The sequence below is a fragment of the Kogia breviceps genome, chromosome 5 (assembly GCF_026419965.1).
Source record: "Kogia breviceps isolate mKogBre1 chromosome 5, mKogBre1 haplotype 1, whole genome shotgun sequence".
Lineage (NCBI taxonomy): Eukaryota > Metazoa > Chordata > Mammalia > Artiodactyla > Physeteridae > Kogia > Kogia breviceps.
Window position 1 is genome coordinate 87,864,801 of NC_081314.1, and position 1,108,405 is coordinate 88,973,205.

Genomic DNA, 1,108,405 nt, shown 5'->3' on the forward strand with positions numbered 1-1,108,405 from the left:
AGTTTTCCCAGCACCACTTATTGAAGAGGCTGTCTTTTCTCCATTGTATATTCTTGCCTCCTTTATCAAAAATAAGGGAACCATATGTGCGTGGGTTTATCTCTGGGCTTTCCATCCTGTTTCATTGATCTATATTTCTGTTTTTGTGCCAGTACCATACTGTCTTGATTACTGTAGCTTTGTAGTATAGTCTGAAGTCCATGAACCTGATTCCTCCAGCTCCGTTTTTCTTTCACAATATTGCTTTGTCTATTCAGGATCTTTAGTGTTTCCACACAAATTGTGAAAATTTTTTGTTCTATTTCTGTGAAAAATGCCATTGGTAGTTTGATAGGGATTGCACTGAATCTGAAGCTTGCTTTGGGTAGTGTAGTCATTTTCACAATGTTGATTCTTCCAATCCAAGAACATGGTATATTTATCCATCTGTTTGTATCATCTTGAATTTCTTTCATCACTGTTTATAGTTTCCTGTATACAGGTCTTCTGTCTCAAGTAGGTTTATTCCTAGGTATTTTATTCTTTGTATTGCAAAGGTAATTGGGAGTGTTTCCTTAATTTTTCTTTCATATTTTTCATCATTAGTGTATAGGAATGCAAGAGATTTCTGTGCATTAATTTTGTATCCTGCTACTTTGCCAAATTCATTGATCAGCTCTACTAGTTTTCTGGTAGCAGGTTTAGGATTCTCCATGGGTTTAGGATTCTCCATGTGTAGTATCATGTCATCTGCAAACAATGACAGTTTGACTTCTTCTTATCTGATTTGCATTCCTTTTATTTCTTTCTTTTTTTGATTACTCTGGCTAAAACTGCCAAAACTATGTTGAATAATAGTGGTGAGAGTGGACAACCTTGCCTTATTCCTGTTCTTAGAGGAAATGGTTTCAGTTTTTCACCATTGAGAATTATATTGGCTGTGGGTTTGTCATATATGGCCTTTATTATGTTGAGGTAAGTTCCCTCTATGCCTACTTTCTGGAGGGTTTTTTATCATAAATCGGTGTTGAATTTTGTCGAAAGCTTTACCTGCATCTATTGAGAGGATCATATGGTTTTTATCCTTCAATTTGTTGATGTGGTGTATCACATTGATTGAGTTGCATATATTGAAGAATCCTTGCATCCTTGGATAAACCCCACCTGATCATGGTGTATGATCCTTTTAATGTGCTGTTGGATTCTGTTTACTAGCATTTTGTTGAGGATTTTTGCATCTGTATTCATCAGAGATACTGGCCTGTAGTTTTCTTTTTCTATGACATCTTTGGTTTTGGTATCAGGGTGATGGTGGCCTTGTAGTATGAGTTTGGGAGTGTTCCTCCCTCTGCTATATTTTGGAAGAGTTTCAGAAGGATATGTGATAGCTCTTCTCTAAGCGTTTGATAGAATTCACCTGTGAAGCCATCTGGTCCTGGGCTTTTGCTTATTGGAAGATTTTTTTTTTTTTTTTTTTTTTTTTGGTGGTATGCGGGCCTCTCACTGTTGTGGCCTCTCCCGTTGTGGAGCACAGACTCCGGACGCACAGGCTCAGCGGCCATGGCTCACGGGCCCAGCTGCTCCACGGCATGTGGGATCTTCCCGGACCGGGGCACGAACACGTGTCCCCTGCATTGGCAGGCGTATTCTCAACCACTGCGCCACCAGGGAAGCCCTTATTGGAAGATTTTTAATCACAGTTTCAATTTCAGTGCTTGGTCTGATTATATTTTCTATTTCTTCCTGGGTCAGTCTCAGAAGGTTGTGCTTTCCTAAGAACTTGTGCATTTCTTCCAGGTTGTCCATTTTTTTTGGTATATAGTTTCTTGTAGTAATCTCTCATGATCCTTTGTATTTCTGCAGTGTCAATTCATACTTCTTTTTCACTTCTAATTCTGTTGATTTGAGTCTTCTCCCTTTTTTTCTTGATGAGTCTGGCTAATGGCTTATCAATTTTGTTTATCTTCTCAAAGAAGCAGCTTTTAGTTTTATAGATCTTTGCTATTTCCTTCATTTCTTTTTCATTTATTTCTGATCTCACCTTTATGATTTCTTTCCTTCTGCTAACTTTGGAGTTTTTATGTTCTCTCTCTAATTGCTTTAGGTATAAGCTTAGGTTGTTTATTTGAGGTGTTTCTTGTTTCTTGAGGTATGATTATATTGCTATAAACTTCTCTCTTAGTGCTGCTTTTGCTGCATCCCATAAGTTTTGGGTCATCGTGTTTTCATTGTCATTTGTTTCTATGTATTTTTTGATTTCCTCTTTGATTTCTTTAGTCATCTCTTGGTTATTTAGTAGTGTATTGTTTAGCCTCCATGTGTTTGTATTTTTTACAGAATTTTTTCCTGTAATTGATAGCTAGTCTCATAGCATTGTGGTTGGAAAAGATACTTGATATGATTTCAATTTTCTTAAACTTACCAAGGCTTGATTTGTGACCCAAATAGGATCTATACTGGAGAATGTTCCATGAGCACTTGAGAAGAAAGAGTACTCTGTTGTTTTTGGATGCAATGTCCCATAAATACCAATTAAGTGCATCTTGTTTAATGTGTCATTTAAAGCTTGTGTTTCCTTATTTATTTTCATTTTGGATGATCTGTCCATTGGTTAAAGCAGGGTGTTAAAGTCTCCTACTATGATTGTGTTACTGTCAATTAACCCTTCTATGGCTGCTAGCATTTGCTTTATGTATTGAGGTGCTCCTACATTGTGTGCATAAATAGTTACAATTGTTATATCTTCTTCTTGGATTGATCCCTTGATCATTATGTAGTGTTCTTCTTTGTCTCTTATAGTAGTCTTTATTTTAAAGTCAATTTTGTCTGATATGAGAGTTGCTGCTCCAGCTTTCTTTTGATTGCCATTTACATGGAATATCTTTTTCCATCCCCTCACTTTCAGTCTGTATGTGTCCCGAGGCCTGAAGTGGGTCTCTTCTAGACTGCATATATAGAGGTCTTGTTTTTGTATCCATGCAGCCAGTCTATGTCTTTTGGTTGGAGCATTTAATCCATTTACGTTTAAGGTAATTATATGTATGTTCCTATTATCATTTTCTTAATTGTTTGGGGTTTGTTTTTGTAGGTCTTTTCCTTCTCTTCTGTTTCCCGCCTAAAGAATTTCCTTTAGCATTTGTTGTAAAGCTGGTTTGGTGGCTGAATTCTCTTAGCTTTTGCTTGACTGTAAAGGTTTTAATTTCTCTACTGAATCTGAATGAAATGCGTGCTGGGTAAAGTAATCTTTGTTGTTGGTTTTTCCCTTTCATCACTTTAAATATGTCCTGCCACTCCTTTCTGGCTTGCAGAGTTTCTGCTGAAAGTTCAGCTGGTAACCTTATGGGGATTCCCTTGTATGTTATTTGTTGCTTTTCCTTGCTGCTTTAAATATTTTTTCTTTGTATTTAATTTTTGATAGTTTGATTAATATGTGTCTTGGCATGTTTCTCCTTGGATTTATCCTATATGGGACTTTCTGCACTTCCTGGACTTGACTATTTCCTTTCCCATATTAGGGAAGTTTTCAAGTATAATCTCTTCAAGTATTTTCTCAGTCCCTTTCTCTCTTCTTCTTCTGGGACCCCTATAGTTCGAATGTTGGTGCATTTAATGTTGTCCCAGGGGTCTCTGAGACTGTCTTCAATTATTTTCCTTCTTTTTTCTTTATTCTGCTCTGTGGTAGTTATATCCACTATTTTATCTTCCAGGTCACTTATCCATTCTTCTGCCTCAGTTATTCTGCTATTGATTTCTTCTAGAGAATTTTTAATTTGATTTATTGTGTTGTTTAATATTGTTTGTTTGTATTTCAGTCCTTCTAGGTCCTTTTTAAACATTTCTTGTATTTTCTCTATTCTATTTCCAAGATTTTAGATCATTTTTACTATCATTACTCTGAATTCTTTTTCAGGCATACTGCCTATTTCCTCTTCATTTATTTGGTCTGGTCGGTTTTTGCCTTGCTCCTTCATCTGCTGTGTATTTCTCTGTCTTCACATTTTGCTTAACTTACTGTGTTTGGGGTCTGCTTTTTACAGGCTGCTGGTCTGTAGTTCCCATTGTCTTTGGTGTCTGCCTCCAGTGGCCCAGTTTGGTTCAGCGGGTTGTGTAGGCTTCCTGGTGAAGGAGACTGGTGCCTGTGTTCTGGTGGATGAGGCTGGATCTTGTCTTTCTGGTGGGCAGGACCACGTCCGGTGGTGTGTTTTGGGGTGACTGTGAACTTACTATGATTTTAGGCAGCCTCTCTGCTAATGTGTGAGATTGTGTTCCTGTCTTGCTAGTTGTTTGACATAGGGTATCCAGCACTGTAGCTTGCTGGTCGTTGATTGGAGCTGGGTCTTAGCATTGAGATGGAGAACTCTGGGTGAGCTTTTGCCATTTGATGTTACATGGAGCCAGGAGTTCTCTGGTGGCCCTATGTCATGAACTCAGCTCTGCCACCTCAGAGGCACAGGCCTACACCCGGCCAGAGCACGAAGACCCTGTCAACCACACGGTCTCTTTGGTCTTAAGCCATGTGTTTTTATCATTTCCCAGAGTTTCTCTGTGAGATTAAGTTTCAGTAGCTTGCTATGGTAGATTTTCCATCTCTTTCCATTTTCTATATTACGTCACCAGTTCTTTGCCAGTTTTACTCTAATCCTTGTCTCAGAGGGTGTTTTGGGGAAAGCCAAAATAAGGTAGACATACATGTAAATCAAAGTGAGATTCCAAGTATGACAAGGTTAAAATAAACCATTATGGCAGATAGAACATTATTGTGAAAAAAGCTTTTTCATGGATACTCCTAAAGTGGGCAGGAAGTATGGGGATATATGTATATGTATAGCTGATTCACTTTGTTATAAAGCAGAAACTAACACCTCATTATAAAGCAATTATACTCCAATAAAAATGTTAAAAAAAAAACCAAACTGATGACACTGATCAGACAATGTCTCTGACTCCTGTGTCCCCGATAGCTTCTCACTATGAGAAGAATTTGAGGAAAAGAACATTATTTAGTCCAGCTGCTAATAGCAAAGCTTCCTACTTTTTATTTTGGATTCTCTACAAATTAGGATTAGGATTATTCTCTTTGCTAACTTGATTACCATTACATTTTCAGCCCAATCCTCATCTACTTTTTTGACTTTGGTTTTACTCATTAGAAAGTTACTGCTCATTAGCTACTTTGTTACAGTTTTGTCTGACATGCTGCTCACTTTCCAAGTCTCTGCACACATTTGGTGTCACACACATTTTGCTTGTAAATTTACCTTTTCGAATAACATTTGTCATGCATGATCCCTGTGGATATTAGCAGCCTTTCCTTTGTTTTCTCCTGGGAAAAGAAAAGAAATAATAAAGGAAAGAATGACATGGCGACACACTGAATACTTAAGCCAGACAGACACTTCATTAATGTTCCTACAACGTTTTGATCAGGAGTCTGAAGGACAGTGCTAGTCCATTGTGTATTTGCTGCCCTTGGATACAACTAGTTGTCATGTCTCCTAAGGATCTGCCATAAAATTCTGGCAAGTAATTATGCTTAACTTGTTATATCCCTGTTTCTCTTACCATCTCCTAATTATCCAATAAAAACAGGAAAACTAAATTCTAGGAAAGTAAGAGTTAACAAAGAATTGAATGAAGTGAGAGATTCAGGCCATGCTTAGACAACTAAAAATAAGCAGATTGTGCCATAGTTGGTCTAGTTATTTTAGCTTCTTTCACAGCTTGTTCAGAATACCATAGTCTAGCTGTGATTAATTGTTTGGCCATCACTTGCTAATATGGCAGGGGAAAAAAGGGAAAAAAAAAGAATCAACTATGCTGCTGCAGATTAGGCATGTCATATAAACATACCAAAAACATGAGTTTGTAGACTCAAAATGAAATATATTGGTGAATAATTAAATGGTGACTAATCAGTGCAAACCATCAGTGTGAAAAATTCAGTATTTCTCAACACCTACCATCTTCTCTGCTCTCCCTTCCCCCCAAATCCTCCTTTTCACACATCTGAATATGTGTTCCCTTTGGTAGGTACCAAAGCTGTCAGCTTGTTTACATATGGTAAACACTATATCTAAATGTTAATGGAGAAACAAAAGTTGCTTCTGTCTCATTTAGTTAAGGCAATATCATTGAGAATCTTAGAAAGAAGTAGGTTAAAAGTATAGATCCCTGGGGATAGAGGTCAACACAGTGTTGGAGAGTAGGAAGAGGATTATAGAGGATTTTATTAGTAATAAACATTCACTGAAAACTAATTTAGTGTTAAACTCACTACTAAGCCCCCTTTGTACCATTCCTTGCTTAATCCTCACAAAATTTTGAGGCTAAAAAAATGTTATTGTCCTCTCCAGAAGAAGGAATTGAGGCAGAGAAACTAGTTTGTCAGAGAGTAAATGGTAGAACTTTAATTTTTACTCAGACTCATTAAAAAAACAACAACCTCAATAAAGACCCAGTGTTCAGGGGGTCAGGTGACTGTAGCTCACGGATAGCTCACTGCAAAATGAAAGAAGAGAAAGGGGAATGTAGAACTCTTCAGAAGCTGGATCTGAGGAGAGAAAATGTTGGTTTTAGCACTTCCAGAATTTCCTATGTTACCAAAGAAGAGATTTCCTAGGAACCCCAAAATGACAAATATTGGATCACAAATGGCTTGGATATAGGCATCAAAGTCAGTTATTCAAGAAAACCTTTTATATCAACTAAGAATGAGACCCGTACATGTTTCTTTATCATCTTATGAATGGATTTCCCAGATGTCATTAGCAACTTAAGAACAGATCCTACATTAAGACAGGTCCTTTATTTTCTTCAACACTAGATTGTTTCTGAGTTGTGAACACACTTCTAAAATGGTAAGAAAACTAAGGAGTAGGGCTAGCCATCCACACCATGTCTACCTAACATTGGGCATTAAGTCCATTGCTTTTTTTTTTTTTAACAGCTTTATTGGAGTATAATTGCTTCATAATGGTGTGTTAGTTTCTGCTTTATAACAAAGTGAATCAGTTATACATATACATATGTTCCCATATCTCTTCCCTCTTGCGTCTCCCTCCCTCCCACCCTCCCTATCCCACCCCTCTAGGTGGTCACAAAGCACCAAGCTGATCTCCCTGTGCTATGAGGCAGCTTCCCACTAGCTATCTAATTTACATTTGGTAGTGTATATGTCCATGCCACTCTCTCACTTTGTCACAGCTTACCCTTCCCCCTCCCAATATCCTCAAGGCCATTCTCTAGTAGGTCTGTATCTTTATTCCCATCTTGCCCCTAGGTTCTTCATGACTTTTTTTTTTTTTTCTTAGATTCCATATATATGTGTTAGCATACGGTATTTGTTTTCCTCTTTCTGACTTACTTCACTCTGTATGACAGACTCTAGGTCCATCCACCTCACTACAAATAACTCAATTTCGTTTCTTTTTATGGCTGAGTAATATTCCATTGTATATATGTGCCACATCTTCTTTATCCATTCATCTGTTGATGGACACTTACGTTGCTTCCATGTCCTGGCTATTGTAAATAGAGCTGCAATGAACATTGTGGTACATAACTCTTTTTGAATTATGGTTTTCTCAGGGTATATGCCCAGTAGTGGGATTGCTGGGTCATATGGTAGTTCTACTTTTAGTTTTTTAAGGAACCTCCATACTGTTCTCCATAGTGGCTGTATCAAATTACATTCCCACCAAAAGTGCAAGAGGGTTCCCTTTTCTCCACACCCTCTCCAGCATTTATTGTTTGGTAGACTTTTTGATAATGGCCATTCTGACTGGTGTGAGATGATATCTCATTGTAGTTTTGATTTGCATTTCTCTAATGACTAATTAGAGAATGTTGAGCATTCTTTCATGTGTTTCTTGGCAATCTGTATATCTTCTTTGGAGAAATGTCTGATTAAGTCTTCTGCCCATTTTTGTATTGGGTTATTTGCTTTTTGATATTGAGCTGCATGAGCTGCTTGTAAATTTTGGAGATTAATCCTTTGTCAGTTGCTTCATTTGCAAATATTTTCTCCCATTCTGAGGGTTGTCTTTTGGTCTTGTTTATGGTTCCCTTTGCTGTGCAAAAGCTTTTAAGTTTCATTAGGTCCCATTTGTTTATTTTTGTTTTTATTTCCATTTCTCTAGGAGGTGGGTCAAAAAGGATCTTGCTGTGATTTATGTCATAGAGTGGTCTGCCTATGTTTTCCTCCAAGAGTTTGATAGTGTCTGGCCTTACATTTAGGTCTTTAATCCATGTGGAGTTTATTTTTGTGTATGGTGTTAGGGAGTGTTCTAATTTCATACTTTTACATGTACCTGTCCAGTTTTCCCAGCACCACTTATTGAAGAGGCTGTCTTTTCTCCACTGTCTATTCTTGCCTCCTTTATCAAAGATAAGGTGACCATATGTGTGTGGGTTTATCTCTGGGCTTTCTATACTGTTCCATTGATCTATATTTCTGTTTTTTGTGCCAGTACCATACTCTCTTGATTACTGTAGCTTTGTAGTATAGTCGGAAGTCCAGGAGCCTGATTCCTCCAGCTCCGTTTTTCATTCTCACGATTGCTTTAAGCCCATTGCTTTTCATGACATTTTGCAATCCTTCAAAAAATTGTTTCAAATCTCAGCTTTAATTTGACCCTGTGGGTAAGAACAGAACAACAATAAAAAGTAGCTTTCTTTTGCTGTGTAATCCAGGTAGCTATAGAAGTAAGAAAGAACATGGTTAGTAATTTTGAAATGAAGCAATATTGAACAATGAGCAGAGACCATTTTTATAAGCCAATGAATGAGGGAAAATATGGTAATTTATGTATTATAATTTTTACAGATGCTTTATAGGAAAAAGAAACATTTGAGAATGTTACACATTCTTTTCTTCTCTTGGATATTTGCAATGCATAGTTACATATAAAAGCCCTTCAGTAAAGAAATCCTACTAATTTTGTTTAACTCCCTGTATCCCAAACATATTTGAGACATAGAATCTATTTTTCAATAACGCCTTTTAATATCTAACTGTTGAATCTTAGATCCCATTTAGGGAAAATTTTATATGATTCAATCACTTCATTTTACATAAGAATAAATTAAGGGGTAATTCAGATGCAGACAAATATTATTTGAGTCCTCGCTATGTGCCATGCAGTATTCTAGGTACTTGGTAATGACAAAGATCTCTGCCCTTATAGAGGTTGATACTCCTCTTGACAGGTTGTCTTCTCTGGCCAATACTGGCAGAGCAGCCTCATTGATAATCAAGAGACTTCAGTCTCTGACTTTCAGAGCCTTCCCAAGAATCAAACCGATATTTCAAAGAGATTAAGAACTGAAGGGAACATATCCATTTAAATCCAAGACTTCAGATTTAATGAAGCCTGTATCAGAATGAGATCTAAGATATCAAATTACATTTGTTTAGTCCAACATAGCCTAATAAATCAGTCACATTTAATAAATGTTTATCTTGTTTTAATCACCATTTAGTATGTTTCAGTGGTCTCATCTGTCTAAATGGTTCACTTCAATATTTATTAGATATTATTTCCATTTCTAAAGTAATCTATACATCTTTATTTTGACAATTCAAATTTACTTGGCCCATTTCTGCAATCCTAATTATGTTTTTCTATCTAATTTTGAAATATAAATTCCTACATCTTCACAATTAAATCATTACTAAGTAACATAATTTTGGTGTTGGTGTCCTATAGTACAATAACAAATTGCAGACATGGTTCATCATTGCTGGATTTGGAAGTTCCTAAAGGTGAGGTGATCTTGTTAAGCTTCCCAATTAAAACAAAATTACATAACATCATTTATAGAAAGGTAACCAACAGTAATTTTACATTATGTATTTGACAACAATTCTCAGATTTTAATTAGTAAATGGTAAATGAAAATACTAAGCAATTTCAAGGAACATCATCATTCTAGAAGTCTAGACAAAGAGCATATTAAGGGGTGGATTTTCAGGTACTTCTGAATTCCAATCTGCTTAATAATTTTATTGATATTATTTTCTAATGAAATGTGTTGGATCTTCATTATTTCTTGAGCACTGATCTGCATTAGGAATGTCTAGAAAATAAGTAGCTATTGTGAAATGAAACCAGATTATTATAAATCACAACCTTTGCTTTAGATGAATAAGCTATCTGAAGACAAATTCTAAATCAACTCTATTTTTTTCCTATTACAGATTATTTATTGAAATGTAGTTGATTTACAATATTAGTTTCAGACGTACAGCATAATAATTCAGTATTTTTATAATTATACACCATTAAAAGTTATTATAAAATGGCTATAATTCCCTGACCTATACCATATATCCTTATTGTTTATTTATTTTATACATATTAGTTTGTATCTCTTAATCCCATGCCCCTATCTTGCCTCTCTCCCTGTCCCTCTTCCCACTGGTAAACACTAGGTTGTTTTCTGTTTATCTATGAGTCTGTTTCTGTTTTGATATATATATTTGCTTATTTTTTTAGGTTCCATATATTATATCATAGAGTATTTGTCTTTCTCTGAGTAATATTCCATTGTATATATATATATACCACATCTTCTTTACCCATTCATCTGTTGTTGGACACCTGGGTTGCTTCCATATATTGGTTATTGTAAACAGTGCTGCTATGAACATTGGGGTGGGTGTATCTTTTCAAATTATTGTTTTCCTTTATATATATATATATATATATATATATATATATATATATATATATATATATATATATATATATATATATATATATATTCCAGGAGTGGAATTGCTGGATTATATGTTAGTTCTATTTTTAGTTTTTTAAGAAACCTCCATACTGTTTTCCATAGTGGCTGCACCACTTTACATTCCCACCAACAGTGTAGGAAGGTTCCCTTCACTCCATATCCTCACCAACGTTTGTTACTTATAGACTTTTTTGATGATAGCCATTCTGACAGGTATGAGATAATCTCTCATTGTTGTTTTGATTTGCATTTTCTAATGATTAGCAATGTTGAACATCTTTTCATGTGCCTGTTAGCTATCTGTATGTCTTCTTCAGAAAAATTTCTATTCGGGTCTTCTGAATATTTTTGGATTGCATTTTTTTTTTTGATATTGATTTGTATGAGCTGTTTATGTATTTGGGGTATTAACTCCTTGTTGGTCGCGTTGTTTGCAAAAATTTTTTCCCACTTCACAGGTTTTTTCATTTTTTTGATAGTTTCCTTTGCTGTGCAAAAGCATTTATGTTTAATTAGGTCCCATTTATTTTTTTTTTAATTTAAAAATTTTTTTTGCTTTAATTTCTTTTGATCTAGAAGACTGATCCAAAAAATATTGCTTCAATTTACGTTAAAGAGTGTTCTGCCTGTGTTTTCTTCTAGGAGTTTTATGGTTTCAGGTATCACATTTAGGTCTTTAATCCATTTTGAGTTTATTTTTGTATACTGTGTAAGGAAATGTTCTAATCTCATTGTTTTACATGTAGTTGTCCAGTTTTCCCATCACCACTTACTGAAGAGACTGTCTTCTCTGTTATATATTCTTGACTCCTTTGTTGTAGATTAATTGACCATAGATGTATGGGTTTATTTTGGTGCTCTCTAGTCTGTTCCACTGAACTATGTGTCTATTTTTGTGCCAGTGCCATGCTGTTTTGATGACTGTAGCTTTTAGTATAGCCTGAAGTCAGGGAGGGTCATAGCCCCAGTTCTGTCATTTTTTCTCAAGATTGTTCTGGAGATTGGGGGTCTTTCGTGGTTCCATATAAATTTTAGGATTATTTGTTCTTGTTCTGCGAAAAATGTCATGGATATTTTGTTAGGAATTACAATCTTTTGATTGCTTTGGGTCATATAGCCACTTAAACAATATTAATTCTTCTAATCCAAGACCACAGGACAGCTTTCCATTTCTTTATATTATCTTCAGTTTCCTTCCTCAGTGTTTTATAGCAGGGGTCCCCAACCCCAGGGCCACACAGCAGGAGGTGAGTGGCGGGCAAACAAGTGAAGCTTCATCTGCCACTCCCCATTGCTTGCATTACCACTTGAACAATTCCCTTCCTCCCCACCATGGAAAAACTGTCTTCCATGAAACCAGTCCCAGGTGCCAAAAAGGTTGGGGACCACTGTTTTATAGTTTTCAGAGTATAGGCCTTTCACTTCCTTGGTTAAGTTTATTCCTAGGTATTTTATTCTTTTAGATGTAATATTAAATGGGATTTAAAAAATATTTTGATAGTTCATTACTTCATAGAATAGCAACAGATTTCTGTATATTAATCTTGTATCCTGCAAATTTACTGAATTCATTTATTCTAATAGTTTTTTTGTTTTGTTTTTTTTTTTTGGTGGAGACTTCAGGGTTTTCTGTAGATAGCACCATGTCATATGCAAATAAAGAAGTTTTACATCTTCCCTTCCAGTCTGAATGACTCTTAATTATTTCTCTTGTCTGACTGCTGTGGCTAGGACTCCCAAATACTATGTTAAGTAGAACTGGCAAGAGTAAGCATCCTTGTCTTGTTTCTGAATGTAGGGAAAAGACTTTCAGCTTCAGTTTCTAAGCTGACATACTTATGGGGATTACATTATATATGACTCTTTGTTTTTCTCTTGCTGCCTTTAGAATTCTCTTTACCTTTTGCCATTTTAATTATGACGTGTCTTGGTGTGGGTCTATTTGGGACCCTCTTTGCTTCCATAGTGGGATATATCTGTTTCCTTTTTCAGCCATAATTTCCTCCAGTACATTTTTGATCTTCTTCACTTTTTCTTTTCCTTCTGGGACCCTCTATAATGCAAACATTGGTATGTTTACTGTAATCTCAGAGATCTCCTAAACTATTCTCATTTTTAAAAGTCTGCTTTTCTTCTTGTTGGTTAGGTGATTTCCATTATTCTATCATTCAGATCACTTATGAGTTCTTCTACATCACTTAGGCTGCTATTCATTCCTTCTAGTGTGTTTTATATTTCAGTTATTGAATTCTTCATTTCTGATTGAGTCTTTCTTAGTTCCTTGTTAAAATTCTCACTGTGTTCATCCATCCTCCTCCCTTATTCACATTCTTAAAGAATCCTTTGGATTCTTTATCTGGTAAGTTGTTTATTTCTCTTTATTTTTTCATGGTTTTTCTCTTGCTCTTTCAATTAAGCCCAGTTCCTCTGCCTTCTCATTTGCTTAACTTTCACTGTCTCTATACTTTTAGGCAAAACAGCTACCGATTGCGGTCTTGAAGGGGTGTTTTTATGTGCAAGAACCCCTATGTAGACTGCATGTGCACAACCTATGATAGGAGAGGTAGACTTGACACAGACACAAGTCACCTCTTTCCTCTGGGTATGCTGGCAACTATCACTTTGGAAGAAGGTGGGGCTAGAGCTGGATGTAAGGCAGGACTTACCCTCTTCTCAGTGGCTGTCACCACCCTATCAGGGGCAAGGTCTGATCTCAAGTTGCTGGAGCAGAAGCTCTGAGGGTTGGGCCAGAGCTGGCTCTGTTTCCTTTAAGTGGCTCTGAGGGTTGGGCCAGAGCTGGCTCTGTTTCCTTTAAGTGTGTGCTTTCTCCTCTCCCAGCACCAGGACCCTTGCCTCAGAGTGGGTGAGTAGAGAAGCAAGGCAGTGGGTTGGTTCAGGCACTCATTCATGTTGGCTTCAGACAGAGGTCTGAGCTGTCTCCAATGTGCTGCCTGTGCAGGTGTCAGCAACTGTTTCCCTCGCTCCGCTGAGATGCAGCCTCAGGTCCAAGTCCCTTTTGTTCCTCACAGCCAATCACTGCCCCCAGGCTCCATTATCCCCACCCTGTTGTGCAGTCACACGGCAGGGTCAGGGGTGCTTCGTGGACTGCTGGTATGTTATCAGGGCTGAGCTATGGTGTCACAGCCACTGACAATCTGGGATGCTTCTGATGCACTGCTTAAGTAAGTGCCAACAGTGGCTGCCACCACCCCACCCAGGCTCTGCCTCAGGAAAGGGTAGCCTCTGCGTCCCAAGGTAAGGTTTTTCTCCCTGCTCATGGCAGCTCTAAATCCAGTGCTATGTTGTGCCATGGAGTACGTGGGGCTGGAGTTTTCACTCAGCTTGGTCAGGGCATGCACCATGGTACTTGCAGGGAACCTGGCAGGCAGTGGAGCAATCTTCAATCTTCTCTCTCTGCCTTGCCTTGAGTGCCACTGCATGCACACTCCTCATGAGAGGAGTCCAGGCTTCCAACGACACTCCTGTTACTCCCAGCAGTCCTTCAACCAGCCAAGGGGGCTCAAATTCCCTGTATAGGATTCCAAGACTAGGGTGCCCAATCTGTGGCTGTCACTGATCACTCCCCACCTGTGTATTCTCCTTCCTGACCTGATTCTTTTTCTTGCATTCATACCCAATTACATGTGGATCTTTCATATAGCCTTGATTGTACAGGAGTTTTTCTGCCAGTTTCCAGTTAGTTTTCAGTGAGAATTCTTCCATATATAGATGCATTTTTTTTAACATCTTTATTGGAGTATAATTGCTTTACAATGTTGTGTTTGTTTCTGCTGTACAACAAAGTGAATCAGCTATATTCATACGTATATCTCCATATACCCTCCCTCTTGTGTCTCCCCCCTACTCCCCCATCCCACCCCTCTAGGTGGTCGCAAAGCACCAAGCTGATCTCAATGTGCCATGTGGCTGCTTCCCGCTAGCTATCAATTTTACGTTTGGTAGTGTACATATGTCAATGTTACCCTCTCACTTCTCCCCAGCTTACTCTACCCACTCCCTATGTCCTCAAGTCCATTCTGTACGTCTGCGTCTTTATTCCTGTCCTGCCCCTAAGTTCATCACCATCTTCTTTAGATTCCATATAAATGTGTTAGCATACAATATTTGTTTTCTTTCTGACTTACTTCACTCTGTATGACAGTCTCTAGGTCCATCCACCTCACTACAAATAACTCAATTTCATTTCTTTTTATGGCTGAGTAATATTCCATTGTATATATGTGCCATATCTTCTTTATCCATTCACCTGCTGATGGACACAAGGGTTGCTTCCATGTCCTGGATATTGTAAAGAGTGTGGCAATGAACACTGCAGTACATGATGCCTTTTGGATTATGGTTTTCTCAGGGTATATGCCTAGTAGTGTGATTGCTAGGTCATATGGTAGTTCTCTTTTTAGTTTTTTAAGGAACCTCTATACTGTTCTCCATAGTGGCTGTATCAATGTATATTCCCACCAACATTGCAAGACGGTCCCCTTTTCTCCACACCCTCCCCAGCATATATAGAGATTTTTTGATGATGGCCATTCTGATCAGTGTGAAGTCATACCTCATTGTAGTTTTGATTTGCATTTCTTTAATGATTAGTGATGTTGAGCATCTTTTCATGTGTTTGTTGGCAATCTGTATATCTTCTTTGGAGAAATGTCTGATTAAGTCTTCTGCCCATTTTTGTATTGGGTTGTTTGTTTTTTGATATTGAGCTGCATGAACTGCTTGCATGTTGGAGATTAACCCTTTGTCTGTTGCTTCATTTGCAAAATTTTCTCCCATTCTGAGGGTTGTCTTTTGGTCTTGTTTATGGTTCCCTTTGCTGTGCAAAAGCTTTTAAGTTTCATTAGGTCCCATTTGTTTATTTTTGTTTTTATTTCCATTTCTCTAGGAGGTGGGTCAAAAAGGATCTTGCTGTGATTTATGTCATAGAGTGTTCTGCCTATGTTTTCCTCTAAGAGTTTGATAGCATCTGGCCTTACATTTAGGTCTTGAATCCATTTGAGTTTATTTTTGTGAATGCTGTTAGGAAGTGTTCTAATTTCAGTCTTTTACATGTACCTGTCCAGTTTTCCCAGCACCACTTATTGAAGAGGCTGTCTTTTCTCCACTGTCTATTCTTGCCTCCTTTATCAAAGATAAGGTGACCATATGTGTGTGGGTTTATCTTTGGGCTTTCTATCCTGTTCCATTGATCTATATTTCTGTTTTTGTGCCGTACCATACAGTCTTGATTACTGTAGCTTTATAGTATAGTCTGAAGACCAGGAGCCTGATTCCTCCAGCTCCATTATTCTTTCTCAAGGTTGTTTTGGCCATTCGGAGTCTTTTGTGTTTCCAAACAAATTGTGCATTTTTTTGTTCTAGTTCTGTGAAAAATGCCATTGGTAGTTTGATAGGGATTGAACTGACTCTATAGCTTGCTTTGGGTAGTATAGTCATTTTCACAATGTTGATTCTTCCAATCCAATAACATGGTATATCTCTCCATCTGTATCATCTTTAATTTCTTTCATCAGTGTCTGATAGTTTTCTGCATACAGGTCTTTTGTCTCCTTAGGTAGGTTTATTCCTAGATATTTTATTCTTTGTATTGCAAAGGTAAATGAGAGTGTTTCCCTAATTTTTCTCTCAGATTTTTCATCATTATTGTATAGGAATGCAAGAGATTTCTGTGCATTAATTTTGCATCCTGCTACTCTACCTAATTCATTTGTTAACTCTAGCAGTTTTCTGGTAGCATCTTTAGGACTCTCTATGTCTAATATGTCATCTGCAACAGTGACAGTTTTACTTCTTCTTTTCCAATATGGATTCCTCTTATTTCTTTTTCTTATCTAATAGCTGTGGCTAAACTTCCAAACTATGTTGAATAACAGTGGTGAGAGTGGGCTACCTTGTCTTGTTCCTGATGTTAGAGGAAATGGTTTCAGTTTTTCACCATGGAGAACAATGTTGGCTGTGGGTTTGTCATATATGGCCTTTATTATGTTGAGGTAGGTTCCCTCTATTCCTACTTTCTGGAGAATTTTTACCTAAATGGGTGTTGAATTTTGTCAAAAGCTTTTTCTGCATCTATTGAGATGATCATATGTTTTTTCTCCTTCAGTTTGTTAATGTAGTTTATAACATTGATTGATTTGCATATATTGAAGAAGCCTTGCATTCCTGGGATAAACCCCATTTGATCATGCTGTATGAACCTTTTAATGTGCTGTTGGATTCTATTTGCTAGTATTTTGTTGAGGATTTTTGCATCTTTATTCATCAGACATATTGGCCTGTAGTTTTCTTTTGTGTGTGTGACACCTTTGGTTTTGGTATTGGGTGATGGTGGCCTTGTAGAATGAGTTTGGGAGTGTTCCTCCCTCTGCTATATTTTGGAAGAGTTTGAGAAGGATAGGTGTTAGCTCTTCTCTAAATGTTTGATATAATTTGCCTGTGAAGCCATCTGGTCCTGGGCTTTTGTTTGTTGGAAGATTTTAAATCACCATTTCAGTGCTTGGCCTGTTTATACTTTCTATTTCTTCCTGGTTCAGTCTCAGAAGGTTGTGCTTTTCTAAGAATTTGTCCATTTCTTCCAGGTTGTCTTTTTATTGGCATATAGTTGCTTGTAGTAATCTCTCATGATCCTTTGTGTTTCTGCCATGTCAGTTGATACTTCTACTTTTTCATTTGTAATTCTGTTGATTTGAGTCTTCTCCCTTTCTTCTTGATGAGTCTGGCTAATGGTTTCTCAATTTTGTTTATCTTCTCAAAGAACCGGCTTTTAATTTTATTGATCTTTGCTATTGTTTCCTTCATTTCTTTTTCATTTATTTCTGATCTGATCTTTATGATTTCTTTCCTTCTGCTCACTTTGGGGTTTTTTGTTGTTCTTCTTCTTTCTCTAATTGCTTTAGGTGTAAGGTTATGTTGTTTATTTGAGATGTTTCTTGAGGTAGGACTGTATTCCTATAAACTTCCCTCTTAGTGCTGCTTTTGCTGCATCCCATAGGTTTTGGGTCATCATGTTTTCATTGTCAGTTGTTTCTAGGTATTTTTTGATTTCCTCTTTGATTTCTTCAGTGACCTCTTGGATATTTACTAGCATATTGTTTAGCCTCCATGTGTTTGTATTTTTTCATTTTTTTTCCCTCTAATTGATGTCTAGACTCATAGCATTGTGGTCAGAAAAGATACTTGATATGATTGATTTCAATTTTCTTAAATTTGCCAAGGCTTGATTTGTGACCCAAGACATGGTCTATCCTGGCGAATGCTCCATGAACACTTGAGAAGAAAGTGTATTCTGTAGTTTTTGGATGGAATGACCTTTAAATAACAATTAAATCCATCTTGTTTAATGTGTCATTTAAAGCTTGTGTTTCCTTATTTGTTTTCATTTTGGATGATCTGTCCATTGGTGAAAGTGGGGTGTTAAAGTCCCCTACTATTATTTTGCTACTGTCAGTCAATTTCCCCTTTTATGGCTGTTAGCATTTGCCTTAGGTATTGAGGTGCTCCTATGAATGGGTGCATAAATATTTACAAGTGTTTTGTCTTCTTCTTGGATTGATCCCTTGATCATTATATAGTGTACTCCTTTGTCTCTTATAGTAGTCTTTATTTTAAAGTTCATTTTGTCTGACATGAGAATTGCTATTCCACCTCTCTTTTGATTTCCATTTGCATGGAATATCTTTTTCCATCCCCTCACTTTCGGTCTGTATGTGTCCCTATGTCTGAAATGGGTCTCTTGTAGACAGAATATATACAGGTCTTGTTTTTGTATCCATTCAGCCAGTCTATGTCTTTTGGTTGGAGCATTTAATCCACTTAGGTAATTATTAATATGTATGTTCCTATTACCATTTTCTTAATTGTTTTGGGTTTGCTATTGTAGGTCTTTTCCTTCTCTTGTGTTTCTTGCCTAGAGAAGTCCCTTTAGCATTTGTTGTAAAGCTGGTTTGGTGGTGCTGAATTCTCTTAGCGTTTGCTTGTTTGTAAAGGTTTTAATCTCGCCATCGAATCTGAATGAGATCCTTGCTGGGTAAAGTAATCTTTGTTGTTGGTTTTTCCCTTTCATCACTTTAAATATGTCCTGCTACTCCCTTCTGGCTTGCAGAGTTTCTGCTGAAAGATCAGCTGTTAACCTAATGAGGATTCCCTTGTATATTATTTGTTGCTTTTCCCTTGCTGCTTTTAATATTTTTTCTTTGTATTTAATTTTTGATAGTTTGATTAATATGTGTCTCAGTGTGTTTCTCTTTGGTTTTATCCTTTATGGGACTCTGTGTGCTTCCTGGACTTGTTTGACTATTTCCTTTCCCATTTTAGGGAAGTTTTATGCCTATAATCTCTTCAAATATTTTCTCAGACCCTTTATTTTCTCTTCATGTTCTGGGACCCCTATTATTCGAATGTTGGTGCAATTAAAGTTGTCCCAGAGGTCTCTGAAACTGTCCTCAATTCTTTTCATTCTTCTTTCTGTATTCTGCTCCCTGGCAGTTATTTCCACCATTTTATTTTCCAGCTCACTTATCCATTCTTCTGCCTTGTTATTCTGTTCCTGATTCCTTCGAGAGTATTTTTAATTCCAGTAACTGTGTTGTTCATCACTGTTTGTTTGCTCTTTAGTTCTTTTAGATCCTTGTTAAATGTTTTTCCTATTTTCTCCATTCTGTTTCCGAGATTTTTGGATAATCTTTACTATCATTACTCTGAATTCTTTTCAAGGTAGGTTGCCTATTTTGTCTTCATTTATTCGGTCTTGTAAGTTTTTACCTTGCCTCTTCGTCTGTAACATAATTTTTTGTCCTTTCTTTTTCTTTTTTTTTTTTGATGGGTGGTGCTGTATTCTTGTCTTACTGGTTGTTTGGCCTCAGACGTCCAGCCCTGGAGTTTGCAGGCAGTTGGATAGAGCTGGGTCTTGATGCTGGGATGAGGACTTCCAGGAGGCCTCACTCCAATTAATAGTCCCTGGGGTCTGAGGTTCTCTGTTTGTCCAGCAGTTTGGACTCAGAGCTCCCACCAGAGGAGCTTGGGCCTGACCTCTGGCCTGGGAATCAAGATCCCATAAGGTTTGTGTTGTGGTTTAAAAAAAAAAAAGAAGGAAAGAAAGATAAAAAGGAGCAGTACAATATCAAAATTTAAAACCAAAATAAAATTGGAAAGATAAAAAAAATTAGGAAAAATAAAACTATAATTAAAACAACTGTAGCAAGGTAAAATAAAACAGAAAAAAGAAAAAAAGATGGGGAGGGGAACAGCCTAAAGGAGAGAATACTAAAGTTGCCACATAGCACAGGGAGATCCCCTCTGTGCTTTGTGACCACCTAGAAGGGTGGGATAGGGAGGGTGGGAGGGAGGGTGAAGCAAGAGGGAAGAGATATGGGAACATATGTATAACTGATTCACTTTGTTGTAAAGCAGAAACTAACACACCATTGTAAAACAGTTATACTCCAATAAAGATGTTTTTAAAAAGAAAAATAATAAAATAAAATTAGAAAAATAAAAGATTAGGAAAAATAAAAATATAAAAGAATCAACAACAATGAATCAGCAAGGTAAAAACAGAACCCCAACCTAAAAGAGGAAAATAAAAAGCCCTGGCTATGTGAGTGTAGTTTAGGCATGTGTGGAACTTAGGCAGTGGTGGGGTTTAGGGTGGGGGTGAAGCCTAGGCGGGGTGATGTTCAAGTGTGAAGCAGGGCCTCTGCTTAGGACCTGCGTGGAAGGGGAGAGGCAGCACGTCAAAAGGAGGGCCTCTGGAGTGTAGAGTTCCAGGGTGTGGATGTAGGGCCCTGAGTGAGGGTGTGTGGATGGGGTTTAGGCCCAGCTCGTTGGAGGCAGTTCTCTGAGTGTAGAGGTAGGGCCCTGGGTGGGGGTGTAGGGGCTCTGTGTGGCAGGAGGTAGGCTCCAAGGGCAGAGGATTAGGCCTGGGAGCCCAACAGGCTTCCCAGTGCCTGTGTGGACAGGGAAAGTACTGGCTGCATTCCCTTCCATTCCTTTGTGTCCCCCTCCCACACCATCTCCCACAGGGTCTCCCCGGTTGCCACTGGACCCCCTAACCATTGGTAGGTCCTGCTGGGAATAGGAACTCCTCCCCTCCCCCAGCCACCCCTCAGCAGTGCTGGTCCCAGAGGTCTGGACTTTACTTTTGCTCCCCCTTCCCTCCCTCCCACTCCCTCAGGACCCACGCAGCTGGAGGGGCCCTCTGTTAGCAGAGGATCAGGCCCAGGATCTCAGCAGGTTCCTGGGGGCCCAGGTGGGCAGGGGAAACATGGCTATGCTCCCTTTTGATCCTCTGCCCTCCCAATGGTTCCCCAATTTCCCCCTTCAGGTGTGGAATCCCTTTGTCTCCACTTGTCCTCCCCCTTCACTCCTGCCATGCCCTACCCAGTTGCTGGGGGTTCCTCCCATCCTCTTAGGTGTCCATGGTCCCCCACCAGTGCCTCGGAGGTGCCCTCTTTGTCTATAGATATATTTTTGATATACTTGTTGGGGAAGGTGAGTTCCATGTCCTCCTACTCTGCCATCTTGATCAACCTCTGAATCAACTTTATTCCAGATCAAGTCATTTTGTATGAATGGGATTTCAGAAACATTCATCAAATGAGTGAATGAATGAACAAACCAATTATTTCACCAGTGCATGCAGTAGAGCATTCTGGCCATCTTTTAATACCCCTTCTCCAAACTTCCAAAGTTACAAGCTTATAAAGCTCAGAATTATAAGTTTAGGCTATGGGATTCATTTGTTTCTTGAATTGCTTGGTGCTGAGAAAAGTAGGTAATAATTTTGCAGGATACTTTGTTGTAACTACAGCCCAGAAAATAGCCATTTCTGTTTTAGGGGCAATGTGCCTGAGAAGATCTCACAAATACATTTCACTCATTCAAGTGTTGTTCTAGGTGCTCTAGATACAGTAATAAACAAATGTAAAAATTTCTGCCTTACAGATTTTAAATAAAATGGAATGTAGTATAAAGTGTTTTGAATAAAAATAAAGTGGGATAACGGATTTAATGAATGGGGCAGCATGTCTAAAACAAGATGTTCAGGGAAAGATTTTTGATAAGTTAGTTGTATGAGTTGAGCTCTAAAGTAAAGAACAAGCCCCTCAAGATACCCGGGAAGAGTTTTCCAAGAGAGAAAATAGTGGGTAAAACTGCCTTGAGGTAGAAGACATTGACTAGCAAAGAGGCCAGTTTGTCTTGGAAGAGAGTAAGTAGAAGAAAATTAATAGGAAATGAGGTTAGAGAGGTAAGTAGGAGGTGACTAACGTGGGACTTTGTTTGAAATGGGAAACCTGTAGGTATTTTTAAATAGAGTAATGAGACCTGACATATTTTTAAAGGATTACTCTGGTTGTTGAGTAGAAAATAGACTCTGGGCTAGGGAATTCACAATAAAATTCACAATAATACAGACAAATAAGATAATGTCTAGGGCATGGTTCATAGCTATGGTGGTTGTAAGAAGTGGCCAGTTTGGGGATACATTTTGAGGAAAAGGATAACATTCTGTGCATTGGTTGAGCATAGAGTGTAAAATGAGAGATATTACTGAAGAATTTTTCCATGGTTTTTAACATAAGCAACTAAAATAATAGAAAGGTTTGTGGGGTTTTTTTTTGTGGTACATAGGTCTCTCACTGTTATGGCCTCTCCCATTGCAGAGCACAGGCTCCGGATGTGCAGGCTCAGTGGCCATGGCTCACGGGCCCAGCCGCTCTGCGGCATGTGGGATCTTCCAGGACCGGGGCATGAACCCATGTCCCCTGCATCAGCAGGCGGACTCTCAACCACTGTGCCACCAGGGAAGCCCTTTTTTTTTTTTTTTTTTTTTTTTTAATTAGAAAGGTTTTTACTGAGACTGGAAAAACCAGGGAAAGATCAGGTTGAATGGTGGCAGGGATTGAAATGAAGAGCTCTGTCTGGGACACATTGCTTTTGAAACAGCTGTTTCATGGAGAGATGGCAGTTAGGCAGCTAGAAGATTCTAGATAAAGGAAGAGGTGCTGTGTGGACATATACATTTGGGATTCATTAGCTAGAATTTAAAGCTTAAAGACTGATGACATTATCTGAGATTTAAGAGTAGACAGAAGAGAGGTCAACATGAGGTCATATGGTAATTATTAGCACATATAGAATGATGAAATTTAATTAACACAAAACTAGTAGAACTATTACAAAAACAGTTAACACTAGAGAAACAAGATATAAACTCTGTATCTTGGTTCTCAAAATATCAATCCAGTGAACTAATTTTTTACCAATGGAAGGTATTGGAATTAACTACCTCCTTTCAACCAGCCAATTAGTCTGTAACTATTTTTGGGGGGGGAGTTCTATCTATAAAAGGTCTTTCCAATTTGTTTCTGTTCATTGGAGTCCTAATAATTATTATGAACTAAAGTATCAGTTCTTCTTGAGATACTGAAGTTGTGGAGAGCCCAGGATCCAAAGTCAGATATGAGGTAACCCTTCACACAGCCTACCAAACAAGGTTAAGTTTGAGGAACATAACCCTTGATTGTTCAGACTCCCATTGAGGAGGTAAAGAGTCTTGACTACTGAGAGAGTCAAGAAATCCCAGGCTCCACCACCTTTTCTTCTTCTTAATGTAGTGAATGCCTTCCTTTATGTATCTGAAAAGGAGAACCAGGTCTTCTCTGACTTTTCCCATCTGCTCCTACAGGATAGGAGACACTGTGAAAAATCACATTTAGCCCAAGTATTAATTCTAAATATACCCGGGATTTTCTAAGAAAGAACATGAAAACACCCTGTCAGAATTGAGTTGAACATAAAGAAGACTGTCTTGACACTGAGGCTGATTACCATGCCTAAATACATTATCATTTTCTAAAAATGTTAAACACTTGAAGAGGTTGTAGGCCTCCATTTTTCTACAAGGCTTTCAAAATCGTATTTCTAGTCTAGAAATGTTTAAATGTAATTTGGATTGAAAGGCAGTGGCCATTCTAAATTAAAATCTTCCAAGGTCTTATCTAGTACATGATTTTATTTTGTTTCCTTGGGGCAGTTTAACCTCATTTACCTTGGATGTGGCAGAAGCTTTCTTCCAGATGATGGTGCAACCATTAGAGAGATGCATGGTATAAAGAATAAAAATAAGAAAGAAAAAAGCAAAGTACAAGAGAATGAACCAAATTAAACAAATAGATTTTTGTTTGATGTTATGAAAACCAAACAACTACCTTTTTATTATACTAGGTAGGGAGGATTGGGATCTCTGTGGAAAATTAACTGCCCCCTACCCTGGTCTTCTAATCTAGACACAATTAGCTATGCCTGTTTGTTTCTTACAATATAAAAGGAAAATAAAGTTACAATTTAGGACCCAAACTATGCAAATATTACAGATTAAAACTTTGGAAGTATACTCAGAATGCAGTATAATATCTCACAGTGCATCACTGACGAGATAACAATGCTGCTCTATTAGATTATGATCATAAAAGTGTAGCATAGCCAAAGAAAGATCTTATTATAGAAAAAGTATTTCCTTACTTGAGACAAATGGAAATGGCTAAACAAGGATTGTCTTCAAGAGCTTCAGATACTTTGAATCTACCTCAAAGTTGTGAAATTTCATTGCAAAAGAAACACTCACTAAGGTAGATTCCCACTGTTTCTTATCCCTACTATTTATGGTTTTACTACTTAAAAAGTAAGAGCTATTCTAACTCTGTGGGGATTTTTTTTTCCTTTTCTTTTAAGGAAAATTTTTTACCAGAGTCTCTAAAAAGGTTTTTTTGCCCCATTATTTATTGCATCCCTGTTCCCCCTAAGAACTTACAGAGAACAAATAATAAAGATTTACTATGTTTCCTGCACCTCATTACAATTTTAGTTTTTATTCAGCTTTCTTGGTGCATCATTCTAATCAATTGTCAAGGCCAACATCTCAGAGTTTGCAAAAAGTACCAAGGGATTTCTGTGTTCATCCTACAATTAAACATTGACATTAGCTGACATAACAGAATAGTCTATTTCTTCTTCTCTGTGTAACAATAGCATAGCCAGAAAGTATTCCAGACATACAGTCTTAGAAATAGATTAGCTTTCTGGCTTCATCTACCCAGTCTTTCATTAAGTCCTGAACTACCAAATTTAAAGCAGCAGTCTCTTGGAACAACAGAAAAGTCATCATGGAGAGGTTGCTCTTTATGCAACATCATGGGTAGAAGAGGTCTAGTACCCAAAAAGTTTCACCAGTCTCCGTACCTTCCCTGTTTTCTATTTCCTCCCTTCCCAACACCCTCCTTCTCCTTTTATCAATGTCTGTCTATCCAACAATCATCTATTTATAGACCCCAGCTATCATCTATCAATCCTGAGTAGTATGTAATATGCATATAAGTTTGGGAACCCCAAAATGTTGGCATTATCTTTGGTACAAGCTCCATAGAGGCAGGGTAACTGAATTCCTGCAGATTCTACTATAGGACATTGTGTGTCTGAGAGAGTGAGAAACAGAGTGACAGAGAGATGGTGAGGGGATATATAGAGAGATTAACTTTTCTTCAGCATCTTTACTCCTTGTGAGACCTCAGGGATTCCAATATCAAAAGTATTTCATATCACTCTGAACTCTACGGCTCCATATAAGTCATTAAGAGGTTTCATTTTACAGATAAAAAACCCAGGGCTGAGACAGTTGAGGTGACACTACCTGTTAATAGTGGAGCTCACATCTTATACTCACTCTTCCTGATCTTCAATCACAATCCTTTCCCTCCACTCTAGCTAAAATCTAAAAGTTATTCCTCTATTAAGAAAAACATAAATCAAATATAAATGACTATAAAATGCAGAAATATTAAAAGGAAGGAAAAATGAAGGACAAGTACAGTTTAAAAGTTGAAGGCTTGCTTATTTTTCCATATTTAATATTTTTAACTCTTGTAAAAAAAACAGGATGAAAAGAGCAAGTTTGGTATGATTAATAAATTGAACTTATTTATCACCAGTTACAAGATGCATTGCCTATCATGGTAGAGTATTTTGAAAACAAGTTGAAAGTCCTTCAAAAAGTAGTAAAAAAAAAAAAAGTCACTTAAGCTGAGGTTGATTCAGTAATATCTATAATTTCATGACTACCATTAGTGTGAGACAGACCAACCACAAGAAGATGTGATGGTTTTTCCTTAGTACCTAATAAATAGTGTTTACATTAACTTGGACCAAACAGAGAGTTTCTGGATTGTAGATGAAGAAATAAGTGTCCCCAGTTTTTTATCTGCTTTTGTCACCTGTAGCCAAGGTTGAAATGCCTTCTGCAGTGCCTAACAGAGTACCTGACATAGTATCATGACTTTAGAATGACTGTTTTCTTATAAAATGAGAAGCTTCCTCCCAAGTTCCCAAATTGGATTAGCATAGCAACCTCCAAGGGGCCATGCCTAAGCCTGCCTGTGATTCCTTATGGACCAGTGGAACAAGTTCTTTCATAAAGCATTAAGCACACATACTGCCTTAATGCTCCCATCCCCACTGTATAAAAGAAAAATCTCGATGAAGGTGGTTGTACAAAGACCTCTAGACAAGGTTGCCTTTAGTTTCCTTTACTTTAAGGACACTTCCAATGCTGGAGTACAATGATATGTTCATTCTGTAAAACCACTGAATGTAGGAGCCTTTACTTCCACCAGTTTTAAAATTTAAAAATTTCCTGATTTTTTACAAACTAGTTAACAAAACAATCTGCCATTATCTGGAATCTCACAGTCTGTCTGTGAACAATATCTGATGGATAGGAAAGCTTATTATGTTACAAATACATACATTTTAGTTTACAATTTTGGTCATGTAAATTTATCATTAATTCCTTAAGACTGAAGAAACTCAGCAAAATGTTCAAATATCTTTAGGAGGTAGTGTTCATTATTGCTTTCCTTGCTAAGGTTTTCAAAGACAGCTAACAGTTTTATGATCATGGATCACTTTAAGTGCTATATTGCAGATAAGCTGTGAAACCAAATCCCATAACATATTCTTTATGTAAAATGAATGTGTCTGAACTAAATTAGTTATTTATTCATTGTGCTAAAAATAGAGGATTCACTTTCTTGGTTATTTTTTTATGCAGAAAATTAAATAATGTGTGATACTGTTGTTAAAATCTTATCCACCAACATTTGCTTTAGACAGGAGAAGGCAAAATACAGCCCACAGGCCAAGGCTGGCCCACCACTTGTTTCTGTAAATAGTTTTATTGAAATACAGCTATGAATGAATATTCATTTACATATTGTCCATGGCTGACTGTATGCTGCCACAGCAGAGCTGAATAGTTGGGACAGAGACCTTATGGCTGGCAAAGTCAAAATTTTTGCTATCTTAAAGATGGCAAACTAGAAGTATATGAGCTCACCTCTCCTTACAAAAACACCAAAATCACAACTAACTGCTGAACAACCATTGACAGAAAAACGGTGGAACCTGGCAAAAAAAATAATCCTACATCCTCAGACAAAGAAGAAGCTACAGTAAGACAGTAGTAGAGGTGCAATCACGATAAAATCAAATCCCATACCTACTGGGTGGGTGACCCTTAGACTGAAAGATAGTTATATCACAGAATTTCTCCCCACAGAAGTGAATGTTCTGAGCTCCATGTCAGGCTCCCCAGCCTTGGGGAGAAGGCCCCAGATAATCTCACTTTGAAGGATAGCAGGACTGGATAGCAGAAATTCCACAGGACTAGAGGAAATGAAAACTCCACTCTTAGAGGCCACACACAAGGTCTCATGCATACCAAGACTCAGGGAAAAGAGCAGTGACCTCATAAGAGCTTAGGCCAGACCTACGTGCTGGTATTAGAGGGTCTCCTGCAGAGGCAGAAGGGGGCTGTGGCTCACTGCAGGGAAAAAAACTGATAGTGGAAGTTCCAGGGAGTACTCATTGGTGTGAGCCCTCCTGCAGGCTGCCATTTTCTCACCCAACAACCTGATCCCACCCAACAGCCTGTAGACTCCAGTACTGGATGTCTCAGGCCAAACAACCAGGGGGCGGGAAGATAGCCCCACTCATCAGCTACGTAAAGTCTTCCTGAGCACACAGCTGCCAGCTAAACACACCCCCTGACATGGCCCTGCCCACCAGAGGGACAGCACCCAGTTCCACCCACCAGTGGGCATGCACCAGTCCCCTGCACCTCACCAGGAAGCCTGCGGAAGCCTCTTAGACAGCCTCATACACCAGGGGGCAGACAGCAGAAGAACTACAAATCTTCAGCCTGCAGAATGGAGGTTCGTGCCCCAGTCTAGGAAGATACCACATGCCATGGAGCGGCTAAGCCTGTGAGCCATGGCCGCTGAGCCTGTGTGTCTGGAGCCTGTGCTCCGCAATGGGAGAGGCCACAACAGTGAGAGGCCCACTTACCGGAAAAAAACAAACAAAAACAAACAAACAAACAAAAAAACCTCACCAGTAAAGGCAAACATACAATGAAAGTAGGAAATCACAAACAAATATGATATCAAAACCAGCAATTGTGAGAAGAGAAGAATACAAATACAGAATATTGGAAATGCATTTGAAATTAAAAGACCAGCAATTTAAAACAATCTTGTGTATATAGAGAGCTATATCAAACCTCATGGTAACTGCAAATCAAAAATCTACAATAGATCCACACAAAAAAAGAAAAAGGAATCCAAACACCATACTAAAGATAGTCATCAAATCACAAGAGAAAAGAACAAGAGGAAGGGAAGAAAAAAGACCTACAAAAACAAATCCCAAATAATAAACAAAATGGCAATAAGAACATATTATCAATAATTATTTTAAATGTAAACAGATTAAATGTCCCAACCAAAAGACACAGCCTGGGTGAATGCATACAAAATCAAGACCCCTGTATATGCTGTCTATAAGAGACCCACTGCTGATCTAGGGACACATACAGACTGAAAGTGAGCAGATGGAAAAAGGTATTCCTTGCAGATGGAAAAAGAGATTTGGAGTAGCAATACTCATATCAAACAAAACAGACTTTAAAATAAAAGAAAGACTGTTACAAGAGGCAAAGAAGAACACTACAGAATGATCAAGGATCAATCCAAGAAAAATATAGAACAATTGTTAAATACATATGCACCCAACACAGGAGCACCTCAATATATAAGGCAAATAAAACAGCCATAAAAGGAGAAATTGACAGTAAAACAATAATAGTGGGGGACTGTAACACCCCACTTTCATCAATGGACAGATCCTCCAGACAGAAAATCAATAAGGAAACTCAGGCCTTAAATGACACATTAGAGCAGGTGGACTTAACTGACATTTATAGAGCATTTCATCTGAAAGTAGCACAATACACATTGTTCTCAAGTGCACATGGAATGTTCTCAAGGATAGAGATCACATGCTGGGCCACTAAGTGAGCCTTGGTAAATTTTTAAAAACTGAAATCATATCAAGCATCTTTTCTGATCACAATGCTATGAGATTAGAAAACAACTATAAGAAGAAAAATTGTAAAAAACACAAACACACGAAGGCTAAACAATATGGTATTAAACAACCAATGGATCACTGAAGAAATCAAAAATACTTAGAGACAAATGAAAGTGAAAGCACAACAATCCAAAACCTATAGAACATGACAAAGGCAGTTCTAAGAGGGGAAGTTCATAGCAATACACTCTTACCTCAGGAAACAAGAAAAATCACAAATGAACAACCTAACTTTATACCTAAAGCAACTAGAGAGAGAGAAAAAACAAACAAAAAACCCAAAGTTAGCAGACGGAAATAAATCATAAAGATCAGAGCAGAAATAAATGAAATAGAGACGAAGGAAACAATAGAAAATATAAAAGAAACTAACAGATGGTTTTTTGAAAAGGTAAACAAAATTGATAAATCTTTAGCCAGACTCATCAAGGAAAAAAGGGAGAGGGCTCAGATCAATAAAATTAGAAATGAAAAAGGAAAAGTTACAACGAACAACACAGATATACAAAGGATCATAAGAGACTACTACAAGCAACTATATATGCCACTAAAATTGACAACCTAGAAGAGATAAACAACTTTTTAGAAATGTACAATCTCCTAAAACTGAGCCAGGGAAAAATAGAAAATATGAACAGACCAATCGCAAGCAGTGAAATTGAAATTGTGATTTAAAAACTCCCAACAAAAGTCCAGAATCAGATGGCTCCAGAAGCAAATTCTATCAAACATTTAGAGAAGAGTTAACACCTATCCTTCTGAATCCATTCCAAAAAATTGCAGAAGGAATACTCCCAAACCCATTCTATGAGGCCACCATCACGCTGCTACCAAAACCAGACAATACCACAAAAAACAAAATTACAGGTCACTATCACTGGATGAACATACACACAAAAATCCTCAACAAAATAATAGCCAACTGAATCCAACAATATATTAAATGGATCATACACCATGATCAAGTGGGATTTATCCCAGAGATGCAAGGATTTTTCAATATCTGCAAATCAATCAGTATGATACACCAAATCAACAAATTGAACAATAAAAACCATATGATCATCTCAATAGATGCAGAAAAAGCTTGACAAAATTCATCACTCATTTATGATTAAAAACTATACAGAAAGTGGTCATAGAGGGAACCTACCTCAACATAATAAAGGCCATACATGACAAACCTACAGCTAACATCATACTCAACAGTGAAAAGCTGAAAGTATTTCCTCTAAGATCAGGAACAAGACAAGGATATCCACTCATGGCACTTTTATTCAACGTAGTTTTTGAAGTCCTAGCTATGGCAGTCAGAGAAGAAAAAGAAATATATAAAATCCTAATTGGAAAAGAAGTAAAACTGTCACTATTTGCAGATGATATACTATACATAGCAAATCCTAAAGATGCCACCAGAAAACTACCAGAGGTCATCAATGAATTCAGTAAAGTTGCAGGATACAAAGTAAATACACAGAAACCTGTTGCATTTCTCTACACTAACAATGAAATATCAGAAAGAGAAATTAAAAGAAACAATCCCATTTACCATTACATCAAAAAGAATTAAATACCTAGGAATAAACCTACCTAAGGAGGCAAAACTCCTATCCTCCAAAAAATATAAGATGCTGATAAAAGAAATCAAATATGACACAGATGATAAGATATACCATGTTCTTCAACTGGAAGAATCAATATTGTTAAAATGACTATACTACCCAAGGCAATCTACAATTCAATGCAATTCCTATCAAATTACCAATGACATTTTTCACAGAACTAGAAGAAAAACAATTTTTAATTTGTATGGAGACACAAAAGACCCCGAGTAGCAAAAGCAATCTTGTGAAAGAAAAACAGAGCTGGAGGAATCAGACGCCCTGATTTCAGACTATACTACAAAGCTACAGTCATCAAAACAGTATAGTACTGGCACAAAGACACAGAGATCAATGGAACAGGATAAAAAGCACAGACATTAAACCCACACACGTATGGTCAATTAATCTATGACAAAGGGGGAAAGACTATACAATGGAGAAAAGACAGTCTCTTCAATAAATGGTGCTGGGAAAACTGGAGAGCTACATGTAAAGGAATGAAATTACAACATTCTTTAACACCATACACAAAAATAAAAAATTGGATTAAAGCCCTAAATGTAAGACCTGATACTATATATCTGTTACAGGAAAACATAGGCAGAACCCTCTGACATAAATTGCAGCAATATCTTTTTCAATCTTTCTCCCAGAGTAATGGAAATAAAAATAAACAATTGGGACCTAATTAAACTCTAAAGCTTTTGCACAGCAAAGGAAACCATAAACAAAATGAAAAGACAACCCACAGAATGGGAGAAAATATTTGTAAATGATGTGACCAACAAGGGATTAATCTCCAAAAATCTAGAAACAACTCATGCAGCTCAGTATGAAAAAAAACAAACACCCAATCAAAAAATGGACAGAAGACCTAAACAGACATTTCTCCAAAGAAGAAATACACATGGCCAAGAGGCACAACATTTCTAATTATTGAGAAATGCAAATCAAAACTACAATAAGATATCACCTCATACTAGTCAGAATGGCCATCATCAAAAAGTCTACCAACAATAAATAAAGGCTGGAGAGGATGGGGAGAAAAGGGAACTCTCCTACACAACCACTATGGAGAACAGTATGGAAATTCCTTAAAAACTAAAAATAGAGCTACCATATGATTCAGCAATCCCACTCCTAGGCATATATCCAGAGAAAAACATGGTCCAAAAGGATACATGCACCACCACGTTCATTATAGCACTGTTTACAATAGCCAAGACATGTAAACAACCTAAATGTCCATTGACAGATGAATGATAAAGAAAATGTGGTATATTACTCTCCCATTGAAAAGAATGAAATAATGCCATTTGCAGCAACATGGATGGACCTGAAGATTATCATAAGTGAAGTAAGTCAAATACAAATATCATATGGCATCACTTATATGTGGAATCTAAAATAATAATAATAATAAAAAGATACAAATGAACTTATTTACAAAACAAAGACTCACAGGCTTAGAAAACAAAATTATGGTTACCAAAGGGGAAAGGTGGGGTAGAGGGATAAATTGGGAGTGTAGGATTGACATTTACATACTACTATATTTAAAATAGATAACCAACAAGGACCTACTGTATAGCACAGGGAACTCTGCTCAGTATTCTGTAATAATGTAAATGGGAAAAGAATTTTAAGCAGAATAGATAACATGTATATGTATAACTGAATCACTTTGCTGTCCACCTGAAACTAACACAACATTGTTAATCAACTATACTCCAGTATAAAAACATTTTTTAATTTACTGTCTTAAAACAGATTTTCTGTACCACAGCCTTAAGCTATGATTCAATGGCAAGATAGCTTTTATAAATCTCCCAACATTTTCTGGTTAGATATCTTTGTCAAAAAATATTATTTTTGATATTTCATAAACAGGAATCTGAAGTGCTAATCAAACTTTCAAACACCATGATGTATGTAAAGAAGTATTCTCTCTTGAATCCAATGTTATGCAGTCAGCTTGTACATTAACAAAAGTTTTAATAATGTGAATTTTATTTCCATGAGAATATGTCACTTGCTTATCATTGTTTTTTCCATCACCTTTCTTATTCTGCGATGGCTTTTAAATAAGTTATTGGATAGGGGGTGGGGAGGGGTATGTGTGGTGAACTGCCCATAAAATGAAAAACTTTTTTCCTTGATTAATTTTTAATACATTGGTTTCTTCACTTATCCTGAAAACTATCCCTATTTTTAATCCTTATCAGGACACTTTAAATAGGACATAATTCAAGACTTCACTGTTATTACCATGTGACCCTCCATTTTACTCCTTTCTGCAACTCACAGCCTCTTTATTTTCCATGGCACACTGGCTCTTCCCCAGTACAATGATGTTTATCCTTTGCATACTTAATTCCATTTGAGTATAAGAGATAAAACATAGCAATCCAGGCAGCTTTCTGAGCAAACAGTCCTCCAATTCTCTTGAACTTCAGAAAAAAAATGTCTCTTAATAGGTCTCTGGAGCTTTGACTTTTATTAACTATTTTAAACAAACTTTCTCTATTAGCCACACTAATAATATTAATCATTGTTAATATCAACCCACTTCCAAGTGGACCTGTCACTGGATAATCTGACACCAATGATAAATTAAGGAATGATGTAACTAGGTAAGTAGGGAACAGTCACTTACATTAAACAAGTCCTGATCCAGATGTTTCAGTAGGAGGCTGTGGAGCTCAACCCCCTCCCCCAACAACAACATCAAAAACACATCTACAACTCTCACAGAAAACTAACTGGAAACTGGCAGAAGAACTCCTATACAATGAAAGCTTCAAGGATGATCTCCATGTAACTGAGTAGGAGAGGAAAAAGGCGCTGGGTCAGGAACTGTGTCCCTGGGAGGGATCTGAAAAGAAGGTCCACATGGGCAGACTCTCATCCTGGGGAGCAAGCAGATGGAGTAACAATCTGGGATCTCCAGTCCTAGGGTCCAGTGTGGAGGAAAATAGCCCCCTTGGCTGCTGGGACAGACAGAAGGGCTGGAGAAGCCCAGACTTCACTCTCGAGGAGTACACTCATGCTGCCTTGCCAATAATCAGGCAAAGAGAGCCTTGAATTGGAAGCTGCCACCTGCCCACACTCCTCAATCCAAATGAGGTGAACACCCTAGACCCGCTCATGCCACACCACAGAATAGTGCAGGATCTGGGCCAACCAGCCCTGGGAAAACACAGGGTCTAGCTACACAGAGACATACCAGGAGGCCTGAAGTGTGATCCAGGTAGGGTGGTGGCAGCCATTGTCAGCAGTCTCAGAAGCACTCAGAGGTTTGTCTAGCAGCAAGAGCACCCTGGCCCAGCCCACTCCACACCACAGCTTAGTGCTGGATCTGAGGCATATAGGTCCTGGGAGAAATCTGCCTCAAAGACAGCCCAGAACTCTGGTGGCAGCACAGACACCTCAATTCCTGCAGTCAAAACACCCCAACCCCTAGCCCCAGTCTACTCCAAACCAAAGCACTGTACTAGATCTGGGACAAACACAGCAGGGGAAGGGATGTGATGTTGGGCTGCTTCTGAGTACAGCTATGGATGCCTACACAGGCAAAGCATAGATCTTCTGTGAGCAATCACCTCCTTTGGGAAAGGCATATTCTCAAGGGCAATGGAGCCTGATTGAGCCTGACTCTAAGGGCTTCTACTCCAACTGAGGAGTAGACCCCACACCTGACAGAAAGGTGACACTATGGAGCAGAGTAAAGACCTGCCTCACATCCTGAAAAGGCTTTAAATCCTCCCCAAATCAATCACATCCCCTATCAGGGGGATAACGGCCAGGACATCCTGAGGAAAGATGTGGCTGGTGTCCGTATCAAAATTAGCCTTCTCACCAAAGACAATGGACATACACAGTGTACACAGCGTACACAGTGTACACATAAAAACACCCCTTCAAAACTACAGTAGATAACTATTTCTCTTAAATTCATAGAGAAAGAGAAAATTAAGAGCACTGAAAAGACAGAGGAACCACTCTAAAGTAAAAGAACAAGATAAATCCCCAGAAAGGACAAATAATGAAACAGATCACACCAGCTCTCAAATAGGCGGTAATAAAAATGCTAATAGAATTAAGAAAAATCATCTACAAAAATGCAGATCAATGTAACAAGGAACTAGAAAATATAAAGAAAACCATACAAAAATAGATAATTCAATTGCTGAAATTAAAAGCAACCTAGAAGTAATGAATAGCTGAATAATGAAACAAAAAAGAATAAGTGATCTGGAAGATAGGATAATGTAAATAACCCAATCAGAACAACAGATAGAAAGACAAAAAAAATTGGGTTAGCCAAAAAGTTTGTCTGGTTTTAAGTAAAAATAAAAGACATTTTTCATTTTCACCAAGAATTTTATTGAACAATGTATTCACTAACCAAACGAAATTTTTGGCCAACCCAATAAAAGCAAAATATGAGCTCTATGGGGATAATATAAAATGTGCCAACCTATGTATAATATGGGTTCCAGGAAAAAAAAAAAAGAGAGAGAAAGAAGGGGATTGAAAATGTAATTGATGAAATTATGGCTGAAACCTTTCCAAACCTAAGGAAGGAAACAGATATCCAAAATACAGGAAGCACAGAGGGTCCCAAACAAGATGAACCCAAACAGACCCACACGAAGGCGTATCATAATTAAAATGGCAAAATTTAAATAAAAATATGATTCTAAAGGCTGCAAGAGAAAAAGTCATGTACAAGGGAACTGCCATTGGCTATCTGCTGATTTCTGTGCAGTAAATTTTCCTGCCAGAAGGGAGGTCTATGATATATTCAAAGAGTTAAAAGGGAAAAATCTGTAACCTAGGATACTCTACCCAGAAAGATTATCACCTTGAATAGGAGAGATAAAGAACTTCTCAAACACGCAAAAACTAAAAGAATTAAGCAATACTGAACCTACTCTAAATATTAAAAGGCTTTCTCTAAATAGAAAAGAATAATATAAAGGAAAGGAAAAATCCAACAGGAAAGGCTCACATATAGTAAGGGTTGAAGATCACTTTAAAAAGCCAATACATTGATTAAAAACCAATTGAAATTGTAAAAGCATTTATAACTACTATAAAAAGTAAAAGGATGGCATTAAGATGTAAAATAGGACATCAAAATCACAAAATATGGGGTAGATGAGTATAAAAATGTACATTTTTTTAGAATGTGATTGAATTTGAATAACTACCAGTTTAAAGCAAGTAGATATAGTTATGGGTCAACATACTTGAACTCCATGGTAACCACAAATCAAAAATATACAGTAGGGCTTCCCTGGTGGCGCAGTGGCAGGCATCCGCCTGCCGATGCAGGGGACACGGGTTCGTGCCCCGGTCCGGGAAGATCCCACATGCCACAGAGCGGCTGGGTCCATGAGCCATGGCCGCTGAGCCTGCATGTCCAGAGCCTGTGCTCCACAACAGGAGAGGCCATGGCAGTGAGAGGCCCGTGTACCGCCAAAAAAATATATATATATATACAATAGATTCACAAAAACCAAAAAGAAAGGAACTTAAGCGGACTACAAAAGAAAATTATAAAACAACAAGAAAAACAAAAGAAGATATGAACAAAGAAAGAAAAACAAGGATTAAAATGGCACTAAGTACATACCCATCAATAATTATTTTAAATGCCAATGGACTAAATGCTTCAATCAAAAGACATACAGTGTTAGATAGGATTAAAAAACAAGAACCTGCAATATGCTACCTATAATAGACTCACTTCAGAATGACACACACATTGAAAGTGAAGAGAAGAAAAAGAATATTTCATGCAAATAGCAACAGGAAAATGGGGGTAGCAATACTCATATCACATAAAATAGACTTTAAAACATATGCATAAAGAAAAAGAAATGAAGGACATTATATAATGATAAAGGGATCAATACAAGAAAAGGATATTATACTCATTAACATATATGCACCCAATATAGGAACACCAAAATATATAAAGCAAATACTAAGAGACATAAATGGAGAAGCTGACAATAATACAATAATAGTAAGAGACTTTAACACCCCACTGACATCAATGGGCAGATCATCCAGACAGAAAATCAATAAGGCAACAAAAGTCTTAAATGACACAACAGACCAGTTGGACTTAATTGATATCTACAGGACACTACCTCCCCTAAAACCAGAATACATATTCTCTTCAAGCATACATGGAATGTTCTCTAAGATAGACCACATACTATCACAAAACAAGCCTCAACAAAATTAAGAGGATAGAAATTACTTCAAACATCTTTTCTGAACACAACAGTATGAAACTAGAAATCAACTACAAAAAGAAAAATGGGTTCCTAATCCCACTATTGGGCATATAACCGGAGAAAACCATAATTCAAAAAGAGTCATGTACCACAATGTTCATTACAGCTCTATTTACAATAGCCAGGACATGGATGCAACCTAAGGGTCCATCAACAGATGCATGGATAAAGAAGATGTGGCACATATATACAATGGAATATTACCCAGCCATAAAAAGAAATGAAATTGAGTTCTTTGTAGTGAGGTGGATGGACCTAGAGACTGTCATATGGAGTGAAGTAAAAAAAAGAGAAAAAAAGAGAAAAATAAACACTGTATGTTAACGCATATATATGGAATCTAAAAACAAAATGGTTCTGAAGAACCTAGGGGCAGGACAGGAATAAAGACACATACATAGAGAATGGACTTGAGGACATGGGAGGGGGAAGGGTAAACTGGGATGAAGTGAGAGAGTGGCATGGACTTATATATACTACCAAATGTAAAATACATATCTAGTGGGAAGCAGCCGCATAGCACAGGGAGATCAGCTCAGTGCTTTGTGACCACCTAGAGGGGTGGGATAGGGAGGGTGGGAGGGAGATGCAAGAGGGAGGAGATATGGGGATATATGTATATTTATAGCTGATTCACTTTGTTATAAAGCAGAAACTAATGCACCATTGTAAAGCAGTTATACTCCAATAAAGATGTTTAAAAAAAAAGAAAAATGGGAAAAAACTAAACACATGCAGAATAAACAACATGCTACTGAAAAAAACCAATAGGTCAATAATGAAATCAAATAATGAATCAGAAAATATCTCAAGAGAAATGAAAATACTTTATAAAATCTATGGGATGCAGCAAAAGCATTTCTAAAAGGGGAGTTCATAATGATACAGGTCTTCCTCAAGAAACAAGAAAAATCTCCAACAACATAACCTACCACCTGAAAGAATTAGAAAAAGAAGAATAAACAAAGCCCAAAGTCAGCAGAAAAAAAAGGAAATAATAAAGATCAGAGAGAAAATAGAGATTAAAGAAATAAAAAAGATTAGTGAAACCAAGAGCTGGTTTTTTGAAAACATAAACAAAATTGACAAACCTCTAGCCAGGCTCACCAAGAAAAAAAAGAGTAGATCCAAATAAACAAAATAAGAAATGAAAAAGGAGAAACAACAACCAAAAACACAGAGATACAAGAAATCATAGAAGAATACTATGAACAGTTATATGTTAACAAATTGGACGAGGAAGAAATGGAAAAATTTCTAGAAACATACAGTGTGCCAAAGCAGAATCAAGAACAAAAAGACAATCTCAACCAACTGATCTCTAGAAGTGAAACAGAATATGTAATTTAAAACAAATAAACAAAAACTCCCTGCAAACAGAAGTCTAGGACTGGACAGCTTCACTGGGGAATGCTACTAAACATATAAAGAAGAACTTATACCTATCCTTCTCAAACTATTCCAAAAAATTATAAAGGAATAAACAGTCCCAAATTCATTCTATGAGGCCACCGTTACCCTGATAGCAAAACCGAACAAAGACTCCACAAATAAATAAAATTACAGGCCAGTATCTTTGATGAATGTAGATGTAAAAATCCTCAACAAAATATTACCCAACCAAGTCCAACAATACATAAAAAGGATCATACACCATGATTGAGTTGGATTCATCCCATGGTCACCAGGATGGTTCAACATATGCAAATCAATGTCATACACCATATTAACAAAAGACAAAACCCACATGATTATTTTAATAGACACAGAAAAAGCATTTGATGAAATTCAACATCTATTCATAAAAAAATACTCCCATCAAAGTGGGTACAGAGGGAACACATCGCAATATAATAAAGGCCATTTATGGTAAATGCACAGCCAACATGATACTCAACCATGAAAATGTGAAAGCCTTCCCACTAAATTCAGGAACAACACAAGGATGCCTACTCTCACCATTTCTATTCAACATAGTATTGGAAGTTCAAGCCACAGAAATCAGACAAGAAAAAGAAAAGGTATCCAAGCTGGGAGGGAAGAGATAAAGCTACTTGCAGATGACATGATACCCTATATACAGAACACTGAAGACTCCACACAAAAACTATAAGAATAAATGAATTCAACAAGGTAGCAGGATGCAATATTAATATGTAGAACTTTGCTGTATTTCTTTACACTAATAATAAAATACCAGAAATTTTTTTTAGTCCTGTTTAAATGTGTCCAAAACATAAAATACTTAGGAATAAAACTAAGCAAAGACCAAATTTAGATCACTAGAACAAAATGAGAAATTGATAGCATGTTTATATGCAAAAGTTTTAAGGCATCTGTTCCTATAGTTCTTAATTTTACAATAGAGAAATAATCACAGATTTTTGTTTTCTGGAAGGTCTCCCACTCAGTTCACTTCCAACTTTCAATTAAATTCTTAACTACCAGGTGTTAGACACCATGTCTTAGACACAATTGGAGATTATAAAGATCTACTCATTCATTCATTCAATAAATCTCTATTAAGTATCTCTCATGTGTAATTTGCCAAGGTCAAATATGAGAAATGAAAATGGCTACTCTCAAGTAGGTTGTAAAACAGCTGAAGAAATAAAACAAATGCACTAAGAATTGTGGTACAAGGCAACATGTGATAAACATTATTCAATATAATATTATTGACATTATAATCGATAAATTTCAAAAAAAACAAAAACAAAAACAAAAACAAAAAAACCCTGAAAGAAAGAAATCACATCTAGCTGTAAGGATGAGAAGCAGTCCTTGTGGAGATGGCACTGAACCATGTTTTAAAGTGTACAAATCTAACAGATATAGATGTATGAAATATAAATTAGCATTCCAGGCAAAAGGAATGGCATAAGTGAGGACATGAACTTGGGGAACAGGAATGTGCATTAATGGAACCAAGTGGCAAAGGTGAAAGTGTATTAATGAATCATTTTGTATGCAGGGAAAGGGTACAGGTGAGGTAAGAATTAAAACAGAAATGTGCAAGGTAGGGTTAGATTAGGGAGGATCTTGAACGGCAGGTTTGAGTATTTGCTCTTCCAGAGTCAATGAAAGCTAATGGAAGATTTTTAAGCAAGGGAATTAATTTCATAGATTAATTTGGCAGCGTTGGGTAGGAGAGTAAGGGGAAAGATATGTGATACAGAGCTAATAAGATCAGGCCAGCACAGTGGAGACAGACTATAAGAGAAGAAAAAAACAGTCTAAAAAGGAGTCAATTCAAGCAAGTGACTCTAAGAACCCACATTTTACCCATGTTATATTCATTTAAACATGCTGGCAATATGAGGAGTGGTAAAGAAAATGTGGCAAGAGAGCCCATGAGATAAGAAAGAATTTATCCAAAGATGGTAGGTAGGGAATTTTTCATGTAGTCAAAAAATATTCTGCCAAAAAGACATAGTCGTTTTTCTAAATTTTAAAATGCATTTTAATACATTTGTTGAATTTAATGCTGTCATATATATACATATATGCATATTACATATAGTATATACACATATATTATATACATACACACATATACATGTATATATACATATAACTTGGGACTCTAATGGATTTGTCTATACTACTAAATTTTTTTCTATTAAGTTAGTATCTTAGTGCAGACTTCTATAACAAGATACCTCCGACTGGGTGGTTTATAAACAATATAAATTTATTTCTCACACTTCTGGAGGCTGGAAATACTAGATCAGGGTGCCAACATGGTTAGGTTCTGGTGAGAGCTCTCTTTTGGGGTGCAGACTGCTGACTTCTCATTGTATCCTCATATGGCAGAAAGAGGGTGAGCTTTGTGGGGCCCCCTTTGTGAGGGCACTAATCCCCTTCATGAGGGCTCATGACCTTCATGACCTAATGACCTTATAAAGCCCCACTTCCTAATAATATTACATTAGAGGTTAGGATTTCAACATATGGATTTGGGGGTGGGGGACACAAACATTCAGTCCCTAATAGTGTTAAGGAAAATGCAAAAGTACTTGTTTTCTATAACCAACTGTGTTTAGTTAATACCTATTACTGTTGCATATTTTGATGATAGTGATTTGATAATCAATTTAAACAAGTGATGACTGAAAATGTACAGATCTGTGTCTATTACAGAAGTGTTAGACTTCATTCAGTCTATGAATCAGCCTTGTTTTTTGCCATATATTAGTTCTTCACACAATTCTAGCTGAAGTTTTTCTACTAATCATGAACTTCACAATCTTAATGAATCTCTCCTCCTTGGATCCTTATCCCTCTTTGCCTCATCATCTTAAACACAATCAGTTCATCTGCAGTACATTTTACTGCATAATGTAAAGTGTCCATCTACAATGACCAGATATTAATCACAGAAAAACAGGGATTGCTTCTTTTTCCTGGGGCCTTGCTCTCAGCAATGTCTTCCTTCCCACTGACTCTTTACCCTTCTTTTGGTTGCTTTCTAGTTGTTTTCAGTAAGTTTTAGAAATGTTCAAATACCTCCCTTCCTTGATGCTTTGGGGACTCTCTGCCTGGATTAAATGTCTCTTCCTTCCCATGAATACCACATCTGACCTTTAAAGGCCCATTAATCCTCCAACATATCCTAAATAGTGTGTGGAAAAGTAAAGTTTTCCTAAAATTAAAATGACTAGGTTTTACTTGAAGAGAACACTAAGTTTAAGTAAAAACAATATATAAGGTCAATGAGAACAAAGAATGATTAGCTAAAAATAGACTTGGCTTATCTTAGGAAATTGTTGTTTTTCCTCATCTCAAATATACAATAACTTAATGTAGAGGAATACCCAGCTGACTGAGACACTCAAACAGCTACCCCAAGGTTCATTTGGTTTAACCATAAGGATTTTGGTCTTCAGGCTGTCACATAACCTAGATTACATTTTTGTCTACAGGCAGAGCCTCCAGGGTTATCTCTTTCATTCCAGGTTAGGTGGAAGTTCATGCTTTTTGCCAGGCCTTGACCTTACTGATAGTTATTTTCCTAACACCAAACTATCTGCTCTCCTTTGGTTCTCTACGTTTGGAAGCCATTACTCATTGATCTTTTTCCTATTTGATTACCTAACCTGCTGGAGGGACTAGTCCTACTCTGTGGTGTAGCCAGGGGTGTTTACTTCTGCATCATCTGTAAGTGCCTTATTTCCTTGATGGATCAACTTCCTTTCTTGGGGGTATGTTGGCCTCACATCATCATCCTATATTCCCACCCACCCCCATTCCCATTACCAAGTTCCTATCCAATGCAAGAATTTGACTCCTAAGAACCAGATATTAGGGCCACATACCCAACTAACATGGTGTGCCTGCCCTCAAGGTGCTTAGAGTTTAGTGGGAGGAATCACTGTATATTTACAATTATTGGTTTATTATCTTTCTATCATGTTTTATTGTACTATCTGAATAGCACCTATATACCTGTTAATTTGCAAGGCAGAGATGATTGATATTTTCCAATTAATCACTAGTTCTTTTTTGGCTCAGGTTACATGCTCCTAATTCTTCCCTCATTCTCTGTGCCGAACTGCACTTAATTATCTCTAGTGGGATGACTGTCCAGCATCCCATAACCATAACTGTACATACAGGTACAGTATTAAGATTATTTTACACTTAGCCTCTAGGTCCTAATGGGAGTCAAAATTTTTCATGGAAAGAAGACAAAGGTCATAAAATGGAGAATCATGGAATAACTATCTTAACTTTAATGTGCTTATATTTTAAAGTAAATATTAGCCATCTTTGCAAGGGAAGGAGAAATGTCATAATATGAAATTGAACCAATAACAAAAAAGACACTGCTATTCCTGATAGTTTTAAAATACTGTTGTTATTCTTTATTATCCACCTAAGCAGGCTTAAAAATATGAAGAGTTTTATTTTTGATTTGTCATTTCTAACCTTTGTCTCATCCTTTCCAAAACTGCTTTTATTTTCTATTTTAATCTAAATACTATATTTACATTCTGCACATATTCTGAGAGCCCATAATACACCAGTACTTTTTACGCAAATCAAACAAAAATGTACAGGCTGGACTCCAAAAGAACATGGAGCTGCAACCCTTCCAATGCCTGCTTCCAGAGGCAAACATGAAGTCTTTTTAAAGACACACAGCACACTATCAAAAATATTTATTCCCGGATTACTGTGCAAGATAGCAGAGTAGAAAGACCCAGAGCTCACCTCCTCTCAGAGGCACACCAAAATCACAACCATTTGCAGAAAAACCTTTGATAAAAATGTTGGGAACCCATGAGAAAAGATACAACTGAAGATCTAAAGAAGGAAGCACTACGAGACAGGTAGAAGGGGTGGAGTTGCATAATAGGCAAATTCCATACTCCCAGGTGGGCAATTTACAAACAGGGGAATAATTGCAACTCTGGAGGCTCTCTCAAAGGAGTGAGGTCTGAGCCCGATGTCAGGCTCCCTAGACTGCAGGTTCTGCACCAAGAAGACAAGCCCTGAGAGCATGTGGCTTTGAAGGCCAGCAGGGCTTACTTTCAGGAGTCCTAGAGTGCTGAGGGAAATAGAGTGAAGTAAGCCAGAAAGAGAAAGAAAAATACCTTATGATATCACTTAGATATGGAATCTAAATTTGACACAAATGAACTTATCTAAAAAAACAGACTCTCAGATATAGAGAACAGATTTGTGGTTGCAAACTGAGGGAGCGTGGGGGAGGGAAGGATTGGGATTTTGTGATTAGCTGATGCAAACTATTAAATATAGATAAACAAAAAGGTTCTACTGTATAGCTCAGGGAAATATATTCAACATCCTGTGATAAAACATAATGGAAAACAATATGATAAATCATATATATATATATATATATATATATATAAAACTAAATCACTGCTCTACAGCAGAAATTAACTCAACATTGTAATCAACTATATTCCAATAAAATTAAAACAAACAAACAAATCACTGGCCTTAAATAACACATTAGACCAGATGAACTTTGTAGATATTTATAGGACATTCCATCCAAAAGCAGAATACACATTCAAGTTCACATGGAACATTCACCAGGATAGATCACATGGTAGGCCACAAAACAAGCCTTGGTAAATTTAAGAAAATTGAAATCATATTATGCATCATTTCTAACCACAATGCTATGAGACTAGACATCAACTACAAGAAAAAAATGGCAAAGACCATAAACGAGTGGAGACTAAACAATATGCTACCAAACAACCAATGGATCACTGAAGAAATCAAAGAGAAAATTTAAAAATACCTACAGACTAATGAGAAATGAAAACACAATGATCCAAAACCTATCAGATGCAGCGAAAGCAGTTCTAAGAGGGAAGTTTGTAGTGTTACAAGCTTACCTCAGGAAATAAGAAAAATCTCAAATAAACAACCTAACCTTATACTTAAAGGAACTAGAGAAAGAACAAACAAAATCCAAAATCAGTAGAAGGAAAGATATTGTAAAGATCAGAAGAGAAATAAATGAACTAGAGACTAAAAAAAATTAGAAAATGTCAATGAAACTAACAGCTGGTTCTTTGAAAAGATTTTAAAGAATTGGCAAAACTTTAGCCAGACTCATCAAGAAAAAAAGGGAGAAGGCCCAAATCAATAAAATTAGAAATGAAAAAGAAGTTACAACTGACCCCACAGAAATACAAAGGCTCATAAGAGACAACTACAAACAACTATTTGCCAATAAAATGGACAACCAAGAAGAAATGGACAAATTCTTAGAAAGGTACAATCTCCCAAGACTGAACCAGGAAGAAATAGAAAATATGAACAGACCAATTACCTGTATTGAAATTGAATCAGTCATATAATAACTGCCAACAAACAAAAGTCCAGGAGATGATAGTGTCACAGAAGAATTCTACCAAACATTTAGAGGAGAGTTAACATAGCCTTCTCAAACTCTTCCAGGAAATTGAACAGGAAAGAATGCTTCCCAACTCATTCTACAAGGCCAGCATCACCCTGACAGCAAAACCTTAAAAGGATATCACAAGACAAATAGAGGCCAAAATCACTGATGAACAAATATGCAAAAATCCTTAATAAAATATCAGCAAAACAAACCCAACAATACATCTAAAGGATCACACACCATAATCAAGTGGGATTTATCCCAGGGATACAAGGATTTTTCAGTATCTGCAAATTGGTCAATGTGATACACCACAATAACAGATTAAAGAATAAAAAAAAAATGATCATCTCAAAAGATGCATAAAAAGTTTTCTCACAATATTTAACACCCATTTATGGTAAACTCTCCAGAAAGTGGGCACAGAGGGAACACGACTCAACATAATAAAGGCCATATACGACAAACCTACAGCTAACATCACACTAAATGGTGAAAAGCTGAAAGCATTTCCTCTATGATCAGGAACAAAACAAGGATGCCCACTCTTAACCACTTTTATTCAACATAGTACTGGAAGTCCTAGCCCCAGCAATTAGACAAGAAGAAATAAACGCATCCAAATTGGAAAGGAAGAAGTAAAACTGTCACTGTTTGCTGATGGCATGATACTATACCTAGAAAATCCTAATGGCACCACCAAAAAACTGCTGGAACTCATTAATGAATTAGGTAAGGTTGCTGGATACAAAATTAACATACAGAGATCTGTTGCATTTCTATACACTAACAACGAACTCTCAGAAAGCAAAATTTTGGAAACAATCCCATTTATCATTGCATCAAAAAGAAAATAATACCTACCTAGCAAGGAATAAACCTACCTAGCAAGGTAAAAGACCTGTACTCTAAACAACTGTAAGACATTGGTGAAATAAATGGAAGATGACACAACTGTTCTAAAGATAAACTGGTTCATGGATTGGAAGAATAGTTTGGTTAAAATGACCGTATTACTCAAGGTAATCCCCTGATTCAATGCAATCCCTATCAAAATGCCAAGGGCCTTCTTCACAGAACTAGAACAAATAATTTTAAAATTCATATGGAAACAGAAAAGGCTCTAAATAGGAAAACCAGTCTTGCAAAAGAACAACAGAGCTGGAGGAATCACGGTTCCTGACTTCAGACTATACTACAAAGCTACAGTAATCAAAATAGCATAGTACTGGCACAGAAACAGGCACATAGATTAATGGAATAGACAGCCTGGAAATAAACCTATGCCTTTATGAGTGAGTAATCTACAACAAAGAGGTTAGAATATACTATGAAGAAAAGACAGTCTCTTCAATAAATAGTGCTGGGACAACTGGACAACTACATGTAAAAGAAACTATAACATGGTCTAACACCATACACAAAAATAACTCAAAATGGCTTAAAGACCTAAATGTAAGACTGGAAACCATAAAAATGTCTAGAAGAAAACATAGGTGGACCACACTCTTTCACATCAATTGTAGCAAATTTTTTTGGATCTGTCTCCTAAGGCAAAAAAAAAAAAAAAAAAAAAAAAAAGGAAAGAAAGAAAAGAAAACTAAACAAATGGGACCTAACTAAACTTAATGGTTTCCTTTTCTGTGCAAAAGCTTTTAACAAAACAAAAAGACAACCTACTGAATGGGAGAAAATGTTTGCAAATGATGTGACTGATAAGGGTTAATATCCCAAATATACGAACAGTACGTACAACTCAACATCAAAAACCAACCTGATTAAAAAATAGGCAGAAGAAATGAATAGAAATTTTTCCAAAGAAGACATAATGATGGGCAACAGGCACACAGAAAGATGCTTAACATCCTTAATCATCAGAGAAATGCTAATGAATGCCACAGTGAGATATCACCTCACCCCTGTCAGAATGGCTATCATCAAGAAGACCACACATAACAAATATTGTATAGGATGGGCAGAAAAGGGAACCCTCATTCACTGTTGGGAGAAATGTAAATTGGTGTGGCCACTGTGGAAAACAGTAAGCAAGCTTCTGGAAAAAACTAAAAATAGAACTACCATATGACCCAGCTATTCCACTCCTGGGTATTTGTCCAAAAAAAAAAAAAGAAAACACTGATTAGAAAAGATATGTGCACCCCAAAGTTCACAACAGCATTATACACCATTGCCAAGATATGTAAGCAACCTAAGTGTCCATCAACAGATGAATGGATAAAGATGTGGTATATCAACACAACAGAATACTACTCAGCCAAAAAAAGAAATTTCATCATTTGCAATAGCATGGATGACTTGGAGGGTATTAATCTAAGTAAAGTAAGTCAGACAGAGAAAGACAAATACTGTATCATATCACTTATATGTGGAATCAAAAAATAAAACTAGGGAATAAAACAAAAAAAGGAAAAGAATCACATATATGGAAGAAAAATTAGTGGTAACCAGTAGGTAGAGGGAAGGGGGAAAGGGCAAGATAGGAGTAGAGGAATAAGAGGTATCAATACAAACTATTATATATAAAATAAATAAGACATAAGGATATATTATACAGTACAGGGAAAATATCCAATGTTTTATAACTAGAATATAAACTTTAAAAATTGAGAATCACTTTGTTGTACCCTTAAAATATAATATTGTACATCAATCATACTTCAATTAAAAAATAAAATGACAATTGTAAATATTTATGCACCCAAAATAGGAGCACCTCAATACATAAGGCAAATACTAACAGCCTTAAAAGGGGAAATCGACAGTAACACAATCATAGTAGGGGACTTTAACACCCCACTTTCACCAATGGACAGATCATCCAAAATGAAAATAAATAAGGAAACACAAGCTTTAAATGATACATTACACAGGATGGACTTAACTGATATTTATAGGACATTCCATCCAAAAACAACAGAATACACATTTTTCTCAAGTGCTCATGGAACATTCTCCAGGATCGATCATATATTGGGTCACAAATCTAGCCTTGGCAAATTTAAGAAAATTGAAATCATATCAAGTACCTTTTCCAACCACAACGCTATGAGACTAGATATCAATTACAGGAAAAGATCTGTAAAAAATACAAACACATGGAGGCTAAACAATACACTACATAATAATGAAGTGATCACTGAAGAAATCAAAGAGGAAATCAAAAAATACTTAGAAACAAATGACAATGGAGACACGATGACCTAAAACCTATGGGATACAGCAAAAGCAGTTCTAAGAGGGAAGTTTATAGCAATACAATCATACCTTAAGAAACAGGAAACCTCTCGAATAAACAACCTAACTTTGCACTTAAAGCAATGAGAAAGAAGAACAAAAATAACCCCAAATTTAGCAGAAGGAAAGAAATCATAAAGATCAGATCAGAAATAAATGAAAAAGAAGTGAAGGAAACAATAGCAAAGATCAATAAAACTAAAAGCTGGTTCTTTGATAAATAAAATTGATAAACCATTAGCCAGACTCATCAAGAATAAAAGGGAGAAGACTCAAATCAATGGAATTAGAAATGAAAAAGGAGATGTAACAACTGACACTGCAGAAATACAAAAGATTATTAGAGATTACTACAAGCAACTGTATGCCCATAAAATGGACAACCTGGAAGAAATGGACAAATTCTTAGAAATGCACAACCTGCCGAGACTGAACCAGGAAGAAATAGAAAATATGAACAGACCAATCACAAGCACTGAAATTGAAACTGTGATTAAAAATCTTCCAACAAACAAAAAAGCCCAGGACCAGATGGCTTCACAGGCGAATTCTATCAAACATTTAGAGAAGAGCTTACACCTATGCTTCTCAAACTCTTCCAAAAGATAGCAGAGGAAGGAACACTCCCAAACTCATTCTACGAGGCCACCATCACCCTGATACCAAACCCAGACAAAGACGTCACAAAGAAAGAAAACTACAGGCCAATATCACTGATGAACATAGATGCAAAAATCCTCAACAAAATATTAGCAAACAGAATCCAACAGCACATTAAAAGGATCATACACCATGATCAAGTGGGGTTTATTCCCGGAATGCAAGGATTCTTCAATATATGCAAATCAATCAATGTGATACACCATATCAAAAAACTGAAGGAGAAAAACCATATGATCATCTCAATAGATGCAGAGAAAGCTTTTGACAAAATTCAACACTCATTTATGATAAAAACCCTGCAGAAAGTAGGCATACAGGGAACTTTCCTCAATATAATAAAGGCCATATATGACAAACCCACAGCCAGCATCATTCTCAATGGTGAAAAACTGAAACCATTTCCACTAAGATTGGGAACAAGACAAGGTTGCCCACTCTCACCACTCGTATTCAACATAGTTTTGGAAGTTCTAGCCACAGCAATCAGAGAAGAAAAAGAAATAAAAGGAATCCAAATAGGAAAAGAAGAAGTAAAGCTGTCACTGTTTGCAGATGACATGATACTATACATAGAGAATCCTAAGGATGCTACCAGAAAACTACTAGAGCTAATCAATGAATTTGGTAAAGTAGCAGGATACAAAATTAATGCACAGAAATCTCTAGCATTCTTATACACTAATGATGAAAAATATGAGAGTGAAATTAAGAAAACACTCCCATTTACCATTGCAACAAAAAGAATAAAATATCTAGGAATAAACCTACCTAAGGAGAAAAAAGACTTGTATGCAGAAAACTATAAGACACTGATGAAAGAAATTAAAGATGATACAAATAGGTGGAGAAATATACCATGTTCTCGGATTGGAAGGATCAACATTGTGAAAATGACTCTACTACGCAAAGCAATCTACAGATTCAATGCTATCCCTATCTAATTACCACTGGCATTTTTTACAGAACTAGAACAAAAAATTTCACAATTTAATCAAGACAGTATGGTACTGGCACAAAAACAGAAATATAGATCAATGGAACAGGATAGAAAGCCCAGAGATAAACCCACACACATATGGTCACCTTATCTTTGATAAAGGAGGGAAGGATATACAGTGGAGAAAAGACAGCCTCTTCAATAAGTGGTGCTGGGAAAACTGGACAGCTACATGTAAAAGTATGAAATCAGAACACTCCCTAACACCACACACAAAAATAAACTCAAAATGGGTTAAAGACCTAAATGTAAGGCCAGACACTATCAAACTCTTAGAGGAAAACATAGGCAGAACACTCTATGACATAAATCACAGCAAGATCCTTTGTCACCCATCTCCTACAGAAATGGAAATTAAAACAAAAATAAACAAATGGGACCTAATGACACGTAAAAGCTTTTGCACAGCAAAGGATACCATAAACAAGACCAAAAGACAACCCTCAGAATGTGAGAAAATATTTGCAAATGAAGCAACTGACAAAGGATTAATCTCCAAAATTTACAAGCAGCTCATGCAGCTCAATATCAAAAAAACAAACAACCCAATACAAAAATGGGCAGAAGACTTAATCAGACATTTCTCCAAAGAATATATACAGATTGCCAAGAAACACATGAAAGAATGCTCAACATCATTAGTCATTAGAGAAATGCAAATCAAAACTACAATGAGATATCATCTCACACTAGTCAGAATGGCCATTATCAAAAAATCTACCAAACAATAAATGCTGGAGAGGGTGTGGAGAAAAGGGAACCCTCTTGTACTTTTGGTGGGAATGTAAATTGATACAGCCACTATGGAGAACAGTATGGAGGTTCCTTAAAAAACTAAAAATAGAACTACCATACGACCCAGCAATCCCACTACTGGGCATATACCCTGAGAAAACCATAATTCAAAAAGAGACATGTACCACAATGTTCATTGCAGCTCTATTTATGATAGCCAGGACATGGAAGCAACCTAAGTGTCCATCAACAGATGAATGGATAAGGAAGGTGTGGCACATATATACAATGGAATATTACTCAGCCATAAAAAGAAATGAAACTGAGTTATTTGTAATGAGGTGGATAGACCTGGAGTCTGTCATACAGAGTGAAGTAAGTCAGAAGGAGAAAAACAAATACCGTATGCTAACACATATATATGGACTCTAAGAAAAAAAAATGTCATGAAGAGATTAGTGGTAGGATGGGAATAAAACACAGACTTACTAGAGCATGGACCTGAAGATATGGGGTGAGGGAAGGGTAAGCTGTGACGAAGTGAGAGAGTGGCATGGACATATATACACTACCAAATGTAAATTAGATAGTTAGTGGGAAGCTGCCGCATAGCACAGGGAGATCACCTCTGTGCTTTGTGACCACCTAGAGGGGTGGGATAGGGAGGGTGGGAGAGAGGGTGATGCAAGAGGGAAGAGATATGGGAACATATGTATATGTATAACTGATTCACTTTGTTGTAAAGGAAAAACTAACACACTATTGTAAAACAGTTATACTCCAATAAAGATGTTTAAAATAAAATAAAATAAAATAAAATAAAATGGAAAAGATGTACAGAGTGTTTGGTTTAGTTTTACTTTCAAAAGTTGACCCAAGTACTCCATGCTGCAAGTAGTCCACACATGTAGGTGCTTAAAAAGTACAGTTCTTTGATCTTGGCATCCCAAGTCCAGTGGGCATCTTTGTTCCTTTAGAAGGCAGAGGCAGTGTCTCTCTTTAATTATAAGTAATTGCAAGGTGGTATTCCCTCAGAACACAGTATTGCTCCTACATTTTGGCACCTACATCTTGAACATTTGATATGCCTTTAAGTTTCATTAACGAATCAACGCATTTCTTTATTGGTGCCCCCTTTGGACATCCTATTGAATTTCACAGAAGTTCTTAGTATGGGGATACTTTAGCATCAACGCTTTATTGCTATTTAGGGTTCATTCATTGGATTTAAGATTCAGTGGCCAAGTCCCCCACTCCCTTTCCCACCTAAAATAATGTTTCTCTATGCTCAAAGTATTTGAAAGGCCTATTTTTAATCCCACATAGAAAATAACCCTTGGATAGTTTACCCACAGAATATACAATAAAGCATGGTAATTAAGGGCTCAGTTTTAGAAGATGGATAGACTGGATTGAAAATTCACCATTGTTCTCTACAAAATATTTGATCTTCAGCAAGCTACTTGACCTCTCCAGTTCCTTCCTCAATAGTACCACTTCGCATGTTTATTATTTACATTAAATAAGATAATATTTGTAAAACGGCATAGGACCTGGTACGTTAGGTGCTCAATACAAAATATTATATACACCCAGCATCTTAGTCCCAAAACATGTTTCCCAAAGCCCTCATTAGTACCTCAAAAATCTTCTTTATAATAACTCTTAGGCTTAAGACACAGCATCTAAAAAAATCATTGATAGTAATACAATATCACCCAACTAATGTGGTTTAATTTGTTAGAATAGTTGGATTTCACCTCACTTTTGAACATGGCCACAAAGTAATCACAAAAAACAGAGAAGCATTTTAATAAAAAGATGAGGTTGAAGGATATAAAAAGCTAAGAACAGAAATTGAGGATGGAAGAGAACAGGACTTGGAGGCAGTATAGCTACTGAGTTCTGGCAGGTCAGCAAGGCCAGGGTGTCTGGAGTGCAGACTTACTTTCCTTCCTATTTTCTACTCCCACTACTTCTTTTGAAATCCATATAGTATTGTCTCAGCCAAAATATTCTCTTATGAAACACAGGACACCTGATGTTTCTAAGTTACAGTAAGATTCACTCAATGTATTGATGACAATAATCACTTTGAATTTTAACAATACATGTAAATGTACATTATTATGTGTACATTATTATGTTAATGTTGATTACCTACCAAGTCTCCATAAAGAGTAAAATTTGGATAACACAGGACCTAAAATTAGAAATACTTAACTCTAATTCCGGCTCATCCACATACCTGCAGTATAATTCAGGGATGGTAAAACTGACCCTCAGTAGTCTCTCACCATGAAAATTGAACAGCACAGTTTTTCCCTTGCAGGGTTTTTATGAAACAATGCATACACAAACTGTATGTGAAAATATGAAGGACAGTGCATGATATGCTGTGCTTATTCAACAAATTCCATTTTCCATCTGTGTGATTCTAAATTCCTTACTCTTCTCCTTACCCCATGGGAAGATGCACCATTATTGCATCATTGCATCATTTGTACTTTTAAGTTGAAAAAACAGCTGGTCCTCTTGCATCCTCACCTACACCCTGGACTTCTTTTTATCTGTCTATCCATCTATTCATCCTACTCATTCATTCACTTTTTGATTAATTTGCTATTTACAAACCTGCATTACATTCTTCTTTCACCTTATTTTATTTTTGGCCAAAATACATAGTATTTTCAACAAGTGGTTATGAGCATGAAAAGATACTAATTTTCAAAGTCTTGGACTTACAATCACTAACAGAATGTTAGGCTGCTAATACAAGTTCCCTATTCAAACCTGGCTCTTCTTGAAAATGTCACAATAAAACAGACAACCCACCAACGGATATTTCCTGCTTTTTACACTTATTAAGAAATATAACCCAACTAAAGATGGATGTGTAATAGGTAGGGCATGTTAGACTGTAACAGCACACACCTAAATTGCAACAGTAACACAACAGCCATGCCTGGATAGGTATTCAGGTGAGCAGAAAAATTCCACTCCAAGTATTCATTAAGGGACCAGGTTCCTTCTATCTTTTTGTTTCACCATCCCATAGAGCCATGTCATAGTATCCAGGCAGAGAAATAAAAAAAGCAATCACAGAGGAGACACACCACATTTTATAATATGTGCTCATAACATTTGCTCATATCTATTGGCAAGAAATAGTCATACAAATACACCTAGCTACAAGGGGAGGTTCCTAGTTACAATCATATTATTGGAGGAGAAAACATAATAGAATTCAGTGGACAGTGAGAGATCACTGCCACAGTGTATAAAAAAAGGTATATTTCAACTGTATTTTTGTTTACTCTAAAACAGTAACTTTCTAGTCTATTAATACTTACCCTGTTTTTGCTTAAAAATCCCTCAAGGAACAATAATTTAAATTCTGCCTGTTCCCAAAAGGATAACATGTTATTTGGGAGTGTGGGTGGGGTAGCATTAGTTGTAGAAGGGGGATGATCTTTCTTAATGTAATTTTAGACCCAGTTTAGTGCAGCACCAGCAAAGTACTCAATTAAAATCACATTATTAAAATAAAAATTAATGTTCTGTTGCTGAACTGCTTGGCTGAATGCACCAATTAAAAGTTTTCTTATCTTCCCGACCCTCTCTCCAATCTTTTTGAGAGAGACATTCACACAAACACACATGTACAACTTTCTGACTAAATAAATTGAGGTTAGGACTTTCTCAGAATCACACAGATAGCAAAGGGAAGAGTGGAGACAGAATAAAGAATTCTGGGGGGTACTGGATCAAGATGGCAGAAGAGGAGGACGGAATAGGAATGTGGTAGAATAGGAATGTGGAGCTTACCTCCCCCGACATACACATCAAAAATACATCTACATGAAGAAAAATTCTCATGGAAAACTGGAAACTGTCAAAAGAATACCTATACAACCAAAGCAGCAAGAAAGATTTACATGTAACCAGGTACAATGGAGAAAAGGCAAAGGGTCAGGACCTCTGCCACTAGGAGGGATCTGAAATGAAGGAAAGGTCCACACGGGAAGACTCTCATGCTGGGAACCAAGTGGGTTGAGCCACAGACTGTGCATCCCAGTCCTGGAGTCCTATGTGAAGGAGACAAGCCCTCTTTGCTTCTAAAAGAACCACTGGGACAGACAGAAGGGCTGGAAAGGCCTAGACTCCACTTGCAAAGAGTGCATGGATGGCTGGCTTGCCAAAAAACAGGGTGCAGAGAGTTCTGCACTGATGGCTGCCCCCTCACCAAGCTCCTGAACCTAAGTGGGGCAAACACCTAGCCCCACTCATTCCACATCACAGCCAGGCACAGTATCTGGGCCAACAGGGCCATGGGAATAGACTCATCTAGTTACAAAGAGCCAGCCTGCAGGCCTGGGGTGTGGTCCAGGAGGGGCGGTGGCAGATTGTGTTGGTGCTAGCTATATCAGCGCCCCAGAAGCAGCCCAGATCTCTGACAGCAGAGCAGCCAATTCAATTCCTACAGTTATAACACTGTGGCCCCCAGCCCCAACCTAGTGAACAATTTGGCCCCACCCACTCCACACCACAGCCTTGCACTAGATATGCGATGACCTCAACAGGGGAAGGGAAGTGACCTTGGGCTGTTTCTTAGTGGACCGTGGACACCTACACTGGCAGCATATCAGACCTCGATAAGTGCCCGATCCCCATTTACTTCAGCAGTTCCCTCCTTTGGGGTAAAGGCCCCAGTGCAGAGAGAAGGAAAACACTTAAAAGAAACAGAGTCAGCTTGAGCCTGACCCTCTGGCAGGCTCAAGCAACTGGGGAGCAGACCTCAAGCCTCACAGGGTAGCAACAACCACAGAGCAGAGAGGAAGTCCTTCCTTATACCCTGTGCAGGCTTTAGATCCTACAACACCAACCATACCCTTTATCAAGTTGATATCAGCCAGCACACCTGAAGAAAGACATGGCTGGCATTCACATCAATACCCCCCCCACACACACACACCTAACACATTGGGCATATACACTCTACATAGGGATGCTCCCACATAAAAACACCCTTTCAAAGACCACAAAGGATAACTTTTCTCCTAAATTCATAGAGATGGAGAAAGCTAAGTAAAACAAAAAGGCAGAGGAACCACTTCCAATTAAAAAGGCAAGAGAAAACCCCTGAAAAAATAAATAGCGAAACAGAGATAATTATTCTACCAAGCAATAAGTTCAAAACGGTGGTAATATAAATGCTAACAGAATTAAGAAAAATTATCACTATAAGTGCAGAATATTTTTAAAAAGAACTAGAAATTATAAAGATGACCCAAACAAAAATTGATAATTCAATTGCTGAGATAAAAAGCAATCTAGAAGTAATGAAGAGCAGACTAGATAACAAAGAAGAATGAAAAGTGCTCTGGAAGATAGAATAATGAAAATCACCCAATCAGAACAGCAGAGAAAAATACAAATAAATTTTAAAAAAAGAAAGAAAGCAACATATTGCTACAAGATCTATGGAATAATGTAATATATGCCAACTTATGCATAATACGGGCTCCAGAAGGAAAAGAGAGAGAGAAAGGGATTGAAAGTGTATTTGAAGAAATTATGGCTGAAAATTTCCCAAGCCTAAAGAAGGAAACAGATATCCAGGTACAGGAAGCACAGAGGGTCCCAAACAAGATGAACTGAAACAGACCCACACCAAGGCACATCATAATTAAAATGGCAAAATTTAAAGAGAGGATTCTAAAAGCTGCAGGAGAAAAGCAAAGAGTCATGTACAAGGGAACCCCCATATGACTGTCAGCTGATTTCTATGCAGAAATTTTCCAGCCAGAAGGGAGTGGCAATAATATATTCTAATTACTGAAATAGAAAAACCTGTAACCTAGGATACCATACCCAGCATGATTATCATTAAGAGTAGAGATAAAGAATTTATCAAACAAGGAAAAACTAAAAGAATTCAGCAATACTAAACCTAACCTAAAAAAATATTGAATGATCTTCTCTAAATAGAAAAGCAACACAAATGTATAGGAAAGGGAAAATCCTAATAGAAAGGCAACTATAAAGTAAGGATTAAAAATCACTTAACGAAGCCAGTACATAGATTAAAAACACACATACATATAAAATGTAAAAGTGACTATAATTATAATAAACAGCAAAAGGAGAACCATGAAAATGTAAAATAGGACATCATAAACACAGAATGTGAGGAATGAAAGTAAAAAATGTAGATCTTTGTATCTGAACTTGAATGATTACCAGTTTAAAGAAAGTAGATATAATTATGGATAAACACACATGATCCCTATGGTAACTACAAATAAAAAACCTACCAAAGATGTACAAAAACCAAAAGGAAAGGAACTCAAGCAGACTACAAAAGAAAACCATCAGACCAACAGGCAAAATAGAAAGAAGAAATGAACAAAGAATTATAAAAACAACTGGAAAACAAGGAATAAAATGGAAATGAGTACATACCTCTCAATATTTACTTTGAAGGTCAATGAACTAAATGTTATGATCAAAAGACATAGGGTGGCTGATCAAATTACCCTTCAATACCATGCATATAAGAGACTCACTTCAGAGCAAAAGATACAAACTGAAAGTGAAGGGATGGAAAAACACAGTTCATGCAAATGGAAAGAATAAGAAAGTGGGAGTAGCAATACTCATAAAAGAAAAATTAGACTTTAAAGGCTATAATGAAAGACTAAGAAGGACATTATATAGTAACAAAGGGATCAATATAAGAAGAGGTTTTACACTCATTAACATATACGCACCCAATACAAGAGTCCCTAGATATATAAAGCAAATAGTAAGAGAAACTGACAATAATGCACTAATAGCAGGAGATATAAACAACCCACTGACAGCAATAGACAGATCATCCAGAGAAAAATCACTAAGGCAATAGATGTCATACGTGCACAATGGACCCGTTAGATTTAGTTGACAACTACAGGATACTAAGTTCAAAAAAAAGGAGAATACACGTTCTTTCCAAGTGTGCATGGTATGTTCTCTAGGATAGACCCCATAGTTTGTCATGAAACAAGCCTCAAAAAATTTCAGGACAGAAATTATTTCAAGCATCTTTTATGACCATTACAATATGTAACTGGAAATCAACCACAGAAAGAAAAATGAGACAAGAACAAACACATGGAAACTAAACAGCATGCTACTGAAAAACTTAATGGTTCAACAATAAAATGAAACAGGAAATCAAAAAATACCTTGGGGCTTCCATGGTGGCGCAGTGGTTGAGAATCTGCCTGATGATGCAGGGGACACGGGTTCATGCCCCAGTCCGGGAAGATCCCACATGCCGCGGAGCAGCTGGGCCCATGAGCCATGGCCGCTGAGCCTGTGCATCTGGAGCCTGTGCTCTGCAACGGGAGAGGCCACAACAGTGAGGGGCCTGCATACCACACACACACAAAAAAATACCTTGAGACAAATGAAAATGAAAACAGCTTTACAAAATCTTATGGGATGCAGCAAAAGCAGTTCTACGAGGGATGTTCATAGTCAAACAGACCTACTTCAAGAAACAATAAAAATCTCAAATGAACATCCTAACCTACCACCTAAGAGAATTAGAAACATGAGAACAAACAAAGCCCAAAGTCAGCAGAAAAAGGAAATAATAAAGATCAGAGAGGAAATAAATAAAAGATTTAAAAAAAAAGAAAACATCAATGAAACCAAGAGCTGGTTTTTTGAAAAGGTAAACAAAATTGACAAATATTTAGCCAAGCTCACCAAGAAGAAAAGAGAGAAGACCCAAATAAAATAAGAAGTGAAAGACTATAAATAACTGATACTAGGACATACAGAAAAATCATAACAGAATATTATGAACGTTACAGTATATGCCAGCAAATTGGAGAAATGGGCAGATTTCTGAAAACATTCAGCCTGCAATGAGTGAGTCAAGAAATAACAGATAAGTTGAACAGAACAATCACTAGAAGCAAAATAGAATCTGTAATTTAAAAAACCCCTGCAGGCTTCCGTGGTGGCGCAGTGGTTGAGAATCTGCCTGGTAATGCAGGGGACACGGGTTCGAGCCCTGGTCTGGGAAGATCCCACATGCCGCGGAGCAACTGGGCCCGTGAGCCACAACTACTGAGCCTGCGCATCTGGAGCCTGTGCTCCGCAACAAAAGAGGCCGCGATAGTGAGAGGCCCGCGCACCGCGATGAAGAGTGGCCCCCACTTGTCGTAACTAGAGAAAGCCCTCGCACAGAAACCAAGACCCAACATAGCCCAAAATAAAAATAAATAAATAATTTTTTAAAATAAATAAATAAATAAATAAAATAAAAACCTCCTGCAGACAGAAGTCCAGGACAGGACTGCTTCACTGGGGAATTCTACCAAACATATAAAAAACTTAAATCTATCTTTCTCAAACTATCCCAAAAGATTGAAGAGGAGGGAACACTCTCAAATTTATTCTGTGAGGCCACCAACGTCCTGATACCAAAACCAGACAAAGACACTGCAAAAAAGAAAATTACAGGCCAATATCTTTGATGAATATAGATGCAAAAATCCTCAACAAAATATTAGCAGACAAAATACAACTATACATAAAAGGGGTCATACACCATGATCAAGTTGGATTTATTCCAGGGTCACCAGGATGGTTCAACATATGCAAATCAATCAATGTGATATACCACATCAAGAAAAAGGAAGATGCAGATGATCATCTATATAAATGCATAAAAAACATTTGATGAAATTCAACATCCATTCAAGAGAAAAACTCTCAATCAAGTGGATATAGAGGGAACATATCACAACATAATAAAGGACATTTATGAAAAACGCACAGCCAACATAATACCCAACAGTGAAAAGCTAAAAGCCTTCCTGATAAATTCAAGAACAAGACAAGGATGTCCACTCTCACTGCCTCTATTTAAAATAGTATTGGAAGTCCTAGCCATAGTAATCAGACAAGAATAAGAAATAAAGTATATCCAAATTGGAAGGGAAAAGGTAAAATTATCACTATTTGCAGATGACATGATACTCTATATAGAGAAACCTAAAGTCTCCACACAAAAACTATACTATTAGAATAAATGAATTCAACAAGGTAGCAGGGTACAAGAATAATTTACAGAAATCTGTTGCATTTCTTTACACTAATAACAAAATATCAGAAAGATAAAGTAAAAAAAAAAATCTTCTTTACAATCACATCAAAAAAATATATATATATAACAGGTCTTTCACCTCTTCGGTTAAGTTTATTCCTATACCCTTAAAACTATAAGACACTGATAAAGGAAACTGAAAACAACTCAAAGAAATAGAAATACGGAAATATATCCTATGCTCTTGGAATGGAAGATTCAATGTGATTAAAATGGCTATACTACCCAAAGCAACCTACAGATTTAATGAAACCCCATCAAAGTACCAAAGACATTTTTCACAAAGCTAGAGCAATCCTAAAATTTACATTGAAACACAAAAGACCAAAAATTACCAATGCAATCCTGAGAAAAAAGAACAAAGCTGGATGTATAACCCTTCCAAAGGTCATGGTATACTACAAAGCTACAGTAATCAAAACAGCATGGTATTGGCACAAAAAGAGACACATAGAACAATGGAACAGAACAGAGATCCCAGAAATAAATCCATGAATCTATGGTCAGTCTATGACAAAGGAGGCAAGAGTATGCAGTGGAGAAAAGACAGTCTTTTCAACAAGTAGTGTTGAGGAAGCTGGATAACTACATGTAAATCAATGAAAGTAAAACATTCCCTCATACCATATAGAGAAACAAACTCACAATGATCTAATGACCAAAATGTAATACACGACACCATAAAAATCCTAGAAGAGAACACAGGCCAAATACTCTGACATAAATCACAGCAATATATTCTTAGATCAGTATCCCAAAACAAAAGAAATAAAAGCAAAAATAAATAAACAGCACCTAATTAAACTTAAAAGCTTTTGTATAGCAAAGCAATCCATCAACAAAACGAAAAGACAAGCTAAAGAACAGGAGAAAAAGTTTGCAAATGATGTAATTGACAAAAGGTTAATATCCATATTGTACAAAAAGTTCATACAACTCAATACCAATAAAACAAAAAAATCCAATGAAAAAGTGGGCAGAAGAATAGACATTTTCCAAGAAGATATACAGATGGCTAACAGGCACATGAAAAGTTGTTCAACATCACTAATTATTAGAGAAATACAAATCAAAACCACAATGAGGTATCACCTCACACCTGTCAGAATGGCTATCATCAAATAGTCTACAAATAACAAATGTTGGAGAGTATATGGAGACTTGTTTTGGTGGCAATGTAATAAATTAGTGCAGCCACTATGGAAAACAGTATGAAAGTTTCTTAAAAAATTAAAAATGTAACTACATAAGATCCAGCAATTCCACTCCTGGGTATTTAGGTGGAAAAAATGAAAACACTAATTTGAAAGTATACATGCATCCCCAACAGTCATATCAGCACTATTTATAATAGCCAAGATATTGAAGCAACCCAAGTGCCCAAAAGTGGATTACTGGGATAGTAATATGTGATATACATACATACACACACACACAGAGGACTATTATTCAACCATAAAAAAGAATGAAATATTGCCATTTGCAACATGTATGGACTTAGGGACTACTATGCTAAGTGAAATAAGTCATACAGGGAAAAACAAATATTATATGATGTCACTTATATTTGGAGTATAAAAAATATACATGAATCTATATACAAGACAGAAAAACACTGACAGAGACAGAAAATTTCTGGTTACCAAAGGAGAATGGGAGTACAGGAATGATAAATGCACAGTATGGGGTCAACAGATACAAACTACTATATATAAAATGGATAAGCATCAAAGATTTACTGTATTGCATAGGGAATTATACCCAATATCTCATAATAACCTATAATAAAATATAATCTTCAAAAAACCTTAGTCATTATGTGGTGCACCTGAAACTAACACAATATTGCAAACCAACTATGCTCAAATAAAATATATATAAAAGGGGAGGAGTAAAAAAATGAAACCTTTATATGTAAATGAAGATAAATTGTTATCAGCAGAAAAAAGATCATTGTATCTATGGTATGTTTTTTTTTATGGTATGTTTTATGTAAACCTTATGGTAACCACAAAACAAAAGCCTAGAGCAGAGACATGAAACCAAAAGAAAAGAATGAATAAAGAAAAAAGAATGAAGAGAAATGAGGACAATTTAAGAGACCTCTGGGACAACATTAAATGAATGAACATTTGCATTATAGGGGTCCGACAAGGAGAAGAAAAAGAAAAATGTCCTGATAAAATATTTGAAGAGATAATAGCTGACAACTTCCCTAACATGGGAAAGGAAACAGTCACCCAAGGCCAGGAAGCACAGACTTCCATACAGGATGAACCCAAGGAGGAACCCATGCTGAGACACGTTAATCAAACTGATAAGGAAAAAATATTAAAAGCAACATGGGAAAAGCAACAAATAACATATAAGGGAATCCCCATATGGTTATCAGCTGATTTTTCAGCAGAAATTCTGCAGGCCAGAAGGGGTGGCATGATATATTTCAATTGATGAAAGAGAAGAACCTACAACCAAGAATACTCTACCCAGCAAGGTCCTCATTAAGATTTGAAGGAGAAATCAAAAGCTTTATAGACAAGCAAAAGTTAAAAGAATTCAGCACCATAAACCAGCTTTACGGTAAATGCTAAAGGAACTTCTCTAGGTGAAAAAGGAAAACCCACAACCAGAAACAAGAAAATTTCTATGGGAAAGCTCACTGGTAAAGGCAAACATACAGGTAAAGGCAAACCTACAGTAAAGGTAGGACATCATCCACACACAAATATGGTATCAAAACCTGCAATCATGAGAAGAGGAAAGTACAAATGCAAGATATTGAAAATGCATTTGAAAGTGAGAGACGAACAACTTAAAACAATCTTGTATATATACAGACTGCTACATGAAAACATCATGGTAACCACAAACTAAAAATCTACAATAGATATACACACAAAAAAGAAAAAGGAATCCAAACACAACACTAAGGACAGTCATCAAATCACAAGAGAAGATAACAAGGGAGGAAAGAAGAAAAACGACATACAAAATGATCCAAAAACAATTAACAAAATAGCAATAAGAACATACATGTCAGTAATTACCTTAAATATAAATGAATTAAATGCTCCAACCAAAAAGCATAGACTGGCTAAATGGACACAAAAGGAAGACCCCTATATATGCTGTCTACAAGAGAACCACTTCAGATCTAGGGACACATACAGACTGAAAGTGAGGGGATGGAAAAAGGTATTCCATGCAAATGGAAATCAAAAGAAAGCTGAAGTAGCAGTACTTCTATCAGACAAAATAGACTTTAAAATAAAGACTGTTTCAAGAGACACGAATACTACATACTGATCAAGAGATCAATCCAAGAAGAAGACATAACAACTATAAATATATATGCATCCAATATAGGAGGACCTTAATATACAAGGCAAATGCTAACAGCCATAAAAGGAGAAATCAACAGTAACACCATAATAGTGGGGAACTTTAACACTCCACTTTCATTAATAGACAGATCATCCAGACAGAAAGTCAATAAGGAAAATGAGGCCTTAAATGACACATTAGACCAGATGGACTTAATGTTTATATTTATTTATAATATAAATAAATATATTTATACAGCATTCCATCAGAAAGCAGAATACATGTTCTTCTCAAGTGCACAGGGAACGTTCTACAGGATAGATCACATGCTGCGCCATAAAGTGAAACTCGATAAATTTAAGAAAACTGAAATCATATCAATCATCATTTCCAACCACAATGGTATGAGATTAAAAATCAATTACAAGAAAAAAACTAAAAAACACAAACACATGAAGGTAAAACAATATGCTACTAAACAACCAATGGCTCACTGAAGAAATCAAAAAGAAAATCAAAAAATATATAGCAATGCATTAAAACCAAAAACACAATCCAAAACCTATGGGACATGGCAAAAGCAGTTCTAAGAGGAAAGTTTATAGCAATACAGTCTTACCTCAGGAAACAAAAAAAAAAAATCTCAAATAAACAACCTAATCTTACACCTAAAGCAACTGGAGAAAGGAGAACAAACAAAACCCAAAGTTAGTAGAAGGAAAGAAATTATAAAGATCAGAGAAGAAATAAATGAAATAGAGGCAAACAACAGAAAAGATCAATGAAACTAACAGCTGGTTCTTTGAAAAGATAAACAAAATTGACAAACCTCTAGCCAGACTCATCAAGAAAAAAAGGGAGAGGGCTCAAATCATTAAAATTAGAAATGAGAAATTACAACAGACATCACAGAAATAAAAAGGATCATGAGACTACTACAAGCTACTACATGCCAATAAAATGGAAAACCTAGAGGAAACAGACAAATTCTTAGAAAGATACAATCCCCAAAACTGAACCAGAAAGAAATAGAAAATATGAACAGACCAGAGGCACTGAAATTGAAACTGTGATTTAAAAACTCCCAACAAATAGAAGTCCAAGACCAGTTGGCTTCACAGGCAAATTCTATCAAATATTTAGAAAAGAGTTAACATCTCATTCTGAAACTATTCCAAAAAATTACAGAGGAAGGAACACTCCCAAATGCATTCTATGAAGCCACCATCACCTTGATAGCAAAACCAGAGAAAGATACCACACAAAAAGAAAATTACAGGACAATATCACTGATGAACACAGAAGGAAAAATCCTTGACAAAAATACTAGCACACTGAATCAAAAAATACATTAAATGAGCATACACGATGGTCAAGTGGGATATAATCCAGGGAGGCAAGGACTTTTCAATATCCACAAATCAATCAGTGTGATACACCACATTAACAAACTGAAGAATAAAAACCATATGATCATCTCAATAGATGTAGAAAAAACTTTTGACAAAGTCCAACATCCAGAATGTAGGCATAGAGGAAATCTGCCTCAACATGATAAAGGCTATATATGACAAACTCACAGCTAACATCACACTCAATGGTGAAAAGCTGGAAGCATTTACCCTAAGATCAGAAACAAGACAAGGATATCCACTCTCGCCACTTTCATTCAAGATAGTTTTGGAAGTCCTAGCCTCTGCAATCAGAGAAGAAATAAAAGGAATCCTAATTGGAGAAGAAAAAGTAAAACAATCCCTGTTTGCAGATAACACAGAAAATCCTAAAGATACTACCAGAAAACTGCTAGAGCTCATCAATGAATTTGGTAAAGTTGCAGGTTACAAAATTAATACACAGGAATCTGTTGCATTTCTATACACTAACAAGGAAAGATCAGAATGGGAAATTAAGGAAACAATCGCATTTACCATTGCATCAAAAAGAATAAAATACCTAGAAGACACCTAACTAAGGAGGCAAGAGACCTGTACTGCAAAAACTATAAGATGCTGATAAAATAATCAAAGATGACACAAACAGCTGGAAAGATATATATTCTTGGATTGGAAGCGTTAATATCAAAATGACTATACTACCCAAGGAAATCTACAGATTCAATGCAATCCCTATCAAATAACCAATGGCATTTTTTGCATATCTAAAACAAAAAATCTTGAAATTTGTATGGAAACACAAAAGACCCCAAATAGCCAAAGCAATCCTGAGAACAAAAAATGGAGCTGGAGGAATTAGGTTCTCTGAATTCACACTATACTATAAAGCTACAGTAATCAAAACAGCATTGTACTGGCACAAAGACTTATAGATCAATGGAACAGGATAGAAAGCCCAGAAATAAACCCTCGCACCTATGGTCAATTAATCTATGATAAAGCAGGTAAGAGTATACAATGGAGAAAAGACAGTGTCTTCAATAAGTGGTGCTGGGAAGACAGGACAGCTACATGTAAAAGAATGAAATTAGAACATTCTCTTAACACCAACACTAAAAGAACCTCAAAATGGATTAAAGACCCAAATGTAATCCCAGATACTATAAAACTCTTAGAGGAAAACATAGGCAGAACATTCTTTGACATAAATTTGAGCAGTATCTTTTTTGAACCACCTCCTAGAGTTAATGAAAATAAAAATGAAAATAAACAGGGCTTCCCTGGTGGCGCAGTGGTTGAGAATCCGCCTGCCGATGCAGGGGACACGGGTTTGTGCCCCGGTCCGGGAAGATCCCACATGCTGTGGAGCGGCTGGGCCCGTGAGCCATGGCCGCTGAGCCTGTGCGTCTGGAGCCTGTGCTCCGCAACGGGAAAGGCCACAACAGTGAGAGGCCCGCATACCACAAAAAAAAAAAAAAAGAAAGAAAAAAAGAAAATAAACAAATGGGACCTAATAAAACTCAAAAGCTTTTGCACAGTAAAGGAAACCATAAACAAAACAAAAAGACAACACACAGGATGGGAGAAAATATTTGCAAATGATGCAACTGACAAGAGATTGATCTCCAAAGTAAACAAGCAGTTCATGCAGCTCAATATCAACAAAACAAACAACCCAAAGAAAAAAAAGGGCAGAAGATCTAAACAGACATTTCTCCAAAGAAGACATATAGATGGTCAAAAAGCACATGAAAAGATGCTCAACATTGCTAATTATTACAGAAATGCAAATTAAAACTACAGTGAGGTATCACACCAGTAGGAATGGCCATCATGAAAATCTCTACAAACAATAAATGCTGGAGCATGTGTGAAGTAAAGGGAACCCTCCTACACTGTCAGTGGGAATGCAAATTGGTACAGCCACTACAGAGAACAGTATGGACATTCCTTAAAAAATTAAAAATAGAGCTACCATATGATCTAGCAATCCCACTTCTAGGTATATATCTAGAGAAAACCATACTTCAAAAAGATACATGCACCCCAATGTTCACTTCAGCACAATTTACAATAACCAAGATGTGGAAGCAACCTAAATGTCCATTGACAGATTAATGGAGAAAGAAGATGTGGTACATATATACAATGGAATATTACTCAGGCATTTAAAAGAATGAAATAATGCCATTTGCAGCAACATTGATGTACCTAGAGACTATCATACCAAGTGAAATAAGTCAGAGAAAGATAAATATCATATGATATCATTTATGTTTGGAATCTAAAAAAATGATACAAATGAACTTATTTACCAAACAGAAACAGACTCACAGACTTAGATAACAAACTTATGGTTATCAAAGCAGGAATGGGGGGTAGTGATAAATAAGAAAGTTGGGATTAACATAAACACACTACTATATGTAAAATAGATAATCAACAAGGACCTACTGTATAGCACAGAGAACTCTACTCAGTACTCTGTAATAACATATATAGGAAAATATTCTGAGAAAGAATATATATAAATGCATATGTATGTATAACTAAATCACTTTGCTGTATGTCTAAAGCTAACACAACATTGTAAGTCAAATATGCTCCAATATAAAATTTTTAAAAAGCAAAAAAAGCAATAGCTCTAAAGACATACATAAGCTCATGGTGAAAGAATGGAATATGATATTACATGCAAATGGAAATGAAAGGAGGCAGGTATAGCCATACTTTTATCAGACAAAATAGACTTCAAGCAAAAAGTGGTAACAAGAAATAAGGAAGGTCATCATATAATGATAAAGGGGTAACTACATCAAAAAGATATAATAATCATAAGAATATATGCTCCCAACACCCAGGCACTGAAGTATATTAAGCTATTAATAACAGATATATATATATATATATATATATATTTTTTTTGGCTGCATTGGGTCTTCATTGCTACACACAGACTTTCTGTAGTTGCAGCAAGAAGGGGCTACTCGTCATTGTGGTGTGTGGGCTTCTCATTGCGGTGGCTTCTCTTTGTTGCAGAGCATGGGCTCTAGGTGCATGGGCTTCAGTAGGTGTGGCATGCGGCTCAGTAGTTGTGACTAACAGGCTCTAGAGTGTAGGCTCAGTAGTTGTGGCGCATGGGCTTAGGTGCTCCACAGCATGTGGGATCTTCCTGGACCAGGGATCAAACTCATGTCCCCTGCATTCCAGGTGGATTCTTAACCACTATTCCATCAGGGAAATCCCTTAATAACAGATATTAAGGTATAGACAACAATACAGCAATTTTAGGGGACTTCGGTACCCCACCTTAGTAATGGATAGATCATCCAGATAGAAAATCAAAGAAACATGGGAATTAAACCACATTTTAGAACAAATAAACTTAATAGACATATACAGAACATTCTATCCAGCAGTAGCAGAGTACACATTCTTCTCAACTGCACATGAAACATAATCTAGGATAAATCGTATGACCACCAGACAAATCTCAGTAAATTTCAGAAGACTGAAATCATACCACCTACCTTCTCTGACCACAATGGTATAAAACTATAAATCAACAATGAGAGGAAATTGAGAAGATTTACAAAAATAGTTTACAAAACTAAACACACCTTTAAACAACCATTGGGTCAAAGAATAAATCAAAAGGGAAGTAAATCTTATCATGAAACAAATGAAAATGAAAACTCAACATACCAAATTTGTTGGAAAGCAGTTCTGAGAGGAAAGTTTATAGCAATAAATACATAAGTTAAGAAATTAGAAAGATCTTAAACAACCAAACATTACACCTCAAGGAACTAGAAAAAGAAGAACAAATTAAGCTCAAAGTTAGGAAAAGATAGGAAATAATAAGGACCAGAATGGAAATAAATGAAATGGAGACTAGAAGACAATAGAAAGAATCAACAAAACTAAGATATGCTTCTTCAAAAAGTTAAAATATTGACATATCTTTTACTAAGCAAAAAAATGAGTAGGCTCAAAATTAGAAATGACTCAAAATTATAAATGAAAGTGGAGTCATTACAACTAGTACTACAAATACCTAGATCATAAGAGATTATTATGATCAACTCTATGCCAACAAACTACATAACCTAGAAGAAATGTTACAATTCTTAAGCATACAACTGACTAAGACTGAATCAGGAAGGACTAGAAAATGAGTAGACCAATAATAAGTAAAGAGATTTAATCAGTAATCAAAAAACTCTTAACATAGAAAACTCCAGAACAGACAGCTTCACTGGGAGAATTATACCAAACATTTAGAGAAGAATTAACAACAAATCCTCTTCAAACTCTTCCAAAATATTAAGGAGGAGGGAACACTCATTGTATAAGGCCATCATTACTTTGATAGTAAATCCAGGATACCACAAGAAAACTATAAACTAATATACCTGATGAACACAGGTGCATAAATTCTCAACAAAATATCAGGAAACCAAATTCAAGACTACATTAAAAATGTTATACACCATAACCAAGAGGGATTTATCTCTGGGATACAAGGATGGTTCAACATAAGCAAATGAATAAATGTAATACATCACATCAACAAAATGAAAAATAAAAATCACAATCATCTCAATAGATACCCAAAAAGCATTTGGCAAAATACAACATTCTTTCACAATAAAAACTCTTAACAGACTGGATATTGAAGGGGCATACCTTAACATAATAAAGGCCATATACAAAAAAATACTACAGCTAACATTATACTCAAAGGAGAGAAATGGAAAATGTTTTTCCTAAGATCAATAACAAGGCATAGATGCTCACTCTCACTACTCCTATTCAGTATAGTACTTAAAGTCCTAGCTATAGCAATTAGGCAAAACAAAAAAATAAAATGCCAAAGAATACGTCAAAAAACTGTTGGGATTAATCAAGGAATTCAATTAAGTGGCAGGATACAAAATTAACATAAAATCAATTGCATTCCTTTATGCTAATGATGAAGCCTCTGAAAAATAAATAAAACCACTGCATTTACAATAGCATCAAAAACAATAAAATACTGAGGAATAAATTTCACCAATGAAGTGAAAAGTCTGTACAGTGAAAAGTATAAAACTTTGCTGAAAAAACAGAAGACACAAACAAATGGAAAGAAATCTATGTTCACAGATCAGAAGAATCAATATTGTTAAAATTATCATAATACCAAAAGCCATCTACAGATTCAGTGCAATCTCCATCAAAAAAAAAAAAAGGTATTCTTCAGAAATAGAAGAAAAAATCCTAAAGTTTGTGTGGAACTACAAAAGACACCAAATAGCAAAGAAATCTAAAAAAAGAGAACAAAGCCAGAGGTATCATGCTTCTAGATTTCAAACTAAACTATAAAACCATAATAATAAAAACACTATGGTTCTGGTATAAAAGTAGACACATTGACCAATGGAACAGAATATAGAACACACAATTTTACCCTGACACATATGGCCATCCAATATTTGACAAGGGAGTCAAGAATACCCAGTGGGGAAAGGACAGTCTCTTCAATAAAAGGTGCTGGGAAAATTGGAGAAACACATGCAGAGCAATGACACTGGACCCCTATCCCATGCCACTTACAAAAATTTACTCAAAATGGATCAAAGACTTAAATAAAATACCTGATATAATGTAACTCCTAAAAGAAAACATAGGAAAGAAGCTCACCAGTATTGGTCTTGGCAATAATTTCTAGGCATGATGCCAAAAGCACAAAGAAAAAAAAATCAATAAATTGTCTACATCAAACTCAAAAGCTTCTGCACAGCAAAAGAAACAATTAACAAAATGAAGACAATCTACAGAGAAGAAAAATTTTGCAAACCATGTATCGGGAATGGGGTTAATATCCAAAATATATAAAGAACTCAGTCGTTTTAATAACAAGAACAACAACAAGCCAACCTGATTAAAAATGGGCAGAAGAACTAAACAGACATTTCTCCAAAGAAGACATCAAAAAATCAAACAGACATATGGTCAACATCAGTAATCATCAGGAAATTCAAATCAAAACCACAATGAGATATTACCACACACCTGTTAGAATGACTGTCATCAAGAAGACAAGAGACAACAGCTGCTGGTGAGGATGTGGTGAAAAGGGAACTCTAATACATTGTTGTAGGAATGTAAATTGATCCAACCACTACGGAAAACAACGTACAGCTTTCACAATTTAAAACAGGTCTACCATGCACTTCAGCATTTCCACTTCTGAGTATATCCCCAAAGAAAATGAAAACAGGTATCAATATTACAATATCTTGTAATAACTTATAATCAAATATAATCTGCAAAATAATCACTATGCTGTACACCTGAAACTAACACAATATTGTAAATCAACTATACATCAATTAAAAATTAGAGGATAAAAATGATCTTTGACCCAGAAATACTGTAATCTACAATTACCTATGTCATTTGAGACACGTGTAACATGGCAATGCAATTTTAAAAACACAATGCAAATATTTGATTAAAACAAGCATAGCTTCTACCTTCCTGAACTTAAAGGTATTTTTAAGAAACAATATTCAAAGTTGTTTTCCTTCTGTTCCTCTATCTTCTTAAAATGATTTGAGACACCACCAGGAATAGATAGAAAAATTTTTTAAAATCAGGATGATTGTGAAAAACCTTAGATTTAGCAGGATGTGGCCTCTGATTTTTAAATACACTTTTGTTCTCCTTTAAGGAGTCCACAGACCAGGAAAAACATCATCCTGGGACCCAGGGACTTCAGCAAGACTTAAACCCTAGATAAATCTTGTATACTCTGCTTTACCACTAGGAAACAATTTCTTTTTCTTCACTAGCCATTTATTATGTCATGCTTTTATAGAAGTATACGTGTACTTACATGAAGAAAGTATCCAGGAATCAAAACCACAGCACATAAAGTCGGACATGCATTCCAGCGTCGGAGGAGGACGCTGGCGCCCAGGATAAAGCTCTTCTGAAATGGCCAGGTTCTGTTCCGTGGTGGCGTGAACGGTTCCTCTTCCCAGCAGCGTGGCGGCCTCTGGCACGGCGTGCGTGTGGGAGTGAGCACAGGCGCCGCCTGCCTCCTCACGGCCCGGCAGGCGAGGCCACACCCACCCCTGGGCCTGGGGGCTAGCGGGAACCCCAGGCCGCCGAGCTGGGCGCCAGACAGGACCCCCCCTCGGGTAGGGGCAGCTGCGCCTGACCCTCGGGGGCAGTAGCCACGACCTCCCAGGTCTCCTGGGTTCCAGGGCCAGTGAAGCACACCCTCTAAAACCCTTGGCTTAATGGGCCTTTTACAGAAAGGTTCGGATCAAAATGACCCGCACCAGCGAGTCTGGGTGGCTAGAGGGGCACCGTGCTTCCAGGGGGCCACTTCACTCCCTGCCACTGCACCCTGCTGGAGGGGCCACTGGGGGTGCCATCAGGGCTCAGAAGGTACGGGGAGCGACCCTCCTGCAGCGCCTCCTGTGAGGACTGGCGGTTAGCAAAGGACAGCACCTCCACTGCTGTGCTGAAGACGCAGCTTGCAGGCAGAAGCGGAAGCCGACAGACGCTGACGCTCTGGCCGCATGCCCGAGGGCCTAGAAGCAGCCCCACGCAGGTGGGCCTTTTCTAGGGGCAAGTGCTGTACGTCAACAGGCTTGTGCTCACCTTTGTGGGTAAGTTCACTTTCCTTTAACGCCGCACCTGCTAAAGTCCTTATCCTTCAGTTTCTGGATATTGCCCGCCATCCAGAGAGATGTGAGTGCCCCGGTCCTGTATGAGGATGGCTTGAAGCGGAGCGGTAGGTTTGTCTTCTTCGGGTCCCAGTGCTTCGCGCCCTTCTAGGATATGGCTCAGGAGCCATTCGATGGGCTTGTCCTGGTAGGACGAGGATGAATTCCATATTCAGGCCCAGGTTCAACCACTTGAACGTCTTCTCAATAAAGCCCAGCTGGGAGAACGCCAGGATCATCCAGTAGTCTGCGGGCTGCTGGATTACCAAATTCTTCGTGGTGCACCGGTAGTGGAGCCTGGTGGCGGTGTCGTCCTCAGCTGTGTGTAGAAGATGCAGTTGGACTGCACGTTCCTCCTGAGGAAGCAGTGATTGAGGTTCTGTTGTCATTTTCTCCTACTTTAAAATTTACTTCGCCACTCTTTTTTTGCAGGCTATTTCATATCCAGGGCCCCTTGTTATCACTTATATACATAAATGTGCTTTACCAGACCCCCTCACCTCTTAGAACCTTACTACAGGTGGGTGTGTTTTAACTTTCATCCACCTTGAAGCAGTTTCTTTCTCCTCAAGATCCCTTTGTGGAGGTAATATAGGCTCTTGGGAAGCAACGAGTTTCCCAGTTTAATCTGGCCGCCATATCCCATCTTGCTTGAGCCATTTGATCTTTTAGGAAGTTAACCTTTGCGTTCTAGTGGAAAATTCTGCCAATCTTTCTGTGAAGCTTTGTATTCAGATGAACAGTGATTGTACCCCCACTATTTGTGCAGCACTCTGCACAGCAGTGGGAATACATGGATCATCACAGCAATTGCTGTAGCGTTGCAAACTAGCTTTTGCATTTTGTGTGCATTTGTACTTGCTGATTGATACATGTTTGCAAACTGCAATGAAGTCAAGTCTCCCTTATTTTAAAAGAACTCTAGGCCCTCCAGAAAACCAAATGGCCAGAATGCTAACTGTTGGAAGTTGTTTTTAAAATGAAGCAAGTGGTGTCATGACTAGTCTCAATTTCTAAATTAATCTCATTTGATATACCTCTGTGATGGAGCGACAAGGGGTGAGAAGGTAGTTATTTAAAAAAATTTTAAATGGCACATGCAGACAGCTATCAGGAATCATCTCTTGTCATATCATGGTTTAGAAAAGAGCAGTACCCTCCTAGGAAATTCTGTCTGGAAAGAGGCAATGATACTGTTCATAAACACAGGTGCATATACATACGTACACACCAAGTAAACAAACCCAACACTTACACACCTGGATACAAAGACACCTGCATATGAAGACATGCCACACATCTGTAACACTCCAATTAGAAAGAAACTGGGAAAGAAAATGAAGTAGAGGAAGAGGGCTTTATGGGTAGTCTTGAGGCCATATACTGAAGCTGCTTCATTCTTCCAAACTTTAAAAATTGTACAGATGTCTCTTGGGTAGTGGCTTTATTGAGGCCACAGCCTAGAGAACATAATCCCTCATTCTAGGAAACTCTAGATTGAGAGCCATAAAGACTGCTTGGGATTATAACTTGAAATGCCTGCAAAACTAGCTAATTTAGGGAAAGAGTTTCTTGTCTCCAGAAATCCTACCCATGGTTAATCCCTCATCTCACATGACAACACATCTCTCTCATTTCTGCAAGATGGAACTTGCCTCTGATCTTAAAAAGTCTCAATTCATATTTTCCTGTATTTTTTTCTGATATGCTTACCAAGAGAATGTTCCCTGACACTTGAAGGCAGGTCATGATGAAATTCACATCCAGTTATTTCAGGGAGCATCATTATTTGTAACAGGAATTTACTAGGCCATCAGAGGCTAGGGATGCTTCCTGGTTAGTCTCCCTACCACCACAGTACACCTTTCAGTCCCTAAACAAACTTATCCATCCCTGACAAATGTCACCAACCACATTCAGTTTCTCTATTTGACCATTTGTAAACAGTTAAATGCAGCCTTTCTCAGGAGGTGGCTCAGTTATTTAGCTCAAAATTAATCAAATTACCTTAAATTAATGTACCTTACTCTTTTTACTTGATGAAATTTACAAGAAAAACTCCATATGAGGCTTTTTTTTTTTTTAAAAAAAAAAAAGTAGTTTCTGTTAGATTATGGATGAATAATAATTGTGGTGTTTTTTTTTTAAAGCTGTATGAACAGATTGCTCTCCCAGTGGGAATGAACTCCAAATATCAGGGAGAGGGATGACCTAGAATCTTTAAAAGCTGAAACATTCCCCGGAGGAGGTGGCCTCTCAGGTGTTTTCCTTCTAGACTTTGCATAGCTGCTCATACTTGAGAAGTACACAGTACTGAAATAGGTCAGCATGTGGAGAGGTGTTCTCGCTACTCTGAATTGTCATTCAGTGCTTTATATTATCCCAGAAATGGAGGAAAGGTGAGACCTCATTAGAGCAAATGAGGCCCAAATTTACAAGCATGTTTTGACGCTCCTGTGATGGATTTAGCGTGGAACTCAGATTTAGGTTGAGAGGATGGCAGAGGTTGGGGAGTGGTGAAGGGAACTCATCAGGCACTCGTTATACATAATAATTGGGTGAGTGTTGCCTGAGATAAAATCAAGCATGAGTTACAGGCACTGTTTTCAAGGAGGTAGCAATCAGGCAGGAACAAGGAGAAATGTTAATGTCCACATTTAATTTGAAGAAATATGTGAATTAAAGCTGTGCACATATCTGACTCAGCCTCTGACATTTATTGAAGGGCTTACTGTATCAGGCATTGTGTATGGATTATCTCATTTAATTCTTGTAAAAATCCAATGCTTATATAGTTGGTTCCATGTTTCGGATAAGGAGACTAGAGTTAAGTAATAAGCTCAAGGTTGAATCATTTCTGCATCTCATCTCTGCAAGATTTACATTTTGCACCCAGTTGCCAGAGAAACCTTCTTAAATAATGCTTTGGTCAGTATTCAACTCCTTACTGACTTTTTCCAATGACCCCCACTACCTGAATAATGAAGTGATGGATTTGAGACCCTAGAGTCACAGTCCTGCTTTGCTGCCTCATTGGCTTCTACTCTGTCACAGGAACCAGCTGCTTTTGCCTTCTTCTCTTGCTGTCTCTCCGTATAACGTCAACTTGCCAATATCTGAGCCTTTGCTTCTTGATTTCTGGGTAATTGGGATCCAGTCTTTAACCTGGCACAGGGCAGAAAAGTCAGTAAGCATGGCTGGGTCTCTGCCATGGCACCTGCTATTTTGTTTGGCTGCTATACTAGGCTGTCCTTCTCCTCTGACATCTATAACTGCACCAGTTGTCTACAAGCCATCTTCCCAAGCTGGTCACCTACGTTAGTTTGCTAAGGGTGCTATAACAAAGTACCACAAACTGAATGGCTTAAACAACAGATATATATCGTTTTACAGTTCTGGAGGGTAGAGGTGTGAGGTCATGGTGTCAGCAGGGTTGATTGCTATGGCTGTGAGGGAGATTCTGTGCATTACTCATAGCTTCTGATGGTTTTCTGGAAATCTTTGTCATTCCTTGGCTTTTGGAATCATCACCTCGATCACTGCCTTCACGTTCACATGATGTTCTCCCTGTGTACATGTCTATTTCAAATCCTCCCTTTTTATAAGGACACCTATCATATTGGATTAGGACCCTTCCCTGCTAATGACCTCAATTTACCTACATCTGAAATGACCATATTCATAAATATGGTCACATCTGAGGTACTGGGCATTAGGACTTCAACATATGAATTTCGATGGGACACATCTTCTACCCATAACACTACTCTGTTATTTATCCAGTGCTCTATTTATGGCCTCCTCTTACTTTGCAGCCACTGAGTCCTACATTCTTATACCTTTGTTACTTTGTGCAGCATCTTGTAACCTCTGAATCATAGTAGGAATCTGGGAGATGAAAGCAGTTAGAACAGATCCTAGGGTCAGTCAAGTCTGATAGCCCCCCATCTAAGCAAGTGCTTTATAGATCAGGGCCCAACGGGGAGCAGAGAGAGAATTTCTAGTCACAATTATTTGAAAAGGAGTACTTTACAAAATTCAACTTTTTTACCTTTTAATCATGAACTTGACAGATTAGGCACTATAACTGTCTGCAAAGGCAAAGCGTGATCATATAAGATGAAGTATGGCTGAATAGTAGAGCTGGAACCAAGGAAAATGTCATTAAGTCCCTCCAAATGTCATTAAGACAGTTTTCTGGATCAAATCAGATGGATTAAATGTTTCCTTCCTGCCTCTGGAACAAAAGTGTAAAAATATAGCTTTTCAATGTCTCTTTAAGTTACCATGTAATTCTACAAACACATTACTTTACCTATGTAGCTCATCATAGGGCATTCACAATAACATTAGCACTTCATAGTGGCCACAAATTTGGCCTGTTAAACCAATGAGATATTTTTAGCTTCTGGCAGATGTCACTGTGACTGTGTTTAAGAATTGCTTTGTCCTTTTACATTTCAAACCATTTTTAAAGGCTAGGGAGAGAAAAATCTATTTTTGAACCAAGGTTCAGAAAACATTTTAGAAGAGCATTTTGAGATTTTGTAGCTAAGTTGTACAGATCTGCTGTGATCCCTATTCCAAAAGGAAATTTATTCAACATTTACTAGTAATTAAAAAGAAACAGAGAGAATATTTTAAAATGCCACAGGGATAATAAAACAGAAGAGATGAGAACATTGCCTCCAAGGTAAGTATATCAAGATTAGAAATTAAAAGTCAAGAAACTGCACATGCGAAGGATCTAGGTTGCATGCTCCTTATGAGAATCTAATGCCTGATGATCTAGTGCCTGAGTTGGAGCTGAGACCATCCCATCACCCCCAGATGGGACCTCTAGTTGTAGGAAGACAAGCTCAGGGCTCCCACTGATTCCACATTATGTCTGCAGGATCTTGGTTCCCAGGATAGATGTCAGGCCTGAGCTCCTGTGGTGGGACCAACGAGTCCAAACCGCTGGACTCACAGAGAACCTCAGACCCAGAGGAATATTAATTGGAGTAACGCCTCCTGGAAGCCCTCATCCCAGCACCAAGACCTGGCTCTATCCAACTGACTGCAAGCTCCAGTGCTGGACGTCTCAGGCCAAACAACCAGTAAGACACGAATACATCACCACCCATCAAAAAAAAAAAAAAAAAAAAAACAGAAACAACAAAAAAATATGTTACAGATAAAGGAGCAAGGTAAAAATCTATAAAACCAAATAAATGAAGATGAAATAGGCAACCTACCTAAAAAAAATTGAGTAATGATAGTAAAGATGATCCAAAATCTCAAAGAGAATGGAAAAAATACAAGAAGCGTTTAACAAGGATCTAGAAGAACTGAAGATCAAACAAACAGTGATGAACAACACAATTGCTGAAATTAAAAATACTCTAGGGCTTCCCTGGTGGCGCAGTGGTTGAGAGTCTGCCTGCCGATGCAGGGGACGCGGGTTCATGCCTCAGTCCTGGAAGATCCCACATGCCATGGAGCGGCTGGTCCCGTGAGCCATGACCACTGACCCTGCGCGTCCAGAACCTGTGCTCCGCAATAGGAGAGGCCACAACAGTGAGAGGCCTGCATAACACACACACACACACACACACACACACACACACACACACACAAAACAAACTAGAAGGAATCAATAGCAGAATAACTGAGGGAGGCAGAAGAACGGATAAGTGAACTGTAAGAGAAAATGGTGGAAATAACTGCCAGGGAGCAGAATGAAAGAAAAAACAATGAAAAGAATTGAGGAGAGTCTCAGAGACTTCTGGGATAGCATTAAACACACCAACATTTGAATTATAGAGATCCCAGAAGAAGAAGAGAAAAAGAAAGGGTCTGAGAAAATATTTGAAGAGATTATAGTAGGAAACTTCCCTAACATGGGAGAGGAAATCATCAGTCAAGTCCAAGAATCACAGAGAGTACCATACAGGATAAAACCAAAGAGAAACACACCAAGATAAAATATTAATCAAACTATCAAAAATTAAATACAAAGAAAAAATATTAAAAGCAGCAAGGGAAAAGCAACAAATAATATACAAGGGAGTCCCCGTAAGCTTAACATCTGATCTTTCAGCAGAAACTCTGCAAGCCAGAAGGGAATGGCAGGATATATTTAAAGTGAGGAAAGGGGAAAACCTACAACCAAGATTACTCTACCTAACAAGGATCTCATTCAGATTTGATGGAGAAATTAAAATCTTTACAGACAAGCAAAAGTTAAGAGAATTCAGCAACACCAAACGAGCTTTACAACATATGCTAAAGGAGCTTCTCTAGGCGGGAAACACAAGGAAGGAAACAAAAATAAACTGAAAATAATTAAGAAAATGGTAATAGGAACATGCATATCGATAATTACCTTAAATGTAAATGGATTAAATGCTCCAACCAAAAGACATAGACTGGTGGAATGGATACAAAAACAAGACCCATACATATTTTGGCTACCAGAGACCCACTTCAGACCTAAGGACACATACAGACTGAAAGTGAGGGCATGGAAAAAGATATTCCATGCAAATGGAAATCAAAAGAAAGCTGGAGTAGCAATTCACATATCAGACAAAACAGACTTTAAAATAAAGACTATTACAAGAGACAAGAACACTACCTAATGATCAAGGGATCAATCCAAGAAGAAGATATAACAGTTGTAAATATTTATGCAACCAACATAGGAGCACCTCAATATATAAGGCAAATGCTAACAGTCATAAAAGGGGAAACTGACAGTAACACAATCATAGTAGGAGACTTTAACACCCAACTTTCACCAATGGACAGATCATCCAAAATGAAAATAAATAAGGAAACACAAGCTTTAGATGACACATTAAACAAGATGGATTAATTGATATTTATAGGACATTCCATCCAGAAACAACAGAATACACTTTCTTTTCAAGTGCTTATGGAACCTCCTCCAGTATAGACCATATCTGGGGTCACAAATCAAGCCTTGGTAAATTTAAGAAAATTGAAATTGTATCAGGTATATTTTCCAACCACAATGCTATGAGACTAGATATCAATTACAGGAAATAAACTGTAAAATATACAAACACATGGAGGCTAAAAATATGCTACTAAATAAGAAAGAGATCACTGAAGAAATCAAAGAGGAAATCAAAACAATACCTAGAAACAAATGACAATGAAAACATGAAACCTGACCTATGGGATGCAGCAAAAACAGTTCTAAGAGGGAAGTTTATAGCAATGCAAGCCTACCTCAAGAAACAAGAAAAAGATCAAATAAACACCTAACCTTACATGTAAAGCAGTTAGAGAAAGAGGAACAAAAAAACCCCAAAGTGAGCAGAAGGAAAGAAGTCATAAAGATCAGATCAGAAATAAATGAAAAAGAAATGAAGGAAATGACAGCAAAGATCAATAAAACTAAAAGCTGGTTCTTTGAGAAGATAAACAAAATTGAGAAACCATTAGCCAGACTCATCAAGAAAAAGAGGGAGAGGACTCAAATCAATGGAATTAGAAATGAAAAAGGAGAAGTATCAACTGACATTGCAGAAATACAAAGGATATGAGAGATTACCACAAGCAATTGTATGCCAATAAAATGGACAACCTGGAAGAAATGGACAAATTCTTAGAAAAGCACAACCTTCTGAGACTGAACCAGGAAGAAATAGAAAATATAAACAGACCAATCACAAGCACTGAAATTGAAACTGTGATTAAAAATCTTCCAACAAACAAAAGCCCAGGATCAGATGGTTTCACAGACAAATTCTATCAAACATTTAGAGAAGAGCTAACACCTATCATTCTCAAACTCTTCCAAATATAGCAGAGGGAGGAATACTCCCAAACTCATTCTACAAGGCCACGATCATCCTGGTACCCAAACCAGACAAAGATGTCACAAAGAAAGAAAACTACAGGACAATATCTCTGATGAACATAGATGCAAAATTCCTCAACAAAATATTAGCAAACAGAATCCAACAGCACAGTAAAAGGATCATACAGCATGATCAAGTGGGGTTTATTCCAGGAATGCAAGGATTCTTCAATATACGCAAATCAATCAATGTGATACACCATATTAACAAACGGAAGGATAAAAACCATATGATCATCTCAATAGATGCAGAGAAAGTGTTTGACAAAATTTAACACCCATCTCTGATAAAAAAAAACCTCCAGAAAGTAGGCATAGAGGGAACCTACCTCAATATAATATAGGCCATATATGACAAACCTGCAGAACAACATTGTTCTCAATGGTGAAAAATTGAAATCATTTCCTCTAAGATCAGGAACAAGACAAGGTTGCCCACTCTCACCACTATTATTCAACATTGTTTTGGAAGTTTTAGCCACAGCAATCAGAGAACAAAAAGAAATAAAAGGAATCCAAATCAGAAAAGAAGAAGTAAAACTCTCACTGTTTGCAGATGACATGATACTATACATAGAGTCCTAAAGATGCTACAGAAAACTACTAGAGCTAATCAATGAATTTGGTAGAGTAGCAGGATACAATATTAATGCACAGAAATCTCTTGCATTCCTATACAGTAATGATGAAAAATATGAAAGAGAAATTAAGGAAACACTCCCATTTACCATTGCAATGAAAAGAATAAAATACCTAGGAATAAACCTACCTAAGGAGACAAAAGACCTGTATACAGAAAACTATAAGACATTGATGAAATAAATTAAAGATGATACAAACAGATGGAGAGATATACTGTGTTCTTGGATTGGAAGAATCAATAATGTGAAAATAACTATATTACCCAAAGCAATCTACAGATTCAGTGCAATCCCTGTCAAACTACCAATGACATTTTTCATAGAACTAGAACAAAAAATTGCACAATTTGTATGGAAACACAAAAGACCCCGAATAGCCAAAGCAATCTTGAGAAAGAAAAATGGAGCTGGAGGAATTAGGCTCCTGGTCTTCAGACTATACTACAAAGCTACAGTAATCAAGACAGTATGGTACTGGCACAAAAACAGAAATATAGATCAATGGAACAAGATAGAAAGCCCAGAGATAAACCCACACACATATGGTCACCTTATCTTTGATAAGGGAGGCAAAAGTATACTGTGGAGAGAAGACAGCCTCTTCAATAAGTGGTGCTGGGAAAACTGGACATCTACATGTAAAAGATTGAAATTAGAACACTTCCTAACACTGTGCACAAAAATAAACTCAAAATGGATTAAAGACCTAAATTTAAAGCCAGTCACTATAAAACTCTTAGAGGAAAACATAAGCAGAATACTCTATGACATAAATCACAACAAGATCCTTTTTGACTCACCTCCTAGAGAAATGGAAATAAAAATAAACAAATGGGACCTAATGAAACTTAGCTTTTGCACTGCAAAGGAAACCATAAACAAGACGAAAAGACAACCCTCAGAATGGAAAAAAAAAATTACAAATGAAGCAACTGACAAAGGATTAATCTCAAAAATATACAAGCAGCTCATGCAGCTCAATATCAAAATAACAAATAACTGAATCCAAAAATGGGCAGAAGACCTAAATAGACATTTCTCCAAAGAAGATATAGAGATTGCCAACAAACACAATAAAAGATGCTCAACATCACTAATCATTAGAGAAATGCAAATCAAAAATGACAATGAGGTATCACTTCACACCGATTAGAATGGCCATCATCAAAATATCTACAAACTATATATCCTGAATGGAGAGGGTGTGGAGAAAAGGAAACCTTCTTGCACCCTTGGTGGGAATGTAAACTGATACAGCCACTATGGAGAATAGTATGGAGTTTCCTTAAAAATCTAAAAATAGAACTACCATATGACTCAGCAATCCCACTACTGGGCATATCCCCTGAGAAAACTATAATTCAAAAAGAGTCATGTACCACAATGTTCATTGCACTATTTACAATAGCCAGGACATGGAAACAACCTGAGTGTCCATTGACAGATGAATGGATAAAGATGTGGCACATATATACAATGGAATATTACTCAGCCATAAAAAGAAACTAAATTGACTTATTTGTAATGAGGTAGATGGACCTAGAGTGTGTCATACAGAGTGAAGTAAGTCAGAAAGAATGAAGTAAGTCAGAAAGTTAGCAAATACCATATGCTAACACATATACATGGAATCTAAGGAAATGAAGAGGTTCTGATAACCTAGGGGCAGGACAGGAATAAAGACACAGACATAGAGAATGGACTTGAGGACACGGGGAGGGGGAAGGATAAGCTGGGACAAAGTGAGAGAGTAACATTGACATATATACACTACCAATTGTAAAATAGATAGCTAGTGGGAAGCAGCTGTATAGCACAGAGAGATAGCCCCATGCTTTGTGATCACCTAGAGGGGTGGGATAAGGAGAGTGGCAGGGAGATGCAAGAGGGAGCAGATATGGGGATATATGTATACATATAGCTGATCACTTTGTTTTACAGCAGAAACTAACACAACATTGTAAAGCAATTATATTCCAATGAAGATGTTTAGAAAAAATAATTAAAAGTCAAAATTTTGTAGGTAATTGGTAGAGAAAAAGTCTAAGTAGCCTTTTATCTATTTTTAAAATTCTAACCTTTTCTATTTTATATCACAGCTCTATTATCTGCTATAAAACTATGGAAAAATACTTAAACTTTTAGGAGAGCTTACTCAAGCCTGTCCCCTATTCACCTGGAGACAGCCACTGAAATTTTCAGTCAGAATACTAAGGACTAACTTGTTTTGAACATGATATACAAAATCAGGCTTATATTTTGATATAGCCAGTATCTTGGATTTAGACTCCATCAATGTAATTTATTCCCAGAAGTACCAGTTGTTTTAGTCAGAATTACCCAATACTTTATGAAATTTAGCTGAAGCTGGTCTACAGTACAGTTTGGGAGATTCTGACATTTGCTGTCAGAGATTTAAGATGTCACTATGACAGGGACATGAAAAGTTGGCAACAGACAGAAATATGCAGTGGCTTTTAAGCCTTTATGTCAAAAAAATTTAGGCTAATAGTATTGAAAAAATAATGTGTATAAGAAGAGGATTAGGAGAAAGGAGCACACAACATACGTAGATAAGGACACCATGGAAAAATGACAAATGGCAGAGGGAATCTCCACAGACAACACAGGACAGAAATCTAAGAGGAAGGCAAAATGAGATAGTGTGGGGCTATATGGAAAAATAGCTGAGATTGCTATAATATTGAAACTTTTTAAACATTCAGTTAATAATGAAAAGATTAGAGAACTGTTTATAATTACAGAAAAGTAAAAAATGGGTCCATTTTTTGCTCCAAATGAGTACAGCATCCTGTATTTCTCCCAGGAGGAAAGGGGCTTTTTAAAGTTTAAAATGTTACACTTGAACCCTTCTGATATACAGAGTACAGATAGGCTCTTCATCAGTCATTTAAAACTTTTCAATTGCAGAAGAGAAGGAAGAAAACAAAGAGAAATTCAGAATTGGTAAAATGCTAAAAGGAAGATGAAGACAAGTAGATAAAAATTTCCCAATGGCATGTTTCAGTCAGGAAAAAAAGTAGTGTCCTTTAAACAGCATACCATAACTTTTTACTACAATTCATTATTTTAAAATAATTGTTTTCTATTATTAAAGTTGCTTTCGGGCAGATTTTGTGTTTTTCTATCAGATTTTATTATCTTGTATGGTATTTTATACTTGGCATTTAATCAAGTTTTTTAACCTGTATTTTCCTTAGATTTCTTATCTATAAAGTATAGATAATACTAGTTACTAGCTCTTTGAGTAGTGTTGATCGAATGAATTGTTACCCTAAAGGAACTTCAAACATAATAAATACTTGTTGAGGAATAGAAATAGCTCTTATACTGTTTATAACAATAATCATTTCTTATATGAATTAAATAAACCAAAAATATTTCCACTCTCTTCTAAATTGGATGAATATATGTGTGTGTGTGTGTGTGTGTGTGTGTGTGTGTGTGTGTGTGTATTGTCATCATTTGTATTTTGTTTTTTTGGAGGATGTGGTAAAGATATTTTAAATCTATGCTTTACAATTTTCATACAATATATTGTCTAAAAATGATTTTCTAATGACTCTTGTGTATTTTAAAGGCTGTTTTAGTGAAGGCAGTTTGAAAAGACCTCAGTAGGAATATGATACTAAGAAAAATATAAGGTAAATATATGTATATATACATACATACACAGACATCAAATACTATTTAGTGGAATATATCTCCACTAAAAATGACTTTTTTTTACTTTTAAACATTCTTTATCTATTTTAAAAACACATATTTGAACTGAGGGGGAAAAATCCACTTTTTTGATTGGCAAAGGCAGTTATGTTTGTTGTACCAAGACAGTGTGAGATAGTAATTTTGATTCTGAGCTCCTCCGTGACATGGATTAGGTATTAATTATCCAGCACAGTCCCTGGCTCATAGTAAGCACTAAATGCATATTTGTAAGTAAATCAGTGAATCAGTGAATCATTAAGTGAATATATGTGTGGGAGAAGGAAAGGCAAAAGGTTAGAAGCAGAGAGCCACACAAGGAATAGAATAGTGACCATACTTGTCATTCCTTTTTCACCAGATTTTTCTTTTAGCTACTTAGGGAGATCCTGGAAAGATATATTTTTAGAATGCTGAGAAACTATTTCTTAAGCAAGAAACATGTCAATCAGAAGACTATAGCGGTAGTTGGCAGTTTAGAGAGAAGCTAAGTGTACTTTGACACCTTGAATCAAGGGCCACTGAAAAGTAAATCTAAGCACACACTCACAGACTAAATTAGAAAGCTGCAAGAGGACTTAATAAAGAACAATCACACTTGTAATTCTTCTTTTAGTGTTTCTTAGACTGTAAGCTCCAGGATGGCAGGACATTCTTCACCCCTCTATCCCGGGCACCTAGACGGCACCTTGAATATATTATTTGCTCTTCATTCAGTCAGTTTTTGTGCAATAGGTTAACGAATGACAATGATATTGGAAAGAGGTGTTGAGAATGATGCAGAAGGTTAGGGGGTTGTGAGTATAGGCTGACAGAAAAATGGATTGATAGAAGTAAGCTGAAGACTGTGCACAGGAAGAAAGGAAAGACACTGGATACGAAAGAAGAGGTTACAGATTCTAAGAGAAAGTGAGCAGCACAGGTTGTGAAAAGGGGTCTTTGTGTAAAGTTATGGCAATATTGAGGTTTATTTTCTCTAACCAAAAAGTGTTAGCAATTTTAGAGTAAAGCAAAATTCAAAAATTCACAACAAAAGCAAGTTATGTATTATGTTTCTCTGCAGACCTCATAAAAGAGCAATTTATTCTTGCATGTTCTCTAAACGTTTACAAGAGAGAATGTTTTATGGTCATACGGATTTTAGATTCCTTCCCATCTCTGAGTCTTACCTAATTCACTTAAGAAAACAAAACAATTTTCAACACCTGGCAAGCTGAAAAGGCTTTTCTACTGCTGGGGTCTTTTATTTGACAATTTTGGGTTGGTCGCCCTTTCTCAAAATTAACATAATTGAAAAACCCATTTTAAAAAAGGCAATTAAAGTTTGAATAAAGTCAAGGCTAGTCAGAACTCAGTTTTTCCAAGATCCCAGTATCTCCAGATTCTTGGCTTTACTCAAAAGAAATGGTTCAGTGTGAGTACCACAGAATAGCAAGTAATGGCAGTTATCATATAGTGGTCAAGAAATCGGGGCTGTCTTCTCCCACAATGAACGGCTTCCCCTTCAAATTTGTAGCTTCATGATAAATAGCTATCACCATTAGTATATGTAATATAAATAAAAATAAAAGTAATAAAAATAAAAGTCAGTAGACATAGGGCTTAAAAGGATATTGGACTGACAACCCTTGTTTTGCAGATGAGGATATTAACAATAAAAAGGCTACCCAGAGTCATAAAGCTAGTCAGTGACAGAAATGTTAGTAAAACTCAAGACTCCCGATTTTTTTTTGTAACACATTTTCACTATATTATGTATCAAGAAAAAAAGTAGTTGATTATGTTGACAATATAGAGAAGGATTTAGTTGAATTCTAAGTCCTTGAATATCCTAAGAAAAGGCCAGTTATTGGAAATTCTAATTTTATGTGAGTAGAGTCTTGTTAATTACTGTATCTCCAGTGAGTTGCACAGAATCTGGCACTTGATAGGTGGTCAGTATATCTATTTTGAGATGTAATTTACATATTACATACATTAATATGCAGAGATCTTAAGCATTCACTCTGATGAATTTAGCAATTTTATATACATATATAACCATGTACAGAATACAGCTATTCTATATATGAGTCCTTTGTCAGTAATGCATATTATGAAAACGTTTTCCTAGTCTGTGGCTCACTTATTCCTTTTGTTAGTGATGTCATTTACAGTACTCTAGAAAATTTCCTCATGCCGTTTTATGATCAACCTCCCTTTTATTCTACCCACCCACGGAAGTGACCACTTTCTAATTTCTATTGCCATAGATTAGTTTTATATTTTCTTGGAAATTATATAAATCAAATAATTGAGTCAATATAATTTTGTGGCTTATTTCTTTTACACCACATAATATTTTTGAAATTTATTCATTATGTTGTATATATCAGTTGTTTCTCCTTTTATATTATATAGTAACATTTTATTTCATGACAATAACATTTTGTTTATTCATTCTGTAGATAGATGACTGTGTAATTATGAATATGAAAGTCACTATGAATAGTCTTTTACAATTTTGGGGGTCATTTTGAACACACTTTCATATACTTATTGGTCATTTGTATTTCTTCTTTGTGAAGTATCTGTTTAGGTCATTACCAATTTTATAACTGGATTATTTGCCTTTTTATTATTGCTTTATAGGAGTTTTCTATATATTCTGGATTTGTGTTCTTTGTCAAATATATGCATTACGGAAACTTTCTCCCAATCTGTTTTTTGCTTATTAATTTTCTTAACAATGTTTCTTTTAATGAGATGTAAATTTTAATTTTGATGAAGTTCAGTTTATCATTTTTTTCTTTTAGAGTTATTGATTTTGTGGCCTGTTAAAAACATCTTTGCCTACTCCCAATGTTACAAAGATACTATTCTTATTTTTCTTCTGTGCTTTGTGAATTTAAGTCTAAGATTTATCTTAAATTAATATTTTGTTGGAGTGTAAGGGTTAAGTTGTTCCAGCACCATTTGTTAAAAAGACTTTCCTTTCCCCCATTGAATGCGCTCAGTGCCTTATCTGAACGTCAATTGACTTTATATGTGTGGGTCTATTTCTGGGCTCTATTATTTTCCATTGATCTATATATTGTATCTTTAAGTCCATGATTGCACTGTGTTGTTTACTATAGCTTTATAGTAATTTTGAAGTAGATAGTGCTAAGTTCTCTCACTTTCTTTAAAAGATTGTTTTGACTACACCAGATCGTTCTTATTTACCCAGATTTTAGAATCAGCTTGCCATTATCTTCAAATGGCCTGTTGGAAACTTGATAAGTATTATATTAAATTTATAGATCAATTAAAGGAGAAAAAACATCCTTAAGATATCAAGTTCTGTCAATGAGCATAGGTATGGCTCCCCATTTATGTGGGTCTTTTTTTTTTTTTTTTTTTTTCAGTACTCAGGCCTCTAACTGTTGTGGCCTCTCCCATTGTGGAGCACAGGCTCCGGACACGCAGGCTCAGCGGCCATGGCTCACAGGCCTAGCCGCCCCGCGGCATGTGGGATCTTCCCAGACCAGGGCACAAACCCGTATCCCCTGCATCGGCAGGCGGACTCTCAACAACTTCACCACCAGGGAAGCCCTATGTGGGTCTTTTAAATTTCTCATCAATGTTTTGTAGTTTCACTGTGGAGATCTTGCATATTTTTCAATAGATTTTCCCCCCTATATATTTAATATTTTTGATGATACTTTTTCTATTTTTTCATTGCTGTATATAGAAACACTCTTTTAAACATCTTCTTTGGAGTATAATTGCTTTACAATGGTGTGTTAGTTTCTGCTATATAACAAAGTGAATCAGTTATACATATACATATGTCCCCATATCTCTTCCCTCTTGCATCTCCCTCCCTCTCACCCTCCCTATCCCACGCCTCTAGGTGGTCACAAAGCATGAGCTGATCTCCCTGTGCTATGAGGCTGCTTCCCACTAGCTTTTACGTTTGGTAGTGTATATATGTCCATGCCAAGAAACACTTTTGATTTTTGTTAATTGACTTTGAATCCTGCAATTTCACTAAATTTACATATTACTTCCAGTCCGTTATTGAAGATTCTGTGACATTTTCTACATAATTATTTATCTGCACATAACACAGTTTTAATTCTTTTTTTAGATCTTCAAGCTTTTCTTTATTTTTCCTGTTTTATTAAATAGGAGGGAAATTCCAGGAAAATATTAAATAGAAATAATGAGAGAGGACATTCTTCTTTGGGAGAGTATAGGGAAAGCATATAAAATTTTGCATTTAGGGATCATATTTGCTGTAGTATTATTTAATTTTATTTTATTTATTTATTTATTTTAATAAATTTATTTTTTAAAATTTATTTATTTTTGGCTATGTTGGGTCTTTGTTTCTGTGCGAGGGCTTTCTCTAGTTGCGACGAGCAGGGGCCACTCTTCATCGCGGAGGGCGGGCCTCTCACTGTTGTGGCCTCTCTTGTTGCGGAGCTCAAGCTCCAGATGCACAGGCTCAGTAGTTGTGGCTCACGGGCCCAGTTGCCCTGCGGCATGTGGGATCTTCCCGGACCAGGGCTCGAACCCGTGTCCCCTGCATTGGCAGGCAGATTCTTAACCACTGCGCCACCAGGGAAGCCTTGTAGGATTATTTCAGATGTCTTTTATCAAGTTGAGGAAGTTTCCTTCTGTTCTTAATTTGCTGAGTTTTTATTCAGACTGCAATTCAATTTTCTCAAATGTAGTTTCTACATCAGTTTAGATGATTGTTTTTTTCTGCTTTACTCTGTTAGTGTAGTGAATTATGTTAATTGATTTTTAAAAAATATTTTGAACAACATTTGCATACCTGAGGTAAAATCCATCTGTTGCATCACTCTTTATCACTGTGTGTGTGTGTACTCAATTTGTTTATATTGTTTATTAAGAATTTTGCATGTGTGATCATAATATATATTGGTGTATAATTTTTTCTTATAATATCTTTGCCAAGTTTTGATATCAACTTATATTGATTGAATAGTGTATCTTCTTTCTTCATTTCCTGAGAGAATTTATGTAGAATTGGCATTATTCCTTACTTAAATACTTTATAAAATTTCAATGAAGCTGTCTGAGCCAGGAGAACCTTGTAGGAAGATTTTTTATTATGAACTCTAGTTTGTATTTACAGGGCTAGATTGCCTTTTTCTTACTGTGTCAGTTAGATAAGCCTATTACTCAAGAATTTTGTCCATTTCATCTAACTTATAGAATTTAATGGCATAAGTTGTTTATCCTTTTATTTTCTGTAGAATCTCTAGTGAAGTCCTCTTTTTGTTTATAATGTTGGTAATTTTAATTTTGTCTCTTTTTTCTGGATAACTCTTGCTAGAAATTTGTCAAGTTTATTAATCTTTTTAATGCTTCCACTTTTGACATTTTGATTATCTGTTGTTTGTTTTAAATTTGATTTCTTCTTTTGCCTTCATTATTTCTTTTCTTCTATTTACTTTGAGCTCAATTTGTTTTATTTTGTCTAGCTTCTAAAGTAGAAGTTTTGATCACTTAAATCATTCATATTTTCTACTATAAATGTCCCTCTAGTGCAGCTTTAGCTGAATCACACAGATATTGATATACTGTGTGTGTTTTTTTTTTTTTTTGCGGTACGCGGGCCTCTCACTGCTGTGGCCTCTCCTGTTGCAGAGCACAGGCTCTGGATGCACAGGCTCAGCGGCCATGGCTCACGGGCCCAGCCGCTCCGCAGCATGTGGGATCTTCCTGGACCGGGGCACGAACCCGTGTCCCCTGCATCAGCAGGTGGACTCTCAACCACTGCGCCACCAGGGGAGCCCAATATACTGTGTTTTTAATATAATTCATTTTGTAATATTTTATAATTTCCCTTTTGATTTCTTCTTTGATCTATGGGTTATTTAGAAATTGGTTGTTAAATCCCAAATATTTTAGGGTTTTCTATAATGCTTTTTAAAATTAATTCCTAATTTGATACCATTATATATTTTCCAGAATATGCTCTGTAGAATTATTATATTCCAGACAGAATAATATAAAATTATGATTTTAATTCTTTAATATTTTGAGACCTTTTCTATGGCCTAGTATATAGTCTATTTTGGTGAATGATTCATGTGCACATGTAAAGACTGTATAGTTGTTGGGGTAAAATTATATACATACAGTTATTGGATAATGGTTATATAAAATCTGTGACTACAAATGTGAATTTGTCTACTTCTCCATTTAATCTGTCAGGTTTTGTTTCATGTATTTTGAAATACTGTTATTGGTTGCATACATATTTAGAATTGTTACAATTTCCTGATGAATCAACTCCTTAATAATTATGAAATCTTTTTCTATTTCACTAGTAATATTCTTTTCCTTGAAGTCAACTTAGTCTGATATTAAGATAGCGACACGATTTTCTTAATCTTAGTGTTTAGATGGTATATTTAACAACAAATTTTAGTCTTAAAAAGTAAGATTTCTAATCTTAGTGTTTAAGTGGTATAAATTTTTACACATTTACTTTCAACTTCTCTGTCTTTACACAAAATCTATAAAATTAATTCTTTTTTATACAGTCTTATTGCTGGCTTTTACATAGAATTTTTAGTTCATTACCATTTAATATAATTAGTGATATACTTTAGTTTCAATCTCCTGACTTCATTTGGTTTTTATTTATCTCATGTATTTTTTTTTTTTGTTTTTCTTTTCTGTTTTCTTTGAGGTAAATCACATTTTTTACTATTTTTAATATTTAGATATATGTGTTTGTGTTGTATTTTAGTGGTTTATCTAGAGCAGTGCTATCTAAAGTATCTTTCTTCAATGATGGAAATAGTCTTTATCTGTTCAACCTAGCATGGTAGATACTAGACATATGCAGCTCTTTAACATTTGAAATGTGGCTAGTACAATTTAGGAACTGAGTTTTAAATTTTATCTAATTTTGATTATTTTCTACCTAAATTTAAGTATGGACATATAGCTACTGACTACCCTATTAGACAGTATATGTTTAGAGATTACAATATGAATGTTAGATTCATTAGAGGTTACATTCAAATAATATGCTATGTCACAGTGTAGTTTTTTGCCTTCTTCCTGCCCTTTAAGCATATTGTTTCTTGTATTTTAGTTCTACATATGCTGAGAACCCCTCAATACATTCTATATATTGTTATTATTTTTCTTTTAAGTTCTCTGCAGTCTTTTAAAGATACACATAGATAGGTATAAATGTAGATATAGATTGAGAATTGTTTTATATTTTCTCAGATATTTATTTTCTGTCATACCTTTTATTTATTCCAGCAGATCTGGAGTTCCATTGGTATCATTGCTCTTCAGCCTGAACAACTACTTTTAGTATGTCCTGTAGTACAGGGTTGCTGGAAGCAAGTTCTCTAAGCTTTTGTTCTTTGAAATGACTTTATTTGCTCTCTTTTTCTTTTTTTAAGGGAGAGATAGACAGATTTATATATAATACTTTTAGGTTGACTTTTTTAAGCACTTTATATTATTGCTTTGTCCAGAAATATATTGTCCAATTATTTTTAGTTGGAAATCAGCCATCATGCATATTATTGTTCCATTCCAGGTAATGTATCTATTGTTACTGACTGCTTTTAAATTATTTTCCTTATATTTTGTTTTCAGTAATTTGACTATGAAGAGCTTATGTGTGTTTTCCTTTATAGCACTCTGCCTGGGGTCCACTGAGTATCTTGGATATGTATGCTAATGTCTTTCAGTCATTTTGAATCATTCTCTGCCATGTTTCTTTAAATATTTTTTTCTATCCTATTCTCTGTGTTCTCTTTCTACACTTGTGTTAGGTTTGATATTGTCCCACAGATCTCAAACACTTCTCTATTTTTTTCACTATTTTTGCCTCAGTTTTTTTTTTTTTTTTTTTTTTTTGTGGTATGCGGGCCTCTCACTGTCGCAGCCTCTCCTGTTGTGGAACACAGGCTCCGGACGCACAGGCTCAGCAGCCATGGCTCACGGGCCCAGCCGCTCCGTGGCATGTGGGATCTTCCCAGACTGGGGCACGAACCCGTGTCCCCTGCATCAGCAGGCAGACTCCCAAGCACTGCGCCACCAGGGAAGCCCTTTGCCTCAGTTTTGATACCTTCTATTGACATTTTTTTCCCTCATTTTAAACACAAGAAGTTTATTTAAACAACAAGATGCTTGGGAATTACCTGGTGGTCCAGTGTTTAGGAGTCCTTGCTCTCACTGCCAAGGGCCCAGGTTCAATCCCTGGGCAGGGAGAACAAGATGCTTGATGTGAAGGGAAAACTATGATTCATTTCTTTCAGGATAATTTATTCCTGTTTAAAGGCAGATTTCTCTACATGCAAAAACAGTATAATATTGTCCTTGGTTTTACAATGATAAACGAAAAAAATTAAAATTCTCCAACTGAACAAAATATGCAAGGATTTTTATGTTATTCTTTTTTTGTTAAACAGTGAGTGTGAAATAACTTACTGGAATGTAAAGTTAAGAGCTGAATGAACATGCCAATAATGGAGAAAGGGGGGTATTTTCACAGAACTAATATTTTCCCCTGTCCCATCTCCATTTGGTGTTGATCAAAGCATACCATTGGCCATTTGTTTTTTTTAAAAAAATGCAATATGCTTGAGTACATACAGCAGTGACTTTATGTACAGTAAAGGAATGGGGAGGAGGAAAATGAAAGAATAGAGAAAACTATACTGCAGTAGTCAGGATGTGGTAGGACCAATTGGGTTTTCTAATTGAGAACATGTCTTTATGTTCTGGAGGAACAAAGTTCTACAGTAAAGTAGCAGATTCCCTTTTGAGTAGACACCTCCCATCTGCTGCTGGAACACATCAATTGCATCTTCATCTTTCATTTGCAACTGTGCATGTCTGTTTCACTGATTGTTTACCTAATAGTTTGGAATCTAGTCTGCCTCACTGACAAACCCTGTCATTCACAATAGGCTTCATAAGTTTGCTAAGTGCTGTATGCCTCTTAATCTTAAAGTGCACCAAAGAACCATCCATCCCTGCCACCTTCAAATTAGTATGATCATTGTTCTCAATCTTGACTCCTTCCTTGGGCTTTTCTTCTAGCCCTGGTGAGTGTTTCATAAAAGAGGCACCAGATCCTTACCTAAGGAGGTGTGCTACTGATCTGTCTTCAAGAATACTTTTCTGACTCCAGTCTGCTGTTAAATTCATCTAATGAACTGTTCATTTATGATACTGATTTTTTTCTGAAAATTTCAATATGTTTTTCTTCAATATAGTATTCATATATCTCTGTTAAAATCTCCATCTCTTCACTCATGTTGCCTACTTTTTCTACTAGATCCTTTAGATTTTTCATTTTTATTTTATTTTGTCTTTATTTGAAGTCTCTGACTGATAATTCCACTATCTGGGCCATCTCTGGGTCTTCCCTCTTTGTATATTCTCTCATGACCATGATTTACATTTTCTTGCTTCTTTGTGTGTCATAAATTTTATGGCATTAAAGGCACGTTGTGTAAACACAGTAGAAATAGATGTAAATATTATTTATTTCTAGAAAAAATGAAGAGTGAAGAGCTAAATAAATCAGATTTCTAGTCGAGATACGTTTGAACTTTGTTGCAACTTTAGTTTGACCACAGGCTTTACATGTTTTGAAACTGGAATTAGAATTTATCTCTGGTAGGCTTAGGATCTGAGCACTGGTGAGATCCATAGATCTCTATGCTTCTCTGTCTAACTACTAGCTTTCCAAAACATGAAGATCTCTCAGCTCTCACAGCCTGGCTTCCAGCTCTTTGTGTTTCTGGGGAGTTTTCTTTGTTCTCCTCCAGTCCTCCTATGTTTAGGGAGATCTTTCCTCCCAGAATACCTCAGAGCACTCTCTCTCAGTACTGTTGTCTGTCTCCAACTCCTAGAAGCTGAAATTCTGAGTTGAAATTTATCCCTCTCATTTCTCCTCTCCTACTTTCAAGCCTTTGAGTAACTGCCCCTGAACACTTACCAAGCAATAGAGTTGGTAAGTGAACTCAGATTTACTCTGTCACTGGGGGCTCAGAATTCAAATCTGTCCCAGCAACCCACACACAGGCCTTAAAATTTTGTTAAAGATTCTGCTGATTTCCTGCCTATGGGGAAATTTTTCTTTTCCTGCTAGTCAACCAGGGAGGACAGCAGCTTTGTATTGATATGTTTTCTCTCCTATGAAGTGTTCATCACTGGAGTTGAGTTTATTTAGAGATTCTTTGAAATGTCACTTTTTTGCGGGGTTCAGGAAAACAGATTTTGTACCTCAGTTGTTTTGTTTTGTTTGTTATGGTGAGAGTTATGCTTTCTCATAACTTCCTACTTCTTAACTGGTGGTGGATCCATCACACAATACATTTGTTGATGGAACAGAGGGAAGCAGGAGGGCAGTCTCTCATGTGTTAAGTTTTCAAATTCCAGGTCTCTTTATAATTTACCCCTTGCTGAATTCTTGAGCAAGCTTGTTGTTGTTGTTTTCTTTTTTTTTTTTTTTTTTTTGCGGTACGCGGGCCTCTCACTGTTGTGGCCTCTCCCGTTGCGGGGCACAGTCTCCGGACACGCAGGCTCAGCGGCCATGGCTCACGGGCTTAGTTGCTCCGGGGCATGTGGGATCTTCCCGGACCGGGGCACGAACCCATGTCCCCTGCATTGGCAGGCGGACTCTCAACCACTGCACCACCAGGGAAGCCCTGTTGTTGTTTTTTAACGTCTCTGTTTTCTCAAATGTAAAAGGAGGCTAATAAGGATGCCTAATTTATAAAATTTTGAGAGGATTAAAAGAGTTATATGCAAACTACTTAGGATGATATCTGAAACATAGTAAAAATTATATGTGTTTTGTTGTTTTTATTTGGAATAGAGCTTTTGTTCAGAAAGCATTAGGGTGTGTTAAAAAATTCTCAGCAAGGGGCTTCCCTGGTGGCGTAGTGGTTGAGAATCTGCCTGCTAATGCAGGGGACAGGGGTTCGAGCCCTGTTCTGGGAAGATCCCACATGCTGCGGAGCAGCTAGGCCCGTGAGCCACAACTACTGAGCCTGCGCGTCTGGAGCCTGTGCTCTGAAACAAGAGAGGCTGCGATAGTAAGAGGCCCACGCAGCATGATGAAGAGTGGCCCCCGCTTGCCACCAACTAGAGAAAGCCCTCACACAGAAACGAAGACCCAACACAGCCAAAAATAAAAATAAATAAATAAATAAAATTTAAAAAAAAAATTCTCAGCAAGATGGAGAGAGGATCAAGATAATTACCCCTGACTTTGTAGAGGGTACCACTACCAATTATTAAAACAGAAGGTATTTCCATAAATAGAGTAGTGTTTAATCAACCTGAATAACACTTTCTAGTTGCTGGTGAGTTAGGTGCTTCATCAGTGAAATTAGGTACTTAGTTGAGTGAGGTAGAAAATATACTACTATAGAAATTAAAATAATTGAAGGGTTAATCAGCCCCTCTGGCTTTGATGGCCTGGGTACCTACTGGAGTTGATGGAATGCCCTACAGAGCAATGCACAGCTGATACTCTTACCTTTCCTTGTGCCATCCCTCGAGCAGCACTGCCTGGCTATGCCTAGGTCTAAGATCCTGAGATTCCTTATAAATGAAAGAAATAAGCTGCAGATGGAATATATTTTTTAGCTTCCAGTTTTTCCCTCTTCTTAGTTTCTTTCTAAATTCTTTTCCTCTTTCAAAGTCTCTTTTTCTATTTCTTATTACCATTGTGATATCTTCAAATTATCTTCCCGTTTTCCCTTTCTGTTCTTCTCTTATATTTTAAGCCAAAATAACAATAATAATAATAATCAATATATTATTTCTTAGAGAGATGAATACATTATATTCTTCAATGAGTATATTTTCTTAATTACTCAGGACTCCAAAACTGTAGAAACATTTTACATATTGAAAGAAGTCCTTAAAAATTAAAAACAAAAACAAAATCCTCAAGCCTTAGAATTATCTAAGTCAGGTAATTGTCTCTCAAAGTTGCAGTTTGGAAAAATTGTGGCTCAGATTGACAAACTCTTGCAATTCCTGACACTCAGGGCTCTGTTTCCTTAGGTCTTTTCAGGCTGTCCTGGGGCTCCCCAATTATTAAAAATATGATCAGCAGGGCTTCCCTGGTGGCGCAGTGGTTGAGAATCCGCCTGCCGATGCAGGGGTCATGGGTTCGTGCCCTGGTCCGGGAAGATCCCACATGCCGCGGAGCGGCTGGGCCCGTGAGCCATGGCCGCTGAGCCTGCGTGTCCGGAGCCTGTGCTCCGCAATGGGAGAGGCCACAACAGTGAGAGGCCCGCATACCGCAAAAAAAAAAAAAATCAGCTGCAAGGTTATTGTATTTACTACTATTGTGAGTATTGAACTATGCCATTTATCTCCCAGCCTCATTCTCCCCTAAGACCCCCAAACAACACACAACTCTCAATCTCTCTCTCTCTCCCTCTCTCCCCCTCTCTAGCCGGCCCCACCCCCACACACAGCTGAAAGTTATACAATACATATATTCTGACGCACTGTCAGGTTCTGTGAGTGCTAGTTCAGGGAGGTATTTTTAGCTAAGGGGCTCTTCCAATATAAACAGCAACTTATATGTAAGTCTGGTTCCACTCCTAATGAATTTGCCTAGAAACAAAGTTTTTTGTTTTTTTTCTTTTTTATAGGATACAGTATGTACAGTTTCTGAAGTAAAAATTGAAAGTGGGCAACCAGTACTCCTCCCATCTGTCCCTGGGCAATCTGCTAGGTGAGCAACCACCATTGGTTGTACAGTCTGGTCCGCTCGCCCCACTAATGGATTGTTTCTTCTTTGCCTTATTTTCAGGGTTGATACTCTCTGAGCCAGATAAGTAGGCAGCTGCAGAGGACAGGAGCACAACTCTCAAATCCTGTAGATAATTGCCAAAGGCAGCTGAGTTCAGGATCCCCACCTGTTAATGAGCTGCCAATTATTTACATGCTTATAAATCATCTTTTAAACACTAACAAGCACTAATAATCCTTGGCTGCCAGTTACCATGGCAACTGACGAGTCCCAAAAGGGAAGGAGACTACTGACATATGGACTCTGGGTCAATGGTCCAGTATCTCCTGGGACTGATGTTTTTACTCCTGCACATGAAACTGTTCTGTCCAAGTACAAACGAAAATCACACAAACAAGGAGGCACAGGACATAATGGAATGCCTGCTTTTCCCGTGGTGGCTTAGAGTATCTAAAGGGCATAGAATTGTGCCCAATTCCCCATGAGCTACAGGAACAAGCTGCCCTAACTTGTTAAGTGGCAGTTCCTGTGTACAGCCATACAGCTGGTCTACCCAGGCCACCTGCTGTCAGATATTTTATTCCCCAGAGCTTCCTGGGCTGCTAGGCTCCACCAGTCTGAAGAGGGTTTCCTAATACGTTCAGTTTGCTGTTGCAAATAGGTAAGGTGATAAGCTACTTGTGGGATGCTCAGTAATATTTAGTGAGATGCAAGGAATGGTTTCAGATGAAAAAGAACATATTTTTGCTCCCAGCAAACTGAAGGCATTTTCTTTCTTCTTTTAAAAGCACAATGAGAAGGCAACCATCCATGACTCAAAATTCTTTATAGTAGAGAAAGAAAACCACCTTCTGTTTTTAACTGGTTTTCCAAACTGGGTATAGGGAAGCTTACCACGTTGGTATCGGGTATGAGATGACAGTTCAAAGAAGCTGATGGTGACAGGGCATTAGTGAACAGTGACCTAATCAAGCAATAGAGAAATATGAATTTAATCATTTCACCATGACTGACCCAGAAATGCCTTTTACTATGACTTCTACAAGATGCTAGTTTTCAATAGAAAGTTGAATTACTGATACCATAAAGAAGTTCCTCACCCTTCAGCAGGTGTTCAAATTGATACCTTTAACCTCCCAACTGCCTGTTGTAGGGCAAAGAACATGAGCTTTAGATCAGGATTTATTAGTATCACTACCATTTAAGTGCCTCCACTCGGCTGGAGGATAAAGGAAATGGAGGCAGCTCTTTGTAAATCTTTAGATTTTGATGAAAATGAAAATTATGGCAATGGTGGGGATATATTACTCTCTCTACCTTGGGCTATTTTCTGGTCTCTGCATCCATTACATTATAGAGGGGGTAAGGGTTCAAAGGCTGCATGAAATTTATTTAATATAGCTATATCTTTTATATATCTAATAGGATATATGCACATGTTACCTTGGAGTTATGCATATGCCAGTGCTGGGGAATTTTCCTTCTCCTGCCATTGTTACTTTTTTAAAGAAGTATAACATCAGAAACCTTTATTTTGAAAAAGACATTTTATACCGTTTGTGGTTCATTCATCTTTAATTTTGTAGTACTTAAAAATTTTGATTTATTTAAACTAAGAAAAACCAAAAACAGTTCACCCATTTCTCCCACCCCCCAACCTCCCCCACCTCTGGCAACCACCAATCTGTTCTCTGTATCTATGAGGTTGGAGATAAGATTCCACATATAAGAGAGATCATACAGTATTTGTATTTCTCTGCCTGACTTATTTCAATTAGCATAATGCCCTCGAGTTTCATCTATGTTGTTGCAAATGGCAAGATTTCATTCTTTTTTTATGGCTGAGTAATGTTCTATTGTATGTAAGTACCACAACTTATTTATCCATTAATCCACTAATGGACACTTAGCTTGTTTCCATATCTTGGCTGCCGTGAACATGTGGGTACATATATCTTTTAATTTGTAATTTCATTTTCTTCAATACATACCCAGAAGTGGAATTTCTGGGTCACATGATAATTCTATTTTTAATTTTTTTTGAGGAACCTCCATACTGTTTTCCATAGTGAATGCACCAATTTACATTTCCAGTGCACAAGAGTTCCTTTTTCTCCACATTTTCACCAACGTGTGTTATTTCTAGTCTTCTTGATAACAGCCATCCTACAGGTGTGAGGTGATATCTTATTGTAGTTTTCATTTGCCTTTTCCTGATGATTATAGGTGTAGAGCATCTTTTCATGTACCTGTTGGCCATCTGTATGCCTTCGTTGGAAAAATCAGATCTTCTATTCACATCTTCTGTCCATTTTAAATGAAATTATTTGTTTGTTTTTGCTGTTGAGTTTTATGCATTCTTTATGTAGTTTGGATATAACCCTTTATCAGATATATGATTTGCAAATATTTTCTATGATTCAGTAGGTTGTCTTTTCATTTTGTTGATGATTTCCTTTGCTGTACAGAAGTGGTTTTGATCTGATATAGTCCCATTTGTTTATTTTTGCTTTTGTTTTTGGTTACTTTCCATGTAGAGTATCTACTTCATTTGGCTTCTACCAGTCGTTCTTCAAGTCTCCTATGCTTGCCAGTTTGAATACTCAGATAGGAATTAGAATCTTTACAAAGGGTAAAAAGTAATGTCAAAGGCTTTGGTAGCATATTATATAGGGTTGTCCCCAAAATGAAATATTCTGGCATGAGCAGAGTGCCTATGTGAGTAAAAACCCAATGGAAGAGAAAATGTAGGACTGATGAGAGGTCCAAAAAATATCAATTATGTTGAAAACATTGTCAAAATTTAAAGGCTGCAAAAATGCCTAGATGAAAGGGCAGTCAACCGTGTGGATTGTGGAGAAAAGTTTATGAAGGAACTTATGGCCCTTTGGTCTTGCTTCAGGTAGGTTGGTGGTGAGGTTGGTAAGGTGAGAGAGTAATCTGTAAGTTTATACATGACTGATTTAATAAGAAACCAAGTCATTTGAAATGTCAAGGAAAAGCAGACAAATCTCCCATGCAGGAGAGAATTTAACCCCCCAGGCCCTGCCCCTCCAAATCCTTCTCTTCATTTGGAGTGGTCAAGTGGAAAGACTGGAGCCTGGGAAACAGGGCTGCAGCCCTGCCTGTGCTTCTGCATAGCTGTGAACCATTGGACATGTTGCTTCTCATTTCTGGGTCTGAGGTTTTGTACCTTCTTTGTGTACTTCATAAGGATATTTGAGCTTACACCAACATAATTAATGTGTAAATCTACGAAAGTTGAAAGTAGACCCCAAATAGCCAAAGCAATCTTGAGAAAGAAAAACGGAGTTGGAGGAATCAGGCTCCCTGACTTCAAACTATACCAGAAATCTACAGTAATCAAGACAGTATGGTACTGGCACAAAAACAGAAATATAGATCAATGGCACAGGATAGAATGCCCAGAGATAAACCCATGCATATATGGGCACCTATTTACGACAAAGGAGGCAAGAACATACAATGGAGAAAAGACAGACTCTTCAATAAGTGATGCTGGGAAAACTGGACAGCTACGTGTAAAATAATGAAACTAGAACACTCCCTAACACCATACACAAAAATAAACTCCAAATGGATTAAAGACCTAAATGCAAGACCGGACATTATAAAACTCTTAGAGGAAAACATAGGAAAAACACTCTTTTGACCCACCTCCTAGAGTAATGGAAATAAAAACAAAAATAAACAAATGGGACTTAAAAGCTTTTGCACAGCAAAAGAAACCATAAACAAGACAAAAAGACAGCCCTTAGAATGAGAGAAAATATTTGCAAATGAAACAACAAAGAATTAATCTCCAAACTATACAAACAGCTCATGGAGTTCAATATCAAAAAAACAAACAATCCAGTTAAAAATTGGGCAGAAGACCTAAATAGACATTTTACCAAGGAAGACATACAGATGGCCAAGAGGCACATGAAAAGATGCTCAACATCACTAATTATTAGAGAAATGCAAATCAAAACTACAATGAGGTATCACCTCACACCAATCAGAATGGCCATCATCAAAATATCTACAAACAGTAAATACTGGAAAGGGTATGGTGAAAAGGGAACCCTCGTGCACTGTGAGTGGGAATATAAATTGATACAACCACTATGGAAAACAGTATGGAGATTCCTTAGAAAACTAAAAATAGAACTACCATATGACCCAGCAATCCCACTACTGGGCATATACCCTGAGAAAACCATATTCAAAAAGAGACATGTACCACAATGTTCATTTCAGCACTATTTACAATAGCCAGGACATGGAACCAACCTAAATGTCCATCGACAGATGAATGGATAAATAAGATGTGGCACATATATACAATGGAATATTACTCAGCCATAAAAGGAAATGAAACTGAGTTATTTGTAGAGAGGTGGATGGACCTAGAGTCTGTCATACAGAGTGAAGTAAGTCAGAAAGAGAAAAACAAATACTGTATGCTAATGTATATATACGGAATCTGAAAAAAAAAATTGTACTGATGAACCTAGTTGCAGAGCAGGAATAAACATGTAGACATAGAAAATGGACTTGAGGACACGGGGTGGGAGGGGGAAGCTGGGGCAAAGTGAGAGTAGCATCGACATATATATACTACTGAATGTAAAATAACTAGCGGGAAGCAGCAACATAGCACAGGGAGACCAGCTCAGTGCTCTGTGATGACTTAGATGGGGTGGGATAGGGAAGATGGGAGGGAGGCTCAAGAGGGAGAGGTATGGGGACATATGTATGCATATGGCTGATTCCTTGTGGTGTACAACAAACTAACACACTATTGTGAAGCAATTATACTCCAATAAAGATCTATTAAAAAATTAATATATATATAAATTACTATCAGTGTGGAAGATAATATTACTAGTGATATTAATGGCCCCTTTTGTCTTTTGGCAGTGGACTACTACTCTCAGTATTGAGGAGAAAACAGTATTGAATAAAATACATAGAGGAACTAAGACTGTTCTAGACACAGCTGTAAAGTCCTGAAAGAAGATAGGAGAATGGGATAATTTTTTAAAGAGAATAAATAGTGCCAACAGGATGGAAAGAGGAATTAGAATTGGGTGTAGAGTGGCAGAAGAGCTACTTAGCAGATGAGGGCTCCTCTGGAGACCTAGTTCTAATCCTGGCTCTCTCACTAGCTGAGTGATCTGCAACAAGCTACTGAATCTCAGGCTGGAACTTCTCATCCATTAACAAAAGATCTTTTATCAGATGAAATTGAAAGTGGAACCTCAGTATATAAAAGTAGCTTTGAGTCTTGTTTCTTTTGTTGAAACCCTTCTTGACATTCTCTTTACTCCAACTCTACACTGTGGGCTTGGGTCACCTGTTTAAAAATCCAAGAATTTGAGGATCCTAGTGTGAAAACCAGGAAAGTGGATGACATCTCATGGTCTTTCTAATAGTATCATTTTTGCGTTTGAGATTCAAACACTCCTAGAGAAGTTTGGATTCCCTTGAGAAGAGAATTAAATTGGATGTTAAAGATTTACTCTGATGGAAAAGGTAGCTGATTGTCAACTAAGCTTATTGTTGACTGACTGGTTTGAAAACAAACATTTTGAAACAATATTCACCATTAAAGAAAGGTGAGTTAACGGGGAAGTAATGTCCCCCAAATCAATACTATTCTAAGGAACAGTTACTTAAGAGTAGGAAGAGGAACTGTGACAATACTGCATGAAAATAACTTGGATCAGAAGACTAAACTTTCCATATTCCATGATAGCCAATGCCTTCTGATCAAGTTTACAACCCAGAGGGGCAAAACATCCCAACACATCTCAGCAAAAGGTTTTTAGGGATTTAATCTCTGCCAGTTCTTTTTTACTTAGACTACTTTGTTCCATTCATCTTCCTTTCCCCAATGAGTCAATGAAGATTATATAGGGAAATGCTGAATGCAGTGATGCACTCCTAACAAGAGGCATCTTGACAGGCTCTGACCAGGTTCATTCAAGCTTTTGCAACAACAGATAAAGATGGGTTTGGAGGCTAGGTAGGGAAGGAGTCCCTTCTCTTTCCAATGAAGTCATCATTCTCTACAAAATCTTTGCAAAATGCTAATCAACAGTGCTTTCACAAGAAAAGTCACACAACTCAATTTTTGAGTTTCAGAATAGGATTGCTGTTTTGGGGGGTTTTAAAGTTTTGGGAAAATCCTAAATGTTTCACTTTTTATTTAAGGCTGAAATTCAATTTCAAATTTGAATTATCCCAGAGGTTTGTAAATGCACTGCCAGATGGGCTACAGAGTTGAGAGAAGAAATGGAAAAATGCCTCTTCGGGTGGGAAAACACATTTATATGATAGTCTTCTGACAGCCCTCATCTCTGTATTGTTGATACAGTAACAAGCCCGTGAAACTTAATGTTAAAACAATTTTTTTTATCTTGAAAAATTTCTGTAGCACCCACATTTGTTGGTTTTCAGATCAGATGCCCTCACTAAGCCTTGTAAATTAGACATCTGGCTGAAATCTCACTTGGGGTGCTTGATGATCTTGGAGAGTCAGCTTATTTTATGGCTAATATCTGAAGGAGCAAATGATGAGTATGAGGAACTGGCATTCTAATGTTTTTCAGCTCCTTCTTGTCTGTTGAATTTATTTGCCCTGTTCAGAAACCTTGAGAACAGTCCCACCTTTGTGTCTTCATTCTTCCTCCCGAAGATGTCTATTCCAGCATCTCGAATTTCTAGCGTGCTAATTTATTAGTTTGAGTGATATTTCCTGTTCTACTAAACTATGAGAGTAGAGGTATATCTAATACTTCCTTGTATCTCTAGGATCTGGCAAAGTACCTGGCATCCAGTTATATATATATATATGTAAATAAAATATATGTGTGTGTATATATATATATATACACACACTATATTATATACTATTTATACTATCATAGTACTATTAGTGTGTATGTATATAGAGAGAATATATATGTACAAACACACAGGACTGTGAGAAATCTCAGACTTGCAGAAGGCTCAGAGAATCTAGTTACTTGCTGATTAATTGGATTCTGCCTGTGATATGCTGGATTTTAGGACTGGCTGGCTGTCAAGGATACTGCTGAGAGTATAAAGCAGGGAGAGGAGAGTGGATCTAATGAAAGGAGAGAACTCGTGGCTGGGACACTGAGTCTAGAGTGTGAAGAAATGGCAGTAAAAACCAATGATCACATCCTTCCTCTGTTGAGATGGTGTTAGGAATGAGGCAAGCTCGACCTTCCAGAAGGGGACTTAGTGGATTGAGCTACCTGGGCTGATTAAGGCAGGGTCAATAAAATGAAGTTGTGGTGACATTCATGGCTTAAAAAACATTAACTTTACAGAATTATTTTCCTAAGGCCTTTGGGCAGATTTTGATTTGATCCAACAAGAATATCTGCTTGGCTCCAAACTGATGGACATCTGCTAATTTTTCTAACTGATTTAATCATTTTGGGGGCTCTGTTTTAGAACCTCTCTAAATCTCCTCCTTCTCACTAGTGTCTCAAGTCTTCAAAGTCTATGCCAATTTTAATAAAGGTCTAGAAGGATTACCTTATGTTCCAAATTTAGTATTCCTATTCAGTATTCCATTCTTTGTCTCACTTAAAATTTCAAAATGCATAGTGGGAATCCTTGAATTTCCATGAGCCAATGACTTATGGAACAAAAATTTGAAATTCAATCTAAGATCACACATAAGCAAAAAGCAATTTGTGTGCATGTCTGCTTTACTGACTACAGTATGATGTTCTTGAGGACAAGGACTTTGTCTGTTTCATATTTTCCCCCAGCACTTAGTATCTGGCTCCTTTTTTTGTTCCTTTTGTCAAAAGCAAATATTTAGGATTAGTTTACTGTTTTCATATTTGAACACTCCTTTAGCAAGAGTGCTTGGGAACTGAAAGCTAACTGGGAAATTAAGAACAAAAAACCAGAAAATGTTTTTAGTACACATATTAGATAATTTTAAAACTTTCAACTCCCTTTTTTTATGGTCCAGTGTGGGACATGAGGTAAAAGGTGAGGCTAAAGGGAAAAAATGAGATAGTCCTAAAACAGATAAAGGGCTGCAAAAAAGGGACATTTTAGGAACTAAACTGATTATGAACCAGAAGTGTAGGGAAGGTGGGAGAGAAGGTAGAAACAGACAAAAGACAAAGACAGCTGATGATGGTACATGTTAAAACAGGACAAACTGTGTGAGTGATCCCCTAATTTCCCCTAATCAAAATCTGTCATATTTCAGCCTGGAGAGGTCTAGATATAGAGCTTAGAATAAATGAACTTCCACAATTAGTCACTGGAGACACAGCTGAGCTAGATAGCTGGCTCTTCTTTGTCTTGTTCTTGAAGGTCTAATTCACCTATTCCAAAATTGTAGCCTTCTCTAAATAATATATTTATGGCGTTACAGAAATAGATATGATAGTTCAGATATTCCCCAGTAGCAACTCTTCAGGCTAGTGAACAGATCATTAACTGAAGCATCACCCACTTAAGAGGAGGCCTGAAATTTCAGGTTATCTCTGATGACTTTTAACAGAATAGCTATAAATGGCTGAGAAATATCTTCACACAGAAGGTTTCAATAGGTTATGAGAAGTTGCAGGTACTGTTTCTTCAGAGTAAGACTTGGTGGGAAATGTACATGCCAGTGTTGTCTCTGTCTTTCAAGGATGTGGTCCATTTTATCTAGGTTATCAAATTTGTGGGCATAGACCAGTGTTGCTTCTGAAAAAATAGTACGTGACCCACCCTCAACATCCCAAAGTTCTTATTCAAGTTAGGTCTTTATTCTTGAGTAAAGTGAAGTGCAGTATGATGCCAACTGTAACAGTACAATTCTTAGTTAGAGTAATTACTCTGAAGACTAAGGTTTTTGCTCCATTGGTCTAAATTACATCAAGCCATTTCTGCAACCCCCTATGGAGCACTCACCTTCATCAAGCACTGTTTAGGCACCATGCATTCGAAGGCAAAGAGGCTATGATTCCTATCCTTAAGGAATTCATAATATAGTAATGATAGTTCATAATCTACTCCAGTGAAGTAGACAAAAATATTTTCAAAGAACTGTGATGTTTGACAATTGTGCTACCCAAATGACTTACCTGCTTTCCAGGAAGATAAAGCAATGGGCATTGCCTGAGATGGAGCAGGAAGGCAGGAAGAGATGGTGTTTGAACTGGGTCTTGATTAAGGAGAAAGGATTGGCTGCATAAAGAAAAGTTGGAGGTACGGGGTGGGGGCAGGGGGTAGGGATATTCTACCCAAGGAAGTAGACTAAACAACGGGACGCATGCATACAAATACACAATTATGTACACACTCATATGTTCCCCTTTATACTCTCAGCATATTTCAATTAGAGTTCTGAACTGAGAATAAGAAAAAATGCATTCTCATTCTGGCTCTCCTAGGATCTATGTTGTGACCTTGAGCAAGACTTTTAAAATATCTGGATCTTAGTTATTCCATTTGTAAAATGAAAGGGCTAGATTTCATGCTGGCTATGGCCCCATCCAATGAAAAAAATTGGGAGGTACAGCTAAACCTGTTTGATCTAAATTCATGATTTAGGGGATATAAGAATAGTTTATTTGAGGTGATCTAAGCTAGCCTGTTTTTTTGTTTCATGTAAAGGAAAACATTTTAGATTCTCATCAATAGGAAAAATAATTGCAATTTAAATATTTATTTGCTTTGTTTTGGTTTACTATTTGCTAACACAGAAATCTTAGATTATAAACTTGAATTTTTTCTTTAAAAATAAGGACACTTCTTTTTTCTTAAAATTCAGGCAAGGAAAGGCATTGCTAAAAGTCGAGATGTTGACATATAGTACATTATAACATTCTGTCTGTCTCTGCCTAGGCAAGAGATGATGAAGAATCAGTGCCATACGGAGCCCCAAGTTCCAGGTGACAGTGAGAATTGAATGGCTGAAAATACAGTGAAGATGTACCAAATCTCATGCTCATATCTGAATATCTGTAGGATTGCTTTTGTCAAATATGAAAACTTGAGCTCAGAAACTACATATAATACCAAAGATAGCACCAGACGTATTATCCTACCTTCTGTAAACATCTCTCTAAGAGCTCAAGTTTCAGTCTTCAGTTCTCTGGTACCTCATTTGCCCCATCTCGAGTACAACTAAGAAGCAAACCTGAAATTTAAATTCTGCCAATTACATAGTTAGGTTTTAGGTGAATTAATAACGAGTTACTGGACAAAAAAGTAACTGGTTAATAAGTCACCCACTGTCCAGTTTTTGGTATATTTGTGGTGAGCATATTTTTGCATGTGTGCCTCTATGTGTGTGGGGGGGTGTGTGATGTTCCATAGCTTTTCAAATTGGATTTAAAGTGTTTCTTGGGGAAGATGATAATTTAGTGCTGGTTACCAGAGGTAAGTTTTTCCATTTGTGAAATGCTTGGATAACAGCAGAATCTCAAACCGTATTTGCACATTGGAGTAACTATTATAAAATGGCATTTTAGGGAATAGATTTCATTTCAGTTGTTTACTAGAAAAAAACATCAAACATGTATTTAAACCATTCCCTTCATAAAGGTCCATCATCTGCTAATGATGAAGTTAGGGCCTGTGATGTTAGAATTTCTCTTGGGAACATGGAAGTCCCATTATACATGCAGCAATCATCTCTCTATTCATCTGTTGATGAATCTCTCTAATCATCTGTTGAATTAGTGGGAGGCCTAATGGAGCTCTGGATAAGACAGAAGGGAACATTTGGAGAGGATACCACCCCTCTCCTTCAGGGTGTTTGTCACCTCATTGCGTACAGAGAGATGTCCTAAACTTTCTCTACACTAAGTTTTCATTATCCTTTGATATTGATCCAAACCACTTAGTGATGAATACAGGCAGCACTCTCCTTTTATTTAAAGGTCTTGAATATCTATTATTATTTTTATGTTTATTATCTTAATACCTGCCATTTATATATAATATCTTTCTTCTAAAGAGCTCTCTGGAGTGCAATAGGGTGTCAAGTGAAGACAAATGAATATGAACGCACTTTGTGCTCTACAGGTGAAAGGAGAGTCACTCCGGACCTGCTGTTTTCCAGGAGAACTTTCCTTGCTTCTTGTCTTCTTGCTCCAATGTGGCAAACCTTACCCAAGGTGCAACTCTTAGATTCTGCTCTTCTTTTTTTTCTCACATACACATGCACATGCATTTCAACTCTCACCTTTATCATGATCACACCCCAATCTGTGTTTCACTACTGGATCCTTTATTAAAGCCCTGCTCCATGTTTATAGCTATCTTTTGCAAATTTCTTCTTTAATATTTAAACAAATCTAGCATTCCCAACATAAAGCTCATTATTTATTTATCATTAGAGAAAAACTATTCTATAACTTTGTTTGATATTCAAAATGCATTTTGAAAGTACAAATTTTTTTTAAAATGTCCTGGCCACCCGTTAGAAATAGGTTAGAATAAAGAAAGTTGTAAGAAGATCAAGGGCAAAAGATTATGATGAACAGTCAAATTCAGTGAGCACAGAATATGCTGGAATATTTTGCACTTTCTAAGAATTTGAGGATGCGAGCTAGTGAGAACTAGTAAAAAAAAGTAGGGTTATATTAAACAAATTTAAGGACAATCAAACTTTAGTGAGTAAGGTCCACTTTAGCCCAGGTGTTATGTATATTTTAGTTATGTTCCAAAGCATGTATCACATTTTTAGAGTGGACATTAGAGAATTATTAATGGTATTTTTATGAGTAATTATAAATATTAGCATTAATACCAAAAGGATCATATGGTTTTCTTTTGACATTTTTCCTTTCTTAATTATGCACATCCGGGAAATTCATACCAATTGAGTTGATGCAGCCAAATCCATTAAGGAGCACACTCCCTCCAGTAGCAGTAGCTAACCAAATGGCAGGCCTGATGGTTAGGAGGGATTAGTCCCCCCCACCTGCCACCCCGCCATCCCCAGTACACTCCACTCTGGTTTTTCAACTCCCTCATCTCTATCAATGATGATCCCATCTTCCAGAAACTCAGGGGGATTCACACGTCTCGTTTTGAATATCTTCTTCTTATCCATTTCATATATCCAGTTACGGAACAATTCCTTTTCACCCTTTCTTTATATCTCTTACATTTATCCTTCTTCTCCACCCCACTGAAAGGTCATTACCTTTCAAGCCTGAGTTACTGAGATAATATCCTATCTGAGCCCTCCATTTTATACAACTGCTATACCAAATGCCACTTTCAAGAACTTGCCCCCTCAAAATAAAATGCTTCTTGTTTACTAATGCATTAAGTTTAGATTTCTCCCTTCTTGTCTTTTAAGACCTTTATAATCCATCTCCGACCTCCATTCCCCCTTATCTGAGTTTCCTACTACTCCCCAGCATGGATCCTCTCTGGGTGGGGGGCACTTTCTTCCCTGCCCCCATGCCTTGCTCCATGATGTTGGATCCTAACTTGACATTAATCCCTTTGTTGGCCCTCCTGAATTTTACCCTATACTCACTTCCAACTGTTAACATCCCAAATATCCCTAAGGACCCCATCCCCAAGTCCTACCTTCTTTTTTAGGACACATCTCAGTTACCATCTCTTTAAGAAAAGCTTCCCTCCAGCCTGGATCAGGTGGTTTCCTTTCTGTGGACACAGTACGATGGAGGTACTTGCATAGTTCATACTTATTGTCATGGCTTAACTATTCATATCTCTTTCCCAGCTGTTCACTCTTTGTGGGCAAGAATCTTTCCCTGGGCTTCTTTGTGACCTCAGTGCATCGTACCCTGACTGACGTACAGAAGGTTGAAGTTATCTTGTTATGTTTGAATTTCTTTTCATTTAGGGCACTTTTCTCAAAATTGCAGACTTAATTATATACAATTTGTGAATCATTCACCAATCCATTTGTCTATCTTTTCCCAACAAGGTTGAAAATTTCTTATTACAGAAGCATCTTATCATAGAGACCGTGCTGGCTGAATGGTTCCCACAGATCTTTCAGAATACCCACTTACATAGTAGGTGATCAATAAATTATTTAATTAAATAATAAAAAAATTATTGCTAATAACATTACAAACCAAAAATAATGTAATCCAAATTGGTAGTGATGCAAAGAAGTTGTGAATTGTCACATAGTATTGCTCCTTAATAGCAAAGTGATCATTTTTGTCCCAAGGAAAATAATTTTATTCAGTTGCTATTAATATATACATTAAAACAAGCAGCAGCGTTAGACTGTATCATATCAGCTGATGGATAAAAATGTCCTATTTTAAGAGATAATTTATCACATTGCAAGTTTCCCTTTACTTCCTTACACATTTTCTTCTCTCATGCCTATGTTGGCTCACATTCCCTCTTCTTCGCTTAGGGCTATCACAATCCAAATATTCACACCTGCTTATCCTTTTCTCTAATCTCCTACCTACTGAAACAGCCAGGCCCTTATATCCAGGCTAGCTATTTCCTCGATCAAAGCTCTACCTATAATCTATTTTTCCTGAAACAGTGAATATTACTGGTATCAGCCATTCTCAGTGCTTCCAAACAGCACAAAAGGTTTCTCTAGCCACTTACCAACCTGATTCCATCCTAAGATCAATACTTTGTCATGCTTTCTTGCAGTAGAAAAAGAGAACACGACTAAAGAAAAAAAAGACTCTACTTTGATTTTGTTACTGAAAACAGAAGTGTGAAAATTTTATCTGATAAATTGTTGGATAGGGGTATTGGGAATATTTACCAAATGTGTTGGAAATTGTCTACATTTTGGAATTGTTTATAGTTGCTTATATCTGTATATGTGTATTATATAAAATTTTGCTATATTATTTCTCTATTCCTCACCAATATCTATTACCTGTATAAAAACTTTTTTTAATAGGCACAATGTGTTGAATTGATGGTCTAAGCGAAGTTTTCTTCTGTGTGGAGAGATATTATGATTTAATGGGTTAAGATCATGTAGATTTTTTTTGTTTAATTTTAATTTTAGATCTCTTAAGGTACTTTCACAGTTGTTGGCCCAAAGGTCTTTATCTCTTGCCAGTAAGAAACAAGAGTTATGAAAGTACTCTCCCATTCAAAAGTATCTTCTCTACATATTTCACCTATTAGAGTTTGGGAACCTCCCATTGTATAATATCCCATCAGAGGCTGGAATTTATCAGTCACTTCCACACAAGTATAAATTATTTTAATTAGCTTTTTTTCTTTTCTCCCAAGAGAGAATGGGAATATCCATTAAGAATGGAGATAAGTTTGGCAAGTAGGATGTCAGTTGAATAGCCAGAGAACTGTAGTACACTGTCTATGGAAGGCATATAAAGAAAAAGAAAACAGTGCCCCAGGAAGTTATTGGGTAAGGAATTCCACCCCAGTTCTTCTGCTGACACAATCTGTAATACTCTGACATTCCTAAAAATCATCTCAAGCCTTTCCTATGGTTCTAGAGCCCCAGACTGGACAGAGCACAAATCTATTCAAACAGCTGATCGAGGATTGGTCTTTGCCTTATTTTCTGTTTGTCTGACTGATGTACATTGCTTTTATTTTTGTTTCTTACTTGCTTATAAGTTTAACATAGATGTGGATTGCTTGGATGCAATGTATATCTAGCCTTAGAGAAATAGGCATTTCTAATCTAGTCGACTCGTGTACATGTTTCAGCTACGATGTAAAGGATTAACATCCTGACATTATTAGTCAGGCAGCATAGTACAATAGAAAGAGCACTTTTTTGAGAGTTGTACTGTCTTGAATACTAATCTCAGTGATCCTGAATAACCGTGTAAATTCTAAGTTTCTGTATTTCAGCTGCAAAATGGGGGAACTGTGCAAGAAGATCTTCTGGGTCTGTAGCAGCTTTAACATTATACAATTATTCTAATTACATGTGCTTCCTGATTTTCCTTTAATACCTCTAATTTCATATGAGAGCTTAATGGCTTGAAATCTCAAAATGTTTTCTGAAAAGTGGAGTAATAATACTTGTACTATATATCTCACGGTGCAGTAAAAATAAAATATAAAATTATGTGTGTCAACTACGCATTGTGGACGTCAAAGTCCCATACTTGTGCATTGCAAATTATTATCGGATATTTTTCTATTATGACTCTAGTTTAAAAAGACCCATGATACCTCAATGTATAACCAGCAGAGGGACACAAGTTCAGATTGTGTTTCTTTTTAAAACAGAATCAGTTAACTGCTATGGGTACATGTTTTTAAAAATCAAAATGAGCTTCATATTGTTGGAAACTATGTCACTGACTCAGCGCTATATTTACATATTTAAGTTACAAAAACAAGTGAGAAAAAGAAAGAAAACACAAGGAAAAATATAGGGGGTGGGAATCTTGGGGGTTAGTTTATTATATAACTCGGAGATAGCCCTCTTTGTGAAGAATGTCATTCCTGTGACAGCTTCCTGAGCATGTCCATCTGGAAGTACAGGCTATTTGAGTACCAGTTTAGGAACCAATCCAGAATTCTAAAAGTAGAATTTCTAAATTTCCTCCAAAACTAGCTTTTTAACTCAACTTTCCCATTTTATCAGCTTGGACTTCGAACAACAACAACAAAAATGTAGAGGAATCTTTTTCCTGTCCTGTTTCAACTTCCGTATCCAATTACTTGACAAATCCCGTCAGTCCCCCATGAAATTCCTCTAAAAGTCTTCACCTTTCTTCTCTTTCTACTGTCATTGCCCTGTGGCCTGCTTTTATCATCTCTTGCCTGTTCTGTTTCAGAAACTTTATAACTTCCTGACTTTGACTTGTCCCAGTCCATCTTCGACGCCATTGCTGGTTAGTCAACTTCTTAAAACACTGGTCTGATTATGTCACTCGCTTACTCAAAGCTTTTAATGGCTTTCTTTTGCATATAGAATAAAGCCACACTCGTTATCATGCCTGTCAAGACCCTCACTGACCCCAACTTACAAAAACCAGTTATTTTTCATTCTAACTTTTTTCCATTTCTAGCCCCACATACTTTCCTACAACTTACCTTTCCCACTAATGTAAAGTCTCTGAGGGAAGGAGTTCATTCCTCACCATTATTAGAAAGCAATAGTGTATATAATCAATAACGTTCATCCCTTTCTCATCATGTCACCAACAACTTTATTAGTCTCCTAACTAGTTTCTCTACTTCATGTTCCTTCTGACCTCTAATTTCCCATTGCCAAAATAATCTTGCTAAGATGTCAGTGTCTCATCTCATTCCTCCACAATCTAAAGTAGCCGTCTAAGTATGAGATGATGAGATGATGTGTGAGTCTTCATTCAGGCAATGAAGATTCTTCCTGATGCAGCGTCTGTCTCCAACCTTCTCTCTCTCCTCTTGCATGCTAGTCAGATGAGTCTTCCTCCAGCTCCGTACTTTGTTTCACGCTGGTTCTCAAGGCCAGGCATAAGATGTTGCCTTCCTCCACCCTCCTCTTACATATATGCCAAGGGTTACTTAAAATTCCATTTTTCTCCAAGAAGGCTCCCTTTTTTTTTTTTTTTTGCAATACATGGGCCTCTCACTGTTGTGGCCTCCCCCGTTGCAGAGCACAGGCTCCGGACGCGCAGGCTCAGCGGCCATGGCTCACGGGCCCAGCCGCTCCGCGGCATGTGGGATCTTCCCGGACCGAGGCACGAACCCGTGTCCCCTGCATCGGCAGGCGGACTCTCAACCACTGCGCCACCAGGGAAGCCCGAAGGCTCCTTCTTGATCACCTTTTCTGAACCACCATTGTGTTTTGATTCTGCTCCCTGATAGCTCACTAATCCATATTATTCTCTGATCAATGTGTATTCACTTTCCTTCTCCATCTTGGTTGTGAGTTCCTGGGTTCCTGAAGATAAGAGCTCTGAATGTTATTATTATTATGCAGTATTCCTCAGCACCAGAGAGGGTTGGGCATATGTGGTGATTAATTTTGGTCCTGTTTTACAGTGGAGAGCAAGTTTGAAAGGCCTGCCTTATAACTATACAATTATGTTGTTTGGTCCTGCTCTACGGGGGGCTTTCATACCCTTCATTAGATTGCATTAGGGTAGGGTGTCAATTCTGTACATTATTATTTCCCCAGAGCTTAGCACAATGCCTGTCATATGGTAGGCCTCAAAAATATTATTTAAATGAATTGTTTTGTACATGATAACACGACTGATAAGACACATCTTGTGAATCCTCTTCCTCTTGCAGAGGCAGTGTTCCTACATTCACTACTAGAAGCAGAGAGGACTGAGAATGTGATTTACAGACAGTAAATAAATATACCTTTAAGCAGGCAAACTTCTGGGACCGTTTGAATAATGTAATGACCTAACACTAGATTTGCCCTATAGCTCAATATTGTCAGTAAACTCTTGAGAAAACATATTAGTGTTTTTTACATGATTTATAGCCTCAAGATATTTAACTAGGCATTCCATTTAGATTTAGCTGGATAGCTCTTGCCTGCAAAATAAATAGAGATATTAGATATGTAAGAGAATATTTAGTAAAGTTTAGCAATTAAACAGTGTCTGCTCATCATGTTAGGCACTTCTTAATCTGTAACAAAACACTTTCTTATACTGACTCAATTAACATGTAATAACCATTTAAGGGCAAGCAATGTTAATACCTGAAGAAAAGTACCAACTGGGACACAGTTTTTATTTGTTTATTTTTTCTCACTAGCTGGTAAAATGACAGTCGACTTGGCATTCTGTCAGGTCTTATTGGAGGGATGAGCGGCAGTTTCCTTGCTAGGGAACACCAGAACTGAACTAGTACAGTAAGAGAGAATTCTGGTACGTGGAAAACATCGATCACTTGTGACAGAACATAGCCTCTTTGGGGAGGGTCTTCTCATCATGAGCAATACGAGGTAATTCAATCTTCTCTCCATTCCTGTTGCTCCCCCCACCAGCCCAAGCCAGTTGCCACTGGATGACTAAAATTTCCTTCTCTTTGTCTCCTTGCTTCCACTGTTGTCCTTTTACAGTCCTTCCTCCATATGGTATTCAGAGCAATCTTTCTAAAATATAAATCAGATCATGTCGATCCCTTGCTTAAAATCTTTTACTGACCAATCAAGTCACTAGAATAAAAACTTAAATTTCTTACTCTGGGATCTCTTCATTATGATCCCTCCCCGGTGTCTAATCTCACCTGCTTTTTCCAGCTATCCCCACAACATACACACAGACCACATGCTCCAAGTTTATTGCTCTCGTTTTGATTCCTGGTGTGCGACACATCCATTCCTGCTTCAGGGCCTTTGCACATGCCATTTCTTTTATCTGGAAAGGTCTTTTTGCTGATTTTGCATGGCTGCCTCTTTAAATTTCAGACCATGTGTTCCCCTCACCACACCTCCAGGCCATTTTCTCTCTATCACATGTATTTTTCTCCATGTCATTTACTCTCCAAAATAATGTTAATATGTATCTACTTTTTTAGCATCTATCTCTGCATCAAGATTGTAAGTTCTGTGAAAACAGTCTTGGTCTGTCTTGATTCACTACCATATCAGTAAAAGTGTATTGAGTGAATGAATGAATCATAAACTTAGTGGGCATATCAGTATACGGAATTGCACATCTGCCTCCACTCCTCATTTTTCCTTGGCCTATTTTCTGATTGTAGGAATCCAAGTCTCTATTACAGCAATCCTCTCTTACAGCAACCACAAATAGAGGATATAATTGACTGATTACCTGCTTGTACTAACATCTTGCTATACTGAAGGTGCTGCTACCGCCATCTTTCCAGATGTTGCAGTGCTCTTCCCATATGTGAGGGCTAGATCAAAAAGAGCAGATGCAGCATTACTTGGCAACTGCCACCTCCTTGTACATGGTGGCAGAGTGGGCAGTCTAAAAAAGAGGAAGGTCCAAGGGCTAGCGAGTACGTGTCTATGAAATAATGGCATATCTATGAGAGTAAGTTTGTTGCTGGGGGAGGACCCAAGCAGCTGCTCAAGAATCTCAAAGACCTTGTTAAAACGTGGGCAAACCCAGGCATTGATACATACCAAAACAGAATGAGTACAAAAAGAAGCAGAAGACCAATATGCTAACAATGAACTACAAAGGCATGAACTAAAAGCAAACCATGTAAGAGTGGTTTTTAATTGTGCAGAGTAGGGATTAAATGCTTTACATCACTGAGGTTTCTATAGTTAAAGATTTGAACGATATTTAACTGACTTGAAGCTGATTGATTTTGTTAGGCAGTGAGACACATGCGAATGAAGCTATTGTATTCAAAGGAGCTGAGTTCCAAAGGAAATTCACACAAGATAGCACCATGCTTACGAGCATAAACCGACATACTTTAATATTGCTAAATTATGATGAAATCATTGAGAATGTCATAGTAGGAATCCTAAGGAGAAGTATTAACAATTATGCATTTCTAGTTCATATGGAAATGGTAATTCCACTTATGTGAGTAAAGTGCAGGCATGGCGTTTATTATGATTAAGACCTTACAACTGTAGAAATGTAGAGTGGTATATTAATAATATTATAGACATGTTTAGCATAAAATGCAACCAGTGTAGCTAAATTAGTTGTACATTCCAGGCTGCATCTGGATTTCCTGTGAGCCTATTACCTTACAAAGCTAAACAGAATAAACCTTTCATGCTTCTTAGGGTGCTCAGACGTTAGTCAGTTTTTGTTTTTGCTGCAGCATTTGTCCCTGGAGAGCGCCAGAATCTTCTAAAGCCTTTTTTAGAAAGGCACTATGTTATTTTAAAGTAGTAGTTAAGATCATCTTACTTGGGTGATGATGGCTGTTTCATATGGCTAACAGCCATACTTGCCTCACAAATAACCTGAAAGAATGTTCATTTTTGCCAGCCCTTTTGGAAGAACGTTTATAAAATAGCTTGTATAAATTTCAGTAACACCTATTTGTTTCCTCCTCAACATTTCTTAGGAAAGCAAGCAGAGGAATTAATATTGGAGTAGATTTGGGGGAGTGACCATTAGGATGAGATCAATATATATAGACTATTGGATTTGTTAGAATGTATTAGATCTCAGTGAGAGATCACAGAGGAGAGAAAACCAGAAGGGGTCCATGAGGGAGTGAAAAGGGAAAAGACTCTGAGAGAACATAAAGTTGAAACAAAAGTTTATTATAATATACCCACAAATAGATTTATTATTGTGTAAATGATGAGCTTAACCACTTGAGTGGGCTTGGACACTCAGTCATTCTTCTGTTCTTATATTCATCAATTATAGAGTGCTCCCGCTAACATTCATCAATTATAGAGTGCTCCCGCTAAGCCAAGGGTTGGGTTAGAAAGTGGTACTGAAGTGCCATCTGGACATAAATGATAAATATTAAATAACTTACACAATAAACTTCATGATTTTGAAATTGTTCAGAAATTCAATCTGAATTATCCAATGATCTAAATTAGAGAATTTTTTAAATGTTGTCTTTTTAAAAAATATTTATTTATTTAGGTTGCACTGTGTCTTAGTTGTGGCATGCGGGAATCTTTCAGCTGGTGGCATCCGAATTCTTAGTTGCAGCATGCATGTGGGATATAGTTCCCTAACCAGGGATAGAACCCAGCCCCCTGCATTGGGAGTGCAGAGTCTTACCCCCTGGACCACCATGGAAGTCCCTAAAAATGTTGTCTTCTTTTTTGTGTTTTACTTCCAGCACACACAGTAAGTTAGTTTAGTTCAATAAAAGTTGCCAAGAAATGGACTTTATCTAATGAAATTATTAAAAAGAAAAAAAAACTTTAATTGCATTATGTGATCTTTTTCTATATAAATATGTACTTATGATTTTATCCTCTTGAGTCAGTTAGGCATTGGTCTATTACAATTCTGATTATAATCCTGATTAACTTTATACATCCTTTTCTCAGAGTGATTATGGAGACAAACTCCAGATCTGATTGATTTGCTACAGATTTTACATTCCTATTACTTTGGTGTGAATTATTTTGTACACCAGTATGTTAAACTTTATGCTTTGTCCTAGGACCAGACAAGTCCTACAGGTAACTTGAGATTACAGGTATAGACAGTAGTCAACAACCACGTCTAGGCATCCACTGCAAACAATATGCTACCACCCCACCATACTTTCTCCTTGCTCTGGAAAAACCTCCTTCTTTCTTCATTCAAAGTATAGTGCACTGATGCAAGAGAATTTTCATACCCTTGATATATCTGATCCTTCCCCTCAGTATCTAGTTCTCCTTGCAGGGTCATTTCATTCACTTGCCATCATCAATGGAAACAGATGTTCTAGTAGCCCCGGTCCTTTGGTCTTTCTTCCTCCTAACATGGGACAAACACCACCCACCCAAAGAAATGTTATATTTAAACCTTTGTCTAAGCCAACCCTTCATGTCTAAAAGCTCAGAAGAATCCTGCCAGGGATTGTGAAGCTTGTTGGCAGCAGTGGGTGGGGATGGGTGCTCTTTTCCTTGTACTCTTGGCATAGAGTTATGTAATCCTTCCATCTCCATTTGGCACTGGAAGCTCATTTTCCCATTGATACTGGGAACCACAGGATTATGTGTTTTGTTGTTTAACAAGCACTTAACCATTTTTTTTCCTTGGCAAAATGGGTCCCAAGTTTTAAACTGCTCTGTTACAAGTTAGTGGTAGAACATCATTGGTTTATTATCTGGGACTCTTTATTAGCCTCAATATAAAACAACTTGATTTATATAAGTTTAATGCGTAGTACAAACAAAATTAATTGAACTCCACCAATCTTGAATTTGTGACAATTTGAATTCCAATCCTTCAAGTTCTTTTCTTAAAAAACAAAAGGTCTTTCTTCCTTTCCTCACATAATCTGTAAGAGTGAATCTACCTTTTAAGTTGATAAAATGTAGCAGATAAACTCTTTGAATATCCTGGTGCGGGAAGGTAGGTGTCAGCACAGTAAGAGCCTCCTTAGGCTTGTACTCTGGTGGAGTTTGATAAGGATTCCTAAACATATGCCCTTTTTTCTAATGCCCTTGTCTAATCATTTGTGTAAATAAGAGGGGTGAGCATAATATGTGAGTGTGTATATTTGTGCATTTACTTGTATGGACATGGAATATTTAGGGAAAGATGTATAAGAACCTGGAAATATTTGCTGCCGCCAAATAGGAGAAATGGGTTGCCTAAAGACAGGAATAGGAAAGATAACTACAATTCACTCTACAGCATTCTGTATCACTTGATTTTTGCACCATGTGAATGCCTTAACTATTCCAATAAATAAAATTAAAGGAAACAAAAAGTTTGGGGTTGGTCCATTTCCATCTTTTATGCTCAGCATGGGTTCTGAGAGAGATGTCTAATAGTTTGGGGCTCTCACATGAGTGACTAACACCATAGGCCCCTGATGGCCCTTATCACTTGGATTGACTCATGGAGTAGAAGGAATGACAGATGATGGTAATCTGTCTTCCATTCACTGGAGTGCTGTATGCAGCCTTAGTGTCACCCTGTAAGTGACAAACTTTCTGATATACGAATCTTCCTCCTTGCATATGGACATTTTGAGAAGCAAGTGTCAGTAAAAATTCGGGAAGCAACAGCAACGTGCCATTGAAACAATAATCCTTAATAACATTCCTCATGTGTGGGACTGAGTAAGGGTTTCCTGGAGAGTGAAGTTGATTTAGGGATCAGGGATCAGCTGCTGAGGCTGGCACTTGGAAAAGACAAACCAAGCATTCACACTCCAGACCACTCAATACCAGCATTGTGTCCAATCCATCTTTCATAAGGGGGCTCCAAGAGGGGGAGGGGATAAAGGAAGGAGAGAAAATAAACCTTATTAATCCCGTGAAAGAGAGAGGAAAGAATGAACAAGATGTGGGTATGAAAAGACAGTTGGAGGAATATTTAGTTTTGCAATCAACTTTGGCTTTTAATCTTAGACTCCACTGTCAAGTTTCTTCTGTTTTGCATTCCTCATCCCATCTTTCAGCACTGGTCCCCCTCCACCCCTCAGGCTTTCCTGTCCTTCTCTGTTTCACTCCCTCCATCTTGGCAAACCTTCCAAGAGAAGGTTTGCCTTCTCTTGGCGTTCTCTTCTTTTCTCCCTTTTATTTCTTTCTCACTCTTTGCCTCTCCTTCCCTGGACTCTTTCTCCTGTTCTTTTTATAGCTTGGAAAGTCCCTCTCTTTTCCCCTTTTTTCTCTTGCACGGTACCTCCAAGCTCCATTCCCTCTTCTTAAGGAAATCAGCCAGGCCTCAGATGGGGCTGTTGTCCTGACAACCTCAAGGCGCATCAGGCTTTCACTGAGGCTGGCGGCAGCTGAAGGGGGCAGTTGTGGAAAGCGAGGGTCCACGCCGAGGGGAGGGGAGAGGGGATGACTCCGCGGGGCTGTTGGGCTCCGCGGCGGGCGGGGGAGGTGCCAAGCGGAGGGAGGGAGGGAGGGAGGGAGGGACTGGAGAGAGAAACAGGAAGGAGAGGAGGGGGAGGGAGACTCCGGGTTGCTGCCGCTGCTGTGTGGGTTTCTTTACACTCGCTGGCAGGCTGGGTGCCGGCTCCCTCGCCCACCGGGAAAGTGGGTTACGGAGGCAAGAGGCTCAGCTCAGACGCTGGCAAAGGAGCATCCAGCCACAGAGAGACCAGAGAACACCTTCGTTTTGGCCTCCTTCTCTTAATCTTTTCTAGAGGGTTTTATATTTTGTACTCTCTCCTTTCAAATTTTGTTTCTTTGACTTTTCCCCACCTCTCCTCGGGTTTTTGAGGGCTTTGTTGAGTCTTAGAGGCAAAAGAGACTGAACGAGGGAAAGAGAGAGGCAAAGTGGAAAGGACCACAAATTGGCAAAGCCCGTTGCGCCTTTGCCGTGGATGAAAGCCCTCCGTTTGTAAAGCCCCCTCGGCCAGCAGCAGGCACACGCACATCCTCCAGAGTAGCCCGCGACCCGCACCTCGGCGTGGCCACCATGGTCGCCAGAGTTCAGCCTGATCGGAAACAGTTGCCGCTGGTCCTACTGAGATTGCTCTGCCTTCTTCCCACAGGACTGCCCGTTCGCAGCGTGGATTTTAACCGAGGCACCGACAACATCACCGTGAGGCAGGGGGACACGGCCATCCTCAGGTAGGGCTTTCGGTCAACTTTTCTGTGGCGCTTAAGAGTGTGTATGTTCTCCTTGAACTCCAGCTCCTGATGCTGCAGGCTTGTGGGGTGTGTGTGTGTGTGTGTGTGTGTGTGTGTGTGCGCGCGCGCGCGCCTTTTACAGACTGGTCGAGGTATCTGCCAGCAAATTTCAAGGGGATTCTGGTCCCTGGCAAGGATCAGCAGGGTTGGTTAAATGTTGTTTAGTTCCTAGGATCTTGCTTCTCTTGCTGAGAAAGCCTAATTTCATCTATGGTATTAGTGACATTTGGGCAGTATTTTTGCTATTGTGATTGCAGATGCTTTGTACTTAAGAGTTTTGTTGGGGTTCCTTAACTGAGAAAGAAGAGTTGTTGAATTATGGCTCTCAGAGAGTGGTACACAATATTGCATTCTCCGTGGTGTTATGTGTGTATGTACGTGTGGATACGTACAAAAAGGCTCTCGCTCTGCCCCAGCAATAGTTTGGATAGGAGACTTTCCGAAAGGATCTTCTAATTGACATGGAGGGCAAGAAATCAATCTTAGAACTTTGGTTGATTACTGAACCTTTTCTGGAATGTGGATAGAAATCAACACAAGAATGAACAGAAGGAAAAAAAAAAAGGAACTTGCCAAATTGCTAATATTTAAGAATAGGAGTGTTAAGCACAGAGGTTAGGAAAGAATTAACCTAGCATTAAGTGGTTATTTCAAATTGATTATATACCTCAACGTCTTATCCCTATGCAGCTCTGCCAAACTCCGAAATATAATTTGGGATTGAAATTTGGAAAGGAAGAGTCCCAAGTCCTTGGAGTTTGACCCCTGTAAGGGACAGTGAGCTGGAGAAACTCAGATGGAACCTAGCCATAATTCTGTTTCTAAAGAGCTCCTAGCCTGTTTTCCTGTGTTTCTTTTCTCTCTTTCCCCTCTCCATCCACTGCATATACTCCTTGTCCTTTTTTATAGCTTTCCTTGAATTTCTATCAGATACTAAAAATGAATGAATGAATGAATGAATGAATAATGAAAGAAAATGTTCTCCTTGGAGATCTTTTAAAATCTCATTTCATCCAAATGAAACGACCTAGTGTCAGTCTGTCTATCTGGCTAATATTGTTTGTTGTGGCAATAAAAAGCAGTATCTGATAGAAAAGAAGCATCTAATCTGTGTGCAAGGAGCTGATAGTGCAGAAACCCTGGGGCATCAGGGAGCAGTTCTACAGCAGAGCTGCCTACAGCAGCAAAGTTTCCTTTCCTTTTCTCAGAAATAAATTTGGTTGGCTGTCAGAGTGTCCTGCTTTGGGATCTCTTGCCTTGTTAGAGAGGGATGTGTGGGTTGTGTGTTGTGGTGTGTGTATGTTGCTGTGGAGTATAAAAACTAAAAGTAAGTGCTCCTGTCTTCATTTCCTGAGCATTGCGTGATTATGAATCCCAAAGATCCTACTATCCAAAGCATATTTTCTCTTCTAGCTCTCTCCAGCCCTGTGAAACCTGCATGTGTGATTTATCCACATGGAGTAATAAGATTTATAGAGTAATTTATCTGTTTGCAAAGGGATTTGGACATGATGCAGAAAATATTTTCGCAAACACATAAGCATGCCATATCAACTGCAAGCATTCATATTCCCTAACATCGTTAACCCTTTGCAAGTGAAGCACTCTATATAAATTTATGCTATTCTTAGCAAGATTTGTTTTCACTGATTATAAGAATGAATATGGGAAAAGTGAATACTCTGGGTGTATAAATTTTTATGTTAATGCGCATGAACTTTGTAAGGTCTTTCTAAGTCAACATCACTTATATCTTAAGCGATAGTTATCAAAGAGTTAGATAAGCATGTAAATGTTAATTTAGAAGAAAGAAGGTATTCTTATATTTTCATACATTGTATGCATACAACTCTATGTCTATGAGAGGCAGTCTTACTACATAAATATCTATATATGATACATACGTGCTTCTGTGTGTCTAGGTTGAAAAGAAATGGAGTTTTTAAACATTACACTTTAGTAGACATTGCAGTATGGAAATGGGGTGGGTAGTGAGCACAGAGAATAAATATAGAAGCAGTCATTCCCTGGGAAAGAGAAGATAGACAAACAGAGCATGCAGAGAAGTCACCTGTGAGAGCCCATTGCTTTCCCAGACCTCACCTAATGTGCCCTCTTTTTTGTTTCCTTTGCCTTGGACAAGGCTTTATTTCTGGGTTGGTGGAGCTCTATCAGAAGTAACTATGGAGAGAGTTCCCTTTGTTTTCGTAGCTGACCGTCTTCTCAATCTCTTTAACTGAGTCCAGTAAGCTTGTGGGTCAGTTGGCTGGTGAAGATTGGCACTCTTGCTTTCTGTTTACAAGTCTAGCCTGGGAAAGCCTTGCTTCCACTTTATTTTTGACATTTTACTGGGAGTATGAGCTTCCAGGGGAGGAGAGGAAGGAGAACTCGATTCGTTGGAAGCCACAGTAGATGTTTGGCACTGAGAAAGTGAAGTGGCAAGGGAAAAACAATCCTGTCTCAGTGAGTCTGTGGCCCTGAATGATCTGAAATGCCAGCAGGAAAGAAGGGAGGTTTGTAATTCTGGTGGTCCAGTGACAGGAGTTTGGCTGACTGTCCCCAAAACATTTACCTTTACTGCCTTACTTCCATGAAACAAGTGTTTTTTGGGGGGGAATTGATGCTTACTTTTGTGTAGTTATGATCTTTGATGTAAATGTGCATCTTGATAGGACAGTATATACTAGTCTTGGGGTCTTGCTCTGTAATTTCTATCTTTTGGAAGAAAGAAAAGAAAGACTCTAGAATGAAGATGATAAAACTAGGTGGAAAGAAATATAATCTCACGTATACCAACCTAATCCCCAGAAGGGATTCTAGATCTTTATGAGAGCCTTTATGAGATTCTTTAAGAGTTAAAGGACACTACAGTACTGTCTTCCATCTCAAAGGCAAAGGATCACTGATCTGTGATTCACAGACCAGTGGCAGCCGCAGCAGCGCCTGGAGTGCCTTCCTAAATCCTACTGAACCAGAATCTTCATTTCCATTTGTTTGCACAGTAAAGTATGAGACACAGTTACCCACAGGACTTTACTTGTGCAGAAGTCTCAGTTGCTTTTCTGAATGGAGCCCACCTGCCTCGCTGCCACCCCCGCACAAGTGTAGGAGTTCATCAATTACTGGATAAGTTTCTAGCACTGGTCCTTCCAACCCTCTATCCTTGTACCCAGGCTCCCATAGGGATTCACTTCCTGGTTAATCTTGGCAGCTTGAAACCATGTAACTCTTTTGATAAATTAAGGGAAAAGTGAAAATGGTTTTCCAATCTGACCTTTAAAATTTCATTTTTAATAGTCCCACTAACTATATTTTCAATATTAGCAGCATATGTCTGGAAATATCATTATAAAATAATTAATCCCAATATATCTGCTCATAAGGTAACTCTAAAAATTACATATACCTGCATATCTGGACATATTGCATAACTGCATATGTGGTAAAATCAGAGGGTCCACGCCAGTGTTGTGACTTTAAATATTTAAAATTGGGGGCATTGAAATTGCATTTGTTTCACAATTCTGACCCTATTTGTTGTTTTCAGGATATTATAATACCTTTTATGGTGATAACATTTTTCCCATTTAAATGTAAATGTACCTAATAAGTGTTAGGTATAAGAAACTAAGTACCTAAGTTTAAAATAGTTAAATTTTTTGTTTTTCAAAATCTTTGGTCTTTTATTTCCTTGTTTGTTTCTATGGTAGGAAAAAAAGCAAAAGCATTAAAAAGATGTGATTATTTGACAGTAAAATGTAAAAATTTTGTGCAACTTTTAAGAGAAAAACGGCTTCTCTTCTTTAAAGCATCTGGCACGCCTACATTCACAAAGAAACTGTCAACAATCAAACAAAATCCTGACACAGTATGTGATTTTTCTACCACTTATAATTATTCATTATTTGAAAACAAACTTTATGGGCATGGGTCTATAGGGAGAGTTTGAGATGGTTATGAAGTTTTCTTTATCTGTAGCTAACTCACTAAAGGTAATCAAAATTTATAGGTTATTACTGATACTTTAAGGACTGTTCATTGCCCATTAACATTAAGTCCTTTATCAAATATATTTGGTAAATAATGGAGTAAAGTGCACTGTATCTTGTCTAAGAATATGGCAGATTATATACATTTTCAAAAGGATGTTTCTGCACTTATATCACTTGCTGTTCATTTATGTCCTGAGGAACACAGGAGACAAATCTCATGTGACAAATACAAACTGTGGTAATTTGTGTTTCTGTAAGTATGAAACATACATACAACACGTTAAGGTGATTGTTCTAGGTAATTTGACTTTGAATGAATTATTTTTATAATTGTGGAGTGAACAACCAAAAATGACTGACTCATCCACTAAATCAGTTGGTGAGGGTCAAACATTTGTGTTTCTTGAGGCTGGTTCCACATTACAGCAAACTCAGGCAGAAGGATTAGTGCATTTTGCTGTAGTCTTTGGGAGCTCCACGTACAAATGTCTGTGACTCACCTGGTAGGAGGTTGCCTGAATGTGTGCTGGTCTCCCTCACTGTCATCACCTGAGCCCAAGAGAGTCTACCCTTTCAGGCCACAGCTTATGGCCATTGGCCCTGTTCTCCTGTGAATATCCTACCTGTGACTTTGTACAACTCAGAAGAGCTAGGCTCTAATTTTGGATCTGTCCTTGCATGCTACATGACTTTGAGAATGTCTTTTAAATTTTTTTTTAATACATTTTTTAAATTATTTTTTTTTGGCTGCGTTGGGTCTTCGTTGCTGCGTGCAGGCTGTCTCTAGTTGAGGCGAGCGGGGGCTACTCTTCGTTGGAGTGCGTGGGCTTCTCATTGCAGTGGCTTGTCTTGTTGCAGAGCACGGGCTGTAGGCGCGCGGGTTTCAGTAGTTGTGGCACACAGGCTCAGTAGTTATGGCTCACGGGCTGTAGAGCGCAGGCTCGGTAGTTGTGGTGCACAGGCTTAGTTGCTCCGCGGCATGTGGGATCTTCCTGGACCAGGGCTCGAACCCGTGTCCCTTGCATTGGCAGGCAGGTTCTTAACCACTGGGCAACCAGGGAAGTCCCCTCTTAAATATTTTGAACTTCAGTTTCATTTAAAAAATGATGAAATTACCTATTTTAGTTACTCTATGGGTTTGTTTTAAAGAGCACACAAGAGGTTAAAGTAGTTCACTTTGGTGAATTATAAACTGCTACATAAAGCATAAAGTGTTAGTGGTTTTTCAACTACATGTAGCCAGTTGTTTAGACTTTAGGGAGCTCTTTTTTTTTAGACCAGAGTTTCTCAAACTTGAAGGTGTATCCAAATTACCTTGAGTGTTCGTGAAAATGAAGATTACCTGGCCCCCACCTTCAGAGTTTCTGATTCAGTTCTCTGGTAGGTGCTGAAGTCTACATTTGTAACAAGTTCTCAGATGATGCTGATGCTGCAGGACTGGGCCACAGTTTGAGAACCACCAACTCTTGCTGCTACAAGTGTGTTCTGTAGATGAGCATCTTCCGTATCATATAGTCACTTGCTAAATTCCAAAATCCCAGGGCCTATTCCAGACTTACAAAATCAGAATCTGCATTTTAACAAGATCCCAAGTGATTCATAAGCACATTTAAAGTTGGAGAAATGCTGCTGTAGAGTTCACAACCATGGCTGCATGTTACACTCTACTGGGGGCCTTTTAAAAAACAATGAAGCCACATATTCCCTACTTCCAGAAATTATGATTGAATTAGTTTGGGGTGGGGCTTGGACATAGGTATTTAAAAAATGACTCTGATATGTACACAGAGTTGAGAACTGCTGCTTTACTGGTTGAAAAATCTCTTTTACAAACCATGTTCAGGGCAGCACTTACTAGATGTGTAGTAAAAAATTATAGTCATGTGTATGGTTTGGGAAATATTTCAACAGCAAAGATGTGCAAATTCAATTGAGAGAGAGGAAAGAGATCATCATAGATCCATTTCTTTACCACACAATCTCATCCCTACAGTGTCATGGAAAATGGAGTGGATGTTAAAATAATCCATATTATTTTAATGTAGTTCCAATTTACATAATATCTCTTGAAATAGCATTAAAGCTTGACTTTTTAAATCCTGTTGTTTTGTGTTCGCTCTTTCATTTACTTTAGGCAAGACTCAAAAGATACAAAACAGTTCTAGATTTTCTTTTTAATGGGAGAAAAGAGACTATATTTAGTCAAGGAAAATGTCTTTGGTCTTATTCAAACAGGCTTACTTCTGTGTACTTATGTTGTTATATCTGCCACAAATATGATTTAGAAAATATTAGCTAGATGTTTGTAGAATTCATTTCAACTCTACATAGTGGTCAGTCTACATGAAACTAATAGACAAGTGTTTATGTCAAAGATAAAGGATTTTTATCAAGTATATAAGTTCAGAATGTTCAACAAGTAGAGTCATTCTATGGTATCTGTGGGAGATTGGTTCCAAGACCCCTCTCAATACCAGAATCTGAAGATGCTCAAGTCCCTTGTATAAAATGGCATAGTATTTGCATATAACATATGCACATGCTCTAGTATATTTTAAATCATCTCTAGATTACTTATAATACCTAATATAATGTAAATGCTATGTAAATAGTTGTAAATAAAATGTAAATGCTATGTAAATAGTTGCCAGTGCTCTGGCAAATTCAAGCTTTGCTTTTTGGAACTTTCTGGAATTTTTCTTCCAAATATTTTCAATCTGCAGTTGGTTTGAATCCATGGATGAAGAATCCATGGATACAGAGGGCTGACTGTAGTCAGAAGACCAAGATCTAAACATCTTGAAATAGTCTGATCTATTAAATGAGTAAAACTGACAGTTACTTGGCCTACTACGCAAGCTATTTTTATGATCAAATGAGATACTTTGTATCCAAGTGTTCTGTAAACTATAAAATGATATAAAATGTAGGCTCTTAATAAGATTATTATCATTATATTCACAGTAGGAAATAACTTTTATAAAATTAGAAAACAATAAAATAAACTTTTTATTTTTATTTCTATGGCTAAGTTTGGCCATTTGGTCTAAGACGGCCGTTTCTTTTCAAGTCCTTTAAAGTCATATGTACCTTATAGTTGAGTTTGTTATCAGGAGTGCAGGATGAGTGAACACATTTTTATAGTCACCTGTAATCAAAACATAATCTTAAGTTAATGAGTGATTAAGCTTCGCTGAAGAAAACACTTTGCTTCAGAATTTGTTAATTACTATAGGGTAGATTTGTAGAAATTTAGAATAGGAAAGTCCTTGGAGATTAGGCAGTCTATCATCTCACTTTAAAGAGGTGTAGCTGAGAGGAGAAAAATTTAGTTGGTTGTCCAAAGATTCAAGTGACCATTTGAGAACTAGATTCATGTCTCCTATTTCTCATTTCAGAGATCTTTATTCCAAATAAAGAGCTGAAAATTATCTTCTTGGTTTTCATGTTATAACATGATATGCCTTTTTTTTTAAATTGTAAGCTATTTTTTATTTCTTCCTCATGCTTTTATGTTTCCAAATTTTCTATGATGAATAAATATTATTTTTAAAGCAAAGAAAGGAAAGAAAATGAAATATGAGTTAGCTAGTGGTCAATAAATATCTACTGATCATCTACTCAATGTCAGACACTACGTCAATGACATTCAATGCAATAGGACTCTCTTCCTGAAACTATTTTTTTTTTAACAACTTTATTGGAGTATAATTGCTTTACAATGGTATGTTAGTTTCTGCTTCATAACAAAGTGAATCAGCTATACATATACATATATCCCCATATCTCTTCCCTCTTGTGTCTCCCTCCCACCCCTCTAGGTGGTCACAAGGCAGTGAGCTGATCTCCCTGTGTTATGTGGGTGCTTCCCACTAACTATCTATTTTACATTTGGTAGTATATATAAATCCAGGCCAATCTCTCACTTCGTCCCAGCTTACTCTTCCCCCCACCTGTGTCCTCAAGTCCATTCTCTACGTCTGCGTCTTTACTCTTGTCCTGCCCCTAGGTTCTTTAGAACCATTTTTTCTTTTTTCTTGTTTTTTTTTTAAGATTCTATATGTATGTGTTACCATACAGTATTTATTTTTCTCTTTCTGACTTACTTCACTCTGTCTGACAGTCTCTAGGTCCATCCACCCCACTACAAATAACTCAAATTCATTTCTTTTTATGGCTGAGTAATATTCCATTGTATATATGTGCCACATCTTTTTTATCCATTTGTCTGTTGATGGACACTTAGGTTGCTTCCATGTCCTGGCTATTGTAAATAGAGCTGCAATGAACATTGTAGTGCATGTCTCTTTTTGAATTATGGTTTTCTCAGGGTATATGTCCAGTAGTGGAATTGCTGGGTCGTATGGTAGTTCTACTTTTAGTTTTCTAAGGAACCTCCATACTGTTCTCCATAGTGGCTGTATCAATTTACATTCCCACCAACAGTGCAAGAGGGTTCCCTTTTCTCCACACCCTCTCCAGCATTTACTGTTTGTAGAGTTTTTGATGATGGCCATTCTGACCAGTGTGAGATGATATCACATTGTGGTTTTGATTTGCATTTCTCTAATGATTAATGATGTAAAGCATTCTTTCATGTGTTTGTTGGCAATCTGTATATCTTCTTTGGAGAAATGTCTATTTAGGTCTTCTGCCCATTTTTGGATTGGTTTCTTTGTTTTTTTTATATTGAGCTGCATGAGCTGCTTGTAAATTTTGGAGATTAATGCTTTGTCAGTTGCTTCATTTGCAAATATTTTCTCCCATTCTGAGGGTTGTCTTTTTGTCTTGTTTGTGGTTTCCTTTGCTGTGCAGAAGCTTTTAAGTTTCAATAGGTCCCATTTGTTTATTTTTGTTTCTATTTCCATTTCTCTAGGAGGTCATGATTTGCCATCTTTTACCCCCCTAAAAAATTATGCCAGTCTCCTGTGATTTGTCCCTCTTGGAGACCTGACTAGGATGGCTTCGGTGAGGTTGTGGTCTCAGTTGGCAGGCTCTCCTTTGACAGGCTCAAAGGGTATTCTACCCATTACAGACACTGTAGATTGTATCAGATTCTTTCAGGAAGGTAGAACTTTTTTTTTCTAATTTGTACAAAAGTTACTTTGGGCTAAAATTGGGATTGATTGTGTTAAATTGGGAGGAACTGGACATAGATCTAGACCTGTCTCTTGGTATGGCAGAGGCACTGCTGCAGGTGCCTGGGGAGTTTCTGGTGTGACATGCAGGACAAGGTCTTATGAAGCTTTCTTAGTAGGTGAGTGGTGGAGCCAAGGAAGGTGCAACATAGTACACAAAGAAAAAGGGCAGAGCACAGTAAGGGGAAAATAACAGGTCAACAGCTTTTAGTGAGCCCCCCATGGAGGCAGGCAGTGTTACAGGGAGTTCTGTCAGCTCCTAGTAGAGACTCAGTCTCAAGACTGAGGCTCAGAGAAGAAACAGAGTCCTTGTCTTAAGGGCTGGCTTAAACAGGGCAGAGAACTCAGTAATAAGGGATATTCCTCAGACATATTACCAAGATAGGTAACTTGGTCAAGAAGTGAAAGAGAGGGATGTAGTCCCTAGACTGAAGCTCTGTGTCAAAGCTATTGTAACAAGGGGTGACATGGAGATGCATCTCAGAGTTCTGAGCCCCATCTTTTTAAACTCTTGCTGTATAAGTTCAGGATCATAAAACCTGGTCCAGCTTTGTGAGCTAAAGATGAAGACAAACTTCTGAAATGAAGTAGCAATTGACACTACTTAGTCCTTCCAGACTCCAGGTAGTTAGCAGAACCATGGACCCGAGCTCACCTGACTATCCCAGACCTATTGTTTTCCAGTATCAATCTAGAAATGTCACCAGATCCTTCAAAGGTTTCTCATCATCTACAACATGAAGGCAGAGGTCCTTAGCTTGGATAACTCTCCATGACCTGCTACCTCACTGTGTCCACTAATTCAGAACCACTTATAGTCGGAGCTCATGAGCATGCTAGTGTGTGTGCACACACAATGCTGGTTCTTACCTCTCTTCATGATGCTCTCTCTGCCTGGAACCTCTTCCGCCTCTCCACCCCTCCCACCTCTTCTTTGCTAGGTTGCCTCTTTGCTGCTCTTTCAAGGCTCAAGGTTAGTTCTGGTGCTATCTAATTCAAGTAATCTTCTGTAATTTTCCCGAAGTAGGCTAAGTACCTTATTTATTATTGCCGATAGCTTCTCTGCATACCTCCCCTTCAGCTTAACTGAGATACAGTTGACAAATAAAATTTCATATACTTAAGATGTACAGAAGGTTGATTTGATATATGTATCAATTGTGAAATGATTACTAAAATCAAGCTAATTGACATATCCATCACCTCATATAGTTATCTTTGCATGTGTGTGTGGTGAGAATACCCAAGATCGACTCTGCTAGCAAACTTCAAATATACAATACGACATGATTAACCATAGTCACCATGCTGTACTTTAGATCCCCAGAAATTACACAACTTATGATTGAAAGTTTGTACCCTTTGACTAATATCTCCCCACTTCTGCCACCCCTCAAGCACCCGACAGTCACCATTCTACTTTCTGCCTCTCTGACTTTGACTTTTTTAGATTCTACATATAAGTGAGATAATGCAGAACTTATTTTTCTCTGTCTAGCTTATTTCACTTAGCATAATGTCCTCCAGGTTTATTCACATTGTCACAGATAGCAGGATTTTATTCTTTTTTATAGCTGAATAATATTCCATTGTGTGTATATAGATATAGATATGGGTTTCATACTTTCTTTATCCATTCATACATTAGTGAATGCTTAGATTGCTTCCATATTTTGGCTATTTTGAGTAATGCTGCAAAGAATATGGAAGTGCAGGTATCTCTTTGAGATACTAATTCTGTTTCCTTCAAAAATATACCCAGAAATGAGGTAACTGCAGTATATGTATACCTCATTGTAGCATTTACTACACTTAAAAATTATATTCACTTGATTCTGGCTTCAGATGTACTATCAGCCCTTCAAAGGCAGGTGTTTCATCTACTTTACCTTTTCATTCCAGAATTTAGCTTAGTACCTACAGGTGCTCTGATAAATATTTGCCCACTGAATTGAACAGAGAGGGATAGTCATACTATAAATCAAGCAGAGCAGAAATTTATTTATAAAAGAGGAAATAAATTAGGAGACATGGATGAAGGAAGTTATGTTAGTGGTGAAATCAACCACCCCTGGAGTGATTGTGGATGTGTGGTTGAAGAAGACGTAGTAAAATAAGAGATTGATTCTCTTCTGATCATTAGTAGGGTGGATTAGGGGGTTTGGCTGGAAATACTTTGAACATTCCCTGTTGCAGCTACTCTATTTGAGGATGGCTTTCTAGAGAAGGTCAAATAGGGCTTTTTTTTTTTTTTTTAGGAGAATCCCAAAGCTTCAGTCACAGGGACCCAGACAAATTATGCTCCTTCCTCTGATAGATTAGCAGCTCTGACAGAGCTAAGAGTCACTCAGTCCTCCTGAAGTGAGGCATGTCCACTGTCTGAAGAGTGAGCTCAGCCTCGCAGGAAGCTGTAAGAGAAGGGATATACTTTCCGTGAACTGCTGAGGCTTTCTCCCTCTAGCGGTGGCGGTGGACTTTCAGCGGCTAAGTTGGGGATTTGGGAGCAGGATTGTTGTGCAACAGGTATATTCACCTGATCTGTTCTACTTTGTTGTGAAATGAGGCAAGGGGCAGATCAGTCACATTCATTTGACTCAAAGTAATTATTCATACTGAACAATGATGCTTACCTGTTTTGCAGTGTAGGGTTCATTACTCACTCCTGGAGAAATTTCCAACTTGAATGTACAATGGGCTTTGTAATAATCCCAAATTCCCTTTTGTGCGTCTTGCCATAATGTACAAGGGCATTATTTGTATTAGGTCAGAGGGAAAATGCAGCCTAGTTTCTCATACAATAATGTATTAATATTTATTCCTTTATAATTTTTGATGATGCATTTCTATATTGAATGTTTATATCTTGAAGTTATCTAAAGTTAGTAACATCCTTTCTCAAGTTGTGCTTTAGACATGCTACTGTTTGTCACACTACCTTTCCAGGAACAAAAGATAACAACAAAAGTGATGCAGTTCAGTACTAAGTCATGAATAGCCAAAATACATGTGAAAATGCTAAATGGGAAAAATAATTGGTTTCCTTATTTCTAATCTTTGTGTTTCTTCAGTCACACCTCATTCTAGCATATCTACATCAGGGCTGTTTATTTTATGGGGTTTAAGCTACATACAGCTGCCAATTTGTGGCTGATCTTCATCTTGAGATAACCAAAGATTGCTGTCATCTTGTGTATGTTCATGATGCAGTTGCATGAGCATATCTTATGATCAGCATTTTCTGTTGCTGAATCATTAACTTAGCAGATGAATGGATTTTTCTTTGACTTTCTTTTTGACCTCTATTCTTCTGTGTATCTTTTGTGGCTCTAATCTGATGAACTAATATCTAATATCATCACCATGACAAGGAACTGCCTAAAGTCAATAGAATATTACTAGATTAGAGAAATTTCTAGATTGAACATCAAGAGATTTAGACTTTAGTTCCACAAAACCTATTGTCTATAGAAAGTTGGGAATTAGCCTCCATAGTTTCAACTCCAAAATTGTTATAATTCCTACTTGCCTATTAACCAAAGATGTCGGTCTGGTAAAGTGACATTACGTTTTTGAATATGGTTGAGTAAATCAGATGAAATTCATGATGTTATAAATGAGATGATTATATGCTCAAATTAAAAAAAATAATAAACTCCTACATTATCTTATAAATGTCATAGTTTAGGAAACAAAAATATTTTTGCATGAATGCCTTAATTCTTGTATAAAAATAAAACAATTCAAAATACAGTTTTTCTAAAAATAACAGTATGTATTTATACAGAATCTGTTATGTGTAATTTGTGTAACAAATGTACTTAATCTATATTGTATAGATTTTTATTTTATTTTTAATTTTTTCAGCATATATTTATAATTATATATAGAAAGTAAAAGCATGCATGTGCCTTTTATATGTACATAAAATTTACATACACAAAATATAAATGTGAATATTATTGTGAACTTGGGTCATAGCACACTTTAATAAGAACCTAATTAATTTGATGCTCTAATAATTGGGGAAGTTTATTTCAGAAAACCAAAATTTCCAGGTTTTCAAGGGTGTGGACAGATATAATATATAAGTATCACAAGATGGCTTTCTTAATTGGTTTGGTTAATATGTTTTATTTTTAATTAATCATTATGTAACAGCTAAAATTATCTTGTAAGAGAATTCAAACATAATATTTCTTGTTTCTATTATATCTTTGTAATCATATAGCCCCTAAAAAGTAAAATCTTATAAATTTTTTTTCTACTTGTATTAAAGGATAGAAATTAATAATGTCTTAGCTAAATGAGAAATAACTTAAAAAATTAAAATCAATTCTTTGTGATCTCAGTTCCAGACTAAATTTCTATTTTCTTTCATTCTCAGTCACCAGAAGATCTAGTGATCTGTTAACTAGCATTCCTAGTGAAGATGAGAAACTGGCCACTGAAAGAAGAATAAGAATTTAAATTAAATTTCAATTTTTTATCAAGGAAAATTATCATAATTATGCTTTTATATCCTTTTCAATGTTAAAGACCCAAGCAAGGCATATGAAGAAATGATTAGAGTAGTATAAACAAGTTCGGCTATAAGACTCATATGTATGAAACCTAGGTCACTAAAATAACTTGATAGCATGATTGTAGAAATACTATTGCTAACATCTGAAAACCTGTAGAAAACAAAAACTGTTTCACAGTATTGGTGACATACAATATTGTCTTAGTTATAAGTAAAAGGGGAAAATAATATTAAATCAGCAACAACAACAACAAAGGTCTAAATTCTAGAATATTTTGAAAAGGAAGCAGTGATCACTAGGAGCCAACCTGGGTCCCCTGGGAACAAACTATAACATGGTCAATCAATTTATTTAAAACAAATAAAATTCCATATTGGTAAATCAGGGAAATGCCGTTCACTCTGAGTATCTGTGTTTTGACAGGTTTCTCCTGATAGACTTATGAACAGGTTATGGGTCCATAATGAGCTAGATTTTTGTTTCAGTTGATTGAATAATCATGACAAAAGAACTGATTGATGGTGGTTGTGTTTGGCCATCTTTAATGTTTGGATAAAAACATAGGAAGCAAACCTTCTACTATGTGTATGACACAAGGATAAAAGGATTTTCTTTGTTGACAGGATTATAAGGTGAAAATTGGTGCAAGCTATAGGGAGGCAAATCGTAGTTCTCTATAAAAAGGAACATTATTTGTGTGTGTGTGTGTGTGTGTGTGTGTGTGTGTTTATACCATGTCTCATTCAAAAAAAAAAAGAGATAAAGGAAGAAAGAAAGAAAAGAGAGATTAAAGAATAGCAAAGAATTTAAGGTAGTTTATACTTTAAACAGAACATCATTTAAATAAGCAAATCAGTTTGAATGATTTCTAAAAGATGAACTTTTTTTTAATGACATAATGGAAATAACAAGCTTCTGAGCCAGGAGACCTAACTCCAAGTATCACCTCTATCAATTACCAGCTTTGTAAATATGGGCAAATCATTTATCCTTACTGAGCCTCAAGACCTTTATTTATAAAATGAAATGATAATAATAATATTTACCTTCTTTTTTTTTTTTTTTTTTTGGTGGTACGCGGGCCTCTCACTGTTGTGGCCTCTCCCATTGCGGAGCACAGGCTCTGGACGCGCAGGCTCAGTGGTCATGGCTCACGGGCCCAGCCGCTCGTGGCATGTGGGATCTTCCCGGACCGGGGCACGAACCCGTGTCCCCTGCATCGGCAGGCGGATTCTCAACCACTGCGCCACCAGGGAAGCCCAATAATATTTACCTTCTTATCCCAGAAGGTTATTATAAGAATAAAATAAGAATGATCTACAATTCCAGTTGGCTCTCCATATCTGTGGATTCTGCATCCATTGATTCAATCAACTGTGGATAGAAAATACTTTATAAAATTTCAGAAAGTTCTAAAAAGCAAAACTTGAATTTGCCAAAGCACTGGCAATGATTTGCATAGCATTTACATTGTATTTACAGCTATTTACAAAGCACTTACATAGTATTAGTTATTCTAAGTAATCTAGAGATGATTTAAAGTATATGGGAACATGTGTGTAGGTTATATGCAAATACTATACCATTTTTATATAAGGGACTTGAGCATCTATTGATTTCAGTACCCATGGAGGGTCCTGGAACCAATCCTCTGTGGATACCTACAGACAACTCTATATAGTCGACCCTTGAACGATGTGTGGGTTAGGGGCCCTGAACCTCAGCAAAGTCAAAAATCCACCTCTGTGTAGTTGGTTCCTCTGTATCCTAGGTTCCTCTGTATCTGCATCTGCAGATTCAACCAACCAAGGATTATGTAGTACTGTACTACTTACTATTGAAAAAATACAAGTATAAGTGGACCCTTTTTCAAGAGTCAACTGTATATACATATCTATAGGTATATGTGTGCTTATTTTATAAATGTCATTTGTTATTCTGCCAAGTGGAATAGATTTTCTTGGGAAGAAGTAAGGTTTTAGTCATTTTGTATTTAAGCAGAGGACAGGTAACCACTACTGAGAAATATTATTTTTTAAAAAATAAATTTATTTATTTATTTTATTTATCTTTGGCTTTGTTGGGTCTCCATTGCTATGCGCGGGCTCTCTCTAGTTGCGGCAAGTGGGGGCCACTCCTTGCTGCAGTGCATGGGCCTCCCATTGCGGCGGCTTCCCCCGTTGCAGGGCACGGACTCTAGGCAAGCGGGCTTCAGTAGTTGTGCCACATGGGCTCAGTAGTTGTGGCTCGCAGGCTTTAGAGTGCAGGCTCAGTAGTTGTGGCATCTGGGATTAGTTGCTCCTCGGCATGTGGGATCCTCCCGGACTAGGGCTTGAACCCGTGTCCCCTGCATTGGCAGGCTGGTTCCCAATCACTGCGCCACCAGGGAAGCCCCTGAGAAATATTATTACAAAAAAAACCTTTATGTAGTAGAAGGTTGAAGTTGATTTCTCAATATCTCTGCTACTACTATTCTGTGATATTCTGAATTTCTACTCTATTTTATGTATGTTTATATTTTATTTTTGCTGGCATCCCTTTATAACTTTGATTGCTTATGAAAAATTCCATTCAGAACTGGATTCTCTAATCATTTTTCTATGGGTTTTAAAATTCATACCTTTACTACTTTCCTCCCACTGGAGAATTTGCAAACATGTCGAGAGAGAGGGGCTGCATTTCACAAAAACAGAAGATCTACTTAGGTGTTGTATCTTCCTATGTTGAATAATATCAAAATAAAATCTGATCTCAGAAAGATACTTTTGTATTCATGCAACTTCATAGGGTTTGATCAGGTCAAATGGTGACCTCATTGTTTACATCTTTTGACTACCTCTATTACTTTGACATGCATGTTAACATAATTTTGCCTGAAGTCCACCCTGTGGCCATCTTGCTGCCATCTGAATTTAAAAATTATGAAAACAAATAAGCTTATTTACAGAATAGAAACAGATTCACAGACCAAGAGAATGAACTTATGTTTACCAGGGGAGAAAGGTACGGGGGAGAGTGATAGATTGGGAGTTTGGAATTAACATGTACACACTGCTATATTTAAAATAGATAAGGACCTACTGTAAAACATAAATAAATAAATAAAAGAAAAATTTTGAAAACAAGATTTTTTATGTTAACCTTCAAATCTTCACCCTGTCTCAAACTCTTGGTCAACATGGCTGAAATTATTATCTCATCTGCTGCCCCAAAGAGTAAAACATGATTCTGCCTCCAAATCTGTGCTTCCTGTTGGCTCTCTTCCTATACTGAGGCTTTAGATACACTAGTCCTTGAACCTCTCCAATCTGTCTGAGCCCTGAAAGGACTCAGTCATCTCCCCACTATTTGATGTAAAAACCTTCCCTCTGCTGACTCTGCAGTATCATTAGTGATGAACTCCACTAGAATGGAAGTGGGGTAGCAGTGACCATGGACTTTATTTGCTGGTGGGTAAATCTGTTATTCTGAAATTGAGGAGTGGTTTGTTTATATCACTCCCTTACTTTTCATATCAAGTGCCTTCTCCATAAGTGATGAAGCAGCAGAACTTGAGCATCTTATTTTCTGTTCTTACAATTCAGATAATCTCTGCTGTCACTAAATATGAGGTCAACCAACAAATGGCATCTATCAGTGTGTCTAGGTAAAACATGCTTCTACCTCCCGCTGAACCCAGTCTCTTTCATCAACTTCAGCATTTTTGCTTTCTTATTTTTCATATGCATGTTTCCTTATTTTATCCTTTTTTTTGTAAAATGACTTTACCTTAAAGTTCAATTGTTAAAATACATAAACAGCAATTACCAGGGTATGAAACCAGTCTCTTTCCTGTTGAGCTGACAGGTACTTAGCAAATTACTTTGTCATTGCCTTAGCAGTATTTATGGTGAAAGAAGCATTGATGCACAGCTTTGTCTGTGGAACCAGATGACTTTTAAATACATAGTGTGGCATTTTGGGTAATAGTTTTGAAAGGGCTCAGAAAGTCTGAGCAAACAAAAGTGGAGATTTAAAGGGAGAAAGGAAAAGTCAGGGACAGGTTAGGGGCAAGCAGATGAGGGAAGGATCAGGTATCAGGATTTCAGTAGAACACAGATAGCTCCATTTCAAAGTGGGTTATCTGTGTCTAAAGCTGAAAGTATTTCCAAGAATGTCACAGTTACCCAGTGGAAAACCTGTGGATGCTAAAATAAAAATGGAGCTTGTTAAAAGATAATGACAAGGGATCCTAAGAATTATCTGACAAAGTCCTAAATATGTCAGAGTTAATTCCTTGTGGATAAAGTCTCAGTTTCATTCAGCTTTAATCCCAAGAGGAAAGGTTTAGGCAATCAGTTCCCAAGCACTAGTCTCTTAGGAAACTACATAATCATTGCAAAGTGTCCAAACTTCCATATATACCTTAAGCATTATGTAGAGACACCCTATATCTCATGTGTGAATAAACTGCTGTTTTTCAGATCTGTTGTAGACTCTATTATAATCTTTAAAATGCATTAAAGATTTTCTGAATACATGATAGTTAAACATTTTTTTTTTTTACTGGACAATTCGTCAATTACAAAGAGGCAAGAAAATTTGTTTGATGATAAAAGGATCCTCTTATTTAGAAAGTTTGCAGACCATTCTACACTAGGTAAGGATAGGTCTACTGTACTCAGGTACATTTGCCCATTGGCAAGTAAATCTGAGAACCTAGTGTTCAGAAAAGATCTGAGTTACTGAGGATCATCAACTGTTTTCCTATTAGGGGATAATTTAAACTACAGATGAAATTGCTAAGGGAAAGAGTGTAATATGGGTAATTAGTATGTATAACCCTGTGTTAGACATTCTGTGGGGATTAAATAAATGTCCAGAAGAAGTAAATTTACAGTGAAGCTTAAGTTTTAGGGTTCTTCACTTGTGCTGGCCTGCTACTCCAAAGCTTTGTCTTTAATTTTTATCATTTTATTTTTAAAGAAAGACTGCATACTGTATAAATTTCAGGCTCCACAAAAATCTGGATCCATACTGTTTTAGTCCATCAAGGAACTTGTACATATGAAAAGTTAAGTAACAATGAAAGCAATATATTCCTGATGGTGGCTCAGATGGCTCTTCAAAAATTGGTGTGGGCTGATGTGTTACTGTGGACATTTTTAATGAAAGAGCTGAGTCTTAAGGATTGTGGTGAAACTAAAATGGGCACAGAGAGAAAAAGCAGAAAGGCAGGCACTTCAGTAAAGAGGTGAGGGCAAGCTAAATAGAGTAAAAAAATCTCAGGTTGCCGTGCTAGAAGGAAAACCCCAGGGGATCTTTGTTTTCAAACTGTTGGCACACTTCTTGCCTGGAGGAAGATTAGTAATTAGAATCAAAGCCCACCTTACTGGAGACTACTTTGGCTCATCATTCTTACTACAAATACAGCCTCACTATTGTTGTTGACAGCTGTTCTGTTGCTTCAAATTTAGGAAACATGGTGATGATGATTCCAGGGTTCAGGGTGAAGAAAGAAGACACAGAGCAGTCACAGAAGATATATTTACATTTCAGATTTGGTCTCCCAGTTGGGCTGCAGTGCTGTTACAGTTTTTATTATTATTTCTTTTATTTTTCTTTTTACTTGGTAAATTTAATAAGCTGTCTCTAAGTAAAGGGACTTCTTTATTCTCACTGCTGTCATTCTACTCCACACCTTTATCAGTGCATAACTGACTTCAACTTTTCATATATTGAGTTCTTTATGCCAGGCCCTGGACTGAGTACTGGCAATGAACAGTAAATAATGTACAGCTTATAGGCTAACATTCTAGATTTCCACCACTGTTTGGATTCTTCTGCAAACACAGCTTTTTATCAGTTCCTTTCTTTCCTCAATGAACGGTGATCAGTTTCCAGTATGTGTTCCATCAGCCTCAACTTCAACGGCCTTAATAGCTCTGTAATACTCATTCTCTCTTTTTGTCAAGAATGTTTCCTGATATCCCATGCCCATATTTCCTTTATTATATTAATGTTTTATTTTCCTTAATTATCCCATCCTTAATTTATTGTTTTTCCTTGTTTATTTTTTTGTTTGTTTATTTATTTTGGAACTTCTAGGCAGTACCACACTGTTCTGTGCTTAAGTGTTTGCTAATTGTTTTGTGCATTTTAGCTTGTATCCTCAACTAGAATGCAAACTCCCTAAATCATGGAATCAAGGAAGGTTGGAGACCATATGAATACCTTGGTCTGGGTAATCTCTGCATCAATACTTGTATTGATGTACTTACTCAGATATATCACATTGTCTGCATAAAAGTCCAGGGAAAATAAATGATTCTCCTATGGTCAAACAACTAGTTATTAATACATCTCGGTTTAGATCACTGCTATTTCCGTAAAGCCTTGTTTTCTATGCCCCATATATTGCCTGGAACAGAGCTGAACAAGTAGAAATTGCTCAATAATAATTTTAATGGTAGGTACAGAGTGGAGTGTGTTTGTTGCTATGCTCCATTCTATGGATCCTATATGGCCGAAGGTATGGAGTGAAAATAGGACATGTGTTGGACATTTTTCCCTGTCATAAGTAACTATGAGGTGGTGAAACCTGTAGGGCCAATGAAAATACCAAAGGTGAGCAATTCTTTTGAAGTTACTTTCATGATGATTATGGGTGATAATTGCATTTCTAGAGTTGATGACCTGGCAAAAACTTTTTGATTTAGACACACCAGCTCTCAGTGCCCAGCCCCCATCACAGTAGGCAATTTGTTTAGCTGGGCAAACTCCAGTCTCTTTCTTTTCATTAGTGAAGTTGGCCTCTTAGGCATGGCATTTTCAAGAGTAATGCAAATACCTGCTTTCCTATCAATAAAGCTGTGATTTACAGTATTTAATCTAGTTGAAAGGCAAGAAGAATGGAAGTCTGCATACAGGATAAATGAAATTATAATAAAATGGCATACTCCCCAAAGTTTTTTTAATATGCAGAGTATTAACCTGGCACCCAGCCTTATTTGCTGCATACAGAGCTGCATCAATCAGAAGAATGGAAAGCCTGGTTTTCTAAGACCTCTTATTAGGGTATTGGACTTACTAGGTTCTGTAGATTTTATTGGGTAAATAACATGATATTTAATCCACAATATCTCCTCTGTGGTCCTGTGTAAGACTGAATCTCTACGTAAAACCTACAGATATAGTCCTTATAACTTCTGACTTGTGCTCATCTGAGTTTCACGTTTTACACACACAATGCTGTCCTCTGCATCTTCCTATGACCCTCACTCGATTATAAAACACTCAGCTTTCATGAGTAAGAGCTTTCCCTGATTTTTCCCCCCACAGATAATTGCCCCTTGGAGAAGTGGGGCTGTGGAAAATTAGTAGTGTTTTGTCATTAGTTTAGAAATGCTGGAATGAAATTTAAATCTTTCCCCAATGAACTATAAACTGCTCTCTCTTTATCGGCATCAAAACTTGAGTGTGATTTAATGTTTATTCAACATCAACAATTTACATCCACTTCAAAAAAGCATTCTGTTTACCTAGCACTCTAAAGTTCTAAAAACATGTCAGGTCCTTTCCCTAATTAGTACTCACCAGACCCTAGTGAAGAAGGAAAACAGGACATGCACATTATCCCACCATATACATTGGAAATAAAGCTCAGACTCTTTAAGCAAGATAATTGAAGTCAGTGGCCATAGAACATGAGTGGAACACAGCTTCCTGTTTCATTCTCATCTAACCAATAAATGATATTACTCATTTTTCTCTATTTTCCCTTTTTAAATCATCTATTTCCGCCACCTGTTTTAGACTCTAGTTCATTCTCATCTTACACTTTAGAGAAAACTGATGCTTTTTTAAAATCTCAGTATATTCTCCATTCCTTTGTACAGTATTATCATCAGTTCATTTCCTATTCCCTTTCTTTAACTTACGATTGCATTTAAACTTGTTATTGTGGGAGACATCACAGGAAGGAAAGATGGTGAAGACATTAGATGTTCTCTCTCTCCCCCCTGCCCAATGCTAGTATCTTCTTTCTCTCTCTGTTCCTGGTGCTGTGTTCAGTGCAGGCTCTCTGTTTTCATTGAGGCTACAGCTCCTTTGCTGAATCACTGCTTTGTTTTCAGCCAGGGACCATGGAGTATTCCCAGTGTATTTATTTTCTGTTCCTGAGCTGAATGCTGGGTGCTTCTTTGTCCCGATGCCTTCTGCAAAGGAATTTTAAGAGGTGGGGGAGGAGGGTGAAAAAGAGAAGGAGGGGGTGGAATGCCAATAAAGCTTCCTCTATCCCTCAGAGGAATGTGCATAAACATCTTTAACATTGCTTCACTCAGTGTTCTCCTCTTTGCTGCCCTTTCTCTTAATTGGATCTAGACTCTAGAGAAAATCACTTTGTTCATGGGATGGTTAAAGAAAAAGAGGTGGAAGTTGGTTGTGCTCAGTTCTGGCAACTTGTCCTCTTTGGGAATAAAAGTCTCAGATGCCAGATCTGGAGAAGTGATTCTGCTTTCCTGATCATGAGGAAATTCCACTTCCCTTCTGTTGTATTTTTTTTTTTTTTCCTCTGAAAATGGGAGGTTATTTTCTGTGTCTTCTAAAAATATATAAAACTAACTTGCTAAGAAAATGTTGGTCATCCATTTACTTAGACATTTATCTATTTGTCCATTCATTTATTTATTCATATATTTGACAAATGGCTGTTAAACATGTCTTTGTGCCAGATACTGTCCTAAGTTGTGAGAATAAAATGGTAAACGAGAGAAATAAAGTACTTCCCATCATGGGGCTTACATTTCAATCGAGGAAAAGACAATAAACAAATATTCTAGTACATAAAGAAGAGTTATAGTTTGTAGTAGTGCTATAGTTGAAAATCAACAGGATATAACAACAGAAACTATGAAGGGGGTTCTTTGGATAGTGTTTCCAGATAAGGCCCTTCTGAAAGAGTAATATTGAAACTGAGACATAAAAAGCTGCTTGTACAGCTTATCAGCACTATTTATTTATTTTTAGCAGTTTTAATGAGGTATAACATATATCATGAAATCTAGTGATTATTAGTAAATGTACGGAGTTTTGCAACTATCACCACAATATAGTTTTAGAACATTTCCATCATCCCCAAATGATCTCTCATTCCCATTTTTGTCAATTCCCATTCCCAGTCTGGACTCTGGAAAGTCACCAATCTACTTCTTGTGTCTACGTACTATCCTGTATATTTCATATAAATGGAAATATACCACATGTGGTCTTTTCCATCTTCCTTCTTTCATTTAGCATGTTTTTGAGGATCATTCACATTGTAGCATGCTTCAGTAGTCTGCTCTTTTTTATGACAGAATGGTGTTCCATTATATGGACATACCACATTACATTTAATCATTCACCAGCTGATGAGCCCCTTGTGGCTATTATGAACAGTGTTGCTATGCACATTTATGAACCATTCTGTGTGCTAACATATATTTTCATTTGTCTTCCTTAGATACCTAGGATTGGAATTCCTGGATTGTATGGAAAATGTATACTTAACTTATAAGAAATTATCCCACTGTTTTTTAATGTAGCTATACTATACTCTTCTACATTCTCACCAGCAGTGTGATTTTCTAGCAAAGACATTTAAGTAATTATAAAATTAATTTAACTTAAAACCTCATTAATCTATTCACTAAACCTTCCAGAGATACAGGAAATAACCTAATTACTATAACTTCCAAATAAAAGCAGTAAATGATTTATTGAATAAGTAGTTAGGGGATTTAAAAAGGGAGGGAACACTTGTATCTGGCATGGTCAAGAAAGTCTTCAGAGATACATGGCAAATAAAGATCCTCCAAGGTTAGTAAGATTAACTTTGTACAGATGCAGGAAGAATAAGAAAGTAGGCAATTCCAAACAGTATACTTTCATGTATTTATTCATTTATCCATTCGTTCATCACCAGGTAAAATACTAGAGAGAAAGAAAACATAGAGTACTTTTGGAGAATCCTTGAGTCATCTACACAGAATGGGAGACAAGGAGAAACACTGCTGGAAAGATGACATCAATACAGAATATTTAATAGTCAAGTAAATGTTAGCCTATAATGGTTAGAAAGACTAAGGACAGGTGGTTCAGGATGAGGCAATAGCATGTGCAAAGGCGGAGACACTTAAAGATGTGTGGAGAATTCAGGGAATTGAAAGTGGATTGGTATGGGTGAAGCATAGTATGAGTGTGAGCATGGGCAATGGGGTACAAGGTGATTTTAGGAAATGGTGAATCTTGTTGGGCAAGTAGGAAGATTGCAAAGAGAAGCAAGGTAGATATATCTGGAAATGTAGAATGTATCAGTTGTGAGTCACCATGAGTACTAGGCTTAGGATTCTGAACTTAATTTTTTCAGGCAAGGGGAAGTGATTTGATAACTAACTATTGTAGTTGTGGCTTATGGGATAGTTTGAAGGTGGGGAAAGGCTGGCAAGGCTGGGAAAGGCTCACTACACTAGAGTAGTGAGTGTGGTACCAAAGTAAATAATAAGACATGAGAAGTATCTTGAAGAAATGATTAAAAGCATTTGTGACTGGGTGACTTCACATGGTAAAGATTAATGAGGAGTAAAAGATATTGAAATTTCAAGCTTGCAAATAATAGGAAATTAAGAAAAGGGAGCATTTTGGGTGAGGAAAAGATGATAAATTAGGTTTTCAGACCTGCTGAGTTTGAGATGACATTAAAATATCTATGGAGCTTTTCTGATAGCAGACTAAGATAAATGACTAACTCTTATGAGTGAGATCAGTGGAGAAGGCTGGATTGGGAAATTTTACAGTGCAGTGGAAGAAAGAATAGTACTTTAAAATAAACATAAATGGCATAAAAATGCATTGACTTCACTGTGGTTGTACAGGAAAATGACCAAGTGAAAATCCAGGTACCAGTGAGAGGGAGAGAGATAGAATAAACACATATTTGTGAAACAAATGCTCTAGAGATAGTACAGCTTTTCAAGATTGCATCAGTGATATCTCAAGGGAGTTTAGGTTACTAGAACGACTGTGATTAGTCTCAAATTTGTCACTCCTGTCTCTGTAGGATGTCATATTCTTTTCTCCAATGTACAGAAGTGACATGGGTCCTTCCTGTGATCCCTCCAGCAGGAAATCCACACGACCTATAGGGTCCTGGTACTCAGAGACAAAGGGTAAAAATATTTTACTAATGAAACCTGAAAGAAATACAAAAGAGTCATGTTACCCTCTTGTCATCATTTATTTATCATAATCAGGACTGACAATTGAAACAAAGAGACTCATTCCCTTAAAGCAACAGGAAAACCAAGCCAGTTGATATAAAAAAAAGGCCAGGATGTAAGCCAAACTCTCTTTCCCTTCTTTTCTCATCCCCTTGTCCTATTTCTGATTTGGTTTTCTAGTCAGCATTTTCTCTAATGGATCGATTCCTCTTCAGCTAGTCCCAGTGATTTTTAAGCAAAGAGAGAAGCCTACTCTTTGCAGGTGAGAGATAATCAAATTGAATATTACACAGCCCCTGAAGTGCAGGCAGCTGATAACAAGAGCCAGACTCAATATCCTGACAGATGTTGTCTCGGATTGATTAATCTCTGCTCGCTCTCTGGTGTAGCTGTCCTCCAGCGTGGACAGCACAGCCCCTTGGCCCCATCCCAAATGGGTTTCCACGTGGCTGCAGCTGGCTCAGAGGAACAACCCTGTTAAAAATGCAGTAGAATCTCTTCCTTTTGAGGAGGAAGAAATTAAACCCCAGCTTGTCTACCTCTGATTTGAAATCCACTGTAGTGGAAGGCCATGTTCTGGGCTTAGTTTATGGCACTCAGAATAAAGGAATAAAGATGTCTCTGTTTTGAGTTTTTAGTTGAGCCAAAAAAGAAAAAAGAGGGGGACCTTTCTTTCCCTCTTGAATGTCAAGAATTAAATTAATTAATTAAATTAATTTTTACAGTAGAAAGAAATATGGGAGATAGAACAAATAGGATTTAAAAAAGGGAAAATGGAAAAGCATATAATTACAAGACTGCTCCCAAATGTAAGTGAGGGAGGGAAAAACAGATTCCTTCATTCTTTCCCTTTTCTTCTTACCTTCTCTCCCTTCCTTCCTTTGCCTTTTCCTTCTCTACTCCCTATTTCCTACCTGCCTGCTTCTTCTTCATTCCTTCTAATCTCCTTCTTTGATGTTTAACAAAATGTGTCCTCTATTATTAAGATACTCTCTAAATGCCAAGGAGACCAAGAAGGGTCCTCATCATGCACATGGCTTCAACTTAACAGGGGGCCCAGGAAGTATATAAATCACAGAACCGCAATGTGAGAAGTACAAAACAAAGTACTGTGTTCCATGAGAACAAGAGGAAACTGGGAGAGCTTCATGTAAGAGAGCAGGTTTGTCCTGGACCTTGAAGGATGGCTAGATGTTCGCCTTAAGGGCATGGAAAGGAGCATTCCAAAGAGAAGTTAGCATGTGAAGAAGGAGCATGGTGTATTTGAGGTAGTATGTCAGCTAAATTCCAGCCCCATTAAATAGCCGGGTCAAAGTCAGCATGTACTCCACCCTGAAAACTGCCACAGAGTCACCACCATCTGCCTTGCTACACTTAATCACTTAACTGCACTGTCTTCTTACTGCCATTTTGCTTCTATAACTCTTTCCAAATGTAGTATCTCAAGCTAGTGATCTAGTGTTTTGTTTCCTCCAGCTCTAATCCTGGTGCTCCCTTAAAACCCTCTATTTAGCAGTTACAGGTCACCACAACTGTAAATAAAAATGCCTCACTCTTTTTCCAGTCCCGGGACAAAACACATATAGGCACCCACCAGGGAGGGACTGTGCACAGTGTGGAGAGCAAGCAGTTAGGTGGATTGAGTCCTGGAAGAGTAGAGGGACATGAGTCTGGAAAAGTAGAGAAGGCTGGCTCAGGATGGATCTTGAGAAGATGAGCTCAGAAATATACTGAGTCTTGTAGAGAGTTCTAGGTGTAGGGTAGACAAATAGACTAACCAAAAATGTGAGCTCCTTGAGACCTTGTCCTGCTCAGCTTTGTGACCCCAGCCTCCACCCAGTTTCTGGCATGTCGAACTGCTCAACGAGTGCTTGTCAAATCATTTATTTCAATAATGCTGACTGAAGGTAAATGGCTGAAAACCATTCCCCACACTACTTTGGTTTTACAGAATAAAGTAAAGTTATAATCTATGGAAATAAAGCCCATGTGAATTATAACTCTGCTTCTTTGAATTTATGTATGATTTCTATGCTTAGAATTGCAAGAATATACAGTGAAGCCTTTGTGAATGTCATCGCTTTAAGGAAAGTGTTTGAATTGGAATAAACATCTTATTTTAAAATTTACAAAATATACGGAATACATTTGCTCCAGCCCTGCTCGTTTCACCCACATCCCCCACTAGACCACCTGTCTTCCTTCTCTGGCTGCTTTTCACATCATCCTTTGCCCAAAGCCCTGTTGACATATTTCAGTGTCTTTCATTTGCATTCTCTGCAAGGGCCTATGTTAATTTGACATCAGCAGCATTACAATGCAGCTGGAAGGGTAAAGCACTATTATTATTTATTATGATGCTTTGAGTTTACACTTTACCTGTGGGAAGTTTCAAATGCCTGCATCATGCCAGTCTGCAGTAATCATCTATACACATAATTTGAGAGCACATCAGCTCTTTCTCCAAGACAGAAGAAGAAAACTAAGACAATCTGGGTAGTAACTCTTCCTGCCAGCATTCCAAAGAGAACAACACCCTACCCGATCATTTTGTTACACATATTGAAAAGCACCAAGAAACCTATTTCTTGGTCCCAAGCCCATTCACCTACCTATATATATTGTAGCAAATTTAACTTTGTCCTCTGACCTTTGTCAGATTGGGCCAATATATCTGTAGCCCTCCCTCAACAATATTGTGAAGCAGGAAATATTTGTCATTACCTTATCCAACAATCATTTTTTGGACACATCTCTCTATAATTCCTTACTCTATTATTTTATGACCTCGACCATCATATGACCTCAGCCACCTCTGAGAGCTTCACTTTCTTCATCTGTAAAATGGTCATAATAATAACTACTGCCAAATAAAAGTCAATCTGGACTTAGATAGGGAGAGACTAGTTAAAAAGCAAGACTGTCACAATAGGGAGAACACTCTGATCTCGGAAATCTGCAGGTGTCTCAAAATCAAACAGAAAAAGGTTTTCTTTTATAGGGTAAAGGTGGGGCAAACAGAGATAAGCAGAATCTTTGAGGGGAAGCTGGACAAGCAAGGGGAAATGACCACTGAGGTCTGGCAGGAAAGTCTCCCTCTGTGGTCAGCCAATTCCCAGGAAAAACGAATGAGGGGGCAAGGTCTGCTTTTTTAATGCTGCTCAGGCTTGGAGGTAAGCAGAGCACAGGGGCCTGTGGGAAGGAGAGAAGCTTGAGTAAAGATGGGTCAGGAAAAGACAAAGCAAAGGGCAAGAAATGGGCAGTTGTGAACACATGCTCACTGTTGCTGAGGGCCATTGGGGTCATTAAATGGCACTGCATGTGCAAGCAATCGAGCAGGGGGATTGCAGCCAACACAGAGTTCCACAAGTCAGTAGAAGTAGGACCCAACAATTCTAGTCTGATTCCTCCCAGACTCTGATTCCTTCTAGCACCTCAAGGCACACTAAAGAGTCTAGTCAGGATTTCTTGTGTGAACTAGGTGAGTTTTAGCTGACATATAGTTCCCGCTGAGATGAGAAGGACTCAGGGTTGGATGATTGCTCTGTTTGTTCTAAAGAGTTGAGAGGTAAGGTCTTTGAGGTCAGGCCTATATATATATATATTTTTTTTTTTTTTTTTTTTTTTTGCGGTACCCGGACCTCTCACTGTTGTGGCCTCTCCCATTGCGGAGCACAGGCTCCAGACGCGCAGGCTCAGCGGCCATGGCCACGGGCCTAGCCGCTCCGCGGCATGTGGGATCTTCCCAGACCGGGGCACGAACCCGTGTCCCCTGCATCGGCAGGCGGACTCTCAACCACTGCGCCACCAGGGAAGCCCCATCAGGCCTATATTTTTAATACATGTCTGATGAATGAGTGAATGAATGAATGAATGAATCAACTAACTTGGAAGGCACAGGCCAGGCAGCATTATGAAGTGCTGAAGGAATTGTGTAGTAAACCACAGAGGATGGATGCATTATTGAAATCCACTGTACTGTTGGGTAGAACATTTTGAGAAACCTGCTACTAAGGGAGTGGGAGATGCTTTAGGAAAAGATAAAGATTCCACTGACATTTTTTCTGTAATGAATACTTCTGCTTTCACTGTGTCATATCAAACAGTAATAACAGTCTCCAGATGAGCCATAAAATTCAGCCTCCAAAAATATAAATTCCCCAAAATGAAAATTGGTATGATGATCTGACAATGTACAACAGTCAGTTTAAAATAAAGTTCTCTTTAAAAAGAATAATGTATATTCCTGTTATTGGACATTTTTTACCCCGGTCCCCTTCCCTACCTCCTTCCTCTCTCACCTCCTTAGAATCGATTAAATATTAGAGATATGAATGCAATATAAAGAACTAAAAAGGACTAATTTCAAAACCAGTTTCATATATATATTTTTTTCTTTTCTGTGAGATTAGTAAGTGACTGTTTCCAAAAAGCTTTTCTGTCCTTTCCAGAGTCTGACCAGTGCTCCCAGTTTTCTAGGGAGGCCTTTGCCTCTTTCATTGAACATTTTTTCTCTTGAATTTTTCTCTGTGTTTACTTACCTAGGATATCCAGAACCACAATTGACATCTGAGACTTTTTCTGTGGATATGTGTCCCAACACTCTTTGGTTCAGAGTAGCCTGCTTGCAGCGTAGAAACACGAAGCAGGAGAGGAGAAAGTGCAGGATGTTGGTGCTGATCCAATTTAAAGTATAGTGACCTTGCTCGTGGTGACAGAACTATTTGCTTCAGTGAATGTCTAATCTATGAACAATCAGATTAACTTCTACATCCTTCATGACAAGCAAGTAAGAGGGCACATAACACATGGGGAGAGCACTTGAATATCTTGTATAAATATTTTAAGGATTATATAGATTACCTGTAAAGACTAGGACAGTGCCTAGTATAAAGCAGGTGCTTAATAAATGAGAAAGTATTTATTTGTGTTTTAATGTAATTTTATTAAGCATTAAAATAGTTTTCAGATTTTCCAAGTAAATTGTTTATTCTTTGGAAGAAACTAACTTACTGTAAATGAAATATAGAAATGTGATTTTATATATCTCTCTATATTTTATAAAACATGTTATTTTATATATATATATATATATATATATATATATATATATATATATATATATACACACACACACATCAAAATTATACTTCTTTCCTCCCCAAAGTCTTTTGAATTTGAGGTCACTGGTAGTTTTATTAATAATTAGGAGTTATAATGGGATAGTCCTGAGGTCACTGAAACTACTATAGTGATTTTCAAACTTCAGCTTTCATCAGAATCACCAGGAGAATATATTAAAACACAGATTGCTGGGCCACACCACCAGCGTTTCTGATTAAGTAACTCTGGGTGGAGCCCAATAATTTGCCTTTCTAACAAGTTCCCAGGTGAAGCTGAAGGGCTGTCCAGGGAACCACATTTTGAGAATCAACGTTAGTCAACGCTGATGGCACACACTCCCTGATATTCAGCTACTTTAATTTTTCCTACCTGGTACATGGAAAAGATTTTATTATTAACTTCAAAGAGTGAATTTCTACTTCCTCACCAATACTTTATTAAGTGTCTACACTTCAAATTTATATCCAGGTTTGTCCCTTCATGTTAGAAATAAAAAAAGACCCTCATTTTGCCCTGATATTTAGGTTTATCTCATTTTCTGTAATATTTAGAAAGTTACCAACTCATAACTATGTTAAATAATGAAGATAGTTATATGTCAATTATATCTCAATACAACTGGGCAAAAAATAATAAACAATAAAATTTGTTAAACAATAAAATAAAATATTGTTAAACAATAAAATTCCCTGTTTTTTTTTTTTTTTTTTTTTTTTTTTTTTTTGCGGTATGCGGGCCTCTCACTGTTGTGGCCTCTCCCGTTGCGGAGCACAGGCTCCGGACGCACAGGCTCAGCGGCCATGGCTCACGGGCTTAGTTGCTCCGCGGCATGTGGGATCTTCCCGGACCAGGGCACGAACCCTTGTCTCCTGCATCGGCAGGCGGATTCTCAACCACTGCGCCACCAGGGAAGCCCCCTGTTTTTTTTTTTTTTTTTTTTTTTTTTACATTTGGGGATTTGTTACCCCTTAGGATCTTTTTTTTAAACATCTTTATTGGAGTATAATTGCTTTACATTATTATGTTAGTTGCAGCTGTATAACAAAGTGAATCAGCTATACATATACATATATCCCCATATCCCATCCCTCTTGCGTCTCCCTTCCACCCTCCCTATCCCACCCCTCTAGGTGGTCACAGAGCACTGAGCTGATCTCCCTGTACTATGTGGCTGCTTCCTACTAGCTATCTATTTTACATCTGGCAGTTTATATAGGTCAATGCCACTATCTCACTTCATCCCAGCTTATTCTTCTCCCTTCCCATGTCCTTAAGTCCATTCTCTACATCTGAGTCTTTATTCCTGTCCTGGCCCTCAGTTCTTCAGAATCATTTTTTTTAGATCCAACGTATGTGTGTTAGCATACAGTATTTGTTTTTCTCTTTCTGACTTACCTCACTGTATGACATTCTAGGTCCAGACACATCACTATGAATAACTCAATTTCCTTTCTTTTTATGGCTGAATATTATTCCATTGTATACATGTGCCACATCTTCTTTATCCATTCATCTGTCGATGGACATTTAGGTGGGTAACTTTTGCTTGTCTGTAAAGGTTTTAATTTCTTTGTCAAATCTGAATGAGATCCTTGCTGGGTAGAGTAATCTTGGTTGTAGGTTTTTCCCTTTCATCACTTTAAACATGTCCTGCCACTCCCTTCTGCCTTGCAGAGTTTCTGCTGAAAGATCAGCTGTTAACCTTATAGGGATTCCCTTGTATGTTTTGTTGCTTTTCCTTTGTTGCTTTTAATATTTTTTCCTTGTATTTAATTTTTGATAGTTTGTTTTATATGTGTCTTGGAGTATTTCTCCTTGGATTTATCCTGTATGGGACTCTCTGCACTTCCTGGACTTGAATATTTTATTCCCCATATTAGGGAAGTTTTCAACTATAACCTCTTCGAATATTTTCTCAATCCAATTCTTTTCCTCTTTTTCTTCTGGGACCCCTATAATTCTAATGTTGGTGTGTTCAATGTTGTCCCAGAGGTCTCTTAGACTGTCCTCAATTCTTTTCATTCTCTATTCTGCTCTGCAGTGGTTATTTCCATTATTTTATGTTCCAGGTCACTTATCTGTTCTTCAGCCTCAGTTATTCTGCTGTTGATTCCTTCTAGAGAATTTTTAATTTCATTTATTGTGTTTTTCATCATTGTTTGTTTGCTCTTTAGTTCTTTTTAGGTCCTCGTTAAATGTTTCTTGTATTTTCTCCATTCTATTTCCAAGATTTTGGATCATCTTTACTATCATTACTCTGAATTCTTTTTCAGGTAGACTGCCTATTTCCTTTTCATTTGTTTGGTCTGGTGGGTTTTTAACCTTGTTCCTTCATCTGCTGCATATTTCTCTGTCTTCTCATTTTGCTTAACTTACTGTGTTTGGGGTCTCCTTTTTGCAGGCTGCAGGTTTCTAGTTCCCATTGTTTTTTGTGTCTTCCCCCAGTGGGTAAGGTTGGTTCAGTGGATTGTGTAGGCTTCCTGGTAGAAGGGACTGGTGCCTGTTCTGGTGGATGAGGCTGGTTCTTGTCTTTCTGGTGGGCAGGATTGTATCCAGTGGTGTGTTTTGGGGTGTCTGTGAACTTCTTATGATTTTAGGCAGCCTCTCTGCTAATGGGTGGGATTGTGTTCCTATCTTGCTAGTTGTTCGGCACTTGGTGGCTAACACTGGAGCTTGCTGGCCATTGAGTTGACCTGGGTCTTAGCATTGAGACAGAGATCTCTGGGAGAGGTCTCGCCGATTGATATTATGTGGGGCTGGGAGATCTCTGGTGGTTCAATGTCCTGAACTTGACTCTGCCACCTCAGAGGCTCAGGCCTGACACCCGGCTGGAGCACCAAGACCCTGCCAGCCATGTGGCTGCTAGTGTTGGATGGTCTCTTGCAGAGGTGGGGCGTGGCTGTGTCTCACTGCAGGGACAAGGACACTGGCAGCAGAAGTTCTGGGAAGTACTCCTTGGTGTGAGCCCTCCCAGAGCCCAACCCTTAGCTTCTTAATGGTGTGACTGCTTCTTTTGATCCAAGCCAAATTGTAACGTAATTAATGATTTCTAAAGATGCTACTAAACTAGGAACTTGCTGTCAGTGCTTGTTTATTTCTTGCTTGGTAGTAGGTTATGTTCACATTAAAAACCCATTTGAGACAGGTCCTTGGTTTCTCTAAAATTTCCTATAAATGAGGAAGAGAGTTCAAGTAAGTTGCCAGAGATGTAGAAACAGTCATCAGTAAAGCAAGTATTTGCAATGCTCTTGGTGTGGGTGGCTGCAATATTAGTACTGTATGTCCTAAGGGAATTCCAGGCAGGCAGAGCCAAGAAAATCCTCTGTGACTTTTCCTAGAGAGTGGATCTTTTAAACTTAATATAATCTATCATCACCTTGCCTCCCTATTCATTTCATGTTATCATCTCCATTCTGTCTGTTGGGTAGTATAATCACATATGAACAATTAGGACTTCTAGCTGTGTCCATCCACAGGGATAGCTCTAGGGGAGCAGATTAGTGGTAACAAGAGTCTCAGTAATATAACCTTACAGACAGCCACCTATGGCCTGAAGGGATACAGCTGCTATAGGGAAGGGGGGATCACTGCATGAAGGAAGGCCATAGGTAAATTGAGAAAGTCATTATATAGCATTTGCTGCTCATGCTTTGGAAAATACAAGTTAGACCAGAGAAAGGAAGGCTTGAGAAAACCCCATCTCTTCTAGCAGGATTACCAAGCTTGGGGAGTGGGGCATGAAGAGAGGAGAGCTGATGTGGCTAGGGAGTTGTCTCAGAATTCCCTGGATGGACCAAATGGCCCCCACTGTGCACTTGTCTGATCACATGTCATTTTGCTGTGACCTGAATTTTGCTATGAAAATGTTTGGTATAAAAGCATTTAGGGAGGATGTTTCAAAACAAAAGCCAGAAATAGAAGAAAGCAAAGGAAATTTGTGCCAAGATCAGAAAAACTGACTAATTCGGTAATCCTACAACCATTTTACAAACCAGCCGTTACTTTTAGAGGTGAGTTCCAGCAGGTGATGGAGGAAGGTTCAAAGAGTTTCCTCTAACACTAATCCTTCTGCTTTGCAGTGCCCTTCAGCTTTGCCAGAGTCCATGGACTAACATGACACTGGAAGTCTTTGTGTGAAACTCCCTTTTATGATCTCTTCTGGGCACTTCAGTATTTAACTAAACCTCCATTGATGGGGGCTAACAATCAAGGGTCTAATAAAAAAAATCTGTCCTTGCTATTCCGTACAGCAGTCTATGAGGAGTGCTAAGAATCCTATTACTTAGAGTTATGATTTCGGTGCTATATAGAGATTTAGCAACAGATGCGGAAGAAATAGTCTTAATGTGTTGAAAATCGTATCCTACTATTGAAAACTTAGGAAGGATTGGAAAGTGAGGTTCACTACGATATTGTTCTTGAAAGGTACCATTTAAAGAATCCTTGAGTTCTCTTTATCTTAGTACCAACATCAGTGACAAATGTCCTGGCAGAGCAGGCAGAGAGAGTTAGGAATCTGAGCAGATACTACATGAGAGCTGGCTTTAAACTCAACAATAATTCTCTTTTTTATTCAGTAAGTTTGTAAATAAGTGTCTTTCTTCCATTCAGCTCCTCCAGAGCATTTACAGCTCCTTAATTAGACATATGTCTGCTATTTATTACTATTTAAAAGGGCAAGTGGTTAATGTCCCACTTTTGAAAATTCCTAGTAATTAATAATTAACTAAATAAGCACAGCTCCTTCTCTACCTACCTCATCTTTGGTTGTCTCCCTATATTTATATATTAATATGTAGTAATTAAATGATGGCAGGAAAAGTGCTTCAGAGCTAGCCAATGGTATCAGCATAACAATGGATTTACTGCTCACCCTTCTAGCCTTAATTAGTGCTACTTCTAAAGGATAGAATGGAGGGAGTGGATTTCACCTGTTACCTTTACTGCTCCATGTTACAGGACAGTTTCCCATATGTTTAATTGGAGCAGATGACTTTACCTTTCATCTTTAAAAGGGAAGTAGGATGAGTGAAAACTACAGACCCCATCATGCAAAGCAACTTCCTAGTGCTAAAAAAAAAAAAAAAAAGTCTACATAAAGAGATGTTTCATCTCCCTGAAATGTTCCTCATTAGTAAAGAGGTACATGACCAAGGTCACTGTAAAGTGCCTTTGCACCAAATTTGGCCTGGAAAAAAAAAAAAAAAAATCGTGTTGTCCACACCTGTCTTACATTGTGCTTGAGGAGTCAAGTGGGAAAAAGCTAAACAAACAGCTGGTGGTTAACCATTTACTGTGTCTCATAGCAATGTCATTGATAACCTAAACGTTTGTACTTAAAAATATCTCTCATCTAAGAAACTTGGAGGGCTTTATGTGTGATAACGTTTTAGAGCTCCCAAAAGTCCTCCAAGGGAACTAGGAGTCAACTATGATCTCTGGTGTACAGATGGGGAAACTGGTGTAAAAGAAGGGCAAAAATGCTTTTTCCATTTCTGCATAATGACTCAGCAGCAGTCCTGGGAATAGAACATATGTCTCCTGACTATAGTCTGTCTGGGTAGGCACTGGACCACATACTTAATGAGGAGTTTTCTGTGACAAAGACTCTATTTACAACTAAAACAAAGAAGGATTTGTGCTTTCATAGTTGTGTACTGAGTATCAGTAAGCTAACTCATTTTCATGCTGCCAGTTGTGATGCTTTTTTGCAGTTATTATGTTTCTGGTTTGATAGAAGGAGCATAGACTTTGGAGTCAGACAGACTTAGCTGCTTAACTAGCTGTGAGATGTTGTGCAATCTTTTTAACCTCTCTGAGCTAATAAAATGTAGGAAATACTATCTATCACGCATGGTGGCTACAGGATTACATGCCTATTTTTACTATGCCCATAGTCAGGACTGGATGTTTCTCAATGTGTTGAACATAAATATAAAGTTTATACCAGTCATCTAGGTGTGATTAAATTTCTAGGCAGAAAAACTCAATTTAACACCCACTGCTTCTTATCAATATAAAATGCCCAATATGGAAGGATGCTAAATATCATTCCTCATTCAGATTTCATTTTCTGAGGTTACACACTATAGATTTGCCCATTTCAAATAAATTCTCTAGTTTAGTGAATTTCTCCTAAGGAAGAAACAGACATTTTTTTCCGCACTTACAGAACAAACACATGGTCTTATCCATCCATTTACTTATTTACACTAACTTTTACTACTTTCTGTTGTAACTCTTTATAGAAATCACAATTCCAGTTATAAATAATATATACTCATTATATAAAATTTAAATGGCACAGATCTATGTAAAGAAGGAAAACATTAATAGTATTTGGTGTTTCTCTTTTAAGATTTCTTCCATGAACATATTTCTTAAAGAGTCCATGTTTTGTCCTTAATTAGTTTATAAGAAATACTATGACAAGAAGTTTATGTGATGGTTACCTCAATGGCTATTCCCCAATAAATTCACATCAGGCTCTGATGTTAACTTCTTATCCACCATGGTTCATGTAATAGTATATTTTAACACTACATAAATATAATAAAACTTATTTAGAGTCTAATTATGTTCCTAGAAGCTTATGCTTGGCAGAATGTCACTAGAATGGGTCCCCCTGCTGAATGATAGTTGGACCTGGAGTTAAGAACAAATACCTTCTGTGGCCACCTGGGAAAGTGGGCTTAAGTAGGTACTGGCCTCTGAATTGCTCCTGTCATGTTCAATTTACAGATCCTAGCATGCAAATTCATCATTTTACATGACAGGGCAAATCAGGCATGCAAATCATGCACCACAGTCATGAAGAGTGATACATGAACAATAAACAGCAATATCCTAAGATAGAACAAGCCCAGGCTTCCCTCCATACATTACCATTTGCTTTTGTGCAAATCCTCAGGCTATACTTACACCTTCATAACATAAATATTTGTTACAAAAGCCTGAAGATAGGGAATATAACTGATTTCTCCTTACTGGAAACAAACAAAAGCAAAACTAAACAAAACTAAGTGGCACAGGGGGGTTATTCAAAGGCTTGCTACCATTGTGAATCAATATCATTTAAGACTTACAATAATCAATCTTGAGACTCAACTAAGGGTCATCAGTTGCTATTGACTAAGGTCTTTTGAATTTGACTTCAATTTTAATTACCTTCACATTTCTGAGTCTAATAGCAAAACTATTTCTGCTTTGTTCAAAATAGCCTCACCTGTGTATCTGCTTCACATAGGTGTTTGATGGATGCATGATTGGAAAGACACATACATAAATAATACACTGGTATAGACAAGTAGATGGAAAATGAATAGAGAGAAGGATACATGAATGGATGATGAACTGATGGGAATGTACTGTGTGTTCCCTTCACTGACAGATATGCTTGGCTATTTTTTTAATCAGTCTTCTTGAAGAACTTGAAATTTAAATATAAAAAATTCAATTAGTGAAGGCAGAAAGTTAAATTGTCTTCATATTCTCACAGCAGATGCTTTGAGAATCAAAGGCAGGTGGCTTAAGAATTACTAAAAAGAGCCATCACTTGTCTTTTTCTTTCTTTATATCCTTTACTTTTCATGATTTCTCCTAACTTTGCTCCCCCCACCTTTTATTTACCTCTTTCTAGCCTTTCTTTTTCTCTTCTTTACACTTGTATATTCTACTCCTCTATTTGCTCATCTTTACTTGCAATCGCCCTGTTTCTCCTCATTTTTTTCCACCTAATGTCTGTCAAAAAATGACCAAACATTTATTTTAGTTTTTGCTTTTTATTATGGGGGTGCAGAATGGAAGAACAGGAGGAGGTAGGCCTTTAGAGAAGAATATGAGTGCTTTCTAAATTACCCATTTTCCACTCTCTCTCAATAGTAAGCATTTTCTATCTAACTCCTAATCAAAGAATGAGAAGAAGATGCAGAGAAATGGGAAGTTAAAGTGGAATTATTTGATTTAAATATTGATAATAAACAAGAAAGGCAGGAAGCCAATGTATGTGAGCAGAATAATAGAGGGGGTTCAGTGAGGCTTGATCAAGAAGGAAAGAGACAAAAAAGGATTCTTGATGATGTGGATATCATTCCTCCTGAAAGAGAGCCATAGCTCCAAGAATTTAAAGCTAATAACTTTTCAATGCCACTTACTGATTCCAGGCTCTACTTTATATTGTAAGCTTTAACCTATATCTATAATGTGATTTCCAAGGTAGAGAAAGAATGGGATGTTTGCACACATCTCTCTGTATGTTAATTTATTCAGCATTGGTATTTGTGGCCTCTACTGGTTCATGAAGTACATCCCTAGAGTCCCCCGAGCCTCAAATAAATGATTGTTCCAAGTAGGAAAGTATTTTGGATACCATGTTGTTTGTTTATTTTTTTGCAGATATACACTTCCAGATTTTAACCAGAACTAAAAAAGAATATACAAAGATAGAAATTTAACTGCCATGAAAAAATTATATCATTTGAATTTTCAGCCAAGTGAATGTAGAGAAAACCCAGAAACTTTATAAATTATCTGATGCCTGGGAGTCCAGATAATGTTTTAGGTTCAGATACTAATAAGAAACTCAAATTTCACTTGTTTCTAGTTTGTCCAACGTCATATATTTCTTTCTGTCCTCCCCACCACTGTTCACACGTACATCCTTTCCAACAGATAGGAAGGGTGAAAATTCTACTCCGTCTCTGTTATTAATGAACTGCATGATCTTGTGCAGGTTCCACACATCTGTAGATTTAGTATCTTCACCTGAGGGGGAAAAAAGGATTATTCTATACCACCTCTAATGAACCTTATAGATCTAAATACTTGAGACTCATTTAAAAAGTTATCCTCTTACTTTATACTTAACATTTTTATTGATCACAAAAAGTGTTCATTTGAATGGAGTTTTGCATGCTCTTTACTTGTTCATTTAAAGTCAAGAAGCAATGCCACCTCTAATGATTTATCATATTGGAAACATTTCAGATTGCTGATATGTTTGCTACTATCAGTGTGCCAGTCAGATAGAACATTTCAAAGAGTGGCAATTTTGAAACCCAGACAGAGGAGTCCCCACCTACCTGGGAGACTGTCTGTCTCCCAGACAGTCCCCACCTACCTTCTGCCCATATCAGGAAGATAACTAAATGGCTCATCTTCCCCATACAAATAATTTAGTAGCTTGTCTGTCTAAAAGGTAATGACATAGCATCCACCATTCCTGCAACTTTGATAGCATAGTATAATAGGATATGACGACCCCAAACTGCAACCCAGACAGCCCTGTTGTTAAAAGTGGTAAATTACTCTGGTCTCCTACTCACGGAAATATCATTGTCAGCACTACTCATCTTTGCTTGCTCTTTAAGTCTTTTGAGCTGCCTACCTCTAGGAAGTAAATATGGTGTTTTTTTTAATATGTATTTTGTAGATAGTCCAATTTAAATAAGAATTCTTGGCCTCTGAATTCAATGGTTTGGGACTGTTTTTATTACCATCTCCTACTGATTCATCTCTTCTCAACAAATACCTGTTTTGTACAATCTTAACATAGTTAAAGTCCTGAGTTGCATTATTATGTCAACCTCAGATACTAGAGAATGAGACAGTAAGCGGGAGAGAAATATAATTGCCATACGTTTAAATACTACTTACAGGACAAGGAGAAAATTACTACTAAAAAGTATGATCTATCTTTCTCCTGTAAATTCTGAGCATGGCTTTTGATATTTAATCCAACAAATACAATTTTGCCCCCCTCCTTGGAATCATGTGATCTGTCTGAGGTTAGCTGATGAGGAGAAAAAAAAGTATATTTTATTCAACAAAATTAGAGTACTTCTTTTGTGATCTATAGGGATACAGAGTGGTCCTCCTCCTCATCATCATTATCACCATCATTATTATAAAAATAATGATAGAATATTTTCCTTTGGTACAACTTATTTGCATTCATCTATCCATTATCCCTCCTTCCATTAATTTCATGTGTATAGCAAACAACCCAATCCAAAAATGGGTGGAAGACCTAAATAGACATTTCTCCAAAGAAGACATACAGATTGCCAACAAACTCATGAAAAGATGCTCAACATCACTAATCATTAGAGAAATGCAAATCAAAACCACAATGAGGTGTCACTTCACACCAGTCAGAATGGCCATCATCAAAAAATCTACAAACAATAAATGTTGGAGAGGGTGTGGAGAAAAGGGAACCTTCCTGCACTGTTGGTGAGAATGTAAATTGATACAGCCACTATGGAGAACAGTATGGAGGTTCCTTAAAAACTAAAAATAGAACTACCATATGACTCAGCAATCCCACTACTGGCCATATACACTGAGAATACCATAATTCCAAAAGATACATGTACCCCAATGTTCATTACAGCACTGTTTCCAATAGCCAGGACAGGGAAGCAACCTAAATGTCCACTGACAGATGAATGGATAAAGATGTGGCACATATATACAATGGAATATTACTCAGCCATAGAAAGGAACAAAATTGAGTTATTTGTAATGAGGTGGATGGACCTGGAGTCTGTCATACAGAGTGAAGTAAGTCCGAAAGAGAAAAACAAATACTGTATGCTAATGCACATATATGGAATCTAAAAAACGGTACTGATGAACCTAGTGGTAGGGCAGGAATAAAGACACAGATGTAGAGAACGGACTTGAGGACACTGGGGGAAGGGAAAGCTGGGACGAAGTGAGAGAGTATCATTGACATAAATACACTACCAAATGTAAAATAGATGGCTAGTGGGAAGCAGCTGCATACCACAGGGAGATCAGCTCAGTGCTTTGTGACCACCTAGATGGGTGATATAGTGAGGGTGGGGGGGAGATGCAAGAGAGAGGGGATATGGGGATATATGTATACTTACAGCTGATTCACTTTGTTATGCAGTAGAAACTAACACAACATTGTAAAGCAATTATACTCCAATAGAAATATAAGAAGAAAGAAAGCAAGAAAGCAAGCAAGCAAGCAAGCAAGCAAGAAAACACTTCATGTAAGGCACAGTGCAAGGAACCTGGTGGTGCTGTCAAGAAGTTTACATTGACTGTTCAAGCCGATTAGGTCTTGAACCTAATAATTCGCTTATTTTTACTTTATTAGAAAATGCAACAGGACATATCTAGGTGTCTAAATGCATTTGTAGTGATTTTTATGGAAGTGAAAATCCATTGTTCGTTGTTTGCAACTCTTTACCAATCCCCCACCCGCAGTTGAACTGCCCCCTGGCTTTGAGTGGCTGCCCTGACTCTAAGTTTAGACCACTTTTTTTTCTTTTCATTTTCACTCTCCATGTTAACTCACCTGGCTGCTCCTATTGTTACCATTCATGCAAGTGTAGTTCTCCAGTCCTTATTCTGCCTTTCCTGATAGCAGTTATTGAGATGGAAATGGTGTCTATCCTCATGGAGATTTCATTCTGTTACATGTTTTATTCTCTAAACTGTAAGTTACTATCCCCTAGATGAAATGTCTTTCATTTCCCAAATGAGCACCATTATCTCAAGGAGACTGGTTGTTCTTGTTATAATTTCATAATCATTCACATATGCACATAGTTAATACTTGTAGACATATGTGTTTTTGGAAGCATTTAAACTTTATAATGTAAACTTACCCATTGGTGCACATGTATAGAAATTATTATTTTTTTGTCCATTTTTGTCATTAGAAACTCAGAGGCAGACTGTGAAGTGCTGAATTTCATGCATTTATTGGTTATTAATTCTAGAAGTATTTATTAAATTTTCATTGGATTAAGGATATAGGAAGTGTATTAAGAAGTTTTCTTTAAAGGAGCCACACTCTGTAATGACCTATATGGGGAAAGAATCTAAAAAAGAGTGGATATATGTATATGTATAACTGATTCACTTTGCTGTACAGCAGAAACTAACATGACATTGTAAATCATCTATACTCCAGTAAAATTTAATTTTTAAAAAGAAAGGTAAATAAAAGGAGCCACAGACTTTTCTTGAAATGCTGACTATATGTACAATATGAAATAATAAAATCATAATTCTAGAGTTAGCTAGAAGAAATGTTACATATGTAAAGAAAAATAGAAGAAAAGACCTGTGTTATATGCCTACTTGTAAATATTTGGAGACCCTTGTGTGGGTCTTAATTAACCTGTGTGGACCTTTGTATCCTTATCTATAAAATAAGGGACTTGAGCTAGATGGCCTACAGTGCCCCTTTTATTTAGAGTTTTGCAGGTAACCAAACCAAACTCCTGCTAGCTTAAGAAAAAATAATTGTCTCTAGGGATATGAATGAAAATGGCTTCAGGATGCAGTGGGATCTAATTTTCTAACTTACATGCACAATCTCTTATTTTCTTTCTCTCCACCTCCTATCTTCACCTTTTCTCATTTTTGGCTTGTTTCTTCCAGGCTGCTCATTGACTTTTTCTACATATCAGAGAACCACAGGGTTGCTGGCAGTGCTGGGCTTACACCCATATTTATAGAGCTATGAACATAAAGGAGAGAAAACTTTCCATGCCAACACCATCCTGAAAATCTCTGGGAAGAAGGGTACCATTAGTCTCTGTTTGTGGTCTAGGAAACTGCCTGCAAGCCTCTTGTCCCAGCATAACTATTAATAACACTCCCTTTCACTCTCATTAAGTCCACTTTGGGCAATAACTTATTTAATCACCCTACCTTGGAGGAGACTGATGGACTTGGTTTAGGTTTCATGCCCTCTCTGGAGTAATTACTGTGATCAGAGGAATAAGATACAGTGATTAGCCATATCTGGATCCTATGCTAACAGTTGAGGCCAGAGACTGGGAGTAATGTGTTTGGCAGCTTCCACTTGAAACACAGGTGGATAAGAAAGAAGCAGTCCCTGAAGGCAAGAAGCAGATGAAAAGTGTAAAGATGTATTTAATGCACAAGTGAAACATGCATATGTCCACTAAGTTAGGACAGAGTGCAAGGTATATACAGGAATGCTGAATAGAGGCACAATAAGCATTGGATGGGGTTTTATAGCATCTAGTATTTCACATAATAGATTTATTTTTTAAAACTGAAGGTAATCATAGTACATACTGTAAATAAGTCAACTCAGTTATATATATATGTACATATATATACACACACGTATATATTCTTAATTTGATTTAATAAATCAATAATCTATTTTTTAAAATAAGTAAATAATAATAAATAAACAATAATCTATTTAAAAATAATTTATTAAATAATAATCTATTTAAAAATTAATTTAGGATCATGGTTATGCTTATACTTCTGTAAGCAACTAAAATGACTTTTTTGTTTAAACAAAGATCTTAGGGATATTTTTGCTGGTACTTAAAAAAAAATTTCCTTCTAGTCATTGAGGTATTAAGATAAGCTTCTCTTAAATTAGAGTGGTGTAAGTAATGTGCACACATTTTGTTTTTCCTAGCCAGGCCTGTCCTCAGTCAGCAGTTCTACCTGATGACAGTTTTTAGGAAGAGTCAAGATCTTTCTTAAATGGAAAATGATCATTCATCATGATAGAAATGCAAACAGTACCTTAATGAGTGGATGTGCTAATGTCTATCCGCTATTTAGACATATTAGCCTAAATTTGTTTTTTAGCCCTAACATGCGCATCACAAATAAAATACATGTTATCGCTTTAAAATAGCATCATATCAGCTGCTTTTATAGTATATGTAGGTTATGAGTCATCAAATGTTTTCCACAATGACAGAGTGAAATGTATTATTGAAAAATGAGAGTGGTTGAATTTTCTATTTTAGTTTTCTATATTGGGCAATGGAAGCATGAAATAAGATTCTTCATGGAGTGGCAAGTAGTTTAATCCTTTCCATAAAAATATTAACTACCTACTACATGTCAAGTATAGTTCTAGGCAGTGAGGACACAAAAATAATGACTAAGCCTCTGATCTCAAGATCACAATCTACAGAGGGAACAGACTTGTACAACTTTATATATATATGTATATGTATAGGATATAATATGGCAGAACATATGTAACCTTTACTTGGCCACTTGTCCATGAATAGTGAACTAATTACTAGTATGAGCTGATTTACTCTGAGCTATTCAGAGGAAGAAAAACCTAATTCTGCACAAAAGAAGAGACAGGACCTGGTTAGGTATGATTTGCAAGAGAAGATTTGACATGATTTTTGAAGGATTAGAAGGGATGATCAAGTCAGCAAGGGAGGGTGTAGGGTGATGTAAAAATGTAGAATACAGTGCAACAAGCTTTAACCTAACCAATGTTTCCTGGATTTTTTATGGAAGCTCTTGAGATATTCAGCATGTGATAAAGTACAGAGGAATATTAAGTGACCAATAATTTATTTTAAGCCCTTACCTTGCTCATGTCCCAGATGTCCTAGAGGCCAGGGTTAGCCAAGGAAAATACAAGGCTAGAGCAGAACTATAGCACTGTTATTGGTGAATTTCTCTTGGAGGACCTATACTTATATAATTCCTTTCTAAAGGTGAGGGTGAGGAATTGGGACATTATTTGCTTGTAGGCCCATCCCATGATACACAAGTGACTATAGCAATAGGATTAACCATGCAGAGATCTAAAGAAAAGCAAATGAATTACTAAAGAAGGAGTCAAAAAGTGGAATATGAAAAAAAATGCACCAGAAAAAAAGTGGTGTCTAACAAGATCAAGGTCAAAAGTGGCTAAAGTGGTATTGATGTTGGCAAGCTAGGTGTGGAAGAGCACCCAGCTTTTAGGATGACAATGTCAAATGTTGAGACATCTCCAGTGGTGAACTAAGGCTGCTGGAGGAGAGGAAAATCTTCTCATCAGAAGATTATATGCCAGTAATGCAAAGTAAGAACAAAATAAATTAGCCAGCTAGTTTCTTCTGGACATATGGGGAAAGCAAAGAAATTGCAGATCTGTTTTTGAAATTTGTGGAAAGTGTTAGTCCACCCTTAATCTTCAGTCCACAGATTTTCCTGAGTAGTTCTGAAGGAATGAAACATAGAAGAATGATCTGAGCCAGAATTCAGCGTTAATACTTTAATTTTGCATCTTTTCTTTACTCTTCTATTTCCTTTCCTCACTTCTGGCCAGCAAGGAACACACACACCCAGCACTCTAAATACACAGTCTCTTGCCATATCTTGCTAATTCGTTCTACCTTAATGAGTCCAAGACAAAGTTTGGACATGAATGGCAATGAAATGTCAGAGTTGGTAATTCACATGGACTGGTCAGTAGATTTTGCTCAGTGAGGTTCAAACTCGTGGATCAAAAGGAATTCTTTCTCTCCATGACTCCACAGAACATGTGACTTCAACCCCCAGAGTCAGAAAGGAAGACCCAGGTACCGTATTTCTCATGGCTAGCTGGGGTTTTTCCCTCCATACTGACAAAGCCTCTGTTCTCTCACCAGTCCTCATCTGAAGTTTTGCTGGATTGCCCATTTCTAGTGCTGCTCATCTCCATCTGATCCTAACCACTTTGCCTCATTACCTTTCCTCTGTCTAATGTTTTCTACAGTGTTTCACCAATTTCACTTCTTTAACATCTCTCTAATCTATCCCCCTTGTTTCCCTCACCTATCATCCCTACCCATACCCAGACCTATGTTATTTCTTGCTTGTATCATTGAAAGAGGCTTTATCTGGCTTCAGTGCTCAGTATTGTCTTGCTAATCTATTCCACATACTGTAGGCAGAGCTTTCTAAATGCAGATTCTACTTTAATTATATCATTGCTTTTCTTATAATACTTCAATTGTTCCCTATTATTCTTAGAATAAAAATAGAATTTTAGGCAAACATTCTTTGTAATCTTGCCCCTACTTATCCACTTTCCCAGTCTCATTTAAAATAATCTTCTGCCTACCTTTTTCTTTCCCCTCTGCCTTCCTCTTGCTTTCCAATCCATTTGAAATTCAACTACACTGACCTTCTTCCATGTCCTCCAATGTGCCATTTTCTCTTTCACAGTTCTTTTTCCAGCCCTTACTCTGTCGAATTCCAACTCTTCCTTCAGTCTCTATTCCAGCTTTTACTCCCTCAGGGAAGCCTTCCTTGACCCACCAGTGGTCTCAGTTAGGTAATCCTTATGTACTCAACACTGTCTGTTGGAGTCATTTAATTTCATTATGCTTCTCCCTCTAAAGATTTCCAGTTCCTTGAGAACAGTGATGTTTCATTCGTCTCTAGCATCTAGTGCAGAGGCTGATATATACTACATGAATAGTCCTTTTATACTGAAATAATATTCAAAATGCTTACCTTCTAAATTAAAGACCTCTTCTCTGATTCTAGCAGTTACTAAATTTTCTTCTCCACCCTTCTTAAATACATGTTTCCAGAGTTTCTCCAAACACATTCATTCTTTCGGTGATTTTCCTATGTAGTGTAAGGATTACATGGTCCAAGGACCATCTTTTTTTTTTTCATTAAAATAAACAAAAATTCTTAAATCCCTGTATCCTTCCTGTAGCCTTATGAGGCAACTCAGTAAGAGACACAGTGTCCCTGATCACACTTGGTCATCTCAGCATCTTCCCTCTCCTCATTTATCTCCTCCTGAATGAGCACTCACTCTCAACAGTAAGTTATATATGTTTTTTGGGTTTTTTTTTTAACCGTCTTTTTCTTCAGTGAACATCTATTGAGCAAATACTATGAATGAGTCATTGTTATTGTATTGAAGATATAACTGTCAAGCTCAGGATTATAATGTAATATTACAAAAGCTAATTTGTCTTTATTTTGTGTTTTAAATGTATGGTTCACAGTTCTTTACTTTTTTTTTTTTTTTTTTTTACACCAGATTATAAACTTGGGGATAATAACGATTATTTTATTTACCAATCCTGTATCATATGCCCACTACCAGGTTATAGAATGCCATGTAAAAGAGATATTCAACTCTATTTTAGCAATTAAATATTCACAGAGAAGACAGCATGAGAAAAATTTACAAAACAACACATAAAACCCTCAGGTCAAAGGCAGGCATCATAACAAGTTTACGGATGTGTACCCAAGGCAAGAAGAATTCCAGGACTTTCCTGAGGTTATGTAGGTAATCAGTGTCTGAGTTTGGCCTGGAGCCTACCACTCTTAGTCTTGGTGGGGCACATACAACTATCCATGCCAGAGGAGAAATGTACTTTCTTTGAGTAGTACCTTTCTCTGATATTTTTTTCAGAGCAATTCCCATTTATTTTATACTTTACTAATTTAATAAGGACTTACACATTTAGCAAGACTATATTTCCTGCCTGTTTATTCATTCGTTCATGTCTTTATCAAAATAATTATTGAGCATCCACTTCTTGCTTGGAAATATTCTAGCACTGGGCATTAGAACAGTGAGCAAGACACACAGAAATACCTGCTCACAAGAAGTTTATGTTCTACTGGAGGGAGAAAGACAATAATAGAAATAAATAAGTAAACATTTTAGTATGTTAGATAATCGTAAGTACTGTGGAGAACAAAAATTAAGTGGAAAGAAGTATCCAAAGGTGTATTGTCAAAGGTGTATGTGGATGCAATTTAAATAGAGAAAAGCACTCCAGGCTGAAGGAACAGCAAATGAAAAGGCCCTGAGGCATAAACTTGCCTGGACTATTACAGGAATAGCAAGGAGGCTAGTGTGCTGAAGTGGAGGGAGTGGTGGAAAGAGAAAGAGATGAGAGCAAAGAGATAATGGAATGCCAGGTCTATAGGGATTTATAGGTCACTGTTAAGACTTGTACACTTACCCAGTTAAGACTTTGATGCAAACTCTGAAATGTGAGGCCACTGGAGGGACTTAGGAAGATGAATGACATGATCTGGCTTAGTTTCCAAAGGACCTCCTGGCTCCTATGTTGAGAGTGGATTGCAACGTGCAGGATGGAAGCAAGACCAATTCGCATATTGTAATAATATTATAATAGGAGAGAGATGTTAATGACTTGGCAAAAGCAATAGCAGTGGAAGTAGAAGAAGTGATCATTTTTAGGATTTGTTCTGATGATAGAAGTGATATCATTTCATGATGGATGAGACATGGAGTATGACAGAAAGATGATCCAAGGTGTTTTGGCATGAACAACTGAGAGAATGGAGCTTCTAAAAATTGAGATAAAGAAAACAATGTGAGGGGCAGATTTTAGAGGGAAAAGATGGAGAGTTTTGTTTTGGATATAGCAAGTTTGATTACCTATTAGACTTCCAAGGGGTGATGTTGAGTAGATGGATGTATAAAGAAGTCTAGAGTCCAGTGGGAGATGTCCAGGATGGATGTAATGATAGATACTATAGAAAATAGAAAGTAGCTCTAAAATACCATCTTTGCTTTCTAGAAATGTATAATCTAATAGTTTGACATGATACATACATAAAAGTAATTAACAAGCAATGCAGTCAGTCGATATAGTGTATTTACAAAGTATGCGACTACCAAAACGAGTGCTGGTGAAAGTAGGTACAATAATTCCTCAGAGAAGGGAGATGTACATTCAGGGAAGGGTCCAGAGGGAAGACAGGATTTGAAGTGGCTTTGAAGCATTTGTTGAATTTTAGTGGTTACGAAGGGGAGAGGTATCCCGGGCCCAGAAGGTAGGAAGTAGGAACAACACAAAACTCTTGAAACACAGGTGAGTTCTTCTCATGTGTCTAGGATGGATGTATGGAAATCCCAAATTAGGTCACGAGATATAGAATTGCTGTAGAAGTGACGTGAACTTGACCTGGTGAAAAGTATCCATAGGGATTTTTTGAGTTAGTGAATAACATATGCAATGCACTGTTTTCAGTAAATAAATCAGGTAGCCAAGTTGAATTTATTCAGTTTTGCAAATCCAGCTTTAGTACTTCCTCCAAAATATTGTCCATCAGAGGCCTGAAGCCTAATTGATAAAAAAAAAAGGTGTCTAATTCCATAGCTTTGAAATACTTCCATTATTTTAAAATATAAATAGACCTAACAAAGGTATATAAGAACAGCTTATTTGAAATTATTATCATGTTCTCAAGTTTATACCTGTGACCATTAGGAAGCATTCATATTAATGTTATGCCTTTTGATAGTCTGGGGCAAAATATATCTTTTTGCTCTAGGAAGGCTGTCTTTCCACCCTGTAAGAAAATAGGCAATTTTCCTTTGGCCAGTAAAAACCATCCTGAAGAAGAGGAAGGTAACAGTAGGGACTAAGGAGGTTAAAATACATTAAAACTCAAAACATATTTGCCTTCTACGAAGTGGCTGTACTTGCCCTGTTTCTAGTCACACCTTAGTTTTCCAAGCAGACTGTATAATCTTAGTCTTTCTCTGGAGATAATACGGGATGCAATCCCCTTCAAAGAAGGGATTTGTGCTTGCTGGCAGCTCCCAGAGCTCTGTTCTGTCTAGTACTTGAGATCTCCAGAGTGGCTTATGGGCTTTGTGTAATTTCTATCTGCACCCAGACAGCTGGACTTCATTTCATTTTTATTTGCATTTAATAATAAGCCGCCTTTCCTTAGCTGTTAAATTGTGAATTATCAGACACTATCAAATCCTCCTTCCCATATTCTGACTACACTTACTTTGAAATAGACCCATTGGTAACATGCTGGTTCCAGGGAAAAGTTGGGCTTCATGCCATATATTTCAGGGTGGGAACTACTCTGATATATTTCTTTTGGGGCTAAAAAATGCCATTTCTGATCTAATGTGAACACTGGGAACAGCAGAGAGAGTTTTGTGGCGGATTCATCTTTAATTATTAAAACAGGAGAGATCATTCATGCCTCTTTGAAGTTCTTATTTTATTTTCAGTAAAGGAAATGAATGTACAAGTCACTACACGTGAAGCAGTGTAGAAGTGAGGGTAAAAAGAAAAAAAAAAAAAAAACAGAATGACAGAAGGAATAGAAAATAGAGGGAAATAGTGATTATAAAGAGGAAAGGAACTGTAGAAATGATAACAAAGGACAGAGATGGCCCGCTTGGTAGGAAGCTGGTACCTAGCACTCAGTAATATTTGGAAATAAGTGGATTTGAGATCTTTTTGCTAAGTCATTGTCAGTTGATAAAAATGCAACTATATGTTGGCAGCCAATGGGCTTAGAAGAGCTAATGATGAAGGAAAGAATGAGGAATGAAAGGGAAAGATTTTGCATATGAAATCTTGCTGAGGGATTATGTCTTCTTGCTATGGATTTGGGAGGAAAAACACATAATTAGTTCAATAAACTGAGGGAAATGGAATGGGGTGAGGAGTTGTGAGGAAGAAGGTGTCACGACCAGAATAAAAAGTCCCGCAATATCAAGCCTCAAAGATCTCAGTGTGTGGTTTTTCTTTCTTTCTAAAATTGTCCAGTCCTGGTAATTAGAAAGTGAGCATAATGAGGGGGCTGGGCTGAGTCATGCTTTAATGAGTTAAAATTACAGCAGGCTGGCATCCATTATACGGAAGAATTTGTGTGTGTCAGGAGGGCAGGGGGCAAGGTGTCATTTTTCAGGGGAGAACATTACTAAAGCTCTAGGTGTATTGACAGAATTGGTCTTGGGTCCCAGGCCAGCAGTAGCAGAGGGAACACAGGATTTAGGTGCATTAATGGACTCTATGATTATCATTCTCAATGTCATTATTATAATGATGGATAATGTGTACACATATCAAAAATTAATTATCATTTAGTTGCCTCTCATGCTTGAAGAGTTTGAGCCTTTTCTGGCTTACAGGGAAATAACCATAAGAGAAAGAGTGGTTCGGGACTAGGGAGATGTGGCGGATAAACAGACCCTGGATGATTGCTGCTGTAAGAAGCTTCCCGCTTATTTGATTGTCCTATAATCTGATATATCTGGGATTAAAATGAACTTTCCCCAATAAAGAGAGGAATAGGGAAAGGAAACAAAAACATTTGCATAAGGGGTAACTTAGAGCCCTAAGCACCTAGAGTCAGAGGACAAGATTCACCAGTCCTCCAGCCGTAATAGCATCAGTTTCAACCCAGGACATGTTCATGAAACAGCGCTCTAGTGCAAATGTAACAACTAAAGCCTCTCTTCCTTGCTGTTCCAGGCAAAAATATAAGTGTGTAATCTCATCTATTCTTAATGCCACCAACCTGGCAATACACCTTAAGCTAATTAGAGACAGATTTCCCATTTCACCATGGCTTTATAGTTTATCAATGAGACAGTTTCTCTACAGATTCACTTTAATAGCTCACAGCTATAAATTAAAAGGATATCTTAGGCTAGGCTCCCCCAGAATAGACCCTGAAATGAGGAATTGTGTCAAAGTGACTTATCAGGAAAACATTCACAGGAAAAACCAGTAGAGGAATAGGAGAGTGGGAATTGGAGGGGAAGAATAGCAAGTGAGAATACAGTATAATGCAAAATCCCACAGTGGGTAAGGCATACCTTCAAGTTGTCCTGACTGTAGCAAGAGGGACTGAGTGTTTATATTCCAGCACCTAGAAGCATTGGTTAATGGCTTTATTGGGGGAGGGACAGAAACTCTGGACCATTTCAAGAGCTCTATATATTTGGGCAAAACAAAAACAAAAACAAAAACCTCTAGCAGCCTGAGGACAGCCCACTGACAAAGAGCCTCAGGTGTTGGCTGTTCTAAGCGCACCTCATTTGGAGACAATATTTGTGAAAATGGTAGGGGATATGAAGGGATATGGGCAGGCCACTGGCAGAATCTACTGCGGAGAGGATAGCACTTCACGGGCTCCCTGTTGCCTGCAAAATATGGATATTGTCCTTACTTCATAGCATGGTCCTTGCTTTTTTCTTTCTTTTGTCCATTTCCCTCCCCTATTCCTTTCCAAATTTACAGAACTGCTTCATTATCTCAAATGCACCATGTTGTTTCATGTTTCCTTGTCTTTGTACATGGCTTTCCCTCTCTGGAATGGTCTTAACTCACCTCTTCTCTTTGGCTGAAACTCTTGCCCCATCCTTGAAGATCCTACTCAGGCTTTACCTATGTGAAGTCTTCTCTAATTGATCCTGGAGGAATAGACAATTATTTTGTCGTAAAACTGTGTCACCTTTAGTCTCTAACACAGGATATACCCCACTGGATTGTAACTTTTAATTCGTATGACTGTTTACTTAGGTTATGTTATCTACATTTTTATTTATCTGTGAAAACCAGGCACCCTTGATCTATGTTTGGTATGGGATAGTATCAGTGAATGTTGCTGAATGCAACTAAATGTATATTTAAAAAATGAATGAAGGGGACACATGGAATTTTTGACTTGGAGGATCATTTTGAAGTAATCAAGTCTAAGTTCCCACATAGTGTAAAAATCTATATTAAATCCACACCAGTGGATATTTTGGTCTGTTTATTTAATTTAATTAATTAATTTTTTAACATTTTTATTGGAGTATAATTGCTTTCCAATATTGTGTTAGTTACTGCTGTGTAACAAAGTGAATCAGCTATATGCATACATATATCCCGGTATCCCCTCCCTTTTGCACCTCCCTCCCACCCTCCTTATCCCACCCATCTAGGTGGTCACAAAGCACCGAGCTGAACTCCCTGTGCTATGCAGCTGCTTCCCACTAGCACTCTATCTTACTTTTGGTAGTGTATCTATGTCAATGCTACTCTCTCACTTCGTCACAGCTTCCCCTTCCCCCTCCCCGGGTCCTCAGGTCCATTCTCTATGTCTGCATCTTTATTCCTGTCCTGCCCGTGGGTTCATCGAAAGCATTTATTTTTTAAGATTCCATATATATGTGTTAGCATATGGTATTTGTTTTTCTTTTTGTGACATACATCACTCTGTATGACACTCTAGGTGCATCCACCTCACTACAAATAACTCAATTTCATTTCGTTTTATGGCTGAGTAATATTCCGTTGTGTATATGTGCCACATCTTCTTTATCCATTCATCTGTTGATGGACACTTAGGTTGCTTCCATGTCCCGGCTATTGTAAATAGTGCTGCAATGTACATTGGGGTGCATGTATCTTTTTGAATTACGGTTTTCTCAGGGTATATACAGAGTAGTGGGATTGCTGGGTCACATGGTAGTTCTAGTTTTAGATTTTTAAGGAACCTCCATCCTGTTCTCCATAGTGGCTGTATCAATTTACATTCCCACCAACAGTGCAAGAAGCTTCCCTTTTCTCCACACCCTCTCCAGCATTTATTGTTTGTAGATTTTTTGATGATGGCCATTCTGACCAGTGTGAGGTGATATCTCATTGTGGTTTTGATTTGCATTTCTCTAATGATTAATGATGTTGAGCATCCTTTCATGTGTTTGTTGGCAACCTGTTTATCTTCTTTGGAGAAATGTCTATTTAGGTCTTCTGTCCTTTTTTGGATTGGGTTGTTTGCTTTTTCAGTATTGAACTGCATGAGCTGCTTGCATATTTTGGAGATTAATCCTTTGTCAATTGCTTTGTCTGCAAATATTTTCTCCCATTCTGAGGGTTGTCTTTTGGTCTTGTTTGTGGTTTCCTTTGCTGTGCAAAAGTTTTTAAGTTTCATTAGGTCCCATTTGATTATGTTTGTTTTTATTTCCATTTCTCTAGTAGATGGATCAGAAAGGATCTTGCTGGGATTTATGTCATAGAGTGTTCTGCCTATGTTTTCCTCTAAGAGTTTATAGTGTCTGGCCTTACATTTAGGGCTTTAATCCATTTTGAGTTTATTTTTGTGTATGGTGTTAGGGAATGTTCTAATTTCATTCTTTTACATGTAGCTGTATAGTTTTCAAGGACCACTTATTGAAGAAGCTAGCTTTTCTCCATCGTATATTCTTGCCCCCTTTGTCAAAGGCAAAGTGACCATATGTGAGTGGGTTTATCTCTGGACGTTCTATCCTGTTCCATTGATCTATATTTCTCCTTTTGTGCCAGTACCATACTGTCTTGATTACTGTAGCTTAGTAGTATAGTCTGAAGTCAGGGAATCTGATTCCTACAGCTCCTATTTTCTTTCTCAGGATTGCTTTGGCTATTCAGGGTCTTTGAGCTTCCATACAAATTGTAAAATGTTTTGTTCTAGTTCTGTGAAAAATGCCATTGGTAATTTGATAGGGATTGCAATGAACCTGTAGATTGCTTTGGGTAGTATAGTCATTTTCACAATGTTGATTCTTCTATTCCAAGAACATGGTACATCTCTCCATCTGTTTGCATCGTCTTTAATTTATTTCATCAGTGTCTGATAGTTTCCTGCATACAGGTCTTTTGTCTCCTCAGGTAGGTTTATTCCTAGGTATTTTATTCTTTTTGTTGCAGTGGTAAATAGGAGTTTTTCCTTAACTTCTCTTTCAGACTTTTCATCATTTGTGTATAGGAATGCAAGAGATTTCTGTGCATTAATTTTGTATCCTGCTACTCTACCAAATTCATTGATTAACTCTAGTAGTTTTCTGGTAGCATCTTTAGGATTCTCTATGTATGGTGTCATGTCATCTGCAAACAGTGATAGTTTTACTTCTTCTTTTCTGATTTGGAATCCTTTCATTTCTTTTTCTTCTCTGATTGCTGTGGCTAAAACTTCCAAAACTATGTTGAATAATAGTGTGAGAGTGGATAACCTTGTTCCTGATCTTAGAGGAAATGTTTTCAGTTTTTCACCATTGAGAAAAATGTTGGCTGTGGGCTTGTCGTATATGGCCTTTATTATGTTGAGGTAGATTCCCTCTATGCCTACTTTCTGCATAGTTTTTATCATAAATGGGTGTTGAATTTGGTCAAAAGATTTTTCTGCATCTGTTGAGATGATCATATTGTGTTTATCTTTCAGTTTGTTAATATGGTATATCACATTGATTGATAGTGTATATTGAAGAATCCTTGCATTCCTAAGATAAACCCCACGATCATGGTGTATGATCTTTTAAATTTGCTGTCGGATTCTGTTTGCTAGTATTTCGTTTTGAGAATTTTGCATCTATGTTCATCAGTGATATTGGCCTGTAGTTTTCTTTTTTTGTGACCTCTTTGTCTGGTTTTGGTATCAGGGTGATGGTGGCCTCATAGAATGAGTTTGGGAGTATTCCTCCTGTGCTATAATTTGGAAGAGCTTGAGAAGGATAGGTGTTAGCTCTTCTCTAAATGTTTGATAGAATTCGTCTGTCAAGCCATCTGGTCTTGGGCTTTTGTTTGTTGGAAGATTTTTAATCACAGTTTCAATTTCAGTGCTTGAGATTGGTCTTTTCATATTTTCTGTTTCTTCCTGTTTCAGTCTTGGAAGGTTGTGCTTTTCTAAGAATTTGTCTGTTTCTTCCAGGTTGTCCATTTTATTGGCATATAGTGACTTGTTGTAATCTCTCATGATTCTTTGTATTTCTGCAGTGTCAGTTGTTACTTCTCCTTTTTCATTTGTAGTTCTGTTGATTTGAGTTTTCTCCCTTTTTTTGTTGATGAGACTGGCTAATGGTTTATCAATTTTGTTTATCTTCTCAAAGAACCAGTTTAGTTTTATTGATTTTTGCTATTGTTTGCTTCATTTGTTTTTCATTTATTTCTGATCTGATCTTTCTGATTTCTTTCCTTCTGCTAACTTTGGGGTTTTATTTGATCTTTTCTCTCTAATTGGTTTAGGTGTAACGTTGGGTTGTTTACTTGAGATGTTTCTTGTTTCTTGAGGTAGGATTGTATTGCTATAAACTTCCCTCTTAGAACTGCTTTTGCTGCATCCCATTGGTTTCAGGTTGTCGTCTTTTCTTTGTCATTTGTTTCTAGGTATTTTTTAATTTCCTCTTTGATTTCTTCAGTGATCTCTTTGTTATTTAGGAGTGTATTGTTTAGCCGCCATGTGTTTTTATTTTTTACAGTTTTTTTCCTGTAATTGATATCTAGTCTCATAGCGTTTTGGTCAGAAAAGATACTTGATGCAATTTCAATTTTCTTAAATTTACCAAGGCTTGATTTGTGACCCACGATATGATCTGTCCTGGAGAATGTTCCATGACCACTTGAGAAGAAAGTGTATTCTGTTGTTTTTGGATAGAATGTCCTAGAAATATCAATTAAGTCCATCTTGTTTAATGTGTCATTTAAAGCTTGTGTTTCATTATTTATTTTCATTTTGGATGATCTGTCCATTGGTGGAAGTTGGGTGTTAAGGTACCCTACTATGATTATGTTACTGTCAATTTCCCCTTTTATGGCTTTTAGCATTTCCCTTATGTATTGAAGTGCTCCTCTGTTGGGTGCATAAATATTTACAATTGTTATATCTTCTTCATGGATTGATCCCTTTATCATTATGTAGTGTCCTTCTTTGTCTCTTGTAATAGTCTTTATTTTAAAGTCTGTTTTGTCTGATATGGGAATTGCTACTCCAGCTTTCTTTTGATTACCATTTGCATAGAATATCTCTTTTCCATCCCCTCAGTTTCAGTTTGTATGTGTCCCTAGGTCTGAAGTAGGTTTCTTGTAGACCACATATATACAGGTCTTGTTTTTGTATCCATTCAGCCAGTCTGTGTCTTTTGGTTAATCCATTTACGTTTAAGGTAATTATCTATATGTATGTTCCTATTATCATTTTCTTAATTGTTTTGGCTTTGTTATTGTAGGTCTTTTCCTTCTCTTGTGTGTCCTGCCTAGAGAAGTTCCTTTAGCTTTGTTGTAAAGCTGGTTTTGTGGTTCTGAATTTTCTTACCTTTTTTTTTTTTTTTTTTTTTTTTTTTTTTGCGGTACGCGGGCCTCTCACTGTTGTGGCCTCTCCCATTGCGGAGCACAGGCTCCGGACGCGCAGGCTCAGCGGCCATGGCTCACGGGCCCAGCCGCTCCGTGGCACGTGGGATCTTCCCGGACCGGGGCACGAACCCATGTCCCCTGCATCGGCAGGTGGATTCTCAACCACTGCGCCACCAGGGAAGCCCGAATTTTCTTACCTTTTGCTTGTCTGTAAAGATTTTAATTTCTCTGTCAAGTCTGAATGAGATTCTTGCTGGGTAAAGTAATCTTGGTTGTAGGTTTTTCCCTTTCCTCACTTTAAATATATCCTGCCACTCCCTTCTGGCTTGCAGAGGTTCTGCTGAAAGATAAGCTGTTAACCTTACGGGGATTCCTTGTATGTTATTTGTTGCTTTTCCCTTGCTGCTTTTAATATTTTTCTTTGTATTTAATTTTTGATAGTTTGATTAATATGTATCTTGGCTTGTTTCTTCTTGTTTTTATCATGTATGGGAATCTTTGTGCTTCCTGGACTTGACAATTTCGATTCCTATATTAGGGAAGTTTTCGACTATAATCTCTTCAAATATTTTCTAAGACCCTTTCTTTTTTTTTTTTTTTTTTTTAACATCTTTATTTGAGTATAACTGTTTTACAATAGTGTGTTAGTTTCTCCTTTACAGCAAAGTGAATCAGTTATACATATACATATGTTTCCATATCTCTTCCCTCTTGCGTCACCCTCCCTCCCACCCTCCCTATCTCACCCATGTCTCAGACTCTTTCTTTATCTCTTTTTCTGAGACACCTGTAATTCTAAGGTTGTGCGTTTAATGTAGTCCCAGAGGTCTCTGAGACTGTCCTCAATTGTTTTCATTCTTTTTTCTTTATTCTGTTCTGTAGTAGTGATTTCCACTATTTTATTTTCCAGGTTACTTATCTGTTCTTCAGCCTCCATTTTTCTGCTATTGATCCCTTCTAGAGAATCTTTAATTTCATTTATTGTGTTGTTCATGATTGTTTGTTTGCTCTTTATTTCTTCTATGTCCTTGTTAAGCATTTCTTGTATTTCCTCAATTCTATTTCCAAGATTTTGGATCATCTTTCCTATCATTATTCTGAGTTCTTTTTCATATAGACTGCCTATTTTCTCTTCATTTGTTTCATCTGGTGAGTTTTTACCTTGCTCCTTCATCTGCTGTGTGTTTCTCTGTCTTCTCATTTTGCTTCACTTACTGCGTTTGGGGTCTCCTTTTCGCAGGCTGCATGTTCGTAGTTCCCATTGTTTTTGGTGTCTGTCCCTAGTGGGTGAGGTTGTTTCAGTGGCTTGTTTAGGCTTCCTGGTGGATGGGTCTCGTGCCTATATTGTGGTAGCTAGGGCTGGATTTTGTCTTTCTGGTGGGCAGGGCCATGTCTGGTGGTGTGTTTTGTGGTGTCTGTGAAGTTACTATAACTTTAGGCAGCCTCTCTGCTAACAGGTGGGATTTGTTCCTGTCTTGCTAGTTGTTTGGCATGGGGAGTCCAGCACTGGAGCTTGCTGGCTGTTGAGTGGATCTGGGTCTTAGTGTTGAGATGGAGATCTCTGGGAGAGCTCTCACTGATTGGTATTACGTGGGGCCAGGATTTCTCTGGTCCTTCAGTTTCCTAGACTCAACTCTCTTGCCTTGTAGGCTTAGGCCTGATACCCAGCCACACAACCAAGATCCTGCCAGCCACATGGCTCTGAAGAAAAGGAAGAAAAAAAAATAATAAAATTAAATAAATAATTTTAAAAAGTATATATAGAAAATTTAAAAAATGAAAAAAAGAAGAGAGCAACTAAACCTATAAACAAATCCACGAATGATAACAAGCACTAAAAACTGTACTAAGATAAACATAAAAATCAGAAACAAATCAGTCACAGAAAGCAAACCCTGAGTCTACAGTTCCTCCCAAAGTCCACCACCTTAATTTTGGGAACATTCGTTGTCTATTCAGGTATTCCACAGATGCAGGGTTCATCAAGTTTATTGTGGGGATTTAATCCACTGGTCCTGAGGCTGCACAGAGAAACTTCCTCTTCTCTCCTTTGTTCACCCAGCTCCTGGGGTTCAGCTTTGGTTTTGGACCCGCCTCTGAGTGTAGGTCGCCCTCAGGCATCTGTTCCCCTCCCAGACAGGAGGGTTTTAAAGCAGCGGCTAATCAGGGCTCTCTTGCTCACTCAGGCCAGGGAGAAGGAGGGGTATGGTAGTCTTAATTGGGATTTGCGGCAGGCCTGCGGCAGCAGAGGCCAACATAAGATTGAAAACAGCCTGAGGCCTGCCATGTGTTCTCTCAGGAAAGTTGTCCCTGGATCACGGGATCCTGGCAGTAGTGGGCTGCACAGGCTCCCAGGGGCGGGGGTGAGGATAGTGATCTGTGCTTGCACACAGGATTCTTGGTGGCAGTGGCAGCAGCGTTAGTGTTTTATGCCCATCTTTGGGATCTGAGCTGATAGCCATGACTCATGCCCATCTCTGGAGCTCGCTTAGGTGGTGCTCTGCCTTCTGTGGGTACATGGGGAAGGAATCCCCTCTCCTCGTGCACCCCGAAACAATGGTCTCTTGCCTCTTTGGCAGGTCTAGACTTTTCCCCTGACTCCCTCCCAGGTAGCTGTGGCACACTAGCCCCCTTCAGGCTGTGTTCATGCAGCCAGCCCCAGTCCTCTCCCTGGGGTCTGACCTCCAAAGCCTGAGCCTCAGCTCCCAGCCCCCACCTGCCCTGGCAAGTGAGCAGACAAGCCTCTCAGGCTGGTTAGTGCTGGTCGGCACCAGTCTTCTGTGTGGAATCTCTCCGCTTTGCCCTCTGCACCCCTGTTACTGCGCTCTCCTCTGTGGCTCCAAAGCTTCCTTCCCACCACCCCCCGTCTCCACCAGTGAAGGGGCTTCCTAGTGTGTGGAAACTTTTCCTCCTTCACAGCTCCTCCCAGAGATGCAGGTCCCATCCCTATTCTTTTGACTCTGCTTTTTCTGTTTTCTTTTGCCCTACCCAGGTATGTGGGGATTTTCTTGCCTTTGGGGAAGTCTGAGGTCTTCTGCCCATGTTCAGTAGGTGTTCTATAGGAGTTCTTCCACATGTAGATATATTTTTGATGTATTTGTGGGGAGGAAGGTGATCTCCACATCTTTCTCCTCCGCCATCTTGAAGGTCTCCACTGGTCTGTTTATTTTTAATAACATTTCAGTTAAAAGTTTCACCTTTTGTTTAGGCAGGATACAGCAGTAATAATCAACTGTGGGAATGCTTGCTGCTTGGCTCCAAACCTCCACACTCTTCTCTTAGTAATTAGAGTTTATATTGTGCCTAAAATTCCTTTTTTAGTACTTTAATCAAAATTTTCATAGAGTTCGTAGTACTTGTGTTGACGATCAACACTTTCTAGGTTGAAAAGTCAGTAGAGAACATTAACACAGAATATATATTAAGATCACGTGCAAAGTTGACACCACTGCACATTTCATGGACATGGACATTCACTCTTGCTTGTGTGTTTGCCCCCTGATTGTGTCAAGGGAAGGGTCTCCTCTTGCTGAGTCTTTTCCTGTGACCCTGTCATGCATTTGCAAATCATATGACCAAACTTTAACATTGCAGTTTCTGGCTTTCAATAGTTTAATGTGAAGAAAAAATGGAAAATAAATAATAACGAACAGTGTTTTGTTATATTCAGAAGGACAAAGAATGTAGAAATTGGAGAAGACACAGGCCTGTTTTAAAGACAGAAATCATGGATGATCTAGAAGAGTTATGAAGTATAATTGATATAAAAGTGATTACAATGTGAATTTATCCAGCATCACTGTAACAAAAGCAGGCCTCTCGGCGTGTCATCCTTCACTGTTAGAAAGTATCTTTTCTGCTCTTTACACAACTCTCCCCCACCCACTAGGACCTTTATCTTCCCTTGCCTATCCTACCACAGCTGGAACTTGGCTAGCTTTTGGAATAGATACTAGAGAGCCTGTGTTTGAATTTTCTCTTCTATGCCATCTGTTCACAGAATGGATTACAGTTGCTTTCAGTTAAAAAGCAGATTGTCTTGGCCCGAGGTCAGGAGAGAAGTCTCAGCATCCTGTTTGACTGTGAAAAATCTCTTCCCCATCTCTGCAAGACTGGAATGTAACATCTGCAATTAGAACTTGGGTCCCTTGACTGGTTCCTCTGACTATTGCCTAGCAACCTTCTACTGGAAATTTACAAGAGCACCTCTTTTTTCTCTGGTGTGGCCTCCTATTTCTTCATCTCAATGTGTTTTCTTTTAGGCTTATTGTTTTGTTTTTTTTTTTAAAGATGACTGCTGTCAGCCTTGATTTACCTTCACATGTGCTTGTGCTCCAAACTTTCAGAACTGTGGTCCCAATGGACATTAGAGTTGGTGATAGACCTGCAGTTGTCTTTTGCCAAATCATTTTGGCATCATCTTCAAAAGAAAATTGTGTATGCATTCGTCTCTTTACTTTGTGTATTGGAGATCAGGATCAGAGAAAGAAGACAGTGATGCTGAAAATTAAAACCTTTCCCAGATTGCTGGACCACCACTTTGTAAGAGAGGTAAAAAGATGTCATATATGTAATATGTATATATATTCTATCTGCCTTCTCTTCTCCAGAGCCCTCTGTTGGCATCTAGTAAAAGAGCCCTTATTTTCGTTTTAAAAAAGATTTGCAAAAGTTGAAAAGTCCTTTTGTTAGATCCAGCCAATTGCAAAGTAATGTGCCTTTTGGGCAATGGAGATGGCTGCTGGTGTAAATTGTCCAGAGACATAAAATGGGTAGAGTAATTGAGAATCAAAACCTAAATGAAGAAATACTCAACATCTGTCCCGTTACCTCTACCTTCAGTGAATTGACCAAAAGATTACTTGAAATTCTGAAAAATAGAGTCAGTGTATGCATCCTCCTAATGACTTTCTAATTTCTTAGTCAAGTGGCCTGACTTGTTTTCTTGATGCTTCTGCAAAATTTGCTCTGCTATGACATCCTCTTTTTCATACCTATTCTTTTCAGATGTTTACCTCCTTCCTCCAAAGGTTTAGCTTCCACCTGTCAAAATTCTAGTCAGCCTTCAGGATCCAGAGTAAATGTTACTTCTCCCATTAAGACTTCTCTGATCACATTAGCTGGAGGCTCCAGGATGGAAGATGGCATTTTAGATTAAGTGAAAAAGAATACATGGCATATGACTGTACTGGAATACTGTGGCGGGTTAGCGGGCATTAAGTGTGGCAATGTAAATTATAGCCAGATGGTGCGTTACCTTGAATGTCTGCTCAAGACAGTTGAACTTAGGAAGTAAGAGATGGAAAATCATGAAGATGTCTTTTTTTTTTTTTTTTTAAGAGCAGAACTTCAGGGAAATTAACGCTATAGCTAAGTTTAAGACTTATCGGAGATACTCCTTTTACTATCTTAACCACTGTGCCACACTAACTACTGTGTCATTGGCACTTATGGTGTGCTAGGGGCTTTAGGGTGTTCAAACAGATCTGGATTATAAACCTGCCTCTACTGCTTTTCTAACCATGTGACTCTGGGCCTCTCTCCGAGTTAGTTTCCTTATCTGTAAAATGAGGAAAATAATATTAAGAATTTCACAAAGTTCTTTTGAGGATTAAATAAAATAATACATGTAAGGTAATCCTATGATAAGTACTCAGTAATTTGTATCTACTTGTAATAGTATTAGTATTAATATCAATAATAATAAATATTCCTTGCTTGATTTCTTTAATTCACATTTCAATAAGATCAATGTACACATATTGACTAAAATCACTGATTGCTAAGACTTTCTTTGTTTATATAAAACATTTGTTGTTATGGGCTAAATTGTGTCCCCCCCCCAATAACAAAAAACAGAACAGTGCTTCAGAATGTGACCTTATTTGGAGGTAGGTTATAGAAGTAATCAAGTTAAAATATGGTCATTAGGATAGGTCCTAATCCATATGAATGTTATCCCTATAAGCAGAGGAAATTTGGATACAGAGGGAGGATGTTATGAAGACATAGGGAGAAGATGGCCATCCACTAGCCCAGGAGAGAGACCTGGAACAGATCCTTCCCTCACAGCCCTCAGAGGAACCAACCCTGCCAGCACCTTGATCTCAGATTTTTAGCCTCCAGAACTGTGAGAAAGAAAATTTCTGTAGTTTAAGAAGAATTTCTTTAAAAAAGTTAGTCTGTTTGTTATAGCAGCCCTAGTAAACCAATACACACCCCAAACAGTTCCCAAGGCATTCATTATCTTTTAAATTACTTGCTCCATTCAGTGTCCCCACATGATAATTGGAGAGGGATGATCTCTTAAAATAGGCAGCCATATTAAGTAAAGGCCTTTCTATAAAATGTAGGGAGACTTACAAGAGTCTCTTAATAATCATGAGACACATAGCTTGAGATCCTTGTGAATCCTTAGGTTTGCAAAGATGAGTACAGAACAGGAACACCTCACTGTTGCACAGCCTGGATCGGCTTAAAGCTTGCCTACAGCACAGCCTCTTTGGATTTGAGATTCAACTTGGCCTTGGCCAGCTCACATTTTATTATATTCCTTGCACCTTTAAGAGTTCTCTCAAGTAGTGGGGACTATAAAAATAAATCCTTTAATGGCAAAGGTCTACCTCACATTGCTGAAGGCAGCTTACATGTCCCCTACTATTTGGGGCTCTAAGAAGTTTTCTCATAGAAGCGTTAACACTTCACTGCTTGCTGAGAATCAAAAGAATTTTAATCAGTTTTCTCATGTGGCAGATACGGAAACTGAATCCAGAAGATGGGAAATATCTTGGCCAAAGTTTTGCAGCTCATTTCAATTCTGCCTAATTTCAATCTTCCTTTTCAGACAGAGAGAGAGAGAGAGAGAGAAAGAGAGAGCAAGAAAAAGAGAGAGAGAGAGGGCTTCCCTGGTGGCACAGTGGTTGAGAGTCCGCCTGCCGATGCAGGGGACACGGGTTCGTGCCCCGGTCCGGGAGGATCCCACATGCCGCCGAGCGGTTGGGCCCGTGAGCCATGGCCGCTGAGCCTGCGCATCCGGAGCCTGTGCTCCGCAACGGGAGAGGCCACAACAGTGAGAGGCCCGCATACCACAAAAAAAAGAAAGAGAGAGACATATAAACAGAGTACTTCCTCCTCACCTTCTTTCTCTTTGGTTTTGTCTTGTATTATTCCTCCTTGAGTTTCCTGTGGAAATAAAAGGATCCAGATTCCGCCCCCATGACTGAGTACAGCCCAGTGACTTACACACACCCCTACTTGTCCTGTAATCCGACCAGCCTCGGAGACTGCTTAGCTCCAAGCATCTCAATAATTCATTTCACATATTCTAGTCAGTGTTATTTTGACATATGCTTTTGAAAGTGAAGGGAAGGAAAGGGAGGGGGAGGGAGCTTTGCCCTGGGTATCCATGCTGGACTTCTTCAAATTAGCAAAAGATAATCACTTATAAAATCGTGTGGGAGAATTGTACTTTCTAAAATATATGACTCAAAATTAAATGTGTTTTCTGTGTGGCTGGACAGGTGGTGTTATGCAAGAAAAGGGTAAAAAAATAAAATCACAAAATGCCCCCTCAACATTACTTATTCTCTGCTTAGGTATTTTAGACTGTTCACATATACTGAGAACAATGCACCATCTCTCATCAATATTGGGAATAAGCCAACTGATTTGCTAACTTTATCCCTCTGTATATCCCACATCACCCAGTACTCCAGGTTAATGAATCTAAATATATATTTGAAAATGCAGTCACTCCCAACCCCCTCTGTGCATCAGACTCATCTTGTGAGCTTAACACAAATAAGCAAACACAGATGCCCAGGTCCCACTTCCAGAAATTCTGAGTGATTTGGGGTGGGATGTGGACCATACGTCAGCATTTCCTTGAAATCTTTCCGGGTGATTCTAATGTACAGACTGCTGAGGACAGCGGATTTAGTGGTTCCATAGGCCAAGGCAGTTGATGACTGAGATGGATGAAATATAAGAATTTACCTTGGACTAAAGACAATAAAGTGAGAGGCAACCTCATCCTGAATTGAGACCTGAGAAAATATGGAGGATTATGCTGCTGGGTTTTGTCCTTAAAACGCATGATGGGTCATCTTAAAATGTGTGATGGGGGGCTTCCCTGGTGGCGCAGTGGTTGGGAGTCCGTCTGCCGATGGAGGGGATATGGGTTCGTGCCCTGGTCCGGGAAGATCCCACATGCCGCGGAACGGCTGAGCCCGTGAGCCATGGCCGCTGAGCCTGCGCGTCTGGAGCCTGTGCTCCGCAACGGGAGAGGCCACAACAGTGAGAGGCCCGCGTACCGCACACACACAAAAAAAACAACAAACAAACAAACAAACAAAAAAAAACGTGTGATGGGTCATCTTAAAGGGGAAGTTGGTGGATTACTGTGCATTGCTGAGCAGAGATGGGCCAAATAATTCTCTGGTTTGATTAATGAGTTTCTTCCTAAACAAGCAAAATGGATTCGTACTTATTTAACAAAGTCCCTTTGCATGGCGTATTTTGAGGTTAGCAGGTTTAGATCTCAGATGAAGGAGGAAAGTGCTAGTTAGAGCGCAGCTCTTAGGCACCAATACACTAACGAGCCAACTGTGCCATGTAATCAATGTGTGAAAAATGGGTAATTCTCACTAATGCCCTGCTAATGTTTTCATAATGATCTGTCAAAGTACTGGAGCTAATTATTGTCCTGGCAGTTTGGCCCAAGTTCACTGAGATAATCCTGGCATTGGTGAATAAGAACATACGTTGCCAGTTTGCCACCCACTTTCAGTCTTTCTTCCTATTTCTCCTCACATAGAGATCCTATATGTCATTTTCTACATACTTTAAAAAATGTACTTACATATTCCATTTTTCTTTCATTTTCTTGTTTTCCAAGCTCCATGTTTAATCTTTTCTTCCTATTTCCTTTGTCTTTTTTATTGCAAAAAATACTGGATGATAACTCAAGAGCCCTAAGACCTAATCCTGGTTCTATTATAAGGGGAAGCCATTTCATTTCTCAGTGTCTGTTTATAGGAATAAAGGAACCAGATAAGCCATAATAAGGGAACTAGGTAAGCGATGATAATGTCCTTTTAGCTTTAAAATAATGTAATTCTGGATTTCCCTTGCATGTCTGCTCTATGTGTCCACAGCATCATTTTTATCAAGTTTATCACCATGATGACTCATTTTTGAACCATGAGACATCTGAGTAAGCAAGGCACCTACTAGTAATCAGTGGCACAGGAAATGGAGTTTACCTCTATAGAAACTTAAAGGAGGAAGGAGAAAATAGAGCCTTCAGATATGAAAACATACTCCAAAGTACATAGCAAGGTGATACTGCTAACTCCAAACTTTCTCCTAGGATAGTTATTTTTGTGGGATAATTTTTCGTTTATAGTCTCTTAAGTAATATATTATCATAGCAATGCTGTGGATCAGTATAGCATCTAGTGAAGAGCTCAGATCTCTTTTCATCTCAGTTTTAACATCCCTATGAGATAGTTAGGGAAGATAATAACCATCCCTTCTTTGATGGGAAGCAGGCAAAAGGAGATTAATAACATTTATAGTCAAAGTGAATTTGCATTACGCATTTCCCTTTTTAAGCAGTCTTTCTTTCAAGACTGTCCGTGTGTGTGTGTTTGTGTGTGTGTGTTTGTGTGTGTGTGTTTCAGCAAATGCAACTCAGCATAGTAAAGTACTGTGTCCTTTTTCACCTTTGAGTCAAATTGAGAAAGAGTGCACTTTTTACTCCTCAAAGAGGCAAAAGCTGTAACAAATAACAAGTTAGGAGATTTTTTTAAAAATGAAAAAAATATTTAAACATTACCTTAAAGCAAAGGTCAGCAAACATTTTCTATAAGGGATAGAGGGTAAGTATTTTAGATTCTGTAGGCCACATGTCACATGTTCTTTTTTTCATTAATTGCAACATTTTACAAATGAAAAAAAATTTTTTCTTCAAGACTTTAAAAATACAGGCCATGGGCCAGATTTGGCCCTTGGGTCATAGTTTGCCAGCTCCTGCCTTAGAGTCATGCCCATATTGTATAGTCCTGAGGTACTTAGGCCAACAGGAACACTGATGTTCACATGCAGGTGTTCATAACAGGGAGGGTAACACATCAAGATGCATTAAATTGACGTCTAAGAGGTGACCTCTGTGGTAGTCAACTTAACAACCACTGAAAAGAAGACCCATTTCTTAGAATAAATTCTCCAATAAGCACCATGAGATCTTGAATAGCAGATCTCCAAATTCTGTCAAAAACTCCTTGGGCTCCAGGTATAGATTGTTGTCCAAGCAATCTCCAGTTTATACAGCTGATGTGTTTTTGAAAAGTAGTGCTAAAATTGAAAATTTGCAGAGTGAACCTTTCTTTTCCTTTTCTTTCCCATATGACTTTAATGACGGCTTCCCCTGGGAAAAATATTTTATTGTAAGACATAATGAAGAGTATGCCCATTATAGTACTAATATTTCCTTCATTTTTAGCAATGAACAATTTGTATTCACTTTGTTCTTCTATGAAATCTTCAGTGAGAAAAGTTTAGTCAAGAGATAAACAATACATTTTTTAAATACACATATAATGCACACTTGCATATGTGTACTATGTGTACATGCACAAACACACAGTGCTAGATATGTCAAGTAGTTAATACCTGTTTCATCGGGTATTCCCAGTGACCCATAGAACTTGCACATCTGCAATAGAGAATCCTTAGTGGAGAGAGAGACCGAAGGAAATGCTTTATAGGAAAGAACTCAGCAACTTATTAATATCCTTCACTTGTTTAGATCTGGTGAAACCAAAAGGGAGACACAAACAAAAAGGGAGTAAATATCTCCTTTAAAATAAAGCAAACATTTATTTCTGTAAGAGTGTTAGTGAAGACTGAAAACCTAAGTCCATTTTGTCAGAATCCAGTTCAATGTACCTATACTACATCCCTGTACAATGAAAAATATAAAGTAGAAAGCAGCATTTGATTTAGCATTCTGATTTTGATGCATTGAGCCTATCAGTTGTAACACTATAAGTCCACACTGTGTTTTACTATAATAATAGTTGTAAGAGATAAAAACAAACAAAAAAGCAAAGCTATAATCCATCCAAATATCCATCAATAGAAGGATGCTTGAAGATGATATGGTGTATTCATATTATGAAATATTTTTCAGTCTTTGATAAGAATGAGTTAGATCTGAATCTATTAATGTGGCAGAATGTCCACGATGCATTGTTAAGTCAGAGTCATTTATATAGTGCAGACCCCACTTTCTAAACACTACCCCCATAATAGGTGTATAGGTTAATATGAGCATGGAGCGATATGAGAACAGATATATAACCAAGCTGTCTAAATTGGTTGCCTCAGGAGGGTACCAATGAGGGAGGCAGGCAAAAATGAGTAGAGATTGTGATACTTTTCTTTATTCATCAAGTCAACAAAGAAAATAAAGATAGATAGGCAAAAGCACAAAGATAAAGGAAATATAAGGCATGATTACATGAATATATCATTAATCTTAGATAATACCAGTTAATGAGGTATACATCAATTATATGCCTACCAAAATATAAGAAACATTAATTGGTTTTAATAACCATAGATTTTATAACTTTAATCTGACATGTAAGCAATAATAATAATAATAACTAACTGTAATTTTGTGTGGTTCAAGTCCTGTGCTTAGCACTTTATATGGATTATCTTTTTCTACCTATAGCAACCCTAGGAGCAACCTAGGAGGTAGATGCTATTGATGACCCCATTTTACCAATGAGAAGATCATGGATAAGTGATGCTGAATCAGTGCTCATACTCATATGGCCTGTATCTAAAGCCCTTCTTCTCAGCGAAATGTTGCTATCACTCAAAGTGTATGGTGGTTCCCTAAAAAGGCTCCAGGTATATAGAGTTTTACTTATGGGGAAGCCAGTGACTACAGAATGCCGAATCAGAAATTCTGAACACAGAATGCATCTGGGTTTATGACAATGATTAGGTTTCTCTCTCTTAATTCTACATTTGCCTGCACATGAATCCAGATTATGACATTGCATTAGGTTATCCATGTATGACTCTTTTCCTTCCTTGTCAGAATATTTCTTCTCACCCTGGTTTTTCTGTTTATCACAAATCTTTTTGATTGTGCTGATTATTATGGCATCTAACTGTGGTCAGTTTTTTTTTTTTTCCTCCTATACCTTCTGACTTCCTTTAGAGGATACTTAAGTATCATTTCCAGTTGGACCAACTTTTATTTCTATTCCACATGCCCACTTGAACTGAACAATCTTTTAAAAGTTTAAGTCACATCATGTCACTTCTCTGCTTAGAACTCATCACAGTCTTCCCATAGCTTTTAAAATAAAATCCAAATTCCTGCCTCAGCCTACAAACGCCACACATGATCTGGCCTTTTCTTAATTTCCAATAACATATACTTTATTTTCCATAACTCAGACTAGCTGTACTCACTTACTGAAATGCCCATCCCTGGATCTCTGAGTCTGGGTCCTTCTTTTCTTTCTCACCTTCTCAGAGAGGTTGCTCTGGCCACCCAGTCACTTTCTGTTCCAGCAGACTTTTATTTCCCTGCATGATACTGAGAACATATAAGGACATATCCTTGGTTAGATCAATTAAAAGTGATCATATTTATTTATAGTTACCATAGCTATTAAATTTATAGTCAGTAATACAATTGGGCTGTTCATTGATGGTGACTTTTATGTCTTTAAAAGCTACCTTATGTAATAACAACATGTGAAATTCCTGCAAACACACAAATGCTTTTCTCAATAAGAATGAACTCCTTTAAATCGGGTAAGATTCACTATTTTTTGGTCTAAGAAATTACTGATAGTAAAAAGAACAGGCCGAGCGTAAATCCTATCACGCGTGTCAATTCTGTCATCTACACACTATGTGACCTTGACCAAGGTTAATTTAACTTTGTCAAATTCAATTCAATCAGCTATAAATTTAAATAACTTAATTATCTTACGGACATATCTACCATACAGACTAGGTGAGGTGGTCCTCTAATTGAGGGGTTGGGGGAGTTCTCAAGTCAACCGTATTGCGATGTTTACATGATGATTATTTCTATAATTAGTTTAATTTTTGTCTATGCAACTAGACTGCAAGTCTCAAGACATCATGGATACCATCTACCTTGTAAGTCTACGAATCCTCAGCAACTAATTCAGTGCCACAACAGAAGACCCTGGATAAATATTTATCAAATTAATGACTTAAGTTCTTATGAGGATCATATTTTATGAATTCTAAAATCCACGACAAATGTACAGTATTAAATTATTCTCTGCACTGTAGCAACCTCTTCTCATTCTTCTTCTTACCCACAGAAGGAAGGCCACCCCTAGGGTGAGTGGGTAATGAGAAAATGTTTTCATAGAGGCCTCTGTCTATGTGACTATGAAAAGTTCCCCCAGATTAGTGAGTCAGCACCATTCTGGTAGTTTAATCTCATATACCCCTTGAAGGAGATATCACATCAGCCAGCAGGAGCAGTTCACTAACCAGACCACTCACCTGGAAGTGGGCCTGGTTATGGGACCCCAGGTTGACACTGTAGTCATGAACCTTGGTGCCCTTTAGGACATTTGGTTGACTCCACACAGAGGAGGGCACTGTGAAGGGGAGGAACAGCTCTGCCTGGTTTTAGGCCCTAGACAGAAACAAAAATTCTCAGAAAGGCACTCAAAAGTTTAACTCCACCCCCCGCCCCTTGGCATAGAGGCCAGGTCATGGCTCTGCTTTTTGGGGTCTGGGGTAGAAGAGGGAGCGGTGTTGATACTTGGGTCATGGTACACTCAGAGAGATGTGCTGAACTGAGTTGCTTGCTCTAATTCTGGTCCCAATTAACTAGTTATTTTCAAGCTAACTGCATTCTCTGTTACCTTACTGGTTAAAGAAGACCAATGATTTTTATTTAATGTATAAGTATTGTATGTGTCTGTGTGTCTGTGTGTTTGTGTGTTATAGGTACACGTATTTTTTATGAAGAAGAAAGGGTTCTACAGAATTTAAGTATTATTAGCAGTCATGAAAATCATGAAAAGAGGTGAATGGGCTATGATGTTAAAGAAAATATAGTATAGTGGCCAATAAATTCAATAGTTAATCTGTGTGTGGTAGGGGAAATAGTATTTGAACTGGTAGGGTGAAGAAAGGAAGACTACAAGGTAAAAGGTTTGAAATTGTTTTCTTATACTAATAGAGAATACAAATTATATTGATGGCTGTCTTAAATACAGAGCTAAAGAGTTAGGTTTTATTTAATGTCTGTGGAGAGGTTATTGAACATGGAACTGATGGACAAAAGATGCTTTAGAAAGATTGATTTGGCATTAAGTGATGGATTATATAAATATTAATAGGTGCTAATTGACCCCACAGTGGCATCTTTGCAATGTGTTCTCCTTCTTTAATTTCCTTTAAGTTTTATTTTGACATCAGTAAAAATACCTAATCTGGAGATAGCTGAATGTATAAATCAAAACACTGCTTTTGTTAGTTAAATGTAAGAACTGTGTTAAGAACAAATGCTTAAAGACAGATTGACTGATAGTAGAGAAATGTTCTTTATTTGCGTAAATCCAAAGAACCATTAACAACAAAAATCAAACTCTGGTTTTCATGAAGTGTTTGTGTAGTTTCAAGGATAAAACTGCAATCCCACTCTGGTCCCTAATGTAAGAAGTGTTATTGTTACTGTTTGTTTTGTCTTTTGTTTTTGAAACATCAGGTCAAGCTCCGGTGTGGCCTGTGAAGAGAAAGTATTTTGTCATTGTAATAAGAAAGAATTCTTTTTCATCACACATTTTATCCAAAATGAGAGACACAAGATTTTTGTATTAGAGAAATAGGTAATGAGATTCAAGAGTAGTTCATCATCAGTATTTAAAATTAATCCACCCCATGGGTGTTTTACCTTATTATGATTGTATTTATCAGAATTGAGAGTATTCCTTATAGGGAATTGATAAGACACACAGCATTTAATGGCAACACCTCTCCAACTTACAGATTGTGTTCTAAAAGTTTGTTGGTTCTGAAGTGTAAATCCTGCTATATTAGTAGCAAAACTCCCTGAATATTAATGAACTTAGTGTATAGTTATAGTCAGATGAATATTATAAAAAGTAAATTTGTACCTAGTAAAAATATGTATAACAGTTACTATCCTACAAAGAAAGTAGTGACAAATAATACAAGTTCACATAAATGTCTACATTTTAAAAATGTATATATAATGCATGTGTATACATATATAGTTTGTTAAATTTATATGTATGTATGTTTTTGGGTTTTTTAACAAATTTATTTTATTTATTTTTGGCTGCACTGGGTCTTCGTTGCTGCACGTGGGCTTTCTCTAGTTTTGGCGAGCGGAGACCACTCCTCACAGTGGTGCGCGGGCTTCTCACTGCGGTAGTCTCACTTGTTGCAGAGCATGGGCTCCAGGCACATGGGCTTCAGCTCTTGTGGCTCGCAGGCTCTCTAGAGCGCAGGCTCAGTAGTTGTGGCGCACGGACCCAGCTGCTCCATGGCATGTGGGATCTTCCCAGACCAGGGCTCGAACCTGTGTCCCCTGCATTGGCAGGCAGACTCCTAACCACTGCGCCACCAGGGAAGCCCAAATGTCTACATTTTGAAGAGTTTTTATACAAAATGATACTTTAGTGTATAGAAAAGTGTGTTGTGATTTTTTTTCCGCAACCCCTTGATTTGATTTGATTTTATTATTTATTTTAACATCTTTATTGGAGTATAATTGCTTTACAATGGTGTGTTAGTTTCTGCTTTATAACAAAGTGAATCAGCTATACATATACATATATCCCCATATCTCTTCCCTCTTGTGTCTCCCTCCCTCCCACCCTCCTTATCTAGGTGGTCACAAAGCATTGAGCTGATCTCCCTATGCTATGCGGCTGCCTCCCACTAGCTATTGGTTTTACATTTGGTAGTGTATATATGTCCATGCCACTCTCGCACTTTGTCCCAGTTTACCTTTTCCCCTCCTACTAGAGAATGAACTTGAGGACGCGGGGAGGGGGAAGTGTGTTGTGATTTTAATCCTGAAAACACTAGAGGATTCAGTTCCTAAAGTAATAATTTAGAATGCTCTCAATGTAAATTGTTGATTATATTCAATTTCTTCTCAATGCTTAATTTCAGGATGATGTTATGATCCTCAGCTATAAAAGTTAAGAAAATGCCTTATAGATATTACACATGAAATTTACCCTTAAGCACTGGTGTTATTATAAATAACAAAAGTTGCTTTTGATAAAAAAAGAAGAGAAAAAAGGAAAGATGCAACATTTTATGTATACTCTGATATTCACAGTATAAGACAAAAACCAAACTTGTGCACAGAAAAAATACCCTTGTAGAAAAGAATAGTAAATGTTAGTAGTGTTTAGCATTAAATGGTGGAAATAAGGTTTTTATATTTACTATTTTTATTTTTTAGGTATTTTATGAATTTGCTAAATTTAATGTGTGCATTTTATTTAAAAATGTTTCTAAAATTATTTTGTAATTAAGAAAGTTTTTTTTCGATTTTATTTATTTATTTCAAATACTGTCCCAGCAACAAACAGCAACCCCAAACAATTCAGCTTGGAACACAGTTCAGAGTTCTTTTCCTCAACAGTGGTTGAAATAGTCTCTTTCTTTTCTCAGTAATAATATAATGATGATCATAATAGTGACAATGGACAAAGAAGACAGAGTAGCCTGAATCTGGAAAGCATAGCATACATTTCAAAGCAATTTTCACATAAATGTACTAATTCATTTCTCATGATATCAGTTCTGTGAATTAGATGACTAATTTACCAAAGGGAATTGTCCTTTTATGTTGCCTGGCCCAAGGAAGGAGCAGGATTAAAGAGGCGATACCGCTGTCAAGGGATGCATCTTGCATCTTGTCTGAACCACTATTTATTCAGCTAAGGAGTATGCACAACACCATTTTATATAAGGGACTTGAGCATGCAAGGATTTTGATATCCAACAGGGGGTCCTTGAACCAATTCCACATGATTACTGAGGGATGATTGTATAGCCATCACCACTTTCTTGTTCGTAGAACTTCCATCATTAGAAGTTCAGACTCTAGGGTCCTAGAAAAGCTCAACATGTGACCTTCCAATTCTCAAGTCTAGATCAGTTGCCTGTAGAGAAATTTGTAGGCTGATTGTAGTTTGGGTAACACCAAAAATTCATCAGTAAATTAAGTGTTAACTGTATAGTGGCTTTGAAAAGCAAGAAGTGATTGCGAACAATGATATTCTGATCATCCTCCGTTGTTGTATTTTGGTTTATTTGTTGTTTGTTGAAATTCTGTATAATTTAGGGATAATAGATCAAAATACAATCAGAAATCTAGCAGCTAAGGTGCAGATGACCAGAGTTTGGTTTTCATCTCGATGGTTGACTTGTTTGGTGACATGGAGTCAGACACTTAACATTCTCATACCTCAATTCATCTCTAGTAAAATGCATTTAATGTTGTAATAATACTTGTCAAGCTTATTAAAACTCTTAGAAGGTATGTACTGAGTGTCAAGTGGCATTACTTGTACATGTACCCCAATGTACATGTACCCCCCTTTCCCCTTTGGTACCCATAAGTTAGTTTTCTATGTCCATGGGTCTATTTCTGTTTTGTATGTAAGTTCATTTGTATCATTTTTTAAAGATTCTACATATGTGATGTCATATGCTATTTGTCTTTTTTTGTCTGGCTTACTTCACTTAGTATGATAATCTCTAGATCCATGCATGTTGCTGCAAATGACATTATTTCATTCTTTTTAATGATGGAGTAATATTGCATTGTGTATATATACCACATCTTCTTTATCCATTAGTCTGTTGATGGACACTCAGGTGGCTTTCATGTCTTCGTTATTGTAAATAGTGCTGCTATAACATTGGGGTACATGTATCTTTTCAAATTATAGTTTTCTCTGGATATATGCCCAGGAGTAGGATTGCTGGATCCTATGGTAACTCTATTTTTATTTTTTTAAGGAACCTCCATACCGTTACCCGTAGTGGCTGCACCAATGTACATTCTCACCAACAGTATAGGAAGGTTCCCTTCTCTCCAGAACCTCTCCAGCATTTGTTATTAGTAGACATTTTAAAGATGGCCATTCTGAATGTATGAGGTGATACCTCATTGTAGTTTTGATTTCCATTTCTCTAATAATTAGCAATGTTGAGCATTTTTTTTTTCATGTGCCTGTTGGCCATCTGTATGTCTTCTTTGGAGAAATGTTTTTTTAGATCTCCTGCCCATTTTTTGATTGAGTTGTTTGTTTTTTTGATATTGGGCTGTATGAGCTGTTTGTATATTTTGGAAATTAATACTTTGTCAGTCACATCATTTGCAAATATTTTCTTCCATTCTGTGGTTTGTCTTTTCATTTCATTTATGGTTTCCTTTCCTGTGGAAAAGGTTTTAAGTTTCATTAGGTCCCATTTGTTTATTTTTGTTTTTATTTTCATTACTCTAGGAGGTGGATCCAAAAATATATTGCTGCAGTTTGTGTCAGAGTGTTCTGCCTATGTTTTCCTAGTTTTATAGTATCTAGTTTTATAGTATCTAGTTATAGTTTTATAGTATCTAGTCTTACATTTAGGTATTTAATCCATTTTCAGTTTATTTTTGTATATGGTGTTAGATAATGTGCTAATTTCATTCTATTACATGTAGCTGCTGTCCAGTTTTCCCAGCACCACTTATTGAAGATATTGTCTTCTCTCCATTGTATATTCTTGCTTCCTTTGTCATAGATTAATTGACCATATGTGCGTGGGTTTATTTCTGGGCTTTCTATCCTGTTACATTGATCTATATGTTTGTTTTGGTGCCAGTACCATACTGTTTTGATTACTATAGTTTTGTAGTATAGTCTGAAGTCAGGGAGCCTGATTCCTCTAGCTCTGTTTTTCTTTCTCAAGATTGCTTTGACTATTTGGGGCTTTTTGTGTTTCCATGGAAATTTAAAGATTTTTTTGTTCTAGTTCTGTGAAAAATGCCATTGGTAATTTGATAGGGATTGCATTGAATCTGTAGTTTGCCTTGGGTAGGATGGTCAGTTTGACAATATTGATTCTTCCAATCCAAGAACCCAGTATATCTTTCCATCTGTTTGTGTTGTCTTCAGTTTCTTTCATCAGTGTCTTGTAGATATTGTAGTACAGGTTTTTTGCCTTGTTAAGTAGGTTTATTCCTAAGTATTTTATTCCTTTTGATGAGACAGTAAATGGGATTGTTTTCTTAACTTCTCTTTCTGATAATTCATTATTAGTATATAGAAATGCAACAGATTTCTGTATATTAATTTTGAATCCAGCAGCTTTACCAAATTCAGTGATGAGCTCTAGTAGTTTTCTGGTAGCATCTTTAGGATTTTCTATGTATAGCATCATGTCATATGCAAACAGTGACTGTTTTACTTCTCCTTTTCCAATTTGGATTCCTTTTATTTCTTTGTCTTCTCTGATTGCTTTGGTTAGGACTTCCAAAACTATATTGAATAAAAGTGGAGAGAGTGGACATCCTTGTCTTGTTCCTGATCTTAGAGGAAATGCTTTCAGCTTTTCACCATTGAGTATGATGTTAGCTGTGGGTTTGTTATATATGGCCTTTATTATGTTGAGGTATGTTCCCTCTATGCCCACTTTCTAAAGAGTTTTTATTAAATGGATGTTGAGTTTTATCAAAAGCTTTTTTCTGCATCTATTGAGATGATTTTCTTTAATTGATAGTGTTTTATTGAGGATTTTTGCATCAATGTTCATAAGAGTTATTCTCTAGTTTTCTTGTAGTATCTTTTTTTCTGATTTTGGTATCAGGGTAATGCTGGCCTCATAGAATGAATTGGAGAGTCTTCCTTTCTCTTCACTTTTTGGGAAAGGTTTGAAAAGGATTGGTGTTAATTCTTTCTTAAATGTTTGGTAGAATTCACTGGTGAAGCCACCAGGTCTAGGATTTTTCTTTGCCAGGAGATTTTTGATTGCTGATTCAATTTCCTTAATAGTTATGTCTGTTAACATTTTGTATCTCTTCATCATTTGGTCTTGGTAGGTTTTGTGTTTCTAGAAATTTGTCTGTTTCATCTAGGTTATCCAATTTGTTGGTATACAGTTGCTCACAGTACTCCTTCATAATCTTTTAAAAGTATTTCTATAGAATTGGTAGTAACGTCCCACTTTCATTTCTTTTACTTATTTATTTATTTATTTTAATTTACTTGTTCGTTTATTTTTTTTGGCTGCATTGGGTCTTCCTTGGTGCATGTGAGGTTTCTCTAGTTGCAGCAAGCAGGGGCTACTCCTCATGGCAATGTGTGGGCTTCTCATTGTGGTGGCTTCTTGTTGTGGAGCATGGGCTCTAGGCAAGTGGGCTTCAGTAGTTGCGACACATGCGCTCAGTAGTTGTGGCATGTGTGCTCAGTAGTTGTGGCATGTAGGCTCTAGAGTGCAGGCTCAGTAGTTGTGGCACACAAGCTTAGTTGCTCCGCGGTATGTAGGATCCTCCCAGACCAGGGATCGAACCTGTGTCCCCTGAACTGGCAGGCAGATTCTTAACCACTGTGCCACCAGGGAAATCCCCCACTTTCATTTCTGATTTTAATTAATTTGAGTCTTTTTTTCTTAGTTTTTCTAGCTATAGGTTTGTCAATTTTGCTTTGCTTCTTGAATAACTAACTTTTGTTGTTTTTTAAAAAAAATTTTCTAGTCTTTATTTCACTTATCTCTGTTCTCATCTTTATTATCCCCTTCCTCCTGATGTCTTTGAGTTTGGTTCTTATTTTTCTAGTTCTGTAAATGGTTAAGTTAGGTTGTTAATTTGATATTTTTTTCTGTTTTTTTAATGTAATCATTTTTAACTCTGAATTTCCCCTTTAGTGCTGCTTTCACTGTGTCCTATAAGTTTTGGTATGTTGTGATTTCATTTTCATTCATTGCTAAGTATTTCCTAAAGCCCCTTGTATTTTTTTCTTTGATCCATTGTAGTTTCTTCTTTGACTGTTTAAGAGTGTGTTCTTCAATTTCCACAACTTTGTGAATTTTCCAGTTCTCCTTTATTTTTCAATTGATTTCTAACTTTACCCTGTTGTGGTCAGAGAAGATACTTTGTGTGATATCTATCTACAGATATTTAATTTGTGAGCTAATGTACAGTCCTTCCTGGAGAATGTCCCATGTGCACATGAAAAGAATGTGTATTCTGTTGGTGGGTAAAGTGTTCTGTATATGTCTGTTAGACCTACTTATTTTGTTGTATCGTTTATGTTCTTTTTCATTACTTATCTTCTGTCTGGTTTTTCTATATATTATTGAGTATGGGATATTGAATTCTCCAAATATTATTGTAGAACTGTTTTTCTGTTTCATTTCTTTCAATTTTTGCTTCATATATTTTGATGATCTGTTATTATGTGTGCAAATATCTATAATTATTATATCTTTTTGCTACATTGAAACTTTTATTGTTATATAATACCCTTCTTTTTGTCTTGTAACCATTTTGATTTAAACTCTATTTTGTTTGGTAGTAATATAGCCACCCCTGTTCTCTTTTAGTTACTGTTTGCGTGGAATATCACTTTCCATCCTTTTACTTTCAACCTATTCATGTCTTTTGATTTTAAGGCATGTCTTGTAGATAGCATATAGTTTGTTAATTTTTTTGACCCATTCTGCTAATCTGTCTTTTGATTGGAGAGTTTTTATGATTATTATAGACTGCCTCTGTGATACAGATGAGTCTGAGGGGTAAAATTAAGTTTTTTTTCCCATATTTTCTGAGCCTGTGTCTTCCTCTGGGCATGTGCAGTGATTCTCTAATTCCCCTCATATATGTGGTTACTTTTAAATGTCTTAATCTTCAATGCCTGGCTCTCAAAAGAGGAAAAAAGAGAAGAATGAGGGGATAAATGTTGCCAGTGCTTTAATGCTTATGAAATTTACTTTAGCCTGAAGGGGAAGGAGTTTGAAATAATGGAAGGAGGTGAAAGAACAATGGCCTCTTCCTCTTTATCTTTGCATCTGTGTTGTGAAGCAGTGAGAACACAGATCTGTAATCTTTGGAACACTGGGTCCTTTTTGCTCATTCTGGTTTCCATAGGCTGGTGCAGGCTGCTCCAGCAACACATACACAGCTGCTTGCCATGGGGCTGACGGGTGGGCAGTGGGTAGCTGCTACTGTGTTAAGAACTGAAATTGACCAAAATTAACCACAATTTACCATCCTAGCCTTCTCTTGGAAGTTGCAAGTCTTTAATAGACTCCAGAGTTCCAAAAGAGTTACATCAGCTAGATTCTACCAGGGCAATTGTTGTCTAGGTGGGGAGGAGAGATTTCTGATGCTTCCTACTGCACCATCTTCCTAGAATCCTCCTGCTCTTGTTGCATTCTTAATTGTGTGTTTATAGACTCCCTCATTTTCACTGATGTCTGTCTCTGCCCTGTGTTTCCTCAAACACCTCTTCTCTTCTAGTCCCCCAAGTTACTACACGCACAAAATTGTTTTATAAATAGAGATTTTTATGGGATTGATGATAATAAAGGGACATAGAATACAGCACACAAAATAAAAACATTTAGAATTAGATTTTCTTTTTCATTTTAATATTCTTTTTTTATCCTGACTTCTCTAATTCTATGTATTAGATTGCTAGAGCTACCATAACAAAATACCATGGACTAGGTGGCTTAAACTATTGAAATTTATTTTCTTACAGTTCTGGAGACTGGAAGTCTGAGATCAAGGTGCTGGCAAGATTGGATTCTTCTGAGGCCTCTCTCCTTGGCTTGCACACGGCTGCCTTCTTGTTGCCTCTTCACATTGTCATCCTTATGTATGCACATGTCCCTGGTGTCTTTTCCTCTTCTTAAATGAGGACAGTAGTCATACTGGTTATGGATCCACTCTAAAAGCCTCATTTGAAAATAACCGCTTCTTTAAAGGCCTTATCTCCAAAAACAATTACATTCTGAGATACAATGGGTTGGGACTTCAACCTATGGATTTTGGGTGACACTATTCAACCCATAACAATCTATTTCCCCTAAGAGCCCAGAGTCCTCAGTCCTCATGTTACCCTTTTTCTCTTCATCTTCTCTAGATCCCTGTACCACTTCATAAAACATAAAAACTAGAGCTGCTAGAGGGCAAGCCTACATTCCTATTCTTCATTACTTCTTGATCTCCTTTCTTTTTGATAGACCTACCAGGGTAAGGAGAGGGAATACAACCAAAGAATTCCAGAAAGAGGTTTTCCAGAATGTAAGAGTAATCTCTCCTTGGAATGAATGCTTCTATCCTTTGGCTCAAATTACAGCCAGCATTGTAAATAATATTTTCCTCCTGACCAATCTCTATGTATCACATCCAGACATTTATTAAAACTATTTGTTGCACCTGTCTGCCTCAACCTGTAGGTTGTAAGATCTTTGTAGGCAGAGGCTCTGTCTGTATTATTGTATTCCTCGCAACCTCTGTGTGAAAACCTTCATATCATAGGATATATCATCTTTTCTCTAGCTTTCTTCTTCTTTTTTTTTTTAAAGAAGATGTTGGGGGTGGGAGTTTATTAATTAATTAATTTATTTTTGCTGTGTTGGGTCTTCGTTTTTGTGCGAGGGCTATCTCTAGTTGTGGCAAGCGGGGGCCACTCTTCATCGCAGTGCGTGGGCCTCTCACTATCGTGGCCTCTCCCATTGTGGAGCACAGGCTCCAGACGTGCAGGCTCAGTAGTTGTGGCTCACAGGCCTAGTTGCTCCGCGGCATGTGGGATCCTCCCAGACCAGGGCTCGAACCCGTGTCCCCTGCATTAGCCAGCAGATTTTCAACCACTGCGCCACGAGGGAAGCCCTAGCTTTCTTCTTTATGCTCATGGAAAAGCTGTGAATCTTTCAGTGTTATATACTTAATAAAATGATTTCTTCTTTAAAACTTCAGGCTAAATTTTACACATTAGATCTTAAGTTTTTTCTTGAATTTGTCCTTAAACACTACCTGTGTACTTACATTAGTACAGATTACCTTATGTCAGTTCTAGAATTTTTTTGGTTAATCTCACAGCTACCTAAGTTTATTAAAAATAAGCACTCTTTTCTGATGAGGTAAAATTCTAGTTGGCCATGAATTTATGTTCATCTTTTAAAAATGCTTTCTGTTTTTGAAATTTTATATAGGGAAAATTTATAGCCAACCTTAGATGATTTTTTCAGTTAAATCACATATATGTACACATATACATATATATACATGTGTAAACATGAAATATGCACACATGCATATATATACATATACATACACATACATACAATTTTATATTCATATTACCTAGGTCTTGCAAATACACATTTTTCTTTAGGAATGATTGCATTTCTTATCTTCTGACTTCTGTCTATGATGGCCAAAGCTTTTGTTACTTCTCTGAAAAATAACCCCACAATTAATAGAAGTACTGACGTCTATTATAGCCTGTCTTGATGAAGCGTTCAGTCACTAATGGTTCCTTCACCATTTCATACTCACAGATAAGAAATTCTATTAAAATTGTCCAACATGATTGTAGGCATTGTTTTTCCTTTGGATTTGAGTGCCATGAAGCTTATTTGACTAGAGCCAGCTTCTCCAAACTAGTCATCTTTTAGAGGAAGCTAATAAAGTACATTCAGAGCCAGGCTAAATACTATTCACCTAACTTTGAGCATGTTTTATCGAACAAATCTAAATTAGTTTGCCTCTAGTTGGTCTCTTACTTTGGCTAGACTCTAGATAATCACTGTCAGTTACGAAGATTCATTGTAACTTCCTCCTCGATCTTTTTCTGTATTTAAAAATATGTCTTCTGAGTTACAGGAAGGCTACATAGTATTAACAAAAGTATTTAAGGAGGCTTACAGAAGAGTCCACATGATTCCTGCCCACTCTTGGCAGTCTCTTCTTTTGGAGTTACGAGTGTCAGGTTGCCTTCAGCCCTGTTTTCTGTGTATTAGCGTGGTTTTAACCTGTCAGGAGAGGTTCTCCACCTCCTCTGTGCATGGCTGCGGAAGAACACTGTAGGCATCCCTCTGAGCCTTTACCAGTGCTCTTCTCACACTGTTAATTAAATGAGAAATATTATTACAGCATTTAAAAGAACATATCAGGCAGCTAACATTTTCCACCCACCTGCATTTACCAGAAGCAATTTTGCTCCCACTCACTCACCTGCCACTCATGTCCTTAGGTTAAGAGAATGTTCATTTGTGCTTACAGACCAGCACATTCTGAGATGGCATATAGTCACAGGCATTAGGCCTGGAAGGAATGTGTGGGGAAACAAAGATAAGATAAACAGTGAATAATTACTCTTGCTCATAAGCAGTGAGTTTCATGTGCCATAAAAGGAAAGGTAAGAAAATGAATAAATGTCAAAAAAGGGAAAGAAATACCCTGTTCAGAGATGAAGAAACTTAGGTCAGGAAGATGTACATTTGATAGAAAGTGAGGAGATAGAAGGGACACATAAACATAAGATATATTTAAGTCTTAATGTCTTCGTAATGGATGGCTGTCTGATTTCTCTTTTTGTGTTTTATGATGCATTCAGCACACACATACTCCATGCCCAGCTTAGGAATAGATCCATGGCACTGTATTGAAGATGATGGTGTTTGTGATTTCCCTAGTTTAAGTCTTTAGATACACATATTCAAGAAATATAGCATCTTATTGGGCTATGTCCATACCTTTGATTCTCCTAGTGAAAGGATCCAATTATCTTACCATTAATCTAATCAATTGTTATTGAACAGGTTGTTAATGTCTAATGTGCCAATTGGAAGTGTTTAGATAAGGCATAGGAGTAATTGTTTCAGGTACAAGATGTACCAGCTGCCTTACTCCCAAAGTCTGGCAAGTCAAATCAGTTCATCCCCTCTCCCACCATTCATATTTTGTGATGGGCTAGGCAGTGCAGACAGCTAAAAAGTGACTCAAGAAGAAAAGGTGGTGTGTGATTGACAAGAAAGATTCAAGAAAATATTATGATATGGCAAAATAAATAGGTCTTTGGTACCTATAATTATTCCCTTATCCCAGCCACCATTATTAAGGCAAAGCAGAGAGGGTAAACCTTAAGAGCACAGAATTGATCTACCATTTCTGAATTTCCAGCCCTTAACACCAAGTAGCTACTCAATAAATATTTTCTAAATTAATAAACGAACAGATGCTTTGCCTCTCAGGCACTTCCTCTAAACCTCCTTGAAGATCATGTGCCGGGACTTCTTTGATCCTTTGAAGCTTTCCTCCAATGTTTCCTTAAAATTTTTTATCTACTTATGTAAGAATATGTGTGGAAAGTCCTGAATGGCAATTCTATGTGTGGACAAATATGAATGGCCATTTAAAGACACAGTGATAAATAGTCTGAGTAGTCAGTGCCAAAAACTATTGCTGGAAAAATGCACTGATTCTCATTGCTTATCAATCCTAGTCTTCACCTTTATGAAAAATTGACGAGTCATAGGAAGAGATGCTTTTGATAGACATAGAAAGAGATGCTTTTGATAGAGGTAAGATTTTGACCTCAAGGAAATCCAGTCTCTCCAGTCTCTCTTGGCCCACTTCACTAGAAAAACAACAAAAATCTTACTTAAGTCAACTGCAGTTTGCTCTCTAGGGTATTGTCTTGGAACTTGTCATCCTAAGGACTAAATCTAAGAAGACTCTCATTGAGTTCCTGCCTTCAAGTTCTGTTCCCTGGTGTCTTACTTTCCTAAAGCCAGCCTACGTGTTCAAGTCCCACCCAAAAGCCGTTAAGAGTATAGGCTATGCAGTGTTTATACAATGTAGGTACTTGGACCTAGGTCGACCTCTGACACTTATTCAGTTACCAAGGCGACATGATTGGTCTGATACAGAATGATTCCATAGTGTTGTGTTGAAGAGAGGAGAAGTCTGTATCTTTATAATTTTTGCCATTTAAAAAGCTTCAGCATCTTGATCCTGTGTTTATATCATACTAAAAAATTCTGTTCTTGTAGGACCTGCTAATTCAAGGGGAAACAATAATTACCTATTGATTGATGGATTAATTAATTCATTAGAATATATTATATACATAGTATAAATATACCTTAGGTTAGAGGAGAACTGAACTGATAGTGTCTGTTCTCAATAAGCTTAAAATATAATTTAAAATATGATATTTTATAATAACCACTATTGAAAGGCTCAAATAACCCAAAATTTCTTTCATGGAAACTAGATTTTCTTCGGTATCGCAAAAGATATTTTACACATGGTAAAGATATCAAAGAAGATGGGTGGATATTTAAATATAGTCCAAAGTTTATAACTGGACTGTTTATTTCTTTACATCCTACATAACTCTAAAAGTGCTCTTTGGTGGGGAAGAATAATTACCAAATACATTTTTTCAAATCCATATTTGTTTTATTAATAATTCTTAGCTTTTTATTTGTACATATTACTCTTTTAAAAATTGCACTGGGGCTTCCCTGGTGGCGCAGTGGTTGAGAGTCCGCCTGCCTATGGAGGGGACACGGGTTCGTGCCCTGGTCCGGGAGGATCCCGCATGCCGCGGAGTGGCTGGGCCCGTGAGCCGTGCTGGGCCTGCGCGTCCGGAGCCTGTGCTCTGCGCAGCGGGAGAGGCCACAACAGCGAGAGGCCCGCGTACCACAAAAAAAAAAAAAAAAAAAAAAATTGCACTGAAACCAGTAGCACCTATCATTGAAATATAATATATGAACATCTCACATTCTTATTTTATAGTAGGGACTTTTATTCAGTCAACATTTTTGCATAGAGCAGGTCTATGTAAAGACAAAATGTCTTTCATCTAATATATCACTCATATCAAAGTTTTAAAAAAGCATTCCAACTAGTGAATTGATATTGTTTGTATTCTAGCACTGAGCATAATTAATGGGCTTCTTTTTTTTTTTTTTTTTTTAATTTTCCTGTCAGATGTAACTTGGCATAACGAAGCTTACTTTCCTTCAATGTAGGGAGGATCTTAGACTTCTGTGCTATTCCTTCTTGTGTGTCCTTACAGTTGAGGTTAGTGCCTTGTTCCTCAGGCATCTATGCTGTTGTCATCCAACTACTCTCCTATATTCATACGTCCTTACACATTAGCTCCCTACTGAAGTCCAGCAAATACCTACACTGAATGAAGGCTCACATTGAATGAAGGGATTTGGCCTGCCAGGATCCATTTTTCTTTATTCCTGTAAAAGCAACTAGCTTTTTCTTTGGGGAACTGTCACTCCTGCATTCCACCTGTTGTTGTTTAGGCTGTCAACTGTGAAGCCTTCTCCATGTTGATGAGGGGGGTTGGACTGAACCAGTCTTCTCAGCATTTTGAATGTGGACTATGCTGGAAGTGCTGGCACATGGAGCAGGGGTGGGAAGTGATTGGAACTCATGCATCCTGGAGACTAGACTAAGGAGGCTCTCCATGGGTTCCTGCCTCCATGTTCTCTGAACCTTCCCTGGTATTCTACTTTCTTAAGACCTGGGTGTTCAAATTTTTGTTGTTGTTTTTTGATTCTCTGTCCTACCTTGTGAAGCCAATGAGTTCCACTTTTTCCCCTTATGTTAGCCTTAGTGGAAATTTTCTGTTGTTTTCAATGAAGAACATACACTGATATAACATTTTTTAGAGTCTGTTTTCAGGGTTTATTTATTATTTATTTTATATTAGCTTTGGAACAAGATAATTGGGCCCAGTGGTTGTAAACCTTATCTAAAAATCCATGCAGCATATACATAAAATTGGGCTTTAAAAATACTGTTCAGTTTGTGTTCTTGACCATCTCTTTGAGGATTATACTCTGTATATGGACATTTCACTTTATTGTCTTATAATGTACAGGGTGAATTATGGTTTTAAATCTCCTAGACCAGGCTTTTGTGAATGATTTAGTTACCACTGTGCATGGTTTTGGATTATCTACTTGACTTGTTAAACCTATAGGTGTCATCCATCGTCAATATTTGGGGTGATTTCAGCAGGATACTCATTGTCTTTTTTGAACTTGAAAAGACTTTGATTCCATAAAGTCTCCAGTGATTTCACAAAAGATTCATATTTGTCAAAGAAAATTCTGGTACTTTGCTTTTCAGGGAAAATGTTGAAAATAATTAGTTTTTAAGAAAATATAACCAATTTTTCTATTTAATTACATAGAGATTAATTAAATGAGTGAAATCTGCTTTTATCTTATTATAAAATTATAGTTTTCAACATTAACTCTAATAAGTAATATTGGGGCAATCAGACCTAGTGATCATGTTTGGCAATTTGATGATCTTGCTGTAAGGTTAAATTAAGGACCTAGCTCTTGATTAGGTTTATAGTTATAAGAAACTGGGTTTCTATGGAAAAAAAATTTTAAGAAGATATTTTCATACAGTAATTCCTAATCAGCAGGAAAGCTTATTTTTTTTTAAAAAAATATTTATCTTAAAAGAAAGTGCAAAGCAGACTATATAAATTTGCTTGTTTTCCTTATTACAGATATTACTCAAATCTTAAAATTCAGAATATATATGCACATATATATGGAAAACAAATATGTGCTGAACCCAAGTTATCTTTATGCCATGGATTGCATTTTATAGAATCAGTAGCTAATAGAGTCAGCTACTTGTTTGAATTAATATAAAAGCCAGTTGTGTATTATTATGTAAGAAACAAACAATATCCATAGTGGAATGCTGGGGAATTAGTCGTGCTATTTAGATATGTGTTGTGTACATTTACCCAGACTTCTGAATCATCTCTTCCTGAAGGAAATATCACACACACACACACACACACACACACACACACAAACACACACACAAACACGGCACTTTTTCCGCAGGCTTAGAGTCTATCGCTTTCCCCATCTTCCCTTACAGAATTACAGAGTCACTGATGGTGCCCCCAGTGTCTACCTGATTCTATTTCCTTAGAGAATGCATGGGTACTAGATATATGTTTGGTCTTTCCTTTGGCAGACCCTAAGGCAACCTACTGTAAAATTCTGCATTTACATGAAATGCCCAATTCAGGTTTAAACTTGTAGGATCTCTTCAGTCCCTCTGAGCTCTAAAATTTTTTTTTTATCATTCTGTGATTCTAGGTACAAGGAAATACTTAAGCTCCTTCATTGCCAAGGAAAAGCCATGGGAGCTATGATTCTATCAACTCAGCGAAGGCTAACTCAGCATGCTATTTGGTAATTAGCAGACAGTAGTGGAGATAGTCAGGCCTGGAATGCCTAGGCCTGGTGGTCAAGTATTTCTAAAAAGGTGGTTACAAATAGGATACAGGCAGAGAGGCAGGCAGCGTCAGCAAGTTCTGCAGTTTACATCCAAGTATTTGATCCTAGGAATGCCTGCTTTGAATTTTGATCCAAGGGTGGTCTTAAAAAGGATCAGGGACTCTGTAATGGCCTGCATGGGAAAAGAGTCTAAAAAAAGAGTGGAGATATATATATATATGTGTGTGTGTGACTGATTCACTTTGCTGTACACCTGAAACTAACACAACATTGTAAATCAACTATACCCCAATAAAAAGTAAAATAAATAAATTAATTAATTTAAAAAAGGATCAGGGATGTATGGCTGGAAGGGATAGGATTATCAGGTAATTTCAGAATTTGGGTATGAAGGTAAAGCAAGACTAACTATTCTGTTAGCTTAGATGCCTTGAAATGTTCCCTGACCAGTGTTAAATGTAAATGTTGGTGTTAAGTGGCTCCAACTTCAAAGGTTAAAAGAAAAGGGTGGGAAGGGTCCTAGCAGATCCTGATTATATTCTTTTCAGCCAAAGTCTATCAGTGATACTCTAGCTGTCAAGTTCAGCAAAAAAAATAAACCATTGAATGGATATGCAGTTGAGGTATCTTAGAAGATCTTCTACAGTAATTTTCATGAACTTTCTCTTAATTGAATAATTTGGTTAATAGACTCAAATTATTATTTCCTAAAGTGGGTCTCATAATGTATAATCCGCTGCTTTATGTGAATGTGCACATATCTGTAAACTTTCAATGGAATTTATATAACTTAGGCATTCCATTATATTAATATATGGCATGGAAAATGAATTTTATGACTTTTATTACATAATGTCCGATACCCACACTTAAACACATTTCCTCTTCTTTTCTCCCATTTTTGTATTGTCACTGGGCTGGATAGTAGCAGAAATAGGTTTATATTATCCTAATTTCAGCTTAATCTTTAAAAATTCATATATAACAATTAAATTCAGTGCAGAGTTGTGGCATGTCCTCTACATGCACTGGATTATCTAAGTAGCTGTGAAAGAACACACATGGTGGGAAGACTTCATCCTTGCCTTCAAGGTGTATGTAGTTCTGGTAAGGACATAAAACGTGTGAATGTGAAACAATTAAATAATAATACCAAGACAGTTTATAATAAAGTGCTGAATTAAATATTTTCAAGTACTGTAATTATATGGTTCAAACTCTAACTCTTATGGGCAGAACTAGCCTGAGTTAACTGATCATTTTGAATAATTCAGCAAGAGTAGAGGAATATAATTTATCTTTGTCTGAATTTTCCCAGTTAGGTTACCCAACCCTTTTTATAACTTAGTCACATTCCCAGGCATGTGGCATTATTAACCCTCATTTCCGCTTGGTTTGCCTGCAGCTACATCTCTGTCTCCTGATGCTTACATTTTTACTTAAGTATCATACGCAGATTAACCAGAGGTCAGAGTAGAACTAATCACTATCCTCCAGAAGGTATTTTGAACACGAGACCAAGTAGGGAAGACTTGGAGGAAATAGAGCCCAGCTGAATGAGTTTCAGAAGAAGGTGGACTATGCTTGTGATTTTAACTTGTTTGGATATGAAATTATTCCAAATCCTATAAAAAGGTGCAAGCACTTCTGTGCACAGGCAACTAATGACAAAAGGAAGAAACTAAACAAACTTAGGACAGGGTTTGAGCCATTCTACACTGGGACAAATAACCTATGTACATACATTGAGACCTCAAGAAAGTTCTTTTACTGCATCGTATAAGGCAGTAAAACAATTGATGCTTGTTGGAATGGAATATATGTGGGTTAAAGAAAATTAATTGACATATTTTATAACTAGTCAACAAGAAAAACTTAAAATGAAAACATGTTTTAGTGATTAAAGAAATAATTATTTGTATGTATTTTGAATGTTTCAGTTATTTGAATGTTTTACTTTGAGGCATACCACATTCTCTGGAGAGGCGAGGTAAAGGAACTACGACTGTATTTTTATCTAACAGAATATTTCCATATTAGAGCTTAAAACTTCAAAGGAGATTTATTTAATGACCCTCCATTAGAGCATCTCTAGCCTACGCTGTAAAGTAAACAAGCCTGGTTCACCTTTTCCCACTCCTGTCTTCACCTCCACCTTTTCTTGCTGCTCCTGTTTTCCTTTGCACTACTCTTCATGTGAGGCCCCTGGCTCCCCATGAAAATGTTCCCTTTCCACTTGGCCTTGACTGGCAAGTCTCATGCTCTGAAACGGTGTCATCTTCTCCTTTGCCATTCCCAACTCTTTCCTTGTATACCTATCAGAACCCTGTTCTCTTCCAAAGACCTTGATAACCAACCCCACATTAATGTTAAGTGGTTTTTAAAGGATCCCCTCTGTTGGCAATTAACCTTAATGATGGAAATGGAACTTTCTGCTTAAATACCTAGAGTACGTGTCTGCATTCTCTATCTGTGCATATGACGAAGCCTGATTAACCGTTTAACTGAATTTCAAGAGCTGATGAAAAATCATGTCACAATGTCTGAAGGATTAGCTAAAATTATCTCTGAAGTCGTCACCAGTATTTTCATTCTGTTAAAGAAGATCATATTCACATGTTGCTGATATTGGTATATTTAAATAAGGAGATAGTTGGTATTTTTCCCTGAGAACAATGAGATAATGTCTTTGTTTGTCTTCTGGTTAATACTGTCCTTGAACATTTCAAGAGCTCCAAATGTGTTTACCCAAATCCTGCGTGAGCTAGAGCAGCCAGTTTGAAGGGAATGGTACTGGGTAGCAATAACGTCTTTCACACTTTCAGCAGCAATCCAGATAAACAGACAACAGCTTGTGGGGCTATGCTTTTATTTACTTATTTAGTTCACCACTGCCATTCATTCTTAGTTTTCAGTGGAGTATCCTTCTGATAAATAGAAAGAGTATGTTTAGTCCAGGCTGAGGAGCTCTGACTCGGTTCATTTGATAAGGGACATAATTACACGTAATGTGAGAGCAAGGATGGATGGGTACGTTTGTAAATACACTGCTGACTCTGGAAAATTCTTCAGGATCCTTTCCTGATGTAGCAAAGGCCAACGCTCTCTGCAATCCCCCTGTCAGGTGCTGAAGCCACCTTTCCATTATCTGGGGACTGATGCTACCGAGGTGTCCTCATTCTGTTTCTTATCCCTTCACATGTTTAGCTATTGACCATTTTCCTCTTTCAGTGCACCTCCACTGGAAGGTAGGGTAAAGAGGAGAAACAAAGGCAAAATTCAAACAAATCAATTGCATTGTGTATAGGAGACAGCAGGTGTGCTACCTTCACTGTCAGCAATGCAGCTGCAATGCAGCTCTTTCTCATATTCTCCTCCTCCAAGCCCAAACTCCCACAACCCTCCTTCCTATTTGGGAACCTTTTCAAGAGACTGTGTAAGGCAGTCTTCAGAGCTACAAGAGGAAACTTCTTTACAAAACGTACTGAGGATGTTCTGTAGGTAAATTCCCTGGAGATATATTGGTGTCGAGTACATAGTGTCAGCAATTAAAACTTGTCTGTCCTTAACCAACATTCAACCTCTGTTGGCCTTAGTTGCCTTGTCTGCATAACTCTGGAGAGTTCTTGTGTGATACAAGGACACATCTATACACAGTTCCACCTATGTTTATTGAGCACCTACTATGTGCTGTGACTGGAAATTTATTAATCTGATTTTTGGTGTTTTTCATCCCTCCATTTACTTCTTTACTTATTTGCTCTAATTTGCTTAATTAATTATTTTAATGTCAAAAGTAACAGTTGTACCAATAAAAAATATGAAAAGAAGACATTAATAACCTTCCTCAACCTTGGTCCCTCCCCATCTGTATCTTTCCAGAAGTTATTAAATTTCATACCTTGGTATATTCTCCTTTATATGTTTCTTCATGTTCATACAAAATATACAAACATATGCACATAATCAGAAAACATAGAAATATACTTTACCTTTTCACATCTTTTTAGGATTCTGCTCAAATGTCTTTTTTTCCTCTAAGAGACATGTTCTAATCACCCTATTTAAAATTAGGATTTCCCCAACCACCACTACCTCCTAGGTTCTCCCTATGTACAACCACACTGCTTGATTTTTTTTTTTTTCCTATAGCATTTATCACCATCGGACATACTATATGTTTTATTTGTTTTTTGTGGGCCCCTGCCCACTAGCATATGAGCTTCTTGAGGGTGAAATTTTGTGTCAGTTTTTATTACTGCTGTAATTCAGTGCTATAATAGTGTCTGACACTCAGTGCTCAAAAATTATTTGTAGAATGAATATAAATACATATAGAGTGTTTCTTTGGGAATGGTTATTTTGTTTTTTAAAAAGTGAGATGATACTGAGCAAATAAGTCTAGTTTGCTTTTCATACTGAACAACCCAAGCAAAGACAATAGATACATAGCTAACTCAATTAAAATGTTTAAGTATATCATATTTCACATTATGGATTATATATTTAACCATTCTTATCTTGATGGACATCCAATTGTTTCCATTTTTTCCAGTGGGAAACAATATAATATACTTTCAATATTATACTTTTATGTTGGTGCTTTTATTTCGAAATCATAATAAAAATAATAGCTGTGATTTATTGCTTTTAGGTTAGAACTTTTCTGAGCATGTTACATTCATTCCCTACAGTTTTATACTGTAGGTTTAGTTTTTATCACATACAGTGGGAGTCAGCGGAGAGCAGTGAAGTCCAGGGAGTTTAAATAACTTGCTCAGTCATAGTTCTGCTGTGAGGATGAGTCATGATTGAGACGCCAGCAGTCTGCATCCAGAGCCTGCTCTCTTAACCATTATGCTAATTACAAAAGTGGGATCAGCTCTTCAAAAGCAATATGTGTTTAAATGTATTAGTTACTGCCAATTAATTTCCAAACAGGTTTTAGAGTTCATACTGTCACCAGCAGTGAATAAGAGTGTCTCTTTCCCCCATCTTCATCAGGAAATTTTTGATGGTTTTATATGTCATTTTATTGATTTTTAAATTTTTACATAAGTAATGGGTTAAAAGAAAAGCTGTTTTCGAAAATAGTTTCTAATGAGGATTAATCCTGTGATTGGGATTGAATACTGATGGCTATATTGCTTCACCAGTAGAAAATGCTTGTAACTAATGCCTTCAGTGCAATGGGAGTGAAGGGTAATTGCTATTGTTTTCACAGTCACGTACCTTTAATTTATTACTAAGGACACAGGGATTAGAGAAAGCCTATTCCTAACAATGCTGTTTCTAATTACTACCGCCCTTTCCTTTATGTAGGATGAACCACACCTTGAATGTCAGGTGCCTTGTTAAAGAGAGAGGAAGTTGAACACATGACAGTGAAGTCATAATGCCAAGTACACTTGGGCTGTTGGTGCTGAGTTTATTCTGACTGGGATCAAATTCATTCAAACAATAGGCTATAAGTGAGAAATGAGATAAATTTTATTCACTTGTACAACTGCCAAACTATTGAGAGTAATTTCTGTCCTTAGGTTGACCGTATAATTTATTGTTTGAACTGTGAAACATTTGAGAGTGTAAGGAGTGCTACCAATAATTATGCTGTGGCAACAGGCGTACCAAGAAGGCTGAGGTGTATGATCACTCTACATACCCTAGACTTTCATTTTCTACTTCTCCCATATACATACTTCAGGGTCTACTTGTAAAAAAAGATTGAATAAGTGACAGACAGTAATGTTTTCCAACTCGTTTACCTCTTTATATCTGTCATTCTCTGTCCCTCTTTCTGTCTCTCATTTGATTTTGTTCCATTTTTTTCACATTGTCAAATTCTTTTATCTTCAAAATACAGTATTTCTATTTCCAACTGTTAAGATATGATAAAAAGGTCACCTGAAATTTACTGTGAATTTCTTGGGTTCTAATGTGGATGGGCCATGGAGCAATGGTCCTATCCTCTTAGTTTTAACTGTATACTTGTCCTTTTGGTACTCTCTCATGACCTGCAATTCCTGTTTTTTTTTTTTTTTTTTTGCGTTACGCGGGCCTCTCACTGTTGTGGCCTCTCCCTCTCCCGTTGCGGAGCACAGGCTCCGGACGCACAGGCTCAGCGGCCATGGCTCATGGGCCCAGCCGCTCGGCGGCATGTGGGATCTTCCCGGACCGGGGCACGAACCCGTGTCCCTTGCATCGGCAGGCGGACTCTCAACCACTGCGCCACCAGGGAAGCCCGCAATTCCTGTTTTTAAAGTCCATTTATTGGGTTATTTTAAAAATGGAAACTCATGCAATCCATGAAAACAAATATATTTGAATATTTTAAAGACGGAGAGACAGAAAGAGAGAGACCGGGAGGGAGAAAGGGAGAAAGACTGAGCTAGATAGTAAAAGGAAGGTGAGAAGGCTATCCTGATACAAATGATTAAATCCTTCAACTGCAGTTAGTGTCAGCTCTCTGCACATACATTGTTACTGCCTGACCATGTTAAACTACACCTTAATGAATTCACCTATAAGTCTAAAGAGAGCCAGTATTTGTTTTCTGAAGCAATTATTTGACTTACAAATGTGAAAATGTTTCTTCAAGTTAAGGGTGAGGGTAAGGAAGAAGAGGCAAGTTCTGTATACAACAGCAAAAGATTGACCTTCATCATCAAAACTCAAATGAGTAGAAGGGGAGGATTGTTATTATTATCACTTTGTTCTGTCTTGTAAGTATAAAATGATTAGCACTTTAGTACTCAGTGCATAGCTCTAAGCAAGATTATAAAATGTACTTGCCCTGCATTCTTCTAGCAATACTTTGGGTTTTCTCTGCCTTTGTGGAAAGTTGATTTTCTGTGTTTTGGTTTCAACATAAATTAAAAGCATCACTTGGGGGCTTCCCTGGTGCCACAGTGGTTAAGAATCAGCCTGCCAATGCAGGGGACATGGGTTCAAGCCCTGGTCCAGCAAGATCCCACGTGCTGCGGAGCAACTAAGCCCGTGTGCCACAGCTATTAAGACTGCGGTCTAGAGCCAGCAAGCCGCAAACTACTGGGCCCACGTGCCACAAATACTGAAGCCTGTACGCCTAGAGCCCGTGCTCCGCAACAAGAGAAGCCACTGCAATGAGAAGCCTGCACACTGCAACGAAGAGTAGTCCCCGCTCGCCATGTGTGGCAACGAAGACCTAACACAGCCAAAAATAAGTAAATAAATAAATTTATTATTTTTTTAAAAAGCATCACTTGGATGTTTTTCAAAATGGTACACAAATAAATTGTCTTTTTTTTTTTTTTTTTTTTTTTTTTGCGGTATGCGGGCCTCTCACTGTTGTGGCCTCTCCCGTTGCGGGGCACAGGCTCCGGACGCACAGGCCTAGCGGCCATGGCTCACGGGCTTAGTTGCTCCGCGGCATGTGGGATCTTCCCGGACCAGGGCACGAACCCGTGTCTCCTGCATCGGCAGGCGGATTCTCAACCACTGCGCCACCAGGGAAGCCCATAAATTGTCTTTATTAGTTTATTTACCGAGTCCAGGAGCTGATTTTAGGGGTAAAGGGATTTGTTGTATAAATTATTCTTTCTTTGGTGAGTAAATGAACATACAGATTTAAAGGTATTGGGAGAGAGGAGACACTTCAGGATATGTCAGGAGACCACTGTTCTAGAATGGGTGTAGAACCAAAACCAACACATGGCAGGTACTTAATGCATACTTGTTGAATGAATAAATTCCCAAGCCTGCCAGAAATACTTATGTGACCTGTGGCAATACATATAGCCTTCCTGGTTTTCAGTATCCTCCTCTGCAAAATGAACGTGTCAGACAATCATCCATATGGGTTGTTTCATCTCTAAAATTCTGTGATTGATTATGATGATTAATAACAATGGAAATAAAAATAGAAATTAGCTCCAAAGGACCACAGATATTCAGGCAAACTATAGAGAGGTATTAGAACTCTAAATGATAAGACACAACTAACCCTTAGAAAATAAATCATTTGTTCTGGTTGTATGGGAGCGGAAAGTCTTTGGGCATACATGGTACATGTAGAATTTAAAAACTGCATTAATAGGAAAGTCTAACAATGCAAAGTAGCACCCGTCTCCATGAAATGCTTATCTGTGGTAGTATGGTTATTTGCAATTAAAAGGTAATTTCCTTTTTCATAAGTTTTGCCTGAGGTTCCAGAGTCTCTTTTAGGATGTGTATTAATTTTAATAATTTACACTCAGACTTTTAAATTTGTAGAATACTTCTTGATCTCTTCCTTCATCTCATTTCAAAATGCATTCTTCCTTTAGATTATGTGTATGGCTTACCATATTTATTTATTCACCAAGTATGGCATTCATAGTAAATGCCATTGCTCCAGTGGGAAGCAATCAGTAGTTATTCATATTCCTAATTCTGTTTTCTGCTTCTCTGTTTTGTTTTGCTTTTTGTTTTTTCATCAAATAGTTACACCAGCTCATCTAGCCTTAATTAGTAGCTGGACCAGCAACTGATACTGCCATGCTGAATTTTAGGGAACACTTGCTGGTTTTCCTGGGGTAATATCTAGGTATTCACGAAACATTATTTTCTCCCTCAGATCAATCAAAGAAAAAAAAAAGAAGTTCTAAAAAGTAACATTATTTGGAAATTGGGGGAAAAATAAAAATCTAAAAACTGAAATTATGGAAATCAATGAAATTTAGAGCACAATTTTATTACTGAATATAACTAAGTATCCATTCCAGTTTGCCTTTTTTTGGAAGTCACTGGCGACATCCCGACTCAATGATTGTCATTCAAATAAGGTAGTTAATTCTCTGCTCATTTACAGAAAAGAGAAGATTGACATACACTTAGTCCTGAACCTTGGGACGGGTGTCTAGTTGCTCTCATTTCTCTAGGTGACTCTTGCTTTGAGGGTTTACAGCCCTGCAGAATTCTAATTTCTCCAATTTTACAATAATAAAATTAGTTTATAATTATAGTAATGATGATGATGATGACAACAATAGTATGAGACGGTCAATCTTTCACATATGGTTGATCCCATATGTATCTACATATTTCTCTTTATAAATCACTGGGAATCAACTTCCTCCATATTTTAATGCACTAAGCTGCTATTGGGTTTTAAATAACTTTACCTCATCAGGCAGGGCAGGCAGCTAGATGGTGATATTTGAAAGCAGAGACCATCTCAATTGTTTTATCCAAAGTACTTGGCACAGTGCCTAGCACAGAATTATGTGCTCAGTAGATATCTGCTGGACAAATAAAATAGGTACATGCATGTGTGTGCACATAGACACACAGACATAGGAACCACATTCTATTTGCTTATAGCCTAAAAGAAATTAAAGCAAGTTTTAAGGAACACCTGCAGTTCCTTAAATATAGAGAAATCGGAGAGTAGGGTCTAAATGAACTTAAGGAAACCTATTTATCTCTTTTTCATTGTTTCTCTGCTGGAAACTTTAGAGTTAGCCCGACCTAGCTTTGAACCTTGAGTACTAAACTGACTTTATAAATATATATCTTCCTAGTTTTCTCTTCTTTAACATCAGAGTAATAACATTTACCTCTTAGGGTTGTTGTACGGATTAAATATACTTATGAGGCCCCTGACACATTTTGTGTCTGGATAAATAGTCATTATTCAATTATTATAGAACTTGCATGAAAATTAGAGTTGGGGTCATTTGCAGGGGGGTACTAGATGTTGGCATTAAATACTTTTCAGATATGATTATAGGAGCTGGAATGGAAGAGGCTGGAGGTACAGATTTCTTTAGTAAATATGGTATGGTTAAATAAAATCCCTGTTGAAGGGCTTCTCAAATATCTTTTCAAGTTTGCATTGAGTTGAAATATAATGTCTCCCCTCAACTCCACTTTGGCTTCGTAGCCAAGTGACTGATTGATATCAGTCTACTTTGTGTTTGGACTTACCTTGTCCCACAGCCATGAAGTACTAGGGGAATTCTAGGTTATTTGTTTTTCCTTTTACAATTTTACAGTCTTTTTCCCATTCAAATCTTTATGTATATCTCTTATCTGTATCTATGGAATCACAGCTGAGTTGGACTAAAAGCTGAGTTGAACTAAAGGTACAGTGCACTTATGACCTAATACTTGTAGCCAGTCCATATGGCAAAAGTACCTTGCATTGAGTGGTACCACGACTCAGATTTGACCACATGTTCCTGCTAATGTTTTGTTTGTTATTTTTTGGTGATAAGCTACATGATGAGCTTATCAGGCCATAGTCCAAATCTCTGTATGTCTTGAAATATTGCTTTTTGCACAACTATTACCTTAAAATTGTGGCAAGGAGATTTTCACATATTATGTAGCTTCTCTCTTACTCATAAATCATAGACTTACACTCTCACAATATCTATACAGTGATGCTATAATTGAAAACTATCTAGGTTCATTTGAAGATATCAGGTGGCTGAAGAATCCCTACCTAGATGCGGTTGAGACTGAAACAGACTCTGCAGGCTGGCTCATCCTGCCTATCTACGCAGTTCAGAGTGACCTGCATTCTGTCTTCAGCTTCTGTTGTGTTGATCCAGGCTGTGCCTCTTGGAAGCTGAAGAAATTTATGAGACATGGAAAAAATAGTTCCTATGCTTGGCCACTAATAATCAACACAGAGAGCCACGCTATAGTAAACCCCGAGTGACCTGAATCTATCATCGAGACTACCTGTGGCCAGCAGTACAGGTCACTTTATACATGGCATGTTGCATTCTACTAACCATGTTTGGCTAAACTGGCTGCCTCAGGTAACTATCTTGTTTCCATTAAAGCGCTTGTATTAGGAAATTACCTGAAACCTAAGAAACTATTTTCTTTACTCTTAGAATATAAATAACAAGTGGACCCTGGTGATTATTTTATTGCTTTCAGATTCCCCATCAATCCCTTCAGGCCAGTCTGTGGCAGATCTAGGGTAGGTTTTTGCTCCCCCTGCATGCCTACTTTCAGGGTCACAAACCTGTTCTCTCTATAACTTAAGGGCTCTTTAGTGACCCATGTTTCACTGTGTTTGCTCTACAGCAGATGTCTGACTCTTTAAAGTTTCCCCTGAGCAAGATATTCTGTCTTTCCAAATACATCACAAGTACATACAAGAATTTCACATTTTCTTCCCTTCCACTCCAGGGATCAGTGATGGATGGTCACTGCAGTTCTTTTTTTCTCTTTTTTCCCATCAGATATCCCCCCTTTTGTTTGCTAATCCTACATCCTTCATCATTCCCTCTGTTCCCAAATTGTATCTCCCTGGTATTGTAAATACTTAACACATAATAGAACAACGTTTCATCTCTCTTTCACTTTCTTTCTCACATTTTCACTTTGGAAGGAACCCATCAGTATTGACTCTTGAATCATGAAAATGATCGTACAGTCACTGAATTATAGAGTCATAGAATGTTAGAGCTGGAAGAGAGCTAAGTTATATTGCCCTTGCATCCATGCTTCCACTAGAGCATGTCCTGGCTCGTTGTAGCTGCATGAAAATTTCTTCCATGCAGCTTCATATATCATAACGTATGTCACATGGTCTCGATGTTTAGGGTTTTAATACAGAACCCCAACATCTATTAAATTGAGCCCATTCAATCTCTAAGTCTATGCTGCAGGTATTCCAGCAGCTTGAAATGTGCGGGGGGCACTTCCAGATAGGAGCATCTGCCACTTGAAAGCTTAGAGAATGTGATTTGAAGGACACAGAGGTGGTCCACATCAAAAAATAGTCCGCATCCACTGGGCAGAAACCTCTTTATGAGGAAGATGATATTGTCCCTTATGCATATATTTGAGCAATACATTAAACTGTTATCTGACCAATTAACATCTTGGTATAAATTGGTTCAGATCCTCCATTTTCTTTCCCTCTGTTGTTTCACTTAGAAGGAGAAAGTTCCTAGAGATGGGTAATTAAAAGCAAGATTTGATGTGGGTCCTGGAAGCAAGGAGGAGGAAATTAAATTTTGACTAAGGAGCGAGGTAATGGAGATCAGTGTTAAGAAAGACACTAAAACCACATTACACAAAATTTAATTGTTCCGGGTAACAACTCTCAACTGCTTAAGTTTCTCTACCATGAAATTGAGAAGAGGATCTGTCCAGCGGTCTCCAACAGCAACACGGCAACTGAAACAATTGTTGTCAGTACAGCTGTTACCAGGAGGTGATCTCAACCACTAACCATATGCTAAGACTATGCCACCCACCTTAGACACTTTTTCGTGGTGTCTTAATACCATTGCTATTATTTTACATTTATATAGACCTCTCACCTGAGGAAAATTATACCTTTCAAATGTTGACTTAGTGCTACCTTAACTCTGTTTGTTATTACTATCCAGACAATACGTATTTACTCTTTTCCCATAAATACATCATTCCATTTCTTTAATCATCTTGAGCTATCCTCTGTACTCAGTCCAATTTCTCAGCACATTTCAAGTGTCCAGAGGCCTGATGCTGTAGTTTAACCTAACCAGAATCAAGGAAGGTGGGAGTCATTTCTCTGTATTTTCTTCTGCCCCAACATAATGGATCACTGTATTCAGTTCAAAATAGCATCAGCCCCTTTGGCAGCCATATCACATTGCAAACTGATATCTAAATTGTCTTCTATTATTATATCCAGATCTCCGTCAATGTTACTTCTCTCCAGGTTTCTCCTGTCCATTGAATTATTTTGCTCAAGATGTATTGGTTTTCATTTTTCTAAGCTGAATCTCATTTTGTTATTTTTGAGTCATATCCCTACCCTCTCTGGGTCCATTTATATAACATCTTAGGAACTTCAGTGGTGCCTGCCATACATCTTAACTTATCACCTGCAAATTCCATTAATGAGCTATTTCTACTCTTTCCTTACCCAGGAGATCATTAACATAATGAAAATAACTCTTCTTCCAGGTCGTTTTTAAAGAGATTTATTAGGACCTGAGCTAAGAATACCCCAACAAAAAAAATACTGTTTGGCACTATTTTCATAAATAACAAGAATATTCTTTCTACTCCTTTCCATTTTGAATTATGTGAATTAATTGTGACTATTTCTTAATGGAGATTCTTGAGAGTTTGCTGCATTTTTTTCATGGAGACTGCATTTTACCTATGCATGATTTGGAGTTGTTAAAATAAAAATCACTATCGAGTGTTTAAATGTCATTATCTCTGTTACTTGGAGGCCATTTGGATCCCTAAAAGGATCACTTAGCTTCCCTTTCCTCCATATGCCACACAAATAATCACATCAGCTTCTCCTCTTATAGAGGACTGATGATACGTACAGAGCTTATCAGAAATATTTCCCTTCTATTAAGTTGAAAGAGCCAAAGACAACTTCAAAGCATGTTCCTTATTGGGTGTACTTATATAGCATCACTTTTGGAGAGTCTAGACATGGGGAATTGGAAAGGGACGTTGGCTTGTCATAAGGATTTCTAGGTTCTGAGGTTTACTGAGCAATGAAGACAATTATTCTGATAGAGCCTTTGATCAGTATTTACAGAGTAGATAGATTGTGTAACAGATATATACTATTTTAAATATGTATGTAGAAGTTATGATTAGTAACAAGATATGCATTTTTTTCTAACATAAATACTACTATCATGAGTGTCCAGTGGTTGTTTTTTTTTGTTTGTTTGTTTGTTTGTTTGTTTGTTTTGCGGTATGCGGGCCTCTCACTGTTGTGGCTTCTCCCGTTGCGGAGCACAGGCTCCGGACACGCAGGCCTAGCGGCCATGGCTCACGGGCTTAGTTGCTCCGCGGCATGTGGGATCTTCCCGGACCAGGGCACGAACCCGTGTCTCCTGCATCGGCAGGCGGATTCTCAACCACTGCGCCACCAGGGAAGCCCCAGTGGTTGTTTTTAACATTAAAAAAAAAAATGTTGGGTTCGCTGGCCTGGAAAAAAATATTTCAACACAGTGTCTCATCTGTACAAGGAGTATGTAGGGAAGGACAGATTCTGGAATCCTCTTTTCTATCATAAGATTTATTTGCCATGACTTGGAGGTACTCTGTTGATTTCCTTCAGTCATTAGGGGTAATGGCTTTGATCTCTACTGAGATATCTAGGGGTCTTTGATATTTAGTTATAACAGTAACAAAGATCATAGCAATAAATATTAAATTCTCACTGTGTTACAGGCACTGTGCCAGGCACGTTCTTACACATTGCCTTTCTTAATCTTTACCACAATCCTGAGATATACTTTTCTCTCCAGTTTACGTACTGTAAATCTGACCTTCTGAGAGCATGAGCAAATTACCCAAAGCCACACAGGTTTTACATGAATGACAAGGATAATTGAATGACAAAGCCAGGACTATCAGATTCTGTAATCCTTGCTTCACCCACAATGCCTTGCATGATTTCTGTCCATGATGCATGTTCTACTCAAGACTCTGTGAGTCAGGAATTTGGGTAAGGCCTAATGAGGACAGCTTTTTGTGCTTCATGATATCTGGGACTTCACCTGGGAAGACCCAAAGCTGGCAGTGACTCAGTGGCTTGGAGTGACTCAGTATCTGGAGGCATCTGTACTTAGATACATAGCCATTGATGCTGGCTGTTGGCTGGCTCTTCAGCTGGGGCAGTCAGCCAAAATGCCTACAGTGATGGCTTCCTATGGAGTGTGGCAGCCTGAGACTTCTCACCTGGTGGATCAAGGCTCTGAAAGTAAGTGCCTTAAGAGAATCAGGCAGAAGCTGTATCATCTTTTATGACCTACATTTGGAAATCATTTAGTGTCACTTCCTGTGTGCTCTATAGGTCAACTGTTTCCTAAGTTAGCCCAGGTTCAAGGGGAGGGGATGTAGACCCCACTTCCCTATAGGAAAGTATCCATTTTCAGACATGTTTAAAACCTTTATAATTCAAGTTTTGATATGGATTCTTGAAGAAATCTGTTTCTTATGGCTTTGGTTTATATACTGTAGTTCTTAACAATGGCTGCAATTCTTCAACAATGGTTGATAAACCTATCAAATTCTGGACTCTACTCCAAAGATTCTGAAACAAAATCTCTAGGAGGGAATCTGTAGTTTTGCCAAGCTTCTGGTGATTCTTAGAAAGCTGATCTAACTAAGCACCAAGTTTTACTTACACTGCCTCTATAGGTGAAGATGTTCTCAAAAGCCTACAGCCAGACCCACTCTTGGTAAGTCTGCCCCAAACTAGTAAACTCCTTGACCTCTGCTATTATGGCTGCTTGTCTGTCATTCTCATCTCTTCTCTCAGCCTTTGAGAGGTCCCTGAAGCTTTACATAATACCATCTCTAGATTTGCAAGAGGAATCCTGGGAACTCCCTTCCCCATCTCATCAGGGATGGATGACAGGACTTTAAGCAAAATCTCTGCTGAAGCTATCATAGCAAGGGGTGTACCAGCTTAAAGCTGTCAGTTGATAATCACTCTACTGTGAATGGTTGAGCTAGTAGCACCCAGTGATTCGATTTGCATGTTTATAACAACATGTGCACAGAAGTGCCAATTTGGGGTGCCACTGCAGCAGCTCCACTCCAGTGAAAACATCTTCAAAGAGCCTTGTCAGAATCCTTCAGCATTCTTTTTCTGAGGTTTAGAACTAGAGGGTGGGTGGCAGTCCACACCTCAGGAGGAACGGCTGATAAAATCTATTAACTCTTTCTCCCCTTAGACATCATATCTCACAGCTGCATCAGCAAACAGTCCCCTCAGTGGGAATTTGAGCACTGCTTAAACTAAAAATAAAAGAGAAAGGATGCTTCTATTTTACCTGCCTGGTTTCCAGTCTTCAGATTGTCAGGAGTTTCACATATCTAGTATCCATTCATGGAGTGGGAGAGAAGAGACTATAAGGGACCCACTGGGGAGGATGAAGAGATTTGAGGAAAGAGTGCTTGCAGGAGGAGCTTTCTGTAACTTTGAGGCTGGAAGGTACCTGGTAGTTATCTTGAGCAGGGAACAGGTTACTAAGGAGATTGACCTGCAATTCAATTCGAGAGGCTATGAAGAGAAACTCACTGCTTTCATCCACTGGGCAGGAAAGTCAAACTCAGCTTGCTAACTGGACCACAGTCCTCCCAAATCTCAGCCAGTGCTTCATAACTGTACCTGACGGAGGCTAAAGAGATGCGATCAGTTAGAATCATGTTCTCCAAATCCTTCATAAAGGTGAGAGTCTTTAGAAGAAGAAGGTAAAACAAGCGAAAAACCAATGAAAACCATGTCATGTTCTTTGCAGGAGTGGAGTAAGGTTGTGGAGGGCAAAAAGCAAACGGGTCACATTTTTTTTTCTTCCTTTCTCTCTTCTTTGGTGCTTTCAGACTGGGTCCAGCTATCTGTACCTTCACAAATGTATTTCTTGAACAGTCTGCATCAGAATCCCTGAGGAGTTTTATAAAAAATGAAGATGTCTATAACCCACCTTAGATCTACTGAAACAGAAAATCTGGGGGTAGGACCCTGGAATCAGAATTAGTAACAAGTTGCTCAATGACTCTGAAACACACTCAAGTTGAAGAAACATTAACTTGGATCCTGCCATTGGCAGTGTTGGGGGAGCCAGCACGGGTGTTGCTAAAGGTCTTTATTAACAAGCACACTCTCTTTCTCTGTCCTTATCCCTCAAGGGGACCCACGGGCACTAGGAGGGTCTTTTGAAGTTTGATGGTATTAAGTGGTTGACCTTTATGAAGTAGAATCTTCTTTGATATTAATTAGTCATTAGGTCAGCAAACATTCTAAAGGACAGGGTTACCTATAGTGCCAAATACTGTAAAGATGACTCTTTGGTTTCTGAATAAAAGTTAGATATCATTTTCTGTATTTGAACCCAGTAAAACTGCTTGTCCAAATGACTACTAAATTTCTTCAGCCCTGGAAGAGCCAGTAGAGGCTGTATGACATTCTAATCAATGTAAAGACCCAACAGATATTGAATTAACTGTGTGATGTGCTTTAATAAATTAACACTGTACAAAGATCATATGAAAATTGCCCTGTTGACTAAATTTCTTGGAAGAGTGATATAGAAAAAAGAAATGGAAAGTAGTAATTATTCAGCACCTGATATGTATCAAGCACTCTGTTAGGTTACTGACATTCCACATTTCATTTAATCCAATGCAAGTAGGCTTTGTATTTATATGTATATGAAAGTATCATTATAAATAAGTTAACCAGATTCTTATTGCTTATTTATTATGCATGACACTAATTGCCCCCCACCCCCGCCAAAATAAATCACTGAAAGTAAAATGGAAGTGATTGGAAAAGGATTTAGATGTAATGTCATTTAACATTTGAAGTGAAGTTAAATGGTACGTTTGTTCTAGTCCAGTCTTTACCATTATATCAAAAAGTCCTCCTCCATAATATTTGGAAAATGTATGAATACCTAGTGTTGGCTGATTTACTATTGAATTTTGAAAATTTGGACACCACTACATTTGTGACTTTTTTTGATAGTTAAGCATTTGCATATATAGCACCACAGAATTTTAGATTTGGCTAAAACACTTAACATTTTAGATGAAGAAGCCAAAATCCAAAGTCATATTTATTAAAAATGTTTTTCCTGCTAACAGTTTTTACTCTTATTCTTAATAGGGAAATCTACATTAATTTCAAAGAATTTCATAAAGCCAGAAATGACTAAAATTATTTTGGTTTAACAATTTTCATAGAAAAAAATTTAACTGATAGTTAAAAGACAATATATGCGGATTTCTTCACTTATAGCTGATATGCCTTGGGTGACTGTGCTTTAGTTTCTTTAACCCTAAAATAGGAATGAACAGTGGATCAAGTTCATTGGGCTGTTGTGAAAACTAAATTAGAAAATGTACATTCAGTACTTAGCATAGAGCTAATTAAAGTTAGATACATGTTTCACAATTATTAATTAAACAGATAAGTTTATAACATATATTAAATTCTACCTACATGCAGATAGTCTATTCTGATTTAAAACTACCCTAAAATTCATACATTTTAGTAAGCCCAAAGTTCCTTGCCACATGTTACTCTGAATTGGGTGACGTTTTACATACTTCATAGTTATGAAACCATCTTGATGACAATGAAATTCTGCATTATAAAGATCTGGAAATTCAGACTCATTTGCTTTTATTTCTACATACGTCAAGCTGTTGTCCTATATTGTAGAGTCATGAAGATTTGTTTCAATCTTAAGAATAATATACTCTTAATTTTATATGCTTACAGAAAAATATACATTAGTATCTAAAAGAAAATATCAGATTAAAAAGGGGCCATCTTTGAAGAAAGATAATTAGCTTATTTTCATCGGCCATGTATAACAGCATCATCCCTTTCCCATTTTGCTTTGGTATGTTGGTGTACAGATGGGTCTTCTTTGTTGACTAGGTACTAATGATGATACCTCTATCCCTCTTCAGCTCTTATTAGCTCCTAACCACCTTCATTTATTACTTCTGATTCCCTGCATATTCAGTATATTAAATGTTTTTTTTTTTAACTATTTAGACATTCTTTTTTTTATTCATCAAATACAGACTGAGGGCCAATTATGTGCCAGGCACTGCCAGGTACAAGAAAGATGGTGGTGACATAAGAATGTGAGCTCTTCCCCTGCTAGGTGGTTCTCAACCAGAGCAGTATATTAAATGTTAACAAATAGTTCTCATTTTACATGACAATCCTAATAATTGATGATTATAGAAACATATTAAGCACATAATGCCAAAATATGTTACCTAAACTGTTAATCTCTTATTTGAGTTTCTTTTATATGTTGGGAATATAATATGCTATTTAGAGGTCACAGTAGGAACACAAATACACCTCTACACCTCTTCTTCTCAATCTTATGTCTGTTACTTTGTGTTAATGAAGAATTCTAAATCTAATTTTCCATTATCAGTCTCAGGCTTGCAGGAAAGATTTCTTAGGCCCAGAGAAGAGTAGCTGAAATTCATAATGGGAAGAGAGGGAATGTGCTGAAGGGAAATATTTTTGACCTGGCATCTCTTCAGTGCCCAGATGACTGTGAGAGACTGCTTCTTTTATATGATGGATTACCACTCTTCCTTCTATCCAGCTTGGAGAAAGGAAGATGAGAGCAGAGGAGCAGGCCTAGACCCTTCTATTCTCGGCTAATGAGCATCAAGAGGACCATAGAGAAAGCACTGGAAAGGAAAAAAAATACAAGAAGGGAGGTGAGGGAATCAGTGCTTCAGAAATAAGGAACAGAACTGACTGACTGATGGAGTCGGTTGCACGACCATACCTCAAGTGCCCTGACCTTTGTAATGTCTCCACACAAGTAAGATGGGTGTGAGACTCACTGATGTCCTCAAGGCATATCACATAGACACTAACCTAATCCACTCTGCCAGTTAAATTTTTTAAAGATGGACTTTCTGGGTTTTTGTTTGTTTGTTTTTTGTTTTTGACTTCTGTCACGATCACACTTACTGCCAACTGGGTATTATTTCATAGTAAGAAGCATAGTAGGCTGTTATTAGGGACTGATGCTCTACCTGGTTCTCAACTGCCTGATCAGTCAGGTATGGGTCTAAAATTCAGCGTGCTCCTTATACACTACTTAGCTGAGCAAGTATTTATGAAGTTCCTTAGTATACCACAAAGAGTGCTAGAAGCCGGGGCTATAGAAACCCAGATGGAGTTCTTGTTCTTAATAACTTCAGAGTCTGGTGGGAAGAAATAGCCATGGAAACTTAAACCTCGATATGAAGGCACTGAAGAATAGAGAACAGGGTTTACAGGATAAAATCCAGGAGAGGATAATCTTTTGGCAGAGTCTAAAAGTGATATAAAAAGAATATTCTAAATGTAGAAATTAGGATGAGCTAAAGCATAGAGTAGAAACCGTTAGAATGTTCCTGGAAACAACAGTTCGGTCTTACTAGAAGGTAAAGTGCAGGAACATGGGTAGGACATGTGGTGGGAGAAGCAGGCAACAAATCATGGAGGGTCGTGTAGGAACTTCTTACTCCAAATATTATCCATCGGGGCTTCCCTGGTGGCGCAGTGGTTGAGAATCTGCCTGCCAATGCAGAGGACACGGGTTCGAGCCCTGGTCTGGGAAGGTCCCACACGCCGCAGAGCAACTAGGCCCGTGAGCCACAACTACTGAGCCTGCGCATCTGGAGCTTGTGCTCCGCAACTAGAGAGGCTGTGATAGTGAGAGGCCCGCGCACCGCGATGAAGAGTGGCCCCCGCTCGCCGCAACTAGAGAAAGCCCTTGCACAGAAACAAAGACCCAACACAGCCAAAAATAATTAATTAATTAATTAATTAATTTTAAAAAAATATTATCCATCATCCTCAGTGTCGGCCTTGGCTGAAGCTTGTTGGAAATGCTCTGGCTAGACCTACTACATAAAAATCTGGATTTTAACAAGATCCCCAGGTGATTCCTTTGCACAATAAAGCATGAAAAGCACTGGTGTAGCAGATGTAAACAGATCCAAGGAAAACATAACTGGTAGCTGAGGGACCGGAAGTTTTTCTCAGCCAGTCTCTACCTTTCTCTTTTCCTTCATCACCAAGAATGGACTCCTTAGCGTAGCTTCAAGTTCACTTTAGGCCTTGAAATCTTGCTTTCTACTGCTTGATTTCAGTGAAACCTACCCTACCCCCCCACCCCTTACCATTGAAAATCTGGGCATGGAAAGCCTTGGGTATATGAGGGTAAAAGGAAGTAGGCAAGCACACTATGGAAAATCTTGAAGGCTTCTGTTAACAATGCATATTCTTTCACTGCATCATGGTTGTCAATTTTTCACATACATTTTCCTTACATCAGCCCTGTGAGATCATGATCAGTTGCCTCATTCTGCAGATGAAATAGTTGAGACAAATGATATGTTGTTGAAAGTCACATGGCTGAGGAAGAAGCAAAATATAGACTAAACCTAGGTTTTTGAATATGAAGTTCAATGATTCTTCCTCTTCTCTAAGTTGCTCTCCTAGCTTATGAGCTCATGGTGCCCTGGCCTGGTTGGTTCCTGTTGCTGCACTGTATCCTAACATCATTTTGCAACAGAGGATCCAAGGACACTGGGAGCTGGGGTACACTCAAAGCAGAGGTCCACTAGGGGATGGCTGGGTTCACCTATTCAAAGGAATTGAGATTCAGTTAAATGTTAAAGCAATATGATTCTTTTTACTCTCTAAGCAGTCACCAAGGGAGGCAGAACAGAGGCAGGAAAAAAGTTAAATTAATTTTAGATTAATTCTGATTAAGAATAGGAATCAAATTCTGATGAAAGTCACTTTTCTTTACTTTTTCACTGTTCAAGATTACAAAAGACCCTGACTTTAGAATAAAACCACTCCACTGAATCATGACCAGTCTAAGGTTAGAACTCATCTTATTGATTGAATTGAAATGTCTACAAAGATGATTTGATTGATTGAATTGAGATCAGCCAGTCCTTATATAGTTAAATTGGAAGTAAAGATTCTTCAGAGATATGTCTGAATGTTCAAATGTGGGTAAAGTTTCCCTCTCCTCAACTGTTCAGCCTGTGATCATCCATTGAAAACAAGGATAAGGGATCCATGAAAAAAATCATGAATGTCTTTTGATATGCTTATGCTCTCTTCACTCTGTTTCCTTTGAGAGTTTGGGGTCTAAACCTCTCTTTGGCTAGTAGAGAGAAAGAAGAAATTTTTTTATTATCAAAATAAAAGTGATCTGCCATGGTAGTCCCCAAATAATACTTCATTGAGGGCTCAAAATAGCTCCATATTCACTTCTTTGGTACCTTCAGCTCAGAAGCAAATAGTGTTGCTTTAACCCTGTAACCCTGCATCTGATATGCATGTGAAAAGAATATAACTGTTATAAATTCAGAGAGCAGAAATCACAGAGGGAAAGGACAGTATTTGAGAGGTGAGGTTAAGAAAGTAGAAATATGATGGTTAGATATTCAATTTGTTCCTATTGTATATTAGGTATATTTTTCAGCTTTGGAAATCCACCTCCTTTTGGAAATAAAATCTTTGATTTATTTCAAAATTTGAGGGACCTCTATGCCTTCATTGAAATCAAAGATGTTAGCTTTTAAGGGAAATATGTGATTTTCCCTTCTTTCTTGTCATTCACTTTATAAGCTTGGGAACACCACTAAGGGCATAAGTGTGTGTGACTAAGGTGAGATTGGATTAGAGCAGAGGGCAGCTGGAAGAGACAAGTAATGACTCCTCATTAAAAAAATATTTAAGCTAGCTGGCTTATGTGCTAACATAGTCATCTGGGGTCAGATCTAGAAATGGTCAAGAAACATTTTTTTAAAAAGTTACTGTCTTAGACTATGTCAGCAAGACATAGGTGTTTATCAATATCTTACTAGCAGGAAAAGCTATGAAAAAGGGCAATAGAAGGGGTATGAGAGGCTGAAGGGCCCAATCTAAGCCTGGAGGGGTCAAAAATAAAATATCAATTTGTACAGCCTTTGAAAAAGAAGAGGCAGTTAGAGAGAATATAATTGCTTGTAAAATCTTAAATGCTGTAGATAATACTGAGGCACCCTGGTTGGTGTGGGCAACTTAGAGAAGACAAGCTGCAAAAGAGAAAAACAATTTCCCTCAATGCAAGGGAAAATGCTATTCACGCAGGGGCTATGGGCATCCAGTGTGATGTGTAGCAAAAAGATGAATTCAAGGAAACCAAAAAAAGAACATCTAGGAGAAAACAGGTCTTGTGGTTCAGGTATCTAAGAGCTCAGAATGAATAGACTATGACACTAGTTTTATTCATGAAAAGGCTTATTAGCTACATATTATCTGGATATCTATATCGACCTGTCAATGTAATCTAAAACTGTCAAATTTCTGGGGTCTGATCTCAATTAAAAACTAAGGTTGTTAATTTGTGCACTATCTCTGTCTGCTTAATTCCAAAGGCAAAACTCAAGGTTTAGAAAGACCTTTTATAAGCTGGATATCACAGAGACAGAATTAGCAGGAAAGGCTGCTTCAGCTTGGAGCTGAGAGTATGGTGAGAAGCCCCTTGTCACAAGTTTAGTAGATAAATTGAATACATCAGTTGAAACCTATGCTTTGACTCATTTATAACAATTACAAAAAATAGGGAAAGCCCTGGAATGTGAGCTGTGGTGATAACTTATCATTGCCTTCATTTGTTCATTCTTTCATTCATTCATTCGTTCACTCATTCTGCAAATAACAATTCAATGCCTAGTAAATGATGAGGGAATGTTCTGAGTGCTAAGGACACAATTGTTACCACACAGACTCCATCCTTGCACTCATGGAGCTCATAGACCTGTAGAGAAAGATAGATTAAAAACAGAAACAAATGCTAAACAGGATTATTTCAGATGGCAAAATTCCTATGTAGAGAATAAGATGGCTTTGTGGAGATTTATTGCTTAGATAAGATAAGGAGGATAGACTGCTTATGTGGGGTGGTCTGGAAAGGCCTCTCTGAGGTGTCATTTGAAACCCATGATGAGAAGAAGCCAGACTATATCAGCAACATACATATGTACAGCAGACGGTGAAGAATACCTATCTTATTTCAGAACATACAGATCAGAGATTAAAGAATAATTCGCTAACATGGCAAAGTCCTTAAATTTTTTAAGAGGGGAAGAACTTCTCTCTCTCCCTCTCTCTCTCTCTCTCTCTCATTCTCTCACTCTCTCACTCTCTATCTCTACCTATACCTCCATCTCTCTATCTCTTAAAAATGGAAATTGCCAACTCTTCCTTATGTGTCCATGAAGGTCATGTGTCTTTCCATCTTCTGGAGTTGCAGTGTTTCTTAAGCACAACAAAAAACATGTCTGGACTTTTGTAGCCCTTGAAAGACTGGTTTCAGTCCCAACAGAGTTCAAAGAATTAGCTTTAAGTTTAATAAAGTGCTATGTGCATGGTGGTTGCTTAATGAAGAATAGCTAACATAAGGAATGGAATTTTGTTTAATAATGATAGTTACTAAATATATATGTGTTTGTGAAAAAATGAAATTGAGTTTAATGAGCTTACAGACTAGTAGTCTTTTTCAAAGATGCCAAAATGCTTTATTATTTATTCCACAAGTAACCCCATTCACTTGCCTAAATCAGGTATAAGAGTATTAATCCTGAAAGTAGTAACCCTGAGCAGTGATTCATAGCAGTGGTTCAAAGATGAGATTTGACTTAAAGCAACACTTTTGTCTTAGGTAAATAACAAGAAAAGGGAGAACATACTTTTATATAGGTTATTTTTTTCAATAGATTGTGAAAGATAAGATAGTAGCCGATTAGTTACGCCTCTTTAGAACCCTAATTCTTAGCACATATGCAAATGATAGATCTTGAAGGCTGTGCAATGGACTGAAATAAGGGTGGCTTTAAAGCCAGACAGACTGGTTTGAATCCTGATTCTGCAACTTTCCAGTCCTATGGGCTTAAGCTAATTGGTTTGTTAGCTAAACCCCACTTTTTTCACCTATTGAATAGAGATCCTACTACCTTTCAAGGTGGATTTGGAGATTAGTGATACTTTAGGCAAAATAACTATAGGGTAGCTATTGATATTTAAAAACAAGAAGAAAAATAGGCAGAATGTGCTATTAAGTTCTGTGAGGGCAGGAACGGGAACTGTATCTTTCTGTATCCACAATTCCTGACACAGGAATAGGCGCTCAACAGGTACTAGCTGAGTGAGTGAATAAATGAATTTATGTTTGATGATTTGAGATAGGTAAGGAGGTAAGAAATAGTATTATATCATTGTGATTTATATCCAGTGATAGACAGAAAATTGAAGAATTTCAGGACCACATTAGATGTCATGACACCTTCAAATTTGTTATTGTCTCTAGGAGGAATACTCTTACACTACTCTAGAAAGAAAACTGTCCCATTTATTCATAAAAAAAGCAAAAAAACTTCAGAAAGAACTATCATCAATTATGTCTACTTTCCAATAGCAATTCCCCACTAGACAAACATACAAAAAATTAATCAAATAAACAATACTGAAACACCTCCTCTAATGTTAATTGCAGGAGTTCTCCTGGCCTTTACAAGAATCAGGTGACCTCAGTGCAGATAAATCATTACTGGTTGAACTGTGTTAGTGTTCTGTGAAAAGAACAATGTCTCAGCCCAAAGGCCGTGTAATGATTCTTTGAATAACTGCAGTTTGACCCTGGGAAGAAGGGTTGAAGATTGTTTTGGATCTTCAGTTTTTACATCTTCATAAGCAATAAGTGGTGAAGTCAAAGCTAAGAGAATGTTTGAAAGGAAGCAGTTAAGTGGTCTCTGTATTCAGAAAGCAGGACAGTTTGTTCTAAGAATTTCTGAGGGCCATGATAAGAGTCTGCAAATGAGTCTACATACCTGTTGGAAGAGTTAGTCTCAACCTAAAGAGATGGTGGAATAGACCTTAGGTAGAAAAAGATTCTACTTTTCCAGGGACCTAAGAATCTCTGTCCTTTACTGATAGCAGAAATAAGGAAAGTTATCAAGAAGAAAGAAAATCTACATAGGTACAGAAATATCCAGATCAGGTGATCTGAGGAAAAGGGTGGTAGAAAAATCTTCCTTTCTCTCCATAGTTGGTTTCTAATATTTAAGTTAAACATTTCCGCCATGCTGCCTACAATGAACACAACCCCATCTGAAGGAAATTGTTCCACCCTTCACCTACAGCCTCTGCTGAGAAACTAAGTTATCAGGTTTTGCCCATCTGTCCAAACTATTCTCATTTCGACTGAACCGCAGTTCACTGACTGAAGTGAGTGTCTGCCAACTGGGATACGAATCTATTAACTAGCCTAAGGTATAGCCCATGTGAAATAATAAACTGGGCTAAAGAGATTTGCTCAGGAATTTGTGTTGAGAGTGTTACTACAAAATGGCTTAGTTAGCAAAGGAAATTGAAGCTTAATCATGCAGAGAATCCATAAGGTTATTGTCATAAGTAGCTCAAGTTGTGAGAAAACGAACCTGTGATTAACCAGAAGCTGTGAAGTTGAGAAAAAGGTGCTCCAAAGTAAGGAGAGAGAACTCACAGTCCAGTTAGCACTTGGAAGAGAAGTGGGTATTCAGAGATGGAGATTTGTGGAGGGTAACTAAGTCACATTTGTGGTAGACACATATTAACCAGTTCCTGTAACCTTGTTCTGTTCTAATTTCTACTTGTACTGAGTTTTAGAGTTTTCAGGCTTTCCTGGTTCACTAGACAGCATATCTTTACAATAAGACCCTGTTCTTTGTGGTAAACCTACCCTGTGACCAAAGTATACAGATTCAAACCCATACGATGACCAAGCAGCCAGTTTTCCTTGGCACAGTCTCAGTGTTAGATGAACATCCAATTCATCTAACTATTCAAATCTACATGAGTGCCTGTTGTTCACACACAGCCAGGGAAGTTGGTTCTGTTCGTGGTTTGAAAAATACGAGTACTGTACCCTTAGCTGGCCTGATTCAGTTTGCAGAGAATGGGGCAAGAGAAGGGCAAATGAAGGATGGTGGGAGGGATAGAGAGAGAAAAGGAGAGAAAAAAGAAGACTGGCAGAAATAAAGATTGAAAGATTGAAAGCTTTGGATAGGAAGAATATCATCCAATAAGTCGTTGGCAAATTCCCCTGAGTTTGGAGATTAAGAAGGTTTGTTGACCTAAAATAAGTCTTTTAAAGTTACCATTTGTCAAAAGAAATGACAGTCACTTTCAAAAATTTTGCGTGCCCGAATATATAAGGCTTAAATCTTCAGAGTAAACAGTTTGCCTTCAAATATAAAATAAAATAAACATAGTCAAGTGGTGTTAAGACAGGGGTGGTGTTTGCATGTGACTTGTTTACCAAGAATCCATCTACTACTAATATTTTATTTTTTTAAGAAAGCATAAGTCTGCTTACAGAGCCTAAAGAAAAATGTCTGGATATCCCTGGTTGAATTCATATAAAGGAGGCAGGCATATTTCCATTTAACAACTCAATAGAATGGTTATGGCCACTTCAATAATACAATAAAATTTATTTTTATATTGGATCATAAAATTACCATACCAGAAGTGGCCAATAGTTTATCAGTTTTCAAAATGGCTAGTGTACGATGCGACTGAGAAAGGTGTAAAATCCCTCAAATGTGTCTAATTATCCCAAACTGTACTGCCTAAGGGAAATATTCTCCTAACCCTTTTGGTTGATCAGTTTATGTTATAAAACATATGGGTTGATGACCCTTACAACATAGCTTTGCTTCAGTGAATAATGTAACTACAGGTCTCTTTTATTGTCCTATAAGTATTATGTCTTCCCTTGAAATGGTTTTGCATTCATCATGTGTCTTTCTCAAATTATTTTCTAGTGCCATTGTTTCACATATTAATTGAACATCACTAATCCTATATAGACTGAATGAATTTTAGAAAACAACTATTAAAATTGACCTAGGCTTCAGATCAGGGAAACTTGTTGAAAATAACAGACCAAATTCAGAGTCCAAACATTCTCTCACCAGCAGCTCCAGACTTGACCCAATCGGTTGGTTTTGGAGGAGAAGGAGAAGTATAGAAGCCATTTACTCTTTTCTCTCCAGACCCTAAGAATGACTCTGTGTGTGTGTGTGTGTGTGTGTGTGTGTGTGTGTGTGTGTGTGTGTGTGTGTGTGTGTGTGAGGAGAGGAGCTCTGCAACATTAACACTGATATGAAAGAGTGAAGGTCAAAGTTACTTAAATTTGAACCCAGGTTCCATTTATCACTTACTAGCTGTGTGACCTTAACTAATTAATCTTTCAGCTCATTTCCTCAGCAGTAAAACATCAATAATAGCACCTGCCTCATAGAGTTGTTGTAAGGATTCAGAGAGAAAGAGCCTGAAAAGCCCTTCCCATGGAACTTGGTCCATAAAAAAGCACCTAATGAAGGTGAACCGCTAATGATGACCATGGCTATTCTTTCTGTAGTCACAGTGATTAAACCTGCTCCTATAAGTAGAGAATTTCCTTTTTAAATGTCTCCTGTGGCAAGACGTCCTCACAAAGAAGTCACTGAGAGAGGAAAGGGGCAGGTTTGGGCCAGGAAGCTCTTGCATGAAAGAAGATTGGAAGAAAAATGTACATCCTAGATGCCCTCACCATGATCCTGAAGGCAAAAAGAAAAACTCTGAAGACAGATGAAGGAAAAAATGTTGAGAGTAAGTTACCTAGGTGTGGGATTCTATTCACTGCTTGCTTATGATATGCCAGGCATGTGCTAGTGCTGTCACTATAATAAGAGTTGGTTTGGAATGGTAAATGGTGAGAGGGAGAGAAAAATCATTTTTTATTGAGATATAATTGACATATAACATTGTATTCATTTTAGGTGTACAACATAATGATTTGATATATGTATTTCCTGCAAAATGATTACCACAGTAAGTTTAGTTAACCTCCAGTGTCAAGAGAACAGTGGAAAAAATGAAGCAGAGAACAGGGTAGAGAGAAGCAGGTGAGTGAGGGTAAATGACATTTAAGCTTCGTCTCAGTTTTTGATTCATGACCCATTCTGACCATGATTTCTGAGCAACACAACCAGGATGCCACAGCATCCTCAGAGAATCTAGTACTTCTGGTTTGTGCCAACTGTCATGTGTATTGACATAACTGTACGAAGAGAGAAATGCAGGAAAGTTTAGCAGGGCGTACAGATTAATGCCTTGCTAATGCTATTAATTGCTGCCATTGTTTCCAAGGGCTATGACGTTGACGACACAATAGCAGTTTTGTTGTACATTTTACCTGAAAGGCTTGTGTCTGACATTATTCGGGAGGTATACAGGTTGGGGGTTACAAACATACAATATTGTTTTGTTGACACATGCAAATGTTTGGAAAGTCTTCCAAATTTAAAGGAGAAAAAAACAACAACAACAACATAAATTGTAGTCAAAAATACCAAACCTTTGGTTTTTCATTTTCCCTGGGGAGCAGCTGCTAATTTCACTCTAATTTTAGCTGCTATTGCTTTGAGCTAAACTTTCCATTTTTATTAAAAAAAAAAACTGAGTCTAGAGGATTACAAGCTCCTGTGCTTTTGATTTTTAATAAAAATGAGCATTTACCTCTGAACAGTAGCAGCAAGAAAGGGAATTAAACCTGAGGCTAGTGAGTTGACCTTTAGAGGGTTGCCAATCCACAGGGAGGTGACGAATTTAACACACATCCCTTTTCTTTCTCATGTACACACTCTCCAGCTAATATTCTTCTTTTTAATATTTATTTAAATGGGAAAAAATTGATTAAAAACAAACTTTGTTCTATAACGTTTGTGTTTCGTGAATTGGCTAGGTGCATGCAAGTCCTTCCCAGTTCTTTGCCAGCTGGTATGGTTGGATTTCCAAGTGTAATATGAATAGTGTTGGTTCTGATTTAAGATACAGAATAGAAAGAAAATCACATATCCATCTCCATACTGGGCTCTACTGAATGGGGAATCTGGGGTGATGCCTGACATAGTGAAACTAATCAATCCAACACGGCTGACAAACTATTATACTACTTGCAACTGGGAATGTGTATACCCAAATTGTAGGGAAATCTCAATCTTCAATCTGTTCAGTTTTTTATAGAGGAAAAGAAACATAGTGAATTTCATCTAATTTGCATATGACTTTTCTGTAAAACACATGTATTCCGGTGGCATTAAATGAATATCGCTGCTTAAAGAAAAATGGGCCATAATCCATGGATTCAGCTTGCAAATGACTGGTTGCATTATTCTCTAATCCTCCCCCAGCACCAATTCTATACAACACTATTTTGTCTCAGCAAAGGGACTTGCCTACAACTAGGTTAGGACATAAAATGTTGAGCCTTAAACTCGGCCTTTCACTCCTTTTGCTCTCCCCTTTCTCTACTCCTCATGCCTCTCATGGAAAGAGTGCCAGGCTGATAGAATACCGGGTGGGAGTCAACGTTTCTTTTAGAAATCATTCAAAGCTTTAATTCTGTCTGTCAAATGGATCACTACTCTTACAGTGTTTAATTATTGGAATATACTGACTTTTTTCTCCTCAAAATGCCATTAGTTTCTGGACCTATATTCAGAATTCAAAAATTTAACTATTTGTCATAGACCAAAGACAGTACATCAAGAACATGCATTTTGGAGTCAGCGTTTTATCATTTACCAATTGAGTGATGGCTCCATGTTTCTACAAAATGGAGATAATAATAGTGCCAACCTCCTAGAGTTATGGAGAGGATAAAATGAGGAGATAGATAGGCAGGTAGATAAATGATAACAAGAAAGGCAGATAGATAGATAAAGATATCACCTCATCACTTAGACCAGTTCTTGAAACATAGTAAACACTCAGCAAAATGTTAGAGGCTATTATTATCTTATATTTACAATTGAAATGAACTGTTCTCTTGGTATATATGTCTCATTTCTTTAAGCATAACTTCTTTGAAGGCAGAAATACTATATTTTATTTCTTCTGTAGCCAACAGGAGAACTCTCTATGGTGCTTGTCATATAATGGATACTAAATTGATTGACTGAGGTATTTAACAGATATTTTTTTTTTCTATTTGACTCTGTCCCTGCCCCTGCATTTTAAAAATGTATGCCATGTGCTGTGGGTCTCAGTTTAAGAAGCTATCTAGAACTGGTACAGTACCAGGGGGCTTTGGAAAAAGACAATGTAGATGAGACTGGGCCCCTATTACATCTGAAGAAACATTTGATTTTTTAATGAGGCTTCAGGAAGGAGTAGGCATCTGGGTGACTCTCGGGGGCTTGGTAAATAGACTTTGAGAGCTTGAGATTAGGATATGGTTAAGATCCATCCAGATGGAGGGGCTGGAATGAGCAAAGTCTGGATGCCAGGAAGCTTGAAGAACTGTTTAGGGAAATTACAAATCATTCAGTTTAGCTGGTGTAGCACAATATTGGAGAGAAAATTGGAGTGAAATACTTGAGGGTCATTCTATTTAAGGGTCAATGATATTTTTATCTGATTTATATTGCTTAAATATCATCTTTAGTAGATTAAACAAAAAAAACTAGAAATTTATATTGCTTTCCATTTTCTGGGAATTGTGAGATTCTTTTTAAGGGAAAATGATTCATTCTTAGGTCTTATATATGGCATGTTTGAATAAGATGAGTTCAGCTTTATATAAATGTTGACAGCTCTAAAAACAGCGGCACTAATGGTCAAGCTAAGCTTTTGCTACAGCAACCCCAGAGGGCTTCCAGAAACAAGCAGGAGAGTTCTGAGTACAAAATGGCCCCTGGAACTACCTTATCTGTCCTTACCAGTTAGACCCATAACTATTTTATGGCACAGCCAATTTCCATAGACACCACTGTGAGTTTTGTTTTCCTTTTATTAAGGTAGGCTCATTTCACATTTTACAGGATGGAAGGTGCTAGTCAGGGATTCTACTCTGAGATTCCACAGCATTTTCTTTTAAACTTTATTTCAGTATTTGACATATTGTAGTGTGATTTATCTGTTTATGTACCTGTCTTCCCCATGAGCCTATGAGCTCTATCAGGAGTTTCGTGTAATCTTTGCCATGTTTTAGACATTGTGCTAAGGGTTTTATATGGATAATTTATTGGCTTTCATGACAATTCTATGAGGTGGATACTATTATTAATCCCATTTTACACATAAGGAACTGATGTATATAGAGGGTAAGAAAATTATCCAGGTTGTATACTTAGTAGATGTTAGAGCTAGGATTTGAACTCAGTCTAATTCTAGAACCTGGCTCTTAAATATCATACCATACAAAAATGAATCTCTGTTGGTTGAATGTGTGAATAAATGGAACAAATGCTATTATGCACATTTTGGTAGAAAGAACATTGGATAGGGAACTAGGAAACCTGATCTCTAGTCCCAGATCTGCTTCAAACTAGCGAGGTGACCTTGGGCAATTATCTTAACTTCTCTGAGCCTCATTTCTTTCCTGGGTTATTTTGAGAATTAAGTTATGTGAAATGTGTGAAAGTGCTTAGCTCAAGGCCTGTTCCTTTCTGAGTTTTTATAAATGCTAGTTTTCCTTTCTTTCTCACCCTTCTTTGCCCTGAGAGTCCTCTGAACCGACCTTGACTTTTCTAAGGCACATGACATCCTGTCTCAATCTGTGCCCAACCCCCACGGGCAGAAGGTGCTTGCCCTCACTTGAAGGAGAGAAAACATGGGCAGCACCAGATGATTATTGAGAGAGCAGAACTGGACGAGGTTATGCAGCTGCCACTTCAGTAGTGACCGACGATGGCAGGGGGCCATCACATCAGTGCAGGGCCCTGTGTGGCCAGGCTGGACGCATCTGCCTCAAGTCGCTCTATATCTCTAATGTGAGCTACACGTGTAATTATCCAGGCAGCAGGCTAAAATATCGCCACAGACAGCAAAGTTTCATCAGCAGAAGGGCACACTTTGTTTCATGTGACTCCAGCAGAGCACTGCAAAGTGTTAAAAGCTGCAATGATGAAGGACAAGTTAGAAAGTCATGGAGTAATATGTTGTCCGCATGGCCAGGCCTCCACGGGTTAAGCAAATCAGGAAGTTAAGGAGTACACCTGAGACTGTTAGAAAAAAAATAGCCACAAAGTTGTTTTTAGCTATGGGGTCCTCACTAGAATATGCTTTTCTTTCAAAGAGTTCAGAGTGTTTGTTTCTGTTACTAAGTCCTTAATAATTGACTAAGACTATCACTGCAAAAATCAGGTGGGAAATCACATTTTAGATAAAATTGTGTTGGAAAACAGTGGAATGAGTGAAATGTACATATTCTGTGACTTAGTTGTGTGTGTACAGATCAAAAGACAGGCATGTACAGATCAAAAGACAGGCACATACACATGCTTGCAAAGATACATGTTGGGTGTTTTTTTATTTTTTAAAAATCATTTATATAACAACCTTATTATTCTCTTATTGTGGTATTATTGTGACTTACTTCATCCTTGCCGTGACCTCAGGTTCCTGAGAGGAATCCTCCGCTGTGTGTGTGTGTGTGTGTGTGTGTGTGTGTGTGTGTGTGTGTGTGTGTGTGTGTGTGAGTCTGGAGACCCACACTGCTTCTTGTGAGGAGTATAGACAGCTGCAAGGCCCTGTGTGCTCTGGTGTACCTGAGAAGTGCTTGTGAGAATTGTGGACAGGTTAAGGTTAAAAGGCATAGAAAATGGGAGAAAAACATGGAGAAGGGGAAATGGAAAGTATTATGGAAAAATGCAAGGAAGCAGGGGAGAGAGTCAATAAGATCTCAGAGTAGAAAAGAAGCAAAGAGGTGAGTGTGGTTCAGGAGGGGTTAGTGCCACCAGCTGTCATGTTTGGTGCTACATGGGGACTGACTCTGTCCAGGTTCCTAGACTGGATCTTAGGGTATTAATACTCAGGTGTTCTATCATATCCTCTAGAGAGGACAAAGAGAAGTCCAGAGACCATCAAGGTTGCTGAGCCAATATTTCTAAGGAGGACTTTTTGCCTGACCTACTCCCTTTACTGCCATCTGTACCCAATCCCCATATAAATACATCTTGAGTGATCTGGCACAATGGCAATTTTTTTTTCAAAAGTTTTGCTTTTCTTGGAGAGGGGTGCAGAGAGAGAAATGGGCATGTACAGGGGAATTTAGAGTGATGTAGCAAAAGGATTTTAGCTGCACGGATCTAGATCACCTTTTACCACCTTATTGATGAGAACGCCAGATGGAAGTGAATCAAAACCATTACTGATTGATAGGCTGCATCTATTGCTTCCCCTTTTCTACGTGGCTGACCACTCTATCTGAGATGAAAATTAAATGACTCGGCACTGTTTACTCCTCGTATAGGTCTTAGTTATTGCAGAGGGTCTTATTTCTTCTAGATTACTGATATATAGATTGTTTTAGTTTCTTCCTTAGTTAAATCAAAAGGTATTTATTGATCAAGTACTACTGTCACTACTACTGCTGTTACTGCTAATACCACTATCCTTCACTACAACCACTAGTTACCATTTATCAAAAACTCATATTGTTATGGTTTACTTATTTATATTTTACTTGGATGTGTATATAATTATACAAGCAACTGAGCCTCACAGAAGTTTTATAATTTGCTCAGGGTCATGTAATTAGTAGTGGAAGGGCTGGAATTCAAACTGAGATGCATTTGGTTCTAAACCATTGTATAGATCACTATACAAGGAATACTGTTGGGGCCAGACCATAAATAAAAAAATAAATGTAGGGAATAAAATGAATCCTTGTCCACTACTTTCAAATTTAGTGGGTGAAAAGACAGGTATAGAAATAGCTCTAAGTCAGTGTAAATGGTATTGAATGTTCTGAACAGTGATTCTCAAATGATGCATCAGTGCTACTTGGGGAATTTATTAAAAATATAGATTCCAGACTGCAGTCAAGGAACTCTGGGTTGGGACCAAGGAATCTATAATTTTAAAAGACCAGATGTAAAACTTTCCTTTGATTCCAGAGCCCAGGCAACTTTGAGAACTGCTGATAGTCAAGACAGTATGTTACCCCTTATTATAAGAAGGGGTAAAATAGATCCAACCAGAGGATGTGGAGATTATGGAAACCCGTTTGAGGTTGTTTACTTGACTTTAGAATTTCCAAGGTTATTTAAGTCTTCGAAATCACATCATGATTTATGAAAAATAGTTGTCAGTAGCTTTAGACTAGCACCTACTAATTCTAGAAATGACTAGCTATAACCCTTGCTGGCTTGAATAGATCTTATGTTTTAAAGTGCACTTACACTGATGTACTTCAGTACCATAATTTGATCTTCAAACCATTCAGTTTACTTATTCTAGTAATCTAGTTACCATATCTATGAAAGTAAAAACAAAAGCAATTTATCATCATCACCATCATCATTATTTTAAGTTGTAACCATCAATATTTTTGCTTAGACACTATTTGTATGTTCTTCGTCAAGTCATTTCACCTCTTTAAGCCCAAATTTCCCATCTATGTAAAGAGGGCATTGGTAAGTAAACTAAGTAAACTCAAAGTTATGAAAATCCATAAAATTAAGATCTTGGACTGTCATTTATCAGTACTCAATTACCTTGAGACATTTTTCTTTCTAATTGGGAAACTTCTTTATAATTTGATAAACATAGAATCACAACTTCAAAGGTCAGCTCTGGAATAACTAGGAATCTTGCTGGGCAGATTTGAGGCTTGTGTCTGAAAAGCTATATATACAGAAAGCCTAGGGGATCAAAATAGTCTAGAGCTTTCAGGACTGGACAGCTGATGAGTGGGTAAAGGTTGCCTATGCCTCACTCTGTCAGCTTGTCATTTTAATGAATATCAGAGTGTCTTATACACCAAATTGGGAAGCCAAGGACCTCATCTTGGCTGAGAATGAGCCCCTCCCAGAACCTGGCTTAGTTCTGTGAGAGCAGTTTCAATAGCTACAAGTTTCACTCCCACACGCGGCTGCAAGGACTTGTATTGCCAGAATTCCATGACCTCTCTTGTCCTTGATTATAATATAGGCAAAAAACTGCCTTGAAAAGATAAAGATATTTTACATGATTTACAGTCTGACCTTAAGATGCTCTTGATGTTATGTCTGGAGGAAAAGAAGGAATGGCTGTTCCCAGACACGTTGAGTTCTTTCCTTATCAGAAGGGTTAAAATAAACATTTTTTCCTTTCTGTGCCGTCCCAGCATTTCTCTGGCTGATGAAAGGGGAGATCTGTGTGTTGGACTGAGAGTTATGGGGAAGCAAAGCCAAAGAAATGGGACAAACTTTTCTCTCTGCCAGTACACATGAAGTGTGAGTTTGGAGAAAAAGAGAAGGAAGAGCTTGTCAATCAGAAAGGGGGTTGGCCTGGGAGAGGAGAGTCACCAGAGCAAGGGCAGCGATACCTGCCAAAGCAATATCCAAGGAATGTCTTGGTTGATGGACCAAGTATTTTAGCAATAAGACCGGTTTGTTCTGTTGGCCAGGTTATTGTAACTGGATGCCATTAAATGTTTGAATCATCTAATCAGCCTTCTTATTCTGATTCTATATCCCCTAAACTAACCTCTGATCATAATGTTCTTCCAACAAGGAAAAGACTCTGGCCATGCTGACAGTCTGTGAGGGAGTTTTCTTTCACATTGTAAATAAAATAATATACCATCATTCTTTTTTTTTTTTTTTTTTTTGCCGTACGCGGGCCTCTCACTGTTATGGCCTCTCCCCTTGCGGAGCACAGGCTCCGGACGCACAGGCTCAGCGGCCATGGCTCACGGGCCCAGCCGCTCCGCGGCATGTGGGATCTTCCCAGACCGGGGCACGAACCCGTGTCCCCTGCATTGGCAGGCGGACTCTCAACCACTGCGCCACCAGGGAAGCCCCCATCATTCTTTTTTTTTTTTTTTTTTTTTTTTTTTTTTTTTTTTTGCGATATGCGGGCCTCTCACTGTTGTGGCCTCTCCCGTTGCGGAGCACAGGCTCCGGACGCGCAGGCCTGGTGGCCATGGCTCACGGGCTTAGTTGCTCCGCGGCATGTGGGATCTTCCCGGACCAGGGCACGAACCCGTGTCTCCTGCATCGGCAGGCGGATTCTCAACCACTGCGCCACCAGGGAAGCCCCCCATCATTCTTTTTAAGTGTTCATTTGGCTAATGAGCAAATCCTCATGCTAAATACAGCGACTGGTTAAAACTGTGCTGTTTAATTTAGTAAGTACCACTAGCCAAATATAGCTATTTAAATTTAAATTAATTAAAATTAAATTAAAAATTAAGCACCTCAGTCATACAAACCACATTTCAAGGGCTAAAAAGCCACATATGGCTAGTGGCTACCATACTGAATAGTGCAGATTATCAAGCATTTCTTTTATCACAGAAAGTTCTATTCGGCAGTTCTGTGTTAGAAAGGAATTCTCAATTCCTGTGCCAGATCATACTTGGTAATCTGCAATAACACACTTAGACCCAGCTGTACCTCAGTTTGTCTATCTAATGGGAGAAGGATGCTGTCAACCAAGTAGGAATTATGTGGGCACTTTAATGTAATTGCTAATTGATGCTTTATAAATAGAACAAAGAAGAGTGTATATTTAAATATTAATGTGAATCACATTCCTCATTTTGAGTGTGTTCCATAGAACTCTGACAGTTTTAAATCTGTCCATCTTTCCAACAACTTCTCTGTAAAATGAGGCAAAGAGAAATACTGAAAGGTTGTCCTTAATCTTGTCAAAGAATTATAGGCTACTGTAAATATGTAAGATGTCTGATATTACCTCTGAACTTCTGAATGAGCAAAGCTTTACCAGCAAAAGAACTAGCAATGATATCTTATATTTGTATGCCACCTTTCCAAAATGTTCTCGCATGCATTCTCTAATTGGTACTTAAAATAACCCTTTGAAGGGCAAGATATGTATTATCATCCCTATTTTACATTCAGAGAGGTTAAGTTACTTGTTCAAGATCATATGATTTGAGTGTCAGCAGTAGAACCAGGCTTTTGACTCCCAAGTTCACTTTAAAAATTTTTTTAAATTTTTGGCTGCATTGAGTCTTCGTTGCTGTGCGTGGGCTTTCTCTAGTTGCGGAGAGCAGGGGCTATACTCTTTGTTGCAGTGCACAGGCTTCTCATTGCGTTGGCTTCTCTTGCTGTGGAGCATGGGTTCTAGAGCACAGGCTCAGTAGTTGTGGCACACGGGCTTAGCTGCTTCGCGGCATGTGGGATCTTCCCGGACCAGGGCTCGAACCCGTGTCCCCTGCATTGGCAGGCGGATTCTTATCCACTGCACCACCAGGGAAGCCCGTGAGCATTTCTTGAAGCATTTTGGGCAGATATGGAGCAAGTTTATAAGGACCTTTTAGGAAGAGGGTGGTGCTTGGAAGGGAGCACAAGCGGGTCTCCTAGGGTGTTGGTAATGTTCAGTTTCTTGATCTGGGTGCCGGTTATATGGGGGTGTTCAATTTCCGAAAACTTATTGAGCTGTGTGCTTTTCTGTATGGGTACTTTTGTGTATACTATTCTCTGTTCTCTTTTATTAGTTTCTTGTGTATACCTCAAATGTTTCTTTCTATCTAAGGATCAGTATATCCGAAGTACAGAAAGTTTCCTGTTTTCCTCCATCCTGAATTCCCCTCGGGGCACACTGTTGGTGGTCAATTGCAGTGGCTAATGGCTTGATCCTTGTAGAACTGGAATGGCCCATAACATATTTTTTCTTTACGCTATTATCTTTCTTCCCAACTTGCAGTCAGAGGAACCCAGGAACCTGTAAATGTGGAGGTGGAGGTGGAGTTGGAGCTGAAAGCCAGTTTTGATACCCGCTGCATCCGCTTTCGCCACCTTAGGTCCTCGCCCTATTACGTCCCTGGGGGCTTCCGGGGTTGCCTAGAAACCTGCGGGGACTCTGGGGGTTCAGGTGGGCCAACCGAGTGTCGCCCTCAGGAAGGTAGGCAGAAGAAATGCCTACGCCCAGCCCTTACTGGGCCTGAGCCCGTTACACGCGGAATCACCCCAGCGGCCCGCACTGCCAGGCGCCGGGCAGGGGCGGGGCCCGCGGCGCCAATGGGCCCAAGTTCACTTTTGATTCTGTTTTACCACCCTGTTTCAGTTAGCAGGACAAGTATTATATTTTAGGAGAGACAACAATAGAAAGAGAATAGAAATGTTGAGCCTTTGGAATCATGAAGTATAGACTGAAAATGTTCTTCATTCTTCCAAAAGAGTACATCTGAGCTTTTGGAAGTCACAGAAAAACTGCTGTTTCACCTTTCCTTCCTACCTGCTTCATTTGTGGAACTTAGCTTGCATTCATTCATTCATTAATCCAAGGTGAACCTAGTACTTCTCATGTGCCAGTCACTTGGCTAGCCTCTGGGGATACAGGGAGGAATGAGACATGCCCCAAATCTTGCAGGGCCCATATTCTGATGGGGAAAGAGATACACATTGATTACCACCCTATGGCATAGATGCGAGGGTAGAGTTTATTACAAAATGCTCTGGCATTGAAAAGGAACGGGTGATTAATTTTGACCAAAGAGGGGTGGTCATGCAAAGAAGCTCCACACTCTGTGTAGTGACATGTGGGCTGGACCTTAGATGGAAAGGGAGAGCAAATAGGTTAAATTTTTTAAAGGGAAGTATTTCTAAGTAGAACAAACAGCATGAGCAGAGTTATGTTGTTTTAAAACAAATAAAAATAGTATTCTTAATTGTGCTTACTATGTTTCAGGCATTTTATAAATACATTAAACCTCTCTTCATCCTCATAAAAACACTGTGAGATAGGCACTGTTATTATCTGCATTTCAAAAATAAAGAAACTGAGGCTCAGAAAGGTGAAGTAATCTACTCTAGGTCAAATATTTAATAACTGCTACAATCAGGAATCAGATGTTCACAGCCAGATTCCAACAGTTGTGCTCTTAACCACATAGTGGTGATGATACTGTGGAGTCAATTTTATAACCTGATGTTTCTTCCCTTTTATGGTATATCATAAACTGTTTCTCAAGTCATTAAAATTCTCCATAAATGCTATTTTAATTGTACAAGAACCCATCTTGTTGATATATTATAATTTGTTTAACTAGTCCTTTATTGTTGGATATTAAGTTGTCTCCAACTTTTTACTATTTGAATAACAGTGCATGACTATTTTTGTGAATCAGGATTTCCTTCACAGGCCCAACCTCAAGGAGAAAGCCCCGTGAGATTTCCTTAGTACTTTCATCAAGAGGGAGAGCAGTCCTAGAAGGCTAGAGCACACACTAAACACACTCTATTTTGGGTTATTCTCTGGAAATTATCCCCAGTGTATTGTACGACCCAAGTTGTCTCCTTCTGAAGAGCTGGATTTTTCCAGGCCTCTGCTACCCAGTTAGTATATTCTGAAAGATTGCAAATTAGTTTTAATATTAACCTAAGAAAAATATAATTAAGAAAGTAAATCAGCTGAAAATGTTATTATAAACCCAAATAGAGGTGATCTTTGAATTATCTGCTCTTCTGAATTACCTAGTACATCGCTCTGTCCATTTAAATGGGTGCTGGCAGTTTTTGATTGCTTTGCCCTAAGTCAAACTTGGCAGAGAGAAATGTGAAGGTTTAGGTTAAAATGTGAGAATTTTCTTTCCCCGAAATGAATGCAATTAAAATTACTAAGCTTCACTTGACCCATACTGATTATAAGTCTCTTTTCTTACTTGGTGATGGCATCCATTTTAAGGGAGAAACCTAGAAATGCTGAGCGAAGAACACACTGTTTATTTCCAAAAGGTTCATTTCCCATCCCTGCTTTAGATGGACAATGAGTTGTAGTTCAAAGGCTGCCCTGCAGGGAAGCTAATATACCCTATAATTTAAAGAGCCTGATATGCCTCTTGGGAAACCTGGTAAAACATTCTATTTAGAAACATGCCTGCTGATATGACATATATTTTTATAGTTCTACCTCTTTATTGCTGGGATATAAAACCTGTTTTCACTCAAAATGTGCCTGCTTTCAGAAAACAGAGCAAGAGACGTACAGAAAACCATGATCCTTTTATCGTGTGTATTATAAGTTTTGTTTTATAGTTCCCTTCTCCAACTCATCTCTTTTCCCGGCAGCTATGAAGTCTGGACAGTAAAGTCTTCTGGACATTTCTTTCACTAAGCCCAGGGATGACTCCTAGGTTACAGACCTAGTAATATCTGCTTTGAAAGACACTTCTGGAACCCTGATTAACTTTTAACCAGTCAGGCCCTTTAAGTACAAGTGCAACGGAATCATTCATTTAATTCTTCATTCTTTCATTCCCCATTAAAAAACCTTCTACACAATCACCATTTCAGGAGCACTAGTTATGTGCTAAGAGTTATGCTAGTGTTGCCAAGAATATACATATGAATAAAAGATTCTAACCCTCCTCAACTCTCTCGGGAAATGATCATGCCTTGAAGATTCCTGACTTTAAATATTCTAATCTGACCACACCTTCACATATCCCTTCAACCTCCCATTTCCTGTTACAGTGGAGCCAGGAGGGAGGGTGTGGCATGACCTCTTCTGTCTAAGGATAGTCCCTTCACTTCACCTCTCGCATCAACCTCTGCTCTGAGGTTAAGGAGTGTATCTGCATTCACAAACCATTATTTCTTCAGGGCCTGGCACAAATCCTGGTACATGATAGTCTGTCAGTAAATATTTGTTGAAAAAATAAATAAATAAATTTTACTCCAGAGGAGCTAATAATCTAATATGGAAGCTTTGACATGTGCTGAGCACAGAACAAAAACTCAAAATATTAACTCAAGAAAAAATAAATACTGTCTCCAAGAGGGAGAGCGGTCCTAGAAGGCAAGAGCACACACTAAATGCACTCTATTTTGGATTATTTTCTGGGAATTTTCCCCAGTGTATTTTATGACCCAAGTTGGCTCCTTCTGAAGAGCTAGATTTTTCCAGGCCTCTGCTACCCAGTTAGTATATTCTGAAGGATTGCAAATTAGCTCTACATACCTAGTACTATCTTGAAGTCTTAATACCACCTTAAGTCAATTACTTTAACTTCTCTCCCTGATCTTCATCCTGGATACTGTAACTCAGCTTGTGACTTTCTTCTCCTTATCCATAAGGAAATCATTCAGAAGCAGAAAAGTGACATAGTCTTTGCTTTCCATTGTCACGGTAGTATAGATTTCTGTTCATTCTACTTTAGCATTATATGGCTATCCCTCTTTAGGTACCATTAACACCATTGCGCCTAAGTTTAGGTCCTTATCAGCAATCAGCATGATAATTATAATAGGATCCCTAATGTTCTCCATACCTCACACTGACACCAAAATTCATTTCCCCTAATTGCTGCTAGAGAACTCTTTCTAAAATGTACATTTGACTTTCTCATTCACCTGCTTAAAATCCGTTGTTTTGTCTTCATCTTGGATGATTACAGGCATATCATACATGCCTTCCCTGCTCAGTTTCCTCTCCCAAAGCTCGCCACCCTCACTCCCACACTCATCTCAACACAAATGTGGCTCACTTGTTTCCTCTTGGACTCTGGTTGTTTCACAATGTTGTCCCTGTAGTTTCTTTTGTCTGTAACTTCTTCATGTCTGGTTGTTCAGTTGGCTTTCACCTATTAAGAGGAGCTTCCCTGATTATGAACTTCCCTTCTAACCCCAGGCTCCACATCATTACTTAGCCCTTTTCTGTATACTCCTGTATCTTACCTGTTTTTCTATGATTTAAGTATATTGGATGGAACCATTTACGTGTCTGCATCCTCCCAATTAACTCTTAACTGTTTGAGGCAAAGATTGTCTCCTTTTGGTCCTCAAGTCCTCAGGATGTGGCACATAGCAGTAGTTCAATATCTTTGTGGAACTGCATAGAACATCCTACCAGACAGGCAGGCCAAGCAGAGTTAGCAGAGCCAATGAGAGAACATACGTATTGTTAACCGTGCCGCATTTAGTAAAGTGAAAATTATTTATGACCTGTTCATGATTATTCTTGGAAGTTTCATACCTGATTTGCCCCCTAATCTCACTCCTCCACAGGTATATCCCCAGCCCTGTCATTTAATATCCTTTTACCCACCTTCAAGTGATGCCATCCCTTAAATTCCTTTGGCTGTTTCAACACTTCCGTTAGTTCACACTTGCTTTTCACATGATATAAGAGATAACAACCCAAATATCACCCACCATGTAAAAGATTGCTCTGTGCATCCAGTTGTTAAATCTGTTGTGCTCTGTGTATGTTCGTGCCAGTCTGCTCGTACAGATTATTTGCTTGCAGGGTTAGTGACTGTAACATTTTTGATTAACCTCTCTGTACACTTCACAAGCACTTACTCTGGGCCATGTTCAGATCATGAAGATGCCCTGAATCACTGAGATGTTGCTTGATATCTGTTGGCGTAGTTTTTACCTGTGTGGAATAATTCAGTGCTCCTCAAATTCAAGGAGAGTCAAAATGGCATATTTTTCTAGTTTTATTTGTTTCTGTCTCAGACATAATAGACATTGAATTACAAATCAAAAAGGAAGAAAGAAAAACCCATTGGATATTACTTATGCTATACCTACATACCAATTTATGTCTGTTTCTAGACATGCATTCAATTATTTGATGCCAGGTTAGCCAATCATTTTAGGGTCTACTTCTTCAGTGTTTTTTATTTGAAATAAGCAAAATGATGCAGATCTTTTCATATATTTTTGAAACTTTGATGACACATGGCACTTTTCTCAAAATCTTTATTTCTTCCAAATGTCTTCTACAAGAGGCATGCCTTCTGTAGTCTGCTTGATTCGAGTCAGAGGCAACTTGACACTTCAGCTGCTATTTACCCTCATTAAAAATGAAGCCAGGTATTTGCATGAGATTGAGAAGGCCTCTCTAGTTGTTTCATTTTTCAGTGTTCATGGGCACACATTAATTCCAGAGTTCATGAATAAATGAAGATAAAAACAAACTCAGGATATGTGTAACTTTAGCACTTAGGACCATGGAGAGCCAGATGTCAAAATAGTCTAAAGTTCTGGATTCTCTGATTTAGAAAAATTGTAATTTATTTGATAGACTGACACATACATGTATGGTTAACTTGTAGGCTACTGCTTCCCACCTTGTATATCCTAATGGAAATACTGGGAGATAGCTGCTGCTGGGATGTCTGCTTTCTCCCTACAGTGATATTGGCTGTCCATCTAACTAGCCATTCATCTAAATATTCTTTTTATCCCACAGCTAGTTATTTACTTCCTACTGTGTTTCATGTATAAAAGGCATTATAGAAGAATCACTTAAAGCAAAAAAAAAAAAAGACCTGTTAAGTTTGAATGGCTATTAGGTTTTATCAAATCAAACATGTGATAAAACATGATAGCCATTCAGGTTTATAAATCAAATACTGTTCATACTTTAAGTGAGAAGTATTTATGTGGCAGTCCACAAACAGTTATGGAGTATCTCTTATGTGTCAGGCACGACATTAAGCATTGATGTGCTGTCCTTCCTATTGTGGAAACTTAGCAGAATGTAGATGGTCTTTACATAAATTGGATCGTGTGAGGAGGAGTTTATAGAGGTGATTGCTGTTATAAAATAACTGTTGGGAACAATTATTTTAAGGGCTGAGGAAGATGAAGGCTGAGAACTTGGTAATGGAAGGAGTGGGTAAAATGAGCATACTTAACAGAGGGATAGTGAATTACAGGGGGAAAAAGTTACTTATATACAGTTTTGCCTAGGGCTAGCCTAGGCATGTTTATTTGGAAAGGAACATTTTCTGAAAATGTGCCATGATAAACAAACTGAACACATTATTTACAATGCCGCTGGTAATTACCATAACAAGTGGGCCTTTTCTACTCCATTATTGGGTCACAATTATTGGTGCCTTCATTTTAGAACACATTCTTCCTTCTTGACAGATTGCCATGGTCTCTACAGTAAATGAGGGTAGAATTAATATTTGTAGGCCTTGGGCGTTGTCTGTTACAAAGAAGAGACCTGAACTGGAGAATCTGCCTATCCTTGTCCAGAAGAGCTGCTCTGGGTGATGGGTATGTGGGTAGATTCTCACTGTGTCCACATAGCTGCAATCAACCATTTTTCTTTAGGAAAGCTTTTCGCTGGGGAGGAGAGAAATACCAGTTAGGATCAAATTGCAAGTTCTATCATGATGGCTTTGGGTCAAGGAAATATTTTGCCTGCTCTCTGTCTTTATAATTTCTAAAATTATAAGTTTATAATTTTATTCCAGTTTTTTTCGTTTACTTTATAAAGGCTTCATTTCATAGTTTGGCAGGAATACTTTTTGCTATGAATATATATATGAGAAATGAGCCCCAGTCATATCTCCAGTGACTTATCCAATGAAATGCATAAATCTCAGGCCATTATTGAAAATACCTTTCAAACCCTTCAGGGTGGACATCTTTCTCAAGAGAACATTTTAGGGAAAGATATAGTCTTGAAAATCAGCAGACAATTTACCTCTCTCTAAGATAAAAGAATATTAAAAAATATTATGGACACAATCTTCTGTCATCTTCCCTTGTCTGCTTCTGTTTGTTGAAGTCTCTATCATTGGTTTCATTTTATTTCCTTTTGTTTGTTTGTTGAGGTTGAGTTATTAATCTTTCTCTTGAGTTCAGTGTCAGTTGTCATTAATGATGTTTGGTTGTCAGAGGGTCATTTTTCAGCTATAACCTACCTGTGATTTGATGGTCTTATCCTTCAATCTTGGTGAAATACTTTAAGTCTCAAGCATATGGGTGTGACATTTTAATTGCATATTTCTAGTTCTGGATTTTCATTTCAATAGGCATATCTAATCTGAAATGATCCTAGTTATGGGTGATATCAAATTTTCTTTTTTTTCCCTTTCATTTCCAAATATTAAAGAGATATTTAAAGTATACTCAATATATTAACTTTTCTTATTTTTAAGTGAAATAATATTCTGAGATACTAGGTTAGTAAACAGGTATTAAAAGATTATTTATTTATTTTTGTTTGTTTGTTTTTATAAAAACAGACACAGATGATCTGAAAGTGTTAAATCATTTCCCCAAATTGAGTATCCTGTTTCCAAATGTTAGACTGGTCTTTTATTTTATGAATATCACATGCAGTCGTCCTATGTCATGAGATAAAGAGTATTGTCTCCATTATAGACATGACAGATCATTGCTACAAATGTGACTCTATGCAAGATACAAATCGAGTCAATGGGAGAACAGAGAATAAACTACAAGACCCCTGAACACTTGCTCAGAGCCCCTTCCATGTGATTATGTGGTTTCTCATGTCATATGCACTCTGGGTTCAAACGCTTGGGATGTGTGGCCGAGCTCACTCTTTTGCTCTCTCATGGCTTTGTCTGATCAAGGGCCTAGATGCCTGAGGGCTGCTGTACAGCAGCCCACTTTCTCCCTTCCCCTCTCTGCTAAATGGATGTGATCAATGTGTGCCTTAGACACAGGACCCTAAATAATGGGGCTGTGTTTCCTTGCGGAGCTTAGTAATATTTACTGAGCCCAACAGCTTTATTTTCCTCAGTCCCTGTTGCATTAATGTCTGGCTTCAGGGTGGGAGGTGAGAAGGGAGAGAATGAAGAATTGCTGTGAGGGACTCCAGCGACGCCGTTAATGGATAGCCTTGTTAGAGACACTATTCCTAGGCCTAAGTGAAGCCTTTTTGTCTGAGTAGGCAAGAAGTGGGTCATTTTCCTGAGCTGTCAGGCTCTCTGCTTACTTGACTTGTGGCTATTGTTGCAGCAAGCTGTTGGTTTCCTCACTGGCTTTCAGTTTTCTGAGATATTCTAATGGCTCAGTCTCTCTAGACCTTCCCAGACCAGGAATGGACTTTTCCACAGACCATCTGTTTCTTTCCTGAGCTGTAAGGCTGCTTCATAACACAGCCTGCCTCATGTACAGCTAGCCACAGTTAATATCTCTGAATCTCTACCCCTAAGGCTGGGCCCAATTCTGAGCTACTCCAGTGATCTAGTGGTTCTGGATACCTGGAGAGACAGAGAAACTTTGCAGAGTCTCAGAAACATATACACACTAAGAAGCATCTGTAAGTAGAATAAAGAGGAGCCCCTCAACTCATATGTATTACATATATTTCCCAATGTAACTACTACATGTTATGGTGAGTAAAATTCAAATCCATTTAAAATGGTTCTGAATTTATAGCAACTTCTCATCACTATGTACTTTCTCAATCAAATGGATATTGAAAGAATGGCCAAAGTCCTCTGTGGTTCTGCAGTCTTCCCATAATATAGTGTTTTCATGATATTTGCTAAGAATTTGCTCTCCATCAATACTGTTCCCATTATGTGACATTTTGTCTCCTGTAGGCTCTACCTGTCAAAGATGATACATCAGTGAACTTTTATCATATCAATAGTGATCCTTTCCCATCCATAACTCCTGTTTTGGAAGAATTTAGTCATTGTTTTTCTACTTCTCCCAGTCCACCAATTAAGGGCTTATGGGTGGTCATTTCCTAGGGATACTGAAGGGCAGAATACTTAGATGGTCAAAACACGAGGCAAGCTATAGTCTCCTACTTAGCTCTCAGTCATTTGGAAAAGGCTGCATTATCCTGTCACTCCTGCTGGTTAAAACTAAAATTAAAAAAAAAAAAAGTTTTGGTTCCATTCTTTCTCTACTCCCCACATACTTTTCTTCCAAAGTCCCTACATGATTGGCAGATATACACTATATATAAGGGAAGATGTTGCTCAATTTCGAAAACCTCTACAAAGGTAAGTTGTATCTCTTTCTGCTTCCTGCACCAAAAATGGAGCACAGGAGAGGAAACTCTAAATATACCAGGAAATAAACCAGTATCGCTAAACAGGCTCTTGCAGATTTAAAAATTCCAAGTGCTTAATTAAGCCTGACTTGAAAATCATTTCTATCTGCAGCATGAAGAAGAACAGGAAATAAAGTGAAACTGCCCTTCGCAATTCGTTCTCAAAACATATATGACGAAATTCCTTGGTGGCACAGTGGTTAAGAATTCACCTGCCAATGCAGGGGACACGGGTTGGAGCCCTGATCTGGGGAGATCCCGCATGCCATGGAGCAACTAAGCCCGTGTGCCACAACTACTGAGCCTGCGCTCTAGAGCCTGTGAGCCACAACTACTGAACCCATGAGCCACAGCTACTGAAGCCTGTGTGCCTAGAGCCCGTGCTCCGCAACAAGAGAAGCCACCGCGATGAGAAACCTGCGCACCGCAACGAAGAGTAGCGCCCCCGCTCACCGCAACTAGAGAAAGCCCACGTGCCGCAACGAAGACCCAACGTGGCCAAAAATAAAATATAAATAAATTTAAAACTTTATTTAAAAAAATTTCAAAAAATATATAATATACTTTAATTGATAGATAAGGAAATAATTTTATGGAGCTAGGTCCCTCCCCACCAAAGCTGCAGATTAATGACTGCATCTTTTCAGATTGAGAAGTGAACATTTAAAATACATTTTCTATAGAACAATACTGCCTAGATTTCTTTGTGCCTCTGTACTCTCCTCCAACCCCCTCTCTTTCTAGAAAACTTCAGAAATCTGAGAAAAGCCTCCTAATTCCAATTTTTTTTTTCACTTCTGAACAAACATCTCTCAAACATATCCAGACATGCTGGAGCCAGCAGATATAAAGCTGCTGCTTTTAAGTCCATGATTTCGTTGCTAAAACTGGGCATGATTTTGGGCAGAAAATTACAGGGGGGAACAGAAGGAGGGTCTTTCCCTTCTGTCCATGGCTCCGCAGGGATTTCTGTTGGAGCCAGAAGAGAAGAATCAGACAGAAGGTTTCTTTAGCTTCCAAGAGATAGTAAGTCAATTGTTGCATTATATTTTAGGTAGCTGCGTCTGCAACAAAAGCACAATGGATAGCTAGATGGATTTATAGATAGATACCTAAATGGGTGATAAAGAGAAATAGAATGTACATTGAGGAATTGTGTCACAGAATACCTTTGGAAGATTATTTGGCTGCCAGAGATGCCACACATAAAGAAGATAAAGGAGAGAGAGCCAATAAGCCGGAAATCTATTCTGAGTACAAGGTTGGTAGATTTTGGAAGAAAAGAAATGTGGTAGTAGGGGTATCACCGAAGAAGAATAATGAAGATAAAATTAGACAACATGAGCCAAACTGAAAGACTATGCTTTCGCCCCAACCCCATGAGCTCAAAGGATAAATGCTTTTTCCAAAAAGATAATTTCTAGCTCTCATATTATAGACGGAGAAACCACTGTTCAGATAAGTTAGTTGACTTTATCAGTTTGCTTAGTGTGTCCTACAATCATCTCATGGTTTTTACTCTCAGTCTATCTAGAAAGACATTTCCCAGGACAAGGCTAAAAAGAATAAATTAAAGGGATTGAAATGTAGCATGCTATCTGAGCAGACCCAAACTTAACGTTTAGAATTTAAGTACATCAGTAGACAAAGTCATAGACGGCATCATTACCTGTACAAGAAAAACTCATGGTTTTGGCCCCCAAGGAATAAGATAGAGGCTTTATGTATCAAATAGACTTTATTTTTTAAAATTATCAAGCAGTGTTTTCTTTAGCAGATGGAATATTTCATACCTCTGATGTCAGCTAGAGCAGCGGTCCCCAACATTTTTGGCACCAGGGACTGATTTCGTGGAAGACAGTTTTTCTGCGGATGGGAAGGGGGTAGGGGGGGATTGTTCAGGAGGTAATGCGAGTGATGGGGAGCGTCAGATGAAGCTTCTCTCACTCCCCCACTGCTCACCTCCTGCTGTGCGGCCCGTTCCTAACAGGCCGTGGACCAGTCCGTGGCCTGGGGGTTGGGTACCCCTGAGCTAGAGCTACTCTTTGTTACACAGGGCAGATTTCTTTGACCATGCCAATGATATTGAATCCTGAGGAAGTTCACTGGTCTCCCCAAGATTTTAGTGATTGCTATTAGAAGAGTATTGAAAACTCCCATGGACTTACTCTTATAGTTTTCTTTGCCTGTGTTTTCTATGTGTCTTCTCATCTCTCTTTCACCCATTTTCAATTTAGATACAGAATTCAGTCTCTTCACTAAGATCCACAAGAGATCCAGTAACAACATTTTGTTTTGTTTGTAGGTTTTGCAGAAAATCTGGAAAGAGTGTAAAACATGGTGCTCAGAGTCCTGACATCTTTCTTGCTACACTTTTCACATCTACAAACAGAAGCAACAGATATGAATTGTATGAGGGTATTTAGGACATGGGGCTTTCAGTTCACGTCTACCCCTGCTGGCTGTGGGATCTGGGGCTTGTCATTTAAGTTCTCTGGATTCTTGTCATTTGAGTTTCTTGTCTTTAAAATGAGGAACTTGGACTGTTTTTCCAGGTTCTTTCAGATACAGATTTCAGGGGCCCCCATGGCATAAGGGCTATGGCTTCAGTTTTTTGGAATCCCCCATAATGCTTGGTCTAATGTATTATCTTTGAGAATGGATTCTTGGTAGATATTTATGGATTTCTTAAAAAACAATTCTTATTCTGATAAGAATAAGAACTCTCTGAAGAACTCTCTGAACATGGAACTACCTCATTTGGACAGAGCAAAAACTGCTGCAGTCAAACAAGGTCAAACAAGGTAGTTCTGGGCTATTCTCATCAAACCCCTTGGAGTGTGAGTTGTTTGCAGGATATTTTTACAGTGAAGTGAAACCTATAGTGTTTAAATAACCCATAAAGAGTAGCAGTTTTGTCTAGTTCAATACCTAAGAAGAAGGTGTTCTTTGTATTCAAAGTTCAGTAGGTGATTAACTAAGGGAATAGATAGCAGCTGCAGTATGTGTCCATTTCATGCTCTTTAGCAATTGATTTGGTTTTTTACATGTGCCTTGTCTGCAATGACCATACTCATACATACTCGTACTCATTGCATTATGTGCCCAGAATGGCTCAGTGCATCTAGCATACACAGGCATGCACCTTGGAAGCTCAGTGGTGCTTGATTCTAAGCTAGGTCTTAATGTCCCATCCAAATTTATGTAAGCCAATATGTGGGTTTCCTAGTGTGCTCTTCTAAAGGCACAAAACCCAGTCTAGTCTCTTTTTTAATCTGAGGCCTGAAACTTTAGGAGTATATATGTTTCCTCAGACAATGTCTCATTAATACATTTATTTTCATAGCAAAATACCCATAGGATCTTCATTTGGGGGGCTTAACGGGGATGTCAATATATAATATCCTTTTTGTTGCCCTTCTGAGTTCTGATCCAATTAACACAGAAGACAAGTACACCCTCTGATATGATGAGATGGTGATTTCTTTATTAAACTGATAAAGCCAACTGGAGAATAAAGCTCTGGAAACTGACTAAAAGGATGTGCTAACACTTTTTGTCCCCTCCAACTTCCTCTGTCCCTGGTGTCTAGACCTTGGAACAGACCATTTAATAGAAAGTTTAACTCTACAGAATAGAATACAGAATACAGAATAGAATACAGAATAGTCACACTTACCTAGAATTATAGCTTTATGCTTTTCAAGATGGAGAAAGAATAAATAAATTTCCATAGCTTGCTTTTAAATGGAGATTAGCTCCATCTAGTCAAGAAATATGGATCCATGGATGTCACCTGACATTCAAATAACTCTATCTTAGAGAGTCAGAGGCAGAGGTATTCCTATACTGGCAGTTCTTCCAGGTGGACAGTAGAAACCAGAGAAAGAAGGTTCCTCTGAGCATTACTTTTATTCAGAATTAAAAATTCCTTTAGTGTTGGCCAGATGTTTGACTCCCTAATAGTAGGACAATTGTGTGATATCAATTCTAGCCATTTTTTCTTTTTCCCTCAACTATAAGATGTGATTTTCACGTTTTCTTTCATCACCCTCTTCCCTCTAGTATCCTATCAATCTTTTGTGTTCCACACAGGGGAATTTGTATACCCCCTGAGGCCAGGAGATAAAATGTGTGTCCTATTAGTTTCTGATTTCCCGCTTGTCAACGAGTTTTAATTGAGTCTGGGGAAAAGATTGCAGGAAGAACTGTGCAACTGCTACACTCCTCTGATCTGGCCTGTAGTGAGTATAAATGCTGTGAGTTCTATTGGCAACAAGTAGAATTTTTATACCCTCTGTCACCCTCCCTCACTACTCCCCCCCCACCCCATGTCTAATCACTGCAGGCTTGAAAGTTAAGTGCAGGTTACTTAACTTATCTGATGTTAATAGTGAAAATGGTTGGCCCTATAATATCCCACATAAAGTATTATCCAGAGAACGTATAAATTAACCTTTGATTCATAACATTTCTTAATATTTAAATTTAAATGGCAGTCTAAGCTTGTAATATTGCATGTTACCTTTTTGTGTGTGTGTGGTACGTGGGCCTCTCACTGTTGTGGCCTCTCCCGCTGCGGAGCACAGGCTCTGGACGCGCAGGCTCAGCGGCCATGGCTCACGGGCCCAGCCGCTCCGCGGCATGTGGGATCTTCCCGGGGCACGAACCCACGTCCCCTGCATCGGCAGGCGGACTCTAAATCACTGCGCCACCAGGGATGCCCTGTATGTTACTTTTAATACCTTGGACCACAATAGGAAACACTGATTACTATAATGCTGAATCTGTGTGAATAGTATTTAAAAATCACTGCCACTATGGTAACCAAAAAAAAAAAAAAAAAAAAATTCGTATTCTTTGTTATAAAGAGTCTGTTAAAGTTTTCTTTTTACTTCAGATTGATTTCTACATGCCTTTATTCATCGTGTATAAAATTACTTTTCCAAAATAGAAGTGATTATTTGTTTTGCTCCTTATTTCTGAATCCTAGAATATTTAAATGCTTTAGGAGACTGTAGTAAGATGAAGTAATCAACATTTGAAATAATTATAGTAAAATCAGGACTCAAAATTGCATAGAAATATTGTTCCCCAAACCTTGTCCTTCCAGCCTCTTTTATGAAACTCAACCATTAATAATTGGTAATCTTTATAAGAAAAAGCCATTGTATGGACTGATTGTAACCACTGTTCAACGTCAGGTGGTTGTACCTCAGCTACCTACCATGGTCTGGATTCTTACAACCTGCAGTTAGTAGGTATGTATACAGGAAGTGTAGTTTCAAGACGATGATGATGATGATGATGATCCATTCTATCATGTATTCAAGTATTTAATCCTTCAACCCCTAAGCTAGACAACTAAACAATTAATGAAGTAACCAACATCTTCTGAGTTCATTGTGCATAGGTTTTATGTTGTAAATCACCTGCAGAGAAAAAAGTGTATTTTCTAGTGTGTGTGTTTATGTTTTCAAAATAATACATGCATATAGCTAAAAACATTATAGATTAATCTGCTTTATCCACCCCCAAATCCTACTTCCCACTTCTACAGTTTGTTTTAATTATTATGTTGATTAGCTCCATATATCTCACTATAATGTTTATAATGATACTAATAGATTTATCAATTTTAGGTATTAGGTATTGACGTCATGTTATAATAGATAACAGTTTCGCTCATTCAGACTATCCCCTAATTTCCCCAGCTCAGTATGATTATAAATCTATTGTCAGTTCTCTACCTGGTCACTTCTATATGAACTGTTTATAGCCAGATTAAAAACTCCATTTTTTGTTCCATGAAGTATAGACAATATATCTTAACCCCTATGTTGTAAATTAAGAACATTTGAATTTCTGCCTGTCCCTCTAGCTTGTGTCCCATCTTAAAAAATGTCTTTTAATGAAAATAGGAAGTGAAGCATTATTATCTTGTTTTTGTATAACTCTCGTAGTTTGTAAAATGTTCTAGTAAAGGCTATTGATAGCCTTTACTAGACTGAAACAAAGGTGTATCCATATATAGGTATTAGCCACATCCTTCATAAGGTTTCCTGATGTGGTTACAATCTGGAGGTGGTACTGAATATTGAGTCCTTTGAAAGAGAAATCACCTTGGTGGCAGCGCCAGTAACAAGGGACTTTCAGAGGAGGTGTCCCAACCTCACAGGAAGAAAGCAAATAAAGATATAAGATGAACACACTTTGAAGAAAATGATGGTGAGTATAAGGGAGTGAGGGTGTCACAAACGAAGCCCTCTGGGTTGGTATTCATACATGACAAAGAAAGAGAATAAATGGAGAAAGAAGTCGTTTTTTACTCTCTTTTGTTAAGGTTGGCACAGAAAGTTCAAGAGGTAACCTTCCCATAGGATACAGACTTAAAAAGGTTAATGTGATAGCCTTTGGGTTATTGCACATTTATATTATTCTGAGCTGTACCCTCACTTGCCCTTAGGTTTGCTATCTTGTAAATGAACACTTTTAGGACAACAGAGAAACTATGTGAGCAAACCATTTAACCTTGTGAGCTTCAGTTATCTTCTGGAAAATGAAGGTGGGGAACAAGATCATTTGTGAAGTCCTGTTTTGCTGTAAATTTTATACTATGGATCAGAAGTCAGGAGGCTAGATCAAGATACACTGAGGTTGATTAAAAGATCTATGAACAATATCTCACATTTGTAAATCACACTATAAATTCTAAACTCAAATGTTGGCCTTATCTTATTGATTTCTCAGGAAACCCTGGGAATGCACTGGGTGCATTTGCCCAAGATCTTGCAGTTAAATAATGGCTGGGTGGAGATTAGAAACCTAATTTCCTCTTTCCTAGTAGAATTTTTTTCTCACTTACCCTTTGAGGTAGACCACACATAAGGCACATGATGTATTTTTCCATATTCACAATTTATTTCCATCACATATACACAGTTAGTCTTCTGTTGTCACCTTTTGAGAAGTTATGGTTGACCTCATCTTCTTTTCATTCTTATATGCTGCTTTTGTATAGTGAGACCAGGATTAAAGATGGATTGACTTGATGTACTGCCTATTAATATCTTGGGGAGATTAGGAGCTTTGTCAGTGTGATATTATTTCCTACTTGTATTTAATTATAAAATGTACATTCCATCTAAACTGCAGAAATGAAACAAATAAAAGAAGTAAGGGAGATTATCAAAGATAAATTTTAAATTAACTCACTGCTTTGTAGGTCAGAAGAGAAAATACCTTCTCCTGTGCATCTTTTTTGTGAGGGGTGTCATTTTGCATGGATGGTGCTCTCAGAAAGAGCATGTTTCAAAAAGTGACACACTATGGGTCTTTCCAGGAATGTTTTTTTAAAACTCGACTTGCTATTACACAACATACTTTGAAAAAGACTGCTGAGTGGTGACCTTAGAGCTGGGGAAATGTGTAGGGGTGTGGAAGAGAGCAAGAAGAGAAATAAAGAAAAAACTCCAAAGACTGTTGCCTGGCAGATTGCTCATAACAATGGGAGCTCTGCCAGGTACTTTCAAGTGTGAGTCAAGGATATTTTGCCCAAGAAAACTGTAGATTAATTCAGTTCCTGAAGTCTGGCCTGCAAGTGGTTGTGTCTCTTTCACAACTGGGGAACTCTGCCAAAATTTCAAGTACCCAAGTCTGTCTGAAGCCATGGTGGGTGCAGGAAGTTGCAGTAGGGCATGAGAAATACCTGGTCTTTAAAGGAGGAAAGAAAGAAGCCACTAAAGCTTGATTGTGTATCTGAAATTAGGCTTTGGATGAATCCCTATCCCCTAATTCTAACCTAGGTCATTTTCTAACCTAATGTTAGTTGTGGCAAACCAATGAAGGCAACTCATATTAGAATGAAAACATCTATCAAGGCATCATAGAATATGAGGAATTGGAAACACTCCAGGTATCATCTAGGCCAAAGCACTTCTTTTGCTGATGAAGATAATGAAACCCAAGGAGGTTAAGTGTCTTGCCCAAGGTTAAATATCTTGTTAGTACCATATCTGGGATTAGAGCCCAAATCTCACGACTACTAGGCCAGTGCTTTTGGTCAGATTCAATATAGTCTGTCCATATGGCCAAGCCATATGGCAGAGTCCTCAAAGACCTAGTTCTGCCTCCAGAAAATCTAAGCTGGTCATTGTTTCCTTTTTAACTCTGTTTGCAATTCACCTACCCATATATGTCATCCCCAATTAGTAAGGCACAAGCTTATAATTTAGGCCATGTATGTGCAGAATGGTAGGCAGGCTAAATTAGGGTAAAGAGGCAGAGAGGAGCATGGCCAGCAGGGAGAATGACCTGAGAAAAGATTTAAACATAAGAATTTGGCTGGTGTCCTTAGCAACCAGTGCAAAGACTAACAGTTTCCTTTTAGACTAAAGGAACACATAAATTTAGAGACATAGTTCAGGGTTAGGATATATACAGAGTCTTCAGTGAAATTTCAGAAATTTCAGAGTTTAGGTGGGATTCTGAGTGCTAGGAGAGATACTGGAGATTTTTGAAGAGAACAATGTCTTGCCTAACCATTATTAATTAGATTAATGCAATAGCAGAAAATAGAATTGATTATATCAGGGAGAACTTACAGGCGTAAAGACCAATTAGGAAAGTATTTTTATGTCTAGGTTATTTTACATGTATCTTGGGGAAGATGGGAGGAAATTCTTCAATATACAGATTCCAATTTTTAATGTCTACTTATTTTTGAATGTGGTACAGCACAGGAAATTTCTATTTCCCCCAAATCAGTGTAGCAAGGGGCAGTGTACACAGACATGACATTTAAGGAAATTGCTACATATAATGTCTCTTATGAACTAAAATACCTCTAACCCAATTCCTTCTTATGAAAGCCACTTTAGGCTGCTTGAGCAGAGGCCTTTTTGACTAAAAGAGGGAGTTGTACACCCAATCCAAAGGTGCCATTTTTAGAATGCGTGAGATCCATTGATATAAAGCACTCTGCACAATAGGGTAACTAATGACTTGCTAATCAATCAGAGTAGCTGCCTCTGGTATTTATCTTAGGAAATATGAGAGGATGAACCAGTAGATAATAAAAAGAGAAGTCAGAGGAAATCCAAAGAGAGAGAGAAATGGGGCAATTAACTAGTTCATACAGCTGTCTTGTACTGTGATACGTTTTTAGTTCAGGTTTAGCTTCAGGCTACACATCTTTACAATAAATCCTCTTTTCTTAAGGTAGCCTGAGTGAGTGTCCGTTCTTTGCAGCAAACTGATAAGTATACTGAGCTAATTTTTATGTTGCCAAGTCGACATTAAAAACTTAATAAGTGAAGTTTGTGTAGGAGACAGTGGGCTAAGATTTCCATTAGGATGTGCCACTAAGTGACCGCCAGATAGTGTATATGACTCATAGGAAATTATCATTGAGCTACTTTGAATTCAAAAAGTCAGATAAATGCTTTGCCTGGACCTGAGTTGGGAAATGGCATATATAAAAGGAACAGAGTAGAAAGGTAGGAGAAATTGATCACAGTCAATGGGTCTTCTGTAGCCTTTGTTGCATCATTTGCCTATTGACCTAACTGACCATTTCCCTAAGTGAGTTGTAACAAACTAGGCCATCCTGCAAATGTTTGTGGGTATTCCATTTTCCTGGAAAAAGGCTATTATAAGTTAAATATAGGTAGGAATTGCTGTTTAACAGTTTAACCAAATATAAACAGGTTTTGGGAAACTAGGACTTTTCAGAGCCTTTTATGTGTTATGGTTCATTGTGAATATCTTAAAAAAATGGTACAATGTGCAGTGATTTTCAAATATTCAACAATGCAAACCCCTATCCTTATTTTTTGAGAACTGTTTACTTATATCTCAGGGGAATACCAGTCTTGGTTTGTTCCTGTCTCTCATAAATTGGTGTGTTTTTTGTGTGTGTGTTAGGCCTTCTCTTATTTGCTGTAGATGCTGCTGATTGTTTCTTTCATGGAATTTTACAACACAGATAAACAAAAAAACCTCAGGGTTCTATGAGTTTAGTTTCCATCTCTAAGCATGCACTGTATTTTAGAACAAATCGTTTCAAGCCAACCTAATAAACACATGGGATTCAAGACTGGAAAATCACAGATTTATTTGTACTATATGTGAAATGGCTTAAACATTTATAGAAAATTTAACTTAACTCCACTGCATTTATTCTCAGATGAATTGGACTACTGTTTATTTGTTTGTCTTTTCTTGGTCTTGACATGTCTTAACTACTAGGGTGGTTAATACAAGAGCAGTTCTTGTTGAGGTCACCTTATGAAAAATATTCTACCAGGTGATTTGCAAGCAAAAAAATTTCTCACTGTCTTGCACCAAGAAAATGAATAGTGCTGTGCTGAGGACCCAAGAGATGGGAGTGGGTTTAAAAAAATTCAGCTGGTACATGTTACAGGGAAGTTGGCAAATTGAAACTCTCAGTATTTGTAGGGTCTCATCACAAAAAACCTTCAGACTTTGTGAGAGAGAGAACAACAAAATGGAGAGCAGTTTTCAACTGGCTTTCTAAAGTTTAAAGAGAAATTTCAAGAACCCTTACCCTACAGCTCCCCAGTGGGGAATCAACAATGTGAGAGTAATGTCATGTGCACCAGTGAACACATATTTTAATTCACTGCTCGTAATGGTCATTGTGGGGAGGAGGGCACAGGCTAAATGACAGTTCTGCCATTTCTCCAGCAATCGTATTGTGTTGCCTACATTTAAACATGCCTCCTTTCATCTGTCTTTTCTTTGGAGAGTCCATGCAGAGAGGAAAACAGAAGAAGCAGAAGGTGAGAAAGGGCAGGTCAGTAGGGTTCACGCTCTACAGTAGTTTTCATCCACTCACAAGAGGGCATTGTGTCCTTCATTGGGCATTTTTGTCTTGCTCTTTTCCCCATTCCCTCCACCTCATATAGATAGCAACACCAAGAACACCAGGATCATATGCTCCATCTCCTTCCCCTAAAATAAAGACAAGACACATACCCTGTCCTTTTTTATATGGTCAGAGTACCCTACATAATTTTCTCCTGCCTCTCTTTGTGGGGAAGCAGCACTCTCTGTTCTCTTCCAAGGTCAAAGTTGTTAGAAATGAGGAGGAAACATCATGCTTCCTGAGTCTAAGCCAGCTGGTTTGGAATTACGTAAAGTCTGAGGCTTGTGCAGAGTTCTTAGTCAGGGATGCTGCCCATTAATGCTTGTGGTTGAAGGCAAACTAAGAGCTCTGTAAGAGCAAGTAGAAAAATCTGTATCGTGGCGTTAATGATTTGGAGCATGAAATGATCAGACTGGAGGTGGGACTTTGGGACATGCTGGTGATGAGAATGGTAAAGTTAGATGGCATTGCTTTCCGTTTCCATCTTTTTCATCTGATAAGGAAGCAATGTTTTAAAATTTCTCCCCTTTCCTATATTTATTTTTCAGGGTTTTTTCTACTGAAAATGGGTTTTGCTTTCAAAGTCCTTATTATTTTAAATCTTCACCTTCTTGTCTTTGGAATCTGTTAAATCCATCAAGCTGTAGTAAGTGATAGAGCTAGATGTAGCGCGCATAGAAAGGAATAGACAGACATTTCCCAGGCAGCCTTTCGTCACCAGTATGCACAAGCACACATGCACTGTATGAGAGCCTGATGATTAAGGCCTCAACGTCCTTTGACAGAAGGATTTGTGTGGCTTGTAAATTAAGGCTTCGTGCTTAGGAGTGCATCTTTTCCTATTACAGGATCATGTGGTGAGGGTGCTATTGGTGAGAAAATCACGGAGGAGTACTCAGCAGTTCTGACCTCACCTCCAGAATGCAAACAGTACCACACCAGTGTCTTATCTGCAAAGATCAATTTTGGTTCTCTGCACGTGACACCACCCCACTCTCTGCACATAACACACACACACGCACACACACATCACCAACACCCAAACTGTTAACTTTTTAAGAACAAATTACACATAAGCACTTAAGAAAACATTACAAATTTAAGCCAATTCTGGTTATACTATAAGTGGCTATTATGAGGCAAGTAGTGAGAGACTAGATTGGAATATTCCATCTTATATCGAGATGGGCATAGATGTAAAGAATAAGGTACTCATAGCTGGTGGTACAGTGTCTTTTTATAGACCTTTTAGGCCCGAGTTACCTTTTGTTTTTTAGCTTTAGGGATGATAGACATGGTATCAAAGTAGGAAATTCAGAACTGGGAAGAGTCTCTGGCATTAATATTCAACATTAGGTTCTTGTACTGATAAAAACTAGTTTGGTGCTAAACACATTTTTTAAATCACAGATCCCTGCTTTTGCATGGTGGAAATGATTTATGTAACTTTTGGTCTAAATAGTTTAAAAACCACTAGTCCTTATTGAAAAATGTGATACCAATTCCTCTGCTAATCAAGGTAAATGAGCCATGGTCAGATAGATGGAAAGATAGACCAAAAAATGAAAGAAAGAAAAAGCTGAAGGGGGGTAGTTAGAGGAAGAGCAGTGATTAAAACCACAGAAGCTTCATCTGAGGACATGAGCCTGAAAGAGAACACCATCGCTCTGAGCCTGAATTACTGTGAGAGCTGTGCCTTTCCATCATTTTTAATGGAATGTTATTAAAGACAAATCTGGAGTAGTGAACCCTTCAGTGCTTTCTTTTCATTTATTTATTTCTGCAGAAGGAAACCCTTTTAACCCTAGAAGATAATGTATTCAACAGCTTGTATCCATGGCAAGGTTGTTTCCTAAAAATTTTATGGGATAAATTTAGTTCAACATTTGCACATATTTACACATAAGGTCTCCATTTCAAGGTCTTTGGCTGAAGTAAGAAAGTCATTCCCAAGGCAGGATGTCTGCCAGGGCTGAAGAGTAGATTCCATATGCATTGTAAAGCTTCCTTGTTTCCGAGGACATGAAGAGGACATTGCCTCAAATGCCTTCTTCTTCTCTTGGAGTTTCAAAGCATGAGCTAGGACTGCTGTGAACCACAGGACACTTTCTACAGTTAAACCCTCTGAGGCATGTTTCAGACCTAGGCTGGCTCCCTCACAGTCTTTGCCTTCCTTTTCCGAAAGCCCTAGAGATGAAGACTGCTTTCCTTTCCTCTTTAAAAGAGTTCTATCCCTTTCAGCTTTTTTCTCCAAGGGAACTACTCTGGAGTAGCATATAACCTCCCTCTCTCCCAGATTCCCATTGATAGACTCACACAAGTGCACAAGCAGTTTCTCTTTTAAGGGTTTTATAGCTGATGTTAGTGTGGGGAGAAGAATGGCAGAAAGAAAGAGGACATTTATCTCTACCTGCTATTGATATCCAATGAGCACCTACTACACACCTGGCTCATTCTAGATGCAGGGAATGCCATGGTGTGGAAGCAGTCACTACTTTCATGACTCTTATATTTTACCGAGATAAGACAATAAATACCTCATAATACCAAAAAAATCACCTGGTTTTTAATAAATTCTAAGAAGAAAACTGAAGCAAGGTAGGTCTTGAGGAATGGTGGATGTTTTAGAAAGTATACTATTTTTTTAAAAAAATACACATTTCTAAGGAGCAGTTACACTAGAGCACAGTCCTAGAAGAAGAGGGAATGAGCCATGCAAAAGTCTGGAGGCAAAACATTCCATGGAAAAGACATGGCAATGGCACCAAAAAGATTGGGCTGCCTGAGAATTGACAGTTGGCAATATATCTAGAGGAGGAAGAGTAAAGCAGAGGCTGGTGGCAAGTGATGATCTCCTCCTGTAAAACCATTGATCAGTAAGGAGTTGTCATTACAGAAGAGTGACATTAGGTAGTTCACCTTTTAAAAGGTAACTTGGTACTACTAAGGGTTGGGAAATTGAAGAGAGTTCCCCAAACCACTTAGCCAGTTTGAAGCTGAGCCAACACTAAAGCTCAAGCTTCAAGTCCGTCCTCAGGGATCAAAGATTTTGGTTTCAACTTTGGGATCAAGACCTTTACTATCTTTGTTCCTTCTGGTTTCTATCTTTGAAAGTAGCTAGATCAATCATTTACTAAGCAAAAATACTTTACCACAAAGAGTGAAATTCTTGAGATATATACTTGTCCCGGTTTATTATATTTTCATAATTGCATCATACTTCATATTTCTTCAAATAGCATTGATGAGCAGATAATTTGGAATTATGGATGGACTTGGTCATTTCAGAAATCAAGTATTTGAATTTCAGATGAAATTGATCATTCTATGGGGAATCTGAAGTTTGGAAACGGTCATCTGGGCTCTTTGGTTTAGGAGCTCATGAGAAGGAAGTGATGCTGCTGATGGGCTGTCTTATATACAGCAGGGTGACAGCCATGAGGGAATAAATTCAGTAGTTACCCTTGCTTCAGTACCAAAGGCACAATGCCATCTGCTGGAGTTAGGAATGGAATGCTATATGCGCTTCCCTGCTAGAACCTCCAAACAAGCTCTCAAGGTCCATTTGTAGGAGAATGTAGGGTAGTCAAGCTTCCAAGACTCTAGACACATCCAAATGAGGTGCTGAATGTGGTAGTCTGCCTTTCTTTAAAAAAAAAAAAAAAAAAGGAGGAATGGAACACTATAAAGATCTCACTTGGTGGTAAGAAAGAAGATAGGCTGAATTTCTCAGAAATGGTTTCTGTGATATATTAGCCAGTAGCCTTGGAGAAGATAAAATCCAGTTTAAAATGGTTGAACCAGAAACATACAAATGCATTGTTAGCAAATTGCATACCTTCTAGGTCCTTTTGAGTCCTAAAGAATGTATATGTTCTCTCCTAGGAAAAAAACTATTTAAAAAAAATAGAAGAATCTTAAAAACCATACTGACAGCTTTGTAAGATCAATATATACAAAAATGACCATTTTAGGGGTGGGTATAGAACTCTGAATTAAAGGACCTAAGTAGTGATTTATTCTACAAGAGGAAACATGACAATAGAGAAGTAATTTAAGGCATGAAAGAAAATGACCTTCACAGTGATGGAGCTCTAAAGTCAGACTTCCAATCACCTTTTTCATCTTCATTTTTGGAAGACACAAATAATAACAATGTTTTTCATACACTTATCCCATTTTTCTAATCTTCTTTTCTGACCACATGTAAAATCACAAGCCTATATATAAATAAAATGTTTTGAGTAAGTTAGGACCATTATAATGAGAAGAAAAATAAAAACTAGAGAAGACTGAGGAGGCAGTGTCATTTTCTATGGGGTAGACTCCTCACACCATCACATGCTTTATCTGGACTTTGAAAAAGCAAGGCTCACGTGTTTCATTATAAATCATCTTTATTTTTGAGTTTCAATATCTCTTCAAAATTCATTCACTGGGATATTTTTCCCCTATCCCTAACCAAGACTTCGCTTGTCACTCAGATAATACAAAGCCCTAAGGTAACTTTAAGTACAAAGCATAGATTTGATTAAAAAGTAAACTGTCAAGTAGTATTAGGTAGTCAACGATTTTAAAGATTTCTCCCCCATCTAAAGATAAGGCCTACTTTAATCAGGGAGGTGGGGTATCAGCTTCTTTTCTCTTTCCTTTCCACTCAGTATTCTTTTTTCCCTTTTACTTTTTTATTTGTCTGGAATTGGGAAGGGAGAAATGATAAGTAGAACAAAAAGCATCTTACCTTATTGGTACTATCATAAGGCAGTTTTGCATTCTCTAATCCTGGAAAAAGTTTAAGCTAACTCTATAATGGATACCTTCAAGGATTCTTAGGAGACCTCATCCATCTCTTGGAAGCACTCACCTGCAGCTCTTTTGACCGCACTGAATATATCTTTTCCTTTTAAAGCCTTAGTAATCAAGTTGCATAACTTCAGTTGATCTTTGCTTAATTCTGCTTTCCTCTACAGGTTACCCTATTGAAAAGGACCTAATGGGACCCATCCTGGCTCTCTGCCATGTGGGGAATATGTCTAGTGTACAGGAAATACCCCAAGATTCTTGGAAATACTAGGGAGTGAAGACCAAATAATGTAATCACTTTATCTTGGCTCCACTTTTAGTCTATCTTATGCCCTTCTGAATGTTCAGATGCAAGTCAGATGCAAATCCATTGTAACTCTTAACTGGCTGAAAGGTCTCAGAGAGTCCTGTTGAAGCCTCTCTTGAAGTGTTTGCAGAGCCATCAATCAATTGGGAACAGGGCTCATAGCACAACTTATTCCTAAGAGTTTCTCTTTTCACATCTTTAAGCTTTCAAACCTTTTATTTATTTATTTTTAAATGTTGGTTAGAGGTTTAAAAGTCTTCCAGCCTAAAATGAAATCCCTTTGGCATTTTTTTTCCTAAATGAAATCCCTTTGGTATTTGAAATCTCTCTCTACCAAACCTTACACTGTAATATCCTCAACACCTTGTATAACATGTGGCAGGCTGTGTCTTCATTAATATCACCTGGGAAGTTGTCCTTATTATTGCTTCATTTATTGAGGATCCTTGCATAGGTTCTAATACAGCCTTAAATTTTACAAAAGTGTATCATGAAAGATACTTATTGTAGTTCACCCAACCTACCTGAATAGATAACCTAAATGTGCATGGTTTTATTTATAGGCAGTTTATCTCTGTGGCATAAAGTTAATGGCTCAGAAGACCTTTATGCTTTTTAATAACTGTCTTCCTCTATGTCCACCTCTAATAATAACTTATAGGGTTTTTGAAAGTCTAGCATAAGAGAGCATTTGTTTTGAGTTAGAAAACCTTAGCTTGAACCATTTCCATTTCTTCACTCAACACCTATAGGATTTTATTGCTAGTAGTGCAAGATACAACTTTTCTGAATTTTAATTTACTCATTTGCAAAATGTGGTCAGAAATATCCCCCTTATAGGCTTGTCATATTGATTAAATAAGACAATGATTGTTTAAGGACAATACAAGCTTAAAGTATTCATCAGATGTAAATTGTTACGACTACTACTGCTACTGCTGTTGTTACTAATACCATTTATTACTACCACTCTCCACTTAGGGGAGGAGAGCAGAGAGAGGCATCCGGCAGCGGCCAGTTGTCACGGAAGGGCAAATTGTTATAGAACATTGATGGGGCCATGGGTAGCCAAAAGCAGGATGAGGGCAATGAGTGGCTTGTTGGAAGAAAGGAAGTGGAAGAGAGAGTCAGAGGCATGGAAGTGGAAACTGGTAAGGAGTCTAAGCCAAACTCTTCCATGAGTTTGCTTGAGGTTTGTTTTGTCTGGAAAAGACAGGGCTTCAGTTTAGATCTCAATGTCAACTGTAAAGTGGGCCATATATGTTTGCTTCTCATATTTCCTTCATAGAAATGTAATCGCAATTCCTGACTTAATGAGAAATCTTCTCGCTGGCAAAAAATAAATCACAACATCCTTGGCTTAGTTACATTCCAGAGCGTTTTTCTTGTTGTTGTTCTATATTGATTGCTTAGCACATGGTTAAAATCCACATGCCCACATGCCAGAATATGTAAGTTTCAGAGCCTAGAAGCATACCTATGTACAGATTAAGGAACATAGGAACAGGGTTCATAGCACAGCTCTGTATGATATATGTAAGACGTAACCCTCATTCCTGATATACTGAAGCCATTAAAGAATTAATATCACAACTTCTTACTTCATAAGAAATAAGGAAAGAACATATTAGGAGAAAAAAAGAATGTTACAATGACAGACTAATGCCACTTAAGTAAATTTTAAGAGGAGCTTATCTCTACTATTGGCTGAAACAACAGAATTGTGGAATTTTGTTTTTTTTGTTGTTGTTTTTGGCAAATCTCCAAACTATAGGTTGTTTCCAGAGGCTGACTCTCCAAGAGACATTTTGGATATTACTTGGTGTTTTCGTTGTTGTAAAATTGAGGGTGGGAGAAACTAGAGGCAACTGGCTCTAATGCTCACCTCTAACCCCTTCTCTACATCTCATCCTCTCTCCCTAGTTATGTCAAACCAAATTGTCACTATTTCATTTAATCCCTGCTCAACATGAGCCTGGTCTATGTTCTGAGCATGAAAATTTATCAAACTTATTCTCACTTTTAGTAGAGAGTGAAGATGTTTTTAAAGAGCATCTGGATTTTCTTATAGAAAACAAACAAAGCAACAGCACATGCATAATCACTTAAATAGCATCCCTTTCCATAACAACAGTGAACCTTCTTTATTGGCAGTGTCAGAAGGTTAATTAATGAGTGTTAATTTGAAAAAGGATGTTTTCATTTCAGATCGACACCTCTCAGATATAAGTATAACTAACATTTATTGATTAGTACAAAAATATGATGTAGACAATATGGGGAAATGCCCAACAGCCATAGAAAATTCAAAGTTCGATATGTTCCAGATTGTGGTCGTATTCTAAATGAAATCATCTTCCTCTCAAAAGATGTAGCTAGTGTCTTTAGACATAACAAAGCATCTATCCAACATGAAGAGACAGGTCCTTGGAGTTGCATTTGTGCTAAAAATAATAGTAGTAATAGCATTTTATTATTTGTGTAACATCTTATATTTTTAAAAATAGTTTCATATTCAAATTTAGTCCTCACAAGCATCCTGTAAGAAAAAAAAAAAAAAAAGAGTCCTATAAGATAACATGATTGTGCCTGTGTTTCAGATGGTGTTTAGTGCACACTAACTGCCATGTGTGAATCTGGCCATTGTAGAGATAAAGTAGGGCTCTTCTCTTTACATTTATGAGTTACGATAGCTGTCATTCTTTCTCAACTAATTACAAAATGGATAATTGTCATGAACACTAAAGGAAATGGACTGTCTTACCAACTTTCCTAATACGCACTTCTTTTTGAAAACAGCAAGATGTCAACTCATGTGAAGTTTAAAAAATAGATTGTAAGAGTTTCAAAGGAGATACAAGTTGTCCTCTCCTGCCTCTGCTCTACTCCACTTCCATGCATCTTTAATACCCTTCTTTTTTTCCCTCTTCAAACGTCTTTAAAATTCTCTTCCACAAAGCCTCTTCAGTCTAACGTCGGGCACTTCTTTTCTTCCCTTGTTTCAGGAATCTCATAAGTCTCCGGACTCTATTGTTTCAAAGATGTGACTGCTGGTTTTTCTTTTGTATTTATTCCGCCACCTGCATTTTTGTTTCCTCCATTTCCCTTTCCCCTTCTTTCCTTTCCCTTTCATTTTCATTTGTGTGTTTGATGTCTCTCAGTTTCTTGAGGATGGAATGATTTCTTTTACTTATTAGATAGGTATTTTGTCAGAAAAAAAAAAATATACACCTCCCCGGGCTTTTCACAAGAGGCAGCATGTCATTCTTATTCTATTCTTTAAATTTGTGTTGAGTGATCACTTCCCCTGGCTAGAGAATCACAAAGGATAGAGATGAAACTTTTGGCAAGAAAGAGGAGCTACAGGATAAGAGACAGTCACCTAGCAAATGCTGTCAGTTGCCTCCTGTAAGTGAACCACATTCTCAAAAGATGTTTATTTCTAAGTCTATACAAGTTTGTTTAAAAGCCCCAGCCCCTAATCATCATCCAGTAGCACAGCATTTTAAAAAATTCCTGGCCAGCACCATGGAAATGGATGCCAATACTGGATCTCTTTCTTCAGTCTATGGAATCCTGACCCACAGCCAAGCTACTTTAGGAAAGTAGAACAATTTGGCACATATGAATGGAAAGTTCCAGTCACCAAGTCCCTGAAAATGCCCCTCTTTCCAATTTAGTACAGGGAATAAAGCAGGAGACTGGGGCTCAGGAAGCTGGGTCCAGGTCCCTTCAGGTCCACTCATTGGTCATGTGACCCTGAGATGCTTCACTTCTCAAAGCCTCTACGTCTTCATCTCCAAAGTAAAAATATCGGTTGTGCTTTCCTCACTCAGTTGTCATGGTGGAGAACTGATATGATTTAGGTGAAATATGTGAAGGTTAAAAAGTTGTTATATATTGATTTAATACCATTATCACTTTTTTATTGCTTTGTCTTCTATGATATAAATGTTTCTTGTCAGATTCTGTCATGTATTAAGTTGCACCAAAACAGAGAGTTTACAAGGATCATTCAGTAATTGAATCCACCAGTGTTTTAAATTCTTTAAATATAAAGATGTCCCTGTAAATGCCTGTATTACAGACTCCATCTTTGGCCCAAAGTCAGATTTTCAGTTTACTGTTTTCCTAACTAAGACTGGTTATAAATAATAGTAAGTGTTTGGAATGTATTCCTGACACTTACCAGAACAGATGATATTGGAAAAAGGGTAAATGCAGCTAATCTATCATAGTATATGCAAAACTCATTTACAACAGAGTTCAATAATCATTAACTTGTGGAATTTGGGGAAAATGTGTCTCCAGAAATGCTTACCATTTTAGATGAAATCTTCATGTACTATATAACAGATTTCCAAAATTCAATACAGGTAATTTATAGTCAGCAGTCAGCAATATACAAGTAGCAGTATTATTGAGCATAATTTTATTTCTTCAATAATTACAAGCAATAAAATATAATAACCAAGAATGTATTTTCTTTAGGCAAGCACATAATTCTTTTAAAAATAGGAAATGTTTATATAATTTTCCAAGATTTGAGACTAGCACAGGCAAAAATCAGCACAGAGGATCTTTCATGTGACACAGACACAATTACTAATAAGCTTCCTGCTCTTCTACACCTGATTTTAGTCAGAGACCATAGTTAAACTGAAGAAGAGGTATTTACCTGGAGAGGGAAATATGCTTTCTGGGCAGCCAAGAAAGCTAGTATCAGGGATGCCATCATTTTGGAAAAACCCATCTTGAATTCAGGTCTTTTGTGAAAAGACCATTTTGCTTTAGGTGGTGCTTTTGTGTGATTCTACTTTCTTTGGAAGGCAGACGTCTATGTTTGAGGGCAAGGCAGAAGGCTCTCGCACTCTCTCAGGACTTCCTCTAGACCTCTCTTTTCCTGAGGACACAAAAAGTCTAATATAATTTTAAAATACAAGACAAAAAACAGGTGAGCACATTCTTGTGACTCATGTCTGAATTTTATTCAAGTGGCAAGTACTAGCAAAATGAATCTTAATGGAAACCCTCCTACAGTAAAAGCCAAAAACAAGTACAAAGACTTGCTGACAGTTTTGTATAGAATGAAGCATCACATACACCCTCCCATGGCACTGGCCAAATAGAGGTTTCCTCAGCTGTTCCCAGGGGGTGACCCGAGGCCAGAAAAGCTACTCATCTTGTTAGAGGCAGATGAACTAATACAAAAGGATTAACAAAGCATTCAGTTTGGCAGATATCCATTCTAATTCAGTAAATACGTGTGTATCAAGTATCTATTCAACAAAAGTCTATTAAGAAACAGCCATTTGCTGGGCTAGGTGTTGGGTGTTGAGTTGTAACTTGAGTCACTTCAAACATGGACAACACTGTCATCCTAGGAGCTAATTTTGCTAGTTACTTATTCAAAAGAAGATGGGTTTCTTACTTTATCCATGGCCACTATTACATCACATAGAAGCAATTCTCAGTAACTTCAAACTCAGGTAAAGTTAAATCAGCAACTTAGAGGTGAAAAGACTCAGACGTGTGCCCATGTCTCCCCAGGAAACCCTCTCTTCCTTGCTCTTTCTGCCTTATAAATCCCTCCATTCCTCTTGTTTATAACCCCCCACTGAATTCATGTTCCTATTTGGTTGCTTTGCAGATAAGTATGATATCATGAATTGAGGATAATAACTTCAGGTGGAGAATAAGCAGTAAAAAAAAAAAAAAAAAATCAGCTAACAGTTTCATTTAAATGTCCTCAGTACAGTACCACGATGTTCATTGCAGCTCTATTTACAATAGCCAGGACATAGAAGCAACCTAAGTGTCCATCGACAGATGAATGGATAAAGAAGATGTGGCACATATATACAATGGAATATTACTCAGCCATTATTACTCAGTCCTGTTCAGGACAGGAACCTAGGTTCCTCTCCTGAACCTAGGTGCAGGACAGGAATAAGGATGCAGATGTAGAGAATGGACCTGAGGACAGAGGGAGGGGGAAGGGTAAGCTGGGATGAAGTGAGAAAGTGGCATGGACATATATACACTACCAAATGTAAAATAGCTAGTGAGAAGTAGCCACATAGCACAGGGAGATCAGCTCAGTGCTTTGTGTCCACCTAGAGAGGTGGGATAGGCAGGGTGGGAGGGAGATGCAAGAGGGAGGAGATATGGGGTTATATGTATATGTACAGCTGATTCACTTTGTTATACAGCAGCAACTAACACGCCATTGTAAAGCAATTATACTCCAATAAAGATGTAAAATAAATAAATAAATAAATGTCCTCAGTAGTAAAGAGCAGGAAGAGGAAACTTAGACAATACATAATCTAGGAGCTGAATTATTTTCAAATAGAATAATTTTCAGAGTTCCACAGAGTGACAATAGCTCTTAAATCACACGAGGGGAGAATCTTATTTCAGCCTCTGAGTGTGCATGTGATATTTTTTGCTCCCCAAAGCTAGGCTTGCTCTGATAATCAGTACACAGAAGGGTTGTCCTGCTGGGACTCAATTATAAATAAGAGAAACTTTCAGTGCCCTCAAAGGATTTTACCTGTGGTAATAGTGCTTTCCATCTTTAATACACTTCACTTTTATTATAGGCTTATTGCTTTCAGCCCCTCTCTTAAATGTGAAGATTTGTCAGCACAATATCTCATACAGATAAATAACATTAAATGAGGTTACAGTGATTATTAAAATTGCAGTGAAATCTCATACATCACAGTACCAATATTATTTAGGTGTCTAAAAGATAGGACAACTTCTTATATTAAGCAATAAACATGACTTTCTTTTGTGTGATGAAAGTAAGAATAGGCTGAGTCCATCATGTCTCTCTAAACAAATGGTATATCTATCTTGGGACATTTGCAATCCATATACCAGGTGACTGTTACAGCTCTGACATATGTATGCATGGGTAGGCAGATTGTGGTTACAGTCTTTTGCAGATGTATAAAAATGGGCACAAGAAGAACAAATGAATTACTGTATTTAAAGCAAATGTTGAACAAGTATTGGGACAAAATAGCCCTGGAAATTCTTGAATCTAGAATGATGCTACCTACTTAGAAAGTTCAGTATACTATCTGAATCAACAAGTGTTGACTGATAATATTAGCCACAAGTTAACCATACAAAACTTCCCTCTAGCATATAATGGTTTATTTAAGTTTATAGATCTAATGTTCTTTGACCTCCCTTATCAAGGATCACATTCTATCTCATGTTGCTTGATGATCACTCAAATGTTCATTGATGCACAGACCAAGTATCCAGAGCTGCAAGCCATCTAACTCTATGTCATCTGCTCCATGTATACTAACTTGTGGGTGAACAGCCTCTGCCATGACCACAACCATGAACAAATGTGAGGAACATGAGTGCATCAGGGTCCTGTTCATTGGCATTCTATTCATTCCAGAGTTCTGTTCATTGGAGTCCTGTTCATTCCAGAGTTCCTCCTTGGTGACCATCAGTGGTCAGCCCATTCAATAATGGACACTCTACATGGCTGCCTCTCTCAACAGGTTGTTTAGGATGTTCTCAATAAGAATTGCTCCACCAGGCCAGCTCCATGTGTTTGGACTCAAATGCTGTTCCTCATGGGATTTCTTTAGAGACTTCAATCTTTTAAGCTGAGTATCAACTTCAAAGACCCTCTTCTGTTAATATCTTATGTATCTGATACCCATGAAACTTAATTCCTTTTTGAGGTACCTTTATTTCCAGCCTAAACTAACTCTTAAAAGTAATCCTAAATTCTTATGTTGAGTAATCATGAATAAAGTAACATTTTTAAAAATTTCAAATGTATCTTTTTGAGGGCTTTAAGAGGTACATCCAACCCTAACATAAAGAAAGCAGGTGGATGCATTTACTTTCTATCCAAGTATTTCCTTGGTATAGATAATGCTCTCTTTGCACCACCTCTTCGCAAGATTAAAAAAGTCCTAAACTATAGAGCAGTTATACTAAATTTTTATATACTATACAGTTGTTCCTCAGTATCCACGGGAGTTTGGTTCCAGGATCTCCCTGCAATACCAAAGTCCGAGATGCAAAAGTCCTTTATATAAAATAGGGTAGTGTTTGCATATAACCTATGCAATTCCTCCAGTATACTTTAAATAATCTCTAGATCACTTACAATACCTAAAACAATGTAAATGCCATATAAATAGTTGCCAGCATGTGGCAAATTCAACTTTTGCTATTTGGAACTTTCTGGAATTTTTTTCCAAACATTTTTGATCTGTGGTTGGTTGAATTTGCAGATGTGGAACTTGCAGATATGAAGGTCTGACTGTATAAAGAAATATTTCCCTGGAGATATACTTTCCATATGCTTCCAAGGAATAGCTTTTTGAATCCATCAAATCAGTTAGCTCTAATATTAAAACACAGCTCCTTCTAAGTCTGGCTGCCCTTAAAAATCTATAGTCTTCACATTTTATTTTTTATTTTTTATCTCCTTCAGCATATGCTTATAAATAGCTCAAGAACTTAAAATTCACATAATTTCACCTTTGTGCCTTTGCCCAATTTGGTTTTGTTCAGTTAAGTGAAGAATGATCCTATGACTTATCCTGGCTTCCTCCTGTCTGTTTGTTATGGGAATAAGTTAATCGATACATAGGTCCCAGATTGGAAGAATGGAGGTAAGAGTAAGAGATGTACATATAGAGAAAGCGAGGGGGGAGGGTTTACACCTCATTATTGCTAGTGACGTTATCATCCTCTTAAGAAGCAGATTTCAGGGACTTCCATGGTGGCGCAATGGTTAGGAATCCACCTGCCAATGCAGGGCACATGGGTACGAGCCCTGGTCCAGGAAGATCCCACATGTCACAGAGCAACTAAGCCTGTGCGCCACAACTACTGAGCCTGTGCTCTAGAGCCGGCGAGCCACAACCACTGAGCCCGCACGCCACAACTACTGAAGCCCTTGCGCTCCAGGGCCTGTGCTTCGTAACAAGAGAAGCCACCACAATGAGAAGAACGCACACCACAATGAAGAGTAGCCCCCGCTCACCACAACTAGAGAAAGCCTGCATGCAGCGATGAAGACCCAGTACAGCCAAAACTAAATAAATAAAGTAAATAAATTTATTTTTCAAAAAAGAGCAGGGCTTCCCTGGTGGTGCAGTGGTTGGGAGTCCGCCTGCCGATGCAGGGGATACGGGTTCATGCCCCGGTCTGGGAAGATCCCACAATGCCGCGGAGCAGCTGGGCCTGTGAGCCATGGCCGCTGAGCCTGCGCGTCCGGAGCCTGTGCTCTGCAACGGGAGAGACCACAACAGTGAGATGCCCGCGTACCGCAAAAAAAAAAAAAAAAAAGCAGATTTTGAACTTTTACCCACAATTCCTCTTTAAAAGTCTGGGATGGGTACTATTTTGCCCTAAAGATTTTTCTGCATTAGTCTAAAAGCCTTAAAAAATAAGGCTAAAAAAATAGAAATTGCAATAACATCCTGTTGTGATTTGTTTTCTATTGTCATGTTTAATAGTTAGTTAGATAAATACATTTTTTTAACTTGTAAGGCCCTCTCCCAACCCCCACCTACAGACACACATTGGATTTTCCCACAAAAATGACCGAGGTGGTTAAACATAGACGTTTTTCAGATGTTACTTTATGAAGAAGAAGACAGGAAACCAAAATTACTTTGTGATCATGTTTAGAAAACAGCCAACAAATATTTTAAACAGTTCAAAAAGAAAAGCCTATACTGTGAGCAACAATTTCTTGGATGCTACTACTTGATGCTATTCCTATTTATCATAGAAATACACTCATATATAGATATAGATATAAGTATAGATAGCAATATAATGTTGGTACCTGGTGAGTTAACTGAATTTTGCACATTTAATTTGTTAATGCTAAGAAAAAGGACTACAGCATGCAAATAAATGTCATACTTTCCTGTCAAAATCGTTTAATTAGAAAATGGTAAAAACAAGCAAAAAGTTAATTAACAAGCAAACAAGAACTTCTTTGCCAACTCTAGTGACAAATATCTTTTGTTTCACTGTTTCATCAGTTTTAACCTCATATAGGCTATGGTTTTAAGCGCTCGAGATATGAGAAAAAACTATTTGTTCAGCACCTCGTAAGTGTTCAGTACGTATGTTTTGAATTAAGTACTGAAATTCTAGTACATGGATCGAGGAAGTTTATTTCATGTAGACCAATATTTTTAAGCATAAAAAAGGCATAAGAAAAATGCTTATAAAGTAAACAAAACAATAGTGTAGATTTCAGTCAGAGAGCATTTAATACATAGAAAAGCATCAGTTTTATTAACATTCTTCCCTTTATATTCCCAGTTCTTAAAAGCTCCTGACAATTGTTTATTCTTTCATTACCTAAATCCTAGTTAAAGGAGCAGCAAGATAATAATGAAAAAAACGAAGCAGAAGTACAAACTACACAGTACAGTAACAACTTATTTTTAATCATATTCCAATATAACCTATATGTCTTTCAAATTCTAATACATGGACTAAGTATGGAAACTCAGAGCAAAGTTAAAAGGCAGTCAGAAGGGAAAATGTAAATTTTGAAAATAATATACTGAATGTGAGGCAGACCAAGCAGGAAAACTCTTCTGAGATGATTCACAACGAAGAGGTGAAGTTTAGTGAGAAAATAGAAAGGAAGTAGATAGAAAATAACAGAGAAGAGCCAGAGGAGAATCTTAAATTTAGAAAGAATCTTAGTTATCTGGGGCTATTCCTCTAGTCCATGGTAAAACACCTTTTACAGATCCGAGATAAGTGGTCGTCCAGGCTCTTCTGGAGAGACAGACTGACAGACAGACAGACAGACAGACAGACACACACACAGAATCAGAGAGACAGAGACACAGAGACAGAAAGAGAACACATTATACATATATGTAATTCAATATAAAAAAGTCATAATTCCACATTCTGAAATAAATTTCTCTAGAGAGCAGTAATTAATTTCTATCTGGAGCTAAAACTACAAACCCAAAAGAATTTTTGGAGTTAATAATTTTTATTTTATAGACAAGAGTTCTGGTTATCTCTCTCCCAAATACATTTTATATGATTATTCTACTTCTCTCTCGGTTTCCTTTTTACCTTACCATGAGGATAGGTTTCCATCTGTGACTGGTCAGAGGTTATGCAGCACATCAGTTTAGATGCCAGGATAAGCATGGGGAATCATGGAGTCCTTATCCAGTGCTGTTAGTCAAGGGTAGGGTGAGGTGGAGGTAGGATTGATACGGACAGCAGTTTGGCTGGGGTAGCAGGTCACACATGAACTCACATCTGATATACAGATAACGTCTTCTGTCCTGCTTATCTCTTTCTAAAATTAAGTGCTTCGATGACCTTTTGGGGAACAGTGTGCAATTCTAAGTAGTGTTCAAACAATGAATGACAGCACTTAATAACATCAGAAAGACTCAGGAAATCCAGGGGAACTCATTAGCATGTCATAAAGTCCTAGAAATAATTTACCTGATTTTGAGACATTATTTATACTCAAAGTGCTGCTTCCATGAAAGAGTAGAAAATCAAACAACAAAGAAAGTTTATTATAGCTAAGCCATTTAAATAGCAAACCAAATTTTCCAGACTTTTTTTTTCATATTAATCAACTTTTCTACCACCTATTTAGAACAGATTCCTACATCTAGAGGATGACATTATATGTATGTGCCTTGCATCTGTAGAGGACAAAATCATGCAGAAAATAATGGCTCTACCAGAGATGAACAGTTATTCCTATTGTCTTTGAATCAAAACAAAGAAGAAACAAGAAAACATGACCAAGAGAAACATAAAACATCAATATAGTTCAAAAGATTTGCTTCAAAATAGAAAGCCAACAAAAATTAGGTTAATTCTTCATCAAGTAAATACATCTCCTCATTAACCAGTAGACCATGATATGATAGACTTGAGGAGGTATACTGAACTACCTGTGGCCATTATCCAACAGTTACCTTGGGAATAATCATTCAACAAATGCAAGAAGACAAATCCAGATGGTGTTTGTATCAAACAATGGGACTTACCTTGCCCAGTGAAAGACTGTCAGTTCAAAGTCTTGGTGTTGTAGGTTTTAGGTTTTATTTTCTAGTGTTATTTTTGCCTTTCTCTGAATACTTAATTAGTGGCTTCTGTTTCCATGATATAATGGAACTCATGATAAGCCTCTGTCCATGCACAAATGTATCACTAGACAGAGGGTTATTAACACATATATGGTTTCTCTCTTTGTTTTTGTTATATGCATGTTTATTTGTTTGTGATTTATAGAATCACAAGACATATGTGTGAGTAAGTGGTCAATGCAAAGACAAAGAGAGATAAAGGGCTTTAGGAGCTCCTTTCATCTTTATATCATCTCCTTTTTCACTCTACTTGCTTTTCTAAAATGCAATCTCCACCTCATCACTGCTTTTTATTTTTTTCCTTTCACCATTGAATCTCAGTCCATTTCCTGCCCCCCCATACTCATTTCAGATAGACTACATAGGAAAATACTCCATTGTACTTTCTTACTTCTCTCCTTAGTTTCTAGCTGTCCTTCTCTGAAGCAGAAAGGAGCCCAAGAATGAGTTTCAGTATCACGACTGGATTTCTCCTCCCACAAAACAGTAATAAAAGTCCAGCTTCTTTTTTAGACTAACTATAAGTTGGCTCATTATTGCTTAGCAAATTGCATTTTTAAAATTAATTTATATTTTTTATTGTTTTAGCAAATTGCATTTTATTCTCTGTCCAAAAAGTACTTCTATGGTATAAGATGGGAGGTTTAAAGAAAAATGTTTCCGTTTCCTACTGTTGGCAAAGTAGAATGTTCTCCTTCAAAAATACTAGAGCACGTAATGCCAACTGTTTATTAACATAATCCAGTTTTGTTGTTATTTTCCACCTGAAGAAGTCTAAAATATGAAGCAAACTAACTCGGAATAAGCAAATCTGGACTATTTCAAATTCTAGCGAACTTGGAGAAGATATTTAATTCCTTTGAGTCTATTTCCTCTTCTGTAAGATAAGGAGTAGAGTTAAGTTATGTATTAGAGATTAATTTTTAAACTGAAAAACATATTGTGGTAGTAGTAGCATGATATCTTTACCCGCTGAAAATAAGCTGTGTCACATCAGAAAGGCTGAATTTGGTTTTTTATTTGCTTAAGTCTTGAGTGAATTCCTTTCTTGGCCATGGAACATCATTACAACATCCTGTAACATCTTAGGTTTCTATCTATTTGAGGTTTCAAGGAATTACTCCTAAATTGTTAGTTATGAAAGGAGTCTTTAGTACATATGACCCAAATCCTCTAATTTTACACTTGAAGTAATTAGTTCAGATAAGTAAACAGGCTTTGTCTAGATCTCAGAGCTAGTGACTAACGCAACCTGGATTGCACTTGAAATTTTCTTGACTCTAAGTTCTGGTATTGTTACTGCTTGTTATATGGAACTGTTCAAGTGGGTGTTTGGATGGGTATGAAAAGGCTGGGTTTAACATGTTAAGGTGTTACTTAATGTCTTTTGTAAAGTGGTATTCTGTGTTTGCAGCTCAACCGGATAAACTGGGAGCCCTCATAAAAATCACAGCTGAAAGATTTTCTGTAACCCTCCAACATATGTTACACATTAAAACTCCCTTATCAAGTCAGAGTTATACAGGGTCTAGTGATTACAGTGCCCGGGTGCTTCCAGGAATACATTATCTTGGACCTAAGTGAGAGCAACTTAACCAATGTTTCACTTCTTAATTAGCCCTTGATGGCCACTGAAGGGCCAAGGCCTCTGCTGATGGCACCAGACCCACCTCTGGTATAACTGAAATAGTTCGGACAAACTCAACTGCTAAGATAATCACAATCTAGATCTCAAATGCAATAAAGAAGCTTTGTGGTCCATCTAATTCTACAACCTCAATTGCAGTGAACCCTGCTTGAATTTCACGGGACAGAAGGATGTTAATTCTGTGGCCATCCAGGGACATGGGGTGCTATTTCAGAGGGAAATTGCCCTTTCACATTGCTCAGTGACAGTCCTCTACTGTTTCTATCACCTCATTAAGGGGACAACTTTCATCACAGTAACGGTCTTGTATGACTAAAAGTGTTTTAGGTGACTAATTGACAGTCACATATTATTAGGACATGTTTCATACAAGACTCTCACCTAAAGGTGTGTCATACTTTGGAAAACTCAATATAAAACTAAAAAAACCAAACTTTAATTTATAAGCAAATAAATTGGATATCAGAGTTCCCGATGGGAGGGTTGATTATTCAGGTTTTAGAATTTTATCACTTTAAAAATGGTTCAGTACTGAGACTCTTTATAGAGTGCTCATGGGAATGTATATGTACTTTCATTTATTAAAAACCCAATAAACAGAGTTGTTCAGGAAGCAATCCATTGTGCAGAGTAAGGCATACTTGTACAATGTTTGGGGACTTCTCTTGGCTTCAGCATTGAGAGAATCAAACATGTGCATACTTTCACAACTACAGATTCATTTGGGATCTTGATCAAGGGATCAAGCAAAAAGCCATGTGCTTTTTAAGAAGGTGATCATATATATGTCCCTATTTGCCCAGGACAGTCTCAGTTTACATCAGTTGTTTTGAAGTAATTATCAATAGTGTCTCCCTTCATTCTCAGAAGTGTCCTAGTTTGGATCATATGGTCACCTTATTGTTAGGGTTGCTGCACAATGGAGTAAGATCAATGTTAGCTTAAATACAGAGTGGCATTACACATATAAATTTCAGCCAGGACTCATTGCAATGCCATTAGGACATTTATTCATTAGATCATTATGTATTACTCAAATTTAAGCAAATATTTGTTGGGCATTGTGTGTCAATAAATATTTTTGAACAACGTATTGAGTGTTGTATATAGGATGCCAAAGGTCCAAATGTGATTTGTAAGTGGGCAAAGTATATAATATGTGTGTTGTGTATCTCATTTAACATTTAATAAGAGAAGTTGCAATTCACATTGTATAAATGAGGAAATGCGTTTTCAGAGGTTTCATATCTTGCTTATTATTACACAACTCATATATGGCAAAGTTGAAATTTATAGCCACTCATTATTAAAATTTTGTACTTGCCCCTCCATCATTTTACCTTTTAGGCTTAATTGAGAGATTCATGAAAGAACCTTGTGTTTAGTGTATGGGAGAGATGGACAGAGATAATGATGAAAAATGAACGGGTAGAGCCCTTCTCAACACAGCAGCTTCCTGAGCTGTTGGGACCATCCAGTGGGAGGGCTTGTCTAGTTTCTACCTAGACAAGGAAATCGTGACTCATGTGGATACACTAACAGGGATAGCATGGCTATCCAGCCCACTGAAAGATCTGTTGTTCCATAGATTCTTCCATCTGGTTGGATGGCATTTCATTTACTGTTCAATCCCCCCAAAGTTAATTCCTTTTCTTTACTCCACAGAAATCCCTACCCTCTTATCAACTCTGTCCTTCAACCTTCAAAAGAAGAATAATATTTCTTTAGTTTCTAAAATTATAAAAGTAAAGTTCAAAAGAAACAAAACAAAAATGAACAAATTGAAAAAAAAAACAGTGAAAAGAGAAAAGAAAAATCTTCAGAAATCTTGAAACACACACAAAATATTGAAGTCCAACCCAAAACAGGAATTTTACACTTAAAGTTTCCAAAAAGCAGTGCTTCTTTCTGGTAGCCCCACGAATTGCAGGGCCCTAAGGATGTTAATGAGGTGCCATGAACCTCCAGGCTCCCATCTGGCAATAACAGCATATAAATAAGCTGGTTGTCTTTTCTTTCCAAAGCTCCATCTACCCCCACGAGTTCCTCGGGTATAGTTAAGAATGAAAGAAGAAAAAAAATTAAGTCATGCCTTACAGGAAGGATAAGGTATGGATTTATGCCTAGTCTTTAATTATAGCAAGAAAAAGGAGTTTTGATTAGCCAGGCAAGAGACGCATTTGTAGGCGACATGACTATTCTGCTTACCAAAAGGAGTCCCTTTTCTAAGCTAGAGTAACAAGAGGTGGTGGTGTCTTATCTACCACAAAGAAAAATTGTAAATGGCCATTCTTATTAGTCTAGGAATAGTAAGAGGAGACTAGAAAAAGGATGAATTAGTTAGGGTTAGATTTAGCTCCATATTACAAAAAGCCCAAATAAAGCAGCTTACACAAATGAGGGCTTTTAGTTTTCTTTAATGTAAAATAGTCTAGAAGAGATATCCAGGGCTGAAATTATATAAGAACTGCCCTGGGCCTATCATTTGGCTTTGACATCTTTAATGTATGTTTTCCATCCTCAAGGTTTAAGGACATTTTTGGAGGTCCAGCCATTACATTTCCATCTCTCCTTCAGAGAATGTCCTGGAGGCTCTATCCATTGATTTTTACTTACATCTCACGGGCCACTCCAATTGCAAAGGAGGCTGTAAAATGGAGGTTTTAATTTTTTAATTTTTATTGTTTTTAACATCTTTATTGGAGTATAATTGCATTACAATGTTGTGTTAGTTTCTGCTGTATAACAAAGTGAATCAGCTCTACGTATACATATATCCCCATATGCCCTCCCTCTTGCAGTCTCCCTCCCACCCTCCCTATCCCATCCCTCTAGGTGGTCACAAAGCACGAAGTTGATCTCCCTGTGCTATTTGGCTGCTTCCCACTAGCTATCTGTTTTACATTTGGTAGTGTATATATGCCCATGCCTCTCTCTCACTTCATCCCAGCTTACCCTTCCCCCTCCCCGTGTCCTCAAGTCCATTCTGTATGTCTGAGTCTTGATTCCAGATGAACTAATTGCCAATAATATAGATATTCTCTTATGGAGGGGGAAGAGAATAATAAATATTGAAGAGAACACAGAGATTGCATTTTTATTATTGAAGTGTACACGATAGCAGGAAAACAGAGGTTCCTTACCCCTAATGAGCACTTCACTAAGGGAGTTGCTGCTCTAGTGACAGTGTCTCTGCCAGCTTAACTCTGGGGTTCCCAGGTGGACAGAGATGGGCCTGGCATAGTGTCTTCTCCCTTTTGCAAGTAAGGGACTTCCCTGTAAATTCTGACTGCCTCGTTTCTTCTTTCAGTTGATAAGAAGACTTAAGGAGAAAGGGAGTAGTTCTTCCTGACTTAAGGGAAACAGCAACAGAAGCACATCAGGACCATTGGGCAAACGTTGGGGGCGCAGCAAAATACAATTCCTTGCTATGTTAATTCTGTTGCTTCAAAATACATTTTTCTTAATAGAGGTTAAATAATAGATCCAAAATACGTGATGGCGCCAGCATCAACGCATGAAAGCCATTTCTTCTTCTCTGACCTTTATTACTATTCGTTAACAAAAAGCGATGGACCTCCTCAAAGTTAACTTACACTGTTAACATTCTATTGTTTATGTCCACTTAAATGAGTACCGTTATATTCTGGACACAGAGGATACGGACACTTAAAAGATGCAGCACCTGCCTTGCGTTCCAGCTGAGTGTACACGGTGGGAGTCCATTCTCCTTGATGTACTGCAGAAGTTCTTAGTTTTGAATCTCTATTTAGAGATTGTGGTCAGAGACACTCTGCTTCTGAACCCTACACTGATCTTATCATAGTCCTCTCTAGGATGAGATACCTGTGAAATAATGCTTTTAAAGCGCTTAGCAGACACCTGCCTCCAGGAAAGGAACGCCCAGTGTTGATTATTATTATTGTTAGCATTAGTGCGGCTATGTTAGCATTAGTGCTATCTTCTCGCTAACATCCCTGCTTCTGCCATTTGTAATCTTTTTCTCACAAATCAGACAAAAGTAATTATAAATATTTATTCTTTCCATTTTCTCTCTCTCCACGTATCCCCTTTCTTTCCTCTCTGTACACTTCTCTGCATGCCTCTGACCTCACCTCTGCATGAAATACCAATCTTTTTAGTCTGTCTTTGGAGGACTTCGAAACTAATATACTCAAATCTGGACACATGGCACACATACAAGTAACTAGTCAGTAGCTCACTTCTAATGTGTTCATTTTCCATCACTGGGCCACTGAAAATAATAGGGAATGTTTCCCATTTATTGAACACCCTTTGCCGTGTGCTCTATACATTCCATGGTTTCCTCTAAATGAAATCCTCAGATTTTTTTCTGTCTCTTGGTTTCAGCTCGGGTGTTGCTTCCTCTGAGTGATTCTGTTGCCTGACCTTTCTGCCCCTCTCTCAAAGTTCTTGGCTTGCAAGCGTCATAATAAATTCCCATCTCATCATCATTAACTGTCAACTGGAAATCCACAGCCAGGTGAAGGGCAGAATAGGAACCTGTGTCTTGTCACTAAAATATGCTGGATCTCTAATAGCTCATTAGCATACCATACACAAACATTCTGCTTTTAATTAGTTACGTGGTATGATAATTAAGTAGTATTTCTCTGCATTTTCCCCTCTGGGGAAAAAAGGGAGGCAAGAGATTGGCTAGCAGTAGAAGGGGGTGCTAAATGCTCAGTATAATGTTCTAGTAGTTGTGACCCTGGAGAAAACAGCTAGCAAACTCTCAAGAGGAGAAAATAAAATTCTTCCCCTATGTTAAAAAAATTCAACAGACAGAAGCCTCCCTTTCCCCATTCATGCTGACAGTTATTTGAAGGGAAAAACTTTAAGAAGTTTAAACCAAAGATACGAACATATATTGCTTTTGATTTTGATATGAGAGCACAACGTATGTTGTAGCACCAGCCGAGGTCAGGGGAAGAGGACAAGGAGAAAACAACTGCCAAAATCACAAGCTGACAAAGGAACCTTAGTGGGGTCTTGTTTGTTCAGCACAGACTCATATGAGGAGGCCTGTATGTAAGCCCCAAAGAATAACCAAGATAGTTACTCTATTGATTGCAAGAAAGATGCTGTACCACTTCTCCGGACAGTTTTTATGCCATTGATGTGAGGCAAGGCATTGGGGGGCAGAAATTTCCACTCATAAGGGCTCCATCATCCTGGAACAGTTATTTCAATTACCATGGCCAGAGCAGCAGGGCATATAAACTAAAGCCATATTCTGGCAAAGTATAAACTGTTGTGTTTCTTGTGTTGGAGAAGCAGATGGCAGGGCTCTGAGCCCTCTTTATGTGGATAATTTACCATATCATCAGAAAGACAGATGTAAACCTGTTATGATATAAAGTACCAAATGCAATTCCACATTGAATCTTAATAGTAATGCAGTCCTGTGATCTCTTGGAAGTCATAACTAGCACAGACAAGTGCCAAATTCCCAATTAAAAAAAAATTTCCAACACAAACTTCAGCTTTTCTGTAGGTGACCCTTACTCAGGAAGGAAAAAAATTGACACCTCTGGTGCTCCTGAGCCGATACTTTTTCATGCTAAAGATGGTTTTCAGTAAAGTATGTGCAACATTATAAATCTGTTTAAAATGAGAGCCTACTCTCTAATGAACCTCCTTCAACTGAAAAGCAATATATAGAGATATAATAATGCACATGTAGTCATGAACGTTAGGAAACAGGTGTCAAATCACTGGAGATTGTCAGAGAAATAGATGACTATAAAATAGGGACTTGGATAAAATAAAATAAAAAAAGTGTAGTTCCCCCACCCATAAAAAAATAAAATAAAATAGAGACCTGGGAAATGAGTGGATTAAAAATAAATAGAATAGGGCTGATAAGTTTAATGTTTACCCATCCTCACGTCCATTTTCTCTAACTCTTCTTTATCCCTTGTTATTCACGGCAAAGCAGAAACACTTAGCTCCTGTGAGCCTCCCAGAGTCTGACGTCAGAGGCTGAACTGTGCCAGCCTTCAATGGGGCTGCACTAGAGCTATGATTTAGTGTCTCGAAAGCCACCCCCTTTCCCCTTTTGGGAAATATCACAAGGCCATTTCAGAATTGCCCAAGTTTTGGCAGGCGGACAATTCCAGATAACTCTCCATCTTGGCTCAAAATGAAGTCCAGATTGAGATCCAGATTAAGAATACAATCTGAAGGAAAAACAGAGGAAGAACTTTCTTATCTCTTCATCCCAGAAGAGTGAAGTTTTAGGGTTCTAGTGGATATAGAGGAAGAGACCAGGGAGGCAGCAGAATATACTGAGCATCTTCCACTTTAATTTGCTGAGCTAGTATATCTAATTGGTGTTTACGAAACTAGCAGATGACTAAATATTAAAAGGTGGCGCTTCCCTTTAAAGACAGGCAGGTGGTAATAGCCAAGTACAGGCTGATACGCAGACATGTTCCGTTGCCATCATGCCTGGTAGCAACACACCATCGTTTTCAGAGGGAGCCTCTTGGAACTGATCTGCACTTCACACTTGTTTCTCATTCTCCCAAGCAGCTGAGTGTGCTCCATTCCTATCTGATTAAAGAAGCCACAGGGGCTTCCCTGGTGGCGCAGTGGTTGAGAATCCGCCTGCCGATGCAGGAGACACGGGTTCGTGCCCTGGTCCGGGAAGATCCCACATGCCCCGGAGCAGCTGAGCCCGTGAGCCATGGCCGCCGGGCCTGCGCGTCCGGAGCCTGTGCTCCGCAACGGGAGAGGCCACAGCAGTGAGAGGCCCGCATACCGCCAAAAAAAAAAAAAAAAAAAGCCACAGATGACTCCCTTCCACTTTCAGTAAGAATCCTGGCCTCAAAACCATGCTGCCATAATTCCTTAGAAGTCAAAGATACAACAAAGTAGTATATTTTCCCATGTAGATAAGTATTAGTGATGTTAGTGGATCAAGTCATTAATTGTATTGAGTCTTATAAACACAAGCTAACATTTCTAGATCCCTGTACTTAAAAACATAAAACCATTGATCTACTGAGAAGCAATATAAAAACTGTTGTAATTTTGATATATGCAACATAGAAGTATGCTTTACTTTATTGAAGTGAAGCTGAAAATATTGATACTATTTAAACTCAATATATAGTTTCTTACCAAAAATATGGCTACAAAAATATCCATCCTCTTATATAGTAGAATAATCAGTTCCTGCAATTGAGAGCATACATAGCTCATTATGATCGCCTTCCTAGCTCTTTCCTGATCACATTTTTTGTTATCTTTGTCATTCATAAATTAAACAAGCTGCCTTATACTAACATTTTTTTTTTCTCCCTCTTCTACTCAGTGTTCTCTTTGGCCATTAGTGAGCAGACAAGTTTCCCCAGTGAGGATGTTTGGAGTGATGGAGCCCAACCCCTAGAATATCTCCCTAACCAAACCATTGCTTTAGGAGCCTCAAAACAAGATCATTGGGCTTTCTACTCACTGGGCACTTGCCGTATCAGTTTCCATGAGTGTATCTGAACCCCTCAATCCCTGCACCTGCCTAATGAGGGACCTAGAAGAGGATTCCAAGCACAGAAAATTGGAAATTATGTGGCTTTCTTTGATTTTGATGATTTTATGCTTCCCCGGTAAATGTCCTTTCCCTTCTTACTATCCTCTTAAGCACATGCTATCCTTTTAAACTCTTTTCCTGCTCCCCTAGCAAGATGTACTAAGTGATTTATGATCAGAAATTTACTGCTTTCTTTTCTGTGCCATGGTAGCTTTTCTAATACAATAGTCTAAACAAGTTTTAGTAGCTCTATTTTGCATGCACCAAAAAGTGTCTACCATCTATCTGGTGCCCACAGAGAATATCAGAGTGAATAGAAAGTCATATGCCTTTAGCCCCAAATCAGTATCTCAGACAGGACCTTGAACATTTTGATGAGTCAAAAGTGGCCAATACATTAACACAAAAAGATGCATTTATGGGAGAACTCAAGACCTCAGTAGGGAGTCAGGAAGGAAATTTATCAGCATTTTTATCACTTATCCCCTAAAATCTAGAGGCTGAAGAAGATTGAAATCTTCCCATGCCACAGCGTAGGATCTATAGTTTATGCTTGCTACTTCCTGATCGTTAAAATCAAGTATCACCAAGTGAAAGGCATAACTACAGGTGGTAATTATTGGTTCTGTTTGCATAGCAAGTGGGAGATACTGGAATGTCTTTTTTTTAGCCCAAGTCCTTACACTTGGGTGAAAAACACCTAAATTAGCAAATAAAGTGTGCATATTTCTAACTCAATTTGGGTCAGAAAAATAATAAGAAAATGGTAAGAGGATTCATTAGGATCATTAGAGAAGTGATGTAGTATTTATTACATTCTCAGATTATTCTTCTGTTGTACACATCGACCATATAAAGTATTAAAATATTTGCTCAACCCTCTCTTCCTTTAATTTAGAAAAATATGTGAATGTAAATATACATACCCAAATGGAGAATAGCAGCACATTCTAGTGGCAAAGAGACCAATCAAAGTTAGCACATTTTGGAAAGGAGATTTCCGAGATCAGTACATTCTGCAAACCTGCTCACAGTAGGCTAAGACTTTTCTGAAGAACCTAATCTTTAGAAAGATTGGATGCAGAACACTATGCTAATTTCCTAGGTAGGCAATTGTTTTTTAAACAGAAAATGAGGCAAACCACAGATCACTATACTGAGCAAAGCAAAACTGGAAAGAAAATGGAATTCAAAGCTATGAGAAAGACTGAGCCAAAGTAGAAAGATGACATGAAGAAGAGGGAATCAGATGACAGCTTTCTAAATAGCAAGGTGACATGCTGATAATTCAACCTGGTGTTAAGATAATAAAAATGTATAAGAGCACTGGCTTTATAAACAGGCAAACACTATCACAGAACAGGAAAGCTATAGCCCATGGCTCCTATTTATACAGTAAGGTGAGACTCTATCTGGCATCGTCCTTCTAAGTCTGAGCGCCCCAGGATCAGAAAGATACTGATAACTGGAAACGAAAGAAAAAACCAACAACAAAAATGATTAAAGAACTTTAGGACACATGAAGAAAGATTAGAAGAATAAAATAGCTCTAGTTGCACTGTGATAACTAGGATGGAATATGCATGATCACTATCTACAAGTGTTATATCAAAAGTTGTAAACACTAAAGAAGCAAAGGAATAATTTACAATACTGTGATACCAGGTGTATGTGGCTAAGGGTAATAGGATAGAATTACACCACACAAAACATAATTTGAGAGCTCTGGAATATGCTTCAGAAAAGTTAATTGTGCACAAGCTATTTCACATGCCCAGAATAATAATCAGCTGCATCCTCCCCCAGGTGATGCTTTATCTCTACCTGCACCTCTACCCCCATCAGCAAACACTCAAGGAGAAGCACTTCGCCAAAGGCTGAATCTCATGCAGGAAATGCTGCCTTGGACTTTAGGCCTTGGGCCCAGGTTCGCCCTCCTCAAGGCACAGATGCACATAGTTGGCTTCCACTGCGCTAAGCCTCACAAATGTTCATCTGACACAGGGCAGAGAAAGTGGGAACAGAGTTAGGAACCTAAGGGCTGTGCCACTGTTGCATCTCAAATGTTACACCCCACCCCCTCCCAGGAGACTCCCCCAGGTGATCACTGCTCCCTCTAAGTGTCCAAATGCAGTTGCTAATGGCCTGGCAGATCATGAAGTGGTCTCAGTGGTCCCAAGAGTATGCACTGAGGTCTTGAAGAAATGATTAGAAATTCTATATTTTTTATCTCATTTTTATTGCTATTTTTATATATTTCATATTATAATGTATTAGTATGGTTTATAATATATTAGTAAAGCACTTTTGTATATTATTTGAAAACAAATATGTATATGTTGAAGTCATGTTCTTTAATTATTATTGTTTTAAATCTGTGCATTACTGGATAGGAGGGAGACGCCTAGAGGTTAGAGTCCTACCTACCACTAGGTGGTCTCAGTAAATATCAAATGAAATAAAGGGTGTTTGTGTAAGCCCTTGGGAAAGTTAAAAGTGCCTTACATGTAAAGAAGGATCTTTACTGAAAGGACTAGAAGGAAGGAAAGTTTAGCATCCTTTTCCTTGGTCATTCCATCAATCACCTGAGAACATCTTCCTGAATGCAAACCAGAGATGTGAACCTGTTTGTGAAGCAAACACTTACGCTTGAAAATATAACCTCTCAAGCACCAGTCTGTACCTGGGAAGTTGCAGGTAGAAAACTGAGGAGAAAAACTACAGATAAAAAAGGTTTTATTGTGAGATGAAGCAAAATGAGAAAAAGGATAGAGCACATAGCATTGATATTGTAGAGGAAAAGGCTAGTAGTTGGATAAGCTGGGAAGGAGTGAAGAATAGGTGAATCAAACACTCTTTAATATCTGAGGGTATTTGTTACCAAAGAATTTCCCAGTCACCTATACACTCAACCACTGGAAGATAAGCGATTACTGCAAGTGACATGACCACATAATTGCATATCACTGCCCATCCCACCAGCACCACAACTACACATATTGATGCAGTGCTTTCTCAATTAAAGACTAGTTCCATGCACATCACTGTCATATTGGCTTCTAGTTGTGAAAGATAGAAAAGTAGTCCATCAAAGTGTTATAAGCCTTAAAATAGGAAAATACATGTATAATTTTAAGGAACAATGAACATAAGAAAAAGCTTGGACAGCATTTTCCAATTTTCTTTTATAGTGTAGACTGTCAGGAGTGAAAATGAGCCAATCTAAATTCTTTACCATTTGGGACAATTAAAACTATTGCATACTGTCTTTTACTCACAGAACAATATTAGAACATACAAACCATATTTTACTTGAGTGTTTTTAACTGCTCTTTGTGGACCAATGTGTCATGAATAAGCTAAAATAAATATTTTTGAGTAAATACAATTGATCAAGGCATGTGCATGGCTGGTAAGATAGCACTGGCATTTTAAGATTGACAAGTTATTGGATAGCTAAATGTGTGTTGTGAAAATTTACCAGCTGAATGCTTAGCAACTGCACAATTTTGCAGAATTTCAAATTTCTGTTGTCCTGATTACTAAATATGCTGAACAGTGTTGGAGCACTAAGGAACTGATACGTTTTGGTTAAAAAAAAAGACAATCCTCATGTAGGGTCAAGCCAAATTTAAACATCTACAGCTTAGGTTAAATAAAGACAAGACAACTACATTTATGTGTGAGTTTAAAAAAAAAACAACAAAATTTTTATTGATGAAAAAATCAGTACAATAGTTTTCAAGGGTGTTACACATAAACCATTTGCTAATAAAGTACAAATTTATGCATAAATGTCATTCTCTTTTTCTCTTTTTTCTATTGGGTGGTCCCTTTGCACTGTTATACATGCAATCACTGTATAATAATGCAAAGGGACCACTGTGGCAGCATATGCTCAGCTGAAAATTATAAGAATTTTACTGTTAGGCACTTGTGCTCACTTTCAGAAGCAGAGCTTCTGAAAGCAGAGTGTGATAATATTTTCTTATCATTTTTCCTATTGCGACTGTTGCTTTCTTAATTCAAACTATGGGCCTGCGTATTACTTAGAATATGATACATTTCTATAAAAGAGATTTCCATCACCTAATTATAGTATAAGGTTTTTTACAATGTTGTTTTCTTCTAGAATTCTACTGAATTTTAATAAAAAAGAAAAGCTTGGAAAAAAATAGTCCCTGACAATTTTTAGTACTTTAAAGATTAAGATTCTCAAATATACTAATTTTTTTAAATGAAGAAGACTTTTACTCAATTAAAAAATAAAGTAGAGAAAAGCTTTCATATTTAACTAAGTTACTGTTGATGCTTAGCTAATAAAAAATACTTTAAAGCTACTGAAAATTCAAAGGAGACATACAAATTGTAAGGAAGATTATAATGAGGGTTGGAAAACAATTTGGGAGAAGATAGATTTATCCTTAGATTTACTCAGTAATTTTGTAGAAAGGCAACTGTGTTAAATCTAGTTCAGGAGGTCATAGAATTGCACATTCTTCATTCTTTTATGAGAATAAGATAAAGTATAAGAAAACAAGCTGGGATCAAAGAATCAGTCAAAAAGCAAGCAGGCTGACAAGTTAGGGTCAATGAGGATCCATTTTAATTCCTCCCATTTTACCTGATAATTGTCAGGTTATTAATTGTGCTAATTAATATTACTCATACTTAATTAGGCACTGCAAAATTCTGAGTCATGAAGGAAAGTCAAAGTATGTCTCCATGTTTACTAAGGAAGTAAGCAAAGAAATACTTTTTAAAAAATTTCCATAGAAGAGTTGAAATAAGAAAAAGACACGAAGAATAACACTCACTTAACTATTCATCGATTTAACTAATATTTATGAAGAATCTACCATGAATCAGAAATTCTAGGTAATGAGGTTACAGTGATAATAAGCAAGACTAAAAATGTCCCCACAGTTCATGGAGCTCAAACTCAACCAACGAGAAAATCACATTGCTCATTACAATTCTCAACCAGATACCTAAGCTGATTCTGTGTTGTTTTGTTATTATTGTTGTTTATTTTATAATTAGCAGCAATTATCTAGAACAAATCTATCATTTATATAAGAAAGTAAAATAACACCATTGTTTCATAGAATCCAAATTTGTTATATAAAATAGTCATACTGTGCTACTCAGGATGCTTCTTCCAATTTGAGTCCTGCTGTGTACTCAAGAAATTATCCAAAGAATGTTGGAAGGCAGAAAATACAGAAGAGAATAAAAGGAAAGGAAGAGGACAAAGAAAACAGAAGAAAAGAGTAGACATTTGTTATGGACTGAATTGTATTACTACTCCCTTCCTAATTTATAAGTTGTCATCCTAAGCCCCAAAATGATGGTATTAGGAGGTAGGGCTTTGGGGAAGTGATTAGTTCATAGGGATGGAAGCTTCATGAATGAGATTAGTGCCCTTATAAGAAAGAGGCCTCAGAGAGCTCTCTCAACCTTTCTGTTATGTAAGGACACAGGGAGAAGATTACCATCTATGAACCAGGAAGTGGGCTCTCACCAGACTCTAAATCTGCTGGTGCCTTGATCTCGGACTTCCCAGTCTCCAGAATTGTGAGAAATAGATGTTTGTTGTTTAAGCCAGTCTGGTATTTTTCTTGTAGCAGCCTGAACTAAGAGAGCCCATGATAGAAGAATGCCTTATGTATTGTGTGTTTGGTGCCTGCCACTCACTCCTTGTCCTCCCAGCTTTCTGAGGGATGGTATATATATGCACAGATTGCACATACCCCATTTATAAATGTGTGCCCATTTAATTAGTCTGTAAAACTTCCCTGTAACTCCAGTGCTTGCCTCTCTGCTATAAAAGGGAGTAGAGAATGTGACTTAACTCTGAGGCTGGAGGGCAGCCTCTGACCTCCCATCCCCATCCTAAACTTCAAACTGGGGATCTACACAATGAGTGTGCCTTCTTTGAAGAGCACAAACTTTCCTATGGAAATCATGCCCTGGCCGTGCCCCAAAGTGCCCCCAGGGTGTGATTTGGAAGCCGACAGCCCAAGCATGGTAGCCCCAGATGTGGAAGAGCAAGTAAGAAATGCTTGCTGACCCCTGAGTACAGGTAGTTGAATCCAGGTAAAATGGGGCTTGTTTCCTGCTACTGGGGAACAGTAACTTGTGCCACTCATAAAACGTGACTCAATGGATGTCAGGGTTTAACCCATCAGATTTATCCTTTCTCTCCGTACTTCTCGTTTGGACTGGAGAAAGTGAGAGGATGAAATGGACTGAATTATTTGGCTTTATAGGAAAATGAAGTGACAAGGACACAGGGGAGACAAGAGAGTACCAAGCATAGGAGAAGTGGATAAACTATACTAGAGATTTAGAGATGGTGAGATATTTTGTATTGTCTTTCAACTCTTCACTTTTAACCATTTACATAATAACCTTTGTGGGTATGTGGTATATAATTACAAGTGAAGGCATATTATATTGATCATGTCATCAATGCACTGTTCTGTTACACGCTCCAACCAATTCTTCAACTCTACTCAAGCTGCAAATCACGTTATCAAAAATTAAAGATTTTTGATCTTTACACCTGTAAAGGAATAGCTTGTCCATTCTCTTGAGCAGTACGAGGGAAACCAGTGTTTTCCTTAGTATTTTGTAAAAGTGATTTTTTTTATTGAGGTAAAAATTGATATATAACAACATAATAATTTATCATCTGTATACACTACAAAATAGTTACCACTAAAGATCTAGTTGCCATTCATCACCATACAATTGGCTACTTCACCCAGTTTTTTCCACCTCTCACATCCCTTCCCCTCTGGTAACCAGTCTGTTCTCTGTATCTATGAGTTTGTTTTTGTTTTGTTCTTTTTGTTCATTTGTTTTATTTTTAGATTCTACATATGAATGAAATAATATGGTGTCTGTTCTTCTCTGTCTGACTTATTTAACTTAACATAATATCTTCAAGGTCCATCTGGGTGGTTGCAAATAACACAATTTCATTCTTCTTTTAATGTCTCAACAGTATTCCATTGTGTGTATATGTATATCACATATTCTTTATCCATTTAGCCATTGATGGACACTTAGGTTGTTGTCGTGTCTTGGCTATTTTAAATAATATTGCAGTGAACATAGGGGTGCACATGACTTTTCAAATCTTTATTTTCAAATTCTTTAGATAAGTACTCAGAGGTATAATTGTTGGATCGCATGGTAGTTCTATTCTTAATTTCTTGAGAAATCTCCATATTGCTTCCATAGTGGCTACACCAATTTCATTCCAGCCAACAGTATATGAGGATTCTCTTTTCGCCACATGCTCTCCAAAACTTGTCTTTTTTATGATAGCCATTCTAACAGGTATGAGGTGATATCTCATTGTGGTTTCAATTTGCATTTCCCTAGTAATTTGTGATGTTGAACATCTTTGATTTCATGTGCCTGTTGGCCATCTTTTTGTCTTTTTTGGAAAAATGTCTGTTCAGATCCTCTGCCCATTTTTTTAATTGGGCAGGTTGTTTTGTTGTTGTTGTTGTTGAGTTGTATGAGTTCTTTATGTATTTTAGATATTAAAGCCTTATTGCATATGGGATTTGCAAATATCTTATCCTATTCAGTAGGTTGTGTAGGTGATTTTCTGTCTTCCCACTCTGGTGTGCACAAAGGTCTACACAAATGCTCTTTCCTTGCTGGTTGGTTTTGTACAGAGACAGGTTCTAAATGCACTAGAGGAAAGCAGCTTTTGCTAAATGTTTTATAATGTGTCAAGAAACCTTTATTGAACCTTTAATCCGAAACCTGGCTTTGAACCAGGGAGGCATACAATTCCGTAATTAATTTTTTTTTTTACCTTCTTTTGCTAATCGCTGATAAAAAGCTTAATTCTATTAAGAACTCGACTTGACAAATTGCACTGCTCAACAGAGGCGTTTAGAAATTAATTATGCATTTTATTGCATTAGATCGGATAAACAGGGAAGCACCAGCAAAAAAAAGGAAAACCAGGAAAGAAGGAAAATGGTCACAATATAAGCAACCCATTGGTGTCTGACTGTTTCCATTATGATTCAATATGTCACCAAAAAAATAAATTAAATAAATACACAAACCTCTCAAACAGCACCTCCTGTTTAAGTATGGTTTCACCCCTAGGTTATGCTGGTAATACAAATCTCTTCTTTTTCCCTGAAAGCATGTATTTTCCCACTAAAGTGCAAGCTGATTTGGATTCCTAGAGGAACTTCTCTTCAATTGTCATGGAAGCTCAACCCTTCCCCTTATAGCATCCTTCAGCTTCTAGTCTTAGGAATCTCAGAGCATGGCCTTCAGGGATTTAACTAAGAGTAGCAAGTTGTAACAGTAGGTGTAATATTGTGCCACCAAAGTATTAAAAAATGGGGAAATAAAGATTAAATTTGCTTCCACTTCTCTTCTCTATTTGAAGTTAAGTGCTCAAGTGGTCAGAAGACCATATGCAATTTTTATGGTTCTCTTTGTCTATAAATATACATATTTCAAAGTGGCTGTTGATAAAGACTTTCAGCACATAACCAAACTGTTCTAGCATGTGTGCTCCCACACTGTGTCTGCTCCAACTAAAGACTTTTACCCTGTAGCAATCTCGTCAATAAATTCATGTTTAAAGCATCCTACCTTTTCTCTCTCTTGTATTCTTTTGCACCTCTCTGGCCAGTCTTCCTTTTCTTAACTTATGTGCTAAAGTATAATTACACTTTTAGATTTTATTTGAAAATCTAGTGCACTCAGTTCTCTTTTTTTCATTCCAGTTCTATAATTGTCATGTTAGTACATAAGTACGTTATTGAAACAAACATCACCACCAGTGATTGTGGGTGGATCAAGAAGAGGAGGAGGGTCATGCCTCTAAAAATCTAGAATAAAGCTGTTCTTTAAAATTAGATGGAAACAGAGAGAAAATACAGTTTCACATAGAAGTATTGTATTGATATAAAGAAAGACACATTAAGACCAAAGAGCCAAGGAGAAAGGTGCTTTACTGATGTCCAATTCAGCAATTGATGAAGAGCCCCCTCCAATCTGAAAAAGCATGAGGGTAAATTTCCTATCAGAAATTCTCCCCAGGGAAACAGAAAGGGAGGTGTGTGTCTGAGAGACTGGACAACACCCAGTGCAAAAGTGAATACTCTTGGCAAAATTATGAGTTTTTATCGAGAAAGGTTTGTAGAAAAATACATTATGGAGCAATTTTGGGATTCTGGGAAATTTCTCAGGAAGTGGTGCCAACTGTTAGAGCTTCTTCCAAAAAGATTGAAACTAACAAGTCAAATCACTAAACAAATTATAGTCAGAGATTTGTGTAAAGCCACAGGCTGGCTTTCTTCTAGCACTGATGAAGTTATGGCACTTGCTTAAAATTTGAGTCCCAGCAGGATTATGCTATGGAATTGCTGAAGGTGTTAATAGAGGAACTGGTTTTGTTTACCCATGAGAGGCAGAGATGGAGGTAACAGTTGTTTTTACCATGGCACGTTGGGCTGCCTTCTCTTAATCTTTTTCTTTGTTTTTAATGGTCTATTCCATTCTCATTCTTGCCCTGGCCACAATATGTCATTGTCCTTTTCTGATAAGTAGGCAGTGGTGAGTGAAATTCTATATAAATCTATTTGTTGCATGAATGAATATAAGAAGTATTGAATCCAGCTCTAAGTAATGGACAGACTGCTGGTTATAAAATGGATACAGAAACTTTTAGCATCAACAGGTGATTTTTTTACCTCTTTCTCTGTGTTGGATGGTACAGGAATTGGAGATACCGAGAGATAATATATCATGGTCTCGGTCCTTAGGGAATATTCCATGTATAATTAAGGTGTATTAAGAGAGAAACTACAGGTTATATGAAATGTCCCCCATGAAGGATGTGCACAGTCAGTGCCACTGGACTTTAGAGGATGGAGGATCATCATGGAATTGTAGGGAAAGGAAGTAATGGGAAGATGCACATGGTGTTTAAATTGGGAAGAAGTTGAGAGTCTGAAAATAAATGTGCATTTTGTAAAATGTTATGATGATTAGAGAATGAGAATGATCTTGTCAGGCCAATTTGAGAGAGAAGAGCTATCATCCTGACCCATATGGTAGCTTGAATCATAACATTTTACTCTGCCTTCCTGGCATTGTTCTCCACTCTTAAATTTCTAGCTTTGCTAGGTTTTTTTTTTTTTTTTTTTCTTGCTAATCTAAAACTTCTGAGTTCACTGAAGCACAACAGCTGCTGATGTCCAATGTAGAACCAAAAATGAAAATTTTCTATGTTTGCAAAAATCACCTGCATAAGTCCTCCTGAAGGTTCACATAGCTTCAGCTATGTGAACAAGCAAGAGAGAATTATTAAGGTTTATTACTGTTACCATTATCTAGGACTCTCTTTTTCCCTTATTTTGGGTTTTTGTGAATTTTCATCTGCAAAGATATATGAAAGATAAGAGACAAATAGTAGTCATAAAAACATGCTGTATGAGCCACATATATGCAGTGTTATGGAAAAATGTGTTTCTCTAAGGAGTTTAGCTGCTGTTTACAATCACCACAGAAAATCTTTGGGGATTGGATGTCATGAATGGAAAATACCACCTCCCGTTTTCTGTATTCCCATGGATGACCTCTGATTACTGCAAGTTATGTTATATGGTTGGTTGGTATGTGCAGATGGTGAACTGTTTTATTTCTGTATTTATTCAATTTGAAAAATGTATCCATTTCTTAGACCCCTTTGCAATAGTGATATAACAAGAAGATCCCTAGTGTTCCCTTTAGGAAAAAAGGGGAGGGGAAGAGCGAGGCCGTGTGCTGTGCTCCCCAAATCCAGAACAGCTCTGGGACTGCTGGTTTAGCTCAAGATCATATTGATCAAAGAACTCTAGAAAGAGACTTATTCAATGTTTAGGGTCCCTTTTTAATATGGTCAAGTATTATAGACCAAAGAGACCTCTGTCTTTATTGCTCAGGATTTATGTTTCCAATCCACTTGAGTTGTCCCCTAATTCTTAATGATGAGTATCACAGGAGGCTGTTACAGAGAAGTAAAAAAAAAAAAAAAATATCCTTTAAGGTTAACTTTATGGCGACATTTGTGAGGCCAGCTGAAACCTACTTATAGAAATAGTAGCATTGAATGCCTGTTAAGTAGACACTTATTGCAGTAAAGTTTTCCTTGAATTTTTCACATCTATAATGCTAAAATATTTTATCCTCAGAGAAAAATCCAAGTTACTTATTAAAATTATTTAGATGCTTAGAAGCACAGAGACTCTACAAGTGCCTCTAGAGACTTTCCAAATGAACCACCTACCACCCGACTGTGTGCCTTCCTATTTTTTCCCACAAAATATGGAAGGAAGCAGCATGGGGAAAAAGCAACAATGGGGAAATTCTTTAGGTATTTCTGAGGCTGGATAAGAGTCTCTGTCTTGCAGGTCACCAGCTATCTAATGCAGGTCCCTTGTGGCTAACTTTAAATGGGTGACTTAAAAAGTCTCATTTTGTCTGTATTGATTTCATGAGGGTTTCTTCTTGGTGTGAGATTACGGGGTTCTTTCTCTGACACATCTGAATTGTCCCCGGCGGTGGCGGAACTTTCTGCCCACTGCCCTCCCCTCCGAAAAATGTATACTGTCAGTGTGGCCCTCACATTTGCCTCTTTGTGCTGATAGACTGGGTGCGCATTTGTAGACATTTGACACAGGATTGGCTGCATATACAGAGGCTCCCAAAGCCCCCATGTGTTTAAGAACAATGAATGTTAATGTTGTTGCTAGCCAGCAGGGAGAGGAGCAGAGCAGAGATGCTCCTAACAAGAGCTGACACAAGGAAAAATACTGGCTTTTTGTCTCTCTTGTATGTTAAACAATTCATGAGGTTTGGGGTTGAGTGAGACATTTAATAAACATTGGCCGCTTGGGCTGCCTACAGCTGGTGATTTGTCACTATTGGTCAAATGTATCAGAAGCAGAATAAGTTTTTCAGCTTTGTGGATTTAAGGCTTAACAAGTAAGGCTGTTTGCCATCCATTTAAATTTAAAGGTACAACACGATTTAAGTGATAAGCTCTGAATTTTGGTAAAAAAAAAGCAAGGCTCCCATAAGATGAAATTAAGGTATTTGCAAATTGAAATCTTTCATAGAATCTTAGCCCTGGAATTGTTGTTCTTAAATGTCATTCAGCCTAAGCTCCTGCCCCTCACAGGAATTACTCCTGAGGAGTGGGCCAGCTATCTATTCTTACTTGAACATTTTGTCCTGCCTAGTTCAGTTTCTTTAAAGGAGCTGCCTTCTACAGTCTTGAGATGCAAGGAATGACCCACCAGACTTGAACTATCTCGTCTCACCTGCCTGTATCTGTATCTGCGACTTCTCCTTTGCTAATGAATTCCCCTGAATTCTGTGTAATTGACCTTATGGATAAAACACCTGCTGGGTGGCTTTGCACCCCCCCCCCACCTCCATGATCCACAGTTGTTAGAAAGGTTCTCATGATATTCATGTGTTTGTTGCCTCCTGCTCTTCTCTGCCTTTTGTACTAACTATGCCCTCCTCAAAAATTAAAACTAAACTTTGTGGCTGAATTGGTAATTTTAGATTCGAGAGATTATAAAATTTGAATGAGGATTTCATCAGAGAAATCATAAGTCAAATTGATGTGCAAATCAGATGTTTCTACCTTAAATTAACAATAATTTGTTCTAATAGTTTGTTGTTTCAGCTGATCCATGTAAAAGGCAGGGACATGTTTTATAAAAATGGAAACTGTTGCTCGAGGCCACATGTGTTTGAAAGGGGGTAAAGTGTCTTCGCAAGGAGGGGTTTGAACAAGTTGGAGGTAAGCACATGGACAGCTAACCTCCTGTCCCTTGAAGGAATCCTACCCGAAGAATGAGCTGGCCATCCATAATCTGTTTAAATATTTTGTCCCACCTCTAATATAGAAGTGGGGACATTGACAGCAATATTTTATTTTCCTTCTTTTCTTTTCTTGCTTTCCCTTTTTTCTGTTTCATCACAACTTTGAGCATCCAAAAGAGAAGGTAGGAAATGGCTGTGCCAGTGCTGGTAATAATTTATGTTTAACCTCTATACAGATCTGTTTTTTTCTTGGATATTTTCTTGAGAAGGCTGAATTGAAAATGAATGGAAGTCAGAGTGAAGGAACCAAATCTTTAATAAGGGAAGCATAACCAAATGTGTAGTCAATAGCAGACTGCATTCTTTTAGAGTTGATAGAATGTTCCTGAAACTCTTGGTATTCTGGATTTGACATCATGTCTCAGGCAGCAAAGTAGATGTTCCCTCATTTGGAACAAGTATTCATAGCAAAATAACAGTAGCATGATATCTCTGCTTAAGATTGAGGAGGAAATACAGCATGGGTATCATTGCCAAGCACCCTATCACTCATTTTATTGAATTTGATTCTATGTGGCACAGGTCATTCTGGGACAATGAAAGGAATAGGGTTTGGAAGAAGAAGATCTCGTGGGTTTTAATTCATTTTTTTTTTGTTTGGTTTTTAGTTTCTTGTGGCACGGTTACCAAATAGCTAAGTGATCCAGGGCAAGTCAGTTATTCCTCTGGATCTCGGCCTACTTGTTTGTAAAATGGGGTTCATAATAATTCTCATCTTAGGGCTCATGGGAGACTTAAGTGAGATAATGCACTTAGACATACTTCGTAAATTATAAATGATCATTTTAATGGCAGGGGTTGTTGAAAGTATGATATTATCATCAGTAAAGCTATAATAATACTACTAAATTTATGCCACAGAGTAGTATACATGTCCATAACTTTGGCTAAGTATGATCTAAAGGGTCTTGTTAGAGCTGTGTTTTCTGGGAGTCTCGTGGGTGTGCAGTGCCCAGAAGACTAGACATTAAAGGAACTTCTACTAGTTTCCAGAAGCACTGAGTGTTCTGAGCATCTGTCTCCCAGAATTAGACAGAAAACTTTCTGTGTCATCCACACACCAAAGCAAAAATAATATCAGATAAGAGACTTGATGACTCATGAATCCTGAAGTCAAGGTATATTACTTTGGACATACCTTAGGTCAACAGATCCCCTACAGATCCCCTGATTCTCTCAGTGTCCAAAGGCTTATTGAACTTTAGTCTTTTAAAGACTTCTAATGGGGATTGTATCATCCTGAAGAACAATTCCAGCCTTTCATACGTACACAGGCAACTTTGGCCTGGCTTCTTACTCAAGCAATCCTGATGAGGTGTGAGCAGGGCAGGGTAGAGGAGAGCTCGAGATCAAAAGACTGGCCTGAAAATTGAGCAGGTTGGCCATGATATGAAAGACAGCTCTGTCTTCTTTGCCTGACTTTTGCCAAGTCAAGCTAATGTTTGCAGAATGGAAGATATAGACCAAACAGTTTATTTTGCCCCATGGCTCTTATCCATGTATCACAGCTGCTTAAGGGCCCTTTTCTCCATTTATAACTATTGAAACCCCACTCATCCTTCAAAGGCCTGAAAGCTCAAATCCTGTTTCCTTTCTGAAGCCATTTCTAACTTCCCCCGGAAGGTAGGTACTCTTCGCTGCTCCCAACTGAATTAGTTATGTGTACCCCAAACTCTCCTTCTAATCTATGAGCTTCTTTCTAGACGTAAGATATCCGTCTGCTTTATCTTTGTATCTTCAGAACCTAACACATTACCTGGCACAGAGTTTGGTAACTGTCACAATTCAGGTGATTAATAGTGTCGCTTTTAAAGAATATGTCCTTGAGGTCAACATTCTTTTTGTAATTCTCCTGTGATTTCTCTACTACTCTGCGTGGACTCCAACCCCTCATGTTCCTTAGGTCTCTAGGTGCACATGGGCTGTTTCATTATAATTTGAGGGAAGAATAAGTAAATCACACTAAACTCTCTGAGATGGGTCAAATTGTCCTGATAGAAATTCCCATTGGTTGGTTTGTATGTCACCTTAAGTTTAACTACATAATTCACCTGTACTTTAAGTAGTCAAAGAGTAGATATGTGCATTAGTAACTAAAGACCCTTCTTTCTAGGCCAAAATTCGGTTCCATATTTCCTCCTGGTTTTTATCCATAGAAACACTTTTTCCCTTGAGTACAACCATAAACTCACCCTAGTCCCAAAACTTCTTCCTTTCCAAAATGTCATTGTACACTTTATTCCCACAATTTCTCCAAAGAATCTCCAAATATCTCTATAATTTTGTTTTTCTATGTCATATTTATAGGATTTTCATTCTTAAATCAGCAAAGCATCTCTTGACATGTTAACTTCCTTAAATATTCTTCAGCTTACTTATTAGTGTCTTAGAGGATGACATTGATACCATTTAACAATTTGCTTTACATATTCACAAATGAAGAGACTATGTGACAGATACATACTGAAAAAGATCTGTAAAGTCTGGAATATAAATAGAAAGGTCCTGGTGTGATAGAATAAGGTAATGAGTTTCCTATCACTGATTGTGGACAAACAGAAAGCAGCTCAATATAAAGGTAGGGACATTGCAGAAACAATTTAAATGTTAGATAATCATCACTCCCAGACTTGCAGTTCTCTCATCCTTCACATCATTTTGTTGAGATCAGAGTTCTATGACCTCACTTCTGTGTCTACCGAAAAGGGTATGTGAGCCCTGTATGAATTGTTAACACTACACCATTCCATATAAATTTACCAGTTTATTTTCTAATTATATATTATTTTCTGACCATTTCTTTACTATTGAGGTGACCAGAGTCACAAAACAATTGAAAATGGGAAAAGTTGATATGAGGCTTGTTGATTTTAAAATGTTCTGAAATGAACATCACCCCCATCTGTACTCTAGCACTCTTCTGCCCTACCATCACCACTTCCAGGACACTTGTAAAGTAGGAGAGAATCTTTCTGTCCTGTGGCTCTTTTAGTATTTCTAGGGCTGCCCTCCAATTCATCATTTTTAGCATTCACTCACTGCCTCTTCCTTCCCCTGCCCTACCATGTTCATCACTTTAAAAAAAAAGTATAGTTGAGGGCTTCCTTGGTGGCGCAGTGGTTGAGAGCCCGCCTGCCGATGCAGGGGACACGGGTTCGTGCCCCGGTCTGGGAAGATCCCACATGCCGTGGAGCGGCTGTGCCCGTGAGCCATGGCCGCTGAGCCTGCGTGTGCGGAGCCGTACTGCAAAAAAAAAAAAAAAAAAAAGTATAGTTGATTTACAATATTATGTTAGTTTCAGCTGTACAAGATTGTGATTCAGTATTTTCATAGATTATACTCCATTTAAAGTTATTATAAAATATTATCTTTATTCCTTGTGCTGTACAATATATCCTTGTGTCTTATTTATTTTATACATGGTAGTTTGTACCTCTTAATCTCATTCCGGTATCTTGTCCCTCCCCCTACACCTCTCCCCACGCTAGTTTGTTCCGTATACCTGCCAGTCTGTTTCTGTTTCATATGCATCACTTTGGATGTGACATAGAGGGCCTACCTCCCCTCCCCTCTCTTGCCCTGAGGTGCTTATGGAGCTCAGAGAATGACTTGCAGTTGGGTTGTTTATCACTGTGCTGAAAAATGGAAGGATGGCATCGCTACAGGAGCAGATGGCACTGCACACTTGGCGTAATTTTCTCGGACAAACTAGGACTAGGGCTGTGAATACTGGCATTTGTCTGCTATAGTCATCCACATCAAAACATAACAATGAAAATAAGGTACTTTTGTGGAAAAGGTATTGAGATTTTAAATTACATGCCTTTAAGTGCCATAGGCTCCTGTTGTGTGCATATAACATGGCTGAACTTCTGACATTCTTCCTTAAGCAAAATTTTGTATATGACTGGGTTTATTTTGTATCTCTCTTCCTATTTACTCCCATAAATGTTCTTGGATAGTGACATATCGGAAAATGGCATTTAAGCATGTAGAGTATGTTTGGAACCAGTAGAAATAATAATAATGGCAGAAAGAATAAGAATGTGTTTTAAATTCTAGGAACTAACAAATGTCTGAAAGAAAAAAATGAGGTGATGAAGGGATCATTAATCTTTGTTTTAGAAAAGTCAAATTAAGGTTATACTACTTATTAACTGGGTGACTTTAAACAACTCAAGCCTATTTGACTTAGAGTTTTTCTCATTGGGAAAGTGAAGAGTTTGGACTGGGTGATTGCTAAAGATGTTTTCTAACTCTAATTTTATTTGATTTGATATTTCTGTGCAAACTAATGAAACAATAAGGCAGGCCACCTATATACCTTTTGGTCTCTGTGAATGCTTTGATATTTATTTATGTATTTGCTTGTTTGTTTGTGTAAAAGAACAATGGAGCGTAAAGAGAGAGAACACAATGAAAACGGCCTCAGGACTCAGGATGTGTTTTATTTCTGAAGTACATTCCACTTTTTCTTCCTTTTCTTCCTTTTCTCTTCCTTTAGAATCATACTTCTGTGCCTCAATTTTGATTTCCTTTGAGAAAATAAACTCCCAGGAAAATAGCTCTAGTTTTTCATGTGTTTGAATTAACAAATTCATGTATTCAACAAACTCTGTTGCAGACGGGTGCTAGGCTATAGGGATACAGTGATAGTTAGAGTATGTTCCCTGCTCTGCAGGAATTGTCAGTCCAGCAGGAGGCATACCGCCTACATATATGTGAAGTGTGACGTAGTATGTGCTAAAATAAAACACAGAGGACAGAACCAATTTTACTAAAAAGATGTGGGGAAAATGTCACAAAAGAGGCTACATTGGGGTTAGCTTTTAGAGAAATTGTTATAATTTCTCCAGTGAAGAAGGAAAAGTGCTTTATGTAGAGGGAACAGCATATACTAGAACTAAGGGTCATGAAAAGGTCTGACGTGTTTGGAGAAAATTTAGAAATTTTATATGGCCTGAATATAGGGTATAGATGAAAAAGGTAGGAATTCAGGTCTAAGAGGAAAATGTGGGCCAGATTTTGAAGGCTTTGTATTCCTGTCTAAAAAAATTGGATTTTACCTTTTAAGCAATAAGAAGACAGTAGAGATTTTTATGTGCAAAACTAAGTATCATGATCAGGTCACTTGTTTTGTAATAGTTATGATTTTGAGAGTAATTTAGAGGATGCTTTATGTGAAGAGACCCTGGAATCTCAGACCATTTGAAGTAGTCTGGGGGAAAAATGCTAAGAATCTGAATTAAAAGAGGCAGGGGAAAAATGTTTCTGAGGTAGGATCAACAAAATATGGTTCCTGATTGTATATCTAATGGAATCAGGATGTCATTGTTTATTAATTCATTTAATAAATATTTATTGAACACCTATAATGTGTCAGCAATTAATAAGATTGAATCCTTTCCTGGGAGCTTATTTTCTAAGGCGGAGGGAATAGACAACACATGAACAAACAAATGAATGGCATTATCCAGTGATGGAGGTGCTCAGCAGATCATGAACACGGGATGCTGTGTCAGAGCAACAGGGCAGCTGTTTTCAGTTGGTGTGATTAGGAAAGTCTCACTGAAGCAAAGAGGAGAATTACAGGAAAGATCCAGACACACGAAGACTGGGAGGAAGAATATTAAAGGCACAGGGATGGACTTCTATTTTGGAATTTAAATAGATGAGCATAAGGGAAGCAGAGAATTTTTGGAAGAGATAATGACTTCATGGAGGACATGTCAAGAGTGAGAACATGGGGCTTCCCTGGTGGCGCAGTGGTTGACAATCCGCCTGCCGATGCAGGGGACCACGGGTTCGTGCCCCGGTCCGGGAAGATCCCACATGCCGTGGAGCGGCTGGGCCCGTGAGCCATGGCCGCTGAGCCTGCGCATCCGGAGCCTTGCTCCGCAACGGGAGAGGCCACAACAGTGAGAGGCCCACGTACCACAAAAAAAAAAAAAAAAAAAAAGAGTGAGAACATGGATTTGTCTGGTAGGCAGTTGGAAATCTATCTGGCTACATGATAAGAGATTACATCAGTGGGCATAGATTGGGGTATAACCAAATTGTAGAGGAAAATGTAAGTGATGATTGTGGTTGAGGAAGAGATAAAGGAGACAATTTCAAAGAAAGAACCTAACTAATAAACAATTGCCAGGGGAGTTGAGAGGATAGGACCTGTGGCCCAGGGTAGCATAGAACTACAGGGAGAACGGACAGAGTACTTCCCTTATGATAGGGAATAAGTAAAGATGAATAAAGCTATAATTGTTAAAGCAGTGGGAAGGGAAATTGAGGAAGGTCTCACCTAGAGGAATTTATTTTTAATGTATTGAGATTTGGGATATGGACTTTAAAGCAGAGTGGTAAAAGTTTAGGAACTCAACCATAAGGAGTTCATGCACAAGAGAACTCATTGGGGACAAATTGAAAAAATTACCAAGCAACATAGACTGTTCTACTGAAATTAGACTATCTGATTCTGCTTTTTCTGCCCCTCACCATATTAATAATATAGAAATATACATTTCATAATTGTGAGTCTTCAGATAATTTATAATAGACTAAGTTTGGCATTTGAATCAAAAACGCTGGTCATAAATTTTATTTCTGTCTACTCCTCCACATCTTCTTACCATACCCCTATACCATTTAGTTTGGTAGCAGCATATGATTTGTGAAATAAATGGAGGTTGCAGCTGCAGAGATACCCTATCTTTTCCTAGCCCCGACTTTCCCCAAATTGTATGGTATGCTAAGCTGGAGCCGGTGTATTGAATTAAGAATATGCAGATTATAACCTGCTGCATGAGGAGGCATAAGCCACCTGAACAGGGACAGCAGGGAGCTCCCTCAGCATCTGAACTCCCACTTTGGGGCAGTGAAACCCACAGGGTGGTTTTGAGTGAAGACACAGTTTCAATACCGTAAACCCACAGGAAGGAAGTAGAGTCACAAGATTTACAACTTACAGATCCTAGAAGTGAGGGCTTATAATGAGTAATGGAAGGGCAGTCCTCCATCGCAGGTCACAAGAGAGCAGGAGCTACAGAGAGAAGGGTAGCAAGCATCTATTGCTTATAAGGTGGCTGGGGCAGAGGTCACTAACTTTTTTCAGGCCTTAATTCTAAGTGGTTATTTTAAAAGGAGCCCCAGGAAGGGTAAAGCAGGAACTTATGGTGGGCATCCTAAACTCAAGTCCTTATCTAAATATCCAGACTCTGGGTGTGAAAAGGGTTATCATACTGTAACATACCTAGGCAGCACCTCAGAAAAACAAAAGTTTTTTTCTTGAAAGTTGTTTTTCTTAAAAGTTGTTTTTCTCATCACAATTGACCCCATGATGCCTAGGCATTCATCTTTAGGGAAAATCATAGACTGTCTGGACAATGGAAATATTAAAAGCCACCGGCAGGGTTTTGGTCACCCAGAACACGAAACATTTAAGCAAAGCAAAAATGGCAATCAACATTATCAGTAGGCAAACAGCAGTTTGAAATCCTGTCCATAACCATCTCACCATTGGTTGGGGTCCACCCAAGAAAGTAAATAAAAGCCCTTGGAGGAGGGTTAAGGTAGATATTTGATTAAAAACTTGGGTGAGATTATGGAATACTTGTACCTGTTGAGTCATCCTTTGTAAATTTGTCTGAATTTGTGCAGAATTATTGATATACATGCAGCAGGTGGTGCCCTTTACAATGCATACACCTCCTTCCTGGCCCAGTAAGTTATCTGGAGCTAACTGGTTATCCCAAACTATCTGTGCTAAAGAATCATGTTGTTGTTGCATTAAGGCTGTGCTTCCGTATAACAGCCCAATGGGGTTCCTGATCAGTGATTTATAAGGGTAGTCCCTGGGAGATTGAAGTACATTGGTCTGAACAGACAGCACTCCCCAGGGGCCGGAAAGGAGGCACATACATTGGAGATCGAGGGAGGAAGAAGTGCACGTATAGAGAAACACGTACATGTGAGGGCCCTTGGGCACTGGACCCACAGTGGACACCAGCTGCTTGATCAGAAAAACTGAACTAAGTTGGGGTACCCCCTCGATGGCTGGGCTGCATGGTCCAAGAACGTGGGAGCTCATGCTGGGTGCCACATCCTGTATTGCAGAGTATCCTGCATAGGAGCAGTTGAGCACCAGAGAGTGGCCAGGCGAGGGACACATGGGTGCCTTCTGTTGTGCACAGGGGGGCAAGGTCAATAAAGCAGCTGGGTAGCCCACTGACTCTTTATTGAGCCCAGTAAACTGCCACCATTTACAGGTGCCCCCAGCATTAGCTCTGATTTCTGCCTGTTGTATAAAAAGACTCATGCTGGTGGAGAGCTTAAGTAAGAGGATTGTGGAGGCATGAGTTGTAATGGTGGGAAGCATCCCCCCAGGGTGGTGGAGGGAGGTGACGCTGCAGCTGTGATCCTGGAGGGTTTGGGGGGGATGCCGTGGTCGTGGCAGCATCTGCAACTGAGGAGGGGTCCTTCCGACAGTAATTAAATTCACTAACTCCCAGTAGGACACATAGTGTGGGCCAGTCTAATGGGTGTGCCCGCAAGCAGCTAAGTGAAGTGTTTAAAGAGACCCCTGTAAGGTTGTGTACTTGGCACATAGTTTGGCCTTCCACAGCTCAGAGGCGCAGCAGAGAGCAGCTTGGCAGTCCAGGTATCCCCTCACACTAGAGCAGCAAGCATTGGAGTAAGCAAGGGGGCTCTGAGGTAACCACAGTAATTCTGCAAAATGCTACCCAAGGGGGTCATCAGCAGGGAATTTAGATAAACAAGCAAGTCCTGGGGAGTGCTCGCCATCATCACTGCTGTGTCTTCCTTGGTGTTGTGGCTGCTACCGTGGAAAGTTGTAGAGGCAGCATTCAGGATGAGGCAGTATCACGTGACATCTTGGCCTGGGGCATGTTCAGCTCCAGGGTTTGCACAGGTGGAGGGAGCTATCCGGGAGAGGAACTGAGGGGCCAAGGGGTCTAACAGGGTCACATAGATGTCAAATGTCCTGATTAAGGTTTGCTTGCACCGTCAGGAGCATTTACTGGTTTCAAAGATTTTTAGTAAGTTTTGGAGGTTCCTCTGGGGCTCACCTCGCAAATGATTGGGCACTGTTCCCCTCTGAAGCATAGGAGGTTTCCATCCACAAATAGTAAAGATTGGAGGCACATGTATAGCCTTGGTTTAAAGAAAATCCAATTATGTGCTCCCAATAATTTAATGTTTGGTCCTGTAGTACCAGAGGCGGGTCTGAACTGCATAAGCCTGTCAGTCAATTAGGGTTGAAATTAGGGCAATGTAATGGCCAGAGGTTAGGATGTCTTTGACCATTTGGGCAGGGCTGGTGGCCTTTAAACCTTTATACTGTTGGTCCCACTTAAGACAGAGGGCTTGAATCAGCTGGCTAGTGTCCACACTGGTGGCGTTTTGGGTGCAGCCCCTCTAGATCTGACTTTCAACACCACTCTCACCCCCGTCCTGGGATGCAATTATTCCAGCAGCTTTCTGGTGTTGCCTTTCTAGGGTGGAGGAGAAGCTCTATGACCCAGATGGTATAAAAATCACAGGGTAAGGCCAGCAGCCGCGAGCATTTGTATTTTATAGTTTTTTGCTTGCCCACTGAAGACTTATTATGGGGCCCTAGTGGGTCACTAGCTCATTGGTGGCCTCCTCCAAAGTGGGGTTGGGCAAAGTGTTGTCATTGTATCGCCACACTGTCTCCTTCTAATGTTGCTGATGACTGCCAGCCTGAGTGCCTCTTACCCTCTGTTAGAGATCCATACTGTTTCTCAGTGGGTCCAGGTACAATCATTTCCACTTCCTGTGGGGAGGTATGGTGAGGAGAAATGAGCCATCCACTAAAGCCACTATACATTGGAATCAAGCAGGTAAGTGTGGTCCAGCAGCAGCATGATGGGTCTGTGTTCTTCTAATGGGCCAGGGGGTTGACAATGAATATTGGAAGGTGAGATGATTGACATTTTAAATCTGTAAGGGGAAAATATATATTGGGAAAAATGTAAATAATATCGTCCTGTAAGATGAAGGCACCAGATACCCCCGTGATAATGATCATAGGCAGCGTGGCCAGGTGAGCTTAGTTGGTAAGAGGAGAGTGGTGGCCATATGGCCTGGAGTTTAAAGTGGTAAGTGCCTCTGGCAACAAAGAAGTCCATTTAGAAGTACATTTACCACCCGGTAACTTAAGGAGCAAGGATTTTTTTTTTTTTTTTTTTTTTTGCGGTATGCGGGCCTCTCACTGTTGTGGCCTCTCCCTTTGCGGAGCACAGGCTCCGGACGCGCAGGCCTAGCGGCCATGGCTCACGGACTTAGTTGCTCCGCGGCATGTGGGATCTTCCCGGACCGGGGCACGAACCCGTGTCTCCTGCATCGGCAGGCGGATTCTCAACCACTGCGCCACCAGGGAAGCCCAGGAGCAAGGATTTTTTAAGACCATAATGGCGATCAGTAATACCAGAGCCCTGTGGCTGATGGGAGATGAAAGTTCCATTGGATGCTCTGTTGGAGAGCCCAGTGGTGTGTTATGTGGGTAAAATGAGATGCTTTGTCTGAGTCAGTGATGTAAGGAAGGCCAAATGGGGGAAGGATACACTTGGAAAAGAAAGAGATTACCTGGTGGGTGTAGCAAGCAGTAAGCTGATAAAAGTATCCACACGTAATAATAGTGAAGTCCATAGTACCTGCTGACAGAGGAAGTAGCGCTGTGAAATCAAAGGGCTAAAAGGGTGGTTTCCTTGTGGAACCATAAGCCTGGTGGGACAGTTTCCAGAGTTTGGTTTGGGAGCATAATTTGCAGTTCAAACAATGTGTTTTAAAAGGGCTGCCGTAAGCCAAACACCCCTTCCCCAAAGCCCAGATGGCAGCGTCTCCCTATAACCCTAAGAGATATGGGACCATTCTGCCAGGGAATAAGGAATATGGAAGTGGTGAGTAAGGGAGGCCAGATTGGTGGAGCCGAGTGAGGACTGATTGGTGGGGGAGGCTGTGGTTTCGTGGCAGTGGGTGGAGCCTGCAGAGCTGTTGGTAAAGAGTCAGTGGTTGAGAGCCCTGAAAGGCTGGTGACCTGGATTTGGTCAAGAGCATCCATCTTGCAGTTAAAGACAGTTCTGTATGTGATGCAACATGAGTGACCTCAATTGTGACTGGTACCTGGGTGGTGTACCTCCAAACTGGGGGACCCCAAATGGGATGGCCCTGAATGTGAAAATCGTCCTGCTGCCACTGGCCCAGCCAAAGCACTAGCTTGTTAGCAACGACCCTTGAATCAGTAAAAATACGGACAAGAGGCTTGCTGTGGTCAGCAGCACTTTGCTGAGCCATTTGTACTGTCACAAGGTCAGCAAGATGAGTCAGCCCCGACTTGCTGTCTCTGAGGAGTGCGGTACTGCTGGAGGATGGTCCAGTGCTGCTCTTCAACAGGCTTCACCACTGATGGTGGTGGCGCTGCCATCTGAGAAGTACACAGACTTCCTATCTTGTTCCATCAGCTCTTCCCAGGGGCTATCCCAGGTCGCCAGAGGCTTAGGCAATGGGGTACCATCACCAGTTCCTCAAGGCCCATGAGCGGGGGTGCTGAGGAGCAGGGAAGCTATATCCTCCTGAGAGGTGGAAAGACCCGCCACGTTAGGTTCAGCCTGATCCTGAAGGTACCATCTCCATTGTAGCAAAGAGGCGTTTTCAGCTGTGCTGAGTTGGTCTTGGGAGACGTCCCTTATCCATGGCCTCATGGGAATGTGGGCCCTCAGAAGAGGCTCCGTTCCCGTGAGCGCCTCTGTTTCTAACAAAGATCAATAAGCAGCCAGAATCTGTTATTCTAAGGGAGTGTAACAGGTGGCTGTGAAGGGTAGCCATCTGGTCCAGAACCCCATATAGGCAGCCAGGAGGAGCTGCGTTTAGTCCTTAGGCTCCAGGACCCGTAGTCCATGGTGGCCAGTGTCTCAACCCAGAAGGAGGAGCCCGGGGAACCAGGGAGAGGGCTTATGAATTGACTGCCGTGCCAGCCGTAAGGCTTGCTGTTGAGCCTCCCCCCAGTAAATGTGGAGGATTTACATGTGACTGCATAAATGGGTCTAAGAACGATGGGTAAGTGCGGTATGTGTTGCTTCCAAAATGTGAGGAGACCTAAGACTTGGGCTTGCCGTAGTGGGAGGCTGAATAGTTAACAACTGATATTTAACTGCAAGTGGAAGTTCTCAGCCTTTAGAGGACCACTTAATGCTGAGAAATGTAACAGTGGTGGCTGGCCCTTGAATTTTAGATGAGGCAGTAGCCCAACCTGTATGTTTCAGGTGCATCACCATCTGTGTTAGAGCCTCACACACTGCATCCTCCAAGGGCCCCTGATTAGAATGTCATCAATATAGCGCCATATGGTGCAAGGGGGACACTGTAAGGGCATCTAGGTCTTGCTGGCAAAGATCATGGGCAATAATAGCCAGGCTGTTAGGATAGGCAGCCAGGTAAAGGTGTCTTGAGTGCCTTTGAATGTGAAGGTGAATTGCAGCTGGGACTCCTTGGTGATCAATACTGAATAGGACATAGTAGTTAGATGGATCATGGCAAAGTAGCCCCTGGAGCCCTTTGATATTCTCAGTTAACCATACCGTGTTGGGAATGGGAGCCTTAATGGGGGCACCTGACCATTTACATTTCGGCAGTCAACTGTAAGTCACCACTCGTTAGTAGTGGGCTTTAATACCAGCCAAACGGGAGAACTGAAAGGAGAAATGGTGTGCTTAATGACTCTTTCCTATGATAAATCTTGAATTATGAGCCACAGTCCTTCAGGCCCCTGTCACAAATGACATTGGGGCACATTTGCTGTCCTAATCTGAAGTGGCAGTCTTATGAGCTCCCAACGTGTGATCCCACCAGGAAGGCCAGGAATCCGGGTTTTGCTTCAGATGGCATGGCAGCGCGTCAAGGCATCCACACCTATAACAGGAAAGGATAGGGCAGAGGGGCCACTGCCACTAAAATGTTCTTAATAAAGATTGTTCCAGGAGTGACATCCAATGGAAGCCTTCTATGATTCTACCTGCTATGCCTTGTAATTTAGAGGGTGCCCCTTGCTTACGTTTGGAGAGTTCCCAGGAAGCACTATAACTGGGGCTCTAGTGTCAATGAAAGTAGTAAAATGTTGTCTCTTTTGTGTGTCCAGAGGGATATTTAGAGCAGTATATGGAGAAGTGCCTGCTGGAGGACGGGAACACCCTGGTCCCTAGGGCAGGGGCCTTGGTGGCTGCCACCCTCTAGAATCACAGTACGGGATCCCGGATCCTGCTGCCAGGGCTGGGGCATTCTGAGAGGTGACGGCATCTGCCCTCACTGGGGCTGGCTGTTTCCTAAAGAGCCTGCGGCACCTAAGCAAAGGCTTCTGACTCAGCTCAGGCCGTCCTGAGTTAAAGGCTTCTGACTCAGCTCAGGCCATCCTGAGTTGAAGTCATTAGGGACCCAGCATATCCGGAGCTGCCAATGCACAGAGGCCTCTTAGTCACCCCATGAGGGAAGGAGCTGGGTTGAGGCACCACCCCTCCGCGAGGACCAGTAAGGGGCCTGGAAGCCCTCATATGCTGTAGGGCCCCTCCTTTGGGTTCCTGGCTGAGGGGCAGCAGGGCTGTTTTCACATTTACCGGCAAACGAGATCTGAGCTTCAGGAAAATGCTCGTTTTCGTGTTTAGCTGCAGCACTGATGTGGTCTAATGCGTATTGTACTGTATCCGACACTTCTGTGAATTGTAACAGCATCTTATGAGGTGCCATTTAAGAAGAACTCCTTAGATTCTGGTTCCAAGGGTGCTGCTCCGGACTGGAGATCATCCAGGGTTCTGTGGGAGCATGATGCTCAGCAAAATGATATACCTACCGAACTACCCCAATTTCACCTCATCCAGGGTTGTTCACTAGGAGTGCGCCTTAGTTGTAATAACTGTGACGGATGGTGGGCTCCATGCCAAGTCATAATATCCAGGTTAGGAGAGGGAAGCTTCCCTTTTTTTTTTTTTTTTTTTTTTTTAATGGTACGCGTGCCTCTCACTGCTGTGGCCTCTCCCGCTGCGGAGCACAGGCTCCGGACGCGCAGACTCAGCGGCCATGGCTCACGGGCCCAGCCGCTCCGCGGCATGTGGGATCCTCCCGGACCGGGGCACGAACCCGCGTCCCCTGCATCGGCAGGCGGACTCTCAACCACTGCGCCACCAGGGAAGCCCGGGAAGCTTCCTTTTTATCCGGGTGAATTCCAGACCTTGGTGGGACTTGCTCTTCCTCTGAGTCCGTCCCCTTTTTAATTTTGTCTCCAGCCCTGGTGGCTCGATGTATTCGGGAGCATCTTCACTGCAGTGACAAGTCTGGGGTTTCCTCTAGGGTGTCTCTAATAAATTGGTCCCTCAATACCTTGGGGTTTGTTTTTAAACAAAGCATTAATTTGGGGATCTTTGGCCAATCCAGCCAGCTAGTGCATCTCAGCTGCTGGAAGCAATAACTCAGAGCCAGTTCCAAAGACCTGTAAGAGCCAATCAGCACCCTTCTCCTCCTCCCTTTGGATGAATTTTTCTAGAAAACCTTGCATTTCTATCATGGTATAGTTTTATGTCTCCATTTCTCATTCATGCGTGTCCTCATACAACATTTTGGTAGGATGGATAGTAACAGGGAACACCTGGGACAGGCTTGCCTCTTCTCCAACTCATAGGCTCATATGCTGCTGCCTCCCATCCTAGGGTGTCCATACCAACCTCTGAGGGGCCAGAGTCCACCTCCACCAGTACAATATTATGTGATATATTTGGGAAAATGCTCCCAAGCCCCCAAAACGTAGAACCTGCGATTTGGCATATCCATGTGCCACTGTGTGCAATAAGTCCCAAGCCATTTGAGCAGGGGTCTTACAAGTGTCTAGGTTTTTTGACCTCCTCTGGGAACTTGAGAGGATCTGGTACTCTGAGCTCAGTGGCCCCATCTTTAGTGAGTATTTGTTTTGCTGTACCATGCCAGGGATGAGACTCCCCATATCCCAGGGGGTCAGGGGAAATTTTGCAATAGCAGCAAGGATTTCAGCAACATAGGAGGCACCCCTCAGCAGTGTTTGTCCACCTGAGGTGCCATGATGGAGTTGCCCCTGTGAGGCGTTAGGGCTGGCTCCCCAAGCTCAACACCCTGGGGACACGTTGGGGCCAGCAGCCACCTCCCTTATCGACACTAATCTAGGGGAACTCTCCTTGGCTCCCAGGACCCGATAGCCCATGCCCTGGTCCCTGCCTCCCAGGACCTGATAGCCCATGCCCTGGTCCCTGCCTGGGGGATAGGGTCAGAGCCCTGCCATCCTGGTTAGCTCATCTGGGCTCAATGTGGGGAGTTTTGCATATGATTATAGCCATCACCTCCAGACTGGATACCCAGCTGGGTTTCATTTAGAGACTAATGGGAAACATATCCATCTCAGAGTGAGACCTGCTGGTTGGTCTCTACAGGGAGTCCGACCTTTTATGGCAACAGCAATTTAGGGCGGGGATTCCCAGCAACACCTGGCAGCGGCAGTACACAGCAGAGCCAGCAAGCAGTGAGTGCTTCCTTCCCAGAGAGACTGAGCAGTCTGGGAGAGGAAGTAAGTAAGCCATTCACGGCTCTAAGGCATTGGAAGGGGATACAAAGTATGCCCACAATCCCATCCTCCTTGCCAGCTGTGCTGAGAAGCTGGAGCTGGTGTATTGAATTAGGAGCATGCAGATTATGACCTGCTGACTGAGGAGGTCCAGATGAGATACCCACACAGGGGCAGCAGGGAGCTCCCTCAGCATCCAAGCTCCCACTTTGGGGAAGTGAACCACAGGATTGTTTTGATTAAAGATGCCTATTCAATACCTTACACCCACAGAAAGGAAGTGGTCACAAGATTTATTACTTACAGATCCCAGAAGCAGGGGGTGCCATGAGCTGGGGAAAGGGCAGTCCTCCATTCCAGGTCACAAGTGAGCAGGAGATAGAGAGTGGGTAGCAAGCACCTATTGCTTATAAGGTGGCTGGCGTGGAGGTCACTAACTTCTTGTGGGCTTAACTCTTAATGGTTACTTTAAAAGGTGCCCAGGAAAAAGTAAAGTGACAGCGGGCACCCTAGACTCCAGTCCTCATCCAAATGCCCAGATTCTGGGTGTGGGCACAGTTATTAGACTATAAAATGCCTAGGCAGCAGCTCAGAAAAACAAAAGTTGTTTTCTCACAAGTTGTTTTGCTCATCCCATGCGGATAAAGAGAGGGGAGATTTTTGTCTACAAACAGGGTAGTTCTTGAATCCTCATTGTTTCAAAGTAGCTAGTTCAAAGCTAAAACATGAATTAAGTAGTTAAGACCTTGAGCACTTAAGAAATTTCCAAATATTTCAGATCTGGGGCCTCAGAGATATTTGAATTCTGTTTCAACCCAGGCACTGACAATTTGCTAACATATGGGAGACGAAAACTGAAAAAATAGAAGATTCCATTTCCTTCTATGCTAAAGAGCTGAGTGTGCTGGCCCCAAGGCCATTGCTTCTCAGGTCCATTTCTCACATTGTCCTGCTCCCCTTTCTGTAGCTGGAGTCTGACCTCCAAAGGCTTTGGTTCCAAGGCTCCCCCTGTTAAGCTGGCCTCTTGCTGGGCTCAGTCAGTGGAAGGCATGGTGAGAAATTGGAGGGCAAAAGAAAAGGAACAGCTAGAGTATTTCCCTCTCTCTTCTCTTTACTGCAGTTGGTATCTTAGGCAGCAGCTGACTCTCTTCTGTGACTCCAGATCCCTGGGACCCACCTGCATAGTTCAGGTGTTGCCCCTGGGGTCAACTGATACCATCTCCTCTGTCTTTATAACAATGTTGCTAATCACTCAGTGTCCCCTGGTTGGCTTCTTATCCTCTTCCATCATCTGTTTAGCAAGACCCTACATTAATTTCCTTTTCTTTTAAAGACTCAGAGTATTATGTTTTCTGCTTATACCTTAACTAACAATAAAATTAGGAGCTTGCTTCAGGGTAAGATATATCCTGATATTTTAATCCATATTGGAATATAATTCAATAACTATTTGGAGGTTTTTTTCTAACTAGATGCGGAACACAGTGAAAGTGCTGGAAATATTTCTTACAAGCCAAATATTAATAGATTTTTTTTCATGTTAAAATTCAAGTTTGGATTGTAAAGATCTGTGCACAAGGAAAGCATATTTATAAGAGCAAAGAAAGTGGAACCAAAGCCTTGGAACAACAACAAAAAAGCAGGAAACGTATTGGGGAAAACATGTTAGAAATGATAAAAGGGCAGCAAGAGAAAAAAAAATGAAAAAGAAAGGAGGCAAAATGGGAAACCAGGGGACCTGGAAAAGAAAAGAGTTAGTCTTTTATAAAAGAAAAAAGATGAAGCTGACACAGAACATGCCTACACTGGTGCTGTCCCACTTCTTCAGGACCTCTGGGCCTGCCCCGAGTATCCAAACAGCTTTTCAACTTCAGTTCATGACCAGATCTTTCCTTCCCCCACCACCAACCTGCTAATGCTTTGCTAATAATTACCATTTTTGAAACTATTTTGTATGTTAAAAATGTTTCTTTTTAATAAGCTGATTAAAAGAAGCTGCTTATTAGCATAAGCTCTTTGCCGTTCAGCCCTCTTCCTAATTAAAAGCACTCATCTGTGGAGACCTCAGTTTTTCCCTTCTCTCTGTGATGAGTTTTTAGATATTTTTCCCTGGCAGTTTGTTTTATCCTACTCTTCTTTCTTTGGTAGTCTTCAGTTCCTGTATTCCATAGAGATAGAAGCCATTGAGCAAAATAACACATGGGAGGGAATGTGCAGTCTGAATATATGAGAGAAGAACGGAAGACCCACTCAAGTGGTTAAGTCTAAAGAGAAAGTTCTGTTTTTCTCTCTCTCTTTTTTTTTTTTTTTTGCGGTACGCGGGCCTCTCGCTGTTGTGGCCTCTCCCGTTGCGCAGCACAGGCTCCGGACGCGCAGGCCCAGCAGCTCCGCGGCATGTGGGATCTTCCCGGACTGCGGGACACGAACCCATGTCCCCTGCATCGGCAGGCGGACTCTCAACCACTGCGCCACCAGGAAAGCCCGAGAAAGTCGTATTTTTATGGTAGTTGGATAGTTGTGTCAAATTTCCAGGCTCTCAAGTTACCAAAAATGATATGTAAAGGTAAAAAGTGATGAATACAAATCTGCTTTTCTTTGCATAGCATTCTATCCCCAACATCAATAGATATGCCCTTGCAAATGTTGCTTCTCTGAAGGTTGCTGGAACACATATTTGGGAACTCATCTGTGATGCCTTTAGAACATGAAAATATTCAGGGGATGACATTTATTGATTGCAGATGTAGCCACCCCTCAGAAACAGTCCTTAAATATGTGACTAGGGAATTTGAGAAACAAGTATACCCTAAATGCTGTGATGTGTGTCATAATTTTATATATTTTTATGGGCAGTTTTTAATATAAAGAAGAGTATACATTAAGAAATTGTGTACATAAAGAGCATATTAATAAAAAGCGTGGCTTGCTAAAACCTGGAACAAAGTGAGTGTAAGAGAAATGTGTGTGTCTGTAAGTCGTGTTAGGAAAATAAATTTCGGTACAGATGACATAAGATTTCCTGTTCACTTGGCAAGACATATTATTTAATGTTTAACATTGTTTGTTTTATGGACTCTCTTGAGGATCTGATAAAACTATTGCCTTTTCACTCTTGAAAAATAAACATTTGCATATAAATACCCTTTTTTCCTTACAATATCTTGGGTTTCACAGCTGCCTTAAAACCCAAGGGTCCATGGACATGAGTTAAGAATGCAACTTCTGTACTTGGTGCTGTGAGCTATATTGATCATTTTTCATTTTGGCTTTACCCTGATCTCATGCTCATCAAGTGAACTTCAATTTCACCTGAAGTGAATTTCAATTTTCCTTCTTCTATAGTGTTTCCTCTAGGGGAGAGATTGTGTCAGCCAGGTCTAATATAAATGTTTTGGTTTACTTGACAGATATATTTCTCAATATAAATTAATAATATAGCATTCTTACTTACTACAAATCTTTTTTATTTATTTATATTTTTGGCCGCACTGCACAGCATGTGGGATCTTAGTTCCCTGACCAGGGTTTGAACTCAGGCCTTTGGCAGTGAACAGAGTCCTAACCACTGGGCCACCAGGGAATTCCCTACAAATCTTTTTATGGATCTTGCTACTATGGATTCTCCCCCACCACCCCCGCCCCACCCTACCTGGAGCTAAGTGGCAAGGTTTTGTTTTGATATCCCCAAAGTAGCAGATCCAAGTCAAGTGATGTGGTTTTCTCATTAAGGTCTTATGGAAGACCTTGTGGAAACTTATGGGTCTTATAGAAGCTTCAACAGACCTGGACTCCACTTGTCTTATATATATCATTCATGAGAGATATTATTCTTGTTCAATCAAGCACTCATTCATGAATATCTCCTTCACAAAGGGAAGATTACAGGATATTTGTTTTTGTAGAGCTTCTTGTGTGTTCTCAGAACACACTTCTTTATAACAACTATTAATTATGTAATTTAAGAATATTTTCTACATTATAAAGATTTTGTAAAAATAAGAAAAAGTAATCCCAGCAAGTTATTTTATGGATATCAACAAACTAATTCTAAAGTTTATATGCAGAGGCAAGAGACCCAGAATAGCCAATACAGTATTGAAGGAGAAGAACAGATTTAGAGAGCTGACATCGACAAACTTAAAGACTTACTATAAAGCTATAATAATCAAGACAGCCTGGTATTGGCTAAAGAACGTATAAATAGACCAGTGGAACAGAATAGAGAGCCCAGAAATAGACCCACATAAATAAAGTCAACTGATCTTTGATTAAGTAGGAAAGTCAATACAACCCAGCAAAGATAGTCTCTTTAACAAATGCTACTGGAACAACTGGAACATCCACATACAAAATATGAACCTACACAAAGACCCTTCACAAAAATTAACTCAAAATGGATCATAGACATAAATGTAAAATACAAAACCATAAAACTTCTGGAAGATAATATAAGGAGAAAACCTAGTTGACCTTGAATATATGATGGCTTATTAGATACAACACTAAAGATACAGTCCATGAAAAAAATTTGATAAGCTAGTCTCCATTAAAATTTAAATCATCTGCTCTGCAAAAGATAATATCAAGAGAATTAGAAGACAAGCCACAAATTGGGAAAAAATGTTTGTAAAAGACACATCTGATAAAGGAATGCTATCCAAAGTATACAAAGAACTCTTAAAACTCAATAATAAGAAAACAAACAACCCAATTGAAAAATGTGCCAAAGACCTTAACAGATATTTCACCAAAGAAGATATACAGATGGCAAATAAGCATATGAAAAGATGCTCCATATCATATGTCATCAGGGAAATACAAACTGAAACCAATTGTGAGATATCACTACACACTTATTGGAATGACCAAAATCCTGAATACTAACAACACCAAATGCTGGTGAGGGTGTGGAGCAACAGTGATTCTCATACATTTTTTGTAGGAGTGCAAAACAGTATAGCCATTTTGGATGACAGTTTGGCGGTTTCTTATAAAACTAAACATACTCTTATCGTATGATCCAGCAGTCGTGCACCCTGGTATTTACCCAAAAGAGTTAAAAATTCATATTCACACAAAAACCTGCACATGGATATTTATACCTGCTTTATTCATAATTGCCAAAACCTGGAAGCAACCAAGATGTCTTTTGGTAGTTGTATGGATAAATAAACTGTGGTACATCCAGACAATAGGATATTATTCAGTGCTAAAAACAAATGAGCTATCAAGCCATAGAAAAACATAGAGGAATCTTAAATGCAATTACTAAGTGAAAGAAGCCAATCTGAAAAGGCAACATACTATATGACATTCTGAAAAAGGCAAAACTATGGAGACAGCAGAAAAATCAGTTGTTGCCAGATTGGAGTGGTAGGATGAATAGGCAGAGCATGGAGGATTTTTAAGGCAGTGATAATATTCTATATGATATTATAATGATATTTGTCATTATATATTTGTCAAAACCATAGAATGTTCAACCCAAGAGAGAACCCTAAGGTAAACTATGGACTTTGGGTGATTATGATATGTCAATGTAGGTTAAAAAAATTTACCATTCTGGTGACTGATGTTGATAATGGGGGAGGCTATGCATGTGTAAGGGCAGAGAGTATGTGGGAAATCTCTGTATCTCCTTCTCAATTTTGTTGTAAACCTAAAACTGCTCTAAAAACAAAATCTTTTTTTAAAAACATGAAGAAATACTTATGATATGATGCTTAGTGGCTTTTTTATATGTAACTAACTGTATATACACTATGATCACAAAAGTGAGAAAAAAATTGAAGAGAGCAATAGCAGCTAGAGTATGTCCAATTGAGGGAACGTCACATGTCAAAGTTTGTAAATCATAAACTTGTTTATGCAAGGAATGTAACCTAAACGAATAAACCTAACTTAGAGAAGAAAGACAGGCATGGCTGTCTCCAAATTCATAAAGGACTGGCATGGGAAGAAGGGGTATATTAATTCTGAATTAATAGAACTAACTCTGCATAGTCAGAACTAGGGCTAGTGAGAATGAGATATGTGAAGGGGAGTCAGATGGAAAGATGTCAGATTAATATCAGAATGACAAAGCAAGTAAATCCATCCAACAGAATAATATAGATCTTTTAAACAGTGAGCTCTCTATCTCTGGAAGAGTTCAAGCAGAGGTTAGAAGACCATTAGTTAGGAAACCTGTTAAGTGAATTCTACATATGGGTAAAGTAAGAATTACATTTTGAAAATTATTCTAAATCTAAAATGTATGACTCTCTTCTAGAACTATCGTATACCTTGTATTCCACTACTAATTGGAAGGCATGCACACATACACACACACACACACACACACACACACACACACACTTTGGTCCCTTTTGATTATTCTGCAGATTTATCTTTTCTGCTTCAATCAGTTAAAATGTTAAATCATTTCTTATTCATGTTACATGTTAATTTATTCAATGAATCGAACAACACTTTCCCTAATATAGTACCTTGTCTTAAATTTAATCAGGAATTTAAGAATAGGATTCCTGGCTCTCAGTAGGTCTTGATTTCACCAATCTTTTCTTCCCCTTTTAAAAAAACATACATTCTGGATTGTGTATTCTAGAATTTTTGGAACTCGAGTTATAATTCTAAAGCCTAGTGAGCCAGGAAGTCACTTCACTTTTCTCTAGTTCAGTGAGTGAACTTTATCAAGACAGAGACATATGGCGGTTTGTGTGCACGTGTGTTCCCACTTGAACATTTATTCAGCAGAATATCATGACTGGAACCCCAAGTCATCCACTTTGCTCTCCCCATAGAGGACGATATATATTTCACAGTCCTGTGGTGAGGTCAGCAACACTCACAGAAGAGTAACTGGAATAGATTCCCTTTATTCTAGACTTGGACTATCACACGTGACATGACACAAACACAAGTCTACTACTTATAGTTTCTAACAGCATAACTGTACCTTGCCACATAAGGGAGAACCAAGCTAAATTCAGTGTCACTTTGTGAGTCATCAAAACCTTGTCAGTTGGGTTATAGTTATAGAATGTAATGCTGATGATGAATAGGGTGAGAGCAAAAATAAAAGCACAAAACTCAGTCTGTTTTTATGTACAGGTAGAGTGGTTTAGCATTGCTTCTTCTTCTTCTTCTTCAAAAAAAACATGTCTAGATAGCCATGTCATCATTTCATTTTTATATTAGGTACATTTTCTACTCAAGTCAGCAAATACCAGTACATATGGGGTGCCTTGATATCAGCTTTGTGTTTTCTTAGCTAATTTTAAAGAAGGGGCAGGTGGACTGAAACCTTACGGACTGATTATATTGGCCACAGGGAAGAGAGATTAGAAAACTGACATGACAACATGGGGAAGGGGCTCTAGTACCATCCATTAAATAGGTTTTGTATAAAAGTGTTAGACATAGTTATCTCTTTCCTATCCTTTGTGCCTTCTCTTCCTGGATATCTTGCACCTGAGTTATGTGCCATGGGATAAGTACTCTAGACAGGTAGACTCAGAAAGTACTGTCTGCTTAGCCATGGTCCCAAACATGAGTAAGTCCCTGTAGCAGTCAGGGCAGGTATTTAAGCAGATCACAATTATGCAGGGATAGTAAAAAATATCAGAAAAAAATGTTTTCAAAATTGCGACTAATTTATGCGTCTGTTCTAGAATCTTAAACATTTCTCAGAAATGTCAGGCAGGATCAAAACAATGATGCAGTGACCAAAAAATCTCGATTAGCTTAGAGAGGGCCAAAATGATCATACTGTTTAGTGAACCTTTGAGGGAGTCAATCCCTTGGTAGGAGAGAACCAGGAAGGTCCAAGCCCCAGAAGGCCAGTGATAAATACTGGGACCCTGTGGGTATTGATGACTCAGTTGGTCATGGTAAAGACATCATTCCTCTAGAAGAGAGCTTCTCAATCTGCAGTGATTTTACCCTCCAGAGAAACGATTGGCAATGTCTAGAGACAGTTTTCGTTGTCCCATCTTGGTGGGGGAAGGTATGGATGCTAATAAGATCTAGTGAGTAGAAGCCAGAGAACCTGTTAAACATCCCACAATGCACAGGGCTGTCCCTCACATTAAAGTATTATTCTTCTAATAATGTCAATAGTGCCAAGGCTGAGAAACCCTACTGAAGGGATTTATTTGGACTGGCCTTTGTATGTCAGCCCACTGATACTCTATCTCTCCATCACACATCTTCCTAAGATACACAGGAGAACTTGGTTTAGTGTGTTGTTGAATTGTGCAGATATAAAACATGGGCTTCAGAGTTAAATGGCCTGGGCTTGAGTCCCAGTCAGTGAGTTGTATGACCTCTGGCCACTCAGAATTCTCTTTAAATCTCAGTTTTTTCATATATAAAATAGGGCTAACAGTGTCTCTAAGGTTTTTGTGAGGACTTAATGCTAGTGTGAATGTATAGTAAAAAGTGGTGAAAATAAATGAAGAGGATGGAAGTAGATATCCTGTAATTATAGTACCTCTGTATTAATTGGCTTAGGAGACATGTATGAAGCTCATGTGCCTAGAACTATGCTAGGTTTCCATTACATACTTCATTACCCTATATGTAATGGCAAAACATTTTGCTCTCCTTTTTTCCTGCTTTGCTTTGCTACCATAGAAGCTAAGCAAAAGAAGACAGAAAACAAAGGACAAAATTAACCGAATTGCTAATGATTTGAATGCTGCACTTTCTTTCTAGCATATTGAACAAAGAGTTGCACTTATTAAGGTAAAAGGAACACACTACTTATAGGATCTATATGTTGTAACTAATACTGATGTTAGGCTGACCTTTTCTTTTCTTTTTTTAAAAAAATTAATTAATTTATTTATTTTTGGCTGCATTGTGTCTTTTGTTGCTGTGTGCGGGCTTTCTCTAGTTGCGGTGAGCAGGGGCTACTCTTCATTGCGGTGCGCGGGCTTCTTGTTACAGTGGCTTCCCTTGTTGTGGAGCTCAGGCTCTAGGCACGTGGGCTTCAGTAGTTGTGGCACACGGGCTCAGCAGTAGTGGCTCATGGGCTTAGTTGCTCCGTGGCATGAGGGATCTTCCCGGACCAGGGCTTGAACCTGTGACCCCTGCATTGGCAGGCAGATTCTTAACCACTGTGCCATCAGGGAAGCCCTAACCTTTTCTTGATTCTTTTTGAAGAAGAATGTAAATAGTGGAGAGTGGATTTTAGTAGCATGTTAAGTTACGACTAGACCTTGTATTCTAACTAAATTATAATTATACTAATTATAATTATACTAATTATAATTCTGATGGTTTTTGACATCAGCATCAGAAACGAATCTTAGTATCTTCAATTTTATGTTTCAGATTTTATTTTAAATGGGGAAATTGTGTCTGAAAAAATATATTTTGTTTAAATTGTAGAGACATAGTGTTTTGGAGTAGGACATGATCTTTTAAATCATCTAGTATAGATCTTTTGCTTTACAAATAGAGGATCTACAAAAAAATTGAAAACGGTCTGAGGTGGCAGCATGGAAAGACCCTGAACACACCTCCTTCCATAGGCACACTGAATCTGAACATACATTTAGAGAGGTTCCTCCTGAAGAAGAACTAAGGACTGATTGAATGGCTTCTACACACACTGGTTTAAAGGGCACCTAAACTATACATGAGGAAAATCCATTTACTAATCCTAGAGTGTCTATGGGGAACTTCTGGAACTCTCTCCTGGGTCAGAGATACCAGAGAGTGACCTTTTTTGCATTCCCTTTCAACCTTGATAACACAGATGGGAAGATGATCCAGGCATTTTAGCTGGCCTGCTAAGGCTACCCCAGTGTACCCCAAGCCCCTGGCCCATTCCAGCTCCAGCCATCCCACCAAGGTAGCTCTGGTGCAGTGTCCCCCAGGCTCCCACACCCACACCCAGGCCAGCTCTAGTTATCCCACCAGGGTATCCCTGACACAGTATTCCCCAGGACCCCTCTAGCCTACATTCACTTCAGCTCTGGCTATCCTGCTATGGCAGCCCTGGCATTGCCCACTCTGGGACTCTGTAGCCTGCACTCACTTCAGTTCCAATAATTCTGCTATGGCTGCTCCAAGGCAGCATGCCCTGGGACACCCACTGTTCTGTGCTGTTCCAGATCCAGCCAGCCTGCCAAAGCTGCCAGCACACACAGTCTACACAGGGGATGCTTCTACAGACACACCTTCAAGACCAGGAGTAAAACTGCTTCACTTAATTCATAGAAACAAATGCAGAAAGTCAAAAAAAATGAGGAGACAAAGAATACTTTCCAAATGAAAGAAAAAGATAAAATCCAAGAAACAAATCCCTAATGATATGCAGATAAGTAATTTACCTGATAAAGACTTCAAAATAATGGTATAAAGATGTTCACCAAACTCAGGAAAAGAATGGAGGAACACGGTGAGAACCTCAACAAAGAGTTAAAAAATATAAGAACTAATAAGCACTGAAGAATATAACTAAAATGAAAAAAATACTATAGGGTATCAATAGCAGGTTAGATCATACAGAACACATAACTGACATGGGAAACAGAATAATGGAAATCACCCAATCAGAATATCAAAAAGAAAAAGAATGGAAAAAAATGAGGATAGTTTAAGAAACTTCTGGAACAACATCAAGCATATTAACATCCATATTATAAGGGTTCCAGAAGAGAAGAGAGAGAGAAAGGGGCAGAAAACTTATTTGAAAAAATAATGGCTAAAAGCTTCCCTAACTCAGGGAAGGAAACAGGTCCAGAAAGTACAGAGAGTCCAAAATAAGATGAATCCAAAGAGATCCATGCCAAGATACATCATAATTAAAATAGCAGAAGATTAATTAATCTTTTTTTTTTTTTTTTTTGCAGTACGCGGGCCTCTCACTGTTGTGGCCTCTCCCATTGCGGAGCACAGGCTCCTGACGTGCAGGCTCAGTGGCCATGGCTCATGGGCCTAGCTGCTCCGCAGCACGTGGGATCTTCCCAGACCAGGGCACAAACCTGTGTCCCCTGCATCGGCAGGTGGACTCTCAACCACTGTGCCACCAGGGAAGCCCCAATCTTTTAAAATTAATTAATTAATCTTAATTTTAAAGGCAGCAAGAAAAAACAACTAGTCACATACAAGGGAACCCCTATAAGACTATCAGCTGACTTTTCAGCAGGAACTTTGCAGGCCAGAAGGGAGTGGCAAGATATACTTAAAATGCTAAAAGGGAAAATCTTACAACCAAGAATATTCTACTTGACAAGTTTATCATTCATAATTTGGAGGGAAGATAAAGCAAAACTAAAGGAGTTCATCACCACTAAACTGACCTTACAAGAAATGTTAAAGGTCTTCTTTAAGCAGAAAAGAAAAGGCCACTATCAGAACTAAGAAAATATATGAAAGAAAAAAATCTTACTGGTAAGGGCAGATATATAGGAAAGGCAGTGAGTGGATCAGCCACTTAAAAAGCTCGTATGAAAGTTTAAAGACAAAAGTTGTACAATCAGCTATTCTACAATAAGAAATTAAGGGATACACAATATAAAATGATGTAAAATATGATGTCAAAAACATAAAACGGAGGGGAGAGTAGTGAAAATGCATTGCCTTTAGAATGCATTCATATTTATGCAAGTATCATATAATGTCAACATATATGAACATTACCACAAACTAAAAACCTACAATAGATACACAAAAAAAAGAGAGAGAGATAGAGAGAAAGTAACCTAAACATAATACTAAAGAAGATCGTCAAAAAACAAGGGAAGAAACCAAGAAAAGAAGAAAAAACAGAGAACTACAAAACCAACCAGAAAGCAATTAACAAAATGGCAATAAGTATATACCAATCAATAATCACTTTAAATGTAAATGGACTAAATGTTGCAATCAAAAGACATAAGATGGCTGAAGGGATGGAAAAAGATATTTCATGAGAATGGGACTGAAAAAGAAAGTTGAGGTAGCAATACTCATATTAGACAAAATAGACCTTAATACAGACTATAAAAAAGACAAAGAAAGACATTATATAATGATAAAGGGGTCAATCTGAGAATGTAACAATTGTAAATATTTATACACTCAACATAGGAGCATCTAAATATATAAAGCAAATGTCAACAGACATAATGGAGAAGTTGACAGTAAGACAGTAATAGTACGGGACTTTACTATCCCACTTAGATCAATGGATAGATCATCTAGATAGAAAAATGAATAAGGAACATTGGCATTAATCAACAGATTAGATGGACTTGATAGATATACACAGAACATTCCATTCAAAAATTTCAGAATACACATTCAAATGCACATGGAACATTCTCCAGGATAGATTACATGTTAGGCCACAAAGCAAGTTTTAATAAGTTTAAGAAGATTGAAATCATGCCAGATATCTTTTCCAATCACATTATTATGAGACTAGAAATCAATTCTTATAATTGATTTAAAACTAGAAATTGATTTAAAACTAGATTAAAATTTAAATTGATTTAAATTGAAATCTAGATTTAAATTGATTTAAAACTAGAAAAAACACAAACACGTGGAGACTAAACAACATTCTGCTAAACAACAAATGGGTCAATGAAGATATCAAAGAGGAAATAAAAAATGCCTTGAGACAAGTGAAAGTGGAAACACAATTTTCCCAAATCTGTGGAACACAGGAAAAGCAGTTCTGAGAGGGAAATTCATAGAGATACAGGCCAACTTCAAGAAATTAGAAAATGTTAAATAAACAATCTAACTTTACACCTAAAGGAATTGGAAAAAGAAGAGCAACCAAAGGGCAAAGTTAATAGAAGGAAGGAAGTAATAAGAATTAGAGCAGGGCTTCCCTGGTGGCGCAGTGGTTGAGAGTCCACCTGCCGATGCAGGGGATATGGGTTCGTGCCCTGGTCCGGGAGGATCCCACATGCTGCAGAGCGGCTGGGCCCATGAGCTGTGGCCACTGAGCCTGCACGTCTGGAGCCTGTGCTCTGCAACAGGAGAGACCACAGCCGTGAGAGGCCCATGTACAGAAAAGAAAAAAAAAAAAAAAAAAAAAAAAAAGAATTAGAGCAGAAATAAATAAAATAAAGACTAAAAAAAGTAGAAAGGTAAATGACACTCAGAGCTGTTTCTTTGAAAAGATAAACAAAATTGATAAACCTTTAGCCAGACCATCAAGGAAAAAAGAGAGGGCCCAGATAGATGCAATTAGAAATGAAAGAGAAGTTACAACTGATAGCATAGAAATATTATACAAACAATCATAAGAGACTACTGTGAACAGATATATGCAAACAAATTGAACAACCTAGAAGAAATGGATAAATTCCTAGAAACATACAGTTTTCCAAGACTGAATTAGGAAGAGATAGAAAATCTAGTAAAGAATTTGAATTGGCATGAATTGTTATGAAAACTAGACTAGTAATCAATAACTCCCAGCAAACAAAAGTGTAGGACCAGATGGTTTCACAAGTGAATTCTACCAAACATACCTATCCTTCTCAAACTATTCCTCAAAATTGAAAAGAAAGAAATGTTTCCAAACTCAATCTACAAGGCCAGCCCTGATGCCAAAAACAGACAAAGATACTACAAAAAAAGAACATTACAGGCCAATATACTTGATAAACATAGATGCAAAAATCCTCAACATAATATTAGCAAATGGAATTCAATAATACATTAAAAGCATCACAAACCATGATCAAGTGGGATTTATTCCCTGGATGCAGGGATGGTTTACTATCTCCAAGCAATCAATGTGATATGCCATTTAACAAATTGAAGAATAAAAATCATATGATCATCTCAATAGATACAGGAAAAGTTTTTTGACAAAATTCAACATCTATTTATGATAAAATCTCTCAACAAAGTAGATATAGAGGGACTATACCTCACCATAACAAGAAGGCATATATGACAAGCCCACAGATAACATTGTACTCAATAGTGAAAAGCTGAAAGCAGTTCCTCTAAGATCAGGAACAAGACAAGGATGCCCACTCTCACAAATTTTATTCAACATAGTATTGGAAGTCCTTGCCTAGCAACGAGACAAGAAAAAGAAATGAAAGGCATCCAGATTGAAAAGGAAGAAGTAAAGTTGTCACTGTTTGCAGATTATGTGATACTATACATAGAAAATCCTAAAGAAGCCACCAAAAAACTACTAGAACTCATCAATGAATTCAGTAAAGTTGCAAGATACAAAAGTGTTATACAGAAATCTGTTGTGTTTCTATACACTAACAACTATCAGAAAGAGAAATTAAGAAAAGAATTCCATTTATAATGCCATAAAAAGATAAAATAACTAGGAATAAATCTAACTAATGAGGTAAAAGACCCATGCTTGAAAAACTACTAGACAATGATGAGAGAAATTAAAGGTGACACAAACAAGTGAAGAAATATGCCATGCTTATGGATTGGAAGAATCAAAAATGTTAAAATGGCCATACTACCCAAGGCAGCCTATCAATTCACTGCAATCAATCCCTAGCAAAATACCAATGGCATTTTTCACAGAACTAGATCAAATAATACTAAAATTTGTGTTGACGTATGTGGGAAAGAGTAATGTATGGAAGTGAGACCTAAAAGCTAGAAAGTAAAACTCATTTTAGTCTACATCCCATATAGTATCTGGATTAAAATAATACAGAAAAGATTTATCCTTCAGTCCTTTATTTAATCCAAGTGTAAGAATAGAATATAGTCACAGGAATTGTGGAGGTGTATTATTTTCTATACATAGTAAGGCCATATCTTAGATGTACTCTGACGTCTTCAGAGAGGATGATTTTTACAATAATTATTTTGATAACTTCATGAAATAACATATATAATGTACCTTTTAAAAGTGAGTGACACATAGTAGGTGTTCAAATGTCATTTCCATTTTCTGTACTAATATATAACAATACTTTTACATATAAAAACCAAAGATTTGGAGAATCAACTGTGTACTTTAGTTTTGTCAGTGACACACAACTTGATAGTACATTGTCACTCATCATAAAGGCACGCAGGAAGTGGGGGGGCGGTGTTTAAATACATTTTCCTTGCTTTCTAATTTCTGACTAATGTAGCGAAAGGATGCTTCTGATTGTTATAGGCCTCTCCCTAGTTTAAGTAGTTCAGCAGCTGCTCAGAAGCCCATCTGACATCCATCAAACTATATTTAGTACTTCCAAGAGATTATCTGAAGGCTCCCCAGCATCTCCTGTACAAATTTCAAAACCCACACAGAGAGCTGTTGGTTCAAAGTATTATTTTTCTAAATATGCTCAGTTCATGCACCAAGACTCGGGCCCTAACTTTGAGAGATGAACCATGTAATGATTCCCATCCATAAGCTGTGGGAATATGTTTCTGGCTGAAAATGTAACGAAGGCTTATCAGAGATTCAGGGCTTCAAAAGGTAGAATGTCCAATGTGTGACAATCTATAGAACACCACACAGAACCAAAGGAGTCGGCCAGTTATTGTTAGAGTATAAAAGAAGCCTCTGAGAGCATTAGAGAAATTCCACAGTTATTTACTTGCCGACAGTTTTTCCCTTCCTAACCAATGACTTTATATATATATAAATTGTATGTTCTTAGCCTTGATGAAAATTCTTTCCTTCTTAACTGCGTTCTTTTTTCTGCTCTTTTTCTTTGGCTGATTCTCCCCATGAAGTCATCACTGACTTCCAGACCACAGTGCCCCTTCTTTTATACAAACTCCTTTCACTCAGAGTGTCAGAGCCTTTAGGCTTCAGTTGCCCACTTGTAAGTGGTTCATGCAGCTTGGCTGTGTGTTTTTTTAGTGAGTGTATCAGTTCTTCGAAGACATTGTTTTTTCACTGTTTCTCTATCCCCTGAACCACTGAAATAATCCTAAGGTACACACCAGGATTTCATTAAGCATGTGTTTATTGATTAATTGTTGTTCCTTTGTGAAATTTAGAACACAGGTGTGTTACCCTAATTTAAATGAGCTGTGCCCCTCAGACAGACTTGGGAGGCTGAATTCAGAAAAATCAGGAGAGTGGAAGGTGATCACGGGGCCTTTGCTTTCAGGATGGGAAGAAGTGAGATTTTCCCACTCAAGCTCTGTTATAATCAATGACTGAATTTGTCAGGACTTTGTCCTATAAAAAGAACCAGACTTTTTTGCTTCGTCAAGTGTTAAAAAAAATCAGGCATCAGATCTAATTAATAATAATATAAAAGCCAATTTCACAGCCCATTACTTCAAACAGACCAATAAGGGAAAATTAGAGAGGGTCTTGACAAGCATGGACTTTCATGTTTGTGGTCTTCATAGCGACCCATAGCCAAATGGAGGAAAAATGGAACTTCTTTGTATTCCCTCACCAACTGATAGTTTTGGGCTCCATTAACCCAGACTGTAACACAAAGGAAAAAGAATTAGGAAAATTTGAAGCCCAGCCTCCTCAGTTTGCTTCATTAATAAGGCTGCAAACCTGTAGTCAGGCCCCTCCTCCCCCCACCCCTCCCTTTCTCTTTCTGTTTCGTTTAACTGAAGGCAATTCATCTCATTTTAATTAATTTTTACTTGCAGCATTATCACCCTGAATATAAAGGCAAAAAGTTTTTTTTTTTTTAATTACAAAGCTAACAGCATTAATTACTAGTACAGTAAATGCATCGGCGCTCACAAGCCGAGTGGGTTCTAGGAAGCTCAGGCAGCAATTGGTGAACATCTCAACAGCTGGAAAAGGCTTAGTCACTAAGGAGAAACCGTTCTACGGTAACAATTCGAAGGCTCTGTTCACACTGACTGAGCCACTGTTTAGCTGAAGATTACATAGCCCACAGAATAGGGACAGCACTACTGCATTATAGGGAAAAGATTATTCATAGAGTCTCTCTGGACTTCTCGCTGGGTCTACTGTCAGAAATCAAACAAATTTTGAAATACATGAAAACAGCTGCAAGAGCATAGCACTATAGGATATATGAATATAATATCAAATGTCCTTCTTTCTACCACCCATTTAGTGTTTGCTCCACTAGTTAAGAAGCAGTATTATAATGTGCTAACAAGCTAAAACCCAATACCCAATACATGGCTAGAGAGGACCGGCGAGCATTGAGCATTTCTAAGATCATAAGGTTTGCATGTCAGCCTGGTAAAGACAAGCAAAAGTGTTTTACCCGCAAGCATGAAATGCTTAATAAGTGCATCACAACAGAGCCTGCTTGGTGTTTACCTTCTTACAACTTGTGTACATTCTCTGGCAACCAAAATGTCATGAAGAAACAACCCCTCTGCCATTTTGTAGATAGCTCCTAGAACAAATTGGCCCCGATTTCTGCCCCAGAAATCTGCTACCAAAGGATCATACACAACCCTGGACCTCTGTCATTCCCTGCATACAGCTCAAACTTCCTCTAGGCAATCTCCTTTGTTTGCAGACATTTCTGCATGTTTAGTTAAGATCTGCCTCTCCACACCTCACCCACATCTCCTTGTAATTCACTTACCCTCTCTTTTTCTCTCTCTGTTACATTTTTTAGTCAGTAACTGATGATATGTAAATATGGTTCTGAAAGCCTACCTGTAGCATCTGTAAGACCTGAATTTTTTTAGGGAAAAAGAGAATCTGGCCAAATAACCTCTGAAGGCCTTCAAGATACCTTTAAGCCTTCTTTGGAAATTCTACCCAAAGACACCACACCTCTCTTCCCTTTTGAGTTTTGCCATTCTTTTCTCCAGTGCATAAAATTTTGAATAAATGTAAAATAATAAACTTTATTCCAGTTTAAAATTTTATTTTTATTTCACGATTTTAGTGTATATTTTAATATTGAAAGTATATATTAATTAGTTTTTCTGTAGATATAAATGTTTTATAATGATTTCTTGTAAAAGTAGCATGTGTGGCCTTATGTATGAACTTAACCACAAATTATAACTATTTGTATGGGAGAAGCTTGTTGCCAGTTCCAAACAACTGAATTATAAATGAAATTTTGGAATGCATGCTTTGTATATTGGCAGTTGCCTGTAGTTATTGGTATTCAGGAGTGCAACTCAGTGATATCCATATAGTAAATTTATGTCTAGCCTATAAAAATTTAAAATAAGCAGGAATTTCCAGCTTCTTTTAGCTCTGTGGTATTAACATTGATCTGAATTTAGATTTTATTCATAACTACTCTGAGAATATTTTATAACTTCTAGATTTACTTTTGTTCTCTTTAAATAGGTAATTGAATCTTGTGTTGTTATTGGAGGATATGAAAGGCAAATGTTTCTGTTCATTTATCTATGAATATCTTAATTTGGTAGAATAAAACTGTAATCTCCCCAAGAAAACACTTTCAAAAGAAATTTTGGTATCTTTTGTTTGTGAAATTTCCATGAGAAAGATAGCTTACAAACAAATAATGAAAACAAATTTAGAGAAAATTAATTGCTGAATTTATTCAAATTTTTATGAAACATGACATTTTTTGGATTTGAATTTGTCAAACGTTTTTACAGCTTTTTTAATCCAGATGTGTTCACTGATTCCTAGAGCAATGTGATAGAGCTGATGTTACCCAAATGGTTCCTCAAGTTATCATTTGAAAGAGCCTGTAGGAAGTACTAGAAGAGATATTGAATAGGCTATCTGCTCGCCCTAATGCCCCCAGCTTTCTTCATGAGTAAAGAGGGGATTAATGTTAATCTTCTTTTGAGAGTCCAGGCTGGTTTTCCTATGGTACCCACATTTGCTTTACTTGACGTATTTTCCATATGACAGCACTTAGAATGGGCTTCCCTTATTTTGCCACATTCTTTTCACATTTGACAAAAACAAAGTGATCACCATCACTACCACAACAACATAGCAACACTGATGAAAATCACAGTAATAGTAATAGCTATCATTTAATTGAGTACTTACTCCATATACTTACTACTGTATTACACTAATCAATTTTCAGGCCCATTTAATCACCATATTAAGTAGATATTATTATACCCTTATTTTACATATAAGAAAAGTGGGTCTCAAAGAGTCCAATGCTTTGTCTAAAGTGACTTGATTACTAGGGGTGAAACCTGAACTCAAACCTAGGTCTGTCTAATTCCAGAACATGAGTTGTAACTATTCTATTGATGCTTACGGTGAACTTACACATTTGGGTGTGTCTCTTTCACACTTGCGTATCTTTAAGAAGGATTAATGTATTGTTTAACCTTGGCAACATTGATTTTTCATCACATACTATCACAGGAGGCTTTAGGAAGGGATGTCTTCTCTGATACTTTGCAGCCTCTTCAAGAAGAGTTTTGATGAGTGTGGGGAAAACTATGGCTCACATAAAATAAGGAGGATTAAAAAAACAAACAAACGAAATTTAGAGAAACCAACAGGAATGATGTTTTCCCCCTTTTGAAAGCAGGCTTTACTTATCTTGCACATCTGATGTTTTGCATTTTAGGTCTGGCTTACACTAGTTTTTCCCAAAAAACCCAGCTTGTGCTCCCTATGTACAAACATATATCAATGTGTTTAGATAGATACATCTTTGTATATGATGAATATGAATTAGTAGAATGTAGAGTACTTTATCTTCAGTCTGTTTTGAACCAATATCAGCATGACTGAATTTTGATAAGACTTTTAAAATCACAGCTGTTGGGATGCTAGGCAAAATTATGTGATTGAAAGTTATGACCCTTTAAAATATGAATCAACTCTCATTTTTGTTGTTCATTACCTGATAGTAAGTGGTGATATATCTTCCATATGTGAGCTGTCATCCATAAAATTCATAAATGGGGTGGTAGAGAAGAGAGAAGAAAAGAGGAAGGAGGGTGGGTGAGATGATAGTAAGAGAAATAGTAGGAGAGATAGGAGAGGAAAAAGAGAAATGGAGAAGAAGAGGAGGGAAAATCCTATTCTAAGAGAAAAGCTTGGGTCTAAAACTGTATGTCAGACATCAGTTGAACAGGGTAAAGATGGACTTTGCATGTATGTTATATGCACTCATTTAACCATCTGATATGTATCTGGTACTGTGCTAGGTTTATGGTGATGAAGAAAATGGACATGGATCCAAGTGAAGGAAATACATATTAACCCCAAAATACTATATAAATTCATATTCTGATTAGTGCTACAATGAAAATATGCCTGGGGAACGGGCCTTTCATTTGGGTGATCAGGTAAGACCACTCCAAGGAGTGGTTAAATTGAGACCAGAAAGATGAAAAGGTTCTACCTATGTGAAGAGCAGTGCAACAGAAGCTGCAAAGGTGTCCTTTACAAGCATATGTACAGGTAATTCTGGAAAGCGTTCATAATGTAGTCATTTCATGAATCCTGAGCAGTGACTCTGTGAAGATTCAGATGCCTCATTATGAAGGGAGTTGATTTTAGAAGTACTTGGAGCAGAGTGGAAAACCCATGGTTCACTCTTGAGGAGAACACTTTTAATACCTTGGTGATAGGGTACCAGTAATCAGGATAAAACACTGGTTGCATATTTCTGAGAAAACAAATACATGACTTGAATTTGAAACAGAGTGGAGGGAGAAGGAAGGAAGGGCTGCAAAAGACGATTTAGTGGCGGTGTGTGTGGTGTGCTGTGGGAATGGAAATCCTTGGAGGCTGGTTCCTCAGAATCCACTGCAAGAGAGGTTGGAAGAGATAGTCTTCCCATTGTAATAATGCCAGCCAGGCACTTTATGAAGCCCATCTGTGACATGTCTACATTACCCAAATAAAGAGAGAATGATATCCTTCAAGGGAATAAACCATCTCATATATACTTCTGCAAGGAGGTGGGCCATAACAGGATGAAGAATAGCCAATACTAGATGTCACTGACTCTAGACAAGGCCGTGCCCATGATGCATCTGGGGCCTTGAGTGATATTCCAGTGATCAAAAGACAGATTCTATAGGCCAGAGTATGCTGTCATTGAGAGACAATTAGAACAGCTTCTGGTGATAAAATAGAGCAAATGGACTGCTCTCTCCCTCTAGCAAAGATCAGCAACAGCATGAAAGAGATCCAAGGAATACTAGAAAGAAAATTTCATTTGCTGGGATCACCTAGTAGAAGTAAAATAAATGACAATTTGTCAGATTTTGATCTCGTCTCTCTGGGGTAGACAATCAGCTATTTTCAGAAGCTGAGGAGACAGGCTATCTTCTGTGGAGGAGATTTGACTGCTAAGCATGATTATCAGCCTGCTACCTCATGGACAGGAGAATGGAGGGAGGCGTGTGGAGATTTGGGTTGCTGTTCTATATAGATGCTTAGGAAGTTTGGGGGAAGAATTAGGGATAGAATTTGGGAGAAACCTATTGACTGTTCACTGGTTAAATCAATAGTTGTAACCTGATCTATATTTCTGTTTTTGTGCCAGTACTATACTGTCTTGATTACTGTAGCTTTGTAGTATAGTCTGAAGTCAAGGAGTCTGATTCCTCCAGTTCCATTTTTTTTTCCCAAGATTGCTTTGGCTATTAGGGGTCTTTTGTGTCTCCATACAAATTTTAAGATTTTTTTGTTCTAGTTCTGTGAAATATGCCATTGGTAATTTGGTAGGGATTGCATTGAATCTGTAGATCGCTTTGGGTAGTATAGTCATTTTCACAATATTGATTCTTCCAATCCAAGAACATGGTATATCTCTCCATATGTTTGTGTCAGCTTTGATTTCTTTCATCAATGTCTTATAGTTTTCTGAGTACAGGTATTTTACCTCCTCAGGTAGGTTTATTCCTAGGTATTTTATTCTTTTTGCTGCAATGGTGAATGGGATTATTTCCTTAATTTCTTTTTCTGATATTTTGTTGTTAGTGTATAGGAATGCAAGAGATTTCTGTGCATTAATTTTGCAGTGGAACAGGATAGAAAGCCCAGAGATAAATCCATGCACCTATTGTCAGCTAATCTATGACAAAGGAGGCAAGGATATACAATGGAGAAAAGACAGTGTCTTCAATATGTGGTGCTGGAAAAACTGGACAGGTACATGTAAAAGAATAAAATCAGAACACTCCCTAACACCATATACAAAAATAAATTTAAAATGAATTTAAGACCTAAATGTAAGACCAGACACTATAAAACTCTCAGAGGAAAACATAGGAAGAACACTTTTTGACATAAATCACGGCAAGATCTTTTTTGACCCACCTCCGAGAGTAATGGAAATAAAAACAAAAATAAACAAATGGGACCTAATGAAACTTAAAAGCTTTTGCACAGCAAAGGAAACCATAAACAAGATGAAAAGACAACCCTCAGAATGGTTGAAAATATTTGCAGATGAATCAATGGACAAAGGATTAATCTCCAAAATATATAAACAGCTTATGAAGCCCAAGATCAAAAAGCAAACAACCCAATCAAAAGATGGGCAGAAGACCTAAATAGGCATTTCTCCAAAGAAGACATACAAATGGCCAAGAGGCACATGATAAGCAGCTCAACATCACTAATTATTAGAGAAATGCAAATCAAAACTACAATGAGGTATCACCTCACACCGGTTAGAATGGGCATCATCAGAAAATCTTCAAACAATAAATGCTGGAGAAGGTGTGGAGCAAAGGGTACCCTCTTGCACTGTTGGTGGGAATGTAAATTGATACAGCCACTATGGAGAACAGTGTGGAGGTTCCTTAAAAAACTAAAAATAGAATTACCATATAACCCAGCAATTCCACTACTGGGCATATACCCTGAGAAAACCATAATTCAAAAAGACACATGCACCCCAATTTTCATTGCAGCACTGTTTACAATAGCCAGGTCATGGAAGCAACCTAAATGTCCATTGACAGATGAATGGATAAAGAAGATGTGGTACATATATACAATGGGATATTACTCAGTCATAAAAAGGAAAAAATTGGGTCATTTGTAGAGACATAGATGGACCTAGAGACTGTCATACAGAGTGAAGTAAGTCAGAGAAAAAGAAATATCATATGTTAATGCATATTTGTGGAATCTAGAAGATGGTACAGATGAACTGGTTTGCCAGGCAGAAATAGAGACACAGATGTAAAGAATAAACATATGGACACCAAGGAGGGGAAGGGGGGGTGGGATGAATTGGGACTGGGGACTAACATATATACACTAATATGTATAAAATAGATAACTAATGAGAACCTACAGCACGGGGAACTCTACTTCTCTTCACTTTACAGTAGAAACTAACACAACATTGTAAAACAGCTATACCCCAATTAAAAAAAAAAAAGTTGTAACCTGAGAAAAAGAATTTGAAGATGTACCACGAAGAGTGTTCATTTGATTTTGAAAGCTGGACAGATAGATGCATAGAGCATAGTGTGGAAAGATTAAATAAGCCAGTCACACAGTGTTGAAGAAAAAATTATGGAGGTTAGTGCTTTTCTTTTGGACACTGGAAGATAATTTGTAAACATTGTCTATTTGGAGAAGTGATTTTTATTTTAAAGAATCATATATCATAATACAAGACAGCTTAGGGCAATGTTTATTTTCAGCATTTTATTTAATTTTTTCAAGTACACAGGAAATAGTAGAATAATATAGTAAATATCCAAATATTTAATTCCTACATTCAACAACTATTAACATTTTGTCAGATTATCTATATTTGGATTATGTATTTAAAGTCAATTGAAGATATGATATTTCACCCCTAAATAGTGACATTTTTAATTTCAAAACTTTATATATTTTCCTACATAGCCTTTATACCATTATTACACCTAACACAAATAACAATAATTCATTTATTCTTTAATACCATCTACTATAAGGTCTATGTTAGTTTCCTAGGACTGCTACAACAAATTACCACAAACTAGGGGACTTAAAGCAATACAAATTTATTCTCTCACACTTCTGGAGACCAGAAGGCCAAAAGCAAGGTGTGGCAGGGATACCCTTCCTCTGAAGGCTCCAGGGGAAAATCCTTCTTTGCTTCTTCCAGCTTCTTCCAGCTTCTGGTTGCTCTAGGCATCCCTTGGCTTGTGGCAGCATAGCTCCAATCTCTGCCTGTGTCTGCAAAGGACTTTTTCAACTGTGTCTCTGTGTGGTTTCTTTCTTTCTTTTTTTCTTTTTGGTTTGTGTCTTCTCTTCTAAGGACAGCAGTCATTGTATTTAGGGTCCACCCTAAATCGAGGATGATCTCATCTTGAGATTCTTAATTATATCTGTAAAGAACCTACTTCCATAAAAAGTCATCTTCACTGATATTGGGAATCAGGACTTAGACATATCCTTTGGGAACCACTATTGTACCTACTATATAGTCCATATTCAAATTCCTCCAAAATGTTTTGTAAAGTACTCTTTACAGTTGGTGTGTTCAAATTACTATCAAAGTCCATTCACTGGGCAAAATATTTCAGTTACAAGCTGAGAAAATTTATTTCTGATCAATAGATCAAAAGTAGTATAGATTCATTTATTTAACAAGTATGGATTGGTACTAAGCACTTACTATAGGCAAGATATACTGGCCTAGGTGCTGGGTAACAGTGGTGAACAAAATAGATAAGGAGTCACTCGGAAGATCATTCTAGGGCTGGCAGCACTCTCACAGAGCAACGTGGTCTCACAAGTGTTGCTTCAAGCCAAATGGGCTGAAGGAGTGTGGCCCTTATGCAGAATATAAGGCTGCCCTTTCCTGTGTGCCTTTTGACTCCTGTAGAGTTGATAAGGCTTTTTCTCAGGTCCTGGCATTTTTGTTATATGTTGTTTCACTGGTTTCATGTTTATTGGTTTCTGGTCTACTTTATAGACCAGAATGATTAATGAAGAGCTAGAAAGAATAGGCTTCAAAGATTTTCAGAATAAAAGAACATTTTTGGACCTGGAAAAATATACCCCCCTTATCTCTTTGCCTTAAAAAGATGTTTATTGTGTTATGTAGTTCTGGATTCCATATCCTTTTGTCAGATTGCATCGGAATCTGCCAGTGAGTTGAAAAGTGTTTTTGTTTTTGTTTTTTTTTTTTCCCTGTATGCGGGCCTCTCACTGCTGTGGCCTCTCCCTCTGCGGAGCGCAGGCTCCAGACGTGCAGGCCCAGCGGCCATGGCTCACGGGCCCAGCCGCTCCGCGGCATGTGGGATCCTCCCAGACCGGGGCACGAACCCGTGTCCCCTGCATCGGCAGGCGGACTCCGAACCACTGCGCCACCAGGGAAGCCCCGAAAAGTTCTTATAAAAAGAAAAGGAAGTAATCGAGGATGAGTCTTTTTTTTTTTAAAGAAGCCCTTAGAAGTGCGTCTTAATATTGCTCACCTCTTTCTTGCATGTGTTATGCATATGACTGAGTGAAGAAATCTTGTAAAATGCTTTAGTATCCTCAGGTGAAGGATCTAATTAAGTGAGCATTACTACTTTTATTATTTTCTGGGCATGGTTTGAAATAATTGTGGTTTGATAACATGAATAGTTGTTCCTTGAAATAGCTAACTTGGCAGCCTAGTAGGGAGGTTATGATCTTGGACTTGTGAGCCTAGTTAAGTCAATAAATAACAGAGAGCACAATCTAATTAAATTTGACATCCTCACATGGGGACTCATACCCACAGGTAGTACTACAGTATGAAACTTCAGGAAGGATTTTTTTTTTTTTAAAGAAAGTTCATTAGAAAGAGACTGAGGGGGAAAGTTTAAAAATGAAATCTGCAAAGGGGCCACTTTCCAATATTACCCTAAAGAAAGAGTTAGAGCTGTGAAAGTATCAGCAGTTTCCAAAGGGTTATATAATCTTCTATGTAGTTGGTGCACACAAATGGTCAGAACTCGGGCAGCCACATTATAGAACTGGAATCACCATGAACCTTAAGAAGTCTCTCCTGTAGCTAAATATTATCACATTCACACAATGTATCACTAGGGAATGACACAGCCCCCTTTTGTTGCTAGACAAAGGTACTATAATATCATCATTTAATACCATCTTCAATATCATCACTTTAATAAAAACTCAAGTTTCACTTTTTCATATTTCCTTCAGATCGCTGGCCATATGAATACATATTTTACATGTTTTGAGATACTAGTGTACCAACCATTTTATGATTTGCTTTTCTGTTTATGATTTGCTTTTCTGTTTAACATGATAGCCTAAACATTTTGAGTAGTTTTCATGTTCTGTATATATTTTGATGTTAAGCAGCTTATATATTTTAACATGAAGTAGCTTTATAATATTTGAATGAATTGATATGCCACACTAGATTCATCTGCTATATTTGGATATTTATATTGGTTTTAATTTTTGATTACTATAGATAAAATTCAATTATTTTTTGACCAATTTAAATAGTTTTTGGTATTATGATGCAAGTGCTTAATAAATATTTGGTGAAGAGATGAATACTATTTTTGTACTTTCTTGACTAGTATTATGAGGAATATCATTCTGATTTTGGAATTTCAGTTACTTATCCAAAGGGTTGTAGATTTTACAATGTCACCAAATTGTATGAGTACCTTTTACTCTCAGCCTCTCCTGTATTTGTTACCCTATTAAACATTTTAAAATGAATCTAGGTTAATAGTTCCTTTAGTTTGCATGCATGCCTGTATTGTGTCCATTATACTAAAGATTATTTTACCCTTTGTGCAATTTATGTACTTTGAATAGAGGATTTTTGTGGAAAAATCACAGAAGTCTATTTAGAAAATGGGTGAGAAGGTGAAAGGTGAGAAGAAAGAGCAGCAGAGGTAAGGAAGATGTTAAATTCCTTCTCAGAGCCCATACCTGGCTTCTGTCAGTGGGGCACATTGCCTTTCTTCCTCTTCCTTTCCCCAGGCCCCAGTGTACACTGCTCATGGCACACAACTCTCAAACATAGCTCTTCCTGCACAGACTTCACACCCAGACTAAAAGTCCTAACTACAAAATTAGAATGCAAAATTATGAGTTTAAGCCTTTTCCTACCTCACATTTAAATAGCTGGATATAGAAATGTGTTTATGCCCTGAAGGGGATACTTTAAAAATTGAAAACGAGCACCAAATAAGTAGTTATTAAAAAGTAATTTCATCCATGGCAGGTGACTGTCAGCCCACAGGATGTAGCACTATGGAAATTTTAAAAAAATCTAATTTTTTTGAAGTCATAAAATAGGCATAACATCATAGAATGTCACAGCTGGAAGGGGTCGTAGATATCACACTTTTATAAATGAGAAACCATGTCCAGAGAGTGGAGAGGTTCCCAAAATCACACGGCTTAGTGTTGCAGCTGGGACTAGAACCCAGGTCAGTGGATTTGTACAACCCCATCTTTCATGGGTGTTTCTTCCAGAAAGAGAAGAAGCTGCCAATTCCAAGTGACGGAAGTGAGACCAGCTCCTCAGATTCCACTCTTATAGATGCTTAATAATTATCTTTCGAATGAATTCCCACACTGTGAAACTGTGACCAAACAGTCTTTTGAAGATGAGCAATAGAAACAGGCCATGCTAGTGTGTTTACCACCTCCCACCTACACACACACACACACACACACACTCTTGTTCACAGAATGTTACACAGAGGTTTTCAAACTCTTCTCTGCAAAGTTGTATGTTTTCTGGCATCTCTTCACGGTCACAGTGGGGATGGAGGGGGTGAGATACCAGAGTCTTTATTCAGCATAGCTCTGCCAGTGTCTGTTACATCCAGCAAAGTCTGTGTAAGATTTTGTGATCGTGGAGGCTCTGCCTGTCTCACACACACAGACACACATATACATACGTACACACATTTGGAAACCGCTGATCTAGATAAGCTATCTAATTTTACAGGCAAACCCCTGGAGGTTCAAGACAGCTGGAATGGCTGTGTGACCTCCCTAGTTAGGTAGGTGGTGAGGTGGGAGAGTGGAGAGGGCTGTAATCTGGAACCCTGAGGTTCTTAGTGCAAAGCCTGCCTCCATTAGTTTATCAGATTTGTTAACTTGGGCCAGTTAATTTAACTTGCTGAGTCTCCATTTTCTTGTTTATAAAGTGGAATAATTGCATTTTTGTATAGGAAGGTTTTAAGATGAAATGAAGGAGTATATATATGTCAACAGGTAATTTCAGTATTTGAAAAAAAGTGTTTGGATCAGTTGTTTTGTTTCCCTGTTTCTCAGTCTCAGGGTCAGGACTGGAACCATGCTTCCTGAATCCCATTTAATACTCTTTGACTGCAGAATGGCCACTTATTCTGCCCATGTCAGAATTGTTTCCTATCCATGGTGCTTGATTATGGCAGCAACTACGTGGCCCTAAAATCCCTTATCTCCTTCCTCGGTTCCAGTTTGATAAACAGAAATTCCGAAACTCCTAAAGTTATGATGTCTGAGAATCCACAATGGCTGCTCCATAACACAGCAAATCCTGACACCTGATAGGAACAAGAAATTGGTGTCTCACACTGTCCACCTTCCCTAATGCTTGGCAGAACAAAATGTCCCTAGATCACAATCCTCTCTTTTCCAATGACTGATAAATTATCCTCTGTTATACATTTTCCCACATTTAGCTTCTGTTCCAACCTCAACTCCTTTCATCTCTTGTCATTGTCCCTCCTCCTCTGGTTCTTTGTTCCTTTTATATCTATCTTGTGTATGTGCGCACGGGTGTGTGTGTGCGTGTTAAGCGTAATACGTATTGTACATACATATATGTGATTACACATATGCACACACACATATATGCAAATAACAGGACAAAATGGCAAGATGCTTTATTAAAATGTATGCCGTTCTTTTGCTACTAGGGCTCAAGGCAGAAGCATAAACTGTTACTAATAAAAAATTTGAGCCCACTCAGAATTGACTTAAAAAGCTGAAGACTGATTACACGGTACTAAAAAATGAAAGCAGAAGGGGGAGAGAGTCAGCCCATTTAAAAGAGAAGTGCCTGGTTGTGAGAGGTTATCAGTGAACTCCATGCAGTACTACTGGATACAGAGAAGACCTCAGTGCTGTAAAACCGGGAAGCAAATTTGGCAAATCTATGTCAAAAATGTTGACAGATGGGGGATGTGGTGGGGTAAGGGAGATGCAGGGGTGGCAAGGAGCACTTTAAATTGAACAGTAAAATTGTGGGTACATTCTGGTGACAAATAACTAGGAGAAGCCCACTCTTTTTATACCTTCACCAAAGTTCATGGGATAACGCCTGTTCCATTGCACTCCATAGGTAATATGTTGTCGTTTGATCCATGTCATTTCCTCCTGGGATGGATTGCATCATTAGTCTGCATCTTCTTACACTGAAATCCAGTCCATAAGTCTGCCTTTTCTGCCATCTCATGGGCCCTACTGCTCTGGGAAGGTGACTACGTGGAAGGACGTATTCCCACTCCTCTCCCTCCTCTCCTCCCCACCTCCCCACAGTTGCCTTCCACTCCTGAGCACCAGGACATGTTCCACATCCCCTGTTCTTTCTTGTGTTGTCAGATTGTTCAGTAGCATCTTCACGTGCTGAAGGAATTTAAGAGTAGACACGCTTTGTGTCCATTTTAAAATTGTGCTATCCTTTCACCTGAACCACTGTGGAAGTACAAGCCTCTCCCAAACTCTGTGAAATAATATTTTACTACACCTTCACTTATGGTCTGTGGTGGGAGCCCCATCAGGGGTTCCCATGGTCCCCTCTCATCCCCCACCCCAGCACTTAGGCATATAAGTAGCATGGTACAGAGGTTGGGAACAAAAGCACCAGGATTAGAAATACTTGCTTTAAATCATTAACTGGGTGGATTACTTAAACCTTTTAATCCTCAGTTTTCTCATTTGTAATTGGAGATACTAATATCTTCATAAAACTTTTGTGCAAAATAAATAAGCAAATACTATGTAAAATGTTTAATGTTGTACTTTGCACATGATATCACTTTAGAACAAGTAAAGAGAAAACTATAATCCAGTGTGCTTCTTCCCACTAGGTAGAAACTCCTTGGAGCAGCACTATGTCTTAATATCTGTGCCGAACATAGTAGGCACTTAATTAATTTGGAAGTAATTAGTGCAAGAATGCATGCATTTATGAACAAATCATAAAACTAGAGCTCAGAAGATTAAATAGCTTGTCCAAAGTCATCCATTGGTAAAAGAGCTGGAATTGAGGCCAGGTGTATTTTATTATATGCTGCTAGCCAGTCTTCTGTAACATAAATGCTTTCTTTAGTTTCTTTACCTCATGAAGGGTTAGCCCTTGCTTTTTCAAGCATGATCCCTTGAGCTTTACAGGCTTGGTGGTGAAAACATCCATAAATCCTTGGGACTTGATATTAAAGGGTTTTGGCTCAGTTACCTGCATGAATTGATTTGTTTGGTGAAGGTGTGGGCTCATACCACAACAGCCACCAGCAGTGAGATTAATCTCCTGAGTCTTAATTAAAACAGTCTTTGGAGAATACAACTGCCTCAGGAAGTGCCAGAAATCTCATTTGAAAGCTTCCTGATTGTGATATTTCCAATGTCATATTGCAGATTCAAGAAACTTGGGTGTTTGGAATAAGTTTAATATAAGAACAGCCTCACTTTAAGTGCTTAACTTAACCACCAAACCATCTGTTCTTCTCCCATCATGGATCTAAACAGTACATAAGAAAAAGCGTTCCTCCCTCTGTCCCATTTTACATCTGAACATGATCTATTTCCAAAGTAGCTTATTTTTCTCCTTTCTCCATCATGAAAAACAGAAACTAGCTGTGAACATTTCAACAAAACTGAAAGAATCATCTTCACCTCTTTCTAATACGTCCTTTCCAACCTCCTCCTTCCTAAATCTCGTTTTAAACTCCTAGTTATTTCAGCGTGGTTGCTTTTTTTCCCTTCTTTTACTATTCACATCTAATTCATTACTTTGCCTACTATTTTTTCTAAATAATTTCTTGTATCTCTTTCTTCCTTTTCATCTGATGCATTAGGTTATTACAAAAATCTTTTTTTTCTCTTTCCCTACTTCTAGATTCCCCCATGCTCATGCTGTCTCAGACAAGATGAAAGAGTAATTGGTTTTAGATAATAAAGCAGGGCTACCAGAAAAAAAAAAAAAAAAAAAAAAAACGTAATTTGATCCTGTGCTCTATTACAAGATGTACAGTGCCCAAAACAAGGGAAGTGAATGCCACTTTTCTTCTCTGTCCTCATCAGAGCATACCTAGAGTAGCACATTCAATTCTGGGCACATTTAAAGAACATCAACGAACTGAAGAAGATCCATTACAGAATGATCCATATGGCAATGGACCTGGATGTCATGGGAGGTAAGAGACAAATTTAAAACCCTGAGGGAGTATATTTGAAAACAGAGAATCTAAAGGAAGACATGACAAGCGAAGATTTAAAGGAATGTTGCATATTAGGAGGATTAAACTTTTTTTTTTTTGTCACTTGCAATAATAAAACTTGAACCACTGACTGGAGACTAGTAGGTTACTTGGAGTTCAGATTCATCTAAGGAAGAATTTTCTAATGTTTGATCTGTATAAGAAGGGATGAGCATCTTCGTGAGGTAGTGACTTTCCTGTACAAGAAGCTAGTGCATGGATATGTATTCCACATTTTGTAGGACATATTCAGTTATAGAGAAGGGAAATAGACCACATGACCTCTTGGATCATGTGCAATGCTAAATGACTGTGATTCTTCAACATTTGAACCTTCTTATTTAACATTGTCCTTATTTTACATTTTTTGTTTTAAATTAAAAAAAAAAATTTTAACATCTTTATTGGAGTATAATTGCTTTACAATGTTGTGTTAGTTTCTGCTATGTAACAAAGTGAATCAGCTATATGTATACATATATCCGCATATCCCCTCACTCTTGCATCTCACCAAGCTGATCTCCCCATGCAATGAAGCTGCTTCCCACTAGCTATCTATTTTACATTTAGTAGTGTACATATGTCAAAGCTACTCCCTCACTTCGTCCCAGCTTACCCTTCCCCCTCCCCCTGTCCTCAAGTCCATTCTCTACATCTGCATCTTTATTCCTGTCCCACCCCTAGGTTCATCAGAACCTTTTTTTTTTTAGTTTCCATATATATGTGTTAGCATATGGTATTTGTTTTTCTCTTTCTGACTTACTTCACTCTGTATGAAAGACTCTAGGTACATCCACCTCACTACAAATAACTCAATTTCATTTCTTTTTATGGCTAAATAATATTCCATTGTGTATATGTGCCACATCTTTTTTTTTAAACATCTTTATTGGAGTATAATTGCTTTACAGTGGTGTGTTAGTTGCTGCTTTATAACAAAGTGAATCAGTTATACATATACATATGTTCCCATATCTCTTCCCTCTTGCGTCTCCTTCCCTCCCACCCTCCCTATGCCACCCTCTAGGTGGTCACAAACCACATAGCTGATCTCCCCATGCCATGAAGCTGCTTCCCACTAGCTATCTATTTTACATTTGTTAGTGTATATGTGTCCACGCCACTCTCTCACTTTATCACAGCTTACCCTTCCCCCTCCCCATATCCTCAAGTCCATGCTCTAGTAGGTCTGTGTCTTTATTCCCATCTTACCCCTAGGTTCTTCATCACCATTTGTTTTTTCTTCTTAGATTCCGTATATATGTGTTAGCATACGGTATTTGTTTTTCTCTTTCTGACTTACTTTACTCTGTATGACAGACTCTAGGTCCATCCACCTCACTGCAAATAACTCAATTTCGTTTCTTTTTACAGCTGAGTAATATTCCATTGTATATATGTGCCACATCTTCTTTATCCATTCATCCGATGATGGACACTTAGGTTGCTTCCATCTCCTGGCTATTGTAAATAGAGCAGCAAGAACATTTTAGTGCATGACTCTTTTTGACTTATGGTGTTCTCAGGGTATATGCCCAGTAGTGGGATTGCTGGGTCATATGGTAGTTCTATTTGTAATTTTTTAAGGAACCTCCATACCATTCTCCATAGTGGTTGTATCAATTTACATTCCCACCAGCAGTGCAAGAGTGTTCCCTTTTCTCCACACCCTCTCCAGCATTTATTGTTTCAAGATGTTTTGATGATGACCATTGTGACCTGTGTGAGATATCTCATTGTAGTTTTGATTTGCATTTCTCTAATGATTAATGTTGAGCATTCTTTCATGTGTTTGTTGGCAATCTGTATATCTTCTTTGGAGAAATGTCTATTTATGTCTTCTGCCCATTTTTGGATATGGATGTTTGTTTTTTTGTTATTGAGCTGCTTGTAAATTTTGGAGATTAATCCTTTGTCAGTTGCTTCATTTGCAAATATTTTCTCCCATTCTGAGGGTTGTCGTTTGGCCTTGTTTATGGTTTCCTTTGCTGTGCAAAAGCTTTTAAGTTTCATTAGGTCCCATTTGATTATTTTTGTTTTTATTTCCATTTCTCTAGGAGGCGGGTCAAAAAGAATCTTGCTGTGATTTATGTCATAGAGTGTTCTGCCTATGTTTTCCCCTAAGAGTTTGATAGTTTCTGGCCTTACATTTAAGTCTTTAATCCATTTTGAGCTTATTTTTGAGTATGGTGTCAGGGAGTGTTCTAATTTCATACTTTTACATGTAGCTGTCCAGTTTTCCCAGCACCACTTATTGAAGAGGCTGTCTTTTCTCCACTGTATATCCTTCCCTCCTTTATCAAAGATAAGGTGACCATATGTGTGTGGGTTTAATCTCTGGGCTTTCTATCCTGTTCCATTGATCTATATTTCTGTTTTTGTGCCAGTACCATACTGTCCTGATTACTGTAGCTTTGTAGTATAGCCTGAAGTCAGGGAGCCTGATTCCTCCAGCTCCATTTTTCATTCTCAAGATTGCTTTGGCTATTCGGGGTCTTTTGTGTTTCCATAAAAATTGTGAATTATTTTGTTCTAGTTCTGTGAAAAATGCCAGTGGTAGTTTGATAGGGATTGCATTAAATCTGTAGATTGCTTTGGGTAGTAGAGTTATTTTCACAATGTTGATTCTTCCAATCCAAGAACATGGTTTATCTCTCCATCTATTTGTATCATCTTTAATTTCTTTCATCAGTGTCTTATAATTTTCTGCATACAGGTCTTTTGTCTCATTAGGTAGTTTTATTCCTAGATATTTTATTCTTTTTGTTGCAGTGGTAAATGGGAGTGTTTTCTTAATTTCACTTTCCCATTTTTCATTATTAGTGTTTAGGAATGCCAGAGATTTCTGTGCATTAATTTTGTGTCCTACTTTACCAAATTCATTGATTAGCTCTAGTAGTTTTCTGGTAGCATCTTTAGGATTCTCTATGTATAGGATCATGTCATCTGCAAACAATGACAGTTTTACTTCTTCTTTTCTGATTTGGATTCCTTTTATTTCTTTTTCTTCTCTGATTGCTGTGGCTAAAACTTCCAAAACTATGTTGAATAATAGTGGTGAGAGTGGGCAACCTTGTCTTGTTCCTGATCTTAGTGGAAAGGGTTTCAGTTTTTCATCATTGAGGACGATGTTGGCTGTTGGTTCATCATATATGGCCTTTATTATGTTGAGGAAAGTTCCCTGTATGCCTACTTTCTGCAGGGTTTTTATCATAAATGGGTGTTGAATTTTGTCAAAAGCTTTCTCTGCATCTATTGAGATGATCATATGTTTTTTCTCCTTCAACTTGTTAATATGGTGTATCACATTGATTGATTTGCGTATATTGAAGAATCCTTGCATTCCTGGAATAAACCCCACTTGATCATGGTGTATGATCCTTTTCATGTGCTGTTGGATTCTATTTGCTAGTATTTTGTTGAGGATTTTTTCATCTATGTTCATCAGTGATATTGGCCGGTAGCTTTCTTTCTTTGTGACATCTTTGTCTGGTTACGAAGTGATCACTGAAGAAATCAAAGAGGAAATCAGAAAATACCTAGAAACAAATGACAATGGAGAGACAATGCCCCAAAACCTATGGGATGCAGCAAAAGCAGTTCTAAGAGGGAAGTTTATAGCAATACAATCCTACCTTAAGAAACAGGAAACATCTCAAATAAACAACCTAACCTTGCACCTAAAGCAATTAGAGAAAGAAGAACAAAAAAAACCCAAAGTTAGCAGAAGGAAAGAAATCATAAAGATCAGATCAGCAATAAATGAAAAAGAAATGAAAGAAATGATAGCAAAGATGAATAAAACTAAAAAAATGGTTCTTCGAGAAGATAAACAAAATTGATAAACCATTAGCTAGACCCAGCAAGAAAAAACGGGAGAAGATTCAAATCAACAGAATTAGAAATGAAAAAGAAGTAACAACTGACACTGCAGAAATACAAAAGATCATGAGAGATTACGACAAGCAACTCTATGCCAATAAAATGGACAACCTAGAAGAAATGGACAAATTCTTATAAAAGCACAACCTTCTGAGACTGAACCAGGAAGAAATAGAAAATATGAACAGACCAATTACAAGCACTGAAATTGAAACTGTGATTAAAAATTTTCCAACACACAAAAGCCCAGGACCAGATGGCTTCACAAGTGAGTTCTATCAAACATTTAGAGAATAGCTAACACCTATCTTTCTCAAACTCTTCCAAAATATAGCAGAGGGTGGAACACTCCCAAACTCATTCTACGAGGCCACCATCACCCTGATGCCACATCTTCTTTATCCATTCATCTCTTGATGCACACTCACATGTCCTGGCTATTGTAAATAGTGTTGCAATGAACATTGTGATACATGACTTTTTTTTGGGGGGGGGGGTGCATTGGGTCTTCATTGCTGCATGTGGGCTTTCTCTAGTTGAGGCAAGCAGGGGCTAATCTTCATTGCAGTGTGTGGGCTTCTCATTGCATTGGGCTTTCTTGTTCTGGAGCACAGGCTCTAGGCACATGGGCTTCAGTAGTTGTAGCAAGCAGGCTCAGTAGTTGTGGCTCACCACTCTAGAACACAGGCTAAGTAGTTGCAGAGCACAGTCTTAGTTGCTCTGTGGCATGTGGGATCTTCCTGGACCAGGGCTCGAACACATGTCCCTTGAATAGGCAGGCGGATTCTTAACCACTGTACCACCAGGGAAGCCCCACATGACTCTTTTTGAGTTATGGTTTTCTCAGGGTGTATGCCCAGTAGTGGGATTGCTGGGTCATATGGTAGTTCTATTTTTAGTTTTTTAAGGAACCTGCATACTGCACTCCATAGTGGCTGTATCACTTTACATTCCCACCAACAGTGCAAGAGGGTTCCCTTTTTTCCACACCCTCTCCAGCATTTATTGTTTGTATATTTTTTGATGATGGCCATTCTGACTGGTGTGAGCTGATATCTCATTGTAGTTTTGATTTGCATTTCTCTAACAATTAGTGATGTTGAGCATCCTTTCATGTGTTTGTTGGCAATCTCTATATCTTCTTTGGAGAAATGTCTATTTAGATCGTCTGCCTATCTTTGGATTGGGTTATCTGTTTTTGGATATGGAGCTGCATGAGCTACTTGTAAATTTTGGAGATTAATCCTTTGTCAGTTGCCTCATTTGCAAATATTTTCTCCCATTCTGAGGGTTGTCTTTTCATCTTGTTTATGGTTTCCTTTTCTGTGCAAAAGCTTTTAAGTTTCATTAGGTCCCATTTGTTTATTTTTGTTTTTATTTCCATTTCTCTAGGAGGTGGGTCAAAAAGGATCTTGCTGTGATTTATGTCAAGGAGTATTCCTCCTATGTGTTCCTCTAGGAGTTTTATAGTGTCTGGCCTTACCTTTAGGTCTTTAATAAATTTTGAGTTTATCTTTGTGTTTGGTATTAGGAAGTTTCCTAATTCCATTCTCTTACATGGAGCTGTCCAGTTTTACCAGCAACACTTATTCAAGAGGCTGTCTTTTCTCCATTGTATATTCTTGCCTCCTTTATCAAAGATAAGGTGACCATATGTGCATGGGTTTATCTCTGGGCTTTCTATCCTGTTCCATTGACCTATATTTCTGTTTTTGTGCCAGTACCAAACTGTCTTGTTTACTGTAGGTTTGTAGTGCAATCTGAAGTCAGCAAGCCTGATTCCTTAAGATCCATTTTCCTTTCTCAAGATTGCTTTGGCTATTTGCGATTCTTTTGTGTTTCCATACAAATTGTGCAAATTTTTGTTCTAGTTCTGTGAAAAATGCCATTGGTAGTTTGATAGGGATTGTATTGAATATGTAGATTGCTTTGGGTAGTATAATCATTTTCCCAGTGTTGATTCTTCCAATCCAAGAACATGGTATATCTCTCCATCTGTTTGCATCATCTTTAGTTTATTTCATCAGTGTCTCATAGTTTTCTGCATACAGGTCTTTTGTCTCCTTAGGTAGGTTTATTTCTAGGTATTTTATTCTCTTTGTTGCAGTGGTAAATGGCAGTGTTTCCTTAACTTCTCTTTCAGATTTTTCATCATTAGAGTATAGGAATGCAGGAGATTTCTGTGCATTAATTTTGTATCCTGAAACTGTACAGCTGCATGTGAAAGAATGAAATTAGAACACTCCCTAACACCATACACAAAAATTAACTCAGAATGGATTAAAGACCTAAATGTAAGGCCAGAAATTATAAAGCTCTTAGAGGAAAATATAGGCAGAACACTCTATGACATAAATCACAGCAAGATCCTTTTTGACCCATCTCATAGAGAGATGGAAATAAAAACAAAAATAAACAAATGGGACCTAATGAAATTTAAAAGCTTTTGCACAGCAAAAGAAACTATAAACAAGAGGAAAAGACAATCCTCAGAATGGGAAAAAATATTAGCAAATGAAGCAAGTGACAAAGGATTAATCTCCAAAATATACAAGCACCTCCTGCAGCTCAATATCAAAGAAACAAACAACCCTATTCAAAAATGGACAGAAGACTGAAAGACATTTCTCCAAAGAAGATATACAGATTGCCAACAAACACATGAAAGGATGCTCAACATCACTAATTATTAGAGAAATGCAAATCAAAACTACAATGAGATATCAGCTCACACCAGTCAGAATGGCCATCATCAAAAAATATACAAACAATAAATGCTGGAGAGGGTGTGGAGAAAAGGGTATCCTCTTGCATGGTTGATGGGAATATAAATTGATACAGCCATTATGGAGGTTCTTTAAAAAACTAAGAACAGAACTACCATATGACCCAACAATTCCACTACTGGGCATATACACTGATAAAACCATAGTTCAAAAAGAGTCATGTACCACAATGTTCATTGCAGCACTATTTACAATAGCAAGGACATGTAAGCAACCCAAGTGTCCATCAACAGAAGAATGGATAAAGAAGATGTGGCACGTATATACAATGGAATATTACTCAGCCATAAAAGTAATGAAATTGAGTTATTTGCAGTGAGGTGGATGGACCTAGAGACTGTTATACAGAGTGAAGTAAGTCAGAAAGAGAAAAACAAATACCATATGCTAACATGTATATATGGAATCTAAAAAAAAATAAAGTGGTTCTGAAGAACCTAGCAGCAGGACATGAACAAAGACGCAGGCATAGAGAATGGACTTGTGGACATGGAGAGGGGGAAGGGTAAGCTGGGATGAAATGAGAGAGTACCACTGACATATATACACTACCAAATGTAAAATAGATAGCTAGTGAGAAGCAGCTGCATAGCATAGGGAGATTAGCTTGGTGCATTGTGTCCCCTTAGAGGGGTGGGATAGGGAGGGTGGGAGGGATATGAAAGAGGGAGGGGATACAGGAATATATGTATACATATAGCTGATTCACTTTGTTGCAGCACAAACTAACACACCATTGTAAAGCAGTTATACTCCCATAAAGACGTTAAGAAAATAAGTAAGTAAAATAAAATTAGCCACACCTAAAAAAAAAAATTTGTATCCTGCTACTTTACCAAATTCATTGATTAGCTCTAGTAGTTTTCTGGTAGCAACTTTAGGATTCTTTATGTATAGTACCATTTCATCTGCAAACAGTGATAGCTTTACTTCTTCTTTTCCGATTTGGATTCCTTTGATTTCTGTTTCTTCTCTGATTGCTGTGGCTAAAACTTCCATAATTATGTTGAATAATAGTGCTGAGAGTGGGCATCTTTGTCTTGTTCCTGATCTTAGAGGAAATGCTTTCAGTTTTTCAACACTGAGAATGATGTTTGCTGTGGGTTTGTCATATATGGCCTTCATTATGTTGAGGTAAGTTCCCTCTATGCCTATATTCCAGAGAGTTTTATCATAGATCGGTGTTGAATTTTGTTGCTAGCTTTTTCTGTATCTATTGAGATGACCATATGGTTTTTATCCTTCAGTTTGTTAATATGGTATATCACATTAATTGAGTTGCATATATTGAAGAATCCTTGTATTCCTGGGATAAACCCCACTTGATCATGGTGTATGATACTTTTAATGTGCTGTTGGATTCTGGTTGCTAGTATTTTGTTGAGGATTTTTGCATCTATGTTCATCAATGATATTGGCCTGTTGTTTTCTTTTTTTGTGACATCTTTGTCTGGTTTTGGTATCAGGGTGATGGTGGCCTCGTAGAATGAGTTTAGGAGTGTTCTTCTCTCTGCTGTATTTTGGAAGAGTTTGAGAAGGATTGGTGTTAGTTCTTCTCTAAATGTTTGATAGAATTCACAGTGAAGCCATCTGGTCCTGGGCTTTTGTTTGTTGGAAGATTTTTAATCACAGTTTCAATTTCAGTGCTTGTGTTTGGTGTGTTTATATTTTCTATTTCTTCCTGGTTCAGTCTCAGAAGGTTGTGCTTTTATAAGAATTTGTCCATTTCTTCTAGGTTGTCCATTCTATTGGCATATAGTTGCTTGTAGTAATCCCTCATGATTCTTTGTATTTCTTCAGTGTCAGTTGTTACTTCTCCTTTTTCATTTCTAATTCTGTTGATTTGAATCTTCTCCCTTTTTTTTCTTGCTGAGTCTAGCTAATAGTTTATCAATTTTGTTTATCTTCTCAAAGAACCAGCTTTTAGTTTTATTGATCTTTGCTATTGTTTCCTTCATTTCTTTTTCATTTATTTCTGATCTGATCTTTATGATTTCTTTCCTTCTGCTAACTTTCAGGGGGTTTTTTGTTCTTCTTTCTCTAATTGCTTTAGGGGTAAGGTTAGGTTGTTTATTTGAGATGTTTCCTGTTTCTTAAGGTAGGATTGTATTGCTATAAACTTCCCTCTTAGAACTGGTTTTGCTGCATCCCATAGGTCTTGGGTCATTATGTTTTTTCATTGTCATTTGTTTCTAGGTAGTTTTTGATTTCCTCTTTGATTTCTTCAGTGATCTCTTGGTTATTTGGTAGCGTATCATTTAGCCTTCATGTGTTTGGAATTTTTACAGTTTTTTTTCCTCTAATTGATATCTGGTCTCATAGTATTGTGGTTGGAAAATGATTTCAATTTTCTTAAATTTACCAAGGCTTGATTTGTTAGCCAAGATAGGATCTATCCTGGAGAATGTTCCACGAGCACTTGAGAAGAAAGTGTATTCTGTTGTTTTTGGATGGAATATCCTATAAATATCAAGTCCATCTTGTTTAATGTATCATTTAAAGCTTGTGTTTCCTTATTCATTTTCGTTTTGGATGATCTGTCCATTGGTGAAAGTGGGGTGTTAAACTCCTCTACTATGACTGTGTTACTGTCGATTTCCCCTTTTATGGCTGTTAGCATTTTCCTTATGTATTGGGGTGCTCCTATTTTGGGTGCATTAATATTTACAATTGTTATATCTTCTTCTTGGATTGATCCCTTCATCTTGATGTAGTGTCCTTCTTTGTCTCTTGTAATAGTTTTATCTTAAAGTCTATTTTGCCTGATATGAGAAATGCTACTCCAGCTTTCTTTTGATTTGTATTTGCATGGAATATCTTTTTCCATCCCATCACTTTCTGTCTGTATGTGTCCCTAGGTCTGAAGTGGGTCTCTTGTAGACAGCATATATCTGGGTCTTATTTTTGTATCCATTCAGCCAGTCTGTGTCTTTTGGTTAGAGCATTTAATCCGTTTACATTTAAGGTAATTATGAATATGTTTGCTCCTATTACCATTTTCTTTATTGTTTTGGGTTTGTTTTTGTAGGTCTTTTCCTTCTCTTGTGTTTCCTGCCTAGAGATATTCCTTTAGCATATGTTGTAAAGCTCGTTTGGTGGTGCTGAATTCTCTTAACTTTTGCTTGTCTGTAAAGGTTTTAATTTCCCTGTCGAATCTGAAGGAGATCCTTGTTGGGTAGAGTAATCTTGGTTGTAGGTTTATCCCTTTCATCACTCAAAATATATCCTGCCACTCCCTTCTGGCTTGCAGACTTTCTGCTGAACGATCAGCTGTTAACCTTATGGGGATTCCCTTGTATGTTATTTGTTGCTCTTCCTTTGCTTATTTTAATATTTTTTTCTTTGTATTTAATTTTTGATAGTTTGAATATTATGTGTCTTGGCATGTTTCTCTTTGGATTTATCCTGTATGGGACTCTCTGCACTTCCTGGACTTGACGGACTATTTCCTTTCCCATGTTAGGGAAATTTTGAACTATAATCTCTTCAAATATTTTCTCAGATACTTTCTTTTTCTTTCCTTCTTCTGAGACCTTTATAATTCAAATGTTGGTGTGTTTAATGTTGTCCCAGAGGTCTCTGAGACTGTCCTCAAATCTTTTCATTCTTTTTTCTTTATTCTGCTCTGTGGTAGTGATTTCCACTCTTTTATCTTCCAGGTCACTTATCCTTTCTTCTGCCTCAGTTATTCTGCTATTGATTCCTTCTAGAGAATTTTTAATTTCATTTAGTGTGTTTTTCATCATTGTTTGTTTGCTCTTTAGTTCTAGTTCCTTGTTAAACATTTCTTGTGTTTTCTCCTTTCTGTTTCCAAGATTTTGGATCATCTTTACTATCATTACTCTGAATTCTTTTTCAGGTAGACTGCCTATTTTCTCTTCATTTGTTTGGTATGGTGAGTTTTTACCTTACTCCTTCTTTTGCTGTATGTTTCTCTGTCTTCCCGTTTTGCTTAACTTACTGTGTTTGGGGTCTCCTTTTCGCAGGCTGCAGGTTCATAGTTCCTTTGTTTTTTGTGTCTGCCCCCAGTGGGTAAAGTTGGTTCAGTGACTTGTGTAGGCTTCCTGGTGGAGGGGACTGGTTTCTGTGTTCTGGTAGGTAGGGCTGGAACTTGTCTTTCTGGTGGGCAGGGCTGCGTCTGATGGTGTGTTTTGGGGTGTCTGTGAACTTAGTGTGATTTGGGGCAGCCTCTTTGCTAATGGGTGGGGTTGTGTTCCTCTCTTGCTAATTGTTTGGCCTTGGGCATCCAGCACTGAAGCTTTCTGGCGGTTGGGTGGAGCTTGGTCTTAGCATTGAGATGGAGATCTCTGTAAGAGTTCTCGCCGATTGATATTACATGGGGCCTGGAGGTGTCTGGTGGTCCAATGTCCTGAACTCAGCTCTCCCACCTCAGAGGCTCAGCCCTGACGCCAGGCTGGAGCATCACAACCCTGTCAGCCTCATGGATGAGAAGAAAAGGGAGAAATAAATAAATAAATAAATAAAGTAATGAAAATTTAAAAGTTTAAAAAATTATTTAAAGAATTAAAAAGTAATAAAAAAAGAAGAGAACCAAACCAATAAACAAATCCATGAATGATAACAAGCACTAAAAACTGTACTAAGATAAACATAAAAATCAGAAACAAGTCAGTCACAGACAGCAAACCCCAAGTCTACAGTTGCTCTCAAAGTCCACCGCCTTAATTTTGTGTCTATTCATTGTTTATTTAGGTATTCCACAGATGCATGTTACCTCAGGTTGATTGTGGGGATTTAATCTGCTGCTCCTGAGGCTGCTGGGAGAAATTTCCCTGCCTCTTCTTTGTTCACACAGCTCCTGGGGTTCAGCTTTGGTTTTGGCCCCACCTCTGCGTGTAGCTTGCCCTCAGGCTTCTGTTCCTGCCCAGACAGGATGGGGTAAAGCAGTGGCTGATTAGGGGGCTCTTGCTCACTCATGCTGGGGGAGGGAGGGATTTGGTAGTCATAATTGGAATGCTGGGCGAGCCTGCTGTGGCAGAGGCAGCATGACATTGCATTAGCCTGAGGCATGCCGTGCATTCTCCCAGGGAATTTGTCCCTGGATCATGGGACCCTGGTAGTGGTGGGCTGCACAGGCTCCCTGGGGCAGGGGTGTGGATTGTGACTTGTGCTTGCTCACAGGCTTCTTGGTGGCTGCAGCAGCTGCATTAGCATTTCATGCCCTTCTCTGGTGTCTGAAATGATAGTTGTGGCTCACACCCATCTCTGGAGCTTGTTTAGGTGGTGCTCTGCCTTCTGTGGGCAGACAGGGAAGGAATCTCCTCTCCAAATGCACCCCAAAACAAGGGTCTCTGGACTCTTAGGCCGTTCCAGACTTTTTCCCGGACTCCCTCCCACCTAGCTGTGCTGCACTGGCCGCCTTCAGGCTGTGTTCATGCAGCCAACCCCAGTCCTCTCCCTGGGAATTGAACTCCAAAGCCCAAGTCTCAGCTCCCAGCCCCCACCCACCCCAGCAGGTGAGCAGACAAGCTCCTTGGGCTGGTGAGTGCTGGTCAGCACCGATCCTCTGTATGGGAACCTCTCCCCTTTGCCCTCTGCACCACTGTTGCTGCACTCTCCTCCATGGTTCCAAAGCTTCCCCCCACCCCGCTCCCTGTCTCTGCCAGTGAAGGAGCTTCCTAGTGTGTGGAAACTGCTCCTCCTTCACAGATCCCTCCCAAAGGGGCAGGTCCCATCCCTATTCTTTTGTCTCTGTTTTTTCTTTTTTCTGTTACCCTTCCCAGGTATGTGGGGATTTTCTTGCCTTTTTGGAGGTCTGAGGTCTTCTGCCAGTGTTCAGTAGGTGTTCTGTAGGGGTTGTTCCACATGTCGATGTATTTTTGATGTATTTGTGGGGAGGAAGGTGATCTCCATGTCTTACTCCTCCTCCATCTTCTGGACTAGTTCTTGTTTGTTTTCATAAACAGCTTTATTGAGGTGTAATTTACATATAAAAAATCACTGAATTTAAATGAACATTGGCGCTTTTTAAGACTTTTTTAGAGCAGCTTTTGGTTGACAGCAAAATTGAGAAGTACAGCGGTTTCCCATGTACCCCCTGTCTGCACACATGCATGGCTTCCCCCATTATCAACAACCCCCACTAGAGTGGTACATTTGTTACAATCGATGAACTTACCCAAAGTCCATACTTTACCTTAAGGTTCACTCTTGGTGTACTTTTTATGAGTTTAGACAATTGTATAATTACATATATTCATCATTATAGTACACAAACTATTTTCACTGCCTTCAGTTTCCTCAGTTCTCTTCCTGTCCATTCACCTCTGCCAGCCCTGGCAACTATTGATCTTTTTCCTGTCTCCATAATTTTGCCTTTTCTAGAATATTATATAGTTGGATTCATACAGTATGTAGCCTTTTCAGATTGGCTTCTTTCACTTAGTAATATTCATTTAAGGTTCTTCCATGTACTTTCATGACTTGATAGCTCATTTCCCTTTAGTGAGCTATCCATTAGCTATATTCCATTTTCTAGATGTACCCCAGTTAATTTATCCATTCAACAACTAAAAGACATCTCTGTTGCTATTTATCACTTTCTTAGTGAACCCTTTTAGCTTTAATCCACTCAGTTATCTCCACCAACCATGGTTTACCCTGATCACTGTACCACTGCACAGGCATACCCACTCCTGGACAATTCATACCCATCATCCCCCTCAACGTCAGCTCAAAGGGCCCTCTAATTAAACTCCCTCTCTGGTTGGTTGGTAACTGAATTAGTTAGGGTTCAGGCTAAGAGTCTGTAACAAATATACCAGGAAAAAACAACAAAAAAACAAACAAACAAAAAACAGTGGCAGAAATGCAATAGAAGGTCACCTGTCCCAGGTAACAGCTCAGAAGTAGGCAGTCTTGATGAGGGTGGCTTTGCATGTTTAATACGTTGCTTCCATCTCTCTGGTCCAGGAAATGTTTCCCCTTCTCACCTTCTTGCAGCAGCAGGCTCTTGGTAAGGTGGCAAAGCAGTGCACGTTCAATAATTTAAAGCACAAACTTGGAAGTGGTATATATCACCTTCACTCACATTGCATTAACCAGAATTTGGTCTCATGGTTACACTGACTGTAAGGAAGACTAGGGAATAGAGGCTTCCTTGAATGACCAGAGACCAGCTTAAACTCAGTCACAGATGAAAACGAGAATGGATGTTGGAGAACATCCCACAGTTGACCAGGGCTACCCTCAGAATTATTTACTTGGGGGGTTGTTGCTTTAATTTTTTTCCCCCTTTTTATAACAGTACATTTTTCTTTTCATAAAGCAAATAACTTTATTTTGAATAATAACTTGCCATTGATTCCATTAACAGTTTAGTAATAAGTTCATATGTTTAAAATTTAGAGCCCTTGATCTATCAATAATGTTAACATTTGTTTTTCTGTGTGAAGTTTCTGTGCTTTAAAATTAATGTCCCACAGTTCTTCTAAGAGGAGAATTGGTAATAGACAGTGAACCTTCAGAATCTGTGAATATAGTGTTAAAATACACAAATTACAAAGTGATGCACTGAAAATTCTCATATTACTTCTGGCTTACTGATGAGACTTAAAATCTTTACATTTTCACACAGGTTCACTGTTAGTGCAGGAAAGTAGCAGAAATTGCTGCTTAAAGGGACAAAATAGGTTCCCTGCAACCTACTGCTCCCCAGTATATCTACCCAGGGTTACACTCGCCCAAATGATGAAGAGGGAAGAATGCTACAAGGAGCTAGCACTTACTTACACTTGCAACTCCAAAGCCTGTTTCCATGATTTTTATAAGCTTTAAACATTAGATGGTTATTAAATGCTTAAGTAAACACTTGTAGTATCTAATCAACCCAGAAGGGTGTCTTTGAAGTTAATTTTACTTCTGTAGTTTCTTTGAAGTTTTATTTTGTCTCTAAACAAAATTCTCTAAATTAAATCTCTGCCTTAATAGGATAAATGGTAAAAGTGAAATTGCATCGTTAATATGCTTAGAAAACTGTCAGCCTGGATGGATTCATTTCTCAATTACTTCCTTCTCTGTGCTGTTTAAAATTGCCTTTTCCTTCTGTTCTGATTTTTATCAGGAAATATTTTGGTATTGCCATAAATGGAAAGAGAACCTTTACCTTTAGAATCTTTAAAATTTGCTCAGAGGGTAACTGGTAACTTTCTCATCACTCCTGAATCATTTTGCACCTAAAACTGAACTTTGTGCATCTTTCCGATTGGCTGATCATAAGCATTCTTTCAATTCCAACTTCCATTTATTTGATATCACAGCACACACGGTTCATTATTCCCCAGAAGTACTAAACTGTGAATTGCCTCATGGCTGCTCAACAAACTGTGTCAAGCAATAAAATTCTGCGTCACTGGATTGGGTAAAAGCCTCCTTCCTTGGCATTCTTTTCATAGTCTTTATCACAGTCAGAATCCAATTGTAACCTGACTTCTCTCTTCTATTACATGTGAGGAAGCAAATTCAGAATAGTGCTGCTTGCACACAATGATTGGGGCTTGGATGCTTAACTTGCAAAGAGATGGGGACTTCTAGGGTAGGAGGAAAAAAGTAGCAACATCTAGGGGAGTTTATTTTGGGGTAAGAAAGGCTATCTGGAGCAGGAGTTACTGGGACTAGTACTAAGTATAGGTAGGAATGAGCCAAGGAAAAGATGTGGATGGGTGGGACCAAGGTAGTCTTGACTGAAGTGATAGGTAATAAAGAGATGGAGGGCTTCCCTGGTGGTGCAGTGGTTGAGAGTCCGCCTACCGATGCAGGGGACGCGGGTTCGTGCCCCGGTCCGGGAAGATCCCATGTGCCGCGCAGCGGCTGGGTCCCTGGGCCATGGCCGCTGAGCCTGCGCGTCCGGAGCCTGTGCTCCGCAATGGGAGAGGCCACAGCAGTGAGAGGCCCACCTACTGCAAAAGAAAAAAATAAATAAATAAAATAAAGAGATGGAGGCTAGGGCAAACACAGAATTAACAAGTGTCAAATAATCAAAGGCCTCTGGGAAGGAGGTGAGTTTATTGACTTGCTAGGCAACACCTGTGAAGAAATTCACTGAGTAGTTCACTGAAGGGAAATGTTACATGTTTATAAGTAATGGAAGGTGGGAATTCATGGTGTTTATGCTAATTGAGGATGAAAAGTTAGGACCCTGGATAGGATAGAATGAGTGCCTTAGTCTCTCTACACATTTGGTTAAAATAAGTTCCACTTTTCATTGGTCAGGAATGAGTCTTCAGTTTGGCCTGGTAAGGCTCTGGGGATTGGGGGAAAGTAGTCTCAAAGTTCACCATGCTTTAACAGTTCCAGCTGGTTAGATGAGTTGCAATAAAGCAGCTTTCAGTTTCTACATGTCCTGGGCAAGTGCTTTAGTCGAAGGAACATTTTCCTTTTACAAAAGTCATGTGGGGTGACTGGATCTAGATTAGAAGCCATTTTATTTTATTTTTATTTTTATTTTTTTTGTGGTATGTGGGCCTCTCACTGTTGTGGCCTTTCCCGTTGCGGAGCACAGGCTCCGGACGCGCAGGCTCAGCGGCCATGGCTCACGGGCCCAGCCGCTCTGCGGCATGTGGGATCTTCCCGGACCGGGGCACGAACCCGTGTCCCCTGCATCGGCAGGCGGATTCTCAACCACTGCGCCACCAGGGTAGCCCTAGAAGCCATTTTAAAGGGTCTGTTAACCTGTAGACAACAGGAAGCCACTGAAGTGCTCCAAGAAGAGAATGGCACAGACAGACTTCCGCCTTGGGGGATAGGGGCACACAGAAGAGGGTCCTGATGGGAATCACAGAGAGGAGTTGATTGTCTATGACTCTTCCAAAGAGAAATTAATTTAGTTTTATGAAAAGACACTAACGCACAAAAAATGAGGAAGACACAGTCCCTTCCTTCCCAAGAAGTGTTAACATTTTGAACGTTTAGATGAGCTTGGTATAAAGAGGCCAGGCTGTTTTTAATCTGTGCTGGCTGGTGCTTCCTGAGCTTTATCAGGGCTTGAAGGAGGCTCTGCTGGGAATGGCAATTAACAGTCTAGGCACAAGCTAGGAGCCAATGCATGCAAATGAAAAACAAACAAACCTGAAGGTGGGATGGAGAGAAGGAGGTGCAGGAGGGAGGGCCAGAGAGCAGCGGAAACAGTGAACCCACCCATCCGATGAATTCTTCTCTGCTCTCGTTTCTAAACTGTACAGGCTTGGCTGAGCGTGCACCTCACTTGTTAATCTCCTTTTTGCATCCCTGTTTTTGTGACTGTCAGAACTCCATATTATGCAAATTGGGTTTAAGCAATTAAGGCAATAATGTTTCCCTTGAAGAGTTTGACAAGGTGGTGGGAGCCTGGACTGAATTATATAGACAGCAGCTTGGATGCTTATTTACCTACAAATAGAAGAGGAACAAGAAAAAGGAAAACACTGCAGTACCAGTCTTACCTGAGCTGTGCTGCTGACTTCCTTGCTTTTCCTTGGTTGCTTCACAGGAGAACAAAGGGTCACCCTACGGCATTAGCGGGTGGTAAATTTAGAACAGATGAACACTTTTCACAAGATATAGAGTTAACCTGTTGAATTCACTGCTACAGAAGGCCACAGAATCAAGTCTTCTGGCAGACTTTAAAGGGGACTGAGTGATTTCATGACAAATAACATTTGAAGCCAACAGGTTCTGTCACCTGTTTGGGGTCATGAGCTGATTGTCTTGCAGCTACAGAGAAGCAAGGCCAGAAGGCTGGACTTTGTCTTCAATAAACCACATTGGACAGTAAATGAGAATGTCACAATTATTTTCCTCTGAAAAATCCACTGTCATTTGGAAACCAGATATGATGCATCAGACTCTTAATTGGGGATAACACATTCCACATTTCTGTACTTAGAGGAACAATACCCAGATGATGCTGTGCTCAGCTTGAGCATGTGGCTGAAAAACCCCCTCTTACAGCTTGCCAGAAATAGTTTTTAGAATATCCTTTACTGAAGTTCCTATATATAACTGTGAATATTTCCCTTCTCCCAGTAGTGTGGTTGAGGCTTCCCAAAATGTCAGAGTATCAGTAGAAAACTGTACTCACTCTCATAATAAATGCCTGGCCTTTAATAAGTGTTAAACCTCTCATTAGTTGATCAACAAGTAGTTAAAAAATACCTGCTATGCCTTTAGCTCGGTGTGTGTGTGTGTGTGTGTATGTGTGTGTGTTTTTGTGTGTGTGTGTGTGTGTGTGTGTGTGTGAGAGAGAGAGAGAGAGAGAGAGAGAAAGAGACTATGAACAACAGTAAAAAAAAGGTGTCTTTCTCCTCATTCTTGATGATTCTATTACCATATCTCTCACTCCTCGTTCCTTATACACACTTTTTCAGTTTCCCTCACATGGAAATCTTTATCATTTTTTCCAAAATTCCTCATTCCAAAATTATAATCCCTGTCACTCAATATCAACATCTGTACTCGCACTTTCCCTTAATTTTCTAAATTTTCCTGAGTATAGTCAATGGTTGCTGGAACCGCTTCCTCCCTTCCATACATTCCTCAAAGAATGGAATTCTGATCTCTGCTCCCTGAAACAATTTTCTTTAAACAAAGCCAAGCATCCAAGTAAATATTTCTTGCCTAGGTTAACCACATCCTCTCCTGATCTCACTCTACTTGATTGCTCTACAGCATTTCACACTATTAGCCTTCTTGAAACTTTGACTTACCTTCAACTCATCTTTCTGATAATTCTCTTTCTCACTGTTTTTCATTTTATTCATTCATTCACTCATCCCTTCATTCACTTATTCTAGTAGACATGCATTAGATTTCTACTCTATGCTAAGACTTGTGATATGTTCTGGCACTACAAAATTGTGAAGACACAGTGCCAGCTTTAAGGAAACTGTATGTCAATGGAGATAAAATAAGGCAAATGAATCAACATAATATAGCATGTTAAGGGTAATTATAGTGCAAATGGGGTATGATTGGAGGCAGAGGGAAAGCACAGATAACCAGTGGGACTGAGCATCAGGAAAGGCATCTTGAAAGAAGTGAAAACTGGGTTGAGTCTAAAATATGTAAGAACAAGTTAACCTTGTATCTCGTAAAAGTAGATGCTGGGCTTCCCTGGTGGCAAAGTGGTTGGGAATCCGCCTGCCAATGCAGGGGACATGGGTTTGAGCCCTGGTCTGGGAAGATCCCACACGCCGCCGAGCAGCTAAGCCCGTGAGCCACAACTACTGAGTCTGCACTCTAGAGCCCACAAGCTACAACTACTGAAGCCCACGTGCCTAGAGTCCATGCTCTGCGACAAGAGAAGCCACCTCAGTGAGAAGCCCACCCACTGCAACGAAGAGCAGCCCCCGCTCTCCGCAACTAGAGAAAGCCCACACACAGCAATGAAGACCCAACACAGTAAAAAATAAATAACTAAAATAAATAAATTTAAAAAAGAAAGAAAGTAGATGCTGCTGAAGCTTTCCTGCTCAGCCTTCTTCCCACTCAGCTCTAGACTTCCTATAGCGTTAACCCTGGAAAAACACTGATGACTCACTAGCATACATCTCAACAGTAATTTCTAATGAGGTTTGATTTTCTAATAGAAACTCCCACCCAGATTTCTAACTTCTTGGTGGAAACTTCTCTAAATTTCCTTCTCTAAATAGCACATCTAAACATTACCCCTGCCCATATATCTGCCTTTTGGCTAGAGTGTCCAATCTAAGTTAATAATACTCTTTCATTCAGTCACGAAAACTTGCAACTGTGGAGGCATTTTTAGGTTCTCATTCTTCGGCTTTAAACTACACAACACATTGGTCACCAGGTTTTGGAGCTTCTCCCTCCCAAAAGAACATCAAATCTATTTTTTTCCTTTTTAGCCCTACAGCCACAATTGTCATCATATCTCATTATAAACAGTGATGTCTTCCCATCTGATCTCCCTGAATTTAGTCTCAAGGAAATGCTTACAAAGGAAAGTCCATGTGTTTTGTTTTTTAACATTTTATTCCCCACTCTTACCTTTTCAACATCATCTTTTCTCATTCTTTCATTCCTGTCCTTCCATACCAGATGGCTTCTGCTTACCTGCATAAGTCATTTTTGTCTGTATCTCCAAGCCATTTCTCACAGTGTTCCTTCTTGTGTAATAACCTGACTGCTTTTTCTGACTGGTGAAATTTAATTTATTCTTCATGCCCCATTTTAAATGCCATCTTCCTGTAATTCTTTAGGAGGAACTAATTACTTTCTAGGCAGTTAAATAGATGGGTAAATAGATATAAAAATACAAATATACTTCTATCTTTATCCATCTATATATATTAAAACAATAGCATCCATCATTTTATAATAAAGCTGGCCAAGCATGTGTCTGCCCACTAGACTGCATCTACTTGAGAAAAAGGCCTGGGTCTTGTACTAGTGCTCAGGAGATGCCCATATGCCCATCTGGCATGAACGTATGGTTCCCCTGGCTCTCAGTTTCCTAGTGCTCTGAAGAACCAGAGGTTCTTATTATTAAGAATAATCTGAAATAGTTGGTTTAATATTGGAATAGAGGAATTAAGATTGTACTGAGAAGAGAACAATCCAGATGATTTGGTTAGAAAATCTGCTGCCCTGTCTAGAAAGTGAAATAGAGAAGGCTTTGAAGAGTTGGCACAGTGCTTTAAGCAATCTTTGACTTAATACGCTGAGTCTGTAGAGTTGTAGCTTATCCAATCTAGCTGAGTAAGGTGAGTATGTATACTTCATACTAGTTTGTAAACCGTGATTGCCTGGCACTGTAGTTTTAAAAAATGATGTTGTCTGCAACTTGAAGCAGCTGGCTCTATGTGAATATTGGAGGTGAGACATTTGGAAGGAGGAGTGACAAGGACAAAGTTTTTTTTTTTTTTTTTTTTTTTTTCGGTATGCGGGCCTCTCACTGTTGTGGCCTCTTCCGTTGCGGAGCACAGGCTCCGGACGCACAGGCTCAGCGGCCATGGCTCACGGGCTTAGTTGCTCCGCGGCATGTGGGATCCTCCCGGACCAGGGCACGAACCCGTGTCTCCTGCATCGGCAGGCGGACTCTCAACCACTGCGCCACCAGGGAAGCCCAAGGACAAAGTTTTAAATTCCATGCCTAGAGTCTGCATTCATGCAGTCCATTTGTATCTCTCCCAAGGCCATCCTGATCTTTCCAGGATGGCAGAGGCAAACAGAGACAAGGGTGGCATCAGGGGTGGGTGATGGAACCCAGATTGTTTGTGTGTGTGTGTGTGTGTGTGTGTGTGTGTGTGTGTGTATGAGAGAGAGGGAGAGAGGGAGATCTATCAGAAACTGCTGCTTAAAAGCACTTGTTATTTGGAAGAGAGAAATTTTGAATGGACTCTAGTCTTCCTTTAATTTCAAGGACCTCTTAGGAGGTGCAGACAGCTGGCCCCCAGGTTAAGAGAGTAGCAGAATGAGAGACAATGACAATGAAAAACCTAGGCAATGGAAGGCTTTTGGCAGGTAATCAAAGTTAGCAAGGATATAGCCAGAATGGGTGTGGGAGCCCGAGAAGGTGAGATCTTGAATGAGGGAGCACCTGGAGAGAGAGAGGGTGACTAAAGGAGAAGACTGCTGGGAAGAAGGAATGAAAGAAGGGAGAGAAAGAAAGATACACTTCAACCCCTTTAAAATTTTACCCAAGGCAGGCACTGGCTTTGTATTTTGACTACATAAGTCAGATTCTAAAAAGGAAAGATTCCTTCTATTCTTTTGTTCCTAAATTCTCTTTGCGACCCAATATAATTTTCATAGAAAATTGAAATTTTATCCTGGCAACAATAGCGGAAATAAAAATCCCTGAAAATGAACAGGATGGCTTAGGTAGTATATTGGGGAGAAATAAAACCAATGCTCTTACGAATTATGATCTACTTGAGACAGTACTCAAATATTTCCATCTGCCCACTGGTAAATTTGAATGAAATTAATGGGCTTAGTAGAATTATTGTCAATTCAATTCATGTCAACAAATACTTATTGATAGTTGGACACTAAATTAGGTTCTGTGGATAAGGAGATGGATAAGACAAGGTCATAATCAAATATCTACAGAGGACTTACTAGAGCCAGAAGTTATTCTAGTTGCTGTGATAAGATGGAACCTAACACCACTGTAACTATGGGTGGAACTTTTCTCCTTGAGTACTTACTAGTAGCAAAACTGTTTAGAGTTATAGTTAGATTGTATATATTGGCTATTTAATTTAACTATATTTGTGTTAAATTAATTAATACTAATATGACCAAATGATTTAATTAGAAATACTAGCATAGATTTTAATACGAGAAAGTCTGAAAAAAAGATGGTTGAATCAGTGAAGGCACAACCAGGGAAACATAAATCCCTCAAATCATTTGAATAAAGGAAATTAAATCCAAAAAATTTGTTACACAGGTGACAGAATTGTGAGAAGCCAATCAGAGGGCATTGAGGTAACCCAGAGATTAGCATCAACTACAGAGACAGTGGGAAGGATTAGGGTTACCAGGGCCAAGGGATTGATCTCTGGAGGAGAGGTAGTTACAGCCAAAGATGGGAACCAAGGCAGAGACAAAGGGTGAGAGACACCCTGACCTCTCCCATGCCCCATCCTCTCATTTTCTGCCAGTGCTTCTCACTGAATGGATGAACTCAGCTGATAGGGGAGCCCGGGCAACACGGCCTGTACCAGTCATCCCACAGTCACTCAGAGGAGAAGGAGAAGAGTGAGGAATGGCTTGTAGAGTAGTTAACATATAACTGAGGGATTCAAAAATTTTAAGAATTTATTTGAGCAAAAATTGATTTGAATTGTGCAACGCTAAACCAGACGTGGTCAGAAGCGCTACATCTAATGGAGCTGGAGAAAAACTTATATAGAGAAAAGGCAGAAGTAAAGTAAGGAGATTATTGATTGGCTCTACCTTGAAACCTAGTGCTGCTTGTGATTGGTTTTCCTTAGGTTTCAGTCTCCTAACCTTGAGATTTACAGGCTTAGATTTTGATTCGTTACCAAACCAAACTCGAACGCCTTGGCATTAGAGCCATCTCAGTCTAATGGCTTCCTTGTTTAATTAATTTAATAGAGTAACAGAGCCAAAGACCAGCAGAGAAGTGTATATTCCCCCAAATCTACTTTAATGCCAAGACATTGATTGTCTCTAATATTCTTTATAAGCCCCTTTTTATATTGCACCAAATCTGAACCTTAAACAATGATTCGTTGAACATAATGCAAGGTGGAGGGATGGCTGGGAGAGGTCACTTAAGAATGCCCCACACCAACACAGCAGTTTGATTCCTTAAGAGTGTGGTGCTTGAGAACCACAGAAGTTGAAAAACAAAATAGCTTTTCTCTGCGTGTCTCTTCAACTGTCAGCATTGTTCCTAGACTGCTTTCTGCATTTCTCTCTTGGTTTCACATGGTGACCATGTGCATTTGGCCATCTTCAGCTTGATATACCCTGATTTAGGCAGTGAGATGTTGTATCCATTTCCTAAGGGCTAAGCTGTCATCACTTCTCATCCCTTATCTCTCTCACTTCCTCCACTTCTTCCTAGTGTGATGTGTTTCTTTATGCTGATGTCTTTCTAGTAGGAAGGGGCTTGCTTTAACTGGTAAGCTACAGGAAGGGCCAGTTCCAGTTTCAACCTGAATGCAGCTATAAAAGGTTTTCAGATTTCTGTCTGAAAACTCAGTGTGGCTTAGCTATTAAAGGAAATGCTGTGCACCACTAAAAGAGTGGGTGTGGGATGAACTGGGGTCAGCAAAGAGAAGATTATGTAGCTGGTGATAGTATGGCATGTAATTCATGCTTAGAGTGTTACAGTTATTATTTTGTTGTTTTAGCCATGGTTTTAATGTTTTGCTCTCATGGTTTTGTATTCTTCCTTTCACCATAATGGCTGGATGATGTGGGCTGAAGAGTGGAAAGATTTCAGTATATTTTCCTACATTCTGGTGGCCAGGCTTTCAAGTCTTCTCCAGCTTCTGTTTTTAATATGAATTCAAGCTAGTTCCAATCCCCAAATGAAGTATGTTGTTGCAAAAGGGAATCACTGTTATCTAGCACAGTATCTGCCTTGTAATAAACATTCTTTTTGTAAATATAAAATCTTTTTACAAGGTTCATCAGGTCTTTCAGATAAGAAGAATTTCATTTAAATCTTAAAAATCATCACATTACAAGACAAATGATACCATGCTTTTCCAAGGCAATTAATTATTCCAAGCTTTATGCCTCTTGTGACAAATAACTCCATAGATGTTAACTTTGAGCAAGAGATTGAGTTCAAAGCCTCTAGTTACCTGAACAACAGAGGAAAAACGGAGACAATCAAGGATCACTTCACCTTTCGTGGGAGATAGAAGACTGCCTTATAGTTCCCAGTCAATCTAGAACAAATCAAATGATTGCAAGCTCAGAACTCTTATTTTGTAAAATGTGAAAATAGTGCCTGTAGCTCATGATTTTAATGAGGACTTAGTGAGTTCATGTGTATGAAAGTGCCTTAACAACACTAAAGCATAAAAATAAAAAATTTTAACATCACCTTCATCTTCATTTCTAATTGCACAAGAAACTATCTACCATAGGGTTCTTCTGTCACAGTGCAGTGCTTGGTATATCACTACAACAGTTATCTAATTAAATGGTAGTGCAAACACCTCTGGTACTAGTATAAGCCTATTACATTTACTAGGTAAAAGAAATTAGACTGCCAATTAGTCTCTAGCTTGGACAGCTTTGTTCATAAGCCAGCCTTTCAGAGCTGAAAAGGTTCTTAGTGATCATCTATTCCAGTATCTTAATTGCTTCATATGAAAACTCCCTATAAACCAGAGGAGAATGACATAGCACTAACAATTACCAAAGTTGTAGCAGACATGGGAGGTGGGCAGAAACTCTATTTACCCACATTTGCTGACTCATCCACTTACTTCTCTTTGTTAATTTCCCATCTTTCCAGGGGTTGCTTATTGACAGTATTTTCCTATGCATTCATATTTTCCAACTCATTCTAACTTCATTCCCCTAGTGTATTGAGAAATAAAGGGAACGAGAGTGAAATTGGAAAAGAAAAAGACTCAGGTGGAGAGGAGGAAATGAAGGAAAGGTTACTGAAGAAGCTGGAAAAATTTCGGGAGCACTGGAATTCAAAAAGGTGATGAGGATGGTTGGGCAGAGAGATAGATGATTAAAATGAAGCAGATTGAATGCTAGGGTTTACAATAGATGTGTGATCATAGAGAAGAGACTTGTGGTTGCCAAGGGGGAGTGGGCTGGGGGAGGGATGGGTTGGGAGTTTGGGGTTAGCAGATGCAAACTATTATACTTAGAATGGATAAACAACAAGGTCCTACTGTATAGCACAGGGAACTATATTCAATATTGTGTGATAAACCATAATGGAAAAGAATATGAAAAAGAATATATATATATGTGTGCATATATATATATATATATGCACACACACATACATAACTGAATCACTTTGCTGTACAGTAGAAATTAACACATTGTAAATCAACTATACTTCAATAAAATAAATTTTAAAAACAGATGTCTGATATTTCCTCCTATACCTGTTCTTGTTCCATTTCCTTCCAACTCACAGTTACTCCTATGTTCCCATCACAGCAAAAAGGTGGTTCTCAAGCCACCTCTCACAGATAGGAATAATCAGAAAGGCTCTATTAAAGCCTTTGTTTGGCTCATGAATTACTATATTAATATTTAGTATAATGTCATGTGTTCTCATGGATCTAATACTCATCAGGTCACAGAAGCCATGCTAATGTTTTTGTTACAAAAAAAAAAAAAAACTTGCTATAATAGAATATTTTTAAAAGCTTTTTAAAAATTTATATCTGTTATCTCATTTTTCCTCATGGTAATTTGGAAATTTAAACAGATATTTTTGACGCTGTTTTACAGATTAAAAAGCTAAGGCCTGTGGCCATTAAGTACCTGGATATCACACATCAAGTACACAATGTATAAGTAAGTGACAGAGGAGTTAAATCTGATTCCAGAACCAAACAATCGGGATATGGTTGAATAGAATCCAGAGCTGTTCTTTGGACATTTTTAACATTTACCATTCTTTCTAAAAAGTTCCGTATTTTAGAAAACGTGGCCTTAGATGCCCCTGTTAAGCCCTGAAATACGTCATTGGCTAACTGCAGAAATATCATGCAGGAATTTTGGGACAGTGAGCCAGCAAAGAAAGCCAAATTCAGAGCAGAGCAGCTAAACCAAGAAACCAGACCACAGAGGAATGAGTTTCATTTCTCAAGCTAAGCTGTCAGATCACTACTGGGACTTGGTGAGGCTTGTTAGGATCCAAAAGTTGAGCGGAATCCCCAGTGCAGACCCATTTAGGAATTCCAAAAAATGTGAGGTCATAACAATTCTATTCAGTAACTATTTCATTCAATCAGGCATTCACAGACTTCCTAAAACCTGTTTATAGACTGTTTCTCAGTGTATGCCCATTGGAACATGTCATCACAAGTTACAACGGACACTGTAGAAATACAAAGCATCCTAAGAAACTACTACAAGCAACTCTATGCCAGTAAAATGGACAACCTGAAAGAAATGGACAAATTCTTAGAAAGGTATAACCTTCCAAGACTGCCAGGAAGAAATAGAAAATATGAACAGACTGATCACAAGCACGGAAATTGAAACTGTGATTAAAAATCTTCCAACAAAGAAAAGTCCAGGACCAGATGCCTTCACAGGTGAATTCTATCAAACATTTAGAGATACCCGTCGTTTTCAAACTCTTCTAAAAAACTGCAGAGGAAGGAACACTCCTACACTCATTCTACAAGGCCACCATCAACCTGATACCAAAATGAGACAAAGATACTACAAAAAAAGAAATTACAGACCAATATCACTGATGAATATAGATGCAAAAATCCTCAACAAAATACTAGCACACAGAATCCAACAACACATTAAGCAGATCATACACCATGATCAAGTGGGATTTATCCCAGTGATGCAAAGATTCTTCAATATATGCAAATCAATCAGTGAGATACACCATATTAAGAAATTGAAGAATAAAACCATATGATCATGTCAATAGATGTGAAAAAAAAAAGGTTTTGACAAAATTCAATGCCCATTTATGATAAAAACTCTCCAGAAAGTGGGCATAGAGTGAACCTACCTCAACATAAAGAAGGCCGTATACAACAAACCCACAGGAAACATCATTCTCGATGGTGAAAAACTGAAAGCATTTCCTCTAAGATCAGGAACAAAACAAGGATGTCCACTCTTGCCACTGTTATTCAACATAGTTTTGGAAGTCCTAGCCACATCAATCAGAGAAGAAAAAGAAATAAAAGGAATACAAATTGGAAAAGAAGAAGTAAATTTGACACTGTTTGCAGATGACCTGATGCTATACTTAGAGAATCCTAAAGATGACATCAGAAAACTACTAGAGCTAATCAATGATTTTGGTAAAGTTGCAGGATACAAAATTAATGCACAGAAATCTCTTGCATTCCTACACACTGATGATGAAAAATCTGAAACAGAAATTAAGGAAACACTCCCATTTACCATTGCAACAAAAAGAATAAAACACCTAGGAATAAGTCTACCTAGGGAGACAAAAGACCTGTATGCAGAAAACTATAAGACACTGATGAAAGAAATTAAAAATGATACAAACAGATGGAGAAATATACCATGTTCTTGGATTGGAAGAATCAATATTGTGAAAATGACTATACTACCCAAAGCAATCTACAGATTCAATGCAATCCCTATCGAATTATCACTGGCATTTTTTACAGAACTAGAACAAAAAATCTTAAAATTTGTATGGAGACCTAAAAGACCCTGAATAGCAAAGCACTCTTGAGTGGAAAAAACGGAACTGGAGGAATCAAACTCCCTGACTTCAGACCATACTACAAAGCTACAGTAATCAAGATATTATGGTACTGGCACAAAAACAGAAATATAGATCAATAGAACAGGACAGAAAACCCAGAGATGGACCCGTGCACCTATGGTCAACTAATCTATGGCCATAGATTAGTAAAGGAGGCAAGAATATACATAAAGGAGGCAAGAATATACAATGGAGAAAAGACAGTCTCTTCAATAAGTGGTGCTGGGAAAACTGGAAAGCTACATGTAAGAGAATGAAATTAGAATACTCCCTAACACCATACACAAAAATAAACTCAAAATGGATTAAAAACCTAAATGTAAGACCAGACACTATAAAACTCTTGGAGGAAAACATAGGAAGAACACTCTTGGACATAAATCACAGCAAGATCCTTTTTGACCAACCTCCTACAGTAATGGAAATAAAAACAAACAAAAAAAAGGGGACCTAATGAAACTTGAAAGCTTTTTCACAGCAAAAGAAACTATAAACAAGGTGAAAAGATGGCCCTCATAATGGGAAAAAATATTTGCAAATGAATCAATGGACAAAAGATTAATCTCCAAAATATGTAAACAGCTCATGCAGTTCAATATCAAAAAGCAAACAATCCAATCAAAAAATGTGTGGAAGACCTAAATAGACATTTCTCCAAAGAAGACATACAGATGGCCAAGAGGCACATGAAAAGATGCTCAACATCACTAATTATTAGAGAAATGCAAATCAAAACTACAATGAGGTATCACTCACACCAGTTAGAATGGGCATCATCAGAAAATCTACCAACAACATATGCTGGAGAGGGTGTGGAGAAAAGGGGACCCTCTTGCACTGTTGGTGCGAATGTAAATTGATACAGCCACTATGGAGAACAGTATGGAGGTTCCTTAGAAAACTAAAAGTAGAACTACCATATGACCCAGCAATCCCACTACTGGGCATATCCCCAGAGAAAACCATAATTCAAAAAGACACATGCACCCCAATGATCTTGGCAGCACTATTTACAATATCCAGGTCATGGAAGCAACCTAAATGCCCTTCAACAGACAAATGGATAAAGAAGATGTAGTAAATATTTACAATGGAATATTACTCAGCCATAAAAAGGAACAAAATAGGGTCATTTGTAGAGATGTGGATGGATCTAGAGACTGTCATACAAAGTGAAGTAAGTCAGAAAGAGAAAAACAAATATCGTATATTAATGCATATTTGTGGAATCTAGAAAAATTGTACAGATGAACCAGTTTGTAAGGGAGAAACAGAGACACAGATGGAGAGAACAAATGTATGGACACCAAGGGGGGAAAGCGGGGGGTGGGGGGTGATGGTGGGGAATGAATTTGGAAGATTGCTTAAATATATATATACACTGATATGTATAAAATAGATAACTAATAAGAACCTGCTGTATAAAAAAAAGAATAAATTTTTTAAAAGATTTAATTAGGCATTTAGAACATAAAAAAATAAAGAAAGAAAACACAGATTCCTGATTCTCATCCCAAACCCATCAGAACAGTCACTTTGCATGGAATGTAGTAGGAATTCGCATTTTAAGAAGTCCTACAGCTGATTCTTATGCAGTCTAAAGTTTGAGAATGTATGTTTTAGGTGTCCATGGAGCCCAGATAAAACCATGCATCTTAGAAAAATAAATTTGAGGCTGCCTAACAAACTCAGCTATTCCTGCTCCAACCTTAAGCAGTGTGGCCAGATAGCCCATATTGAAGCTAGGATGAACACTGCTCCAGGAAAGCCAGTGGTTCTTGATTGTTGTGTTCCACTGAAAGTATAGGAGAAAGGATCTCATTTAACATGAGCCTCAGAAGGCATCTAGTGGCTTCCGCATTTCCTAGCGCCTTCCCCATTTCCTAGTGCCATCAGACTATTCTAACCTGTTAAGTTCTGTTTACAAAATGTTATGATTCCATTTATGCCAAAATCCCATCCATAATAACAAAAAATATTACCTACCTTGTAGCTTTCCACTGTCCATGACACATGCACTTTTCACTGTATCCCTCTGGTTTAGAAATATGAAGCCAGTGTAGTAACAAAAAGTGAATGAGCCGGTCCTGTTTATTCCCATTAAAATGCAGGTACATACTGTTTGTTTATCTCCCTCTGGGAACAAGCTGGGAAACTGCTAGTGTTGGGGAAAATAATAATAAAAAAAAGTCTTAAGTGTTGATTTCACAATTTCAGGGCTTGATAATTCCTTCTGAGTGTAGCACTCTTTCACTTTTCTCAGCAGGGTATAAGTGCTCATACCTTGAAGGTTTTATCTCTGGGCTGCCTCTAATGAAAAAGGGGGAAAAAGAAGGTAAATCTGTCACTCACTGGAAGTATACATGTTTAATTATCACATATAATTGTTTTAATCTCTTGTGTAACAATTGCACAGTCTAGGAATTTGAGTTGGGGGTATGGAGATCATCTAGCTGATTTATGAAGATTTATAAAGTAGGAATTTCTTAATGCACTGTGTATACGTGTGTTTGTGTGTGTATGTGTACGCTTCTACTATTGCACCCGAGACTCACCCTGGTGGTGATTGGTTTTTAATCTCACATTACTTGATACTCATTCTCTATAGAAACCCTTCTAAGTATTTTTTTTTTTTTTTTTTTTTTTTTTTTTTGTGGTACGCGGGCCTCTCACTGTTGGCGGCCTCTCCAGTTGCGGAGCACAGGCTCCGGACGCGCAGGCTCAGTGGCCATGGCTCACGAGCCCAGCCGCTCCACGGCATGTGGGATCTTCCCGGACCGGGGCACGAACCCGTGTCCCCTGCATCGGCAGGTGGACTCTCAACCACTGCGCCACCAGGGAAGCCTCCTCAGTATTTTTAAGCTACGAAATAATTCATTCTTTCTTCAGCTTCTTTGTGTCCCCTCTCTTGTATGGGTCAGTGTCTCTTGTACTTAGCATTTACATCTGGTGTATCTGATGTAACCTCGTAGGACAATAAGTAGAGAAGGCAAACGGATTCTGCAATGATAAAAAGGGATATGTGTGCCATGGCTTCTTCCAAAATAGTATAGGCCATTTAAAAACCTGTATCAAAATGCCTCTGAGGGCTTCCCTGGTGGCGCAGTGGTTGAGAGTCCGCCTGCCGATGGATGCAGGGGACACGGGTTCGTGCCCCGGTCCGGGAAGATCCCACATGCCGCGGAGCGGCTGGGCCCGTGAGCCATGGCCGCTGAGCCTGCACATCCGGAGCTTGTGCTCCGCAACGGGAGAGGCCACACCAGTGAGAGGCACACGTACCGCAAAAAAAAAAAAAAAAAAAGCCTCTGAGCTTTTACCCTGGATCCAAGTTGCTTTAGAAGTTTCCTGGCATTAAGGTTACAGGGCTGAGGCTCTGTGACTCTCTGTCTCTGTTGGATATTTTCTCTGGAACAGAGATGGTTCCAGAGGTCTGAGAAGTCGGTTTTTTCTCTGGGTCTGTGGCAATGCCCAGACAGAATTTTTCCTGAATGTGACCAGGGAAACTCTAATTTGTAGTGTTTGCCAGTTTCCATGGTTTAATACTCCCATCATGGCCAATTGAGAGGCTCACCTCTATCCATTCAGGATTTCTTCATGATCCTCAAACTATCAACATCATTCTCACCTCAGAAATTTTATTATTGTCCCTCCTGGTACCAAGAAAATTCTTCCCTTATACTGTCGCCTAGTTCTCTCTACCTTACTTCATTCAGACCTCCACTGCAATGTCACCTTCTCAGAGAGGTCTTCACCAACATTAGTATTTTTTCCACTTTTTCTTCATAGCACTTATCATGATTTGAAACTATATGTTGATTTGTTTATTATTGGTTTCCTCCACTAGAATATAAACTAGGAAATTAGTTGGTTTTCTTCATTATTGTATCTCCAGTACCTAGAATGAAACTGACATGTAGTAGATATTCAGAAGTAATTGTTGAATTAATAAGTAAATTATATGAATAATCAATAGTCATGAGATGAAGACTGCAAAAACTTTGCACAATTTGGGAATATTTTTAACTTTAAATAGAACAGGAACTGTCCATTCTACTATCCATTCCCCTTTCTGCTTTCATCTTTCTCTCATAGTCTCTGTTGAGTATATGTGAGTTTTGTCCATTAGACTGGGAGCCTCTTGGAGGAAGGCACTATTCTCACTTACTTTTGAATTCCCCATGCCTGGAATAGAGTAGAAGCTCGATAAATACATGCAGACTGAGAGAAAGAACTCACCATATTCTCTGTTTTTCTTATTTTCTGTCTCTCAGGGATGATTAGCAATAAATTTGTAAGTTAGAGTAAAAGGGGTCTGTGTGCATCAGTCAGGGCCAGCAAGAACTTGAGAGCCAATAAAGAGACTGTGTTTTGCTCCACAGACAGACTGGAGGGAGACCAGGAAGTCATGGGATGGAGTGAATTTTGGCAGCTGCTAATGAGAAACAGCTGAAATCCCTGAGGTCTCAGAGCAAAGAAGCAGCAGCCCTGAGGATGAACAGATAAATGGCTCCCATGGGAGCTCCAGGAAACATGCAGATGCGAGGCATCCCTAAATATAAGATGGCATATTAGACCTCTACTCAGTTGAGCCTCCTATGATAGTCTCAAAGTTAACTATTACTGGGGAGTCTGCCAGGAAAAGGCCTGAGCTTGAGGCTATGGATATTCCTCATCTGCTTTTCTGCTTTTTCTCATACATAGGTGGATCACTAAATGAGGCAGAGAACTCCTCTAATAAGTGTCCAGAACAGGGAGGACATTTACAGACATGTGCATATGATGTTTGACATAAGCAAGGAACTCCAACACACTTATAAAGAGACTATTGTTTTTTTATGATAGGATTATTTGCATTGAAAGAGATGTACAAAGGTAAGAGTATGACTTATGTAACTATGTAAGGAAAAATCCAGGTGTGATATACCTTTGGTGTGTGTCAGGAGGTACTGAGAAGAAGCTGTGTACTGGGCAAAGAAGAATGCTGAATGAGTCCAAGGAAAGTTTCCTAACTTAGTAACTTACAGTGTAATAACTATGGAGGAAGAGTTTTCCTCTCAAGAGGGAAAGAAATGGAAAGAATACAAAGCTTTCATGTTCTGTGGAGTCCTTGATACTTTGAAAAATGCACTGCTGACATTTTGAGGCAATAGAAACACCACAGTAATTGAGAAAGAAGAGTGGGGGTAGGGACCAGGCAAAGAAGGAAGGAAAGGCTGATTTTTTACCCCCTGGTTTTTAGAGAAAGTTAGTACTGGAAAACACTTTAAAAGTCCTAAAATCTATTTTCTTCATTTTACTTCACCTTTCTAGACCAGGGGTTCCATCTGTAGTGTGCTCAGAGCTACAAAGATGGATATTGGCAGTTAGGGCTTGAATTCAGGAGATCTTGGGTTTCCCCTAATCCAGTCCACTTTTCACTGTACTTCACTATGATGTCGAGCTAAACTATCACGGTGCTGCCTGCATACAAGTGCAATATGGAGAAAGTGTGAAATGGGCCAAGGAGCTGATGTAGATATAGAAGATAGGAGGGTTAAGACATTTAGAAGAACTGTGAATATCAGAGAGGTCAGTGTAAGGGCGTAGTACACCTGCTCACTCCTTTGTATCTTTTATTATCCCAGGGAACATGGTCATTGTTATTCACAAACTTCTCCTCACCCAAAGTTGCCCTTCTCCATGCCCCCCACCCCAAATACTTTCAGAGATAATAGAACCTCCCTGCTATGCTAACCCAGCTCTGTTCAAAGCCACAGGCTTGAATACACTCAGACGCATATCCAGCTGATGCAAAGCCTGCTGGCCAAATAGTTTTTCCAGACAGAAGGATGAAGTCAAATACCATGGAAGAGAAGGCAGGAACAGAGATGGTACTTGAGGTCTTCTGAGAGTAAAGAGAGAGATTATATGGTATAAGAAGCAAGAAAGTGGAGAAATGGATTGCAGTCCTGTAATTTCATTGGACTAATTGTGAGCCCTTGAAGCTCGATTTCCTCTTTATAAGATGAGGGGATTTGTCATGATGTCCTAATGTTGCCAACGTGATGTGATTAAGTTTATTCAAGAAATAATCCTTATCTTGATTAGGTAAATAGGATTTGATTAATTCCACTCATTAACCACCACAGCTCAGTTAATTCCACTCATTAACCACCACATCTCAGTACCTCCTAGCAGCATTTACCTGTTCTACCCAGCATTTCCCCATTTTCTCCCAGCAGAAATGAAAAATGCTCCAGTGTCCCTCATGATAGAGATCAAGCCAAGATCCAAATGCTTTAAAACATAAAACACTCTACAGATGGTTGTGGTTTGCCTCGCAAGTGGGATGGCATTGGTGGGGACAAGATGAGGAGGGGAAAAAGGGAGGGGGGATATAAAGGAGAGATTCCTTTAAAACATCAAAAAGTCTTTATAGATCTTTTCTGCCCTTTCATAAAGACTTCATCTGGCAGCCAGATTGCGTTAATGGTCTGCCTAGAAAGACCCACCCTGGCCTGACATAGCCAGGCACACACACTCCAACTTTGCATTGCTTCTTTGATGCTGTCACATGTTCTTCATTTTCTACATTTCATTCATTCTTTGCCTTTAAGCTATAAGGATAAAAGTGCCTGACATTAAAAATATCAGCTTACATTTTTTAAAGGGGCAGACATTTCATGCAGGCTTTGATTTCCTTCTGGGAAAAAAATCATTACTTTTCTTTAAAGGAGAAGCTAGAGAGATTTTTCTGCTTCCTTTTCCCCAATCCCATCCTTCACCCCAACTTGTCTCCACGAAAGTACTTATACCACTACAGTGAATAAAAAAGCCTGAACATTCATTTACTGCTAAACAACGACAAAAGATAATTAGAATGTTTTAAAGCACTGCACTATATTCAACATCTGTTAAACACTGGTTGAAATAGCTATTTTTAAAACCAGGTGCTGTTGAGGAGGAAAGATAACCAATAGAGTCTGGTGCTTATAGCCTTTGAAATCTATAAAAAGGTTATGTAGAGAGGTCTGAAACATTGTGTATGAAGGAGGGTATAAACAGAAACAGAGTAAAAACCCTATCTTACAAAGGAAACAGTAATACGAGAGAATTCCTGTCCTTAGAAATATTCACTTAAATAACAAAATGTGGCTGTGGGGACATGTTCTAGATTTTTTTGCCAAAATAATGAGCCTGACTTTAAAATATGGAGGGACACAGAGAATCTATAAAAGAAGGATAAGTAGTAATACTGAGGGATAAGAGTTGACCAGATATGAAGTGTCTAAATGCACACATTGGGGAAAAAATAGGAAATGATAAGATTTCCAGATAGGAAAAATGACTACTTCTGCAACAGGTGTTTAGAATTCAAATGAAAAAGAAATGTCTGGAAATGATACTTAGATTTGAATAAGAACTAATGCTGGAGATATATGTGTAATGTGTTACAACAAAACAAAACAAAAAACCACACGCACAAACACTCTTCTAGAGGAAGAGGAAAAATGAAGAAATCCATAACCCAGCTGTTAAACTCCAGGAGCAGAAACAGTGCCAAAATGTGCAGTTGAAAAAAAAAATTATAGGGAAGATCTGCAAAGTTAAATAAGCCACAAGAAACCTGAAAACATTTTAAATACCTCATTGGAAATTCATGATAAATTCTTTAGAGGATCAAACAGACCAAGAGCTGGTGAAAGTAAAACAAAACTGAATAACCAGCTAAGTTAAAATACCTGTTGTTGGAAGGAGAAACAAAGACATCTTTGGGAGAGAAAAAAACAATTAGAGGAACTGGACAGTCAACCAACCAGAACAAGCACCAAACACACAAGAAATAAACATAGGAGGATCCCATGAGAGGTACTCAAAATATAATAGTAAAAGTATCTGTCAAGCAGGTAGCCTAACCCTTGTTAGGAGCCTACCTGAAGCTCAACCAGACCTGTATTACAAGGGACAGAATTTTTTAGGGAATTTGAAGCATTGTTTGAAGGTCAGTATATGAATAGTGGGCTTAGGAGAAAAAAGGAAAATCAGAAAAACTAATTGAAATATTGGTTTCCTTTATTTATAAAACAGGTCAATAAATCTCTGAGCAGTACTAATGTTCCATTCAGAATAACTAGATAAAATGATGGCAGAATCCCTGGCTATCTTACTTCCATACTGGTCTTGTAAGTGCCATGTAATCAAAAGACTCAATAAAACTTACAAATCATCCTTTGTTGAGAGAAAGGCAGCACAGCTTCTATAAGTGGAAATAATTTATAACAAAATTACTAAGATTCCTCTAAATTTACCACATTTTAAATTAATGTTTTTCAAAATACCTTTAAAAATTCATACTGGGAAAATATTTTGTTATTTTGATATGGACCAGGATCTTACTTAAAAATAGAAAATCAAACATAAAGATAATACACACAAAAAAACTTCTTGTAAAAAATCCAAAAGAGGAAATAATTAGTAAATTCTCTCAAATGGTGCCAGTCTTTCCAGGGATGTGAAATGACACCTCAATGGGAATAAACTGAAAGAAGCTTTCAAGAGAAGCTGTGATTGGTCAGTGAAGGGACACGTGAGACCCAATACAGGCAAGTATAAGGGGCTAACAAGAGTGTAACAGGGGATCTGGAAGTTGTTATATGTTGTTTTCTACTGACAGCATCTGAAATTGATGTTAGTAAAATTATCCATCATCAGATGGTGTCATCAGATGGGAATTCAAAACTAAACACAATGTAACATTGCTGTTGTTCAGCTGAACTACACATGGCAAAATAGAGCCACAGAAAGTAGAGATTAAGTAATTTAAAGGACTAAAGGGATGGGAGCCCAGCCTGGAAGGAATGGAACTCAAAAGAAAATTTATTTGAGATCAAACTGTGAAAGTGCCTAGTGAGGACACCATTTGTTAATAGAGCATGATACACCAGCATTATGAGACACCCCTAGAAATTTGAAGGAGGTAATTTTTAGGACAAATGAAAATATGCTCCACTTTGTCTGGTAGATTTTAAGTTTGTAGAACTTTTTAGTCTAGAAGTGGTAGATGACAAATATATGAATAGCATAATTAAAGGATGTCTATGTATTCAAGGATGCTAGTTCCAAATGGATTTTAGTGGGAAGTGGAAAAATGTGAATGTTCAAACTTTACTGTAAAGTTGTAAACCATACCCTCTCAGATTCTACTCTTTGGCACCTCTGTCAGTTGAAAAATATTTTCTACTGGCATAGGATTTCACTTTTGTTGTTGCAGGGCTTGAATTCCTAAAGGAGCAGGGGAAAAATATCAAGAGGTCAGATGATCAAAACTATGAAGCTTCAAATATACACTTTGTGAAGGTGATAAGGACTCATTAACAAGTGAGAATATTTTATGTACTTTTTCCTGTCCTATGACAGCCCCTACTTCAATCTCCAGTCTTTAAATTATACTTATTGCATTAATACTAAAATGGATAATAATTTTGGACACCTCCCTAGCTTTTTAGTGACAAGAAAGCCAACTAAAACAGGAAAAAATTATCTGAACTTTTTCCATAACTTAACAAATGTGATACTGCAATATACATTTGATAGGATATAGGTAGATGAATAGATAGATCATAAGGTTACATGGTTAAAAGGTGCTAGTGGTGTTTCAGGTAAAGTGGAAGGCTAACAGAAAATGGGTTTTGGGGAACCAGAAGTCAATTGATTCAGCTCAGCTCTAAAAGATTATGTTTGGATTGGTTTCTTTGTAGTCCATATTTCTTCTCTCTGTCTCTCTCTTTCTATCTCCCATGAACACACTCCCACCTTCACTTCTCCCTCTCTTTTTTGTTTTTTTTTAAATTTTAATTAATTAATTTATTTATTTTTGGCTGCGTTGGGTCTTCGTTGCTGCGTGTGGGCTGTGTCTAGTTGCGGTATGCGGGTTTCTCGTTGTGGTGGCTTCTCTTGTTGTGGAGCATGGGCTCTAAGCATGTGGGCTTCAGAAGTTGTGGCACATGGGCTCAATAGTTGTGGCTCACAGGCTCTAGAGCACAGGCTCAGTAGTTGTGGCGCACAGACTTAGTTGCTCCGCGGCATGTGGGATCTTCCTGGACCAGAGCTCGAACCCGTGTCCCCTACACTGGCAGGCGGATTCTTAACCACTGTGCCACCAGGGAAGTCCCTCTCCCCTCTCTTCTAACACACAGATCTATATTTTAAAATGTTTCCACATGCTGTACATTTACATCTACAAGGATGCCCCTGCAGGTATCTGTGATACGTTCTTCAAACCACCCCATCAAAAAAGAAACTCTGTCACCCCAAATCTCATATTTTAAGGATACCTCCAAATCCTAATTACCCCAGCTCAAAACATCTGGGTTATTTTTGACATCCCCTTTTTCCTAGTCTCGATACCCAGTTCAGTTACCTGGTCATATTGATTCTGTCATCTTGAAATCACCCTCTACTTCTCTTCTCCTCTTTCTTTAAGATTCAGTATAATGTGGTGATCAAGAGTACAAGCTCTAAAGTTGACTCCTTATCTTTCCACTAACTACATCTGTGATCATGGGCAAGTTACTAGATCTCATTGTGCTTCAATTTTCTCATCTGTAAGCTAGAAATACAGTCAACTCTATCATAGGATTGTGTTCAAGTTTAAATTAGTTGATACACATAGGGCTCAATAAATTCGGTTGTAATTATGGTGATGTTGATGATGATGATGATGTTGATTTCAGAGCCTTCTAATCTTTCACAATCTTCTAATGGGTCTCTCAGATTCCACTGTATATTCTCTCAAGTTCAGTCTTCATACTTCTTTCAGAGTTGGCATCCTACAAGCATATCTGATAATGTTTTCCCTCCTGCTCAAAGCCTTATGGCTTACAGAACGGCTCCCTTTCCTATTAACATGGTATTTAAGGTCCTCTTCTATTAGGGCTCTATCAACTCAGTATCCTATCCTATACTTTCTTTCTGCTTCTATGTCCATTTCCTTCCCCACCCCAGTGTCCTACTTGTTCTTTCCCAAATGTGTCCTAGATCTTGATATCTCATTATTTTTCTTCTTACTACTATCATTATCAGGGATACTTTTCCATCTTATCTTTGTCTGTTATAATCCTTTCCAGATCTTCTGGTCAGAAATGTTGTCCATTTACTAAAATCTGAAGATTGTCCCAATATTAATACTAAAATCAGCAACTATCATTTATTAAATGAATGCTAACAATGTATCAGGAACTCTGTCTTATAAAGTCAGCACTGTCATTATCACCATTTTCAAGATAAGGAAACTTATGTTCTATAACGTAGAGTAACTTGTTCAAAATCACCCAACCAGGAAATTGTGAAGACTCAGTTTTATGAGTCCAGAGCCAGTATATGCCCTCACTAACCCATTACACTGCCCTGACAACTGTGTGTGTTTTTATTTCCCATTTAATACTCTCCTCTATTACCCCAAGTTAAAATCTTTCCAAGGTCAGTGTCTTACCTGTACATATCTTGTAACACCACATGTTGTGCCTTCTGCACAATAAGCATGTGATCATGGTGAAGTGAATTGACTTTCCCTTTTCAAAAGTGGGCGTGGCCATGCTGGGGGTGTGGGATACAACTGTGTTGTGTTTCTTCTGTCTTAAATTCAGGGGTCTCCTTAAAGGGGACATCCACTTAGGAGTTTAGTTTTACCCCCACTGACTCAATCATCTTACCCTACAAGTCACATGTGGATAGCCCCCAACTTTAAAATAATCAAAGTTAATAGCACACATTTACCTCAGTCTAAAGTCCAGTTCTGGAGTCAAATTTGGAAACTCAAGGGAGATACCGATGAAAAGAAGTGCCATATTTTGTGTACTTGTAAACATTCAGAGACCAACAATTAACCTTATGATTAATAGTGACTACAGACCCTACCCCATCCTGTGTTCTTTGTCTGTTTATAGATCTCTCTCAGTAAATCAACAATAGTCATTGTGTTAATAAGGTCTGAGCCTTTCCTCTTTGTATTACCAGTGTATATAGCACAATGCCTGGTATATAAGAAACTCAAGAAAATATTTTATATTTTATAATTAGAATATTAAAAAATATACATTGTCAAGCTCAATTCCCCCCTCCAAAAACTCCCATTCACTATGTTTAGTGTGGGGACTCAGGCATCTGTATTAACAAACAAATAACAACAACAAAACCCCAGGTTACTAGTGCCTTTTATCCTCATTATGTTTAAAAATGATATTAGGTAAGATTTGCTTCAGATAGTTTTCTTGTCTTCTCTAATTTTTTTCCCTACTCCCTCTTCACACACACAGAAACACCTATGCTGAAAGAATTAGGTGCCACCCCTAGGCATTTCCGTAGCATGTTTTCATAGCACTTGATATCTTATTCTAATTGCTTATTTTAATCAGCAGACTCTTCCATTAGACTGCAGGGGCTGTGAGGGCAGAGACTATTTCCATCTTATTCACTGTTGTATCTCTGTTGCAGAACACATGTTCTGCAACATCTGAACTGTGCAGGCACAGTTCCTAACATGTATGAAGATACATATATATACACACATACATATATATAATTTTTAAATGGAATATTTTAATGAACAAATAAATAAGGCAATTAATTTCTAGAAGGTGGTATCTATTTACTTGTAGAAAATATATTTTATGAAAAGAACCCAAGGAATAACTGAAGTAGTAACTCAAGGCGCTGGTATTTGGCTGTATCATTGGCTACAGAGGTTTCATTGAACATTCTTGGAGTTGACTAGTATCTACAAGGTTATTTCCATGGGAAAATGATTTCCAGCTGCTTTAATTAAAAAGAAATTTCAAACAAAACACATTCGGGGCCTGCCTGTACCAAGCAGGGTGGCAGTTCTCACTGAAGCTGAAAAACAACATGTTCTACTCATTTTTAATAAAATTTGTAACTTACATTCAACTTTTTTCCATGACTATTCTACAACAATGGTTCCTAAATGCAATCATTGGATAGACTGAAACACAGACAGCCAGGGAACTTTATACAAATACAGATTCGTAGGTTCCACACAAGGAGATTTTCATTTGGAAAGTCTGTGGTAGAATCTGCAAATCTAAGGTTTTTTTTCCTTCCAGTTTTATTGAGATACAATTAACATACAGTACTGTATAAGCTTAAGATGTACAGCATAATGATTTGACTTATATACATCATGAAATGATTAGCACGGTAATTATAGTGAACATCCATCATCTCATATAGATACAAAATAAAAGAAAAAATTTAAAAATATTTTTCCTTGTGATGACAACTCAGGATTTATTTTCTTAACAGCTTTCATATGTAACATACAGCACTGTTAATTATACCAATAATGTTGTACATTGCATTCCTAGTATTTATGTATCTTATAACTGTAAGTTTGTACATTTTAACCACCTTCATCCAATTCCCCCTCACCCCACTCCCTGCCTCTGGTACCAAAAATCTGTTCTATTTTTCTATGGGTTTGTTTGTTTATTTTTTGAAGTATAATTGACCTACAACACTATGTTAGTTCCTGGTGCACAACGTAGTGATTGGTTATTTCTGTACATTACAAATTGATCACCATGATAAGTCTAGTTACCGTCTGTGACGGTACTGCATACATACATATTGCATTATTATTGACTATATTCCTCATGTTTTACATTTCATCACCATGACTCATTTATTTTGTAACTGGAAGTTTGTACATCTTAAATTCCCTTACCTATTTCACTCATTGCCCCATCCTCCTCCCCTCTGGCAACCACCTGTTTCTTCTCTGCATCTATGACTCCATTTCTATTTTATGTTTGTTCATTTTTTAAAATATATTCCACATGCAAGGGAAATCATACAGTATTAGACTTTCTCTGTCTGATTTATTTCACTTAGCATAATACCCTTCAGGTTCCTCTGTGTTGTTACAATTCGCATATATATGGTTTTTTTTTTTTTTTTTTGGAAAAATATCCAGAAGTGGGATTGCTAGATCATATGGGAGTTCTATTTTTAATTTTCTGAGGAACTTCTGTACTGTTTTTAGTAGTGGCTGCACCAATTTACTTTCCCACCAACAGTGTGTGAGGGTTGCCTTTTCTCCACATCCTCGCTAACATATGTTATTTGTTGTCTCTTTGATAATAGCCATTCTGACAAGTGTGAGGTGATATCTCGTAGTATTGGTTGGCATTTCCCTGATGATGAGTGATTTTCAGCTTCCTGTCCCTGTTGGCCATCTGTATGTCTTTTTTGAAAACAATGTCTATTCAGGTCCTCTGCCCATTTTTTAATTGGGTTGTTTGGTTTTTTGATACTGAGCTGTATGACCTGTTTGTATATTTTGGATATTAACCCCTTATCAGACATATTGTTTCCAAATGTCTTCTCCCATTCATTAGGAGGCCTCTTCATTTTGGCAATAGTTTCCTTTGCTGTGCAAAAGCTTTTTAGTTTTATGCTGTCCCATTTGTTTATTTTTGCTTTTGTTTCCCTAGCTTGAGGAGACATATCCAAAAAAGTATTGCTAAGACCAATGTCAAAGTGTGTACTGCTTATGTTTTCTTCTAGGAGTTTCATAGTTTCAGGTCTTTCATTTAAGTCTTTAATACATCTTGAATTTATTTTTGTATATGGTGTGAGAAAGTAGTCCAGTTTGATTCTTTTGTGTGTAACTGTCCAGTTTTCCCATCATTTATTGAAGAGGCTGTCTTTTCCCCATTGTATGTTCTTGCCTTCTCCTTAGGAAAGCAGATGCATAGACAGGAAATCAGTCTTGGTTCATAGTAGCTATGAGTTTGGGAGTCTGGTATATGAACAACAGTGGCTATCTGCCTCAGGATGTTGTGTTGAGTAGTAAAAATAATTTGTCTGAAGGTGCTCTGTGAAAGTAAGCAGGCAAAACAAATGCCAAGTATTTAAGAGTATGGTAATGTCTTTACTTTGCATCAGTAGATATCAGATCAAATATTTTAACAACAATTGTGCCAGTTCAAAAATCATTATCAGGGTCCTTTGCATCAACCTTTATATTTGAGGCTGACAACTGGTGAACTATGTGTTGAATAGCACCTTTCACTCTACTGGAGGGAGGTATCAAAGAAGGTTAAAAATAATGATTCAAATAAGGGTGCTTGAATTATTGGGCAGTGTTATTATTTTTACAGATAAGTTATAACTGAATGAAGTAGACTAACTAGGAAACTTCTACATAAATGTCAGGCAAAGGGTTTAAATAATTATTTGGAGTACAAAACACTGTGAAATGTATCTAGGACTCTTCTGATTTTCAGCAGCACCCATTTGCTGTCCTTTATTTGAAAAAAATCTCTTAATATTCTACAAATCATATTGATAGAATCACTTTACCCGTCTTCAGGATGCAGCCACGACTAGGGTAATGAGTAATTAGCAGCTGTTTAACATACCAGAAAACACCACATTGACACATTATTCTCTCTTCAGATCTTTAAAAGGACTTATAATAATAACAATCATAATAATTATGCATTTTATTGTTCTGGTTGTTTTGCCTACTTACAGATCAGAGCATAATTCAGTAACAAAAACATGATAACTTTTATAAGTACCAAAGGAATTAGCCCATAAAACTATTGGTCATCAAATCTTGTCATATTTTGTATTTGCTTCTTCTCCTTCATTTCCTCAGCCCTGAGGATGATTAAATTTTTACATCCTAAGGGGTTTTGCGACCATTTCTTTTCTATAACAGCCAAAAGTATTCCCAAGTTTCACCATCCATGTTCTTCACCCTTCCAGAACAGCTCTTGCCTTAGCCATGACAGATGTTGAACTCATTTAGTACCATCTCTAATACTGTAGCTTTTAAGAGAAAATATAATACAAACATCTGGGGCAAGAAATCTAAATATCCAGATCTTCATGTCTCCAGGTTCTGGTAATGCACTCTCATAGCATCTTGTTTGTTGCCTGGCTTTCTCTTATCACAGTTGTAATCTTATGTTCAATTAAACAGTTATTTGTTTAATGTCTGTCTCCTGCTCCATGTGAGCTTTAAGTTCCTTGAGAGCAGGGACTATGTCCATCTAACCCAGGGATATGTCCCCAACAAAAGCATGGTACCTGACACATTTATTGTAAGTATACCTCCTCTCATGTCCTGGGGACTAAGTATATGGCTGTAATCTTAAAAATACTTGTCATGTGAACAAAATGATTGATTGAAAATAAATACACACCTCGAGATCTGAGCCCCAGCTGTTTGTAATTATGCTATTATAAATATATTATGTGCACTTAGAACAGACACTATTTCTTTGGTCAGGTGCAAGCATGTTATTAAAAAAAATTCAACAAAGAGACTGGGAGGTCAAAAGTGTTTTTTTTCTAGTAGCAATTGGTTAGGTACAATTTTATCACATTTTTCTGACACTAATATCCTTGGAGACTTACATTCATCTAAGCAATTGTTCCCTTTCTAACCACCTCTACCTACTGAAATTTATCTTTCAATGCTCAGGTATCAAGTGTAGATAGGGTTTTCCCCTGGGAGGTGCTTGAGTACAGAAGGTATGCACCCCAGTGCTCTTACCAGTATAATTGTTTGCTGAGCTGAAGAATTATATGAGGAGGTACTTTCAGATGCAACTGTTTCCAGGAGATGTCCTGCAAAGGTTTTTGTGTTTTGTGGGAATTGAAGTTGCAGCCTGAAGCAGCAGGAGCAGACAAGAAGAAACCTTGGTCTATAAGTCTTTGTTTTCAACCTGTTGGACTGTACTCTTAGAGAAATTTAAACTATGATGCAAGCATAGGGGTCATTCTTCAGGAAATGGGAGGAGGCCACTGCTGTCAAGAGGCACTTTTTTTTTTGTAAAGTTTAAAAGTTGAGTATCTCAGACCCTTACTGGGATGCAAAATCTTTTCATGAACTATAAAGTGGTTAAAACAATTTGATAGAACCCCAAGCGTTCAGACTACTTCAGGAGGAGTAAAGTGGAAAGCAAAGTCAGGAAGACCAGGTTGCACTTAAAGGAGCTTCAGGTAGGAGGTTTTTATCAAGAAAAAACTTGCAGTTTTATCGAAAAATACCCCCCAATACCTTATTTGTTGAATTTTTTTGTTATTATCTATTTTGGAGGCTAAAATAGACAGTCAGAAGAGAAATAGTTTTGGTTTATCTTGGGCACCCTAGTGAAAAGAATGTGTTCCTTTTTCACTGGTAGCCTTCTGTAGGGAAGCAGAATATTGTTACCTGCATTCATCCTAATCCTTCCTAGCACTCCTTATGTACCCCTAATCCATCCTGTACTTCCCACTCACTCTACCGTTTCCCTGGTTTAGATAATAAAGCCCACGTTTATAACCGCCTCCTAACTAATCTGCCTACTTTAGCCTCTGCCTTTTTGCATGCATGTGCAAGTTCACATAAACACACAGATAGGCACAGGACTCTCAGAATGAGTGCCCTTAGAGACAGAGATCACTATGTACCTACCCTGCTTTCAGTGGTTTTTCATGTAAAATCTAAACTCCTCTCTCCTACTTTCAAAAACTCTCCCTTGGGGCTTCCCTGGTGGCGCAGTGGTTGAGAATCCGCCTGCCGATGCAGGGGTCACGGGTTCGTGCCCTGGTCCGGGAAGATCCCACATGCCGTGGAGCAACTAAGCCCGTGAGCCATGGCCGCTGGGCCTGCGCGTCCGGAGCCTGTGCTCCGCAACGGGAGAGGCCACAGCAGTGAGAGGCCCGCATACCACAAAAAAAAAAAAAAAAAAAAAAAAAAACTCTCCCTTGATTTAACTCCAATATCTCTGATAAAACTTAGCATGATTTACCATATATCCTAGAAGCTGTGTTATGGGAGCGTTATCTTCTCCATCTAGATTGTGAATGCCCACAAGTCAGAGGCATTTATTGATTTCCACATTCCTATAAAAACTAGGACACAATTTTCACATAGTAGTTGCTTAATAGCTACATGCTGAATGAATGGGTGACTGCTTTTCGTTATTTTGAAGGTGAGCTCATCTAGGCCATAAGAAAAACTGGTAAAATTATCGCCACCATCCCCTTGTTTTTCTCCCTGAGAGATGAATTTTTACAAAATCCTTCAGTGAGATCTATTATACTTCTCATCCCTGGATAATTCTGAAGGAACTGTTTTTATTTTTTAAAATATTCCTCTTTTATTTACACTTGCTCCTGATCTTGTTCATAATATGGTATTTCACATCGTAAAATATACACAACCCCCCTTTGCCTACATTGTAAAAACTTCCAGACCTATTTTACAATTACTGAATCTCAAGAGGGCTATATCATGCCTGCCTTACAGGAGATTTCTTATGTATTTATGTTCTTTATAGTATATGGATCCCTATTAACTTTGATCAGAGTGAGGTATCTCCCCTTTGATTTTGAACAAGTTCCTCTTGTCACTTATAAAATGTGACATTCCTTATCCTAAATCTCTGAGACATACTACAATTCAGGTATGTCAGCCTTGGGAATTACTGTTCTTTCCTAAAATCAGTGTTACATACAAAGCTACAACACAAGTAAGTACACAAACATTGTACCTTAGAACTGCAATGTACTTCTTGAATCTTTCAGTGCAATGGCTTTTAAACATTATCCCAATGACTCCTAGCTTTTGTAAAATACTTCTAAAGATGTTTCCTAATAAGAAAAGTTGCAACTTTTTCCCCCATTGCTTTTGTTATTTTGTATAACTTGGGTTCCAAGTATGATTTTATTTTGGAAAATAGCATTCACAAAACAAAAAAATTTCCAAAGTTAAAAAAAAAAGTGAGATCAACTATATTAGGGGATGAAAACAAAGGTATGGAAACCTGATACTAAACTTAAACAATCCTTCAGATATTAGAAGATTTTTGATACCCATTTCTCAATTTTAATGCCCATCTCATCTGAACGTCACTTATGGAGGCAGAATGTTATTACTTTCTTTCATACTCACTTCCCCCTCATCATATGGTTCAAGATTGTATGAGTATTTACTGAGTCTTTCTATGTACCAGATATTAGACATGTTGCTAGTTCTAACTAGTTCAAGCCTACAAACAAAAACTACATATGCTTCCCACTATAGTCTGAATATTTGTGTCTCCCCAAAATTCTTGGGTTGAAATCCTAATTCACAAAGGTGATGGCATTAGTAGTTGGGGCCTTTGGGAGGAAATTAATGGGAATGGAATTAGTACCCTTATGAAAGAGACCCCAGACAAATTCCTTGTCACCTCCTCAATGTGAGGATGCAAGGAGAGGTCTGTGACCTGGAGGAGGGCCTTCAGCCGACCATGCTGGCACCCTGATCATGAACTTCCAGCCTCCAGAACTGTGGAAAATAAATTTCTGTGGTTTATAAGCCATCCAGTCTCTGGTATTTTGTTGTAACAGCCTGAACCGGAATGGACTTAGACAGTTACCAACCTCATGTACCTTATTATCTAGTGGGTGTTACATTTTGATAGCCATCATCTGTCACTAAGGAAGAGACTTTGCTTGCTTTGTTTGCTTGTTTGGTTGTTTGGGGCATCCTTCATTAATTTGACAGGTAATATCATGCAGTGGATGTGTCGAGACTGGGCATGATCATGAAATGGAACTAATTGTTCTTAGATATTCGACAGTCTTTGTCAGTGATTCATTGTGTTCCAATTTTAAACATATGTATAGCTGATTCCATTTCTTATAAAGCAGAAACTAACGCACCATTGTAAAGCAGTTATACTTCAATAAGGATGTTTAAAAAATTAAAAAATAAATAAACTTAGAATGATTACTTCTATACCAGTCCCGTACTTAACATTTCTTTCATTTTTCTCTTGTGCATTTTTTTTTTTCTGTAGACTTATACCTTCTTACCTCTTTTGAGGGCAAAGATTATTTCTCATCCATCTGTGAATTGTTCCATTTCCTGTTTCTAGTGCAATTATTTACACATATAGGGTACTCAATAATATGTCTGAAAATATCAGTTATTGTATTTCTGCATTTCTGACTCTACTGCTGAGGAAAGTGATTAAAATATTGCAGGGTTTTTTTTGGTTTTTAACCTTATGCCAAGCTCTGTCAAGGTGGAGAACTATTTTTAGCAGGGATATTATATCAGAAATTCATGCATCAAGTAAGGGTTAAACTGGGTGACCTCTAAGCTCCTTCTACTTCTTAATTTTTTATGATTCTATGTTATTGCAGAGGGGTGCAATTTTATAAACAGAAAAATAAGTTTTCCTTTGGGTGTTAGGCTTTTACATCTTTCAATTTGAGACTTCACTGGATTTACTATAACCATTAGCACAATGTTCTTTGCATTGTACTGTAAGTGCTAGGAAACTTGGCTCTGCTTCTCAGCATAGAAATGCCTTCATCATGAGCCAACCTGCAAAGATGTCTGCTTGCTCTTCTACGACACCAACTTTGACCCAGTTTCCCACCTCCTACCCCAGAAAAAGGGCATGATTCTAAGATGTGTGTGTATGAGGTTCTGTTTGGGCATGCATGAGTGCTGCCATAGATCTGTTGCCTTGGGCGTATACCTCTCACACAGTCTTTTAATCAATGTTTTTTGAGTCCTCCTGGGCTTCCCAGCACTGATCTAGATGCTTTGGTAGAGTCAAAGAAATAAGAGGGCATGTCCTTGGCCTTACAGAGCATAGTCTAATTGGGGAAACCTAAAAATTAGCTAGAGAATGATAATCTCAGATATCTTGGGACAATTTTGATATACTGTGGAAAGTATCATCACGTAGGCTAAAGGATGGTTCCAGTGGTGAATTTATTTATTAAGGAAGAATTCTTGGAGTCTAGACTTGTCCTTATATTGATGGAGAAGCCATTTGTGGACAGAGGATGGGTGGCAGTAGCCAATGCAGAAAGGCAAGATACAAAAAAATAAGGCCACATGATGGGAAATGGGTTAAAGCAGAGGATAACACACATAGTCAAATTCAAAGACAATAACAGAAAGGAGAGAGGTGGATGGGCAATTTCGAAAGGAGATTGATAGAGCTTGTATATGATGAGATATACAGCAGGGAGTCACTCTGCATGATTTGGATTAAGTGAATATTGTATTTGAAATAGACTTAGCTATATGTAAAGGAGGACCAGAAAGCTAAGAAAGCCATATGAAAGTCAGACACAAACATCCCCCTATAATGTAATAAGTTGCTCAGTATCCCAGTTGTGGAAGTGAAGGAGAAGGGACAAATATGAGATATGACTGGATTCGATGACCAGTAATTTCATAGCATATTCTTTTGGTATTTTATAATGAAGTTACCGTGTTTTCTTTACTGATTAATGCCTCTGGTCTATGAGTAAGGCAGAAGAATGAGCATTATAAAAGACATAGCTATTATGACTGCTATAATTATAAAATCCCCTTAGATTTGAAGAGAGAATAATCATCTTAATGTGTTCTTTTGTGGGCCAGTGCTTTGTTAAACAGCTATTAGTTTTTACCCTAAGGTGGCTGCGTACTGAAGATGGGTGAAGTGATACCCAGGAATATGGCTTGTAGAATATTTAGGGATCAGCTCAAATAAAAGGTGCCATATAAATGCAAAGTGTCATTACCAATAGTCATGACAGTGTTGGTTGTTATTGTTGTCTTGGGAAGTTTATAAGAACTAATTGCAATGGTAGCTCATACTGCAACCATAAGCTGTAAGAAACAATCTTTTGAGTCATAATATTAAATATGTCCAAAGGCAGCTAAACAACCTTTGGAAATAAATAAATAAATGAGACTGTTTTGATTTTTACCTCTGACAATGCACAAATCTGGCATTTTCTGACTTGGAAAAGTTCTGAGTCTGGAAATTAAACTGTCAGAGTTGAAAGTATGGGAATGTGAGGACCAAAAACTGTTTAATCAAAGTGCTAGATACTTTTTCAAAAGGGGTAGGAAATAGATCTTCCAATAACAATGTAACTGTGTGAAATGCATCTTCCGAACTAGAAAAGATGGAAGAGGAAGAATGCATGAGAAGCCAGAGGTTGCTTTTCCAATGGTTACAAAAAAGAAACTGTTTCTCTCTCTTTCTCTCTTTCATCTATTATGCCAGCCATGACATCAACTCTTACATAAACTCTATCTTTGCCTTTAGGTAAAACACTTGCCTTTAAAATCTTTTATAATCCAATAATCCAATTTCTAGGTTTTCAAAATATTTGATGATAGATCAAAAACGTATTACATATATCAGAGAGAGAGAGGTAGAGAGAGAGACAGAGAGATTTCCATCTTTAAGATTAAAAAGCTTCTGCACAGCAAAGGAAACCATAAGCAAGACAAAAAGACAGCCCTCAGAATGGGAGAAAATATTTGCAAATGAAGCAACTGACAAAAGATTAATCTCCAAAATATACGAACAACTCATGCAGCTCAACAGCAAAAAAACAAACAACCCAATCAGAAAATGGGCAGAAGACCTAAATAGGCCTTTCTCCAAAGAGGACATACAGATGGCCAACAGGCACATGAAAAGATACTCAATATCACTAATTATTAGAGAAATGCAAATCAAAAGTACAATGAGATATCACCTCACATAGGTCAGAATGGCCACCATCACAAAATCTACAAACAATAAATAATGCTGGAGTGGGTGTGGAGAAAAGAGAAGCCTCTTGCACTATTGGTGGGAGTGTAAACTGATACAGCCACCATGGAGGACAGTATGGAGGTTCCTTAAAAAACTAAAACTAGAACAACCATGTGATCCAGCAGTCCCACTACTGGGCATATACCCAGAGAAAACCATAATTCAAAAAGACACATGCACCCCATTGTTCATTGCAGCACTATTTACAATAGCCAGGACATGGAAACAACCTAAATGTCCACTAACAGAGGAATGGGTAAAGAAGATGTGGTACATATACACAATAGAATATTACTCAGGCATAAAAAGGAACGAATTTGGGTCATTTATAGGGACATGGATGGACCTAGAGACTGTCATACAAAGTGAAGTAAGTCAAAAAGAGAAAAACAGGTATCATATATTAATGCATATATGTGGAATCTGAAAAAATCGGTGTAGACAATCTTATTTATGAAGCAGAAATAGAGACACAGACATAGAGAAGGGGAAAAGGGGAGGTGGGATAAATTGGGAGATTGGGATTGACATATATACTCTATTGATACTATGTATAAAATAGATAACTAATGAGAACCTACTGTATAGCACAGGGAACTCTACTCAATGCTCTGTGACCTAAATGGGAAGGAAATCTGAAAAAGAGAGGATATATGTATACATATAGCTGATTCACTTTGCTGTACAGTAGAAATTAATACAACATTTTAAATCAACTATACGCCAATAAAATCTTTTAAAAAAAGATTAAACAGCCCTAGTCCTGCTCTAAAGAAAATGGTAACAGAAGGCAATGGCAAATAGTTTATATATCTTTTAACTCCTGAGATATTAGCGGACATTTGGCACCAGACTATAAATTCTAGAGTCACTATTACTGTTCTTCTAATGGATCTTTGTTATCCACAAGTTGATCAGTGTTTAGCCATTTAATTGACACACTGAAAAGGCCACAGTATATATATCATGTTCTATTATTCCAAAGTTGGGAGAGGCAATTAAAATAAATGCAGTGGGATTTTCCCAAATAGGGGCTTCCTCTGCTTAACTTGTGTTTAGTACAGCTGTCCTGGCTCTTTTAACTAACATAAAATTCATGCATGTTGAAAGAAATAGATAAGATTTTTGAGAATTTAGTGGACTGCACTATTGTCAATTTACTTCACTCATTGTATCTTGTTTGAGAAGGTGGATATCTTTTATCTCCTTTCAATCATTTCTCCCTATCTCCCAGTAGTCACTGTAAGTGTGGAGACTTTGTTCTGTTTCCTGTCGTGATGTGGGGTGGAAGAGAAGCACTTCACTCAACAATGCCAATAAAAGTAAACTGATCTTCACTTTTAGGTTACTGAGCAGAGCCTGAATAATGACACACAACCTCAATAACATTAATGATTCTGGAAGCAGACCTTCTTGAGAGAATAACTGAGAGTAACTAGGTGCTTACATTTCTATCCCATATCCTCTCTTTAATACCATCTTCCTTGGGAGTTTTCAGATACTCCTAAAACTTAGGTTTGAAGGTGCCTCTATTCCCCACTACATTTTCTCTTCTCTATTACAAAAGCTTACAGAAAAAGGTATCAGTTGTTTGGAAAGCCCCAGTAACAAATTCCAGATATTTATACATGGTTCCTATGGATACTTTTACCTTTAGCAGAAGTCAGAGACATTGACAATTAGCTTAAAAGAACTTAAGAGCTTTCAATAAAATTTGAAAGAAAAACCTTAAAACAATGGAATTGCTAATAAACATCAAGTTTTACTTCTCACCTACTTGGAATGGTGAAATTTGAAACCTTTTTACCATCAAGTTATGTAGGATTGTGAACAGACAGTCAGCTACAGTGCTACATTGTGAGAAGTCATAGTTTCTTTATTTACCAATTTATAACTATATACTTGCCCAGTACCTGACAACATGTAGATTGATTGATACCTATTGAATAAATTTAGAGGGAAAGTATGATAAAACTATTTTGTGTCTTTATTTTGCTGGTAGTTACGTGACTGTATGCATTTGCCAAAATTAATAGAACTGTATACCAACTAAATTAATTGTATTATGTAAATAAAACGTTTTTGAATGTATACATGCTTAACTCATCAAGGATCCACGCATGCGCATTCATTCTCTTTTTTATTCATCCGCCATTTTTTTGAGGAACTACAATGTACTGGGCACTGTGTTGAATTCCAAAGAGATACTGATAAATAATCTCTTCCCCTTTCATCTAGTAGCTTCTCCACTTGCTCCTTATACTCCTACCTCTAATAGTTCCCTTTTGATATCACCTTACCTTGCTAGGACCCATGGAGTAGTTCCCTAGAGGAAAGGTGGGTTCAAGGGTTCTGGATCCTTTGGGCTCAGTAGACGTAAAATGACTCAAGGCTAGAATGAAGTCCTAGTTCAGTGATATCATGGGTGTCAAGTAGTTGCACAAATATATTTTTAAAATATACTTGCTGACAAAAATATGTTCTATGTTCAAAATAATACATAAAAATCGAATCATGAGGTAGGACTCACCTATAGTTCAGCCAATGGATTTTCATTTGGGCAGGAAAACAATGTGGTGACGTTACTAAAAACTAAGAGAAGTAGTGAGAGTATTAGTGCTTTGAGTGTGGTAATCAGACTTGGTTGCTTACCTAGTATAATTCAATTAAAGTTAAGGTTTCTATTCCTCCACATGATTCAATGAAGTGACCCTTTCTGCAGCTAATAAATTAATATAAACCAATAATAGTAATTTCATTCCTTTTCTCAGTGATTGGTTTAGAATTAAAAATACCTAATACTAATTAAACATTCATTATGTGCCATGTACTCTTCTAAGTGTTTGCTTTGTATTAACCCAAATAAGCATCACAGCAATCCAGTGAGGAAGGTAGTATTGACATCCTCATTTTATAGATAGGGATTCTGAGGTACAAAGAAATAAAGCAATTGCCCAAAGACAAACAGGTCTGAGTTGCCATGTTGGGATTCAAACTCAAGCCATCTTATTTCAGTTTTCATGCTCTTAACCAATGTTTTATTCTGCACATGACCCTATTCTGGCCAATGACGTGTTAGAAAAAGTTTGTTAGGAATTTGTTGGAGGGTTTCCTTGCGCCTGAGAATTGAACCAACATGGAGAGGAGAGAATAGTCTGGAAGAGCAGAGAAGCAAAGCCAACAATCTAACATGCCACCCTGGAGCCTGCCTCACCTTGCTGTTCTTGTTATGTGACATAATGAAAATCCTCATTGTCTAAATCCTACGTGAGGGTTTTCTCTTTTTTATAGTCAAAAGCATCCAAACAGGTTATTAATACATTGAATGCTAATTCCACTTTTTGTCACATAGCTAATGCATTGCATTAGCATATTATCTTATGTAATTCTTACAGCCTTAAGTAGGTTTTATTATAATCCTCTCCAGCATAAGTGTTAGAGAGATTAACTAATTTGCCACAGTCATATAGCAAGTAAGAGACAGAGGTCAGTGTGCTGGACTCCAGAACTCACGTTTTTAAACATTATGCACAACTGTCTTTCCCAATCATAAAATTATTCCATAATACTAACCTTTGTATCCAACGCTTGTAACACAAAGCAAGTTTTACATTTTATAATAGGAAAGTCAACTATTTGTCTATCATCTATCTATCTATCTATCTATCTACCTACCTATCTGTCTATCTCTATCTAGATAGGTATCTATATCTATATAGATAGATATAATTATCTATATCTATATATCTCTATCTATAATTACAAAGCCTCTTAAGTTAGTCAAAAAGCAGCCACAATAGCAAGTGCATTACACTATTCATCTTATGCCATGCGGCAATTAGGTAGAATCATAAATACTGGTCTCCTCTGATTGGCTTATACAGCAAGTTAAGGCAACTGCTAGCTGAAATTTTGACACTTTTCTTACTTTTTAATGCTTTCAACGGAGGTTGAAAAAACGTTCAAATTGAATTTTACTTAGTTATGCTTATCATATGGCTAGTCTTAAATATATACTTTTTTTAAAAAATTACGTTGCCTTGTTGAAGAGGAACTTGAAAAACTTTTGGTGTCTTAAAAATCTAAGCATTCTAATAAAGCACACAGACAAACACAAGAAACACAAGAAATAGATTAAGGACTAACAAGAGACCTGGCTGTATGATTTCTCATAGATGAGGTTTAAGGCCATCAATTATTATTATTATTATTTTTTGCGTTACGCGGGCCTCTCACTGTTGTGGCTTCTCCCGTTGCAGAGCACAGGCTCTGGACGCGCGGCTCAGCGGCCATGGCTTACAGGCCCAGCCGCTCCGCGGCATGTGGGATCTTCCCGGACCGGGGCACGAACCCGCGTCCCCTGCATCGGCAGGCGGACTCTCAACCACCGCGCCACCAGGGAAGCCCCCATCAATTATTAATAAGAGTGGGCTTTGGCTAAGAAAATTGCCAGTGCCCACCGTTGGTGTTTACATCCTGTAACAAGAGGCACAGGCTTCACTCAAACTCACAACCATTTATTTTAAAAATGTACTGAGTGGCAGGCATTAAAAATAGATGAGTCTAGGGGCTTCCCTGGTGGCGCAGTGGTTGGGAGTCCGCCTGCCGATGCGGGGGACGCGGGTTCGTGCCCCGGTCCGGGAGGATCCCACATGCCGCGGAGCGGCTGGGCCCGTGAGCCATGGCCGCTGAGCCTGCGCGTCCGGAGCCTGTGCTTCGCGACGGGAGAGGCCACAGCAGTGAGAGGCCCGCATATCACAAAAAAAAAAAAAAAAAACTAGATGAGTCTAGTTTCACAAGACCAACTGCGAGTAATCAACAGCAGGAGTGGGGGGGGGGGGAATAAATTAGATTTTTAAAACCTATTCAGCAGAAATTATCAGTGGTTCTGATTCTACAAAGAATGGAATGAGTTTAAAGATCGAATTATCTTTTGGCGGGAATTACTTTTAAAATGTAAAACAAGGTTCTAAAAAACAAGTTTAATTTCTGGATGGCCTTCCTTCTAAACAGTGATGGCTTTCTCTGTGGAGAGTGGACAGTGCTGTGTTGGCATTGCTGGGCTCCAGACTTCCTGGAAACCGGCAAAAGGACTGTGCTGTTCACCACTACACTTTCATCGTGGGAGGCAGAGAGGGATAAAGGATGAACTGGAAGGGAAACAGGCTCTGGAAGCTTAACCTCTGGTGGACACCTCAGACCCTGTGGTCACCACTTGCCTAAGCCTGTCTCTCTCATTTTGTTTTCTGGTCTGGATGTAAACTGCAAAATAGCAAAGGGTCTTCAAGAACAACTGTTCTACTACTAGGTTCACCACAGGCAGTTAGGCGGAAAGTAGCAAATCAAGTTGCGGTGTTTCTTGCCTTCTTGTTTTTTCTCATATGCCTTTTCCCATCTTAATAAGGAGTAAAACTATTTGATCAACAAATCAGTTTTAAAGGCTTCTACAGATGTCCCTTTTTAGGCAACTGCCATTTTAGAAGAAGATGCCAGTAAGAGAGCAGAATTAGATTTCATGTTTAGAAATATGTCATGAATTGTACTGTGCTTTCTGGTAATTATTTTAAGAAACGGAACCTACAAATATCTTATCTAATCCATAATGGCTCCTTGATTTCCCCTAAGCATTAATAACTAACAGTGGACTTTTCGGCATCAGTGAGAGAGATGTTCAGGTCATCAAGGCGGTCCTGCGATCTGACAACTCACACCACAGGGGCGAGCACATATTGTGTAGCCAGGGGTATTCCAGTTCATCTTGTCAGGACTCGCTAAGTTAAATGCTCAGGGAGCAGAGTTATGCACAGGAAAAGCAGAAGAAAATGCCTCCCACCACGTGACTTTGGGGGCGCATTCTTAGAGGTTGTAAACATCAAAATAATCTCATTAAATTTTTACATCCTATTTCTGGGATGAATTTCTATCAGAGGTCTACTTGGCAGTCACGGTGAGGGTTGAGTTGACTGGAAGAAAACTGACAATCAAATGACTTTTTTTTTTTTTTCCTCTTGTTTCAAATGTAAATTAATGTCCTTTGATTCTTGGGAAGTGCAGCCATAGTTCTGCCACCTGCATGGCAGAGAGAGCTCCTCCCCAGGGATGTCGTCTCCTATACCCTAACAGTCCCATGGATCAATAGAGAAATAAGAGCTCTCAGGCTATCTTCTCAAAACAAACACAGTGGTGATGGGCTGGTGGAGTCCTTTGTATTCTTTAGAAAAAGGAACAATTTTGTTTTGTTTTTAATATTTATTTTCTTTCTTTTTTTTTTTGGCTGTGTCGGGTCTCAGTTGCGGTGCGCCAGCTTCTCGTTGCACCGTTCAGGCTTCTCTCTAGTTGTGGTGTGCGGGTTTTCTCTCTTTAGTTGTGGTGCCCGGGCTCCAGGGCGCGTGGGCTCTGTGGTTTGCGGCACACGGGCTGGGCTCTCTCATTGAGGCGTGCGCGCTTAGTTGCCCCTAGGCATGTGGGATCTTGGTTCCCCGACCAGGGGTCGAACCCAAGTCCCCTGCATTGGAAGGTGGATTCTTTACCCCTGGACCACCAGGGAGGTCCCCAAAAAGGAACAATTTGAACAGCTTCATATTTCCACTAATATATCTTAAAACACTTAAAAAAATACTTTAACTTGAGTAGTTCTACTGGTCCTACATACATGGGATCAACCTGCTGAGTCTGTTGGTACAAAGCTGTCATTCCTTCTTTGATTCTACTCCTTCCCCAGGTCCCTTTACTTTCATCTCCTGGCTTCCGACTCTCTGCTTTCCTCACACCAGTCCTTCCCTCATTACCTAGTGCCGCTTCTTCTGATGGCTGTGCCTCTCTTCTTGCTCTGCCTTTGGTCTTCACACTCACACATAGATTTTTCTCTGCCCTGTTTACAGATTGGCTCTACATAATAACTCTATATAGATGAGAGGTGAGGAGTATTGAGAACAATGCATGCCAGAACGTATCTCCATGGGGGGTGGGGCAGTATTGGCCTTGGTCACTGGTTACATCCCCTGCTTATGTCATGGGCTCATAGCAGCCATTGGATGGATGGATGAATGGATAGATGGATGGATGGATGGATGGATGGATAAATGGAGAGACATATGGGCTATAATACTTCATAAGATTCTGAGGCCTTTCTTTACTCATTTCAAATTCTGTAATTTGAAATACACACACACACACACACACACACACACACTCACACACCTTTCTGTCCACACTTTCAGAAGAGTAGATTTGTGTTAACAACCTCTCAGCGCAAATGATGCTGTAAAGAAATGTCTTCACTCATAGGTAATACAACTGCATGAACTGCTTAAGTTCTATCCTGAATGGGTTCAGTGATGTGACTTCAAGTCACAGGACTGTGAATATCTATGCTAGATTTTTTTCTGCTAGCAATGACTATGTGTTTTAGGAGCCTGTGGTCTGATGCAATTATTAAAAATACATACATACAGACACACAAACACATATTTGGCCTTTTGTTGTTACTGTTGTTTTATTTGTTCTGAGTGCCTGTAGTTGCTTACGATAATGATATAAATTGAGAGACAGTTTAGTATAATCCCTAAGAGCATGGATTCTGGAGTCAATCTGCCTGAGTCCAAATACTAGTGCTGCCACTTGGTAACTTTGTGAATATGGGAAAATCACTGAAGATCTCTGTGCCTCAGTTTCCTCATCTAAAACATATGGATAATAATAGTGCCTGCCTCCTAAGTTTTTTGTAGGGATTAAATATGTTGGTATGCAAAGAGCATAGAATAGTGCCTGGCATGTGGTAAGTGCTGTATAAAGGGCATCTGTGCTGATATCAATTGGAGTGTTGTTACAATAGCAGAAGGTGCTGAAAATACGGGTTTTTTTCCTGAGTAACTTTTACCTCAATGTATCACTTATTCATTGATTTAGCATGTCATTGAATAATGACATATGATCGGTATTATGCTGATTACTGGGACTGCATAGGGAATAAAATAGACAAGTTCCCTGCCCCCACCAAGTACATTTCTAGTGGGAGAAACAAATTAAAAAAAAAAAAAAGGAAATGCGTGTATATTCTATAGGTAGATAGATAGGTAGATAGCTAGATACTATCTATTACAAGATATTTTCAGATGATAAAGGCTCTGAAAATTATGCAACAGGACTAAAGGTATCAGGAGAGCCTGGACTGGGGTGGGAAGGCAGCTGAGAACTCAGTTGGAGGAAGCCACTCATGCATGGAGCAGGGAAAGACATTCAAGGGATCAGCAGTGCAGGGTCCCTGGTGACAAGGAACCTGGCATTTTTGTAGCATAGAAGTGGAGCAGGCAGGGGTGGGTGTGACAGCAGATGAGGCCTGTGGAGTCAGTAGAGCCATCCTTTTCTGCTCTAATTTCCATCATAATTAAAAATAACCTACCTGAACCACCCTTAAATTTCCAAGACACAGATAGAGCCCACATTTTCCTTAATTATCATCTCCTGTTTAGTGGATTTTTGAAAAGAAAATACACACACACACACACACACACACACACACACACACACACACACACAAGGCATATGCCTATCTTTAGCTGAGCCTCTGATTAATTCAGTTTTAATCCATATACCTAATTGTGCTTTCCTATTTTCTCTTTCTTTCTCCTCCAATTTCTCCACTGGGCGGGGGGTCTGGAGGGCAAACATATTCATTATATTGCCAACAAACAAGATAGGAATCACACTGCAGGGGACAAAATTAAATTTACAGCTTTCCCTTGTACATGTCATAAACTGTTGATTTAACACGAGAGGAGAAAGCTGCAGTGATGGGGCACAGATGCAATGAGGAGCTGGGCTCTGGCTGTAGAGAGGTCAGTGTTTACTGCAGATAAGCCAGGGCCAGGTTTCTGAAACCAGCTCCTGCCCCCATCCAAAGGGCAGAGGTAGGTAGACTTGGTTTATATGCTCAGTGTACAGAAATTCAACCCCCTTCCATCCTCTGCTCACGCATACTTGCTGTATGCCTGGACAAAGCATTGTGATCAATATGTAGAGGGTAGATTCAGTGAATGTTTACATCTACTATCCCTGGCATAATAGAGCTGCATGGGATCTTTTTAAAAGTTACAAATGAGGTGACAGACTCAGAGGCAATAATTGATAAAGGCCACCTACTTGTAATAGTCAGAATTAGCTGTTTTCCTACAGGAGGCCTTCGCCAATATCTCAGTGTTATTAGGTGGGGACAGCTCCTTCACGTGCCCCTAACGCCATGTACACGGCATTTACACTGTCTGCTGGTATTGTTCTCACTAGGCTAGAGGCTCCCTTAGGGCAGAGAATACATCACGTGCACACTTATATCTGAAATGATGAGAAGAGGATCTGAAATATAAAGGTACTCCATGTATATTAGGTAGATAAGCTACCCCATGCTGATTTCAAATGAAACAAGATTAATTGCAATAAAACATCTTCTCCTCACCCACATCTTCACTTCCAAACCTGTTCCTGATCCTCACTCATTTTCCTTACTATTTGGCACAATTCTTAGGTGATAGAGTCAGGAATGAAAGGGAAGGAGCAGACCTAGAATTTCGAAGGATTTAAGTAGACCGTCTGTTGCTCTGTCCATCGTAATAGGGCATTGTTGGGTGTTAAATGATGTGACTATGGAAACCAGATGCTTGTGGCCTAAGTAAACAGGACAGGAATTTAAGAAGCACAATGTGTAGTTGAGTTAAAAATCACTATTATCCAACATTTGTACAAATATTCGGCATATTCATGATTCAGAGGACCCAACTCAAGCTGAGAATTTAGTGGGAATAATCTCGAAATGCAAAACAAAAGTCAGTAATACTTAGAAACCTTTTCTAGCAAGCTTTAACCTTAGTGATGAATCTGTCTAGATAACTCAGAGACTCCCTGGGATGCATGTGTGAATCTTATGTCCGAATGTGAAAGCATTTGAAAACTGTAAAATATACATGTGTGGCCTTCTTCATGCTTTTATTTTTTCTTTTCATTTTGTTGTTTTGTGTCTCCTCCAAGCTCCTTTCCTTTTATCCACAGACCCGGCAACTTCCAATCATCTGTTGTTCCTTGGTGGGCCAGAGCCAGAAGGCCAGAGTGAGAAGGGGCGTGGGGTGAGGGTCTGGACAGGTAGGCTTACCTCCAAGGCAAGCACCATAACAGAGCCTGTGCAGGGAATGCTATAAGAGGGAGAACAACGCCTAGAATTGCTGCCAGAGCTGTAGGTCACAGAGATTTACCAAGACCAGGACATCCAGCAAAATTACAGCCTTGGAATGCAAAGTATATATACACACATACCATATATGCACACCTATAGACAGAAAGACGAAGTTGTGAGTGCAGAAGTAACACCCACAACCAGTGGGTACCAATCTTTTTGTCTTGTGAATGAAATCTGTAAACTTCTTTTACTAAATTTTTTAGAAACATGGTATTAAGATAGGGGATAGTGTGGAATTGTAAAATGTGCCTGAGATTAAGCATCAGAGAAAACCAGGATTTTAATCCCAAACCCAACACACTGATTTATTATATGACCCTTTGCGACAGGAGCTTCCTCTCTTGCATCTGTAAAATTGTGATGATCAAAGAAGTTGAACCCACAAAGGGTTGCCACAAAGGAATACTGAGATGGGCCATGTAGAAGATAGCTTTTTAAAACATTATAATAGGCAAAAGTTTCCCAATCCTTATTACAAAGTGAGCCCTCATGACATCCTGGCATCATTGGGGAAAGATTTAGAGGCATTGGCTTCAGAATCCATCCCTTTATCTGTTTTCTGGCCAGAGCCAGTTTTCTAGCAGAGGTTCTCTCAGGAACCAAGCAACTTCACCAAGCTGTGCAGGTCATGGAATATTGCCAATACCAACCCATACACAAGACATGTGTACTGTCAATCACAGAATCTCTAAGAGCAATTCTCTAAGACGACTTACTGCCAGCCACATGAGGTTATCTAAGATTTTGGTTAGGAGAGCAATAATTTGTTATAGACCAGCACTAGAATTCATTTTCATATGCCAAAATGCTAATGTGAATGTGCAGAAAGAACCTTTGTCTCTGGGGGCAAAGAAGGCGGATCCATTAGTGTTCTTTCTTTTCTGCCCTACTTCCCTTTTATTTTCTTTCCTGCTTGGGGGTGAGTTATTTTGACATGATTAGGCACTTTCATTCCAACATCCCAATCCGCAACTCCCCACCCTCGCCTGCCAAACCCCATCTATTTAGTCTGTGTGTGTCTGTGTGTGTTTGTGTGTGTGCATTTTATAGCTTTTCTAGCTAAATGTTTCTCAGCACAGGATTCAGTAAAGATAAGGCTTCACATCTTCATATCCCTGCTAAACCTGACATAGGAATCCAACTAATTTTTGAAGGAGAATCTGCTGTGTCATCTCTTTTTAGTGTGTGAATACCATACCCTGATGCTCTTTGAGTTAGTATATTTATTGGCACTCAACCCATCTGTAAGATAGCTTGGAATCTCAGTTTCTTCTGTTGTGACTTTCTTGACAGTCAGTATTCCTAGTGTTTGTTTAGGAAGGAGAGGTCTATGGATTTGGAGAGTGTCTTCAGCCTATGATACAGCCATTCCTAAAACCTACTCAAGGCTTATATACTTGACCTGTCAACTACCAGCAGAGAAGTCATAAAGCTAACTGGTGGGATTGCCACATGGTCCAATGACATACCTCCTTTCCAGTGTTCAGTTATTTTAAGTACAAATCAATAGAGCTAACCACAGGTATTTCATTTAGTTCACCTTATGAATATGGCATTACTATTTACAGACTGGGATAGAAATAAAAATGTTTACTCTGAGAATATAAAATCATACTGCTGTATTCACTCATGAATTGAATGGAAATATCCCCCCCAAAAATGTAATTTCATGCTATTCTCATTGCTATATAGTGTCTCTTGCTTCCTCACTGTGGTAGGTACAATACAAAAGAAAACTGCATGTTCCTTGTCCCAAAACAAAGCACATATATTCTAAAGCTGAATTCTCCAATACAACAGCGACTAGCCACATGTGGCTATTTAAAGTTAAAATAATTAAATAAAATCCAACAGTTCTTCACCTGCACTAGCTACTCTTCAAGTACTCAGCAGCCACATGTGGCTGGGAACTACCTCATTAAAAGCACATGTATAGAGCATTTCCATCATTGCAGAAAGTTCTATCAAAGAGCACTGTAAAATACTCTTCCTCTGAATGTGGTCTGTGCGATTGTTCCTTCGGCTTATTAAAAACACAGATTTTTGACCCATTCAAGACCCACTAAATCAGAATTTCTGGGGTGCAGCCTTCAAATCTGCATGCTAGCAAGCTTCGCAAATGTTTTCTATCTGCAATGAAGTTTGAAAATGCTTCACAGACAATGTCCGCACATCTATTACACATTCACATATCGGTCACCAAAATGTTACCAAATATATTTTATTTTAATTAGTTCTCCCTTGCTTGTTTCTATTTTGTTGTTTTTTTCTCTTTTTTTTTTTCACTGATATATATTCCCCCTCCATGTTTTTTGGGGTCATAAAGTGATTCCCATCAGGAGAGTAATTTCTAAATGGTTTTGTTGAAGCGACTAGAAAGAATTATCTGTTCTTTTTGCCAATGACTGCATTAGAGAAAAAAGTACAAAGCATAAGGACACCTGGAGAAACTAAAAATTCTCACTGAAAACATCATAAATCATAAAATTCTTCAAATATGCTCTGATGCCCTTCTCCTTTTGTCAGTTATTTGATTATTACTATCACTAGAATGTATAAAGACAGGTAGAATCAGGGTCTGAGGGATGAAGGGACTCTTAGAAATCATCTACTCCATCCTGCTTGAATTATGTCTGTACCATCACAGAATGCTCATGTAGCTTGGGGTCCTACACTTTTCCTAGCCATAAGGATCACTTGTATTGGGTCTGGGCATGGTTGGGAGGTTCCCCAGATGACTCTGATAATCTGGCGGGTTTGGAGACCCATTATCTGGGCTATGATTGATCACCTCCAGTGGTCCACATTCACTCTCCTTCCTGAGACTGCCTACCCGATCATCACAGAGTTCTAAGAATACCCTTCCTTAAATGGACTTGAACCCTGTCTTTAAAGCATCTATCCACAGGTTCCACAGCTGCTTTATATATATATATATATATATATATATATATATACACACACACACACACACACACACACACACACACACACACACACACACACATATGTATATATATGCATATATATATCTTTATTGGAGTATAATTGCTCAAAGTGAATCAGCTATAGATATACATATATCCCCATATCCCCTCCCTCTTGAGCCTCCCTCCCACCCTCCCTATCCCACCCCTCTAGGTGGTCACAAAGCATCGAGCTGAACTCCCTGTGCTATGCAGCAGCTTCACACTAGCCATCCATTTTACATTTGGTAGTGTATATATGTCAATACCACTCTCTCACTTCGTCTCAGCTTATCCTTCCCACCCTGTGTCCTCAAGTCCATTCTCTACGTCTGTGTCTTTATTCCTGCCCTGCCACTAGGTTCATCAGTACCATTTTTTAGATTCCATATTTGTGCATTAGCATACGGTATTTGTTTTTCTCTTTCTGACTTACTTCACTCTGCATGACAGACTCTAGGTCTATCCACCTCATTACAAAAACCTCAATTTCGTTCCTTTTTATGGCTGAGTAATATTCCATTGTATATATGTGCCACATCCTCTTTATCCATTCATCTGTCAATGGACATTTAGGTTGCTTCCACGTCCTGGCTATTGTAAATAGTGCTGCAATGAATATTGTGCTACATGTATCTTTTTGAATTATGGCTTTTTCAGGGTATATGCCCAGTAGTGGGATTGCTGGGTCATATGGTAGTTCTGTTTTTAGTTTTTAAAGGAACCTCAGTACTGTTCTCCATAGTGGCTGTATCAATTTACATTCCCACCAACAGTACAGGAGGATTCCCTTCTCTCCACTCCACACCCTCTTCAGCATTTATTGTTTGTAGATTTTTTGTTGATGGCCATTCTAACTGGTGTGAGGTGATACCTCATTGTGGTTTTAATTTGCATTTCTCTAATAATTAGTGATGTTGAGCATCTTTTCATGTGTTTGTTGGCAATCTCTATGTCTACTTCGGAGAAATGTCTGTTTAGGTCTTCTGCCCATTTTTGGCTTGGGTTGCTTCCTGACTTCAGACTATACTACAAAGCTACAGTAATCAAGACAGTATGGTACTGGCACAAAAACAGAAATATAGATCAATGGAACAGGATAGAAAGCCCAGAGATAAACCCATGCACATATGGTCACCTTATCTTTGACAAAGGGGGCAAGAGTATATAATGGAGAAAAGACAGCCTCTTCAATAAGTGGTTCTGGGAAAACTGGACAGCTACATGTAAAAGAATGAAATTAGAACATTTCCTAACACCATACACAAAAATAAACTCAAAATATATTAAAGACCTAAATGTAAGGCCAGACACTATAAAACTTTTAGAGGAAAACATAGGCAGAACACTCTATGACATAAATCACAGCAAGATCCTTTCAACCCCCCTCCTAGAGTAATGGAAATAAAATCAAAAATAAACAAATGGGACCTAATGAAACTTAAAAGCTTTAGCAGAGCAAAGGAAACCATAAATAAGATGAAAAGACAACCCTCAGAGTGGGAGAAAATATTTGCAAATGAAGCAACTGACAAAGGATTAATCTCCAAAATTTACAAGCAGCTCATGCAGCTCAATATCAAAAAAACCAATGCTGCTTTTTAAGGTTATATAGGATATCCCTAATTCTCCACCTAATACTCCTTTCACAATACACCCTTTTCCACTTGATGCTACCAATCACATTCCTCTAGAGCGTTCCCTTCTCTTTGTTACATCCTGATTATGACTTGCTTTTTGGAACCATTCTATTTCAGGTATGGTATAGTGTCATCTCATCATACTGGTCTATTTCTGACAAAAGATTTCTCGTTTGCTTGTATCCTTTTAAAATGTAGCATTCAGAACTTTTTTTTTTTTTTCTGTAAGTAAAGGCTGATTTAATTTTAAATATTTAGGAACCATATTCTCACCACATCATACTTCCTGCCCAGCAAACCCCGTCATCCTTTTATGTGCATCCTTTTATCTTGTTACCCCTCCCAAACATGTATTTTGTTAATCTCACCACTGGCTTTATATTGCTTCCTCAAACTCCAACCTAAATTAGAAGAGTTTTATGTGACCTCCTGCATTCTTTTACTCAACTTTCAGGATTTCAGCAGCTATATCTGTTCCTTTCTGTGACAGGTAGTACAAAACTATCTGATCAGTTCTGATGCAAGCCATCAGAACTACTAGGGGTCTAGAACTACTAGACCTACTAGAACTACTAGAACTACTAGGGGTCTCTTTTCCCTTCTTTCATTTTCTTTCCTGCCAGGAGGAATTATAGGTTTGCCACCTCCTGCCTGGAAACTCTGAATGAGACCTAAAGAGAACTGGAATTTTCACCAGTGTCCTAAATCTCCATTATTAAGTCTAAAGAGCTCATCCTGTACAGGAAAATTTCAGCAGCATATGGGCAACCCTCTGCACTTCATATGTCATCCATCATATTACAGAGCCCTACCACATGTTCCTGAAGTGGCCAGGGAAGAACTTGGCTCAGTGCTTGCTGAGTAGAGCCTCTTAATCTGTTTTACAACAAACAGTTTTGCAATTACTGTGAGCATCATGGACCCAGCTGATATTTGAGCTTTGTCCTGACAAGTCTATAGCAAATAAACATATGATACAAAGATAGTTCACTGAAATCAATGGAAAAAGGAACTGGAGAAATGGAGAAAGAGTTTATTGGTTACAAAGAGAGAAGGAAAAAACCTCAGCTCTCCCTTTGAAGCGCTTTGATTTTGGATAATTTATATATGTATGCACACATACATATGTGTTTCAAATATATATATATGTATACAGATATAAGTTTCTAGTATATTTACATTTATATGTTTCATACACACGTGCACATGCATGCGTGCCCACACACACACACACACACACACACACACACACACACACACCCCTCTATATTCATCAAATATTTATCAAAAACTTGCTATTAATTAGGCAACATGTTAGGTATTAGATTTTTAAAAAGGGTCATCAAAACTAAACCTCAGTGACTGCCTTCATGCAAGAATCCAGTGAATGAGAACAGACATAATCAAATAGTCTGAGAGAAATGTAAAATTATAACTACCACAATGTTCTGAGTTTACAGGGGGAATTTTGTGTCAGGCTGATTAATAAAGGAAGGCATTCATGATGAGGTAATAGTTGAGCTGAGATCTGAGGCAGTGACCTGAAAACACTTTTTATACTCCAAATAGGCATTTATTATGTGTATATTACCTGTATGTGTTCTTGCCTATGGATATTTCAGTATTTTCAAAGCAAATCTTACCTTTAAGTTAGGTAAAAGCAAATAGAAATCAAAGCTTTTTTTCTCTCCAGTCCCCAAAGAACTGGCTTTCATTCCTGTTAAGGTTCACACTTCTACTTTGGAAACCTCTTTTTAGGATTGTTTTTTTTTCTTTGTTAAGGACGTTGATAAGCTAAGTAAGCAAAAGAAGTAGGGATGGGGGAAGAAGATGTGTCAAGGCCTTGAAGGAGGGGGGGGGGGCAAGGCATGTTTGAAGAACTGAAAGGAGCCCAGAATAGATGAAAGGGAGTTAGGTCCAGTTAGGTGAGACTCAAGAAGAACTTAGGTTCCAGACCAGGCAGAGCGTTGTGGAACACAGTAAAATCGTCATTAACCTACCACCAGTGGAAAGCTGTGAAATGTTTAATCAGTAGGCGAGAAGACTCCCTTTGAGTTTTGAAAAGATTTTAACGAATTGTGGAGAATGGATTTTCAGAGCATGTTAAACCTCGAGCAACTGATTTTGTCAGTGAATGCATCAGTTAAGGTAATTAAAGTTTGTGAGAATACTTTTTGTGTTCCAAGATTTGCTATTAAAAATGGCATTCTAAGCAAATATAACAAAATGTTAATTGTAGAATCTGAGTGGTGGATATATGGGTGTTCACTATACAGACAAACTTTTCTGTATGTTTCAATTTTTTCATGTTAAAACCTTGGGAAAAGTAAGAAAAAAATTTTTTTTTTGTGGTACGCGGGCCCCTCACTGTTGTGGCCTCTCCCATTGCGGGGCACAGGCTCCAGACGCGCAGGCTCAGTGGCCATGGCTCACGGGCCCAGCCGCTCCGCGGCACGTAGGATCTTCCCAGACCGGGGCACGAACCCGTGTCCCCTGCATCGGCAAGCAGATTCTCAACCACTGCGCCCCCAGGGAAGCCCTAGGAAAGAAAAAAAAAATTTTTTTTAAATGCCTTTCTAAATTAGTCAAGGTATGTAATGTACCAAGTGGCTTAACACATATAATTGAATCTTTGGCCTTGTAGTTCCTCAAGGTAGACCAATGTATATTTGTGATCAGCAATTATCAGGACAGTGCCTATCATCATCATATGGATCACATCTCTCTTGCATATTGCTTTATTGCCTGAAAATATATAATAAAACAGCAAGTGAGTGGTTTACTTGCAATAACTCTGTTAATCCTCACACCACACAATGAGGTTCATAGGCTCAGGAAAACCATTAAGCTGCTTATGTTATAGGTTATCATTGTAGGTTATTCCATGATATGAGCTATTTGGGGAGATTTTTCAATTTTTTTTGGAACAAGTGAACAAAGATTTAGAATGCTTAGTTTGCTAGAGTTCTAGTATGTTCATTGGTTTTGATACTCTAAAAGCAAAGATTTGACAATGTTATATAAAATCTATCTTGGTTTTCCTTTCTCTTATTTGCAGAGCAAATCTACCAGATCTTGTTAGTCAAAGTAATGAATGAGCAGTTGCCAACTACTGTAAATGTTATAATTTAGACTAGATTTTAGTTAAAGGCAGCGTTAAAACTACTTTTAAAGAAACCTCATAAGATTGAATTAAGAGGTGGAGTGCTTCTTTGTCTCTTGAACTGGTTCTCAGCCCTAAGCAAATCTGAGAGAAGGACAATTTAATGGACCCAGTGCCAATACTCCTCTAAATAATATGACAGCCCACCCATAGTGTCCTATGAATTTGTAATCACATTATGGTTACCATCTGATAAAAGTCCTATTGTTCTGAATTAAATCCACTGTTGGTTTTATGTACCATCATCATTCTATACAGAAAAAAAAAAATTATACACCCTGCTATATTGAAGTTGGGAAAATGGACTGCAGTCCATTTAGTAAAATGGGACAATTTGAGGATTCCAGGTTGATCTTATTCTTTCTCCTCAATCACTAGAATCATTATCAGGAAATGTGTGTGGCCTCTCCAGCACCAAAGCTATTTTCATCCTTGTTGAGTTCTTTTGCATAGTCAATCTACTAAAGAGATAGCACAGTTTGATGTCATCTTCTCTAAGGGAAAAGCAAGCCCTCCATAGCATGTGGCATACTTTAGCGCCATTATTCAGAAGAAACCCTGCCGACCTGAGCTCCTAAAATATGGAATCACTCTCATTTTCCCATAGTTGGGTTGAGTCATTAGCTAAGTCGTTATAGGAACAGTATGAGAAATCCCTTGAGATCTCAGATGGTTTAGAGTGGCCAAAAGATAACAGAGGGGCTTCCGCTTTGGAGGAACTTGAGTAGAAGAAGAACTCAGACTTCAAGAACTTTTGCAACAGTGACTAAAGTAGTTTTAAACAATCAGAATTTTTTTTTTTAAGAAAAGGATTTTTTTTTTTTCAGTTTAAACATTTTTCTGACTGTGTATCTTCAGTATAAGTCCTTTTTAAAGTGTAAAGGGCAATTTTAAAAAATTATCCATAGTATCATGGAAAAGTAAACACTGGTAATATTTTGGCAAATTTACTTTTAATCTTTTTAAAGCATTGATTCATTGACTGATTGATCTGAGACCATGCTCAGAGGCTCTTCTTTAATACAGATATCATTTATGTGCTTCATAGTATGTAAGTGACAAAACCAGTAGATTGGAATACAGAGATTGGATTTTAGTTCACACTTTTCTAATGATATGTTTATAACTTTAAATAAGTTGTGTATGTATTTATAATGAATTTTATTTGGGGTCATATTTTCCAGTTTTGCTAAATAAGTAAATTGGACTTCATGATTTCTGGATCTTCCTACAGGTTGTAGCCCACAAGATCTTCTGTAATTTCAATTACCACCATTAGAATTTAATTTACATAAGAATATCGATCACTTGATTTCTCCCCCTGTGTATTTAGATGCCTAAAACAGTGAGCCTGGCAAATAGATATTGCTCATTCAGTATTTGTTGATCATTTCATTGCTGCAATAAAGCACCTAAGTAGAGATGCAATCAATAGCCTAAGGTATACAAGCTCAATTTAGTACAACTCAGGCACAATGTAGCAAAGCAGTTGAGGCAATTGGGTGTCATGGTGAAAAGGGCAGACCCTGAAGGCAGATTGCCTGGATGTACACACCAGCTCCTCTATTTACTAGCTATATGACCTTCTGCATGTTCCTTAGTGTCAAAGTTACAGTTTAAATCTTAGAATGTGGGTAATTGATGCAGATAAATTATAGAGTGATTATTAGGAATAAATGAGTTTATGAAAAGTGCTTAGAAGGGTGCCTGCCACATAGTAAAGCCCTCAATAAGTGTTTGCTGTTAGTTCTAGTGTGAGTTACAAGTCTAGTGAATGAGAATAAGCCCAAAGAATGTCCTGGCACTGAAAAACATTTAAACATAATCAAATTAAAATAACTTTTGCAACAAAAGTTGATGTCAGACCTGATCTGGGCCAGGAACTAAACAAGCTTGGTGAGGAAGAACAAAGTCCAAGAATTATCTTAGACTAGAGGTGACAGGTAGTCAGGTAGGCCTGAGGTCAAGTCCAGAGAGGTCAGATAAACTAAAAAGAAAAGAAGAAAACAGTGAACAGAAATATAAGGAAATTCTTATTCCTTTGTTCAACTAATTGCTGGTCTCATTATGGCTAGAGTCCTGTGTCACTTCTAGGTCTCTCACTTAAAAAGGAATATGCACCTATTCAACCTTTTCCATGTATCTAGAAGCTCCTTAATAACACCAATCTCCCTTCATTCTTTAGGCCTTTGAACGTATTACCTTTGCTTGGAATACCTATTTCATTACTTAGGCTGGGTTAACTCCTATACATTTTAAAGACTCAGCTGACATGTTAGGACCCCTAGGAAACCCCTTCTTACTATGTCCTTTTCACCTCAGCTCAGGCTCAGATAAACAAACATCCTCCTTTGAAACCCAGTAGCACCTTATGCATATAGCCCCCATCATCTAATACAATGTTCATGAATTCCACTGTTACTTTTCTGTGTCCTTCATTTAGTTGTAAGATTCTTGATGCCAATGACTTTGACTTTCAGCTCTGTATGCTCAGTGTAAGGAAGGATTTTGAAATAAGCGTTGAAAATGTGCTGTGACAAGCAGAAACTCTATAAACACTAGTTAAGGATGCAAAATAGGCTGTGGCTATGTTCCCTCTCTAATCTGAGGTTCTGTGGGATGACCCTTCCAGTCCTTAAGGTAGATCCAGTAGGGCACTACCTGGAAATGCTTTATGAACCAAAGACAGTTTACTTTACATATGCTAAAGTAGTAAAATTGCATTTGTTTATTATATTTTGCAATTTAGATTTTTACCTATTCAGCAAGTTTCTCTTCTCTCCAAATTAGTAATTTTTATTATCCTATTACACCCTCATATTTTTCTTTTTATTTTAAAACTTGCTTCTAACATTTTTGTGTCAAATTAAAACTGCTTGTTCCCTCTCTTAGGGTATTTTCCAGCCCTTGAGAAAGCCTCTTTCCATCACATATTTAATCATTCTGACTTCTATAACTGCATCACTTACCATCAAATTCCTTTTCTTGGCCTTCAACCCCCTTTGACCCTTCTCTTATTTCTAGCTTTTCTTTGGCCAATCTTTTTTATTGATAATAGACATCATTTTTACTTTTCTTTCTACTACCATGTAGTTGGTATTTGAATTATTTCGCCTAAAGCATTCATTTACAGTTTAAAAAAGTCATAATGGTACTGCTGAAAAATACCTCCTATTCTTGAGACTTTTAAAAGGTTCTTTAAACCCAATGTCAAAGGATATTTAAGTGAACAGGTACAGACATTATACTCAATCATCAAACAATAGCTAGAGTCTACTATAGGGGAGAATAATTAGCTATTTTATGAATTAGAGATCTATTTATACAATGGGAATTTTGAAACAGAATTTGTTTACTTAAGTAAACTCTAGGCCTTGATTTCTTGTGTTAGTTTAATTGAAAGTGATGACTAAGCTCAGGCCGCTGCTGTGAAAAGCAAGTGTGTGAAATTCTAATACACTCATGAGAGATCATAAGAGTGTAATTTACTAATTAAAGCCTACAGAATGGCTTCAGTGAAGTTTGTATACCTTTGAATCAGCATTGTACATTCAGTTCAACATTTTATAAGTCATCTAATAATTGAACATGTTAACTGCAACCAGATTAATGAATGTAGTTATTGCTTTTTCATGTGTATCCTAAGTAACATTCAATGTTATAGTTAGAAAGATATTTGCTGTTTCAACAATATACATTTTTTGGTAGTGTGGATACACAAGGTGCTTGTATATATCTCTTAGCTGCTGAAGTCAGTATGTGTATTAGAAATGCTTCCAGTCACTCAGAGAACCCCCCTTTTTAAAAGATGATATTTATTCAAGAGCCTCATCAAAAAAGAAGTGCATCACCATCACAACAAAGTCTCCTTCCCTGAGATCTTGCCGAGTAACAGTACATATTCAGATAAATGAACCATTGAATGCTGTCTGTAATAGCAACAGCTGGCACCTCTCAGATAACGCTGAGCTGCCCAGCCCCCATAGATGAGAAAATAGGCAAGGACTAAGTCGAATTTTTATAGATCTGAAGTCTGCTGAATACCCATTGAAAGAGAGCAAAATGTGCATTAGACCTCGCTGACAAATGCCCAACGTTCAAGCTCTCAAACAGTTTTGCAGACCAACAAAAACAGGAGTGAAAGGGATTATCTCCATCCTCAAATTTTCAACATGGTCAAAGGGACTGTAAAATCCTTCTGGTGAGTAAGCCAGGTTTAATGGTTGGGAACAAATGCTGCTTTAGTCACAGGCCAAGCCTTTCAGATTTGTTGTAATTTCCTGTTAGGAAAGTGTACTGCAAAGGCAGTACACAACCTCCACTCCTATCCCACCCTGCTTTCCAGCCCTTTTCACCAAACTGTTTTCTCCTCCTCTTTCCTTTCCCTTTCTTCCAGCACAGAGCTAAGTATATACTGCAGGGCATCCTGGAGTCTGCACTTTGAGGGCATGTGAGCTATGTTGTGATCCATTCACCACAATTCTGCACCTAAACCCACTCTCCAGAGAAGTAAATATGTACTCAAACTACTAACTGTAAACGTAACTGGTGACAAGTGGAAGGTTGGACATAACACTAACAACAGCTCATTAGGGGCTGAATAGATGATCTTGTGCAATCATTTGCCCTGTAGCTGTTTCTCAGCATAGCAGTGGGCCTCCTATTATAACTAGTCTTTTTATCATCTGCACCATTTTCTCTATCGACTGCTGTGATTGCAGATAGCGGAGAGGAGGAGGTCTTGTCCAAAATCTTTTTTATGTTTCTTTTGAAACATACTGGAGACTATTGTCCAATATCAGTTACTCATTTATTCTGAGTTTGGAAGAGCCCCCTTTCTATTTACCAGTCTCATGTTAAATTACTGTGACAGATGCACTTTAAAAGGCAAGTACATTTAGTCTCTGATATTACATGGAACAAAGATGCTGGATGGCTTATCATTATGTTCTGGTGTCATTAACCAACTAGGACTTAGGATGTACATTTTCCACGTGGCTAGAAACTGCCTCGAACTTATTAGATGCTCAGTATCTCCTTCTTAAACACTAGTTTGTGCCCCAAACAACTTATTTTATTTGGAACTGGATGTGACTATAAATGTAATAGAACCAAAGTCGTTTATGTTGTAGCAACGTATAAGGTTTTTGTGTCAAAATGTGGGAAAAATGAAGGTAAATTTCTTGCATTTCTCCTCTTTTTACTAACTTGAGCTCTTCTTAATAGTCATAATCCAGAAAAGGGGAGCAGCCATCACGTGTATGTCATTATCTAAGCATTACTTCAGGTCTGGACAGTAACTCCCCGTTTCATTTAAAAGGAAATTGGATAAATGGTTGATTTGTATAAATAAACTGTCAATGAATCAAACACAATTCCTTGTTCTTTGTTTTCTGTTGTGGTTGTCATTGTTTTTTTAACTAGCTCTGAGGGTACAAATTGAACACCATTTCTCATGAATAGAAGAAGCATATGTTTTTGCAGAAAAAAATATCAAGTATTAGTACATGATGGAGGAAAAAATATTAAAAACTGCCACAAACCTCTAAGAATAGTGTTTGGAAGTCTTAGAATTAGGTGAACTGTGGGAAAAATTTGTAAGGACAAAGAATTATATGTTTGTTTTATTCAAATTAAGTGAAAGAATAAAGAAGAGGTAGGCTCAGACAAAAGGAGAAGAATAGAACCACTTTTTTCCCATTTTGAATTTTCTGTTTGGGTAACAGAGAAAGATTTTCAAACTGGGAAAGATGAAGCTCAAAACATGCAGAAATAAGGAGAGCATCTAACTCCCTTAAGTGAGTTCAGTTTTCCTTGGCCAGATGAAATCTGCTCCAGTGTCTGCTGATAAAATTTTAAAAAAATAAATAAATAAAAACTGATTGAGGATTTTTGAAAAATCAAAGACAATGGACTAGAAGACAAGAGATAGAAAAACTGGGCCCCAATTTTTTGAAAAAAGTAAGATGGATATCCCAAACCATATAATATAGGGCCTGTTACTAATTTTTGAAAAATATTACAGACAAGTTACTAACTTAATGGTGAGAAAAGAAAGTGATGATCACTATGAGCTAGGATAGGATCACCAAAAATCAGTTTACGTCTAACTGAACTCATGTGCTCCTCTGACCATCTTACAAAAAACTGTTGATTAGAAGAATCGCGTATATGTAGCATAGATGAATGTTAGCAAAACCTTGGAGAATATACACCATGATACCACTGGTGAAAGAATAGAGAAAAAACAATAGAATTTTAATAGAGCTCAGTTCACCTGGAGGGAATTTCTTAAGGCTTATTGTAAGTATCAGCGTTTCTGTTAATGAATTATATGAGGATATAATGCACAGAGATTGGGTGTGTAGCAGAAATGTGGATGAACATATATAAGATACCGAATAGCAGCCCTGGAATTTTAAAAGTTTTCAGGAATTTAGAATAATGATACAAATCTCAGAAAAATAAGACAGTTAGAATGTATGTTAAGTTTACCATTTTGGTATGTGCAAAAAACTTTGGCTGTCAAATTGACTGCAATTTCAATTCAAATCAATAGTCTGACAAAGTTATGTAAAAAAAAAGGAAACAGATTACATTAGAATTAGGGAGATAATGATCCAACATTACCTCTTGACCGTGAAGCACTGGAATTCCCAGTTTGGCAGAACCCTGGAAAGTCATCTTGCTTAAACTTCGTTTAATGATTCGTATGATTTCCTCCAACAATACTTCTAATAAGTTGTGTTTCAATCTCTTCAACACCACACAGGCCATTCCATTTTTATATAGTTAAGATTTTCATAAATGTCTTCTTTTAGACCCAAATTGATTTGCCTTGAACTTTTACCAAGTAGATATAATCCTGTTCACTTGAACCACACAGAAAAGTCCTAATCCGTCTTCTATCTGATAACTCTTTAGGTATCTGAGAATCTCCCTTTCATTACGCTTGTCAGACTGTATTTCACTGTGAAATATACACTACCACGTCAGCATCTCCTCTTTTGTTAGGATTGCCATTCATTCATACGACACATAATTACTGTTCCAATCGATGTTTTAGTATTGGTGATGGAAGGAAAAAATAAGACTTTTTCTCTGCACTCAAGGAGGCATTGCATCTAAAAAGGGAGCAACATATATGATTGACTCATATTGGTCTTTTTGTCAACTAAGATCTCTTAGGCCCCTTTTGTTTCTGCAAATAATAGCAGCTGCTAAGCTATGTCTCACCTATTTTACCCATGCAAATAGTTCAGTTCCAAGCCCACGGAAAAAGAGAATGCTTCAGGATCTGGTAATATTAAAGCTTTTTAAAATTTGTAAATTCAAAGCAACCATGTATTAGCGACCAATTATATGCCAGGCACAACTCCTGCTCTTAAGGTCACCAGTTTAGCGGTAGATAGAGGTATATAAACCAGGTACCACATTATGAGGTTTACATGTTTTGAAATAGAGATATGTGGTGAATAGTACTGGAATACAGAAGAAAAAGCAGAGACTATTTTTCTGTTAACTATCTCAATGAGAAAAATTCATTCACAATTGCACATGTGGCATTTGAGACTATTTTTTTAAAGACAGTTGGCATATGAGATTTAGTTTTTTGTGTTTTCTTTTGAGATTTAGTTTTTAAGAAGTGAAGCTATTTACCTGGAGAAGACTTGAGGGAGATATGAAAGCTATCTTTCAAATAACTGAAGGAGAATGACTAAAGTGATGAGGGGACTTTAAGTCATGTTAGAGGGGTCATGATCTGTCTTCAGATGTCTGAAGCAATGACATGCAAAGGAATAAAATATGGGTATTGTGCTCCCTAAAGAGAGAACTAAGAACAATGTTGGAAAATTATAGATGAACAGATAACCTGTCCTTATGTTGAACTAAAATTCTAGCAGTTAGATCTGTTAGAACATGGAATGGCTTATTGCTGGAGATTATGCCTTCTTGTCTTTGAGGTGCACACAAACAGACTGGATGTGGCAGAGGAGACAAAAGCATCGCATGAGAGACTGGACAAGATGCCCTTTTAAGTTTAATTTTATGAACTTAAAAACTGTATCTACTTTCCATGTTTGCATAAATGGAATATGCCTGCAAAATGGTGTTCACTTATCCCGTGCTAACTTGTGATTTGCCATAGGCAAATGTAAAATAAATCTCTGGCACAGTCTGAGATGAACAATTTTCAAATGTCTGGAATCAAGACACTAAGTTCCTACAGTCATTAGTACACATGCTATGAGTGTTTTACTCCCAAAGAATTCATTCACTCATAACCAACCGATTCGACGGCTACTAGAGTAGTGAGTGATTTGCCTAATGGAGTGAGTCCAGGCTTTAGAAATGGATATTGTATGTGTACCGCCCAGATCCCCTTTCTAGACAAGGAATTCATTCCAAGCTGCTGTGAATACTGGTGGCTTATGACTCTTAATTGATTCCCTCTCTGGGAATTCCTTTCAACTAAAGGCAGCCACTTGCCAACATCATGCCCTCTCCCTGAGGACAGATCACATTTAATGACTGGTTGATAAGGTGTATTAAGTTTCCTTTGCCTAAAGGCTATACAACTTTGAAAGGCCATTCCAGCTCCAGAGGTTTTGCAAGCAAATCTCAGTTCCAGAGACCGTTTTGTGGGGAACCTGACATAAAACATAAGGTGGTTCCTTAGGTCACTAGTGCCCCTTTTTTATGGCATGCAGACTAGCCTGACCACATGAGGACTCCCATGGGACATGTGTGTTGCTGTACTCACTCAGCAGTATTAAGGAGTCATTTCTTTTCCTACCTTGTTCTGTAATTTAACTTGGGATTTGGGGAAGTAGTAATGAGAAAAAGAGGGTGTAGAAGTAATAATGAGCAAGGAGAGTGTAATGGAAATGGAGGGGAGAAGGAGGGGGAGGTGAAGTAGAAGACTATCAAGCGTGCTACTTCTTTTTCCAGCTATAATTATATTTTCGCCCTTCTGTACTAATACACACCTTTCTGAAGCATCCCTCCCTCCACTTCTTCTCACCCTTCTCCCATCCCTTGTATTCATCTCTCTTCAATCTGCCCAAAAATCGATGTAGTAGACAGCAGTTGAATGGTATGTAATGGGGAGAACTCTGTTCCTAATCACATCACAGCTTTGCCACTTACTGTAAATAAGTTTTAATATAAAGTATATATACCTTCAAATAAGCTATAAATAGAATCTCGATCACCTTGGCAGTCAGTGTATTGGAGACACTTTAGCAGAAATGAGTGGACCTTAAGCCATCAGCTCTAACAGTTGGGCACTGGTTTGCTCCTAGATGTAGGGATAACTGATTGCTTGAAATAGCTCCATAGGGTTTTATTTGTATGACTGTTCCATTCAGGCCAAAGTAAATCCTTTTTAGTTGTCAAACACCAAACCTATGAAAAAAAACACTGATCATTTTTCCTTCTCCCTCTTCTTTGTCTCCTATACCCCTTTCCAGTAACCTGAATTCCCTAGTTTATTTGGGTTAAACATTTCACCTCTGTAGTTTCAGTTCCATAAAATCATGACCATTTCAGCAAATGAATACCAAATACTCATTTTATTTGTATTAGTCAATATAAACCCTTGAGCAGATATATCTTTTGGATAAAATTACATGAATTTTTGGGGCTATGAATTGATTACCTATTGCTTTAAGGTCTCATGTTGGTGTGTGTTGTTGCCATTATATAGCAAATATGAATTCCATTTTCTACCTTCTCTAGTTCAATTTAGTGGATCCTAAGCTTCAGAGGGATTGCTGAAAATCAGCTTTTCAAACTGCTTAACCACTTTTCTAAGATGATCCAGTCATTCCGGCCTCTTCAGCACAAGATTAACCTCCCACAGCTGTCACTTGAGTGGGTGATCTCATCATGTTTAAATAATTGGAATTAGGGAAAGAAGTTCAGTAACTAGTTTGATTTACTGTTAAAAAACAATCATGTGATTGTTCATTCACCTGACTGTTAAAATGTGGTCCTGTCTTCAAAAACAGGCCTGGGTGCTCTAGAATCAAAGATTAATTTTAGAAACACTGTCACCTGGTGGTACATTAGAGTTATTGCACTTGGCTTTTCCTCAAGTTTTTTCAATGCCCACGACTATAGGAGAAAGGAATCAGGAGAAAGAAATTAACTTCTAAGAAACTAAACAGTGCAGCTTATTTTGCCAGATATAGTTCGGAGTGAGAATTACACAAACCCTTTCCAGCATGCCAACATACGACTGTAAGACTCTAAGACCTAAGACCATTTCTCCTTCTGAGAGTCCAACCCAGTGTTCAGGGATCCTTTGTGTCTCCCTTCCTGTGTCTTCCAACACATGTATTCGTAACTTGTGGAAACTTGAAGGAATCTTGGTAACATTTTGGACAGATAAAACTATCTCTTTTCTATTGTGCCTCTTTGCTGATTTGTGAAAAGTAGGGCATATGTTCTGTAAGAACCAAAGGCAAGATACTGTAACCCAATAGAAAGCTCTGTGTGCAGGCACAATGCTTCCCTTTCTATACTGAAGTGAATCATAGAATGCCTGGCCGAGGAGAGAACAGAGAGCAGTGTGTTCTCTCTGGCTGCATCTTTCCCATTCCCCCAAATGCAGGAATCATGAGAAGCATTATAGATCTAAAAATAGGCCCCATATGTGCTGTTTTAAACTGGTCAGGATAGGCCTTTAAGGAGGGAAATAAAGCCCCATAGGTTGATAATAAGCAGTATAGCTATGAATAAACTCCTGCAGCATATATTTGACAGTTAGCTAGTTTGTTTGATCATGGTAGGTAGCAAAACCAAACATTTAATCCACTATGTTCTGCTTTGGGGATGAGGAGATACAGTTAACCTTTTCGAAGACGGAACTTAGCCTTTACTTTATGCCATGAGATTTGGTGATGGCAGTTAAAGTGGCCATTTGCCATCCTCATTGATGCCACGATGGCAGGTTGGCGTCAGAACCCTCAATTCACTAATGGGTGAAAATTCATGTCTAATGTAAAAACGGAATAATCTGTAGTGTTGAACGTTTCTGATCAAAATAAGTTTACATGTGAATGGTCATCCTTTCATCGTTGGTCACTGAGAACAAGCTGTGTTTGTGAAGCTGCCAGCATAATAGTTGCCCTCTTTTGTGAGAATGTACTGGGTCAAAAGTCATGATACTGCAACTTTCTTTGAGTCTTCAGGCCTGAAGACGTTCAGGAAGTCACTGCTCCCTTCCATGGCAGGGGGTGCATGAGCAGATTCCTCATAGGACAAGTTTCCCAGCACTCTAGAGACCCTCCTGATAATGTCTTTAATATGTGTATCAATGCATATATGTATAATGCTCACTATATATATGTTTAGTCGACAGTGCAAACATCTAGAACACTATCATGATCAGAATAGTCTCTGGTGGATTCTCATTCAAAACTGGCTCAATGACAATCATAAACAAATTGCCTTGGCTCCTGCCTTCCCATGAACTCCCCCATCTTAACTCAAACCAACGTGAAAAAAGAGGCAATCGCATAAATTTAGACTTCAGCATCCAGGGCCATTACTCTCTAGCGCATCTCTTTAGCAGTGTGTAGAATTAAGTTAATTCAAAAACAAGAACATAGGGCTTCCCTGGTGGCGCAGTGGTTGAGAATCCGCCTGCCGATGCAGGGGACGCGGGTTCGTGCCCCGGTCCGGGAAGATCCCACATGACGCGGAGCGGCTGGGCCTGTGAGCCATGGCCGCTGAGCCTGCGCTTCCGGAGCCTGCGCTCCGCAATGGGAGAGGCCACAACAGTGAGAGGCCCGCGTTACCACAAAAAAAAAAAAAAAAAAAAAAAAAAAAAAAAAAAAATATTGATTTTCCTGGAAAGTAAATGATTTGTTCTGTGAATGTTTTATCATCTCATTGTGAATTATCCCTACTCATCATTGCATCTGCTTCCAGCCTAGAACTCACAGTACCATTCTGATTGTTGGTCCCCAAACCCTACCAAGAATTGTATTGCCATGGCACATCTCTGAGAGCAGTCCTTACGAAGGATGCTGCCCTCACTGCTGAGAGGTTGTAACTTTTGGGATAGAGACCAATTACATCAATTTTTAGAAAAATTGCTAAATGTAGATTAATGTTTTGCCTATTTATAGAATATTTTATTTCTATTATTTCCCTAATAGTGTCTGAAACAGAAGATAGATGTCAGATTTTATGCCTGAAAACAAAACAAAACAAAACACAATTAGCTGAGAGAGAAACTCTTGAGATTATGAATTATATTCCGTTTATCTTTGTATTTACCACAATTACTGGTACAGAATAGAAGCCCAGTGAATGTCTGCTGAATGACTAAAAGCCTTATAATCTTTAGCCTGTGTGACATTACAATTATTTGCCAGCCCTGTTGTTATAGCTTGATTCTCTATAACCGTGGTTATATTTAGAGTGTGGTCCTTAGTCATTACCTGAGAGCTTGTTAGAATACAGAATCTCAGGACCTACCACTGACCGACTGTACTAAAATCTGCATCTTAACAAGATCCCCAGGTTTCTCATGTTTTCTTAAGCTCTTGCCCTATGAATGTATTTATTAGTTTTATGTTGATTCCTATGGAATCTTTAATTGAAAAGGACAGAGAGGATCTGTTTATATTCATTGCCTATAGACACAAATATACCCCCTACCCTTTTGTGAGTATTCATTATCCTTTGATAAGGGCATCTTTATCTAGGTTACTATGAACCTGATTTTCTTTAACATAAAGCACAGTGGTCTCCTCATGAGAATGTAGAATTTTATAAGTACTTAAAATTTTTCTGTCTGGTTTCAAACTCTTCTGAAGATCAATCAGTAATTCCAAAATAAATTAATTAGCTGGAATATCTATGAAAATAGATATTTAGACCTTGCTATATATATTTTTTTTCATCATGGAAGACTGTGTTTGACCATTTCTCAAAAGATGTAAATGTTATATGCAACCTTATTGGAAGGATAAAGAGAAAAGTAACTAGTGTGGATAGTGTCTGATTTCCATATCATATGCCAAATTTTTATACTTGTGGTTAGTCTTAGAGTATGTATCATTGCCAGATAAAATATGTATTACTTGTTTTAAAAAAGGGACAATCTCAGTATATTTTAGTTAATTAACTTGAAAGTCTATAAATGGGTATAGTGAGCTGAATGGTGACACTTCCAAAAGACCCGGGCCTTCAAAATGCAATCTTATTTGGAAAAAAAGGCCTTTGCTGATATATTTAAGATAAGGATCTCAAAATGAGATTATTTTAGATTAGGGTGGGCCCTAAATCCAATTATGAGTACCTCTATAAAAAACAGAAAAAGCAAACAAGACTGAGAGAGACAAAGGGAAGAAGGCCATGTGAAGAAGAAAGCAGAGACTGGAGTTTGTCTGTAAAACCGAAGAATACCAGAATTGCCAGCAGCAACCAGAAGATGGAAGAGGCAAGAAAGGATTCTCCTCCCCTAGATCCTTCGGAGACTTGCTAACACCGTAATTTTGGACTTTTGGCTTCCAGAACTGTGAGAAATTACATTTCTGTTGTTTTAAGCCACCTAGTTTGTGGTAATTTGTTACAACAACCCTAGGAAACTGGCATAATGAGCTGAAGAAATCCATCATCTGGTGATGTACTGACTGAGTGTCTTTGACCTTACAACTCTCTTACCTGACATCAAACGCCCTTGCCTTACTTCTGTATCATCTTCTGATCCCGTTTCTGCAAGTGTAGAGGCACACACATATGCACAAGAGGCAAGACACATACACACACAATAAAGAGTTAGAAAATGGTAAAAAGTGGACAAGAAGTGATGATACTGCCAAGCATGAGGAAATTGGCAGGAAAAGAGAAAAGCAAAGAGTTTTAAAGCAACTTGTGAAACTGTAAGGACAGAAGTTTAAAAGAAAAAAAGATGTGGAATAACTGTGTTTATAAAAGGCCATAACCTTTGGCTCATGATATTCCCAATATGCAAAGAAATTAATAAATAGCCTTTACCCTCAAATTCAACAATCAGCGTTTAACCAGAGGGCTTTGAAGTCAGAGTTAGACCATTTTGTTCTGTTGTTATACCTGGTTTGACCTCTGTGAGTATGTATGTGAGTGCATGTGTGACGGAGAAATGGGTTTGAAAGCACATTCTTACCTTCTAGGAAGTGTCTACTGTGCTCTTTCATAACCAAAGCATGGATAGAGCAATAGTCATTGGTCTGGTTGAATGAATACCTATGTGATTTGTTCTATGCATGTTCCAGTCCCTTGGCAAAGCTGCATGATTACAGCAGGGTGTGAAAATTATTGATGTATTACGTGTGTGAAAGAAATGGGTATTTTTAAAATAGTTTTCTCCATCTGTGTCACTAATGCAGGTGTTGCCACCATGTAGCCCCAGAAATCAATATCCAAATTCAATGACAAACTTTTTCAAAAGCGTAACTCATCAGGCTTTAGTGCTACTTAAGACAAGGACCCGGCCTGCGTGAGGCCGTCAAGCAACAATATTGACTCTGGAGGACATTTTTAAGGTTATTTATATCACATTAAAGGTGCTTTATTAGCCTCATCAATCAGGAGAGTACAAATTCCACCCTGGAATCCGCTCTGCCTGAGCCTGTGGAACAGGGAAGGATGATAAATTATGGGATGAGTTATCTTCAGTCTCATTTGAAACTTCCTAATTGAAACAATGGACGAGTTTATTGTTTACAAAATAAATGAAGGAGGCACCACTAATGTCATAATGGAAGTTTAGGCTTCTGGTTGTTTTTCCCTGACTTGACAGAGAGTTGGTAGTCAGCCAGCAGAGTGATTCCTGGTTTCCATAGTTAGAGACACAATGCATCTGTCATTTGACCAAGGTGAATGTGCTGTCCATGCAGTAAGGCTGCACCCAGCCTGTGCTACAAGGTCCAACTTTGTAGCACAGGCCTAGACTAGCCGTTCTTATCATCTGTGACTTGACAAGTAATACTGTCTTTCCCTGGGTCAGGGAAATGGTGCCCGTAGTAGTTAACAGCTCAGTCTCAGGAGTCAGATGAGATTGGATTCAGATTCCATCTGACTTAATTGAGCTGAATTTTTCTCAACTGAAAAACAAGGGATCTATATCTTAGGGTTGTTGTGAGAATTAACATAGATAATCCCCTATGTATGGTAAACACTCAGTAAATGCTCTCCATTTACATTATTAGTTTTGACAGGTTATCACTTCTGGTCGGGTATGAGAAGATACAGTGGATGGTGATATTTGTAAGATTAAGAACACCAGTTTTAGTTGTCAGACAGAGTTAGATTTAATCCTAACTCTGCCACTTATGACCTATGAATTCTTGAGTAGTAAACTTACTTTCTCGGACTTTTAGTCCCCTAGGCTGTAAATGGTTATGAACATAATAATGCCACCACCTCAAAGCTGCTGTAAAGACCAAATGGAAAATGCATATCAGTAATGTTTGTTGAACGCTTTCTATATGCTTGTAGTGCCTTACACACCATAAACATATCATCATTAACATTTTATATGATTACCGAAAGCCTGGCAAAATTTTAGAAATAAATATCTGTGTGCGTGCCCAGAGAATTATTAATTTCATAGATTTTATACTTTTACTTAACAAATATTTATTGAGTGCCTACTGCAGCTAGACAGTGGAGATACAGAGAACAAGACAGTAAAATCTCTGCTCACGGACCCTAAAGTCTATATGGGGAAGACGGACTCATACTCTTGGAAAGGGTACTTGAAAGAGATGTGAAAGGAGAGCGATTGGAGGATGGGAAGAGGGTATTGGTCAGCACAGTCCCCTCTGAAATGATACAATTTGAACTAGGAAAAAGCAAATAATGCAAATATAGGAGAGGAGGGTGACCACATTTAAGCAATGAGAACTGCGAATGCAAAGGCTCTGAGGCAGAAACTTGCCTGATAAGGAAGGCAGGGGTGTCTGGAGCATGGTGAGCAAGGGTGGATTGAGAGAATATGAAGTCTGAGAGTTAGAGGCACGATGTTGTAAGGGCTTTGTAAATTATGAAGAGAGCTTGGATTTTATGCAAAGCGCACTGAAAAGGTATCAGAAGATTTTTAGAGCTGGTGAAGATGGTCTGATTTCCCTTTTTAAGGGTAATTCTGACCGCTAGGAAGACAGAGATGGTGGTAGCTTATACGAGGACTACAGAAATGTATGCTAGGAGAGTAGCAGCAGAAAGGCAGGGAAGGGAAATAATATGCAATATATTTGGGGAGTAGGATTGCTGATGAATTCCACAAAGAAGATTTTTTTAAAAGAAATCAAGGATGGCTTTAAAAGTAACTTATTCTAGAAAATGTTTGTCTTTTTTAAAAAATTAATTAATTAATTAATTTTTCTGGCTGTCTTGGGTCTTCATTTCTGTGCGAAGGATTTCTCTAGTTGCGGCAAGTGGGGGCCTCTCACTGTCGCGGCCTCTCTTGTTGCAGAACACAGGCTCCAGACGCGCAGGCTCAGTAACTGTGGCTCACGGGCCTAGTTGCTCCACGGCATGTGGGATCTTCCCAGACCAGGGCTCGAACCTGTGTTCCCTGAATTGGCAGGCAGAGTCTCAACCACTGTGCCACCAGGGAAGCCCAATGTTTGTCTTTTTTTAAAGCAATATTTTTGCCCTTCTCTTAATCAACTTGAACCAACTCACCTCCCAAATCAGCACCAGTATTTTATTCAAGGGAATGTTCTGGCTTATTCAAATCATATTTTGGCTCATCCGAAAGCCTAGCCCTCCTACTGAGGTTTTTTCAAAAACCTTTAAGAGACTGGAAGAATTTATAACAGAAAAAAGAGTTAAGAACACCCTAGCTGGGAACGAAATCTCACCTTGGATACCATGTGTTGTGTTTTACTGTGTGCTAGGCACTGTGCTCTGGCTTTGTTTAAATTATATCATTTAGTTCATTCAACAATACTATTAAGTAAAATATAAACCCCATTAAAATAGGATTTTGACTATTTTAATCAAAGCGTATCATGAACCCCTGAGAATAATGTTTAGCCAGGTGCTAAAAAATATGTGTGAAATTAATCAATTAGGTAGGTATTACCATCCTCATTTTAAATGTGGAAACTGAGACTCACTGAGTTTAAGCCAACTACTCAGATGCTCATGGGTTATACAATTGAGCCAGAATTTGAATTCATTAAGTATTCTTTTGCACTTCCTGGAGGTGATTGGACAAAAAGGCGAATGCTAATCTTTGAAATCTCCATTCTGAGGCTTCCTGTTATAAAAATGTCTGGTCCTCATTCAAACCCAGAAAAGAGGTTTGGCTATGTCAGGAAACTTTGGTTTAATGATCTGAGGAACAATTTATGATCACATTCTCATTCTATCTTGCCAAACCCTTCTCTGTTCTGTATTTATAGCAACTTTGAGGTGGTGGGAGATGCCGTGAAGGAATAGGAAATAGGTTGAAGGATGGTCTGGAAGTTCTCTTACAGGATAAGTCAAGAAAGTGTAGTTGGGGAGATATATGTCCTAAGGCGAAAATAAACTATGAACTGATTCACTGAATCATACTGAGTCATTAATTACTAATCGATTGAAATTTTGTTGTTGTTGTCATTCTAGTTAAGGAGAAATAAAAGGGCTAAACTATTGAAAACGATGGAAGGGAGAGAACTAAGGGAATAAAGAAGAGAGGAAGAGAAGAGGATGTTTGTAGGAAAATAAAATGAGAGAGGAAACTACCTGACGATTTTTTTCCTCTTAAAAATTTGGGGACTTTCTAGTCATGAGATGTTCATGAAAAATACATTATGTATTGGAAAATAATACGGTTCATCTTAGTTCAAGCCCTTACAGTCCCTATTTCACAAAGGAAATATGAAAAACTGTGTCTCATTACAAATAATCCATCAGGTGTGGAGCAGTGAGTTGAAGGTCCCCTGACCTTTTACATTCTCTTCATCGTGATCCTCTTTGCCAAGTGTGCTGGTTGAGGCTTATCACAGCTGCTAACTGTCCTGTGAGGAATGCTATGTGCTACCAGGTTAAAGATTCTTGTCTTTCAAGGCCTCAAAGTATATTAGTTCTGAGGCCTTTGGACTATTTTCTTCACTGAGTAGCTGTACTGGTACCTTGATATCAAGCTACAAAGGATTAGAGCAGCAGTTGTTCAAAGGGGTCCTTGGACTTGAAAATGTGGGTGCTACTGGTATAGGACTCAGTTTCCGTTGACCTGTTTGGCATTGTTTATAGGGTGGGTTTATCACTAAGTTTATGAGTCACAGAAAACCTGGCTTAAACTGGCTCGGGCACTGAGGGAGTTTATGTATTGGTTCACATAAGTGAGGAACACAGTGGAAGAGCTAGCTGCAAATGTCAGTTAACTACTTTGCCCATGTCTTGCCTTATTTGCTTTCTTGTGGACTTTATTTCCAGATAAGCTCCCGTCTCATGGTCATAGATGTAGCAGCTCTAGACCTTATATTCTTTGGGCTTTAAATGCCCTGAGAGGAGCAGGCTTCTCTTTCTTGTAAATCAATCAAATTCTCAAACTTCCTCATTCCATTTTACTGTCTCTGATTGGGTCACATCCCTGTCTCTGAACCAATAACAGATACACTGCTTGGCTTAGCCTTGGAAAACCTCCCTGCAGTCAGCAAGTGGGTCTCAGCCAACATACGCAAGCAGAGAGATTGAAAGTGTGTATCTTTAAATGGATCCTTAAGTAAAGTGAATGAAGCTTGAGTGGCTAAAGAACAGTACATGTTCATTAGAGCAAAATTGTGTATAAGAAGTAGAAGGACTTGAAAGAGAAGTATGATAAGGGATGAGGAAAGAAGGAGTAGGAAAGTATCTACACAGACATGATCTGTACTTTTAAGTAGGTAATTTTTTTATTATTTATGTAGAAAAACCTGTGACTATACTTTATATAAAAAACTGTACTTACTGTATTTTACTTTAAAAAGGTATATACTTTAAAAGACAAGCTGTGCCATACCCTTCACCAAATACTTAAAAAGAGGGACAGCAAGAATAAAAAGAATAAGAATAAATTATTTTTGAGTTTCATCATTATTGTAAGAAGATATCCCTATTCCAGTTGTATTTCTAACGTACTCAATGACATATAGAAAAAATACAAGTACTCTTGTCCCATCTGTGAAGCTTTATCTTATAAATGGAAACATTTGTAGTCCATGTTTTAGTATTGAATAATTATTATTATTTTTTCCAATCAGGCATTAGGTTACTGATCTATGTTTGAAAGGACAAACCAGCTCCTTTAAGAACTTTTGCAACCTACATTTGTACCTATACAGTTGACATGTAGTCAACCCAAGGTTTCTATCCAGATGCTGAAAATGTTGGCATTTGTGTACTAAATCACCCTACCAGCTTGTAGGACTCTTAATCAGCCAGTTTACTTTCCAAGTGATTCCCTGGACCATCGACCAGTAGTTTTGTAAATAAGGGAGACAGGTAACAAGGGGGGACAAAGCAGTGGCAGATATACGAAGTTAAGGGAAAGAGAATGTCAGTTAGATAGAGCAGCCATGTGATGGGCTAGAAAGCATAGTTTTTGGCACAATTGCCTAGAACATTTGTCTCCTTAAAATATTGTGTTTGAAACTACTGGGAGTGTTCCATGATATGATTGGGAAAGCTTGTCATCTTTATGTTTGGACTCTGCAGTAAAAGAATATCAGGCTGCTGCTTTTAGAGTTGGTATTCAGAATACAGTGAATATTGAAAGTGACTGATAACCCAATCCCTCTAATCACTCTCCAGATGAACCCATAGAATCCAGAGTCCAGGTGTGTTTCTTAAGGTTTTACTTTTCACTGGGCTGACCTCCAGAAAGAGATGGCATACCCCTGCAGGGCTGGATGCATCCCCAAGGCCATTCAGGCAGAACAAGTAGCATTTCCATGGAAACCTTGCATATGCTCATGTGTGTGTATCCCCACCTGGCATTTGTCCTTCCAGTGACCAAGCCAAATGAAGCAATTTGTGCTACGGCCACTGGAAGCAGGGCTTGCTTCATTAACACCATATTGTGCTAGCAGGATTATAGGGAAAGGGATGTTGGTTTCCTTTAGGGAAACTGATTTTCCACTGGGTCCTTGCCAAAGGTCACACTGACAATGTTTTGAGACAAGCTGTGCCACACCCTTCACATAACTGATGTGTGTTCTGTGGACAGAGTTCCTTTTTTGTAAATAAAATCTAATATAGCAGAGACCTACTTACCTTGGAGGAGGGGGATGCTATTTACCCGAGGTAGGAAATTGGCAGTATATTAGCAGAGAGTATTTTCTGAGCAAATATATAATCAGGACCTCTCCTATTTGTCTTTTTTGGCCTGAGGATGTTCTATGAAATGCAATGCAGTTCCACTCTTATGTTCATGGTTTACCCAGAGCTTTGCCACAAGCTGTTGTGTATGCAGAAGAAAGTGCAGTATTTTTAATTATATTGTGTACCTAGTCTATTATCTGATACTCCTCCGAATTGCCAAATAAATTTTTATCAACATTTCCCATTGCCAATGTCAAGGTTCTATGAATTCACATTTTGTTAAGTTTTTCAAGGGATATCATGGATGTAATATAAATATAGTCACATAATTTTACACAATCTTACCTTTCCATGCACATCTATGAACCTACCAAATTCAATCTATTTGTGATTTTTATATTTTTCAGTAGCCTGAACATTTGTTTTTGACAAACACCCAGGAATGTTGTCACATTGCTGAAAGGTGTTTAGTTAACTCAGGTGACATATGAATGGCACTGAGCAAAAATATTAGTGACATGTTGTTTTAATGTTCTTTTTTTTTTGCAGAGGTAACATGAAAGTGAGAATTAAAATTTTCCCTCTTTTTCTGCATTGTGGTCTTATTCTACTTTTTAATCTCGGTTGAAGAAATACATTGTCTGGATCTCTCCTCTAAGTTTTTGTGCCACACAGTGGGAGAAATACCTCATGCAATTATAATGAGGGGATGGACCTCACGTACAGGGACTATGGTCACTTAGATGATACTGTTCTTTGGAATATTGAAGTGGTGTTCCAATGTGCATTCCTAATAGGTGGCAGCACAGGTGTTTCCTAACTTTGTCCATTATATCACCTGATGCAGACAACAAAGTAATTAAGAGAATTTGTTTTGAGGGTAAGTAACATAAACAAATACAGTTAACCTCTTACCCATGAACATGGTGGGAAGCTTTTGGAGTCAGAAACTCAGGTGTTTGAATTTCACTACTACTGCTTCCCAGCTGTGTGAAATTGGCTAAGTTCTCTGAGCATCTTCATTGTTTTCTTGGAAGAAATAAATGAAGAGATGGCAATAAACAGAAGTCTGATTAATCATGGATGTTCATCAGTATGACTTTTCTTCCACTATACTATGATCTTGTTAGCATCCAGATTCTATCATCCACGTTTTCCCCACAGCTCGCATTCCTTAGTGTGTGAAGGAATATTATTTACTATGAGCCCAGGCACAACCATTCATCCTAATTCCCTAACCCTTTCTGTCTTTTCACTTTTGATTACTAATTATAAATCATTCCCAGTTTTCATTGTTGCCAGAAGAAATACCATCAAATACACTCTGCCAAGATTTTGTTTGTCTTTCTCTATTATTTATGGGACTGCTCTAGTCTATAATGCCCATTATGAGTACTGGACTGAAGGTGAGTTCAGAGCAAAACTCCTAGGAACTAGGGTGCAAACTGACCCTGCATTTTATTGTTTTTCCAACTGAAATAGAGCAGCAAAAAACTGCAGTCCACCTGTGGGAAACCAATTCCTGTTGAGCTTAGGAAAGTCAAGTTGAGAGAAGTTAAAGAAAAGGGTTGGTGAAGGTGCTAAAAAAAGCAGAGAGGAGAGTCAAGACAGTGAAGGAGTTTGAATGAAGGAGTGATGCCACTGGATGAAAACTCTTAACAAGGAAAGACAAATTGCAAAAAATGAACATGGACCCCAAGGAAAGATAAAGGAACACACTGAAGAAAAGGGAAAAAGTAGGAGGGGACAAAAACTCCAATGAATAATTAACAACTATAAAAGAGAGAGAAGTAGAGAAAGGGGAAGCAAACAGAATATCCCAAAAGATGGTATCTCTTGATTATTGTTGGGAAAAAATAGGCACAGAACAGATGAAGTCTCATTTTGTTCTTGGAAGGACTATATCATATGATGATATTACAGAGCTGGCTTTATATATGGAAATGAGTTTGTCACTGTCTTGCTCCCTATAACAGAAACCATTCTCTGCTTTCAAGTGGAAAAGAGACAACAGGAGCTGGGGCACCATACACAATGGGAGCACAGGAGACTAAGCCAGAGGTCCCTGGGAAATAAATGACCCTGACGTGCTACAGGGAGGAATTTCTCTTTCTAACTCTCTCCCTTCAAAACCCAAAGTCTCCGCATCCTTCTGGACACTGCTGATTTGTCCCCTCAAAATTAGCAAAAGTCAGTCAGTTCTTTGCTGAGCAAGACTAGGAGTGAAGTTTTCAAATGAAAACAATAACCCTTTGTGTGCATCTGCAAAATGAATATTTCTGTAAAACTTCCAAGGATTTGTGACCCCAATTGTATTTTTTGCTTTGAGTATATTTGTGATCATCTTCATGTCTACAGCAATCTGTAACTGTTATAAACAACTTCATGTCTTTTTTGTTGTTGTTGTTGTTTTGTTTTTTGTTTTTTGCGGTACCCAGGCCCCTCACTGTTGTGGCCTCTCCCGTTGCGGAGCACAGGCTCTGGACACGCAGGTTCAGCGGCCATGGCTCACGGGGGCAGCCACTCCGTGGCATGTGGGATCCTCCCAGACCGGGGCACGAACCCGTGTCCCCTGCATCGGCAGGCGGACTCTCAACCACTGTGCCACAAGGGAAGCCCCTGACTTCATGTCTTTAACTAACTCCACTCATTCTGTAGTCTTGAAGTTAAATGGAGAATATTGACTCTTTTTTTTTTCTTCCTCATATTTTCACATTTTCATTTTGTGTTTTCAGATCTCTCTTGGCCAGAAAATTGTTCACAACTGTAATTTGCTTTTATAAATGTGGTTGGTGGCAAATCAGTCTCTAAAATGTTTTCAAAGTTATTTATATTTTAATTAGTTTAAAATGCTTACATGTGAAGGATATATATTTAGATTTGGTTTTCCCAAATGATTTAATCAAAATAAACTGTTCAAGGTTTGAGACAAGACTGCACCCTGGATGATTCCCTGACGATTGGATCAGTTTAAGATAAGAGTGTAATACTTTAGTATGACTCCAGAGCAACTCAGAAGGCCTCAGAGCCCACAGGTCATTTTCATGAGTGAGAACCAATGATGTCTTTGGTTCTCTGAGATATGAGAGTGGCAGGTCTCCTATTCAAACTGCAAAAGTTTCAGTGGATAAAGACTTACAGAAGTCTGGAGCTGCCGAAGAGGCAAGAGACCTTTTCCTCCCTCTTTGCTGCCTGGGCGCGAGGAGACGGGATTAAGTGCGCCGCTTAAAGGAGCCCCAGAAGCGGGCGCGGAGCTGCCGAAGAGACAAGAGACTTTTTCTTGCCTCTTTGCTTCCTCGGGCGTGAGGTGAGGGGATTAAGAGCACAGCGTAGAGGAACTCCAGAAACGGGCGCGAGCCGCGGCTGTCGGCACGGACAGTAGAGACGGGTGTCGGACGCTAAGGTTGCTGCTGCCACCACCAAGAGGCCTGTGTGTGAGCACAGGTCACTCTCCACACCGGCCCTCCCGGAAGCCCGTGCAGCCCGCCACTGCCAGGGTCCCGGGATCCAGGGACAGCTTCCCCGGGAGAACGCACGGCGCGCCTTGGGCCGGCGCAGCGTCACATCAGCCTCTGCCGCCGCGGACTCGCCCCGCCCCCATGCCACTCCCTCCCCCCAGCCTGAGTGAGCTGGAGCCCCCGAATCAACTGCTCCTTTAACATCGTCCTGTCTGAGTGAAGGGCAGTCGCCCTCGGACGACCTACACGCAGAGGCGGGACCAAGTCCAAAGCTGAACCCCAGGAGCTGTGCGAACAGAGAGGAGAGGGGGAGGTCTCTCCCAGCAGCCTAAAAGCAGCGGATTAAAGCTCCACAATCAACTTTAAGTGCCCTCCATCTGTTGAAAACCTGAATAGACAACGAATCATCCCAAGTTGAGGAGGTGGACTTTGGGAGCAAGATATACTATTATTTCCCCCCTTTTTCTCTTTTTGTGAGTGTGTACTGCTGTGTGAGATTTTGTCTGTATAGCTTTGCTTTCACCATTTGTCCTAGGGTTAGACCGACCCATTTTTCTGTTTTTTTTTTTAAGGAAATTTTTCTTCTTAATAATTATTTTTTATTTTAATAACTATACTTTACACTACTCTGTCTTCTCCCTTTCTTTCTTCCTTTCTTCCTTCCTTTCTTCCCTCCTTCCCTCCTTTCTTCCTTCCTTCCCCCTTCTTTCCTCCCTTCCTCTCTTCCTTCCTCCCTTTCTTCCTCTGCACCTTCCTTCCTTCCTTTCTTGCTTCCTTCCTTCATTTCTTCCTTCCTTTCTTCCTTCCTTCCCTCCCTCCCTCCTTCCTTCCTTTTCTTTCCTTTCTATTTTTTCTACCTTTTATTTTGAGCCATGTGGATTAAAGGTTCTTGGCGCCCCAGCCAGGCACCAGGGCAGTGTCTCTGAGGTGGGAGAACCAACCTCAAGACACTAGTCCACAAGAGACCTCCCAGCTCCACGTAATATCAGACGGCGAAAATCTCCCAGAGATCTCCATCTCAACACCAAGACCCAGCTTCACTCAAGGACCAGCAAAGAACAGTGCTGGACACCCTATCCCCAACAAAGAGCAAGACAGGTCTACAGCCCCATCCATCAGCAGAGAGGCTGCCTAAAATCATAATAAGGTTACCAACATCCCCAAACACACCACCAGACGAGGACCTGCCCACCAGAAAGACAAGATCCAGCCTCATCCACCAGAACAGAGGCACTAGTCCCCCCAACCAGGGAATCTACTCAACCCACTGAACCAACCTTAGCCACTGGGGACAGCCACCAAAAACAACGGGAACTACGAACCTGCAGCGTGCAAAATGGAGACCCCAAACACAGTAAGATAAGCAAAATGAGAAGACAGAAAAACACACAACAGATGAAGGAGCAAGATAAAAACACACCAGACCTAACAAATGAAGAGGAAATAGGCAGTGTACCTGAAAAAGAATTCAGAATAATGATAGTAAAGATGATTCAAAACCTTGGAAATAGAATAGACAATTTGCAAGAAACAGTTAACAGGGACCTAGAAGAAATAAAGAGGAAGCAAGAAACGATGAGCAACACAATAAATGAAATGAAAAATACTCTAGATGGGATCAATAGCAGAATAACTGAGGCAGAAGGACGGATAAGTGACCTGGAAGATAAAATAGTGGAAATAACTACTGCAGAGCAGAAGAAAGATAAAGACTTACAATCTTTGTGGGCCTTTCTCCATTGATGTTGCTCAGTTGCTTCTCATTTTTGCACATCAGCAGTCTATGCTTAGTGATTTCATTGTTCTTTCTAGATAAGAAGTTTGTCTTCCACCAGATACATGAAAAGAATTCCATGTTTGTTGCTTTTATGCCTACTGGTCTGACCATGTAAAGTGGTAAGGAAGACTTTGCCCTGAACATGTGTTCTTATAGTTCCTGAGTGCATTGGTGTTTTTCTCCAAATCATATCTTGGTGGTAAGGAAGGTATATGACCCCCTGTTCCAGAGTTGTATTCCTGTAGTTTCTTAGTGAATAGACCTTTTCTCCCAATGATATCTATGTTATCTGGAATATAATTTAAGTCATCTCAAAGTTTCTGAAACTCTCGCAGTGTCAAAGCCAAGGCACTTAGGACATATTCCAAAGGTGGATTGGGTAAACCTTACTAGTATCTACTATACTAACAAAGTCTTGGTGCAGAGTGATATATATATTTTCTTTTATCTTTAAGGTTTAGCATATCAGACCTAGTATCTTGGATACACTTATTCATTTAAAATAAAAACATAATCCAAGAGAAGAATTTTGATTCACAAGGGTGTTACTGAAAGAGATAAAGGAGAGAGTGTAGCAATTAAAGCAGGATGGCTTTAGTTCTTCAAGTTCAATGGTAAATTAGTAATTATTATTAATCTTCCAACTCTCCTCCACATCATAATGTTCCCCATGTGGAATAGCTTTGCCTACTGTTGGAATGCCATCAAAGTTGAAAAACCTAGACTTTCCTTGCTGTTTCTTTCCATAGACGTTGTCAGAAGTACAAGTTAAGTTTTGAATATACGTGGAGAAAAAAACCTATATCTCTGAGGAAAAAAGTGCTTCAGCTGTGCTCCGTGACTAAAGAAAGTGTCTACTTTCCCAAAGCTCCTATTAAGACACAATCAGTAATATCCCAACGAGAAGGTAGCTCACTCCACCTTTGCTTGTATCTATTTATAAACGGGCAAAGGAGACCTGATCAAACACTAATCATTTACTGCTCTTTTCCTATTATTGCTTTTACCATGAGAATTGCTTTTGTAATTTTGTGATAATTTTTAAAAACAATTGAGTTATTTTGGCTTTTCCTGTTTGAAAAGTAACTCAGGAAAAGTTAGTTTTTCCTGTAAGTCCCTATACTTTATATTACCTTTTATGTATCTTTTATCATTACAGAGTTACAGTTGACCCTTGAACACTGTAGGGGTTAGGGGCACTGTCCCTCCATGCAGTCAAAAACCCACCTATATCGTTAAAGTCTGCCCTCCACATGTGAGGTTCAGCACTGCTGGACTCAACCAACTGTGGGCCATGTAGTACTTAGCATGTATTTATTGAAAAAAAATCCATAAATAAGTGAACCACATTGTTCAAGTGTCAACTTGTTTAAAAGTCTTTTAAACTCACTAGATGTGATCTAAGAGCAGGGAGCATCACCTCTGTGTTGTCCATGGCTACCGTAGCTCTGTGCTACCCAGTTACATGTAATGCTATGACTGAATGTAGGGATGGGTGGAAGGTGAGAATCTGTGAACTTCTTTTGGTTAAATTTGAGGTTGAGATTTACAGAAGTGAATAAGAGGGACATGGAGATTAATTATAGTGGAAATAATAGAAAAGTAAAAACATGTATAAAAATTACCAATGAAAGATAATAAATATTGAAGCACGATAGTATGATATAGTTCTCAAATAGAAATATAAAGAGAGTCCCTATAGCTGTCTACTTTATAACAATGAGTCAGAAAAGACCTTTCTGAGAAGGTGACATTCAAACTAAGCTCTGAAAACAAAAAAGGAGCCAGCTGTGCAAAGATCAGGAGAAGAGCATTCTTGAGAAAATAAATAACTACCTAGTTTCCCACCACTTGGTAATTATCATGATTAACATTTTGATATATATCCTTTATTCATGTGTTTCTGTGTGTGTGAAGGTATAAATGGCTTTTACTATACAGTGTATTCGCTTTATTCATTCAGCAATACATTGTGACTATTTTATCAGCCCACTAAATATATTTCTGTAGTCTAGGTTTTATTGCCAGCATAGAATTCCATTGAATTTAAGTAATATTATTTAACCAGCTTCCCCCATTATTCACACACTTATCTTGTATCCACTGTTTTAGTACATTGATTTTTTTTTTAATCTGGGAGTTTACTTTTTACAAAATTTATTTATTTATTTATTTTTGGCTGCGCTGGGTCTTCATTGCTGTGCGTGGGTTTTCTCTAGTTGTGGCGAGCGGGGGCTACTCTTCGTTGCTTATTGTGGTGGCTTCTGTTGTTGCGGATCACGGGCTCTAGGTACGCGGGCTTCAGTAGTTGTGGCTTGCGGGACCTAGAGTGCAGGCTAAGTAGTTTTGGCACATAGACTTAGTTGCTCCGTGGCATGTGGGATCTTCCCAGACCAGGGGTCGAACCCGTGTCGCCTGCATTGGCAGGCAGATTCTTAACCATTGTGCCACAAGGGAAGTCCCCAATACATTGATTTTTATTTTTGCACAGTGAGGGCCTCAGAGAGAGTATAGTGAACTAATGAACAGTGCAGGCTTCGGTATCAGCCTGCCTGAGTTTTGACCTGGCTCTGCCATTTATTAGCTGTATGAACTTAGGCAAGTTGCTTCACCTGTGAGTTTTGTCCTCTAAGATGAGCATCATAATAGCACCTTCCTCATAGCATCACAGGAGGACAATTTCATTGAGATAATACTCGTGTGTTGTGCAGAGAGATACTTGGCACCACCCAGCATCTCACTCACTGCAAGCTACCATTTTTAGGTTCTAGGGACCTGGGTAGGGAATGAGATCTACTGTGTCAGCTGTTAGTCTAATTATGGGGAAAATTTGTGATTCATTTTTAAAAACCTGCAAGTAAGTTTACATAAGATCAAAATTGGGTCGATTAAACTGACTGAATGAACAGATTTTCATGACCTGTGAAGTTTGTGGTTGTGTTTCCTGGGAAGGTCCAAAGAGTTTCAGACTCATTGCTGGGCCCAATATTTGTATACTGAGAAAGTGCTTATCTTTTATATTTTATTCACTGAGGTCTCAATGCAAAGCAAGAGCGCAAAATTTCAGTTTTTAGCTTTAGGTCTTACAGTAAGCAACTATTATTGGGTCTGCAGAAATGCCAGGGAGTTCAAGAAATGAGAAAAGTGCACACAAATGAAACGTGACTGGGATAAAAAAAAAAAATCGAAGATGTTATGACCTTTGCAGCTCTCGGCCTTCACATTGCCCTTAGCCTGAGTGTTCTTAACCTGAGGTTCCCATAATGGGCTTCATGGAGTCTGTCATCCACCTTAACTTGTTGATATTCTGTAATCAGAAGGTCACTTGATGAGCACAGAATTAAAATAAAGGGAGTTCCCAAGAATATCTAAATTGCTCCCAATCTCAGGTTATAATGATAGCCTAATCCATCCATCAAATTGAGTTTGTTTTTTACTCAGGGTCTAAGGAAATCTTTAAAAGGTCTGTGATGTACTTACAAGCCCTGAGCCCAAATTAAAACTTTGCATGTGTGTACGTTTGGTGTTTTTCTAAGTAGAGGTTAAATAGCCTAAGTCATATTTTCAAAGGTATCTGGGAACCAAAACTGGTCAAGAACCACTCATCTAGCTTGTTGGACTGCCACAGAAGCTGCAGCCAGCCTCCTGTGAACCTTGCTTTTGGGTCTGCCCTTACACTGGGTCCCCAAGAAGCTTGTGTCCCTGACTTGTACTGCAAAGAGTTACTGGGTTCCTTGAACTTCAGTCTTCCAGAGACAGGTTTCCACACATTTGTTGCCAGAACTCCCTAATTACACGTAGTTTCTTTCATTTGTTTTCTTTGTTTGCTTTTACTTCTACTGACCACAATGCAGAGCCCACTTAGATTAAGATCTTGTATTTTCAGAGATTTTGGCAACATGTGATATACATTTATTCAGGCATGATTTTGTTTCTTTCTTAATCCATAAAGCAGTCCAAACTCCCATCATTCCCCTGGCTGAGTTAATTTCTTCCTCATTTGGGCTACCAGCAAACCTTGTAGTTCTATTGTACACATCTTATTTGAAATTTCTTAGTCCCTCCATAAAACTGTGAGCTTCTTAAGAAAAATTATTTATTTTTATCTCTCCATCATCAGCACCTAAATTCATGTCTGAACAAATGTATATTATCTGGCTTGCCATATAAGATTATTACTCTCAACGTGTCCTTGAAAATATTTTATGGAATATTATGTGGCCTCCTCTTTGTGAAAGTAAAATAAAGAAATTGTCTTCTTAGCCATAGTGACTCATGTAAATGACTGTGTATCTATCCATTTTTGTGCTGACTGCCCAGAGACATATTTATGATACCCCTGTCATTAGTTTGTGGAAACCATGGCATATATTTTTGTGTACTAACATCGACATTTGTTTTATTTTATCTTTCTTATCATCAGTTCCCCTTTGCGTTGATTTCCTTGTCTCTCTTAATAAATATCACTAGTGTGCATCATTAAGCCATTTTAATCAGTTTGGTATAAGGAAGATATAAGGTATGGTATAAAAATATATATGAATACATACATGTATGTAGTCTGTAATAATTCCTTGTCCCAGCCATTTCTCCACAGTTGACAATCTTATGGATATTTGATGGAATCTAGTTTCTGCTGGAGTAGATTGACTTGAGCTCCTTATCCTCCTTTCCCCAGGACAACTCAACTTGTTTCTATCCAAGTCCTGATTCTGACAAAATTGTTATGCAAAATAGTACCTTTACAAAGAAATAAAGTGTAAAATGACATTTTATAATGCCAGAATATACAGTGCTATAAATCCATTACCAAACATTCTTGCTATACAAGTTTGTGGTTCTTGGACCAGCAGAGAGACAGCCCATCCAGACTTACTAAATCAGAATCTGCACTTTAAGAAATCCCCAGGATATTTGTATGCACATAAAAATTTGAAAAGCACTGATCTGCATGATCTTATGGATGAAAAATTCCATTTTAAATGTTGAAAATACAAACTTTATAATGGGGTGGAAGTTTAGTACAATGTAAAATATAAAAACTAACTTGGATTTAGATTTGTATTTGAGCCCTGACTCTGCTTCCTATTTTTATTTATGAGGCTCAATTAGTATTTACCTCCTGCTCTTTATCAAGCACGTGGGTGGGAGCAGTGGTGATGGGGATACAAGGTTGAGTGAGACAGAGCCTCTGTCTCACGGAGCTAAGTCTCTAGTCCTGAGCAAGGCCGTGAAAATACGGTGGATTGAACACACCTCCAATTCCATTCTCCCTCAAACTCTACTAAACCTGCTGTAAAGGGATTTTTTGTCTCTAAAGACAAACATACAAGGGGAGATGGGGAGAACAAGATAGGAGAGCACAGCAAAAGCAGTTTGGGAAGCTGTAAAGCAGATGGATGAGTGAAACTGATTTAGCAGACATGAAAACGCTGAAGCCTAAGCCAGTAACGAGGAAAGCTGAGAACCAAACCAATTCTTCCCACAAACTGTTCAGGAATTGGCAGCACCATATACCACTGAAAGTAGGGGAAAGATCAAGGTTGAGGTGGAGAAGCAACTAAAATAAGAAAACTTGTTTGAATGATGTTGAAAAGTGTGTTAAATCCCTAGATCCCTTCCTCTCTCCATGCCCCTGGCTGACTCTCCTTGACTAAACTAAGCAAAATAATTTGGTTTCATTCTCTGGAGACATTAAAACAGGGTCTTTGTACTAGGGGATACCAAATACAGCTGAGGGTCAGAGGCATAATATTTGCATATTAAATAGCAAGACCCCAACTTGGCCCTAATTATCCACTGAGACTCCAGTGTATTTACAGCCAGATTTTATCCTCTAATCAGAATACTGTGCAACTCTTTCTTGGGGACTATAACTAACTCTCAAGGAAAGATCTAAGAAAAGGGGAGGTATCATAAAATAAATATCTATGAGTCCATACTGATATAAATAAGTGATTGAATAAATAAATTGAATAAATAAGTGATTGATTAAATAAATAAATTTCCTGACATAAATAAGTGATTGAATAAATAAATGTGGGAAGAGACAAATCTCCCATGCAGAAGTACTCTGAACGATCTATGTAGATACTGTGCCTTTCAGGAGATGGAGAATAGCTCCCCACTCCTTAAGTTCAGCTCATAATGACTTTCTTCCAAAGAGGAGAGTATGGAAAGGGAAAATAAACAAGTAACTGTACAGTGGAGAAACCTGACATACACTGCCTCAGCCAGGTGATCAAGGTCAGTGTTAACAGTGACAAGTCAGTGTTGGCATATGTACCCTTCTTAGTACAGGCTTATAAAAATAGCACTTTACACCCATGGTTTCCTCTCCAAAACCCATAACTCCAGTCTAATCTGGAGAAAAACATCAGACAAATTCCAATAGAGGGATAGTCTACAAAATACCTAATATTCCTCAAAACTATCAAAGACATTGAAAACAAGGAAAGTCTGGGAAAATGTCACAGCCAGGGGGAACCTAAGGAGACATGACAGCTAATGTGGTATCCTGCGTGTGGTCTGGAAGAGAAAAGGGATATTAGGCAAAACATAAGAAACTATTAATAATGTATAGACTTTGGTTAATAATAATATGTCAATATTATCCCATTAATTGTGACAAATGTACCATAATAATGTAATATGTTAATAACAGGGAGATACTGGTGTGGAGTTCATGGCAAGTCTATGCTGACCTTGTAATTTTTCTGTAAATATAAAACTGCTCTAAAAAATAAAGCTTATTTTAAAAATAATAGCTAAATAAGTAAATAAGTATCAGGGGAAAATAGACTTTGTCTTGGAGGAACAGCACAGCCAGATCACCCTGCCATAAATCTTCAGTCAAAGAGTCCCATCCACACACGTAGAATCTCCAATCACCATTTATTAAGTCATTATTCAAATTACATTCATTTTAACTCACCAGTATTTTAGATATCACCTTGCCTTGTTAGTCCATATGAATCTAATGTTTTGATTATCCTTTGCTGTATAAAAATTATCCAAATCTTAGTGTCTTAAAACAACAATCACTTTATCGTATCTCAAGATCCAGGAATTTGGCCAGGGCTTGACTAAGTGATTCTTCTGTTTCATGTAGTGTTGACTAAGGTTGCTCCATGCCATTCAGCTCACAACTGAGCTGGTCTGGAGGTCCCAGGCGAGCTCCACTCATTCATCTAACACCTTGACAGGAAGACTGGAAGGTCAGGCTCAGCTAGAATTCTTGGCCACAGTACGTATACATGGACTCTGCAGCATTGCACACTCATGGTAATCAGACTTTGGACAGGGCTCCGGGAGAGACAGAGAGAGAGAGAGAGAGAGAGAGAGAGAGAGAGAGTCTTCCAAGAACTCACTACATTGTATTCTTCATTTTAAATATTAATAGCATATGAAGATTACTAGATAACTAAGGAATGCCTCTAACACCAAAGAGAGAAACCAAAAGAAACAAACAGATAAGGCAACTTGAGGAAAAGAGAGAGGATTTGAAGAGGATAAAACTTTTAAATATTATTAATATTCTTAACTAAGAGTAGGTATTGCACCCATATACAAGAGGTCTTGGAAATTTAAAACATGTTGGTAGAAATGAAAAACTCAATAGATGTATTGACATTCATAGCTGAGAAGAATCACACAGGAAGTGTAGGCAAAGACTACAAGATGGGAAATAAAAGGAAAAAAGATTACATTACAGGCCCAGTCCAGGAGACCTACTATCCAAATAGTAGTAATACAGAAAAAGAAAGAGAAAAAGGAAGGGAGGAAATCATCATGAAATAGTTCAATAAAAATTCTCTGAGCTGAAGGATATGAGTTACCAGATTGAAAGGATTGAAAGCACGATGGAAGAAAGTAGACCCACCCCAAGGAACTTCAGCTTGAACTTTCAGAACATTGGGACAGAGAAGAACCAATAAATACCCAAGTAGGAAAAAGAATGGAAAAGCAAGTCACATTCAAAGGATAAGATACCAAAATGATTTTGGACTTCTCAATAGCAAAATTGGGATTTAGAATTCAATGGGAAATATCTTCAGAATTCTGGAGGAAAATGGTTTCTGATCTAGAGCTCTCTACTCAACAAAGTTGAGGGTTTTTTTTTTAACACTCACATTTGGTACACAGGCATAAAATTCATAAAGTAATTTACATGTTATGTATCTTAACCAAAAGTTACTGGAGGATGTTTTCCACAAAAAGTACCTAAACAGAAAAAGAGAAAAATATGGACTAGGGAAAATAGAGCCTGAACCCAGGACAGAGGCAAAGAGAAGTAACAGGATTATAGCCCTGCAAAAAATGTAGAAAGCAAACAGTTTAGAATGGCCTAGATACCATTCCCAGCACCATTTATTAACTAAGATTCCTTGAGCAACGTAGTTGATCCATCTGTGACCATTTTCCTTTTCTGTACAATGGGGACAATCAAGAGTACCTGTCTTACAAAGATTGAGGAATTAAATCTAGTAACACATATAAATATATCTGAGCAGTGCCTGTCACAGAGTAAGTGTTCAACAATATTGGCTTAAAAGCAATTTATTGGATACTTCTGGTTTTGCTTCCTGTTCAGGCTCTATTAAAACTAACATAAATGTATTGACTTATTTTAAGGAAAAATAAGTCTCCCAAATGCAAGCCATATTGTTTTCATTGTATCAGTTTATGAAATCTGAGCTAGATTAAAGATTCCATTTAAAGTGTTTCCAGAAATCTTCAAAACCTGCAAACAATTATAAAGAGATGGATAATAAGCAAAACAATTCCTTCCACTTCATAAAATACTATTGAAAAGCATCTACATTTGCAAGTTACTCTAGACACTAAAGGTGGTGATTCTCAACTGTTAACCCAGTGGCATAAAATAAAAGGAAAAATAAAATTTAGGGACTCTTGCACCCCACTGACATAATAACTAAGCTGAATACACAAAGAATGCCAAATTCCCAATTTTATGACCCACCTGGAGGAAAAATCCAAAGGGAAGGCAGACCACTGGAGTCTGAAATCTACCTGAGGGGTTCACTTTCAGTATTTTCATTGTGTGACTTATTTGGTGGGTATCATAAGAGTATAAATGTTGAGGTTACTGTTAGTGTTTTATAAAATCAGAGTTATTTCCCTTATATATGTGAGTGTAAAAAGTGAAACTGCTGCTTTCTTAAGTGTCTGATTTTATTACATCTGAGGATTTTATGATTCCCAGGGATCTTTGGTTTTCTAATAGCAGTCCCTAAGTCACTAGAAAAAATGCATTTCTGGAATGCATATATTTTGTGAAATGAGGGATAGTATAATGAACACACTCACACCCAAATAGGAATAAAACCTTCCCTTTCTACGTTCTTTCTGCCATCCCATGTACTGTCCAAGATTGCTCTGGGCACTGCTCCCAGCTCATTTTTCCAAAAGGTAACCCAGCATAGAGAACTTTGTGACACATGTGAAAGAAAAAAGAAACTCGACAATTAACAGAAAATAGTATTCAGGTTACTGCAATCAGAAAAAGGGAAGGGAGTCAGGGTTTTATGGGAGCAGGGACTCATCAGAGCCTTACGGAAGTCATGAGGAAGGATGGAGATGAACCTTACCTCCTAACATGTGAGGACACAGGGGTCCCTTGTGGTTAGCCATTGCCTGGAACACAAAGGTCGGGGGTGGGGATTTCCTAATCATTCTTGCTTTCTGGGAGCACAGGGCTTAGATAAAGTTCAGCATTTTCAATGTGGTCTTCTACTATTGTATTTCTTCTTATTTAAAAGGTCAGCTCAGTAAGTTATACCTCAATCAGTGTTTTCTTCAGAATGCATGTTCCTGGGACTCTCCTCATTGCTCCCTGTATCTTGCAATTATTGACTCACTTGATTCAGGAAAAAAAAAGTCTTATATCCCATCCTTCTTCATTCCATTTTTGTGATTAGTAAATATAATAATAGCAATAAAAATAATTACAACAATGACAACATATCAATAATATGTAATAATTATTGATTGTTTTCTATTTCTACTCTAAGGTCTTTACATGTAATGCTCTATTAAGCTCCCAAAACAATCTAATAGGGATACTGAGACTCAGAGAGTTGAAATAACTTGCATAAATTATTATAGGCAATGTGTTGTAGAGAGTTTCTACTTTATGGGAACACCTTCAAGAGCTACTTGGTAGGTAGCTAAGAGGGAAATTATATTATTCAGTGATTAACATGCACTACTTGTCTAATATAATGAATTTTAAAAGCAGAGTTCAAAAATATATACATTTATATAAGTGTATAAATATATAAAATATAAGCTCAGTGTGATTCCAATTAAACAGAAATGTGACTCTGAGTTTGACTTTAAATATAAATCACCAGAATAAAGCATTATTAATATTCTGATTGTTTTTATTTTATCCATACTTTACTATTTTTTTCTGGACTTTTGATGCCAAACAAGTGTTATTTATAATCATGAAACATACAGTGAGGGCTTCCCTGGTGGCGCAGTGGTTGAGAATCCACCTGCCAATGCAGGGGACACGGGTTTGTGCTCCAGTCCGGGAAGATCCCACATGCTGCAGAGCGGCTGGGCCCGTGAGCCATGGCCGCTGGGCCTGTGCATCCGGAGCCTGTGCTCCACAATGGGAGAGGCCACAACAGTGAGAGGCCCATGTACTACACACACACACACACACAAAAAAAACATACAGTGAAACTATTGATACTTCTAAATTTCTAGACTTTTCTACCCAACATCATTTATTGATCTTTGAAGTTTGCTGTTTTACAGGGAAGAGGGGGGTGGGTAGGGTGGGACTTGAGATGAAAAGACAGAGCATGACTTAGCATTTCTGAATACAAATATTTTTATTTCTTTTATATATTTTCTACTTCTATTCATTCTGAATACCTACACTATAATTTCCTTGACTTTTCACATCAGCACTTTTATCTGACTCTCTAACAGTTGCTTCGCAGCACCTCTCTTTCTACTGTTTCTTACACTGTATCACACTGGGTTTGTGTGTGCATCTTTCTCTCTGCCTCACACACACTCTCTCACTCTCATGTTTTTCTTATTATTTGTTGTAGATATAATTCTAATTTTTTATCTGCCTGAACACACACACACACACACACACACACACACACACACACAAAGGCATCTGAACACTGAAATTCCAGAAACTTGAACTCATTAGTTGTTAGGAAACTATTTCAGAATCTTTTCTCAGAGCCACAGAATTACCAGGATGTATATATAACACTGAAACTCTGATTTAAAATATCAAAAGCTAAAGGCATGACAGTGTTTAGATAATGAATGATTAAAAAGTAAAAAGAACATTTCACTTGAATCAGTTATCCATAAATACAATAGACAGTATATTTCTGTTATTGAAATGGCCTGTGTGGAGTAGAAGAGAAATACAGATGTAGATGATGTAAATATCGTGGGGTTGGTTAGCCCAGGGGGTTGGATTCCCTGGAGAGACAGCATAGATAACTCCTCTGGTGGTTCCCTTCTCAAATCAGACTGTCTCCTGCCTTCCTTCTCTAATTACTAGTAATTCCCAGGAGTTCCCAAACCTGCCTTTTGGATTCCACCAGATCCAGCCTTTCTAATTGCAAACTTCCTAGGCTGATTCCAGTGCTTCTAAAAACTTTAAGATATTATGACCTATGGATCAAAAGATTAATCTATTAAAATACTAAAAAATTGAGTGGGGATTATAACATTTAATTGTAAAATGGGGATTGTTTCTCAGACTGTGAGCCATTCTAATTCCTAGATCTTTTATTACTTTTCCTATTACAGTCATCTGGCTGCTCACTGCCCATTCCATGCCCCTGCTCTGAGTTCTAAGGAAAGGATGTGCTAGCTATTTTAGACTATGTAGTCAGGCTGAATTCTGTTCTTCTCTCCTATTCCGCCGTCCATCATACATTTGAATCCTTTGTTAAGTTGCCCATATTTGTATATGTTCTGTCACTAAAAGAGTGATTGGTTTTGATCAGTTATGGTTCCAGGATCTACACTGCTACGGGATATCACTATCCTGATCTTGAACTCCATTGTTAAAAGCATTCATAAACCTCCAATTTCTCTGTCCTAACTATTCAGCAGTCCATGTTAGAATGCAACTTGCTGTTTTGTTATCCGGGTAGGGAGGTCTTATTCCTGCAAGAAGCAGGCCTCATCATGAACACATGGCTTCTGTCCAGATAAGTCCCACTGAGTAATTATCTTTCACAGACTGAAGGAGAAGCTGTCTTATGCTATCTAAACCCTCTACTCCTCTCCCTATCTTTGCCTCTGAAAATTCAGTGCAAGTTGCAGAAGTAGAGTAGCTTTTATAAGCTGCCAACTTATTGCTAGAGTCCCCTTGATTCTGCACCAACATTCATTACAGGGACCACCTCAACTTCACTGAAAACACAGTCAGCCAGTATATCTCTTCCATTAGAAAACTCTTATCAGAAGAGTAGTAAAAAACGGAGTGAATGTCATTACCCAAGTTAATTGAAAATTAGCAGCATTAATGAAACAGAAAGGAAACAGATAGTCTTGCAAATAACACGCTAAATAAAATTTTCATAACCTTTGGCAAAAAAAAATGATGTTAAAGTGGGGGGAGAAGGAAGGGAAAAAAAGAATGAACTATTGATACTAAGATCATAAGCTGTATCACTTTGTGAGAATCTCCTTTCACCTAGGGTATTACAGCTACAAGCTTCCAAGTAGGGACATTTTGAAATCAACATTTTATTAAGTGATTCTAAATAAACATTGAATGCTCTAATGGCATTGATGAAAATGAAGAATTAACTCCTATCTCGGTACAAATTCATGAACCCACAAGTACCAGGAATTGCCTTCTGTTAGGCACCAATCAGAGGTAATAAAACTTCATATTGATCAAAGGAAGACAGTTACTACCTGTGCTACCATTTCTCAGTGACAATGCCTGCTTGGCTATACAGCAGTCCACAGCCAACTGACCTACAGTCAGCTCCAGAACTGTTTCTGTTGAAAGGGATGTGTCTGGCAGTTAGTGGACTGCATGAGAAGCAGGGAGGTCATTGTGGCAGTTAGTCCTCTCACATCATGCTTCTACTGTGGCTGGGACAGAGTCTCAGAGGATAGGCTGGCAATACTTTTCCTTTACCCTGTACTGGGTATCACCAGCTGAGTCCAAAAAAATGTTTTCCCCAGTTAAATTGAAAAATTTCTCTTCCTTAGCAAAGAGCCCTGTAAATACTTTCAACTTGCTAACTATCCCACCCCCCAGTCAAACATTCAAAAGTCTTCTAGAAAAGAAATGGCTCTTCTAGATCTGTGCCTACTCATGTTCAAGACTTTTCCCTCCCTCTTTCTAACATGGAATCTGCTCTGAAAGGACCTGGGCCACCACGTAACAGCTCTTCTATAGCTAAGCTCCCATTATGGCTGTAAGTAATGTTTTATGAAGATGGCAAGTAAAAGTGTGTTTGTTAAGACAAGAATGAGTCTGGCCTATAGTATTTTCTTAATAGCTTTTCGTCTGACATTGAGAAGGAATGGTATAGCTAGCTGTAAGGTCTTTTGGGGAGATTTTTGGCCTGCTCTCACACCCTACCTGCTGGAGAGGTAGGATAAAGAGGCTTGGTACTGTAGAGTAACACAACAGAGTTAATTGCATTTTCCCATTTTAGAGAAGTTTTTAGTAGTTCACTTGTGGGTGGTCTGCAAAGGACTGTAACAAACTTATTTTCTACATTTAAAATGAAGGATTTAAAAATTTAAAAATTTTTTTAAATGAAGGATTTAGGCCAAAATAATATAATAGAAGGGGTTAATAGCTTATGTAAGAGTGTTAATCTCTTCTAAGCTTCCTTGTAAAATAATATGAGCTTTCCTACATGATGGATGAAGACTAGATGAGCTGTGTGGAAAAACAAAAAATGCAGGCCCAGTTTGCTCTTGTTGTTGACTTGTTGAGTTCTTTTGTTTTGTTTTTCGTTTTTTTTTTAAATGTTGCCTCCGGCAGATTTGCATGTAACATTAGCCTCCCAGAAACACACTTTACTACACAGTGGAGAATGTTCTTCACTTATTCGTTGCTTCAGGCTAACAGGCTGAGCTATTTTGCATTGAATATGTATCTTTTGATCTTGCTTTATTTTTCTCTTGCCATTTTGTTGCAGCTAAGAGCTCATGATAAGGAGAAATCTGTAAGTGAAATCTGCCAAAGGGTTTGAAATGATGAGATTGGATTTACTGGCCAGTGATCACACTGAGTTCTGTGGGGACCACAGAAGCCCTTTGTAGAACTCAGTGACTGAGAAAGAAATCAGCTTAGACTCACTTAGAGGAAGCATTTACTTAATGAACGATACATTCTTTGCCCTCCTGTGCTCAGATTCTGGCCTTTAATGGCAGATTTTCTAACGTTCCTGTGTTGTTACCCTCAATCACAGTATCTGTGATTCAGGTGTTATACAGAGGTAGAGTGATCCACAGGAAATCATGTATCTGAAATTACCTTTATTGTTAGATAACTTTTTATTAAATGTCTGCAGGCTTTTCATGCGCTCAAATCATTTCTGCGCTGATATACTTAGAACAGAGAAATTAGACTCTCACTTCCTTAATTTTATTGTCTAGCAGAGGTATAATTTTAATGTGAAGCATCGTGTGACATGGCACTAGGTCGTATCCAGATAGAAGAATGCTCATAAAGATTAAGGGACTCACATTACATTAGAGCAAAAAGGAAGGACATATAAATACACTGTTTTCTTAGATTGATTCATGTTCTCAATACAAAGAGTGTGACAGACAAAAAGATGGAATGAGAGGAAGTGACACAGAAAATATGAACAAAAATAAATTATTTATACCATGCCTATGAGATTACTACATTCTAGTCTCAAGACAGGATGAATATAGTGCTTAAGACAGTAAAGAGACTATTCCACTTCTGAAGAAAGCCATCCACACCACTATTCCTGAAGTTTGAATACAAGACCATATCTTCATGAGCTATAGTAGTTACTTTCTTTAGTAGAGTTCTTTTGGAAAATACTGTGATTGTGGGTAAGAGAAGAGGAACTTTAGGAAATTTCTCGTTACAGGATAAGAAAGAGCAAGATATAAGAAGCAGTAATATATTATTATCCATTTGACGGAGATAAGCTTAGTTCTAAATCATTTCAAATTTTTTGTTAAAGCTTATCCTCTCATTCTGTATTTTTGGGAAGCTTTGATTGATCCTGATTGCTAATTTGGACATTGACATCCAGAGTGAAAATATTATATCTTGTAAGAATCAGAGAAAAGAAATGTGGGACAAAATTTACCAATATTAAAGAATGAACATAGTTTTGGATGAATAGCTACATTGCCCCCTATTGACTGGAAGACTCTAGAATGTAAATTCAATGGCCTCCCAGGCAATAAAGGATCAGTGAAGAAAATTCCATTCTATATACCTCTTTATCACCCTTTCTGGTTGTCTTCTTGGTCATATTATCTTGAAGGAAACAAATAAATTGCTGATTTCACCGTAAAGTATGGTAGGGGTAGAAAAAATGTTAAAGTTCTGTGAGATCAAATTAACCTACTTCACCTGAGATAAACAGTGAGAAAATTGGTTATTACTCAGTCGCAGACCCTCTATAAACTCACAGAGATTAGGTTATGTCGCTGAAGGTAGTTAGTTCTCAGTGCAACGTCTGAGTATGGATTTAAAATGTTCATTTGCATGCTTAAATATGAACGTTAGGACAGGAAACACCAACAAGGTAATATCAAGATTCATACTGACTGGACAAGAGGCGAGCCACTGTTATATTTCAAAACATCTTATGTTTTCACTTTGCAGCATATTTTCAGAAATTATTTGAGTTACAAAGTTTCCACTATGTGTTTTATTTATTTTTAAGAATGTTGTATTTATATATCTATTATAGTGTATCATAGACATATCATTGAAAAGATATTATCATCTCTTCCAGGCAAAGGGAGGCAGAGAAAGCGGTAGCAACAAATGACGGGAAATCAGATGGCTGATTTAGAAAAGACAAAAGGGCCTCATCCTGCCTCCTTTTTCCCCTTTCAGAACCATGGGGAATAGTAAGATTCTTCCATGTTCAACATTGTGTTAGGAAGAAGACATCTCTAGGAATGTGGGATGAGAAGCGAAAGATTCTTGGTAATATTCATTCATCTGTTGAATGACTATTGAGAGATTTTATGAGTCAGGCACTTTGTATGGCAATAGAATTCAAAGATTGAGGAGACATGGTCTTGTTTCACTCTTAAAATTGTGATAAGAAGCAGAAAAACAAAGAATTAAAATCTAGCACGAGCAGGCAAGCAACTAGGGAAATTGGAGAATGCTTCACAAGGGAGGGTGCATCCGAGATGGAGTCTGTGTAGTAAGTATGAGCTTGCCAAATGAAAAAGGTTGCAAAACATACTTTAGACGAAAGGGAAAAAAGAGCTAGGAGGAATGAAATTAGAGTCTGAATAAAGAATAAGATTTGTGGCAGAGAGGGAGTGTGATGTTGAGAGGCCAGGCTACAAAGGTAGGTTGAGTTGACTTACACTAATCTATGCGAACTTTTACAAGTAAAAGTGCATTTAAACATGATCAACTTTATGTATGTTCTGTTCTGTATGAAGGATGAATGGTATAGTCGTAGGTAAGAGATACAATACTGGAGGCGAGAATGCCAGTAGGAGGTGATATTGACAACAGATGAAAAGGTCCCAGACGAGAGTAGTGGCAGTGAGGATGGAGAGTAGAGGCTGATCTCAGGGGAAAAAATGTAAAAATAATATTTGATTACAAAAATGACCTGAAGGAGAAAGAAAGAAACAAGGATAGTCTGTGGCTACTAACTACATAATCATAAGTGGGTTATGATTCTGTTAACTAATATTGGGAATTTGGAAGGAGGACAAAAGTATGATAGGAGATAATGTGCTTCAACTGAAAATATGCTGAATTTGAGGTGCCTTCAGTTAATCTATGTGGAGCAGCTGAGTATGCCATTTAACATTTCAATCTGGAGGAGGAGTTTCAAGATGGTGGAAGAGTAAGACGCGGAGATCACCTTCCTCCCCACAAATACATCAGAAATACATCTACATGTAGAACAACTCCTACAGAACACCTACTGAACGCTGGCAGAAGACCTCAGACTTCCCAGAAGGCAAGAAACTCCCCACGTACCTGGGTAGGGGAAAAAAAAAAAAAAAGAAAAAACAGAGACAAAAGAATAGGGACAGGACCCGCCCCAGTGGGAGGGAGCTGTGAAGGAGGAAAGGTTTCCACACACTAGAAGCCTGTTCACGGGTGGAGACTGTGGGTGGCGGAGGGGAAAGCTTCGGAGCCGCGGAGGAGAGCGCAGCAACAGGGTGCGGAGGGCAAAGCGGAGAGATTCCGCAGAGGATCGGTGCCGACCAGCACTCACCAGCCCGAGAGGCTTGTCTGCTCACCTGCCGGGCGCGGGCCGGGAGCTGAGGCTCTCGGGCTTCAGAGGTCATTTCCCAGAGAGAGGAGTGGGATTGGCGGTGTGAACACAGCCTGAAGGGGTTAGTGCACAACGGCTAGCCGGGAGGGAGTCCGGGAAGAAGTCTGGAGCTGTCAAAGAGGCAAGAGACTTTTTCTTCCCTCTTTGTTTCCGGGTGTGCGAGGAGAGGGGATTAAGCGCACCGCTTAAAGGAGCTCCAGAGATGAGTGCGAGCCGCGGCTATCAGCGGGACCCCAGAGGCGGGCATGAGATGCTAAGGCTGCTGCTGCCGCCACCAAGAAGCCTGTGTGCAAGCACAGGTCACTCTCCACACCTCCCCTCCCAGGAGCCTGTGCAGCCCGCCACTGCCAGGGTCCCGTGATCCGGGGACAACTTCCCCGGGAGAGCGCGCGGCGCACCTCAGGCTGTTGCAACGTCACGGTGCCCTCTCCCACCGCAGGCTCTCCCCGCATCCATACCCCTCCCTCCCCCGGCCGGTGTGAGCCAAAGCCCCCGAATCAACTGCTCCTTTAACCCCGTCCTGTCTGAGAGAAGAACAGACGCCCTCCAGCGACCTACACGCAGAGGCGGGGCCAAATCCAAAGCTGAATCCCGGGAGCTGTTCGAACAAAGAAGAGAAAGGGAAATTTGCCCAGCAGCCTCAGGAGCAGTGGACTAAATCTCCACAATAAACCTGATGTACCCTGCATCTGTGGAATACCTGAATAGGCAACGAATCATCCCAAATTGAGGAAGTGGACTTTGGGAGCAACGATATATATATTATTTTCCCTTTTTCTCTTTTTGTGAGTGTGTATGTGTATGCTTCTGTGTGTGATTTTGTCTCTATAGCTTTGCTTTTACAATTTGTCCTAGGGTTCTGTCTGTCCATTTTTGGTTTTTTTTTTCTTTATTAATTTTTTTCTTAATAATTACTTTTTATTTTAATAACTTTATTTTATTTAACTTTATTTTACTTTATATTATTTTATCTTCTTCTTTCTTTCTTTTCTCCATTTTATTTGGAGATGTGTGGAGGACAGGCTCTTGGTGCTCCAGCCAGGCATCAGGGCTGTGCCACTGAGGTGGGAGAGCCAAGTTCAGGACACTGGCCCACAAGAGACCTCCCAGCTCCACGTAATATCAAACGGTGAAAATCTCCCAGAGATCTCCATCTCAACACCAAGACGCAGCTCCACTCAGTGAACAGCATGCTATAGTGCTGGACACCCTATGCCAAACAACTAGCAAGACAGGAACACAACCCCATCCATTAACAGAGGCTGACTAAAATCATAATAAGGCCACAGACACCCCAAAACACACAACCAAACGTGGACCTGCCAACCAAAAAGACAAGATCCAGCCTCATCCACCAGAGCACAGGCACTAGTCCCCTCCACCAGGAAGCCTACACAACCCACTGAACCAACCTTAGCCGCTGGGGACAGACACCAAAAACAACGGAAACTACGAACCTGCAGCCTGTGAAATGGAGACCCCAAACACAGTAAGTTAAGCAAAATGAGAAGACAGAGAAACATACAGCAGATGAAGGAGCAAGGCAAAAACCTACCAGACCTAACAAATGAAGAGAAAATAGGCAGTCTACCTGTAAAAGAATTCAGATTAATGATAGTGAAGATGATCCAAAATCTTGGAAATAGAATAGAGAAAATACAAGAAATGTTTAACAAGGACCTAGAAGAACTAAAGAGCAAACAAACAATGATGAACAACACAATAAATGAAATTAAAAATTCTCTAGAAGGGATCAATAGCAGTATAACTGAGGCAGAAGAACGGATAAGTGACCTGGAAGATAAAATAGTGAAAATAACTATGCAGAGCGGAATAAAGAAAAAAGAATGAAAAGAATTGAGGACAGTCTCAGAGACCTCTGGGACAACATTAAACACACCAACATTCGAATTATAGGGGTCCCAGAAGAAGAAGAGAAAAAGGGACTGAGAAAATATTTGAAGAGATTATGAGTAAGGAAATAGTTAATCAAGGAACCAGGAATCACAGAGAGTCCCATACAGAATAAATCCAAGGAGAAACACGCCAAGGCACATGTTAATCAAACTATCAAAAATTAAATAGTACAAATATTAAAAGCAGCAAGGGAAGAAAAACAAGTAACACATAAGGGAATCCCCATAAGGTTAACAGCTGGTCTTTCAGCAGAAACTATGCAAGCCAAAAGGGAGTGGCAGGACATATTTAAAGTGATGAAGAAGAAACACCTACAACCAAGATTACTCTACCCATCAAGGATCTCATTCAGATTTGATGGAGAAATTAAAACCTTTACAGACAAGCAAAAGCTAAGAGAATTCAGCACCAACAAACCAGCTTTACAACAAATGCTAAAGGAAGTTCTCTAGGCAGTAAACACAAGCGAAGGAAAAGACCTACCATAATAAACCCAAAACAACTAAGAAAATGATAATAGGAACATACATATCGATAATTACCTTAAATGTAAATGGATTAAATGCTCCAACCAAAAGACAGACTGGCTGAATGGATACAAAAGCAAGACCTTTATATATGCTGTCTACAAGAGACCCACTTCAGACCTAGGGACACATACAGACTGAAACTGAGGGGATGGAAAACGATATTCCATGCAAATGGAAATCAAAGAAAGCTGTAGTAGCTGTACTCATATCAGATAAAATAGACTTTAAAATAAAGAATGTTTCAAGAGACAAGGAAGGACACTGCATAATGATCAAGGGATCAATCCAAGAAGAATATATAACAATTATAAATATTTATGCACCCAACATAGGAGCACCTCAATACATAAGGCAAATACTAACAGCCATAAAAGGGGAAATCGACAGTAACACAATTATAGTAGGGGACTTTAACACCCCACTTTCACCAATGGACAGATCATCCAAAATGAAAAGAAATAAGGAAACATGAGCTTTATATGATGCATTAAACAAGATGGATTTAATTGATATCTATAGCACATTCCATCCAAAAACAACAGAATACACATTCTTCTCAAGTGCTCATGGAACATTCTCAAGGATAGATCGTATCTTGGGTCACAAATCAAGCCTTGGTAAGTTTAAGAAAATTGAAATTGTATCAAGTATCTTTTCCAACCACAATGCTATGAGACTAGATATCAATTACAGGAAAAAATCTGTAAGAAATACAAACACATGGAGGCTAAATAACACACTACTTAATTACCAAGAGATCACTGAAGAAATCAAAGAGGAATTCATAAAATACCTAGAAACAAATGACAATGAAAACATAATGACCCAAAACCTATGGGATGCAGCAAAAGCAGTTCTAAGAGGGTAGTTTATAGCAATACAATCCTACCTCAAGAAACAAGAAACATCTCAAATAATCAACCTAACCTTACACCTAAAGCAATTAGAGAAAGAAGAACAAAAAAACACCAAAGTGAGCAGAAGGAAAGAAATCATAAAGATCAGATCAGAAATAAATGAAAAAGAAATGAAGGAAACGATAGCAAAGATCAATAAAACTAAAAGCTGGTTCTTTGAGAAGATAAACAAAATTGATAAACCATTAGCCAGACTTATCAGGAAAAAAAAGGGCTAAGACTCAAATCAATAGAATTAGAAATGAAAAAGGAGAAGTAGGGCTTCCCTGGTGGCGCAGTGGTTGAGAATCCGCCTGCCGATGCAGGGGACACGGGTTCGTGCCCCAGTCCGGGAAGATCCCACATGCCGCAGAGCAGCTGGGCCCGTGAGCCATGGCCGCTGAGCCTGTGCGTCCGGAGCCTGTGCTCCACAATGGGAGAGGCCACAACCGTGAGAGGCCCGTGTACCCCCCCCCCAAAAAAAAAGGAGAAGTAACAACTTACACTGCAGAAATACAGAGGATCATGAGAGACTGCTGCAAGCAATTATATGCCAATAAAATGGACAACCTGGAAGAAATGGACAAATTCTTAGAAATGCACAACCTTCCAAGACTGAACCAAGAAGAAATAGAAAATATGAACAGACCAATCACAAGCACTGAAATTGAAACTGTGATTAAAAATCCTTCAACAAACAAAAGCCCAGAACCAGCTGGCTCCACAGGCGAATTCTATCAAACATTTAGAGAAGAACTAACACCTATCCTTCTCAAACTCTTCCAAAATATAGCAGAGGGAGGAACACTGCCAAACTCATTCTATGAGGCCACCATCACTCTGATACCAAAACCAGACAAAGATGTCACAAAGAAGAAAACTACAGGCCAATATCACTGATGAACATAGATGCAAAAATCCTCAACAAAATACTAGCAAACAGAATCCAACAGCTTATTAAAAGGATCATACACTATGATCAAGTGGGGTTTATCCCAGAAATGCAAGGATTCCTCAATATATGCAAATCAATCAACGTGATACACCATATTAACAAATTGAAGGAGAAAAACCATATGATCATCTCAATAGATGCAGAGAAAGCTTTTGACAAAATTCAACACCCAATTATGATAAAAACCCTCCAGAAAGTAGACATAGAGGGAACTTTCCTCAACATAATAAAGGCCATATATGACAAACCCACAGCAAACATCATCCTCAATGGTGAAAAACTGAAACCATTTCCACTAAGATCAGGAACAAGACAAGGCTGCCCACTCTCACCACTATTATTCAACATAGTTTTGGAAGTTTTAGCCACAGCAAACAGAGAAGAAAAAGAAATAAAAGGAATAGAAATTGGAAAAGAAGAAGTAAAGCTGTCACTGTTTGCAAATGACATGATCCTGTACATAGAGAATCCTAAAGATGCTACCAGAAAACTACTAGAGCTAATCAATGAATTTAGTAAAGTAGCAGGATACAAAATTAATGCACAGAAATCTCTGGCATTCTTATACACTAATGATGAAAAATCTGAAAATGAAATTAAGAAAACACTCCCATTTACCACTGCAACAAAAAGAATAAAATATATAGGAATAAACCTACCTAAGGAGACAAAAGACTATTTCAAAACAATGCTTTATTAGATTTAGCTCTTTCCCTTTCTCTGCCTGTCTTTTCATTTAACAGCCATTTTTTGAGAGTCACTGTGAGAGAAAATGCCTCTTCTATAATACAGTCTCAAAGCTAGAGTGCCCCAGGGACAGAGAAGGTGGGAAAATGGAATACAAATGTTCTGAGGCTAAAAAGATGGTGATTTTGAATCATAAGGGTCTTTCTAGAACTCTGAACATGACCTTCACCTTGTAGCATCTGTGGCTATCTCTTCCTTCACCTTGTAGCATCTGTGGCTATCTCTTTAACTCAGGCTGGCTGCGAAATTTCAGTTAAGTTACACAGTGAATTTAGTAGCACAGGAGGTGATGGCCTTTGGCTTTTTCTCTCTCCCAAGCCCAGACACTGGTTACTTCTGCTCACCTTTACTTCCCTCCCAGGGTCAGTGCTTTATTAGGCTGGGGATTGTAGTTGCAGATACCATTCTCCAGTTTGAGTAGGCTGAGCTCCTTCCAAAACCTCTCCCAGGTTAGCTTTCATCTCAAACTCATCAGCTCTTGCCTTCCTGCTGGTTCTCTTACTAACTTCTGAAGCTCTTTCTCATCACCTGATTCCAAGTCCCATTCACGTCCTGATTGTTGTTCAAGGAGAAGCAGGCCTTCAAGGATAGGTTTATATGAGGGGAAAAAATAAGGGCTAGGGAAAGAAGAAAAACCACAAAAACAGTTTGTCACACAAGGGTGAAGTCCTCCTCATATCACTGTCCTTTGGAAGAATGTGCTGGAGAAAAAAATAATTTTGGAGACAGGAAACATAGAGGTGAGGTGGGGTGGAAAGTGGGTGATGGAAAAAGCAAACATGGAAGTCAGAAAAATTCCTATGATTATAAATCTCCATGTGAGAACTGTCCTTGTGATTTATAAGCATTCATCAGTGATCCATCGACTTTTTGTCAGCCAGGGGAGGGGACTACTACGTTTCCTTCGCCTGAGATGGATCTGTTTGATAATATGTGCTCCTTCAATTTGCAACTGCTAGAGTCCCCTATTTCACATTTGAATCCACAAAGTACATTTAAAAAAATTAAGACCTGTTTTGTTCCTTATATTTATCTGCCTTTATTTCTTTTATGTCTACCTCTACCAGTAAAAGCAATGTAGACAGCAGAGCCCTTTTCTAATGGTAGCGCTGATACACAGTCTCATTGTCTTGTTTATTTACTTACATATTTACTATATGTTAACTCTGTTATATCATACATGCTCTATGTATCAACTGTTGTATCTTAGAAGGCATAAATTTGATCCAAATTATATCTAAATGCATGTAATGGTGAGTCATATTATAACTTGATTCTGCTCCAATGATAATGTTTACGTAATGCTGTATATGGTAAGGCTATAAAGTAAGGGGCTGACTTTTCAAGTGAGACTTCTGGAAAATAGTCTTCTGACTTTATAGCCATCCATGCCTCATACACCAGAATGTTCATCCTAAGTGCATTATAATTTATTATAAGCACTTTTATTTCTCCTTACTGATGGAATGAGACAAAGAGTAAACCCTTTGTGATACAAAGCACATTTTTTTCCTTCAAGAACTTAGCATATTTTTTATATTTACTTTGTAATGACTCAGAAGGCAGAAATATTTTCTTTAAATATCTGTGGAGTTGTTTTTAATTGCATAGTAAATGAACTTTTTAACTAGAAATCGGAGCCAGGATCCCAAGACTAATTTTATTCTTTCAAAGGTACAACTTAAAGGCAGGTTTTTCTCCTAAATGAGAAAGATTTTTCACAGAGAACAGAGACTCATAGCAAGAATCAAAACAAAAGCAAGCTTTCAAATTACTTCTCATCCTCACTCAACCAAGTGGGGAGGAAAGAGGGGAATCCACAGTTCAAAGGAGAGCAAAGGGGTGTAGATTCTCGCTACTTCAGTGAGAGTATAACTGCCATTCAGGCACTGAGAAGGAGGAATGAGCCTTGTTCTTGCAACTGGGGGTCCACATAGCATTGAGTATGCCTCATCTAATCTAGGAGGAACCCAGATTCTGCCCAACAGATCTCAGCAGATCACAAAGTATAGCATGCCCGCTGTTGTCCTCTGTCCAGGCTACCCTGAAGAGAGAGCCTCATGTGGGTTCTATCTGATCACAAGTGGCGAGGCATTTAAGGCCTGAGCTCCCTAGGCACATGTATGCCACAAATCCTCTAAGAATATTCCGGAGATGGCGTTAGAGCTTCAGTTTACACGGCTGTGCTGTAACATGCTGCATCACTATCCTGCTTTCAATTGCATGCTTATGGGCTTTAGAGGACCAACTATTGCCCAGAGGGACCAGACACAAGAGAACCTAGGCCCCTAAAAGGTGGTTTCCCTGGACATACCTGTTATTAAGCAGAATATTGAATTAAACAACAATATCTGGAGATTGCTGAATTTAGCCCCAAAATGGTATTTCTACAGAACAAATGTCCAAGATTCAAATTATGAAAAGTAACGGGCACAAAAATTTATTAGGCTCTTCCAAAGCTCACTGGGTACTCTTAATACTTTAGCCTGTTTAATAATCACAATCATATGAGAAGTAGTAATTATTCCTGTTTTGCTGAAGAAAAACACTGAAGCTCTTCAGTAATAGTGCACCCATTTAGGGCCAGGCACTGCTCTATATGTTTAAAATTAACCCATTTAAACATTACAACTGGGTAGTTGAATGAAAATGAAAATGAAGTTTTCATTTTGCAGATGAGAAAACCCAGGCCCAGAGAGATTAAGTGAGTGTCCCAAGATCACAGAGTAAGTATGTGATGGAGCTAGAATGCAGAGCAGGAAACAGGCTTCTCAGCCTAAACTTGTAACCACCTACCATGCTACATTTCTCGCTAAGTAACTTGCCTAAAGCTATTAAACTGCAGAACTCATGGCTTTTCCACCCCACCACTGACAAGAAAATGAGAAATCTTGAGTTATGGTGTGATTAGGGTGATGAGGGTCTGTTGGTCTAAAGGGACCAAGACTCTTCAAAAGAACCTAGAAGAGCTGTTTCCAACCTCTTATAAATGTTCCTGGGACTGATTGGAACTCCAGCTGTGACTGGGATAGAAATCAGTTTTCTCCTGGTCCCAGTCTCAAATTTTCCTTTTAGAATTTTTGTCTTCCTCTTTTTCATTTTCTATATAAATGTAGAGATGATACAGTTGATGTGGCAAGCAGAGGGGCACAGATTGTCCTAGAATTGACCTTTGAGATGCACTCAACTCTTAATTTGGTAGTTCGGCTCCTCCTCTACTTGCACCTCTCCTCACCTGCACCACCTGCATGGAATATGGGTTTATGCTCCTTCAAGAATATGAACCTGAAAATACAGCAATACATACATCATACATATGCATATATGAGAATGCATATATAGCTGGACAAGGTGCTCCCTAATGATAAAATAAGAGACAAAAAGCCTGTCTAGGAAGTACTTTATTTTTTATTTATTTATTTTTTTGTGGTACGCGGGCCTCTCACTGTTGTGGCCTCTCCGGTTGAGGAGCACAGGCTCTGGATGCGCAGGCCCAGAGGCCATGGCTCACGGTTCCAGCCGCTCCGCAGCACATGGGATCTTCCTGGACCGGGGCACGAACCCGTGTCCCCTGCATCGGCAGGCAGACTCTCAACCACTGCGCGACCAGGGAAGCCCTAGGGAGTACTTTTTATTCCACGAATGACACAGTCTGTCCTGGCTTTACTATTTGCCACTGTGGATTTTTGTTTTTTTGGTTTTTTTGCTCATATAGATGATGAATTATTCTAACAGGTAGTAACCCAGTTGCAGAAATGGTGCTTTGTCAGTATAGCACATGCAAATAACTAATGCAAATTGAGAATTTAAAGAAATACATGGTTGATCTGATACATATTTAGTGGATGTCATTCTATACAGAGATAAAGTTTTTGAATGATTTGAATAAATCATTATTTTCCTTATAGCCATCCCTGTATATGACTATTTCATTTTTATCTACCATACTCTACCATGGGAGAGTATAAGCATAGATATTGTTTTACATCTTATGAAATGTTTCAATCTACATCATGTCATTTTATTCATAGAACTACGCTAAGAATTGTTCTGAGAGGCTGGGGAAAGTATCATTAGCCTCATTTTATTTATGAAAAACCTAAGATACAGAAAGGCTAAATGACTTACCTGTTTTCCAACAGGAAATAGACTGAAGGTCAGAACCAAAATCAGTTACCTTCAGGAACTAAACAGTGTATGTCTTTTACCCTAACATGCCATCAGTACTATGCAGATTACTGAATCATGGTGACCAGCAATAGATTCACATGAATCGGATTCCTGTGCTTTACTACCTCTGTGTTCTTGCCCTTTCGAACATCCATCACTACTGTGTGTACATATATACGTGTGCATCAGGGGCTTGTACATGAATGTATACAAAGGACCTATAGTGGGGGAGATTATCCTATCATATAGATGCTTTCATTGTTAAATGGTGTTAATTGGACTAAAATTCAGGATGAATCTAGGAAAATAAACCATCATGAACCTAGGATCAGTTTCTACATAAAGAAGATCAAGTTTAAGAGAGCACACATGCACAGGGATAAGAGAATGAGGCCAAGAGAACAGGCAATGGTCAAAGCCAGAAGTCAAGTCTGAAAAGAAGTAGAGATGGGACCAAGGCAGCTAGAAAACTGAAACTTCTGCTTGCAGGAAAGGGAAGCAGGAGTGTCTGAGGGTCAGCAGTGAAGCCCCACAATTCTCTTATTTCTTTCTGAGTTTAATCTTAGAACATGGTAATAAAGCAGAGATGATCCAAAATGTTTGATAATTCAAAATTCTTTAAATTTGGCTTTTAACTAATTTGGTGGTTTTTAATGTGTTTGCATATGTGTTGCTAGACTTCATTATACTTAAAATAATATGATTAAGTCAGACTAATGACTTTTGACTCAGGAGAATTGGGGATATTTCTGATAATTTACTGCATCCTCTGCTTAGAATGTTGCCTGATGCCACGCTTTAATGCCGGGAATGTACCGCATTAATTTCCAGACCAAGTGTGTTTCCTTCTAGAGGGAAATGAGTATATGTTAGTTTTGTTGATTCGCTAAGGGTTTTATTTGTAGGGTTAAAGTTATAAAGCAAAAAGCATCAAAAAAATGGGTCAACACACTCCTGAAGACTTCCTTCCCATCCATATCTTGAATCAATCCACATCTTACAAAAGAGAGAGAATCACAAATGTGAAAAAAATAGTAAAAGTTAATTTTAAAAAATAGCTCTTCTATGAATAAAGGCTAATTATTTCCTTAAAAAGTCAAATTTGCCCCAACTGAGTTGATTGTCCCTTACCTGTCCTAGGTATTACCCACTTTTATACATGGGGAAAAAACCCAAAACACTAAGCTTAAATGATTTCTCCAGCATTAATTTAGGAAGGAACTAAGTTATAGCTTTCTCCTGTACTATTAACAATGTACAAGAGTATAGTGTTATATAATTCAGATTCTAAAACACAACAAAGGGGCATGATTCATTAACTACTAACTTACAAATTAAGAAGCATATGCTTATGAAAAAACAGTATTGCATTGTAGGTGTTTGACCTATGCTTCCAGATATTTAAACCAAGAGACCAAGATCTAACTCGGGGTTTTCAACTTCAAACCTGCCAACATTTTAAATGGGATATGTCTTTGTTGTTGGGCTGTCCTTTGCATTGTAGGATGTTTAGCAGCATCCTTGGCCTCTACCCACCAGATGCCAGTAGCAACCTCCCATTTCCAGTTGTGACATTCAAAAAATGTCTTCAGATATTGCCAAATACTATCTGGAAGTACAGATTGCCCCCAGTTGAGAACCAGTCATCTAACTCTTCTTTCTTAATTTAAGAAACAAATCTCTCACCCATCCAGTTACATTTTCCCCAGTCCTTATAATTAAAAAGTATGAAGATAGATAGCTGGTAAGAAACTAAGAAAAATGTATTTATTTGTTTTTAATGAATAAATACCAGATTATACTCTTAAGAAGCAGAGGAAAGTTTGGATAAATTCTAATACTAACTTGTTCCATTTTTAGCGGCTAGTAATGATTGTTAAAAATGAGATGTAGGGCTTCCCTGGTGGCGCAGTGGTTGAGAGTCCGCCTGCCGATGCAGGGGACGTGGGTTTGTGCCCTGGTCCGGGAAGATCCCACGTGCTGCGGAGCGGCTGGGCCCGTGAGCCATGGCCGCTGAGCCTGCGCGTCCAGAGCCTGCGCTCCGCAACGGGAGAGGCCACAGCAGTGAAAGGCCCGCGTACCACAAAATAAATAAATAAATAAGTAAATAAATAAGTAAATAAAAATGAGATGTATCTAGTAGCAGTTGAACAGGATTAATATCTGTTATATGTGTATCACTTACATCAAGGATATACTGTCAGTAAATATGCGATTAAGCTATCTATTGGTACACACCAAATTTAGCATTTCTTTTATGCTTCCAATTATATTAATCATTTTAGAAGCATAATCCCCAGACTTAATGCAGTATGAGTGGAATTGTCAATGTACCTATTTGTATAAGTGTGCATAATATACTTGGTGTAAAGTACTCACAGAGATCCTATGCTTGGGATTTTTATGGGTGCATTGATTTTTTGTGACAGTTTTATGGATTCAGACATACTGAACAGGGAAGTTAGAAATTTGTTTGCTTGACTTTCCTGTTATTTTTTTAAAGCTGATTTTTTTTTAAAAAAATCATAGGTTCATGGTTAAGGTAAGTAACCCACCTGATATTTGTGGGTTCATGATTAAAGTGGGCAACTCACTAAATGTTTATCTAGTGCTTTACACATCTTTTCACTGTTTTTCATGTGTGATATAGATTATTTAATTCCCAGGAATGATCTTTCTTCACTGGGAACAATTTTTTCTCTCCTTTGATTTCATGTTAATGTCACACTCAATAATTCTCTTTAAATTTTCCATATGTGTCTGATAATTTTAATCATTACTTAAGAAAGGTTAAAATAGTTATCACCTATCCTGCACCTATTAGATAATTAACAAATATTTGATAATTGATCTAATAGTAGTTTGTTAAATTCAGTTGATTTATTCCACATTTCAGCGAGTGCCTACTGTGTACACGGTGGGTTATGCTGTTGGCTCCATTAAGGCTCCATAGGTGAATTCTTGAGGGTCACTCTCATTAATAAACTTATGAGGAAAGATAAGTACAGATAACTAATTCAGTGTGGAGTACAATAGGATCATAAGAAAGAGCCAAGTAAAAGGATGGGACACTAATCAGAGGAGATTTCATGGAGAGGTGACACTTTGTATTATATTCCCATGTCCTCAGCTGCCTGTCAGAAATCCCACCTAGAGTAGACGGTCATTGTCTGCCCTCTCCTCTTGGCACCAAAACCGACTCTCTTTATCATGTAGTCCTTTCTAAATCCTGGAATCATTTGCCTACCCTGAGCTCCTGAAGGAAACATTCTATTAAATCCAAACAACACATAACAATACAGATTTTAAAAATGTGTCTCTTCATCCTTTCCCTGCTTTGGCCAAAGCTGACTTTGAAGATAAAGTCACTAGGTATTTAGTTTTGAACTAGACTGTCTGGTACTGAAGCTGCATTGTGGGTGAGGGATAATTTATTACCATCTTACGATGGTGTGGCATGAGAATTCTCATTGACTCCACAGGCATGCCTAATGCACATTTAAGCCACTTACCTTCTAGATGTGAGCTCATGATGCTTATTGGCCAGTCAGTGCATGCTGGAACCTGGGTCTGCCTTTAATCAGCATTTCCTCATTTCCGAATAGCTAGACATCTGTGACTACCCTATATGACTGGTTATTTTCATTTAACAAACAAAAGTGCTACACTTTTGTGTAATTGAGACTATACTTTGACTCTGACCATCTTTTTTCTTATGTGCACTTCTTATGGTTTAAAATAGTTGCCACCTTATATCAAGATTTAAACATTTTTAATGTTAAATTAATTCTGAAATTGTGAGACTTTTTGCTCATTTTTCAGTATGAATGTTCTAGCCATGTTGTAGAAAGATTATTTTCTACTTTATAGAGTCAACACATTTGCTCTGAACTATTAACTACTTAAAAAAAGAACCTTTAAATATCTGGAGGATTGGTTTCTTTTTGAAAAATACTACATTGTGCTCTGGTGCTTGGAGTTGGCTAATTATGTTGAGTTAGTAAAAAGTGTGAGTGTATGTATATATTCTAGTGTACCTTTCACTTATTTGGAAGTAAAAGAGAAATTACAAAAAATAAATATGAATGAAACACAATGTAAAATAAGATGTTATGTAGATTATCACAGAAAAATTTCCACATTACGTATTGTTTTGGTACATGCATTTTTATGGGCCTGGCAATTTTGCTGAAATAGTCAATTGCTTCTTTACATAAGATAGGTCTGAACTCTCTCAGAGAATAACTCTGAATAATGATCTATGTGATAATTATAACTTTTCCAGAGACAAAAATTGCTAGTGTCCAAAGGACCCTAAAGATTCAACTTAGAAATTCTACCTTATACTGATAAGGAAATTTGCCCAATTCATTAGTGGATGCTGTAAGGAGTTGGGATGGAGAGTGGAATATAGGTAACCATATGTCCTATTTCTGCATATATGACACTGTTAGTTCATATGACAGGCATTTACCAGGGTCTATTTTACAGCAGATTAGTGTTTGGAGGTACCATAATGAATAAGACAAAATCTCTCTTTATTTGATATATAGGCTATATTTATGTAAAATATATTCTATTGTATTTTTTTCAGGATGAACATGTTAGAGCCTTATTCCAGGCTAAACAGCATTCAAGGTTCACCTCTGTGCAATGGCATACCTAGTTACTGCTGTGTTGTGCTGTGTAGATGGTAAAAAAAAAATGCAAGGATAAACATGATAGAAGACTTAAAATGCATTTACGGAGAGAAATTTCCATTTTCTCAGTAGAAAAGAAAAACACAGGAGACCTACATCAACAACTTTATTTATGATCTAGAAGAAGACAGCAAATAATCTATTAATTGATTCATAATTGACTCATAACTTCTCTAAGTTGAGAAGTGCCACAAATACCACCAAGGACAGAGAGACATGATGCCACCAAAGAATAGAAGAGGAAAAGTAAAATTGAGTCTGGAGTGGAGCAGCAAGCATCCATAAAGTTAGCTTTGTCCTCCTATTTAGAGGAGTTTTAAATTATCAAACATAATTAATCTCAATAATATCTGCATGGTAGAAAAACACATATTGGAGATACTACATGATACCTTAATCCACCTATGTTTTTGAAAAGAAATAGGTGGAGAAGAAAAGAAAGACCTTTATATCATGGCACCCAAGTAATTAAATAAAAGTCTCATGTTTACTAAAATATGCAATTCACCCAAAAATAATGGAATAAGGAGGCCTTTTGTACCATGGGTGAGGTATTTTTAAAAGATTCGTCATTTCTTCTTCTAAGAGAGATGAGTTGGCCTCTATGTCTTTACAGTGGTCAACCCATGGTTCATGCATCAACTTCCTGTGCATGCGTGACTGTTTAGACCTGAGAGAAAACTTGGATTGGACTTGGTTTGGAAAGTACAGGGGAACGTGGTGTTTTGATTGTTCTGCTGTCATGCTCCTGGCTCCTGCTGTCCATCCCTTGTGCCCCAGAGTACTGAGCAGCTGGCTGTGCAGCTGTGAACAGGGTCCGAGACAATCTCCCCATGAGGCATACATAAATCTTGCCAAAGGGATACAGAGAGAAGTTTTTTGCTTGATTTTTCCATTTCCAGATTCTGGCTAGAACTGGAGTATGGTTTTCTCCATTAAACCCTTTTAGGTTTCTAAAATAAGTAGTTACTCAAATAAATATTTTTTCCTTCATGTTTGTTGGAATAAGAACTACAGAATTAGTTTTTTCATCTACCATAAAAGATTGAATTCATTCTATTGTGCCAGAAATGCTGGTAGCAAGCTGTCTTGCCAGCAGGCAACCTACTGCCCTCAGTAGATGGAACCAGACTTAGGCAAGATGATACTAGTTTTGATTTTCTTGATACAGTTCCTATCTACTTACCCTTGGACCTGCTCACACACCTCTCACTCCTGGGAGTGGGCATTCCAAACTTGGAAGGATCAGAAACAAGCTCTGAAATTCAGTCTAATTCCTACAATGGCGGGGCATAACTTGAATCTACCATCACATAAGCCTTTAGGAAATACTAATGAAAGAAAAAATGCAGTTCAAAACTGAGTAAATATGCCACATTATCAATTGTCTAATTCTCAAAGTTATTTAAACAAATGGAGTTCTGTGTGAATGACCTTTTCCTAGACAAGAAGAAGATAATCCAGTGGGAAGTCAATATCCATTTAACTTTATTTTCCTGTATTACTCGTACTGATTGCTTATTGCCACACTGGGTATAATATAATGTCATCCATCCATTGGATGGTAATTAGATCTTAAAGGAGAAATAGCGACAGTATTTAGGACTCTAAGAATTGGCATAGCCAGGATTCATCCTGCACATAATTATTTCTCTTGAATGGCCCTGTTGAATCAAATTGCATGGAGAATGAATGCAGATCCATGTATGGCTAAGGCTCTAATGTTGTTATTCTACTTTACCAGGTGTGTTGTAGAAGATAAGAACTCAAAAGTGGCCTGGTTGAACCGTTCTGGCATCATTTTTGCTGGGCACGACAAGTGGTCTCTGGACCCCCGTGTAGAGCTGGAGAAACGCCATTCTCTGGAATATAGCCTCCGAATCCAGAAGGTGGATGTCTACGATGAGGGTTCCTACACTTGCTCAGTGCAGACACAGCATGAGCCCAAGACCTCCCAAGTTTACTTGATCGTGCAAGGTAAGACAAAATAAGAAAAAAAGTGGTAAAGGAGAGGTGAGGCAGAAAATAATCATAACATACAAATACTCGAATAATCCTTTCTGAAATAAAAGAACACTTCCAAATGTGTTACGGCACTTAAGTAGGTATTTTTTCTCCAAAAGGATAGTCTTTAAATGAGAGAACTAAGGAGGATATAGAAAGAGGAGTGTTGCCACTGTGAGCCAATACCCTTGGTGAGAATATTTTCTTTTAGCCCTGAGTGTAAAAACACACAGCAAAGGCCACAGCTGTGTCCACAGAGACACAAGAACACACGGACTGCTCAGAACCATGTGAAGTCCACTTTATTATACTGTTAGGTACTGGATGCTTTTGCTGAAGATTTGATTTTTATCTGTCCTCAGTCTAAAGAATATTACTAAGTATCTGTTTTAATGATGGTAAATGTTATTTGGAAAAATAAAAATTTCCAGAGGCCTTGACATCCTTTCAGCTGACTAGCTTTCTTTGTAGTTTGTATCTCCATTTAATGGCAAGTTATTTGTGAGCAAGTGCAGTGATGGGGATCTGCAAAGTCATCAGGGATAATCTGCTTCCAGATTGGGGTTTCCAAGGGCACATCTGAGTCATGGTTTTACAGGATGAAAATCCTAAATGACATATGCAAGCCCCCAAACTATAGCTCTCTTGGGTCCCTTTCCCCATAATAGCAGAATGAGAACAAAGCTGATCAGCTGCACAATTTTATTGCAAGTGGAGTCAAACTACCAGCAGTTTCAATCCGTCTATCAGGAAGGATCTCAGCACTAACAAATATTAGGGCTGTGTTAATGTATTCTTGATTTACAATTTTATGTAAATTTAATGCAAATTAGTCATGACCCTAGGGCTCCTGTCAACATTCTAATGCAGTCAATTGTATGGCAGAGTTTGACTGTAGCTTCTATTAATGTGTTACAGAATTGATTATTGCAGCATTTAAATCATTGCTCCCCCAACTCCTCTGATTAATAGGTTGTAACTGTTTGTTTGCTCTTTAGTTCTTCTAGGTCCTTGTTAAATATTTCTCGTATTTTCTCTATTCTATTTCCAAGATTTTGGATCATCTTTACTATCATTATTCTGAATTCTTTTTCAGGTAGGCTGCCTATTTCCTCTTCATTTGTTAGGTCTGGTGGGTTTTTGCCTTGCTCCTTCATCTGCTGTGTGTTTCTCTGTCTTCTCATTTTGCTTAACTTACTGTGTTTGGAGTCTCCTTTTTGCAGGCTGCAGGTTCGTAGTTTCCATTGTTTTTGGTGTCTGTCCCCAGCAGCTAAGGTTGCTTCAGTGGGTTGTGTAGGCTTCCTGGTAGAGGGGACTAGTGCCTGTGTTCTGGTGGATGAGGCTGGATCTTGTCTGTCTGGTGGGCAGGTCCACGTCTGGTGGTGTGTTTTAGGGTGTCTGTGGCCTTATTATGATTTTAGGCAGCCTCTCTGCTAATGGAAACTGGAGTAAAATACATCAGAGACTGCCTGGTGCAGTGGCGGTTTAGTCATGTGACCACTCTCTTGGTCCATTTGCAATGGCTGACAGCTTCATTTTATTCCTTGTAAAAGGCATGTCTACTGACTTGTAAAGTTCCTATCACAGTCAAAGCATAGAATGCTTTCCTTGTAGTATGGTGGAGAGCACTTGAGTTTCTTAATAACAGACACCAGGGTTTGGATCTCAGGTGGCCCATTTAAGTGTGTAAACATAACTACTGATGTGTACATATGTAAATGGGTTAATTTATCAGCTCCCTCAAAACACAAGCACACACACACACATATTCACACACGCACACACACCTCAAAACAAAAGAAGTTCTATGTCATTTAATGGCAGAGGGAAGGGAGATAACTGGTTTACTTAAGGCCCCTTACCTTCACAGCCTTTAATATTATTGGAAAGCTACTAGAGGCCACAACTAGAGAATGTGTATTGTCCTATATGGAATAACATTGGGCAATCTGAGTGTTACATTCCTTGGTTTCTAGATGAGGAAACAGAAGTTAATTAGATTTAGGTTAGTGCCTACAGATCACACAGAGAATTCAGGGAGTAGTTTGGAGCCAAGCAGACCAGGAATCAAATTTGAAGCACTTTCTACTGGAATGGAAATTTTTTTGCTATGACTTTTTAAGAACTACCAGATTTATATTTGTCTGAGCTCTTAGCGCCAAATGCCCAAAGCCCTTCCTCCTTTTTTCTTATTCATGTATGCACTTTTATAGCTACAAAGACAACCATCTTGAGAGTTAGAGCTAGAACTAGGTTAGATCATACTGCTTATACCTTTATACCATGTCAGCACAAGTGAAATTAACTTAAATTTAACTTAATATTAAGTTATTAAATTTAACTAAATATTAAGGGATGGAGAAGGACCTATAAAATACCAGGTACTGTTCATTCATTATCTCATTTGATTCTAATAATATTATTATTAAGTGGGTGTTAATAACTTTATTGTAAATATGAAAAAGCTTGAAGTTCAGAAATAATAAGGAGCTGTCCAAGGCTGCCTGTTGGCTTAGGAAAGAGTTTTAAACCCATATCTGTTTGATTCAAGATATTATAGTGTTTTCTTTTTAACCATATTGCTTTAAAAGAAAAATGAGCAACAAAGCTTGTTCTTGTAAGGGCAATAAAGAAAGGTTGTCTCCTCCTTAAGCCTGAGTTATGAAGGGGGATTTTTTTGGCAATTATATGGATGCTGGCATTTGATATTTCATGCCAGATGGCTGATTTGCTTCCCCTTAGGACAGTCAACTTTGTGATTATGTCAGTTGGTCCACCCCTTCATGCTGCTTGTTCACACTGCTTCCCACTCTGTGCCTCAACTCTACATGTTTTCACCACATCAAAGATGCTGCCATTCTTCTTTCCTCCAATTCCACAGTACCTTCCTTCAGAATATAAGGGTCTTTTGAATTTTTCAAGCTCTTCCTTGTTCACCATACATGGTTTCTGCAACTCCCACTTAACTAGTCATTAAATAAATACTGTATTCTTTTTCTTTGCCCTTGGTGAGGCCACCTTTAGCTCAAAGATGCTGTGATATATTACTAAAGAATAGCAGTTAAGAAAGCAGGCTTCAAATCTTGGTTTTCCTTCTTGCTACTTAAATAAATTTGGGGGTAAACCACTTGATTTATCTAAGGTTCAGTTTTGTCCTATGTAAAATAGAGATAAAATTAAAATTTTAAACCCTCCTTAATGAATTGTAAGGATTAAATTACATGATTATGTAAGCCCCTAGCCCAGTGTCTGGAGATCATGAGTTCTCACCCAGTAAGATGATGATGGTGATGATGATGATGATGGCGATGATTGTGATGGTGGTGGTGGTGGTGATGTTGATGATGATGATGATGGTGATGATGATGGTGGTGGTGGTGGTGGTGGTGATGATGATGATGATGATGGTAATGGTGGTGGTGGTGGTGGTGATGGTGATGATGATGATGATGATAACCACTGTGACAGCAACCATGCTGCTGCTGCTGCTGCTCGAGTATCTCTCATGAGGCTCGCTTTTGCCTGAGGTGCTGTGCAGAGTCTAACAACTCCTTCCACCCATTGCCTGTTACCCTTGCAGAAGGCTCTTTTAGCTGTTATTCAGGTCCCTGTCCAATCCATTTTCTTCAGTTGTCCTTTTCCTTAGCATCCAGTCTTTCACTTTACTACTTTAGGATTTTAAAGGGCTTCTTAGACCAGCATCACCTTTAAGTTTTTAGCTACACTTATTAAGGATGTCTGAGGACAACATGCAGCATGCATCAGCAACACATAGAGAGTTTGTAAAATTCCATTTTAGATTGGTGGTACTCCCCAACCCCAGAATTTCTGATTACGTAGTTCTGGGGATAGGGCCTGATACTTTGCACTTCTAACACATTTCCCAGCTGATACTGATGCTTCTAGGGCAGGGACCATACATTGAGAACCACTACTTTAAAAGAAGTATGTACCTTAAGAACATCTGGGGAAATAATCCTGCATAATTTCATTCAATTTCGGGTAGTATTAAGTGTTACACCCCCCAATATTCCTAAAACTAATCTTCTTGGGTGTGAGACAGGAAAGGTAGATTGACAAATACCTTAACTTTCACGATAACATCTTAGGCCCTCTATGGCTTCTTACCTAGCCTAGTCCTGTGGAAAAAAACCACCTCTCCCCAAACTGTTCATTTTCAGGTATCAAAGCTGAAAAAAAAAAAAAAAAAAAGGTTGAGACATGAAACTTCTCTAGACTTCAAAAATCTCAAATTTATGAATGTTTAAGTGTTTGTCCCCCCACGTTTCTCCTGCATCCCATTTCCCCTGGAAGCTTACTTTCCTTTTTACATATTCCCACCACGTTAGTGACTTTTCAACATCTCCAATATTTTCTCTCTTATTTTGGTGACTATTTTTCAGAGAGAAAGTAAGTTTTTTTTTTCTTTTTATCAGTTCATGAGGATCATTACACACAAAGTAACCTGTGTTGAAATAAATATGCTGCATGGTCCGCTAAACTCAATCTTTAGCTGAATGACATCTCCAAACATCTGCCTCATGAGGAACACAGGTGAAAGTTTTGCATCAGCAAATAGACAAATCAATAATGACCTTTGGGATCACTTGTGATTAGTGATAGTAACTGTTGCATCTGTGGAAGCCAAGTCTATTCAAATATACACATTCATTTGAGATACTTAATAAGTGATGAGACCCATTTCTAAAGCCAGATATTTTGGTTCCTACACCACCTCCTTTACAGATTCTAAACTCAAAGATTGAGAAAACATTACCCTTAACTTCAATAAAATAAACAGATTCCTCTGGAATCTTTCCCATTAATAATGTCCATTTCTTCTCCATAGGTTACCCTCCAATGATGGCCTGTTTTTTCTGATCATGCCACAGATGGAGGCACTTGTGTTAAGGCAATATTTCTCTTCATCTGATCTTTACATAAACTGCATAAAAGTCAACAGTTTGGTATATTATACTTTTCAAAATGCAGATTCCTGAGAACCACTTGCAGAACAATTGAATCAGAAGCCTTAGGAATGCAGCCAGAATTTGTGAATACATTATGCTCTGCAGGTGATTCAGATACATGTGGAAAAACCAAGAACTACTGTTCTAGAAATCTAAGCAATCAATGACAGGGTTTGATGCTGTCTGCCTGCTCATTTTCCCATATGACATGGCATCAAATTATATCTAATACTTTGCAAAGCAGGTACTAGGGCCTTGTAATAGAAAAATTAAAAGTAAAATAAAATAAACCTGTATACTCATTGAAAACAGAGATTAATCTCAGCTTCTTGAGCCCTGAGGAAAGTGGCTCCAATATTCTTTTTACCTGTAACATTAAGAATCTCCATGTGTAGAGGTTCCTTAAAAAACTAAAAATAGAACTACCATATGACCCAGCAATCCCAATACTGGGCATATACCCTGAGAAAACCATAATTCAAAAAGAGTCATGTACCACAATGTTCATTGCAGCTCTATTTACAATAGCCAGGACATGGAAGCAACCTAAGTGCCCATTGACAGATGAATGGATAAAGAAGATGTGGCACATATATGCAATGGAATGTTACTCAGCCATAAAGAGAAACGAAATTGAATGATTTATAGTGAGGTGGATGAACCTAGAGTCTGTCATACAGAGTGAAGTAAGTCAGAAAGAGAAAAACAAATACCATATGCTAACACATATATATATGGAATCTAAAATTTAAAAAATGGTTCTGAACAACCTAGGGACAGGATAGGAATAAAGACGCAGATGTAGAGAATGGACTTGAGGACACGGGGAGAGGGAAGTGTAAGCTGGGACGAGTGAGAGAGTGGCATGGACATATATACACTACCAAATGTAAAACAGATAGCTAATGGGAAGCAGCCACATAGCACAGGAAGATCAGCTCAGTGCTTTGTGACCACCTAGAGGGGTGGGATAGAGAGGGTGGGAGGGAGACGCAAGAGGGAGTAGATATGGGGATATATGTATATTTATAGCTGATTCACTTTGTTATAAAGCAGAAACTAACACATCATTGTAGAGCAATTATACTCCAATAAAGATGTTAAAAAAATAAATAAATGGTAGAATTCACCTGTGCGGGGGGTAAATCTCCATGTGTATGTGAATACAGTGGACATCCTGACATGATGATATTTTTTTTTAATGTGAATCTTATTTTTAAATATCTCACTTACCATACTTTACAACATTTATCATATTTTCAATTTATTTATTACATTATTCTTGAGTCCAGTACCCATACTAGAGTGGTAATTTCCATGATGAGTCTTTTGCTCTCTTTTAATGCTATTCTAATTTGGTTAATATTGTTTTCAAAATGGCCTAACCTGCATATACTAAAATTGGAGATAATTTTTTAAAAGCGTTTTGGAGTTTTTGAAATGCATTTCTTAGTTAATATTTAAATTTCACTATAATATTAAATAGAATCCCAGAAATTTTTCTCATCACTATGACTCAAATCACACACATGGATTGTGAGAATCTCTCCATTGCTTGTAGGGAACTGTATTGCATAATTACCTGAATTAAACCAATATAACTATGGGAAAAAATATGAAAGTCAACTCGTAAGACCAGACATGACACGTTAGGTCTATCTTTTCAAATTCCCACACTTAAAACACCACATTTCCTGTATCTCATTAATCCTATAATATTCATATTGACTTACAGTTGTCTGTAGATTCCTTCTTAATTTAATAATTGAAAATTCAAATGTTATGAAACATTTAATTTTTCATGATTACTAGTCTAGAACTTACTGTTTCTAAGATTTAAATTCTTGGGTGCATTTTATAATCGTATTAAACATTCCTAATTCTGACCAAAATCTACTACCCAGAATTCCTAGCAGCTGTCCTTTTCTTTCTTCTTTCCTTCTTTCATTATTTCCTTTGTTCTTCCTTCCCTTCCATCCTTCTTCTTTTCTTTCCTTAATTAGCATCATGTTGCATTGATTATTTTTTCAATAACTTAACATTGCCTACAAAATTTCATACAAAATGTTTGCCACTGCATTCCAATTCAACTTAGCCTGGAGCTCTATACAAGTTTTAAACGTTCTAATGAAATAAAGAATTCAAAACCTTCTTTAGTTAGATTTTATCTAAGGGTTAATTCTGTTGATTATTGAGAATCTTACTGATTACTTGGAATTCTCATTTGGATTGTATGTGCGGAAGTCTACTAATTCTCCTGCTCTTCAGGTTAATTTTTCAGACAATAGCCTCTTGATTAGCTGTTAATAGGTCAGGTTCAGACTTTAAGGACATCACTATCCACATCAGCAATCAGACAGCCAATGTAATGGGAAGAAGTGAAACTTTGGGGCTAAAATATTTGAGAATATTACCTTATGTAGTTTTAATTTGATAGTCCTCCTGTAGGAAGGACTTCAAGTCTTGTCTAAATCAAGCCCACCCACTCATAATTAATTGCGATCTCCAAGCTCTGTATATATATCTGCAGTCCACCTTTTAGTTATTAAAATAAATCCACTATTAACATCCACATACTTTCTGCTCTAACCTACATTTTGTCTTTCTTGAAGATGAGAAAAATAAGAGAAGAGAGACAAAGTTATTTTAGTACCCAGAGCTGGCTCAGTGTAAAAACACAGACTCCATGAATGGGAGACACAGACCAATGAATGTTCAGCTGCATTCAAAGATTCAGTATATTCTTGAATCATTACACCAATAAGCATTTTAATACTTTCTGGTCAGAATTTTGATGGTGATTAGGAAGAATTTGGGAGTGGGCATTTATTGTATTGGATCTGCATCTGCTATATAGTTGAGCTACATCCAGTCTATGCCACAGTTATTTTTACTTATATTTACATGATATCTATGTGGCTACTCACAGATGTGCTAGTTTTTACACAGACATTTTACCTATTAAGATAAGGAAAGCTACTCTTTCAAATATTTTCAAATAGTAATATAAGCTACCATAAATTATCATCATCTGTAGCATTTATGTTTTCTATACATTACCAAAAAGAACCCCCCCCAGAAACAAAAAACCCTGTGTACTCTTAAAAATCTTAAAGGCAATTTTTTGAATTCATATATCTAAAAGTCAAGACAGATGGCATATATATATATATTTTTTCAATATATGGGTACTTTCATCATTTTCAGTTTGCTATAAATAGGTAACATTTTTGGACAATGAGATGATTTGAGTTTTTTTTTAATTTGTCAAATCCTAGGTCTGCCTCAGTGACAGATAAAATATGCAAAAGACAATAAGTCCCCTTTCCTTTTTTTTAGTGAAAAAACTATTAGGCAAGCTGGAGTACAGTGGGAAAGCAGCCCCAACCTGTGCCAGGATCTACCCAAGGAGGGTTTCTAAGGGGATACAACTACTACAGTGCCCAGGGACCACAAAAGAAGGGCATCTGAGTGGGGAGGCAGTCGTGGAGGGTTAGGACCTTGGCTACATTTAAGAGAGTTGAGCAAGTTAGTAAATATATTGAGGATAATGATAACCGGTTTCTTATTATTGGAGAAAAGAAGTATAAATATGGAAAGGGGAAAGCTAAAATGAGCCCTGTGGTGTTGGATTGAAACTGGAGTTATAAGTGTTTATTCATTGAATTTTAATAGAAGATGGATACCTAGAAAGAAAGAAATATAGATTAAATGTGTATGTATATTTCCTAGCTTCACACATTGAGAGCACTTACACACTAGTAGCAATGAGCATACCTATCCTCCAGATGTTGTTTTTAAAATACCACTCTCCACGAAAAGGAGCAAGGGCTACTAGAAAAGGTAGATGATTCCAGGGCTGGGGTGAGGAAGGAACAATGTGAGTTTGGAGCATCCTTTGTGCCAGAAAGTAAGGTAGTCCTCAAAGAAAAATAAGGTATGTCCAAAGTACACAGAAGCCAACTTGAAATGGACTTCCACTGACCAATTCAGGGACAATTTGGGTATTGAAATAAATGATAGCAATACATTATAATGTTGATAGTAATAGAAATTAAACGATAGTTATTAAATAAAGAGAATATAAAACTCTTCCATATAATAGAATTTCAACTAACAAATGTAGAAGGAATGATGGAATTGAAGATTGTTTAGCAACAATTGCAGAAATAATTCATTCAAGCAAGAAATATCAATGGAGGCTAAAACTAGTAGGTAAAAGTGAAATGAGGACTGATATTTTTCATAATCTCTAAGTAGCTCCCCACAAAGTATTCATTACAAATTACAAAGGGAAAAAAAGAATTAAAAAGGCTAAAATGTAGAGAAATCTAGCTGACATCAAAGTTAACATTACAAGCAATGGGACAAATTGGAATCATGTGCCAAACGATAGGATACAATGAGCAGAATACAGCATCACTTCTGTGATATTTCTATCAAAACCTGAGTCTAAGCATAAGAAGACATTGGGCACACCCAAATGGAAGGACGTCTATAGAAAGACTGGCCTGTAATCTTCATAAATGTCAAGGTCATGAAATTCAGAAGAGACAGAAGAAATGCCCTAGTTTATCATAATATGATACTGGATATAATATGTTATCTCACACTGGATCATTTTGCTAGAAAAGACTTTATTGGGACAATTGAGAAAACTTGAATGGAGTCTCTGGGTGAAGAGTATATGGGACTTCTTTGTATTGATCCTGTAATTTTTCTGCAAATTTGGAATAAATTTAAAATAAAACTAAAAACAGGCACAGTAATAGTTAAGATGGGTTATCAGGATTAAATATTAGTGAATAAAAATCAAAATTGTATTAAATATTATCTAATCAAGCAGGATTTCTTCCAAGCATAATTCATTATAAAGAAATATATGAATAAAATATATTATATCAAAAAGTCAAAGGAGAAAAATCATGAGGTAATCCCAATAACCAACAAAAATGCGTATGATATAATGCAACCAATCTCTATTCTCAATTTTATTAAATACTCACAAATTTCATGAACTAATTATAGAGGATGTCTTTTTTAACATGGGAAAAAGATGGGTAGCCTCAACAGTAATTAATTCAGGAATAGGCAGGAATACCAACAATCATTATTATTATTTAACATTATTCTGGAGGTTCTGCTTAATGCAATGGGACAAGAAAATAAAAAGAGTTAGTTGTAACTAACACAACATTGTAAAGCAACCATACTCCAATAAAAATTAATTTAAAAAAGTAAAAGCTAATCTGCAGAAAGAAAATAAGATTTAGCTGTGGAAAAGGAGAAAAGAAACTTAACTATATTTCCAACTAAAGTGATTACTAACTTAAGAAAACCCTCATAAATTAATGACCAAAAATATTAGCACTAATAGCAGTTTGATAAGTTGTCCAGTTATCTGAAGAAACATGTAAAATCAATAGTTTTTATATTTGGTTATAATAAACACTTACAAAATATACTATAAAATGCCTATTTACAAAGCTTTAACAGTATAAAGCATTTAAGAATAAATTAAATAAACAATATGGAGAACCTAAAAGCAAAGATTGATATCACTTTACTTGGCAGGAAAGGGTTTTTTTTGTTTGTTTTGGTTTTGTTTTTTGGTCTGTTTTGCTTTTGTTTTTGCTTTAATGGAAAGAAAATACTTCATTCTTGAATGGCAACACAAATAACGTGAAGATGACAATTTTCCCCAAGATAAATCTAATTGTTTTTATATATCTAAAAATTACTTTGGGGGATTTTTGATTGAAATTATGCTAAATTTATCAAATTAATTATAAAGAATAAGTGAGGGGGCTTCCCTGGTGGCACAGTGGTTGATAGTCCGCCTGCCGATGCAGTGGACACGGGTTCGTGCCCCGGTCCGGGAAGATCCCACATGCAGCAGAGCGGCTGGGCCCGTGAACCATGGCCGCTGAGCCTGCACGTCTGGATCCTGTGCTCCGTGTCGGGAGAGGCCGCAGCAGTGAGAGGCCCGTGTACCGCAAAAAAAAAAAAAAAAAAAAAACAAAAAAACCCAAAAAAGTGAGCATAAATAGCCAATACACTTTTAAAAATTGTTTTATTGGGGTCAGGAAGACTTCTAATCTACTTCTAGGTACTAACATATTTTGTAAAGCTAAACTTATCAAAAGCTGTGTATTTTTGATTTAAGAATGACCAAGTCTGTGGATATAAATAAAATGCATAAAACACTACCACATATACCATACATTAGATCCAGGTTTTTTTTAAATCATGGAGAAAGTGTGATTATTCAACAGATGGTTTTGAATAATTAAAGAAAAAATAAAATTATATTTTTACTGAACAACCACTCATGTAAATTAATACCAGATCCCTTAAAGATTTAAAAACAGAAAATAAAGGAAAAGGAAAACTGACACTTTTATAACTCCCTGTTGAGAGTGTAAATTAGTGGAAACTTTGCATAGGGGAATGTAGGGATGTCTATCAAATAAAGGAAAAGCCTAAAAGAACCATCAATAAATATGTATCTGAACAGAGTGAGGAAAGCTTTCTCAGCATAAAAACAAGTAAAAAAAAACATAAAGAAAAAATAAATAAATACATATATAAATATCTAAAATTAAGAGGAGGGGTAAAGAGATTTAAAGACAAACTATGTAACAGATAAAACCTTAATGTCATTGGTATATGAATAGATTTCAACAGATCAATAAAGAGGGAAAAAAATCAACACAGAAAATATGACTAAAATTTGTTGAAGGACATAAATAGGCAATTTACAAAAGGATCCTTGAAAATTGCAAACATCTGGAAAACTGTAAAATCTCACTAATAATCAAGGAAATGTAAAGTAAGACAGTAATAAATTATTATTTTTAAACCAATAATACTGGGAAAGTGTTAGTAGAATGTGGCTAGCCAGAATTGGCAAATCAGTAGGAAAACTGACACTTGTATATTTCCCTGTTGAGATTGTAAATTAGTAGAAGCTTTGCTAGGGTAATGTAGTGATGTCTATCAAAATTTTTAACTATATTTGTATCATTTGACCTAGTAATTCCATATCTGTGCATATGTAGAAAGAAAATCCTCTGAAATGCAAACACAGATTTTTGTACAAAGTGGTCATCACAGAACTATTGTGTTGGCCAAAAAGTTCGTTTGGGATTGTCTTATGGAAAATCCGAATGAACTTTCTGGCCAGCCCAATATTTTAAAATAAATTCTGGAAAACACCTGAAATACTCAGAATAAGGAATGAGGAAGTAAAATTGGGGTCATTTCATAAGAAGAAATACTATCATAATGGACATGAGAATGACTGCCCAACATTCAAACCTCTTCCCTGTGATTAGGAACTTCCCTCCTTTCGGTACTGTTGGGATGCAGACATTACCACCCAGAGTAAAAGCTGAAATAAAATTCAAATACCCTCAAAACTGGGGCTTGGTCATGAGATCCAGGCCTTGAAACTCCACTGCACCTGCCCCAGGCTCAGAATTATTAGTAGACATTATTGATACCAGAAACGCAGGACCAAAGAGAATCTGTTCAGGCAATTGGTGGCATCCATAGTGAGTTTATCTAGGAATGGCTGTATCACTAATGTTTCACTAAGGCCTGGATCTAGGGCCATGTTGGTGGTGGTGAGAGCTGTGTCACCTCATGTTTACATTCACCAGTAGTCATGCCTCTGGCCCCCTAAAACTTTTGGGGTATGATTCTGGTTTCGCACACTTCCTAGTTGCAATGACAGACACAAGACAACCAGAGATGTTTTCTGTTTTTTCCAACTAAAAATTCTGATTTATGCATCTAAGCAGCTATTAACTATCATGCTTTATAAGACATGATTTATAAAACATTTTATTATATAATAAACATATTTGCAATGTATGGTTAATTGAAGTGGCAGGTTACAAAACAGTATAATCTATAACCTCAGTTTTATAAACTATAATAAATATACAACTTACACCATATGCATTCATACATCCATTGGAAAAGAAGATAGAATGAAATATACCAAAATAGTTTTTACATTAATTTTTTGAATGTTGTTTTTATAGGTAAAATTATATTATTTAGTTTTCAAATTCTATTGTGTGTGTACATGCATTATATCTGGAAAATCATTATATAATAAATTAAAATAATAAATTCATGATTATTGGAAGGACAGGCTTTCATAAAATTTTTCAGAGAGCAAAATTTCTCTTTAGCAACTTCTGGTGCCATTTTATTTTCCTTTTTATTTATTTTTTCTCCTTCAACCCTCCATTATTCTCTCACCTAAGTGTTCTTCAATTTTTTCTTTTTTCTATGGTGGAAGCAGTCATAAAATCATTATTCTAAAACGATAAGGCCTTAATTTCTTACACTTTGCAAAGATATATTCTGTCTGAAAGAGATATAAAGATAATGTTACACACACACACACACACACACACACACACACACACACACACACACCAATTACAAAGTCTTGGGGAGGAGGAAAAAAGATTTTGTGTGAGAAGAACTTTGTCAGTCTCCTCAGATCAAGAAAGTTGTAGCATAAACAATTTCCTGCATAAAATTTCTAAGTCCCATCCTGATTTCAAAACAAAACATAAAAACAAAACAAAACCCCTTCTATCTGGATTTCCTGGATGCCACTTTAACCGTGTACTTGTTTCATTTTCCTGTTTACCCAGGCTGGAGTCCACAGTCTGGCAATTCGGTGGCCTCCTTACTGGCACCCTAAATTCCAGCCTATTTGATCTTATCTTGTCTTGACCTCTCCAGCCCCTACTGATGAGTAACTTCCATGTTCCTTTTCTCCCTCTCATCTAAAGGTGTATAGGAAATGGGATGTTATAACATTTAATTGAGTATGCTACAAAGTCACGCTAACCTCAGCTGATTCTTCATGTTTTTTGGAAATCTCTCCATACATTATTTGCTGATTTTCAACTCAATTGCTTAAAACAGCTTTTCCTAGTCTTCTTATTTTGTATTTATGACCTCCCACTGCTCCTGCTTTTTAAAGAGCCAGTCTTCTTCTGTCATTCTCTTTGACTTCTATTTAGGCACACTACTAAGGATTCTCTTTTTTCTTGCAATTTATTTTCTCCTTATTTCCTGAAATAATGCCCTATTCTAGTGTTCCTTCTGTCTCTCAGACTGTGTCAGCTTGAAGTCCTCTAGGTGTATGATCTTCATATTTCTGTATGTTTCATGAGAGCTATCCTTGCTTCTTCTTCATTTCCAGATTTTGTCTATCAATGACCTCATCTTTGATGTAACATCTGTATAGTTTGATTCCACTAGCAACCTTGCCCTTTTTTGCGGGGGAGGGAAATCCTACTGTAGAAATACTATGTAAACGTTTCTTTCTATCTTCATATTTATTGTGCTCAAGTCAAAATTAATCTTTCCCTCCAAAGCATCTTCTCCTCTTCCTTCTGATTTCCTCCCTGAAAACAGGACTATTTCTAACTTCTCCATCCTCATCTATCTCTTCCATTCAATCAATCACACATTTTGTGAATCATGTTTTCTTACCTTCTCTAATTTAGCCCATCATTACCTGTTTCCTATAATTTTTTTTCAAGAAAAGTTGTACCTCTTGCTCCCACTTTTCTGTATTCTAAATTGTCCTATCACTTCTAGATATCTGTGAAATATAGCCCTGATATTAACATTCCTCGTCTCAAAAACTTTCAGCTTCTCACAGCTGCACACAGAATAGTCTAGCCCGGAATGATTTTAACCAACGTATTATTCTAAACAAATTTCTCCCTATGTGCATACTTGATCCCTGGACAAACTCTTCTCCAAAGTTGTGAAAGTAGAGTTAGGCAGGCATGAAATGTGAGAAGGGGTATTCCAGGCAGAATTAGGGCATATGGCCAATGAGCTGGACCATGGTGAGTAAAGAGGGTTGGGAAATAAGAGGAGACAGCAAAGTTACACGGAGCCTTGCAGGTATGCTAGGGCTTTTGTTTTCCTTTGTTTTGGGGGGGAGATGTGTGGATATTCCAAGTATGATAGAAATCAATTGAAGATTTTAAGCTAGGGAATAACATGTTCCCAAAGAGTTGTTAAAAATCACCCTGTGCCCTCTATGTGGAGTGGTTTCTACAGATCATGGATCATTTGATCTTACCATCCACAGGCAAGCTCTCTCTTCTCTAACACTAGAAGTACTTTATTTCTCTTTGAACACATATCACATTTCACTTTATAACATGGCTATTTGAATATACATCTTATCTCCTTTAAAGGTATATAATCCCACCATTCACAGACTGTGCTTTGTTTCTCTTTGAAACCACATAGAACTTCAGAAAATAGAAGGTTCAGAAAGTACTGGATGATGGATTAATGGTCTTACTTTCTAATAGAAACATCCAGGTTCACAGGGGAATAACATCCCCGTTCACACTGGATGATGAAATCATGTAAAGAATGTTGAGAGTTGATGAAAATCCTAGTCTTTATTCATTGTGATTCTTCACCTTACCTTTGTATGGAAGGAGCAAATCTTTGTAATTATCTGTACCCTGTTCCCTCTATCTTTGAAACAGCAATAAATCTCTTTAAAGCAATAAAACTTCTTTACAAGGGGTGTAATAAACGTCACCCAACTAATAATTATTGAGTGCTTTAAGTTTTCCAAAGAAAAATATCAGTTTCTCTTCTAGTATTTGCTGTGATGAAAAAATGTTAAATCTGAAAGAAAACATTATTTTCTATCAAGTGTCCAGTCAGAAGAACTGTACCAGGCCTACAAGTTAACAAAAATGAGAACGTTTCAGATAGTTCCAAGGCCGAAGAAGGGGGTGGGTATAACTTTCCTGAATGCTGATTGGTTGCTGAACAGATAATGATTTATGGCACATTTTAAATTATGCTTCTGGAAGTAGTGGTTTATGAAGGGGGAAATGGGATTGTTCTTTAATATCCTGAAGGATCTGAAAACCTATGCAACTTTCATTGATCTGCTCTCGGCTGGATAACACTGCTATTTAGAATCGATGATGTATTTACTTCTCACAGAATGCCTCTATGGTTATAAACCATTCTTTGTTGTTTGTTGAGAAGTAAATTTCTTATTCATTTTCCCATTAAACTGGAGTTTCCATAGACTTTGGGGGTACCACAGGTTTGTCAATATGTACTATATATTTTCATCCTCCCCATTCCACTTGCATTTCATAATCACTGTGATAATCACTTCAGGGTCTAGAGTTTTCTGGAACGATAGTCTTCAATAGTCTCTTAAAAAAAAGTGAACGAACTGCTAAACTTTGCACATTTTCATTATCCAAATCCCAGAAGAATCTTTCCTAATAATTCTTTAATAAAGAGAAGTGAAACATTAGCTTGATATTTTAATTTTGTTTTCTTTGGTGAGGGATGAACATAGGGAGTATAGTTTTGTTTAAATGGCAAAGATACCGGAAAGGATGTGTCCAGAGAACAATAAACTCCCTATATTCGACTCAGATCAAACTTTATAGCAGCTTATTTCCTCATCTTAAAAAAAGTTATTTGAGTTCAACTGAGTTATAAAGGGGGAGAAAACCTGTTCAAGAATGCAGCCTGGCCAAATGGCCCATGATTGATGGGGCAGCAACAACCAGTGGGTATTTGCCAATTCACCAATGCCAAGTCCTCGAAGTGATTTTGCTGCCTGTGACAGCTGGTGTTCTCTGTTGGAAGGCTGTGTCTGTATACATCTATGATTTGCATGTTTATGTACCTCGGCTGCTGTATGAGGTCTGCATTTCACAGCAGTGTGTGTAAGCTGTGCAGCCTTGTTGCTTGAGTGCCTCTGGGCATAGGATGGTAGAATTGGTTTGGGTAAAATTAGAATTGTAGAGTTTTGTGTTTTGCAAGTTAGCCAGTAATACCACATTTTTGTTCATCTCCCTCTTCATCAACTTCAGTAATATTTTTGAAGTATCTCTCTGCATGGGCTACCATTTGAGGCAGACACATTATATGCTCTCTAGGAGGGTACAAGCTCAGATATTAAGGCATCATACACAGATAGAAAGGAAGATATTAAAGGAATATATTTAGTCCAGTCGAAGCCTAAAAAGAGAATTGTGGGATTTGTACATTAAAGGGAGCTACTGATGCTTTTCCCTAAGTTGGCGAGGACTTAAGAAGATGAGAATTGCTCTACTAAGGCAGATATGAACTCTGCTAAGACTTCTCTTTTTAAATAGTAATATCATAGGGTTTCTGGAACAGGTGGAATTTCCACAGTTGTTTGGAAGATCAGATATAAAATGGAAGGGGGGGCTTTGGAGGAAAAGAAATACAAAGTCTTTAAAGAAAGAGTTAGATAAAACAGACCATGAATATGTGGAAATGATCTTAGGAACAGAGAAAGAGGTAGGTAATTAAGAGATGTACTGGGGTGAGGATGTCATATAAAGAATTTTAAAGGTAGTTGATGAGAATCTTAGTCTTTACTCACTGTGAGATTGAAAGTTTCTTAAGGTCAAAAGGTGTTAATTTGGTAAAAATGATGGGCGGGATCTGCAGTGATGGAAAAGATAATCTGAAATAGGATGTTTTGGATGACAGTTTCTGGAAAATATCGTATCAGAAAGAAGGTGTCCAAACTACAATTCTAATGGATGAAAAAGATGGGGCAATGTTTTTAACAGATGAAAACTATATGTCTAACAGAAATATTCAAATTTTATCAGAAAAACAATAGAGTTTAAAAGTGAACCTAAGTTTCTTCTAAGCATGTCGCTAGAGTGGCATCGAGTGTTGTGATAATGCAATGGGCTCCCATTTTGAAGAACCTACTGTATGTACCAGACACATTCACTATCTATAAACTTCACACAAACTCTCTAGTGTGATTATTATCAGCCCTATTACAAGTGAAATAATGGAGACAGGAAAGGTTAAATAACTCACCCAGTTCACACGACTAATATGTGATAGTGCCATGATTCAAACTCAGGTCTGTCTGATTCTAGAAGTCATTTTTGTTTATTTGTTTGTTTGCTTGTTTTCCTAGCATGCTGCTTCCTTGGACAGAGAGAAGGGATATAAAGAAAAAACAGTGAATAGTTCTCTTGGGAATATTTAATTTGAGTTGGCAGAGAAATGGCCATCTGGAAATGTTGCTTAGACAATATACTTGCTGTGCTTTTTCTCTGCATACCTATATAACGTGTGGTGTTAGGTAATACAGTCTCTATTTGAGGAATGGAGTACATAAGTGATTTGATTATGATAAGAAAACTGGTTCATGCAAACAGTTCTGAAAGTAAGGGTGATCCACATGGCTGCATTTATTCCAAATATCACCTACTAGTACAGAACAGGTCATTGGAACAGCATTTTGATTGCATAGACAGTTATAGCAAATAACAGTTATCATGAATATCAACTGAATATAGAAAAACCTGAAAATATAGTTTTTAAAAAACTAGAGATATAACTGTCTTGAGGTATTACTCTCATGAAATAATAAATATCATAAATGCTATAGAAATCAAATTATTTTTTAATCATCATAATTTCTTTTCTTATTTGGCTTGGCATGGGCATAGTTTGGACCCACTCTCAGCATACTGGTCATATAGTCCTAGTGAACAGCTCTTCACAGAATCCTGTGCTAGCTTAGTCACAAACTCCAAACAGAATGCTGTCCACCTATCTACAGGAGACATTTCTCTTCTTCCTTTCTTTTTTTTTTTTTTTCCCTTTTGAAATGTCATCTTTTAATGCTGCTGCTGAATTCGGTTCTTATGTATCAGAAAAATGTCCATCTGAAAAACCAGCTTATGCATGGTAAAATTTTTAAATATTTCACCATTGTTATTATCATTATTATTTTGTATAATCTTGAACTGGACATTTAGAATAAGAACCAGACAAAATCCCAAACTTAGCCATAAAGATTCAGTGCATAGTGGCTTAAGAGCATAGGTTCTGAGGTCAAAGTATATGAATGATTTTTCTGGTCTGACTCATTTATTAGCTATGTGATTTGGTGCAAATTATGGTATCTTTTGTGATTGAGTTTCCTTTTCTGTAAAAGAGAATGTAAGAGTAACACTCTTTTTTTTTTTTAACATCTTTATTTGAGTATAACTGTTTTACAATAGTGTGTTAGTTTCTCCTTTACAACAAAGTGAATCAGTTATACATATACATAGGTTCCCATATCTCTTCCCTCTTGTGTCACCCTCCCTCCCACCCTCCCTATCCCACCCCTCTAGGTGGTCACAAAGCACAGAGGTGAACTCCCTGTGCTATGCTGCAGCTTCCCACTAGCTATCTAATTTACATTTGGTAGTGTGTATATGTCCCTGCCACTCTAAGAGTAACACTCTTATAGTTGTGTGTGTGTGTGTGTGTGTATGTGTGTGTGTGCATATGTAGACATTGAAAAAAAAATGTAACCTTAAGTCTTTATCACATTACCTGACATATAATAGATGCTCAATTAACATTAGGTATTATCATTGTTTTTAAAATTTTTTATCTACTTTAAAAACATGTTAGCCACATCTGGGCTAATATTTACCCCTTTTTCATATTAAGAAAAATATCTTAAATTCTCAGCCTAGATTGCCATAGGAGAAAAAATGTACAAATTCTTTAAGTTTCTGAAAGTTTTTATATTTATTTCGTATAGGAAATGCCAAATTCTTATGACACTGAAGAGGAGGAGGTTATCCCTCTAAGAATTATTAATTAAGTTTGCTTTACCAAATTACTGATTCATTAGAACCCTCTTTCTCTGAGGACAAACCCTAAAAAGGAAGAAAATATGGCTATCAGCCATTGATGTACTTCTCTACATCAGCACTCATTGTGTTTACCTAGAATTTGACAAAAATAAACAGCAAGAAACAAAGCACATAACAGTAGATTAAAGGATGCTTCAAAGCATGGTGGGGAGGGGGGGAATCAGATACTTGGAGGTAAGGGGGGTTAGAAGAAACATGATAGTTTTGATAGAATGCCATGCCTTCTGAAGAAAAAAGGTTATTCTTACTTTTTTTGCAATAGATGCCTACTGGAAGGTCTATATTAAATAATCTTTATTTGATTTTTCATAAATTGACATTAAAATGCTTCATTTCTTAATTTATCTTTGATTTTTGCATTTCTGTTTTCAATGCATTGTTGGGCTTTCATAGAGCTGGATACACAACTATTCTGTTTATTTTTCCTATGGGATTGATGAGTATGATATGAATTGAGTTGCCTTTAACAACAGATGAGAATAATCTCTTTTTCTCATTAAACAAAAATCAAAACAAAAACTTAGGCTGGGTCTTGTGTGCTTTGCCTCTTCAGCATAAATGTTTTTTTAAAAGAGAATTGTGTGTAACTCAGAGGGATTACTAGAAACTCTGCAGCAATCTCAGTTGTAAATGCTTAATTAGATTTGTCAATCCAAAGATCAGGATACCATAAACAGATATCCAGATTTAGTATTTGGATTAAATTAGACAAATTTGCTCTGATTTCAAGGTGATTATTTGTACACACACACACACACACACACACACACACACACATGCAAAGTGATAATAAATAACAGAATTAATTTATAAATAATATGAGTCATTTATTAATTCAGATAATGTTTATCCTTCACAATAGTCTACTCTTTTTAGTATACTCATCTTCAAATGTTGTAACCTTTTTACTCTTTTGGAGAATATTTTTACTGATAAATTTTTGAACAATAAGAAAAGAATTTTTACTGCTTTATGAGTGTTTGTTTTGTTTTATTTCTTTACTGAACATAGTATCACCAACCTCAATCACATACTTTCATTATTAACATTGGGATTTAGTTTTGGTGAACAAATACATGTTGCCTTAGTACCAAAGTACCAAGATCTTAGGAGTCACTTCAATTTCTAGAAGTAATTCAAACAATAATTACATTATTGAAGTAAGAATATATTTTCTAAAATAAATTTTCTGACACACTCATAGATAACTATGCTATACTTATATTATTTAGAAGTGAAAGTAGTTCTGTTGGCATAATGTAAACATACTAGATATGTCTGTGTAAGCTTACACACATACACACAAATTATATCCATGTCCTATGATAGAATAAATCCCATTTTATGATCTCTGTTTTTTAAAAATCAGATGATATTATTTATGATCTTCTACCATTTCTCTTCAATTAGATAAGAGAAGTAAAATTAGTGACTGTTAATAAAACTATAAAACCGCACAATGTTAAATGCACTGTCTTCCTCCTTGGGTGAAGTAGAAAAATGATAGGAATGTTGTTCCTTGACAATTCTTCACAGATGGCCCAAAGCTAAACACATATATTTAAGATGGAGACTTTAATGTCAATGTGAGAGCTGGAACTAAGTAAGATGCGAGACCCTCTGCAGAGTGGAGTTGATGGAACTGGTCTCCACACTTTAAGCTAGGAGTCAGAAAAGACTTGTCACTATGAGAACTGGGTCTGGAGTAATTCCATCTCCCTGTCCAAGAAACCAGAATAGAACTAGTAGCCCTAATAACACCTGGATCTGAGACTAGGAATATACCAATACCTGCACAAGTCTTTTTTACTTTCAAATTCAGAAATTTTTAAAAAATGAATAGATATTGGGCTCAGGATTACCACATTTTGACATTGTTCATTCAAGTGTATGTAAAAAAATAAATTCAAGGCCAATGATTATCATATATCTCTAGCAAGAACAATCATAAGACTACCTCATAGGGAATATCTTCAATGTAGGGCTTATTTCAGGTGATAATTTCCATTCAAGATGAATTCAAAGATTTAAAATGTATAAAGCTCATGAAATAATTTGATGTGATTAAATATATTGTGGAAGTCCAATATATAGGTGGATTATACTTGAGGAAGTGCTGATTGTAGGACAATCTAAAAAGGGCTTTAAATTATTATGCTTAAATTTTCAAACAAGTTATCCATTAGGCAAGAACAGGATATCATGAGAAAAGAATAGGTACATTAAAACAAAAACAAAACCAGAAGAGTTATGTTCTAGTTTAGACACAGCAGAAGGAGTGTTAAGCAACTGGAAGATAGATCAAAATAAATCACCAAGGATGAATCCCAGGTTGGTAACATATGGAACGTCTGAAAAATAAAATATTATAGGACATGGAACATTGAATAAATTGCAGTATATATTTAATAGGAGTTTCAGGAGAGAAAATAGAAGAAATTAAGGAGACATATTAGTTGAACTGGGTCTGAAAAAAATTTCCAGAACCTAAAACATAAACCATGCATTAAAAAATCTCATTCAATCAAAAATAGCAAGAATAAAAACATTTACAAATTCAGACACATTATGATGCAACTGAAACACATGGAAGACAAAGGAAAAAAATCTCAAAGCACATCGTAAAAGCAGATTGCCTACAAAAGAAAAATGGTCAGGCTGATTAAAGACCTTCAGCAGCAGTAGATTTCAGGAAATAATGGAATAACTGTTTTAAAGCGTTGAGAGAAAATAACTGTCAGCTACCTAGAAATCAACACAGGTAAAGGCATTGTTAAAAATTGACAGCAAAATTAAAAATTGTTTTTCAAACCAGTAAAGACTGCAGGGATATAACACTCACACACCTCACTGATACATCTCCTGGGTGGGAAATGTTTTTCAATAAAATAAAAGTTAAACCTAGAAGGAAGGAATAAAATATAAGAAATAGTGAACAAAGCTATTAGCAAGCACTTTGGTAATAATAATAGGCCTTGAATTAAAAACAGTGGCTAGGGGGCTTCCCTGGTGGCGCAGTGGTTGAGAGTCTGCCTGCCGATGCAGGGGACGCGGGTTCGTGCCCCAGTCCGGGAGGATCCCACATGCCACGAAGCGGCTGAGCCTGTGAGCCATGGCCACTGAGCCTGCATGTCCGGAGCCTGTGCTCTTCAATGGGAGAGGCCACAACAGTGAGAGGCCCGCATACCACAAAAAAACACACAAAAAAACAGTGGCTAATTTGGGAATTAAATGTTAGAGAGAACTATTTAATACAACACAGTGATACCAAAGAAGATAAAGGAATGAGATGTTAGTTAAAGCAGTCTAAGGTCCTCGAGTTGTTTGGGAAGAGCCATTTCAGGCTTTATACCACACACCAGACAGCTGTACATGCACACCTTGGAGATATTGCAGGTTCAATTCCAGAGCACCACAATAATGTTGATATAACAGTAAAGCAAGTCACATGAATTTTTTGGTTTCCCAGTGCATAGAAAAGTTATGTTTATACTGTAGTCTATTAATTGTGCAATAACTATGTCTAAAACAAAATGGGCACACCTTAAATAACAAATACTCTATCGTTAAAAACTGCTAACCATTATCTGAGCCTTCAGCAAGTCATAATCTTTTTGAAATAGTCACATCAAAGATCACTGATCACAGATCATCATAACAAATATAATAATAGTGAGAAAGTTTGAAATATTGCAAGAATTAGCAAAATGTGACACAGAGACAGGAAGTGAGCAAACGATGTTGGAAAAATGGTGCCAATAGATTTGCTCAATGTAGGGTTACCCCAAACCTTTAATTTGTAAAAAATTCAATAACATGAAGCATGCTAATTAAGGTATGCCAATCTATAGTCTACCCTTGAGGGAAAAGCAGCAGCAAAATTCAGGGCCATTCTATGTCTGAGGAAGAAGCCAAACAAAGAAACAAACAAAACCCTTCTGCACTTTGTGCTTCACACTGAGTATAAATCAGTGGCCATCTGCAATTATGGGAAGGGCAGGAGAGTTGAGATCCATACCCCTAATACCAGTGAGAAAGAATACAAGTCCTGCCTGAGCATAGGCAGAACTGATGAACTGAGAAAAGACCTCTTGCCCTCCAGATCTTATTAAGACCAAGGCACGTCAATCTGTCACTGGGAGAATTTATCCTCAGTGATGTACTGTAGATAACTAAAATAATGAAGTCCAAATTCAGAGCAGCTATAGGTTAGATTTACCCAATGCTCAACATTAACAGCCCAGAAGTAGAAGTGATTGGCCTTTGTTTAAGTGCAAATACATTATTTACCTCAGTCTCTACTCTGTTATGCACAATTTTTGACAAGTTATAAAATATCATGGGGCAATATAAGCAAGAAAATAGAATTCATCATTAAGAGATAATACAGTCAATAGAAATAAACCCAGAGATGACCCAAATATTAGAAATACCAAAAAAGACTTCAATACTAAGATACATATGTTAAAGGATTTAATGGGAAAGATCAGGAACATGCATGAAGAAGTGAAGAACTTAGAGAGAGGAAATCTGTAAAAAAAGACACAAAGAGAAATATTAGAAATGAAAAATACATCGATGTAAAGAATTAATTTGATTATCTTATCAGCAGGTGGGACACTAGAGAGAAAAGAATAAGAAAACATGAAGACAGATATAGGAATTATCCAAATAAACACATATAGAAAATATGGAGTCGAAAAAACCTAGAACAAAGCATTCTAATCCATGTGAAACCATGAAATGGTAAAATTCCAGAAGGAAAAGAGAGAATAAGACAGAAGAAATATTTGAAGTGATAATGGTTCAAGAATTTTCTAAAAGTATTGAAATATGCAAATCTCAGATCCGAGAATTCTAGAACTATTTTAGCCATCAAATTAAATAGATAAATGATAGATAGATAGACATGCACATACACATGCATATCCATATATATGTATGTGTGATTTGTACAATGCCTCATATTAGCATATGCACTTAATAAGAATTAGCCATTAATATTATCACTATTACTACTATTATTATTTCATTGCTCTCTGAAAAGGAAAAGTAGTAACACACTGTTTTTCCTGTATCTTGGGCTTTGGAGAATAAATGAAACTGTATTTATGTCATTTTGATTTTAGGGAAGGACTATGTAAAAATATTAATAGTTTGTTTTATCCCAACAAATCCTTTATCTCAATATTTCTTGCTTTTATATTTTTTAATCCTAATGCAGTTTGTGGTTCTCACACTACTCTTTTGTTATTATTGACTGAAAAATCTTTTATTTATTAATTCATTGAGTGCCAATCATATGCAAAGCATGTTGGAAGTTTCTAAGCAAATTTCATCAAGGAAAACAGTAGTAACAGTAAAATAATGAAGCTGGTTCCATCTCATTGCCTATTTTTACTTATCTTCTTTTTAATTTTATAAGTATCTGTGAATATATATGATAAGATTTCAAACAGCACAGATAAATTGGAAGCTCCCTTGACCACAAGTTCCACTCTCAGTTTTCTCCTCAGAAGAAACAACTGTCATCAGTTTTGGGTCAGTATCTTAATTTTGTATAGTCATATTGTTTGTTAAGAGAACAAATAAAATAGGTTATGAAAATATGAATAATATCCTTGAGCTTTTCCTACTATACATACTGCCCCCAAATTAGCAAAGATTAATATATTCAGTAACTATTCATATAATATGTTCTATGTGCCTTCTAAATAGAGCAGTGTATGTAGATGTTTAAGAAAAAAACAGAACTCTCTCTTCATGGAACTTAGATTCCAGAAAAGGAGATATCCAATAAAGAAGATAAACAAGGAAAATACACAGTTCGTCTGATGGAGAGAGTGTTACAGAGCAAAAGGAGGAAAGGGAATAAGGAGTGTTAGCAGTGTCGGGGCAGTGTTTGCAAATTTCTAGAGTGTGAGGAAAAGTGCTCTGGCTCAGGTGACATTTGAGCAGAGACGTGAAGGAGTTGAGGGACTCCAGATGTACTCAGCACCACCACCTAACTCCACCTCTCACCACAAAGGCTAGGCTGTATCACACAAGCACCACGTGCACACATGGAAGAAGATGAAGGCCTGACCATGGCAGCCTGCTCCCTCAAACCCTCTGAGGAAAAGGGGTTTATCATAGTTATGTAAGTTTCATTTTCAATTATATTCCATTAATTGAGTTATGCAAAGTTCTCTTTCCTATGTGATATGCTAGAGGAGCTTGGGCTTTGGAGCAAAGAAACCTGGCCTCAAATCCTAACTCTGCTAATTACTAACTATGTACTTAATATAGGAGAGTGTCTTTTTACTCATGTGCAAAATAGAAGTATAAATATTAAAAAGTTCTTGTGAGAAGATACTAAGTATCACTACTACAGTAAGTATAAGAAGTGTCCAGGCCCTCTCCTAGACCCTGACTCTATTCTCAATGGTTACATTTCCCTTGGAACTTGAGACTTAATAGTCTCATGTCTCCTGTATATTCCTGTCTACTAGAAAGTAAACTTCTAAGTGTTATAAATTTATTATTTTTTAATTTTTCATGGTGGGATTTTGTTTTCTATTTGGGTATCTCTCATACCCTAGTGCCTTGGATATAAAAGCATTAAAATTTAGTGAATTGGATGAATGAGTTTTTTTTAATCCCTACTTTTTAGTGATCCCACTCTCAGATTTTGAAACTACCTTTCATTAGTTCTCAAGTTTTCTTAGCTATTATAACATCACTGAGTATTTGCATTGCCTCTTTTAAAGATTTGATGTATTTGTGAGTTTTCCCAACTTTGTACTTTGATTTGAGAGGAAGGATAAGAGAAAAGTTCACAAGCAGCTTTTATTTTGCTACTTTCACAACTCTGCTAGTAAAGAAGTGTATTGCTGAAAAGATTTAGGCAACGGAGAAGGGGAGAAGGGAAAGGAGTGGAGGTGATGAAAATGGAGGGGAGAGAAGGGAAAAAGGGAAGAGAGAAGACAGGCAGAGAAAAACCCAAAGAAAGCCTTTGCATTTTCCCAGTCCCCCATAGCAAGTAACTATTGGCAGCATATTCTGCCTGGAGGCTTTGCTATGTAACAGAAATCACAGAATGGCTGTGCTCAGCCAGGAACAGGGTTGGGGGCAGGAGAACTCAGGGAGAACCCAAGAGGTGTGGCAAGGCAGCCATTCCTCCAGCAGGTGGGCTGCAGGCTCAGTTGGATCAGTGAGGCTCCCTATTACCCTTCGTGGTGATTCACATGAGCACCCACTGCCAGGGCAAAGGGGCCTTTCATCAGAGAGGGTTCGGGTGATTTTTCATCATCTGAAGTTGAGATGCAGCCAAGTGAGCCAGTGGAAATCCAGACACCTAATTAAAAGACCTCATTTATGTCTGTGTGGTTACTTGCATGTACAAGAACTTTAGGTTATCACAGCTGAGATCTGAATGAAAATTCCTATGTTAGAAAACACTCGCTCTGCCTGGTTAAAAGAAAAAGACTCAGCCCATTGACTCCCCTGATGGAGCTGTGTTGTGCCTTTCCCCAGGTGAACTATGATACTTGATATAGGAAATGCTGGAGGAAGAAGGGAGATAGCTCAGAAAAGTAGAACAAACAAATATGAACCAGTTTATGAATGCTATTCATCTGTGTTTGGTTCATTTCTTTGTGGCTAAGAGGCTGAAGACTTGTATGTGTCTTAGAAACACATAAGTCATTGGTCTGCAGTCATCTTTATCAGACCTCTTTTTTTTTTTTTTGTGATATGCGGGCCTCTCACTGTTGTGGCCTCTCCCGTTGCGGAGCACAGGCTCCGGACGCGCAGGCTCAGCGGCCATGGCTCACGGGCCCAGCCGCTCCGCGGCATGTGGGATCTTCCCGGACCGGGGCACGAACCCGTGTTCCCTGCATCGGCAGGCGGATTCTCAACAACTGCGCCACCAGGGAAGCCCTATCAGACCTCTTTTATGTCACAGTGATATAAATTGGGTTCAAGCTTTCTCTAGTCCCTCAGGGTTCTGAATCTGAGTACATATCTAAAACACTAATTTTAGCTCTCACACTGTTTTCTTTTTTGATTTCTACATACCATACTTTACACAGGTAAAAATTCGGAGTATTCTAACGTAATCAACAGGCTTGGATTAAGTAAAAGCAATTACAGAAAATGGTTATTTTCCATGCATTGGGTATTACGTTTTGGGTAGAAAATTTAATTTGGAAATTAACTTCAGAGTGTTAAAAGCAAAAGGGACTTAGGGATCATCAAGCCCAGTAGTTTTATATTTTCCCTCCCCAAATTTTATTTTATTTATTATTATTATTTTGGCTGCGCTGGCTCTTCGTTGCTGTGCACAGGCTTTCTGTAGTTGCGGCGGGCAGGGGCTTCTATTCATTGTGGTGCACGGGCTTCTCACTGCGGTGGCTTCTCTTGTTGCTGAGCACAGGCTCTAGGTGCGTGGGCTTCAGTAGTTGTGGCTTGCGGGCTCTAGAGCGCAGGCTCAGTAGTTGTGGCGCACGGTGCTCCACACCGGCTTGCTCCGCACCAGCTTAGTTGCTCCGCAGCATATGTGGGTCCTTCCCGGACCAGGGATCAAACCCATGTCCCCTGCAATGGCAGAAGGACTCTTAACCACTGCGCCACCAGGGAAGTCCCATCCTCCCCAAATTTTAAATCACAGTAACCCTTTAATTGAAGCTGAAACTTAGTAGATAAAAGACATATGTTTGGAGCTGTTCTAGAAAGCAGGGCAGAAGGGTATGGGAGCCCTACTTTGTTGCTCCATCTCACATTCAACCCCTCAAGATGCTCCACAAACCACCTAGGGATCATTAAGTCTAGTGTGAAAGCCACTGCTTCACCCCCCCAACCCCACCCCATTTTACAAAGGAGGAAACTATATCAAAGGGCCAGTTGTGGCAGAATTGAAACTAGAACCCAGACCCTCCTTGAATGAATGCCTTCATTCATTTTCTGATTTTAGGGGCTTCCCTGGTGGCGCAGTGGTTGAGAATCCGCCTGCCGATGCAGGGGACACTGGTTCATGCCCCAGTCCGGGAGGATCCCACATGCCGCGGAGCGGCTGGGCCCGTGAGCCATGGCCGCTGAGCCTGCGCGTCCGGAGCCTGTGCTCCGCAACGGGAGAGGCCACAACAATGAGAGGCCCGCGCACCGCAAAAAAAAAAAAAAAAAATGTAAAACATATTCACTGTAGGTAATTCAGAAGACTTTGTCCCTTCTAACTCCCAGTAGAATGCTGTTCCCACTGTATCCTGCCACCCCATTACAGTTTCACTGGAATAAAGGCCATTCATTCTCAAATACCTGTATTAACACATGACACAGGAAGGTGCAGGTATATTACATACACAAAATATGCCCTTTTCTTCAAAACGGATTCATTTTGCCAAATCAATTCTATTTTATTTCATTCATCTCATGTGTATATGCATATGTATATGTGTATGTGTATATGTGTGTGTGTGTGTGTGTTCAAACCATAGCCATGGTCTTTTGTTTTTTAGAGTGAATAAATCAATCGCAACAGCTCATATCAAAATAAGTTAAGTAGAAAGGAGAAGGTATGGCTCATGTAACTGGGAAACATAGGGGTGGTTTAAGTTCAGGCATGGTTGGAGCCAGTTCAAATGATGTCATAAGTGCTCCATTTCTTTCTGTACCTCTTGGCTATGATTTCTTCTATGTTAACCTTATTCTCAGGGATTTTACATATAATGGAAAAGTGACCCTAAAGGAGAATCTGTAAATTTCTCTTTCTCTCTTTCTCTCCCTCTCTTTCTCCTCTCCCCTCCTTCTCTCTTTCTCTTTCTTCAGCCTTGTCAGCCCATGAAAAGAAAGACTCTGATTGGTCCTGTTACAGTCACATGCCCACTCATTAACCAAGCACTCTTTTTAAGAGGAACAGTATTCTGATTGGCTAGCTTGAGTCAGATGACCAGCACTGTATCAGTTGTACAATAACCCCAGCATGTAGGTATAATTCTTTAAAGAATATGTATAGCTGATTCACTTTGTATAAAGCAGAAACTAAAACACCATTGTAAAGCAATCATACTCCAATAAAGACATTAAAAAAATAAAAGAAGAGTTGATAGGCAGGTAAAAAATAAAAGATAACTGTACATGAAGATAAATCACATATGCATGTATAACTAAAAATACCAAAATAACCTTTTACACATTGACATGTACTTACCTATAATCTAGTACCTGGTTCAAGTATTTAAGTTTCTTAACTGTTTCATTTTTGCTTTATTAGTAAAAGTAATAAAAGTAGTAAAAGCCAATAAGCAAAGCAATGTCCAAAATGAGGGTTCCTAGGAACCAGTGGGTCTGCAGCATTCACAAATAAACTAGACTATCAGTGGATCCTTACTTTAGTGGGAAATCTGTTCAGAAGAGGTCTTAGTAGGTGCTATGGTCAAGGTCAGTCTTTGGCATGAGTGATGTGTACTAACTTCATAAAGGCTACACCCAGAATTCTTATAGCTCGGTTTTACTCTGTGTCCCTCTGTATTGCACATCAGGCTGTTTCTCTGTCATTCACTTTATAAATGTCATATTTGGCTACTGCTAGGTATGTAGTAGATACTGAGATTTGTTCAGTGAATCTGCAAATCGATGAATGCAAACTACTCAGGGGATGATGAATCTAGATCCCTAATGCCTTGGTGAGGATTTGTCTCTTGGTTACCTTTCCTCCAATAACAGAAAAGTAAGCCCTGTGGTAAGCACTTGAGATCTCTAGCAGATGAAGGAGGCATTGACAGAGCATAGAAAATATGGACAGTGGAGGCAAAGGGCCCTGAAATCATATTTTATAGAGTTGCGTTTCTGAACTTGAAGATGACTTTGTTATTAAAAATAATTTTTACATTCAGAGAGTTAATTAGAACTAGTCTTCTTTGAAGATTGTTTGTATAATATGTTGCGCTCTCTGCTTTCTGTTCATAATATGTACAGTTATGATCTGTGTCAGTTATGTCATTTTATCTGTTGGAATCATATTTTTAGTTATGGTTCATATTCCTACATGAACTGGCTAGCTCTGTACCAGATTTCACTTTATCCCAAACGAGTTCAACATATATATTTGATCATGGAAGAGAATGGGCAGAAATGAGGATGATCCAATTTTATCCATCCCCGATATGAGAAGGACACAGCCTAATGACTCTCATTCAGTCAAGTACATCATCTTTATGTTAATATGCAAAACATTATATTGTTATTACATGACAATTCTATCCCTTAGTTTATATTCTTTTTTGTGGCAGGTATGCATCCCAGAGGTAAAAATAAATAAATAAAATCAGTATCAGAGTGAGGATGGAGAGCCAATATCTTTCTTTGTAATCATGGAATAAGAAATATTATTTTATAAAAGGCAAGCCCCCGGGCTTAATGTAGTTACTGCTTCAGTAGTCCTATCAAATCAAAAAAGCTGTGGAAAAACAAACAAACAAACAAATGTAAAACAGGATTCCTTTTCCATCTTTTGCTTAGTTATAATGTTAGATGTACTCCTACTGAAAACTCTTTGGAAATAGTGATGAAGTAAGAACAGACAGTATTTCAGAACCTACATGGAATTTGCAACCTTAGCTCAAAAAATCCTCTCTTTACATGTAGACTAAGCAGATTTGCTATATAAGTGATTTTAAAAGGGAGCATATGGAGTTTACTGTCACTTTTATCCAATCACTCTGTATTCCTTCTACACACGATCGAAGAATGACAAATACGACTGATCCTGATATAGGTCAGAGAGTGAGCCAGGACTGAGAAACGTGGTCCACAGTGAGTCGCAAAGAGCCCTATTCCTGTCCATTAGTTTACCTGTTAGCTGAAGACACTGTCAAATGCAGTCATTTTTTTTTTTTTTTATGCGAGGTATATTGCTATCTTCCAAAGGCTGGAACCCCTTTGGCTTCTTTTTTTTAAAAATTAATTAATTTATTCATTCATTCATTCATTCATTTATTTTTGGCTGTGTTGGGTCTTCATTGCTGCACACGGCCTTTCTCTAGTTGCAGGGTGAGTGGCAGCTCCTCTTTGTTGCATTGCGAGGGCCTCCCATTGCAGTGGCTTCTCTCGTTGCAGAGCAGGGCTCCAGGTGTGCTGGCTTCAGAAGTTGTGGCATGAGAGCTCAGCAGTTGTGGCTTGTGGGCTCTAGAGCGCAGGCTCAGCAGTTGTGGCACACGGGCCCAGTTGTTCCATGGTATGTGGGATCCTCCCAGACCAGGGCTCAAACCCATGTCTGCTGCATTGGCAGGCAGATTCCCAACCACTGCGCCACCAGGGAAGTCCTAAGAAACCATTTTGACTCCTAGAGAGCACTTGCCAACATCATTCTAAATAGTTTCCTCAAATTATCACGTTCATCTCTAACCATTCAGCTGTTAAATAAGGTAAGTGAACACAATTTCTATGTGTTCTCTTATGGCATTGATCACAATTCACTGTACTTGTTTTCAGGTTATGCTCGTCCACTCTTGGTTTTAGGCCACATGTTATTATCACTGTATCCCCAGTATAGCACCATGCATGACAAACTGCATATGGCCAATGAATGGACAGTAACGTCCATTAATTTTGAACTTTATGCAAAGGACTTTCACATACACTATCTCTTTTCATCCCACAACATCTCCATACCATACCTAGAGCCAATATTTTTTAACACTTGAGTAACACACAGGAAAATTGAGGCATGATAATGATCATTAGTCTGGTCCTAATCATACAGCAAATCATGGACCATCATGGTATTTCCCTGAATCCCAGGCCACAAATCTTTGTATTACATTCTTATATCATCTATACTTATATTTCAGAATATATTTTCGTGTTCCTGGAGCATGGAAAATATAATACAGAATAAGAAAAAATAACTAAACCTTTTGAAGCTTCAAGCCCTAGAAAGGAGTATCCCAAACAGAGGTCACTATTGTTCTGTGATCTTGGAATAGAACATTACCGCATAGTGGTAAATGTGACTATGAATGTCAGACCCTTTGTTGCTAATTTTTCAGGTAAGGACAGAGGAATGATCTTGGTTTTCTAAATATTTAATCTATTTTTTTGCAAAAATTATTTTTCTACTTTTTCCATGACATTATGTGAATGTAGTATTTTGTATTCTTGTTAAATCTTTATTCAGTGTTGATCAGAAGTGTTAATGCAAAGTGGTTTGAATACATACGTGGGACAGCAAAATTCTAATTGAAGCCCCTTCCTCCCAGACTCTTTTGATCTGCCAAAGAAAAACTATGAATAAGGTCAGTTTCACTGGCTGAAATCTAGGTCAGGTTTTTAGAAGTTCATGCTTGGAGCATCACACTTTACCCTCTTTCTTTATACTTTATACTCTGAGCTAAGTGTGTCTGTGGTAGGCAGAATAATGTCTCTACTCTGAAAATGTTCACATCCTTATCCTGGGAACCTGTGATATGTTATCTCATGTGGCAAAAAGGACTTTTCAGATGTCATTAAGTTAAGGACTTTGAGATGAGATTATCCTGGATTGTCCAAGTCAGCCCAGTGTAATCACCAGGGTCCATAACTGAGTCGGGGAAGGAGATGTGATGATGAAAAAAAAAAAAAAAAAAGAATCAGAGAGGAGAGAGATTTGATGATGCTACACTGCTGATTTTGAAAATGGAGGGGCAGGGGAGGATCCCAGGAATATGAGCAGCCTCTAGAAGCTGGAAAAAGCAAGGAGTGGATTCTCCCCTAGAGCCTCCAGAAGGACCACAACCTTGCCAAAACCTTGATCTCAGACCAGTAAGACCCATTTTGGACTTCTGACCTCTAAAACTGTAAAAAGATGGATTTGTGCTGCTTTACGCCACCAAGTCTGTGGTAATTTGTTATAGCGGCAATAGGAAATCAACACAATGTTCAAAAGTTAAGCATTAAGTGTTTGTTGGATTGAAAGAAAAGCAGATTTAGCAATTTTCTCTAATCTAAAACCCTCCAATCCATCTTGTTATTCAAGCCGCCTTTAAAAACACACTAGTGTCTGTTACTCTTCTATGCAAAAACACTTGAATGATTCTACATTACTAATACCTATAAATAAAGTACCACACTTTAGCCTGACATTCATCTTTCACATGCATTTTCTATAACCTGACATTCCAACCATGTCTCTTATTACATTTACTTACATTCCCCGTGTATGAGTCTTACCAAGCGATTTGTCTGGAAAACTATCCCTGGAAAACTCATGAACTTTGCCACCCTGGAACCTTTACACAAAGTGTTCCTCAGCCCCTAGAATTTTCTCTTCACCCCTTCGATGTTCTGCAGTGTTTCTGTTCATCTTAATGGCTATCTCCTCAAAGAGACTTTTCCAGCATCCATAAGTGATATGTCCTTCCTCAAAACTCTTATTTTGTTGCTTTTTTCCATGGTGTCACTCATTTCATTGTTCTATTGCTGTCTATATGCCTGTCTCCTTCTCTGGATTGTAAGACCACTGAGGGTAGGAAAAAAATCATTAATAAATTGCCTGTTTCTCTCCAAAGTGCCTTGAGGTAGAAGCTCAATAACCATGATCTAATTGAATAGAACACCTGCCCTTTGCAGTCAGGGCTGCAGATCTGGGACTGGGATATATAGTTCTCAAATATAATAAAAAGATAGATACTTGAAGTTGTAAATGAAGAATTTTTACTTTTGATGACAATGAACAGCAGATGATGGACAGTGCCACAGGGCTTCAGGGTGACCGTCTTCCTTTCCTCACCACTGAGTCAGAGCCAGGATAACATCCTTACTCCAATCTCATTTCCAGTCTTTTCACTCTGCGTTCTACTCTGCTGCCTTTAGTAAGAACAACTTTTGCTTCAGAACCGGTTGATTCTCTCCACCAGGTTAGAGAGGCCAAAGAGCATGTACAATCAAATCCCATCCAGCTTAGCAATGGGATGTGTGATAAGTCTTGGAACCCATGAGCCCCTGGAACGATATCACATGACTTGTTTGCTACCAGGATGCATGAGTGTGAACCCTCTCTGAAAACGGTGTCCTGGGTAACAGAGCCTCAATGCCTGGGAACTGGTAGCTAGCAAGTGAATAACTTCCTCTTAATAGGAGTTTAAACACTAGAACTCTTGCAGAATGTCTTGTTTTGTTGCCCCAGTATCCTTTAACACTGAACTTCTTGGCCTCACTCGCACAGCATCCACCCACCAGGGGCTTGTAGGCATAAAGCTATTCAAGAGTTTCTTGTACAAGATCTTGGGAGGAAGCAATCCTTATAATAAATTTGTACAGAGAGTATACATTCTATATGAATGTTTCCTTAATCAAAAATGAGTACTTATTTGTAAAAGCTCCAACCCAAGATGTTCTATGGAATAGGAGGGAAATAAAACAAAAGCCACATGCAATTTTTCTTCTGTTTTCCTCTAAGTTTTTAATTATGATGAATGTACTCTTTTCCCTCCCTTCTCCCTCTGCCATCTCTATCTCCATCTCTATCTCTGTCTCTCTTTCTCTCCTTCTCTTCCTCCTCTTCTTTGTCTTCTCTTTATCTTTCATTGTCTTTCTCCTTTCTCTCCTTTCTCTTCATTGCCAGCTGTATGCACAGAGGACTTTGTCCACAATCATAAGCTATCAGTCAGGGTATCCTTGTGAAGCATCCACTGTTGACCCTCTAGCCACCGTCCTGAAGTACTTGGATCACTGACCAGCCTGGAGTTGCAATTCTTCAGCTCATGGCTTCTCTCCCTACCACTACCTTCTTCTTTTAAATCTCACCTTCCTCTGTTTTCTTTACCTCACTTCACACCTTAGCACTTCTCCTTGTTTCCCTGTGCTTTGCTCAACATTTAAAGAATAAAAGGGTGCAAGCCGTTCTGAAGCAACTGGTGGTAGGATGGCAGCTGTTCCACTTATATTCCCCCAGGGATTGATTTTACTTCATCAGGAGAGGAAAATGGAATCATTCCTTTCCCCAGCTCCCACACCATTTCAGCGATCGGCACCTACACGGGCCTCTCAGCTGGCAGCCCTGACATGCATGGTGCCTTTGTCACATCCTGTGTGGGCACCCAGAGTAGAAGTGGCCTCCCTGTGACTCTACTGGCAGCCAGAGCTGGCCAGGAAGCCACTGTTCACAACTCTCTGGGAAGAAGAGGCTGCATTTTTTGCTGAAGGCCAGTGGAAAATAGGCTAGGGTAATGGCTTTGGGGAAAGAATGTCCTTTGAATTTTCATTTCCTCCTCAAGTAAAGACTGTTGGAGCTGGAGGGTGGGTGATCTTCATTTTTTAAAAAATCTTTTTTCCAAGCAAAATTCAGTCATTTAGAGGGGAGAATGCTGTTGCCTTTCCCAGCAAGTTCTGCATTTTCACAGGGAGATTTGTGCTGCAAGAAGCAGCTTTTGGAAGTCATCTCAGGAGAAGATCCTCTTTTTTTGCCTCCCTAATCAGCCCTTTTGTGCTGTCTGAGTCCAGTGACGAGTCACATGGAACCTGCAAAAAAGCTATTTTAAACCCCCATTTTTTGTTCCAAATGTATAGGAGGCTAAAACATGACAAGAGAGGTCACCGCCATTCACCTTTCTGCTCCTGGGCCGGCCTTGATGATTCAAAGCTCTGAGCTGTGCCAGGTGCCTGCCAAAGCTCTGGTTTCTTTCAATTGCAAATTCCATACCTCTGGAGGGGAATGAGGCTCGGAAATATGTCCCTTACTGCTCCTGCCAACCAGGTTTCTGCTGGAGGTGGTCATGGAAGAAGATTTCATTAGATCACCATTTAAAATAGTTTGTGCACTTTTAAAAACTTATTTGACACCTTCCTGGAATTTCTGGACTTGTTACTAGAGTCTCGTTGGAATTCTGGACTCCAGTGTGCCCTGTGCTGTGGCCTTCCAAGGCACAATTTATCTTTCACAAGATGTCATTGATCACACTGCTGATACAAATAAATTTTATGGCTGTTGGAAAAAAGGCAGCATTTCCTAGCGACTCATATTTTGGATCTTTCAAAAAAAGAAGTCATTTAGAAGTAACTGGGAAATATGCCCTTGGCCTAGGGAGAGCAAAGCTGACTCCAAACCTTTTATTTTGCTATTAAAACCTTGGCTGGGAAGCATACTTTAGTGGGTAAATGTGAGCCACATTATAATGGCCAATATCTGGCATGGGAAATTCATCTGGTTTCCTGGTGCTTTTCTAGGCTAAACTGCCCATTTTCAACCCTATGACTTAGTGGATGGATTTTTTTTTTTTTTCTAATTTCCCCAAGGACCATATTCAGGCTTCAAAATAAAGGTAAATCTGAGTTATAGGGCTTTATCAGTCAGGGTCCCTGCAGGAAACAGATGGCACACACAAATTGGATAATTTCAAAGGCGTTTAATAGAGAATATTTTTTAATATTTGGGCAAGAGGCAGGGGGTATGGAAATCACAGGGGATAGTGCAATGCCCTGGGGCTAGGAACTTCAGGAAGCTGTAATCACCTCTAGGTCTCTGAAGAAGGTAATGGGAGGGAGCCGTTAATAGCAGCCAGAAAAAGAGAGAGCTGTGTGCTGAGAGCCTCTGACAAGAGCTGGGACTGCAGTGGGAAACTGCAGGCAGCCCATGGAGACACTTCTGCAGGAGCCGGGGCAATAAATACCTAAACCTCACTCTCCTCTGTCCTTCAAATCTCTCAGCAGTGTTCCTCACCGGTCAATACCAACTGGAAGCCAGAGGCAAGGATGCCACTGGCGTAATTCATATGGTCAGCTTTCCAGGGCGCAGAGCGGAGGCAATCTAGCTTGGCAGGCAGTGCACAAAGAATAATCCCTGAGCTGCATGGAACACTTTATCTTTTGTTTAAAGAGACAGATTCCCTGTTAAGTAAGGTAAGTAATCAGGACCTCTGGCTTTGCTCAAATAAAAAACATGTACAGTACCTAACCCTACCTCACTCTCTGCTTGGGTTCAGCAATTGATGTTGGTTAAAATATGCATGCAATAGAAAAAGAAAGTGAAAACATTGATATTTTTATCTAATTTCTGAAGGCTGATCACTGATTTAAAAATTCATTTTTATACATCCAGAGTTCTCCTTCCTCAGAAAAAAAATATAGTTAATTGATCCAAGAAAATAAGAGGTCAGAAATAGCTGAGGCAGCTAGAGACCCTCATATCCAGTCAACAAAAGAAAAAAATAGCAGCTTTATGAGTAATCAGCAAAGATGCTTATAGAAGTAACCACCCTATTATAACCTCTATTGCAACGACTCTACAGAAGCAGAATTTAAGAGAGTTTAAAAGGCAAACACTTTTTTAAAAACATCTTTATTAGAGTATAATTGCTTTACAATGTTGTGTTAGTTTCTGCTGTATAACAAAGTGAATCAGCTACACATATACATATATCCCCATATCTCCTCCCTCTTGCGTCTCCCTCCCACCCTCCCTAACCCCTCTAGGTGGACACAAAGCACCCAGCTGATCTCCCTATGCTATTAGGCTGCTTCCTGCTAGCTATCTGTTTTACATTTGGTAGTGTATATAAGTCAATGCCACTCTCTCACTTCGTCCCAGCTTACCCCTCCCCCTCCCCGTGTCCTCAAGTCCATTCTCTAAATCTGCATCTTTATTCCTGTCCTGCCCCTCTGTTCTTCAGAACCACTTTTTTTTTTTTTAGATTCCATATATATGTGTTAGCATAGGTATTTGTTTTTCTCTTTCTGACTTCCTTCACTCTGTATGACAGTCTCTAGGGAGGCAATAGTATACAATGGAGGAAAGACAGCCTCTTCAATAAGTGGTTCTGGGAAAACTGGACAACTACATGTAAAAGAATGAAATTAGAATACTCCCTAACACTATACACAAAAATAAACTCAAAATGGATTAAAGACCTAAATGTAAGGCCAGACACCATCAAACTCTTAGAGGAAAACATAGGCAGAACACTCTATGACATACAGCAAGATCCTTTTTGACCCACCTCCTAGAGAAATGGAAATAAAAACAAAAATAAACAAATGGGACCTAATGAAACTTAAAAGCTTTTGCACAACAAATAGCTTTTAGTTGGGAGAGGGTGAAGGAAAGAGGTAGCAGATGCCACCAACACCTTGCTACAAAGTACTGGAATGTTTCAAATTCTTTCTTTCCTGACTAATGATCTCTGGGAAGAATGGAACACTTAGGAACAGTAGAGAAGATGAACTATCTACTCCCTGGTTTTGCTACAGGCTGGCCCTGAATCAAGCTTTACTGTCCATAAATTCTACTAACAGCCACTTATGTAGCCAAAAACTGTTCCCAAATTACTAACATGGATGCCTTCTGATTCTATTTGGCAGAAAGCAGAGATAGCAAAGCCTGATCAATCCCATTAAAGCAAGGACAGATGGACACCCCTGGCTTCGAGCTCCACTAGGCCATTGCAATCCTCTATAACACAAGCACTGTATTTGTCTCTTAATCATCATCTGAGAGTGAACCAAGGGGAGGTTCTGTGCTCAGCTGAACTTGCACAGCATCAGCTCCCACAGAGTTACAGCAGTAAACCTCACTTCAGCCATTCTTGCACTGCCTTTCACCTCTTCTATTTCAATAGTTCCTCAGCCATCTTTAGTTTTAATTCCTGTGTCTTCTCTGCATCATATTTTATTTTGTCTCATATCATAATGCAGAAAATAAGTAGAAAGTTATTACACAGTGAAAAGAGTCATGGCCTTGAAACCAGAGAACTTGTTTGATTTTGGTACAATAGCTTGAGATCTGTGACTTGGATGAGTTGTATCATTTCATTAAACCTCAGTTTCTAACCTTTTAAATGGGGATGAGAATATTTTGTCTAAAACAACACAAAAAGACTTGACATAGTGCCTGATATATAATAAGTACTAAATAAGTACTTCAATTTGGTTCTCCCCTCTCCTATCATTAAGATAGTATGGAAGTCAAAGCTGCTTACAGGAAAGACTATTGTTACATTTATATTTATTTGATCTAGTCACAATGTAAGTCATGTTACTCGTTTATTTTGTATTTCTTCTGGTGGATGGTCCATAGCTAAGTCACACTGTTCAGAGGTATTCTTTTGTGGGTACCTTCTGCATTATCTGTTGTCATCCCACTTTTTAAAAATAATTTTTCAAGGTCTCAGATATAATCCACCATAATTTAGTCCTTAAAACTGCACTGCACAAAATACTCCTCCCTTGGTAGACTGGGTGACCATCCAGGACATTGTGTTTGGTGATTCTTTCTTTGCCATCTTATGTAAAGAACGCATACACATAACAAAGTTGTTCAAGATGGATAAATTTGTTAACTCTACCAAGTGAGAGATACCTTGTCATTCAGAAGTCCTATCATTGATACTCTTCTCCAATAATGAGTTACTCCACTACCTAATACCAAAACAGTATATTCAGTGGCAAAGTTTGTTCATAAATCCATCCTTTCAGCAGATATTTATTAAGGGCCTATTATATGCCAAGCACTGTGCCAGATTTTGGAAATTCAAAGATGACTAACAACGTAGCTCTGACATCACGGTCTAGATGTTCATGTGGATGCCAAGGAGGGAAGTTGAGGAGAAGAAAGAATAGGAATGCAAACAAAACATTATAATGCGTAAAAAAATCTATGGAAATATCAGCAAATTCCAGTTGACACACAGTTCCCTTTTCCTGGAATATGAGGACGTTTTCACTGAGAAGATGATATGGGACAAAGCCTTGAAAAAAACCCAGAGTTGTCCAGGTAGCAAAAGAAAAAGACACATAGATATAGAATTGGCTGGGATGTTCAGGAAATAACAAGTAGGCCATTTTGAATGGAGTAAGAGGAACATAGGAATCTGGGGAGATGAAGCTGGAATAATTAGTTGACACCAGCATATAATGAGCTTTGAACATGCTGTGAAGGTTATTTGACTCTACCTTGCAGACTAGGGTAAGTAAAGATCTTCAGAGGGGAATGAAATGATTAGAGGCATATGTTATAATGGAGGCCAGGAGCTGTGAGGGAATGATTAGGTCTATATCACTGATAGAAGTATTTGACTATATGTAGGAATTTTTTGTTTTGGACTGAGCTGCAGCCTTTTCTTTCTCCAGCTTATTTGCAATGCATAATGCTGCACTGCTTCTGAAAGAGGATCATAATCTTTTAAATGTATTCATTGGGAGAGTAGTCATCAGTGTAGACCAGCTCGTGGGGCGATTTCTTTGAGGGCATCAGATGATTTTTCTGACTTGCTCAACTGCAAAACATGTCCCAAAGGATAGAAACCGCACTCTGGCATCAGTGAAGTATCTGAGAACAGCTGCGTAAGAAAGAATAAATAAAACAGGACTTACTTCTCAGCCCTTTGCAATGGGGGATGATTTGGACAACTCTGACCTGAGCAGCATTTTATCACTTGCCTAACTCATGTATGAGTGAGCCCTGGAATCATCGCTGCAATGCTGTGTCTGAAATACAAGAATGAATGGGACTTGGTGCAAGAAGAAAAGGAGCACTGACGGTGCTTATCTTTATTTCATGTTTGCTTTGGCTCTGTTGATGCCTGGAGCACCTTTCTTTTGCCCTTGGAAGTTCAGAAAACACTTATTATTTGGGCAAACACAGAAAAGGATCAGACTATTATGCACAACTGCCGTGGCTTTCCAGCCATTACTATTTCCTTTCAGGGTTGCTGCAGAGGCAGAAGTATCTGATGCGGCTGGGGTGCTGGCAGACTCTGTCTGTCGTCATTCCTCCATCTGCTGCAGTCTCCCCAAACCAGGCCCTCTGAGCTCTGCTCCCCATCTACACTGTGCCTTCCTACCTAACGGCATCCACTAATGTGTGCTAACAGATGTCTGAGGGAAAATTAGCTGTGGCGTCCAAATCAATTAGACCAGAGTTGCTGTGCAGGAACAATTGCTCTGTAGGCTGTGTGGGCTCTATTTTTATTTCCTGTCTCTTTTTTCCAAAGGTGAAGTCATGTGGGCCCAAGCTGAGCTTCCCTGCTCCATATTTTCCACTTCCAGGCAGTCTAACTCAGTGCTTAATGGGTTCTAATTGGACCACCAGATGGAGATGCCCCTACCAGGTGCAGGCTCCCAGCAACCAACTTAAGAATAGGAGGGCTGCATCACACCCCAAAGGCAATGCAGCCCATGATGAGAGCCATGTCATTTTCAAAAAAAAAAAAAAAAAAAAATACAGCTTTGTTGTGTCTTTTCAATTGTAAGAATTGTTAATGAGTTGCTTATATGAGTGTTTAGAGAAAGACTGACAATTATATGGATGAAAAATGGCTTGGGTAGCAACTCACTTATACTATAGCCTATCAAAAGGGATTTCTGTTTCCCACATCCTAATATAAGGATCAAACTGTCAAGAGTAAGTGGAGAAAAAGGGCGGCTTCTACTCTGAAGTTAGGCAGGACTGGACCTTGTAGGCTATGGGACTTTGGGAACCTTAAACTTGAGCCTGGGTTTTTGTCTTATGAGAGTGGCGCCATTTACTTTGCAGCCTCGTTAATCTCTCTGAGTTTAATTACGTGTAAAGTGGGTTTAATGATAATATCTATGTCTCCAGAAGAATCTGGTAATTAAATAAGACATTCCTAGAACAAGGCTTGCTATTATAGTACATACTCAATAAACGATAGCTGTGTAATCATCAACCTTTCCAGTCTGCTTCTCAGAAACACTTAAGGAGTATCCAAATTGTGAAGAATTCCCACCTTTTGTACTTTTTTACCCCCTCCCCAAGAACAAGCATTCTGAGCTGTCTGTGGTTTTACACATTTTTTACCCCATTATCATGTTCTCCCAGGTTTGCCATCTCTTGCCAAAATACGATCACCAAACCATCATCACTATTACCTTCACTCCCTACTTGTTTTCTGCCAATGTCCTCTTCAAAGATGCTCATTGTGATTGTCTATGTACTTTTGTGTTGAGAAAATGGACACCGTTTCCCCAAATAGAATCAAATCTCATAATAAAAGTTAATAAAAGAATATTTGAGAGAAGAAAAGGCAACATTTGGAGGCAGTTGTAGAAAGAAGTTAAATTTTCTCTCTTTTATTCTATGAGCCTATATTTGCAGTTTTATGTTGCTTAGGCTAGAAAACCTTTAGCATAATTAATGATTGTCTTTATGCGGCTCATAATCCTTCAATACCAACCACTTATTTACATATCCCACTTTAAAGCTAACAACATTTGAGAGGCTCTCTTCAGGCAACCAATGTATATAGAATAACCCTATATCTAAGAAATTCTATAAAGCTTTTTCAGAAATGACAGCCTGACTTTATTTTCTCTTCCATTCTGGAAATGTAATCCCACCTGCAAGACATCTAGTCTCCCAGGGGCAACTTCCACTGCTGGGGGAAATAGAAACGCAGCAGCCTGAGTCTCGCATGTTCACTTCTTCTTCTACATACCCAGGTTTTGTTCTCATTACTCTCCCCTGCAGCTTTCTGGATCTGGCCAATCAGGGCTGTGAAAGCTGAGGATTCTGATAGGTGAATAACCTAATCAGAACTAATCAGAAAGTAGTAGGGTTTGTTTTATCTTCATAAGGATTGCTTGTTTTGTTTTGTATTTTTTTTAAGTACAATTAGATTTCTCCTTTAGGTTGCTAGCTGTGGCTCAGAAATAGAGACCCGCCAGACTCGCCATCTCTGTCTGTCCTCGTTTTGTGCATGAAGCAGTTCCCCATGAACACACAAATATCACACTCAGTTCTGTCAGATCAGCTTCATGGCCACATTTATCAAAATTATCCCAGAGTTCCTTGCAGAGGCAAATATTAACAGGGTTCATTTAAAACCAAGAGTGTTACTAATGCTTTTTTCTATGTGCTAAATGGGAGGAAACAAGAATTACACAAACAAACAAAAAAAAAGTCAGGGTTGTTAGAATAGTTAATAAGGCGAGGTGAAATCTTTGGGCAAGGGGAAATAACGCTGAGCTTTCAGAAATAGATACATCAATTTACATACTATTATTTCCATTGCTTTCCATCCTGAAAGCAGAGCAGCATTTCTCTCAGTACACAACACACTGCCAGGTAATCAACCCTAAGCATTTCCCCTGAGTACATTCTGTCTGTCCATGTATCAAAGGCATTCTTACTTGAAAATACCAGAACTAAAAGGGGAATAGCGTTACCTCTGTCTTAAGTTGGTAAAGAGGGATCAGGGAAGTAAAGTAGGGGAACCTTTGAAAGCCTAAGTGGAAAGACATTAAGAATGGATTCTTTCCATTTTCCACCAAATCGTAAAGAGCTATTTGCACACAGGCCAGATGTTATTGGCAGGTCTGCTTCGCATAGCAGCGAGATAACATGGTGGTGTTCCTGGTACGTTTTGTTGGATAGTATTTCACACTGTGATGCTGCTTCAGTGCCTGGGAAGTGCCGTTTTGTTGCTTTGTGCTGAGGTGACATCTGCTGTGAGTTTGGTAGATGGTGCCATCACTTCTCCCTCAAGCAGAGTAGAGAATCACAAGTAACCTTTTCATGTCTATTGGCATTAAACTGACTTTAATAATTATGTATTAGTCTGCCAGAATCATCATGGCTCACATTCAACATGGGAGAGGTAAACGGGACGCTTGTCGAGCGAGAACGTACATTAGGTTTTTAAATAATTGATTAATTTGTTATTTAAAAAGGATGCAGTTTCCAGAGATGCGTGTTTTTTAAAAGCAATGGTAATAGGTGAAACCATCCTTTATTCCTTTTTATTAAGTGAGCAGCATCCTAAAGGATGAAATTAATATGCTTTTTAGAGCTGTTTAAGAACCAGACTCCATAGTTAACTTTACTCTTGGACCTGAGACAATGAGAGTAATTTGATTTTAGAATCAGTCTTTCTACTGTGGGAGCTACCGTTGTCTTTGAGAAAGATAGGCCATGCCATCTACCTTTACCTGTAGCCTGGTAGATCATTGCCCTTCCTTAGCTTATGCAACACAACCCTCTAGAGCAGTGATCCTCAACCAGCGATAGTTTTATTCCCTAGGGATGTTTGATAATGTCTGAAGACAGTTTTGGTTGTTACAACTGGCTGGGGGGCAAGAGAAGGGGGAGAGGAGCTGCTAGCATCTAGTAGATGGTGGCCAGGGTGTTGCTTAACATTCTGTAAGTGAGTAAGACAACTCCCACAAAAAAGCTATCCATCCCATAATGTCAGTAGTGTGAGGTTGAGAGGCCCTCCACTAGAAGGTTGTGTAGAAAGGTGTAAAATTTCCCAACAGATCAGGGATAGACTGAGAAAAAAGACATTAGATCATTATCCTCCCCTGGAGCTTCTAGCTGGAACATAGCTATTTACACAACTCTATGTAACAGTTTCCTTAGTTTTAAAGTGGAAATATTAATGGTACCTATCTCCTTGTGTGATAAAGAGGATTCAATGAATTCATAAGTGCAAAACACTTAATAAGTGCTCGGTAAATGATAGGTATTTTTATCATATCCCTTCACATCTTCTCACGGTGGGAACATAGCATAGGTAGTCCTGAACTTGATAGAGTCACATGCCCCAGAATGGTAGTCACAGTTTGCTGGTAGTGAAGGTCCTGTTCATCACCTAACATTGTCCATTAACTTAATGTACAATGAACTTCAACAAATCTAACTAAATTGTGTACATCTGTATATATATATGTGTGTGTGTGTATATATATTTATATATATTATATATATAAATATATATATATAAATATATATATATATATATATATATATATATATTCTGCTGTAGCAGTGTTTAGAGGTCTCTGGCAAGGAAAAACAAATAGTTTACCTCAAGCATAAGTTAATGCTCCAAGTATACTCATAGAGAAAATGTTCCCACATTCAAGAAGTTTTAAAACAGTTTGCTATATCAAATGATGTATTCCATTTGGAAGTCAAGGTTTACTTTTGTATACCTTAGTTTACTTTTATGACACTCAAAACATACTCATGACTTTGTTTGCTTCTTACTGAATTAAAATGCAGTAATATCTCAGGAACTGTATCCATTGAGAATACTGAGAGGTTTTTTGTTGGTATCGAGCACTAGCTTCTACTGCCATTTCTACTGTTTCATTCTTTATGGTGCACATTTCTATGGCATGATCAATCCCACTTGAAAAGTGAAACATCTGAGTTTTGCCCCCTCTTCTTCCACTACAGGAACAGGCAGAAGAGGCCCCATCCTGGGGGAACACTCAGTTTAGTCATTCATTTGCAAACAAACTGAATTTTGAATAGGAATTCTATTCACCTGCCTAAACTCAGAGGCCTTTGATTTCATAAAGGAGAGAAACAATTTTGAGACAGCGCTGTTTCTTCCATTTTCAGCTAAGCCTGGGACAAGCATATTGGATAAATTGATGTTCATTACCAGACAACTGTGCAATTCAGAAATCACTTATTTGTTGTACACTCTTCTTTTGATTGTTGCCCAAGATCAATTTGCCATTTTGTTGACTAGGCTAGGCCTTAAAATCATATGACCTTGTTCACTCCATATACTTTAGAATCCCTAAAACGAAGTCCTTATGGAAGAGCCTACCGTGATCTTTTCCGTCTCTACCAAAGATGTTCAAAAGAGGAATTGCTAAGGTAGTTAATAATGATGGAAACAGAGGTGAAGGACCAACCAATATAATAACACTAGGTACAAAAATAAGTAATGGTTGGCATGTATGTCATGTACATTTCAAGGTTATGTGTGTTTTTATGTAAAGGGGAAATGAATGAATTTTTGTCCAGATGAGCTGTACCCAGAAAGCAGTCATTTCTCCTTGCTTATCTGAGGCAGGGAGTTGGACAACTGTCACCTCTCTCCATCTCCTTTCAGTGAAGACAGATTGCTGTCACAAGCCTCTCAGTTCTGAATTCTTCTCCTCTGATCTGCATCTCTTAAGTTCCATCCTGGCAGTAGGAACAAAGGCTTTGAATTCTCTGCTATCTGTAGAAATGTTGGAGGGAGGTCAGAATCCCAGTGTTTTGTGGGAGAGTTCCCCTCCCCTCAGTTAGCGTTTTATAAGATAAGACAAAACCATCCATACACAGTACACATTTGCTTTCTCTCTGGTTATGTTGCTCTACTGTGCTAGCTTCAGCAAGTTTTCCATTTCTTTCTTTTTAATTCCAATACGCAATAAACAAAGAAGAGGACCAGGACATTTTTTTCCCCAAAAGAAACAGGGTAGGGCTTCCCTGGTGGCGCAGTGGTTGAGAGTCTGCCTGTTGGTGCAGGGGACACGGGTTCGTGCCCCCGTCCGGGAAGATCCCACATGCCGCGGAGCGGCTGGGCCCGTGAGCCACGGCTGCTGAGCCTGTGCGTCCGGAGCCTGTGCTCCGCAACGGGAGAGGCCACAACAGTGAGAGGCCCGCGTACCGCAAAACAAACAAACAAACAAACAAACAAAACACGTAAGGAGTCACCGTTACCTGGAGCATAGGGATTCAAGATGAAGCAGAGCTTCAGCGATGTAAGTTGAGGGCAAAAGGAGGACTTTGAAAGGTGAATCTTAGAGAGACAACCTGGTCATTGAAAACTAAATTGACAACTTGCCTCCAGTGAACAAATGCACCTGCCATTCGTACTGCAGCCAATTTGCTGTTTCTACTTTTATCTCTCTCACACAGCAAGCTCCAAACTCTCAAAGGTTTTCCCGTGCCACTTTTTGCGATGCCCAAACCAGCAGGACGGTTAGATAGAGGCTTCTGTGTAGCATTTTATTCCCACCTTCTTTCCCACTCGTTGCATTAAAATAAATTGAGACAATAATGTTCATAAGAGAAGTAAAGTTTTAAGGAGCAACAGCTCTTCCTCCAAACCCTAATGCCACTGGAAACTGTCCAGCTTTTCAGGATGGCACATGGCATCTACATAAAACGCAGGCACTGGAACCCAGCCACCAAGGGAGAGACACTCTGTGCTGTGAACACACACGTTACTTAGGCGTGAAGTAACGCTTTTAATCCCACTCCTATAGGGAATAATAGCTTCTGGAGAAAGACTTCCTTTGAAGGATGAAATTTTGCAAGCAAGATCTCAGCCCCCAAACATTTTTTTTTCCATTTGCAAAAATGTGTGATAATGAATGATCATCAGGTGATTTTTTAATTACCTAAACAGGAGGGAGACACACCAGCTTTCCATGAAAAGAATTCTGAATGGCAAATGTAGATTTGCTTATTTGAAAACCTGCAGTTCAATCGTTTCCAAAAGATTTAATTATTTCATCATGTATTGTTGAACTTTCACAATAGCTTACATTTCTCAACCCCAAAAGATGCTTCTAGTTACAGACTTCTAATTCTCTGCCTGTGGTTCTCTGAAGAAACCGCTATACATTTAAATATAGACTCTTTCAAACCCTGGCAGGAAAGAAAGACCTTGGAACTGCATCAAATGAAGGGTGTTTTTTTTTTCCTCTCTCATGAAAACCTGAAGTAAATGTTATGCAAAATATTCTAATGCTGCCTTAAGGTTGGTATTTTAATTGCACAAAAGAGAATTTATTCATTTGTGGTATCCCAATCAACTGTAACTCTTAACCAGTGTAAGAGGAGATCTTAGTCATTAGTCTTATGATATGGAAAATGAACAAGCATTTGGGCAATATGTCTATCCTGGTGCCCTCCCTTGCCTTTCTGATTTGCACTTCTCTATCTTACCTTAGACCTACCAAATGAATTACCTTCAATTAAAAGCAGCAGTGCTATGCAACTGTAGTACACAGTTAGGAAGGGAAGCTGGGCTTTGACTCATGTGAGAGCCAAGACATTAGAAATGGAAAGAAAGCATTCAGTGTATCACACTGTTGAAAAAATAAATACTATGTAGATGCTTTAATCTATTCTTCAGAGACACCACAGATCAAAGTAGATAGAAATTACCGGTCACTATTACCTCCTAAAAGTGTGTTTCTAGACAGAAGTTTTCTGTCCTTCACTAATTCATTCATTTCCTCATGTTCCAAAAAAATATTTTAAACCACTGTCCCCAACATCCCAATCATGTGGTTCTAACATGTTCCAAGGTCAACAGCATTTATTACAAGCACATGCTATATTCCAGGCATCAAGTTAAGTATTTCACATGCGTTTATTATCTCATTGAATACTTGAAAATCCTCTGAGATAGGTTAAGTTTCTCATTCTGCAGATGAGAAAACTGAGTCAAAGAAAGAGTAAACGGTTTCTCCAAGATTTAACAGCTAGTAAACTGAGGAACCAGGATTGGAACCTGCCCTGCTTCAGAGCCCAGTGTCTAGCCACTAAATTATGCGTTATAAATACATGTTAAAAGAGGAGGTCCCTATCCTTATATGTCTTCAGCCATTTCTGAGTTATTCTTTTGTCCAGAGCATTTATCACACTCACACTTTTGACATTAGACTCTTGACCCCTTAGATTCATGGATACAGGGAAGCATGAGCCATAGGGCTATGCGGTCCAACTCAAGGAGCTCTCTTCCTAATTGACTCTTAAAACTGTCTTTTCCATAGAATAAGCTTACACCACTGAGGTTGGGTAGATTCATTTTATACAGGATATTGTTGATCTATACAAGCTATAAAGGTTAATTCCTAAGTCCCTAATTAGTGTTATAACATGTGCTAGGCCAAGTATAACTACAAAGTCATGGGACATATTCTACAGCCTCACATGAAAATCAGTCATATTAACTATATAATCCTGACTTGATTTTATCTTCCTTTTCTGATTTCTGAAAAAAAATTAAAGTATTTAAGCATATATATCCAATATACTTTCCCTAAATTATTTAGTTAATCCTTGTATCCATCCTGGAACCTAGAAAATTAGCATATGTTATTTTTGGAGATGAATACTTTGAGGTATGGAGAAGTTTTTGTGGCCTGAAAGAGCCCTACTGAACGCTACCGGGAGTGAGAAGAAGTATGGGGCTCAAAATCTAGGTCTCCTTGAAGCCTTATATTTAGTGAATGGAGCCGCTCTTAGATAACTGTGTTTACTTATGTGGGTCACATCTTATTTTCTATTCAGAATTGCACATTTTCAGTATGTCCCCCTCACTATTATCCTGAAATTCTCCCTGGTTGGCCTTAAAAATAACTCCTGTACTAGAAATATATTCAGTGAAATTCCTTTATGTTTTTCTTATGAAGAAATGATTATGAAATAATGAGGCCTGCAGAATGCCAAATATAGAACAATTTCACTACAGGAAAGCTGAGGACATACTCCTCCTATGTTAGAAACCTTATTTGTTCTAATAAAGTATGATTTTGTATTTAAGTAAAGGAAACTAATACAGAGGTCCCTGAGTCCTTGCACTGATTATGTAACACAGTTTCCTTACATTATTCCTGAGGCATTGTCCTCCTCCTCTAGTGGGGGGGAGGAAAAAAAAAATTAACACAAAGAACACAGCCCTGCAGGTTCAAAAGATACCAAGACAGAGGGAAAGCCAAAAATAGAACCCAGGACTCATGTATTTCCAGACAGCTGTGCTATTTACTAGCAAGCATATGCAAATAGAGAGAAACTTGGTTATAATACCTGGAGTACAAAATAAGCATTTTTAGTACGATATTTCCTCAGGCAATTTCTAGAAAAATCTGGTCCTATTTCATTATCTCTATAGTTGTGAATAGAGGTGTGACTCCCTTAATGAGAAATACCATTTTGCTAATTTAAATAACTATTCCTTTATACTATCTTTGCTTAGATTTTTATAAAATACTTTTTTTCACATGATGCATCATATATGAAATTATAAAATTCAAACTTGAGAATACCAAATTTCTAGGATTTCTGACTTATAGACGAAGGGTCTGGAAGCAGGCACCTCCAGGTTCTTAACACCAGAGGCTTATAATCAGAGGTAGGTGTGCAGGTAGAAAACTCCTGATAGGTGGCAAGAAAAAGTAAGGCACAGAATTAGGGAAAGTCATCACTGTGGCCTCTATACCACAGAGCAGAGGAGAGGTTCCTATACCTCTTACAGGCAATAGCCAGTGTCAGGCAGGAGGCAACGTTTGGTCATAAAATAAAAAAGAAGTGGATGAGTAGACTGGAAGATCAATTGTGTAGTCATTAGCAATGACCAATCAAAGTCTTCACTGAATGAAGGAGTGGCTTTTCACTCAACAGTCATCAGCATGAAATAGGAGGGACCTCGAGAGAACATCATATCCAGTTTCCAACTTTAGGCCAGTCCACTTATAAATAGTAGTTGTATACTTTGCTCTTCTCAATGATGGGTTTTTAAAAATTATTATTATTGGAGTATAATTGCTTTACAATGGTGTGTCAGTTTCTGCTGTACAGTGAAGCGAATCAGCTATATGTATGCGTATATCCCCTCTCTCTTGGACTTCCCTCCCATCCCCCTATCCCACCCATCTAGGTCATAGAGAGCACTGAGTTTGATCAGAGTAATTAATGTTAGCTGCCACAGCAGATAGTGTTGAACTCTCGAGGCTTCTTTCTTTTTTTTTTTTAACATCTTTATTGGAGTGTAACTGTTTTACAATGGTGTGTTAGTTTCTGCTTTACAACAAAGTGAATCAGTTATGCATATACATATGTTCCCATATCTCTTCCCTCTTGCATCACCCTCCCTCCCACCCGAGGCTTCTTTCTTGCTCATGAAGTTCAGTCCAGGTCTGGAAGCCCCCTGCTCCATAGCAGCTACATCCCCAAAGTTGCCATTGACAGGAAAGGGCTGGAGTGACACACTGGCTTTTTTAAACGGCCAGGGCCCAGATGTGTCTTACCTCACTTTCCTCAACATTTTATTGGCCAGACTCCAGTTGTATGGTCCAACCACAGGAGGCTGGAAAATGCGGAGAAGCACGTAGATACTTGCTGAGCATTAACAGCCTCCCTTCACAACTCCCAAAGACATAGTGGAATGAATTGGGAACAGCGTTCTGAAGAGGTCTGAACATGATGAGCACACACATTCTTCCCTTGAGGAAGCAGATGGACTGAAAGATGAAGTCCATGATGGCCTGACAGTGTACAAACACACCTGATGTAAGAAATGCCTGCGCAGACAGCTTAGAAGCCAGAGATTAAATGTTAACGTGTTTGTCTTTGGTTTTGCATTGTGATGTGGAGAACATGTGGCATTTGAAATATGTTAGTGAAGGACGTTAAATAGAAGGGTAATAAATGGGTCTGCGCCGGGAGATACACACATCCATGTTAAGTGTCTCTCTTTCATTTTCCCACTGCCTTTTCCTTCCCTTGACTAACTGTTATCATTTTAATGGAGCGATGTGAAGTTCCCTTCAGTGTAGTGTAAGTGAAATGTTCCTGTTCCTCCCATTAGGACCTATAAACTAAGGTGTACTTTGAGTCGAACGGTTTAGCATCTGGTTGAACGAGGGAGGAAGGTTATAAAGTTTTTAATGTGTGAATGCTAGATTCGGGTGCCAGAAATAGCCAGAGCACAGAACATTTACACATGTGAATGTCCTAATCCCTAACGATGCTATCAACCACCAGCACAGCAGATTTCTGTTTGGTTGATAATTTTTCTTCTTTACAGTGTTTTAAGACACTTCTAAAAACATTTATAATAATTTACTCTACTTTGTAATTCGATTTAGTGATTAGAATCTTGCTCACTTACAGAGTTGTTTCCCTTTAAATGAATGGCACCAGCTGGCTGATAGCTGAAACCTGATCTGACTCCCAAAGCCATCAGAGGAACCAGCATAAGGCAAAGCATAATGTGTTGTGGAGCTTTGTGAAAAGTGGCTGAGGGAGGTGTCTGACATTCTGATATATGTCTTTGTATATATATATACATATGTATGTTAAATATGATGGAGAAGATTTTCTTTTAAACTTAAACCTTAGCTACTCTGGGCATACATTCAATTTATAGGACATGGAAAGAGGCAATATTATGTTCTCTCATATAGCCTCTAATCATTAGAGGAAGGACAAATAGCTGAAAATGTGCAGTTTGGACTTGAGCCTCTTGGGATATTTTACCATCAAGAGAAATATGATGGCTGTATAATTAGTGGAAGGAAGCACTGGCAAAAGTCTAAGAGAGCAAAGTAATCACAAGTGGCCTTGAGTATTCACTGTTTCCATGTAATTTTACACATGGCATTGAAGATGCAGTAAGTTATTTGTTTCACTCCCTTAACATACAGTTAATGAGACGCCCTATCAAGCTAGGCACTGTGCTCTCATGTTGGTGTGACAGGTATGAGTGAGTCTGACTCATGGAAATCAAAGATCGTCAATGGCCAAAGACTCTCAGGACCAACTCACTTTCCAGATGAGGTTAAGTGACTTGGCTGAGGCCAGAGGAAAGATGGGTAGAATAACAGACAGAGAGAGCACTTGCCCTTTCCCTGTGGATTGAACAGGGAAAGATGTGGGCTGAAACTCAAGAATAATTCTGGTGGCCAAGAAGCCTGGTTCTCAGTCCATCTGGAGCTGTTTGGAATTGACAAAAAACACAAGAATCCTTCTCACTGCTACAGCACGTCTCTGCCTTGTGAGGTCTGTGGCTTGTGGAGAACAAAGCAGCTACCATATCAGCTGCCTTAAGACAGTCGAATGCAAGTAGACAAGAGGACGGGCTGGGCCAACGTGAATCCAGTTGCATGACCACCTTTTCCCGATTCCTGCTCCACAGCCTGCCTCGTTTGCTTGTGACAGACATAGGATGGACAGAGACCGTGGGCCTGCTCACTTTTCCCCTCTGATGCTCATACTTTCCATAGCCTCTATAGAAATCCTAATGCATTTCCACAGGGTTCAGGCCTAGGCCCTGTGGACAAGCTGTTAGCCCTGCTGGCCACCAGGACAATAGCAAATACAGAGCTGATGCAGAGCCAAGCAGGAGAGATTCCTCCTGCTCCCCTCATGGAAGCACTGCTGATTCTCACCTGTCCTCAGTCACATCTGCATCAACTTGTCCCCTGACACTGCCCTATTTTCCCAGCAGTCAGTTTTTCTCAATATGAAACCAGAGTTTCACTCACAGTTAAAACCCTCTCTTGTTAGAAGACAGGGTCAGCAGACACTTCATGTTGTATAAGCACAAGCATTGTGAGATGGAGACAAACACAGTCGTGGAGGGTCACACTGCCTCAGAAAGCATTTGCCAGAGTGCTCTGGCCTCACAGCATGTTACCAATAGACTGCTTTTTGCAGGAATTGATCAGCTCTCCTAAACACGGGTGTTGTGCATGTTTATGTGTGAGACTGGGAGCCAGGTGGGGGAGATTTTGATAGGCAGTGTTTGTGTCCTTAGGACATGGAGGTTTGAATAAAACATCATGGTAGGGTACAGAAGCAAGAGAAGAGAAATCTTTGACATTTTCTCCATAACATGCCTAGGGCTCTGAACAAACAGTGGGGACCTGAGGTGCCTTCATGTCTAACTTCACATTTAGCTCAAGATTAATGAGACTCACCCTGTTCAGGATTCATTTGTAGAAGCAGGGACAGAACCTTTCCCTCTCACCACCACCGCCATGTCCGCCTCTTGAGTTTTAAGAAGAGGAGAGAGAGAAAAGAGAAATCTCATTTGCACTAGCCAAACTGAGGGAGGGGAAATGTGATACAGACAGTATATAAGGCATGTGAGGATGGCTCTAGTTTCCACTGTAAAATTGTTCAAGTTTTTCAAATTACAGATGTGAATATTATCAGCATTATTTAAAAATACCTTAAAAATCAGAAAGCCAAATTCTTAACTATAGCACATTAATTGAGTTGAAGAATGCAGAGAAAACAAACTAAAGTAAACCAAACTTCCAGAGTCTCTATACAGTCGGTGGCATTTCTGTCACTGTACTCAGGACATCTACCTACCTATCCAAGTTATCCTGGCTCTACTTGTGCCTGGTTATCGTGGCAACTGTTGAATTCAATCAACATGGCAGCATCTCCCATTTTAGCAGTAGACAATCTAGTCTGCAATATGTCAAGGTCTTCTGGATCTTCTTAACACGATCGGAAGAGCCAGTGATAAATTTAGTACTTTCCCTTTCTAGCTTTGTGACCTTGGCCAAGAGAATGAACCTTATTGAGCTTCAAGCTCAATAATTATCCAACCAATACATAGGTGGGGAGTGGTGGTAGTAAAGATGGTCAAACTGTCACACAGGGATCAGTTTTGGATCAAATAAAGTGAGGTATATACTACTGTTTTACAAATTGTGTAATATAATACTACCTAAGATACTATTATTATTAATTATCTTTATTATTTCTCCTTACTTTTCTTCTTGCTTGTATCTTCTTTCATTATTTGATGTGCATTTGCCCTTCCAACAGAGGGCAAACAAAGATAAAATGGAGATCTAACTCACATTCATCAACTTGAGGTTTCGTTTTTTATGTTTTTTCCCCACCACAAATACTGCACACCTACTTACCTCTCTGGAATTTTCAAAACTACTTATAATCGCAGAAAGTATTCTATTTCTCCTAGCCACGTTTAACACTCGCAACAATTACTGTGTTTTCCACCACTGTATATAATTTTTGAAAAATTATAATGGGCATGAATGTATTAATTCACAATAGTGACTCTGTTTAGAAGTAAATAATGTGAATGTTCCATATTCTGTTTGTAATGATTTATGGTAAGCTTTGAACAGGGGCCATGCAAAAAAAGAAATTTTAAAAACCTCCTGTCAAACCTATTCTTTGTCTAAATAGTCTAGTTTCTGGGCCCTTGAGCGGTGGCAGGAAACAACTGTTATTATTTTCATTGTATCCTAGGCAGCTTTAGTCCACCCTAGTTGGTTTCTATTAGAATCTACCTCCTTCCCTACAGTATGCAAAGAACACTGTATGCCTTAAGCAACTAAAAACATAGAATTTAAGCTAGTAATATGGGCATGAAATCATTAAATGCAAGAAATTCTTACAAGAACTATAGTTACCTCTGTTATTTCTGACTCCCCAAATGCAATGAACGATAAGTTATTTTGAAATATTCTGAGTAGTTGTGTGATAAGCTCATACTGGCACTTCTGTTGAAACAATAAAAACTGGCTGATCTAGGTTATAATTGTCATTGTTTTACCCCTCCTCACCTCTGTCCACGCACTGCACAGTGCATTTATGTGGCATCGGCTCTTGATAAATGTTGTTGGTTTCTATTATTCTTAAGCAGAATAGATGTCAGGTTGGTCTCTGAACCCTTTATATTTCTATTCCCTGATCACTTACAGCTCCTTTCTCTCTGATTTAAAATCCTCTCTGCTTTTGGTATAAGGACTTGTTTATGATATTCCCTTAATAGCTAAAGAATTCATGCATGGGATACAGGCAATGTTTTTCTCACATTTAATTTTTTAAGAGAAATAATGGAACTCAGAAAAAAATAATTGATGACCCATAAAGTATTTTGTAGCTTTTAAGGAGATGTCATGGTTTAGGGCTAAATCTTACAGGCTTTTCATGGAGTAATAAGTGGGTTTTTAGTAGATGCCAGGAATACTGCCTGAATTTTCACCTGTTCTAAGAATTATACCAAACATCTCCCTTTAACATAGAAAATATGTCTATTTGAGTGCAAGGTGGGGGGGATGGTAAAGACACACTCTGCTTTTCTCTTACAAGATCTCAAGGTGCCACTTCTCAGACCTTGGAAACGAACCAGTTGCTATTTGCCACTTACCCTAGGTAGCCTGATATATATATATTTTTTTTCTTTTTTTTTTTTTTTTTTTTTTTAGCGGTACATGGGCCTCTCACTGTTGTGGCCTCTCCCGTTGCAGAGCACAGGCTCCGGACACGCAGGCTCAGCGGCCATGGCTCACGGGCCCAGCCGCTCTGCAGCATGTGGGATCTTCCCGGACCACGGCACGAACCCGTGTTTGTTGCATTGGCAGGCGGACTCCCAACCACTGCGCCACCAGGGAAGCCCATATATATATTTTTAATAAATTTATTTATTTATTTATCTATCTATCTATTTATTTATTTATTTTTGGCTGTGTTGGTTCTTTGTTGCTGCTCATGGGCTTTCTCTAGTTGCAGCAAGCAGGGGCTACTTTCATTGAGGTGTGTGGACTTCTCATTGCAGTGGCTTTTCTTCTTGCGGAGCATGGGCTCTAGGCACACGGGCTTCAGTAGTTGTGGCTCGCGGGCTTCGGTAGTTGTGGCTTGCGGGCTTCAGTAGTTGTGGCTTGCGGGCTCTAGAGTGCAGGCTCAGTAGTTGTGGCACACGGGCTTACTTGCTCCGCAGCATGTGGGATCTTCCTGGATCAGGGCTCGAACCTTTGTCCCCTGCATTGGCAGGCAGATTCTTAACCACTGCGCCACAGGGAAGTCCAGCCTGATATTTTTGAGCTTCCCTCTGCTTAATACCCCCATTGCTGCCAAATAACAAAACCATCTGCTCCGGTTGGACAGCATCTAAAGACAAATCTGTAAGTACCAGAAACAAGAAAGCAATTTGGCCTAGGTAAAAGGAAGATGGCAGATTCATTCCTTCCATCTATAGGTTAAGTCAGCTTCTGGATGTCTTCCCAGATTAGTAAAAACAAATATCCAAACAGCTGGAATAAGGGTCTGGGAAGAGGAGATTTTGGAGAAGCTGCTGACTTGCTGTTAAGTGCAGCCTCAGTGAACAAAGTCGGGATAGTTCCATTCGCTCTTATTTAGCAAGGCAATGACCCGTACATGGGAACAGTCATTTGATGCCCCACAGAGTATACCTATTGCTGAATCAACAATAATGGACACCCTTAGCTGGGCATGAATGCAAATGCTGGTGTCTGAATGATTTGTCCCCTTTTAAAACCAGCCCGCACCCTTAGACTCCAGGGTAATTCTGAACATTTAATAAATATAGAAAAATTCCAGTTTAATATACTTTCTTTTTAGGTAGACTAGGGAACTCAACGAGATGCAGATATGAATGCCACACATATGTCACCCTAAGTACACATCCACCACTGAGTGGTGTGTAAGTGAGCTTGTAACATTTCCTTGTCCCATGGCTACTGTGTTTGAGTTATTTAGAGCAGGCTGACCCATATTAATCCTCCCTTTTGATAGTGTCTCCCGTCTGGATGAGTCTTTAGGGACTGTTTTGGTATAAATCTGACTACCTAGAACAGTGTCAGGAACTCATAGGGCCGCTTGAGAATGTTATATAACATAGGGTTCAAAGGCCCAGAAGAGTGTGTCTTACCCAGCTTTGGCCAACACAGTCAAATGCCAGCTACATCTCAGAGGACTCTGGTGAGTGAAGCTTCAGGCACTTTTAGTTGCACGTACAGTTGAGAAAGTGCTCCTGTCTGATTAAAAAGGATTAAAAGAGGATGGCTTTTTCTTGACTGCCCATTGTTTTAGTATGTCATTTTCATGAGCTTCCTCCCTGCAATTTCCTTGACTTTACCACATTAACAGTCACATGGCACTTGGCATTGCTTTGTTTTGTACATACATTTTATCTTTTTCTCTAAATTGTTAGCATATTATTCCTCTTTCTTTAAGTTACTCTGTTCATCATTTGCTGCATGCATAAGTGCAGAATTTGTAATCATTCCTGGCAGAGATATTTGAGTAACTGATGTTCATAATGAGTTTCTCCTAACTTCAACTTCATCTGACACTCAAAAAATCTATAGTTTCCATATTTTCCAACTCACGCATGAAATTTATATCTAAAAGGAATCATGTTCCTGTAGAGTGCTCCTTTTCAGATACATACTTTGGAGGCTGATGTTTCTTGCTTTATAAATGGATCCTAATAGGAGTGGGAGCTAGTACTAGTGGAAAAGAAATTATCATTGCTAGCTATTTTATTCTACTACAAGATCTAAGCCTTCAGAGACTCAGATTACAGACACAAAACACCTGGTAACAACTGTTGTGTACAAGACATTACAAATTATGCAAGGGTGACAAAATTTTATTTGGAGTGCTTTTTCTTTTTTTTTTAAATTTATGCATTTATTTTTTATTGAAGTATACTTGATTTACAATGTTGTGTTAGTTTCAGGTGTACAGCACAGTGATTAAGATATATATATATCTGTATATGTATATATATACATATATATATCTGTATATGTATATATATACAGATATATATATATCCTTTTTCAGATTATTTTCCCTTGTAGGTTACTGCAAAATATTGAGTAGAGTTCCCTATGCTATACTGTAGGCCCTTGTTGGTTATCTATTTTATATATAGTAGTGTTTATATGTTAATCCCAACTTTCTAATTGGCCCTCCCCCACTTGGAGTGCTTTTTCTTGGGAGCCCAGCAGTTAAGCTTCTAAAAATTCGAGGAAAACTTATTTTACTTATGGTTGTACACTCTCATATCTTTATGTCACTTTTTGTTGTAGGTATAAAGTGCCTAGACATTAACTGAAGGGTTGACATATTGACATAGCTCTGCCCATTAGCAGATAAGAACTGAGTGCATGTCTTTGGGGTGAGTTATTGTTAATACCAGTATTAATGATTGATTATGAATTGTAATAATTACCTACATCTTTTGGCAATAATGGTGCCTGTAAAACTATAATTAGAATACCATTAGCCATAGAAATGTATGAATTCTTTTATCATGTTATCTTATTTTTTTTTAATTTAAAAAATTATTTATTTATTTATTTTGGCTGTGCTGGGGCTTAGATGCGTCACACGGGATCTTCGTTGCTACACACGGGATCTTTAGTTGCAGTGTGCAGGTTTCTTAGTTGCAGCATGCAGGCTTCTTAGTTGCGGCATGCATGTGGAATCTAGTTCCCCAACCAGGGATTGAACCCAGGCCCCCTGCACTGGGCGTGCAGAGTCTCACCCACTGGACCACCAGGGAAGTCCCATCATGTTATCTTAGGAGTTAAGCCAACATTGTTTTTTTTAAGCTAGTTTTAGCATGTAATAAATAATGGCTACACTATAGAACCTCTTTCAGTTTATAGAACAAGTTCATGTGCATTATCATATTTGACCCTAATAGCAATCCTATAACATTGCCTAATATCAATTTTGCACATTACTTCCAGTTACCAGATGAGGAAACAAAGACTCAAACAGATTTAAATAATAATGTCATTAACTTGTTCATTTAGACATTCAAAATGTGTTAAGTACTGCAATGTGCCTGTTGATGAGGATTCAAAAGCCAATATCAGAAAACATGTGATTGCCTTGTGAGGTAGTGGCAGGGCAGGGCCAAAGTCCCCTGACTCTCAGTCTAGCTCACTGTGCTACATTTTCCCATCCTGTCATCATCCTAGAAACTACCACACCATGCAGCAAAACATGCTTCAGTGGCATTTTCAGAGGCAAATGCCAGGCTTGATGGACGTTTGAGGTTTCACAAGATGGCATTCATATGTTATATTGTGTATTTTTATTCTTATTGTTGAATTCTTAGATCGTGCTTATTAAAGCCAACTGCTGTTCAGAAAACATCCTGTAGATTTCTGAACCCAGCTCTCAGGTATACATGACATACTGTTCCATAGTCTGTTCCATATGCAAAAGAGAGGGCTTAAGTTTGTCTAGCCTTACGAAAGAAAGATGAGAAATTAGGAAGTTGACAGTGTTGTGTTTTTAACACCCCCTCACCACCATACACACAGTAGTACATACACCTTGCCCCAACTTTAAATGAACAATAACTGAGACCAATTTGTTGCTGATTTGTACCATTAGGAATGACACTTAGAATTGAATACAATAACCACTAATTATTTGGGGTTAGGGAAATAAGCCAACTGACCACTTTTCTCCCCTACTCTAGAACTGATTATTTTCTTTCTGTAGGCTGGTCAGTTAGGGACCAAGGATAAAGGCATTAAAACATTCACAGCTAGAATTAGATGGCCTTGCAAACCAATGATTATTTTTAAAGCAATGTGTACTGATAGATCAGAACCAATGGTAGCCATGCAACTAAGTTGGTTTTGTGGGAATCCAACAAGTACCTAAGCAGAGATAACAACAATTTTCCCTCTATGAAAAGGCCCCTCTTCAAATTTTTGCCTTATTATGACTGCTTCTCAATTTGCAATAATTAGGATTCTTTGGTTTAAGCGACAGAAATTGACTGGCTAATTTTATGTAAGGAGGGGGTGATACATTGGAAGAATATGGACTAGCTCACAGAACCAAAGGAAAAGCAGAAAAATCTTGCCATGGAAAGCTCAAAATCATATATCTCTAGGGATACAAGTTGCAGACACTAGTGAAAAATAATAGTCTTTTCAGGTGGTTGCCCTTTCATAATATGTATTAACTAACTATTGCTGATAAACAAACCAGTCCAAAATTCATGGGCATAAAATAATAATAGTTACTCTTTATTTCTCACAAATGTACAAGTCAGCACACTTCTAGGCTGGGCTTCACTACAGGTGACTGTGTTCCTGAGGTTGTCAGATTCATCAATTAAAAACTTAGGATGCCCAGTTAAATTTGAATTTTAGATAATAAATAATTTTTAGTATAAATATGTCCCACGTAATAGTTGGAACATACTTATACTAAAAATAAATACTTGTTGTTTATCTGAAATTTGTATTTGAATGAGTACCTTGTATTTTATCTGGCAATACTTTTTGCCATTTCCCATCCTCCTTCTCCTGGGACCAGAAGGCTCAGTTCAGCATGTGCTTTTCATGGTGATGGCAGAAGCAGAAGACCAAGTGAGTCCAATTGTTTCAGCACTTATCAAGGCTCTGCTCATATTACCTATACTGATATCCTTGGCCAAAACAGGTGACATGGTCCAGGAATGTAAAAATGTGTACCACCCACTATAGGAAGGCATAGGTATGGTAAAGGATGTGGAACAGGGAAGAGTGGAAAACTGGATCCATTAACACAGTCAATCAACTTCTACCTCTTTTAAACTATTTCTTATAAAAACCAAGTTCTAAGGAGGGAGAGTCTGAAATGCCCAACTTAGGTAATTTTCTTTGGCTAAGGAGAACAGGTTACCTGATTGACAATCCCAACAAACCAATGGCAGGTGGGATGAGAGGTAGTTCTCCAAAGGAAAAGGAGGGTGTCTTACCAGAAGAAGAAGGCATGGATTTGGGCAGATTAAACACTCCACTATGTCCCTGACTTTGCCTGTATTTCCACTTCTGGTCATACAGAGGGATGTTAGTTTCATACAAAAGGGAAGAAGAAATAAATTTGAACCTGGAGAACTGAACAAAAATGACAGGCAGCTCTGCGTCCACAAAAAACAAGGCAGACCCTGGAGATCTGGTAGAGGTAGTGGGTAAGAAAATAACAAAAAGAGTGAGAAAGGACAATAAAATCATGGGTGCCAGAGCCAGATTGATTGTGTCATATCTTACTTACTGCTGGTTCATTGCACAGCTGAAGGAATTCATGTATCTAAGTGCAATTAGATGTTAGCATTATTTTAGAAACTGCCATTCACTTTTTTTTTTTTTTTTTTTGCGGTACGCAGGCCTCTCACTTGCGGAGCATAGGCTCCGGACGCGCAGGCTCAGCGGCCATGGCTCACGGGCCCAGCTGCTCCGCGGCATGTGGGATCCTCCCGGACCGGGGAACGAACCCACGTCCCCTGCGTCGGCAGGCGGACTCTCAACCACTGCACCACCAGGGAAGCCCGATTCACTTTGCACTGAATAAAAGTAACAAACAAACAAACACCATGTATTTCTTTAACATATGTGAATTTCAATGAAAAAATATTACCTATTTAATAATTCAGATTTTAAAATTAGAAGTGTTGGGTATGGCATATTCATTTTACATTTTTTTTAACAATGGAAACCCTGAGGATTACTTTGAATAATGAATTTTGCTAATGTCCTGAAAGAAGGGTATCTAAATTATGTTTTTCACTCAGCATTTTAGGAGGTGTTATTCTAATAAACAATTAATTTTGGAACTGGCAACACCTAATAATAGTGTGGTGTCCGAAACATTAGTGACTTATATTTTCAAATATTTTGATAAATTACTTGGCATGGTAAGTAAGGTTTATATTTATGTTTCCCAGAAAATATTGCTCTGGCCAAATGGGTAGCACTATATAGGGTAATTCTGAAAACCAAAATGATGTATACATTTTATATTATTTAGCAAACGGTATTGGGGAAAATGACTAAAAAAATATGGGGGAAAATTTAGTTACAGTTCACACCATAAGTAAATCCCATATGATATAGAGTTCAATTTTAAAAAAATGAAACAGACCATTAAAAGAAAAATAAAAGAAATAGAGATAAGCATTTAACTGATCTTATGTTACAAAAAGACCTAATATGCCCAGAAACAATAGAAGAAATTACAAAAGAAAGATAAATAAAAAAATTAAGACTTCGGGCTTCCCTGGTGGTCCAGTGGTCAGGACTCCGTGCTTCCACTGCAAGGGGGCATGGGTTTGATCCCTGGTCGGGGAACTGAGATCCCACATGCTGCACCGTGTGGAAAAAAAAAAAAAAAAAAGACACTACAAAACAAATATTGTCATAAAATTAAGAATAAATTGGGGAAATTGTAAATAACAAAAGGTTAATTCCTTATAGTATAAGGAGCTGTCATTAGTTGGTAAGAAAAACAAAATAATCCAGACAAATTTGAGAAGTCACTGAAACTGAATAGGTTGAAAACATTAAATAAATGGTTCATGGCATAAAATTTAGGAAAATATAATAAATCACATTAATATCCTTTGAGTAAAAATTGTTAGGAAATACTCCAGAAAGAGAAAACCAAAACAAACAAACAAAAACTACCCAGAGTACTGTGATGACCCAAGAATTGAATGTAAATCAATATTACAGTGATTTTGATAAACAACTTATGTTTGCTGATGCAAATAAGGTTATCGGGCTTCCCTGGTGGTGCAGTGGTTGAGAGTCCGCCTGCTGATGCAGGGGACACGGGTTCGTGCCCCGGTCCGGGAAGATCCCACATGCCGCGGAGCGGCTGGGCCCGTGAGCCATGGCCGCTGAGCCTGCGCGACTGGAACCGGTGCTCTGCAACGGGAGAGGCCACAACAGTGAGAGGCCCGCGTATCGCAAAAAAAAAACACCAACAAATAAGGTTATCATGTTAAACAGTATTTCCTAAGTAGTCATCCTTACTGAGAATTAAAATGGAGTAAAAAATACTATTTGGAACCACTTTTGCAAAAGTGAGTGTAATATAAAGGAAGAGCTAAGTTTGGGAAATCAGTTAAGCCTTTGGTTTTGGTACTAGCTCTATAATTCCTTAGCTAATGTGATTTTTACCCATCTTATCCCTTATGTCCACATCTGTAAAATGGCAGTAATTATAATAAAAATACTTTTTACTTCCCAGAATCTTTATAAAAATTTTATGAGTAACAGAACAAAAACTTTGATTTGCCTCTTTAATATTATGTTATCAGTGATGGTATAAATTTAGACTGCATGAATTGCTATAGGAAACTAAGAAGGAACTATTAAACCATTAAACAAAAAAAATTACATGTATTTGTATACATACATGCAAATATATATATATATATATATATATATATATATATACATGTATATATGACCCACGATAGAAAAGAAAAAAAGAAGTTAAAACCCTGAAAAGTCTGTAATTGAGGAAGTTGGACACCAAGTTCATCATGGTTTCTAAAATATATGAACATTTTTCTGACCCATGGTCAATTTTTTTTTTAATTGAGTCAAAGTTGATAGTGAAATAGATGACTAGATGGGTAACTAAAGAAATATTGATAAAAGTGTTTTACTGGTTCAGAACAAAAGCTTGCTCCTTTCTGACAAAAATTTAATGAGATGACTTCTTTGAGCCCAGAAAAGAGTTGGGGAGAAAAATTTCATTCATTTCTTTTTTCAAACACACTGAGCACCTACCATATTCCAAGTACCGTGCTCTGTAAGAGTCAGTGGTCAAGAAAACAAAGGCCTTCCTGTCTGCCTCGTTCAGTTTAGTGACAGGCATAGGTAAATAATCCAGCAATTATGGTTCAGTGCTGTGTGGAGAAATACAGGGTACAGTGTGAGAACACAGGAGGGGCACCCAATATGGAATCAGGGGTGGGGTTGGGGGTAGTGGGGGATGACAGGACAGTTTTCCTGGAAAAAGTGAGAAAACAAGCTGACAAGTTGAGACCTGAAGCAGGAAATGGAAGAGTCACATGAAGAGTTGAAAGAAGACATTCCATGTAGAAAAAAATAGAATGTTAAATGCCTGGGAGTAAACAAATATAGTATATTACAGGAATCAAAAGTTGTTTGATCTGACTGGATGATGCCATGCAAAGGGAATAGGAAATAAGGCAGGAGAGAGAAGCAGGGGCTAACCATGACCTATTAAGCCATATTAAGAAGTTTTTATTTTGAAGGCAATGAGATTAATCAGAGGATACTATACTCATATTTGCAATTTAGGGAGAAACTTATGATTGCAGTATGGTGAATGAATGACAGTGAGCTTGGAGAGAAGAAGACTAGAGGCAAAGAAACTAGTTGTAATGGTTTTGCAGTAATTCAGGCAAAAAATAAAAATTAAAAGAAATGTTGATGGCTGGAACAAGGCTAGTAGGAATAGGAATTGAGAGTGATAAATGAATCTGAGAGATATTTAACAGTCATAAGCCATAGAATTTGGGGATCCATTTTATATGGGGGCAGTAAAGGAGAGAGAGCAGTCGAGGGAGATAAACTTCGTTTTTCGTTTGGGCAACTGTTTTCACGGTGACACCATTACTGAGAAAGTGATCACAAGATTACAGATTCTCTGTGGGAAGGAAGATGATGACCCCTGAGTATGTTGAATCCTGGATTTCTGTGAGACATTCAATGGAGATGTAGGATAGTTGGTTCATTGAAAGTTCAGATATAAAGGTCATGAGAAAAATATGGGCTGAAGTTACTGATTTGGGAGTCATCAATAGCATGACATTAGCTTCTGAAGCTGAAGAGTAGATGAGTAGTGAGTGATCACAGTGAATAATATTTAAAAAGAAGACAGTGATCAAACCTTCAGATGTTTAAGGAATGGGACAAGATAAGATCAAAAGTTAAACTTGGAAGGTTGGCCAGAAGGGTAAGAGGAAAAGCAGTTAAGTTTGTGACCTAGAAATTAAGGAAAGGAAGAATGAGGTTCTGGTCAACAAAGTCAACTACTTCAGTGAAAAATAGGAATAATAACAAAAATTTTCATTGGACCTGAAAACAGTATGGTTCAAACAAATTGGTGAGCCTCTTGAGAGCAGTTTCTTTGGAGGTTAATGAGAGAATCTAGATTGCACTGAAGGTTGGAGTGTGAATGGGAAATGAAGACATGGTATAGAACAATTCCTTCAAAAATTTGGAGATAGGGCTTCCCTGGTGGCGCAGTGGTTGGGAGTCCACCTGCCGATGCAGGGGTCACGGGTTCGTGCCCTGGTCCGGGAGGATCCCACATGCCGCGGAGCGACTGGACCCGTGAGCCATGGCCGCTGAGGCTGTGCGTCCGGGGCCTGTGCTCCGCAACAGAAGAGGCCACAACAGTGAGGCCCGCATACCGCAAAAAAAAAAATTTAGAGATAGAGAAGTTAAAAGTAAATAAGAAGGTAAGATGGGATTTGGGGAGGGATTTCTTTCTAGAGCAAAAATGCTACATCTTATATAAATGCTTACGGCAAGAAGCTGATACAAAGTACAATAAAGTAGGAAGATAAATGGAGTGAAACTACTGGTTCGTGACCCAGAGGAAGGTGGGATACAATGTCAACATGATTGCATTTCTAACTGTTCAACACAAACACTTTCTGTATGTCCAGGATCTGAGATCCAGGACCTGCGTATATTGTCCTTAATTAGGAGAAAGAATTTAGTTTGGTGACCAAAGCATAGCCCTGTAGCTAATTATTGTAGATTTTATTCCCAATTTTATTACCAACTGTCTATGTAACATTGAGCAAGTGACCTTACTTGTGTGCCATGTAAAATCAAAGTCCTTAGTACATATATATTCCTCCTATAAAGGAGAGGCAATATGAGTAAATTTTATCATAGATAATAAATCTCTCGGATCTTGGCCATGAGAGAGTCTTTTCTATTTTGTAAATTTACATGTTTATATGTTAGGGATATGGAATCTTTCCCCCTCCACTTTTTTTAAAAAAAATCAGAACACATCTGTGTTTCTTTTCTCTATGTCCTGTCTTGGAATTCAGAATAAACTTTGAATTGAGTGATGTGAGCTTTTACAATTACTATATAGCTTCCTGTTACAGGTCTTAGATTGTTGAGGGAGGTACCTAGGATGTCCAAGTCTTGTTCTCAAATACCATCATAGGTTGTATTGGTGGTGTTTTTGCACATGTTCAGAACCATGGCTTACTCGACTGGGAATTAAAAACTGTGAATATTAAACAGTAGAACAATTGTACATTCAGGAGCTCTGGGTTCTAAGCCTAGGCCATATTTCGTGATGTGGTCACCCTTAATAAGCCATTATTCCACTCTGTGCCTCATATTCTTCCCTATTAAATGGATATAACCTTTCAGGTCCTCATTGTAAAAGTCTGGGAGAGTACATTGTAAGTCAGTGTATGAATATGAGAAAACTACTCTGAACCCAAAGGGGAAAGAGAAACTCTACAAATAGAAGTTGCTAAGTGACAGGAATCAACTACATTCTATTTCTGCCACTGGGTTTGATTTGGAATCACTGGTTCCTACCCAGAGGCCATTATCAGATGTCACTGTGAGAAGAATGCCAAGGTCAAGAGGATCCTCCTCCAACTTCCTCCTTGTGACACACTGACCTGGTCAGTTGCCCAGGTACCATCAATAAGTGCTAACAGGGATCTGCAGGGATAATACAGTTGTCAGGCAGCTGCCTCTACAAGCAGAAAATGTTCCTGTTTTATTTGTCATTGCACAGTCTCTAATGGGCAGGAAGAGTGAGAAAAAATAAGAGGTTTTTTTATTATTGAACTACTTCATGCTCTCTTGTCTTCCTCCCTCCCCTGACACTTAGTTTTTCAGAGACAGCATAAGCAACTAAGAGTTAAAAAAAAAAAAAAAAAAAAAAAAAAGGAAAATCACAGTCAAAGCATAAACTCTGCAATTTGTAATCAGTGCATAACCTCTGTGATGAAATTTGTAAGTAATTCACTTTCCACTTAAGCCCACCAGGGTGAGATCTAATGTTGCCACCCAGAACACTAATGAAGGAAGTCAGACGGCAGTGCAGCTAGCCCTTGGGAACTCATTTCTCATATCACGGAGAAGTAATTTCTGTCATTTTTGGCCATCTGGTAGCCTGGATTGTAAAGATGAAGATTCATTCAAGTAAGGCTTAAGAGCTTGGGCCCTGGAGTCTTTTTAGATTCAAATCTGTTTTCTGTTTCTCACCTAGCCTATAACTATAACTTAGTTTTCCACCCATAAATAAAATCCTCATAGGGTATTATTTCCTTATTTTAAGGAGTTCTTGAGATAATACAGTACTTATAAAATAATCTACATAAGATCTTATGTATAGTAAATGCTTAAAGTTAGCTATTATTAAAGTGTTAGTAGTAGTGGTGGTAATAGTATTAGGAGTAATAGTAGTATTTTTGTAAAGTCTACCTGTCTGTGACATAGGCCTTATTAATTCCATTTTTAAGCTCTAAGGCACATCATCAGCCCTGTCACACACCAAGATGATATTTAGAGGTTTTCTCTTATAGTGATTAACCAAGTGTTTCCTTTTGTGGCTAGATTATAAGCTACAAGGTATTACTGCATCTTTATGACACAACTCTGCAATACGACATTAAATAGCACTGCTTTTCTTTTCCTGACATTTGGAGTAAATAGTGGGCTATAATCATTTTATACACATGAGAACATAAATGTCAGTAATATTTAGTGATAAGAAAATTTATTCTTCATGTGTATAAGTGTGTATGTTCTCTAATGACCAAATAAGGTCCATTGTAATCAGAAAAGAGCTAAGACATTTTCATTATGTGACTCTGCATACTTCCTACAGCACTTGACCGTAGCAGAGAGATTCTCACCTTATAGTAAGAACCAAGCTTTTCATCTGCTCACTAAGTCTGTAAGGATGTCCAAAAGCACCCAGACTTCTTAATACAAAAATTCAAATGGTTTAAGTCAGAAAAGCACTTCGCTTGAATTTGCCACTTCCTGTTGCATGGACCAGAAACCTGCTTTTACTGACATGCTTACATATTCTGTTTGCTTTTGTCTTTACAGTTCCACCAAAGATCTCCAACATTTCCTCGGATGTCACTGTGAATGAGGGCAGCAACGTGACCCTGGTCTGTATGGCCAATGGCCGTCCTGAACCTGTTATCACCTGGAGACACCTTACACCAACTGGTAAGCAAACTTCCAGTCCCCCAGATGTCATACACTATTTAGAATACCCTCATGTTTCTGTGATTCCATTGGATCCAAAAGGCAAGCATGTATATTGTTATTAAAACACTATTACAGTAGTGACATAGGACTTGTTTAGGGTCATCTCTGGTCTTGGCTAATGTATCCATCTCTATAAAGTCTACAACCATAGGGGGAAAATATATATATATATATTTTTTTTTGATGATTTATATATGATATATTTCATTTTCAATAGAACACTTACTCAAGACAACAAATATAGAAGCATTAAATGCATTAAATGACTTAGTATTATATCTGAAATATATGCCATGTTGGTGCCTGAATGTCTTGGGGCAATATTTTGTATGGATTAAATTTCCATAGCTCTTTGTATGTTTTTGTGTTTTGCTTTGCTTTTAAATATCTTTTCCTTATATTTAGCATCTTGTGATGAAATCTTTTAGGAATAATACAAAATTGTTTGTGGCTTCTGATATCCTGTCCTTAGCATCTGGCTTTGTGGAGGGGCACCAGGCATGGACTAAACTTCATGAGCTCTTTATGGATCCCCAGCTATGGAGGCTAATTCAGTAAAAGTCAGAAAATCATTTCTCAGGAATATCTTCTGCATTCTCTCCTCCTCCTCCCACTACTGTCACTATAACTGGGTTCTGAGGTTCTGCTTGCCTTTTGAGCATCATTTAAATGCTTTACCAAATTATTTAGTATTAACTGCATGCATCCTCCCCTACTCGACAGATGAAATTTTCTTATGTGCAAAACCATGCCTTTGCTAATGACACAGTATTTGTAGAATGGGGCCTGCTATTTAGTTTTTCCAGAAAGAGGAACTATGGATCAATTATTCTTATAAAATGTCATTTATTTTGGTAGCTAACCCCCGACATTTAACTGATTTTTATCTGATATTCTTTTAAAGTTTTCTCATATAAAATCTAGAGATCTAGTTTATAACATAATAATTCTGAAATGAACGCCATGAAAAATTGTTGTGCAAAGCTAGATAGGCAATGGGAACTATCCCGAGATACTTCTAAAAGGCCAGGCCAGGATAGTGTCTGGTTGTAGCATCTTTAAATATTTTGTATTTTGTGGTGTGAGAATATGGGCCTCCCTTTCATATTAGCCCTCAAATTAATTTATCAGGTGAAGTTTGGACTAACCTATGGAATGGTCTTTTATTTAGGCAGCTATTCTTACTAGAGGCTTCTATTTTCTTAAGTCAATGTCACTCAAAACCCATTCTATTGTTAATGCTTACAGCTTGTTATTTATTGATAATATATAAAAGCAATAAATGAGGCACTTATTTGGGGGATCAACCTCAAACTCATATCCTCTCATTCCCATCTTAAACCTCACATGGAAAAAAATACATATGCAGGCTTATCTGAAGTGTGAATATCAGATAATATATTATCTGGATATGATATACATTTCCCCTGGCTTAAATTAAACCTCCAGAGCACATTCTCCTTGAATGGAATTATATTAACCCTCAATCCCACAACACTTAGACCTTTCCCATGTAGAACTGCTTTTACTAAAAGACTATTTGGTATAAAAGTTTTGGGCACATATTTAAGGATGTTACAAAACAGGGGTCCGCAACCCCTGGGCCGCAGACTGGGCCTGGTCTGTGGCCTGTTAGGAACCAGCCCACACAGCAGGAGGTGAGTGGTGGGCGAGTGAGCAAAGTTTCATTTGCCGCTCCCCATCGCTCCCCATTGCTCACATTACCATCTGAACCATTGTCCCCACTCTCCCCACCCCACCCCACCCCACCCAGCCTGTGGAAAAATTGTCTTCCACTAAACTGGCCTCTGGTGCCAGAAAGGTTGGGGACCACTGTTATAAAAGATATCCTCTAAAATCATTGCGTTTTCTGCAATGTTGTTTTTGAGAGATTGTTAATTGTATTACATAGTTTCCTCTGAAAGGCCACTTTGAGAAAGCTCCTCTTTGTTTTCAGTGTTTCTACTGTCCTTTCTCTAAGCAATGGTTTGTTTTTTAAAAGGAACCCAATGAGTTTTTACAAATAATCATGAGTCCTTCATTGTATTGACTGTTACCAAGCATAGAGCCAAATTTATGACTGGTCTGTGAAAGAATAGAGGAAATCATATATAAATTACACATTAATGAAGTGGATTTTAAATAAACTATGTGGAATTTTATGACATCAAATCCATATACAGACACACTCTTGCTTTCATCTTATTTTCTTACCATTATTTTCATATTGTCTCACCTTTTGTAATTAATTTAAATGTTTATATACATATATTACTTATAATCTCAATTTTTTATGGAATAAGTGGAGATAAACGAAGGGAAGAAAGAAGGAAGATAGATTATATTCAAGTTATAATCAAGGAATGAACTGCATTAATTAAAATACTTTATTCCTTTGGTGTACTATTGACTAGTAAACAGTTTTGTTTTGTTTTGTTTTCAGGGAAAAATGCTATTGGTGATCTGAACCTAAAGATATATTCTTTATTATCCCCTCAGTTTAGAAAAGTAATGAGATCAAACCAGAGTTTCAAGGCCTTCCCAGGGTTGTTCTAGGAGTTTAGATCTTCATGGCTAACTCTAGTAGACTTTTTCATGATAGTAAACATATGGTTTGAACGCTGAATAACCTGGTTATCCATAAGGTTTCAAGTTATCAAAAGACCAAAGGACAAGCTAGATCTTTCACAATAAAGGCAGCATTTACATACAGTCAGAGAACCCTAGGGACTTCAAAATCAACTAGAAAAATTGGTGTACACACAGGGATTCCCAATAGTCAGCCTGGGGATCAGAAAACTAGTCCCTGGGCCAAATCCAACCTGCCTCACATTTTTACTATCTGCAAGCTTAGAGCAATTTTTAAATGGTTGAATGGTTAGAAAAAATCAAAAGAATTCTATTATTTAACATGCAAAATATATACGACATTCAAATTTCAGTGCCCATAAATAAAGTTTTGATGAAACAAAACCATGCTTATTCAGTTACACGTTGTCTATGGATGCTTTTCTTTTTTTAAAAAATAAAACAGCAGAGTTTAGTTGCAACAGATATGGCTTAGCCCCTACAGCCTAAAATATTTTACCTGGCCCTTTACAGAATACTTTACAGACCCCTGCTCAAGACTATGGCTTGGAGCATAGGTCAAGGATTTTCTGCACTCATCTATGACTCCATGGGGCTTAGGGGATATCCCCCATTAAATTCCTAAAGACATCTCAAGGGAAAGAACTTTATTCTTCTATAATCCTCTATCTAGGCCCTCTCTATGGGTCAAATTCTATTCTGGCACATACAAAACTAGTTCCCTGCTGCATTCACAGACTCAAGGGCAGCCTCCAATTCTGTCTACAACAGGTATTAATTCCCAAGCCTACTCTTTCATCTCTTTCACATCTGACCTAAATAACCACCTGATCATAATCATATTTTTGAGGACAGGAGAGAGAATCTGCCTTTACTGCTATACAGGAAACCAGGACTTTTTGTTTTATGTGTGTTTTTTATTCTTTTCAAAATTTGGAAACAGGGGGTGATCCTTTTCAGCCTATAATGCTAAGCCTTTCGTGGAGACACCCAAAGAAGAGGCTCTGCTCCCTGTGTGACAGCAAAGCTACTGCAACCCTTAGCCATATGAGCAAAAAACCCCAGCTCGCTTTGTTCAATTATTAATTGTGCCTTCAACAGTACAGTGTGACTGCCTTGCAGAAGAAATGTACCTGTAATTAGCTCGACCTCACAGGGACGTTGAGCCCTGTAACCAGGAAGATTTCATGCAGGTTTCACAAGTACCTGATTACCTGTCATTTGATAACACAAGGGGGAGAAAGGAAAGTAGGCACAAGGTATATTTTTATGAGAATATTTATTACCTCTTAATTCAGTATTTAAAAAAAAAAAATTTCATTGGGTCATTTTGTTTCTCTTTCTTTTCACACCTGAAATTTCTTTTTCAAGTATACTGCGAGTGTTTTTAAAGAGGGAAGTTAGAAGAATGGTGAATGTTTTATATATACAAAATCAAAACATATACCTGACATAGATGGAGGAGAAGAGATTGCTGCATTCCATGGTTGCCTCTCTTGTATTTCTGAGTTCTTAATTTTTCTCTCCTCTTCAGTTTTTCTACATAATCAAAATGATGTGTCATGTATGTGGTTGTTAAATGTGACCTATTTTCTCCCTTAATTAAGTTAGACTTTCATAATCCTGTAACTCCCAGAGGGCAATTGCACCGTAACATGTATTTTCTATGGAGTGTTTGATCTCCCTTCTGTGAGCAATGCTGCTCCCATCTTCATTTAACTTTGTTTCTTCTCACATTCCAAAGAAAGTCCCTTTCTCAAGTGTGCCTCATGTGGTGTCAGGATTGTTCATGGTTACAGAGTTTCTGTGCATTTCATTTCTACAAAGGTTTTTACATCCTCAGTAACTTTCTATACCTGAAACACTCAAAAGGCACACTGAGAACTTAGCCCTTTAGCCTGAGAACAACTTAGCAGGCACTGTACAATTCTCTTGTCCAAGCCAGAGGCCAGATTGGACATCAACACCCTGTATAGAAAGCTAACGTAAGAAATATTTTCTATTAAAAAAAAATACACACACTAACTTGAAGAGATACATGCACCGCAGTATTCATAGCAACATTATTTATAATTCCCAAGATATGGAATCAACCTAAGTGGCTATCAAGAGATGAATGGATAAAGAAGATGTGTCATAAATATACAATGGAATACTACTCAGACATGGTCCCTGCACAGGTGGAACTTATAGTTCAACAAGAAAGCAGAGTATTAAACTAATACTTGCATGAATAACCACTTAATTAGATTTATACAGCATAAAGGAAAATTGTAGCTTTCAATAAGACCATTAAACAAGGCCATATAGCAAAATCTGCAAGGCAAGCAAAGCTCCCCTGAGGGGAGCTTATGCTAAGACTTCAAGGATAAATAGGACCAGGCCAAGAAAACAGGAGAGGGAAAATATCCTAGGCAGAGAAAGAGTATACATAATAATGCATTGAAGAATCCAGGCCAGCATCTTTATGTGATACCATGATGTTAGTGTTTGGTTACTTTTTTTTTAGATTTTTTTTATAGATTTTTTTTAATAGATTAAAAAAAAATTTTATAGATTTTTAAAAACTTTATTTATTTTATTTATTTATTTTTGGCTGCACCGGGTCTTTGTTGCTGAGCACGGGCTTTCTCTAGTTGTGGCAAGCTGGGGCTTCTCTTCGTTGCAGTGCGTGAGCTTCTCATTGCGGTGGCTTCTCTTGTTGCGGAGCACCAGCTCTAGGCACGCGGGCTTCAGTAGTTGTGGCTTGCAGGCTGTAGAGTGCAGGCTCAGTAGTGGTGGCTCACGGGCTTAGATGCTCCGCAGCATGTGGGATCTTCCTGGTCCAGGGCTCAAACCCGTGTCCCCTGCATCGGCAGGCGGGTTCTTAACCACTGCGCCACCAGGGAAGCTCCTCTTTTACTTTTTAATATTCTTGGTTTCCCTTTCCAAAGAACAGAAAAATAAAGAAAAATCTTGCTCTATTTTCTTTTCAGAACCTTACTTGTATGTTGGTTTTAAATATACAATGTAGTGTATACCAGTGTAGCAGGCATATAGACAGTTATTTTTGTGTGTGAATATCTTAAATTTAGGTCAGGAACATATTCTTTTCCCATGCATATAATTCCATAATAGCCTAATCAAGTAAATACAAACTCGTTTTTAGTAATAACCTTGTCATTAAAACAAATGGGTAATTTAGAAAATGAAGACTACAGAATTTAACTGCATGATTGCTGGCTTCCAAACCTTAAAAATCCTTAAGAGACTAACAATAACTGACACTGACAATCTTTAAGCCATGGGAGGATTTCCACAACCATATGTGCTGGCCATTCTGATGAGTGTTGTACAGATGCCCTTGTACCACCAGCACCTCACTCTTGTTCTTCCCAGATGTGTCATCAGATCCCCAGAAAACTCTTCCTGAAGAGAAATGAACCATCTTAGATTTGTCCTTGGGGAACTAGCTTGGACTTGAGTGCTTCAGGACATTTTGGAAGCTTGCATGGAATTGGGGGGAGTGGTGGCTATAGCTTAATCACAAACTTTGCACATGGCTTAGGAGAACAGAAATAGTGTCCACATCTCTCAGCGTCTCATGACTTCAAATATTTTTTCCGTTATTCCAAATAGTCTGTGTTTTCTAATTTTAAAATAGGTCTAAAAATAAATCTTTGCCAAAGGTTATCATGAGAATTAAAGGAGAACATGTAGGTGAAGTCCTTAGCACAGTGTTAGCTATTATTGATATTCTTATTTTCAATATCTGTTTTAATTATTTTTTATCCATATGTCAGATTTCCATAGTGAAATTTTGGGGGTGACTGATAATTTTATTGAAAACAACTTCCATGCCATCTTTATTCATTCTAACACAGCAACCAGGGAGACTTTTTAAATGCTCTCACCAAGGCTAGTCTTAAAATGTCACATCTTATATTGTATCACATTTCAACATACTCACCTGAGGTGTTCATCTTTCAAAAGAGCATGACAAAAACATCTTGTTAGGGAGAAATTTTCTGGTGTGACTTATTTGTGTGTCCATGCTTCTTCTCCTAGAGGACAGTTTTCCCAGAGTCTGGCTATGTAACAGCTAATACTTTATTAACTGTAGCTGTAGAGAGCCCTATAGGTTGTAAATTACAATGATATTTTTAAAATAAAATTTGTGTACAGTGACACCAAAAAATGACCCACAATTTCTCCAGTTTTCCAGTTGGACCTCTTGCTACTAGGTATTTACCCCTACTACAAAAATACTGTTTCTAAATTTTAAAATGGTTGAGTTAATTTTCCTGCTTGATTTCCCAGTTTCCTATTGTTTTTGGGATAAAGTTCAAACTAAGCATGGCAGAACCCTTCATTTAACCTATTTTCCTATCCCTAAACCCCTAATCATTCAACTTTAGGCAGTAGGTAGTTTATACTACTTGTATTTCAAGAATATGCCTTGTTCACTTGCTTTGGGGCCTTCACACAGCCTGGTTTTCTTCTTGAAACATGATTTCATATCTCACCAATATCATCCTTTTGCCAGTATAACTTTTTCTTTTGAGGCCTTCAAGACAACACTCCCTACAGGAAGCCATATAATAGAAGTAGTAAAATTTCATTTTAATTATGTGCAATCTCTAGATTATAAGATCCATAAAAGTGCAGAAACTTATATGTCCTACTTATGGGTATATTCTTAGCACGTTGCTTGGCATATAAGTGCTGAATCAATCAATCAACCATGAGTTGTTCAATTAAGGGCTTTATAAAAATAGTATTGTTGGGAAATAACTTACATCATGAAGTGGAAACTAAATACACATTGACAAGTAATTAAAGCATGAATGAATAGAAAGCAAACTGCAAATGACACAATAAGAATTATATAACTAAGGCTATCCGAATAATAGTTTCATTAATCTCTTACTGAGAAGGTTTCAGAAATTTCAGGAAAGCTCTCCAGGTCCTGTTCAGATCTGTTTCTTCTTTGTTGCCCTGATGTGCTGATTTGCTTCTGTGGGACTCTCAGCATTATCCACTGGGCTACAGAGAATTCTCTGAAATCTTCATCTTTTTGTATCCAATCCTTTGACATTCTCTCTTTTTTTTTTAACATCTTTATTTGAGTATAACTGTTTTACAATAGTGTGTTAGTTTCTCCTGTACAACAAAGTAAATCAGTTATACTGACATTCTCTTTATCACTAATTTATTATCAGAAATTATTCTTCTTCTCAGCAGTTGTCACACTCGGTAATTGTCTTAAAAGTTTATGTTTTTACTATTTTCCTCATGAAAGCAAAGCAGGCACCTACATGTTCTTAGTCCCATTATAGCACCTAGCACAGAGGAAGTGCTCAGTAAAAATTTATTGAATAAATAAATGAATTACTTATTCTAGCTAAATGTCAAACTCTATTAGAATCTACTTAAAGTTTAGACTTTAAGAACAGAATCTTCATAACTATAGTTTTTCTTTACTGTATCTTATATATCTCAAATATATAGGACATTGTCTTTCTGTAAGACACATTGTAAAATGCCTAGTGCAGATTTCTGTATCTGGGAAATGTTTATTTTTAATATGTGGTAACAAAGCTCTCAGCACTGTCACACCGATGAATTAGTGCTACAGTGAGTGTTGGGGGTTGAGTGGCAGAAGTTCAGGCCCACCCTGGTTTTGGTAGTAGAGAACAGTTCACAGGTTGAGTCAATCTGTAAAAGGAACCTCCATTGCCGAGCTGTAAGTTTTATAACATCTCCTACGATTCCCTATAAACCATCCCTTCTGGCTGTAGCCACCTGTGGCATAATTTTCATCTTCACTATTAGATTTCTACATCTGGCCAATCATTAGGATTACCTCGAGGCAAACGTTTTTAAAAATACAGATTCCCTGCCTCACCCCACACTTAAATCATCTCTTGCTGAATTACGGGATTCTGTAGGATTTGATACTCCCAGTGAGTCAGAAGACCAGCAACATGAGAATAATGATGACTCTGTAAGCACAGGAGGGCAAAAAAAATCTGAAGGAGTGATCCTCTGACTTTATTGTACTGGAAAATCATCTGGAGAATCTTGTTAAAATACGAATTCTGATTCAGTGGGTATGGGTTGGGGCCTGAAATTCTGCCTTTCTAACAAACACCCAGGTAATGTTGGCTCTGCTAGTTCATGGACCACATTTTTGGCATCATCCTGGATCTTGAGATCAAAATAGATTGGAAGATACTGGGATGTTATAAATAGCCTAGCACAGAGGAACACCTAGGGAAGTCCCACGATGTACATAGTATTCACCAAATATTGTTACAGTGTTTTATATTTTAATTTCTCTGTTTCACTAGAGAGATTCAGAGATGGTTTAGAGAATAGTAAAAATAATTATGGCTTTGAGAAATAGGACTGACTCTTGCCTATCAAGGTTGGACTGTGATCAACAGAATTGGCATCACCTTGTAGCTTTATAGAAATGCAGAATAGTGGGCCTCACTCCAGAGCAGCTGAGTCAAAATCTGCATTTTATCAAGATCCCTGGGTGGTTTGTATGCACATTAAACTTTGAAAAGCCCTAGACTAGAGGTGAAATTCTTTGTATGCAGAGAAAGCTGTTTTCTTCAGTATTTGAGGTCTAGAAATTTAAGAATTTTTCCCACTTTCCTTACTAACTAGTAATCCTAAACTTTATCCCCACGTTCATTCCCTCCAAATGTGTTCCTACGAAGAAAACAAACAAAAAACTGGTGTAGGGATGGGGGTGGAGTTACTGGGCCACTGAATATGAGTTGGAAAGGAGAACCGTCTGATGCTTTACCTACATTGGATGCTGCTGCTAAATATTGCAGGAAAATTTTAGCTTAGTGCATGAAGAAATACTGTCTGAATGACTGTAGCCACTTTTCTTATCATTTTATGTAATGGCTTTATCTACAAAATTCAGACAATAATATGGTGCCCTGCCTGCCTCATGCTGTTGCTTTGAAGGATCAAATGAGATAATGAATATGAAAGTAGCTTGAATAGTGTAAAACTCTCTAACAACTGTAAGGGATTAAGAGAAAGAGTGACTTGGTAGAAGAATGCAGAATTTAGAGTCAGAAAGCCTGGGTTCAAGTCTCTGCTCTTCACCATTTACTTTTTAGGGGTTTGGGGTAAGTCCTTTTAAGCTCTCTACTTTTCACCTGTAAAATATGAACAAAATAATACCTGCTCACCTACCAGGATTCCTATGTTGTCTCAAGTGAGATAGTGTACATGAAAGTGATTTATTAATGATAAAGCATTATTCAAGGGCTGCTTGCTGTTACTATTATCTTAGATTCTGCAAAACAAAACATAGACTTAAATTACAGTAGTCATTTTTGTTAGATAGTAGAAAGAACTGACTGCAAGGCTATGAAGCATTCCATTTGACCAAAATAACTACTAAAACCGGAGAAGTGCTTCTCACAGTGTGGTCCCCAAACCAGCAGCATTAACATCACCTAAGAACTTGTTAGACATGTAAATTATCAGACCCCAAGCCAGACCTACATGAATAAGAAACTTTAGGAGTGGGGCCCAAGTGTTTGTAATTTAACAAGTCTACCATATGATTCTGATGTTCCATAAACTTATACAACCCCTGCCCTATAAAGGATGTAAAGAAAATACATCTTTTTGAGATAGGACTGTATGCTATTTTTACCAAGCACGAGTATAGGAATATTTGACATTCTATGTAATAATGAAATCAATAGGAAACATTGCGATGACCTGGTTTGTGTGTGTGTGTGTGTGTGTGTGTGTGTGTGTATGTGTGTGTGTGTGTGTGTATGTGTGTGTGTGTGTGTGTGGTGTGGTGTGTTTAAAACTATTTGATATATAAATGCAATATCACATTTCTATGGCTCGTATTTCTGTCACTTTAGATGAAGAGGCTTAGAAGTAACAACTGCACAGAAATTCCCACTTTGTCTTTTTCCATCTATAGTCTAATGATATTTGAGGCTAACATATTACTTCAAATATGCACACACTTCTGAAATCCTCATCCTTCTCTAGGTATACGTGTTCATTTTCAAGTCTCCCAGCACACTGAGGCTACACTTAATTCTAATAAAACACAAAAACCTCAATAGGTTACTCAGATGGGGTCACACTGCCCAGAAAAGACATGTCAATGAAGTCCCATGTCACTTAAGAAACATATGTGAGAAGCGTACTCTTTTACCAAAAAAATCCCCCCAAAACAAAAAAAAACCCTTGCCATTTCCTTTATGTGTCATCACCCTCATTTTATGCATCAAATCAGGTATTTTTTTCAAGTTGGTCAACAATTCAAAAGCCCAGGAGGCTCTGTGAAGTCACATGATTGTTAAATTGTGACGTTGTCTGCTGTTGACTTAAGTGTTAAAATCTGATGAGGGGAAGAGAAAAGGAAAAAAAGGACTTTAATAATTCAGTTGGCAAATATCAATGCAAATCATATCTAATTCTTCAAGGTATTCTGGTAATAAAAACTGAAATGTCAGTCTTTGAATGACATCAGTCTTTTTTGAAAAAGTTTTTTTGGCCTGATCACGGAAGCTTTATGCTGTTTTGGCTATGGAAAGACAGATCCAGATCAAGGAATGAGGGATTTGAAAGGCAGATGGGAAAATAGTATAGAAAGTTAGTTCTTCATGAGGCAATCCAATAGATATTTCGTATTTTAAAAAATTCTCACTATTCCAATAAATAAATAAAGCCATGAGAAAATTGCTTTAAATTGCAGCAAACTATAAATTCCAAAATTTCACCCTAGAACAAAAGGCAGTCCAAATATAACACGTGGTATTGAGGACTTGGCTGCTCATAGCTTAGTGTCATTTGATGTGGACACAGACATGGGCAATTCTTTGGGTAACTCTGGAATTTAGACAGCTTACTTTAGGAGCTGTCTGGGAGAAGATAGGTAGATTCCCTTGTTCCTTGAAGAGAGAAGAGCTAGACATCTTTTATTTTCACAGAAAGTAATTATTTGTGGTAACTATACTTGCTGTCCCTGCAATGACTTCTGTAAGCCCACTTATTTAAAATAATTAAGTAAGCCAACTTATATTTTTTAACTGTCACTGTAGTATATTATTCAGCTTGGGCTGCCATTAAAAAAAATACCATAGACTGGGGACCTTAAATAACAGATACTTATTTTCTCACAGTTCTAGAAGCAAGAAGTCCATGACCAGGGCTCAGCATGGTCAAGCTCTGGTTAGAACTCTCTTCCTGGCTTGTAGACAGCTGGCATCTTGCTGTGTGCCCACCAGACCTCTTTCTGCTGTGTGCACAATGGAGAGAGAGGGAGCAAGCAAACGCTCTGGTGTATCTTCCTATAAGGGCACTAATCCCACCATGAGGGCTCCACCCTCATGACCTTATCCAAACCTAATTACCTCCCAAAGGCCCCATATCCAAATTTTGTCACATCAGGGGTTAGGGCTTCAGCATATGAATTTGTGGGGAACACAATTCAGTCCATAGCATATAGTGTCTGATCTCATGATGCTGACCACCTGGACTCCTGGCTCATCTGTCTTTCTCTGAGCTCCTGGGTCACAGACTTGCAATGGCTCTAACCTCACGTTCTTTAGGACTGGATATATCCTGGAGATAAATCCTCAAACTCAGGATATGCAGCCATAATCCAGAAACCAAATGGGAATGGCAATAGAACTCTGTTGCTTACTCTCCTCCCTGAGACCAAATGTCCTGTCAATAGAGGAAACCCCATTATGTCTTCTCCATAATGCCAAAGAACCAGTAGTAGACTCAAAGCATGTCCCATTAGGTTATTCCTGTAATACATCCAGGCCAGGCTGGAAGGAAAATTTGTTTTACACATGTGTTAGTAGCTATAACTTCTGCCCTTGGCAGTTCTGTTCCTGATGGTCGCTAGAGGAGATAACTCCCCAGGAACCTTTAAGCACTCTAAGGTCTCCACAGCAGGCTGACTCAGCTGCTGGGTCTCAGAGTGGATCAGGGGCTCTGCTGAGGCTAGTGTGCAATGTTGCTAAGCCTTTAGGAAAGCATGTGAATCTTCACTCAGGTCTGTTTCTTGTCCGCAGTGTGGCTCTGCCAAGGCAGTGTCCAGCAGCAGCAGTAACTCACAGCCTTATTCTATCATGCTGTGTAAGGGTGGGTAATTGGTGACCGGAGGACTTATAAAGGGCTGCTACCATGGCAGCCTGTCAGCACCTCATCTTGCTTCTGACCTGATCCTAAATAGTGTCTTCTTGTGGATACAGGCTCGGAGTTGTTTTATCAGATCCAGATAATCCATTTTTTAAACTCTCAGCTGCCTAAGGTGGTACCTTTCTGGGTTGGAACAGATTCTAAGTATCCACTGATACACCAAGATACAGAGCTGGTTCTCTTTCTTTGGTGCTTCTATCTTAAATGAGAGTTCCATGAGATTTGGACAAACAAAAATAATAATTTAGGTCTTTTCTCACCACATGTACCATTACCACTACTTTTATTACTACCACCAACACTAATAATAACCTCACTAGTTTCAACTACTCCTGTTAATGATGGAATGTCTACCCCATGCCAGTCACGTCCAAGGTATTCAGCATTTGTAATTGCTAATTTTTATAGGAGATACTGGCCAGTCACTCATGAATGATTCCATGAATTTTCAGAACCAATTCCCAGCTCAAGCCCAGAGCTCAATAGGCAATAACATATGAATTAAGAATTGGACCTGAGACCATTGCCAAGGGGCATTCCTGGCTTTGATCAGGGACAGAGAAAAATCTACCAGATATTAATAGATTCTCTAAATGAATTTTTCTACCAGTTGGCCTTTCACAAGAAACCAATCAAACATAAACAGGTGATACAAAGATTTTATGTATATTTACATTATTCATATTACATACATTTGCTTATACATATATATCTATACATATATATACACATGACTTGCTTATGTTATTTGTATGAATTTGATATTATTGGACCTTTTAGGTTTTTAGAAATAAGTATTCCCATACCTTGTGACTTCTCAGTTTACATCAGTAAGAAACTAAGGCACAAAGCTGCATTCCTAAGTCTCAGTTGTAGTCACAAATCACACAATTTCCCTTCATTATGTTTGCCAAACTATCTTGATATCTGCATCATCAAAATATACCTGTGTATTAAGTATACACAGGTATAACTCTGGTACTGCACACATGGTGGCTTTATTCTCTCACTGTTCAGAAGTCCAAAATCGAGGTGTCAGCAGGGCCACACTCCCTCTGAAGGCACTAGGGGAGGATCCTTCCTGCCCTCTTCCAGCTTCTGGTTGCTTCTGGCCTTCCTTGGCTTGTGGCACCATAGTTCCAATCTCTGTCTGTGTCCTCATATGGCCTTTTCTTCTGTGTCTCTGTATCTGGGTGTCTCAAGTCTCCCTTTCTTTTCTTTTATAGAGCACTAGTCATTGGATTTAGGTTCCACCCTAAATCCAAGATGATGTCATCTTGAGATCCTTAAATACCTCTACAAAGATCCTTTTCCCAAATAAGGTCACACTCACTAGTTCTGGGAGTTAGGACTTGGACATATCTTTTGGCAGCCACCATTCAACCCACTACAATCTGCTTTGCAGAGAAAAAATAAAAAGATAAAAAATGATGAAATTCAAGTGTTACAAACCTAAATGACTTTTTTTTTTTCTTTTTTTTTTTGTGGTACGCAGGCCTCTCACTGTTGTGGCCTCTCCCGTTGCAGAGCACAGGCTCCGGACACACAGGCTCAGTGGCCGTGGCTCACGGGCCCAGCCGCTCCGCGGCATGTGGGACCTTCTCGGACCGGGGCAAAAACCCATGTCCCCTGCATGGGCAGGCGGATTCTCAACCACTGCGCCACCAGGGAAGCCCCTAAATGACTTTTGAAAGGCAAAGTATGGGAATCTCCAAGTATTGCCATATTCAAATTAAATGTAATTAGACTTTGCCTTTATTATCAAGTAATCTGAAGAGAGTTTACATACTGCATAATTCTCTGAGTTTACCTATGAAGACAAAGGCCTTTATAGAAAAACATAAAGGAAATATACATTGTTGCTAAGAGGAAAAAATTGGAAAGGAGGCTAACCTGGGTTTGAATCTTAGACATAATTTGCTGACTGTGTGATCGTGGCAAACTGACTTCCTTAAGCCATGTGATGACCTACAAAACGGGGGGATAATCTGACTTTCTTGTTATCGTGGGAATTAAAGAGGGTAATGTTCATGAGGCACTTCCCATAGTACCTGGCCTGTTAAGCTCTTAATAAAGAAAGTTGCTATTATTGTTGTACCATTAAAATTTCTAATTGAAAAAGGTGTGATTTGTGTGCAAAGGCACACATTGGTGCCTTTGGTCACACATGGTCACCAATTCACAAGTGACCATGCCTGTATGAAGAACCAAGAAACGGTGCTTTGTGACCACCTAGAGGGGTGGGAGGGAGACGCAAGAGGGAGGGGATATGGGCATATATGTATATGTATAGCTGATTCACTTTGTTATAAAGCAGAAACTAACACACCATTGTAAAGCAATTATACTCCAATAAAGAGGTTAAAAAACAATGAAAATAAATAAAAAAGAAAAGAACCAAGAAACACAACCCAGCTAACAGTGACATATCTTCATCTTTCCTTTGCCCCAGTGCTTTAGCGATAGAGGACTTTTTCTATGTTTTACCTAGGCTTGAAATGATGGATCTTTTTCCTTCAAACATTGCTTATAATGGATCTTTCAGGTGTTCTCTTTAAACCTTAGTGGTTTTGCAAATAGCAAGAATCATGAAACACCCAAATTTGAAGTAAAAAAAATATATATATGCAACATAATTCAGAGGCAAGCGGCCAGTGTGAGTTTAGGGCAGAAGGTTAGCAGAGAGGACGTTTGTCTACCAGCTGAGAAACAGAAACCCCATCTGGCTCAACCTGTGTAAACTTCCCTTCTGTCTGAACATTTTGTCCACAACAGCTGTAACCTCCACTATCCCCTTGGCTACTGTCTCTCCCATAACCTTAATTATGACTTTCCCTTATTCTCTGGGTACATGGGGATATTTTTTCCAAGGATATGCTTTCTTCTTACTCTAGCAATGCACAGAGGGATGTAGGGTGCATGGTGCAGTGGGCAGGCAGCCAAACCTGCACATTCAAAAGGCCTGTCAGATGGCATCCAAAGCTTCTTTCAGCATGGCTTTCTGCCTCCTCAGTTCTCCTTCCTAGTCTCCTCTTGTGTTCCCCACTGTCTGGCACCAGGAAAATATGCTCCATCATTTTCTGTCTTCCTTTTATAGTCCAGCTTCAAGTTGTTCTAATCTTTAAGTGAAAAGTTTAAGAAATAGAAGTCTAAGTAACTCCCATTTGGGGAGTATAAGGGCTAGTAGGCCATGCATGATTCAGCGAACAATTGTCCACTTTGCCCCTTTCTTGGTGGCTTTGACCTCGTTGGTCAAATATTAGTAGAGATTCTATATGAACTTGCTTCCTTCAATATTAATGAACTTTGGTAATTTTCATTTCGGGATCACCCTTCCCATCGTGTACAAGAAGAGGCTACTGCTTCAAAATATTCAAAGCCAAAGAGAAACGATAGAGAAAGAAAACATTGTGAATGAGTGAATGAGTTATTGTTAAGGGGAGTGTGGTAGACAGAACAGCGCCCCCTCCATAATTATATTCTAATCTCCAGAACCTGTGAATACATTATCTTACTTGGCAAAAGGAACTTTGCGGATGTGATTAAGTTTCAATCTTGAGATGCAGAGATTATTCCAAATTATCTGTGTGGACCCAATGTAATCAGAGGGAAGCGGGAGGATCAGAGTGATAAAGATGTGATGACAAAAGCAGGGGTTGTAGTCAGAGAGAGAGATTTGGAGATGCTACACTGCTGGCATGAAGATAGAGGAAGGGGTCACAAGCCAAGGAATGCAGGCAGCTTCTAGAAGCTATCAAAGGCAAGGACACAGATTCTGCCCTAAAAGCTCCTGAAGAAAGAAAGGTAGCTCTGCTGACATTTTGATTTTAAGCCCAGTGAGACCCATTTGGGATTTCTTACCTCGAGAACTGGCTTATTGCTTTAAGGCACTAAATTTGTTGCAATTTGTTACAGCAGTAATAGGACACTAATGCATGGAGTGAACTCTTAGAGTAGTTCATAGCCAGGCAGGCAGTTATATGAAATTGGCTTGAGCTTTGGGGAAAGAAAAAGATACTAAGCTTTTGTCTATACAGAATTACTTGTTTAGGCATATCGGAATGGAGGTGCTTTGATCCATGATATCATCACGTTTTGTTACTGGTTACTAATATTCAAAGAATTTTATTATGATAAAATATAATGCAAAAATATGCCAATGGAGACTTCTTTTTTTCTTCCCTTTTTTCTTTTCTTTCTTCTTTTTATGATCTGCAAAGCACTTTAGGAGCTTGAACTGCCTTGGGATAATCGTGAACATCAATTATCATTGTACCATTGAAGGACAGATGCTAGTAGTAACATTTCCATGTGATGAACACTAGATAAACCATCATTTATTATGATGTAGTGCCTAGACTATGTCTGTTAAACTACAGCTTTGGGAACATAGCATAACTCTTTTAGAATTAAAATACTGATTTCAGGTATTTGCCTTGAAATTTCCTGGAGAGAGATAGGATGAGAGATAGAAGGAGGTCTCCTGGTTACTATTAAGAGCTACTTTTAAAATGCTCTTTGGTACTAGAACTTACTGGCAGTGACCTCCACTAGAACAGGGATAAGGTAAGCAGTTGTTTTGTTTTAGTTTCACTTGGTGAGCGTATGGGATGTCCTTGATTTCTGGTGTTATGAACCTGGTATATGGATAACACTATTCCTTCCCAACACTTGATAAAATGTAAGTGACTTGAGGGAAGAGCCAAGAGCTTCTTTTCTCACTCCCCTTCTCCATATGGGATAACTAACTGTACTTTGTAGAACAGAACCAGATTCTCAGCAAGTACTCAGTGAATAAATAAGTTAATGCTGAATTCTTTAAATAACCGTGGCCAACATTGGTGCAGCTTTTGGACTACAGCGTGTTTTCCCACTCGTGCCTCAGCTGACCCCTAGACACGGGATGAGCTGGGCATCATCATTGAGGAGGCATAGTGCCAATGCCTGAGGACTCCAGAGTTGCACAGCCTGGGGTGGAATCCTGGCTCCATCACCTCCTGTCTGAGGCTTGTGGAGGAAATTTACTTAACCTTCTCAAGCCTCAGTGTCTTCATCTGCCAAAAAAAAAAGGAATAGTTCCTGTATAATTGGGTTATTGTGAAGTTTGAGAGAGGTGGCTTATACAACGTGCTCTAGTATGGGGCCTTACACTTACGAAAAAGTCTACAAATCATAGGTTTCTGCTATTTTCAATGGGTGGAGAAGGAAAATGAAAACCAGAGGCATAAAATGACTTACCCACAGTCCCTAATAACAGAATGGAAAATCTGGCTCAAATCCTACTGTCTATACTGTGTAAATATCTGAGTGTTCAGAACTATTATTTAATCTGTCTTCTTTTTTCTTTGTTGTCTCTTCCCAGCACACACACACACACACACACACACACACACACACACACACACACACCCCTGCATCACTGCCTGGCTTTGCATGCTGGGGAGAAGCACTGGGGAACTCCACATGTCCCTGTCAGGAACCTGCTAATGGCAGATGACAGCTGTGCAATGACAGAAGCTGTGTGCTTCGGGGGCCAGACCCCTACAGAGAGGAGTGCTTTCCCATCCAGCCCTAAAAAGGCACTCAGCTCTGTTCTCCTTCTCACGTGAGCCTGTAGTCATCTCCCTGCCCACCGACCTCCGTGTTCATACAGCGGTTGGTTTATCTGCTCTTTATAAACCCACTAACTCCAGGAAATCGGAAAACCCTCTCCCCAGAAGTAGTTTACCTAATCACTCCCAGGCTTCGGCTTCGAAGGAGTCAGGGCTGTCCTAGCACTCCCAAGGCTTAGAGATAGAGATCGGTGTATTGTCAAATGAAAGGCAGCCTTGAGGATTTGAATTACTTTTCTTATCCTTCTTTCGCCTCAAGCTCATCCTGCAACGCAGGCTCTCTAGTTTATGATATCATGGGGCCCACATACTGGGATAAGCACAGCATATTAGCTCTGCAGGAGCTGCCAAAAAGGACAGTAGCTACTTTGTGCTTTCGGTTTTGAGGAGAAGAGAGTTTGACAAATGGTCCATTTCCCTGGGGGATGTGAAAGCGGCAAGTCTGGGCTAGCAAGAGAAGAGGATGATAAAGACAAGGGGAACACAGACTGATGCTCAGTTTTCCAAGATCTCTCTTTACATGGAGGGAAAAGGAACATGGTTCAAGTTGCAAATCCTGCTGCCTGTGATCCGGAAGATTCCTGTCACCGAATACGTAGCCAAACAGCTCTCTGAGCAGGGGCTGATCTCAAAGTTTCATCATCACTGCCCACACTCCAATCCTGGCATCATTTTTCAAGGGATTTGTTTTGTATTTGCAATGTTAACACTCTGAGCAGGGAAGAGGTGCCAGCCCTGTGAGCGGCAGCAACACAGCTTGGTAATTGGTTTTTAAACGCTTTTTTGCTCTAAATTGATACCATGGGTCTTTAGTTCTTCCTCCCTGGAGGAATTTCAATCTTTTATTTTTTGAAGGGTGACTTTTTCTTGTCCTATGAGAATTAAGGGACAAACTTGCAATTTCTGGCTAAGGAAGGGCTCTAACAGGAGATACACATTATCTTATGGAGCAGACTGCTAGGGAGAACCCGGAACTAGGAAATGGGAAAAGTGGGTTTTAGTTCTGACTACCCCCTGACTCTCTCTGTGAACTTGAACAGACCACTCTCCCTGTCAGAGCATCTCTTTTCTTATAAATAAAATGAGAAGCTAGCCTAGAGCTGGTTTCTCAGACTTTGACATACATAGCAATTGCCTGGGGGATCTTACTAAAATGCAGATTCTGATTCAACATGTCTGGGGTAGGTAGGGCCAGGGATGGTACATTTAAGTTCCCAGGTGTACCATGCTGCTGGTCTGTGAATCCCATTTTGAGCAGCAAAGGTCAAGACTGTTGTTTCTCCAGGGGTGGTCTACCAGCCATCCAAAGTCCTGTTAGGGGTCCTTCCAATACACTTTCTGAATCCAATGTCTTTTTACAATCTTTACTGCTAAACCTATTTTGATCCCACCATTTCTCTGCTATACTACTTCAGTAGTCCTAGCTTCCACTTTCTACCTCCTCTATTCCGCACCTAGCATCAGAGTGCCCTTTTAAAAACACAAATTGACTATATAACTCCCCCAATCCCAATTAAAACCCTCCAATGACTTCCATAATCTCTTGGAATTAGATCCAGCTATCATTATAGCCCTATGTGATTTAACCTTTCTCTACTTTATCACCCCCATCTCGTACCATTCTCCTTCTCCCACTAGCTCTACCATAAAATGGTTCTCACCTAGGGCTGGTTTTACCTCCCAGGAGACACTTGACAATGTCTGGAGACACTTTTGGTTGTCACAACTGAGTGGGTATAACCAGCATCTAGTGGGTAGAGGCCAGCGATGCTACTGAAATCTTACAGTACACAGGAAAGCCCCACACAGCAAAGAATTATTTAGCTCAAATATCAATAGTTCTACTGTTGAGAAACCCTGTTCTAGCCACACTGACCTACTTTCTATTACTCAAGGTCACCAAGCTTCTTCCTACCTTGGGGCCTTTGCACTTGCTGTACATCCTGTGCCTCAGACTCATATATATGCACATACATGCACACATGCTTCTTTTTATCTTAAGGCCTCAGTTCAAATACAGCATTGTAAGGAAAGCTGTTCTAATCACCTTAGCTCAAATATCACACACTCTCTGCTACTGTTTTGCCATTGTGCCATTTTATGATTTCTTTTATCACTGTCACTGTCTGAAAGTTCATCATTTGCTTATTTATGAGATTTTAAAATCTGTAGCCCCACAGTAGAATTAAGTCCCATGATGAGGTGTACTTTGTCCATCTTGTTCACTGCCTTATCCTCAGTGATAGTGCTATAACCTAGAAGGGTGCCCAGGGAATATTTACTGCTTAAAAATATATGTTGAATTAATTAGCAAATGAATGAACACAAAACTGAATCTACTTGGTTATATATTTTTTTAAATGTAGAATTCTAAGCCTCACTTCAGAGTTACCAAAACAATCTCACCAGTATGAGATTCTCTCCAGGAATCTACATTTCAACAAGCTTTCCTTGTGATTTCTATACACACTGGACTGTGAGTTCCACTAGGCTAGATAACAAATAACTAACTCCTAGGACTCACAGGGAGGCACTCACTCCCCAACCTGCACAGGGATCTTGCCAACAGACATTCTTCTCTTTTGTCTTTCTGGAAAAAGGCCAGGAGTCCTGTCTTTGGTTTTCTCTCTGTGTGTGGGAGATGGGGAGGAAGGTCTGGAGAATAACTCTGACCAGTAATCCAACCCATCCTTACCTTGAGGTTGAATAGACCTGGTTTATTTTTCTTGAAAACTGAAAAGAGCCTAAGGGGAGATGAGGAAATGACCTTTCCTGAAAAAACTGTAATAAAGTGAGAAATGAAGAAAGGATAAGGGAAAACTATATGAATTTAACCTATATGAATTATCATGAGTTTCATGAGGACTTTGGTGGAATTTTATTTTTGCCCAAAGCCATACCAGTGGCTGTGAGATCACAGTCAAACAAAAATCGTGTGAATGATTTCACACACAAGTCTAATGAGCCTTCTATTTCCCATCTTGAATTTACATCATTGTTTTTTAATGTCAGGCAAAGACTTTGCATTTATCCCTGTTACATGCAACCTTAGTAGATTTGTTTTATTGTTGAAATATTATAATAAGGCAGTGATCTCAAAATTCTTGTTACAAAAGTCTAAACAAAACAGCAATCCCCTGAAGACTTTGCCTGAAATAAAAAGTGATGGGGGTTTATCTGCATATGTTACTCCAGAATATTCACCCTTTGGATATTATTCTACCATCTAACTATTCCTAACATGTAGTAAATTTCAAAGTGTGATCATTATTATTACTGTTATTTTGTGGTTTAGCTATTGTAATCTGTTTAAGTGATTATAATCAGTAAGTTTGATTATCATGTTCTTTTCTAGGTTCCTCAAATTGACATCAGTCCTTTAATTAATTTTCTGGGAAAAATTTTCAATCAGTTATGAATTCACTTTACCATTATCCAGTCCACATATTTCAAATGTTTTGCTTAAATTCTAATATATTCTACAGTACTCCTTTAACCAGTTGTTCAGCAATCATAATGAAATTCAGGTATTTATTCAATCCACAGTTCTGATTGTTAATATATTATGTCTCAAGCTGAGCTTTCTCTGATAATTATTCATATGTCCCCGGAGACAAATCATTGATGCTTCTTGGAAAAAATAAAATATATTGATTAAAATATACTGGTTTCCCCAACAGCTCCTAATTAATGCTCATTAATTTTATGGGAAAATTTGATCTTGGGGATAAGTCATTGGTGATCAATAGTAATGTGTATTACTTTTCTCAGTTTTGCACTGAATAATTCTACTGCCCTATTATTAACATGTAAAGTCAAGTGAACTAAAACATATACCTTCCTATTTTATTACTTTTTCCCCCTCTATAAACCTAGTACAACATTGATCATTAAATAGGTGATAGGTGATCATTAAATAGGTGATTTAAATAGGTGATAGGTGATATTGGATTATAACTCAAAATATAAAATAAATATCCATGATTCCATACTGATAGAAATAAATGGTTGAATCAATAAATAAATGGGGGAGACAAATCTCCCACCCAAAAAAATTGGTGATGGGGTGGGGGGAGTCTGAATCTGTTCCTAAAACTATCTAACTACCTTCTGAACACCCTCAGGAATATATGTAGTTCCTTAAATTCACTAACAACAAAAACATAAAACCAATAATTAAGGAGTTTGGCGATTCTTAATCAGAGAAGGTAATAATGGTCTGTGGTATGGAATAATTATCACCATCATCATCAACAAATATTCCCTGAGTAGCCTGTACCATGTGTCTAGCAGTCACCCAGGTCCTGAATACTCAGGGGAGGAAGGATGCGAAATTAAACAAAAGGGACAAGGGCCCCCTTATCTGGGATCTGCACTAATCTCAAACATGCACAGGCAGTTTGGGGTGAAGATGTAACAAAGCTCTGGAAGAGGCAAGCTATTGATCATATGTATTCTTAATTATCTGGCTATTGACAGGAATAATGGTGGCATCACACAGAAAATAGATGGCCCTAGAGCAGGACAGCCTCCTTCCTTTATTAAAATTATGGAAAATTCCTCTAATGAATTCTATGTGGAAAAAGCTGACGAGCTTAAATCAGCAAGACCGGTGATTGTAGGTACACAAGTACAGGGAGGCTTCTGGGAATGCTTTACGTAAACTTTTATTTGCACCCGCCTCTGGAAAAATGGGTATTATGCCATGCCCAGATAACTACACTCTCACTTATACCTGTATCACACTTGCTACATCTGTTTCAGGGAGGGGTGGGGAGAAAGATATTCTCTAGTACATTGTCACCCCAGTATCTCCATGCAAATACCTGTTACTAACCAAATCCCAGTCAGTGTAGAATGCAAAGATTTAATAGCTAAACTTGACTGTAGTTCCCTTCAGGATCCCAAGGTGAAGCTAAAGGAAGAGTGGGGTCACTCTGGCCAAATCTCACTTTAAAGTCTAGTATATAAAACAAGCCTCTCAAAAAGAGGATTCAGTCTTTGTGACTCTATGTTGACTTATTTTCTCTTAACCATACAAATCCCTGAGACATTCCACTATCAGTATGTAGGGATCCCTAACTCTGTGCCTAAATGGAACTGCCTTCCAGCAGTTAAATGTGGCCCCTCTAATGATTATTCAACAGCACAACACGTCAGTTACAGTTCAGGACTACATCAGTATTAAGAGAAAGTAAGCCTTGTGAAAGAGGCATAGGATCCTGATACTTTTATAATTAAATAATTTTATAACTGATATGACCCACTTCCCAAGTTGGGTAACCAAATAAAGTTGATCTTGGGGAGGAGTGGTTGTTTCAATCATAATTCCCTTCTTGCCTGTATTGAGTCTATCCTTTTCTCCTCTTTAGAGTCACTCCTTACAAATCCCCAGACTTATGAAATTCCATCCTCGTCCCTCCCACTTGCCCTGAAACTGACTGCTTTTTTTTTTTTTTTTTTTTCTGAATATGCCACCAGGGGAACAGGTGATCTGGGGAGCTGAAGTCACTCTGACATCCAGGAAGTCACTCTCCTGATTGTTATTGTCACTGCTGCAATGCTGGGCTGCCACTGGTCATTTCCAAAGGCCAGGTTCATTTCACAGGGAGGGGAGAAATAAACAAGAAAAGTTCTTTTGTCCTAACTTCTGCCATATGGAAACTATGGGACTTGAACTTGTAATTTTCAGACTCTCAAACCTGGAAAACAATCTGCATTTTTTCTAAGAGCCTGCATTCATGTGACCTATCAGCACCATTCTTTTCAAGTATAACATGCCTCTGCTGAGATAAATCAACACTCTGGTTTTGATTCATATATTTTTCAGGAATACCAATAAGAAAAGGGAAAGGGATGGGAGATCATTTTACATTTTAAAGGATACCTCATTTTTTACATTAAATTAAAAAAAAAAAACTAACCACCATTGCAAAAGTGTCACAATTTTCAGGGCAAAAGGTTAAAAAAAATCACATTAATCTTTATAACGAAAAATAATCTGTTCCTTTAGGAACACAGGGGGAACAGTTATGAAAATAAAAAATCAAATTAGCATGAAGTGTCATGACTTAGAAAACTTTCAAGCAACAAGTTATTAGCAAATTTCAAAAGAGGAATAGGTGAATTTAGTTTACATAATCATTAAATGTTAATAAGATTACCTGAATCTATGTAATATAGTCAGAATTTTTGAGAAATTGATTCTTTTATGGAATACTAAATTCCTTACATCTCCTAGATACACCACAAATCAGAGGAATTCATGGCCATAGGTAACACAGCAGTTTGAATGTAAAACAAAGGTGGAATTTTTCCTAACATTTTCAAGGACATGTTGGATTTTACACTGGAGCTGAGCCCAGGTTTATGTCATATATTCAAACTGCCACTGGAAAAATTTAGGGGGATGTTGTTTGTTTCTTTTTATAAGCATTTATTTATCATTTTGTCTCAAGAATCTCTGTGCTCTAAAACATTGGCTTACAAATAATAAGAGTATCCCTATACGGTGTGCAGGGGAAATGTAAAATTATCCCCTGCTTACAGGATAGAACACTGAGCCATGCGTAGCTTTGAGGCCAGATATCTGCATGTTATATCAAGCTTTAGAAACCTGAAACCAAGTCCTGGAGAGATTGCCCCCATCCATACAACCAGTATGAGCCAAGTAGACAGGAAGAGAAGCAGAAAAGAGGGTCTCCACGGAGTTCTCAAAGTCCTGTGACTGGAAAGGCAGAGAGCCCTGAGGGAGGTCAGTGTTAACCCAACACAGAGCTTTAATTAGGGCAGCAGATAAATTTATGAGTAGTCACGTCAAGGCAACCTCTTAATTATCCACCTCAACATAGATTTGACTTGCCGTAAATTTACTTTTACTTCAAGTTATTCCATTGTTACCCTTTCGTCATTTTTATGAACTATGTCAACATCACATCATAAACCTCCACAAAGGAAGAAGAGCCATCAATACACAAAATAAATGCATTTTTGAGAAGTTTTCTATAAGGAAAACATTTTGCAAAAGAAATCTTTTGGCATTTATTTGCATTATATGAGAAGACGCTAAGGTTTCGAATGACCAAATCAGTGGTGTCATCCTGCCTTTAATACTGATACTAGAGGAAGGAGGGTGTCTTTGATCATCTTACTCACCTGTAGGAGCCCAAACATCTATCTTCAAAACTCTAGAGCAAGAAGACCAGCAGCCACAGCAGCAGAAAAAGAGTTTTGACCCTGGGGAGAGTCGCAATTCTGTGAATCATCAGTACATCACCCTCACCCACCTTCTGGCCCTCATTAACTACAGCTGTCATGGCAAATGAGGGCTTAGGCAGCCATTTTGATCGGGTCCCCATCTGCATCACACCAGGCTGCTGCTGGCACAGAGCTGGAGCTGGGGGACGAGGACATCTAATCTGGGGAAAACAACCCAAAATGTTGTTCTTCAGCTAACATACTTCATAAAGTATGTCATAACAGAATTGTGTGTGCTGCACATTTTCTTCTCAAACTATACTGAACGCAAAGAAAATAACTCTGTTCCTGCAGCCCTGTTATCCACTTCCACCTGTCCCCTTTCAGAACAAGACACTGGGCTATTTTTGGGCAAAAAAAAAAAAAAATCCAGTAGCATATGCAAGAGCAAACATGTGGGCAAAAGAAGACAGTTCCAAATGATCCACTTTACCCTAGAGCAGGGCACTGCTGTATTCCTGCCATCTGAGCTTGCAGTGGTACTGCTGGGCATGGGCCAACCTCAGCACATTTAGCCACCTGCAGTGCAATCCCGAGGCATTCCCTCCAGAGTTGCAGCCTGTCGGTCTTTAAATGGCACTTTTTTCTTCTCTGGTTCATTACTACTTTTACTTGTAGGAAACTGGGTTAGAGAGAGTGGCTTGAAGCCACATTTTCCTTTCCCCAGATAGATAAAGATATTCAAAGATGTTATTATTTCTTCTTTCTGGTCCCTTAATGATTACAGTGCAGATTATCCTGGGTCAAGTACTTTGCTAAGATATATATATATCTTATATGTATATAAACATAAGCATAATGGCATTTAATTTTTATGGAGTTCTATAAGATATATATCACTATCCCTATTTTACAGATGAGGATTCTGAGGATTAGAGGGTTAAATAACTAAAATCTAGTAAATGCCATAGATGGTATTTGAACCTACATCTTATACTCAGACGCTATACTGTGAGTTATGACCTTGGCAAAGCTTTCCAAAGTCTAATCTCTCTTCACTTTTAAATGTAAATACAAAAGCTCTGTATTTTCTTACTTTCTTTTTTTCCCAAGGAAATAAATGCACTCACACATTCATTTACAAGATAATTTAGAAAAGGAATTCTTTAGAGGAAGTGGAGGCATAGGCAGAAAAAAATTTTTTAAAGGAAAACCATTCTATCAATGCATTTAGATAAAATACTGAGATATCTTTACCTATAGTAGCCAATCTACCAGTAATCGGCCTTATACAATAATTCTCAAGATGTGAATCCTGTGCTACTTATATGAAAATCACTGGGGTGCTTGTTAAATGGAATTTTCCGGGGCCATCCTGGACATAATAAATAAGAGCCTCTGAGGATAAGCCCCGGGAATCTACATTTAAAGCATACTCTCTGGGTTATCCTGATGTCCACTGAAGGTGGAGAACAAATGGCCTAAGATCTTGTGCTGTTTTTCATCATGTTGTGTAACAAGCTATTGGCAAGTGCTTTTGATGATAGGAAAATGGAAAGTTTTAGGTGGACATAGCTTGTGACTTTCACAATATCACTCAATGACAATGGCAGGGCTTGTTTCAAAAGTCCTGGTACATTATCAGCAGCCAATTAGAACCAAGCTACACTTGGAATTCCTGAGGAAGTAGAAGCTGATTGGTGTGTTCAGATTGTTATAATGGATGACTAGGAAGAAAATAAGCATTTTGGAGAAAACTTCTCCTACATGGTGACCTTTTTTGCAAGACAACATGCCTACTACTAGGTCACAGAGTTTATTTAAATGAAATGAGAATATTACCAAAGGTTTTGCAACATGTGCTAATCAGAAGCTGCCTGTCAAGTTGAAGTAGCATCAAGAGGCTAAGAATAAGGGCTCTTGGGTGTTAAATGGTTCCTACCAAATACCAAACCTATTATCATGATTGGCTGTTATAGTCCTCTAAACGGCAAAGTGATTAAATTGGTCATTATGAAATCCTAAAGATGCATAATTATGACAAATAAGACTCAAGTGTAAAGAGATTTCTATCTCACTGACTGGATTACATTTTAAGGAGGAATCAATAAAGGAATGTTTTTAAAACCATCGTCAGCTGTGTGGAAGCTGCTTAGGAACTGGATTCTCTTGATCTTCACACAAATCTCTTTATGTGTCATCTCAACACACTCAGTTCAGAAACCTCTCTAGATCTTAAGCCTGATCCTAAATGTTCGTCCTGTGCAAGGACTTTTCTCCACTTACATTACAGCCCTAAATGATGCATGAAATATTCTTTTTGATCATTTTTCTAGGAATTAGATGCCTCGAATAAGATCCTGGATTGTTTCTGAGTCGCTCTAACTTGCTCTAAGTCAAGTCTGCAGCCTAAGTTGATCTACTTATCATTACTAATATTAACTGCTAAAAATCGGGGCTACAAAACAAGCTGTCCTATCCAGTCTATTTTACATCTAAGAATTGAAGAAAATAACTCTGATGTCAAGATACATTGCCAAAATGACAATGGTTCCCTCCTGGAAATAGACCTACTAAAAACCCTTGTACAATATGCCTGGGTCACTGACAATAGGATATACCAGGCTACACCCAGGAATTCCAGCACGCAGTCAAAGATTTTTTTTCTTTAGCACTATAGAGGAGATCAACTCTATGAATCTAGTTTCTTGATAGAATACTTTTCAATTACTAACAGGTGGACAAAGAGCATAGAAAAATAACTCCAACAAGAAGATTTATGTGTCCTTTTGGATGTTAATACTAATGTAGTGTCCAGTATCAAGCTTCATCTGAAGTATCAAGCTTTGTCATTAGTACAAATTAAAAGTGCTATTTATTAACTAGTGATATTTGTCAAATTACCAGTATCTTCTTGGAAAGAAGTCCCTCCTATGTATGTTGAATGAAGTATGATGAAAACTATAATTGTGGTAGTTGTTTCCTTGAAACAGAAAATCACCAAGGATGTAGCCAGCATTTATTTTCTGTTTATTCATATTATACACAGAACATAAGCTATTCACTTTTCCCTTTTTTTTCTGCTTCTTTTCTCTCCCTGTGAATTTCTTTCACTTTCTTTAGTTCTATTTGCCACATAACTTGAACTGTACTCTCATCCTCAGAACAACTCATTTAGTGTGAAAATTGAATGCCCTTTAAGAAATGAATTGTCTGTTTGATATCACTGTGCACCTCTCATTTAGAGAAATACTATAGTTTCATGGGAAAGAAGCGGAAACCTCAAGAGAAAGGGAATCAAAACATTCTGCAGGGTGAAAGAGTTTTAATTGTTTTCAAATACATTTTTAGACAGTCAACTTTGTCAACTCAGAGCTTGCAAAATATTAGCCATGTTGATAATTGAAGTATTGTTTTCCTAATAAAAATGAAGGAAATTAGAAAGCCAATATGTATTAATAGTTCTCTAATTTTCAAGATTATGTTCTTTCTAAAGGGTTCATGCTAAATCCACGCACAATTAATCATTATCAGGAAGCCTTACCTTGGGACCATTCTGTTCTCTGCTTTGATAGCCAATGTTTAACTTGTTCCAGAAGCAAGCTTGGAAGAGCACTCATTGTTGCTTGCTACTACTCTTTTAAGTATGCTTGTTGTTTCCATGTGTACATGGAACCAAATGAAACGATCTGAGAATTAACTGTGTCATTAAGGGAAATATAGTAGCTCAGAATGACAATAACTTATCCATTTGGGAGCATGTGAAGTGAAAATATTTATGTGATTTTGTTATCACTAAAATCAAGGCATAAAGAAGTTACCCATTGTAGTGGTTTACATTTATCTGGTTTTCTTGTAGTTAGAAAGCTTTTGAATGAGATGGAGCTTCTCATAGTTGTAGAGGGGAAGGGACAATGTAGACATTATCAGAATGGAAAGTTATCCAGGTAGAGTGTGATTACAGAGGAAACGCCTATGTAGCTTTAGAAACATCACAGACATACAATTTCTTATTGCCCTATGTACAGAAAAGCTTAGAAGGAAAGTAGAAGTTCTGACTTGATGGAAAAATGTGAAGGATTTGAAGATTTTTATGTATACAAGGATAAGGGAGCCATTCCATGCAATTGTTTAAACAGAAAGAAGCTCTGTATTCAAGCATTTTTTCATTATTGCAAAATATATCTGTATTAAAGATCCCATATCAGAAGTATCATTTTTAGGTATGATGCAGAATTTGATATATAGATAAAATAGGTCCCCATGCTTAATCATATGATAGCATGAACAGGAATTCACAAATCATCCAAGAAACCTTTCTATAAATGAAACATTGTAAAACTATATTCTATTTGATGAATGTTTCCTAAACTTTGAGGATCTCAATTCTAATTATATTATTTATTTAGTAGATGTTTTTACTATTCTTAAATGGAGTGGAGAAGAGAGGAGAAAGCTATCTAAATCAGTCAGGATAATTAATCCTAACTTCCACTCTAGTTCCTGAAATCTCAATGGCTTAACACAATAAAAATGTATTCCGCCCTTATATTACATCCTACATGTATCATTTTTCTGCACCTTGTAGCTCTGCCATCCTATAAATATGGCCTCCAAGGTCACTGTGATGTGGAAAGAGGGAGTGGACAGGGTAGGCCCCTAGCTCATAACTGCCTTAGCCCAGAAGAAGCACCTTCACTTCCATTCGTAGTTCATTGGCCACAACTCCCTCTTTTCACCCTAGCTGACTGCAGAGAAGGCTAAACATGCAGTTTCATTTGTGCCGAGAAGGAAGTAAATGAAATGAGATGAAATGAGATAGAAGTAAATGAAATGAGATACAGTAAACACAAAGCATTTTCTCTGCCACAGTCGGCCCTTCTGGCCTCCAAATAGTCACAGACTGATTTTTTCACACAGAATACCATGACCCCCTCCCTAAGGGAGACAACCCAGTCACTGTGTGCACCTCAGATTCCACAGCCTTACCCATGAGGTCCAGATATTGTTCCTCCCAGTTCAACAAATGAGGACATAAAAAGATAAGTTGTCTCTCTCCTCCCTTCTCCCATCCTGTATACCCCTAATATACAGTGATGGAGCAGAGATGGTATAGTTGCAATACACTGTTTCACTGGGAAGAGGCATGAATGAGATAAATATTGGCCATGGGTCCAAGACAATTCCAAAATTCCACTGGCCGTTATATTATAAAAGCCCCATTCCCCCCAACCTGGTGGTTGTTGAGCCTCTCTGACTTTGGGTTCTTGCCCACTTTTTTCTCAGTAGTTCCTAGATATCGCCTCTGTGAGGGGTAGGAGAGGCTATCCCTCACCTACCATTTTCTTGATGACATCTGAAGCAGGAATTAGGAAATATGTTCTCTTTGAAGACTATACAACTTTTGAAGCTCAGCTTCTGCTCATGGTAGCCCAAGGTTTTTAAAAAGTAACAATGAAATTCTTCAGCCAATTTCTCAATTACATAGAAATTCAAAAATTACTTTTTTTTTCCCCAGAAATTCTGGCTTTTTCAGTCTGAGCTCATGATTTCTTTGGTGACACAGTTCCCTAAATATCTTTGTAGGTTTCTGATCTATTTTCTTTGAGTCCTCAACTTGTGTTAATAATGATGCGCAATGTTCTTCTGGGGACCTAGCACTCAAACATGTTGTGTTCTTTTTGCTTTCTAAGCTCTACATCCTCTTCCTACCAACTTAATGGTAGCTACCTGGAGGGCCCACCCTTAATATGATTTTTTTTCCCTGAGTCTCTTTAATCATCTAAGAGGCTATTGGCCTTTTGTTATTCAAAATCTTTAAAAATCTCATCTCCAACTATTTGTGATCAAGAAGCAGTTGGATTCCTAGTATTACTAGTATAATAAATATTTATTGAATACATAAATAAATATGAATGAATTGACAAGGATCATTTCTTCTTCTTTCTCTTCTCACCACAGATCTAAGTTTCCTAATTTCTTTGTACCTACAGTAGACCCTCAATATGTTTTAACATTTCTAAAATGGATGAAAAAAAGCTTATTCTAATTGTATCTGTTCTCGCTGGATAATTCAATTTATTTACAGCTCCATTTATGTTCTGTGCCTTCCAAGAATTGAACTCCAGTTTAGACCCTTATCCTGAGTTGTAGGCTCATATATCTAACTCTTTGATAAAAATCCCCATTGATTATTCCCAAAATGAACTTGAATCCAATATGTAAAAAATTAAATTCATCATATTTTCCATCCATATCCATTTTTATTCTTGAATTTTCTTTCTTTGTGAGTGATACCTCAACTCACTCAAGACAGAAGCTTGAGTGTCATACCAGACTCTTCCCATTTTCTTACTCCTTATACCCAACTTGTTACTAAGCTTGTTACGTATATCTCTTGAATTCTTATTCTTATTTCTCTACCTTTTTTGTTTTTATCATGTCTTGTGTAGGATACTGCAAGAGCGTCCTAACTGGTTTTCCTGCCTCCTCTCTGACATTTCTCTAGTTCATTCTCTGCACAGCTATAAAATGATTGTTTTCAGATATAAATTAGCCATGTGCCATTTCTGTTTAAACACCATCAGTAGTTTCCCATTGCCTTCATGTTAATGTCTCTGTCTTGTGCTGACACAGAGAACACTCTGTGGTTCTACCCTTACCTGTGGTTCTACCCTACCACCCTCTTACGTGTTCTGCCCTTCCCTCTGCATTGCCCTTTCTCTGACTAAATGTTAACTGCTTATCCTGGAAAACCCTACTCTCAGGCAGACCTTTCTGTAAATATGTGTTGATTCAATGCATGATCATCAGAAATCTTAACAAGGAAGAGCACAAAACCTAAAAACAAAACGTGATTTGCAATTCAGCCACTAATTAATTTATACTGCTAAATGTCACCTTAGATGATGGGATCCTCCGATAATGACTGAAATGATCCATCTCTGTTTTCCTTTTTGTGTTTCAGCAAGCGAGGTTTTGAGCTGAGTTTTGTTTTTTGTTGTAGTTTGGTTTTGGTGGAGGCAGCAAGAGAAGGATATTGAAAAGTTTGGTTTTCCATAACTTTGTTTTTTAAATAGAATCTCAAATGACCTCTCTGACAGACTATTCATTCTTTGCCTTAGACTGGATTAAAAAAAGGAAGAAGAAGAAAGAAAAATGCCTCCATGGGCAATGATTGGTTAAGACAGAGAAAAGAGATAAAAATTCACCCACGGGAGGAGGCTGAAGCAAGCAAAGACAGTGACAGGCAGATAAACAGAAAAGGAGGAAGCAGTTAAAAATAAAAAATCTCAGGCACCTGAAAAGCCCTGGCTGAGACAATGAGGAAGATAAAAAGAGAAAGAGGAGGAATACAATCAGCACTGCTGGTAATTGGAGAGGCTGGAGGAATGGGGGATGGAGGCTCAGATAAGGAGAGAAGGACAAAGAAAGAGGCAAACAATAAAGAGGGAAACTGAACACAGGAAAACGTTGAAAAACTGAGAAACCAGAGTATCGAAAATGGGAATTTGATATGCCGAGAACCTCTGGGGGGGTCTCACTTTTCAGTTGTTTCATTAATTTCTGTACCAGAAGAACCATGGGTCACTTGGAGGATTTTCCCTCCTTTCATTTAAAATAAATAATTAAATATTTAACTAAGGGATCTCTCTCTTATGAGACAATGTTCAAAACCAGTGCAAACTAGCAATAGGCATCCAGATGATTTGGAAGCTCAGTTCCTAAAATGTGAAGTTAAAGAACTTGGCAAATGTGTCTCATGAACAGGAGTCATACCATCTGCATTTCCTGCAGTTGCCTCCCATCCCTGCCTTTCTGTCTATAAATGTTTTCTTCTTTACGCACAGTTCATCCTTTATGCGCACCCACCAGTTGCATAAAGGTGTTACTGCCTCTCATTCGCCCATAACAGTTGATGAAATCCTCAGAATGTCTCAAAGCTATCCCTCGTCTATCTGCAGAATACATTGGTAATGAAGATGAAGTGTTATTCTCTAGCTTCTCTCTCCTTCAAAGAGGAATAAAATGTGAAGGCATTGATGTTTTTTCAATGAGATTGTAAACGTGATTGAAATGAGTACACTTTGAACCTCCAATTTACACTTCTCCATCATTAGTGACATCTTAACCATTAGACACCTAGTCACACAAAGGTTGGGCTTCTTTAGATACCTATGTGAAGGTTTTCTTGTGTGATTGACTATGGCACTGTGAAAGTGCCAGAAAAAGAATAATGTAATTTCCGTAGCTGAAGTTTTGCCTTGGAGGTTGGGAGGAGGCAAGGGCTCTTGGTTAGAATTCTGATGTGTGGATTTGTTTTTTGTTGTTTTTGTTGTTGCTAAATAATGTTCTCAGAAATAAGGGCTGAAAGAGAACATGGGACAATATGGACTAAAGTACAAAACAATTCAGCAAGTGACCTTTGTGCTTCTGAGCAATTAGCCAATCAGATTTCATGGCAAATAGACCATCCAATCAGTATTCATTTCATGTGATTAGTAACCAGTTGATGCCAGAAAATGAATGAAAGGCAACATTAAGGTATGTAATGATTATAAAATAATGGATCAGAGTGCAATTTTATAAAGCTACATGGTTAATGGGCTTGGAAAATGTACTTTGCAGCTTTAGAAAAGATATAATATTTTATAAGATCTTACTATCAACAGTAGAAAAGAAGTTCAAAACAAACAAACAAAAGGGAATTTATAAGGTAATACCTATTGCTTTCTCTTTACCACAAAAGGTTCCACTTTAGTTAAATATCTAATGATTTATCTTGGAAAGAATCTTACTATAAAGCTGTAGTGGATGGAAATTTCCCAAAATCTTTTTAATAACTCAGCTTTGCAAGGCAAAATGATTTAGCCCTACCCTAATTTTCATTGTTTATTCAGTGAGCTCACTTCTTTTCATCCTTATAAATGTTTTCTATGATGAAGCAATTTCTTATGGAACAACTTTCATTTCACACCAGGAATACCATGCCATTGTTGGGTTATAGTTTATGGTGTTTAAAAGGGAAGGGAACTCAGTCTGGGACACTGGCATTGTGACCCAGGGTTGAAACCAACACTCAAAGGTACTCCCAAAGCTCTGGTTATATCCAGTAAAATAACAATTCACCTCTCTGTTTTCTTTTACTGAAACTGACACTGTAAGTAACAAAACGCAGTGAGGTTTCAAAGAAAGGAAAATGACCTTTAAGGCCACTTCATGCAACAGAGAACAGCAAGAGATACGTGGGCTTAGAAGGTGAGTGAGACGACTCAGGTTAGAGGATAAAAGGGGAATGCATCTGGGACATTGGGGCTTGTCCTTTCAGAAGTCACAAGGACCAAGGTCTCCTTTAGATGGAAAATAGAAGTGGATGAACCTCTAAAGACTTGGTACATATAATAACCCAAAGGTCTCAATCATTACTCAAGGCATCTAAGAGTTCCAGAATGTGTCACCCAACTTGATGTATTCCAGTATTTTCCATTATGTTTTTATAAAACCAGGGTTGAAGGGAATATGTGTGAAAATTAACATGGAAATGTTTCCTACTATCTGTAGCCTCAAAGTAAAAATTAAGACTATTTTTTTTCCTTACACTAATGGAAAGACAAACTCCAAACTGAGGGACCACACTATAGGGCTTATTTTTCTTTTATATAGAAAAAAAAAATTGAGAAATTGCAAAACATTATCTATTTAGAAGTTCTGAGAAATGTGGAACTTTTCCAAATTATGAGAAGATTCCAACTGCTAAATTCAGTAGGAGAAAAAAAAATTACAATCTACTTTTTTTTGATATTATTATGAAACTAAATAATAATGAATTTACAGTTTAAATGAAGTGATCATTTCTTTATTTCTTTCTTTTTTTTTGTTTGACGTGATCATTTCTTAAGAGGGAAATGAATTAGCAAAGGAAGTCTGAAATTTTGAGAGAATATTTTTTTAAAATATCAAAACTTCTCCCAATTCTACGATAAAATCTTGCAGCCTAACAAGGTTTCTTTCTTTTTTTAAATTTATGTATGTATTTATTTACTTCTGGCTGTGTTGGGTCTTCGCTGCTGCGTGCAGGCTTTTTCTGGTTGCGGCAAGCAGGGGCTACTCTTCATTGCGGTGCGCAGGCTTCTCATTGCGGTGGCTTCTCTCATTGTGGAGCAGGAGCTCTAGGCGCGGGGGCTTCAGTAGTTGCAGCACGCAGTAGTCGTGGCACATGGGCTTAGTCGCTTCGTGGCATGTGGGATCTTCCTGGACCAGGGATCGAACCCGTGTCGCCTGCGTTGGCAAGCAGATTCTTAACCACTGAGCCATGAAGGAAGTCCCTAATAAGGTTTCTTTTTGTGTGTGTGTGTCTGTGTTAAGCGGGCCTCTCCCGTTGTGGAGCACAGGCTCCGGACGCGCAAGCTCAGCGGCCATGGCTCACGGGCGTAGCCGCTCCGCGGCATGTGAGATCTTCCTGGACCATGGCACAAACCCATGTCCCCTGCATCGGCAGGCGGACTCTCAACCACTGCGCCACCAGGGAAGCCCCCTAATAAGGTTTCTTATGTATGTAATATGACAAGCTTAAAATAAGATGCAGTGAATTACAGGTACCATATCTTACTGAAATTGAAATATACATTGGTTTTAGAGCCAAAGAGTATGTGAAGTTAGCTTAGTAGAATATGTAAGGAAAATAGTGAACAAATATACTAATGATGAAAGGGCATCTTTAAGCAGAAAAATCATAAGCTTCATTAAAGGTGTTTCAATTGCTCCAAAGCCTAATAATTATTTAGCAAAACATTTATTAAACACCTACTGCATGCAGAGATTAATATTTGGACTAATGGAAAATACACCATGATTAGAAGGAATAATCTCTGTCCTTTTTTATCTGTTTAGAGGAGAGAAATCTGATGTATGGTGATCAAAATTATTATTCATGGGATCATAGTACTCAAAGGAACTTCATTGTTTATTCTAGTCTTGGAGATTTTAGAGAATGGAGATTTGTTGGTCTCCCTTGGAAGCTCATTACAAGGTTATATCAAGGAACTATGTTCTAAATCTCCGATCAGGGTAATAGCCACTATCTAATTTCTGTTTATATTCCTGGGCCCAAAGGGACTGCTGAAGAAAATCATGGAATCATCAAAGCCATGCTTTCTTATATCAACTGAATCCTTGCTGCTGCTAGGAAATACTTGTATCTAACTTTTGAAGTATCTCATATACATTCCATAATGGATATGCCAAGAATTTCCCATTATTTTCAAGCTTGTAACTCCCACGGTATTCTTGGCTTCTTCTCATTTCCTTCTGCCACATAAGCTTGATTCTTTGGGCATCAGCATTTCCATCTTCCCTTTTCTCCTCTTCAAACTATCCTTTGTAAAACAAATACTAGTACAAGCTAAACCGTGTTCTAAGATTGATGGAAAAGCTCCAATAAGACCAGCTACCTTAGTCTCTTCTTTCCTCCTGCTCTATTTTTGTGCTCTTTTTCCTATCTGCTAAATATTCTACTTCTTTAACCCACTTGTATTGATCTTCTTTTGCCTTTTCAGTATCTATTCATTCTTAACTCTCTGCCTTAAACGCATAAGACAGTTTTATTGGTTTATTTTTTTCTGGTTTACAATGTTGCCTTTTCTACCAATAAACAAATACCTTCTTTGGGGCCAGATCTCTCAAAACAGTGGATTTCATCTCCTTAGTCATTTTTGCTTTCAATTAAATGTGGCAATCACCAGTTTCTTCCTAATTGCAAAATCAAATCTTGGCATCATATTACTTTTACTTGTTTTATGGTAGTACTCAGTCTGTCAACAGTTCCTTGCCTCCATCAGCAATCCACTGCTAGGCCCTATTTCTTTTCTCTTTTTTTCTTTCTGTTCGTTTCCTTTCTCCTTTTTCTTTGTAACCACTCATCTTTTTTACTTACTGACTCCTTTTCATTTTCCCATCTGGGAAATGTGATGAGATTTTTTTGTCTGCTACCTTGGATGAGATCCTCAAAGGATAGAGTTGGTTTACTTAGTAGGAATACTATTAATAATACCACACTTCTGAGCTTATTTTCTCCTTGTAATTTGCCACTACCATGAAAAGAAGAACATTTCATATGTGGTGCCAGAATTTTTCAAAAATTCATAGCAAATCACTGATGAATCATTTTTTATATGGGGGGAAGGTTATTGGAATAAAATGTTAAAGATCCTGATCATTTAGCCTCATTGACTTTGAGTTTTCTTATCTGCAAATGAGGATTAGGATGTCTGCTTACCTCATTGTTGTGATACTCAGATGACAAGTTGTACATAAAAACATCTTGTGAATGTTTAAGTACTATTTCAATCCATCATATTCTTATTGGGAACCAGTGTTTAAAAGATCCACATAATACCAAATTTGTCCTTTACCTTTCTCTTTTATAGGGGTATAGCTTTTGCATCTCCCATAAGAAGGCATTGACTGTAACTTCCTTACCTTAAGGCAGAAGGCTGTGCCCTTTCAAATCCCTTCCAAATCCCAGAGCTGTGTCCTTGGGGATTTCACCTTTCATGACTACTCAAAAATGATAGCTATTGCATCTGTCATAATATTTACCAATTTATTAATAACCTAAAGTGAATTTAATTCATTCAGCTCCTCAGGGCTATGAAAGTGGTGTTTTCTTTCTATTTTAGTTTGTCCTTCCTTCCTTCACAACTGGAACCACGGGAACCTGCCCCAGTCAACTATTTATAACAATATTTAAACTTGAAAGGAAGAGAGAAAGAAAGATAGGAAGAGAGAGAGAGAGAGAAGGGGAGAGAAGGGAGGGAGGAGAGAGGAAGGAAGGGAAGAAGGAGGAAAGGAAATAAGACAAAGATTTTTCAGTGTTCTGTTATGTTCATTCCTGTTCTTTCATTTAAATACATCATACCCAGTAGTTGGGATAATAAGGAGAAGATACTTAAGGTGGGAGACATCCGATAAGGAAGAATAATCTAGGTACAATTCAAGCTCCTGGAGTATGTCAGCCAAGGATCATTCCAGGAAAAGATCAGAACCTGAGCAGAGGAACTGAGTTGGGAAGGTATAAATATAAGAGATTCTGAGTAGCCATGTCTGGCAGGAACCTATGGTAAAGTTAAAGGGAATGGGCTAAATCTGAATTAGAAGGGTAGAATCCTAGATACCATAGTTTGGAGGACACCTTAGAGGTCATGTGGCTCAACACTTTTATTCATGTTTGAATTAACCCTGTAATATTCTTCTCAAAATAAATTTAAAATATTTGATGACAGAAAACTCACTCTTTCCTGAAGTAACCTAGTGCACCTTTTGACAGCACTGACTATAAGAAACTTCTTTCTACATTGAGCATAAATCTATCTTCTTTTCACCCACTGGTCCTAATGTGCTTGTCTGGGCCATAATATACAAGTTAAATTACCTTTCTTCTTGATTATTCTTTATATATTTAAAAGACATCTCAGGTCCCTCTAAATCTTCTCATCTACATATAAAACATCATCAGTTTCTTCAGCAATATCCCATATAACATGATATATAATGTGGATTTTAATGACATAAAGTTCTTTCCTTTACTCAACAGTATGCTTACACTCCTAAGAATGTTCTCAATTTTTTTCTCTATCCATCTTATAGGGTAATACCTAGTACTGAATGAAATATTCACTATGAATCCTGATCAAATAGGATAAAGTCCTACTGTATTATCCATCCATGAGAGATCATCTTTTTCTAGTATCTTCTGAAATCTTTTTCTTCAAACAAATAGAAGTCCCTTCAATGGTGGTGACCTTTCTTGATTGTTGTTTCTGCTCAGCATTTTTGAGTAGATTGAGTTTTTTGTCATATATATGAAACAGGAGGGAAGGGGGCAGGGCACAACCTTTAAAAGAATGACATACCCAGAGGACACAACATAAACTGATTAGAACCAAATAGGTCCAAGATGGCAGACAACTTGACTTCCACTAGACCTTGAGACTCATTATACGCTCATTGTAACACATCATCAAGCTGAATGACATACCCACAGGCACCATGACACTTCCAAGGCTGATCATAAATGTCAAAAAAGTGGGTGGTGGTCCAATTCCTGGAAATCCCCACCTCTTCCCCCAAATAGCTGGAATACACCTCCCACTCATTAGCCTATGAAATTACTCACCCTTATAAAAACTGACAACCCCATATCCTGGGGCCGCTCTCGCCTTCTAAGATGGCCCACACTCCATCTGTGGAGTGTGTTTCTCTCTAAATAAATCCACTTCTATCAGTTTGTCTCTCACTGAATTATTTCTGCAACGGTGAGACATCAAGAACCTGAACTTCATTAAGTCCTGAAACCAGGTGTGTAATCTCAATTAAAAGAGCATGGGTTCAAGTCCCAATCTGAGTTACACGGTTTCATATATAGTATGCCTCCGATAAAATCAGTTGACTTGGTTTTATAGCTGCTGAACCAGTTACTTCCTTCTACCCATTTCTCCTTGCTATCTCCCCTAATCTTTTTCTTGTGTTCTTAATTGTATTGAATCCAAATAAGGGAGTTTTAATTCCCTCTGACAAACTGGAACTATTTTATGGAGAATATTTATTGAAAGGCTAATAATTTTGCATTTATTTAAGTAGAGAGTAAAAAGCCACTGAAATTGTTTGACATGATCCATATTGTCTTTGGATAGACTAATCTGGCAGCCACAAATGGAACAGACTGAAATGAGAAGAAACAGGAATGCAATTTGAAGAAGACTTCAATTGCCCCCTGGAATGGTATCAAAGGAAATGAAGAAGAGTGTTAAGTGTGGTGGCAAAGCTGAAAAACTTACTAATGATTAACATGAAAGAGAAGAGAAAATCAAAGTTCCTTGAAAGGTTTCAAACTATAGTAACTTAGTATATTAGTTAGGGTTCCAGAAACACAGAACCAAGAAATTAGATTTATACAAGGAATTGACTCATATGATTATAGAGGCTTGAGAAAAGTCTCAAGATCTGCAGTCAGCAAGCTGGAGACCCAGGAAAACCAGTGATGTAGTTCTAGTCTGATTCCAAAGGCCTGACAACCAGGAGAGCCAATGATGTAAATTTCAGTCCAAAGAAAGAAGACTGATGTCCCTGCTTAGGCAGGCTAAGTTCCCTCTTGCTCCACCTTTTTGTTTTATTTACATCTTCAGTTAATTAGATGAGGCCCATCACATTAAGGAGGACCTCTGGACCTACCTGGTGGTGCAGTGGTTAAGAATCCACCTGCCAATACAGGGGACATGGGTTCAAGCCCTGGTCTTGGAAGATCCCACATGCCGTCGAGCAACTAAGCCAGTGCACCACAACTACTCTGTGCTCTAGAGCCCACAAGCCACAACTACTGAGCCCACGTGCCACAATTACTAAAGCCCATGTGCCTAGAGGCCATGTCCTGCAACAAGAGAAGCAACCGCAATGAGCAGTCTGAGCACCACAATGAGGAGTAGCCCCTGCTCACCACAACTAGAGAAAGCCCGTGTGCAGCAACGAAGACCCAACACAGCCAAATATAAATAAAATAAAGTAATAATAATTTTTTTTAAAAAGGAGGACCTCTGCTTTACTGAGTCTACCAACTCAAATGTTAATCTCATCCAGAAACACCCTTATAGACACACCAGAATTATGTTTTCCCAAAAGTGTGGCACCTTGTGGCCCAGTCAAGTTGACACATAAAATAAGCCATCACAACTGAGAGAATGGTGAAATGAAGCCAAAATAGAAATTGCTTTGGAAAGAGGGGACTATTGGGCCATGCTGAGTTAGAGTATCAGGTAGACACACATGTGAAAATGACTGTGTAGATGGTTAGAAATGAACGGCTAAGATTTAGGAAAAAGACAAGGATTAGAAATAGAGATTTGTGCTTTACATAGAAGGTATTAGTTAAGGACTTTCAAGAGGACAATAACATAGGATGTTACTGAGAGGTTATCTACAGTGATGACTGAGAAAAAGTCAATGGTCTAATGGTTAGAAATCATGATGGTCAGAAAAATAGGAGGATAACTGTGTGGGCACAAAAGTACAGAAGCCAAGAAAATAGTGTTTATTCTTGAATAAGTCATCTTGATCCTCAGTCTCCACACCGTCATCTCCTCTCTGTCTCACACTCTTGAACTTTCATTAATCAAGCTCCTGCCTTTATAGATTATTGAAGTTGGTTTCTCAGAAAACATTCTTTTCTGTCTCATTGACTTCCTCCTTTTGTCTTCTAAATGCCAAGAACCCCCCAAGGCTCTGTCATCAGTCCTCTTCATAAATCAGAAAAATACCAAAATTATATCACAGTCTCTCTCATTAGTTCCAGATCTGTACTTACAATAGATGGACCAAAATGCCCACCTGGATATCTCTCATGTTTGTATCTCAAGCACAAAATGTCCTGAGCAGAACCCATAATCTTCTAATAAAATCTCTTTAATGGCTCAGGAACACTCCAAGATGCCCAGGTTGTAAACCTCAAAAACAGCTTTGACTTGTTTCTCTATCTTGCCCCTTACTATCCTCCATTTCCGAGGCCAAATCCTATCAAGTCTACCAACAAAACATCCCCCAAATCTATACCTTTTGCATTATTACTATCACCACCACTACCATTCTAATTCAATACCTCATTATCACTTACGTGTGGTATTAATCTCCTAGATGGACTTCCCACATCTAGCCATTCTCACCTCTTACCTGTCCTTATAGATTGCTGCCAAATTAATCTTTATAAAGTCCAATTTAAATCATGTTGTTCTAATACACCAAAATGTTTAATCACTTTTCATTACCCATTGAATAAAATCCAAACTCCTTAAAATAACATTTAACACCATCCACCATCTGGTGATATCCCACATTTCTAGATGTGTCTTCCATTTCTCCCTTTCAGAAATCCAATACTGCATTCAAACTACAACATGTGATTTTCTTGTTTGTCTCAATCCCTTTGTTCATTCTATTCTCTTTGCCAGTAATGTCCTTTCTAGTCACTCTTCTCTGTGAAGGCTTTGTTGATTGCAAAATGTTTGAGGCTATATGTTGTGTGTCATATACATTATCATGCTAAATTCTCACAGTAACTTTATCACATATCTACTCTTTTCTAAGTTTCACCAATGTATAAGCTGGTGTTCATATGTGTTTTTAAAATTAGCCCAAAGTAACATAACTCAGCTTTCCATATTTGTCTGACCTCAGAGTCAGTACTCTTAATCTTGATAGAAATATTTTTAAGTTTACAATCACCCCCTTCTGGTAATGAGTTCCATGACTTTACTGAAGCCATAGTAATGGGGGAAAGTTTTTAATAATGACATTATAGCTTAAAAAGTCCTTTTTCTTAGTCTTGTTTATCAAAGTATAATTTACATAGAGTAAAATTTACCTGTTTTAGTGCACAGTTCTATTAATTTGGCATTTATATCTTTATTTTTCCAATTTCTCCATTTAGAGTCAGGGGATTTATTTTGCAGTTCTCCTTCATAGTTTGATCTAGTTTCAAGAACTTTTGGTTTTCCTTTTACCCTATATTTCTTTGGAAATGCTGTATGTTGTCAACATTATTTCTAGTAACTCCAAACCCTTCTTTATGAACTGATGTAATCTGTTCATGGAATGAGAAGCTCAGTCTATAATTATAACCAGCATTAATAGATTTTCTCCCTTTGGATCTTTCCTATTAGTGCCCTAAACCTAATGAAATCTGTATTCTTGAAAATTATTTTCTTCATCTTTATCTAATGGATATATAGAATTTGTAAGATTTATATTGTTATATAGCCACAAAAAACCTAGAAAATATACCTTCTCAAATGGTAGTTCAATACAATTCAGAATGAAATCATAGGGGAAAATGTAAGCATGGAATCCATTTTCAAAAAGCTGAACTTCTGCTAAACCTATACAAATAATTGATCCATCCATTTTTTCATCCAATAAGCATTTATTAAGCATTTCTATGGGAAAAAAAATGAATCTTTTCCTCAAGCAGCCTACCATCCAACAGATGTTCTAACTGGTTAACTTCATATCTAGTATGTAAAGGAAATCCAGAGAGTGATAATGACTTTGACAAGAGTTAACGACTAAGATAATTAAGTGTTGGAATCACCAAAAGGGTAGAGAACCTTTATATTTTTATTAACTTTTAGGAAGAGCTAAGAAGATAATATCTAGCATATTACTGATGCTCAGTAGCAATGAAATAATAATAATTAGGAAAATAAGATGATGCCCAGAATTGGTTTAAAGCTTCAGTAGTATTAAGTCAATTAGTGCATGAAAAATGAGAACTAGTTTTCATATAAAAGCAAGAGTCCTTTTAGTAATATGAAAGCAAATAAGAAAGTATTCCCCTTTAAGGCTTTTGAAGATAGGATAAAGCCATTTTAAAGAGCTCTATCACAAAATTCTAACAAGTTTTTTTTCCTGCCATTATAGTCTAAACACATCATTGTCCTAGTTTGGAAAGTCAACTGAATTTTGACTTCTCTGTTTATTGTGACATCTGGGGAAAAACGGGTATATTTCATCATAATATTTCCCACCTACCTTGTATAGTCATAATTTTGAGCTTTTAAAATGAAGAGTAAGAAACCTGTTTTGCACCCTTTTCCTGACTCCAGAACCACTGCTCCACAGCTTCCTCTCCAGCACATGTATGCTGCCTCTCCTCCATAGGATTGATTCTCATGCCTCAGAAGTATCTGAATATACCCTTGGATTTTCTGGCCCTGGTATGCCTTAAAGAGTTTGAAAGAACTGTTCCCATTGCTCTGTCTGCCTTCTTCCTCACGCACATCCTCAACTCCTAATAACATCATTAAAATAAAACAGATTAAATGAATTATAATGTATAGTGATTGCTATTAAAACAGCATAATACATACAGCTAATAGATCTCAAGACAACACAAAAATCACAGAATTTAGAGTAGGAAGGGTTCTCACACAACCCACCTGCTAACCAGCAGTACCAAAATTACCCTTTTAAATAAGTAGGTAGATATCTTTTTTTTTTTTTTTTTTTTTTTTTTTTTTTTTTTTTTTTTTTTGTGGTATGCGGGCCTCTCACTGTTGTGGCCTCTCCCATTGCAGAGCACAGGCTCCGGATGCGCAGGCCCAGCGGTCATGGCACACGGGCCCAGACGCTCTGCGGCATGTGAGATCTTCCCGGACCGGGGCACGAACCCGTGTCCCCTGCATCAGCAGGCGGACTCTCAACCACTGCGCCTCCAGGGAAGCCCCTAGATATCCTATTTTTAAAGAATTTTTACAAGTACAAAGTGTCATACTCTTACCCTAACAATCTGGGTTTTCACACCCCAAAGAAATTTCTACATATATCTGTGATATATACATTCAACGCACAGCTAAAATATTCAAATATATATAATAAGTTAAATCAAGAACTTCTTTGTTCTGACCTAAAAGTAACTCATTAGCACAGATGTCCACATAGACAGTCCCAAATACACTGAGGTCCAAGGGCATGAAAGAGCCCTTACTTTTGTAGACTAAGAAATGGATTAATGCAAATTAATATGTGAACTTGAAGATATTATTGTGACAAACTGATTGGCACACACATGCTGCCAAGGGGAAAACAGCAGCTAGGCAGTATTATTATTGTTACTGCTATAATTATTGCCCAAACCATAAGACCTTAAAGCTTTCTGGATAAAAGTTTTGTGAGGGAAAAACAATCTATCCTAGGGTTTGCTCTATGGACTTGAAATTACTTTTCAACCTTTTCTTTCTATTTAACCAACTCATTTCAAAAAATGAAACACCTATTCCAAGGTGAGGAGAGAGGCTTCCAGGGAAAAGAAAAAAGTAAAATTTTTAGGATGGTCTTATTATTTTCTGTTCATTCTTCTGATTCTTTTTTTTTCTGCCTATTTCTCTGGTTTTAATTTGTCTTACTCCATTTCTATTCTTTCACCCTCAGTTTTTCAGAATGTCCCACTTCTTTTCTCTCAATGTCTCACCTTTCTACCTTTCAGAAGTATTGTCATTAATCAGTCATCTATTCACTTTTTTGTTAATCCTTTAAAACATCTCTATGAATATTGCTTCAGAGGAGCCATGGTACTCATTATTGTAACTGAAGGAGTGACAGTAAAAATTAACCATATTTGAAATAAGAGAAGAAGTATGATGATTGAGAGGACACATTTTGGAAACAGAAAGGTTTGCATTTGAACCCAGGCACTGCCATTTACTAGCTAGGACAAGGCTTGTTCATTCATTGCTCTGAGCTTAACCTCGAGTAGATCTTATGAAAGGTTAATAATATCTAGCTCACTAGATTATTGAGGATTATTGAGATAATGATATAAAGCACCTAGTAAAATGCCAGGAACATAAAAGACAATACAAAGTAATGATATCAAGATGGTGGTGAAGGTGGTAGCAATGGTGGAGACAGTTGTGGTAGTGACGATGAGACATGAGCTTTCAGTCTCCTTGCCAGTGGGGTGGTCACCTTCATCCGTTTGGACTGCACGTCCTGGATAATCATTTGCATCTTTAAAAGCAGAGAAAGAAGTACTCTGCTCTAGCAACTTTGCTTAAGCCTAAGAGTTATGGTCAGGCTTAAATCTCATGTCCCCAGAGACAGATTTCACACAAGCACCTCAAAATCTAAGCACTAGTTTGTCCTCCCTACTCTTTTTGCCACTATTATTGTAAAAAACTTTATACATTCAAAGAATGTCTAAAACATACATTAAGTTAAAAATAAGAATAATAAAATTAATATCCTTGTACTTAGCTCCTAACATTAAAGAAAAAAGAAAAGCTTATCAATATTTTGAAGCTACCTCTGTGCCCCTCTCTGATTGCAGCCGCTCTCCCCCCAACACTAGAGGTAATGACTATCCTAAATTTGAATTTATTATTCCATTGCTTTTATCTACAAACTGTATTGATATATGTAATCCTAAAGAATATATTGTTTAAGTTTCCTTATTGTTGAATTTTATAAATTGTATCATGCTGATGGCTTCCTTAGAGACTGAATTTACTCCTAGCTGTGTGTTAGTAGTTTATTAAATGAAAACACTACAATGAATTATCTATTCTTTCCTCTATGGGCTTTCAGATTATTGCCAACATTTAGTCTTAGAACCATGTTATTATGAACATTTTTGTACATGCTTCCTGGTGCACATAAGGATGTCATTCTTCAAGGCACATACTTAGAAGAGTAAACTGTTGGGCTGTAGGATATCTCATGAAGTCTTCAACTTCATGAGATAATGCCAAACCTTTTCTTAATGAGGTTGTATTGGTTATGATTAGGTTAGGCTGCTGTAATTAAAAATCCAGCATCACTGTAGTTTAAAGCTCTGTATTTCTATCTCAGGTTCAAGAAATCTGGAGAGTGGTCAGTCCAGAGATAGTAAGGCACAGTGTCAAAGACCCAGGCTCCTTCTACTATATAGGTCAAATCACATGTACAGTTTTCATCCACAAGGTCATCTCAAGGTCCAAATGGTTTCTGAAGCTTCAGCCAGAATATCCACATTTTGGCTGGCGAGAAGGAGAAAGAAACAACAAGTCCATAGCCCTTTCCCCAGAGATGCACACAGCACTTTTACTTGTATTGCCTTGGCCAGAACTTACATGGTCGTATCTAGCTACAAAGGAAAGTTGGAAATGAAGTCTTTATTTGAATTGGCCAGGAATTCAGCTAAAAATAGAGTTCTTATTACTGAGAAAGAAGAGAAAGACAAATATTGGGGGATAACTAGAAGACTCTACCACACTGATTGTACCAATATATACCCCCATCTGAAGATTAAGAGAAATTTTGTTTCTCTGCATATTTGTCACAATTAAAACTATCAGACTTTTAAATTTTTGGCAAAATGATAGGTATGAATATAATACCATTTTAAAATTTGTATGTAATTAATACTAAAATTTCATCTTTTCGTATGTTTATTAGTCATTTGGATTTCCTTGTCTATGAACTATATATGTTCATATATATGTTCTTGTCTATGTTCATATATTTCCCATTTCTATGTGGTTTATCTTATTGATTTTATGAGTTTTGCATTTATTCTGAAAAATAACCCTTCATCAGTTATAAAAATTGCAAAAAAAAATCTTATTGGTGTCATAGCTTTTTATTTTTTCAAAATGTTGTTTGATGAAAAGAGGTTCTTTAGTTTAATATAGTTGAATTCATCAGTCTTTTCCATTATGATTTAAACTTTTTATATCTTGTTTGAGAAATTCTTTCTCTCTTCATGATTATGATATCCCTACCATTTCTTTTAAAAGTTTTGAAGCTTTATATTTGCATATATGCATTTGAATGGATTAGAATTGATATATACATACATATATATATATATATATTTATTTTTTTAACCGCACTGTACAGCATGCGGGATATTAGGTCTCTGACCAGGGATCAAATCTGTGCCCCCTGCAGTGGAAGCATGGGGTCTTAACCACTGGACACTGCCAGTCCCAGAATTGATATTTTTTATATATTTTAAAAAGGACTACAATTTCATTTATTTCCCCATGGATAACTAAAATAGTCTCAGCACACTTATAATAGTCTAACATTTTCCTACTAATTTAAAATGCCAGCTCAACGTTATACAAGTTTTCTTTTACCTTTTTTCTTTTTTTAATTTATTTTTGTCTGTGTTGGGTCTTCATTGCTGTGCACAGTGTTTCTCCAGTTGCGGCGAGTAGGTGCTACTCTTCGTTGCAGTGCGTGGGCTTCTCACTGCAGTGGCTTCTCTTGTTGCTGAGCACAGGCTCTAGGCACGCGGGCTTCAGTAGTTTTGGCTCGTGGGCTCAGTAGTTGTGGCCCACGGGCTCTGGAGTGCAAGCTCAGCAGTTGTGGCGCACGGGCTTAGTTGCTCCGCGGCATGTGGTATCTTCCCGTGCCAGGGATCGAACCCATGTCCCCTGCATTGGCAGGCAGATTCTTAACCACTGCACCACCAGGCAAGTCCTATACAAGTTTTCTTATAAACAGAAGTCTGTTTCTGAGAACTAGTTCTCTCTTCCTTTATCTATACTTTCTCTATATATTTAAATATCTGTATACATATTTGCCTTATATTTATAAGTACACTTGCTATCTAATACATCAGGACCCTCTCTACATCTTTTGGCTTCAGGTATTTCTTAGTTACTCTAGGCTCTTTGTCCTTGCACATATATTTTAGAACAAGTTTGTCAAGTTCAACAACAATTAAAAAAATACAGTTCACACTTAGTAGTCTTACATTAAATCTATTTGTCAATTTGAGAAGAACTGACATCTTTATAATGTTAGGTATTCTTATTCATGAATATGGTATGGTTTTCATTTGTGGGTTCTTTAATGGTTTTCAATAAAGCTTTATGATTTTATGCAAAAAGGTCCAGCACATATGTGTTGGATTTATCCCTAACCATATTACAGTATTGCTGCTGTTGGTAATTTATCTTTTTATAAGTATCCTTATCAAGCTGAATTTTGTTGGTATATAGAAATCAGTTGATTTTTGTTTCTTCATTCTGTAGCCATCCAGTTTTCTAAACTCTCTTAATTCCCAAAATGTACAGATTTTATTGGGTTTCTATATAGACAATTTTATCATCTGTGCATAATGGATATTTTTGTTTCTTTCTAGTCCTTATACTTTTTCTTCTTGTCCTGCAGTACCAGCTTGGACCTTCCCATAATGCTGAATAGAAGTGGTGATATAAGGCATTCTTGCATTATTCTAATCTTAAAGTAAATGCTTTTTAACATTTCATCAATAAGAGTGACATTTTATATAAGTAAGTTAGGTACTTACTTGGATATCCTTCTGTATATATGGTTTTTGTGAGATACATAGATAGATTATATATATAGAAATAGACAGATATAGATATAAATAAAATCTCCAGGCTGCTCCATAACTCATTATTCAACTACTAATATTAATTGAGTAAATATAATATTCAAAGCTGAAGCTGGTTATGTGAGATTTAAAGAAGAATCACACACAAACCCTATTCCTCAAACGTTTACTAGCGATAAGAAGTGATAAGAAGGCTTCCCTGGTGGCGCAGTGGTTGAGAGTCCGCCTGCCGATGCAGGGGACAGGGTTTCGTGCCCCGGTCCGGGAAGATCCCACATGCCGTGGAGCTGCTAGGCCCGTGAGCCATGGCCGCTGAGCCTGTGCATTCGGAGCCTGTGCTCCGCAACGGGAGAGGCCACAACAGTGAGAGGCCTGCGTACCACAAAAAAAAAAAAAAAAAAAAAAAAAAAAAAAAGAAGTGATAAGAGCTATATTAAATTATTAAACCAAACACAATAAAACACAGTAATAGGTACCATGAAAGAGGTTCAAGTAGGTATAATGAAAGCTCAAATAACAGAGCAGATCTGCCAATTAGAGACTATCAGCAAAACCTTTAAAATTGAGATGGCATATAAGGTTTACATTAAAAAATGAGTAGGGTTTGAATTGGAGCAAAACATCCTAGGTATACGCACAGCATGAGCAAAGGGCTTCATCTGTTGCACCTGTACTTTGAGTGAGGTTAAAAGCCAAAAGCCTCTTAAACAGATTTAAACTAGCTATATCCAATATACCTTCAATCAAATCCAATCTTATAATGGAGTTCAAATCTAATAGCCAAAGTTTTGTTCTAGCACTATCAATCCCCTCACATGAGCATATAGGTGATGAGATGGGTCCTTCAAGTGATGACAAATAGGATTATTCTGCTTGATCACCTACCGTAGTAACCAGAGTAGATCCAAACATCTTGCAGCTGCCTTCAAATTTAAATTTACCTTCGGCTGACAATTTGCCACTCTTGAGGAGATTCAAATGAATAATGAGTATGTGAGGGCAATTCTCAAAGAATTCCCTAATTTTTAGCAGTGGTGGTATCATTAGAGCAAGTGTATAAATTCACAAAGTGACTATTTTAAAGCAAGTGACCATTTGGATGAATTATACATTTGTTTAAATTGTTAAAATTAAATCACATTACTTAATAGTTGCACTTATATATTATTTCTGAACCCCTTGTTACTATGAACCATGGGGATCTTTGGCCTCACACAACGAAAGTGTTCAGAACATTTCAGGATGGAAAATAATAAAAAGGAAACTGAGAAAAAAACCCTTTAAATGTACAGGTAACCTGAGCCCTCCTCTCATCATATTGCCCAGCAGCAATTTAGTCCCTGGCTAATGTATTACTCATAATTTATTGCAAATTTATTAAACCCCAGTAGCTCAGAAACCTAGTAGCTTATGGATGATACTCTAATTAGTGGAATTAGAGGATGATACTGTTTCCTTTGATTAATTGGCACATGTGGAGACTGGATGCCCTCTGAGGCCTTTCATTTGCATATTAAGTTACCACATATCAACGAGCTGAAATCCAAAGGGCTGGGGCCTCAAACTATTCACGTGAAGTCAATGTCCTGTGGATCTAATTAAATCACCACACTCTTGCCCTTTTCCCTTTTTTTACCCACTTTGGTACAGATTTCCAAGAAATAACCTAAAAGTTAAAAAAATAAAAAAGGAATAAACAATTTATGAATATGTAGAAATTTACCATTTACAAATTCTTTTCACACATATTATCCCATTGAACTCTCTCAACAACCCTCTTGAGGACATACTACTTTATTCCCGTCTTATAAATATATAGGAGATTGATAGGCCTCCCAATTTACAAGGTAGTAATTGATCAAGCTGGGACTCACACCTGTATCTCTTTACTCAAGGTCTTAACTATGCCAGTTTGTGCCATTAGAGAATTATCCCAAATTGTATAATAAAAGACATGAAGAAAATGTTACTTTTCCGGGCTTCCCTGGTGGTGCAGTGGTTAAGGATCTGCCTGCCAATGCAGGGGACATGGGTTCGAGCCGTGGTCTGGGAAGATCCCACATGCCACGGAGCAACTAAGCCCATGCGCCACAACTGCTGAGCCCACGTGCCACAGCTACTGAAGCCCATGCACCTAGAGCCTTTGCTCTGCAACAAGAGAAGCCACCACAATGAGAAGCCCGCACGCCACAATGAAAGGTAGCCCCCTCTCTCCACAAGTAGAGTAAGTAAGCCCGTGTGCAGCAATGAAGACCGAACACAACCCAAAATAAATAAATAAAATAAATAAATTCAAAAACAAAATTTTTTTAAATGTTACTCTTCCAACACTGGTCATGTTCTGTACAAACTGCCATTATACTTGTGGCTTTTGGGGAAAGGGGTGGGTTAAATGGAATTAATAAAAAGAAAGTTTAAGCATTTTAAGTGGGAAATGATGTTCAATGAGAGCCAGAATGGAGGAGATTGTTACTTTTATATTCTCCATCCCAGGATTTCAAGGCCAGACTGGATGGCTGCTTGATTGCAATGCTAATTCAAATGTCACACATTCAAATGTGTGATCCGGCAAGTGGATCATTAGTCTCATTGCTGAGTTTCTGTGGTTTTAAAACAACACGGCGAGGGTGACACAGGAGGGAAGAGATATGGGAACATATGTATATGTATAACTGATTCACTTTGTTGTAAAGGAGAAACTAACACACTATTGTAAAACAGTTATACTCCAATAAAGATGTTAAAAAAAAATACAGCACACATTACTGGGTCAAAAAAAATTTGCAGGTCAATGCTTTTGCTGAGCATCTGTCAGATCCTGGACACAACTAAGGGAGTTATTTTAGACAGCAGGTAGTTCCAGTAGCCAAAGCTATGCAGCCATCTTCTGGGCACCTGCCACAAAGCATATTATCTTTGCTGGATAGAAATAAGAGAGTATATTTGGAAGGATTTAATAATGGTTCTGAAGGACCCTATTGGTATAAATGCCTATTATTCTTGTCAGTGTTATTTTAGAATAGCAGGAGGGAGGCATTTCAAATAGAAGTTCAGCTTCTATTCCCAGAAGCCTCTCCAGATCCAGCCCTGCTGTGGTCTTCAAGCAATCTGTGAAACTGGCCCCCAGGAAGGGAGTGAGGGAGAAGTCTGAGCTGCCCACATGGTATTCTGGTTGCTAGTGCAGAGAATTGATGGGAGACTGTTTCTCTGTTTAATTACTAAGTTGCTTCTCATTTTGGTCCTATTGCTGGAGGTGAGGCTCCCTTCCTTGGCAGCTCTGGGGCGGGAGTTAGATCTGTTCCCCAGTGATGATACACATTGTGAATATGCTTCAAGCCAGACTTGTCTGAGAGGGTGAAAAGAAAACATGCTTTTCTTAGTGTTTCTCACTGTGAATTCTGAAAGCAGCTATAGCCCATCCCAGAAAAATATGGATCTCCATCTCTAAGAAATGCGTGGAGAGAAACTGGCAGAGTGTCCTTTGGTGTCTGCATAAGGTAAAACTGTATGAAGGTGTGGCTAGCCTGCCGTGATTTGGTGCTTCCTAACTCATCTTCCACTGCATGTTCTGATGTTAGCAATTTCTAAAACAACGCATCTGCATAGAAATGACAATGCAAGACGATCTTAGGGGAAAAACCCTGTCTCTTAACGGCCTATATCTAGCTTTTCTCCACCACCTCTCTTCTCTCAGCATCGGTCCCTCTAAAATAGCATTTGCCTCTTGGTGACGCCAGCTCCCTCACCTAGTTAAGTTGCCTCTGCAAAGGAAACCTGGGGATTGATAGCAGACAGGTTTAATGTGGCTCGAACAGAGCAGTCAAGCTTGGCATGTGGGAGGCTGCTGGGGAGATGTTACCGCAGGATCAGACACATTAGCTGATTGAAGTTGCTGTGAACTGACAGCTAATGGGGGAGCTTTCTTTGATAGCTATTTCATTTTGGGTGTAGCTGGATTAAAAATAATTTTCTTTTTCCTATTGGAAAAGAAAACAATGATTTTTTTAAAATTGTTTGCCTTTTATTAACAGTTGATTCCAGAGGCATTATCTTGGCAGGCATTACATTGTCTGATTAAAACCTTGACTGTTAACTCTTTAAGCCCCTCTTCTAGGTGGTGGGTATGCTAGGCACCAGGGTGTAGCTGCAAAGCAATGCCAACCACATGCCAGCAGTGCCATTACGAAGATTCTGAAAGGATGGGGTGGGGTGGGAATACCGGATGAAAAGCTGGCTGAAATTTGTTGGCTGAAAGAACTCAATGCTAATTTGGAGGGTGCCTAAAAGTTAATCATGTGCCAGTGGCATTCTGCTTAGAAAAAAGGAGGAGTAGAACTGGAATTGCCGGGGAATAACAGGCCTCAGACTGTTTTGCATGCACTTGGATTGGTAAAGAAAAGCCACCTTTGGGAATTAAACTAAAATATGAAATCTCCGGGGTTTGCTAGGCTGCCATAACAAAGTGCCACAGACTAGGTGGTTTAAACAACAGAAATTTGTTTTTTCACAGTTCTGGAGGTTAAAAGTCTGAATCAAGGTGTTGGCAGGGCTGGTTCCTTGAGGGCTGTGAGGGAAGGATCTATTCCGGGCCTCTCTCCTTAGCTTATAGATGGCTGTCTTCTCCCTGTGTCGTCACCTCATCTTCCCTCTGTATGTTCTGTGTCCAAATGTCCTCTTTTTACAAGGTCACCAACCATATTGGATTAGGGCCCACCCTAATGATATCATTTTAATTTAAATACTTCTTTAAAGACCCCATTTCCAAATATAGTCACATTCTGAGGTATTACATGTTAGAATTTCAGCATATGAATTTGCTGGGGTGAGGGTGGGTATGCTGGGGACAGGCATGACACAATTCAGCCCGTAACAGTAAGGGATATAAGTCTTCAGTTTGGCACGGGGTATGTTCAGCCATCAACATGGCCTAGACCCTAAAAAAAACACTGTTTTCCATAGAATCTTTCTCTGTTTGTGTTGCCACCAGAATGTTTCATGCTTTCTCTCTCTGTCTCTCTCTCTCTCTCTGTGAGTGGGAGACCTATCATTTGTGGTCAGATCATGGGGTCCCATGGCATTCTACCTAAATTCCAAACTACAATAAGGCAATGCATCCAATTTTTTGGAATAGATCTGTAATAATAGCAAATGTAATAGTAATAGCAATGGTAAAATTGTAACAGCAGCTACCTTTTAGTGAGTGTTTACTGTGTGCCAGTCTCAATGTCAAGTATTTCTATGTATTATCTCATTTAGGTAGACAAAATTATTACCCCGTTATTATAGACAAGGAAATGAAGGCCCAGGGAGGCTAAGCAGCTGGTCCAAGTTCAAAGGGTTAGTTAGACACAGAACTGTATTCTGCCTAAACCGATCGCCATGTCTTAACTACTACACTTTATTGTATAGAACCAACCATTTCCTAAATACGGCTTTGGAAACCGTCTTTGTGTTACAGAATCCTCTATTTTTCCAACCAAACTCTGACGTTGACCTCTATTAGATAGCCCAGATATATAATGTATAAGTCAAGAAGAGGAGTACAGAACCCTGTCCGTGCAGCCTTCCCATTTCCTTTTCTTGGAGTATGCACAGATCTGAAAACCACAGCCCTAAATCATGCCTTAAGTTCTTATACTTTTGGACTCTGCCTTGGAAGCCTTGAACCATGTCTCATCTGCTCTGATTTCCTTCTCCTCCCTATAAACTTTATATTTCTGTATCCTGCTCAAGAAAGAATCTGGGGCTAAAATCCATAATAACTTGCCCAGTGTATTTCATGAAGCCCTTAAACTAGATTATTTGTGGCATCTAGTTATAGAAATAAAGAAATAGCTAGGCCGTATTAACAGCATAGAATATTGTAGATTATTGCTAAGGAGAATTAGAAGCATCTAGATCAAGAGATATTTCTAGAACCTGTGTCCTAAATACAGGATGTGGTTTGCTGAGAAAGGAGAGGGAACAATTATTAGGCCCCCCTCCAGGTCTAACACTGACTGCTCAGTGTAGGATTTATCGTTTATTCCCTGTAGCCTACAGGGAGGCCTGCACATCTCCTGGCTTCACTTCTACCAGCTTCCCCTGACAGTAGGACGGCCCAGAAATTGATCCCATTCAAGGGGAAAAGTTGTTTCATTTGGAGACAGAAATAACAAAAGCTCTTAACGCTTCACTTGCTGAATCCTCTGCAGAAAAACAGCCTTTACAGCCACCGGTCTGTAGAAACGAATCCTGCTATGGAATATTATCTTCTCATCCTCTCTGCCATATGTTCAGGCAATCTGTGTTTCACAGTCTATATTCATACACGGAGTCAGAGGCAGTGGGGTTCACTGGGCTAAGCATCAGCCTGGAAAATGGAGGGGTGTGAGTTCCAATTCTGTCCTGCCCCCCAGCTTGCTGGCTGACCTTCAGCGAGGTTGTATCAACTTCATGTTTGCCCTCCATTTCCTCCTCACTTACCACACATGACTTACAGTGTCTGGGCAAATTGAGGAGAAATACTAAGAATGTCTGTGTAGAATTGCACGAAGATCTTTGAAGCTTTTAAATGCCCCCCATTTAAAAACACTGTTCTGTAGCTGCCATTGTATAACTGAATCACTTTGCTGTACACCTGAAACTAACACAATGTTGTTAATCAACTATATGCCAATATAAAATAAAAATTTAAAAAAGAGATTAAAAACCAAGTTAGAGTAACACTAAAAAAATAAAAATAAAAATAAATAAAAACGCTGTTCTGAGCCCATTGAACATCCTTTAAAAAAATAATCCCTACCTTTTAATCATTTGTCATCTATTTGGAAAATAAAACATGTAGTTGTAAGATTTGTTATAACATCTTAATACTTACAGATAGTCATTTACCCTCTTAAAGTTAAAGTTCTATGAAGAAAACATTAAGAAAGGCATGGTACAGCTCCTGTAACAATGAATTTATGCAGCACCTCAAATTCTTCATAAAGTGTGTCTATATAGAGAGAGATAGATAGATAGATAGACAGATAGATAGATAGATAGATAGATAATACATATGAATAAATAGACAAAAAAGTAATTCTTTTCATCTCAAAAAAAAAAGTAACAGGCTCAGAAATGGTTATTACTACATTCCGGGTAATTGCAGAATCTTTCTTATCCTCTCCCTTTCGGGGACCAGAGGAGCTCCCTCCCTCTCTCACTCCACTCTTGGGGAACCTGAGCAGCACACACCTGAAAATATTGGACAAAAGATGGAGGTGACATAGAGGTAGTAGACAAGGGCCTTCCATAACGAGTGATGATTGTTACAGTTGGAAATCATATGGTTTAGGAGAGCATGTTTTTGAGGTCTCTGCTCTATAAGAGGGTCACTGTGTTTTCCAGAAAAAGGTATGGTGTTGCTGTGTACACTAAAACCACAAGGTTGGTACAAGGGCTTTGAGATGGAAGCAGCTGAGTCATTATGTTCACTGAAATTACACCACACAGGCATTTGATGCTGACGTGAAAAAAAAAAAAAAAATTCCTCAGCTCCTTTGTCCTGACATAGAAGTCACAGTGTAATATGTAATGACAAGAAAACTGGTGAATTAGCTATTATCCCCAGTACCCCTTTGAGGGTCGTGTGGTTGTATCCCATAGTCATAGGTGTATTGGGGCTTAGGTCTTCCCAAAGAAGAGATTAAAATTATAAAGTAAATATACTGGTGATGGGGCTTCTGGGCACTTAGAATGCAGTTTGGGGCCAGGATAGAATTGACAAGGTATCACTGAATGTTAGGCCACAATGTGTTCAAGTTCCTAAACAGGCTCTATTTCCAACATAAGCCACGTGCATAGTTGGTTGTACCCCTTGGGAATGAATGTGGTGTAGAATAGACTCCTTCATCTATCATTAGTAGAGCTTTTTGGTAATCTGATATGAGTTTTGACCTTTTTGGTATTCTGATATGAGTTTTGACCTTTTATAGGTACTAGACTTCTTCAAGTAAAAATGCCAGGCTCTAATACCTGTCATGAGTATCTTCATCCCACATAAATTATGCAGATAATTTGAGTTAAAGTTCTATAAGATATGCACAATAAGGAATGGAGATAGCATCAGGGTACTCAAAACAAAATTGGACAATAGTACATGTTTGGGGTATTGATTTTGACCACAAATGTTTGTTGGGGGTACATTTAGACTGGGTAGTCCTCTCAAAAGTCTCTGAATTAGAGTAGGCTTGCAAGTTCCAGAAGGCTTATGGCATCTGAAGAATATTGGACTGACTTCTTCTTTAAGAAGTCCATAAGGGGAGATTGGTGCTGAAGATATGAACATCTTAAATCCAAGGAACATTTGAAAATTCTTATGTGCTAGAGTTAAATCTAGACTGATATATTTTATTGGAAAGTAATTAGAGAATTGAAAAGTTTTTTAACTATAAGTCCCCAACATTTTCTTTCCCTTCTTGCCATTTGGATTTCTCCTATCATGGAAGCAAGCTGACATGGACCTACATCCAAATTTTCAGTGAATCTCTCATAAGGGATAGCTTTAGAACATGAGTATCTTCTACCAAAAAGTAGTTCCTATCTAAGAATAGAGGTAGGTGGGCAACCAGCTGGATGTCAAGTCAATTAAAGCCAATGGTGCAGAAATAATGAATTTAATGGGGGTAGATACTTAATTGTGCCAGTCTGGCAAGCTAGAGCATTTCTTCTCTGTGCATTCAGGTCATTTGGAAGTTACTAGCCAGACTACAGTAGAAGCTTCTCTCTTTTAGGGTTGGTCTTCCAGAATGATGCAGAGTCACTCATTCTTAGATAGCACTCCTACTAGTTAAGATCTTTCTTGCAGTACTCTATATGCAGGTTCAAGACCCAAACCTCTGGCCTCATATCCTACTGCTCTGCTGAATCTTCCTCTTCAGTCAGATTGTAAGTTTTCCAATATAGCTATTTGGAGATAATAATCATGTAAGAGGTGACAAGCTCTTTCTAGAACTTATCATAGAAGGTATTAAGTCTCCAGATGAGGTTCTGGGCAAGATGTATCATGGTAGCCTACATTTTAACTGGGTTATACCCCTGTTGACCCTGATGCATGACTCAGCTTCAGTTTTCTTCCTTGGCAGTAGCTTGAATTTTCTAATAAAACTCTTGAGAAAAAAAAAAAAATCTTATGCCAGCCTAATGAGGGCCTTGGAGATTTATGCATAGAAGTTCACTCCTTTGACCTGTCCAAATAGTTAAATGAAAGAGACCACTCACCTTTTCAGGATCAACAGGACTCATGTGGTGATTTGTGTTGAAAACAACTCCAGTTTTGCATGAGCTCCCTGACCAGCCAAGCAGGCAGGACATGGGTGCCATAAGAGCAGCAACTTTCTTTTGCAGTTGTCCTTACAAAGTACCTGGCTCATTCCAATGTATGCCTCAGACCTCACCTTAGATAGCATTTCCTCCAGAAAGTTTTATCTGATAACACACACACACACAGAGCTGTGTGTTGGGTTAGCACCCCTTCTTTTCCCATTGGCAATATTACAATGACTTTAAAAAATATCTGTCTCCCATTCCCAAATGTAAGTTCCTTGAGGGTAAGTACCATGCTGATTTTGTTTACTGGTAGCATAGTGTCTCGCATACAGTAGATGCCTAGTAAATGTTTGTAAATGAATGGATTGAAGGAATGAATGCAGTCTGATATCACCTCTCTTTTCATGAGATGTGAACATGGTCTACTAAGCTATTTTAGTAAAGAATTTATTAGGATTAAACCAGGAACAGGGGTAGAACAATTATAATTCTAGAGAAGCTTCAAGAAAACAGAGAAATCCTATTCAAGATGCAAAGATTGAACCTCAGGTCAAGATTTACCACCAAGTTATAGATAAATAAAATATCAGAAACATTAGGGATCAAACAGGTGGAAGGGTAATACCAATGTCAAGTACAGAAAGCCTGGCACAAATAGGCAAGGACCAGGTGGATCCACAAGGTCAGGAACCAGCAGAACCCAATCTGGTAACAGGATATGGTGCATTGAGGAGGAAATACTTACGGAGCTACTTTAAAAGGCTGAGTCGGTGTCTTCCTCTTTGATTAGAGATGATCTTAAAGGTAGCATCTAATAAATGCTGGGCTCTGGTAAAAGAATACCTTTTCCTTGCCAGCCATCCTAAAATCATGTGATTTGTTAAAAACACATTGCCCTTTTATTCTAGTCTATATTTGGTCCCAACATTGAAAGAGCTTGACTGTAGTGCAGCTTAGTGTTCTATCTCAGTGCTGCAGCTGATGTGTCTAAAAGGAATGTATCAGACCCTTGCATTTTTCCCAGTCCTCTTTCTCTCTGCATTTGTCATATCCATTTCAACTTATCTGACTCCTTCCTGAAAAAACTCGCTGCACATTTAGAACTTGGTTTTTCTTGTTCCCCATGGCAATGTCCCTATACCTGTATATCTGGAGGAGCATACAGGTCAATTCATCCTATCACGAGATCTCACAGAACTAAGTACATGAATGTCCAAGGGTGGGGGAGTAGAGGCAAGGCCCTGTCCTTCAGCAAAGGCCCATTGTGGGCTGTCTATAGTAAAGCTGTGATCCCAGGCTGGCTGCCTATGGCAGCCCCGATGCCAGAGATGCATGGGGAAAAGTTGTAGACCCTCCAAACAGGGAGGCTCAGAAAATTAAATGAATGAATGAAGGAAGGAAGGAACAAATAAACCTTCAACAAATATTCATCAAGTACTTTATGGATATAACATGCCAGCTGGGAATAAGGAAAAGGGGTTGGGGAGTAAGGCAGAAAATAAACAATTAAAAAGCAAATGAACAAGATATTTTTAGATTATTATATGTGATACAGAAGGAATAAAATCACTAGGGTGATGTAAGATGAGGTCAAGGGCTCAGGAATGTTTAGCAATGAGAGCTCAGGGACCGCCTGTCACAGAAGGAGACATTTGACCTGAGACCTAAAAGATAAGAATAGAACAATCATGGGAAGAACTGGACAAAGGGCATCCCAGGCAGGGGGACCAGGAGAACCAAAGGAGGCCCCAAAGCAGGCAAGGACTAAGGAAATAGAAAACTGGACAATGTGGGTAAGCACAGTGAGAGAAAGCCACCCTACCATAAGAAGACTTTGGAGAGGTGGGCCGAGGCCAGATTCTGCAAGGACTTGTAGACCATGGTAAGGAATTTTGCATATTTCATGGTCTTTCTATTTTATTAGGATCCCTTACAACCTTACCCTTTTAATTTTTAAGTCCTTTTTAGGTCATGTTTATGGTGGCTCTATTGGTGCCAGAGTTTTGCTCGCCAGAACACTGAGCTGAGTTATCCCGATGAAGGAATAGTTCAGGAAAGAGAAAGCCTGACTGGAGAGAGTGTTGCAGAAAACCCCGAAGTACTGCTGCAAAGGGAGTTTATTTGGCTTATCATGGATACATGTGTATATAAAAAGACTACACTATTGTTTCATCCCATTAAATTTGTCTCTCTGATCAGTTTTGGTAATTAACTTTGGTCTGAGTCCACTACACACATACATATGTGACTGGGGTGCTCAGAAAATGACTCTGGATAAAAATTTGCTATGGAAAATCAACCTGATAATCAAAGTTGATTACACTCCTTTGTCAAAGATAAAATAAAACAGAGCAGGCATGTATGAGGAAAAAAATGAGCAGGAATTGAATGAAGGGATCTGAGAACCAAACAAAAGGAACATCCCCTATGGCTGTCTCTACTGGAGCATAGGTGAGATATAGTGCTTGAGAAGAGGCTCTGAGTCACACTGAAAGAAGGTCAAATCCCCTCTCTACCAATTACCATCTATCTCGATAACTTTGGGTAAATTACTTCAATTCTCTAAACCTCACTTTCTTCATCTATAACATGGGGCTAGCAATGTCTTTTGCATAGTGTTTTTGTCAAGATTAAATTAAATAATAAAGCATTTTACACAGAGACACTATAAAATAAGCATTCAGTAATGGCTTTTACTATTATGGTAGTTTTCTTTATATCTCAAATTTATTGTCTGTTGCTCTTTGCTTTTACATATCTTGCCGTCATCTTATCCTCTTATAAATCTGTTCCACAAGAGATCAGACCCTAAACAAGTTTATTGAGCTGAGAAAACCCCAGACTTTTTGAATAAGCAGAAAAGAAGGGAGGCAAAAAATGAACTGGAAACCAGATGAATGAAATCTCCATTCAGTAAAATCTTATCTTTGTGATATGTTTCATTACTTATGAGGATATGTATTTGAAAATTCATATCATGTCAACTAGGCCATCTTTATTCTTAAGACCTGATCCAGAGGAGACTGAAATGCTTTTGGACTTGACTATCTGGGCCCAAGATTTTTTCTACTTTGCACTCAAATGCTACAGTAAGATGAACATCGCCTTTCTGCAGAGCTTAATCAAAGGGCCTACCTATACATAGATGTATACTTTCTCTCTGAGCTCTCTCCTGAACACTTTCCTAAATGCATAGTCTTTGGACAGATCCCTGACAGTGGCCCTCCCATCAGTCAGCTCCCAGCTTGGAGACGCCTTAGTAAGCTGTTACATGACAAGAATGCACAGAAACACAGCTGGTAGTATGTTACCTGTTGAGGCTGGCTCATTCCAAGTTCACCACTCAGTTTTTTCCACTCTCCCACTGGTTCCTTCACAAATTTGTATCACACTCAATTGCCAACTTGTTGATTTGAATCTAAGCCTGTTATATGCATGAGTTATTAGGCAATTAGTTTAAAAATTATTTTTATAAACTTTTAATTAAATTATAATGTGCATACAGTACAGATTAAAAATCTTATGCATTTTGATGGCTTTCCACAAAGTGATCATACTAGTGTTACCACATTCCATCAAGAAATAAGACATGGGCTTCCCTGGTGGCGCAGTGGTTGAGAATCCGCCTGCCGATGCAGGGGACACGGGTTCGTGCCCCTGTCTGGGAGGATCCCACATGCCGCGGAGCGGCTGGGCCCATGAGCCATGGCCGCTGAGCCTGCGTGTCCGGAGCCTGTGCTCAGCAACGGGAGAGGCCACAACAGTGAGAGGCCCGCGTACCCCACATACACACAAAAAAGAAAGAAATAAGACATGAGCAGAAACCCTGACACCTCTCTCTTGCCTTTCTTCAGCATTTCCCCTCTTCAAAGTAACCACTGTCATGACTACTTCTTTCTCTAGACAGAGGTTTTCTTTCTGTCTTTTTAAGTAAAATGAGATACCATAATACGTACTCTTTCTTGCTTGGTATCTTTCACTCAGTAATATGTATATATGCCATTTACACCATCATGTCATCTGCAAATAATGACAGTTTTAGTTCTTCCTTTATAATTCTCATAACTTTCATTATTTTTCTTGCTTTATGGCATTACCTGGGAGCTTCAGTATAAAATGATTAGAAGGGACAGAAGAAATCCTTGTCTCATTTCTTATTTCTAAGGGAAAACTTTCAATATTTTGTCATCGAATGTAATGTTTATAGTAGATGTTTGGTTAACCCCCCTATTCAGATTGAAAATATTCCTTTCTATTCCTAATTGCAGAGTTTTTGTAATGAATGAGTATTAAAATTTAACAAATCCTTTTTCTGCATATATAGAGAAAGTGATAGTTTTTCTTTATTCTGTTAATATGGTGAATTACATTGATTTTTTTCAAATGTTAAACCAACTTTGTGTTTCTGAGAAAAAAAATCTAACCTGGTTTGAAATATTATCATATTTATATAAGATATTACAAATGATTCTAATGTGCTGATATTTTATTTTTGCATCTACATTTATAAAAATTTGGCTTAGTATTTTACTTTCTTGCATTTTTTGTCAGGCTTTGTTATCAAAGTTATAATGACTTCATAAAATGGTTTTGGAAATATTTCTCCTGTTTATTCTCTGGAAGAAGTTTTTTTGTTTTTTTTGTTTTTTTCTGTTTTTGTTTTCCTGGCTTAAATGTTTGCAAGAATCTTCAATGAAGGGCCTATATTTTACTTTGTGGGAAGATTTGAATTATGCATTAAATTTCTTCAATAGATATTGGGCCGTTTAGATTTTCTGATACCTCTTGTGCCAATTTTGATAAATCATTTTTCAAGAGGTACAGTATTTTCATCCAAGTTTTAAAATTCATTAGCACTAAGTTGATTACACTTAATTTTTATATTTTTATTTTCTATAAATTCTGCAGTATTGTACACATCTTCATTCCTAACATTCAGAAGTTTTGGTGAGATTCTTTTTGCAAATAATCTCACATGGGGTTTATCAATTTTATTAGTCTTTCCTAAAAACTAATATTTGGCTTTGTTTATTTTCTTTATAGTATAATTTCCTTCTGCTTTGTTAATGTCTACCTTTTATTATTCTATATTTCAGTTTTATTTGCCTTTCATTTTACAGCTTCTTAACATAGATTCTTTATCATTATTTCTAGACTTTTAAAATTTTCTAATATATTTAAAGATATAAATTTACTTAAAATACTAATTTAGCTGCATCCTTATACCTTGTTTTTACTGTTACACTGTTTAAAAAATTTCTAATTTCCACTGTAATATTTTTTGGACTTATGGCTTATTTAGAAAGGTGTTGCTTAATTTGACATATTTGGGGCTTTTCTAGTTACTTTTCCATTATTGATTCTTAGGTTAATTTCACTGTGGTCAGAAAACATAATCTCTGAAAGATTTCAATCCTTTGAAAGTTATCAAGTCTTACTTTATGGCCCAGATTATGATAAATTTTGGTAAGTGTCCTAGTTGCACTTGAAAAAAGTACATGTTTTATACTGTGGTTGTGTGGAGTGTTTTATGTAGATCAATTAGGTCACTATTCAATTAAGTTTTTCAAATCTTCCATATCCTGATAAAATGAGGAAGGCTTTTTTTGTCTTCCTCATTTTATCAGCTACTGAAAAAATATGTTAAAGTCTTCTACTTTGTGGATTTTTCTATTTCTCCCTTTGGTTCCGATGATTTTTGCTTTACATAGTTTGGAACTATGCAATTAGATGTATCAAAATTTAGGAATGTATATATTGTTTATTATTTTATTATTATGAAATGTCTGTTTTATCTCTATAGTAAACCCTGCCTTAATTTTTCTTTTTTAATTATGGTATAGCTACATGAATTTTCTTTTATTTAGTGTTGGTATGGCATGGCTTTTTTGTTTTTTTTAATTTTCAATCTTTTTGTGAGTTTATATTTAAGATGTATCTCTTTGAAGCAGCATGTAATTTGGTATCCAGTCTGACAACTTATATCTTTTAATTGCAATATTCCATGCATTTATATTTAACATAATTATTGATATTTTATGCTATCATATTATTGTTTCCTCTTTGTCCCATCTTTTCTTTTTGGGTTTTTTTTTTTTTTTTTTGGCTGCGTTCGGTCTTCGTTGCTGTGAGCAGGCTTTCTCTAGTGGTGGCGAGCGAGAGCTACCCTTCATTGGGGTGCTTGAGCTTCTCATTGCGGTGGCTTCTCTTGTTGCGGAGCATGGTCTCTAGGCACATGGGCTTCAGTAGTTGTGGCGTGCAGGCTCAATAGTTGTGGCTCACAGGCTCTATAGTACAGGCTCAGTAGTTGTGGAACATGGGCTTATTTGCTCCATGGCATGTGGGATCTTCCCGGACCAGGGATCAAACCCATGTCCCCTGCATTGGCAGGTGGATTCTCAACCACTGCACCACCAGGAAAGTCCACCCTGTCCCCTCTATTTTTTTTAAATTCTTTTTTTCTTTTTTCATACCTTCATTGGATTAATTATGTATTTTTTTAAATTATTGCACATTTGTTAGTTTGTTCACTACATGCTTTAAAAAAATTCTTTTAATGGTTACCATAAAGATGGCAATATGCATCTTTGACTTATTAGAGTTTACTTTAAATTAATACCTTTACCACTTCCCAGACAAAACAACCCTTCAATTCCATTTACTCACCTCCCACTTTATTCTATAGCATATTTTAATGTAACATATACCTTCAACGCTGCAAGATGTTATTACTGTTTTAAACTGTAGATATTCAGTTAGGTTGAATTCATCCTTTAGGATGCTCTTTATTTCTTTTGCACTACTGTGCTTCTATATGGAATCATTTGACATCTTACTGAAAAACTCCTGTTTGTATTTTTTTAAGGTTTAATGTCATTCTCCTGCTGATAAATTTTCTCAGTTTAGTTTGAAAAAAAATTGCATTTGCCTTCATTTTTTAATAGATTCTTTCACTGGTATAGAATTCTAAATTGAAAGTTATTTTTCTTCAGCATATTAAAGATGCCATACCATTGTCTTCTGCTTCCATATTTCTGCTTAGAATATGTCTGTCAGTCTTTTTGTTGCTCCTGTGATGGTAATGTCTCTTTCCCTACTAAGTGTTTTGAAATTTCTATTTTCCTTTGATTTTCAGTAGTTATAGCATGATATGATTAGGTGTAGTTTTCTTAAATATACCCTTCTTAATGTCTGTAGAGTTTCTTGAATTGATATTTTGATATCTTTTGTTTATTGGGAATTTTTTGTTATCTCTTTAAATAGTGCTTCTGCTCTATTTTCTCTACCTCCTCTGCTTCTAGAACTCTAATTCACTTACTGTAAACTTTCTATCATGTTTCATGTATTTTGTATATCCTTTGCTGTATTTCCTTTCATTAAAAAAGTTTCTCTATGCTTAAATGTGGATCAGCCTGTCTTCTCATTTCCCTACTCACTATTATATCTATCTTTTGATTATTAGTTCAAATTCTGAGATTTCTAGTTTACTGGTTTTTAGAGATTACATTTCTTTGTTAAAGTTGTCCAAGTTGTCTTCTATTTTCTTAGACATATTAATTATAAGTTGTTAAAGTCTACATCAGATAGCATCAATACTCAGGTCACATATGGGTATGTTTTTCTGTGGAATGTTTTTATATATATTTTACTTAGTGTTTCGTCATTGAATCGTATTTCTGAGCATGTCTGGTAATGTTTTACTGGATACCAGAAATTGTGTTAAACAATATTAGTTAGAGACCTGGATCGATGCTGTCCTCTTCCAATAGGATTTGTTTCCTCATCCTCCATCAGAGAATGGGAAGATCAACTTGACCCAATCAAAGCTAGTCTATCTCATGGTTATTATTACACTTCGGGCATAGTCTTTCAAAGATCTCAGCTGAAAATCTGTTCTGTTTAACAGGGCCCCTTAGCAAGTTTACCTTTAATTATCATGGCTCAGTATGATGAGAATGACAAAATCTCTGTTTAGATTTTCTAGCCTCTTAGAAGCTCTTTTCTTCCAGGTTTCTTGGCATCTTGCCCTATGCATATACATCTTGGAAGCTGACATATGCCTTAGGTAAAACTTCTTGCAGATCCCACTATTTGGGCTCTTCATGTCCTAGATGCTTTGGTAGCACTATTTTTGTATGTATGTGTATATATCTCTCCAATTCAGGGACCTCTGCTTTTTCTTGGCCTCTTTGCCCCATACTTTGAATCAACAAATATTCTAAAGGGAAAAAAAAAACCATAGCCGCAAATATGGGACTTACCTCAATGGCTGCCCTCCCTTCTGGGATCTAACTCCCGCCCACCCCCTCATTTCCAGCTGTCTTGGTTGCTTTCTCATGAATTCGAAGAGTCTTATTGGGTGTTTTTAAACCTCAATTTTATAATTTTTCTCAAGCAGAGAGCTAATGTAATACCAATTACTTTGTCATACATAGACACTGGAGGTCTCATGGCATCAATTTTCATATTGACTGTGAGGCTTTGTTCAATCAAAATGTATTAAATATGTAAGTAGAGTTTTCAGAGAATGTTCTTTTTAAGAGTTTGACTTTACAGCAGTCTTTTCTTCAAACTCTCACTGTATTTTAAAACTTCAGAAGAAGAGTACACTAAAGTTGCCTTAACAAAGGATTTAGCTGAATTGAGTAGGTGATAATGTCAGTAAGAACTCCAAAGCAAATTTGTTCTTGATGATCCTTCTGTGAATAATTGAGAGGTATCTACTTGAACAAAGAGTTTATATAACAGTAAAGATTCTATTAATTGAAACTTTTTAAAAAAGCTATTAAGTAACTTTATTTCTTGAAGCTGAGGTCTGATTTCTTCTAAAGTTTTCAATCACATTTTGAGAGAAAATTTGTTGGACTCTAGGACCAGAAATATTGATGACAAAATATTTAAAATATCACTGGTCATTCTGTTTTTGTCAGCATAATGCAGCAAAAAGAATATTGCACTAGTATGAAGGTGATATGAGTCACAGTTCAGTGGCTCTGAAGCTTCAAAGTTGTGTAGCCTTTGTTAAGTACTTTCTCCTGACTCTCATCCCCTACATCTTTACAATATCTGAAGCCTGATAGAGCCTAGAAAGTTATATGACAGCCCTCAGTCCTCCCCACAGGAGACAGAGACCCATAATTCCAGGCCTCCATACCTAGTAGGACAGATACTTAGTGTGAGCCCTGATCCAGATTAATCCTAGAAATGCTTTCAGCAAATTACATTTTATAGATACTTATTGAACATCCGTCATATGAAAAATATTTGGTTAAGTATTTCAGGGCTGTATGTGAACCAGAATTTGAGAGTTTTCAGTTAAACAGCCAGTTAGAAGGAAGCTGCTGAACACACTCAAAAATGGAGCCCATATCTGGTTAGAGGAATGTAGAAAAGAGGAAAAGAAAATTAGAATAGTCATTATAGAGAAGATGATACTTAAGATCAGCATTGAATAAATATATATTCTTTTGATAGGCAGATATGGGGAAGGAAGGGAGATAGGGGACCTAACTCTTCAGGTGACACAAATAATCTGAGCAAATGCACAGTGAGAGGTAACATGGATGCGCCCAGTAGACTAGAGAGATGCACTGTACTACAGAGGTTTAAAAGATCTGGCTATGGAGTCAGATAGTCTTGGGTTCAAATTCTGACTCTGCTGCTTATAATATATGTGTCCTTGAACTATATCTTAACTCTGGGTTTCAGTTTCCTTATTTGCAGGATTTGGGTAATGATACTAACATAAAGAGCTATTATAATTATTAATGAGGAAAATTTATAAAGTATTTGTCCCATAAGCACTCCATAAGTGGTAGCTCAGATTACTTCAATGTTGGCAGAATGAGGTGCACTGGGGTCTCAAAGTCCTTGAACCCACCATTTTTTGTTTCCATTAGGAACAGTTAAACTATAAGAGGGTAGAGTTGCATGAGCTGAAACTTAGTTGATCAAGTCCTCTTTAAAGTTTGAATTGACAATCACCCAAGGGTTCAGTGTGAAACATGAGGCTGAATTTCAAATAGGCAAAACTGTCACTTTATTAATAACAATGCACGTGTCCAAAGAGATTGTCTTTAATAGCCTAAGGTCGATATGTTCTTACTTTCAATGAGAGCTAATACCTCACCTTCAGTCCTTCATCTCAGCAGCAACAACAAGGACATTCCTATTGAAAAGAGTTTAGCACAAACTCTAAACGCCTCAGCCAACAGCAACTCCCTTCCCCAGAGGGCCCCTGGCAAGAGTATACGGTCAGAAATACATCATTACCACCAGCTGTCATCCTCATTAAGTACTGTGGAAAAATGATATTATTGTTTTTCATACAGCACTAGAAGTCTGTGCATTTGGTTATACATTATTTTCTTCTTAAGTAATCTCTAGATTTTAAGCCACCAGAAGGAGAGCTTCTAGGAACTTACTCCTAAATAAGTCTGTTGGAAGGAGATGCATTCTCCCTCGGGGTGAGAGAGGAGCAGTCAGAAGACAGTTGGGAATTTCCCCAAAGACTTGTTTAAGCACTAGTTCAGACATTCTTGAAAAAGTTGGATCCTCTAAGAGCTACCCACAACCCCAGGTCCTGCCAAAGGCTCTCCAGAGGCAGCATTGAGGACAGATGAAGAGCAGAAAGCTCTAAATCTCCATATGTTCAGTCTAGTTTGGGTTTCAGATGACACCTGAGAAGATGAAGAAGCATCTTCCAGGCAAGTGCCCATTTAACTGAGAACAGCTTAATAAGAACTTGCAGCTGCCTATTACTTAAGGAAAATCCCCTCAGTGGAGGCTTCAGGAAGTAAGATCTCAGGGACTTAAAAGCAGACAGCCTGTCAGGTGCTTAGGGTCTAACTGATTTTAGGGGATAATAGTCAGTTTAACAATAGGAGCAAGATAGTAAGAAACCAGCATCCAACTTGTTCTTTCACTGAGGGTCATCTCCTCAATTAGGGGGTTTATTTTGACTTTCCAGAGAAAGGGGAGGGACTTCCAGGTCCCAAATTCCCTAGAAGAGTATGTGCGACTGGTCTAGAGGAGGAGCCAATCCAGATGAAGAACTTCTGTTGAGAAGTCAGAGCCAAACCAAGGAGGAATGAGAATAGACCAATAACCTAATTCTCAGCCCAGCACACCTCCCCAGATTCTCTGCACTCTCTGACATGCATCCTGTGGTCCTGCCTCACCTGCTGCACCATAGGTGAAATCTTCATCTTCCAGGTGTTTTTTTAATAACCTGCTCCATTACCGAAATGCTTTTCTCCCCGACATAAATGCTCACCTTTCAAATCTCATTTCAAATGAATTCATCTCTTGAACCTTACAACTGAAAATTATTTTTTCTTCATCTGAGCTCTTCTTAACTTATGTTATTCATCCCTGCAATTCACTGAGTACTTCTTTATTGCACTGTATTATGCTCATTTGAGTCTATGCTCATCTCCTTCCCCTGGGCTGTAAATCAATCTGTGAAAACGCTAATGTTGACAACTATATACAAGGAGGCTGTTAAAGCCATGGATGCTAGTATGATTCTCTTTTCATCTTTAACATAAACTGAAAAGTTCAAGATAGGACTTTATCCAAAATTTCCAAAATATGGTCTACAGATTATTTGCATGAAAATTTACTGGAGAGCATTAAAAATACTCAATCCTAGGCTTCACTACAGACCTACTGAATCGGAATCTTGGCAGAGGGTGGGGTGGGCTGGAAAATGCATTTTAACAGCACATTGAGAGTTTCTAGTACATATTAAAGCAAAGTATGGAATCATTGTATTTATGATGATAAGATGAAGGAAAAACAAAAGATGTGAGTGAAACTAGAAACATTATAGTTCAAATGTTCATGTCCAAGACAGTGGAACGCTTCTCTGAATGTTGTGCCCTCTTAAAATACATATATATTCTCCACCACATAATTACTTCTGTAACAGTGAGATAATTATCAGCTTATAGAGGAGAAACTGACTCAATCATCATACTCTAGCCTTGTCTGAGTTTTTAACCTTTTGCTCCTCTGGATACCGATAGAATTATGACCTTGGTGATGAGAAATGCTAGAGTTTTTCAAGGGAGCCAAGCTTTCATATAAAGGAGAAAGTAATAAAGACATACACTGAAGCTGGACAACACTTATGATGGAAATCAAAAGCGACATTAAAATTCTTGGAAAGCTATTTACCTCTTTGTTTTCTTTCCTTAACCTATCTTTCCATTTCTGTCTTTGTACAGCATGTAATCTACTATTTCTTCTTTCATCAACTAGCCAGATTGTTGGTTCTCTTTTGCAGTATGTTCATTTTAGTAGCACTTACTAACAAGTTGCTACACAACTACAAGGGAAAATGTAATGGAAAAATAACAAGATAATTTTGTAAAAGAAATAAAACATTATCCTTCAGGAAGCAATCTGATGTGGTGAAAGGAACATGATGCTAAATCCTGAGATGAGGTCAATGCCTGCTTGTTTTGTACTATTTTAGGTTATGTATATATCCTCCTCACTTTTTATTTTGTCTTTTTAAGATGGGGAAGCTAAGACTGGGGCTTCATCGAAACTTATATCTCAATGCTAAATTTGTTTTATTATTTGTGAGTGGGACATGTGTATTCACATACAACAAACTAATCTTGTGATGTGTCAAGTCATTTCATGACCTCCATACCATCTTTTAAGGTCAAAGAACATTCCCTTTGTTATTTTGTTCCTGTATATACCAAAAGTCATAGGCCCAAAATCTGAAAGTCAATGAAACAGATAGAATGAAAACTATCAAGTTATATGTTCTTATAATAAATTAATATTTACTGAGTACTTGCTGTCCTGGTATTAGAAATTAAAAAAAAAAAAAGTAAGGTACTGAACTGGATGAACTCAATGTCTCAGAAGGAATATATTCACAGAAACAAAAAATTGCATTTCAGTTTGAAGGGATGTTTTTACAAATGTTTGTTTTGGTAGCCTTATATGACTGCAATTGTTCACATATTGAAGATCACTATTAATCCTTCTATATTGACATGTCTACCTTTAATAAGATATATCTGGACAATTAAATTGTTGTCTGTTATGGGTCTTTTTTGTACCTGCATTTTATGTTTTTAAAAACCTTTTATAATTGAAAACTCACATTTTTTGGGACTAATTCTACCAAATATGGCAAGGATTGACATTTTGCTTAGCTGAAGTGGCTCTTTCATGTTATAAGAGCATAAATACTGTTTATAGCTTATTCAACATGTCATGTGATATAATAATTCTTGACTTTTTGTTAAATATTTGGGGAAATACTCATTACTAAAGGAACCTGATATAATAGGAAATCTAAATGGTTAACGTCATTGGAAAAGTTAGTTCAAACATGGAAATCATAAAAAAAAATACATCTCTTAAATATTTCAAAATTTCAATGTATACAAATAAATGTATACCCTTATCTCTTGATTTAGGAGCATAGTATTTTGTGAGTGTAGGTCTACTCATTAGAGTTCAATGTCATTTTTCTCTCATAAACCACATGCATAATAAATTTTCCTCAGGTTCCTGTTTTATATTATTTTAAGTACAGTGAAACCTGAATGCAGTATTTTTACAGTTGCTTTTCTTCTTTTACAGCTGTCTTGCCCACATCCGATATAATATTACTTCTTAAGCAACTTTCCTTTAATGAATATTTCCAATGTCTTTAATATAGTTTAAATAAAAACCTTTTCTTTCACACATGTATTTTAGCAGTCTACACAATATTAAGTTAAATTTCTTAATTGCAATTACTAATACAACTGTGAGGAATAGGTTTGATAATAAACACAACCATATCATTGTAAGCAGATAACTTAACTGTGGAAGAAATAGGTAGCCATACAGTATTAGCCAGTACCATTCAGCATGCTGTGGGCATCCCTTTGAACAGAAGAATAGTGTGTTAAGTAAGGCAGATGTGGTAAAGTGGAAGCTGATTAAGAGATCAGCCACTGTACTTTAAAATTTGTATATAATGCAAGACATTACATTTTTTATGCCACCATATTTTAAATATTTTTAAGTTACAATTCACTTAAAATTCTGTTGCACTGAACTATATTCTCTGTTTGTTGTGCCTAAAATTCCAGAAGTCGATTCCAGGTGCTGCTCTTAATAGTTTGGTATGTAGAAATTTTTCTTTCTCCTCAAAGAAAATTTTTATATAAAAAAGATAAAAAGTAAACAAATAGGGCACACGTTTTCAGGTTACCTTACGCTTTGTCATCTAAAACATCTTAATGATGAATATTATTTTAGTGACATCTTTAGTATAATACATGAGTATATGAAAGAGATACAATGTGGAGAAATGGTAAAATTAATTAAAATTTCTGGATATAGTTTATGTAATTAACTAAATGACAACAACTATTAATTACAGCTTTGTCAAATGCTGAAGTTACTCAGATATGGTTTGCACAGTTCCCCAAACTTCCTTCCTGGGATGAGAATTTCCCTAATATAGCTAATTTTAATGTGGCAACTCTACTATATGATCTATTATATGTGTTACCTGGATATAGACCTGTGCTTAGAATATTGTAGGATCTTAGTATAATCATTTTAAATGAATGAGTTGAATACATTAACTTTGGACATGACTTTTTCCCTGGCTTAGGAGTCCCCCACCCCTACCCCCAGGCTCTCAAAGGCTAGTTTTCTAGATTGCTGCTTTCTCTTATCACCTGGAAGTCTCACTTATCCTCCTTAACTCTGGAGACTAGTGATAGGTCTTTGTCAACTCCCTGCAAAGTCAGAGCAAAAATGACCTATCATCACTCCAATTTTCTGTCAAGACTAAAATCAAAAGGAGTCTGTCAAACATATCTTCTATTGTTTTTCTGACCACTGACCTCAAGCAAGAAGATATCATTATTTTGGCAATAATATTGCTGCGGTAAAAATGTTGTCATTATCTCAAGCAAACTAAACATTTGAAATGCATTTGAGTAGAGAGAACAAACCAGTTGTTACCCTTAATGATTTTCTCTTTACATATATAAAGGACATCATTTAATGACCAATGTATAACTAATATAAGAGGAAGAATTGATCATCTAATGTGCTAGATATTGTGTGACAGATCACAGATGTTACGGAATAAGGAGCCCAGGTAAGATCAAGTAATTTGTCCAGGATCCCACAAGCAGTATATGGGCAATCCAGGATTCTTCTTCCAGGACACCTCACTCTTTTTGTGTTTTCATAATGGTTTCATAAAAAGCACCCAATTAGTAGAGGCATGAAGCAGTCAAACTGAAGGATTCATTTTGTTTTGATTTCGGAAGTTCCTGTGGCAACAATTCAAATCTGTGGCCATGTTAGTCTTGACTTACCATTTAAATCTAACCTACAGAATCTTTGGCAGAACCTACTCTCCTGACTCAAGTAAAGATACACATGAAATCTAGTTTCTTAGAGTTCTCAGCTACAAAGTAATACTGGTCTTTAAAGTAAACCTGAGATATTTTTAAGTAGCAAAACACTGAAAGATACTGCAAGTGTTTTAGAAAAGTGTGGTTCTTTCAGACTTCCAGTTCAATTTGCTTGTTTAGAGGGGTTTGGATGTGAGAAGATAGAGAAGGTTGAAGACCTTGCCTGGTGGGCGTTCAATAAATGTTAATTGAACTGAATTGAATTGAGACCAAAGTTCAAATCCAGTTTAATACCAAAATAGTGAAGGTTTGGTCAGATCATAAAGTCACAACTGATGGGATTGCCTGGGACAGGTATTACAGCATGTGTGGTGAGAAGCAAAGAGAGGAGACTGGCAGGACACCTCAAATTACATTTCAGGTTTTGAAAGAGTGCTATTTACAGCCAAGAAGTGTCATGACACCTTGCTAGCTTTTACAGATACTAAAACATTTTGCTATTTCTTGAAATTGTCATGATGTGAACAATCCTTGTCTCTTCCTTTCCTACTACCCCAAAGACATCCTCCGTCCTGCCACTCTGAGATGGGAGTCTTTTCTCATATAAAATACAGCAGGTATGGGGATATGTCTCAAAATCAGAAAGGAATGGAGTGACAACTACCCAACCTATTCCCAATGAGGGAGGCCTTTTGACATCCTGTGCCAGGGCAGGGGAGAAGGAGATGAAGAGATAACCTGGTAGAAAATAGCAGAGCCATCTGTCTTAGTCCATTTGGGCTACTATACCAAAATACTATAATCTGAGTGGCTTATAAACAGCAGAAATTTATATCTCACAGTTCTGGAGGCTGGGAAGTCCAAAATCAAGGCTCTGGCAGATTCAGTATCTGATGAAAACCTGCTTCCCAGATAGCTACTTTTTCACTGCAACCTCTCATGGCAGAAAGGGTAATGGAGTTCTCTAGCGCCGCTTTTATAAGGGCACTAATTACATTAATGAAGGCAGATTCATCACCTAATCACCTCCCAGAGACCCCACCTCCAAATTCCATCACCTTGGGGGTTAGGATTTCAGCATCTAAATGGGGGGCAGGGGGCCCAACATTCAGACCATAGCACCACCTATGGCTAATGGACTTCCATTCTGCTGGGACCAGCAGTATGTGAAGTACAGCACACGTGCACTGTCCACTGCCTCCCGAGAACCATGAAGGCAAGATTGCAATTCGCCATTGTCTGTGATTCTTTCCACTTGACTTTCTCAAGAGGATCTTTATCACGCATCACTTTCTTAGAAAGAGAAGTCATCTCTGAGGGCCTCTCATGCCTCCAGTTCATTCATATTCCTCAGAATCAAGATTTTCTTCCATCTGAAGCTGAACACGGTGACAAAATTGCCTGTATAAAATGGGCTTCACTTCCTCTGTTTCTTTCTTCCCTCTCCCTTTCTCTCCTTTCCCATTTCCCAAATAGGATACAACCAAAGAGTCTGGCATGTGTCTGGCAAAATTATTATAGGTTGGAAGACTACTACATGGCTTCTTATTCATTAAGCCAACAGAAAACCCTTGTCTGGAAGTACAATAGGGCCACATAGAGAATTATGCTTCTAGATTTATTTATCGAATTACCCTTTTATTTTCTTTTTCAAAATTATATTTAATATTCCAGAAACTGTCTTCTCTTTTTTTCCCCCATTGTGAATTTTGTATATTTGGTCTCATCCATGTCTCACCCTTATTTCCAAATAAATAATTCAGTGTTAGGTTTTTGAAACTTTTTCTCTTAAAGCCTGACCAATTTTCTAATCCTACCCATCACATGTACATAAGGTTTTCAATACGCTCCCCAAGATACAGCTAGAACAAGGAAGGGAAAACATAACATTTTCTAGCTGTAATTTTTTCAAGAGGTTGAGTCTAGAATCTTTATTTTTAGAAAGTGGTGTTGAGGCCCATATAAGGCAATTAATTTGTCCCAGGCTGCAGAGCTGGTCAGTGACACACCCAGGACCATTACCTACACAGTTCCTCTATATGTGGAAGCAGAGCCAGACTTAAGTAATCTGTGCAGAAAAGAAAATAAATTATTTGACTTAATGTCAGAGCACATACTCTATCTGCTCAAACCATTAGTTCATTAAGTACTGCTGTTTTACATAATACACTGTCCAATTTCTCATGGTCCAAAAGTTCAAATAAAATATAGTATATTTTTATTTTACATAGAACTTTTATTCGGTTCAAAAATACTATTAAAACACAATGTAAACTATTTAGATACACTGATATGTATAAAATAGATAACTAATAAGAATCTGATGTATAAAAATAGATTAATTAAAAAAAAAATTTTTTAATCAACAAAACACCATGTAAACTATACATTTAAGTAAACCATTTTGGGGAACTATTTTAGGGTGAATAAGTATAAGCTTTTGAGTTCCAAGGCCATATCCAAAAGACATTGGTAGACTTATGTTTTCCATTGTAAAAACTTCCCTTGAACACTCTGCTAGTTCCTCAAGCTACTGCTCCATCTTTCTCCTTTCCTCTCAGTGCCCACATTGTGAAAAGAATGGATTACATTTATTGCCCCTGCTTCCTTGGCCCATATTAATTCTACTCGCTGACTTCTGTCCCAAACACCCTACTATTTCCTCCCCAGAAATTTATGAGCACCAAATGGCACATCCTCATTAACAGCACTCCATCTTCTGACACTGTTGACTCTCCTCTCCTTGTCCTGTAACACTTTACCAAGGTTCTACTAACTCCTTAGATGGCTGTTCATCCCTTTGAAATCTGAATATAGAGATACTCCTTAGTTTTCTGCTACTGTTCTCTCTCTACATGTTTGTCCAGAGCTGCTCTTATGTCTTTATAGTCCAGAGCTTAAAAGCAGGTTGTTCTGAGCTCTAGACCTGAATTTCCCTGCCTGCTGATTGTTTTACTTAGATGTCTAACGGATACCTAAATTTCAACATGGCCAATGGATCTTTGGTATGACAACTAGTTTCTTTTAATATTAATAAGTCTTTCTCTACTCATCTAGTATTACCTTGATTCTTCTTTTTCCTTTGTTCCCTAAATTTAGTCATCCACAAAGCCTGTTGATCTTCTCTCTGTGACAGCTTTCAACCCATCCCATCCTTTTCATTGTCACTATCATGACCACTTACTCAGCCAGAGCTGTAGAGTTCCACCTGGTCTTTCCCACTTCCAGTCTCTCCGACTCCAACTCATTCAAAATTATCACTGCAGAGTCAAATTTTCTAATGCTCTGATGCTCTGCTACTGTCACGACATGGTGAACAACCTTCAGTGGTTTCCCATTGCTATCTTAGTAGAGTCCAAACTCAGCTTGGCATGCATAGCCATGATGGAGTCTTCCCATACTTATCTAGACTTGGATCACTCCCTTTTGTGAGTTCTGTGCTGTAGCCCTCCTTGCCTGCTAGCTCTCACTTCACTCACTCTGATTCTCCTGGCTTGTTTTCTCCTTCTTCCTTCGAATCACTATCAGCTGAAGGAATGCTCAAGGACTAGTTCACTTTTTCCTCCTTCCTCTAATAGCCATGTCAGCTCCTGTGTCCACTATGTGCCCACTCTTCAGCATGGAGAGTTATTGTGCCAGTGCTTTACCTCTTCATTTGAATTGAATTGTATTTCTTCAATTTAATATGTGTTCCTTGGCCATTACCAGTGCCTTGCACATTGTTAGTAATCAGAAAACATTTTTAATTGGATGAATATTCCCCTAGTAAATGAAGTCATGATTGTTTTCAATGACTACCGTGTTAGAAAAGACTAAGAATTAATAAACATAGAATATCTAAAGATGATCTACAGAACTGTCCCATGTGTCTTGATTTTTCCTCCAAATTGAGCACCCTATGATCTTCATAATATGTAAGTTGTACTCTATGTGCAAAATAGGATATGGGTAATGCTTCTTTAGGCTTTAGCTTTAGCCATGAACTGTCTCTCCTTTCTATCCATAATTGACTATTCAGTGATTCTGGAGTCCACCTTGAAGGTTAATCCCACATCTGAGCCTTTGTACACATTTTTCTTACTGCCTGAAATGACCTGCACACCCTTTCCCTCATAAAAAAAAAACTTTTCTTATAAAAAAAAGTATCAATTCAGGCGCAGCTAAAATTACAAGTACTCTATAAAGTTTTTCCCTGTCAGTCAATTAGAATTATGTAGACGTTAAGAGGGTGGCACTGTGATCAGAAGACTCAGGCCCACAATTTTCACATTCTTCCTTATATTGTCTTTTGATAATTTAAGTTTCATGTCTGTCTCAACCACTACATTGTAAGATTTTCGAAGCTACAACCTGGTCTCTTTCAGCTTTGAATGCCCCACATTGCCCAGCTCAGTGTTAGGTATACATTACTTGCTGTTTCTTAGGGTTTGAGCTCATAAACTTTGGAGATGAATGAAACTGGGTTAAAATCTCCACTCTGCCACTTACTAGCACTCTGTTTGGGGGCAAGGTACTCAACATTTCTGAGTCTCAGTTCCTCCTTGAATAAACTTGGAGTAATGATAGTTTCTGCCTCAGGGGAATGAGCACAGGAATCTGTGTCAGATGAGCTACATGCTCAAAAGAATAGCTATATGTTAGATATTCTATGAATCTTTCTTGAAATCAATTCAAGCATTTGCATGGGCGATCCTTTCTACAATTTTGAAGGTCGGTCATGACAAGGAGAAAGGAGAAACATGAGGGTGGTGGGGAGGTGCTCTCAACAGGATCCTGTCTAGTCCAAGAGCTGATTCGTACCTGCAGTCTGACCCCGTGCCTCAGAGCATAAGGATTACTTTGATCCAACCCCCTGACACTTGATTTCATTCTTCTCTTTGTGAAACAACTCATTAGATAAATCGTGCTGCTGTGAAAGCAGGTCACTCAGCTGGGGGCAGGCAAAGAAAGTCTTGCTCGGCTTAGTCATGACCTCCATGAAAGTGAAGTGTTAGTGAGGGGCTCTGGATTTGCAGCACGCCATGGCCAAGGTTTTCACCAGAGGCTGCTGGGAGTTTGGGCAGAAGGAATAGTAATGAAGGAGTTAACCGAACTGTTGCAGTGGGTGTTAACATCAATTCTCCCATCCTGGTTAGTAATGAGCTCCCTGCCCATCTGGTGGGAAATCCCAATGGAAAGAGGAAGCAGGGTGCTGCCAAGGGTGATACTGGCAGTGATATATTTAGAATAAACACCCAACTGGGTTGCTCATCATCTGCAGTCAACATTGACCTTATTGCATTTTCTGCAAGAATAGAAGTGTTCATTAAAGAACCTGGGACCTGCTTCGATTTAAGGTATAATTTTTTTGTCTTCTTGTCTTTATAAAATGTAAGGCAGGGCTTCCCTGGTGGCGCAGTGGTTGAGAATCCGCCTGCCGATGCAGGGGACACGGGTTCGTGCCCTGGTCCGGGAAGATCCCACATGCCGCTGAGCAACTAAGCCCGTGAGCCATGGCCACTGAGCCTGCGCGTCCGGAGCCTGTGCTCTGCAACGGGAGAGGCCACAGCAGTGAGAGGCCCGCATACCGCAAAAAAAAAAAAAAAAAAAAAAAAAGTAAGGCAAAAAAAAAAAAAAGCAACAAAATATACCCTTAAGATTTTCAGGTTCACATTCTCATCCCATGTATCTAGACCTGGAGGACCAGGTGACATCCCAAAAACAAGCCAGGAGAAGCCCCATGGTATCAAGGTGTTTAGGAGGAGAAACTTCCAAAGACAGAGGTAACTGTTAATCTCCTCTCATCTCCCAAGGTGGAAAATGCAAAAGTTGAGACCTAGGCCACCAATGAAGTATTTTGAGATATCTAAAGTCCTTCAAACCAAAAGGTTCACAAAGCTACATTGGTCTGTGTGCTGCTCAGTGATACAAAGTTAAGAAATAAAGATAAAAATGCTAGTTCCACTCAGCTGGAGTGGGTTTTCCTCCTTCATATATATTTCTCCTTTTACTTTTTGTAGACTGAGTTTCCCAATCTGATCTCCCTAGGAACGTATTGACTAGGAGACTGTCCTAAGAAATTCTCTCCTCTCTCTGGTAGCAAATTAGCCACATAATAGCCATACTGTTGCTCTTGACTCTCCCAACATCCCTCCTAGAGACGGTGCTCAGATAATAAAAGTGACATCAGAATACCTAACACTCTGCCTGACCCATAATAGATGCTTATGAGGCATTTATTCTTTCTTTTAGCCGTAGAGCCACAAGGTAAAAAGGCTGCATTCTGACTCTCAAAAATAAACTTGTAATTTTGACTGGATGAGTTTTTTTCTTAATTCAACATGCATCAGACCCAACTGTAAAATGGATGGAGCTGATGTTGGAGTCCCACCCCAAGCCACTGGTTATGTAGTTAACTACATAACTATTCTTTTCTCCATTCTAAACTCTGTACCCATAGGTCCTCATACCTCGCAAGACCTATCTTACGTGTCACTCAATGAAGGATCTGGCACATATATAGCTCTGGTATATAGACATTTATTGTGTGTACCTATTAGGTGGCAGGCATTGTCCATTCCAGGAATGCTGGTGTCTTTAAGGTGACCACTGGAATAAAACTATACTTAATCACAAAAGACTGACACCGAGGGTAGAATTTCAAGGAACTGGAGAGTGTAGGAATGGGGTGGAGGGACCACTTAGTCCTTTCAGTTTCTCTTGAAGTTTACTGCCGAGTCACAGACCTAGCCCTGTATATCTCGGGGTTGGGGGGAGGGTGCTCTTTTCAGCCTTTATGACATTATTTTTCTTTATATGACAAATTCAGATTTGCATAGGAAAGGAATTTATAAGCCACCTATTCTACAGGTAAAATTTATTTATCTAAGATTATATAACCAGTCAATGGCGGAGCTTCTGCAGAACACCAAATTCTTTGACCATCTGCCAAAGTATTTTATAAACTATACCATGTGTGTATTTTCACCTACCTTCTCAGTAGACCTAGATGTTTTCTCTTCAGAGCCACCACTATGAAACTAAGGGAGGGGATGTCTTTACATTCTCACTCACTCCACTTCTGTGCAGAATATTGTCAGTTCAAATACCCACCTGCTGGAGGATTGAGGCCTGAGGTTTGAGATAATGTTACAAGTGCAGTCCCACATAACCTCATTAGCTTGTCCAGATTTATAGCTCTCACCAATGCTTACAGACCCTCCTCTTTCTAAATGTTCTATATTTCTCCTCCTGATGTCAGGGTTAAGGTTTTGTTTTGTTTTGTTTTACTAGTCTGCCATGCTTTCTACTCTCCATTCCTGAGTTAATTAACTACCTTTATCTCTCCATTTGGGGCACTAGAATATTAAGATGCTTTCCTGGTAGGGCTTAGGGACATCCCTTCATCTAGTTATATTCATAGTCCACATTAATCATCCAAGATTCCTGTAGAATATTATTACAGCTAAGTGGTAGACATGTTCAACTTCCTACAGTATACAAACATGGATACCACAAATCTGCATAATAAATCATAAATCAAATAGGCATAGAGGCACATTAACATCCCAACATTCATGGCAATAGTCTTCTCACATTGTAAATCCTTGCTTTGGTATTCCTCTCTCTGACCTTAACATCTCAAGTGAACATACCTTTACATTCCCTCAGTGTTCTCCATTTCCTTTCACTGGCCTATGACATGAGATCCATGGTTACAGACTGTAATTTATACATCCTTGGGTCAGGTTTTCTGGATATTCTGGACTCATTCTTCTTTCTCTTACCCTTCTCCTGTATGCCCCTCCTCCCAAGCACACCGTTCAAACCTCTCCCCACCTCTGTGGCTCACTGTGAGGACAAGGACACTAGAAGCAGAAGTTTTGGGAAGTACTCCTTGGCGTGAGCCCTCCCAGAGTCTGCCATTAGCCCCACCAAAGAACCTGGGTAGGCTCCAGTGTTGGGTCGCCTCAGGCCAAACAACCAACAGGGAGGGAAGCCAACCTCACCCATCAGCAGACAAGCAGATTAAAGTTTTACTAAGCTCTCCCCACCAGAGCAACACCCAGCTATATCCACCAGTGCCTCCCATCAAGAAACTTGCACAAGCCTCTTAGATAGCTTCATCCACCAGAAGACAGACAGCAGACGCAAGAAGAACTACAATCCTGCAGCCTGTAGAACAAAAACTACATTCACAGAAAGATAGACAAGATGAAAAGGCAGTGGGTTATGTACCAGATGAAGAAACAAGGTAAAACCCCAGAAAAACAACTAAATGAAGTGAGATAGGCAACCTTCCAGAAAAATAATTCAGAATAATGAGAGTGAAGATGATCCAGGACCTCAGAAAAAGAATGGAGACAAATATTGAGAAAATGCAAGAAATGTTTAACAAAGACCTAGAAGAATTAAAGAACAAACACATAGAAGAATTAAAGAACAAACAAACAGAGATGAACAATGCAATAACTGAAATGAAAAATACATTAGAAGGAATCAGTAACAGAATAACTGAGGCAGAAGAACGGATAAGTGACCTGGAAGACAGAATGGTGGAATTCACTGCTGCAGAATAGAATAAAGCAAAAAGAATGAAAAGAAATGAAGACAGCCTAAGAGACCTCTGGGACAACATTAAATGCAACAACATTCACATTATAGGGGTCCCAGAAGGAGAAGAGACAGAGAAAGAACCAAAGAAAATATTTGAAGAGATTATAGTTGAAAACTTCCCTAAATTGGGAAAGGAAATAGCCACCCAAGTCCAGGAAGTGCAGAGAGTCCCAGGCAGGATAAACCCAAAGAGAAACACACTGAGACACATAGTTATCAAACTGGCAAAAATTAAAGACAAAGAAAAATTATTGAAAGCAACAAGGGAAAAATGACAAATAACATACAAGGGAACTCCCATAAGGTTAAAAGCTAATATCTCAGCAGAAACTCTACAAGCCAGAAGGGAGTGGCATGATATACTTAAAGTGATGAAAGGGAAGTACCTACAACCAAGGTAAGGACCTTGGCAAGGACCTAATTCAGATTCGATGGAGAAATCAAAAGTTTTACAGACAAGCAAAAGCTAAGAGAATTCAGCACCACCAAACCAGCTCTACAACAAATGCTGAAGGACTTCTCTAAGTGGGAAACACAAGAGAAGAAAAGGACCTACAAAAACAAACCCAAAACAATTAAGAAAATGGTAATAGGAACATACATATAGATAATTACCTTAAATGTGAATGGATTAAATGCTCCAACCAAAAGACACAGGCTTGCTGAATGGATACAAAAACAAGACCCATATATATGCTATCTACAAGAGACCCACTTCAGGCCTAGGGACACATACAGACTGAAAGTGAGGGGATGGAAGAAGATATTCCATGCAAATGGAGATCAAAGAAAGCTGGAGTAGCAATACTCATATCAGATAAAATAGACTTTAAAATAAAGAATGTTACAAGAGGCAAGGAAGGACACTACATAAAGATCAAGGGATCAATCCAAGAAGAAGATATAACAATTATAAATATATATGCACCCAACATAGGAGCACCTTAATATGTAAGGCAGCTGCTAACAGCTCTAAAAGAGGAAATGGACAGTAACACAACAATAGTGGGGGACTTTAACACCTCACTTACACCAATGGACAGATCATCTAAAATGAAAATAAATAAGGAAACAGATACTTTAAATGACACAATAGACCAAAGGGATTTAATTGATATTTATTGGACATTCCATCCAAAAAAAGCAAATTACACTTTCTTCTCAAGCGTGCATGGAACATTCTCCAGGATAGATCACATCTTGGGTCACAAATCAAGCCTCAGTAAATTTAAGAAAATTGAAATCATATCAACCATCTTTTCTCACCACAACAAGATTAAAAATGAATTACAGGGAAAAACACATAAAAAACACAAACACATGGAGGCTAAACAATGAGTTACTAAATAACCAAGAGATCACTGAAGAAATCTAAGTGGAAATCAAAAAATACCTAGAGACAAATGACAATCAGAACACGATGATCCAAAACCTATGGGATGCAGCAAAAGCAGTTCTAAGAGGGAAGTTTATAGCAATACAAGCCTACCTCAAGAAACAAGAAAAATCTCAAATAAAAAATATAACCTTACATCTAAAGGAATTAGAGAAAGAAGAAGAAACAAACCTCTCCCCACCCTCCCATCCCCACCTGCCACAATTCCTCTGTTGCCACAATTCGTTTCCTTCCAGAGGTCTTATCACTTATCACTTTATAGGATTCAACAAATCCTGTAAAACAAACCCAGAGATTCACAATACTCACTTAACAATTTAAAGGCAGCTCCCATCTTTCTTCCAAATTCCTGATTTCCATTAAACATATGTAATATATGTAATAAGGCTATTATATGTCTCACATTTACATATTAGCAAAGGAAATGTGGTGTTAGCCTTCTTCATAACCCACAGTCTTTAGTCACAGGATATTCATATCAACGTGTTCCTTCATAGCTGCATTGCGAGCTACTCAGGACTGTTTTCCCTTGATTTTCCCTCCTTCAAGAACTCAGTGAGGTCTTCCACACACAGTGGTGTTAAGTGCTTTTTGAATAAACTAATCATTGAAGAAGACGAACAAATTTGAACACAAGGTAGAATCTGAAGTCAAAATGATCAGGGGTTCCCAAGTTCTTTCAATGGGTGAGAATTGTTAAGTGAACTCTTTGCTGCATTTTATTTAATTTTAATGTATCATTCACTCATTTTGCCATTCAACACATATTTATTAAGCATGTACTATATGCTAGGCACTCCTCTGCTCATGCAGAATACAACTTCAAACAGCTTTGCTCTCCTCATGAATGTTCAAGTATGAGGAGTTGTTGTGGAAAGGCAGATCGTCAATTAGACACATTAAATAAAATTTAAAAACATTATCAAGCAAGGAGTACATGGAACAGTGAAAAATATGGAGCTGGATAATGGTCGCAGGAGTATGTGGAGAGGACAAGCTTGCTGTTTTAAATAGGGTTGTCAAATCAGACTCACTGAGAAGGTGAGATGTGAGCAGAGACTTAAAGCAGAGGAGAGAATGAGTCAAGTGGCCTCTGGAGGAAGACCCTCTAGGCAAAGAATGCAGCCAGTTCAAAGCCCAGAAGAGGGGACAGGCCTGGTATGTTTAAAGAAGAGCAGGAAGGCCCGTGTGGCCCAAGAAGAGTGAGCAAGGGCAAGTAGCAGGAGAGGAAAGAGAGGAAGACAAAGAATTAAGGGAAGGGGGCTTCCCTGGTGGCTCAGTGGTTGAGAGTCCACCTGCTGATGCAGGGGACACGGGTTCGTGCCCCGGTCCTGGAAGATCCCACATGCTGCAGAGTGGCTGGGCCTGTGAGCCATGGTCGCTGAACCTGCGCGTCCAGAGCCTGTGCTCTGCAACAGGAGAGCCCACAACAGTGAGAAGCCCGCATACTGCAAAAAAAAAAAAAAAAAAAAAAAGAATTAAGGGAAGGAGGCATGCAGATGCTTTTCTTCAATAGTCGGATAATATATGACCGTGGTGGGGTGGGAGTAGTCCTGTCTTTGGGAAAGAGGAAAAGGGGCTTTCTGGGAGTGGATGGACAGGCAGCAAGCTGCTGTGTGGGGGAAGCAGGTAAGAGGAGAAAGGCATAGAACGCAGCAGATTACAAATGCTCACACAGATCCCTCAAAGCACATCTGTTATTTCAGAGTGTGGTGACTATTTCAACGAGTCAACTGCCATAGCCAGCTTCTCAGCAAGCTGTTTCACTCCAGTGCTCTCTAGTTCCTTCTTAATTCTGCTGTCTTTTATACCAGTTCTCTCTTCCTTTTCTTCTTCACCATCCCCTATGTAATCTTTGTGGCTGGAAAGAAACTTTTGAGATCAACCTTACATGTGATGCATGATTTGCCCCAAATCATCCTCAAAAATGTGGTCAGCCAACCTCTGCTTGAATAACTTCTCTGTGGGGGAGGAGTGGGTTCTCATTCAATCTGTCAATCAAACCATCAGCCAATCAACAAGCTCTCATTCATACAGTTTCTACTCATTAAATTAACAAATATTTCTTAAGGATTTTTGATTTTCCAGGCTTTATTCTAAGCCATGAATATGCAGTAGAGAGTAAGGCAAAGTCACTCTTCTCATGGACCCTATATTCTAGTGGGTGGCAAAGAGACCAATAGATAGATAAACAAATAGAATTTCAGATAAAAAGTAAGTACAAAAAAGAGAAAGAAAACAAGGCAAAGAGAAGTGATGGGAGAATGGCAGATGGACCTAACTTAGATCTGAGTGAAGTGAGGCAGCAAAACTTTCAGAAGTCTAGAGAATAATACTCTAGGCAAAGAGAACAGCAAGTGCAAAGATTCAGAGTCAATAAATTAATAAGCTTTTAGCATGTACCAGGCCTTGTATTTCACCGTAGGACAGTGGTTCTTGACTCGTAATGCACATCAGCACCCCCCTGGAACAATTCAGGACTTCAAAGGAGCCTGGTAAAACCACCTAAATCAAAATCTCTGGTGATGGGAGTTAAATATGCTTATTTTTTCAGAAGGCTCCACCAGATGTTCAACCATGTTCAACAACTGTTATACTAGTGATCCAGCCATGAACACAGCAAATATTTTCTCTGTCCTTATGGAACTGTGTAGGTGAGCTCCCAATGCTAGGAACTTGTTTATATATATGTTCATTCAAAACCCATTTCCCTGTGACTTCCTGTCCTTTGCCCTTATGTCCTCTGGAACTACAAAAAGGTTCAATAGAACTTGCATGGGGCGGTCCTTCAGGTATTTGAAGACAACACCTTTTTCTTGATCCCTCTGTGTATAAAAGAGGATATCTTTATCATCCCAGTCACTCTCATTTAAACATGCTCCAAGTGTTCACATTCTTTTTTAAGTCAGTGCCCAGAATTAACACAACATTGCCCATGGCCATGGAGGCAGCATCTGTTCATCTCCAGGCACCTGTTTTCCACATTTCTTCATACGTTTCACACAGTGTTCAACACACCCCCTTGCAAATTTTTCTTTTTAATGCACTCTAGGATGTACTGTGATACTTCCGTTATTTTCTTCGTTATCTTATTCATTTACCATTTATATTGTTCAGTTCTCTTTCATAATTCTGACCTTTGGACCTACTGTTTTCCCCAAAGCCTGGTTAAATGCATCTGGTTTGCCTTATGAAACACTTCCCATTGATTCAGCCTCTCCTCCTCCTGTTTTCCTGCACTATTGATGTCAACATCTTCTATCAATCCATAAATAATATTATACAGAAAAATGTTGATTGACCCAATTAACTGGAACACTCAATCAGTGGCATTCCACTTTTAGAATAAAAAGCAAAATTTGACATAAATGAGTGAGTAACTGAGAGTTTAACTAGGAAGAACTTTCAAGGTATGTTTCAGGGTCAGTTCACATTAGCTACACTCCAAAAATGCTTGCAATGTCTCTAATCTAAATTGTTGTACAGGTTGCAACTATCATAACACATCTAGTCTTTTTCATGACACTTAATACTTACCAAGGCAGGCAAGCCTTTCCCTAATGCTGGGTCCTGGAGCAAAAATGCAAATGGAGGCCCATAAAAGATATATATTTTAAAGCTACAAATCAAGCTTAAAAAAAAAGTCTATCTTCGAACTTATAAAATTAGTTTTTAAAGGTATTGAAGCCAAGTGTGAATTAAAATTCTTGAATACCTCAGAGTTCTGTGCCAGAATATGGTGGTGTTGAGAACTGAATTCTGAATCCTGCCTCATAGCCCATCCCTCTCCTCCTTCCACACTTTGCTTTGTCTTATAGCACAAGCAGCCTTCTGAGCACATGTGTGGATACCCCAGCCCATGTGTCCAAGATCCATACATACTCCCCATAAACAGTTGTCTCTTGTCTACTGCCTGGGTTTAGGAATACACACACCTGAGACATGGCCTACCCTCCAAAGAATGGACTGGGAAGGAAGCCCAGGCAGAGCCTGGGAGCAGAGTAGGAGCTATCTGGGCAGGGTATTTGGAAGTTCTGTATACCTAGAGCATGGCCTAGAAGGTTGTGGAGTAGATACTGGATGCGGAAAGGCGTGCCCCATTAGTCCCATAGATTCCTTGTCTCATGAGAAGGATAACAGCCAGAGAAGGGCCAGAATAGAGCCTGCTGAAATGTAAGACCCGCATCAGGGGATTCCCTAGCCTGGCTCTAAGTGCAGTACAGAACTAACAGAGAAAAAGTAGAATTTTATATTTTAGAAGGATTTTAGTTGCAAGGACTAAATTAAAATGGGTTTCTAGTTAACATCAATTTGATCCAACATTTATTCATGCATAACTTCTAATGCAGTTTTTTTAAAGTATTGTATTCCCCTATTATACCTTCCTAAGAGACTTAACGAAGAATTCTAGAGAACAATAGCAACAGAAAATTTGTCCTACTTAATCAGCCTAGGTAATGTTCAATGAAATAATCTTTCAAAATTGCCTTCCACCCAAACCCAAAATGAGGATATGTCTTCACTCTTTCTAAAAGGCTAAGTGACTTTAGATAAGTTGCTTTCTCCCTCTAGCAAAGGAGAGGCAGTGCTGCTTGGGAAATCTGTAAAGTTCCTTTCAATTTCAACATCGTCTTTGCCATACTTATACATTCACTGTTCTAGAGCCATATAGAACAAGTCCATTGACGTCATTTTGGCTGAGAATTTTAGTCAAGGCCAAAAAATTCAAATTAAGAGAGAATAAAACTTTATTATCTCTTGCTAATGTGAAACTGAATCAGGTTTCCTGGAGATTCCAGGAAAGCAGCATGGCTACCCTATACAATTCAGTTGGTAAATGTTTAATAAATACCTCATACCAGTCACCTTGCTAGATACGGGACAGAAAACAGAGAAGACAGGTGTCAGGAATAGAAACACAGATCAGTTTAGATAGTGCCACTCTCCTGAAGAAGTTCCAAGACAGATAATTCTGAAGCCTATTATAATACTATGTAGTATGGGTTTTAAAATAAAAATGAAAATAATATACTCTGAATATTTTAGAAGATGTCTTTTTTTGTTGATTGTTTGTTTGTTTGTTTGTGACTCACGATGAACATGACATTCAGACTTCTTCTAGAAAGCTAAGTAGAAGTTCACGAGTGGAAAAGGAAGAAAAGGCCATTCCAGGCAGAAGATACAATATAAGACATGGAAGCATGATGTGTTCAGTAAATATTATAAATGTTCTGTAAAGTAGAAGATGATTATGATAATAGTAATAGCCAATGGAATATATTGGGCACATACTATATATCAGAAATATAGTTAGCACTTCACATAGATTATCTCAGTTAAGACTTACAGAGGAGTGATGTTGGCAAAATGACAGAATAAGAAGTCCCAATCCTTGTTTTGCCCCACAGAAACACTGATTTAACGATGATATATGAACCAAAATACCTTTCTGAGAATTCCATAATCTAATTAAGAAGTTTCAGTACCCCAGGTGAGCACAAAGCCAAAAGCAGTGGCATTGAAACAGATAAGAAGAGTAATTTTATCTGCATCAACCCTTCCCCCAAGCTGACCCAGCTCTGCTCTAGGAGAGAATGCACCACCTTGCTACTTCTCCCTTGGGGGAATGAGAAGAATATAGTATGTGTCCAATGTTCCACCTTGTTAGACGGCTGCCTGAGGGACTAGTTTCTGTTTCACTCCACCTAAAGTGCTGATAGAACAGACATGGTTTGGATGCCTGAGGGCCACTGAGAATAAAGGGTGGGAGGGGTGTCTTGCTGTGGCTGGCACAGCTCATCATGATTGGGAGAAGGCACCAACTCAAGACTTCTCCTTTGTGAAGGAAGCAGAGGAGTGGAGCATATGTCCACCATTCCAGCTTTTTGGAGGGATGCTTGCAGGACTAATACCTGTCCTCTTGCATCTGGGTGTTAATGGGAACTATCTGACTTTGGATGCCTGGTGGCTGCTGACTATAAACTCCTGGGGGTGGGCATGGGGGAATGAAAAACAGCATGTCTCTCTAATTGTGAAATTGAATACACAAACTCAGAAAAGTTGAAGCCTCTCAAAAAAGGTTTCAGAGGTCCCCATAATCTCTAGCTGGGCTGATTGGTGAGGATCTTCCCTTGTACAAAGCCATTCCATAAAGACTGGAAAGGGTAGATTTTTTTTCAAATTTCAGATCACAAGGCAAAGTTAGAGACATACAAAGGAGCTAGGAAACATATCCCAGTAAAAGGAACAAAATAAATCTCCAGAAATTGATCCTAAAGAAGTGAAGATGTATTAACTTCCCGGCAAAGAATTAAAAATAACCACCATAAAGATTTTCTACAACCTGAAGAAAACAATGTATGAACAAGATAAGAATATTAACAAAGAGATAGAAAATATAAAAAGATACAAACAGAAATTTTGGAGCTGAAAAGTAATTGAATTGAAAAATTTGCTAGGGGGGTTCAACAGCAGACTTGATCAAGCAGAAAAATCAGCTAACTCAAAGATAGGTCATTTGAAATTATCTAGTTGGAGGAACAACAACAAAAGAGAAGAATAAAGAAAGTCTAATGGACTTACAGGGTACCATAAAGCAGACAAATATTTGCATTATGGGAATCCCAGAAGGAGAAGAGAAAAAGGAGCAGAAAGCTTATTTTAAAAATAATGGCTGAAAACCCAAATCTGGGGAAGGAAATGGATATCCAAATTCAAGAAACCTAACAGACTCTACCTGGGAAGAACTCAAAAGTATCTACACCAATACAAACTACAATGAAATGGTCAAAAGTTAGAGACTAAAAGAGAATTTTGATAGCAGCAAGAGAAAAGCAACTTGTCATATACAAGGAAACACCCATAAGACTATTGGTGAATTTCTCACATAAGCCTTGCAGACCAAAAGGGAATGGGATAATATATTCAAAGTACTGAAAGAAAAAAACTGCCAACCAAGAATTCTATATCTAGCAAAACTACCCTTCAAAAATGAAGGCAAAATAAAGACTTTCCCAGGAAAACAAAACCTGAGGGCATTCATCACCATTAGACTTATAAGAAAAGCTAAAAGGAGTACTTCAAGTGGAAATGAGAGAACACTAAACAGCAACACATAAACATGTGAAAGTATAAATTTTGCTAGTAAAGGTAAATATATAGTTAAATACAGAATATTGTAATACTGTAATTGTGGTGCATAAATCATTTTTACTTCTGGTATAAAAAGAAAACAAGCAAAAGTGTAAAAAACAACTAGAATATAATAACTATTAAAAAATGGGTACATAATATATAGAGATGTAATTTCTGACCTCAATAACATTAAGTAATTAAGTGTGTGGAGGGAAAGAAGCAAAATTGTAGAGAATTTATATGCAATTGTAGTTAATTTTTTATCAGCTAAAATAGATTATTATAACTATAAGACATTTTATGAAATCCCCATGCTGACCATAAAGAAAACATCTATAGAAGTTACACACACAAAAGAAGACAAATTAGGAAAGGAGTCAAAGCATAAAAAAAAAAAAAATCAATGAAACAAAGAGAGCAAAAGAGTAAAAGAGGGAAAAAAGTGCTACAAGACAGATAGAAAACAATTAACAAAATGGCAATAGTAAGCTCTTCCCTGTCAATAATTACTTTAAATGTAAATGGATTAAACTTCAATCAAAAGACACAGTGGCTGAATGGAGAAAAAGACAAGATTCAACAATATGCTGCCTATGAGAGATCCACTTTAGATTTAAGAACATGACTGAAAGTGAAAGGATGGAAAAATATATTTCATGCAGATGGTAACCAAAAGAGAGCAGGGATGGCTATATCAGATAAAATAAACTTTAAGTCAAAACTGGTCAAAAGAGACAGAACATTATATAATGATAAAAGAGTCAATTCACTGGGAAGATATAATAATTATAAATACATAAGCACCCAGCATCAGAGCACTCAAATATATGAAGCAAATATTGATAGAACTGAATGGAGAAATAGACAGCAACACAATAGTAGTAGGGGATTTCAATATCTCACTTTCTGAAATGGATAAAACATCCAGACAAAAGATCAAGAGGGAAACAGAAGAGCTGAACAACATTGTAGAACAAATGACCTAACAGATATATATCAATAGAACATTCTGCCCAACAGCAGTAGAATACACATTCTTCTCATGCACACAAGGAACATACTTGAGGATAGATCACATGTTAGATCACAAAACAAGTCTTAACAAATTTAAGATCTCACTAAATAGCAAATAAATAAATAAATAAATAAAAATGGACATATCTCCAAAAAAGACTAATGGCTAACACGTATATAAAAAGATGCTCAACATTATTAACTATCAAAATCACAGTGAGGTATCACCTCATGCTTATATGCCTATTAGGATGGCTACTATAAACAAAACAAAACAAAGCTGAAAATAACAAATGTTGGAGAGGATGTGGAGCAATCGGGACCCTTGTGCACTGTTGGTGGAAATGTAAATTGGTGTAGCCAATTTGGAAAACAGTGTGGAGGTTCCTCAAAAAATTAAAACTAGAACTACCATATGACCCAGTAATCTCACTTCTGGGTAGGTATCCAAAAGAATTGAAATCAAGGTCTCTAAGAGATATTTGCACTCCCATGTTCATTACAGTAATATTCATAATAGACAAGAGGTGGAAACAATCTAATGTCCACTGATGGTTGAATGGATAGGAAAATGTGACATATATGAACAATGGGACATTATTAAACCATGAAAAAGAAGGAAATCCTGACATATGCTGCAACATTGTTGAACCTTGAAGTCATTTTGCTATGTGAAATAGACCAGTTACAGAAGGACAAGTACTGCATTGCTCCACTTACATGAGGCATCTAAAGTAGTCAGATCCATAGACGCAGAAAATCCAGTTGACCCTTGAACGCCGCAGGGGTTACGTGCACTGACACTCTATGTAGTCAAAAATATACTTGTAACTTACAGTCAACTCCTATATACATGGTCCTTCTGCATCTACAGTTCTGTATCCACAGATTCAACCAATCATGGATCATGTAGTACTGTAGTATTTACTATTGAAAAAAGTCCCTGTAAAGTGGAACTATGCTGTTCAAACCCATGTTGTTCTAGGGTCAACTGTAGAATAGTGATTGCCAGTGGCTGGGGGAAGGGAGAAATGGAAGTGTTGCTATTCAATGAATATATCAACAGTTTCCATCATTCAAGATGAAAATGTTCTATAGAGCTGCTGTACAACAGTGTGCTTATAGTTAACACTACTCTAAAAAGACTTATGATGATCCTACAGATAACTGTTACTATCTCTAATTTTGCAGATGAGAGTTCTGAGGCTTAGGCGAAATTTTTACAGGGTCTCATAGCTAGCAAGTGATGAAGTTGGGATCTAAACTCAGTCTCCAGGGTACTTTAGACTATTATGCTATTCTTTTTTCTTCTTTTAAATGACTTTTTAAAAGTATGTTATGAAACCTCTCATATACCTCCCTAAGGAGTTTGCATTTTTCCAGAATCATTAACTCTTCACGTTAAAGCACACTTAACTGATATACATGTATGTATGTGTGTGTGTGTGTGTGTGTGTGTGTGTGTGTGTATCAAGAGAGAGAACATTATACATAATATATATGAAAGAGACATTTTTATTTTTCAGGAATAAATTATTATAGTACATTCAATTTTTTAATCCCAGATCTGACCACTTCAGAGATTCCACCAACTTTGATCTACATCAGAACCTACCTCTTGCAACCTGCGGTTTCTGTGGAAATTGAATGAATGGAAAAAAATAATAAAATCTGTTTTGTAGCATTTTCAGGTGCAAGAAAGAAAGAAGTAAACAAAGGAGATGCTAACTATTCACATCTCAGACATCCCATTCACACTCATTCACATATATATACCACATATATCCATACGTACACACACACACACACAAACCCACAACAGCCCTCTAGAATTCACACATTCACACACACACACACACACCCATGTGCATACTTAACCCACAACAGCCCTCTATAATTGTAGTAAAAAACAAAGTGTTGGCCAGCAGAACTCTGGCCTGTTATGAGGCAGTTATATCCTTCTTTCTGAGCTGTTCTGGTCAAGCTACTTTAACTATATGTATTTTTGAGTCTGGTAAGCACAACAAAGAAAGGTCACCTGCAACATTTTCCCTCAAGGCTAAACAAACCCAGGTATATAGAAACACGATTCAGAATGGATCGTGTTGGCATTTAATTTCCAGATTCAGAAAGCTAAATATAGAATGTCCTATTGACGACCCAGCATCGAGCAGGACAGTTGGGAAAAAAAAAAATAGCAGAATTTTTCAAGTGCTGTGTGGTGTGTCCTGCAGGAAGTAGGGAAGCATCAACTCTTCTGGGGCAGATAATTCACCTCTTCTCACCTATCCTGGGAGATGGTGTAGATTGTGTTAAGATTGTGAGATTAAATTAGATAATGCATGTAAAATGTTTAACACTACGGTTGACATGTAGAAAGCACTAAATAATTGGTAGCTATTATCTAATCTCGTCAAATTTAACTCATTCCAAACTACATTGGAGGCAGTTAAGAGTACCCACCCCTATCTCTTTGAGCTATAAGCACCATGGAAATCAGGACGGAATGCTGTCTTTTGGAATGTTGTCCCAAATCTAAAAATAAAGCCATGTGGGGATTTACTCTGAGCAAAGCAACCACTGGCAGTTCATCATCATCCAGCCAAAACCACAGTCAGGGCCAGAATAATTGCTGTGACTGTGGGGCAGCTCCTGTGCCTTTCATCACAGCCATGCCAGTAGGAGACTGATGTAGGTAGGAGTCTTGGCCAGACCAAAATTAAAAGCCCTCCCCCACACCTCAAAATTCAGCAGGCTATACTAAGAGGTTATCATGATCTCAGAAAGTGTCCCTTGAATGATTGAATCAAGATTTGTTTAACTAAAGGAACATATAATGTCATACCAGATAACATCAATCATGTCTCAGCTTTGAGAGAAATCTTTGAGCATTTGATTTCACTTGGTGATTTTTTTTTTACCATGGCCAGGAAGAATAATCCCCAACCTTTGCATTGCTTGGTATAACGTGATCTTATCCTAGACCTGTGCTCGTAATGTTCTTACATAAGAATCTACCAAGAGACCTGGGGTCTTAATGGCACTCAAAGAATAAAACTACTTCTTTGTCCCCTGCTAAGAGTCAATGACCACTGACCTGAATGATCAGAGAGGTGGTGAGGTCAGCAGATAGAAATGTGTAGTTGAACTTGATCACTGCCTGCAGCCAGTGTTAGCTGCAGATTCTGCTTTGCTTCTTATGCAGCTTTCACTGAACAGTACTTGCATTTTGAAGACTGCATCAGTTTGGAACAGGAGATGCTCTTAGAAAATAATAATATGTAATTAAAACCCCTCTAATAAACAGAGATAATTTTTATATTGAGGGAAGTTGCCGTGGCAGCAGATTTTTAGTCATTAGCATATTTGCAAGGTTAATGTACCGTACTTAATAAAATAAATAGTTTTATAAATGTTCAGGCAAATAGTAAAAATGGGAAAAGTGAAGAAAATTTCATTCCATTTTGAATGTCCAATAAACACCAAATTAACCCTTTTTCCTACTGGGGATACTATTCTTATCCAAAGCAAGCTTTCAGATATCTAGTAGTTATGATGAACATGAAAAACATATTCACTAAATTAAAGGAGTGCTTAGTAGAAGGAGAAGGAATGGAAAAAAAATATATGAAAAAAATATAGTGACCTTTAGGGATGGTGCAAAACAAAGAAACATGGGTTATGCAGTTTTCAAGGATGGGAAGAAACAGGGTAATATGTTTTAGAAGTATCAGGAAGGAAGAGAGGGTGGCAATAGTACAGCATGGGAGCTACCTCTGGAAAAATGATGAAGAAATCACTGAGAGACTGGTCCTGTTGCTAAGATCCCTGGAGTGAAGTGTTTTATTTCAGAAGGCAGCAACAATATATGAGCAAAGCAAGTAACAAACAATCAGCTAAAGTGGTGGAACCAAAGGTTTGGTTGCAAGTTAGAAGCACGGAAGCAAGTGTCCAGGGATTGCCCAGGGCTACTGAACATTTTTTAATGTCCTAGTTCAACCCTCACCTCAATGTTTTATTTTTCTCTTAAGTTTTCTAACCGGAGAAATATCTGAAACCATCCACACTATGTTACTGTGTGCCCTGGGATGCAATCATTTCCTTCTTCCCAGCTGCAAGCCCCAGGCAAGTTTCAGGAAATCGTTAGAAGAGCCCCTTGTTCCTCTATTCAGTATTTGGCAGAACTATGAGTCTCTTACTTAGACTTTTTAATAATATACACGTTGAGGATCTCATTCATAGAAAAGTAAAGCTACCATTTATAAGGCGAATATTACCACTTTTTTCTATCTCTCTACTTTCTATCCTTATCCTTCCCAAGTCTCCAGAAATATAAAGATAACATGCAATGCAAGGTGTATAATGCTTTGATGACAGACAGACCTGGATATAGCTTCTGTCCTTGGGCAAGTGACTTACTCAGAGCTTTAGTTTTCCCATCTGCAGTATGAGAATAGCATGTACTTCATAAGATTGTTGTCATGAGAAATAAATGAAATTACATTCATTCTTTTCCTCATCCTAGAAATATTTTTAAGTTCCTACTATTACCTAAAACGCCTGGAAAATTGGATTTTAAACGGATGAATGAATGAAATTAATGTAAGAGAATGAAAGTCACTAAAAGAGTAAATCTTAAATGTTCGCACCATAACAACAGCAAACTGGTAACTATGTTAGGTGAACGATGTTAACTAACCTTATTGTGGTAATCACTTCACAATATATAAGTGTATCAAATCATCACACTGTATTACAAAATGTTCTATGTCAATTATATCTCAATAAAGGTGGGGGGAGAAAAGAACATATGTTAAACAAAAATGAAATTAGTGTAAGGTAAAAAAGATTACCACTAAACACTATAGAGATTTTCCTTAGTTTGATACATCTTATACACCAGTCTTATAAATGATTGAATGGCCTTTATGCTCTTGATCTGAGCTATACAGAACAATTAAGATCTGTTAGATGATAGGAATTTATACTTGGAGGAAGTGGTGATATTTGACAGACATGTTATAGAAAGTTAAATTTCTGCATGCTTATTGTATATTTCAGATGTTTCAGCTTCCATATAGTGAACATCTGTTTACTTTTTCTCTTGGCTGTTGAGCCACTTGAAGCTCCTCATGTCTTTTCCATTCTGATTCCCTACACTTCAAGCCACAGCTGATGAAGCAGTGGGCTTTACAGAGAAGAAGCAGGTGGGAGGCATCTCTGTGAGCAGGGCCAAGTATCCTCTGTGGCCTCTTGCATTTGCTTGTATCTACTTCTCTGTTGGATGATTGGTGTTGGACCTTAAGTTTTAATATTCTATATTTCAGATGTGCTTAATTCATCTATAAAGTAAAAACAAACCAAAAAGCCAAAAAACCCCACATCTCATTCATTCCCTGTCAAATGAAAACGACTGGAAATACGATGGTCTTCCCAAGGTATTTCTGGTGACTTGTATTTTAACTATCCTCCCTTCTGGGCCAGAGTTAGCATAATATTCTAGGGGTTGTATCTAGCACAAGGTTATCTCATCACCAGATCACTTCCCAAGACTAACATTTAAAGGCTGCAGCAAGGTGGCCTCAAAAGTTTTTCATACAGTGATGGAGAAGAAAACCTGGGAGTGGGAAAACTTAGATTCAAGATCTACCCCAGCCATTAATCAGCTGGATGATCTAAGTCATATTGTTTCACCTCTTTAAACTTCTTTTTCCTCATGCATAAAATAAGGGAGTTGACCTAGTTCATCTCAAAGGTCTTTTCCAGGAGCAAAATTCTGTAGTCAGCCAAACCACTTAGAAGTAGGCAAGCCGACACCAGAGAAACACCATCTCATTTCTCCACTTCTAAATTTATCACTTGAGTTGTCAACAAGGCATTGCCCAATATAAGAGAGCTTAGTTAGCCATGTTTAGTAGCACAGGAGTTGGCTCAGCCAACTTAGGGACATCAAACTTTCATTCAGGTGTTTGGTCACAGCTGAAGAAAACCAGACAATGGAAAGGTGCAACGAATCCTGGGTGTCCCAATTCCAGCTTCACTTACATAACACCAAGGAAAAGGTGAGAAGACATCCCTTTTCAGACAGTTTCTTTTTTTAATTTTTAAATTTTATATTATTTATTTATTTTATACAGCAGGTCCTTATTAGTCATCAATTTTATACACATCAGTGTATACATGTCAATCCCAATCTCCCAATTCATCACACCACCAGCCCCACCCCCTTTTGGCTTTCCCCCTTTGGTGTCCATACGTTTGTTCTCTCCATCTGTGTCTCAATTTCTGCCCTGCAAACCAGTTCATCTGTACCATTTTTCTAGGTTCCACATGTATGTGTTAATATACGATATTTGTTTTTCTCTTTCTGACTTACTTCACTCTGCATGACAGTCTCTAGATCCATCCACGTCTCTACAAATGACCCAATTTCATTCCTTTTTATGGCTGAGTGATATTCCATTGTATATATGTACCACATTTTCTTTATCCATTCATCTGTCAATGAGCATTTAGGTTGCTTCCATGACCTGGCTATTGTAAATAGTGCTGTAATGAACATTGGGGTGCATGTGTCTTTTTGAATTATGGTTTTCTCTGGGTATATGCTCAGTAGTAGGATTGCTGGATCATATGGTAATTCTATTTTTAGTTTTTTAAGGAACCTCCATACTGTTCTCCATAGTGGCTATATCAATTTACATTCCCACTAACAGTGCAAGAGGTTTCCTTTTTCTCCACACCCTCTCCAGAATTTGTTGTTTGTAGATTATCTGATGATGCCCATTCTAACTGGTGTGAGGTGACAGCTCATTGTAATTTTGATTTGCATTTCTCTAATAATTAGTGATGTTGAGCAGCTTTTCATGTGCTTCTTGGCCATCTGTATGTCTTCTTTGGAGAAATGTCTATTTAGGTCTTCTGCCCACTTTTGGTCCAGGTTGTTTGTTTTTTTAATATTGAGCTGCATGAGCTGTTTATATATTTTGGAGATTAACCCTTTGTCCGTTGATTCATTTGCAAATATTTTCTCCCATTCTGAGGGCTGTCTTTAGTATTGTTTGTGGTTTCCTTCGCTGTGCAAAAGCTTTGAAGTTTCATTAGGTCCCATTTGTTTATTTTTGTTTTTATTTCCATCACTCTAGGAAGTGGATCAAAAAAGATCTTCCTGTGATTTATGTCAAACAGTGTTCCTCCTGTATTTTCCTCTAAGAGTTTTATAGTGTCTAGTCTTACATTTAGATCACTAATAGATTTTGAGTTTATTTTTGTGTATGTTGTTAGGGAGTGTTCTAATTTCATTCTTTTACATGTAGCTGTCCAGTTTTCCCAGCACCACTTATTGAAGAGACTATCTTTTCTCCATTGTATATCCTTGCCTCCTTTGTCATAGATTAGTTGACCATAGGTATGTGGGTTTATCTCTGGGCTTTCTATCTTGTTCCATTGATCTATGTTTCTGTTTTTGTGCCAGTACCATATTGTCTTGATGACTGTAGCTTTGTAGTATAGTCTGAAGTCAGGGAGTCTGATTCCTCCAGCTCCGTTTTTTTCCCTCAAGACTGCTTTGGCTATTTGGGGTCTTTTCTGTCTCCATACAAATTTTAAGATTTTTTGTTCTAGTTCTGTAAGAAATGCCATTGGTAATTTGATAGGGATTGCATTGAATCTGTAGATTGCTTTGGGTAATACAGTCATTTTCACAATATTGATTCTTCCAATCCAAGAACATGGTATATCTCTCCATCTGTTGCTATCATCTTTAATTTCTTTCATCACTGTCTTATAGTTTTCTGCATACAGGTCTTTTGTCTCCTTAGGTAGGTTTATTCCTAGGTATTTTATTCTTTTTGTTGCATTGGTAAATAGGAGTGTTCCCCTAATTTCTCTTTCAGATTTTTCATCATTAGTGTATAGGAATGCCAGAGATTTCTGTGCATTAATTTTGTATCCTGCAACTTTACCAAATTCATTGATTAGCTCTAGTAGTTTTCTGGTGGCATCTTTAGGATTCTCTATGTATAGTATCATGTCATCTGAAAACAGTGATAGCTTTACTTCTTCTTTTCCAATTTGGATTCCTTTTATTTCTTTTTCTTCTCTGATTGCCATGGCTAGGATTCCCAAAACTATGTTGAATAATAGTGGTGAGAGTAGACATCCTTGTCTTGTTCCTGATCTTAGAGGAAATGCTTTCAGTTTCTCACCATTGAGAATGATGTTTGCTGTGGGTTTGTCATATATGGCCTTTATTATGTTGAGGTAGGTTCCCTCTATGCCTACTTTCTGGAGAGTTTTTATCATAAATGGCTGTTGAATTTTGTCAAAAGCTTTTTCTGCATCTATCGAGATGATCATATGGTTTCATATGGTTTTTATTCTTCAATTTGTTAATATGGTGTCTCACATTGATTGATTTATGTATATTGAAGAATCCTTGCATCACTGGGATAAATCCCACTTGGTCATGGTGTATGATCCTTTTAATGTGTTGTTGGATTCTGTTTGCTAGTATTTTGTTGAGTACTTTTATATCTATATTCATCAGTGATATTCATCTGTTATTTGCTTTTTTTGTATCTTTGGCTGGTTTTGGTATCAGGGTGATGGTGCCCTCATAGAATGAGTTTGGGAGTGTTCCTTCTTCTGCAATTTTTTGGAAGAGTTTGAGAAGGATGGGTGTTAGCTCTTGTCTAAATGTTTGATAGAATTCACCTGTGAAGCCATCTGGTCCTGGACTTCTGTTTTTTGGAAGATTTTTAATCCCAGTTTCAATTTCATTACTTGTGATTGGTCTGTCCATATTTTCTATTTCATCCTGGTTCAGTCTTGGAAGGCTATACCTTTCTAAGAATTTGTCAATTTCTTCCAAGTCCATTTTATTGGCATAGAGTTGCTGGTAGTAGTTTCTTAGGATGCTTTGTATTTCTGTGGTGTCTGTTGTAACTTCTCCTTTTTCATTTCTAATTTTATTAATTTGAGTCCTCTCCCTCTTTTTCTTGATGAGTCTGGCTAATGGTTTATCAATTTTGTTTATCTTCTCAAAGAACCAGCATTTAGTTTTATTGATCTTTGCTATTGTTTTCTTTGTTTCTATTTCATTGATTTCTGCTCTGATCTTCATGATTTCTTTCCTTCTCCTAACTTTGGGTTTTGTTTGTTCTTCTTTCTGTAGTTCTCTTAGGTGTAAGGTTAGATCATTTATTTGAGATTTTTCTTGTTTCTTGAGGTAGGCTTGTATAGCTATAAACTTCCCTCTTAGAACTGCTTTTGCTACATCCCATAGGTATTGGATCATCGTGTTTTCATTGTCATTTGTCTCTAGTTATTTTTTGATTGCCTCTTTGATTTCTTCAGTGATCTCTTGGTTATTTAGTAACGTATTGTTTAGCCTCCATGTGTTTGTGTTTTTTACATTTTTTTCCCCGTAATTCATTTGTAATCTCATGACATTGTGGTCAGAAAAGATGCTTGATATGATTTCAATTCTCTTAAATTTACTGTGGCTTGATTTGTGACCCAAGATGTGGTCTGTCCTGGAGAATGTTCCGTGTGCACTTGAGAAGAAAGTGTAATCTGCTTTTTTTGGATGGAATGTCCTATAAATATCAATTAAATCTCTCTGGTCTATTGTGTCATTTAAAGCTTCTGTTTCCTTATTTATTTTTATTTTGGATGATCTGTCCATTAGTGTAAGTGAGGTATTAAAGTCCCCCACTAATATTGTGTTATTTTCAATTTCCTCTTTTAGAGCTGTTAGTAGTTGCTTTATGTATTGAGGTGCTCCTATCTGGGTGCATATATATTTACAATTGTTATATCTTCTTCTTGGATTGATCCCTTGATCATTATGTAGTGTCCTTGTCTCTTGTAACATTCTTTATTTTAAGGTCTATTTTATCTGATATAAGTATTTCTACTCCAGCTTTCTTTGATCTCCATTTGCATGGAATATCTTCTTCCATCCCCTCACTTTCAGTCTGTATGTGTCCCTAGGTCTGAAGTGGGTCTCTTGTAGACAGCATATATATGGGTCTTGTTTTTGTATCCATTCAGCAAGCCTGTGTCTTTTGGTTGGAGCATTTAATCCATTCACATTTAAGGTAATTATCTATATGTATGTTCCTATTACCATTTTCTTAATTGTTTTGGGTTTGTTTTTGTAGGTCCTTTTCTTCTCTTGTGTTTCCCACTTAGAGAAGTCCTTCAGCATTTGTTGTAGAGCTGGTTTGGTGGTGCTGAATTCTCTTAGCTTTTGCTTGTCTGTAAAACTTTTGATTTCTCCATCGAATCTGAATGAGGTCCTTGCCAAGGTCCTTCCCTTGGTTGTAGGTACTTCCCTTTCATCACTTTAAGTATATCATGCCACTCCCTTCTGGCTTGTAGAGTTTCTGCTGAGATATCAGCTTTTAACCTTATGGGAGTTCCCTTGTATGTTATTTGTCATTTTTCCCTTGTTGCTTTCAATAATTTTTCTTTGTCTTTAATTTTTGCCAGTTTGATAACTATGTGGCTCAGTGTGTTTCTCTTTGGGTTTATCCTGCTGGGGACTCTCTGTGCTTCCTGGACTTGGGTCCAATTTAGGGAAGTTTTCAACTATAATCTCTTCACATATTTTCTTTGGTCCTTTCTCTGTCTTTTCTCCTTCTGGGACCCCTATAATGCGAATGCTGTTGTGTTTAATGTTGTCCCAGAGGTGTCTTAGGCTGTCTTAATTTCTTTTCATTCTTTTTGCTTTATTCTGTTCTGCAGCAGTGAATTCTACCATTCTGTCTTCCAGGTCACTTATCCGTTCTTCTGCCTCAGTTATTCTGCTACTGATTCCTTCTAATGTATTTTTCATTTCAGTTATTGCATTGTTCATCTCTGTTTGTTTGTTCCTTAATTCTTCTAGATCTTTGTTAAACATTTCTTGCATTTTCTTGATCTTCTCCTCCATTCTTTTTCTGCTGTCCTGGATCATCTTCACTATCATTATTCCGAATTCTTTTTCTGGAAGGTTGCCTGTCTCCATTTCATTTAGTTGTTCTTCTGTTGCTCTTCTGGGGTTTTATCTGGTTCCTTCATCTGGTACATAGCCCTCTGCCTTTTCATCCTGTCTGTCTTTCTATGAGTGTGGTTTTTGTTCCACAGCCTGCAGGATTGTAGTTCTTCTTGCTTCTGCTGTCTGCCCTCTGGTGGATGAGGCTATCTAAGAGGCTTGTGCAAGTTTCCTGATGGGAGGGACTGGTGGTGGGTAGAGCTGACTGTTGCTCTGGTGGGCAGAGCTCAGTAAAACTTTAATCCACTTGACTGCTGATGGCTGGGGCTGGGTTCCCTCCCTGTTGGTTGTTTGGCCTGAGGCAACCCTACACTGGAGCCTGCCTGGGCTCTTTGGTGGGACTAATGGTGGAATTTTGGAGGGCTCACGCCAAGGAGCACTCCCCAGAACTTCTGCTGCCAGTGTTCTTGTCCCCACGGTGAGCCACAGCCACCACCAGCCTCTGCAGGAGACCCTCCAAGGCTAACAGGTAGGTCTGGTCCAGTCTTCCCTGGGGTCACTGCTCCTTCCCCTGTATCCTGATGCACACACTACTTTGTGTGTGTCCTCCAACAGTGGAGTCTTTGTTTCCCCCAGTCCTGTCGAAAGCCTGCAATCAAATCCCACTAGGCTTCAAAGTCTGATTCTCTAGGAATTCTGCCTCCCATTGCCAGACCCCCAGGTTGGGAAGCCTGACATGGGGCTCAGAACCTTCACTCCAGTGTGTGCACTTCTGTGATATAAGTGTTCTCCATTCTGTGAGTTACCCACCCAGCAGTAATGGAATTTGATTTTACTGTGTTTGTGCCCCTCCTACCCTCTCATTGTGGCTTCTCCTTTGTCTTTGGATGTGGGTTGTCTTGTTTGGTGAGTTCCAGTGTCTTCCTGTTGATGATTGTCCAGCAGCTAGTTGTGATTCTGGTGTTCTCACAAGAGAGAGTGAGAACACGTCCTTCTACTCCACCATCTTGATTCCAGGACCCAGGCAGTTTCTATATCACAGCAAGACACCAGACTCTCGCTGCTCTCTGGCTTCCTGATAAATAAAAGAAATAAACAGTACCCACTTTCTGCACCCCTCCCCTACTTTGACACTTTCAAGGTGATTTTTGTCTCACCCCATTTCAAGTCAAACCCAGGATACAGTCCTTTCAAGAATAAAAATAAACTTCGTAGTTGCAACTTGCCAGCAGTGCAGAAGAATTCTAAGAGGCTAGGAAAAATGAAGAAGTTTTAAGTCTCTGTGCCTGTGCCCTATTCTCCAAACACTATAGGTCAGGTTTTATGTGGTATGCAGCTAAAAAAGCACAGATCTAGGGGTAGCTATAAGAGAAATGCTTATCTCTTCAGTTTGTCCAAGTTTAGGGGTAATAAAAAGAAATATAATAAGAGAAAGAAAGAGAAAAGAGAAAAGAAGCTGCGTCTAAAGTTCTCCTCTAGTTTTACAGTCTGTTAAAGAAAAACTTATTCTGATATTGTTAAAATGGTAAGGAAGACTTTGTTCAGAACTATTGTGAAAGTTATGAAGACTACTATCCCAGTAGGGCACAGACATCAAGCTTAACTTAACAAGTGGGGATTTATAGCCAAGGACTAAGTTGGTGCAGGGGATTGTGTGGGTGGGTAGAGGTTAGCAGATCAAAATTACTAAGAGGAGACATCAACGTTTAAGAGGAATTTCTTAACCTTTAAATTGACCTACCTGGATTCTTGCTAAAGGCAGGCCAGGATGATCAGGTATCAAGGGTGGCATAGTAGGGGATAAAGAATCTGATCAGATATTGAGGGTGATCAGGATAGAGGGATTCTGGCTAAATTGACTTAGCTAGAGTCTTGCTAAAACTGGGTTATGCAGTCCCAGCAAATACAGAGGCTAAGGTTGAGGCCTTATCTAGAAGATGGCTCAGAGGAACCTGATTTAGGTATGGGAAGGAGAGAGTGACAAAGAGTCTCTTGCTGATCAAACTTTGGTCAAGGTCTTCTGAGCTCACATTTTGACAAGGCTCTGACTTTTGGGCTTCCATGTTCATCTCTGTATTGTCCAATCTTAGCAAGAATCATAGCTAAGTCAATCAGTTAGCCAGAATCCCCCATCCTCAATATCTGATCATCCTTGACAGATCAAGTTCCTCATCCTCCACTATCCCCCAGGTAATGTCTGATCACCCTGGCCTGCCTTTAGCAAGAATTCTAAAGGTTGACTTAACCAGAATTCCTCATTGCCTCTTACTAATTTTCCATCCACTGAGCCCAATCCTGCTCCTTGTCTATAAATTCCCACTTTTCCTTGTTGTATTCAGAGTAGAGCCCAATCTCTCTCCCTTACTGCAAAACACCATTGTAATGGTCCATACACTTATCTCAACAATTGGAATAAAGTCAGCCTTACTGTCTCTAATAAGTGTCATGAATAATTTTTTCCTTGACAAGAGTTTTTGTCAGTTCTCTGAATGTTCTTTGTCTCTGCGGCCTATATTTTTTAATCACTAATCATTCAAACTCTTATATTTGCAGAGTTGCCTTAGTCACACAGTGATTCTGTGAAACTTATTGGTTTAATGGTTTGTCTCTCTTTCCTTCCTTCCTTCCTTCCTTCCTTCCTTCCTTCCTTCCTTCCTTCCTTCCTTCCTTCCTTTCTTTCTTTCTTTTTTTTTCTTTCTTTCTTTCTTTCTTTCTCTCTACCCTCCTTTCTTTTTTTCTTTCTTCTTCTGAAATGTTTTTGGATTTATGGAGTTCATTTCCCTGGGCGTTCCCTTCTCAGGGTCTATATGGCTTTACACATGATTGTGGCTCAATGTGACGTAGGTGGATTTTAGCCTATACTATGTGCCAGGGACCATGCTAGGAGACATTTGTGAAGAAGGCACTCCTTATGGAAAAACTGATGTTTTGTGGAAGAGCCCACATTAGTTATGCATAATCACTCACTTTCCTCTTCAATTTCCATGTCAAAGAGAGATCCCTCATCAGTGGAATAGGGAGTTTACATAACTTTTTTTTTCCTTTTCTGAAGATAATACTCAGACTCAACTTCAAAAGAGCTTTGCTGAAGAAAGGCATTTCTAGGGTAGTTTTTTAACCTAAAACACCTGTGCACCCTTCGGCTGTCTGACAGTCCTTGCTCTGGGGAGGCTAAAGGGCAAAGGACACTGGCTGCTGCTAGCCTACTAAGCACCTAGCACAGGTCTCTGCCCCTGGGGACATTCAGTAAATATTTGTAGACTGACAGAAATCTGTAGGTCAGTAAGGATGTGGCTTTGTCATGCAGCCAATGAGCTGGAGATGTCAGTACAACCAACTGAGTAGGATGGAGAAAAAATACGGGAAAACGAGTTGCTATAAGTCTAGAGGACTATCAAGTCAGAGAGAAAAAAATGGTATCAATTATATTCTCTGCCCTAGAGGTCATTAAATGGGTAATTACTCAACTGATGAAGATCAGTTTTTCTCTCTCATTTTTTAATCATCAACATGAAAATGCTGCAATTTATTGAAGCATCTGTCCTCCATATAATTTTGTGCTGTGGACTTTGAAGAGCATATTAAAATAATATAGCTTGCCTGCCCAAATAAACATGACATATTTTCTAAACCATCAAGTTCTACTTTAAAGTCAAATTGAGGAACATCCACTTCTGGAAAGATGGAGTAGACTTATGTATCCCTATTCCTCCAACAAAATAGAATTACAAAGTCCTACATATTACATATAAAACAAACATAAAAGACTCTAAAAATTGGAGAGTAGAGGCAAACTAAGTCAGTACCTTAGGATGCAGGAAACAACATGGTCGTAAATTCCCTGTGGTTTTGTTTTTGTTTTATAAATCCCAGATTGGAGTTGCAGAAACTGGCAACCTGGAATGCCAATGGACGTTGACCAAAAAGGCCTCAACAAAAGCTTGCTGTCTCTAACTAAAGTACCAAGAAAGGGGCTTAAATATAAAATATGAAACTATAAAGTTTTAGAGAAAACAAATCTTCACAACCTAGGGGCTAGACAAAGTTTTCTTAAACTTGACACCAAATGCATAATCCATAAAAAGAAAAAAAAAGATAAATTTGACTTCATCAAAATTAAAAACTTATGCCCTGAAAAAAAAAAAAAAAAACCTCTTAAAAGGATGAAAAATATTAGAGAATGGGAGAAGCTACTTATTTGACAAAGGACTGATATCTAGAATATATAAGGGACTCTCAGTACTCAACAGTAAAAAATAAACAAACAAAGAAAAAAACAACTCAGAAAAATGAACAAAAGAAATGAGCAGACATTTCACTGAAGAGGATGTATAGATGACAAATAAGCATGAAAAGATGTTCAACATCATTAACAATTAGGGAAATGCAAATTAAAAGCACAATGAGGTATCACTACATACCTATCTAAATGGCTAAAATAAAAAATATTGAAATACCAAATGATGGTGAGGATGTGGAGAAACTGAATTACTCATACATTGCTATTGGGAGTGTAAAATTGTACAGCCACTCTGGAAAAATTTTGGCATTTTCTTAAAAAATTAAACACACAACTACCATATGCCCCAGTGAGCATACTCCTAGGCATTTATCCCAGAGAAATGAAAAGTTATGTTCACATAAAATCCTGTACACAAATGTTTATAGCAAATTTATTTAAAATAACCCCAAACCAGAAACAACCCAGATGTCCTTCAATGGGCAAATAGTTAAACTGTTATATATCCATTCCATAGAACACAACTCAGCAATAAAAAGGAATAAACTATTGATACACACAGCAACACGGATGATTCTCCAGTAAATTATACTGACTGGAAAAAGCCAACACTAAAGGTTATGTACTCTACAATTTCATTTATATAACACTATTAAAAGGACAAAATTATAGAAATGAAGAACATACTAGTGTTTTCCAGGGCTAAGGAAGAGGTGGGGACAGGTAGGCAGTATTATGGCCATAAAAGAGGATCATGAGGGATCCTTGTGGTGACGGAATGTTTAAAATCTTTAACTGTATCAATGTCAACATCCTGATTGTGGTATTGTGCCATATTTTTACCACTGGGGGAAACTAGGTAGAAAGTTCACAGGGATTTCTGCATTATTTCTTACAACTACATGTGACTTTACAATTAACTCAAAATGTAAAAGTTTAATTAAAAAAAAAAATCAGGGCTTCCCTGGTGGCGCAGTGGTTGAGAGTCCGCCTGCCGATACAGGGGTCACGGGTTCGTGCCCCGGTCGGGGGGGATCCCACGTGCCGTGGAGCGGCTGGGCCCGTGAGCTGTGGCCGCTGAGCCTGCGCGTCCGGAGCCTGTGCTCCGCAACGGGAGAGGCCACAGCAGTGAGAGGCCCGCGTACCGCAAAAAAAAAAAAAAAAAAATCAAATGGGAGGGTGGTACAGTTAGAGCAGGTATTGCTTACATTAGAACACATACTGAGCTTCCCTGGTGGCGCAGTGGTTGAGAATCTGCCTGCTAATGCAGGGGACACGGGTTCCAGCCCTGGTCTGGGAGGATCCCACATGCCACGGAGCAACTAGGCCTGTGAGCCACAACTACTGAGCCTGCGCGTCTGAAGGCTGTGCTCCGCAACAATAGAGGCCGCGATAGTGAGAGGCCCGTGCACCGTGATGGAGTGGCCCCCCGCTTGCCACAACTAGACAAAGCCCTCGCACAGAAACGAAGACCCAACACAGCAAAAATAAATAAATGAATTAATAAACTCCTACCGCCAACATCTTCTTTAAAAAAAAAACCAAAAAACATACTGATATATTACAGAGAGAATGCAAGTTTTGCCTGAATTTTTATAAAAGATGAAACATCAAAGACATTTTACATTTGCAGTAGACTTTGAAACTATGTTGTAGACCCTTAGGAACAAGAATCTGCACGACTCTGTTTCCCAGTGTACTTGAGTGAAAAGCCTTGAGATGTGCTGGATGGAAAGAAGGAGGATTTTGAGAAATACCTGGATTTCACTTTTTACTAGCCCTGGGACTTTAAATATTTTACTTAATTTCTCTGAGCTTCTGTAAACTGAGAATAATATAAATGTTTTCTTACTTTCTTCCCAGGGTTATAATAAGGTCAAATGAGAGAACATGGATCTGTAATGTGAAAAATATTGTTATTATTAAGGCAAACACTAATATGAGCACAAAGAATCAAGGATTTAGATGTGTCTTTATAAGCAAAAAATAACTAACCTAAACATAGTAGTGCAAACAGGAGGATAAATATATTTGCATTGGCTTTTTAGAAGAGTAAAACACAAGTACTAGAAATTTATGTAGAACAAGCTAAATGAAAGCAAAATTATCTCCTCTCTAATATGGCAAATTTTTCATTAAAAGTGTATTTATCTTGACTAATGTCTTCCTACTTTTGTCCCAGAACTGATGGAATGCAGATGATATCTCTTTAGCTATTTAGAACATTTTAAGTTTTACCCTTGTGGCCCCATCTCCCCAAAATCAAACACTGAGGCCTTCAACCTACTGAGCAGATACAGCCCATCCTAAGAAGTGATGCATTTCTTAATTTAAAAAAAAAAAAAAGGTAGGAAATAGAAACCGACAGATTGAGTCAACACCTAGATATAGGAGTTTCCAAGACAAGGTGTATTTATAGGAGGTGCAGGGGGTGGAAATCTTATATTGCTCCTGAAATAAAAACAAGAACTTTTGTAAGCTAGGTGAGTGACTATACCAAGGGAACAGAAATAAACACCTGGCCATCTAACACTTGAATCATTCATCTGGAGATCTTTCAGCTGGTTTTACACTCATATGTCATGACAGAGACAAGCCAAAAAGGACCACTTTCATAACTGTGCAGACTCAGAGAAGCCAAGATGGGGAACTAGCAGAAACATGAGATCTGGCAAGTGAGCAGAGAATCAGAAATCTAGACCCAAGATGCTTGGAATTCCAGAATGCAGTTGGCATCATAAATCTGTGTTATTGGGATGGCAAAAGAGAGATCAAGGGTAAGGAAGGATGGGGTGAGAAGATGGTCTAAAATAAGGTCACTCCCCGGTCCTAGACAGATACTGAATCTAGACAGCCATTAGGATAGTGAAAGTGTATATAGAACAACACAAGAATCCAGTTTTTACCAGAATTAGGGTCTAAGTTGAGACTTTCAGGAAAAGGTTAAAATTATACTATTTTTATTTAAGTACAAGGTCATGGGAGACAAAACAAACAGCAAGGATGACTTGGTTTGGAATCCTAAAGAATGAATTAGAACACCTTATGTCACTCTTGACTGTGGGCCTGAGGGATTCAGTGCCTGGGGTAAGGTTGATCTTCTAGGTATGTTGGACGTGAAGACAGGAACGCTGTAAGTAGAGAGGACTTCAGAAAGGAAGCTGTAATGTCTCTGATGTAGATTTATTTGCTGCAAATTCCATGTCTAAGATGACTCAAAAATAATGCTTTTTTTGCACTAAAAGACATATATTAACAGCAATCAGCATAGTAATGCTGTCTCTTGTCCTTTGATTTTTATATTTCTCTTTTGTGTTCTGGTCATAGTAGAAATAAATTCTATATAAATATCAGAGGCTGAATATCTGAAAAATTATAGAAAAAAGGTCAAGCTATGAGCAACTTCAAAGTTAGGCTTATGGAAGATCTAAACAGGAGTTCCTGTCATCCTTCACTTTGATAAATACCAAGGTCGGTCCCTGGGTTCGAGTTTTGCAAATCTTCCCATCTGCAATGTTTTATTCTGATCCTTACAGATGGGCAGATCATACTAGAGATTTCATGTTAGCAAGATGATAGTAAGATAAAGGATAAGTCTGTAATTGAATAAGCTTGGTACAGCATAATTTTCTAAGGTATGGTGTAACCTAAAATCATTAGGTTAGATGTGCGGGGGTAGGTTTTGAGTGATGGTTTTTTTTCTTAAGAAAATATAAGGAAAGCTTTCTTATCTTCCCTTTTTGGTTAACACCAAGATTTCATTGACTGGCCTCAAATCTCTCCATGAATTAAGTATAGGTCACTAGCACTCTTTTAACATTAAAGATCCATCTACAGGCTGTTGAAGTCAGCAGTAACATGAGGCAAACTATGTTGCCTGAGTGGAAACTGCCCAGCAAGTGTCATGGTGATCTTCAGAATAAGAAGGCTTTGAGTGGCCCCCCAAATGTCCTGTCTTATCCAGCAGCAGCTGGACCTACACCTTTCCTTTTCTTTGGCAAAATGCTTCAGATACAAATCTATGATTTTGCTTTGATTACAAGCTAAATCATTTCACTGAAAACCCTTTTTACTGTTAAGTTTCTACAATACTCACAAACAAGTACCCAATTATTTGGGAACTACCTTTTGTTATTTCACTCTTCCCTGTGAATTTTCTTTCATGTGGAGTCAGGCAGATCTGATTGGAGAAGTAGCCTACAGTGAGCCTGAGGGAGAGCAGAAAGTCAGAAGATGGATAATATAGAGAAAGAGGAATGAAAATTGGAGCCAAGGTCATAAACTAAACAGGAAATAGATCCAAGTGGGAGCAAGCTGGAAACAAGCAACAAGACTTGAGGGTGACTGTAGCAAATTCCATTGGGTGTGTTGGCATTAACAGTACAGGACTGAGATGGGAAACCAACCCACCCGTGCAGTTTTTGAAGGAAAGGCAGTTTGTTTTCCATATTACAATTATTCTGATTTGGTGCTAACATCAAATTATTAAGCTTATTGTTTACCTCTTTACCTGGGTTTCTGTAGGTGGAACCTTACTAAGAATTCAAATCAGCCCCCAAAAGTTATTTTGTTCATTCTTTGAAATCAAACTAGCAAAGGTAAAATTAGCTGACTCTTAATTCAGTTTAATATGTGATACCTGATTATTGGACCACATCTTATCTCTGAGCTCTCTTGGAAAACAATGTCTAAAATAAGGAACAGGACTTACCTGCTGTGTGCCAAAAACTGTGCCAAACTCTTTATACATAGTAATTTATTTAAAGCCTTCAGCAAAAACAAAGCTATTAGCTTTACTTTACAGATGAATAAATTAAGGCTTTGATGGTTGAAGTGACTTGCTCCTGGATATGCAGCTAAAAGGAGAGAAATGGGATTCCAAAGTTAAAGCTCTTTCTGCTCTTCCATGCTCTTTGGATTACAGAGCTGTGAACTGCTTGCTCTTTGAAGTTTACTCTGCAGATAGCTACGTGTTGCAATAACTATGATAACATCTAATAATAAAGTTGATCTTGTGGCAATACCTACACCCGACAACATCTGATTCATTTAAGTCATTTGCTCTCTAGTGCAATATTATTTTCCCCAAGACTTACATGAAAAAACAATAAAAGAAGACTGAGGGGAAATCAAGTGTAATCTCAGTACCATGCTTAATAAATGCTGGTCTCAGATAGATGAAATAGAATAAATAAAAGTAACTTCTCTTAGTTACCTCTTCTCTCCCAAAGACAAAGTGACACATGTTATAAATGGCAGAACTCCATCATTGAATGCATTTCTGGCATAATACTGAAGGAGAGCCACAGAGTGAAATTCCCTGGGCTGGTAACCTCATCAGCTCTTTTTTCCTTTTGACATTGGCAAAAGCCTATAGTCTGTATGGGAGCTCTAATTGCTTTCCATAAGGTTTCAGCACCTGTTTCCAGGGTCCAGTGGTCAGATGAACAGACTGAATGCCAAAAGTCGTGTTTGCTATTTCCAGTTCCGCCATAGCCTCATGACCTGGGAATTCTGGCTGACCTCACCTCCCCAGCATTTTGCAAAACAGGAGTACCCAGTATTTTCTCATTCCCAGAACCCCTCATAAATATTCTATAGGCTCTTGACTTGCTGACACCCTAGAATGAGAGATGATCCTGACGGGCAGCCAGGATGAAACTTCCTCTTTTGCTGAGAACTGCAAGTGCCAATGCAGCTGAGGGAAACGAGCATCTTGGCATCTTCTGCCGGGTTCTCATGCCAGGCCTTTGATGTACTGTAAACATCTGACTCTTCTATGTAGGGCTGTATTTTCTATAGTACATGTTCCCAAGTAAGCCCTACACAGCTGCACAGCCTGTGACTTTAATAACTCTCAAAGCCTCTTCCAGGTTTTGTGTTACTGACTCACTAGCAAAGGATCAAGTTATATTAAAGGCCAAATATTAAAAATTCTAGGGAGGACTCTGGAGTACCTATTTTGGAATTTAATTGAAATCAGTGTAATATTCACAGATGAAAAACCGAACAGGTATATTTTGGAGGCTTGTAATGATAGCTCTGTATTGTGAAATGAAACCCAGCAGGGAGGAAGGTAAAACATTGATTTTTTTCAGGATGCCATGTGTCTGTGCACTAAAGAATGCTTCCCAATATCATCAGTATCTCCTATTAGAGCACCTGTGAGCTTCCTGTCTTTTGAAGTACTTAGGAGAGAAAGATGATGCTTTTTTTGTCTCCCCATATCCCAAACTTTGGGGAAACTTTTCATAACTAATAGAGATGATCCCAACCTACAAATACAAATGGCTTGTATTCCCAAAGTGCATTTTTGATTGTTCTTTGTACCCTGGAATATATTTTCCCACAGAAATAAGATTCTACTTGATGATTAAATTGCAAAACAAGCTATACAGAAAAGCATTTCATCCATGATATGCTGAAATATGCCAGTCATGTGCTGAGCCCTGAAGACCCACAAATTCCCTTAATAAATTCACATTATCATGAAAAAGACAAGCTATTATAGAAAGCAGGGTTCAATATGGTTAGGTAGGTACTGTGAAGAAGACATACAAAACTGCTCTGGGGGGTCCAAAGTAAGGACCAGCTGAATCTAGTGTTGAAAGCCAAGAATGTGAAGTCAGAGAGTGTTTGAGTAAAGAAGCAGAGAAATGCAAAAATACGGCATCTTTGGAAAAGTGCAACAAAAATGCATGGGGAATGATGAATGATGAGGTTAGAGGGGCAGGCGAGAGATGAGATGAATGAGGAGACAGGATACCAGAGGAAGGAGCTTTGATGGTTTATCCTGGTGGTAATGAGAAACCATTGAAAGAGTGTCCCCAAAGGATTGGCATGATCAGATTTCCATTTTAGAAAAATCATGCTGAGAATGAAGGTTAGGTCTGGGAGAAGTGAGAGAGGAGACAAGGACACAGATTTGGAAATAATTTCAAAGTTTTTCTAGCCTAATAAAATGACTTGTAAGTATTTCATATGTTTATAAATGCAGGAGTGGTATGATAAATTTGGATTGTTTTTCTAACTCAGTTTTGATAAGTTATATTGTTTGGAATTTTAAAAATTCATGTAAATTTTTTAAAGCATTTGACAAAAACTTTTCTAATTTCCCAATAAATAGTTCTGAAAATATGTATAATATTTCATCATCTTTTTCATCTGTAGTGACATTCAATTTTTGACTGACATCTGTAGTTCTATCTACTTTTTTATTCCTAATATTTATTTGTTTCTTTTCTCTTTTTCTTTTTTTTTGACCACTCTTGACAGAGACTTGATAATTTTTAATTTTTTTTTTAATAACCAACTTACAGTTTTGTTGATCTTTTCTATGTTTATGTCCTATTGTTCCATTTTATAATAATTTAGGGTCTTGTCTATGTTATCATTTTCTTCTACTTTCTATGAGTTTATTATGTTGTTCTTTTAGTAACTTCTAAATGTATATGCTGAGCTCATTAATCTTCAACATCTTTTTCTTTATAACATAAACCCTTAATGTCATAGGTCACTCTCTAAGAACTGTTTTAACTGAAACCCAGAGGAGTTGGTTTTTGTATTTTTATTATCATTCATTCTTATTTTATTATGATTTATACTGTTGCCCTTGAGTTATTTAGAATTTCTAAGTGGACAGGGTATTTTTCCCTAGTTAAATTGTGTCATCGATTTATAATTCTAATTGCATTTTGACCAGAGATTGTGATCCGTAAATAACAGTCCTGTTTATTGAGACTTGCTTTTTTATTCCTGAATGTGTCCAGTTTTTGCAAATGATCCATATGTATTTAGGAGAATTTGTGTTCTCCACTTGTTAGGTATGATATTCTGTATATCTGTAAAGCTAATTTTAGTAGAAATTAGTTGCCTTAATGAGATAAGGTAATGTGTTCAACTAAGGCCATGGTGATGGAGAAATGAAGAAGATGTATCGGAGCTATATTTAGATTTTACTTAATAATTAACTGGATGTTGATGTTATGGAAATTGAAAATTTAGGATGATTTAACAATATTCTGACTTGGGTTATTGAGGGAATTTAGATGCCATACATTGAGAGAGGAAATACAGGGGGATAAGCTGGTTTGTGACAATAGGATGAAAAGTCAAGTTCTGACACTTTGCTTTTGAAATGTTGGTGTGATATCCAGGTTAATATGTAGAAAATAGTTGAAAATATGTATCTGTAGCTCAGCAGAGAGACCTGGCCTTGAAACACTATTTTGGAAGGCATCCACATCAAGGGGGTAATTGCAGCCCAAATAAAATAAGTAGAAGGAGAAGAGAAGGCAGCCAAGGACACACCTCAAAACCTATAAAAAAGGTATTATTATACATATGCCTTCCTATCTAGTATTTTGCTGCTAAATTGGCAAAAGCAGTGATTATGTAAGTTACTCTTAGCTGCCATTGCTGACAGTTTAAACCCAGATGCTCAGACCCAGAATGTTTCTTGTAGAAGAGACTCCAGAGGTTTGTCCAGAGAAGCTAACAGCAGTCCATAAATATGCTCCGGCTGCTTTAGTTTTCTCACTAAGCTTTTAAAGAGGAGCCTGTTACTCATGACAAGAGCAAAGTTGAACACAGAGGGGTGAGGGGAATATGTGTGGGTGGGAGATACAGAAATTTTTTTTTTGACTTGTCAAAATTAGGAGAGGAAAAAGTAAAAATTTCAGTAAAGAAGAAATCTTTCAAATAAATAAGAAAATAGTGTATTTTTGACTCCAGGATCTATAGCGATAAGCCAAAATCAGCTGTTTACACCTTGATGCAGAATCCACTGTATTAGTGCCATGGGCCCAGGAAGCACCTAACAAGAGAATACTATTATTTTCTAGCTCACCATTGTTATTTTACTGTCAGTTTTTCCCTTGATACTGAAGATAAAAAACAGGAGTCAAATCACTGGGGCAGACAACTTCTCTCCTTGTTGTACATCTGCTCTTTTACCCTTCCAACTTATCTCTATGCAGAAAATTAGTAGATGTAGATGATCCTCAACTCTTTGGGATTTAGGGTCAGAGTTTGTAGGAAATGCTGGCTTTGATATCAAATAGCAATTTGAGTTTAGGTGAAGCTCTTATTCTTGTCCTGCTTCAGTTTTCTCATCTGTAGAATTTGGGTTTAGAAAGTAGCATCTCTAAGATCACAACCCACACTGAAATTCTCTAATCTGTCAAGCTTAGGGAAAAGTAGTCATGAAACAGATATCTTCAGGGTAAATATTTAAGTATAATTCCACATCCAAATTATTTATCATGCTTAGAGCACCTTTGTCAGGAAGTAAAGGATTATTATATATATATATATATATATATATATATATATATATATATATATATATATATATAGCAGTCCTTCATTTTCTTTCTGCCTTTCACATTTTAAGAAAGCAGGACATTCCTAGTGGTCATCAGGAAGACCATATTTCAGTTTGGAAACTGGGTCTGTCCCTCTGAAATAAATTAGATGTGAATAAATATAGACTCCAGCGCCATTTTTAGAGAATCCTGTTGTCAATAGTAAGCACAATTTAAAATGGAGCCAGATGCCATGTCCCCTTCTTGGGATGTTTAAGAATCTAGATTGTTGCTGACTGTGCAAAGTGGATGTTTGGACTATGTATAGAGATAGATACCAGATCATTCTAATCAACAGAATAAAACAACATCACATTTAGATTTCATGGCAATTTGACAAATAAGATTTAGTAGATGTGCCAGATTGAGTTATTGAAATAGTTCACTCTTCACCTTTTATTGAATACTCATTGTGTTCCAAGGACGTGGTTTAAAAATAGGCATCAGACAGTTATACACACAAGGGTAATCACAGCTCTCCTAATAATAATTTTTTAAAAGCACCTTTCTCTTAGTCACCAAGGAAAGTAGACTCAGTGATTTATAGGAACTGTGAATGCACTGCTCTGCCTCTTCTTTCCAGAGTAAGGCATCCTTCCTTTATGTAATCCCTTTTCTGGAGCGTTTCCTAGGCAGGCTGTGCCCTCTGAAACAAACAGGTGTTAAAGTAAATCTGATGCAAATAAAGACTCCTGCTGTCACAGAGACATGCTTTGTACCTATATAAATGCATTTCTCAGAAAGCTCCTACTGTTGAGAAAGACTGAAAGGAAGCTGAGGCTAGCTAAAAATGTTATTCTTTGTACTCTGAATATATCTGCTTCGGCTTCAGACTGGCTGCCTTAGATATGTGTGTTTGTGTTTAACATATTAAATGAGGCTTTTTTTTTCTTTTTCCATGATTTCAGCACAATTCTGTCCTTTGGGTTCTAGATACTGAACTAATTTGTCTACATTTATATTGTGGTGCCATCTGAGATGCCCATGGCTGTCCATGTCAATGCCTGGCTTCAAATGACCATTACCTGACATCCCCTTGGCCTCTGTAGCCCACAGTCGAAGTGCGCTCCGAGTGGCCAAAGAGAACTTTACACACACTAGTTCCTCTCTTGCCCTGCTTGAGCTCCCTTTATGTCTGTTTAGTGGGGTGGTCATCACTGCAAATCTCTCACAATTTTCAAATAAGAAAACATCATGCTCCCCATGTCTTGAACTTTCTTCTAAGTGAGGTCTGCCTGATTCAGGCACAGTGAGGGAGGATGGACCATTAGCTGGTTACTAGGTGGGTCTCAACCTAATTGTATCTTATTAAGCTCTCCCTTTTGGGTACCTGAACGTATACAGCAACTGCAGACCCTAGGGCAAATTTAGAGATTCATATATTGGCACTAAAGTGGTCTGAGATGCAACCTAAATAGTTTTGTTCGGACTGAAATGGAATCCTCAGCTCCATTCCCTTGGCTCTTCTGGGAATTCAGCTCTCCCTAGAAAATCCTTAGGAAGCCTAAGCCAAAAAGAAAAGTCTGTAGGTGGTCCTAGAACAATATTCCCCAAAGTGTGCCTTGTGCCTTATCCTGTTAAACACTCTGGAAAACAGTTCCATGGTCAAACAGATTTGAGGAATACACTGCCTTTATCTTCTGGAAATTCACAGTACATGTTAACATATTAAATGCTTTAGGAACTTATACATTTAAAATAAGCTGTTATTTTTTTTTTTTTAAATCCAGGGTTGCCCAAAGTTCTTTTGCCAGAAAAACTATTTTTTTGCATAGCAGTTATCATCATTCAGAATTGAGGCAATGCAGCCTCAGAACACTCATAGAAAGAGCGAAGAGCTCCCCCTCACCTCAGGTTCCTGAACGTAAGTCCGTAAGTCCGGTGGTTTTTCTTGAATTTATCTAAATCCCTAGGACATCCTCAGGAGGAATATGATGGGACAGAGATTTGGATCTGGGGTGAGATTTGAATCTAGGGTGGAAGGCCAAGCTGCTCAGAGCTGGACACTCACACACTGCTCCCACGTGAAGTGGTACTTTGCCTACCAGCGTGCTTTCCTGGCTTTGTTCCTCTCATAAACCAAATTTGCCCTCCCATTTTAATTAATGTAAGAAATCCGAGGTGGAAAAGCCAGAGATTTTTGCCAGAGGAACTTCTGAATCTATTCCAGCAGGCAGTGAGCCAGGCCTCATCTTTTCACTTTAAAGAAAGTCCAGACACTCTTAAAACATGTTCTATTTCTAACAAAACACTATTAAACTGTCACATACTCTTCTGTTTTCTTCTCCGCTGCTGCTGATGGTGACCAAGATATTTGTATGGGAATAAAAGCTGTGTCTTTTATATTCTACTGACATCTCTACTTCCCTGATATTATTATTTTGCATTTCTATAGCCTTTATCTTTCAAAAGGCTTTACAATCATTCATTAGTTATTCCTCACAGCCTCCCTATTAGGTAGAACACTATGATTTGTGTTCTACCTTTTACCATTTTATCTTCCTCTATTCAGTCCCTCCCCTCATACACAGGGCCTACTGTGTGTCAGGCTTTTATATCATGTAATCATCATAATCTCTGGGAGTGGTAATATTTCTAGATGGGGTTGAATTAGATTCATGCTGCTCTGCCCTCCTCCCTCCAAGTTTGCAGTAGAGAAAATTATATGCAACAATAACACCGACCAAATGAGGGAAAAATTATTGGCTTTATAAATAGCTGGACAAGCATCTGAGGAATACCGCTCCACCACCCCCTCTGCCCCCCCCCCCCCACACACACACACACCATAGTCCAACCCTATGCAGTTCAGGGTTTCTCAGGTAAGAGGCATCTGGGAAGCTCAGACTTGGAGTCATAAGTAAGGCTTCTTACTTATTCTCTTCTTACCCTACCCACACCCACCCACATACACATATATCTAAAACTCTAGGTCTGCATTTACCCAACCAGTGGGAGAGGCAAGGAGTGGGGATAGAAGCAGACATGGAGGTCCAAACCCAAATGGCAGGCCTTGCTCAGGATCTGTTTTCAGGGAATGCAAGAGGCCCCCCCATGCATGAGCACAGAAGTAAGAGGTTGAACTGAGGAAACCACCTTCAGGATATAGAAACCCTGCACTTGTAAATCATAACCATCAAGGACTGAGGTGCTGTTCCGTTAGAAAATCCTTCCATTGAGACTAATGAGGTGTGGATCACATGGAAAAATAGAAGACACTGAATCCTTTATGAACAGTTCAGAAAAATGACAGCAGCAGAAATATTCCTCATTTCCCAAAAGTGGTATTAATTATCAATATCATTTTAGAAATGAGAAAACCAAGACACAAGGTGATGAAATGAATGGTAAAACATCATATAAGCTGGTGAATGGCAGACCAGATGATCTCTCTATACACTGTTTCTGATGGCCCCAGTGTCTACTGTCCCTTGGACACAGAATCACCTACCCTACAGCTACTGGTCCCATGTTTTTCTACCTTCCTTTCTACCAAGATAATTTTTACCTCAGGCACCACTGTGTATATATCCAGAGGCAGTATATTACATCTTACATTTCTACCTGGGTTAGATAAGTGCCCACCTTATAACCATACCTAGCTGGTACTAGCTAGCAGTCAATTTGAGTAGAATATCTATGTGGCAACTATTTTGACAGCTTATGGTCATTTTTTTTTTAGCTGTAAATGCACTTTCTTCATAGGAGAATCCATTAGGACCTTCATATGGGGCTCTTTTAAATTTCACATAGTCCTAAGAGCTGAATTTAGTGCCTTGCTGTCTTATTTTTAAACCTTAGGAGATAAGGAGAAACAAATTGAAGGGAGAAAGAATTTTGGAAAAATTAGGAAAGAGGAAGAATAACAGTTAATAGCCTGACCAGGAGAAGATAGAAAAACAAAAGCAGATGTGAAAATTGAAAACTCAGAGCATCATAGAGATAATATTTAGTGTAAGGGCAAATAGTCCAACAGATCCATCAGTGAATTTTAAAGATATCAAAATCTATTATAATAGATGCTCATGATTATAACCCTGGCTCTTCAAGGAAAGAAGTTGAATGAATAACAGTGTTTTCTGTTTAAAATGGTAGGAATATATGTGCAACACATTTAAGAAAGATTTCCATCCGAAGAAGTTAAAATGTAAAATATCTTACTGCTTAAAGATGGAACTACCCACCTATTAAGAAACAAACAAACAAAAAACTTAGCTCTATAGAAGTAATCATTTCCAAAGAGTCTTGGATAAATATGGTCTTACAGATAGAGTTTTATTCTGCCAGGAATAAATATACTGAAAGGGAATTTCAAGTTTGTCATATGTCCTTATCATGTATTAAACACACGCATCCCTTCTCATGTTACTTCCATCCACCTGCTCCTCCCACATTCCATAGATCCATTCAAAGAAACGTATTGCCTCTTGATACACTCCCAGAAAAGAGGTTTTATATAAAAAGTGATGTGCTATTTGTCTGAAATTCAAATTTAGCTGGGCATCCTCTATTTTTATTTTCTAAATCTGGAAACTGCACTCAGGAAGTTCTACTTTTCAGCCAGTTTGTGTAACCAACGGAGGTTCTGCTGTTCCTGCCAAGACATCTTGCGCCCAGTACCTGGAACTTGCTGGGAGTCATTCGACTCCATCTGTCTGGTCCTTTGATGAGCATTTGGTCTCTTGACTGTCAGTAGAAATCTTTGACCAACAACATCAAAATGCTACATCCCCGAAGTTCTTAGGGATGGTCTTACCCAGCCTCTAATACCCAGACCCTGTAATTCACATTCAAGAGATTGGGCTGCTTTGATGTCAAGAGCTGTTGCTTGTGAAATAGAATAAATGACCACAGAAGAACAATCTGATAGTTAAAGCCTGTATTTATGCCTGATGATCCTGGTAATTGTCATTGGGAAGAAGCATAGCACAGATTTTTAAAGGCGATGAATAAACACAGTTCTCCTTTTTTTTTTTTTTACATTTTTCTGAATTTAGCAAGGTGTATTAACCCTTAATTTGCCTTCCTTTTCATTCTATTCTATTCATCTGCACTTGGTTCTCTTGAGAATAATGAAAGGAAATCAAAGTGCCTTTGTGAGTTTTGACAGCCAAGTGCAAATAGATTGATTAAAAACATGGTGTTTCTTTTTTTAATTTAAATAGAGGAAAGATTTGTGGGTAATATGCATAATATGTGTTCACTGGTAACAAGCTAGCAGTGGGAAGAGGAAGAAAATATGGAGGCACCATCAGTGTTGTTCTGCTTTTAAGCACGAGATTGATTTTAAATTTTTCCTGCGTGTTAGTTCCATTACAGGCAAATTAATCCTTCTTTCAGTAAATTGAGACTTTTTTCTGAACTCCTTTTGGGAAAAAAATATGTATCAATGGTTTTCATTTTTCATGAACAGTGAATTAAATCTGAATGCTGAGTGAGTGATCCTAACTCAGAAGATGTTAATTTTTAAATAAGGTGGTCTGCCAAAGAAGCCCCTTACCTTTTACTTTATTTTGTTCTCTGTATCCCCAAATTCCAGCATAAGCGTAGAAAGCTCAGAATAAGCTCATTCTCTCTCCTTACTCATATAATGTTTCAATGTGAGGATATTCTTTCATCCAAAGGGTCCTGGAGAGGCTCATGTATTCTTAGCATATACTTTCTTTCCCAGCTTCTCACCTTTGCTCTTAGGTGCTGCATGCTCTTAGGTGCTCTTAGGGACAAAGTGCAAGTGCAGAAGGGAGTATTAGGGCATAGACAGTGGCCAGAGGCAAGGGATTGTAGGTGGTGAGGAAAATGTTTTGGATCAGCTGGACGAATCAGAGATCTGGATGCTGCATCATAGACCTTTGTCCGATGGCACTAGAAGAGAGATGTCTAAATTCTTGGGCTAGGGCTGGTGCAATAAAGAGGTATCCATGCATACTTTAATTCAGATTACAGTACATAATGGGTCTAAATTAAGAATAAGAAAGAACAGAAAGGGAAAGGGAAGGTAGGAAAGGAGAAAAGAAGACCTGACCGACCTGCAGCATAGGAGGAGTTAGAAGGAGGAAGGGGGTTTGAAGCAATGACATCCTGCCTGGCAGGAGACAACCCTGCAATTAGGGCACATAGCTGTGGAATATGCTTGGTGATTCCCAGCAGGAGCCTCTGGGTTCTGTAGGGCTTAAAACTTCCATAATTTGGGAGTCCTCTTGAAAAAAAAGAATACAGTTTGGGTATAAAAGTCAATTTTTATTTAAAGTAAAAATAGGTGTTGCAATAAGTTATAAACTAAAAACTGGTACATACTATAAACATAACAAAATCAAGAGAATATCATCGTTTTATTAATTAACTGCTGATATACATCTAATACTTTTATTCCTCCTTTTTCTTGTTGTATATATTTTGATGGCTTCTTTATAAGACTATATGTTTGTAATATTTTCTATAGACTATGCATAAAGACAATTTAATTTCTCCTTTGCTACCAATGGTCAAAGTTTGTATAATGGTATTGATAATTTAAAAAAAATCCTTTGAGTTTCACAAGTGTTATTGGCAATATCATGCAAATGTTTCAGAATGTTTTCAATTTGGAAAAAAGGAAACCTCTATTGGGATCCTCTCATCTTTGAGCTATAAGATATAAAGGCATTTCAAGTTTTCTTATACAGTGACTACTCTTAAATATTCTTTGAGTTGACAACAATCTTTAACCAGAGTGTCGCCAACGTTTTCATTCTAGTGGCAAACTAAGAGTTTTATGTTATCTTTGTTGGTTTTAATGTTTTGCGTAAAGTTGACAAGAAATGTAAGTATTTCTTGATTCAGTGATATGGTGAGATTTTATAGACAACTTCCCATACCACCACACCCAATATTTCTAGTAATGTGATGGATTACTTTCCTAAAAAGAAGAATGCTGATAAATGCCTCCAGTTTACATAAAAAATAAAATATATGATTTATATATATAATACATATGATTATATGCACTGCATCATCAATATATTCCTAAAAGGAAAAGTTTTCCATCTTGGTGATAGCTGAATCTCCTGTTTACAATATTTCAAATATTTCATTAAGGTATAAACATGAAAAGTGCCCCTTTCATATTTGCATGACTCAATAAGCTTTCACAAATATACTTCTATGAAATAGATCAAGAAATAGAGCACTATTGTAACCGGAGCATATGTTCTTGTCTCATCACAGAAAGAATTCAGAGATGAGACATAGAGGTCAAGAGAACAAAAATGAAAGATTTATTAAGCAATAGTACACTCTCAAGGGGAGAGCGGACAGTCTCAGCTGAGCAGCTGTCCTGAGTTTCTTTGGCAAGCTGGTTACGTGCGGTGTGAAAATGAATAGGCGGAATATTCATTGAGGAGGGAGGGGTTTGGGGTCGTATTTTCTGATTCTCATCCCAGCTCCACCTTCCCAAGGGGAGGAGGGATTTTGGTCCTTATTTAGCCTTGTTCGGAAGTGTCATGACGTCGGTGCATGATGGGTACTTCTTATCTGCAAGGCTAATTTTATTGTAATGGCGGCATAATGAGCAAAAGGTTACCTCCAGATGCCAGAGATTCCTGCCTTTTCCCACCTTTCTTTGTCTGCCACCAGGACCCTTGTTGCCCCAAATGCATGGTTTCCTGTCAGTCTGGAGGTTCCTGCTTTTCTTTGTCTGTGCAAAATCCCCCACTGTTCACAAGATGTATGGTTTCTTGCCATTTGGCCCATGCCCTGCTTTCTCTGCTCACATCTAGCTATCTGCCTGCTCTGACACTATTAGCACTCCTCTTGGCTTCCTCCAGTCACTACTACCCCCACAAGAGTAGCCACTATTTGTCTGCTTTTGTATATTACATAAATGGAATCCCTATAATACTCTTTTTTGTGTTTGGCTTCATTCCCTTAATGCATTTGTAACATACACGTAGTTTAGATAGTTTATTCTTATGCCATAGAGGTTTCCAATGTGTGGATATACCACGATTTTTAAAATTTTATTTTTTGATTGATTGATTGATTGATGGACATTGGACAGCTTCTAGTTTGGGACTATTGTAAATAGTACTGCCGAGAACATTCTCCTATATTTCATTTAACAAAGATGTTAACCCATTTCTGTTGACTATGTTTTAGGAGTGGAATATTATGGTTATGTTTTTTGGACTGGGTTCTAGGGTAGGCAAATATTCTTCTTTAGTAGATTCTGCCAAATAGTTTTCATAAGATGCTGAACTACTCTGCTTAAATTTTACAGGTCTGATGTTTGGAAAAATTTTCCACTCACTATCTTTTGGCTTTGAACACTTTAAACTTTGTCATTCACTACTCATGTAATTCTGGTATTGGGTGATATAAGTTATGTTCATATTATGCTACAACCTTTGTCCCTACAATACTGTGTAAGACAGTAGTACAGTGGGAAGAAGCTACATTCTTACACTAGGGTGCTAAGAATAACTTACTTATTCAAGGAATCAGCTGTGAACCTCATAAACATGTCCCATTCAACCTACCTATAGGCAGTACCAACTCAATTTCTCTTTAGCAAGATTCCCAAGATAACTGAAGCCACTACAATACCACCCACAACTAGAAGTGTGATGGAGAAGAGGGGTGAAAGGAGGAAACAGTTGTAACCTGCTGTGATTAAAATATCATATTTTTGCAAATTTTACAAAATATCTGGCCAAATTGAACACACAACTAAAGCCTCTCCGACAGGCTTAGAAAGGGACCTTGGCAAGTAAGAGACCCTGAAGCTTAAGCTTCATTAGCCTATCCATTATCTGTTGCTTGAATACTGCTATATAAAGAAGAGCCACAACTCAGCAACATTCAACAATAAGCCTATTTGCTCATGTGTGTGGGGTAATTGGCAAAGTGGCTCTGCAGATATTGTCTGAGATCACTTGTATGTTGAGGAGATCAACTGATCTAAGAAGGCTTTGACTGGCATGACTTGGGATCACTCAGCTCTTCACATGTCCCTCAGCTTTCATCATGCCAACCCAGGCATGTTTCTTCTCATGGCAGTAGCAAAAGGCATGAGCAGGACAAGCCTCAATGTGCATCATGTTTGCTAAATCTCAACGGTCAGAGCAAGTCATCTGGCTGAGCCCAGAGTCAGAAGTGGGAGGGGCTTACAAAATTTCATAGCAACATAGCAATGAGTGTGGATAAATGAAAGAAGGAAGATTGGGGCCATTCCTGCCACCATTCCATGACATTTAGGTTGCCAGTAAATCCACCTCTCGTTCATGGCCTTCCCTCCACACACAACTGGGAGCATCTTTAGGAGTAAGCCAGGGTTGGATGAGAAAAGTATACAGAGGGCACACTGTGGTATAACTTGTGTTGTGATGGAAACACCCCTTCCCCTTCCAAAAAGTCTACCTTTGTCCTAACTGAGCTTCCCACAAACTCTTCACATCAAGAAATGCATGGAAAATGATGATCTCTTTACAGCTTACTAGACTGGGCTGCTCATGATGAAGGAGGAATTGGGTAGGTTCTCTGAGAGCTAAGGAACTCCATATCTCTGCATACCCAGAACGAGTTCCTATCACATTTGTGTGATCCAGCACACTAGTTGAGAAGGACTTCATTAGAGGACTAAGGCTGCTCAGGCTTTCACCACTAGATACTTATCCCTTTGGTGTGTGAAACTCTTTGCATATGGAAGCATGTCTGGGAGGATGTAATACAATAAGCCTCATCAGTCATTTACACATGAGTACATAAAGACTTAATTGCTATATCTTTTACTGAAATTTCATTTTTGTTTGTTTGTTGTATGGGAACAAGAAAAGATAGACTGGTGAAAGGCTTTACACAGGCAAGAGCAGGATACGTGCTCTGGAAATATAGAAAGGAAACAGTAGAGGGAATTCCCTGGGGGTCCACTGGTTAGGACTCTTGCTTTCACTGTCGAGGGCCCGGGTTCAATCCCTGGTTCGGGAACTAAGATCCCACAAGTCATGCAGTGCAGTGTGGCCAAAGAAATAAAATCAAAAAAACAAAAACAAAAACAAAACAGTAGAGAGGAAGCAAGAGGGCTCCCTCATAATTTGGATTCAACCTCCTCTACCTGGGACAACATCTTAACCTTTATTGGAAAAGTGAGACATATTCTCATGCCAAACTATTAATGTGCCCTGGAAGAGATGCCTAACCTGAACTACTAGTGTCATGTTGTTTCACAGAGAGTTTAGATATAGTAGGAAAGTAAATCGTTCTTGGTGGATTATCAAGTAGAGTTATATGACCGTTAATCTGTAATGTCATTAATAATTATGGAGCATTATGGGTTGATGCTCCATACCCTCTAAAAGTTAAGGGAATTATTTGCAGAATGACCCAGAGAGAGAGTGCATTAACATTTTCTGCATCGGTCCTGTCTATAGAGCTATGGATGCTTTTAAGACTTAGAAATTCAGGTAGAATCTTATTATGACCAACTTGAAGAGAGATTGAAATCTCTGTGTTGAATCCAAATCTCATTAAAATTGAAGTTTACTGCTACAGAGTATGAAGGAATATACTGTTTATTGAGTTTTTAAAAATTTGTTTACATAAAACAAGTGTTAGGTACGCACTAAGTCTACAAACAATAACAAGTGGGAAAGATGCAAAAAAGGATGTTCTTGCCAGTTCCAAGGGAGGACCTAAAATTATCTCTTCTACTGTAACTATATTTAAATGCAATATAAGATGCTTTTAATATGATTTGTATGTTTTTCACATTGTTTTAGTAGCGGTGGAAACATGGACAGAGTTTCTCTCATGGTGTTCAATTTTTAGGAGTGTGTCTTAGGCAATAGCCTGGTAGAGATGCCTAAACAGAATTACTGGTGTTATATTGTTTATAGAGTTCAGATATAATAAGTTATTCTTATAGGATTATCATATAGAGTTATAGAATATTCATCTCTAAGCCCATTGCCAGTTTTCACTCTCATTTCACTCTCTAAGGCCTTTTCATAGATACGCTAATGCCACTTTATCCATTTACGAGTTACATCTAATTGGGGGCCAAAGCAGAGCTGAAAATCACGCCTTCTGAGACTTAATTCAATGATGTGTTCATATGAGAAATAATCAGTTTTTCTGGGACTTGGATCTACACCCAGACTTTATAGTTTGACTCCCTCTGAAGTTCCTAGACCTCATCTAAATATAACCCCAGTCTGAGCACTGGAATCCAAGTTTCATTTCTTAATAACCATCACACACACATGCACACCTAGCAGTGCACAGGACTCTGAAAATTAACCAACACAACATCTGGCATTAAGCATATTTAGATTACACCGCTATTCAACCTCATATTTTACACTTAATTTCAAAAGAGCAAGATTTCCATTAGGTAGAATGACAGCTACCTTCAATACAGTTTTCAACACAGGGAAGGTTGCCCATCCTCAAAAGCAACCTTTCAGTTCCAACTTACCATAGGCAGAGTAGAAAGGAGGACCTGTTTATTCACTCTGTATGCTGGAAGGCAGAGTCTAGCCCTGAGAGGGACTGACATCCTTAGTGCTCAGAAGGCTGGTGTGGAGTGGCTGTCTCTTGTTCTCCCACAGTCACTCATTCCAGCCAGAGAGTTAGGACAAAACTTCCATTCCAAATAACCTCAACAATCCCATTGTGCCACAGAGAGTTGACTCTCCCCTTTTCTAAGCTTATCATACTTTCCAACAGTCTGAGATAAGGGTGGTAGAGAGGGGACTGTGAAGGAAATAGAAATCTGTTCAGCCTGTGCATTCTTTGCTTGAACTTTTCAAAACACCAACAGGAGAGATGGTGAGCTTCAAGAGACCAGCCAGTAAGCACGTAAGTCTTGTTCTCAAGGAGAGCAGGGTTTCAGTGGAACAGTGGGTCAGGGATTGGGGTGGATGGGGATGAGTCTGAGTATATTCCCTGCTTCTCTTTAAGTGTATTAGGAAGATATGGATTTGAGAGAGAAAACGGGGAGATGTGGAACTCTGAAGAACAGAAGGAATTTATACCAGAAGACACTGAGACACTGGCATAGGGTCAGATGTTGTGTAGAGTAGCAGAGAGATGTTAAAGAGATGATTAACAACTATCTTCTAAATAAAAGCTAGATTTTGGAACAGATGGGACTAGAAGCAGCAGAAAAGGCCCGGAGTGGTGATAGGAAGATAAACACAAATGTATTAAGAGAAGTAGCACATATCACAGCTAAGTCAATGACAAGATAATTAATTGGCACTTAAGAGCTTCTACTTCTTTTAAGGCTTGCTGTGGTATTTCATAGTTTTTGAGAAAAAAATGGAATAAGGATTTTTATGCTGCTTTCTAAATCAACAGGACTGTGTGTATAAATAGTCATATACTCATCCCTGCACATACATGTATTTTGAGTGAGAATATGAAAGGATAAATTTTTTTCATTCTTATTCATCAGTGCCTAATCTAAATCCAATCAAATGACAAGATGAATGTCACTGTACTTTCCTAAGAGAATGTCTCCCATTTAGCCCGTGATTGCTTCAGTTGATTCAGGCTTAATACTTGTGTCAGTTCTTGGCACAATAATACTGTGTAACAAACCACCTTCTAACTCTGACCTTTCAAAAATAGGCGTTCACTCTCCTATTCATAGACTTTCAAAATAGTCATGTCTCAGCTGATCTAGGTGAGGCTCAACTGTGTGAATATGCATCAGACTGCAAGTCAGGTGGGCTTAGCTTCTGGCTGCAGTTTGGGTTCAAGTCAACTTTCCACGTGTTCAGCCTGGAGCTCAGGCTTCAGGAACAAGATGTTATTCTCAGGGCAAGTGGAAGGAGCCCAGGAGAGTGAGTTAAAATACGTGAAGACTACATGAATAAAAGTGCTTAGAGTACTACCCAGCATGGATTAAGCAGAGCAAGAACTCTTTACAAGCTTAATACAGGCATACCTCATTTTATCGTGCTTTGCTTTATTGCATTTTTTTTTACAGACTGAAGGTTTATGGCAACCCTGCTTTGAGCAAGTGTATTGGCGCCATTTTTCCAACAACATTTGCTCACTTCATGTCTCTGTGTCGCACTTTGGTAATTCTCACAATATTTAAAACTTTTTCATTATTATATATTTTGGTTTTGAAAATAAATGTATTTATTTATTTATTTAATTTATTTTTGGCTGCATTGGGTCTTCATTGCTGCACACGGGCTTTCTTTAGTTGCAGTGAGCAGGGGCTACTCTTTGTTGCTGTGCATGGGCTTCTCATTGTGGTGGCTTCTCTTGTGGAGCACGGGTTCTAGACATGTGGGCTTCAGTAGTTGTGGCTCATGGGCTCAGTAGTTGTGGCTTGCAGGCTCTAGAGCGCAGGCTCAGTAGTTGTGGCACGTGGGCTTAGTTGCTCCGCGGCATGTGGGATCTTACTAGACCAGGGCTCGAACCCACATCCCCTGCATTGTCAAGTGGATTCTTAACAACCGCGCCACCAGGGAAATCCAGTATATTTGTTATGATAATCTGTGATCCGTGATTTTTGATGTTACTATTGCAAAAATATTACAACTCACTGAAGTCTCAGATGATAGTTAGCGATTTTTAGCAATAAAATGTTTAATTAAAGTATGTACACTGCTTTTTTAGACACAATGCTATTACATACTTAATAGACTACAGTATAGTGTAAAATAACTTTTATATTTGCTTTATTGCAGTAGTCTGGAATTGAACCCATAATATCTCTGAAGTACACCTGTATACTTTTTATAAGTATTTAGTACTTACCATTAAATTCGTAATAGAATTGGCTGTATGTTTTTCATATGTCCACTTTTTAATCTAAATACAGTATAGAATTTTTCTTTGATTCAGTGAACTGCCTAATAATCACATTCTAATTTCCAATGTGCTATCATGATTTTCGCTAGGTTTAGTACAGTCACCCTACATATCATGAGTATTCATGGCCCTTTGCCTCAGATAAAATTTGTAACAATAATGAAGAGCAATCAGTATCTTTTACCTCACCACAGCCCTCTCAGCATCAGATGGCTGCAGCTGTAAGCAAACAAGATGCCAGAAAAAAATTCTGATCTGTGGGGCCTTAAGGCCTTCGGTGTTTCCTCCATGTAGAGTGAAGACCCTTGAGACATGGGATATGTGACTTCCCTTACTGCCCATGAAATAGGTCAAGATTTTAGATTCAATGGAAAAAGGGTGTCTTATGGTACTTACTGCCTGATAAATATCACTCAACACTTCACTCTGTGGTTTCTGTGCATGATTAAGCTTACTGCCAGATGAAGCAGGTTTTAGTTCACCTGCGATTCACAAAGCAGAGTAAATAATTTTCCAGTAACTCTGTGGTCACCTACTCTAAATTCCTATTTTCTAGCCACTGTCTCCTTTGTCACTTAAAATATTGTGGATATGTACAGATACCAAATGCTTACTGAACTGATGATTCATTAAATTTCATTGGCCTCAGCTTCTGTCCCTGGCTCTGAGAAATGTAACACATCCTATCCCTACCCCACAAAATTGGTTGTAGTTTGGAGAAATGGGTTAAAAATATTTGAAATATTTATCTTCCTACATGAATTTATTTAATATAATTGTTCCACTTAATGAAAAAGCAGAAGAGCAACATCTGAGTTAAATGAAATTATTAGATGGTGATATTTATTAAAGCATCTCATTCATTTTATCAAGAGCAGTGAAGTGGTTTTAATATATGCAGAACTTTGCTTTTTGCTATTTATTAAAATAAAATCTATCTTTACTTTGATTTATATTCTAAGATAAAAATCAACAAGCTGTTCTTAGACTTTCTGATACTTGCATAAATGTATGGACATAATAAAATTATACTAATAATATACATAATGGAAAGGAGGAAGGCAAATCTCATATAGTCACCATGCTAATCATAGTCAGCTCTACCATAGTGTATGTATTCAATATTAGAAAGTATTAACAGCTACTTAAAAACTAATTTGCTGAAAGTTTGATAAAAAAATTATTTGGGTTCTTGTGAAAGCCATTTCTGTCTATGTAAGCTATTACTTTGCTCCATGTTTTAAGGTCAAAGTGGTTCAAAGAAAACCTGTTGTTCTAATATCGAGAACATATAAAATTCCTTGTATGTTAATTATTGCTGATGCTAGCTTGGTATTTGTATTAGGCCTTTGTCATGGGAGAATGGTTTTTAAAAAATGATTAAGGTTGAGCATATTTATCTGAGCAAACCTTATTGCTGAAATCTGTTTACAAAGACAGCAATGAAACATTCAGCAGTTCGAGCAAAAACACTGACTTGCTATCTAAAGGTGGTTTCCAATTTCCAAAATACATAAGAAAGGATAATACATTGTTAACCTGCAAATGACATCCCATACTTTGAGACAACTGCTCCATTTTATCCTGGGTCATAAATGAAGTGGGTTTGTGGAGATGAAGCTTTCGCCTATTCAGCCAGTGCCATTTGCCCACTTTGTTTCTGACAACCACTCAAAAAGGGATTAGGAATAGATTAGTTAGAGACACTGAAAGTCAGAACTGAAAGCAGCATTAACAATTTTGTTTGGGGAAAATCCAGCTAATATTTCAAGTGAGAGGGAAAAAATGGAGAATTTAGAGTTGAATTTTGGACCTTCATTTACTTGGACATTTACTTCATCTTTCCACTCTATATCCATCTTTGGCTATTCTAGTTTCAAATGGTGCATGTTGTCATTTACATTACTGCTACTCAAAGTGTGGTCCATGAACCAGTGTCAGCTGGTAAAATGTTCACTGTCTATGAATATGCATTGTACTTATATAAATATGTATGTATTTGTGAGATAAATATAGAAATAGAGAGTAAATGTTTGGATAAGGATACTTACCTGGTGAACCAGTAAAAAAATCCACAGGTCACATTTGGAGTAGTAGTGATGATTAGCATGTAGTTTAAGAGAAAAACTGCAAAGCAATAGGTGTCTGAAGATTTAAATTTTAATTGGAGCTACTGTCAACTACTAACCACCTTTCTGGTCTCAGTTATCTCAAATGTAAAATAAGGACTTAAATTAAATCTTCAAAGTCCCTTCTGTAATTAACATTCTATGATTCTATTGAATATGCTTTTGACTTTTGAATATGCTTTTGTAATAATTCACCTTAACTTTTCTTCATTCATTTATCCATACAAACCTTTTAAGTTGATGCCTACAAGACATCACAAAACATATCATAAACAGCACATATCTGAATTACCAACATTTTGCCTGCTGTTTGTTAAAATAAGATTCTCCTTTACCTTTTATTTTGTGTTATAAGGTAGAAATTAATAAGCTGTCTTATAGTTTTCATTTTAATATTTTAATATATGGACATAGTAATGTTATAAAATATTCAATAAAAATAAGGAATGAATGGGCAGATATTGCATATTCACCCTGATATTCATGTTCAACAGTAACTCCTTTGTGCTCTTTTAAATAGTTCCTTTACCAAGAGAGATTGAGTCAAAGGAGAAGACTTAGAAAGACTGTGCTCTCAAAAAATAAATTTCCACCAGAAACTAAAAGACGTAAAGAATAAATTTCTGCCAGAGACTTAGAGAAACCAGTCCTCCATTAAAAGCCATATTTGGGCAGACAAAGCCCTGTTTCAAATGAAAACTCCAAAGTTACTCTTTACTGGGTACTTTAAGAACTGAGTGTTTACTTTGTAGTTGATGGCAAACTTTATGGGACGACAGGGCAACCTTGTCTTCAGGCCCTCAGGCATAGTGGGAGCTCTCCATGGTACTGCTTCAGATCCTGGCAGCATCAGCCTGAATGATTCTTGGTTCTAACTTGGGCCTTCCTTTTCTAAGATGCTTCCAATATCCTGTTTGATCAAAAGAACCTAAATGAGATAAAGGAGTATCTTGCGTTACATGGCAGATAGTTGCCCCACAAAAATGTTGTTATACCTTCTAGACTTGACCTGTGCTAGTTACAGCATAACTCCTTTATGAGTACAACCTCGATTTTGACCAGCTACTCATTCCTATAGCTGATGTTAAACCTATCTTCAATCCACTCTTTTTATTTCCTGGGTTGATATAGCCTCACATCCCCTCTAGTCTTCTAGTTTTTTCTTTATAACTGAAAACCATGGAATTGTAACATAGAGAAGGGAATTGAAATTATCTCACTCAACCACTTAATCTCATAATTATAATGGATCTTGGATCTCTCCCACTCTACTGTTCTTTCTACCATACCACATTTACAACTCCTAAAATTCTTGAATACAAGGCAGATTCTGTTGTATATAAATCTCTCTCCCAAAGAAGAGTAAAACACTGGAGAACAGGAACAGATGAATACAAATTCTGCTTTATTTACTTATTTACTTACTTATTATTTATATGTTTATTTATTTCAGAACACCAATCACGTTGCACTGCACATTGCAGACGTTAAATTTGAGTACTTGTTGAATTGAATTTGCAGCATTCTTACAGCTTCTGCATCTCAGTTTTTGCTCTTCTCTTCTGTAAATTTTCTCATTTTTGTATATTTGGATCATAAAGATATTCAGTTCAATTTTGCATGTTTCATATACTTATTTTTGAGCCTTGTTTAGTATTTTTCACATACTAGGTGTTAAATAACATTTCTTTTTAATTTCAATTTTCCTGTGTTGTATCTACAAGCACCTCTCTGACCTTTGAAGAGTGCTTCCTTATGCTCAGCATCTAAAATAACAGCTCTTTGTCTATATTTGCTGTACTCAGAATATACTTGTGTTTCTTATAATCATTCATACTTGTTTTCTTTTTCAATGTTGCTGATTTCCAGGTTCATATCTTCTTATTGAATATATGTGTCTGTTAGATTGTTTTCCCCTCTGCTGGAACATTTATTTTTTTCCAAACTCAATCTTATTTTAACTGCTTTCTGTTTATATTTGTAAGTGTGTTTTATTTATCTTCTGTTCTCTGACATTTGCAATATTTTTAAATCTATGTCATCTGTAATTTCTCCAAAGTCATTCTTGTGTACAATGATGAAGCTTATAATACCCCCTTGAAAGAGATCATCAAAACTAGTCCTCTGGTCATCCATGATAAATCTTTACTAATTGACAAACTAATAGCATTAAATTCAGACTGAATTTGAATTGAATTAAAATCTTTGCTATCTATTTCATATTTATTGAAATTGAACCATATGAGTTGTCCTGTGTTGACTTTTTTTACTTGCTTATGATTCCGTCCACCATAAAGCTATCAGAAATTATTCTCAAGATAATATTGCTTACCTGTCATCTTGATGTTTAAGATTGTTCTCTATGAACATCTGTTCCTTTTAAAAACTGCTTAAGTCAGCCTCTGAAATCATTCTCTGTACCCATTATGAAGATGATTTCCATTCATCCATTATTACTACATCTTTTGGACATACATAGAGCTCTCTCTGTTCTTCATACATTTGCAAAAATCAAATTCAATCACTGTGACACTCATCAAGTCAACTGTAGGCATCATATACTCAGAGTCACTGTTTTGTTAATGTCCAAATCTTCCAATTATTCCATTCTCTGCTTTTAGGAGCTGTTTTTGCAGAAACTTAATTATATCCTAATCATACACAGTAATTGTTTTCTTATTAAAACAAGATTTAAGAAATTAATTGAGTCTCTCAACCATTTGGACTTATCATTAATGTCATGTCCCTCATTTATATTTGACTTCATTCACTCAGTTATTTTCTCCATCCTTATATCCCCTCATGAGGTTTCAAAAATATTTCATTTTAGCTTTAACCATTTGTGCCAACCCTGACTCATTCTTCTTTTGTAGTATTATTTTTTTCACTTCTAAGTTACAATATCCTACCATTTTCTTTATGCTTAATAGTCAGTAAATAGAGAATAGCCAGAATTACTACCCCACACTTGATTCAGATCCAAGATTTCTACAGAGCCCCAGATGTGGACTCAGTGCTTGCTCGGGGACCTAATCAGCTACACTTTGGACATGATTTCTATGCATATGCTATCCCCATACACTACCAATGCCATCTACACTCCAGGCCCAATCATATGCCCATCCCCTGCCCATGGGGTACACACACAGTCTTGTGATGAGTATTTCCCAGCTGTAGTTCCTTCAATGTACAATCACATCACGACTCTCTTCTCCCAACCACTTTTTCTTTTATTTACCTTTCTAATTATCCTCTTGCCTCCTGACCTTCACACTTCTCATCTTTCTGAATCACTACTCTATTCTTTTACCCAAATTCAGTCTAATAGACTACAGGGTAAAAAAGTCCTGTGTTTGGGCTTCCCTGGTGGCGCAGTGGTTGAGAGTCCGCCTGCGGATGCAGGGGACACGGGTTCGTGCCCTGGTCCGGGAAGATCCCACATGCCGCGGAGCAACTAAGCCCGTGAGCCATCGCCGCGGAGCCTGTGCGTCCGGAGCCTGTGCTCCGCAACGGGAGAGGCCACAACAGTGAGAGGCCCGCGTACCGCAAAAAAAAAAAAAAAAAAAAAAAAAAAAAAAAAGTCCTGTGTTTAATCAAGATATTCACAAGTCCTAACCAGTGGTCTTCTTGTTTCCAGTGGCAATTTATGAAAGAGGGTTTTAGGAACTGAAAAATTGTGAATAATCCTTTGGAATTTAGTGAAATAAGAGTTAACTTCAGTTCTCTTCCTCATTCAGCCTCTCTACCTTATTCTTCTTATAACATGCACAAATTCTTGCTTATAGCCATTCCACCCACATGCCCAGCATAAAGAAATAAGGGAAAAGAGCTGGATTTGATCAGCAAAAGGTAATCTCAGCAGGATGGAAACATTGGGGCCAAAATATTACAACCATAAAAACAGGAATGGGAGTCCAAATGTAAGGGGAGTGGAGGGGTGGGGGGAGAAACCATCAGTAAATTCCTTTGGTATTAATACATTACCTAGAAAGCAGTACCTTCTTTATATTAATGTGATATAATGGAATTCAAATTTCAAACTAGAGTAATTTCATGATTATTCAATTTGTGAAGGGATTAACAGTAAGGCTTTTAATTGCATACTCCCCTATGCCACTTCAAATATGACTCTATTTAGAGAAACTCTATGACATGATGTTTTAGGAACATGGGTCTTGATTAAAGTAAGTTGTATGAAGAAGGTATGGATTCAGAAAAACGGGAAATTGTGAACCAAGAAAATCATTTATTTGGACTTCCCTGGCAGTCCAGTGGTTAAGACTCCATGCTTCCACTGCAGGGGGCACAGGTTCGATCCCTGTTCGGGAACTAAGATACCGCATGCCACACAGCGTGGCTGGCCAAAAAGAGAAACAAATTTAAAAAAAAAGAAATCACTTATTGGATCAGCAATTATTGGACCAGAATGTGTTTGGAGAAATCCATACAAGAAATAAACCTTAAGTACTTGGGGGTAAGGGACAATGTCTTATTCAAATGTTTAGCCATAGTACCTGGCACAAAGTAGGTGTTGCCTTAGGTCAGATTCCTTAGGCACAAAGCCTAAGACAGGGATTTAGGGTTATGTGATTTGTTGAGGAGTGTTCCTCAGGAAAAACCTATAAGAAGGAGGAAAGTGAGATAAGGAAGGGGAAAATCCAAAAAGAATAGTGACTGAAGAAAGCCCTCACCTTGTCCTGGTCTGTAGTGAGGCTCTGAATTGTGAATAGTATTGCAGTGTTTTCCCACTTTGAGACAGAAGAGCTAGGCTTAATCCTGAATCAGTATGTCATTAATCACTTGGGAGTAGGTACGTTGCAACCCCCAAATTTCTGGACATCTTAGTTCCCATCCACCAAAAATTCTCCAGAGTAGGCCACAGGTATAAGCTGCTAACCATAGTTCTCACAGCAGCTAGGAAATAGTTACACCCTTTGGAAAGGGAATCTGGACTAGCTACCTAAAGCACAGACTGCAGTAATCAATAAATATTTATTAGGTGAGTGAAGAGATGAGCATGGCCCAATCTGACTCTAACTTCACATTTTACAGGAATTGGATATTTTTCCAATTTTTCTTTATGGCCATTAATCTCATTCAGCATACTACACATGTCCCATCTGGCTTAATCAGTGTCATTTTAGAACTCACATTTAAGTAGCAAGTGAATATAAACAACTACCAAGTCCAAGAACACAAGTCAAGAAGCAATAAAAGAAGAATGTTTGCTCTTAACATAGCTCTCATTGGCAGGGTAAAGGCAATAAGATTCACAAGCAGCTGGATGGGTGAGATCATAAACAAGGTGAGCAGAAGACATACTAGCAGAGCACATTAAAGCAAGGTCCCAAACAATGCAGAAAGGCTCTATAATTCTGGGTAAAAAGAATGATTGGAAATGCAGGGTAGGCAAGTGATACCCAGATCACCTGGGTGTGTGGATTGCTCTTTCTACATAGCTCTGATGCAGGGTCTCAGGTGATAGAAGGCAGAGGGGTCACAACTTAACTTACTGACCCTGGGGAAGTTTTCAAGGATGCCCAGGCTGACAAAGAGTGATGGTTACGTGTTAATCCTTTACCAGAACACAGGTATACAGCCACCTTTAGCGACAACACCTGTGAATGAAAATGGTAAGACTATTATTCAAATGTTACTTGTTCAAGTATGGCATTAATAACTTTAGGTGTAAGGGTGATGCAGTCTCACTGGAAATGGCACGTAAAGCACTATATACGTTATTTTAACACAACAGATTCCAAATGTTTAGGCTTCAATCTGACCATGATCAGTTTTTTCTAAATATTTATTTATTTGGTTACCCCAGGTCTTAGTCGTAGCAGGCGGGCTCCTTAGTTGTGGCTTGCAGGTTCCTTAGTAGTGGCACGTGGGCCCCTTAGTTGTGGCATGCAAACTCTTGGTTGCAGCATGCATGTGGGATCTAGTTCCCTGACCAGGGATTGAACCCAGGCCCCCTGCATTGAGAGTGCAGAGTCTTAACCACAGCACCACCAGGGAAGTCCCCTGACCATAATCTTTTAATGTGATTTTCTAACATAAAAAAATATTCTCTGTTTACTACTAAATGATTACATAAATTTTACTCATAGTCCTGACCTTCGATTATCCTAATGATTTAGAAGTTTTGATAGGTAAACAGGATTGTCAGTGTGGCTCTTTATTTTGTAGAGATTCTGAGTATCTTATGAGGAAAAGTTGGTTGTTGAGTATTTATCTCTGTTAATGTTCTTCAGTAGTCAGCAACAGAAACTAACAGGACAAAATAGAATTTATTAGAAATTTTCAGGAATAAATCTAGACTTGAAGGAAAAGGTGAAAATATGTCTGTGGTAAAAGAGCCATAGTGCACTTTTGCAGATTGTATTCTGTTAGGGCTGGATGGTTTCAGATTTATCCCACTGCCACATGCACACACACACACACACACACAGAGTCATGCTGTACCATGACCGATGGAGCAGACTTCATGTTGGAACATGGCCTCATGGGCAGATGCTATTGGAAATGAAAGAAGTCTTGAAGGTGACTTTGGTACAGTTTGATCTCCATTTTACAGATGACAAAACAAGACCAAGAGATACAGCTATTTTTGCAAAATCAAATTTATTAAATATTTATTGAAGGCTGACCAAAAAAGAAAATATGTCCTTGGTAAAGCAAAAATAAAGTGACTCTTAAGCAGAAGGTGTTTGGGGGCTTTCTCTGTAGCATGATGCCATCAATGAAACATCTCATTCTGAGACTCTCCATTCAAGTTTCACATTTCTAGTAGAGAGTTTATTAGTCTAGCCTAAGTCATTTTCACCCCTGGAATCAGTCAGCCTGTCCAGAGGCTGGTGACACAGAAATGGTCACCAGAGAAATCACTGATGTCCAGGAAGCCATCCAGTTTATGTTGGCTTAAGCATTAGAGTTTGTCCCTTGATATCTGTGGTTATCAGTGTGTTCAGATCTGTAAGAGCTTTTAAATTTACTTGTATTTATGTGTTCCTTTAATGGGCCTAAATGTTTACACCTAATTAGGACTTTTTTAAAATGTAGAATTAAATAAATTTAAGTTCACATGTACCAATATTGTGTTTAATGCTAGCATCTTATATTCAAATTAAGCATTTGATCTATGATACAGGGACCGCTATAAATACCTCTTTAATGAAGGATCAGAAAAAAAAAAAAAGACTGTATTTGTGGTGTCCGGTGCTCATATGCAATGGCTCTTAGTTTTACCTGGGCTTTTTTTTTGAAAATTTGGCCTCTTTCTCAGTGAGTTGCCATTATTTCTCATCTACACATTGGCTTAGCCAGTCAGCCGAATCTCAGTTGCTCAAGGCTTGCTGTCTAGTCTTAAAATTGTCACAGACGTGAGCCCCAGAAGGACAGGAGCCCTGCCCTCCATCTGTATAGCCCCATGCTTAGTGGAGCATATTACAAGTACTAATGTTGTGTTTGCTGAATGAGTGAGTGAATGAATGACTACATCTCCTCTTCCTACCTTATAATGTCAGCTTTTATTTATTATTAGCAATATAAACTAGTGTGTACAAGCTGTAAAGAGGTATATAAAACCCACATTAGTCAGATCTTCCACCTGATAATAACTAATAAATGCTTCAGTGATGGAGGTGGAATTTGAAATTTTTTAGCCCTATAAAGTTTGAGTTTTATCTTTGGGTTTCATTTACTCATTTATAGTCTCTAAGTATCCAATGGCTTGGGTAATTTGAAATTGACAATTTCCATTAATTTTGTTAAATGCACACACTTGTGGACCTGCATCGTGGGCAGCAGAAAAGGGTAGGATAGTGTAACCTCACAATAAATCTCAACCCACTTAACCTGCTTGGCTGGACTTGTACTTCTTGGATCATAAAATTTGCCCTCTGTAAGCCCAGGGAATAGTAATAATGATGAACACTTGACTGAACTTACAACCCCAAATGCATGAGAGTTGTTATTTAGGGCCTATCATAAATACAATGTCATGTAGCTTTCATCAAAACTTTGAGAAATAGGTACTGCAGATTTGCAGTGATGTCTTCAACTTGCAGATAGTGCAAATACCAAGGCTTCAGAAATATCAGTCTCTACTATTCAGTTTGACCCTGTAATTCACCAAAGCTATTTGGATTCACCAAATCCTTTTTAGCTGCCACACTTGTAGATCCATCCCCAAGTAATTCTCACTTACTTCTGGAGTTGGTGTGCCACCATCGTTATTATTATTGCAATTCTATTATAGAATAACTTGTTCTCAAAGTATCAAGTAAATCTTTTATAGGTTAATGATGAATGAGGAAGATGAATTCTTTTGCCTCTCTCTTGTTTGTCACTCTTTATAACCAGAACAAAAATGCTTCCTCATTGCGTTTTTTTTTTTTTTTTTTTTTGATACACAGTTGTATCCCATGACCGATGAAGGTATTAGGTTTGTGCAGAGTGTCCTCCATCATGTTTTCCTAGCCCCCTGTCCGTCTTAGATTATCTCAAGCTGAGACACACCAATGTTCTGAAAGGACACTCATGAAGAGCCCCACTACCCTGTGAGATACTCTCTTCTAATCATGATTGTCTCCCCATGACTCTATGGATGTCAAGAATTGCCATTTTAGTACATCAGCCTTGGCAGCCATGCACCTCATACTTGCTATGGAAAATGGCACCTGTGGGTATGGCCCAGCGGGGTGGAGCTCATTGGCCCGATTGCACACATCCTATTCCATTGAGTTGAAAAGCCTGAATTGTAGTAGAAGATCCAAACACCTCAGTTCCAGCATGAGTACAGCATGTCGTCATCATCCGTTTGCTTAGCTGTCTCTCCAGTAGCCTATGATCTGCCTAAAGGTGGGAGCACACATTTTATTTATTTTTACAACTCCTCTCCCTCAAATAGTACACTGCGTGGGACGCAGTTACGGATGCTCCAACTGACCGAAGGGTTTCCTTGCTGAAGTATACACAGGGCATGACCATAGGATTGGAAGCCTTAGCCACGAAGTGACACACTGGTAGCAGCAGAACAAAAATACAACAAAACTTCAAAATGGGTGGAAGGAGAGAGATGTGTTAAAAATCTAGAGATTTCTCTCTGCTGCCAGTCAGGAAGGGATGCCTTTTATGGAAGAAAATACTATACTCTGGGCTCGTGTTCTTGATGAGATCAGCACATAATACTGATAAGATCTGAGCTACACTGTCGTTCCTTTCTTATTCTCCATACATCGCATTCATGTATAAATGTTTGAAAAAGAAAAAAAAAGCTACTCATTTTGAAATGTTATATCTGTGAATAAAATATGTACATGTATTCAAGACTCGGTTTGACACTACAACAGTATATTTAAGATAAACTATTTATCTTCCACAAACACATTTCACTGTTTTAACACATCCATTTGTTTCTGGAATGAAGGCAGAGGCAGGAGGGTGGGAGGAAGGGGGGGAAGCAGGGCGGCAGGAAGGAGAGGGAAACAGTAAGGGAGCTTTGTGTTGTGATATTTCAGCTTTCCTCTTGACAGCAAAATCCTAACTGGAATATGGTTTTGTTATCCCCAATGTCAGTTCACAAATCATGAATTAAGCAGCTCAAGCCAAGTGGCACCTAGCAGTAAAACTGGCATTTCTCAAAATATTGGCAGCTCGAGCGAGCAACTGTTGATTTTAAATGTTTAATGAGCAATATGTTACTTATTCCGGTAATATTGTTGTGTTTGCCTAACCTTTCTCAGACTGCCTCCTTCTGCTTTATTGCTGGAAAGCTTCCAAAAAGGAAGGGGTGAGTTAGGGAGGGGAGAGAGTGTGGACAGGATGAGGAAGAACTATAAGAAGAAGAAGCTAATTAAAACTGCTCTCCTGATAATATGGGGAATGATCCATGTTTTCTCAGTTCACAACTCAGGGACTTTATGAAATCCTAGCCTGTTGTTCCTCACATGTTTATGATCACAAATGGAGTGAAAAAAAAAGAAAGGAAGAGAAAAAGAGAACGGAAAAGGGACAAGTAAAACTGCCGGGGTGGTTGAAATGAGCAGTCCAGGGTAACTGGGAAGTCCTGGGTGAGATCTTGAGAGTGAGATCAGGATGGCAGGAACATGGGTGAAGTCACTACACACGGTTGCGATGCAGGAGTCTTGGTCCAGAGAATGGACCTGTAGCTGGACTGCAACAGAAATCAAATCAATGGAGCAAAGGAATATGAGAAAAATCAATAGTAACTTCATACTGTGTGGCAGAAAGCATCTGGCTTCTGGGCCCCCTTGTAGTTAAACACTGCCAGCGCATGCTCATTTCTTAGCAGTACCGATTGGTGACTCTGAATGCATAATTGGTCAGTATGTGTAAAATATCTGGTGGAAATTAAACCTTCTTCCAGGTAAGTTTAATGAGCACTATGAAGCTCTGCATATCATTTGTTGCTTAAAAAACAATTAGCTTTCTTTATCAGAACCATTTCTTTGAGCAGAAGTGAATGGGGAACTCAAGACATTACTGAATAAGTTTGAAATCCTCTACAGGGCTAAGGCAGATAATCTATGCAAAAGATCTGGATCAGTAGGGGTGTGAAAGTGGAGATAACCATATGACTGATTAGCATAAAAACTTAGCTACAGAGACAGATCTCCCAAACAGAGCCCTCATTATAGTTTGGAACAAAAAAGAATTCCTCAGCACTCTAAGAATTCAAATGAAAGAAAAAAAAAATCAATCACCTGTTTGTGGACTTTAGGGGAGGATTTAACCTTTACACAGATATACCAACAGCCTGTTATCATGCTTCTTACAGCATTAGGAGTATCGTTCCTAAACTTCAGAAGAAAAACACTGTTGTATAAAGCTCATCTGGGGTCACATTTTGTAAAGTTCCTTCAAAATATGTGCACATTTGCACTCTTCCCTGGTAGCGATCCTGTAGAGAGGAACTGTAATTTTCCTTAATGCAGTCATAAGGCCAAATTTTGGCATTGGGTTCAAAAACTCTGGGACTGATACTAATGAGGTCAGAACAAGGACAGTTTCCATAATCTAGTGAGCTTCACTTTGTCCTCTGATCACAGTATTTAGCTGTAGCAGTGAACCCTTAAAGAAATATTCAGTCACAACAGCAATGGCTTGCCACAGAAAAATCAGAATCATCATTAAGTCATCATTTATTGAGTATCTACTATGTGTCAGGCATAGTACACAGTGATATTTGGGATAATATTAAATTCTTCTGGACCCTCTAGTAATAGGTGTCTATTTATAGAGATATGGCTACAACCCATCATATTTGATAAAATGAAATACTGCAATCACTTGTAAAAGCCATACTCTAATCTTTCACTCAAATATTTCAGTACAGATTGGTGAGGGTATGAAGAAATCTTATTTGGGAACTGAAGATTAAAAATACAATTGGAACAAATAAATTTAAATGATAGATTAAGATTACTTGGCTGGTTTTCTCTGATAGAAAGGAAAAGGATAAAAATCTCTTCTAAGAAAAATATTTGGGGAAGGATCTCCAGAATAATTTATGATTTGGACTTCCAGTAGACAGTTTGTGTTACATTTGACTCACTGTCTAATTTCTAATCTATCCATTTTGAAGTTGTTATAAAAGCAATAATATTCTCTTGTACGGTTGTTATGAGAATTACTTGAAATAATATATATGTGTATAGAAAGCCTTAAATAAATAAGTTATTTCTATTAATCTTATCTTTTTCATTTGAGGAGGCCCTTCATTAGTTTTTTTTTTTTTTAATCACCTACTATGTTCTGTGAACTCCTTAATAAAATATTTATTCTTTTTTTTTTTTTTTTTTCGTGATACGCAGGCCTCTCACTGTTGTGGCCTCTCCCGTTGCGGAGCATAGGCTCCGGAAGCGCAGGCTCAGCTGCCATGGCTCACGGGCCCAGCCGCTCTGCGGCATGTGGGATCTTCCCGGACCGGGGCACGAACCTGTGTTCCCTGCATCGGCAGGTGGATTCTCAACCACTGCGCCACCAGGGAAGCTCAAAATATTTATTCTTGAGATATCAATTTCAGTGTCTTTTTCTTAGGTAATTTTGCCTTCTTAGCACTGATCAGGGTTGTAACTTAGATTTAATCAAATAATCTCTCGCACACACACACACACAAACACATTTGAGAGGCAACCTTCATGATCATGAAAATGGGCTGGTTTTATTCACCTCTGTGTCTTTAGCACTTAGCACAGTGTCTAGCATGTGGCACGTATCCAATAATATATTTAGTTGAAGGTGTAAATAAATGTACAAGTCAATGAACAAGTCGGGGTCAGAGATATAAAGATAAATAGGCGTAGACCTAACTTTAGGAAATTCATAGTCTGGTGAGGGAGACAGAAATGTATACAAGTGAAGTCAGTACAACCTGATCTAGGCCACCATAATTGCATGAACAAAATTACTGGACCGTATAGGGAGACCAAAAAGAATTTAGGCTGAGAATAGGGGTAGTTTCAAGCAAGGATTAGGAGGAGGAGACGTAAGGGAAGATGCTGAGAAGGACTTCACAAAGGAGCTGTCATGTGGACTGGTCCTTGAAGGCTGATTTAGAAAAAGCCCAGACAGAGAGGAGAGGAATGTCTTTCTGGAGGAAGAGGGACAGCACGTTTTGTTTGCATTAATCTGTACAATGAAAACTAAAAGCTCTGACTCCATATGTCAAACAAAACAAATGGATGTTTTACAATAGTCAGAGGCAGTATTCAAAGCTTGATTAGATTTAAATATACAATAAAAATTCTGAAAAGTCTCCAAGAGGAAAGAATAAACCTATAAGATGGCAGAAGTTCAGAGTGAAAAATATTTCTAAGTACATGCACACTCTGGCACATGCAGATGGGTAGTGGTCAGCTCTTTGGGCATGTACCTTTACTGACTGATTCCTATGTGGAAGGTGGAATCCTGGGGTAATCTGCAGAGGGGAAAAAGGAGCAAACTGGAGGCTCTCCAATAGCCTAAGACAAGAATATTATGAAATTTAACTGTGTGCATTTACTGATAAAGATATAGTACTTGATAATTTGCATATCTTACCTTTTTTGAACTTCATGGCCATCTTATAAGGTCATCAAGAAAGGTATTATAACCTCTATTTTACAGATGAGGAAAGTGAACTTTGGAGACTTTTAATGACTTGCTCAAAGTTAATGGCAAAGCTATAAACTCAGGATCCCTAAATTCAGTTCCAAGATTCTGTTATACTTACTTATTTTGTAAAACAGAATGAAACAAAACTAGTAAAATAAGGTAGAATGACCAGAAAAATCAATGTAAATGTTAAAGTAAATTTTCTGAATCTCTTGCTATATCAAAAAGTTTTAAAATCTAATCTAACTATATTTGATCTACTCACCAAATATCTCATATCTTAGAATACATATCTCTCTTTTTTCTTTATTTTCTGGATTTCTTCTCTCTCAAGCTATAGATCTTTTTTTTTGTCTAGTCTCTTTTCCCCATTTCTGAAATAGAATTGCCGCTCTAGTTAAAAAAGCATGAACTTCAGTGCTAGACAGAGCTGAATTCAAATACTGATTCTGTAACTTATTTTCTTTATAATCTTGAAAAACTAATTCTGGTATCTCTCTGTGCCTTACCATATCTCTAAATATATGTATATGTTATATATTATATATATGTTATATGATATGTATAGATCATATATCTATATATACTATGGATGTTATACTTCCTGAATTAACAAGTTAGTATGTGTGGAATTGCTTAGCACATACCTGGTTCACAGTAAGCTCTCAATAAATATTTGTTTGGTGAACCAATATTAGTTCTCTTCTCCTTCCCCACTATCAGTGTGATCTTAGGCCGGATACTTAGTAACTAACTCTGAGCTTCAGTTTCCTCATCTGTAGAGATAATAGTACTTGTATTACAGAGTTTTTAAGAAGGTTAAATAATATAATTCATGTGAGAATCCTTAGCACATAGTTTTCACTCAATAAATGCTTGTGATCTTTCCTCTTCCTTTTTTTATTTGCATTTTGCACACCATTTAAACTCTTCATTTTTCAATCCGCAAGAATCTCAATTCTGTTTACTTTCCCACCTTCTATTGTTGCCCTTCTCCTGGCACTCATGCCTCTCCTCTTTTCCAGATTTCTAGTTCCTATTTTCTCCCTCACCCTCTTCTGTGGTCCCCCTTCTTAATCCCTGATTCCTTTACTCTTGCCTTTGCCAACTCTTCAAGAGCTAAAGTAGAGACCAGGTGATGTCTAAAGGTGGCAGATGGAGAAATCCCACCTGCCCAGAGGACTTCTCAAGCCGTTCCAAGCACTGAAGAATAAATGATTTAGATGTCTTTGATTTGGGAGAATGGAGAAAACAAAATGTATTGAACAGAAGGGATCCTCTTATTCCTCTACTTCCACAGTTGCATGTGCACACACACACACACACACACACACACAGACACGCATGCATGAGCCTACTCAAAAAGTATGCATGTGATCACTTCCTCACTCATTCTTGTGAGTCCTTTTATCTTTGTATTTAGATTTAATTTTTCTTCACTTATTTTCAGGACTTCAGAAATAATTGAGTATGTAAATCAATAGAAATCTAAAAAGAAATTTAAAAGTACATAAAAAAGGAGATGCTGAGATATAAACAACAATTAGACATGAACAGTTTAATACTTTCAGAACCAGCATCCTCTTAGCTATATCAGCCAAGCTGCACACTTGTTCTGAGCAGTTTATAACTCTTCTTTCTCACAAGGCCCTCGGCTACATAGTATAGGGAGTTTCTGAGTCCAGCTGGCGATTGCTTTATGTCCTGAGGCAAAAGGGTTGACAGTGTACGCCATACTTTTTCTAGCTTGTATAAAGCAAATGCTGTTCCTGCTTTGCTTATTCACATAAATGTTTATTTCTTCCTAGAATCTTGCAAAGCATCAACAGTATCCCAGGAAAGTCAGACAATAGGGCATCTTCAGGTGGGACAGAAAGAGAAAAATGTAAAGGAGTAGGAAGTTGAAGACACGTTCTCTCTCTTTCTCTCTCTCTCTCTCTCTCTCTCTCTCACACACACACACACACACACACACACACACACACACACACACACATTACTTTCATGTTGGTTTTCTTTGGGTAGAGTAGCTCTTTGTACACTGGCATAATTTAAACAGGGGTATCCTGTCTTTTTACATTCTTTATTTCAGCACTGCACTTCTAACGTTTTTTTTCCTTTAAGTCGCTGCCTTTCCTGAGACCTTCTAGGGACTTTGGAATCTTCTATAGTAAGGATGATTTCCCAGGGCTCCACCTTTCTAAGGTTGATTGTCTTCTGATTCCCTGTAGCCATTCTTTCTCTGTCCCTGCTGAATAGGCTTAATCTTAGTCTTGAGCCTTGACTCAGGGCAAAGAGGACAATTTAAAAGGGGGGAGGGGATGAATATCTCTCTGTTTCAGGGTCTAAACCATTTGGCCATTCCAGGCTGCCGGTCCCTATGAAAATGTCATGCCATTTCTGACATGATCCATCAATGTTAAGGACTCCCAGGCAGCATAAAATGAGAAGGAGGTTTATTGTGAATTGGGGATAATACTATTCTCAGTGGGGAAAACTTTTCAACTCTTGGAAATATAATTTCTAGTTTCATAATTTGAAAGCTCTGTGACCGATTCTTGACCGTTTCTCTCCCATCTTGTTGTTGGGCGTTTGTGTGTGATTTAATATAATGGCTTTTCTCTTTTGTGAAAACCCAAATTCTGTGTACCTTATGGGCTTGCGATCACTGTCTCTCCAGCAGGCAAAAGAAATGCTTGGGACCTTTTCAGCTTTTTTGGAAAGAAACAAGTATAATGCTGTTAGTCTGATTCTAACTTTTACTGCATTTCTCCTGGGAGCAACTCCCTGGCAAGTGCAGAACTCTCTTCGCTAGAAAGTCTCAGGATGCAAGATAAAATATTTCAGTTCAGACCTGCAGCCAGAGCTTTGAAAGCATTTTTCACATTGTGGCTGGTTTACTGAGTCCAGGGCAAGGGAACCTGTAAACCGGGGTGCCTTTGTGAAGCTTTTGCTTTTTGTACAGAGTGTACATCTGTATCATCCCCACAGTGTTAAAATGCAGATTCCTGGGGCTCACCGCAGACCTACTGGACTGGAACTTCTGGACTTGGGCCTAACAGTCTTCCTTTTTAAGGCATTCCCCAGATGATTTTTTCTAGTTTGGGAACCTCTGGTTTAGAAGGATACTTAAGATGACCTAAAAAGGAAAGTGTACTCATCAATACTGATACTGCAATGATTTGAAAATAATTGCTTAGCTCCTAGATCATAGAACATTTCTGAAATATAATTTTTCTGTCATCTACTGCATTCCCCAATTTTTTTAAAATGGGAAACATAACAGCCCAAAGAAAAATGCAGTTCTCCAGACTTACATGTTAGAATTTGTTCCTTTATACTAGAGGTTGCCAAATATTTTCCATAAAGGACCAGGTAGTAAATATTTTAAGCTTTGCAGGCCATATGATCTTGTTGCAACTAAACCCTGATGTTGAGGCTGATAGCAGTCATAGACAACAAGTAAATACACGGGCATGGCTGAATCCCAATAAAACTATTTATGAACGCTAGAATTTGAATTTCATATGATTTTCATGGGCCTCAAAATATTGTTTTTGTTTTAGTTTTTAAAAAATATTTTAGGGCTTCCCTGGTGGCGCAGTGGTTGAGAGTCCGCCTGCCCATGCAGGGGACACGGGTTTGTGCCCTGGTCTGGGAAGATCCCACGCGCCGCGGAGCGGCTTGGGCCGGTGAGCCATGGCCGCTGAGCCTATGCGTCCGGAGCCTGTGCTCCGCAACGGGAGAGGACACAACAGTGAGAGGCCAGCGTACCGCAAAACAAATATATATATATATATATATATATATATATATATATATATATATATATATATATATATATATATATATATATTTTTTTTTTTTTTTTTTTAAGTGCAAAAACCACTCTTACTTATGGGCTAGACAAAAACAGGCACCAGGTCAAATTTGGCCCATGGGCCATAGATTGCTAACCCCCTCTCTGTACCTCTATTGGTTCCAATTTAAGACAAACTTGAAAAAAATAAACCACAATCTCAGGAAATATGTTTTTCAAAAGCATTTTTGGTTATCAATAAAATAATAGAATATACATAGATATACACATAGATATACATATAGATAACTAGATATATGCCATCAATGAAAGTTTTGTTTAGGAAAGACATCTGTGTTAAATCTCCATTCTTACATTTTATAAGTGGTTCATCAGTTATAGGGCAGGTTATGCTGAGTCTAAGAAGTAAAAACTCTTTTTTTTAATTTTTAAATTTTTTTAACATCTTTATTGGAGTATAATTGCTTTACAATGGTGTGTTAGTTTCTGCTTTATAGCAAAGTGAATCAGTTATACATATATGTATATGTCCCCATATCGCTTCCCTTTTGTTTCTCCCTCCCTCGCATCCTCCCTTTCCCACCCCTCTAGGTGGTCACAAAACACTGAGCTGATCTCCCTGTGCTATGTGGCTGCTTCCCACTAGCTATCTATTTTACATTTGGTAGTGTATATATGTCCATGCCACTCTCACTTCGTTCCAGCTTACCCTTCCCCCACCCCGTATCCTCAAGTCCATTCTCTAGTAGGTCTGTGTCTTTATTCTCATCTTGCCCCTAGGTTCTTCATAACCATTTTTTTTTTTTTTTTTTTTTGCTTTTTAGATTCCATATATATGTGTTAGCATATGGTATTTGTTTTTCTCTTTCTGACTTACTTCACTCTGTATGACAGACTCTAGGTCCATCCACCTCATTACAAATAACTCAATTTTGTTTCTTTTTAGGCTGAGTAGTATTCCATTGTCTATATGTGCCATATCTTATTTATCCATTCCTCTGTCAGTGGACACTTAGGTTGCTTCCATGTACTGGCTATTGTAAATAGAGCTGCAATGAACATTTTGGTACATTAGTCTTTTTGAATTATGGTTTCCTCAGAGTATATGTGCAGTAATGGGACTGCTGGGTTGTATGGTAGTTCTATTTGTAGTTTTTTAAGGAACCTGCATACTGTACTCCATACTGGCTGTATCACTTACATTCCCACCAACAGTGCAAGAGGGTTCCCTTTTCTCCACACCCTCTCCAGCATTTATTGTTTGTAGATTTTTTGATGATGGTCATTCTGACCAGTGTGAGATGATACCTCATTGTAGTTGTTGTTGTTGTTTTTTTAACATCTTTATTTGAGTATAACTGTTTTACAATAGTGTGTTAGTTTCTCCTTTACAACAAAGTGAATCAGTTATACATATACATATGTTCCCATATCTCTTCCCTCTTGCGTCACCCGCCCTCCCACCCTCCCTATCCCACCCCTCTAGGTGGTCACAAAGCACAGAGGTGAACTCCCTGTGCTATGCGGCAGCTTCCCACTAGTTATCTAATTTACATTTGGTAGTGTGTATATGTCCCTGCCACTCTCTCACATCGTCACAGCTTACCCTTCCCCCTCCCCATATCCTCAAGTCCATGCTCTAGTAGGTCTGTGTTTTATTCCCGCCCTACCACTAATCTCTTCATGACATTTTTTTTCTTAGATTCCATATATATGTGTTAGCATACGGTATTTGTTTTTCTCCTTCTGACTTACTTCACTCTGTATGACAGACTCCAGGTCTATCCACCTCATTACAAATAACTCAGTTTCATTTCTTTTTATGGCTGAGTAATATTCCATTGTATATATGTGCCACATCTTCTTTATCCATTCATCTGTTGATGGACACTTAGGTTGCTTCCATGTCCTGGCTATCGTAAATAGAGCTGCAATAAACATTTTGGTGCATGACTCTTTTTGAATTATGGTTTTCTCAGGGTATATGCCTAGCAGTGGGATTGCAGGGTCATATGGTAGTTCTAGTTGTAGTTTTTTAAGGAACCTCCATACTGTTCTCCATAGTGGCTGTATCAATTTACATTCCCACCAGCAGTGCAAGAGTGTTCCCTTTTCTCCACACCCTCTCCAGCATTTATTGTTTCTAGAGTTTTTGATGATGGCCAATCTGACCGGTGTGAGATGATATCTCATTGTAGTTTTGATTTGCATTTCTCTAATGATTAATGATGTTGAGCATTCCTTCATGCGTTTGTTGGCAATTTGTATATCTTCTTTGGAGAAATGTAATTTAGGTCTTCTACCCATTTTTGGATTGGGTTGTTTGTTTTTTTGATATGCAGCTGCATGAGCTGCTTGTTAATTTTGGATATTAATCCCTTGTCAGTTGCTTCATTTGCAAATATTTTCTCCCATTCTGAGGGTTGTCTTTTCATCTTGTTTATGGTTTCCTTTGCTGTGCAAAAGCTTTTAAGTTTCATTAGATCTCATTTGTTTATTTTTGTTTTTATTTCCATTTCTCTAGGAGATGGGTCAAAAAGGATCTTGCTGTGATTTATGTCATAGAGTGTTCTGCCTATGTTTTCCTCCAAGAGTTTGATAGTGTCTGGCCTTGCATTTAGGTCTTTAATCCATTTTTAGTTTATTTTTGTGTATGGTGTTAGGCAGTGTTCTAATTTCATTCTTTTACATGTAGCTGTCGAGTTTTCCCAGCACCACTTATTGAAGAAGCTGTCTTTTCTCCACTGTATATTCTTGCCTCCTTTATCAAAGATAAGGTGACCATATGTGCATGGGTTTATCTCTGGGCTTTCTATCCTGTTCCATTGATCTATATTTCTGTTTTCATGCTAGTACCATGGTGTCCTGATTACTGTAGCTTTTTAGTATTCTCTGAAGTCAGGGAGCCTGATTCCTCCAGCTCCGGTTTTCTTTCTCAAGATTGCTTTGGCTATTCAGGGTCTTTTGTGTTTCCATACAAAATGTGAAAATTTTTATTCTATTTCTGTGAAAAATGCCAATGGTAGTTTGATAGGGATTGCATTGAATCTGTAGATTGCTTTGGGCAGTATAGTCATTTTCACAATATTGATTCTTCCTATCCAAGAACATGGTATATCTCTCCATCTATTTGTATCATCTTTAATTTCTTTCATCAGTGTCTTATAATTTTCTGCATACAGGTCTTTTTTCTCCTTAGGTAGGTTTATTCCTAGATATTTTATTCTTTTTGTTGCAGTGGTAAATGGGAGTGTTTTCTTAATTTCACTTTCAGATTTTTCATCATTAGTGTATGGGAATGCAAGAGATTTCTGTGCATTAATTTTGTATCCTGCTACTTTGCCAGATTCGTTGATTAGCTCTAGTAGTTTTCTGGTAGCATCTTTAGGATTCTTTATGTATAGTATCATGTCATCTGCAAACAGTGACAGCTTTACTTCTTCTTTTCCGATTTGGATTCCTTTTTCTTTGATTACTGTGGCTAAAACTTCCAAAACTATGTTGAATAATAGTGGTGAGAGTGGGCAACCTTGTCTTGTTCCTGACCTTAGTGGAAATGGTTTCAGTTTTTCACCATTGAGGACAATGTTTGCTGTGGGTTTGTCATATATGGCCTTTATTATGTTGAGTAAAGTTCCCTCTATGCCTACTTTCTGCAGGGTTTTTATCATAAATGGGTGTTAAATAAGAGGTAAAAACTCTTAAAGATGGTTGTGACAGAAAGAAAAAGAGGCAAAAAGAAATTAAGTTTTAATGAGTATCTACTGTCTCTGGGAACTATTCATCAGATTCAAAAAAAAGGAAACTAGAACATCCCAAAGTAGTGAATATCTACATTTAAAAGCAAATTTGTTATTATTAATTAATTGTAATTAGTATAATGGTTTCCTAAATAGTTACATCCTCTTTACATTTTAGTATTGTCTTCTTATTCTTCATTGTATCTTGCCAGCACATTGCCATTGGTGTAATAGCTATCAAATTAAACTCTTTACTATACTTTTTATTCTGAGGAGCTGGTACTCATTACAAAGGGGAGGCACACCTCCTGTATTTGTTGTCTCTCTCTCTCTCTCTCTGTAGCATGAGATACAGTTCAGCTTTATGAATAACCTAAGGATGTCAATTGCCTAATTGTATTTGGCTTTTCACTTATGGCTTTTCACTTATTAGTCCTTTGGAAGCTCTTCAAAGGTTTTGAAACTATGTGCACTGACACTGACATTCCAGAAACTGAACTTAGTGGTTCTGCTGCTAAAATGGAATATTCGCATTGTTTTACTGATTTGTAAAAGGAAAATATTACTGAATAAAATATAATTTTATTGATTGAAGGTTGTCCCATAAAACATTCTCAAATTTTTTGATGTCTACACCATTTTTTTTCTGAATTAAGATCTAACAACCCAATGTAGGTGTAGGATAAATACAAAATCACATTATCAAATATTTAGCTTCTTATATTTGGATTATATTATTAGAAAAAGAGTACTATGATTATCCAGTGCTTTGCTACCTGAAAACTTTTGAGAACTTATGTCCTGGATTGTAATTTGGAAAAGTTACTTGTGTCTTATCCAGAAAGGAAATTAAATCTATACAATTAAATTTATTGAAATTACTTTTAAACTTTCCTTCAGCTAAACTTCATTTTGAATATGTTTGCCTCAAGTTTTATATTTTCAACTTCTTAATGGAAAATATATTTTTTCCAGGTTAGGGAATAATTTCACGTTCCTGCTATCCCAAATTCTGTCACTTACCTTTCTCCATTTGTCCCTGAATATATATGTTTTATTCACCCCCCCCCCCAACCACACACACAGACACTCTTCTTTTCTTCCAAATACTTCTCATTCTTAAGGTGCTTTAAGATATTCCAACTCTGACTCCTTGATGGAAAGAGGGATAGATTGCTCAGTGACCAGTGATTGGATTGTGGAAGGGGGATGTCAGACATCTGACAGTTTTGGAATTGTGTTCTTTTGATTAGCGAGAATCTAACCTTGCCATGCTCTAACCAAGGTATAACTAGCACATGCAGTTCATATGTAGCCAGCACCCCCTTTTCCCATGCCAATGGCTGATAGCTCTCATCTGTGACAGCATTTAACAGTCCTCTAGGTAGACATTTCATTAGATAAGTGTTGAACATAGGGACAAAACTTTTTCATTATCCCTGATGTGCAGAGAGTGATTTGATAACCTGCCCTTAGACTACCTGGAACTATATCAAGACCAGGGATATTGGTTAAAAAAACTAAACTAAAGTAAAATAAATGGTTTGAGCCTCTAGTCTTTTAAAGAAGACTAAAGTTTATTGCTATGTTGTCAGAAGTGACCACTCCAAACTTTTGTGACCCTTAATCTTTCCAATACCCAGCCACATTTGCAGTCATATGCTCATCTATTCACTTACTCTCAGAAGTATAGAAAGATAGGTAACCTCTTCTTAGCATGGTGATTTTATGTCATATCCAAAGGAAGTCTTTTTGTGAATAGGCTTAGGTTCAACCAACCAAAATGAACCTATCTGCCCTGACTGCCAACAGGCTGATTTTTGTAGATATCTGTGAGTCTACTCTAGGCTGTTGTAATTCTGATATTTTCTTCCTGCTCTTTTTCTTCCACATGGTCTGATTTGATGGATTTCTGCCTATGATCTCCGTGTGCCGCACTCTGTTACCTTCTTGTTTGCTACATGACTTCCTCCCCACGCTTTCCTGCCTTCACGTCTTCCCTGTGGTTTCCTCTGCCCCTGAACACAGCAGGTCGGACAGTGTTGCCTGAGAGCCACTACTAAGTTTGCCTTCAGATGAAACCATCTGTCCAAAGGCGGTGACTTGAGGTGCTTAACTTTTTTCACCTTGAAATAGCAAGGTCTTCTAGACCAGGAACCTAAAGTTTCATTAGTACATGTTATGTTGAGATATCAATATAATCGGGTTTAGCACTCTGGAAACCAACAGTAACTTAGAGTAGTATGCAAGGAAGGGGAGGTTGAGGAGATGTGAGAGCCTAGTGAATTTTTGAAGACATTCCAAGACCTCCTGCTTAGAATTTACCCAATTATCTTCTGAAAATTTGGACATTATTGCTCTCATCAAGATATGGATCAGCAAGTTTAAAAGACCACCTAACATAACCTCAAATGAACCCAAAGACTGTTAGTGTGTTTTATACCTGTTCCAAGATTGACTTATTTAAAGATGTCATAAGCCATGACCTTTTTATCCCTATCTGCAGCTAATTTCACACCAAGACTTAGATATTGGTGAGAATGATTTTCTGTCTCAGTGTTACCTCCAACATTTAGATGCACTAAGCCAGAGCGTATTCAGTGTGGTATTGAACTGTGACTCCTCTTTCCCTAGCATTGTCCTTTTCTTCCAGTCCAATCCTTCCAGTTCTTCAGAACCTCTTCCCACAACTACCTATCCTGATTGCCTGCAGGCTGACAAGTCCCTTAGGTGTTCATTGAGAATTAAGACATTAGCTGATAAAAGGTATAACCACGTGCATTGATATATACATTGTAAAAGGAGTCTTAATGGGAAAATAATTAAGGTTTAATGTTTGATATCTTTGAGACAATTTATCCTGCCTGGCAGCCTGTCAAATCTCACCACACAGTCAGCCCCTGCTTTGCATCACCTTATCTGCTTACACCTCACGCTGGCCACATGTAATTTCAATGTAACTCTACAACAAGACTATGAGATTATGGGGTAGGATAGCTCAGAATCCTATGTAACATGATCCAAAGAAATTAAGTCTCTCATCTGTTTACAAATTAATTTACTCTTAGAAGATCTTCTAATCCTTGATAAGGTCAGCAGGCATCCATCTGTCATTCTTCAAGTTCATGTATAGCTTATCCACTGATCAAAAGTGCTTTTATAACAAAATTCATGCATAATGGAGGTAGGAAAGGCAGTTTGCATTTTCTTGTCCAACTTTGCATGTAAATGACCTATTCTTTGTGATTTTTACAATATGAAAATCTAGCGATCATGCCAGGCAAAACACAATGAACTGCAGGAGAGAGAGGAAAGTAAAGGACAGCAGACAATTGGGCTGGGACCTAGGTTTTGTTTAGAGTTCCAGGCAGGCCAGCAAGTAGTCAGCATTGGCTTTTATCCGGAACCTAGTATCTAGTACTTCTACGCAAGATGGACATTAGTCTTAGGAATAGAGATGAGACTTTTTTTTTTTTCTTGCGGTACGCGGACCTCTCACTGTTGTGACCTCTCCCGTTGCGGAGCACAGGCTCAGGAAGCGCAGACTCAGTGGCCATGGCTCACAGGCCCAGCCGCTGCACGGCATGTGGAATCTTCCCGGACCGGGGCACGAACCCATGTCCCCTGCATCGGCAGGCGGACTCTCAACCAATGCGCCACCAGGGAAGCCCAGAGCTGAGACTTTTAAAATATCATCTAATGGTTAAAACAGGTAGGGTTACACACAGACATCTTGGCTCTGCCATTTACTCTCTGTGTGATGTTGGGCAAGTTTCTTAACTTTGCTAAACTTAAGTAGCTTCATTTGTAAATAAAAATTTTTAAATATGCCTACATAGACAGATGAACTAATGTATGTAAGGAGCCCGAGTGTCACAAAGTGGAACTAACAATAAGAGGAGTTGTTAGCTCAGTGATGGGACTTGAGTGTCAAGTTCAATGCAAAATATTGATTCTTCTCTTGATAATTCAGCTTTTCCCCTTCGATCTCCCCTGACGTAAAAACTGGATTGATCCCAAATCCCAGGCGAAGGTTAAACCTGTCAGCTGCAGTTAATTGAAGTCCCTTGAGAGAAGACGAGGTATGTGCCTCTGAATGTCAGACTACTAAGATCAGCTGTGTGGGTACCAAATGTAGGTGTGCCCAAGCATCACCTCGGGAGCTTTATAAACACATGGATTCCTGGGCCTCATCACAAGCAGTTCTGACTCATTAAGTCTGTGTAAGGTCCCAGTGATCTGCCTGTATAATAATCTCCCAGGATGGTTCTTACATAGGTAGTCTATGGATCACACTTTGAGACACACTGGAATAGATGCTGGCAGGAACCTGAGATAAGCTGATCACTACGCCTGGGCACAATATTTACACAATTTTTCTAAAGTGAAAACATTGATTCACATAGCTATTTTTTAAATTTCAAAAATAGCAGCAAGAGTTTAAAAATTTGTTGAGCAGACATGATCTTCTGCAAATATCTGATGCACAGAGGCCATTTGTAAAGGGTATTGAGTAATGTATTTGACAGCATATTTGACTGAAGTTTATGAAATACACAGAAAATGTGTTCTAAGGGGTAATTTTTAATAGTCTTTACAGAAAAGTCTATGGTCCCCCTTCAGTGAAGCCATTTCTAGGTAATAGTTATGGTTCAAGTCGCCTGCTTTCTAAATATGTGACCCTTGGATAGACTCAAGAGCCTCTTAAATAAATGGATAGTAGCATACTGAGTAGAGACGCTATCTCAGTCAGTTCAGGCTGCTATAACAAAGTATCAAAGACTGGGTGGTTTAAACAACAAATATTTATTTCTTATAGTTCTGGCAGCTGAGAAGTCCAAGATCAAGATGCCAGCAGATTCAGTATCTGGTGAGAACCCATTTCTTGGTTCATAGATAGCAGTCTCCTTCCTGTGTCCCCACAGAGCAGAAGGGGCGAGAGAGCTCTCTGGGGTCTCTTTTATAAGGGCACTACTCCCATTCATGAGAACACCGCCATGATCTAAGCATCTTCTAACGGCCCCACATCCTAATACCATCACATTGAGGGTAGGATTTCAACCTATGAATTTTGGGAGGACACATTCAGTTCCTAACAATATGCCTTGCAATTATCAAGTGTCTTCAACAAGCATTTGACAGTTTCGAGATTGAAATCCATTAGCAACTGAATCTCTGTATATACAGTTTCCTTGTGTGGTTGCAGTGAGATCCTTGTAAGGTAAGAATGGGAAGTGAGGGAGGAAAACCTTCTAAGCAGACTGATCAGCTTCCTAGAGTGAGGCGAAATGGCTTCAGCACAGGGCTGGGAAGTTGTCTGATATAAACAAATGATTGAGTACATTTATGTGCTTGGTTGAGATACAAAGTTCTGTGCTATATACTGTGGAAAAACTTACTGAGCTTAATATTTTTTATGTGACAGGTATTAGTACATGCTCTCTCCATCCATAAAAGGTCCCTATGTAGATCCTATAAACTGTATACTTTTAAGGAAATAATTTTGTGGTTCTTACCTGTTAGGCCTTGGGAGGCCTAAGCCAGTAGTGAATTTAGAAGTTCCCAGGGAGAAAAAAAGATAAGCTGAGTTTTGCTTGGGCTAAAGGAATATAAAAGAAGAAACACACTAGAGCAAAGGATGGGTTCTTTCTACCTGATACCTGAGACTTCCTTACCTCTTCTGGAAGACTCGTAGTTCATATCATTATGGAAAATCAGGTTGGGATTGTTCTCAGAATATGCAGATCCGATGGCTATGATGATAGCACGGCACAGAGATTTCTGGGTAGTGGTGCTGCATGAAGGCTAGTAGGCTATTAATCAGTGATAGAAAGAGAGGATTTCGAAGCCTCCAGCCTCAGAAAAATGGAGTTATTGACAACTAGATTATGGGTCAAGTTCATAGTCTAGCCTTACTTTATCCCCAGCTGGGGACTGGAGTGCAATCTGAGTGCCAGCAACAAGGACCAAAGAGCAGTCAAGCAAACTGGTATGTAGGGTGGAGAACAGGAAAAGAAAAGGTATCTGACTGTGCATACAGGTGCCTTCCACCTTCAGGGTCAGCATGGAAGTCCAGACCCCTCTCAATAGTGGGCAAAGAACTTCAAACAATTGGCCAGGCTCGAGTCTCACTGCTTCGGGGCGGAGTGGGCCTGCAGGTCACAATTCTTTAATAGACACAGTGCAGGAGGTAGAGTGAAACATACAGTACCCACGTACAGTCATTAAAACTCCTTATTGCCAAGCCAATTAGAGAATTGCTCTGATTTTATGTGGTATCAACTTCCTTGATACCATTCCTCCTGTCATTTGGTATTGGTGTCTTATTTTCCTATTAATTCTTCTTTCATTATGCCAGAAATAGAAAAATCTCAGAGATTTTATTTTTCATTATGAGAAACCTGCCCTGAGGATACAGCCACAAGGGTGGGTATGTCTTTCCCCTGTACTGAAATTATTAAATCCAATTCCATTTTTAAGAAACTTTTAATATAAAAGTAACATATGATCTATGTCAAAAATTCAAGCAGTATAGCAGGGCATAAAATGAAGAGAAATTCCCTGACCACACACTTCTGGCTCTCCTAATTCCATAATCCAGAAGTGAGACTGCTACTAATATTGGGTAGACATTGTGTATCTGTAAGCAAATGTGTTAAAAAGCATATATATGGGGCTTCCCTGGTGGCACGGTGGTTGGGAGTCCACCTGCCGATGCAGGGGATACGGGTTCGTGCCCTGGTCTGGGAGGATCCCACGTGCCGCGGAACGGCTGGGCCCCGCTGGGCCTGCACGTCCGGAGCCTGTGCTCCACAGAGGGAGAGGCCTCAGCAGTGAGAGGCCTGAATAACACACACACACACACACACACACACACACACACACACACACACACACAAAGCATATATATGGAGATTAATCCTTTGTCAGTTGCTTCATTTGCAAATATTTTTTCCCATTCTGAGGGTGGCCTTTTTGTCTTGTTCATGGTTTCCTTTGCTGTGCAAAAGCTTTTAAGTTTAATTAGGTGCCATTTGTTTATTTTTTTCTTTATTTTCATTACTCTAAGAGGTGGGTCAAAAAAGATCTTGCTGTGATTTATGTCAAAGAGTGTTCTTCCTATGTTTTCCTCTAAGAATTTTATAGTGTCTAGCCTTACATCTAGGTCTTTAATCCATTTTTAGTTTATTTTTGTGTATGGTGTTAGGGAGTGTTCTAATTTCATTCTTTTACATGTAGCTATCCAGTTTTCCCAGCACCACTTGTTGAAAAGGGTATCTTTGCTCCATTGTACATTCTGGCCTCCTTTGTCATAGATTAGGTGACCATAGGTTCATGGGTTTATCTCTGGGCTTTCTATCCTGTTCCATTGATCTATATGTCTGTTTTTGTGCCAGTATCATACTGTCTTGTTTAATGTAGATTTGTAGTATAGTCTGAAGTCAGGGAGCCTGATTCCTCCAGCTCCATTTTTGTTTCTCAAGATTGCTTTTTCTTTGAGGTCTTTTGTGTTTCCATACAAATAGTAAAATTTTTTGTTCTAGTTCTGTGAAAAATGCCATTGGTAATTTGATAGAGATTGCACTGAATCTGTAGATTGCTTTGGGTAGTATAGTCATTTTCACAACATTGATTCTTCTAATCCAAGAACATTGTATATCTCTCCATCTGTGTCATCTTTGATTTCTTTCATCAGTATCCTATAGTTTTCTGCGTACAGATATTTTTGCCTCCTTAGGTAGGTTTATTCCTAGGTATTTTATTCTTTTTGTTGCAATGGTAAAAATATGCAAACAGCTCATGCAGCTCAATATCGAAAAAGCAAACAACCCAATCAAAAAATGGATGGAAGACCTAAATAGACATTTCTCCAAAGAAGACATACAGATGGCCAAGAAACACATGAAAAAATGCTCAACATCACTAATTATTAGAGAAATGCAAATCAAAACTGCAATGAGGTATCACCTCACACCAGTCAGAATGGCCATCATCAAAAAATGTATAAACAATAAATGCTGGAGAGGGTGTGGAGAAAAGGGAACCCTCATACTTTCTTCGTGGGAATGGAAATTGATACAGCCACTATGGAGGACAGTATGGAGGTTCCTTAAAAAACTAAAAATAGAACTACCATATGATCCAGCAATCCCACTACTGGGCATATACCCAGAGAAAACCATAATTCAAAGAAACACATGCACCTCAATGTTCATGGCAGTCCTATTAGCCAGGACATGGAAACAACCTCAATGTCCATAAACAGAGGAATGGATAAAGAAGATGAGTTACAGATATACAATGGAATATTACTCAGACATAAAAAGGAACAAAATTGGCTCATTTGTAGAGACATGGATGGACCTAGAGACTATCATACAGAGTGGAGTAAGTCAGAAAGAAAAAACCAAACATCATATATTAACGCATATATGTGGAATCTGAAAAATTTGATATAGACAGTCTTATTTACAAAGCAGAAATAGAGACACAGACTTAGAGAACAAATGTATGGATACCAAGGGAGAAGGGTGGGAGGGGAAGAATTGGGAGATTGGGATTGACATACATACACTATTGATACTATGTATAAAATAGATAACTAATGAGAACCTACTGTATAGCCCAGGGAATGCTACTCAATGTTCTATGGTGACCTAAATGAGAAAGAAATCCAAAAAGGAGGGGATATATGTGTACGTATAGCTGATTCACTTTGCTGTACAGTATAAAATAACACAATATTGTAAAGCAACTATACTTCAATAGAAAAAGCATATATATGAATATATGCATTTATGTATGTATATAACTTAACACAAAGCAGATATACTATACATAGTATTTTATAACAAATATATCTTTTTTATGACTAGATAGCATTATATTACATGAATGAAATTTTCTTAAGTGAATACGTTTATATGAAAAGCATGACACATAGTAAGCACATAATAAATACTAGATATAATAATGTAAAATATTTTGTGATAATCTTTTCCTTGCTTTGCTTTGTAATTTTACAATTATACAGCATCATGGAAAAAAATAGGTTAGTTTTGCTTGTCTGTAACTTTCATAGGAGAGGATTTATACTGTATTGATTGTTTTATTTATTTCACACCATATTATGTTTGGGAGATTGCCCATGTTGCCACGTAGAACTGTCATATTTTCTTTGCTGTCTGGTATTCTGCTATATGAATATGCCACAATCTATTTACCCTCTACACAGTGTGGGTGCTTCCAGTGCTGCTATGAACATCTCTGCACATCGTAGTGGAATTGCTGGATAATATGCACATCCTCAGCTTTAGTAGATATTGTCAAACTGTCTCCCAAAATAGTCAGTTCAGCCTACTGACTTTGAAAATTCAACTTTTTAAGGAGTTTGGCCCTTTTATGTGATATATATTTTAAATACATTTTTCATCTTATTATTTATGTATTAACTTTGTTGATGAAGGTTTTGTACTGTGGAAAAGTTTTTACTTTTTATAGGTAATCAAACTAATAAATTTTTCTTCATGGCTTCTGTGTTTTATGACTTGCTTAGAAAGGTGTTCCCTTCTTCAATATTATCAAATTCGTCTTTTCTTTTAATACTCTTATAGTTTAACTTTTAATTTTGAATCACTTGACTTACCTAAATTTGTTTTGGTGAATAATATTTTTTTTCAAAATTGGAATAGTCTGTTGTTTCCAACATGATTCTAGCAACAATAAGAGAAAAAGATAATTCAATAAGTAGTTAATTACAGTATTGACATACAAAACTATGTTTTTTCTAAATATGACAAATACCAGTTAGATAATGACAAAAGAACCCTATTTGCTAGAAATAAGAAAATATAAAATATATGAGAATAGCCTAATGCAAAATTCTCAGGACTTAGGAAGAAATTGATGGATAAAGAAGACTTAAATGTGGTATCTTATTCTTGCATAGAAAGAATCAAGATTGTAAAGATATAGATTTAACCTATAAATCTAATATAAACCCAATAAAAGACCAAATATTTAGTTTTTGTTTGATTTAAAAGATGATTCTAAAGTTCATGTGAAAAAAATAGGTGAAACCAATCAGGAAAATTCTGATAAATGACTATTCATCTTTCATTAAAATGTATTAAAAGCTATGGTAATTAGCATAGTAAGAGATTGGCCTAGGAATAGTCAAAAGGAATCCAAAACAGAACAGAATCAAGAAACAAACCAAGTTGTAATTAGGAGTAACAATTAAAATCATTGAGAAAATATGATTAATAGTATTACTAGAACTAATCCAAGTATATATGAATATAATTCCTGAAGCCTTTAATCCATTTTCCACTCCTGTGAAATAAAGTCAATGCTTTTCAAAGCTGTTTAATTTTATCTATCCCTGATGAGAATGTGAGTTCCATAAGAGTTAGGAATAATATCTTTCATCTACTTCCTCTGTTTCTTGTACTTCCTGTTTAAATTACTGGCTGGCACATGGTAGCAATAGGTATTTGTCAAATGACTGCATATAAATGTACTTGGAAGCCATGCTCTACTCTTCAGATCATAATCCACTTGCGTATGTATTTTTAAGTATTTAGGTCTTATTATACCAAAAATGAATATTTTGAATTGTTATTCTTATTCAGCATTGAGTTGCCCCTCTCTATCACCTTTACTCCCTTGATGGTTAATTGCTACTTTTTGTCTATAGTTATCTTCTTCTGTTTATAAAGACCTCAGAAAATAAATGAACAGGTAAAGAAATGAAGTGTTAAAAAATAAGTAGTTTTATTCTTCATCTGTATCCAGTTGTTTAGAAGAAATCTCCACTAGCATGTCCTTTAAGCATTCAAATTCAACATATGAAAACTCATTTTATGACCCACCTCCCCACCACATAAAAATGTCACCCAGTCCACAAATCAGTCAAACCAAGAATTTCGGGGTCATCCCTTTCCCTCACTTGCCACCTTAATTAGAGTTCAGTGTGTGAAAGTAGCGCCCACCCATCAGGCTAAGGCAGTCTTGTGGGCTTTCTTCATTTCACTCATTTAAACCACTGTGGTGGCCTTTTTCTCTCCCCTTGTTTTTATTTAAAAAGAAGTGGAGGAAACATCCTTACGCAGTGCTTTTTAAATGAAGTGACTTGTCAAGTCAGAGGCTGTGGCAGTAATCTGAAATGCAGTAAATTTAGCGACTCTCACTTGCACTGACAGCCTGTCATGAGCTTGAAACATAAATAGCAGTGGAGACAAATCGCTGCTGTTTTCTTATTAAGCATTGGCCCACTGGCCTTGTAACGTAGCCTTGCAGGAGTGCCTGGGCCCAGCCTGGGAGGGCGAATGCTTTCCAGAGCAGGCGCAAGCTGCCTCCCGGTCTCTCCCACTCCACCTCTCCAGTGTACCCGCAACGCTGCAGCCAGGACCCTCACCCCCACTGCAATCCATCTGCTTCACAGAGAGGCTGAAAAACCCCAGCCAGGACTGACGGGTGCTGGTCCCCAAACTGAACGTTGATGGGGCAATTCCTAATTCATACACTTTGGTTGAAAAGCAAGAAGCAAATTGCCAGACTCCTTACCTGCTTAAACTATTTTCTCTATTTCTTTTTTCTTTTTTTAAAATTTTCATCTTATTCACTGGGTTTTTATTTTTTAATTATTTTCTTAATTGAAATATAGTTGATTTACAATGTTATGTTAATTTCTGCTCTTCAGCAAAGTGATTCAGTTATATATATATACTATCTTTTTTACATTCTTTTCTATTATGGTTTATCACAGGATACTGAATATAGTTCCCTGTGCTCTACAGTTAAGACCTAGTTGTTTAACCATTCTACATATAATAGTTTGCATCTGCTAATGCCAAACTCCCAGTCTATCGCTCCCCTCCCCGCCCTCCCCCTTGGCAACCGCAGGTCTGTTCTCTGTGTCTGTGAGTCTGTTAAACCATTTTCTTTTCTGGCCTACCCGATCTCTACCCCCCACTTCTCTCTCCCACTTGTTTACTGACTCTAAGCAAGAACAGTTCTCTAAACTGGATCGAAAGGTTCTTTCAGCAGTGAGGCTAGCTGAAGAAGTGAGGCTGAGATTTGGGGGTGAGCCCCACTAAGGTCACTGCAACATCAGGCCTGGGATGAAAGGACAGAGCGCCAATGGGGTCATCACCTGCTTTATTTTAATTACCTTTCAAAGGCTTCTCAGCAGCTGCAAAATTATGCCCAGCAATCCTTGCACAGTGCAGTTGCCCTGCTGAGTTTAACACATTCACTTACAAAATGCCAATTGATTTATGTGACTCTTGAAAACAGCAACCTCTGCTCTCATCTCTCTTGATATTTAATCCTCAGCCATGGCAGAATCGCTAATGATAGGTTGTGGAAGACCCCTACAGTTCTGATGACAATGGTGGAAGATCTTGTTTGTTGCTGCCTCTGAGCAGCAACTCTAATCTCTGCCTCGCCCCCTTCTTGGGAAATAGTCTAGAAAACAATCAACACCTGCAGGAATTTTTATGTCTCTTTTATTCCACAGGAGTCTACTAGGTATTTGGGGGATTTTTTGTCCAGTTTTACCTCTTTGCCTCTTTTTCCCCTCATCCCAGAATAATAAAAAAGAAGACAGTGATTCCTTGCTTTATGACATGATGCTACATCATACAAACGTTCTGTAGTCCCTACTATGGTGGCTTGAATTACTACCAATGTATATATTCCACATTTAATCTACATTTAGCCCTAGTCTTTTGGCAGCTCCACATTTTTGAGTGCCTATGAAATGCACTCCCCGGGATATTTCAACCTGATACCAACCATGTCAAGAATGAAACTCATTATCTTCACTCCAAAATAAGCACTCTGTCCTGATTTTCCGAATGGTACAAACTGCATTCAAACCCAGGAAGTCACTAGCTTTCAACCTACGTGCTGTATTTAGGATACATTTCTTTATATCCAAAAAACCTCAGGTGGACTACATGAGACCCCAGGGCAGGTGAGGGTCCAAGGATGTGCACACATTCCGTTCTCCTGCCCTCATAGACATTGCCACTCTTTCACACTGAGTCTAGACTCGGCCTCAGCATCCTTCTCAACGTCATGCTCCAGGTAGCCACTGCCAATTTTAGTCAGGGTTGATGATGACTATTTGACAACCTTGAAGAGCCATCTCCGCTTTCACAGCAGTTCACAGGGCAGCTTATTACAATACCTGTTGGGACTCAGTGCCAAGAAACTGGCACCAAGAGTAAGTGGTGTTGATATACAAAGGACTTTAAACAAATAAAATTTCCATGGAATTCCATGCTTACACACCCTGTTTTCTCAAGAAAGGAAGTAAGGAAAGATGGAAGGAAGAAAGCTTAAAACAAAATTTTAAAAAAAATTTTATTTATTTATTTGGCTGCATTTGGTCTTCGTCACTGTGCACAGGCTTTCTCTAGTTGCGGTGAATGGGGTCTACTCTTCGTTATGATGTGCAGGCTTCTCACTGCAGTGGCTTCTCTTGTTGCAGAGCACAGGCTCTAGGCACGTGGGCTTCAGTAGTTGCAGCACGCAGGCTCAGTAGTTGCGGTATGTGGGCTCTACAACACAGGTTCAGTAGTTGTGGCGCATGGGCTTAGTTGCTCCGCGGCATGTGGGATCTTCCTGGACCAGGGATCAAACCCAGGTCCCCCACATTAGCAGTTGGATTCTTAACCACTGTGCCGCCAGGGAAGTCCCGAATTATTTTTTTTAATGTCATTTTACTCAATACCTTATGGGAGCCAGAAGGCTCCACTGTGTCTTCACTGGGATGCAGAGATACTGAACATAGCAAATCCAGAATCTTCACACCACCCCTCATACACTAGCCTATGTCCTGCTGTCATATCACGCTGCTCATTTCTCCTGCATGGAGAACTCTATTTCGGGCAGGATAATCAGATTGCCACACCCTTTTACAATTGGCTGGCTTTGATTCTCTCCACTTGTGTTTTTCAACTTCCTGAAATTTCACTCCTCCCTGTAAGTCTTTCCTAATGTAAGTGCATTCTACACTGTTCTTGTAGCTCCGCTGCTGTTTCTTGGCAATTGCTTTTGGAGGGACCTCTATAAAAAAGTGAATGAGTCTAAACTTTTAAATACCAGCTTTTTTCTCATGTATTGCTTTATTTATTTCTCTTGATGAGGAAGTTAAGTAGACAAATCTTATAAAAGCTGAAGGCTGCCGTTTTTACTTTCTTTATGTATAACTGAGCTACACTGTTTTGGAAATTCCCCAACTGTCCCATTCTCAACCTCACATTTATATTCAGAAAACAGAAATAAAGCCGATTCTGAGAGCTAAGAATTCAGCTAACTAGAATCTCTAATGATAAAATTAGTCATGCCTAGTTGGGAAAATGGGCTCCAAAAGTCAACAGACCTGGTTTAAACCTCTGCTCTTCCTTAATATCATTATAAACTCAGGCAAGTTCCTTAAAGGTCCTCTCTAAACCTGGATTCCTCATCTTAATGGTATTGTGAATTAAATAAGATAATGTCTGAGCCATTTAGCAAAGTACCTAGTGTGTGTTTATTAAGTGGTAGCTCCTTCCACCCTTACTCTGCAAAATTTCTTGAGCACAGCAGCATCCAGCATCATGCTGTGCACTAGGGGTACAATGATGAGCAAAACCAGATGTGGTGTCCAGCACTGTTCATTGCTGGTCCTTGAGTGAAGCTGGGTCTTGGTGTTGAGATGGAGATCTCTAGGAGATTTCCGCCGTTTGATATTACGTGGAGCTGGGAGGTCTCTTGTGGACCAGTGTCCTGAGGTTGGTTCTCCCACCTCAGAGACACAGCCTTGACACCTGGCTGGAGTGCCAAGAGCCTTGAATCCACACGGCTCAAAATAAAAGGGAGAAAAAAATAGAAAGGAAAGGAAGGAAGGAAGGAAGGAGGAAGGGAGGGAAGGAAGGAAGGAAAAAAGGAAGGAAGAAAGGAAGGAAGAAAGGAAGGAAAACACACTATTGTAAAACAATTATACTCCAATAAAGATGTTAAAAAAAAAAAGAATAAAAAAAAAAAAGAGAGGAAGGAAGGGAGGAAGGAAGGAAGGAGGGAAGTAGGAAAGAAAGGAGGGAAGAAAGGAAGAAAGAAAGGGAGAAGACAAAATAAAGTAGAATAATATATAGTTATTAAAATAAAAAATAATTATTAAGAAGAAAAATTTCTATTAAAGAAAAAAAAAAACCAAAAAAAAAAAAAAAAAAGGGTTGGTCTGAAATTAGAACACTCCATAACACCACACACAAAAATAAACTCAAAATGGGTTAAAGACCTAAAGGTAAGGCCAGACACTATCAAACTCTTAGAGGAAAACATAGGCAGAACACTCTATGACATAAATCACAGCAAGATCCTTTTTGACCCATCTCCTAGAGAAATGGAAATAAAAGCAAATGGGACCTAATGAAACTTAAAAGCTTTTACACAGCAAAGGATACCATAAACAAGACCAAAAGACAGCCCTCAGAATGGGAGAAAATATTTGCAAATGAAGCAACTGACAAAGGATTAATATCCAAAATTTATAAGCAACTCAGGCAGCTCAATAACAAAAAAACAAACAACCCAATCCAAAAATGGGCAGAAGAACTAAATAGACATTTCTCCAAAGAAGATATACAGATTGCCAACAAACACATGAAAGAATGCTCAACATCATTAATCATTAGAGAAATGCAAATCAAAACTACAATGAGATATCATCTCACACCAGTCAGATTGGCCATCATCAAAAACTCTAGAAACAATAAATGCTGGAGAGGGTGTGGAGAAAAGGGAACACTCTTGCACTGCTGGTGGGAATGTAAATTGATACAGCCACTATGGAGAACAGTATGGAGATTCCTTAAAAAACTACAAATAGAACTACCATATGACCCTGCTATCCCACTGCTAGGCATATACCCTGAGAAAACCATAATTCAAAAAGAGTCATGTACCAAAACGTTAATTGCAGCTCTATTTACGATAGCCAGGACATGGAAGCAATCTAAGTGTCCATCAACAGATGAATGGATAAAGAAGATGTGGCACATATATACAATGGAATATTACTCAGCCATAAAAAGAAATGAAACTGAGTTATTTGTAATGAGGTGGATAGACCTGGAGTCTGTCATACAGAGTGAAGTAAGTCAGAAGGAGAAAAACAAATACCGTATGCTAACACATATATATGGAATCTAAGAAAAAAAAAGTCATGAAGAGATTAGTGGTAGGACGGGAATAAAACACAGACCTACTAGAGCATGGACTTGAGGATATGGGGAGGGGGAAGGGTAAGCTATGACAATGTGAGAGAGTGGCAGGGACATATACACACTACCAAATGTAAATTAGATAGCTAGTGGGAAGCTGCCGCATAGCACAGGGAGTTCACCTCTGTACTTAGTGACCACCTAGAGGGGTGGGATAGGGAGGGTTGGAGGAAGGGTAATGCAAGAGGGAAGAGATATGGGAACATATGTATATGTATAACTGATTCACTTTGTTGTAAAGGAGAAACTAACACACTATTGTAAAACAGTTATACTCAAATAAAGATGTTAAAAAAAAAAATCCAGATGTGGTCCCTAAAATGGAAGTCTAGCTGTCCTCGATAGAGTTCCCCTTCAGAGAACTAAACATAGGGGATCTTGATTCCAAACCTAGAATCTACAAGGGCAGAACAGTTTCTGACAACTGACACCAAGTAGGGGATGATGGTTAAGTATGAGTACAGTAACAAAATGCCATGGCCCAGGACTGAAAAGGATGTGTGGATGGCAGCTTCCAGTTGGATGCCGAGCTCAAACTATGTCAGCTAGCTGACTTTTTGCATGTGAAAGCAAAAGCACAAACCGTAATGAATTGGATCTCTCTGGATGCCAGGACATTCTTCATTTGGCCCATGTTCATTCATAGAGCCAAAGCTGGTTGTGAATCCTTCCTGGCATTGTGCTTTCCTCTGATTTCTGGGTACTAACTACACCCTTTGGGGCTACAGAAGGCATGGGGCCAATTTGCATAATCCACACCCTGTTGTGTCTTACTATTCAAATAGGGAACATTTCTACAGCAGAGTAACCAACCCCCTCCCTTCCATGTAGGCTCAACTATCTTAATAGTCAAATGCCTCTGTCTCTAGAGAATTCTCTATTCTTTCATTTCTATTCTTCTAACTCTTCCTTATAATCATCCTCATTGTATCACTTCTCTCAGTTTTTCCCCCCCTCATTCTCTTCAATACATTGCTCTCCCCTGTGTCTCCTTATTCTCCTGTGATTACTGCTCTGACAACTGTGTCCACTGCCTATCCCTTCCTTCTTTCAATCATGGATCATTTACCACTCTTCACCCCTCCCTTGATGAGTGTTGAGAGGTGGGGATGAGAAGCGGTTTCCACTTTTGGACAGAAAAGTTGTCAAACACCAAAGGGTCTCTCAGGTGGGATGTGACACCAAGAAACAAAAACTTCAAAGGATCTAGAGAGAGACATGGCTGGAAATATAAAAAGAACCTCATCACAAGTATTTTTTCTAGAGTTCTTGTGTTTCTTTCTCTCTTCCTTTTTTTAGCATGTCTATACAGAACGTGATGTACAAAAAAAGTAGGGAAAGGAAAAACAGGAAGAGGTGAGTATGGTCTTAGGATAAAAAAAAAAGAATGAAAACATTAAATGTACTGTAAGAACAGAAACTTGTTACAGTATTTGAAGTTAGCATAGGAAACTTCAAATGGCATCATTGATTTGCTCTCCTTTTTTCTTTTATTTTTAGAGGTAGAAGTTCATAGCTGGCTTTTTATCACCCTCTTCACCTGCCTTTCCAACCACAGAGTCAACAAACACACACATACATACATATATACCCTACAAGACAAGTGCCACTTCTTTGCTTTTCATTCATCTGTCTATGTGTTTATATTTATAGCCAATGTGTTTACAATCACTTATGAAATATTCGAATTTAGGTGAGTAAAGAGAATGTCAACCCTGTTTAAAACCCATGTTCCCTTCTGTAAAAGGATGATCTACACAGACGTTATAAGACTCTTCTCAGAATAGTGGAGAAAAAGTGCTTCATCCATTTCCTAATATATAAGAATCCTTGGAATTCTGCTTTAAAGTCATAAAACACTCAAATTTAACAAGTTTTCTAAATCTCATTTCCTGTATCTCAGATAAAGGAAAAGAAAGACAGATATCATAATGATAATTAGAGTAGCAGTCTTTTTTTTTTTTTTTTTTTTTAATTCCAAATAGGGTATTGGATGCCATACCCTGGAGAATTTTCAAGAATAAGCCTGCTGTGTTTAGTGAGCAAATATTTGGGTGTTAGTGAATTGACATGTTGTTTCCTAAAAGTTAGAGTGAATGGTTATATGCAAATAAATAGCTGTTTGTATGTATGAGTGTGGTTGGGAGGAGGAGGCAGCATTGGGAGATAGAGAGAGAGAAAGAAGGAGAGAATGGGAGAAAGAGAGAGAGAGACACAAAGGAAAGGTATTTCATTTCAAATGGCTGCTTGCTTCCAGACGCCTAGTTAACCTTGGAAATCTAAATAAATCCACATCCTGGATGTGAACTCTACAGGTTTTACCAAAGCACGGTCCTCTGAAGGCACTGTACCCAGAAGGTGGCACCTGGCATACTTTAATTGGCGTTATTCCTGGCTGATTTGCCTCTACATCAGGGAACACAGAAGAGAACACTTTCCTCTTGCCACTAGCTCGAGGCCCTTCTTTCTGACTTATGAAGAAATATTAAAAGAACTAATATGTAGAACTTGAGTAAACAGTGGCTAAGAGGCGATATGTTAATTATGTGAAGAGTTTGAAACGTGCATACACTGAGGAGGATGAGAAATTATTGAGCTGAATATTACCAGGAGACACAAAAGCACAGTAAGCAAAGGGAGATTTAAACTAAACACTAGATCCCAGAATAAATATAACACTCGGCAACGTGAGCAAGCTTGTGGAAACAGGTTGAGATGTTTAAAATACCAAAATATTGAAATTTGCATTTCAGGTAAACATTTAAACAAGGGCAGAAAATAACAGATAGGAACAAAAGAAGGGCCCACGTTAGCCATACGGCTTTATGCCACCAGAGAATTTACCAGCACGTTGAATGTCAGATTCTGGCCTAAGAGTCTTCTCTTAAGAGAGTATAGGGAGATGGCGACAGGACCCCTGGGTTGAGAACAGCTAGTCAGAGGGAACTGAAAGAATGGAGAACAGGTGCCCCGATGTAGACAGATACATGGGGGCCAAGGGAGAGGAGCAAGAGGACCTGAATGCATTTCGAAATTCTGCGACTCAAGATTAACGTGGTGGGGCTTCCCTGGTGGCGTAGTGGTTGAGAGTCCGCCTGCCGATGCAGGAGACACGGGTTCGTGCCCTGGTCCGGGAGGATCCCACATGCCGCGGAGCGGCTAGGCCGGTGAGCCATGGCCGCTGCGCCTGCGCGTCCGGAGCCTGTCCTCCGCAGCGGGAGAGGCCACAGCAGTGAGAGGCCCGCGTACCGCAATAAAAAAAAAAAAAAAAAAAAAAAAGATTAATGTGGTGTATTCCATGCCTTGAAACAAGAAACTGCAGTTGATCAGATGAAAGGAATGGCGTTGTGCCCATTTCTACCTGGGGCTCTGCTGGTGTCTGTACACCTTCTCCTGGAATAATAAATCTGCCTAGCAGATACATTCTCAGGACATGGCCAGAGATGCCCCGCCTAGCATTTCCACAGCAGAGTACTCAGCACACCCGTCCTTCCCCAGTAAAAGAGTATTTTGTTAGGATCTTTAAAAGGGAGTGGATTTATATGCCAACTTCTATTACAGAAAGAACAGAAGGTACAGAAAGTACCTTTCAATACTTGGTTCTCTTAAGCTAGACGATGTGTTGAATCTGACTCTAGTTTTTGCTTGTGTTTCTTAATTCAGTTCAGCTAACTCAACAAACATTGTCTGAGTAATGAATCTGTGCCAAACCCTGTGCTGTGCATGGGGATATTGCAAGACACAGTCCCCGAGGAATTTATAGTCTGGTTCTTTGACTTTCTAGCAACACAAAAGTATCCCTTTCCTCTCAAATCACTGTAGATTAATGAGAAATGCTCGAGTGAACCAGGAGAGATAATGTGTTGTGAGTAAAGTCTCCAGTGGGTGCAAGAAAAATAGACTAGCTTCTTGGCACTTCTTGTGCCAGGATAAGAGTTTCAAATGAAGGGTCCAAGAGATAAAGGAAGAATGACAAGGGTCCATAGGTATTGTTTAATATTTTAAATTTTTGTCAAGATCGTTAGATGAGGGAAGACCATCTAGTTTCTTGTACCTATATTTGGTTTGCATCTTGAAATTCCCCTGCTTTAGTGAACCAACTGGGCACATTGTATGCTGGAGATAAAGGTGGCCATCAAAGTGCAGGAGAGCTAGCATGGAAGAAACAAAAATGACCTTTCTCCCTTATGGGTGGGGCATTTAATGGAAAACTCCCCCTTCATCCTCATGTAGTATTGGGGGAAATTCTTCCTAGAGACATGAGATTGAAAATTCATCCCACGAAGATTTGTTTTATTATCTGCTTATCGGGAAAAAATGAGACGATGAATACCTACATTGGTATTCATGTAAGAATATGAGGTCCCAAACCCAATAAATATTACTTTATTTTCTCTAGTTCATCTCAGTGTCTATTCTCACAGGTGCCAGCTTCCCAAATGGGTAGGGCCTTGGTCGTTGCTAAAAATTGTTATTCCCAGGCCTGGAACTGGTTTATACCTTTCAGAAATTCAAAATGCAAGGTAGGGATCCATCACCCAGCATTTCTAGGTATTTCATGGGAAGTGAAAAGAATTCAGTGTTATTAGCCATCTCGAAGAAGACCATACTCCTTCTCCCTTTCTTCTACTAACAACGCTGTACCTACCTAGGAATAAAGTTGATGGATGCAGGAGCAGGGCAGGGCAGAAATCCTAAACCATTCTGAACTCATCTTTTACTCTTTTTTATCATAATCCACCATTATTCTCAAAATCAATAATGCTGTCTTACTGTAAATCCCACCTTTGCACTCCAGATTTTTAATGAGCTTTATCCTATTTTGGCCTGCAGTTGTCAATGTTGCCATTTGTCTTCAGGGTATTTATATTTAACTAGAAGATTCTTAGCATCACTTAGTTGGCATGACTCTCAGTTCAGAGTTGCAAGTATACTGGAAAGATCTTTTATTCTCCTCCAAGTCCAAATTCTTCCCAGCTAACCCAGTAAAGTGGACTATTACCCTTTCTAAGATTTCTGTTTTCTTTCCTACCACATTCTACTTCTGTGGCATGAGAAGTTAGGTTTGACTACTCGCATGAGTGTGGAGAAGAAAAAAGGTGAAAACACAGGCAGGAAATAAGATGACCTATTATAAATAATATGCAGCTATACCCTTACAAACTAATTCTAAATAATTTTCAGTAGAAGCATGTGCCAGATAATATGCAGGACTCCAAACCAAATAATTATAACTATTGCCTTTTTGTTGTTGGGATTTCAGAATTTCCTCAAACTAGTGTTAGTGACAATTAACAGAAGACTTGAAGCTTGGAGTATTCCTGACAGTTGCATTACAGAATGTTATCAAAGAGGCCCTAGGTTCTGTTGGGAGCCTAGTTAACAGGCTGAGCTGACATATTTAGGCAGTGAATTTGTCTCTGTGCTAGCTGGCTGTTATGTTGATTTGGCCATCAGGCAATTTCCAGAAAAGGAAAACAGCTTGTGGCATGCAAACAGAGCTATTAATTGGTACCATTTAGTGTAGGATGACCAGGAGCAAGTTTTCTTCATGGTGGCAGGACTGTGTTATTTAGCACCCTTCCAGCTGCTCTGTCCTAACTCAACAGCAGTGGGGTTTGTAACTTGAGGGTGAGGGAAGTTGACTTTAGCTGATGTCTATAGGCCTTTCTGGCCAAGCTCTTCCCTGCTCAGTCCCCTTTCCTCTTCACTTTCTCTTTCCCTTTTTTCTCCCCCCGACTCTCCACCTCCATGCCTCCATTTCCTCTCTCTCTCTCTCTCTCTCTCTCTCTCTCTCTCTCTCTCTCCAGAAATTAAAGTCTTTTAATCAGGGGAATTAAACAAGCCTGCCTATCTTGACATTTCTTTATGAAAATGGAGACATTTTTGTGCAACTTTTTAAAAAGGACCTCCAGACCCCTAATCCCAAGTGGTTAAGCCAATCATATTTAGCTACCTAGCCTTCCACTCCCACGTGACAAAATGCGCCATCAGCAACACAATCTCTTGGATCAGGTCCAAGGCCTGAAAGTCTCATTGATGATGTAGTTTGACACTGAACAAGGAAACCATAACTATAAGACAGGGTTTTGAACATGACCTTCGTGAACAGAATTCCACATAATCTGGGGGAGAAGAGTGACAGTTTCTTGAAGGGAAGCCAAGTGTCCTAATAACAACTTTAGTTGAAAGAGTGCTTTGAAGCATGGTCTAATCGATGATTCAGCACTTCAATGGCTGCCCTTCTGAGCCCTTTACAACTTGCATGCCCCTCGCTGCGACTCCCACTTTGCTCTAAACCTTTAGCCAGTGACTGATGAGCGTGATGTATAAACACTCCAGCTTCTTGATTCTTGGTCAGCACAGCACTGAAGTGGGACCTGTGCTGTGCCCAGAGCTCCCTGAGGGATTGAGCTGAGTTGCCATCTGTGAGATGAGACCTGGTGTTGCACCCCAGCTTGGCTCCTTTCTCTGCCAGATCCCATTTTCCCACTCCCCTACCAGTTTTTCCTGAGAACATTTCCTTCCTTAATCATTTTCAAATGACTTTTTGTCTTGGAGTCTGCTTCTATAGAACCTGACCTCAGACAAAGAACATTGTCAAATTATTGAAAAGCCATGTGGATTTATTGCTTCTAAAAAGAAAAGAAGAGGTGATCTCCTGAATATTTTAAACTTAAAAAAAATCATGCAAACCTCTGTTTTACAGGAAGAGAATTCGAAGGAGAAGAAGAATATCTGGAGATTCTCGGCATCACCAGGGAGCAGTCAGGCAAATATGAGTGCAAAGCTGCCAATGAGGTCTCCTCGGCGGATGTCAAACAAGTCAAGGTCACTGTGAACTGTGAGTATGGCAGGAGCCAGCAGGTGCCATGTGCCCAGGGCCCACCTCCATCTCCAGCGAGCTCTAAAGAGCCTATATCAAAAGAACATTGCATTTCAAGCAGATGCTCCTCTAGTCAGGGATGCACATTTGTACATTGGACATATCCAAGGGCAGGACTTGGCCTCTGAATTTGATAAATCAACTGTACCAACTCTAAATATAACCTATAATGCATTCAACAATACACTCTGTCTTTTACTTAGACTACAGAATTAAGAAAACATGATCAGACAGCACTAGCACTTTAGGCAACCACTCTTCTAGTCTTTGTGGAGACCAAGGTCATACCACTTTGGAAAAAAAAAAAAACAATTCATAACTGCTATAACTGGAATTTCCACCTTAATGTATTGTTTGTCAGAAGAGAATAATTCAAGACCATATTTTATCCTCTGCTATTGAACTAATTGGCCTTGGAAACAAATTTAAGCCACTGTGGTCAGATACCACGTGTCCCTGGTGGCTACGAGGGATACCTGATAAGTTAATATTGGTTATCTATTTGTCCCAAAGTATGGGCATTAGAAAGGAAGATTTCACTAAGATACATAGGTAAGTGGGCAAACTTTGAACTTCTCAGATGAAAGGATCCTTAGATGTAGTTCAAAAGGATGGGGGCGGGGGCAGATCCATATGATGTGTCACCCAGCAAAGGAATAAAGAGAATTCATTTACCCTGTTCAGTGAGGAGTGACTGTCCACATCATTCAAATTCAAGTTTCACATCACATAATTGTGGCTAGTGACAGGGATAAAAGGATTTCCTGACAGGTCTTCCTTCCTGTGTGTTTAACACAAATACACACTCCACACATATACATATACACACCTATGCACATATAACATACATACACACATGCACATACATCTTAACCCATATTTGAAAATATGCTTTGGATGGTGGTAAGTTACTTTCCATTATCTTAAGCCTTCCATGCAGTTAAACTGTGTGCCAGTGATACTGTATAAAGCCCCTAGCAAGGTAGATATAATTGACTCCATTTTAAAGTTTGAAACACTAGAGCCCTAGGAGGTATAATTGCCTTTCCAAAGTGACACAGAAAGCAAGAGTAAGAAAAAGGATGCAGACTCCAGCCTGTTTGATTCTAAAGCCCATGCCCTCAGGAGAAAGAGAAAGAGAAAGAGAAATTTTCAATTCTTAGAACCTACTATGTGCAGCACTGATTAAGGGATTTACATTTGTCATTTAATCCTCACAGTAAACTCATGAGATCATGTTTAGTCTGACTTTAAAAATTTGGAAACTGAGGCACAAAGAGCTGAGGAAACTTGCCTTAAATGACCCGGTCAATGCTGGACTGCACTATTTCCTGTGGCCTTGCTCCAGCCTGGCAGCCTTCTGAAACAGAAAGCAAAATCCCCTTCACACCCGACCTAGAAGAACCTAACAGATAGGATTCTGCTGTAGCATTTGTGGCACTCATTTCCAAGAACAGGGGATGTGTTTGATGAGATCCGAAGTTCTTTTATCCTGAAGTGCGATTTTTTAAGTAATAGAGTTTTGAAATGCCAGTATTACTATTCTTTTCCAGTTCTGGGTATGTTTTAAAGACACGTTAATGATCCCAGTGTTATAAAATGCTTTAGGACCTTTTTTTCACATGAAAGGCAAATTTCTCTCGGTGTTTATATAAGTTTATAATTAGGTTAGTTAGCTTTTTATATGTACACACAGCCATGCCATCATCTACCACCTCTTCTCTTACTTTCGGAGTTAAGATTTTGTTTTCTCTTAATCGACCTGCATCTTCATTAGATTTCTGAAAGTCCAATCATGGAGTACATAGAAAATATTTATGCTTCCATTGTGTGAAACATCAAAGTGGTCTGCATTGCAGATGGTTCCCAAGATCAAAGCCAGCTGCCTGGGTCCTATTATTATTAGCACAATTATTCTGACATTGTTCCTTCTTGACTGTCCCCAAAGTGTAACTTAGAACAGAAGAAAATACTGATAATTTTCAAGAAAAACCTTTTATAAAAATGTGAGCTTTTCCTAGCAATGAGTAAACCACAGAAGAATATGGACAGAGACTCAAGATTCTAAAATGACATGTCATAACAAATTACATAGAAAACTATAATGAGCTTAGTCAGCCAGTCTGTCCTAACCAGCAGCATCTAGCACATACCTGACCTTGTAAAAATTGCTCAGTAAATGTTTACTGAATGAATAGGTGAAAGAGTAACAGATAAACTCTGCTCTTGTAACATTTCTCCAAACTTCTCAAATTGATATATGCCACAAATCAGGAAGCATGTTCTAAATCAATGTCCTTTGGAATCACCTTTTTATCAACACTTCATAAGCTTTGTTTCTATTATATTAAAACAACTAGCCATTGCACCTGTTGTCCTATTCAAACAATTCACCCTACTTAAATGTAGTTGTATTAAGTAGATGAAGTCTCCAAGATTAAATTATAGAACCAGGTCTGGATAGCAAAACTCATGCAAACTGAGAAATTTCCAGTTTGTCACTTCATATAAGCCTGCCTACTATGAAAATGCCCCATTATTTAAGCTGATTCCTCTCCTTTTCAAGACACAAGTTTTCGAATTAGGTCAAGGGATCAGGATGCTAAGATAATTAATGGCTGAATATCATAATGGAACAGATCCACAATACCACTAAAAAAAAAAAAAAAAATCCCAGTGCTGGTGATTTTCTCCTGCTAGCATCTCATTGATTCATTTACTCAATTGCCAACAGATATTTGTCCCAGGGCACTGAGAAGCTAGAGCAGTAAACAAGAGAGACAGAACAGTTCTTCCTGTTTAGCTCATAAGCTGGATTCTATAGTCTCTCCTTTTTATTTCTCTTGGGTAATCCTTCTCCACAGTTGGTCTACAGCACTGTGAATAGCCATTTGACATGAAAAATCTATTTTCTAAGTGGTAGGATGTCCTGGCGCTTACAGAAGCTAAATTATTGACCTGAAATCTCTTCAACTAAATAAGGTTAGTAAAATTTTGTACAATAGGCAGGACTTCTGTTTTCTTGTATCTTACAGGATAGTTGCTAATTTCTTCCAGATTCCAGCCCTAGGGACAACTGTCCTTTCATTTATAGGTTCTAGGTGTAATCCCTCAATTTCAGTTCTCACAGTGCATTAATAGTAGCTACTTATGGTTTTGTCTCATTCTAATGCCCAGTATCCCAAGGATAATGTCTAGTGCATAGTAAGTGTTCAGTTAATGAGGACTTAATTTTATTTGGACTCTTCTTATACTGGATGCTTTTCCTATTCCTGGAGAAATTCTTCTCAAAATCTGCCCCCAGCTCTCAAGCCTGCCCCCAAACCCCACTGACCAGCTAATATTCCTGCCAGCTTTCCCACAGCTCTCTCTCCAACTAGGTTCACATTATCATGCTTTATTACTTTTTTTTCCTCTTCTCAACTCCCTTTCAACTCAGCTCTGCCTCTACTCTGGTGTCCAGAGCTAACTAACCCAACATATATGCTGGGGGACATGGGACTCTGGCATTTCTAAACCTTGCCCTTACATTTGATAGCCATTTATTTAGAGGAAGCAGAGGTTACCTACCATAGATTCCACAGTTGGGACTGGAGACATCTGTCATATCCAGATAATATAACTGTATTTTAACTGGACTCTTCAATACTTTGATTCCAAAATTACCTAAAATCACCTTGAGGAAAATAATGGCTCAATTTGGAACCAAACTGGCTACGTTCTCTAACTATTCATGACTACACCTCTCCATTCTCCATACCAACCTTTACTTTACTCTGACATCTTTATTGATGATATCAATAAAGACACATGCTAATGTTTATGAATCTATTATGGGATCATCAGAGGAACTATTCAGTAAGAATCCAGAGTACTGCGACTTGCTACTATAGCTTTGCAATGTGTACAAGAACCATCATTTTCTGAGTATCTCCAGAGTACCAAGACTCTATTAGAAATTTTGTATGATTCACCGTAATCATTACACCAACAGTGGCCAACCAAGGAAAGAGGCATATGGGACCTGGCCTTCCCTAGTAGGAGGAGTATTTACTTTATCACTGGCATTGTTTGGTATGTTTGATTTAGTATTGCTGGTACATGGTGATTTTTTTTTTAAAAAGACAACTTTTAGATAGTTTTATTATTGTTTTTAAATTCTCTGGATACAATGCCTTTCTTATTGCCTGTGTTGTCAGCCTCCACCCTGTCGGTCCACCATCACACACTAACCCAGGAGATAATCAAATCATCTCCATGCAGAGGACTAAAACAAAGCTCAGAGAATGTAAGCATTCTCTGCCACAAAATCAAAGAACCTGTGAGTGGTAGAGTTGAAACTCTGCCCAGGTCTAATTCCAAAGCCCTCTTTCCTTCCAAGATACCGTGTGAGTAAGAGTAATAAAAATAATAAATGTAATCGCTTCAGGTGTTAAATGTGCTCTGATATATGAGATTTCATTTGATCTTTACATCAAACCTGTGAGACAGGTAGGCAGGTCTTATCACCTACATTCAAAGGTGAGGGACTCCAAGAAGTTAACATGTCACCTTCAAGAGGTGATAACCTAAGTGGCACAGGCAGAAATTGAGCCCACATCTCCTGATTTCTAATGTAGATTCATATCCACTATGCCAGTGCATGTTGTGCCATTTTGGGTACCTTTTAATAGCAGAAATATGTAACATTTGCCTTTTAAGCTACCAGCATACTCCCTTAAATGTTGTTTTTCCTTATTAGGAATTCATTTCTCTCTAAAGGAACTCACTCAAGTGGAAACACAGGGAGATTCAGAGCATGGGCTTCAGAACGTGGGTTCCAATATAGATTCCGTCAAATGCTGGCTATGTGAATTTGCAGTTTACTAACCCTCTGCAAATCTGTCTTATTCATAATATAGGGTTAATAATCCTTGCTTCCTAGGCCTACCATTTGGATGAAAAGAATAAATAAAGCCTAGTAGAGTGCTGACACATGCATGGTAAATGTCTCTATATTGAATCTTTTATTAAGAATTTTTTCCTTTATACTATTATTCCAAACATTAGGAAGATTAAATGAATGATATTCTGTTTACTAGGCCACTGTCATTGTTATCCTATTCACTCTAATTGAAAGAGTCTTATTATTGGTGATATAAGAAGAAAGCCCTTAATATTTTCAGAACCCAGAATTTTAAAGTAATAAGACCTGGAAGAGTCCTCTGACAATTGTAAGCTATTGCAAAGTCACGTAAAGAATAACAATGGACCTCTGTGCAGCATTTTTATTAAGCCATATTTTAATTATAACCATATTTTGAGCACGGACATCTATTATTTTAACTCTACCAGGCATGCCACAATACGATTTGTAATAACTTTTCTTAGCCTCACCTATGCAGAATTCATTACAAATGAATTTTGAAATGTTCATTCCAATAAGCTGTGGAACAGACCTGCACCACTGTGTCATTTGAGAAATACTGGAAATAACGAACTCTTCATACATTTATCATTATCTGTGACTATACCTTGGTACGAGAAACTTCCCAGATTTTCAAGGAGAGGAGCAAGTGTTTGGCCTTTGTAATTGACCAGTGTCATCCTGCCCCAAGATCAATGCATTTGAAAGTGTTCAACCCTAGTCCACTGTCATCCTTTCCATGCTGTCATCTTGGAGTCACTAATAAATAGTACTACTTAGCTATTCAGGTTCTGAACCAAATGAGAAATAAGTAAAGGAGACATACATGAGGCCAGGTTGCCCCCATTGTTAGAAATCAAGATTGTTAGAGGCAGCAGCTTAGTGTGGCCAACCTACCTTCCCAATCATGGCAGCCCTGGACTGGGGCTGGCCTGCCCACATGAGGGCAGGAAGGAAAGAGCCAACGTAAGACATCAGTGTGGAGAAGCACAGGAGAACCTCTGCTCCCCATCAGAAGTTTGGTCCCAGGAGGAAGAAAGGGGAGAGATGAAGCAAACAAATCGAGTTTGCTCTTCCCTAATTTTTCAGCTAGAAAAATCACCCCCTGGGTTCCAGAGCAAGGAAATTTAATAAATAAGCTCCCACCACATAAAAGGAAACATCTAGAGTGAGGAAGAGCTCGCCCATAAAACTGTACAGCCGGGACTTGTGTTCCTGGTCCCATGGTGGAAGGGCTAGAAGACCTCCACCATGGATTATTATTATTATTTTTTTTTATTTTTATTTTATTTTTGTGGTACGCGGGCCTCTCACTGTCGTGGCCTCTCCCGTTGCGGAGCACAGGCTCCGGATGCGCAGGCTCAGCAGCCATGGCTCACGGGCCCAGCCGCTCCGCGGCATGTGGGATCCTCCCGGACCGGGGCACGAACCTGTGTGCCTTGCGTCGGCAGGCGGACCCTCAACCACTGCGCCACCAGGGAAGCCCCACCATGGATTATTATGTTGAGGTTCCCCAACTATGAGCCCCAGAGGTGGAGATGATGGAAAATGTGAAGTCTGACCCAGATCGGACCTGGTTTAGCAAAGTGGTAGTTATCATTAACGATTTGTCAGTCTTAAGCATGCAGCTCCTGAAACTCACAAACACTGTTTAAAACTCATTTTACGAATTGAACAAACCAATTGAATCACAAGCAAGATCATCTCTCCGGCCAACGTGCCACAGATTGTACAGTCATTAGCAGTTTAAGAGCCTAGCCTAATACAGTGAAGAGGTGAAGACGGGAAACTAACATTTATTCAGTGGATGACATCACTTAGATGCCCACGCTGGAAACATGGGTGTTATCCTTGACACTCCTCCTTCTTTCCCTCACTGTTCACATCTAATCTTGTCGATTCTGGGGCTCATATCTCTCAATCTCAAATCCGTACATTCCCTTCCAGCCCCTTTTTCAAAGACCTGACCTAGTGCAGGCTATCTCTGGGTTCCTTCAGCAATCTCCAAATGGACCTCTCTGACTCTGGTTCCAGCATTTTATAGATGAGGAAATTGAGACAGTGTGATTCTAGACAAAGTACTGAGCTCTCTAATGATGAAGGATAGTGAAAGACATAGACGGATTTGAGCTCAGGTCTATCAAACTTTAAATCCTAGTTCTTAACCTCTACTCCATACCCCATCTCTATACAAATATCTCCCCCATCCACACCACTACCACTAATCATTGCATTAGCCATTGAACTAATGTGCTCTAACAATCTATATAACCAATCATAGAATGAAAGGATTTTAAATGGAAACTTGGTGATCATTTTAAGCTAACTTCTTCTTTTAAAGGATGAGAAAGAAAAAGCTCAAACTGGTACAGACACTTGTCCAGGCTACAGTTCTGGTTAATAGTCAAAATCAGACCTATGGTGTGCTGTTTCTGACTTCTAATCCTGACTCCCAACCCATATATTAGATACATGAGTTACAATTTTGAATTTAGCAATTTAAGGGTTAAGGGCTAAAGGAATTATGGGTTTAAAAATACACGTGGGTCCTAATGTTACCAACTGCCCATTTGTGAAGAATGGGCCGTTTTGACTAGAATTAGTTTGGTGTGGGTTTTTTTTGTGGGGGGTGGCCACGCAGTGAGGCATGCAGGATCTTACTTCCCTGACCAGGGAATGAACCCGTGCCCCATGCAGTGGAAGCACAGAGTCTTACCCACTGGACTGCCAGGGAAGTCCCCTAGAACTGGTATTTTTTAAGTTGGAAGGGATGCTATATAGATCGTTAATGTGTGGTTCCTTCATTTTATAGATAATAAAACCAAGGCTCAGAAAGATAAAGTGTGTAATGGGAAGTCCACACAACCAAACAGAAACTAAATTCCAGCACTCCTAGTTTCCAGTCGAAGGTTCTTTCCACTCATCTTGTTGCCTTTTTCTGTCTAAACAAAAATGAGCAGCTAAGTCTAAAGCAGAACAACCGCCCACTCTGGCACATGTTTACACACGGGCTGGTGGTGTTATCCAAATGTGCGGTAACTCCTCTTCTCTGTGACAGTAATTTAAAGATGTCCAAGCTGATGTGAAAATGAAATGGGGGAGAAAATTGCAGACTAACCTGATGATGCTTTTGTACATCCTTTTTAACTAAGAGGATCCAGGTCTTCTACAGGTAGAAAACTTGGAAAATAGCTTTTGAATATGAAGACAAAAAACCGAAAATAAGTGAGCTGAACCAGGTGCTGAAGAGCAGAGATGTCAATGAATTTTGTATGTTAGAGTTCACTTCACTAATTTACCTAAATAAGCTTTTTCCTTTATAAAATATAAACAGATGGTTTGGGTCTATTTTGTCCATGTACACACAGCCAAGTTGCTGTTTTCTGGCAAATAACCTTTGGACAGAAGTCTTTTTCTCCTTGAGGGTCCATAACCTGCACAAACACAGCATCATCAAGCCAAGAGCTCAAGTTTACCATTGTCGTTCAGTCCTGTGGACCTGTAAACACTTGTTCCACTTTCCATGGGATTGTTTGAAAGAATCATGGCAAATTAGAATGTGTTTCTGAACTCATTTCAAGCCCATTACAGTTTTATAGACTCAGTCCTAAGCAGAAAAAAAATCAAGTGCACAACTGCCAGAGAGAGCAGAAGACTCGTATCCCAGAAAGGTGTTTATGCACCACGATAGACTTCAAACTGCACCCTCACACATAAAAGAAAAATTGACCTGGGTCATAGCACTAAGGAAACACAGAGGAGGGGAAAAAGTATAGCAATCATCTGACATTAGTTTGTTTTCCTGGATTCCTGCAACAATATCAGGCTAAGCCTGGGCTGAGAGGACTTTAGTGCTCTATTATTTTCATCAGATTTCTTACTGCCATCTCCAAAGGTAACAATAATAATAATGATGATAATGATGACGGTGAAAAAGAAAAATGCACAAATTATACACTTAAAATCCCAAGTCCTTTAGTATTACCACTCAATTTATGAAAAGCAATAGAACTATGCAAGCATTATAACCTATGATTGGAATAACGGATGGTCTATTGGAAGAGGGAAAAAGATATCCTAGATTTCATTTCCATAAAGCCCCATTAAGTGTCCTGTTTAAACCAAGTCTACAGTTTCATTAATCTCTTATTTCTATTTAGTTTTCTAGTGATCCATCCCATTCAGCAGATCACACAATTCATGTAAATGGAGCTTTAAGACCATTCCTTTCCTGCCTCTCTGCAATCAAATTGTCCTTTCTAATTCCCTCTCGTGTGGAAATTCTGGAGCACCATCCAAAGTTCATGTAAACTGTGTGTCTGTCCTTCCTACAGATCCTCCCACTATCACGGAATCCAAGAGCAACGAAGCCACCACCGGGCGGAAAGCTTCTCTCAAATGTGAGGCCTCGGCAGTGCCTGCACCTGACTTTGAATGGTACCGAGATGACACCAGGTATGTGCCAAACCTGCTGCACCTCCACTGCTCCGCCAGGTCTCCCCTGCTCAATAAGGGAAACCAGAAGCCCTAATGACAAAGCCAAGCCTGGCTGTAATTAGGTAGGCCTAATCCGATTAGACTCTTTATTTTCCAAGGTTTTTCACCAAGTGCTTTGGGGCTGTAGCTCTCAAACTGAACCCCAGAGCACTCAGGTTACGTGCATAGGGTGAGGCAGGTGATTCAGGGGTAGTATCCACCTGTGTGTCTTTCTCTCCTAGAGCAGAAACCAAAGCCTGATGAAACTCCTCCATTCCTGAGTCTTCTCCATCAATGGACTTTGATTCTGATACTATGGGATTGCATGATTAAAATGAGGAACTGAGCAGTAACAACAAGCTCTACCTACTTCCTTTCTCTCCTTTTTCTCCGATATAATGATGAAAAAGAAATGACTATACCAAATCTTCATTGGTATTTCTCTTTACTCTTCTGTCTTTGAACCCTTAGGATAAACAGTGCCAATGGCCTTGAGATTAAGAGCACGGAGGGCCAGTCCTCCCTGACGGTGACCAACGTCACTGAAGAGCATTATGGCAACTACACCTGCGTGGCTGCCAACAATCTGGGGGTCACCAACGCCAGCCTCGTACTTTTCAGTAAGTATGCCAAAGCAGGGAGCTGCCTGGGAGACCAAGTTGACCGAGTTCTCCTGTGGAAAACTCGAAAATCATTCCCATATCTTTTAAAGGTAAACTTAAAGAAAAATCAGTGTATAGCCACTGAAACAAAAACACAGGTTCACAATCCCTCTGCATAAAATGAGATTTACAGGGGAATACCTCTCCTCTCTATTCCCTGGTGTACTTTTGATAACTGCCTTGTTTTTCTGTTTATGGTTTTAGTTTAGTTGTTCGTTTGTTTGTTTTTCCTGGTTGGTTAAACTGTAAGAATATTCAGAGAACAAAAATCTCTTTGGTGATTGTGTCTTTAAGGAGCAGAGATGGTGTAAGATCGTGGAAAGTGGATGGCACTTAAAAAATGGCAGTGATGGGAGTGATTGAGGGAGAAATATTCAGTGAGGATGGATAAGGGGCTGGGAGAAGGGAGAGGCTGTAAATAGAAAGTGTATTTTTAACAACACAAGAGGAAGAGTGGAATGAATGATTAAAACATAAATATAAAATCTAAGGGAGGAAAAATGTTGCAGAAAGGTTTCCATATGACAGCAGGAAACATTACGTGTCTGATATATTTTTGGAAGAGAGATGGGATGGTGAGAGAGAAGAACAAAGCTTCTTCTTCTGAAGACCAAAGAAGGTCCTCAAGGCAGACTAAGGAAGGACAATTGATTTTAAGTTACTGGTATTAATAAGAAAGCCCACCTTAGAGCCTTTCCCTTGAGCACCGTTTTGTAGTCAGGTACCTGACCCCATGCCTTGTTGGTCTGGCAGCTATGAGCACAGAATCAAATGCCTCCTTGGAAACAGAAGTACGATGATAGGTGAGATCAGGGGAAATGATGACACTTAGAATAGGAAAATGTTTATCAGAATAAGTAAAACAAGCAAAAGTGTTAGCACGTGCTGGGCTAGACCGTTCATTTGGACTAAAAGAGAAAGTCCAACAAATTTATTATTCTTTTGAAATAATAAGCCACTAGGAATTTGTTTTTTGTTGTTGTTGTTTTTCTCCACAGGCTAAATTGGAAAATTTAGAAATACTATGACCAGGATAAATGTCTCCAGCTTGTTTTATTCAGTTTAGATGAGCCTTCAAGAGAAAAGATTTTAGGAGAAAAATCAATTTAAGTGGTAGTTCCCTCAAAATGTAGTATTAAAGCCATTTTACAACTGCTCGAGATCCAACTCCACTTATTTTAAAAAAACACCCCAAACTATTCTAAATTTGGCCTTCAGTTTCTCATTCATAACTCCCGTTGACTTCAGTCTGTAAGTGTGATGGGATACAGCTATGCTACAAATGCTGCATCAATATGAAGTTTAAAATTCATATCCCTGTTTACTTGTCTCCAAAGACCAAGCATCAGTGTTCTTTACTTAAGCTAGACGTCGATATCTCAAAACACTTGAGAAGATATTTATTAAGAAATGTACTTACCTGTTTCATTCCTGACGTTAGGGATTCCATAAATAGGGGGGATATAGCTTCAACTATGAATTTGAGATTCCAACAAATCTAAGGTGAGCTGATTAAGTAGAACAACATACACTTAACAAGAGGTTTTGTAGGGATTGGAAAAGAGAAAATGGGATAATTGGATTAGTTAGAGAAAGTGAGCAACTATAAATTTGCATTAAAGTATGCAAACGTTCTTTTCTTGTTATCCCACCCAGAAAAAGGACTGTGCTAATGATATTTTTCAAATAATAAATACAAAGATACCTATAGACTGAGAGAGAGGATGGGGAAGAAGGATGGAATAGGCTCTATTATAGCCTATTTTTCACAGGTATGAAAGAAAGAAAGACACAGAGAGACAGAGAGAGAAAGGGAGGAAGAGGGGATAAGGAAACATTTGAGGAGGAGACGAAGAGCATGGACTAGGTCAAAGATAATAGAGATACTGCTGGTCTGCTGGTGGTGATGAAAGGTAACCTCCAGCCCTGAAGTACCATGGTCCTATTCACAAAAGTCCACTTAAAGTACTCAACCCAGTAAGATTAAGAAATGTCAAGAATCTTATAGAACTTCTGTTTGTAAACTAAGAATCAAGAAATTGGGCAAGGGGCTTCCCTGGTGGCTCAGTGGTTGAGAATCTGCCTGCTAATGCAGGGGACACGGGTTCGAGCCCTGGTCTGGGAGGATCCCACATGCCGCAGAGCAACTAGGCCCATGAGGCACAACTACTGAGCCTGCGCTCCGCAACAAGAGAGGCCGCGATAGTGAGAGGCCCGGGCACCGCAATGAAGAGTGGCCCCCGCTTGCCGCAACTAGAGAAAGCCCTCGCACAGAAACGAAGACCCAATGCAGCCAAAAATAAATAAATTAATTAATTTTAAAAAAGAAAGAAATTGGGCAAGTATATCATGGTCATATTGTCCTTGATGGTTTCATAGAAGTTACCCTCATTATACCTCTGAGAAGAGTACGGGGCCATGATTAACGAGGTGCTACTTCGGTGGGCCCTCTTCGAGGCAGCCCGCACTGGCACCAGCTCTGCACACCGCAGCAGGCAGAGGAGAGGAAGCACGTGCTGCAGCGTTCGGCTTAGAATTGATTTCCCACCTGATGGGAAAGTTAGGAGGTGTAATACCTACAGAAGAATAGAACACCAAAGGTCAGTGGGCTTTGAGGGGAAAAGAAGCCATTAAAATCGTCAAACATTAGTGAATCTACTGTCCTATTTCTTCGACATTTTAAGGAGGAAGCTCTGCTCCTTGTGTAACAGGAATGGCAATTCCACCACAACTGCCTTGCCACCATGATTTGGGTTTGGGAGATGTGTTGTTACCGCCTTCATAGCTGGATCTTTAAGAATAAGGCTCTATGGTAACCAATTTACACAGGTAAAAGGTGGGGAGGAGAGCACACACAGGGGAGAGGAAGAGGAAAAAAATGAAAAAAAAGAAAAAGAAAGTACGTTTGTGAACAGATTGCCTGTCACTTAGCTTCAAAGTAGATGGGTTTATTGGGGAGACACTGGAAGACACTGCTGGTGGCAGTACTTTTCCACAGAGCAGGGTCAGGAGGGGAGAGATGCCTGGGAGGCGCAGCCGTGGCCAGCACCCGTGACAGAGAGCACTCACTATGCGGGCAGCAGGATGCTCTGCTGACCCAGCCAGTCCAGAGCAGACGAGACAGCTGGTGAGCTTCTGCCAGCCAGAGGCAGCAGCAGGTAGAAACCCAGAGCCGGAGCCCCTGAGGAGTTCATGATTATCCATCTTCACTGGTGCATCAGCACATTTTCCATGTCCACCGCAGTGACGTGCTGACTTTGTACAGAGTGTCAGTTTGCGGTCACTGATACATCTTGAACTCCACCACATGCATACATATGCTTCTTCACTCTCTATTCAACTATTATCTTCAAAGGGGTCAAAATAATTGAATGAGAGTGCAAGAATACCTTGTATTCATAGTCATTTTTCCTAAGCCAATGGAAGCATTCCTTTCTCATTTGTCTGGTCCTCCATACATTCTAGTATTCTGTTTATTTTTTATTTTATTTTATTTTATTATTATTTTTTGTGTGTGTGTGGTACGCGGGCCTCTCAATGCTGTGGCCTCTCCCATTGCGGAGCACAGGCTCCGGACGCGCAGGCTCAGCGGCCATGGCTCACGGGCCCAGCGGCTCCGCGGCATGTGGGATCTTCCCGGACCGGGGCACGAACCCGCGTCCCCTGCATCGGCAGGCGGACTCTCGACCACTGCGCCACCAGGGAAGCCCAAGTATTCTGTTTATTAAGGATCCATTCCCTTAGCCTATATATCCAAGTAATGCCTTTTATATCTTTTTTTCATCCTTGGCAAAGTGTTACATTATATCATTTCTCTGTACACATTAATCCATGGTACAATGTATACAGTCAAGGATTCCGCTCCTTAGTTTTTGTAAGATGTGGGAATATGTATCACATTGGTGAAGACTTGGACTTCTGGTGATGCCAAGAGACATTCCATTGTCAGCATATGTAACATAACAGAGTCCATGTATCCACACTGGTGACTGCAAGGCAACCGCAAAGGAAACCTTATCTTGTTCTATTGCTTGCACTGAGTTATTTTTCAAGCAACAGGTAGGGAGGAAGAATAAGGGAGATGATTTTAACGTCATCACTTCTTATCGAGTGAGTATGTACAAGGTACTCTGCACATGTGCCGAACACTTAACATACGTGATCTCATTTAATCATCAGGACAGCCTTACTAGGCACTCATATTTCTCCATTATACAAAGAGGTTAACTAACTAGTGCAACTAAGTAAGGCTGCTGGGATTTAAATTCGGGTAATCTCCTTCCAGGGTCCAGGCTCTAAACCAACACGTTATCTAGATTAGTATATGTAGAGAAAATGTTAGGAGATGTATCTTCTGTAGTTTGGAGGTGAAAAGACATCTAACTTCTTTCTCCTTTTTTCACTTAATGATATTTTTTTCACTGACTAAATATTGTTATATTCCTTCCCACCCAGGGGCACTACTTCCACCACCTCCCATGTCCATTTCCATTAACCCTCACCAGCCTGAGTCCACTAGATTAGTGAGACCGTTGGTTCATCTTTGGCACATTGAGATTTTGAGCAGAGAGTCCAGCCTACTACTCAGCTTTTGACCCTAGGCACGTCAAAAGAAGGCATTCGTCATGTTTAAGGACAGTCCTACTGATCAGTTACCTTCTACTTTAGAGAAATGTGTGGATCGGTAAAGTATTTTGAGGCTACTGAGTACAAAAGAATAAAAATACAAAGAAATCTACACTGAGCCATACCACATCTGTGTGTAGAAGGTTTTAAAATTTTCTTTTTAATTGTAAAAGATTATTAACCTGTAAACCTATACTTGATTAAATTTCAAGAACAACCTCAGCAACCCAGCACTGGAGAGAGCCCTTAAAATCAGGGCCTCCCTGCGTCTATAGAAGTCATTTTAAGTTATTACCTTTGGGGCCCAGCATTTAAATATACACCACGTGATGATGCTAGTTGAGACTTGGCAAAGCCTCTTAACCAGCTACTACTGGATGCCATGTGATAAAGCAGTTCGAGCAGCTATTTGAACACTCTCCACATGTAGTTTGAAAGACCGGCTTTGAACTCCTTATGAGGGCTCTCTGTGAATACAGTAGGAAATAGACGGTTTTAGATTTAAGACTAGTTTTAGATTTAAGAGTGGGCACTGAATACACCTACTTCCAGAGAGACCATTGACCATATCCAATACCCACTGGAAAATAAAAGAAAATCATATCTGAGTTAATAAATTACCTCTCTCTGTACACCCTTCTCTCAACCCCAGCTTTTGTCATTTAGGTGCTTTTAATTCAGAGAGGTTTCTTTCAAACTGTTAACTCCAGTTTAACTGTTTTTTATGGTGTCCAAGCAGAATCAGCCAATAACACCCTCCACCCCATTTAGCAGATAAGAAACCAAAGCTCAGACTTAAGACTTAACAAGAGCCCCAGCAGATCGTATTGGGGTAAACCTTGCATTCTGTCTTAAAAGCTCCCAATCAATTGCTAAGCTATGTTGACCTCCTCAAATACTAGCAGGAAAAAGACAGAGCACATAGCACCGACGTTCCTGCTCTCCCCTACGTTTAAATGTTAAAAGTCAGAGATTTTCATTTTAAGTGGTATTTACTTCACTTTACACTCTTACAGGAGCCCATAAACCCTGGCATAAACTACAAAATACAGTGAAATGATGGTGGAAGAATAAGGATAAAAAGCTAGGATCGGGAAACATCTAAGGAATGATAAGCCAGTAGGATGAAATTAAGAGAAAGAGAATAACTAATGGAGTGTGATGGGGCTACGATGATGATAACAGGGTGGAGCTAAGATGATAATAACACGCTGGGAGATCGTTGAAGAGGCAATGAGAGGGGGGTGGATGAGATGTTTAGCAATAGAAATGGTCTTGTCAAAATGAGGGCAGAGTACATTTACCCAGCTGTGAACAGTGTGATGAGAAAATATTAAGCTGAGTCATTTAAACAGTCTAAATAATAATTGTAATAAGAATAAAATAAGATAGATATAATATAATACAGGACAGTGGTCTCCAACTGCTCTATAAATGCTGAAAGCAGTTTAGCTATTTATTTTCAAAGCTGGAAACTAAATACCAAATAGCCAGTGGAGCTTTAAAACATTTTTCTCCTTGACACTTGTGTAACTAAGACACAGTCTTTCACTGTGCTATTATTGACTTGTTCCATCTTAATGCACTTATAAAACTTTGGCATTTAAGCCACACCTTTCATCCAAGAAAGGAAAGCTCACTCTTCAAGGAGACTGGGTTTTCTTAGCGTCCAGGTGGATTGAGTGCCCAAATTCCAGGCAAAATCTACTCTTCTAAGTTTATGATACAAGATGGCAGGCAGATCAGGTTTGAATGTGCACATGTGCTTTTCTTTTTATGGTTTCGATTTTTGTTGATTTTCATTTATCACTGGTCTTTATCTAACCAAGATGCTAGGAAGAATGTAGAAAAGTATTATGATTACATTACATTATAGGGTTTGGGGGTAGCAAGTAATGCATCCTATCCCTAATGCAACATTCTGTCTTTCTGAAAGAGCCCTGGAGGAGGATTTAGAGTTAAACCTGGGTTTTGATGAGACAAATAGAGGATACCTTAAAGCCTGAACTCTTTCAGCACGTTCAATTTATGGTCAGTGGCTTGGGGATGGGATGGTGAGGGACTCATAAGCTCTAGTGTTTAAAAGAAAAGCACGTCTTACTACAGAACAGGATGTGTCATCAAGCAAATCTGACTGGTGATCAAACTTAAGATGAGATTGTATTATCACAAGGGGGTGGGATTAAAGAAAAGACTAAAAATCAGATTTTATCATGCCAAGAAGCTTAGTATCTTTGCATTACTCTTGCACTGATATCAGTAATGTGGAAGGAAAAATCTGAGGGAAAAATTGAATTAATATTTACCAAAATAAATTTTCTACATGCTTGGCTAAAGCTGATATGAACTGTAGGGCTTAAAGGGAGGAAAGGAGTCTTTAGTTACCACAGGTTCATCTGTCAAAAGTTAAGGAGTCCAGAACGAGGGCCAAGATGCATGACCTGAATTTGATCACTACTAATTTCAATACCCTCGATACCAACACCCCCCCAAATCTGTAATCTTGGTGGATTTTCCAGAGGAGGGCAGGATCCTGTTTGTAGGGTTACCACAATAAGGTGTTATCCCCTATTCTAGCTAATTTTTTAAAAGACTTTGGATGCTAAAGTTTACTAATAGCTCTCTGATAATTTAGTGTTGGCAGGAAGGACAGACAAATGCTTTACAGGAGATACGATCCCATAGGCGTGAAAAGTCATCTGTTTTATAATTGAGTAGCTAAACATGAGTAAGATATATCTTTATCTATCTATATAAATTCTCCATGATGCTTACTATTTTTCCCCCTTTAGAGCGTGTTTTACCCACAATCCCCCACCCCATTCAAGGTCAGTATGATTTTTATCGTTGTAGTTCTGTTGCTGGGTCATTCTCCATCACCTATAATGTGCAAAACACAAAAAGGGGGAAGCACCTTGACAAAATTTGCATACAAAAGGAATCGTTTTTTTCTTTAAACCTTCAAAAAAAGGTCAATCGATTGCCCTCACACTACTTGAAAGGCAGGTAACTGGTCTGTACCTGACCTAACTTCAAGTTGGTCACTAACTGGGGAGACAGTGCTAAACTCAGACAGCAATTTTTTGTTCTATTAATACATATTGCAGGTAACTATGAACTCACATATTTGGAACACAGCCAGTTAAATTCTGTAGCTCACAAAAAAATGAATCCTCTAACTTACCACCTTATACAATCCAAATCTGAAGTCATTTGTATTACTTGTAAAAATGAATTTATCTATTACCAAAGGTTGAACTCAGCCAGATTACAAGGACATTACCTTTTCTTAAAATCTTGGCCAATTTAGGGGCGTTTCCTTTTAAACATACTATTTTAGAAAACACAAATAAGCAAACAAGGTAATCATTCCATATTCCTTTTCACAGAACTTTCTACACACTCAAATTAAATTTTGCCTTCTACATCACGTTTAGCTGCAAGTGCAGAGCAGCCCCGACCTTCTAGCTTAAGGGCATTTAAAGGCAAATTGGCAAATAAAATTAAAACAATAAAAAAACCTGAAATGAAACCAACCTACCATTGAAATTAAATTCCACAAAAGTGATTTGCAAATAACACTCAAAGACTTGAGAAAAAATGGAAAGTAGGCCATGTGGAGCCTAGTGTGGAAAAAATAAATCCAATTAAACAAGATTGTCGTATACACTCTAAAGGAAATGTGCTCAGAATTAAAGGTAGGAAGCTGCTGTTTTATAAGTTTGAAGAGGGATCATGTTTCATTAACACTTGTCCAAACTAAAAATTAGGCCAGAATTGGGTGTAGATATGGAGAGTGTCAATAATGCAATGTTTTGCATATGTATGTATTCACATATATGCAAACTTAATTATATTAGAAATGAGAATTGCAAGGTTTCAAGGATCATCTAGACAGCTTAATAAAAGAATTATTCTTAAATTTGAAGTAGGGACCAAACTATTTTTAGAAGAACTCTGTTGAATAAAATTCTTCCCTAAAGCATTGATGAAACCTGTTTCTTATCCCAGTCACTAAAAATAAGACTGTTAAAATGTGCCTGTTTTTTAGACTTGACAAGAAACTCAGTGTTCATGGAAAGCATCCCATTTTGAATTCCTGACATGCCACAGTCATTTTAAAACATTTATCTTCTACTGTTGCTGCAGAGATTGACACCATTTTATCATGTTGCCATACTGCAAATATCTTGATGTGACAAACATGCACATACGCGTTTGTCCCAATGGGTAACATTTTCAAAGAGGTCATGCTCCATCCAAGATGGGCTTTGTACAGTGTCACTATGACTCGAGGTATCCTTTGTGAGAGCAGTCCTACAGCCACAAAGTCAAATATTTTATCTGATCACTCTTTATAATATATATAACATTGAACAAAATGAAGCCAGACACTGTTCACAGAGGACAGCTGTTTGATATTGAATAACAGTTTGGACCAGGATGGAGCATGTGGGATTTTGTTGAACTTGTTATTTTCCCACAAACAGAACTGTTGATTGGAGAATGACCCTAGTTTGATTTTACATTGTAGATAGACTTTTGTAGATAACTTCCATAGATCCAATAGTTTTAGAGAATATAGTTTATCTTACTACTAATACTTAGGGCTTCTGCTCGTAGAAATTGAAAAGCTGTTCATGGAGACTTGGGGTAGCAGGTGAGAGAGGTAGTTATAGGAAGTGTCCTCTTAAGTTTCCTGTTCCTTACAAGGACTTTTTACTTTCTAGAATCAAATCTGTTTTCTTCTCTTCTTTCCAATCAAGATGGCAGCCCATGTGAAATACAGTTTCCTGTGGAAAAAAATACTAACATATGGGATCCTGAACCCTTTTTATAGTGCCCCTTGTGTACCGAAATATCTAAGAAAAGATGACTGCCTCACTGTGGTCATAACTATAACACGAGACACCTTCATTTAATTATTGTATATTGTCATCATCTATGTGCAGTCCTACCTTTCCCTCCTAAAGGGTGAAGATGTCTATAAGATGATGGTTGATGCAAATGGCTTGAAGGATTTTGAGCCACTTAATTTCCATAAGGTGTTTTGAAAGTAGGAGAAAGTCCCCAAGCTCCTTTACTCTCCTCCCATCATAAAAAAAGAGAACTTTCCCTCCTACTTTCCAATAACAGAAACACATGTCTAATTTCAGCTGCTTCATTGTTAATATCTCTCATTGGAGGGTCTCCCCTCCTACCCCCTCTCTACATGGCTCATCAAGGTGACTGGAGATAAACAGCAGAGTTGCAGCAGGAAAGCAGTCCTAAACCTCTTCAAGCTGTGATTTAAAAAAACAACAAGACTCAGTAAATCCAATGTGTTTCCCTTGGGTTTCCTTCATCTCATTGCTTGATTTTCTGCAGTGATAATAATAATACTGGAATTACACCAAAGGATAATTTGTATTGTCTGCGGCCAATCAGAAAATCTCAAATTTCCTTTCCTCTTATGCCAAAAACAAAACAAAACAAAAAAATCAGGGTGCTTCCCTGCTCCTTAATTTAATAAATAAATACATACATACATACATACATACATACATAAAATAGTGTGCCATTTTTGATCTGTTTCTGATAGGTGTTTTTTTCCATTAATTTTAATTTAGGTTTATTTATTCTGAAATGAGGTCTGAATTGCATATATTTGCATAACTACCCATGACTACATCGCTGCAGAAAATCCACTGAATTGTAAAATGGGGAAAGAGCCAGCTCTAAATGTCTGAGGGAACTTTTCTCACTTTGTTAGTCTCAGATCATTTCCTGAGGGCTCTGAATACTGAGAATCGGGTAACATCGCTCCCATCTCCTCCCCATGCACAGCCCCTCATGATGGACGTGCACCAGAGATGCTTTCACATTTAGAAGGACCACAGGTGCAGAATGAGGTGATGAAACCAGCCTCAGGAAGTAAAAATAAAGGGAAAGAAGAGAAAAGGACAAGAACAAACCACCGTTGTGTGTTTATCACCCTCAAGAGAAGAATTCCCTCGAGCTCAAGGCTCTCTGGCCACAATTGCTGCCACTTAAAAAAAAAAAAATTAATAGCCCTGGAATCTGTCTACCCTGTTTGCCTCCCATCTGATTATTTATTCCAAGTGAACAGCCTTTCCATTCACTAACCTCGTGTGGCTAGTAGGTTTGGGAAATGTTTGAGATTATCTTCCAGGTTCAGGCACTGCACTAGGTTTGTTCACAGCTGCTTGCCATTCCGTTCCTGTTTTTCCATTGATAAAACACATTGTGCATGGCTGGGTTTGCATGATTAATACAGCTGTCTAAAGCTCACTCTGAAAACAAAACACGCCCCACAATTAAAGTTAAAAAAAAATTAATACCCACAAACAAACCAGGCTTGCAGAAATCTGCACTCCTCCTGGCCTGCTTCCTCCCACAGGGAGACTGGTGTTGCTATGGGTGGGCCTGGCATCTGAACAGCCAGATTCTATCTCTAGAAAGAGGAGGAGATGTATCTGCCCTCAGCCGGCACTCCCAGGAATGGGTTCTCAAATCAGACTCCACTGGCAAGGAAGGAAAACAGGGAGAAAAATCCTATAAAGATCCCATGCTGTGAAGGTGGCTGGACTATCCCTACAGCTTCATGTATTTTCTGTAGGATATTATCCCAGGGATCAATGAGAGAATGCTTCTTTTCAGCCCCTTATTATAATGGCAGTTTTAGCTTGTCTAATAAGAATGGTAATATTAATAATAATAATAATAATAGCTAACATAGATAGTGGGCTTCTCATGTAATAGAGTTCTAAGGGCTTTTGCATGTATTAATCCAACACCCCTAGGAAACTAACATGCACCTTCTCCTACACTTTTAATCATCAAAGTACACCCAAATTCCAATCTACTCCTTGCCGCACCCAGGCACATATATAAATCTATAGTACGTTATAAATAACCATTATGTATGCATTCATGTTCATTAGATATGTATTAGATATATCTGTCTAATGAATTTTAAACACTCATCTAATTTATTTTATGTATTATAATTCTTATATAATACAGTTGCCTTACAATCCATACACTTTTACAAAGTCCATTTCCAGACCCACTCAACACACAGAGTTGTATGCCCAACTCACGCAGAGATTTGAAAGCACCCATCTTTAAAAAATATGAGCAGAGCTGTCTGGCATCAGAACATCTAATTTCACCCACTTATTCAGGCTGATTTACATACACACCTCTATTAATCATGGATAATTACTAACATTGTTCTCTTTAATTCAGTTTTTCCAACTGTGAAATGGGAAAGAAATTATATTTTTCATGCCTACAAGCTCAAAGTGGTGTTTTAAATAATATGTAAAATAGAGCTTCAATTTCCTAGAAAGAAAGCATATTGAATGCAAAATGATCATATTCAGATACACATATGTCTTATAATTTTTAAAGATGTACTTATAGTTAAAGATGTACTTGTGTCATGTATCATGTTGTCTGGATATTAGGTAGATAAAAGTTCAGTTTGGCTTCATTATAGTTTGACTTTGGATTCTAGGGATGTCTGAAATGCCCACGCCGCTAACAAGTTTAAATAGAGAAGTATCCCAAGGTCAGATAAAGAAGACTTTTCATTATTTTTCACCACCATCATAATACTACACTTAAGAGGAGCTGCCAGCTGTACAGTTCCCTACTGTGTGACACACACTCATACACTCATGCACTTGCTGTGGATGCCCATGTGCACATTGCCACCTGTCAGACTCATCCATAATGATCAATCTAAAGAACCTGCCCTTTTTTTCTGCTCAAAGATGTAAAGCATGTCCTAGCAAAGGCTTCAGTGTTTAAGTACATTTCTCCTTTCCCACTAGGTGATGGAAACAAGGGTCTTGTTTTTTTTAATAGAACTTAGGTAGCCACGTCTACACAAATTTACAGCAGAATCATGGGCCCTGATTAATACAATGAAGATGATTAAGAGTTGACATGAATACCTGACAACCACCCTCTGACTCCTTTAATGGGAACAGGAGTCTGACTTCCTCCCGGTCTATCCCAAGTGGGATAGTTGTGCCAATACTTCACCTAGAATCAATACTTCACCAGCCAATCCAACGATTTAGACCCAACTGTAATAGGTAGCCCAAACCACTGATTTAGACCCAGTTGTAACAAGCACTTCTCTCTGTTGAATCCACTTCTGTGTTTTGCTCTTTCACCTTTTCATTCTTCCTTCTGTCCTGTTTCCTAAATGGTTCTTGTTCTCTCCCTGTTAAAATTTTCTAGCAAGAATAATTCTGAAATTTATTCACGCTCTTATTTAAATGTCCAACAGAAGCTTGGAAGTGTTACCTCTCTCAGAATTTACATTTAGCTTCAAGCTAAATGGCTAAAAATCCTACAGTGTCAATTTAAAGGAAGGAGAATTTTTAGCCCTGGGACTCTTTTCTGATGCCTTTTCTTATTTTCCTAGTCTGGATCTGCCTACATCAGTCAGCCTTTCCTGGTGATCTCCCTGTATTTATGTCTTGCTGTGCTATTTAGATTTCTAGACCCAGCAGGGACTTGAAGATGAATATTTTTTAAAAATCCAAGCTCCCACTAAATTTTAATTTGATGGAAATATTTCTCTTCTATGAGCTTTATGAGAAAAAAAATATCTTTCAAAGTAACAATTACATTTTAGGATTAAGTTTGAGTAATTGACAGTCTTGTCTTTTTAATTAAAAGGAGGAAAGCCGCCTAAAAAGAGCTCAGTGAGATTTGCAGCAGAAAATGTTAGCAAGCTGCCCCAAAGGGTGAGAAGACCAGGATCTTGAATGGACAGAAAATGCTGATGCATGTCCCTCTGGTCTTTAGAGAGCTCGCCTCCGTGTTTGCCAGAGTGTGACATTTAGCAGGGGGTAGCAATGTGCTGTGAGGAGTGTTGCTGGGTGTAGCCAGGAAGGAGGTCCTTTCACTGGAAGCTTTGCTCTAGGTTCAGAGACATGATACAGATCAAGAGTCTTTAAAGGAAGTGGCACTACTTAAGAGTTAAAAAAGAAAGAATACATATTCTTCCAAGAATTCAATCATCAATGAAGTCTCAGCCCCTGACAAATTTCATAGTGTAGCCCTGCAAAAGTATAATCTTTAATTTTCGTCTGCCCCATGGCTCCCTCTTCCCTTTTCACCTGAAATTCTTATTCCTGTTATCTGTATTTCTTGATCTTCTTTTTCTCTACATTTTACACCATATTCACCTTGCATTACGCATACATTCTCTCTTCGACATCCTTCAAATAAAACCATAGAAAAAGTTTTGATGTTGTTAACATTCACTTCTTAACACTGGTTACCAACCATGCGAGCACCACAAAGCCATCATCCCATCTATCTGGAGGAAACATCTACTTCTGAAGAGGCAAGATACAAATTAACCTCAGTAACAACTTCTCTTGTACAGTCACTCCATCCCCACAATGTTCTTTCATCCTCACAAGTCATTTGTAGGTATTAAATTAAACAAGCACTTCCCTAGGGGAAAAAAAATCAGCTTAAGGGGTCCCACCTTACGTCTCCCCTTGTATACTGTGGTGAAGAAACACACTTGCCAAGTCGGAACACAGCATGACATAATGAGTTTGGAATTTCAACTTTAGGTGTTCATTTGTACACAGATATATGGTGGGAATAGGCAGACCGCTCACTAGGACCCCACTGAGAATTGTCAGCTATAGCCACCGCAAATCAGTAGGGGGAGAGAGACCTTACAAGTCATTTATCGTGCTTCCTAATTGGACCCTGGGGAATCAAGCACTGCCATAGTTTACTGCACTATTTTACTCATCACAATGCTGATTGTAAAAGAAAACGCTGCCGACATCTCTGTAACACATGTGTACGTTTCAATACCTAGACGTTACCATTAACAGAGTATCTTTGCTGTAAGTCACAGCTATCAGTCCCTTCTACTTTATCTGCCCCATACTCACAAGGGAGATTTTGCCTCCACCGCTCACCTTCCAAACCTTGCAGTTCCGGTAGGACTTTTAACCGCCTAAGAGGATATTGTTTGGGGCAACAGTAGCATCCTGTGCTTTCAAAAGATTAAAAAAAGCTGTAAGAGATGACTGTGCCGCGGCTGAGCACCATTCTGTGCATTATCCCATCCTCTTTAGCCCGCACGGCACCAAGCATCCCCAGCCATGTTCTATGTTGGAAAGTTTCTTGGCCATTCTAAAGTGCTTTCTCAATTGTCCATGTGAATGTTTGGAGGGCAGAAGCAACTAAGAAAAAAAGGAAAGAAAGAAGGAAAAGCAGTAGCTTGCACTTCTCTTTGTTGAATCGCAAGTTAGAGAGTAACTTGGGAGATTTGTTCTATTTTCTTCCCTGGAGCTCCTGAACACAGGTAAGTTCGTTGTTGAAAGCTGCTTTGTGTTGCACTGCTGAAAAAGATGGCATGCTCTCATCCATTGGAGTTTGGTCTTCCCTAAGGATCAGCCCTCCCATTCTATCATTAAATGAATAGTGTCACTTGTTCTGCATTTAGATGTACTCTCCACTTGCTTTTGCTTTGTAAAGTTCCTTTTAGAGTCCATGTTTTCTTTTCCTCTGATTTCTAACCATGAGGAACACAAGAAATAAACTTCATTCTCAATGGGCAGTGCACACTAGTTTCTGGCCCAGATGAAGTTTGTTTAACAATACACGATATTTTGATTACACTATTCATTCCCTCAAAAAACATAAAAGTACTATCCTCGTACTTTTGATGTGCCAAGGTCTCAACTGGATCTTGGGAAACACTGTGGAGAGCAAGCCAGACACGGCCTCAGCACTAATAGAGCTTAGAGACCAGACGGGGCAGTAGGTGATGAATTAAGCAATCACAGGAAACTTTGCTAAGTTGAGGAAACCTGTGTGGTATATGTGGAGCACAGAACAGGGGCACCTTAGCTAACCTGGACTGGTCAGAGAGGCTTCCAGGTGAAAGTGAAGTTCAAAATTAAGGCAGAAAGGACAGAAGGGAGAGAGTAGCAGAGCATCCCAGGAATGCAGAGGTCTAGAATCCAGAGAGAGCTGAACAATATGGTCTGATGAATTTTTAAAATCTGAAAAAAAAAATACATTTTTCCCTAATAGTTTCTTACTTTTCCTTGTTTGTATCTGGCCTGTTTAAAAAGAAAAGTGATCAACCAGTCGAGTTAAAGAGAGGAGATGGGCATTTCTACCCCTGTTACACATTTAAGACAAGAAAGAGCACCCGTCAGCCTGATTGTACAGATATGTACAGATAGTGTATACTGTATGGTAGGTGGTGTTATAGAGGTGAGTTTTCTGGAGGGTGCTGAGAGCCTATTATCTAGCAGAACATCTAGAGAAAACTTTCAGCCTCTCAACAAGGAGGTTCGATAGTAGGTTTTTATTTTAGTTGTAGGAACGGTCAGGTCGTATGGAGCCATTTGCATTTTCCAGGAGCTGCTCTAGAACCTGGCGATGATGCTATGTTTGGAGTCGGTGACACAGCAGGAATGACAGATAAATCACTGAGGCGTCCTGGCGCTCCAAGTAGTACAGTCACTGCGAAGGGCCCAAAGCAGAACCAAGAACCGCCTTCACCAAGTTCTGCCCTGTGGCGGTCAGTGCAGCAGACGCAGGCCCTAGGGTAACTCTGAGCATACTACCTTTTTTTAATCCCTTATCTTCCCTTATTTCCAATAAATAATCCCTTATTTCCAAGAGCCTTAAAATCCCAGGAAATCCCACAAATTCACTTGTTATCTCTGCATTCAAATTCCATAGGCTAGTTACGTTGTTTCATGGTATTTGAATGTTTTTGATTTTGAAACTTGCAAAATGAAAACACATATTACATGGATTAAAGACCATCTCGAATCCCTTAGAATTTAAATCTAAATTGTATTCTAAAACGGATCTGCAATTCACAAGTTAGAGCATGGAAGTAGAGAGAAAGAAAACCAGACAGGAAGAAAATCTCTAGAGACCTACCCAAACCTGTACTTTTTAAATCCTTTTTTAGCAAGTTAAATACATGAAGGCACAAAAGACTTCAAATATACATAAAATGTATATTTTTAAACACTTAAGATATAATCTACTTTGCCCCAACAATAAGTAGATTTGGAGCTGGGAGATAGCTCTTTATGAAATGAGATGACTGTTCTTTAATTCCATTGAGGGGCAAAGGCCAAGATTTTACCCACAGGTGCAATGGGCGTGTTCCAGGCACAAGAGCAGAAGCACTTGTTTCTTCTTTAAGACAGAAGGTGCACGTCTGGCCCTAATACCTTACTGATAGCTGATTCAAACAAGTTTGCTTCTGGAGTTTTTCTATCTTATGCATATTTTCAGGTGGAGTGGCCCAGGGAAACTCCTTTATTAAACTTAGCCCATTGGGCATTCTCTAACATTTTAATTCACTGATTATTAAAAATTAAACCTCTCAGGCTAAATAAGAAATCTGCAGGATTTGAGAAGGCTGACTTTGCTGTAAGAGATTTAATGAAACCTTCTGTTTATGTCAGGAGTGCTTAGTGAGTCTGCACTCTCTGGAACCATCCATATCACAACCGAGCAGAGCCCGTAGCAGTTAAAGTTAATTTGTGCATCTCTACACACTCTACAGGGCAATTACTTCAAGCGTGCAGTCAGAAGGACCTCATAAACCCATATATTACATTTCTTATTGCATTGTCACTTCATGCTGTAAAGTACGATGTTCCTTATAGAAGTCAGACCTCACCTATCTTAGCTTCTCTTTAGTTTTACTGTATGATACTAGCCAGCTAAAAAGTGGAAGAAAACATTCATTTTCTTTGTAATGATGTCAACCCTAAGCTAAAGAATCAGAAATCGATTATTTTCTTTTCCCCAGATTTAGAGGTTTTTTAAAAAAAAATGCATTGATTTGTTTATATAAGTAGTTTTCCATGCTGATAATAAATGTTATGCATTCTCATTATGGAAGAATATGAAAATATATGAAACTATAAAGAAGAAAATAAAGATTATATATAATCTCTTTCCCCAGAGATAGCACCATTAATAATGATATAAACAAATGTTTCGTCTGAATGTTTGAGCTGTCAGTGTACTATGAAATATTCAGGTTAAAACACCTAACCCGTTCTCCTTTTCCTGCCCTCTCTGAGGCTGGGCCTGTTCCTGTGACTTGCTCAAGGTCACAGAAGAGGCAGGTCCTGGAGCAGTGTTCCTGCCCCCAAGCCAGTGCTCTCTCCACAGGGACAAGCACTCTCTCAACTCTTCCAGGTCCTAAGTCAAACCTGACTCATTTTACAAGAGATTTCCCTTGTGTCACCTCCAGGATTTCCAGTAAGAGTCCTCCTTTCAGATGTGGGTCCTCCTACGCTCTCTCTCTAAATTGGGGTATTAATACAAATTTGTCTTTTTTTAATGAAATGACCTTTTATTGTAAAAATAGTTTCTCCAATTCTCTTTAGTATAGAATGTTTAGTTAGTAGAGGGTTGGTTTACTAATTGATGAGAATAAGGAATGAGTCTCAATTATTTTATCATACAATGAGAAATTATGTCAGCATTAGTTTTGATTTGGATTTACTCATTTATTCACCACAGAGCTCTCACCATATGTCTAGGGTGGCAAAAAACTTGGTAAATCATTCATGTCTCTGACTCACTCCAAAGCAGCATCAAACATCTGAAGTCCATTTCTGGTCACAGTCAACTCTAAGAGGAAAAGCCCCTAGGAGCATTTGAAAGTAAAGTGTAGGATTCCTTTCTGACCCAAATCTAGCTAAGGGGGAGGCCAACTTCCCTTCTCAAATATTGATGACATGTTAAGAATTTTTAGTTTTCCCAGCCAGTTTGATGTATTTTCCTAGTAGTCAGGGTAATGATCAACCTATGAAATAACTAAGAAAACAGGAATAATCTTAAATGTTGAGGCTTAGCACTATTTCTGTATTTTGGCTTTTCCCCTGAACTAGACGCAGAATGATTACTGTGATTCTCAGAGAACATTACTCTAGAAATACTAGGCATTACGGTTTATAAAACGTGAATTTAGTAAAAGAGAAAATTTAAAACTCTAACAATCCAAATAGAAATCATAGGCATATCTTTTTCCTATGTAAAAAGGAAAATAATAATAATACTTGTAAGTAGAAGTGCTAATCCCTAAAGCCTCCAAGTAGAGCAGAGAAACCATTGAGAGAGAAATTAACAACTTTCAGAGTGTGGCTTTGAAAATCGAATTAATAAAAATGTCCCCCTTTTAAGCTACTATAATGAAAATAGGTTTTATTTTTCAAAACCTTGACAAAAAAAAAAAAAAAGCACAAAAAAATCATAAATTCCCATGGAGGACACGTAACATGTTATGCTTCAGGTCCTCAGCATCAGTGAGAGAAGAAGAAGCATCACGTCGAATATTCTTGTACATTACTTTCACTAAATTTCTTAATGATTTTAACTCTGTCCCTCTCTTACTTTTCCCAGGCAACTGGAGGATAAAATCTGTGTTGAATTTGGACCCTCTGTCTCCCCTGAACATACACTCATTAATTCTGGCCCAGAATAAAAGTGCAATTAGTTATTTTAAGTCCTTTAACATGTCATTTTCAAAACCTGGGACATATCAGAAGATTGGCCTCATAGAAAGAGTTGTGCCATATGCAACAGAGAAAGTCTCCTTGCTCCAATGGCTGTGGTGTATTGAAAAGTGAGGCGTTTACGTTCAAGTAAACACCCTGGAATTAGAACAATTGCACGAACGGTTTAAACCGCTAAACTCCACGTATCCTACCTGTGAATTAGAATGAATGCTTATAAGCATAGGATTAGAGATAAGTTGTCAAGAGTCAAAGTACTGAAAATCAATTCTTCTCCTCATGGATTCGTTGTACCCTCACCTCCTCTCCCAGATAAAATTCAAAGAAGGCAAAATGCCAAAACAGCTCATAAATACAGATATGGAAACTTCCTCAGGTACTAAGGGAGTTACCCAACTGTAAACTCTAGAGCTTCCAGTGAAGCATCCCTCACCTTCACAACACTCACTCTAATTACAGAGAGAGAGAGAGAGAGAGAGAGAGAGAGAGACCTAATTATACCACATAATGGCAGATGAGAGGAAAGACTAAATCTTCTGGCCTTTGAACAAAAGACCATCTTGGGTTTTTATTTTCTAAGGTTTAAATTTCATGAGTTCTTAAATAAAGCTTAGCCCTCCAGAAAATTTTCTACCTGCCAGGGATTTGGGGACTAATGAAAGAACCTCCCAGCCCCATATGGTTCTTTAAATGACTGTGAATTCCCAACAATCATTTTGCCTTTGTGTTAAGGCATAGTGGTTTCAAAGAATAAAATTTCCCCCTACCTAGAATCTTAGGGAGGGCAGCTCTTAAGGTATTGATTGATTAATTCATTCACTCAGTCACTCATTCATTTATGTACTCAGACACTTATTCAGCAAATCTATTGAACATATACTCTGTGCTAGAGAAATAGTGAGCTGAGGCTACAGTAGTGAACAAGGAAGACATCGTCTATGCCAATGAGAAAAGCCCAGTAAGCCCTTTCTGATGCTGCACGTTTGTATAACACGGCTGGTTGTAAAGAATCTGAAAGTCAAAAGTCAAAGACAGATTAGCATAAATAAATTTGTCAAGGCACTTGCTTTTTCTAGTATTAAATTATTTTTCCCATTGCCTCCTTGTACGCCTTCATCAGGAGCTGAGATCTAAGCATATGACAATAATGCTTCCACAGAAGTCTAGAACTGTCTCTGTACTAGAACCCCCCAAAATGTTGTCCACTGTATTGCTGCAGTAGATTTATCTTTTTATTTTATTATTTAGACTGGCACTGCCATGCTTACTTTTTAAGTGTATTTGCTAAAGCAAGATCGATGTGTGGAGAGAAGTTTTCGAGAGGCATAAAAATGGTAGGTTTCAGGTATATTCTAATGGGTATGTCCAGGGAATGCCTACAGAATTGGTATCCCTGGCAAGGCAATTTTATTCAAGAACCTGAGCTCGCCTTCACTTTGGAAAAGAAAGAATAATTGTCAGTTGTTAGGGACCAAAAAAAAATGTTTTTTCTTGCCTATAATAGGAAAGACTCCTTTTTGCAAATAACATTTCATGCCTGCTCTGAAAAAAAATAATTTTTTTTCTCACTACTGCCACCTCGTGGACAAAGGTGATTTACTTTAGACGGCGCAAAGGAATAAGTCTTAGTATTACCACAAGATGGCAGCATACAACCAAGTTTTCAAAGAGCCCCGCTCAAAAATATCCGGGGTTTTGCTCCTCAAAAGAGAATGTTCTATTCCAACAGAAGAGGATGAGTAGGAAATAATTGTGCAAAATAAGCACTCTGTTCCCCTTTTCCAAGTACAAATGGAATTCCAAGTGTTAAGATCATTAGTATTTCACAAACTAGTTAATTTATTGCAATAGGGAAGACTTCCTAAAATTTAACCGGTAAGCGAGTTTGCCTTTTAAAGATATTTTAAACAAGTGTATATTTTTATCTGAATTTTTGTGACATTTTCTTCATAGAGTGTAGTATATGAGCAATGTTTTAAAATTCTTTTGTTGAACTCTTTTTAATTGATTAGTAGGGGAGTGTCTGTTCCCTAAGAAATCCATTTAGGACATATAAACTTTTGCCCAAGCCTGTGCCAGTGCCTAACCCATTGCTAGTTTTCTCCCGACCAAACTGCAGCCTAATCAGCCTGCTTCCCTATCACTTCAGTGTGCTAGCATCTTGTTTTGTTCATCCATAGTGTTACAGATTTTTTAAAAGAAATTTTTTTTTGAAACTGTACTGCTATGGCTTACTTTTAAGATCTGTTGTTCTCTTTTTCTGCCAAACTTTAACTGACAATCTTTCCTAGAAGGAATTTTTACCATAAACCTGACAACAACACCTCTTATTTATTGAGCATTTACTATGTGTCTGGCAGCATTCTAAGCATAGCATGATAATTAATTTAACTGATGGAATAAATTTATAAGAAGCATTTGATTAAACTTATTTTACAGTTGATGAAACTGAGGCAAAGAGAAATGAAGTGATAATTTATAGCTTAAGCAGAACTATTGGTTTCCCTGCCTGCCCAGGTTTCTGAACAATTGCTTGGAATTATTCCATGAGGCCTAGGATGGAGCAGGGAGAAACAAGTGTTCTTTACATGAAGATGATTCCGTCACGGATCTAAGCCCCTTTGGGTGAAGAGCATCACTTTGTGACCTTGAGAGGTCCTTCTAAATTCTAAAGAATGATAAACCAAAAGGCTTGACCAAAGAAAGAATTTGTACTTTGCACAGAGCAGAGTCAAACTTTCCCCAGTCAATATTGAATCATTTAAATGTCCCAGTGATAACCCTAGAGTTATATAGGCTATGCTTACTCAGCTTTGCTGTCGTAAAAATTCTAGAGGAGTATAGTGAATAATGTTCAGAGTTCTGGCTGGAGAACTGGGAGCCCTGAACTTTAGTCTCAGCTCTGCCTCTTGCTGTTTGTGTGACCTTGGAGAACTGATTAGCCTCTCTGGGCCTCAGTTTCCTCATATCATGATAAGCAATTCTCTACAGTGCCTTTTCCAGAAATTTTAAGGTGATATGCTGATTTCAAAGAAAAGTGGTGAGATCAGGTATTATGAAAGAAAACAGGTGTCAGCGTGTTTAATATACGATTGAAACGTTAGTGGTCTGGTGATCAGTGTGGCCAACAGGTGGAGACTGGTGTTTTATATCTTGATAGAATCTTGCTTCACTTCTAAGGTGAGAGAGACATCAGTTGCTGGCTTCTGCTAGGAGAGGAGCAGAAATCTTGCGCCAAGCTTCTGAATGGACTTCCATCTTGCTACAAGTAATGGACTAACTCTTCAAGGATAGAAGGGCAGGTGCTGATGATGGTCTTGAGTGTCTTCGGAAGTGCACCGGCGATCGTGGTATAAAAGGACATTCACATGGGGCTCCCCACCAGCCCCTGCTCCACATCTGACCAGTTTAGGGAAACTGTCCTTAGATGCAGACACAATCCAGCTGATACTAGTTTTGCTAACCCTGAATTGTAGCCAAACATTTTCAAGACTTCAGACACTAGGATAATTGTGCCCTTCTTATTGGCATCAAAAGAATGCTAGAAAACACCGTGCTGTTTGTAGAGCTTCTCCTTGTGCTCTCCTTTGGATGGGCAAATGGAAAATCGGGGAGGGAGAAGCTTAGTAGATTGCTTTGAGCCTCAGAAACTTTGCAGACCTGATTCTGAAGATCTGACCCCTTTGTGCTAAATCAGAGAATAAAGAGTTTAGCTACTCAGATTCTCTGTTGTCTTAACAGAGTCTCAGATCCTCTGTTAGGAGGATGCCTGGCATACCTTTATTTTTCTCATGCTTCAGTGATTCTGCCCGTTCTGTTTTGGCCCGTTTTGTACTCAGAGTGCCGTCATGCATTTGCTGTGCTAAACAGGGAACAGTAACAGACTCAGCCTCTGGTTCCATGGAACTCAAAGTTCACTAGTGAAGATAAGCATTAATCAAAACCTCAGACAAATGCATTTGAAATTAAAACTGAGATGAGTGTTATGAAGGAGAACAGAGCTTATACCAAAGGGACATAATTTTACCAAGGAGTCAAAGGAAGACATCCCTGTGGAATTTGTAGCTGAATTTTGAATGACAAGTGGGATTCCTAGTAGAGATATCATTAGGCCATAGGCTCAACCGCAGAGAAAACATGGTACCATGGAGCATCAAGACGGCTTGTTGGCTGGAATGCAGAGATGATAAACATGGATGAGGCTGTGGGGGTGAAAGGGCAGAGCCATGGATGCCATGCTAGGGATGTTAGCCTTTAGCCTGGAAGCCGTAAGAAAGCATAAACACGTTTCAAGCAGTACAATGAGGAGACTGGATGTCCAAATCAAAAGGTTCTCTTTGGCTTGAGAGTCCAAGTCACTTAGTGAAACCATGCCATTCAGGGATGCAGGGCTACATGCTGATCTTCAAAGAGAAGAAAATCCCTATCCAACAGCCATGGTTTGGGCTCATGTATCTGAGCAGTCATTCAGCTGGTCCTGAGACTCAAAGTATCCTATGGAAATTTTCCATATTTACTCCTAAAGATCTAAGTACTGTGGTTTAATTGATAAGGATACTTCAAAGGGAATGCAAGTATTTGACCTATAGAAGCTCTTCCAACCCTGAGATTTATTTATATACTTGACAAACATTTATTGAATACCTGCTGCATGCCGGGCTCTTATCTAGGCCCCGGGGATACAATGGTTGACAAGACATGCACTGTCGCTGCCTTCGTGGCACATATGTTCTAAGAGAGGAGATAAACTCTGAACAAGCAAGTAAGTAAGTGTATGACATGATGCCAAGTAGTGATCGGTGCTCTTAATATAAGTAAATCAGGGTAAAATAGTAGGAAATAACAGAGGATACCATTTCTGAGAAGGTGATGAGAGAAATCCTTCCTGAGTTGTTGACATTTCAGCAGAAATCTGAATGAAGTGACTGAGTAGGCCAGGCAGAGGTCTGGGGAGGAACACTCCAAGCAGATGAAACAAGCAAGTGCAAAGGTTTGACAGTTGGAATGGATTTAGTGTATTAGAAGAAAAGGAAGAAAGGCAATTGGCTTGAGTAAAGCAAACCAGGAGCAAAATTGTAGAATGCGATCGGGGGCCAGACACATCCTATCATTCCCCTAAATTGCAGTCAAGTGTACTTTTACATGCCATACTCAGAGTTCTTGTACTTGTCTGAGCACATCACATGTTACATCAAGTATTCGTAGTTGCCAATTGTTTTTGCCACCTCCAACTGCACATTTGTTCCAACAAAACAGTCTCTTTCCGTGTGCCTTTCTCTCCATCTCTACCCATATATGTTCCTCTGAAAGTGTTCTTCCCACCCTTCCTTTCATGCTCCGTTCAGTGGAGAGTACCAGACTACCTTTGTGCTTATTCTCAATTGATACAGAACTTTTTACCTGTTTTTGTTTTGCTAAATGTTTCCTTTTTAGAAATTGGCACCACCGTGCACTTCAAGCAAAAAGGTATGGTTCTTATTTCTGATTACCTTCTGTGTGTTAAAATTAAGATTCTACAGTGATACATTGGGGCCTATACACTTTATTTCATTTCAATAATCTGTGATAATAATTTCCATAACACATTTGCTACTATTTTTCCCAAATTGTGAACTTTCTCATTTGCAAAACAACAGCCCCTGACCCAACCCATGACCCCAATATTGCTTTTGAAAGCTATTCATTTTTAAATCTCTGGAAGTGAGCAAGTTATTCCCCCTCCCACTTTCCTTAAGTGCCCATGGTTAATTCTTGCAGAGCTGCACTTTGGGAAATGTTCACTGCCCAATGACAGGGCTTTCAGAAGAGACAGAGAGTCTACTTTACCATCCCTTGTTGGCTGTTCAAGTAGATATATTGCTAAATGAGATAGAGCAGGGTCTCCTAAAATGAAGCACTTGAGCATTTAATATCCCCTCCTGCCTGAGCGTTCTCCCAGGTCTTCATATACCCTCACCCTGCTACACTATGCCCGGGATGCAGGGATATCCCAGGATTTTGTGCCCTCCAACTGCCCCACAGAACTTCGTCAGCCATGCGGCATATAAGTTATATACTTTCCCCTACAAAGACAGCGCAATCAGTTCAAAGCTTCAGGATATGGACCCTAAGATTCAAACAATTTGCCAATTCTGAGGTGTCATCTTCACAAAACCAACAGAAATCCCTAACAGTGTCTGTCCCCAGACCAGAGTCATGGAAAAGTCTGTTTGGCGGACACCACCCTCCATAAATCTTCATGGCCACCCACTTGGATTGGTAATTGTCTACTATGAAGATGTCTTCTTCTCTGAGTTTCAAAGGGGATGAGACTACTAAGATCATTCTCAATAGTGAGAACCTATTCTTGTGGAACTTAGAGCCTACCAGTGAAGAGCCTCAGAGATTGTGGATGCTTTGTTGGTTACACCCAGGAAAGGGCCAGCACCTTGTTTGTGACCAGTGCTAGCAAGTCCTCACAGAATGCAGCAGGGAAGAGGTGACCAAAAATATGCACATAGGACCAAGATTATTTGGGGCAAGAAGTATAAACTACCATTCTCTTCAGCCCTTCTTCCCTCTCCAATGCCATGATTATCAATTACGTTTGAATCTTAAGTAGCTGGTGTTAGTAGAACATAGTGATACCACAGAGCTTTGGTGTGGAGGGGAAAATAGGGCATAGGATTTTTTTTTCAAAGACCAACGAGAAAAATTCCTCATGTCATTCAAAGAAATTCTAAGTAATGACCTAAAATTTCAAAATTTTGCAAGTCAAAATATTTGATGCTGTTTTGATGGAAAAAATATGATAATCCAACTTCACTGTGAGAATACTTCAGCTTTACCCAAGACTCACTTTATAGAAAGAGGAGCTAATGCATAAAGAATTATGGAGAAGGAACCCAAATTTAATTCTAAGACACACGGGTCAAAGAAAATATCAACATATCCCCTCTTCCAATCTGCTCCAGCCTGGAAATTATAGGCTGTCATCTCCAGTGGATTCATTCATGCAGAGAAAGCTGTACTGGTGGAAAACGGAAAGCAGGTGGCGCCAAAGTCAGTCTTTTTCCCTTTAAACATGGCTCCCAGGACACAGGGGGGCTTCAGTCTGGGCATCTAGATACTGAGACATTTAGGAGATTATTTTTCTCCTTTGCTTAACAATTGTTTTGTATATCGTTTATATTTTTGTTTTATTTTTAGTCACTCAGTCAATCCTTAGTAATTCTAAGAAGAATTCAAACTTAAACTCATCTAGCCCTTCTTCTTTTCTTGTATGGCTGAACTATGTACAGGAATAAAATTATAAATGACCTGGATACCATAGTGGCTGGAAGAAATGCCCAGTGATCACTGAGGGTATGGTTAATGATTATTTTGAATAAATCTGGTCCCAAATCCTGGAAAAGAGCTCAAAATATTCAGGAGAAGCAATAGAAATAAATGTTGGCCACATTGAATCACAAAGTGTCTCCAAGCACACGCTCTCTAAAGCAGGTGCTGAAAAATCACCTTGTTCTTTCATTGAGATTTTACTGAAAGACAAATCAGTTGGTTTAGCATCCTGCATCAGATTTGTAGGGTAAAGACTTGCCCCCAAATTCTCAGATCCCGAAATTTCAGGATGTTTTATCAATCTTACCCTTAATCACAAATTCCCTTTGATAAGTATTGTCATGGCAACGTGTGGTCGGGCTTCGACCCTGATACAGAGTCTCACCTATCATCCTGTCCTGGGGCTGAGAACCTTGACCTGGTGTGTTGACTCAAGATTCCCAATCCTGCGGCAGCTAAATTTCGCACCTTCAGGTCAAACATTAAAAGCCTTGACCCAGTTCACAAACCAATGCCTTTGATTCAGGTATTTCATGCCTTTCTGTAATCCAGACTTCTAGAGTTAATAACAATAATGATAATGCTACCGCTTATTGAATGTTTACTAGATAAACACATATACATATATAGGATATGGCTAAATGCCAAGATATGATTTTTGTCTCTTATATGAAAAACGTAGCAATTTTTGAATTGTGGTTCTATTTGCGCATCTATTCTTAAGACTAATTTATGTTTGCAGACTCTTGCTTTCATTATATCTGTCAGTATATAAAAGCACTTGCTGAGTGTGGCCATCTGGCATGGGAAATAAGATTTATTATTTGCATTTCCACAAATAAGCAGAAATTTCATAACTATGAACTAAAACATAATTAATGATTTTGCTGATTATTCTTCCCTGAAATAGCCATTAACTGAAGTAGTCTCCTATGCAGTCATATACATGTCTGTAATTGCACACACATTTGTGTTGATTCCACAACTATCACCCATTTACCCTTGTACTTTTTCAAGCCTATTTATATTTTATCAAAACCAATTATGAAAAGAGGAAGTCATATAAGCACATCAAATAGCTATATGAGAGCACTTAATAAATAGTAATTGATAGAGATGAACATATCTTTAACAGATCCACAAAATACATTTCAAATATGTAATAATAATTTTATTAGAGATAAAATTAAAGATTATTAGCACAGTTGTACTGGGATTCCCTATGTATAACGTAGAATAGCATGTGAAAGTAACAGTGAATTCTCAATTATGTGTATTAAAAGACCTATAACATGTGTGTATATCATGTGTATATATGAGTATGTATATAACAAATATACTTCTCTTGGTATCTGCATATATATGTGTGTACATACATTAGCAAGAACGTTATATATGAAATGTTTATCTAGGTTCATATATGCATATATCATATTTTTCAGTGATGGCATTTTTGTTTTTTCAAATATTTACTACCCTTCAAATAAAATAGTAACATGAGACTTTTCAGACTCCCCCAGGTACCACTCAACTCCAAGATGTCTGAAAGATAATCTAGCCTGTTCCAGCACTAAAAATGAGATTAAGAAAATAGGCAGAATTGAGTCTTTCTGAAAACTTTCTGTTTTCATACTATCCCTAGGGCAAAACAAAAATCATTCTTGCTTAACCCTGTATGGCTTCAATTTGTGTGTAGACTTTGTTTTGGAAATATCACTGACATACTAATCCAAACAAATGTGCCACAGAGCTCATGACATCTAAAGTCTAAAGAGGAATTAAAATGATAGGGAAACACATTGCCATCAGACCAGAAGCCCTGGGGAGATACCATTAAAGGAGCTGAAAGGTCCCAAAAGGCCAGAAATAATGGGGTGGCGGGGAGGTGAATTAGGAAGAACATTGAAATAAGACTCAAAACACTAGGGCCTGGTCAACAATTACTAATCAGGTGCTTTGTGCAGGATGTAAAATCTTCCTGAACCTTAATTCCTCATGAAAAACATGAACCTGAAGGTAGCTACAGTGCCTTTTATTAATATGATCCTACAGCCATTCAGAAAAATTAAATTGATTGAATATTTACATTGTTTATTCTGTGTTTCCATAGCTCAACATATAATAACACTCATTTTATCCTGTAACTATGCTGTTCAAACTTTGTATATATTCATATTTTTATATTAGGAGATATTTTTAATATTCTCAAGAAGGCATTCTAGTAAAAAAATCTTCTAATGAAAATCATTTTTTCAAAGATAATGGATGCCTTCCTGTTGTTTTGTTTGTTCTGGGCTACTGTTTTAAACAAACCCAGATTTTATTTGCAGAATGTTTGACAAGAGACTCACCAGCACCCCTTCACTGTGTAACCTCACTGTGCAGTGGTGACAGGCAAAGTCTCTGGAGCCAGCCACCTGGGGGATCCCCAGCTCCTCTGCTTACTAGCTGTGTAAACATGTGCGATGGATTTAACCTCTCTGTGCCTCCCTTACCTCACTGTAAAACAGGGTTCACAAGAGTACCTGCCTCATAACATGCTTGTGTGCTTGTATTTGTAAAGCATTTATAACAGTACTCGTAGGAAGTGCTACATAATTGTTCCTTGGTTGTATTTGGTTGTTGTTGTTCCTATTATTACTTACATAAAACATAGATAAGAAAACATTTTTGAGTTCAACATTTTCCGTGTTATTTTACATCTGATCTGGTATGTTTGTAGACAATTTTGGAAATGTTTACATACCAGAGAATGCTTCCATTGCATTTGCAAACCATCATAGGTTTAAACACACACACGCACACACACACATACACACACACTCATTCACACGTATTGATCTCCATATGTGCCCTCAAAACTTCCAAGGGACACATAATTACAGTGACACCAATTTCTATTTTGAATGTCATTGTCTAAGCATACATACAGTCTTTTTTAAAATTTATTTTAATTTTTTTAACATCTTTATTGGAGTATAATTGCTTTACAATGGTGTGTTAGTTGCTGCTGTATAACAAAGTGAATCAGCTATACATATACATATATCCCCATATCACCTCCCTCTTGCGTCTCCCTCCCACCCTCCCTATCCCACCCCTCTAGGTGGACATAAAGCACCCAGCTGATCTCCCTGTGCTATGCGTCTGCTTCCCACTAGCTATCTATTTTACATTTGGTAGTATATATAAGTCCATGCCACTCTCTCACTTCATCCCAGCTTACCCTTCCCCCTCCCCATGTCCTCAAGTCCATTCTCTACATCTGTGTCTTTATTCCTGTTCTGCCCCTAGGTTCTTCAGAACCTTTTTTTTTTTTTAGATCCCATATATATGTGTTAGCATATGGTATTTGTTTTTCTCTTTCTGACTTACTTCACTCTGTATGACAGACTCTAGGTCCATCCACCTCACTACAAACAAATCAATTTCATTTCTTTTTATGGCTGAGTAATATTCCATTGTCTATATATGCCACATCTTCTTTAACTGTTCCTCTGTCGATGGACACTTAGGTTGCTTCCATGTCTTGGCTATTGTAAATAGAGCTGCAATGAACATTGTAGTATATGTATCTTTTTGAATTATGGTTTTCTCAGGGTATATGCCTAGTAGTGGGATTGCTGGGTCATATGGTAGTTCTATTTTTAGTTTTTTAAGGAACCTTCATACTGTTCTCCATAGTGGCTGTATCAATTTACATTCCCACCCACAGTGCAAGAGAGTTCCCTTTTCTCCACACCCTCTCCAGCATTTATTGTTTGTAGATTTTTTGATGATGGCCATTCTGACCACTGTGAGATGATATCTCATTGTCGTTTTGATTTGAATTTCTCTAATGATTAATGATGTTGAGCATTCTTTCGTGTGTTTGTTGGCAATCTGTATATCTTCTTTGGAGAAATGTCTGTTTAAGTCTTCTGCCCACTTTTGGATTGGGTTGTTTGTTTTTTTGATATTGAGCTGCATAAGCTGCTTGTATAATTTCGAGACTAATCCTTTGCCAGTTGCTTTGTTTGCAAATATTTTCTCTCATTCTGAGAGTTATCTTTTTGTCGTGTTCATCGTTTCCTTTGCTGTGCAAAAGCTTTTAAGTTTCATTAGGTTCCATTTGTTTATTTTTATTTCCATTTCTCTAGGAGGTGGGCCAAAAAGGATGTTGCTGTGATTTATGTCATAGAGTGTTCTGCCTGTGTTTTCCTCTAAGAGTTTTATAGTGTCTGGCTTTACATTTAGGTCTTTAATCCATTTTGAGTTTATTTTTGTGTATGGTGTTAGGGAGTTTTCTAATTTCATTCTTTTACATGTAGCTGTCCAGTTTTCCAAGTACCACTTATTGAAGAGGATATCTTTTCTCCATTGTATATTCTTGCCTCCTTTATCAAAGATAAGGTGACCATATGTGCATGGGTTTACCTCTGGTAAGCATACAGTCTTAAATTCAAAAGTCTTTGGTGTGAAAAATACTAATACTTTTCTCTTGTAATGAATCTAAATGAATGGAACTATATAAAAGGAGAAAATGCAACAGGCAAAGCATAGGAGACAAGCTCTTCGGACCTACATTTACTTCGTTTACCTCAATTCTGTTTCTGTCAGCACACAAATCCCTTCCCCACTTTCCTCTCCATTCCTACACCCACATCCTCCAAATCGTGTCCACATTGGGAAAACTCAGGTGGCACTGGGAAACCCACAGACAGCCCCTCCAGGATGAATTCTGGGCAAGTTCAAGCCTTAGTTCTGCTTCTGGTTTGTGGACCTGCCTTGTTAGGCTTTTTTGTTTGTGTTGTTATTGTCTTTAGTTTTTCTTTTTAAAGTGTCAAATGAAGACTTTGAACCAGATGATCCCCTGCTGCTGCTTAAGATTCCACAATGAGTTGACTTATTTTCTGCCTTGCAGCTAAGGTGCCACCCAGCCATAAAGGTTACTTTGAAACAATTCCCCTCCCCATTAACAAATAAATAATTACTACTTCCCCCCCACCCCAGAGAAAGGAGAGGGTCACAGATTGGTTCCACGTTTATTGATGGAGATGCTGTGATGAATCAGCTGGGGGATCCTGTGTCTGGCTACTGAAGGACCCTCACCAATGCTTGGAATCTTAATGAGTGCTGGCATCGCAGTGTTGTGCAGAGCAGGGCGTGCAGGATGAAGTCGGGCAAAGAGGAGATCACTCCTCCATCACACAAGATACCCCTTAAAATACTTATAGCTCAAAGAGAAGGATTTAGAAAAGATCGTGAACCCTTCTTGGGCTGCATATAAGTGCCCTGACTTTGAGATGCTGGTACATGGCCCAGTCTTACCTCTGACACAGTCAGCTGTGAGCTGTGACATAGAGTGGGCCAGATGTAACTATTCTCTCTTCTCTCTCTCTTTTGCACTGCAGGACCTGGGTCGGTGAGAGGAATAAATGGATCCATCAGTCTGGCCGTACCACTGTGGCTGCTGGCAGCATCTCTGCTCTGCCTTCTCAGCAAATGTTAACAGAATAAAAGTTTAAAAATAATAATCAAAAAACACAAAAATGTGTCACACAGGATACAGAGCGAGAGAGAGAGAGAGAGCGAGATGGGGGGAGACTGTTTATTTCACAACTTTGTGTGTTTATAAATGAAAGGGAAAATAAGTAAACGAAGAAGAAGATACAACGTTTAAAACAATTTTAAAGTCCATCAATAAAAATTGACGTACAATTCAGGGTGGGAAAAGTTCTACGAAGAAATGTGTATATCTAAGCAAATGTATACTGTGTAAAGACTCCATCATGGTAAAGAGATCCAATGTTGTAAAAATAAGACAAGTGAAGAAGTACCAGATGGATATTAACCCTCCACCACCACACACACACACACACACACACACACACACACACACACACACACTTTATCCTTCCTTCATCTTTTTTCATTTGTGGGGAAAGAAAAAATACGGTCTTGCAGGTCTTGCCTTTGGTGTTTATACTTCCATCATCATTTTATTCTGATTTTTATTTGAGCTGACTCATAGCCATTCAGACTATCAATGCAGTCCTGCCCTGAGCCTTACCTGGCTTTCCTGCCTCCACTCTCTCTCCAACTTTTAAGACCATCTCCTTTCCCTCCAGTGTGTTCTGTCTCCCCCACATCTGTCCGGGATATGCCCCCTTTATCCTCCCCCCACCACGTCCCTTCACTCCCCCCCTCCCGCCCCCCCAGCACTAGTCACGCCGCAGACGCTAGGAAGTGCCATTTAAATTCTCTCCACTGCGCGTGCGTGCTGTCTCTCGCTCTCAACGTGGGTGTACGTGTGTGTGAGCGTGTGCACCTCTCTCTAAAGCATGCCGAGGGAATGATCCATGTGTACATAGACTCATTGTGCTGTAGATACTCTCCCTCATCGTAATCTTGAGATGCGGCTGTGACAAGGGGCTGGGGCCGTGGTGGGAAGGAAGCCAGGGGCAGAGCCGCTCCCCCATCCACGGCTGTCACAGGACCTGTGTGTATCAGCCCAAGCTGGGCCCCGCCTCCGGGCAGAACCTCATCTTCCTCCCAGTGCAGTCGTCAGAACCCAGTCCAGAGTCACTCAGATTATCACTGTCAGTGAAAGTGCCTACTATTGATGGGGTGAGCAAACAGCAGAAAGAATCAGTGATGCAGATGAGGTGACCGAAGGTAGAAGGTTTACCGACTTCACTCTTGTTTCCCGCGTCTGAGGGATTCATGTATTTCCTGGCTTTTTGCGGACTTGGTCCTGCTCTGCCGCAGGAATGAGTAGCATGTGTGGAGCAAATTCCCAGAAGCAGGAAGGTCTCCAAGTGTTAAGTCCTAATGAAAGGATGAAGAGCCACGTGGAGATCCTAAGCAGCCCTGGTTTGCCCCCTCTCCAATCTTCAAATAACACTGCATTTGCCCCATGGATATCCCTGAGCAGAGATTTTCCCTATTTCAGATAAAATACAGTGAGAGTGAGGAAGGCAGGAGAAGTACAGATGCCCAGGTCCCTACTCATATGGTAGAAATACTATCACAGCCCCACTACAAAGCACTAGCCACAACAAAAAGGAACCCCCTCCTTGTGCTCCTTTGCAGCTCTCTGTCCTGGTGTTTTAGGCTAATACTTTATTGGGTGGCCCACATCATCTCCCTTCTAATCCACTGATGGTGTTTGCATCACCACTGTTCATAGCATTCCATCATTATCTTAGGGCTGGCCACTAGGAACGGCATTATATTCCATCTTTCCTACTCAGTCTTGGCTTCTAGTCTCCTGAAAAAGATACAGTGGGGGATATAGTGTTTAAGTTTACATCTACAAGAGTCATCTTGCCATTAACGCTGAAATGTGAGTTCTTCACCAGAAGAGCTGAGAAACTTGTAATCATGTAGGCAAAACTTACATACATACCACAAAGCTTGGCATCACCACCACACCAGAAGGATTTTCTTAGGAAAAGCCTTACAGAGAGATCTGGCTCTCTGTGTGTACATATCTTTGTCAGGACACCAACCATTGCTTTCCCTTAGATAGGAGGCATTGGAAATAGCTCAGTCAGTGAAAGGACAGAGGATTGTTACTGAGGTCATAATTGAATGTATTTCAGCAGAGCCAAATATGGTACCTCACCAAGTCTTAGAACCTGGAAAATAGCTGTTATGTGATGTAAAACAGGAAACTTCATAACCGTAAATCAGAAAAGGAAGGAAGGAAGAGAGGGAGGAAGAAACAGAAAGAAAGGGAGGGAGAAAGAAAAAGGAAAAAATAGGGAGGATGGAAGGAAAGAGGGCAGGAAGGAAGAAAGAAAAATAAATAAATAAATATGAAATTTATCTTAATAGATTTTATTAATTGAAGGCTCTTTACAATGAATCTCATCTTTGAAGGTAATGATCTCCTTGATGAGCAGTAATCTTACTCTCTTCTAAGGAATTCTGTTGTTTGTTTTAAAAGCTTAGCACCAGACTTCTTTTATGATTTTGCAGTTTAGACATGAAATAGAAGGACACATTGGGCTTGGTGGTGGGTAAAAGTATTTGTGGCAGATCCTGATATAGGACGGACATTCTTATCCAAGATGATAGCTACTAAAATATAGAGAAAGCGAGCCATATTCCTATGCAGCATCAATTTATTGACAATCAGGGATTTCCCTAGCAGTTTAGTCTTCTTAGTACAGGAATAAAAGCTTATCATCCTTAATGATCAATATTTCCCATATATTGAAGAGTCAGCTGCATCCTTAAGTGGAAGCTGTAGTGGAGTGCATGCTAATTTAAAGATATATAAGAAGAGAAAAGTAATAGGAGTTAATTCTGATTAGTATCAATTTCAAGAACAGATCCCCGTGGCATGTCACAGAACTTAATCATACACCTAGATTTCTTATTGTCTCTACCTTATCCTAAGGACAAGGTCTTGGCTTTATGGAAGGAGATTATCCATTGAAAGGCATGTCTTTGCCATGTCAGCACCATTTGTTCCCTGCGTTTTATTATAATGGTCCGTATATCAAGCATAATTAAACATGTATTGAATATTGTGGTGTTTGCTTATATCTCTGGTAGGATCTGGGTATTTTGTCCTGTCTCCTGTTTCAGAGCAATCATTGACCCCAGAAACCTCATAGGTTTGAGGATGTTTTTAAACAATGTGAAAACTGGAAGAAAACATAGTTTGGAGAAAGTCAGGAAAAAGGTAGAAGCCAGAGAACTGACACCAAGAGAGTAAGTTTAAACATGGGAATTCTTGGAATTTAGTTCATCACAGTGCTATAAACCTCTTCAAGAATTTTGTCCATTGGTAATCAAAGCTTGAAACCCTACAATGAAAAGAACCAACTGGTTGGAAACAGTATACTGAAAGGAGTGAAATACATCAATTAAACGGAATGGCTAATATATTTAATGTCCTTTGTATGCAAAGTGAAACTCTACCATTCAGAAAAGAAAATCCTTAGACCTGATTTGCACTTAACTAAAGCGGAAAAGACCTTGACCAAGGGCAGTTCCTGAAGAATGAAAACTATCCTAGGTTTTACAACTGCAGAATTATATCCTCTGTGCAATTGTTCACCAGAACGTTTTGCCTTGTGGGAAGAACAGTCTTACTAGTTTTGAGACATAAAATCCCTTTTCTCTAAAAGAACTAAGGCTTAGGGAAAAGTCCTTTCATTTTCCTTTGGGAGGAACTGTCCCATTGACCTTTGCCTTCTCTTCCAAATCAGACAGACGTCACCCTCGCCCTGAGCATTTTTTTTTTTTACTACATCTTCAGACAATTGGGGCTATTCATAGAGACCTTGTAAAAGTACTCGTGATTTTCATGTTCTTGGAGGACAGAAACAAAACTCTGTTTCTCCTCCAAAAATGGACTTACCTCCTTTGCACACAAAAACTAAACTCCTCAGCATGAAACTGTTTCTCAGTTATTACCTACTAAGTTATTAGCTTCTTAACCGTTCCAGAATCATAGATTCCATCCCCACGTTAGTTGTGGTTTGACTGTTTCTGTTGGCTTGTGTCCCAGAATTTCCCATTTTGTTTTTTGCAGGTCTTGAATTATTTGTGGAAAAATAATATATATGTGTATGTATTTTTTTTAAATCTTATCTTTACAGATGCTATATTTACAATATTGTATGTATTATAAAACAAATCTAGAATAATGATTTAAACTTAAAAGGAAGAAAAGTACTGAATTTGGTTTTAAAAAAGAGCTATGCTTCATTTAGAAAGACATGGAGCCCCGTTTTTCTACTTTGTAATGATTTGTTTAAAAGGAATTTGCTTATGGACCATGTTCCATGGGAATAACCATGGCCTTATTTTTCTCTTCAACTTTAAAACCTTTCAGCCTGTATTTAGTCTTGGTTCCTAATAACTATCATGTTTTTATAGAAATATAAGTGCAATGCTATACCTGACCTAAAAAAAAACTATTAATATTTTGAAGACAAATATTAAACACACCACAAAAATTGTTAAATAAAAACCCTGAGTTAAGAAATGCAAATCCAATTTAGGAAGGCTCCTTTACTTAAGTGTTTAAAATACTTCTCCAAAGACTGCATTTGCTCCAGTGGTGTAAATTTTCCAGAACGGTTGGCATAATATCTGTAAACGTCTCACTAAAGGCAAAATGGAGTTTACATTTATGTGCATACAGTAGAAGAGAAGTAAACTATTCTCATTTGCAGCTATGTTGTTAAATGTGGCCAACTGATATTCAAGAAAGAATTTGTCTTCACCCAGCAACGCACATGACTTTCCTGGTGGCAAGCAAGCTGGTGTTACCGTTAGGGGGAGGTTTAGCATTTACACCAGCGTAAATGTTTATGGATATCATGGAAAACTTATTTTAAAATCTTGATTTCCCTTCAGCACATTTACATACCGTGTGCTGATTAATAAATTAGGTACCAATCATGTGTAAATCAATGTAAATCAGTAGTTTATGTACATAATATAAACTATGTAAACTTCATTTTTCATGCAGGGCACAAGTTCAGCTAAACCTATGAATCTGAAAGGAAAACAAAAATTAAATAAAAATAAACAAAAACCAAAGCATGTCACAGGTCAGAATGGGAAAAAGGATGACTAATTGCCCAAACATGAGGTTGTCTCAGCAAAAGGAAGCAGACCCACAGAACTGTTAAAGGTTCACATCCTGCTCGGGTCACAGGAGGCCACCTCTTTGTTCCTTCAGGACCTAAGTGGAGTTTCTCCCAACTGTTGCCACAGCTTTCTCACCTGACCCCAGAGCAAGGGAAATGGAGAGACAGGAAGGATGGACTTCTAAGGGCTCATGTGTCTGTTACATCAACTCTCAAGTGTCTTCTTGTTACCTCTCACTTACCACCTAAGAAGTCTCATTTCAACAGCTCCAAGGAAAGTAAGTTACCTATACCTTGATGAGCAAAATATTATTCAGTTATTTTCCATCCAACAAAGACATTGGGAGAGCTTCTTTGTTATCTCAATCCTAAGAAATTGAGGGGTGTTAAAAACTATGTTATATCCTTGAGAAATATCTTGCTGAATCGCCCTAGGAAAGAGCTACTCTTGCTTACCCTGGTAGATCTATTTTCTATATATCTATCCTGACTGTTGCAAATGAGGACAGAATCATTTTAATCGGGAGTATCTCTCTCAGGCACGTTCTCTTGAAGTCTTTTTGAAGTGTCTGTTGTGTTTAACAGAATGACATATACATGTCTTCTGCAATCTGCACAGCTGGTACATAAATAGTCGTTAAAGAGATCACTACAGGGGCCACACAAATTTTCTGCAAAGACTGTTATCGAAAGAAATTTAGGTCAAATTAATATTACGCTTAAAGTACACTCCTCTACCCAATATAAATGACAACTTTAAAAGGTGAGGTAGGTGGAAGGTGGATTGGGAGTCAGGAAAATTGGGTCCTAGCCCTGGGTCTGTACTACAAGCAAGCCATGTGACCTTAGGTAAATTAAACTTTCTGAGTCTTGGTTTTCTCATCTGGAAAGTGAGAAATTTGAATGACATCTCTGAAACTTCTGTCTTCTCTAAATTCTCTGATTCTGAATAAGAATTTAATCCTCCTGTAGTGCTGTGCCCACCTCATCATTCTAAGCAGCTATTTGTCGTCTCTGGTTTGATCACTTTGATCTAGTTTGATCTTCACTTCTCAGAACCATCATGCCAACATCTCCATCTCAAAAGCCAAAACTTTCTAGAATACAGGGTCCCTGGACTGGTTGTATAATTCTCTTCTGATCAAAACTTCTTAACAATGGAGAGAAGGGACACATTCAAATTATGCTGCTGGCATTGAGAGAGCTGGAGTTGTTTCCTTAGTTAAAATATTATAAAATCTAACCGTTGGACTATATTCTAATAATCTTTCATAGGGAGAAAATAGCCAGATTAGGTATTAAGCATGTTATAAGTGAGGAAGTTGTGCATGTGAAGGGAAACAGTTTTTCCTCATCCTGGGCCAAGTGCCTCATGATAGTAAATGGTTGTCCTTGAAAACTCTTTGCTTGTGCTGGTGGCCATAAGCATGTGGTCCCAGGCAGATTCAAAGGCTGTTCTATGAGAAACGGACAAGATAATGTATTTTGTTTTGGAAGGAACTTCTCATGGCATAAGTTTCCCTAAACTTGACTTATAGGCTATGTAGTCAAGTAAATGGATGGAGAGAAAACAAACCTCATTTTCAAAAAGTACAAGTCAGGACCATTTTAAAAAGACAAGTTGAAAGCAGGACAAAAATAAACACATTTTAGCAGGTTATAGGGCTGAATATAGTAAGAGTTGTGAAGGCCAAAATCAAATGTGAAAGTTAAGTACTCTAAGCAGAGCATAAGTAGAGAGGATGGTTTCTCAGACGATTAATGAGGAATTACCGTGTGCCATGTTCTGGATGGATTGAGCACAGCTGCACTTGTCTTGACCCAACAAAGTAGAGCCCCACGCTATCCTAGATGCTCAACTTAGCATCTGTCCAATGGTAGCTTTTCATTCATTGCTTAAGAGAACAGAAAGAATCCAAGTCGCCTGTGCACTGAAAAGCAGGGATTAGTCATAACTTCCCAGCATTGGTATCACTTTATATAGATAAGGATTTACAATGTGCTTAGCGTACGTATGAAACTCCCTTTAAGTGGGAAAATGACCTGCCCACAAGACAACTCCCCATTTCCAGGGTGATTTCAGAGGTGCCTCTTTTTGAGTGATGCTGCTGGGCAACTCCCACATCTATGTTCTTCTCTGAACAAGCCCTCTCTATGTAAAGCCAGGCACAAAGTAAAAATCTGCTTCTTGCAAATGAAGAAAACCCTTGGAACCACTAGCTTCCTGGCATGCGGCAGTAATTCTAAGCTATCTGGAGCCTTTTTTTTTTTTTTAACTCACTTCCCTGAGTCTTTGCTCTTCACCAGAGAATGTTAAAGGTTCATCCTGGTGAATTACAACCAAGTTCTGCTCCCTAAGTGTTTACTGGGAGTGGGAGAAGTGTAAAGTGAGGAAATTACAGAAGGAGAGAAGCATGGGAGAAAACCTCCAGCTTCCTTCCCCTTCCACCTTCCTTCTCACTGCTCTATTGAAGGGTGTATAAATCCTGCTCTTGGTTAGAATTCTCCTTACTAACAGTGTTATATACATATAAATATATATATATATGAGTATATTCCTTTTTTCATCCCTCTAGACATAAACAAAACTTTCCTTGATGACAAAAACTCATGGCCATTCTTTTTGTTTGGGTTTTTTGTTGTTCAAGGCTTTTTTATATTTGTTTATTGGGTGGATTTTTTTTTCCCCTGGATACTAGCTCTGTGAAGGAAAATTAAAAGCGTAGTGTGTGTTAAAAAAAAAAAATTAAAATTAAAAAAAGCTTTTTTCCTTTTCTTTTTAAATGTATTTAAATTCTGTTTCTCTGTTCTGTTACTTTACACTTATGAATGCTCTGCTCTTCTGTGATCTTAAAACAAAATGAAATAAACGTGAAAAGGAGATGTGTCTTCATTGACCTGAGTCAGTGATCTCGTGGTTGACTGCACTGCTTCTCGGAAGTTTTTCATGAATAAGATAGGAAATGAAGCCAATGATAATGAAAACTATGTGAAGAAGGGGTGGACCACACACTGAGGAATCACTTGCAGGCCCTCTATCAATGTCTCTTCTATCACAGAAGGTAATGTGGTATTTACAGTAATTGTCTTCATCTAAGCAAAGAGAGTCTCTGAAAGTTTTTTCTTTTTCTCCCTCAAGGACTCATAAGAAATAAGCAGAAATTACCATTGAAAAGCTACAGATAAAGCATTAAGAATTTTTGATTGTTAGACTTGAGTGAGACCTTAGGACATGATACCAAAAATCATTAGGGAGTATATCTCCACAGTAGGGGTTATCTTTAAGGTTGAGTTTTAATAAGTTCCAACCTGATAGCAGTAGGATAAAATAAATTACCTTTTAAAGCCACTTTTTTTTTTAACTTATTAAATAAGCAGTTTGTTCTCTATTCTTGCTGAGAGCTGTTACCTTCACAACATGTTTTCAGAATCTCTGTAGAATCCCTATAGCATTGCACAGGACAGACAGGACATGGCAGGAGGAAATGAGAAATAAGCAATCTGAAGAGGTGAGGTTGACTAATTGTGCATCAGACGTGATCCGGAGGGTCAAACTGGGTCAGAAAAAATAAGAGAACTGATCCCAAATCAGGGTGGGTGGCTGGGGGAGAGGGTGAGGGAAGGAGCACTCATGATCGCCTTCAATAATCAGCAAAGGGTCTCAGACAGAAGCAAAACCTCTGCTCCCCTCCAGTTCAAAGAGACAGTTTAAGGGCCCAATCTCCCCAAATTTGAATTTTATATAAAACTCTTGAAAATGCCTTCTTCAATGAGTTTGCCAAACTCAAGGTTAAAGACATAGTTCTCAAGTAAGACAGCCCTCACATCAGACACCAGCCACAAATTCAGGGTCCTCAGGCCCATTTCTGATCAGCTGGCTACAGATTCAGGGGTTCCCACTCACCTCTCAGATTTAATAATTTCTAGAATGACTCACAGAACTCAGGAAAGTGTAATACTTACGAACACAGTTTTATTATACAAAAGGGTACAAATCAGAATCAGCCAAAGGGAGAGACGTGTAGGGGGAGGTCTGAGAGAGTCCCAAACATGAAAGGACAATTTTTCCATTGTCCTTTTCCTGTGGAGTCAGAACACATTACCCTCCAAACACACTGATGGGTGACAATGCACAGTTACCCACCCAAGCTGTGGTGCCCAGAGGTCTTACCGGAGTTTCATTGCTTAGGCATGATTGATTGAATCACTGGCTACACAGCTGAACTCAATCTTCCAGGCCTCCTCCCTGGACAAGATGTCAGGCTAATATCACTACCACTCAGACCACTATGACTCAGAGCCCCAGTGCTCTAAACACATGGCGGGTTAGCCTTCAGTCATCTTGTTAACATAAACTCTCTAGGGGCCCACTGTGAGTCCCCTCATTAGCTAAACTATCAAGTGTGGTCCAAGGGGGCCCGACATGAAATAACAAAGAAACTCCTATTACTTAGCAAATTCCAAGGATTTCGAGGTTACCTCCCAGGAACTGCGGACAAAGGCTAGTCAAAGTCTTTATTATGTCCCTCCCATTGCAAATCTTGTGAAAAACCACCTGAGTCTCAATTAGCATTGTCCCCAGCTGGCTTGAGATTTTATTTCCTTTAAACCTCCGAAGCTTCAGGATTAAAAAGTTAACACCAGCTTGAAGCTTTGCTATCACTGGTAGCTCAGAAGAAATTCCTTCTTGTATACCCCAATTTTCTACTCCCTTTATACCCATCTATTTAGAAGTATGTCCAAAACAGTAGGTGAGATTAGGAAGAAGGTGAGTCTGTGATCTCTTAAGGAAAGGACCGTGTCTTTCCCACCCTTGTGATTCTTTCACATCTAGCATGATGAAAGGCTAATGGCTTAGCAAACATTTGTCAAAATAGAATTGAGTTGTGTTGAATGCAACCAACAAATTTACTCCATGTGGAATTCTGTTCTACCAATCACTATAACCTCACCACAGCTGTGGAAGATGTCTGAATTTAAATCTTTGGAACAAAAGGCAGATCCCTCCCTTACACATACACAAAACTGTTACACAAATATGGAAAACTTGGCTACCCATAATCTGAAGGCTGAAGTCTTAATGGTCTTTGCTGTGAAGACAAAAAGGTCCTCTTTCCACTTTCTGACCTAAGTTGTTCTCTTATACTCCATAGACTGGAGACTGGCCAGTTGGGGTAGATTTCCATCAGTCAAAGCTATTTCCTGACCAAAAAAATCTCAAACTATTGAGGATCTATAGCAAACCCTGGGAGTTGTATGGGAGAACATGCATGAGGGGGTGCATCATCTAACTGAACCATCTCTCATAGACCCAACCAATCTCAATGAGAAGGTGCTGGCTGACTTGGCATGTATTTTAAAACAAGACATTAAGTTTTCCCTCCATAAGATAGTGTGAAATTTTGACTGGCCATGTTATCTTTACTTCGTGTCATTTCCACATGCTCACCCTGCCCCTGTCTAGCCTCCCAGATCAAACTAGACGTCCGCTGATCTAGTAGCAAAGGCCCCTATTTCCCAAAGAACCTCTACCTTAGGTTCTGTGTGCCTGGAGAAGATGCTGCTACTAATGGGAGCAAATACCAGAGGTAGATCCCGATCAGAACCCCAGGAATGGGGAAGGATGCTGATCCGGTTAAGAGAAATGGTACAGTTGTAGCCCCAAGCAGCTCCAGCTTAAGAGCCAGCAGAAGCTCCCAGGCAATGGTCAATGGAAGAAGCTCGGCGGCAACCACAGGCTCCACCCATAGACCTCTATTCTGTTAACACTTTGCCTCCAAATCCTTGGACTATGAACATGCCTCTCTATCCTTCTCTTATTTTCTGGCTCCTAGATGATTAGCCTAACTTGCACTATTGAGGTTTTGCCTTAATATGTAAACTCTCAAGCTCTGAGCCAGCAATTCTGAGATTGCGTAGCCTTCAAGTAGCATCAGTTCACCCAGATACATTATTATTTGAGTAAATTCTAAAAGAAAAAAGAAAACAAAAGCTCCCAGAACCAAGAGGACTCACCAGGGGCAGGACTGAAAATTCCTCTGGGTGGAGTCACTTCCTACAAGGAAGAGAGCTGGATTGTGCACTTGAAAAACCTCCTTATGCTCCCCAGGTCTGGCCAATCCCTCCCCACGCAGTCCTTCCCCAGCCTCTACCAGCTACACTGCCCTGAACTGATTTAGCCAGGCCTGGAGAGTTATGTAGCCCAGTTTAAAAAACAGTGAGTCAAGAGGAGGCCCGAGTCATTCCCATTAAATACACATGGGCTCTCCCAAGACACAGACATCCCTCTATCTTACCCCCCAGTCACCATGCAGCCATGTTCTGAGACCTGGAGAATCTGTCTCAGGGCATGACTAGTGATACAATGGAGAAAGGTACAGAGCTCTCCCTGGGAATCGATTCATCTTTTGTTATACAAACTCCATCTTCCTGTGAGAAAGCCCAAACCAGGCTTCTTGACATTTGGGAAGGATCAGATGCTTATTCCTAAGTAGCAACATCCTAGTATTTTTCCCTCTTTGATCCTAATTTGTGATGGAATAATGGTACTTTCAGGAAGACAAGATATTTGGGTATCAACTAGTTGAACTCCCATGAACCACAATTACCCAGTTCTGCCTCACATCCTAAATGAACATTGAAAAGAAACAGAAAAATGCGAGCACAGGAGAGTTAGTTTCCAAGTATGGTTAGTGTTAACAATGCAGGCCAGCAGTCCCCGGGCTGCTGTGATACTGACCTTCCTGTGAATCCCTTTTTCTTGCCCTTGCCTATATACACTGCATCTGAACTGCAATGAACTGAGCTTTCCTTTTCTTTTGTTCCTGTTTAAAGTACCTTAAACAGGCAATAGGCTCCTCACCTTCCCAAAGTCCTTTTGAAAATAAGAAGTAATAAAGCAGAGGTTAAAACAAAAATTCCTGGTAGATACATTTTCTGTTTTCATTAACTTTGTGTTTTTTTTGGTATGCGGGCCTCTCACTGTTGTGGCCTCTCCCGTTGTGGAGCACAGGCTCGGGACGCACAGGCTTGGGACGCACAGGCTCAGTGGCCATGGCTAACGGGCCAAGCTGCTCCGCGGCATGTGGGATCTTCCCGGACCGGGGCACGAACCCGTGTCCCCTGCATCGGCAGGCAGACTCTCAACCACTGCGCCACCAGGGAAGCCCTCATTAACATTGTAAATGGTTATTTCTAATGGTACATTTAACTAAAGCTAACTTATCCATGGGAAGAGAATGTAGCCATTAAGATCAGCATCTGTTGAACAAACTGAGGCTCCACATCCGGTGATGCATGATTATAACACCAAGAATATTACATGTTAACAGCAGACCCATTAACATTAATTGCTGCATTTAGTCCCACTTAAAACTTCCTGCATATATAACATTTGCTAAATACATTATCCTTTTTGAAATAAATACGCCCTAAAATATCATCACATAAATAACAAAGGAACTAAATGGAGATTGGCATGTGTGATGTACTGATGAGAAGAAAGGAGAGCTAATGAAGATATCCGTGGCCAGATGAGGTGGAGAGAGAAAGCCACCGTTTGTTGACATGGTACAAAATTCAACCTGAAAAGGGAGACTCATGCAGAAGGGGGTGGCAGCTACCAATGCAAGGTTACTGCTCAGTAATCAACAAGTTGTTCAATGTGAGTGGTAGAAAAAAACTCCGGAGAGGTATGAAAACACAAATGCCAAATACTTTGCTATTTGGTTTTCATGGAGAGGCTATAGTGGGCCAGGCACCATGCTTAATTATTCACTTGCTCCCTGAGGGCAAGCTCATGTCGGTTGGAGTTTCTGCCAGTTTCTGGCTGAAAAAAAGATATTTGACAATGATTTATAAGTCACTCCTTTCATGATGCAAATATGGCATTTTAATGACTCTTTCAGAGTCCTGCCATTTGGCCAAAGAGACTATGAATGGCTAGAGCTGGGTCCAAGTTGAACTGGGATCCCGAAAAGATGGGGCTGTGAGCACAGTTTATAAATAGAAGGGGCAGCTTTTCAGAAGAGTGTTATGTGAGATGAAGTTGTGGCAGCAAATCAGCACTGCCTATTGGAAGAAATGGCTATGACGCTCGTGTGTGATATGACATGGGATTGCTCTAACGAAGAGGAGATGAGTCTGAAAGGAAAATTCATGAATGCTTTTTCCATCTTTACAAAGGCGCAGAGCTCCATCCCCCCGAAAGCTGGTTAGGGGAAAGGAGGAAGAGGAGAGGAAACCTAGTGAAGAATAAATTCCTGTCATTGGCACAAAAGGGTGTCATAAAGATTATTCAGGACCCCCAAACCAAGAGTAGGGCTGAACTCCATTTGGAGGTTAACGTGGTGTGGGAAAGCACAAGGGACAGACTTTACAGAAACACATGTTGACAGTGGTGATAAATAAACAATTATCAAGCCCACACATTTTGTATGTATCACTTTCTCAAATCCTCATATGAATTCTGTGAGAGTGTTTATACTATTAGCCTCATGGTATATAGAAAGAAACTGAATCTTTTAAAATTAAATGATGGCCCAAAGGAAGTGACTAGACTGGAATCCAAACTCAGATCTGTACACCTCCACAGGCACCTCTCATAACCACAAACTCTATCTCTGAGCACAAAGGAAAGGTACCAGTTGGAAGATTCACTGTAAAAATACGATATATTGAAGCAGTATATATCATTTCACAGAACTTCTTTACGTAATTATCCCAGGGCCCAAATAATAATAATAAATGCAATGAAAATTAATGGTGAGACAGTAAGAGTTAGTTCATGTTTCATAGATAAGGAAACTAAGCCTCAGAAAATTAACTGCCTGGCCAAGGTTACACAGCTGGTTGAATAGTGGCACCCCAGATCCTGATCTCTAGGCCTTCTTGTCTAATATTAGTGTGGTTTCCACTACAGACCTCTCTCCCTGTGGAAACTGGAAGAGGACACTCAGTGGCCAGCTTCACTAGCCCATGTGAATCTGTTTGGAGGGGGTTATGGGCTGAATAGTGACCCCTCAAAATTCATAGTTGAAGCTCTAAACCCCACCCCCACCCCCACCCCTCCGGCCCTCCAGAACCTTAGAATATGACTGTGTTTGGAGATAATGCCTTTAAAGAGGTAATCAAAGTTAAATGAGGTCATAAGGGTGGGGCCCTAATCCAATATGAATGGTGTCCTTATAAAAAGAAGAGATACCAGGGATGCAAACACACAGGAAAAAGACCATGAGGACACAGCAAGTACATGGCCATTTGCAAGCCAAGGAGAGCCTCAACCCAGCTGGCACTTTGATCTTGGACTTCTAGCCTCCAGAACTATGAGAAAATTAATTTCTGTTGATTAAGTCACCAGTATGTGGCATTTTTGTTTTGGTAGTCTCAGCAATCCAATGCAGAGAGCAAGCTTATTGGTCTATGTGAGATTTTGATAAATGCTTTTACTTGTCAACACTAGGGTGACAATTACTATAGGGACAGGTATTTCTACTCTCACTCCAAATCTGAAGGCAAACCACTGAGGCTTATAAAATGGTAAATTTGGGGATAAGTGTAAGAAACATTAGTATGTATGTGTGTGTGGGGGGGGTAATATACATACTGACACACACACACACACACACACACACACACACACACACACACACACACTACATTTCCACTCTCAATAGAAAATACAGTTAGAGAGGGACCCACCCCAGCTCCACAGCATGATCCACAGATTCATCTGAATTCTGTGAGACGAGCTCTCATTATGGCACAGCACTGAGCATGGAACTGAGAAGCACGCATTGACCACTACTGTAGACTCAGCTTGTCACAGCTTCAATGAAACCCAGTTAAAGTACGGGTTCCTTGGCTGAACCTCTGTTGGAGGATGGTAAGAAAATGCACTAAGCAGATTCAAGCAGAAAGGGCTGTCAAAAAGGAGTGAAAAGGAAACCAAGGAAGTGAAATGTAAATGTTCAAATATTAGGAAGATAATTAAACAATTATTTAATGATGTGAAGATATATCGTTGACTGTTTCTGAATAACCTATGGCTTTGAAAAACCTATGGTTCTGAAAAACATGCTTCTCCTCTACAGTATTATCTTGCCTTGGCTCTGGGGAGCATATTTTGACCCTCAAAAGTTGAGACAAGAGTAATATGTCTCCCCATTTGATAATAACCATATTACGAAAAGTGTTTGCACTTTGAGGGCCCAAAACGTTTTTCTCTTCCTATTTCTTATCTGCATCACAATCCATTAACCTCAATGAGAAATATTTTATGTTCAAAGTGCATTCCTAGGATGTCCCCAGCATGTTCCAGAATAAGAGTCAAACACCAAGATGGCCACCCTGCTGAGAGCTCCCTCTGAGTGACCATGAGTTGGCCATCCTCCCCCCTGCCCCACCATTCAATCATACAGATAGACAACCACTCCTCACATGGCAAAATAAGCTGTATTGACCAAAACATTTTCATGAGACCATTTGTTGTGGTGAGTGAGTTTGGGCATCTCTGCCCACGCCCATATGCATTGATTTATCTCCTGCCAAAGCAGTTTTTAATCATCCTATCCAGGCTTTCTAAATGTGACCCCCATCCCCCAAATCTGGAACAAGATTGGGTAATGTTGGCAAAATAGTAACTGAGACTGGGATAGGGAAAATCCCTTTCAACCTTCCCACTGCTTGTACAAGCTATAGCTAGTATAGACCTCACAAAATCTCCCTTCTTCTTTTGTACTTCTAGAGAAGATGAAAGGGATTAGGTCAGGAGTTACAGATGTGATTCAAAAGAACTCATTTTTGAAGGTATATGTTGCTGTTGGGCTTTGCTTTGTTTGTTGATGAGTAGGTGACAGAAGCCTTTTCAAGAGTGTTTGTCATGTACATTTGGATTCTGAGCAGCTACTGGCCTATTTCCCAAAGGACAAGCCAGCCCATAGAGGTCAGTGGAGAGAGGGTGAGCATGAAACCTGGATCAGATAACAAAAGCAGATGTGGCTGATGGCGCTGGGCAAGGCGGGCATTAATAAGCCTGCATGCACCTGGGGCTCTGTCAGACAGGAATGTATGACATAATTGTTTCTGCCTCTAATGATCTAGTGATGTGGGAGACATGAGAATACTAAAACAAGACAGAAAAATGGAAACTCATTTCTAGCAGCTGCCAAACAAAATGGGATGTAAAATAGGAGAGAGGTATATTGAAATGTTCACAAGGTTCACTTCACCAGAATGAAACTTTACCTCTCACAGATGTCAACTCCTCTCCTCTTTTTCATGCATAAGTCCCCTCCATTTCCCATCAAACTGTTGTTCCCCGCGTTCTTCCTGCATCATTTGCTGTCATTCTATTCCCACATCACTGTCACTTTGCCTCTCTCGCTTCTTAATTTCCTTCATTCTTCCTATTCCTTTCTCTCTGCTCCATTATCCTGTCACAAACATGCTCTTATAGTTTCTATCTCTCTCTCCCTCCTTCACACACACACACACACACACACACACACACACACAGACCCTTCTCATTCATTAGTAATTAACCTGAGAACCACATCTCCTATGCCCAGCAGCTGAAGGGAGCTGTAAAAATGCTCCCTTTGAGAATCACCCAGAGGTGACGGGGGGGGGGGGGGGGGGGGGCTGCAGGTGGGCGGTAAGGTAGGCGCTGCTGCGATGCTCGCACCCGCCACGAGGGGGCAGAGGTGCGCGCCCACGGGCGAGCGCCCCCGCCGAGCACTCCCCAGAGTGCTTGGGGAGGCGGGCTCCTAAGGTCGCCTCTCGGGCGAGCACAGCTGGGCGCTGCGAATAAGCAAGCAATTCCTGATGAGTGCGGGCGGGGTGAATTCCGCCTCGGGCTAGTACAGATATATCATTCCCAGAGACAAAGGCGTGAGTCACGCTGCCTCTGATAAGGGAAGGAAAAGAGGCAGAGTTGGGCGAGCCCGCTGGGCGCCCCCGCAGCCGTTCGTGTCCCCGACGTAATTGTCTGCTGCCCTCAGTCTGGGCCCCTGTGGCCCCCGCGCCCATTCGCGCTGCTCCTAGTCCCCCTGCCCTGGTAGCTGGACCTTTCACCCCTGTCTCCAGGTCAGGAGGAATCTAAAAGGCGGCGTTGTGTGTTTGGCCACCTGGGGGCCAGGCAGTGATGGACCGGCCTGCAGAGAGTGTGTGTGTGTGCGTGTGCGTGTGCGTGTGCGTGTGCGTGTGTGTGTGTGTGTGTTGCAGGGGAAGATTGATTTGCAGCCCACAAGGGCCAGCCCTGCGAGCAGCCCTGCCCTGCGAGTGCGTCTGTGAGCAGTGACAGTTTGGAGAACTGGACGGCAGGTGGCGGTAACGCCACCTGTTAACCTACAAGCTCCTCGTAGCTGGAATTGGAGCTCTGTGAAAGCGTCATTCGTCAGCCCCCGAGACACACACACACACACACACACACACACACACACACACGCACTCCTGGTGCCCTGCTGGGATTCCACTCCTTCTAAAATATTCCAAAATAGGGTGGAGAGGGGTAATACCATTAATAAAATAGTAATAATAAACATTTATTGAGGGCTAACTATGTGCCAGGCATGTACTGCTTTTACGTGAACGGCAGTAGAATAATAACTAATAGCAATATGCCAACAAAACGTTGATTGAGAAATTAATTCTATCTTATTTCCGTGGTTTCAGGTTGAGAGTATGAGAGGTATTTTTTTCCTGCCAAGAAGGTAGTTAGGTCTGGTGTCTTCCTACCTCCGGAGGAGCTATAAGCCTTACTTATTTACTTTTTTTTTTTTTTTTTTTACTGTATGTGGGCCTCTCACTGTTGTGGCCTCTCCCATTGTGGAGCACAGGCTCCGGACGCGCAGGCTCAGCGGCCATGGCTCACAGCCCATCCGCTCAGCGGCATGTGGGATCTTCCCGGACTGGGGCACGAACCCGTGTCCACTGCATCAGCAGGCGGACTCTCAACCACTGCGCCACCAGGGAAGCCCTACTTATTTACTTTTAGAGAAGCTAGGGTTATTTGGCTACCTTTAGGCGAGATTCAGCCTCCACAGTGTTTCCTCCAGAACGTATTTTTGTAATGGAAATTTTCATGAAACTACCCAGATTTACAGCTTCCCCTGAACAAGTAGAACATCTGGAGACAGTGGTCCTAAAAGGCAACCAACAGTGGGAACCCAGGAGCAGGGTCAAGTTTGCCACAGTACCTGCGTTGCCCTGTTGTCTTACACTCAGCTTTTTCACCTGCATGGCCTTGTGAGGCATCTGAACATGAGACTCCTGGTGTACTCAGGGCTCATAGAAGTTGAGAACTGAGTTATCAGAGAAGAAGGAACCTCGATGAGGAGACTCCTTTCTCATGAAGAGAAAGGGAATGGCTGATCTGAGGACTGAGTTGGATTCAGGAGCCTGGGAAGTATAGCTTGATAAAGGGTATCACAAATAGATCAGCACTCTGCTTCCACACAGTGCCCAGGGGTGACCAAAGCTTGGGAGAGAAGGGTGTTGTGATACCTGGGGCCCCAGGTGTGGAAGCTGTGTTGAAGGTCCCATGGGCTCATGCTAGCAATGGAGGGGGAATCACTAGCAGAGCTCCCTGCCTGCGGCTAGGCCATGTGAGCTGGATCAAGGAGATGAACAGGGATCACCTACAAGAAACCTCTTTAGGGAGGCCCCTGATCCCCTGGGATTCTTGTATGGTCCCAAGGGAGGTGGAAAGGACCCCCCCCCCCAAAAAAAAATGATGGAGGTAAGTTTACTTGCCAATTTTGATATGTGGGAGCTGAACCATCATTTAATTTGTCTTAGACAAATAAAGAAATGTAATTTTTTTCCAGCATCCATATATTTGTAACAGTAACATTTATAGAGGGCTTCTTATGCTAAATTTGATTCTTATAATAACCCATTGAAGTGGACACCATTGTCATCCCCACTTTCTATCTGAGGAAATAAGACGGAGACCTGGATAAAATGCTCACAGTCATACATCTAGTAAATGGTGGTGCCCAGTCTTAAATGCAGATGAGTGTGTGACTCTAGTTCAGGAGTCAGCAAACTTTTTCCAGAATGGGCCAGATAGTAGATCTATTATAGACTCTGTGGCTATATAGTTGTTGTTGCAGCTACTCAACTCTGTATTATTGCATGAAACAATGCATAAATGAATGAGCATATCTGTGTCCTAATTAAACTTTATTTATGAACGCTGAAATGTGAATTTCTTGTCATTTCTACTTGTCACAAAATATTACTCTTAAAATTTTTTTTCAACAATTAAAAAAATGTGAAAGCCATTCTTAGCTTAGTTCTCAGGCTGTACAAAAACAGGCAGGGGAAAAAAAAAACAGACTAGATTTGGCTTGTGGGCTGTAGTTTGTCAACTCCTCCCTAGGGTCTACACTAATCTGTACACTTCGCAGGCACTTCCTGCCTAGTGGAGAAAAAAACAAAGATATTTTCCCTACTCAGGTTTCATCAAGCATAAAAACCTGTCTGCTCCCTAAAGGAGTAGCTCTTCAACTCCAACCCATCATTATATCAAGCTTACAATCCATGAGGGAGTATGATATATTAGAAAGACCAGTGGACTTGACGTCAGAAAAGCTGGCTTCAAATTCCAAGCTGTGTGATTTTGAGCAAATGACCTAAGTTGTCAGAGGTTTGATGTCTTTATTTGACAATCGCAATGCTTGCCTCAAAGATTAACCATGGGCCATGCTCTAAATCAGAAAAGGCACCTGAAATACATAGTATAGACAGGAAAATCCAGAATTTGGGGTGCCTAAACTTTATTCAATTTAGAGAACCTTATCTAAGAAAAAGAATATAAAATTTTTATTAAAGAAGTAGCCGCTGACAGTAAACGTTTAGAATTTGGGGTGGCTAATCTTATTCCGTTTAGAGGACCCTATACCAGGACAAAAATATACAATTTTTATTAAAAACCTTGCTGCTGAAAGTCAATGTTTATTTAGAATGAGAAAAAAATCCCAACAAATAATAGAAGCCTCCGACATTCAGGTAGTTTTCTTCTGAGGTTTCTTCAGGCGATTTACTAAAAATATTTACATGCAAAATTGTCCTAATTATGACCTGGCTTTCCCTTCCCATCAAAAGGTGCTAGAACCCCCAGCAACTCGCAGCATTCATAGGTGTCCATGCATGTCAGAGGCCCTGAAGCTTAGTGTCACAGTGTGGCGGCAGCAGTGGGAAAGTAGTAACACAGAGGGGAATTGATCAAATAAATAAACATATTGAGGGTAACGGGAACTAAGTTTCTCATTGTCAGAGAAGGAAGGGGGGGATATTGAAAACAGAATGAACTCTGCTGTGACAGGATGGAATCAGAGGTACTGGTGTGAACTCAATTTTCAATATAGGCAGATACAAATAGAGATGATAGATAGATAGATAGATAAATAGTTAGATAGATAGATGGGAGCAGATAAATATAGATGTAAACATACGCACATGTATGTGTGTGCACACAGCCATAATCCTAACACTGTCCGCTAAGAGCAGCAACACCACAAACTAATGAGCTCACTTTGTTCCCGGAACTTGCTTTCTAAACACCATTCTCTGGTAAAAGGAACCAGGGTCCTTGGAGAGATAGCTGATTCCAGAGTTGGGGCAGAGAAAGTATAAAATAAACCTGGAGAATTATACTGTGTCAAAAAGTTTTTTTTAAAAAAAGCTCAAAGAACGGGAGAGATATAGGAAAAGGACAGAAGCCAGCTTGAAAGCACTATCATTGGCAAAATATGGGATAATGTGAACATTAAAATTAAGTATGATAGCAACAGATTACAGATCACTGAGTAAAACTGGTGAGTCCACACTGATATAAATAAATCATTGAATAAATTGAAATTTTAATGAGGAGGGAGATATTTATGTAGTTTCAGGGTAACCCCTATCCCACCTCAGCGACACCCACCTACACCATGAATACTCACTAATCATAAAGGGAAAAGAGGGACTGTGCAGTGGAGAAGTCTGGAAGACACTACTTTCATTAAGGGATCAAAGTGGACACCATCAGTAATGGGGCGAATCAAAATCATGGGCCCCTGATAGGATGCAGAGAAGGAGCACAGCATCACTTCTGTGATAAGCATAATCATGAGGAAACAGAGATAAGCCCAAATTGAGGGGCATTCTACGAAATAGTTGGCCTACAGTCTTCAAAATTATCAAGGTCATGAACCAGGAAAGACTGAGGAACTATTCCAGATTGAAGGAAGCTTGAAGAGACATCATCACTAAATGCAACACATGTTCTGAACTAAATCTTTTTCTATAAAAACCAATGTTAGGATAATTGGTGAAACTTGAGTGGAATCTGAAAATAGGACAGGAGTAAAGTAACCATGTTAATTCCTGATTTGATGATTATAGTATGGTTCTGCAGAAGACTTTTTTCTTAAATATACAATAACGGACTCAGGAATTATGAAGCACTGTGCTGGTAACATTCTCTAATGACTCAGAAGAAAAAATAACTTTGTACTAAACTCAAAGTTTTCTGGAAACTTAAAAGTGTTGAAAAATTAAAACTGCATATTAAGCATAAAAAAACCCTATTAGATTATAAATTTCATGAGACCAGGAACTATGTCTTATATTTCTTTTGAATCCCTCATAGAAATTCATAGATCTGGACATATTGTAAGTATTCAACAAATGCTGTTGAATGGAAATTTATTGAACGAAATGGGCAATAGGACATTATTTAAAGTGTCAGCCTACCACAAATGTGGCCTCTAGTATTTTTTAAGGACTAAGAAAGCATTTATACAGGGCAAACCATCTCTGCTTTACACAGGCATAAGTAGAATTTGATGTTGAAAACAAAAAAATGCACAACAAAATTAATGTACGTTAATTATGAAAATAAACATTTTTGTTTCTTGATGGTTTGACGTAGTAATAATCTGAGAAATACTAAAAAGGAATTTAAGTAGTCTTTGTATAATTATTTCAATCCATAGAAAATTTTAGACTTAAACATAGAGGTAAAAACATTGTGATCTGATACATAAATCAAAATGGTAGTGTAAAAAGTTAGTAACCTTTTAAACTGTATAGAAACCCTAGCTATGCAGCACTGCACTATGTATTTATAAGTTACGGTTCTATTGGAGAAGCAGAACCACTGTCAATGACACAGAATCAGGAATTTATTATACAGGTGATTAATATGAATATTATCCCCATATATGTAATTATGGGAAGGAGTTAAGCAGCCCACTGTCTCTGCATCTGCTCTTGGGACTCAGCAGGTCAGGAAGGACAGATGTATGTGAAATGGGTAGGCCAGGGACAAACTGGGACCCTTGCCTGTTTTCCATGGTCCCCATCAGAGTGACTTTCAGGATAAACCGACACTCTTCCTCACAGAGCTGTACACACACTTAGCCCAGGATTCAAAGAAGCTGGCAGGAGCTGAAGGCACCCCAGGCCAGCAAGGGGAGCCAGCAGACCGGCACCAACCTGTGTGAGCTGTAACCACACCTGGTCCTGCATCCCCCTTCAAAGCAGAAGGATGGCTGTGCTTCTCTTCTGCCTTCAAAATAACATACATTTTTCTCTTGTGGCCAGCCATAACCTGGAAATGAGGGAATTCTTGGAAATGTGATTCCATCTCAGCGAAGCAGACATAGCACAAAGCTACCAGACATATATAGGAGTCTTTATGATTGTATCATAAAGTTCACTGTATTTTTTGCTTGGGAGAAAGCAGTGCCTTTTGAATATTCAAAAATAAATCACAGATCTATGGGCTCCAACAGTATACTTTCCAGATACTTATCAGATTACTTTCCTAGTTTGGGGGCTATGGAGATTCAGTGGGAGAGAGATCAGGAAGGAGGAAAGTGCTCTAGGTGATTTCAGAGCATGGACTCCAAAGAAGAGGACAGGCCAACTTGGCTGGAGTCACATAGTCCAGATCTTTCAACGGAAACTAAGACAAGGATGGTTCACTAAGGTCCTACAAGATAAATACAATATCAACTTCAGGAGCCATCCCAAAAAATAAGATATAAGAAAAATTGCCTATTGCCGTCTGTCTGGCATAAGTGGCAAATTCAGAAAAGGCCAGCCACCAACTGTGATGCTGAATGATGCTTAACATGTTGAAAATTGTACTTTAATTTTGTCCTTCACTCTAAACTTTCACAGTCTGCCCTTCTTCCCAACGTCTCCATTTCTGAATTGACCCTTGATCCACCCCATTTCTTAATGCAAAAAGCTAGGTGTCAATCCTGATTTCTCTCTTTCCTTCATCCTGTCAACTCACTTTGTCAATTCTATCTCCAAAACACATCTTAAATATTTTCAACTCTGCTGCCACCTGCAAAACACAAGTCTGATCCACTGCTAGAGCTTTATAACTGGTTTCCTGCTTCCATTTTTCCTTTTGTAATCCACTCTCTGCACAGTAGCCAAAATGCTAATAAAAAAGATGAACCTTACTAAGTATTAAGTTCATAATATCTATATTTATGAGTAGTATTCTGGGTGTCAACATGAGGTTTCTGAGCAGATCTAAATTACTGAGAGGAAAGGTGCCATGGCAGAAAATGCATGGGCTTTGGAGTCAGAATCATGGGTTCAAATCTTAACTCTACTATTTACTTGCAAAGTAACCATATATGGATGAGAATCCTGAGGCTCTTAGGGAAGGAGTGACTTGTCTAATGATATTAACGCCAATTTTATAGGATCTTTGTAAGGATAAAATGGAAAGTATTCACCTAAATATCAGGGCCCTTTCATTCTTCCCATACCCATATCCCTCTATCTCTAGTCCTTTACACACCACTGAAATAATGATCCTTGAGTCCTCTCGGCTCTCAGCCTCACCCAGTTCAGCAATTGCTGACCATTTGCATATATTAAGAATTGTAATACACATGAAGTGCCTATATGCTACAATTTCAAGGCATGAGATGCATATTATCTAATGGAGTGGTCACAAAAAACAGATGCTTGCCTTTCTGGTTCCCTGCTCAAAGGATACCAAGGAACACTGTAGGCTGATATGAGCTGATACTCAGAGGCTGGTTCTCACCCTGTGTTGATTATGGACTTGTTGTTTCAAACTTTCTGATTCAAAATTAAACATATACATAAATGACCATAATCCAGTCTGTCTCCCAGTGTTTCACATGAAATAAATATTTAAATAAAGGGTGAGTGGTTTGAAAGCATAAAGCGCTGAATAGTGTAATGTGCTATGGGACCAGGTCTTTATGAAGACATTAGAGGCAGAATTGGCCACAGGCCGAAAATGGGAATTATTCATCTTTCTCTAGATATAAAAACCATACTGTAATGCCTGTTCATTGGGATTTCAACACCAGTGGACTCCAAACTTTAGATCATGTACCCAATCTAGAAAATAACTTGAGCATGTACCCTCAGACATGTATATTTATATGTAGTTGCATTTCTGTACTAATGTGTCATACATAATTTAAAATAATAAATCTTTTTAAAAAGTGACAGAAAAATATACAAATAGAAATTGTAATATTTTCTTTTTGCACTCTGTTGAATCAGCTTGTACTGTGCTACTTTAGACACCACTGATTAACTGAATAGACCTATTTATTTTAAAATATTTTAACAGATAGAAGGGTTAATCCTAAATGTTAGAAAATGTGCAATTAAACAAGTAAGTTATCCTGGGTTTTGGTATGACCAAGAAGGGATGAGAAAGGAACAGTGGATCTGTGACCTCTCTCCCCACCCCTACCTCTATTACCCACACTGCAACTAAAACAGGTAGAAGGTACAGCAAAAAAGGTAAGATGGGCAAAGACTGTACACCAATTCCCTTTGGACAGAAGGCACTTTCTCTTTACATAACCAGACAATGAAAAGGGCATCTAGTTTGGAAAAATGGGCTAAGGACTGAGTGACAATAAAAATGTGTGTCAGGACTGTGGCTACTCCTGCTGCTTTTGGACTTAAATGAAGCTGCGGGGCATGGCAGCACTTGGGTAACATAAATTGTAAGTGTGGGGTAACTACTACTACTCTCTGGGACTAATTTTGACTAAGGGGAAACAAGATGGAAAAGAGCCAGGAGATAAATCTCTTTTTTTTTTCCCCAAGAGATTCTTCTGAATAGGTTTGGACCAACCTGCCCTGTCTAGAAGACATCCCATCCCACATGACCAAGCAATAGGCTATTTTCTTTTTTTTTTTTCTTTCTTTTTTTTTTTTTTTCGGTACGCGGGCCTTTCACTGTTGTGGCCTCTCCTGTTGCGGAGCACAGACTCTGGACGAGCAGGCTCAGCGGCCATGGCTCACGGGCCCAGCCGCTCCGCATGTGGGATCTTCCCGGACCGGGGCACGAACCTGTGTGCCTTGCATCGGCAGGTGGACTCCCAACCACTGCGCCACCAGGGAAGCCCAGCTATTTTCTTAAGAAGCGTGGCTAGCTAGGTGGCATGCCATGTTTGAGTGATGGTCTGGTCACCTTCGGAACCTCTCCTCACTTATAACACTTATGCTGAAATGTCACACCTAAGATCTGTACCAAGTGTCCCCACACCTCTAGACACACTCTTTGGACCAAGAAACACTTGATTCAAAGGTCATTTCTAACCTTTGAACACTGGACAGCTGCCTGTGGCAGGTCAAAGAGAAGAGCTGGGTCAGGTTCCTTTCCTGGGATTTTGGGTTTGGGTAATTCAACTGAATGATGTTTATCATCGTGGATACTGAGTATTAACTCTGAGGGCTGGAGTAGCTGCTTTGGGGCATGGTGGAAAAGCCTCTCCAGAGCGAAGAAAATAGCGGATACAAAATGGAAATACGAAATGGTGGAGGTGACAAGGTAAGCCCAGAGAAAGAGCCAGGTAAATCAGCTGCCTTTGTTTCTTTGCAGTTCCCAGATATATTTCCCACAAAGCCCAGCTGTTCTTTATTTCTCATATTTAAATTGTGGGGGTCTTCTCTGTATCCCTACATCCTTTTCTTGTACCAGCGATATGGGTCTCTGTTCCCTCCAATGAACAGTGTCCCTGACTATAGCATTACTGCTGCCCTATAGCCATCACAAGCTTAGCTGAGAGAGCAGGTAAAGCCTGATGGTTTGCAGTACATCCATTTCTCCAGACACTGTAAAACTCTGCCTCTGGATTAAATGAAGCCAACAGAGCTGCTAACTTGATGGATTTTGTATTACCAACCCCTTTCCAAGCCCTCTAGAGTAGCTTTTTCAACACTGTATCTGTTATGATACCACGAGTCTTTTTTTTTTTTTTTGAGGGACTTTTGAAGAAGAAGCCGTACAGTATACAGTGCCTCAAACATAAGAATATTGTTGAGGAATTTGTTCCTGATAATGTGGCATCCTTTTTGTAAAAACCCTCAGGAGAAATGTTTTTATAGTCTAAGAAATAAACCTACTCCTCACTAAGAAAAACTTGTTCCCTAAGCCCTTATAGTGTTAGAATTTATATAAATGGATGCTAGAAAGCTTAGAATCGGAATCTGTTCTTGCATTAGTTTCAGTTCTGATTCTAATTTATGTCCTGACACACTGTTTAACTTTTCTCTTTCTCATTTGCTTCTAATTTACCTTATCTTGATGTATGGCATGTATCCTTGAAGCCATCTTAAATCTTTCTTGGAGTAGTGCAGATGTAAAATAAAATATCCCTGATGCTGATAACCCAGAAAGCAAACACTGTGATGCTATTTATGATAATACACTTGAAAAAATTAGAATGGTTAAACTCACACAAACTATTGACTAATTTTTAATATAAGACAAGTGATCTAATGTAACAAGTCCAATAAATTTGGTTAGGTTTCAAAATTGTTGTGTATGTCTACAGCAGAGAGTCATCAAAGGCACCACCCAGTACACAGGGAGTCATTACAGAATAAGCTCATGGAGAACATCAAGAACCTAGTGACAATCCATCACAGTTTGTCTCTCATTGACCTGGAATTTTAACATCAGTCTGGGACTCTCATAAAGCATAACAGCATTCAGTAATAAAAAGGAGGCAATGTAAAATTATTTTTATCAACATAGCCTGGCTACAAAGCTGCATTCGCTAATAGAATTGAGTGGATATAGGAAGCCCTGTTAACGGCTAATCTGAGTATCACTTTCTTTTTCTTTCCTAACGCTTAAGGGAAGGATCAAGGTGACCTTTCTGAAGCCTCTCTAAATTCACGACAGAACTAACGCTTTTTATATTTCCTGTCAATTTATTGACATCCCTCCCTGCTTTTCCAATTATCCTCTGTAAATTGTTCTCCTCTTTTCTGTCTATCACCATCTTAGAATTATTTAAATTCATGGTACCAGGAGAAGGAACTGTTCCTGGCCTCTAATTTTATTGCCACCTACCCATGGAGGACTGTACAGTAAAGGGAGGGAATCCTCACAGCTAATCCTATATTTTGTATCTGATTAAAGAAAAAAAAATCCTGTTATCCTGTCAATGCAGCTAAGTCCAAATCTGAGGCCATCATTGTCTCTGATAAACACTTTCCTTTCTTTTCCTATTTTTGATTGGAGACAATGGTAGAGAATGGGGAGGGAGAATTTGGCTAATAAGTTCCTGCGTCCTTTTCAGCCGAAGCAGCTCAAATTATGAGTATGATTTCATGAGAGGAAAAGAGAAAGTGGCCTCAGGGGGTAGATTTTTGAAAACCACTAAGCTATGTATACAATGGCATGGAATGAATCAATATGTTACCAATTCATAGAATCATAAAATTTCATGAGTGAGAGATGCCTTAGAGACTATCTAACGTCCTTTTACAGATGAAAATATAAGCTCTAAAAAGTATGACTTCTCCCCTCCCCCACCAAATCGCAATTGGTTGGAAACTGAAGAATACTAGGCACGTGGGAAAAGGCCCAACTTCTTCTGCAGAAAATTCAATGTATGGACGATTATGCTCCTATGTCTTTTAAGCCTCATTTCTCACTTTCTCCACACATACAGTCTACACACCAGTCTCACAGAATGCAACATGCACATTCAGACTTCTGAGACTTTGCCGATTCTGTTCCTTCAGCCAGGAACACTCTTCCGTCTTATTTCTGCCTATTAAAATCTAGCATCTGATTTAGATCAAATGTCCTCTTTTCTATGAACATGTTCCTGATTCCCCACTAGAATTATTCTGATTAGGGGAATATAGAATGGTAGTTAAGAGCAGATCCTTTGTTGAGAGGAAACAAGATATTTGCATAGTCTCAAAGTACATCTCCCAAGATACTTATCAATTACAAAAGAAAAAACAGTAATTTTATGGTAGGGAAGTCTAACAGACATCACCTTAGTCAAGTGCTCCAGAGTAACATCACTAGTCATAAGATATCTGGACTTTGTGTACCCCATGAAATGATGTACTGAGAAGGATACACCATCACTTCTGTGATATTCATGTCCAAAAGGCATAATCTCCATTTACTTGTGAGAAAACAATAGACAGGTCAAAATTGAGAGACATTTTACAAAATAACTGAGCAGGACTCTTCAAAAGTGTCAAGTTCATGAAAGAAAAGGAAAGAATGAGAATCTGTCACGGATCAGAGGACACTAAGGAGACACAAAAACTAAAGGCAATATGTGATCCTGCATCCAATACTGGACAAGAAAAAGGACATTAGGGTAAACATTGCTTAAATCCTAATAAAGTCTGTAGTTTAGTTAATAATATTCTACCGACATTCATGTCCCAGTTTTTCATAAGAGCTCTATGGTTATGCAAGATGTTAACATTAGAGCAAGCCAAGAGAAGGGAATATGGAAACTCTTTGTACTATTTCAGCATCTTTTCTATAAGTCTAAAATTATTTATAAATGAAAAGGTTTTTAAAATTTTTTTTAAGAAAAAACGCACATCCTCTAAAAGCTGTCTCCCTGTATGACCATGGGCAAGTTATACTTCTGGCTCTTGATTTTCTCATCCTTAAAACAGGGGTAGTAATAGTGTTTGCTTCATTGAATGGTTATGAGGATTAAATGAGTTAAAACATATTAGTGTCTTTAAGGCTATGCCTAGCAATTAATAAGTTCAATAAGCTTTGGTTGTCTAATCATTTTGAGCAGCTATTCCCCATTGCCACTTTTAGACCATTCTCCTTTCCTTCTCCCTGAAACTCCCTCAACTTTGAATCCCATGACATTAGGTTATAGCCTCCATTACCCTTTACATCTACCAACACCTAAGCCATTTTCCCCTCCATTCTTGAGTGTTTGTAGTTTTGGTTCATTGTAACTCTCTCTAATAATATGATTGCCTTTATTCTTCATGATTTTTTAATAAGCAATTAAAAATATTTTTTTCTTTTATTAAATTTTTTTTTTTTTTTTTTTTTTTGGCTGCGTTGGGTCTTCGTTGCTGTGTGCGGGCTTTCTCTAGTTGTGGTGAGCAAGGGCTACTCCTCGTTGTGGTGTGCGGGCTTCTCATTGAGGTGGCTTCTCTTGTTGCAGAGCATGGGTTCTAGGCACACAGGCTTCAGTAGTTGTGGTACGTGGGCTCAGTAGTTGTGGCTTGCAGGCTCTAGAGCACAGGCTCAGTAGTTGTGGTGCACGGGCTTAGTTGCTCCATGGCATGTGAGATCTTCCCAGACCAGGGCTCAAACCCATGTCCCCTGCATTAGCAGGCAGATTCTTAACCACTGTGCCACAAAGGAAGTCCCTCTTCATGATTTCTTTATGCACTGAGATGATCCTTCCAGTACCCTCACCTCTCAGTTGTTTTTAACTCTCTCCCTCCAAGATATCTTGTTCTTCCCCAACCTCAATCACTTATTCTCCCATTATTTTTCATTACCAATAACTGAAGATCCTCAAGAACCTTATCTTCTTGCCTCCCATTCTCTGACCTTCATTTTCTAAATTTCTGGCTGAAGTTCCTCTAGTATCCCAATCTGAACAATGCTTTGCATTGGTGAATCTCCAGATTTTGGATCCTGCCACTCTGTTATTGCTTCCTGCCCCCTTGTTACCCCCACTCTTCTCCTTACCCACCTAAGTTCTTCAGTCATTAAAATCACTCTCTTAACTCTCCACATTTTTTGCTTCATTGTACATGCTTAGTTAAATTCCATGCTGGAATCTAACTGTGTTTGCTCCAAACTGCACCTGTGCCATTGAACATAACTAGAGAAAAATACACAGCCACACTAACTTTACATTTATGATCTTGAATCTGAAGCGGGCTCTCACCAAAAGCAAGCAATCAAACTGTGTGATTCACTTCTTCCTCCCAACCTCCTCTACAGCTATTCAGATTTTTTGTTTTCTTGCCTCCAACATCTCCTTGTCTCACCTGATAACTTATTTCCCACCTCCCTGAAGAAGTTGAAACAGTCAGTGGAAAATATCCAACTATCATTTACTGGCATCTGTACCTACGTACACCTCTTCCCTCCTGTTACAATAGGTGTTTCCCATACTCTTATCCAAAGCTAATTTCTGCATTCGTGGATTAGATTCTATTCATTCTTGTCTGTTCAAAGACATTGATCCAGCAAGTTCCCTTTTCTCTCTCTTAATTCATCAAATGTTTGCTCTCCACTAATTTGTTCCCATAGGCATATAAACATGATGTTCCTACTCCTGTTCAAATTTCCAAAAGAAACAAGTATGAATGGCTGAGCTTGGATTGAATATCCAGCTATGGTGAAGGGAGCAAGGCCATGTAATAGAAATCTGGCTTCCAGGGGATTAAGAAGAAAGGTCTGCTTAGATTTGACTAATATATGTATTGCATGACTATTTTTCAGGAAAGAATTTGGTTATAACAGAGCATGGAAAGTTTCAGGAACAGGATGATTAGAAGGAAGCATGGTCTAGCAGGTGCCATATGACTAGGAAGTCAGGTTCCCAAGTCCAGGAAGTCAAGGAGAAGTGTTTAGGAATGACGTATCAACTCGACACTGATTGGCAAGGGTCAGGGTCTATAATGGCTGGGAATAGCCCCCAAACAGAACAAGTGGTAGAATCATATCAGAAATCTTTAATATGATTTCTACAGAATTAAAGACATCTTGAAGAGACTGATAAAAATAAAACTTGAATTAACCAATGTATAAGTGATTTTTAAAAAAATTTAAAAATTTTTTTTGTGGTACGCGGGCCTCTCACTGTTGTGGCCTCTCCCATTGCGGAGCACAGGCTCCGGACGCGCAGGCTCAGCGGCTATGGTTCACGGGCCCAGCCGCTCCGCGGCATGTGGGATCTTCCCGGACCAGGGCACGAACCCGTGTCCCCTGCAATGGCAGGCGGACTCTCAACCACTGCACCACCAGGGAAGCCCTAAGTATTATTTTTAAAGTAAGTTCCAAATATAGTGACTCTTAGAATCTGAACAATATTTGCTATCAAATGAGACTTCTTCAACAGAGACCTTTGATGTCAGAGAAATTACTACAACAACCTGCCTTAACACTGGTGCACATTATAACTGCAAAACACTTGAAGCCCATAATTCAGCAGGCTCCTCTAACACACAAGATAAGAGGAAAAAAATTGTTCTGCAGTACAGTACAAAACAGGATCCGTGAAAATAGGGGGAAAATGAGTTTCAGCTTGAATCATCTGGGGAAAATATCCAAAGCACTGTATACTCAATAAGTAGGAGTGCATGGAACACTAATGCTAATGAAAGAGACCTTGAGGTGACTGTGGGTGGAAAATTCAATGTCAGCTGGCAGTCAGAAGAGGCCAGTTTGGGCCACATGACAAAGGAGGAGAGAGGGAACAGGGAGTCCACCCAGGGAGGTTGTATCACCCACTGCTAAACCGGGGTCATGGGATTACATCATTAAAATAAGAGAAAAATTGGGTCTTGGTAGAGAGGCAGGGGGTAAGGTCAAGGCACTAGCCAAATGGGGACTGAAGATGGAAGACTTAGTTCAATGCCCCAGAAGTCTTTTAATTTGTTGAATTGGTTTGCCCCTAAGTAGAAGTGAATGAGGGTTTTTTTCCTTCTTCTGAAACAAAACAGAGAACTGTCCTAGTTTTCCTCCCCTGAACTATTTAAGTAAAGATCCAATAGATCAGAAGTTGTTTCCTGAAATTCTCTTGGTACTTTCAGATTGCAGAATTGCTGAAAGTTGTTCCATCTTTGAGATGAGGTCAATTATGGAAGTGTAGATAAAAGAAATGGCATTGAAACAAATGGTTAGGAATGTGAGAAAATGAAAGTTGAGGGCCTTTCTGGTGTGAGAAATGGCAAGATGTATTTCAGGCCTGGCAAGAAGGCTAATCTGGCTTTCCCTAGCGAATATTTATTAGTCAGGGGCTGCTTAGTTACAAGAAATAGAAATTCACTTAAGGTAGCTTAAATTAAAGGATATTTAGTCTAAGTACTAGAGTACCTCATGGAACCCAAGAGCAGGAAGACCGGCCAAGCCTCATATTTGTGTAGAACTAAGAGCAGGTATGCCTTCAAGAACCAAGGCATCAGGCTTCCCTGGTGGCGCAGTGGTTGAGAATCTTCCTGCCAATGCAGGGGACACGGGTTCGAGCCCTGGTCTGGGAGGATTCCACATGCCGCGGAGCAACTAGGCCCGTGAGCCACAACTACTGAGCCTGCGCGTCTGGAGCCTGTACTCTGCAACGGGAGAGGCCACAACAGTGAGAGGCCCGCGCACCGTGATGAAGAGTGGCCCCCACTTGTGACAACTGGAGAAATCCCTCTCACAGAAATGAAGACCCAACACAGACATAAATAAATAAATTAATTAATAAACTCCTATCCCCGGCATTTTCTTAAAAAAAGAACCAAGGCATTACTTTTTAATCTCTCTCTCTCTTTCTGGGCCTCTTATTTTTTGCTGTTTTCTGGATTTTGGCTCCATTTATGTGCTTCTCTCTACAGAGTGCCCCTTTTATCCAGTTCTTAGCATCCATGGGCCCCAAGTAGCTGTGGCAAAGTGACAGCCACACACTCTTGCATCCATGTTACCATCTAAGCCCAGTAATATTACAAAACCAACTGAGTTGTTGTGTCCTAAATCCAAATTCCTTGGGCAGAGAATCTGATAGGTCTAGCTGGATCAGTTGTCTACCCCTTGTCCAATCATCTGCGGTCAGATGGCTGGAGCCTAGGGCTACTCAGGAAGATGTGGCATAGTGAGCTCAAAGAGCTTTTGCAGAAGGAAATATAGAGGCAGGTGGGAAATGATGGATAAAAGGAGCGTTAGAAAAAGGTAACTCGGGCCTTTTACATTGAGGGCTGTAAATGCTAGGCTGAAGGGCTTTTTAAATATGATAAATAATTTAATTCATTTATTTAAGCCAATCATTTAAGCCATTTAAGCAAAAGAGAGTTAAACCAATAATTGCTATTACAAGATTACTGTAGCAGCAGGGGAAATTGAAGAAAAAAATAACTGAATATACAAAGACCAGAATGAAGATGGCAATAACCTTCGCTTGGCATAATAAGATTTTAAGCTGGGTGATGGCTGTGAGAATAGAAACAGAAAGAAGGATTTGAGAGAATCCTGATAGAATTTGTTACACCCCAGTTGCAGGAATAGAGATAATGTACTATATGAATTCATGTTAAGAACAGAAAGGAACTGTATAAATGTAACAATAAATGTATCTGAAAATAAAGAATGAAATGCATGATGATGATATTTTGCTACCAGACATGCATTTGAAGGAAATTCATGCAATAAAGTCTGACAAACTACTGGAAAAGCAGGCCTAGCAAGCTGAGGAGAGAGTACAGGTGGAAGACAGGGACAAAGGACCATCCTCCCGGACTTGATTGTAATGGAAGGGAATGTGGGAGGGTTTCCTTTAAAAGGGCTGCTTGGGAACACAGGAGTATCGAAGGGGGGTAAAATTATTTTTATCTGTTTATAAAATAATTATAAAACTCCTTCCTCTTACTTTCTCTTCTAAAAGAATATAGGATCTCTTTCCTGGCTTGATCATGAGACTTCAGCTCAGAAGCAAAAATCTATCTTGCTGGCCTTAAAGTGATTCCTCTCATCCGCACAAAAGAAAGAATGGGTATGACCTCACATAGCTGCCTTTCATGGTGCTTCGCTAAATTTTTGATTGTGTAATTTCCCTATTGCCAGATGATTATGCATGGCAGACTGATTCAGAGGCGGTTGTCTGTTTTGAAATGAACCCCTAGAGTGCGCTAATGGGATTTTATGCCATTAATGCTGAAGAGAGTGGGATGAGAAATCGCTTTTCTGATCTGTCTGCTCCTTGGTCTTGAGGCTCAACGAGAATACAAGTGGCTACCATGAGAAAAAGAATTCACTGAGATGTTGGCGCCTCCATCCTCTTCCTAAGCCCCTGCAGTGAAGTAATCTGGCCTTACCTTTCTCATCTTTTTCTCTTTTCTGGTTTTATTTAGGACACCGAGTCATCAGCTCCAATTTGTCAGGGTGGGTGAGTCATCTATCACTTTCTTTATAGCCCACATCATCCAGAATAAAAAGCCTTGTGCTATGGGGACATTTTATATCAGAGACCGTCAGTTTTGTAGATCAGGCCCTGTACCGTTGTTTGGTTTTGTTTTTTTTTTTTTAAAGAAGAATTTTCTTTGCAGATTTTTCATCTCTGGTCCTTCTAAATCTTTGAAGAATCCACCATTTTTGTGCCCTGTGGTCAAGGAGAAAGGTGAGCTGAGCCAGAGCTGAGCTGTTTATACTTCTTTTGTCTTGCTACCATGAAAATCGTCCTCCAGCTCTATCCTACAAGAAGGAAACCTGAGAGAGGTTGAAGCTCAGAGCAGAGTCTGGATACCTCTTTCTCTGCAGGACAGCTTTTCAGTTATTAATTTACAACTGGGGCTCAGCCTGCTGCTTCTCTTTTCTGGCTACAATCTAGAGAGTGTTTGCTTTCAGTGCATCCACACTAACAAAATCCCTTGGCAACAAAGCAACCACACTGCTTTGGCGTGTTTCTTACAAATTGTCTTTATCTGCATCATCTTTCCCTCTTGCTGTGGGGGACACCTGGAAAAAGTAAAGAGGAGCCTCTGCACCTTCATCCAAAACCGTTCGTGAAAACTAGTAATCTATTGGGATCAGCAAGGAGCGGGGAATTGCAGTGCTAGAGGGGTCAGTGCATGGGAGTGCTTCAGAGGCTAGCAGAGGAGAGATTCTGAGCACTGCTAGGGCCTGAAGAACCGAGGCTAAATCCAATGACTATTACTCTGACTTGCAGAGCTCCTGCTTCACTGGCACAAAAGCCATCTCTCTCCCTTGTAGTCCAGCCATACTGAACAGGATGAAGATTCATGTCACCCTCCCCTCACATGTCCTAGAGGAGGTGAGAGGCTCTGAACTAACCTCTAGAAGGTGTTGAATTTAATCCCAAGATGTAGGCTTTGTTATTACCAAGTTACAGATATGAAAACTAAAGCTAAAAAATAGTAACTTGGCTAAGGTTACACACTTACTAAATGCAAAAGAAGTTTAAAATTCCAAGCTTTGTGTGTCTCATACCCTTTCTACTACACTACACAGATTTCAAGCTTTTTAAAATTAACGTAAAATGTTATACGTAAAAATTGAAAACTTGAGGAAGAGATAAGTTTTAATTATATACAGATAACAAATGCTAATTCATGGAGATCTTTAATTATAGAATGTATACATGCAGTTTTCTGAATTTTATTAAATAATAGCACAAATTAAGCCCTCAATTGTATAGGCAATGATCCACGTGCAGGGGGAATTTGAAATAATACTAATATTAAGACAATTCTGTTTTAGGGTGGGAAGGGTCGTTGATAAATTGAGGTGGGAGGTAGAGATAAAAAACTTTCTCCCTCCTTTTTATGTTTTTGCATATCCAGAGTATGGTAAAACCAAGGTAATATATTTTGTGCCTATAGGAAATTGAATTTAGGAATTTGTACCCCTGCAGAGTACAAATGAAAACCTGACTCAGAATTAATACCCTCATAAAATAGAAAACTAAATCTGTGTGCTGAACGTCACCTGGAAGGGAACATTTCCACCCCTGTGGACTAAAGCACTGTGGCAGCAGTGGGAGTTTACTCTGCTCTCCACCAGGAAAGGGCGGCCTTCTGCCTGCTCTTCACTCTCTCCGGACAGCTGCTCCAACCATGCGGCTTCCGGATGGCTCTGTGTCTGGAAAAGCAGGCAGACAGAAACAAGACACCTCACCCAACGGCATGTCCCCGTAGAAAGATCTGTGGGAGGCATATGAATACCTGGTAGTTGGAATGATTCTGGGCACATTAAGATGATTTCATAACAGCATGGCACAATCTGTGAACACTTTGATAAACAGTTCACTCTTGCAAAGTGCGTATGCAGTTGGATGAATATTTTCACGCTACAAATAAATATGTGAATGTCGTGGGCTCCACTCCCACCCCACTCTGCTACTTTTCAACCATGCTATGAGAAGGGGGGAAATGTACATATGTATATGTATGCCCATACGAATGTTTATTATGTATACAAATGTATATGTGTGTATATAGGCATGCATGTATGTGTATTGATATATGTATAAATACACATACACTTGCTCATCCATATAAATATATAGTTTACTTAGGAAAAAATAGAAGAAGAAGAAAAGGCTTTTATATCCTAAAATAGAGGCTTTAAAATAAATCTTTGAAGTGATGAGTTCTGGATCCTACCTGTCAACAGGGCAGGCTAACCCCCTGGACATCTCTGTAGTCTTGAATTAGTCTGCTTTGCTGTTAAATGTCAGGGGGACAGGTGATCCATTTCAGACAACTCGGCTGAAACTTCAGTTGTCCCACACAAACACCTGCCAACACCACCATCCCCTCAAATGTTCTGCATTGAATCATATTGTCCCTAAACCTCAGAGAGGATGACATCTAGGTAAATAGTAGGAAGTTTATTTTCTTTTTTTAATTTTTAATTTTTTTTTTTGCGGTTCGCGGGCCTCTCACTGCTGTGGCCTCTCCCGTTGCAGAGCACAGGCTCCGGACGCACAGCCTCAGCGGCCATGGCTCACAGGCCCAGCCGCTCCGTGGCATGTGGGATCTTCCCGGACCGGGGCACGAACCCGCGTCCCCTGCATCGGCAGGCGGACTCTCAACCACTGCGCCACCAGGGAAGCCCTAGTAGGCAGTTTAAACTGTACGACTGTAGCTCAGGAGAGACGTCTTACCTCAAGACACAGTTTGGGTTTTTTTTAACTCATTGGCACACAGGAAGTAGATGAAGCATTAGACAGGAGGAAATTGCGCAGGGAGGATGTATAGACTGGGAAAAGATAAGAATGGAGGACAAAAACTAGAAACATTAGCATTAAGGAACAGGTGAAGGAAAAGAAGCCTTGAAGAAGACTGAAAGTGAACTTTTTAGAGGTGGAAAGCAATCAAGAGAAGCCAAGAAGAGAGAGTTTTAAGAGGGTGTACTGGATAGAGGTCAAGTATATATTTTTAATTCTTCTCAATGATTAATAAAAAGAGAAAGTATCTTAGTGAAAAATGCCAAGGGAAGTACTAATATTTTTGAGTAGCCATTGCATAAGCTAATCACTTTGCATATGTGTTAGAATAGGAAAACATTTCCTGAACTTGGATTTTATGGATAATAATTCAAAATTTAAGAATTTTTTAAAATGTGGAACTATAAGTACATTTTCTGAGGAATCATGGATCCTAATTTTATTGCTGCCAGAAACTTGCACAATGACCTAGAACAAATCACTTTAACTTTCTGAGATTTTGTTTTCTCATCCATAAAATAAAAGAGAGGATTTGGAAATATCTCTAAGTTTCTACCCAACTCTACATATACGCTGATTCTGGTAAGTGGCATTACAGTACATTGCATGCTACATATAACAATATACTTTAGAGGTTGAGTCTATCAGCCAAAGATCCAATCCTGACTCTACTGCATTTATTTACTTATTTGTTGAGAGACCTTTATGGAGATTATTTAAATTTTCTGTGCTTTAGTTTCTTCATGTGTAAAATGCAGATCATAATAATAATAGCTCCTACATTACAAGGCAACTCTAAAATTAAATAAGTAAGTCAATGCTTATAAGGCCTTAGTACAGTCGCTGCAATATAGTAAGTGTTCAAGAATTGTCTTGTATTTGTTGTTGGTTATATTGTCATAATCATCACAGATAAGGCAATTCTGAGCATTAATATCTTTAAATTCCTATTTCACAATCAAGACTCAGCAGGAAAGAACCAGTCCAGTAGAAGAAGAACTGTTTCAGACTGTGCTTGATTGAGTAATTAAAATCACAGCTTTAGGGGCTTCCCTGGTGGCGCAGTGGTTGAGAGTCCGCCTGCTGATTAAGGGCACACGGGTTTGTGCCCCGGTCCGGGAAGATCCCACATGTCGCGGAGCGGCTGGGCCCATGAGCCATGGCCGCTGAGCCTGCACGTCTGGAGCCTGTGCTCCACAACCAGAGAGGCCACAGCAGTGAGAGGCCCGCGTACCACAAAAAAAAAAAAAAAAAAAAAAAATCACAGCTTTAAAAATGCTTAGTTATCAGACGAGTTGGCAAAAATTTTAAGCATCAACCTGTGTGCTGTGTTCTTTCTCCTCCTATCCTTGCTTATGTTAAGGAATTATATTAATCTAGATTTCAAGTAATAAGGGAAGGTGGTGGTATGGGACTGCACATCACACTGCATTAGTGATAGTGTTGACACTTTAATTAATCAAGGCATCTACTCATGGTGATGTTTGTAGAGTTGGCCATTGTCAACCAAGACGAAAACCACTTAAGGCTATGGCAGGATTGCTCTTTGTTCAAACTAAGATTCCTCATCAAGTATGTGCTCCAGTCACAGTTATTGACAATACACTTAACGTACTGTGAAAAATGCTCCTAAAATAAGTGCATGTTTCTAAAAAATATGTGTGGAATACGTGTAGAATGCCCAATGGTCAAATCATCCAAACTTATGGGAGAATTTACTGTGTTAGCAATTTAAGAAGGATCTGGCCAGATTTCTGCATCCCATGATTCCTTCCAGGCTGCTGATAAATTATGTCAATTGAGCTACAAATCTTCCTGAAGTGTAGGTAATGTGGACCATCATAGGGAATGTTAATGACCACATGACACACACGTTTTATTTGATTTATTAAAAGTTTTTTCTTATTTAACTGTAAATGGTGCTGCACAGCAGAATTTAGAGTTGTGGTTCTCAAACTTGGCTGCATGTTAGAGTACCTGGGGACGTTTTAAAAACCCCAGTTCCCAGTCCATACAATATAGCAATTAAATTAGAATTTATGGGGCTGAGACTCAAGCTCAGTTTTTAAGGCTCCCCAGACGATTCCAGTGTGTGGCCAAGCTTTACAGTCAGAGCCTTTGAACCTTGCCACTCATTCTTGCCAAAATCTGATTCATGAATTTTTCTATGTAAATATGTGTGTTTGTCAACTATTGCATAGTTTTAGCTGTAACATTTTTCCTTCCTAATTCAATGGAAGGAGACTTTATTTTTAAGTCTGAAATTATAGTTCTATTTCTCTAGCTAGACAGAGATAAGTTCACTCAAAGTGTGGTGTGTACTTTCAAGTTTGAAAAGGGCTGTCTTAGAGCATTGGTTCTTACCAGTGATTGAGTCATTTGAGGAGCTTGTTAAACATGCAAATCCCACGTCCCTTTACTTCTGATTTCTGATTTAGGCCTGAGATAGACGCTAGAATAGTGCATTTTTTAAGCTAATATCCCAAGTGTGGAGCTGGAATATTATAAAGTTGCAGAAGCCAGGGCTCCATCCCTATGTCTTCTGATCCAGAGGATCAGGGTAAGGCTTAGGATATCACTAAGCTCCTGTTTCATAATAAATCATCCCCAAACCTAATGGCTTAAAACAGCAAACATTTACTATTGCTCTGAAGTCTATGGGTGCTTCTTTTGGTCTCAGTTGGCTTCAATCATGCATCTCCAGTCATCTGGGTCAGGGCTCTGCTGAAGTTGGATGGATTCCCTCGCCGGTTGAGGGTTGGCTGTTGGCTCTTTGTTGCCTGGTTTAGGACAGACTTGGTTCTTCTCCATGTTTCTTTGACATCCCTCCAGCAGGGTAGCCCAGGTTTATTCATGGTAAAAGCAGCGGGACAATAGAGAGAGCAAAAGCCTACAAGATGCACCATCTCTTCTGCTACATTCTACTAGCCAAAGCAAGTAGGAGGCCAGTCCAGATGCCCAGATTGGGAAATAGGCACCACCTCTTAAGGGGAGAAACTCCAAAGTCATATTACAAAGGACATGGACACATAAATGGACTCAAGAACTGCAACCATTTTTGCAATAGACTGACCACATCCAGGCATCTATTTTGTTAACAGTTTTGCATATATTATTTCATGTAATTGTCACAATAATCTGAGGAAGTATGTAGTATTAGCTACATTTCACTGAAAACAAGGGACCAGAGGGATCCAGAAGATATTAAATGGTTGCTAATGTTATATAGGGACAGGCTACAGGTACAGTTTGCAGGTAAATATTTTAACTTAAATGAGCAGCAGACGATGAGGTCATTACCAGTTTGGCAATGAGATTGTGTTAAAGCATAAATGTGCTGATTTTGTGAGATGGAGGTATTTTATGAAAGAAGAGGTTGGCATTCAAGATTCAGTTTCATTTCACCCTCACAGCCCTCTTTTGGACCCTAATCCTGATGTATTTTATCAGATTCTGACACAGTGGGACATATGTCGTTGAAACCTGATGCTTATGTTCAGCTCCATCTCAGGCCTTAGAGATGGGAAACTGGAGGATTCTACTCATTTGACCCTTGCGGAGAAGTTGACTGGTGATCTACTTAACTGAGGTGGCAAGGAAGACTATCAAACCTCTATACCAGCTAGGATGATTATGTAATAAAGTATCATTTTGTGTTTTAAAAGTTAACTTTTGTAGGGACTTTCCTCGTGGTGCAGTGATTAAGAATCCTCCTGCCAATGCAGAGGACACAGGTTTGAGCCCTGGTCCAGGAAGATCCCACATGCCGTGGAGCAACTAAGCCCGTGCACCACAGCAACTGAGCCTGAGCTCTAGAGCCCATGAGCCACAACTACTGAAGCCCGTGTGCCACAACTACTGCAACCCACACGCCTAGAGCCTGTGCTCCGCAACAAGAGAAGACACTGCAATGAGAAACCCGTGCACCGCAAAGAAGAGTAGCTCCCTCTCGCTGCAACTAGAGAAAGCCTGCGTGCAGCAACGAAGACCCAGTGCAGCCAAATAATAATAATAATAATAAATAAATAAATAAATTTTTTTAAAAGTTAACTTACGTAAAGGGAAGAAAATACATAGCAATAAGGGACAGGAACTCTGCTTCTGGCCCTGCACCAGCTCCATCTAACCTGCAGTTTCAGTTCCCATCTCTGCTTCTCTTGTCTCAGTAGTTAAAGCAGGAGTCCTACCCGCTCCCTACAGAACTGAGTAGGGGAAAAGCTCTATTTTTACATGGCCAGGCAGAACTGCTTTTTCAGCATATCAGGGTAAGTGAGTCAAATGATTTCTCAGATAAAATCAGAACTCACTTTTAGACCTCATACCAATTTTTACTTTTCTACCTCAGGAGGTATGTTATAGGGGAAAGGTGTAAAATACTTTAATGCTCTTTTATACTTATTTGACATCTCATACATAATTAATTCTGTAACAATTCACCATTAGCTTTTTATGAGAGAGTGGATGTATTTTTTTTTCTGGGCTTTTGGTGCCTCTCTTCACTGAAAGATCAACAGAACGCTGGATATTTGGGGGCCTTGGGTGAGAGGTCATGGGTGAGAGGCCTGATCCCAGGTTTTATTCCTATGAGACTGTAAGATACTTAGGAGAGAGTTGCATGTACCTTTGTCCTCTCATGGCCTAGTTCAGTGCCTGACACTTAGTTGAGAAGTAGTGTAGGATAGTGGATTTGAGATTGGGATCTGGAAATGCATTTCTTATAAAAGATACATCTGTGAATGTGTGGGAGAATGTAAGGGGATGTATCTTGTGTAGTATGGAAACAGACTTCCTAGGTTTGGTTTCTGTTTCTGCCATGTGCTGAGTGACCTTGGGCAGGTTTCATAACCTCTTTGGGCCTTTGTGTGCTCCTCTATAAATGGGAATAAAAATAATGTCTGTTTCATATCATTGTGAGGATTAAATGTGGCAATATATATAAAATACTTAGATCTCTGCTTAAACCATAATAAGTACTTAACAAATATTAATTATCATAGCTCAATAAATATATATTCAGTGAATAGAGAGAGATGGTATATTAATATCATGTAATCTGACTATAGAGTATGCTAAATGGAAGAATTCCTAGGAAAAGGGAAGACAATTTTTAGGGCCTAAAAAACAGTATTAATAAATAATCTTTTATTTTTCTAGACACTGTTTTGCTATCTTGCGTATTTATCACCTCTCTAAGTTTTATGTAGCTTTTCCTTTATGCACGTAAATGCAGTTTCATAATTCCTTCCCATAGGGATTTCTCCATTTAACATGATTTATATCTGATTACATGATATTTATATAAGCTTACAATGAGCAATTATTATGGTTTTTATTTAATTTATGCTCTTAATTTATTTTTAACTTATTCATTCAATTGGGGTTATACATGTGTCCCCAAGCTTAAAATTAGAGTATCTATATTCTGCTTGAAAAACATTTGTTTGTTTGTTTTAATGATATTGAGGGTTGGAACTCTCAAACTACTTTTAGCAAGAGAGGCAGAAAAATGAAGAAGGTTTGGGCTTTGGAATAAGAGTGGGGTTCAAATCTTAGCTCATCCAAGAGAGCCTTGGAGTTATTTGATTTCTCTCAGCCTCAAATTCCTTCTCTCTCAAAGAGGATTTACTTGACAAGATAGTTATGGTACCTGGCACATAATAGGTACTCTGTAAAGGACAGCTTTTAAAAGAGCTAGACTTTGCTCTAGAAAAGGATTCATGTTTGGTAGATAGGCAGTAGTATTAAATGAAAGCTACATATATATATATATATATATATATATATATATATATATATATATATATATATATTTTCCTGTTTTCACTTTAGTAAACCAGGAGTAAAATCATCGAGGGTCCGTGCTATGTCACTGTATGAGGCTATGTTACTCCTATGACTGAGAGACAACAGATGGATGATAGCAGGGAAAGGAGCTGGGTGAACAGATCTGAAGGTGGAACAGGGGCCCCAAGGTGGTGATGCGAAGGTGCCCTCTTGAGAAGCGAGAGGTCCATTCATGCTTTATTCTTGTTTGCTGACCCTTCACCAAGCCCTTTCATGGAGGCAATTTCTCATTATTTGATCCCTGGTAGACTCTTGTCTAGTGGGGAGGGCAGACTCAGGCAGAGAGAAGACATAGTCAAAAGCCATTTCCCAGAATGCGCCATTCCTCACTCCCTTTCTTTCAGATCTGGGAGAGGCTGGCAAGATCCTTGGGGGGATGAGCACTTTCTTTCTGCTCCTGGATCTGGGAGTGAACCCCTGCGACACATGCACACATCTCCTACTACGTTGCTTCCTCTCAGCTGTCTCCTCCAAGGTCTCTTCCCTAATGGAGCAGAAGGTGAGCATGAAAGAAACTGCTAAAGGCCCATGAATATTTCAAAGGGAAAAGCCAAGGGACTCCATTAAACCTTGTACACTTTTCTGTAAATGGAGAAGGAGCTGAATAATGAAATGCTCAGAGGTACTAAGGCGATTTCAGAGCAAAACAGGCAGAGACGAAATAAAATGCTTCTCACAGTGACAAAATCTCCATTTCCTCTCTAGCCTTCCTCCCTCTAGTTTCTCTTGGTCGATTCTTTTCAGACATCCAACATCCTTGTGCCTATCACCACGAAAAGGCACAGAGAAGCCAAATAGCAAGTGGTTAAAGATAAACCTTTCTCTTCCAAGAGTCCTGGTTTCTCACATTGACTGGCATTATCTTGAAAGGCATTTTATTTCCATGTTAAGATGAAGAAATTCAGGATCAGGGAGAGAGTGATACAGCACTCATTTTACTTATTTATTTATTTTTTAAAGATTTTTTTTTTTTTTTTTGATGTGGACCATTTTTTAAAGTCTTTATTGAATTTGTGACATTATTGCTTCTGTTTTATGTTTTGGTTTCTTGGCCGCAAAGCATGTGGGATCCCAGCTTCCCGATCAGGGGTCCAACCTGCACCCCCTGCACTGGAAGGCAAAGTCCCAACCACTGGACTGCCAGGGAAGTCCTGGCACTCACTTTAGAATAGTGTGATGAGACTTAAACATGGCATATCACATGCATCTCAGAGCACAGGTTAATCACTTATTAAATGTTCCTTCTTTTTATTATGTATTCCTCTTCCACACTTTTTCCTATATTCATAGAAACTCTCTTCTTTACCCAACTTCTTTCCAAACCACAGCTGTGCACCGCCTCAGCCCCATTGGTCAAGCCTGCAGCCAGGCCTGGCATCTCCGGCAAGCAGTCAACGTCAGCCTGACAGATGCATATGTTGTAGCTGACCCAGTCCTCTTTCTAATGGCCCTGGGGAAACAGGGCTTTTAAGCCCACACATGCATGCGACAGGCTAGAAAGCCTTTATTAATGTCAGGACCAGTTAAGTCAGTGGTGTATAATAGGGGATACCTTCTGCTTTCTGGTCTGGTGGGAAAATATGCCTCTTTCCCTTTCTTTAGCCCCCTCCATACAATATAAAAATCAATTCTGAGTTGTCAGACCATCCATGTTTGTCATTATCAATTCAGAGCCCAAATGGGTGTCTCTTTTGAACTCTGGCATTACTGGAGTAGGAGAAATGGGAACTATTTTCCCACGGATGAGCTCTGTGTAAACTCCTCAAGGGTAGAGATGGCCTAGGCACTGACCAAGATGTTTTAGAATCAGTTAATCTGTAAAGTATTCTCCAGATTAAAGAATTTTCTCTGGGCCATTGAAAAGTACTGCAGTTTCTACTCGCAAACTATCCTAGTCAGTTCAGACTGTTATGACAGGATACCATACACTGGATGGCTTATGAACAATGGCAATTTATCTCTCACAGTTCTGGAGGCTAAAAGTCCAAGGCCCTAAAAGTCCAAGATCAAGGTGCCAGCATGGTCAGTTTCTGGTGAAGACCCTCTTCTGGGTTGCAGACTGCTGACTTCTCCCTGTTTCCTCACATTGTGGAAGGAACTAGAGAGCTCTGTGGGGCCTTTTTTATAAGGGCACTAATCCCATTCTTGAGGGCTCCACCCTCATGACCTAAGCACCTCTCAAAGGCCCCACTTCCTAATACCATCACATTGGGGATTAGGCTTTAAGATATGAATTTTGGGGAGACACAAACTTTCAGTCCACATCACAGACATTATTGCATGGCTACTGAATCATCAGCCTCAGCATTATATGCTGGGGGTGCAAAACACACTTGGTCCCTGCCCTTAGTAACCTATAGTCTAATAGACAACTGAACTTAACATCTAATCAACAACTCACTTGGTAGACAATTAAATGGGTGATTTTAATTTTAATACAGTGGAGTGTTAGCAGAGAAGTTAAGTGCCATGGTAAGAGGAACCTTAAAGCAGATGGGGACAATCAGGAAAGACCTCTCAGCAGTGGTGGCATCTGAACTGAGTCCTGAAATATGAGTAAGAATTAACCAATTGTCTGATACAATACATAATTTGTAGTTTCATCAGAGCAAATTCTTTCAGACAAAATGCTATATACCTGATCTCAAATTTCTTCTTTTTATGAAGACTCCTGCTTTACTCTCCTATTGCAAATTAATCTTACCTGGTTTTGATCTTCTGTAGCTCATTCCCTTATACCTATAATTTAGAACTTAAACAAAGTCAAAGCTTTCATTGGTGCTTTAAAACTATTTCAAGTCTCTTCACTCCCATTGAATTTGTAAGCTTCTCAAGAGTAGTAGTTTTATCAATGTGAATTATATATTTCTAATATTTCCTGTGTGGTTTAGTCAAAGGTCAACTATCTGGAAGGCAAAAACCATGGATTCTACACCCATCTCTGAAAATTTTTGCATAACTTGCTGAAGTTCTTATGGATATCAATTGCCAGTTTTAGTTGCCCCATCTATAAAATGGGGATGATATCCCTCCCTCAGCCATTTCATGGGATTATGTAAGGTTAATGATAGAATACCTCTAAAATTCTTCTTAAAGAGTAAAATACTGTAAATTGGGCTTATTGAACATGCCTCCTGATAATTGCCTTTTATTGAATAGAATGCTAGACATTCTATCCATTACTGCCTCTATCAGTCAGGACAGGTGAGATTAAGCTGCAATAATGAACATCCCCCAAATCAACTAAGGTATATTCTTAACTATTTAACTTGTCCCTCCTAGATTGTGGCTGGGAGGTGGGAGCTCCGCTCTGTAGTCTCTCAGGGACACAAGCCATTGGCCATCTTGAGTACCACCAGTTGCAGAGATGGAAAGAAAGAGTTTGAGAGTTTCACATGGGCACATCTTTGCTTATGTCAGGAAGCCACTACTACTTATAACTCAATGCCTAGAGCTAGTCACATGACCCAGACACAGCCACAAGGAGAACAAGAAGTACAATCCTAGCATGTGGCCAGAAGGCAGAAAGCCATGAAGAGTTGGCAAATAGTAGGAGTATTCTAGTGGTACAGGTATTAATGATCCACTGCTTTTTAGTATCTCCCAGTGTAGTGAAGAAAATGGAAACATAAAGACTGCAGAGTGATGGTGAGAAGAGGTGACTTCACAGAGCTAAGGGACACAGTGGACCAATTTATTCATTCAGAAAACATTTATTGGGTGCCTACACCGTGCCTGGAACCAGAGATCCCAAGAACCCAATTCCTGCCTTCAAGGAGCACATGATCTTGACAAGATAAAGAAATAGATAAGAAGAGCATTAATTAAGTGCCAGCTTTGTGCCAAGCTCTGGGATACCTTTCTGATTTAATCTTCACCACAATCCCACAGAATCGCTAGTGTCCCCATGTTACACATAACCTAGTTATCTCTGAGTTTTCTATTTTATAGTGACAGAGCAGGATTGGAACTAGGTCTGTCTATTCCAAAGCAGTGCTCTTTTCACCATGCCATGCTGACTCACTGGTCAGAGAGAGAAAGTATATAAGCAGCAAATTACAGCATAGGAAATATAGCAGTGTGACCAGTGCATGCACTGTGTACTCTGTGGGCCCTGGAGAGGCAACTAAATGCCTGGGGAGTGTCTGAAAGGTCTCTCCACGGAGGTGACATTTTAGCTGGGGCTTTTGAAACATGAGTCAATATTTTCCATGCAAAAATCAATTCAGTCTAAGTAGTAATAAATGGGGCTTAAAGAGGCAAACAGCCAAGTTGTTTATCTAAGGTCAAATGTCCCTGCGATCGCACAGTTCCATATGTCTTCCTTGCCACCAGCATCCTTCTTAGTTCTCAGACTCACAACCAAACAGCCACCCTCAATTTCTCTCTCTTTTTCACCCTTTACATCCCGTTGGCAATCTATCACCAACTTCTGATAAATTCTTCCCTGTGTTATTTCTCAGGAGTCCACTACATGACCAAATCCCAAAGAGGGCGGTTTCCTAGAGGAGAGGAATGTTGCCCAGTGTAATCATGGACCTCCAATCTGCTTAAGTCACTGAAGTAGACCTGTCAGCAGAGCTGGAGTCGATATTGTGGGAGTAGGGTAAAGCTGTTTCTCTCACTCCACTTCAGCACCTGCCACTTTAGCTTTGCTTGGTACTGGCAAAGAAAGAAGAATGATTGTTTCTGAAGGTGTAATGTGAAGCTGGAATAATGGTAAAGGGAACCCTACTTATAATAATTATGCTTCAGCATTTCCCTGCAGATGTTTCCTTCTTTTAGCTCTTTACAGAAAAGTAAGAGAAGATTTTTGTCTTTCTAAAAAAATTTCCTCTTTCGTTCGCTAAGTAAGCCAACTTAATATGAGAGAGATGAAAAAAGAATAAGCATAGAGTATTAATATCAATTTTGAGGACTCTGGATTTATGCTCTGCTCACTCTCTTAACTATTCAACCTGGTCATACCAATCAGAACATGTTCTTTTCTTTTTTCCAGTTGTCAGCAATATAAATTTTACCATCAGCAGAAAATCCAGCTATTCTTTCTTTTACTTATGACAAAGTTTAATACAAAGACAAAGCAGTTAGAAATGATCTGGAAATTTTGTCAGTGATGCATGATTCAGCTTGCTATTACTTTATATAACCTGAGATTGCTCTCAGGTAAGGGCTTACCCATGTTAAGGAAGATTTACCTGCAGGATGCCAAAGCCAAGGAGGGAGGTGCCATTTTGCAGATGACATTATATTTACTCAAGTTTTGTAAGCAATTTCATTTTAACTGAATATAAAGTAGTTATAAGAAACCTGGAAGATGGCTTCTAAACTGAGCTGAAGATGTTTGAAATTGAGATTCTGGGGAGTCTTGAGTAACAGAAGAAAGTGTCAGTTCTGAATCTACATGGAAAATGGAGTGAAAAGGTCCTCTCTAATATATTTGAAAAAGATGTAGGGAGGAACTGAGAGGCAGGAGGTCCCTGAGTGCTAGGACAGTCACAACCTGGAAGGTAGACAATTTGAAGATGGGTACAGACAAATCATGTTTTCTGATTCCTAAAATGTGGATTTTTCACATGTTAATATTTCTAAAATGAGATTCATCTTCAAGAAATGTATATACCTAATGCGATACTGTTCCTTTATTTATTTATTTAGTTAGTTAGTTAGAAAAGAAGCTGTTATTTAGAATTCTTTTAATGGCTATTTGTATGAAAGCTCTGTTAAAACCTTTTGGTAAGTGTTTCATTGGATCATTTACATATTATATACATTTTATATATCTTATATGTACTTTTACCATTGAGTTGTAAGAGTTTTCTTTCAATATTTGTCTCAATGTGTAGTATGTCTATTCACTTCTTTTCTACTGTCTTTGAAAGATCAAGTGTTTCAAACTTTAATGAGATTCATTTTATCAATTTTTTCTCTTATAAATCATGATTCTTTTCTTATATAAGAAATCATTGCCCATCCCAAGATTACAGAGATTTTCTCTTATATTTTTTAGATGCTTTATAATTTTAGCTTTTACATTTAAGTCTATTACACTTAGAGTAATAGACTCTAAGTGTAATAGACAATGTTTGAGTTCAATTTGAGTATGAGTTCAATTTCATATATGATTTGATGTAAGGGTTGAGGTTTATTTTATTCCATACAGTTATTCATTGTTCTAGTGCCTTTTATGGAAATAACTATCCTTTTCCCCATTGAATTATCTTGATTCTTTATCAAAAATCAATTGAACAAGGCCTTCCCTGGTGGTCCAGTGGTTAAGACTTCGCCTTTCAATGCAGGGGAAGTGGGTTTGATCCCTGGTCGGGGAGCTAAGATCCCACATGCCTCGTGGCCAAGAAGAAACAAAACATAAAAGAGAAACAATATTGTAACAAATTCAATAAGACTTAAAAAAAAATGGTCCACATTAAAAAAAATCTTTAAAAAAAGTCAATTGAACATATTAACTGTGGGTCTACTTCCTAACTTGGTATTCTTTTCCTTTGACATATGTCAATACATATTGTCTTGATTCCTGTAGCTTTATAGTAAATTTTACATTTATATTTATAGTAAATTGTACAAACTAATTGTTTCCCGAAATTATGTTGCCTATTTTGGGCGTTTTGCCTTTCCAAATAAATTTAAAAATAAGCTTGTCAATTTTTCCCAAAAAAGCTTGCTGGGATTTTGATCACTAATTAGTGGAAGACAAATTACAAGTACAGTGACATACCTCTACACACCCACTAAAATGCTAAAATTATAGTGACTGACATTATCAGGTACATTGGTGAGGGGCGATTTGGAATAAGTGGAACTATGCCGCATTGCTGATTAGAATAAAAAATGGTATAACCATTTGGGAAAACAGTTTGTCAGCTTCCTAAAAAATTAAATATTCACTTACTGTATGATCCAGCAATTTCACTCAGTTATTTACCCGAGAGAAATAAAAACGTGTGTTAGCACAAAGACTTGTACATAAATGGTAACAGCAATTTAATTCATAATATCCTCAAACTAGAAACAATCCAAATATACAACAATAGGTGAGTGCATAAATAGATTATATTGTATTTATACAATAGAATAATATTCAGCAATGCAAAGACATGAACTACTGGTACGTTAATCAAGCCGGATAAATCTCAAAAAAATGCTGCTTGAAAGAAGCCAGACACAAAAACGTACATACCATAGGATTCTTTATATGTGAAAATCTGGAAGGGACAATTTACATATATAGTGATAGAAAGGGGGTCAATGTTTGCTGGGAGTTGAGGTAGGGTTGGAAATGGACTGGAAAAGGGCAAAAAAGAAACCTTTGGAGGGGTAATGAAAATATCCTGTATCTTGACTGTAATGAGAGTTACACATGTGTATACATTTATCAAAGTCTATTGAATAGTATAGTTAAAATACGTGCATCTAATTATATGTATATTATACACCAGTAAAATGAATTTTATATTTAGTACAGTGAACCCATATTTCCTTCCTTCTTGAAACACTCCTCTTTTTCAAGAATTTTACACTTTCATGGCCTTTCTCTTGACTTTCTTGGTGTTGCCTCTTGGTTTGTTTTATTAGTTCCTCTCTATGAGTGTCCCAGGGCTTAGTCTTCTCTCTTCAGTTTGATTGAAATACTATCTACAGTATTCAAATTTTATAGCTCCAGTTCAGCTCTTTCTTCTATGGTAGAGTTCCATAAATTCATCTTCCTACTTGACATCTCCAATTAAATGTATCATACGCATCTCAAAATTAACATATCCAAGCTGAACTCATTTAATCTTTCAAACCTGTTTCTCCCTCACTCTTTGCTTCCCCAGTGAATAGCACCGTTGTATACCCAGTTATTCATGACGAAAGTTTGAGAAACATCCTGTATACCTCCCTTTCTCTCGCACTTCAGATACAGTCTATCAGCAACACTTAACCATACCATACGTATTAGTTAGTGCTCCCCAGAGAAACTGAACCAACAGTATATGTACATAGAGGAAAAGAGGTTTTATTATAGGGATTGGCTCACATAATTATGGAGGCTGATGAGTCCAAAATCTGCAGGGTGGACTGGCAGACTGGAGGAAACAGCAGGGCTAATGTTCCAGTTTGAGTTCAGTCTGTCTACTGGAGGACTCTCTCTTACTTGGGGAAGGGTTAATCTTTTAATTTTATTCAGGCCTTCAACTGATTGGATGAGGTCCAACCACATATTTAACGGTGATCTGCTTTACTCGAAGTCCTCCAATTTAAATATTAATCTCATCCAAAAACACCCTCATGGAAAACCTAGAATAATGTTTGATCAATTAGCGGGACACCATGGCCCAGCCAAGGGACACATAAAATTAACCATCACATCAAATTTAACCTCTCCCCTCCTTCTTTACCATCATTTCCCCTGTTCTAGCAACCATCATCTTTCAGCCTCCCGTTTCCATCCTTTTTTGTCTGCAATCCTCACTTTACACAACAATCAGAGTATACTTTTTTTTTAAGATAAATCAACTCACACTGACTCCCCTGAGTTCCTAAGCAGCTTCCTGTTCTACTTAGGGTAAGGTGTAATCTCCTTATCAAGGCTACCATGACCCAGTGACCTGGCCTATTCTACCCTGGCAGTCTCACACTATCCCACTCTCCCCGCTGATCATCACCTCTAGCCAGACTGCTCTGCTTTTGTTTCCTAGAACACAGCCAGCTCTTGCCCACTTCAGGGCCTTGCACATGCTGTTTCCACTGCCTCATCTTCTCCTCCTCACTTCTTCCCACATCTTCCTTCTTCTCACTCCAGTGTTTCTGTTCAGTCCCCATCATATCTCACCTAAAGAATAACTTTAGCCTCCTCGCAAGAGGCTTCACCTTCGCAACTTCTTTGTACTCTGCAGTATTGTCAGTTTTCTTTATTTTTTTTAAACATCTTTATTGGAGTATAATTGCTTTACAATGGTGTGATAGTTTCTGCTTTACAACAAAGTGAATCAGTTATACATATACATACATCCCCATATCTCCTCCCTCTTGTGTCTCCCTCCCTCTCACCCTCCCTATCCCACCCCTCTACGTGGTCACAAAGCACCGAGCTGATCTCCCTGTGCTATGTGGCTGCTTCCCACTAGCTAGCTATTTTACGTTTGGTAGTGTATATATGTCCATGTCACTCTCTCACTCTCTTTGTCCCAGCTTACCCTTAGTTTTCTTTTTAAACCGCAAATCTAGTCTCTAAAATATCTCTAATATAAAGTTCTTAACCTTTTTTGTTCCATAGATCCTTTGGCAGCTGACCAAGAATCAGCACTCATTATTCTCCTTCTCAGAATATTGTCTGAAAATAATCAAATAGTATGCATACAATTACAGCACAAATTATTGTGAAATAAGTTACTGAATTTTTTCAAAAATTTGTGATACAGTTATCAATGTGCTTCTTTGTTAATAACACGATGTAGCAGTAGATCTCATCACCAAAATTTTGAAGATAAGATTAGCATAAAATTTTAAGGTATCTATAACAACTGTAATACGAAATAAAAATACCTAATTTATTTTGATAACAGGGTCACAAGTATTGCTAGTACTGTAACCAAAAGTGGGGTCCGGCTGCTCACCGCTCAAAAGCCACTAAAGAGGTCAGGTTGGTGGAAAGGAAAGTTTGCTTTATTTTGGATGCTGGCAAACAGGGGGGGAAGGGCGGATGCCTGCCCAAAGGCCGACTCCCCTACCATCAGTCAGGGGGTAAGAGCTTTTATAGACAGAGGGAGGGGGCTACATGCAGAAATAATACAGTCAGCTCTGACAGTCATCTTGAAATTGGTCATCAGTGGTCTGACCTGCATCATCTTGATTGTTTTAGGTACAGTTAATCTTCAATTCCAGGGCAGGTTTGTGTCCATTTCTTTGAGGCCAATTCTTGGAATTGTGGCAGCTTATGTCATGGCTACAGCCTGGTCATCATGTAGTTAACTTCTTCCACTTGGTGGAGGGTTTCAGTATCTATAAGACAGCTCACGGGATATGGCTCAGAATATTATCTATAGCCCTTAAGGAGGAACTAAAGGTCCTTGACTATGCTTAATGACTAAACTATTATTATTTGGTCTCCTTTGACTGTTTTCCTTTGTTTCTGCATTTCTGCATTCTCACTTGTCCGATTAAACTTATTCTTTGGCTAAATTTTTTCCACAGACAAAAGGCAGGCTGAGGACATGGGGATTGGGGGGGAGGACCATAAGTTCCTGCTCAGTTTCAGTACCACTATATTTTGTTAGCTATATTCATAATTGAAGGTGTTATGACTCAATGTTTCTTTCCCCCCAAAAAATTCGTAGACTAAAGTCCTAACTCTCAACATTACAGTATCAAATGTGAGGCTTTGGGGAGGTAATTAAATTTGGATGAGGTCATGAGGGTGGAGCCCCCATGATGGGATTAATGCCCTTGTAGGATGAGAAAGACACCAGAGCTCTTTCTCTCTCTGCCATGTGAAGATACAGCAAGAAGGTGGCAATCTGTAAGCCAGGAAGAGGGTCCACATCAAGAATCAAATCTGCTATCACCTTGATCTTGGATTTCCCAGCCTCCAAATCTGTGAGAAATAAATGTCTGTTGTTTAAGCTATTCAGTCTATGTATTTTGTTTTAGCAGCCCAAGAAGACAAAGACAGAAGGAAACACTATAATAATTATTATTTTACATAATAATCAGTAAAAATAAAGATGTATTTTATTTTCCATCTAAGTTTACAAACCCCTTGAATTCTAGTAATTGAGTCCTTATATACCAATTATTTTTACAATAAAGACAAAACTCCTTAGTTTTCTAAACAATTTACAAATAATTCCAGCACTTTTTTCCAGCCTCATCTGTATACAATACCACATATCCCCTTATAATCTAATCTCCAGACATACAGACCTCTTGCCATGTCCAGTTCTATCAAGTTGTTTTATGTTTTTAAGTCTAAGGGTGGTCTCTCTGTCTGGAATATCTCTCTCCATCTTCTTCACCCAACAGTCTTTTTCATCACTTAAGACTAAGCATTTCTGACTTCTTCCTGTCCTCCAGGAAGCCTTTATTATTCTCTGCACAGTTTAGGTACACGTTTACCTGGTTCTCACAGAACTGTTTATTCCCCTACGGCAGCCCTCACAACCCTGCCCTGCCCTTGTTTCACGTCAGCATCCTTTAACTGTATGGAGCATGTCTTATTTCTTGTGCTATCTCCTGTGTTTAGGGCAGTGCAAGGGTTTAATACATTTCTGTGGAATCAATTGATGTCCTGAAACTGTAGCAGCTTCTAGGCTCCTGCAGAGTAGTCAGAAAACAGAGACTGAGCATGTATAACTAGGAGAAGTGAGTCCATCTGAGTTGCCCTGGTAATGGCTTTAAAGTAGCAGGTAAGGATTTGAAGTTAATAATATACAACATGAAGCAATAGTACCAACTTAGGCATCACAAAGACTATTTGGAGAAAAGGCCAGCAAAGAGGAGAGACAAAACAACATGACTTTGCCTGTTCAGGAATACAGTAAAGCCCCTTTCCAGAGCAGGCCTGGGATGTTGGGTAATCATCCCTATTTTAAGTGATACCCTGGTTAAATGAGTTCTTCCTATATCCTGATTCCTTTAGAAAAAATCCAGGATAGATACTAGTGACAACTGGTTTTATTACAGTGTTAAGGTGAGGCTCCAGTGTTTTCGTTTTTATTTTTGTTTTCAATTTTTTATTTCTTATCTCACTTTCTACACCTTATCAAATAATTATAAATACATATATATATACACACACCATACACATATTAAATATGTATATATGTATACATGCATATATACTCATATTTACATATATGTGTGTGTATCGTGTATATATATATATATTAGTGTCTTTCTCATCTGGAAAAAGATTATAGTAAGTTTTATGTTATTAAACACCTACTCTATTGCAGCATAACAGTTACATACCCAGAGTAAATATTTTAAAATATTTGTTCAACATAATTTGCTAATAGGAAAGGATCTGTGTTCATTAAGTTGTATAATTACTTTCATACCATATGCTGTTCTGTTATAAAATAAGGTTTGATATTTAAAGGTGATACCTATGATTTCAAAATTAGGTCACATCCAATATCCCATTCTTCTAAATATACAACATGTTTTATGACTTTCACTCTGAGTTTGGGGGTGGGGAAAGTGTCATTGGCATCCCTGAAACTCACTTCCAACCTTAGCTACCATGTTTTTCTCCTCAGTAGCCATACTGGTAGTGTCTCTCAGCATTTTCAGTTTGTTAGTTAAATCTTGAAAATATCAATTTAACATGTGAGGGAAGAATGAGGATATACTATACACCCTGGGCAGCAAATAACCATGCTTATGCCACAGATATTGTGAAAATGTCCAGGGGCCAAGGAACCAGGACCAACTGGGTGGGAGGTTACTGGAGCTGGGGCAAGAAGGAGGGACTGATGTATCAGAAATCTTTTACATTGTACATGGCAGAAGCACCATTCAAACTAGCTCAAGCAAAAATGGGAATTAACACACATAACTGAAAAGTCCAAGAACAGTATTTGCTTCAGGCATTGTTAGAACTAGGTGACCAAACAATGTTACCAGGACTGTGTCTCTTTCCATTTTGGGGATAGCCTCTTTCCATGTGGTGAGAAAACAGTCATCATCTGTGAAATGCATTCACTTGTATAGAAATGCTACCAGGAAAAAAGTTTTTTTCCTGCTATCTCTGGCAGAAAATTCCATGGAAGGACTGGCTTAATCCAATCACTGTGTCCAGGAGATGTAAGGTCTGATTGGCCAGGCCTGGTTCTTATATCTATCCTATGTAGGGGAGGAGAGGAAAAGATTCTGAGTCAGCTCCATTAAAACTAAACAGCATAGATTCAACATAAGAAAGAGGTAGTCTATTGCCAGAGGAATGGAAAGGATGTCAGGTGGGCAAGAACAACAGACATCCACTGCTAAGTAATGTTATGAGACACTGCCCTATGGATAACTCTATTGTTTTAAAAGTGATAATGTCAAAAAGCACGTGCCAAATTTAAATAAAACACTTAAAGTAAAATTTGTGTTTACAGTTTTGAGAGAGTCATTCATTTCCATTTACTGAGATCCTACTAAATGCCAGGTAGTGTCTTAAGAGGTGGAAACAGAAACAAAAGAGAGAAAGTTCTTAATTTCATGAAGCTTATAGTCTAGTGATGGAAGATAGGTGAAGAAAGCAATTGAGTAAAGGATACAGTATTTCAATGGAGATAAGACTTATTTCTACTTGAAATACTTTCAGAGGAAAGGGTGATAGAAAATATTGAGCAAGCTGCTCTTGGGAGGCTCTGATGAGAAGGTGATGTTTCAGAAACTACTTGAAAGAGCCACGTGGATTTCTAGGGAAGAGCATTCAAGCAGAAGGAATAGAAGGGACAGAAGTGGCAATGGAGGACCAAGATGCAACGTCAGGAGTGGAGCAAGCAGGGACAATGAGGAGGCTGCTGTGGCTGGAATCTCTCAGCCACCATTGAGTGACTGAATTAAGACTTGAGAGAGGGCTTCCTTGGTGGCACAGTGGTTGAGAGTCCGCCTGCCAATGCAGGGGACACGGGTTCGTGCCCCGGTCCAGGAAGATCCCACATGCCGCGGAGCTGCTGGGCCCGTGAGCCATGGCCACTGAGCCTGCGCGTCCGGAGCCTGTGCTCCGCAACGGAAGAGGCCACAACAGTGAGAGGCCCACATACCGCAAAAAAAAAAAAAGACTTGAGAGAGCCATGTAGCCATTGTTACCCCAAGTTCATCATTGGGTTGATACATGAGAGTGCTAGGTTATCAGGCAAATGCTTCTTTCTCTTCTTGGACAAGGGGCCTGAGTTGCAACTTGGAGCTCCCATGGGAAGTTTGCAAAACCGAAGGAAGGGAAAAAGAGGTAGAGAGTGACAGGCAAGAATCAAAGCCCTTTCATTCATTTATTCATTTGTCCATTCATGCATTCTTGAAGCATTTATTTCGTATCTGCCTGCTATTTTCAGACACTTGGGTAACCAGAGTATAAGACTGAGTAGGTCAAAAATCCCACACCTAAGCAGTTTGCAGTCTGGCAGGAATCGTTTATTCAGACAGGGTGGGCTACATCAGGGAGGGGAAGGCAGGATTCCTAGGTCCAGGCTGGCAGGAGTTTAGAAATTCGACAAGGGCAGCACTGCAGAGCACTGTTGGTGACCCCAGTGCTAAGGCAGAGGCTGCCTTCCCTCCCAGGTGGAAGCGATACTTAGAGCCTTGCCTGCCTCTTGCTGCTGTAAGAGCTGAGACCCAGGTGCTGCTTTCCTCACCCTGCCACTGCCTACCCCCCTCCCCCTTGCTTAATTAACACTCCTGGGCTTCTAGGCGCTACCCTATTCTACTTACTAAAGGAAGAAGGGGGAAGGACCACGAGGGTAGAAAAAAGAAAAAAGACAGACACAGAACTCTTCCTTTTGTTTTTACTCTGCATCATTTTTTCCCTAATATGGTGGGGAATTTTTAAAAAGCATAATTCTTCCCTCCAGGCTTAAAAAAAATTCCAAGGGAGAGAGACACCTTCTTTTTACTTCACTGCATAAAATGAAATATCCATCATCTTCTTATCTATAGTTTAAAAATAAATTTGTACCAATGGTGTATAATCAAGGAGCCCTTCATGAACATGAGTTTTGAAGTGACTGAGTCTTGCTTTATAACCGTGCTCTCCCCAGCATGGAGATAAACACAGCTGGGACGGGTGGTGAAAGCCCACCAGACATCGCAAACTGGTGGTTTGGTTTGGCAGCCCTAGATTATTCTTGTTTGTTTTTAATTTGTTTTCAGAATGTTAAGGTAGGTCATGAATTCTTTACATTTATTTATTTTATTTTTTATTTATTTTTGGCAGTGTTGGGTCTTCGTTGCTGCACGCAGGCTTTCTCTAGTTGAGGGGAGAGGGGGCTACTCTTCGTTGTGGTGCGCGGGCTTCTCATTGCGGTGGCTTCTCGTTGTGGAGCATGGGTTCTAGGCACACGGGCTTCAGTAGTTGTGGCTCACGGGCCCTGGAGCGCAGGCTCAGTAGTTGTGGCACATGGGTTTAGTTGCTCCACGGCATGTGGGATCTTCCCGGACCAGGAATCGAACCCGTGTCCCCTGCATTGGCAGGCGGATTCTCAACCACTGTGCCACCAGGGAAGCCCAGGTCATGAGTTCTTCAGTTTGTCCCAGCCCTGACCAACTTGGAACCACTCCATGGTGTCTATATCTGTCGAAAGCAAGAAAACTTTTGGGGATATTAGACATTTAATTCTCAGGTCCTCATGGGCCAACCCACTCTCAAGCCTTACAGTCCCTGGGTATCACCAAGACCTCACATAAACACAGCTGCCCAACCATCATTAGAAAATGTTTATTTCGAGAACACAATTCTAGCATTCCCTTTTGGAGCAGCAGGGCCAGGATTAGGGTGAGGGTAGTGAGGTATATCAAAAAATGAGTGATCAAGATAAATAATATTTAATGCAATATTTTAAAAATCAAAATCAATGTAAAAATATCTATGATAAACAGAATATTAAAATTTCAAATAAAAATTTTTGTTTGTTCTTTGTTTGTTTCATGACCCTGCATTATTGCACAATAGCACCATTCCTTCCCCATCAACCCTCAGCTCCCTGGCCTGGCAACACGGCCCATGTCCACCAGTAGGCGGGTTTGTGAGGGCTGACAATGGTGTGCCAACTGATCGGGCAACGTGGAGCTTTCTATATAGTTATGGTTTTTACTGTAGAGCTTTTATTAAACTTCCCATTTGGTTAAAACTACAGAATGATATTTTAATAAGTGTATACAGAATTGTACATTTTTCCTTTTACCTCAAGCTTCACTAAGGCACTGGAAAGCAGACATGGAAATCACAAGGTCCTCTCTTATTTAGCAGTCTGAATGAAAATGTCTGCAGTGTGGAAAGCAGTTTACAAAATAATATGTACAGCATGAGCCTATTTTAGCTTTAAATATGTACTTATATGCACATATGAATATAGCTTAATAGATAAGTGGATAATATATGGGAAAGGAGGAAGGCAGGTAAGCACACAGTCAATATGAAGATGTATCTCTAAATGGTTAGATGCTCAGTTCTGGGTGGTAAACTGTAGATTATTTTTAACTTCTTTTTTAAATTTATATTTTCTACCTTTCTACAATGAAAGAGTATTATTTGGGTAATTAAACAGTAAAATTATTTTAAGGTTCTAATGACACTCCCATGTGCTTTCATAGCCTGATTATATACAAGGCAACGTTAATTGGCAACATTTTTCTTTGTATGGAGGCATCTCACTTCATCAAAGATGTACTTAGTAAGGTACCATCTGTGACACTAAATATGCTGTATTTACCAACAAGGACGCATACCTGTAAAAAAACAAACCAGGTAACCAATCTGCTAGAAAATGTACATTTAAAATGTCCTTGCCACTTTAATAAAATTCTCCAAGAACGTTTAATGGCTCATCATTCTCATAGCTATAATCTTGCCCTCATTCCTTATGACTGTGAATTTCTTTCTAGGAAGGAAGCACAAAATTGCAGTTATATACAAGTAAAGATGTGACTGAAAGAGGTGGTGAGTTTGGATGCAGCCTTTTCCTACATGATAGGCAGGTATGAGTTTTAATCCCCTAGGGGAAAAAAAGTGAGTTTTTTTGAAATAAAAAAAGCCCACAGTTTTAATGTTCATTAGATAACATTTAGCTAGAAGGGTCACCAATCATTAAATTATTTTTATAGGCAGCTTAGCAGAAGCTGTTTCCATGACAACAGACAATGTATGGAAGGTAAAAAAAAAGTTAATGGACTTTGTGGTGATTTTAATAATGCTCTATGGAAATCATTCATTAATCTGATTTTCCTGTTCCTCAGGATTCCATGCCAACTGCAAAACCAGCTTTCCTGGGACTGGCTGATGTTGGAAATAATGCATTTTTGAGAGCTCCAGTGTGCCTTTCTCTAGGGAGTTGAGATAGAGAGTTTGGTAATCCCCCCTCAGTCTCTCTTATGAGCTGAATATGGGAAGAGACTACTACTAAAAACCCCCCAAAAACAGAAAACCTTAGATCGCCTCAAAGTAACTACGGAAACTATAGGTTTGGTCAGAACAGCAGGCACAAGTTTTATCCTCATTCTCTTCTGGAATCAACATCAGCAGGTTTGCTCATGAATTAAATGTTATATGAGAAAAAGAGGAATCAGGCTGCTTTCTAGATTTCTGAACAAGCCACTGGGTGGATGATGGTGGAAAAGGTTGAAGGATGAGCAAAGTGTGTGTAGGGCAAAATGGGAACAAAAGGTTCTATTTTAGAAACCTCTTCATCTTCAAAGAGATCAAATGTATTATGTCATGCCAGAACATTTTAGGCCTAAATAACATAGCTTGGTTCAAAGAGTTTACTTCATGCACACATTGCCATGGTTTTGCTATAAATTGAATATTGGGCCTGATGCCCAGAATATGATCTTATTACCACCTGAAAGAATCACTTGTCACTGTTGAGGGATTTTTAACTTGTCCTCAACCTAGTTTTTATTTTTTAAACAGTAATCCAGATGTAGATGTTTTAGAGTCATCAAATTCTACACAGAATTTAGAATCTATTTGTTTTTGTATCTTGAATGGTCTATATTTCCCAGTATCACCTGACTTTGTGTGTGTTGTGTATATATTTGAGTCACATTGTTTTGTACCAGTGTGAGGGCTGCAGTTATCCTTGGCATGTCTTTTAGGATCATTACAAGCCTCTCTGATGTGTCTTCCTCCATTTTTATAATTCTATTAAGGAGACAAGATTTTAAAAATCAAATAAAAATAGATATTCATAAGTAAAAACAAAATTCCAACTGACACAACTAGTAAGACCACTGAACAGTGTATGTTAATATAGACTTAAAAGGTCATATGCTAGGGCTTCCCTGGTGGCGCAGTGGTTCAGAGTCTGCCCGCCAATGCGGGGGACACGGGTTCGTGCCCGGGTCTGGGAAGATCCCACATGTTGCGGAGCGGCTGGGCCCGTGAGCCATGGCCGCTGAGCCTGTGCTTCCGGAGCCTGTGCTTCGCAACAGGAGAGGCCACAACACTGAGAGGCCCTCATACGGCAAAAAAAAAAAAAAAAAAAAAAAAAAAGTCATATACTATTATTTTCTATGAATATGGATTCAGTGGAAGAAGTTTAGAATTATACTTTGAAGGAGTTGAATTGTGTCAGGTCACAGGAATGTTGCTTTGAAGTGTAGATTTGGGAAAGAAATGAAAGCATTTATCCTACCAAAAACCTTTGGGGTAAAACAATTCCTAAAGCAATATCCTGCCAATATGACTCCAACCCATGGATAACATTTTTCAACACCTTTTCTCACATCTGATGAGACCATAATCCGATCAAGATTGAGTCCCAGATACTTGCAAAGTCTTCTGTGGAAATCACACTAACTCAGAATAAATTCAAAATTCTTTAATTGTTTTAATATGTTATTGATGCTTTCCTTTTGACCTTTTTATGCTTTTCCTTATAGACCTTTTTCCTTGTGATTTCTTCTTCCACTTAGTGTCAGTGATGAGGAAAAACCCCTTGATCCAGTAAGGACTCATCTTTCATGTGACATCAGCTTTCTTCAAAGCATTAACTGGGCACCAGCTCCACACAAAGCTGAGCAGAGTTACCAAGGTGTAGGTTGTATCTCCTAAGATCACTTATTTCCATGATCTTCATTATTTTGAAGGCTTTGACACAATTTTCTCTTCCTTGTTGGGAAATTCTATGTGCAGATGAATGCAGAAAGCTTAAGGGGGTCCATTGGCAATGCTTGTCTATGAGAATCAGGGTCAGGACAGAGTATGACATGTTAAGAATTTGTACCAGGATTGACTTAGGAAATTTAGAGGGAAAAAGAACACCATCAGATGCTTCAAGATTTAGGGACATTGTTTTGTTTCTCATGGGAACTGTTTACCTTCTAGTAGAGGGTATTAGAAAACAGAAACTGGAAGGAAATTTGAAAAGGATAGATGTGCTAAATAGAGACCTTTTCTTTGTATACTATCACCATTAGCAGAAACAATGATTATGACTAATCAAGAGTCTGTCAGCTACCTTGTGTGGGGATAAGTCTAACAGAAGTTAATAAACTGAAAAATATTAAATGGACCATATCAATATTTGGGTTAAAAATAAATTATCTAAACAAAAGCCTGGGGGTTTCTAAGAGTTATGCATGTCTTACATTATTTAACTTAGCAAAACCTAGAATAACTTTCCATTAGATACTTCTCCTGAGTCATGAAAATATGCTGAAGTGATTTTAGTAGAAGCAGGTCTTAGTGCCTGATATGGGTTGAACTGCGTGCCCCTCCTCCCCCAATTCACATGTTGAAATCCTAACCCCAAATACCTTCAGTTGAAACCTTATTTGGAGACAGGGATTTGCCAGAGGTAATAAAGTTAAGGTGAGGTCATTAGGGTGGGCCCTAATCCAATATGGCAGAAAGGGGAAATCTGGCTATTGAGATAACCAGAGATGATGTGAAGAGACATAGGAAGAAGATGGCCATTTACAAGCTGAGGAGAGAGGCCTGGAACAGATGCTTCCCTCACAATTCTGAGAAGGAATCAACCCTGCCAACATCTTGATTTTGGACTTCAAGCCTCCAGAACTGTTAGCAAATAAATGTCTGTTGTTTAAACCACCCAGTCTGTGGTACTTTGTTACAGTGGCCCTACAAGATAAAATCGCACCCGAGTCCCATCAAGGACCTACGCCATTGGTTCTGACTGGAGCCTTATGGTTTCATCCATCTTTTCTTTGTCAGGGTGGTTGGTGTCAGACTGGCAGGCAAGAACAAAGAAAAAATGTAAGAATCGCAGTGTGTCAAACCAACTCATGAGAAGGTGGAACAGAAACACAGAGCCACTGGGAGTTTGATTACTCTCATGGTTTATTAATATTCAGATTGAAAAAGGAGCCTAAGAGCCAGAAGTTAACGCTAATTGGCACATTTGCTTTATTTCTTTATTTTCAAAACAAACTGGGTTTTGAATTTTTTCCTTTTTGTTCATTCCATCACATTGAAAAGGAGGAAAAGAAAAATGGTTTTGAATTCACTCGATATTTTGGACTCCTCAGATGAACGGAACATTGCACACACACTTGGAACAGAGAGAGATAGAGAGGAAAGTGGACTCCCACAGGGCCACACGCACCAGATCAAAAAACTTGGATACAGTGCAAGAATTTCCCAAAATGATTGGATCATCATTACCAAAAACTCGCCATAACAACACCAAGAAACAAAAAATGTTTAAGCCACACTGTTTGACTTGGGATCTTTCCTGCTTTTTTTTTTTTTTTTTTTTTAAATGTTTGCCACACAGAGAGAAAGAGGTCTAGTGGGCGGGAGAGGACAGACTCACAGACGTGAGTAGGACAGGAAGGGAAACTTCAGAGAGGAGTTGAGAAGAGGGTGAGGAGTGACAGGGTTCAGGAGAGGGGAGAGTGGGGATGTGGAAAGCCATTTCTTAAAGTTCAGGCATGTTCTTGGTCCGCCTCGCGTTCTTCTCCTTTACCCTCATCCTGCCGGGCACTTTCCTTAGGTTTGGTTTCGTCTACAGCTTCTGAGGAAGAAAACAGATGGGGTTAGGGCAGGGGAAGCAGAGTTAGTATTTTGTCTCATCTGTTCAGATGATAGTGCAATGCATTTCTTCTTTTCATACCACTTCATAAAGATTTAAGATAAAAAGAGATCATTGCTATCTCAATAATGTAATTTCTAGGTTCAGAAGAGTTTACCCCCAGGAAATTGTTCTGTGACACATAGGGAAGAGCCCAGGAACAAAGCTGTGATATCGTGGGCGAGGAGTTCACTAAAGAGAAACTACCATGGTCTTTAATCTCTCAGCCTTACAGTTAAGGTATCCACACATGGGGGGTCCACAACGATCTTGTATTTCTTTTGCATTAATGTCAGACTTATCATGACAGATACTTTATGTGGATCATTCAACATCCATTCCAACTATCTCACCCCTCATTTCTAATATTATAAAGGCTGGAAAGTGAAGTACTTGCATTTTCAGCTCCCCTTGGAGCTAGGGATGTCCATATCATGCAGTGATGGCCAAATCGATAGAGACAGACTTCCCTGGGAAGGCTCCAGAGGAAGTGTTTGCTCTTTACTTTCTCCTATTCCTAATGACCGTGACATCAGACTACCTGGTGCTGTAACAGTCACCTTGTGACCATGCATATAAAAACTATACACTAAGAATGGTAAAGCAGAAAGATAGAAAAAAACCTACTTGTTACCGACCATACTACGCCTGGACACTTTTCCTCAGACTTTTTCTTATTAATGTGAGACAAATAACTAACTTCTTTAAGCCACTGTAATACTCAGTCAACTGATTTCGTACTACAGACAGCTTACTAGTATGCCAGCTAATGGAAAGAGCATTTGCCTTGACATCACCTCTATTATTAAATGAAACTCCTGTATCAGGGTCCCCAAGACTCCCCCCAGGTTCAGCGATTTGCTAGGAGGACTCACAAGACTCAGCATATAGTCCTTCTCATGGCTACCATTTACTACAGTGAAAGGATATAAAACCAAAAAAATCAAAGGGAAAAGTTGTATGGAGCGAAGTTTGGAGGAAATCAGGCACAAGATTCCATGAGTCGTCTCATGGACTCATACAAGATGTGCTTAATTCCTCCAGCAATGAAGTGTGACATGTGTGAGATGTCATAGACTAGGGAAGCTCACCTGAGTTTACAAGTCCAGGGTTTTTATTGGACACTGGTTGTGTAGGCACCCTCTACCTAGCACGTACCAAATCCAGACTCCCAGGAGGAAAACAGACGTCCAGCATAAACCACATTGTTGGCACAAAGAGTTTAGGCACGGTGAACACTCTTAGTTAGGAAGTGGTGAGAACTCTCTCAAAATTCAAGTTCCCAGATGCCAGCCAAGGGTCGATTTTTCACACAAGTATTTCTAAGACTTGAGAGATGTTGAGACTAGAGAAATGGGGAACTTTTAGGAGACCATTAGAAGAGCTCATAAAAATGTATGTTTCTTTGAAATCAGTCAGCTATATATTTATATTCAGATAAAGCTGAACATTTATATCCAAACAAGACCACTGCTGCTAAATATAATTTTGGGAATTCCTTCTTTGGACACCTATCTAATAATATTCTTTTAAGTCTCTTCAGTAGCAGAAAATACTTATCATTTTGAAAATAGATGTGTTTTTTTAAGAATCAAATGAGGCTGGTCTGGTAAGTAGCAACAATGACAGGTCATTTTATCTTACAATGACTTGTTTTTCACCAAAGTTTTTAAGTCTGATTTATTTTGTGGGATTTGCAGCAGACTGTAAGTTACTTTCAAAATGTAGTTATCCTAGTGAGGCTATCTACTACTACTCATAAAGAATTTTTTAAGGTTAGATCCCTCCAAGGTGATCATTATTAACTCTTGATGAACCACCACACTGATCAGATTTTCCAACAAAAATTTTTGGGTGAAACTAACTCAGTTCTGATCTTCATAATACTCTATGTACCAGCAGTGTTCCTCATGTATTATAGAACTTTGGTGTGCTAATGGATCATTTAATTTTCTATCAGAAGAAAGCTTCCATATTTGTTAGATCTTTTTATAGCAATTTTCAATTCTTTCAGATAATTTATTTAGTTCCCTAGCCATGCCCAAATTTTGGAGACTACAGGTATGCCCACAGTGGTTTATCATCTTTACCAGTTCCAGGAAACCACATATTTAGTGCCCTCTTCAAACTGCAAAAGAAACAGAATATTGATTTAAACTGTCTAGAAGAACATAGAAGGATTAGCTATAGGAGCAGAGAAGACTTCAAACCTCTCTTATTAAAATAAAAACCTGGGAGCTATTATGTATGATTTGAAGTAGATTAGGAAACTCAAGAGAAAAGGTGAAATCAGGCTGGTTAAGGTGAGAACAGAGGTATATTTGTGAAATAAGGGAACACAATCCAAAAAGAGAAAAAGAAGGAAAAAAGATCCAGATAACTTTAAATAGCCACAGTTTCTGTCCACTTCTAGAGTGGAATCAGGTTAAATCCTCCCAAATTCCCCCACTTTCTCTTGTCATTCTTTGCCTGGGCCTAGGAGAAACGGTGAAACTTGACATGCATCTGTTTATTGTGACAGGAAGTCATTGCTGTCTGTTCCTTATTAAAAGAGCTTCAAGATCTACATATTCTTCCCCTCAAATGCTTCAAAGTGTTTGAAATATAATTATTTATTCATTTAGTTGTTCTATAAATTGATATTGAACACCTGCAATGTGCCAGACATTCTTCTAGGTATTGAGAAGAAAAGTGAGAAAACCAGTAAATACCCTTGCTCTTGTTTAAGCCTTTTGTAATAAACATTTAATAGGCAATGATGAAATCCATAATTATAGAATATTGGCAGTGAGAGGGACCTCTAAGATCACCCAGTGACTAAACCGTAAGTCTTCAAGGGTAACGACAGTATCTACTTTTGTACAACTTTGAATCCCCTATGTCCAGCACAGAATCTCATGCAGGAAAGGCCCTCAATAAATACTTGCTGAATGAAAGAATGAAAGGACATCCTCATTTCATAGAAGAGGAAACTGAAGTTCAGATAAAGAGATTTTTCTCTAAATCATATGGTTTGCTCATGTCAAGCCAGGACTAAAATCTAGGTCTTCTACTTGTCCAGGTTTCCCCATTATATCAGGTGGTCAAATTCGACCAGAGAAGGTCAAGAAGGTCTTTATGGAAAAAACCATAAATTGTAACTTTCCTGACCCCTTGTATAAAGTGTCTACCTATAGCTACCATATTTGAGTATTTCCTACATGTTTAGAACAGTTTTAAATGGACTTGTGTCATTTGATTAATTCTCACAGCTATAGGCCGGGAAGCTGATGAACAATAAGATAAAGGAACACAGTGAATGGCAACAGTGAATTTCAACCTAGGACAGCGCCATCTAGGTAGCATCTATTTTACATTGCTCTCCCAGCTCGTCCCTTTGTCCAAGAAGGGTGGATGGGCTCAGAGTAGGAGCTATAGCAGGGGGTCCACAGGTATGTAGGCCTGGAGACTATGAAGTCTAAAAATTGGTCTTTGTAAAAGCAGTTCAGAATGGAGGGAAGAATTCTGATTAGTCTTGAATAATATGAATCTGGTCTTGGCCCTTTCTGGCACTAATTACATAATTTGTAAATGCTAGAGATGAGTTAATATGCATTCTTTTTAGTATTTTATGCAAAACCTTTGATCTTCATGGTGAGTTCAAAGATGGATGAATGGCTGAGGCCAGCTGGTCACTCCAGTGATCATGATCCAATTAGCGTAAATAATCACATTCCCCATCTAGAAGCTCAACCTCTCTCTGAGACAGTTGTTACTTAAGAGGCTGTGGAAGCTAAAGACTGAATGGGATTTTCAGTACCAAGTGACATAAAGCAAGTGAGGGAAGTAAATGTGCCCAGAGCTGGCGAATGAGGAAAGCCTGATGTGACAGCTGAAATCCAGCAAGTTAAAGAATAGAAAGTGTTCTCCCTGTTTCAGTTTAGCTCTGAATAGTACTTTTACTCATATTAAATATGAAAACCTAACATTAATACTGTTATTTTGGTTAAGGCATTACAGGAAAAGAAAGATCACAAAGTGAATCACAGTTGACCCTTGAACAACAACTGGGTTGGGGGCGCCGACCCTCTGTGTAGTTGAAAATAATCCATGTATAATTTATAGTGGACCCTCCGTATCCATGGTTTATCCATATCTGCAGTTCCTCTGTATCCAACATCCAACATCCATAGATTCAACCAACATGGATCGCGTAGTACTGTAGTATTCACTATTAAAATGAATCCACATATAAGTGGACCTGTGCAGTTCAAACCTGTGTTGTTCAAGGCTCGACTGTATATATCTCCTATCTATGTGTATATATCATGTGACTAGCGAGCTTCCTCACTAGGAATCATTATTACTCTACCTAGGATGGGTTTCTTCCCCCAAATCAGTCTTTACGCCAGAAATCAACCCTGAAATACAATTTTACTATGATACAGACTATGTCCCCAAATAAATAAATAAAACAAAAACTGATGATGTATTTTAGCAGTTTAGTCTAAAAGGGGGAAAATTTGTCTCTTAATAAAATAAAATTGAGCAATTTTAATAATTTTTATTTGTATTAAATACATTCTCAAAAATTACAGTCAATTTGAAGAGATAATGTTAGAATCTGATAAAGAGCTATACCCTTCTCCAGCCTTGGTATGTTAGCCTTGACAAAAACATTACTTCTTCTGGGCCCAAAGACCTCTTAGAAATAACTATGTTCAGTAGCAGCTGCCATGAATTTTACCATTTCCATGTTACTTTAAAAAGAGAAAGTTAACATCATGACAGTAAAGCCATGTATTCTTCATGTTCTAGAGTTGAAGGTTGCTTCAAAAAGGAAGAAATAGGGCTTCCCTGGTGGCGCAGTGGTTGAGAGTCCGCCTGGCGAGGCAGGGGACACGGGTTCGTGCCCCGGTCCGGGAAGATCCCACATGCCGCGGAGCGGCTGGGCCCGTGAGCCATGGCCGCTGAGCCTGCACGTCCGGAGCCTGTGCTCCGCAACGGGAGAGGCCACAACAATGAGAGGCCCGCAAGGAAGAAATAAATGTGTTCATTAATTCATTTATTTATTCAATAAAAGGTCCTGGGCCTTTACTCCATGCCACACACTGTGCCATGCATTTCAAATGCAATGCAGTGCAGTGGTGACGCAATGAAAACACCAAGCAAAAAGCTCTGCCTTCTTGGAATTCACATGCTAGTAATTATTGTTTGTGGGAGAAGGGGTGATAAAGGAAAAAGTAATATCTAGACAAGAAGAGCTCAGCGCAAAGGGGCATATTTTCTCCTAGGCCACTTCTCTTGGATTTGCAAAGTTGAGCGTCTCTAATGAATCTCATACATTTTGAAATATGGAAAACTCTAGTAGTTTTCTTATTCTTGACTCACAACTACCAGTCCTAAGAAAGATCAAGACCACATTAAGACAGCAATAAAATTGAAAGTCATTTCTATATCCATTTGGAACCGGGTGGTGGTAGGGGACCCCGGTGGATGATTTCACAGTCGTCCTTGAAATATGTGCCTCTAACTGGCTCTCTGATTCTTGCTGAAATAGATTCTGGAAGCAGCTCTTGTCTTTATGCATTCCATTCATTTCCTCAGAAGGGTGAGAATAGCACGTCTGCACATTCTGTTAGTGAGCAAATACCAGGAGCATATGCAGCAGCGGCTGCTTGTGTGCTCAGCCAGGCAGCCCGGCTGCAGTGCTGCTGGAGAGATGGCGGTGTTCCCAGCTGCCATTGCCTACACTGAGCTCTAATGGCCCTGTTTACTGGCACCGGTCCAGGCCCCTCCACAGCCCTACATTACTGAAATTAGGTTGAGTGGATTTCCCAGTAAAACATTACCTCTTGGGACCTGCCCAGCTCTCCCCAGTCTTGTCAACATTGATTAAATAGAAGCTGCTATCATCCTGGGGCCATGCCCACAATTACTCTACCAATCACCACTGGGCTGGGCTGTTTGCTTCCTTTCCCTTTTGATTTTCACTTTTCTTGAATATTAAGCATCATTACCTCAAAGGCTCAAAGGAAAGTAATAAAAACAACATTCTGTAGCTACCTCACACATGTCCCTTTGTTACTTACACGGTCTTCCTCTTGAGCTGTGCACCAGATATCAGTGTGGAGCCTGGATCATGGCTTTGGGTGGTCGCATTTTGCTATTCTTTTTTGTTTTTCATTTTTGCCATGTTTTCCATTTCAAGTCCCTCTCAAAACACTGAGTCAGTATACAGCATTTTGTGTCAGCAGAGTGGTGCAAGTATCACCTATGCCCCCAACTCCTTGCTTTCTGAGACTTTGAAAGCAAATAATCCTATTGTTTATCACACTACTCACTTGAGGATTTCAAAGAGTAGCAAACAAAACCTAACCAAGGAGAAAATTCAGAGGCGAGGTCCCAGTGATATCTGAAATATACATATACAAGTCTACTTCTCTCAAAAGTTTCCGCCTAGGACCAAGCTGATTTCTATCTAGCCTTGCTACCAATTAGTCACCTGACCTCCGAGAAGTTACTTTTCCTTTGCCTCCATTTTCTAATCTATAAGAAGTATGGATAATAATGACTGCCTCGCCTTATTGAAGGAAGGTATTTAAAAGCACTTAATAAAATTTAAAGTGCAGCATATAGTATGTTGAGATTTTAATACAGCCTGTGGGATTTGGGTAAAAAAAATCCATCAAGTTTAACAGTTTCATCCCAGGAGGAAAAAAAGTAATTTCCCACAGGAAAAAAAAAAAAAAAATCATCTTTCTCAGATAAATGACTAAGAGGGCTTCTCCCCTAGAATGTTCCTATAAAGTCTCTAAACAAGAATACAAGTGATTTATTAATTAAATAGGTCTACTCTGTTACAGAAATTGAGAACGAATCTAGGATTTCTAACCTTTGGAACAACATTTAGTGTTTTATTCTAAAACAGAAATGACCCAGAGATTTTTTTTTAATTAAAACAAAAGTCAAAGATGATACAAGTTGGCCTTGAAAACATCTTAAACATTCTCTCTACAAAATGTCTATCAAACCATCAAAAATGGGTGTCCTACCTTCTTCCTCCGTTAGAAACACGCAGAAAGATAAAAAATTACAATTTATGTGGCTTGCATAGTTGCCTTAAGTCATTTTTGGAACAAGATGGGATAAACATGTAAAGCTGAATGGAATTAACATGATCTCTTATCATTATTACAGTGAATAAGTCAACTTTTTAAGGCTAAAAATAAAAATAAAAATTTGGGGGGTATTTCCACTCTAGCATAAAAGTCATGTAGACACACTCCTTCATCCCTCCCCTCAGCTAAATTGTGCTGAGCTGGCAGTTGAATCTGTAGATCTTCCAAGGCATTCCTTACGGTTAGGATGTGGGAGGAGTGGAGAAACGGGGAGTCAGTACTAACAATGACGGCGCCTATGACACGGAGGCACTTTGAGAAGGGCTGTGTCCGGGATAGAGAAGTGATGTTGTGATAGAGTGTATTGCTAGTGGTGACTATCCGAAGAAATTCAGCCTAAAAATTGTCTTACCCTCTTCTGTAGATTATATGTATATTTAAAAATTCAAAATCCCATCTGACCAGAGTTCAACTCTGCATCTCCCATTTCACCTCATAGTATCCCAGGTGAGGAGAATCTAGCTAGGAGAAAATCTTAGCTGCATCGCTCTAAGCCTTTACAAACTCAACTGTCTAAGGTGCCAGGCAGCTAATGTTAATGTGAAAATCTAGCCATAGGTAAAATCCAGTGGCGGGGTCCACGGAGGCCTCGTAAGAGCAGGCATTGCCTAAAGGCATTTAAAAATTTTAAAACACTATCACTGGAAAAACAAAAGGGGAAGGAGTGTCTGGCGTAAGACTCTTAAATTATACCAGGAAGATACATTTCTGGACTCTGACTTCAAAATGGAAGCAGTTTCCCTTAATCAGAATAAAAGATAGTCACACTGTATTTGTCTTCAAGAACTAACTCCAGATCAGGAGTCCTAACTAACAGTGCGAACTTTTCCATTTTGCTAAATTTAAATTACTCATATCTCAAGATTTTTTTTAGTGAATGAAGTAAAAAATAAATAATGACTACTGCGGATTTTATAAATGGCCTACCAAAGCCAAAAAAGAGATACCAAAAAATCCAATTCTCGATATTCTCTCTCCCTTCACTTGCTGTTCAAATATTCTCAACATCTCTACATCCCTACCTATACCTTCCAGATGTCCTAGGCTCCTTTCACAGATGCTGTTGGTGACATTCTCAGATCCCTTTTACCAGGCTCATGTCCCCAGCTCCCAGCTGCTGGAGGTGTTAGCTGCCAATGACCCACACCTGCTCCTTGGGCGGGGGATGTAAACGGAATCACCTCAACCTGAGGTGCCTGAGAGGTCATGGCCCTTCTGCCCCCTGTGACTCCAGACACAGACAATCTCTGTGATGCAACTTGTGCTTCAGCACAGATTGTGGGATTAGGCTGAGACCATGCTTTTCCTGAACCCATTTTGCTGTCTTCTTCCCCTGGCTTCTCTTCTTTCTTCATTCCCTTATGGATTTCCACCAATAAAGTATTCGCACAAGAGTCCCTTCTCAGGCTCTGATTCTGGGGAATGGGACCAAAGTTATACCTTTAACCGAAAATTAAGGACTGGAGATAGGAGGCAGGCCAGTCAATTTCCTTAGTCAATGTACATAGCAAGTCTTCAAGGTTTGAATCATTTGGGTTTGTCGCTTAGTCAGCCCTCATGACCCGTCTCAAATGTTTCCATACCTCCAAACCTATCCTACATGGAATTAATCACTTCCTACTTTTTATTTGTATAGAAATTATATCCATTGCATTATATCCTAGTTTGTGGTATCTTTTCTAGTCTTCTTGACTGTGAACTAATTTCTCAAATGAAAAGTCTGATACATTTGCAATAGTTTGAACTCCACAAAGGCAGAGATTTATTTTGTTCACTGATGAATCCCAAATGCTTAGAAAAGTGCTGGCAAATATATATATCTTTAATGAATCAAGGCATCTATATTAACGTCAACTCCTAGTGTCACGCTTATCACAAGATAGGCGTTTAATATTTATAGGAGGGACGAAAGTGATGAAAAAAGGGGACAATTCCAAATATGCTTTGTGTCATGTAGATAAAACCTTAATTACCTCAAGCATAAAAACTGTGGACCTGTATTGTTACCATGACCAAATAGCAGAGGTATGCCTGAATTTCAAAATATTGCATTATGAAAAGGAAACAATATTATTCTGCTTTATAGGCATTAGGCATGGAAAGAATTATTCCATCATCTTCCTTTTTTTTTTACTAATTTTAATTTTATGTCTTCTAATTTTATAACAAATTATTCAGATATAAAAAACCCAAATGTAAAAAATAGATATCTACTATAAGCATCACTATTTTTAGATGGAACAGGGTAGTGGTTAGGACAGCTGGTTCTGGAACCAGCTATTTTCATTTAAATTCTATCTCTGGGCTTCCCTGGTGGCGCAGTGGTTGAGAATCCGCCTGCCGATGCAGGAGACACGGGTTCGTGCCCCAGTCCGGGAAGATCCCTCATGCCGCGGAGCGGGTGGGCCCGTGAGCCATGGCCGCTGAGCCTGCGCGTCCGGAGCCTGTGCTTCGCAACGGGAGAGGCCACAAAAAGTGAGAGGCCCGCGTATCACAAAAAAAAAAAAAAAAAAAAAAAAAAAAAAATTCTATCTCTGACACCATGACTTGGAGTGAGTTATTTAACCTCTTATTGCCTCACTTTCCTTATCTGTAATTGGTATTAATATTGGTACCCACCTCATGGGGTTACTAAAACACTCAAATGTGTTAATTATTTAAAGTACTTAAAATGAATGGCATGTTTCAGTAAACTGCTTAATAAATATTGGCGATTATTATTAAGTGAGTGGGAGGGAACTAACACTGGTTTAATGTTTACTATGTGCCAGCCAAGTGCTAAGGGCTTTCACATACTGGTGTTCAATATATATCATCTGTGCTCTCCTAGTCCTTTGTCAGTAAAGTGGAAGTAATATCTACCTCATAGACTTGTGATGAGCATTAAATGAGAGGAAAAAAAAAAGACAACCTAACAAGGTGTCACTACTTTGCTCACCTACATGCCTAATAAATGAGAATTAGCTTCTCTCTCTCACGCGTATCCACTCTTAGACTACAGTCAAAGAGAAACTTTCTTCGAGTATCCCGAGAAAGGGAGAGAGAAGTTTGTTCCTTATAAAGTTTCTGCTTGTAAAGTAAAAAAATAATAATGCTTTGAAGTTAAGGTCTAAAGTCCAAAAATGATCACCAGGGCAAAGTTGACTGTTGGCCAAACTTGAGAGGCATGATTCTATGATGCAAGAATCAAGGCTGCTAAATAGTAATGTCTCAAAAGGCAAGAACTTCTCCGCTATTGCCTCTACTTCAGAAGAGGACAATCTTCTCTATTTCACACTTAAATAGCAGTCAGTTGATTTCAAAGGAAACCACCTTATCCTTGGGCTTCGCTCCATTGGATTCCCTCCAGTTTGTAGCAAAAGTACATTTACTATACTGACTGAGCAAGAACCAAAGAACCCCTTGCCCTCAGATGTGTAGTAAATCTTGTTCCAGTAGGCAAGTTACAGAGGGGATGGCAATTATCCAGGCTTAAGACAGTACATCCAATTTTAAGAAAAATTCTCTGATTCATTATAATTATTGAGCCCAAGACTTGAAAGAAACCTAGGACTTCTTGTCCCTTAACCTTAAGGAAAATGACCATTTACAGTGAAATTGTTCAGCTTTATTATGAGAAAGAACTTTCCATTTCTGTGGACAAGGCATGTCTGGGGGCAGAAATCCCTAGGGCTGTGTGGAAGACTGCTCTGAGGGGGTTATTCCTTCTGCCTATGCACTGTGCTGTCTCATTTCTGGGACTTCTCAAGCATGGAATTCCAGCAAACCTTGAAGAGTAAAGAGATTAAAGATGGAGTAGGAAGTGGCCACTTTCTTACAAGAATTACAGGCAGAGAAATGCCATACTTCTTTTGGAATCTTGATCAAACATGAATGAAGTTAGCATTTTTTCCCCACTAAAGTTTATTCATAATTCCTCTTCCTGCATTTCAGAGAAAGTTAATAATTTTCTAAAAATCAAACTTCATGTATTTGATGTTAATTATTTAGGCCCATACTTAGGAGATGAGGAAATGTCGGACAGGCTAATTGTGTTTGTTGGTCATTTTTCATTGAATCTACTCTCTTAGCTATTCTTTCTTGAAGTTTTTCACATTTATCCAAACAGGCTGCTTAGGTATTATACCAGCCATTTCAAACAATTGTGTTTCCTTAGATATTTCTATTATGCTCACTGTTTTCAACGAGTCATCCTAGATCTTATCTAGTGATCAGTTACAACAGTGTAGTAATTTGTGTTTGTCACACCTTGAGAAAGTTAGTGAACTATTTTCTAGATTATACTGGTTTTAAAAATTCAACCAATGATTTGTAATGTTTTAATATATATTGAGTTAATATGCCATATTACAAAAAATATTACAAATATTTTCAACAATTGTCTTTAAAAGCAAATTTGCCAAATCTCATGATCTGATATTTGATTACATGATTTGATTATCTGACTCCACAGTTAAAATATAGAAACCCAAACTAGAAATAATTCTAACTCTATAAGGGTCATTCCAGTAGTGACTACAGCTGCCTAAAAATTTTTCCTACATATAAATATCTATTGCTTGGATAACATTTAAATTTTAAAAGAGAAGCACTATTCTTATGAGTCATATTCAGCTCATGCCTTGCCATGTCTCACCATGATGTGTTTGGGTAGTAACTGAGATTAGCTAGACAATTACTTATCTGTGTTCTTTAATTTTCCCTTATGGCTGTATCTACACAGCACAAAGAAAACTAAAGACTTGGCAGTTCTCTTGCTAATTTTATCATTGCAAATGGATAAACCACATAATTCAGGACAAAAATACAAAATCTGTATATATTGTTATGGAGTGAGCTCCTAACTGTAAAATTACGGAATAATGAAAGCTGAAGGAGATCTTAGAGATTATCTGATCTCAGCCCCTCACTCCCTCTGAGAAAAACTGAAGGTAGAGCATTTCTGTGACTTGCCCAAAGTCTCACAGCTAATGAGAATTCAGTGATCCTCCCATAACATCATAATGTCTCTCACAACCTTTGAGGATGATGAATTCTACTGCTTGATTTTAACTGGCATCTCTCTCCAGTAATCCTAAATGCACTGTGTAAGTCTGTTCCTCCCTCCCTCCTTCCCCATCACTCCCTCCATTCCTTCTCTCCTTTGTGAAATAAAAGGCAAACTCAATATAATTTTACTTTAAGAGCCACCAGAAGTAATTTTAGATACTCTAGAGGCTTGCAGAACCAGGGCTGAGGATTACTGTTGCATCAAACTTCAATACATTATGCACAACTGGTGAGAGGTGATGTGGATATTCTATATATAGAGGGGAAAAAGTGGAGACCTCTAAAATTGGTGGCTTAGGCTGAACAGTAATCAGTGATTATGGCAGGTTTCATAAACTCAATGACTAAAGATTTGCTGGGTAATGAAAGTCCAGCAGTAGCTGAAATTACTACAAATGCTGTCATACCTAGAAATCTGTAAGAGATCAGTACTATGTCCTGATAAGAGCAAATAAAAGTGCATATCATTCCCCCGTCTATCACTCCCTCCACTTCCCGATGAAAGCGGAGTGTTCAAAAGTCCACTGAGAAGGTTAACTCAATTTTGAAATTAATTTTAAAAATTATTATTGTAACAAGAAAGCCCTATAAAAGTTGTTTGTGTTGTATGCTTGTGTGCAGGTAAATAGATGCAATCCCCATCTCTTGCTGGGACAATTCATTTTGCATTCATTGTGTATTTTGGCTTCCTAGGGCCTGTCAAATTATGGCACTGCCTTTGAATGAAAAATTGCTTTAAGAATCAATAGTACTCACTGGAACACAACCAGAACTATATCGAAAAAGTGATATTCATATTTGTACTGATTTCTCTCTTTCTAGTAAAGAGCTCAGAGCTCTTATATTTAGTGGCAAAGAATGTAATAGTCTTGGCTATTTAGAGACATTGGGACCATGAGCAGTTAAAGAATAAAGATTCATGGTGAGTCTATAGCTTACCTTAGACAGAACCATAGAATCATATGTGTCCTGCCCATCCTATAGCACTGCCATTGGAAAAATCATTCTGCTGAAGGCTTTCTCTCTTTTTTTTCTCTAATAAAACTATTTTCTAAGACATACCTTATGTCTAGAATCTACCTCCTACTCTCTTCTTTCTTTCAAAACCCTATTTATTTGAAAGTAATCAGACTGCATACAGAGACCTTAGAATAGAAAGGGGCTCTGGAGACCCACCAGCAACAACTTACCTAATACAGGAATCTCCCAGAATCCTCCTAGTAGACAGGCAGACTCTGCTTCAACAGGCCACTCCAGCTCTAACTGTAAATTCTTCCTGATAGTCAGCTAACACCTACCTCTCCTAAGTTTTTATGGAGTTCTTTCCTCTAGAATAACACAGAACAAAATATGTTCTCAATATGTTTTCTTTTGTACAAGACAGTCCCCAAATGCAAAGGTAACAGCCTCTTTCTTCAAGAAATTTACCAGCCTGTTCTTTTCCTCTTCAATCAACAAACTTCATGAAAAAATAAATTCAAATTATGCCTTTTCTTCATCTCACCTCTCTTAGTTCTCTAGGAGCTGACTTCAATTCTATCATTTTTCTAACAGTGCTCTCCTCAAATTCACCCCCTCCCTCAAAATTATATCCACATCATAAGGCCTTTTCTCATTTACCATTGTTCTTGATCTTTTTCTGACTACTCCTTTTGACAGTGTTGACTTTTACTTGAGCTCTGTGCTCCAGAAAATAGGGGCAGTTAAGAAATTCTCCCAACCTTTTGTTTTCTGAAGTCTCCCCATCCTTTTACACTCTAGGAAATGGCTTACTGTAAGATACTCTTCTCAATATGATCTGCTGTCCACTCTCTCTCATGACTCCAGAAGACTCATGGGTGACTCCCTTGTTTACCTGTAACAAGGCCAAACATAGATCTTTCCTCCTTTGCCTTGAACTTTCTATTCTTTGTTTCATGAATGAGGTTAGAATTGTTTGTCTCTTTGAAACAAGGTAGACCAGTGATAAATAAATCTTGTTCAACTAACTGACTAGACTTCCTCTGATTGCAAAATAACCTCATTTGTAAATCACCCCACCTGTAATTTGTCTACTCCTCCTATAAAAGTCTAAGGGAAAGCTACCCTGCCAAGACACTGTGGTCTTGGGAGCTGGGGTCACTATTGCAATAGTTTGAACAAAACCAACTCCTTAATTGTTGGTGTATTTTTGTTTTTGACATCTTCTTTTTTTTTTGCGGTACGCGGGCCTCTCACTGCCGTGGCCTCTCCCGCCGCAGAGCACAGGCTCCGGACGCGCAGGCCCAGCGGCCACGGCCCACGGGCCCAGCCGCTCCGCGGCACGTGGGATCCTCCCGGACCGGGGCACGAACCCGTGTCCCCCGCATCGGCAGGCGGACTCCCAACCACTGCGCCACCAGGGAAGCCCATTGACATCTTCTTAAAATATTCCTTTCTTCTTAACTTTAATGAAGACCATGTTCTGGATCTGTGTTTGCTGTTTCCTCACTTTTCTTTGCCATTCTGGGTCTAGTGTTTGTTCCTTATCCCCTAACAAGACACAATCCAAGATTCAATTCTACATTCGCTTTGCAGGCTCTGCATCAAATGACTCATTCTCTCTAATGACTTTGACCCCGACCCCATAACCAGGTAACCACCACATTTATATTATCACTGTCATATTGTTAATCCCTATACATCACTGTAAGCATATTACTTTCTTTAACACAAGGTTTAATGACTCCTGGCCTCGTATACATCAAATTCCAATTTCTACTGCCAAATACTTCTCTACATCCTTGACTCTATTCCTGGCTCCAATTCTATATCTCAGTCTATACTGGACATCACACAACCACTATCGCTACAAATATGATATTGGCCTTATCATTCTTTCAGAGATCCAAGTTTAAAATCCTCCCTCTCTATGTGTATCTATCTGTGTCTATTGATTCTCCTTTCTCAGCAACACATATTTCCAATTGAGGCCATGAAATGGAAAAAACAATTAAATATAAGGACTGTGCTGATATACTTGATGAAAAATGTGCCAAACTCACAGGGAAAAGAGACTAGCAATACTACTACAGCTTGGGCATGGAGCCAGTAGTAGTCAGAGAAAGGAAGGACAGGTGAGTAATAATAACACAATATCTGAAGTATATATGGTTAAAGGCAATAGTCAAATAGAAAGTCAACAGCAAGGGTAGTCAACAGGCGTTGGAAGCTGATAGAACACAGCAGCTAGAAAGAGGCCAGTATACATAGACCATGGACGGACATGTGGGCAAGTCTCTCAGCCAGCAATAGGGTCCCCTAATCATGGACCAAGAACAAGATTCCCATCTCTAGGAGACAGGATGAGAATAAGGCAGGGTCTTAGTCTCAAGAGAAATCAGAGTACAAATGAAATGAATGAGACAGGGACCTAGGTAGAGCAAAACCAAGATGAAGTTTAGTTAGTGGAACTATTCTCAAGTGAGAGAGCAATTATTGGTGTTTGGGCACAAGTTGACTTGAGCCTGAGCCAATAGTGTGTAGGGCTCTTTAATTCTTCCTAGTCTAGGAATGAAAATGACATTGATTCCAGAACCAGACATAGAACTCAACTTGAAAAACAGATGGTAAGAGACCTCATTGGTGTGTCCTAAAGGGACAGAGGACAGTACACCAGGCTAGCACTTCAGGGGGTGGTGGCAACACTAACATCTGAACCAATAGAGCCATCTCTTAGCACATCTTTCTGCCTCCAAGGTGGCCCTCTTGCATGCTCCTCCGCTGTCTCTGATAGGGGTAACTATAATAGTTATTTAAAGCCTACAGATGATAATGCAAAAAGAAAGAGGAGATAGCTGCTGCCCCAACAAATGATTGTACATCACTGAATCTAAAAGAGGGGACATGACTTTCCTTGCGATTTAAATGAAAGTATACTAAATAAAATTTTTTGGTCGTAGTCTCACTATAATTTGCTTGGACATGTTTTATGTGTGCTGTCTGACCCTCATGTCTTTGCCATCACTGCTAAGTTCATAGAATTCCCAAAGGCTTTTAAACTCATCCAGGGACCTGGGCCTTCTTGTCCAATGTTGAGACCAAACACAAGAAAATACTAGGGATAGGAAAAATAAAATAGCAGTTAATTTTGTTTTCTAGGTTAGATTTTTATGAGATCTTAGAAGGAGAATTGGTGAACTCAGGGAGAGTTAGTAATAAATTTGGAGATAAAGTATTGAAAATATTCCGAAAATGTGGGAGAAAATGACGTTTTTACTGAAGCTAACTTGAGTATAAATTATAATGTAGAAATAAATTTTATGTGGCAGAGTCTCACAAAAGACTACTAGGAACATACCCATAGTTGAACACAGCTTGGTCTATTGACACGTCACAGCTAGGGAGAGCACACAACATGGAACCATGAGGTATGGCAGTAAGAGGGGGTTAGAAAGGACTTATCTGGGCTTGTGCTACAGGATTTGGAGGTAGATTCAAGGAAGCAGAGCTTTGCTCTTTGTTGGATGCTATAACAAAATAGGTGTCATTTTATGATTGGGCATCTTTTTTTTTGGCATCACTTTTTTTAAATTTATTTTTTAATTTATTTATTTTTGGCTGTGTTGGGTCTTCGTTGTTGTGTTCAGGCTTTCTCTAGTTGCAGTGAGCGGGCGCTACTCTTCATTGTGGTGCACGGGCTTCTCACTGCGGTAGCTTCTCTTGTTGCAGAGCACAAGCGCTAGGCATGCGGGCTTCAGTAATTGTGGCATGCAGGCTCAGTAGTTGTAGCGCACGGGCTTAGTTGCTCCGCGGCATGTGGGATCTTCCCAGACCAGGGATCGAACCCATGTCCTCTGCATTGGTAGGTGGATTCTTAACAACTGTGCCACCAGGGAAGTCCCTATGATTGGTCATCTTAATAAATAGTATCTAGAAGAAAGGAAGAATGAGGTAAGCATTATCATTCATACAGCCAGGCTAGGGAAATATTTGGCCATTTTATGGTTTAGACAATGTCCATACTTAGTCTGTGTTCAGATGTGACTACAGGGGTCTTGCTTTGTCTGGAACCATCACACAAAGTCCAATGTTGTGTTCTATGAAACTGTGTATGTTAATAGGAGAAGACTAAGGCCCACCTGTGGGTGCCAGGCCGGATCCTGGCTGTTAGGAGCTGCTTTTCTCTTTCTTGGGAGAAACAGCGGGGAGATTAAACTTAACTTTTCCAGATTTGAGATGTCAGTGTTCAGGTCTTTCCTTGTAATTGCCTGTATCCGCCTCCAGAGTTCTCCCTCTTGTCATACTTAACGAATGTGTGCTTCCCCTGAGCATAGAAAGAGAAATTACATTGATTGCCCAGAGACAGGGAAAAGATTCTACCTCAGTCCAGTGTCATCAGCCAAAGCCCTATCCTGAAAGGTTTTACTGGCTCTTAAAGATGCTGATGGCTCCCGATGGACTAGTGGCACTGTTTCCTAATTTAACATATTTTAATTAAATAAAATCTTTCCTGAGGAAGAAAGAGCGGGCCAAATCGGGTCTGTCATTTCAGTTGTTTTCTCACTTCCCTGATATGATGAGACAGCAAGTTTGAGTTTTTCACCCTCTCTCTCTCTTCCCCTCCTTCCTTTAATGGCCTGTCAAAAGGAAATTCCATCCTGTGTTGGCATTACTGCCTGCTGTAAATAAAGAGGAAATGGGAGGAAAGAGGAGGTGGGAGGGGAAGGGTGTGTGTGATAGAAGCTAGATCCACAGATCAATTGCAAGGCATCTCTCAGAGTGTCTAGACACCAGCTGCCTGGTAACCATGGAAACCCACAACTTTGACTGATGGGCTGAGGAGTAACGACTCTCAGGAGATCCTGTTGGGAGCTTGGTGGTGGCAGAGAGAGGAAGGAAGGTTGGGATAATGGCGAAAGAGTGTTAGAGTAATAGGAGAGAGAGCAAGAGGAAACACAACTCTCTGTGAAATGGGGGCATTACCCCGCTTACCATTTTTCTCATGCACATTCCACAAGTGGTGACAAGATACAAATATGCCATACCCAGCAGGTGTCAGGACACAGGTTGTTAAAGATGAAGAGCTGAGGTGGAATGATTACATTCCCATCAACCTCCTCAGTAAACCAAAGCTTTTGACAGTAAACAGACCTGATCAACAATTGCCTGAGGCAGCCTTGGGAGTGGGAAATTCCGGTCAGCAAGAATGGTTGTCACTTTTACAAGCACTTAGAGATAAAGAATACTCTCAGCTCTGTACATGAAGTATCCTCCCTTCCTGTTGCTCCCATTTTCCTTTGTACTAGGAAAGGGTTAGGAAGCTGTTTAAATAAAGGAGGTTGGTGGTGGGATTGTTGAGGGAATGAGTAAGAAATGAAGAGATACCTGTTTAGGGCCAAATCATCTGTCATATAAATGTATTTTGTTCTCTTCTTCATAGACAGGTGCCTATCATCAGAGGTTTCCAATCCATAGATTTTGAAGTGTTACAGTTGCTTGCTGTAACCCTGGTCCCTTCCCACCACACATTCTTTTTGGATGAGGATTTTCAGATAGCACTGGCACCCCTCCCCTCCACCCCTCTCACCACCTAATTTTGTACCCATTCCCACTCCCCAACCCCATCTCTTCACTCCACTTCCTTGACCAAGTACCACCACATACAACCCCCCCCACCAGGGACCCCCCCAGACCCTTTGGTGATGCAGAGCAGCCCTTTCTCACCAAAGTTTGTCTACAGCTATACAGACTACATTTATTGTCTGTCTCACAGTGTTTTGCCTTTACTCAGGCAATCTTATCCATCACAGTTAGAGTCTAACAGAAGACCTGCTAATTTTATTGGTGTTATCGGGGTCACAAAATTGTTTCCTAAATTGTGCAAAGCTAATAGATGGTGTGAGAATTAAGCCTTGGACTCTGACTGATCAAAACCAAGAGATAGGGCTTCCCTGGTGGCGCAGGGGTTGAGAGTCCGCCTGCCGATGCAGTGGACATGGGTTCGTGCCCTGGTCCGGGAAGATCCCACATGCTGCGGAGCGGCTGGGCCCGTGAGCCATGGCCACTGAGCCTGCGCGTCCGGAGCCTGTGCTCTGCAACGGGAGAGGCCACAGCAGTGAGAGGCCTGCGTACAGCAAAACAAAACAAAACAAACCAAGAAGTGTGTGTGTATGTGTGTATGTGTGTGTGTGTGTGTGTGTATATATATATATATATATATATATATATATTTTTTTTTTTAATGCAGTGTTTCCTCTGAAGAAATGCTCCTGTATGAAAAAATGTTCCAACCATATTTAGCTATAAGCAACATGTAGGCAAATTCAACATACTCAAAAAGGGCTACTAATAAGTAAATACTGAGTTAACTATCATTTGTAATAAGGAGAACATTTTAATCCACCAGAGACTCCTTATTAGACATTAAAGCTTTCATGACTTTGATTTGATGACTTAACCTGAGAGAAAGGCAGCTCCCTCCTAAGTAAAGATGTGTTTATGTCATCTATTTTCAGTCAGGGCAGAACTCCCAGTGGTCTGGAATTGCTAAAATGGTCCTCTTTTAGAGACGGATACTTTGCATGGGGAGATGAAACCACTTTCTTCCGTATGATTGTGTTCCATGTAGAAAGTGACTATAAAGCAGTGAGACTAGGACACAGATCTGGTGCCCCTGACAGCCCAGTGACAGTCAATGTCCAGCTGCCAACATCTTCCAATCCCTAGGAGGGATGGTATTACATGTAAGAATTATAGGAGTCTCCAAGGAACTTGCAAGGGAAGAGGAAGATGGAGGAATGTCTGTTCAGGAGGCAGAGGAGAAGTTCCTTCAGTGGTGATAAGGAGTAAACCAACTGAATGTGAGGGGACTTTGGGTCACCTTTGCCACCTATGCATTGACCGTCAGCACTGACTCTGCTACTCTGTTTGACTAAGGAGGCACCTTCCTCCACACAGTTCTACTGAGCATTCTGTTCCTATTCTAGTTGCTGGGGTATAGCAGAGTACAAAATAATAATAAAGCAAAAAAATACCCTGTTCGTGGAGCTTATATTATTCTATAGATTAACAGGTAAAATATACAGCATGTCAGGTGGTGGTAAGAGCTATGAAAATCATAATGTGGGGAAGGAGAATAGAGAGTGATGGAATGAGGGTGGTGCGACAATCTCCATCAGAGGGAAAGTCTCGTTGAGATGGTGACATGTGAACAGAAGCTGAAGAAGGTTAGAGAGTAGAATCTATGAGGATCTAAAAGGGGGGGAGGGGCGGTTTCTAGACAGAGAGACCAGTAGTTCAAGTGCCCTGGATGTGAGCACGTGTGGTTTGCCGGGGCTGTAGCACAGGCATTATGTTGCTGGAAGGGAGCAAGAGAGGGGTGCGGAGAAAGTGCACTCCTAGTGGTGACCTCTGCGAGACGCTAATCATGGAGGGCTCTGAGGCCATGTTAAGACCTTGGCTTTTATTGAAATGAGACGGATGCCAGAGAAAGTGAAATTGTGCTCAGATTCTAGATATATTTTGAACGTGGAGCCAACAAGATTTGCTGACAGATTTAAGATTGGAAAAGACAAAAGAGTCGGGGATAATTCCGAGATAGGTGGCCTGAGGTTCAGGAAAAGGTGAGCTTGCCATTTCCTGAGGTGGGGAGACTCGAGAAGTTTCAGGTTCAGGGAGAAAAGATAGGAGTTTGGTTTTCAAAATGTTTAGTTTGTGGTGTCTATTCGATACACAAGGTGAGTAAGCGGTGGTCTGGAGTGGGGAGAGAGGTCTGGGCTACTGAGGGATCATTGGGATTTATCAGGTTGTAGGCGATATTTGAAGCCGTGGACTGGGAGCGATCACCCAAAGAGTAAATGTAGGGCTTCCCTCGTGGCGCAGTGGTTGAGAGTCTGCCTGCCGATGCAGGGGACACGGGTTCGTGCCCCGTCTGGGAAGATTCCACATGCCGCGGAGCAGCTGGGCCCGTGAGCCATGGCCGCTGAGCCTGCACGTCCGGAGCCTGTGCTCCGCAATGGGAGAGGCCTCAGCAGTGAGAGGTCAGCGTAATGCAAAAAAAAAAAAAAAGAGTAAATGTAGATGGAGAAGAGGAAGTCCAAGACTGAGCTGTGAGAGACTCCAACAATGAGAAACCAGGAGATGAAGAAGCAAGGACAAGAGAAACTGAAAAGGAATAGCCAATGTGTTAGCAGAAAAAATCAGTAATAGGTAATATGCTGGAAGAACAGTAAAGTACTTCAAAGAGTAGAAAGTGATCAACTATGAAATAATATTGGTAGGCCAAAGAAGACGAGCCATGGAATGGACCACTGGATTTTAGCAATGAGGAAGTCATCTGTGACTTTGGCAAAAGTTTCATTGGAGGGTGAGAGGGTAGGTGTGATTGTTGTGGATTCAAGATTGGGAAGAAACAAATTTGAGCCACTGAATGTAGACAACTCTGATTAATACAGAGTCAGGAGCTTGACAGCCTGAGTTTGAATTGAGAACCCACCACTTCCAAAATGTGATACCTTGAGCATGTTATGTAACTCCTCTGTACCTTGATTTCTTCATCTACTGAATGGGGATAGTACCTACTTCATAGGACTGTTGTAAAGTATGATACATATAAAATGCTTAGTTGATGTGTTCAGAAAGTATTAACTTGAAAAGTCCTTACCATCACTTCTCTTAATCCTTAATAAGATATGGTCCTTGTGAACACGTTTTATTACTGGTTCTGGAGACTAAAAGCATATAAAAGATTGTTTGAGCAACTATAATGAAAATTCTGCCAACCTTGATCCACTCTCACAGTGCTCTATGGCAGATTTGGATTGAACCACCTCAAGGGAGTGTCATATTTCATTTTCCACATAGCGTAAGGTTCTGGTTTAATAAAAACTTAGTCTAGGGATCCACAGTGTTTAATGAGTTTGAGGTTTTTCAAGCACTAATATTCTTTAACACTGAAAGACCCCAAAAGATTTTTTTCTGATTACATGGAGCTTTAGTGGTGATTCACATACAGTACTTTGAAATATATAAAGTTCAAAGTGCTAAGGCATTGATATCTCTATGACACAAAAACAGTTCATCTGTCATGCTGTCAAACAGACATCTTTATCAACTAACATTTCTGCATCACAATAAAAATTGACATTCGTATAATGGTCCTGAAGCATTTTTATGACTATGATTACTATACTTCTAATGTTGTATATATTATATTATATCCCAAACCTTTCCCAATTGGAAATCCAATAAAGATATGATGGCAATTATTAATCAAAGGGCTTCCCTGCCTGGTGGCTCAGTGGTTGAGAGTCCACCTGCCGATGCAGGGGACACGGGTTCGTGCCCCGGTCCAGGAAGATCCCACGTGCCGTGGAGCGGCTGGGCCCGTGAGCCATGGCCGCTGAGCCTGCGCGTCCGGAGCCTGTACTCCGCAACGGGAGAGGCCACAACAGTGAGAAGCCCGCGTACCGAAAAAAAATATATATATATATGATGGCAATTATTAATCAAAACATTTGATTAGCCAGAATGTCCCATGCCCCAATCACACTGGAGAACACAGAATTTACTGTAAACGTGCTGCTCGTTTTCTGTCTTGAGGACACCAAATTAAATAAAAGGGGAGAATAGGGCTTCCCTGGTGGCGCAGTGGTTGAGAGTCCGCCTGCCAATGCAGGGGACATGGGTTCGTGCCCCGGTCGGGGAGAATCCCACGTGCCGCAGAGCGGCTGGGCCCGTGGACCATGGCCGCTGAGCCTGCGCTTCCGGAGCCTGTGCTCCGCAGGGGGAGAGGCCACAACAGTGAGAGGCCCGCGTACCGCAAAAAAAAAAAGGGGGGGGGGCGAATAAAAATAATTATATGCAGGGAGCAGAAATGAGACCCTGATGTATTCACACTCACTAGCCATGTGACCTAAGATAAGTCCTTTAAGTTCTCTGACTTCTGTAAAAGGGACAATGATACCGCTCATCATAGGGTCATTATGAGGCTTAAGCAAGAAACTCCATGTAGAGCATTCAGCAGAGAGCCTGGCACAAGACAAGAAAGTGTTACTTATATTGTTATCATTGCCAGTATTACTGTTGCTATTGCAGTTACTCTATAGTGAAGATTTAATAAGCGAACACCAAACCAAAGGCTGAGTAATTCAAAGCTATCTAATATGCATTAGGTTGGCTTCACATGTTAATTAAGGCTTGAGTTAATATTAGTAATATAGAGTCACCACTGTCTTTGTGAGAAAGCCTCAATTAATTATAGGAGCTCAATAAGCATACGGGGCATGTGATATATTCATATGGATTTATTCCAGATGGATGGCTTTTGGGGTGGGGCTGGAGAAAACAATCTCCACTTCGATTTCTGCAACAGCGGCTGTTGCCACTCAAGGCTTCAAGAGCCACTCACACAGCCTGCTGTACGGCTGCAGCCCCCTAAGTGACAGGGGGACAAATAGCTGCTGTCTCATCATACATCTCCCCTCCCCATCTCCTCCACCCTCCCGCCAGCCTGCCAGGCACGTGGCAGCAATAAGCTGCCTGCCTCACTGGAATCCTCAGCTCCATTAATAAGCCCTGCAAGGCTGATAATTGGGGATTTGCGAAGCCTGCAGTCTCTCAATAAGCCAGGTTGTTATGGAAACCAGAGGCAGACCTCCATGTCCAGGCTATTGATCCTAAAACAATAAAATAAAATAAAAGTGGAGTATTGGAAATGATCGTTTCAATCTATCCTCTCCTCTCCCATGCCCATCATTTTATTTTAGAAGTTCGCCTCCAATTTGCACACTTGAGAATTCACAACTCTTCTATCTTTTGGGTTCCTTCTCAGCACTCCCCTACCCCTTCCCTAATTATAATTACAACTGAATTTTTTTCACCTCTAGCAAAAAAATCAGCTGAGCAGGGTACTACAGGAACACCAGAGTTGACACTCTAAATCTAATTTAACACCATGCCATTAATTCTGATGATCTGAGCCAGGAAATCAGCGATGAATTTCAATGTGCTTTCCCCGCCATTAAAAGAAAACAATAATTGAACAGGATTAAAAAAAATGGCCTCAGAGTCTCTCCCTGGCCTCTCAAGAGGTATTGTTTGGTAGCAAGATGGCCACCACCCACCATGAGTCATGGTATTGTGTTCAGTGAAAGGAGGGTCCAGCTCTCAAACTGCCGGGGTAAAAGGGGACAGTTTTCTTGGACTATTTTAAAAAACTAGCTGACAATTTCCTTACAGTAAAAATCTGATTACTCCTGGTTAATGAATTTGGGCATGATGCCAGAGCATACCTGACTGGGAAGTCTGTAAATAGCACTAAATGAATCCAGCCTGGAGGCTGCTGTGGGCCCAGAATCACCGACTCAGCCCCTACAGAGCAAAGACCAGGACACCATTGTTTCCTGCTGAACTTCCCATGTCCTCCCAGCAGAGGGCACCAGCGTAATTCCGTTCCCAGCCTGGGAGCCTGGGTGGAAGGCAAAGTCCGGAATCACTCTCCAGGAAGAAAGGGCTGCGGGCAAGTGACAGAGCCATGCAATAAGGTTGGAAACGCCTATTGTGACTGGATTCTATTTTTAAGCTGTCCTGAAATTATTTTTTATTTTTCAGTCCTTCCAAAACGATTGAAAGCTCAGTCTAAAACTGTTCATTGAAGGTCCTTCAACGAATAAGCTTAAAATTATTACTACGTGTAGATTGTGCTGTGTGTAGAACTTGTAGAAACATCGGAGTCATTCTTGGAGCAAAAATAATATAATAAAGTAAAAACTTCAACCACCCTCTATTCACCCTCTATTAACTACTACACTGAGGGTGAAGTCCTCTGACCACTTTAAGGCTTTTAATAAGTAGGTTCGGCATATCCCATCCTCCCACACTGACACGAGCTACTGGGCCAGCATCTTCACCAATCCACCATAGAGATGTTCATTTCTTTCCTTAGGACCCTACCCATCACCCCAACCTCAGAATCCCTTCTTTGCAATTACAGACTGCAGCCTGCAAACTGGCACTTCCTTACATTGCTCTTGACTGGTCCTGGATTTTTTTTTTCTTTTACGACCCTTACTTTTCTTTCTCAACCAGACTGTAACTTCCATAATAACAGATATTCACTTTTATGCATCGCTATCCCCCATAATGCCTAGTGCAGTATGGAAATTATGCATATTAAATAAATAAATACAGTCTTTGAGACTTCTGGGTTTATCTCCTCTATTCTGATCCGAACTCAGTGTGTGAACATGGACAGACCATGCAAGCTGGATCCCAGAGCATGTTTCATCTTTCATTAAAACACACCACAATACAACATCTCCTGGAGGGTGTCCGAGTACAATGAATCTTAATCTTTGTGTGTCACGGTCCCAGTTGAATATCTGATAAAAGACAAGGACACAAGAATATCACCCATATTCACATCCAGTATAACATTTTGCAAATGATTTCAGGGGATTAAAGGACCCTTCTGAAGTCCACCCAGTTCCCATGTCTAGGAGATTTTTAAGTTTCCTTTTAGGTGTAAGTTTGTAAGATTGAAATCCAAGATGTGACAGTTTATAGTTGGTATCTACCTAGAAAGAGTTTATTAGTTATTTCCCTTAAGGGCCCCCAACATTTTCTGTTGAATCCCTAGATTGCAGTTTCCCAGGGACCAATTACATGGAGCCTAAATTAATCCTAGCATCACTACCTGGTGGCCTTGGCTGGCTTCCAAGCTCAATCATTACTGATAATGTAAGGATTTGGTAATCTTGCTGAGCTACAAGGTAGGCCAAATAGAATAGTCTCTGACTCCCAGAAGAGGCTGCAAATCATTATGTCTCTCCTTTTGGCCATAACACACGTCTTATTTGCTCATTAATTTCCTTTATAAAACTAGAAGTAGTACCAAGGGGAAAAAAAAGTTTCCCAGTAACTTCAATTGAAAGAAACCAGAAGCCATGGTGACTTTCTATCAGACACTTACTATGTGTTCAATAAAATACCATAGTAGGCACCTTACATGTGATCTATTTAGTACTAGCAACTACCAAGTTCAGCAATGAAGATATTACATTATTTCACAGATGACAAATCTGATGTTGAGCTCGTGGCATAAAGCTGATTAGAGACCAGGTCTTTGCCTCAAACATAGGTAGGTCCAATTCTAGCACCTGTGAGCTTTCCCTTGCACTGCAGTCTTCCAGGAAGAGAGCTGGCTAAAGCCTCGGCTGTTTCAATTCTCTGTCTACTGTTGCAGTACCCATTAAGTAATGCATTTTTCTTTTGTAGTACTTTATACCCTTTGAGATATTTTACTTCGGGTCACCAAAAAAAAAAAAAACCAAACGGTGGTTCTTTATTTATTTACTGAATAAAAGAATCTCTTCTACTAATACATTTACATATGAAAGGATGATAGAAGATCCTTGCTTTCACCCTCTCCAGTTTGAAGATCTGTCCAGAAGCTTTCCATATGGGGAGAGGGGAGTATGAGAACTCCTTATTTCAGATTATCAGAAAAAAAGGTAAAGCAAAGTCATGTTCTTTGAAGACCTACCCTGTACCAGGTTCTTTACATATGTTAAATCCTCACAGCATTTGTTTGCGGGTGGTGTTATTATCTCCACCTTATAAATAAAGAGGTTGGGTGTTAAACAAATCATGAAAGCCACACAGTGAGAACCCAGGATGATACAGTTCCCAAACTGTTTCCCTGTGAGGCATTCTAAGTAAAAAATGTATTTGATACGTGCCCTGGAGTCCATAATGTATTAGGATGTAAACAGAGCTCCATCTAAACGTGTGAGGCAGTAAAGCTCACCTCCTCTTTTCTTTGCCTGCCTGGAAGCAGGCAGAGGCAGAGTCTCTTGCTTTGCTGAGGCTGCACTGGCTGCGCTGGCTGCGGACTGATGCTGCAGAAGGGCTGGAACAATAGTGAGCCTTGGGGGTGGGGAGGGGGGACGGGTCTGTCCTTGGGGGGCCGAGCCCCATCTGCCACTAAGATCTGCTCCGAGACAGAAAATCCATTTGCCAGAGAGCCCTTTAGGGCCTGCTATTTGTGCAGTGGTGAATAGAGAGTGCTAGGGAGGAAAGACACCTTCAAAACCATATCCTCTTACCAGAGAGGAAGGTAACTGTGTCCCGCCCACTCCAGAGGGTGTGCTGGCAGCAGAGTTAGAGGGCATCCACAGCTCTCATGCCTCTCCTCTGCTCCGCCCATCAATGTCCCTCCAGTCCTGCTTCTCCCATGTTCTCCTCTTTCTCCTTTTCTCCTCTTTCTCCTTTCATCTTTTCTTCTCTCTGTCCCCTCTGATATTTCCACTGCTGGACTTTTCTTCTCCCTTTTTCCTCTGCCATTTTCTACCCCATTCTTGCTCCCTTCTACTTCCTCTTTCTTCAGTGCAGAATTCCCATCACACCTCACCTGGTTCTTCCTAGGGGTCCCAACTTCTTTTCACACTGGGACCAATTTCCCTTGTGAGCCAAACACCCTCCTCCAGATGCAGAGTGTCTGCTGCCTGGATGACAAGTCATGGAAAAGAGGATCCTGATTTATAAAGTCTATGAGGGTTTGGCTGTGAGCAATAAAGTTGGACCCTTGCCTAAAAAATTCTTAGCTTTTTTTGCGAGTCTTCACATTTGAAAAAATAAAATGATGTTTTTCCTTTCTCAAGTTGCTTACGAAGAAAAATCTCTCCATAGGTGAAATTCATATTATTCAAATTCATAGTCAATCAATGGTGTCCATTGAGGGCTATCTACATGCTGGGGTCCATTCTGAGCACTGGGGATGCTGTGCTGAAGGATGCCACATCCCTGCCTTCAGGGAACAGAAAGTCTAGTGAGAGACAGATAAATACAGTCATTTTAGACACTGAGAGTGACAGTGAGAACACAAATTGGGTAGAACTGATGGGGCTGGCAGGTGTGGTGCTGTTCTGGTCAAACGGTCAGGGAAGTCTTCCCTGAGCAAGTGGTATCCAAATGCAGACCTTGGCGCTAAGAAGTAGCTATGGGAAGATTGAGGGAGAAAGCAAATGCAATGCTCCTAAGTAGGAACAAGCTGAGTGTGTTCAAGAGACACTAAGAAATGTGGGATGGCTGGAGAAGAGTGAGGAAGGGCAGAGAAGGACATATGATCAGAGAGAGAAGCAGAAGTCAGATCATATGGGGCCTTGTAGGTCATGGTTATAATTTAGATTTCATTCCAAAGGTAAACAATGGAAGGTATTGTGTAAGGTATTTGTATGGATAGGCGTAAGTTTGGAGCTTTGTATGAGTGGTCTTCAAGTTGTCTGTTAGAAATTACAAGTCAAAACCCCTCTAAACCCTAAGCCTAAGAGGATCCTGTCATTATTGGATCTACTCCTTTTTACCCAGCTGGGCTGTTTCACAACACGATGTTAATCATTCAAGTGACATTTAGGATGTTAATCTGCAGAGTTAAATAAGAACTGACTCTGTTGCACGTGGGTATTTCATTTTTGGCATCCTTTTAGACAGAGGCACAGACATCTATTATTCACTGGGATTGAGGAGAAGACGAAAGAAAAGTGACAGAATTTTTAGAATTCTTGAGACAGATTTGGGGCTTTAGCTTTCTAGAAATCTTAGTTTTGTGGATATTTCAAAATTACATAGATGGAATTCCTTAAGTGGTATCTCATCAGAGAGAATGTTTTGTTTATACAATCATGTTGCAAATTGGAGTAGAACTAAAAAATATTGTTGCATTATTAGTCTGTTTCCTTTTGTTAAAGACTCAGAAGCTATGGATGTAGTAATTTTATTTAGCCTTGGTAAGTAACGCTGGGTGAGTCATCCAACTTCCATTTTTAACAATTTGAAGGAGAAAAAAATTCTTATAGAATTTGAACAATTCCTATTTGAATTTGAACAATTCGAATTTGAACAAGTCCTGTATCTGGGAAGATCATCTGTTTGTAAAACAAACAATTGAAGCTGAGTATAGAGTGATGCCTGAATTAAAATATGGGTTCCGGATTACATTCAGTTGACTTTTAATCATGCCAAATCTCAAAGACTTTTGAAATGGCCTTAAGTTTACAACAGTAATTTTCAATTATTATTAGTTAAAATGCCAAAGTTTTACTAAGATCCAGAAATAGTCAGTGGAGGAATAGGGGATTGTGGGATGGTAGAGGACCCCGATGCCCACCAACCTGGCCTCTGTGAAACAACTTAATTCTCAGAAACCACTTCTGAGGTCCTACTCCCTGGAACTTTAGGGCTCCAAGGAAAACGATTCAAAATTCACTGATTTAGGATTCTAAAACCAGGTTTTAGAAAATAAAACTTGGGCTTCTTATTTATAAAATAAATTTGCATGGCTTTAATACTATCTGGGACCAAAATAAAATAGAACATAGTTTAATGTACCTAACACCGTGCCTGGAGGTTACTCAGACCAGTCCTATCTATGACTAAACAGTTGCACTATAATATGTGGAGCAGGGGGTAGTTCTCTTCACCTTCTAAATAATATACATAACCTACTACTTAATCACTGTGGCTGCAGCTATTCATACTCATTCTAAAGACCACTACAGTGAGACTGACAGGTTCAGATCTGACTTGACCATTTTGCTGGCCATGTGTAGAAAGTCAGTATCAGAGAAATACCTTAAATTTATATTTTTCAAAGTATACTTCAGAGCCCAGAGAAGGTCCATTTAGACGGGAGGGAGAGAAGCAGAGTAAAAGGAGCTCTGGGCCTCTCCATCCATCACCATTTCCCCCTACTATTCTCAACCAGATCAGCTCTGTTTTGGGGATTAGTATATATATTTGAAACGTATTTGAACAAATGATGCCCAGGCCAAAAATTTTGAAAGCTTCACTCTTCAAAAATTACTCCCTAATCTGATCATACTGTCTGTGAATTCATTGTTTCACAATGCTCTGCCTAGAATTAAAAGCATCATCTGCACTAAAAATTACTAGGAGGAAAGGAAAGAGGCAACCCTTCCTCTGCACTAGAAGTTAGAAAAGTCAGCCATGGTCACAATTCAATCCAAATGCTGAATTCATCTCTGAAAAGATACAAGGCCTTTCAATTCATTAAAGAGATGTAGCTCAGATCATTTTTGAGGGCATATATCCATCCATCCCTTCAGTAGTGATTATTGCAATTGTAAACTTTACCCCCCCCTTTTTTTTTTTTTTTGTGGTACGCGGGCCTCTCACTGCTGTGGCCCCTCCCGCCACGGAGCACAGGCTCCGGACACGCAGGCTCAGCGGCCGTGGCTCACGGGCCCAGCCGCTCCGCGGCATGTGAGACCCTCCCGGACCGGGTCACGAACCCACGTCTCCTGCATCGGCAGGCGGACTCTCAACCACTGCGCCACCAGGGAAGCCCTAAATTTTACCCTTTTTCTTAACCTTTATAATAAGGGTACAATGCACAATAGAATTCACTGCAAATGTTAAAACTAGTTCTCAAGGCCTCACATACATATGTATATAAGTACGTTAATGTTATAAATTGATATTTATGTGTTTCCATACTGATACATTGTTTGGGAACTGATAATTATTGTTCCAGTATTTTAGTTACCAAAAGTAAAGTTTATTAAATTATTAAAATATATTGATTTGGGACATGATGGAGCTGGCTCCCATAGCTACTGAGAGCAAGTTGTCAGCCTCACTTCCCAGCTGTGTGTTCAGTGACAACACATGGGTAGCCTGAAATCAGCCACGATGGCAGTATTTGCAACAAACACTACAGATCACGGCTTTTTGAGTTTGGGGTTTTTTGTTTGTTGTTTTGTTTTGAGAGCCAGTTTACCAACACATTACTGCAGATATCTAATAAAGCCATCAATCATGAATGATTTTTATGTTTGGGGTTTTTTTTTTTTTTTTTACATTGCAACATATACCCATGTATAGTCACAATCATGTACCTCAGGGCAGATGGCCAGACAGTGACTAAAAGAAATATAGGGAGAGGAGTGGGAAAGAGAAATATTATTCAGTAATATCTGAAAGTGTGATAAATGCTCATTCTAACTCATATTTCAAACTAACCTTTTGGTGGAGACTCCTAACGTGATAAACATGTAACCAGAATTCCAGATTAATCTTGAACATGCAAAACAATTTCTTCACTTATTGTGTGGTACTCTTACAAAAACCTGCTCTATCAGGATGTTAGGAAAACAGAGAAGGGTTCCTCCTCTCAGGCGTTACATAATTTGACAACGACACCAGCCTTGTATCCAGACCACTCTCCACGTACTACAAATACAATGGTACATCTTAAATGGCTACTTTTCTGCTGGGGTAAAAAGCATACATAAATAGCCAATCAGAAAGTGACAAGGTTTTGCTTCTTTTTTTTTTTTTTTTTTTTTTTTTGTGGTACGCGGGCCTCACTGTTGTGGCCTCTCCCGTTGTGGAGCACAGGCTCCGGACGCTCAGGCTCAGCGGCCATGGCTCACGGGCCCAGCCGCTCCGCGGCATGTGGGATCTTCCCAGACCGGGGCACGAACCCGTGTCCCCTGCATCGGCAGGCGGATTCTCAACCACTGCGCCACCAGGGAAGCCCTGCTTCATTTTTTTTACTCTCTGTTTTTCCTTTTTTAAAAACAGGCTAGATGGGCTTCCCTGGTGGCGCAGTGGTTGGGAATCCGCCTGCCGATGCAGGAGACACGGAAAGGAAACCGGCATGTGTCTTCCAATAGAAGCCAGGTTCTCTTCTCCACCTACTAGAGTTAAGCTACCTGTATTGAAGGAGAAGGAAGGAGGGAGACAAACATCTTTCATAACTGCTTTTCTTTCTCACAGGATCTGATTACAGCACTGGGGAGAATGCTGTAATCATATTGCTAAACCTGGCCTTTCTCAGCCCTTTAAATTGAACTAGAGTAGTTTCACAGAGAGGAGTCCTTTCTGTCTTTTTATCAAATACATGAGAGTTGCTGCAAGTTACAGTTTACATGTGGCGGGGGGGATCTATTCAGCCTCCCAGTCCAATGTCCCCTGTGGTCTGCAGTCTGAACAGCTCACAAGCTGTATGCAAATTATGTTTACACTACTGTGGAAAAGGAGAATCAGAAACAGGAGTGGGAAAGCCTATTTTCTGGTCTCTGTCCCAGCGCTGTTAGTTTGGGAACATATTAACAATTCACCCTATAGCGGGGGCACAGCAGGTTCAGGAGACTCTTAACACCTTGCAAAGATTACTTAAACATGTCAGATGAGGAAAAGGAGCCAAGGAAACTGGCAGATCATTCCTTCCCTGGGTGTACCTGTCACACACTGGCAAGAGCCACACAGGTCACTCATGGGGCTGGAATGAAATTAATCACCTGCTTTCAGAAAGGAGCAGCTTTGGTTTCCTCTAGTTTTCAATATGTTCCTGAACATAATGCAAAATGCTCACATTGGTCTCTGAAGCCCTAAGTGGTGTGAATTCTGGCTACCTCGAGGATGATGTATGCCCCTGAGTAACAACAGAACTTTCTGGGAAGCTTGTGTATTCAGCTTCCAAAATACAAGAAAGGGGGACAGAGGCACAGCTTTCTGTTTGAGCAAGTGTCTGGGTCCCCTTGTCACTTAGAATCTGCAAATAAGTTGGAATGTGTCTTAATGGGCATTGCTGAGCTATCTTAGAAGTGGTAGTGATTTGGAAACCCTCTGTCCAACATTTTTGTTTTATGAAAGGGTAAACTCACACTTAAAGTAATTTGAGTGCTTAAAGTTAGAATTAGGTTAAAGTTAGAATCCAGTCTTTTAAGTCAATTTTAGTACTTTCTCTACTGTGATAACATTGTTCATTCATTCTTTTTTTTAATGATTTTTTTGATGTGGAGCATTTTTAAAGTCTTTATTGAATTTGTTACAATATTGCTTCTGTTTTTTGGTGGTGAGGCATGTGGGATCTTAGCTCCCTGACCAGGGATTGAACCCTCACCCCCTGCACTGGAAAGCGAAGTCTTAACCGCTGGACCACCAGAGAAGTCCCTGTTCATTCTTAACTCATTCAGCAAATACTTACTGGTTGCCTTCTATTTCCCATTGGTATAGGTGCAAGAGTTTCAACAATGAACAAAACATATGATGGAGCTACTTTTTCCACTGATGGTTAATATTCAAAAGCTACTGCTGAATTATGACATGAATTAAGTTACTTGTATTTTTGTGTTAATTTGAATGAAAGGTGGTTTCTCAAGTTTTTTAAAATAAAAGATATCCCTTTTTATTACATACATCTTGTCCTTCAAGATTCAGCTGCAGTAACTCTACACCAAGAAGTCTTCCTGGACTCTCTCTCCCTAATTAGCCTAAGCAGTACTTTAATTTTCATACATTATAAATTTCATCATAGGTAGCCTTAATCCTAATGCCTAGCTCTCCCCATCTCATTGTAGATTCACAAACACATCTCAATAACACAACCAGCAGAGAAAAGAGCTTTACTCTCCCCACACCCGCTCTGAGAGACAGAGATGTGCCTGGAGCCATTTTCCACTTCTTGTTAGCCTGAAGAGTGAAAAAATGTGTAGTTCATTGTTCTTCTAGATTTTCTCTAATGGCCTGAACCCCTGGGCAGGCCTTTCTCTACATATTGAATCTGTGTATGTGTGTGTGTGTGTGTGTGTGTGTGTGTGTGTGTGTATGTGTTTGTGTTTGTATGTGTTTGCATGTGTACATATGTGCTTGTGAGTTGGCAGACAATTATGCTATAGTCATGGAGACAGTCCTAAAACATATCTAAATTATATTCTTCACTTTTTCATACCCCAAGGCAAAGAGAATATTCTTGTGGAGCTATAAAAATGTTCATCTCCACTCTGAGAGACATACAGAAGGCAACATTAAGGTGAATCGTTTCTGGTTTCTATTCCAAAATCCAAAAGAGTCTACCAACTCATACTGAAAAAAAATAAAAACAAAAAATTAGCCTCAGGACTTACTTGACCATATATATGCCTCCAGGAAAGAACACTAATATTGAACATGTTTCATAAGGAAAGGCAAATAGCCCTCCAAGGGTACTTTCTTTTCCCCTGAAGATGCTGCAGTTTCCATTCTAAATAGAATGGTGTGAGATGATCGAACTAAAATATTTTATCTTCCACAATCTCCTAATTTGTGATTCAAAAAGTGAAAATACATGTGAGAATTGCTGAGTAAGCACATCTAACTTGTGCATCATCTACTGCATCTTTTCTTGGGATGTACAACAACCCAATTCCAAACACTTGGGCCTGTTAGCCAGTTTCACTGATGGTCGAAGATCTAATTATGTGACTGTAGAGTAAATAAAAGAATTGGAGGAAAGTCGTATTGGGCCTATTCCTATCATTCTTATGTTTTAATGAAGGTCTACTGACAAAATCTTTGAAAAGCTTATCAATCACAATTGTCTGTCAAATGCATCCATTGCTCTACACAAGAATCCAAGGCTTTATATACCCTTGAACCCGTTTAAATTACTTTAATGAAATAAGATGGGTATTAAAAAATAAACTAATAATAAATTAAGTCTAAGGTGAAAGTGAAACTATTGACAGTAAATTATAGCCACTGGAGCTGTAGTTTTCCATCTCAGTGAGGTTAAAAGCAAGTCTAACCATATCAGAAAACGTCATTGTCAACTTTTTATTTTCAATCTCAAGTGTAAGGTGGGTTAGAAAATTCCACTGAGATTTCCTTGCAGTCTCCTGGGTTTCCAGTGTAACCATAAACTTTCTTAGTGCTGTCTCTTCCTGAAATCTTCTCCCGTCCATCCAGACTTCTTCTACTATCTGCCCTGTCCCCTAAACCCACTATCTAATAGTTTAGCAAATAAGGCACTACAGGGAAGTGAGAATGGTTGAGTAAGAGGCCATATGCCACTCCTCCAGATGCCTCTTTCGTCTACCACTGCACACTTGCCTTTTGAAGCTAGAAAGCAGAGAAAACCTAGTTGAACCCATTTACTTTGAAGATGTTGAAACTAGGCTCAGAGGGCAAAAGAGCTGGACTGAAATCATCAGCAGAATCTGAACAAGAATCCAGGTCTCTTGACTTTAGGCAGTCTTTAGTCTATTATGCTGAAAATACAGAGCATTTGCTCTATACACTTCCCACAAGATACTGGATCTATTAAAAACATGATGGTATTCATCATCCTTGTGAAAGCAATTTATGGGCAATTCTTTTAAATAAGCCTCAAAATAAATTATTTGCTTAGAGAGCCAAGCTTTAGTGTTGTGAGATTAACAACTGGCTAAGGACTTTTTGAAGAAAGCAGTGACTCAAATGTTCTTGATGATATGAATTGGTCTGCGGTTCAGCACCTGATTCAGTCATTTCCTTAGGGCACAAAATTAAAACATGACTAAGAGGGTTGGCAAAACTTACACGTCCTTTCAAACATTTGCCTCCTCTTTGTGCATACTGTAAACCATATAGTCTTGGAGATCTTCAAGGGCTCCAGTCTTGCAGCTTTAAGCAGCATTATTGGTTTCCGTCTTCCCTTCCTTTTATGCCTGGTTATAGAAAGCTTTTCATTCTTTACTTAATGAAGCTATGACTGTGAGGACAAAATAAGGGTAATGACCACTCAGTGCTTTCTAGTCCATTAGATCAGGTGTTCTGCTCTCTCCCAAGTTTAGCCAAATGGACTGACTATGTAACTCTTGCTACTCTTGGTTCTTCCTCCTTGTAATCCTTTTAGAATTGGGTAGATATGCATGTGTGCGTGTGTATACGTAGAGAAAAAAGAGGAAAAAATATTTGATAAACATGCATTAGTGTCTGAAAAATATTCTACATTTTAAGAAATATTGTTTGAGTTTCACTTCCAAATATAGTTTTACCACTTTAAAATTGGGGGAGTTACATGCTTTTCTGTTTATTGGCTTTTTTTATAAGGTGATAGTAGTTATTAAATATGAGCCATAAAAGAATGGATAACAAGCCTCACAATATGAGTTTCTTGACTCTAAATTACATCTCTTCCTATCTTCTGTCTGCTTAAATTATTTGTTTGAAGAGACAGTGATTGCTCTCCTATCTGTCCTACCTATTAAGTTCTTTATACTATTTTAGTTATAAATATAAAGGTATCGGGTCCCTTGGAAATGTACTTGCCAAAAGGGAGCAACAGATATAAACAAGAATTTTGAAAGATACTAATTCTGATAAATTTAGGATAGAAATTGTCTAGAATACATGAAATTGCTTTCATCTGATTGAATTCTGAACATTTCAATTTCTAAATTTCAGCTCTGGCATATTTAATGGAGTCAGCAGTACTCCTGTTAAGAACAATCAATTTTAACTGATCTTACAGCTCTCTGGGGCCTAATCAAACAGCACTTGAAGGATTTTCAAACTAAAAACTCAAGACTCTTGGGCTTCCCTGGTGGCGCAGTGGTTGAGGGTCCGCCTGCCGATGCAGGGGACACGGGTTCGTGGCCCGGCCCGGGAAGATCCCACATGCCGCGGAGCGGCTGGGCCCGTGAGCCATGGCCGCTGAGCCTGCACGTCCGGAGCCTGTGCTCCGCAACGGGAGAGGCCACAACAGTGAGAGGCCCGTGTACCGCAAAAACAAACAAACAAACAAACAAAAACAAAAAAAAAACACCTCAAGACTCAAAACCAGTTTAATATACCCAATAACTCTGGCGTGATGGAGCTGTGAGAAAGTTATGACCAAGGAGTGTGGTTAGTTACTGGATACCCGCCTATAAATGCAATCACTGATGATTCCCAGACAAGAGTCTGGAGTATCCAATTATACAAATGAGGGGGATGGTCTTAGATTAGGACACGATGCCTGGGTTCTTAGACATTCCTCTCGTCTTCATTTCTCCCTGGGTGTCAGGGTTCAATGTATGACCTCGGCAATCAAGCTGTCGGGGTTCAGCTCGTGGTTTAGCTACTTGCCAGCTGTTGATGCTGATGAGGTGCCTCAATGTCTCTTAACCTCAGTTTCCACATCTGTAAAAGTGGAAGGGGAAATTGAAGCACTTAGACCACAGAATGGTTCTGATGATTAAATAGGATAATTCCCACATAGCACTTAGCACAGGGTCTGACACTTCATAAATGCTCATTAAGTGCTACCTATTATAGAAACTATATATTTTATTTATTATTTATTTATGTATTTATTTGGCTGATATAAATTTTTTTGAAATTTATTTCTTAAAGTTTTTATTTTTGGCTGCATTGGGTCTTTGTTGCTGCGTGCGGGCTTTCTCTGGTCGCGGCGAGCGGGGGCTACTATTCGTTGCGGTGCGGTGGCTTCTCTTGTTGCGGAGCACGGGCTCTAGGCGTGCAGGCTTCAGTAGTTGTGGCACGTGAGCTCTAGAGCGCAGGCTCAGTAGGAACTATATATTTTAAACCTTAAAAACCAACTACCTTATCCCCTTCTCTTAATGAAGAGACAACTGAAGCCCAGAGAGAAGCAATGACTTGCCTCATATCACACATCTCATCAGTAAAATTATTGAGGCTATACCCCTGGTCTCCAGCATTCTTTCCTTGGTATTATCTTACTGGGCATGGAGGGCACAGAATGTCCTAGGATCTGGTTGGTATTTCCTGACAATAATCAGAAATTGTCACAACTGCTAAGATAAAGAGAAAACTCAGGAATTGAGATAAAACATAGCACCTTAAAAAAGAGGTAAAGAACTGCAAGGCCAAGATTAAGGTGAGGATTTAGGGGCTCTATCAGTTTGACCCCTACTTTGTCACTGTGTCTGTGGGCAGAATATCCATTTACTTTGCCCCTGTTCTCAGAATGTAAAAGCAGCAAGAAAAATATTATCGAATGCCACTGGAGTGTTTTCAAGAAAAGCCAATAAAAATGATTACTAGAGCAATATAAAAGTGCTCTATAAAAGCTTAATAATCAACAGTATTTAAGCAGTGTGGCACTGAGTAGCTGACAGCGTGCTCATGTTTTATAGATAGCATTTATGGACTTCCACAACCCAAATTTTCACTCTTTATGAGTTGTGTATAAATTTGGGAAGTGGTTGAAACCACATATCAAATCAAAACTGCTTCTGAGGTACCGTGTCAAATAAGTGTAAATATTCTTGGTTAATCTCACATGTAATACAGAGTGCGGTGGAAGTGGGTCTATCCTCTGGAGAGCTAAGAATATTATGGATGGTTACCTTGGGCCTTTGGAACATTTTGTTCTGGGGAAAGTGAAGAATTTCTCCAACTCCAAAAATGCGGGTTGGGTATTTCATTTTTTTACACATAATTATCTTTCCAGAAACTATAAAATTTGCATTATTTTTTGGCTAATAATTTGGCTATAGAGGCACACATTACATAAAACCTTTTTAGCATGTAGCAAACTGCACGAAGCACTGTCTCATCCATATTTTGTCCCATAGTATATTGGCATATAAAGATATTCCATATCTTTCTGTAGAATTTAACTGAGTTGAGATTATTACTGTGATAGTTTTCAAAACTGCTCCCTAAATTTCATCCCACACCTACTACCAAGTCAGAACTCCTTAAGATCAGCAACCATAACTAATGCATCTTTGTGAGGCTAATGCCTAGCATGGTAGAAAGTTAATATAAATGAAAGGGAAAAAGGAAAGAACAAAGGGAGAGAGGAAGGGGGGAGAGGGAAGAAGAAGGAGGAAGAAAAAGAAGGAAGAGAGGTAGAAGGTCACTGAGCTTCTATTCAGAGGAATGATGCATAAAACTCCTCTCTTTCCTGGATCATTACTGACGGCCCCAGTTAGAAAAGGGTAAAGAGACCACGAAAATAAAATGCAGCCAAAATCAACATACAGAAAATCTAGGATAACCCAGTTACACTTCCTACTACTGTCAGTCAAGTACCCTGTGACAGCTACCCAGTCAACATCTCTGATTTCTAGCCTCCTGGATGTGTTCCCTTGGTAATACGACATCACTGAATATAGCCAGAGCAGAAATTTTGGAGTCCTCTACTGGGGAAAGTCAGCGGGTTACCATGGAGAAGAAGGGACATAGCAGAGAATTCTTTCACCGTGAGTCCAATGAGCACAGTGATACTATGCAGCAGGAGACACCCAAGACATTATTGTTAAAGGAGACTTGAAAGCCCTCTCCTCATGGCTGAAAGGAGGCAGTACCCTAAAGATACCACAAACACTTCTCCTCCTATAAAGGAATCATCATCAGAAATGCACGGAAGTTTTTTGGCCATAGACACGTGCAGAGATGTGCAAACAGAGTGGCAAAGCAGAGACAGGAAGATACAGTTGGAGGATTAAAAAAAATGAAAAAAGTAATTCCAAATGTCCTAATGCAAGTGGCATCCACCTGTAATAAACCCACTAATAGTAAAGGAAGTAAAATAAAGAAAACATTTATAATTTAGAAAGAATTCCCATTTGTATTAAAGTAGTGATCAGATTGGTCCAAAATTCTGACCCTCTTACTGACAGCAAGTTTTGTCTTGAATCTCTCTTTTGCCTTGTTCTGACCCCCAACCCTACTCCACCGTATCAGACTGTCTCTCTACACCCCTCCAGGCAGTCACAGAATCCTAAATCCACCCAGGGTAGCCGTCCATTCCCAAACAGTAGTGCTCAACTGGGAATATTGTTCTTTTAACCTGGATTAGAATGAAATCCAATACGAGATAGACGAAAATGTGGTACAGGGCCCATGGAAATTTGGGCTTGATATGCTGTGATAGATCTCCTTGTCACCTGTAGCTTCTGTGATTCCATAAGGCTCATCATATTTGGGTAATTTGTGCTTGTCACCTACAGCAGGCAAGGCTAATAGATACATCGGTCCACAAAGAAGTTATAGGCAGCATTTCAAGATCTAACCAAGAGGACAATACCTACCCAAAGCTCAGAAACAATGTAAAATAAATTGCCCTTTGTGATTACCTTCAAGTTGAACTTCATTTATACTTTTCAATTACCTTTCAATGTACATATTAAACTCAGACTAGCTGAGGCATTTTTTAGTCAGAAATTGTAAGATTTAGGACAGAGCATGACCCCTATTTGCTTTTACTGACCAGACACATTTTTAATTAAAGTGAATGGAGTAAGCAAGGCTGCACGAAGAATATATGAATGAGTAAACAAATTATTATCTATAAATTGAATTTGTCCAATTTTCATTCATTTCATTTACTTGACATTTATTGATCATGTCCTACATAAAATATTTCATTGATTCATTTGAATTATCATAACTTGAAAAATACAGAAACTGAATTTCCTTTAAAATATATTATTTTTAGACTTTCCATTGATTCAAGCAGTCTTCCTTTCTATTAATCCAAATCATGAGCATATACCTAAAATCACATTATGTCTTTCTGTCTCTACTTACAATTTCAGAAATCCCAGTTTAAAAATATGATCTGAGTAATGTCAAATATTTTCTATATTTAAAATCATGATTAATTTATAAGATTTATGAAAATTACCAATAGGTAGTCGGTCATATGCAAAGTGATTTCTAGCCATTGTATCTAAGGCTGGAACTTAAACCTAAAGAAGAGTAGTTAACAAGGTTTGTTTTGCTGAGTAAATTAAAACCAAAACCATTCTTATCACATGCCTTACCTTTTCCAGGGAAATATTCCCATCTTCTTAACCTCAAGGTCTGGCCCCTGGGGCAGGTATATAGTTAGAATAAAGATTTAAGATGAGCCACTGGTAGAAAGAGGTGTGTGCTTTATCTGAAGCTCTATAATGCTAATAACAATAATACTTAATATAATCTGGCTGTTTACTCACAGAATTTGGGAGGTAAGATGAAAGAAGTAGACCAGAAAATATCTAGAATAATCTTCCACCATCCTACAGTATCTAATGTGGAGAGATGGATATCATGGCAAATATCCAAAAATTACTTTCTCAATCTAATGGTCAGATAGCAAGGCATTTCCCAGAGCATCCTCATGGAGTCGGTGTTTTCCCAAGGGCACAGTGTGGTCCAGTCCAAATTTGGGTCCTTGGACACATAGTGGGTTAAATCACTAAATTCTAAAGGAGTAAACCCAACCTTTTCAACTGGTACAGAAGCAACTTTATCTTTAATGTTTGGGGCTGAAAGGTATTCATGGTTCACACTAGGCTAGAGAAAGACCTTGGAGACCGTTGGCCTCCTTCACCACTATGGATGGGTTGGGGTGGAGGAACAGATCTAGTGCTGAGGGGTGGAGTTCCCTTAAATTTATCTTGTACTGTGAATGCTCTATTCCAATTCTGCACAGCCTCTTTGGGCAATAATAGAGAAAACACTCCAGGTTAGAGCTCCAAACCAAAGAGAATCTAGTAACTTTTTAAAATCACAGTCAACCCTCAATTATGTATGCGTATGGTAGAAAGTAGTGTCTTTGATAATAAAATGATAATTTATGTTTGACTTCACAACATGTTCTATATTTGGGGTTTTTCTTTTGTTTTTGGCAACATCAACAGACTTATTTTCCTAATTAGCCTGACCCCGATTAATGTTACGATTAACATTCTCTGAGCGTACATACACATACGCACGCTGCTCACCAATCGATGGAGGAGAATGCCCAGAAACATATTGCAGGATAGGGAAAGGTGGTCTGAGAGTATGTTTTAGCTACTGGCAATTCACAAACTACATCATCTGAATCAATAGGGAGTTGGCTGCATTTACACCAGGCACTTCCCAGAGCTAAATAATCACATTAGCTAATTCCCAACCATAAAATATATGTAGCCTCAGTAATTACTTATTAAACTAAGTCTATCCAGCACACAGAATATTTTTTTCAACCAGGATTACCTAGTTTTACTCTTTATGCCAATCCAATTAACAAGGTAATTGCCGGACCTGTCTAGTACCGGCTGCTACACAGACCTGCCCAAGTTCTCTCTCAGGCTCAGAGGTATTTGGGGACGTAGTGGCCAGAGTTAGCGCTCAGCCCTGCCACTTTGGGGAATTCAGCGCAGCTTCCCTTGATTTCCTGAAAACACCTTCTAGAAATGTCCCCTCTCCCTTGAAGGCACAGGGGGCCTGGCCTTCCAAATAGGCCCCCAAGTCCAGGTGGCCTGCCCCCCGCCCCCCCCATGGCGTCTGACCCTGGAGGTCGCTCACCTATCTTCTCCTCGGCTTGGCTGCTCTCCGCAGTCTCCGATGGAGGCTGGGCTGTTGCCTTGGCAGCAGCATCCTCTGCAGCAGGGGTGGTGGCGGCAGCAGCAGCAGTGACAGCAGCAGGCACGTCGGCTTGTTTAGGCTCCTCCTTGGCTGGCGCGTCTTCGGCCTTGGAGGACGGCGAGTTGTCAGTGGAAGCTTTAGTGGCACTTTCTGTCTCAGCGGAGCCGGCCTTCTCCTCCGAGGGGGTAGGAGCCTGGGGCGCTGCCTGCTCTGTGGCAGCCTCGGGGGCGCCCTCCGAGCCCTTCGTCTCCTCGGAAGGAGTTTCGCCGGCTTTGCCGGTCTCTTCGGGCTTGGGGCCGGCGGCTGGGGCCGCTTCAGCGGGAGTGGAAACTTCTCCCTCCTTCTTCGCGCCATCAGCGACGGGGGCTTCATCCTTCTCATTCGCCTCCGCCTCAGCGGCTGGGGCATCACCCTTCTTCTCTCCTTTGAGCTTTTTCCTCGTTATGTGTCCACGGAAGCTAGCCTGAATTTTGGTCGCGGCCTTATGAGCTTTATCTTCTGGTTTGATGCCATCTTGTTCAATCTTTTGGTCCTCATCATTTTTCTCAACCTTTATGGAGAAAAGGGGGGGAAAAAAGGAGAGATGGAGCAATGTTCTTTTCCTTCAAATTACAGCATTCAATAAATGCATATTGAATGACTTATTCTGTGCCAGGCACCATACTTGGAGTTAAGAAATGAGCAATACCCTGGAAATTCAAACCAAGCTCCCCTCTTTCTCTGGTGAAGAATTTAGGAGAGAACACATTCGTTTCTGGGAAAATTAATGTCCTTCTGACCTTCCAGAATCACTGGCATTATTTTATATGTCTTTCTTTCCCCAACTCAATGTCTCTCCTTTGCCAAACTTAAATCAGCCTTTTTGTGGATGTACTTTGACAACTCAAGTCCACCCAGCCTAGATTTTCATCAGTGACCTCTATTGGTTTTTCAGGGTTTGATATTGGTTTTTCAGGGTTTCTGAGAGGGTCTCTGTGAAAAACTTATGATTTAAAAAAATATTGTGGAAAAAGCCTATTTGTTTCCCCCAGATTTCAGGTCTCATCAGGAAACCAGTAGGTTCGGGGCAAATAATATGGTTAAGGTTTAAACAGCAAATTACATCAGGGTCTTGTGCAAAATGCAGACGAGTTCCACGGCTTTGAGGGGTTTGTTCAGGATGTGACAAAATGACGTCACAAAATGACGTCTACTTTCCTCTGTGTGTGGTCCGACATCAGTAATGAACATACCAGACCTTCAAACTTTGAATTCAGAAAATGGTCATTATTCCTGAGTTTTAAAAAAAGAGTGGAAAACACTGCTTCCGCTTTTGAAAGAGTGCATATATTCACTAAATCACAATTTCTTATTCCCAAAGCAATTTAAACTTAAAATTAGTTTTATATTATCATCAACAGAGCCATCCAAGTACTGAAGGCAAGAGACTAGAATACAAAATTTTTACCATTTGATCATGTTACAACATAACATAGGCTGCAAATAACTTTTTTCCACATGGAAGTTAAATCACAGGATAGGAATAGAAGGTATAGTCATGAAAAGAAATGTCTAGGCAAGTACTCAGAATTCTGTACAGCTCCGTTGCCCACTACGGTGCACCAGTGTGGTTACTTATAGTCCCCATAGAGTCATTATATTAGTTTCAGGTATACAACACAGTGATTCAACATTTGTATATATTGCAACAATAAGTCTGCTTAACTTCTGAGAACACTGTCTTAGCAATGGGGAAATACAGCAGTGAACAATGCAGCAAAAGACCAATAGTTAAAGAATGCTTATCAAGTACCAAGTCCTCTGCTTGGCCCCAGTCTCAACCTTGGCCTGACTTTGGCTTTTGCTCCAGTTTAGGATGCAAATCACAGCAGGCCAACACAAGGCATGCTTTCCACCTGTCATACAAGCTCTGCCCGAGGGACCCAGATCCTGTCCATCATGATGTAGACCTGTCTGACATTCTTTGGACAAGCATATGGGCCTGTATTGCTTAGGTCCATCAACATGCTAGTGAGTATACAAAGGTATTTTTGAAAATAAGTTGTATGTGAGAGTAAAAGCAGGATTAATAAATTTCCAGTAAAACTCAAGGCAAGTTTCTCTTCTTCCTCAGTTAACGGTGCATGTATCCATACAAAAGATGAAGGAGTGCGTGAAAGCACTTTGGAAGGGCCCATTCTGCTTCCTCTTCCCAGTGCCATGCGGCCACACTGCTCAGTGCTCTGATGCACTACCACCTTCCCGCTCTCCTGCTGCTCTTGATGACTCCTCCTGGGACGCACACAACACGATCTGGGGCATGGGAGCAGCTGTCCCTGCCAGGAGCTCTCTGCTCAGAGACGGAAGCATAACCCTGTTAGATTAATAGTTGTGAATGGAGCATGCAGCCAAGATGTTGTTAATTTATTTTACTCTATCTTGCATTTTTCTGAATGAAGCACCATCTTATATGGTAGAACATCTGCACTTGGGCCTTGATACGCAGTGGTTCTTTAATACAAATACTGCTCCTTGTGAAGGTAAACAAACCAATTCTTTCAGAGTACGCAAGTGGTCAGAAAAAACCCTCTGGTGACTCAAGAAAACTACATCACCCTTTTCTCTTTAAGAACACAGAGGAAAGGAGATGAAACTTAAAACGCTAGAAAACATTAAAAGAAGGAAGCTAAGAGTCTGAATGACATAAGGAAGATACTTTAAAAGGATAAAGGAAGAGCCCCTCTAAGTTCTTTACACCTCCATCTCCAATCTCTCTCTCTCTTTCTCTCTTGCTCTCTCTCAGTTTCTCAGATCATCTGCCACTCTAACTTTCCACATGATCAGGACTTAAGCTTCTGTGCACAGCCTCTATGTTGAAATGACTATTTAGAAAGGCTCAGACTAGACTTGGGTGCCAAGATTGTGGGATCAGGCTCACCTGAACAATCCAAGAGTATAAGGGACACAAGACAGAAAGGTGTGGGCAGGAAGGGAGAGAATGTGTAAAACCATAGTTAGGAGAGAAGTGAGACAATCTTGCAAGAGCTAGATACCCAAGTAGGTGGTCAAAGTACCCCACAGGCATGCAGCTTCTCCAGGAGGAATTGCTGGGCCACTTAATATTATTAGAGATTTAGGGGAATTGGATTTTAGAAATTGGTTGGAAATAGACAACTAATACAAATTGTACAGATAGTCAGAGGGAAAGAGACAGAGACAAAGAGGGAAGGGGAAGAGAAGGGAAGAGATGGGAAGGAAGGGGAGAAGGGGAGTGGGAAGGAAGGAGGGGAAGGGAGGGAGGAAACCAGTCTAAGATGAAGTGATTGAACAGAGGCATCCAGAAATAAGAATATTTTAAGTTAAAACTGGGTCTTAGGCCAGACAATTCTCTGTGTGTGTGTGTGTGTGTGTGTGTGTGTGTGTGTGTGTGTGTGTGTGTGTCGTTTGTACCTGTAATTAATTCCACAAATACAGCTTAAACTATAGGTTATTTTCTGGTAAAATTCCTTTCACAGTGCTAGAGGTAATTGCATTGGGAGTGTATTTTGCTGAGAGAGGTGACAGTAATAAAGAGAACATTTCCCAAGACTGGCTGTGGGGGAACCCCAAGATGTCAGGCTACATAGACCTTTTCCCAACTGGAAATAGAAGAGCTGGCCTAAAACAAAAAGCGTGTGAGCCCAGAGAAACTGGAGATTACTCACTACATTCAGCACAACCCTTTCAGCTTCTAAAAGGGAAAAACTGTGCCCTGAAAAGTTGTCACTTGTTTCACTTGATAGCGTGAGTGAATCAGTCAATGGCCCCGTTTGTATTTGAACTCAGTTCTTCTCCCCTCCCACCCAACCCCAAGTCTAATTTTATTGCATCTGTGACATAGAACAACTTAGTCTTTCTTGTAGCCGATTGTGCGTAAAGCATCATGTCAACATCCTGATTCATCTATTCATTTAGCAATACTGAGTGCCTATGCTGGCACCACAGACATACTAGTGAGCAGACAGAAACTGTATCTATCCACACAGGACTCTTTTTAAAATACACTTTAGAAAAATAAGCTCATAGTATTTAACAATCAATAATTTCCCAGGAATTCAAGGAGACACCTGACATTACACCTGTCTATAAAGCAAGGCCAGTAGTCTAAATACGTCAGTTAGAGATGGAGGAAGTCCAGAAAAAAGGGGATCCTTGTACTTAATGGCTGAAAAGAGTTAGTTCATAGTGTCATAAAAATAGATTTATTTTTTAAACTCAGTGTTGCCACAAATAAGCTTCGTGCTGAGCTCTGATAAAATTCTTTCATTTTTACATGGAATTGTTGCTATCCATGAATTAACTAATGTGGACATGCCAATGCAGTTCCTTACATGTAGGAAGAGGATCGTTAAGAGTTGCCATACTTTTTGTTCAGGAATCTTCATTGCTATAGTTTAAAATTTTTACTGATCAATTTGTTCAGGAACTCTGTAATTTATGAAGTCTTAAAGGAAACCAAGTATGGGAAATGTTAACTGTTCAACCAAGGCTAAAACCTCGGATGAATATTGGTTTGAAGACGATGAAGGGTACCATTCTACTAAGTTGCTGGGATCTGGTCAAATTTTAAAGTCCATTAGGTGAAAGGGCAATACTTTTCATAAACATTTAAGAATCACAGATAAGAAAGCCAAATATAAGAAGTACTATTTCGTACCCAACATTGTTGCTCTGGTTAATAGTTTCCTTTTCCTCTTGGGGGAGGAGAGAGTAAACAAATTAGGATTCAGTCTAAGATGTCCAAAATTTTCATTTATTATGTTCCAAAAGAGCTGTAGGCAAAAAAAAATCTATAAATGCCTAACTTTCAGGACTTAAAATAACATCATCCATTCATCTGGGACCCTTCAATTCATTTAACTACTTCTAATTATAATAGGAATACTTCAACCTTCCAAGCACAGAAAAATGTGGCCCTGTATCTACTTCTGCTAGCTCTAAACACTACGATGATAATACTTCAAATTTTCTCTGAAACAGGATTGAATTTTAAATGCTTTTAAAAATCCTTGGTGTGCACCAGTTCTTCTAAGAACATCTTTAGTAAACCAAAATATTTTCAATTTGATTGAGCAAAATATATTTCCGAGAAGCTAAATTGAAAGGCCAGAGATATCAGAACCAGAATAAAGTATGGATGGATATGTATGAATCTAACAAATTTCTACTTATGGCTCACTCTATTTTTTATTAATAATTTAGTGAGGTGAAATTCACGTAAGAAAATGTCACTCTATTTTTCAGCTTAGTTGGCTTCGAGCACAGTTGATAGTATATACTTTAGGAGAAATGTCCAAGTATTAAAGAAGCTCCCAGTGGAGCTTCTGTACTTGCTTTGAATCTAGTCAAAGATCAGAAATCCAGAGAACTGCCCCTTATGGAGGAGCCAAAGGAGGATGGGCAAACCTTCTCCAGTTCTGTAGAGGAGGTGTCTTCAGGTTTCTGGGCAGTTCCAGGGAAGAAGGTATCACTTAAAAGATGAAACGTAGGGTGGATAGCCAGTGGGAAGCAGCCACATGGCACAGGGAGATCAGCTCGGTGCTTTGTGACCACCTAGAGGGGTGGGATAGGGAGGGTGGGAGGGAGGGAGACGCAAGAGGGAAGAGATATGGGAACATATGTATATGTATAACTGATTCACTTTGTTGTAAAGCAGAAACTAGCACACCATTGTAAAACAATTATACTCCAATAAAGACGTTAAAAATAAATAAATAAATAAATAAATAAATAAATTTAAAAAATGCCAAAAGAAATTTTTTAAATTAAAATAAAAGATGAATAAGCACAGCTGGGATACAGGGGTCCCTTAACACTCAATGTGGTTTGAAAATCCAACTAAGAGTGTGAGGGGATGGGGAGCAGGATGCAAGTAGGTATAATGAAACGGTTGTGCATTTGCCAACCATGGCCACCATTTTTTTTTAACTCTGATTTTCAGTCCAGTGAAGAGTCTTCTTTTAGTTCCTGGGCAGGTGGGAGCACTGACATATGACAACTGAGCAATTCTCCAGGGAAACGTGAGACATCAAGAGTGACTTTGTAAATCCTGGCACAGTGGTAGTGAGGGGATTCTCTTTTCCCCTTCAGATGAAGTGTGCAGCATAACGCTGCAGCTCCAGAGTCATAGTACGTGGGCAAGAAATGCTCATTGATTGGCTGACTGTACAGAAAACCAAATATCCCACACTGGAAACTGGAATAGTAATGTGAACTTTTCAGAAAATAGCTGGTGATCAAGATATGGGTCTTCAGCTCACTTGCATATATTATTTATTGAACATGTACAGCCCAGCTACTTCCTAAAGAATACAAAGTGGCATATTCAACCCAGTATAAAGTACTACTGGTGGAGAACTCAGTTTCCATTCAGAAGACTTATCTTTTATTTTATTTTGTATATGTAGAACTCTAGCTGTCCCACAAAGATGGAGATGAGGCAAAGAGCATATTATCTTTGGCAGCTTCTAACAGACAAAAGTCAGCACATGAAACACTTTGTCTATTTCATTCACAGCTGAATCTCCAGTTTCTAGAATGGTGTCTGGCATATAGCAGATACTCAATTAATATTTGTTGAATGAATCCAAAATTTGAACCTCTCAATTAGTGCCATTTCAGAAAGTTGATGACGAGCTGGGAACAAGATAGACGGACTCCCTATCAGGCTGCTGAAGAGGCTGGACTCACACTCCAGACTATGAGAGGGACTGTGAAGCTTTTGCTAACAACTGGGGAAAGACAAGAGAATAGCAGGCAGCCAGTACACGTGGGAAAAGAGAGAAAAGCCGCCTAACCAGCAGACAGCCCACCGTACCACCATCACAGGTGAATTCCACCCAGTTGAGCATTCCCGAGAGCAAACCACACCCCAAGCTTCTGGAGAAGGTGGTCAGAGCCAACCAGCAGGAAGAGAAGGCCCGGGTAACTTTTGCCAAAAACTGCCTTCCTTTCAGGTATGACACCACGAAATGTCTCTGGTTGGATGTTCAGGAATATAAAACATGATGAGATAAATATTTAATTACATTGCTATTTCTTCCTGCTATACTGAATAGTGATTATTGATTTAGTTGTTGTTAATTAAACCTTTTTCATTATGAAATGTAATTTATTACATTCTAAGTCAGCACTACCTGATCAATTTTGTTCAGTGAACGAGTGAGAGAGACATTCCTCATCCACTCTACTATATGCCTTTCTCCAAATATTGTCACTGTTGGTCTGTTTATCTGGTTTTTCCTTCTTTGTGCTTATATTCTCCTGACATATATTTGTATTTCATTTTTAACTGACTCTTCCCCTGGGCTATAAACTCTCTGGAAGCAGGACCTTGTCGGTTTTGTACCATCCTCAGAGCCTTGGTGGCTAAAACAGTGCTGGCACATGGTTGATGCTCCAGAAATATTTATTTGTTGTTGTTGTTTAGTAACTATGTGCCGTGCTATGTTAGTGATCAGAGAGCATGTAAATGGGCAGTACACAGCCAACTGGCTGGGTATCAGTGCTTTTCTCTGGGAAACTAATGCTCTGGGCCTTCGTCAAACTGTTCTCCAGCAGCCATATCCCTCTCTCCTCTTACTCTTATAATGAGTATACCACATATAAGTTAGTATTTCAGTTCAGTTCTCATCATAACCATGTGAGGAACACATCACTATGCCTGTTTTATAATTGAGGTAAATTAGGAAACAGAAAGGAGCTCAGTGGGATCCAGCTTCTAAAGACCAGGCCTTCCCTCAAGCCCACTCCTTGTTTAGTGCTTTTTAAAATAGATTGTAGGAAGCCAGTATTCCCTGGTGGGTAAGAACATGGGCTGTAGAGTTAGATATGTATAGGTTCAAATCCCAGCTCTGCCAGTTAATTACCAGCTCTTGACCTTGGGCAAGTTAACTTCAGTCTCCTTATCTGTAAGATGGGGGAATAACAGGGTTATCTCACTGGGTTGTTGTGAGGATTATATGAGTTAATGTATATAACGTACTTAGCACAGTCCCTGACGTATTTTACGTGCTCAAAAAGGGATAGCTAATTTTCTCATCATAATCATTGTCATCATCACTCTCATCTCAGAGTAATTTCTACATTACCATTAGACTGAGTCCGAGAACTTATGCATCTCCATGACTGCTGGAGAGGAGTCCAGGGAGGGGAGAGTCCAGTTCTTTAACTCTACAGTACTATCTATCCTCAGAGAGATAAGCCCAAAAACCATCTAAAGTATACCACATACTCAATCTAGTTCTTTCCCATCCTTGGGAAGGGGGCAGATCTGTTTACATTGTCAAGGGTAAATCCCACTCTTCTACCACCTAATACACACCAATCCTCTCTAATCTTATCCATGTCTTAACCTCTACATGGTCCAGCAACTTGGTGATGGTAATTCATTTAGACTAGAAGTCTGTTTATTCTCAAAATATATACCTTTTACCTGACACCCCTCATTCCACAAAAAAAATCTCATATAGCTACTATTTCATATTTCTATCTCAACATCTGGGTATATCCCTTCCACATTCAAGAAAACAACTGCCCTGCAGGTTCTAAGAGCTATTCTATTTACTCATCTTTGGTAAAAGCTGTGGATGCAGATGACAAGACACTTTGTGGGGAATTAGCTTAGGAGCATGTGGCCCTGAGGAAAGAGGGACATCAAGATTTGGGGCTTCCAGCTCTACCCAGTGTACCCCCATTGGCTAGTTAGTGAAGCAGCTCCGAGTGTCAGCGTATGTAATATGCAGGGGGGTACATAACGTGTCTTCAGAGCACACGTCATCATGAAGCCTAGTCGATGGGAGATGGAGAACTCAAGATGCCATTTGTTTTAAAAAAAATGACAGTAACTTGAATTTTTGTATTCCAGGTTATGAAGTACTTCCCACCTCATAAAATTGTTCCTCGAGGAATTAAAATGAAGTAGGCTGAGCAAGTGTGCTATCCCCTTTGTAAAATGAAGAAACCAAATCCCGGATTGATGGAAGGCCCCATAAATGCTAGAACAGGTCTTAAGCCTAGGCCTCCAATCTCCCTACATTTTTTTTTTTTTTTTTTTTTTTTGCGGTATGCGGGCCTCTCACTGTTGTGGCCTCTCCCGTTGCGGAGCACAGGCTCCGGACGCGCAGGCTCAGCGGCCATGGCTCACGGGCCCAGCCGCTCCGCGGCATGTGGGATCTTCCCGGACCGGGGCACGAACCCGCGTCCCCTGCATCGGCAGGCGGACTCTCAACCCCTGCGCCACCAGGGAAGCCCAAATCGCCCTACATTTTAAGGAACCTAACAGAGAATTCAGTCTAAGAATTCAACACTAAACACTCAGAAAAAGAAAAAAGAAAAAGTAAAAGCAAGTGTCAGCGAATAAGTAGCAATCCTAATATTAGTACTGAGACTAGTTGAAGTACTTTTTAATGAACAGAATTGGTCTATATTTCTGATCTTATAACAGAGGTGGCTCCAGAATCTCTATATAGGAGGAATTAGGGGCAGGAACATGTTTGAAAGGGGGAACTAGGTGATTTTTCTTGAAATTGCACTGGCACAGCAAGCATATTTCTTTGTACGATATGCTTATATCTATGAGGTGGGATGATTTTGCAGAGATATCGCTATCTGTCAACAGTAGTTTGCAGATGCCTTAATGGTCTGTATCAATCACCAGGTAAGTGATTGCACATTTAAAACAGTACCTGAGAAATCTAAAGAAAAAAAAGAGCAGGTATGTTTTCTTTCTGATTCTAGAAGCTATGTTGTTTTATTCTTCCATGTGTGGAAAAAACAACTGAATGTTTTTGGTGGGAAGAGGTGAGGATGTCAGGTAAATGACATACAGTTTCAAGAAAAATAGACTTATTTCCATTTTAACTGGATTTCGATCCCCAAGCTGTTGGATAGTTGAAGGGAAAATACACAAAACCCTAGAAAAATCTGTAAATCATACCTGAGTCTAAATTTGCTACTGTTGTTATTCTTGTCATTCTTCTTTTCTTGCCTCTCCCTTTGTTTTTGCATCAAATTCTCTCTGCGTCATCAGGCACTGACATTCATTGATTACATGGTTTGGCATAACTTTGGGCTCAAACAATTTGAGTTCAAATTCTGGTTCAGCCATGGCTCAAATGTGTGACCTGGAATAAATTACTTAATTTCTTTAGAATTCGGCTTCTTCATCCCTCGTACTGGGATACTAATAATTACTGTGCAGAATTTCTTGAGGATGAAAGAAAATAGTATTTGTAAAATGCCTGGTATTTAAGAACTCAACAAATAATTGCCAGAAGAAGACAATACAAGTGAAGTGAAAATTGCTGCTTTCTGGAGACTAGGGATTGGGTGCATTATTTGATAAATATTTTATGGTTTTCTATCTCTGATAGCTTATGGAGGAATTTTTCAGGAATATGCATATTTCATAAAAATAATAAATGCTCTCCTAAAAAAACCCTCTTTAAAGGTACTATAAAGTACCCTCAGATCCTTGCAGAAAATAATTCTAATAATAAATTGAAAAATTATATAGTACTATGTGCCAACTACTCTTCTAAGCACTTTATTATATGCTTTATATATATATATGTATACAAATAGATTTATTAAATTTAATTCTAACAAAGCTATGCAATGGGTACCATTATTTTACAGGTGAAGGGGCTTAGGCACAGGGACATTAAATAACTAAATCACACAGCTACTAAGTAGCAGAGCCAGGATTTGAACTCAGGTTGCACGTGAGGTAAGATGACCCTAGAAAGACAGGGCTGGTCTACTCTCTGCAGGCATTTTCTCCAGGTTCCCAGGCAGGGTGAAAAGTGGAGTGCAGGCTGGGAGAATCCAGAGCATGACTTTGTCACTGCCAGTGCCTGCCAAGGCTGAGCTAGTTACCAGTGTCTAAAATAACAGGCTTCAGAGCTGTCACCCCAATTTCATCTTCCCCTGTCAAAATCTCTTTACAGTAGCAAAGTACAAATACATTTTCAAAGCAGGGACTGTGGTATCATGACCTCATCACCCAGGCGATGCTGTGACTCATTTTCCTTGTGAAGATCTTGACAGGGAAGATTCATACTTGAGACGTTGAGAACAGCCTAGAGACCAGGTTTGTTATTAATTCTGAAAGCAGGAGCAAGAAAATATAAGAGAGCAGAGAAAGCAATACTGGGGGATGTGTCGGGAGAGGGCCTCAGGTCAGGGGTCACGAATATTTAATTAAATGCGAAAAGCAGATGAATAAACTGGAGTCACTCTTATGCTTATCAGAGGGAAGGGGCTGAGCAGGTGGTAAAAATTTATTCCTGAGGCTGAGGATTTAAATCCAGCCAGAGTTCCTGAATTAAACATTGCCTTTCTCTTAAACCAAGTATCCCTGTTACTTGACTCACAATTGTACTGAGGCAGATAGGGAAATCTATCTAGAACTGTTCCATGGACGTCATACTTGTTGCTCTGACTGTATTCTCAAAAAATATCATACTATTTATGCCACACAGCTCCTTGCAGGAGGTTAGTGACGGTGTTCATCGTGGCACAAAGAACCAGCTTTGTGGTTCTGCAGGGGGAAAACACTGCACCCTTTGAAGCCATCAGATAGAGAAAATTCCCTCTTATCTGTTTTTGAAACTAGGTAAGCAAATTCTCCAACTTCTGGATTAATCCAGATGAACCTACCTTCCAAGGATTTATGAGAACCTGATCTATGAGCCAGAACAATGAGGCTGGGTAACTGGGTAAAATTAAGGAGGTATTAAGTCTGATTCTGAGGTCTTAAAGTCAATGAAAATTCCTTTCCTTTCTTCTTGATGCAGAGACAACTATGAGATGTGCCATAACCCTCTGATATGACCCAAAGAGCCACACAGAACACCAAGTTCATGCCCAGTACTGTGAAACTCCAAAAAAACGGGGAGCTTTACAGACGTGTAGTAACATGGGGAAGCCCATGAACTCCAGAATTCCAGGAAGTTAGGATGATGCAACCACTCTTCCCACAATTCTGATTTACTCATCGGAAATCAATGATACTCCTTTGTCATCTCAGGACTAGACCCAAGACTAGGATTAAAGATTCCCAGGGCTATTCAGTAGCTATGTCTCCCTTTGGTTGGGGCAACTTGATGGCTCTAGGTTAGAATAATCTCCTAGTTTCTCCCAAAGCTGAAGTCATAGCAAAAGTCATGTCAAACCCTGGTACCTGCCTCGTACCTCTGCAGCCTCTAGTAAGTGGGCGCACATCAGCCTGGCTGTGCACCCCTGAAACATACAACAGAGGGTTTAAATCACTGTGGAGAATCAAGGTAATAATGGCATAGCTAGTGGCAGTAGCGGAGTGGGTGTACAGGAAAGACATAGACAAAGATTCTCCTTTTACCAAATGTCTGAAATTCCACCTTGGAACATTATTCCCTTATTTTAAGGTTTAAAACAGACACTGAAAGCTAACACTATAGAAGCTCTCTTAATTGGTCTGTCTTCCACTCTATGCTACATATTGTATGAGACTAAGCTAAAATAGAGTTATGGTTTCCTCATAATGTGGTCTCCCCCTCTCCCCCAGAAAATCTTTAAATATTCCCATTGTTTAGCAAGCTAAGAAGATATGCATTGCTTCAGCATTTGAGAAATTCATGGAATGGACCCAGTCTGCCCTTCCTGCTTCTCTCATGAGCGCACCCGTTACTTTAGCTAAGTCCATCCACATGCTGCATACTGAACACACTCCTCACTCCAAAAGTCGGTGACCTCACTTACAGTTTGGCCCTCCACAGACATCTCTCCTTCTTGCGTGTCTGCCGAAACCCCACACACCCTGCGTCACTCTGTTTTTGAAACTAGGTAAGCAAATTCTTACCAATCCTTACCTCGTTGGCTGGAGAGTTTTCTTGCATCCTCCTAAATGGGCAGTCCAGAGGTCAGCAAACTTTTTCTGCAAACGGCCAGGTAGTAAATACTTTTGGCTTTCTGAGCCGTAAGGTTTCGGTCACAACCACTCAACTCTGTCACTGTGGCAGAAATAATCTATAGCTGCTACCTAAGTGAATGAGCATGGCTGTGTTCCAATAAAACTTTATTTATGGACAGCAAAATTTAAATTTTACATAATTGTAAGGGATCATGAAATATCATTACTCTTGATTTTCTGTCAACCATTAAAAAAATGTAAAAGTCATTCTTAGCCTGAAGGTGTACTTTGCCAATTTCTGGGGCAGGGTTTACCTTTATGTTAAACTCCCCAGGCGGCTCACTAAAAACTGCTTTGCACTCCCTGAGTTCTGTGACTTCACTTACAATTGACCCTCCTCAAACATCTGTCTGTCTCAAACATTTCCCTCTGCATATCTATCTATCTATCCAACTATTTTTGCACTGTAGTGATTGCTGTACTTATTCTTCAAACTTTCCAGTACTCTGTAAACTCTCTGAGGACAGGAATATTATCATCTTAATAGAGGCTGTGATATTGTGATTTATAATAAAAAAATATATTGATCTTCATCCCTATTTTTGACACAGAGCCCCTAAAGCCCTTGGAATTTCCTGTAATGAGAGCAATAAAGGTGTCTTTTGTTATATTAATGAGGTGACTGGGTGGGAAAACCAACCATGTGATTAGAGCTTTGGAACTTTCAGTCCCGCCCTCTGACCTCCTGGGAGAAGAGAAGGGCTGGATGTTGACTCAATAACCAATGGCCAGTGGTTTCATCAATCATGCCTGTGTAATGAAGCCTCCATACAAAACCCAAAACAGGGTTTGGAGAGCTTCCAGGTTGGTGAACACGTGGAGATTTGGGGAGAAAGGCACGCTCAGAGAGAGCATGGAAGCTCCACACCCTTTCCCCATACCTTGCCCTAAGCATCTGTTCCATCTGGCTGTTCTCGAGTTATATCCTGTTATAATAAACCAGTGAACTAGTGAGTAAATGGGCTTCCTGAGTCCTGTGAGCCGCTCTAGCAAATTAATCAAATCCAAGGAGTGGGTCATGGGAACCTCTGATTTATAGCCAGTCTGTCAGAGGTACAGGTAATAACGTGGACTTGCAACTGGCATCCTGAATTGGAGGGGTCGTTGGAACCTCCAGTTTGTAGCCAATCAGTTAGAAGCACAGGGAGCAACCAGGGCTTGTGACTGGTGTCTGAAGTGGAGAGTGTCTTGCAAGACTGAGCACTTTACTAGTGGAATCTGCTATCTCCGGGTAGATAGTGGTGGAATTGAGTTGAATCGTAGGACACCCAGCTGGTGTCTGGAGAATAGCTGGTGGCGTGGGACACCTCCCCACCACCCCGCCACGTTGGAATTGGGTTCAGGACCCTAATTTTAGAGGCTAACATTTATTGATCACTTTGCTAAGGCACTGAGCTAAATGTTTTGCATGGAAAGTCTCATAACAAACGCATGAGGTAGGTATTATGATCGTTATAATGTATAAGTGGTATTATTATTTTTACAGATGATAAAACGAATACTTGGGGAGGTTCCATATTTAATAAGTGTAGAGCTATGATTTAATTATTTAGACAGTCAGACCCCAGAGCTCACCTTCTCTACCACTCTACAGACTCCCTACCCCTGTCTCACACAGTAAGGCCTTAATAAAAGTCTAGTGAATGTGTGTTATATTTTGGATTAAATTGTTTCTCTCCTGAGAACAGCTGAAGCTGATAGTAAGAAAGATTGAAAAAAAGCTCACAGAGCAACTTAAAGAGCCAAGGTAGAGCACCCCGGGGGCAGGCAAGCATCAGAGAAGGGAAAAGTGGGTGCCACTGAAGCTTGCCTGCCTTCGAAGGGTCTTGCCCTGTCGTTGCTCAGCTGTTTGCTCAACTCAGAGTGTGCACAGAGGCATTCAGACCTGAATCCCGGTATCACACGCAGCTGGAGAAGAAGTGCAGGACAGAAGCAACCCGTGGGGAAATGCACAAAGAGACCTGCTGAGCCCCAGGGGCAGGGCCGTGGTTGTGAGCATGCAGCACGCCAGCTGCACTCCCAGAAGGAGAGAAATGAGCTGCAGCTGGGAGGCCACTTGTGCGAGAGAAAAAAAAAAAGACTTTTTTAACCATCAGATTTGAGCAAGTTGCTTATGTGTGAAAGGTTTTGTTGGAAGCAAGTTAAATGGTGCTAAGTCACTAGACAAAAGATCACACCCTCCAGCTCAAGACGCCTGTCTCTAGGGACTGTTTCTAACAGTCTCAGGTCTGGGCGAGGACAAAGCAGTGAAAGACATCCAGATTAGCCGAGGGAGCACAGTGACCTGGTAACGCGAAAAACAAGGGCTCCTGAAATCCCCAGGGCTGTTCTATCAGTGAGAAAGGAAAGGCAAGGAGGAAAGATGCTGGCCACAGTTTTGCCGTTCGACACTTATGGAGTGGCTGCATCCGTACCTCCAAGAGCTGGACTGTAACTTGCTCTCACCCTGCCCCAGATCATCAGGATCTGCATTTTCACAAATCTTTTTCACATCACAGTGTGAAATGTACTGGCCTACGATGCTCAGACTAAACACACCTGTCCTGGAAGACCCACAGTTCCTTTTGAATATCTCTTCAAAAGAAAGAATTTCAGAGGTGCCTGTATTATGAAATTCAGAGAAATAAGAAGTGGCAGGTAAACTAGGCAAAGCCCTGAATTTGCAATCAGGAGACTAGGGTTGTAAATCCGACAGGTCCTATCCCAACTGCAACCTCATGGAAGTCTTTTTGCTTCTCTGGGCCTCAGTTTCTGTGTCTGTACACTGAGGGAGTTGACTAGGAGATTCAAGACTCAGACATTCAAAGTATCAAAGTCCTAATTTTGTGCAAATGTATATATGTTCCATTTTTCTATTTCCCTAAAAAAAGAAAGCATCAGAGAAGTTGACTGTGACCTAATCCTACTCTGGGATGGACAGGGTCTCCTCCATACACTTTAACCTCTACTGTCACTTACCTTTTAAAATTAGTTATATAGTACATTGAACATATCATGAGACTAAGATCTTTCTCAAATGTGCCAGTCCCCAGAGAGAATCACCAAAGTGAGTGAGCACAGAATTTGTCTGCTGGCCAGAATCCTATGTACCAAGACTCTTGATTCTGCATAGCTCAAAATGCCTTTACTTGTATGTTCTGCGAACTAGCAAATGACCCACCTTATTAGGAAAGCAGACACCACCTTCCTTTAAGCACCTAATTCCAACCCTCTCAGAATGCAAGAACACATCATTTATCAGTTAGCAAAAAGCTGTGCACCTTCCCCAAAGCCTTTGTATGAGAGAGCAAAGCCTTCTAAAGGAATGCCTTACTTGACAATTTTTAAAGCCAACTTGTCCGTCTGTATGGAAAATCTGAATAAAATCTACTGTCCTAGTTGGGGAGGAAAAAAAAACCCCAAGACTGCTAAAAATAAATAAATAAGATATGCAAATCACTCATCCCATGCCACAATTGGCTTCAACCTATTTAAACGAGAAAAAGAGGTCAGAACACAGGGAGAGAAAGCTCTAACTCCCATCAACTCCCTACCCTTAGCGCTTGCAAATGGGGTTGATCTTCCTCGCATCTCCGCAGTTCTCCCAGGTCAAGATAGAGCCAATCCTGCCCAGGGTGCTAGGTCAACAAACAGAAATTTAGATAATTTTCGTGTCCTTGCAAATGATGCGTTTGACCAGAAACAGTGTAACCAGTCAGCCAGTCTGGGCTCTATACTTACTTCTTTGTTCCTTATTCTTTATCCTATAAAAGCATCCTGCTTTCGGCCCTGTTTTGCAGGTGTCTGGGCCCTTGAGACCAGAGACTGCTGGCTTCATGAAGTGTTGAATAAAGTTTGCTTGTATCACCTATACCGTCTTTTTCCATCATTTTTTAACAATATTACTGAATGAACGGAAAATACATGCTGGTGTCATGTTTCCAGACTAAGAAAAAAAAGCTCACCGCGGGGTAAATTTGGCCACACCTACAGAAGTCATCTCACTTCCCATCTGCTCCATTTACCCTCCTTCCCCCCACGCCACCCAAAAGTAACTCATTTGCAATTGTCCGTGGAGCCTGTATTTCATCGTGGGAAATGGAAAGCTCAAATGAGGAATCCTGCTTATCGTTTTTTTCAGCGATGAAGGATCATCGTCCCTGGCCCTGACCTTAGCTGATTTTCTCGCCTTTGTTGTACGCTAAAGACAAGGTATTCCTGTTTAGTTTCCAAAGGTCTTTTCCTGCCGATACATAGAAATCTTCCTGCCCGCTGCTCCGCGTCTCCCCACCGCCTGTCCTAGAGGAACAGGTGCCAACAGCCAGAGCAAAGCTAACGTGCTCTTTGTAGCCCCCGAGCAAGGGAACACTGGGAGGGACAGGAGTGCGACTTGCAATTGACCCAACTTTCTCTCCTCTGCCTTCCCACCCGCTGTGTAACCTTGAGGTGACAGGGGGCTCGGTCCCTGGAAGCCCTGCGGCTGTGCTGCTGCCGGCGGGAGGTGACGCCCGCGGACCGACGAGGGCGAAGGAGGGAGCCCGCGCATCAGCCCCACCCCGCCGCTGCTCTGCCACCGACAGGCCTGGGGCGCGCCGGCTGATGCTTTTGTTGTCCGAGCCGCTGAAAGAAGCAATTATCTCTCAACAAGAGTTTGTGAATGTTCGTTAAGATAAAACAAAAACTCCCGGTGTTCCGGGGGCGCAGGAATTCTCCCGTGAGGTTTGGATCATCGCAGGAGGGGCTCCCAGGGCAGCTCTCGGGGCGGCGGGCGGGTCAGAGCCACGCCTTGCGGTCCCCCGGGTCCCAGTGGCCGGGCCACAGCCGCAGCCGGGGATGAGGGCTTAGGGAGGGGCTGACGGGTGAAACAAAGAGATGAGGTCACCCTAAAGAGAGGCCGGAGGGAACGCCTAAAGGAGGTAGAAAATGAGTCGCGAAGAGGGACTGTGGGGCGGAAACTGGAGTCAAAATGCAGGGGGAGGGGCCGGGAGACAAAGGCTGAGCGGCTTGCAGAGGAGAGACCTATCTGTCAGTCGTCAGCTGTCTGCGATTGACAGAAACCGGGGAGACACGAATCAGAACCTGTGCTGCTTAGGGTAAATAAGAAAGTTTGCTTAAACCCTTTCCGCTGCTTCCCAGAATGCTGTGCCACAAGCTCCCACGATTTGTGTCAGTTCTGTGAATGAGAAAGATATAGATAGATAGATAGATGACAGATAGATGATAGATAGATGATACCTAGATATATAGATGATAGATGGATAGATAGATAATAGATGATACATAGATGCATAGATGATAGATAGATAGATAGATAGATAGTAGATAGATGGATAGATAGATGACACATAGATGATACAAAGATAGATGATAGATATTAAGTCTGAGATGGTCTAAGAATGGGCTTCAAGGTGTCCCTGAATCTGAAGTAATATGCCTTGTACTTTGTTTTCACGATTATTTTGCTGTTGAATGTCCACAGGTTTTCTAAGAATGTCAGAGGTATCCAATACCCAAAAAAGGTTAAATGTTACTAGGCTTTGGAAGCACTGTGGAAAAGGAAAACAAAACAAAACAAAACAAACAAACAAAACACAAACACCAAAAACCCAACAAGCTTACCTAAAATGCAGATGATACCAGAGGTGAGGAATTCTGTAACACCTCCTCTCTAGGTTAATCTGATTAATACCTGTCATCTAGACAAGATAAACATTTTGAAGGCAGGAAGCCAAAGGCTAGTACGTTTTTATTTGAGGAAAGACTGAAGCCTGGATCATGAAAGACCAAGGGGCAGGTTGGAGGGAAAGTTGGGAGGCACTCTTCCAGGTGTGGACAGGTTTGTGGAGAAAAAGAAGTACTGGCTTCGTGTATCTTTGGTTTTGTCTGGGCTGACATTGAGGCAAGTCACCAGAGGAGAAAGCCTGTACTTCACTACATAAGAATATTAACTGGCCTTCCCTGGTGGCGCAGTGGTTGGGAGCCCGCCTGCCAGTGCAGGGGATACGAGTTCGGGCCCTGGTCCGGGAGGATCCCACATGCCGCGGAGCAGCTGGGCCCGTGTGCCACGGCTACTGAGCCTGCGCTCTGGAGTGCGCCAGCCACAACTACTGAGCCCGCATGCCAAGGCTGCCGAGGCCCGCACGCCTGGAGCCCGTGCTCCGCAACGGGAGAGGCCCCTGCAGTGAGAGGCCCGCGCACTGCGGCGGGGAGTGGCCCCCGCTTGCCGCAGCTGGAGAGAGCCCGCGCGCAGCAACAAAGACCCAATGCAACCAAAAATAAATAATAAATAAATAAATAAAAATTTTTAAAAAAAGAATATTAACTAATACTCTGGGGACATTATTGTGCCAGTTTAGCTTTCCCGCCCAATCGTAAGTTCATTGAAGGCAGGGACTTATTGGGTCGGCCATGTCAACATCAGTTCTTAACATAGTTCATGGGACAGTGGGCACTCGGTAAATATTTGTGGAATAAATGAATGAATTACCAAGCGATGCACATATTCTTCTCCCTTTTTCCCAATAAACTGACCAGTAGCAAGAGGCCTGGGATCAATTTCACCACCTGGTGGTAACTATCGAATTGACAAAATCTCTTACCCACTGTTCCTTTCTTCTGCCTGGGGTAGGGGTGGGGATGCGGGGGGTGGGGGGGCGAGCATACATCTAAGCAACTCACCTCTCCTACGCTTCCACTCAGGTCTTCACCTGCTCACAAAAACCACTCATTTGCTCTTTAATGTCCTTTTTCTCAGTCTGACCCCGGCCCTGAGTTCACCTCCCCACAATGGTATTTCTTCTTCTTTTTTTTTTTTTTTGCGGTACGCGGGCCTCTCAGTGTTGTGGCCTCTCCCATTGCGGAGCACAGGCTCCGGACGCGCAGGCCCAGAGGCCATGGCTCATGGGCCCAGCCGCTCCGCCGCATGTGGGATCTTCCCGGACCGGGGCACGAACCTGCCTCCCCTGCATCGGCAGGCGGACTCTCGACCACTGCGCCACCAGGGAAGCCCTGGTCTTTCTTCTTTTGCCCAATGGGCATGGGAAATTTCCTTCTTATTCATCCCTCTTCTCATTCCTCTTGAGAATCCCAACATGACACAAAGTTACCTAATAAACAATAGTTTTGCTGTAATTTCCATTCTGGCTACTGTTGGATGGGGCTAGCATAACACCTACAGATCAGAAAAGGGAAGTTTTAAGGGTGTGTGTGTGTGTGAAATTAGATATAAAGAACTGGTTCTATTACATTCCCAAACCCGATAACATTATTGTTTTCTCCTGTGTTTTCACTGCAAATATACAGAATTCCAGCTACATTTTGGATCAACCTGAATTTTATAGACAGGTCTGGAAACATTAACACCATTTTATGTTATTTCCGTGGCAAAAGTGTCTTAAGTTTCAAGTTTATTTTTGAAAAGCGAGCCATTCGTAGCTAGTAAGAAATTGCTTGCTCTTCTAAGAAGCTGTTTTCTAAGAGGCTGTCCTACTAAGGTACTAACACTTTCTGGGAAACAGGAAAGATGGATAATGTTTCCATTATTATAAAATGGAAGTTTAGGGTAGACTAATGATTTTTTCTCCCAACCAAATTACAGATGAGCAGAAAAAGTGCTCATTCACCTAGATGAAGGATTTCCAGCTTCAGCTTGTATATTTTACCACCAGGGTTCTTGTGTAAAGCAGATTCCATGACGCTGACTGAAGAAGTCTGGCGTAGCACTACAGAGGGCCTGAAATGCATTTTAATATGTACCCTAATGGTCTTAGACCACAATGAGGATGATAAGCTGAGCCACATTCCTGTTTGGGAATAGTTTCCTTGATTTTACTGAAAATGTTTATATCAAGCATCAGTCAGAATTTTCTATTCCTACCCTATTGCCTCCTGCTTTTAGAGACAGTTAGAGCTATCCCACACATATGACCAAGGATTCCTGTCTTAAATTCCAACATGCATAGACTCGCTTAGCCCAACATGTGAGACCTAGGAGAAATCATCAAACCATGTTCTTTCATAGCCATGGAAACCAAGGCCTAGAGAGAGAGTGATGCAACCAGTGATAGAGCTGATGCTAGGCCTCCTCACCTCCTGTGTTTTCCCTTGAGTCCCTAGGGCCAGAGAGAAAGAGAAGGCTGAAATTGGGACAAAGTAGATAGCTGAATTAGATCATTAGTGTCAAAAGGCACACTTAGCCTAAGGCACTTGGCAGGTCTCTTTATTATCAGTCCATTCTGCGCAGGAAAGAGTCAGATTAGCAGACTAGATTGTTCCTCTGTCACATTTCAATCGTAGACACCCAGTTTGGTGCTACTGGGTAGTTTATATGGCATCATGAAAGCAGAAAAGCATAGCCTGGAAAAAGAAGATTACACTTTTTTTGCCCCAGAGGCAAAATTCCAAAGCTAGGAATAATGTAATGGCATATTATTGTAAACAATGTAAATGCAAATTAACTTCCAATGTTTCATCACGATTACCGATTTATAGGATACATATTGTCTTCTGAAAAGTTTTGGTACATGTGAAGGCACAAATAGCCTTGGTTCAGGAGAAATCTCATCCTTTAGGCACACACTGGATCTCTGTATAACATTCTGCACACAATATATGACGTAGATTAGATTTCATCTAATCCTTGTTACATCCAAGGTAACATTGGCATTTAAAATAAGGAACCATTGAATTCTACTTTTCAGGAGAGGACCAGTGACCCCTGATCCCTGCCAGACTCTGCAGTGGTGAGTTTAAGAATATTTTGGTGTTCACAGGTCAAAGTATGATACGTTGATGCAATCTGGCCTCACTGAAGTCTTGTTATAGGTAGGCTGCAGAGACCTCAGGAGTGTGTGGAGCATCAGAGTTTTTCCTCATTCGATTCTCTTTTCAATACCTATTTCTTGCCCAGAAAACTTTAGAATCAAAGACCTTCTTGGGCTATGGAGATGTGTTCAGTATCACTAGGAATTTTTAGACGCATCAAATGATCTGCATCATTTTCTAGATGCCCCTGGCCTTTTCTGCTAGGTGTTGCACAGAAATCCCATGTTTTTGAATGTAAGCAAGTGCAGTTACAGACACGAAAGAGACCTCTGCACAGAATGTTCCAGCTGCATTGCACTGTGTACATTTCTGGAAAGTGGACTTGGTATTATTTTCCCCCAGGAAACCGCCAATTTCCACATCTGTTCTTTAGAGCAATGGATATAATTACCATGATGCTGTTTGTAGACACATGACCCTCTGAAGGGGCACTGGTTAAACATCTGTAAACAGGAATAAACATCATATTGTGTCTCTTTCTCAAGTAATGGGAGCAATTTTTGCTGGAGGAAAAGAAAACCATCTTTTGTCCAGTCGACATTCAGCAGTATCTGCCTTTCTGAGAGTGTGACACTGTTGAAATTGCTTTTGCCCCCAGGAAGGCAGATTTTGCTGAAGCACTCTTTTGACTTAGGAACGTAGTGATCAAATAAAATAGGGCTTTAAAAAAAAGACTGTGAGAGAGGTGTGCTGAAGTAGTATTGGGTTTGCCTGTCATTTTATCACATCGTCCTGGGACGAGCTGGGCTCTTCAGTAAGGAGAGTTTATATTTCCTAAGTCTCTTTCTCCAGAGAAGAACTTTTCAGATAAGCTCTTGTAATTTGCTGTTTCATCCTCTGTAGGTGGCTAAGTGGACAAGTAGGGGAATTGCTTAGGGTCATACTAAAAACGAGTATAATAGTCAGTGTTTGAAAACCTTTGTACTTTGCTCTGAGCACCAATTGTGTTTTGCACCTATAGTGGCCAACTGATAAATTAAACTAAAACCATGGAATACATGAAATATAGACTATTTTACATCAGAGAAAATAACTTCAAGCTAATGAGAGGCAATTGAACTAAGTTTTCCAGCCTTAAGAATGGCAGAATCACCGCAGAAGCAATGGATAAATTCTTATATACAGTGGATTTGAGGTAGAGGGAGGAATGGACAGGGAGAGATGGAGAGTGATATTTCCTCCCTACTATTGTTCTATATATTCTGAAAACTCTTCCTTAGGACTAATTCTTAAATTTCAAATGTTTAGTGTTTGAAAAGTGAGAAATCGATCTGTTTTTTCATGGGAAAGTATCTACGAAGTGGAAAGTAAATCATTTTTCGCGGGAAAATTTATTAAATATGAACAGGGCAAAAAATGTTATTTTATAATATAATAGCAACATTTCCATTTGGATAGAATTACCCAAACTCTAGGGTCAGTACAAATTCGGGGCTTCAAGGATAACGCCCAGAGGAAGCAAGTCTCATATCTCTGAACAAGAGGTTTGAACTAGATGGTCTAGTTCTTCCCAGCTCGTTAATTCTGAGAATCTGTAAAGCTAGTCCTGGGAGATACAAAAGTTTAAGAAGTAGAGGTTACCCTTGGTAAACTAATGGCCTAAAACACAAAGTGAGAGCAGAAACTATTCCTCAAGTCTTTTTCTAACCTCTAACTCTGAAAAAACTGCCTTATGTTTTGGTCAATAAAAATTAAGAAAATGCATATTCCCTGCTGTCAGTATTCTCCCAAATGAGGTGTAGACATCCAGTTTTTGATGTTTAGCTCAGCCTTACCTCTCATTTGGGTATCTGCATAACCTAACCTAACTCTAGATTCTTCCATTTAACTCAAAATGTTTTTGACTGGTAGCTTGCTCTATCAGAGGTTCTGAATAGCAGGACACATTCAGTGCAAACATGTATAAAATTATACAGAGCCCACTGTTAACAATTCTAGAGAAAATCTCTTATAAGTAAATTTATTAGCTGCCATTTTGTCTCAAGATGGTGGTCTGAATCACAATTACATCTTCATATCTACTGATTTTCATCAAAATCTGTCAACTCTTTCAAAAATGACCACAATGAGAGGTATATGCAAAATATTAGCAACTTAGTTGAGACATCTTAATAATAAAAATCATTTATTGAATACTGGGTAGCAAGCAGAAATATAGAGATGTAAAAAATGCAACTCTTGCCCTCAAAATATTTATGATTTATGTATGGTAACAAGAAATAAAATTAAAGAATTAAATAAATAACAAAGTAACATAAATTCAGAGTTAAATGGGTGCTACAGCTAATATATGCTTTAGAAATTAAGATGAGAAAATCATCACTGAGACTGGAAGAATTAACAGAAAGGGGAGAATTCAAAGGGGAAGATGGATTTTGGAAAAAGGTGATGGACTCAGTTTCAATTACAAACATTTGGAAGGGGGAATCCAACTAGAAATGTAAGAAGCATTTGAATATAGGAAATATAAACCTGGGAGATATATTTACAGAGAGATGATAGTTGAAGCTATAAAGGTGGATGGGATTTCTAATGAAAATTAGAGGTAAAAGGTCAGAAAGACTAAGGTCTTGTTCTGGGGAATATCTGCATTTAGAAGACGAAAACAGAAAGTTGATCTAGTGAAAGTCAGCCTAGACAAGGAGAGTAAGAATTGAAAAGGGCCAGCATAAGAGCCAAGAGAAGAGAGAATCAATGCCAGGAAGGGGTGTCCAGCAGAGTCCAGTTGGGTGAAAATGTTAAGTGAACACCAAGAAAAGGACTTTGGAAATGGAAATGAAGAGGCCACTAGGGACCTCAGAGGGAGCAATTTTAGAACAGTGGGCGGGGGAGGGGGTGGGAGGGGAGGTGGGGAAGTGGGGAGGACCAAGTAGAAGTGCTTAAGAAAAGCATGGCTCGGGTAAAATTGGAGAAAATTACTATACTCTTTTGAATATATCAGTATACTAGAAGAAAGAAATAGAGAAACTAAAACCTCCCATTTCTGCTTTGGTGAATAAAATGTAGAGAAAGGAAAGAAAAATATACAATTTACATATGAAATGAGCTTAGGGTATGCTTACTCTTGTTGACAGAGTCCAATTTAATGTTGTGGCATTCAACAGTCACCCCTTCTCACCCTAGGCAACTCGTAGTAATTTTTTTTTTCCAAACAAACAAAAAAACCAACAAACCAAAAATTAATGAGATAATTTTCAACACCAAGCCTAAATTTCAAACAAAATAAAAAGAAACAACAGCTCTTTTGTGTGTATGAGTGTGTGTGTGTGTGTGTGTGTGTGTGTGAGAGAGAGAGAGAGAGAGAGAGAGAGAGAGAGAGAGAGAGAGAGAGAGAGAGAGAGAGAGAGAGAGAAACTGAAACTTCACTTAGCAGGAAACCTAATGCTACAATTTACAGAACTCTATCACTTATGCCTATGCTTCCCTATTGTGGGCCTCCTGACATATGAGTCCCAAATAATAAAAGGTACCGCAGTGTGGCAGAATTGGATTTTACTCTCTTTCACACTTTTTATTTCCCCTTTACTCTTCATGAGGAGTGAAGCTAGATTAAGAAACAATGACTGTTTTTGATACATAACAATATGTCAATGTTATGCTACAAGAGGCAGTCAAGTTTAGCAAGCAAATGTCAGTTAATCTTCTCCATGTGCAGCTTTTAAAGCTCTAGGGACCAAACGTCTGAAGCTTCTAATGCTGACCCTCTAGGACAGAACATGGCACAATGCACAGAACCATAAAGATCTAACGTCCCATCTGAAGTCTAGGGGGGTAGGGGAGGAGGGGGGACATAAAAGTAGAAAATGTGGGTTGGGGAAAAGAGAAAAGAAAGGGAGCCCAGAGAGAGATGGGGACACCCAGATGCCTACCTGAAGCAAGCTCTTAATGGACTGAATGGAAATTCAGTGGAAAAGATAAGTGGTTTATATCATCTACATCATCTAAATTTCATGTGTGCACATGATCAGTATTGAGGTTTTCTTTTTGGTTATAGATATACCTTAATGCTTTCCCATTTATTGTGGATCTAACCAAGAACTCTTGCAGGTTTATGCTGGTGTGAGTTTTATTCTCTTTCTCATGGAAATACACCTAGTGAAAGGAGCACTGTGAGGGATGTGAGGATTAAAATAGCCACAGGATGAGAGACATTGGAGCTTCTTGCTAGCTTCTTAAATTAGACAGTGTTTTCAAGATAGCTCCACCTCACAACAAGGCACTGGCTCCCAAATTTGCATGCAAAAGAATCATCAGAGGAGCTTGTAAATGAAGTCTCTCCTCCAGGAACCTTCCTTTGTAAAAGTCTCTCTAGGTGATACACAGTCAGGTGATCCATAAACCACTTGGGAACATGCTGCTTAGTGTTGCTTAGTAAACTCCCCTGAAGGTATTTGCTTCCCCATTTTTACTTTGAGCATCCGATCAAAGTTCTTCGCCTAGGAAAATACGGGAGGGGGTCCAGAATTTTGGCAGGATCTCCTGCATATATACCACCCCAATTCAACAAACCTCTCATCCACTTCTGTTTCCTTTCTATTTCAAAGGGGTATCATTTTTCCACAGGGAACCCTCTTGAAATCGAAGAATTTGAACCCATCCTTTCATTGATGTGACATTTATTTCTTCCTTCAGCCTTTCAGTCTACCCTTCTCTATGCTTTCCTCCTTTTAACACAGGTCTCTCCCTAGCTTGAAAAAAACACCATTTTCCTACAACCTCATTTCTCTTCCTCTGTTCAGTGCCAAAATTTTTAAATGCCTGGTCTCTGCCAATTGTCTTCATTTCTTTCATCTCTATCCCTCCGAAGCCCCTGCTATCTGACTTTCATCCTCACCACTCTACTAAATTGTCCACCCAGAGGTTATTAATAGTCATCCTACATTCAGTGGTCTATTCTCCATTCTCATCCTTGTGCATCACTCTGACTTCATAGTGTTCACCATTCTATTTTGAAGCTTTTTCCTTACTGCCTTTTCTGATTCTGATTATGCTAGTTCTTTTACTGATTTTTGTTTCTTTTAATGAGTACCTTCTGCCATTGAAGGGAGACTAGGCCCTTCCCTCCACTCTTCTCTTTCTAACTCTCCCTTGACTGAAGCCCATGAAGATGAATAAGCTTTCAATATCCCTTTGAGTCATTTGCACCTGTTCTCTCTCCCTCTACTTCTGAATCTTCAGCTGGTCATTTCTGGATGCCTCATTCATACTGATCATGCTGGAACTTAAAAACATCATCTTTCTTACAAACCAGCTCTTCCTTTCAAGTGTATGAATTCTGCCCATTCATTTCCACTCCACTATGTAAGCTGGAAATCTTACAATCATATGTCATTTCTCTACCTATCACAGGGCAAATTGGGAGGAATTGGCTTGGCTTCTAGGGTTCAGGGGGTTTGAAATGGGGTGATGGAGTTCCATGCTAAAGATGGTGTCCAAGACTAGAGAAGAGAGTAGGACTGAGAGTCCAGTGTCCAGGGGATCCCCAATCTCAGAGGCCCAGAAGGAATATTTGATAGGGTCTACCTGAAGGGGTCAGAAGCAGAAAATAAAGGTGGGATATAGTTAGCAATCCAAGAACTAAGGAAATGAAAATGAAAAGAGAATAGGTCTGCAGAAGGGCCCATAGTAAGTGCCTAAAACAGGGACTACTTCTGCGACGTGCCTTGTCATACTGCCTATATCACATGTCACTTGATCAGAAAAATTAGGAGGGTCACAGACCACATGTATTGACAGAGACATTTCTTCATGTCCTGTCGCAACTGAAAACTGTCCATTTTTCTCAAAAGGTCTGCAATTAGTTTTACATTTCAATTCCAGTTGTGAACACCCTAGTTCAAGGCTTCTTTTGCTCATTCTTATTTTCTTTAAAAATAACCTTGTAACTTGCTTTCCTGTTTCCAGTCTCCCCATGCAATCCTGCGTGCCTATGTACCATAAATATCTCTTTCATCATGTCACTCCCTTAGTCAAAAGCTGCTCATGGCACAAATTTCTTACCACAGCAGGCCATTTCTGTTTTCCTTTTTTGGCTAAGCCTCATCTACACTCCTATTTTGCCTCCTAACTCTGACCATCAAACAGTCTTCACATTCTTCAGAACAGTCTCCTCAAGGCTCCACAGGAAGCAGCTGTACCAGCCCACTTAGCTGGAATACTGTCTCTTCTCCCCCATCTTGAACACTCTCCCACTCTTCCCACCCTAAAAGCCCTCATGTTCCTCTGCCTCCTCCAACAATCCCTCACTGATCTCTCACAGCACCCATTTCCTTTAATTGCAGACTGCCTTGTTTTGCTATTTTCAAGAGTATTATTCTTTAGTTTGTACATATTTCTTAAACATCAGCCTTCTTGATGGTGGGGTTTATATTCCCCTGCCCATTACAATATGTCCCATAGTACATATTAGTAACAGAGTTAGGTCCATAGTAGGGATTCAGGACATATGAGTTGGTTGTTTAGTTTCCTGGAAAGAGATACATAACATATAAAACAGGATGAGAAAATGGTTTCTGACACACAATATGGCACCAAATTGCAAATAATTCTCATGGAGGGGTCTCTTGTGGTTGAGATCTTTCCTGATTATATCTTCTCTATAAGTAGTGGCAATCTACTAATTTAAGGCACTGCAAATATTTCTGAGGGTATGTGCTTAATTCAGAATAGCTGCAGAGCTTCCCCTCCTTTGTCTTAGATTATTTCTATTTTCTTCCATTTCTTCAGAATGATTTGAAGAATATATGTGATCGCCCCCTCATGCTCTTTCATTAGACTCTTTTTGAATCTCCACCTATAGTAGCCATCCCTGAGTCCTTGCTCCATCATCAAGACACTGTGCAAAATTAAATGCTGTAATTTTCAGGTCTTGCCCTTCAACTTCTATTCTTGACCAAACTCATGGGTTAATTGAACCTTTTTTGGCAAAGAAAGGAAAAAAGAAGGAAGGAAGGAAGGAAGGAAGGAAGGAAGGAAGGAAGGAAGGAAGGAAGGAAGGAAGGAAGGAAGGAAGGAAGAAAGAAAGAAAGAAAGAAAGAAAGAAAGAAAGAAAGAAAGAAAGAAAGAAAGAAAGAAAGAAAGAAGGAAAGAAAGAAAGAAAAGAAAGAAGGAAAGAAAGCCCTAGCACAGTAACAGCTAGTTGTATAAGCAAAGCAAACCTGGGAATGACAGCTTTGGAAGTGGCCACTGTGCATATAAACAGTTGGCATAAGCAGAGACGCTTGCAGGAAGAATCTTTATAGGTCACAAATGCTGGACAGATTGGTGGCCTAGGCCATACAATCTGTTTATCTAAGGCTGACTTACCCTTGGCCCTGAGTTTCTGGACCCTGACAGTGAGGGAATATTAGAAGAATCTTAAATCATGGTTTAAGAATAATCTTATCAAGAAGCATAATCTAATATGTTTTGGTTTTAGTAGCACATTTTAAAAACTTTAAGTTAGTCCACTGTTCAATTTCTTAAAATTGTTATTAAACCAAAGTTCTGACAAATGACAGTTGATCATTACCTTAGACCCAAACTAGAAATCTCAAAAATTCCTAAAAGTCCATAGTCTGGGTTTTGTGTATATTTGTATATATTTGCATGCCATTTTATTTTTCATTTTGTAGGAACTCTTAATACCTAAATTCTTGCCAAGGCCAAATGCTGAAAAGCCTCAATAAGTGTTTTTCTTGAGATATTTCAAAGCATTTGACAACTGTAGGAATTTCATTCCAACACTCTAGATTTATTCCAAAGCTTGATTTTTCTGTGCAAACAAAACTAAACTGAGCTGATGAAGCTTCATTCATTAAGAAGCGAAAGTGTTCTGAAATACATTAAGAGGTTTGGGGACACAACAGGGGACTTCCCTGGCGGTCCAGTGGCTAGGGCTCCACACTGCCACTGCAGGGGGTGTGGGTTCGATCCCAGATCAGGGAACTAGGATCCTGCGTGCTGTGTGGCAGAAAAAAAAAAAAAAAAAAGAGGTTTGGGGATTTTTTTTGTGGCAACAAGAGAATAAAACTCATTGGCTACAAATATCCAAATTTGCTATTTAGCTCTCATCTCTGGATGAGCATGAAGAATGGCAAAGCACAGTGAAGCTTGTCGGGGATCAAGACAAGAAGACAAAGGTGAAAGAGTTTGCTAAATTAACTGTACAGAGCTTCACGTATTCGATTTGACTTCAAGGATTCTGCATCTGACTTTTTGAATGATGGGGGGTAAGCAAAGTTTTGGTTGGGCCCTACTACCCTTTTAAGTGAGGTTAACCTGCTTTCTCTCTATTGAGGAGTGCTATAAATGAATAGCAACACCACCCAAAATGTTGGAGATATTCCAGTGAAGGCTGAACTCCAACCTCATCATGATGTCATGGAGAGGAATTCATGCATCCTATAGAGGGGACAAGCATATGTGATTCATTTTTTGTCTACATCCTTTAATTACAGTAGACACTTAATAAATGTTTCCTAATGAATAAATCAATGATTTCATAGACAAGATGACTTCTAAAATCGCTTCTAACTTGAAGATACTATGAAAGTGATAGGCGATCTACTGATAAACCAAAATAATATAGGCGCCAGCCATACATGCACCTTAAAGATGTCTCTCTTTGGGGAAAGAAGAAAGATTGAATGGTAGTTTTTTAGGCTCTCTACCTCAATGTCAGAGGGATCCAGGCATGCTGAAGATGCCCCACATTAGCAAAGTTACCACCTCACTTCTGTCCTGGAATGAAGCTTCTGATGAAAATCAGGTTTCGAGAATGCCAGGGGATTATGTTTTGGTTCAAGATCAGGTTATCAGAACCTAGTACCTGGCCATGTGCCACCATTTGCTATTCTGCATTCTATTCTTTAATTCCCACAAAACAATTGTTCTCTTAGGATGTTGGAATGTCTTGAAAATTTTCATTTTTATTTAAATCTCCATCAGATTATAAGTTACTGATGCTGAGAAAACGTAGACGCAGAATTCTAGCTGCAACTACAACCATGTGGAATCATGGCATACTCAGTAACCATAAAGGATTTTTCTTTTTGCCTGGCAACTTAAATCTTTTCTAGAAGATCTTGCTAGTTTTATCTTGGAATGTTTTTGCCATGTTGACTCTTTGAAGTTTAACCTGGAATGCAAATAGGACATGCGATGGATGTTCTATCTTATTCAGTGTTTAGAATGCCTCCTGGTGTCTGACTTATTGCTACAGGTTTGTTATCCTTTCTCAACTAGTGTTTGAACTCCTCCCACTCTCACCCATTCATCACGCTGACAGTCCTATCCAAAGACTATCAGGTAAAATACAATAATCAATCAAAGCCAGATGGTGCAAGTGGCAAAAGCAAGCATTTCCCCTTAGGGCGCCTGCATCAAATAAATAAATAATATCATCATATTTGACAATTTAATGAGCATAAATTTACCACAGCAGGAAAATCTTCCCCAAATACTTAAACAATTAAAATGTAAAAGGAGAGAGAAATAAGCATTTTTGTAGTGGTATAATGAAAGAGAATAAAAATGAAGAGAAAGGAAGTATAGGGTGGAGTGTGCTTTATATAGGATGATGAGAGAAAGCCTCCTTGATGAGATGTACACAGGTGAGATTTGGGCAGAGCCCTGAGGAAGTAAGGGAGCAAGTCATGAGAATAGGTGTGAACAAAGCATTTCAGGCAGAAGGGACAGCAAGAGCAAAAGCCCTGAGGCTGCTGCCATAACATGGTGAAAAATATGAGTAGCTTTGGCCTGATTTCCTGAGTATAGGATTGTACCAGTCAGATTCTTGCATGCAAGCATAGAAACTAGATTGGATTCAGATCATATCAGAGCTCACATTATTGATGGGAAGGCCAGAGAACAAGCCTCAAAAAATAGGCAGGAACCAAGGAAAGCAAGCCGGATCCAAGAAACAGAGTCAAGGTGAGACCCTTGACGGGTTAGGACATCAGTTCATGGGTACCACAGACACAAGACCCCAAATGCCACCATCTCTGAGGATAATTTATCATTGCCATTGCATCTTTACATCATTCCTTGAAGATTCAGTGGCTGAGTCTAGGTCTTGAGATGCTCACATTCCAGTTTCCTGGAAGCGATAAGCCTCTGTACCTTCTAAGTGTGAAGGAAGCTTAAACTTCTATTCTTATTTTATTGACCACATCTGTAAGATAGGCTAATTATATCTGAGTTCCAGACTCCAAGAACTAATATACATTATTCCTAAAAACTATTGAGAGCACAGGGTGGGCAAGATTTAAATCAGCGACATTAATATCTCATTTCTCAATTAATCAATTATAAGTTCCTTAAACCTTAGACATGTACGCACACACACACACACACACACACACACACACACCCCAAATCCAGAAACTAGTCCTTGAGGAATTCCTACCAAAAAATACTTGACATACGAATCCTTTAACATAGACTCCAAATCATCATCATCAACAATTTCAACAATAACAAGCAATAGCTAACATTAGTGCTCACTATATGCCAAGTATAGTTCTAAGTATTTTACATATATTAACACATTTAATCCTTAAAAATCCTCTGGCTTTGCAGTATTTAAGCCTTAATACCTATGAATGTTCTCTTATTCACAAAACTCACCCTCCAGGTCTCCAAGGCAGATTGGATAGTCACATCTACATGAGAAGAAACACTAGTAAATTCCTACAGTGAAAAACATTCCTGAACAATTAGGAAAATACACCTGAGATTAATAAAATTATCCAGGAGCGTGTTGTAGAATACACACTTTGAAATAGACATAGAGAGGTCTTCCACACTATACTGTGCGCTACTTGAGGGTAGAGAGTGTTTCTTTTTTTTAAGAAAATTATTTCTATATTTCCAGTACTCTGCACAACTTCTGGCTTAGTAGATGGTAAATAAATGTTTATTGAATGAATAAGTGACTTTCATATATAATTTGAGGAAAATGTTGTCTCACAGTTAGTCCTGATAAAAAAAAAGACTAATTGAAAAATAAGATAAATGAGTCAAAAGGTGGAAAACACAAAAACTTCTAGTCTTCATTTGTGAAAGAACCCTGTCCATTTATGAACCACATAAATGCTGACTTCGCAAATTTATAATACTTGGGGATATGTACATCCAGAAATTGAAAGCATGATCCTCTTTTACCCCTCTGAAAGAAGTGGCACTGGCATAGGAAGAAACTCCAGCTTAGCCCTTTCTGAGCTGAATACCTTAACTTCCCAACTTCCACACCATGAAGGATTGGACATAGATCAGTGTTTCCCAAATTCTGCTCCCTAGGCTTCCTCAAAGGGGCCTCAGAGCAGAGAGGAGTGGACTGACAGGACAGAAGGCTGGGCCACCAAACTCTGCTCTGGCCAAATAGAACCTCTTACCTATTTTATGTATTTGGATTCTGAGAAATATCTGGGATCAAAAGTTCTGTGGCTCAAAAGAAGTTTAACAAAAAACAACTAGATAATCTCTAAGATCCCCTTAGCTCTACTAATCAATGATAATTATTACCATCAGGTATATAGTGAAAGAGAATGACAACTTTTCCCTGGGAGATTAAATAAAAAGGTAGTTAGTAGGAAACCTTGAACAGTGCCTTGTGCAATCTGGAACAGTGGCGAACCCAGGAATGAAATTTAAGCAGTGTCTAGGGGAAACAGAAAAGGACAATAAGTACAAAACATATACATGCTCTTTCTCTTCTCTTTTCTCTCTCTCTCTCTCTCTGTGTGTGTATACATATATATGTGCAACATATTCACACACACAAACTATATGGGGGGAGAAGACTTACTAGGGAGGTTACTATAGTGATTGCAGCATGGATCCAGATGGAGAATAAGGAAATCTGGAATGATTTTATAAAAGAGGTGATTTTTCAACAGAATTTTTGGAGGCAGAACATAGTTTGGCAGATGGAGGAAAGAAAGCATTTCAGGTGGTGAAGATAGCACCACTTAATGTTAGGAGGCAATAAAAGCTTATATGTATAGAGAGTGCCTAGTAGATTTTGTTATCCTCTAGTCTATTTAGTCTATTCTCTAATCTTTTCGTACCAGTTTAGGCCTGACCTGTTGACCACCCACTGGAATCCAAGGAAAACTCCCTTCTTAATTCCAGAGAATTAGGCTGAAATTTTGTTTAATCAGAACAACCCAGATTTGTTGACTATTCCTGAAGTATAAGGTCATTGGCAACTTAAAATTTACATCTTCTAGAAATGGCTCCAAGGGTTCCACCCATGTCCAGTGGGTCTTTTAAAGTTCTACCATATCCCACCAATCCAACTTCTCCAACATTGAATACTTGCTTCTCTCATCTACTTTCTCAGCAACCCAAACTACTCATGTATCTTCTCCACCTCCCCTGTAATTACTGAAATAAAAAATGTACAACTGAGAAAAGTGACTTATTTTTTTCAGCTGAAGTCTGCTTCAGCTTGCCTTCCTTATGCTCATCCATTCCCTAAACTGGAAAATTATATTCTTTTTGTCCTTCCCAAATTTGATTTTGGAGTGAGCATTACCCCAACCTATAAATGAGACTTGTTTCCAAAGTTTGCTTTGCAAGTTAGCAGCTTGAAACTTAGAATATCATTTCCTGAAGAAAGAAATCTAAAAGAGTGTTTTAGTTTCCAGCCAGACCAAAAAAAGTATTTTTAATCTTTATGTTATATAGCTTTAGTTCAAAGGGACATAGCTACCTAATGACCATGAAACTTCTTCTGTTTTCTTGATTCTCATATATATTCTTAGAAAGGAAACAGACTACACTGAAGATTATTTCTCCCTCTCCAGAATTCCAAGGGGGAATCCATTCCTCCTCAGCTCCACTGCCCAGAGGGAATCACATTTTTGTAAGAGACATATGCTAGATGTTGTTAAGTCAATGATTACCTGGCCATTTGTTTCTTCATTCCCCTGTAGGAAAATTTTTCCTTTTGTTTATCAGTTTGGGAATAAACAACATCAGACAGGTGGATGCTTCCATAGCACATAGACAGTCACCAGAAAAATCAACAATTAAACATCATAGTGCATATTTTTTTTCTAATTTGAAATTAAAGAGAGTAAAAGGAGTAAGAGAATGTGTACATGCAACTACAAGTCATATCATTAACAAAGAGGAAGGGTGTGAAACTTCACCAGGATTACTCTGGGAGGGGTTTCAGAAGTCACCAGTTTTAGATATTATGAAAAGGTTGAATGTTTAGCACCTAGCTTGGAAGGCATATTAATGGGTTAAAATATACATGACTTTAAACTGCTATTCATCCTTAGCCCAAATCATAAGAAGTTTATAGTGTCAAGTATGGCTATCTTTCCATGTTGAAGTATCTCTCTACAAAATGGGGACTTTTATTTGCTGAAACAACCAGCTGGCACCACTTGGGTGAAATCCAAGTCTGTGCAGTCTTAGCTCTGTGTGAGATATCTATCAGGTGCCTAATTATAAAGTGTGCCAGAGTGGGCAGGTCCCATGATTAATTGGTGGGAACTGGGCAATGTTTGCCTTAGACTTAACCAAATTTTGCCATCACATACAACTCATTAGACACTGATATTTGGTCATATGTGTGGGCTTCATTTACTCAACTTCTATTTAATGGGAGCCTATTATGTGCAAAGCATTGAACTAAGGCTATATACATAAAACAATAAACGAAACATGATTCCTACACGAAGGGAGCTTTTAGAAGAGCAAAAGAGACAGACATGTAAATGAATATTTATAATAAAGTCTGTGGAATATTGTAGTATAGGCATGTACTAGACACAATGATGGCACAAAGGAAAGATCAACATATCTGCTTGGAGGGTCAGGGCGTCTCCACAAAGAAAAAAATAACTCTAGCCACATTGTGGAAATACATTAGAAAGGCGTTATGTAGAAAAGAAGGGAAAGGAAGGTATTCCAGGCAAAAGGTATAGTGTTTAGAAAGGGGGAAAGGATGAAGCAGCATGGGTTGTTCCATGAAATTGTACAATTACAGTGGAGTGTGGGATGTGAAGAGGGGTAGATTTTGAAGTTTGAAGAGATAGGCAGGGACCAGAAAATTAGCAAGTAAATTTTTTAAAAATCAGATTGAGAACAATTCTTAAAGAAAACAAAAGAAGTGGGGTGATCCGCTCACCACTCAGATGGATTTGTCACAGAAGGCCTCTCAAGTAAATAGTAAGAGAAAGAGCATTCTGGGTAGAGAGAGTAACACACGCAAAGGCTTTGAAGAGGGAATGTGCTTGGTGTGTTTTAAAAACTAAAAGGAGGCCAATAGACTTGGTGAGCAAGAAGGGTTTGGTTATAAGAAAAATTCAGAGGGGTGGGGCAAGTCCTGGATTATGTAGACTTGTATAGACCTTAGGAGTAATGAGTTTGGTTTTGGTTCTATGTGGAATAGGAAGCTATCAAAGGTTTTTAAATAGTGGAAACACATGATCTGATAGAAACTTTTAAAAAGACCGTTCTTTCTACTGAGGGGAGAATGATTATAAAAGGTTGAGGGTGAAAGACAGGAGATGGGAAGGCTGTTGTGTGGCTGTTGTGTTGTGTCTCTCCATGAGAGACAACTGGGTTAAGGATGATAGTGGAGATGAAGAAAAAGGGACAGAGACAAGACGTATTTTTGAGGTAGAGGGTGACAGCAAAGGAAGAATGAATGGTTATTTTGTTTGTTTTCTACTTATAGAAACTAGAAAAAGTGGTAGCATCTAACAATAAAAGGAAGACTGGGGGAATTAATCAGGGTTCCATTTCCATTTAGATGACTGGATACGAATGGGGAAGAGATGAAGACTTATTTTTAGGACATGTGGAGATTGAGCTCCTGTGGGTCATCAGGACAAGATTTCCAGTGGACAGTTAGATACAAAGCTCTAGAGCCCAGGAAGTAGACTTGGCTAGAGAGCCTGGAGAATTTGAGACCCATTCGTCATGTAGGAGTTGTGGGCACGGATTAGATTAGTCTTGGAACTTCTGTTGACTAAGAACATGCAAGAATAAGGACAAAAGCCTGCATAACAACAACTTTTCAGGGGCGGAGAGAGAAAGAGGAGCCAAAGGAGAAAAAAAAAGAATGTGAAATCAAGGATAGAGAAGAGAAAAAACAGCACAAATAGGTGTTACGGAGCGAAGAAAGTAAAGAGAAGGCATGTTTCATGGTTTCAAATGTCCCAGAGAGGTCATGCAAGATAGCTCCACTTGTCTTTCTGAGAGTTTACAGATCCATCTATTTGTCCTGTACACTCCCTCAGAGACAATCTTCCAGATGATGTTCAGAAGTGAAGTCTGAGACATCTGTGGTCTTACGTTCCCATGACAGTTTTCACTGGAGGGCAATGGCCCAATTCCAAACGGTAATTCTATTTTATAAGTCCTCCTCCCTTTTCAAGAATAGTCCTCTTCATTTCCTCTTCTATACTGGTTTCACTCCAAAGGGGTAAGGTATGAAGTTCAAGATGAAAGAAAGTATGCAAGAAACTAGAGCTTGTTGATGTTTTCTATACAGCTCTCCAGTTAACTGTCCATCAGTATGGAACACAAATCTGGCTGAGTTATCAAAAGCTATCACTCCGTATTCTCAATCAAAGGCAATCATAGACATGAAGAGCACTGAATTTAGATTAACATGAAAGATTTATTCAAATGAATACTAAATACCAACCTGATTTCTCCAGAGTAGCTTTCCAAGGCAATAAAGAAAACAGAATCGCCTTCTCTTTCATTGGAGTAAATAAGTCCTTGAAATGCAGTGGTTAAGGGAAGATTGCAAATGGTGCTTACTCTTCAGAAAAAACTAAATAAATTACCAAAACTGAATAAATCAAACCCCCAAATCAGATTCATCTAAAGAAAGAGCCAATATTTTTAAAGTAAGATAATATTCTCTTTCCTTTTGAAAATCTCAGAAATTTTTAGAAATATTAACCCAGTAAAACTTTGGAAGAAAAATTCTCCAAATGTCTAGCTGAAGATGAAATGGGGGATGTTTAAGGTGGATGACTTATAAAGTCTCATTATTCCTTTACATCTCACAAATAAAGATTTAAAGAAAAGGGCGTTGAAAGGTAATGTCCACCCTAAATATACTCAATGCTTCTTTCCCTTCCCCCATTAGAACCCCACAAGAGTCTGGATAGCCAAAGTGGGGCTGCCCTCAATACAATATGGATCTAGAAATCTAATTGCAAGTTAGTTATTTAGAAACCAATAATTTCTCTTTAAAGAAATCCTGCCTTGATGTGTGTGTGTGTGTGTGTGTAAATATCAGAGACAATTGCCTCTACTGGAGTTTGAGTAGAACTGTGCAATGCATCTTTTAGACTAGCTGTTGAGGATCTAGTTTGGCTATTAAGAAGAGCTTTTACTTCTCAGTTTATACTCCAAACTGGTAAATTGGTTTCTGAACCAAAAAGCAAGTAGGAGTGGGAACAGGATTTGCATTTGAACAGCTCCTAGTCTAGGCTAGTTCCTAGGCTGGTTGTGCTGACTAAGAGGTTCTGAAGCCATTTAGAAAAGCAGCCAATTCCTGAGTTTGCTTAACCTTTGGAGATCATTTCATTTATTTTTTCTTTGCTTCATCTAGCTCTTTTATATAGTCATTAATGGGAAGACATTAGGGTCTTTCAAATTTTCATTTAAAAATAACATTTTGAATAGTTATTGGAACTGGGATTACAAATAATGGATGTAAAGCTAATTACCAAAATTCTACATTTAGAGCAAACTGGTGCGTATGGAGACAACAGCTCAATGTTTTAGAAAGTGCCAATTTGCTAAAAATAGATAAATATGATGATTACTGCTGGAATTAATTTAAGGGCATTCAGAGTGAGATGACGAATATCAAGGAGTAACATTTCTCTGATATAAATTCAAGGGAGATGTTTTACACCCGTTATTGCCCAATCCTTTGGCAGAAACGAATCCCACAAACCAAAAAGGAAAAGTTAGATCAAAGTTACACCATGCCAAGTTAGCAAGAGCATATGGTAGCTGATATTCCTCTTAGTCAGGTGGAACCTGCCAGAGTTCAGCTTCTGGAAAAAAAAAGTGAAAACAATGCTTGTCAACTCTAGCTGTGGAGATTTGCCCTAACTTTTCTTTTTTAGGTATAAAAGCTCTTGAGATCAGTTATCTGTGTGGTTACTGCTTCCTTTCGGAGTCATTGGTGGTGATAACCCTACCAATAATAAGAATATATAATACAGGCTAAATGAAAACAGCCAAAGGGAAAATAGTGATCTTCCATATTTGAGGAAAATCCCTCCTAATCTGGTAAGCTTCCCTATTATGGACATACAAGAGACTCTTTCTCAGCCAGTTTACTCTCTCCCTAGATTCACAGGTGTGAGTTTCCAGAAATTGTCTACATCACGTGATCTGGTCCTTCATCCAGTTAGAGATGATTGTTCTATTGGTAACTAGCTGAACTGAGAAGGACCAGTCAGATTCATTCAGTCTCATTCTTTCTCTCATATTCCCTCTCTCTTTTTCTCTCTCTCTGTATATGTGTATGTACATAGATACATTTCTGTTTCTTAGCTAGAATTTCTAATTGAGAGCCAGAGAAGCTGGGGTTATTAGTAACTGAGTCTTTTAAATGCAGGGCTCCAGAAAGAAAGTCTATGAATTCCTTATGTTGAGGTTCCCAGATCTACTCTGGTTCCTGTAAGCTTGGCTGTTCAACTTCTTAATTTCATGGGCTATCTAGTTTCCTTTCAATAGACCCCTTTTCTAGACCACTAAAAGTGGTGTCTGTTACTTGTACCCAACAAAAGGAGACATAAATAATACAAGTATATGTGTGTGTGCGTGTGTGGAGAGAGACAGAGAGAGACAGACAGACAGGCACACACACAGAGACAGAGGCAGAGCGAGACAGAGAGAGGTGGCTAGAGTGAAAGATTAAAGGTGATCATTAACCAACTGTAAATATGAACCAAAAAATAATTGCTTCTCTCTGGACACCTGCATATTTGCAAATTTCTAGTTAATGTATCTTTCTATCAAACTCTATATAAGCCCCCTTTATAAAAGTATTTTTCAAAATATCCATGATATTAATTTTTCTATATTAAACTTCTGGCTTCTAGGAAAAGCAAATCTCTTAGACAAAATTGATCCCATTGTTATGATTAAAAATTTTTTCAAATGTTATCCATACATTAAGAAATCAGATCTTTTGGGTTGCAAGAATTTATTGCTTATATGAGAATTGGATAAATTTTGTATTATTAAATAGATAACATCCCAATTAACCAGGGATGCAGGAGAACTGAAATGTCCTTTGTAGAGATCCTGAAAGTTTAGATTATTTATGGTATTAGAGTTGAGTTGGAAAAGGCTAAGGACTGTATACCACTTCTGATCAAGGTTAATTCCTGATGCAATGAGAAACCCTGAGGTTGTATGAAAATTGTGCTCAGGTGATCATCTTTGAACAGTGCTTTCCCCAACCAGGCTCCATCCCCATTTTCAATCTCCCAATCAGCCCCACATTCCCTCTCTACTATTCTGCCTGACTGGGCTCTCATGTGATTGATGTGAGCACAGCATGCCTGGTAATCTTAGTGCTGAGAACCCAGTTTGGAAGTGAGGTGGGGGGGTGGGGAGGATGGGGATAGGGGAGAAGCAGCCAAATTAGCAAGCAGAAAGAGAAATATAAATGTGCAGAACAGACTAAAACAGAAAAAGATAAAAAGAAAAATAGTGCATATTTCTAATGCTTTTGAACTGATCGTTGGGGTCTCATGACAATTTGAATATTTGCTTATTTAAGTGCTGTCACTGAAGTTTTCGAAGGAAATGGTAAAGATATGCTATGCTCCCATCCATTAGCACAGTTAATATTTACTCTGTAGAGAATAGGAGAGGAGGGGTAGGAATGGGAAATATATGTACATTCTATACGGAGAGCAAGGGTACTTCTTGGCATAGAACTGTGAGTACTTTAGGTTTCAATATGTGGAATTCCTCAGTTAATAATACTTTACACTTGAAAAACACATCGTTTGCAAAACTCTTTTATTTTTACCACTTTATACGAGCCTCACACCAGCCTAGTAGATAAGGCAAGCCTGGATCTGGAGTATATTCCTTTTATGTGCCCACTTATATAGATGAATAAACTGAGGCTCAGAAAGATGATGTTACTTACCCAAGGTCACACGACAAGCAATTGGCAGAGCCAGGTCTAGAACCCAGGGTAGGGTTTATTCCACTACAAAGACATGAAACAGGACATTAAACAAACAACATCTAAGAAAATAAGATCTGTAAATAATTAAGGATAGGGAATCTGGAGGGTCACACTCCCATTCTACAACCTGAACTCACTGCATGGGTATCACTCTGTTCTAAGCAGACAGGAGCTGGAATTGTAACTTTGACCACCACCACCTTGAGAGCAGGACCAACAGAGCTGAGTGTGCATTTACACAGAGCCACCTCTCAACAGGTGCATAGCTATGATCTTCTGTACCAAAACATATCCCCTAATGGCCCATCATGATGATCCCTCCCTTCTTATATTTATTCCCTCAATAAATATTTTTTGTTGAGAGGCTACTATGTGTCAGACATATCTTAATGTACCTGTTTTGCCTAAAATACCTATTTGGAAAGTTGGAAGGGACACACTTTTTCTTAAAAGTGTCCTGTTATGGTCTCGCCCACTAAACGCTAGAATGAGCTGGCATTACTTAATTAGACAAACTCCACTTGGACCTGAGGGGAGGAGAAAAAAAAATAGGACAACTCAAAGAAAGAGATTGAAAGAGATTGAGAGCCATGAGCAAGATATAAAATAAGGGTGTGGAGACTGCGAAACACTATTCAACTTCACCAATAGATCATTTTGTCTTACTGTTCTCAAGGCCATGCCAATTCAGTCAGAGAAAATCCACCACTTAGGGTCTGGCAACGAGTATTTTCAGGCAAAGCTGTAGCCACAGTGTGCCCCATAATGGCCACAAGAGGCCTACCTCAGAATCCAAATTCCTTCAGCCAATTCAATCCTAAGAAAGATAAACTTGACCTGATTCTCACTCATTTAACAGACATTTGAGGGACTACTTACCATTCAGCCTCCCTTTACTTTCATGCAAGATTTCTCTTTGTGGAATATTATTATGTGGCTAGTTCGGTGGGCAGAAAAGACACCCAAATGAAACTGAAATTAATCCTTGGACGTGGGCCCCTGAGCACAGGCCAACACTACAAGCATTTTTTAAAGTTTGTGTGATCAATGAAATAACTAAGAGTAGTGAGGGATTGAGTCAGGGACTATTTGGAATAACTGTGCAACAAAGCAATAGGTGTAAGCACTGGGGGCCCAAGAGGAAGGGCAGGAGAAGATCCAAGATGATGATAACCGTGTGTCTAACCTGGGACTCTCCTACCCTCAGAGGGTGGGGCTGGTACATTGGTTGGTGGACATCAAAGGGAGGTTTTCAGGTAGTACCAGTTATAATAGTTTGGAGCAACACAGTATACTTGGGATCATTTTGCGTTTTGTGTCTGCTTTCATTAAAAACTGATGGTTTTCCTGCTGTACAGCACAGGGAACTCCACTTCGCCATACAGTAGAAACTGACACAACATTGTGAAACAACTATACCCCAATTAAAAAAATAAAACAACAACTGATGGTTTTCATGTCTGTAGATCAATAACAAGAATCAGTGATGATTAGCTCCACTTCAAATTTTGATGCCAATAGATTAAAAAAATATCTAGTAGTGGTCCATCCATTTAGACATGCCACAACTTATGGAAAGACTGTAAACCTAGTTCTGTATTCATTTAGCAAACAGATTATCCACAGTTAAAATCCGTTACTTTATGTGCCAAGCATTGTGGTAGGCACTGGTGATAGAAAAATAATCAAGATTTCACCCTTTCCCTTAAGCAGCTCACAGTATGGACACCAGTATGTGAAAAAACAAATGCTGTATAGTGTAACAAGTGATATAATAGTGATTGTACAAACTACAGTGTGGTCACAAAGAAGGTAGAAGAAAACTAAACATCAGGGAGGACAAGAATGGCTTAAAAGAGCTAACTCTTACTGGGGAGAGGCAATTTTCTATTCTGAGAGGGAAATGAAATTTTCTAGGCATAGAGCAAAGACATCAAGGAAGGCCTGAAATACTGATGTAGTGTCATTGAGAGAAGAGGTGCTTGAAGCTGGCACTGGAAAGATAGTCAAGACTAGATCACGCTGGAAATCCCTGGCAGTCCAGTGGTTAGGACTCCATGCTTCCACTGCAGGGGGCACGGGTTCAATCCCTGGTCAGGGAACTAAGATCCTGCATGCCTCTCAGCACGGAAAAATTAAAGAAAAAAAAAAGGAAGGCTAAATCATGCAATCTATGCTGAGGAGTTTGTATTTAGCTTACTGATAACAGGGAACCATTATAAGATTGTCAGGAGGGAAATAATCTGATCTGACTTGTGTTAGGTAAAGATAAGAGCAATGCTATTTGCAAGAACAGAAGGAGAGCAAGATGGAGGTAGGGAGTCCATGTAAGAAGCTATTGTCTTTGTCCAGATGGGAGGTAATGAAAGTCAGAATCAGCTTATTTGTGGTGGAGATGAAAAAGCAGAGGATGAACTCAAAATCTTTTTAACTAGAATCAAAGAATTTCCTAACTAGATTTGGGGACTGAAAGAAAAGAATACTTTTTAGGATCACTCCCATTTTCCTAGAGTTTGGAAGCTGGATAGATGGTGTTACAGCAATAAGGGTGGGAATTTGGAAGAAGCCTAAGTGGTACAAAATGGGAGACACTGAGTCTGACTTTGTTCATAAGGAGCATACGTGTCTCTGAAATATCTAGACAGAGATATCTATGGATCAGAACTCAGGTGAGAGATCCAGTCTACAGATTTGGAAATCACACAGGTGCTTACAAACTCTGGAGGTGGATGAGATCACCTAGAATTAGAGTGTTGAATAAGAAGAGAAAGACATCAAGATAAATAACCAGGAGATAACTGATATTTGGGGAGGGAGAGAGTGAAAGAAGCCAGCAAAGAAGAATGGAGAAGGACCTATCTGAGAGGGAGGAGAAAGAGGAAAACTATGATGGGGCCAAATGAGGAGACAGTTTCAGGAAGAGGAATGGGCAACAATACAAAATACCAAAGACATATCAAATGAGATGTGAAGTAAAGAGTCACTGGATATGGTGTCTTTTTCAGAATACGTTTCAATGGAATTATGGGAACAGAAGACTTATTAAAGTAAATTGGTATAGTGAATGGGGACTGATGAAGAGGAGGAATCAACGATAAGAAGGAACTACTCTCTAACAGGAAAAGGAAGCGTAGTAGGCACTTGGCAATCCTGAAAGCCTGGCAATTTCTAAGCCAAGACTCATGTTGCAAACCTCAGAGAGAAAATTTTCTTATATTTGTATTGACCTTTGTTTTCATATCAATTTTGTTTGGTCCCTACAAAAACCTTTAAGGTAAGCATGGTGGGTTTTTTGTCTGTTCGTTTTCTTTTTTTTTTAAGTCTCCATACTATAGGGAAATTGAAGCCCTAGATAATGTGATTCAGTCAAGGATCACAGAATCAGTAAGTGGTATAAACTAAGGACTCTCAGCACAGTGCTCTTCCCACTACCACAGAGAATGTTCTGAAGATCAACACAATGGTGCAGGGGCAACCAGACCACACTTCAGAAATTTAGAAGGGAGAATTTCTGCCCACAATCACTTCTTTGATTGACAACAGACATGCTTGGTTGCCTAAATGCCTCTATGACAGCTAATAGGAAAGTGATTAGGTAAATGCTGTATCTTCTCTTTTGATGACCTGAGTATGTGCATCCTTTGAAATGTCCCTTTAATATTAGAGGAAGATTTCAGACTTGTCTTACTTTATCAATGTGAGCAAGGGAAACATTTGGTTAATATACACACCTACCATTGCCTCAAAGACACCCCCCACTTTTCCTTATGGAGCCAGGTAAAACTGAAGTACGTAGATTCATCAGCCCCAGTTTCACTATGACGGAGGCGAAGGAGACCCTAAGCTACTCTTCCTCTCAGTGAACAGGAGTGCTGCCCTTTAGCATAAAGAGCATGAACAGTTTTCTGTAGTTTTGCCAGCTCAGCAAGAGAGAAAGTTAACCCTATATTTTCTTATCCCAATTGCCTCAGCATGGGTGGGGAAGGAGGGGAGCAGTGTTTCAGACTGTCAGCATGAGAGAGCAGGGATCATTGTGTATGCACCTTGGCATGGGTTAGAAGGCATTATAGAGTCACCAGATATTAATGCATTTCTAGATTCACCATTAATTCTCTAAGATTCTCTGCGAGTCTAGATAATTTGGCAGAAAAAAAATGTCCTTTAAATGATTTCTCCTTCTGTTTAAATTTGGAAATGTGTGCTGGAAATCACCATTTAAAAAAGAAAAAAAAAAGAACAGCTTCAATTATATTAAGTAAGATGCTTCCATTTAATTAATTCACTTAGTCCCTGGGTGACACTGGGTGTGGCTCGCTGAGATTTAGGAGGAATCCAATTTATCACTAGGAGGAATCTGCACCAAGCAGCAAGGCAGCATCCTTCCACACCTTTCCAACACTGCAAGGGAAAAGCGCAGCCAGGTTGGAATTCTGAACCACAGATCCTGCTAAGATGAGAATTATTTGTTGTATGTGGAAAAATGCAGATGTTGATGGGGGTTGAAGGCGTGGGCTAGAAGGGCTTCTTGCTTGCGCTGGTGTTTTTTACTTCGATTACACATTAAAGTCTTTATTTTTAAACAAAGGAAACACCTCGCAGTTTTCTTGCTTTGTGGACACAGATCTTGCAAGTTTTTCATCATCTGTAAAATGCATGGTAATTAAGCTATTTAAAGTTAGCCCCAAGACATTTGAAAAATCAGAAGCCAATAAAATGTCAGGGATTCTTTTATCTTATTCCTCCTTTGACCACTCCTTTACCATCTTCTCCTCTCCACCCTACTCTCATTCTCTTCTTTCTGCTGTAATAATCTATAGTGGTAATTAATGGCTAATAAAGATCATTTATGCTTTCTTCTCAGCCATTCGCAATGTATTACAACTTGGAAATCCAGGACGGCTTCTTTATGCAGCTCAAGTGGAAGAGGAAGGAAGTGCAATCCCTCCAGCCCCCTCCCACGGTTCTGCTGGATTTCATGGGTGTGGCAGAGTTTAGACCTTTGCAGGTTTTTGCCCTGGTTTTATTCCCTATTAAGGGCTAGGGTGATGAATAGATGGCAGAAAAAAGATAAACACAATCGGATTCTGCCATGAATTATATAGGATCATTTCACCCACAAGCACAAAACCTGTGTGAGACCTAAGTACTCAGGCTATAGAAACGCCAGTCAGTGTAGTGTGAGCCCACGCCCTGAATACACCATTTCCTTTAGTCTGACTTAATGGCATCCTAAATACTGACTTATGTGAATGATACACAGCAGTGGTCAGTAGGGGACATGACCATTTCACAAAGAAATACACATGTATAAAATTTATGGCAAAATAGGATTATTTCTATACCTTTCAATTTTCTGTCTTGAATATGAATTATGCAAAAACACATGCCGGCATATGGAAACCACACAGAGTACACACATGACTGTTGTACGTAAAGTATGTGGATACTGTACACATTTACATGTGAATTTCTACAACTCCCTAAACACACAATTTCGGCTTCATCACCTTGCACATATCCTAGTGAATACTTGGGGCTGTTAGTAAGAGGACCCAAGTGAAGGAAGCTGTCCCCTTTTGGGGAAGGGAGTTTCTTTAGCCTCAATTCCCTTTTGAAAAATCATGCTTGGTTTCCTTTGTCAGAGGGGCCATGTGTATACATGTATATGTATACATAGGGTGGCAAAAAGTTGTAAACCAGCATTTTTTTTTCTTTCCCCCAATTAAAGCTTTTTTAGTGAATAGCATTGTCTTCCTTAAGGCTCCACCTTCCTAAATTTTATTTCTGCAGCTCACCAGGTGGGCAACCTCAGAACATTTCCTTGACAGTGTGCTTAACCCAGCCACCTGTATCTACTGCATTTATGCATTAGAATGAAGGAAGACAAGGAGAGGAAATGTCCTGGTTTGAAAAATGAGCCAGCGGAAGCATCAATCTCTGGAATCATATAGCAGTTTAGGGAAGTGCCACATGTAAGACTCTCATGCTCTTCTCCAAACACCCTCACACAAACCACTCACAAAACCCCAGGTGCCTGATACTTTATCTATCTATCATCTATCTATCTCTCCATCTCCCTATCTATCTATCATCTATCTGTCTATTTATTTTTGCCCTGCCTCTCCACCCTCTCCACTCACTGCCCTGAGATTCTGCTTCTGTCTCCCTTCCCCTTCCTCTTCCTTCTCCTTCATCCTCTCTACCCCGCCCCCTGCCCTCCACCCCCAGCCCCCCTCCCAGGGCGCTGGCTAAATGTGCAAAGCTGGCAGCCTGTTTCTTCTCCACTTCTCCCTCCACCCACTTCGAATTCAGCGAGTGTATTACAAATTGCCCCTATGCAATACCTGCACGGGAATAATGCCCAAATCCTATCTCTTGCACCCCACCCCGAAGGCAATCAACGTGCAAAGGTCTTTTTTGGCCAAGACCGCCTCGCCTCGCAGGGAGACGCACACACACGTACAAGCACACACTCAACCAAATCTCACACCCATTTTTCTCCTTAACCTTCGCCAATATCACTCAAACGTGTTCCGGTCAATGTTTTAAAGCTCCCTTTGCAGAACGCCGCGGCACTGTCGGTTGCTGCGGAATACCGGAATACCGTACGAGTCATTCTTCCCCACCCTCACCCCAATCAAGTTTCTAAAACGTCTTTCAAGAAATAAGTGAGCAATTTGAAATGGAAGAAAAACCTGAGCAGTGGGGGAGAGAGGGAGGGGACTCTGATTCTTGCTTATCTTGTTTGTGTCCTTCTTCCTGATGAAAAGGAGTCACCATGCTTATTATCCGGAATGTTAGTCCGTCTTTGGTCACTACAATTCCAGGAAGGATGCAAAGGAAGGGCAGAAGAGACCTGATTTCCAACAGGTAATACTCGGCTCGTCTTTCCCATCCCATCGGAGCTCGAATCTCCTAGGGGCGTGGTCCACCCTCTCCTCGGACCAGCTGGTGCACAATCCGCTGCTGGTCTTGGGAAGGGGATTTTCCCCTTCTACTCAGCCAGTTTCTCCCCCCAGCCCCAGTTGTCTCTAGATTCTCTTAAAAAAAAAAAAAAAAATCTCCCGAATTACAGTTTCATTCATTCATTGAAAATAAATAAATTAATTAAACCTTCACATGTGTTTCCATTAATACCTGCACCCGTGTGAAGCTCATGCATGTAGGAAATAAGGCTTCTCCGCAGCACATGTGAACAGAATTGTACGATAGAACAAGCAATATTCATAACTGAATATTATTCTTTCAACCCTGCTTTTTGCAAATAATATAAAGGATTGCCCCCCCATCTTGTAGGTAGAGCTCACGTCGTTTTCTCCTCCACACCCATTTCCATATCCACATCCGCAAAACCAGAGACCTAAAACGCTGAACATCTACTAATAGCCAAAAAAATCTTTTTTTTCCCTAGCCAAACAGGCGTATTTTTTCTAACCTCATCCTAATTAGTAGCAGCATTCCAAAAGCAGACTGTGAAAGAATAGAATAAAAGCTGGGATGCAAGCATCAGTTACCATATGCTAAGGAAACGCGAGCACCATGGCCAGAGCAGAAGAGGTTCAAATATTTTTTCTACCTTTACAGGGAAATATTGCACTCCGGTAATTTCACAACAGCAAGAAGTAAAAATCTTTAGGTCTACCTGTTTGGTTCTTCTCATACAGCACAGCATGGTCGTATCGTCCCTTGCCTTCTTCCTGCCTTCTCTCCTTTCCTCCTCTCTTTCTTACTCCCCCCCTCTCCACCTCTTTTCTGCTCGCTTGCTCACTCGCTCTCTCGCGCTAGCGCACTCCCTCTCCCTCCCTCTCTCTCTCTCTCTCTCTCCCTCACACACACCAGGGCAGTTAGCAGCAACTGTAAGGCCCACAGCTATTGCTCACCGCACATGCTCTCTCTCTCTCTCTCTCCTCTTCCCTCTCTTCCTTTTCTCTTCTCCCCACCCACTCACTGTTTATCCCTCTTTTTCGTCCCTGTCTCTCGATCTCTTTCTCAGAATTGTTCACTAGTTTTCAATGACTAATCACTTCCCCCGGCCCCACCCCCATTGTAGACAGTCACCCCCTTCCAGTCCCCTGCCAGCCTCATGAATATTTAAACATCTCCAATCTGGACCCAATTACCCACCGACTTTCCCACTGCATTGAGAGGGTGATGGGGTAGCTGAAGAGAAGGATATTCCAGACCGTTCAGGAGAGTATATGGAATATGTTTTAGAGAAGAGGGGCTTGAGGAATGCTTCTATTTCTTTACTAACTCTTTTCTCTTCCCAATATCATAAAAGCAAAGAATGGCTATTCTGAATGAGTAGTCAGACCTATACAGTATGTTGTATCTGCTATTTAGATTTTATGCACAGTTAATAATTGAGGGTTAAGTTTTCTCAAAAAATGAAATAAGATGTGAATATCATATCCTGTATGTACACTGTACTCAGTACTCATATAACTTAAAATAAATACGCACAAACACGTCTCATATGTGCTCCAAAATACTTGAAAAATCCACACGAATATATTGCATTTTAAACATTCTAAGCACTTGGGTGCAGAAATAATAACTAATGTTTAGGAATTAGCATCCATATCTAAAATCACATGGTAATTTTTTTCTTAATGCACATATACCTGTTTGAAAATTGGGGTTTCTTCTAATTTTACTGGAAAAGCTGAGCACATTTGAACAATAAATCTGTGTAACATGACTGGTGCCAGTTGACTGAAATAAAAATGTACAATGTGAGAGCTCTGAGTTTCAGTTTTACTTGGGGACTTACTGAGGACCATAGCCTGGAGACAACCTCCCAGATAGCTCTGAGGAACTGCTCCAAAGAGGTGAGGGGGGAGGTCTGCACATATGTGATTTTGGAGAAGGGGGTGAGTGCAACCAGCCCTTACCCCCTTGGTAGAAGATTACTGCTAGTCACGGGGAGCAAATATCTTGGTTAATGGTTTTAGTGCTTTTTCTAGGTATGGGAAGATGCAAGAATCCAAGTTCTTTAAAAATTTCTCCTGAAAATATCTATCTGAAGGCCTGTCCTGCCAGTTTTCCCAGAGCACAGAATGCCTCATTCCTGTTTTCCACCCAGAACTCCTTTCAGGGTGTATTAAAGTTCAACGGCTGCAGTGGCTAATGATGTAATCCTCACAGAGCTGCATGGCTAGTGACATTTCTTTAGTTGGCATGCCCAAAATGATATTTTACAGTTTGGGCAAGAAGAATAAAGTAAATTCACCTGTTATGAGAAGAAAAAATATATCATGAAGCCTATGTCTTCAATTCCATCTATGGTTCTTCATAATTTGGGTGCAGGAAAATGTGACTTTAAAAAAAGTGTACATAACATAAGTTTTAGATTTATAGTACTGTGATCTTGGGAATGTTACTGAATCTCTCTGCACCTAGTTTTCTAATCTGTAAAATAGGGATAATAATATCAACCTTGCCAACACGTTGTGAGGACCAAACAATGTAATGTATGCAAAGCACAATGAAATCATTCTCAGTACATAGTAGCTTTACCTCAGATACTGTACTTATCTGAAATTTTGGTGGTATTTTCAAGTAAGTATCTCAAAGAACTTTTCAAACCCTTTCTTGTTGTTCATTAGTGATGACAAGCATCCCCAATTAAATAGCACGTATTCTTTCTAGTCCGTCCCAGATATGAGCCTGTTTAATACCTGTCAACCAGACTGCTTATCATCATACTTATTATCAAGGTCACTGAGCTTAATAGGTGCTCTATACAGTTTGACAAAATTCAAGGTACACCTACCTCAGAATGGACTATCTCAGAGAGATACCCAGAGGGTAATGGGTTATAAATTATCCCCCGAGGTCTTCCTAAGCATGAACTGCTTCAGATCCAGCCTTACTTTGTCTTTTACTCCTCTCAGCTTGCTTCTTAGTTTTCATATTTAATGATAAAGAACAGAATTAAGTTCTCAGTTTAATATTTTTTTAATGTTGTAATGAGCCCAGTCCGAGCCAAGCTTTCAAAAACAACCGTCTATGTACTTAAGCGGTAGAAGAGGGCAAAGAATGGGTAAGAAATAGTTTCCTCAGAGCCATTCCTGCTGTGGATTATGATCCTCCTACCTAGTCTGCTGGGGGCTGGAGAGTGATAAAGGGAGGAAGCAGAGAATTGGGAACAAGAGAGAAAAAAATTTCTTATTTGGGTATTTAAACAGATTCATCGATAAAGTCACTTCATCAACTCTGTGGGTCTAACTTAAGGAACATAGCTGGCTATGGAAGGGGGCCAACTCCTTTCCCTTTCAATGCACTCCCCTCAGCCCCCATTTATATCTTCTTTACCCCTTTATGTGTTGGGAGGAAACTTGGAAACAATGTGGCATAATTAAATCAGAGTCTAGAGCTCAAAACCAGGCATAGGCCTGGGTGAACTTTGTGACTTCACATGTTAAACCACCCCTGTTAACATCAGTTTCCTCAGCAGTTTACATATATTATTTCACCTAATATTCAAAATGAGATAGGTGCAATCATTATTTTCATTTTGATGGGAATATGAAAGCTAAGTAAATTAAGTACTTAGACTGGGACACACAGCTAATAAGAGGTAAAGTCACAACTCCAAACCCTGTTAACTACTAAAATACATTGACACTCAATAGGCTTCTACACCTCACTACTTTGGTCCTTAAGAGTTTAGACTCTGCAGTGGAAGTTTTCATGTTGAAATGAAATCAGCATTCTGAAACGTCCACCTATTAGGCCCAGTCCTTACCCTCAAGAGCCATGAAGAATACGCTGATACCTGCATCCAATAGTGAGCCCTTTGTATATATATTTCTGACCAAACATTAGCTACTTCAACCACCCTCAGGTGCCTCAGTGTTTAGAGTCCTCACAATTTTGGATGCTTCCCTCTGGACATACTACATTCTGTCAATGAGTCTCTAAAAACTGCTTCCCAGAAGGGAGCTCAAGATTCCAAATTTAATTTGAATAATATGGAATAAATTCTAGTATATTATTTTTCCTCTGAGCACTGGAGGTTATAGGGTGGCAAAAGCATGAGGAAGAAAAAAAGCACACACTGATATGATCTTGGCAAAAAATATATATATAAAATAAAAATAAATTAAATAACCAGTATTGCCCTGATCCCCACCAGCTAACTCTTCAATGGATTCACTAATCTGTATATCCTTATAACTAATCCCAGAAAATGCCTAAATTTAGACCCTTATAGAATTTTAGATTAATGATTAATGATTAATTCATGAGAACATCAGGTAACTTCCTGACTATAGGTTAGGTAATAACATCAGTCTAGAAGAAGGTGAAGAGGGGTGAAGGCCAAGTTCCAGTTCCATTCTCAGAGCTCTTTGAATTTCATACTAAAGTGATGCTGCTTTTCATAACAAACCCAGAAGTTGCTAGGCTTTACAAATGGTTCTGTCACATAACCTGCCATTTTATGACTGGTACTTGAGAAAAGAGTATCATCCAATCAGGTAGAGAATATGTTCATCTTTTCTCTCCCCCTTGCAGGAGTATATTTATTTATTTTTTAACTTTTAGTCTTAGCCTTTCGCCTGCTGTATTAGCATGGTATGGCTGCCATAACAAAATACCACAGACTAGGTGGCTTAAACAACAGAAGTTTATTTGATCACAGTTCTGGAGGCTGGAAGACCAAGATCAAAGTGCCAGCAGGGTTGGTTTCCCCTGAGGGCCATAAGGGAAGGGTCTGTTCCAGGCCTCCTGTCCTTGGCTTGCAAATGGCTGCCCTCTCGCTGCCTCTTGCCCTGGTGGTCCCTCTGTACACTTGCACCCTGGTGTCTCTCTGTATCCAAATTTCCTCTTATTAAAGGACATCAGGCCAATTGGATTAGAGCTTACCCATATGAATTTATTTAACCTTACTTACCTCTTTAATGGCCCTGGCTCCAAATACAGTCACCTTCTGAGGTACTGGGGGTTAGGGCTTCAACATATGACTTTTGAGGAGACAATTCAGCCCATAGCACCTGTGTTCTCTACCAGTACTTTCTGACTTCATTCACTTATCCAACATTTTCTATGTTGCAAAAACATCTCAAGGACATACACACATGTGAAAAGTAAAACAAGTGCCCTTTGAACAAAACAGAATTCAATGTCAAATGTGTGTTTTAAGAATTCATAATAGGAAAGAAATCACTGTGGACTTGGGTACATCTTTCATTTCATAATTAGGAGTTGAACAAGTAGAGAAGACACAGTGAATTTCAGAAAAGGAAAAAGGATTATGTCAGGAAAGACAAAATGGAAAAAAACCATCACATGATCACAGGACTGTCAATATGCAGAAGAAGGGAGTTGTAAAGAAGAGTAGTAAGAGAGAACCTTGAAAGGATTGGCTACACCCAGACTAAGAAGGACCCAAGGACCAGGCGAAAGGAGTGTATTAGTGTCCCAGGGCTGCCATAACAAATTTCCACAAACTCAGGTGCTTAAAATATTAGAAATTTATTCTCTCGCCTTTTTTAGGTCTGAGTTTGAAGTATTGGTTGGATTAGTTCCTTCTGGAGGCTCTGAGGGAGAATCCATGCCATACCTTTATCTCTAGTTTCTGGTGACTGTGGGCAATCCTTGCTATTCCTCCGTTTGAAGATGCATCACTCCAATCTCTGCCTTCATCTTCACATGGTCTTGCCTTCTTATAAGAACACCTGTCATCGACTCTAGGGTCCACTCTAAATCCAGGAGGATCGCATCTTCCTTAAACTAATCACATCTTCAAAGACCCTTTTTCCATGCCAGGTCACATTCATATCCTGCGGGTTAGGACTTGGATACAGCTTTTTGAGGAACACAAGTCAACTAGCTGCAGAGAATTAGACATAAGGCTTGTGAGTAGGAACACTGTAAGAGCATGCCTATGGTGACGTTGTATAGTATGCAATGGAGAGAGAGAAACAGTGGGGCTGAGTGAGAGGAGCATGGAACTGTTCTAATGCCCAGAGCAGGAAGAGATGGTGGAAGAGAAAGTGAACTGTCACTTGTTGAGTGCCTAGTATGTTTCAGGTATCACATTTTATGCTTTACATATTCTGTCTCATTTTTCAATACCTCACAGAAGAATATCAAGAGGGAAGAGAAAAATGGAAGAACAAAAAGTGGCTTGGAGATTGAACTTGGGCAGCCTGGAGAATGAGAATACGAAGCTCAGATGTGAGGAGGTCCAGAAAGGGACCTGGTATTGTAAGGGAGGTGATGAGTCAGTTCTGAAAGTGTTCATTTTATGGAAGCACTAAAAAGTTCAAGTGCAACACCGGATCAGATTTTCAGAAAGAAGATTCAGAAGTTGTCTGAGCCTGCCAAAGTCTTCCAGGCAGACAGGCTACATCTGGTTCCAAGGAAAGGTGAGCGTCTATGATGTGATGTCACCATATTAATTAGGCTGATAGCATTTCAGTATGGCCTCATCGCCAGAATTCATCCTGTTTCCCACAGGCAAACAAGAGTCCGAAGCCAAGACCTGGATCATTTTTAGGACCCTCTAAATCTTCGTCCGTCTTTCCAGACTTGCTGCCAATCCTCTCAGAGTTTCTCCTTCCAGCACACTCTGGAGGCCATCTGAATCTCTGAGTAGCCAGTATCCCAGAATGAGGATATCTTAGGAAGGGAAGTATGTGCTGGCAGCACAGGAAGAGAAGATGAAAGACATGTAGCCCATAAGCTAAGACTCAATAGCCACACAGCAACTAAGTTTGAGATTGCCTGCATGAACAAATTGAACTCAGTGGCTTACTGAGTGTATTAAGCAGCTGAGGTGAAAAATTCCATCAAATTATACAAACCTCTGCCACCAACACACCGTAAGAGGCTGAAATTAGAGCACTTCATCTAATTTGATCATTAAAGGAGTCGCAGAACTTTTCACACACCTCTATTCTGTTCCCTTCAAACTATTCACTTACCTCCTCCCTGGAATGTACATTTCTGCATGGCAAGGACCATTTCTTAATTTGTTTAAAAAAATTTGTTTTGATGTTTCCTCCAGGGACATATATGGGTTTTATGGGACCTAAAGCTTATATGATTTGGGGAAGCCTTCTTTAAGAGAAAGAATACAAGTTAAATATGAAAGGGAATATTTATTTGAAATAAGAAATCATAAGTGATATATTTCAAAGATTGATGTATACCACACACATCACAAAAGTCAGAAAAATAAATATATTTTTAAGGAATTGATACATCTCTATAATTCTTTTTTTTGACTACATGTTCTTTGTTCATCTCTTTGTATGACAATGACTTTGTATATAATATTCTAAAGGAGAATGGAAAGGATAATCTAGTTTAACACAGTTGATTGGATTTGTTTTTATTATTGATAGTTGGAGGATTAAAACATGAGATTTGGGAATTCCCTGGCAGTCCAGTGGTTAAGACTTCGCCTTCCAATGTAGGGGGTGCAGGTTCGATCCTTGGTCAGTGAGCTAAGATCCCACATGCCTTGCAGCCAAAAAACCAAAAACATAAAGCAGAAATAATACTGTAACAAATTCAATAAAGACTTTAAAAATGGTCCACATAAAAAAAGTGAGATTTCACATACAGATTTATTTTCAGTGTAGGGCACTAGCAGTAATACAAAAACACAGGAATTCTGTGAAATTCTATTTCAAATAATTGCTATGGAAAGAGAAAAATATGTACTATACATTTATAATTGAATTATGTGCCATTATCAAATTTATTCCTGACAGAAAAGAACTTCAGTTTTGTTCAGGCTGTGGTAAGAACTTAATCTCCCACTTAAAAATGAACAATAGCTGATGATTGGAAGATTGTCCTGCAGACTAGCTTCTGACCTCATATATTTCCAATCTTGTTTCTCATCTTTACCACATGACTGAGGTGCCACATGATATAGGCCAGGTGCTGTTTATATTATAATTCAGCCTCTGGTTCTGCACTTCAGGATGCCATGTCTGGTGAGCTGGCACATGGTATTCCTTGGGGCCATGGATGGCTAGCATTAACTTAACTCTACATGAATAATTATAAAATATATAAATATATCCCATTAAACCCAATAGAAATGTAACATCAATGCAACCTCATCTTACCTGGTTCCCAAAATTGCCCACAGCCATTCAACACAACCTGATATGAGGGGAAGTTTTGCAGAGGGGGAGTTTGAGTGGAAAGAGGTAGTAGTCTTAATGGATTGTTATTAAAATATCTTGCTATTTCAAATTATATAGAAACACACAAACATGTGGCACGTGGCCAATGCGAGTGAGGAAACCTGGAGGAATTAGCATCTTGGTAAATTTGCTTCTGGTTTCCATTGAGTATAGTAGAGCCATTGAGTCTTGAATACATAATTGTTAAAGAAGAGTAGGAGGGTGGGAGAGAAGGAGAGAAGAAGGGGAAAAGGGAGGGAGGAAGGTTGTTAGAACTAAACATTGATTTTCAGGATCCCCAACGGTTTTAATCGGCAATTATTATTTTCTACACAGATGTGGTTATGTTTCTCACCATTTCCACTCATATCCTGATTTTGTCCCATTCTAATTTCCTTCTGGAATGCACAGGGTTGGAGAAATGACAAAATGCAGCTTCCTGGTGGTCTCCAAACATGAAGCTCCCCATTTGGGTTCCATTAAATGTTAACTGCCATCATGTGGGGAATTAGGCAAGTGTCCTTCTCCAAAGACAGTATCCCTAATCTAATCATGTTTTATGTTCTCCCATGTCTTATAATACCTCTTTTGCTATGATACTTTACTACCTCCTTCTAAAATGCACTGTTTTCTATAGACCAGGGCAATGTTGGGAGGTTTTGTATACTATACATTTTTAGTTGGATAGTAAAAGAAATTTCAGATATATAGCTTCATATTACTTTATTTACTCATCTTGCCTTGAAACCTTGGTAGGTTTTAATTAAACATTATTGATTTCAATTCTCAAAGAGGGCATAATTCAACACTTTGTGTTATTTTTCCCCCTTTTCCTTTTCTTCACTCCACCATCATTCTATCAAACCTAGAACTGAGTGTTCTGCTTAACAAACTTGGTCATTCTTTGTCTAAAATCCAGGTCTACTCTTCTTTACATTAAACTTATTCACAGTGAAGCCATCAAAACACACCTACAGTGTCTAATGTACTCTGTCCACAGAATTGTCTTGAACATTCTCTGTCCTTAAGGTTCTGGAATATATATTCCCAATAATCCTCATCTGATCTTCCTTTAAATCTCTCCTAGTACCTGCAAGATCCTCCCAAACTCTTCTGCTGATTATTTAGTTTTCTACACCCAAGTTCTTTATTTCTTCCTTCATTTCAAAATCTCAAAGTTCTCTAAAATTCAACAAAAAAATTCCATAATTTAGGCTTCTCAAGATTCTTTGTTGATTAAAATCTCTCTGAATTTACCAGACAAATTTAGCATGTAATAATTCTCCCAGGTTATCTACAAGTGCACTATACTCCAGATCACACCATGGTCTCTCTAATCCACGTATAAATGTTGAATACTAGAAGGTGATATTATATTATTTCATATTTTTAATCCAATTCTTTAGATTATACAGCATTGAAAGATTGGAATTATAGAAATTGGAGCTCAAAAATGTTATCTTATCTATCTCCCTGATACTAACTAATAAAAGTTTTATTTGCTTTTTTTTAAATTGAAGAAATCTCTGTAAGGTTTTGTCATTCTCATTCCTAACATCTGATGTATTAGGAGTCTCTTTCCCTCACATTAGCAGATTGTCATCTTCTGGACCTTCATCAGAGTAGATGTGTTTAATGGTCTGATGGACAATGAGGATATATGTTCCCTCTTAATAAGTCTTCAAATAATCAGCTTCACAGAAGTTGGGCCCTGCACTCCTTCAGTCATTTGCATTGCCTGCCCCTGAACTTCAAAGTTCCCATGAGGTTGGATGACACCTGTAATGTCATCTGGCCCAAGCTCTCCATTTGCTGTTTCCAAATGTTAAAACATCCTGTGCTTGAAGGAAAGCATGTTACTTCCAAAGCTTTTCATTTTTAACTTTTGACAACAGTTGGGACGGTCTTTCCTATAGAAACTGATATTTGTCTCCCTCTAAGGGCCCCCTGATAGTCCTGTTTGTATTCCCTGGGGCCACCACAAATATCTCTTTCACATATTATTCCAGCAAATGTTGAAAAACAATTCATCCATCCTCCCTGATTCTTCTGCACACTTTGATTATGCTCTTGCCTCAACTCACTACAATTTATTTATATCCCTTAAAATGTAGCATCCCTCACTGGTAATTATGCTTGAGGTGAGAAAGGAATAAATCACTGCCATAATTTTAGACATTAAGTATCAATTAATACATCACAGGACTGTAAGAGCTGTGTGTGTGTGTGTGTGTGTGTGTGTGTGTGTGTGTATGCATGTGTGTCCCACCACCATATCGAGGAACTGTGAACCTATTCACCAGTGTGCTGGTATATGTTTAACAGCTGGCTCTCCAGGGGCTAGGGTGGGGGAGACATGATCTGTAGTATTTGTCAACTTTCTTGGTGTAAATATTCCTACCATGGCATTTTTCAGACTGCAAATGTGGCATCACTGAATGCAGAGCCGGGGAGAGATGCACAGCAAAATAACATGGTATAGTACTTTCACCAAATAGATACAATAGACATAAATAATCTCAAGAGCATAGATAATAGTAAAATCTTTAAAATTAGAAAGCGATTTGTTTTTAATGTTTATTATTTGTTTTTAATATAATTTATTTTTTAGCTTGTAATTAGTTGAATTTTTAATAGTGCTGTGTTTAACTACTGGCTTGCAAAATTCCTGAAAATTTAAGTTAGTTTGCAAAAGCTTATCCAGCCATATCTAGCACATCACTTACTTACTCCAATTTGAAACCTTTGTTTATGTGTGACCCTGATAAACCAAGTACCCTTCACACCTTCCTGAAATTGTCTAGTTCTGCTGTTAACTTTTGTTTTATTTTTTCATCTGGATAAATTATTGTATATGTATTCTTGTTTATTTTCATCTTGTTAAAGTCAACCAATCATCTCACCCTGTCAATAATTCTTTAGATCCTAATTCTGTCATCCCACATTTCTGTCATCTTTATCCTTTCTGGCTTCATGTCATCTACACATTTGATGAGCAAGCTTTATGTATCTCTAGCTGAGGCACTGAATTAAAAAAAAACGTCCAACAGGACAGGGCCAAGGACAGAATCCTTGGCCATGCAAATACAATTCTCCCTCCACAAAAGCATTAAACCATTCATCAGCATTGCTTCAATGAGGTATTTGTCTACTGAATTGCCTTTGCATCCAGTCCAAATTTCTCATGTCTCTAAGACTCTCAAGAGATTACTTATGAAGCACATGACTAAAGACCAGAAACCCTCACCTTCTTTCTTCCCAAGTCAGAGAAAAAGACTATACTCCCCCTATGCAAAGCTGATCACTTTCTCCAAGATTCATTAATTATGCTTACTTTCTTTTGTCTTTTCAATCTCTCTTCTTCTACCTCCACCCCACTAGCATATAAACATAGCACAGAAGCAGTGCTGGAGAATCTTTGTTTCTCCACTCTGCCCTTTTCCCATTTGGAAGATTGCATATTTCATTTTTTTCCACTTATTGGGGCTTATTATTCCATCTCTCCCCTTTATTCTCAGCATGACCAATACCATGTCTTCGCTCTCACTTTGAAAGTAGATGCATTCAGGCAGGGACTCCACCCATCGGCTGTTTTGCCAACCTTCAGATTTACGTGCACCCGAACCTGGCAAAGTGGAGAGGAAAGTTTCCTCTGCATGTTTGGGAGACCATCTCATAATTGCTCAGAGAACTAAGTCCTCCTATTCCTTCTCCTGTATCATCATTTTCTTCCTCTCAACTGAATCTTTAGCTTCATCTTTTAAAAGATTCTAGCTTCTTCCACCTCTTCATAAAGAAAATACTCTCCTTTAACCCTACCTCTGCATCGCATTGTGTCCCTTTGCCTACTTCTTCACTTCTTCACCTCCTCTCCAATTCTCAGTTCTTGGCAATTAGCCTTTTGGGTTCACCAAGCCATTGGCTTTAATTAGGTCACCAGGAACCTTACAGCTGTTCTCTCTCTCTCTCTCTCTCTCTCTCTCTCTCACACACACACACACACTCTCTCTCTCTCTCTCTCTCTCTCTCTCTCTCTCTCTCTCTCTCTCTCTCTCTCACACACACACACACACACACACACACACACACACACACGCACGCACACCCCTTCTTATTTCTTACCTTATAAGGCTTCTCTGCAGCTTCAAGACTAACCACTCTTGTTTAGTTTTTTCTTTAATTTCTTTTTATCTTTGTTTCAATGACACTTCACTTGCCTAATTCCCCTTCTCCATCTCTAAATTCCTTCTCTTTCTTCTTGTTAGATTTTTCTTCCCCAGTCACCACTTGCCTGGGCATCCTCAGCACGACCCACAGCTTTCACCACCACCACATCTTTCTGTACGACTCCCAGTTCTGTATTTTCAGCTGAGAACTTGTTGCAATTGTGCTTCAAATGCAGATCTCCATGTGCATGATTCACTCTCCCAAAATGAACATCTTATCTTCCCCCCACATCTTCTCACCAAAATATGCACCTCCTCCTGTAATCCCTATTCTGGTTTATAGGACTAGCCACTCACCCACTTGCTTAGGCCAAAAATGTGCTGGAAACCTCTCTCTTCCTCTTCTCCCACATTCAGTATGTCATGAAATCCTCTAGATATTAATACTTTAGGTTCTCATTTCTTGTCTGATTTTTTGGTGTGCATGATAGATTTCTAACTTCTATTTCCCCTGTCTGCAGTCTCACTTCTTTAATCAATCCTCTACCTACTGCCAGAGTCATCTTTCTAAAACAACTTTCCCAGATCATGAACCTTATCTGCTTACTCTCCCACAGTAACTCCCAGTTAACTGCAGGAAAAGGTCCAAATGCCTCACCATCACCTACCTACCTACCTCTCCAATGACATCCCTAAACACCTAATACACTGCATTTTCCAAAGAGGTCTATGCCTTAATTATCTCCACGCCTTCACATGTGCTGACTACAATTCACAGAAATTTTTCCCATGGTTTAGTGAAGTAATTCCCATTCTTCCAAGTAGCAGCTAAAATAAATTCTTTTCTATGAAACATGACCACTCTCCTCATGCCACCTTTTCTTATATGTTACTATTCTTTCTCATTCAGGCCCTTGAGAAGCACTTATCACACACTGTTGACAGTATTTACTTACCTGCCTATTTCCGTCATTATACAGAAACTAAGAAACCAACACATTTCTTAAAGAAAGGAATTGAATTTTATTTATCTTTGAATCCCCACTTCTTAGCACACAGCCCAGCACATCCTAGGTAACTCAGTAAATTTTCCAGAATGAGTAACTTTTTTCTTTAATACTTTATATCTCAGTCAAAGAGAGTAATGTGGAAACTAGCGTGAATTTCTCTTGGTGAATTAATGCTGGCTTTTGGAGTTACATCTATATTCTCAACCCAGACTTTTGATATTCAACTCTAGATAAATACACCAAAATTATACTCATTAATTCATGGGATAAACATTTTTCTCATTTTAATTTTTGAAAACAGAAATAAAATATTTCCAAATCCAACTCTCCTGTCCCAGAAATGGTACTATAGACAAAATTTTGTCACTTACATAAGAGTCATTATTGTTAGGTAAAAGGTTTTGGAGTGGATGTATATGTGTGCTAATACAAAACCAGGAACAAAATGGGTGTATTAAAAAGGTTTTAGGGCTTCCCTGGTGGCGCAGTGGTTGGGAGTCCGCCTGCCGATGCAGGGGACACGGGTTCGTGCCGCAGTCCAGGAAGATCCAAAAAAAAAAAAAAAAAAAGTTTTAGAGCTATAAGTAGCTAACCAAATTTAATTAATTATGACTTAAAAGTAAGAGTTGAGTTGTATTCTATACCAAGAAATGTGCTGGTAGGTGACTGTTTGCATTCAGTCATCACATGGGTGGATCATTAGCGATCCGGGCTCTTTCTTCTTCTCTGCCACCTGTAACTGCTTCCTGCCACCCCACCTCCAATTCCATGTGTGGCCTCTGGTAGTAAAATAGCTGCTACAGCTCCAGGTATTACAGATACTTGCCAGGCAGGTATGAGGGGGAAGGGGCAGCACTGATATCTGTCCCTTTTGTAAGAAAGTAGTAGCTTTCCCAGAATCCTCCTTGCAGATTTTGCCCTGTGAGCCACTAGTCAGAACTGAGTTGAACGATCATACCTGAAAAAGTAAATATCTTGGAGGGAGATTAGAAAAGTAAATATCTTGCTTTTCTTTTTAGATTCCACAGTGGGAGAAAAGTAAGGAAAATGGGGGTTGGAAATCAAGTCCCATCTACTTTAGTGGGTGAAATTAGATGGGACTGTCTGATCACTGCTCTGTTTACTAATTTGTATTAGTTTTTATCTTACATTACTCCATTGCTTTCTTCATTCAAAACATGCACCAAACTTGTTTCTGGATAGTCTGGACAATGTTTATGCTGCCTTTCCCACACACACAGCATCTATTTTGAATAATTTTTCTCCCTTGATGTATTTGATGGCATTTTTGTAGGCAAAAGTCTAATCTTTTTAATTCATATTTCTAACCTCTTTAGGCCCATTCATATTATTTTCTCTTCACCATGCTAATAACTCAAATTTTAATATAATTTGCAATTTTCACTATCGTTCTGCTTATTCCCTTTTCTAGATCATGAATATAATACTAAACAGAACCAAATCAGAATGTATAATATTAACCTTTGAGTCATCCTAATAGAAACATTTCTCACCAATGGTACACATGTTCATTTTATAATTTCTTCACACCTCTAAACCAAATCTTAAGCCGTTTCATAGAGTCAAAGAAGAGCAGATCTAAAAGGAGATTCCAGCATCATGTGTTCCAACCCCCTTCATTGTGGAAGTCAGATAACCAAGACCCAGAAGGTCAAAATGACAGTGTTTAAGACAATGCTAGAAACACTGGTTTCCTGGCCCCCAGTTTGATGCTTCCTTCACTAGGTTGAGGTGTGAGTGGGTTTTTCAGGGAAAACATGTTAAATATTAAAAGCATTGGGCCAGTGGAGGAGGAGCCAAGGAGATGGACTATAGAGTTTGTTTTCTTAGAAAGGACTATAGAGAGTTTTCTTAGAAAGGGCAAGGACAAAGCCCACCTAGAAATTGTAGAGCAAGCTCAGGCATGATTCAAGCAATCTTGGGCACCAGGTCCAATCTGTAGCACAGGGCACAGCAGTGGGTGAGCCCTTGGGAGCCAGGCAGGTGGCAGTCATGAATCTGGGAGATGTGCCCATATGTTGTAGAATCCCCGCCAGAAAGCTATGTTTGGGCAAGGCTCCAGTTCCTGGAGTGGAGAGCTGACAGGTGCCATGTGGGTCCAGGTCCTAGAGAGATGTACAGAAGTTGAGAGTGGGGCTCTGGTCATAGGAAGCAGATGACTGTCACTGGATGACTGGTTGCAAACCAAGGAGGAGGAAGTTAAACAGAAGTAAGATAAGGTGGCCAGGTCCAGTACTGGTGGCCAGGGGTAGTACTATATCACAGGCTACACAGACATCCAGGACTCACTCAGGAATTCCAACATTTGGAGCTGAGGGTCAGCAAAGGATGTTTGGAAAGCATGAAGAAAACCCAAGAGCCACAGTTGAATGTTCAGCCTCAGGTCTAGAGATCAGGATTTAATTCAATGTCTCAGCAGCCTCAGTCAGCAGTGGCTCAGGCTGGGACACAGAACCAAGCCTGTAGGTTTGCAGCACTAAAGAATGCAGTCAGGCAATCTGGGCACCACACCCTGCAGTTGCTAGACTCCAATTTACACTTCATGTGTGACCTAAAATTATATTGGGGTGGGGCATGAAAGAAGGCATGTCAGGATCTAAAAACCTTAATTTAATGAATTCCATAGGAAAAGTTTATCTTGCAGCTTTTTAAAAAACATCTCAGTAGTAGGTGGTGTTCATGAATTCATTATCTAAAATATGTTTACAGATTTGTCTATCTTAGTATAGTTACGTTGTTCGTTTGTGTTAATTTTAGATCTCCTTTAGCAGCTCCTTATTTCTCTGAGACTTTAAAAAACACAGACAGCATGGAAACAGCTCTAAGGACAGTTTATGGATTATAAGAATATATGTGTTGGAGATGGAGAGAATACACGGTGGTCAGGTTTTTGCAGTCAATACTACTGGGTCGTTGAGGTGACCAAGACCACCAGACCATGAAACACTTGGTCCAATCATTTCATCCATCTTAATGACCAAATCCAACCAACTGCCCAATAATACAATCAATTGCTCAGTAACTATCCATTATGATGGCAGAAAACAAAACAAAACAAATTGGCAGTGTTTTGGTCAGTTCAGTAAAGCTACACAGAAAAGATTGCCAAGCATATGCTGGCTCCTAGTTTTTATGCCTTTGTGGTTCAGATGCATTTCTTTCATTCTGATTACTTAGGAATACTTATCTCCGGCTTGCTTTCTGCCATTAGTTTCTGTCTACTTTACTGTTTTCAATTTATCTTGTTTAATGACAGATTTTTAAAGCTCTTGGTATTTTTAGTCATCATTCTTTCTATATTCCTACTTATTTATTACATCTTATTAGAAAAACCTATTTTGTTCTGTGTTTCAGTTTTTTCTGCTACATATTTATGAGCCTTCCAATTGGCTTTCTCTTTGAAAGCATTAAATTGAATATTGGTATAAATTATATTTTACATACAAGCAAAAATAAAATAGTTGCATGTGTAGTTTTTAAACATTTACATAGACAGATATTTAGCTTACATTTATCTCTACCTATGCATTTTTAGATTAGATATAATCCACACCCAAATATTTAGACCACCTGTTCTCATATCTTGAAAGTGGATTGATCTATATTTTTCCCTACTGGAATCCTACTTTACCATATATCCAGCTTTAATTTTCATATCTTTCTATAGTGGTCAGATTCTACTAAGTTTTACCATTGCATTGTACTCCTTAGCTTTTCTGGGCTGGGACTACACAGCACTGCCTTAAACAGAGTTAAATATTTGATAATCTACTAGTTGTTTTGCGTGTATTTCTTTAATGAAATTATCAGAATTGACTAACTGCTTTGGTACATGTAGGCACAGAAAATAATTTTGTAAAACTTTTATTTCCTGAAATAACTTTTGACTAAAGAGGAAACTTTATATTAAAACTTTAAAGAAAAGAGGGAAAAGAACAGGATTACCTCTCTTTTCCAAGAATTAACTTTACAACAATCTGATCATTGGCTTTGAGTGCTGAGCTGTTTGTGCATATGTGTGAATGCATGTTATTTTTTTTCTTGGCAGTTATCATTGTTAAATGGCAGTGGTGGGGGACTCACTGCAGTAACTGAATTACAGATACAGTGTGCATGCGCCTCAGGAACATATGGTATTTGAGCTCAGGTAGGTTCAGATCCAACCAATTGGAGCAGGGAACTGATTATAAGGATTGATGGTGGGCAGTTGATGGTGTGAGAGGGGTCAGGGTAGGCAGGTGCTGTTGGGGGTACTTGAAGTCAGAGAGACAAAGTTTCAGGCTAGGCACTCAGGGGTGGGTAGGCTCTGGGTTTGTGAGTAAGAAGAGCACTTCATACAGAAAACTGTGAAGGGTCTGAGCAAGTCTCTTCAAGTAGATTTAATAAACTTGAAGGTCCAGAGAGGCCTTTTATTCTCAAAGTCTCAAACTTCTAACATTGCCTCTTCTAGATAGAACTTCAGTTAGTATAGCTGACTTAAACCTTTGTCCCATTTATAGATTTCCTCCTAATCCTATGTAAGCAGAAAGGGTAGGGGGTCCCTGGACAAAGAGAACCAGGCATGGCTTTCTTAACATAAGAGAAGCCAGTTTTGGTCTAAGCCATCTTGGGCCCTAAGCCTGGCCACAATGCTTACCCTTGAACAGGTCTCAGGAATTAATGATCTTAAGGTATCAAAGAAATGCAGAAACAAACTGTTATCAGGCAAGAAGTAACATTAACAAAGATAATATATAAATTGTAGAGACTCCCAGTTCTGTTTCAATGGTAAAGATTAGCCCGAGTGCTCAACCACCAGGTCAACTGGAACGTAAGGGATGATGATGTTGACCTTTTCTGACCCTCATGAATATTCATATACCTTTAGCTTAAAACTTCCCCAGTTTTCCTGTTCAGGGAGACACTGCTTTGGGAAAGATCCCTGGTGTCTTCCTTACTTGCTGCAAGTAATAGTAAGTCCTCCCTTCTCCCGACATTTGGCTTGGTTGTGTCTTTTGGCTCCACACCCACCAAGAGATGTAACCAGTTTTTTGGGTAACACTTAGTCTATATGAACTCAGACAATCATTCCATAATCTAAAGAGTTGTTGATCTCCATGTCAGATGGAAATACCATTTTTTTTCTGCCTTGAACTAGGCTATTCAGAGATGTCAAAGAATCTAAAAGATTTGACAAGCTGACGTCAGGGAGACTTTCATTCTTCATAAATAGATGAATCCATCTTTCAGGGAATCCATCTCTCTGAGTAGATTGACCCAGGTTGAGGGCTTTTGCACCCATCTGCCTGGAAAGAACCTGGGCTTTATGGATAATTTGTGGTGGAAATGTCAGATGGGGTCTATGAAACTTTTATCAACTAGCACTCAAGGATTATCTGCAGACTTTAACATTCGGCTACCATTACCTCCTCTAACAGGTGTAAGGGCTGAGGATTTTATGAACTTCATACTCATCTCCCTAACTGCTTGGGAACGTACTCTATGGATTTTGTGTGTATGTTATTGTTATGGTTAGCTAGAGGAAGAAAAAGGAATGATGTGGTATAATAGGAGATTTGTTTATTCTTTTCCTGGTTTCCAGCACTGAGCTCCAGAAACCCTTGGAATTTCCCGAGTGATAGGAGTAAATAAAGCCCTTTTTCATAGCACCTGAGTTTATGCAAAGGAGGTGATTTAAGATGGGGCCCTTAGGTAGCCTCTGGATAGAGGCTGGTCCTGAGAAAGTCTACACAAGTGATTAGAAGGTGGGGATACTCACCTCCCTTCTCCCCTTCGCCAACTCTGGGCTGAGAAGTGGGTTATAAAAACTCTTGAACAGTGAGATTCAGAGAGCTTCTGGGTTGTTGAACACACCCAGTAGCTGGGAGAGTGGTGTGCCCAGAGAGGGCATAGAAGCTCTGTGCCCCTGCTCCCCTTACCTTGTCCTGTGCATTGCTTCCACTTGGCTGTTCTGAGTTTTGTTCTTTGTAATAAACTGGTAAACATAAATAAAGTGTTTTCCTGAGTTTCGTGAGCCATTTTAACAAATGATCAAACCTGAGGAAGGAGTTGTGGGAACCCCCAACTTAGAGCTGGTTGGTCCGAAATACTGTTGGCCCAGGACTTGCAACAGGTGTCTGAAGTGGGGGCAGTCTTGTGGGACTGAGCTTTTAACGTGTAGAGTTGGGGCTAACTCCACTTAGTCAATGTCAGAACTGAATTGAATTATTGGACACTGAGTTGGTGTCAAATTAGAGAATTGGTTGGTGTCAGAAGACCCACCCCAGAAGGGAAGATTAGTTTGAAGGTCATTGTGGAATTCAGTCAGTCAATTCATAGGTTAAAAAAAAGATAAAACAGACATAAGGTTTTCGTTTTAATGGCACCATAGATCTTTCCATACTAAAACTTACAAAAGTCTTCCATCCACCTTCTTAGTGGATTGAAAGGAATGTGCAATTTAAGGGAAAGTTATGATACATTAGTTTAAGCAGTCTAATGTAATTTTGCTAGTAATTAAGGCTAATTTCTATTTCTCACTCCCAAGAAGCCTAAATATCAGAAGAATGCATTTATTCTTTATCATTTACAACACGATGAGTAGACAGTTTGGTCAACACTAAATTATAGCTCAGGAAAAAGGAGAGCAGTTCTGATGTTGTAGCTCAACTCTTTACCCGTTAATCTGCCAGCTTTTTTTTTTTTTTTTTTTTTTTTTGTGCTAGGCGGGCCTCTCCCATTGCGGAGCACAGGCTCCGGACGCGCAGGCTCAGCGGCCATGGCTCACAGGCCCAGCAGCTCCGCGGCATGTGGGATCTTCCTGGGCCGGGGCACGAACCCGTGTCCCCTGCATCGGCAGGCGGACTCTCAACCACTGCGCCACCAGGGAAGCCCTAATCTGCCAGCTTTTTGAAGATAGGACTGGATTCCTAAGAAAAGGTAAGGATGCTATCTGGATTGGTTATGATTTATTGTTGCTGGAAGTAACAGAAACCTGAAAAATAGTGGTATAAACAGAGAAGGGATTCATTTTTCTCACATAACAAAAAGTATGCAGGTGGATAGCCCAAGACCCTTGTGGCCATTCAGAGGTGCTCTTGGGGAACCTAGGTTCATTGTCTTCCTGCTTCACCATCCTTATCTCAGGGCTTCGATTTTCGTGGTTATGAGATGCTAATTATGATTATGCAAATCACAGCCAAGGTCTAGGCAGGAGAATGAGCAAAATGACAAAAGCAGAAGGCAAAAGGAAGCAAAAGCCAGCTGTCTGTCTTTTTAAAAGTTTTACCATAAAGTCCCTACCAGTGATTTCTGCTTACATCTCATTGGCCAGAACTGAGCCATGTGATGGTATAAATTGTATTCCTCCAAACTCATATATTGAAAACCTAATTCCAATGTGATTGTATTAGGAGGTGGAGCATTTGGAAGGTGATTAGTCATCATGCTGGTGTCCCCGTAAATGGAATTATTGTCCCTATGAAAGAGGCCTGAGAAAACTCCTTTGCCCTTACACCATGTGTGGTTACAGCTGGAAGGCACCTTCTATGAACCAGAAAGTTCTGGTTCATAGAAAGTTCTGCTGGTGCCTTGATCTTGGGACTTCCCAGCTTCCAGAACCATAAGAAATTAATTTTTGTTGTTTCTAAGCCACCCAGTTTATGGTATTTTGTTATAACGGCCCCCAAGTGACTAAGACACATGACTACTCCTTGCTGAAGGTAGTCTGGGGTCATTAATATTTTAGCTGAGCATATTACACACTTAATAAGAATCACAGTTCTGAGGCATTGATGAAGGGAAAATGAATGTTGTGCTGACATCTAGCACTGATGCTTTCACTCATTGTAATATAAATAGCGACCACCTACAAAATAAAAAGACTTCATAGCTGTGAACCAAAAAATTCCAGTGTTCAAACACTACTCTTGACTATAATACTCACTCCACAGGAAACCTGTTCCTCTTCCTCTTTTCTCACCCTTTCCTCTATTCTTCCCATTTTTTTTTTTTTTTAATGAAATCTTCTTCCTGCGTCTTATCTCCCTCTTTGGACATTTTGTCCTCTCCTCTCTCTTTACTTCTCTTTGTCCATTGTCTTCTCCTGCTGTAACATATACTTACTTTTAGTGCAAATTTACACTTTTCTCTAGTTTCATTAGATAAAACACCTGTTATATTAATCTCCTGCTGCATAACAAACCTAGAGCACCACAGCCCTCAGCCGTTGCAGCAGTGGGAACAGCACTTGAAGTCTTTGCTACAGCAAAACAGTGGAAATAACCTAAGTAAGTGTGAGTTGATAGAAGACAGCTTAAATCAACTAGGGCTCATCTATACTTTTAATATTATGCAGAATTGAAAAGGGATTTGAATATTTGTATATTTTGCCATGGAGAGGTCTCCTAGACATACTTCTCAGGAAATGAAGTTGTCAGGATGGAAGGGCATAAAGTCCATATCCGGGGATACGGAGGAGAAGCAGAGGACCAAAGGGGTTTCCTTAGATGTGAGGAAAAAGGATCTTTAAAAGTCCATCTGTCCTGCCTTTTGTGGTTGATCCACATGGAGCACTTAAATTGTTCTATAAACCTTAGAAGGGACTGAGGGATAGGGTGAGGGCTGATTTGTAGAAATATACTCAAAAATCAATAAAGAATGAGGAGTCGCTAAAAAAAAAAAAAAAAAAAAAAAAAAAAAAAAAAAAGAAGTTAGTAGCTTAAAACGGAGGTCAGCAAATTTTCCTGTTCAGACTGTATGGTAAACATTTCAGCTTTAGGGGCCATATGACCTCTGCCATTGTAGAGCAAAAGTAGCCACACAGATGATATGTAAACAAATGGGTGTGACTGTATCTCAATAAAACTTTCTTTACAAACAGGTGGTGGGCCAAACTTGGTCTGCAGGCTGTAATTGATCATTCCTTGGCTTAAAAGAAAAATGATTTATCATTTCTCATGATTCTCTGAGTTGACTGACTCAGCAGGACTGTGTTTCTTTTCCACACAGTGTAACTGAGGTCACTCATGTGGCTGTATTGAACGGATAGTTCAATGGAAGATGGAACATCCAAAGTGGCTTCTCATCCTCCAGGGTTTCTCTCCACATAGCTTTTTATTATGCAGTAATCTAGTCTGTGCTCTTTCACAGCATGGAATATGGCTTCCAAGAGGTGCCAAGAGGTCAGGCTCCAGGGTACAAGTGCTCATCAAGCCTCTGCTTGCATCATTTTGCTAAAATCTCATTGGCCAACACAAGTCACATGGCCAATCCCAGAGACAATATAGGAGAGGCCACACAGGAGTGTCACTACCCAGTGACATGGATCACTGGGGGCCACCAATGTTAGAGAACACCACAGTCTGCATTCTGGTCCTCAGTGATTCATGTCTCTCCTGCATTCAAAATAAAGTTGCCTTCTTCCCAGGACCCACACGATATCATCCCATTTCAGCATTAGGCTCAGGCTTGGTATCTGGCATCTTGTATATGAATCAATTTCAGGTGTAGATGAGATCCCTTGAGTGTGGTTCCACAGATTAAGAGAGCTATGGACTAAAACAAGTTATCTGCCTCACATATCCAACATTCAATGATGAAAACAAGAAAGGATAACCTCAATAGACATTCTCTTTCCACAAATGACAGCACATGGAGGAGTATAAGGTATATAGTTATTGCTCCACAGTAGTTCTGTCATCCATCTGAGCACATGTCACTAGGGGGAAGGGAATGTTTGTTGTATTGAATACTCCTTAGGAGTAGTTCCTTAATCCATTGCTCTCCTCCACTCTGTGATCTTCTGGGTTCGTGGCTCCACTTTCTGAGATGGCCTTCCTTTCTATAAATAATAGCTATGCTCATAGCTGAGTAGTACTCTTAGATGACTTCCTATCATTAAGTTGGTGGTTCAGAGATGTCTTTTCATTTTGGCCTATTCCTCTGAGTCTAAGCTGGTACAACTCCTTTAAAAATGTTAGGGACTTTCTAGATATCAAATTTTAAAACCATTCCATTAGACAAAAGCCCACACCCACAAATTTAATGACAAAGTTCTCTCCTTAGCTTGAGCTGAGAGTGAGTGTGTTGTGGGAAAATACACTCAAGATTCTCAGAAGTGATTTTGTCTAGGTGAGAGGATCCACGAAGCATTGTCTTAAATCTTTCAGAGTCTAAACAAGGGATCAGACATCTGCAACCTTGATTGGATATCTACCCTCAGGCCTCATTTTACTGACAACATCTTGGAGTTTATCTTTATCCCTGAGGAAAGCTCTTTAGAATGTTTAACCCACTGAAGAGACTGAAAATAAGAAACATTTATATTGTATAAGCATCCAAAAAAGTCCTGAATTGGAAATATTTCCTCTAAATTCTGCTTGAAAGCTGAATAGTACTTTCTTTAACTTTTTTTTTTTTTTTTTTTTTTTGCAATACTTTGCCATAAGTGGCTTAAAGCACTAATTGGCACATTCAGTATTTTGCCTATAAATCTCTTTGGCTAAATTCTCAACTTTATGAGGTATCTAATTTTTCTATCTTTTAAAATACCACAGGTGACAATTTCCTTCATTCATCTATTAATTTATTATATAGGTCCATTTTTCTCCATCCTTCAATAGAAATTTTAGTGTTCTTTCAGCCTCCACTACCAGTTTCCTCACTTTGCAGGCCTCCATTTTCCATGCAGTCCCAAATCCTGTATTAATCATGTTTATTTTTTATTTTCTGTATTTTATGATGCTTTGACATATTGGGGACTTGCTGACCCAGGAGAGACTACCCCCTCTGAGGGCTAGCAAATTCCTAGAGCTAGCAAATGACTACCCTGCAAGTATACGTTTTATATGCAAAATAACTAATTAAGAGCCCATACCCACAAATGAGCTCTCACACATCATTCATTGCCCTAATCAACCCAGGGCCAGGTATCACACAACTCAAAACAGTCTCTACACCACAGAGCCTGCTGATACTATTCAAAGTAATCAATCCTAAACCTGCTTAGCCTGATTACCTGTTTTACCTATTCCTCCCCATGAAAACCACAATAAAGGCTCTTGTCCATATATTTCCCTCATTCCTGTTTCCTGACGACCCTGGTGCTTTCCCATGTGGCCCTGCATAGTGTAACAAGTCTCTTCCTCTTGAAAACTGTGAGGAAGCAAACTACCTTTTCAATGGCTATCATCTCCTGATCTGTTCACCTCACCATACCTGAATAAAAACAAAATCCTAGGTATATTTTAAAGCCATCCAGTGTCATATGCTTTAGGTTTTATAACAGCACCCTAGTTCTAGGTACCAATTTCTATATTAACTATTTGTTGTTACATAACAGCCACCCTCAAACCCAGTGGCTTCAAATGTCTTTTATTTCTCACAATTCTGTGGGTTGTTGACTCAGCTGAGCATTCTTCTGCTCCATGTGGTGGAGCTGAGATCACTCAAGTGACTGCATTCAACTGGGAGCTCAGCTGGGGGTGGAACATCCAAGATGGTTCTCCAGGGCCTCTTTCTATTTGTTTTCTCATTATTCAGTAGTCAAGACTGAGCTTCTTTATAACATGGCAGCTCACTTCTAAAAGTGAACATTCCAAAAGACAATCCCCAATGGGCAAATATTTATCAAGCTTCTGCTTGAGTCATGCTTCTTAATGTCTCATTGACCAAACCATCCTCTAGCTCACACTATATGTGGGAGGGGACTACCCAAGGGCTGAAAACCAAGAGGTATGGGTCTTCTGGGGCCACCAGTGTAACAGTCTACTACACTATTAACAATGCATTCTAAGTTTCTTTTTATTACTTTGGGGGATTGTCCAGGGAGTATAGCAGAAAATGTACACATGTTGGGATGTGGTGGAGACAAAAGGTCTGCAAAACATGGATGTAGACAAGACTCTTCTGATGGATTTGATTTTTCACTATTCAACTAGCCATGTTGGCATTCTAGAAATACAAACTTTCATTTTTCTAGAACACCTTTTAATTTAATATTAAATGGCATTACACCACCAGTAAGTTTTTATTTGATATCCCCATCACTATTAAAGAAGTCTACTGTGGCTAATTCTACTGGGGACTATGAGATTTTCTTTCTACTTAAACTTTTTTTTGTTGCCATTATTGTTCCTGTTTCTTCTTCCTCCATAGATTCCTTTGGTTACATGGCCATTCTGAGAAGAGATAGTCCTCAGCAATTATCCACATGGAAACATGTGCTACTGATGGCAGTCTGCTCTTGCTTGTTTCCTGCCTTGCTAATTTTGTGAAATTATTTGTGAATAGTTATTTGATTACAGAAATAACTTCCTTAAGCCTAGATTTGTAAAGACTTAGACGATTAAGGTCATCTACATGGTTCTGAATCACTGAGATTAAAAAGGGAAGATCCAGGTTACCATCTGACTATGAAATATCTCTACATTGGGGAATATCTTTCTGCTTTTAGGTCCCATAGAGAAAGCCAAACTGATAGTTGTTTTATTGAGAGTTTGAAAAAATAGCAGGACCTCTGTCCATCACTCATTCCAAATATCATCCTGAGTCAGGAGTCTCCCAAATATAATTACTACTACACTCTGCACATTAACCTCTGTTTACACCTATTTATGATGCATGCTGCTTCTGTGTCTTGGATTCATTTAGACAACCTCTGCTTTGCTACCTTCTGCAGGTTTCAAAGTAGAATCCACCTATAGCAGTCATCAAAAAGTACTTGAAGTGTCATTTTAAAATATGGACCCTTGGGCCTTGCCTCAGATGTACTACATCAGAGTTTCTCAAGTTTGAATCCAGGAATCTGGCTTCTTTTTGACAGGTATCCATGTTTGCTTCATGTACTCTAAAGTTCAAGAATCATTGCTAGGGAAAGACAAAAATAAGGTGTGAGTCTCAACCTAGGTTAAGTAACATTCATGTTTGGTTTCTGAGAAGAGGAACAAGATCTGATTTTAGCAAAAATCAGAACTAAGCTTTGTCTTTGGAGACCTTCTTCTCTTCCTTTCATCTCTGCTCCCTCTCATTCTTCAATAATTAAGTAGTAATTGTCATTTGTCCAGCCAACTCTGTGAACTAGGCACTGGGCCTTGAGCCTTACAAAATCCTATGGTCTAAGTAACAGTATCATCCTCATCTACAGGTGAGGATATTGAGGTTGATTGGGGATATGGAATTTGTCCAGAGCAAAAGCTAAGGAAAGGTGAAGCTCGAATTTGAGCTCACACCTGCTCTCGAGTCACTTGGCTGAGAAACTAATTCATGCTGTGTTATTAAGGGTGTTATGTTTCAGATACTCAAATGTCTCTGAATCTTCCTGTGGCCGTCCCCTGTTTTTCAGAACCTTCAGTACCAGCACACCTCAGAAGCACCTTTCTCTTTCCTTTTTAATTGACTCTTTAGTTTTCTTTTTGTGGATATTTCTCCCAATTTTTTGCAACAAAGAGCAGAAGGTTGAAGGCCAGTATCCTCCCACCTCAGCCATCTCTAGAATGTTTGTTTAATAGGCAAAATGCAGCCATTTTGATTACACAACTAGCCAGATGTCTTCCAGAAAAAAATGAGTAGTGGAGACCTTACTGTAGAAACCCTTTCTTCTTCATAAATGACTCCACTGGGGGTATATACCCCATGCCTCTGTTTCTGTCACTGGGCTCCAATACTTAGAAGAGTGCCTGGTGCCCCATGTTCATATTCACTAAATGTCAGCTGAATAAATGAATGAACAAACTGCATTTTTCCCCAGTTTAACTGAGAAATAATTGACATACAACACTGTATAAGTCATATAGCATGTTGATTTGATTTACATTGATTGTGAAATGATTACCACAATAGTTTCAGCTAACATCCGTCTGAAAATATAGATATAAATAGAGAAGCAAGAAAAAAAGAAAAAAGAAAAAACTGTTCTCCTTTTGATGAGAACTCTTAGAATTTACTCTCTTAACCTCCCTACATATCACACACCAGTGTTAGCCATAGTCATTATATTGTACATTACATCCCTAGTACTTGGACATTTGTACTTTTTGACCACCTTCCTCCAATTCCCCCTTCCCCCAGCCTGCACCTTTAGTAACCACAAGTCTGATCTCTTTCTATGAGTTTTTTTTTTAATCCCATATATAATAAGTGAGATCATACTGTATTTGTCTTTCTCTGTTTGACTTATCTCACTTTGCATAATGCTTTTAAGGTCTATCCATGCTGTTGCAAATGGTAGGATTTCATCATTTTTTATGGCTGAATAATGTTCATTGTACACAGAGTTGACCCTTTGTATTCTCGGGTTCTGCATCCATGAATTCAACCAATCACAGATTAAAAATAATTTTTAAAAATTCCAGAAAGTTCTAGAAAGCAAAGTTTGAATTTGCCACATGCTGGCAACTATCTACATAACATTTACATTGTATTTACAACTATTTACATAGCATTTACACTGTGTTAATCTAGAGATGATTTTAAGTATACGGGAGGATGTTCATAGGTTAAATGCAAATACTACACCATTTTATAAAAGCGACTTGAGCATCCATGGAATTTAGAATCTGAGAGGGGTCCTGGAATCAATCCCATGTGGATACCTAGGGACGACTATATATACCACAACTTCTTCTTCCATTCATCCATCAATGGATACCTAGGTTGCTTCGATGTCTTGGCTATTGTAAATAATGCTGCCATGAACATGGCAGTACAGATATTTTTTTGAGTTAGTGTTTTCATTTCCTTTGACTATATTCCTAGAGGTGGGATTGCTGGATCATATGGTAGTTCTATTTTTATTTTTATTTTTTTAGGATTTTTTCATTCTGTTTTCCATAGTGGCTGTACCAATTTACAGTCTTACCAATAGTACAATGATTCCCTTTTCTTCACATCCTTGCCAGCATTTGTTATCTCTTGTCTTTTTGATGATGGCCATTCTAACAGGCATGTGGTGATATCTCATTGTGGTTTTAATTTGCATTTCCCTGTTGACTAGTGATGTTGATCATCTTTTCATGTACCTGTTGGCCTTTCATATATCTTCTTTGAAGAAATGTTATTTGGGTCCTTTGCTCATTTTGCAATTGTGTTATTTGGTTGTTTTGTTTTTGTTTCTGTTTTACTATTGATTTGCATGAATTATTTATATATTTTTGGATTTAACCCCTTATCAGATATATGGGGTTGTTTCCCATTCCATAAGTTGTCTTTTCTTCCTTTTTTTTTTTTTTTTTGGCCACACCGCATGGCTTGTGGGATCTTAGTTCCTTCCCCAACCAGAGATTGAACCCAGGGCCCTGGCAGTGAAAACGCCGAGTCGTAACCACTAGACTGCCAGGGAATTCCCCATAGGTTGTCTTGTCAAAGTGCATTTTAACATTATGGTTCTTATCAGAGATTCAGAAGGTAGGATAGCTAAGATCTTGGTTAAACTTTCCAGGAAAGGAAAGTTGATCTTCTAGATAGATCACTGCCTGTCCTGTGCATTTACTTGAGTAAGCAACATAGTTGCAACTGTGTCCCAATGTGTGGCACACATTCCAGGAATGGGAATTTCAGGTGCTTCACTAGGAATATTTGGCCAAATGCCAATGGGTGTCTCTAGGTATTAAAGCTAAGCTATATACTTTCCGATAAATCTGTATATTCAATATTTATTGAGCACTTACTATGTACAGGTACAGTTCTAGGCACTGGGAATATAGCAGTTGACAAAATTACCAAAAGTTCTGGTCCTAATAAAGTTTGTTGTGTTCTGTTTGGGGAGGAGGGGTTGTTGCTTAACAGAAGAGAGCAGGCGAACACAAACATTCAGACCAACATCAAAGGCACATGCATTGAAGGAGAGAGGAGAGACCAGCTAAGCATGATACATAAGAAATTTGCACTGTGTGTGGCCTTCTCTGCGTGGGGCTATAGCTCTAAAAAAGGGCTGCATTAGGGATGGGCTGGGACTGGGGGAAAAATGATGCCACGAAGGATGTTACCAGGGTGATACTCTAGTTATCCCCAAACCTCCATGCTGTTCCTCCTTCTCCTTTGGAGCCTGTATTTCTACACTAAATGTGAGAGAGTAGGAAAGATGTTTCCTATTCACTATGAAACTTGTAGTACAGGTTCTGCTGCTTGGATGCCACAGAAACTCTGAGTTTGTGCATCAAGGCTGCCATGGAATGAATGACATGTGCACAGAGAGAGGCTGAGCCTGCCTCCCTGGGCTAATGGGCAGCATGGGGTGGCATTTCCAGGGAGATCTTGTGCTTCTCCTTGTTCACTCTCCTGGCCCAGCCCCGCCTGGCCTGGGCCACAACGACACACAGAGATCCTTGCTCCTTAGGACGTGGGAGCATTCTCCTTTTTGAGACCCCAAATGTGCTTATTTGGACAATCTCAAACAGGATCAGGCCGGTCTCTCTTCCCTCCTCCAATACAGGTACCTCTGATGTTAGTCTGCTTGTGAGCTTTTGTGTTTGCCCATTCTGTGCCAGGGGTGAGATTCATGGTCCCCCAAATATCATTTTCCCTTCTCCCAGAAAACGTCTGGACCCACTCCTGCTTGAAGGACTGGTGCATTTTTATCAGTGTCTCACTCTATTTTCTCTTAAAATGCAAATATTCAGGGGAGAGTTAAATTACTAAATATCTAACATGTGTGTGTAAATTAATTTCTCAGGCAGGTGAAAAGAGAACTGAGAATAAGAAAACTGGCAAGGTGGGTAAAAGGAGTATATGGGGTACAGAGAGGTGGGGCTCTGGGAGGAAGAAACAGAAAAGAGAATAAAAATGAGCGCAGGTACCTATACCTACCACACACAGAGATGCACACACGTGCACACAACCTGAGGTCACCAGAGCCAAAATTCTCCTTTGTTATCCTTCCTTGGGACATCCCCAAGGTGTGGCAGTTCGGCAGCAAGTCATGGGGGGAAGTGCCCAAGCTCTGGAGTTGGACAAAATGGGTTCTAACCCTAACTTCATTTCCGTGTGTCTGTATGACCTCCTGCAAGTTACTGACTCTCTCTGAGCCTTAATTTCCTCATCTGTAAGAAAAAAAAGCGGGGGGGGGGGGGCGGAGATAATAACACCTATTTCTTAGGAGCATTGTGAGGGTTACATAAGATGATGAATGCTGAGTGACTGGCACAGAGCCTGACACATAACAACCCAAAGGGCAATGAGCTTCAGGGTGCGTTTTGAAGGATACTTGGCTTATACGAGGGACGTCAGAGGACCCCAAGTGGTTTCCATCACCTCTGTTGTCTTATTCCTCCAGAAGGGATCAGGAAGGGAAAGGCAGAGTAGTGTAGCTGATGGTTTTTGCTGTTCATTCTAGCCTGGCCCGAATCTGCAGAGATTTCTCTTCCAAACTGGACAGCATTGAAGCATTTGTTTTATTACACAGTGACTTTCATCTCTAGCTGCTTCTTCTGCCAGAACACAATTCCGCATGATTGCTAGTTCCTATAGGGGTCTGGAACAAGAGGAGATATTACAGGTGAGGATGGAGAAGCATCGTGAGCAAGAAGCTTTCTTGGTGCCAGCCAGGCTCCATCAGAGCCAGAAATGCTACCACTCACTCTAACAGCAAAGACAAAGCCCGCTCCACAGTCGGCCTTGGGTCTCTCCTCCCCTCCTTCCTGCTTCTGCACGATGCACAGGCACATGAACATTTTTTCTGGGGTTCTGTTTGCAAACCGCATCTCACATTTTGCTCTCAGCCTCAGGTTTTTGCTAAGAACATAGTGGAGAGCTGGAGCAACATTTGGATTCACCTTTATAAACAGAAACCAAGGTCCCCCAAATCAGCTGCCATTTTCCCAGCTTCTCCTTGCTGGGCCCCCAAACTCTGTCCTTGAGTGGCCTTGTTCACTCACTTGGGGGCTTCCATTCAACCATAGCTAGGAAGAGAACATGGAGCAGCCCCACTGGGCTTCTGAGCAGGAAGAGAGCAGTTGAAGCAATAATTTCTCAGCTTGTTACCAAGCACAACTAATAGATTAATCAGCGCCTTTGTTGTAAGCCTTGAATATTAGTTTGATATTACCTTGGTTAAATATCCAGGGCTGGAGTGTGCATGTCTGTGCATACATAAGGCAAAGGGATTTAGCGAGTCTCCGGAGAAATGCTCTTTTCCCCAAGACTTGCCTTCTCCACTCACTCTCGGCTCCCCAGCATGGTGCATGATTTTATCCCCATGCTGACCCCAAACATAAACCTGGACGCCACTGAGTGATCAGGATTTGTTCCTGCCCTGCTGTAGACAATGGTCACACATCCATTTTGGCTGCTCCCATAATAAATGAGAGTTGGTAAGAAGAGTAATTATGTGGGGACTCTTGAATCAGGTCGCCCGAGACTAAAATCTCTCTGGGGCACTTACCCTTACACCATTAATCACTGTAAACCTCAGTTTCTTCCTCTCAAATGTTGGTAATAGTACCTGCCTCTGAGGGTGGCAGAAGGGTTAACTGAGGTAATGAATACAAAGTGCCAGCACAATGCCTGGCACATAATAAGTACTTAATAAATGTCAGATGTTATTAACAATTCTCTACATTCTTATAGCACTTAATTATTTTCTAAGTACTTTCATATCATTTCATATGATTCTCCTAACCCACCCACCAGGTATAAGATGCAAAACATGTAGTTTTATCCTCATTTGCTCAATTAGAAAATTGAGTTTCTAAATGATTAAGTGTCATAGTTGTAATTGATGAGAACGCATTCTGGCATTTGTTCTCTTGCCCTCCTCACCCCACCCACAGCTGCTTTAAGAAGCTAGACTAAGCAAAATTTTCTATTCACATCAGAAAAAGCAGGAAACTTGAATTATATTATGTGCTTCTTATCAAAGAACAACTTCTCTGAGTTTGGTTTTCACAATTGTAGTATTACAGAGCCTCTGTGTTCTTTGGCTTTTCCTTAGCAATAGGGCTGGGTCCCACCGCAGCAAGGAGAGATGGTCTCACTTCTCACTGGTCCTTGTCCTCTACCACTCCCATGACCCTTGGAATGTATTGCCTAGATCGTACCTACTTCTGTAGAGCTGAGCTCCAGGAGCACAGAGGAACTATTTTAGTTGTGATTCTCCTAGAGCAGCTAGCAGATACTTCCCACATAGTACTAAATAACTACTTGTGGACTGATGATCTTGTAATTTTGTGTTCTCTAATTCAGGCCTAATGAATGCCTATGTCAAGGTCAGCCTCATTAGCCTATCAAGTATTTTGAAATTCTCTTAAGTCTAGACAGTCAGATAAGAAAACTGCAGCTTTAAATGGTTTTACCAAGAGGGTAGGAGGGAAACACATTTCTATAACCTTATATACTGCTAAAAAAAAAAAAAAAGTTCTTCAAAGTTTCCAGAGATTCCCAAGGTACCCACCATAGTTGTTAGCTATCAAGAAGAACCAGAAGGAAAGTCTGTATATACCAGCATTGGTCTTTCAAGATTTTAGTTAAAAGTAAGTGTGGCACTGAGACATGTACTAGAGAAAGCAAGACATGTACTAGACATCAATGGCATTTCCTCCCTGTTTTGTAGATTTGGATTCCAAAACAAACCATTTTGCAACTTTCATACAAATCACGTAACTTTCTCCTAGAAAATGATGGTATATTTGTAAGGTTTCATGGACAATGATCATGAATAATTGATAGCCTAGACCATAGGACATGTTACAGCCAACTTTGCCTTTCCTTTAAAATTAAACTGTATCATGAGATCAAAATTAAACTGTGAACTAACCAGAAGATAATATATGAAAAAATGACAGTATATAAAAAATGAACCAGAAGATAGTATAATAAAAATGATAGGCTACTTGGAGGAATATAAGTGCATTTATGTTAAAGAAATATAAATACATGATATAAGATACCAATGTATAACTCTTAACTGTTATCAATGCTTGCTTAATTTAATTCTGGTTCTAGCTTGGGAAGATTATAAAACAATTCTTACAGAATTTTTTCTTAGTGACAAATACATTCCAGGATTCACACTCTGCTTTTGAGCATATTGGCTTATCATCAAATGTCCTTACAAGGAACTTTACCCCATTTTGCTTGGCAATTATACCATCTAACATTTCAATTATTTTGCTTACTTTTAAAATTCTTTAAATTTCAAAGTGGTTACTTCTTTTTGTTTCATACCAAAAGCAGATAATAAGAACAGTCATACAACAAGAATTCAAGGTCCTATATAAAATCGTCTTTCCAAATAGATTTTCCTTCATCTAACAACTTTTCTTTCCAAGAACCTCTTTTGAAACCTGAGGCTGACCATTAACTTACACATTAAGTTTATTTATTTACTACTTTTTCACTACAAATTTCCAGCCTCTATCAAAAGAGCCACTGACACAAATGCTTCAAACTTTACTTTAAAAAATACATTCAAACAATACAAATGGATTAAAAAATTTTAACATACTTTTTAGCTATTTTAATTATTTTGAAATAATTTTAAATTTATAGAAGAGTTTCAAGAATAATAAAAATAACTCCTGTAGGGCTTTCCTGGTGGCGCAGTGGTTGAGAGTCCGCCTGCCGATGCAGGGGATACGGGTTCGTGCCCCGGTCTGGGAGGATCCCACATGCCGCGGAGCGGCTGGGACAGTGAGCCATGGCCGCTGAGCCTGCGCGTCCGGAGCCTGTGCTCCGCAACGGGAGAGGCCACAACAGTGAGAGGCCCGCGTACCACAAAAAAAAAAGGAAAAAAAAAAAAAATAACTCCTGTATTCTCTTAATCCAAATTTACCAATTGTTAACACTTTGCTTATTTGTTTTCTCCATGTGATATATGTTACTATGCTGAACCATTTGAAATTATTTGTAATCATGCCTCTTTACTCCTAAATAGTTCAATTTTTCTTTGAAAAGAAACAAGGGCATGCTCCTACATAAGCAATATAGTTATTTAATCAGGAACATTTAATATTCATACAGCACTATTATCTGACACAAGGTTCATTGTCGAATTTACCAATTGTCCCAATAATGTCCATTATAGCCATCCTCCCCAACCCCATGCCCAATTTAGAATCCAATACAAGATAACACATTTCCTTCAGTTATCATGTTTCTTTAGTTTCTTTTAATCTGGGACAGTTTCTCAGACTTTCACTGTCTTTTATGACACTGATATTTTAAAAAGAATACAGACCAACTCTTTGGAGTTTGTCTGATATTTCCTCATGTTTCCATGCCACTTATCCATTGGCAGCAGGGGTGGTGTGTAAAAAATGCTGTGTCCTTCTTTGTGTGTCCCATCAGGAGACACAGGATGTCTTGCTGTCCCACTGTTGGTGATATTAACTTTGACCATGGTTGAAGTACTCTGTGTCAGGTTTCTCCATTGGAAGGTTACCATTTTTCCCCTTGATATTAACAAAAAATCTGTGGAAAGATACTTTGAGACTATATAAATACCCTGTTTCTCATCAAACTTGGACCAATCCTTATAGCATCCCATGAGGATATATTTAACAGAATACTGTTTAACAGAATACTGATTGAGCTTAAAGAAGATATATAATCACTAGAAATGTTACTTGTTCTACATTTTCACACATGCTAATTTTAATAGGTCAATTAAACCATCTCAATGAATCAGAAAACTAAATGGATTTTGATAATAATTACATGAATATTTTATGTAAGGATATGACTTTACTGTTAACAAACACTTTTAAAAGGCAAAATCTCAAGGGTAGTAAAGTGTATCAACTGACTAGGAGATCCTGCTGGGGTCTGACTGCCCCAGGTACGAGTCCTGTCTTTCTGCTACTTACTAGGTTTTCAACCTTAGGCAAATTATTTAACCTCTCTAGGCTTCAGTTTTCTCATTTGTCAAAGGAAAATAATCAGAGTACCTACCTCAAAAAGTCATCATGAGGATGAAATGAGAGAGTTCAGGGAAAGTGCATAGACCAATGCTTGGTACCCAGAAAACTGTTCAATAAATTTTAGCTGATAAAAAAGTAGATCAAAGACAGAAGTCAGCATCATTCTAGTATCTCAGATGGATACATTTTCTTTGTACATTCTTTATAAAACAATTTAGTATTTTTTTCCCTACTTAAGAACCTAAGTGGATTCAACAGAAAAAAATCTCCATAAGTTCTAACTCAGAAATAAGAGTTAGGAATCTGCACCATAGGAGGATACGAGCACTTGCCTATGGTGGTTTAGTTAGCAAGCTAAACCCATCTTCCTTTTTCTTGTCTACTACCCTACCACGCATAGGAAAACCATGGTTCATGTGAGCTATTGGGTAAAAAAACCGAGCAAAAAATTTTCAACCCAAGGTAAGCAGCAAAAAAGAGAAAAGAGTACACAACCAGCGGATTTGGATTGCCTTGTCCCTTTCCAATTGTGTCTGCTGGATGACTCACTCTTTGCCACAATGCTGGTCATAAGCAGTGCTGAGGGTCCTTATCCTGGGACAATATCTCACAGATGATTAAAGCTTTAAAGAGAGAAGACACCCTTCATCTTCAAAATAAGGGATTCACCATTTCCCTTTGAATTCTTTAATGGGCCTTTCTAATTAGAGGGATTTGCTGCTTTATTTGGCAGTAGTTGGCTGTGATCTGTGTGGCTTCTGCAGGACTGGGCCAGATTGTTTGCATCTTAAAGGAATTCTGGGGAAGCCCTACCTCCTTCTAGGGTTTCTTTCATGCTATTTGAAGGTTTTAGAGAACTGAGGTCAAGGATGCTCCATTAGCATCATTGTGCAGAGGAAGGAAGCTGGGACTCTACTGCCTATTTCAGAGTAATTACATCACCCACTCTGGCTCAGCTCCTACAACGCTGTATGAAGCTGTGGATGAAGCAATATGCAAGATCAGACTGTCACAGGTCCCCTGCCATTTGCACAGCTCTTGTCCTGTGAAGTTTTAGCATCTATACTACTCATTCTTGGGAAAACCTCCTATGTTCTTCCCACTAAGTTGGTTTGTCTGAAGGTTCCACTTAACTAAAAGCTGGAAAAGAAAGGAATTCTTTATTTGGAAAATATTAAAGCATGCGGGGACGTGTGTGATAATAGCCAGCTCTGAATATAAGTCACTAAGGGTTACCCTACAATGTAGCTTAAACAAATAACATTAGAACAGAAAATTTAATTATATGGTCATAGTAGAAGCAATTTGTAACAATTAACTTTTCAGGGAGGCCTGTTTTCACCTTGCCCTGTAGAAGCCTCAGGTGTTTGTTCAAAGGGACCAGACCGACAAATTGTGAAAGTTCTTTTAAACCAGGGAGCCACAGCCCAAGTTCTGTGCTTTACTGCTCAGGCAGCTCTTCTGCTCCATTAACATCCTCCATGGGTCTCTCCACACCCACCACCCAAGGTTCACTAAAGGTAGACTCAGAAGTGTCTCAAGTTCCAATCTTCTCTCCTGCTCTGGATAGAGACTTAATGCTTTCTAGAAGCTGGATGCATGGATGCCTTGTACCTTCTAGCTACCAGTTTACTTCCCATGATCTGTCCTCTGACCTTTTGCTATCAGTGTATATCTCCCCAGCCTCAGAGTTTTTCGTGGTTATTCCTGGTCTATGATTTTCCTCCTTGAGTTCAGTGGCTTACCAAAGACGTAATTCAGCAGGCTGTTTGCCTCTGACTCTTTAATTAGCTCCCTAGAGGTTTTTCTTAAAAGTCTTCCTGGATCATTTCGAAAGGGGCATTTTCTGTATCTAAAGCTCCCTCCTCATCAGGAGGTAGAGCTTAAAGCTTGCCTTACTCCCCCTACACACAGTCTACCAAGGCCTCTGATTGTGAAAACATGCTACTAGAAGGATCAAGGATGAAATAATTTCTTTCTTCATGTCTTCATTTACTCAAAAGATGTTAATTTGGCCACCTATTATATTCAATACACTGAAAAGGCTACAATGACGAATGTATTTCCATTCCTGTTCCAGAGGACTTACAGTTCGGAGCAATAATTCTTAAACTTCATTGTGCATAAAAATCTCCTGGGGAGCTTATTAAAAACCAGATACCCAGACCTCACAGCTCAGAGATTATTATGATTCCATAGGTGTAGAGTGTGGCCTGAGAATCTGTTTTTTTAACAACCAACCCCCCCATATAGCAAAAGCTGAGGCAGAGACCTTGTGGATACCTTAAGAGCACTACTGTATGAGAAGAGATACCCCAAGTCTATATCACCTCCTATCTGGGACACAGTTCTGGAAACCAGTGTAAGTAGGCAAAACATGGCTCATATGTTTGGTTTACCTAAATAAAATGTGAAGCTCCTATTGTATCCGTAATATTTATTTTTACCAAGGTGCTCGAATTGCTTTATCTTGCTTTCCTTTGACATTGGAGGGAGCATGATGTACTTTGGTTTTAGAGATGAAGATGTTAAAAACAATCACTCATTTTCCACACATTATGCAGCAAGATCGTAGCAGGTGCGGATCCCCAGCAAGTAGATTCACCAACTTCACGACATAATGAGACAGCTTCTTTTTCATATTCTGAAAGTGCAACAGCTTCTCCAAGCTCCTACGTGCTCTGGTGACTCAATGATGCACAAGTAAGAAACAACTTGACTTTCTCAAGTTCACCGAGCCATGGGTGGAACCCAGGAGTCTGAAATTTTTGAAAGTTCTCCAGATACTGATGCTACTGGGAACGTGGAGAAAGTATGGACAAGGGTGGTGTGAATCTGCTCGCCAGCCCCTCCCCCAACCCTGCTCAGATTGAGTCCATTGAACTTTGTGCTCTCTCTGTGTTTATTCTCTTCTAGCTCCCACCCCCATATCTTTTCTTTTCTTTCTCTTTGGAAAAATACTCAGGGTACCATTTCATCTGTCTGGAGCAGCAGTTGCTCTCTTTCCGTATGTGGTTGTCTAAGTCCATTCATCTCCAAAGTGAAGCCTCTGGATTCTCTGGTGAATCTGATTGATGCTGCTGTTGAGAGACCTCCTGGTGATTACAGGTAAGAAAAATATACATATATGAAATAGATACTATGTTATATATAAAATGTTAGATATTTACATATATGTATAATAGATACATATTTCAAAAATCTTAAAAGTACATTGACCATTAGTCCTTTTCTTTCAACTTCATCTGTTACTTTCAACTTCCAATATTATGTGATGCTTATATCAAAACTATTTCTAATGGAAACTGCAAGGACTTTATTTACTGACTCCGTCAGAGAAATGCTTTGGAGATGACCATGTCAGAGTCTTGTCAGGTATCCTAAAACTCTGGAGAGAGGGCAGTGAAAGAAAATCCATCGCATTCTAGTCCACATAATCTCAACTGGTCCATAGTAAAACCATGAAGAACACCAATATTTGGCTGGGCTCCAGGTTCTTTTCTTTTCTTCAGATTTACAAATATTTCCTTGTTAATTGCCCTTCTGGTCTAACTTGAACATCAGTATTCACAAGTTTGAAGAAAGTTGTTTTTTTTTCTTTTTTGTTTTTGTAAATACTTAAATACTTTTTTCATTATTTTTTTCTAAAGTATAAATGACCATTTTCAAGAGAATTGGAAAGTTCTTGATGCAGTGTAACAAGTGAGGCTTTGAGGTCTATAGACCTTCATTCAAACCCTGTTCTTTCCCTTATAGCTCTTTGACTTTAGACAAGTTGTGTGACATCTCTGAGCCTCAGTTTCCTCAGCTATAAAATGGAGATAATAATAGTGCCTCGCTCAAAGCAATGTTGTGATGAGCAAATGAGAAGAGGCATACAAAATGCTTAGCACAGCATGGGCCCATGATAAGCATTCATTAAAGGTTAAATTTTATTGTTATTATTGTTAAATTTTATTATTTTATTATTAATATTAGTCTTGGAAACATTTATATTTTCCTTTTTTAAAAAAAATTTTTGGCCACACCACAAGGCATGCAGGATCTTATGGGGATCTTCCCCAACCAGGGTTTGAACCCGTGCCCCCTGCAGTGGAAGCATGGATTCTTAACCACTGGACTGCCAGGGAAGTCCCCCATTTGTATTTTCATAGGTATCAGAGCTTCAGGAAAAGAAATAAAACTCCTCATTAAGCATATCAGCAAGCAAATGGATAAGGATTTGTGGAGGGCTCAATAAATGTTCTTGCCTGTAAGAATACCACTAGCTTTTAAATACACTCATTTATTCAGCAAAACTGTATGGTGCATATGCTATGTGAATTATATCTCAATAAATTAAACACACATACATAACACACAAACACAGCTACATTGTGCACCCTTGTCTATGCAGGGCACTGGGAGATAGGTGCAGGGAATACTAAGAAATACAAGGTACACTTCCTGCCTCTAGACTATGAATAGGAGCTAATCAGATCTTAGTTCAGTATCCTGGCTCACTATGTAACACATCCTTAGAGCAGATGTCAGCTTTCAAAGGAGTACATGCTTAAATGAGTCAGTGTCAAGAATGGTACACTAGGTTCCCCTCTCTGAATCACCTGAGAGCCCTTCTAGCCACTATGGGACCAGGAGGGGTCCTTTTTTTGCCCAGCCTGATGTCAGGGTAGTTCCTGTCAAGAGTCTTCTTAAGAAGGGTCTGGAAAGTGGCAATCATAGTGATGCAGAAGGTAAAAATCAGACTTTTAAAATGAAATTTCTATATTTGCTATGGTAGGTTGGAGGAGTGGCATGAAAAGTGGGGAAATTAACTTTCCTGTCACTTTGGATTTGAAACTTTGCACAACGTAAGTTCTCCTTTACCACAGGGCTATAGAAAGCTCTGGCTAACACCACCATCTTGCCATTATAAATCTACTTCTATTTTTTTTTTCTTCAGGGCTTAGAAGTGCTGAAGTATGTGTAGAAGTTTTCCATCAATTGCTTTACTTTTTTCTGGGGGGGGGGGAGGGGTGGGCATTGGGAGGGAAGGGAGAGAAAATGTCAATTTCCAGGAAAAGACCAAAGGAAGTACAGTTTTGGGTAAAGCAGCTGGGCCAGCAAAGATTAATTTTAGACCAAATATCATTCTCACTCCAATAAACTGATATTTCAAAAAAAAAAAGAAAGAATTTAAAAAGTAGGCCCTTAAAAATGATTCTTCAGCCAGGGTGAGATGTATTTGTTCAACAGCCATGGAAAGGCCCTGTAATATGGTGGAGGAGTCCTGAGCTAGAGGTTGAGAAACATGGGTTCTCATCCAGGTTCGCACTGGTCTCTGTGATCTAAGACAAGTTTTACAACTTTCTGGCCTCAGACTCATCATCTGAAAAATAAAACTATGTGATGCTTAAAGCTTCTTCCATCTCAGACACACCATCAGTGCATAAAGTATAGGAATGTAACATTACATCTTATGAAGCCATTTGGATTATTAAATGGATTTTCTTCCCAAGTTTCAAAATCTAAAAATCCAACAGTTTTTTCCTCAAGAAGCCCATAAACTCGTGTTTGAGAATGACAAGTAAACAGTCATACAGAATGTTGGAGGGAGATATAATCATGAGAGATCTAAGACGTTTCCTTCTTATGGAAAATGATGGGGAACTAATTTTGGAAGCCTCTGTCTTAAACTGTTTTGTTTTGTAAGTCTAACCATCTCAGATGTGATAAATATTGGGCTTCTTAAGCCTGCAAGTATGTGTGAGATTACAGTAACCCTCCCATCCCACATACTCCCTGGCAACCACTATCTCTACTCTGTCTCTAGAGATTTGCTCATTTTTGACATTTCACATAAATGAAAACATACAATATGTGGTCTTATGTGACTGGCTTATTTCACTTGTATAATATTTTCAAGGTTCATCCGTGTTGTATCATGTATCAGAACTTCATTCTTTTTTATTGCCAAATTAGATTCCACTGGATGGCTAGACCACATTTTGTTTATTCATTCATTAGTTGATGAACATCTTGATTGTTTCCACTTTGGGGCTATTATGAATTATGCAGCTATGAAACTGCACATACAGGATTTCAGGTGTCCATATGCTTTAATGTTTCTTCAATATATATCTAGTAGTGGAGTTACTGGTAACTCTGTTTATCAGTTTAAATTATTCAAAATATAGGTCATCAAGAGCATAGTCTAGATAGAATTTCCACTGATTTGCTATAATTAGTTATCTTCTTGAAATGATTTTACTGTGGGAAGGGAAAATCCAAACGGTAGTTCTTCTTAGGCTTCTAGGACTCAGCTCAATGACTGAAGGATCCAAGAACACACACACACACACACACACACACACACATTTACATACACACACATTTACCAGCACTATAAGCAAGAATTTACAGGCACAATGTAGTCTAAATCCCTATAGAAAAGATAAATATCCTCCTTACTCCCATCCCAGCCTGGCCCTAAAGCAACCTCATTTGAAGCAATATTTTTATGGCCAGAACTACATCATAATTCACATCACCAAACTGAACCCTTGGTTTCTCACAGAGAAGTTTTTCTTCCATTGCAGTTTTTTTTTTAAGAAAAATGCATAGATTCTTGTTTTGTATTTCTGTAACTGCAGAGTTATTTTGGTGGGTTTTGTAGAACAAGGGACCAGTTCACCTTAAAGGAGCAATTCCTTTCCTCTTCTAAGACAGCAAACTCCCTCAACTCTACTTCTATTGAGATTTAGAAATATATATATATGGCTTGATTTTTCAGCTTGAACATAATACAAAGATGCCAAAACACACAAATTTTGCTGAATAGATTTAAAGTCAAATGTAGTGCCCCAAAGGACTAAACTCCACTCAAAGGATTAAATAAAGAGTTGACATATATAAAAATATAAAAAATTTCACAGGTGATTAAACTGTTCCAGGCATCCCCCAAACCAAACACTTTCCAGCTTTTTTGCTCTATGATTTCCCATTAATTGAGGGCTCAGGGGGTTGCCTTTGGGACCATGTCCTACCCTTTACTTCCCTTCAACTTCCATCATGGATTCCCTTCCACACAGGACATGCTTACCCAGCCATCTGAGCTGTAAAGTCAATGTAAGGAAATAAAGTCTATGAATTAATAAGTAAACCCCGAGGAAGGTTAACTATGTAGTCATGTGTTTCCCAGGCTTTATAACATGTACTCACAGTGCCTGATTCACTCCTATAATCTCTCCTTACCCCTGCTTTCCTCAGTCCCTGTTAGCTGTGGCCCAGGGTGCCCCAGCAGCTTAAGTCAGGGTGATCTCCTCAGAGCCACCTGAACATGGCACATATTGCCTCCCTGCAATTCTGGTTACCAAGAACCTCTCCCCCCAGAGACTTTCCCTTGGATAGAAAAATACAGGTTTGAAAATATAGTGGACCTTTTGAGGTATTTTTACCCAGAAGTAGAGAGAATCTTGGAGAAAAAAAGAACAAAAATTCCCTTCACAGCAATGATGTCTAAAGACAACCTGTCCATTTTAGACATGCATTCCAAAGCTGCAGCTTCAAATTTCTTAGAAGTTATTGGGTGGATGCCATCTGATCTTGGTGATTTATCTGAATTTAACTCATCAAACAAGTTTTGGGCTGGTGCCGTCTTGAGCTGTGACCTCTTCTTTCCTTCTTTCCAGTCAGGTCACTGACATCTCTCCTGGAACTTACCAGTTCTAGACTGCCCACATGATGGATTTCTTTCCCAACTAAAATCTCTAAGAAATTCATTGGTCAAACAGAACCCACAGCAGAACCAAGACACAAATCGTTTCCTGGTTTTGGGGCATATTCTTGATGTTCCTCCTTGTCTACTAGGCTTCCTGACCCACGTCTGAGCATGCTCCTCTTGTGGGTTCCTTAGCCTTGCTTGTCTGCCTGGATTTCTGGTTTTGATCCACTTGACACTCAAGCTATCCTTATGCTCCTTCCTTTCCATTAGGGAGAGGCCAGTCCCCCTCATCACCCAACAGTTGGTTGTGTCCATTTCTATCCTCTTGTAGAATCATCACCACTTTTTGGTCTGTTCACTTTACCATGGGCTCTGCTTTGCTCTCCTGGTTCAAACATCCTGTTTTATCTTCATGTTCTACTGCTGCTGATGGCACCAGCATGACCTAGAACATTTTACCCCATTTTATCAAGTAGTTGACCTCTGCTCTACATTAAAAGATAATTGGCCAAGATGAATTTAATTCCATTCCTTTTTCATTTCAAAAATATCCATATAGATTACAGAGAGAAAAAGAGAGAGAGGGAGAGAGAGGAAAAAAAGAGAAAGAATATCAGAGGCAGCATTTTAAAATGATTTGAAAATTATCAGTGAATTTGTATAATGTATCATCTTTTGATTTAAAAGATAGAGCTTCTCTAAATCTAGCATAACTTAAATTCACTGAATTAAGTAAATTCAAATACTGTTTTTAGAAGGGAAATATCCAAAGGAAGATAGAAGAAAAATAATTTGTCTATCATTATCTAATATTTTAATATTAATAAATTGACTGATTTTGAAGGCATTAGCAAGCCCAGTTGTGCATATAAAGGTAGAATCAGAGGTACTATCAGATAAAGAATTGGAAATGAGATATTTACTTCCACATAGCTGCCCCATCCAGATGTTAAACTTAAGAGTGAATTTGGGTTTCACAGTTAGATTAGTCAAGTATGTTGACCGTCCTAAAAAATAATAGCTAAGCTTTCTTCATGTGTCAAAAACTGTGTGAAAAACTTTACATGCATTTTCTGATTTAATCCAGGATAGCCTTTTTAGGTAGGTATTATTTTTATGATCAACATTTTAGAGATAGAAATGCTGATGTCTGGAAAAATGAATTACCTCCTTCAACGTCATCCAGCTGTTAAAAGCTGGATTAGTGATTCCAACGTAGCACAGGCTACCTGACTCTAAAGCCAGTGCAATTAACCACTAAGCACATCAGTTAAGAGAATTCTCTGATTGCTCTTTCTTTTTATACCTCATTTTCCTACACTATGTGCTCTGCCTTAGCATGAAGGAAAACTACGATGTTGATTCATTTGGCTGTACTGGAGGGACCAAAAGGTCAGGCCAGTGAGCATGTTCTTTAAAAACACTACTGTACGACATGGCTTTTCCCAAGACATTTATTCCTTACCCTCTGAATGGACCACCAGCACTGGGAGGACAAAAAGCAAGTTACCTGCACAGTTTTCTAGACTTCGAAAGGAACTCATCACCTAGAATATTCACAAGCCTAGAATATTCATGTAGGCAATGACAAGTCTATAATTTTTATAATACTTCTTAGCATGCTTCATAGTAACTCTTACCTAGTTAGTACGTGTTTACTAAATATGTTTGTTATATGTTTAGTGTATATTTTTCTTCAGTTTGGTTGCCCATATTAGGTATTTTCTTTCCTTTGACAGTTCATGACCAATATTCTTGTCCACCTGACTTCGTCTTTTCCTTTTCCTATTTCTCCTTTACATCATCTCACCTACCTGTCTCTCAGTGAGCATCCAGTCCCCACACTCACTATATATTCTCAGCATTCTTTTCCTCTGCATTAATCTTCAGGTTAAACACCTTCTCTTTCTGGTTTTCTTTTTTTGGTTTTTGTGGTACACGGACCTCTCACTGTTGTGGCCTCTCCCGTTGCGGAGCACAGGCTCCGGACGCGCAGGCTCAGCGGCCATGGCTCACGGGCCCAGCCGCTCCGCGGCACATGGGATCTTCCCGGACCGTGGCACGAACCTGTGTCCCCTGCATCGGCAGGCGGATTCTCAACCACTGCGCCACCAGGGAAGCCCTAGTTTTCTTTTTCTCTGGATCTATTCCCAACATAAATTCAGCAGTTGGTAGGATTCAGTTATTTGAAGAGTAAACCAATTCCATTCTAAACTTTTCTTTTTAATTGAATTCAATTGTCATTTTTCTTTTGTCTAAATCCATCTTCTCTGCTCACATGTTGCACTAATCGTATGGATTTTTACTGGGTCTTCCTCCGTTTATCATGTTTACATAAAACCTTCATTCATTCTCCTTCAGCATCTAGGCCATTCTGTCTTTGGTTGTAGGTCCACATATATCCCTACATCCTTATCCATCTGCCACTTCAATAGCCATTTCTGTCTGTTCCTCTGGCCATCTTAAGCTGTGCTCCCATCCCAGCTGACCTTTCTCCTCTACTTGCTCCCTTTCCCTTGTCTTCTAGAGGAGAACACCGACAGATGATATCCATTTACAGTCTGTCCACACTTGCTCTGAAAATCACAGGCATAATTTGTTTCAGACAAGGGATGGAGAGTGCCTGTTGGATGTGGCTGCCCAAGGAGGACCATATGCCTGACATAAATCCCAAGGAGAGGAACCTGACCCCGATCCTTTGCCCCTTTCTCTCAGACTTTATATTGACACAGAACAATTTTTTGTAATATATTACTCTGACACTGAATTGATGTATACAGTTATCTGAAACTTCTACATTTCAAGAGCTCAGTATTAAGTTTTATGTGCAAAGGTAAGCTATTTTAAAAAGCAGGATGAATATTTTCCTCACTGATAGTCATGCCAAAAATTATACTGTAAAACCATTCTTCTATTAGGTTGATCTCTTTATGTGTATATAGCAGGACTGGAATGAACAGATTTGGTCAAGTTCAGTGTCCATCACAGACATTACCAGTGGCTTGCAAATTGCCCACACCAGTATCTCCAGGGAGACAGTGGATTTCAGCTTCTGCATCACCAACCTGTTGCCAAGGAAACAAGAGAGGGCAAAAAAATCCTTAATGACATTCAATTTCAAGGCAGTCAAGACACCCCTGAAAAGAATTTCAACAGTCCTATGAAGGAAGCTGAAATAGGCTTCTGATTATAAATTCTAAGCCATCTCTTCTTACTCCAGGTTATACTGTCTGCTTAGATCTCAGTTTTTCAGCCATTCTGTTTACCAAGGAATATATTCTAGATGTCAAAATAGCAAGAGTGCTTTCCTGCAAGGAAGAGGAGGGAAGGGAAGAAAAGAGAGAAGAAGAGAGAGAGTCTAGAAGAAAAAATGAATAGTGGTGAAATAGTTAAACATATAACACACTTCCAAGGCAAATGAAGTCATAAGTCCTAACCTAGTAGAGCTGGCATAACTTCCAGTCCAAATATGTCAGATTTTAAATACATTTATAAGTGTATTTGTGTCAGAGCATGTTAGAGATTCTATACACATGCCTACATTAGAAAATGTAGAAAATATGAGATTTTATTCAGCATTCAAGGAGAATTCACCCTCTGATCAGTCACCCATTTCAGACTTTATATGAATGAGAAATGTTTACCGTATTTGAACAATTATGCCCTTATTCTTGTTACAGCAGCTACAACTAGCTTAATTATATATTTCCCTTTTAAATCTTATCACATTGTATTGTATTTATCTGACTCTCCCACTGGAATGTGAGCTTTCAAAGGTGCATAACTTTTTGTTTTGGCCACTTCATGCATTTTACAGTGACTGACACACAGTCGGAGACCAACTGTGCTCTATGAATTAGTAAATGAAGATGGTGTTAATTTTTGGTCATTCACCTATTTAATTTATAGAGCACCTACTATAAACATAATTTCATTCTCATGCCCCATAAAAAAGAGAAGTAGAGAAAGAAAAATCAAGCTAATTTAGTTATGCTTAGACTGTAATTTCTTTCTTGGGGGCACAGATGGCAATGAGTAGGGAGAGGAGGAAAGATACTGCTACATAGGCTTCTTTACTTTCATTCATGGCATGTGTGACCTTTCCATATCAGATCTGATTGTACAGAATGAAAAGGGGTAAAGAAAAGGGGGTGGAAACGTGAATAGAGGCCTCATTGAAAGTGAGTGGGCACTGAGCACAACGGAATGGAAAATTATAGCATAGATAAAGTGGTTAAGAGGAAAAATATACATATATATGAACCATATATTTTATGTAACTATATATAGCTACATAATCTACCTTCTATTTGGGCTTACTCCTTGTGTAGTACTGTGCTAGGCTTTACATACATTATCCATAATCTTTACAATAATTCTATAAAGTAAATATTATCTTCATTTTTCCAACCTAGAAGTTAAGTTTCAGAGAGGATTAGTAAATTGTCTGATGATTTGAACACATCCATCTGGTTTCAAAGGTCAATTATTCCCCACTTGATTACATTGAGCAAAAAATGTACTTAGATTTTGTGACAGAATATTTGAAAGCAGAATTATCCTGGAAAATTCAGGACTCATGGTTGTTGTAGGTACTTTGTGAGGTTTTATAAGTAACCATGCCAGAGAGACATGTCATCTCGATTTCCAAGCTCCATGAGAGGCAGTCATGCTGGATGTATGAAATTCTCTTGGGATGGCATGGAGGGGTGAAGGATGTGGCCTGGGGATAATCATATGCTTGCTGAGACAGTGGTAGAAGTGAAATAATTTGTTCTCTTACCAGAAAAGGAAGTGAAGACTGTGATGTTCATTATCACATGATAACTTGGGCAAGGTATTGAGAAGCGAAACCCCAGGTCTTCAGACCTCTAAACCTCTCTCTTTCTAATAGACTGGCCCTTACTACACCTGGAGATGTGGATCAGACATCTTCAAAGCCCCTATAAAGGAATGGGCTATTGGCCCTTTTACATTCCATTGGGTTGTTCTTTTAAACTATCATTTGGACACAGGTCTCTCTTCCAGTTTATTTTCTAATGTACCTAACTGCATATTTTCTTATAAAGAAACTCAACGGCTTCCAAATTTCCAAATCTTTATTTTTCTTCCTTCATTTTTTAAACTATCCACTTGAAAATGCTTCCTTCCTAAAGACTACCATGAATATGCCTTGCATTTTTAAAAAATTAATTAATATATTTTTGACTGCATTGGGTCTTCGTTGCTGCACGCGGGTTTTCTCTAGTTGCTGCGAGCAGGGACTACTCGTTGCGGTGCTCAGGCTTTTCATTGCGGTGGATTTTCTTGTTGTGGAGCACGGGCTCTAGGCGCGTGGGCTCTAGAGTGCAGGCTCAGTAGTTGTGGCACACGGGCTTAGCTGCTCCGCGGCATGTGGGATCTTCCTGGACCAGGGCTTGAACCCGTGTCCCCTGCATTGGCAGGCGGATTCTTAACCACTGCATCATCAGGGAAGTCCTGCCTTGCATTTTTCAATAGCCATCCCAGGTTTCATCCTGAAACCTAATCTAAATAGTACTTGAAGAACATTTTCCCTCTTCTAATTGCAATACCATTTGTAATTCACATAATACAATTTATTATTTGTATTATTCCCAAACTATTTTGTGTACGGACATCTTATTGGCTTAATTGGGTTATAAGAGCTGGGAACCTTCTTGCCACTATATGTAAACTCCTTGAGGGTAGCACCTACACCTTTGTAAACCATTGTAGTTTCTACAGCACTTACTCGTGTACTAGTTGCTTATAGATATTGGGCAAAATGAATTACACTTCTCTGGCAGTCCTATATTAGCTGGTACAGTGCTGGGCCCATAGCAAAGTATCTATGTACCTGGAAACATATATACAGTGGTATAGTCTGAATTATTCATAGCTGTGTCCTTAGCTCCTAGCACAGGGAATGGCCTATATAAGATACTCAAAAATTACATGTTGAATAAATGAAAGAATGTTATGAATGTTCATTGTATGATTTCCCTATATTGCTCTTCTGTTATTCTACATCTACTAAAGAAATCACATAGATCAAAGCTTCTCAATTTCTAATGTGCCTATGAATCCCCGGAGACCCTGTTCAAACGCACGTTCTGTTTCAGTAGATCTGGGGTTGGGCCTGTTTCATTTAGTGTGGGTGGGGTGTCTTTAACTGGATCCCAGATGATACCCAGGCAGTCTACATATCACATTTTCAGAGCAAGGGCATAGACAAGCTCATTAAAAAAAAAAAAAAAAAAAAAGCAGGACTTCCGCACTTGAATTGAAACTTACCACTGAACATCAGCATGGCTTTCCCAAAATGTGTTTAAAGACCCGTGCTTTCCAGCCTCTTAGGAAAGAGGTCCTGGGGAACTAAATGTGTATTTACCAACATGAGTATTACACATCTACTAAAACAACACCACCAATATCTGATCAACAGATCTACTAAATAACTATTGATCAGACCTAATTCTGCTTCAGTATTCAGTCTGATGAGAGACTCTGCCATTTAAAGATCAAACTAATAGTGTTGTCACAAGTTTTCGTGTATGACAAAGAAGCAATAATGTTAATGTCAGGAGGCATTTTTCGGGAAGATTTCCAATGGGAATGAAGATATCTGGCTATTTGAAAAGGATTAAAAAAAAAACTTTCAGTGCTGTGTGAGAGATCAGCTCATTATTCATTCTCGAATTTGTCGTAATGCTAATAGCAAAGAATGCCAATTAACTAAATTGAGTTAAAGTCTTGGGATCAAGGAGAAGTGGAAAGTAAACTTCAGCTATAATCATGCTATAGGGTAGATAACATTTTAAAAATATTTCTTGCTTTTTCTATATTTTATTTCACATGCAAAGTTCTATAACCCACCATACCTGGCATTTAGAGAAGTATATTTATAAGCTGTCATTGGATCACCTCTTATGTCTTCTTATAAAGTAAACTTTTGCAGTTAGGGTCACTGTCCATACCTTAAACATTTAAAAATGCTAATTGGCAAGCTCTGTGCTATGCAAACCATGGGTAAGGTAGATAATAATAGGTTTTGTTGATTATTAAGCAGTGTTGTGCTGTAGGCAAAAGTCTAAAGGATCAATTCAGTCATGAAGGGAACTGATTTTTCATTTGTTGTTACTGCAGTAGACACCATACTAATCATCATTGTTGCTGCCATTCTGTAGGAAGGTATCCATCTTAGAAGCCCTGGGTACATTTTCAGAATGTGTAATCAAATTTACTCTTCCCATTTGCACTCTTTATAGAGCATTTTGTATCTATTCATTTTGTATCTATTCAGGTAATACTTTGATATTGAGCTTCATGCATGCAACTTCACACCATGTCCAAGATGTAAATACACCATGACCATGCCTGAAAGAGCTTAGTGGATAGTTGAGTCGAATAGATTTTAGGAGATGATACAAATTAGATAGGTCAACCCCATTTTCTTGTCATATTCCTTAACTCTGGCCCTAATCTTCTTTCTGGTCTAATCTTCCTAAAATTCACTCTCCCATTAGTAACTCTTGAGATATGGGCAGAAGAAGTATAGAGAAGAGACAAAGAGAGTGTTGGAAAGTTAGGAGAGGTGGTACCAGAAAAGAAGGTTAAAAAACAAGCACACAAAACCCAAGAGGTAGGGAAGCTAAGGGTCAGAGAGAGGGACATCTTGCCCCTGGAGAAGCAGGGTAGGGAAAAGAAAGGACCTGGTTAAGGGAAGAAATAAAGCCTGCTTAGTGTGCTTCTAACATTTCAAGGCGGATTTAGACTTACAGGAGAAACAAAAGCAGAATGGCAGCTTTCATTCTCTCCCACCCACTTTAACCTCCAAAACAAGTTTTTTTGAGAGTTTAGTTCTTGGAATACTGTCATTATCCTCCACATGATTCCTGTCATAATTCTTGACATAATTCTTAATATCCACCAAGTCAATCCTTCTAATTCCCTCATCCTGGTTCCCTGATTGACCCCCTTTCATTTCACTCTCAGACCCCTGTCACTATCACTTTTATCTTTGCAGCCCACTGCCTCTAGGACCTAACTATAGCAAGCTTTGGCCATCACTAGATCATGCCACTTTTTTTTTCACTCTCTCTCATGCCTCTCGAATCTGTACTTCCCTCCTTACACAGCTTAAATTCTATAGTTCATTATTAGAATGCATACATTTGTTTGTATCCTCAACCCATTTGCTCTCTTCCTTTGTCATAAAAGCAACTTAACAAAATTGCATTGCCAATTCATTCTGACTCTCCATCGCCTCCTTATCTGCACTCCTGTGGCTGAATATGACTGGAGAAAGACACATAAAATGCTTGATCACTGTCCTCAAGTTAAGTCTGTAAAGCTACCCCTATTTCCATGCTCTGTTCACTCTCTCACTCTCCAAGATGGTTATTTCATACCTTTTCTCTTCCTGAAATCTCTACCACCTTCTTCCCCAACCTCAATCTCATCTTGTGAGCTGCTTTCCAGTTCACTGAAAAAATAGAAGTAATGAGAACTTCCACAAGATTCTACTACCATGTTGAACCAACTACTAAAACCTGCACCCATACAGACTGTATACTTTGCTTTTGTTTGTTGTTTTTGTTACTGTGGTTCATGTTACCAAGATTAACCTTCCATTTGGTACGTTAGCTATGGCATTTTTTTCTCTCGCTCTATTGGAGGATAAAATTTTCTCTTGCTATTAGATTACTCCTACCAGATTATAAAACTGACGTTATTCCTCCCATCTTAAAAACAAAAAAACAAAAACATGTCTCTTGGCCTCACTTTCCTCTCTGGCTACCTTCTCTTCATATTCATTCTAGGTAGGTTTTTCTCCACTTTTGCACTGAAGCCACTTTCATCAAGGTTGTTGGTGACTTCCATGTTATTGACCTCTTTGAAATACTTTTCTCATTTGGTTTTCAGAGCTCCATATTTTCCTGGTTTCCTTCCAATCTTACTAGCCACACATTCTCTACTTCCTTTGCTGGTTTCATCTCACATCACCAAACTCTTAAATTTTGAGAGCCTCCAGGTTCAGGTCTTGGACGTCTTCATTTTTCCATCTATACTCACTCTCCTGTTGGTAATTCCACTGAGTCTGCTGGCTTTAAATACCATATATATACTGATGATTCCTGAAGTTCTATCTCCAGCCTGGACCTTTCCTCAGCATCCCAGACTTGTGTATCTGTTAGCCTACTCAACCTCTCCACTAGGATGTCTAGTAGGCATTTCAAAATTATCATTTCCAAAACTAAAATTCTAGTTATTTTCCCCATGCTTAAGTGCCCATAGAATTCTCCACCTGAATAAATGACAACACCATTCTTCTATCTGCTCAGACTCAAATCCTTGGAGTCATAGTGACTCCTTTTCACTCCACAACTAATCCTTCAGCAAACCCTCTTGGCTCTACCTTTGGAATATATTCAGAATCTGACCATTTCTCAACACTTCCCACTCTGGTCTTTACTCCATTGATTTTCACTTGGATTACTGCAATAATCTCTTAACTCTGACCTCCCTGCTTCAGCCCTGTACCAACTATGGTCTATTCTCAGCACAACGGCCAAGTAATCATTTGAAAATATGTCAGATTATATCACTCTACTCATAATCCTCCAACTGCTTCTGATATTACTCCAAATAAAAGAAAGTGTTTAGAATGGTTACAAAGTCCTTCGGTGCCTCGGTGCCCCTTTGATCTTCTCTTACTCTCTTCCCATTGTTTCACGGGACTAATGCTTGAATATTCCAGTCACATTCCACCTCAGTACATTTGCGCTATTGTTTCCTCTGCCTGGAATAGTCTTCCCTCTAGATATCAGCATGGTTTACTTCTTGACCTCCTTTTGTTTTTATCTCCCATGCCACCTTCTTAGGTCTTCCCTGACTCCTGAATCCTCTCAGATTGCAACCTGTGACTTCCCCATCATTTTCTCCTGCTTTATTTCATTTTTTCCCTAGTACTTATCATAATCTCTTGCTATTTATTATTATTTGTTTTACTATCTCCCCACTAGAAACTAAGTTCCATGAGAGCTTAAATTTTGTTGCTTGTTCACTATTGCAAAATCTCATTGCCCAGGGCTAACATTCTAGGTCTCTGTTAGTATTTATTTAATGACTAACTGAATGAATGAATGAATGAAGTCTAGTGTTTTTCTTTGTGAATAGCATACAGTTAAGGAAAATCTCAACCCCAGATATATTTTTCAAGAAGACTCCGAGGTTATTAATCTAGCACAACACTAAAACTTCTAATTAAATGGAGGAATATCTATGGTTATCCAGATGTTTTAACTGCTTAAAAAGTATCCAAATAGTCAACCATTTCTAATATCTTCCTTTAATAACTAGACTGGCTTTAGGATAATTGGATTCCAAGTGGCCAAGTCTGTGTCACTATTTCACTAGTCATACTGATAAACCTCTAGAGCAAATCTTTCATTAAAAAATAGAAAACAGTGGAAATGGGACTCAATAAGAAAATTCACTTTCCGTCAACTGAACAGTAATCAATCAATTATATATCAGGCACTATACACAGCAGTCATTAAAAACACAAATATGTTCAGTCCTTCAGGGCAAGAAATACCTATGTGCTCAACTTCTTTTTGAATCTGACTTTATTTTACATAAATTTTAGAATAAAATACAGTTGACCCTTTAACAACACAGGTTTGAACTGCACAGGTCCACTTACCTGCAGATTTTTAAAAATAACAAACACTACAGTACTACACAATCTGCAGTAGGTTGAATCCAGGAATGTGGAACCATGGATATGGAGGAACAGTGGATGTAGAGGGTTGATTAAAAATTATACTCAGATTTTTGACTGTGTGGAGAGTTGGCACCCCTAACCCCTGGTTATTCAAGGGTCAAGTGTATTCACATTGCATTTTATGTTAAAACAAACATGGAAAATATGAGTGTACCTAACATGTTGCCAGGAATTTAGTAGGTTATTTTTCCTCCTTCCTTGGGTGTTTTAATTTTTTGCAATGATTTTAATACTATTTGTGGGGAAAAGCTGTGTTTCCCATTAAAGGAGTTTCAGGCAATGACTACCAGGTGGGAGACTTTTCATTGTGGTCTTTTCAGTGAGAGCTTTCTTCTTGCCTCTACACCAGTAATTTCACTTTCTTCTTCGTAGCAAGAGTAATGGTTAAAAAATGAGTCAGATTATATTAATCTTTTGCTTAAAATAATTCAGTATTTTCCAACTCTATCTAGAATAAAATCCAAATTCATTTTTAGAACTTCAAGATCTTGCATCTTCTAGCATTGTGTTTCTCTCCAAACTAATCTCACACCACTCTCTCCTGTGTTCATTTTCATCCAGAGACAAAGGTCAGCAAGATTTTCCCACCTTAGCTCATGTTCTTCCCTTTGCCTGGAATGGTCTTCCTCTGAAGACTCTCAGAAGTCTTGATCCTTTTCATTCTGTTTCTTCCAAATGTCACTTCCTCAGAGCTCACCCTGACTATCCTATCTCATGGTAGGTCTCCCATATTCTTATTCTCTTCTCCTTGCTTGTTTCTTTCACGAAAATTGTCATTATGCTACAGTTATTTTTATTCATTTGTTTCTTCACTTGCTTTTTGTCGGTCTTCTCCATAGACTGTAGTGTCTATGAGGGTGGAGACCATGTCCTTCTTATGTATTCTTGAATTCCCAACTCATAGTATAGTGGTTGGAAAATAGTAAATGTTCAATAGATATTTATTAAATGAATAAATGAATGAATTACTGAGACAAGGTGTAGAGTCATTCACATATTGCTGAAGGTTCAGAGTCAGTGAGTTTACAAAAAAAAAAAAAAAAAAAAGCATTTGGCTCAAGGAGAGAACAGTGGATAAAACCTTGTAGAAGTTAGAACCCTAATATTTATGGAGCAGACAGAAGAGAAAGAGCCTGCTGAAGAAATAGAGGATGTGGCTTAAGAAAAGTGAGAGAACTGCCAGAGAAAGGGAGAGGTAAAACATGCCACATGCTCTGTTGGATCCCTAGCAGAATGCTTAGGCATTCCAAAAACATATGTCCATCTATGGAATGAAAGAATAAGAATGGGTTCAACATAACAAATGTCTGAGGAAATCAAGAAAGATAAGGTTTTCGTAATTAAGAGGCTACCAATCACCTTCACAGAAACTTTCACTTTCTAACATATTATATAATTAATATGCTTAATATGTTCGTTCTTACTGTTTGCCTCCTCTGTTAGAATGTACACTCCATGAGGACAAGAAATCTTTCTTTATTCATTGATGGATCCCAAGCTGCTAGAACAACTCCTGCACAAAGTCAAGGAGGTGAGTATTGGACATTTTACATTTTTATTTATTTATTTATTTATGGCTGTGTTGGGTCCTCGTTTCTGTGCAAGGGCTTTCTCTAGTTGCGGCGAGCAACTAGATGAAGAGCGGGGGCCACTCTTCATCGCGGTCCACGGGCCTCTCACTGTCGCGGCCTCTCTTGTTGCGGAGCACAGGCTCCAGACGCGCAGGCTCAGTAGATGTGGCTCACGGGCCTAGTTGCTCCACAGCATGTGGGATCTTCCCAACTCAGGGCTCGAACCTGTGTCCCCTGCATTGGCAGGCAGATTCTCAACCACTGCTCCACCAGGGAAGCCCTGGACATTTTTAAAGCCTTGGTTTATATACAAAAAGAATTGTTTTTCATGATGTTTAGTTCTTTAGTGAGCCCAAACAATAAGAGCATTAGTACTATATTGTCAAATCAGCCATTGTTCTACCAGTGAATGAGTTGGACATTAACTGGTCTTAAGCCTTGTGCTCAATCCTCACCACAGATTGACTGTGTGATCTGGAGATAGGTTTAAATGTCAGCAGCCATTGTTTATTGTTCAATCTGCTCAGTGGAAGTCAGTCCTTTAAGTCTTTTATGCAACAACAATAGCAAAGACCAGAGGGCCTGATTTTGTCTTTATCATCATGGCACATTCTTCTTCTTGCTCACGGAAGCTATTGTTGAGAACATGTCACTCCATGAGCAATTCATTTAAGACCCAGAAAGCCTGAATATTTCTGCACATGAAGGGCTCACCACATGAGAGAAATTTACAAACACTTTTTCTAATCAGTGGGACTAGTCTCAGAACTGGCAGATTATTGCAAAATATCATTTACTCATTTTTATAAATTAGACTATGCCCCCAAAGACTCTAACTTTTCCTTCATTCATTTTTCTCAAGCTTTCCTGAAAAACATCTATTTTTTATTTTCTGAATTCAGTAGAGAAATATGAAATTGGCATTTTCATGGTTTTGGTGGTTGACTCTTTGGTAGTACTTCTGAGTATATTTTTCACTTGGTCTTCTTATTACATCTAAAATTGAAAAGAGTTTTAAACAGTCTCATGTTTACATATTTCTTGATATTGTGGAAATTGCTCTATGCCAACTAGACTAAGGTGTTTGGGGATGTAAAGGTGGGAAGGGTAGAGACAAGCAGATGGTGTGAGGAAATGTTGGGTTAAATGACTGGGAAAGGAGAATGTATGAGAAATTTGGGGAACATTTTAGAGGGAGAAATAACTGCCTATGTGGGTACATGTACATAGAGCTTAAATTTTTTTAAGACCAAAAATGTATACATCTGAATTTTCTTATAACAGGTGTGTGTCATAGATTTAGATGTCAAAAAAAACTACCACTGCAAATGGCATGAGAGCCAAAAGGATTCAATATCAGAACATCAGTTTATCAAGACTGTCTAGTACAAGAGGCATATGTTCTGAGTACTCTCCATTGATTGGCCAGCTGATGTTTCCATGGCAATCCATGTACAGCTCGGACATCTTTTCTTGCCTATCCTACACTACCTCCATTACACAGCATAAACAACAGCAAGATTAATAAACAGACATACTTGGTAAATGCAATTTGGTACTGCAGCCATCAAGTTGTGGATGATTATTCTAATTGAAGAATAACTACAGTCTCTATTATACCCCCAAGCACTGGCAAAGCAGCAAAGAAAACTTATATTTTGTCTTATAGTTGGGAAAAATGAGATTTATCTAGATAATTTCTTGACCATACCACAGAGGGTGAAGAAAATAATGGCATTAAGTTGGAAAAAGTGAATCTACTAGGGTTTCTTTAAATTTCTTTTTTTACATATATATTTTAATTTTGAAGGTAAATGAGTACATTTATCTTAGGTGTGTCTAGCATCTGAACAGTTCTTTTAGACTAAAACCAGTACTCTGTACTGTAAATGTGAAAAAGAATAATCACTACTCCTTAGAAGCTGGAACCAGAAAGATATTTTTCTTCCGGAAAGTTTGTCACCACTCCTCCCTTCTCAAAACGCACCCCAAATTTCTGGGTCCTCATTGTAGTAGAATTTGCTGCTGTGGTGGAATTAACTCTCTGCTTTCCATTCACTCTGCTTTTGACAACAGTACCTGGTTTGTCTTTGGGGAGTGATTCCATCCCCACTTTCAGGCATGCATTGCAGTGTAGGTGATTCTCTTCCCAGCTCGAGGGCTGGGTCGGGATTTAGCTTAGGTGTGGCCAATCAGGACCTCACATTCCCCTGGTGACAGGATTAAGGATGAGAATGGGGCCAAGGGCAAACCAGGAGTCTGGGTCCAGAGTCAATTCTGGAATTTTTGCCTGAGCAACCAGAAAATAGGCTCTATTCATCCTATGGACTTGGGTCTGAGAGGATGCGAATCTATCTGGAGCAGCTGGAGAGAGTAAACTTGTCTGGAGATGCAGCCATATGTAGGGGAGCAGAGGCAAGAGATAGGAAAGTAGGAAAACAGGAATCATAATGTTACTTGCCTACCGAATGCCGTGAGAGTTAAATAAATGTGTACTATTAAGTACTTAAACAGTGCCTGATATATAGGAAGTGCTCAATAAATGTTAACTACTATTATTAGTAACATTGTTTGAACCCTCTTTTAAAGTCAGTTTTAATTGATTTTCTGTCACTTGTAACTTGAAAAAGTCTCTTGCTCTCTAAATATATAAATACACATACATATATATGTATATAAAATCTCAAAAGTAATATATAGTAATCTAGATATTGTACTCTTTACCCAGTTATTTTACTTATGGGCATATATCTGAAATGTGGATACAGTTTATGCACGAATTCAATCATTATAGCATTATTTATAATAAAAAATTTTGAAACATCTTAATTGTCCAAAAAACCAAAAACTGTTGAATACCTTAAGGTCTGTCCATCTAGCCATATATTATGCTGTCATTAAAACAATGCCCATTAAGCATTTTTAATGTATTGGTTTATATCAAATAAAAAAGACAGCATATATTTATAGTATACATGCATACAAAATGATCTCAAGTATATGAAATCATTCTATAAAAAGAAGACACAAAGATAATATTAGCAGCTGTTTTCTCTGAGTCTTGGTACTATGAGTGACTTGAACTTTTTTCTTTTGTTTTTCTATGTTTTGTAAATTCTACTTAAGAAGGACTTGGCAGTTTAAATTCTATTTTTCACTATCTATGCATTTGTAGAATTTTATATACTCTAAAAAATAGATTTGCTATATTTTAGACATACACTTAGAAAAGGGAATTTGGAAAAATGCAGAAATATAAAGATCTTAGAAATGGTCTCTGATTCCACCATTCTTACAGATTTTATAGGAAGCTGAGGCTGTGAAGTTGTAACTTACTCAACATCTCACAGTATTTAGTAGATATTTTAAGACTCAGAAGACATAGATGTGAATCATACTTCAGTTTTTTTCATTTCTATTATAACACATTTTTTTTCTATACGCAGCAAAGAGTGGATGCAGAGATCTAAATTTGCTTCTGGTTTCCATAGTAACTGCTTTTCAGCTTTTAACATTAGGTACCACCTGTTGTTCTGTGGCCAAACCACCAAATAACACCACAGATTATAGAGAGGAAAAAAAGGTGCATATATCTTTCTACAAATAGTACTTCCCTAATTACTATTTCTCACTATTTAACCTCACACTATCATACACCTAAGATAACCTCTTTATCATGTTGGCACACACAGCAGATCTATTTCCTGAATTTAAAAACTTGAAATCCATACTTTCATACACTGCTATAGCCATATGGAGCTCACAGCCAGGCATAATTGAGCATTACATGTAGAACTATAGAAATGTGCTGTGTATTTTATGTGATATTTGAAGATCCTGAAAATTACTACATGGTTAAAACTCTCACACAAGCTCTCTGTTTTTCTACATTTGCACAAGAACACATACACACAGAGTCACACTTCTAAATATATCAAGTTATTTTTGAAATTGTGCAAATCCTTTTTCTCTGATTCATTTTTAGGCTTTCTTACTTGCAAGCAAACCAGCTGTTAGGGAAGACATAGGGATTTTCCTTAATTAAAATGATTTCTCATCGCTCTGATTTAAAGACCCTAAATTATAACAAGAGTCTCCCTCCTTGGCAAGATTCCTTTGCAAAGAGCAAAATAATTTTCAGAAACTAGCTTAGTTAAGTTTTATCATCCCTTGGATATATGTGATTAAACCCTTAAGGTAAGTGAAAAAAAAAACAAACAAACTCAACTACATTTTGAAAAGAGAATATGATTAGCTGCTCAAAATGGTTGATAGGATATATTATGAGAGAGTGTAGCTCACGGTCTAAAACGATTGAAATAGGAGCATTCCTGTCAGTCATGTGAGCACATGTATTGTTTGTTTATCTGTCTTTTGCTACTTGACATCTAGTGTTTCCTATCAGGGAGTTAACCCAGCCTCCTGTCAACCCAACAGCATCTAAGTCAGCAATTTTGAGCAGCAGATCAGGTTCTACCCATAAATCTCAACTTCTGGGATCCATGTTGCTTTTGGAAAGCATGATTTCCTCTCTTCTATTCCTTTCTTTCCCCTTTCCTCTCTTTTTCATTGTGAGGCAGTGGAAGGAGGGTTAGCTTTGAAGGGTAACCTGATTAGCTAGAATCCCAGCTCTATGTGCATTAGCCAGGGGACCTGTCTGACTCTCAGGTCTCTGCAGAGAGAGGTAATAACACCCATCTCACATAGTAAAGTGAAGATGAAATGTAGTAAAGTAGACATTACTAAGTGTGCTACTCAGTAGGCACTCTGTGATCCTTCTCTACTTCCAAGGTTTTCCAGGATCCTCTACTGGAGGTTAGAGTGGTTGCCTCCTGGTAGCACTCAGAAGCCCAGGGGTCCTCCCACCCAGACAGCTGCTGCTGGCCTCATCCTTAGCTCCACATTCTCACTAACCATAAGAGTAGCTGCAACTGCAGTAACCTCAAGGCTTTAGGGAAATGAAAAGCATCGCCTCCTCACAAACGGCTATGACCTGCTGCTCCAAAACCATGGGAAAGCAGAAGATGACTTCCAGATCCCTGAAAAGATGAAATCAAAATAGGATTAAACGTATCTGCAAAGTGCTTAGTGTAGTGCCCAACACACAGTAAGTGCTCAGTAAATGTTACCCATTCCCATACATTATTTTCGGAATGAATGGCTAAACAGGTCAGTAAGGGCTCCACTGGATGTTTAGTTGAACAGTATTAAATGAACTGATAATGATGGTGACCATGCACATGAAACCATTTCTGGTTAAATAAGAGTTTGCCGAGATGATATTTCAGATGAAACACGAAAGGTAGGATATCGTACTTCTCTCAAGACAGTAGTAGGTTAAATTAAGTTGAGATATAAACCACAGTACAGACATTAATTTCACTCTCAGCTGAAGTCAGCACAGAATGACCCCCCCAAATCTTTTACCTTGGATTTTAGAAATATTATTTTGGGACACAATAATCTTTAATGTGAACAAGAGTGAGAAATGAAGTTGTTTTGAGCTTTGCATGATAGCTCTAAACTCTGTCAACTTTACCATTAAAATAGGAAAATAAACAGATCAAAAAGAAAATGTTATATTGCTGGTCTGAAAGCTACAAAATGAAAGTCATTCATTCCACCCCCAAATCCTCCCACTGCAGTCTGAAGGAATATTGGTGACAAGTAAAATATCTTGCTCCAAACGATAATATTTTAGAGGTCAGAAACATCATAAAGATCATCCAGATCAGAGACTTAACCTGGAGTCCATGGGATAAACTGGGGGCAGGGGTGGAGGATCTGTGAACCCTCTGAAATTATGTGCCAAATTGTGTGTGTGTGTGTGTGTGTGTTTTCTGAAATGCAGGAAAGCTGGAGGTGGAAATCAGGGCATTGACTGATTTCTCCTAAGTTAGGTAAGGATGTGGTCAAGCTGATGACACATAACTAAAGAATTAAGGACAAGTTCTTTGTAAAATTTGTGCCGACTGGAAGCTCACAGGCTGTTATTGTAAGTTCACCAGTGGTGAAGCAAGCCCTCAGCATAAAAGAGAAGTGGGACAGCAAGCATTCCCCTTCTTGGATCAGGTAAGATCCTGTTTTGCATAAATAGTGTCACCAGCCCCCTTTTAGAAGGCTAGACCCAAGAGAACCTACACTGGGATCAACTGCAGCTGCTCCTGTTCTGGGTAGCACTTGTTTCCCAAATATTTTGTGTTTTTGGATAAATACATGAGAAATCCAATCTAATTTTTAGAGGATGTCTTCAAGTGTGTGTTTACTTCTTGCTAATCTTTAATACTGTAACCCATATGATCTGAGGAGATGAACTGTGACTTTTATCAGATTCTCAAGGGGTCCTTGACCCAAAGGATTTAAGAACCAACTAGCAGCTAGATGAATAAAATAATTTTACACATATGGGAAGTGAAGTATTCAAGAAGTTAGGAAATTTACCCAAGGACAATTAGCAGAACCACAACTAGGAAACGGTTCTAGTCATCACCAGTTCACTACTTTTGCCACTAAACCCTAGAAACTACATACTTTAGGGGCTTTCTCAGTCAATTCAGACTATAGCAGAACAACATAGGCTGGGTGGCTTAATCAAACATTTACTTCTCACAGTTCTGGAGGCTGGAAATATGAGATCAGGGTTCCAGCAGAGTCAGGCTCTTGGTGAGATCCTCTTCCTGGTTTACAGATAGCCATCTTCTCCTTGTATCCTCAGATGGCAGAGAGAAATCTCTCTCTCATACCTCTTCTTCTTCTTCTTTTTGAAGAATTTTTAAAATTTTTTTAAATTTTATTTTATTTATTTATTTTTGGCTGTGTTGGGTCTTCATTGCTGCACGTGGGCTTTCTTCTAGTTGTGGCGAGTGGGGGCTGCTCTTCGTTGTGGTGCATGGACTCCTCATTGAGGAGGATTCTCTTGTTGCAGAGCACGGGCTCTGGGCACACAGACTTCAGTAGTTGTGGCATGCGAGCTCAGTAGTTGTGGCTCGTGGGATCTAGAGTGTAGGCTCAGTAGCTGTGGGAACGGGCTTAGTTGCTCCGTGGCATGCAAGATCTTCTCGGACCAGGGCTCGAACCCGTGTCCCCTGCATTGGCAGGCAGATTCTTAACCAGTGCACCACCAGGGAAGCCCTCATACCTCTTCTTCTAAAGGCACTTACCCATTCATGAGGACTTCACCCTCATGACCTAATTCATTACCTCCCAAAGTCCCCACCTCCTAATACTACCACATTAGGTGTTAGGATTTCAATATATGATTTTAGGGCAGACGCAAACATTCAGCCCATAACAAGGGCCTCTCAGATGATCAGGTGAGCTAGTGTCAACATCACACCACTTTAAATCAGGATCCAGAAGTAATTCCATGTTTTGTGTTTCTCCATTCTCTTAATCTTGGTCTCAGAGAGAACATGATAAACTAGGCTAACCAGATAACCAGACAATAGGGTCAAGGAAGTGGATGGACTACAGATGAAAAAAACTAACATTTGTTTCTATCAACAAGATGCTTTCCCAGAAAAACCTTTGCTCCATATACCATGGAGGTAGCAGCCATCTGTATCTTATGTATATCTCTCTTGGTTTTAGCTGCACGTGGAACGGCCTTGGCAGTCAAAACTCTTCTGATGGATTTGTGCCTCCATCTCCAACAGCCTTCTTATTTTTACCTCTAATAAGATTGACCCATGAGACTGCTTCTGGGATTATTCCAGGGAAAGGCCACTTATCACACTGACAGAACCATTTCACTAAACACTATCCCAACCCAAGGGTTCTTTCGGGTCTCTCCTCATTTCCTGCCTTTAGTCTTGGTTCCCTCTATATCTGTTTTTCCTCCTCTGATCTCACCACCTTTTTCTGTTTGGGTCCATCTTTCTTGCTTTTTTTGGTTGCCTATTTTCCTTCATAGGTTAATGAGTATCTAACTAGGGGACTAAACTACACAGTTTGATAAAGAACTTCTTGAGTTATTCATCAGTATGGCAACAAAAAGGGCTTTTCTGGATACAAGAATATAAGACATGCTATTCTAAAGTCAGATGAATGGCCCACTTTGTATAGTGTTCATGTCTTACAAAGTAACATTAGAATGTTTATAGAAACACATGGCAGCTCTCTATGAAATCAGATTCTAGTGGGCCAAGTATTTTAAACATTGTCAACTTCCCCTTAACCCATTCCATTAGAAAAAACATACACTATTTATTGACTATATACTATGCGGCAGGCATTATGAAAAGTTCTTTGAGTACATTTTATCATTTAAATAGCACAATTAAATACCACAAGTGTCATTACCATCTCCATTTTGCTGATGTGGAAACAGGTTCAGAGAATTTAGGCAGGTAGTAAGTGGTAGAGCCAAATTTTACACAGCTCCGTCTGCCTCCATAGCCCGTTAAATGACTGTGCATAACCCATGCATACATTTAAAACCCTTAAAATATACATATCAACAGTTTCAATTTTAACCACTTATTGGTGTTAGCAATTTCCATATTATCACTATAAGATAATCTGTTTTGGTATGCCTCTAATAAAAGGAGTATTTTCAAATTTAATAATGTATAATGTAACTCATCTAAGTTAGCATTTGGTGAATTAATCCACATTCATTTTATCACACTAGGAGATCCAAAATCTAATTAGTAGGAGTCCCAGAAAAAGAAAAAAGGAGGTGATGAGAAATAATTTCTCAAAGAAGTAATGAAAGAATGTCTTTCAGAAAAAAGACATGAATCTTAAGTCCACTGAATCCCCAGCAATAGTAACTGAAAAAAAAAAAAAAAAAAGATATTCTTATCATGGAAATTCTTAACATTAGGAGGAAAAAAAAGATCCTCAAAACTTGCAGACAGTAAAAGAGGTCACGTAGAAAAGAGCAGCTTCAGACTTCTCAGTAGCCACACACAAGAATCTGGAAGATAATGGGGACCTACTCCAAAGTACTTCAAACGTGAGTGAAATATGTTTATCCTGGAATTCTTTACCCAGACAAGCTAGACATCAAGTGTGAAGAGAGAACAAAACTTTCTTCATGAAGCTACTAAAGGGTGTACTCCACCAAAGTGAGAGAGAAAACTAAGAATGAGGAAGATACAGGGGATGCAGTAGTACAGAGCCAAAGGCAATCTCCAGGTAACTGGGAAGGGAAGGCCCAGGATTTTGTAGCAGAGCAACAATGATTGGAATAGGAAGACAGAGGACTGGGAGGCAGATCACCACAGAAAACAAATGGGAACTTCTGGTATACCTGACAGGTTTGAACATGTGGAATACATTAGAGAAGTTTTACAGAGCCATAGGAGAATGTGGGAAGACTTAGAGGACACTTTAGCATATAGAAAAATATATGAGGCAATTGATAGCTCCAGAAAAACAAAGAGTTATGTCAGGATAAAAATGTGATAATAGGGCTTCCCTGGTGGCGCAGTGGTTGAGAATCTGCCTGCCGATGCAGGAGACACGGGTTCGTGCCCTGGTCCGGGAAGATCCCACATGCCGCGGAGCAACTAAGCCCGTGAGCCATGGCCGCTAGGCCTGCGCGTCCGGAGCCTGTGCTCCGCAACGGGAGAGGCCACAACAGTGAGAGGCCCGCATACCGCAAAAAAAAAAAAAAAAAAAAAAGTGATAATAATTTATTATTTACCTCAACAGTGAACCATACTCACATAGTCATAATGATAAAAACACTAAATGTGGATTTAACTAAAATAAAATTAAGAAATGTGCAAGATCTGAATGATAAAGCAAAAGAACTTTATTGATAGAATAAAAGAAGGCTTGAGTAAAAGGAAAGATATACATGTACCTTGCTAAAAATATTCAATTTTATAAAGATGGCAAATTTCCCAAATTTATATCAAAATATAAGATGCAACATTTTAAATATAATATTCTGGTCAAATGGTTCTAAAGTTCCAAAGAGCAAATATGTGTGAATTGTAAATACATTTAGGCCGTCTTTTTATCCAGATATAGAAATTTACCATAAAGTTTCAGTGATTCTGGCATGAGCCAAAAACAGATCCAGGTCAGAGACAGCAATTAAAGGTCTGATAATTAAGGTGTTTAAGAACAGTGGGGATGTAATAAATTAGAAAAACCCAAAGGAGTTTTTGCAACAGACTGCTAATGCTGAATAAATAGCTAATGCTAATATGGAGAAACAGACATTGTCACACTTGCTGGTTGGAGCGCAAAATGATGCAACTTGGCAATACCTATCAAAATTCCACATAATTACCCCTTGACCTTATAATCCTATTTCTTGGTATTATTGCTACAAAATATAATATGTATAGAAATATTTGTTGCAAGATTTTTTATTACAGCAAAAGTTAAGTGTGTATATATATATTTATATAAATTATTTATTTAAATATATATATATATATATATATATATATATATATATATATATATATTTAACTTCTTTCTAAGTAACCCTGATAACATTAGATCCTTCAGCAAAGGGAATAGATGACTGGATAGCTGGGTGACAAGTGTGAGATAGGAACTTGTCTCACATACCCCTTGTGGCTTTTGAATCTTGAACCATGTAGCCATAATGCTGTAAATAAATTTAAAAATACTTTAATATTAAAATAAATCAGTGTAAGATGGACTTTTCATAATTGGCTTTGGGACTATCTGAGTTGGCTAATTCTTTAATATTTGAGTTAAATATTGCCAGTACAAAGCATTATCTGACATAGCTGTCAGGCAGAACTTGTATGTCTCCTCTGGCACTTTGGACATCATTGTTACAGCATTTATCACATTGTATTATAGTTAGCTATGTATATTTCTGTCTTGTCTACTAGACTGTGAGGACCTTTGTGGAGTAGGGAGAGAGAGATATTTATAGATTCATTTATTCATTCACTCATTAACTAACCACTAGACAGATGTTTATTCAACCTTGTATCTTTTATGCCTGGCCTGGCAACTGACATATAAGAACTCAGCGTACTGCTCTTGAGTGGAAGCATGAATAAATGAATAAGGTGAATTCAGCAATTCATCATAGGATTCAGGATGATAGCTTTTTAAATTGGTATTGTCCATTATCCTGAGGACTTCCATCTTTTCTTGCCTCAGAAGTTAAGCTGCAATCATGTTGAATATACATTCCAAATCTTGTATGAAGAAAACTCTTAACCCATCTGCAGAACGATTAAACATATTCATTCAGAAACAAAGGAGACTCTAAAGTCCTTCAAATACTATTTTATAACTTTTCTTCCTGGTATATTTGCACATTTGCAAATATCATAATTGTATCAAATAGAATAGATAGACATAAGAAATTAGTATTTTTAGTGAAAAATGTTTCATAATTACAAAGCATCATGCATCACTTGGGCAAAATTTTTCCCACAATAGCCCTGGGGAGTAAGAGATTTTGTTAGAGATAAGTAGATAAAAGCAGCATGAAGAAATGATTTCTACCAAGTCACACGACAAGTCAGTAGCATAATTAGATTTCACTCTAACAAATCTATGCTCTCAGGTCATTGTTTCATCTATCTCCTCTCTCAAATTAAAAACCATATTTAGGCTGAGAGTGAAGAGGTCATAGATGCACACTGGTAAACTAATCCAACAGCTCTGATAGGATGGGGTGTGATATTAGCAGAAATGAGTCATATCCTAGCTGGGGACTGACTACCTGTGTGTCGATGGGTATTTTACTTGAAATAGATGATTGCAGGTGGTTTTTCATGAATTTCTGGCATCTATGAAAAAGACTTGTCAAAACCCAGACTCTCTAAGGGAGTCAAATTGTCTCACAGCTCCCTTTGCACACCTGTATATTAGCCATGCTATCTTACTGCATTTTAATGGATTTACACCTTCGTTCCCTGCCTGCTTCCCCCACCCCAGCCCCTTGTGAGTGCTTCCCAAGAAGGAGCTACATCATCATTTTTTGTTTTTAATCCCCAGGGCTTAGCCTAATGCTAGGCTTATAGTAGTACTTAATAAATATGCAGACCAAAGAACAGAGTTCTGGTTCACGGTCAGTATGATATAGCAGAAAGTGGTTCTATCCTGGGCTTTGCCCTTGAGTAGCAGATTCAGCCAAGAAATGTACTAATAAACCAAATTTCAGGTTATTATTCTAAAAACAAATGAATGGGTCACAAGGTGACTTGTAATAACATTTTCAGTTCTAAAGTTCTATGATTTTATGTAAGTATAAGTATTGGAGCAGAAGGAAATAGGTAGGGTTATGGCAAACAAGGAAGAAATAAAACATAAAATACAACAGTAAGCATGTATTAAACACCATGCACCAGGATCCGTGCTGAGAAGGGTCTTTACGTTCATTTTTCTCTTTTAATTCTTGAAGCAACCCTATGATCTAGGAACTATTGCTGCCCACATTTCACAAATGGAGAATCTGAGGTGCAGAGAGGTGAGTAACGTGGACAAGTTCACAGAGCTAGTCTGACTATGGAGTTTGTGCTTTTCAGTCACAAACCTTTCTGGACTCTACATAATCACAGTCTCAGGAAGATAGCTGTGTTTAACAGCAAACCAAAAATGGAGATTTAGCCCATAGCATGTACATACTTATGATAGATTAATAACATGATTTATTTCTTACGAGAAAATCTAATTTGTGTAACTATATAATATCCTTCCCTTCCCTTTCTCCTGGACTTTGGGAGGGCATAAATATTTGATCCTCTAGTTCTTTTTACCAGACTCACTGCATGCTGAGATATGGGTGAGTCGGGTAGGGTTAGTCAGCTCTAAGTAGGTCTGCAGCCAGGATGGATGAGTTAAATATAATCCTTTCCATTAATACACAACTTTCATTTAAAATTACCAATAGTGTTTGACACAACACAGCTTTCCTAAACTTTATTTGTGACAAAATTTTATGTTGTCTTCAAATCATCGCAGCATTTAAGTGTTCTTCCATTATGTCAATCTACTGCTATTGTGAAGCCTAACTAACTCAGGTGTTGTAAAGGATACCAAGGAGGTCGTGGTCTCTGTCTTCAACAAACTTACTTCCTGCAATGGCTTGCACTTGAGTATGCACTCAACACATGAACGTTGGTTGAACAGGGAGATTATTCTGTAAAATGGCAGTGCTGGAACTCATATATAGAGCTCTCTGTGGCTGAAGCTTGGACTCTTAGAACCTACACTATATCCAGCTTGCGAGGTGACAAGTTTCTTGATATCAAGGGCTGGATTATGTGCTTTGTTATAATGTCATATTACCATATATCGAGCAGAACTTAGTAAGTGTTGCTCATGATAGTATGGAATAAAGAGTCAAGTTAAACAGAGATATTAAAGAAAACATTCCCTTACATGATGCACTGAGAAGAGCATAGCATCATTTGTGTGAAATTCTTGCAAAGAAGCATGACTTGTGACTGGTCATGAGGAAACTTTAAGGATAGCCAGGTTGAAAGTCATTCTGAAGACCAGAAGTGTCCAAAAGAACTTATTGCAGTGACGGCAATGTCTTTGAGCTGTGCTGTCAATGGGGTAGCCATAAGCCACATGTGGCCATTTAACACTTGAAATGTGGCTAGTGTGACTGAGAAGTGAAATTATTAATTTTATTTAATTTTAATGAATTTTAATTTAAATAACTACACGTGGCTAGTGGCTACCATGTTAAACTATCCAGCTATTGACCCTCCACTATCTGTTGAGAACATGAAAGACAGGGAAAGGATGAAGCCCTATACCCAGATTTGGAAGAGACTAAAGAGACATGACGACTAAATGCAGTGAGTTCCTGGATGCCATCCGGGACCAGAAGACAAAAGAGTCGTTGTTGGGACAGTTTGCAAGAGTGAATACAGTATCTTCTTTGGACAGAAGTGTGGTATCATTACTGATATCCTGATTTAAAGGCCTGTACAATGGTTATGTAGGATAATGTCCCTGTTTTTGACAAGTTGGAATATTTAGGGACGATGGGGAATACTGTTTTCAGCTTGCCCTCAAATGGTTAAAAAATGACTAATGATAATGAAATATAATATATATGTGTATATATATGTAAATATATGTGTAGATGATATAAATGTATATGTATATATGTGTAGATTATACAAATGTATATGTACATACAGAGAGAGAGGGAGAGAGTTCCTGAAGGAGGGAGAAAGAGAGAGATGGAGCAAATACAATGAAATGTTAACAGTGAGAAATCTGGGTAAGGGGAATATGGGTGCTCTTTGAATTGTACTTCAAATTTGAAATAATTTCAAAATAGTTTAAAGAAGAATTAAAATTAATAAAAATCCTTTGGATGTGTGCCTTTGTGTGTCTTTAATCAACATTCATTCAGCAAGCACTTACTAAGTATCTAGTTTGTACAAAGCACTTTAAGGGATACCCACCTATGAGAGGTGATAAAACATATTCATAGCCACTACATTGAAATAATGTGAAAAAATTAAAAGAAAAATTCAATATATACAAAATGAATTTATATACCCAAAGAGTGGTTCTATATTACATACAAAGCTTATTTGGAGGATTTTTATCTTTGTCTCGAAGGATAGGAAATATTTTTAAAAGTGAAGATGGTATAAGAGGTTACTCCTGTCAGTAAAAATAGCCTCCCTAAAGAAACTTCAGGAATCTAAGCCAAAAATAGTGGTAAAGTTCAAATCCCTTCTATAGCAACCCCACAGGTAGTCATGCATCCTGAGCTTGGATACTTCCAGAGACAGAGAAATCATTACTCTATCTGAGGCAGCTCATTCTGTCATTAGACAGACTTGATGCTTAGAAAATTCTTTCTTATTCCATACCAAAGTCTGTCTACATATATCTCTCATCCTAACCCCGTTGGTCCTATTTCTTCCCTTTGGGGCTGTAAAGAACAAGTTTGATTCCCTTTCCTCTTGCGCATGACAATTCTCTGCATATTTTAAAACAACTGACTCTTCTTTTCTCCAAACTGAATGTCATAAATTCCCACTTTTTTGGAGTCTCTTCATGATATCATAGTTCTTGGAACATGTAAAAACCTTTCTATATCTTTCTTAAAGTGTGATAAGCCTAAATAAGCTCAACATTCTTTGTGTCATAGACACAGTAGCAAGAATGGTGGGACCGTTGGCTCCTGCTTTAAGAGAGGCATATGTCCACTAAATGGACTCTGAGACATAGTTGCTTTTGGGGAAGCCACAGTATGCTGCTGACTCACATGGAGTGAATGGATAGCTAAAAGCTCTCTTGCTTGGGCTATCCCCCATATTACTGTAGGGGCTTGGTTTCTTAGGACCCAAGTGTGGATCTTACATTTTATCATGATTATATGGATTTTTCTTAGAGTCCAATAATCACTCTAGTTTGTGGGAATTTTGGGGGTCCTGGCTTGACATCCAAAATGTTTTATATCCCTCCCAGTTTTATGTCATTTTAAATTGTAATGAGATTAATTGGTATGTGGTTAATATTAAATTTAATCATAATAATTACTGTAAAATAAATTAGAAAATGATTTATGTTAAGAGATAAATCATGAAAGAAATTAACATACAGAATTATAAAAATGACTGAAAAGATATGGGTATGTACAGAGAGAGAGAAAGAGATAGAACATGTTGAAGAGAGAATCATAAACTAAGCAATTTGTAAAATACAGGAGAACAGGAATTTTACCCATGTATCAAAAGTACTACTCCAGAGACAGGCACAAGCATAATTATACCTGAATTCTAAGGCATTTAATAACAACATCTTTTTTACATGAGTCCACTTGCTAAAATATTGGAACATGCCATCTAAAGTTGATGAGCTTGAACTATTGTAAATAAGGTCTTAAATCTGCTGCCTAGGGACTTCACTGGTGGCACAGTGGTTAAGAATCCACCTGCCCATGCAGGGGACACGGGTTCAAGCCATGGTCTGGGAAGATCCCACATGCCACGGAGTAATTAAGCCCGTGTACCACAACTACTGAGCCTGTGCTCTAGAGCCCGCGAGCCACAACTACTGAGCCTGCGTGCCACAACTACTGAAGCCCGCACACCTAGAGCCTGTGCTCTGCAACAAAGAGAAGCCACCACAATGAGAAGCCTGCGCACTGCAACAAAGAGTAGCCCCCGCTCACCACAACTAGAGAAAGCCCCCGTGCTGCAATGAAGACCCAACACAGCCAAAAAAAATCTCTGCCTAAAATTATCAGTATCCCTCCATCACCTAAAGAGAGAATCCATGGTATGATAGAAAATACTCTACATCTGTCACAGATCTTAACATTTTGCCACCCTTCTCTGCATGGAGAAATCAAACATACATACACTAGATTCCAAATGTTAAGAGTGACTTGCAGTTCCCAGGACACATCAAACTCCACTTGCCTCCACACCTTTGCACGTGTTGTTCCTTCTGTCTGGGCACCCTTCCTTCCTTCTTGATAAAGCCTTGGCTTAAGGTTTAGTTAAGGCACCATTTATTTGCCGTATCTATCTATTTTGCACATAGGTCTGACAGAGGCTTTGTCTTCTTAAGTTATAATTGCCTATTTATCTCTCTTTATATGTTCCTGCAGGGAGGCTAACAGAGTCTCTGGCATCTGGTAGATGCGCAATCAATGTGTGTTGAATGAATGAAGTAAGGAATATATAGTATCAGTCTGGAATCAGATTATTGTACAAGTTAGGAATCTTGGTTGCCAGTATGAGATACCAACTCAAGTTAGTTTAACTATAAAAACGTGGGAAGGGGAGGAAGAGGAGTGCCTCTCAGAGAAACCAGGAAAGGGAGGGAGCCCAGCCCCTGGAAGGTCTGAAACCAGGAACTGAAAGGCATCAGAACACTTTTATTCTCTTTTAGGTCTATTTTTTTCAAATCATCTGCTTTTTTCCTTCTTTCGGGCTGCAGAATAGCTTTTTGCATTCCCTTAACGGCTCTTGCTATTTACATCTTAGACCTCCAGCTGCATGTCACGCCTGGCTCAGAGTCACTCTATTCCAATTCCAAATGTCTGAGAAAGAAGGTGATTGACCCAGGTTGGGCAGGTATCACTTACTGTCCACTCAGTCAAGATCAGGAAGGAGGGGGTAACATGGTGCAAATCTGGCTGCTGGTGGACGGCCCTGCCCTGTATGTTGAGGTAGGTAAGGGCATTCTCAGATAAGGGGACATGGCTCTAGAACAGAGTGGACACCCAAACACTGTCAGCTATCAGCTATCAGATCTGCCAAAGAAGGCAGTGAATTGCTGCAAATAGGGAAGTTTGGGTTAACAATCTTGGATTTTAGAAAAAGGAATTCTTTGACAGTTTTATGTTGAAACAGCAACCAAAGTTGACTCTTTTTTAACCACAGCTGGTCTAGGGCAGGCCTATCTAAACCATCCACTCTCTAACTCAGATTATGATGAATTATGCATGGAGGAGTGTAGAACACAAAGGTGTGTGCAAGTGGGAGAAGCATCCTGGGGTGGAATCTCTTGAAATCTGCATTTTCTGTCCATTGATGATTTGTTCTGCATTTTTCCCTAAAGTTTTTCATTACAAAAGATTCAACTAATATTTTTTGGATAGTATATTCGAAGAAGAGTGTGCAGTTTATTTTACTGGCGCATAGAATATGTGGAGAGAGAATCAGAACAGAAAAGTTCCGAAGTTAGTTTTGAGAGCTAAGTTAAGACTCTTTAGTTTATTTGAAAGAAATTTGGAAGTGCTGAAAATTGTTGATTGGAGAAATGGCATGATTAGAAGTATATTTTAAGATAACTATGACAGTGGTACAAAGAATGAAACAAATTGGAAGACTGTAAGAGGCTGTTGTATTTGGGCAGAAAGTATTAAAAACCTGCAACTACAAGGTAGCAGAAGAAATAGGAGTAAAGGGATGATTGTGGTATAAAATGTATCTGAGTTGATACATTTAAGAATTTATGAAAATTATGGCCTTTTCCCCACATAATATTAGATAGTCCATAGACCTCTTAAAGCCCATGATCCCGTGGTAAGAACCTCTGGATTAGAGAGACACTGAAAGTTTAAAAAAACAAAGAACATACGTAGAACTTTGAAAGAGATTGGATGTGAGGTGAGGACATTTGAGTCAAAAATGATGTGATGGTTTCAAGCCTTGATGACTCGAAAAGGTGTGTTGCCATAAACAGAAATGGGGAAGAAACTGGAAGTCAGATCGGTAAGTAAGTCTTAGCATGTGAGGAAGCGTGGAGAAGACGATGTCCTGTTTTTTCTCTAGGATTCTTGTGGGACAGTCATGCGGATGTGGGGTGGACACCTATATGTTTTGAGCACCTACTATTTCCCCAGTAGTTAATGTTTTTTAATTCACTGATCACTCAAACCCTAGGATAAAGTTCTAGGCATTTTCTTTATTTTACATGTGAAGCTTTGAGACTATGTAAACTGATCAAGGTTATACAGGTCATTAAATAGCAGAGTGCAACTTTGAATCTAGGTGAGCTGGATTACAAACTGGTCATCCTCTACTGCCCTGCAGTGCCTCCCTGCAGGTGGCTATAAAGGCCAGGCTAAAGCTTAAAATTGCCATTTGAGTCAGTGCCAAACAGTTCAGAGTTGAATTGTTCTGTAAAGGTTTTTTGTGTTTGTCTGGTCTCCACATACATTCTTTAAGGGTAGAGAGGGCATCATACATTTCTCTTGCCTCCTTTCACCACACCCCATGCAGTTCTGGACACAGAAGAAGCCTCACTGAATACTTAGATTGATCAATGATTCTGATCCCTGGTGATAATTGCATAGCATCCTCACGTTGAGGTTGTAATCCTCATGATTCATTCATTTGGAAGCCTCCTTCTCCTTGGCTACAGCAGCAAGTATAACACACGAGAGGAAGGTGAAGCATGTAGAAATAGTAGCAAAACAATCAGTTTCAATCCCCAAACTTACCACCTCCCAGCCTCTGAACCTTTGTCCTTTTCTGTGTCCTACAGAGGCGTTATCAGAATGCTGAGGATAGTGCTTGGCTATGCTTGCCGGAGGCCGGTGGCCTCCCTATGCTATGTTCTCAGTGCCCTCACCACAGATCTCCACCATTCTTTTGTGTAAAATTCATTAAATATCCCAGCCGTGACTGAGCTGCATTGTACCATTTGAGCCATCAACTCAAGTCTGCTGACCTCATGCCTCTGTCCAGAAGCAACTGGTGACTGCTACCTGAGGTAAGGAATTAGAGAAGCGATTTGCAGGATCATCTGACACACAAGAGAGGTATTGAGGCCTGAGCATGCTCTTACAGGAAGTTAAAAATTATCACCTGGACCAATTTCCACCCCCATAATTTCCTAAAGAGCATAATGCTACCATTATTAATAGCTACCATTTAATTGTCTTATCTACTATTTTGGGAGCTTGCTAGGTGCTTTAAATATGTTGATTTATTTAAGACCAAAGCCAGTTTCCTCAGGAAGATGAGTCTCTGGGTTACTGTAAAGTCTGTGTAATGAAACACAAGAGAATGCAAAGGAGGTAGGATAGAGGCCACCTCTCCAACTTAGAGATGGAGCTGCTCAAAAGCCCCTTAATAATCCACACATCCCTGAAACTTTTTATTTTATGGGACCCAGGGCTCTGTGTTAACAACATCATGCAAAATAACTAGTACTGTATCTATCTTGTTTACTATCATATCCCCAGTGCCTGAAATATATTAGTACTCAAAAATATGTTGAATGTAAAAATAAATGAATCATTGAACAAATGATTACATGCAAGGTATTCTTTATTTTTTGCATTTTATTTTATTTTTCTTATACAGCAGGTTCTTATTGGTTGTCTATTTTATACATATTAGTGTATATATGTCAATCCCAATCTCCCAATTCATTCCCCCCCACCCACTTTCCCCCCTTGGTGTCCATACGTTTGTTCTCTACATCTGTTTCTCAAGGTCTTTTGATATGTAGAAAATATGGGTGATATCCTAAGCTACTGATCTAATAGCAATGAAGAACAGTGACTTTTGCCCAAAAATGACATACTATCCACTTTTCACATTGCCTGTGTCCCATCACTACAGGGTGTCTGTTTCTAAATGCTAAATATCTCCCTACTAGCAAAGGTGTATTAGACTCTTGGCAATCATTAGGAACTTAGAAAGACTCTTGTTATCAAATCCCTTTCTGCCCAGACTGCTAGGTGAGGCATGACTGCGGTCAGAGTTGAAAAGGAAAGGGGGAGATAGGCCTGTGATTCTATGATTCCAAGAAGAATCAAAGACAGATACTCTGCCTGCACTTTTCTTTTGTTATTAATTAAAGTAGGCCCCAAGTTGTAGCTGGTCTTGGGAGACTCTAAAGACCTAGAGGCCATGAGTTGGCCCTCAAGAGGCAGAGCTGAAGGTGTAACCCTTTTCCACTGTGGAGGGATCTCAAGACAAGTGGGGGTGAGCTAAAAGGAATTGCCAAGAGCAGCCACGGGGTGTTCACCGTAAACTAGAGAAAATTAAAGATGGTAGATAAACTGCAATTCTCCTCCCCAATAAGGACAATGACAATTACCTGCTGAATAGGTTAGTGAATAGAGGGACAGAAAAATCATATGTATAATGATTTATTTGCAACTCTACTCATATTCCAATATCTTTAGTGGGTTGCAAGAAGTAGGTAGAGGCTACAAGATACCTAAGATAGACATTGCTAACTGTTCCCCAAATTTTCATTTTCTTATCTTTGGTCCATAGGTAGACTAAATTTCTTAGCCTCTCTTGCATTAGTTCTCACAAACAGAATATGAATAGGAGGCATATGTGCCAACTCAGAGTTAAGGTATTATAAGAAGTAGATGTGCTTCTCCTTACTCTCTCTCCTATCTGAATTCAGCCAATCGAAAATGACAAAGCCTTAGGGGATGGCAGAACCATGATACTGAAGAAGGCTCGGTTCCTGAATTACCACATGGAGAAAGTCAGGTGCTGACAAGGGATACTGATCTTGGACTGTTGATAAACAAGAAATAAGCTTTTGCTGTGTGGAGCCATTATTCAGTTTGGGTCTGTTTGTTACAACAGCCTAACTCATCTTAACTAATTCATGCCTCAAAATACATCCCCCAGACTTTGAGTGAGCAAAGTTCAGGAGGAAGACAGGATCCCTTGGTGAGGAAGGCCCAGCCTCTATGATTACATTTAACAGGATTGTACATGCTATGGAAGGGAGTCATCATCAACAAGAGACACTGTCATGTGATTTCACTTATATGAATCTAAAAAACAAAACAAACAAAGCAGAAACAGACTCATAGATACAAAATGGTGGTCACCAGAGGGACTGTCCCCTGGAAGGGGGTTTTGGGCAAAATAGGTAAAGAGAATCAAGAGGTACAAACTTCCAGTTGTTAAAAAAAGTAAGTCACGAGGATGTAATGTGCATAGGGAATATAGTCAATAATATTATAATAACTTTGTATGGTAAACAGATGGTTACTAGTTTTATTATGGTGATCAATTCATAACATATATAAATGTCAAATTACTACGTTGGACACTTGGGTTGGCCAAAAAGTTCATTCAGTTAGTGACTATGTTGTTCAATAAAGTTCTTTGTGAAAATGAAAAAATACTTAAAACCGAACTAACTTTCTGGCCAATCCAATAATATTGTCTATCAACTATACTTCAATTTGGAAGAAAGGAAAAAAAAAGTAAGAATAACAAGGGCAAATCTCTTAACAACAGATTCTGATTTGAAGTCAAACTGCTCCTCTCATAGACAGGGGTGGCACCACCTGGGTTATTTATTTAATCATGATTCTATAGCACAATTCCAGGAAGCCAATTGATTCATAACAAATACTGGGAAAATACCCAAGCTGAAAAAACAAAAAAAACCAACAGACATTATCTAAAGTAAACACCCCCTTCCTAAGACTGACAATAAAGACCTCTTGCTGGTGTCATTAGGGTGTTGGGAGTAGGTGCAATGAAGGAAACACTCAGGGCAAGGTAAGAACATATAACAGGGGATGTCATGAAATGTACCAAAGCATAACTGTCCAAGGAAGAGCTGAAAAACTGTGTCTAAGTCCACAAACCTGAGATTCAGACCCAAGAGTTTAAATGGAGAGCAAAATTATGGGGAGCTTTAGTATAATCAAGCTACACCTTCCTGCCCACCTCATTGCTTCTAGCTCCTTGTTTAGATGGTAGAGAAGAAGAGGGTATTACATAAGGAAAATTCATTGTTAGCTGCGTGTCAACTTCCAGGCCATCCATATATGTTAGGTAGGGGTATCAAATTCCTCTAAATATCCAAAAAGATCAAATTCTATCTGTAAAACCCAGAAGGTAATTTGCCTTAGAGTTGTGGAATATGCTGCAACAGACTGGGCTTCCAGGAATTAGTAAAGTTATCACAACAAAATTATTATAACATCTAAGGAGATGCTCCCAACTTGGGATTCCCAGAATCACAACAATTCCACAAAATCATGAACAGATGGGGGATAATTAGCTATTTTCAGAATTTCAGGAAGCCCTAATAGAACCTATATATTTATTGAAGACCATGTTGCATTGACTATTTAAAACACTTATGTTCATTGATTCGACTGGAAATATATCATCTAGCATGACAGCAATGCTTGTTATCTTGTGTTGATCAGAAACCTTAGATTAACCATTTTAGATGTTTTAAATTAAAATATACTAGAAAAATGTTAATTATTGTTAGACTAAACCTTTTACATTGAGCTATTATTAAAAGAATAATAACAAAAGGGTCTGGTGTTGGGAAAAAACTAAACCAGAGTCAAAAGGATAGGACTGAGGCATTTACCCCTCACTTTAGATCCAAAGGAAATAAATGAATGTCCTCAGCAGAGACAACCCTGATCACCTTATTTTATTCATCTCTGAAATGGAGGCAATAATTCTCTTGATGTCTGTCTTTATTATAGGCATTCTAAGACTTTGGTAAGAAAGCCTATTTAAGTATAGATAACAAGAGGTAAACAGGAAGGGTGGTAGGGAGAGGAGGGGGAAGGAGAACATGTGTGTATACTTAGGTAACAATAAGAGACAGAACTATTACAGGTGTGCTCCTCTTCCACTGTGGAAATAAACAAAGACCACCCAAATGAGAACAAACAGGCTTTTATTCAGTGTGTGCTACATGCAAGGGATTCAGCCACCGTCACTTAAGTTTGGTAGAGACTCAGGGCAGGCAGCATAGTGGGAAAGTTGTTGTTTTTTTTTTTTTTTAAATTAATTAATTTATTTTTATTTTTGGCTGTGTTGGGTCTTCGTTTCCGTGCGAGGGCTTTCTCTAGTTGTGGCAAGTAGGGGGCCACTCTTCATCGCGGTGCGCGGGCCTCTCACTATTGTGGCCTCTCTTTTTGCAGAGCACAGGCTCCAGATGCACACGTTCAGTAGTTGTGGCTCACGGACCCAGTTGCTCCGCGGCATGTGGGATCTTCCCAGACCAGGGCTCGAACCCATGTCCCCTGCATTGGCAGGCGGATTCTCAACCACTGTGCCACCAGGGAAGCCCATGGGAAAGTTTTATAGGGAAAAAACTGAAAAACTTGAGGTGTGCTCTGATTGAAGGCTGTTGGCACAGGGAGGCTAGAGGCAGACTAACTAGAAGCAGGGCATCCTGTGTGATTGTTCTGGGGGGCATATTTGACTTTCTCTCTCATTGGTCCTAAACTGGAATCTGGAGGTGGGGGGGACAAAAATTAGGGAAGTTGACAGTCATTGGTAAGTCCCAAACTTTCTGGACTGGTTGCTACAGAGATTGCGGTTTGGCTTCCTGTACTGGTAGCTGCAGAGGGTGTAGATCAGAATTGTATTATCATATGTGATCTGGACATTTTCCATTTGTATATTATCCCTTGCCCCTCTGTTCCCGACACACAGCCACACGAGGACCCAGTTTTAGGCCAGGGATTTCACTTTTTTCTCCTTTTTCCACCACCTCCTGTTTCTACCCCTCCCTGTCTTATGCCACCAACCTTTTAAGTGCAATTCCCCCAGCCTAGCTAGTCCCACACCTTGACCTTATCTGTAAACACTATTCTCATGTCAGGGCAGCTTAAGCCCCATTACCAGTCATTAAGTTTTCTTGGATAATGCTTGCTTCGAGTAGCTCCTGCCGCATTTAGAATTTGTGCCACATCATCAAACACTTGATTATAAAATGATTTTAATTGATTTTCATTAATTTGTTCATGTTACTCATATCTCCTCAACCAGATGATAAATTGGAAAGCTGGTATCATAGCTTATACTTTCCCTTATATTTCACAATACTTTGCACTGTTGAGTACATGTAGTAAATTCTCAGTAGATAATTGCTAATTGAATATTTTCTATACACACTATTCAACTGAAGGGGTAAAGGGGAACTGACTCATATTTTTATCCATCACCATTCCAGATGCTGATGTCAGCCTCAATCATCCCAACTTTCTTGCACCTGGAAGATTTTGCACACTAAAGTTCAAGGACCCAGCAGAAGGGCTTCCCTCACATCAAGTGAAATGAGAAAAGCCTCTAGTGATTTTTTTTCAACTTATGAGCCTTGTATATCAGTGAACCTTCTAAACAATTCATGAGGTACATATTGGGTTTTTCAACAAGAGGGATGTGGGGGTCCAGAGGTCAGAAGGAAATAAAAGAAAAGGCAAATGTCTTCCTGAATATGTGGCAGAAGAAATGGAAATTCATGTGAAGAGCTGAATGAGTACAGGTTGAGTATGAACACTTTGCTAATGAGAATTCTTGACACAGTTCTGAGAGGACTTCAAATAAATTCTGAAGAGCAGCTGGAGTAGAATTTAAAAAAGAAAAGAAGTTGTAAATATCTTTTCATCCAAAACCCAAACAAGGATATATATGCTACATACTTGGTGTGTAGACAATCCAGCTCTGTGTGTGTACATGACAGTTTATTCATTGGTGCAGCTCTTTCTAGCTGGGGGAGAACCAGTGGTGTGCTGGAGTGGCTCATACCAGCTCGAGAGAGCCAACTGTTAGTTCAATTTTCGGAACTTTTGCTGGCCAATTATTAAATCACTGATGGCTTGAAATCAGCCATGTTGTAAATACACCATGGAAGCTAGCAAACTACAAATCAGGGTTTTTTTCTTCCAAGAGACTAGAGATAGAAGAGTTGAATCATCCATCTTCCTTTCCAGGGAGCACCATTAGGAAAGGATGGGGGTGATCTGACAAATCCTACATTTTCTCACTTCCATAAAGAGTACCCTAGAGTCAGAAGTATACAGTGTTAGAGTTGGATGAGACCTTAGAGGTCCAGAAGTGAGAAGTGACTTGCCCAATATCATGTAGCTGGCCTGATCACACAGGGAGTCTGAGGAAACACCCAGTTTTCTTATGCTCACCCATTACTTTCTGGAAATGCATGTAGTGCCTGATTATTCAGGATGGTATATTTTCTTCTCTTCTTCCTCTCACATCAAGGAAAGTTCTTACTGGTAAGGTCAGATGACTCTCTTGTGTCACAGCCCAGCTCATAAAATGCTATTAAGTGAATTACTGATGACCTAATTCCCAGCTGCAGGACACATTCCATTAGAGGCAGGCTGGCTGCCAAGTAGTGTCAGCGGAGACTGGATGGCAGGAGTGATTGAAACCATCCTGCCTTGGATGGCTGGGCCTCGGAGAGTGCAGTTCCTGGTGGGGAGGAGGTGCTCCTTTTCCCCAACATCAGTCCTAGATCTTTTTCTGGGAACTAAATTTCTCAGCTTCAGAGATAACTTTCTTGAAATACCAAGGATCACCATTACAGAAACAACTAAGGTAGTGCTTCCCCTATCATAAATATCTAGAACCATCAGCAGATTTAACCACTGTCATCCATAGTACCAACCTGCAAATATTGTTTTGCCATCCACATCATTACTTCTTTCTTGCTTGTCCTTACTGTCAGGCTGTCGATCCTTCTACTTTTATATGTTTCATTTTCTCAAAGAACAATGAGTTCTTAGTTTTGTGATATGGTGGGGAATAGTAGCAACAATATGGTCTATCTTTAACTTACCTCAGTACTCCACACATAAGAGTTGGATAAGCTATACAGCAACATAATAAATGTAAAAATGTTGTTAGAAGTTAAAGGAAAAATGGGAAAGTATTTAAATTTCAAAGGAACTTTGGATTAAGTTGTTAGCCTTTATAAGTGTGGGAAACGATATAGCAGAACTAACAATGGACCAGGCGTCAGGAAACCCGGGTGCTAATGTTGGCTTAATGTCTAATCAATTCTGATATTAGATAAGTCATTCATCTCTTCTTGACTCCTACTTCCTCATCTGTGAAATGGACAAGTAGACTGAATGATCACCAGATCCTTTCTAGCTCTGAAATTTCCATCTTTAAAGCAAGATGAGAGTAAATTGGAAAATTCACTCATTCATTATGCATATCCTAACCTATTCATTAAATGCTTAAGACACCCCATTCTACTTAGCTTTTTCCCTTAATCTCTTCTTTCTCCACCTTTTCCCCTCCCCATCTTTTTATTATTTATGATTCATGTTTTCCTTTATGATTATTATTTTGTCTCCACTACCTCTGCTTCCAGCTCTTAGTGGTATCAAGTGGGCCCTCCTTAAATTACCAAACTCCTTTCTAGGAACTGTCAGGTCACATTCCACCACCACCAAAATGTCCGTATAAGTGCATTTCACTATGTTAAGATGAATGAGGCGTCCATGTGCCTGTGGGTGTTTATTTGAAGTGAAGAAGGCAGAGGGTTTTAGCAATTACACAGAAGATTGGCAGAGTAGCCTTAAAGGAAGTAAACTAGGAGTCCAAAGATTCTGTGGTAAACCATGTAACTGAGAAAGAAAAAATAAAAAGAGTAAAAACAAGTAGACTCTTGCCATTCTATGCATTTACATTTTTTTTTTCATCTAAACATTGCTAATATTCTGCTACATGCCAGAGCTCTGGGGAGATGTTTTTACTATAGGTTTGCTCCTTAATCAACTGAGAGTAGGACCTAGAAAATAAACCCTTAGCAACGAATATCTCAATGACACAGAAACTATGACTAGTTTGAGCACATATGGCTTTCTTTTTCTCTCCTTTCTAAGAAATTACCGGCCTCCTTTAATCCCATTAACTTCTGATATCTTCCATCTGAAGGCTTACAGCGAAAAATCACAGCTTTCGGCTTCCTTGTCCATTAATGTATTTCTGAATTTTTCCTAATTTTAGAATGAAAACTAGAAGGCTCATGACTGAACAATATGCACTAAACTCAGACCATAAGTGATAGGTATTTCAAAACTTTCTCCAGCATTTGTGATGTTATTACCTATCTCTTCATTCCTACATACCATGACTGAGAAGGAGCTCCAACTGGCACAAATTCCTCCTTTATTTCAGTCCTACCTCAACTAAACAAGTTTCTTAATGCCCTTCATAGTCATATAGTTCTTACTCAGCCTGAACCCAAATGTATACTAAAGTTTTCTTTCTCACAGTTCTAGCCTCTGGGTCTATTTTTTGTTTTGTTTTGTTTTGTTTTTTGTGGTACGCGGGCCTCCCACTGTTGTGGCCTCTCCCGTTGCGGAGCGCAGGCTCCGGACGCGCAGGCTCAGCGGCCATGGCTCACGGGCCCAGCCGCTCCGCGGCATGTGGGATCTTCCCGGACCGGGGCACGAACCCGTGTCCCCTGCATCGGCAGGCGGATTCTCAACCACTGCGCCACCAGGGAAGCCCTGGGTCTATTTTTAAATTAAACCATTAAACCTTTTGAACCTCTGATACCAAAATATTGTGGTTTAGTGAATGATAAAAATGAAATAGAGGCTAAGCTAGGACCAACAAAAAGTCCCTTATAAATCCCAGCAATAGAAAGAATAAGTCATCAGAGAGGAGAAAAATGTGGAAAAATAGCCCACTATGTCACTTGACAATTTTGCAGGCTTGGCATTTTATATCAGGCAATTTGTAAAACTTCTTTTTCTATTCTATCCCTACAGAAGTTTTCCCTGTATTTCTCCCTTCTGTGTATATTATAAAAGGCTAGACCTCAGAGGCATTTAATATAAATTGTTCTTTTCTTTCCTTATTATAATTAATTTCACCTTCCCTAGACTTCCCATGGTATTGATTACCTGCTGCCTGGCACTATTGGTCATTTGTAAGCATATCTGTCACCCCAGTCAGAGTGTATGCCCCTTGAAGGGCATATCTCACTCACTCTGCACCCACTGGGCTCATAGTAGACCTCAGAAAGTGTTTATTAAATTGAATTGCTTTCTCTTTGTAAGACTGGCAGGCACTCTGGTGGCTTATAATGGCTTTTTCTTTTTTCAAACACTCCCTTTTTTGGTGCAAGCTCCACGTGACCCACAGTTATCTAGGGCAGTAAGTAATGTTTAAGTGATTATAGCAGAAAGCTGAGATTCCACCAGCGCTCTGGGAGTTGCAGCCAGAGATCAGCAGAGCCACCTGCTTAATATTTTAAAGAAGCGGCATGGTCCTTTCGTAAGGTTTCTACCATGGATCCCCTCTGAGGATTTATCACTCAGCCACACTTAACATTCAGTAGGTCAGACCTTTATTCAAGATGACATCATCTGAGCCCTTGTGCAATTCAATCTTAGCATATATTCTGCCCAACCACCAACTCTTCCTCTTCCCCCAACCTTTCACTAGGGATTCAGCCAATAAATAGCAGGTAATCCAGAGCTCAAAGCTTTTTACTTAGTAACATTGTAGGGGGAAGGGTGGAGAGGGAAAGATAATGGTGTGGCCCCTCCTAGAGCAGCAGTGAACCTTTAAGACTCCGGGACTCTAGGCAGAGTGAAGTCTCCCTTGCGTCCAGGAAACGAAACTGAGCAGCACGATCAGCCCAGAGCGCAGACAAGGACAGGGGGTTCCCAGTTGCCCGGGTAATTCTGTCCCTTACAACCTGAAATCAGGAATGAGTCTTTAGAAGACATTTCTCATGCGTGAAATAAACACCCCTCTGCCCCCTGCTGCTTTCGCTGTGATTTCTTCCTCAAGCGTGAGGTGACTCAGTAACGGGATTTTTCCTTTTCCCATTTGAGTCCATGAACACCCACATACTCACCTCCACCACCTTCCCTACTCAGGTTTCCTCCCTTCTTCTTTTACGTCCCCTTCCCCCACTTTGCCTCGTTTAAATACAAACGCTCAGGTTTCCCTCCTGCTCCGGAGCCGCCAGTGACATCCAGCAGGGTCTCCATGGAAACCAGGAGGTGCATACCGTAGCCCCAGTAAGGAATGCCATAGAGGCTTGGCAGGGTCTGGGGGAGCTGCAAGGAGACCCTCTATATATTAAGGTGAACCTGGTGAGGAATAAACTGTATTCAGGCATAGGGTATAAAATGAGGTAGAAACAGAAAGAGCTAAGAGCCGAGATACTCTCTCAATTTTGGTTTCAGCCTAGAAACCCTCAAAGGAGAAAACAGTCCAAGAAATCCCAGGGTCCCCCCACTGGACAATTTCTTATGTACCCGGAAGAGCTCAGCCTAGTGTGGAGATTATTTAGGGGTGTCAGTCTCTGTGTTTAATTACAGTGAAGCAGCTGTCACACCCTACTCAAGCACTTAAAATGAAGGCACTTGAAATGGAAGGGAGCCAAGACCACTGCACTCCTCCAGTGTGCCTGGATATTCTACATATACTCACTCATCTTATCCTCAGGAAGGTGGCATCATGACCCCTATTTTATAGACAAGGGAACCGGCTCAGAGAGGTTACTCTTTGAAGTTGATAGTTATTAAGGACAGAAATTTGAACCCAGGTCTGTGATCATCAAAGTCCAGATTCTTCTCCAGTTATAGTCTAAACTTCCTGGCCTCATATTTTTGTTCATAAAAAATTTACCGTAAGTGAATCTCTCTCACTTCTTCACTGGATAGAAGAAGATCGTGACAACTGTTCACCAAGAGATGAGTGGACATGCAAGAAAACTGGGTTGCATCTGTGAAGCTTTAGAAGTGACTGAGTTCAGGACAGCTGCAATGGTGTTACCTGTTCAGGACAGTGCCAAGAGATGGTCTGATGACGCAGACTTTCAGAGAAGCTCTTGGCATAATGTACGTGAGAAGGTGGTGGATAGTTATTCTGTCCATAGCTTCACACCTTATGTAAAGTCTTGGAGAAAACTGGACCTCCAGAGTAGCTATGAAACCTAGCGGGACCCTTTGCGATCCTCTCAGATACATGAGTCTCCCCCTCACCACCCCCCAATGTCCCCCATCTTTTGAAGTGAAGGGCTTTGCTTCAGGCTTCCCCTGAGTCTCAAAAGGCTGGCTCAAGAGTTAATGATCAAGAAAATGTGAACAAGTGATAACAAAGAATAGCTGTGGTGCCAGGAAACTGGTAACAATTTAAACAATAGATCAGCCATATAGCAGAGTCACAGGACATTTAGTTCCTCCCTGAAGGACACAGATAGCAATGTCTGATGCACATTCCTAAGTTGTTTTACAGAAATCAGACTCCCACCAGATGGAAACTGCTGACCACAAACATGGAGACCTGAGGCTGTTTGGGACCAGCAGGATGATGATGTTCAGTCCCGAAACATCATCCTGTTACCTCACCACCAACCAGTCAGAAGAATGTCCATGAGGTGATCAAGCACCCTGCAACCCACATCCCTAATGTTGCCTTCTTTAAAAGCCCTTCCCTGAAAGCAATTGAAGAGTTTGGGTCTTTTGAGCATGAGCTGCCCATTCATCTTGCTTGGGGCCCTGCAATAAATGCCATCCATTCTTTCTGCACAACCTGGTATCAGCAGATTGGCTTTGGTGTGTGTCGGGTCAGTGGACCCAAGTCCAGGTTAGGTAACAGCTATATCTTGCTGTATCTCTACTTCCCCTTCTCTTGTTTGAGATAACGCATCCCAATTCTCCTTTGGTTCTTTTCTTTACTATATTAAGGGTCCTTTTATTAGTTTCCTAGTGCTGCTGTAACAAATTACCACAAATTTGTTGGCTTAAAACAACATAAATTTATTAGCTTACAGTTCTGGACCTCAGAAGTCTTACTGCACTAAAATCAAGGTATTGACAGTGCTCTATTCCTTCTGGAGGCTCTAAAGGGAGAACCCATTCCTTGCCTTTTCTAGCTTTTAGAAGCTGCCCACATTCCTTGGCTATTTCCTCTTCAAAACCAGCATTAGCATCACTCCCACCTCTATTGTCACAACTCTTCCTCTGGCTCTGACCCTACTGCCTTCTTTTAACCTTTGTGATTAATTGGGCCACCTGGATAATCCAGGATAATTTCTCCATCTCAAGAACTTTAATTTAATCATAACAAAGTTTCTTTTGTCATCTAAGGTAATATATTCACAGGTCTGGGGATTAGGATAGGAATGTCTTTTGGAGGGGCATTATTTGGTTTACCACAACTGTATGTCTTTTATATCTTAAAAATGATGATGCTTTTTCAACATTTTGTTACTCTTAATTCATCACTCAATTGGTCTCTTTCCCATCATTGTCAAGTTTTTGTTTTGATTTTTACAAAAACTAGTCCATACTTGCTATCTTTATTTCCTCACCTACCATTTACATAGCTCTCTGCTACTACTGGCCTCTGTTCCCTCCCCCTTCATGATACAAAAACTGTCCTGTCCAAATTCAAAATTACCGTAAGTTACCCATTTTAGTTGACACTTACCAGTCTATTCTTAAGTGTACTTGACAGCAGCCTTTGACTTTGTTGAATATTTTCTTCTTCATGAAACCCTGTCTTCTACTGGATACTAAGAAAACACTCCTTTTTCCTCCATTCTCTTCCTACATCTTTGACTTCTACTCAGTCCTTTTTGTGAACTTCTTGTCATCTGCCTGTCTTTAAACACTAGTGTTTTCTAGAGCCTTGCTACTCAAAATGTGGTCTCATACCTGCAGAATAAGCATCACCTAAGTAGCTTTTTAGAAATTATATCAGGCCCACTCCAAAGCTACTAAATCAAATTTTGTATTTTAATAAGATCTCCAGGTGACTTGTACACACTCTAAATCTTGAGAAACACCAGTCTAGAATTTTGTATTCAGTCTTTTAAAATGCTCTGTAGAAGAGCTGACCTACTACTCCATCTCTAGCCACAAGCCCCATATTTTCAGCCTGTATCACTCTTTGTATATAGAGCTATCTATCAGACATCTTTCTCTACGCATTCCACAGACATTTCAAACTCACCCCATTCAAAATTAACTCATCATCTCCAACCACCCAGGTTCCCTGTTTTGGTGAACAACAACTTCTTCACCCAAGTACTCAAGCCATAAAACCCCTTCCTTTCCTCATCCTCACATTCACATAGCCATCTTACCATGTCAATTCGCAGAAATATCTTCTCATATCTCCAACCCCCTACCACTGATATAGGTCATGATTGTATCATCTATTACTTCTTAACTGGTCTCCCTGTCTGCAATCATACCAGAGCCCCTTGACTACCACCATTCCAAAGTTTGAGAGGTTTCTGAGACACACACACACAGGCTTGTACACATACACACCAAACACACACACACGCACACACACAACTTGATAAAAGCACTCTCTGGTTTTAAAACTTCCCTATCATATAAGGAATAATGTCCCAACTCTTTAGCATGATGACAAAGTCCTCCTTGATTTGTCTCTTTCTCACCAGTGTCCCCTCCCTGAACAAATATTATGGACTATTGGTATCACATAGCTTCATCCATCTTTAGCTTGTATAATTTCTGCTCTCCTCAACATTTTTCAACTGATAAATTTTTACAAAATCCTTGTCACCATAACTTTTCCCCTGACTCTGGTGTCTCTTTACCCTAAGTAGAGAGGAGTGTTAGCTCCTTTATATATACCTTTACTTTTGTATATAGACTTATACTTCTCTGATGATTATAGTACTTGTCACAATATTTTGAAACTATAACTGCCTTAATATATTGAAAGCTCACTAAGATGGTGATTTTTTATAATTATTTGTCTCTATATCTTTACCACTTAGCATAGTCCTTAGCACATAATAGCCACTCAATAAATGTTTTATGAATTAATTGATCAAATAAATAGTCGGTTGATCAACTGATTAAACAGCAGCCCCCAGGTCTTAGATTACAGTGGTGTAAGGATAGGGATCCCTGGACACTTTCAGCCCACTCAGTACTCCACTAGCAATTTAAATTGGAAGGTATATTTAAGCCAATGCTTTTAAGGGTGCCTGGATACCCCCCAAAAATACCACAATGTAATGATACTTTCTCTGGTTTTTGGATTATCTCCTAAATTAGTTGGAAGACTAAAAGACTTAAATATTAATCAGACTGCTGCAACATGATTGTAATTCAGCTGCTTGACTTTACATGTAAAAATGTTTGAAATGTAAGAGTGTGGTTGATTTATAGTTACATATTTTTAAGAAATTGGTGGGTTCCTTGTGTTTGGTATCCTAGTCACCGAATGCCTAGTCACACTCTGTAGGAATATGCTGCTTGCTACATCAATAAAGAGGGCCCCTCTTTATGGCTATTTCTCTGGATCAGGAGTACATTCCCTAGTCCTTGAAGCTACCATAGCCTCTGCTGAGACTTGCTGAAGAAAGATGTTACTCCTCCCATGGCTGGACAAGGAAGGTCTTTGTTTCTGAGGGGAGCTTCAGGCTGCCATGGCAACTCCCAATTTTTTCTCCACTTTCTTTGTATGCTATTCTACCAGGAGAGGTGGAAAGCTGTCATCTTTTCTCCTTTCCTCTCCCTCTCCCTTTTCTGTGCCACTGGGCTAGGATGGAGAGGCTAGCACTAAGTCCTACTTGTGATTTTCCACACCTTGTGAGACTTGGTGCAAGTCCCCCTGATAGAAACAAAACCCACCTGAATTCTAGTTCTTATCTCTGGAGTGACATTATTAACCCTTAATCAGAAAACAAACAATCCTAGCCATGGCTTCTCTATTCTCTGTAAAGTCAAAATGCAGAGTGAGAAGAAATAGAGGCTAGGTTACAGTTGAGAGAAATTAACTAGGCAAAAACCGTGTACTAGGATGAGCTGACAGGTATGCATAACCATTTAAATTCAGAATTGGTGGAGTTGTAGAAGATTCTCAAACATGCCCGCTATTAGAACACATGTCAGGGACTTTTAGGAACACAGATGCCCTGCCCCAGACTGCACTAGAATCAAACAGGTGGCCCTGCTACATGGTCAGCACCAGGAAAACCAGAGCAGAACATGAAAATAAGATGCTTGGAATAAAATTCTGTAAGGAATAAAAGCCAAAACAAGGACTTTTTATAGGAGCAAAAGGCTGGTAGGAAAAGCTGAAGTAAGGTGTCAGGACCGGGAAAAAAAGGAATGGAGCGTTGTACCATATGGTAAAATCAAGGTCTAAGCAGCCAGAAGTAAAACAAAAGTGGATGAGGCACCCACATTGGGTTGGGATATAAATATTGGTGTTGTACATACTCTCTACCCCAATCCTTAGGCTTGGTTGCTGTTCTCTGGGCTTCTGCAGAGTTTTTTGGTTTTTTTTAAAAAACATCTTTTTTGGAGTATAATTGCTTTACCATGGTGTGTTAGTTTCTGCTTTTTAACAAAGTGAATCAGCTATACATATACATATATCTCCATATCTCCTCCCTCTTGTGTCTCCCTCCCACCATCCCTATCCCACCCCCTAGGTGTTCACAGTGCACCGAGCTGATCTCCCTGTGCTATGTGGCTGCTTCCCACTAGCTATCTATTTTACATTTGGTAGTGTATATAAGTCCATGCCACTCTCTCACTTCATCCCAGCTTACCCTTCTCCCTCCCTGTGTCCTCAAGTCCATTCTCTATGTCTTCTGCAGAGTTTTTAATTGTATTATTATTCACTATTACTGTTACTATGTAGTATTATTTACTACTTTTTGAATTATAATTTACCCATTTACATGTTTAAATTCCAAGGGCCTAGTACTTCCTATGAAGAAAAGATGCTCAAAAGGAAATGTTGAATGAGGTACTCAAGAACCAATATTTATGGTACTGTACATGATACTGTGGTCAAGGCCAGAGGGTCAAAAACATTCTCTGAGAAGGACAAAGCTCTCACTCTATCCTGGACAGGTGGGAATGAGATGACATCATACATTCTTAACAAAACCAGTGCATCCACTTCTGGGAGATATCTATTAGACTGGGTTGCTGTTTTGGACCTAAAATCAGTGTTGACTTTCCTCCATTCTATCCAGAAGCACAGTAGCAACTGGAAGTATAAATGGGTTGATGGTTTGATAGTAAATAATTACAATTCTTTTCCTAGTTTTCTATTCAATCATTGAACAGAACTATTATTTGAGCAAGGAACTGTGCTAAACATTTGGGGATACAGTGATAATTGTGTTTGTGTGTGTTGTGGGTATACTGTGGTTTTACAACCTTATTTTTTTTAAAGAAAGAGGTGTCATATATGATACATATAAACATGGATACTTACAGATATTAATTTATGATAAATTATATGTCATAATTTAAATTATGATTACTTAGGAGGTACTATATGTCAAGAACTGTGAATGATCCAAGATTTTGCCCAACTTGAAAGCTAGCGAATTAGCCTGCCATAGTTTTATGACTGCTGGCAGAAGATACGAGACTTCTGGGTCAGAGACAAAGAACTTTATTACTCACAGCACAGCAAGTAGCATGAGATTTATGTTTGTGCCAGTTCCCTGTGTCCTCTAAGACCCCCAAAGGTGACACAGGTAGGCATAGATAAGTGCTGTGGAGTGGACACAGTTGTTTTTGTCACAACTGAGGAATCCTGAGCTTAGGAAGCTCCAGTCTTTTATAGTGGGTGGCAGGCAAACCCACCCACCCTCTACCCTGGAGAAAGACATTATCTTTATTATAGTGGACAACAAACAAGCCTTCTCTCTCCTCTGGAACAAGATACTATCTCTATCTTCCAAGGTGGTTTGGTATATACAGCCTTGAAAAGACAGTTTAGAACAAAAAATTATCAGTGCTTCTGCTCACAGGTTGTGCAGAAACACAAGGGATCTGTGGAGAACTGTCTCCTAGTAGTATAATGGTACTAGCTAGTGTTCAGTTGGATATATAAAGAAGAGGGAGATAAAAAGGAGGAGTAAATTGACAAAAGCAGATACCGAAAAATGAAGCCAACACAGAATATATCCTAAGTCTAATTAAGAGCAGAGCTAGAGAAAAGTAGGTAGAAAGGTTGACATATGCTTGAATCATGGAGAGAGAATAACTCAAAGGATGTGAGTGAGGAATAGAGAATCTAAGGAGCTTCTCAGGGAATATAGAGGTCATCAAAAGAGCATCTTCAGGTTGCAGTGCCAGCTTGAAAGGACCTTTTTCCTTCTCATGTTGCTAAGAAACAGTACCTAGGAAATCTGGGAGTAAAATAGGATAAAGATACAAAGAAAAGCCAACTTAATCTATGTAGCTATTACAAAGATACATACTAAAACTGCCACACTCTTCTTGTAATGTATTGACTTACAGTAAATCGGGTTGGTGGATGTTCATCACTGTCTCAGCTTTTTGGAGAAGTCTCAAGCTGGTTCCTTTTAATCCTACCTGGTATGAGGACCCAGGTTCTTTCCTCTCTACATCATCACAGCCCTCCTGTTTCAGGGGCTAATGAGTGTCTTAGGCTATTGGAAGTGAGGAGGGATTGTTATATTGCAGTAATTACTTATAAATAACTCAAAAACCATACAGGGGTTTAATTCAATACATTCGCTCTCTCATTCACAAAATCCATTCCTAGTATTCCTGATCAGGTGGCATATTAGTCAGCTTTGCTGCATTCACAAATGACCCCAAAATCTTAGTGGCTTTCAACAACAGAGCACCTTATAATTGGTGGCTGCAGTTCAGCTGCAGATGCTTGTGTCTCTGCTTGATTCCATTTGGCTCTGCTCCATGTGTCTTTTTATTCCTTGGACCCAAGCTAAAGAAGAAATCTCTGAGTGGGATGGGCCATTTCATGGCAGGAGGTAGAAGCAAAAGAACTGGCAGAAACTCACAATGCCTCCTAGGGCTTCTGGAAGGTAGTAGCATATACCAGGTATGCTCACATTCCTGTACTTCAAGTATATCACACAGCTGAGTTTAACAGCAATAGGTAGCAGTTCTTATAAGGAAGTGAAAGTACTCATAAACCATAATATAGTTTACGATGAGAAATTTTCTTGGGAATATTTTTCACTGTCACTCAGGGACCTTTCCTCCACCTTGGGATAGTACCATTGTCTAGGGTCTCTCTGAGATGGCGGGAGAAGTAACTGGCAGGAAACCTGCTAGAAAGCAATAGTCAAGAGATGTGTATATGGGGATGGGAGGTTTCTAATCCAAAAGTGAGTTCACAAAAAGACGTCAAGGGAGGGAAGTGGTGCAGGTCAAAGACATGGCTTAGCAGTTGCTGACCCGGGATGGTGGTGCCCTGTGTGTTGGGTCATTCAGGACACTCAGAGGAGTCTCCCTGAAAATCAGACAGGGAAGAGGTACCAACAATTTGTTTTTGTATCCCTAGCAGTTCACTGGCTGCCCCAGGCAAAGATGAGTAGACAGATTCTCTTTCCTTTTGTCCCAGCCATCCTGCAGGGATCACCTAGCTGGTATATTCCTGAAGTTCAGCATTCTGGTTCCCTCAACTGCTCGAGCAGCTACATCTGTTTCCTTTGCTTTGTAATCATGAGTAGTTCTGCTCTTAAATAAGCTTTTATCTTTATATTCATTACAAGGCTCGAGTGCCACAGGGGAAGTAGAAAAGTAAGGAAATGCAGTGAACCAGGGAATCATCTTTGCTGAAGGAAGAATTTCCCTTTTATCCTTGGGTAGAGGCAACAGAAAAGTGAGATTGAGAGCAAGCAATGGGCAAAATGCAAGATTACTCTTGCCCTAGCCTGGAGCACTGTGTCCTGATTCACCACTTGGGTAAATAAGAGGGCTGTGTATCTAGATTAAGATTCAAATATGCAACAGAACCTTGTGGAAATTCTTTGCTCACCAGTATTCCTGTTTTATGTGTCCCCCAGTCCCCACCCAACTTCCAATCTCCCACGACTACACTCCAGATATACAGAGATTGTCTATTTATTTGTTTAATAACCTCGCTTCAACATCTCAGCTTTAAATTGAGAGCCCAAAGCTGTTTAAGTTGCCCAATTATTCTAGTTAAACCCCAGAGCTTGCTTTCAGGAACCACGGGGACCTGGCACTTGGTTGAAATTACATGTGCACATTAATTAATAGAAGAATGCCATGATGACTAAAAGTTTGCTCATCATGTCCCCTCAATTCTTTATACCTTTTCTCCAAAAAGTTGCTCTTTTGATTCCTCAGCTATTTAAATGTCATTACTATTCTAGCCACAAGTGAGCTTTTGCCATTTTGAATGAACAGTTTGCTTGCGTGCCCAAAACAGGAGGAGAGGGTCAAGAAAGTGCTCCTTGAGAGTGACAGAGAACATCGGAGGACATGGTATGTGAGACCATTTGAGTCATTTTTGTGAAAGACTTGGAAGCTGCAGCTGTATCTCTCCTGCAAAGGATAAACTCCCAAACGTCAGTGGCTTCATCAAATGACATATGAAACCCAAATGGCTGGCGGGAGGGAGTGTTTCGTTGGTCGGCCACCTCATGAGTAGATCATTTACATACCCAGACCTTATCTATTTTGGGGCACCTCCTTCCTCTGGAGGCTCAGATTCCTCTCCACTCAGGCTCTGAGTGAGGAAAGAGACTGTAGTGGATGATGAGCCAGGACTGACAATGGCATCAATCACTTCAGCCCATATTCCACTGGCCAGAACTCACCACATGACCCCATTAATTGGAGGTGGAGGAAGGGTGGGTAATGTAATACAGTTGAATGCTGAATCAGAAAGATCAAGAAAGGAATTTAATGAATAACCAGTCAGTTTTTGCAACAGGCTAGTCCTGAAATTAAGAATGCAGTTAAAGTCTCCTCACTTTGCATCCTCAGTGTTCACAAATTATTGCCGAACACTTTTCCTCTGTCTTTCTGGGTGATGCTGCTGCTTCAGAAGCCTCTGCAATGCTTAGGAACCCTGCCAGCCAGGCCTTCCTCCCACTCAGCTACCCCCAGACCCACCCTCTACTCCACATGGTGAAGGTATTGCTGGTGAGAGTGAAGTGCTGCTTAGGGTTGGGGGGAGTAACAGACCTGTTACAGAATATTGCTTGGGACACTGAATTTATAATTTTACCAGTCCCCTTTCCTAGCTTCCTCCGTATCCACAGTAGTCTAGAGATAATTTCTTCCTGTTTTCTTAGGCTACAGCCTGAGCTTATTTTAAACACTAGTGCCCACCCTCAGGGTTTCCTGACACTCATCCTATGGGCAGGACCGCATGCCAATTTGAGGACATGAAACAGATTTAAAAATAGTATTTCTGTCCCCACCCATAACTTTCAAGAGAATAGGTATAGAGATATTCTTGTGTGAGGTAAAACTGGTACCTCTCCCCTGCCCGCAGCTTCCCCTTCATTTTTAATTACTTCCTTCCTCCTACTATTTTCCACACTATCTGAAATGTATCAGCCCCAGGATATGGGAAAGTGGGTTCCACCGGATGGCTATTGTCAGTCAGGAAATAGCTACCATCAAACACTGTTTGCTAATGATCATATTTGATGTGATAAAATGGATGTGAATATTAAGTTTGAACCATCTCGGCACCATCGCAGATTTAAAAAAAAACAGGCATGAGAACTGACACCTTTGCATAAACCATTTTCTTTCTATTTTCTGTAATTCTGATATATTCACATTTCACTAAATAAAAGTGAACACCACTACCCACCCACTCACCAGGCGTTCAGTTTATATATAGCTATAGAAATTCAATGCAAAACAAAGCAAAGAAGGATTCATGTAACAGAATTTGTGGTGGGGTTCTGAAGAGAGCTGGGGCTAAAATTTTTATATTTCATTTCTGGTCCTGGTTGTTCTACAAAATGCTGTTGGTTAAGGCACTACACATCCTTGTGCTTCAGTTGCTTGTTTATTATTCATTCATTCATTCAATATTTTTGTGTATGCCCTGAACACCTGAGACTATGCCAGGTTCTGGGAACACAGAGTAGAATGATATTCTTCTTGCATAGGAGCTCACGGCCACATGGGTACGATTATAGACATACATATGTAATAATAACTGCTATATCTGGGGAAAGGGGAGTGTGAGAAAGGCTTCATAAGTCTTGGTGGTTCTTCAAAGATGAAGTATTATCCAGACAGAACTTTATCTTACATACCTTTGTGCTGAGTGTTCACCATGGGCCGGGCACCGTTTGGGGAACTACAAATGTGATAAGACCTAAGGCTGCAGAGGGTTTAGACTTTAGAAGGCCTTATGTACTGTGTGTGGATTTGGACTTTACGCCTGAAGACTCTGTGAGTAGAGAGTCATAGGATCAGTTTCTCAGAATTGCTTTCTTATTCACCGTCATTGTGGGAAACAAAAGGATTGCATAGGTTCAAAGGTTATGCCACTATTTGGCAACTCTTTAATTTATTCACTCTCAAATCTTTAACTTCACAAAATGAGCTATTTCTGGACCTTTTTCAAAAGGTCAGGGTCATTCAGTTCTGTTTGTGTTCTCACCCTGAACACATTCCATATTTCAATCATGGTGAGAAAAAACATTACTCTTGGCTTAAAGTCCTTTCTCCATTTCTTTCCACTCCTTGGGTATTGGGAAGTCCCTGAAATCAAAGTTCTTGGAGCTTAACTCGAGGGGTCTGGGAGGTACAACTCCTAGAAAAGAGTAGGGTGTCATAGTATGTGCCTTCGATTCTCTGTAGGCATCTAAACACAGAATGTGAACAGGAAAAACATGGAAGCCCTTCAAATTTGCATGCTTCTGAAAGTATGGGCCTAGCATTATTCTAAACTGCTTACACTCAGTTCCAGTTAACAGTGAGGCTCCCTTCTGGCTTTCAAGTTCTGGCTACAATTCATTGACTTTAACCATTGACCACCTACAGCTTTCATTTCAAGAAATTCTGGCTCAACAGGCCTGGGTAAGGTTATCCTTCAGGATACAATTTTTTTTTTTTTTCGTGGAACAATTTGATTACAATGATCTCTTGTGACCCACTAAGAAATCCCACTTTCTTCTCCCTGCCTGGTCACTTCCACTCAGAGGTCCCAGCAGTCCTGGGAGAAATTTAATCTTGAAAGACAGCCCAGCGTGGACTTCTGAAGTTGTCCAAGAAGGGCTCATGCTCTGCCCCCATTCCCCATCTTCCCCCTGAGATATTGGGCCTAGAGTACCTTCCTTATTACAGTCCCACTGTGGGTGTTCCCCACCATGCCAGTGAGAACAGGCTGAGCGAGTTCCCTCTCGGTGGGATATTGGGATCCACTTGCCTCAGCATCTGTCTGATAGCCTGTAGCCAAGTACACCAGCAGCTGACTCCCAGGAAGTCCAGACAGCTGTGTTTGAGGGTTTCAGCTATTGTTGTTGTTTTCCTCTACATCAGCTCCTGAGGATGGGTGAGTGGGGCAAAACTTTCTGCAGGAAGTAGCCACACTTTCTTTGCCCCTACATACCACCCCACCCACCAACAAATATTTATCAGCTTTGGGGAGAGTGTTCAGTTTTTAGGAGGCTGAGTTTAAAATGTAAAGTTCACTGAGAACTTTACACAGTTCTCTGACAGAACTTTACACAGATTGGGCACACATCAGTCTCAGGTGGACCTAATTAACACTTCCTGTGTTTAAGTTTCCCTTAGCTAGTGTCCTCTGAACCAGGCCTCCGGCAACACCGTATATGCAGAACCCCTTTCCTTAACCTCACAGGCATTCAGGAGAGTAACTTGCCAGCTTTTCTGCTCTTATCTTGTCCAAAGGCTTGCTCACCAATGCTTAGGCATTAAGAACAAAGATTGAAGGGTTAATCAGTTTGGAGATGCTGATAACCTCAACACAGCAGGGGATGGGAGGGAGCTTCTGGGACATGTGCCTTCAGCATTCTGGGGGCTCATGTGCCTGGTATTTTTGAAGCGTCATAGTGGTATTCCCTAGTTAATGTTTACAAAACTCCCTCACTAGCACTAGAAAAGCACTTCCCCCAACCTCAACGTTCAATGATTATATTTTTCAGAAACAAGGGGAAAACTTTTCTTAAGAGTAGTGGAGGAGGACTATTCCTAATTGGAAATAGAGCTCTTCTCCCTGACAATATTTATATGCTGTCCAGGGCTCTTCCTTTAGAAATGAGGTCATCCTTGTTTTAAGAAAGCTGAATCAAAGAAGGATGGATTTGTGGATCATATTTCATGACTCTCTTGGGAAAATGAATTAGAGTCAAAAGACTGGAGCACCTAATAAAAATCACATCAGAATCACTATGCTGCTAGTAATACTAGCCACTAGAAGCTTAGGTCTTCAGTGATTCTAATTCAGCTCTTATGATGCCTGCTACGTTCCAGTCTTAATCATGGATTGCAGGTTACTCTACTATCCCAAGAATTTAGGGAAAGTGTCTTTCTGTCTCACTAAATCACTGTGTTGCTGATAGAGTCCCATCTAGAATTAAATAAAAATGATGTGAGAAAAATGCTTAGGACTAGTGTATGTGTGCTATGATGCCTGTGATGTAATTTAAGCTGCAATCAGACTAATATGCTAACACTATCACAAATTGTACCCACATGTATTCATCCCTTACCAACCCAGCTCAGACTACTGACAGCCACCCCCAAACCAAAGCTTCCTATACCTTCCCTGACTGGTGTTCAGGGGCTGCTCTTGGAGTTTCAGCACCAAAGAAATGTTCTTGGTGCACATGAAGAGATGTTCTACTCTTTGATAGACCATACCTCCGAAGGGCTCAGGTCCTAGGTGTGGGAAACCTGCGAGTCCCTCTCACAGGAAGACAGTGATTATCTAGAGAGAATTCTGACTCAAAAAGGTTCTTGGAAGTTTTCACAATGCCTTTCAGAGCAACTCGGCAACCTCAAGGCCCTTTTATCCCTTTATACCAATATTTATCCTTTTTTTTCAACAAATGATTATTCAATACCCACTATTTGACATCGTTCTAGTCCAGTATTCCTCAGACTTTAGCTTGCATCAGAATTGCCTGGAGAGCTTTTTAAAACACATATTAGCAGCATCCCATGGTCAGAATTTCGAGTTCAGTAGATCTGGGGTAGGAGCCAAGAATTTGTGCTTCCGACCAGTTAGTTCCCAGGTGATAATTAAGCTTCTGGTCTAGGGACCACACCTTGAGAACCTCTGTTCTACTCACTAGGAAAAGAAAACAACAATAGTACACATAGAAAAAGATCTCTGTTATCCTGAAAATTATATTATTTTCTTTTCTGTCAAAAGAGAAACCTCAGTGACCCATTAAAACTGGAGTTCAATAGTTCAAACTACTAGCATGAAGAAAGTTGGCTTCTCTTTTCCTCAGTGCAGGATGGACTGTGTCTTCAGAATCATAATTGCTTGCTCTCTGTTCCCTGGGAGAAGAAATAGTCTTACCCTCTCCCACAGAATGGGTCAAATCACTCTTTATAATGGTGTAAAGAATAAGACAAAATAAGTTTAATCTCCATTTTAAAATATGTAAACATTCATTTCCTTTTACTTGAGTTTTGGGAAAAATTCTCTTGTGAAGGATAGATTGGAAGAAGCAAGTTAAGAGACAATTATAGTAAACTTGGCCAATAAAAGATCAAATTCTGATATAATACAATAGCAATGGAGGTAAATAATAGGAGGCAGGGAAGATGAAAGAGGTTATAGAAGTAGAAGCAACTGGGCTTAAAAACTCATCTGGAGTGTGAAGTGAAAGTGAGAGTGATATCAAGAGTGAGACCTAGATTTCTATTGGAAGTGTGTTGGAAGTCATTCCTGTGTTGGAAGTCATTCACTAAATTACTATTCATTAATTCCTAAAATTAGTAAAACTTGAAGGAAAACAAGGTTGTGGAAAAGTAAAAATGAGCTCAATTTTAGGGGTTCCTTAGGCCATCCAGGTGAGAAAGTTCTATTAGACAGCTGTGTCTAAAGAAGTAGCGATCAGGGGTGAGTTCTAGGCTGCAGATAAAGATTTCTAAGCCACTGCTTATACACAGCAGTATCAGAGGATAGTAATAGAGGAAACACCCAGGATTATAAAGTTTAAGTCATAATTTGTGACACACCAATACTAAATGAGTGGACAAAAGACAAGAAGCCCATGGAGAAGACTGGGAAAGATTATCAAAGGAGAACGAGAAGGAAACAATATTTCAGAAGCCAAAGGAGATGTTCCTTTTAAGAGAGAAGTACACATTACACCTACTGCCATAGAGAAACACAACAAGATGAGGCTTCAAAAGAGTTCATTAGATTTGGCAGTTAGTTCATCAGAGAGCTTTGTTGAAGTGTGTGGGACAGAGGAACTGAGACAAGAAAGTAGGTAAGTGTACAATATTCTTTTGAGTAGCTTGTCTATGAAGTGAAGGACACAGAAGTTGTGGTTGTTAGAGAGAAGGATTTTTTCATGAGAGGCTTAAATATGTTGATATGTTAAGGGGGAGAATCTAAATGAAGGATGTGAAAAAACTGAAATACAGGAGAGATGCAGAGAGACACAGAGAATGAGAGAAATGGAAAGAAGGAATGAGACTGACCAAGAACACTGATTTGTGAATTCTCTTTCAGCAGGAGGTATATGTCACTTCCTTGGGACTTGAAGGAAAGGAAGTAAGGCTACATGCACTTATTGATCCATCTGTAGGAAGGTGAGGAAGTCTATAATTGACAGCTTCTAGCTTTTCAATATGATAGGAGGAAAAGTTGTTTCCTGAGATGGAAAAGAGACCCAATAAATAGTTTGTGGAAGGAGAAGTTTGGAGGAATCACAGTGTGAGGAAGAGAAGAGTCAACACATGAAAAAAATCAGATGGTGTGGAGAACCTAAGTAGGGTACCAGACCATGAATTTGTAAGGACACCATTTTTCTCAGTAGCATTCAATAGTCCAAGTAAGGAGTAGAGAAGGAAGAATGAAGGATGACTCAATGGGTAGTTTGCTTCATCAGAACGACAACAGGGCTACAAAATCAAGGACAGTGGTAAGAGAAGGACTAAGTGATGGACAATGGAGTCTAGTACACAGACTTCTGGAAGTAAGCAAAACTGTGAATGGAATGATGAACTCAGCGAAAAGGCAGGGTTCAAAGTATTGGAGAATGAGAAGGTAAAAGTTTAAGAGATAGGAGGAAAAATGTTCAGTAGCTGGTGTATTTATTATTTTACATTTATGTAACACTGTGATCTAAGTATTGTTTAATAGTAATTTATTGAATCCATATAATAACCTTAAGAACCATCATTATGGTTATGGCCCCCAATATACAGATGCAGAGTTACAGAGAAATATACTTGCTTGTGATCACACAGATACAAAGTGGTAGAGCTGGAATTTAAACCTAGGCAATTTGACTACATGAGTTGTACTCGTAATCAATATTTTATGCTGTCTCCCCTTTGACCTTTTAGATTTCAGAGTTGCTCTAGACCAATAGCTTTCAATCTCAGTTACATCTTAGATTCAGCGAGGCCACACCCCAAACTCAGAATCTCTGGGTGTGGGATCCAGGGATTTGTGTTTTATAAAGCTCCTCAGGTGACTGCAACATGCAGACTAGGGTGAGAAGCATTGATCTAGACCTACATGAAGAAGCAGCAGAAATCAATATGCTCATATTGATAGTCAAAGTGGAGGAAACCAGAGTCAAAACACTAACAAGAAAATGCTGCCACTCAGGTGGAATCTAGTAGAATTCAGAATCTCTAAGGACAATGAGATGGTATACAGATTAAGAATGGGAAGAAAGACAAAAATCCAGATGATAATCTCTCTAGAGAATAGTGATGAAACTTAATGCCTTAATTTCCAACTCCTGTCCCTGAGTAAAATAGAAGCATTTATCTTCAGGCTCAAAATTACATTAAAAAATTGAATGATCTTCCTGGGAAAAGCCAGGTTCTTATGTGTGAGTGCCACACCCCAGAGTAAATTTGGTACTAGGGTATGCGGGGAGGGGCACACATACCTGTCTTTTTCTTCCACTTGTGCAGCTTAAAATGAAGTGTGCCAACCAAAAAACTCACAGAACTACCTAGAACACAAAAGCCCTTAGAGGTAACAAGCCTAAATAACTGCATAAGAAAACCATGTCAGTTGATCTAACCCTTATGAATGTTAATAACCAACTGCAGATGACCAAATCATTTGTTTCCTTTCAACTAAGATGATATTAATTGTAGAACACATTATTTTATATATCACAAAAGAAAAAAAAGCATGGCCAATTAAACTATAACATTCTATTGATTCTAAGATGCATCCTGATTTCAGAGCTATTAAAAGAACTGAAAAGAAGAATCACCATCTTAAAACAGATTTCACTCAGAATTTTAGGAAAACTAGTAGCACAAAAACAGAAAAAGAAAAAGAAAAACCACTGACCTCAAAATAAGCAAGAATAATTCAGAGGTTGAAAGTATTTTATTGTATATGCTCAGAAAGATTTAAGAAAATATTGATTCCAAAAAATAAAAATATGCTGCTAAATAAAAATAAAGAAATCTGAGTATAAGAAAAAGGTTTTAGAAACTTAGACTGTGATTAACCAAATATTTTTTAATTGGGAAAAAAGCTGTAATACAGTTGAAGAAATTTCCTGGAATGTAAATCAACATAGAAAAGGATAGAAAATTTAATGGAAAAGTTGAAGGTTAGAAAATCATTGCAGGATATCCAACACATGTCTAATGCCTGTTCTACAAAGAAGGAGCAGAGAAAATGAAAGGGAGGAATAAGATTTTAAATAATGGAGTATATTGTTTAGAGTTGAAGTAGTACCCAAGTTGTCAGATTCAGGGACTGGTAGAATGCCAAGCAGGATAAATGAAAAATTCAAATTTCAAAGATAAAGGGAAAAAAATCCCAAAAGCTTTCAAGAAAAAAATAGGGAAGAGTGTTAATAAACAGATTAACAGAATAATAAATAGATTGCCATCCATCATCTAATCAATAGCATAGGATACCAAAAGGCAGTGCAGCAAATGCCTTCAAACTTACACACATACACACACACACATATGAATACCATATAAACATGAAATACTATACTCAGCCAAAATATCAGCAAAGCATGAGGCAAAGGCACAATATTCTTAGGCATGATTATACTTCTTATCTGTAACCCACCACTTCTGGAAAATATTTCTTGTGGAAGTAGTAGAGCAAACTTCATGTTTATATGGCATTTGTAAGTGTGTGTGTTTGTGTTTGTGTGTGTGTGTGTGTGTGTGTGTAATTTTGGACAACTAATGGAGAGTAAAAAGGGTTTTCACTACAGACATTCTTATTCAAGAAGGTAAAATACGTATTACCTTCTCCACAGGTATGTTCACACTGCTTCATCTTAAATGAATAATATTTATAGAATTTATTGAATTTCAATTCTTACAATCAACCCCATGAACAAAACACAGAAATATAACAGCCATTAATACGGCTGAGTTAAGAAATAGTATCTATAGTAGAGAGAGATAGAGTGTGTGTGTATATATATATGTATATATACATATATATAGCTATATATATATATATAGCTTTAAATCTATGGTTTGAAGTTATAAAGGTAATGATAGAAGTGCTAAAATAATTTAAAATGAGCATGAAAAGAGGAGAGGTCATATACATGGGCTACCTTCTTCATTTTTATCTTTCAGAGTTGATAGGTAAGAGACAACTGTTTAGAGTTGTTAAATAAAACAGTAGAGATATACTATTTAGGGTAATGGAGCTCATCAATAGGAGATCTAAAAATAATATTGTTCAAAACGCATTACTTCTTAGGAGTGGGACTGCGGGAGAGGCAGAGAGAGAATGTGTTTTTATTTCACACTTACATATGATGCTTAGGTTTTTATTACCACTGCTTTTATGATAAAAAGAAAATTATCAGTAAAGATGATAGCAAATATAGTTGGCTACAGAAGTGAAAATTTTTTTCTACATAGACAATTCCCAGTTTCCCACATCTATAAAATAAACCTCAATAACTGATGTGCAGATAATCCGTAAGCCTCATTATAACCAGTAGCTTCCACATCTTCTGCATTGTCACAATAGCTTATTTTGTTATCCACTATCACAAAATAGACAGAATTGATTTTTTACTTCTTTTTCTCTGGCCCCCTACTGCAAGTTCTAATGAGCAGTGAAATGACCAAAAGGACAGCTACTATAGGAAGGAAAAGAAGAACATTCTAAAGACCTTACTGATCCTCTGACTTGAAAATGAGTCCCTGAATAATTGGAAGCTGACTGTTTCAGAGAGTGCATGACCACCAGAATTCAGAGCCCTTTCACACATTTGGAAGGATGGATTTCTTTATGAATCTGCTAGCAGTTTAATATGGCCTATAGCATAACGAAGCTGATTCTGAGGTCAGAATTGGGTATATCTATTGTAAAATTGCCAAGTTAGGGGCAAAACTTAGGAGGTAAGCTATGGATACACTGCATCACAGGTGGGGCTCAACCATACTTTCCTGACTGAGGTGTAAGTAAATTCAAACCATGTTTTCATCTAACTCTTGCATAATCTCTGATGCAGATCCTTGTATTAAAGTACTAAACGCCTCTCACATTGATTCTGACTGTTTAGTGATCAGCTGAGTGGAATGTTACGGGAAAGAACAAGAAATCCTACTGGCTAATGTAAGAGTGCAGACGGGAAAAGCTTACCTTCCCATCTGCTGCCTCTGGCACTCATTAGTCACACTGGCTTTCAGGAAATGGCAGGCGGGTGCAAAAGCTGGTGGGAAATGGAAGCTGTAGAAAAGGAACAAATGGAAAAGTGAGTATTTTGCCTAAATAATCATGACATGTGCTATTGATGACTACTCCACAAACAAGTATATATTTGTGTTCACCAAGCTCCTGCCTCCATCCCAGACCCAGAGGAGGCAAGTGTATGGAAATCTTAGAATAACTTTCTATTGTTGTTTTTAGCCATTAATAATTCATAAGTTTTGAGGTCTAATCTCAGAAAAACCTACTATGAGATCAAGAAAATCTGTTTTTTAGCAGGTTTTACAGCAAGGCTAGTCACATCTGGTTTTAATTTTCTATTACCTAATAAAATAACAAAACACCAGACTGTTTGATTCAGTACCAGACGCCTGAAAATCTTACTACAGGTTAGAATAGTGAAGTCTTTCTGTATTAATTATTGGAATTTGTACAATTTAATACTATAGGGAAAGCAAATGCTAGTGTATTGGTGACAAAAGGAGTTAGTAAGTATAAGCATTATGTTTGGAGTAAGGTGACTTTTTGCTGAATCTTAGTACTGACACTTTCTTGTGACTATTATCTCTGAGTCTGAATTTTCTCATCCTTTTTTTTTTTTAACATCTTTATTGGAGTATAATTGATTTACAATGCTGTGTTAGTTTCTGCTTTATAACAAAGTGAATCAGCTATACATATATATATATATATATATATATATATATATATATATATATATATATATCCCCATATCTCTTCTCTCTTGCATCTCCCTCCCTCCCACCCTCCCTATCCCACCCCTCTAGGTGGTCACAAAGCACAGAGGTGATCTCCGTGTGCTATGCGGCAGCTTTCCACTAGCTATCTAATTTACATTTGGTAGTGTATATATGTCCATGCCACTCTCTCACTTTGCCCCAGCTTACCCTTCCCCCTCCCTGTGTCCTCAAGTCCATTCTCTAGTAGGTCTGTGTCTTTATTTCCATCCTGCTCCTAGGTTCTTCATGACCATTTTTAATTTTTTTAGATTCCATATATATGTGTTAGCATATGGTATTTGTTTTTCTCTTTCTGACTTACTTCACTCTGTATGACAGACTCTAGGTCCATCCACCTCACTACAAATAACTCAGTTTCGTTTCTTTTTATGGCTGAGTAATATTACATTGTATATATGTGCCACATCTTCTTTATCCATTCATCTGTCAATGGACACTTAGGTTGATTCCATGTCCTGGCTATTGTAAATAGAGCTGCAGGCCTTCCCTGGTGGCACAGTGGTTGAGAGTCCGCCTGCCGATGCAGGAGAGACGGGTTCGTGCCCCAGTCTGAGATGATCCCACATGCCGCGGAGCAGCTAGGCCTGTGAGCCATGGTCGCTGAGCCTGCGTGTCCGGAGCCTGTGCTCTACAGTGGAGAGGCCACAACAGTGAGAGGCCCATCTACCACAAAAAAATAAAAAAAATAAAAAAAATAAAAATAAAGCTGCAATGAACATTGTGGTACATGAGTCTTTTGAATTATGGTTTTCTCAGGGTATATGCCCAGTAGTGGGATTGCTGGGTCATATGGTACTTCTATTTTTAGTTTTTTAAGGAACCTCCATACTGTTCTCCATAGTGGCTGTATCAATTTACATCCCCACCAACAGTGCAAGAGGGTTCCCTTTTTTCTACACCCTCTCCAGCATTTATTGTTTGTAGATTTTTGATAAAAACCCTCCAGAAAGTAGGCATAGAGGGAACTTACCTCAACATAATAAAGGTCATATATGACAAACCCACAGCCAACATTGTCCTCAATGGTGAAAAATTGAAACCATTTCTACTAAGATCAGTAACAAGACAAGTTTGCCCACTCTCACTACTATTATTCAAAATCGTTTTGGAAGTTTTAGCCACAGCAATCAGAGAAGAAAAAGAAATAAAAGGAATCAAACTTGGAAAAGAAGTAAAGCTATCATCCCTTTTTATATTTAAAGAGATGTCTAGACAATCTCTCCTTTACACATCTAAGATTACATGTACTATGTGTATTTTGAAGGATCATTTCTTAAATTTCTTAATACAGAGAGCCAAAATGTTGGAAATGTGGAGTAGAAGTAGAGTCATAATAAAGTTATTTATTGAACAAAATAGAGAGGAGGGCATGGTTGTGACTAGATATTTAGCTTGCAAAGCTCAGGAGATAGACTTAGAAATTGGATAATGTATAACTATAACTTATTTGATTCAATTATAATTTCAACCCTCAGATTCCCTTGCACTGAAGTAAAATAGTCACGTCATATCCAATACAATAGAATATGTCATACTATAGAAGATTACACAAGATACTGATATCTGAAGAGAAAAAGAGAGAAAGACCTTGAATCCTAGTCTCAAATCTTTGGAGGAGAAATTAACACAGAATAGAAAGTAGTGGCAATAGGAGCTTACTACAAGAATCAGAGAACTTTCTTTTTGGTGGGGTTGATGGAAAAAGGGGAGGAGAAAAGGGGAAGAAGAGGCTATTTCATCTTAATTAATTAGTACAAGAGAATATGGAGATGGGATGAACCAGAGCTCAAAAATCCTTGACTAAAAGGAACAAATATCCTCCCCATTCCACCACCAACATCACTATCATTTCTAAAAAACTTAGATTCAGTCTTCCAAGGCAACAGAAATAAAAGCAAAAATAAACAAATGGGACCTAATCAAACTTATAAGCTTTTGCACAGCAAAGGAAACCATAAACAAAATGCAAAGATAACCTATGGACTGGGAGAAAATATTTGCAAATGATGTGACCGACAAGGGCTTAATTTCCAAATTATACAAACAGCTCAACCAACTCAGTAACAAAAAAACAAACCCAATTAAAAAATGGGCAGGGGATCTAAATAGACATTTCTCCAAAGAAGATATACAGATGGCCAACAGGCAATGAAAAGATGCTCAACATCACTAATTATTAAGAGAAATGCAAATCAAAACTACCATGAGGTATAACCTCACATTGGTCAGAAGGGCCATCATTAAAAAGTCTACCAATAACAAATTCTGGAGAAGGTGTGGAGAAAAGGGAATGCTCCTACATTGTTGGTAGGAATGTAAGTTGGTGCAGCCACTATAGAAAACAGTATGGAGGTTCCTTAAAAAAAGAGTTGCCTTATGATCCAGCAATCCCACTCCTGGGCAGCTATTCATAGAAAACTCTAATTCAAAAAGATACATGCACCCCAATGCTCTTAGCAGCATTATTTAAAATAGCCAAGACATGGAAGCAACCTAAATGTCCATCAACAGATGAATGGATAAAGAAGATATACAGTGAAATACTACTCAGCCATAAAAAAGAATAAAATAACGCCATTTGCAGCAACATGGATGGACCTAGAGATTATCATACTAAGTAAGCCAGATAAAGGCAAATACCATATGATATCACTTACATATGAAATCCAAAATATGATACAAATGAACTTATTTACAAAACAGAAACAGACTCACAGAAATAGAAAACAAACTTATGGTTACCAAAGGGGAGATGGGGTGGGGAGGGATAAATCAGGAGTTTGGGATTAGCAGATACAAACTATAAAATAGTTAAACAACAAGGTCTTACTGTATAGCACAGGGAACTATATTCAATATCCTCTAATAAACCACAATGGAAAAAAATATGAGAAAAAACTTAGATTCAACCTATAATCCACAAAAATTAGAAAATTTCAACTGAAGTTTTTTTTTTTTCCCGTTTCTCCTATATTAGTCAGATTTTCCTAGCTCTTCTTCTCACATGAACCAAAAGAGACCTTGCATCTGAGAATCTAATGGTACCCTTAACAATGCATAGATTATGATTTAACTTACCGAAATGTGTATTGTAGTGTATCTCAAGGAATGCCCTACATAAGAAATGTCACCAAAATACCTAACTTAAGAGAAAGCTAAGTTGAACTATTAAAATGGATGTTCTGCTGGTTTTAAATAATGTATATGAGATTCTCCTCCATATAACAATCTACGGGATGGATTGAGTGTCTTCTTCTGAAAAGGACAGATTGTTTAATTAATTATTTTGGCATTTGGTAATATACTCTCTTGAGCCATTGTTTTTAGCAATCTCTTCAACTGATTTAAATAATTTTAACTAAATGTTTTAAGTTAAATCTCACATGTTTATACCTTACTTCCCACATCTAAGCTCACTGAGAGCAAAGACCACTTCTTATAGTTATTTGTATTGCAAAACGAGTCCTGTACCTAGCATAATAGGTGCTCAATCACCAATTTGAGTGCTTGGATTGGCTGACCAATAATTTATCTAACAACACAGAAATTCTGATTTCATTACTCTGGTTATTCCTGTATTTGATTTGTTCCTTTATTACTATGTCTGAATATCAGATTCCTGGAACTGTTTTAATGAACAGGTGAGAATCATATCTAATAAACATTTTCTATTTGTATGTAAACAGACAATAGCAAAGGCCTTGAAAATACTTTATCTTCTATAATATTGTCTGCTTTATAAAAACGTTTAGCAAACATATTTTTGTAGACATTATTAACATAAACCTAAATCCATGTGTTTAAATTAATAGGTTATAAATGCAATGCCAGAATTAGCTATTTTTACTAAAATCAAGCCCAGAGTGTTATAATACAAATGATTTTTGAAAGTGTTTATTCAACTTTTGATGTAGATCAATAGTTTTCAAAAAATTCTGAGAGCAGTGGGAACTTTTTAAATAAAATTTATACAAATATCTTCAAGCAAAATTGATAAATATGTATTATTATAATGAAATTATTTCATAATAATATAATTGAAGCAACTTATAAATTCCATTATTGAGAACAAGTCTTTTTATGAATACAAAAAATTTAATTAGTAACTGCAAAATCTTGGTCTCAACGATATTTTTCACTTCCAGATTTTATTTTAGTATGAAGCAGAAAAAATCTGACAAGGCTAAGAAGTAACAACAATAGTTGAATTTTTTTTTTGAGATTACTGTAAAAAAAACACTTTAGGATATTTCTCAATTAAGTCATCCAGAAACTTAAAAGCAGATGAATGGAAGATCTTTTATACTGAAGTATAAACACTAAAATTATCAAAACAATAGAACTGTCCTAAAATGATCTGAATAATTACCCAGTCTTAATAATCGTACTACTGTAACAATTTTAAAAAAATTGCTATAACGTCTGGCACATATTGATGGTGTTATTCTCAATTGACTCATCAGTGAGCAGGGCCCAATCAAACATAATTGAATTAGATAACCCAAATTAGTAATAGCTGAATAAAAAATTACTCTCTCAGAGGCAGTGGAAACTACTTGCATTTCATGCAACAAAAGTAATTTACTGATAGGGTGGAGATAGTTCTTGTGCAACTAAGAGTAGACACACTAAAGAAAACTAGAGCAAGAAGAAGCACACAACATGATTTGTCTGATCTTTTCCCAGGGACTTTTACATCATTCTCTCCTCTAGTTTCTGCCAAGTATACCAATGTAAATAGTTTTGGTGCACTCCAATATACAGAAGAAGAATTTCTCAGAAAATAGATATTCCATTAAAAATATTGCATGATACTTTTTATAAGGGTTAAAGAAATGAATGTACATTATTAATTCTGATTTTTGGCAGGAGAAGAGACAGACAGAAGAATCTGTTGTATTCCCATTATTTACTGTTTAAAATCTAAGATATTGTATAAAGTTTTCTGTTTTCAAAACATCCCATGTGGTGTGGTGGATGTGAAAATACAACCATTGTTTCATATGTTTTCTAACCAATTTACATGATTTACCTATTTAAATAACAGGTTTTCTAAGGCACATATGCTTTGTAAAAGTCAGTCATTTATTATAATACCATATGTCTCATATTATCTCATAAGTTAAAAAGTCATTAGCTCCAATACCCATTCAGGATAAAAACTCTCAGTAAACTAGGAATAATGGGAAATTTCCTCAACTTAAATAATATCTACAAAAAAACAACAGCTAGCATCATACTTAATTATTAGAAACTTGATGCTTTCCCATTAAGATCAAGAAGAAGGCAAAGATATCACCTCTCACCACTGATTTTCAACATGACACTAGAAGTCCTAATAATACAATAAGACAAGAAAAGGAAATGAAAGGTATACAGATTGGGAAGGGAGAAATAAAACTGTCTTTATTCATAGATGACATGATCGTTTATGTCAAAAATATGAAAGAATCAATTAAAAACTCCTGGAACTAATAAGTAATTATAGTAAGGTCACAGGATACAAGGTTAATACACAAAAATCAATTGCTTTCTCATATACCAGCAATGAACAAGCAGAATTCTGAATTTAAAAAATTACCATTTATGTTAGCATCTCCCTACAAAATGAAATGCTTAGGTATAAATCTAACAAAATATGTACAGGACCTATATGAAGAAAACTACAAAACTGACATACAAAATCAAAGAACTAAATAAAGGGGGAGATATTCCATGTTCATGGATAGGAACACTCAATACTGTCAAGGTGTCAGTTCTTCCCAACTTGTCTATAGATTCAATGAAATCCCAATCAAGATCTCAGCTAGTTATTTTGTGGATAGCAACAAACTGATTCTAAAATTTATATAGAGAGGCAAAAGACCCAGAATAGCCAACACAATATTGAAGGAAAAAAACAAAGTTAGAGGACTGACAGTATTTGATTTCAAGATTTACTAAAAAGCTGTAGTAATCAAGACAGTATGATATTGGTAAAATAGACATATAAATCAATGGAACAGAATAGAGAGTCCAGAAATAAATCCACATAAATACTGTCTACTGATGTTTGACAAAGGAGCAAAGGCAATACAATAAAGAATGACAGTCTTTTCAACAAATGATGCCAGAAAAACTACTGGACATTCACATGCAAAATAACAACAACAACAACAATAATAATGAAATCTAAACACAGGCGTTACACCCTTCATAAAAATTAACTCAAAATATCAATAGATCATAAACCTAAATGTAAAATACAAACTATGAAAATACTAGAAGATAACATAGGAGAAAATCTAGATAATCTTGGGTTTGGTGAGGACTTTTTAGATACAACACCACAGCACAACCTGTGAACAAATAATTGATAAACTGGACTTCCTTAAAATTAAAAATTTCTGCTCCATGGAATATCATACTAAGTGAAGTAACTCAGACAGAAAAGACAAATATTATATGACATCACTAATATGTGGAATATAAAAAAGAATACAAATGAATCTATATACAAAGCAGATACAGACTCATAGACATAGAAAATAAACATGGTTATCAAAAGGGAAAGGGAGGAAGAGATAAATTAGGAGTATGGGATTAACAGATATGAACTACTATACAAAAAATAGATAAGCAACAAGGATTTACTGTATAACACAGGGAACTGTATTCAATATCTTGTAAAAACCTATAATAGAAAATAATCTGAAAAAATATATATAACTGAATCACTTTGCTTTACACCTGAACCTAACACAATACTGTAAAAACTATACTTCAATTAAAAAAAATTCTGCTCTATGAAGGACACTGTCAAGAAAATGAGAATACAAATCACAGACTGGGAGAAAATGTCTGCAAAGGACATATCTGATAAAGGACTGTTACATAAAAAGAATTCCTAAAACTCAACAATAAGAAAAAAAGAAATCCAATATAAAAAAATGGGCAAAGACCTTAACAGACACCTCATCAAAGAAGATATACAGAGGACAGATAAGCATATTGAAAGATGTTCCACATCATGTCATCAGGGAAATGCAAACTAAAACAATAATAAGATACTACTACACGTCTATTAGAGTGGCCAAAATCCAGAATACTGACAAGAAGTCTAATGCTGGCAAGGATGTGGGGCAGCAGACACTCTCATTCATTGCTGGTGGGAATGCAAAATGGCAAAGCCACTTTGGAAGACAGCTTGGTGGTTTCTCATAAAACTAAACATACTCTTACCATTTGATCCAACAACCACACTCTTCGATATCTAACCAAAGTAGTTGAGAACTTATGTACACACAAAAACCTGCACAAAGATGTTTATGGAAACTTTATTCATAATTGCCAAAACTTGAAAGCAACCAAGATGTTCTTCAGTAGGTGAATGGATAAATATACTGGGGTACATCCAGACAATAGAATATTATTCAAAGCTAAAAAGAAGTAAATATCAATCCATGAAAAAACATGGAGGAGACATAAATGCAATTATTAAGTGAAAGAAGGCAATCTTTGAAGGATACATACTGATTCCAACTATGTGACATTCTAGAAAAGGAAAAATTGTGGAGACAGTAAAAAAAAGCAGTGTTTGCCAGGGATTGACAGATGGGAAGGATGATTGGGCAGAGCACAGAGGACTTTTAGGACAGTGAAACTACTCTGTATACTGATACTATGATGGTGGATGCATATAATTATAAATTTATCCAAACCCATAGAATGTACAATACCAGGATTGAAATTTAATGGAATCTATGGACTTTGGGTGATAATGATAAGTCGATGTAACTTCATCAATTATAATAAATGTACCAATCTGGTGGGGGATATTTATAATGAGGACGGCTTTGCATGTGTGGGGCAGGGAGTAAGTGGGAAATTGCTCAATACTGCTGTGAACCTAAAATTGCTCTAAAATAAAGCCTATTTTTAAAAAGTACTTATCCCCTTAAAAAAAAATAAACATTAGCTGTGATTCCTGGATCCTTTGTAGGTAGAGGTGTGTGTGTGTGTGTTTGTGTGTGTGTGTGTGTATAGCATGGTTGCTAGCTGTGGTAGTTTAGTGCTGGCTCCTCTCATCAGGTGCTTTGTGGATTGCTCAGACACCCCCTCTTCTCAATTTCCAGGGATCTCCCCCTGAAGCTCCCTCTATAGTACAAATGCATCTCCCCAAGCTGGCAACTTTATTCTTCCATTAGCCCCAGGCCTGCTGGCTGAGATCTCCTAGCTCTTCCAAACAAATCTCTCAAGGTGCATCTAAGACTACTCCAAGCAAGTTCCTCGAGAGAGTCCACACTAGATCCATGGGAAATATTCACAGATCTTTAGCTCATCAAACTCTAGGCATGCAGGCTGTCCCTGCCGCAGCTACTTCCCTTTTTGCTTTTTATGCAAGCGAGAAGCTTCAGACATGGCCTCCTGCTCAATCCTCAAGTCTGTGTCAGACAGAAGTTCACTGTTCCTCAAACTACAGGAAAGTTACTTAAACCCTTTGATTGGTCCCACTGAAGTTCCTCACGATAGTAAAGGGAGGATGAAATCCCGCCTTCCCTACCCTCCACTTTGGGGAGGGTGAAGTGGTGAATACACATGACTCAATTTGAGCATCTCTCTAGGGAAAGCCTTTCTCGAATTCCTAACTTTCCTTCTCTAGGCCTCTGTGTCCCCCTTTATAGGCTAAAGGTATATGGTCAGCCAAGGGTCATAAAACCAGTATTTTCAAGTCTCCTTTGCAAATCCTAGGAAGGATAGTCCATCTCACGTTGGACTATTAATTCAGAATTTGCCACCATTCTTTTGTCCCTGACATTTTGGGAACTCAGCCTAAACAATGAGTTTCAAAGAACTTCATTTTAACATCTTGCTATATATAAAGGCCTTTTTTCTAATGATTTCCAAAGCTACCAGTAATACATAGCATTTCCCATATTCATGTGTCTTTGTATATGAGTGACTTCTGAAGCTGGAGCAGAGCATGAACGAAACAGATGTGCTTGAGGCTGCTTCGCTTTTAAATGAGCTCTGTAGACATGCACTGCAGAGATGTGCAGGTGTGAATTTTAAAAAAAGAAAGAAACTAATGTGGAATTAGAGTTTTTTCTAATCTATGACATGTTACACTAAGCTTACATAGATGCAGAGTGATGACAGAAAAAGCATTATTCTGAGGATTGCACAAAACCCTGTACACCTGACAATAATAACCAACAGGTGTGGTTGCCAATATATTAATGCACATAACATGTTTCAGTGTCTATAGTATTATTTACCATAAATTTCAGTTTTGAGTTAAAATACATTTAAAGAATAAAATTAAAATTAGACATTTGTATAGCGAGATAAAGAGGCAAGAAGTCAATGGCTCTTGGTTATTTTTATTTAACTTATTTAAAAACCTGCTAGGCTCTTTTCTGCATTTTTATCAGTATAAATAAAGAATATTTATTAAACATGTATGATAAACTTCCTACCATCTTTAAACGTTGTGCTCTGTAATGTGTGAGTAAATTAATAGCCAGATCTTGGTATTAAAAAAGGAAATTTTCCATTTTTGGATTTTTGATTTGCCTATATGAAAATGTGCTTACCCCTACAATTGTTTCTAAGTCCAATGGAATACAGAAATATTTACCAGGGCTCAAAAAGTTGAGCAGATAAAGCAAAGCTGAACCATTCCAAAGATGGTTTATTAAATGGGAGGGGTAGAGGTAAGAAGAGACCAGAACTTTGGGAAAAGCCTTCCCTCCAAACATCTATTCTAGATTCAGACCATCAATTAGTATTTCATTTAGATTATAAAAGTAGAAAATCAGGAATCATTAAATTCCATTTTTTATAATTTCATGTGAATTAATTCAGTTGAATACCTACATAAATGAAATGAACTGCATTCTGAATCTGGGTGTTAGTTGTAATGAACTCTGAAAGGATGAGGTCATTTGGAGCTTTGGGCATTGGCAGAGGATGGCAGGGGACCTGGGTGAGAGGTATCCCAAGAAGGACCCTATAGCAGATGAAAAGTACACAAGAGTTTTGGGAAAATAAAGAGAAAATCAGAAAAAATGAGGTAAAAGAGAGGCACAAAAATTTCTCTTTTGAAAAAAAGAAAATTAAGACACTAAAGAAGCTTCAGAAAGTTGCTTGGCTTATGTGCTCAAGGTTCCCAATGACCCATAGATACCAGGACTAGAGTAGATGGTTGGGATTTTGGTCTCTCCCTCTCACATCTCTTCTCCCAGACTTCTTCCAATATTCAGTCTTTCTCCACTCAGGGTAAAAGTAAAGGGAGAAAGAAGGGGACGTGCTGATATGCATACGTACCTGCCAGAGTTTAGATGTCCACCTCCTCTTCACTTCACACCCTCCTCAGCAACTGCTCTCACTTGTTATTTTGGCTCATTGTTATATTCCCAGACTTCACTCTTCACTATATTTGCTGAAAAAATTCCCCCAAAGTACTCCTGTATTTGTCCCCTTTCCAAGCTGTTAGCGTCTTCCCCACTGGACTAGAGTGAGAGGAGAAAACAACTTATTCAAAATGATGGATCATTTTGAATGTTGCTGTTACATTTCTTGAGATAATTTAGCAGCCATTTATCCTCTCAGCTCAGGAGTGCAGTTTCAAGTCTTCTCCCTCCTAGGGGAAAAAAAAGACTAGACTTCACCAAGATTTGCAGCCATCATGAGAATAGAAATGTGAGATTGTGGTGATCTAGTATGTATGGTGACATTAGCTTCCTTCAAGGCTGATTATAGCCTTCCTGCCCTCTGCCAACACATACACAACAATCAAAACTTTTTCTCAAGCTTTCATCTATTCAATCATATAAGTAGCCTTGAAAATAAATTAACATGCTGATTTAGCAAGAGTATAAAAGAAATCAAGTGTAAAATAATCTTTGTAAATCTACAGATGGATGTTCAAATGTGTGTCTGAGTGTGTACGTGGTGATGATCGGGGTGGTGTCACGTATATGTTGCTTTTTTTCCACTCAACGTGGAAACATTAAGGGAATAGGGGAAAGCAAATTTAACTCCTGAGAAAGGAAGTAACCTGGCAAGATATGAGTGAGACAAATGTAAACATGATAGGCCAAATAGATTTTTCCAGGTTTAATGATTTTCAAAGACTACATAAAAGGCTGATGTAGCACTTTTGTCTTGAGAGCCCCTTCAGAGGCTCTGTCTTCAAACAGATAATGCAGGATAAGCCTATTGAAAGAAAGAGGCCCAATTCCAGATTTCCACCTTTAAAGAATGGAAATGGCAGGAATATATATATTGGCAGGAATAAAATATATTGTTTATTGCCCAGGTATATTTTTTATTGCTGAAGAGCTTAGGCAAAAATAGAAAGCTAGTGAGTGGATTTGGGGGTAAGAGGGAGAAGGGCCTGGCTTGTTTTAAGTGCCTATAGTGTACCTGTTACTGCATTGGCATTTTGCATGCATGATATCCTTCATCCTGGAAATACTAGGCTGATAAAGAGCATCAATGATTCCACAAACTATGTCTTAGCAATAACAATCAAATGTGACATTAGCCATGAAGGCCTTTATGATTCTAACATTTAACATCCAGGGCAGATCCTATGTGGCTAGTTAACAATGTGGTCATTCTGATAGTGAGTGGGCAAGTACCTTCTCTGAGCTCATTTGGATTATCCTAGGCCATGTATGCTCTCTCACACCACACATTAAATCTTTGCAAGAGCACATAATTTCCACCTTTGAAACCTTTACATGTATTTAAGTTCAACACAGTAATAATGCTTCTCTCAAAGGAGTCAATCTTAAACCTACGTCAATCTTACTCCTACACCTTCTAGTATTTGCATAGAAGGTCTACTATCATTTTTGTTATGTGCTATTAAGCATCAGATTAAGAATTTAATCACACTTAGGCTTTAATCACACTTAAATTCTGGCTAGAACAGCGGAGTTTATATTAAGACACTGAACATAGTGTAGCCTTCTCAGAGGTATGGAACATGGCTGACTCTTGTGAAAGCTGATTATAGCAAAATGGGATGCAGAAAGTGTATTCAGATGGTTTAAATCAAGGAAAAGCCTTTAACCTGACAAACTAGGGTTCTTTTCCCAATACAAAAGTATGACACAATGTGGTATTTCAACTGAGTAGTAGAGATATGTAAGAAATTGTATTTCAACTTAATAAAATGATAGATGGGAAAATAAATTTGAGAAATTATGGGAATAAGGCAAGACTTCCTGTTAGTCTCTCAATGCCAACGTGGCCATTTATTTCTCCAAGTCAGTTCACGCTAAATGTAAAAAAAAAAAAAAGAAAAGAAAAAATGAGATTTGGAGAATGCAGTTAAGACTAATTGTAGTGCTGGGAGCTGACCGCACTAGTAATAACAGAAAGGAATGCACATGTTGGAAAGGTGGAAATAAAGACCACCGCTGCAAAGTGCAAAGTCAAAGAGGGGGTCAGAGAGGAGAAATGCATTTATCCTGAAGATGTTAATTTGGTGGCTATGTCAGAGATTCTATGACATAGAATCTATTTCATAGATTCTAGAGAAGAAGATGGGGTGGGGGAGGGGTAGTTGAAAAAATCCTCTCTGAATGATGGAATCTTAGAGTCAGGAAAAATCTGGAAGGAATCATTCTTCTAAGACATGACACTGCAATGTTGGCATTGCTTCTCCAGGAGCTGATAAATGGGCAGCTCCTACCTGGGCACTTCCAGAGACCACCACATAGTTGCAGTTATTATCAAGGTCCTCCACAAACTGAGTTACAATCTTTCTTCCTCTCACTTCCCGCTATTAATCTTCATTCTGTCTTCTGGAGTTACACAGAATAATCACAATTCTTCTTTTCTTTTTTTTTTTTTTTTTTTTTTTTGCAGTACGCAGGCCTCTCACTGTTGTGGCCTCTCCCTTTGCGGAGCGCAGGCTCCGGACGCGCAGGCTCAGCGGCCATGGCTCATGGGCCCAGCCGCTCCGCGGCATGTGGGATCTTCCCAGACCGGGGCACGAACCCGTATCCCCTGCATTGGCAGGCGGACTCTCAACCACTGCGCCACCAGGGAAGCCCACAATTCTTCTTTTCCTGGGAACAACATCTCCAAACAACCTTGGAGAGAGAAATCAGGAGAAATAGGAAAGTGATGGGACTTATTATGAGAAAATAATTTCTCAGGTAGATCTAACTTTGAAAGGGAAAACTGGGAACGATGTTCAAAAGGAAGAGAAAGCTGAATTTCCAAATTAAGAGAAATTACAATAAAGCACAGAAACAAAGTGGTACACTTATAAATATAACTTGGAAAAAAAGAAGCTGTTGATAACATGAAGGATGTGGAAAAAAGAAAAAATGTACTTATAATCCAATTGAAGAGACAAGAAAATATACAATAAGGATAATGAATATAATGCATTAAAGTAAGATCAAGCTATAGTACATCATTGTCATTAAACCATGATTTGTATGGTAAGTATTTTAAATTTAAGTTCCAGTCTTTAAGAAGATATTCTGAACTGCATTTAGTGAGGTCAAGCATCTTTTCATGTTCTTACTGGCCATTTGTATATCTTCTTTGGAGAAATGTCTTTAAATCCTTTGCCCATTTTTGAATTGAGTTGAATTGTTGTTGAGCTTTATGAATTCCCTGGTACTTCATTAATTTTATTGTAGAATAGTATTCCATTGTATAGCTACATCACATTTTGTTTTTCCATTTCCAACCATTTAAAATTAAAAGGCTTTTTATAGTATTGGGTTGGCCAAAAGTTTCATTCATTTTTTTCCATAAGATGGCTCTAGTAGCACTTATTTGTCTTTAACTTCATTCAAAACAATGTTAGATGGTATTTTGACAACCATATCAGTGTGCACTTAAAAAAAACTTATGAAAATTGGTGAATTTTTGTGTAGCCATTTTAATATTGAAAATGGAAGAAAAAAAGCAACATTTTGGGGGCTTCCCTGGTGGCGCAGTGGTTGAGAGTCCGCCTGCCGATGCAGGGGACACGGGTTCGTGCCCTGGTCCAGGAGGATCCCACGTGCTGCGGAGCGGCTGGGCCCGTGAGCCACGGCCGCTGAGCCTGCGCGTCCGGAGCCTGTGCTCCGCAACGGGAGAGGCCGCGACAGGGAGAGGCCCGCGTACCGCAAAAAAAAAAAAAAAAAAAAAAAAAAAAAAAAAAAAAAAAAAAAAAAGCAACATTTTTGACATATTATGCTTTATTACTTCAAGAAAGGTAAAAAATAAAGTGAAATACAGAAAGAGATTTGTGCAGTGTATGGAGAAGGTGCTGTGACTGAACAAATGTGTCAAAAATGGTGTGCAAAATTTCATACTGGAGATTTCTTGCTGGACGATGCTCCACAGTCAGGTAGACCAGTTAAAGTTGATAACGATCCAATAGAGACATTAATTGAGAACAAGCAATGTTATACCACGTGGGAGATAGCCAATATACTCAAAATATCCAAATCAAGTGTTGAAAATCATTTGTACCAGCTTGGTTATGTTAATTGCTTTAATGTTTGGGTTCCACAAAAGTTAAGAGAAAAAAACCTTCTTGACTGTATTTCCGCATGTGATTCTCTACTTAAATGTAATGAAAATATTCTGTTTTTAAAACAAATTGGGACGGGCAGTGGAAAGTGGATACTGTACAATAATGTGGAATGAAAGAGATTGTGGGGCAAGTGAAATGAACCAACACCAACCACACCAAAGGCCGGTCTTCATCCAAAGGTGATGTTTTGTTATGTATATTGTGAGATTGGAAGGGAGTCCTCTGTTATGAGTTCCTTCTAGAAAACCAAACGATTAATTCCAACAAGTACTGCTCCCAATTAGACAAAATGAAAGCAGCATTAGATGAAAAGTGTCCAGAATTAGTCAACAGAAAATGCATAATCTTCCATCAGGATAATGCAATTCCTCATGTTTCTTTGATGATGAGGTGAAAACCATTACAGCTTGGCTGAGAAGTTCTGATTCATCTGCCATATTCACCAGACATTGCACCTTTGAATTTCCATTTATTTTGGTCTTTACAAAATTCTCTTAATGGAAAATATTTCAATTCCCTGGAAGGGAATTTTTACAATTCCCTTCCAGGAATTTTAAAATTGTAAAAGGCACCTGGAACAGTTTTTTGCTCAAAAAGATAAAAAATTTTGTGAAGATGTAATTATGACATTGCTTGAAAAATGGCAGAAGGTAGTGGAACAAAAAAGTGAATACGTTGTTCAAGAGACCTTCAAGATGACAGAGGAGTAAGACGTGGATATCACCTTCCTCCCCACAAACATCAGAAATACATCTACATGAGGAACAACTCCTACAGAACACTTACTGAATGCTGGCAGAAGACCTCAGACTTCCCAAAAGTCAAGAAACTCCCCATGTACCTGGGTAGGGCAAAAGAAAACAGAAAAAAACAGAGACAAAAGAACAGGGACAGGACACGTCCCTCTGGGAAGGAGCTGAGAAGGAGGAAAAGTTTCCACACACTAGGAAGCCCCTTCACTGATGGAGACAGAGGGTGGAGGCGGGGAAGCTTTGGAGCCACGGGGGAGAGCACAGCAACAGGGGTTCAGAGAGCAAAGTGGAGAGATTCCCACACAGAGGATCAGTGCCAACCGGCACTCACCAGACTGAGACGTTTGTCTGCTCACCTGCTGCGATGGGTGGGGGCTGGGAGCTGAGGCTTAGGCTTCAGAGGTCAGATTCCAAGGAGAGGACTGGGGTTGGCTGCGTGCACACAGCCTGAAGGGGGCTAGTGAGCCACAGCTAGCTAGGACGGAGTCTGGGAAAAAGTCTGGAACTGCCTAAGAGACAAGAGACCATTGTTTCGGGGTGCGCAAGGAGAGGGGATTCAGAGCACCACCTAAAGGAGCTCCAGAGACCAGCGTGAGCCATGGCTATTCATGCGAACAACAGAGATGGGCAAGAGATGCTAAGGCTGCTGCTGCAGCCACCAAGAAGCCTGTGTGCAAGCACAGGTCACTATCAACACCTCCCCTCCTGGGAGTCCGGGCAGCCTGCCACTGCCAGGGTCCTGTGATCCAGGGATAACTTCCCTGGGAGAGCACATGGCCCACCTCAGGCACAAGGTTGGTGCAATGTCATGCTAGCCTCTGCCGCCACAGGCTCGCCCCTCATTCCATACCCCTCCCTCCCTTGGCCTGAATGAGCCAGAGCCCCTGAATCAGCTGGTCCTTTAACCCCCTCTTGTCTGGACAGGGAACAGATGCCCTTGAATCATCCCCAAATTGAGGTGGTGGACTTTGGGAGCAACTGTAGATGTGGGGTTTGCTTTCTGCATCTAATTTGTTGCTGGTTTTATGTTTATCTTAATTTAGAATTTAGAGTTTAGTATCATTTGTAGATTTCTTTATTGATTTGGTTGCTCACTTCCTTTGTTTTTTTATACATAGATTTTTTTTCCTTTTTCTCTTTTAGTGAGTGTGTATGTGTATAGTTCTTTGTGTGATTTTGTCTATATAAGCTTTCCTTTTACTGTTTGTCCTAGGGTTCTATCTGTCCTTTTTTCTAGTATAGTTTTTAGCACTTATTATCATTGGTGGATTTGTTTTTTGCTTTGGTTGCTCTCTTCTTTTTTTTTACTACTTTAAAAAATTTTTAATAGTTATTTTTTATTTTAATAACTTTTCTTTCTCTTCCTTCCTTCCTTCCTTTATTTCTACCTTTCTCTCTTTCTCCCTTTTCTTCTGAGCCGTGTGGCTGACAGAATCTTGGTGCTCCGAGTATCAGGCCTGTGCCTCTGAAGTGGGAGAGCAGAGTTCAGGATATTGATCCACCAGAGAACTCCTGGTCCCATGTAATATCAAACAGTGAAAGCTCTGCCAGAGATCTCCATCTCAATGCTAAGACCCAGCTCCACTAAACGATCAGCAAGTTACAGTGCTGGACCACCTATGCCAAACAACTAGCAAGACAAGAACACAACCCCACCCATTAGCAGAGAGGCTGCCTAAAATCATAATAAGGTCACAAACACCCCCAAAGACACCACTGGATGCAGTCCTGCCCACCAGAAAGAAAAGATCCAGCCTCATCAACCAGAACACAGGCACAGGTCCCCTCCACCAGGAAGATTACACAACACACTGAACCAACCTTAGCCACTGGGGGCAGACACCAAAAACAATGGGAATTATGAACCTTCAGCTTGGAAAAATGAGATCCCAAATACAGTAAGTTAAGCAAAATAAGAAGACAGCAAAACACACAGCAGATGAAGGAGCAAGGCAAAACCCACCAGACCAAACAAATGAAGAGGAAATAGGCAATCTACCTGAAAAAGAATTCAGAGTAATGAAAGTAAAGATGATCCAAAATCTCGGAAATAGAATAGAGAAAATACAAGAAATGTTTAACAAGGACCTAGAACAACTAAGGAGCAAACAAACAATGATGAACGACAACATAAATGAAACTAAAATACTCTAGAAGGAATCAATAGCTGAATAACTGAGGCAGAAGAATGGATAACTGATCTGGAAGATAAAATAGTGGAAATAACTACCACAGAGCACAATGAAGAAAAAAGAATGAAAAGAATTGAGGACGGTCTCACAGACTGTTCGGACAACATTAAACGCACCAACATTTGAATTATAGGGGTCCCAGAAGAAGAAGAGGAATAGAAAGTGTCTGAGAAAATATTTGTAGAGATTATAGTTGAAAACTTCCATAACATGTGAAAGTAAATAGTCAATCAACACCAGGAAGCACAGAGAGTACCATATAGGATAAAGCCAAGGAGAAACATGCCATGACACATATTAATCAAACTATCAAAAATTAAATACAAAGAATAAATATTAAAAGCAGCAAGGGAAAAAGAACAAATAACATAAAAGGGAATCCCCATAAGGTTAACAGCTGATCTTTCAGCAGAAACTCTGCAAGCCAGAAGGGAGGGGCAGCACATATTTAAAGTGATGAAAGGGAAAAACCTACAACCAAGATTACTCTACCCAGAAGGGATCTCATTCAGATTTGATGGAGAAATTAAAACCTTTACAGACAAGCAAAAACTAAGAGAATTCAGCACCACCAAATCAGCTTTACAACAAATGCTAAAGGAACTTATCTAGGCAGGAAACACAAGAGAAGGTAAAGACCTACAATAACAAATCCAAAACAATTAAGAAAATGGGAATAGGGACATATATATCAATAATTACCTTAAATATAAATGGATTAAATGCTCTAACCAAAAGATATAGACTGGCTGAATGGATACAAAAACAAGACCCATATATATGCTGTCTACAGGAGACCCACTTCAGACCTAGGGACACATACAGACTGAAAGTGAGGGGATGGAAAAAGATATTCCATGCAAATGTATATCAAAAAAAAGTTGGAGTAGCAATTCTCACATCAGACAAAATAGACTTTAACATAAAGACTATTACAAGAGACAAAGAAGGACAGTACATAATGATCAAGTGATCAATCCAAGAAGAAGATATAACAATTGTAAATATTTATGCACCAAATATAGGAGTACCTCAAAACATAAGGCAAATGCTAACAGTCATAAAAGGAGAAATTGACAGTAACACAATCATAGTAGGGGAGTTTAACACCCCACATTCACCAATGGACAGATCATCCAAAATGAAAATAAATATGGAAACACAAGCTTCAAATGATACATTAAACAAGATGGACTTAATTGATATTTATAGGACATTCCATCCCAAAACAACAGAATACACTTTCTTCTCAAGTGCTTATGGAACATTCTCCAGGACAGATCATATCCTGGGTCACAAATCAAGCCTTGGTAAACTTAAGAAAATGGAAATCATATCAAGTATCTTTTCTGACAACAACGCTATGAGACTAGATGTCAATTACAGGAAATAGTCTGTAAAACATACAAACTCATGGAGGCTAAACAGTACACTACTTAATAACCAAGAGATCACTGAGGTAATCAAAGGAGAAATTAAAAAAATACCTAGAAACAAATGACAATGAAAACATGACAACTCAAAACCTATGGGATGTAGCAAAAGCAGTTCTAAGAGGGAAGTTTATGGAATACAATACTACTTCAAGAAACAAGAAACATCTCAAATATCAAACCTAACCTTACACCTAAAGCAATTAGAGAAAGAAGAACAAAAAACCCCCAAAGTTAGCAGAAGGAAAGAAATAATAAAGAACAGTTCAGAAATCAATGAAAAAGAATTGAAGGAAACAATAGCAAACATCAATAAAACTAAAAGGCGGTTCTTTGAGAAGATAAGCAAAATTGATAAACCATTAGCCAGACTCATCAAGAAAAAAAGGGAGAAGACTCAAATCAACAGAATTATAAATGAAAAAGAAGTAATGACTGACACTGCAGAAATACAAAGGATCATGAGAGATTACTACAAGCAACTCTATGCCAATAAAATGGACAACCTGGAAGAAATTCTTAGAAAAGCACACACTTATGAGACTGAACCAGGAAGAAATAGAAAACATGAACAGAGCAATCCCAAGCACTGAAATTGAGGCTGTGAATAAAAATCTTCCAACGAACAAAAGCCCAGGACCAGATGGCTTCACAGGTGAATTCTGTCAAACATTTAGAGAAGAGCTAACACCTACTGTTCTCAAACTCTTCCAAAATATAGAAGAGAGAGGAACACTCCCAAAATCATTCTACGAGGCCACCATAACCCTGTTACCAAAACCAGACAACGATGTCACAAAGAAAGAAAATTACAGGCCAATATCACTGATGAACAAAAATCCTCAACAGAATACTAGCTAACAGAATACAATAGCACATAAAAAGGGGGCTTCCCTGGTGGCGCAGTGGTTGAGAGTCCACCTGCCGATGCAGGGGACACGGGTTCGTGCCCCGGTCTGGGAAGATCCCACATGCCGCGGAGCAGCTGGGCCCGTGAGCCATGGCCGCTGAGCCTGCGTGTCCGGAGCCTGTGCTCCGCAACGGGAGAGGCCACAACAGTGAGAGGCCTGCGTACCACAAAAAAAAAAAAAAAAAAAAAAAAAAATAACACATAAAAAGGATCATGCACCATGATCAAGTGGGGTTTATCCCAGGGATGCAAGGATTCTTCAATATATGCAAATCAATCAATGTGATAAACCATATTAACAAATTGAAGGATAAAAACCATATGATCATCTCAATAGATGTAGAAAAAGCTTTTGACAAAATTCAACAATCATTTATGATAAAAACCCTGCAGAAAATAGGCATAGAGGGAACTTACCTCTACATAATAAAGGCCATATATGACAAACCCACAGCCAACATTGTTCTCAATGGGGAAAAACTGAAACCATTTCCACTAACATCAGGAGCAAGACAAGGTTGCCCACTCTCACCACTATTATTCAACAAAGATTTGGAAGTTTTAGCCACAGCAATCAGAGAAGAAAAAGAAATAAAAGGAATCAAAATCGGAAAAGAGGAACTAAAGCTATCACTGTTTGCAGATTACATGATACTATACATAGAGAAACCTAAAGACTCTACCAGAAAACTACTAGAGCTACTCAATGAATTTGGTAAAGTTGCAGGATACAAAATTAATGCACAGAAGTCTTTTACATTCCTATACACTAATGATGAAAAATCCGAAAGAGAAATTAAGGAATCACTCCGATTTACCACTGCAACAAAAAATAAAATACCTAGGAATAAACCTACCTAAGGAGACAAAAGACCTGTATGCAGAAAACTATAAGACACTGATGAAAGAAATTAAAGATGATACAAACAAATGGAGAGATATACCGTGTTCTTGGATTGGAAGAATCAACATTGTGAAAATGACTATACTACCCAAAGCAATCTACAGATTCAATGCAATCCCTATCAAACTATCACTGGCATTTTTCACAGAACTATAAAAAAAAATTTCACAGTTTGTATGGAAACACAAAAGACACCGAAGAGCCAAAGCAATCTTGAGAAAGAAAAATGGAGCCAGAAGAATCAGGCTCACAGACTTTAGATGAAACTACAAACCTACAGTAATCAAGACAGTATGGTCTTGGCACAAAGACAGAAATATAGATCAATGGAACAGGATAGAAAGCCTAGAGATAAACCCACGCATGTATGGTCACCTTATCTTTGATAAGGGAGGCAAGATTGGTCTTCCCTGGTGGTGCAGTGGTTGAGAGTCCGCCTGCCAATGCAGGGGACATGGGTTCGTGACCCAGTCTGGGAAGATCCCACATGCCGTGGAGCAGCTAGGCCCATGAGCCATGGATGCTTAGCCTGCACGTCCAGAGCCCATGCTCCACAACGGGAGAGGCCAGAGCAGTGAGAGGCCTGCATACAGCAAAAAAAAAAAAAAAAAAAAAAAGAAGGCAAGAATATACAATGGAGAAAAGACTGCCTCTTCACCAAGTGGTGCTGGGAAAACTGGAGAGCTACATGTAAAAGTATGAAATTAGAACACCCCCTAACACCATATACAAAAATAAACTCAGAATGGATTACAGACCTAAATGTAAGGCCAGACATTATAAAACTGTTAGAGGAAATCATAGGCAGAACACTCTATGACATAAATCACAGCAAGATCCTTTTTGACCCACCTCCTAGAGAAAGGGACATAAAAACAAAAATAAACAAATGGGGCCTAATGAAACTTAAAAGCTTTTGCACAGAAAAGGAAACCATAAACAAAATGAAAAGACAACCCTCAGAATGTAAGAAAATATTTGCAAATGAAGCAAGTGACAAAGGATTAATCTTCAAAATTTACAAGCAGCTCATGCAGCTCAATATCAAAAAAAACCAAACAGCCCAATCCAAAAATGGTCAGAAGACCTAAACAGACATTTCTCCAAGGAAGATGTACAGATTGCCATCAAACACATGAAAGGATGCTCAACATCACTAATCATTAGAGAAATGGAAATAAAACTACAATGAGGAACCACCTCACACCAGTCAGAATGGCCATAATCAAAAAATGTAGAAACAATAAATGCTGGAGAGGGTGTGGAGAAAAGGGAACACTCTTGCACTGTTGGTGGGAATATAAATTGATACAGTCACTATGGAGAACAGTACAGATGTTCTTTAAAAAACTAAAAATAGAAATACCATACGACCCAGCAATCCCACTACTGGGCTTATACCCTGAGAAAAACATAATGAGTCATGTACCACAATGTTCACTGCAGCTCTGTCTACAATAGCCAGGACATGGAAGCAAACTAAGTGTCCAGCAACAGATGAATGGATAAAGAAGATGTGGCACATATATACAATGAAATATTACTCAGCCATATAAAGAAAAAAAATGAGTTATTTGTAGTGAGGTGAATGGACCTAGAGTCTGCCATACAGAGTGAAATAAGTCAGAAAGAGAAAAACAAATACCATACACTAGCACATATATATGAATTTAAAAAAAGGTTCTGAAGAACGTAGGGGCAGGACAGGAATAAAGACACAGACATAGAGAATGGACTTGAGGACATGGGGAGGGGGTAGGGTAAGCTGCGACAAAGTGAGAGAGTGGTACGGACATATATACACTACCAAATATAAAATAGATAGCTAGTGGGAAGCAGCCACATAGCACAAGGAGATCAGCTCTGTGCTTTGTGACCACCTAGAGGGGTGGGATAGGGAGGGTGGGCAGGAGATGCAAGAGGGAGGAGATATGGGGATATATGTATATGTATAACTAATTCAGTTTGTTATAAAGCAGAAACTAACACACCATTGTAAAGCAATTATGCTCCAATAAAGATGTTAAGAAAAAAAGGGTGAGTACATTGTTCAGTAAAGTTCTTGGTGAAAATGAAAAATGTCTTTTATTTTTATTTAAAACCTAAGTCACCTTCTGGCCAACCCTATATTAAGAAGAGTACAGATGGATAGCCCCTGGACATCCTCACATGTGGAATAAGAAAGAATACATTTCAGTTGTAAAACATGTAAAATACTATGAAAGATAAAGAGATATAAAATATTGGAATAATTTCCTGAGTAGACAAATCAGGTGGAAGCAGACTACTATGAACAAAACCTTCACACTATTCAGGCAGAATGTGCAACCCCTTTATGATGACATCATGCAATTAGTTTCAGAAAATCCAAATATAATAAAACTCCAAAAGCAATATAATTATAGATATTGTCATACTATCTTCAACAAGACAAGAAGGTAAAATAATGAAACACGGAACTTCTCTGTCTAATAAAATATTAAGCTATACCAAAAGCCATAAACAAAACAAAGAAAAAAGTATAAAGTATAAATAGGAAAAAAATTTTGCATAATTAAGAACATGGCCACATAAAAATAAATAAATAAATACCAAAAACAAAAAAATCAACCCTTTAGGAGCCTATTAAGGTATTCAAAAACAATAGACCTTCTTTTCTTTCCATCACCCTTCTTACATGTCATAATGAGTCTGTCTCTAGACTAAATATTTTATCTTACTACTTCTTTTTATCTCTTTGTTTTTACCTGAGTCCAAGACTTGACCAGTGCTCACTTGGATTGCAGCAACAGCTTCCTAACCATTTCTGTCCTTCTGCTGTTTCTGTTCCCTCACATTTCATTTCAGCAGTTGCAAGAGATACCTTCTTAAAATGTAATTCAGTTCATATAGATCCTCTGCTTTAAATTTTTCTATGGCCTTGTATTTCAAACTTTTTCCAAGGCTCTGTATCACCTGGCTCAATGCCTATGACTTCAATCTCATCTTTTGTCCATCTTGCCCTTGCTTACCTTGCTCACCAGACTCCACCTCTGCAACTCTGCTGTCCTTTTTTCAATACTTCAACACCTCCCACCTCAGGTTTTTAGCACATTCTGCTCCTTCAGCCTGTAATGCTTGCCTCCCCCACCCTCTCCTATGATTACACCTTGTAGATCTCACTTCCTCAGAGAGGGTTTTCCAAAATACTCTGAAGTGGCACCTGAACACTCAATTATTTTTAATATTAGCACAATGTTGCTCTTCTTCTTGACATTTATCCCAGTTCACACTTATTCTTATTCACTTGATTGTTAATTTCTTTATCATATGGAATATTCTACTAGACTATATGATCCATAACACTACATCTTTATCATTTACCATTGGATTCCCAGAGCCTAGCAAAATGCTGGCATATAAGAAACATGCAACAATTACTTATTAAATGAATATTTGATGGTGACTATGCTATCTAGGTTTATCTACAATCAATATTGTACAGATTATACACTTCAATTACCTATAGATCAACATTATAACCAAAGTTTTCATAACATCTGAATCAGATAGTTGTTGTTCTAACACATTTATATTTGAATAATCCAGATAAAACCAACACATTTGGAGAATGTGTCTTTGTTGACAACCAAATTACTTGTGTTTCATAAGGTGTTTATTTCCTATTATTCTGTATTTGAATGCATACGGCTGAATATTTATTTGTCCCAAGAATTGAAACTCAATAACATAAAACTATGGAATATTAGAGTTAGTTGAAAGACATTAAGTCATCTGGTCAAGTTTGTTGCTCAGTATTGGCATCTCTACATCTCTGGCAAAAATCATCAAGCTTGAACATTTGCTGGATTAGAGAGTTCATTAACATACAAGGCAGCTCAAGGTCTAACTCCTAGAAATTTTTTTCATTTACTCAGTGACAATTGGCACCATTTTTCCATCTTCTGACTTATCACAGTAGATTCCCTGTTTGACATCATGGCAGCTTGGTTATTTGAAAACAGCTTTTATATAAATAATGATAGCACTAAGACTACATTTACCTGGATTTCCAAAGAAATGTCACTTTTAGAACTTGTGACACAAACACAGCACATCTTAGAGGTACTGGTCCAAACGAGCGGAGTAAGATTTAGCCTAAGTCTCCACACAAAGCAATCTGTTTCTTCTGCTGCATATCTACCTTACAGTTTTCCATTTCAGTTAACCCTTTGCAGAATTAATCAAGTTCGTGGTAATACCTGAAATTAAGAAAAATATATTGGATTATTGAGAAATGTTGACTTTTCAGAACTCAGTAAGGTGATATAATAAAGCATGGAGAGAAGAAGTAGCTAAAGATAGTTACTGACTCCAGAAAGAGATGGACTTTTCTATACTGCAAGGGTTTTAATCAATGAATTCATTCTTTTTTTTTCTAACTCTTTTTCTGTGAATGACTTAACAGCTTACTAAGAGATGTTCATTAGCTTAATTCACTTTAAAATTCTATTTGTAATAAAAATTGAAAATCTACAAAAACAAACTCAACAAGTGAATTTGTAATTCTTGTCAAAAATAACTTTTCCTCTTAAAGTATTATGCTAAAAATATTTTAGGAGCTAACCAAGGTGTGTGTGTGTTTGTGTGTATATGTGTGTGGGTGTATATATCTATATCTACATCTATCTTATGTACACAAACAATTTAGATCAGTAAGGGACAGTGAAAAAAGCTACAAAAGGAATCGTGCAATACAAATTTCTCCAAATTTCAATATTTTCCCAAAGCTAGACATATTTCATGGCTCCAGGATTTTCACATACATCTCAACTTGTCATCTTTGGCAATTGAGATTTTTTACCCTTCTACCAGTGAGACCTTCATTTCCTTGGAATTAAAGGAATTATAGAGTGGAATTATAGTGGAATAATAGAGTGACTTCATACTGTGCAATTATAGAGTGACTTCCAGATATAAAAGATGGAGAAGAGAAGTTCATTTTTTTGTTAAAACAAAAAACAGTAAACTTACTGATGCAGAGTGTCTGGAGGAAGGAGAACATTAATTAATATACATTTATGGATTATAACATAAAAGAAACTAAGTTTTATTGCTTTTACTTGTCCAGAATAGCTCAAATTTGAGAACATATTGCCAAGTGCTAGCCCTACTGAAATAAATTAGAACTAAAGAATAATTTATTATTAATATAGCAAATGCCAGCAGAGCAGTGTTGGTTCTCTTTATGTCAGTTATACTTGTCTATATGTTGGCTGCTTCCTCAGTTCTCATAAATAGGCAAATCATTCCCTCAGTTAGCTGTTTACTCTTTTCACTTTACTTACCAGCTTAACCTCCTCATGAAAAACAAAGCAAAATTTTCTAGCTGCATTCCTGTTAGTAGGGAGTTGGAGTTAGTTTTCTAAGATTTCTCCTAATGCTGAGACATTTTAGGTATGGAGTGACACAGCATAAATAAATTTATTTCTACTAAGAACCTGAATTAAAACATTCTTCTATATTTTCTATGATTCAAAATTCTTTAGTACTTCTTTGTACCCTTAGAGCAGGGATTGGCTTTTTTTTTTTTTTTTTTTTTTAAATAAAGGGCCAGAGAGTAAATATTTTAAGCTTTGTGGACCAAACAGTCTCTGCCCCAGCTACTCAACTCAGCTGGTGTGGTAGGAAAGCAGGTGTAGAAAAGACACAAAGAAATGGTGTTTCTGTGTTCCAATAAAACTTTATTTACAGAATTCCCTCTTGTGAGAACACCAGAATCACAACTAGCTGCTGGAAAATGATCAACAGGAATACACTGGAACACACCAAAAAAGATAACCCACATCCAAAGACAAAGGAGAAGACACAATGAGATGGTAGGAGAGGTGCAATCACAGTAATATAGAATCCCATAACTGCTGCGTGGGTGACTCACAGACTGGAGAATACTTAGACCACAGAAGCCCACCCACTGGAGTGAAGGTTCTGAGCCCCACGTCAGGCTTCCCAACCTCGGGGTTCAGCAATGGGAGGAGGAATTACTAGAGAATCAGACTTTGAAGGCTATGGGGATTTGACTGCAGGACTTCAACAGAACTGGGGGGAAAAGAGACTCCACTCTTGGAGGGCACACACAAAGTAGTATGTGCATCAGGACCCAGGGGAAGGAGCAGTGACCCCAGGGCAGACTGAACCAGACCTATCTACTAGTGCTGGGGGGTCTCCTGCAGAGGCAGGGGGTGGCTGTGGCTCACGGTGAGGACAAGGACACTGGCAGCAGAAGTTCTGGGAAGTACTCCTTGGTGTGAGCCCTCCCAGAGTCCACCATTAGCCCCACAAAAGAGCCCAGGTAGGCTCCAGTGTTGGGTTGCCTCAGGGCAAACAACCAACAGGGAGTGAACCCAGCCCCACCCATCAACAGTCAAGCAGATTAAAGTTTTACTGAGCTCTGCCCACCAGAGCAACAGTCAGCTCTACCCACCACCAGTCCCTCCCAACAGGAAACTTGCATAAGCCACTTAGATATCCTCATCCATCAGAGGGCAGACAGCAGAAGCAATAAGAAATACAATCCTGCAGCCTGTGGAATGAAAACCACATTCACAGAAAGATAGACAAGATGAAAAGGCAGAGGGCTACATACCAGATGAAGGAACAAGATAAAACCCTAGAAAAACAACTAAATGAAGTGGAGATAGGCAAACTTCCAGATAAAGAATTCAGAATAATGATAGTGAAGATGATCCAGGACCTTGGAAAAAGAATGGAGGCAAAGATCAAGAAGATGCAAGAAATGTTTAACAAAGACCTAGAAGAATTAAAGAACAAACAGAGATGAACAATACAATAACTGAAATGAAAACTATACTAGAAGGAATCAATAGTAGAATAACTGAGGCAGAAGAACGGATAAGTGACCTGGAAGACAGAATGGTGGAATTCACTGCTGCAGAACAGAATAAAGAAAAAAGAATGAAAAGAAATGAAGACAGCCTAAGAGACCTCTGGGACAACATTAAACACAACAACATTCGAATTATAGGGGTCCCAGAAGGAGAAGAGAGAGAGAAAGGACCAGACAAAATATTTGAAGAGATTATAGTTGAAAACTTCGCTAACATGGGAAAGGAAATAGCCACCCAAGTCCAGGAAGCTCAGAGTTCCATACAGGATAAACCCAAGGAGAAACACGCTGAGACACATAGTAATCAAATTGGTAAAAAATTAAAGACAAAGAAAAATTATTGAAAGCAACAAGGGAAAAATGACAAATAACATACAAGGGAACTCCCATAAGGTTAACAGCTGATTTCTCAGCAGAAACTCTACAAGCCAGAAGGGAGTAGCAAGATATACTTAAAGTGATGAGAGGGAAGAACCTACAACCAAGATTACTCTACACGGCAAGGATCTCATTCAGATTCAATGAAGAAATCGAAAGCTTTACAGACAAGCAAAAGCTAAGAGAATTCAGCACCACCAAACCAGCTCTACAACAAATGCTAAAGGAATTTCTTTGAGTGGGAAACACAAGACAAGAAAAGGACCTACAAAAACAAATGCAAAACAATTAAGAAAATGGTCATAGGAACATACATATCGAGAATTACCTTAAATGTGAATGGATTAAATGCTCCAACCAAAAGATATAGGCAGGCTGAATGGATACAAAAACAAGACCCATATATATGCTGTCTACAAGAGACCCACTTCAGACCTAGGGACACATACAGACTGAAAGTGAGGGGATGGAAAAAGATACTCTATGCAAATGGATATCAAAAGAAAGCTGGAGTAGCAATACTCATATCAGATAAAATAGACTTTAATATAAAGAATGTTACAAGAGACAAGGAAGGACACTACATAATGTTCAAGGGATCAATCCAAGAAGAAGATATAACAATTATAAATATATATGCACCCAACATAGGAGCACCTCAATACATAAGGCAGCTGCTAATAGCTATAACAGATGAAATAGACAGTAACACAATAATAGTGGGGGACTTTAACACCTCACTGACACCAATGGACAGATCATCCAAAATGAAAATAAATAAGGAAACAGAAGCTTTAAATGACACAATAGACCAGAGAGATTAAATTGATATTTATAAGACATTCCATCCCAAAACAGCAGATTACCCTTTCTTCTCAAGTGCGCACAGAACATTCTTGAGGATAGGTCACTTCTTGGGTCACAAATCAAGCCTCATGTAAGAAAATTGAATATAAGAAATATAAGAAATATAAGAAAATATAAGAAATATATAAGAAAATATAAGAAATATAAGAAAATTGAAATCATATCAAGCATCTTTTCTGACCACAATGCTATGAGATTAGAACTGAATTTCAGGGAAAAATATCATAAAAAACACAAACACATGGAGGTTAAACATTACACTACTAAATAACCAAGAAATCAGTGAAGAAATCCAAAAGGAAATCAAAAAAATACCTAGAGACAAATGACAATGAAAACACGATGATCCAAAACCTATGAGATGCAGCAAAAGCAGTTCTAAGAGGGAAGTTTATAGCTCTACAAGCCTACCACAAGAAACTGGAAAAATCTCAAATAAACAATCTAACCTTACACCTAAAGGAACTAGAGAAAGAAGAACAACAAAACCCAAAATTAGCAAAAGGAAAGAAATCATAAAGATCGGAGCAGAAATAAATGAAATAGAAACAAAGAAAACAATAGCAAAGATCAATAAAACTAAAAGCTGGTTCTTTGAGAAGATAAACAAAATTGATAAACCATTAGCCAGACTCATCAAGAAAAAGAGGGAGAGGATTCAAATCAATAAAATTCGAAATGAAAAAGGAGAGGTTACAACAGACACCGCAGAAATACAAAGCATCCTAAGAGACTACTATAAGCAAATCTATGCCAATAAAATGGACAACCTGGAAAAAATGGACAAATTCCTAGAAAGGTATAACCATCCAAGACTGAACCAGGAAGAAACAGAAAATATGAACAGACCAATCACAAGGAATGAAATTGAAAGTGTGATTAAAAATCTTCCAACAAACAAAAGTTCAGGACCAGATGGCTTCACAGGTGAATTCTGTCAAACATTTAGAGAAGAGCTAACACCCATCCTTCTCAAACTCTTCCAAGAAATTGCGGAGGAAGGAACACTCCCAAACTCATTCTATGAAGCCACTGTCACCCTGATACCAAAACCAGGGAAAGATACTACAAAAAAGCAAATTACAGACCATTATCACTGATGAATATAGATGCAAAAATCCTCAACAAAATACTAGCAAACAGAATCCAACAACAAATTAAAAGCATCATACACCATGATCAAGTGGGCTTTATCCCAGGGATGCAAGGATTCTTCAACATACACAAATCAATCAATGTGATACACCATATTAACAAATTGAAGAATAAAAACCATATGATCATCTCAATAGATGTAGAAAAAGCTTTTGACAAAATTCAACACCCATTTATGATAAAAACTCTCCATAAAGTGGGCATAGAGGGAACCTACCTCAACATAATAAAGACCATATATGACAAACCCACAGCAAACATCATTCTCATGGTGAAAAACTGAAAGCATTTCCTCTAAGATTAGGAACAAGACAAGGATGTCCACTCTCATCACTATTATTCAACATAGTTTTGGAAGTCCTAGCCATGGCAATCAGAGAAGAAAAAGAAATAAAAGGAATACAAATTGGAAAAGAAGAAGTAAAAGTGTCACTGTTTGCAGATGACATGATACTATACATAGAGAAACCTAAAGACTCTACCAGAAAACTACTAGAGCTACTCAATGAATTTGGTAAAGTTGCAAGATACAAAATTAATGCACAGAAATCTCTTGCATTCCTATACATTGAAGAAAAGTCTGAGAGAGAAATTAAGGAAACACTCCAACTTACCATTGCAACAAAAAGAATAAAATACCTAGGAATAAACCTACCTAGGGAGACAAAAGATCTGTATGCAATAAACTATAAGACACTAATGAAAGAAATTAAAGATGATACCAACAGATGGAGAAATATACCATGTTCTTGGATTGGAAGAATCAATTTTGTGAAAATGACTATACTACCCAAAGCAATCTACAGGTTCAATGCAATCCCTATCAAATTACCAATGGCATTTTTTACAGAACTAGAACAAATAATCTTAAAATTCATATGGAGGCACAAAAGACCCTGAATAGCCAAAGCAGTCTTGAGGGTAAAAAACGGATCTGGAGGAATCAGACTTCCTGACTTCAGACTATACTATAAAGCTACAGTAATCAAAACAATATGGTACTGGCACAAAAACAGAAACATAGATCAATGGAAGAAGACAGAAAGCCCAGAGAAAAACTCACGCACCTATGGTCAACTAATCTATGACAAAGGAGGCAAGGATATACAATGGAGAAAAGACAGTCTCTTCAATAAGTTGTGCTGGGAAAACTGGACAGCTACATGTAAAAGAATGAAATTAGAACACTTCCAAACACCATACACAAAAATAAACTCAAAATGGATTAGAGACCTAAATTTAAGAATGGACACTATAAAACTCTTAGAGGAAAACATAGGAAGGACACTCTTTGACATAAATCACAGCAAGATCTTTTTTGATCCAACTCCTAAAGTAATGGAAATAAAAACAAAAATAAACAAATGGGATGTAATGAAACTTAAAAGCTTTTGCACAGCAAAGGAAACCATAAACAAGATGAAAAGGACCCCTCAGAATGGGAGAAAATATTTGCAAATGAATCAACGGACAAAGCATTAATCTCCAAAATATATAAACAGCTCATGCAACTCAATATTAAAAAAACACACAAGCTAATCCATAAATGGGCAGAAGACCTAAATAGACATTTCTCCAAAGAAGACATACAGATGGCCAAGAAGCACATGAAAAGCTGCTCAACGTCACTAATTATTAGAGAAATGCAAATCAAAACTACAATGAGGTATCACCTCACACCACTTAGAATGGGCATCATCAGAAAATCTACAAACAACAAATGCTGGAGAGGGTGTGGGGAAAAGGGAACCCTCTTGCACTGTTGGTGGGAATGTAAACTGATACAGCCACTATGGAGAATAGTATGGAGGTTCCTTAAAAAACTAAAACTAGACTTACCATATGATCCAGCAATCTCACTCCTGGGCATATACCCAGAGAAAACCATAATTCAAAAGACACATGCGGGCTTCCCTGGTGGCGCAGTGGTTGAGAATCTGCCTGCCAATGCAGGGGACACGGGTTAGTGCTCCGGTCCGGGAAGATCCCACGTGCCGCGGAGCGGCTGGGCCCGTGAGCCATGGCCACTGAGCCTGCGCGTCCGGAGCCTGTGCTCCACAACGGGAGAGGCCACAACAGTGAGAGGCCCGCGTACCACAAAAAAAAAAAAAAAAAAAAAAGACACATGCACCCCAAAGTTCATTGCAGTATTATATACAATAGCCAGGTCATGGAAGCAACCTAAATGCCAATCGATAGACGAATGGATAAGAAGATGTGGTACATGTATGCAATGGAATATTACTCAGCCATAAAAAGGAACGAAATTCGGTCATTTGTTGAGATGTGGATGGATCTATAGACTGTCATAGAGAGTGAAGTAAGTCAGAAAGAGAAAAACAAATATCGTATATTAATGCATATATGTGGAACCTAGAAAAATGGTACAGATGAACCGGTGTGCAGGGCAGAAATTGAGACACAAACGTAGAGAACAAACATATGGACACCAAGAGGGGAAAGCGGCGGGGGGGATGGTGGTGGTGGTGTGATGATTTGGGAGATTGGGATTGACGTATACACTGATGTGTATAAAATTGATGACTAATAAGAACCTGCTGTATAAAAAAAAATAAAATAAAATTCAAAAATTAAAAAAAGTATCCAGCTACATTTTTTAGGTTTATATTAGTTGTGACTTTATAATGTAATAGTAGAATTTTGAGACATTTTACAATTAGCTTGCTTTTGAATGTTACTTATGTATGTAAGTACTTCATGTATTTGATTTTGTCCTAGTTTTACTATTTTTTTTTACTGCATCTTTTCCTACTGGGTCAAAAGTTAATTGGTGCCTCAGTTAACACCATTTGGATTAAGCTTTTCTGAATAGTAATAAAAAAACAACCAAAAAAATCCCTTTATTTACAAAACTAGGTGGCAGACTGGATTTGCCTGGCAGGTCATAGTTTGCCAATTTCTACATTAAAGGTATAATATATGTAGGATGGAGAAAGCTTTTTTGGAAATGCAAGGGCTAACTTAGTCGGCACTAACCTAAGCAGAGTTAGAGTACATCATAACTTAGTCCCACTTAGTCCCTGTGGAGATACGATCTCTTCATCTTTCAGTGGAAACTGCTACTGAAGTCACTTCAGGCCTATACAAGGTTTCTTCTGACCACCTTACCTATAAATATGTGTCAATCCTGCAAGACTACAGAGATGTTTATGAAGCCCTTTGTAATGTCAAAGTTCTCCTAACAATTCCTAAATGCTTGCTGTCGTTTACCCTTTGTTTTTGATCATTTCCTTGAAGGTGACAACTACAACCTCTGTAAAACCCATATGCTACAATTCAGTTCAATAGCACTAGAGTTGTCACAAAGGTAGACCATCGAGTCAAAGGTTTCATCAGCTATAAGAGTCTAAACTACTCCCCAGAAAGCAAAATAATGGCAGAGGGAGAGGCCACAGTTGAGAAACAGCCATATTTTTTAAAAAATTCATCTTATGGGAGTTCCCTGGCAGTCCAGTGGTTAGGATTCCATGCTTCCACTGCAGGGGGGCATGGGTTCGATCCCCTAGTTGGAGATCTCACATGCCTGCCACTTGGTACAGCCAAAAAAAAAAAAAAAAAATTCATTTTAAGATAATTTGGAAGAGCTCTCATATATTGAGAATATTTACAAAACAATGTGGTACTTTAGTAGCCAAGAGTTTACAGTTCAATGCTGCTGTGGTAGCTCTTAGTGGTCATGAAAGAAGTCAGCCATAAAAGCCTATATATATATACAAATACATTCAATGCACTGAATGGACTGTTACATATGCATCCAACTTTTAAGGAAGTCATTTCAGAGACCTTTAGTGTTATATCAATTCAGTACTGTGCAGAGATAAAAGCAACACATATTTATCACACCTTGGGGAATTTGTCTAATAGAAACCAAAATCCTTACACTTGTGGAACTTGTAATACTGCCGCCAGCCGCGGCGGGTCCTCAAAGTGCAGCAACAATCGACGAGAGGGGGTAGGGAACTGAACGCACCAAGGTATGGGATCAGAAGGGCACAAGCAACTGATGGTTGCAAGGCAAGTTTAATAACAAAGCATAGCCTAGCCGTATATATACCCCTAAAACAGGGAATTTGCTTAGTCACCATCTTATCGGCATCAGCTGGTTGATTGGCTTCTCGGCTTAGTCACGCCTTATCGGCATCAGCTGGTTGATTGGCTTCTCGGCTTCTCCCTCAAACGCACCAATTTCCCCTCCAGGGTTGCTTTTCCTAGCGTTAGGGAACAACCAGGGACTCCCAGTAACTGAGCAGGTCCCTGGAGCGATTTGGCCAAAGGCTATCTCCTTTTTTACGTTCATACCATAAAGTCCAGGATGCATACCAAGGAGAGTACAATCGGGCCCTGAGGCTTATGAGGGTCTTAATGGCGCCTTCCTCAGAGGGCAATGCTCGCCACATTTCCCCCTCTTTTATTTTTTAAAGCTTGATAATGCAATTTCAACCCATACACCTCCTGACGTAGAGCAGCGAGACGGCCAACAACAAAGCGTAATAAACAAGGTAAGGCAATTAACATCAACAATACACATGACCCCACGGTAATCAATCCTGTGAGTCCATTTTGAAACCAATGCATTGGGTTTAACCATTGAAGCTGATCCAAGAGTCCTTGAATTAATTGTTGGGGCCTGTCTTCTTGTAGATGAGCTTCTTGAATTGCTTGTATTTCCGCGTTAAGTTTTTGTATGTCCAAACTAATGTGTCCATCAGTCCATACACTTAAAAAGTGCATTTTTACTTTGTTCCAATCCCAGTCAGTTTCATTATAAGCGTGTTGAGTCACACAAATCCAAGTATATTTAGCATGGCAAATCAAACTCATTTACAATTTTAAAGCCATAATTTGGTCTCCTAAACCTATGAGAGCATTTTTTAAACTCATCAACTTCAGTTTTTAGTTGAGTATCAATATGACTTTGTAATGCTAGTGCAATACTGGTATTTTTAGACAATTGATTAACATAACGTGCTTGTTGTACAGTTTTACTTAATGCTAAACCGGCGGTAGCGGCTGTGGCTGTTAAAGCGGCTAAGGCTAATATGCTACATATTAATATTCCAATGAATCGTTTAGGCCTTTTTAAAGCTTCAGATAATTCTAGCCAAGCTTGCATGCTAGTACTATGATACCATGGTTCAGAAATATTTACAGGCAGCATTACATAGGAAGGTTGTTTTAACATCATAACAGAAAAAGTTCCTTTCATAGGCAGAATGCAAGTACTAAAAATACAATTCTGACAAGTTATATTATATCCTAAGGAACCAGAAATAAACTCAATCTGTAAATCTCCTATTAGCAAGCCATATGAGGGTGTAACACAAGTAATAACCGGTTGATAAGAATAAGACAATGCAAACTTCCCCAAATCCCAATGCTTATAAAAAAACCAAACTATTATTAGTAACAGAAACTGAAGAAATTAAAATGGTACCATTATTATAATTTAAGGTGCACCAGATTTGAGAATTCAAAATCAGATTGGGGAAAATCAGAAGGAAAAAAGGAGGGAAACTTCAAACTTATAACAGCTTTAACTACCTTTAAACTATGGCCGGCCAGTAAAGTCCCTTGTCCTCCTACATATACTTCAACACAAAAATAGTATCTTTGACTTTGCAGCTTCTATTAGAGCTCCACTTTCAGCTTTATGATTAGACCCATCTTTGTTGCTGTAATTACCAGTCTCATTCTTTCCATTTTTGTTATTGTTGCCCTGTGAAATCATTTTTTCTAGAACAGCAAGAAGATGTAAAGCTTTCTCAGCTTGGTAGGTTAATATATACAGGTCTATGAGCAAAAAACACACTGCTTGGGCAAATTTTTCTTCAAAAGGTTCTATGAACTGATAAACTTTTTCACCAACGGATATGGCTTCTGTATACTGTCGGACATGATACAGGATGACTGCTAGATTGTAATACAACATACTATTTTCAAGATCATCTAGTCCATCCATTTCTTCAACAGCCGAGTGCACCTGATTCTTCAAATGGTTAAGTGTCTGTCTTAAACTATCTGTTGTTGCCTGGTTACTTTTGAAAAACTCAGCTACTGCCGTATTCAAAATTATTTTATAATCGTCTTTGTTTATATCTTGTAGGCAGGCAAGATGTTGCAGACAGACATCATAATTTCCAGCTATGAAAGCCTGGAAAGAACTAGTGGACAACTCCTTCTCTTGATCAGTGATCTCTGGTCGCTTCTTGGATACTTCTTATCCCATATTTTTTTACTTCTGACTATTGCCCCGAGTTACTATCAACTTTACTATGTGGCCACACTTTCACTCTTCACTCCGGGGATTCACCTACCGAGATTCAGATGCCCCTCTCGTCAGGTCCCTGCTCGGGCGCCACTTGCCGCCAGCCGCGGCGGGTCCTCAAAGTGCAGCAACAATCGACGAGAGGGGGTAGGGAACTGAACGCACCAAGGTATGGGATCAGAAGGGCACAAGCAACTGATGGTTGCAAGGCAAGTTTAATAACAAAGCATAGCCTAGCCGTATATATACCCCTAAAGCAGGGAATTTGCTTAGTCACCATCTTATCGGCATCAGCTGGTTGATTGGCTTCTCGGCTTCTCCCTCAAACGCACCAATTTCCCCTCCAGGGTTGCTTTTCCTAGCGTTAGGGAACAACCAGGGACTCCCAGTAACTGAGCAGGTCCCTGGAGCGATTTGGCCAAAGGCCATCTCCTTTTTTACGTTCATACCATAAAGTCCAGGATGCATACCAAGGAGAGTACAATCGGGCCCTGAGGCTTATGAGGGTCTTAATGGCGCCTTCCTCAGAGGGCAATGCTCGCCACATAATACAGTAACTTTAAAAGGGGGAGAATATATTTATATATATATAAAAATGTATTTAATATCTCAGAAGTTTGTGGTCAGCCTGAATGAAACTGTTTTAAAAAGAACCAGGTAAAATGTACATTGATTTTCAGTAACTGGGCTAGAGTTGACAGGTGATGTGCAGCACATTGATGGATTTTGTCCAAGCTTCATATGAGGTTACTTAGGTGAGGCAGGTCAGAGATCAATATGCTTCCCCTGGAATCCTGAGACACTGTTCAAGAGAAGCAGTTAAAGAGCTATGAACTATAGTGGGCATTACTGAAGGTAGAAAGGAGGGAGAAAGGAATGGATGGAAGGATGGATCCAGTGAGGTATTTCTCACTGAGACCTACCAAAAGCACAAAAAAAGTGGGGTGACTTGAATGTACAAGAAGCTGGAAGAGCTCACCATAATAAAATAATAGCTGATTCCAGAAAGAAACCATCAGAGGTGTTAAAATGCAATATCTTGCTTTTTGAATGTCAAACAACTTTCTCCTGCAGCACCTTGTGCAACGACACACTGAGGTTCCAAAGTCAGCCTCTAAAATGCAGTCATTCCTTCACAGATTAAGCAGAAACCTCAAAGATCCCAAAGGAAACTAAAACTTTATTTCAAAAATTTGCTTTGAACTTTGAAAATAAAATAAGATGTATTATTGCAAACTCTGAAAGGACTGATCTAAACTGCTAGAGATCTAGTCCTGATTTTAAAGGATGATGACAAGCAGGCACACCTATTTTGGTGCACCTAACCAGGCAAAGAACAGTAGGTGAGTAAAAAGGGCAACCGATTGCCAACCAGCACAATCATCTTGGAATGTAGAGACAATTCATCAGGCCTTCTTTTCCATTGCTCTGCCATTCTCCCTCTCTTAGCTCTTTATGCAGTTCTGGGAATACAGGAAGTGCTCAATGAATACATACCCCTTTCTTCCTCTCTCTTTCTCTCTCACCCTCATTTTCCTTAAGTTTTTTCTTTATATCCCCTTCTTCCATTTTTATCACTTTCTTCTTTCTTTTTCCACCTCCCTTGCCCTTCTCTGTATGTCTCTCTTTTTTCCTAACTTTAAGGTTACACCACAAAACTGAAATATATTTCTAATTATTCCTTGCAATCTCTGAATTAATTGTCTGAACTCTAACCTTAATGTAAATGATGATAATGTTGTGTATACACACATACACTATGTTATATTGTTCTTTAGGAACAATACAATAAAATGTAGTTGATTTTACATGGGGCATTCCTCCGTGTTTTTTTTCCCCTTGTTTCATCCTGTGGTTTCTCCCGTTACTTAGCATTTTGGCTATTCAGAAGTAGTACCTTGAACTATGAATCTGCTGCTGACCTTTCAAAAGATCAATATATCTCCACATTAGACTTTTTTTAATCCTTTGAAATGAATGGAAACTGATGCCAAACTTTTCCCTTGCAAGTGTAAGCATTTTTGGAAGGTGAGAGGAAAAGAGCTGTTCTGTTTTATATTTTACACAATTAAACAACGTGCCATCTTGGCACAGCACTCAGGGAAAATACATCATGCCTCTGAAAGATTGGAAAGATTCTTTTCTAAGGTCATTATCTACTCCAGCCATACAGCATCTACCGTCCCCCTCCATCAGGAGAGTCCAGGCCCCTTTGCAGTGTAGCGCTCTATTACATTATACCACTTCTTATCTCACAACCTACTTCAGGACTCATTTATATGCATGTAAAAGTGGGTTTCTGTCCCCTGGAGAGCTGGCGGGCACCCTGCGGTCTGATTCCTCTTGTCCTTGAACATTAGATACTCTGTTGCCAATGAAAAGTCATGAGAGAAATCATGTACATCGACAGTCTTGAAAATTTCACTTTTATCTCAGTAGATTAGCATGTTTTTTTTTTTCTCCTACTGCCAGCACAGAAGACGACAAGTTAAGGAAAATGTAAAGTTAATGCTGATGGAAAGGCAACATAGAAATAGAGAATTGTGTTTTTCACTATTCATTATTAAAAAGACAAATTTCTACCACTGTCTTTTCTGCCACAAGAAAACAATAGAGGCTCCAGCAAATGCAGCTGGCAAGTGAAGTTCTCTTAGATGAATCTCACTTTTCTATTGTCTTTTATTATGAAATCAAGGGTGTGTTATGCTGGAATAGTTCAATTTCTCTCTTTTATAGTGCCAAAGTTCTCAAGCTAGGACTCATGTTATTTGCCTTCACTCACATACCTGCCTAAGTATTCCCTGAAATCTGTTCCTACCTTTTCTACCTTATTGAATTCTTTCTCAAGTGTTACCATTGATCTCCAATCTCTCCTCAGGTTTCATCCTCCTGAATGTTTTCTTCAGCCTCTTTATGACTTTGGATACTGTCCAGTACCTGCTCCTTCATTCTTGGCCTTCTCTTTGTTTCCAGGACATTGTACTCCTTTGTTCTCCAACCTTAATTAATGATTCTTCTTTGTTTCCTTTGTTGGCTTTTCTCCCTCCTCCCATGACCAAACTGTGGGTTTCTATTATCTTGGTCATCTGCTCTTCTTCACTGACACTTATTCCATCTTTTCCTCTTCAATGAACATCCCTATATATAGACTGCAATTGCCAACCCCAGTGCTGCTCAGTGAAAAAACAATATCTTAATTCAAATTGTCTGTGGAGCGTATTTACTTGGAGAACCAGCCAATGACATCTTAAATTTACTTTAATTTCAATACACTTAAAGTTTACCTACTCATTTTCCCTTCTCTCCTCCCACTAGGATGCACTTTCTATCTCTGCCAAACACCATGCCTCAAAACCAAACTACAGAGCAATTTTAGTCAACTCCAATGCATCCTGTAAGCTACTGTATTAGTTTAAGAACTTCCATAACACTACATTGTCTGCTGCATTAAATTCAAACTCCTCCTGTAAATGGCTTTCAAGATTTTTCACATATGGCATTGATCTACCTGATTTTGGTTTCCATGACTCCAATGTGGAGTCACTGCCGACAAAGAAAGTCTTTTCATTGCGAACATGCTACTCTACCAACACCCATACCAGTTCTACCTCTCCAGATTTTGCTTTTTCCTTCTGGTGGAATTACTTTGCCTAGTCAATGTATCTATTGGCTGATTCTAATCTTCTTATAAAACAGACAGTTGTGTGATAACCAATTATTATCTGGCAATAATCGGTGGTTTATAGAAAGACATTATATCTCAGTGGTTAAGAACTCAGACTTGAGAGAGTCAAGAGTTGTGTTGAAACACAGCTCACTTATGACGTGACCTTGGGCAAGTTACTTAACTTCTCTAAGCTGCTGTTTCTTCATTTATAAAATGGAAAAATATACTACCTACCACATAAAGTTATTGAGAGGAATATATGAAATAATGCAGGTGAACTTAGCACTTAGCATAGGGCCTGCCCCTTAGTAAGTGCTCTTTAAAGTTAGTTGTTATTGGGCTTCCCTGGTGGCACAGTGGTTGAGCGTCCGCCTGCCGATGCAGGGGACACGGGTTCGTGCCCCGGTCCGGGAGGATCCCACATGCCATGGAGCGACTGGGCCCGTGGGCCATGGCTGCTGGGCCTGCGCGTCCGGAGCCTGTGCTCTGCAACGGGAGAGGCCACAGCAGAGGGAGACCCGCATACCACAAAAAATAAAATAAAGTTAGTTGTTACTATTATAAAAGGGATCTGTCTTCACTCTGATGAACCCAATAATTTTTTAATTTATTAGATCAATCCTAGGTGGGAATGAAGATAACAATAAGCATGCATTAAAGACTGAACACATACTAATGCTGGATATTAATGAGTTACAGGAGACTGGAGGGTCACAGCACATTAGATGGCAGGTAGATGATGGTACCATGAGGGTAAGCTCTCTCCCATTTTGCTTACCATTTTATCTAAGGTGGAACACAGTGAAGACAAAATAGTTGGTTCTTCATACATATGTATTGAATGTACTACATAGAATCCCTAAATTTGGAACTTGAATGTAAGACTTAATGAATTTCTCAAGTAATTCCAATTAATAAGTTTCACTAAGCTGAGGAACTTTGAGAAACTCATCTAGATCTCCTCCTTGTGGTGGATCACAATGAACTCCTCCCAATGGGTGGCTGAGAGGACAGGAGTCAGTGGGCTTACGGTTTATCTTCATTCACCAGCTTGGCCTCCATCTTCATTCATATTGCTAAGAGATTCTCCTGGAAAATAGTGCCACAGTATTGTTTTATAAATGATTATTAGTCTCAAGTAATCCCTTAGGAAAGGACATGATGCAACCACAGAAAAAGTATTAGGAAATATCTGTATATGATAAAACTTAAATGATTCCATATATAACTTGCCTATTAAAGTATCTTCAACATCGAAATTAATGTAATAATATCTCCCTATTGATTTCCTAATTATATGCAGGCAGCATAACAGGTATATAAGGAGATCTGGTCCTTAGATAAAATTGTTAAATGAAACAAGTTTCCTTGGTATCCTCTACATCTTCTCCCACACTTTCTCCCACATCTTCCAGTTAAGTATTTTTCCTCTTACTTACTCTCAGGGGACAGTTCTCAGGCTGACAAAAATAAAAATCCACCCAGTGGAGTGGCACACACACTGTCACCCTCTTTCAAAGTTTTTCAGGATCCAAGATCACATTTTCTTTTTTTCCCACCTATTCTTCCTTTGCTTATACCAGCCATTCCCTGCAACAGCTAAACAAAAAGCAATCTGATTATCATGGTGAAAACCATGCATATTGGGCATGAATGACTGAGAAGCTTAGTATTCTCGAGATGTATCTGCTTTTAAAATATGAGCTAATTAACACACTTGAACCTCTGATTTTTGAGTTTTCAGTATCTTAGATTTGGATACCCCATATAAGTCCTCATTTGAGTCTTCAAAACCTAATCACAAGGAAGAGGTTCATCAATTCCCCTTCGCCTTACTATGCCTTGAAGGGCAAGCAGATAGCAGTATTAGTTGTCTTCAGTCACTGTAGTCATCATTTAGTGATGGTTGGTCACTATCATTAAGCTACTCCTCCATCTGCCATTATCAGGGTAGGATATCAAATACTATCCAGTTTTGTCAGTTCAATGTCTTCCATGTTTCTACTTTCAGAGAATTTTTCTAAGTACTATTATACATGATTATTTAAAAATATATAATAACAAATGGTCCCTTCCCCAAAGAAGGGTTAGTCAGTTTTCCTCTTCCATTGTTCTCAGATGGGGATTAACAAACATTTTTGAAAAGGTCCAGATAATAAATATTTCAGGCTTTGTTGACCAAGAGGCAAAATCAAGACTATTATGTAGGTGCTCATATGACATGAAAGAGAACAAATTTCCACACATATTTTATTCATGAAATTAAAAACATTATTTATAAACACTGAAAGCTGAATTACATATGATTTTTATGTATCACAAAATATTCTTTTAATTTTTTCCCTCAACCATTTAAAAATGTAAAAACTGTTCTTTCTTGTGGTCCTACAAAAACAGACTAGGAGGGGTGCTTGAGAGAAGTGGGGCAAGAGTGGTAGATTTGGCTGTAGTTTGTCAAAATCTGTTTTAGTAAATACCTAACATGGAATCCACTAATTGAAGTTCCTAACTTTAAAAGGAAATAAAGTTTACTATCAAATATCTTTGAATCGGGTATCCATGATCTGCGAGATGCAATAGATAATGTACAGAGTATTTTTAACAGAACTCTCTAGAATGGTTGCAAGCTATAAAAGGCTAAATTAAGGAGAAGTGCTACAGGCTAAGATAAGAGGATCTGTGGTAGAGGGTTGAAGCGATGAGAGAAATAGGTGAAGGAGATTCAGAGGTAGAAACCTCCAGTTATAAAATAAATGTCATGAGGACATAATGTACAGCATAGGGAATATTGTGAATAGTACTGTAATAACTTTGTATGGTGACAGATGATAACTAGACTTACATGGTGTCATTTTGTAATGTATAGCAATATCAAATCACTATGTTTGTGCATCAGGAACTAGCATAGTGTTGTAGTTCAATTATGCTTCAAAAAACAAACTCATAGAAAAAGAGATCAGATTTGTGGTTACCAGAGGTGGGGAGTTGTGGGGAGGGGGGAATAGTTCCAAATAAATAAGTATTAAAGATGTAATGCACAACATGATAATACAATTATATCTGCTGTTGTTTTAAGACAGTTGTTCAGAGTAAATCCTAAGAGTTCGCATCACAAGGAAAACAGGTTGTTTTTCTTTTTCTTTTATTTTGTATCTATATGAGATGGTGTATGTTCAGTAAATATTGTGTTAATAATTTCATGATGTATGTAAGTCAAATCATTATGCTGTACCCCTCAAACACTGTTCCAGTCAATAAAACTGGAAGGAAAAAAAAGAGGACCACTAGTAGGACTGACTTTAGAGATGGTTTCAAGTAGAACTTGAAACACTATTAGGATTTTCTATCCTTGTCTTCTCTCTGCTTTTCTCTGAGTGCAGATTCCATTCTCAGCTACTGCGGAAGGGTCTTCTCCAGCAGGTGGAGAATATACCTACAGGCAGCATTAGGCTCATGTGCCAGCTTGCCTATCTCAAGAGGATGATTTCTCTATCACTGGTTCAGTATATACAATCCCAGGAAGGACCACTGTAGCAGATGCTGTCAGAACTTCACCCATATCCCCTCAGGGTCAGGACTATTTTTTATGCACATGTCTCCCAGTGGGCTGTCACTCTCAACAGCCAGCACCTGCATCTCTTTGTTGGAGGACTTGCCCTCAGACAGCTGAAACCAGCTTGGCCTGCCCACACAGATTGCTAGAAGTGCCTGGAAATTTATATCTTTAGCTCCTTTACCCAAAAGTCAGGTGTAGCCTACACAGTTTTCAGAGCTTTCCTATGGGATTGAACCAAAGGTATCTGTGTAGGAAAGAGTTAGCATATCAAGGACTGAAATTGCTAACCTTAAAAAGTCCACTTGCAAGGTTGGCCCTTGGTTGGCATCTGGGAACTTGGATTTCAGAAGGGTTTCCACCATTCTCTGATAAGAGTCACTGTACCTAAACTGTACAAACAATATGGTTCATGCTGAACACCAGCTTTCCTTCTGGGAGTTTGGAACTTTGGTAAGTGCCAGGCTGAGGGTGCCTATGTGACCAGCCCCCAACAAAAGCCTTGGGCACTGAGCCTCTAATGAACTTCCGTGGTTGGCAACATTTCATATGTGTTGTCACAACTCATTTATGGGGGAAATTGAGTGTCTTGTGTGACTCCAGTAGAAGAGGATTCAAGAAAGCTTATGCCTGGTTTCCTCTGAGCCTCACCTTACACACCCTTTTTCTTTGCTCATTTTGCTTTGTATCCTTTCACTGTAATAAATCATAGCCATGAGCACAATTATATGCTGAGTCCTGTGAATCCTCCTAGTGAATCATCAAACCTGGGAGTGGTCTTGGGAACCCCTGACACAATATCCTTTGTAGGACCTTGCTTGACATCACAGCCTTGCTTGGTGTTCTTCCTTTCCAATATCACTCCCTTCCTCTCTAACTTTTCTCTAGATGTTTCTTGGACTATTTCCTAATAAATCATTTCATAGCACTCCTCATCTCAGGGTCTACTCCTGGCGGACACAATCTAAGACAGATTCTGACTATTTCAAGCCTTAAGTAATGACTGTGATCAGGAAAAAAAAAAGGTGTTCTGATCAACTGTCCAAATCTTGAGCACGTGCTCACATGTGCTGTCAGGGGGAAAAGGACCTTTCACCAGAAGTAGGTGGAGGGAAGGCAGGTGCTACACAAACACAGATAATATGGCCTTTTCCTATATCTAAAGGCTCGTACACTAACATAACATGAGGTTCTTGAGTGAATATCCACATCTGAAAATGCCTTTCTTTTCCTATATTGGTCATTTTTTCACAAAGTGAGATTTTATTACTTTACAGGTAAGTGGTACAGTATAGCTACAGGATATGCAATTAGAAAAAAAATCAAAGCCTTGTTGAAATGAAGATCCTTGCCCATTTGTAAACTTTGCTCCTAGCTAAATGACTTGTATCCCACAAACCAGCTTTTCAGCACCTAACCCAAGTTTATGCCTTGGAAAAATGAAAAATTACTTTACATCATAAAGTTTCAATGGAAACGCTAAACATTAAATCCATAAAATACAAAGATATATTGTACCTAATTTATTAAGCTAAAATTCCATCATGAATTTGCTGATCTTTTAAAAAATGATGCTAACTAGATGGAGTGTCACACCTGCCAGATGCATCCCATATCTATAAGCATTTTCTCAACAAGTATTTTTCTCCTACCTCTCAAAAATATATTCCTGGAGCATCTCCTCTTTTATGTTTTTTGTTTTTCTTAACTAGGGTTTCTTTTATCTATTTGTTTAAAAGTTTGATTATAAAAGAAATACATTCACATTCAAAACATTTCAAAAGTTACAGATATGTGCAAAGTGAAAGTACAAGTCATTAATAATATTAATCTACCAGAGATAAGCATTGTTAAGGCTTTTTGATGAATAAAGATGTCTGCTTACTAAAAAAAGGTTCATATGATTAATACCATGTTGTCATTCCCTTTTTTTGCACTTAAGAAAATGTCACAGGCATCTTGCTAGGTCACAATAATTGCACAAGAATCTACCTGATTTTTTCTAATGGCCACAAATACTCTATGTTATGACCATCACCATTTATTTAACTATTTCTCTATTAATAGTGGCATTTAGGTTGCTTCTAATTTTGCATTACCTGAACAATTGTGCAGTAAAATACTATGGTACTCATTTCTTTAATAACTTTTGGTAGCATTACTGCAGGATGAATTCCTACAAGTTGACTTTGAAACAAAATATATGCACATTTAAATTTTTGAAAATAATTTTGAAATTGGCTCAAAAAGGCTAGACCTATTTTAATACCTTCACTAGTGTACAAAAGTACTGATTTCCCTGTATCTTCATCAACATTAAGTATTTTAGGTCTCCAAAAACTTTTCCAATGTGAAAAGAGAAAATATACTTTTAATTTGCATGTTTTGGTAATTAGTGACTTTGAGTACCTTTTCAACTGTCTGTTAGCTATTTATACATCTATATTAATATATTAACTTTTCAAAAAATTTTGTTTTATAAATTGACATAACTTTTTTTCTAATAGGATCACTTATTAAATTTTTGATATTAATCATTTATCAGTCATATGTAATAAAATGCTTTTCCTATTTTCATTCTCCTTTATTATTTTTAATGCAAATGATTTTTTAAATTCCAGACTCAAATTTTTCTGTTATCCAATTTGTTCATTTTACTCTTATGGTTTCTCACTTTGTTGTCTTATTAACAAATTAACATATTTACTCCCACCTCCATATCAAAAATATTTCCTTGTATTTATAATAAACTGGTACAATGCAGGCATCTTTCTCTTTGCATCTGTTTATTTCTACTTTGAAGCTTCACCTTTAAAATCTGTGTCCCTTATCATCAAATTCCACTTAATCATCACTTAGCCTAGCCAAGTACATTTCTTTCCTTTCATCTTTGCTAAAGCCAATCTTCCATTCTCATAAATTCCTTATCTGAATTTCATCCAATTTACCTAATTGGTTCTTCTCCATCCATCTAAGGCTTAAAGGAGTGAGCATGCTTTTTCAAGTGCAGATTCATTAGTTACATGCAGAGGATGAATTCTGCCCTTTTCACATAATGCTTTTCTATCCAGCTAAATTAATGGGGGCCATGTTTCTTGCTCTATCACACAAGAAATCCACTTTGCACTCATGTCTCTACATTTCTCTTTTAATGACTCAAATATGCCTAAAATGAAAACACTGTCCCTGTCTCTATTTTTGTCTTCACCTCAGTTGGGTTCCCCCTCTTGGCTTTCTTAGTTGGCACCTAGTTACTAGTATATTAGTTTCCTAAAACTAAGTACCATAAACCGGATGGATTAAATGACAGAAACTTATTCTCTCATAGTTCTGGAGACTAGGAGTCCAAAATCAATGTGCTGGTGAGCAGGGTTAGTCCCTTCTAAGGTTTATGAGGGAGAAACCTGTTCCATGCTTCTCTCCTGGCTTCTGGTGGGTTGCTAATGATATTTAGCTTTCCTTGGGTTATAGAAGCATCACCCTAATCTCCGCCTTCATCTTTACATGGTGTACTCCCTGTGTGCTGTCTGTGTCCAAATTTTCCCTTTTTATAAGGATATCAATCATATTGCTTTAGAGGCCCACCCTCAGTACGACCTCATCTTAACTACAAGGTTGTGTTACTGTGTAAATCAAAGCTATGGACAACTGGGGCTGTTCCAACTGTCTTGGGGAATCTCTGAGGATCCGTGGAGAATAGGTCTCAGAAATGCCTGCCTGACAGGGAAGAGATAGGTATTTACTCCTAAGCTCTCAATCTTCCATCCCCTATTAGTCAAAGTTTGTCCCATTTCTCTATGTGTGTGTTAGAATGGCGGAGCAGGTGCTGCATGTAGCCCCATGGGCCTAGGAGCCCCAGATCAGGAAATAAGAAATGTTGTGGAGCTGACCTGAGATGCTGTTAGCTTATACCTTTGTTCAGCTTGTTACTGTAGCAATGGCTGGAGTAAATGTGTGGGGCAATGTGATGTGAGGTAGGGCATTAGGGGTCCAATATAAGTGGGAAGAAATACAGGCTTTGTCTTAAAATCAGTTAGGTATCTCTAAAGCTCATGTTCATAATCTCAGCGAGGAGACCAGGAATTAGCCTGAAGAGATGGCCTCTCCCACACGGAAAAGAGATGGCCAGTTTCCTGGTACAACGTTGGGAAGTTTTATTGGCTACAATGAACATATAGACTTCATATCACTGATGCTGGTGGGGTCTTTATAAGAAATAGGGAGCACAGGACAAGGGTGAGGTGTGTAATGAGATAAGGGGAAAAAAAGATATGTTCTGTTTGGGGAATGTTGAGTTAGAAGTGTCAAGGGCAGTTCAGATGGCAATGTTTATCAAACAGTCAAGAATTAGAGTTTAGGAGCTGAGGTATAGCCTGGAACTGAAAATTAGGAAGCCATCCATAAAAGTGTCTTAAAAAAAAGATCAGAAACATGATTGAAATTATCAGTGGAAATTAGAGAGGTAAAAAAGAAAGAAGCTAAATAAAATAAGGTAACATTTATATTTAGAGTTTGGAAAAATGAAGTCTCAGAGAATGAGTCATAAGACATATGAAATAACTAGGGGAATCAAGAAGACTGGTCAAAGAAGTTAAGAAAAAAGAGAATTTTGAGAAAGAAGAGGCCAAAAATGTCAAATGCTGCCGAACTTCAAAGCAGTTAAAGGAACTGAGAGTAAATAAGTCTGAAGTTGTGTGTTGTCTATGCTGGTAAACTAAGGGGAATTGTTGGAGCAAATATCTAGATGATTCCATAAAATGTTTATTGAATACCTGTTAAGTATTCAGTACTGTGCTACCTGACACTTCATGTGTCACCTCAAGAAGCTTATAGTTGGGAATATAAGTATAGAACATACAATGTTAGATAACAATACAATAAAATTTAAGTTAGGTCTACTTAATATTTTAAGGGCTTAGAGAGAGAATTGTCCGTGTAGTATGCATATCTATACATACTACACAGACACACATACATATGTATATGTTCCGTGATTTTTTAAGGGGACTTTTATTCTGAGATATTTGGAGAGTTAAAGGAAGTTGCAAGAAATAATATAGAGAGATCCTGTATGCCCTTTGCCCAGTTTTCCTCGATTCTAAAATCTTGCAAAACTATGGTACAATATCACAACCAGGATACTGATACAGAGTATTTCCATTCTTTTATATTGCTGAGTAGTATTCCATGGTATGGCTTTACCACAGTTTGTTTAACCATTCACCGTCTGGGTTGTTTCCAGTTCGGGCTATTACAAATAAAGCCACAATACACATTGGTGTACAGGTTTTTATGTGAACATGTCTTTACTTCTCTGAGATAAACAACCAAGTGGGCAATTTCTGGGTCACAAAGTAGTTGCATGTTTAGTTTTTACAGGAACTGCCAAACTGAGTGACTATAGCATTTTATATTCCCACCAGCAATGCATGAATGATCCGGGTTTTTCACATCCTTGCTAGCATTTGGTTTTGCCGCCATATTTGACTTTAGCTATTCTAATAGATATGTAGTGATACCTCACCATGGTTTTAATTTGCATCTCCATAATGGCTAACGATGCTGAACATCTTTTTATGTGTTTATCTGCCACCATGTGAAAACCTTGGTAAAATATCTTTCCATGTCTTTTGCCCTTGTTCTAATTGAACTGTTTACGTTCAAATTGTTCAAATTTGAGAATTCCCTGTGTATTCTAGATACTACATGGCAAAATGTGATTTGCAAATATTTTCTTCCACTCTGTAATATGTCTTTTCATCCACTTAACAGTCTCTTGCAGAGCAAAAATTTTTAAATTTTGATGAAATATAACTTATTGATTCTTTTGTCCTTTTATGGTTCATGCCTTGGTGTCAAGTCCAGGAACTCTGCCTAGCCCTAGATCTTGAAGATTTTCAGGATGTTTATTCTTAAAGATTTACAGCTTTGCATCTAACATTTAAGTCTGGGATGTCTTTTAGTTAAATTTTTCATAAGGTGTGAGACTTACATTAGGTTTTCTGGGGTTTTTTGTTGTTTTATTTTGCTTTTTGGCTATGGATGTCCAGTTGCTCCAGCACATTTGTTGAAAAGGCCATCTTTCTTGCTTTAAATTGTTTTTGTACTATTGTCAAAAATTATGTGGGCTTAGTTTTGTACGTATATTTGGGTTTTCTATCGTCCATTGATCTGTGTATCTATCCCTCTACCAATGTCACACAGTTTTGATTACTGTTGCTATATAATAAATCTTGAAATTGGGTAGACTGATTCCTCCTTCTTTCTTCTTTTTTAAATCTATTCTACTTCTTTTGTTTTTCCATGTAAATCTTTGAGTACTCTTATCTATATCTCCAAAAAGTGTAACTGAGGTTCTGATAAAAATTACATTAAACTTGTAAATCAGTTGGGGGAAGAATTGACATCTTTGCTATATTAAGTTTTCCAATCCATGAACAGATACTCTCCATTTATTTAATCTTCTTTCATTTCTTTCACAAAGTTTTCATCATATACATCCTGTTCATGTTTTCATAGATTTGCACCTCCAGAATACTGGTATTTGAGCAATTATAAATGATGTTGCATTTTAAATTTCAGTGTCCACATGTTCATTGCTAACATACAGAAATACAATTGATTTAACATATTTTTCTGTATTCTGTGACCTTGCTGAACTCACTTAGAGCTAGAGTTTTGTTTGTTTGTTTTTTGATAGATTCCTTGGAATTTTCTACATAGATAATTATGCCATCTGCAAATAGGGGCAGTTTTATCTCTTCCTTTCTGATCTGTATTCCCTTTATTTGCTTTTCTTGTCATAATGCCCTGGATAGAACTTCTAGCACTATGTTGAATTAAGAGTGGTGAAAGTGGACATCCTTACCTTGTTCTTGATCTTAGGGGGAAGGCATTCAGTCTTTCACCATTAGATATAATGGTAGCTGTGGGCTTTTTCTGTAAATGCTCTTTATCAAGTTGAGTAAGTTCCTCTCTATTCTTATTTTTCTAAGAGGTTTTATCATGAATGGATGTTGAATAAGTTTCTTAAGTTAAAATACCATTTATTTATTCACATACTTGGGTCTTTTTCAGTTTTACACTATTACAAAAATATTTGAAAAAAGCCTCTAGGCAAAGGAGAGACTTGAGGAGTATAGATGGCCGGAAGAAATGAATACACCCAAATGAGAGGAACACTATGAGCAGTGACTCAGGAAAAACAAATCATTGAGGGGGAGAAAAGAGAGGGATTTTTATTCCTAAATTGTTTAGGTTGACTGTGTATGCATCTAATTGACTGTCTGTAAGATGCCACTGTATTTAGCCTGCTTTGTCTTCAGAGCTTCCGCAAACCATATGACCTCAGATAAGTCAATGAAACAGAATGATCTAATAGAAAGACAATGGAATGGGGACCCAAAAGACAAAGGATGGGCATCATTAATGCCAATTACTGGGTGGTACCTTGGTTCTCTCTTATCCACTGCTTCAATATCTGAGAGACAGTGCAACAATAAAACACTCAGTCTGCAGGATTCTTGAGAATATCAATTGAGGCACTTTAATTAAACACAGACTATGTCTTCAAAACATTTGGCCATTTTCAAAAATATTTGACATTATGCTGAATCTTTTGTATTAAAAAAAGTGTTCAGTTTTAAATTTATGTGTTTTTTCTAATTCAAAACATACAAACTGAGTCTTTTAAATTATATTGAGGTATAATTAACTTACAAAAATTTGCACATATTTAATGTATATATCTTGATGAGTTTAGATATACACATACACCATGATACCAAGGTACTAAACCACAATCAAGGTACTAAATATATTCATCACCTCCAGACATTTCCTTGGATTTGTGTGTGTGTGTTGGGAGGGGGGATATGGTAAGAACACTTAACATGAGGTCTATTCTCTTAACATATTTTAAAGTATACAACTACACAACACTGTATTGTTAACTATAGGTACTATGCTATACAGCAAATCTCTAGAACTTATTCATCTTGCATAACTGAAACCTTATACACTTTGAGCAACAATTCCTCATTTCCCCCCCTCCTTCCAGCCCCTGGTACAAAATAGAGTTTTGAAAATAAAAGAAAAGGCATATTGCTTATTCTATATTCTTTCCCCAGTGTCTTATTATCTTATTTTGGCTTCTTTAACATTTTCAGTATTTTATTTTTGGGGAGTTTGGATTTGCTCCCCTGCATTTAATGTTACATGCTATTATCATGAAATGAAGCTAAATCTCTTTTAAGAAAACCTCTTTAATTTGGACTGTATGAGATATAGACTCTTTCAAAAGCCACTTTCTTCAAAAACACTCTTAATGAAGCAATTTGTAAAAGAGACAAGAGAAAAAAGTAAGTACTCTCCATATAAAATAAATTGTAACAGCTTCCAAATATAAAGAGGTAGCACTGGGGCAGGGGTTGTTTTGTTCTTTGTTAGAATAAGTATTTTCATCTTCTGATTAGAGACAATCTGGGACAAGTCATATTCTCTGTATAGACATTATACCTTGCCCTTTCTTCCGTCCTTCCTCTTTCTCTCCCTCCTCCCCCTCTTCTTTCTTTCTGTCTTTCTTTCTCCTTTTTTCCTGCTTTTACTTTGTGGAAGGAAGGAATAGGCAATCTGAGACAGGGAGTTGAAAGCCATGTATAAGTACATTGGCAGTAGGCTATAACAAAAGAATGACTTAAGCTAATATATGAATATCTTGAAATAGAGAAGTGTCAAGTGCTTCTCTATAATCTGAATTTTCACATCTAGCCTACCATCCCCAGGTATAGCTCTATCTTTTTTTTTTGGCAGTACGCGGGCATCTCACTGTTGTGGCCCCTCCCGTTGCGGAGCACAGGCTCCGGACCCGCAGGCTCAGCAGCTATGGCTCACGGGCCTAGCCACTCCAGGGCATGTGGGATCGTCCCGGACTGGGGCACAAACCAGTGTCCCCTGCATCGGCAGGCGGACTCTCAACCACTGCACCACCAGGGAAGCCCTATAGCTCTATCTTTAGTTCCTCAACATATATATGTAACAGTGCCTGGCAAATGGCAGGCTTTTGAGGAATATTTGTGAAATGAATTAAATAATCAATAAATGAGACAAAAAAATAAAGATTAGCTAGATATAGGTATTTTAATAAAAATCTAGAAATTATATTCCAGTTCTATTAAGCTACAGTTGATAATAAGTATACTGATATATAAGGGTATACTGATGTATATTACCTGAGTAATTACAAGGGCATAAAAAATGTAAAGAAGAATAAGGCCTTTCTTGACCACTCTTGTTTTAATTTCTTCATAAAATTTATCACTTTCTGACATTACATTATATATTCATTTATTTATGTTTATTATCAGTATCTCTCAGTATTCTAGAAGACCTATAAAGGAAGGAACTTTGTCTTGCTCACTGCTACATTCCTAGCACCTAGAACAGTACTGGCATATGATAGGTGCACAATAAATATTTGTCAAATGAAAGAGCGGTTGAAGGAGACTTGTATCTAATTACATAGAAAGATTTTGAAAATATTAAAACAAAATAAAACCTTCCTTAATAGGTGAGTGGGAAGCAAGCTGTGGTCAAAGAGATATTTTCACATTTTAATCTATATGCCTATGCATTGCTTAAAGTTTTGAAAACAAAAATGTACGTGAGGGCTTCCCTGGTGGCGCAGTGGTTGAAGGTCCGCCTGCCGATGCAGCGGACATGGGTTCGTGCCCCGGTCTGGGAAGATCCCGCGTGCCGCAGAGCGGCTGGGCCTGTGAGCCATGGCCGCTGGGCCTGCGCATCCGGAGCCTGTGCTCTGCAATGGGAGAGGCCACAACAGTGAGAGGCCCGCGTACCACACACACACACAAGAAAATGTAAGTGAATATTTGTTTAGCAATATTAAAAATTATGTTTCTAAAAAATTATCCAGTTTTTACCTTGTATATTTGTTTTTTAATTGAAATCACATAAAATAAGTTTTGAATATAATAGAGAATCATGGTTATTCCACATTCTTTTTTCCCATGTCTTCTAACTTTTATACTAATAAGCAATTTTTGAGAAATTGGAAACTTTTGTTCAGCTGTACGCAAACCTGGTTTATTTTATCTGTAAATTCAGTCATTCAATAAACACTAACATAAGACACTGCTGGAGTCTTTCAGGGATACAAAAATGGAGTAGAGCTCATACATAAGCTTGGAAGAGCTTGGAAACTGTCATTTCCAACCTTAGAGCATAAAATAAACTGTAAAAAATTAAAATTGATAACTTGTCTTGGGTGTGTCTATCAAAGTCACAGGGCGAACACTCACCCTGAAATCTAGAGAGACAAGCAAATATGGAAAATAACATAACATCTTAGCTGGAGTAGGAGCCTCTGGAGTCAGTTGATGATACAAATGCTCAAAGGGTAATTTTGATGAATTGCTGGAGGCTGAGTGTGGACTATCAACAGAGTGAGAAACTCCTGGAAGCTACAGTTTTAGGGGTAGGGAGGCATATTTTAATGGGTTTGCACCTCAAGGAACCCCACCAGGTTTTCAAGGTAAAGAGACAAGATAAAAATCACTTCATTTCTCTGGCAAGGGGAAGAGAAAAGTGACAATTTGGAAATATGTCCAGAGCATTTTCCATAACAAAGGCCTGCTCTCCAGTGAAAAAAGAAGTTATATTTCAGCCACAGGAGGGACATTTCCTCAACTTCCTCTACTCTTCCTGTCTTATGTAAAGGTGGGGTGGGGAAGGTAAGAAGGTTTGGAGGGGTAAAGGTGAAGAAATACTTCTGAAGGTCACAGCCCATTGACACAGGCCCACTAAAAGTCTGAAATTTAATGATAAGATTATAGAGTAATTCTCCTCCTCCACTCCATATTACCATATACACAGGGCTTCAGTGTAATAACAGTGGATTAAAGCTGAAAGAGCTACAAGGCTTAGACTATATTTTTTTTAAAAGTTGGTCTAAGTACATCAATTAAAGACAGGGATCATCAGAGCAGATAAAAAACAAGCCCCAACTATACATGTTCTCTACAAGAATCCACTTTAAATATAAATACACAAATAAGTTAAAAGTAAAGGGATGCAGAAAGAATAAGAAAGTGGGAGTAGCTATATTAATTTCAGATAAATTAGACTTTAAGCAAAGGAAAATTATCAGTGATAAATAGAAGCATTATAAAATGATAAAGGGCTCAATTCTTCAAGAAGACATGACAATCATTAAGGTGTATGCAACTAACAGAGTGTCAAAATTATGAGGAAATTTGATAGAACTAGAAGGAGGAATGACAAGTCCATGATTCTAGCCAGAGAGTCAACCCCTCTCTTTCAGAGGCAGATAATCAGTAAGGATAGAGTTGACTCAAATAGCACTATCAATCAACTTGATCTAATTGACATTTATGGAATTCTCGATCCAACATCATAATACACATTCTTCTTGAGTTTATATGGAAAATTCACCAAGACAGAACACATTTGGGGCCATAATGCACACCTTAACAAGTTTAAAAGCGTAGAAATCACACTAAGTGTGTTCTCAGATCTTAACTGAATTAACATAGAAATCAATAACAGAAAGATATCTGGAAAATCCCAAAATATTTGGAGATTAAACAACACATTGCTAAATAACACATAGGTCAAAGAAGAAATCTCAGGAGAAATTTAAACATATTTTTAACTACATGAAAATATAACTTATCTAAATGTGTGGAATGCAGTGAAAGCAGTAAATAGAGGGAAATTTATAGCATTAAATCTTATGTTTGAAAAGAAAAAGATCACAAATTAGTAGTGCATGCTTCCACCTTATGAAACTAAGAAAAAGAAGTGAATTTCAACAAATGGTGTTGAACAATTGGATGTTTATTTGCAAAAAAAGTAAAAAATTAACTTAGACACAGACCTTACACTTTCATAAAAAATTAACTCAAAATGATCATACACTTAAATGTAATATTCAGAACTATAAAATTTCTAGAAAAACACATATGAGAAAATCTAGGTGACATCGGGTTTGGTGGTGAGTTTTTAGATACAACAACAAAAGCAGGATCCATTAAAGAAAAAAGTAATAAGCTGGATTTTATAGAAATGAAAAAACTTCTGCTCTGTGAAAGACACTGTTAAGAGAATGAAAAGACAAGTGACAGACTAGCATGAAATGCTCATAAAACACATATCTAGTAAAGATCTTGTATCCAAAATATAAAAAGAATTCTTAAAATTCAGCAATAAGAAAACAAACAACCCAATTTAAAAATGGGCAAAAGATCTGAATAGGCACCTTACCAAATAAGGTATACAGGTGGAAAATAAGCATATAAAAAGATACTCAACATTATATGTCATCAAAGAATTGCAAATTAAAACAACAATGAGATACCATTACACACCTGCTAAAATGGCTAAAATCTAAAACACTGGCAACACCATATGTCAGTGAGGATTTGGAGAAACAGGAACTCTCATTTCTTGCTGGTAAGAATACAAAATGGTACAGCTACTTTGGGAGACAGTTTGACAGTTTTTTATGAAGCTAAATGCAGTCTTACCATATGATTCAGCAATCACATTCCAAGATATTTACCCTCATTTAAAAATTTACATTCACAGAAAAACCAGTATGCAAATGTTTATAGCAGCTTTATTCATAATAGCCAAAAAACAGAAGTAACCAACATGTCCTTCAATAGGTGAAAGGATAAACAAAACTGTGGTACATTCATAAAATAGAACATTGTTCAAGAATAAAGAAATGAGCTATCAAACCAAGAAAATATATGGGGAAACCTTAAATGTAAATGACTAAGTGAAGATAGCAAGTCTGAGAAAGCTACATGTGAGCTACATGTGATTCCAGTTATGTGACATTCTAGAAAAGGCAAAACTACAGAGACAGTAGAAACATCAGTGGTTGCCAGGCATTTGGGGGAAGGGGAGAAGGGTTGAATCGGTGAAGCATAGGAGATTTTTATGGCAGTGAAACTATTTTATATACTAGGCATTATGTCTTTTTTTTCAAAATCTATAGAACTTCAGAGCACAAAGAATGAACATTAATGAAAGCAAATTTTAAAAAACAATTTAGAAGTTCAGAAAAGCTCATAAAGGAATGCAGATTGTGATGAGTGGGCCTAAATGTATATTTATAAATGTATGAAAGAAGCCTACTGAAGACGATGGGTGAAAAAGTGCTGACTTTTTCAAAAGTGCAACTTTGAAAATAAGGGGAGTCTGTAAGACTAGAGGCAAAAGAATTGCACATAAGCACTGTACTCTGGTTGATAAAGTTGTGTCCCATAGCAGTGTGGGTTAACAATTCTGAAACCATATAATGGAATCAAATAGTTAAGTAAGTGTATGGTTGTTGGTGGGAACCAGGTTTCTCATCACTGGAGTGGGAAGTTATAAACAAGAAGATGAGGCTAGAATAATCCATGTGGTAATGGATTAAAGTTGGAGACATCAGTATGAACCCACATTTAGCTTAATATAGATACAGATGATTACATATAGAAATATTTATAGATATGTGTACATACCTGGGTTAAGATACAAACATATTTTTTGCTATGTCAGATGACAGGGTCTAGAAGCAATGATATACCAGTAACAATGATCATACTTAGCATCCACATCTTGTATTCTAACACCATTTTCCAGTAAGAAGAACCAGCGTTCCTTGGAGAAGTGGCTGATTCTAGTACTGAGGCAGGAAATATACAAGATGTGCCTGAAGCATCTTATAGTACCAGCAAGTAAAAGAATGCTCAAGAAACAAACAACAACCCTACATTGATGGAAACATATTGAAGAGACACAGGAGCCAACTGAAAGAACCCCCAATTTGAGGAAATAAATAAAGTGCTTTTGGACTATAACACAAAATATAAAGTAAATATCCATAAGTCCATACTAATATAAATAAATGATTGAATAAATTAATAAATGGGGAGAATAGACAAATCTCTCTTGCAAAAGATTTCCAAATAGTGTATGTAGATAATCTGCCCTCAAGGAGGGTCCATAAATCTCTATTCCCTAACTGTGGGCTGCAGACAGTGACTTCCTTCTGAATAGAACTAGTTGGGAAAGGGGAAGAAATGCGGTAACTTTACAGTGGAGAAACCTGAAAAACAATACTTCATCTAAATGAACAAGGTCATATCAACAGTGATAGATCACGCTGATAGTATGTACCTTTGATATGATGTGATGAAAATGGCACTCTGTCTCTGAGGTTTTCCTCCCCCACAAAATGCATGACCCGTCTAATCATCAGAAAAACAGACAAATTCTAGTAGTGGGGAATTCGATAAAACACTTGACTAGTGCTCTTCAAAACTGCCAAGGTCATCAAAACCAAGGAAAGTCTGAAAACCTATCATAGCCAATATCATAGCCTAAGGAGACAGGAAAACTGTGATACGGCATTGTTATGGGATCCTGGAACAGAAAAAGACATTTGGTAAAAACTAAGGAAATCTGGATAAACTGAGGACTTTATTAATACTAACATATCATTAATTGTGGCAAATGTACCACATTAAGGTAAGATGTTACTAGGGGAAATTGAGTGTGAGGTATATGGGAATTCTCAGTATTCTCTATTTTTCTGTAAATCTAAAACTGTTTTTAAAAATAAAGTCTGGTCTGAGAACTAAGTGACATATAGTCAAAAAATGTTTAATTGAAACATTTTTTAGGGAGAAAAAAGGAGCAAACCTCATTTTGACGTTTAGGCAAATAACTATAGAACAAAATAGTTCTATATAGAGAGAGTCAAAACAGTGCAAGAAAGATGTGACTACTGGAAGGGCATTAACAAAAGAAAAGACATTCCAAATGGAAGAAAACTACCAGTTTAGCTGAAGAATAAAAAAAAAAGAAAGAAAATAAACAGAAATGGATTTAGATTCAGTTGCACAAATCTTTGAATGTCTAATTTAAAAGTTTGGTAATTTACTAAGAAGTACAGTATTTATCCTGCTTATCAATGCTGTTTAAAACCAATAGTTTAAATAAAACATATAATTTTTTACTCAAATTTGGGGCATCTAGAAGAACATTACAAGCAGAGAGTTACACCTTGGTTAGACAAGATAAATGAAGTATTTTGGAAGAGGTTGCAGAGATTTCTTCTATCTTTAAAGTTGTAGGAAAAAAATTGCTTCTTAAATTTTAGAAATAAAAATTAAATTTTGCAGGCTAATATAAAGTCAATGTGTAATGTTTGATTATTAATATTTCTCTTGTTTATGTAATAGCTACTCTGCTGCACAAGTATAATGTCTTTTTAATAAAAGATCAAGCATAGCAAGGTGTTATCCAGATTTCTCTTACTGAAACAACCCCCAAAATTAAAAAAAAAATCAAACAAGTTTCAAATGTTTACATAAAATCTTAAAAAACAGTTACCTTGGAGGAGACTATATAGTGACTCAAAGCAGGACTTTTTAAATTACATTTGATTAAAGCACAGATTTGGAGTCAAACAGAGCTGAGTTTTAAACCTGGCTCCACCATCTACAACCTATGTGACCTTCATTGAGTTACTTCACCTATTGAACACCATTTTTCCTCTTCCGTAAATTGGGGACAATAGTTTTTTCGCTAGTTTTCTTACGAAATTTAAATGAGAAAATATGTATGTATCTCAACTTCTGGCACATATTAAGCCCCAATAAATGTCAGGTATTTTAAAATAATAATTAACAAAGCATTTCATAAATGCTCTAAAATAGTATTCTTTGTTTTGTTCCATGCCTTTTCATGTGTGAATATAAATAACTGTCTTGTAAAGGGCATGGGTGAAGAAACCTCTACATTTTATAAGCCTCACTTGGCAAAGCTCTGAACTTCTAAAGACTTTAGTCACCATTCTCAGATGGCCTCCTTTTCAGTTTGTCTTTATGATGAATAAAGGAACACAATGCTATTCTCTCCCATCTCACCCTGAAGCTAAGATGCTGCTGCTACCTCTGCTTTGCAGGATATTGTGTGGAGTAAAGTGCAGTTAATTAAGGAAAGGTTAAATGCACTTTGATACCAAAAATATAGGGTGATAATTCAAGTCCCAACTTGTTTTCAAAATGCAGCACTTCAGAAATAATGAAATAGTGAGTGGTGTGAATGAAAGGAGATATCACACCAGATATTCTCCAGTCATTGCCATTTTTTTAAGTAGATCTTACTGTTTTTTTCCTCTTTATTATTATTATTTTTAACATCTTTATTTGGGTATAATTGCTTTACAATGGTGTATTAGTTTCTGCTGTACAACAAAGTGAGTCAGCTATATGTATACATATATCCCCATATTCCCTCATTGCCATTTTTATATCCAGGGAAAGACCAGGTTTCTAGAACCTGTGAACAATATTGGCTAATCTATAAGCAGAGCATCTATGGAACCAAAGGTTTATCTAAGCACTGTCCCCCACCCTTTTTTTGAGCATTTGAAATTCAGAGTCTATTTATTGAATACCCAGAAGCTTTTCTTCTATATAAAGCAATTACAAAGTCTGGGTGAGCATTAATGGAAGTGGACATTTCATATTTTCAGTTGCAGACTAACAGCCATATCTTAATCTCAAAAATTTATGAGGGCATGGCTACATAGGTGGTGTTTCCAGAACACAATCATGGAATAGGAAGAAACTTATGTATAATGAAACAACAGTTTATTCATTAACTAAAGAAGAAGAGAACAGAAAAAAAAAGAAACATAGAAAAAAAATGTAAACTTATGAGATAATTATCTTTAAAGAGGTAATTAAGGAGTTGTAACAAAAATAAGAGTTTGTAACAGAAGGCTTGACATTGTCTATGGCTGGTCACTTATATGTTATGTTTGAGACATAAAATACCAAAGAGAAAAAAGAGAGAGCAAAAGAAGAGAGTGTGTGTGTGAAGGGACACTACATTCTTAAAATTGAAGTAATAAATTATACCTGGAATCTCCCCAGAGACCTGTAAATAGGAAACTGAAAGCATTTCCTTCTATTTATTTTATAAGTACAATAAACTTTATCAGCTTTTAGTATTGGAAACTTGTGCATTATTTATAGGCTGCTTACTTTCAATGTTATTCAGGAGATAGTATCAGGAGGCTAATGAAAAAGAAAATTGGGGTGGGGTTAGGGGTCTTTTATGCTTGTATCCAGGATTGAGATTAATCATAAAGATTTATCATTTTGCTTCCTGGTCCATTCACCAGAACCAATAGAAGATGCTGTTTGGCCTGTGATATAATTGGGTGGCCATTGGCACACAGCTTCCGGGCTCTATAGAAGGTCATTACAGATCGACTCCTTGCACCAACACAATAACAACTGTGCTTGAGGCCTCCAATGAAGAGACATTAATAGAGGAAAGACTGAGCAGAGCAGAAAAGAGAGTTGAAGTAGCTCTGTGTCACATGGCCAGATCAATAAAGAAATGTTCTTTGCAAAGCCACTATCTCACAGAAGTCTTCAATCACCTGTCAGTGGCAACAGTTGATGTGTGCTCTGGACCTTAGGTTTAGACTTAAGAAGACTTAGAAGTGGTAAAGGACAGTTCATCTGGGACTTAAATCTCTTTATAAATGCAAATTTCAAGTTGTGGATCAAGGATTGTACGTTTAAAACCTAGGCACTCTCAAATAACCTTTACAAAACTTCTCAGTATCCCTACATTTCTGGCGTGTCATAACGTTCTTGGAGGCACCATGCATTTATGCAGTCTTCATAGATTCCCCAGATTTTCAGGGGCTATATGGGTAGTGGCTGCTTCCACCCCTGAATCTCTATAGACGTTTGTACACATCAGTCAGCTGTTTTCATCTTTTCATACCATTGGTACTGTCTTGCTGTTGTTGTGCATATAGCAACATCCCTCACAGATTTGTCTCAAGCTGTTTCTAAATCTCTCTTAATATACCTATTGCTCATATTTTAATAAAGATCAGTGTTCTAATAAATTTAGGAAATTCAACTCCCCCTCAAAAAAAAAACAAAAACAAATTTTGCCTAAATATTTTATGTCACTACTAGAAATTTTAAAAACAATTCAAAAACAGTACTTTAAAACCTCAAATTCTTTGACAGTCTGCTTTGCAGAGAATTAAAATTAAACATAAAAATAGAGAGAAGAAACTTGTGTCAGCACAAGTAATGAACATGCTCTATGAATCCAATCAGGAGGCAACTGCAGAGGGTAGTCTAGACAGAAGCCTTACTTGGTGTTATTATGGAAACTTCTGGCAAGGGTACTGTGTACCAGAAACCTACAGCCAATGGTCAACTTTAGGTCAGTTGATCTGTGCAGGAACAAATACTGCACATGGGAATTGTGGAAGTCAGTGTATTTAATACCCATATCTCTTTACAGTTTTTCAAGTCTCACATCCTAGAGTAGAGTTGGGCTGTGCTGTCAGCCAAACTAATAGTTCCTAAGATCCTAGACAGGAAGAACTCAGTCTCTGCACTACTCTGATACTGCACCCTAGAGCCACAAGGAGAAATATATTTAATGGAGTTGTTTAGATCTTGTTTTTGCTTTTTTGTTGCATTTTATTTTACTTCAAATGGACAACTGCACACATCCCTGAGGGTCCACTTCACTAAAACAACCTGAGTAACAGTGAAAGAGAATGGAAGATTATATTATGTCCTCCACCCTTCTGGTCCTTTTAAGACAAAGCCCCAAATCTCTGGTTCATTCCAGAGTCTCTAAACTCCAGAAAATGAGGATATGTGCTGGAATTTGGATCAGCAATTTTGGAGGTTTTTTTGCAGTTGGTGGGGAATCCTGCTTAGGCCTCTGCAGGTTCCAGTCTGTCCTAGGAAGCTGGAGGCGTCTGATTTCATCCAAATTCCCACTAGGATGAATCCTCCAGGAGGGCGGGGGATTGTATGCTTTGTTCAGGATGCCGTATGGTCAGTATCTTGTGCTCAGTAAATATTTGTTGAATGAATGAATAAACTCCATGAACTTTCTTGGAGTTTATAAGAAGATTTCATTACATCTCAGATTTCCTGGGAGTTGTGAGAAGGCCTGGAGGCCATGGGGATGGCTGGTTGGGGAAGCAGTGTTGGCAGGTGCAGCATTATTTGATGGGGTCAGCCGCAGGCATTATTAAGAATACTGTAACTATAGTACAGGTCCTTGGAAGTAATCAACTGCATACATTTAATACATTATTAAGTTTGGTCCATTTTACATTTTTGTTCTTTTTATTGCTAGGCCAGAGAACAAAGAGGGTAAAATTTAGTAGATAATAAGAGATAATGAGGCATATGAAAATCAGTTCCCTTTTGTTTTTAATTTGGCAAGTATTTGAAGATCTAAACAGTAGAGATGGTTTCAATGAAGCATCTTTTTGAGTGTTTGATAAAGCTTCCCCTGTAAGATTTTTTACAGGGAGAGACCACTTTTCCTAAAATTACAACAGGTTAGGTCAAGTTCAAACAAAATAAATTCAACCAAATGTCACAAACACAGACTGTACAGATATGTAACTGAACAGAGAAAACTGTTGTTTGGGACTAATTTTTCTAATGTAACCATTATCATAAAGCCCTTAGCCATTTCATCTATCTGATGGGCTGCTTCTATTGAAATGGCAGCTATTAGCTGAATTCTTAATGTTACCTGGTAGCTGTTCTCACCTCAGAAGCTGTCATGTTTTTCTTTTCACCTGGGAACAGATGTGCTATTCCAATGAGAAATCTCCAATCATCGATAAACCACATGTGAAGAGCATTAAAACACCCCCAGAACAACTTTTGTGACCTGAAATATGCTAGTTCATAGTAATCTAGCAGAGTGACACCAAAACATTGTATTAAAGCATCAACAATCACAATGTTGGAGAACATTCTCCCTTTAAGGAGAACTGCTCCTCCAGACATTTGCTTTTTCTAGCATAACCTGTGACTCATGCAGGTTCCACACAACTGGTGCCATCACAATGGAAAATGAACCCTCAGGAATATGTAGGTCTGCAGCATACTCTCCTGTGTCAGTTTCAAATATTATGTAACAAACTTGGAATTGGTGGCAGTCTAAATGCCTTCTTGTCATATCCATGTGCACAAAGTTCTGTGTCATCATTACTGAAGGTCTGTACATTTAAATTTTATTTATACAAATTACACAAATTAGAAGTGTGTATAATAGGGTTATGGGCTTTATGATCTTCATAATCAACATTGTATCACATTAAATCTAAATGTTACTTGATGATATAATTTAAAAACATAATTTTAAAAGTCTACTGTTTATATATCTATTTGGTCAAAGGATATGAGTTAATATATGGATACAAACATGCTTGAGTCTACAGAGCTTAGATGATAAGTATAGTCAAATATCCAGCAATATAAAAAAAGGGCAAATAAAGAATGAGTCCAATATGAACAGTGTTTAATTGGAGTGAGATTCCCTAACTGAATAAAACTGATAAATTTAGTGAGAAAGTTAAATTCTTGGCTATTTGATGTCAAACAGCAATTTAGAAGCAACTAGGTATTTGTCTAAATTTTTCCCAGTAACTTGAAATTTTCATCTATTAATCCAAACATTTGGCTTTCTGACTACATATTAACATTATAATAGCTATGGCTATTACATACACACATGGCTAGCCTTGTATGAAAGCAGGATAAGCAAGAGTGATAGCTCTAAAACAACCATACCTTTGAGGCCAACATGAAGTCACAGGAAATTGACAAGCAGGGTGGGTGTATGCTTAGGCTTGCCCTGCCTACTTCAGGTGACTTTGGTGCAGTTCTGCCCACCAGAGCTTCTAAGCCACATGTGACCTGTAGTGTTTTCAGCATTAATATTCCAATCTCAGGAAATTATATTAGATGAGATCCTATGGAGGACTCAGGAGTCCTTTTGGCTGAGAGAACTGCAAATGTAGCTCACAAATCACATTCTGCAAGGGACATGCTCCAGAGCAAGCTGTCTGTGACTCAGTCCATTTTATTAAGCAGAATTTCCCTTTCATCGTAATTGATTAAATAAGAACCCAAACAGCTGTACCCTTCTTGGGCTCAGATAAAGTGCCATATTTCTTTATACTCTATCTCTACAGTCCCAGGAAATCACTTCACCTAATCATTGATTCTGTTTACTCTCATTCAGCCTTTTTTAAATGTTGGCTAGAACAGCCAAACTAACTTTTTCAATTACTCTAAGAAGCATTTGCCATATTCACTAGCAAAAGAAATGAAAGATGTGTTTTAGAAGCCAGTGAGTAGATCTTGAAGGCTCAGACAGTTATCACCATTTTTTATTTATTATTTGTGAAATAGCAGCTCTTAGTGAAGGGGTAGACTTAGAAAAAGGTATAGATAGATCTTAGTCAAGAAACCAATGACCTATTTCAGACAGCAATTTAGCCATAAAATATATCTGTAAAAAGGTGGATCTTAAAACTCAGGTTGGAGTGGTGCCTTGGATTCTTTCCAATTTGGAAGGGGTAGTGGAGGAAAAATTTTAATGATGGAGAATCAGTGAGGCTATTCACCAACAAAATGAGGAACTGAGTTATCCAGAAGGATCAGAAACTCTTTCATGACTTTATGCATTTATTTCATTCCCAGAATTTATAACATCTTGCTCAATAACATGCTGATTATATCATATCTCCCTACCCTGTTTCAGGGTACACACAATATATGTTGATTTTCTTCAACTCAGAGGGGCCAGTTCTTATTCTTATTAGAGTATATGGTGTATTGTATATCTCAGTAAATGTTTGTTGAATGAATAAATGAATTAGAGTTTAGTCTTTCAAGGATAACATATACTCTGAGGGACAAAGTAAGTCCTGAACAATTTTTTTTTAAAATTTAATGTGGTAAGAGGACAGGCTTGAGCAAGCAGAGACAGCCTGTGGACAAAAAGCTAGCACACAGAGTCCCAGCAAGGCACAGGGTGTGGGGATATTGTTCTATGCTTTAAAAAGCAATTTATTTTGTCATATTTTGTAGATATTTCAATAAAAATCTAAATTGCTTTTCAGTGATTACAATGACACTAATTTTGAGATCCTTATAAAACTGAGGTTGGACATGAAACAGTCATCTTATTTGGGTCATGCATATACAAATTAATTTGCATTTGCAATGTTCATTCTTTTAAAGATTATATGAAGATATCTACATAGCTTCATAAACGTTTTCACACTTTCATAATTTAAGGTTCAACTCATTTTGTCTATTTCCTACAATGCCATTTTTCAGAACTCTGGAGTTGAACCCTAAATATTGATATGTCTTTCACTCCACCTTTCCAGCTAATTTGGTGAATGACACAGGAAGCTGATTTGTGAAAGTCCATTTGTATCTTAATAGTATGTCAAGGGAATCTTAACTTGTTGGGATACAAAATTCAGGTTTCTCCTCAACAGGATTCTGACTGGAAATAACACTGTAACCATAGGAACACATATTCAATGAATGGTCATGAGAGAAATGACATCACAATAACATTCAAAAAAGAAAAAAAGCAGAGAAAATTCTCTGCCAAATTTGATATAGAGAAGGATTTTTCTCAACACAGAAGTAGTAAAGTTCTCAGATAAGAGGATTTAGGGTTTTTTTTCCTGACTCTCACAACAAGTAGACATCTTTCTATCTTTCAATCACTCAACAAATATTTTTTGAATGCTGACTACATTCCAGGTACTATTCTAGGCACTACAGCAAATAAAGCAAACCAAGTGATAGATGTAAAGAAGAATAACACCGGGAAAGAAGATAGAGCATTATGATATTGCAAAAGGATGCTATTTATTAAGGGGTGGCCAAGAAAGACCACCATGAACAGATGACCGTTAAGGTGACATGTGAAGGAAGTGAGGAAACAAAGCAGAATTCTCATTCTGGCCAAGGAGAATAATATGTTTAAAGGCCCTGCAGTGGGGATACTTTTTGGATGTTGGAGCAAAAGTGAGGAGAACAATGATACTGGAAGAGAGTAAAGGAGGGTGAAAGAGTTGGGTGACAAGAGTGAAGTAGTGGGGCTCAGATCAGGTAGGCACACACAGGCCACAGAAATGACTTGAGCTTTGACTTTGAATGATAAAGGAATTGCTTGGAGCACTTAACCAAAGTAGTAATATAATCTGTCTGGAGTTTTAGAAGACTTACACTAGGTACTTTATGGAGATTAAATTACAGTGGGGACTAGGTGAGAAGCACGGAGACCACCTAAGGATGTTATTACAACAATCCAAAAATGAGAAGATAGTGACTTGGGGCAGGATAGTAACAGTAAACAGAGCAGTAGTAGGATTTGTGATATATTTTGAAGGCAGAACTGACAGAATTTGCTGATGAAATGAATGAAAGTGGCTAGCACAGTGCATTACTGGCACATGAATGAATAAATAAATAAATATTGATCAAATAAAATCAGTCAAATCCAATTTGCTCAGGTTTTTTTTCCAGAGAAAATTGAAGCTTAGAGAAGTAAAATTACTACTTTGTTCATAACAATAATAACATTTCATATTTTCATAGTAGCCCTCTTCCATGGTGCTTATGATGATCTTTTGATATGTCAACTCATCTAGACTACAGTATTCAGTTATTCAATTACCTGTGAAGGTATCTTGTAGATGTGATTAAAGCCCATAATTAGGGCTTTCCTGGTGGCGCAGTGGTTGAGAGTCTGACTGCCAATGCAGGGGACACGGGTTCGTGCCCCGGTCTGGGAAAATCCCACATGCCGCGGAGCGGCTAGGCCCATGAGCCATGGCCGCTGAGCCTGCGTGTCCGAAGCCCATAATTAATTGAGTTTAAATAAACAAGATTATCGTAGATAATCAGGGTAGGCCTGACTCTTACCAGTTGAAAGGTCACAAGAGCACAGCTGAGACTTACCTGATGAAGAAGAAATTCTGCCTATGGACATTAGCTTCAGCCTGTGCCCAAGAGTTCATGGCCTGCCCTATAGATTTCAGACTTGCCTAGCCAGCCTCCACAATCATATATGTCAATTTCTTGCAATAAATCTCTTAATGTAATCTCCTACTGGTCTGCCTCTGGTTGAACCCTGAAGGATAGTGCTGAGTTAAATTCTTCCAGTGTAAGCTTCCAAAGGGAAACAAATTATTAGTCAACTGTTAGAGATAACACTAATTCTGTGGTCTGCTCTACCAGTTTAGGCAAGTATAAAAAATATGGTTGGGAAGAAAACAGAGCCATATCCATACACATAAGATGATTGATAACATGTTTATGCAACAACAGAGCCATCATGGGATAAGAGTAAAAATTTTAAAACTAGCAATAATTCAACAGTTTCTGCTTGTGTTTGAGAGAGTTGTCTTAATAATAGAAGGCATAACTGGTATAGATTGCATGAACTGTATCTTGAGGACTACTTGCCTTCTCCCACCCCCAACATAGGTTGTATAAAGAAAATTGATCAGGGGGTAGAGAAGAAAGGTCCAAGCAGGTACAAAGGCCAATGGGCACAATGGAGAGAGCCTTGGATTGGGAGGCACAAAACTTGGGTTTGTACCCTGGCTACTATTTTGATCACAAGGAAAAGGGTCTCATTCTGATGACCTGAAGAAAAGGGAAGTTTGCTGTAACATCCAGGATATTGAGTGGGACTAGAACCAGGAGAGAGGAGCAGTGTCAGGGAGGCCTGCTTCATAGCAGCTGCCTCTCTCAGGGACTGTATGAATCTTTCTCTTGCTGGGCCTCTGCTTCTTTGTCCATCCAACTCAATCTCTTCTCTCAGCCACTTGTTAATTTATTGTACTATTCTATGGATCTGAGTTTGAATTACTCACAGCTTCTGCTTTCATTGCCCAGGTTCTATCTCATGGCTCCCTATGTAGTTTCTTTCAGCTCTGCTTCCACTGTTAACTCTCCCTTTCTTATACATCTTCTAGTTCAAATAACTCAAATTCTCAAGAGAGAGAAGAGAGGGAATCTGATTGCCCCAACATGCAGAGAGAGAGAGTTGTGGTTGAAGGTTAAAGGCCATAACACAGGTTATTTGTAACTCACTCTGATCAAAAAGGGTGTGGTTGGGGGGTAAGAGAAGGAGGAAAGTTAAAGGTGAAAACCAGGGCCAGAAGCTATTGTTATCTAACCTTTCTGAGCACTAATAACTTGTCATCCCTTCCTCCCTTGGTTCTGCAACATTTTAAGGGATCTTTTCTTACCTCTGGCTCATCTTTTTTCTGTCCGTGACAGCCACTTCTTTTTCCACCTAAATATTCCAAGGGCTCAGTCCTGGTTCCTCCACTTCTTCTAGAGAGATTCTTGGGCAGACCTCTGTATAATCAAAAGAAGTCCTTGAAACCATATGTGCACCAAGCATTACCTGAAAAAATGTGTGCTAAGTTTCCCACATATACATTCTAGTTGCTTCCAACATATGTTGTATGTTGGATTTTCTGTTGTAATTAAAACTTTAATGTTAAAAAGGAGTTCTCATTTGTAAAAAGATTGATAATTGAATACTTTTCCATAGCAATCTCATCCTCATTCCCAGCTTTGTTATCATTTGTATGCCAGGGACTGCCACATCTACATCCCACTTATTAAACACATATGTATAAAGAAAGAAGTATGTGCCAGACATAGGTCTATTCAGTGGGGTTACTATAGTGATTCAGATATAATCTCTCTTTCAAGGAGGTCATAGTCAAGTGGGCAAAAATGATCAGTAAATTGGCAATTATAGAGTATGATAAATCCCCCAATATAGGTAAGCACAGAGGGCTGAGTGTCTGGACCTTAAGGGACTAAACTGTGGAGAACTTCTCAGAAGAAATGATAGCTAGTAGACCCTTATAAAGCACTGGGAAGCAGGCATTTATAAGACCTGTAATTTTCAACCATCATTATGCATCAGAAACATCAAGGTGGCGGGGTTGGGGAAGGATTAAAAAATATAGATGCTAGGCCTCTCTCCCCAGAGACTCTGATTTCATTGTTCTGGGAGTTAATTTTTTTAATCAATTAAATTATTCTAAAGGGAAGGAAGAGTTGAAAGTCACTGGCTCAGGTGAAGCTGAGGAGAACAGACAAGAACACTTCATTTATTGGCATGTTTAAAAGACTGAAAGCAGTAGGAAAACTTACCTCAGGTCCAATTGTCTGGAAAACAGACTCTGAGGCAGATATTTGCATGCAATACAAAAGCTGAACCTTTGTACTCCTGCATCATCAGGTGACTGGTTTGGACTGCCCTGGGGAAGGCGCGTGGCCTTGGACAAGGCAGGTCCCTTCAACCGAGGACAATTTCAAGAGAACATATCAGCTACAGACTTTCAGCAGCCAACACACTGACAGCTGTGGGATGAAGATATTACTTCTGAAAGGGGATCTAGGTGGTATAACACAACACACAACATAGGCCAGCCCTTGCACCACTTGGAGTCATATGGTTTATAGTGGGTTCATCCCACCTGGACCCACATACTGAGCCAGCCTGTCAAGGAACCAAGCATGTCTTCTTCCTTCTGTGTCAGTTGGCCAAAAGGGAACCCCCGTGTGGCTATAGGTGTGATCTGAGGAAGAGGTGTCACTGTAACAATGGCAGATAACATGGACTTATTTGTACCTTATAGCTCTGCTCATTCCCAGTTCAATCAACATACCCCTTCCATCTTACAATGGATTGTTGTTAGTTCAACTTGACTTTATGGCTTGATGGGTCAAAAAGACCCAAACTCAGGATGGGCAGACTTAGCTCCAAGGTCAATTGATGTCCCATGATTTTCCTCTACCAGGTCCTAGGAGCACAGCAAGACTTACTTTGCAAATGATATTTTGGTCTCTAGCTGTTTACTGCAGATGGCATAGCCTTACTCTAAATTATTATGAGTCTGCTTTAAAATTTGCCTGCTGGGACTGATCACAAACTTCAAACATCTTTTCCCATCTTAGTTAACTACCACTAGTGCTACAGGACCATATATGCCAGGCATGCAGCCTGCAGAGCTCCTTCGCTCTAGGTCTTAATCAAAGTTCACGGTCCTTTTGTGTCACTTGGTGAATGGAATGAAACAGTATTTCCAAGTATTAAATATGCCATCCCAGAACCCAAAGAAGACTTAAAAGTGTCATGCTTTTTCTTAGGGGTAGAAGATATGAGATGCGTTAATCTCTCCTTTTCTTTGGAAGGAATATCCTGGCATCTCTTAGATGACTATACTCCTAAAAATACATATGTCAGAGCCCTGAATTTTCATTAGATTTATCTCCCATCTTTTGCAGCACATGTGTGTTACCAAGGCCTCCAATGTACTTGCCATTTCTTTCTCATGCAGCCCAAGTAACATGATGCCATTGTTTCAATGGACCAGTAATGTTCTGAAGAATAAAGAGTCTAGGTCCCTTTCGACTATATTATAACAGAGGACAGGTCAGTTAACATAGCCTGGAGCAAGACCATAATATACTGCTGTCCATTCCACATGAACATAAACTGTATCTGATCCTTCTTCCTAAAAGGGATGGAAAAGATCCCATTTGCTAGATCAATGGTTACATATTATGGATCTGAATGTGTGTTAATCTGGTCTGCAAAGATACTGCATCCAGCACAGCAGTTGCAATTGGGGTTACTACTTGAGTTTGCAGAAGCCCACTATCATCTCCAAAAATCCAGCTGCTTTTCAAATTTCTTTGTAGAAGCCGGACTGGTGATTTGAATGGAGGATATAATGCTATGAATCCATTAGTTTGCTCACAAATATGATAGCAATCTTGGATGGTTGGGAAAGGCATGTGCCTTCCAAAGGCCAAAGAACCAATATAGCAATTCTGCCAAATATGAAGTGTACTCATTCCAATTTTACATTTGGGGATTAAGGAAATGATTACATAGTGAGTCATGGACTTAATGAACTCACTGTGAAATGGAACTGGACCAGGCCTTTATTTACTAATTGGCTCTCATATGATCCTACTCTAATTGATGCCACAATGATGTTTCAGGTCCCTAGATATCACCGTTAACTTAGACCCTGTGTATCACACTACTCAAAATGACTGGATATTCCCATTTTCCCCAGGACTTTATTATTGAAATAGTCATAGGTACCTTGAGGAAGTACTGAGGGAATTCTCATGTGTACTTAATATGGAGTTGCAGATCTCTTCCTCTTTGAAGACCAGACTTCTCCTTCAAACAGTGGGAACTAGGGATGAGAACAGGCTCATGTTCCAGAAACTGAACAAGGGATTTTGACTTTTTACTGGAATAAGTTCCCTTTACCTCCTGACTAGCTATCTTTGACTCCTTTGATGCATACATCAAGCATACCCTTGTTGACTACTTATGGATACATTGTGTTCTATTAACCATCTCCTTGGTCCTGTGTGGGTCAAGTCTTCCTGGCTATTTACTCAGGCTAGCCATTTATTATGATCATTGTGACCACCTTGTTTCTGACAGTTAAGTGCTATCACCTGGCCTCTCTTATTTTGGCATTCTCTTCATTGCTATCGGTGTTCCCCACTCTGTAACAGCATCTTCTACCATCAGCCTTAGCCTATAGAGGACAGCCACCACTGAGCATCTTATTTATGCTGGTGACTTTCTCATCAGTGCATTTTTTATCAGTATGGTAAATGAAGTGTCCTGTGGACCCTTACATTAAGTGAAACATGGTTAGTCAATGGGTTTCTGCTTTGCATAGTACATCCACTCTAGCACGCCCTCTTCTCTAAACCTTTTGATCTCTTCTTTCACCATGTGCCATGGAAGTTCTGGTATTTTTAGCTAGTGTGGGCCATAGCTTTTCCCAAGCTTCAAAGAACCATTCTAGCAGCATGTTAGCACTATCTCCTGGGTCCTTGACAGGGTATTAAATCACGCATCAGTGAAGAATGTTCCCATATACATAAATTCTCCCTTATCCAAATTTATGTTTTACTTTCATTCCCCTCCCCTCCCACCTGGATCCAGGATATCAGGCTCAAGTCCCATACATTCTCTCCTTGTCCTGTTGACACATGTTGGCTGGGTCCTGCAGCTCTTTGGGTGCACAGTTCCTTCCTTCTGCTAGTAGACAGACCAAACACTTTCCCAGCCAGTTATGTTGTGACGTTCCCCTAGTTCTTGTTCTGGTGGCCACGAGGGAAGGTGGAGATGTGAAGCAGAAGGGAAAGGAGGTGTAGGCACATATGTTATCTTGTTATTTTGCAAGCAAAGGAAGTGGTAACTTGTAGCCGGAAGGACTACAACGCTTCTGTGGGTTCAGAGGAGAGTAGAGATTCAATATTTTCAAGGGCATCAACCCAAATAACCCCATGCCAAGGCTCTTTTTCAGTTAAGGCTCTGACCTTGGTGAAGCAGATTTGCCAGGTTAACAAATCTATCTTCGCTGGAATCCGCTACACTTAAAATCACATTCTGGGTTTTGTCGTCAGCCTTTCTGCCCTCAGGCCTGCTGGCTTTCTCATTTTGCCCTAAATTTGAGATTAATTACTCTTAGTCCTTCACTGTCTTTCTCTAATACCTTGATAGCGCCCAGCCAAATCCATCTGATTCCATGGTTTTCATGATTATTTCTTTCCTAGAACCTCTCGATTGTCTGAATAGTGCACCTGCAGTACCTTCTCTTTCAGTTTCCATCCCAGTTTACCATCAATGAAAGATGTAACTTTCCCATTGCTACAGCATTCCAGGAGTTATCCAAATTCCACCTACTACCAGTAATGGGGTTCTCATTGCCAGCTAGTAAAAAGCTAATATAGCTCCAAAATCCCATTTTAAAGCTGCAAGGACAACCCTGGTACCAACTGTTTTAGGTCAGGCTTCCTAGGAAACAGACTGTGAAGCAGAGATTTGAATGCAGAATTATGGAGAGGGCTCTTAGGAAGAAAAATACTTGCAAAGGAGTAAGGGGAGCAGGAGTAGGCACAGGGAGAAGTTGAACAGCAATGCGGTTCCAATAGAGGACCAAGTGCATCCTATGGGGGAAGCAGAGTTGGAACAGTGTTCAGAGTTGTCACATTTTGAGCACTGGGCTCTATACGCCTCCACTGACCAGTCATGGGATATAGGCTGCTTCTGGAATGGGGTGCAACTTTGTGCATGGTAAGGCAATTCCTTCCAAAATTCTCAGCTATATGTAGGCAACAGCCAGGACTCCTGGCAGTTGTGGAAATGTATGCCTTGATCCCAAAGGAAAGATACATGTGGGATAACACAGGATCTATCATAGCATGTGTTTTTGGCGAACTGCAAGTAGTTAAGTAGGGCTCAAGTGTAGAGTACGAGAGGGAGAGGGGTAAATGTTAAGGCCAGATGGATAAGCCGTGACCAGATCATGAAGAGGCTTTGTCTTGCAATGTCAGCCTCCAAAGGATAGCAGTGCCCAACAGGTATGTACTTAGATATACAATCTGGAGCCCAAGAGAAAAAGATCTTGACAGAGAATTATCTTATGTCTGAGACATAGATTTGAGGGTCATTAGGGGAAGCCAGTTCACCTGAGTTTGAATTCTAGCTCCACCCATATCATTTCAAGTCCTCTGAACCTCAGTTTTCTCAGCTGTAAAGCCCTGACAGGGTTATTGGGAAGAATGGGTGAGATGATTCACACAAAGCACTGAAGTAGAACTCTCTGAAAATGTTAAACCTTTACATGGCATACTAAACCATCCAACTTTGTTTTCTTTTTTTTTTTTTTTTTTTTTTTTTGTGGTATGCGGGCCTCTCACTGTTGTGGCCTCTCCCATTGCGGAGCACAGGCTCCGAACGCACAGGCCTAGCGGCCATGGCTCACGGGCTTAGTTGCTCCGCGGCATGTGGGATCTTCCCGGACCAGGGCACGAACCCGTGTCTCCTGCATTGGCAGGCGGATTCTCAACCGCTGCGCCACCAGGGAAGCCCCAACTTTGTTTTCAATTCAACCAAAGGATTAATCCTGAACAGATAAAACTTCTATCCCCATTTTTCCTTTAAAAAAACCTAGGAAATAAGAGTGTGTGTGATGGGAGTGGGCTTTTATTATGTTATTATTTGTCATTCATAGTTGGAAAAATTGAAGGCTGAACTGTTAAGCTGTTTGGTTGAAATACCACAGCAGGATGAATCAGGATAAACAATTCAGATCTTTAAACTCTTTGTGCTACTTGTCTCTGTAACCACCAAACTCAGAACCTACTGGGAAAAGAAAAGGACATTGATGTATAATGTTAATCCTATTAACAAATGAAAGGAACTTCAGGGTCATCTTTCTGAGATCATTGCTCAGAGATTAGGCCCCAGGTGTTGAAAAGACCAGACATTATAAGGTTTATTGAGAAGAATCTGACAGGGATGCATTATCAGGTGACAGGGTGATGAGGTGGGTGATAGGATTGCACCTCAGCTCAGAGGTCAGCCTCAGGTTGAAAGAGGCAATGTGTCTGACTCTGCGGTAGGGGTGGAGAATTTTCAGTGACTTCTCTCTGGAGTGAAAAGATGTGAGCTACTGATCTGGGTCTGATCAGTTGTTTAAGTTTCCTGCCTTCTATGGCCCCTTTTAATGTAAATCTCATTTCAAGAAGGGGAGGGGGAGAAGCAGCCCTGGAACCAAGCTACAAATACAACACTGATGGAAAAGAATGATCATCCACCTAGTGCTATGGGAGGAAGGGATAGATACACTGAAAAGACATGCATGAGCTGGAAGGAAAAGGAGAGGAAGAAAAGTGTGACCGGCAGCAACTATCAAACAGAAAGTTTTGCTTGTTTTCTGAGAAGAGAGGAGGCAAGGTGAAAGCAAAGCTTGCTAAATATGTCAGCTGCAAGCCTGAACTGCAGAGTAGTGAAAACAGTCCTTGATAAAAAATAAAAAGAAAATGGTCATCAAACTCCCCTTTATTACCATCAATTTTTTAAATTCTTCTAATTCCTCTGTTTGGATTAGAAGAGGAGAAATTGGTAAATAATATAAATCAGGGCTTCTCCCACCCCTAACTCGAGAGCCAACATGTAGGAGCATACCACTGATAAGAATTCTCTGAAAAGTGAATTCATATTTGTGGGCCCATCTACAAAGACTCTCATCCAATAGGTCTGGAGAGGCATCCAGGACTATGCATTTTTAGCCAACTCCCTAGTAATGCTGATGAGAGTGGTTTAAGAATCAGACTGTACAAAACACTACTATTCTACATAGTCAGTGCCCATCCCAACTTTAACCCAACACTCAGGGACATCTAGATCAAATAAATATATGTTTGCTTTGCCAATTCAAATAAGAAACCAGGATAAGAACATTACTATTAGTGCAAATACTTCTCCTTTTCCCTGGGTGGTGGTGGTGGTGGTGGGGATTCTTCTAACCTAGGAGTCTACAGAGGACAGCTTTTTCCAGAACAAAGGATAATCTGCCTCAAAGTTAATTCCCCTTTCTTCCTAGAAGGATTGCTGGTAACTTTTTCTTTTCCTGTGGTTTTTTTTTTTTTTTTTTTTTTTTTTTGCTGCACGCGGGCCTCTCACTGTTGTGGCCTCTCCCGTTGCGGAGCACAGCCTCCGGACGCGCAGGCTCAGCGGCCATGGCTCACGGGCCCAGCCGCTCCGCAGCATGTGGGATCTTCCCGGATCGGGGCACGAACCCGTGTCCCCTGCATCGGCAGGCGGATTCTCAACCACTGCGCCACCAGGGAAGCCCCCCATATCTTTTTAAGTTAATTTTTATTGGAATATAGTTGCTTTACAATGTTGTGTTAGTTTCTGCCGTACAGCAAAGTGAATCAGTTATACGTATACAAATATGCCCTCTTTTTTAGATTTCCTTCCCATTTAGGTCACCACAGAGTACTGAGTAACTTTTAAGTAGTTTTTTTTTGTTTGTTCAACTTTCAAAAAATACTAAAACTTAGTCTATATTCTGTTATAAGTATAATATCAGGTCCTAGCCCTAGACGACTTTCCTCATTTCCCAAAAGCACCTGAAATTTTCACATCCCTTACCAAAAAGGGTAAACTATTTTTACACCAAAATAATGGGAAATGGAAAGATAAAATAAAAATGATTGCTTTTAATGATAAAAATTATTTATATCATTATTTCTGTTTTTCTATTTATTTTTCTGTTAAAATGTTAATATTAGGCTAAATTTAATTTCTGCCTTTTCCATTTATAACTACCCAGGAAAGCTCTTTCTTCTCTTATTTGATGTCTAAAACTAATATTGCGTTAGCATTTTGATAAGGAAACTTTGATTCAGAATTGACCTCTTAATATCTGAGAATTGTAAAAGTTAGGCAATGACAAAGCAAAATATAAATATCAACTGGGGCACACTATTGAGACTGCAGTCTTTGGGCCCTGCAGAGGTTCTCAGAGAGTACCTGTCTATCTCTGTTCATCCAAGCCCTTTGAATTTGGGACAGGCATTGGCAGGCTCATGCTAAATCACTGATTTCTGTATTATTTTGTTTTTGTTTTTTTGCGGTATGCGGGCCTCTCACTGTTGTGGTCTCTCCCGTTGCGGAGCACAGGCTCCAGACGTGCAGGCCCAGTGGCCATGGCTCACGGGCCCAGCCGCTCCGCGGCATGTGGGATCTTCCCAGACCGGGACACGAACCGGTGTCCCCTGCATCGGCAGGCGGACTCTCAACCACTGCGCCACCAGGGAAGCCCAAATCACTGATTTCATATTCAAAAATTCTCAAGTATCTCCAACCTTTGGAAGTAGAACAAACTTTCTCTTGAGTTCAAATCTTTTCCAGATACTACACCATTTATTTTCTCTTTTTCACAGCCAAACTTCCTGAAAGGACGGTCCTTGGTTGATGTCTCTCATTATTGCTACCTATTTAGTCTTCAACTCAGTTCAGCCTTGTCTCCAGCCCACCATTGCTTTGAAACTCCTCTTGCTAAGGGCACCAGTGTTACCAAATCCAATGGTTACCTGTCTGGATATGTCTAACTTGACCTCTCAGCAACATTCAATACAGGTTACTGTTCCCTTCTCTGACTGATAAACTTACTCTCTTGTTTTCCTCCAACTTTACGGTTTTTCTTTACCAGATTCGTATTAATTGGCATCTCCTCCTCTGCTTGCTTGGCCTCCTCTAAATGCTGGAATTCTCTGGCCCTCTGCATGTCTCTATCTACATTCTCCCCAGGTGAGTTCATTCAGTCTTATAATTAAAATACTATCTATAGCCGAATTAATCTAAAATATACATCTCTAGCTCTAACCTCTCGCCTGTATTACAACCTAATGTATTCAACATGCTAGATAAAGCTCTTGATCCCCTCAAATATTAGACTTCCATGTCTTCCCTCAGTGTGATATCCCCATTTTTTCAAACTCTAAGCTCATTCTCACCTCAGCATTTTCACTCTATGTTTTCTCTAAGACCACCTCGCCACCACGTCTTCATACAGTGAGCTCCTTCTCATCATTTAGATCTCGGTTCAATTGTTACTTCCTGTAAGAGGCCACTTAGTCACCCTAAAGTGGACCTCAGACATCCCACATCACCCTATTTTGTCTCTGTGTAGAATGTATAGTGACTTGAAATCTTGTTCATTTGTTTATGATTTATTTATTCCCCACGCCCACTAGATTGTAAGATCCGTGAAGGCTGTAACGAGTGTTTAGGTTAGTCCCTGACAGATAACAGGGGCATAATAAATATTGTTATAAATTTTAGGATGATATATAAATCATGTATTAGAGTCAAAGCCATAGAATATTGACAATGATCGAGTTCTTCAGAATTTCTTTTATTTTGCTTCTAGTAGTGGGTTCTGGTTAAGTCCTACCTGAAACTCAGAAATGTCTGAAGGACTGTAATATTGGTAATTGGTGGGTGAGAAGCTGCTTGGTGTCTGCTTTATTATTTGCATTCACTGAAGATGTCTTTAAGAAGGAAGTTTGTGAGAAAATCCAAAGAATTCAGGAGCATCTATGAAATGGAAGTAAAGATGAGAAAGAGAGAAAAACTATTTGTATGTCAGTCAAATCCCAAGTACTAGGGACCAAGTCTATATAGAAGCAAGTTGCCAGAAGAAGCAAACAGAGCCATTTAAAAAATAAATTTGGTAAACTAAAAAGACACAAGCAATGTTGATTCAATAACCAGGTAGAAAAGTGAGACATTGTATTGGGTAAAGGACATCCTCAGCATCTCTGTACACCTGTGACTCCAGTGCAGCATGGTGAATAGGTGATGTTGATCCCTGTGATCTCTGGAGGGTTTGCAGCTTTGGGAGACCTTGGAAACAGTCCTCTGGGAAGAAAGTTGGAGTTCTCACTTCTTGGCTCTGCTTCATTAGGATTAGCTCTTGTCTCAGACCACCATGTTTGCAAATGGCTGTAGCAGAACCAGACACTATATCCTCTCTTATCCACACCCAATGGGAAGACAGTAAAAGTTTCTTGCTAGAAATCCTAAGAAAAATTTTCAGTCTATCCCATCAACTCTGACTCATCACCATGGTGAGAGGGGAGGTGCTCTAATAATGAGCTGAGTCCGGGGTCCTCCACTTTTAGAGGTCAGGACTGGGCTCCCCCTAAACTAAAATTGAAAATGGTAAGATGACTGTCACCCAGAAAGTTGAAGTGATTTCCTTTGATTCATTCATCAGCACTTATTGAGTACCTATCATGTTCTTGGTACTCTCCTAGGTGCTGATGATACCATGTTGAACAAAGCACACAAACCTCCTTCAATTGTAGCAAAATGCCTAAGATGTCAAAGCCACTTACTTATTTTATGGCACTATCTTGGGTAACCTCCTCATTATCTGGAAATGGGGAATGTGCCCAGGGTAACTCTTCTCCACATCACAGTAGAGAGGAGTCATTCAGCAGGTCAGTTCTCCTCAGTTATAAGTTTTGCATGATGTGACTCCCCAGCTACCAAAAGCTACAATCACCCAGAGCAACTATCACCTTTCCCCTGAACTCAGAGGTTGTCAGCTGCTGAAACTGTCTTCACCCAATATCCAAGCATATGCATGGATGGAAGAAAGCTGTGAGGGCAGAAACATGGATGATGGGGTCATGGCTTCCTCTAAACACTGGAGAAACTTCACCCGTGCCCTCCTGATGGGGAGCATTCACTGCATTTTAATATAATGTTATTCTCTACAGTTATTCTATTTTCAGGCTAGTGGAAGAGTGAGGCCTCAGAAGAAAGAATGCTGATGGGGGTTTGAGTAAGGGAAAGAGAGCTAATAAACATTTTTTTTCCAAGGCAATATGAAAACACCCACAGTAAGGATAAGTAGATTACATGAGAAAACTCAAACTCAAAATGAAATATGAATTATTGATTTTTAGTAAATCAGGAACTAACATTCTACTTTTATCCCCACCCCATGCTCTCTAATTTTGGTGGTAATTCAGCAGTCTCTTTCATGTCCAGAAGTCTGTCCTTCAAATACCACCTGACATTTTCATTTTACCTTTCTTTCTCATTCTCATTCTCATTCTCGCCTTTCTTATTTTCTCTCTTTCTCTCTCATCCTCTCTCCCCCTTCCATTCTCATGTCTCTCATTCTCTTGCTCCCCCTCTTTTCCCTTCTTTTTGCTTGAGGATGTATCCTAGCAACAGCTATTTCAATTAAAAAGGATGGGAAGGGCCATCAGTGTTGCCAAGGTTACCAGTATTTCCTGTTGTCACTGGAGGAAGTAACTTGTGCATCGATCATAATGGAATCAGATGCTTCGGCACCTTTCTGCTCTCTCTTCTCAACATCCAGAGATAATGAGAGTTCTCCACATCAAAAAGTTTTACCAAATTTCTCACAGGGTCATGGATGTTATCATTTAGTGAGAAATTACTCTATGGCCCAGATGTGTTTATAGAAGAGTTTGGGGAAATATAAAATGGCAATAATAACAATAATTAGATTTTGACAACATTTAAGAGGGCAACAATTCTATTCATTTGATATACTGTCAGATTTCCAATAACAATAGATAACAATTTTGTTTGCCAGCAGAGCCATACTGTGACAATGCCTCAATATCAGATACTTTTGCTTTTTTTTGGGGGGGGGCAGCGGATTAAGCCATTTTTTTGAGGGGCTTTGGGGAAGGGTGGAAGGGCTGGGAGGACAATGAGACCAGGCGTCCTTCTCCCGGCAGGGATCTCCCCAGCTTCATAGTTGCTGAAAAGATACTTTTGCTTTTAAAAATATAATAACCACCATACTTTGTACCTATATACCCTCATTTAGGTGCTATATCCAATTTTTTTAAATGACAATATTTTTTAAAATTTCTCCAATTACCCTTAACATCATAAAAAATTTAAAAATTTATTCAGCAGACTCTTTTCTATTTATCATAAAAATAGTCATTAGTGTCCAGAAACTAATTCAAAGACTGTCTGATATCAGGCCTAGAGCACAAATATGGGGCGTAGGAAACCTAAGAGCAGCTTCCATGTGTGGCCCCAGTTCTGAACTCATATTCCCCAGACTAGTCAGGTTAAAATATTTACAATTTTCCTACATCATAGCTCCTTACATTAGCACACTCTCACAAAACCCTTATACTTTCTTATTTTATTCCCACAATGGCTCTGTAAGGATGCACTCTCCCCATTGCATAGATAGTCAAACTAAAAACCAGGGATTTTAATGACTTAAGTGGCAGAGGCCCTGACACCAGACCTTTTGACTCCTTTTCATTCCTAACTCATTGCACAGAACCTTCCTTCTACCATATGCTGATGAAATAGTGTCCATGTATTTTATTTCCCCCTACTTCTTTACCAGTTCCCCCTGGAAGCGTTTCCTGAATAACAGACTTGCACATTAATCCTCCTCTGGGGTCGACTTCTGGAGAACCTGACCTAAGTAAGGTTACAACTCCTATCAGGTGCTCTTTCTCCATGGTTCAGCTCTGACTAT

At 38.6% G+C, this 1,108,405-nt stretch overlaps 3 protein-coding genes across 4 annotated transcripts; 1 reads left to right on the top strand and 2 right to left on the bottom strand.

Moving 5' to 3' along the window:
* Positions 1-93,229: 93,229 nt before the first annotated feature.
* Positions 93,230-113,142, bottom strand: LOC131756850 (small ubiquitin-related modifier 2-like). Its single transcript, XM_059063935.1, has 3 exons — positions 113,040-113,142; positions 93,456-93,607; positions 93,230-93,388 (listed from the first exon to the last, which is right to left on the bottom strand). The coding sequence occupies exons 1-3, from the start codon at positions 113,140-113,142 to the stop codon at positions 93,230-93,232; spliced, it is 414 nt and encodes a 137-aa protein (XP_058919918.1).
* Positions 113,143-120,778: 7,636 nt separating this feature from the next.
* On the top strand, positions 120,779-771,068 carry LSAMP (limbic system associated membrane protein). The gene is made up of 7 exons (XM_059064609.2): positions 120,779-121,420; positions 479,972-480,204; positions 549,128-549,253; positions 725,795-725,929; positions 735,212-735,332; positions 735,825-735,973; positions 767,919-771,068. Exons 1-7 carry the CDS (start codon positions 121,266-121,268, stop codon positions 768,014-768,016), a joined length of 1,017 nt encoding a protein of 338 aa, XP_058920592.1. The 5' UTR covers positions 120,779-121,265; the 3' UTR covers positions 768,017-771,068.
* Positions 771,069-831,173: 60,105 nt separating this feature from the next.
* GAP43 (growth associated protein 43) lies at positions 831,174-923,282 on the bottom strand. 2 transcript variants are annotated; one of them, XM_067034558.1, is made up of 3 exons: positions 922,836-923,282; positions 874,170-874,779; positions 831,174-831,867 (listed from the first exon to the last, which is right to left on the bottom strand). In XM_067034558.1, exons 1-3 carry the CDS (start codon positions 922,863-922,865, stop codon positions 831,779-831,781), a joined length of 729 nt encoding a protein of 242 aa, XP_066890659.1. In that variant the 5' UTR covers positions 922,866-923,282; the 3' UTR covers positions 831,174-831,778. The 2 variants fall into 2 exon arrangements, with proteins under 2 accessions (XP_066890659.1, XP_066890660.1); XM_067034559.1 differs by lacking the exon at positions 831,174-831,867 and adding an exon at positions 868,687-869,039 and having other exon boundaries at positions 922,836-923,069.
* Between the last annotated feature and the right edge of the window lie 185,123 nt (positions 923,283-1,108,405).

What these genes read in the sequence shown, in the direction of transcription:
- LOC131756850 (XM_059063935.1), bottom strand. Translation starts at nt 113,142, where the DNA reads ATGGCGTCGAAGATGGACTGGGACAAGTCAAAGTCAGGAAGTTATAAA. An exon ending in CAGGCCACAGGGCAATGACA is followed by an intron (nt 93,608 to 113,039) that starts GTAGAAAGAGAA and finishes AACACTCACCAG; the next exon opens with GGCTAGAAGAAAAGCCCAAG. An exon ending in AGCCTATTGTGAATGACAGG is followed by an intron (nt 93,389 to 93,455) that starts GTTTGTCAGTGA and finishes AGACATGCACAG; the next exon opens with TTGCAAATGAAAGATGAAGA.
- LSAMP (XM_059064609.2), top strand. Translation starts at nt 121,266, where the DNA reads ATGGTCGCCAGAGTTCAGCCTGATCGGAAACAGTTGCCGCTGGTCCTA. An exon ending in GAGACACCTTACACCAACTG is followed by an intron (nt 549,254 to 725,794) that starts GTAAGCAAACTT and finishes TCTGTTTTACAG; the next exon opens with GAAGAGAATTCGAAGGAGAA. An exon ending in TGGTACCGAGATGACACCAG is followed by an intron (nt 735,333 to 735,824) that starts GTATGTGCCAAA and finishes TTGAACCCTTAG; the next exon opens with GATAAACAGTGCCAATGGCC.
- GAP43 (XM_067034558.1), bottom strand. Translation starts at nt 922,865, where the DNA reads ATGCTGTGCTGTATGAGAAGAACCAAACAG. An exon ending in GTATGAGAAGAACCAAACAG is followed by an intron (nt 874,780 to 922,835) that starts GTAGACCTAAAG and finishes TTCTCCATAAAG; the next exon opens with GTTGAGAAAAATGATGAGGA. An exon ending in CCAAGCCGAGGAGAAGATAG is followed by an intron (nt 831,868 to 874,169) that starts GTGAGCGACCTC and finishes TTTCTTCCTCAG; the next exon opens with AAGCTGTAGACGAAACCAAA.